At 42.6% G+C, this 1,052,657-nt stretch overlaps 39 protein-coding genes and 7 long non-coding RNA genes across 123 annotated transcripts; 24 read left to right on the top strand and 22 right to left on the bottom strand.

Annotated features, from left to right (window-relative positions):
• Nucleotides 1-4,653: 4,653 nt before the first annotated feature.
• Nucleotides 4,654-73,462, top strand: mtmr4 (myotubularin related protein 4). Of its 13 annotated transcripts, none has more exons than XM_088616469.1 (20): nt 4,654-4,721; nt 22,275-22,350; nt 43,815-43,904; nt 52,492-52,608; nt 55,478-55,510; nt 57,528-57,610; nt 58,584-58,750; nt 59,959-60,055; nt 61,671-61,784; nt 62,577-62,773; nt 64,639-64,767; nt 65,553-65,664; nt 65,897-66,092; nt 66,638-66,823; nt 67,542-67,712; nt 68,192-68,346; nt 68,788-70,045; nt 70,681-70,818; nt 70,944-71,032; nt 71,552-73,462. In XM_088616469.1, the coding sequence occupies exons 2-20, from the start codon at nt 22,348-22,350 to the stop codon at nt 71,727-71,729; spliced, it is 3,513 nt and encodes a 1,170-aa protein (XP_088472595.1). In that variant the 5' UTR covers nt 4,654-4,721; nt 22,275-22,347; the 3' UTR covers nt 71,730-73,462. The 13 variants fall into 13 exon arrangements, with proteins under 13 accessions (XP_088472595.1, XP_088472599.1, XP_088472600.1 ...); XM_088616473.1 differs by having other exon boundaries at nt 4,656-4,721; nt 22,278-22,350; XM_088616474.1 differs by lacking the exon at nt 4,654-4,721 and adding an exon at nt 13,610-13,724.
• Nucleotides 73,463-75,263: 1,801 nt separating this feature from the next.
• Nucleotides 75,264-76,699, bottom strand: LOC148643594 (nuclear protein 2-like). Its single transcript, XM_088616478.1, has 2 exons — nt 76,361-76,699; nt 75,264-75,647 (listed from the first exon to the last, which is right to left on the bottom strand). Exon 1 carries the CDS (start codon nt 76,603-76,605, stop codon nt 76,375-76,377), a length of 231 nt encoding a protein of 76 aa, XP_088472604.1. The 5' UTR covers nt 76,606-76,699; the 3' UTR covers nt 75,264-75,647; nt 76,361-76,374.
• A 3,445-nt stretch (nt 76,700-80,144) lies between these two features.
• On the top strand, nt 80,145-90,781 carry vkorc1l1 (vitamin K epoxide reductase complex, subunit 1L1). Its single transcript, XM_088615930.1, has 3 exons — nt 80,145-80,379; nt 85,007-85,116; nt 86,925-90,781. Exons 1-3 carry the CDS (start codon nt 80,189-80,191, stop codon nt 87,149-87,151), a joined length of 528 nt encoding a protein of 175 aa, XP_088472056.1. The 5' UTR covers nt 80,145-80,188; the 3' UTR covers nt 87,152-90,781.
• A 2,393-nt stretch (nt 90,782-93,174) lies between these two features.
• On the bottom strand, nt 93,175-105,021 carry gusb (glucuronidase, beta). The gene is made up of 12 exons (XM_088615926.1): nt 104,630-105,021; nt 103,286-103,471; nt 102,264-102,445; nt 101,472-101,614; nt 100,849-101,036; nt 100,464-100,616; nt 99,935-100,113; nt 98,810-98,956; nt 97,624-97,708; nt 96,837-97,013; nt 96,045-96,180; nt 93,175-94,453 (listed from the first exon to the last, which is right to left on the bottom strand). Exons 1-12 carry the CDS (start codon nt 104,831-104,833, stop codon nt 94,305-94,307), a joined length of 1,929 nt encoding a protein of 642 aa, XP_088472052.1. The 5' UTR covers nt 104,834-105,021; the 3' UTR covers nt 93,175-94,304.
• Nucleotides 104,357-135,235, top strand: LOC148643591 (uncharacterized). 3 transcript variants are annotated; one of them, XR_015929024.1, is made up of 3 exons: nt 104,357-104,457; nt 105,329-105,468; nt 134,297-135,235. It is a non-coding gene; the product is annotated as an uncharacterized LOC148643591 (long non-coding RNA). The 3 variants fall into 3 exon arrangements; XR_015929025.1 differs by lacking the exon at nt 134,297-135,235 and adding an exon at nt 120,021-123,860; XR_015929026.1 differs by lacking the exon at nt 134,297-135,235 and adding an exon at nt 113,328-113,708.
• On the bottom strand, nt 128,091-139,401 carry ca4a (carbonic anhydrase 4a). The gene is made up of 8 exons (XM_088615928.1): nt 139,074-139,401; nt 133,839-133,886; nt 132,748-132,918; nt 132,058-132,203; nt 131,540-131,632; nt 130,865-130,931; nt 130,402-130,565; nt 128,091-129,858 (listed from the first exon to the last, which is right to left on the bottom strand). Exons 1-8 carry the CDS (start codon nt 139,132-139,134, stop codon nt 129,679-129,681), a joined length of 930 nt encoding a protein of 309 aa, XP_088472054.1. The 5' UTR covers nt 139,135-139,401; the 3' UTR covers nt 128,091-129,678.
• Nucleotides 139,402-143,600: 4,199 nt separating this feature from the next.
• Nucleotides 143,601-144,434, top strand: LOC148643589 (lysophosphatidic acid receptor 1-A-like). Its single transcript, XM_088616607.1, has one exon. It carries the CDS (start codon nt 143,601-143,603, stop codon nt 144,432-144,434), a length of 834 nt encoding a protein of 277 aa, XP_088472733.1.
• Nucleotides 144,435-146,552: 2,118 nt separating this feature from the next.
• znhit3 (zinc finger, HIT-type containing 3) lies at nt 146,553-149,950 on the top strand. Its single transcript, XM_088615929.1, has 5 exons — nt 146,553-147,010; nt 147,475-147,506; nt 147,999-148,082; nt 148,192-148,272; nt 148,738-149,950. Exons 1-5 carry the CDS (start codon nt 146,943-146,945, stop codon nt 148,929-148,931), a joined length of 459 nt encoding a protein of 152 aa, XP_088472055.1. The 5' UTR covers nt 146,553-146,942; the 3' UTR covers nt 148,932-149,950.
• myo19 (myosin XIX) lies at nt 149,401-167,774 on the bottom strand. The gene is made up of 24 exons (XM_088615915.1): nt 167,446-167,774; nt 164,339-164,468; nt 163,352-163,500; nt 162,808-162,921; nt 162,289-162,421; nt 161,718-161,787; nt 161,095-161,197; nt 160,869-160,965; nt 160,666-160,742; nt 160,180-160,270; nt 159,801-159,972; nt 159,182-159,255; nt 158,606-158,727; nt 158,338-158,451; nt 157,662-157,838; nt 156,999-157,139; nt 156,556-156,663; nt 155,901-155,971; nt 155,170-155,246; nt 153,563-153,723; nt 152,797-152,926; nt 152,139-152,224; nt 151,412-151,732; nt 149,401-150,956 (listed from the first exon to the last, which is right to left on the bottom strand). Exons 1-24 carry the CDS (start codon nt 167,578-167,580, stop codon nt 150,843-150,845), a joined length of 2,967 nt encoding a protein of 988 aa, XP_088472041.1. The 5' UTR covers nt 167,581-167,774; the 3' UTR covers nt 149,401-150,842.
• On the top strand, nt 153,660-154,703 carry LOC148643587 (uncharacterized). Its single transcript, XR_015929027.1, has 2 exons — nt 153,660-153,800; nt 154,542-154,703. It is a non-coding gene; the product is annotated as an uncharacterized LOC148643587 (long non-coding RNA).
• A 76-nt stretch (nt 167,775-167,850) lies between the features above and the next one.
• pigw (phosphatidylinositol glycan anchor biosynthesis, class W) lies at nt 167,851-170,988 on the top strand. Its single transcript, XM_088615927.1, has 2 exons — nt 167,851-167,904; nt 168,492-170,988. Exon 2 carries the CDS (start codon nt 168,517-168,519, stop codon nt 170,026-170,028), a length of 1,512 nt encoding a protein of 503 aa, XP_088472053.1. The 5' UTR covers nt 167,851-167,904; nt 168,492-168,516; the 3' UTR covers nt 170,029-170,988.
• Nucleotides 168,113-182,297, top strand: ggnbp2 (gametogenetin binding protein 2). Of its 9 annotated transcripts, none has more exons than XM_088615923.1 (15): nt 168,113-168,210; nt 172,796-172,918; nt 174,016-174,096; nt 174,721-174,974; nt 175,266-175,364; nt 175,625-175,735; nt 176,722-176,835; nt 176,975-177,184; nt 178,356-178,530; nt 178,792-178,980; nt 179,476-179,623; nt 179,973-180,098; nt 180,178-180,332; nt 180,427-180,678; nt 181,604-182,297. In XM_088615923.1, the coding sequence occupies exons 2-15, from the start codon at nt 172,826-172,828 to the stop codon at nt 181,808-181,810; spliced, it is 2,214 nt and encodes a 737-aa protein (XP_088472049.1). In that variant the 5' UTR covers nt 168,113-168,210; nt 172,796-172,825; the 3' UTR covers nt 181,811-182,297. The 9 variants fall into 9 exon arrangements, with proteins under 9 accessions (XP_088472049.1, XP_088472046.1, XP_088472047.1 ...); XM_088615920.1 differs by lacking the exon at nt 168,113-168,210 and adding an exon at nt 171,684-171,832; XM_088615921.1 differs by lacking the exon at nt 168,113-168,210 and adding an exon at nt 171,855-172,161.
• A 1,711-nt stretch (nt 182,298-184,008) lies between these two features.
• dhrs11a (dehydrogenase/reductase 11a) lies at nt 184,009-213,529 on the top strand. Of its 3 annotated transcripts, XM_088616190.1 has the most exons (8): nt 184,009-184,144; nt 184,237-184,370; nt 199,266-199,475; nt 207,185-207,279; nt 209,712-209,841; nt 210,556-210,648; nt 211,993-212,058; nt 212,627-213,529. In XM_088616190.1, exons 2-8 carry the CDS (start codon nt 184,239-184,241, stop codon nt 212,666-212,668), a joined length of 768 nt encoding a protein of 255 aa, XP_088472316.1. In that variant the 5' UTR covers nt 184,009-184,144; nt 184,237-184,238; the 3' UTR covers nt 212,669-213,529. The 3 variants fall into 3 exon arrangements, with proteins under 3 accessions (XP_088472316.1, XP_088472315.1, XP_088472317.1); XM_088616189.1 differs by having other exon boundaries at nt 184,025-184,370; XM_088616191.1 differs by lacking the exons at nt 184,009-184,144; nt 184,237-184,370 and adding an exon at nt 198,638-198,659.
• Nucleotides 213,530-216,906: 3,377 nt separating this feature from the next.
• Nucleotides 216,907-227,591, bottom strand: LOC148643582 (sodium- and chloride-dependent GABA transporter ine). The gene is made up of 13 exons (XM_088616171.1): nt 227,145-227,591; nt 225,747-225,881; nt 224,707-224,914; nt 223,905-224,037; nt 223,527-223,661; nt 222,660-222,763; nt 222,375-222,499; nt 220,814-220,926; nt 220,168-220,308; nt 219,522-219,621; nt 218,859-218,959; nt 217,934-218,101; nt 216,907-217,103 (listed from the first exon to the last, which is right to left on the bottom strand). The coding sequence occupies exons 1-13, from the start codon at nt 227,305-227,307 to the stop codon at nt 217,002-217,004; spliced, it is 1,728 nt and encodes a 575-aa protein (XP_088472297.1). The 5' UTR covers nt 227,308-227,591; the 3' UTR covers nt 216,907-217,001.
• An 842-nt stretch (nt 227,592-228,433) lies between these two features.
• LOC148643581 (flotillin-2a) lies at nt 228,434-255,622 on the top strand. Of its 3 annotated transcripts, none has more exons than XM_088616183.1 (11): nt 228,434-228,638; nt 235,081-235,162; nt 238,475-238,565; nt 246,367-246,490; nt 246,854-246,972; nt 247,484-247,597; nt 247,944-248,063; nt 248,418-248,632; nt 249,530-249,713; nt 250,138-250,287; nt 250,635-255,622. In XM_088616183.1, the coding sequence occupies exons 1-11, from the start codon at nt 228,590-228,592 to the stop codon at nt 250,671-250,673; spliced, it is 1,287 nt and encodes a 428-aa protein (XP_088472309.1). In that variant the 5' UTR covers nt 228,434-228,589; the 3' UTR covers nt 250,674-255,622. The 3 variants fall into 3 exon arrangements, with proteins under 3 accessions (XP_088472309.1, XP_088472308.1, XP_088472310.1); XM_088616182.1 differs by lacking the exon at nt 238,475-238,565 and adding an exon at nt 239,008-239,098 and having other exon boundaries at nt 228,436-228,638; XM_088616184.1 differs by lacking the exons at nt 228,434-228,638; nt 238,475-238,565.
• A 1,427-nt stretch (nt 255,623-257,049) lies between these two features.
• tbx16l (T-box transcription factor 16, like) lies at nt 257,050-267,980 on the bottom strand. Its single transcript, XM_088616176.1, has 11 exons — nt 266,046-267,980; nt 265,149-265,312; nt 264,153-264,323; nt 263,748-263,898; nt 262,077-262,179; nt 261,825-261,989; nt 259,888-260,034; nt 259,265-259,335; nt 258,934-259,010; nt 258,407-258,629; nt 257,050-258,111 (listed from the first exon to the last, which is right to left on the bottom strand). Exons 3-11 carry the CDS (start codon nt 264,235-264,237, stop codon nt 257,604-257,606), a joined length of 1,530 nt encoding a protein of 509 aa, XP_088472302.1. The 5' UTR covers nt 264,238-264,323; nt 265,149-265,312; nt 266,046-267,980; the 3' UTR covers nt 257,050-257,603.
• Nucleotides 267,981-268,208: 228 nt separating this feature from the next.
• On the top strand, nt 268,209-269,638 carry LOC148643579 (uncharacterized). The gene is made up of 2 exons (XR_015929074.1): nt 268,209-268,359; nt 269,258-269,638. It is a non-coding gene; the product is annotated as an uncharacterized LOC148643579 (long non-coding RNA).
• A 2,794-nt stretch (nt 269,639-272,432) lies between these two features.
• eral1 (Era-like 12S mitochondrial rRNA chaperone 1) lies at nt 272,433-278,649 on the bottom strand. The gene is made up of 11 exons (XM_088616181.1): nt 278,380-278,649; nt 277,776-277,916; nt 276,827-276,954; nt 276,403-276,480; nt 276,153-276,199; nt 275,500-275,561; nt 275,276-275,388; nt 274,686-275,075; nt 274,436-274,585; nt 273,649-273,729; nt 272,433-272,697 (listed from the first exon to the last, which is right to left on the bottom strand). Exons 1-11 carry the CDS (start codon nt 278,468-278,470, stop codon nt 272,575-272,577), a joined length of 1,404 nt encoding a protein of 467 aa, XP_088472307.1. The 5' UTR covers nt 278,471-278,649; the 3' UTR covers nt 272,433-272,574.
• On the top strand, nt 277,816-316,710 carry fam222ba (family with sequence similarity 222 member Ba). 4 transcript variants are annotated; one of them, XM_088616175.1, is made up of 4 exons: nt 285,747-285,897; nt 304,695-304,815; nt 306,177-306,302; nt 312,150-316,710. In XM_088616175.1, the coding sequence occupies exons 3-4, from the start codon at nt 306,221-306,223 to the stop codon at nt 313,715-313,717; spliced, it is 1,650 nt and encodes a 549-aa protein (XP_088472301.1). In that variant the 5' UTR covers nt 285,747-285,897; nt 304,695-304,815; nt 306,177-306,220; the 3' UTR covers nt 313,718-316,710. The 4 variants fall into 4 exon arrangements, with proteins under 4 accessions (XP_088472298.1, XP_088472300.1, XP_088472301.1 ...); XM_088616172.1 differs by lacking the exons at nt 285,747-285,897; nt 304,695-304,815 and adding an exon at nt 277,816-277,956; XM_088616174.1 differs by lacking the exon at nt 304,695-304,815 and having other exon boundaries at nt 285,739-285,897.
• A 1,286-nt stretch (nt 316,711-317,996) lies between these two features.
• On the bottom strand, nt 317,997-338,581 carry trpv1 (transient receptor potential cation channel, subfamily V, member 1). 3 transcript variants are annotated; one of them, XM_088616165.1, is made up of 16 exons: nt 338,223-338,581; nt 330,468-330,732; nt 329,870-330,039; nt 328,961-329,113; nt 328,505-328,642; nt 327,739-328,037; nt 327,007-327,183; nt 326,417-326,572; nt 326,130-326,225; nt 325,679-325,749; nt 325,060-325,225; nt 324,541-324,607; nt 323,246-323,607; nt 322,485-322,606; nt 321,181-321,299; nt 317,997-320,827 (listed from the first exon to the last, which is right to left on the bottom strand). In XM_088616165.1, exons 2-16 carry the CDS (start codon nt 330,713-330,715, stop codon nt 320,721-320,723), a joined length of 2,451 nt encoding a protein of 816 aa, XP_088472291.1. In that variant the 5' UTR covers nt 330,716-330,732; nt 338,223-338,581; the 3' UTR covers nt 317,997-320,720. The 3 variants fall into 3 exon arrangements, with proteins under 3 accessions (XP_088472291.1, XP_088472290.1, XP_088472292.1); XM_088616164.1 differs by having other exon boundaries at nt 330,468-330,739; nt 338,225-338,581; XM_088616166.1 differs by lacking the exon at nt 338,223-338,581 and adding an exon at nt 335,990-336,291.
• A 1,216-nt stretch (nt 338,582-339,797) lies between these two features.
• Nucleotides 339,798-345,650, bottom strand: shpk (sedoheptulokinase). Of its 3 annotated transcripts, none has more exons than XM_088616178.1 (7): nt 345,365-345,650; nt 344,777-344,918; nt 343,550-343,733; nt 342,797-342,949; nt 342,208-342,383; nt 341,869-342,069; nt 339,798-340,980 (listed from the first exon to the last, which is right to left on the bottom strand). In XM_088616178.1, the coding sequence occupies exons 1-7, from the start codon at nt 345,518-345,520 to the stop codon at nt 340,544-340,546; spliced, it is 1,449 nt and encodes a 482-aa protein (XP_088472304.1). In that variant the 5' UTR covers nt 345,521-345,650; the 3' UTR covers nt 339,798-340,543. The 3 variants fall into 3 exon arrangements, with proteins under 3 accessions (XP_088472304.1, XP_088472305.1, XP_088472306.1); XM_088616179.1 differs by lacking the exon at nt 345,365-345,650 and adding an exon at nt 345,223-345,354; XM_088616180.1 differs by lacking the exon at nt 341,869-342,069.
• Nucleotides 345,651-345,757: 107 nt separating this feature from the next.
• emc6 (ER membrane protein complex subunit 6) lies at nt 345,758-347,242 on the top strand. Its single transcript, XM_088616200.1, has 2 exons — nt 345,758-345,967; nt 346,578-347,242. The coding sequence occupies exon 2, from the start codon at nt 346,586-346,588 to the stop codon at nt 346,916-346,918; it is 333 nt and encodes a 110-aa protein (XP_088472326.1). The 5' UTR covers nt 345,758-345,967; nt 346,578-346,585; the 3' UTR covers nt 346,919-347,242.
• A 526-nt stretch (nt 347,243-347,768) lies between these two features.
• p2rx5 (purinergic receptor P2X, ligand-gated ion channel, 5) lies at nt 347,769-361,889 on the bottom strand. The gene is made up of 12 exons (XM_088616185.1): nt 360,532-361,889; nt 357,855-358,005; nt 356,350-356,421; nt 354,004-354,079; nt 353,702-353,798; nt 353,130-353,210; nt 352,240-352,381; nt 351,648-351,784; nt 351,167-351,260; nt 351,002-351,067; nt 350,570-350,652; nt 347,769-350,186 (listed from the first exon to the last, which is right to left on the bottom strand). The coding sequence occupies exons 1-12, from the start codon at nt 360,666-360,668 to the stop codon at nt 350,087-350,089; spliced, it is 1,236 nt and encodes a 411-aa protein (XP_088472311.1). The 5' UTR covers nt 360,669-361,889; the 3' UTR covers nt 347,769-350,086.
• Nucleotides 361,890-362,590: 701 nt separating this feature from the next.
• LOC148643572 (integrin alpha-E-like) lies at nt 362,591-385,493 on the bottom strand. Of its 2 annotated transcripts, XM_088616162.1 has the most exons (32): nt 385,314-385,492; nt 383,880-383,985; nt 383,513-383,613; nt 383,347-383,414; nt 382,514-382,625; nt 381,903-381,974; nt 381,357-381,416; nt 380,552-380,673; nt 379,737-379,888; nt 378,067-378,220; nt 377,775-377,925; nt 377,271-377,341; nt 376,491-376,614; nt 376,119-376,255; nt 374,172-374,309; nt 373,645-373,851; nt 372,530-372,660; nt 371,650-371,786; nt 370,693-370,853; nt 370,167-370,289; nt 369,613-369,686; nt 368,900-369,041; nt 368,200-368,289; nt 367,947-368,029; nt 367,488-367,568; nt 367,339-367,414; nt 367,011-367,109; nt 366,870-366,914; nt 366,462-366,542; nt 366,002-366,088; nt 365,217-365,327; nt 362,591-364,002 (listed from the first exon to the last, which is right to left on the bottom strand). In XM_088616162.1, the coding sequence occupies exons 1-32, from the start codon at nt 385,342-385,344 to the stop codon at nt 363,937-363,939; spliced, it is 3,393 nt and encodes a 1,130-aa protein (XP_088472288.1). In that variant the 5' UTR covers nt 385,345-385,492; the 3' UTR covers nt 362,591-363,936. The 2 variants fall into 2 exon arrangements, with proteins under 2 accessions (XP_088472288.1, XP_088472289.1); XM_088616163.1 differs by lacking the exon at nt 381,903-381,974 and having other exon boundaries at nt 385,314-385,493.
• A 698-nt stretch (nt 385,494-386,191) lies between these two features.
• On the top strand, nt 386,192-398,584 carry LOC148643571 (uncharacterized). Of its 2 annotated transcripts, XM_088616169.1 has the most exons (19): nt 386,192-386,351; nt 388,881-389,019; nt 389,305-389,447; nt 389,971-390,088; nt 390,198-390,326; nt 390,534-390,760; nt 391,392-391,500; nt 391,959-392,033; nt 392,822-392,961; nt 393,668-393,821; nt 393,938-394,016; nt 394,344-394,433; nt 394,980-395,070; nt 395,320-395,412; nt 395,628-395,656; nt 395,902-395,990; nt 396,956-397,057; nt 397,312-397,403; nt 397,556-398,584. In XM_088616169.1, the coding sequence occupies exons 1-19, from the start codon at nt 386,286-386,288 to the stop codon at nt 397,736-397,738; spliced, it is 2,148 nt and encodes a 715-aa protein (XP_088472295.1). In that variant the 5' UTR covers nt 386,192-386,285; the 3' UTR covers nt 397,739-398,584. The 2 variants fall into 2 exon arrangements, with proteins under 2 accessions (XP_088472295.1, XP_088472296.1); XM_088616170.1 differs by lacking the exons at nt 386,192-386,351; nt 388,881-389,019 and having other exon boundaries at nt 389,358-389,497.
• Nucleotides 398,042-401,451, bottom strand: ubb (ubiquitin B). Its single transcript, XM_088616167.1, has 2 exons — nt 401,301-401,451; nt 398,042-400,431 (listed from the first exon to the last, which is right to left on the bottom strand). Exon 2 carries the CDS (start codon nt 400,421-400,423, stop codon nt 398,138-398,140), a length of 2,286 nt encoding a protein of 761 aa, XP_088472293.1. The 5' UTR covers nt 400,424-400,431; nt 401,301-401,451; the 3' UTR covers nt 398,042-398,137.
• A 3,532-nt stretch (nt 401,452-404,983) lies between these two features.
• Nucleotides 404,984-411,715, top strand: cenpv (centromere protein V). 7 transcript variants are annotated; one of them, XM_088616193.1, is made up of 7 exons: nt 406,173-406,219; nt 406,821-406,962; nt 407,205-407,460; nt 408,781-408,879; nt 409,602-409,671; nt 410,465-410,579; nt 411,416-411,715. In XM_088616193.1, the coding sequence occupies exons 3-7, from the start codon at nt 407,378-407,380 to the stop codon at nt 411,544-411,546; spliced, it is 498 nt and encodes a 165-aa protein (XP_088472319.1). In that variant the 5' UTR covers nt 406,173-406,219; nt 406,821-406,962; nt 407,205-407,377; the 3' UTR covers nt 411,547-411,715. The 7 variants fall into 7 exon arrangements, with proteins under 7 accessions (XP_088472318.1, XP_088472319.1, XP_088472323.1 ...); XM_088616197.1 differs by having other exon boundaries at nt 406,174-406,219; nt 406,856-406,962; XM_088616195.1 differs by lacking the exon at nt 406,173-406,219 and adding an exon at nt 406,224-406,335 and having other exon boundaries at nt 406,856-406,962.
• Nucleotides 411,716-412,214: 499 nt separating this feature from the next.
• pigl (phosphatidylinositol glycan anchor biosynthesis, class L) lies at nt 412,215-440,738 on the bottom strand. Of its 2 annotated transcripts, XM_088616188.1 has the most exons (8): nt 440,357-440,495; nt 438,818-438,917; nt 424,190-424,352; nt 421,084-421,174; nt 417,410-417,477; nt 415,167-415,198; nt 413,218-413,351; nt 412,215-412,661 (listed from the first exon to the last, which is right to left on the bottom strand). In XM_088616188.1, the coding sequence occupies exons 2-8, from the start codon at nt 438,837-438,839 to the stop codon at nt 412,530-412,532; spliced, it is 642 nt and encodes a 213-aa protein (XP_088472314.1). In that variant the 5' UTR covers nt 438,840-438,917; nt 440,357-440,495; the 3' UTR covers nt 412,215-412,529. The 2 variants fall into 2 exon arrangements, with proteins under 2 accessions (XP_088472314.1, XP_088472313.1); XM_088616187.1 differs by lacking the exon at nt 424,190-424,352 and having other exon boundaries at nt 440,357-440,738.
• LOC148643568 (uncharacterized) lies at nt 417,054-433,964 on the top strand. Its single transcript, XR_015929075.1, has 4 exons — nt 417,054-417,508; nt 419,797-419,869; nt 423,798-423,929; nt 428,517-433,964. It is a non-coding gene; the product is annotated as an uncharacterized LOC148643568 (long non-coding RNA).
• A 525-nt stretch (nt 440,739-441,263) lies between the features above and the next one.
• Nucleotides 441,264-513,043, top strand: ncor1 (nuclear receptor corepressor 1). Of its 10 annotated transcripts, none has more exons than XM_088616249.1 (48): nt 441,265-441,543; nt 447,948-448,121; nt 450,032-450,156; nt 450,678-450,879; nt 451,290-451,475; nt 454,132-454,245; nt 456,373-456,429; nt 456,928-456,980; nt 460,459-460,525; nt 462,358-462,530; nt 464,091-464,181; nt 464,469-464,716; nt 465,529-465,583; nt 466,057-466,161; nt 478,455-478,579; nt 479,835-480,034; nt 480,357-480,461; nt 483,516-483,578; nt 485,860-485,996; nt 486,364-486,490; nt 488,004-488,523; nt 490,811-491,048; nt 491,731-491,929; nt 492,667-492,903; nt 494,322-494,488; nt 494,937-495,057; nt 495,329-495,424; nt 497,622-497,722; nt 498,235-498,406; nt 498,793-498,936; nt 499,057-499,140; nt 499,451-499,707; nt 500,147-500,471; nt 500,999-501,226; nt 502,041-502,241; nt 502,628-502,777; nt 503,730-503,927; nt 504,122-504,278; nt 504,557-505,005; nt 505,175-505,309; nt 506,128-506,276; nt 506,759-506,997; nt 507,611-507,754; nt 508,171-508,274; nt 509,463-509,516; nt 509,834-510,055; nt 510,431-510,613; nt 511,006-513,043. In XM_088616249.1, exons 2-48 carry the CDS (start codon nt 448,017-448,019, stop codon nt 511,194-511,196), a joined length of 7,803 nt encoding a protein of 2,600 aa, XP_088472375.1. In that variant the 5' UTR covers nt 441,265-441,543; nt 447,948-448,016; the 3' UTR covers nt 511,197-513,043. The 10 variants fall into 10 exon arrangements, with proteins under 10 accessions (XP_088472379.1, XP_088472375.1, XP_088472380.1 ...); XM_088616254.1 differs by having other exon boundaries at nt 441,266-441,543; nt 490,811-490,937; nt 492,667-492,831; nt 508,171-508,313; XM_088616252.1 differs by having other exon boundaries at nt 441,266-441,543; nt 490,811-490,937; nt 508,171-508,313.
• Nucleotides 513,044-515,486: 2,443 nt separating this feature from the next.
• Nucleotides 515,487-522,056, top strand: LOC148643565 (uncharacterized). 3 transcript variants are annotated; one of them, XM_088616258.1, is made up of 12 exons: nt 515,487-515,740; nt 516,535-516,906; nt 517,283-517,396; nt 517,890-517,917; nt 518,256-518,287; nt 518,570-518,614; nt 519,239-519,265; nt 519,559-519,621; nt 519,952-519,996; nt 520,457-520,513; nt 520,669-520,701; nt 521,533-522,056. In XM_088616258.1, the coding sequence occupies exons 1-12, from the start codon at nt 515,671-515,673 to the stop codon at nt 521,589-521,591; spliced, it is 945 nt and encodes a 314-aa protein (XP_088472384.1). In that variant the 5' UTR covers nt 515,487-515,670; the 3' UTR covers nt 521,592-522,056. The 3 variants fall into 3 exon arrangements, with proteins under 3 accessions (XP_088472384.1, XP_088472387.1, XP_088472386.1); XM_088616260.1 differs by having other exon boundaries at nt 515,489-515,740; nt 517,292-517,396; XM_088616261.1 differs by lacking the exon at nt 518,570-518,614 and having other exon boundaries at nt 515,488-515,740.
• Nucleotides 522,057-522,978: 922 nt separating this feature from the next.
• Nucleotides 522,979-576,300, top strand: zswim7 (zinc finger, SWIM-type containing 7). 3 transcript variants are annotated; one of them, XM_088616046.1, is made up of 6 exons: nt 522,979-523,074; nt 524,043-524,129; nt 527,002-527,023; nt 532,762-532,864; nt 543,086-543,190; nt 544,599-546,304. In XM_088616046.1, exons 2-6 carry the CDS (start codon nt 524,054-524,056, stop codon nt 544,713-544,715), a joined length of 423 nt encoding a protein of 140 aa, XP_088472172.1. In that variant the 5' UTR covers nt 522,979-523,074; nt 524,043-524,053; the 3' UTR covers nt 544,716-546,304. The 3 variants fall into 3 exon arrangements, with proteins under 3 accessions (XP_088472172.1, XP_088472171.1, XP_088472170.1); XM_088616045.1 differs by lacking the exons at nt 522,979-523,074; nt 544,599-546,304 and adding exons at nt 523,223-523,585; nt 575,306-576,300; XM_088616044.1 differs by lacking the exon at nt 522,979-523,074 and adding an exon at nt 523,238-523,585.
• adora2b (adenosine A2b receptor) lies at nt 550,698-564,365 on the bottom strand. The gene is made up of 3 exons (XM_088616042.1): nt 564,156-564,365; nt 563,362-563,879; nt 550,698-553,461 (listed from the first exon to the last, which is right to left on the bottom strand). The coding sequence occupies exons 2-3, from the start codon at nt 563,694-563,696 to the stop codon at nt 552,747-552,749; spliced, it is 1,050 nt and encodes a 349-aa protein (XP_088472168.1). The 5' UTR covers nt 563,697-563,879; nt 564,156-564,365; the 3' UTR covers nt 550,698-552,746.
• On the bottom strand, nt 566,476-653,211 carry specc1 (sperm antigen with calponin homology and coiled-coil domains 1). Of its 10 annotated transcripts, none has more exons than XM_088616035.1 (18): nt 653,143-653,208; nt 651,814-651,883; nt 647,606-647,833; nt 646,596-646,685; nt 633,516-633,692; nt 632,839-632,974; nt 606,762-608,302; nt 600,248-600,455; nt 599,606-599,679; nt 598,745-598,920; nt 591,484-591,629; nt 590,637-590,737; nt 590,061-590,133; nt 586,606-586,750; nt 584,253-584,355; nt 571,831-571,947; nt 570,717-570,776; nt 566,476-566,966 (listed from the first exon to the last, which is right to left on the bottom strand). In XM_088616035.1, the coding sequence occupies exons 5-18, from the start codon at nt 633,657-633,659 to the stop codon at nt 566,877-566,879; spliced, it is 3,114 nt and encodes a 1,037-aa protein (XP_088472161.1). In that variant the 5' UTR covers nt 633,660-633,692; nt 646,596-646,685; nt 647,606-647,833; nt 651,814-651,883; nt 653,143-653,208; the 3' UTR covers nt 566,476-566,876. The 10 variants fall into 10 exon arrangements, with proteins under 10 accessions (XP_088472161.1, XP_088472163.1, XP_088472162.1 ...); XM_088616037.1 differs by having other exon boundaries at nt 647,694-647,833; XM_088616036.1 differs by lacking the exon at nt 647,606-647,833.
• Nucleotides 653,212-654,302: 1,091 nt separating this feature from the next.
• timm22 (translocase of inner mitochondrial membrane 22 homolog (yeast)) lies at nt 654,303-657,778 on the top strand. Its single transcript, XM_088616414.1, has 4 exons — nt 654,303-654,591; nt 655,764-655,960; nt 656,355-656,427; nt 657,374-657,778. Exons 1-4 carry the CDS (start codon nt 654,333-654,335, stop codon nt 657,448-657,450), a joined length of 606 nt encoding a protein of 201 aa, XP_088472540.1. The 5' UTR covers nt 654,303-654,332; the 3' UTR covers nt 657,451-657,778.
• Nucleotides 657,779-658,112: 334 nt separating this feature from the next.
• Nucleotides 658,113-814,528, bottom strand: abr (ABR activator of RhoGEF and GTPase). 4 transcript variants are annotated; one of them, XM_088616395.1, is made up of 23 exons: nt 813,266-814,512; nt 760,210-760,388; nt 748,315-748,419; nt 743,281-743,466; nt 737,533-737,640; nt 736,558-736,618; nt 729,013-729,065; nt 727,737-727,877; nt 726,097-726,218; nt 719,814-719,982; nt 716,831-716,953; nt 715,793-715,868; nt 715,587-715,691; nt 710,596-710,670; nt 704,454-704,551; nt 703,225-703,356; nt 668,144-668,203; nt 667,552-667,661; nt 666,895-667,034; nt 666,085-666,219; nt 665,457-665,562; nt 661,345-661,492; nt 658,113-660,076 (listed from the first exon to the last, which is right to left on the bottom strand). In XM_088616395.1, exons 1-23 carry the CDS (start codon nt 814,107-814,109, stop codon nt 659,987-659,989), a joined length of 3,366 nt encoding a protein of 1,121 aa, XP_088472521.1. In that variant the 5' UTR covers nt 814,110-814,512; the 3' UTR covers nt 658,113-659,986. The 4 variants fall into 4 exon arrangements, with proteins under 4 accessions (XP_088472521.1, XP_088472523.1, XP_088472524.1 ...); XM_088616397.1 differs by lacking the exon at nt 813,266-814,512 and adding an exon at nt 787,807-788,136; XM_088616398.1 differs by lacking the exon at nt 813,266-814,512 and adding an exon at nt 766,850-766,991.
• A 974-nt stretch (nt 814,529-815,502) lies between these two features.
• LOC148643559 (uncharacterized) lies at nt 815,503-816,673 on the top strand. Its single transcript, XR_015929096.1, has 2 exons — nt 815,503-815,904; nt 816,075-816,673. It is a non-coding gene; the product is annotated as an uncharacterized LOC148643559 (long non-coding RNA).
• Nucleotides 816,674-817,320: 647 nt separating this feature from the next.
• aspa (aspartoacylase) lies at nt 817,321-830,052 on the bottom strand. 2 transcript variants are annotated; one of them, XM_088616411.1, is made up of 7 exons: nt 829,808-830,052; nt 826,746-826,941; nt 825,809-825,902; nt 824,991-825,098; nt 823,643-823,752; nt 822,643-822,817; nt 817,321-817,833 (listed from the first exon to the last, which is right to left on the bottom strand). In XM_088616411.1, exons 1-7 carry the CDS (start codon nt 830,050-830,052, stop codon nt 817,790-817,792), a joined length of 972 nt encoding a protein of 323 aa, XP_088472537.1. In that variant the 3' UTR covers nt 817,321-817,789. The 2 variants fall into 2 exon arrangements, with proteins under 2 accessions (XP_088472537.1, XP_088472538.1); XM_088616412.1 differs by lacking the exon at nt 817,321-817,833 and adding an exon at nt 817,854-819,264.
• Nucleotides 819,369-836,824, top strand: spata22 (spermatogenesis associated 22). 7 transcript variants are annotated; one of them, XM_088616405.1, is made up of 8 exons: nt 819,369-819,943; nt 831,908-831,974; nt 833,079-833,216; nt 833,698-833,800; nt 834,089-834,443; nt 834,764-834,890; nt 835,717-835,814; nt 836,195-836,824. In XM_088616405.1, the coding sequence occupies exons 1-8, from the start codon at nt 819,749-819,751 to the stop codon at nt 836,384-836,386; spliced, it is 1,275 nt and encodes a 424-aa protein (XP_088472531.1). In that variant the 5' UTR covers nt 819,369-819,748; the 3' UTR covers nt 836,387-836,824. The 7 variants fall into 7 exon arrangements, with proteins under 7 accessions (XP_088472531.1, XP_088472530.1, XP_088472536.1 ...); XM_088616404.1 differs by having other exon boundaries at nt 819,372-819,943; nt 833,647-833,800; XM_088616410.1 differs by lacking the exon at nt 819,369-819,943 and adding an exon at nt 826,937-829,513 and having other exon boundaries at nt 833,647-833,800.
• Nucleotides 836,825-836,966: 142 nt separating this feature from the next.
• lhfpl7 (LHFPL tetraspan subfamily member 7) lies at nt 836,967-936,372 on the bottom strand. The gene is made up of 3 exons (XM_088616413.1): nt 935,280-936,372; nt 903,651-903,789; nt 836,967-839,681 (listed from the first exon to the last, which is right to left on the bottom strand). The coding sequence occupies exons 1-3, from the start codon at nt 935,592-935,594 to the stop codon at nt 839,455-839,457; spliced, it is 681 nt and encodes a 226-aa protein (XP_088472539.1). The 5' UTR covers nt 935,595-936,372; the 3' UTR covers nt 836,967-839,454.
• A 929-nt stretch (nt 936,373-937,301) lies between these two features.
• Nucleotides 937,302-942,724, bottom strand: LOC148643555 (zona pellucida sperm-binding protein 4-like). The gene is made up of 10 exons (XM_088616402.1): nt 942,159-942,724; nt 941,875-941,996; nt 941,633-941,774; nt 940,847-941,043; nt 940,637-940,734; nt 940,325-940,458; nt 939,238-939,427; nt 938,541-938,688; nt 938,115-938,181; nt 937,302-938,013 (listed from the first exon to the last, which is right to left on the bottom strand). The coding sequence occupies exons 1-10, from the start codon at nt 942,388-942,390 to the stop codon at nt 937,928-937,930; spliced, it is 1,416 nt and encodes a 471-aa protein (XP_088472528.1). The 5' UTR covers nt 942,391-942,724; the 3' UTR covers nt 937,302-937,927.
• Nucleotides 942,725-943,999: 1,275 nt separating this feature from the next.
• Nucleotides 944,000-961,348, bottom strand: akap10 (A-kinase anchoring protein 10). 3 transcript variants are annotated; one of them, XM_088616401.1, is made up of 16 exons: nt 961,125-961,348; nt 959,594-959,763; nt 957,310-957,357; nt 954,807-954,992; nt 953,151-953,660; nt 952,667-952,765; nt 952,032-952,116; nt 950,596-950,719; nt 949,009-949,145; nt 948,568-948,712; nt 948,143-948,313; nt 947,947-948,056; nt 946,930-947,012; nt 946,371-946,423; nt 945,765-945,860; nt 944,000-945,169 (listed from the first exon to the last, which is right to left on the bottom strand). In XM_088616401.1, exons 4-16 carry the CDS (start codon nt 954,886-954,888, stop codon nt 945,164-945,166), a joined length of 1,701 nt encoding a protein of 566 aa, XP_088472527.1. In that variant the 5' UTR covers nt 954,889-954,992; nt 957,310-957,357; nt 959,594-959,763; nt 961,125-961,348; the 3' UTR covers nt 944,000-945,163. The 3 variants fall into 3 exon arrangements, with proteins under 3 accessions (XP_088472527.1, XP_088472525.1, XP_088472526.1); XM_088616399.1 differs by lacking the exon at nt 959,594-959,763; XM_088616400.1 differs by lacking the exons at nt 946,371-946,423; nt 959,594-959,763.
• A 738-nt stretch (nt 961,349-962,086) lies between these two features.
• Nucleotides 962,087-981,395, bottom strand: ints2 (integrator complex subunit 2). 2 transcript variants are annotated; one of them, XM_088616393.1, is made up of 25 exons: nt 981,240-981,395; nt 979,862-980,166; nt 979,489-979,627; nt 979,087-979,189; nt 978,603-978,716; nt 977,944-978,074; nt 977,257-977,430; nt 976,363-976,586; nt 975,617-975,742; nt 974,974-975,045; nt 974,271-974,385; nt 973,692-973,760; nt 973,342-973,476; nt 972,654-972,830; nt 972,018-972,126; nt 971,252-971,356; nt 970,593-970,757; nt 969,479-969,680; nt 968,681-968,806; nt 967,381-967,582; nt 966,626-966,880; nt 966,178-966,285; nt 965,965-966,070; nt 964,766-964,942; nt 962,087-964,025 (listed from the first exon to the last, which is right to left on the bottom strand). In XM_088616393.1, the coding sequence occupies exons 1-25, from the start codon at nt 981,315-981,317 to the stop codon at nt 963,856-963,858; spliced, it is 3,687 nt and encodes a 1,228-aa protein (XP_088472519.1). In that variant the 5' UTR covers nt 981,318-981,395; the 3' UTR covers nt 962,087-963,855. The 2 variants fall into 2 exon arrangements, with proteins under 2 accessions (XP_088472519.1, XP_088472520.1); XM_088616394.1 differs by having other exon boundaries at nt 981,047-981,394.
• A 4,027-nt stretch (nt 981,396-985,422) lies between these two features.
• med13a (mediator complex subunit 13a) lies at nt 985,423-1,052,009 on the bottom strand. The gene is made up of 30 exons (XM_088616392.1): nt 1,051,257-1,052,009; nt 1,039,761-1,039,995; nt 1,029,659-1,029,827; nt 1,014,311-1,014,456; nt 1,009,885-1,010,082; nt 1,009,241-1,009,435; nt 1,008,791-1,008,953; nt 1,008,082-1,008,192; nt 1,004,943-1,005,647; nt 1,001,838-1,002,054; nt 1,000,300-1,000,381; nt 999,839-999,960; nt 999,360-999,450; nt 997,968-998,179; nt 997,362-997,561; nt 994,803-995,725; nt 994,297-994,464; nt 993,721-993,944; nt 992,832-993,021; nt 992,087-992,498; nt 991,426-991,645; nt 991,028-991,219; nt 990,608-990,831; nt 990,204-990,346; nt 989,575-989,733; nt 988,854-989,039; nt 988,097-988,248; nt 987,706-987,870; nt 986,964-987,064; nt 985,423-986,479 (listed from the first exon to the last, which is right to left on the bottom strand). Exons 1-30 carry the CDS (start codon nt 1,051,320-1,051,322, stop codon nt 986,347-986,349), a joined length of 6,504 nt encoding a protein of 2,167 aa, XP_088472518.1. The 5' UTR covers nt 1,051,323-1,052,009; the 3' UTR covers nt 985,423-986,346.
• Nucleotides 1,018,268-1,027,309, top strand: LOC148643552 (uncharacterized). Its single transcript, XR_015929094.1, has 2 exons — nt 1,018,268-1,018,610; nt 1,026,975-1,027,309. It is a non-coding gene; the product is annotated as an uncharacterized LOC148643552 (long non-coding RNA).
• On the top strand, nt 1,048,952-1,050,019 carry LOC148643551 (uncharacterized). Its single transcript, XR_015929093.1, has 2 exons — nt 1,048,952-1,049,495; nt 1,049,688-1,050,019. It is a non-coding gene; the product is annotated as an uncharacterized LOC148643551 (long non-coding RNA).
• Nucleotides 1,052,010-1,052,657: the final 648 nt, after the last annotated feature.

Here is a 1,052,657-nt window from a genome sequence, read left to right as displayed (position 1 = left end):
AAGTCCTCCCCAGAGCCCCTCATCCCTACAGTAAACATACTGAGTGACCTGGGACATTGAGCAATCGACGTCTAGGAAAGGAAAACGCCTCTGAACTCCTGTAGTAATGATAGGATCTGCTTTTGGATGTGGCTACAGTCCTGGAGAGCCATAGTGCCTGCTTCTGAGGAGGGAACTCAATTTGATAACACTTTAGTGAGCAAGCCACAGAGGACACTTACAGAGACCTACTGTAGGCTGCTTTTTGATATACCATTACAACACATACATTTCATTTTGCAATCTTTTATCAGTGCCATAATGCACGTTCACATCGTCCTGGAGGGTAGTTACGTAATCCTTTTGACTTGCACCATGTAAATGAGTCCTTATGTTATTGCATTATGTAACATGAATTTCTAGGATATACAGTGAGCATATTTTGAACTTTTGTAAAATGCCTGTGATAAATATTTAATCTTGCATGTGATCCTCACTTTCCTTTCCGGTGATAATACCATCTCAATTTTAATTGTGATGGTTCAACTAGCTATGATTTCAAATTGCACTGATGTGCAATTAACAGTTCTCTATTACCTGTCCTAAAGGTGAATTCTTTGAAGTTAGCAACTTGTTCTGATTCTTTGTCACTGATGACTAATCACTTATTGCAACCTCTTTGTCTTTCTGCAGATGAGTACTGTAGCTCAATCATTCCTGTGTGGGCTTACTCATAGTGGAGAAAAGGGCTGGGAATGCAAATCCTATAATTAAAAATCCTTTTTAACCTTTCATGCTGCCTGCTCCTGGAGATGCTCTATATAACAGCCTAATTCCGATTCTTTTGAACGATATACTGTATTATGGGAAATGGGAGCTCAGCACTGTGCAGTTAATAGCCACATGCTCTGGAATAAGGCACAAGGTTTTGTTAAATGTTACATGGCAGTTGTTAGCACAACTTTAACAGTCTTACCTGCTGTATCCTGCATCATTGTTCAGTGTGCGATTTTTAAAAAGTTTATGTTTCCCCACACAGAAGGATCAAGGTACAAAACAGGAAAAAAAGAAAACAAAGAATTCAGAATTGGAGTCAGTAGGTCGCAAGATTCTCAAGAACAATAATTAACCATGTAACATACATCTATCTTAAGTGAATTAAAAAAACTGTTATAAGAAGTGAACTTTGCTACAGGTGAATAGTCACTTATAAAAGGACTTTGATTTTTTTGTGTTGTATGTAGCTCTAAGCACAAGAAGGTTAAACAGCCTACCAAGAGAATCATTCCACAGCCCAGACTGGGAGTAAAACTTTTCTCCTAAACCGCTGGACACACCAGCCTCATCTGTGTTTCTCCTTCAGCACTAGAAGCCAATGCCTCAGGAGTTCTGAGCCGTGTCCATCCATGAAAAAACTAGATTCCGGAAATATCAAGAGTGATGCAATCCAGTTTGTAGGGTCAGAAAGAGTCACTGACTTTACATAGGTAGTATCCTGGCAATCAACACTCATGACATGTCACCTTTTGCACAACGAACAGACACCTGTTTAATGTTAAGTGATCTGCAGCTGGAAAAGCAACTTTCCTAACACTGTATACTGGACAGTGTTTCCTCTAGATGGAGCTACTGTTTAGCTGTTTTCCCTTTTATTGCTTGAACAGAAAAAAATGATTCAATAATAAAAAATTGAACAGGAGGATCACAGGAAAAAACATCTGGTTATAGGGGTAAATATGTATATGTATAAATATGTATATACATAAAAGGGAAGAAAAACATCCTTCTGTTCTGGAGCAGCTTTCATTTTCAAAATGAGGAGAAAGAAACTTTAGATTTAATGAGACATAATAGAGTACTTAAACATAAGTGGGCATGGTGCCCATTGTGCACACTGCAATAAGAGATATCACTTGCTGTAATTATCAAAACACAACACTTCCTCATAAGACCATTTATCATGTGATATTTTAGAAATGTTAAGAGGCATGTGACCATTTTCAAAGAATGTCTCCTGTAGCTTAGTGTATCTGAATTGCTTAGATAACAATCATATGAAAAGTCACTGAAATGTATTCTGTCCATCCGGTTAGTACAAATGTTGGTTTCCATTGGTTCATTCATTTTTTTACAAATTATTTGTAGTTTTGTGACTTATCTCCTGATATGTCCTTCGGATGAGACGTAAAACCGAGGTCCTGACTCTCTGTGGTCATTAAAAATCCCAGGGCGTTTCTCGAAAAGAGTAGGGGTGTAACCCCGGCGTCCTGGCCAAATTTCCCATTGGCCCTTACCAATCATGGCCTCCTAATAATCCCCATCTATGAATTGGCTACATTACTCTGCTCTCCTCCCCACTGATAGCTGGTGTGTGGTGAGCAGTCTGGCGCACTATGGCTGCCGTCGCATCATCCAGGTGGGGCTGCACACTGGTGGTGGTGGAGGGGATCCCCATTACCTGTAAAGTGCTTTGAGTGGAGTGTCCAGAAAAGTGCTATATAAGTGTAAGCAATTATTATTATTATTATTATTATTATTATTATTATTATTATTATTATATTATTATGATGATGATGATGATGATGATGATGTTGGTCTCAATGAACAGAATTCCAACCAGGAAGTCTTTATTAAATTAAATACTAGAAGAAAACAGGTAATTTGAACATCTGTGTTTACTTCATCGTTTTCATTCCAACTACTTTCAGAACAAACATTGGAACAGGTAAGATCTGTATGAGCTAATTCACATGTCTGCACTTTGAAATACCTTGTCTTTGAGAAGGAACGAGTGAAGAGAGATGGAAAAAAGATAGAGGCACAGCACAGTCTGTTTAAATCTCCAATTGGGCTGAAGGACATAACTGCTAGACTTGTTTTTTTAAAGTATTGCTCTCAACTGTGCTTTCAAGTGCTTGTGTGAAGGGCTAAGTGACATGGCCTCATTTGCTCTAAGCTAATACCCAAATGTGTGACCATATGCTACTGTAGCCTATACCAGCAATTCAGAACAGCTGAGATCAGTGCAGGTGAAGAAGCAAAAAGACTGGTGCAAAAGCTTAAGACAAAAATAACCCCAGCCCTTAGCTACAGGACACAGGCCAGTAAACACAGACCTAGCCAGGCTATATACACATTGCAGTACTTACAATACGGAGGCAAAACACAGAAGATCACACTGGTGAGATAGATAGATTTAATAAATTATATAAATGATGTTAATAAATGATGTTATTATAACAGCAATGCTTCAGATGGGGAATACTGGTTACAAACCTTACAAGAATTTGATCCCAATGTTTTGTTGTATGATTAAGAAGATACCTTCTTCTTCTTCATACCTTCTGTAGGTACTTGTTTGCTATTAGTTCGTGCTTGCAGTTTCTTTTTCCTTGAATTTTACAAGACAACCAGGTAACATACCTTAACTGTGGTGTATCACAAGACAATCACAAGGTTAAAGGGTTCCCTGAAATAGAATAACAGGTTAGACAGAACAGTGAGTATGTGACATCATCACATATAATATGTGTTTGGCTCTTTCAATGACACAAGGTACCCATAATGACAAAGCAAACATGACTCTACTTATCCCAAAATAAGGTACAGAATTCCAAAACATATTCTGGAATCACTGTTTGTTAATTTCTGTATTTTTTAAAAAAAATGAAAGTCATTTGGCTCAATTGAAATATATAGGTTATAAGCTACAAAAACCTCATTTTTGGAGGATGGGGTTAGAGAGAGGCTTTTATATATGTTGTTTTGCTTCAGGCATGGAACTGTACATCTCTGCCATGATAATGAAACACTATAGGGTTCCTGTAGTTTAGAAACCATTTAGTTAGTTTCTATACATTACTATTGTTTATTCAATGATACAGTTCTTTATGATAAATTATAGTCTCCTATTGGCTCCACTTCCTGTTGTTATATTGAACAAGTCGATATATTGTTCGGAGAGTCAAGTATTTCTCTTACAGGACACACTATGCAACGGTATCTCTAAAACGTAGTCGTACTTTTAGATAAGCTTGATATGAGGATATATGTCACGTCTTGCGATTAAAAGGACGACATCATCTTTTGTTATCCCTGGGGCTGTTCAGTCTTCACGCCAGGGGTTAACAGCCCATAGCTCATTCTTTCATTTGGCCAGTGGGGAATTGTCTTGGCTCTGACTGATCAGGCGGAAAAAAGAATGCTTCATAAAACCGAAGATGCAATCATGTGCTGGGGGAAGGACGTAAACTTCCATTTTTTATTCCCATCTTAAAATTCCAAGCTTCCCATACCTTTGATTTTATAACACTCTCGCAACGCGTTACAACCATCAGCAACGACAATCACACTTCCAACCTCCAGTCTGCTGACAGCATAATACGCGCCTGTCCGTTTCACGACTAGCTGCCGCGCTGTGATTTTCTATTGGCTAGAAACATGACCACATGTCTTCCTCCTCTGTTTACATAATCTGTGATTGGCTACCGACGGCTTCCCTGCTGCTCTGTGATTGGTCGCGGCGTGGGCGTGTGCACCATTCAGGCTTTCAAGCATCTTGGTGTGAATTATCATTGGCCGCTTCGTCTGGACACGTGACCTAGCTGGAGCGGGGATTGAGCGTCTATTGGTCAATTCAATCATCCCTCAAAAAGAGATTGGCTAGTGCATAGGTCACCGCGATTGAATGCGGAAGTGGTGTAGTTTACTGAGTCACTGTTCTGTCAGCTGATTGTTTCTGAGTGAGTAACTCGATTGTATTTTCTTTTTAATTGTTTGAAGCTTTTTCTAAATGCTTTTAAAATGATTGTAGACGCAATTCGGAGTTTCTGCAAAATACAAATGTAATTTGCAGGTGCTCTCGATTTTATAACCACCCTTTGCAGGATGCATGTGTTCAACTCAAAATGCGTATGTGTGTTAACTGTACTTTTTTCAATATGTAGGTATGGCAATCACGATTAAGAAGCCTGACACTAGTTTAATAGGATTTCACTTTTTAAGTCACGTAATCTAGCCAGTCCTTCTGGAGTGCATTCACTTTTAAAAGTCAACATTTGATGTTTGCTCTTTGCAGAGTAGTAGTTTGGTCATGGTGATGTATTAAATTTGTTTCGGGCAAACGCGTGATGAAACGCAACAGAATAGCGCTTCGTGTCAGTCACTGAGTCTTTTAGAATCGAGCTGTCGGAGACTGAATATATCATCTCTACGAGCACCAGCAGGACTGTTGGAAAAATAGATCTCGGTATCAGATCGGCCACTGGAAAGCGTATAAAATATCACATTCTGCTGACGCCGTTACATAACTTGGGGACCACTGACAAAATATTGCTGGGCTGCAGGTGGGCGGAGATGGGGGTACATGGCTCTATAAAGAGCACATTATTGTACTGCCTCGGGCAAACACACCAGGTACCAGAGACGATCGTAGGAGGGAATGTCGATATTGGGCACGGCACCAACGACTATAGTGTCGGCTGTTAATGTAATATTTTAATAGAGAGAATTGTTAGTAATTCGGGGATTCCTTTGAAGGGTTTCCGGGTCTGCAGGAAAAGTCTGGTTTTACTGGCGTCCCTTCGCTCCTAACTGATCTTTATAAACCGAAGGATTTTGGGTTGGACCTGTTACAGACACAGGGTCACAGTACATTACAGGAACGCAGCTTTGGCGATATCCATGAATGAGTGGTTGAAGACGGAGAGCAATGGAGCATCACATCTGTATGCTTTAATAGCCAACGTAAAAAAAAATACTATTCGTTACTGCTTTAACATTTTCCTTGAACTGCCTCTTCTTTGCTGTTTTAAAACTCTCCACTCAGCCTAAATAATACACTTCCAGCAGTCATATCACATTCTTCCACGAAAGCACAAACATTCTGCTGATGAATTGTTTTAATATTTATAAACTTATAAAATTAATATGGCTTTAGGACTTTGCTCGTTTCCCCCATCAATCCCTTCTGTTGTGATGCTCGTTTGTACTGGATGATTCACCTATTGACAGCATCACAATCATCTCAGCTAAATCAGCTGCAGCCTGCTCTTTGAGGTATGAACATATAGTAGCCTAATACAACAAGCCTGGGCAAATTCAACGATACATTAGCTGATGCACACCTTGGAAGGAGATGCTCCCTAACATGAAAATAAAGCCAGTTGAGTGAAATAGGTCTGTCCTAGTGTTGGTATTACTTTGTCCACCTCTACATATGCTGATAAGCTAATGCCAGTTTATGCACTGGAATAGCTGCAAGGCTTGTTGCTAGGATTTCTACACAGATTCATAGCCGCGTATCAGCTTGCCCGTCTCCTGGGCCAGCAATAAAAATATGTGATTGATGGTCCTGATCAGGTTTCCAATCATGCCAGTCTAATAATATCTGCTTGCAGGGAGTCGTCTTCATTTAAAAGCACGTGTCCACTGTTCATCTGAGTTGTGTGCGCGCCCGTGAGAGTGGGGCGTGCCCTGGGTGAGGCAGGTCTGGAAGGACCTCTCAGGTCTGGAGAAGGGCCATCCCCGTGTGGTTGGTCACGTCAACATCCTCTGCAGCTTTCCCGGAACTATGGGGCTTGCCCAAGGTGATGAGCAAGAGCGTGGTGCCTTGAAACGTACACTGGTTTCTTTTGCCAGAGCGAGAGCACAGCTTTCACTTGAATTCGACACAGAAGTAAAAGCTGTGCGGCAAGGTGTGCTGATGTTTCTGGCCTTGAGCTCACACCCACAGCTTTTTCAAAATGCATCCGCCTCACAGAGGTGACAGGAGGCACTAGAGGAAGCTTGTGTGTCTTATCCCTCCCTGCCATCATTTTGTTGCCAGTGCCTGTCTTCCTTGGCGACACGAGGCCTTTATCATGCTGTCAGATGCGCTGCGAGAGCTGTCATAGGAACACGCGTTTGAGGTGCGTGCAAAATGGCCGGTTTCAGACAGCTGAAGGCGTGTTGCTTTCTGGGCTCCAGCTTCTCATTTTTGAAGAAGCTGCTGTTTCTTGCACTTCTTTTTTTTAATTTGATCACAAGACAGTCAGAAGGATTAGGTCATTCTTTTAGTCTTACAGCTTTTCATGATCTTTTTGCCTTCTTTGGTCTGTTTTTTCATGTCACCTTGTGCTTTTGAAATAGTCAGCATTTTATGAAGTTACACTTTCAGGATGCATTTTAAAGGGTGGTAATGAACCACCTTCTGCAATGGAGTAATAGTAGTGATAAAACAGAGATGTAGGCAAAGCATCTCACTAATGATGGTCACTTTTCAGTTTATTTCAGTTGTCAAGCACTGGAGCAGATTTGTGGAAGTCTGTGTTCTTAAAATTTGCGTGCTGGTTTAAAAACATGTTACTTTGCACTGGGGTACCAAATGCCTGGGCCAGTGTTTGTACCAGGGGATTGATTTAGTGAGTAAAATTCTCTTATGAGTGTGGGAAATGCACCTATATTACTGAAGCCTCATGAATGTAGCTCTTGAGTCTCTTGAATGATGACAACTTTCATAAACATTTCAGGTTCCATAAGGTGAAAGTGGTTAGTGTTGTCTTGCCACAATTTAAATTAAATTGGAAATAGTGCATTGGAGATACATTTGTAAACAGAAAAATGAGAGTTGCTCTCTTTGCAATCTCTTTGCAATGTTGGTGTTATGGAAGGTGACAAAATGACCTAGTATGAAATAATTCTAATGAGGAAATTCCATTTCTTGGTTGATTGGTGGTTGACAATTTGACCATTCATAGCACACTTTGAACATGAGTTGCGTTGTTTTAATTCTCCTTAAGCACAAGATTTAAAAAAAACATAGACGTCAAATGCTATGTCATTGACATTGTTTCTGTAAAGGCAGCTGAAGCGCTGATGTAACTGGTTTCATTATAATACTGTGGCTAGGAGCTCAAAAGTTATGCAGTTCCAAAATGTAAATAGTACAGATGAAGTATATCACTGCACACTTATGAATATTTGCATAGAAATAAGATTAGACAGTCTACATGGATATTGAGGCATTTTATAAAGCACAGTGGAATGCTGTTTGCATGCAGTATCATAGACTGAAATGGGAAATAACCTTTTGGGGATGAAATAATAGCATCCAAGTTAAAACTGTATGAATGGGTTTTTATCAGGCATTGTTTGCTTAACAAAATGAGTGTGCTGTGCAGCCACGCTGAAAGGTAGCCTGCATGCCATCTTCCCTCTGAAACAGACATGGTTGTGCTGTCATGTGAAAACTGAAGGTGGCAGAAAACCCTGCCAGTCAGCTGCTCTGCTTTTGCAGTTAGCGACAAAGATTAGACACCACAACTTCCGCCCTCCCTGTTCAGACAAACAGATCTTCAAAGGTTTGCAAATGAGTCAAAGTTCAGAATTGTGTTTTGCCTGGAGGACTAGCCTTCTCACAATTGCTTATTGCATCCATAAAACGCGATCCTGAGAGAAGTTGTTACTTCTGCCCTTTAACACATTTGTTTTGGCTGCAGTAGGGTTTTCCATATCTGACTAAAGATAAAAGCCATTTTTTGACCAGAGTTTGAACAGAGAACTTTGAGCTTCTGGTGTCTAGATTTCTCAATGACAAAAGCAAATTACGTCAATCAAATATCTGTGCTCAATAATGTACAGCTGGTGACTTCATATATTATTTTATTGGGTTGAGCGGTGGCACTGTGGCTAAGGATCTGTGCCTGTGGCTGGAAGGTTGCCAGTTCGAATCCCGTGGCCGGCAGAGGAATCCTACTCCGTTGGGCAGTATAAATGGCTGACCCTGCGCTCTGACCCCATGCTTCTCTCTCCCCATCTGTGTGCCTGTGTGTCTCATGGAGAGCAAGCTGGGGTATGCGGAAAGACAAATTCCTATTATGAGGAATTGTAAATAGCCAATAAAGTGATCTTATCTGATCTAATCGAGCAATGCTGGGATCACAATGTAGGACTAATTCTCTTGGAGTCTTAGCTTGCATGTATGTGAACTAGCAAATAAAGAGGAGGCTGTGGAGAAGATTAAGAAACAGCAACTCCAGCCCCAGTAGTTACAAGGCTTCACCCAGTGCAAACCCAAACACCAAAGCTGCAGAACCCTTGTGCATGTTTGCACAATTTGTGCCAAAAACATTTGCGCTGAGTCAAAGATATGGGCCTCCCAAGAAACAAAGAGTACAAAATGAGGCAAAATTGATTCTGGATTTCTATGTATATACTATACCTCTGACGATGTGAGTTCAGGTCATTAGGTAGAGACGTCAGAACCACTCTTCTTATGAGCAGGTTCTGAACAGGGTTGTCCAGCCATCTTTGTAACCAGGATCAGACAGGGAAGGAGAAATGAATCCTTCCATATTCCCATGTTTCTTTTCATAACCCGTTTGGTGTTCTCTAGATGTTGTGCTCCGGTTCTGCAAGGTTTGTAAAGGCGCAAGCGTACGTGCCCGGAGAGCTGCACTCCAGGACGGCAAAGCTCAGAAACTTTGTGCCACTTCTCCTCTACACTGTCCCTGTCGATCTTCCAAAATTGCATGAAATGTAAAGAAAATCGATCTTGACAATGTTTTGCAAATGCCTCTTTATATATAGAAGTAGAATTGCTGTTGACCTTTGAGTTTTGAGAGGAGTCCTCACTTTCGTGGGCCTAATTATATAACAAAGCTGTTATCAAATTTTGTAAGGGCATCTGGAATCCCTCTGGAGACCACTCCTTCAAAATACAAAGTGTTTTATACAAAGTGGGCTTCTTACTTCCACGGGTTCTTATCTCTAATGTGAAGTGTAATGACACAGCCACTGTTGATAGAGTAATTACAGAGAAAAGGGGAAAAGCCTATAGTGGATTCTTTCAGAAGGAGGTACAATACTCATACAAATGAGCGATACTTTGTCTTTTTCATTCATTTGGAACGATATTTTACAGTAAACATCACATGCAGCACTCTTCAGTGCTTTTAAAACAAGGAACAAGATCTTGTTTCACTGATTCTCAGTGGAGAAACATTGACTATGCCTACTTTCTCAGCACAGACACACGACAAGGGCAATATTAATTTGTCACACATGACCTAATTTGTGAACATATGAGCACTGTGAATTATTCATTAGAAGCTCAGTTTATGCATTTATACATCAGCAGTACAGTTGTTTTTCTCAGTGTAAAATGTGAGTTTCTTGACAACCTCTAGGAATGAACTGTTCTGCTTCCAATTTCAGCTGCTGTGCAAAATTACCACTGACATGTGGGATTTGAGGTTCAATGCAGCACAAACATGTCTTTTAACTTAGAACTGTGTAAGAACAAATAGATTTGGCCTTCTAATCTATGAATATCCTATTTGACAGTGAACATATTCATTTCTGTATTGGTTTAATGAAGGGTGTTGTGGATTGTGGGTGCAATCATTGGTGAATGACGCTGTGAGGAAGTGAAACTCCCACTTGCAGAGAACTGCTGAGAGAAGTGAAAGTCTCAAGCCGATGGCTCTGTTCCCCAGCTGGCAGTGGAAAAAGGGGGTGCCCTCCTCCTTAACGAGCTGGTGATTTTACAGAGGAAGTGCAGGCGAAGCACCTGTATGTAAATCTGGATTTCGGGCTCCAAGCGAAACCAGGCTGCCAAGGTAAAACTGTTTTCTAAAATAACGCATTATTTGAGCCCTTTAAAAATCTGTCCTTACAGCAGCTGAGAATCCCATCAGAAGACCTAGCTATACTGCTCCCAAACCTGTTTAGATGCGAAGCGGCAGAGTGACACAGTGCCAAGAAAAAACCTGCTGCTGATACGGCTTTGTCTGCCAGAACACTTGTTTATTCTTGTCAGCTTTGGCAATCAGAGATGCCGATGTATTATTCTCCCTATCACAGGCATACTTTCCTTTTTGTGGTTGTTTATTTTCTACTAGGGGTGACTCCCAGGTCTGGAGAGACCTTACAGAGCGACTCCAAGTATGAATACCCCCTAATTAGCACTATTGTGATATGAAAGCACACTTACAAGTGTTTATACTTTACACATTCTTATTATTCTTTTAAAAGAGTAGGTGCATATCCTTAAGGATTCTGAGGTGATACCCAAAGAAGTAGTTTCCTACGGAATTTGTAGTGAGATCTCAAGTTCCAGTCTTCTTTACCTGTAAGTGACCTTTAGCTCCTTATGAAGCAGGACTGTATCCGCAGGGTTTGTGTTGGATACATGCTCTGATGATCTGTCCAAGACTGATTGCCAGCAGTTTGAAATTGAATGTGATACAAGATCAACATCTTTACTGCTGCTTGTGGGCAACAATTTGGTTCATTTTAAGTTGCCAATTAGTGGGAAAGGACATACAGTATACACGCTCCTGCTCCCTCAGATGCCAGGGGTTTCTGGTGTATCTGCTTTAGCTTGGCTGGACTGAAAACCCCGAGATACTCCAACCCGAGGAACTGGACTGGACACCCCAGCTCTAAACTGATATTATTGTAATTAGCCTTTGAAGCTCAGTGATTGTGCTTCCTCGCTGAAATCTTGACTAGTTTATGGCCAGATTTTGGACAGAGGACATTAACGTGGGCCATTTCTGCCCAAGCCACAAGCAATCTCGTGATCCTACCACCGAGGAAAATTATCTCTTTTCAATGATTCCTCGTTACATACCCTCTTCCGTAAAAACAGGCTTTTGTGTGATTTTCATAGTTACGGAGGAGAATGTGGAACTGAAACAAAGGCGATCATTGCTACGTGACCTACAATGTTATAGAATTCCCCTTCTCTAACTTTGTATCAAAATCATTGTGGTTTTGTGGGGGAAAGGGGGATTTCAATGGAAAAAACAACAGATTGTCCTCTGACACTGGTGGCATTCAGGCCAAACAGGCTGTTAACACAGGAAAAGATTCTGAAGGACATAGTCGTACAGTAGCTTCTATTTCATTTGAGGTGAGATATTCCCTTTAAATGCCCCAAAATGCCTCCAAAATGATGTAGACTCCAGTTTATTTTGATCTTGCATTCTCTGCTTTCGTACCAGAAATACTTTTGTATTATGAGAACAAACTGACCCTTTATAGTTGGATCGGCTGTACGTGTTCCGGAGACACATTAGAAGGGAGGATCTTGAAGATCACTTTCTGGAATTTATTGCTTGCTGTCTACTTTCCCTTTTGTATAGAAAAGGTTTTATTTTTCTTATCAAAAGCTAGATGTGAGTGCTACCTTTTTTAATCCAATGTGTTTTCTAAATCTCATATTGATATACAGAGTTTCGTGCTGTTGCAACACAGGGTGGGTATCAAGCAACAGATACAGTACAGATGTGATTGTTTTCATTCAGTCTGCTTATGTCTGGTAGTTTTTGAAGTGGGTACAGTTGGGACTGAGAGAAACTGCTGATTGTCAAAGAAGCATTGCTGCCCAGTTTTGCTGAAGATCCATCTGTCCATTTTTTAAACTCTTTATTCAGTTCAGGGTAGTGGAGTACCTAGAGCCTATCCCAGCAAGAAATGAGTGCAAGGCAGAGTACACTCTAGACAGGACACCAGTCCATCGCAGGGTACACACAGATACAAACACAGACACGTAAAAACTCACACTAGGGTCAGTTTTTTCAGGAAGCCAGATAAGCTACCCGTATGCCTTTGTACACTGCAAGGAAATCAGATCACCTAGAGGAAACGTACACAATCATAGGGACAACACACAAACTCCACACAGCAGCTCAGGCCTGGAACCCAAGGCTCCAGCACTGCATGAAGGCAGTTTTAACCACTGGATCACTGCGCTGCCACCTTGTAATAAGTATCTCCCAGTTTTTGATTGGAGCCCACTGAGCATGTTTTCAAAGCTCAGGTTGACTATTTCATTCAGAGCCTGCTTAAGGTTTTCAGAGCTTGAAAACAGAATCTTTTCTCTATAGAATGTCTGTTACGCATCTTAGCTGGGTATCCAGGTGCTGAAGTGAAGTGCAGGGTATAGCAGAGAAAAGATTTATTAAAATACATACTTGTGAAGATAATTGCAGAATACACTACAGCGCCCCATGACAGGCTGTAGACCTACAAAATATTTGTGGCTGTACAAAAGTCTAACATGCAGCTACCTGCTTAAGTCTTCCAAGGCGTGGCTGCAAAATTCAAGCATGGAATGAAACAACAATCATTTGTCTGAGTGTATGAGTTAAAATGTGTTAGAAATATTTGCACTCCTGCACTGGTTGAAGCATTGCAGACAAATCAAAAGCCCAAAGGACTGTTGTACACACTCCCTGTATCCCACCTATTTGCCCTTTGTATGAAAGGAAGTCTCTTTTTTTCTCAGTGTGAAATGTACGGTTCTTGACAGCCTTCTAGGGATAAGATGTTTGTTGCTTCTTATTTCAGCTGATGTGCAAAATTGCCACTGCCAAGTGGGATTCGGTAGATAGATTTACCCATCTGCGGGCAGCATTGTTGTTAAATCCGCTTTACTTTAATCTTGAACTTGGTTTTCAAAGTTGACTTCCTCTGTAGAAAGTTACTGGCAACACCTTTTTGCGTGTTGATTTTATTTATAAACTGTGATAGGATTAAATATAACCCGTAGTTGTGCCCCAACAAATGTTGTACAGCCAAAAGACCCTGGCACGGTTTCAACGCTCACGTCATGGACTGACAGATTTTTAAACGAGACCTGGCCAGGAGTTTGAGGAAGCTCGTGCTGTGAGGGAGAAATAATACTACATTGAATCATATATCCAAAACAGCGCATAGCCTTTAGCAGCTGATATTGCTGTTTGAGGTTTCCTGAGTCGGTAAGTTATTCCTGTAGTTCGATTACACCGTCAACAGCCAATACGTTTTTAAATGTTGTTTGTTTTTATTCTTAAGTTTGCTGCAGATCAGAGGATGAGCGCTGAATAGGGAAGTAGAGGTGATGAGTCAAATGGAACTCATTTGCGCTCGAAATTATCCCTGGCTGAGTTTTGTTTTGTGCAAGCTGTAGGAGAGCAGGACAGCCGGCTCAGGTCTCAGAGCTCTGTGCTTTGTACCTCCCTGTTTTCTGCGCAGGAAAACCTTGAAATAGCAACATTCGGCCAAGCCATCTCGAAAGGACTGGGCAACGACGGAGGCAGCAAACGAAACTGCTCACAGAACGAGACGATCCGTTTGGAATGCAAAATATTTATAAAAAACAAGCTCAGGCTAAGAACTCCAAAACAGAAGGGAATGCAGATGTTGTTATTCGTTGCCAAACTCTTAATTACGGTGCAATTGCAATTTTTCTCAGCTTGGTGAAATGTTGCCTCTCCTGTCTGCTATATGACAAAGGGCAGAAAATGGGTTTTTTCTTTTTTTGGGGATGTGCAAGGAACAGACCATTCTTTTTAATAGGTATCTTGTTTTTTACCACTGGGGCAAAGCATTAACGTATGACAGCTTTAGAAGAAACTACAAAAAGTCCTGTCTGGGGATATAGGAGTGGTGTCCAGTGTGATTGTCAGTCTTCGGGTAAAGATTTTAGTCACCTAAGTACCTACAATTTTTATATTATAGGCATTTCACTTGGTCATGTTAAGTGCAGAAATCTGCTTTCAGATCCAGTTCTTTCCAAAGCTTTTCATGTGTTTATTTTTTCCAATCAAAATAATGTTTTTCTGAAGAAGAGGCACTGAACTAGCTTCAGAAGTGGTGGCAGCTGATGGATGTCAAGCCAAAAAGTGCATGCATTGGACTGTGCTAGTTTCTGTGATGTTTGTCCTGCAGCTGTGCCAGGGTTGTTATGGAGATCAAAGACAGAAGTGCATATTAATGATCAACTTTCAAATTTTAATGATAGGAGCAATTATTATAGGTCTAAACACACATTTAAAAAAGTATTACTAATAATGCAATTGGATTTGTGATACAAAGTGATACTGCTAGTCTGGAATCAGTCCAGAGAAGAGCAACCGGATATATCCCTGGTCTTAAAAACCCCACACTGACAGCCTAAAAGAACTGAACTGAACCTTAAAGTCCACTCTAAATTTCACCAGGGCAGTTTACAGAGGGCAGGTGTTATGTGCTGATGCAGAGTATTTTTTGTTAGTACACAAGTTACAGAATTCTGTCAGATTGCCTTGTGGCTTGGTTATGGTAATGGAACTGTTTCTATTATGGTGTCAGTTTTCTTTGTGATTAAGGTCCTGATAAAATCAAAGCTTTAGCATACTTGCCAATTGTATATTACAATTCCAGTCCTTAATGATGGGTTTGTGTTGCAAAGATGCAAGAAGTCTGTGGCCAAAAATAAAACACCAAGAGGTACAATTAGTTTACCTTGCACTTTGTAGCCCATGGGTCAAGGTTTGGCTTAATTTGCTTTTAACCCTGAAGATAAACCTTAATCAGGTCCTGTGCATAACAGCAGACTAATCTTTTGCAGTGTTGTAAAGTAATTATTCATAATGTTATTGCAGGAATGCTGATCAGCCTTGTGGTGGGTGGAGTAATGTTATTCATGAGTGCTTTTCACTCTATAGTTAAAGCTAGTTTATTTGGACTATTCACCAGTAAAAAAGAAATCCACAGGTCTGCAATGCAAAATGAGGTGTGTTGTAGCACTCAGGTTTAATATCAGGTTTGGAGTCAACTTTAAAGAATCCTCATGCTCACCTGTAAGGCTCTCCAGAGCTTGGCACCTCAGTGCTTATTTGATTAACTAACTACCCGTTTACTCTCCATCTTGCAAGCTTGATTCAGCTGACTCTGTCTGGTCTTTTATATGTCCCCCAAGCTCGTTTGCGCTCTGTGGGTGACAGGGACTTCTCCTGCTGCGCCCCAAAGCTCTGGAATGCTAGCAGAGTCACCTACCCCGAGTGCATATAAATCTAGACTCAAAACTTTTACATAATCAGTGTCTGTGTCCGTACCGTTCAACTTCTGCTGAACGTCTAACGCTTGTCTTCCTTATATTTCTACACACCTTGTCGTTTGTTATCCTTATAACTATTTTTACACCTTCTGTAAAACGCTTTTAATGCGTTTGGGATGCTACTTTTAAAGGCGCTATATAAAATTTGTATTTATTATTACTAGTAGTGAACCTATCCTCCTAGCCCGCGTGTTTGTGGGAGATGGAGGAGAAGCCACTGCAACCGAAGACCTAGCAGAAGACGGACACACACACACACAGACAGATGCTAAATCATGAAATGGACCTGCGAGCTGGTCGGAGCCGCGTCACCGACGGAAGAGTAAAAGAACTGAACGTCTTTAGGCACGCGGGTACCTAAAAAAGGTGCTTTCAAGTGCCGCAGCTCTCAGTAAATTCCTTTTTCATGACTGTACATACAGTACGAATAATAAATGTTAGATCTAAAGGGCTTTTAATAAGAAAAAAACGACTCGGTTATGGTCATTTTTCGTTTTTTTTTTAATGAACAGGAAACATCGCAGATGCCAGGAATTTTTAGGAAATTTTAGTCATTTCCCTTGCTCAGGACGGTCTATTGTTTAAGAAATTCTTCAGGGGGACGATTTCCTAGTAATCTGGTTTGGCACTTCAAACGGAACGAGCCACTTTAGTTTTCTTTCGGCCAACATTTTCTCTGAGGAAAATGAAATAATTTGGACGATTCGAATTTTAAGCTTATGCTGAATGTTATGCGTGTCGTGTGTAGAAACGCAGCTGCGGAGTGCCGGTAAAACTTGAAAATGGTTATTTTCAAACCTTAAGTTTATTACCCGTTTTTCCCTTTTAAATACTTTTTCATTCTTTAAGCGAGAACGCGCAGGATACCTTTTGTGTAATATTTAGAGAAAAATGTCAGTACATAACAAGAGCCATCTCTTTGGATGTCGTTATATAAAGATAATTATGAAACCCATTGTATCAATATTTATTAGCTTTATTGTCAGCAGCTATTTCCGTCCTTTTTTCAGACAGGATGCTAAAATGTTAAAATCGTGCTCACAGTTACAATCGATCATCTATTTTTCTCGTCATGACGAGAAAATATTTACGATTAAATAGTTTTCATTGAATTGCTGCCAAAAAAAAGGGCACGAAACGTGGTTTTCTGTCAATGTCCGCACCACGTGTCACACAGAACTGCTGTGTGGAATTGACACGCCCCTCCCCACGTGTCACTCTCTAATCTTGGACATCACGCCCTGTCCCAGAGGTGATAATATTGTATCGAGATCGCATGCCCGATACTAACCTGCACTGGAGAACCGTGATTTCCAGTAATTGTGAATTCAATTAGCACAACTTTCTAACTTCTATAACACGCCTCTTATTTATTTTTTTTTTACTATAGAAAAGTGATTTAATGAACGTATGAATGAATTCTCTCCACTAAGGATCCGGGCATATTCAGAATTAACACGTTCCCCCCCCCTCCCCATAAAGGAGTCCGTTTTGAAAAAAGAGACCTAGCCTTGCCTCGTTAAAGAAATCGCTTTCGCTGGTCAGTTGCTCCCGTTTGATTTTTTTTTGGGGGGTCAACGAGCGGGAACCGTGCGGTTTAAATGGACGGGGCAGCAGAGGGTGAATTCGGAGAGGAGGAAGAGCGGGCCGTTGCTCGCTGAGTGTGATTACGTTTGACAGGGTGATTGAGAAAGGGGAGAGCGAGTCACGTAGAGCACGCCTTTTGAAAAGTTTAGCTACACGCCGTACTGCTCTCCTGGCCGGCGGGGGAGCGTCCGTGTGCGTTCAGAGAGCAGGTCCTGCAGGACACGTCCCAGGCTGGAGAGACCCGGAGGCTGCAGGCGACGTTCTCGGTCGTAAAAAGGGTACGTGTCCTCCTGGGACGCACTGGACTTGTGTCATCGGGACCTTCGCCGAGTTTGGGCTCGAAGGGAGCAGCTTATGACCGAGAAAGGAAAAACTGAGGGCGCTGCACAAGTTCACTCGTTACAGGTAGAGTTGGGACTGTCCGCGGGTCAGGACACGCGTGGCGTGGCGTGGGGGGCTTGGAAAATGAGAGGCTGAGCAGAGGGATGTCGCCGCTGTTTATAGTTTAATGTAATGGACGTATATGCTAGGAATTTCACTTGAGTTATGTGAAGATTAGTTTGAAAGGTGTGGTTATCTAAATACACGTTCCTCTGTTTTTCTTGCGTTGTGTGACGGTTCTACCGTCAGAACGACAATTTGTGCTGTACAAGGTGTGGGACAGCAGAGCTGTGTAGAAACCTGCACCAGACATCATTTTAGTTCGTTTGCCGAGAGAGTGTGCGTGTGATTCAGTCCCTGTCTGTCCAGCGGGCGACTGGAGCGTCATTTCTAACTGGGAAACCGCTGAGAGAAGAGGTGGCGGTCTCACTTTTGCGTTTAAAAATGGAAACCAGAGTTTAGGAAACCCACCCTTATCGGTATCATAAAATAACTTCTTAAAGAATACCCAGTGGGGGGTGGGTGCACGGGTTTTAAGATCAGCTGCGACGCGTTCCTAAGATCTCTTCCGTGCAGGCTGAAGGAAAAAAAAACTGTGTGATGCACCTACAGTACGCTGAAATGTTTAGTAACCTGTTAATCTTTTGGACCAAAAAAAAAACAAGCAACTAAGATCGCTTCTGGGAGATGATTAAATGATACAGTACACAAGTCTATTTTAAAGCGTCGAAAACGACGCTGGCTATGCGGAAATGAAATGCTTTTAATCGACACATCAAGTCCCGTGCTAAATAGCTCAGCCGTTTTCAGTTTCCCTTTTCTGTAAATCTGCTTCCATCCTATTAGACCGCTTGCTGTACATCTGTGCATCTCCTGCACACGTGGTTATCGTGTAATGGAGACTGGAGGGCCAGCGTGTCTGCGGGTTTCAATTCCAGCTCCGCTGTTTAGGAGCCAAAGCAGCTGGTTACTGGCTTAACTGGACCAGTTTCACAGCTTCTCTCCACTCTTTCAAGACACAGCGGCCTTCCGGGTCCAGGATTGGACGGTCGCAGTTTGTCAAGCTCCTGACTCGTGGTGCCTTTACACAGGCAGTCGATACCCGGTGTTTCCCACTGCTAATGGGGAGTAAATACGCGAGCAGACCTCCGTATCCTGTATTTCTTTGTTTTGTGTTGCAGTATTTTTATGTGTAAAGCCATAACAAACGAAAACTGCCGAAACGTGCCTGGAATTTCCTTCTCCCCACCCCACTCTGCACTTGTTGCCTCCAGAACTGCTTCCCGGTAGAGAGTTGGAATGTTTTACTATGAAGAAACAGTCCAAGAACAGTCTGCACTTGGGATAGGGCCCCACTGAAGTTTTGATATTTTTCCAAGCCTGCCAATTTGTCTAGGTCATTGAATATGTACAAATGAATCAAGTGCGGACACCTGTAGAGAAAAGCACCTTGCTGTCTGCTGAGAATTACCCAGTTCATTTCAGGAGTTTATAAGGAGCCAGCTGTGTGTGTTGGAGCAGGTGTGATGGGGAGCAGGAGTTTGAGATATGGTCTGAACAGCTTTAACAGCCTCTTTCTTGAGGTCACTTAGAGATGTCTGGATGATGCGTTGCTTAACATGAAGGATGTTAAACAATTTCATTGATCGAGCAAAGATCGTTTTTGTTTTTTAGTTAATGGGATACGTTGTAGGTCTTTGAGGGTGCAGCGCTGGCAGTGGGGGGGCCCTGGGTTCAGTTCCTGGAGTGCTACCTGCAGGAGCGCCTGTGTGTTCTGCCCCTGTGTGGGGCAGAGGTTCCTCCAGGTGCTCTAGGTTCCTCCCACAGTCCTAACGCGTGCTGGTAGGTTCCTTGGCGTCTGGGATCATTGGCCCGGGTGTTCGTGTCTGCCCTTTGAGGGATTGGCGTCCCGTCCAGGGCGTCTCCTGCCTTGTGCCCCGTGCTTGTTGGCGCATCAAACCTGTCCTGGGCAGAGCAGTTAGAAAATGAATAGATACGGTAACTGGATCTGTAACAAAACAAAATCTGCAACAGACCCTTTTAAATTGCTGCACTGCATTGGTTGTGCTCAGATGATCTTGTCCCAATTAATCGTGCCTTGATTAACTACGAAAACGGGTACGTGGTTTGTCACCTCACTGAAACAAATAGGTGGAGTATCAAGATAAGCTTTCACATTTCCAGATCTATGGACTCTCCCTCCCTTAAAAAAAGGTAGAGTATATTCCCTCCTGTACTGGTCTGACTAATGAGTAGATGTGCTGTAGCATTCTGAAAGCCCTTTTCTTTTTGCCAATGGGGTAGCATCTCTTTTTTTTTCAAAGCAACGCTTGAAGTTTTGGTGAGCCCAATCTCTGCCACGTCTGCTAAGGAAATCTCCTGCTTTGTGAAGCCTGCACCCCACCCTGCAGAAATGCCCAGTGCAGCTCTGGTGGGTGTCACATGATCAGTGATTCATGTGAATGTGAATTGCTTCTTTAGCCATAAGATGGCACATGGTTCCTACTGTCTCTTGATAATTTAAAGTAATGGAGAGCTTTTACAGGACTTGGTGATTTTGCATATCCCCCTTGTGGTCTGTTGAGTGGCAATATAATATATATTATACTGTGCATTGCCCTGTTATTGAAGCAAGGCAGAATGTGACAAGCTATTTTTTTCTTCTGAGAAGCAGCACCCAGACATTTGTGCGGTCTCGGCCAGACGTTAGTGTTACTAGAATAGTTTATCGTAATTCTTAATGTAGCTTAGCTCTTGCAGAGAGTTTGCTTGTCAACAAAAGATCGATCTTCGTTCTGTACGTTTTGTGGCCAGTATAGTCTCGCACTGTCACATGGGTGTTGAACAATACTCTTTTCCTCGGAAGTCGGAAGTCATTATTATAAACTGGAGTTACCCTTCTAAGCAGTCGAGTACCACAAATGTGAGCTGTTTTGGTGTCTGGGCATTTCTTTTGAAGTTATGTATAAAACTCCTTTTCCTTTGACTCCATTCCATTGTGCTGACTTACAGTTTGAATAAAACCTCTATTGAAAGTTTACGAGGGATTTTCAGGAGTCTCTAGGGCCTCATAATGAAATCCCAGGTGTCTGAACACTTTCCTGAGAAACATTTAAGTCTGCAGAGATTCCCCTTGTAGTCAACTAGCAGTGAAATAGGATCTGTACTGGAGTCACATGGAGGGATTTTTGTGATTGCTGGAAATAATTAAGCACGCGTTTCTTGTGAACCCAGAGCTCTCGGGATTCCCTCAGTGATGGTAAAAGGAACCTTGTCAGCTGCCAAACATTTCCACATCCGTCTCTGGAAAATAAGGAACAAAGCTTTTGTCAGATGGTTTTTTAATGTGGCTGATGGCTTCACTGTAAAGCTTTAAGTGGATCGTACATATGCACTCTTCAGTCTGTCATTTTAAAATAAGTGAATTCAATTCATTTTAAAATATGGCAGGAGTGTGATTTGGGGAAAGGTGGATCACTATTTTTTTCAATTCTTAAAGCTTTTGGTTAACGCTTGGTAGATGGTATTTATTGGTAGAAAAGTGCAGAGTACAGATTGCAGGTAGTAGAAACCCATAAACTGTAGAATTGGAAACTTGAAGAACTTTGAAATTTGGAAAACTGAACTTGAAGAAACTAAAACAAGATTTAGGTGTCTATATTGTCATTTTGACATTGTGAGGAAGCAACAGAACACCAACATTTTAGTTAAGTGTAGAATTTGAGTGTTAAAACTGTACAGCGCACTAGTAAAACTTCATTTTAAATGTTGTGTACAATTGTGTTCACCATGTCCCAAAAAAGATACATCTGCTGTATGATAACTCCAGAGGAGAGTGAGCCAGTACCTACCTGGGATTCCAGGAATGTCCTAAACTGACGTGCACAGAAACCTAATCTTTAAAGTTTTGGCCTGAGAAGGCTGCCAGAGGATCTGATTGAAAGTATTCCAAATCCTCAAATCCTCAAAAGCACTGCCCAAGTCAACCCACAGGCCTTCTTCAGAATCGACAGTGCAACGAGAAACTGTCAGGAAGTGCATTAAAAGCTGAGAGCGGTTTTACAGAGGAAGCATAGCTCAAAAGTGTTTTAGAAAAATGGAACATGATGTCCACCCATGCTGTTATCCTGTTTATTTTTAAGAAACAGCTGGTTGAGATCCTTGCAACCAAATGCGCTTACATACTGTAGTAACATCAAGATGCACTCTAAAGGAAAATACATTTATTAGCTCTAAAAGGCGTATTTCACTGAGCGCTGCTTTGCAAGCTATACTTTGTTTCTGCATGCACCAACAGGTACTGGGGCCAGTGTACTCCAGTGCTGTTCTTTCAGCTGAAGACCTGAATTAATTAACAGCTAATCAAACAAGTAATCGTTCCGCTGTGCCAAAATCCTGCAGTGAAAATATTTAGAAATGTGTTGTGCTTGCCTGCTGCCAGTTGAGAGGGGAGGTGTTCATGGGGTTTGTTTCTCACCAGCAGGAGACAGAGGCGTGAGGCTGCAGGGTGAAGCTGCACCTGGGAGCTCGAGTGCAGAGCAACATCTGGAATCATGGTGAGTCCAGCCACACTCCGCGGTGGCCGTCCTGTAAGGAGATCCCGGGTTAATTTTGGTCGTCTTTGAACAGAAATAAATTTGTCCTCTCGTGTCTCTATAATTAAAGTGAGTTGATTGGAATGGATAGAATGGAGAATTTCTGGCTTCTTACTGTAGATCAATTTTAACTGGTTTCAGTTAATGCAAGCAGATGTTGGATGATGGAAGGGTTCTGCCAGTGATGTAGCTCAGTAACAACTGGTGAGCTAATTCAATTGCTGTTATAGGCTTAAGTCCTATATCCAGGGCTCTCTCAGTTCAGGCTGAATTCAGGACCAGTGCAGCTTGTAAGCAAATTGAACGTTGCTTAGCAGGACTTGACTCAGGATGTTCTGGACCTCTGAGGCTTGGAGGTTTTTTCAGCTCAGTCTGTACCTGTGGGTGATGGTGTGTGAGCGTGTCCGTTTGCAGTGCTGTTCTCTTGTCGTTTCGTTTTGCTAGGAAACAAAGACATTGAGACTCTTCAACTTTGGAATTCATTGTCATGCTCTCTTTGATGCCACACCAATGAATACAAGCTGCAGTCTATAAAAATGAAGTCATTCATCTTTGTCCAGGGGTTTTGTTTGTCAAGCATTCTGGAAGGCTTTGGAATCTTTGTTTACTGAAATGTTGTACTGTAGCCAATGTTAATAATGCATGTTTTAGATCTGAAGGTTAATATTTGATTTCTGCTGAAATTCAGGTTGGCTATTATTAAAAGGTCTTGTGAAATCAATTATTTGTGAATCTTGCGTTTGGGATTAAACTCGTGCCTATGTGATCTTTTACATTACTGCATGCAAATGGTGCTTTAGGAAATACAGTAATAGGTTTTGAATGACAGTCCTATAAGCATGCATGTGAGTTCTCTTCATTTGCTTTCATCAGTATATAGAAAGAAGCGTTTCTTCCTGTGTACTTAAAAGTATACTTTGACGGCTACTTTAAAAAAAGAGATTCATTCTCTTATAAACTTGGAAAGCTCTCTGTACATGATTTCCCTCATTTGTGTCTATTCTGTTTTAAGGGCTGAATCTCCTTTTTCTCAAAGCAAAATGTGATCAAAGCCAAATTCACAGCCAAAAACAACATGTAACAGTTTCCTTAAGGATGTACTTGTAGCCTAATAGTTTTATGAATTTAGGAAAGGACTCTGGTCTGGAATTAAATGGTATTTGACTTCCAAGATGCTATCTTTATGGACTTGTTTGTCTATCTCTGGGTTTACAGTTGAGGACTCCTTTCACCCTGTGTACCTCTTGGTGATTGGTGGATTTCCAAAAGCTCTCCAAAGCTCTGTGTGGGATCTCTCCTTTTCTCTGCTTGCCAGGATTAAGACTTTTCCCAAATGGCTCAGTGAATAAAGGTGCTCGCCAAGCAAGTGTTGATCTGTGTGGTCGTGGGTTCGAGCCTGGGTCAGTTCACTGATTGGCTGAGTGCTGCCGAGGGTGGGGTGGGGTAGCTTTGAAAGGTCCTGGCATTACAGTGACCCCCGCGGCCTGCCTGAAGCCTGCAGGTTTATAATGCTGTCAGGGAGAGAAGAACAAATGTAGTCATTGGAAGGATATTTATTCCTTTTTACCTGTGTCTCCAATGAGGGTTTCAGCTACAGTGAAACTGGCAATTAAGTCTTCTGAACTTAATGTGCAAAAAGTGAGTGAGATCTTTTGAACCCTGTCACGCTGAGCTCATCAGATAAACTGGAGTTTACTGCGTAACATTGCATTAGTGTTTTGGAGTTGGGATGTTTATTATAACAGCCTCATTGTTGTGAAGTTTCACCGTTGGATCATTAACAAGTGAGTCTGATTGTGTGTAATGAGTGTCTTCCTGCAAGCTTTCATATCGGTACTCAGCATTTTATTTTCACTGCTTATGAAATCTATAACAAAAATCTGGAAAGCTCGTTAGGAAGCAGCAATAGTTATGCATTGCTGGGCTTCCCCGTTACTAATTGAGGAGCATTTTACAGAGCAGTCACTTTTTGTTATATAGGTTTAGGTGTTAATTCAGTCAGCCTTTGCATATCGAGTGTTAGTGCTGGCAGGAGTTCTGTGGTCTGTGCTTCTGAATGTAATTGTTAAAGAAATGAATTGCAATAGAGAGTGAGGTGCTTTGCCCTGCTAGAGGGTTTGAAGCAGAGATTAGATACTGTGCAGCTTCTTAAGACTGGAGAGCAGGAGTTGTTCAGTGGCAGATAGCTCATCCAACAATCATGGTAGTAACACGGATGCGATGATGCGTGCTCTGGGAATTCAGCACTCATAATGATTTACATTCATCTATTTTCCCATCGCTTCTTCCAGTTCAGTGTCATGGGGGAACCTGAGTCTATCCCGGCAAGCACAGAGCAGGTTAATGTGTATTTTTTGTAACATGAAGTATTGCCTAACGCAGTATATTACTGATGGTGTGACGGGTGAGACTGTAGAGGAGAAGGCTATTGCTCCTGGGAAGAAATCTTACATGACAAGTTTCTAGAAATCAGTTTTAGCTGATGAAGGCTACTCCTATCGACAGATGGCAGCCCAGCTCCATCTGCTTTTCTCTGAGGAAGGAGATCCAGACTCGCCAATCCTGATACTCCATTCCCCGCAGTAAGGGTCTGTTTGATGGCTGATCTTGTGAATGACTTTGCCATAGAGGAGTTTTCTTCCCGAAAAGTACAATTCATACGAGCACAGAATAGTCTCAAAGGAAGGGTGTTTGCTTTAGGAAGGCAGCATGCCCTGGTAAAAGATCACAGACACATCCAAGTCGGATCTGTTTGGCAGTGATCAGTGGCAGTTCGTTTGAAGGCACAGTGGAGAGCAGTGTAACAGTGTTGAACGGAGGTGTGTCTCGTCCTGGGGTATCGGGGATAACCTGTCCTCAGACAGGTCTCGCAGGTCCAGCATTTGCCTTCCAACATGACCGTGACCTCAAGTGTGCAGCCAGTTTGTGGAGGAACTTTGGCTTCTATACACTGGCTGGCCTTGGTGTGCACAAAGTCCTGACATGGACGCCAGGGGTCGCGCAGGATTGCATGTATACTGCAAAGCTGGCTAAGCAAGTTGGCCAGATTGTGGGACGAGTTCCAGGCTGTTTGGAGCATCCTTCCACAGAGCCAAGATGTAAAGCTCTGTGTTGAACAAAGGGCCTCCATTACAAATACTGAATTAGAAATCGGTTAGCATATTTTTATTATTAAACATGCTGTATGGATTATCCATGTATTTAAATTTCCATTACATATCAGTTTTCCTTTGTTTCCATAATTATTTGCCATATTGAATCCAGGGATTCTGGGATATGGTTGTGTACAGTGTCTTCATTTACTCTTTTGTTTCAGTGAGAAAACCATTAAGATTTGGAGTAGTAGTCAGATGTTGATTTCTGTCCAAGTGAAGTCTGATGTTTGTTTTTTAAACTGTTTATACAACATTCATGCATACAGCATGAACAGTGCTATATGCCTTCATGTTAGTAGCATCATGGTTTTCAGTGTGAGGTGAATAAAAACCGAAGCAGAACGGAAAGAAATGGACACATACGCGTGACCTGCCATTATTGTGATTGAATTAAAAACAAATTAAAAGCACTTCTTCCCGCTTGTCGTTTGCTGTAGCAGATGGCTTCCCAGTTAACACGGTTGTTGATTAGCATTTCAAAATAATCCTTGAAATATTATTTCATCTTAATGGTGTTAATGGAGGCTTTTCAAAAAAAGAGGAAGTCTTCCATTTTAGATGTATGACCCAAGGGGATCCAGATTCACCCCATATCTTGTTAATTTGCAGAGTCCTTGAACACCTTTAGCTTAAACAGGAGTTACAGATTCAAACAGCATCAGCATCTTTCCAAAACGAAACGGTGCAGTCAATCATGGTACCTGTCGTTCCTCTGCTTCCTGAGCCCATTCCTTTCCTGTTAAATCCTGTGTCTCGTGAGAGGTACAGTTGCCCTGGTTTGGAGCTTCAGATTTAGTCGTTTATCAAAGGCATATTCCATAATGGATCAATGGCTGATGGCACTTGTCCTGTGGGGTATGCTAATAAGTTCCAACGAGGGTGTGCCTGACTTGATTAAGCAAGAAAGCTCCCAGAGGGAATGCTGTGGTGTTCTACTAGGAGTTGAGAAAGCAGGCTAGTTTCCTGATCTCTCTTTAAATGCATATCTAGTGAGACTGGGACCTCTACACATAATTATTCAGTGTATTGGTACAGTAACCAAACATTAGTTTTGCCTGCATTCATAGGAATAAAATTCACCCTCGTTGCGCACTCAGCTTGCAAGTCAGAGGCTTATGGCTGCTGAGCTGCACGGGGAGGCTGCTGTTTGGAAAACCAGGATGAACGCTGTTACTAGGACTTCAAATTAAAACATCTCCCCTCTAGTAGCATTATTTTTGCATTCTGTAAATTCTGTGGGGCACTAGAAGAAATATATTCTAATCAAGCTGTCGTTTAAGGGACAGGCACCCAAGGTTAAAAAGAAAAAACCCTCTGTATACATCTATTAGGAACAGCATACTGTAGTACTGGAGTTTGACATCTGTTTAGGATGTTGACGTGAGTATGCAGTCAAATATAACTGTTGTGGAACTGTTTTACTCAGAATTAAATGAGCAAATAAGAGAAGCCACAGCTAACTGTATCCATTGTCTTTATTTTCCCTAATTTAACAGGTCAGTTGTTATTTAAACCCTTCAAAGTCTGATAAATTAAATGCAGAGTTTACCTTGTTGAGAGTTACTATGGTATTGTGATGATTTAAAACTTTAGTTTCCTGTTCTTAAATGTGCGGTTAGACTAACACTGCTTATTTTATCATTAAAGTCCACTAGGGTGAATCAAGGCAATATGGCGGGTTTTTTTAAATAAAAAGTAAATTGTGGAGATTTTCACTTTTAAAAATTGGATACTTGTGATCTGTGTTCATAATCCACTGTTTAAGTCCTTATTCTAGTGTGCAATTTGAGAAGGTGTGTGGCCTCTCTGTTGTGCAGATTTAGTGAACTGTGCAATACCTTGCAAGTCTTTACTTGCAAGTCTTAACAGCAGAGAATTTGGAAACCCTTCTAAAGGTGCAATGATTTATTTTTAAAAAAGAGGTGGGTGGGGTTCTGTTATCAAGTCATTTTTATCATTTTCCACCTGAAAGCGGAACAAAATTGAGTTTACATGGACTGAACCTGTTTGCAAAAGCATGAAACAAGTGTTGAGCTTGTCCTTTTGTAATTCGTTAGAACTTTGCCATGTTCTAATGGGAACTGAAAGGAACAATAGGGCAATTTTGCTTTTCATTGTTTTCTCTGTACTGAATTGCTTTGGAACAGCTGTGAAGCCTGACTGGGTCTGACATCAGTTTCCAGTCAGATGTGCAGGTAAATATTGTCCCCTTTGTTTGGCAACAGGAATTGATGTCACCTGCTTGGTTATGAAATTCATGATAATGTCACCTGCATGTTTTGTGCTGTTGTTGCTTTTGGAAACAATGAACCTGTGCTAAACATACAGCCCTAAAAAAAAAAGTGTGGAGCAGTACTGTACTTATAAGTACTTTGGTCCTGTAACCCAGAATTGTGACCCTGAGACAAAGGGGCTTGAAAGCAATGGGCATCATTCACTATGATAAGTGAAAAATCCATCCTGCTGCCTTCTGGTGCTTCAGACATGTTGACATGCAGGCTCACGTGGTGAAAAGCACATGACCTGACCACATGTGTCAGAGGCTGCGAGTGCACTCGCTTAATCTCTCTTGCGCTTGGTACGCTGGCTGTCTGCGCAAGATGAGGAGATTAAAAATGTGAAACTCCAAATTGCGTGTTGGGGGCAGGGGTGGGGGGTGGATCGAAAGGAAAAACAAATGTCATCTCCTGCAAGGGTGGGGTTTGGTGCTGCTCCCACTGGAAAGAGCTGATGGGGCTAAAAAAAAAAACGTTTTGCATTTTCAACAGGACTTCTTAAAACATGTCATCAGCTGGCATTCTTGTATCAAGCTGGGGCAGGCTGCCTTTTCTACCACTGCCAGATGTGTCGGAGAAGAAGGGGCAGCTTTCAGGGCCTTTCTGCCCCCCTACTGGGCATCGCCTGGCACAGCCGGAGCAGAGATGAGTCATGCTTCCCAGCTTTGTGTGGTTGGAACTTCAGCATCCTCTTGCTGTAGCGTTGAATAAGCAGCACAGAAACAAAATTCAGCTTTGTGAGTTGAATATTGTGTGGTCTTTCCCCGGCCAAAGATTTAAAATGCTTTGATGTGGTTTGCAGTAACGTGAATGCAGTTTTTAATGACTTAGTGGCTCAGCTGCTCTACAAAGAGAGCTATACCATAGTAGCTGGCAGGTTTTGCCAATCAGTATCGCTCTTAACTTGCTTGTTGGCTGTCCTAAGAGATTTAGTTTGTGCAAGTGAATGCATTAAATGACTTAAGCCCCAAAAATCTCTTAAGGCCTCAATTTCCAAAAGTCTCTGCATTAAACAGGCATAGGCTGAAAATCTTGGAAATGCTGGTTTTAAGACGAAAATAACTAAAGATTAATTGTATGTCTGGCTCTATTCTTTCTCTTCAGTGTTTTTGATTAGCTGCAGGGTTATGGTTAATATAATCATAGAAGATCTATTCTCCCCACTTTGCAAGCTGACTGTGCATTAATTTGTCTCTCTCTTAAAACTGGTATCTCTTTTTTTTTTTTATATGAAAATGTTTCACCTGACAGTTCCAATGCATTAGTGATATGAACAGTTCAATGTCAAGCCAAGTCACGTGCAGCTCTTAAGATGTCCAGCACCGGCTCAATAAATATGCTTCTGCGAAAGACATACCGTATACCAGTTGGGCAGTAAATGTTTCCTAAAGGCAGCTGTGAGTTATGACCCTTGGACAGCGTTGCAGTACCGCATGTAGTGTTCTGTAGCTGCTGCAGTGTGCAGGAGCTCTGCAGCAGTGTGTGATATTGATGCAGTTTACTGTGGCAGTGACTCATCGCAGCATGGGCCAGGACAGTAGAGGAGGAAGCAGGCAGAGAGAGAGAGAGTACTGTGCAGCAGAATGCTGTGTCATTGATGCTCAGTGGTGATTCCTGCCGTCTTCTGGCCTCGCATACGGTGCTAAATGTTGACGTGCGCTGCTGCAAAAGGTGCTACAGCAACAGGAAGATGCTGCTTAGCACAGCAGGAAAGGAAAACGAAACGTAGAGCCATTCAGTCACTTGCGTGCACACTCCTCCTCTCCCACCCTACCTCGTCTCGGAAATAAACACGATTGCATCATCGGGTCCTCTGTGTGAGCAGTTCCTTGCTAGCCTCCTTCAGGGAAGCAGATTGTGTCTTAGCTTGTGTCGCCAGCCTGTGTCAGTCAGGATTACAGTACTGTAGGTTTTGGTCGAGGGTGTGGGATAAAATACTGGGTCTTTACAAGAGAATCTAGCTGCTGTTTCTGCCAGGCAGACAGATTTTGATTTCTGTCTCCTTCAGCCTTCCGCTGCTCTCCAGGCAGCACGTCGGGCGTGACAACCCTCTCCCTGCTGGCCGCGGTTTCTACAACGCTATGGAGGTCGTGTGGCGAGGAGGCAGGCTGGATCAGGAGGGGGCTGGGGAGGGGATGAAGTGAGAGAGCGAGGAAGGGGGGAGAAGAGGGGGTGCTAGTTGGAGGTGGAGTCTCGTCGGGAGCCCCTCCCTCCCCTTTCCTCTCTCTCTCTGTCTCCACATCACTCCTTGCTGTTTGCCTGTGCACCTGCTGGCGCGCTTGTTTTTTATCCCAGCCGACCGGAGAGGGGAATCTGCCTGGTTTTGTCATGGACGCTCCTGTTGTTTGCTGCCGCTGAGACACAGAAGGAGCCTGCGGGGGCCTGGGGCAGCACTGGCAGGGGCAGAGGGGGGTTGCCGTGAGGACCAGGGCAGTGCTGGGGAAGAATGGTTTTGCCGGCACTGTATAATCTGGCCATACTGCTTCCCTGGCTGTGGGTCTCTCCGGCACAGCCCACCTTTCTCTGAACATGAGCCTGGCTGCGCGCGTTTCCTGCTCTATGCTGAACTGCTTTGTAAGTCTGCTCTTCCATTCCATTCCTTTTCCTCTGGGTTGTGTTTTGCACCCTCACTTCTGCAGGAGTCGCCTGGTTAAGGCACAGCTGCACGAACGCCTGGAGTGTCGCGACTGCTGTTTTCCCAGAGATGGGACGGCTTTCTGACTGGAAATAGGGAAGTTATTTGAAAGAAGGTGATGGTTAGGAAACGGGCTGTTAAGCTGTGTGCATGGGAAAGGGAGTCGAATATGTGTTTTTTTTATTTTGAGGGGGAGGAAATATAATCTTTGGAAACAGTTGTGTAAATGAAAACACTGTTTTGTCCTTCAAGCAAACCCGCACACCTTTATGCACGTGAAGGAGTGTCTAGGATTTTCTTTGTGAATAGACATTCCTTTTTGTTTTCAAATGTTAGAAAGGTTAGAACACAGTCTGTGTTCGTGGACTGCAATGTGCAGACTGCTTTCTTGTATTGTGTAGATGGTGGTTGTGGTGGAGGCATGGTGAAGTGAAAAGGTCACGCAGGATGAACTCTGACCTTTACTTTAGAGCGTCCTAGACTGAAGACAGCCAGGACCGCGTCTGTCCATCATGTCGCTGGAATGTGAAGGGTGAGGATGCCTTCATAGCAGCGCTGGAGACGGGATTTGTTATTCTAAACCAAAGGGATGGTGAGAAATTGGAGCTGGGATGCTTGTGATTGCACATTACAGCGTCTGGGTTTCATTTGCTGTGATGCAGCTGGGGCAAGAGCAGGCTGTGGCATTGTCCCCGTCTCTCCGTTAGGCACACATCGGCAAACCCTTCAGACTTGAAACAGGAGCACCACCCATAACCACATGGCTGAAGTTTGTGGTAATAAGATGCATTCTTCCGTGAAGGACCATGTCAGTATACTTCTGCTGTGGTATATGAAGTGTTTTTTGCTGGGGAGTTAATTTTAATGCTTTACATGGCAGTTCTGTTGACTGTGCCCTGAAAGTATTCAAAGTTTAAGAAATATTTCCTACATACCTTCCTACAAATCCTTCCTCTGTGCCTGGAGGCACACTCAGTATGATGGAGTACTTGATTTCGGTGATGGAAGACTGTCTATATTTAGTTTGCTACTGTTTTTCTCTGTTAAATTCTGAAGCTTTCAGTAGGACTTTTTTTTACTTCTTTTTGTATTTCAGGATGCAGTTCCAAATATCCTGGAAGGTTAATAACATGAAGTTCACAAACAATAGAAAGTCCATCTTGTTCATTTGGTAATTACTTTGTTAATTGATTGAAAAAATTTAAGGCTGGTTTTGGTCTGGAGTCTTAAAACATCTGAACACTCAATGTAAGGGAGAAATATTCGTCCAACCCCTGTAGCATGAGCATGTTGTCCTCATCCAGCTGTCCCGTTGGTATTGCCTTCTATGAAATGTTTACTGTACCTCTGTGAAATGCTGTACAGTACTGGAGTTCAGTATGCCATTATTGTATTCAGAACCTACAGAAAAAGTCAACACAGTTACATTAGAATTTTTCTATTAAATAGGAAATTTAAAGAGAATTCACTTTCGTTGGTGTGTACTAAACTGGAGCAATAGATTGTTGTATAAACTGCAGACGACCTGTCTGAAAAGGTTTTGCTCTGTGCTTTGTTTTTCAAAGGGCACCGTGCTCTAATGCATCTGCCTAAATAAAACCCAGGTGTAATTGGAGCTCCAGATAAATTTTGCATTGCTGTGCTGGAGTGCTAGCGCAGCCCGTTTGAACACAAATATATTGGACGCCACGGTTCCAGGCAGCCCTCGCTGTGAGACAGCAGATGGGCTTGGCTGTCATTCCTGTTTCTCCACTGCTGTCTTCAGAGGCCCTCTTGCGCTGTCCTTCTTAATTCTCAAGGATAGCCCTTGGACTGCTCTTCAAACAGCCCGCGCGCTCTCTAGACCTGCAGTACAAGAAGAAAATGTTTCTGGGGGGGGGAAAAAAATGGAAGAGTGAACTTTTGTGCCTTTGTGCCTTAGAAGGGCTGAGGGGTGGTTTTTGAAGTGCTGGTGCCTAAGTCGTTCACAGCCGACCTCCAGCAGTGCTCTGCCAGGTTCTGCCAGACTCTGTTAGTGACCGGGGTCTTCAGCCAGACAGGGCCCATCTGCTTAGATAGAGTAGAGAAGTGTCCCAGACATACGCATTCTGCCACTGCTGTAGTGTTCCAGCTTGGTCTCTGTCATTCCTGTTGTTTCAGAGGGCTTTTTATCTGGGCTGACTGTGAAAGCATCATAAGAGGGAAGATCCTCAGTGACCCTCAATGGGTTTTACTTTTCCATCTAGAAAGCGATTTATCCATCTAGCAGGGCTTTCCTCCGTGGCTCACCTTTTACAAACTGCTCCCAGACTTCTGAGATATGAGCAACGCAGACTGAAACCCTTTAGAAAGTTGAAGCCAAGCCTACTGAGGGATAACTTAAGCACCCTAAAATGTCCCAAATGGAGATGTCTGAATCTCTTTGCAGTTCAACAGGCATGTGTTAAATGTGTTAAACACTAATTTGTTCATTAGAAGAATGTGGTGTAATTTTTTAAATTGATCAATGATGCTTCATGCAGGGGAAAAAAAAAATCTTAACTGTCACAACAAAGGCATTGATTTTATTTGCAGTCCAGGGCAGCAGTATGGCAGCACAGTTCAGGATGTGACGAAGGGCTTCGCATTGTTCTCGGCTTCTGCACACATGGTTTGGAATCAGGTTTAGACTTGCACAAGCCTTGTGGTTTGAAATATTTAGCTCTCTCTGAAATATTTAGTTTGGTAATGGGGGGGAAGGAGTGAATGTTCTTGGGCACAGTCTTCCTGTGAACCACACTAGCTCAGGCGCAGACCAGCACAGATGTGTGTGCTTCACGTCGGTCTCTAGGGGAAGCCTTGGTACAGTTTTGGGACAAATAGCATCCCGGCTGATTGCATACACATTGAATGTTAGCTCAGCTTTTCCAGATTTTGCACTGCCTCCATGTTTTTCTCCCTTCTGTATTTCCGGGCAATCTTAAAGTGACTCGATGCCGTTAAGTAACATTGGAAACAAAGGTTAAAGGAACCTCAGTTTTTTTAAGTGCTGACATATCATGACAATAATTATTTTTACCTTAACGGAACTTTTTTTTAATAATTCCCTTTTTATAAACCCCATTTTCTTCTGCTTATCCTGTTGTTGGCTGTTTTGATTGGTATTTGCCATACAGCCTTGATTTGTAAACCTTTAAGTTGGCCTGTGTGTCTGCCGGTTGGAGAGGGGTAGGTTCTCGGAGGTGTTTTTTTGGCGTTTCTGCTGCTGCCCGTGAAGATTTGCCTATCGGGCCCGTTTCAGTTGCTAAACCTTAACTCGCAAACGGAAGAGAAAAGACCATACTCAGCGTTGTGGAAGTGGCCATAGGTTTGAGGATTTTATATATTTTTCTTTTTCTGTTTTTGTGATTTAAAAAAGAAAGAATCACATGTGGTTGTTTTCTACCCACCTGATTTGGACTCAATATCAAAGTTCGGCTTCACAGCCAATTTGTGGATCAGGTTTTTTTTACCTTGCATAGCGTGCTGGGGCTATGCGCCTATCTTAAAGCTCTCTCTCCCCCTCTGCAGTACCATTAGCTGATTTAATTCTCCTGTTAAACGGGAGAAACTGGCGTTGAAGTCAGGACCTACAGCACAGGGTTTACTGGGCGATTGAGAGAATGCTAATAGGTAGCAAAGCCGTGCACAGAGTGAGCGAATATGGTTTCGCTGTGAATGAAGGGGTTTCTTGCTTCTCTAACAAAGCATTTCCATGGCAACTAGACTCCTAGCCTTGGTGGGGCTGTCTGTCTGGCCTTGAATGCTGGGTTTAATACTAACCTCGAGTTGAGCCCATGAGCCACAGTAATTTTGTATTGCCAAAGATCTAAATGCCACTGCAATTCAAGAATGGCATTGCTTTTTTTGTGTGTGCATTTTTTGCATTCTGACAGCTCCCACAAAGCAATCCCCACACGTATAAATCAGGGTGTTTCCTTGCCCCCCCGACATTAAAAAGGATTTAGCAGAAAGTCTGTTAATGAATTAAAAGGCATAATGACATTTTCCCTTTGTTGTGGCAAAGAAAACAATCTCAAATAGGCAGTGCGTTTCCTTTGACAAAAAAATATTCCTCTTTAAAGGTTTGTTCATCGACAGATGCCGTGTCCACAGAAAGCTCCTTTCCGCTAGTAAAGAGGGAAATTCTCCAGGAGTTGCTAACTGGATTGTTGGAATGTGTAGGTTTGAGAATAGTCCTGATGAGTATTTGAAGCCCGGAACTTCCCAGCAGAAATTGTGGCTCAGGTTGTTTTTTTTGCAGTGCAATCTGGCTTGCCTACTGGGTACTGGAGCAGAAACGAGTGGTTTTTTAATAGTGCAGTGGCTCCACAGACTTTGGAATGCGTGTGTTGTTTGTGATCAGCTTCACAGCGCTCACCGGGGCTGGGGACGGACAGCAGTCGGCGGGGCTGGGGGAGGGGATGTTAGTGTAGCAGAGTGACTAAGCAGAACGGAGAAATCGCGGGGGACCAGACCTGCGCCGTCTTGGGCTCGAGGGGCAGGGGGGAGCTCATCTCCTGCAGCCGGGGCACAGAATGCAATGGCACAGCTTAAATGTGTAGGAAAAAAAACAGATCCGATGTGGTCATTTCAAGCATCCGCTCTGAAACCTGCCTGCTGAGACCCACTCAGCACTGTTATTGAACGCATGTTTATCTCCTGGTTATTCACTCCTCAAAATACGCCACCTCACTGTGCGATTGCAATTTGCTCCTGGTAAAGAGCGTCTTCATCTGTTTCACCACTGAATTGGCACAGTGTGGGTTTCGAGAACCCACACCTATATAGTAAGCCTTGGAAACACATCTACGGTACCTGGGGCCAAGTGTGACTGTATTCTATTAGCAAAGCCACAGCCCTTTTTCTTACAGATCAGAAGTTACTGTTCGTGTTGTGCTTGTTTTTTCATATTACTGGCATCGTTATTGAAGCCATCTGGCCCTTTCTTGGGCAGGTAAAAGTTGCGCAGTTTTCATGTCACGGGGAGAAAACTGAGGTCTGTAAACATCTGTGTGGAGTGATCGGCAATGTTTCATGTTGTCATGATGCTTTACTGTTCCCAGAAATAAACTGCTGGGATTTCCCATCCCTTCTTCCTGGCTTCCAGAGGCAGGTGGAAAATCAGCTCTCGAAAGTGTACTGGATGGATTTTAATGCCACGTTGAGCTCGCTGGCAGAAAAGCTGTCTTGAGAATGGCCCTTGCTCCATTTTCATTTTAACTCTGTATGATTGTCAACAGATGACAAACTTCATCCCAAAAGGCTGTGGAAATTGTCCAATTCCAATATGTAAACTTTATACCATAACGGTAGCCTTTTTGTTTATTCTTCTTTCTTGCTGCCCTGTTTGCCTAATAATATTGTATAAATGGCAAACGTTAGGGTTCAGTATTCACCTGCCTCTTGGCCTGGGTGCTGGGTGCTGGAGCTGCTGGGGTTTCTCTCAGATGCTAATGAGAATTAACAGGAAGCCTGTACCGGCTCTGGGCAGAAAACTGGGATGGGCCCTCGCATTCCCTAAGAGCGAATAGTCTTGAGAGCTGAACAGCACACTACGTTTTGTTCCAAGAACAGTGCTACATTTTTTATTCTAAGAGTGTGATTTTGTAAGTGCTGTTTCTGTATTTGGAATTGGGGGTGGGGGGCTGCTTCTTTTTGTTAAATCTTTGGAAATGTAAACAAATCAGAAAGTTGCAGACTTTTTTTTTTTTTAATCTGGAAAGGGAGGCTGCCTGGTGTTTGAAACCCTGCCTTGAGCAAACCTTGCCTTTTTCTGTGTGCCTAGCTGTAGCAACACTCCCATCAGAATTTCTCTGACCTTAGGACAATCCCGAGCCCCTGGGCTGTCCGTTTTCCTCCCTTTCCCATAAACCTTTGATGAAATAAGAGGTCTCTGACCTTTGTCCAGCTTCCAGCTTTTCTCTCTCACCTGTTGTGACTCATTCCTCAGACACTTCAATGCTGTAAGGCACATAAATGTCAGTTATCCGTAAGAATTAAGTTCTCTCAGCTCTAAGCTACTGGTGCTTGACCTGTTACCTTTTACCTATAATGGTGCTTTGTAAGATTCTGGGCAGTTGTCTACCATTAGATAAAGAGGTTATCAGAAAGCCAGGGATCTCAAGTATCTTTAACTACTATGGTTTCTGAATAACCCGTCTGTTTCCCAGTCAGAGTCCAAGATGGTCAACTGATGTTATTGCCATGAATTGGGGTTCATGACTGCCCGTTCTATTTTTGGCCCTGTGGCTATTCCTGATAGTTTTCCCTGCCCTTTAGCTATTCCAGAGGTGTCACGTACAACAGCAGGGGTCTGTTTAAAATGCCCTCAGGCCAGGTCAGGAGCAGTGACCTCAGGCCAGAGTCAGGTTTCTACACAGGTTTGCCCATCCACTCCACAAGAAGGACACAATGTCCCCCCCAGCAGGTATGTTAGAGTGAGGACTAAGTCAGAGCCCTCTCACTAATGCAGAAGTGGTTGCAGTATCCAAGCTTTCTGTAACCGGAGTAGATGTAGCCATCGATGGGTGCTTTCCTTGAATTCCTCCTGGTTGTCCTGCATCAGTGGGTTGTTAATGTTTGCTTCAAATACTTAATCAACTCGATTTTTGCTTAGATGCTTGAATAAACTCATGCTGAGGGATGAAGTGAAAATTCACTGTAAAGAACAGTCAAAGCTACTGCTACTGTTTACTACTTTGTCAAGTTCTCAGGTAGCCTGATATCTCTAATCTAAGTCATACGGATGCTGGAATTACGAAGTGTAAGTGGGAACAGGGAGGATGTGCCCGGTCATCCATTCCTCCATGGTCTCCTAGACATTCGGAAAAACCCATCTGAAAAGGCAGTCGGGTAGGAAACTGGCACCTGTGTTGCTGGTTACTGACCCTTAAAACTGCTCCTGTGCCTCTATGGTTTGCCTGGTGGAAAGAGGACGCAGTGGGGGTCACTTGTCACCGGGCATTGCCTGTGAATACTTGTAATAATTCTTGAATGGGAAATCCAGGTGTTTTTTTATGATGGTGGCCCTACTGATTTCTCCCAGTTATTTGCCATTGCCAGTGGACCAGTTTGCAGTGCAGACCTTTATTTTGTTCTGCAAAGAAAAATAAGCAACTTAATGTGATTATGTGAAGTTCGATTGCAACTCTCATCTCCGCCATGAATGTGTCCACCTTAATGAGTCCTGTTCTTTACTTTGAGCATCATCATCATCTCATTGACTGCTTTCACATCCACAAGCATTTCTGTTAGTCAAGGTGGCTGAGGACTGGGGAAAAACTAAACTTTGAAACACTGACCAGCCTACCTCAGCTTATACAGAACTTCCTTAAAAACTGACAGTAAATCACTATTGTCAAATCACTCCGTCTTTCATGAAACCCTCAAAAACATAATTCTGGGATGACTTTGCTTCAGAAGGTGCTTATGGGCATTAATGAGGACACATGGCATTAATGCAGACCACTGTTTTTACACAGCTGGGCTCTAATTACAATTTATTGCATCAAATTAGCAGGTAGACTGGCTCTAATGTAGCATCAAATTATATTAACCTCAGTCAGTGTCTTCTCTTGAAAGACACATTCTGTGAGAATTTCAGAGCACACTCCCTCTCTGCACTTTCTTTCCTGTTGTCAGAATACGGGGAATTTCAGGACTGAACAGAATGAATGATTCACTGGGGGTCTCGGAGGCAGCTCCAGCTGTGCCTTTCCAATTTCGTGACCCATTTGTGGACTAAGAAGGGGCTTCTTGCCTTCTTGGCAACTGTCTACACGCAGTTTTCTCTGCAGTTCTTAGCACGCAAAAGGAATGTTTTGCTACTGCTTCACTCTGCTGTGCTCTTTCTGCGGTTGTCAAAAAAAACACAGCTCCTGTTCTTTGGTTCTGTGCAAACAAAGGTGTAAATGAGATTGATGAACTTGGAAATCATGAACAAAGCTGTGGATTGCTCGAGTTTTGGTCGTTACTTCAATTAAAATAGCTTTAGCACAGGCCTTGGAGAGCCCCAGTCCAGCAGGTTCTATAGGTAGGTGTAAAAGTATCAATTTCTAAAGGCCTGGAACGATTTACCTATTATCAATTCACTAAGTGACAAGTTCAGTGAAGTAATTTAGAGATCATGTGGAACACAAACCAATATCATCACTGTAATGGACTAGTCTTCTAGCTAAAAACAGACTTTATACTGGTTGGTCTCTGTTTTTAAATTTGCAATGCTCCTTATTGACAGTTGCTGTATGGTCTATGATAAAATGCAGTGCCACAGGTCTTCAGAACATAGTGCCCCTGACGTTCATGCATATGTTAAGAAATGTTCCCTGGTACAGTCAGCACTTTGTGACCTTTGTTCATCTTTGTGGCGCCCCCTAGAGTTGTTTTCCCATTAAGGTGATTGAAATCACCACTGCTGGAGATACGGCTCTGTGGCAGTGGAGGGTTTGTAGTCGTTTTTCACCTGAAACCCCCCTTTTTGTTTTTTTGTACATAGATCATCTCTCCTTCTAGGGCTTCTGTGAGGAGCAGCTATGCGGCTCCCTGTCTCTGACAGTGACAGATGAGACAAAACACCTGCTGCATAGAGATCTGAGCTTCTGAAGGGGGGAGAGAGAGGCTTGTCACGAACTGGGCAGCGTTACTTAGCTCACTTGTGACAACCCAAAATGCCTTTCGCCTGTTGGGGACAGGCTGTGAAAAAGAGGTCGATTATTAGGATCTGGCTTAAACACAGCAAGTTTTTGAATTTCCCTTTTTTTTAATTGTAAATTAAATTCAAACTAAACCTTTCTAAATTTACTGTGGTATATGTGTTAAACGCACAATAAATTACGGTAGAGCACAAATGTGCGAATTAATGGAAAAAGTCAGTACATGCATGACTTCAACATGGAAAGAAGAAGTAATTACTAAGCAGGTTTGCATGCTTCTGCAGAGCTAATAGTATTTACAAGGGTTCTTGTGACCAACCTCATCTGAAGCCCATCCTTCAAAAAATATTTTTAAGTGTGATGCAATATTTAAACACTTAATTTGCATTGGTCACTAATATACTTCCGTATTCAATATTGTTTTTGCCTAAAATGATTAATTTGTTACTGCAGGTACAGCAATTCTATTGGTTGAAATGAAGTGCATGCTTTTTTTGAAGGAAAGCACAAGGAAATCTAATTGTTTAACTCTTTCTTTAATTACGAAACATTTGAAATGTGCATAGTCAAATCCTGTTGGCGTGAGAAAGGGATTCTCATTGCAGCACTACCCACAAGGTCATTTTTCCAATGCCTAGAAGTTTGAACCATCTGGAAGCTTTTAATTTTGTTTTGTCTTGATCCCAAATACTTTAACTAGCTGTTGTAGCAACGAAAAAACATACTGTAGTTACACAGCATTGTTCTCATTTTCACTTATTTTTGCAATTCTCTGTTTATCCCACTTTGGGTATCTGCAGTCATTTATATGGATTAATAAGAATTGAAGAGGGAATACAGAATATCTGGTTGTTGGAGGTGCTATAATTCAGAATGCAACTAGGGCCCAGTGTGGCTCTCATTTAGACTGCAGTCTTTTCCTCTCCAACCTGTTGGCCTGGGTGAGATAGCAGGTGTCTGATCTTATTTAAATTCCTGCACACAAGCAAGAAGGATTAAGTAAATAATGACATTTTTGAAACTCTTTGACTACCTGAATGTAGCAGAAGAGCTATAAATAGCCTAACATCTTCCAAACACCTGTGTCAGTCCTGACTGCACAAAAAGAGCATGAACAAAAGTGGATCTAGACTCTTTTATGTCAGTTTTGGCAGCATCACGTTTGTCTAAACTGCAAATGAATACTGCCATTATTGTTTTCGTTTTATGAACTTTTTTATCTCTTTTAATGCTTAAACACTATGACAAAAATAAAACTCTCTAAATAAAAATAAAACCGCAAGGCCTTAACTATGCCAGCAGCAGCATTCCAAGCCTCCACTATCCCACTGCTGACACCATGGGCCCGAGCCCTGTAATAACAAGACAGACTGGGATCCAGTGGTGAGGAAAGGCAGACTTCTTATCTGCAGTAAGACCAGCCAACCAGGTCCACTTCTTCTGCAGAGAGAGGCCCTGATTGGAGTTGTGGAACATGAGATAATCCCATTTAAGGATTCACAAGAAAGTGTCCACAGTGCCACCTGGATAGAGTTGTCCAGGGCACATAGGTCTAACCTCATATGAAACCTTCTAAGAGGAATCAAATACACAGTCTCTCAAACTTAAATGGATCATTTGATGCTGATAGAAGCAGAATTAATATTATTCAAAAATATTGTCAAATGAAAATAGCCTCATCTGTGACACTTAAGCTTTTATTTCGGATAGAAACTGCTCATTAGGGTTTTATTAATAGGAAGCCATTAATAAAAGTAAGAAGTTTGTTTTTGGTAAGAGCCTTTTTCATGAAATATTGGATATAGTGAATAAAATTTCATATCATATCCTTGACTGTGTGGGGAGAAATGTAAATTTTGCTCCTTAACATTGATTTTATATAATGTATTGACTGTGTATTTTGTGGTCTCCACCTCCAACTGCATATTCTGATATCCTGCGATTTGCCAGAGGTTCAATCTTAGTAAGTAACGCATGCAAGTCCCCTTAGGCTTCTTCTTGAAGTGCTGTGGGGGGGGGGGGGATTTTAAGCGAGGTGCTGAGTCGATTCTCCAGGTCTGGAGCATCATGCCAGGCAGCCTCTCTAATTCTGCCGGACTGCTCTGGTCTTCAGGCTGGCTGATGCCACGTCTACAGCACCGCAGCCAGCGCGCACATGCTGGACAGCCTGAGCTGGACCCCTCCGTATAGATCGGCGCGCTGTAGCTTTGCTCTCTGGTGCCGGTCGAAAGATTTACTGTCCGTATCTCATGGACCTGAAACTCCTGGCTGCCGATCATCTCTCCCATGAGACACAGCATATCCATTACAGTGCACCTGCTTTTCAGATTCAAGGCGCACTGCATGTGCCAGCACTCCTGCATCCCTCTGAGCACTAGATCACAGTAGGATTACAGGGAGCGGTCCTGCTGATACCCATGTCATTGGGGTACTTCACTGTAAATGTGAAGAAAGTAGATCGTACATTTAAAGCTGTACTGCCCTCTCCTAAGCTAGGAGAGCTACAGTCGCAAGGATATTTCCGTGTTGGCCAGAAGTTCAACGAGTAGCAGAAAGGTCACTGATGGACAGCTGTTGGAGTTTTGAATGCGTGGAGGGTAGGGAGATTTTTATACCATTTAGCTCTTCTGGATTGGTTTCCATCCAAACCCTCTTGAAAGTAACAGATGATGATTTGAGCCATAGGAAACTCATTGCTTTGGTTGTTAATTTAATCCCCTCCCTATGCAATGTTTGGGATGATTTGACATGTGAAATTTCCATGTAAATTTGCCCTTTCAATACAGCTGCATTATAATGCTTTGCTGTTCAGCCTTTTCCTACAGTCTATTGACTTCCCTGGCTTTGAGCCCATAATATGTGCTGAGAACAGAGCTTAGAGTCCCCCCTGTTGGTTTATAACTCTTCCAGATTGCTGGCTAGACTATCTCAGCGGTGGAGCTATTGACTGGGAAGCCAGTGGGGTAGGTCATCTACCCTGGGTCTGATCCTGGAATCGGAGCTGGTCACGGCAACTGCACTTAATTCAGCCTCTCTGTAAGACACTTATTTCTGGTTGACTTCTTCCTCTGTACCAGCGTATCACTAACCAAAGATTTCTTCATGAAGGCTTCCCAAACTGGTCTGCATTTGCATCCAAACCTTCTTTCTTTCTAAAGTAAGTAAAGTGTCCAAGCTTTGGGCAAATTGAGATCATTTGGAGTAGCTATGCACTGATCTAAACTGATATTGTCCTGTGACGGGTCTTAATTGCTCTGTCTTATGTCTTTTTCAAGAAGGCTATTCAGAGTGAGAACAGGCAAAAGCTCTTAAGGTTCTCAGATTTACACGAAAAGGTATTTAATCAAGTGCATTTCATGGGCCTTTTATTGGACTGTATTAATGATTCATTGTTCTTGGTCGTGTTCCTTAAAGTAAGGTAGAAATGGGCTAGTAATCCTTTAGTAATTTACTAAAAGTAAAAAGCTGATTGATCTGACCAGTAGTATTTGACACTTTTAAGCAGGGGCTCTTAGAATTGTACTCATTTATACCTTTCTTAAGGCTACTGCAGCAGTCCACACCCAAGATCTGGGCCCTCAACCATTTTCTACCCAGGAACCCTAAGTGTCCTGCCAAACATTTGTACCTGAAAGAGAGTATTTGCTGATTCATATCAAGATACTCATTCCTTTCTCATCTCTGCTGGCCTCTGAAGCAGTGGCTACTGCCACAGCTCCGATGTGGGTCCAGGGGAGATGGTTACCAGCTGGCAACGGCAGGCTAGTTATTCTCCTAACACCTGGAAATGATCGGTTCAATGATGCAGTGTTCATATACTGAATCATCGCAGTCGGTTTTCTGTATTTTAATAGTGTTGCTTTGTGGTGCACCCATAGGAAGCCAGGATCCACTCAGATTTAAAATTGTAACAAGACGAGTGAATGGTATTTGCTGCTTGGATATTTTCAACAGTCTTCAAGTTTTCCTAGGTAGCTGTCCTTTTCTTCTTTCTTTTAAATCTTTCAAGCGTTCAAATGAAGTGCCCCTTCACCTGCTGCCTTGGATAGCGTTTGCATTGCATAACACACGGGGTCAATATGTAATCTGTTGTGCGTGATGTCTGTCGCATTTCTCGACTGCCAAATGGGACATCGACTTGCTCATCCCATGTGTGCTGGGAAAACAAACTTTAAAAAAAAGGATCCGGGAGAATTTGGGAAGTTGTTTAAATAAGTGAGCTCTGACTAGTGTTCTTTCCTATTTGACTTTCTTTAAAATGTCATTAAGATTATAATATTTGCATACACATAATTGCTGACTTCATGGTCAGTCGTGTAGAGTATTTTTGCACTTCAGATGTTAAAGCCCAGGAACATATAATGTATGATGTAATGTTTAGACTTCCTCCTTTGTAGCATTTTAATTTTTAGAAGCCTAGAAATCCATCCATCTATCCATTTTCCAACCGCTTTAGCCAATTCAGGATCGCAGGGGAGCCGGAGCCTATCCTGGCAAGCAATGGGCATAAAGCCGGTGTTTCATCTGAGTAATGAATGTGGAATTAAAATCATTTAATCATTTAAAGGGAGCAACCCAGGATATAGAGTAAATGCATGGTTTCTTTCAGTCTTCTGTGTGTGCGTTCAAGACTCATAGCTGCGTGTGCTGTTCACTGTGCATGTCTTCACTGTCCAGAGAGCTGACTGTCCTGTTCCTTGCGTGACAGGGTGAAGAGGGACCCCCTAGCCTGGAGTATATTCAGGCCAAGGACCTGTTCCCCCACAAGGAGCTGGTGAAGGAGGAGGAGGGCCTGCAGGTGAGTGAGGCACTTCATCTGCACCGACCTGCCAATACGTCCCTGGAAAAGCTTGTTCCTTGGGACCTGACATTGCCTGATTAGTACTCCTTAGTGCATCGTCTGTTAGGCGTCTCTCATCTACCCAGTCCACTGGATGGTCTTATTGTTTGTCAGCTAGATCATGGGTTATCCTTACAACAAGCAGAAAATGTGCACCAAGTCTTGTTTCTGATTCACATTACATTTTATGCAAAACAAGTTTTAGTGTGTGCATCTGCCTGCAGGGGACCATAAAACACCAGAGAACTAATCTTAAATTGTGCAAGTGTGACTAATCTTACCGGTCTTAGTCTCGTCAGTACTTCCTTGTCATAGAAGCATGCACCTAGCAGAGGTATCTTAAATTCCCAGCCTTGCATTGTGCTGGGGGTTTAAGAATCTGGTTTTGTAAAGCTTTTTAAATCGTGTGTGTGTGTACAGTTACACTGGCTAGCGCACTGGGACAGCCCTGCATTTATTTTTTCCATCAGAATATTTCAGCGCTGCAGTAATGCTGAGCTGTAGCAGTAGAGAGATAAGAAAGGAGCCGGAGATCCTGGGGGCGTGTCTGGCGTCGGGGCCAGGGAAAGTTAAAGCTACCCAGGCACACTCTCCCAGCTTGCCAGAGCTCAGTGCCAGGTGCTGGTGAAAGCCCAGATGACTTCAGTGGCTCAGATTTAGGGCAGTTTATGAGTTTTAAGTCTGACCGTATTTTAGGGTTATTTTATGAAGTATGTTCACGCAATTCCTCTTGCTGGGAGAAAAAGATTGACCTTTACCACTATCGTCTTACAAATTACAGCCTGTACATCCATTCGTGCTGAGTCATGTCGACAGTAATTTCCAAAAAGACTGTTTCTTTGGAAGAGATTTAATGCCTTGACACATCAGATTGTCTCTTCTTAATGAAATCTTTGTTCTAGGGGAAGATTCTTATATTTAGTCGTGACATGTCAGCAGTCAGATGTATTGGTCCAATGCCTAGAGGATAATACAAAATGCAGGCTCACTTTGTAAGACAGGTTAATAAAAGCTCTCTGAATTGTGCACTTACATCTGAAAATCAAGCGTGTCAAGTGAAGACATGATGAGCAACAGAAGCATTTGCATCAGTGTGGTAGCACACGGTTAAATTCTTGGTTTGTTTCCAAAGAGGAAGAATGCAGAGGAGTGCAAAAGCCTCCATTTGTTGAGGGGGATTGTTGCAGCTGGGCTTGGCAGGGTAGAAGATCGTGCCACCTACGGAGTAGTGATACACGGGGAAAAATCCTGACCCCCGACGATCGCAGCTCGTCTTGTCACTTGTGTATCTGGAGCCGAATAGCTGAGGTTCAAGCAACGATTGGGTTTTACTACTGAAAGCCCTTCAGGCCAGAGCAGCCTGAAACTGATGATTGTCATGCCTTCAGAACATTCCTGATTGAAAGACTGTCAGTGTTTCCTTTAGCTTTAGCAAAATGGCTGTTCTAGATCACCCCTACCTTTAGAAGTGTTTTGCCTTGCTGAGATTGACAACTGGTGGCACACAGGTGAAAACTACATACAGCAGCAAAAAGGCTCGTGCCTGAAGTTAAGGTTTTAACAAGCCCTGAGATATGGGAATTTAATCATTGAATACTGTGCTCAGCCTCCGTTCAGTTCAGTTCATTGTCATATGCACAAGTGCAATGAAATGCGTATTTGCATGCATGCTCCAATACAAAGACAAAGACATTAAGGAAACACCAAAAACATAAAACACAGAACAGCAGCAGTAACAATAAGTTAAATAACATAACATCTTAGGAAAAATCACATCAGTGTGAGCCAGTGGTAGGGGTGGAGTTCAGTAGTCTGACACCTTGTGGGAAGAACCCGTCTCTGAACCTGGACGTACTGTATGTACCTTTAAAATTGTTTTAGAAGTCTAACAGTGTGACTCTGGGTTGTATCACAGTCAAAAGAAAAGGTATTGAATTTCAGGCGAAATCCTTTAGGGATGATATTATGTCGACGACATCTGTAAAGGAATAGAAGGTGGTTAGAAAACCTGGTCTTGGAACAGATAGCTGTGAAGAGACCAATGCTGGTTTAGTGAGAGAAGTCCTTTGCAACCTACACATGCTGACGCAGCTACCCACCTGTATGTACCTTTATGCGCTTATAACGCTTACCAGAGGGAAGAGGGGAGAAAAATGAGAAACCAGGATGACTGGTATCCTTCGCGATACTTCCAGCCTTCCTGAGACGGCGAGCTGTAAAAATGTCTGAAATACAGGGGAGCTGTATTCCAATGATGGACTGGACTGACCTGGTCACCCCCTGTAACGCCTTCTGGTCAGACAGCTAAACTGATCTGCACCTGGATTCGCCTGTTATCTGTGTGTTTGGACCACACAGTGGCAGCACCAGAAATCCCAGGGGCCCTAAGTAAGTCAGGACCTATAGCCTTGAACTTTTCAGCTCTTTATGACAGCACCTTGTGACGCCCCTCAGAGAGCCACCAAGGATTTAGGATTTCTCCAGCTACAACTAAGTCAACTATAGTACTGGCTCTCTGGGCCTGTAGAGTCAGAGTAAATTTAACAAGCCTGCCCAGTACAGCGTCACTCACTTATTAAGAAAGCTCTGTTAATGTGCACATTAGTGAGAGCTAGCATTTAACGTTGTTGGTTTTTTTTCTTGTTTAGAACAGCTGTGGTGGTGTTTTTAATATTAATGTGCTCATTAAAGTAATTGCTTTGCTGAACACACACAGAATATTGCAGTGTAGTTTGAATTAATTTGACATCAATAAACCAAAATCTCGTTTGACTGAATTTATTTTCCAGAGCATAAAACACCTAATAGAAATAGGTTTTTGCAGCCCATCTGAGTGTATTTAGATGCTGTGTTCACTGGGAATTATCATCCAGGGGTTTCCTGTTAAAATGAGGTTTGTAATGAGTGCATGTCATTCTTTATGCTGTGTTTTATGTATAAGGAGTTACCTTCAGCTCCCCTTGTGATTGCCATCAGTCCACAGAGCTTTCTTGCCAAAGCAGAAGAGTTAAAATCCCTTCAGGACCCCTCCTTCCTCAGTCCAGTCATTCTTCCATTAACAAGATGGGCTGCCAGTTCTGTTCTTATATTGACAGTACATGGCCACCTAAGAAACCAATTCTGCAGTGCTGGACATTGTTACAAACACTAAACGCTGAGCTGAGCTCTCAGTACATTCTAGGTGCTGTCATTGTGCAATGCAATAGGTTGTTCATATGCTCATAATATCACATGAAATATTTTCGTTCCCTGATGGCAGGCATCTGCTTCCAGATGCTAAGAAACTACCAATAATGCAACAGACGACTCATCTCCTGGAATCGGAGATCACTACTGAACCAATGCATAGTCTCTAAAATCTGGTCTAAGGTGATTGCACAAAGTATGCCAAAACTGGAGAATCGCCACAAACAAGAATGTTTCCAGTTGTCTAAGAGAAGCTTCATGATTCTTATTTTGAATGTTTAGCATTTAATGCGCCATGGAACTGAATTGCTTTCTGATAGACATTCCCTTAGGACGGAGCTGAAGCCTGTCTGACGTACTAAGGGAGTTTGTAAGTTTAAAGTGCTGCATAGGTTCGATGTTGTTGCAGTTACATGAGATTGCTGTTGTCCTATATTTTTGGTTTTACTTTCTATATGAGACCCGTAATGGTGTATAAGTTGGTGATTGGTCTGTGTTATTTCATTGCTCTGTGTATTTGGAGGCAGGTTAGGTTAACATCTCATCTGCTTAAAAAGAAAGTTTCACTTTGTGTAATGTGATTAAGCAGAGCCCTGATGAGGATCTTTTTCCTTCCTTTCTCCATTTCTTTGGAATTTCTCTGGCAGTCCTGTCTCATCCGGGTTCATTTGTAAGAAGCCATCCAAATTGTGTTTTAATTGGCACAGGTGGTTGCACATGCTTGTTCCTGGACAACCTGGAGATTTCATGGAAATTCAGGTTAATGTCCGCCCACACACACACAAACAACAAGGCGAGTTGTAGGGGTACGTTCAGCCATGCTGTGCCACACATGAAACAGAAAGGAACCAGCAGTTACAAGAAAAGAAGTGAAGGCTGTTTAGCGAGTAGTAAACCTTTTATTTATGTTTTAAAACCAATGGAAAGGTAGTGATTTTTTTTGGGATAATCCCACCAAAGCTCAGAGTGGCCATAACACTTGGGCTGAATCCATTAAAATGTAAGATATTGGCTCACTCAGTAAAAACCAGTCCAGTCTCTGACACAGAGAGCTTGGTTGTAATGGCTTCACACTGCAGCTGGAAATGAAGTGAATTATAGCATCTGCTTGCATGAGCTTCTGCACGGTTATGAGACCTGAGATCGGGTGTACTTGTGACCTAAAAATAAGTTTGTTTGATATAGCTGCTGCTCATTGCTAGAACAAGTGTATTGTAAGATTTGTTTTCGAGCTGTGGTTTATGTCGTCGGCTGTTCACAGTGGCTGCTCTCTTATTTATCTTTTGCCCGGTGATTGACAGCTTGGTGAACAGGGCTCCCACTTGTAGTCCAGTTCATTATTTAGGCAGGAGCCTCATCCAAAAACATTAGTCACCTCTGTTTCCCTGCTGCTTCAAGCTGCAGACAGGAAAACGTGATAAAATGTTTTCTGCCCCTGCAGAGGCTAGAACTCTGGCTGTAAGTAAAGCCGCTTCACCCTCTGAATTCAAATGTGCAGCTATAGAACCACAGGAACCAGGGCAGTCATCGTATTTCTAATGCGACTCATGTTGTCTGATGGACTCCATCTTCATAGTCCTAGAGCACAGAGAGGGATGTGTGGTGTAGGATCACCTTGCTGACGTCCTGTCCACGCATGTATTCCTTCAGCTGGGCAACATCTTAACAACCTCAGTCTCTGCAGATAGCAGATTCTAAATGTCTTATTCTGGCAGAATGTGAACAATGTTTTAATCTGTCATCTCCTCAGTAAGTTCTGTCCTTGTTTAAGGTCTCTGAAGACTCGATGTTGCTGGTGAAGCCAATTAAACCTCAGCCTCTTAAAAATCTAAAATGCTAATGTTTTCTAAATCATTTTGCATACAAAGTTTGGTTGTATTAATGTGAAGCTGAGAAAGGGGGGTCTTTTTTAAGATGATTTTGGTGTACAGTAATATATTTACTATTTTTACAGTACACTAGATATATTGTAGATTGTTTAACTTGTGATTGTTTTGATCTCTTTGACCTTGCTTACATTACAGCAGCTTTTGGTTTCTGTTCATTTCAGCACAAAGTTGGTCATCCTTGTCTGACACCTACTTTTTCTTAAGCGCTTTTGGTATTCTTCAATCCCCCGGTTCTTTAAAAATTAAGTGGTTGAAGGCGTGAAATTGCATATACTGCAAAACTACAATGGCTGGTAGTAAAATTTGATTGCTTTCCCTTACTGCTTTCCCAGGTAAGATGTACTACCCAATTATAAAAATGAGTCCTACAAGGGCAGGGAGACCATGATTCACTCATCTGTAAGAAATTTTAGTAAATGTAAGTCATTATCATTGTGTGTAGTTTTCTTGCTCAGAACTGGTCTTCTGGTCTGGCTGTAAAAGATGAAAGTGGAGGGGTGTCACTGGAGTTACTGGCAGCCCATGTTACATTTGTATGATCCACGGAGCCTTGCTAGATCACCACGGCACTTTTGAAGGATGAGTGGCACTCGAATAAGTTGAGAGGAGATTTTGGCATCCTGCTGGCAGCCTGAAACAGAGAATTGAGGCAATAAGTGTTAAGTTTAATGCTTGCATTTTGGGAAGAGCAGCTTGGCCAACAGACGTTCCTGACATGATGCATCACCTGCATTCAGCAATTTTATTGATGAAACGTTTGCTTTAGATTTCACGAGGAACGATGCCCAGTGAAAATGAACAAGAACACAAAGCTCTTGGCACTTTTTAAGCTGAGACAGATTTCTGGAAGAAGAACACATCGTGAAACAGTAGCGATAACGGTGGTAATTTAATAAAGAAAATTTCATACGAAACATCACTGCTGAATAATAAAAACTCTGGGGGGGGGGACCATAAATTAATATTGTATAAACAAAAAGGTCAGGCAAAATGGGTCACTATACAATTACAGAACTTGTAGTTCATCACCGTAGGGTGATCAGGGGCACCTTCTGTGGGACCTGCTGTCCTTCGGGTGTGACATTAAACTGTGGAGATGGCACCGTTCACAGGATTGGGGGTGCAGGGGTGTCCGGTCCTGGAGGGGAGCCTGGTTTTCACTCCCAACTCTGCTCTGAAGGAGCTCAACCTGCTGGTGACCCCTCCTCCCAGCTCTGGGCTCATTAGATCAGGATCCTGTGGTAGTTGTACAAGGCTGAGAATCAGGTCAGTACAGCACAGCTGGAGTCCGAATGAAGATCTGAGCCCGTTAGACCCAGCCCCTGATGTTAGCTGGTGTAAGGGCCCTGCCAGGCCCCAAAGGGGTCATAGTGGTAGGCCATGAGATGCTTATGGGATCTCGTGAGTTAACAAACTCACTTTCTTTATTCATAAAGAATGTCTGGGAGACCATTGCTTTAAGATAAGACTTTGCTTTTTGCATCTTCTTTGTATCCATGTTTCAGGTCCACCCACTCATTCCAAGTGTACAGGGAGGAATTTCATCACTGCTGTATGAGGCAGCACTGACAACCAACAGGAAACTAGTATTTTAAGGGAATGCTTTCTTTTTTATTGGAGACTCTAAGCATTAATGGTGGAAAGAGTAATAGAGAAGAGTTCCATAGCAAGATTAGCCCCTATATCAACATACAGGCCCAGGACAAAAACAAATCTGCCTTTCTAGGGGGTTTCCTCAATGTTTTCTCCTCATTCCTCTGCTATCACATGCTTATCAAATATTTATCTTTCAAACATGCTTGGAATTCAAAAGCAGCTGAGCATGGGTTTACTGGGAGACAGACGGATGATGAGTGTCTAAAGATATTGGTCTAGCTACTGCTATTTTTTTAAAAAAAACACTGGGGGATCTTTCACAAGGATTTCAGAATATGTTTACTGTGGGCAGAGTAGTTTAGGCTCCGAGAGCATCTGTCGAAGTTACGCGATGCGTAAAAGAACTTGATATGTATTGGGTTCTTGTCAACCGCGTTAAACTGAATGTATTAGCAAAGTTAATTTAACCTGTCTTTGCCACCACTAGGAGCTAAGTCAAATGTTGAAAACCCAGCAGCTGATTTTATTTTAGTAACGAAACAAGTCAGTTGTTAGTTTTTGGCAAGCCAGTGATGTGCATTGTAGTTATGAAAGCTGCAGATATTGGTGCATGTATGGTAATAATTGCCCTAATGTGGTAATTACTTTTCATTGTCATTGGGGTGATGTACGGTAATTAGTGGAGTACCACAAGGATCTCTATTAGGACCAAACCCTTTCCTAAATTATAGCATTTAACTCATTTGATTCTGGGATAGTTAGTAAACTGTTCAAGTACACAAATGATACCGGCAAGAAGGATTTAGAAACATTGTATAACCTGAAAGGGAAATCCAACAAAATTTTGACCTAATTCAGAACAGGGCCACCACAATAACACCTGGTAGGTGGCATTCATTATAGAAATGTGTGAGGTGCTGCATGCAGCTCAGAAAAGCTTAAATTACAGATGGTAATTGGGAAGCAAACTTGAAGAGGGTACTTCTGAGAAAGACTGGGGTGTTTGTTGACATATCATTTTCATCTTCCAGCTAATATTCAGGAAGCCATAAAAAAAACTGAAGCCCTAAAAAACTGTTGGGAAATTAAATTATGGAATGTTATGTGAAAAGAAGGGAATATTCACTTTTGTGTTTTGCATTCCTACGAGAGGTTTTGCTTAAGAACTGTTTCGGATTTCTGAGAACTGCCCTCCTGATCAAATGCGGCACTGTGCATTTTCAATCAAAAAAAGTCCTGCCTGAGCTGATTAGGATTTAAATGTTTTCAACAACCTGGGATTGGGCCTTAGTATAAAGCCCATCACGGAGGACTGCTGTTTTGCAAGCTGACGTCTTGAAAGACTTCCCTTGCCCTGGGGCCTTGTGTGCCAGACCTTTCCACACAAACGTTTGCCCAGCAGAAATGCGTCACTTTTGGATTCTGTTATTGAGAATTTACAGGGAGACCTCGCAGTTCGGGAATAAGGATCGCCCAGTCAGCCCAAGTCAGGTCACTTGAGCAAAGGAGTTGTTGCGGTCTTTCGTGTTCTCGCTATATGTATATATATATATTGCAATAGGGGCACAAAGTGTTTTTCTGCTCCTTTACCGTGTGTTTCTTTCTGTTCAACAGAAATCCAAGTTAGATATGCAGGCCTGCAACCAGAAAAACTGCCTCAAATCAAAATCGCTCTGTTTCTGTGTCAATAAATGAAGAAGTATAATAGGGTTTCTGAATTGGCTGGCAAATGGATGGGGTCTCTTGTTGAAATGTGCTGTTGTCATGTTACCCAAGTGAAGCTTTGCACTAAGGGGGTTGTTGACGGGATAATTTATCCATGTAAGTAAACCTGACGGGAGTGTCTTGTTTTTTTTCCCCCCGATATTTTCCAGGTGCCATTCCCAGTTCTTCAGGGGGAAGCAGCTGAGTACCTGGGGCGTGCAGATGACGCCATCATTGCCATGTCGAATTACAGACTTCACATTAAATTCAAGGACTCCGTCATTAACGTACGTACCCTGGCGCTGGTTTACCCCACTCAGCCTTTTTGCAAGCCACTTGCTTCAAATCTGTTGTTTCTTTGATCGGCCTAATTTGGGTGTTTATTTTCCGTTATTTGGGAGAAAAACTTGATTTAAAATGCTCTTGTAAACCTCCTTCTGTAAACCTACCTTGAGCCCATCATTGCATGATCAAGTGGAATTCCAGGTGGTCAAATTGAAATAGCCATGCGCAACGGTTTAGTCATAACAGTTGTGTGCCTTGGTCCTGACTTGTCTGAGCTATTCTGCAAGCTGGCACTGCTTAGCAATTTGAACTGTAGAGCCCTTGATTCAGTGGTCAGCTCCAGTCCATTTGAGACGAATTTGCGATGCATCATTAATCATTAGTATGTTTTCTGGAAGCTGGCATCTTGCTAGATCTGAAGTGACAATCTGCTTTTTTTTTTTGCGGGAGCTTTGAAATGCATCTGGTACTCTAATTAGGAAGCCCTCTGCACTCTGTATCAATTTCTCTTGCATTGTTACTTACATCACAGCCCAATCTAGGGTGCTTTTGAAGTACAGCCCAGCCCAGACATTAATTCCAATGTATCCTATTTTACATACAGTTAATATAAGACATAAGTTAATGTTATTTTATCTTTCATTGTCACAACGCAAGTCTCAGGGTTATTCATGCCATCACTGTTTGTTTACAAAGAATAAATTTGAGGTCCAGAATAAGTTTTAAATTATGAAATTTAAACACCTTCAGGTATGAACGATATACATGTGTGCTTTTATATTTTTCTGCTGGTCTAGGTTGATGAATCCTAAAACATCACAGTACATAATGCCTCATGCTGTATTTATTGCAAAAAACAATCGCTGTGCATTAATTCACACCCCTATCCTCACCCTCCATTTGTTAGAATCACCAGGGAAATAAAACACTAATGTTGTCCTAGCAGGTTTAGCTTGTACCAAATGTATCTGGGTGTGATGTTAGCATAGATTCTCCATTTTATAAAGGTTCTGTCATGTTACAGTACATGCAGTGCCTTTGTTCTTAGCAACTGATCTCAAGCTATGTATTTACTTCAACACTATACACAGTGCAGAAAATAACTGCTTCATGCAGGCATGGAGCTGATAAGTATATATTGTTTGTAGAGGAAAGCAGTGAGTCAGTGGTGTGAAGTAGGCAGAGATGCAGAGCAGCCAGGGAGATGAGTGTACCAGAGCTCCAGGCAGCATTTGTCCGCTAAGTAGACTAAGACAGTCAGAGATGGGGCTTTGTTTCCATCTGTTTCTCAGAATGAGCTTAATAATTCAATTTCAAAGTGGTGAGTGGTTGTAATCTATTGGCAGGACCACATCCCTCTGCTATGACAAAGGTCACAAACTGTCTGATCATTATGATTTACTTCAAAAGATGCTGTATATACCCCTGAAATGCAGCCTCTAGCAGCTGAAACAATTTCAGTAACTGCAGCTTCCGTTCTAGGAGGATATGATTGCTGTGGACCTGTTCTCCAGTAACAGTCATAGATTGGTTTGGTTCTCTGCAGTTCATAGTTCAAAACTCTGCCTCCAGGGCAAACGTTCTTTCACATCTCTTCCAGCTGACCTTTAACCTCTGTCCCAGTAGCAAGTGATGGCTAACGAAATGGCAGAAATTCTCGTGGTTTGCGTGAAATATCGCTGTACAAATTCCATCTTTCAGTAATGGAGACATGCTCAGCTGTGCAGTGTAGTACTAACAGTTGGCGCAGTGGCCATGCCAGTAGACACAAGACTACACTTGTCCACTTGGTGACAGTGCAGCTGAATGATGGGACAATACAGTCATGTCCTGAGACCATATCTTCATTGTTCAATAAAGGCAGTTCCACTTCACTCTCTCTGTGCTTATACAGGTAATAATTGGGATTTTCTTCCCAGCACAAAAAGCTTTTGGATAATTAGTAAGAAGATGCAGAAATGCCACACCAGTAGGTGTTCCACTTCTCTGTTCTCTGTAAGCCCCCTTGTGCTTGTGAGGCTCACGGCTGGAGCTTTTCCTGGAGCGAAGGTCTTGGGCTGGAACAGAAGGGTCGAGGCTGGTCTCCCTCTGGGATGCCAGCCCGCTGCAGGGTCATGGACAAAGGCACACTCTCAAACAGCCAGTCAGCCGTAGTTAGCATGTCTTTGAAAGGTGAGAGGAAGTGAGAGCATCTGGCAAAAACACAGAGCATGCAAACTCCAGACAGTCAGACACCCAGGGAAGGGATCAGACTGGGCCCCCTAGAACTATAGCACTGACCGCCTCTCCCTGCCCACCCGTGTGCTGCCCTGTAGATCATAGAAAAGACTAAAGAATGTTTTACAAGTCATATCACTAGATGAGTTTTCCATATACCCTTCCTGGGTTTGGCTTGATTTATTAAGCTCTTACTTGTTTGACCCTAACAACCCAGCAGTTGTTTATTGTTTAATTGTTTTAACTCTTTAGAACTCATTAGAGAAGGCTGAAGCCTTTGACAAACAGAACTAACTTTCTTCTTGGTCAAAGTGCTGGGAGTTCAGGAGGTGTACTAGCATTGTTGAGTTCGAGAGTTGAAGGTATCGATGGGGGATGGACTCAATAATTGTTTAGTTCTTTCAGCTCCCTTTTTCATTTTATTTTGTGTTCAGAATTGCACAGCTGCAAATCCTCCACATTTTATTTCAGTTTAGATTCATCTCAGCTGAGTTTTATCAGCATCATGATTGCATGTCTCTCTGCTTATTCAGCTTGACCTGCCTTTCACCAGCTTTCACTTCCTGCTCTTCTTTATTTTGACCTTTTTGTTTAGCATTTTCTCCCTTTTTCACTGTGCTTTTCTCTCCGTTTTCCCTGATGTGGTGTTTGTAGATCTTTCAGCAGGGGGTGGACAATGAAATATCAGTGAGTACTCTGCACATCCCTTTACTCTGAATCCTGCCACGCTTCTCTTGCAAGCATTCCTGGGTTAATACTTACGGCGAATACTCAAGCTTCTCGTTTGGTCTGGCATGAAGCAATTGCGTGCACTGAGCTAGTTTGGAGTGGTGGAGTGGCTGATCTTTGTGAATCTGCCAGTTATGTTAAAGATCAGCTCTTGGAACGTGCCGTGCATGAGATCTATAAGCGAGCAGGGAAATTTGTCTGAGGTGTTCACTTTCAAAAGTGTGACGCCGTGATTGTCAAGCGGCCCATCGAGGACTAGTGCTGGCACGGTGTACGGATTGATCTGTGTGGCCCAAACATTGAGGGTTCGAGCCAGGGTCACTGAAGCCAGGATTCCCCGAATAGTGGCTCCTAATTGCTCAAGTACTAGTGGTACAAGGCGGGAGACAGTCTTTGGGACTTTCAGTAAAACAGTATCTCCAGGTGAGTCCCTGGGCGGCTACAGGCTTTCAGTGACATCGCTTTAAGAAGTGCTGCTCCTCCAGATGGCTCTTACTCACCTGTAATGTGCTGTGGAGCTTGTAGCATTTCAAAAGATGAGGGGCTCTGAGAAGTGAGTGTCGCAGGAGGATGCCTGCATGTCTCATTCTCACCCTAGCAGGTACAGTAGACGGTGCTGGAGAGACGAGTCTAAAACAGTTGGCCATTCCAGATTGGGCGAGTTTAAGAGATCATAACATACAAAATGTCTAGTTATACACAAATATTGTAGCAGTGCTGAGAGCACGGCTTCTTTAGAAAACACAGCTGCTACAGGCTCAGGCCAGAATGAGAACAAAACATTGGCTCACCCAGGAAATCGCAAACCCTGAGCTTGCTTGCAGCTTTCTACATTCCTGCTGCTGCTGCCCAGTGGAAGTCCACCATCACATACAGGTTTTAGAATTTGGTGCTGGTAGGTGGTTTGTATTCTTTTTACGGAGAAGTACAAAATTCCGTTTTTTTTTTAATTCTGTTGCTGAATGAACCTTTCCTGTGATTTTAGGTTTTAGGAATTCATATTTGAAACCTAATATATTTCACAACACAGTTAATTCAACTAAATCAGCTTCTTATTCTGTTAGGCCTTTGTGCCCCACACTGACTATGCTGTCCCCTTCTTGGAGTCGTGGTGAGAACTTCAAGGAGTGTCCTTCAGATGCTTCGGATTAGCGTTCAGAAAGCTTTCACTGAGCCTGCCTGGGAGGCTTGGCCCCATTGATCTTCTCAACTGGTTACATAGTGGATATAATATAGTCTTCCTCCCGCTCTGAGCTGAGAGTCGCAGCCTTGAAGGAATGCCTGTGCCAGTCAGGAATGTGAGCAAGTCAGTGCTGTAGTGACTCTGGCAGATGAATCTTCTGCCGAGTTCCTGCTCCTAGCTGTATGCCCTTTCTTTTAGTTTTCATGCGTCCTCCCTTCCTCCCACATCTCCCTTGTTGCCTTCACCACATCACACAAAAGTGACCTCTGATGTCTTACTTGACGAGTCACAGGTGTCTTCTACTGTCCCTGCATATTATGGAATGAATTAGGTGATAAATTGGTCAGTGGTGAGACTCTAAAATCTGGCTGTCATTAGTAGAATGGGTCTAACGAGGCTGACTGTGGTGTTCTGGCTGAGTTTTCAACTGGCGTCTGAAGGTGGGGGACAGGTGGGATGTTAACAGATGTTTGAGAAAAGTTGCAGCCTCTTGCAAAAACCCCAAGAACAGGAGATGTAGGAAAAACAAAAAAAAAACATTGGTCAGGGAATCATCACAAAGTGGGATTATGAGAATCGTAGACAACTAAAATAATAGCCAAGCAGTTTGAGATTGCAGTTTCTTTTTTTAAGCACTGTGAAGAAATTCAGCTAGGTTTTGATTCCAGTACAGTCTGCCCTCCCTGCCTGCCGCCAGCCCTCCAAATCTTGTCACTGCGGTAGACTACCCAGAGCTCAGTCCCTCCTGATGCAGCAGGCCCACACCTGATCGAATGACTCCTCTGCCATCAGGTGCCTCTGAGGTTAATCGAGAGCGTGGAGAGCCGGGACATGTTCCAGCTGCACATCATCTGCAAGGACTCCAAAGTGGTCAGGTACAGTCTGGGTGGCCTGCAAGCTTGCAGAGCATGGGGAGGAGAAGGAAGTTGTGGGGTGGTGCATAGCAACCACTCTTGCAATGAGTGTGGTGCTGATGTACTGTACTCCTTTATACACAGTGCTGGAGAAAGATGCACAAGGCATTGTGGTCCAGTGGCTAAAGGCAAGTGAGGTTCCTGGTTCAAGTCCCTGCTGTAGTGAAAAATATGACACCCTGCCTTCCACAGGGAGACAAGATCCTTACTCTCAGTCCTAAGGATGAATCTGGGATCCTACTGTAATTATCTGTGCAGCAGGCAGGTTTATAGGTGGTACTTGTTTAATCTGGATACACACTCAAAAATTGTTTCTGATAAGAAACATTTTGAACACTCAGTTGTTAGAGTTATAAACCACGCATTGTAACCCAATGGAAAAAACAGCTGGCAGACTGCTGCTCCTAAGTTCTCTGATTCGACACATCAGTTACCTGCTTCCTACAGTACTTGCAAATCTCAGATCCTCAGCTTTGATTTCTGCAGATAAGAGAACCAGGCCGCCGACTAGGGAAGTGCTGTGACACTGCTTTCTTCAGTGTACAATAGACCCCATGTCTGCTTTGTGGTTTTTTTTAGTGTCTTCCAAATCCTCAATGGCAGATCTTGACATATTATTTTATGTAATTCAGAATACTTTCTGAATTGCTGGTGTTCTTGTCGACTGTTCTAACAGTTCTGAACTTTGTAAGCATGTAAAATATGGACAATTCAGGTTTTATCAGTGAGAAGGATCAGTGCTTCCTTGCCTAAAAACAACAATATTTTTGCAAGTGGGAAGTGTTCTTTTGGTGGGTATTGTACAGTTCAAGTTTCTTTTCAGAAGCTTGAGGTATCCATATTACTGTACAGGAGCTTCATGAGATTAATGTGCTCTACTCGTCTGATCACACATACACAGACAGAATAACCCACCTTGCTATATTTTTGCCAGGTGTCACTTCTCCACCTTTAAGCAGTGCCAGGAGTGGCTGAAGAGGCTGAACCGGGCGATCGCCCATCCCTCCAGGCTAGAAGACCTGTTTGCCCTGGCCTACCACGCGTGGTGCCTTGGGGGTAGTGCTGATGACGAGGATCAGCATGTGCACTTGTGTCGCCCAGGTGAGGACCACCGCAGCCCCCTCCGCCCCCCTCACACTCCTCTTCAACATGCAGGCAGTGTCACACATTCCTTCTCACAGCTACATGCATGATTCAGTTCTAAAGCAAACAAAAGGTTCCAGAAAATCTGAGGGTATTGTTTGCACATTGACTTAAATCAGGTTGGGATATTTTCTTACAAGTTTATTTTAGGGCCCTACCAAATTCCCGATTGTGAAAAATGTGACACAGGCCATGTGAAAATCTCACCTACACCTCCCCCATTTGTGTTTTGTCTTATTGTTGTGGTGTATTCACCAAAGAAGCTGCGATTTGTCATATTTTATGCTTTTGGAGGTTTCATTTAAAATAAGTTAAAACTAATGATCCCTCCCCTTGATGAACTGTTCACAAACCTGGGAGAAACTAATCTGAATGTCCACAATAGATCTTAATGAATCTAATGTAAATCAATAAGTACACTGCATCATGTGAATGAATTGGTAAGTCATATTTAGCATAGTGAAGGTGACATAAATCATGTGTTGTGGAAAATATTATTTTTTCGGCCTGTAAAATCATTGCTGTAAAAGTTGCTACAGTTTTGTAAGTTGGTGGAGTGCAGGATGACCACCTTGCAAGGCTAGTTGTGAGCCGTCTTACAATTCTATATAACTAAGTTGTGCTTAAGTACAGACCGGTCTGCTAATGGGCAGAGAGGATGACAAAAGACTATTGCAGGGTGCTACTTGATCACCCCATGCTGACATAAGAAGGCCAAGCCATGTGTGAATACTGTTCCATCTAAATGAGAATTGACACAAGAAAATAGTGGTCTGTTGCTTGAAGTTAAAAGGCTTACAAGTTTATTTTTTGCTATTTTCAATTTTATGTTCATGTTTTGTGTCAAATCTGTGAAGTTTAAATATCATATACTATAAATTCTTAACATTTTGAAATTTTATAACCATGAAATGTATTCTTATTTGCACAGTCAAAGGGTCTGCTACTTCATTGTTGAGGATTGTTCCTGTAGGAGCAGCCTGGTGCTAGCTACCATGAATGCAAATGCTTTCTTCCAGGTTATTGTTGGTTAGAAGAGTTGAAAATAATGCTAATCATCTGTAGGTTTGTGTAGTGTTGATTGTGAGGAGCTGCATACACACAGACCCTCTAGAGAAAGGTGGAAGCTTTGTCAAACCCATCGATTGTGTTTCTTGTGTCTGAAGGTGACCACGTCCGACACCGGTTTGAGATGGAGGTGCTCAGAATGGGCTTTGACATGCAGAATGCCTGGAGAGTGTCTGAAATCAACAGCAACTACAAGTAAGTGATGGGCACAGTTCTGATTTCCAATTCAAGGAGGCGAGGGGATGAAACGAAACAAACTTCAGGCCCTCAGAACAGTCCTACAGATATGTAAAGCCCTGTTTTAAAAGCCTGTAAAATGCTTTGGAGTGATCTTTTCCCCTCATTTTGAAAGGTTTGAAAAAGGACACTGGTTAGTGACTGGGGCTCGGTCATTGGGATACAAACTTTTAAAGCAGGGATCAAGCAGGTCAAAAACAGATTGTTATTTTGTATTTGTCTTATTTTTTTGTTGATGGCAATTAGAGGTTCCTCAGTCCTAAAGAATTGCAGCCAATTTTAACATAATGGTAGAAAGCAAATCTATTCTGGGCAGTGCTTTGTTTTAAACAGTTTGTAAAGTAAATATGCGCAGAGCAGCAGGGGATCTCAGACACATTGTTTAGTCTCCCCAGAGGGTACAAGCTCATCTGCTGGGGTATAATTAGACCAGATCATGGTGTTCTGTACCTGCAGGAGTTACTGGAGTAGTATACCTGCTAGAGACAAATAAGTGCACAGCAGAGAACAACATGCAATGGTTGAGCTGTTCCATTAAAAGGAATTTACCAAACAAAGCTGTAAAGTTGTCCTGCCTTCATCAGCTTGTGTTTTCAGCGCATCCCGGGTTTCAGCCCTCTGCTTGATTTATTTTTTTCATGAAGGAGAGCCTCCGTGGGTTTTCTTCTTTTCGTTTGCAGTTTGAATTAGAGTGCAATTGAATATTTCTCCCCTCGATTGACCCAGGGTGCGATCACACGTAAGGAGTTGAGCTCTTAATGAGCGTGTCCATGAGCAATGACTTCTGTTGGCAGGAGGATGAGGAATGGAGCCCCAGAGAGACCGATCCTTTGTCTTTCTCTTATACACACTGAGTTTTATTTAAGAGATAAAAGCCTTAATTACTTAGTCACCGAAACTGCTTAGGCAGAAAGCAATGGTCCAGATACTAATAATCTATGTTTTAGATGTTTTAGTGCCCGTTATGAAATGGGCATCTGACATTTCTCTTTCGGTCTCTTGCTTGGTATGAATAAATGAAAATCTATTACTAGTACAAGATCAAACATTCTAATGGGTCTGTTTACGCACAAAGCCAGGCGATGAATCCAGATGAATATGATTGCTGAAGATGCAGTTTACTTAAATTAAATTTAAAATTATTAAAGATTATATTTCAGTACGAAGCTTTTAAGGCTCTTATCCAAGACATTGATACTGGTATGGCAGTCTTCCAAAAAAATGAAGAATTGCATTGTCTGATGCTATTGCATCGTCTGTGAGTCATTTGAAGTTTACATTGATTTTATTCTTTATTTTGTTTTCTTTTCGCATTTTAATTTAATTTCAAACAGCTAGAAACTTTTCTTTAAGCTCAGAAGCCTAATTCTTGTTTTGCTCAATATTTAGTGACCACTAACGGGTCCAAATATTAGACGCCATATATGATTTTGTGTATTTTCTCCACTGCGCTTTTCCTTTGGAATTCGAGGAGTGGTAATTCTTCAGGAACTACCCAAGTGTGTAAAATAAAAATAAGGATTCCTTTAGTCATTTGTCCGTTTGTCCATTCTGCTGCTCTTTTGTTCGGCAGGCTGTGCTCCAGCTATCCCCAGAAGCTGCTGGTCCCTGTGTGGATCACGGACAAGGAGCTGGAAAGCGTGGGGTCATTCCGGTCCTGGAAGAGGATCCCAGTAGTGGTGTACAGGTCAGCAGGGCTGCACAAGCTTCTTATCAACACTGTTAGCGCTGCTGTTGCCGATAGCTAAATCCGAGGCAACTTAGAATTGATGTACTGCTAAATATTGACAGTGGGATTGAAAAGATCCGTAATTGTATCAGAAAAATATAATACCACGTAATTCAATGACTAAATGTCTAAAAATTAAAATGCTACTGCTTGGCTTTAAAACGAGTCTGTAGCAACTGCAGTGCATTATATTGTACTGTACGAGGAGTTGTGCAAGACAATGTCGAAATAAAATGTGGTTTCCAGAGAACGGATTTACAATAGATTCTGGCCCCTTTTACTGCTGCCACAAAAAACAGGTCATTACTGAGATAAATGTGTTTTTCTGACCCAATTTATGACATTTTCCAAATGGCAACTGTGTGAGAACAAGTGAATGCACACCTGCAGTGCATTTGAACAGAAGACATGGGCCTTACTGCCTTGGTTCTGTGCTACATTTGGGTGCAGTAGAACTGCCCGTTCAGCAAGTTAGGCCCTTTTCTCGTTAAAAAAACAACAGCCACCCATTTTCCAGTCGTATAACAATACACTGAGTTTGGTAAACAACGTTCACAAAATATTATAACGAGAATGAAACAACACAAGCACCGAACAAGAACAAATACATGAAGTAATATAGAAAGTGCATCTAGAACGCACTGTGCATGTGCCGTGATTTGTGGAAAAATAAGTCGCCGGTCTAAAGTAAGCCTGAGGGTCCGCGCGGTTGTGAAGCGGTACCTCACGAGTTGGCGTTGTTGCTCTCAGACATCAGCGGAACGGCGCCGTGATCGCGCGCTGCAGTCAGCCGGAGATCAGCTGGTGGGGCTGGAGGAACACCGAGGATGAGTACCTGGTCACCTCCATCGCCAAGGCCTGCCTGCTGGACCCTGGGATGAGGGCACAGGCCGCCTCTGCCAGCCGGGGCCAGGGCGACGGCACGGACAACTCGGACGGCGACTTCGGTAAGTACACCCCGGGGACCCGGGTCCTCCGGACTGGCTCAGCTGGTGAAGGCGCTGGGTGTTGAGGGTGCGAGGCTGGGTCAAGTCATCAGCCCACTGGGACCAGGTCTCCCCAGGTGGTGGCACGTGACTGCCTGAGCACCGCCAAGAGGAGGGCGGGATCGGCTGGCCAGGGCTCTCTCAGCTCGCGACAAACCCAGTGACCCCCCACAGGCCCGTCAGCGAGGGACGCGTCGCCGATACAAGGCTGTGCTAAACGTGTTAAAAGACGAGTAGCTTGTAGAGGTCTTCCTACACTGCCTCGTTCTCCTCTGTGTGCGGTCGCCGGATTCACAGCACGTACGAAAGCACCACATGGGATTCCCTTTTCACAAAATAAGTCAATGGCAATTTAAAACAAAACTGAGTAACAGAATAATGCAAGGTTTGTAACTGAGAAGACTTTATGGTGTTGGCTTGGACTTGATGGTAAAGGGCCTCATAGTAGAGACTCCTGTAGAATCACATGCAGTTTCTCTGACAGTACAAAGTATTGTGGGACATTTGGACATTTTTTTTTTTTACATTCTGAAATGGCTTGATTCAGTAAGCTCAGAGGTAAGATAATTTATAGGCCAGCCAATGTGTCAGCTGTTCACTGTACTCCCTGTATACCATTACTGATCCATCCATTTTCTCATCGCTTCATTCCATTCTGGGTCGCGGGGGAGCCAGGGCCTATTCTGGCAAACAAGAGGAGCAAGACGGGGTACACCCTGGATGGGGCGCCAGAGCATCCCAGGGCACGGACAGACACATACATGCTCAGACCAGGGACAGATTTACAAGAGGCCAACTGTGAGAGAAAACCAGGGCACTTGGTGGAAACCCATCTGAACATGTGGAGAACATACAAACTCTACACAGAAAACTCAGAATTCCACGCAGGAACCAAACTGATCGTGTATTCGGATGTGTTGAAGTTGCTCAGCTTTCTTTCCCAGGTTGACGGCGAAAATTCCATTCCTTAAAGCTGACCTGGCGTAGCAGATTGCTGGCAACTTGTTCACTCTTGGAAATGTCAGTTTATCCCTAAATAAGCATGAGTGCTAGAGAAAAATAACAATGTAGTAGTGTACAACTATGAGAGTATTCCAGCTAAACTCCAGGAACTCTGGGAGTTAATTGGACTGTGAATGCTGTTCCCATTTTCTAAATGTAAAAGCTCCTTGGGAAAATGCCATTTTCAATTACGGAAACCCAAACTGCATTGTTTTGCTAAAGGCGGTCGGATGAATGAAAACAGAGTCGCATTGTGAGGGGAGAGCAACACGGGGGGGCCCTGTTTGTTTGTCGACACGGTAACAACCAGGAATGTTGGGCCCGCGTGATTTGTGGGAGAACCTCTCTCTCTCTGTGTGTGTGCGAGTGGGGGTAAAGAGGCCACAGGGATCGGACACCTGGTGTGTTTGCCCAGATCTTTCTGTAATAGCCTTTTTGGAGGATAAGGTCAAGTGTATTTGAATTCGGCAGGACCCAAGTGGCTGAAATGATCCCCATTATTGGAAGAGCAGTGATGTGATGGCTGGTAGGGGAGGGTTGGGGGGCCGGTATCTGTGTCATTTTCGCTGTTTTTATTCCAGAAGGAAAAAGCATCTTTTGGAGTCCCACACACACTTATATTTTTCCTGTTTAGATGTGCTGTGCTCTTGTAATTGGCTAATGATGCTGGTAGAAGAGCCTGGCACGGCTCGGCCCTCAGCTCCGTGCTCTGGGTCTCTCCGATCCGCTGCCCTGCCGCTCGGGGGAGGCTGCAGGAGGTGCTATTGACCCGCGCAGGCCCTTTCCTATTGATTGCGCTGCTGACCGCGCGGCCTGTGTTCCAGACTCCTCGCTGACAGCCAGCCCGGGCCCCGACGCCAGTGGGGTGCCGCAGAAGCTGCTCATCCTGGACGCCCGGTCCTACACCGCCGCTGTTGCCAACCGCGCCAAGGGGGGGGGCTGTGAGTGTGAAGGTCAGTCTCGCTGCCTGCCGGCCCGTATTTAACACCCTGTCCTTCCCCGATCGCTGCCTCCGTGTGTTTTAGGGCTCAATCCAAAGCTCGTACAGACCTCTGGAAACTCCTAGTGGAGTAAATCCAAGACTAAGAGTTTCTCGTTTCGCGGAGACGAGAACACCCCCCTCAGTTTCTGTGCTATCGCTGTCCCAGTTGTCCACAGAGCTATAGCGTAGAATCACAATTACGTTCCGTCTGCAATTCCATTGTGCATACTCTTGAGAAGCAGTTATCGGTATATTGTTTCATTTCCTCCACTCTTTTAAGGCGAGCATGTAATCTTACAATCCAAGCAATTGTTCCGTAATTCAGGATTCATTGTGATGACTGATTTAAAGCTTTCACTGAACAAAGTTCAAACTCGTCCACTGCCGGAGACACTGGGACCACTTGCTTCCCCAGGTCCTTGTCTTTTCCACTGCTGTCTCAGATTCAAGGGAGAAAGAATGGATAGTAATCAGTTGTAAACGTCAGAATCATGTTCTCCAACTGTTTTTGCGCATTTTGTTTAGATCTTCCCTGTTGTTTCCCTGTTCAGATTTTGACCAGTCTCTGAGACCTAATTTAAGGAGTTCTTGAAATCGGCATTGCCTACAACAGGCCTGAATTGACTACTAGTCTCGATCTAATTATTGTAATTAATCTAATAGGAAAGTATCAGCCTCACCCAGAGCACAAAAAACAGAGAGTTCACGAATTGGGAGTCATGTGAGTGTTCACCTCGTGTTCTTGTGCCCATTTAGAGTACTACCCCAACTGTGAAGTGATGTTCATGGGCATGGCCAACATCCACTCCATCAGAAACAGCTTCCAGTCCCTGCGTGCCGTCTGCAGCCAGATCCCAGACCCTGGCAAGTAAGTGGAGATGCTTGTCCGCTGTGCCACACTGCCCACTGCTAGTTTCAGTTCCAGTTCTGTTACACTAAAAACAGAAGACCACAGTCACGTGCATGTCTGAGGTGATCTGCCTGATCTGTTTCTGTCTGCTGTTTTCGAAACTGTGACTGCTGGTGTTGCCTGACTTAGGAGGGGAATCGCAGCTCAGTGAGTCTGTGCTGCTGGTGTTAATCTGTCCTGTTCCCTGCAGCTGGCTGTCTGCCCTGGAGAGCACCCGTTGGCTACAGCACCTGTCCGTCATGCTAAAGGCGGCCACTCTCGTGTGCTCCGCGGTGGAGAGGGAGGGCCGACCGGTGCTGGTGCACTGCTCAGATGGCTGGGACCGCACCCCCCAGATCGTAGCCCTGGCCAAGATCCTGCTTGACCCCTACTACAGGACCATAGAGGTAACCCCACTTTTTGCTGCTGGCTTGAGGTCTGAGGAGGAGCAGTTTAACAACACTGTTACTGCAGTTAAGTTAGCCGATACCTTCATCAGAGGCAACTTACAATCAATGTACTGCAAAATCTTAACAGTGGATATAAAATGGGATTAAAGAGATCCTTAATAGTACCAGTATAGTAGTAATAGTCAGAATAATATATTACCATGTAAAACAATGACTAATGCCTAAAAATTGAAATGCTAGCTAGGCTTTAAAACTAGTCTGTAACAACTGAAACGAAAGCAGTGCAATACGTCACAATGTACAATCAGTCATGCAGTCAATGTAAAAGAAATGGAGTTTCCAAAGAACTGATTCACTTTTTAGGCTCCGGCCCTTTTTATGCAGTATTTTACCCCCAAGTCAAGGGTTTTATGATGTGGTCTTGTGTTAGTTTGCTTGATCAATGTCTTTGTTAAACCACCACTCCATGTTGAGTATTGGATGTTGTGCTTTATTTTACCTGCACTCTGGTGGTTAATGCAGTGCGATTGCCGTGCACTCAGGGCTTTCAGGTGCTGGTGGAGACGGAGTGGCTGGACTTCGGGCACAAGTTCGGCGATCGCTGCGGACACCAGGAGAACTCGGACGACGTCAGCGAGCAGTGCCCCGTGTTCCTGCAGTGGCTGGACTGCGTGCATCAGCTCCTCAAGCAGTTCCCCTGTCTCTTCGAGTTCAACGAGGCTTTCCTGGTCAGTGGCCTCCCCTGCGGCTGGCTTCCTTAACTCCGGGCTGACTAGCCTGGCCTCTCCGGGCTGGCTGTGCTGAGGCACAGTGCAGCTGACTCCTGCAGGGACATTGACGTGTAATTGCCAGTAGGCTCTGTCTTTAGTAGTATTTGTTAAGCTACGTTCCATGCAAAAAAAACCTAAGGCTTGTTCATCTGCAGTTACAGCATGAACAATAATTTGCCATAAAAATGCTCAAGTATTCAGTTTTTCCTGGGAAAATGTGTTTTCCTTCTTTGGGGAAAGATCAGTATTGCTCCCTTGTCCTAATAAAAATTCACATTACAACTCGGAAGACAATCCAGTCTTCCGTCTTAGTCAGTTTGTGGAGTATGAGCTGTAAGTATGGTATTATAAAGAAGACAATAAGCAGGTCAGGCTATCCAGAAGCTTGAATTGTTCAAAGGGTAACTATTTTTGATTTTTCTGCAATTACTAAAGACTGTATTCTGTTTGTCATAATTCTTTCCAGTGTCGTTTTTTTAATTAATTTTTAACAGTTTAAAGTAAGCTGGCATAATCTTCCTGACCATGCACTTCTGGGTAAGAAATACATCAAATTAAAGGTCACTTCATTGTAAATCTGTGCATTCAGTCCAGCCAGGCAGAGTCTTATTCTCAATGCTAGACTAAATGCAGTGGCGCCCAGCTGAGGTTTGTGTTCTGTTTGTGGACGGCGTAGGTCAAACTGGTTCAGCACACCTACTCCTGCCTGTATGGCACCTTCCTGTGTAACAATGCCAAAGAGAGAGAGGCCCGCAACATCTACAAGCGCTCCTGCTCTGTGTGGTCACTGCTGCGCACAGGAAACAAGAACTTTCAGAACTTCCTCTACATCCCCAGTCATGACATGGTAGGATCATTGACTTCCCTCTCCTTTTTTTTGGGTGTATGCATGCATATATACCGAGCGTCAAAAGAAACTTCAACAAATTCCTAAAGTTATTATCGGGGAAAATAGACATCTTCTTTTGCAGTAGGTGCAATGATATTTTATTGAACAGACCTGACGCTATTCCTTATAACAGAGCTGTTTAACAGTGGCTTTAAATTTTAAAATTTGGCTTTAAAACATTGACTTTTAAATGGAAATTGTTTTTTATAGTGCAAAGTGACCATGCTGTTTAGGGTTATAGTGTTTTGTGCTTATTTTTAGGCTTGTTAAATCATGTTTTGAGTTGCCATTCATTATGCAACGGTACAGTTTTTAAATGTACTGCTGTTAAATACATTATGCAGACCTGTAGTACAAGTGCACAGTTGTGGAATGGATGTTCAATCAGGATTAGCCTTTATTGGGTGCTGACCTGTCTGGGCTGTTCTCCTCTCAAGGTGCTCCAGCCTGTGTGCCACACAAGGGCTCTCCTGCTGTGGACAGCTGTGTACCTCCCCACCTCGTCCCCCTGCACTGCGGCAGAGGACTCCATGGACGCGTTCCTGTCCCCTGCCACCCCGGGCGAGGAGTTCACCTCCCGGTCGCTCGACAGGTCTCGTTTTATAGCCATGGAATAGCATTACCAGCACTCCCTGGCACACCGTGTCCCTAAGTGGGCAATGTACAGGTGCCTGTGCAAAAGTTAGTCCAGGTTTTTGAAGCAGAAAATACCTGCTCTTTAATGCTCAATGACACCAGCAACAATCAGGATAATAATGCTGGTCTCACTTCATCATTGAGATCTTCGACAGTTTAAAAAGAGGGTTCTAAATCGCCCTTTCCATTAAAGCTTTCAGGTTTAGACAGGTGGTTCTGTGAAAGACAGCATACCCTGGTGGTAGTTAAAGGAAAATCTGGTGGTGCACACTGTATCTTGAAGAGCAGTTCCATAAAGGACAGTTGGTAGCATGTATATTTTATTTATTCAGCTGTGCACCATGCAGGTCTATAAAACAGTGCTAAAAAAGTGTAATATCTCCCTTTTCCTTCATAGGCTGTCAAAGACACGGTCTATGGACAACCTTCTTTCTGCCTGTGATAACGGGACGCCTCTGAACCGCACTTCCAGTGACCCCAACCTCAACAAGCACTGCCAGGAGGGGCGCCCTGCACTGGAACCCAAGCCTGGAGCAGCAGAGGACCCAGTGGACAGTCCTGGCGAGGGCACGGGGCACAGCAAGGAGGAGGAGATGGAGGAGGAGCCCGAGAGCAGCAGCCATCTCTCCACAAGGCACCAGAGAGAGGAGCAGCTGAACGACGAGAACTGCAACTCTCTCAAGGAGTACTGCCTGACCCTGCAGCCCTTGGCCTCCCCAGACAGTGTCTTAGAAGAGGGGGCTACCCATTGCCCCGAGGACAGCCCAGTCCTCAGCCAGGCCCAGGCCCTGGACAATACCCCGCCCGTCCAGCCCCCACCCCAGGAAGCAGAGAGTGAGTGTCGGACTGCTGACCACACATCGTCCCCTGAGACTGAGGGACACTTACTGGCTCCTTGCAATGGGCTGGCACTGGAAAGAACAGAGCACGAAGCGCCCCCACCCGTGGTGGAGCTCCTCAAGTTGGACGAGACGGCCGCCACGCTTAACGGCTCTACCGAGACCCTCACGGAGCAGAAGGCGGCCTCGGCCTGTGCCAAGAAATCATCCCAGGACAAGGGCTGCCTGCCGGAAGGGGAGAATGAGCGGGCAGAGCTGGCGAGGATAGGCCGGACGCACCCAGACTGTGCCAGGACTGCCAGGAGATTCATTTCCCAGAGCCAGCTGAGCGAGTTCACGCTGCTCGGCTCCCACTGGGAGAGCATGCAGGGGCTGGTCAAGTCGGCCTGCGGTGGGGAAGCGGGGTTCTGCCGGGCCCTCCAGCCGAGCTACCAGAGCCGGCGGCTGGCGGGCAAGCTCCTGCGGGCGCAGGGCATGGCCCCCAGCGGCGGGCAGTGCTGCCACCGGCCGGCCAGCCTCGTCCACTCCAGCTGGCTGTCGGCCGCGAAGGCCTCCGACTGGGCCGCGCTCTGCTCCTCCAGGCCGCCGCTGGTCCCTTCGCCACCGCCGCCCCCGGCCACCCCCGCCTACCTCGACGACGACGGGCTGTCCGTGCCCACCGACGCGGTGCAGCAGAGGCTGCGGCAGATCGAGGCCGGGTACAAGCAGGAGGTGGAGGTGCTCCGCCGGCAGGTGCGCCAGCTGCAGATGCGACTGGAGAGCAAGCAGTACTGCGCCCCTCCATCTGAGCCCGACGTGGACTACGAGGATGACATTGTGAGTACAGCAGCAGGAGGGCCTGAGCCTAGCGCCCCCTTGCTTTCCCCGTTTGTCATTGCTGAATTCTTTGAGACGAGTCTCTTGCATCACAAATTCAGCACTCGTTCGTGCCGAGGGGGATTCTCCTGCTTCAAAGCACGCAGATGCTGAAATGCGGATGTGAAATATCAAAGTACGCTCTTTCTAGGAGGTGTTCATTTTGATTTCATAAAGTTAAAAATTCTTTACGTGGATGAAGCGCTTTTCTGGCCACACCAATGAAAGTGCTTCACAGGTAAGGGGGATCCCCTCCACCACCACCAATGTGTCGCCCCCACCTGGATGATGCGACGGCAGCCATAGTGCGCCAGAACGCTCACCACACACCAGCTCTCAGTGGGGAGGAGAGCAGAGTGATGAAGCCAGTTCATAGAGGGGGATTATTAGGAAGCCATGATTGGTAAGGGCCAATGCGTAATTTAGCCAGGACAACGGGGGCAAACACGCCCTGGGATTTTTTATGACCACGGAGAGTCAGGATCTCGGTTTTACATTTCGTCAGAAAGACGGTGCCTTTTTTCCCTTGGACCTGTAGATGTCCGTGCGCTCGTTGTGCACCCTGTTAAAGTGACCCCTCCCCCTCTCTTCCCCAGACATGTCTGCGGGAGTCCGACGACAGCGACGAAGAGGACTCCCTGTCCGACCGCAGTGAGGATTGCTTTTCGGAGGGCAGCTGGGACAGGGTGGAGAGGAAGGACACAGAGGTCAGCGTCCCTGATTGCCTAATCCAGGTTTCTCTTCCTTACCTTCTTCTCCACCGGACATGGCGGCCGTCACCCATTCACACCACCTCCGCCTATTCAAGATAATGCTCATCTCTACCTGAGGTGATCTCATCTGTGTCTTCAATTGGCAGGTCACGCGCTGGGTGCCCGATCACATGGCGTCTCATTGCTTTAGCTGCGACTGCGAGTTCTGGATTGCCAAACGACGCCACCACTGCAGGTGAGCTGTCTCTCTCGGGCCCTCATGAAAAAACCCGTCCAGTCTTGGGTGAAACCAGTCTTCTGTTTTTTTGTGCAGCAAGTGATGTTCTCTTGATAAACACATTCGAAGTGTGGCAGAGCTGATTCAAGAAAAATGATTTAGAATGACAACTGAAGCTTGAGCTTTAGAGTGCATCTGTTGTCTCCCTAGTTTTCCAGTGCTTTTGTCTGCCACTAAAATTCTGCTTGATCATAACAACGTCAGCAGAGTTTCAAATGAGTGGCAGACATTTGGCCCAGCTATCTCATTTGATTGCTAAGTAGCTTATTGATCCAAGGATCTCATCTCAGCTGTTTCTTGAAGGATTGTCTCTGTAGTCCAATTTCATTCCAGACGCATTGCAGCTAAGCAATATCCGGGAAGCAGAGTCGATCTGTCACTCTGCTTTCTCGCATAAATTAGTGTATTTCATAGCATGATCTCAGCTGATAGCTGCAGCCTAGATTTGATTGTGTCTGTCTGCCCCCCCCCCCCCAGAAACTGTGGCAACGTGTTCTGCAAGGACTGCTGCCACCTGAAGCTGCCCATCCCCGACCAGCAGCTGTACGATCCGGTCTTGGTGTGCAACTCCTGCCACGACCTGTTGCTGGAGTCCAGAACACGGGAGATCAGGAGCCAGCAGCTGAAGAAGCCCATCGCTACCGCCTCCAGCTGAGAGCCCAGCCCAGCTCCCCAGGGAGCCTCCTGACGACGCACCGGCTTATCGGACGATCCAGGCTTGGTGTCATTCCTGACTCGTTGCTCTGGAGCCAAAGCTCTTAGAAAGGCTATGCAACTGTTTGGAGGGGAGTAGGGGCACGGGGGAGGCAGGGAGATTCTGTCCCAACCTGATGAATTATTCCCCAGTTGACTGTCTTTTAGCCTGAAGGCGCAGCGTTCCAGCTGGTCGGAGGCAGCGTTCAAACTGCGCTGGAAAGAATTCCCTCTCTCCAGCAGTTCTTCTGACCTATGCACCTGGGACTGCGTATCTTGTAATGCCACACACAAAGGACAATCTCCCATCTACTGGAGAAGCATTGGGACTCCCAGGGCTCAATCAGCATAGTGAAGGCTTACTATTTAAAAAATGCTGCTACAGTATGTGAATTCTTTTTATTTCGTGCACTACAAGCTGTTATATATCGGTGGGATTTTGAGACCAAACGTCAGTTAAAGGGAGAAACCTAGAGTTCACGCAGTTGTATCCTCTTGTGGGCCTCATAGAGCCTGATTGTAATGTTGAAAACGAACAAGACAGAGTCAGAAACGCTGATACGGTTTATGTCTGTGTGTGTAGATCGGTTGTGTATGTGTCCGTTTTTACAGTGTATCTGCAAATCACCAGTTATGCAGTTCCATGTCTTTCCAAAGCTAAACCAGAGTATAGTATTGTTGTGACGTTTCTCTTTTCTTTTTTCTGTTCACAAATGCAGCAGGGAGAAGTGGCAAGTGTTTTCACAGGACAAAGCTGACACGTTAGCGTGTTCATGCATTTTACAGAACGTCAGAAAACATATTTATGGACTGCTGTGTGTAACGTTCATGTGTTTTACTGGGGAGGTTAAGGCCTAGTGAAGTGACATGGGAATGTTGTACTAAACACATTGCACTCAATCTATAATAATTTTCAAAAATACTATAAATTTCAAAGCTGACCATACTTGGGTTGAGGAATAAAGATGTCATCAAAAATTGATATGATTGAACTCTCAAAAGACACTGTTTAAGATTGGTTGGAAATATCAAGCAGAATTCTGTTCTCGGCACTTCAGAGCAATCGTAATCTTTTAGTTTTAAAATGTTACATACTGAAGCATTACATGAAGGCATTTTAGACCCAGAAGATAATACAATTCATTTTGTGTCTTTTTGTTTATAATACCAGAAATCGTAAACTGACTGGTGTATAATGTCGGATGGAGTTTCTCAAAACAATAGTGCCATCTTTTTTTGAAATAAAAAAGTTTTTTGTTTGTGAATTAGAAGTCCACCTTAATAATTGGGAATGGATTAAAACCATAAAAAGTCCAATTCAATTATAATGGAATTATTATTAAGTAATTGGAACTGCTTGTTACTTCAACGGTACAACTAGCTAGCTGCTTAATGAGGAGAGGATCTTAACTGTTCCTCAACAGGGAAATTTAAATTAGATTAAAACAAAGATCTAAATTAAAAAAAAAACTGTGAAAAAATGTTTGAGTGGGACATAGAGGTTCCCACTCACCTAATGCTTAGGTCCTGCTTTCAGTGGTGTCAGCGAGGGCAAAGAAAAAGAAATGTAATATATATCTAGATATCAAATCTGTACTAGTGGCTAAAATCGTCACCTAGTCATTAATTGTTGTAAAGAAATGCACTGTACAAGTTAAATCCCATGGGTTAATTAAAAAGAGATATCTATCAGGACATGACTTGCATTGTGGCATTTTTCCTCACATAAGATGTTTCCTCTTTTCGCCCATCCCTCTGCAGAATTCCCCCTCTACAACAGTGTCGAGACTGAACATAAAAGAGCATGGAGCTGGTCAAGGAGCATGGAGCTCAGCTTAGACTGCCTCTGCCTCATCTAGGTGCCCGCTCACTGGAGGGGAGGCAGTGGTGTAAGGGATGGAGATGTAGAGAAAGCCCAACCCGTTTCCCGTCACAGGGGTCACGATGTACACATGGTCAAATCATGATCAGAGCTCCTCTTATATTTGCTCTCCTGTGTAATACATTATTGAAGGTGAGATTTGTAAAGGGGTTATTTTATGTTGGCTTGTGATCTTCTGGACCAAACATGTGGGCATACCTGAGAAGATGTCTTCCCAGGGCACCTTGTACTCCAGATCATGGAGAGACCTGGCCAGTGAATGTTGCATGTACCCCAACAAAACAATCGCCACTTGGGTTTCCCGAGGGATCTGCTCAATAGGTTTGACAGTGCAGATGGGCCCATGTTAAACTGGAACAAAAAATTGCCTTTTTTCCACCCCATCATGAAATATGAAGCCAAAATAGTTCTCGAACTGTGTCCAAGAGGCTTCGTGTGCACCTCCCTTTGAAAAGACTGTGGAGGAGGTCTTTAGACAAACATCTCCTACAGACAGGGTGATGCACAGTCACAGTTACTCTCGGCAAAAGGTATTTATGATCCTCATTTCTTCCTGGACTTCCACTTTTTCTCCCTTTTTATCCTACTGTTCTACTACCATGATTTCGAAGTTTGTAAGTATCAATATAAAATCATGGAAGTATTTATCTGGGACATGCATTGTTTTTATGAAAAGGCCCAGTTCAGAACGGCGGCCAGGGATTTGTGGGGTGTGGAACTCTGATCCGCTTTCATCCTTTTTCACTGGCCTTCAGCCCTTAAAAAAACTTGAAGGCCGGTTTATTTTCCAGCCGCGCCTGCTTCATTTTCCCAAGCGAGATGGGAAAAGCACAAGCTGAGGCTCCAATAGCAACAGGACAGCTTCTATGCGCCTTGGATCTTTTTATGACATCGTTCAACACCACCGGCCCATAAAATCTTCAAAAGATGCACTGTACCCAGTAACTTGTGTATTGGCCTCTTGATAGATGTCGGTTTACACAAAGCGAACTCGCGTTGGAAACACCTGTACAACATAGTGAGTAGGCCCTGCAGCAGGAAAAGAGTAAAAACACATCTGAATCCACAGTGTATTCCAGTACTGTGCAAGTTTCAGTTCTGGCAACTATAAAAAAAATACCCCGAGTGGTTGCTGCCTTGCAGTGCTGGGTCCCCTGTTTCAATGCTTGACCTGGGTTGCAATCGGAATGGAGTTTGCATGTTCTGTCCAGGTTTGCATAGGTTTCTTCTGGGTCCTCTGGTTTCCTTCCACAGTCCTAAGACATCCTGGTAGGTTAACTGGCATCTGGGAAAATTGGCCCTTGTGTGAGTGGGTGTGCCTGTGGTATCGGTCTGCCCTGCGATAGGCTGGTATCCCATCCAGGGCGTACCCTGCCTTGCACCTGTGGTTTACTAGGATAGGATTCGACTCCCCCGCAAGCCTCAACTGGATGAAGTGGTTAGAAAATGGATGGATTATGCAATGCCTCCTATTTACTCAGAAAAGTACTGCTTGACATGGTAAATGCAAACCATAATTTCTTTAAGTTATGGAAATTCAGGACCTGATGAAACGGAACTTTTTACAGCCCTCCTACATTCAACACCTGAAGAAAAACAACCAGGCAAAACTGATAAGATCAATAGTTTCTGACTTTATTGTGCACATACAACAAAGATCAGCCATGAAGTGTGGAATACACAACAAGCAGAGGTCAAATCCTGGGATATTCTCACACCAGAGGTCAAAGTTTTATTATAAACCTTTTCAGAAAAGTGCTGCATACAAATAGCATTGCACCCACAGTAACATGACGGTTAAAAACCTCATTGAGGGTCTACAGTTAAGAGAAACCCTAAGGCGGCCCTGACAGGCATCAAAGCACATATCGCAATACTCGGTCTCCATTCTCAGGGACGAAGAGAACTCCAGACACGCTGAGCCACATTCAAGGGAACACTGGTCAGCCGTGTCTTAAGTTTTGGGTCCGTAAATCCAGATCTGTGTAAAGGGAAAACCTGAAAAGAGGAGTAAACCCAAACAAGGAATTAATACTGATAAAATCTTGATATCGCTCTCTGCAGAGGAAAGTGCTGAAATGTGTATTTTTTGGCACAGAAAGAGCACACCTGTGTTCTGCCGTAAGTGGTGTTTTTTCTGAGACCGGAAAAACATAACTGCCTAGCGGAATAACGATTTTATTCTATTTTAGGAATACAAACAGAATAACCCTGGCTTTAGACTAGATTGTTTCAATCACCTCCTAAAATATTTGTTTCTTGTCTTCTTAAGTGCTATTTCTTACGATCTGTATTCTACATATTCAAAGTATGTCAGCAAAGAAGCTCAAAAGCTAACACATAAAGGAGTCACACTTTGTTTCCTTAGTTTATCCAGACTAAAACGGGACAGCAAAATGGTTTTCATCCTGTCATCATTGTAAACAGCTGTTTTGAATCTTAGGTCGTTTGCTTATTAAAGACAACTATGGTATAACGAATTAACGTGGTCATTAAAGATCCTAATCGAGGTGGTTTTGACTGCTAAAGTAACATCGAAACAGCGCTCAGAGCTGGCTTGTGTTGTTGCATTGAAGATGGAAGACGGATAGGGAGGAGGAGGCGGCGAGAGGCAGACATGTTTTGACGTGTCTGTGCAGAGCCCAACGCCAAACAGACAGCACTACAGCAAGCGTAAAGCTGAAAATCAAACGTCTTTGTCCCTTGCATACCTTCGATCCGCCTGTTAAGAAGACGTGCTTTTGGATCTCCTTCGCTTTAACTCGCTGTTGTGAAACTTCTCCGCGATCTTCCGTTCGTGACCAGCGGGGCAATGGCGGTTGGTATGCAGCCCGATCTCTCTCTTCGTTCTCCCTTTGCCGCCTGCGTGGCAGGAGAATTCAATCAGGTTATAATACTCGTACTGGTCATAGTGTTCCTCTTCGAAAGAGGCGAGGGTCTCGATATCTGTTGCCATTGTTTGCGCGTTAAAAGACACGAGCCGAGCTCTGATCAGAAGCACTGCGACGACAAACCAGCTCCTTGTTCTCTGTATGTAAACATATGACGTCAGCCAGACAGCGTGCCCTATCTGTCACGTGTTTGAAATGACGCCATGTGATTGGGTTCACTTCGTCGCGTGGTTAAGAGAATGCGGCGCGTGTGGCTTGTTGACATGACTTGTGTTTTGGTGTTGAGTGTAATTATTATGTGTTTTTTGTTTTTTAAAAATTACAGTATTGGCGTTATTGTTATGAAAAGTAAGGGAGTCGAAGTGGGGAGCGGGAACTCTTGTAGTTTAAATGTGTAAATATTAAATTGTATTCCTGCGAAAAACAGAATTGTGGTTCATTGGCACATTGTTGGAATTATTACATTCTGGAAACTCTTGACATCAAATCTTATGTTTTGGTTTATTGGTGTGTTTTTCAAAGAAGCAACAAATATACAGTCATTAAAAAACTGATTTTACCTTCACTAGGTTGAATAGGCTAAATTAGTTCTAGCAGAGATTCACTATTCTTGAGTGATGAGTGATAATGGTGAATTATTTGGACCTATCTCATGAGTTCGTGCTCAAGGACATTAAATATATCGATTGAAGTATATATACTGGTCAGGAGGTTAGCAGCTATATCACCCTGCAACTCACAACTTGTAAATCCCCCTGAAGCTCAGCATGTACCTGGATGGGAGACCTCCTGGGAAAGCTAAGGCTGCTGCTGGAAGAGGTGTTAGTGTGGCCAGTAGGGGGCGCTTGCCTTGCAGTCTGTGTGGGTCCTAATGCCCCAGTATAGTGATGGGGACACTGCACTGTAAAAAGGCCCCATCCTTAGGATGAGATGTAAAACAGGTTTTGACTCTCTATGGTCATTAAAAATCCCAGGGGGTTTCTCACAAAGAGTAGGGCTGTCCTTGGTGTCCAGGCTAAACTCTCCCTTGGCCTTTACCAATCATGGCCTCCTAATAATCCCCATCTATGAATTGGCTTCATCACCCTGTTCTCCTCCCCACTGAGAGCTGGTGTGTGGAGAGCGGACTGGTGCACGGTGGCTGCCGTCGCATCATCCAGGTGGGGCTGCACACTGGTGGTGGTGACCCCATTACTAAAGCGCTTTCAGTGGAGTGGCCAGAAAAGCGCTATGTAAGTATAGGGGTTATTATTTATTATTAAGTCATGTTTAATTTCTCAAAATATGCAGCTTCCTCACGCATTGTTTTCTCCAAATCGCCACACGAGGGAGCCTTTCTCCACCGCGCCATGTATAGAGCAGGCTCTGACCGGCCGGCGGCTGCGGCCGCTATGTAGCAGGAAGCAGTGAAGCGGATGGGCTTTATCATCGCTCTGCGACCAGGTTTATGAACTGAGGCGGAAACAGCTGTCAGATCCGGTTGTCGTTCTTAAACGTTGTGATCCTAATGGGGACAGTCTTCATTTTTCTACTTAAAATAAGTTTGTTATGCGATAGGTGTTTGTTTTATAAAGAATTAAATCACCTAGTGCGACTCACGATTCTTTGATCTCATATACCGTTCGTTGTGGTGTAACCCCTCAATTCTCACAGAGTTGTCGTCTTAGTTAACGCCTGCTACATTAACAAAAACACAAAACACTTCTTTTCAAGCTTTTAAAACCACCAACAAATACCTTCACAGATTTCCAAAACAATTAAAAACCATCAACAAATTTTCTTAAGTGGAATGCATACTTGACCTGTGATGATGATGATAATTAATACAAGTTTTCATCATGTATTGGAGTGGTTGGATGCTCTTCATCATCCTGGCTTAAGCTCAGTGGTTAGCATTGCTGCATCAGAGTGCTGGGGCCCTGGGTTCCATTCCTGGGGAGCTATCGGTGTGGAGTTTGTATGTTCTCCCTGTGTTTATGTCAGTTTCTAAAGACCTGCTGGTCAGTTGATTGGCGGCTGGGAAAACTGGCCCTGGTGTGAGTGTCTGTCCTGCTATTGACCAGTGTCCTGTCCAGAGTGCACCCTGCCCTGCTGGGATAGGCTCTGGCGCCCCCATGACTGAATTGGATAGATGATCCAGAGGGAACAGTGACACCTACTGGTCTGCCAAACCATTTTACAGCAAAAAGAGTCCTACAGATCCTGCACAGCCAGGTCCAGCCTTGCTCTGCTCCTGAAATCTGACGTGATCATAGTGCTGCTAGCTGTGCTGTAGCCAGCGTCTAGATTTGGTTGAAGCCATTATCGCCATCGCAGATATTTGTTCGCAGGTAGTTTGGAAAGACAAGTCCAGGGAGGGAGACTATTGGAGGGAGATGACAAGTCACCTTTTCTCCTCCCTAACCCCTAACCCAGCCCAGCCATTAGGAGAAAGCCACAGCAGGGTCAGAAGTCAGTGTTTTGTCTACTGCTGGTGCACCACTCACTGCACTTTCAAGGATCTGTGCTGCCTTAGAGGGAAATTCTCCAATTCTCCTATAACCGACCAGGTGCCGGCTTTACCTGCTTCAATAACAGCCACCATCACCGTGATCTTTCCACTACATTCCACTGTTTGCTGTGAACAAAAAAAGTAGCAGGGGTGCTTTAAAGGACTAACATACATTCTGGCTTCACGCCATTCTGGATATTAATTCCAATCTTAATGTCGACTTCGAAACCTGCGATCAAGCACCCGTTCAGAACTTGAGCTTTTCGGTTACATGACTGATCCTGGCTGCCAAAATCTTTCTAAAATGAGATTCAAGTTGATGAAGACAAATGCCCGTACCGGAAGTGACTCCCCGGACCACGTGACTCCGCCTTTAACCTCAAATCTCGTATTAAAGGAAATGAAAGCATGTCCAATAACAGACTGAAAATCTTTTATGTACAGTGCGTCAACACATACAATTCCATATACATACAATACAAAAAAACTATTGATTTCAATTGCTGAATGGTTTTATAATTTATTGTTAGAATATAACCATTCTAATTGGGATGTTTCCGATGCCTTTATCAATATTTCCACATTAAAGACATTTACATACTTAAAAACTATATGTCGGAAGTATTTGGAAAAAAACATTTAATTTAAATACTGTGGTATATTTAATATTAACTAAACAGCACAGTTTGCATGCAGTAATAAAAACAGAATTTAAGAAATCTATTTGAAATCTAGGACTATTTTCTCCCATCATTTGCACTTTACTCCTCTTGTAAATAAGCGCGCTTTTATGCGCCCAGCCCCATGTAAAAACGTACCTAGTCTTCGAAGCGCCCGTCGAATTAGTAAGAAACTATCATAAGCGAGCGAGACCAATTATTTTTCTTTGGGTCCAGACTTTGGAGCAGCATCTCACGCCTCGCCTTCTCCAGCCCGTCGCAGGAGTGAAAGGAATGCACGGAATTCACGCAAGGGAAAATTGTGCAGCGCATCCCGGAGACAACACGCTCACCTGCCTCAACAACCTCCCCCGCCCAGCCCAGCAGAAGGGCTCCACCCCCCCGACGCACGCTGTGCGACGTGGTCACGCACCATTACGTCGGCGCTCCCACAGCCCAATAGTAGGCGGCTGCGTGTGCGAGCAAGGCCGGAGAAAGATGGCGGCGCCCGTCCTGAGAGTGTCCACCCCTCGATGGGAGAGAATAGCCCGGCTGCTGGTCTGCGTCTTGGGCATCCTGCTGTCCTTCTACGCTTTCCATGTGGAGACGGAAAAGGCCAGAGACCCGAACTACCTGGCCATGTGCGACGTGGGCGACTCTGTGAGCTGCTCCAAAGTGTTCACCTCCAGGTATCGCGACTCCTCCAGTGCAACAGAGCCCAGCTAGTGGCCGGCAGCCGGTTTTTGCTTGTAGTCCGGACCGGCAGAGTGAATGGGTTTGGGGAGATGCACGGTGGCATCGCTTGGGAGGGCAGGGTCTCTTGGTCCTGATGTGTTTGAGGCGCCCTGACCGGTCGCTCGTTGATGTCTCTGATTCGAGGTCTCTAACTGGGCAGTCGGTGCAGTCCTCTGTGGGTCCACAGCACTGTCCAGATGCCACAACGACAGGGAGGTCCGTGCTGTGATTTGTGTAGGTTTGTGTCTTACACATAAATTAAAGCGTTTCTGTCTTTTCTTAGAAACGCTAAGGCCAAAAGCCAGAGGAATAAGCTGGCAGCATACGATTTACTAAGAGTGCTACGATAAAGCAAGTGGAAACAAAACGTGTTACTGTGTTTTTTTTGAGTGACTGTTATTTTCAATGCCCAGTTTATTTTGATTAGTAATGTATGTTTCACATCATATATATAATAGTGACGGTGGTTGATCATTTTTTCCAGGTAATAAAGGGGTTAATTGCAGAGCTGGCAGCTACCATACAATGGGAAGGGTGGAGAGGGATTTTGGGATTGTGGTTTTCAGGAGGAACGTTTCTTAAATAGGTATATATACTGTATCTAGCTACACAGCCGAGAATTGTTCAGATATATGGTTTGGTTATTATTCCAATCCCAGTGATTTATTTAAATCATTGAGGACTGAGGCTAACTGATTGCTTCTCAGATGCAGCATAAATTGTACAGAATTCATCTATAAGACTGGCCAATAGCTTCATTTATTCAGTTATTGCAATAATGTCATACCTTTAAAACCGAGTCTCTGAGCTGTATGGTGCTTTCTTTAGAATGTCACACAGTGTTTGTGGATATCCATGATGTGTGTTCGGGGAGTGAAGGTCCAGTGTCTCTCACTGGGAGACCCGAGTGAAGACCAGTATAGGAATGTGATGATGTTGGTCAGAGGTCAACAAGATGTGTTCAGTTTTACAGGGAGGAAATTGTTAAAATGTCAGCATACTTTGTATGACTCAGTAATAGTTACAATGTAAGTCAGCTTTTAATAGGCTGTACAGTATGCCCAGCTTTGGTGTTCAGCTGGGTGTGTTGGAGTTCATAGCAGTTTGATTGAACACCTGATTACTCTGGTGGGGGGTGAAGTCTGCATTTCTGCTGTGAAAACTGGAGATTGGTGCGTTATCACACAGCTCCTAATCATTTATTATTGCAGAGTGCTCTTTTGCAATCAGTGGATGATATCATCATACAGTTTTTGCACGTGGCAGCTGCAAAAGGTGAAAGGCCTAGTTTTTTCTTCGTACAAGAAAGGATCGTTTTCAATGTCATAATTTTCTTAATGTAGTGTTATAGCAGATGTCCATATGACATTTGATTATTGGATTACTCACACAATCTAAAACTGGTGGCACATTGTAATAAACTTTTTTTTAGAGTTGGCGGTATGATGAAATCTGTTTTACTTGGCTATGTTAATATCTTAGTGTGAAATATTGTGGATGAATTGAAACATACACTGAAACGAATTGTGATCGTTTTTCTTTTCTGTCACAAATCTGTCTGCTTAAAACACTTCTCCCCATGCTTTGTACATTCCAGCTCTTTCTGCCACTGGGAACACATTGTACAGTTACTAATACTTCCAAATGATTTATTTTGATTAATTTTATGTCTGCAATAAGTTGCAAAATTGAAATAATTTTATGATTATTGAGACTTACTGTTGTTCTGTCTTATACTTGTACTGTGATCCAGCTGTCAAAAACAGCTGTTATACATCAGACTGAAATCTAGAATGCTGAATTTGATCAAAGCATTTCCAGTCCTTCATTACAAATGACATAAAAACTTGCTCACTTTGAAAATAGTGATATATGCATCTTAAAATTGTATTGTCCCCCCAGCTCTTAGTTGTTACTTGGTGTAATAAAAAGTGTCCTCTTTAAGTGGTAAAGTTGTCATGTGACATTTGAATGAGGAATTAGACAAATGGTCTTCTTTACTGGATACAGTGACATTTCATCGCTCGGTGTTCGAAGTTGAGAAGTCCAAGGGCTTGAGGGTTACGAGGGGCTAAAGAAGCAATTTCTTGCCCCACGTTTTAAGCCCGTCCTGTTTCTCGCATCACTCTGTGACGCCCGTCTTGTCGTTCAGCATTCCAGAGCAATTGTATCCAAGGGTGAGAATGATTTGTAGGTTGCTAAGGCTCATCTAAGGCACAGACATTTTATTTAATCAGTTTTGAATCCTTGGATGTGTCTGAGGGGTCTCACCTTTCAGGTCCTTTTGTGAATCAAAGCAGGTGTAAAGATTCCAAGAGTGGGTGGTGTGGCTGTTGACAAGGAGCAGGAGAAGAGAGTTCTGTGTGCCTGGTTGCTTCTGTCTCCGGGGCAGTTTTAGCTAAAGGAATGGCAAACTGTAAAGAAATCCCTCTGACTTGTGTGATGTCAAAGACCATGGTTTTCCCCAAGTAGAAAATGTTTGTGTGTGTGTGTGTAAATGCACAGAAAAGAAGAGTCAGACAGCTATTATTAAGAAAGCAAATGGTTTACGTTTAGACCAAGCTGCTGCAGCCAGCACCAAAGTGAGTGCAGAGGCCTGTGCAGACGTGTGTGGTTACTTTTTAAATATTTAGGCTTTACCTTTGAAACAAGGCGAAGACAAGGCATGAGCTAAATAATTTAGGAAAACACCTGTATGTGACCAATTGTTTTGAAATCTTATCTTGTTGAGCAAGCAGTGCCTGCTACCTGGGTCTGGCTGTATCTTCCCAAGAGTGAGTCAGGCAGCTCTCCAAGTCAATCCAGATGCTTAACATCTGAGTGTGAGTCAGGAGGACTCGCAACTGGAAACCAGAAGTGTCCCCGCTGTGGCTGACTTTTAGTCAGCGCTTTGAAGAAGGGAGTTATTGGACAGTGGACACATTGTACTCAATCTGGAAGGGCTCTGTCATGTTGAAAGTAACAGATATAGCCCATTCAGACCACGTGCCGTATGTCTTTGTCTTCGAGTGAAGAATGATGTAGTTGCCCTGGTCTCAGAGTGTGCGGAGGTAAACCTCGCAGAGAGCTTCTTGTTTTAGTGCAGCTCTTGCCTGCACGTCCTGTAGCCTTTGTGGCACAAGTCCAGTCAGTTCCTGCTTTTGGTGAGCTTGTTCTCCATAATGTGCATATCCCAGTCTGAGGCCAGCTGACCCACACCTTTGTTGGAGTTAGAACTGTAGCCTTTAGATTTTATTCTTATCAGCACTGGGTCTTTTGTTGCGCTTACATACTGGTAATCCAGCAAAGTCTAGATCTGGATCTCCGGAGCCTCAAAGCAAAATTGAATTTGTCTGGGTTAACCAAACTTCATCTTAAGCCAGTGCCGAGACTGGGACAGAATGGCTGTGGTCCACAATGGATTGTCGGTAGCTTCTGCTTCTTCACTTCTGGTGGATACAAGGGTTAAAAGTAAAGTGTGTTTTTTGTTCTTGTCCTTCAAACGTGAGGGCACAATGCCAGTGGACAGTGTCTGCGGTGTTTGTTCACCAAGCAGCAAAACAAAGCACTTCAATAGGACCTACAATAGTCTTTATTTGTATCTAAACCACCCTGGTGGTCTTTCAGGGATCCCTGTAGACATGCCTCCTGAGCTTCTTGTGGCTTCTCTGTGCTGGGGTCCAGTGCAGTAGAGCTGTGGAAGAGAAATCTTGGCTCCGCCTGCACAAGCAAGCACACGTCTCTGTCAACTGGCCTGTGGCCACACCCTTGTATGTGTGGTTGACATGGCTTTAAAAAGACGTCTCATTACCTTTGCTGGGAAAGGAACATTGTAACTCAGTTCAAAGAGTCTACACCCTGTGTGAATGAGGATGAGGTTGTCGTGGTAGAAGAACACAAAACTAATTTGTTCCGTGCAAGAAAATGACATTTCTCATTGCCTTGTTTCTGCACCCTTATTTTTCCATCATCTATCATGGTTACTTAATCCCAGTCTAAAGTCTAAGTGGGCCATGTTAGTATGCAGTGAGCAGCAGTCCTGCACAAAGATGTGTGTGACTGATAATCATTGGCAGTAAGATCTGCTTCTCTTCTTGTACCTGTAGTAGGACAGTGGGAGTCAAATTTCCCTCATGAAAATGAGCTTTGAGAATAGCCCTTATCTTTTGTTCTTGTATTCCATAAGTATGTCGGGCACTGCACTAGAGCCCTAAAAGTGCTGTTGTTTCTGTAGCGAATTGGCAATGTCCTTTTATATGCCTGCTGGGATTATAGATTAGCAGTCGGAATTCCAGAACCCCTCTGTGCTTTGAGTTCCAACGCAGTTCGTGTCATTATGTAGCTGGTGTTCTCGGTATTATCTTTGAACAGCAAAAGTGGAAGATAAGCATGTAACAGATATGAGGTCTCAAATTGTTTTTAAAAAATGCTAGCTTGCTAAAGAATTTCAGAAGCTTTCCCTTTTTAAAGAATGCATTGCATTTAACGAGAATGCATTTAACGCTTGTTCAGCACGATAACCATAGGCATGACTTCTTTTGTTTTGGTTCTTTAAGGAAGGCTGTGGGTTTGCTAATCTGCTTGTTGTGTCTTTTTTTCCAGATGGGGTAGAGGATTTGGGCTGCTGGGCTCCATTTTTGGTAAAAACAGTGCAATGAACCAGCCAAACAGTGTCTACGGACTCATGTTTTATGTTTTCCAGCTGTTACTAGGTGAGTACTTGGAAAACACGTAATGAATTAATTCAAGTATAAATAGAACATTTAACCCATTTAATTTTTGCTTGCTGTTAAGCTCTTTGAGCAGAAGCACCTCCATCAATGTGTTGGAATCTATAAGGCTTGTAGCCGTGCATTGAAAACCACAGTGGTTCCTCCAGTTATATATGAACCGGCTCCAGTATATACTTCTACAGCTGCTGTAAGATTCTCTTAAAGGCCAGGGTTTGCATTCATGTTGAGAGACTGAAGACGTATTGTAGCACACTGTTTGTTCTCCATTTTTTGTCAGTATGCCCTCAGAACCTTTTCCTTTAGCACTGTTCACAAAAACCCGAAGAACACAGAAATAATGAAATAGCATGATTCGGTTTTAATGGCCTCTCTTTTGTCCCGCAGTTCTGGCAAGATTTTTAACTTTCTTTGTTTCCATTTTGATGTAAAAGAGTTCTTTGCTTTGCCCTCTGTGAATGGAGTGCGGGTTAACCACTTTTAAAGAATGTGCTTTCTGTTTCAGAAGGTTACGTCCATGCTGTGCTCTTGGCTCTGTGTTGCACTGTAGTGTGCTGAAAATCAGAGTTCAAAGGTCATTGTCACCCATCCCATAGACCCAAAGGCTTTGATCAGTGCTTTGAAACTGATAAACAGCAGAGAGGGTATCCTAGTGTTAACTAAACATTGAGAAATGTAAAAGTACACCATTTAGGGATGAAGATCAGCAGTTCCAGACTTTTTTCCTTGGAAGTAGTATTGTCATGTCTTCCCATTCATTCAATTTCTTGATGTATAACTTTGCCAACTAAATGTATAAGAACAGGTTTGACATAAGCTGAGTTCTGTGTTTCTTTGGAGGAGCTGTACATTAAGCCCCGGATATTTTTAACATCTCTGATATTTTTTACTGGAAAAAAATATAAATTTATACCCTCATAGAGGAACAAAGGAAAAGGGTTTCAAGACTTAAAAGATGTGGCTATTTAGCTTAAAGCTACCTTTTGCATTTATGTGTGAGAGTGAAGCAAGCGTGGTCATGCTCTTCCATTTAATTTAGCGATCATGGTTCTACTGTTTAAATATTTAAAGGCTTTGTAGTTATTTATTTCTTTGAACTGTAATGTGTAATAATTTTAAACCATTGCGGGTTCTGGACCTTACAGGTTTTCAGCAGTGACGCCTAACTCCACTCTTCAGGAGCTGCCACCTGGCTGTTAAGTTAATCCTGAATATTTATTTTAGTTGGGAGTTGGAGGAGTAGTTGGAATAAAAAGTCTAGGATCGTCGGAGAGGTACTGGGCGCCTCTGTGTTAGTCTGGGAACAGGACCAGTGACTTTAAATCAAGCTTATCTTGAAAGTGTGTGAATTGCAAAGGATTTAGAGCAGTGGTTCCCAACCCTGGTCCTGGTGACCCACACACCCATTGGGTTCTGTTCCACAAGAGCCCCCAGTGACCCAATCAAACCCTTTATTGACTTGACAGTAAGATTAATTTGTGCTGTTTGTTCCCAGTGCTTCATAGATCAATTAAGGCTTCAGTTACCTAACGAAGGTGGGATGGAATGAAAACCAGCAGGTGTGTGGGTCACCAGAAGCAGGACTGGGAAGAACTCATTTAGAGGAAGCCGCAGAAATGAATTTACTTGGTTTTCTGGAGACTGCCTAATTTGGGTTACAGGTACAGCTGTAACGGCGAAGCTCTTCAGATAATTCCCAAATTGTCTGGGGAGCAAAATGCTGGCGGTGATGTTTCAGATCCCCTCACTCCTCTTTCCTTCCCCCCACCCCCCCCCCCCCCGTCTCGCAGGGATGACGGTAAGTGCGGTGGCGGCCCTGATCCTCATGACGACGTCCATTGTGTCGGTAGTGGGATCGCTGTACCTGAGCTACATCCTGTACTTCGTGCTGAAGGACTTTTGCATCATCTGCATCACCACGTACGCGCTGAACTTCATTCTCTTTGTCCTCAACTACAAGCGGCTCGTTTACTTGAATGACGCTTGGAAGCAGCAACTCCAAGCCAAGCAGGACTAATCGTCAACCCTCCCCACCTCTGAACTCTCTGACTTGCCACCAGGAGACCTCTGCTTCCACGATGTTCATTCTGCAGTTTAAAAACAAATCATCCGTTGGGTGACGGAGATCGCAAGTACCATGAGTAAGAGAGAAGGATTTAAAAAAAGAGAGAGAAAAATCAGCCTTTTTTAATCTTTTTTTTTGTTTGTTTTCTTCATTTTTCCATTATCTGCTTCCTGTGTTGACATTCCTTTCCAGGAGGTGGACAGGGGAAACAAGAAGACAAGCGAGCACTGACGAACCTTAAATGTCTTTTACATTGAACTTGGAGGACACCCCAGTCTAGGGGAGGAAAATGAACTTTTAAAGTTGTATACTTGAAATGGATAGGAAGATCAGTTCCTGTATGCCTGAGCTGTACATCAATCTAAAGGAACTTAATTAAGAGGAAAATAATTGCATGATCATAAGGTTACTGTACAGTTCATGTAATGATTCCAAGAACAGAAGTGAAAAGAAAAATGTTTTTGTTTACAATATGTTTTGAAAAGGACCACTAATATTGCATTACGGAGGAGAACTTGCAGCTTTTTAATGTAGAGCTCTCAGATTTTCTGACCAAGTTAGCCTCCTTTTTACTTTGTGTAAATATCTGCTCTGTTAATATTCCAGGATAGGTAGAGCTCTATGTTTTAGTGTTGTCGGAGAAAAAAAAAACTGGACTGAAATCAGTGCTGATCTGGAACAATATTCCCAAAACGTGTTTGCAACTGCCATGACCACAGTAGTTTCCACAAGTCGGGCTGAGGCCAAGTGCTGTTCTGGGCTCTGCTGATGCATATTAACTAAGAAGTTGTAAGTCACCTGCCTGGGTCACTGAGGGTTACAATGTGCTTGCTTTCACCCTCCTGTTAAAACAGTAGAACTGGATTTTACCAGGATCAAAACTAAGACCGTACCCTTTGTTTTCCTGCTGGGAGCACGTAAGTAGCAAGTTCCCAAAACCGCAGTTTCCGTACAAGAATCGCATAGAAAGCACCTGAGAACCAGTTTTCGATCGGATTTCTTTGAGGGATTCAGCAGGTCTCATGGGTAATGTAATGTAGCATGTAATCATGGCACGAGGCATAGGACTTGCTGCTTAAAGTTATGTAGACGTGCATAGCTGTAGTTTGTGGTCATTTCTAATGGGCTCTTTATTCAGCCATTCATACAGCTTAATGAACTGTGCACCATTTTATTAAAAATCATGGTCAGAAGGGTTATTTACAATTGTTGTATCATTTCCAAATTCTGCTAAGCTGCAATCGTATCTAGAAAGAAGGTAAATTCCTTATGTCGGGCTTCTCAACTGGTTTGCCTGAAATCCCAAGTTAGTCATTTCTAGAGTAGTCCTTGAACTGGTCATTAGGATGTTGCAAGAGGACAGGTAAAGCCTTATCAGTGGCCAGTGGGCTTTGAAAACCTTATTAATTTTGCTAAAGAGAGATTAGTGTGTTTTACCAGTGAATATGCTATCTGATACAGAGTAGAATTCAAATTGTGCTGTAGCATCTTGTATTATAGGCTTACAAGCACAGTGGGCAGTGGGGCACTGATTTCTTGTAGGTCTAAGAAATGTCATGTTTTCCATTAAATGGCCCATTTTTACAGAATTGTGCTATTATACAATATGTTGGTATGCTTAACCTAAAAGGTTAAGGTTGGTTCTTCAAAGCAGGTTTTCATATATTAGGTCCATGGTTAAATAACTGTCTAAACACTCTTGTGTGATTTACTTCTGTTTTCTAAAGTATTCCAAGCTTAAATGTAACAATTGTACTTTAAGCCACGCATCTACATTAATGACTAATGTGTATTTGGGGATTTTTATGCCTTCTGTCAAGTTTTTGCTCACTGCTCTTTGTAGTGCTGAATGCCTGGAAATGTCACTGTTAAAAGAAATCTGTCTGCTGTGGGTATGGTGCTGGCTAGTTTGTAGGTATCAGGTTTTTTGTGCACATCCTACTAATTGGCAGGGATTGATGTTGGTGGTTGTTGTGCAGTCAGAATAGTTCTTCCTTGCATTGTTCCACTCCCCACAAATACTTCCCAGAAGGCTGTGCTTTTCCTTGGTTATATGCCCAAAATGGGTAACCTAGCACCTGATACCTCACAATAGCTAAAAAATGCTTTGTAAAACCTGCCAAGGAACGAGAAGCAAGTTTGGTTCTGTAAGTCAGACACACCCACACTAAGGAGCTTACATGCTTTTCTGCTATCAGAACTCAAGCCATTTGTGTCATTGTGCAGGATTGCATAACAGCATAGGGTCACAATAATAACATTGAAGCTGGTGGCAGCTAGTCTTTTCTGAACAGAGCAGAGTTGAATCTGTGCTTGTTGATAACGATGTAAACCACTGTAGTGCAAAATGAAAAGAAAAACATTTGCAGTTGTCTGCTGTAGAAATCAAAGTATGCATTACTGTCCTGTGATAATCAGCAGCAAGGTTTTTTTTTTTGGTTTGTACTCGGAACGTGTGTTATGTGGTCTTTGTCAGCAGTCCCGTTTAATCCTTGCAGTGCTGGAACCTGGTTTTGGTTGTGGCATTGAAATAAAGCATGTAGAATTTCCAGTTAGCCTGGTATGTCTGCAAAATTATGCTCTTAGTTGAAAAGAAAAAAATTGCTTCGCAACTCTGAACAGTTTGATTGGGAGCTACTATTTTTGTTTGTTAGTTTTCCACAGAATTGGATCACTAATATTCATTTAACCGACACCCCCAGAAATGTTTTGAGTTTAACTGGTTCTGTGAATAGACTGTCAAGATTAAATAATAGCAGTTCAACATTGACTTAATCCCTGGATCTTAAAATATAAGAGTTTCACGTGACCACAAGAAAAGGAGAAAAAGTGCCTTCTGTTTAACACTAGACCTTGAGTTGGCCACATTCTTGTCTTGTTAAACAATAAATGGCAGTTGGCTCTTTTGCTTGCCTTTGAGGTTTATTACATTCATTTGAAGTCCCTTGTTAAGCTCTGTTAGTCTGATTTATAGATGTTGTAGGAGAGCACAGCCTACAAAATCCCCATTGTCAGACCTCTTGTGCTGTTTTTTTAGTTTTGTGCAAGTATTTTGTAATGCAATTATTTTTCCCCCGGTGACAGTGATGGTTCTCGGTACCAAGTGGCTTCTTTTGTACATCTTTCATTATTTTTGTTCTGTTTACACACTTTGAGGACGGTTTTACACTGATTTTTTTTGTTGTTAGTGAAGTTATTTTCCTTCCAGGGGGACTTGTAAGGTGAAGTATTATGCCCTTTCACGGTGTAGAAAGAGTTCACACTATTTAGGTGGTTTGGGTAGAAAATGCTTGAAATGGGTCAGAGGTCAGGGATTTGTCAGTGTCGAGTTTTTGTTTGGGAAAACGGTTTTTAAGGGTTGCTTCTGTATTATTTTGCCAAACATAAGTTGATGAAAACGCTGTATTTTCTTACATGAAAAGTGTTACATGAAGGTAGGTAAAAATAAATAAATCTCACAATCTAAAGTTCCCATCATTAGATACTGTATGAGAGGTGTTGCGTGTGATGACACTACATTGAACACTTGAACCGTGTCACTGTCGTGTGGAAATGGTCAACCATTAAAACATTCCCTCTTAATTGACATTTCTGTTCTTCTTGAGTCCCTGGTGTCTGTGATCTCCCAGCGTGCACTGCAGCATCTTGATGAGCACATGCATGACATGGAATTGTGTAGGGAATCCAGCAGCACCGCAGATCGCCAAAATAAGTACCTGAGGCTCTTGGGATCATCCAACTTATTTGCCTGCAAGTCGCTAAGCGAACTGAGTATCTCATCCAGCTGCTCCTTGAAAGAAGCCAGGGTTATGGGCTTCTACACGATGGGGTATCTTGTTCAATATTCCCACACACTTTGGCAAATATTCTTCTTGCTCTCAAAGTTAAATGTAGCTCCCTACATTTCCACTCGTGTCCTTGGGGTCTGTGGCTCCCTGTAGATTATGGAGAAGGTCTTCTGTGTTGAAAACTGTAAAGATTGAGTGCCTTGAGCCCAGGGGTGGGACATCCTGGGCAGAGAAAGGAGCATTATACATTTTAGGTTTCCATATAAGTTTCTGTTGTGGTACATCTGCAGGTTTTGACTGCAACTCCCTTCTTGACAAGTGAAATCGGCTGCTTGCTGGTTTAACTGGGCCAGTTGGACAGCTGCTCCCAGACCTTGGGGGGCTGCGGCCTTAGCAGACCTAGAAAACCTGCAGAGCCACTGGCCCTACAGGAGCTCTGGTCCAGCTTGTCCATGTAGGAGGTTTCCTTTCAAGCCTGGAAACGTGTCTGTCGGAGGAAGTGCCTCTCCAGCTGACAGGTAGGGATGGCCAACTGGAAGAAACGTGAAGCTCTCATCTCTCATGACCAAACATTTTGATAAAGAAAGGTGGCGCAGTGGTTGGCGTATGCCGTGCTGGGGCCCTAGGTTCATTTCCAGAAGTGGGGTCCTATCTGTGTGGAGTTTGCATGCTATTCCCGTGTCTGTGTGGATTTCCTCTGGCTACTCTGGTTTCCTCCCCGCAGGCTAAAGACGGACTGGTAGGTTAATGGCGTCTGGGAAAACTGTCCCTAGTATGGGGGTGTGTGTGTGTGCCCTCCAATGTATTGCTGTCCCGTCCAGGGTGTACCCCACTTCTGCCTCGTGCCCCTTGCTTGCTGGGACAGGCTCCAGCTTGCCCACGATCCTCAGCTGGGGGCGGTAAGAGAATGGATGGGTTTTGATAACGAGTTAGATTATATCTTGTAGCTGCATTTGTAACCATGCTTGTTAAAGGGAAGGGGGTTCATCTCGTGTAAGACTGTTGCGCAGTACTACACCAAACCATCCACCTGTTGTCTTCGTCTTTCATTCACGTTTGCTTTTTGTTCTCCAGCTACAAAGGGGACAACATCTGTTCTGGTCTTGGAAGTGTTAATCTCTGTGCGGAGAGTTCTTCCTCTTGCAGCTTTGTTGGAGCTACACTGAAGTGATAACGAGCCTATCTCCCTGCTTTCAGAGATGAAGAGGCACTTCTTCTTTTGTTTCTGGTTAAGAAGTAGGCTGAGCCGACGTTTTGCTAGTTAGTACAGCAAATATTATAGGAGTTTTGTAATCTGAAAGTATGGCATATATATATATAAATATTTGGCATGAAGCAACTGTCTTGATAAGGCTGATGTGCACATATATGAAACATGTAAAAAGACTTTTACTACTTACACTTGCTGAAGGGCCAAAGGTTTTTGATTTAAAAATTGTACTAATCTCCTTTTTACAACTTTGAGGTTATTTTTTCCCCATCTTATGAAATTTTGTATCTTTTCAGCTTAACTATTTGAATACTTGGACTACTGCCTGCCCGAAAAAGCATACATGCCTTCTCAGTCAGCCTGGTATATGAAAATTATCATTTTGAAAGGGAAATATATCCAGCACTGAAGGCGGACTGACTGCCCACTGCTTATTGTTCAATTGTGGTCATTATAAGCCCCCTTTGCTTAGCTGTGTCTCACTGCCACATCAATGGGTCCAGATATAGTGTAGTATTCAGTCCTGCTCTTTATTCACCAGCCCTGAATTAACCAGTTTTATGCTCAGGTGATGTATTTGACCAGGGGTGAACAATGTTAAACACCAGTGTGTTGTAGGGTCCAGGCAGCTGTTGTCAAAATATTGATTGGCAGATTATTTATTATGGTTGATATAAATACCTGTGCTGAAGAAGACATATGTTTGTACAGTAGTCGGGGGGTGTCAGAATTGTGTCCAATGTGTTCTGACTGGTTATACAGTAGTACCCTTGAATGAAGGCAGCTGATAACACTAACAGTCACTGTGACAGAGCAACTGACTACTTGAGTAGCAATCTGGTCAGGCCCTTGTTTAATGATTTTGATTACTCTATATTGGCAGTAATATACATGCCTAGAAAGGGGCAGTATTATAATCCTTATAAAACACTTAACTCTTCAGCTACAGTATATTCAACTATTACAAATTGCTGACAGACTTTTTCTAAACTTTTATTGATCAGCATAAGATTTTGAACAAGTACAAACTTCCCCCTTGGGGAAAAGTCTGCAAAGGTCCTGAAAAGTTTTTTTTAATTGTAGTTTTAAAAATAGACATACTCTGAGTTCCAAAAGCATAACCATTAGCACTCTTTTTCACCTGAACACATTTCATTTTTAAAAATATATATACACAAGAGGCAGGTTACAATGCTCTCAGTGTTCTTGATAAAAATCTTGTGAAACACCTGTTCCATTTAAATATTTTTCTTCCTTGTTTGGAAGAAAAATATCAGTTGCCTTAATCAGTGAAACCGTAGTTGGCACAAAATGTATCTAAACCAGTTCACTGGTTAAATACGCAATGCTAACTGATCGAACTGAAAATCAGAGGCTAGAGGACTATAGTACAAGATCACTGATCATAAGTCCAATTTTGTTCACTGCTTATTTTAAACACTGATGTTTTTTTTAAAGCCCCAACTCACTGTTCTGTGACCTCATTAAATTTAAGAGAGAGGAAAAAATATCCCAGAAGCTAGTTTGTTCTACACAAAGCAAATGGGATGAGCTCTGCAGTGCTTGCTGAAAGAAGTAAAATGAATTGGGGAATAAAAATTGTTTGAGTCTGGTTTGCAGCTACTGCATTAGGCAGGTTGATGGAGGTTGCTGTTGAAAGTTAAGCAGAGCTGGGCTTAGACCAATTCAGAAAGGGGCAGATGTAGCAGCACTACAGCAAGTTGGAGGCTCAGTTATTAGATTTCTCATCTTGGGCAGATTCTGCACACTGTGGTCAAAAACAGAAGGGGTCTATCTCCTGTGTAATAACAATACCAATAGAAAAGGGGGAACTCGTGTTCCTCTTAACCAATATTGCAAAACGTCTTAGTGATTGAATTAAATAGAAACAGTTTTCAGCTATGGAAGGAAAAAAAAGTCTCCAGACTTGAGGCCTGACAGCGAAGGCCACCGTCTTCAGCCCGCAGTGCAGGCTACAGTGATTTCTGGAAGCGTTGTTGGAACCAGGGTAGGAATAAGGCACTATTCGTGAGTAAGGCTGAAAGGTCGGTCCACCGGTCCCCTGCTGTGGAACGAGCCAGGCCGAGGGTTGATGCCCTCACTCCTGTCACGCGCAGGGATATCTGCCCCAGGGGGGCAGGCGGCCCGTCTCGTTGGCCAGTCTCCAGTACCGCTCCCTCAGCAGGAAGGCCCCGGCTTTGGGCTGACGCTGACGGCTGAAGATCCCCTTCTTATTCCCAACCACGCGGGTGATGGCTGCAAGGTTGAGGGAACATCTATTACTGTAGCCGACGAACGGCGTCCAGAACAGTAAGGCACTGCTGGGCGCCTCCCTCCCTCTTAAAGGGGAACTGCACCAGTGTTTTTCTACTGCGGGGTCAGAAAGAATCAGCAGTGGTGAGTGCAGTTCAGTTTCAGGAATGCTCAGCTCCGTAGTGTCGTCATTGTGATTTAGGATGAGGCAACCAGACTTCCACTGATGGGAAGCAGCCCTTTTACACTATAAATAAGCAGGCTTGTGAATACGTCTCTTTTAATCCACTAGAACTACTGTTCTCGACCTCAGAGCAGTTTTGCCCAGGAATACTACTTGTTAGTTCTGAGTGCAGATCATGTTGGAATATTCCTGCGGTGAAATGGCTGCTGTACGATCTGTACTTATCCGCTCATACGGTACATCCCATTACACTAGCCCTTGGAGACGACTCGCGAGCAGGAAGGGCCACATCACATCGCAGTTCTCGCAAGCTCTTGCTCTTGGCCTTGGTTTGCAACAACACCGACAACCATACAGTACTTTTCGCGAAGTTCACGATTTGTGCCCAATTCAAAATTTGTCATTTTTTTTGTATGCCAGCAATAAATCTGTTACTGAGATTTAATAACCGTTCTGAGAATTTTGGACTGCAGTTCCCCTTTAAAAGAACGTGCAAGAGAGCCCATGACAAAGCCAAACTATTGCACAATTGGGCATAATAGGAAGTGATAATTCCTCCCCTTACTTACTCACTATACTGAAACAACGGATGACTTGAGATAGTTTTCATACAAAAATCAAGTGTTTGTTGTCGCTATGGCAGCCTCACTGGGCAGGAGTGTGTGTCTCACAGTGTCAGCAGGGATCCCTCCCAAGCACAGAGGGTAATTATTAACTTTCCGTCATGCCATATGTGTTTGGCCAAAAAACAAATGTCTGACATATAGACTTAAAACAAAAGATTCCTTGCTTTGCCCGAACACAAACTCCTTTCAAATCCCACGCTAGTTGGAATAAAATATTACAAAATATGGCGGAAGCAGCAGCAAGTTCTGAACACCTGTGCTGAACAGCTCGGCCTTCCGAGCTTTAGAAATACTTCTGAAAATAAAACTAACATTTTTGTATTTCTGAAACAGTTCAGAAAATGAAAACTGACCTCTTTCACAGGCCATCTTAGAAGAGCACTGGTCTAGCTGTAGTCTCTAGTGGATTTCCATATTCTACACTTACTAAATGTAAACATAAGCTAAGTTTGAGTTACAGTATCAGTGGAGCAGTTACTTGCATATCTCTTCTTAGCTGTTAACTAAGGGTATTTGTTTGGTCAGCTGGCAACCTAACAAAAAACTGAATAAGGGCTGATTTGATAGATCCTCAGGTACATGGGAGTTTTAATTCTGGTAAGTGTAGTTCAGGTTGTACTAAGTTAAATAACTTACATTCAGCACATATGAATGAATAGTAATAACAAGAGTGACCACAGAATTCTATTCTTGGGGAGACGGATAATAACTGAAAAGACTTCCATTCCTAATTCAGACTTTTCAGGTTCCAGGTTACGGAATAGATGGTTAAAATGACTCTTACTCTGTGCTGTCATGAAGTCGGCGAAGTTCCAGATGAGTTCACCAATGACATACTCCTTCCTCTTCTGGTCAAACACTGCGTGATAGTTCTGGAGTACAGTCTTCTGGTACTCCTCGGTGAACATCATCGGAGGATCCTACAAACACACGTGGAATGCCTTTGGAATTGGCTGGGTCAGCAGGATGCCGTCACTGCTACAGACGGACTGGTGATTACATTTTTTCATTGCACATTTCACATGCAGAATAGTGACATTAAAAGGTGGCATCTCAGCAATTGAATATTCTAAACCAAGTTTATAACCTACGAGAACCAGACTCGCTCAGATCATAGGCCGGGCTTTGTAACCCAGATATTGCTAGCTTGAGATTTGCTCATGTCACTACAAGACTGACTGTGATTCTCCAAGAGACTGGCCGTTAGTCAAGTGTTCAGCTCATTCTGTGCAACAGACGTTCTTGAGACTTGCTGACAGCCAGCAAGATCTGCGAGAGATGCACCCCCTCTCATGTCTCACAGCAGATGACATGATATGTAGCTCTGCGGGCAGGTTTATCGGAGGAGAACAAAGTATAATGTGGTTTACTTAAACTTAATAGATTAAGGTGGCTCAGACCCTTGGAGTCACAACTCTAAATGCCCATTGAATTTACTGTTTGTATGGTATACATATCCAGAAAGATCTTTCCCATTTGGCTCCTATGCTTTTCCTATAGCACTGTGTTGAGTGAACCCCTTACCAAAAGTGCTCTGCTGCATGAGTGTTTTAATGAAGGATGTCTCTGTACTCACAGTGTGTAATCCAGGAACAACGTCTGCCCCGTATTCACTCTGAATGATGGGCTTCTCATACATGCGGTACCAGTTCTCAAACTGGGTGTTCAACTGGATCTGAATGACCTCCGGGTGCCCAGGGTCGTGGTACCACGAGAAATAGCTGTTCACGCAAATCACATCCACATATGGGGCCTTTCGAGGGAAACGCAGATTAGTTTGCCTACAGCACTCCGGTCATGATGCAGAGAGGAATCACACAGCGTCCATTCTTGATCTCCAAGCTTTTACTCTCATCTTCAGCAGGAGAATCAAGAGTTTTCTATAGCTTCTGAATACAGAACGAAATGCCTCTTTCATCTGATAACTATACAGGCTTTTTGAACAGCATTTTTAAGGAAAAAGCAACAAGGGACAAGGCCTTGGCAAATGTGTAGTGAATTAAAGAATACATGTGTATTAAACACTAAAAAGAAACGATATAAACCACTCACTTTTGTGAAAATCAATTTACAGTGACCTTCCATTAAAGTCTTCTATTAACTGCAAACCTCCAAAAGAAACATTAATCTCGATTACAGTTGTTAACCAGATTTTGATTTATGTCAAATGTCTTTGTGTTAAGTACAAATAAGATAATGAGGAACAGTGATGGATTCTCAAACAGTTTAAACTGTGGTTGAACAGGTTTCAAATAGTGTTTAGAAGGCAGTACAGTACCAGATGCCTTTGAACCCGAGTCACCACATATGTGATTTTGCTTCAGATTTTGAAACGTGCTACAATCAAGCACAATGATACTGACCCCCTTATCTCTGGCAAAATTGCTGTCCGAAACAAAGGTGACAGGCCGAGACCGATCCAGGGATCTGGTGTGTTCTATCACTGACCTGCAGAGACATTTCATGACAAAAGAAAATTACTTTTGTGCTGGAGTTGTCAAATATGAGTTCGGTTTCAGAGGTATTCAGACATCTGAAGGTCAGAAAGGCATTCTATATTTGTTCCTAGGGTTTGTCTCTTTCTGTGGTTCTTTTGTTTGATATCTTTAAACTCCCCTTCAGCACATTTTTCCCTTACAATGACGCTTTCCTAGGACTCCTCAAACGGCATTCCAGCAACCGAAGCTGGTGACTGGCTCTGCGTACAACACAAACGCCCACACCCAGCTACTACACCCTGCGTGGAACTATGTCCTCACAAAGCAAATGCCCAAAATGACATTCCATCATAAAACTCGCCCTCTTAAGTCTACAAACACTTTGAGATTTGTAGGGAAGCCCTAGACTGGAATCCTCAAGGATCCCACAGGAGAGGCAGACCCAGAGGGACCTGGCGCCACAGCCTGAACAGCGACATGATGGCTGCCGATAAACAGCTTACTTGGCAACAAGTCAAGGCCATGGCTGGGAACCGGCCGAGGTGGAAATCTCTATTATTGGCACTATGCGTCTATGAGACAGTGCTATAGCACCCTGACTGACTGACTTGACTAGTCAATTTTTTAACAAGAAGAGGTTAAGTCTGCACTGAAATATATAAAGAACAACGATATCGGTCCACATGTATACAGCTACTCCTCTTGCTTGCTGTAATTTCTGACTACACAGCTCCTCCTGGTTGATGATGAACAGCCGCAGGTGGCAATGACACGGCCTCATACAACTCCCACAATGAACATTTTTCCCTCTGCAGAGGTCCATCCAAGTTCTTCAATTTAACACCTGAATGAGGGCAGTTCTGAAACTCGGATTTAGTACCGTGCTCATACCTGCTACAAATCCCACCTGATCATTTAAGATCAGAAAGCGAATTAACAAATGTGCTCTGAACAGAAAACAGAAATCAACTGGCCTGTGATTGAGAACGCTGCTGTCTCTTCTGCTCCAGCCGAGAGAGTGCTCCTCCACTCTCCACTGCTGCAGGCTATGGGTCTGCTCCTGAGCTCTTTAAAGGTTTAAAACATTCTCATGTACCGCTATCAGCCTTACTTGAAATAGAAACCTGCAGGGGGCATCTCGGAGGCGGGCTCGTTGGCGACAGACCACATCACCACGGAGGGGTGGTTCTTGTCCCTCCTCACCAGCTCCTCCATCACAACCAGGTGGTGCGCCAGGGACTCGTTCCCAAAACTGCGGCTAAGAGAAAGCAGACGTCAGCCGGGACAGCTGTTGGCAGCCTGACGCCTGTTCTGAGCAGATTTAAATCATGTGCAAATGCACACATACCAGTAAGGGGTTTCGTTAATTCCCAGAAACCAGAGAGCTACATTCGGAGAAGCTCACTGATTCACGGACAGTTGGGCACTGAGCTACGACAGTCAAGCATGTGCATGTCAACAACAGCTTCATGTCATGGTAGAAGTGGTGGCTCGGTCTTAAATTTCTATCATCCAGGTGGATGCTGCACATTGGTGGTGGTTGAGGGAGTCCCCATTACCTGTGAAGCGCTTTGAGTGGAGTGTCCAGAAAAGGGCTATATAAGTGTAAGCTATTATTATTATTATTATTATAATACAGGGGCTTTTCCTGTGAACTTAACATTGACCTGTTATGTAGCTATAATATCATGTTATATATACAGTGCTTTTCATCCCAAAGGATCCCAAAGTTTTACGTGGGGACCCACCTAATAACACAACCAAAATGTAACACCCTCCTGGGTGACACATCATAGCCAGTTTTTGCCAGCAGCCTCTCTTCACAGAAGGTCAGATGAAGAAATGAGAAACTGCTTCCCAAGCTGAATTTATGGAACTCTTCAGGAAGGCAATACACAAGCAGTCTGGAGTTTAGCCAGGATATTCACCTCTAGCTTTTGGAATGGTGACATGGGATTGTTCATGTCCAAGCAGCAAGAACCTCAGTTTCACACGATGTTTTGTTGCTGAAGAAAGAGGGAAGCCTACTGGTTCAGCAACTTAAAGCAGTAGCCTGCTTTTCCTTAGGAGATCTCCCATCCCAGCACCAAACAGGCCCAGCCTTGCCTAACTTCCCAGGTCTGACAAAATCAGACAAGAATGACAGGATCTAAAGTCTCCAGAGTTAAGCCCCTGCAAACAGCAGCTATGGCACACAATCCAGAGCGAATACAAATGCCCCTTGGCAGAGCCTTACATGTCCTTGATGCCCACGCCGGGGCATTCGTCGATGACCACGATGCCGTGGCGGTCACACAGCTCCAGGATCTCCTCGGCGTACGGGTAATGGCTGGTGCGGAACGAGTTGGCGCCGAGCCACTTCAGAAGATTAAAGTCCTTGATGATCAGGGGCCAGTCCAGCCCCTTCCCTCTGATCTGTTCCAGGGGAAAAAAACACAGCATGCACCGACCTTTCTCTCATTTTTAAAGAACATTTTTGCCCTGAATGGTATACGTACTAAAACTAATATTACTTACAACATGTATATAGGGATGCAATAATTCCTTTAGACTTGAAATTCTGAATTATTAGCACATTTAATCCGTCTTAAGTGATTTTTTTAACAGGGAAAATGTTATACCCTACTTAATGGGCAATCAGAAGAGAAAAAGTGACTGCTGGAGTTTTGATCAACAAATGAGAAGACTAAGTATGAAGTACTGTATTAATTTCTTACTCAGTTCAGAGCAGCTCTTCACTGCCACCTACTGGTGCTGAAACTTACATCCGAATCCTCATGCTTGTTCACCCCATGGAAGTAGAAAGGCTTATTGTTGATGAGGAACTGTGTCTTTGTGACCTGCACAGTGCGGATCCCAACGGGCAGTGTGTAATAATCCTCATACTGTGAGCCGCCAGATTTGGCACTCATGTGCACCTGCAAAACAGCAAAGCATCAACTGCAGGCTTGTTCAGTCACGAAGACTACAGACAACACCCAGATCATGCAGTAACAACGAACAGTTTTTGTAGCAGGCAGAAGCTGTCAGTGCATGCACCTGCAACCAAAAGATAGCCATAAAATGAGGAGTGAGGTAAATAGACATTTTACATTTTTGCAAGTTAGCTCAGTGAATGCAGTTCAAGACAAAACTCAATCGGACACGTACCTCCAGAGAATATAGATACCCGGGGTTTTCATGCATCAGATAGGGCCACCAAAGGTTCACATCTGCCACTTTGAGTGTCCCAGAGGTGCCACTGGCTGTGGCGACACTCCGACGGTCCTTATCAGACAAGTTTACCGTCACCGTCACATCCTGGCTGCCCTGGATGGACACCTGGTAGCTTACTAGCCCTGAAACCGAGACCCAACAACAGCAGTTTTCACACCTGCCATTAGACAGCACTTTGTTAGCAAGCGGTTGTTTTAAGGACCTGCTGAGATCACTTGGATGCACCTGTTAATTTTATCACACATGGTCATTTTCTATCGGTCTTCTCTACATTGTCTGTTGCCGTTTCTTTCCGGCATTCATTGGGCATTCCAGCCCTGAAAAGCAACATTCCCAAACTGTGAAATGACACTAGGGGCACATGCAACATCCTTTCAAGAATTTTCTTCAAAGTCAATGGTTTGTTTGCTTCAAACCACAATACCATATCAGCACTGCCAATCACAAGACATTGAATTGGGTAATCAAACCTAACTATAGCTCTGAAAGGCAACCACTTTCAATGTCTTCACTTAAACAGACCCAACAGACTGGTGGATGTGTGCGTCACCACATACCTGTGTTATCCTGAAAGCTGGTCTGCACTGTGATGTCATCGATGTGTGCCAGAGGTGTTGTGTATAGAAGGACAGGGCGGTGAATTCCAGCATAGTTAAAGAAGTCAAAGTTCGTGTTCTGCACAAAGTAGCCAGCTGGGTACCTGTTCAATCACACCAAACAAGACAGTAGGTCCCTAAAGGTGCCTCAGATGCCAGTTTCCACAAGTACAGTATACCAGAAAATTCTCATCCTGAAAAAAAAGGCTAATAAGTATTGGGAGGGCCAGTTCTTCCACACTGTTAATAACAAAATATGTGAAGGTGGCACAGTGCACCTTATCCATCCATCTTCTCACTGCTTTATCCAATTCAGGGTCGTGCGGGAGAGGGAGCCTATTCCAGCAAGCAACAGGCACAAGGCAGGATACACCCGGGGCGAGAAACCAGTCCATCGCAGGGCAGACGGATACTAACACAGTCATGCACACAGTCACACCATTAACCTACCAGTATGTCTTTAGACTGTGGGAGGTAACCAGAGCATGCAAACACAGAGAGAACATACAAACTCCATGCAGACAGCATGCCAGGTATTAAACTCAGGGCTCCAGCACTGTGAGGCAGTGATGCTAGGCACTGCACCACCATACCTCCCTGAATGAGACTTCAGTGGAATTTCGTGGTAGAGATAGTGGATTACCTGTACAGAACATGCTAATGCTAAGATGCGGTGAAAGACTGTGGCGGAGGTTCTCAAGTGAATGCTGACCTAGGTGCTCCTACAAATCATACAGGCTTGTAAGCGCTCACCTTGTGGGATCGTTCATGTACTGGATGGTCCCGGGCGGCAGCGTGCGCAGGGTCAGGGTGTTGTTGACTGCGATGGTGATCCGGCAGAGCTGCGCGGGATCCTTTCGGATCAGATCGCTGATGTCGGCTTCGAAGGGGAGGTGGCCTCCCTCATGTTGGGTCACCTCGACTCCGTTAACCCACTGAAAAGGAACCGACAGTAACGCCAACTTCGAGGAGCCATTAATGACACTTTTCACCTGCCCAAGTGTCTTCCTCCTTGTCGATCATTCTGCCACTGAGGATTACCAAACCACGCTGGTCCTGTTTATGGGACGTGGCTTTGCAAGGCGAGATTATACACGCCAAGACCTTCAAACACAACCAAAATACAACCCCAATTTCACTGTCTCCAGAAAAGTGAAGCAGGAAAGGCTCCAGATCCACCAAGCCTGCAACATGATGCCACCACATGCCTACCTATAGCGCAGAACAGAAACAAGCCAATGGGCACACAAGCATGTCACCTCCTGCCGCTCGTTACTTTGTGAGCTAGGAGGATTCACACACCTCTCCTGCCTGCACACGAATAGGGTTCATGTTAACAAATAGTTTCAGCTATTTATGCATGTTTTGTATTTTAGTGTTCGATTTCTTTTCAACAGCAGCTTGTTTTCACATCTGGCAGATATGAGAAGCTGGTCCACTCTTTACACTGCCTGGACAAACATCAGAAATGAATGGCATGCAGCTCTTGTGCTACACATCGGAGTGCTCGTTTCCTGAAACGGGAAGAGAACAACAGCACTCCTTCCTGCTGTGCGAACAGTGTCCACTGCAGGACTTGCTCAACAAGTAAACTGTGTTTTTTTTCTTTTTTTTTTGCAATGCCAACGTCCTGCTGATCTTGCGATATCTGTAAGCTCTTGCAAGGCTGAGATAAGGGGTATTGCAAAGCCGGTCCGGTGCGCTTGTTCCTCTCCGCACGCCGCCCCTCGAAGTGTTGTAGGGCTGGAGGGCTGGAAGGGAGGAGGGCTACTCACCACGACAGAGAAGTAATGAGCGCTGCCCACGCGCAACACCACCCGCTGCCCCCTGTCCGCCAGCCATCGTCCCGGGATCCACGCCTCCCTCTCATACCACACCCAGCCGATGAAGTCCCTCAGCCGCGGGTCCTGAGACATGTCGTTGAAGCTCGCTGGGACGGGCATGTCGCTCACGGGGCCTGTCTACACCACACAGATAGAGATACAGTGCCAGCAGGTAGATGAATGAAGATTGACGGGGGGGGGGCGTTTATTTCCACAGAAAATAATAGAACGGCTGAGCAAACCCTGCTATGCTCCCAAAACTTTGGCCCAATAAGTCAAAAGCACAAAGAAGACAAGCTAGGCTGAGGCTGGAGGGTCTCCTCTCTGTTTCCTTGTCGTGGGCTTTTTCAAGACAGCTTTGTGTAATTAGTGAAACCATCTTGCACTATAAATACGCATTTATAATTTATCATTTATAATACTGCTAGTTGTATTATGTTTCCTCCCCTATGGCATTTATAGCTGTTCTGACAGACGTAGGAATTATGGGATCTGATTTATTTTGAGGCTGAATGTCTAATCTATGAGTATTTCTTACACTGTGGGAGGAAATGTGTCACTGTCTCTGCTGCCAATCGAGAGTACCGTATTTAACAGAGCTTCTCTTTCCTCCTTACCTGCAGCAGTGCATGGTGTGAGATAGACATGCCAGTACAGCGTCTAAGAGTTTAATTTCCAGTACATGACTGACTACTGCTACAGCATGCAGAAAGGTTGTTAATAGCACAGAAACTGGAATATACTGGGTTTAGGTTGGGAATAGATCTCATTTTTAAACAGAAACATTTTTCTTCAGTGCACAGTGCGTGTTCATAATGGATACGATACTATACTATTTTTGCATTGTATCATTTAATCTTACTCGCAATCCCTTCCTATAATATTCCATACTCTTGGCAACAAGCCACTGTAATAACACTTATGATGGGAGCCAGATTTTCATGGGAAAATCCCGCATTGGAGTTAATCCTCATGTAATTAGTACAAAGCATGTGACTAGCCGTCGCTTTGTACAATACGTCACGATTTACTGACGTACAAAAGTGAAGAAACAACTCGATTCACCGCTTGATTAAAAGCGTCCTAACCAAGTCAACATTTATGGCAGAATAAAAACCAATCAAGTAAGTATACCCTTGCAATAGGCATGCACAGGCATAATGTGGCTGCACTTTCTCGCCAACATGCTTTCATGAATTGCGATGACACGAGACCTTTGTCGAATCAAAATAAAGTTCGTAGTCAGCAGCAAAGGCCACAACTTTTCCGCAGGCTCTCTCGCTTCCTAAAATGTACCTCTTCAAGGCGCCGTTTGAACCACTGCTCCTCAAAACCCGCGTTCCTGCTGTCGGAGAAATCGGCTCTGAATTTCCACACTCCGTTCACTTCCTTGACCTCCCGGGACGGCGATTCCTTGGGGAAGAGCATCCCCCCTGCGACAGCAGAACAGAGCCTCCATGCCGAGAACATTAAGAGCGCAGGGACGAGTACAACCTTCATCTTCTCCTCCTCCTCCTGCACGACAGCATCTCCCAGACCAGACTCGCTACCAGCGGCTCGGGGTGTCACCTGACCGCCCGATCACGTGAGGGGCAGGCGTGAGGAAATGCCGTCTTCCTCCGACAGCGGACCGAGCGACTTCTTTGCGAGTTAGGGAGTCCTGGGCGGATGTTCAGACTCATCCTGTTTCCGACCTTCACTTGTTTGCGCTTGTTTGTCCAGCTGTGCAGCCCCGTGCTGCGCAAGTAACAAAGTTCATGTTCGTGTTATCATGTTGCGACAGAAGTATCAGTCCTGTGCCTTAGCCGTGCACTAGGTGGCGACAGAGATCACTGCATAGAAAAGAGTGCGCGCTGGTCATTCACATACTATATGATATTATTTTGGCACTCCACAGATTGAATTTTCATGCTTTTTTTTCCCCAGCATGCTCCACTTAATAAAAAGAAGGTTTGGTTATATTCTAATAATTGTATTTTGTTATGTTTAACGCAGACGCTAGTCGAAAACAAGAATGTATTGCAATTTCAATGTGAAAGCAGAATCCGTCATCTCATCCTCTGTGGCCTCACGCGGTCGCAGCTGTGAGGAAACCAGCTGTTTTCCAGACTCCAGGTTTGCACCGAATATATCAGGTCAGTTCACCTTTTTTTCCCACGCACACCCCCACTTAAAAAAAAGGGAGACAAAAATTATTATACATGCCTTATAATACTGCAATCACTTTGTGTGGCAAAGGTAGCATGGATATTAGTTATCACCTGTCCTGTGTCCTGGCCAAATTTCCAATTGGCCCTTACTAATCATGGCCTCCTAATAATCCCCCTCTATGAATTGGCTACATTACTCTGCTCTCCTCCCCACTGAGAGCTGATGTGTGGTGAGCGTTCTGGCGCACTATGGCTGCCGTCGCATCATCCAGGTGGGGCTGCACACTGGTGGTGGTGGAGGGGATCCCCATTATCTGTAAAGCGCTTTGAGTGGAGTGTCCAGAAAAGCGCTATATAAGTGTAAGCAATTATTATTATTAATTATTAATTAGAGCTTCATTGTTCTGTCCACTGCCAAGTGTTAAAGGAGATTGTTCTTTGGTGCCGGTTTGACTGGGAAACGTGGAAAGGAAACCGTGTAACAAGAAGTTCTAGTTGTAGTCCGGAAGGTGGAGCTCTTTCCTGTTAAATACAATTTCCAAGCGAACGCCTTGATGAAGCCGAGTCACCACAACTTAAAATTAATGTTTTGCAAACATTTGGGTATTGAACCCTGTATCAAGGCTATCCCAAGCATAACTTAGAAATTTTACCAAACGGATCTCTGTTAAAGGTATAAGAATCTTGAACGAAAAAGTATCAACATTCTGAGTACGCATTTATGAAGTATTTTACATTCTTTCACATGTCTTATAAAGTTTATTTTCTTCCGGTTGTTTCTGATAATACTTCGAAGTGCTTCGTGAAAATGAGTGCATTCATTGCCCTTTCTTACAGATGCTTTAATGAACAGAATATTGGGGTTTCCAGTTATTTTAATTAACCTTTCCATTTTCAAAGCTTTTACTGGTGAAGTCAGGGCCTTCAAAACAGACATGCAAGTCTGGATTTTCAGTTTATTCACCCCCAGTAAAGTTACTCATTTAGGCTAGTAAAGAGTTAACAAAACACTTTGTTTTACAGCCCGTACTGTCCTTCTGTCCTGGTCTATTGAGTTTTTAACATTTGACAAATTAGGCGTTCTGTTCTCTTTGATTAATCAATTTGTAAAAGCGTGAACACGTGTTCTTTAAAATGCTGATTTCTGTGTTATTTTACTCCTTCTTTATTTATGACCTTTTCGAATACTGTTCTTTTTCTTTCTAATGGTTTATACTTAGTACCTTATCTATGAATTGACTTTACTTCATAAAGTGTTTAAATTAAAGTCTGTTGCCCGTTAATTATTAAGATTGCAATGCTATTTTAAACCGAATGTGGAGATAAGAACTCCGTTGAGCTTTATAGCGTGCAGAGATTTGCCTTGATCTTTGGTGCTCTGGAGTGCAGACTGTTTGAACTCATTTAAAACCTGTTGAAACGCAGGCTCGGGTTTCAATATTTTGTAATAGGAGGTAATAGCGATAGTATTCCAGAGACAATTGAATGCATAAGACTTGGCAATACATCCAATAAGTTCAAGGTTAACTTGGCTATTCTAAATTCAAGGTATTTATCTAAAATGATTAACACCCATGGCATTTATATGAAGGGTAATGTTAGGGAAATTCAGGGAAATTTACTGACTTTATTTTTCTGTTAAGTGGTTGTTAATTCAGGGCAACATGGTGGCACAGTGGCACAGTTGTTAGCATTGCTGAGACCCCGGGTTCAATTCTCGGGGTGCTGTCTGTGTGGAGTTTATATGTTCTCCACATGTTCGTGTGGGTTTCCTCTGCATACTCTGGGTTCCCCCCACAGTCCCAAGGCATACTGGTAGGACTGGTAGGTTAATTGGCTTCTGGATAAATTTCCCCTGGTGTGAGTGTGCGTGTGTTTGTGTCTGCTTGAGTATCCTGCCCAGGGTGCACCCTGCCTTGCGCCTGTTGCTTGCTGGGATAGGCTCCAGCTCCCCCGCAACCCTGTATTGGATGAAACAGAAAATGGATTGATGGAACAGTGGGGGCTATCATTACAATCACTCCAAACATTTCAGCTGCTATGTAATAAAATCAGACTCTTTGGAAATCTGTCAATTAAAAAGTGAACCTGCTAGAGAGAAGCTCTGTAAACCAGGGGCCGAGATGTGACAAAAAACGTTCAACACAACAGGTGACACAGGTGAAGGTAAGGCAGTCTTACTTGGCAGGATCTTGCGATAATACTTTACTGGAAAAGTGCTTTCACATTCATGCTGTTCACCTTGGCTCTGTCCATTGATAATTCTATATATCCCCTTGGTGAGATTTTGTTTCTTTACGTACAGTTATTAACTTTTATCAAAATCGTATGTCTATTTGACTCGATTATGGAACTCAAAACGTAGCATGAAGAGGAGGAAGAGAAAGCTACTGATCATGGTTCTGACACAGTAACGGTTATATTGAAAATGCAGCTATACCATTCCTGAGTGCCTTCCTTACAGCACAGGATTTAGATTAGGATCAGTACAGATTGTAGGGCAATCAGGTGTTGCATTATCAGTGCTCATTGCCCTTGACTGGGCTAAAGCAGGAAGCAGTTTCATATTTGACACAAATATGAACGACACTCATAAACAGGAACCCTTTTAAAATTTAAATACAAAGCCAGAAACCTGGAATAATATTGCACTCTTAAAAAAATCTAACTGTTAGATACTTGCTTGACTATATATTAATTCATTTCAGGATTTCCGTATTAGAAAGTCATCCAAAGTTTGTTGGTAAAATAACTAGTACTTGCAGAGTTTTGGGTGTGTCCAGTACTGTTCAGAGCCACCCATTACTGCCTTTAAGTAAACAGATGGACATTTCCATACATAAACCATATTATGGATCCAGTTCCCAGGGTGCTATCTGTGTGGAGTTTGTATGTTCTCCCTGTGTTTACAAGGGTTTCCTCCATGTGCTCCAGTTTCCCCCCAGAGTCCAAAGACATGCTGGCAGTTTAATTGGCTTCTTGGAATTGGCCCTGGTGTGAGTGTGTGTGTCTGTGTGTGTGATCTGGCATGGACTGGCATCACAACTAGGGTGTGCCTTGTGCCCACTGCCTTGTTAGGCCCTCACTCCCTCTACAACCCAGAGGATCATTAGAGAATAGATGGAAGGAAAAATGGGAGCTCTCATCAGAATCAAATTGAACTGTTCATCGGTTGGCTATAATATTATCATTACTGTACTGTACAGTCTTTTCTGATTCTTCACTTTCTCCTCAAGGTTAAACATCCTGTAGAAGGTCACTTATAAATAGGTATTCAAATTTGTCATCTTCACTCAAACTGAAGAGACACTGATAAACCTGGCAGCGTGGTGGGACAATTGTCAACCCTCTGTGCTCTGATAAAGGTAAACGCCTCTAGCAACCATGTCATTGATCTGCTGACGCAAGCAGCTGCTGGTAATTCAGTATTCAGAGCTAAAGAAAAAGAGGTTTTTCTCATATCTTCCTTGTTCCCCTGAGATAATGTGACTGCTTAAATTATTAATGTCACTCACACTGAATAATGTATAGCAAGTGATCAAAGAACTACAGTCTGATCAATGCCTTGTAGGGTCCCAACCCCCACCGTCCAGTCTTTCATCTGCAATCTTGCACCAAATCATTTGGGATGCGTTACAGAAATAGGCATAAGCACTGTTTTTTTTTTCTTTTTTTGTGTCCTCATTGAAAGAATTCTGATGCATCACAATGATCGTGATCCACTCACTTCAGTACGATCTTCTTGAATTGGGTAATGGGGTGCAAAGGAGCTCTCAAGCATTCTCTTTACGAAGAATACGTTTCCATCAATCTGTATTTGCGGCCAACACTCCAAGAACAAAAGGTTCACTTGTTCAGCCTGGGAGCCTAATGTCAGCCACACCACATAGCTGTCAGGAGTAGGTTCCCTGAGAAACAGGGCCTTTTATCAGGTTGAGCCTGCTTCAATAGAATAGAATGCTTGAAAGTCACAAGAGGTGTGTATGTGCTGCATTACTGCAAGCTGTGAACACATCTCACGCGCTCTCGGAAACCTCCCCTACTTCAAAAAGCACTAGCAGATACAGATCTGCATCTTTGACGGAATGGAGTTGTATCCTTTCTGCTGAGCAACTATTATATGAACAATGAATGGAGTTTTGAAAGGAGCTGTTGAAAAATGCCGTGCTCCTTCAGTGGTGTGTGTGTGTGTGATGCTAGAGCTTAATCAGAGACGGGGTTCACATGTCCTGAAGGAAATTTGCTTTTTTTCTTTTTTTCCACCACACTTCACGGCCAGGTAGTTTCAGCGATCCAGAGGAAAACCCAAATCCATAAAAACTCCACTGATGAGCACATGAGAGACTGCTTGCAGAGCACACCTTGCTGTTAATCTCTACCATCAGTAAATCACAAAGAAGGCATGACTATTAAATGCAACACAGTACAGTGCAGTGTGTGGTAAACAGACCAGGGCAGGACAGTAAATGATTATGAGAAAAGAAGATTAGTTTTATAACTGGTATCACGATGTTGTAAATCATAAGCTTCTTCTCTGTTGGTTATCACTCTGGGAGTGGTGTGGGATGCCATAAAAATGATGACCAGGCAAGACAATCATATCTGACAGCAGTCCCTCTTTACTCCCTACAAGCTCAGGATCTGTCTGTCTGTGTAAATTCAAATTACTGTACCAGAGGGGACGCTTTGCAGATGGACATTTCTCATCCATCCCAGGTGCTTACTGTGTACTTCCTGGTATAAAAAAGTAACTCTGGGGTACGCAGCAAGTACGCTTCGAAATGCCCATTATCTGCAGAGCAGGGTTGAGCCACACCTCAAAACCACCCCAGTATCTTTGACTAAAAAAGAGGCAGAGAGGTCAATAGGCTTCAGAAAGTGAAGGATCCTCTCAGATCCTACGATGATGCATCTTAATAGTGAAGCAGATGACTGTTGGGCTGGTGATGGGTGGTTGATTCTGTATGATGTCCTGTGTAGGCATTAGATTTTTTTTAGCACCACTGTTCAAACATCCACCAACCTCCAAAGCAAGCTTCTGAGCAGGAGAAGAGCTTCAAGGCAAATTTCCACAGGATGACCCCTGAAAAAGAATTAGAAACATGCTATCTTCAAGTACAGGAATAATAAACATTCTGTGTTCAAGTCTAGAAATTATAAGACCGCTATCATCGAGTACAGGAATTATAAGCACACTATCTTCAAGTGCAGGAAAACCAAGTGCTGTATATTCGTAGTAGATTCCTAAAACAAATCTAGAATTTGGCAGTGTCCCTTTCAGTTATCATAAATTTCAGCATTTGTTCCAAGGTTAATCTGTTTTTCAGGAGTGCCTGAACAATAGAAACATGCCTGAAACATTTTGACCTAGTTAAACTGTTTTCTTTTCCATTGGTAACTGGTCATGTTGACTGACTCACACTAATTTTTCCATCCTTCATAAACAAACTCCTCCTTTCCCCTCCACACTTGAAGCAGTCTGGTAATCTGCAATTAGAAACATTTTGTTTTAAAAAATGACAAAAAAAACAGGACTTAATTTTGATTTACACCCTAAATAACTTTGACCCTGCAGACTTTGAGACTGTACTAGATGCATTTTAACCACATAGTTTTAAAACTGTTGACAAAATAGAAAATCTAAATTGCTTATCTGAGGTGTGGTGTCATCTGAGAGAGAGAATTTTTCCATCTAAATTCTACTTCAGTAAGTTTTCAGTTAAATAGTTAAGTAGGAAATAACAGCGAAATCCATTTGACGCCTGTAGAAGTAGTGCCCGTTGATAGTTTTCTGTGACAGAAGACCTTTGGCTACACTGGAAGCACAGGATGTGTGCTCTCACGAATACATCTATGCTTTTCAACATCTTAGAGGGAGAGCTGGATTCATAATGTTCCAGCAGATTGTAATTTCCTTCACTCTGTTTAGTGCAGTACAGTGTATCTTGGCAGCCACCACATAAAAAGTAACCACATTAACCCAGCAGCATAAAGACACAATTTTGCATTTCTAATGATGTGGCCCTTTCCAGCACTCCATTGCTAGCAGCAGGGTCTTTTTGTGTCTTGAGTACTGAAAATCCCCTGAGACAGCAGGACAAAGGATCAGCCAGTATATCAGCATACAACCAGGCCTTCACAGACAGCTGGAGAGGGCAGAGGAGGGGGGGGGGGACACAAACCAGCAACAATATGGGGAAACAAAGATGGATTCCCCAGTCTTCCCATTCTCGATAGAAGCTACATCGATGCTCCACGGGTGGACGTTGAATAAATAAACAAGATTTTTAATGTTTTCCTAGTTCTAACTACAAAGTCTACTTGAAGGACGCCTTGTAATTTTCTTCCCAGCTGATCTTTTGAATGCAGCACTGTGGTCAACAACAGCACAGACAAGCATCCTCCAAGATTCTATCAGGGCAGGAATATTCCAACACTGCAGGATGCAGTCCTTGAATCCTCCTTGGATTTTCTGTTGTTATCTTGAGCACCCAGCTGGAATTCCTCTGTGCTTTATGAGGAATGGCCTCCAAAACAACAGACAAAACAAGGAAAGCCTGCTCTTTTTATGTGCTAACACATATTGCGCCTTGTCTCTTTTCAAGCAGTGCCTTCAAAGCATATTTTGTCTTGCTCTTCAGCTACACTGCCTCGACACAACACTCAATACACTTCCATAAACAAAATCCTAGCCTGCTTGCATAAGAAGTGCTTCTTCCAAATAATCAAGTTTTTGAAAAGACTTGATAAGCACAAATCAATGCAATGTCTTCACATCACAACTTTGGTATTGGGTGTTTAATCCTAGGCATTTATAAACAAAGTAAACAAGAACAGAGCTCTTGAATTGACAGCTCTTTGATAAATGGGTCTTGCGAAAGTCAGCTTCTCAAGGTATGCATGACAAGTGATCGTTCCCAACATGCGAAACTGGAATAAGTTCAAGGCAATACAAAATGTTGTTTATTCGTTTGGTTTATAAAGCATTCTTCTTCAATGCCAGACACACCCCTGAAGTCTTAAGTACAGTACTGCATGAAACGAACTTTCTCCGAGTTTTTAACTCTATTTCAAGGGAATGTTGTTGATCCTCTAGCTGTTGTAATTTACATTTGATTTTGGGTTTAGCACGAGAGGGGCAACAGAGGAAGTGAATTTTTAGTGAGGCAAATGTTTTGAATGCCCTCGTAGAGGAAAACAATTTTTAAAACAAATCTCTGTATCTCTGCTTCTGCATTTGACAAATGAATGACAAATGAAAACTCATTTGTCGGCCTCTTTTCTCCCCACAGGGCTGTGAGAAGCAGGGTGAACAATAAAATGCAAGTTACGTAATCCTCCTTTTAGCTGGGAAATTTTCATTTGATACACGCGGAGCTATAAAAGGCGGGTAAAATATGTAACTTATACCGTATATAGGAAGAAAAAGATTTATTTAGAACAGAAAAGGTAGAACGAAAGAGTAAAACAAGAATTTTGGCTGCAAAACCTTCAGGTGTGTAGAAGAGGGAAGGAGGTGAAAGTAATTAAAAGTGGGATAATTAGGCAGAAATGTGAGAGTTCGTGGAATTAGGTGTGGAAGGTAGCAATCTGAAATGAATGGGGATATTAAAAAGAGGTTATTTCATGGTTGAACACTGTGGGAATGTGAGAACCCAGTCTAATCATTAGTCTTTCGATTTCTTTCTAGCACAGGTGTCTCTGAATCCCTGTGAAAAGAAACAGAAATACTAGAGGGTGGTGTAGTCTGAACTGAGAGGGGGGAAATGGCAGCCACTGCTGTACTGACTTGTACTGATCTGTGATCTTTACAGCTCTGAAATGTTCTTTGGTTAATGTTGCAGTGTCCAGCTGGGTGGTACAGTACATCTATGTGCTGTTGGAACTGCAGATGATACAGTGGCTTGAGGTGCACTCCCTGCAGGGATTGGAAGACTGGATGGACAATTAAGAGAAAGGTGGACAGGCAAGCAGTGTAGGTTTGGTGACAGGCTGCATGAGATGATAAGTGGATCTGAGAAAAATGTTCCCGTTGAAGAGTCATTCTGTAAAATATAGCTATTAAGAGGTGACACTTTAATAGCCAAATACAGCATTTGTAATTCAGGGAAGTCAATATAAATGCAAGATCTCTGCTTTCACGTGACTGTTTCTTACCATTCCTATTCTCATTACCTGCAAGTGCTTTATTAGACTGTCAATTAAATCTCAATGTAAGGCCTAAATTGCTCCCCCTGTATCTTTCCTTCTATATTATTACCAGGCAGTGAGATCCAATAGATTCATTAAAATGCACTTTTTGTTACAACTCTCCAAAGGCTGTCAAGCTCCCCAGGTTGCTTCACGCTACCTTTCCTCTAGAATAGATAACTACAGCAGGTGCAGGAAAGAGCATGCTCATTCGTTTTGCACCATCTGTGCTCAAAATGATTCCTCTGGGTTTGACACAACAGTAAAGGAATGGTGCCCAGATCATACACGAGGGAAGTCTGGGCTTTTGAACTCTTATCTGCTTCCAAATTTCACTGAAAAGACTCTTGGTGGTGGACTGCTTGAATCTGAACTCCCTCTGTCCATTAGTCAGAATATTCATTGGATCCCAGAAAGTGTCAAGAGCATCTAGAATATTGCACAGAAATCACACAGTGCAGTCACTTATTTTCAGAAGTAGATAAATTAACAAAAAATAAGCATTATTTCAAGCAAATTGCTATGCTTAGAATAAATATTTAGTTTTAAACTCCCCAAGGCATTTTTTTCAAGACATTTGACCTTGTGGAATTCTTATCTGCTGCGTGCATACGGGTATATGAGACCTACAAGTGGTATTGCAGTCATTGTAAAGTTTGCTAAACATACTGTAAGTTAGAAAATAAGCTTCATTTATCTAAAGTATATTTAAGGAGTCATCCAGTGCCCCAGTTCATATTTATTAATGCAGTGTACAAATACTTTTTCGTACCATCTTGTAAACACGTATGTGATTTTCCATTTTATTCGAATATTACCCTTGGTCTGGCAACACGCAGAGCCAATCAAATCCCTCCACTGGACATTCTAAGTACCCTTGTTTCCTAGGAAACAGGTTCAATTGCAATAAGGTGGCCTCCAAGCCACTGCAGTCATGGTAACAGGATTATGTTTGCAAAGCCACTGTTATGCACTGGCTGGGTGAAAAACAGATGTAAGTTAAAACACTTAGCATTTTAAGAAGCACAATTTGCACATAAAATTCTTCTGTGGTACCAATAATGTTTCAGTTGTTTGGTTAAATCCTAATGAATGCAATAGAAACGAGATATGCAGAGTGCATTCTAGTGTGATTTGCCTGGCTAAGGGAATGTCAGTCTAGCTGTGAGAACGAGGCAGCCCAAACCTCCCTCAGTGTTGTGAGGAATGAGCTAGGGAGCTGCTACAAGGGTGCAGATAAGGTGGCGGGGAGGATGCAAGAGAGATGCTGTACACAAAAAGTCCTGGGTGCAAGATTTAAATGCAGGAAAGTGAAAGTGTCAGCAATTAGAAACTAAGCTATCTTTCAAACTTCTGTTATAAACTCCATTTACGCCAACATTTTACATCTCCTCCAATGTGTGGTATTATACTTTTTTGAGAATTCGAATCATCTCTTTCTTATTCTTTAACCACTTTATTATGGTAACATCAGGGGTTTCTCAACTCTGAAAATGTCTTTTGGTCCCTCTGTGTATTTTGTGGAACAGCAAACAACAGGGCTGTCACATCACCTCTGTGAAAGCGGAAATTTCCCTAATCCCTTAAGACAAAAAAACTAAAATTCCCTTTTAAAACTTTTAAAATAAAGTTAGATTTAGTCATGGTCAGTATATTAATGATGCATAAGGATACTATATATAAAAATATCCATTTGATGTACAGTAAGTTCTGTTCAAGGTGAGATTGTAAGTAGAAAGGAAGCTGTGCCTCTAATGCACAGCTAAAGTGAAAGAGCAAATGAAAGCTCTAAAAAACACTTTTTCTTTCCACCATCTGAGAGTGGTTTCTTTTTTAAACCTCCATAACCTAAATAAATCATGTTGCAGAATACAAATGGGGCACAATGAAAAACAGGGATGTTGTACCAATGGGTAGAGCAGGGCCAGCTGACAGAGCAATTCTCTTATTTTGTCCTGAAACAGAAAAGAATAGAATTCCAGAACACATCTTACTATGACTTTACAAAAGGTAATGTCTTATTATGCTACTGACACAGACACACTCCCACAACACCTCAAACACATCTTCATGCTTTCTAAACATCTGACTGACCATAAGGTCAAAATAGACCGAAATGACCTTCACTCTTTTTACTTAGGGGAAACGCTAACTTGCTGTGATTTCTTAACACAATTTAAATAAACAGCCTGTGACGAGAACAGTGGATTAAACACATGCCAAAGCCTTTGCGTTGTGAGGAGCACGTTCCTTTCTGATGAAGGGAAGAGCCAGGAAAAGTCTCAGAAGTAAAAGTAAAGTCCGATCACCTTGGGCACAGATGTAATTGTTGATGTTCCTCACTGCTGCTGATTTCATGAATACGAGCTCTGGAAAAAAACGACTGCTGCTGATCTTTCTGCAAAGAGAAATCTTACCTTGAGGTTATGCATGTGTCAGTTTGTGATGTCCTTGTGGAATTCCTCATTGCAGAGTAGACACAACCGAGCAAAGAGGATCCCTTTACAGCACACAAGCAGAACTGAGAGAATGCTAAGCACACATGTAAGCAACTGCAGGTGTACCCTGGTCATCAAAGCACCATGGAGATGTTAAGTACCATGTTTTTCTTTCTACTGGTATTCCACCGTATGTCATAAGCCATCGTGTAAGTCTGCAGATATTTATAGTACTACAATAAACAGAAATGCTTGCAATGCGAATCAATAGAAAATGAAAAGGTTGTTTTTTTAAATTTGTATCAAAGGCTAAAACCTTTTGATCTGATACAAAATGTCAGCACTAACTTCTAAACTCGGACTCTAGATATGTGTGTACAAAGTCACTTGCTCTCTCCAGCTGTGTGCAGAGGGGAGAACAGCAGCAGGAGGAGGGAATCAGGTGTTTTCTTTGCTTTTCTCTCTGTCAAAAAAATGAACAAACCAAATTTAGACATCTTAGACATTTATACCAAGGTAGACAATGCTTATTCTTTGTATTTCTTCTGTTATCCATGATTGTAAACCCAAATTTTGAAATTACCTACGTTCTGAGCTGACAAAGCATGGATTTGGCAGCATCAGAGACACTGGCGTGTCAGAGCTCCCTTGAGACCAGAGGGATAACAATATACGGAAGGCTTGTCGTCCTCCTTGTAAGGTCAAGATACTGAAAAAAGCTCTTAGATTGCTCTCCTTCTAAATCTGCAAAGCGGCGTTTGTTTAAAGGAAACATGAACTTTTTACCATTGTGAACTTTTAATGCTCAGCAGGATTTAACTTGAAAGGCAGAGATTTCACTTGAGGACTTCAGAGGCCTGGCGCAAAGGGCAGACCTGGAAGTTCACATTCTAGAAAGGATAAAGGGAGTGTGAGGGACAGTCACTCGGTTCATCGACGGTGTGAAGAATAAGATTCCAACTCTTCATACATTCGAGTTCTTTGAAGAAGCTTTCTTGAACAATTAAACTACTTGCAATAGCTACTTCAGGTTCTGTATTTACAGATATGCCCATATTCGAACCCCCAGCTTCACTCATTAGAGTCTATACTATGTCTTGAGGAAATGGTGGGTAGGATTCCCCAAGTGGAGCCACACAACTTGTCTGGGCTAGTTTGGGTGGTCTGGTGTGGTGTGGGGTGCCCTCGGCACACATCGGGAATCTTTCTGGCCTGTCTGGTGTCTGTGCGTTTCCAGCATTGTCAATGCCAGCACACCACTCCTCCAGTCGCTGCTGTGATCGCCATGGGACTTGGAACGGTGAAAACAGAGTCAGAGCCAGAGTGGGTGCCTCTGACAGAAGCCTATTTAAAACGGAGCAAGCTTTGCTCATTTTCCCTTTTCCACTGTGAGTGCCATAGAAGTAAAGATGAATTGAAGTTAATTAGCAATTTAATTTTTAATTCAGAGGCATAAAAATACCTATAGATCCAGGTGATTTTTTTTTCAGAATTTAAAAGGCTTGAAAAAGCTTTTCCATCTTCACTCTCGGTGTGTGATCTCCCTAGTTTCAAACTTAAATCCATGCACCCGTTTTCTGAGCGCTTTATCCAAAACAGTCGTGGGGGAGCTGGAGCATATCCCAGCAACCAACAGGACAAGACAGGACTCCAGTCCATCACAGGGCAGAAATGTTCACCTTCTAATTCTCAAATCATTTTAATCATTTTAAATCAGAACGTTTTTAATACACCTATAAAATAAGGGAACAAAAATATTTGGTTTTACAGCTCTAGAAAGGCATTTGCTGACATGACTATAACACGATGGATCTGTTTACTGAGCCGATGGAAACAAGTCTCGCGTTCCCACAGGCGCTCAATGTGCTCAACAATAGCAATCCATAAAGACAGAAGAAGATGTCTGATAGGCAGTGCAGCAGTCTTCCCACATGGGGAACATATGACCCCATGAGAGTTATTGCCTCCCCAAGGACATCTCTGTGTCTTTCTCTTTGTGCTCTGGGTAGATAGAGGCTGAGGCACGCCCGCTCGACAAAACGAGGCCGTGTGCTCGATACCGAGCCTCTCAGCTGGCAGCTTACTCAAGGAGGAAAAAGAGCACCGTGGCCTTATGACGTTGTATCATAAGTCGCTGTAGTGCTTGATATTTCAAAGCACGTCTACTTACCAATACAAATTTATTAGGGAAATTAAGATAATTACATTTCCATCAATGAGTCAATCACATTAATATCATGGGGCTTAAAAGCAGTATTTTCTAGAGTGTTAACTGAAAAGAAGTCTGTCCTTCCAGCGGTCAGTCTTAGAATTACAACATCAGATATTGGGCTTCGTCCGGCCACCCGTGTTCGAATTGCTTTATCCAGTATAGGAAGCCTGTCCCAGCAGGCAACGGGAACAAGACAGGAGACACCCTGGACAAGATCCATCTCAGGGTAGGCAGACAGACACAGACACACACACACCAAGGCCAGTTTACTTACCAGCAGGTCTTTGGACTGTGGGAGGAAACCAGAGCGTCTGGAGGAAACCCACACAAACCTGGGGAGAACATACGAACTCCACACAGACAGCACCCCTGGTCCAGAATTAAACCCAGGGTCCCGGTGCCATAAGGTAGCAAAGCCAACCACTGTGCCACCATACCACACACATCATATTGGGCTTCTTTTGTAGAAATTGGTATTTTCTATTTACAACGTGAAACAAGGCTTCATTCTACTGGGGTAAAGCCAGATTTGTGAGTAGGAGTAATGAGGGACTGTGTTCTGAAATCAGTGATAAGCTCTTTTGCTTTTGTGGGCTCTAGGGCTTGTTTAGCCTCTCGATACTTCAAACAAACCTGGTATTTTCCAGAAGCCGAACGCTGATTTCTGAAGTAAGGGCTTAATGTTGCTGTCCAGTGGCTTCTGGCAAAGTGAGAGGAAGAAAAGCAATATTTATTTTTCTTTCCCACGTCTGTGATGATGAATATCAGGAGCCAGGACTACAGCACATCCTGCATACTTGTTTCCTACAGCATTTCCTTCAGACCTTTCATTCCATCATTTTACATTTCCATCCTATAACGCACCTTTAGATAAATTAATTCAGCTTCAAGGAAGGAGAAAAATTGATGAAAAACAAGCATTCTTTGCCCTCCGGTCTGCCCAGTGAAATACAGTACACAGTGCTCCATTTGCAGATGCTAAGCCTTTGTAAATGCTTTGCAAAGAAACAGTTTCTTATTATTTAAAACCATTGGTTATTCTGCTTTAGTTAATGGATTTCTTTTTACACATTGCTGTATTTTTATTCTGTAACTGTTCCACTGAGAGATGTTTTGTCCATTGACCTTTTTTTTCGAGGTACTGACAAAGAGGCACTAAAATTCAGTACTAATATTGTCTTGTTTCTCAGGCATCCAACTTTGTTTAGTCACTTCTTTAATTTACCTATTCTAATATTTTATGTCGTACATTTTCCTTGTCAGTATATCACAAATTATGCTATTAGCATGTTTATATTTTTATGCAATGTATATGATATTTGTAAATAGAAATATAGAAAGGGTGAAATAGTGCATATGGTTTTGTTTGGCTATTCTGCTGATAATAGGCAGATCTTTTGCTAATATTTTTCATCCATAATGACTTTATTTAACAGTTTAACTGTTATTTATATCCAGTTTTTTAAAAAAATGCTGCTTCATGAATTTGAGTATGTTTATAAAGGGCTGCATAAGCTTCCTTACATTCATGTATCGTGTTTCCATCTCAAATAGACATAAACCCATCAGGTGACACAGGAAAAAATAGATCATTCTAAGAGATTAGAGATTTCTGTTCACATTTAAGATTAAAGTGCATAAGGCATTGCCGTCTCATTCACTCTACAGTGTTTTATAATATCTGAATACTTTTTTAGGTTTTAGACAATCAACACAACTGGAAAGCATGAGGACTCCCCATTTCACAAAGGTCTTAAAACAGAACAATTACAGCACGCCTTTGCGTCATCTTCAAGTGAAGCCCTCTGGGGATTTGTGCGAACTACACAACCAGCCTCAAATTCCTCGGGTGAACTCTTCATCCTCTGGCCCCGTGCTTCACAATGAGGATTATTACAGAAGGCAACATACAGTAACTGAGGTCACTACTAACATTCACAAATGAATAATCCGTGAATAGCTGTGCCAGAACCCACACCAGATCAAGTGGACTGAGGGCGATGAACTGAGAAAATGATCCAGTGACAGTGTTGCCACTTTGTAGCCATCAGATTTCAGGCATTAAGTAAGGCTGATCTGCGCTGGTCTGGAGGGACCTCTTTGGAAAAGATATCCCTATTCCTTCCGTAGCCCAGTTTCTGAAAGAAACCAGAGCCTAGTTTGGTGACCAGAGAGACACTGAGCTGGAGGAGATGTGTTCCCTCAGATTTGACAGAGTATGGCTCATTACTTCATTGCCTGGCTGAACTCCACTCTGTTTTTCTGTGTGCCTGAACCGGTGAAGGCAATCATGGTTGACAGGTAGGTTCAAACCTGGGCCATGTCCCTTGCAGGCCAGAACTGGGGTTCCCCAAGAGGTGGCGCACGATTATCTGAGCCCTGCTGAGGGTTGGGTGGCATGGGTGACACAGCGCCCCCTGTGGCCTCCTGGGTGCTTGCAGGTGTGTGGTGCTGTCAGTGAGGAACACAGCTCTCCTCCAATCAGCACCAAACCTCCTGCATGGGGCTGGGCCACCTGTGCCACCTGCACAAAACTTTGAACCTCCGTATTAACTTTAGTATCAGTTTGGCATCTACTGTTATCAGATTTCAGTCATTGCTGTCATAAATTATGGAACTGTTTTGTAATCCATTCTAATCTAGAGGCCATACTGAATAAATTTATGAATCAATAAAAAGATGTCATAGGAGAATAAGAACAGTTACAAGAAACAGGAGGCCCATCTAGCCTGTTTAGCAGTTAGATACATTTTTTATAGGCAAATTAAGGATTTGAATTGGAAAAACAGCTGATCCCCATTTAGTGGCAGTGGGAACTAATTTTCCTCAGATGAGCCTGGTAAAGCACCATACTGACAAATTCCCAAAGGTTCAAGGATGCTGCTTCTGCACGGTCATTGTAAATCGCAGAACAGATTGCTTGTCCAAAAGTTTATTTTCCAGGGAGATATCCGTGCAGGACAGCTACTGCCCAGTATGTGCATTAAGGAAACACTCCTGAAACTACAGGACATATAGAAAGAGCTGAAGGCAGAAACACACCCAGTGCAGACCTGCAAAACACGCTGACAATCCACCTGCTGCAGGACTGAGGCACCACATAATCCCACAATGATAAAGGGACAATGTAACCGAAAGTCCTTGTACTTGTAAGTATACAGATTTGAGAGTTCATGACTTGACTGTGCCAGTGTGTCGTTCTGCCAAGCAGTGATATGAAGAAACTCCGTCTTTCACCAGGTTTGACAAGACATGCTAATACTTGGAGCACGACCTGACGAACTCTTGCTTTATTCCTTTAGTTGTTGTTTTTTGTTTGTGGCTTCCTATCAGGAAAGGCACAGGAATTGGGGGTATTGTTTTAATTTCCATTATTATAGAAATAATTAGCGGTTTGTTTTCACTGTTGTTGGATACGGCATTATCAGTGACAAAGTGGAAAGTGTTGTTTTTCCTCGCGACAGGAGACTCACCAAATTTGGGACTGGTTCCCACTGTCCAACACAGTGAAAGTATCGTCACGGATATCTGCATTTAACTACATTTCATTAACCACAACAATAATAGGGATCCCATTAGAGTCCCTTAAGACTAGGCGTGCAATAATAACATTGACATTTTCTTTTTTGAAAGTTTAAACAGCTGTGCGTTGTCAATAAACCAGGCAAAAATTCTTTGAGACTCTGCTGCTAGCTCAATGTTAAATCATAATAAACCTTTCATCATACACGGAATCCCATCTCATAACACTGTACAATAAAACAATCAAACATAAGAGACGAGTACACACAAAATCAAACAGTAAAGATTTAAAGATGCGGTATAAAAGAGAGTTTCAACACAGGGCTTGAAAGTGCAGAATAACTGAGAGATCATACAATAGACTTAGAGAAACACAGCAGAAAGCACAGTGTCCTCTTGTTCGGAGCCTCGTTTAGACAACTGACAGTCCGAACAGCACGAACAATGTGCTGTAGATGTGGAATGGGTTAGCAGGTCACAGATGCAGTCAGCAGCCAAGCTGTTCAAAGCACTAAAGGTGTTCAGCAAATATTTGGACTACTATTCTGGAATCCGCCTGGAGCCAGAGAAGGAAGCTAAAAAGGGATTTATATTCGTGCATTTTAATTTAGGTTAAAAACCTGAGCAGTCTTATGACGAACGGTGTAAAGGATGATATACTGTACAGCTCTTTCAACCCAGAATGACCCGTGATGTTGCGAAGCTCGGAACACCCAATGCAGAATGAATAATTCATATTAAGGGAGAACGAGTTCACCCTTTCTGTCACTTCTGTCCGGAATGTGATATCCCCAAAATGTTTTGTTGATTTTAAAACGTATCAAATGTGGAGGACACAGATTATTTTCTTTTGCACGTAAAGATGAAAGAGAATGAGGAAGAACATGCAGCGAGACCAATGTAAAATTACCGTACGTAATGTTTTAAAACAGCAAAGACTCCGATTTCCACAATTTAAAATCACTAATAACAAAAAACAATATCATTCATTTTTGGCCAAATTAATTGCGATAAATGGACTCTCGCTGTCATAAAAAAAGAACAAATCAAAATAATAATGCCAACGGAGGCACATGGCTAAACCAGTGGAAACTGCAACTTTAAATGTAATTTGTAACGCAACAAAGTAGTGCTGAAGACGGTATTGGATATCTTATACCTCTGCGTCAGCACCCTTATGAAAAAGAGATGAACACGGTGTTCTTCTCTGCCGCCGGAGTAAAGCGTCATGTGACTGCAGGTTCTTTTCAACAGGAGTCCTAGCACTTCGAGCATATTATAGACTACATTCTTACTGTACCGCTATCAGGTTTCAAGAGAACGTAACTGAGGCTCCCCAAAAAAACTCTTGTGAACCTTATACTAAAGACACAGTTCGGCTAGACGTTGATACAAATGCCGAGGCAGTAGTACAGGAGGAGACCTACAACTGAGGAACTGGAAGAACTTACTCCTGCAGAGGCCACTGGCATCAACTATTCAATTATCCTCACTTCGATCTTGCAATGGCAAACCAGTTGAGTGACCAAAATAGTGTTGTTGAAGCCTGAGACCATTTTGATAGCGAAGTCATGAAAAAGCAAGGACCTGATCACAGAAATGGGGCTGGGAGGCGGTTCTCTTTAACATGGAGAGGTGTGTAGCTGTAAAACACCAGCATGTAAAAACAGAACTTATTGCAGAGATCTATAGCTCTAAGGGTGTAACCATCAACTTCACAATTAAAGTCATATCCATAATATCCAAAATCTCATTTTGTGACATCAGGAGAACAACTACAGGGGACTCTCTGGTTTGATGACTAGAAAAATTATAAAGCACTGGATTTATTGCAACGTCTGTTAACACACAGTTCTCTTATATTAGGACATTCATCATGTCATAAAACAAATGCAATTTGCCATTACTCAATAATAAAATGTTTGCTGTCAGATACTGTTGTCTGACATAATGCTTTTTTATTAGCCTTTACAGTAGTGTGCACATTTTAACTAAAAATCCTGGAAACCTGTCAATAACAGGCCAATTACCTGACTGTGTGATTTACTGATAAGCAGAACTAATCTCATCCACCAAGCAGGACATTTCTTTACGTTCTTTATGAATATGTTTTCCCCCTCTCTATATACACATATGGACAGCAAGGTGGTTAGCAATGCTGTCTTGCAGTGTTAAGGCCCTGTCTTCACTTTCTGGGGTGCTATCTGTGTGGAGCTTATATGTTCTCAATATGTTCATATGGGTTTCCTCCCCCATCCAAAAACATACTGGTAGGTTGATTGGCTACTGGGAAAACTGGCCATGGTGTGAGTGAGTGTGTGCCCTGTGATGGAGTATCATGCCTTGGACCCATTGCTTACTGAGATAGGCTCCAGCCCACTCATGATCCTGTACTGGTAAAGTCATTAGAAAATGGATGGATCTACATACATCTGTACAAGTAAATTCTATGAGTTACAGTCATACACCTATATATGTACATATATATGTTCTGTTTGATGAAAAGGTAACTACACTCCTAATTTTATGGTTTAACATCTTTAGACATATTTGACCTCTGTCTATATATGTGTTCTAAATGACATGTGTTTCATTAAGAAGGTGAGTGCATTTTCACTTAGTTTTTACAGCTAATCTATGGCCAGTGAAAATAGTGACAAGATAAGTCCCTTAAGACTTTAAACCCCTATGATAAGTTCACATCCTACAAGTTGAAAGATCCAGGGCTTTAGCCATGTGCAATCAATATCCTAGTGTGACCTGTAATTCTGTGCAAGATAATCAATGACCAAAGTAATCTTAAGGTGAAGAAAACAGAATAAGTTATACTAACGCACGATTTCCTGGCACTTTCAAACAACAGATCCATAAAATAATTGTTATATTAAATGCATTTAGCTGTAATGATTTTTAGAACAGTATTGTATTGCATTTAGCAAAGACAGAAGGCTTCACAGAAGGTGTCCAGAATTGTGAAAATATCAAGGAAAGATAGTTCTTAACGGGAACAGCAGAAATAAAAGCCTAATTGTTTTCTAATAATATCAAACTTCTTTATATTAATAATAATAATAATAATTGCTTACACTTATACTGCGCTTTTCTGGACACTCCACAGGTAAAGCGTAGCTTTGGATATTCCCAAAACTACCTCGTTCGTTTTTTTTTACTTTCAGTCCTATACTGTAGGAATTTAGAATTTTTCATCACCTATCTTGAAGAGTAGAGGCCCCTTGCTATTTTCACTTTCAGCCAGGAGAGGACTTACAGACTTAGAACTGGTGAGATTTGGCATTTAACTTGCGTTCAGTCAACTAGCGAGCATCGCGGCTGCGGTCTGTATTCTCCTTCCCACGGCTTCGCTGCAGCGCACGACAACGAGCGCAGCGTCTGGGAAGTGAGATGGCTTTATCAGTTCGAGTTGTAAACAGTCGCCGCTTAGCCTGACTAATCCTTTCTGTAATGGGACAGTACCTTTTGTCCCTGGCCTTCCTTAATGGGATGGGTAAACAGCAGTATCCAGGAAACGGGCAGTGATTGGGGTTTTTTTAAAGACCTCTGTCCAGAAAATTCTCAGTGGAGCACAGGGCTTCTTCTTCTAATTCTGCTAATAATACTATAACAACCAATTAATTTATGACTTCAAGTTGGACTTCTGGCTAAGTGACTTGGATAAAGACCAAGGTAGTATTCCAGTATAAGGATACAATATTTTCAACATAATAAGGAAATTAGGGCCTTTACTCTCAGTCAGCAAGATCAATTATCTTAATTGCCCCTCCGTTGGCATTTTAGTTTTTAGTAGATGTTTCACATTCCCACGTGTAGATTTTTTTATGGAGTGTTGACTATGCTTGATTAACTATATACAAGAAAAACAATAAATCAGGGACTGTAGTGTACCAGTCCCTGAGCCTGCACTTCCCTGCAACATGCACGGATTTGTACATACAGAGAACTTTGTCCTTGTCTGTGTTATGGGAATCACCTCACTATAGAGCAAAACCTGTAATAGTTCCTGCTATTTAACTGGCATATAAACTATCAATAAACCAGGGGAGGAGACGATGAATGAATGTAGTACTTGAGTTTTGATTTTTACAATAGTTCCTCTGCTTTAAGGAGTTTAGAAATGAAAGACAAATCTCGAAAGTAAAAACAAAATCTTAAGAGTTGACAGGCATGTTACCAAAGTGCTATTCCTGCTATTCCAGTCCATCCATCCATTTTCCAACCACTTGATCCAAAACAGAGTCACAGGGGAGCTGGAGGCTATCCTGACAAGCAACAGGCACAAGGCAGGGTACACCCTGGATGGGACACCAGTCCATCGCAGGACACACAGACACACACATGCTCACACTGTGGCCACTTTTCCCAGAAGCCAATTAACCCACCAGCACGTCTTTAGATTATGAGAGGAAACCTGAAGCACCTGGAGAGAACCCTACAAAATCCACACGGACAGCACCCCAAGAATTAAACCCAAGACCCCAGTACTGAGAGGCAGCAATGCCCCAAGTGTAATTCCTTGTTACTTTTAAGCAATTGCAAACAGAGGGACAGGTGTGTGCATGATGTATTTTTAACAGATTCACTGTACGGATACCAAGCATTTGTTTTGCTAAATTTTCCTCTATAGCTTTGATTCCCAACACAGTTTGCTGTTACAATATGATACAACAATACTTTAATGTCTCATTTCTCAGAACTTTGTTTTGTATCCTAGCAGCTGTGGTTTTCACACACACACACAAACAAAAATAAAATATACAAACAGTACAAATAAAACATTACATTAAATATAAATATAACATTACATAAAAACATCACCCCACACGTAGTCATTACACACCACTCCACACAAGCAGAACCTGGGAGTTATCTTCCCTTACAGTCACCATAAAATCCTATAACTGCGCAATACCCTCTGTTTTTGCACATAACCACTAATTTCATTTCGACATCGCCAGCAGCCATATCACCTTGCAACTCACAACTGACAACCCCCTGAAGCTCAGCAGTGTGAGCCTGGCCAGTACCTGGATGGGAGACCTCCTGGGAAAGCTAAGATTGCTGCTGGAAGAGGTGTTAGTGGGGCCAGTAGGGAGCGCTCACCCTGTGGTCTATGTGGGTCCTAATGCTCCAGTAGTGTGATGGGGACACTATACTGTAAAAAGGTGCTGTCCTTCTATTGAGACTTCCAGCAGCGAAGGAGATCATCCGAATTTGGGTTGAGCTGCGTGATCCAGCTATCGTCAGCTCTACCATATCATCACCTGACTGATATAGTTCCCCAAGGGCTGAGGAACGATTGGATGAGGGCTACTAAGGGTAGGTGCGGACAGGGCTTTTGAAAAATTGAAACCACTGTTATTTCTTTCGGCGTTCTTTCATCTTTGCTTCAGATGCGTTGCCCTGCTGCTTCCTTTCAATAACATCTTCAGCGTCACAGTGCGTGACAGGCAGGCGGCGTATCGACTTAAGAAGCAGCCAGCTGTTGGTCATTTCACTCTCGGATAATTGGCAGCTTAGCTCCTGTGTATTTAAATGCCTGCCGGCTCATTAGCAGCTGTGTCAGAAGAGCGGGGTGGGGGGAGAGGAGAAAGTGGTGATACCGCATTCTGATGGAGCCAGCTTTCGTGCAACTGAACTAATTACTAGAAGGCAACGTGCCACAGAAAGCCTGTTAATAAATTCTTTTTATCGAGCGAAAAAAAACAAAAGAGCGGTAACGCTCTATCATTTTAACGGAGAAAAATCGATGCACCGTAACACTGGTCACACTGTTAAAATTCGCCCACACACTCGCTCGTCTCTTCTGCGATTTGTAGCTCAAAGAGGCTTTCGTTTATAGGACGGCTCGAGAGGTCCCCGGGGGATCTGGGCTTCAGATGTATGTTCTACACGAGAAAGCATATCTAATTCTAAACACAACTCTTTCAGAAAATCCCTCCTCTTCAAAGGAAGTCAATTAGAAATGGATTAAGGTTCGATTTCTGTAGCAATTGTCCTTCCGAACTTTGTGACAGACTCTTTTATGTAATCCCTCCTTCCAAACCAAGTGGTAAGGTGAGCAACCAGAAAGTACTTTTTACCTTTTTAAAGACTGGTATCATTGGGTAAGTCTCTTTAATACAAGGTGTATCTGCATTTGCAAAATTATATTGGCATAACATAAACGAAATTTACTTTTCTCAAAATCTGAAACAAGACAAACTCCCAAAAAGACACTAACAAGGCAGTGACCGTGCAAAATAAAAAAAAGTACTATGATTTTTTATTCTTGAATTTTAAAAGGCAAAACATTCTCCTTATCAATTTTATTACAGTAGCAAGACCATCAGTAACAGTGTATATGATATTCTAATTCCAGCATTGTAGACATATTGTATAATGAATTATATTATAATTTCACTACAAAAACATTCATCATAAACATTCTTGATAATTGATATGGTTGGTTTTATTCACCTTTGAAAATGATATGATTATTCTTAATAAAATAGTTTAGCTTCAATTTAAGACCTGAACCAGGCTCCTGCTATGTTCTGCTGCAGAGATATAACAAATGTTTAAGGGGGAGGAAATTCCAGGCGGACATTGTCTAAATATGTCAATGTTGTTAATTATACAACATACTGTATGTTATGTGCCCACATCCATATACATATAGATTTTCGAATATTGCAATACAGGATAAAATATAAATAATTTAACTTAAGACAGTGCAAACATGCGAGAAACATCTTAATTCGAGTATTTGTTTTTGAGGATCATAGCTTGCTCTTCTTTATCAATGCACGATTAATCATGATTGAAGACTAATGGAAATTGAATGAAACACTGTACACTTCATCGGTTCAGAATGCATTTGTAATACATCATACACCTTGACTGATTCAACTAACATTGCCCATCTACTTGGTAGATATAGACACAAAGCTAAACAGTACTGAAAGATTCTTCATTCTTATTTCACTGCTCATCAGTAGGGTGACACCTTTAAGAAAAGTTCACAAGGGACAACAAGATCCAAGAATCAAAGACAATATTTTGTGAATGTCTGAGTATTTTAGGTTGGATGGTTTTGGCTTAACTCCCTTGGTTAAGGGCAAGGAGACCCAAGCCCCATTCAGAGAGAGGGGGTTCAACCTGGGGGGGTGTAGTCAGCTGGAGATGGAGTGGAGGAGCAATGCATGAGACAAACGCAAAAGGAGGTGTTTGTGTTGGGTGTGTACTGTATATCTAATTTCAGTAGTGATTATGATTAGGAACAGCAGGCTAGAGATTGCCTTGTTACTGTCTTCCCTCCTGAACTTGAGTTACCTTCCATGTAATAAATAAGTTTTGCTTTGCTGTCAAATGTAACAAAACTTTTCTGTCATAAAATAACAGGCACGCCTTTCAGAATTGGCCCAGATGCTGCACAGGGTCCATTACTTGCCATTGTCCCTCAGAAAACAAAAAAATGTGTGGGTTTCACTCCAAATGCAGGAAGGAAAGAAACGTATCCAAGTTCCTAAAGTTGGCATCGATCCATTTCTACTCTTAATTCAATCTGCTGTAGTCTCGTTTGCAAAAGCATGGGGTACCTGCAGCACGACATTGATCCTCTATAGAAAAGGGCTCGGCCAAGCCAGTATTGAGGTCACATGACATGGTGAAGTTGTGCAGAAGGATGTTAATATGGATGGCTCTTTCATTGTCCACATGTCTGTGAATCACTCTGGACATGGCTGAGGTACTTTAGGACAGGGTGAACAGTAAACGTGTAAACTTGAACAAGTTTTGGATGAGTCCATTTCTGTAAATGGCGACACAGCAGTAATTTCAGTGGAGCCAGGATGTCCCAACTGAGGTGAGTACCGAGGTGAACAGAAGCACAGCGCTGCCAAAAATAATGCTGCTTCCAGATACATAGACCACCCGACCATTCCTGGGCTGAACGGGCCTGAAGTTTTCAGTCATAGGCCTCCCGTCGCTGAATGAAATATTGTGAAAAGCTGACAACTGAAAAAAGAGAAATCAAGAAAACAAAATTAGTTCCTTGGGCAAAATGTACTGTGAGATGTATGGACCATGTAGAACTTTACTAAATAAAATATTTACAGGAAAAAACATTTACAAAGCAGCTGCGTGGGTCTTACTCCTTTCAGTAAATAAGAAAGTGAGTGAGGACCAGCTGAAAAGGTGGACATTGTGAATTTGTTTATTTAACAGATATCAGGGAAAACACGTGACTGTTTAATTTCATTTTACACTGAAACTTGAGCTATATGTCCAATAACCCTTTACTTATATTCAAGTAATACTGAAGACGTTGGGTTAAAATGTGGAGTGAATCATTTCCATCAAATAGCTTGTAATCAGGAAGGCAGAACTTCGAATGCCCTTTGAAGACATGAAGCTGAACCAAGCTGCAATGACTTTAATGGTAGTGATTCATGGAGAATACAGTTGTTTTAGTGGGCAATTCTGCTCAGAAATCGATACAAAGCGCAATGAAACCACAATAGAGACCTGGTCGATATGCATCCTAAAATAAATTCCTACCTGCCGTTTGCTGAGTGGAATTCGATTTTCAAACACAGTCCACACAACAGCTTCAGCGCAAGAAGGAGTAGTGAGCGAGCCCTCATAGCGGTAGTATTTTGTCCTGTTCTCTTTTGCTGGGATGAGTTTGTCCAGTGTCAACCCATGCAATGCGACGCTCTCTCCTAGAATCACAATGAGCAGGATGATGGCATTGATGACTGGCATATACTGGCAAATAGATTATTTTCTTTCATATTACTATGACTGACACTCGGATTCATCCCATGCAAAATCAACAACCTATTGTGATTTGAGTAGAAACATAATGAGTCAATAGTGACACTTTTAAGCACTTTAAGATAGTAACTCTAAGTATCAGCAAGAGAAAAATGAAGGGCAAAAAGACATTTGTCACCATGATTCCTAAAATGAATTGTTTCTGTAAAAACAAAACAAGCCACTGTATAATTTCATTTCATACCAGATTTGTTGATTTTAGACAAGGCTTCAGTGATCAGGTTGTAGTTTGGATTCTCAGTGCTGGATTCCTAAAATTGTAAGAAAGACGCAACTCAAATAAGTGGTTTTCGACCTTAGTTTCCTTGCTGTTTGTCTAGTTTTTACTTCCAAGTAATACTGTAGGAGGACAGGAGCTTTGGATGTTTTGATCATGGGTCTGATAAAAATATGGACTGGGGTTCAGTCGACAACAATATCCTGTTATATTCCTTACCCACCAAATTCACGAGATTGATGGTGGTGGTTTAGACTTTGGAAACTCTTCCAATTGCATTTATATATTCCACTAAAAGTTCACTACTAATTCTGAGTTGTTGTTTGTATCTGCCCTGCTCATATCTTTTCTGTGGATGATATAATCTCTAAATTAGCATTGCAATAATAATATTACGATTTCCACAAAACTGATCCTTTGAATGGAAGCATTTTTTTTAAAAAAAAGAACAAATATACTTTATCAGGTCATTATGAGACTGAGCCATATGCAGTGAACCATTTTCAATCCAACAGCATCATTAAGAAATACAGAACACAACAGAGCAAAATTTATTGTGTATAAATGCTAACAATTCACAGTACTGAAAACATTCCAATGAGAAACTACTTTTGCAAGAGTTTAAACAGTTACGATTTTTACCTCATAAAAGAATCCCAGAACTGCAATGCCAGACTTATCTTTCATTGCTTCATGTACATTCTTGTAAGTTTCTTTAATGTGAACAATGTGCAGCTTTAAAAAAAAAAGAGATACGAGTCAACATACCAAAACATATATTGCCTACAGTAGACATTGTTTGGCACTGAAACAAATGTTAGTAGAAGCCTTAATTGTGTGCATCTAACTGCTGGGAGATTGGAACCTTATTACTGACCCCTATACTGCATGTTGCATTTACACTCACTGTGAAGAATTGAGAAGCCCAATTTTGAATCGGCTGCATGTGCCAAGATTAACTGTCTAAACCATCACAGAGCTGCAACATACACCTATTTCATGCAATGTGTGCAACTGTAATAAAAATGAAAGGGTCTCCTCTCTCATGCCATTTAGTGTAAAGATTTCTCTTCTGCGGAAATTGAACACCTATGTCTCTGCGCTGTGCTCCTCTGTGAGCTGAACAGAGACCAGAGCAGGCCACCTGGGTCTGGATTTACCTCCATGGGATACTGCTCGCCGTCGATCGTGTGCTCTGATCCAGGGGAGGTGTCAGAGCCCCAGTGCAGGTGGAACTCTACTGCTCTGTAGCGGCCTGTCAGATTGCCACTGCTGATCGTTATGGTGGAGGATAGATTCACCTTAACTAGAAAGAAAAATCTTTAAGTTATCGTGGTATTTACAGAAAAAACTAAAAAGTCTCTGAGTGACCTTAAGCCTTTATATCTTCATATAGTAGTGGCACCCTCTGGATTTTAACCAGGTAATCGCAAGTGTTTAGCCTGCACTGCAGATATGGTATTTATCATACTAGCTACTCAGAAAATTGATGTGGTTTTCCTTCAGCCCTTTGTATGCTTCACTAGAATAACACAGATAGTCCCTGGATGGGAGGCCAGTCCAATGCAGGGCAAACAAACATGCAGACACTCACACCAGGGCCGATTTTCCCAGAAGCCAGTTAACTTGCAAGTATGTCTTTGGCCTGTGGGAGGAAACCAGAGCACCTGGGGAAAACCCATGTGAACACAGGGAGAACACGCAAACTCCACTCAGGTACCGCAGGTCCTCAGGTCTAGAGCTGAACCCAGGGTCCCAGTATTGTGAGACTGTACCACCGTGCAGTGAAAGTATGCAATGGTTTATTTTAATTTTGCAGCTCAATTGAAAAAACAAAAACAAAATCTTACCTGAATGGCCATTATTTTTAATAAGTGTGTTAAAAGTTTCATCATAATCCTCAAAATCAAAGGTTTTGAGGTTTGAGCTGGGTTTGGCTTGGTTAGTGACGATGTTTATAGGAGACTGTCTTTTCATTGCACATTCACTATGTTCTTCAATCTGATGCCATATTTTTGGTCCTACACAAAGAAGAAAGAAACACATCTGATGGTATAGTAGTACCGAATCTGTAAGATTTTATTTTTGCCACGCTACGATTATCACGTGTTACAATTTTCATATAGGACCTATAGCCGCTTTTGTGTAAAATAAATGAAGGGAACAGAATAGTAATCCTGAATGCATTTATTCCTGAATTTTCCTTTGAAACTTTAATGAGTGTGTGATGATTGTTAGTCATCCTCTTGTGTAAAGTATTAAGTACTGCAGTATATACAGTAATAACTTGGCTGCTGGCCACTTTACAGTGATAGAAATACCCATCAGTCTCGTAGATAAATTCTCAGAGCTGTGAAAATGGAGATAAAAGGCTGTTTTATGAACTCTTTTCATTTTGCAAAAGCACCTAAAGTCTGATTTTGAGACTAACCTGCCTTTGTAATTGTACCATGTCACTGCTATAAAATACATGGTGCTTATCCATGCCAGGGGTATCTTCCTTCTATGCGTGTAAAATTACTTAACTGCCAGTCAGATCCTGAAATACCGAGTATTTGCTCTTTCTATTTCAACAATGCAGAGTTGCAGATTCTTCTAGCAGCACTACTGATTGAGCCATTTTGACTTCTTTACTCAAAAAGCTAAAGACAGCTGTTCCACCCTTACAAGCATAACATAGCTAGCTGTGCTAATTAATATGGGCATATATATATACTTCTGTTTGATGTATAGATATCAATTAATGCAAAAAGTCAAATTAGACGATTTTGCACCCCTCAGCACTGGCAACAACTAATGAATATTTATTACCATGATATGTACTGAATTACATATTCATATTAGCCACTATTATGAATACATATTAGCATCTGTAATGTAGATAAATTCTTAAACTACAGGTGCAATTCTGCAAATAAAAAAAGTTACAAATATAGCTTACCTGTGCAATTGTTTCTACATGGATCCTGGGACTCATAGCACCATTTACCTGAAACACAAAGGATATTTCTTCAGACTTCTCTGCACAACAGACATGCTTTTGACCTGTGAAACATGGAATGTGTTATTTCAACAGTACCAAAGGCAGAGACTAAATGGGCACTGCTGATGATTTAGCCACAGGTAATGCATCAATATTCAAGCATTGTTATAGACTGTACAACAAGTAAATACTTTTTGTAGAAAACAAAACTATTTTACAAAAAAAGCTACAACACCACTGAGGCTCTGATCACACAGCCATGTTAGCTGTTGTTAGGCATTAGTCAACATTACTGAAATACACCTTATTAGTGAAACAAAACACCAATCATTTGGATTCTACTAAATACTTGTATTCACAACGGACTCTTATCATATTAACATCCACCCATTTTCTATCCACTTTTTCCAACTCAGGGGCCTGGGAGAGCCTGGGTCAATCCCAGCATGCAACTGGTGCAAGGAAGGTACAGCTCGGACAGGATACCAGTCCTTCACAGGGGAGGAACACACAAACACTCACACAGGGACCAATTAACATCCCAGTAGGTCATTTGACTGTGGGAGGGAACCAGAGGGCCCAGAGAAAACCCGCACAAACACAGGAAGAACATACAGACTCCACACCGATGGCACCCAGGGTCTGAAATTGAACCCGGGACCCCACCACTGTGAGACAGCAGTGCCGGCCACTGCACCACCAGGTTAACACTTCCAAGTCTCAATAAGATTCAGGGAGTGAACTGTTACTTCTTGGGGTGACGTAGAATGTGCCAGCGTTTCATAATTCATGATTGCCTGTTGATGAAATTGCTGAACTTCTGAAATTGCTGGCTCCGGACGTGGGTAAGTATTTCATAAATATTTTAAAAACCTGCAGAGTAACCAGTTTATTAAAGACATCGGTCTTGTTTTTAACGGCAACAGCAAGTAAACACAGCATTGGATTCTAAATGGATAGACTGCTAAAGGGAACATAGCTAAGCAAAAAAGTGTCTTTTCTGTTTTTGCCCTTCAGAATAGCTGCCTGTAACGTACTGTATATCTTTAATTACAGACAATATCGCTAGGAGCAACCACAAGACAGTTCTTGTCTGTAACAAAATATAATAAACACGTATAATTACCGTACTTAAATGCGATAACTTTTTAAATTAACAAACGAGGGATAACCCTTGGTCCCATCTCAAGTGTAAGAGGTTTTCAGCTACCAGTCGCTCGCACATAGAACCTGATTGTAAAACAGGAAGCAGCCACTGTCAGTTTGAAACTGTAAATCCTTGCGATGCGGGATTGCTGTTCTGGTATGCCACCGTTAAAGTGCAGGGGCTCAGCAAATAAATAACGAATGACAGATTTAAATGTTCATTTCTATTGGTGTTGTAAATCATAAAAAACTGCATATCCCAGATTTATTTGCAGCTTTATGGCATTACCCCAGTATAGCACGACTGGGAAAAAAATAGTTTGACGCTTTTACAACCAAAGCGATTGAAAGGAGTGCAGAGAGAGCATTCCGGCGGTGATGCCTGATGCTGCTCACCGTCCTCGAAACCAGCTGTGCCCTGCTGACAACACGGCGTGACAGCACCAAAAGCTCGGTTCTCAACCTGTCTGCTACTTCGAATTCTGTGACGCATGGAAACCCACAGAAATCGAACCTTTTCTTGATTATTGACCAAACTAAACTTTCTTTATTTAGTGTCCGCCTGAGGGGATTCCCGTCTTGGAAAACACGGGAACACGGGCAAAAACGGTGTTCCTTAAATATTGTCATTTCGATCTTAGCTGCAATTCCTGAGCTGTTCCGCGCCGTTTACTCCCACCGTTTGGCCGATGCAAGCGTGGCTAAGCGTGTGCGCGGCGTTTATCACCACCGAGTTGCTTCATTTTCTGATTTTATTTTACGGCAACGATTAATAAACGGTCTCAGACGCCAAGCCGCACATAAGCTATAGTCGATAGCATATTACTTTCCAGGTTTATTTATGTATTTTGCAGGATTACCTTGCAGCCGGTAGTTTTTATGCGCAATTCTAAGCCAACATACTTGGCTCCTAGTAGCTAGGAGTCATAGTAGTTAATTTTATTTTGAATGCTCCGGTGTTGCTATTTAATAGACTTAGTAACAGTTATTAAACAGCTTTCATTTTAAACTCCCAGTACGTTAACACTTTCTACTACGGCCATCAGGGCTACAGACGCCAGGATCATTTATTTATTTTTTAAATCGGGGAGGACTTTATTTTCATCCCCCAGACAAGTGCAACTGTAAATAACAAGTGTGTTTATTCGCACAACTGCCCGCCTCCAGGCCTTGGGGGGTTTCAGGAATGCTTCTCTTGAGGCTGCTGTTTGATCATCAGTGACCCGTTTCCTTTGTCGAGTTAATCTTGGCTGCGAACAATGAAGCTCATCACAGCGGCAAACATCTGAAAGACCACTGGCCGGAGGACAATGGTTCGGCGACGCGGTAATTCATCGGTCGGGCCAATAAAACCGTTTGATGATGACGACAACGATGCTAAAGAGACGATTAGGTGCCTCCGCGAATTTACCAAGGTAGACGCAAAATTACCACTTAAAAATGGTCAGATATTTTCTTAAATCGGCTGAGGAAAGGAGAAAGACCGCTGGATACCGTCACTACGTTTGTCCTCCAGACCGCTAGCAAGCCCAGCATGCACAGAAAACCGGGAGGCGACCAGCAAAAAGGTTAAAAACCTGTTGGAATCTCGATTTGCTGCGGACGATCAATAGCGTTCCACCAAAAAGACAGGATCTGAGTTTCTCCGAGCGTCAATTCACAGCTACCGTTCATCCTCACGCGTAATAAGAACATATTTACCTTTAAAAAAAAGTCCAGTCAAATTTTGAAAAGCGCTAATGCGTTTTCTGTACAAATCGGAAGCCTACTCCTTCCCTATCCCCGTTTTATTTGGTTTGGAAATGGTGGGGTGGATTTATTAGCGTGACTTCCAGATCAATATCTTTTGTTTCAATGAAAAAGAAATCTGAACATTGGAATCGTGGAGCTAAGTTTGCCAACTCTTTTAAAGTGTTTATGTGGCTATACATACGCAGACATACAACATTCCTGTTTCCCTTTGAGTTAAAAAACAGAATTAGGGAGACGTAGGATCAAATGTACAATTTAAAAAGCACAGTTGCATTGTAGTAATGAGCCACTCAAGACTACACAACCCAGGCGCAAATTCAGTATAAGGAAAATATTGAGAAAGAGAGATTGACGAATACAACCGTGAAGATAGGGGCTGTAAGGTACAAATGTTAGAAAGTCAGCCTGTTGAATATGCAACCTGACATTGATATGGTAAAACAAGAGCAAGATTTCTGTTTGGTGACACTCCACTTTGAATTCTTCGATGTGCCTGAATTCAATTTTGGGCAATGAGTTTACCGAGAAGAATTCACGCAGAGGTTGTTGAATGACAGCCTAGAAGCAGTGTTTGTCTAGGGATAAGAGGTTCTGATCACCAAGTCATATCAAAGCTGTGATGGAACTTTTCACTCAAGCGTGGATCGAGCAATGTGAACCGGGGTATAGACATATCTGAAGGATCATTAGTCTTGAACAGGGAAGACTACGAGGGGACCCGATTCATCTATGCGAACTCCTCAAGGGCACCATCAATGTTAAAACATTAAAGCTCTCCAGAACAAATAGCGATACATCAACAGAATTGGAAACGACAGGGAAGTGCATTTAGCCCTCAGGAGACAGGAGACAATTCTTTACAGAGTTGTGGAAAGTCTGGGTTTACCAGAATCGAGAATCCCGGATTGGTTCGCTTTTAGCAACCGAAGGGGGTGTAATGGTCAAATGGCGTCTAGTTCGTAAATTCCCACAATCCTACAAGTATATCAGTGCTGTATTTCTTTGTAAAATAAAGCTCGACCCGAAAACAGCGACTCATTGATTATCTCAAACTATCTAATCGTCCTGTTAGTGCGTTTGTGGGACACGCAGGAACCTTTTGTCTTTCGGGCTTTTTCTTTAGAAAGAAAAAAAATACTCCTTATTAATCCACGCTGTCCAGTGTCCAGTGTTTCGACAGCGGTCATGTGCCCACGAGGTCCCCCGGCTCTCTTACACCACACCCACGGGACAGTGCAGGCTGCAGCAGGCGGCCGTCCGTGCCGTGAACCCGTGCCCCAGAATAAAGCCGAGGAATTTGTATTGAACGACAAGAATCAATCCATTTTAAATAGCCCGGCTAACATTCTTATGCAATTCGGGGGCGGTGAACTCACAGCAAATTCTATTTTGTTTTATTTTTCACAAGTATATTAACACCCTCCAAAACTACAGCCTAATGCCACCTTTTGAAGTTGGGTTAGGGCTGGGGTTAAATCGCCTCGAAATTTTTCACGTGGCAAAACTCACATACACGCGCGCTCAGTTTTTTTTTTTTGCGGGTGCTTTTTAAAAAACGTTTTGAAACCTTCAGTTGTGCACTACGCGAACAACGTATAATACCTTCGTTTAAATTAGCTGCGGAGATAATAATAACAACTATTATTCATAAAGCTTCTTCTCTCCTAACCCAGTAATAATATATATATATAGCCAGTAATAACTTTTTACTGTTACAAGCTATATTACATTAGCCAAGACGATACACAATGTCGATAAAAAGATCAAAGTAAAAATGCAAGTAAAGCTAAGGTCACCTTCTTAGCTAACACCATTTTAATGATTAATAACAGTGCTGTATAATAATATAGCAATAAAATTGTCTTAAATACTAAAAATAAGTGCATTTAAAATGTTCAGTAACAGAACAAATGAACACTTGCAACAAATGACCAAATGCAGATATAATCCACTTACTGAGGTGCCCAGTTTAAACCAATTCAACAAGGTATTCTAGAATTTCTTTAAAAAGCAAAACAGTAACAACTTATAATATTGGAAAAGAAAAACACCAACATCAAGGGGTTTTTCCAGTTTCACAAATAATATCTAATTGCATTTTGATTCAACGCATCAAAATCTTCCACCCGTATACAGTACCTCCCGCAAATAAATTCCCTTTACTTTGTTGATTGAAACATCACTGCAAACATCTTCCTCTGACGGGCTCAGGGAATAAAGTGTCTTTTTAGCCTTAAAAAGGGGAGACTACGAGGGGACCCCGCACATAAACACAGCTATTCCGGGTTGCCTTACCTGAGCTGGGGCTGATGAGTAACAAGGAGAGCAGGAAAGCTGAGAACAGAAGCGGACGCATGTCGTGTCCTCGGCGGTACCACGAGTGCTCGACTTGTTTCTGAGTGTGACTACATTCTCACCCCGAGAGGTTTATATCACCGAAAGACCTGCTAATAAAGAGCTCATCGCCCCTCCCCCTTAATGCTCACATCGATAAGAACATGAACGAAAAGTTTCTCTATTTTATTTGGTCTTTCTTTTATGGACCGGTAATATTTTAAGGCAGTGATAAGATCTATATATAGATACAGTTATATTTAAAAGCTAGACAAGGTAATATAACACGATATAATAAGATGCAGTTATCGAACACAGATAAGATAGCAACAAAGATACCCATCTGTATGTCAGTCATCTTTGACTGTTCCCTTTGTACTTAAATTCAGTTACTTAAGTTATAAATAGTTTGGTGTGGGAATGTAGTTATATATATTGTTACATATCAGTCATAGTAATTTATTTTCTTACCATTTGCTTTCACAAAGGCCTCCTGCAGTTCTGGCCACAGTTTGTAAAGAAGGGGGGTCCTCAATGCCAGCTGAAGAACATCTCTGCTTTGATTTGGGCCCTGAATTGAAACAGCAGCTTCACAGTTTTGTCCGTGTGAGTTCAGTTTCGGTCCAACAGGAACATGTCTGGCTGTCCTCCTTGTGTCGCCCAAAGAACAATGCTGGAATCCCCTGAGAACAGCTTTACATTGAGGAGGGTGGCACTGTGTCTTTTCTCCTTTTTTCTATCTTTTCTTTGGCCTCTATTCCAGAGGGTAGCACCTATTGTGCTAAACTCCGAAACTCCTGAGTGCCAAAATGTGATTAATGCTCATTGTGGCAACATAATGGGCAGCCTCATTTACTTTAAGCTGCACTGAAACCTAAATTCTCTGGAAACGAAAGACAGGAATAGCATGACCCTCCACCATTACCTGCCCCAGAAGCTTTAATTAATTCATTAATGGTGTCTGAGAGCACGATATCAGACTGACTCTTAAAAGCACTCACAGGCCACTGGCTGCCTGAAAAACCTTGCAGCAATGCTACTTAAAGAGGAAAACAAACTACCTGCTAACTTCAGGAGTTTGCCTCACACAAAAACTGGTGCACAGTTCTTGATTTACAGATCGCTTACAGACTTCTTTTTAACTGGTGAGAATTCATCTCATTGCACATTGTTGTTCTGTGTGAATGCACACCCAGGAGTAATATTATCAAAGACTGGCACCCAGATCATGTAGCTCCTTGTTTTGGTTTTCACATACATTGTGAAATAAGAATTAGCCTTATTTATTTTTTTTACAGCAACTAGAATGTATGTTTAAAAAGTCTGCAAAATGCAGGGGCTCTTGGCTGTGCTACCATATCAAATTTTAAAAAAGTGTAGAGAAGAGAAGACAAGGTTGAGGGCAAAAACTAAAGAGAGGGAGAGCCAGCCATTCCAGTAAAAAAACTAAGCTAATTTAAAATGGAATGAGTGAGACAATTTACAGGGAACAGAATGGCTTTTCACCTTTTCTAATTCAGGGTCACCAAGCCCAGCAGCAAAGATCCAAGGAGCTGTGACTAGAATTACATGGACCAATTAAGCATGTCCCAAGAGGGTTAGAAGAATCACTGTCAGAAATGAGTAACTTCTATTTTCTTCATCATGCAGTAATTGACAGCAGCATTATCACCTTGTAGCCTAATCAGAGAAGCTAGGCAAGGCTGATCCTAGTCAGGACTGTGATGGGTAACCTCTCAAGGAAAGCCAGCTTAGTTCTGGATGTGGTGTTGGTGGCCCAGCAGGTATAAATATTCCCTCTGGACCAGAACTTCCAAAATCGTTGTAGCAGCATGGTGAAAGGGACCACTGTGCTCTAGGAGATGAGTTCTTAAAGTGAGCTCTTCCCTGTAATGATCATTAAAGATCCCGTAGCATTTTTCGTAATGGTAGGAAAGTTTGAGTGTTCTGCTTAGAATCCACACTGGCCTTTCACAACCAGTCTTTGCAATATTTACCCCTCAACTAAACTGGTGTTTAGTTCTACCAAACATCTGACTTGTTGGTGCATAAGGACTACAGTGTTTCAGCCAAGGCAGTGCTGCACTTCTGTCATGGATGAAGCAGATTTCTTCCTATGTGTATCCTTAGGAAAGGTACTATTCAAAAGCAAGCAATTATTAATTTTTTAATATGCATCCCTTAGAAAGTGTAAATATATCATGTAAAACATTTAATCTGAATACATTCTTAACAGTGTATAGTTAGAGCATATTTATAAATGGCGCACTAACAATGGGTCAAGTTGTGATATGCATGAGAAATATGCTAACTTTTGTGCTATTATGTGTTGTTTGATGGAGCACAGTAGATGTTAACGGGTGATCAGTGCTGTTACTAACGAACTAAGGTATGTCTGCAGACTGTTTTTTAAAAAAAAGAAAAATGCAAAGATAAAATTGGCTCTAGCCACATGGAGCCGCCCAAGGTTAAAAACGCAATGCTGTAACTGGTACTAAGGAACGAGAGAGGCAGCCCATGGAGTGGAATAAAGAGGACAAAATGAATCCAGATACAGAATGCACCAGGGGAGACTACAGCATAAGGTTACAACTTGTCTCCAAATGAGTAGCAAATGTTTGTCAGCTGCTAAGAAGTTCTTCTGTCGCTGCACTGGAAAATGTGCTTCACGGAGGCAGAATGGGTAATATCTGTATTTCATTCCTTACAGAGGCTTTCCTACACTTTGAAGTGCTCCACTACTAGAGTACGTTATAACAACATGGAGCTGTGAAAGTGGATTCAGGGGGAACTGCTGTTTTACCACTTCAGATCAGATGAGGAAGCAGGGAGAGTAGGTGCTGTTTTGGAATGAGGAAAAGTGAATTTCACACAAGAGTAAAAAGCTTTGAACATCAAACTGCCAGCTGTTTATCTCCAATGACTGTTATTGGTCTTTACAATTTTCACACATCCCACCCTTCTTGTTTTATAAATATTCACATGCCATATTGATTATCACACCAAATTCATGACGACTTTGGAATTTTATAGTTTGACATTTGTGTAAGAACAGTTTGTACAAACTGAAATGGAAATCAGAGACAAACAAGTGCTATAAAATACATTGCTTCAGAAGCAACACTTAGTCTTCTAGTTGGGTGCTACTCAGTATGAAGATCTAATATAAATGTTACACATAGTTTTAATTAAATAAATATGAAAATTGAAGACTCAGGCTGTGAGCTGCGATATCCTGCTTCTAAAACTTCTATATCCTGATACATAGACATAGGCCTTTGATACAAAAGTCAAAAGAGGACATTTATTATATAGAGTGTCTTAGAATACATAAATATTTTATAAATAAACAAAGTTTATATGATATAGCTACAAAAAACTGGAGGTTGTGGGAAAAAGATATTAGGCTTGGCTTAATGGTAACAGAACCCCAGGGTCTCCTCTTGTATCTCTGAACCTGTTCTTTATCTGTCCAAATCCAAACGAAATTCCTGCTCTCTGACACACACTAACACACAGCATGAGGCAACTCACTCTGAGCAGCTGTCAGAGAACAATACTGAATTTCTGCATCTCCACATAACTGTGCCCATTATTGTCCAGGTTACTTTTTTTTAAAATAGTGACATCTTGTGGATTTCTGAAAAGGCGCCAGCATTTATTATAGTGCTGTTAACCCACAGTGTTGTTATATGTTAACACTGACATCTACTGGTCTGTAAAACTTATCTCTTCTGTTAACATGTGGATTTGTGTTCTTTAAGCCAGAGGAACTCGTCTGAACTTATTGGCACATGACCGCAATTTACAGTATACTGTAGTACATTAAATAAGACATGAGAAAAATGCAGAGTAAATGATTTTGCCCTTAGGAAGCAAAACCTAAAGCCATTTGTGACGTTTATTTGAATATCAAGTGTGTTTAATATAAAGTGCATGTCCCTCCTTTCTTTAACGGAGTTATTAAACATGTTAAACTTATATAATGGAGCACAACTGGATGGAAGGATATACAGACAGACAGCGAGAGAGACAGATGTCTTCTAATCCCCAAACAACAACTAAATCTGGGCATGGAAGTTCCCATAATTCTTCATATCTCCCTATGGAAAATACAATATTGCTTCAGTGACACAGCAAACGATTTTGGCATGGTTTGGGGATCATTCCTCTTGCTCTGAGGAGAAATGATTAATGTTTAAACGCCACAACCCGTTGCTGCTAAAACGATTTTTATTGACCTTCGCTGCTACATGGCATGTTCGCAAACACTGTTCAGAGGACTATAAAGCCTCAGAGAGGACGTTCCTCTCACAAGCGTTAATATACCTAACTCTAATGGAGATGGGGGCTCTTGAACAGTGCTCAGCCTCTGAATTAAATGCGACAGGAATATGGAATTCCAAGACTGTGCTCGTCCTGGGAACAGTTCAGGTCTTCGCTAACTTGGTATCGCTGTTATTCAACTCCGCCGCGATAATAACGATAATGTACAAAAGGCAGTACCACAGACCCATTTTCATACTCTTCTGCAGCTTAGGCTTCTCGGACCTGCTAACGACTTTTTCGTCGTTTTACGTGACGCTCCTGTTCATGGCGAAACCGGACAGCACCGTCTACGGGACTGAAGAGCTCCTCAAGGTGTACTCGGCCTTCTCCGTGGCCGTGCTGTCGACCCTGTACAACCTGATGAGCATCGGCATCGAGAGGTGCCTCTCTGTGGCTGCCTGCCTGCGGGCCAGGCACACTGTCTCCGAGTGGCAGAGCCTGGCTGCGGTCTCCGTCAACTGGGGACTTGCCATGCTCCTGGGCTGCCTGCCGGTCGCGGGCTGGAACTGCCTGCACACCGGCGAGACCTCCAACCTGTACAGCCCCTTGTGCATGGACTACCTGATCTTCGTCACTATCCCAAACTGCCTGGTAACCTTCACGATTCTTTTCGGCACCTACGTGACCATCATCGTGAAGCTCAGAAAACACAAAACGGCAGTCGCCGCTTTCGGGGCTTCAGTCGTGAACACCTACAGGCAAGCAGAAGCGCGGGTGACAAGGACGAGCGTATTTATCTGGTTTTTGGCGATGACATCCTATTTGCCCTTTTTTGCCGGAGTACTGTGGGACGCCTCCAAACCTCTCTGCCCGCAACAGCTCACTACGGGGATTTTTGTCTTCCGGAACATGACCAGCATCATGTTTGCGGTCAATTCGATTGGAAATCCACTCCTCTACACGCTGAAATTTAAAAGCGTGGGAAAAACTTTAAACGCACTGAAATGCCCAACCAGGCAGAAAGTTAACGTCAGTGCGGTGGCTCCCGTTTAAATCTCTGGTCGTCAGCGCCAGAAATGCTCTGAAAGTGAATGATTGTTAGTGTTTCGCAGACTCCCGCTGATAAGTGTTAGTGGCTTTAATATGTGCAGGAAAATTAGTAATACTCCCCTTCTTGTATTCATTGGATATTATATTAATTATGATAAGTGAGTCACTAGGCAAAGATGAGACGCGGTTTATAGACAGCGCTTCGTCTTCGCCTCAGCACCTAGGCGTTAATGGACAGCGGCGAGTTTCAGCACCCTGGACAGCGTCCATTTGACGGGCGTGTTAAAACTGAAAACAGTTTTATTACTACATATTTGAGACTGATATTTCACTTTTTTCCCCAATTTAAACTTTAGAGTTTTTTTTTACTGTACACATTTTGTACAACGTAATATTTTTAAACGGTCTCCTTTTAACGTGCGCGAAGAGATGATCCAGGAACTACAGGATAGAGACGCTATCTTGTGAATTTGCATTGTGTATACTGTATATGTAAGGACATACATGTATAAATGTCGTATGACTCAATATCCCCTTTTCTGTCCTGTAGTACTTGTTGTAAATGTGACATTATCTGAATTACTTAATGAAATAACAGCAGCGCATGAACCACAGCGTGGAGAAGCGGGAAAGTAAATTAAAGGAGGGAAAACTAGATTGTCCACAGTGTTCTTAAGATAATTAAAGCAAGTTAAAGATCGTGGTTAGACTATGAATCGTGATTAAAAATATCTAGGGGAAAGACTCGAAACGCACATTGCTATACGGTACTGAAACAAATGAGAATTTAGCTGTGTTATTTTACTGAAAATGTGTAAACTATTTTATAGAGCATGTTTTAGTCTTGTCATACTAGGTTTTCATTTTGCCAACAGCTGGAGGGTTCTGTAAAACAATCTGAAAAACTGAAATTGCACATTACACATGATAGTTCAGGTGGGTAGCTGCGTCAGCATGCGTAGGCTGCAAAGGAACAAGTAATGTAAACGTTGTGTTTTCTTTCTTCTTTTTTCAGCATGGAATAAACCTATTACTTGTTCCATTATACATTATATACGCTATATTGGGTATGTTTTTCTGTCCTAAGCCTCATAGCCCGTCACAGATTTAATGGTGTATGTGTCATGTCACATCCGCGAAAACGTTACAGCAATCCACTTTTCAAGCTTCTAATGCTATTAGAAATGTTCATCTTGCCAAACTAAACAGCAACCAATAAACGCAGCGCTACAATATCTCGGGCCCAGAAGTAAACATCACTATCAGCTCTAGAAAAACAAGTTAGTAAGGTGAAGCATATGGTTTAATTTCCTTATAGTAAAACAAACTATACGGCCAACGGATTTATTTTACGAGTATAATCACAATATGCATTTGTTTATAAGTGTTCGTTTATAATGTTTGATTTAATTGAGACCACATTAAATTGGAGCAATTAATCATCTCTTATGCTGTTTGGTAGACAGCAATTATAGTTAGTTACCGTATTGAGTATAATAAGTAAAGGCCATACCTGATCGTTGTGCTTACATAAGTAAAACCCCTATCAGGAAATTTAATTTTTAGGATTTTGGTTTAATTATGATAATAAAAGACTATTTTTGCTTATTCGATAATTGCATTAGAGCCATATCGACATTTCAAACGTTTCATTAAATCAAGATAAAAAATAAATCAGGAAACCTTCTTCAGAACTTCTTCTGCAGAGCTGAGAGTATCAGATAGTGTATCTTTCATATACTGCCTGAGTCCATATCTTTCATTGTGTGTAATTTCATTGTTTCATTTTCTTTGTAACCCACTTATGTATGTATTGATTCTTGAAAAAGTGCTGAACTTTGTAATTACACCTGTAATTATAGACTTACATACAATTATACACTGTGCCCTGTAATTGACATGAACTGCCTTGATACTAACATGTTACACCTGAAATTAATAAAACGGAAACAAGAAAAAACAAACTACACTGAAAAATCTTATTGAGGTTTTTGTGATTTACACATGGAGTTTTAGAAAATATTTCCAGACAGAACAGTTACATTTTCATTTCAAGACATTTTGACCCTCAAAATGACACAAAACATTATCTGTAAGACACCGAAAGCATCATCCGACAAGCAAATGTTCAGTGCACATAAATGATTACCACCTCAGATAGCTTCTCTTTTCTACAACTGCAACAACAAACATATACAGTAGAAACTGCGCTTCAAAAGGACGTGTAGTAAAAGGGTGCAACGCATTCACGACACAATCCTAAACTCAAAACGCACCCCTCGAACAAATTTTAAAATTTACAAAGGGAGGAGCTGCAAAAGGTTGAACTCACGTACTGCATCGCTCTTGAGAGAAGTGTGTTGAGTTCAATAACAGTAAACCATTAAGTACCTCCTTCTCTTGCGTGCTGAGTGGGCCGGATCTCTTAACAGCGTTTTCTTAGTGGGAACGTGTTTGCCTCTGTCCATGTGTGTTACTGCTGGTATTCATCTTTAGGGAAAAAAAATATCCATGGAGGTCTGTAGAGTCTGCAGTGAAGTGCCTCCTAAATACCGGTGCCCGGCTTGCAAAATCCGATAGTGAGTATTGAGACAATATCTGCATGTAATTGTGTCTTTGGCGTGTTAATTGAACAACCAGCCACGGCAGGCCTCCGAAGGCCTCGGCCTGGAGTGATTCCATTAGCCCGACTGAGGGAGCCTGTTCTCCCCATTGACTTTAGGAAAACCAACGGGTTTAGCCGCTAGTTCAGACACGGTGACGAAATTCCAACGCGTGGTACATTTTCTATCACCATTTTCTTAGTGCAACGTTTAATTAACGTATAAAATTGGAAGTTATAGTTTCTGATTTGTTATTTTTATGTTACTTGACTTAAAATACATCGTTAATTTTTCGCTGCCGAAACGTTGATAATGGTAAAAGCTATATATATACTGTTACATTTTACACTGATTGCAGGTAAATTCTAACTTGTAAAACTAAAATGTTTACATTTTACATCCTAGCTTTAAGTCTATGTTAATAAATGTCTATTTTTCAGCTGCTCACTCGGCTGCTACAAAAAACATAAAGGTAATGATTTCTTCGTTTGCAATACGATCAGTTTTAGCTTGTATTGTTTATTGTGCTATTGAAATATGAAGTGTTAAAAAGTCTAGGATTACTGTCTGATGCTATATGCAGTACTGATTATTTCAAACTAGTCCATCTTTAGTTGTTTAAGCAGGAACTGCATGAACTGATGGGTTATATGAACTATGATTTCTTTGTATTTAATCAGAAACAATGTCCGTGTTATATGTAATAGACATACATTTTGCTCTTTCATGGAAAAAGTTTAACCTTACCTTGATACAGATTTCGTGTAAGTACATTTGGTTCTGTTGCTGGAGTTAGCAGTTTTTAAACAACTGGACAACCCAAGACAGTATTGTAGCAGGGTGTATTTAGACGTCCTGAATAATTATATTATTTTGGAACTGGGGGTAACCTGGATTAGTAGATGCCTGTGCTGTAACGGTCTTTGTTGTTGCAGAACTGAGGAATGAAATCTTTTTCACACAGATGGTTGTGTACCTGTGAAAGTGACGGGGACAGATCCAGGTGTATCGCTTTCACACTGTGGCCTTAATGGAACACCGGATGGGGGTAGGTACATATTTTCCAATGCGATTGTGTCTTGAAATACTTTACAGACCCCCCCCAGATTTCAGTATCATGTTGGAAGTGTTTGATAACTATCTGTGCTGGTTTGCAGAGGGATGCTGGTCTGTTGAAGACCTTTTGGATGAGGATGACGAGTCAGACAGAGTTTCCTTCCAGAAACTGAAACTGTTGGGTAAGGAGAGAATGCAGTATCGATGTCCGTAAAGGTGATTCAAGCCTCGATGGCAGCTTGTAATGGCAAAGTTATGGGGATAATGAAGGAACTTGAAATGCTTGATGTGTCAGATCAGATTGTGTCAAACTTTCTATTTTATATTAATTGGTTTAGCTGATGCTCTTATCCATGGTGACCTATAGTTGCATACAATAATGGAATAAACAAAATTGATTGTAAATAGAACAAATTAAACATTTATATTTATATGAGGCTGAATGGAATAAATGTACTCCTGTGTTCTTGTACCTGTAATAGTGAAGAAGTGCAGAATATAATACAACTGACTCTGTAAACCCCTCATATAAAACCCCCCACTTTCCTTTGCAATTTGTTCCCCCTCCACATTGAGGATGTTCTAATATACTTGTTTTGTCCCCTTCTAACAAGTGACTCTTTTTTTTGTACTTTTGCTCACAAAAGGTGAATCTCAAGATCTCAGATCCCTGCTGCGTAACCCTCACCTCCAGCAGCTGCTGTTAACTGTAGACCAAGCTGAGAGCAAAGAAGGCACAATGAAAAGGGTAATGCAGGAGCCTCTGTTTGTGGAATTTGCAGATCGGTGCCTGAAAATTGTAGAGCCGACGGAAAAGGAGAACATCAGCCCTGTGGAATAGCTCACAAAAAAGGAAGCTTGTTCTGGAGTATGTGCAGCTGATAAAAAAACCTGCAAGGACTGAGTCCCTGTTCATTCTTACCTCTCAGGACATGATGAAGACTGTTGTGTTTTACACAGATCAATGTACTGTAAAGCATTTGTGGCAAGTGCCTGGGTTTTGTATATGAAAAGATTTGATTTTTGCTGGAAATCAGTGACCTTAATTAGAAATGGGAGGTATGTTTTACATGATGTTCATAGGTTTGAAGTATGTAATTATTTAGTATTATTATTTTAGGGCCTTTTTATTCCAGTTGTGCTGTTTATTTAGTAATCCTAGCCACCATTAAGTCTGTTGAAAAAAGGATTGGTTCCTAACATGAAAATAAAGTTCAGACTTCTTAACAATGAACAAGTAGCATATGGAAGTCTTTAAGATAGCCAAATATAACTCTCTATGTAAATAACATTACATATTGAAAACAAAGTTTTGGAAAAAAAACATTTATTGCCATTTCCAATGTCCCTTGAAAATCAAGACATTTATCAAAGTAATTACAGACTTGTAGTTTATATAAGCTTTGTATATTAAAGTATCAACAGCAAAGATTAAACGTTTACATTGACAAAACTGAATTTCGTGCTTGGTGCAGGAATGCTGTAATTTGTATAACCACTTACAGTACAATTGCCATGTTACTCTTCTAATGTTTCATTTGCACATAAGAACATGATTAACGATGGAGAATAATACTACTAATTCAAAATTCTATTTGACAATAACATGTAGCATGCCCATAGTGTTGTCAATTAGTGTAGAATGACAAAAGACAGTGTGGTAACAAAATTATTAAGTCTATAAATCCCTTTCCCTGAGGCTGAAGAAACACTGGTCTGTATTTTCGAAGCTTCAGCACACTGCTAAACCCAAAGGGCTTGGAAAGTATGGAGTGAATCAATCATGCCAAATATGTGTCTAGTGTTATCTTCCCATTTTGTATTGAAATAAACTTTTAAATACTAAAATAATGCTAAAAATGGCACACTGGTGTTTAAATTGTGATAAAGTGTTTTTATGCAAACTGAGCTGACTCCAGATTTTGAAGCACCTAATGGTTAAGTACACATGGCATACCAGGACTCCCAGCCTACAGTATTGACCTGAGTTACTTTTGCATGTGCACTATTCAACACTGTACTCTTAGATGACTTAATCACCCATTAACATGATGGAAATATGGAACTAAATGTGTAAAAAAACAGAGCCAGAGTGAGTTCAATAATCCTACATTGGAATATTCGCATTTTATTCCAAGGTTTGATTAGCTGTTGGAGCTTTTGCTAAAAGGCAGTTCAGTATCTCGAATAAGGATAATAGGGTTCAGGTAATTGAATCAAATGGAAATGATGTAGTGTAGATAACTGAAGACAAAACAAGTGTACTGCTCTGAAATTCAAACAGTGTATGTGTTATGTTAACTACTGTCCCATCCATAAGTCATAATCGTGGACAACAGCACCTGAAAGTATTATCTGTAATTAGATAATTTTGTTTGAAAAGCATTATACACATACAGTATTGCCATATAAACTGTGATGTAGAACTTCCCCTCTCCCATATTATTCAATTTCATGAATATTAAATTGAACAAACTAAAGAGGCAACTTAAATGGCATAAAATATCAATACAAATCTTCCAGTACAATTATAAAGGCCCCCCCCAACAGGTGAAGGCACTTAGTGTCTCAACGGTTTAACTTGGCCTGAGATCAGAAGAATAAATACTGATTTTTAAATAGTGTTATACATTTCAAAGGCAGCAAAGGTAAAGGCTCTCCCTTCTAGATAAAGATGCCTCAAAACTCAAAGTGCAGTAATTGAAGATCGGTTAAAGGCCACTTGTGGTTTTTGGCTAAAAGAAGAAATGAGTTAAGTTTTCTCCAGTAAAATCTGGTTAAATCCACTGATTCCATCAGCCTTCTGTTCTGGACAAATGTCGGCGTACAGCAGAGGAGATCGCTGGAGGTGAAATTTGACTGATTGCTGTAGGTAAAAAGGAAAAGGGTTACGTGCTGTAAAACACATACAAGATACTGCCATCGGGCGTTTATACCGTAGATATTGCCACTGCGATTTACAAAGGTCCATTAGCTTCAGTAGACATAACCTCAAAATTATTAGGCCTGTTGCTCATTTTGGAAACTTTGAAAGAGAAACCTCACTGCAAGGGCAGTGTTGTAGGTACAGTATTAACTGCACAGTCCTTTAATACTGTAAAAGAGTAGTATTAGTATTAGTAGTATGGAACTCTGTAGGCAAAATTGTACATTTTACCTCCGATGATAAAAAAAATGATTTCCATCGCATGCACTCAAAAACTTTTTTTTGATTGAAAAATAATGTACTGACTCAGAAAAAAAACCTCCTTTGTTACTCAGGGAAGAGGTCATTCACAGACCTACCGACTAATTCTTCATCTCCAGGAAACAGTGGCTTACCCGTGGATGGGCTCTGATGGATGCTACCCCCTGGTCGAACTGGTTGGTCTCCACTTTGTAGTCTATCCTCCTGAAGGACAGCTGTAGACAGGCCATCAGAGACACCAGCTTCTGGAACCCGCTGGAGGTCACAGCTACGCTGGTGGCAGCGAACGAGGCCAGGGCCAGTCCAATGGGCCAGTTCTGGACCACCACCGGCTGTCCCTGGGGAAACTGGGCAGGTCTGGTGACCGGGATGGGGGAGCCTGGCAAGGATATGGTCACCTCCTCAATGTCCACTGCGTCGTCCAACTCTGCGTCCGCCAGTGCCTCCATCACAGCCTGCAGGACAACAAGCTTCACATGACTCCAAGGACGGGCACGGAGACTCGAGAGCTAGCAAAACTCATGGCGGGTAACGCCTTCTAACTCATTACGTGTGCATTTAGCAAACAGTACCATTATATATGATGCATCGATTTCAAATTAAAAAGCAGACATCAGCAGCTTAGCATGATGTACTGATGTGTAATTCTAACAAGTTTCAACTTATTTCTCATGAGCAACACCCTAGTAAGTCTTATGTTAACTAACAACATTGTCAAAACAAAGAATACAATATTTAGTATTTTAACTCACTTTATCCCAGGCAAGAAACAGTTATCCATAAATGTTAAAGATCGGCCATTTGTGCTGTGATATATTTAATCAACCACAGAAGCTGATTAAACACCAAGTGTTTTCTTACTCTCCAAGTTCTCCAAGCTCTTTGGATCACTGTTGCTGCAGTCTGCCATTTCAAGATCTCTCTCCTTGTTAACCAGGATCGGACACCTGACGAAAGAAATATCTTGTTACTGCTCTTCCCTGCACAACAATAACAGAAGCAAATGAGAAAGTACGATTTTAAACTGGTGATCACAAGGTTAAAGAATTAAATTAGAGTATGGCCTTTAATCATAAACTCTCCTCTCAACTTGCTGCGGATTGCAGTGTTACACTGAGGTTGGAATTGGGTTTTTAGAAATGTATGCGTCCTAGGTCTGCATTTAAAGAAATATTTTATTTTTTATTTAACTTGCCGGGATATTCTCCAGCTCCCCTGTGATACTGTATTGCATAAAGCTGTTAGAAAACAGATGGAGAAGTGCCATCCTGCCTGGAGAAGCATTTGAACTATGAACCCTGAACCTTGTTACCTCTCTATTATTAGTCTTGTGCTTTTTCTTAACAGTAAAAGCAACCAGCTCCCTAATTGTCTTATATAGTTTTGTAGATGTTTCTGACCAACGACACTCATGACACTTTGTTAAGGGTCAGAACAGGCCGATTACAGTGGTACAAACCCATGCAAGGCCCAGTTTAACATGGCTTCCTGCGAGTAGGTGATGGGAGTCAGGGGTTACCTGCTTGGATCAGTGTTGCCGCCCGCCTCTGTCTTTCCTGTTTTCTGTGGCAGTACCGCCGCCAGCAGCGCTGGATGGAGTAAGCTCTGCAGGCAAGAGCTCGGCCTCGCTCGATCTCCAGGCGCTCCAGCTGAGGTTCGAGAAGAGGCAAAGGAAAATCCGGCGCTCAGACCAACCTCAGACCAGTCAGTGCAAGACAGCTGGTGGAAATGACCTTTTACATTACCCTCCATCTCCCAAAAAAGTGTCACATGCCCAGATATATCAATTAGTGTGTGTATCAGGAAGGCCAGATATATTACATAGTGTGTGAGCTGACTCTATTCTTGTTTCACAAACATTAGTATAGGAATTCATTTAGCAAACTGGTACTATCCAAACTTTTTTATAATGGCATTTAGTCAAGATGCAAAAAGTGCATACAACAGTTGCATAAAAGAACAGTAAAACCAAAGAAAACAGTAAGCACAGCTTTATGTAAGTGCAGGGATTTTGCACAGTGCTAAGCATTTTCAGTGCTGCTACACAAACAGGAAGTAGTAACATAAGAGCGTAGTAGTAAGGGTCATTCACAGGACTCTGTGGTTAGATACAGAATAGGTATATACAAGTCTCATCAACAAACATTACTGACAACAAAACTGTCTGACATCTGTGTTATTCTGCCAAGATGACTTTGGTACTCCCTTATCTGGAGAGCCTAACCTTGTAGTTCTGAGGACTGATCAGAAACGAACTTCTCATCACCTGAATGAAATGCACTTACCATGGCATGAGTGAGGAATACTTTGGTCTTCCCACAGTGCACCTGTGTAGAGCGCAGCCTGCCCTCTGAGGGGTCGAAGGGATCAAGAGGCTGCCCAGGCGTGACGAACCGGAGGACGTGACGGACTGCAGAGCCCAGCGTGTCCCTCTCATCTTCTGACCCTGGGCAGCAGAAACGGATTATCGACCTCCCTTTCTTGATCACTCCAGACAGCCATTAACTACTACAAAACCAGCAGGTATTTCAAGATGCCTTGTGGTAATATGTAAAGATGCAATTCATTGTGGTCACACTGACCACTATCTTGTTTCTGCAAAATATTACAGAAGGTTCTTCAAACTTCCCATTATGATGATGTTTGTATTTGGCTGATGTTTTCACCCCATTCAAGTTGCAAAAGTTATGACTACCAGTTTCTGACACTCAGTACTCTAGCATCTGGGTAAAGTACCTAATCAAGATTACAGAGGCACTGTCTCCAACTGGGATCCGAGCCCAGGAGCCCTGAGCACTGAGCACTACTCCACAGTGCTGTGGCTGTCTCCACACACTGTACCTTTGATGTCTGTTCTGGATTCTGTGGCCCATGGTGCTGAACGCATGACTGAGTATACAAGGAGCAGTCATATCAACGCAAACCTCAGTCTCTTTCAGGATGGGACTAAGCTACCTGGATTAGATTGGACTGCAAAAGCTTAGCAAAAAACTAATTCAAGCAAGTTCCCTTAATTACACTGATTAACTGGTTCACATTCAGAACAGTTTAAATGGTTAAAGAAGGGACCATAATAGAAAAATGAAATGACAACTATTCATGCAGTGTTTTTTTCACTCAAGATCATAATGACTAGGAAAGCAATGAATTCATAACCATGCTATTACCTTCCAATATCTGATTAAATTAGCTTCCTTAAAGCTGTGTAGTGCATGTGTATTTTATTTCTCATCTCCCACTTAGCAAAGCACTTTTCCACTACAGCTGCAGACAGGGCGGGAGGAAGAGCAGATTAGGAGAAGGATGAAACTGCAGTGAGGGGACGAGAGGAAGGAGAGAGGGAAAACAGCAGAAGAGTCAGTAAGGAGGTAAGGAGAGGTCTTTATAGGGCGAGACTTTACCAACTGAGCTTTTCTAAATGCAAAATCAAGGATAACATCAATGAATATAGGATGAATACTCCAGCACTAATGATTTATGGCTTAAGTTGAAATAGTTACATATATATTTCTCTTCAACACTCCAGTTTAGCCATTAAATCCATTTCATTTTTTAAAAATGTTTCATTGGATGTTCCATGCATGGGTGTCTGTGAGTCCATAAAGAATTTTGGAATTGTATACTGGAACATTTCTTACAGAGGCTTTGTAGTAGATTACTCCTGGGCAACAGTTTAATAATTTAATCCATCCATTATGAGACAAACAAGCAATAGATATACCCAAATTCCACTGATCCATACCAGATCCTGTGTTTGACACACGATCTGAAAGTATTCAGTATTGTTTGAAATAATAATATGAGCTGCGCTTGAAAATCTCCATATCATTTCACGTTTAAACTCCATAAACCCAAGACCGAAACTAAAGATATTCCTGAAAAGGAGACATACCACTTCCATTTGAAACAGAACTGATTTTAGAGCGGGTGATCAGTCCATAACGCTTTACGAAGCTTGGGTAAGGAATCCTGCAAATGGAAAGACAACACTTCAGTACTCCAGTTGGGATCAGTATCAGTACTTCATAACAGAGGGCTTGTCAGTGCTGGTTGAGTTTGTTTTTCAAAAAAACAAACACAATCTCTGGCACAAGATCCAATAGAACAACAAAACGTAGAGATTTAGATGAAAGTGCTGTAAAGTCAGAGCTGTCTGATCTTGGCTCTGGAGGGCCGGTGTCTACAGACTAATTCGTAACACAGCTCTAAATCAGCTAGTAACTGGCTTAATTGGACATTCAGGTACTGGAGTTTTTAATAGACCCAGAAAACCTGCAGAGACAAACTCTGCAGGACCAGGACTGAACATCACTGTGTTGTAACAGCACCACCTATTGGATTTCAAATCAACAACATTTGCAGCAGGATGGAAAAGGAATGTCTTCTTTCTCTTTCACTGGGGCTCCTGTATCAGTATAAAAGAGGCAGGTGTATGACAAACAAAATCAATAAAGCATTGTAAACACAAAGATTTAAGTCTGGAGTTCTAAGACATTTTAGTAGCTCTTGATGAGGCTTTGTTGTGATGCAATCATCTCCATGCCTACCCAAGAGTACTTCGAATAAAGGAATAGGGTTCATCAGTTATTCAAGTCAAAGTAAAACAGAATTCCGACTACATGCCTGACTGGAAACCCTGCAGCACTGATATTGATGGTCTCCACAATACCGCAGGCCTCCAGCTGGGTAATGACCTGGAATAAGACAATACAGTCTTTAATGTGCTGCTGGGGACTCACAGCATATTTGCTCTGATGTCATCTCTACCATTAATACACAATACCCTCTGCAACGCAGCATTAAATGCCTTCAAGTAAATTTCACTGACTGAGTAAAGTCACTGACAGCACCCATAGTTGTGATCTGTACTCTGTCAGATAGACCTCTATGACCCTGATGTTGTCTGTTGGGGCACGTGACATACAGTTTAGTTTATTGAACTGAGAGCATGAATATATGCACTTTGTAAGACAAGTGTCAAGTGTTTAAAATGCAATATTGTATTCTTGCACTTTACAGTACATGTATTGTATTTTTGCAATATACACAAATTACCCAGGACAGCGCTTACATCTATGAAAAACAGACCCCTGATTTTCCCTCTGGACAGACTATGCACAAATTAACCATCTCATTCATTTACTGCAGAGTGGAGAGTCTGGTCAGTTTCCAAAATAGAATAGAAACACTGAAATCCTCTCTCGTGAATGAAAACTCTCGCCAGGGGAACTGTGTCTTGCACACTGCTGCTCAGGTATGTCTAAACGCCCAGACGTACCTCCTCCTTCTTGAAGGTGAGTGGCCTGCAGTCGGTGTTGGGCTTGATACAGCGGGTGTAGTGAGGAGTGGTGCTGTGTAAGACACGCATCAGGCTCTCCAGCGAGCCCTGCAGACACACAGCACATTCATCCATGTCTGTACAGAAAATTAATTTACCCAAATATTTATTCAAGTTTCCCCCTCCTTAAAACATGAGACTAACTGATGCAGAGCTCTGCGAAACGTGCTTTCGACTAACTCAAACATAGACAGAGAAAACCCCCAAAACAAACCCAAATGTATCCGTAAAACAAGGAATAATGTTAGTTCTATATAATATGACTTGTAGACTGTTTTTCTTAAGAGTCATGGAATTTTCTTCTGTTGTAAAATGCTGATATAAAACATCTTCACAAGAAGCAACAGTGGTGAACATCCTGAAACGGCGAAGCACTCGTGCACCTTGAACTTGGAGACGACAGTGATGACTTTGCTGTGCCCCTTGCTGTCACTCTGCTCCTGATTATGCTCAGAGAACAGACTGTGGAGGAGCGCGTCCTGGGACCTCCGGAGCACAAGGACAAGCTCAGGGGGCACGAGGTCCTGCAACAGACACGCCAAGACTCAGTGATGCGCGTGCAAGCCAACACTACACTGATCTGCTCGGCCCCCATCTTCATTACAGCTGACTCCACTCTTCTTCTGAACCAATCAGAGCAAACCCGGCTCGATTCGGAAAGCATTGCAGAGAGGTGCCAGAGTGACTCTGGAGAGGCCAGGGTAAAGACCCAGGGCGGCCAGCTCTCTTCCTCACAGGGCCCAGGGATCCATCACTGACAGGGGGTGTTTACAGTGGCCAGCTGAGCTTTTCACGCCCGTCTTCGGGGGAATTATGGTTGAGCGATGCAACAAAGACATGACCAAACCAATTGTAAATGGTCAAGACAAGAAAATTGGCAAACTGGGTTGTTTAAAAGCTAAAAAAATAACACTGCAAACCACACTGAAACTATGCTAGTCTGTCACACAAGTTTGTTTTACCCAGTAACTGAACTGCATCACTGGAAATGTCTGGTGTTAAAAAAAGAATACAGAGTCCTGTCCTTCTGAGCATGCAGTACTTGCCTTGTTTTTCTCCACCATGCCCTCGATCTGGTAGCTGACCTGCCCTGCGTAGTGGGACACGGTGAAGTGGGGCGTGTCGCTGAGCTTGTCCCAGCTCACACAGGCCTTGCCGGACAGAGCCTTCTCCAGCCGGGTCTCGAACTGCTTGGCATCAGAGGGCCGGTTGAGGCGACACTCCTGCGATTCATCCAGAAAGACAAGTCCACTAAACCACTGCCTACAGCAGGCTAAAAGTCAATGACCTGCGAGAATATAAAATGCACTGACTGACATTTAGGGATCACACTGCATTTCATTCGGGTCGTTTCACATCAACTCTTAAGGACCTAATTAATCACTGTCAAAATAATTGCTTTGGATACCCAAAATTTTGAATTCCGAGTAAAATTCAAAGGTTCTTTTGGATCAAAATCGGGAGTGGCCTACCGATCTACTGCTCATTTTTCATCATCTAATTGTAAACCAAAATCAAAAACAGCCAGCTCCTACAAATCTTTTTTTCATTTTTGTTTTATTATTTGAGTTGCCTGAAGGCTGTGGTCTTCCGCATTGTTTTATTAAAGGATTTGGCATAGTTTACTCCTGATGTCGCTCGGTTTGCTCGGACAGGTCCCTGCTCGTCACCCTTCGAGCCGACCCCAGACTAACGGGAGACGGGAATCGGCCGGCGTCTTGCCTCGTTCAGCAGGGAGAAGACACTGGGGGGGGGGCCCTCGATGAGGTCCAGGCCGCTCTGGTTGTCCTGATAGCTGATGAAGGACCACTCCAGCCCCTCGGCCGCGTACTCCTCCTGCATCGCACACACGGAGGGGAGGAAAAGGAGACGGCACTGAAACGCTCATTAATGCTTCAACACAGGTGTGCATGCATTCAAATCTAGGATTAAACTTAATAAATGAATCAGAAACCAATGGATTCTTTCCCATAGGAGAGCACTGGAGTACCTGCTGGGCTTTCAGATAATGGGCCACAAAGTGCTGCTGCAGCTTCTCGTTGGCATAGTTGATGCACAGCTGCTCCAGGTTATTTTGGTGGAAACACTCAAAGCCATAGACGTCCAGCAGACCTGCCACCACCACAGAGAGGACAGTCACAGTCACGGATAAGTGATCCATGTACTTTTGCACATACCGTTCAAAGAAGCACTGAAGGCAATTACAGAGCACTCTACCACACAAGACAAAGCCATCAGTAACAGCCTGATCCATGCATGAATGCAGGCTCTGATTAGCTTTGCCTGTTGTTATTGCTACATCTTGCAAGGGTCTTAATCACACTGATGCTTTTCGATAGCACGGCCATTTGTTTAGCTTTTGTTATCTCCACACGTTGAGGTTCATTTTACATTCTGTCACTGCTTGTTAGAGGTTCCGTCTCACGTGTATTATTATATGATACTGCCCCCAAATCTAATCATTAAAATGAGTCACCTTTTTGGAAAATAATTATTTCTAAAGCTGCTGTAAATGTCCATAAAATCACTGTTTAAGAATCATTTTGATAAAAACCCAAGTCTGTACCTATGAAATTACACCAGCTGGATGAATCTGCACAAATGCTTTGGTTTATGAATGCGACTATCCAGTCAAAAATGCTGTAGAGACAAAAAGAGAGAAAAAAAACTTTTAAATTACGGTTTATCATCCCGATGAAGCCAAGTGTCCTGCAATCTGACCAAACATATAATTTGTTCACGTTACTCCTTCCAGCTAGTAATAAACATATTGTTGATGTTCTCTTGACCTATCATCAGGGCACTATTATGATTGTTCCTGAACGTCTTTTTCCATGACTTAACTCCAGTCCAAGCTTCAATTCTGTAACAGTGCTTTCCTATAAATAACTATGCGTATGATACAGTTTAAGATCAGAAGACAGAGGAACTGTTTCAACAGCGTTTGTTTCTGACCTCAATGAAAACTGCTCCTCTGTTATTCACACACAATGCAATCAAGAGGAACAGCAGAGCGTTTTAATACGAGCAGGATGAGATGTTGTGAAGCTGCTTAGTGGAACAAAGTGTATAAAAGCATGCAGGTTTTGGGATTTTGCTCTTCACTTCCCCTTGGAGAGATCAGTCTCCCACCCTGTTCTCCAGTAGAGTGGGGCTTGATAGCGGGGGCTCCTGGTGACACTCACTGGGCATAGATGACTTTGGCCAAGCAATCTCTTCTCATGCTGCACTCCGTCTGCGAGCAGGGCTTCATCACGGTGTGCTGCTGTCTCCCAGCTCGGATGGTTCTTACTCTCAGACAGCTCAGCAGCTCCTCTGCTGGCACCCTCAGCAGGCAGGCAGCGTTCTGAAGGAAATCTAGAGAGAGAAGGAGATGGAAAAGAAGAGGTAAAGGTGAGAACTGCAGCTGGGGAGCAAACTGAAAAACAATGCTCACTAAGAAATCCATGGCTAGCCAGACTGTGCAGGACATTAGAAAGGACACACCTTGACAAACACTGTGAATCTTGACTTCATCTGTGCAATGTGGGCTACACTAACACAAGGGGTAGCAAAAAAGCAAACCTTTGGATTGTTCTTGAAGTTCGCATGGCTGAGACTCATCGGGCGGACAACTGAACTGCACATTCCCCAGCTGCAGCAGGGCAGCTAAAACCTGGTGCAAAGGAATTAAAATCAAAGTTTATGAAACCGATCATTTTGGGGTTGAGACTGAAACAAGGCACGATCTATAAAAGAAGATTTCACCCAGGCCAAATGACTTTCTCCCTTCTTATAAAAATAATTGAATATTTCAAGATGAGCAGTACTTTCCACATGGAAATGGCTGCCTTAATCTATCAGCGGGGCATTTACATGATTTTTCCTCAGCTTGTAATACTCAGCAAATACTCTGATCAGAATGATGCAATGGGGAAAAAACCCTCAGAACTTGTTCTCCATAATATACACAAAGAAAGGTGATTAAAAGCATGCTTAAACTTCAAACTGGATATTTAACATTAATATTAATTTTCTCTGCATTACAGGCCCATAATGCCCGTTAATTACCTGGAATATCTGTCCCTGAACCTCTTTGTGAACGCCCAAGTGCAACATGGCAGCTCTGGTTTCCTCAAAGCAGTCTTCTGCAATGAAAGAACAAGGTGATTGTAGCCATTAAGACAAGCAGGGTGGCCTAAGCCTTCCCAAAGATGGGGTGAAGTTTGCTTGTTGCCTTAAGGGGAAAGCCTAAGCACAAGTGAACCGATTACCTTCGAGGGTTCTGTCGGCGTTTGGCAGCCAGAGGAACTGCCCAGCAGCAGGCATCTTCCATTCCTGCCTCTCCTCCTGTGTGGCCCCCTTCATCATCTACAGACAGCGAGGACGGGGCGAAATCAATAACACTAAAACAGCCTGATCCTCGTGCAAGAGCCTCAAGGCCGGACTCCTCACTACACTTCCAAGCACACATGACAGGGAACAAGCATGTACAGTCACCTGGTAAAATATGTGGAAATTGCGCTCGCCCGGAGCTTGGCAGGCCACTCTGGTCTTTTCCAGCAGGTATGTCTGTACAGATGCCCCCACTAACTGCTGCGTCCTGGAGGTCAAATATCGGGAGAAAACATGGACCACCGCAATGGGGGCTTCAGTACATTAAAAAATGAAATTCTTCTGCAATTCTTTCTCCTGTGAAAGGAGACCACTATTCAGCATATATTAATCGCTCAGTACTCCAGTTATAAATAAAGCTGAAGACAGTATGATTAAATACTCACTGTCTGTTTAAAATTGAATAGCAAATCACTGCTTCCCATTATATCTTTAAGTTACCCACATTTGCCCTGGGTTTATCCTGTCCTTTATGTTGCAAAACTCAAGTTTGCAGTGAGGCATGTGCAGTGATTGTTATTCATAGTTTGTGTGTGATCTGATGAGCATACAGTATATGAACATCTATGCAGTCACAGCTATGGATTGGTGTATATTTCCATTCTCTTACAAGGCACGCATGCCTTTGATGTGAGGTTTGGCCACTTTACAAGATATAACAGCCACGTGAAGAACACAGAAAATCTGCACGAGGTCGAGGAGCTGACATTGCAGACAGTCCGACCAACCTGTTGAGCTGGAGCTGAATGTATTTCCCAAACCGACTGCTGTTGTGGTTCCTCAAGGTGCACGCGTTCCCTGCAGAGAAGGAAGGCCTCACATCAGCCTACTGCGAGCTACACTGCCTGACACAACAGTGGTCACCACAGAGAAATATTACACACACAACCCTGAAGAAAGTGTTAAAAATGCTTGAAAGGTACAAGAATCTGATGTTTCTGGGGCATTATTATTCCCAAATACATTCAAGTTTTTTATACACGCATCCATTTCTTTTTGTATTATACTAGTAGGAAAATTAACATTAAAATTTTTGTTCACAGAACATTTGTTCACATTGTGTTCCATGTAACAGCTTGGGAAACTCCACTCTGTGGCAGAAACCAGCTCCTTAATTGATTTAATTAATAGTTATCAGGATCAAAACACAATTAAGGCACTGGTCGCTTTCAATTGCTTTTAATTTGTTTTTTAATTGAAGTGCCACAATTGAAGGCCGACTGAAGGGGCAGCAAGCTGGCCAGGATGACAAACCCCCCAAACGCGCAGTGGGAGTAATCCCGCAAAACACAGACTCACCAAAGGCCTCCATTATGGGGTTGGAGTCCAGCACTCTCCTCTCTATTCTTTCCACCGTGTCCTGAGCTTTCTGGGAAGACCGGGAAGCAGCGACAGTGGCGTAGTACTTCATGAGGCAGCGAGAGGTCCAGGTCTGCAAATAAAACGCAAGGTCTTGAAGTGCACCGCAGCTCTTGAACTGGCCCCCTGCAGGAATGATATCGCTCCTGAGCTGTCCCTGACAGCATGAAGATAAGATCACTTTTGGCCCTATACAATTTCTTGCATTAGGAATGTGTCTTTTCGCATACCCCAGCTTGCTCTCCATGAGACACACAGACGGGGAGAGAAGCTGGGGGTCAGAGCGCAGGGTCAGCCATTTATACGCCACCCCTGGAGCAGCTGGGGTGAAGGGCCTTGCTCAGCGGCCCAATGGAGTAGGATTCCTCTGCCAGCAACAGGATTTGAACCGGCACCCTCCCAGCCACAGGTGCAGATCCTGAGCCACAGAGCCACCGCTCTGCCCATCACAAGCCTTACCTTCCCCGCGCCGCTCTCTCCACTGACTACGAGGGACTGGTTCACAGGCTCCACCTGCCCTTGCACGTTCCTGTACGCCTGCTCAGCAACGATGAAGATGTGAGGTTTGAACTCCTGGGACAGTGAAGAGCCCACACCAGAAACTGTCAACCTTTTCTTGGTGGAAATACATGTTTGAAGCTATCCATAAATGCACAAGCAAAGCATTGTGTGCTATTAGTTATTTTTTTTAATCTTTCCATCTAAATTATAAATTAAAGCTACTTCAAGAACAGTGGTTCTGGTGTACTTATGTGTCTGCAGGTTCCTGTTCCAACTGGGCTCTTAATCTCCAGTGTTAATTGGGCCGGTAACTGATGTCTTGCTAGTTTAGACTTTTTTTCTGCACTCTGCCCTAGGCTTTAGCACATGAAAAGCAGTCTCTACTTGCTAATGAAGAATTTGCTCCCTTATTTCAGACTAAACAGCTCTTAGTAGGTGATCAATTACTATTATTTCTATGCCCTTTAATACAGGTTAGGAACACAAACTGTGAGCTTCGCACCTGTGGCCGAGCTGCTGAGTGATATTCCTTCATCACATCCGGGGAGTAGAGCTGAGGGATGGGCTGGAAGGGGTTCAGTGCCACCAGGGTACAGCCTGCATGTGTGTAGAACACCCTAGCGCAATACCTGGCCTGCAGGCATTTCAAAACTACAGGAAAAAAGACCAGGAATTAGACCTGCTGTCAGGTAATTATAATAATAATCCTTACACTCATATAGTGCTCCATTCAAAGCCCTTTACCCTTAATGGTAGAGGTAACGGGGATCCCCTCCTCCACCACCAGTGTGTCCCCCACCTGGATGATGTGACGGCAGCCATAGTGCGCCAGTATTCTCCCCACACACCAGCTCTCAGTGGGGAGGAGAGCAGAGTGATGAAGCCAGTTCAGAGATGGGGGTTATAAGGAGGCCATTATGTGGTAAAGGCCAGAGGGAACTTTGGCCAGGACTCCAGGGTTACACCCCTGCCTTTTTTAGAAATACCCTGGGATTTTTAATGAGCAGAGAGTCAGAACCTCAGTTTTACATCTCATCTGAAGGATGGCGCCTTACAGTATAGCATCCCCATCACTATACTGGGGCACTGGGACCCACACAGCGCCCCTACTGGCCCCACTAACCCCTCTTCCAGCAGCAATCTTAGCTTTCCCAGGAGGTCTCCCATCCAGGTACTGGCCAGGCTCACACTGCTGAGCTTCAGGGGGTTGTCAGTTGTGAGTTGCAGGGTGATTTAGCTGCGACACTACATTATGGAATAACATATCATCCTGGTGATGCAAAGAGTTTTAACACATTAAAATAAAAGGTTGCTAAATTCACTGTGTTTTGCATGTATAAATCCAGATAACAATAACAGGAGTGTAATTGAATTAAGCATCACTACAAAGTCAAAACCAATCTGGATAGTCTCACTGCCCCTAATTTTCAGATTCTTCATCAATTCAATGATACCATCAATGTGTTCACGTGCCCACAAAGGAGGATACCTGTAGTGGTGGTCACAGGATTGACTTTGGTTAGGTCATCGTAGGTGTGCAGCTGACTTTCGTCGATCAGGAAGTTTCGGAGATCACCCTCCAGCGAGTCATCGAGAGAGGGATGAGGGGATGGAATCGTCTTTATGGAGCAGAAATACAGGGATCAAAAGGAAAAAAACAAACAGTTACCAGCCTTGGTTCTAGAGGGTCAGTGACTGTCCTAAACTATAAGTATTCAAGGAATCTGTGTTTCTGCACAATGCTACTCTGTCAAGGTTAAAAAGAGCTTTGTAATACAGTAAAAAAAACCACACGTTGCACCTAAACATTTTAAGCCAATGACTTGGAAAACAAACCAATACAATGACAATCCGATGCAAAACCTTCCGAATTCCTAGCCTGAACTATTGTTTATCGCGCTGGTATCATGAGTATCATGAGGTGGGGCAGAGTACGTTACTCCACTGGTCCCATCCACACATCTGAACGAAGGAGTGTCAGCCTTTGCAGCAGGGAGTCTCCAAGCAATAGACTGGGTGCGTATTACACACTCAAGGCTAGACTTGTTTTCCTTCATCACAACAACTCTTACACACTTCCTCAAAGGTATATACTAGTAGAAATGTTATGTTCATGAGACTTGAACAATGGGGATATACTGATACTACTGATATACTGATGTACACATGCTGTCCACATATTCCATCTGATCGAGAGGAAGGCTGCAGCTGGCTTTTATTACAACCAAATAAAGGCTTTGCTCCGAAATGCTGAATTCAAGAATCGATTCAGCTCACAAAACTCTGGAGAAAAGGCAATGATGTGGACAAGCACTTGGGAGTGCAAATCCCCTTCCAAAACACCCCGCAGAATAAAAAGCAGAGCAAGTGCAGAAAAAGGAATGAGTTCAGTTTTAAATCAAGCAATTGGGCATGTATACAGACACTGGAAAATCCCTGGTGTGTATCATTAGATCTAAATGGAGAAAATAACTATGTACAGCATCTCAGTGTTGCTCGGTGACTGTAAAGTGGAAAAAACAGGCTGGATCTCCCTGTGTCCCAACTGCATTCCCCTCCAGGGTGCGGCACTGCGGAGAAGCAGGGAGAATTAAAACAACAGCGAGTTCGTTCTTGTCTTCCACAGCGACATGTGCGCCGCTGTTCTCAATCGGCTCCACACCAGGCAGCTTCCCTCACCGGCCCCCAGGCTGAACTCCCTCTGCACCTCTGCGGCCACAATAGAGCTACGCCAAGATATCTCTCCAATAAAAAAAAAGGAAAAAGAAAAACTCCCCCTCCCCCCACCACCACTTTGGTTAGCTGGGACAGACACAAGCTCTCATTCAATCCCCACAAGTACACACCAGATTTCCATCTCTCGGAAATCTGATTTTGTCAAGACTTGGCACGATAACATAACAATACATGTGCTGCATTCGGACTCAATGAAAGAATATGCTTGTCTCTGTGACAAACTGGGAGTCGATTAAAGAAAGAAACTGATTAGAAAGGCAAAGGCTCAAGGTGCCTGTAAACCTGCGGATTAGCTCCTAGCCTAAAAAACACACACGCACTTAGCAGGTACACTGACTCCACATAGGTAGCCTAACTGTATTAATCGACTTCAAGAAGATTTGAATTGCCACTCTTTCCAAATCCAAATAAAAACATTTGTCATTAAAAAAATTACTTTGAATTTTTTTTTCCCTCACCTCTAGCTCAGCCTACATCCTAGAATTTCATCCCCTAGTCCTGCAAGCCACTGTGTCCTGGAAACCCAGTTACCTGTGGGCTATTAGGTAATTGGATTACAGAGTTCACAGCATGTGAAAAGGACACAAATAAACTATGCCGGCACTTTTCAACACTGCCTCCCCTGCCGGTCAGCCATTCACCTGCAGTACGTCAGAAAAAAGTCAAGACAAAACAGGCGGTATCATACAGAGCCTGTGGTTCAATTGTGCCTTTATTTCAAAAATCAAGTTGTTAAAATTTACATTGGAAAAAAAGCTAATCTGAAAGTACAGACACTGCATTATCGAAATCACAACCGAAATCCGCGTCATTTATTTAACAGGATAAATAGCAAAAGTAGGTGAACACTAATGAATGGGAAGACTATCAGTTTTGACCCTCTGTTTCTAAACACAGGATATGGGAGTATTTTAGAACTTTGATTTGTCTAAGAATTGGGTGTTTGTTTTTTTTTTAGTTTTTAGTAGATGTTTAGACCAGATACTTCATTAAGATACTATTCGGATGACTAATATATGGTTCCTCACATCATCAGCCACAACGCTTTGAGACTCTTGGAAAAACGCTGAGAAATCTAGTCATTAAAAGCTTGTGCAAAAAGAACTTCAGCCACGCAGTAGAAACGAAATGTGTTCGTGTGCCGCAGATTAATTTAGTCGCGACTTCTTGGGAAAAAAATAACTGTTAAAGCACTTTCAAACACAACCCGAATATTTAGTGATGTTATGAGAATAGCACTTCTGCACCGAGCGACAATGGTCTGGATGTGATCGGGATGATCTGCATGCGATCACGATTTCGCAACCGAAAAGAGGAATATTAGATTCTGCATCAATTATTCTGAAGTCATTTCTCCGCGCACCTTAAACACCAGATAAATAACGACAGCGGTGCTTCGGGCACAAATTACCGTTTTTTTTTTTGCTACACGACCAGCGGCAGGACCGATCTCTGTCCACCCCCAGTTTAACGCAGCATAACTTTAAGTGGAAAAAAAAAATAGATCTCCCGGAATTTTCCATATTATATGCAGTGTTCAGCCAGGAGTTGTTCCAAACTTTTTTTTTAAATGTCACATCAGCTCAACGTCCCCCCAGTTCAATCTTAAATACGTATTCCCCTCATCCCCGAGAAGATATACTTGAAAAACGTTTTTCCCCCTTTATTATTAAAGCATTTAATAACGTTTCTCTCAAAATGACCACGCGTTATGTTCAGCGATGGTCCGAACCATCGGTATAAGAAACCCTCTAGGGAAAACTACATAAAGAAAAGCTTGAATCCCTCTTTCTTTTGGAGAATCCTAAATGACTCGTGTCCCCAGAACTAAAACCGGGTTGATCAGAATGCGATCTGTACCTTTTTCTGGGATCCTGGGCGCCGGGCTGGTCGGTATTCCCACCCTCGGCTCCCGGCTCCAGCCCCGACCTCCTCCGGTCCGTCGGGAAAAGCTCTCCTGCTGCTTCCCCGCTGCTTTGGCTTGGCGCTCGCCATCGCTTTAATCGCCACACGCTCGTTTTCTCACGACCCCCTTCTTCTTTCGCCCAAACTACTACCTCTCTCTCCCGTCCAAGGCATCACCTTACTCCTTCCATGTCGCGGAACCGCTGTGAAGGGCAAAACCGCCCCCGCCGCTCCGACCGCACTCAAACTCAGCCCGGTGGACAATCCAGGTGTAAAACGTCACTGGAGCGCCGCCCTCGCCGTGACGCAGCTCACCAGCTACACACATCTCTGTGACGTTTCCACACAGAAACACTGGGTAACGCAATACGGAAGAAAAGTTAAATTCTGTGCTACGCGGTGGCACGCATGCAGGTTGGTCATAATGAATGCACGTTTGATTTGTTTGTTTCGTAAATTGCTCGTACACGGCATACTTTACTTATTTTTGTTTTAAGGTTTTGTCAAAGGTAAAGTGCCGTATCTAGGTTTCTTTTCTTTCTAAATGAACGTCGCAACATACGCAGAAAAGGATAAAGCCTGTGGAGATTTGCCTATTGGTAGTTTGTTTTTAAATTGTCACGACGTTCTTACAGCTCTAAACAGTATATATGTTTATATATATTTTAATTTCTACATAAGATATTTTACAATTTCTCTCGAAACAAAGGCGTTCAATAAGTAAGTAGAACCTCTTATCTGAATCCAGTTTTCATTGTCTGCTGCTTCATATAATGTTTTAATTGACAGTAAATGCACTTGTTCCGCTTACAAAAAAATAACCGTGGCTATGGATCTCAGCTTGCTTAAAACAGTGACACAAAAAATGAAGTGGCCATGTTAATACGTGGTTTTTAAAAAAATACGTGCGGGTTTTGTGAGTTGGTACTGCGGGGAGTGCGCGTGAGTAAATTATTCAACGTCTTTCTTGTTATATGTTTGCATTCTTTGTTTCGTTTCAGTATTTTTTTTTGTCTGGGAAAAGAAATGTCTCAGAAAGAAATTAAGGAGGCTTTTGTCAGCAATCTGAATGGGACAACCCTGGGAGAGATCTCGCTGGGTTCAGCCCTGGCGCCGCTGTGTTTGCTCAGCAGGGGGCTGGGGCTCATCTTGTATTTTCTTGGCAAAGGCGTTTTTCCCTTTCCCTGGAAGGTCCATCTTCTTCTGGACTTCACCGTGGTGGTGCTGCCTCTCATCCTGTCCTGCACGGTGCTGAGTGACGCATTGCATGTGGTGATCGTGAGTCTGGCTGCCTTCGATGCCAGCATGCTGTTCCGGGTGTACCACAGGAGGAAGCACAGTCCTGCTGTGCCCTTCAGGAGGATATTCAAGGACTTTCTGGGGAGCTCCTTGGAGACGGACCGCGTCCCCTTCGTTACAGTGTTCCGAGTGCTCGTCAACGTGAAGACCGCCATCAGCATCCTCGCGGTGGACTTTGCGATATTTCCCAGGCGCTACGCGAAAAGCGAAACCTACGGAACGGGAGTCATGGATTTTGGTGTGGGAGCCTTCATCCTGGCTAATTCTCTCGTCTGTCCCGAGGCAAGGAGGAAGCAGCCCCCACCGTCCATGTTTGCCCATTTGACTAAGCAGCTGCTGTCGGTTTGGCCCCTGGTCGCCCTGGGGCTGGCGCGGCTGTTGAGCGTCAAAGCCACGGGCTACCATGAGCACGTTTCAGAGTACGGGGTCCACTGGAATTTCTTTTTCACTCTGGCCATCGTGAGGGCGGTGGCCTCCTTGCTTCTGTCCGTCTTCCCGGTCAACAGGTCGTGGCTTCTGGCTGTAATCATTGGTGGGTCCTACCAGGCGGCTCTTGAGTTGACGGACCTCAAATCCTTCATCTTGAATGGCAGCGACAGAACAGGTGGATTTGTGAGTGCAAACAGAGAGGGCGTGTTCTCTGTCATCGGATATGTAGCCATCTACATGGCTGGGGTTCAGGTGGGACTTCATGTGATGGAGAGCAGGATGGTGGTGAAGGACTGGATCAAGGCAATAGCCCGTCTCCTCCTGGGAAGTTTTGCGTTGTGGGCTGTCCTGTTCGTTTGCCAGATGTTTGTGGAACCAGTGTCCCGCAGGATGGCAAACCTTTCATTCGGCATCTGGACAGTGGCCCAGTCCCTCTATTTTCTCTGCTGTTTATCTGCTGCGGATCTTGTTTTGGCTTTTGCCAAATTTCTGTCCAACTGCCGTTCTGTGTCATCCTCTTGGAGTCCTTCTCAAGCCCCTCAGACACAAAACAGTGACTCCAAATCCAGCTCGGTAGACAGAAAAATCAGGGAGGACATAGAGGGGCTTTGTCTCATTCAAGCGGTCAACAGAAACCAGTTGTTATTCTTCATGTTGTCAAACATCATGACAGGTTTGACAAATGTGATGGTTGATACTATTCATAGCAGCAGTGTGTTTTCAGTATTTGTCCTGGTTTTCTATATGTTTGCAAACTCTTTTATTGTCTATGTTTTACATCTCCAGAGAATTACAGTGAAGTTCTGGTAGCCATTTCCATTAATGAGATAACCTAATTGGTTTTAGGTGCTTGGAAATATTACTCCTATCTAAAGAACAGGGGTTTGTGTAGCCCTGTTTCTACAATATTGATATTAAGTGCTGCTTAAAGGGATTTCTGCTAAGTCTTGAGTTTTATGATATTGACTCTTTGAATCGCAGACGTTTTAGCATGAGTCGTTATTTGAAATTAGCATGATCTCAAAAACCCTGATTGCCTGGTGCAGGTATTAATTTTTTTTTTAACTGTAGAGAGTGCAATATTTGTTTTAAACAATGTGGATCAAAATGTTAAGGCCAAATGCATGGATATGAAATATGGGAATCTGTGTAATTTAGAACAAACTCATACTTAGTTCCTCAGATGTTTTTATTCCACTCAGGCTGTGTTACATAGTTGATGTAATTAATTATAACAATGATAAATTACAACCATGTTATTATATTATTGAATTCAGAATTTAAATAAAGAATTTATTTAGATATAGTTATATACAGTATAATATAATTGTCTGCTTCACTTGTTTAAAGACGTCCCATGTCAACCCAAAGAAACATTAACTTTGTAACTGAAAGCTGTACAGGTTTATACTTTGTCCTGCATATGCAATGTAATGGGTTCATTTTTACAGAAAACTTTAGATGTTTTGCTGAATGTATTATTGATTTATTCTGTGTATATGCCTAATTTAGGTTGTGTAATTATTTTCATTGCAGGGAGATTGTAGATTAAAGATTTAAAATCCTTTTAAGTTGGCAGTTTTTAAAATGTTCAGTTAATTTTCATTTGAACAGTCTGATGTCTAAGCAACAAGAATATATGAATTTGTAAACAGCTTTTGTGATTCCTTAGCATGACACTTTAGATTTGAATTATTTCTTAGAATGTTTCTTGTATCTTTTAATAAGTTAGAGTCCTAAGAATAAAACCCAAACAGTAAATGACTGAAACTATGAGTGACATCTTCCTTGAATTACAACTCCAAGGCATATTTTTAAGTACAAACAAGTGACAAAAGTTCAAAGCTGAAGTAATTCACGAAAGAACGTCTCAGAATGGGCTAGTTGAAAGGGATATTACATTTCCTTCAAGGCTTCTAAAAGTTTTTTTAAAATATAATGGCTTTAATCACGGTGACAATTGCATTGATGATTTTTTTTAGCACAAAAAATGTACATAAGTGCAAAGATTCACGAGTGTAATTGGTCTTCTTGAGCATAAAATGCCTAAAACGCAAAGGTAAGTCCGTCACCAAAGCAAAGCCCATCATATATAACAATTAAATGTGAGACGTATTCTATTTTAGAGAAACTAAACCACAGCCTCTCTGGTGCTCACAGTGGTGTAAAGTGGAAAGCAATATTTAAAAATTTAACTTCCCCGCTCATATCCCGCGCCCCGCCCCTCCTGTCACGTGTGATGACGCCACACTCGCCTGTCTGGAACTACTTTCTGCAACGTCTCTCGGGGGTCAAAGGTTGTTTTGAGATCCTGTCGCCACGTACGCTTAACTGTATTTCTCGGCGCAAAAAAAAAATAGAACAATATATTGTTTAGCGTTAAGCCGCTGTGAGTGAAGCAAATATAATATGGATTATTTATTTTTTACAAAAAGTATTTATAGAATATTATTTTTCAGGGAAGTGTGAAATTTCACGACGTGATTTCTGATGAGACCTGAGCTCTGTGGCGGAGTGACACGAAGGGCGCGCTCAGGCTCCTTTCTGACGCTTCGGTTTTTTTTCGAATCGGCAGAGAGGCTGGGGTGTCGCACGGCGAACTTGAATATTTCTCGTACGTTTTGCGGGGTGATATTTCCGAACCCTACGGGATGACAGTTTTAGTTTGTGCGGGTTTTTTTTTTTTCTTCCCATCCCCTCGACCCCCCCGGAGTTGTTAAAGAGTGCCGCTCGGTCCGCCGGCGAACCAGTTTGAGTCAGTTTGCGGGGTCTGTCTCGCGATAGGGAGGTGGAGCGCAGCTGCGGGGCTGTTTCGTGAAAATAACAGCAGCAAATTTCACGAGTCTCCCTGAAAGTTTGGGAAAAGTTAGACCCCCAGAAGGCTGTGGTGCTCGGGCGTCGGAAAGCCGAACCTCTTGATCAATTCGGGGGGGAGATCCGTCGGTCTGTGAAGGATTTTTGTTTTATAACTTACGGCAGTGTCGTACGGTGTGGTTCGGCTGCATCAACATTTCGGGGTTGGAAGTATTAAGCTACAGCTGTCGCTGTTGTTGTGTACGCGTTTTTTTTATCGCCCTTGCACTTAACTGTCTAAATAATTCGGGAGTTTGTTTTCTGCATCGAAGGGAGGCTACGAAGGGTCGATTATTTAGCCGGCGCCTGTACCATATTGAGCCTGAAGCGGTGGGTTCTGCGTCGCAAACGCGGTTTTGCCTGTAATGGGTCAAAATGTAAAACACTTGTTACTGCTGTTGCACTCCCTTTAGGGGGTATTTATTAATAATCCAGCTGGGTGGGGGACACAATAGATGCAACATGCGATGCGTGGGGCTGTGCACGTCTGGCTGGCCGAAGTTGACATCTTGTTTTCCGAGATTAGCCCAAGCTTCGTGTTAAGTTTTTGCGAGGTGCGGCAGCGTTGGGTTATATAAAACGGGATCTCTCTCCCCCCACCCCTCCTCCCCTCTCTCCTGCACCTTTCTCCCAACCCCGGTGGTGACGGCGAGCTGTGTGTGCGTGTGTGTGGCCGTGGGAGAGGACGAGTGGAGTAACCCGGGCTGTCCCCCTCTGTGCGCAGGCAGCGGTGCTGGCCGGAGCAGACGAAGACATGGCGCGCCTGGTCGGAGTGTGCAGAGACGGGGAGGACGATTTCCACTTCCTCGCCCGGCAGATCCCCCTGTACATCGATGACACGCTCACGGTGGGTTTCCGCCACCCCGGCCCGGCCCGGCCCGGTGCCGTCACGTATTTCGCCCCCTTTCCCCCGCGGAGACGGGCCGCTCACTTTGGCAAACTGCGGGACAAATAAACACGCCGAGGCTGGAAGCGGCGGCGCTAGGCCTCTGTGCTAGGCAACAGGCCATCTTACGAAGTGCGTTAAAACTCAGTCGTACCGGGGCGGGGAATGAAATGAAACACCATATGCATTCGATGGGAGATCTAGCAGCCTGTTCATAAAGTTTAATGTTTCTACAACGTGTATTTCTGGAGTTGGATTGTGACAAGTGAACCCCTCTGTTTCGGGCCCTCTTCGGCCCTGGAGCCGCCGATCATTATCTGCTCGATCAGCTCCTTCCTCCGGCCTCCTTGTTCATTCCTGATTGCGGTGCCAAAGGTGTTTAAAAGAGGGCAGAGCAGCAGTAGTTGCTATAACCATTTTGTCACTTGTGGTGTTTCTTGCTGGGCTTTCGTTTAAGCGTACTGGGAAAGGTGTGAGGTCATTGATTTCTCATTGTATGGTTCTTGGTTTTAGATGTCTTCATAAGATGTCAGGAGGATTTTTAAAAAAATATAATTGGTAATGGTTTTGGAGGAAAGCGATGCAATTTTATTATTAGCTTTTTATGTGGGGTGTACTTCAGTTTCTTGCAATACTTAAATACCATATTTTAGAACCTGGCTTTCATAACATGCATTTACAAGTGTGTTTTGGTTAAGAAACAACAGTTGCTATTTTTATTTTTTATTAGAAGTAGTTGTTTGCGTTGGTTATAAGTTTGCTCTCCGGACCCTTTAGCTTTTGTCCCAATCATTAATTTGTGATGGTGCTGTTATTTGTTTTTAGTTCTTGATTTGGTATCATAAAGATGTTATTTTATTAACGCGTTGTCTGTAATGTGCTTACCTTTGTTTGTAGTATGGATTGGAGGATAAAATATCATCCAAAAATAAAGTACCAAATGAAGATGTACCCTCTCAGAAAGATATGTGGTTAGACACAATAAATATATTCAAACGTCTTAACCTCTTAACGTTATGTAGTTCTGTTGTGAATAACATCATGTCCATTTTTTCCAGATGGTGATGGAGTTTTCTGATAATGTGTTGAATCTTGAAAGTTACCAGATTAACAGTTCACAGATGAAACAATTCATACAGGTAAGAAAGTTGTAGGTATAGCTTGAAATTAGTATTGAGCAAGTACTTCCGTGCTTTAAGGATCTCAGTTGTTAGTAGAAACGAATGAAAGTATAAACTGTCACTTGTTGTGCTGCTATTTGTGATTTTGTTGCAAATCAGATGCTGTGTCATGATATTTGTTAGTAGTAGAGTATTTGAACTCTTTACACATGGTAGTGTAAAGTGCTGTATCATTGAATATAGGAGGCATAGGTTTTTACCAGTTGGTATATGTGCATTTTGCTTATACACAACAGTATTTATGAGTTAAGTGATTTTTGCCTTTTAAAATTCAAAACCCTTTTCTGTAATGTTCCAAGGTGATAATTCTATTGCTATGGATACATTTTTTGTTGGAGATAAGGGAGCAGCAGTTGACTGCCTCTCTATTTTGTGCATGGGACAATCTTTGAATCTAGACTTAAAATCTCTAAATGTGGAGTGTAGGCAAAATCGACACTTCAAAAGGCTTAATAAAGAAATGACTTTGGGGAAATGCACTATGTTCTTAGGTTTGCTTTTAACGGGAGTGAGCCACTAATTGCAGCTTTATCTAACCTGTTGCCGTGCTCTGTTCCTGATGTTTCATTCCATGTGTTGCAGTATCACAGCATGCTGAAGCACCAAGACCTGAACATCGCCATGATGGTCACGTCCCGGGAGGTTTTCAATGCCCTTTCTCAGCTGGTTCCATGTGTGGGCTGCAGGCGCAGCGTGGAGCGCCTCTTCTCCCAGCTCGTGGAGTCGGGGAATCCGGCCCTGGAGCCACTGACAGTGGGGTCCACTGGTGTCCTCTCTGTCACCCGGAATTGCATGGCAGATGCAAAAAAACTGTACACTTTGTTTTATGTTCACGGGTGAGCTCCCCCACCCCATATGCTTACATGTCTGTGTGATTGCTTTTCGAAGAAAGCTTTGATTGTCACATAAGACTGCAGGTTTTAAAATGACGTGTGTCTAAGAAGAGGAACTGTGATCTATTTCTGTTGGCCTGAACAATAGAGGGCCGCCACCTATGCTAGTACATGGTATAATAGGTCCATTTTCTTTTCAAAACAAACAGGACATGAGCTGTTTGTTCTTTAGCAAATGGAGATTAACCTGTGTGTGTTCAAATATGAAAAGGCATGTTTTGTTTTATTTTATAGGTCAAAGTTAAATGACATGATTGATGCCATTCCTAAAAGTAAGAAGAACAAGCGCTGCCAACTGCACTCTTTAGATACGCACAAACCCAAGCCCTTAGGGTGAGTCATGTTTCGTGCTCTTCTGTTTTACTCACAGCTTAAAAGGTCATTGTAATGCACATACCTTACAGAGGTTACGTAATGTGATGAAGGTTTGTTCGTTTTATCTAAAAAAAAAGTCTGTATTTGTCTGAAAGAAATTATGCTTTTAGAACTGAATTCTCAGCCAATGCCTTTATTAACATTGGAATTTGAGGGTTGAGTATTTTGCATTTTTAAAATCAAGACTTTCAGATTTTTAATTTCTTTGTGAACTACAGAGAGGGAATTGCAGAGAAAGTTGTAGTAATAGATAAAGACCATGGAGGAGGCAAGAAAGAAATCAGATGTAGCATCCTTTTTCACTTTGGACCATTTCAAGCACCCAGCAGGTAATCAGTGTAGTATGTTAAGAAATAGCGTAAGACGTAAAGGCAGGTTTCGATTTTTATTATTGTTCTCCTGCACTAACATCATAACCATGGCATCAAGTATTTATTGTATGTGCTCCGATTTTCACGTTTTTGATTTAACATGCATCAGATGTACATACCATTAATGCATCCTAAATAAGTTCTTTCTTGAATATACTTGGCCACAGTCAACAACCGGCAACTCGACTGAGAGTTCGAGACCATATACATTGTGCATATCTAGCTGCGTGCCAGTATGAATAGTGTCGCTTAGGTGACACACAGGCAGCTGGGCAGTCTTTGTCTTGGTGTTCTTCCACCCACTGTTGTCTCTCGCTTACTATGGAAATTTAGCAAATGTCTTTAATCTCATCATTTGTACCTTATGTTCATACGTCTTAAGTAAAATCATTGAAACCCCAAAACAAAGCCAGCTACTCCTTGAAACAAAACTGAAATTCAATGCAAAGAATTAACATTTGTGAAATGCGAAACCTCAATATCTCCATGAAGCAAAATGTCTTCAATTGCATGCAAAATGTCTGTTCTGCAAACAAAAATGAAAAGCATTTTGGTGTCCCATCTTCATGGAGGTTTTCACCAGATATAGGAGAAATAACTTACTGGAAGGGGTGCAACACAGAAAGTTAGTCACACTAACTTACTGTTAGCGAGGCCTTCATTGATAGTAAGCAATGGTAGTAGTAGATAGTGGCTTTTTTGTGTTGTAAGGTCCAAGAAGAGCTACAACCTGCATTTTAAACCTAGAATACTCAACAATTTTGAAAAGTGGGTGCGTGTGCATAGTTTATTAAAACAATTAAACCATTAATTATTGTAGCTACCTAACTAAATTATTCTAGATGTTTTTGCAGGTGTACTGTATCATTCTTCCTCTACCTAATTTTTGATTTCTTCAAGTCGTGAAACAAAATGCAGAGTTTAACAAATAATGTCTTTTGCAGGGGCAGCTGGATGGATGTGTGGGAGCTAATGTCCCAGGAATGCAGGGATGAAGTAGTTCTAATAGACTCTGCCTGCCTTTTAGAAACCTTAGAAACGTATTTACGCAAGCATCGGTAAGACTCTTCTGATGAGGTTTTGAAATGTTAAACTCCCCAAAACTTGAAACAGAGTCCACTTATGCCTTCATGAAGGTGCTTGGACAGAAGAGCTTTCATTTTGTTTGATCCCGTGTTTGTTTCCTTTGTTTTGCAGGTTTTGTACTGATTGCAAAAACAAGGTACTGAGAGCCTATAACATTCTCATTGGCGAACTGGACTACAGTAAAGAGAAGGGCTACTGCGCCTCTCTATATGAGGGCTTGCGGTGCTGTCCACATGAGCGACACATCCATGTGTGCTGCGAGACGGACTTCATTGCACATCTTCTAGGACGCGCTGAGCCCGAGTTCGCTGGAGGGTATGAGTATGTAATTTGCTAGAGTGGGCTATCTAGCGCTTTTTGTTGGCTTTTCAGATTTTTGTTGTCCGATACCAAAATATGATTGATATTTTAACCAAATGCTGTGTAGAAAATGAGAAATGCCCAGATCCAAGAACATTTTTAGTTTCTCTGCAACTAATGTCATTTCAGTCACGGGATCATTGCTCCAAATCAGTGTTGATTTTAAACATTTTGATATTTATTAGCTGTATTCAGTACATTTGTGTATTGCTCTGCTGGTTTTGTGTTATTCTTTCTTCAATCAATTATCTAAAGTTTGTTGTAAGGTTGTAAATTTATTGATTGCACTAGCATGATGAGACTAGCAAATCTGCTCTGTGATGATCCTTGGATTTGTGTTACAGAGCAGTGATTCAAAAGAAGTATTACGGTAAAGTTCATGTACGTTCCACATCATCTGGTTCCAGGATTATTTTGATAACTGATTAAATATTTCTTAGTGTGTTGTCATCTTTAATTGGCCGTGTGGTAAGATCAAAATGTCCAAGCATGTGTGCTGACTTGCCTGACACACTAAAGGCTCTGTTGCATGAAAACCGAATAAACTGAAAATCAGTGTTCCCAGTGTATAACATAAGCCAGAGTTGTTTCACTGTTGATGAAAATTGGCATTCAAAACAAAGACTTAAAAAATAGAATAGTAGAACTGCTTAAGGCATAGGTGAAGTATTAGTAAGGTTTGCTGCTTGGCAGATCTTAATTCTAACATTTTGTTCTTTATATAGGTAGTTTTTCTTGTGACTGAACTGACATTAACAGCTGTTAGAAAAGTTTGTAATTCCCATTGCCTTATTCTGTTATAGAAACATGTTTGGTATGTGATTGATTCAGTGAAGGTTAGCAATTAAGATGAATGCATATGCAAATTAAAGTGGTACATCTATGTTTTTTGCATGCTTTGAGCTGCACATTAATGTTTTAAGGATGAAATACCCCAGATTTATTGGCACTTTTGTATAGAATGCATTTACTAATACTGCTTCTGTGGGCTTTCTTGCAAATAGTTCCTGTTTTTTACATCCAAGAAATAGCATTTTAGTCTCTTGATTATCCTTTGAAATATTTAAAATGTTTGAATCAATGTGCTGTACGTCACTGTAGGTTTTGTTCAGTATCTGTAACTTTCTTACAGGCGCAGGGAAAGACATGCTAAGACCATTGATATTGCTCAAGAAGAAGTTTTAACCTGTCTCGGCATCCACTTGTATGAGCGTCTCCACAGAATCTGGCAAAAATTAAGAGCTGAGGAACAGACATGGCAAATGCTGTTTTATCTTGGTGTTGATGCATTGCGCAAAAGTTTTGAGGTTGGTATATAGCATACCTGCAATGCCAAAAGTCTTGATATTGTAAGCAATGATATTAGGAAGTCTGATTCTCGGGCTTTTTGGGAGCATAATCTTTGATTTTGTAGTGTTAAGTAGGAACATGGCCACTTTTATCAATATTAATCCTCTGCCAGTATTTCCTATTAAATGCATGGGCAGCCTGTAATTTTAACATTTGTATTGCAATGTCAATAACGCTTATTATTTTGTATCGCTGTTGGTATTATTTCCTCTCTGCAGATGGCAGTTGAGAAAGTGCAGGGAATCAGTCGACTGGAGCAGCTCTGTGAGGAGCTGTCCGAGGAGGAGCGAGTACGAGAGCTGAAGCAGGAGAAAAAACGACAGAAGCGCAAGAACAGGCGCAAAAACAAGTGTGGTTTCGACATGTCTGGGCAAGAAGCGGAGGACAAGGAGAAGAGCCCGGATGAGGTAGGTTCATGCCATTCTGAATCAGAGCGGAAAACATTCACACTGACGTTTCCATAATTAAGCTGCAACGCCGTCGTCATTGCTGTGCTCAACGTTAAAAAGTAAAGGTTTGCATTGTCATTCTATGCATTTTTAACCAAAATGGAAGTGTGTAAACTTGATACGCAGTGTGCAATGTGGAAAACTAGAGTGGATGCTTTTTAGTTAGTTTTTCATTATGTATAATTTTATGCTGTTTCATGGTATTAAAATGGGAACTGACAGGAAATTGTAAATTGACTACTGCTGAGCAAAAACCCAAGAGTTTTTAGGCCTGCTTGTTAGGTGACAGTTGACGTTCTCCGTGTGTCCAGTGAAGGTGGTGCTTGTTTTCCCCACAGTGTACGTGCTCTTTAGTCAGAGCACAGCTTAGATTTTATCAAATGATTTTGATTTAGAAAGGAGTTGCTTTCCTTCCACTGTCATTTGCTATATGTGTGTTTTTGCCTCTTTAAGGGTTCCTCTGAGCCTGTGGAGAGTGGCTGTAAGGCTTGCGGTAGTACAGAGGAGTCAAATGGTTGTGTTGAAGTCATTGTTACAAATGAAAGCACCTCTTGCAGCTGCCCTGGTAATGCAATACTGGACTCGCCTAAAACAAAGAAAGGTCTTGATTTTCTTCTGTATTACATAATTTAAATAAGAGTAGTGCAAATGACTCATCAGTTGCACAAATAACGTGAGAACTTGATTTACATTAAGATGAAGATAGTAGTCAGATGTATAGGAACGGTCTTAAATTTTGTAATGTTGTCAGTTGGATTAAGAAGACTTTTTTTTTACTTGATCTATTCTGTATTTATAAAGATTAGACTTCTTGAGTGATATTTTCTAAACCAGGGTTAACCTATGCATGGTGTAATGCCACTTGATACTGTTTTGGTGAATTTTTATTCCTGACTCAAGAGAAATTTAATGAATTTAACCTTAACTCGTTTTCTTAACTGTGTCCATAGGCTTATCACCCCATTGCAATGGAAGTGATTGTGGTTACTCTTCCAGCATGGAAGGAAGTGAGACTGGGTCTCGAGAAGGCTCTGATGTGGCCTGTACTGAAGGCATTTGCAACCATGATGAGTCAGGTTGGTTTTGGTTTTATTACAATCCTGAGAGAAAGATTGACTTGCTTTCCGTATCTAAACTGCTTCTTGTCTCCTAAAGGGGATTACTCATGTGGTCATCGTTGTGTTGAGGACAAGGAGGAGGACGGAGTTGACAGTTGTGTGGAGTGTTGGGCAAATTCGGAAGAGAACACGAAAGGCAAAAATAAAAAGAAGAAAAAGAAGAATAAAATGTCATCCTGTGGAAACGAACACGTAGGTGATGTTGGATGACTATAGTAAAAGGTTTTGCAGCTACACATGCTTATTTTTCATTAGCAGCATACCAAGATATTTTCTTGTCTTTTAGTGTCATAAACCAGGGAGCTGTCTTGTGGATGCAAACAGAAGGGAGAACGCAGGGAATGCACACCCTGACCTACACTCCTGCAGAACCAAAGAGATGTGTGCTAAAGCTTGCTGCGAGTCCTTTGCGAGCGTTGCTCTCCAGTTGCCTTGGGCAGAACATAGAAAAACAATGAACCACTTTCCAGCGCCGCCCTTAGAAGCATCCTACTGTGCTCGTTGGGACAGCAGCACTAAAAGTTTAATCGAGCTCCTTGTAAGTACAGGCAGTCAGTCATTTTTTTTCAAGCTGAAAATGAATGTCGTTGTTTTAGAGCACCTTATACTGTTTTAATTCCTTAAATGGAAGTGGTAGTCCTCAGCTGTAGTATAGTACTCTGCTAGCATAGAGCTGTTGTTTTTGCAATGAAACGCCCTCAGCACAGGTGCTATGAAATGTTTTTTCTAAAAAAGCACCACAAAAGGGTTATTTGGTGATCACTTCTTTTCCTGTGTTATAAAGGTATCTGTTCTTCTCTAGGCATGTACACATCAAGTGTATTGACCCCCACTCCCAATAGCTTCATGCGGGCTTTCCTTGTTTAAAGCATTAGATTAGAACAATATTACTCATTTAACATACAAAGGCATGTTCTTGTGATTACAATTTTTTGTGTAAAAGAAAGATACTGCTGCGTGTACTGATTTACCAAAATGTTTGCTGTGGTTTAAACTGAGTTTTTTAGACTTTAGACGGAGTTTAAAATGCATGCAGACCTTGAATATGGACAGTGCCCTTCATATTTAGAAGCATTGCACTGTTACATATTTCAACAGGGACGTGAAAGAAATGGAAAACACTCATGCTAATTGTCATGTAGTAATTTGTAAATACATTTTGCATGGATTTTTTTTTGTGTATTAAAAAATGTAGGACTGGTGCAAAAATGTTAATACAAAAAAAACTTAATTTCTTGTCAGTTGTAACTCAGGGGTGATGGTGCAAGATGTTAGCAGAAGCACTAGAAAATTGATTTGTTTCTTAAAAATACCTATGAAATTCCAGTTACAAAGCAGTACTGGGCTGTAATCCTACTTATGCAATAATTATGTATAAACAATTGTCTTGAAAACCCTGGTCAGGGATTAAAGGTTGGTGATTGCTCTCAAGACATAAAATTTGTTTGTTTTTTTTTATATAGGATGAATCGGAAGGCACTTCTGATGAAGAAAACTGTCTAACACAAGATGAGATCCAGTCTTTTGTGGAAAACAATCAGTCTTTCTACAACAACAGAGATCAGTACCGACAGCACCTGAAAGATAAATTTACCAAGTACTGCCGCTCAAATGAGCAGAAGCAGCCGGTGTGTCGCGGTGGATGGTTGACCACAATGGGAGTAAATTAGTAATAGAAACCGCAAAGCAGCTCCGTCTCTTTACTGAAACACTCATAACGACCACTGCGCCTTTTTTCAAATTTCTAAAGTACATTTGGTGTCTTGTTCAATTAATCTTTTTTTCATTTTAAATGTGATTTCTTTTTTTTCCCCCCCTTCTTGTCCTCTTCCCTTCCTGCCCCACTGTGCTGTTTCTTTCAGACATCAATTTTAGGCTGGTGGTGGAGAGCACATTCAATATGATCCTCAAGCTTTCAAGCTATGACATTTGGGTAGATGTGGTAGCCTGTCTTCTCTTTTAAGTCATTTTCCGTTTGTTTCTTTGACTGTGACACTTCATTTTTAGTGGCAAAACGTTCATGGAATAAATGTGTACAGAGAATTATCTGAATATGAGATTTTACAGAGAATACATCCGTTTATAAAATGGTTTGGATGTGATGTGAAAAGCGCAATGTGCAAAATTTAAAAAATAAAGAATATTTATTAATATGCATTTTTTATGTATGTGCTTTTCTTTGACTCTGGTAAATGTGAAAGATCCAAGATATCCTTAATTGTTTTGGGGAAGAGGGAGAATCAAGATGTTTACAGTACTGAAAATGACAGCAATTCACAAAAAGCGCTTTTAAGGTGTTCAAAAATGGCTCGTAAGATTTTCTTTTGTACCTGACAAGCAATGCTTTTAGGATTTACAGTGCTAATTCTAGGCTTGTTGGACATTACCTATTTCTCATACTGGGGACTGCAGGTTTTTTTTAAAGAAATCTCCAGTGGATCTGTTTCATTGAGAACACTGTCCTGAGTGGGACAAACAGTCTGTGGGTAAACTATCCCTAAGGAGCTTAACTGTGCATTATGCGTGTGTGGTTGATAAGATCATTTCAGGTGTAGTATTCAGTTTTCCCAGTTAACCCTGTTAACTTTTTCAAAGTTAAAAGTGTGTAGTTGGATAGTCTCTAGCCCAATCCAGGATTAGTAGTTTTTGCACATATGTGGGTTGAAAAAAATAGGATCTGCTTGAGTTTTTCCAATTTCGAATGAAACTTAAACTTTCGTAGGTTCTGTGAAGAGAAAGTTTTTTAACATACTATATCTTTTTTTTTTCATAGGTAATCTGTATCTTCCAAAAAACATTCTCGTACGTACTTATGTAATATTGAAGCCAAATATAATTTCAACGGATTTGCCACTAGATGGCAGTAAGCAGTACTCCTGGGTTCGTTGGCGTTTCGGCTGGGGAATCTGAGGGGAATTTTCTGGAGAAAACTTATTTGTATGCTTTACCCTCATTTTGTAATGTTTTCTCCCATTAGGGTTTTTTAACGATTTGTGTGCATTTATGCATCGTGCACGTCTTACATTATAGACAATAGCATTTTTAATTGATGTTTGCTTCGGGTCCAGTCTGCGATATTGTTTCAGTACTCGGAGGTTCTCTTGAGAAATATACATTAGCACTTCCGTCAATGTAACTTCGGTTTTAATATCAATTGATAAATGTTTATATGCTGTGTACAATGAAATTAGAAAATCTGGTTTGAACAAACGTCTGGCTATCAAAATAAAATGCATTTTATTAAATTGATCTAGAATAAATAAACCGTTAATGTCTGAAATTTGCTTGAGCTTTTCAAGCGGCAGTGCAGACATTTGAACGGCTCCTATGTATTAGATCGGAATTAAAAAGCAATTATTATCCTGTTTAATTCGCTTCTCATAAAACAGGACCGTTCCAATTAAGCAGTTCATCGGGACGTTTTAATTAAACGTAGCGTGTCAGACGCACTCGAGAGTATTCGGGGTTTTTTTAAAATGACTGGTAGCCGGGTTCAGTAAAGTAATTATATCTCAAAATATCCCATGATTTATGGTTATACGAGGTGTTTTGAGGTGGTCACGAATTCAGCTCCAGGCGATTTCTCAGGATGACGGGCGGCGACATACCTTCCCGTAACAATGTTTGACGCCACTCTATCATTACCATTTAGATAAGATGATAACAAGCAGGGATAAAATAGCTTTCCGTTTGCTTGCTACGGTAGTTCTCACGAGTGTCCTGTGTTTCTTCCCTGGGCGTCAGGGGGCGCCCTTCACACGGAAAAGGCGAAAGAGCATGCGAGTGGGAGGCAATGTGAACCACAGTATTTGCGTTTCGTGCTCCCCCCACTCCACCCCCCTCCTTGCCTTTTAATATTTAATCCGGAGCTCTGGGATTGGGTTTTCTTGGCGGTGCCTTTTCCTGCAGCCGGAGAGGACGAGATTAGGCAGGGTTGAACGGCAGTGTTGCCCGCCCCTCTCTCTTTCTCTCTCTCTCTATATATATAAAACACAGACACGCTGGTAAGGTTTTTGGATTGTGGAGAAGAAAAAAAAATCGCCCGCTTGTGCTCGATTTCTTGCAAAAGTTCCGACTGGCTCATCTGTCCTGGGAGGCATGGACCGCTGGAGAGGGAGGGTGGCCCTGGTGACCGGCGCCTCGGTCGGCATCGGGGCGTCTGTCGCCCGGGCTCTGGTCCAGCACGGCATGAAGGTGGTCGGGTGCGCCAGGAACGTGGACAAAATAGAGGTGGGAGATGCGGACAGCTCTAGGGTGACCAAGGCGATCCCCCCCGCTACCCTCCCCATGCCCCGTTTTTTTCCGCCTGTCTCTCTTGTGAGCCAGCAGCGGCTGCCCTGCGGGACGGGCGCAGGGGGCGAGTCGGGGCAGTGGCGTGAAGCGCGCAGTCCTTTACCTGAGCCTGCTTTCCTCTCTAACGCAGGTTTTGGATTCAGGCTGTTTGTTGTCATCGCGCAGATTCTGACGGGCAGTACCGACGGCGGGGTCGAGACTCGTTTATTAAATCCCGCAACACGCTATGGGGGCTGAAATCCGTTTTTTTTGGGGGGGTGCGTTTGATTCGTATGTGAGTCTTCAGGTTGTCTTTTGAGGAGGGACGGGTCCTGAAAGATGGGACGCAGAGAAAAGAGATGAGCCTCGTGTGCAGGGTTCGAGGGGAATACTTTACCCTGATTATAGAGTCTGTTAAAGACTGTAAAGAAGAAAGCGTTTTCAATGGAGAGCGATGCAACCCTTCGCAGCTGCTGTGATCTGTTTGTGTCAGATTTTTTACTTGTAGCAGGAGAGTGAGCCCGTCATCTCTGAAGGTTACCACTTTCTTCTGCTTTACAGTGTGTGCGTACTCTTACCTGTGTGAGAGGTTGTTTTCCGTTCAAAAATTATAAAGCTACTGTATGCTTTTATCTCGTCTTTGGCGCTCTTGAGCATGCAGGTCCATAGGTCATGAGTCAGGTTGAGGTAGTAAGGCAGTTCTTTTCAAAAGCTAAGCTTTACAAGTCTCCGCTGCTGTGGAGTTTGGGACCTGCCCTGCAGCTGACAAGCCTAATTTTACCACAGATCTCCTGTAGAAGGATGTCGAAAACAGACAGTTTCCATAGAGCCTTGGTTCAGAAACACTGCTCTAGGTGTTAGACAGCCACGCACCTCTGAGCAATGTAGAACAGCATTCAGCAGCATAGATTGTGTAAGGTCATGAAAACAGCCATTTAAGAGGTCAGCTGTGCAGGGTTCACGTCAAACATTAACTTTGCTGCTTGAAAACTGCACTTAATAATAGTAATTGCTTACACTTATATAGCGCTTTTTCCTGGACACTCCACTCAAAGTGCTTTACAGGTAATGGGGACTCTCCACCACCACCACCAGTGTGCAGCCCCACCTGGATGATGCAACAGCAGCCATAGTGCACTCACCAAACACCAGCTCTCAGTAGGGAGGAGAGTGATGAAGCCAGTTCATAGATGGGGATTATTAGGAGGCCATGATTGGTAAGGGCCAATGGGAAATTTAGCCAGGAAACCAGGGTTACACCCCTACTCTTTTATGGAAACACCCTGGGATTTTTAATGACCACAGAGAGTTAGGATGAGAGGTGAGCACTCCCTGCTGGCCCCACTAACACCTCTTCCAGCAGCAGCCTTAGTTTTTCCCAGGAGGTCTCCCATCCAGGTACTGGCCAGGCTCACACCTGCTGAGCTGCAGGGGGCTGCCAGCTGTGAGTTGCAGGGTGATATGGCTGCTGGCATTTCGCCTCCTTGGGCTCTCCTAAGACTCTTCACTGTTGTCCTTTGATGGGGAGCAGCAGTCCTAATGTCTTAGACTGGTTATTAAATCTCGGTTAAGCAAATAAATTCATTGACGTTCTAGAAAAAAATGGACAAAATTCGAATCAAGGGATGAATATCCAGAACATCCTTCTGATCGGAAGCGATGGCACTGTTTCGGGGGGGGGAGGGGCGGCTCGGACCGTGGCAGCATGTGCGCTGCTGTGAATGGCCACAGTAAACTCATGATCGGCCTTTATCAATCATGGCCTCCTAACAATCCCCCTCTATACATTGGTTTCATTACTCTGCTCTCCTCCCCACTGAGAGCTGGTGTGTGGTGAGTGTTCTGGTGCACTATGGCTGCCGTCGCATCATCCAGGTGGGGCTGCACATTGGTGGTGGTGGAGGGGAGTCCCCATTACCTGTAAAGCGCTTTGAGTGGAGTGTCCAGAAAAGCGCTATATAAGTGTAAGCAATTATTAATTATTATTATTATTATTATTATTATTATTATTATTATTATTATCATGTGGCTTGAGCTGAAGACTGCACAGGGTGCCTGTACTATGGCTTTCTCTGACTCGGAGTCCTGAAGGAGCGTGTTGATAATGTTATCACACCGCCTGCAGTGCTGGGAGTGGTGGTCTGAGCCCTGCCCTCTGATCATACGGGGTCATACCCGCGCTGCTGGGACGGAGCGAGGCAATAGACAGACCAGTATCTGTACGGAACGTTGAAAACCCTCTGGGATCTAGCATCCCTCACAGCCGAGCTTTGTGTGGGACAAACAGGACCACCAGGCCAGGGAGCTTGGCCCTCCCCGATTGTGAAGCAGCTAAACAGAGCCGAGTCAAGAAGATTTCTTTTAACTTTTTCCTCCAGCTGTAAAACAATAGATAAGAGATAAGATACAATCCCTTTATTGGCCATATACATGTCTTGCAATAGGTATTTGTCTTTTCACAGACCCCAGCTTGCTCTCCATGAGACACACAGACAGGGTCAGCTGTTGAATTATTAGGATACAGTCTGGAGTTGAAATACATTTTCAGCTCAAGTGTGATTTCTGGGCTGATCCCATTCTTTTTCTAAACAACTTGCTAAATTTAAGACGGAAAGTTCAGCCAGTGTCTTTTGTCCAGTGACTGCAGTCTAGGTGGCTCTGTAACTAGTGCTGTTTTGCCGTTGGATTCCCAATCTGACATGTTTATAGCTGCCCATGTTCAGCCAGATAGACCCCACAAAGCTGGCATTGTGCAGATCCTCAGAGGCACATCAAGATCACAGGCCCTCTGTAATTACGGTTAAACAAATGCTCTGAAAGAGCCTTCTCAGTGTTTCTTTGTAGCCTCTCAATGCTTTACAGCTGTGCAAGAACAGCATTCCATTGTGCAAGGCAACAGTGTGATCAGAACCTGCTGAATATTACAAGAGTATTTTTGAATGGTTATCAAGAACCATTCAGCCTTAATGCCCTTTGGGAAACGTGCTTAGGCACCATAGGTAAGCAAAAATGAAAGTGGAAAAGGTATTGACGTCTGTGGAGAACTAAGTGATGCTATATTGTATGCTCTGGCCGTGACAAGTCTCACTCCTAATTTGTAGTTTCGGGTAGCCTTTAGATCCCAGGAGTGAACTTGTTTACTGTATTTCCAAAGTTCCCACCAGCTTGGTTAAAGACCATGCCTTCAGAGGAGCAGAGTCACAGACGAGACTCAGGACATTCAACCGTTGACCACTGACTGCTGACAGCTGTTGAAAAGCTTTATTGCTGCAGAGAATGTCTGCCCCTTGTTCTTATTCTTACACTAAACTGTAAACAGGCGCCGTCCTTCAGATGAGATGTAAAACCGAGGTCCTGACTCTCTGTGGTCATTAAAAATCCCAGGGCGTTTCTCGAAAAGAGTAGGGGTGTAACCCTGGCGTCCTGGCCAAATTTCCCATTGGCCCTTACCAATTATGGCCTCCTAATAATTCCTATCTATGAATTGGCTTCATTACTCTGCTCTCCTCCCTACTGAGAGCTGATGTGTGGTGAGAGTTCTGGCGCACTATGGCTGCCGTCGCATCATCCAGGTGGGGGCTGCACACTGGTGATGGTGGAGGGGAGACCCCATTACCTGTAAAGCGCTTTGAGTGGAGTGTCCAGAAAAGCGCTATATAAGTGTAAGCAATTATTATTATTATTATTATTATTATTATTATTATTATTCAAAATTCAGCAGCCAGAATCCTGACCAGATCTAGTGCAAGTGTTCACATTACTCCTATCCTGGAGTCCTTGCACTGGCTTCCGGTCAAATTCCGCGTAGACTTTAAAATCCTCATGCTCACCTACAAGGCTTTACATGGCTTGGCACCTCAATACCTGTCTGAACTTTTATCGCCCTACTCCCCACCTCGCAACCTCCGCTCTTCAAATTCTGCCCTCCTTACTGTCCCCCAAGCCCGTCTACATTGTATGGGCGACAGGGCCTTCTCCTGCTATGCCCCCAAGCTCTGGAACTCCTTGCCCAAGGATATTAGAGAGTCACCTTCTCTAAACTCCTTCAAATCCAGACTCAAAACCCTCCTTTTCAGAAAAGCCTTTACTTAACTGGTTCCATTCTTCACCCCTCTGCTCTTCTTAATACCATCTTCCACGGTCTCCTCTATTGTTATTGTTGTATTGCTGTAATTATAATTGTGTCCTGTCTTGTGAAATTTTTCTTATTTATTGTTGTAGTCTTCTTATTTATTGTTAATGTCATCCTGTAAAGCGCTTTGAGAAGCCACCTTTAAAGGCGCTATATAAAATAAAGTTTATTATTATTATTATTATTATTCATGAGATTGAGCACTGAGAAGAGGAGGGTGAACATTTGTAAATATTTTAGTGAACTGAAGCAAAACCACTGAGCGTGCACACACTGAGGGTGCATATTTAACCACGGCAGGAGGTTAATATTTGATTTTTTTATGCCAGCATCAGTGCTTCCTTAGAGGTGTCCAGCATGAATGGTTCTGCTCTCTGGCTGTTCCACCTGGCGTTTGGTCTTGTGGAACTGTAGCTGCCAAAGGTCAGGCCCAAGGTAGTTGTGAAGCAGATTTTGTCGCAGACGTGGCACAGTGAATTAATTACCCGCAGGAGTTCGGCTCAGTGAAGACTGAATGGCTCAGGCAGTGATGTTGCTCATTTGAAGGCTAAGCTCTATAGTCCAGATGTCACCAGCTGGGTTGCAGGCTGTGCCAGTCAGGGTTTGGGGGGGGTCACCCTCACTGAGGGTCATGTTGAGTTTGCTGGAGTTTTCCGGAGTGCCCCTTTGTGACTTTACCAGGTACCTATGAGCCCTGATGCAGTGTCACCTGTTAGACTGACATCGCTCCTTCGGTTGCTGTTAAACCTGTAATTCCAAATCCCAGCGTGGGACTGAGGATGAAAAGTAATGGAGTACTGAAAAAACAGAGCTGTATGAGATGTATTACAAAAAAAGTCATGGTCATGATCATACTCTTTTAAGTGTGTGTGGGGAGTGGACTGGAGCACCTGGGGTGAAGTACCTCACTGAGGGTGCCGAGGGCATCTTGGAGCAAATTCAGCCTAAATGAAGTCGATTTTTTCTCTCCCATTGTTTAGTTCGGTTTTCTGGGGGGTCACGTGTTTCTCTGATCACCCTGTTGGTGTGTGTGTCGGGGGGGGCAGTATTGTTGCCGCAGTTCTGTCTTGGACGTTAGATTGAGAACGTGTGGGTGGGATCAGAAGCCCCTCTGCCACTGTGAGCGCAGGAAATCAAACCCCTGAGCTGTGACAGCGACACTGTGCCGAGAGCAGGCCAAGCTGAGCAGAGAGCTCCTATTCGCTTGAGCCCCCTTTTAAAAAAATAAACGTCTAGAAATCTGTCAGCTTGCATTTCAGCTCCACTCGAAATGTCTGCTGCTTCACGAATCTCCCAGAAATGATGGTTTGGGCAGATTCAGTGGTATGAAAGGACATTGGGCCATTTTGTTTCCCCGTTTCTTGCGTAACTTGTCATTCTTCTGCCTGGTTACATTCTTTACTGAGGTAGTTAACGAGCCCAGCAGAATTAATGGCTGAAGAGAATCCTCTGGCTTCCAGCGAGGAGGTGGATGAGAGCCGTTAATTGTCCTTGCGCTATGCAGCACGGCAGTGCAAGTCTCAATTTGTTTCCCTGTGTCAGATTCTCTCGTTCACCTGTCAGCCGCCCCTGTGAGACCTGGGATAGGCTGCTGAGAGAGGCCCTGGCCCAGCATCAGGAGAGGGGACAGACAGGCATGCTTCATGAACAAGGCCAGGGGGGAGTCTCCTCTCCATCTGCCGGTCCCTGTGAGCTGCAGAATTGTTTCTTCCAGCCCAGCTTTGCCGTACTTAACCACACCAGTTATTTGCTTCCTTTGTCAGCGCAGCGTGACCCTTAGCTAATGATTGAAGACGCCTGTGAAATCCTGAAGGGATTCCAAGACCAGGGCTGGAGATCGCTGATGTAGATTAACCCTTTAAGGAGCCAAAAAGGGTTTTTGTTTGATATATAAAATAGGCCATTCTGACTCATCCTTGACCACAGTGGGCTACGATGGGTCTGGTGTCCTCTCCCAGGATTTAAAAAGTGACCTTTAAAAACCGGACACTCTGCTGTACCCATGAGCCCCTGCTGTTGTGTCCAATTTCCTCTGTGACTGGAGATAATGCTTTTGGACAGCAAGGACGCACACTGGCATGGCCTACTGTGCGGCCTGGCAGAACAGCATGCCGTGTTGTGATTTTGGAAGCCTGGGTGAGGGACAGGTGTGTGTCAGATTGCATTTGCTGTCCTTTTGCTTGAAGTCCTGTTTGCACTGCTATTGTGATGAAGGCAGCAGATACACAAAGGTGTCTTATAAATTAGTAGAACATTTCCTGGGGGGGGAGAAGTGAGGGTCAAATGAAACACAGTAAACTGTGCCCTCTTTTTCCATTGCGTGGTGGAGCTGGAAGTCTGTCAGTTTGCTCCCTGTCCCACTGTGCAGTGCATCATACCAGTCATGCACACCCTGTTGCCTGCTGAGCTTCAAATCCCCCAGAGCAGATTTGCTGAGCTCTGACTTCGCTGCACAATCGCCGGCCATGCATGAGTGGAATTCGCAGATACGCTGTTGTTCTCCGGATTGAGAAGCAAGCCCTCTCTATTAATCTCAGGAGGAATCTCCTTGAATATGTAGTACAGTATTTCCTGTAACATTTCTGGCCCAAGTCACTGACTGCATGGAATATTAACTCTGCCTCATTCTTATCACGAACAGGTCAGGCTCAGTTACTCTCTGGTGCCTGGACTCTATTTTCCCCATATCTTAAAATTCAGAGTTTAAAGTCTCATTAGTTTTCATGGCCATGCTGGCGGAGGCTGTGTTACCTTCTTAGAAAAGGCCCATAAAAGAAACGCCATAAATCACTGGAGAGCGTTTGTGAAACTGAAAGTTTGTTTGTATAAAGCGCCAGCAGGGGTATACTGGCTGAAAGCTTTTCCAACGACAGAGCCTTCCAGTGTTCTAAAGATACAAAAATGCGGAATTTCCTTTATGTACCTTAAGAATGTTACCAGTGGTACATTTTCCACACTCTTTGCAGTTTTCCCAGGATTTTACTGTGATCTTTACTGTGCATTTTCAATACCATGGTGCAAATTATGATCTGAAGTAGTGATGTGTAGAGTGTTTTCCTAGAGGGGAGCAGTGTCAAGAAAAGAGACTTGTCCTTCCCTCTTGACTGTTTCGCACACTGACTCACTAGTTTAAAGGTTAAGGCACTAAACAGCAAGGTGGAGGTTATCAATGCCATAAATGTATTTGCCTGCCATGTCATGGGAATGTTGGTCTCTCAATGAACCACACTATTATCAAGAAAACCCACAAGGTCTTGGAATATGGCCAGCTCTGATTTGATTCTCCCAGCTTTTACCTGTTTTGGCCTTGAGACGGTTGTACAGTGAACAGACTGGCTTTAAGGCTGGATTTATTGAGTTTGAGTTTTCCATTTAACAGTTTGAATTCTTCATATCAAATCTATCTGTACAGTGCCCTGCTTAACTTGTGTTAAGTGTGTATGTTCTTATGCATGTATGTCCAAGGAGTATTTATGTCCTTAGGCTCTAGGTTTAATTTATATTATTCACTTTTGACACGACCACACATGGTATCCTCCTGATCCTCCACTGTTAATACTGTTTGGAACACGTCCATCAATGCTGTACCTTCAAATACAATCGCATGACATGTGACAAGTGGAGCTGTGGGGCTCCTGTGCACTGCTGTTTCGTTAAGACACAGTTGTAGGAGAGCATTTAAATTGGGCTTTCCCATGTTTCTACCCTGGGTGGCACTGTGATTAGCCTGGCAGTGCTGGGACCCTGGGTACAGTTCCAGGCTTGGGGTACTATGTGCATGGAGTTTGTGTGGGTTTCCTCTGGGTGCTTTTTTAAAAGCATGCTGGTAGGTGGATTGGCGTCTGGGAAGAGAGTGTATGTGTCAATGTTGGTGTGCCCTGTGATAGACTGGCGTCCTGTCCAGGGTGTATCCTGCCTTGTACCCATTGCTTGCTGGGATAGGCTCTGGCTGCCCTGTGACCTTGAATTGGAAGAATTAGAAAAAAGGCTAGAAAAAATGGATGGATACCTCTCACATACTGTATTTTGGTGGTGGTGAGAAAGGACTCTAGGGTATAGGATATGAGAATAGAATATTGGTTGTATATTGATGGCTTGAGAAACCCTCTGCTTTGTATTGTTAGCATATCTTTAAAAATAGATCATGAGCAACCTTTCAGAAGTGTGTCGCTTAAAAATGTTTTTTTCACCATGCAGGTTTCTGCCTGTTGATAAGGCATCATGCTCAACACTGATAACACTGTTTCTCTTTTATCATTTTGTTTTGTTGGAGATGATTAGGGCATTATCTGGAGAGCTACACATAAACAGAAATTGCTTTTTTGACCTCACATATGTACACGATCATTCTTGGAGAAAGATCAGAGGCGTTTCTGGGCTGTACATAGCTCTTATTACAAAGTTCTATAGTGGTCAAATATTTTAAGGCAGCAGCATGGGTAGAGCTCTGAACTTCAAATTTTAAGAAGAAGAAAACTGCAGAAATGTGTACTTATTGCTGACTTGTCACATGTCAGGGCTCAAGAATCAGAGGTGTCAGGCCAACAGTGAGTCAGCGCAGTGCTGTGGTTCTGACCTAAGGGTGAAGGCCTGCCAGCTCTCGTTACAGGGCAGAGATATCCCCCCGGCCAACTCTCCAGGAGAGCTGAGTGACGGCTGGCTGTCGCTCTGTTCTGCCTTCTTTTTTGCAGTGTTTGCACTTGTTCCAGTGGGAGGCTTTACAGTTAACTGTTTGTGTACAAAACACTGCAGAGTCGAGGACACTGGACAGGGTTAAAGTGCCGTCACTGGGAACTCTCAGCTGGTGGTGTTTGGACAGGTTCTCTTGTGTTTTAATTTCAGCTGGGCCGTGCAAAATGGCAGGTCACGCCTGAAGATGAAAGCAGAGAAGCAGGTCAGGGTACTTTAGTTGTGATTGTTTCTATAAGCAGTGTGGCAGGAGAGCTGAGCACACAACCCATCGCACCTAGGAATGAGCCATGATGATGATGTTGGTTGTAGGTTGTTAACAGTTTTCAATCTACAGTCCAAAAGCTTAAAAGGAAACCAGCAGCACACACTCGTATACACTTTGGAGCTGTCTCCTGTCCACATTTCTCTCGGCTCCTGGAAGCAGTGTGCAGGCTGTGAGTGGACTCTGCCGGCTCAGGTGTTCAGATTGTCATGCGTGGCTCTGAAGGAGACTCTTCAGCCAATCCAAGGAGATTAGTCCTAAAGGTAACAAGCGCAGCTAGAGAACATTTAGAGTCCCTGTTCCACATGTCCCCAAGGTGCTCTGTTTCTTTTTAATTAGAAATGCATGTGACACACTACAGTTCGTCTTCATTCACACTTTTATAATACTCTGGAGTGGCTCTGACAAAAGAAACCCCTGCCTTCCATGTCTTGTGCACGGTGGAAGGCTGGATTCCCTGCTGTTGAATTTCACTCAGGCACAGCAAGAGGGACATTCTTGATTAGAAAAAGCACAAGGTAGTTTTGCAACCAAAGTAAGGTTTACCTCTCACCTAATAATAAACTGGTGCACTACACCGCAGTGCACAAGAGCAGTAAATGCACGGGCTTGTGTTAAAGGTCATGAAAGAGGCAGAATGGGAGTGGGCCTGAAGGGTTTGTAAACATCAGTGCATTCTGTGGCAAACTGTAGCAAACTTACAGTAAATGTCATTCTTTAAGTTATTTCAAACTAGAGGAGAGCATTGGCCCATCTGGGTAGTTAGGAGCTACCTAATCCAGGGGTCTCATCCAGCTGTTTCTTGAAAAAACAGCATGGCTGGGCAACTTGTTCCACCCTCCTACCTCCCTTTGAGTAAAGTGCCTCCGGTCTCATCCAGGTGTTTCTTGAAAGAAGCCACAAAGACACTCAGAGCCTGACCTCTGTCTCAGTGTGTCACTCTGATGTGGCAACATAAACAACTGCATATCTTTTCTGAGTAGCCATTTCAAGCTCTGTGTTTTTTCCATTTTGTATTTATAGTTTTGTGTTTTTTCCACCTGCGTGGAATACTGCGACCGTCATCTGCCAGGCGTTTGTCTGGTCTTGCATTTTATCTCAATGTTAATATAATTGAGCCCAGATGCAGAAAAGAAAATGTTGCTGAAAGGGAAATTTAAGGTCAGACAACTAGAATGTCTGGTACAGATTATTTTAAACCTGGGGAATCTCCTTTCAAGTAAAATGTTCTGAACCTCCACCAGCTGACACCTGATGACAGTTCAAAGTGTCTTATTAATTTATAGCCTATTACCGGCATCAAACATGATCATGTACTAATCAGAACTGAAGATCTACTGCAAGGTTTGTATACCTGGAATTATAATAAAGCAAAGCTAAGAGCTGTGTAGGAGTGTTGGTTACGCATGTTTTACCTTGAGTAGCAAGCAAAGCCTTCAGCACAGCTAAAGAATGAAGAATGTCCATCCAGATAATTTCTGAGCATTCGTGCCTTCTTTATTAAAGTTTAATCTCTATAAATATGTTTGCCCAAAAGTATTCTGTTCTTCAAACTTTCAGAGCAAATGGTTTTGCCATTTTTTTTTAGGTGGAAATTGTGTTTAGACTTCAAATAGTATCACATCTCACAGCAGTGTGGGCAACTTGAGCAGTTTCTAGCCTTATAATGGGAGGTGTTAATGAGATTTGAATAGATCTCTGTGAGGCTCGCTGTAAACTACAATATCTTCATTTAGTGTGAGAATGGGGCGTGTGTTCATTTTAGCATGACGCCTGATGAAGAGAAAGTACTTCTTCCTCCAGAAGAAAAGCTCTTTGACATTATTTAGTACAAGTCAAAAGTTAATCTAAAATTATTTCCGAAAACTTTACTTCCCAGACACGTGAGGCAGGCGGTTGTATAAGACCTGAACAATGCTGTTTAGCACTCAGAACACAGGAGGGTTTCAACACTAGGAAGGACTTGAACTTTTTTGTGCAAAACTTAAACGTCGTAGTACAAATGTTCTTAATTTTAGAAAAGATTCTGTTTTAATTCCATTTATTTGTGTTTTAACACATAGGGTTTACAAAAACCCTTTCCACTAGGAAGGAAAGGCATAATACAGTAGCAGACCAGGCTCATATGTGGACAGTTTTGCTCTAAACTCACACACTTCCCAGCTGCAGGAAACGGCTAGGAGAGAACTTGTGTTTTGCTAAACATCCTTCAATCAGTCTCTCATGAGCTCGATGCTGTGTAACAGATACATTAATACGGTGAAATTACGTTCATTATTCTGGGATCCATGGATTCTGAAATTGCACATTACTTTCTGCAGATCAGGGGTGTGCTTTGATATTGTGTGCTTGTTCCCTCCTGTGCAGCTTGCCCAGTAACTGCAGCGTAGTGCAGGCAATGCTATTGAAACGTCCCCTGTGAGAACACAGAAAGACAGCCCCTGATCTTAACTAGCACAGTTGGTGACAAAGGATTTGTCTCTTCAAAGCAACCGAGTGTTTCCGCAAATTCCCAGCTCCCAGCTGTACTCCTCTTTGGAGTAGATGGATAAATAAGCTCCTGTTCATTTCCTAGCCCACAAAAGGGAAGCATTGCATTAGCATTTGCCAGTCTGCAGGGGCACTCTGGCTGACACTGATGTCACCCCAGTTCTCTCACACACACACCCACTCTGCCAATCCTGGTTAAGTCCTCAGTCGTGACAGCCGTGGAGAGGCAGTTGAGCAGGAATCTGATTTAGCTTGCCTTCCCTGTTCTGCATTCCGAACATGTCAGGTGGCGGGAGTAATTGCACACAAGCTGTTAATGCAGCCTTAAAGACCTCGTTCGATTTTTGGCTCTGTACTTACTGGCTATGTACATTCTGGCATTTTGTGGACAGGACTGTTGACCCATCTCTAAAAACTCTTTAGGCTCGTTCTGATCTCCCTGCCTGTTCAAGCCCTACTCAACATGCCCTCATTGAAAAATCAGATTTCCTCTCATTACTAAGGATAAATTCCTGTCGAATCCCTGGCTTTGATTCCTGAGGTGTTATCTGCATGGAGTTTTCACGTTAGGTGTGAGTGTGTGCGTGTGTGTGTGTGCCCTGTGAGGGACTGGTGTCCAGTTCAGAGTGTACCCTGCCTTGCCCACTGCTTGCCGGGATAGGCTCAGGCTCTCCTGCAATGCTGTATTGGATGAAGCAGTTAGAAAATGGATGGATTAATTAAGAGGATATTTTGAGCCTTCTCTGTTAAATTTTCATAGCTGAATAGTTTAAAATTTCCACACTGTCACAATCTTTCAATACATCCTTTAATTAAGGACAGTTGTATATTTATTCACTTTAAGCTGTGACTGACTACTTTTAAATCCTCGATCTTTAATTCTGGTAATGTCTTCCAGGACATAATCTCTTTCCACTGCTCAGGGTTCGAACCAGCCCTCACTCCCAGGAGACAGTTACTGGTCTTTGCATTCTGCACGGTACAGCATTGTCTGTCTTTGACATCCAGAACAATCTGTTTTTTCTTATTCATCTTGGGGTACGTTTCTTTTAGCCTGCCAAGAGGCAGTGCTTTCTGTTTTTATGCTAATGTGAAAGCAGCAGGAGACAGCAAGAGTCCTTAATGACTTTCTTCGTGCTGCTGACAGCTGTGCTATTTTAAGCTGCTGCTGTGAGACTGTACATCCGAAAACTGCAGAAGGTACCCTCCTCATTCATTCCGGGCCACCGCGGGGTCAGACAGGGCTGTCGTCATGCCATCCCAAGTGTCTCAGTGCAGCTCAAGGGCCAGGAGGTTTTTTGCAGAGCCAGGCGGGAGCTGGCATGCCATCGTGCCCAGTGTCTGGCTGCCATACAAGCCAGACATCACATGACTGTGATCGCGCTGTGCCTGGAGCTGCTGTGTGTGGGAGCACCGCGCAGCACAGATGGGTCACTGGCTTTCTCGGGAATGCACAAGCTGCCTTAAAGACAGGCACACCGGCCTCTCGGACTCCTCTGTCCTCTCGCCTGCTCTGCTTTTACTGCCTCCTGTTGTGTGCGAAGTTAGGGATTTCCTGATAGAGCAAGAAAGACACAGGAGACAGACACACCCCTGCCAGGATGGTAGCTCTCCACATCTGTCAGCATCAGGCCTGACGGAATTGGGCCTCTTGCCCCCTGAGTAGATTGGGAAGTCTGTTTTATGTGAAAAAGCTGATCTTCACTGGTCTCTCTCCCTTCGTTTTCTCTGCTTGCCATGGGGAACTGGGTGTTCTTGGATTTTAAAGCCAGAACGTGCAATTAAAGTGAAAAGTTGTGCTTTTTGTAGAAGGGGGTGGGTGAGGTGAGAGCATGCTACAGAACAGTCATTCAGATGATGAGCAGACAGAAGTGGGAGTGACACTGCATCAGATGGAAGAAAGCCTTCAGGTTATCCCTGTATCAACATTCCAGGTCATGTAAAGGTATTCCCTTTCAACACGGTTCTGTGAGTATTGGTTTTGTCCCCCCCAAGAATCAAACGGCACTCCTGAATGTTTCTTTGATGGAATTTGGAGATGATGATTAAAGGAGACACACAAATTGTCAGCAGAATGTAATTTGAGTGACCTCATGACCTCTGTCTCCTGGATTAGAGCCACACTTAATTTAGCAAGTCTCCCGTTTTGCGTTCCTACCTCCTGCATGCTGATGTGTTCCTGAGTTTTGACATGACTTTTAAATAGTTTGCATCCACTATGTCCTTCATTGCAAATTATCTTTTGTAACACTGCAGTGCTTTGATCTTCCTAGTGTTTAAATTACATGGCCAGTGAGTCAGAGTAGGCAATCAGTATACAGCATTTTAATATTGTTTCTGAAAGGGGAGGCAGTTCAAAAAACAGCACTTAATAGCCAGCATGATCTGCAAGCTTCTGGAAGTGGATTCAGAATTGTGGACAGTAACAAAGCACAGCTTTCTCAGCTGTTTCACTAAGCTTTTCACATTTTTTCATAAAAGCTGATACATTTCTGAATAAAGTACTGTGGTGTGACTCTATTTGATTACTTGAGCTAGATGCGTAAAGTTTGGCATTTTCCTCCTTAAGAAATGAATCATATGGTTGATGTTGTGTTCTGCTCTCCCTTTAGGGTGAGTGGGGAGGGCACGATTTCAACCCCATTATACCTGTGGTGCTTCAGCCAGCCAGGTGAAAAAAAGATTAATAATGAAAAATAAACAACCATTTTGTCTGCCCTCAGAAATATATATATATAGCAGAATATTGTGCACAAGACAGCACTGAAGACATTAGATTTCTCGACAGCAAAACTGCCACTCAGTGAATTCCCCAATAATGCTCTTCTTAAAGTCCTTTATTTGTCTGTTTTAATTTTAAAAAGTGGATTCTCCAGTTATTAGTTCCTTATTACTGCTCAAACTGAGAATGGCTGATTGTTAAAACTTCCATCCTCGTACCTCATACCTTGATTCACATCTATTGGCCATTTTGGCCCATAAGAGTCCCTTAGTGCCTTTCAATAGAGCTTTGTGGTAGTTCCACAGTTGCCATATTCCAATGGTGCCTTGTGGCAGAGCCTTGCCATATTCCCACAGTGCCTTGCAGTAGTCCCATGGTGCACAGGACAAGCTCTCTGTGCCATCCGGGCCTGGAGTTTTGAAAGATTTGACTTTGTGCTGGAGATCCCCGCCTCCTGAACCCTGCCTTTCCTGCCGTTGGGATCCGTGGGTCAGGCTGGGGTGTTGGGGGCGTCCAGGGCCGCAGTAAAGCCTGGCCTGTTTTTTGTTTTTGCAGAAGCTTGCAGCAGAGTGCCAGAGCGCGGGCTACACCGGGACCCTCATCCCATACAAGTGCGACCTGTCCAACCAGGAGGAGATCCTGTCCATGTTCTCTGCCATCAGGACCCTGCACCAGGGCGTGGACGTCTGCATCAACAACGCCGGCCTCGCCCATGCCGAGCCCCTGCTCAGCGGCAAGACCGAAGGCTGGAGGAACATGCTGGACGTGGGTATTCCTTTCCGGGGCTCCTGGCGTTGAGTCCAACGAGGCGCAGGTCATGAGAAATGGACTGGAAACCACTCCAGTCCCTGACGAAGCAGAGCTGTTGTTTCAGATGCACTGGTTCCATCCTTCTGTCCATTTTCTAACCTCTTCTTCCGATTCAGGGTAGCGGCAGGGCAGGAGTCTATTCCAGCAAGCAGTGGGCACAAGGCAGGGCACGCCCTGGACAGGACTCCCGCCCATCGCAGGCCACACACAGACACACACACTCACGCCAGGGCCAGTTTTCCTGGAAGCCAGTTAACCTACAAGTATGTCTCTGGACTGTGGGAGGAAACCAGAGCATCTGGAGGACACCCATGTGAACACAAGGAGAACATGCAAACTCCACACAGACAGCACCCTAAGTCCGGAATTAAACCCAGAGCCCCAGAGCTGTGAGGCAGGAATTCTGACCACTGCATCTTAACTGGAAGTCTCTTCTTAAATAGTTGAGTGTTTGGTCAGTCAGTACCATGGCCCTAGCCTAGAGTCATCCGGATGGGGCTCCCACTGGTGGTGGTGGAGGGGAGTCCCCATTACCCGTAATGCACTTTGAGTGGAGTGTCCAGAAAAGTGCTGTTAAAGTGTAAGGATCTTAATATTATAGCCAACTCTCCTGAATGCAGTATTTTGTGCACATGCGTATGTTTATTTCTTGCTGCACAGTATAAGATAAGTCTGTCAAATCATCACCAGAAGTACACAAGGCTACTGTTAGAAAAAAATAGATAAGCCAACTACCCTTTGGCACACCAAATGTCCAGACCCATAGTTAAACAGTCCTTGCTGTCCTGGACGTTGGCCACTCTTGCTCTCTACAAGTGTTTCCTCCATGACTGCTGGCTGATAAAATCCAATAAGTCATGTGCTAGGAGGGGGTGGTACGTGTTAGTGCTCTTTTATGGCTGCAAACAGACATCGCTCCTAAGCGCTTCGGCGGCTGTATCAAACCCTACAGTGGGTTTTTGTTTGGAAGAAGCTGATCTGGGGGTCTTTCCACCTTGTTGCGTATTCATACATTAAGTTTTCGGTCCTTCCCAAGCCAGGTCTCATTTCACTCGCTCCCCTGCTGTGCTGTGCTCTCCGAACTGCCAGACTGGAGGAGCCGTCGTTGAACAGGAGCCCAGCTCCTGGCAATAGCTACTTCCAGACAGCAGGAGAGACACTTAAATGCTGCTCTTCGCTTTGCATATCTGCAGCGAGATAAAATGGGTACCGGAGAGTAAAGACGAACAGTTCTGCTGCACTCTGCAGACTCGTCTGCATCAACAGGTCCCCCCCTCCTAGGAGTTCCTTCATCAAGGAGTAAATCTCCCCTTCCTGCATAGCAGAATGAAGCAGTTTAGGTTTGGGGAGCTCACAGCTTCTGTGTGTGCAGGATTTTCGAACAAAACAAATATCAGCACAGAATGGGAACGAGCATGCCCCATGTAAAAGCTGAAACGGAGCAAACTGCTACTCAATGGGAGTCTGATTTCAGCAGCTGAAATCTATCGGGATTCAGAAATCAGTGGGAAAGGCTACAGTTCTACGTGGAGGTTGTCCGTATACGTGCAGTGCTGTTAAGAATTTTTTGAGAATACAATTGAATAGACGGTTGAAGAGTTAGGTTAGTGTGTTGGATTCTATCCCACCTGGCTGCTGTCTGAAGCATAGAGAGGGTGCTGTAGCGAAGTACAGAGACAAGAAGGTTATCTGGGATATTTCCGTGGCTTTTTTGCACTGATACTTGTTTTAGAGTGGTACCCAACTGTTGCCCAGGGAGTGCTTTTATTTTCCAGTTGGGAAATTAGGGTAGATCTTAGGATAAGAAAGAATGAGAACTTATCCCATCTTGCCATCATTATGGTGGCTCTAAGGAGATCAAGCTGAGAAGAGCTCATGGTTTAATTGATTATTTCAGGAGGAAGATTAGAAATCAAGGTTTTTCTAATAGTTAAGCTACCCTTTGCTCCATTATCCTAGAATCAGTGCTTTGTAGTCCTTTGTTAACAAATGCTTAGCAGCTGTAATCGCCAAAATATAAATTTGGAACTCTGCATGAAGCTTAATTACTGTCGTTTTGAGCTGCTGGACCCTGAATCTCGCGAATCCTCCCTGTGTGCTTAATTAGTGAGAAATATTCTACTGGCACTTCAGAATGTGCTAACTTCCGTCTCTGTTCACTCAGAGTACATTATTAGAGCACACTACTAGATGGAAAAGATCCAGAGATCCCTTACTTTAAAAAGGGAATGTTGTGTCTATAAAATTACATTTGTGGGTAATGTTATTTTGCTAAATGTGCTGAGCGGTGTGTCTAAAAAAATGCGATGGGGATCGGCCCATTTGTGTGAAAAACAAGGGGTGGGAAGAAAACGGAGTTGGGAAACCCCTGCATTCAAATTTCACCCCCAACACCCCCCCCCCCCCCCCCCCGTTTGCCCCTCTAGAGTAGGAGAGGCCATGTGGAACAAACAAACAGCCTCTCTGCTGGGGACAAACAGGCCCGGTTCAGCATAGAAGCCCACTTGTGGGGTTTAATATCTCAAGAAGAAGTTGTCGTCACACACGGGCCTGGGCCATTGAAGCTGCTGCAAGCACATCACTTCAGCTGTACATTTCTTCTGTCCTCCATCTGTTGCCATGGTTTCTGCAATGAATATGTACTGCAGTATTTTTAGCACGTCTAATCTGCACACTGACCTTGTTTTCCTCTTATACAGCAGTTTAGTTTTAACCTGTAGTCTGGAGCACATGAAGGCTTCACACCACCAGCAGCGTTCAGGGCCTTTGTTCTGTCAAATTTATTTTTGTTCTTATCTGTTTTATAGGAGCTAATGGCACCACAGAGTAAACAATACAAGCACTGCAAGATAGTTGTAGGAACCTGTCAAGTGTTTACTAATGCACATACTTTAGTTTCAGCCATTACTATTTATAGAAAAACCATTCTTTAAAAAGAAATTGCCCATTATTTTGTAGACGTCAGGAAAGGACATGGCAGCATTTCACAGGGTCAAAATTATCTTTGCATAAATAGAGCCCTTTCGTGTCCTGTAGTGCGACTGAAATGACTTGTGTAAGCTAGTCTCTCAGACCACTGCTCTAGCTTAATGCTTTAGCGCTGACCAGCTGATGTCAAGACCCTGATGATGTAATAGTAACATTCAGTTAACGTTAAGCTTGTTGGATACATTCTGTGCTCCCTGCCTTGTTTAATTATAGTAACACCATGTGACTTCCATTCAACAGTGTAGCTGGATGTTTCGAAATCATTGACAGATACAGTCTAAACTGCAGAATTGAGTAATGAGAGATAGGAAACGATGCCTCCCCTCCAGGAGGTAAAAACTGTTCCATTATCTTTAAAGCCATAGTCACCCCTGACCCTGACCCACCCCTCTTGTAAAAGGCACATTTTGCCCCTTTTGATTGGTCATGTTGTGCGAATACTGTTTGCCTGGAATCTCTCAGGATTTGGCCTAATGAGATTCTTTTTTTGAATGAATAAGCTCTTTCTTTTTAAAAGGGTTCATAACACAAACAGGGTAAAACCGAGCATGGCCACTCAGAATGCAGGTGCTTGGTATAGAGGAAAACAATCTTTGAATGTGGTTGTGTCCTCCTGAGACATCAATCAATGGTAGCTTGAGACTTTCAGTGTAGCTTAGTTGTGTTCGTGTCTGACTGCTGTAGTAACCACCAAGCTGTCAGTGTCAATTATCAGCCAGTGCCCAGAGTGGATTTGGACTGCAGTGGGTCTTTGAAACAGCAGCAGAAAAAAGTATTTTAAAGAACCGAGAAAAAACGGGCCAGGAAGCCCAGAGATCCTTATCATGTGCTGTTGGCAGACAAAAGACCCTGTTTAGTCTGCTCCTAGTGAAAAACCCTCTTTAGCTCTCGGTTCGGCAGCAGATGAAAAAGATCTCTCTTTTTTGTTCATTTCCACTTGCAATTACGGTTACTGTTTTGTTTTTCTATCAGCAAGCCCCACTGAAATAGTTCTGGTAAATTGCGGTGATTGTGAACCCCCAGCGGCTGGGATATTTATTTGTGACAGGGAGTGGAAAGTTACTATTCCTGCCTCAGCAGGAGTAACCCAGTGACAAATATGTATCCCTGAAGAGGATATAAGCTGAGGTGTTGTTTTTTACCTTATGGTGTTTCGCAGTTTATATAATTAAGATCTTGTCATTATGTATGACTGGATTCAGTTTCCAGCTGAGCTACAGGCTGCATTTAAAAGTTAAGTGGCTCCCATACAAGACTGTGCAGAAAACAGGCCAATGAGTTGATGAATCATGCTGTTTGCCTTTTAATGGATTGCTTTTCATGGATACTCATGTATTTGAACTTGGGTCAGATATACACCTGCCGCAATGAGGACAAGGCTGTGCGTCCAGTTTGAGCTTGTTCACGAAAAGGCACAGAACAGCTTTGGCCTTTGGTGTTCGTGGGGAGCACAAAGCACAGGATATAATCCCTGCAGGACCTGGAGTTGCTCTGGCTGCGTGAGAGGATCTTTACGAAGACAGGGGACAGTGTTGTTACTGTCCTCAGCTTTCTGATCGAGGCAGTTGTCCAAGTCCTTGTTTTTTTTTAAACATTAGAAAAGCAATTGACACTCAAGGGAATGTGGAGGGCCTGGCCCCAAACTCCAATGGGTCCTTGTCAAAGCCAGTGCAATCCCAAGTGTCCGGAGGTCAGAAACTCACACTTCCGAACCGGGGCTTGTGTACCCAGCTCCTGCAGGGCCAGGCGCGTCTCCGGCTTCTGTCGTGCCAGTTTGTTCATTGGCCTGTTTGTTTGGCAGACTGGTAAAAATGGGCTTTTCAGTTAGTTCATGGCTGAGAAAGTCATTGCAAGACCTCTATCCTGCTGAGGCAATGATAAGAACAGCTCGTGTGCAGTCACTGACATTGACATGAGTGGCACAGTGGCAGAGTAGTGAGCATTGCTGCCTCGCAGTGCTGGGACCCCGGGTTCAGTTGCTGGGGGGGGGCTGTCTGTGTGGAGTTTGTATGTTCTCCTTCTGTGTGCATAGGTTTTCTCTGAGTGCTCTGGTTTCCTCCCACAGTCCAAAGACATGCTTGTAAGTTATTTGCCTTCTGGGAAAATCTGTCCTGGCGTGAGTGTGTGCGTGTTTCTGCCCGTGTGTGCCCTATGAAGGACTGGCATCCCATCCAGGGTGTATCCTGCCTTGTGCCAGTTGCTTACTGGGATAGGCTCTGGCTCCCCCCTGACTCTGAATTGGATAAAGGGGTTAGAAAATGGGTGGATGAATAAGATATATTAAACCAGACCTGCAAAATGTGTGTGTGACTGTTTTAGACAGTCAAACCTAACACTGGTTTCTGTTCCTAAATCAGTTTTAGGTGACCTTTTCCCCTTCACCAGTATCTCAGTGTTGCCAGCGTCAACACAAACAATGTTGCCCAGAATCTAGCCTTTTGTTGACTTCTGTGCTGTTCTTGAGGGGAAGCTAATTGATATTGTGCAACCTTCTAGAGATTAACTCCATGATAGCGGGTATCTGTGAGTTTTCGACACAGTGGTAGCCAGCTACCAGCGGCTCTGTGCGTGTTGGCCAGGGAGAAAGGCTGGAGGGATGAGTTGGTGAAGAAACCCCATTTCGTAACTGATCAAAGATCTGTGAAACTCCACGAAGGCACATGATGCCCATGACGTTTCCTGCCTGGTATCTGCCAACAGCTTCACTCAATAGGGCCAAACTGCTGCTATCAGGACAAGAAAAGAAAGATAACCACAAAGCCTTGTCTTCATGATTTGCTTGCTGGGCTCCACCCCATTCTGTGTCTGTTATCTTTACAGCTGTTATATCTTATCTCTGGAACAACTGAGTTTTTAGTCAGTGTGTACAAGTACAACACAGCATCTGTACTCAGTGTCTGAATGTGGAACTCAAAAGGACCTTTATTTAGTGGTTGTATGTCTTTTTAATAGATAAGGACTGGCTTCCCTTGGGAGTTATCTAACCTTGCCGAAGAAAACTGTGAATTAATTACACAAAGAAGCTAAAAGACAGAACTATACTTGTTGACTTTATGGAATAATAATGGAGAGATCTGAAGAGTTTTGGGCACGAAATATAATATTGTAAAGGCTTAAAAAAGTGTCTCTGGAGTTCAATCCCAGCTCACACGCTCATATACAGTACCTGTAGTAGTTCAGTTACTCTGTAACAAACAACAGTCCTAGGAAGAATTTTTCTGTAATCCAGATTTTCCTCAGACATTAAATCTGGGCACGTATTGAACTTTTTTAGCAAAATCATTTTGGCTTTTACTAGTTTTTTTCGATAGGTCTATCATGGACCTGGTCTATTATGCTCCAGGATGGAAGCTTACAGATGTCCAGGTTCCTGTACTCTGTTTTGAATAGCATCTATTAAACAGTACGTGGACATACACCGTCACTATCATACTGTATGTACTGTTCTGCACTATAATATGTGTGGAAGCCACTATAAAAAACATATTTGCTGCTCACATTTTTTTCTTGGTGATGTTTTATATATACATTTCAAAACAGTGATGGGAGACTGTTTGGGCCTATTTTATCCAAAACATCAATAACAGGACAGGAAAGAGGAAGTTCAGATAGGGGCATTGACAGACAGTGCCGTCATTAACAGCCATAAAGAGAATCCATTGGTATGGTGTTACCCTAATCAACTCCTATTTTCTATCATTCCTGTTTGCTTTTTAGGAGGCATCCCGTGCTTGTTGAGGAGTTTTAATATACAGTATGAGCCACAGACTCCTTTTGTTGTCTGGGTTTTAGAAGTCAAGTGCCGACAGTGGGAAAAGGCAGCTATACCAACGCATGTGTGATGCAACGTGAATTTGAAAAGGGCATTTCCAGTCTCAAATGGCTCAGCAGGGGAACAAATTTAATGGGGCTACGAATTGTTAAAAACCAGCCCTAATCGCTGATAAGACACTGCCAAGCGCAAACCGCCCCACGCCAGAGGCAACAGTCTTCCTTTCAAGGGCTTAATACGACGATCCGCCTCATTCCCGCTGCCTACATGATACAAATTAGGAGAACAGTCAGTGAAAACTTTTTTTTGCATTGACAGTACTATAGCACTGCTTTCATCTAATGCTCTGATGGGGAACATTGGGATATCCTCAGCCTTTCTGTGGAGTAAAGGAAAGATGACTGTGAAAGACTATACACCTCAACTTCCCAATATGCCTGTGTGATGCGTCTGATCCTCTATGTGTGCAGCTATTTAAACATTTGATCCGCCCATTATTGTACTTATTTTTAACCCCCCCCGTCCCAGTGCCTTGTTTAAAGTTCTCCTCCCTGCCCTGAACTCCACACGGGAAGGGGGTGTCTGGTGGAGGACATGTGCCTTTGTCCAGTGTTGCCTTCAGGGCCTGCCTCATCAGCCTGTGCCTGGAGCGAGGAGGCTGAGTTCGGCTGATGTGTGAGCACACATACAGTACCTGTCTCCCGAGAAGCAGGGGGGCTCTGTTTTCCCTTTCGATGTGGTGCTTTTGACCAGGCTGGAAAATCCTGGACTCGAGCCAGCGTTTTCTCTCTCCTGTATTCTGCACGTGATTGTGTCAATTAATCTGGGGGGGCGGAGGAATGGTGCAGACTGTTTTTTTGTTTATTTTTTCTAGAGTGATTATATTTTTAAATATATCTTTTAGGTTAACGTCCTTGCCTTGTCCATCTGTGCCAGGGAAGCCTACCAATCCATGAAGGAAAGGAATGTGGACGATGGGCATATTATCAACATTAACAGGTAGGGACGCCCAGGCTGTAGGCTCATTTGCATGGCTTCCTGAGTGCCTCCAGTGCATGTGACATGTTTCTGTCCATCAAGGGGCTTGACAGCTCGTGCCAGATGTTTCTGCTGTGTCAAAGTGTGAGATGGGGGAGGGGGACATCTGCAATTTGAATTTAGAGATGGCAGCAAAAGAGTTTCATATTAACAAGACTCTGTCAGACACCCACGCCTGGCAGAACACAACCCACCAACCACCCTTCACTCTTTTTCCGCGGCCTCCCACATTCCAAATAGGTGCCTTTCAGTATCCCGCTGTCCATCTTTTATTGTCGATGTCTTGGAAATTCACATTTATTCTTCCTCCCTGTGCTGCAGTCACTGGCCTGAATAATCTGTCTGTGGTTGTGAGTGGCGCACTAATGAAATAAAAGCCGGTCAGAGTTCAGAACGCAATATCGTTCCATATACAAAGCTGAAGCCATGATTCATGAAAGTAATTTGGTCTTGATTTCCAGCACATTGAGTTTCCTTTCACCTGTCTGTTGAGGGGAGAGTGCAGATTTGTATTTGTGTGCGTTTGATGCGTTTGCAAGGTGGCAATGCTGATATCCCAGAATCCAGCAGTATCCTCTTAATCCAGATCCATGTACCACACAATGCTTTTGAAATAATGAATTGTAAGAATTGTGACGCGATAGAATGCTGATCAACCACACTAATTAGAGCTGTCATAAAACTCGATCCGTCCAGAGTACAAGGTCGTAAATGAGCTGCAGTGAAATGAAGCACATCTTGGTAAGGTTTAATGCGGGGGGTAAACATTCTGATTCATGAGCACTGTGTAGACATAGCATGATGTAGGAGTAATTGTACTGGTATTATTGGGCTCATTTTTTCTCTACTGACGCTTTTTAGTGTCCTATTGAGAACACTAACGTTTTGCAACAAAAATGTGACCAAAACAAACATTTGAATCTGGGGCTAATTAGAGTGGGAATCAGTTTTCTGCTGTACTTGCAGTGTCATAAAAGCAAATTCCAGCTCCCCAAATTGTAGTTACTCAGAATGCTCTTTTAATCTTTCTTACAGGGATCTATTGTCTTTCAGGCATTCATCCCTGTACTATAAACGCAGTTTTTAATCAAAGCACATTCTTGGAATGGAGCGATATAATTATGTGGGTCCATTAGACTTAATTTAGCTTTCCCTTCCAGAGTTTCTCTCCACGGTTTCCAGTATGAAAGGTTATAGCAAACCCTTGTTTCTGTCACAATTTCTCCAAGAGCGCAGTTTCTTCAGAATGTCACGGGATGAAATGGCAACCCTAGGCTCTCGTATTGGCTCTGCGGCTGAGGGTACTGGTTAAGTTAGGTGAGCTCTCCCACAGGCAAGATTACCCAGCAAAGTATTTACCTTCAGTCCATACTGGTGTCTTGTGGGTTTTGCAGACAGTTTCCCTTTATGTTCTTACACAATAATAGACAGTGGAATGGGTTGTTCTGTTCTGCGTATCATGAGATCTTTCTAAGTAAGTGATGCCCACAGTAATCAGATACGGCGTGCGGCTATTTCACCCTGTGCTGGAGCAAATCTGGCTTTATCAGATCTGAGTGACTATGTGTGTATGTGTATTTATCTCTCAATTAACTAATTTCAGGGTTATGTTATCTTTTACGAGCATGCAGTCACGAATTAAAATTCATTCTGAATATGTGTGTGTATATTTTTGCGGATATGTGCAAATTATGTGTGGATATGTATTACTTATGTACTATAATGCTTCTATAATCATCCATTTGTTTCTGTGAACCTAGCTCTGTGACCATACTTATTATGAAGCAAATGCTAATTGCACATATGATCGTCCGTGTTTTCACTGTACGTGCATCTGTAAAGCATGTCAAATGAAGCATCAGAGTTCATTTCACTAACATGTCTGTACTTTCTAGCCAGGCTGCATGTTTGGCATCATCTTGTTTCTAGGACCTTGACCTCTTGTCATTTCTTAAGCTAACCCTGAGTGCAGTGATGTGCATGGAAAATCTCGGCACTAATGATCAATAAGGACAAACAAAATGCCAGGCAACCCAGGGGACAGAGAGAGAGGAGGCGTGTTAAAAATTAAATCCGACAAAATGGAAACCGTTCCCGTCGTGGAGAGGACGATACGACAACCCCCCCACCCTGTCCCCACCCGCTCCCTGATTTTTTTCCCCACTTTAAAATTTCTGTTTTGTGATTGATTTTTGCCTTTCGTCAATCTACTTATCATCCCATAAGTCACGGATAATTTCCATTGACACATTGATTACCCGTCCTGTAGTGTTGGTATGTATATATACTTTTTATTTCATCTTTTTCTTTTGTCTTAGCTTTGTGACAGTGGTGTCGTGGTAGTTTCTAACTCTTGCCCCGCTGCCCTCTGCCTGTGCTTGCCTTGCCTTCAGCATGAGTGGACACCGGGTGCTGCCGGCCTCTGGGGTGCATTTCTACTCCGCAACTAAGTACGCAGTGACCGCGCTGACCGAAGGCCTGCGACAGGAACTGCGAGAAGCCAAAACCCACATAAAGGTCACGGTAAGACACACATCACACCCTAACCTGTGGTGTGTATTAAACAACACAACCAGTTGCACTTGTTGAGCTGCTAGTTCGGAATCAGAACACCAGAAAGGCCTGTAAATATAAGACAGATTACAAAGAAGAGAAGAGGCCATGCGGCCCATCTAGTTTCTTTGGTCTAGTTATCATGATGAATTGGCAGCTTCAACAACATGGCTGGGCAGCATGTTACACACTCCCGCCGCTCTTTGTGTAAAGACGTTTTCCCTGTTCTCAGTTTTAAACGGAATCTGTGACTCTGCATGTGACAGGACGAAAAGCCACAGGGAAGAAAAAAGTCATTTTGTTTTAGGTCAGTGTTGAGCCATGGGTTGTTTTTCCAACACAAAGCCTGTTTCATCAGTCCATGCCCATACGGATTTGTGTTTTTTCTCCTGTTTAACATGTTGCCTCAAAAGCTGCCTACAGTACATCACAAAGATGTGTAAGATGCTGGTAAGTGTTTCACAAAGGTACTGCAGGGACTGCTCTGCATGCTGTATTTTATGTAAATAATTTTGTACCTATAGGACAACTGTCTTGCAGAGATTGTCAGTACTTTAGCTTTAACCATTCTGTCAGCTGAGCCCTGGAGGTAATGCATTCAGAAGCGCGTGTTCTATTGACTTTTCTTCCTCGTGTGTTCCAGTTTCCTGTGGAATGCCCTATCTATTCTCACTTTTCTTACAGTGTATATCTCCCGGCCTAGTGGAAACGGAATTCGCCTTCCGGCTTCACAACAGCGACCCAGAAAAGGCTGCAGCAACATATGAAAGCATAAAGGTGAGACTGCCTTTCCTTGCAAAGCTGTATTTCCCTTGTGTCTGGATCTTGGACAGAAAAGCCGAAATAACCATTCATTTGCCACAGTGCAAAGCTGTAGGGAAAAGGCAGCTTTGCAATAGGCTTCGTTAAGAGGTGCATCCTCTAGCATAAGTTTAAGAACACAAGAAGGCTTACAAATGAGAAGAGGCCATACAGCCAGTCTATTTAGTTTGATAGCTAAGTCATCCAGATTCCTGAAAGAGGCCAACATGCTTCAGCAACATGCCAGAGTAGCTTATTTAAAACTGCTACAATTTGGCTATGACCCTGTTTTTGGGTGGTGGAGTATTTCTTGATTTTTACTAGAATTTGTGCTCAATGCAATGAATCAGTGACTAAAACAGCTGTGTCTTAGTGAACCGCAATGTCCGCAAACTGCAAGGCCTGAGAGAAATTAAATACAGATGGACTGGCCTAACAACATTGCTACACAGGCTAAAAGAAACAGTCTGATTTAAGAAAACTTCAATGCAGATTCACAGAATGACAGTATTATTTATTGCATTCATGTGCTTAGTTGTTGATCCTGTCCTTATTTTTTCAAGCTGTTTTAATACTGCTCTTTAAATTAGAAGAAAGAGTGATTGTTCTCTTGCATTTCTTAAGAGTCCTGTTTATTTTGCATATTGGTGTGAGTTCAGAACAATAATTCAATCCAGCGCATGATTACCAGAAGCATGCATTTAGACCTGGCTTTGAGGTAAGCTGCTTTCAGAAAGTCACCACAGGATAGAAACTTGGCATACAATTGAATGAATCTTTGGTGTGGGTGGCGGGGTCACAAATGTGAATCAGAACATTTATTCTGTAAAAAATGGCTTCAGTTGAACACACATTTTCCTACATTTAGATTTACAATGTATTTGGAGCTTTTGCAAAATGAGGTGTTCATGTCAGCACCTGTCTGGCAATAACTCTTGCGCACATAGCAGCTGACGTTTGCATCACCAGGCTTAGTGTTCTTTACTCCCGAGGCATATTTTGAATTCTTTCAAGTACTCGTCTCCTTTACTAGCCCATCCCTGCTCCTGCTCCTGAAGATGACTGATGGAGTGCAGAACTGATCCGCTTCATGGTCACTGTTGACACATTGCATCCCCTTCTAATAAGCATTGTGTGCTGATTTCCAAGTCTTCTTTGCCAACGATGTTAACCGGGGGTCACAGGTCATGGTGAAGCCCACTCCAGAGATTCCGTTACCTCTGTTCCCACAGAGACCGGGAGGTTTTTCAAAGGGAAAGCATTGGAGCTTGTGATCTGCTGGGGATTCTGGATTCTCCATATTTTGTTTTTCCTCCTCAGTGTCTAAAAGCAGAAGATATAGCCAGTGCCATTACCTTTGTCCTAAGCACCCCTCCTCACGTACAGGTATGTACAGTTTCTCACTCTTTTCTGACACTCTTCCCTCTTCCCAGATTTCTGTAGTTTTTAAAAGCCCAAAACGGACTATGTATTTCTGCTTTGACACCACCAAGAGTGCAGTTCCTTAATGAAGTTTACTGTGGTACACCATAGTGAATTGAGACTGAAGTACAGTACGGTGAAACAGCGGTATCATTGTAAACATATAGTAGAGAGGTGTAAAGAAATCTATTTTATTTCTAAGTGTCCTTCAGAAGCCTTATTTATTTGGAAGGATGGTACACAGATTTACAGTGGTCAGCTTTTAAAGGTTACTTCCTTACGACAACATCTTACTGCAGGTAACAGTTTCTATACTGCAGGTGTCTCCAAACCCTCCATATCTCACTCGTTTTTGGTTTGGGGCTCAGAGTATCCACATATTATATCCGAAAATGTAGTACTCTACTTCTGCGTTGCAGATTGCAGTGATACATTTTTTAAATATTTTTTTATTGTTCTTAATCTTTCTCGGGTGAAACATTAAAATCCCGTCCATCTTTTTTGTCTTTCTCTTCCCTCGCCCCGAGTCTAGATCGGAGACATTCAGATGAGGCCTGTAGAGCAGGTGTCATAGCAACCGAAGAGGGAGCAGCTGGCACAGCAGACAGGCCCGGCAGCCTAGGTTACTCCCGAGCGACCTCTGCTGGACAAAACCCGTTTAACAGGATGGAAGGATCAAGCTGGGAGACGCAGAAACTGGTTGTCTTTGCCTACTGGGGAACAGGCCCTCGCTGGTTTGAAAAGGATGTACCAGTACAGTATGATTCAGAATGCTGCAGGAATAAAATATGTCAGTGTTGGTGTATTTTTCGTCCTTTAAAAAAAAAAACAAATTGGTGTTACTCCTACCACAAGAGGTTATGCACGGTCATCATTACAGTGAAAATCATACCGTCAAGTACAGATGCTAGTTTTTCTCTTCCCTTTTTCCATGTTTTAGGTCCTACTGCACATTTTGTTTTTTTAAGAAAAATAAAAACAGATTCTGATTCGTATTCACAATTATTTTGTTTTTTGCTGAACATCAGAGCATCGATTGTAGCTAGATCTAATTCTTACATTAGTGATAGGGGTTTAATCCACTAGTATTTGTTTTAACAGACCATAATCGCTACAATAGGGCCTTTCCAGTCACCAGTAAAACAGATATGACAGATTCCTATGACGGTCATATTCCCCTTAGCTGTCAATAAAAGATGGGGGGGAAACGCGTCTTAACCAAATATTTTATATCAAGACAACCTCGGCAGATCGTCCTTGTGATAAGACAAACCGGTTTGCACTTTGGCTCCGTTTCGTCTAAAACAAAACACTAAGGTCTGGTTTCAGACGCCGTTTCTAACCCAGTCGTGGGCACGTGTATGATTAAAAGTACTACTCTTCGTTGGCGTGTGGATTGTAATGATAGTTATTCTCAATAAATTGTTTTTTATTGCCTCGTTGTTAACGCCTGTCCTTTCTTTCTGTCGTCGCGATCCGTCTTTTCGAGATTTCTATTCCGAGAGTAGCCCACGATCATTTTAACCCCCTCTAGAAGCCGGTTTTCACGGGTCCATTTAGTTCAGATGATCTCTGGAAGAACTGGAACCGAGACCTCCAGCCCAAAGACAGGAGCTGGGCTCCGCACTAGTCTGGATTGACCCATTTGACCTTCAGTGCCTGGAGTTTCTAACTGGAATGAATGTTTACCAGAGGGAATTAGCTCCAGAGCCAGGTGGGTGAGTAGTTTACGAGATCCAAGCGTGAACAGAAGGAACTTCAGCGGAGGTGACTTTCGGTAGCCTCATCGAAAGACGTGCAATAACATGGGATCGGAAACTTGCACAGCAACCTGGAGCGCTTTCTCAGGGACAGATAAGTACACGGTGAAATACGTTGTGTGCGAAATCAGTGACTGTGATGTGTGCGTGTTCACTGTTGTGCGATTACCCGGTCAGTAAGTGAAATTATCTTGTACTTCAAGCGTGATCTCGCCAGAAGTTCATGAATCCGCAGTGACAATCAGATTTGACCTGTGAGTCTCTTTTTCTTTTAACGTTTCAGTCTCTGAAAACAAAATTATTCTCTAAAGTGAACGCGAGTTAAAGACGGCACCTGCTGCTTTTGCTCCACCAGATGGGGGGAAAAAGACAATTCTGTTTCTTGTTCGCCTCCCTTTAGGAAAAAGGATCGGATTTCGAAATGTTATATTCTTGATCATGGCGATGACGTGCACTAGGCTGCCAGTGACAGACGTCACATATTCTCCAGCAAGGACTGTGACTGGTGAAGAGGTCCGATTTATTTTCAGCGTTATGTGTTAAGAATTGTGATACTCAAGAGCCTACTTTGCTAAGAAACGTGTCCGTTGCTCCAGCAGAGGAATATTCATTTTATATAAAAGTTGTTCTTGATATAATACTGCTCTTGTAGATGCTATTTGGACTGGAACAAATATTTTCGTCATCCTTAAATAACTGCCTAACATATCGGGTTCATGTGATGGGTCTTATTAATATAGCATCACAATAAATGTGGGTTATAGTTTGGTCTTCTATTTAGTACGCAGTACCGGTAACTGGAGTTAAGTTTATATAATTGTAAAGGAACAAGGAAAGGTTTATTCCATGCTGAAAAGAGTACAAAAGAAACACAACGTTTCGGCTGTGGAGCCTACCCACTTGATATAAATGTGTGTGCTCTGTCCTTCTGCATGATTCTCACTGTGCTTGGGTCCATTGGATTAGCCTCTGCTAATTATCTGATAATTTATTAATATAATCAGAATTGAAAAAAAAAAACGTGTCCAGAACGGTGTTTGAGTGTTCATTGACATTTAAAAAACAACGAGAGGGAAAGGATTAACCCTCGTGTCTTGCGTCCGGCAGAGTATAAATCACGGTGGGTATGACGAAACACAGTTTTTCCGGTGTCTGCAGTTTTTCCTTCTTTCCAAGTCCTCGCTGTTACGGGAGAACCCTGGCCTGCTCTGTCCAGCTGCCTCAATACTAGCGTCAGGCCACAGCTATTTCATTAAACATCTCTTGAAGAAGTCTTTCATCTCCCTCTATTGGACGCTATTAATGACATTTATTTGTGAGCACTACCCAGTAAACTTAAAGAGCTATATTTGCTTTTATTGTTCGATACCGGTGGTATTTATATTAAATGTATTAAATGTAGAGCAGCAAATTCCACATTGGGCCTTTTCGAAGCATCTGATATATTTAGAAATGACACATTCCCTGAGACATCGTTAGGTCCAATGTAGACTTCTATTCCACATACGTGTATAAATTTGCAATAGGTTTATTCCATGCTGAAAAAAAAAGAAAGAGAACACAACGTTTCGGCCGTGGAGCCTTCTTCAGGTGTATAAATTTGTAATAATTTACAAGGCCGTGACCGGGTTTCCCCAGCAGGCGGCGCACTATTAGCTGAGCGCTGCCGAGGGTGGGGTGGGATTCGAACACGGGGGCTGTCCGTCCGCAGGTAGACAAGTAGGAAACGCCTCTCGTCCAATCAGCACCGACCCTCATGAGTGCGTGAGCTGTGACGTTGTTAAAGCTGATTGGCCTACAGGTGGGCGGGTCTGGGGAGTTGGCCTGCGTGACTCCAGGTCACGCAATTAGCGATATCTAATTAGATGGGTATTTTCCGTACGGCTTTTTAATTAATTGTGTTTTGCCCCAGGGAATATCGCTGTGTAATGTGGTACACATTCTTTAAAATATGTCGTATTCCCAAGTGCCTGTATAATAAAGTCATCATAGAGCGGCAGGGAGCTTTAGCAGCATTAAGGTAGGAGTGAAATCTCTCTCTGCTTTTCCTGATATTCAGAGACTCAAAGAAACCACTGTCTTGTGGGAACAGTTTACTTTTTTTCCCAACAATATAAATATTTACTACAGCGTCACAAAAGTTTTTATTCAAGTTGCGCTTAGAGCATAATACCCCTGTTGGTGAGTTTCCAGTTACGTTTTACTTTTAAAAACTATAAATGTATTTCAGATATGCCTTCATAGGAAACGTGCTGTTAAACAACATGGCTGTAGGTGCGTCTTTAACTGGACTTGACAGGTTCTCAAAGAATTTGTTTTCCCCCCTGCATTTAATTAATGTCTTTTAGTGTGTGTGAGCTGATGGCCGAATTCTCTCTTGGCAGACACATATTGAAGGATGAAATGTTATAGATTGTTATTGTCTTGAAAAAAAGCTATGCCATTACTATGTGGAATAGGCTATTATTCAGAAAAAAAGTATGACCCTGATTCCTACAATATCATAAGGAACTTTCTTATTCACATGAAAAACCTGTGAAACTTACTGTAACAAGCATGACTTGTGCTGCTGGCCTCAATAAAGTTTCTTTGTTAACTGCTGTGAAAGGAGTGATTGTAATGGTGATTTGCTGACGAGTACAGAAGACAGAACACTTCTGCCATATCTGAGGCAAAATGAGTCTTTCTTCTTAATTGTTTTCACACCAAATCCTTCTGATGGGAGTTTTTTTTCAGAAAGCTCGGTGGTGATGCATTGTCATGCGCCGGTACAGACACCACCCAGCACAGATTTTTATCCTCAGAGCCAGCTGCTCTCAGCCCTGAGAGAGAGCCCGGCGCTCTCCTGGAATACAGAAGTGGAATTATTCAGACCCAGACCCATGCTGTGACAAGATGGGCAGTGTCACTTCACTAACATCTTGCTTTATTTTTTGGTGAACCTGTTGATCCCAAGCCCAGACGCTTTTTTGTCATTGCAGATACGTTTTTCCCCCAAATCATATATACTGACAGAGACATCCATCCTCAGAATATTTGAGAAAACCACATGTTTGAGGCAAGGCATTTTTTACTAGTTGCAGCTCGTCCATACTCTCCAGAGTTCAAGGCTCCGACTCTGGTCTGCATGGAAGACCTCCCTGCCGCTCAGAAGGAAGCAGAGACGATCGCAATGTCTGGGCTGTCTCCATAACGGGGTCTCTTTGAAAGGTTATCGAGGCCATAGGGGGTAAGGGATTGTCGTAATCTCTGCAAGACAAAACAGAGAAGGGGACGCATTCAGACCAGAGATAACCAGTCACTGGGAAATACCATCAATATTTCCAATCTTATTATAACACTCTTTACATTTTTTGGTACTATTTTCTGCAACATTCTTTTGATAAATACAATTCTCTTAACTTCCCCACACTCCTGCATGACAGGATCAGGGATACACGCGACAGAGGAAGAGACCTGCAAAGGTTTAACACTCCTATCAGTAGTACGTGCTGTGAAGGGCTTTTCTTGCCATTGCTAAGGAAGAAAGGTAAAAGATAAAAGGTGAGCAATGAAAACTAGCAAACACGATTTCACAAAGGTGTAAAATGAAAAAACTAAATCGGCAAAGATTCACATTGGAAGTACAGTACGTTGATAGCTGTTTCGTGGTCAACAGTTCAGGATGTGAACAAATATAATTGAACAGCGCCACCCTGTGGACATAACTGGATATACATCCCTAAGACTCTTAGAGGACGCGGTTCGGTGCAGGTTTCTTGCATTTCTGAATAAAAGGGGACTCTGAAGTGTGCTGCTGGCAATTCATATAGCGTGTGTGTAATATTGCATGCTTTCAATTAGTTAAAAGCATAATCAATTTAAAGGCATTTGGTCCTGTTGAATGCTGAACATGTTCCTTGCCATCTGCTTCGATAAGTATTTTAAAATGAAGGACGCTCAAGAGATGCAGCATGTTCCTCTTGAGATCGGAGGATGCTTTCCGGCAATGAGTCCTCCAGGGCTGAGCTGTAACAATCCTCTGGCGTTAGAAGAGGCTCTATGTGGAATGCGTGCGTGTCACAGAGGGGCTGTGGTACCTGTGTGAAGGAGCCCGGGAGAATCCAGAGAGTGTGGAGCGCTCCCAGGGGGATCCAGATTATGGAAGCCATGGCGATAACCCAGCCAAGCCCCTGAGCCCAGGCAGGGTAGACGTAGTCCGTGTAGCGGGCGGGTTTGAACTGAATGACCGCAAACACCAGGATGACCTGGGATGACGAACAGGGGAAAGTCACTCATGTTGTCATCCATCCATCCACCTGTTTTCTTACCACTTCATCCAGTTCAGGGTGGCCGGGGAGCCAGAGTCTATCCCAGCAAGGTGGGGTACAGCCTGGATGGGATGCCAGTCCATCGCAGGGCACACACAGACGCAAACACACCAGGGCCAGCTTTCCCAGAAGCTGATGAGCCAACCAGTATGTTTCTGGACTACTGGGGGGGTATCTAGGGAGAACATACAAACTCCCCACAGATAGCACCCCAGGGCTGTGACAAAGCCACCCTGCCGCCCTGTAGTTTTCTGCAATTAACCTAAATGTTCTGCACTAATAAAATACAAGAGTTGGATATTGAAACGTGCCCGGCATATTTTTTTTCTCAGTTTCCGGTTTTATAAAAGGTGAAAAAGTGGTTATTAGTATTATATCAAACTGTAACATCTGATCTAGGAATCTCACATCTCCCTGTGCTGCCGATGAATGCTAGGACAGGGTTTGACCTTCTACAACTTAAACAAATCAGTTTAAAAAAAAAGACATCCCTGCAAATGAGATCAGAAATCGGCAATCCACTAACAAGGTCTGATGTAGGGTCTCTCAGCCAGCGCGCTCTTTAAGGGGTCTTGCAAGGTTTTGAATTAAACAGCTCCGCGTGGTCACACGGGGGACGCAGGTTACACACAGGATTGCTGGGGAAATAGGGTACGTGGCTGAAATTTTATCATTCTCCATTTTCTTGACATACCGTGACCAGCAAAGGGGATACAACCGTCCAACAGCCAGTGAAAAACCAGTTTGGTTTGTGTCCAGTCATCTCCTCTACATTGCTGGAAAGACGTCTCACTCCTTTTTGATAGTAAAAAAAAGAAAAAAAAACAATGCAATGAATAAAAAAGATCTGCAACGCTGTTCTATCAGTTAAAATTCTGAATACAGTTAAGCACTGTATTGTATAGACCCTGTCCATTGATGCAAATATCACAAATAGAATTTGAGGACACCTTAAAGAGAGAAAAGATCATTAAAATTCCTAGAATACATAATGTAAAATCAAACGGGAGTATCTCTAACCTTGATTCTGGAGAGCTTCAGATCAAGAGTTTTTATTAAAAATGTGGAATCATCTATTTATAGATTAAGGTTTTGGAACAATGAAAGGCAAACATTTGTTAAGTTAAATTAAGCTATCATTCTGCCATCAAAAACCTAACCAGTCAAGAGTAGATAAAGATAAGATCACTTTATTAGCCATTTCTTGCATTAGGAATTTGTCAATGTTTTTTTTTAGATAAGAAAAATAGTCACAGTTTACAAGAGTTAGAAATTGTTGATGTAGGGCGATCCTTAAACTAAAAGCCAAGACTACCGTGGTCATTCGTGCAAACACTTTGTGGGCGTGCGTACTTACCATATATCCAGCAAATTGCAACCACTTCAAAAAAGGCAAGAAACATGATAGACACTATGGCAGTGTAGTGGTCCATTAACTGGAAAATATAAATGCCCCCCTGTCAAAAAAAAAAAGTGTTATTGTAATATTTCATGCCTGGGAATGTGCTGTGTTCTGCATGCAGGTATTTATAATAATAATAATAATAATAATAATAATAATAATCATAATAATCATAATAATTTCTCACATTTTAATAGCTCTTTTCTGGACAGTCTACTCAAAGCGCTCTACAGGTAATCGGGACTCCCCTGTACCACCAGCCATAGTGCACCAGTACGCTCACCACACTCCAGCTCTCAGTGGGGAGGAGGCCAGGACTGGTAAAGGCCGGGGGAAATTTGGCCAAGACTCCTGGGTTAACATCCCGACGCTTTGTGAGAAACACCCTGGGATTTTAATGACCACAGAGAGTCAGGACTTCGGTTTTGTATCTCATCCAAAGGACGGTGCCCTTTTACAGTATTGTGCCCTCATCAATATACTGGGGCATTAGGACCCACACAGACCACAGGGTGAGCGCCCCCTGCTGGCCCCTCTGACACCTCTTCCAGGTGCGAAAGCTCGCGATCGGCGCGAGTGGGCGTGGCCGGCGAGCCCGCACCTGCATGACGTGGGGAATTCCCAGGAGGAAAGCCGTGGAGCAGACGGCAAGGACGAGGAGCTCTTTCCTTCTGAAGTACTTTAACAAGGGACTCCCCAGGCCATCCATCAGGCTGGTCACCATCACTTCCACCATTGCAAACTACAAAACAAGAGACGACAGAGCGCTGGCCGTCTTTTCAAAATAACTCCTTTGCATTCCCAAACCACCCTTTATGGATTACTTCTAAGTGGTCAGCTTTAGATCTACAGCACTGGAAGTAAGCTGCTCAACGACTGTCACTGACGCTTCTGTCGGTTAGTAGGTTTTTTTCATGCTCTTGGCCTTCTCTTCATATTTTGCTGCCAAAACCTGTGACCCTGTTTATAAAACAAACACAGTGCTGTATTTGGGAAAGCTAAACCTGCTGGGATAGGGTTTATTTGCATGTTGCTGAATAATGTTCAACCACATCAGAGTAATAATCATCAACATGACATCATTGTGTTGCCCCTAAAACAAAGATTGCTAGCCAAACTCAAGACCACACAGTTAGGCCATCCTGGGAAAAGTTAATTGCTGTGCTTTAGATAGTACAAAGGTGAATGCACAGTCTCAGGCCATTCTGAGTATGAGACACAGGCACAGTGCACTGTAAAAGAGATACCTGACTGTCCAGCCCCAAGCACAGCAGCATGAAGAAAAACAGAACTGCCCAAAGAGGAGCTACAGGCATTGTTAAGAAGGCTTGTGGGTAAACCACGTAAACGAGGCCTGGACCTGAAAAACATACATAAAGAGAAAAACATGGTTTCATTTAAAAACTGATAGATGATAGGCAGTTCTTTCCATATGTCAAGACATGCAACAACTATGTCACCAGGTTTACAAATGTGCACAAACACGGAATGTTCATTGTGCATAGTCTGATAGTAACATAGGCCTGTGACAAATAGGAAACAAGGAAATACATTTGATCAACTCTGAACACGTAAACAACAACACTCAGTGTTGGAACACTAGTATTTCAGGTGGGAGAAAGCTGTTTCTTGGATCTGTGTTGGGCAGTATCAGACACATAGATACTGTACTTGCTTTTAATCATCCGCTCTAGTTAGAATACATGATCTAATAACTGAGTTATTTGTGTAGATTTTTCAGTCAAATACCCTACCATTTTGATTTGTTGATTAGCTTTAGGCTAAAAAACTTGTGAACGTAGTGACATCCTATTTTTCCTTTGCAAACAGCAAGTACCTAGGTACCTAAGACTAAAATACCTAATTCTTCCCTAAACATAGTCAATCACAGAGATGACTAATAAAACAACAAATATTTGCATAAAGCATTTGATCATTTTGTCTAAATGAACATTATAATAGACTTTTCAAACATGCTTACAGTTTAGTTCTAAAACTACATCACATAGCATAAAACATTACAACATTACAGCCCAGAAACCTGAATATATCACTTATATTTATCTGTTCTGTAATGTATAGACTATACATACCCTTAGTAATAAAGGTAAATGACGAAAGCAGGACACCTTAATGTGGGTATTCTTCTAATTTACATACATGAAACCAATGTCAAATGCTATTATGAAATTCCTTTTTAAGGGTTACTTGTAGAACACAATAGGTAGTAAAATTGGTAATATCTTGTAATGCTGAATGAGCTGAGCCTCTATTTCAAGTACACAGGAAGGGGGAGGCCACACAATGGCACTTACAGAGCTCGATCACGCCGGGTTGTGACAATATGAACATATATTAAGGTGCTGCAGCAGCGGCGGCACTGCCACCTGGTGTTTGGTGGGCAGACACCCAGGGGCTGGGTTGGCTGACCCTGGAAGGGGAAGCTTTTACTTCCGGGGTCAGCCAGTGGCAGAATGAGATATCTCCCCAGTAGCTTCAGAGCACTGCACCCCCAGAGGTGCCCAGGAGGACCTTACATAGTGGATAAGGAGCATTCGTGCCAGAATACCCCTGGACCCAAAATATTCTGACTTATTTCTGGTCGTCGTTTGGGCTTAGACCTCCTTGTACATCGTTAAGCACATTAAAGCTCTGTTCTCCATACACTATTGTTCAATAGCAATAAACCTCCGGTCCCGTCAGCGTTGGTTACAGTTTCTCTGCTTTTCTTCTCAAAGAGCCTGTTTGAAAAAGAAAATGCCAACATGATTTCAGCTCTGCGGCCTGTCTTCTGCCATACAGACTCACCATCCACAGCTATTTTGCTGACTGGTGTGTGTGTTAGGTGAGACATGTAGCCGAACGCAGAGAAAATGACAAAGCCGGCCAGGATACTGGTGGCCGAGTTGGTAATGGAGATGGCCAGCGTGTCTCTAAGGAAGAGAAGAAATAACATGTCTGAAATCCCTCATCGGAGCTGAAGAGCACTCTTACCTGGAAGCTCACCACAGACAAAGGGTGCACCTAGTACAATTACGAAACAAAATTAAGACAAAACAAGACAGAGAGAGTCGGTCCGAGTGATTTTCTCACTTCAAGACACTGTTGTTGAAGTTGTTGTAGCTAGACATGGCCATGAGTGAGCCGAAGGCGATTCCAATGGAATTGAAGATCTGGGCGGCCGCATTGATCCAAACCTGCCAGGAGACATGCAGCGACACTGAGGCACTGCAATTCACCTAAACTACTGAGGATTACAACATGTTATGAAATATCTGTGATACCATCTTCTACTGACTGAAGACCAATGAAGAGACCTCTTATTAATGACAGACTGTATTCAAGATTATTATTTATGAGCTCTGAATAATTCAGCATTTGGAGAAATGGATGAAGGTTTTGCAAAAGGTCTTATACAGCTCCAATTGTGTCTGAGAACAGAACTCTCCTTTCCACCCACCCATCAATTTTCTAACCATTTTCACAAACACAGGGTCACAGGGGAGTCAGAGTCTATTACCAACAAGCAATGGGCACAAGACAGTACATCCTGGACTGGACACCAGTTCTCTGCAGGGCAGACACACATACCAGGGCCAATCTTCCCAGAAGCCAATTAAGCTACCAGTATTTCTTTGGAGTGTAGGAGGAACCCCACGTGAACATGTGTAGGACACACAAACACCACACAGATAGCAGCCCAGGTCCAGAATTGAACCCAGGCCTTCAGCCCTGCAAAGCAACAATACTAACCACTGCACCATCCAACTGTATTTTCATTTCCTTCATATTACAAATAGCAAAAAAGGTAGAGTTGTCTAATAACTTTGCCCTGCACATGGAAACAGATTTTATAAAGACTGTATGTGGGCTTTAGTGTATCTATAATGAAAACAAGCATTCAGATGGAAAACAGAAGACTTGATTTGTTAAACACAGTCCAACATTCACTCCTCATACCTCCACTGATGCCAGTTTTTCCCACTCGGGTATAATGAAGAATTTAATCCCCTCCATGGCTCCGGGCAGCTGCACGTTATTGATCAGCAAGGCCAGAAGGATCAAGTATGGGAAAAGAGCTGTAAAATAAACCACCTGCACAGAGTAAAACATGTCTACCTTGCCTTGAAACAGAGGGCTGCATTCTTTGTATAAGCAGCAGCACACAGTATCAGATATATATTTTCATCGCCTTCAAGCTAGAAAGCACCACAAATGGGACGTAAAAACCTTGCGAACAGTCCACATGCATTCTGGTCTAAAGACATTTTTTTTGTCTTTTGGGAAATTACTATCTAATATTAATGAACGTTCAATTTTTTTTCAGGCATCACTTACCTTCCCAGTGGATTTGACACCTTTGAAGATACAGAGGTAGATGAGCACCCAGGCCAAAATGAGCAGGCAGAACAACTCCCAGCGTAGCTGGCCGGCCTCCTCAATCCCAGCTGTCTTCTCCAGCACTTTGTAACTGCGAAGACACGCAGGAGCTGAGGTCTGTGTAAACTCAATGCACCTCTTCAAATGTTTGAATGCCCTGGACAGCAGCCATAGAATTCAGGAGCCCGCCATCAGATTGTTAGGAAAACCACGACGCGCTGTTGACCTTACTGGTCCCTTGTTGCTGCTGAGCACCGTTGATGAAAAATCATTGAATCACGTCAGGTCTTTAAACCTAAGATATACCATAACTATAGAATGAAAGAGGTAGAAATAGATATATACACATTTAATTTTGCTGTCAAATCAAGGATACGTGAAAAATGCACACTTTAACATTTACCATAAAATACAAAGTAGTTGTACTTAACATGACCGTGCTTAATTTGTGTGTTTGATGATTTACCTTCTAAAGGTATGTCTCACCCCCCCAGGGGACGAACCACTACTCAAAGGGTTCATATTGATGAGGAAATTGTGATCCAGCACGGTCAGGCAACTCTCATAAGCTTCCTAGTCATGCAGTAGCACCTGGACAGCACTACTGGGCTGCTGCAAGCAAAGCTGCTGCACACGTCCCCTGGGGCTCAGCTACAGCCTAAGTCACGCTGCTGTCGTGCTCCTGCGCCTCAGGCCAGTCAGCTGACTCCACAGCTGCTCTGTGTCTGCGTCGTCGTCACGGCGACCCAGGGCCTCTTACTCAAAGAACTGCTGGCTGGCCGTAGTGGAAGAGGAGTTGCTGGTCACGTGGTCTGAGCAGTTGTCGGGGATGTTCCAGGTGTTGTTGCAGTTTGCCCAAGGAAGGAGGCTCTGGAAGGAGCTAAAAAAGTAGTACAGGGCCCAGGTGATAATGACGTTGTAGTAGGTGCACATTATGAAGGATATAGCCACTGTTGCCATGCCAGCCCCTGAAAAGGAGTTACAGCACAGGTTCATGTAACACAAAATGATCATCCTGAAATGAGGCTTCAGGAGGAAGCTCTGTATAGTGATTGTCTTCCAACAGCCTAGCTAACACAACACATCGCAGCGTTCATCAACAGTGCTGGATATCTGCAATCTGGCCATAGAAGGGAACATGTTTTCACAACATTTGTACATTGTAACTGGAAGAGTGCAGTTTGGCTATGGGAGTCGTTCAGATACGACCTCACAGTGTTACAAATTCTCAAGACAATCGCGTTGTCTATGTGGTTTTAGAATGCGTTACTTTACACATTATCAAAGTGTTGAAATGATACATGATCCTCAGTTGACAAATGAACACTGCGGCAGCATTAAGTTCAGGGTTTTATTTTCCGAGCTACTGTAGCTGTCACAATTTTCTGACCGCGATAGGACTCCCATTACAGTATATATTTCAACAACAATCCTGGTATCTGCAAATCTTTATTGCAGGGTGATATAGCTTCTGGCTAAAGTTTGAAGAGTTTGTTTTGAGGCCAGTAAGCAGCTGAGTTGCACAGCAATATTGCTAGTGAGGGACTTTGGAGGTTTCAAGTTTAGGCCATTTTATCTTGATTGGTTTTTGATTTCCTGCACTTAAAATAGAAGTGCATTCGGTTTGGACCTTATGGATGATTGTTTTCCTGGACCTGCCTATTATAAAGATACTGTCATGCCCAAAAGGGGTGTTGCACTGCAAACCTATATTAACAGAAATGGTTATAATTCTATAACAGTAATATTCTGTAACCATGCAAAACAATAATAATACTTAATACTTCTCAATACCCGTACCTTTGAGCAAAGGGCAGACTTTGGCCATGGCGTGCACAGGCCCCAGTCTGTGATACTGGCCCACGGCCAGCTCCATGTATAGCAGAGGGATCCCCAGGACTACTAGCATAATGATGTAAGGCACCAGGAAAGCACCTGCATAGGACAACAGGACACAGAACAGAAAGTGGAGTTTGTTCGCTTCATGGTCCTGTAGTACTTGGCTGGGTAGCAATGGTAGTCTGGCAGTTAACAGTTGTCGCACAGCTCCTGTACCCTGGGTTTGGCCTGGAGTACCTTCTGTGGGGAGTCTGCACGTTCGTCCTGTTTCCAAGGGGTTTTCCCAGGTGCTCCAGTTTTCTGCCACCTCCCACAGGCCGGCATGCTAGCACTGATGGGCTGCTCTAGACTGTCGCTCCACAATTGGATCCTTGGTCCCTCTTATCCAACCACACATGGTAAGAAATGCCATCAACCCAGTCATAAGAACAGTCACAAATGAGAAGAGGCCATCTGGCCTGTTTGGTGGTTAAATAAGTGAATAAGTGTCTCATTTGAAAGAAACCAGACTATTGGCTTCAACAATAGGAGTGGAACAAGCTACCCAGCCTCCCACAAGCCTTTGGGTAAAGTGCACAATGGTCATGTGCTGTATGACATCCAATAGAAAAATCCCAATAGCTTTCTCTTTACAACTTAATCGATACATTGGGTTGTCTTAACTGAATTAATGGCTAACGTGGCCTCAGCGCTTTTCGTTCATCAGTTTCCCGTTTCTGGCCCTGTGTTAATGGCTGACGTATAACACTGTCCCTAGAGATCAGCCTTCTTGCTTCTTGTGGCCTCCCCCGTGCATGAACTATGAACTCAGGCAGGCTAAGAGGCTGACCCCAGAGGGTCACAACAGGGGTCCTCTCTGCAAGACCAGGTTTTGTGCTAGCAGAATTCTCAATCATCTGTTGGGACACTTATCACATACATCATATATAAAAAAGACACTTTTTTACACTTGAATTTACATTTTTCTCAAACCATTCTGTCAGTATTTGCCATTAGAGCAGTTACAACCAGAAGAAGGCCACTTGCCCCCCGTATGCAGCCCATTTTTATCATGAGAAGTTAATTACTCCAAGGACCTCATCCAGCCATTCGCTGAAAGGAACGAGGCTGTCAGCTTCAACCGCGTGGCTGGGTTGTTTGTTCCATGCTCCCACCACCCTTTGTGAAAAGACCTGTCTTCTGTTCTTGGTGGTAAATGCACGTCCATCACTTTCTGGGTCTTAAAAACGTGTCAACAAAGTCATTTTTACCATAAAATACAACAAAACATGTTTTTTTTCTTAATAAGAGAAAAGAAAAACTAGAAACGGGACACGACTGATGCCTGATGGGTCTATGAACCGATAGCCAGCTGCTTACCTCCTCCACTCCTGTAGCACAAATAGGGGAATCTCCAGACATTACCGAGTCCCACCGCACAGCCTATACCAGCAAGGGTGAACTCTATCTGCCGGCTCCAAGTTGGCCTTTTAATCTGCTCTTCTTTCACTCGGTCCAGACTGTCCTCCATCGTTGCCTGCATTTTCCAACCTCTACATGTGGCCGCCTGGCAGTTAACGCTGAACGCTAGCTCACCCGGAAAGCTACACTAGTATTTAAGAGGTGTGCTGTTGGGTAACGCTATTACCACAGCTGGTTGAGTCAACAATTGAGTCTCCAGGATGAAAGGAAGGTGATTCTTTATACATTGGTATAAAGAATGGCAAAAAATAGCACCTAACACCTAGATGAGCTAGGCTGAATATCCCCTTCTCGTTTGCGCGCTTTCTTCCCTTGCTTATTACGGATCAGCGAGGTGAGGTTACGTTCAAAGTTCAAAGTATTTATTTTTTTCCAGGAGATAAAGACAAACTAGGCTAGTTGAAGTAGTAAATCTTTTATGGGGGTGGAAAACTACCTACTCAGTGCTCAATCTTTGAAACCCTGGTCACGAATCATCTGTGGGGGTTTACCTAAAGATGTAGAAACAACATTTTAAAAAGCAACATTCGCTGTGGGGCGCTATAAAACTGCAGCCACTGTAGGGCAGCGTTAGGTTCCGTTAGTCTTTTACTTGCATGTATACAGTTCGATCAGTTATCGCTCTAATGTTTTACTCCTCTTGAAATCAGACTGTTGCAATAATGGGTCTGTTGTGTCCTCTCTGGTTTCAGATTACACACATTAAACATCACAACGTTTTCAAGTAACATCTGGTTAGTATCAGACCTGTTTTCAGCGCAAGATGTCAGTATACACAAAGGAATCAAAATGCAAAATTCTGTGTGTCGGAAAACCTGATGGACGTGAAGGGTATTTGTACGGGGGGAATGTTCTTTACCTTTTTTTCTGCAGTTTAGATTTTTTTTCAGATGGGTTTTAGCAATCGATTTCCTAAAATCGATTAGCGATCGATCAGACCTTTACCCTCTATGAACTGGCCTCATATACAGGTGCTGTCTTGCAGTTCCAACATGCATACATTTTTTTCCTGGTGCCGTCTGTTCGAAGACAAATAAAAAAAGACGAACAAAAAACAAGAACAGAAGAGTCTGTGGGCTGTGGTGCGCTTTTCTTGGGAATTATTCGGCAGGGCCCGGCTCGCCCCGCCCCTCTGTTACGGGAACCACACTCCCATGATGCACTCGGGCGCGCTGCGGGGCTGCCGAGCGTGACGTCACCGGGGCGGAGGCGGAGAGGCTCGAGCTCGCCGTGTTTATTGGCGGCGGTCGTAGTAGAAACTGAGCTCGGCTCGCAGGACCGAGAGAGAAGAGAGAAATCCGTCATTTAAAACAAAAAATAAATAAATCCAGCAGTTGTATACAATGGGAAATTGCCATACGGTCGGTCCCAATGAAGCTTTGGTCGTTTCAGGTGAGTAACGGGTGTTTTTTTTTTAGTTACAGCTGTTTTTTTCCTCCTCCCCAAATGCTTTAAAAAGTGCATCTTGCGAGAATCACAATAACCTGGTTTGGGGGGCAAGGGGTGGGTTGTACACCACTAATCTGGATTTATTCTGAATCTGGTGTGCATGTTTAAAAGTAGACTCGCTTATTTCCTGCGAACGCTTTGATTGAGCAATAGGCTTTAAACAATAAGACGTGCAAACATGCTAAATGTTTTTTCCGAGCGTACGAACGCCAATGCCGAGTTCAGTGAGTGAACACCGAGTGCGCATCTGCAATGAACAGAAGTTTAAAAAAACGTATTTTTTGAAGGTAGATAAAACGGAGCTGGATTTGTCCCTATGGTAACGGTATAATTATTTCTGATTATTAGATTCGTGGAAGACATCGAAACCACGCAAAGCCCCTTGATCCTTGCGTATGGTGTGTTTTTGCTGTCACAGAAATAAACTTCAGCACTTTAAATGTGAACGCGGATGTGTTTATGTACTCAATGTGGATGTATTTAGTGTGTAATACAGAGGGAATCGGTCGTGAATGGGCAGCACGTGACTCGAGCAGGGACGAACGCGTCGCTACGGTGTTGCAGCTCCTCTTACTCGGTAAACATGGTTTTATTCGGTACGGATTAAAGTCCCTGAATTCTGTTTCGTAGCTCTTGTCCCGTTACTGGTCGTCCAGATCTGTCCTGAGTGTTGATTGCGAGGTGAGGGTATCGCCCACCGTCGGAGGACGGAGGGCGTGTGTTGTTTTTTTGTACAGCTAAACAGGCGACTCCAGGGGGCGGGCTCGATGGCCTGCAGTAGGTGAGGTCTTCTGTCTTCTGCTCATTGAAACAACTGCTTGCGGTTCTTTGACATTTTCTATTCCTGCTTTTTACGAAGTCTTAAGAGTTAACATTGGCTGTATTCTGTTGGGACGTGTCCCATTGCAACATGTTTAATGAACTAAAGCAAAATACGCTTTAGTTTGAGCAGTACAGCGATCTTAATATAAAGCTTAAGTACACCCATAGCCACAGTTCTGCAGTTTCTGTGATTCGTGCAGTTGCACAGTCAAAGGGTTTCAGAAACCCGTTTTCCTCTGCTGTGAGTCTGCCGTGAACTTAGACATCAGGATGGCATTTAGTGGCAAGTCAGCTCTGGAGTTTACAAAATTCTTTCCCTATGTGCAAGGATTACCTGCAAGTTGGCCTTTTTTCCCTGTTTCACCTTTTCAGCGTGAATGCTGCTCAGCAGGATTGGAGTTGTCTGGCGCAGGAGGCCTGTCAAGGAAAATATTTCTGCAGGAAGTGGGTTTGGAGGTGGCCTGTTGTTCTGGCCTGAAAAAAAAATATAGGACACAGTGGCCTAGACAGAGTGAAGAATTTGAATGAAATAGCTGAAATACAGTTGGCTCAAGATTGTGGGGAGTTACCACTTGGTGGTGAGTTTTCCTGTAAGAGAAGGGTGGATAATACTGGTGTAAAGGCCAAACACGCCACAGTTTCTAAAATTCCACGAGCCGTTATTGTGAAAGTTCCTTATGCTGGCTCAATCCACATCACTTCTGGCTCAGTCCTGGTGCAGCAGGGTTCACGTGAGCATTGTGGGCTCAATCCGTCTACAGGTTCCACAGCCTGTTTATTTTGGATAATCAGAGCACACACATCTTCGCTGGTACTTGTCATCTGAGTTTATTTCCACAACAATCTGTGCCTTTTCCTTCCCTTACCTGCGTGTACATATAAGAATGGATTTGGGACGTGGAGCATTTTTCATTTAGGAGCGTCAGTATGTACTGAAATGGTCATGGGGGTTTTCCTATTCTTGAAGCTTATCAGAGATTTCAACATGCCTGCTGTAGAAGTTTAGTAAAAGACCCTTTAAAATAATGAAAACAATTAGGTCACACTATCTTGTGTTTGGCTTGTACTTAACAGGTCTTCAAAAAGTGCCAATCTCAGTTTTTAAAGCCTGGTTTCCGCTTTGTGAAAGATTCGCATGGTTTGGAATGAACTAGTTTCCTGGCACATGGCACTTCTGCATACTGCGGTTTGCATAACAGGCATGAAATACTTGGACACATCTTTGCTTCTCTTCTAGAATACGTGAAAGAAGGGAAAAGGCAAAACCATACTGACATTTCCTTTGCACCTTTTTAAAAATGACAGGCAGTGCAATAGGCAATGTGTCTCCATGTTTCTGAAAGCATCCAATTGCTTGACAGTAAAGAGCAAAAGTGGCCTGAACTGTATTCAGGAGGTCCTTGAACCTCTGACGCAATGATTTTGCTACCAGACTTGTTTCTCCAGAGTGACTCAAGACACACGAACCTCTTTAGTTAACAAACGAATGACTTTAATCAGCAGGTTTGAAGGGGAAAGGACGCTGTTTTGCTGTCACTGTAATGTTTTGTCTTCACCCGCCCCGCTCCAGTTCACCTTCCAGTATGTCTTTGGACTGTGGGAGGGAACTGAAGCACGTGGGGAAAACCCACGTGAACATGGTGTACAAACCCCATACAGATAGTACCCCAGGTCGGGTATCGAACCCTGTGCCCCAGCAGTGCGAGGCTGAACTTCTGACCACAGTGGCACCCCATGGTGTAAGAAGTGTATTGACACCCGAAGCATTGCGATTCAGTTTACGCATGAGTGCAGTAAGTTTTCTCTTTATTGATGCATGATGGAACAATCAGAAAAGATTCTGACAGCTTGCAGATCTTTCTGTGTATCTGTGTTTGATATGGATAAAAGTGGTTTATTTCCTGTAGAAAAAGAAAAACAGCCTACGTCAGAATTTTGTAAGTCAAAGGCTTTTTTTTCTTACTATGATGTAGTGTGGCCCTTCAGCCATTTTTCAAGGAGCGAATGCAGTTGTCGGGCTTCAGCTGAGTGAAATCGAAAGGTTCGGGTTGTTAGTTTTTTGCAGTGGGGGCTTCATGTGTTTAAGCTGACACAGGGCAGCTCCACATTAAAGGGATGAAAATCTCTCTTCTTGTTGAGTGTTTGGGTATTGGGTGTAGGTCTGGCTTTCTTCCATATTCTTTGTTACAAGTTCCTCCAGCCTGAACAGCGTTGATGGCACTGTGCAGGAAGCAGCTTTTTTTAGCTTCCCACTTCAGTCTGTAGATGCCTGGAATTCCGTTTGGATTGGGGTCATGACAGCCTCACTGAGGCCTGTGTTTAATGAATGAAATATTTGACATGGGGCTGGAAAGTCAGTGTAGGACATGTGACAGTTAAGGACGCTGATCTCCACGGCCAGGCTCTAACATGAGAAAGGATGACAGACCTGAGGAGTGTTAATCAAGGTAATTTATTCAGAATAGTGTAGCTGTTAATCTTCCCATGTTTGACAGAGTTCAAAACAATTAACGCTAACGTGCATGTTTTTTAAAAAGTAAAAAATGTACACCCTTCTATCGGGTAAATAACTACATTTGTGCTGCATATACCAAATGAGTCACTTGTTCATGTCCAGAGAACTATCATGCATCTCATTGAAATCCTGAGATGACCCCATGAAACCATTTTATACCCCCCCACACACACACACACAGCCTTATGGGAAATGTAGTTTGTCACATTTGCTTCTCCTTAAAGACTACAAAAGTGTTGCAGATCTGGCCTGTTATAAAGGTCCCTTATGACCTTGCCCAGTATTTGATCAACAGACCTAGGCAACAAAATTTGCTCTGCTACTGTACCTCTTTAATATAACTATGCAGTGTTGGCCATTGCACTCTGCCTGTTGTTCCTGCTAGACTATCTCCCAGCGATCGTGGTCCTGGCACTTCCTGTGCCTGCAGCAGATTAGCATCCGTGGCTGTTCTTCGCAGTCTGCCTCACTCAGTGATTCCCTCCATCAGAGGAATTAATCCTAATGCGGGGCTGGCCTGGGATGGGAGATCTCGCTTTCCTGCCAGCAGTGAAGGCTTTCATTTGTCATGTTCAAGTACCTTGCTTGAGGTGGACCCCGAGGGCACTGCTGCGTAAACAGCTAAAAATACAGAGACAGCCTGAAGTGGGGTGCACATCCGATGAACAGACACGACACCTGAGGAGGGTTTGCAAAGATGACAGCAGGCGAGTGTGAAGCAGAATGGGTTTAGCTTCACGGGGAGCATTTAGAGCTGGTCTCCAATGCTCTGTGCACAGATACCTTTCCAGGAGAGGGGTTTTATGGTTATACGGGGGATCGTTGTTGTCTCTGTCATGCCTGACAACAGGAGAGTGTCTGGGTATCCAGAAGGAAATAAACCCTGAATGCGAACGATGGGGGAGGAAGACCGCAGTGTTAGTCGAACCTCGTCACTGTTTTGCAGTCTGTGGAGTCCAGTGCGTCAGAGCTCCCATTTTACAGCAGCACTTTTGGGGAACTGGAGAAGACTGCCATTGATCCTGGAGATCTTCTTTACTGAAAGACCACAAATGATGTTGTAGTCTAGCTGAAATTTGGTTATTAAGGCAAAGGCTTGAGTAATGAAGACTCACCTTTTTTTGAGGACCCTCCTGTTTTTGTTTGCAGGTTGTGTGCTCTGGGATCATAGGGTGTAGCCTGGGTTATGTTACTAGCCTACTGTGACTGTTACTTCCTCACCAGGACTGGTGGGATAATCCGCCTGGGCCCTCTGGGCTCAACACAGTGCCCCCAGTGGCCGCCTGGGGGCTTGCAGGCGTGTGTAGCTGTGAGTGTGGGGCAGTGTCTCTGGGCTCAACACGGCCCCCCCAGTGGCCGCCCAGTGGTGAGAGCGGGGGGGGGGGGGTCGTGTGCCGCCTGTGCGGTGCTGAAGAGACGAGAGGCTCAGAGGTGGGCGGGTCAGAGGAGTCCTTCTTTTTTGAGACTAGCCTGTTTGCTGTGTGGCGATGCACCTGTCAGCTGGTGACACTAGCAGTTGTAAAACTCCTGCTTTGCCAACTGTGTGAAATGCAGCGATCTCCTCTTGCAGGGCTTAATGCCTCTCCCGTCGTAAACCTACAGGCATTCTGGATCGTGATGAAACGTGAAACCTGTGGTTGTATTCAGATTTGTGCCCTATTTATATGTTTTCCGTGACCTAGTTTTTGTGCTGCATTTTCTCGTAGACCAATTTTATTCTGGCTCGAGCAAACGTGGTTGTGCAGAAGGTGGTTTTTGTTTCTTTCCGGTACCTGATGTGCTCTAGTGAGCGATACAGAGTTGGGATGGTGAAATGACAGCTGATTTGCTGGGCTGAACTGTGCCATGTACAGCCAACCATAAAGACCACTTCCTGTAATTTAATCTATATACAGTTTTGCCAGATCATTTCAGTCTGCACAATAGTGCAGACATTCATGGTGCCCGGCCCAATATCTGTAAATCATAGCAGCACGGTGGGAGACATAAATCAAGACTCTTCAACTAGAGTTAACTGCTGTTCTGGGAATGCCCAGAGCCTTCAAAGTATACCTGCTTGGTCTGTAGCCCTAAGCCATTTTCAAAGGTTTTGCACATTCGCATTGACCTCTGTTAAATCAGGGTGCGTGTCTTCATGTCAGGGCATGATCCGTAACTTCTGGAGTTTTGGACACTGACCTTTTCTTGTTGACGCAGGTGTGGGAGGTAGTTGTCTTTCATGTTGTCACGGCTTGAGAAAAATAATATTACACATACAAACAGTGGCCACGTTACAAGTGTAATGTTAGTCATGTACTGAGCCCCTTCGTGTTTGAGGTGTGCAGAATTGTCACAGCCCCGCCTTTATTCTTAAGTACCAGCCTTATTGCAGTCATCTTGGTAAATGCCATGTGTTTTAATGTGTTTCTTTCATGTTTAGAAAGATATTTTGACCATATTTTAGCAGATTATTTTAAATGGTGAATTCGCACACTTGTATGAGAAGACAAAAGCACCCTGTCACTATCCATCCACCTATGCATTTTATCACCACTTTATCCTGTACAGCGTCCCTGCAAGCAACAAGGCAGGATACCGCTCCAACGCCGTGCACACAGACACACACCCACACCAGGGTGCATGCCCTCACCATCGTATTAATAAAAGGACACGTCTCATTCACAGATGATTAGCACATAGTTTTCGTGTTGGCATTCTCAGTGCAGTGTGTGAATGGCCCAGCTGGTGCACCGCGTGTTGCTCTGCTGTTTGATCTGAACTTGGACGCGGTCTGATTGCAGCTCTTGTAGCCGATCGACCCCGGTAACTCCGACGTCGGCTCCGAGCTGCAGCTGTGACAGTCACAGGCAGGAGAGAAGGGGAGGGCGCTGACTGGACTGGACTGGAGTGGAGACAGACAGTCCTGGTGTCCTGGGTTGCGTCTGAACTTAAAACCCAGCGCAGGGATTGAGTGCTCGTGAATAGGACAGAGGTGAAACTGGATTTGAAAGCCTCTCCGACTTTATCTGGTCTCTTTTTATATCTCTCTCCATTCTGTTTCCTCTCCAGGTGGCTGCTGTGGTTCTGATGAGAAAACGTATATGGTGGGGGGCTGGGCTTGGGCCTGGTGGTTTATTTCAGACACACAAAGGTAAGATCCCGCCTCCCAGGACTGAAGATACGCCTTCAAAGAATTAGGCCTTTTTATATCAGTTAGCACACCTTGAATATCAGCTTTAGAACAGTCCTGTTCTCTTAATTTACAATCTTCATTAGTAAAGGTAATTTCTTAAGCCTGCCTTTGTATCTTTTTTTTAACGTAAAATTAAGAAGAAAATCCGTAAAGGAGACACGCAAGTGTAGAACCGTTTAGTTTGCAAAAAAGCAGAAATCTGCTGTCTTGTGAAGGTTTGCGCATTTCCTTCTGTTTGTATGAGAGAGAGGTTAAAGCTAAAATGAGCTTTGAATGACCAAGAATTCTAGAGCCTCCAAACATCAATTCCTTTGGAAATTGACACACTCGTAGGCTGTTTCGGATTAACAGCATTTCATGATAAATGTAGCAGTGAAGTACAACAGTAGGCTGTTCCAAATGAAAAAACAAAACAAATTCTTTAGAGAATTTCTAAAACCGCTCATGACACTAAAGGAAAACGGCATCAGTGCATGTCAGGCACTGCTTATAAATTAAATGAAGGCACTATCACCTGCTCATAGCAACTGTGCACTTTTTGATTTGATTTTATTGGTAATTGATATTTGAACCCCCTTGTCACTATCATTTAGCGTTTAGTGGTGCCAATATTTAATTATCCCACAAAGGGAAAAGGTACTTGAGGAATATTTCTGCCTGTACATGAATATTTACTTTTTTGAAGTTATGTGAAGTCCAATATATAAAATAACCTTCATTTTCATGTAGCACATTTATTGTTTTGAGGTCTACTATATGTGCACTGGAATCAGTTATTCCTGTAGAAACTAAACACTTTTTTCCTTTTCAACTCTTTGCAATACTAATGCGCTCTGCTTGCCGGGTGTCATGCTAACATATTACTGTCGCCTGGCGCGGTCTGCGATCACAGCGCCTCTCCTGGGGGCAGAGGGAACTGTCACGCTCTCGTCTTCTTAACTTAGCTCACTTGGCAAGTAGACCCAGAGTCAGCTGTAGACGGATGGCTTAAAAGGTTCGTGCCACTGGGGTCTCTCATCGGAAATCCCAATTTAAAGAGGGAACGAAAATTCTTTTGTGTCAATGCACTTCAGCATAAAAAGTTGAATTTTGTAAAAACAAAATGGAAGCATTGCACCAAGGGACTGGGAGATCCTGTTAAGTTGGCAAGGATGTGCAGTCAGTCCGGGTTCTTGTTCCTGAAGTGAAGTGGGAAGAGATGATTTGTTAGGGAGAGCCTTGACGGTTTGCACTACATGCGACATGTCTGAGGATAAAAGAATAATTATGCTGATTTGTAAGCCCCATGTTCACTTAGCATTTTTAAATATTCTTGAAATACATTTCTCCTCTTAGGGGACAAAAAAAAACGTATCGAGAGAACAGGCACAACCATGCAAATCCTGTAGTGACATGGCAATGGGTAATAGTTTATCTGTGTAAGTGAGCCTGCGATGATATGGTAATGGATAATGGTTTAAAGTGTTAGCGTTGTTTTTCAATTCCGACCTCATGCGCCATTCATGAATAGTGTTCTACTGAGGGATTTGTGATCAAATGAAAATCAACCTTGGAATTCGTCATCAAAGATTGAGAATCCGTGGCATTAATGATTTGAGCCATCCCTTTGTTTGCTTGGAACTAACCACTGTGTTAGTAACTGCTTGGCCACCAAAGACTGCTCCAAGAGATTTGCCAGTTTGACAACTCTGGTTACGAAGAGTATTTTTCTCTTCCGATATTAGGCCATATAATCGCATTACAGTCCGACTGGCTGTCGTACATTAATGTCACAGTTCACTAATGCAATAAGCCCACAACAGCAAGGATGACTATAGCTTCTTAGGCTGTCGCCTAAATTATCCTGGCATTAGAATACCTCCAAGGAAAGGCAATTAATCTAAGAGTCATTATATGTTTTAAAAAACAGCCATTGTGCATGGAGATTCCTTTTTTGTTCATCGTGCGTCTTCCACCTGAATCAGAGAGGCCATCGTCTGAAGAGTGAGGTCAAGCTGTCTCTCGGTGCAAAGAGAATTATACTAGTGCAGAGACTGCCTTCAGAAACCAATTTAAATGATTGGAATATCCTTGCACTGTTTCCAAGTCTCCCTGATTTAAATCACTGTGAGACAAAGAAGAAATCAATAAATCTTTATAAACCCAATCACAAGGCTGACCTGTGAGTTTGTTTTTGCATATTTTAATTCAATCAACCAATTATCTACTGAAGAAAAATGTTCAATAACAGTTCCATTAAAATAATTCCAGTCTTTCACATCAGGAATATTTAATAAAAATCACACAGGTTAGATAGAATATTAAATATTTAATCAGTGCCCACTAAGAGTTAACAGTTACGATGCTTTTGAAAATGAAAATGTTTAATTTAAAACTTGTACATTCAGAGTTGAACACAAATATAAAAAAAATGCAAACTAAAATTCTTTGGCGGCTAATTACGTTGCTTTGAGGTCAGTTTACAGTAAAAGGACAAACCATGTGGCCCAGAGAGGAAATTAGTTTTTCATCTGATTTGCTGTTTACAGTAACAACAGGATTGTTATTTTTAGGATTTTAAGATAATCCCAAATGTTTGAAACATAGACAGCAGCCAGTTTGGGATTAAGAACAAGGAAATGGCATACAGTGTATACAGCATTTCCTTAGTTCAAAAAAGGAAAGGCAGCTTGCTTTCAAACTGTTTGACTGGAGAGAAACTCTGGTCAAGCTCTGAATAGAAAAGAGACTGTCAGGTTTGATTTGTGAGATCACTGCTGTGCGACAGCGGTGTGATTTGAGTCTCCTGAACTGCTCGTTTCTGCATGACTCCTAGCGGTCCAGAACACCAGAACTCAAAGGAAAATCTTTAGTGAGGCTTAAAGGATAGATTGAGATTGCTTGAACCTTTCACGATATCTGCTAATCTTGCTGTAGACCAAGTATAAAATTCTTTTCTCCCCATTGTTGGGTTTTGGCAAAAGACCTTTTAGTTTAACTTATTTAGATCATATTTCCTTGCAACTTTCACGTTTCAGGAACCTCACGGGCGAATATGTTGCCCGCACAGCCGCAGATTAAGTCTTAACTAGGACTGGACTCTGCGTGTCTGTTGGTGCAGGAGGAGACAGCCAGTTCGAAAGACCTTGAGTGCAGTATAGCTCGAACCCGAGGTGCATCTCTCCCGGCCATTTTTGGTTCCTTTTACTGGAAACTGACCCATTCAATGTCTCTGATAACGGCTCTGTGTATTTGCTGTCCTGCTTCCTCATTCTACTTCCTGCTGCATAGAGTGACTCTGGAGGTTATGACCATCCTCTGTCGCTGCGAGAATATCGAAACATCGGAGGGTGTCCCCTTGGATGTGACAGGGGTCGCTCAGGTAATGAACCAAAGAAAGAGAAAGATGCTAACTGTTTCTGCTTTTTTTCATCCATACTCTCCCCTTTGCAGCTGGGAAGGTGCCACTAATGTTTTTTCAGCTTTTGAGCTTTGCAACTCCTGCCTTGAACACTCCCCATGTGCTTTGGCAATGCAGGTGGTAATGTATGCTTAAAAATAGACCAAAAGGGATTGCGCCTTGATTGGAAATTTATTTTATAGCAAGGCATCTAAGGGAATCGTTTATAGATGCATCAGCGTTGGTGATGTTTAAGCTTCTGGGCTACAAACCTGCGGATTGAAGCGAGTTGAATATGGAGTCTGTGTGGCAAGACATCCTCCTCATTGACAGTGCACTGGGCTCCAAGGCTTTGGAGTGAAAGTTTTTTTTCCTTTCCTTCTGGCTTTATTTGGAAGATGCAAATGTTTTACGTTTTCCACAGGATTACCCTTGAGATAATGACCCTGCAGCCCAAGTGTGAGGATGTAGAGACTGCCGAGGGTGTAGCTATTACTGTCACTGGTGTGGCACAGGTAAATGCACACATTCTGGGAATGCCTTTTTCAGCTACCTCAGGCCCAGCCTCTTGCCAGCTTCCATAGAAGCTGAAGTAGTCAGTGGACGTTGTGTGGCAGAAGGTCAATAATTCTCCCAAAAGTTTAATGAAAATCCCCAAATGGTCTTAACATGGTATCTGCTTTGCAGTTATCTTATCTACTTCTTTACCCTTGCTTTAGAAGCCTCCATCTTCAAAGTCTAGATGGCAGTACCTGTTTTTTTTTTTCTGAATGGCAGTAGAGCTTTTCATTAGAATCTAAACCATGTGCCCCTTTTGTCATTGCTGATTTTTTTTTTAAATGCTAGTTTTTGAGTGCGAGAACGATTTGGGAAAGGCCTGCAGTGAGTTAGACAGTAGGGCTTTTTATTGAATAGAACGAACACAATTTTTGCTGAGAATCATTGACCTTTAATAATATCATGGTCCTTCTGTGCAGAATATTGTTGTGTGTTGCGGGAGCTGTACTCCAGACTGGAAAAAGAAATGTTTTTGTTGAAGAAGCCTTGAAACGTTTTACTGCATCCTGATGTGCTTCTCCGTGCTGCTGTTGTGTGTTGCCAGTTCTCTGGTTGTGCCTGTCCCAAAAAGTTTACAGTGTGCCAATTAGAGAAGCAAAGTTCTTGGAAGTTGGGAAAGAATCCACCCACTTAGGTTCTGCTTCACTCTGGATCCGGAGCTGAATTCAGCAACCTAGCAATTGTCTTCATTTCTCAGCAGGATTGTTGCACAGATAGCTCCTCGGTTACATTATGCCGAGCATTAACAAAATAAGCCTTTAGCATCAACAGAGTAGAAAACGTGTGCATTTTGAAGTTAAGTGTGAAGCTCCCTGTAACAATAACCATAAAATATGTTGGGGGATTGTAATCTTAAATGGAAGCTACAATCGGTTGCTTACCTGTAATGACCCAGCCTTGGAATGTGACAGAAAAAAATTGAAGCAGAAGGTAGGTGCCTTTTTTGGCTCTTTTAATGTTTATGACTTTTTTTTTTAGCAAGGCAGGTATGTTCTGTGTTTTTGCAGTATGACTGTCCCAAATAATTTTGCCTCAAGTGATGAGCACCTACAAGCCATGCACTGCAAATGATACCAGACAATCTGCTTATTGATGCAGAGCCTAAATGGAACCCATTGCAATCCCCCCCACTTATTTAGAATTTAAACAGCAACATCATAACTTGTATCATCCACTTTCATTGCATTCGTATAACAGGAGCTTAAATAGAAATATACTGGCATTTTATTATACCCTTATAAATCATGCTAAAGATTCATACCTCAGATACTTAGAATATTTCTTAATATATAGTGTAATCTAAAAATTAAGGAATCTATTTATGGTGATTCCTGAAATGCAGAACCCATATGCTGTCTGTATCATTTCTCCTCATAATCTGGTTAGTAGAAGGCATTATTATACAGTAACATTAGAGAATCAGAGTTTCTGTGCCTGCCCTAAAAACAAGTATTACACACTAGTGAGATGACTTGTAACCTGAAATCTGTCCTCTTGCACTCACCAGCTCTAATTCGCCACCACTGATTTTCTATCCAGTTTGCTCAAAGGAGCCCCTGTGCAGGGTTGTCCTCAGCTGTTTGGCAGAGAATGCACTCCTTGACGGACTTGCATGCCCCATGTGTCTGTAGCATGTTCCCTCGTGTGCACATTGTCATGCAACCATGTGCAGCTGTTTCTTGATTTTTTTGTTGTCATGTATTTGAGGATGTAAAGACAGCCAAGTGAGGAGCCGGTTTAATGTTTCAGTTTTGACGATGTGGAAGACCTCCTGAGACATGGGGGATGGTCTGTGAGAGACTGCCGAGTTGAAAGAACATTATAATGGTGATCAGTAAGCAGGGGAGCTCACATCTGTGGCCCATATGGTTAGTCCAACCCAAGCAGATTGAATGCAGCACTGATATTGTGTGGAGCTGTAATGTGCTGTCTTCACTGGACACTTTCATATGTCCCCAGAGGATGTGTTGCTGGGCAGTGTTTCATGCTGATCTGAGATTTGCGGAGCCGATTTTCCGGTGTTGATACATGCCTGCCAGTGTAACAATGCCAGTTATGGCTGGAGTGATCGTTTGCCAACTGCAGCATCACAGAATTCCAGAAATTCCTACACTGGAATCATTGCTTTGCTTGGTATCCTCTGGAATAAATGTGGGCATCATTTGTTGTCGTCTGCCGCAATAGAACTGCATGGAATCGCAGGATCTTGTCCCTGATTAGGACTGGATGCCACAATCACTTGACACATTTGTATGATCAGTAACTTATCGCTGAGTGGTCAACACTATATTGCCACAGAAAGCCATCACACTGTTTCCTTGAAACCAAGCTCCTGTTTTTCAGACACACCCTGCTGCTGACAGCTTCAACATTAGTAAAAGTCATCATTTTCAATATGGAATTGGTCAGGTGTCGTTATTGCTAATTTAAGACCGCTTCATCACTGTGATGTGTGGTGCTTAATTAAAGCTGGTTGCTTTATTAAAATGCTGCTGCTCAGAAGTACCTTGAACATGCATAAACAAGACAACAGTTGTATTTATGTCTAAAGTAATGTTAGAAAAGCAACAGCAAAAAAGCACAGGGATTTTTCATCCATTGAAAAACCTGAAACCTGTAAATTCTGTTATGGGTTTTGAGCTAAATAGCTTTTTCTTGGCATCGGTTAAGGGATTCTTTTCCTGTAACAGATCATTTAGCTCCCGTTTTCTGAAAGCCAAGTAATAATGCTTGATTCATTTGAGTCATCCGAGGCATGACTTTTACTGTCCACAGATATCAACTGCAGACCAGCAACACCCTAGGCTCAGACACAGCGGTCTCTCACAAGGATGAGACTTATCAGATTAGTTTTCGTTACACAGAAGCCTGCTGTAAGCAGATCATTGTGAAAGGTTAGTGGAAAAGAGCATTCTTCTGTTCCCATGTGAAATCCGTTCTCTTTACTCATCACAAGTGGAGAGGATAATGCCTCGGTAATCTTAAAGGAAAATGACTAATCTTGGAAGGAATGTTATGCTATTGACCATTTTCCTGTCAAGAATTGGGTCTTAAAACAGGGTGGAATGGAGGTATAGCACTTAGTGTTACTAATTATTAGTGGCATGGGGAAATAGCAATTAGAAATTGCATGCCGGGTTTGATCCCAGCCTACACTGCCTTCCAAAGGTCATGCTGGTTAGGTTGATTAGTGTCTATGAACATGTGAGAGTTTGCATACAGATGCATTGTGATGGACTCATGTCCCATCCAGGGTGTTATCTCAACAAGCACCCTGTGCTTCTCCGATAGGCTTCACTTTGCTGCTGCCGTTATTCTGGTAATGTTCGTGCTGTGTCTGTGACACATTTCCTTGCTAAATATGCAAATCGTGCTGTGTGAGATGTGGCTTAGACCTAACTGGTATATTGATTCTTGCACTTTGTCTCATTTGCTTACTGTAAAGCTTCTCCGCGAGTGAACTGCTGTTTGTACAGGTTGTTCTCTAAAAGCAACCAGTTGTCCATCGCTCTTGACGTCCTCCAGACCAGCACTCAGCCTTCTCATGCTGTACCTTTACGGTGGATTGCATAGCTGCCACACTTTTTGTTTTTGCTTGCACTACCCGAAACAAAAGAACTTAAGCACGGTTGCACTGGGGCTGGAACACAGTGCCTGCCGCTAAGTAGGAGTATGTCGCCCACTTGATTGTGGAAACTGTTCCCGATCGGAGAACAACGGATAATTCCCGCTGCAGGCTTTGGCCAACCTGCTCAAGAATCTAAAAGAAGTTCCTAACAAGAGTAGGCTGTTTGGTTTTATTCTAGCCGCCTGTTGATCCTATGATCTCATCCAGATTCTTGAAAGAAGCCAGGGCATGGGCTTCAGCAACATGGCTGGATAGCTTGATCCATGCTCCCAGAAGCTCCAGTTTTAATGTACTTTCCACTTGTGTTCTGTGGTTCATGTTTCACTGATTCTGAACTCCAGTGGGTTGACATGTTGAATGGCTTTGAATCCCTTCATAGTCTTCTCTGTTCAAATCTAAAGAGATTCAGTTCTTCCAGCCTGTCAGTGTAGGGCATTTCTTTAAACCACTACCTGACGGGTTTGATCTGGACCTATTCAAGAGCGGCAAGATTATTTTGTAATGTACTGTATTCTCAAAAATGAAAAACCCCATTAACATGACGTAGTTATATTTAAATTCCACGCCCAGTCCTGCCTTTTATCTAAATCTTTCTGCAGAAGTGGAAAACAAAATTGAGAGAAACCCACTGACTCTACCATCAGACTGTCATCAGTATAAATTAAGACAACCACTGGTTTTTAATGCAGATCTCCGTGGTACTGCACTAATGACATGACCCTAATTGAGCATCCGTTCATTATCTCTGCTGTGCTCTTGTTTTCTATCCATTAAGAAGATCTCAAAAGATTGTAGGCATTGCCTCGGATGCTTTCAGCCTTCAGTTTAACAATTAGATTATGTGAAACTTTAATAAGGGCCTTCTGAAAATAGAAATTTACCATGTCATTTACTCTGTTTATCTATTGCTGCTGTTGCTTACTCAAAGAACTCAGTTCAGTAAGATCTCCTTTTTCTAAACCCATGTTGACTATCCTGTAGGAATACTGTTACCATACATATAATACATATAATAGCTTGGTTCAAATCTTTGGTTCGTTATAACTCTGTTGGTATCTTATTGGGCAGCATAGTGGCAGAGTGGTTAGCATTGCAGCCTCCAAGAGCAGGAGTTCTGGGTTCAGTTTCTGGTGTGCTGTCTGTGTGGGTTTCCTTTGGGTGCTCCAGTTTCCTCCTGCAGTCTCAGTACATACTGGTAGGTTTATTGGCTTCTGTGAAAATTTGTGCTGGCGTGATTGTGTGTGGACGTGTCAGTCTGTGTGGTGCAATGGACTGTTGTCCCATCCAAGGCGTCCCCTGCCTTGCGCCCATTGCTTGTTGGGATTGGCTCTGGCTCACCTGTGACCCTATATTAGATAATACGGGTAAAGAATGGATAGATGCTTGGGTGGTATATAATCAAAATTATAACTACAATTGCTTGGTTTGGTTCGGTTCCCCTTGATGTAGATGGGTGCCAAATTAGTCATTTTCCATTCAATGGGTATTGCTTTTCTTTGCCATTTATGGTCCGTCAGGACAGGAAAGCCCCGTCAGTAGAAAAAGTCTTTGAGCTCTGGATCTGGGCTTCTTGCCACTTGCAAGTAGGAGAAAGGGGTGGTTTTGAGTGAGCAGTGATATTAGACTACAAAAACGAGGACCACACTGGTGTCGCTAGCCCCGGCATTAACAGTTTGCCAAAGAGCCCGGTATGCATTGTGTGCCACTAAAAAAACTAAACCTCACCCACATTCAGGATACACACTCTGCAAAGTTTTCCTGTGCAGGAAGTTTGAACTTCACCACAATTATTTTTTCATTGAATTTTAAGTCATTGCTTGTATCTGAATTTTATTTACATGAATGCTTCTTTTTCATAATTGACATGCATAAAATGAATAATTGCATCTAATGAAACCATACTGTATATGCACACCTTGCATTTTACAACCTAATGACATCAGAATCCTCCACATGGCTGTGATCATTATAAGTGCAAAGAGGCCTGTTGGGATTTCTAAGTCCTGATACCTGTATATGTTGTTGTACAATGATGAAAACATTCCTGCAATTTCTGAGCACTTTTTACTTTTATTTCACAACAAAAACAAATTCAGGATATAGAGGGTTAAAGTGACTATTGACTTGTGCTGATGATAATTCAAACATGAGCAATGTATCTAGATAGACAATGCTCTATTGACCCTAAAGGAACAGTCTGTTTTAAAGAAGAATCATTTTTCAAAGCTTGTCAGATCTCTGGAGGCCCACATGCTGTGTCTGTGCAGGTGGGGGGTGGTTTGGATGAGTTGCTACAGCCGGGGAGATCCCAGGTTCAGATCCAGACTCTTCAATAGAACTGGCTGGACGCAGCCCTCAGCACAGGGGGCACAGTCAACAGGAGATCACACAGGTCACTGTGCAAAATTCCTGCAGTGAATGAGTGGGTATTGTACAGGCCTCTGTAAGGCACGCCCCACACTTGGGTGTCAGGTTGTACTGATGGAGGCTTGCTCAGGCTGCATGGTTCGGGATCACTGGAGACATGGAAAGGTGCCGAATGAAAGTTAAACTCAGGCTTTCAAATATACATACTTGTGCATGAGGCTTCTTTTTTTATAGCCAGTAATGAAATGAAAATCTGTGATTCCATAAAAGAAAAAGGCCCTGTAAATTCACAACAAAACATTAGTTTGTTTCCCCAAAACACGGTTATGCTGGCTTGAATGTAGAATAATTTGCCAGAGATGTTTCAGGTGCTAGCAGAGAAGATCCCTTGCCGAATACCATGTGAAGCTGATGCAGTTTAAGGTCATCCAGAGCTGTATTGCATCAAGGATCTTGAGTGTGCACTTGGTTATGAAACAATTTTTTCAGCTCCCACCCCCTTCTGTTTTAATTTATTTTGGATTTATTCAGAATGTTCTTTCAAGGCCATTACATCGTGCCGCAGTCTGTCTGTACCATAGCCTATGTTCTTTACCTGAATCCTGTTTTTTTGGTTATGGCTGTTCTGAAGCCTGTGATGGCAAGAAACGTCTGATGTTTTTGCCTCAACGGAACAAATTGCTTTTTTTTTTTTGCGTTGGCTGCAGACCGTAGACATGATTTACATGTCTGGCTCAGCGGGAGAACTGGTACCAAGTCCAAACAGCCCTCCACACTTTGTTTGAGAATGGCTTGTGTCTACATTGCAGAAAAGCACAGATGTCTTTGTTAGTACTTGTTATTGTATTGTTTTTTACATATCAGTACTACATAAGATGTCTTAGTTTTTAAAAAAATAGAAGGGATCAAAAAGCAACATTTTGTTAAACCAAAAGCTGATAGCACATTATGTGTAAAGATGTTTTTGGTTCAGGTGCACTTCTAGCATTTTGTCATGATAGCCTCTGTAATAAATCACAGGGTATAGAGATTTCTATCCCTTGCTTGGGTACTTTACAGTTTATGAAGTTACGATTTTAATAATGTTCCTTAAAAATCCTCTTTAAACTGTAATGACTTGAACATTTGTGCTTTTGCCTTTAGAAGGCTGTCAAAGTGTATTCCCAGAATTAGGCATGTGTGCTGGGTCTTGCGTTCGTCCCCTGATCTGTCATTTATCTCATTTTGCAGGTAAAAATAATGACAGAAAACGAACTGCTGGCAGTAGCCTGTGAGCAGTTTCTGGGAAAATCTGTCCAGGAAATTAAAAACGTTGTTTTGCAGACCTTGGAGGGCCACTTGCGTTCCATCTTGGGTAAGTGGTTTCCTGCTCAGTGGAGTGTGCAGATGTTCAGCACGTCATGTTGTGACACCATGCGTGTTACATTTGTGTAAGAATGTTTCGCCTTCAGAACGGTGATGCCTTAAACCCGTCATTAACAAACCGTTACCTCGTGGTAGAGAGGATGATACAGGCGTTCTTTTCTCTGTTTTTCACCTCGCTTCTTTTGAAGAATTTTGGCAATCTAGCCTCATCGGGTAGAAAGAGATATTTAATTTGAAACCAGTGGAAAGTGAACTGGATCTTCTGTTCAGGGCCGCAGAGTGGGTTTTGCACTTATTCCGAGAACGCGCTGAGGAGGTAACGCTTAGCGTGTCTGTGCCCTGCGCTGCCCAGGTACTCTGACGGTGGAGCAGATTTACCAGGACCGGGATCAGTTTGCCAAGCTGGTGCGGGAGGTGGCAGCCCCCGACGTGGGGCGAATGGGCATCGAGATCCTCAGCTTCACCATCAAGGTGGGGGTCCGGCGACGGATGGGAAGAGCGAAGGGGCCGCGCCTCCTGAACCTCGCACGTTGTGGGCTGTTGAAATCCTGAAAAAAGCGACAGCTCTTTGATGAACTTGCTCGGGTTGTTGCCGATGCAGAATCCAGCACGGCTGTTTTGGACCCATTGCAGTCTGGTGTCCATCGGCAGCCTCTGGAAGGGTGGAGTAATAAGTGGGTTCTGATGGCAGAATCCTGAATAAAAAAGACAAATATATAGTTTCCAGAATCCAAAAATATGATTTGATTTTTTTTGTTCACCTATGCAAACAAAAAATGCACATGTATGCACTGTTCTTTAAGCTACAGGGTCTCTTTTTTTACCTAGTACTTATAAAGGCCCTAAAATGAAGATACTGCTTCTTCTGGATTACAGTAACATTTGTCTTGTGGTGGTGCTACTCTGAGCCCTGTGGTGGTGGTGGTGGTGGTGGTGGTGGTGAAGACCAGCTGTGAAACGTTGTGATGTGCGTCTCCTGCAGGATGTGTACGACAAGGTGGAGTACCTGAGCTCCCTGGGGAAGACTCAGACGGCTGCCGTCCAGAGAGACGCGGACATCGGAGTGGCGGAAGCTGAGAGGGATGCCGGAATAAGGGTGAGAGACCAGGATTTTAGTCTTGGCTATGGATAACTGTATCCCTTGTACGGCATGGGTTCTTCTAATGAGTCTTTTGGATAATACGTGGTCCTGCTGTCATAACAAGTCTTATTAAGACCATAGTAATTGCAGGATGGTGCTATGTATGATCTTTATTACAATATCAGCAAAGTAACAAGACTGTAGAGCTTTGAAGGCACCCTGGGCTGGAGATGATTCCAAGATGCAGATCTTGGGATTTTTTCATTTTCCTGTTTTGCATGTGTTCCCTGATTCCTCTAGCTCATTCTACTGGCATGTGCTCTTGTCCCAGTACGGCTGTTCTGTTGTCCCCCCCCCATAGGAAGCCGATTGCAAGAAGGAGATGATGGACATCAAGTTCCAGGCTGACACTAAAATGGCCGATTCGAAGCGAGAACTGGAAATGCAGAAAGCTGCTTTCAACCAGGAAGTCAACACAAAGGTATGTGAAACCCGTGCTGGGGTTGTGGTTTGTGGGTTTCGATTAGCTTTGAGATTCATCAGCAAACATGTGTAGTGTGAAGTTTTTTTTTTTTTGCTGCTCAGTACTCTGGAAACCCTAATTTTCTGTTTAGTTAATCTTCTCCTCCATAAACCATATAATGTGCACGGGATCACTTGGTGACACAGTTTCTTAGTGTGGGTCACATCTCCGTGTGATTTTAGTCTAAGCACTTGAGATTGATTGGTTGGACTCAGCACAGGGGGGCTGATACTTCTGTGTTTTGAGCTGTCATTTGCCTGGCTGCTGCACCCCACACCGGATAACAGCGCCTGTCTTGTCCGTGTGGGTTAGAAAGCAGAGGCCCAGCTGGCCTACGAGCTGCAGGCCGCCAAGGAGCAGCAGCAGATCCGGCAGGAGGAGATCGAGATCGAGGTGGTGCAGCGCAAGAAGCAGATCACCATCGAGGAGAAGGAGGTAGCCAGGATGGACAAGGAGCTCATCGGCACCGTCAAGAGGCCGGCCGAGGCCGAGGCTTACAAGATGCAGCAGCTGGCTGAAGGACAGAAGTGAGTAGGGCTCTTTCTCAGTGTTCCTCACTGCTAGTGCTCAGTGGGTTCAAAACTGAACGTTGCCCTCTTGGGTTATTATAGTTATCATAAGCCATTTAAGAGTTTGTGGTGAGTACTCTTTAAAGCACAAGTGTTTAGCTTATCCGTTGCTGCTGTTGCTTGCTCAAAGATGAGACGCACTTTTTCTAAATCCACGTTGACTATCCTGTAAGAATGGTATTACCACACTGATGATTATCTTGCATATTTCAAATCTTTGTTTTATTATAAACCTATTGGTATATCAATGAGCCGCACGGTGGTGCAGTGGTTAGCATTTCTGCCCCGCAGCGCAGGGCCCCTGGGGTTGCAACCTGCACAGAGTCTGTATGGGCTCCCTGTGTTTGTGTGGGTCTCCTCTGGGGGCCCCAGCTTGCTCCCACAGTCCAAAGACCTACTGGTAGGAAAATTGGCCCTGGTGTGAGTGTGTGTGTGGTCGTGTCAGTGTGTGTCCAGTAATGGACTGTTGTCCTATCCAGGGTGTACCCTGCCTTGCAGCCATTGCTTGTTGGGATTGGCTCTGGCTCTCCTGGGACCCTGTTTTGGATGAAACGGTTAAAGAATGGATAGATGCATGGAAGGTATATCTTTGAAGTCCAGTCCCGGGTATCTTCCGCCTTTTGCTTGCTGGGATAGGCCTTGGCTTCCCCGCAACCCTGAATTGGATAAAACGGTTAGAAGATGTGTGATGTGTGAAGTTGGGTAGATGAACGAATGCTGCTAGCGGGACTCCTGGAATCCGCAGAGCCGCGACGGGAAGTATCCGGACCGATGAATGTCTGTGTAGAGACGCGCCCTCTCCGGTCGGAGCTGCACGAGCAGTGCACAGACGTCGACTGTCCTTTGCTTTGCCAGAATCAAAAGGGTGCTCACGGCTCAGGCCGAGGCAGAAAAGATCCGGAAGATAGGAGAGGCGGAAGCCGGCTCCATTGAGGCCATAGGTAAAGCCGAGGCTGAGAAGATGAGGCTGAAGGCTGAAGCCTATCAGCAGTATGGAGAGGCTGCCAAGACCGCCCTCGTCCTGGAGGCACTTCCTAAGGTAAGGTCGCAGCCAGCGCTGGAGGCAGTGTTAGTACACACTTTGCAAAAAAGATGCATGCTGCTTTATACCTTTAAATAAAGCATTAATATTTGACTTACCCTCTGTTACAGCCCTAATATTTTTTTCTTTATTCCTTGGTATATTAAAAGTAAGCAATGCCAGAATGGAGCAGACACAAACATAGTAGCAGCTGGTTCCATAATTATGAAGGTAGCCAACGCAGAAGGCTGATACAAGCACAGGCACTACTAGGTTAACTGGCCTGTTGCACTCTATCGGGGTGCAGGCTCATGGAAATACGCCATCAGGTTCTACATTGGTATCGTCGTGTCTGTATCGCTGGTGTTGGGCGGCTCCCGCTAATGCTCCCAAGACCCGGCATGGGTCTCGTTCATGGAATCCCGGCTCTCTTCCCGTCCAGATCGCTGGAAAAGTGGCTGCCCCCCTGGCCAAGACGAACGAGATAGTCATCCTCAGTGGAGACGGCAGCCGGGTGACGGGCGAGGTGACCCGCCTGCTGGCGGAGCTCCCCGTCTCGGTCAACGCGCTGACCGGCGTGGACTTGACCAAGGTAAGAAAACATCAGGGGGCTGACCGCAACCCCCCCCCACGTGTACGCAGACTGTTTGCATTGCCACTAATCGAATTTGTGGTGGTCTTGATGGAGGGATGGATTCAGCTGTCTACTGTTTGTTTCTGTCTATGCTGAAATTTTAGTACTTATTCATTAATAAATAGGAATATTAACAGGATTAATAGGAAGCAAGCCCCGTGTACAGAAATGGGGCTCTTCTGATTCTGTATTGCTTCAGCAGTAATGGATCTGTTGATGATAAGGTTCTGGTCTAATTCTGAATGATTGCTGAAACAACATGTTCACCATCTCTTTAATACCATGTATTTCTTCTTGTTCGACAGATTCCCTTACTCCAGAAAATAACCAATCCACAAGCATGAAAACCGAGCCCTCGTATCTCCTCAAACATGTCTGTTTTATGCACTCTCTCACGTCGACTGCCTTCAAAACACTTGAAAATTGAGTCTTTTCTACAGACAAGTGAATTTTTTTTTCAAACCTCTGGTGCCTTATTTTATAGGACCAGAACGTATGCATGAAACACTTCTCCTTTTAACTTTACTTTTCTTAAATTTAGATTGTTTAATGGGGTTTTAAGACCAATTTTAAAAAGCTATATGAAGCGGGTATCAGAAAATATCCTCACTCGTCAGTCTTCTGTTTCCTTACAGTAACAGGCCTCGAGCTGGAAAGGCGTCTGTGCTGAGCGTGTCTCTGCCGCTGTTAAGGTTAAGGAGGCCCTGTGTTCTGTAATGAGTACAGGGGCTGTATCGAATACTTTCTTTCTCCCCCTCCAGTCATGCCTCTGATTTGTCAAATGTAACAATTTAAAGTATGCCACCAACTTTCTTACCTAGATTTCTAAAAAAGTGATCCAAAGTCATTTTTTCTAAGACGTATAATTTTTATTTCCCAGACGAAAAGCCATTGGATCCCAGCACTCTGCCTGTCCATTTTAAGATAATTGGTATTTGTGAAGAATACTTGCAACAGAAATTATATGGTCATTTCATCTTTGCACCACAGTAGATGTTGCGCAGTTGATGGGCTGAGTCGCTGCTACAGTGAGCTGTGGTGAATTTGGTCTAATCAAAGTTGTTTTTGTATCCTTGATCTCAGGCTGTAGCCCACACAAGCTCCTACTGGTTGTGTTCCCAAACGGAAGACATGACCATAACGCTGTGCTATGCCAAGTAGTTTTGATGTTCACAATGAGAGGTTTGCACTAGTTAGACTGTGGAAGGTGAGGTGCTGAAACTCTTCATCATCCAGTATGTGGATGCAAAGAAGAACAGATCCATGCTTTTAAATTCTCCCAAGTTGTACTTTGCCCAACAGCAGAGAATGTAGATGAAGACAATGTCTCAGTGAACACGGATTCATATCATGGTTGTCGGAATAATCTGTGGAAGCATTTGGGAATTTCCAGGGGAGCACATGTGTTGCCTATTGTATATGTTGTAGGTCTGGGCTATTGATTGATTGATTCCCTGTGTTGTTTTACCCAGTGTATCATTGTTGAGTAATCCAGCTCGATGAAAGAGGCTGTATAACTTTTCCAAGCTGGGTCCCCAGAAAATCAGTGCTCATTTTCATTTTAGCCTGCCCTTGAGGTAATCAAATTTAGCTTCATTTAGCAATTCGGTACAGTAATTATGATTAAGTATCTCCAGTTTGTCTTGTGCTGGTGATGGAACGGGCAGCTGAATTCTTGCCCCTCATTATTATTATAAGAAAAACTTGAAGGACCCTACACGGGGAGATTAAGCATTGCCTTGATACCTGTGTGCCGCCTGGTGGATAAATACTGCATTGCAACTCAGGATGTGGAGCAAAGGTCAGGCATCAGAACCAGGCTGAGGAGTTCCATGGCACAGTGTACACAGTCAGCCTCCATTCCAGAGAGTAGGTAGCCGGCATTTTCTTCATTTCTGACAGCCTGCACTCATTAGTAACGAACAGTCATTCTAATCACTGTACTCAGGCAGCTTATTGGTGCCATATTCCTGTGGAAGTACTGATAGTAGCAGTTATTGTTCTCGAGCCACATCTCTCACTGATGAACAACATCAAAGATTATTGGATGCCAGCAGACTCAGAGTGGGCGTAGAACAATCCGGAGATTCTTCGATGGATTTGGATTTTGATCTTAGTGAAGGGATATAAGCGGAAGCAGGGATTTATGCCTACTGAGAGGTAGTCCAAAATGTGGAGGGGTGGCGAAGAATTTTATCGGGCTGATGGCCCAAAGATGATCTGCATTTTCTGTCGCACGTTACTTTTAGAATGTTTTTATTTGTTAAGTACATTTATGTTTTGAAAGTATGGAATTATTTAATCCATTTCTGCCACCACTGTTCTTAATTCTCTTTAACAGACCCAATGTTCACAAAAGCAGTCACACGCATGCCAGACTAACATATTCAGTCTTGTTAAAATGAAAGACCTTTCATTTTTCACTGTTGCAGTGCATTCATACAATTGTAGCCTTCTTGGTTAGTAAGCATGCAGTAAACCATGATTGTAATATTTTTTGCTTTAATGAAGCATTGTTAAGTTTATAATTGGTTATTTATTGCCAGTATAGTCTCTTCCACAAACAGGAATCTTACTATAAGAATGTTTTCTTTAAAGGCTCTTAGGACCCATTACTAAATCGGGAACTAACAATTCATTGCTATGGCAGAGAACAGGAATCGGTTGGATTCGATTATTTAATAGGCCTGAAGTACGTGGTGGCTTTGCATATTAAGTGTTTAAGTAAAGACTTTCAAAACGGGGAACCATCAGGCACCAGAGGAAGGCAGGTCTGAATTCTAAACCTCAGCCACACCACCATAAATTTAATCAAAACTTCTTGGCATGCAGGTATTCAAAAAGCAGCTCCGTGTGTATTTTTGTGTGCTTGTCTACATCTGTACATAAATTAACATGTAAAGCCATATAAGGAAAAATCAAAAGGCCTTAAACGGAGCTCGAGACAGAATCCTGTCAGGCTCTCCACATTCTTTATACTAATACAGAACAGCTAATCAGATTGAAGTACTAGAACTTACTGTATACAACATCTAAGCTTTAACAATTTAAAGGAGTGTATCTTTCTACTTAACTGTTTAAATATTATTAATAAGATGTAGTTTACAGCTTTTTTCCACTTACATAAATGGTATAATAGACGCTTCTTTGAAGTATTTGAAAAAAGAGTTCATTTCGTTACGTTTCTTGTTTTACGGTTTTTCTCATGTTGCGCCTGAGCCTGTGAATAATGCTAGTCAGATTAAAGTACTGATAGTTTGTTAGTCCAGCTTTCGTACTGTGATTTATCAGCCACAAAGGTATCAGCAGATTGTTTCATATAATCAATCAAACCAATCTTATCATATATCTTGTGGGATTGCCATATAGTATATACATCTGTAAATGTCTGTTGTCGTATTTCTCTTTGTTTTTATGGATTCACCTGTCATATTGTGACATTGTAGGCTACAGGATGTCTTGTTATATTGCTGTCAGACGTTTTATATTTTTAAAAAGTTTTATTTTTTTATGTTTCTACTTCAACCACTGGAAAGCCCAAACCACTAAGCGCCTAGAGTTAGTTTCACTTTTGAGATGGTCACGGAGTCTCTATCCGAGCTGCCCAGCAGATGCTAGAGACTGGCCGGGTCGAGTGCGGTCTGAGCCTTGCCTGACCATGTGGCAGGACTCTTCCTGGCTGAGGTTTCACATCGGCTTGAAATAAAATCCCATCCCAGGAGAAGCAGCTGAAATCAGCCCTGATGGGTTTTTTTTCTTTCGATGACGTACACTGCTTTCAGACCATTTCTTTACCATTGGAGTCATTTCCACTTGACTGTAATATATACTGTATAGTAGTGTTAGTCACTTTCTGCTCCATCCATGACCATGTGTGGTGTGTATTCTTTTACTTTTTTTTTTGTTTAGTCTCCTGTCTTAAGTGCTGTGAACGTACTGTTTTCACAATGTCAGAATCTAGTGACTGAGTTTTCGAGATACCTCTTCCTGTTCAACTGCGCTGCTCCAACATGTGGACTCTCCTGTACCTTCTTGGTGAACGTGGACCTCAGGTGAGGATAGCCTGTGAAAAGCTTTGACCTGGCTGTAAGTTTCTGAGAGGAAAGAAACGGACAAACTCATGTTTAGATGTGGGGGACTGCTGAGGGGGCAGCGAGTCACAAACGTTACTTCACCTTTCTGTAACCTGTCAGCCAAACTGAAGCAGCCTGAGTGTACACAGTGTCCTCAGGGGCCCTTTCCCCATTTAAAATAATTTTCCGAACAGACGGCTGATTCCTTAGCTTTATATGTGAGACAACCGAGGGCTATGAGCAGACGAGGTGCTGTGTTTCTCCCTCAAGATGACTTGGTTTAAAGGAAATAGTGTGCCTTTATCTATCGAATGCTTGAGCTTGAGGGTTTTGTTTTTTTAGTTGATGTATTTTGTTCTCTAAATTGTTACATCTTGGAAAACTGAAGTTTTGTGCAGCCAATCAAGAAATCTTTTTTTTTTTGCTATGGCTTGATTTCGTTTTGCAAGAAACTGAAGCTGTTGAAAACTTTTTTTTTGTTCTCCTCAATGTGAAATGTTTTTAAAATAACATAATACCAGACTGCCGTCAGAATTTGCGTGATTTGCTGCTGGTGTTCCCTTGGTTCAGTTAACTCGGGGGTGCCACTAATGTCTGCAGGTTTTCATTCCCGAATGAACACATTTTTGGCTTAACTGAAGCATCTGCATGCCAACACCTGTTGCTGGGCTGCTTTTTGCTCTGCAGTACTAGAGTTGGGCACCACTGGGTTAACTTTGCTTTTGAATTCTGACTTTGATGCTGTATTTTGTTATTGATTGGCTCCGTAACTCGTTAATGCCAAAACACATCCAAGGCAGTGGTGAAATGCATCAGGTGCCATGCTGCCATTAGTGTTGGATTCATAAAGAGATTGGGAGATGCTCTGCTCATAAATGAACATGTGAATTTGTAATTACATGTTTTGTAAATGTAAGCCTCTATGTTTGGGTGGCATATTATGGGTTAAAGAGCTGAAACTGAAAATGTGGGTAAAGGCTATTGGTTATTTTTTATTTCTAATATGTATAATATCTGTCAAGCATCTAAATGAGATCTGTCTGCTTAAGTACTGAAGTTAATGTCAATCAAGTGAACATATTGAAGACGACTGTTACGTGCTCCAACCATCATGATCTGCATGTTGATTTTTTTATTTTTTTGCACGTGCCTGTTGTAACTCATTTGTAGTCCGGCATATTGGAATGTTACGTAAATGTAATAAAACTTATGTCACTTCATTCTGAATCTCCACCTGGTTCTTGCAGAAGAATGCTCCCCACATATTAGTATTTGTTTTTTTTAAAAAAAAACGTCATTCGTAGTGGTTTGTGGAGCAGGACTGCTCCGGTTCTCACCGAGCATTTGCTCAGTCGGACTGAGTAGAACTCCGACAGTGTGAGCAGGGATGAGGTCTGTCTACAATCCCCTCGTTCTCTCATTGTCTCTCCGCTGTTGAAATTCAGAATCCGGTGGGTATATTACAGAACATTGGGAAGAGGCTTTGAAAACTGTGTTTTAAGATGTCGTCTTTCAATCTGATATAGGATAGGTTGTTTTATTTTCTGATTTGGATTCTTCACCTTCTTAAGTCCTAATTAAAAGAAACGAGGTGGCTGTTGCAAAAGAATATACTTTCTTGCTTTTACTTTTGTTGGCAACGCGTGGCAGGTGGCACTGTGGTTACCATCACTGCCCCCACGGCGCTGGATTCAGTTCCTGGGGTGCTGTCTGCGTGGAGTTTGTATGTTCTCTCTGGGTTTCCTCCCACAGTCCAAAGACATACGGGTAGGATAATTGGATTGTGGGATAACTGGCCCTGATGTGAGTGGGTGCATGTTTCTGTCTGTGTGCCCTGTGAGGGCCTGGCGTTCTGTCCAGAATCTGCCTTTTTCTTTCTTTGAGCATTGTGTTCAAGAGAGTCCCTTCCACCACGGGGTTTTTATGTGTTTGTTAAGACATTCATCTTCAAAGAATTCAGGGACATTCTTCCTTAAAAAGGAAATTTAAGGAAATTCCACACCGCCCAGGTGTCTGACTCTGTTCCTACACGGCCATGTGTCTTCTGCTTTTGTAAATTAAGTAGTAAATTAAAACAATTAGCCTGATTGTTTTTTCTAAGCTATACAGGTATCGGTATGTTTTGTGTTTTTTTTTTACGTGTTTTTTTGCTCAAAACATTCACTTTAAAGGAACAGCAACTTACTGTATAAAAATGCTCAGAATCTCATTCTGAGCTTTATAATTGTGCAGCTATTTAAATAATTAGACCAACTAAGTTTGGGTGGAACAAAACCCAGAAGACATAAAGCCTTCGGGAAACTGGGTTCAAGACTCCTACAATGCATGCAGTCCAGGCACATCTACCTCTTGTTTTGGCCCTTAGCTTGATGTGTGTTATTCTTTGGCTTATTTTATACTGCACACTGGTGAAAGCCTGGTACATTTTTTATGTGATTTGGTCTACCTAAAATTAAGGCTAATCCCAGGGGGGTTTTATCTGTTTTAGACTTAAATCTGGGTTTGTACTTGGAATGCCTTGTTAATTCATCTACACACCTGCTCTTTTCCCTCATACAGGGCATCATGAACTGGGGTTTCAGTTTACAATAGAGCAGACTTTCCATGTTAAATGTACAGTTGTGCAAACACAGTAAAACTGTTGGACTTCAGACAATACTTGTTTTAATTTAGAACCTGGACACACAAGAAAAAAAGCTTGAAAATGACATAAATTCACAGCTGGCAGTAGTAAAACGATTGGACTGGACAGCCTGGCCACTTCACAAATATAGCAGGTAGGCAAGAGCGTTTGATTGCCTTTAGAGCTGAGATGAGTCGATGGCATCCAGTTCTGTTTCTTTATGGTTTTTAATTTCAACATGCATTAGTGTTTATTTCACGACAATCTCAATACAGGATGTTGGGGTTTTCATTGTTCAAATAGCTCCCCTCTGACATGACTGTTTTTAGCAGCTGTGGCTTCATATACTTCATCTCTCCAAAGCTTTTCACAGGACTTGTATCATCCAAACTGGATGATGCTCTTAAGCAGCTGTCGATCCAAACCGTGTCCTGTGATATGACCCACTGGTCATCAGCCGCACGTCACAGACAATTACAAAAGGAAGGAAGTCTATGCATGGTCTCTCTGCCTAGACGAAACTAGCGCTGTGGCTGGAGCTTTGGAGTCTTTCTCGAGTAAGATGTGCCCCTACTACCTTATTTGACTCCATACAGATTGGAATAGAAGTCCATCACGGGTGCTCTGTAGGGGCACTCGAGGGAGGGGGCATTTCCTGGGTTAGCTCTGACGTCCAGGAGGCTGTTGCCGACGGAAGCCCCAGTTGTCAAGCTGCTCAGGTATCCAGCACTACTGCCCCCGGGGTGGAAAGAGTAGCCCCTGCCCCGTCCGGGGCCATGCCACACGCCCGGGCTCCCCTGCGCGGCCTCGGGTTTGTCTCGGATCCTGTTCAGGATGTCCGCCAGGGGCCGAGGCCCGCTGGGGTCGGAGGTCAGGGGCCCGGCGGTCTCCAGGCTCTCGGGGAGGCGGACTCTGCTGACCCTGGGGGGCAGGGGGAGGGGGAGGCCCCCGGGCGCGCCGCCACTGGTCGAGGGCTGGGCCCCCGGGGCCCGGCTGTCCCCCCAGCCTTGTGGGAAGCGCTGGTCGGAGGACGGCGGGACGGGGCCGGGGGGCTGGAGAGAGGCGCTGGCTGGGTAGTGGCAGGAGCTGGAAGAAGGAGGGCGAGACGGAAGGTAGGCTCTCCTGCTCTGAGGTACTCTGAATGTGTGATCTCTTACAACCGCTGTGAATCCCATCTACTGTATAAATTGAGTGGAGTGTCCAGAAAAGCACTATATAAGTGTAAGCTATTATTATTATCTTACAGCATTGAAATAAGTCAAGTCTTTTGCAAACACTGAGACTCCCAGCAGCTCCGCTGTGAAAAGGCACGATCTAGGCCTCTTGCTGTCGCTGTCTGGCTCTGAACGTTAAGAATCTCGGATGAGCTGCTCACTTGTACCTGAGACCACATGTGGTATCCAGGGCGTCTTGGCTGTTGAGCAGGGGCCCCCTGTGGCCCTCGGTCCACTCCTCCACGCCGCACGCACCACGTTCGTGTCTCCTCATGAAAGCGGAAATGAAGGGGTTTGAGTCCGGGCTGCCTGCCCTACGCTCCGCGGTGTGGGGCTCTTCTGTGCTGGAGACTGCGAAGTCTGCGTCATCCGTGTCTCCGGTCTTGGATTCTAAAAAAACAGCCATTTAGCGTGGCCCAAATAAAGCGAGGAATGATCTACAAAGAAACCACATTGCTGAAACAGGCTACTATTTCGGTCTAAGGCTCGGGGGCCCCAGTGTTTGCAGAGTACGCCAGCATACGAAGTCTAATTTCTCCTACGTGGCCAGCTCCTGTGGAAACTGAGTCATTTGTCCATGACCGTTTTAAAGGCAGGGTCGTACCTGCCTTGGCATTCACAGATCAGGCACTGGATGGAAGACAGACGTCAGGGCAGCGATATGCGACGGTCGTAGTAGTGGGTTGTTAGTTACCATTAACGCTCCCGGATTGTTCTCCTGGATTTTCTGGCGGCCGTTTGCAGGAACTCTGGACTCTCTGGTCACGTTGCCTGCAATGACATCGATGCACTGTCGGTCCAGGATTCGGCCTGTGTGGGTACATGGTCCCACTGGAGCACAGTCTGGGTGTCCAGGGTTAAGAGGCAGATCAGGCTTGTTATATGTTAAATGTTATATGTTGGGTTAGGTCAAAGGGCATCCACCGCACCTCAGTTCTGCCTGTACCAGCACCGTGCAGTGGTTTCAGCAGCTCTGTCCAGTTAAAATAAAAAACGGGAAGGGAGTCCCATTCTTTTGCTCCTACCTTTTGCTGTTCAAGCCATAATCACGAAAGCCTTTGGCAAAAGGGTTGTTGTCTATCTTGAGCTTTGTTATCTGCAAAAGAATCGGAAGGCACGGTGATTAGGCTTGTCAAAAAAGATCTGCGTCTGCACACATCACCGATTCCATATCCAGCTAAAAGCAAACCGCTAGGGGGAAGCATTTACTAGCAAATCACTCGCTAAAAATCGTTTTTGGTTCGTTCGGGGTATCTTGTTATCCTATGGTATTAAAAAAATATTTTATATTTTTACTACACTCTAATGTCGTGCTTCCCATTCAGATTCATGCACATGAGCAGTGCCATAGGTTAAAATGAAAAAGCACACGACTTTCTTTTTCTGCCTTCGCAGAGGAACGTTGAGGCAGTGGAGATGCACACTTGAAAAATGTCACTGCTAGTGTAATATGACTCTAAAGAGTAATTCCGTCCTTATCCATTGAAATCAATTACTTTCGAGGTGGCATGCGACATTTTGTGTTTAGATGTAACTTCTCATGAAACAATCTTTAAAAAACACAGAAACGTTTAAAGCCCTTAAAGAAAGTCAGGTTTCCGGAAGCACCTTCTTCCGAAGGGCCAGAGCGACCGTGCATGAACCGTACCTCTGCGTTCTGGTAGGCGGTCACCGCGATAAAAGCAGCGTCAGGGAACGCGAAGTGTAAATAAGTCCCCCAGCGCTGGCTGCAGACGTCAGCCGCCTGGACGACGTGTAGGCGCGGCAGGTATTTGTGCATGGAGTGCAGCACCACCTGGAACACAGACACCAGCACAGCCTCTCGTTAGAACACCTTTCACAGAGGGCATTCGAGCTAATGCTTTCATATTCCATCTCATACTTTTTAATAACTCGGCGCCGTGGAAAAACCGCCTCATCTGTGCAGTGTGCGCCTTGCTTTAGCCGTGTAAACGGCATCACGCCTGACTCACTGCTGGGGGGGTGTCGAGCTCGCTTGAGCGTTTTCCTGGCAGACGCGGTGTAAGCAGTTCGCGTGAGGGGGGGACACAGGCGTGCCTCACAGCCGACCTGCGTGGTGACCCAGTCTTCATCCTTCCTGGCCCGCCAGGGGCTGACTCACGGCCCGCTGCGCTGTGTGATCGACGGGAATATCTTGCGAAAGCTCAACGGGGAAATCGGCTGTGAGACGGCTCGAGGGACTGGTCTAAGTTTTGCTTGATGCCGTGCGCAGAGTCATTGAGACGTCTGCCTTTTGCAGCGACTTCATCAGGAGGAGTTGGAATGGCTCACACACAAGCTACCAGACCCTGCCGGTTCAGTGTGCTGTTTGTCTAGCCATCCATCCATTTTCGAAGTGTTTTATCCAGTAAAGGGTCAAGGGCGAGCTGGAGCCTATCCCAGACAACAAGACAGGATACTCCCTGGACAGGACTCCGGTCCACAGCGAGGCACACACAGACACACACACTCACAACGGGTGCAGTTTTCGCAGAGGCTAATGAGTCTACCAGCATGTCTTTGGACTGTGGGAGAAAACCGTAGCACCTGGAGGAAACCCACACAAACCAGAGAAGAACATGCAAACTCCACACAGCAATTCCAGGTCTGGAATTGAACCTGGAGCCCCACAGCCCCACAGCTGCAAAGCAGCAGTGCTAACCACAGTACCGCCCCCAGTCTGTCTGCCTACACCTACTTGTGCAGTTACTTTCTAAATGATGCAAAACACATTCATTTGCCCCTCAATATGTGAGCCGCTCTTTAATTCAAAAGCGTTACTGCTATTTCTCGGGCCAGTGTAGATATAGTGCAATATACCCTTCCCAGTGAGACTCTGTGATAAGCTTCTTGAATCACTGCTCGAGCTCGGAGACATTAGACAGGTAGTCTTCTATACAGAAAGTCAGCACACGGTGTGTTTTTTGTCACCTGCTGGTCACTCGGTGGCCTGAAGGCCTCACTTAAACACCAGTAGAGTTCACTGTTTGGTTGCTTATTAAATGGGAGCTCAGGACCACACTGTGTGCTTTGTTCATGGTGTCAAAGCTCAGCTCCTGGTTTCATCTACTTCCGGCCCGATTGCGAAGACGAGGTTCCCCTCCGGCCAGAGAAGGCAGCACCCTCCTGCACCCCCCAGCCCCCACCCCCCCGCACCCGGAGCCACACCGCAGGCCGAGCCGCAGGGTCTTACCTTTTTTTTTTTTTTTTATAATGTTTCTTTATTAGCCCTATACAATTTCTTGCATTAGGAATTCGTCTTTTCGCATACCCCAGCTTTTCTCCAAGGAGACACAGACGCACAGACAGGGAGAGAAGCCTGGGGTCAGAGCGCAGGGTCTGCCATTGTACGGCGCCCCTGGAGCAGTTGGGGTTAAGGGCCTTGCTCAGGGGCCCAATGGAGTAGGATTCCTCTGCCGGCCGCAGGATTTGAACCGGCAACCTTCCAGTCACAGGCGCAGATCCTTAGCCACAGAGCCATTAGCTCACCAAACTGAAAGGTCCAGCACCAGCTGGATTCGAACACACAACCTGCCAGTTGCTAGTCACGCACCTAGACCAGTAGGCTACAAGACAGGGTCTTACCAGGCCGCTGGAGTTCAGGGTGTTGTTGGTGAGCTTGAGCTTGTGGAAGGAGATGGGGTACTGCATCCATTTCTCCCCCAGCGCAGGCGATTCGGGGTGGATGAAGAAGCGGTTGGGCAGGTGGGGGTCTGCCAGCCCGCTGGGCTCCCATCTGTCCCTGTTCCACTGCGGGGGGGGGACAGAGACGTCACAGGGGAGAAGAGGAAACGGGGGTGGGGGGGCGCTCCAGGACTGGGCTCGGGGTTACAGTACCTTGTACTTGTTGTTGTCGAAGGGCACCATGTCCATCATCAGCAGATACTTGGCTTTGGGGTTCAGGCCTGTAACGCTGACTTTACAAGGGGGGAACATCCGCCTGAAAAGACAGACCGCACGGCGCTTTACAGATTTCACAGATCACGCCACGGGCGAGGTATCCGGCCTTCGAGCAACAGCCCCTCCACCTCTGTGTAAATAGGGAAATGGAGATATATCCCAGCATCTGTTCACCCCCTTTCTAACTGCTTCTTCCCGCTCAGGGGTGAGGGGGGGCTGGAGCCTGTCCCAGCGAGCAGTGCACACGAGGCAGGGTACACCAGTCCACCACAGGGCGCGCAACATAACACAGTGCCTGCTGGTGACTATATTCTCAGATTTCACGCCCAGAGTTGCACCTTTTCTGGGTCACCTTGAGGTGTGATGCTCATGAGCTCCTGAGAGGCAGTCCTAAGTAAGGGGATGTGTTCAGAGCCGATTCAGGAGCTTGTCTGTAGATCATGAGTTGGTCTGTAGATGTAGAAATATCTACAGACAAGCTTCACCAGTCTGAGTAGCTCAGTTAAATTTTTTTAATTTCTTATATATATATACGATCGCAGTTCCGCATAACTTGAAGTTTAGTGTATCCATTTGAACAGTATCTCAAACTAATTATGCTAGCAGCTTTTAACTTAATTTTTAAAGTACAGTAATGCCGTTATGAAGGTAAACATACTGTAACAGTCTCTTTTAAACATAATCAATGCCTTCAATATTTGGAAGGACATACAATTTCTGTTGTACAATTAATAAGGAAAAAACTGCTGCTGGCAGAAATTTCTAGAAAATGTTGAGGAAAATATATTCACTTCCACTGCACTGTCTTGTTAAATACGTTTATACGAACAATTTGATCTAATTGTATGTATTATAAGTTTAATGATAAGCCCGAAGTGACACGGAAAGTATTTGTTTTGCATGTTTTTGTAATAAAATAACTTTATTTAAATATTACAGGATGGAGCGAATGTTTACTGTACCTTGTAAGGCTGACATAAATTAACAGAACCACAGACTAATGCACTTGTTTAGTGTGAATAATGGATGTTTATATCTTCCCTTATTATTTCAGCGATTGTTGATGTTGTTTTGCTCCTGAGCAAAACAATATTAAAAAGCGCTTTAAAAGTGTGTCTATAGTATGCATATAAAGTCTCTTTAAAACGGATTTTTAAATCACCGGACTTAAAATCTAAAAAGGTAGATTAAAATGTAGATTTGAGGTCGCAATGTACCTCTATACAAAGAATGTCTGAGATTCTCTCTGATTCTCACATTGCCACGCTGGTTCCGTAATTGACCGCTTTGCAACTTTATGGGACACAATTTAATGCAAGAAAACTTGGGTCGGGCAGCGCAGTTCTCTCCACACCGAAAAGCTGCTGCAGTCTGTCTTTTCATGATCCTCTGCATGCGCTTATTTGAAGATCATAAATACGGTTAACCTGGAAGTCCCGTTGTGCGATGCAGATTTGAGCTTTGAGCTGATAGACTCACATATTGGTCGTTTAACAACACGGCGACAAATATTTAACACCCAACGTGAGACAAACAAAGAAAGCGGCCGCTTGCTGTTACCGACTACGTTTGCGGATTTGCCGGAGGTTTTATCTTTTCAAGGCCCACCTCCCAGATTTGGTTATGATCATCTCTGTCCCCCGGCTGCTGAATTTCGCCCAGAGCTCCTGGTCCTGCAGCGAGACCTCGATCTGCGGGGCGCGCGGCTCAGCCTGCGTCTCATCTCGACCCGGGCGTCTCAGAGCGGCTCCGGCCCAGCCTGCGTCCCGGCGGGGGGTAAATATGAGGGAATTAAAAACGAACGAGTAATACCGTCCCTTTTCCTTTATGACAACTAGAAACATGCCATAACCATGCTTGCCTACCCTGGTAGCATCAACCACTCCATTTCCTTTAGCATATCTGCTCAATGTTAAGGTCAAACAGGTAGGAAGGCCGGATAGACCCTCTGAGTCATAAAATATGACTTCTGCTTTCCTGTTGACAACAGAAACGGTAAGTAAATAAGCATACCTGAGGGACTGGAGGCACAGCTCTTCGTCTGAGGGGTGAGGAGAAGGGGGAAATCAGAAAAGTGTCTCTCCTCGTGCAGGAACATGGCCTTGAGATTCCTTCCAGAGAGTCTCTGCGCTTTGAGACTTTCTGCTCTAGGTGCTGGCTGGAGGGATATGAGAATCCTACTACCTTTTCCAAAAAAGGGGTTGAAAAAAAAAACACTTAGGGCTGCCTTTGATCTCTCTTCCAGTCCCTGACAGTTTGGGATCAGGGCTTTGACTTCGGAAGCACATCAGAGACGCAGCTCTCTTCTCACTTCAAAACACAGCTCGCAGGCGTTAATCACCTGAGCAGTTGTCCTGCCATTACTACAGGAAGCCAACAGGCCCCGTCTCTTTATGGACTGAGTTCACATGTTGGCTAGACAGTAGGTAACAGCGTGCAAATGGAGTGCATAGGCAGTGAATTAACTGTCTGCAGTCTGAGGGTGTAATGGAGACAGGGGTCTCCACAGCATCCTAGCGCTGGTAAGGCAATCGATGCCAGCAGGCCACTGGGAGGTCTGTTCCAGTGAAGTGCACAATCCCAGGAATTGTTTTCAGTTTTTTAACAAGGTATGGCCATCCAGAATAGATGTGATTCACTAAACCATGCCGGGGTACTGGCCTCTCGGAGGGAGGAAACCGCAAGGCAGACCTTGTGCTTATTTTCACTCATTTCTTTTGTCGTGTTAGCAAATATCTTGGCAGGGTTTTATTCGAAAAACCAGAGGGCTTTTTAAATGTGAGCTATCAGTGTCGTCGGGCCACAGGGTTCCTGCCTGATGAGTGTAGAGACACCAAGCGCTTTACACCATCTACAAAACAGCCAGAGATGATACCAAGACTCTGCGGATGACCGCGGGTGTTAAAAGCCTTGAAAGCAACAAACGTCTGATTCTATGCTGTTGGAAAATAAAAGACCAACAGCTTCCAGCCCCTGATGGTGCCCATCACACGTTGAGTGGATACTGACCTGCTCCCTGCCAGATGCAGATTTCCAGAGGCCCGTTAGTGGGGGCAGCACCATTTCACTCACGTGTGAAGAGGCCGAATAACTAAAGAGCAGGACATTTTGCTCTGGAAACAGAGGGCAGGGAGTTACAGGAAGCCGGTCAGAGTGGAGAGGAGCCTCTTGCTCTGAAAAGACATGTTTAAAGAGGAACCTTCTAGAATCCGGGTGCAGGAAAGGGGATTTCTGTAGAATGCTGTGGTTTTCCCTCCACCCTGACAAGTCTCTAAATTGACTTTAAAAAGGAGCATAACTCTAATTTCTATTAACCCACGGCCTACAGATCTTGTTGTAGTTACCATTTGCTCAGGTAATGCGGCCTGCCAAGGAAATACATGTCTGTGCCAGTTGGTAATATTGTTCTTTATGAATTCACACTTAAAAAAAGACAACACTGCTCAAATATATTTATATATATCTTTCCAGAAAGCTTAATTCAAAATAAGACTCAAGTCAAACATTTAAAGAAAGCAAAAGATTGACACATCAAGGACTTGAAACGTCTTCATTCAGTTGTGCAATTCACTTTAAATTCACAAAATGTAATACAGTATATGTTCAGACCTGCAAACAGTAATCTATGCATGATTGATCTGTATTTTGAAAAACCTTTCACTTGAGCTTTGTCACGTTTTTTAAAAATAAACAAACATATTTGTGTGCGTTTACAGCAACACATTATGATAAGTTCGTAGTGTCAACACGGGTTTTCAAGGAAATTACATATTTTTATTTATCTTTTCTCGCCTGCAGAAAACTCTGGAATTAAGTTTATCAGAGATGGCTTGTATTTTTTTTCCGCAGAACTCGACGTTTATTTTTGAAGCTGATAATAAACCAAGCCGAGCGGAGACAACACACCGGGTTTTCACTGATACGCCGGACGGCTTCGCCTTATCAGGCGGCCCGACCCGAGCACACGGCATCGGTTCGGGACCCACCCTGGCAGCAGAGGCGGTTTCCAAGGTAACCAAGAATCGGTGTCCAGTTTGTCACGCACCGCCCGGTTTTTTTCTCCTATTAACTAACTATGTGACCTCAGGTAACATAAAGCAGCACACGCATTTATTTATTCGCTTATCTGGTATTACAATATTCTGGGATTCTGAGAACTTCAATATGACGCAATAGATCCAATTTCTATGACATTTATATATTGCAAAACGAAAAAAGAAGCATGACATAGATTAGTACAAGCACACATTTTATTCAATTTACAGTGCATGCTTTATAGTTTATTGAATTGTAAGTAGGTTTTCTATGTGATGTTATTGTAATGGATCTACTTAACATTTCCAGTCCATTTATTCAATACTTAACCTGTTCCTTTTGTCATCTCAATTATTCTGATGAAACAGTTCATGTTAATAAATACCGGTTCAGGCCATAAGAAACTAGTTGTTAATTTCTACTGCAACTCACAGAAATTTCCACTATGATTTGCAAAACTTTTTTTTTAAATAGTATCTAGGTTAGTGCTGGCTGTAATTGAAACTTGAACATCAATGTCTTTATTAGAAGCATACGTCCCTTTAATGTGGTACAATACAGAAAAAAAACTGGACTACATATTCTGCACAGTTTGCATTCATAAATTCTGACAGCTTTTAATGTGTTGGTTTGGCTTTTTAATCTGGAGATACTGGAGAGCACCTTGAAAAGGAATGTTTAGACCTGGATATATGCCAACATTTCTTAAGTCTATTCTTTCTCCTGGAAAATGTATTGAGAATAGGAAGGCCTAATGGAACTTTCATTTCATCTTATTTTGTTTATTGAGGGGATTTAGCAGGAAGAAGGCATTTGTATATTTTCAGGTGGGGAGCTGCGTCAGCATGCATAGGCTGCAAAGGAACAATAGGTTTATATCCTGCTGAAAGGAGAAGAAAGAAAACACAACGTTTCGGCTGTGGAGCATTGTGTTTGATATGTTTTCTACAACAATCCGAGGGATGTTCTGAATTGTGTAAAAACCTTGAGTGAGACATACAGAGAGGCCTATAAGGTTGTTTTCTGGTGAACTTAAAAAAGCACCAGTATGACTAACTTTCCCTGCACTGATCATACCAGAGGAACTTCCCTATTTTCTTACATCTCTGGATTTTAAATAAGAAAACATATTTTACAGTGGTGCAACACTGTCTTGAAGCCTGAAATGTGTGAAGTCTGATGATTTTGCAAACCATATCCTATGCTATGTAGTTCTAGAGATGCATTGGTACCACAAACAGTACATTTTGCTTTTTTTCAGGACTGTTTTCCAAAAGCTCTCACAGCATTATTATAAGAGCATCTTTAAAAGCTGTTAGAACAGTGTCATTTTCATTCCAATGACTTTGCATTTAAAAAACATTCAGAAAGTTGAACATCACGCTCATTGCAGTTTGCTCTGACAGTCAGGCTGAATTAAACTTCCCTTTGGCAGTGCGTATGGGTACATATTGCTATTTTGAGAAGAACTTCCCACATAGACAGGAATGATGTGGGGACGTCTCTACAATACAAATTTCTTTTTATACATACTAAGTGGCGTCTTCTTTTAAAGCTAAATCTGCCCAAACTATTTTTTTCATGTTTGCTTTCAACCCCTGTGGACTTTCATTTGGCTAGAATATAGAATAGTTAAGGGAAAAAGAATGAGAGTCTATGAGAGTACTGGACTTTAAATGCGTATGAGGGGGGCTGGTGTACTGCATTCATTCTGGGACAGCGTTATGGCCCCTGTGGTGCACTATATACCAATGATACTTCATGTATCAACACTGTTTTGGATCACAATTAACATTTCCTAAATACTGGATTTATTGCCCTTGCAGGCTTGTTAGTTGGCATTGCGCCCTCAGTGCAAAAGTGGAGTTAAAGAAAGATGGGTAAAACGAGGGACAGGGAGACAAGAGGCAAAAGGCATGAAACGTGATGTTCCATAACTTGTTTGGCCCCGATATTGGAAGGGGATCTCATTGGTCAAGACCAGGCAGCAGGCAGATAAGGAAACCCGAAGGAGTGACATCATCAGAATATGCAAATGAGACAGCAATGTTATAAGAGCCTGGGAGGTGGCTGAAATCTGACAAGGGACTGCAAACAGCATGAAGACACAACACATAATAAAAGGGGCAATCAAGCCATTAATTAGCACTTTCCTTGCAGAATAAAGGAGACTACAGAAGCAAAGGTGAGCACTTAAATTAGTCAATATAACTTCCACAGCTGATAAGGGCTTTATTTGTTATTCCTCAATATATAATGTTTTTAAGTTTTTTTAAAAAAATGAAATCTACACAGAATATGGATAAACGGGCTTTAATAAAAATAATGGAGGAAAACTTTGATAGTTTAACTAAACTAGCTTTACAGTATCTGCACAGAATTAAAATAATTAATTTAATTAATCACCCTACGTACCGTAAGACAAACTAGTAAGTTGTGGTTTTACTGCACTGCATAATGTAAACTCTCAAAAAAACACTTTAATAAGTTCTATATGAATTTCAGTACGAGTGTATCTTTTATTAGCTTATTAAGCTGTTTTTAAATGAAAAGGGCATTTGCTTCGCTTACAATAGTTTCACTTCCTCATTCTTGGAAAAAAACCTCAGCTTTTACTATAAGCAACGGCAAAGAAGTCTTTTATTTGGAATAATGCAAAAGAGACCATTTTGCATCGTGCACTCAAACCGCAGGGGGTACAATCATAAACGTGATGGGAGACATGTTCAAGTTTTAAATTAATCCCAAATTAGACTTATTTTAATTTCCATGGGTATTTTTGGACACTTCAGCACCAATGATTTTTACATGTACAGCATAATGTAACTTCCCACCAAACTGAGAGGCAGAAAAACAAATATAAACAGCGTATCACTTCTTTATTGAAGCTTGCTTGTATATTTCAATACACTACTAAGTGTAAGAGATGTCACACCTAGAAATGAAAATCTTAGACTGAAAAACAGCCTACGTATGTCACAAAACCAATTTTAGAAATGACATTTTTTAAGTGGTAAAGAGTATTGAGAGAAAAACCTATGCAAGTAATTGAATTCAATACCATTTTTTTTTTTCATGTTCAGGCTGAGAATGGACCGTGACGTCTGGGTGATTTTCTGAACAGGCTTGTACTCTGGACAGGATATCATCATATACTGTAAGTTCGTTATAGAGACACTACAGTATAGATGATGTACTATCCAGGGTTTCATCCTCCTTCTGGACAAATGCACTGGATGAGGGGGAACGGAACAGGCCCTGCGCTCTCCCGGGGGAGGTGACGAAACCGTTACCATTACTGAGCTTTAGTAATGGTAAGGGTTATGTCGCCTCTTCTCAAACGCTTCAGAAGAGGGCACGCCCATGCCAGCAGCTCAGTGAGAACAGATGGGCAAAGTGTGAGCCATGACAGTGCAATTTAAATGACTGTACAACAGAACTATTTAATAAACATCTGATAACAATTTCCTCGTCACTGTTTATTTACAGGCGCTGTACGACAAGTGATATAAACATATACATATAAAGGTAGCAGGAGTAAATACATTAACCATCTTTTTTTCCCCAAGGGAAATAAAAAAATCTTCTTGGACAAATTCTAGGCATTCATAGCGACATCAAACGCTGGCACTAATGTTGTGTGAATTTGGCCCTTTGGCGTGTGAAACTCAAGTATAGTTGGTCCATTCAATCATTTCAAAAGGATGAGTTCAAACCATGTATACACATAATACTAGCCCAGTTTTTTACAAATGTAAGATGTAACTTTAATTTTTCAAAAGTGTGTGTGGAGGGGGGGGGGTTATTGTAATGTATTAAACATGTAATTTGCAGAGCACAGGTGGTCAAAAATTACTTCAAAACACAAACTGCATTCAGAATGTGGAAATATTTTAATGTTCTGTAATGCACGAAAGCTGTTAATCTTAGGGTAATTTTATAAGGACGTAAAAATGCCATATTGTAATAACAAGAATATTTTTGTTTGGGTTATTGGGTAATAAGTTTGGGTTATTATAAATCATTTATAATTAAAAAAATACCGGGGGAATAAGGGTTTATGATATACAGGACTTAAGATGCAATGTGCGTTAGCGATATCATATATGCACATGGGCGATATCCCCTAGAGAATATTTACAACCTGTATAATTACTGTGTCATCTGAAAAGCCAAGGCTGATGCGCATTATTTATGTATGCACAAACCTTTTAGAAATTCAAGACCAGCAAAGCAACCATTTCATTTGTGGTTTCATAAATCACTGTCAAAAACGCACTCTTTTCAGTAGTATTTTTTTGTGACTGGAAAATTATAACCACCACATTAAACAACGTAAATACTTTGTTCATGGAACCGTGTTCACCATCACCGTGTAGAACAGAATGTTTTTTTTATCTCCAACTGTTTTGTTCTTTATGTAGTTGACTAAAAAACATTGCCCTTGATAGGTCTAAACAGTCTGTAGCAACAACAGGGTAACACAACATTTGAGACATCTTCTACATCTGCCTTCAGTAACAAAGGGGCATCTTATCAGTGCAGCGCAGAAAATGATTTTTAATTAATTAATTCATCCAACGATTCATTTTCTCGTCACTTCTTCCAATTCAGGGGCACAGGGGAGCTAAGGCAATACAAATGAGTGAAAAAGTCCAAACATTTAAAAATCAAGCAAGCTGATCCAAACCTACTGCCAATGGAGATCTGCTCTGAAACGCCTGGGCTTGCTGGATTCTCTAATGAGGCAGTGATCACTAATTGTGAAAGTTTGCACTAAAGCGTAACCTAACACCTTTTTCAACATCAGTGATATCACAAAAGGTAAAAAAGAGCTTCTGATGAATTATTGGCACCTATCACTAGCGTGCAACATTCTTCCCATTTCCTCAGAGCCTGCCATTTCGTCCAGTTTGTCAGAAAAGGCCGTAATATCAATAACCAGGCATTAAAACAAATAACACAAAAGGGAATCTTCTACACATAATACATTATACGGTATATCAGCATTATTGGGCTGTTTACCTGCAAAGACGACAACATCATCATTCTTGCAGAATTATGTTTGGATACAGCTGATCAAAACCTGCAAGCTGAAAGCCTTTCAGTCGCTTTCTGAGGTTTAAACTGCGCACTAAAACTGAACCCTAGCATTTAACGTCTTAAAATAATCCACATATTACAAACCAGTAAATATTAACAAGACGGGAATGAAAAGGGCCTTTGTGAGTTTTATAGATGCACGTTTGCATATTTTTCAGAGAAGAATTTAATGAATGAATATTTGAAAGTTCATACCTGCTCTGGTATGGATCACCAAAATCTGTAAGTTAAAGGCTTAGAAGTTAATCATTCTAAATTCTACAATTAATCAATTGAAACTGCCCTTTGACCGATCTCAGAAGCTAGGAATTTTGTTCTTAAGTGATCAACCTGGAATGGAACAGCTTTAGGCGCTTAACTCTGTTATTTGTCACGAGGATGTCCTTGGAACAGCAGCTAAAAACTTAAGAGAAAAAAAAACGTTTCCAAATTGCATCAGATCTTCTGTATATCTGATCTATTTTCCAGGGCAGGTTCTGTCTCATTAGGGAGGCGATGGAGTTCTCTGCCCCGAGCAGTTTTATCAGCCACTGCAAGCACGCGGAGAGTCAGGGGAGGCAGCCGGGCGCGCATCCAGCGCGTGGCTGAGGGCGTCCCAGTTTATTTATCTGCAGACTCCCAGGTTAGTGGGACGCTGCCGCCCGAGGGCTGATTTCAAGGGCTGTGGGAGGACAGATAGCCACCTTCCAGAGCCTTCCCCTCCACCCCTCACACCCTCATTCACAGCACTGACACCCCATAACCCCCCTCCCCCCCAGACTCTTAAAGCTGGGACTTCCATAGCAGCAGTGCATTGCATCACCCATTAGTTCCTGCTATTTCTTGCACGTTGCCTGTCCAAATTACATGTCTTCTCTGTTCTTTCTACAACTGCTGCCCGGTATCTCCCCGATCCCAGGATCATTACTGGACAGTTTTTGAGGAGTCTGCATCTGCACGCCCATGGTTGTGTGGGGTTTTCTCCAGGTAGTCCATTTCCTCCCATCACCCACCCAAAAACTGCTCTGGTTAGCCAACGAAAACGTAAGTAATGATAATTACGGTGGACCACCCGAACAAAACAAAGGGCAGAAAAATGCTATGCCACCTTAAACAGTTACATTCTAGTTTTTAGCAGCCAGGATGAAACAAATCATCAGTGTTGGAGCACAGCTCCACTGTTTGAGTGCCTTTAATAATTACAATCAGCAAGTCTTAGTGATGGCACCGTGGTGCTACATAGGCTGAGAAGGAGGAAACCGTTCTAAGAGTCTTCTTTAAATAATAAAGAGTCATTTACACTGGTCTCCTGGGCCTCCTATTTCTTCACTTTGATGGATATCCTCATCTTGACTTCACACAGAAAGATGTGCTTCAGGTCTTCTGCTGCCTCCCGAGCAATCCTGTTGATCACCTGACCTCTGTGCCCAATCAGCATTTTCTATAGTCCAAAGAAAAGGTAGACACTCACAACTTCTATCCATGTGGTAGACAGGCTCTTAACTCCGTTGTGCTTTTCTACTATTGCTCTGCCCTTGATTAATTATGGCTCACTTAGCTCCTCGTAACATCTGTCCGAAACACAGGGGTGATTCAAATGCTTTTCTAATGGGATTCACTAAAATGTTTTTTACAGAAACAGGTCTCTCTACAATGTATAATGTTTCTTCTTCCGGTACAATGTAGAAATTCAAGGCTGTAACAAAATTCTGTATATTTATACTTTATTATATTTGTGATTGTGCTTGAAGATCTTCCCCCAGAATGATCTATATGTATGTGTACATACAGATAAATCCAGCTTATCGTGTTTTCTAGAAACCAGGCGAGAAACAAAGGACCCTTAGCGACTCATGAGGAAACAAATGCAAGGACGTTAGCTGAGAAATATCAAGCCTCAGATGGATTTACGGTAAGTAACACTCTATTTTTCATGGTAAGCAGAGTGCAAGAGAGAATATGATCACACTGGATTTACAGTTTGTGGCCAGGGCTGAGCTGTGGGGACTGTATTTTCCCATATACAGACTCCCTGAGCCTTTTTTCTAAAAAACAAGAAGCACGCTCTTTCATGCTACATTCTGCGATGACAAAAGCCCTCATAACATCATGCCATTGGATTATGCAAAACATTTTTTTAACAAACAGGTCTCATTATATAATTTGAATCAACAGGTGACAAATACCTCCTTGCTTCCTTCCCTCTCCCTCACCGCAATCTACTTTTTTGTGACCCTCTCCTGATGGGAAATTTAATAACAGACATGAGAAATGCTTCTGATTCATCCTTCAGTAGGTTATCTATACTCCACAGTGGGACGCACAGTGAATTATAATGAAGCCACGCTTCTAAAGTTGTTGAAGGAGGCCCCATGTACAGCTGCTCACTCACCATGTGGCTTTCTTTCTTCACATACATCTTTAGATATATTTTTAGCTCCCCACTCTCTCCTTCCTCCCACATCTCAATAGTCTATAATTAAAACAAACAAAAAAAAAAAATCACCAGCAATAAACAAGACACAAATCCAAAATGGTATTGATCGATAAAAAACGGACAGATTGCAGCTGGGCCCAGGAGGGCCCTGGCGGTGATACACAACTGGCAGGGTGCCCGCTGAAGCAGGGTGGAACTGGTCCACCAAGGGGCTCCTCGCTTTCCTGCAAAGAGTGACACCTGACAGTTCCTGCACGCTTCTAGTGGTGTCAGCGAGAAGTCGTACTCATCCCTCAATCACCCCCTGCCTCTCCTGTCAGGAGCTCTGGGGCTAAGTACACTGTAAATGGCAATTCCAAACTTTTTAAAAAGGCATGCAATATAAAGCGTTGAGTTCTGATATTTTCAGAATTTTCACATAGCCTTAACAGTGGAAAACTTAAGGTTCAAAGTAATACCTTAGGCATGCGTTTTTGTCTACCGCCGTACTGCAAACTATCGTTTCGAAAAAGACAAGCCAGAGTGGCAGTCTGCAGTAGTGAGTCCTCACATCTGACCTTTACAATCTCTGCAGGGACTGTGCAGCAGAAAACTTCCAGAGAGAGCATTTCTGGAGCATTACTGCTGCTCCCCATGTTAAAGCTGTGATCGGACAGCTCAGGGGGCAGCACTACAGCCTGGGTTGAGGAATGAAGGGGGTGGCAGTTTGTGCACCGAGAATGACCACTGTGGCACCTATTACCTGAGAGATGTTGTATGGTACTTCCTGCGGCAGGTACTCCAGTAACTTCTCCCGCACAGCGTTGCCGCAGATCTCCTCTGGGCTCTGGTCGGTCAGCACGTCACTGTGGTACTGCCAGGGTCCAGGCTTGGCCCCCAAGACCAGGTACCTCTGCAGTGCACACAACAGCCCAAATAAAGAACGCGCACCCTATTGTAGGAGTCTCTGCAACACACACTACTGTTTACATCCACCGGCCGCTACAATGTACCTTAAGTGTTTCCACTTCTCCTTTTTCGATGGCGGACAACATGAAGACATCCCGAAAGTGCGGCCAGCCATGCCCAGACCTGAGAGAGCTCAGGTCGTCGTTGCTCAGCTCTCCCTTTGGAGCATCACCCAGCCTCACGATCTCAGCAGCGGCCTGCCCAGGGCCAGCTGGGCCCTCTGACGCAGACGTCTCCACCTCTCTGTCTTCAGGCTCCTGCGCCCCGATTTCTGCATTGGCTGTCTGGCCTCGAGGCTCCACCTTCACAGAGTCTCTCTTCCCGGTTTCCGGTTTTAACACTGAGCGAATTCTCAGTTTTCTTCCATTCACTGTTCCTCCGGTCAGCTCAGTGGCTATGTCCAGGAGCACGCTCTTGTTCTTTAACAAATCTACCTAAAATGCACAATATTGCACAGTGGAAGAAGAATGCGTTATTTTATAACCTCTGCAATGCAGGCAGCTCAGTGCACCTCCCTATCCTTTATTCCTTTTATTTTGTTTCTCATGAGCATAAAACAAAATCCTTTTTTTGTTTCTTTTAAACCTTCACAACCACCCTACATAATCAGTTGGCTCAGCCACAGTTTTGGTACCTTATTGAGGACAAGAATAGATGGGATGTGTGGATTGCTGGCCAAACACTTCAGCACCTCAAAAGACAGTTTGCTGCGAGTCCAGTGATCCGACACGTCTACCAGAACCAGAACTGTAACAGCAAAGATAAAAAAAAAATGAACTATCCTATTTTGATTTAAGTTCTCTTATGTACTGATGTCGTCTCTCCAAAAGGCTGTTTATAAGCCAGGTGTTGTCTTACCTAAATTGGCCTCCTGGACTGAATCCCAAGGATCCACAAGGAGAGACTGCTCCAGCTGGTGCCTGCGAGACAAATGCATCAATGTCCTCAGCTCCCTTCACTAATAATCTCTTTTATCTCCCAGCAGACGGCAGGAACAAGACACAAATGAAACCCAGGCAGACGTGCATCTATGAGGGAAAAGAGGAACCACTACTATACTCAGAGAGATGTGGGGCTACTTTTGGAGAAACAGCTACCTTCATGCAGGTATATTAGGTGGATGAAGCAGGAAGCAGTTAAGAGATCTTGGATCAATCACCTCCTACCAAACAGACCAGCTATATGGGCCAAATGGCCTTTGCTTATTTAAAATCTATTCTGTACGAAGCACAAAAAAAATGGAAGATCTCAACTGTCAAAGCTGTAAAATAGTCAAATAGTCATTAAGTTTTTATTTACACCTCAACCATACAGCATAGATTTCACCTACTAAATGGAAGGCCAATTCAATATCAACAGGCACAACATCATGTTAGTTCTGCATTGTGCCCTGCCTGCAACAGATATAGATTTACCCATTTTCGGATACAAAAAGAAAAACATTGATCATTTACTGCAGATTGTAAGTTGTGCAGTTCAAACTGAATGCTGTGCAGTTACTGGTGGCTTACTTCTTTACTTTGGAAGGTGTAGTGAGACCAGGAGTGTCCAACAAAATCTAAAGAGAAGAACAACAAACCAAAGAGAGGTAAAAAATAGGGGAAAATAGCATAAGAGTACTCTACAATAATTTCACAAAACAAAATCTTTTAAGTAATGGTTATTTTAAAAGTCTCTGTATAATAGCAGCTAAAGGAAACTTAGGAAACTATTAATACGATGAAATATTTCTACTGCTGCATATCAGCAGCAAATACTCACAAGCTGGGTGTTATTATCAGTGATGATGCCCTGTGCACTGGATCGCGTGGTGTGAACCTTCTGTGACACAGGAAACACCTGAGTGAAATCACATGAAGAACACAAGGTTTCCTTTCAACCCCGAAAATACATACAAAACCAATGCAGTCACGTATGGCACATAGAACACAGCAATGCAAACCTTTTAGAGTCTGGCGTGTCATCTACTCTGTGTAAATCATGAGCACTGTTAAACAAGGATATAAACTAGAACAAGCTGAACAGGCAGTATCCTGAACAAAACTGTAATATTTTAAACCGCTGATGTACTCTCTAGCCCCACTTTAACATCAAATCCAAGGGGAATATACAGAGGTGACCTTTACTCTCTAAAAGAGGGCTTTGCACTTGGTTTATGGGTGTCACCCCTGCACATGCTCTGTACCTTTCTCCCAAGGAGCTGGTTGGACAAAGTCGATTTCCCGGCATTTGGGGCTCCAATGACAGCCACCCTCAGCACCTTCGGATTCACTGGCTGGTTCGGGCGGTTGATCAGCAGGGACCTATGCTCAGCTGGGAGAGAAAGAGGTTTTCCGTCCTTCAGCTTTCCTGAACCAGCGGAGATGACGGAAACGTCCCCTGTCTAAAAGGGGTGCTGCTATCCCGAAGTGGTGTGGCACCACTGCCTCTAAGCTCTGTCAGGCTGGGTTTGAGCCCAGCTTGAGGACTCTGCGCAGTTCTCTGGAGACCTCATACAGCCACAAGAACATACAGGTTGTGTTTGATTGCCCTCTCTGAGGGGGTGGGAGGTGGTGGTCTGTAGTGGCCAAGTACTGGTTGTTCCCAGTACAACAAGTACCTGTCTATGAGACTACAGGAACAAAAACCTAACCAAATAAGCTCAAAGAGGCACAAACGAGAGAAGGACAGCAATGCTTCTGATGTTCCAATGCTTCTGCTTACACATAAAACCCATGCGATCTCTCCCCTATCAGCCTTCAGACTCTTCCCACAAATGTCAGGGATCATGCTGCTGCAGTTCATGTTCCAGATCATGAACCCAGCAGGTTAATCTTATTCGTGCGGTCACTAAAACAACAACCAAGGCAACATGTGTACAATTTCAGCAACCACTTCTAACCTGTTTCAGCTTTTAAGCAGCCTTAAGGTCACTGTTCCAAGACTGGGTCATTTAAATTTCAAAAAACATTGGAGAAAAAAAACGACTCTCACTTCTTCCAACACCCTGTTAACGAAGCAATTAACACAATTCGAGCACAATTTTGCCTACTTTTTTTGTAGGAAAAAAGGAAAAAAGCAGGAAACGAGTCGTCCTATTTTTTAGACTAAGAGGAAGGTAACCTCGGCTGTGTTTCGAACGAGATAACAGTTACCGTTACTTGGCGAGACTGAAGGCACACGGTGACAGAGCCCGTCGTCACTTTCTCCTGCCTTGACACCGACAAGACTGTCCAGGGCGGTCTCCGTTCCGAAACAGCAGACTGGCAGGCGAACAACAGTCTGCCGAGCGCTTTCTGGAAGACAGCGAAAACTACCACCTTAAAACCTAAAAAGGTACTTCTTGAGAGTCGTTGATTTGTTTCTGAATGAACGTTTAGCAACAGCTGGTACCTTTACTTGAATATATTCTATAAACCATGCCAATTCATATATGAAGTTGTATATTTGATCACAAGCTGTGAAGTGGTATTTTATTTTAGTCCGTTGAATCATACGGGAATTTCTAGTTTACATCATGCGATTACAAGCGCACTAATTGCTCATATACATTTAAGCCGAAGAACAATCAAATTACGTTGGAATTAAATGATGGACTAAGAATCAATAAACGTTATTACATTTTTGGGTGTATATATATATTTTCTGTTTTTCAGAGAAAGAGTTTTAGCGCATGTTTAAACAACATTGCTACTTCTAATAAAACAGTAATAATAACAATCGATTCAATACATTTTCTAATCTAATTAGCACACTGACCTGATTTAAGAAACAATGGCGCATTAATGACCGATGAAGAAGCGAAACGCAAGGTCTTCCGAAATAACGAGATACAGAAAGTGGAACTCATTGTTGGGTATTAATTTCTAACCCTCTGTGATTAGTACAATCTAGATAGTTCAGATCCAAAACAGACTATAATTGGAAGGTTATTACATCGTTCCTATTTGTTTACCACACGTTCACATTTTCTGAAGGGCGCAGACATATTGGTTGACAAAGGATTGTGGGATTGGTTTAAGTAAGAGCGATTTCAAACGGCATTTGGACTTCAGCGGCAAATCTGCAGCGCCCCCTAGCAGCTATAGCGAGGAACTACGCCAGCGCCAACAGTTCAGTGCGAAACGTCTTCTGTTGGTTTCGTCCAACAGGGATCACAAGCTCTGACTAGTTGAAAGACTAAGCTCAACAATAAGGAAACCCATCTTCTGAAGTACGGATTTACGGGCTTTCCGGCGTAATTTCCGGTGGAAATTAATATTTTTGGCACGGCAAATAATTTGATTCTGGGCCAAAGGTATAATAAAAATGCCTTTATTGAGGTTGCTTTTTTCTGCAACATAGAAATGAGGTCACCGTGTGGTCACTCTGTTTGACTGCTGAATATAATTAGCATTCCGGATTAGGAAATAGCTGGGTAAGCGTAAAAACAGCCTGTTTTGTCTTTACCTATGATGATTTGGTAATGTTGGCCGAATGATAGTTGACCGTCACAAACACGGCACATTTGCAACACTAAAGCCAAGTATGATATGACAGCACGGGATCGGCGCTGTTGTGCACTGGCAGAGGTTTTGTGAGAATCCATCTATCCGTTTTATAACCGCTTCTTCAAATTCGGGGTCACTGGGGAGTCAGAGTCTATTCCAGCAAGCAATGGGCACAAGGCAGGGTACAGCCCGGGTGGGACACCAGTCCATCGCAGGGCACACACAGACACACACTCACTCACACCTGGGCCAGTTTTCCCTGAAGCCAATTAACCTACTAGCATGTCTTTAGACTGTGGGAGGAAAATGGAGCACCCAGAGGAAACCCACACGAACACGGTAGAACATGCAAACTCCCCACAGACAGCACCCTAGGTCTGGAATTGAACCCAGGGCCTCAGCACTACGTGGTAGCAATGCTGACCACTGCTCCACTGTGCTGCCCTTGTCTGAGAACCTCAGCCTCAAAATTCCAAAGGATAAATAGTTCTGCGCCTTTCTGTGCAGCAGACTGTCCAGACTCCTCACTACACCCACTATGACTACTATAACCTGACCACAATTACTGTGACCATGACTATATATGAGTGTTACTCAGTCATTGTAAAAATGCTCAGCTGGGAGGTCAATGGGACTGCTCATTGAAAAACAGTATTGTGTGGAAAGACAAAAGAATTGTTCATTTAAAGAAAAAGATACTGTAGACAGACTAGTTTGGTAACATATTTTGATCTGAAGTAAGAGAACTGTTTTATTGCGCCTTGGTATTGGGACCACCTTGTATCTCATACATTAAATACATCGCGATTTATACAGAACACTTTTGAGTTTTATAGATCGGATAATTACTATGTGGAAATAGCTATTTTTTGTTCTATGCTTCACATGGAAATGATTTTGTGCTTCTGTGCTCCTAAAAAAGAACACTGTCTTTGTTCCAAAACATGACTATAAATCTAAGCCTTCCCATATGAGTGTTCCCTTTTTCCCAAATAACAGTCTGGTTCTCTTTTTACATGCTGCTTATAAAAGGGCTAAATTACAATGCACTATGGTTTAGCATAAGACACCTCATGCTTCAGATGTGTTTTTGAGTCACAAGGTCAAAATCTGAGTCCCTTTGTAAGCAACTTGAAGCAGCCTGTCTAATAATAGATCAAACCATGGAATGTTATTGTCGTTACAGAAAAAAGGTTTTATTAGCGTTTGCATGGCTGATTCATAGATGAAAAGCAGTCCATTAAAGCTATCCACAGCAATTATACATCCCAGAGATCAAATGAGTCAATTAGTCAGTGGAGTTGGGTTTTCTGATCTCTCCGTTATGAAATGCTTAATTACATCAGTTTGCAGTCACTGTTTTTCATTTTTGTAAAATGTGGTGACATTTATTTCAAGAAAGATTCCTAAATGATTTTAGGTACTGAAAAGTAAATATTTTCACTCGCCATTGTGACCGGGCGATCTGTCTAATATCTGGATATTAAATAGCCCAGACCTGAAGCATGAGGCTAAACGTGTGGCCTGAGCCAGCATGGGGACCATGTGATGCCTCTGGCATTTCAGCTGAGGTGGTGGTGCAGTAAAAAAATGAGATCTGTCTCCCTCGTAGGACTGTTTTTTACTCAATGGCACATTGGATTCAGGGTCACACTGGAAAATACCATGTCAATCTCTTTAGAAATCGTAAGAATGGCTATAACAGAGCATACAAACACGTTCGCAGAAAGACACTACGTACACTCTGTCATGGCGAAGACTTGGCAAAGGAGTATTTCTTGGTCAGAGAAACTTTGAGACGTTGGCATATTGAAGGCGATTTATGGAATATTCAAATAAAAAACAACAAACATGGGCTTTTCCAGTCAGTTCAATTACAGGGCTTTGTCCCTACAAAGTCCTTACATGCCTCTTTATCATCTCCAGTTAAATAATTGACAAAACCCCAGATTCATAATAATTATGTGAAAGGAAACAATCAGCTTCTGGAATGGAATAGCTTGTAGGTGCAGTCCTGCTTTGCATCTGAAATGCATTTCATCAGGAGTGCCCAACCGCAGGCTGTCACTCAATTAATCCGTTTTTATTTTAGGAGTACTTTATAAAAAGATATATTGTAGTATGGTATTATGCAGCACAAAGAAAGAGCAGTTCAGAAAATACAATTGGATAGTGACCAGCTTTAAATTTTTTTTTTTGTGAAGGACATAATCACAAAAAAACATTTAAAGCTTTAAATTTAAAGATTTCTTCAAAACCTTTACATTTACAAGACATGTTTAAACAAGACTACTCTCTGGCTTCCACATACTGTATATTAGGGTACAGGTCTTTAGACCGGATCTGTACCCGGCTGTACTGAATGTAGATCTCTTTGGTGGAAAGGGAAAGTAACTAGAGGTAATTGGTGGGAATGGATTTTTCTTCCAGCTTTCTGGCTGGACCTCTGCTGTTCTCTTTCAAGCAGAACATGTAAAACAAAACAGAAAGACGGTGGAGCATATAATAATTGAGATTTAAGCCAAAAATCTGCACGCTAATCAATGGCTAGCAATTTTCGGAACCAGTTGTAAGAGAAACCTTAAAGAAAAAGTTCACGTTAACAAGATGGCTATCAGAGTTCTTAACAGTTCAGCTTCAGGGCAGCCTTGTTTTGCTGGGGGGGAATTCACACAACAAGAACTGACATCCCAGAATACACCAAGAGAGTGCTTTCTGCTCTGTCACAAGGCCGTTTCATGTGTCACCTTACTGGAGAGCACTTATATGGTAATTTGACTGCATTAGCTTTACCCTTCAAATAAGCTAAAAAGGCACTACTGAAGCTGAAGGACTCACCATGCACTGTGCATTTATAAGCACACAAAAGCCATTCCAGGAATCTGCATCGTAGGGGCATGATAAAAATTTTGCAGGATTTAGAAAATGAGCAGGAAGGCTGTTCCCCTTTGCCCAATTCCAGTGTTCAGAATTATTTTCTGCGCTTTCAGAAACTCAAAGGTTTTATATTTTAAAGGGGATCTAATAGCAAAAGGGGGGTGGGGGGGGATTTCTTTACTTACTGCAAGCAAATCAACTGTATTGAATTCTTATCTCGTTGTTTGAATCTGTCCCTAATAGGCTCTCAAAGATAATAACCTCTGACATGTCTCATTTTTCAGACAGTCTCATACTTGGCTGTTTAAAAGCTTCAAATAGATATGTAGTTAAACAGCTGCTGCCATTTTAACCTTGCTCCCGGCAAAAAAAAAAAAAACACAACAAAGCTAATGAAATGACAAGAGCTGTATCAGACATAAGCATGACAGAAACAAGTAGTGGGAGGCTTACTGTACTGTACAGTGCATTTGCTAATCCATTACAGATGACTGCTCCCGTAACACACTCTGCACAAGCTGCTGGGCTTTTTATCATGCCTCCTTTAAAAGGGTTTATTAAAATATATATGTATATTCAGGGCTCACTTTGTCATTCTGATTCTCAACACCCCCTCATCAAAAAAAAGTTATAGTCTATCCAGACATGCAATCAATATGACTTGTCTGTGAAGTGGATCAATAATGCTTTCCTTTGAAATCATCAATCATGCCAGCATTGAATATAAAAAGCATAATTAGGAATGCTGTTCTTAAACATCCGGTATTGACTTCTTTCAGGGATGAAGAAAGACACCATTCTGCATCATTAACTTTGTATTATTGCCTGATGGAGCCACTGCAGTGCACGGCCCCTGGCTTTCAGTGATGCTGTGTGATTGGGATTTGAAGCAGATCATTCACTAGATGAGCTTTCAAGAAGGAGGCAAACTTGTGCTTGCAGATACCAATTGGGTAAAGGCCTCATAATCAGCTAGGCTAGGCAAGGAGATGTGCAATTGCTGTGAGGTATCTTACTTTGGTGGTGATCAAGCCAAGCAAATGTGTCTGTTAGTGTAGTGTGGCATGTGTGTGTACAGGACATTGCAGTAAACTTTTTTTCAAAAGAACATTTAGTTTGAACAGATGAGTCAGGAGTTACTTTAATCTACCATTTAGTTGTGTCACTGAATGAAAGGTGGTCTCTGCCATCCAGTTGCAGCCACTGAATATACTGGGGCATCCACTCCCCCTTAGTGAACAAAAGAAAGGTTATGTTATCCAATATGGTTGAATCAATCAATCAATCAAACAATCAATGAATCGATCAGTCAGTCGTTCATTATTTGGTTGCTAGTAGCTTGATGATCTGAGAATCCCATCAAGATCTTTCTTAAAAGATCCTGCGGAATCTGTAAGGAATCAGCCACAATCCTCTGTCTAAAAACTGTTGTAGATATAGGCCGTTTAAGGACTAATCAACCTCACGTGAGATGTGGTTGAATACTTGTGTCAGCAGATCGATATATGAATTGTGTTCATGTAATTTTCAAATACATTTTCATTTCCTCTTCAAAATCAGCAAGAATTGCTAAAGCTTTGCTTTGTGGTCCTTACAACTTATAACATTGTGGTCCTATAACAGTCAATGGTTTGCAACATTTACATGTGTACAGTATATTTTTAGTTTATTCATACTGTTGGATACAAAACCTCTGGAAGGTATACAGAGCCAGGTATGGAACCAGGTTAAGGTTGCTAAGTAACCTCAGTAAAAAGTAAGACTTGCGTGGCTTTTTAAAAATAGTTTATGTTCCAGACTTGAAAAACATCCAGCGAGGGTTACTCAGGCCCAGAATGGAAAACCAGTGAGCTAAATCCAAGTGTCCTATTCTTCTTTGATCATGATATATGCCTTAACAGCTACGAATTGTATCCCACAAGCACCCAGTGCTTTGACTGCTAGCAGATTTCTGTGATCCTGTATTTTTCGTTATTGTTTTATGCTGTATTTTCACTTTCTTTTCAGAAAGTGTTTCTAGAGGAATGTGTACCCCTGTGGGTTTGTGCGCGGACTACTGACTGAGTTAAAAGCTTGGAAAGATTTGAAGGACAGGACACTCGCTGGAGAGCTGGTCCAATTATCAAGTCAACAGTGCCTACAGTGGTCAGCATGTACAAATGGATAAAACCTCATTCAAAAAGCACTTTTAAAATGTCAGAATTTGTAATGAGTGCACTGCTTCATAGGGGTACACAGAGTAAAAGCTTCTTAACCTCCAGTATTTTTCAATGCTATAAATTGTGAACATTTTGTTTCACGTAAATGGGGAAGTATATGTTAAGAAATCATAGCATGCTGGCATTGTAATGTTAGTCCTTACACTACAAATGACAGCTGCCCTTTAAAACATCAGGACTCAGTGAGTCAGCATTATGATAATAACAAGTAATAGGTTTATTCCATGCTGAAAAGAGAAGAAAGAAAACACAACGTTTCCGCCATGGAGCCTTCTTCAGGTCTTTGAAGTATAATGTTAGACAAGTCTGTATTTCTCTCATATAAAAAAAATATATAAATTGTGTGTTTGCATATGTAGAGATGTGTATTATGCACGTTTAGTTTCTTTAATGAAAAAAGAAATTTCAAAAAGAAAAAATGTATTCTCTGGCCATAACCTTATCAGAATGCAGTCTATTTCATTGTGCAGTTCTGGTTACAAACTCGATCAATACCAAGATATAACCCTGTGGGTCAGTGCAGTGGTGTAATTTATTTCAGTTGCCACAGAACAATAAGGCCTTGACCAGACATCTCAGCAGATATGAATGCACAATCACCAGAAATATAATGGTACTGACACTGGTTTACAGACTGCAGTATGAAAATAATAGCATATGTTACACATGAACGAAAAAGTGAATAATATATGAACTGGTGGGGCCCTACCGATTCCAGCCAAAGCTTATAATTCATAATTAAATTAGAAGAGAACGTCTGTTGTACAGCAGATTAAAAAGGAGGAAGAATGCAATAGCATCATGCAAATCCATTTTACAATCAACCTGCTGTCAAATTGAAACAATGAAAATAAGAAACGGCTTAAGAATCTTTATAACATAAGGTCACTGTGGAGTGCAGACTACAAGGGCAGGCAAGCATATTTAGTACTAATATTGCTATTTTGTTAATGTTTATATTAAGATATTACTGTAGTTCAACATCCAATAAACATGGGGCACATCCTACATGGTTGTGTAGGAGAATGTAGGATTTTCCTACATCCAAATAAAAATTAAATGACTGCCTGGACTCCTTGAGTTGTTTACTCAAGCTTTTATCTCAAAAGGTACATTTGACCAAATCATAAATGTAACTGTACTGTACAACAGTATATTACCGCCCTGTAACGCATGAAGACACGAGTGTATATGACAGCTCGGCTTATAAACAGTGGGAAATAAAAGGAATTAAATTCCCGGTTTGGAAAAAAAAATGTTTAAAAAAGACTTACATTTTTGGTAATTTTCAGATATATTTTCTTAAATATAGGGTACGGTATTGGAAAGCGAGGCAGTGCATAATTAATCAGGTAATTGCAGTATTTAAGATCTGGATTTGGGGAAAAAAAGCCTTAAAAAGGAACAGACTGAAAAACATGAACAAAAGGTTAATTGAATTCTGCAACTCCGGGTTTTTTTCGGTCAGGCGATACGCGGACACACTTAAATTATGCAGGAAGGAGGTCCAACCCGTACCTGATCGCTTCTCGCCGCTTGGCGGACAGTGCGCATGCGCCGGAAGTTGCTGTCGCAGACAGCAGCAGTGATTCGGCAACGTACAGCAACAACAGAAAAATAAAGATCTATATCAGTGTGAAATAAAACGAAACGATGTTTTGAGCCATGCCTTTCGCTCAGGTTCACGAAGAGTAAGTGAAATCGTATCCCTTTTTTTATTATTCGCATATGACGGTTGTTATTCTGTATAAAAAAACGTACCAGCAACAAAGAAGTCATCGTAATAGTACAGAACAGAAGCAGATTTAAAGTTTTGATTTTTCAGGTATCTCTGCTTTATTGTGATCCACTTTGAATGCGCTTTTTAGACTGTTTCGGTTAATTGCGTGGACACCTCCGAGATAACTCATTTCCTGAAACCTAAAAGTGAGAGCTTTTAGAAATGTATGCGAGTACATTTTGTGAAAACTGTTCTATTTTGTACAGCTTTCAAAGGAAAAGGGTATCGTATGCCTCCACAGAAGTACAGAGCATTGCTATAGAAGCTGGAGGTTTCCACAGCTAAAAGCATTTGCATATCGTAATCTATTGGTATGAAAGGATGTTGTTAACAGCTTAATTCTTGAATAGCCAGGCACAGATGGTCGGCTGTTAGCAGTAGCCCCATTCGAGGCTTGTAAATGACACGTATTTAAGCTTTGTTTGTTCAGCGCCGTGACCTTTGCTTAATAGTTGATGATGCGGCGTTTCAAAATGTCGTTCTGCCTCAAGACGGGGGGAAAAAATGGAGAGTGAAAGAATTTGCGAACGAGCCAGTAATTGGCGAGTCGTCGTATTGGATAGACTGATCTATTCAAAAAGTTGTACCCCCTCCCCTCCTCCTCCTTCCCGAAGACCAGCCACTCTCCGTTTTGGACAGGCCTGCAAAGCTGTTCCCAGGGTTTAATTCGGCCGGGCAGTAAATGAGACGGAGCACATACTCATAATCGCCAGACGAAACAGCAACTGGCTTTTGGTTGTCGGAACTAAAACGTATGAGCGTACTATCCTTCCACTTCCAGCCCAGAGCTTGTGAGATTTACATATACATTAGTGTAAGTTCATGCTTTGGAGAATATTTTAAATGGGAGACCCAGTTTAAATGGTGTACACTAGCTCGTTTGCTACCGATTACATTTTTGCATGGGGTTCCCACGTTAAAAAAAAAATAAATGCACGCATTGCGTTCCACCGGGTCGTGCAATCTACGGATACGGAGAGCCGCCTCCTCCGTCAGGTGGTAATTGCGGTGATCTAAACTCCGTGATCCTGTACGAGCTGCTTCACATCCATCCGATTTCTGCGGGATCCTCTTGCACAAAACTCCATTGAGAGGGGTCGGCAAGGTAACAAAGGGGGTGACGTCATCCGTTATATCCGGCCGCCTGACCTCGAGTCCGGATTCTCTACCTCTTCAACTCATTTCCGATTGGTCGTGGTGCGCTTGCGGGTCCCTCCTCCCGCGTCGTGATAGGCTGAGAGGGTACAGTTTCCGGTTTTGATGTAGAGTCGGTGGGTTGAGTTTGGTTGGGGAGGCTTCAGTGTCTAAACCGAGATAGATCTGGTTTAGGTGGCTGTAGTTCTGGGGGAGCGGATTTTATCGCTTATGACCACTCGCCTATTTTGAAACAATGCATCTCGCTACCGGATTTAGTTGATGCCGAATCGAAATACTAAGAATATCACCCCAGCCCCCGAAAAGGAGACGGAAGGGGTAAGGATTATTATTTTTTTTGGTAATTTGCTGCTACTCTTGGGCTGTATTCCGTTCGTAGGCTGTGAAAGTTAAGCAGTGATACCTTCTCGTTGTCCTACACTAGGTCTCCTGCATGGATAGCAATTAAAAGTATGTCTTTGGCTGAATGTGTTATTGTGTGTACAGATCTGGTACATTCAAGGCTATGAAACATGGGGATTGTAGCTTGCGGAACAGGGTATTTTAACCGATTAGTCTGAAAACTCACGGTGACTTGAAATCGTAGTTGCTAGAATAATTAAAAATTGTACTTAAAGTGGGCCATTAAACTTAACTGCACTGTATTATATTTCTAGCCCGTTCTAGAGCAGTGTAACAGTGTATTGATTTGTAGGTCGTCTTTGCAAGCTGTCTGCCTGTCAGTATGTTAGGTAGTATGATTTAGAGCTGCACTGCCTTATTCTTGAGCAACAGAATAGTAACTTTTCAACACGTTTTCAGTTATGCCTGAAGATCACTAGCTATGGTGTACAGCTGCAATTTCGAGCGGGATATGAGCTTGGGAGCAAACTCTTTTTTTCCCCCTCAGGTCGAGCGATCTGTGTGCCTTTTGAGGTGCGAAGCTGTTTCACCACGTTTTAAAAGCCTAAGGACCAAGACGTTATTCTGCGACGCAGGCCTCGCTACGTAAAGTAGCGGAGACATGTCGTTTTCCGACAGGGGATCTGTTCTCTCTGCTGTCCCGGCTTGTCTGCTGCCGAAATGGTCAATAACCGGCGGTTTTCATTTTGTGCTGACTTCATGATTTGCACACTGCGCAGTCACTGTTCTTTGGCGTGCACTGCGTTTTGCGAAAGGGCGGATAATTAAATTTCAACACTTGTTCCCCGAGAAACTCCGGTTTCTATTCTCAATACAATTATCGAGCTTTGTGAGGGTTCATTCCGCCGTAGGGGTATAATGTTTCCTTTCACATGCACAAACCCATGAAGTGGTTCTCGTTCTGAAGGGTACAGGAAAAAGAGAAACGCTATTGTGTGCTAACCTTTAGGGGGGGATTATTCAAGAATTTATTACTTTTGTTGCTGTGAATTGAATCCTTACCCGCGACGAGCTTGCCAAATGGAATATTAAGTTGCATCAATGAACGCCAGTTTAGTCTAAATTGTCACATAATTACATTTTCCTAAGTTGGTATCTGTCTTTTAATAGATAAATTGAATTGTGGTGATGCTTCGCCCAAACGTTTTGATGAGCCCTATCAAACCTTTCCCCCCTCGTTTTGAAAATGCTTATAAGTAAAATTGGGTTAAAGGGAAGAGCTTTGTGTTGCAGGGGAGAGAAGGGATTTAATGCTTAGAAAAGGTGTTACCCAGTGTTTTGTGCTTAATTTTTGTCCTCGAGCACAAATCACCATCAGACTCCGTGACCTGGTAATGTATGGGCTAATTAGATTGCTGTGCTATCTATAGGGCTATTGTAACTGAGTTTTTGAAAGCAGTTTATCTTTAATTGATTATCCAGACCTTGGCATGTCTAATCACTTTGGACAAAAAAAGCATAATAAGGATTGTTTGTCATTATTTTTTTGCAAACCACTCTAGGCTTGCACAGTACTTCAGTAAATATTAATTAAAGGGATTGTCTGGTTATGTGTGCTAATGGTGTATCAGAAGGTCATTGTGACTAACTGGCAATCGTGTGGCAGAATCAATACCCTTGTGCTAGGATGGTATCATAATATTAACTTGTTTTTCAAGCTAGGGCCTCAGACATTTCAAACATTTTGCAAGGAAGCTAATACCAGTATCCTTACAGAAATAACAAACTATTCTGCAATATTTAGTTGGTTTTCTAAATTTTGTCTAGCACACCAAGTCTGAGATAATTATGTGCTGGATTAACGGGTTGCTTCTTTAGCCTCAGAGTCTGGGCCGTCACTGTAGTTTGGTATTTCAGGGTTTTGAGTGGTAGGTCAAATGACAGCACGGTGTGTCCAGGATCTCCTATAAATTGCAAAACAAACACTGGATTAAGTAACAGGATCTCGGTTTTGTTTTCAGGGGGCCTCAGAGTTAATAGAAAATAACTTTGGACCCATTTCACACTAACCTGAGAAAAAGAACAGATTTTCGAATTATCCCAGGCTGTTTTCAATAGTTGACTCATTGAAATGGAAATGATTTCCTGCCAAACAAGGCCATGGGAATGGTTCAGAATGGGCTCTTGAAAGCCAAAAGGCTTTCCTCAGTTTGTCTTCTAATACCCTGTAAGTGATACATTCCAGACCGCATTAATGTGGCAGCTGACATGTGGATCTGGAAGAAAACTTTATTCGTACTTCAGGAGAACAGTGGCATGGAATGTTCCCATGTACTAATTGGAAAAAGCACATTTCATAATTGCACAACCCTCTTTTTCTCGTCAGCCAGGAGAACACAGTAATTTGTTAGTTGTAAAAATAGATGTAATTAAAACGGGCTGTGCTTTGCTAGGTTATAAACAGGCACTTGACAGTCATTGTTTTATTATTTTAACCTCTGCTTAGAAATTGCAAAGCTCTTTGTCGGCAAATAAGTATAGTGCTTTCACCATAAAGTGTTTTGGAAGCTTTGCGTAATTTCAGTGCCCCATTGATCTTGGTCCATTGTTCAGTGTTCCTGAGACAGTGTTTGCATTGCAAAATCAGCAGGTAAACTTCAATAGACTGGAGGCAGTATAGATGTAGGGATGAACTGCTATCATGAGAGTTCTTGAGGAGGAGCGAGCAATCTAGACATGACTGTCAAGCCCCGAATAGTGCAAGCTCACATAATCAGGTCAATTCTCAGGTGTGCATGTATTATTTGCATTTAGTCCCTCAGTTCAGTGTGAATAGATGCCGTGCAGAAGTGCCCAGAGTGGGTGTTTTGTCTGCACTTGGATTGTGGGATCCGTGGACGAATGGCTGAAACTCCCCTCCCATCTGTACAAATGTCCCTGTGCTGACTCGTCCTGTCAAGAGTGTGCTCTCCCTGTCCCATCACTGAGTGGGAAGGGGGTGAAAACAACGAAAACAACCAAAATTAAAATAAAAAACCTTAGACAGCAGGCGCCTGAGCGGCACCAAGCTTCATGTGCAGTTTTATTTCCCCTCTGCAATCCAATAAAGGAAAACCAAGCACAAGGTATTTTACTTGATTCAGAGATAATGGAACAATAAATGCCGACCCACACTGTGGGGGACCAAAGGCTTTTGATTCTGTGCCTCTCCAGGCCAGGGCTCAACATGGCTGAAATGTTTTGGGATTCCTGTGGTATTTCCCTTTCTAGGAAGTGAAACTAGATTGGCTCAGACAGACATGAATGTGCCCCTATCTCCTGCACGGTCCAGTAAACGTGATGTTCTTCTGTGTTTGTTTGCAGTCTAAGTGGGGGGGGTGGTGTCCTCTGAACTTTTTGAGGAAGCTGTTTATATTTTTGAGCCTGAGAGGAAGGTGGCACAGGACATGGCAGAGACTGTTATCTGTTTGTGGCACGAGATAAGGAGACAGAAGCATTGCTGGCCTGTTTCTGAACCCTGCCTAATGAGTGGTTGCTAGGCGAATTGCATCTCAATCAGTTTAATCCTTCGGATGTCACTTGCAGGTCTGCGCTCTGTGACGGCCGGCGGTGCATGCAGCGGCTCACACCGCGCCGCTGGGTGCAGGGGGGCTGCTGGCGAAGCAACACTGGGAATAGCTTTTGCAGAGCTGGTGGGACTGTCTGGCCCAATCAGTTCCCCGGAGCCAAAGGGCAGCCACTTCACACAGTAATGCTAACTCAAGAGATCAAGTGATACATGAAAGACAGATCCCTGCCATGAACTTAGGACTGCTTTTCCCTCACTTTAGATAGCTAAAGCCATTAGAAGCACAGGAGGTTATTGTTTTTATAGTCGCCAGGCTGAGATTCCCCCCCCCTAATGTTTAAGCATTTGTTCTTGAATGTTATTGTCTATTGAAAATAGCAGGAAGGTTTTTTTCCCCCTCTTAGATTGTTTTACGTTTGTTTTTCAGTCCTTTTTTTATGCAAAAAAGCTGGAATTGCTGTAGGCATTCAGATTGATGTTCCCTAGCAGACAGCCGAGCGAGCACCTGACCTATTTAGAAAGGTGAAAATCAATCATTTCACGTTGTGCATTTCAGACAAGCCCTGGGAAGGAGTATAACGGCAAAGAGGTTTTGCAAGCGTCTCATCCTGGAGGATCAAGGCCTCACAGGCCCATTACAGATCCAGAAATTATGATAGGTTGTGTTTCTGTGGGGCGGGTATGTCACTGTTGGTGCGGTGGGGGACAAGATACTTTGGAAAGTGTAATGAGGTTCTCAAGACACAAAGTGCAAATAACCTTTTCTCATAAACCACATGGAAAATTCTTTTCAAGCGTGCCTCACATTTCAGATCTTTGTTTTTTCACCCTGTGTGGGATTACGAGTGGTGTTTGGCATAGTAAATAGAATGAGTTGATGGGTCATCCCACAAATATAACACAGATGTAGGTATGATCGCTGGAGAAGTGAGGCAGTCATATCAAGCTGTGAGTGAGTAGCATTTGCCTTCAAAGCAGAACTCTTTATGACACCACATCATTTTATTGAATTGGCAGCATCTGTGGAAAAGTGGAAAAATTCTAAACTGGAAGAATGGATGGCGCGTTCAGGGAATAGAAGGAATACATCGGTGTCATTGAATTTTTAATCTTGACTTTGCCGCTCTGTCATTGAGGCAAGGGGATGTTGAAAATTTCCCTCAAGGCAAGAGATGATAAGGGTGACTTTATACAGTACAGATGTCATCCATAAACCAGATTAGAGGTTCTGCAGATCTTGAATCCGTTTTTACTGCATGCAATAACGGGGTTCAAATGGGGTGATGTGCATTGGGAATTCTCTGCCAAAAGGATTGGATGGATCTTTTCATGCTGAACTGGTGCATGGATGTACCCAGAGAGACTGGGATGAGCCCTGCCACCTGAGAATCACTGGTTCCAGTGCAGACAGTACTGCCAGCCACCTGTGGCCCTCCTGTGGGGTGGGAGTAGGGTCTGTTGTCTGGGTTTGAGTGGGGGCAGAGCCGGGTGGGGGATCTTTGATTTTTCCTTTGCAACATCTTGCTCAGTTTTTACTGGGCGTTCGCCAGGCCTGCCCGCCCAGCTAGTGCCAGTTGTCTGTGCTCCAGCTGACACTTGAGCCCTTGTGTGAGCCATGGCGAGCTGGGGGGGGTATGGGTCCGGTCCGGGTTTAACTGCACTTGACTCCGGCATTCGGGCATCTCTGGTTGCTCTGCCAAGACTGGATGACACCTCAGCTCCAGCCCTTCCCAGTTCATGTTGGAAAGAATGAACAGGTTTATTCTACATTTCATTTGTTCTCTCGTGTTCCCTTGTCCTATGAGCAAATACACTCACTGTGCAATTGGGGAAATTTGAAATCCTTTCTCCAGTTGCAGCTCAGATTTTTCTCCCGTTGATGTAATGCTTAGAATTTTAACAGTGAGAAGGAGGTCTGGAGATCTTTTTTTTTTTGGTGCCCTGTTTAACACGTCTCATCGTTGATAACCTAGAACCTGTGAACTTTGCATGTCTGAATTTTCTTTAATCTTCCAGTCCCCTTCACCTTCTGTGTCAGGGTGCCGTTTACTCCCAATTTGACTGTTGGCCGAGCTGGCGGTTTCCACTTGTTGAAGATCTATCAAGATTGGTGGTGAATTGTGGGCTCATAGGTGTTCTATACGCAGAAGAAAGTGCCTCTGTATCTTCAAAAATAAATCCCCGCTTTGTTGACTCATACATGTCAAGAAAATGATGGGAAAAATATCTCCTATCAGCATCAGAAGGGATACTAACCAGTTAACCTGCCAGGAAACATGCAGTGATATGGAGGAGTAATCGGGTCTGTTTTGCTGAGCTGCTTTTGTTTGAACTATCTATTGATCCGTTTACAGGCAGGCGGTCCAAAAGCTCAAGTTTAGTGCTTGTATTTTATTGGCCTTTTACAGGATTACTGGTGCTGATGGACAGGGGCAAGCACAGATGCCCCTCCCCACACACCCTTGAGATGCCTGCATACACATCTGCCCCCCCCGCGTCTCAACTTCTTTCATTGACTTATTGATATTTGAACAGCATCATTCTGAATTTATGGCTCTGGTTCATTCTTCTGATTTGACTGCCCAAAAGAAAATAAGTGCTAAAAGAAAGCAATAGGCTTTTTTTCTTAGCTTGTCCATGGTATGATTAAGCTGCTATTCAGAATCCCTAAGCCATGTGGTTTTTGTGTTTGTACTGTTTGGGACAGCCTGTCTAGTTTTCTTTAGGTATTGGGAAGACCCTTGGGGATGTGAAGGATGAGAACACGAGTTGACTTTTCCCCTTACGGAGCGAGAGGCCTTTTATGTTGCCTCATTCGGGGCTATTGTTAATAGCTGCAAATGCAGTCTTTAAAAGAAGAAAGAACCAGATGACGTTCTTGTGCTCTTGAAAGGTGGCACGATTTTCTTTCCCCGTCCTCCTCTGTATTTTGAGTCTCGAGGGGTCATTTTTGTGCAGTGGCTTGGTGCATACCATAGGGAGGCAAGCCCAGTTTTGTTCAGCCTCTTTTGTCTGACATCTTTCAGCAATCAATGATTACTGTATCTTGTGCCATTTCCCTCCTTTGTACGTAGCTCAGGAACCCTGCAGTGAATAATAAAATTGTCCATTACATTTGCTGCCTGTGTATAAAAGGGTTGTTTATAAGGGACCATTAAAAGGGAAATGTCAAGTTTTATCTCTGCGCTGACATTCTTGTATTACTTGGATAAAAATGTGCTCCCATGTGCTTTTTTCCCTCCTTCATAGTCCGATCCGTGCTTTGCCGGGAGAACTGCACGTCCAAGGTTTTAAAAATGGTAAAATAAATAAGAGTGCCTGTGTTTGTCTGCAGCGTACAATTCATCATTCTCTGTTTTGACATTCCAGGGCAGCATTGCATTTCCAACACCCTGACGTGTCAGCTTTCTGTAATTAATAGTAAATAGCCTGAGCCCAAATGGAGACCAGGTGTTGCAGAAATCCACCAAGTGTTCTTGAATGCTAAACCACAGGTGTCTCATAGCCTTTTCAGAGGGATCGTCTGGGTTCTTGTTTTCCATTTGCGTGCTGCAAGCAGGAACGGGTTGGCTTTCAAAGAGAACACCATTTTAGTCTGATCAGGAGGGAAGAAGTGTCTCATTAAATTCCCCAATGCAGTCTTGACCTTCTTTTTTGAGGATAAAAAGCATCATTTTAAAATCTGCCATCCTCGGAGCTAGAGGAGTTCTACTTTTTTTTTGGGGGGGGGGAGAGGACTGCAGCTAAAATCGTGAAAACAGCTGATCCTTTTTTTAATTTCCCAGCTTTTGCTTGGGAAATCCAAATATTTGATCACGTCTGTACTACCCGCGCCAGTCTTTGGCTGTTAACAAATTAGTACCTCTAATCTGTATCTCTCGGCTGTTATGGATTTGTGACCAGGAAAAGCCGAGGCTCTGCCTGTTCAGAGAGATAAAAGCTCCGTTATCGCCCAATGCGGTGCAGCTGCAAAAACTGCAGAGTGAAAAGAAACAAGATTCCATCTCACGACCAGATTAAATCAAAATTTGCAGTAGGTGTGTCGACGTATTCATTTAAACAAGGGCAATTTACAAAATGTGCCACTTCAGCTTTTAGAACTCCAGATGTCGCGGGTTCGAATCTGGGCCATGCCACACACAGACTGATTACCCAGCTGGAGCGTGAAGTTAGCAGACCACCAATGGGGCGGCTCGGGAATTAGTCAGATACTGCGGCTTCCTGGGAGCCTGCAAGCTGCAGCGGTGGTCTTTGGGGATGTGCCACTCTCCTGGTGCACCAACTGCCCTGACGTGTGTGGTGAAGGTCCCAGCGTATCAAAAGGAGAAAGATGGGTCGACAGGCCAGCAGGATGGAGGACCACGTCCGTGCACCCTCATTTCCACCAACTGGAGTTGGTGACCCGGCGTGAACTTTTCAAACTTTTTTTATGCCAGCAGCCATATCACCCTGCAACTCACAACTGGCAACCCACTGAAGCTAAGCAGGTGTGAGCCTGGTCAGTACCTGGATGGGAGACCTCCTGGGAAAAACTAAGGCTGCTGCTGGAAGAGGTGTTAGTGGGGGTGCTCACCCTGCGGTCCATGTGGGTCCTAATGCCCCAGTATAGTGACGGGGACACTATATTGTAAGCAGGCACCGTCCTTCGGATGAGACGTAAAACCGAGGTCCTGACTCTCTGTGGTCATTAAAAATCCCAGGGCGCTTCTCGAAAAGAGTAGGGGTGTAACCCTGGTGTCCTGGCCAAATTTCCAATTGGCCCTTACTAATCATGGCCTCCTAATAATCTCCCTCTATGAATTGGCTTCATTACTCTGCTCTCCTCCCCACTGATAGCTGATGTGTGGTGAGCGTTCTGGCGCACTATGGCTGCCGTTGCATCATCCAGGTGGGGCTGCACATTGGTGGTGGTGGAGGGGAGTCCCCATTACCTGTAAAGCGCTTTGAGTGGAGTGTCCAGAAAAGCGCTATATAAGTGTAAGCAATTATTATTATTATTATTAAAGTGGGGGGGTAGAAAGTGAAAAGATGTGCCAGAAATCTTTAGGTCTCTTTCTTGGTGGAATCCATCTGAACTTATTGAAATCTTTCTGCTAAAACAATGGAAATTGAATCTGTGGCACATCTAGTTTGCTGTTCTACAGTTTTTCAGCTCTGGGACCTGGGGGGGTCGGGCAGGGTGTGAGTAGCTGAGCTAAATGGCTTGACTATTGAGTGTGAGCGAGGTGGCTATGCCGTTTGGTTGTAGAAGAAACAGGTCTGGCAGTGATGTGTATCCTGAGACCTGATCTACTATAGTTCGTTAAGAGCTGTGCTATTCATGAGCTCATTATTCATCTGCCTGTATCACTGGAAATTTGATTTAACCATCATGCAAACCTCTATGAGAGAGATGAATCATTCAAGAAACCTTTGTAATTTTATGGCCAATGAGTCTGAATTGTTAAACTCCCTGACGGTCATGCTAAGACAGGCCACCACGAGCCATGGATCTTTCCAATAGATTTTAGATTGGAATCTATTTTAATAGGTTTTGAGTCTCTGCTAGTCTGTGGAAATGTGGTGGTGTTCTCAGAAATGTGCCTGTGGCAGGTTCATGGAACTCCTGCACAAGGGTTTTTGATTTCACAGTTTGTACAGATTTCTTTTTGGCATTTGAGCGGCGACTTTGTTTAAATTTGTTTGAACCTTTTTACAGCAAAAACAGCTTAATACATTAGAAAAAATAGCTTACAGAATTAATGTATTATTTTACAATTTGAGTTTTCAGTTAATCTAGCGAATACTTCAAAATTGTACAAATGGATTTAGACAGATTTAGCATTCTGCTGTTTAGAAGGCTTAGTTTTGCCTGGATTTTAGGGGACTAAACCTATTCAACTCAACTTGCATATGTTGTGATATGCAGGAAAATGTTCCTGTCTAATCATTTGCTGTTCTTTGTCCTGAAAGAAAACCATTCAGAGAAACCGGAAACTATTTGATTTCATAAACTGTGAGGCCTTGTGCACACAGAGCTTTTATATGGTAGTGTTAACATGAAAGCATTACTTTGGTGACAGGGAAACCTTTTTTTGATCATTGCTTTTTCTTATTGGATTGTAATGACTCAATATTTCTCTATCTGCTTTGATGAGACCTAGAAAACCTGCACATCTGCCCTCTGGGACGAGGATTGGACAATCCTGTAAATCCTTGATTTACAGGATTAATTCATTTTACTTGCACTCTGCTTTGACAGCAGCATTTCCACCTTGTAGCCTTAACTTATCAGATCTCAAAGCTTTGCAGGACTGCACTGTCCTGGGACAAGAGACTTTCAAGGAATTCCAAACGGCTACAGTCATTGGCATTGGTTTACCACTGGGGGAAGTTCTTCCCTAAGAACCTCCACCCCAGCATGGTGACCAGGGGCTATGTGCTATAGGACCATCTTTCAGATGAGATGTTGAGCTGAGTTGCTGACCGCTTGGTCATTAAAAGATAAGTGATGCTGTTCTTAAGAGTTGGAGTGCTTGTCCAGTCTGGCTTCCTTGAAATTCCTGCTTAATTCAATCGAAGCAATTTTCTCCCAATCTGTTGCAGAAATGAAGTAGATCTCTTGCAGACCTAATCAAAGTCTTAACATGACCTGTAGTCCCAAGGCAAGAATGAAAGTCCATGGCCCTTTCCTTCAAGATACCAATCCCTTTTTTGGTGGTTTATGGAGAGGTTGGATTATGAAGCTCTTGAGCCTCAGTTTCAAAACATTCACATATTACTGCGAGCAGCCCAGAGCTGTCACTGAGTGTACTTGTGGATGCACAGTCCAACACTTGGTGGAATTTCTGGTGGAAGTCACCCCAGTTGTTAAGGCCTGGGACATTTAGAGATGTGATTGTGTGCAATAGTGTCTAGTGTGCCTGGCATTCAGTCATCTGCTGTTTCAAAGCGTATATTTCACAATTTTTGCTGCAGCCGAAAATCACTTTACTGCAATACCTTAAAATTCTGCATTACTGTATACTTTTAGCCATTTATCTTGAGCTAGCTTTGCTTAAACCATTAAGATATTGTACAGTGGCCGCTATTCAAGTTTGGTTTAATGGAAACAGAAAAGGGTACGATCCTTGTGTTTTGGAGATCCTGAGCTGGTGTTTCTCGAGGAATTCCTTTGTTCATTCCATGGCTGGAGATTACCGGATCGTCACCACCTATGTTTAGCTCTGCTGAGGAGTTTCAAGGTACAGGGCCTTGTGCTGTGTAGCATCTGTGTCCTCTTAGTTCATTTGCCAACTCAGAGCTTGAATATCAAGGGACTGAGGCCGATTTCACCACAGCTGTGGGATTTGGCTGGTGGCTGATGCGCGTGAACATCAGTAGGCCAGGTGTTCCTCTCCACTAACGGTCCTGAAATGTTTGCTGCCAGGGTGCTTGGTGTTTACCTGCGATCAGAAGAGGCCAAACTGGCCTGAAACAGTCGATCCCACATCCGAGCTGAGTGCAAACGTTTGTGCAGAGCTAACGGGAAAAATAAGCCTGAAACTTAAACCCTTCCGTTTGGATTTGCTTTTCTGTCTGGCTCCCTACAGACAAGGACAATGTTAACCCCCTCCCAACATGAGCTGATTTTTGAAGTTCCCTGTTGCAAGGTGGTCTGCATGTGTATAGCAGGCATCAAGTTGATATGTTCTGTATCAACAGAGCTGCTGCACTATAAATGTGGGATTCCATCTTTGATGTAAGGAAGGGCTGAAAAGCTTTAGTGTTAGTGGAAGCCTTGTTAGAATGCCCTATTCATCCCTTGTACTGAAACACGGGTGAATGTTAGAGGCGAACAGCTGCACGAGCTTCTATCAGGAAGAAAATCAAAGCAAAAATCTTTGCCTGGAAGATGCAAGAGTGATTCTTCCCACATTTGTACGTTTTTTTTTTCCCAGGGCCTAATGAAATGCAAAACTGTTTTTAATTGCAATGCTAATTTGTCACTCGGCAGCATAATTGCAATAAGCTGACAATGAATACACTGGGAAATAATACAAATTACCACACCTGTTCAGATCCTTTTAAAAAAAAAAGCTATTCCTCCCCACAAGTTTAAATGCGATCCTTGTCGTGTATCTGCACAGGGTTCTGTTGCCTTCTGTCATCGGATGAGCTCTCTGTGATGCAGGAGAGGCTAATGTATATGCCCAGCCTCCTGGGTAGAATACACTTGCAGAGCTATTGCTGGTGTCAAGTCTTTTTTTTTTTTTTTTTTTTACAGGGCACATGAGCCCTGTGCAGCATTTTTGGACATCTGAAGGTTTTGAAAGGAATTCATTTTCCGCGTAGTCGTAATTCTTGGCAAAGTGGCTGTAGAAAGTAATCTCTCCCCATCCCCTTGGCAGGACAGCAGTACAGCTATGTGAAATATTAGGGCTTGGGAAAAGCAAGTATGGCCACATTTCATGGGAGTGTTACTTCCTGGTGATTTATGATGCCTCAGATTTACTCTGGCTCTGTCACAAGAGCCAGCTACTTCACTCTGCCAGCGATTTGATCTCCGTGCCTCTTTCAAACTCTTACCTCTGTTTAGCAAGTTTATGGTACGTTTTAAGAAGCATCACATTCCAGCGGTCAGTCGCTGTGGGAATGACCTTAGCTCTTGCCCTTTCATAACACTGAGGGTGGTAGGAAAAAGGCAGGGTGGTGAGTTTGTGAATGGAACACCAAGGTTTGCCACTACAGACCCTGTGAAATGCCAGGAGTGAATTAATATTCATTCCCATAATTCATAAATACTGCATGCTCTTAACACATCCACTTACAAATGTATTTCTCTGGTCAGAGTCAGCTGTCTTGATGAACACTAATGATGGTGAAACGGTTGTCTGTGGTTGCTAAGGTTGACTTTGTATCCGCAATAGGCAGAATGAGTAGTCTTTTGAATGTCTGACCCCTCCCTCAGCATTGCAGCTAATGAGCTATCTCCTCCTGTTTTTTTTAATCAAGCTCATGTAATATGAGTGTCTTATATTTACACACCTGAGCATGGATGGGAATTGCATGTTAAAGGAATTCTGTCTTGAGGGGAAACTATTTTTTAAGATGATTTGAGCAGCACTCTGATTTTGTCAGGGGACGTTTTATGGAAAAATCGGGACTAAAAAAGTACGTTCTGATGGACAGACGCCTGAATTTCTTTTTTGCGCTTTTGTGAGAGACTTTCCTATTGAGCTACCTTCCAACAAATGGCTGGGTGTGTTCTGATTGGGTTGGGTTCTGCTTGAACTGTCTTCCTGTATCCGTCTCACAGGTTCCCAGAATTCCTCTCTCGCTGGGAAGTTCAGTTTGGTGCCGTCTGCCATAAATTCTCTCCCAGTCTGTGTTTGCCCAGTTGGGTGCCAAGTCACAGCACATCTCCAAAACTTAGGAACAAGCTTGTCTTAAGGGTGTGTGCAGTTAATAATAATAATAATTGCTTACACTTATATAGCACTTTTCTGGACACTCCACTCAAAGCGCTTTACAGGTAATGGGGACTCCCCTCCACCACCACCAGTGTGCAGCTCCACCTGGATGATGGGGAAGCACAGTTACAGTGGCAGTGTAACTGTTTGTTAAATATTTGCACATTCTGAGCAGCTGCTTCTAAATATCTTTTTAGAAGTATGCATGCTGTGACTGTTTAATAAAGCTGCTGTTAGAGATAAAACATATGGGTTTAAACATATTCTTATGACTGCTTGGGTTCACTGTAGCACTGCCTGCTCCTTTCTTCATCTAGCCTGTGAAGAAAAAAGAACTTACTTTGGCACCTTTCAGTCTTCGTTTTCTCAAAAGCATTATGTCTGGGAGGTATTTTTATTAGGTGTTAACACGTCTGCCAAGTGACATCTGAAAGGTCTGAAATTGTTATTCCAGTCAAGATTCAGTTTCATTTCCATGTGCTTTTCCTGTCCCCCCCCCCCCCCCCCTCCTCTCGGAGCTCTGCTATATTCTGTAAATTACAGAGCGCCGTTTGGGCTGGTCATTAGGATAATTGCATGAGAGTTGGGTAAGGTCATAGTACACCAGTGATACTGTCTCTTGACTCCTGTATTAATGTTTGTAATGATGTAGCTGCAGGCGAAGCCAGACCAGGACAAGTAATACAGCACTTTGCTGGTTTTTAAACCTAACCTCCCGGCACTGCAGAGGGAAATGAGCACAAATGTTTCCATGTTCCCAGCTAGAACCAGCGAAACAAAATTAGAAGAAATGTCTAACCAATAAAATTCCAAGAAGACTGTGGCAAAGATTGTATGGTATGTTTATCTGTAAAATGCTGACTATGGTCTAAAAACTATTCAGCTGTGCTCATTAGTCAGATGAAGACTTTCCTTTTGTCTATTTCTCTAATTCTCAGATGTTAGTTCATCTTAGCAGAACTGTAGTTTTCTTCGTGCATTCAGGTCTTTCTATAAAAAGAGTATTGAAACCATGTCATCCAACACTATTTTAGGTAGGCTGTTTTCCCCCACCTTTAATTAAAGAAGTGTCAGAGGCTCATTAGTTATTCTTCCACTGTATATTATCTGATGCCTGATTCTCCTGTGAAGTTAAAACAGTGCAGTGTAATTCTCTCCTCTCCTGCTCTACAACAAAGCAATTTCCGTGTCTGACAGCTTGATTTCTGACACCTTTTGTTGCGTGTATTTGAAAATACCCCCCTCCCCATTCATTTAAAAATAACATTCCTGATAGATGAGAGTTTCTATGGTAAAGTGTCATGGCTAAAGCTTTCATTTCAGACCTGCTGAAGTCATCAGGATCTTTGTTCGTGAATGGAACAATAACGGCGACATGCCTGTGAGGCCTCTGTTAGTAACCAAATATAACAAATGCCTGCTAATATATTTGTTCGGATTTATGGCATGATATGGGTGGAATTGACTTGATAATTTAGAGCTCACATTTGCAGGAGCTTGCAGAGCAGGGGATTTAGAAAATGGCCTGATCTCAATGCAGGACGGTGCTGTTTGTTTTTTCTTTCCTGTTAAAATCAAACAGTCTAAGAACGGGGAAGGCATTTTGCTCCTGCACACAAACTGTTCCGTCTTCCATTGAGAACGTACACCCCATGTTGAAATTCACAAAAGGGATTTTCTTCAGTTTCGCAAGCCCACAACCTCCAGGAAAACGCGTAATTAAATGCGGTAGTCTGTCTTTTTAACGTGGTATTACATTGAAGATTTGGAGTTAATACTGAGCAGCTCGGTAATCTTAAATATTTTTGTCTCAATTCCAGGAAACCATTTAAGACTTTAGAGTCAGTGATCTGAATCTTTAACCAAATGCCTCCCCCCCTCACCCTCCAGTCTTTTTTTTTTCCAGAGAAAGCACTCCAAATGTTGAAACACTTTTGCTGGTAAGTTATTCGTGACTTAAGACCCGAGAGAGTGTAAAATATAGGTCAGCTTTTATGTGAGTAATTTAACAGAAGGCGGTGCCTACTGTATCATAATCTTGCCTTAAGTACTGTACATTGAAATTAGATTGAGTTTTTTTGAAAAGAGGAAAATACTGAAACACTGGCAGCTTCTTGACTTGGTTTGATCCCTCTGGAGCCGAGATGACACGGAAGCCGAATGAGAGTATCTGAGGTTGAGTCATTTGAATCTAAATACCATCAACAGCTCAAAATGTCCTGACTTGACAACATCAAATGCATGTCTAATGCCATACACCCTCAGCATTGCTTTGCCCAGTGGCAACAGACTTCATAGCGTGGAAACCTGTTTTTTGTGTTGCAAATGGAAGAAACGCAAGTAGTTTTTTTTTAACTTGCTCCAGTTATTTGTAAGAGCAGGTGGTCTCTATGGCTTTTCTTCCTCAACGTAAAAAAGTGATTGCTCAGCTAAAGTCGACACCAGCTAGCTGTTCTGTGGTCGACACATTGGTGTGTTTCTTATATTGCTTCATGGGTTGTATTCCTTCTGAGACGCCCGGTGTTAACATCCTTTTCAAGGGGCTTTTAATGTGTCAAAACTAAGTCGCCAAAAAAAATGAAATGCAGCTATTTCAATACAATCATATAATGGGCAGGAAATTGTGTATCAACGTAATTTTAAACCCAGATTTAATCATCTGATCACTTGCGTTTTGAAAAATAGAGCTCAATCTATGGGATTTCATGGTGTACGTTAAGGTTAATATTATCGCTGTAGAAATCAGTAATTTCCCCAGTTCTACGCACACTGGCTATGGATGCCTGTAGGAATATTAGTCCTGACAAGTCTTCTCATAAAACACTCTGGTGACACAGCTATCGCAGACTCATCAAACTGGCTGAGTCTGATGTGTGTTCATTTGAGCTCATCTCAAAGGGGCTGCTGACAACTTTCTTTTTGGACTTGGATATGCAGAAGCCTGCGGATTTGGCAGTTGAGCAAAACATACAGTTAATGCGCTAATTATTATATGGTCAGTGGAGTGAGAGAGAAGAGGAAGAGAGTGGAGACGTAGCTTTGGTAGAAACAAATGTTTTTGAGAAATGTCAGCAGTGTATGTTATTCTTATGTAAATCAAGATGGCTGAATTCCAGTCAGTCCATGCTTCAGCCTTTTAGACATGGTCCATTGAAAGCACACTTACCTTTAGTATTCTAGCCTGGTTTGGTGGTCTCAGTGTTGTGAATAAAAGCAGCAGGATTGTGGGCGTTAAGCAGGACAGCCTAAAGGAAATCCTTTATAAATGGGTATATGTGGTGGGAAGGCAGATCACTTTTGATCCAGCTAGTTACTTTAGAGATCAGTGCAGTTTGTTTCCTTCAGTATGTGGATTTTAAGTTGCTTCCATAACACTTCTGAATGCTTAGGCCTAATGCTGGTGTATGTTCCAGATATGTCATTGAATGCCACGTGCTTCGTCTGGCACCATGACCATGAGGTTCCCTGAAGTGAGAGTAGTTACTTGAAACGGTGCATTGAGTTGTTTAAATTTAAAGTCGGGAGAAGAAGAGTAGCCATGCACTTGAGATCGTATGAAACTGACACTCTGCCAAATGCAAACTGGAGCAGATACCAGCATATCCACATTCGCTTGATCTCATGCAGTGCGCGCGAGACCTGGCACAGACAGTCAAGCTGAGATTTATGCCCATACCACAGGTGTGGAGAGAATATGGCCAGAATGCACAGCTTTGGGGGGGGGGATTTATTTTTAATACGCTTTATGAACTTGAGAGGAACCCCAATAAGAGCACTTTCCTTAGCAAGCCACTTCAGCGATTTTCTCATTGCTTTCTTTTTGAGGAGAGCTGTACCATGCAGGATGTTCTGGGGGAGTGGTGGTAAAGGGGGACCACTGAGTTTTCTCTCCTCCTCTGTTCTTTAGAACCTTCAGAGTGCTGCTCTCCACACAGGGTACTGGACAGCATACTGCTTATTAGCAGATGTCCTCACACAGTTCTCCTGCTGTTTAGATGTCCATAAGTTCATTAACCTTTATGCTCACTAAAGCAGCGAGGTGTCATCCGCATTAACATACGTTGACCTTTCGTGATTTCTCTTTAGAGTTTCTGACATTCATGCGCGAGGAGTGCTGAGCTCAGTCTGGGGAAGATTCCCAGTGTTAGGAGCAGCTCCGTTCCCTCAGCGAAGAATAAATCAAAACCACCTGCTTTTTTTAACTCCTTGCAGACTGAGTCTGGTTAATACGTAGTCTGTTGTCCCACGTGGAACAGAATCGCCAAGATGGTGGAACCTCTTTGACAGCAGCCCAACAGAAAAGGATTGTGCCCTAGAAATAACTGACCGCAAGGTGGGTTGTTTCTAATTTAATTTCAGGGAACAAAAGGCTCCTTTTCTTCTTGATCTCCTTTTATTTTTCCGATTTAGTTTGTTTGGGACCTGTGATTTACCTGTCAAGCGCATGTTTAGGATATCTAGAGCCTTATTTAAAAAAGGGTCGGGTGCTGGCTGAGCTTTTAAAATCAAGCTGTCAAGAGTGCATGCCAACTAAGAAGGCATGAAAAGATGCGTACCAGGCCAATTAAAGTTAATGCTTCATGACATATCAAATCAGGGACAGAAATAGCTGCCATATGGCTGTCGCACTCGCTGAAAAAGGTGCAGAGGGAATGACTCGAGAGAGAGGGCATTGATCGGCACAGGTGCTATCTGGATGTGCTGCAGGCGATTCAAGCACAACCTTCAAATGTGGTTCCTAGACGTCCCTCTGCCCCTGGTGCATACCACTCAGGTATTTATATAACCCACGCCTTCGTTAACGGTTGTTTTCTGCGTTGTGAGGATTAAATGAGCTGTCAACCTGACCTTTTTGAGGTTTTTAAGTGACTTCATTCCTCGTTTGCACAGGCCACTGCAGAATAATATGGCTTTTACATGGATGCTTGGGGTACAGTCCATTGCCAAGGTTATTATATAGTAATTGCCTCTTAAACCAGCCTTCACTCTGCATTGGGTGGTGTAGCTGGGTGTCATGCGGGGGGGAAGCTAAATTGACACACTGTACTGACTCTTTATCGGTCTGACGCGCTGCAGAAAATGAGCTGCTTTAGGTGAATCTCCTCTTGCAGTTAAAGTGCCCAACATGATTAGTGATCATGATTAGTTAATGATTAGCACCGTGTATGGATTTTGAATATTGGTGAAAGAAATTCAGATTTCTGGGGCGGAGCAGTTTCTTTGTTTTTACGATTTCGGGTGAATTTCCTACTACATCTGGTTTCTTTACAGACCTCCAGTCCCGACTCCTTTCGGAAAGGTGTTCAGCAGGTACTTACCAGTGCAAAGTAGTAGTGACCTTTGACGGCAGATGCAGGGCTTGCCTGAGAATGTCTCTCAGTTGCGAGGGTTTCTACGTTGAAAGAGACTGAACGATTTCTAGCTGCTGCTTTATAGATGTGTTCGTTTTTTTTAGGAGAGTGAGCGCGATGAGAGAACCCCAACTGCAGTCAAAGACTATAATAGATGTTTGTGTGGGCAGCTGCGTCTTTGTGCACTGGCTGCAAGTGAATGGTCCACACTGGAAAAGCTAACACCTGAAGAAGCTTTAACAGATCTCCCCCCCCCCCACTCTGAAATGCAGATTCTTTACTTGTTCCACTAATAGTGCGTTGTTTGTTTTAACAAGATCCTTTTCTTGTCTTCCCTATACAGTGTGACGAGGCGTGCGTATCCCATGTTGCATTAATACCCATGAAATGCTGGCCTGTCTGCCAGGACCAGGTGACCTTCCCTTCCAGCTTCTTTCTCACACGCAGATGAACACTGGACTCCAGAAATGTAAGTACTCTGCCAGTAGGCCAATAACCGCTTCCCCTTCCAGCCTCCAAAGTGGCCTGAGAAAGCAGCCGGACTCTCAAAACTAGGCAAATCGCACAGCTTGCATATCAGGTGTGCTGAAATTGTAGCACCTACCTAGGACATGCTGATTGCCATTGGTGATTGAGCAATGAAGAGATCTCCTTAAGGGTCCAACCTCCTAATGAACCAGCAAAAAAAAGAACCTGATTTTCTCTCATCTGATATTTTAGTATATGTATGCCAAGCGTTCAAAATGCCTTTATTAGCATCAAGTCCAGATGACACCTTGGCTGTAATTCCTTCATTGTTTGTGACTGATTGAATTTCTGCTGCTTTAGCGTGATTGAAATTTGTCTCCTTCAGCCTTGGCCTTTCTCTTGATGTTTCTAGTTTGTGCTGAAGATACAGGAGTTAGGTTATGCTGATCAGTTCTGGTGAAAAACTTTTTTTATTCAGTGATAAATACATTAATTTCTTTCTTGGGTACGAGGAAAAGAAGAAAAAGCTCTGGATTTCTGGGTTTTGAAACGCACATTCTGATTTTTGTATTCAGCTACTTCAAGGGCTGTTGGCATGACTGGGTTTTTGGGACTTTGTTTTATTAAAGAGTCTGGGCTTGACTTGACAGGCAGTGACCTGTCCAGCTCAGCTTGATGGTTTTTTTTCCTAAGGGGGACATCTATGCTCCAATTAAGAGAGTTCTCTGAAAGACCCCAATGTGTTGGAAATATCGAATCTGGCCTTATTTGGTTGTGTGATGACAACCAGTGTTGTCATCAAAAGTATTGTAATATTCCACAAACTGTAAAAGATTCACAGCCCTCTAGGACTTCAAATGTTTTTTTTTTCTTTTTATGTTCATCATGTCGGTTCTTTTGCTAATCTTCAGTCATGAACCTCTGACCAGTAGTTGAGACATTTGTAGTCATTTTCACTAATGGGTCTAACACTTTTCTTTAATACTTAGTGCAATATTAAAGTACAGTATCAGTCTTTTTATTAATTTTGTTATCAGGTACGTTTTTTTTTTTGCTTGTGAAAGGCTAAAAAATGCTTTGTTACAAGGTGAAATGTTTCAACTGGTCTTTTTAAGTGTCTTATTCTCTTTTCACAATTGATATCAACCATTTGACATTTTTGTAATTATTTGACATTAAGATATCTGATACATAGTGCTTTTTGGTGTGCAGTTTTCATATTTACCTTCTCTTGTCATATTGCTGAAGAAATTTTGAATTCAACTTCTGTTTGAGATTACAAATACATGCTTAATGACAGTGCAAGGCGATAAGAGTTTATTTCCAAGGCAAAATGATTTCCACAAACTAATAATCCACAAACTTTCTTCAATGCTGCTGTGCTGAAATGCAAAATGAAAACATACACATTACTTTGAGACTTTCACACAGAAACTGTATAGTTTTGTGGTTTTGGGGTACATGTGTTGCTTAAAAACCTGCTTCTGTCAATGACATCAAATCACTGTTTGAGGGATGTGCAAATGTGATTTATCGGATGAATTAATTTGTATGTTTGCACCCCTGAATCCCTCTTTGTACAGTGGTTACCTTTGGGTGGATAAAAGACTGTCTTCTCACTGGCATTTCAGCATAGCTGAGGAATCAGCATCACAATTTCACCTTTATAATTGCTCTTCTTATGAAGGTATTCCAGTGACCTGGAGGCCATCTGTCTCCAGGTTGTCAATATGCACTGCAGAATGAATTGCTCGTCTTGGCCGCTATTTGTCATGATGACTGAAAACTAATTTGACAGCCAGGCTTTTGAGATCTATTCTCCAGCTCAGCGGTGGCCTTTATGGCTGTTTCAGGCTCCAGAAGCTTGCCCAGTTTTAATGAGTGCCATATATACTTGCCTAAACCCGTGTCATCTGTTGGCCATGGAAGCTGATGACCCCTCTGTTTGATGCGACATTGGGGAAGCCAGTCTCTGCGGCCGCTGAACTGTGCTGTCATGAAATGGGGGTTGGTGCACCTGTTAAAAGAAAATGTTAGATGCATAAGTCAATTACAAAATAGAAGATACCCTTTTCAAATACTTGCCATACTGGGGTCTTAATTAAGCCTCCTCTGGAGCTAACAAATTTAGTCTGAATAACATTCAATAATTTAGTTTGTCACAAACTGCTGCAAAGCAAGACTATAGAAAACTCAGCTTTGAGGAGCGAAAGGCAGTAACTCATTCTGATCTTACAAATGTATTTTCTGATGACTTGTTTAAGTATATGCAAGGGGTTTCAAATCCTGAGTGACTGCTTAGCGACTGCAGCTCCTTTTTTCTTATCCTGTGATCTTTGCTGCCGAACATGGGGGATTTCCCCAAAATCACATATTCTGGCATACTTGGGTTTCTGGTTTCGAGGTTCACCATTAATCGGCATTAATAGAAAAAATAAACAGCACACTGAAGTCTCTGTTTTAGCTTTGTTTTTAGAAAACATTGGTATTAATGCTCTCATCTCTGAAGATACACTAGAAATGAGAATTCATCCCATTTTAAACCTTATTTCTGAAAGGGGTATGAGGAAATGTACTTTGCACCTATGGTTTTAAAAAAATAAAAGTCTACAGTATAAACTTAATCCTCTCTGATTGCATTGAAATTTATTCCCCTCTGTGCCTTATCAGATTTTACTGTAGGCTTTCTTTTAATCCCCTTTATCTTAAAGAGAATTTTGTACAGCTTTAAAACCCAAAGCTAAAGCACTCCAAGAAGAATGTACAGAATTCTGTACAACTGTTGGTCATAGCTGACTTCGGGATCAGGTTTTATTGTGGGCTCCTAACTTAATTTACCATTTCAGAATGCAGTTTGTCATCGGGTCTCTGAAGAATTCTTTTTTTTCTTCACGCAAAAAGCTAATTTATTGCCTAAAGTTGTTCCAATTATAACATGCTGACTAGCCAGTAATTCACCAGCACATCCTGAAAGCATTCCTCGCAGGTTAATTAATGACACCGGGGCCTCGCCTCCGATGTTGTCTGTTTACCTGTTTGCATATCTGTCATCGGGGGACTGTGCAGAGAGGTGCCTGTTCCCCAGAGATAACCCTTTAATCTCTCCTAGCCACTCTTTAGTGCTGAAGAGCTTTTTATAGGGGCTGGGGGGGCGGGGGTGACAAGGCTTCAATTAACTATTATTGCTCAGGCAGCAACCCTGCCTTCATTAAGGGGACATTTGCTCTTGATATATTCATATATACTCACGATGAGTGTTGGTCTTAACTGCTGCACATTCTGCCCTGTTTTGCTCCACAATGTCAGTGTCCCTTCTGTGAATAGTACTGATCTGAGTGCTGTGACCTTGGTTTAGCAGGCTCCCTGCGGGGGTTTCTAAAGATTGTGTTGATAAGAGGGTACAGCTCATTTTAAAGTTGTTACGGCTTTCAAATTTTTAAAACCCTTTAGAAAGAAGGTTATGACTTTTATCCAGGTGAGAGTGACTTTTAATGGGGTCAAATGTCGTGCGTGTCAAACGTCTATAGTTCTGCCTTTTCAGGTTTTACGCATTGAGATCTGTAGTTACAGGTCAATTTTATTGAAAATGAAAGGCAGAACCGTTAAAAACCCTTGTCTATGGTGAAGTAACAGTTGTACAATCCATTTTTAAGTGTTGCCTGTTTAAATGGGCTCTGGGGATCCAGATTAATCCTTTTACCCTTTTGTAGTCTAAATTGGATGGGAATAGCTCTGATACCATCTCAACAGGAAGAGTGCATACAGCACCTCGAGATTGGCCAAGCCATTGAAACACTTATGTAAATAAATGCAAATACCCTTTGATTCTCTCAAGGTTCACCTAATGGCATTAAATTGCAATTTTGAGCATGAAAGCCGACAGGAATCGTTCCGACACTTAAATGGCAATGTTTTATTTAAATGGTTCCCTGCCAGACAGCCAGCAGTCTGAGTGTAAGGTCATATATAATTGCAAAGAATACCTTTTCCCCAAGTTGGTCCATTCGTTCCTTTGTGGTCTATTTATATTTTGATGAGCTGTTCTCCAGATTTCTAACCTTTGGGCACTTAATCCCTTTCTCAAGCGTCTCCTGGGCTAAAGTTTCGACAATCCTGTCCCATTTGGAAGCAACAAGTCTGAGCTGCTGCAAAGAGTCTGCTCAAGTTCTTCAATGGGGGTGTATTTCGTTGCTAGCTGGAAGTCATTGAGAGAAATTGTGCAAAAGTATTTAAAAGCATTCAGATAAATGCTGTACTCAGACCTTTTCATCCAAAATGCCACTGCACTAAAGGCTCCAGTCAGCGGTTGAAAACATTTTTTTGCCTGTCTTGTTCTTTGCTGCCCGTAAAGAAGGGATTAATCAGCACATTTGCCCAGGTCCTGCCAGTCTTGTATCTTGGTCTTTCATTTTGACTGGTTTCAGATTCTACTGGGAGTACTGATTGGATAATGAAAGCATCTGTATAAATGCAAGTTGTTGCACAAGGCTGTGACACTTCTGTGGCTTGAGACGGCACAAATGCTACTCTTTAATGGATCAGATATCTCATTCCCATTTGGATCCTTTCTTTTTTTTTGCATGCCATTATTTTCTTGCTTCTTAAACCCTAAGGCTTCTTTAGTTTTTTTTAATTGTTTAGAGCACTGGACCTCAATTCTTTGGTAGTGGCTAGATTGAATACTGAAAATGTGTGTGTGGGGTTGGATAAGGTCTTAATGCCACCTCTGTTTTAGCTTTCTGGGGTTGGTGTAGCTCTTTATTATCCATGAGCTCCCAAATCATAAGTGGCTGGGGTGTGGGATGAAAGGATAAGCATCAGAGCCATTCTGACACTTCCTGGAATTAGCAGATCCTTTAACATGTCTTTAAGAGCTTTAAGAAATATTGCTCAGTGCGCTAAACATCTCTGCTGCATACATTGAGCCTGTGCGAATTGCCAAATTGAAGTGAGTCGGAAGGCCAAAAACTGCAGAGGTTGTTCAACAAGACTGTAGTTGCTTGCCCTGGGCTCACTTTAAAGGGCTTCAGCCTTGCATCAGCAGCAGCACCTGTTTAAAAGCTTTCTTGAAAGCATGTCCAGTGGGAGAGGTGGAGACAGACAGGGTACTGACTGGGAACTAGAGGTCGGAGCTTGTGCTTGTTAGTTTATACAGGTGATGCCTGAGGCTGTTTCCTACTCAAGCTGATTGTGGTTTTTTTTTCCTTGTGATGGAAAAACAAACCTGCTCCTGATCTGCTCTCTCCAGAGCCCCCATGAGCTGAAGCTCGCGCACAGACACCTGAGCATTGTGAACCGCAGACTCTTTGCGCCAATTACACTCTGCCCACACCACTCGGAGTGCTTGTTAGCACTCATGGTGATTATAGGTGCCACATGACATGGTGCTTTAATACAGCAAGAGGCTTAATTCTGTGGAGGTGCTCTGTTAAGAGATTTAACCATTTTGGGCACAGACTGCATATATTATCCTTACCACCTACAAGGCAGGATTTAAATAATGGTTCTGGTTTTTATTTGGCTTAAGTGAGAAATCCTTCAGTTATTTACCAACAATGGGGAAAAGCCTACAAAATTAAGCACACCAAAGAATGTAAGCTAAACATAAGCTAGTTCAATGCATTGTGAATGAGCAGAAAGTTGGAGAGCTTTAGCAATATCCTAAAATACTAAGCAAAGAACTTATCTGCTGCTTTTAAAAACTAAAGTTTGGAATGGTTCCCTTGCATTATTAAATCACTGGGTGAAGCTGGAGGTTTCTAACAGAGGTGCAAAGGTGCCACTAGTCTTTCGGCTTGTCTTTAAACTGGTGTTTACAGGCCCTTTTCTCTCTGTCTTTGTGCCCCAGGGGACACTACACAGAAGATGAGATCCGCACAGTATCCAACCCCAGCGGAATTGGATGCTTATGCTAAGAAAGTCGCCAACAATCCACTGACTATAAAAATCTTCCCAAACAGCGTGAAGGTTCCTCAAAGGAAACACGTCCGCCGCACGGTGAACGGACTGGACACCTCGGGACAGCGCTACAGCCCCTACCCTTCTCAGGCCAGCACGAAAGCGGGGCTCCTGGCGATCGTCAAGGTCCCCGCCAAAGGGATCCTCAAAGACTTCGACGGAAGCAGGGCGCGCCTGCTGCCGGAGGTCATCATGAACCCCCCCAGCGGGCCCTACGTCACGCCGAGCACTTTAAACCTCCCCCAGACTGTCCCTCACCCGCAGGGTCTGCCCCGGCCCCAGGGCCTGTCCCACCAACAGACTATACAGCAGCAGGCCCAGGGCTTGCGGCACCCGCCCGGCATGGCGCAGCCCCCCAGCCTTCAGCACCCCCCGGGCCTCCCCCCCACGCAGACTCTCTCCCACCCCCCCAGCCTGGGCCACCCGCCGCCCGGCATCCTGCTGCAGCAGCAGCCCCTGCCGCCGCTGGGCCTGCATGGGAGCAGGAAGATGGCGGACGCCGACGCCCCGCCCAACGTGACCGTGTCTACCTCAACCATTCCGCTCTCCATGGCCGCCAGCCTGCACCAAAACCGGCCGGCCGACCTGAGCAGCATCGTGCACCAGATCAACCAGTTCTGCCAGGCGAGGGCCGGCATCAGCACTACCTCTGTGTGCGAGGGGCAGATCGCCAACCCCAGCCCCATCAGCCGCAACCTGCTCATCAACGCCAGCTCCCGGGTGTCTGGGCACGCCGTCCCGGGCCCCCTGCCTTCTTGCGTCCTCAGCTCGGCGGACCAGGCCGCCACGGCGCAGGCGGGAGCCGTCCCCGCCTCGGTGATGGCCACTGTGAACAGAGTGCCCGCCGGCTACCACGGCGACGTCAAGCAGCAGCAGCAGCAGCAGCGCTCCTGGAGCCAGCACCAGCTCGCCCACCTGCAGCACATCTCCGAGGGCGGGGCCGGGCATCACCCCTGCAAGCACTCGGCGCGGGACCTCCCAGGGGGCCCCGGCTTCCCCTGCAAGGCCTTGAACTACCCACAGGAGCTGTGCGTGGGCCAGCCCTTCAGCTTGAAGCCCCCGGTGGACAAGCCCACCCCCTCCCCACCCGTCAACGGGATGCCGGGCGCCATGACCTACACCAACGGTCACTACTTCCAGCCCGTGTGGAATAACATCCTGCCAACGCCAAATAGTGACAGCTCCGGGTCGCAGGACCTGGCCATGCCATTCCACGGAGGCCCCCCCGCAACCTCGATAGACTGTGCCGCCGGGGCGCACTACAGGGCTGGAGCTGGTTCCTCCAGCCAGACTAGCGTGATGCAAACCATGGATTACTTGGCCGGGGACTTCCAGCAGCCCTGCTTTAGAGATCAGAATCTGAGCATGTTGGGCAAAATGCACAGGCCCTCTATGAGCAGAGCCCCCGAGCCAGGCGATAGTAGGAATACTCATATTCAGCATCCAGGGTACAGATAAGCTACAGCCTTGTCTACACATTTATTGATCTCTCTTTAGTCTTAAAAATTTAAAATGAATAAATTAAACCGCTAATATTAAAGAATATAAATCGGAGCAGTGTTTTTGTTGGCAATCTTGCAAGTGATCCCCTTTTTGCTCTTTTCTTAGTGACTAGTACTCTTGAACTTAAACATTGGCTGACCGAGCAAGACTATTTCTGTCATATCTGTTCCCTTCACTCTAATTTGTGTCAGTCTGCGTGGGTTGCCTAGGAATTTGAGACATTTTACCTTGATCTTTTAAAGCTTCCTTTACACATAGGGATTTTAAGTTCTGTGAAGTTAAGATATCAAATGATGGGATGAGGCCGGAGTCTGGGTTTTAGATTTGAATCGATCCCGATGGAGGGAGGGGAGGCACTTTGGCAAATTGTACAAATGGCTGCCTTGTCAGTTTCCATCTGACCATTTCAGTCTTCTGCTCACTTTTTAAAATGCAACCAGATTGCAGTCTCAAGGGACGTAGGTTTAGGAAGGGGTTCATGTGACTTTTCACCTTTATCTCAATCCCTTATCACTTTTGTTTGACACTATATATATATGGACACAGACTGTGACGCTAATGTGTTTCTGCTTGTCGGAAGAGTTTTGTAATACCTCTCATTTTTTTCCCTCCTCTCTTTATTCAGGTCAGGTTTTCCAAGATGAAGTGTCACCTGATAATTTGTACAGATGTTCATTCACTTTATAAGTGGGCTGCATGCTAGCCAGTACTGCTGACACTCGTTCCACTCCCAGGGCAGTGCTGGGAGAATCCAGGCCCAGGTGCCCAGGAGTCGAGCTCATTGGTCTTGACGTGGTAGCTAGGGCCTACCCACAGAGCAAACACATGACTGTTGGCTTCCTGACTGTGGGGTTGGGGGTTTTGAAAGCACTGAATAGGAAGTAAACTACAAGAACTAATGGTGCTGCTTCAGAAGTAGCAAGACTTTTCTTTTTGTTAAACAGATGACACTACTACTTGAACTCTGGGAAGTGGGAGATGCAGAGAAATGTTTTTGCTTTCCCATTTTTTTTGTGCGAACCAAAAAAAAAACAAGCTTCCCTTTCATGGTTACTTTGTTGCGTTTTGTTTTTAAACCCACTTCATTCTAAAAGCCACGATATTTATCCTGATGATGATGGGATCTTGAAAACGTAGGTAGGAGGGGAAGAACCGATCACTTGCAAGATTGGAGGAAAAAAAACAGCAAATGCATTGTTTATTTTAATGTACACTGGCTTACCTACTATACTACTGTAACTTAAAGTGTAATAATTCTGTATGAATGTTTTGCCTGTTGGTGTGGGTTTGAGTAATGTTGTGTGTGGGTGAATCCACTGACACCTGCAATCTGTTTTGCCTCCCGGACAGCCCTTTAAAAAGCCTTAAGTATTTGGTCCTTGGACTTTCCTTAAACAAGCATGGTATAAAAAGGAAAACTAAGAAGAATAATAAAAAATAACAGCTTAAGTTTTTTTGAAGTGAAGCTATAGTTAAAATAGGAAACAATTCTTAGAATTTCTTAAAACAATAAATTAGAGTAATATTTTATTGTAATTACGTTTTATAGGTGTGTGTAGTACTGGGCTGTAACAAATGTCTTTTCAGGTTTCAAAGCTTCAGTTTTGCATTTTGTGACTATTTATATGACTTGATTTGCTTGTTATTTAAATTGACTTTTTTTTTTGCAAGTGCTACAAAAAGGGGGGTGGGGGGTGAGGGTGGGGGGGGGAGACCCTTTGGCCCGGGCAGATTTAACAGCGCCCTCAAGTGGCTGTGACAATAGAGACAAGAGCGCGGGAGTTGTGCTACCTTTTTTGTAATATTGTAATAAAATAAAGTTCTAATTTATGCTTTGAAAGGCCGTGCCATACGGATGTCCTATTTTACACACGCGATCGCATGTATCCTCTTGACATCTGTCGCGCCTTGTTGAAAGGCATGTTCCTTGAAAGGCGCTATATAAATTAGTTCGATATATGCAAGCCTGCGTCCAAGGGAAAAAAGTGGGACACCATGCAGTCACTTGTATGGGCAGGACGGTTTTAAGCAAAAAGAATGGAAATGTTTAATTTTCTAGATGGCTTAATACTGTTACCTGTAAACTTGTTTTTTTTTTCCCCAATTGAAAGCTTTGAACCGTATTTTTGTTCGTTCATTACTTGAAGGTTTGTTACAGCCCGAAAAACTGATAGACCTGTCACTTACCAATTGTTTTTCTGCTTATGATCTGAAAGAAGTGCCTCCTCTGGACTGAAAAGTGAAAGTGTATGTGTGTGTATGTTTCTATACATCCACTCACATCCTGTCCTATTTCTGTATCTCTAGTGCAAAGTCCACTATGGAGAGGAAGTTACTTGACTGTTGCTGCTGTTCATTTTACAGAATTACAGTTACTAGTTTGTATAGCTGCTTCTTGTGTGCTACGGGTAAAACCTTTTTTTTTTTATTTTCACTGCAGGAGATAGAACTGCTGCTGCAGACTGACACAGTGGCAGTAATTTTTTTTTGTAACGGAGAAGAGAATAAAAACGTCATATTGGGTGGAGAAGCTAACTGAAAAGTTAATAGCCTCGTTCCGCCGGGACACAGGTTACACTGTGGAGGCCTGAAGTGCCCTAGAAACTTGGGCCTGTGTGCAGAACGTTGGGAATTCTCAGTGGAGTCTGTATCTAAGCACATTGTTTTTTTTTCTCTGTCCTTGAGGGCATGTTGGGCTGAGGTGGGGGGACTTGAGTGAGTCTTTGTGCGGGCTCTGAGGAGTTGTGGTACTTCAGGGGTGTTGAGAGAGCCCGGGTGGGCTGCGACACCAGCTAGTGCCCACTCTTCTGCCCAATGGAAGCTACTAAGCGGAAAAAGTTTTTTTTTTTCCTTCATGCGTTCTCCTCATTCTTATCCGAGGAAAAAGTTCTGTGTTGCACAAACATTCCCTTCTAACCAAAATAAAAGCCCTGACTTGGTTTTGTAAATGTTTTCTTTCAGCCTCTTCCACTTCTGTCTTGTATTCATTCTTTTTCAGGGTGTTTGACTTTCGTGCTGGGCGCCAGAACAAAAGGGTGGAAACTGATCAGAACCCGACACCGACGCGCTGGTGGGATCCATAAATATAAAAGTTTATTTATCAAATGCACATCAATACAGTTTACAGCGGTAATGACCCGCAAGCTCACCAGAGGAAATAGAATAAGTATCCGAGTAAAAGGGGAAGAAAACGGGTCTCTGCTATATAGTGGCTGCCAGAAACAGTGGCTATCCTCATGAGGGAAGTCTGTTTTTATATTGATGAGGGCTTCAAGTTCAGTCTGTAGTTAATGTAGCTGAGTGGGGTTCAAAATATGGCTTTCGGTTTTTCTTAGTGTTAGGTGTCTTGGTCTATGTCAAAAACTTCTTTTTTTGCCTTGGATGAAATTGGCAGGTGCTTCATTTTTTTTTTTAGCTTGGAGTTGGCTGTCCAGGTTGAGCATGCAGGTTGGTGAGAGCTAGCCTGGGGGCAGGGGAGGGATCAGCACACAAACAGCCTGACCCAGCGCCGCAGGAAGGGCTAATGTACCAGTACTTCCCTGCCTGCTTATCACAGTTGCCTGCCCACAGGGGGATTGTTTTTTTTTTTGTTTGAGTTTTAACTTCCAAGGCACTTTGTCAGCTGAACTACATTGTTTCAGATCTGTTCCCAACTCCGGACCCCAGCTCTTTATGGTGTTCTTCGGGGCTGTTGTGCAGTGCGAAGTGGCATTGCTTCAGTCTTCCAGTTGAAGCCAAGGTGTAAATTCCACAGCCCAGTTTTTTTCCCCAAAAACTTTGTATAACCATGGGTCTTGGAGTTGTATTTAAACCTGCGTACGGACAGAGGGTAAGTGTACAGTTATTAGAGGAAAACCCTTTAACTAGAGCAAATGCTGTCGGCTTGGGGTAAAAAAAAAGTCGAAGCTGCGTGATGGAGTGTTTTTGACAGTGGTGGTATGTTTGCTTTTAATGTGATCGCTGTACACTGAACTCTTAAGCAGAAACATGAAAATAGAAGCCTAATCAGCCAACCACCACCAATCCCTCAAAGCCTTTGAGATATGAGGAGGAGAGGGGGAGTAAGGTTTTTCAGAAAATACATAGGCGGTGGCCAGATGTTCACCCAGTGCAGGAGCTCAACTATCATATTAGCTTGACAACCAGCTCTGTGCAAATACAGTGCGAAACAATGTTTGACAGCATGTGATGGATGTAAATTTCCACAAACTACTGAATTCTGCCAGAGATGCTGTGAGTTTTAGCTGTTTTTTTTTTATTTACAGGGCTCACGGCATTCACATGTTGAAGCAGAATCTATAATGGGGTGAAATTACTGATCCAGCAAATCATTAAAGTTGAAATGCCATAAATAATAGAAATGCTTAGTTGACATTCTTACAAAGTGTTCTAGCACAAAGCCCTCAGACAGATTATCTAAATGTTCTCTGGTTACTGCCAGTCTTTGAACAAGTTGAATTAGGTGTTCCATTCATCTGTACCCTGGTATTAGTGTACCTTCTCCCACCATTTACATTAAATTTTGCATTATTGCATATCAAAGCACAATACACTGAGGAGACATTTCGCAGAAGAATGGAAGAGTTCAATTATAAAATAACGTCGCATCCCCCAGCCCTGTTGTTGCTAATTGACTTTTAAAGGCAGGCAAAGTCTTTTTAAGAGCTGCTTTTTTTTGTCTCATTTTAACTAGATTGTTTCATTTGGCAGAATCGGAGAAGAAAATTGACCTTGAGAAAATGGCATCTATTCAGTCTCCACGCTTAGACAAAATTATCTCATTGGATCATTTTTAATAAGATTCCTTTCAAGCCCATTCATCTGACTGCAGAAGATTTGGGCAGGGATATTGGCTTTTATCTGAGCCGATGTCCCAGAAGCTGTTGACTAAGCACTTGTTAAATATAGATACCAATTACACTGCTTTCTTAAGTTTTATTTAGGCTTTAATGTGCTGAGGAAGTGAGGCATCTGAACTACGATGCAGGGCAAAAGCAAGGGAGAAGCTAGCAGGATCAGGTCTTGTATCTTTTTTTCGGTGGGAGGGGGACAGTATTTTTCTGACACGTCTAATTGATACCTTGCCCGGCTGGGTGGTCTGTGCCCTTCTTTCTTTCTGAAAGGAATACAGACGCCCACCCTCCCTCCTTTCAGCCAGTGCCGGACAGGACTGCTTCCCTAAGAACATGGTCCCCATGACTATCGGGAGACCTCGGCGAAAGAGGGCTGATTGTTGGGGTATTTGGTTGGAGCTTCAGTGACCTAAGTAGCCTTATGTGCTGATGTGTTTCAGAATGTAGTTCCCCACGGTTTGTGGGAGATACGGGTCTCTCCGTCCTGAAGATGTAGTGCCGGAATGGTCTGTGCATTAGTGTTGTAATAGACCCGTTCAGGCACCAGGTGGCAGTCAGAAAAGAGTTCCTCTTGCTAACGGTTATTTTGTAGATCTTTACTCTTTTTAAAGCCAAAATATAGCACGAAAATATTAATAGGGAGCGAGGTTTCTCTATGACATATCTATTAAATAGACTTAAGACCCTCGAGTATCCAGCGGTGTAACGGCTTAAAACAGATTTACCCAGCTTGTCCCTCTCGGAGAGGATAGGCGTTTCGTTTCCACCCGTTTGAAGACTGATGCAGTTCCTGGTGTGCGCCGCCAGGTGGAGCCATATGCATTGTTTCGACTCATATCCAGAGCAGTGAAGTGGTAGAGTTGACTCAGAACCGTTGAATCGCGCAGGAGTGATGCGTCTCCACTATGACAGAGAATAGTCCGAACCTACAGTGCATTCATATAATCAAACAATTCTCGTTTTCATGTTGTGCTTTCAGGTGCTAACGAATGATTTCAAAATCCATCGTGTCGCATTTGGTTGTAAGGTTCGTCAGCGCTATGCAACCTGTCTGGGATCATCCTACGATTACTCCGTTTGTACAGTATCCGTGATATTAAACCTCCGTAGCCTCTGTCAAATATATATTTGTATTAAAACATCTAAAATCCAAAGTAACTATCTTACAATATATTGTCATTACGAAAAGCCAAGAAAACAGAAATACAACATAATATTGATAAATAGGAGGGTATTGCACGTTACAAATCACACTTTCAATTACATGCAGAGCATCAAAATTACAGTAAACACTTGCCCGCGTTTTTGCCTTAATAATTGAGCTCCTTTTTCTTTTTCCTTCTCCCACATCCCGACTTTTTTTTCCCCAAGCGCGTTAAACAATATGGGCTTGAAATTATAATGCGATGCAGTATAAACACTTATTTGTAAATTCTCTGCTTTTACGCGAGTTTCCGACACGCGAGTTGAATTATACGCGCAGGGTTAAAAAGGGGAAGATGTCTGGCCAAAAGATCAAAAGAGTCGCAGGACAAGGTACCACGGATATCCACTTCTGATATTACTGCTTTCCGTCCCAAGTCTGTCTGCTTCTCCACTTGAAACGTTGGCTGATGATGACCCTGTGCCCTAGTCTTCATCCTTCAAACTATCTTCACTTTTTTTCAGGGTAAAGTCCTAGATTTACTGTAGTATTTCTTTATCGATTATCAATTTAACATGTATTTAAACTGTGCTAACATTTGTATTAGGATAATGAGTAAATTGGGTAAAGATTTGGTTAGGTTTTGAGTAGTCTGCCCCAACCCTATTTATCTGTTCAATAGAGAAGGCCTTTACACCCAACCCTTCTGGTAAGAGGGTAAGGTAGTGTAGATATTGGCAATTCAAAAAGTACTAATCCACTCTTTAACATAGCAATTAGATATAGCCCCTGAGGTATAAAGGAGCCATTAATTAACACTGTGATAGTAAACTGAAGTCACTCAGGTGTGCATGTCTCAAGCTGGGTACTGATCTTTGAGCGCACGCAGAATTCGTTTGCAGGCGTGGAGTGGGAGACGAGTGGCACCGCTGTCTGTGGGTATCGCCCCGGTGGCCTGTCCTCAGTGAGGGCTGCTGGATATCGGCCTCATCTCTTCCTCCTGGGGGGGCTGCGTCCTTGCCTGATTGAAGTCCCGCAGGATGGGAACAATGTTCCTCCAGCTGCGTGCTGGAATGACAAGGGGCTTCACATCAGACAGCAGGTCATGGCGAAAGAACAGCTGCTGGCAGACAGCTGGTCATTTTCACTGTTTTTAGACAAGTGCATTAACAAAAGAGACTCAGAGTGCATCTCTCTTGTTGTCTTAGAGATACTACCCATAATGTGAGCTGGCTATTTGCTGCACTTCAATCTAGCCTATAGATATGTACAGTATATGTAATGATTTTCATGTAGCTATCATTTTCACTTTTTTGCTTTTCATGTTTTATTATTTGCATTGCTTTTTTTTCTCCTGCTCTGGCAGTGTGATGTAAGGCACTATAGAAACACATGCTGTTGCTCGGGAAAGTGCATTGTACCTCTACGAGGCCCGGCTTCTGCAGGAGTAATAGTGCTGATCTCCTGAGGCTCGTTCCCTGGATCCTCATTAATGATGCCCAGGTTTAAATTCCACGTATTCCAGTTGACTTCTTCCACCCTGGCATTTGAATAGACGACAGGTTCCCATTGGGCATTAATAAATTCTGACACTTTCTAGCCCAGAGATCAGCCCAAAATATTTTACATAGAATCAAACACACATTTCAAAAAGGCTGGCAGCTTTTCCCCTTTCTAAAACCATTAAGGCAGCAGACAGAAACATGAAACAAACCACTTCTCAAATCCACACATGTTGACTTGAGAATGGCAGTCAACAAATGCAGTAAGTGGACTATAGATCTAAAGCACTTCTAGGAGAGAGTTTGCCAAACATTCGCATTATCTTTTAAAAGATGCAGCACGTTTTTCATGTAAGGCTTCAAAAAACATCATAGCTTCATTAGTCATGAGAGAACTCCCTTAGTCCTTGATTATCCCAGTTCTTGAGAAACTGCAACTCACGTTCACTGAAGGTGCACCTCCCATTCGCTCTCATGTTCCTCTAGATTCTCTGTCCATTACTGCACACTTACGGCATTCATGACTGGAATGGCATTTTCCTTGCTTGCATACCCCTGGAGCAGCTGGGGTTAAGGGCCTTGCTCAGGGGCCCAACAGAGTAGGATTCCTCTTGCCAGGTGCAGGATTTGAACTGGCAACACTCCAGCCACAGGCACAGATCCTAAGCCACAGAGCCACTTCTCCACCCCAAGACCTGTCCATCTGTCCCTATTGGTGGTGGTGTTAATAACATAAAAAGATTTCAAACAAGAGGGGCCCATGAGGCCTACCTAGGCCATTTGGAAGCTCGTAGCTAATTGAACAACATAGCTGGGCAGCTTGTTCCATTCTCCCAGCACCCTTTGTGTAAAGAAGGGCCTCCTGTTTTCAGTTTTAAACACAGTTCCCCTTAAGTCTCTCCTGGTGTCTACTGGTTTATGTTTCACTCGAGGTTTTGAAAACTGTCCCCTGGGTTGACTTTGTCAAAGCTTTTCGGAATTTTAAATACTTCAGAATTTGGAAAAGTACTTCCCTTGGTAGTCTTTTCTGTTCAAAAGGTGCATTTTCTTCTGACTTCCAGTGTGGGACATTTCCCTAAACCTCATGAATCAGTGTATCTGGTTGCTGTTCTCTTGACGGATTATCCCCCCTCCCCGTGTGTTTTTTGGAACGGGCCGCGCTCTCCTGGAGGGGACGGCTCCCGAGTGCCAGTTGCTGGTTTCGGAGACGCGGAGGCGTTTACCTGAAACATCTGCGGCAGTCGTCCCCGGGGCTGCGGCCCAGCTCCCTCGGCACCCCAGAGCGCAGCTTGGCCCTCAGGCAGGAGGGCAGGCTCTTCTCCAGGTCCAGGATGGTGATGGCCCGCTGAGGACAACAGCACCGCGCTGCATCACCTGGGGCCCGAGCGCTTCGCCACCACACAGCCGCCAGGTTCACCATCATAGCACTCTAACTGTCTTGGTACAGCAGGGCCATTACAGGGCCAATATCTGTGCACACTGTGCATGAGAAAGCTTACAAACGAGAGGAGGCCCTTTGGTGCACCTATCCCTCTGGGGAGCTAGCAGCTAAGAGATCCAAGGATCTTCTCAAGCTTCCTGACAAAGTTTCTTAAAGAAAACAGGGTACTGGCTTCTAGAGTAGGGGTGGGTAGCTTGTTCCAGACTCCCACTAATCTTTGCAGAGGGAAGTGCTGCCTGGTGATTTGATCTTGCTGGAATGAGGACTCTCAAGCAAAGAGCCTTACTTAAACTGTGGAAAGTGCACGATTAATCGTCTTGCTGCAAGTTCATATTTTTTTTACCTGTTTTCTTAAAACATTGCCTTATCTCCTCATCTTGAGGGCAGACGTGTGTGCTTTGAGTGGAAAAGCTCTATATAAGTGTAAGGAATTATTGTTGTCGTTGTTATTATTATTAAGCGGCTCGTTTTCAAGCGACATTTGCATGCAGCTAAAGCACACGTCAGCCTGCTTCTCAAAGAGAGATGTGGCCGGCTCGTTACCTGCAGCTTCCAGATGCTCTTGCTGTCTCGGGAGATCCGCTCCACCGTCTCGCTCATCAGCGCGATGAGCATGTTGAGCAGCAGGATGTAGGTCAGGATGATGTAGGAGATGAGCAGGAAGTAGAAGACCTTCTTGAACCTGTACTGCTCGGTGAACTCCAGGTCGCCCATGCCGATGGTGAACTTGAAGAGCTCCAGCGTGGTGTAGTAGAAGTTGTTGTAGGACTGCTTCTTGCAGTCGTCCGCGGGGTTCCCGGGTGTGGGGTTGGGTTCCGTGCCGGTGCCGGTGCCGGTACCGTTCGGCGCTGTCCCGTTGCCGCTGAGCGGAGGCGCAGGCTGCTCCTCTAACAGCGTCACTATGGCTGCCGGTAAAATGCCGCAAGTCAGGACCGTCGTGGGTCTATCTAAACACCGCCATGGAAACCAGCCTGCCTCATTTCTCAATCACAAACTCTTCTATCGAAAATTACAACCGGCATCTTTTAACGGTTTCTAACCGTTTCTTTTCTGGTTTTGCACTGATTACGTGCGGATTACGGGGGGAAAGTTGAAATAACCGCAACTATCTTTTTTTTTTTGCTTAAATACATGTGTTCCTGCATTTAAAAAAAAAAAAGTTTCATGATCTTTGCTTCAGATACACATGTCTGTTAGGATAAAGATTTCAGTGACGAAATTTAAAAGCATTGGCTATAAGGTCACGTAACGCATATAGCAACAAGTAAGAATTAATTGCAAGCTGAAAAGTAGAAAGAAGACAACTGAATAAAACTCCGACTGTTTTTTTTAATTTTTCAGCTTTGGATTAACCTCTGCTTATACCCTTGCTGCAAACACACATTGACATAGCTCCCTGTTCAAACCTCTTGTATAACTTACATAAACTGTGTACCCTTTACCCATTACTGAACACTTAAATGGCTTTGGAATCAGGTCCTTAGAATAAAGCCCTAAGAGTGAGGGCTCTGACTATATCAAAGTTAGGGTCGTCTGGTGGGTGAACAGCCAACAACTTACTGGCCTGTGGAAAAACAGAAGGAAATCTGAGCAGATTGTATACTGTAGTAACAAGCAGCACCTTGACGGGATAAGCCACTATCTCCCAGACAAGCATCATAAAAGCCCATGTAGCCTTTCCCAATAATCCTATGAGCCCATAAGGAGTGGCACTAATGCTATTAAGGCAAGACCTGTATTAACTGGGGGCGACTGGAAGTGGGGCATCTATCGGGAATTGATTATAAATGCCTGGCCCCTGAAGGTCGGGCAGGCTATGCCAAGAGGAAGACCAGTACCTGCAGAAAACCCGAAGAGGAAGACGATGTAGACGAAGAGGAAGCGTAAAATGTCTCCCAGTATCATCTATATAGGAAAGAAAAAAAGCCGCTGAAGTACATTTTAATATATATCCAGTACATGGATGTTCAATTTCTTGTTATTGATTGTTGTATCTCAAGTACAGGCTGCCGAGGGGCACGAAGACAGCAGTCTCACGTCTACACAGTCTCAGGAGTCCTTTGAAAGCGTGTTGCTCCCTCCTCTCGTTTGTCCTTGCTATGCTGGGACAGGGGTCACCACTTTGCTCAAACGAGACCGATCTCAAAGTCTCTGAGGTCGAGCCCCACCTGCTGGTCGAGGTTTTTGATGACCTCCTCTCTGGTTTAAAAAAAGGCACTTTGGAAACAGTTGCTAAGGCTTTCATCTAACACCTAGAATTCCTAGCGACCTCTCGAGTCTCTCTGCCCAGATACTGTGTGTCTTTTGTGTCATAAAAAGATGTGATTAATGTATATAGTTGTTTCTTTTCACCGGACCTTCTGTATCATGACGCTGTAGATGCCCAGGTGTTGGAATCCTCTGGAGAAGTAGAGCAGATTGACCCAACCGAGGGCCAGAGAGATCACCAGGAAGGCCACATACTCCTGCCTGCCACAGGTGTACAACACCGAGGACGTCAGGAAGAAGACAGCCTGGAGAAAGCTGAGGACACAGGAGACGCATTAGTGCCATTCTGTAGGAACTAAGGACAAACGTCTTGTCTCATGTACCCCACATCTCTTAATACCTCATCTGGGGCTGGGTTCGTTGACTCGGTTACTTTAAAATAAAGAAAAGAATGTGCTTACATTGACAAATTATATATCTTTATTTTTCAGATCGCCAGCTGTTCTTACCGAAAAGGTCCAGCCTTGCTCCTGGAGAGCTCCCAGTCACCAATCTCCAGCACCAATTTCTAAAGCTATGGACCGATTTCAATGTGATCAATGAAAGTGATTTGAAATCTAAGTACTCAAGAAGTCAGTACTCTGGGCTGACTGGACTGGGGCTCCCCAGGACCAGGGCTGGAGACCCCTGGACTGACTGGACCCCTAGAGACCCCCGACTTAGTGCTAATCAGAAAAAAAACACAAAGGCACGTCAGGGGGAACTTACAAAAGGATTTCGCAGTATCCATCTATCAGCAGAGACTCTAGTTTTGGTCGCTTTCGTTTAAAGTCCACAATCTGAAAATGGGAGACAGGTTCATTAGGATGTATCTAAAGTGAAGGATAGAATAAGTCTTCTCATCTTTCATTACATCCATAATAACTTGCTTTTCTTTTTAGGAACACAAATGTATTCAACAGCATTGCTTCTGCTCTTGGGCATAAGTCTTGGTCCTAGCAAAGGGACAGAATCGGACAGGTTTTTTTTTGCCCCTTATCAAAGTCTCTTAAAATTAACATTGCACATCAGCAAAAATGTCAGTATTACTTAGTTTAAGTTGTTTTAAGTAAGATTTTCCAAAACGTTCAGGGATTTGAGTGGAATCATATTTTGATGACAAGAGATTTAAGGGAATTAGAAATCAGGCATGGTCAGGGAAGCAGACCGGGATACATACCCCGTTATAGAAGAAGTAAATTGCTCCTGAAACACTGATGAGCTGCCCAGTCAGGCGGAGGTATCCTTTAGTTGAATGTTCCAGTGGGAAGGGTGGCTGCATTTCCAAGAAAATACGGATTAATTCAGGAAAAACCTTCAGACACAAAAAAGCTTTTTATAATCAGTGTCGATGACTGTTTAAAGGTATTAAGCAGTTCAATTAAGAAATCTTGCAACTCCATGCACTCCATGCATTCAAATTTTTGCTCTTTCGATTTGCACTTTTCTAAGAAAAAGAGATCGCACCTTTCCTTCAAGTCTGAAGTAGGCGACGGTGGTAAAAATGGACAAGTAGATCACGTAGACGAAGAAATTGAAGAAAAATATCTTGCTTGCAAATCTGTCCCACTTCTCCTGGAGCAGCTTATTGAGAGGCTCAACTTGTAGCAGCTCATGGCGGTTCTGCAAGAAAGAAAAAGCCAACAGGGACGTTGATTATACAAGCACGTCAGTTAAATTGCAAGAGACTAGTGTAGAACTGTATCACATATTTCGCCATTGTCGTAATTCTTTCTGGGCTGCACCTGTAAAAGGTTCTCTGTCTCACTATTGTACCCTTGGCATTACCCAGTCTGCATGTTGATTCCCAATTAGCTTTTGTGCGATCAAAATGGGCAACCGTGTCCATCCTTTAACTCATCCATGATCTCCACTCCACCCCGAGAGAGCGTCCTCATCAGTACACAGGTATTAGAATTTCCCTACACAGGGATGGACTTTGACATGATGCACATTTCAAGACTGGCCACATTCAGAAAAATAGGCCTGTAAGGCCCGCGTCCAGGATTCGGAAATGTATTATTTTGATCTTGAGGGGTCTCGTTGTGCCGACTTACTGGGATCTCGCTGCCGTAGACGATGATCTCCAGCACCGAGTTCGGCTCGTAGGAGTCCAGGGACGCCAGGTCGTAGAGGGAAGAATGCACCGGCCCGTACGCCCACTCTGTGAACTTCCGAGAGAGATGCCTGCACTCGCTGTCCTTGATCTCCCGCCGCACTATGTGTTTGAACAGCTGGAAGAGCAGAAGTGGAGGCGACACTGAGTTAGGGCTCTGCTGGGCTACACCTGCAGTGTCACACCGAGTCACAGTCTCTGCAGACACTTACAACATAACATAACATCGCTTTATTAGCCCTATAGAATTTCTTGCATTAGGAATTCGTCTTTTTGCATACCCCAGCTTGCTCTCCATGAGACACACAGACAGGGAGAGAAGCTTGGGGTCAGAGCGCAGGGTCAGCCATTGTACAGCGCCCCTGGAGCAGTTGGGGTTAAGGGCCTTGCTCAGGGCCCCAACGGAGTAGGATTCCTCTACCGGCTGCGGGATTTGAACCGGCAACCTCCCAGCCACAGGCACAGATCCTTAGCCACAGAGCCACCACTCCACCCAAGTGGCCCAGGACAGTACATTTACCAGGAAAGCATTACAGATCACAGACACGTGATATGTCAGAGGTGTGTGCAGTAAATGCACTGAAAGAGGTAATGCGATATAATGCAGGTTGGCAGCAGCATAGTGCAACAGCAGCAGCTACTGTGCATGAACTTTGCATCGCAGAGAACCTACTCCGAGTTTGCCAGTCCTGGCTGCCAGCTTCAGCGGGGTCAGTCCCTGGTTATTGGTGACGTCCTCCAGTTTGACCTTGGGGTGCAGCTTGGCCGCCCTCATCAGGATCTCGTCGTACATCTTGGTGACGAACCTGGTGCTCTCGGGCGTGTCGTCGGCCACCACCACCAGGGCGTGCAGGACCATGTTGCCCATGGAGTCGCTCTCCGTGACTTTCACACTCTGGTAGGGGTTCTCCATGAGGAACGCCACTACCTCCAGCTGGTTGGTGCAGGCTGCCAGGGACAGGGGCAGCTCCCCTGGGCCACATTCACAGAGGGGTTAATGGGGGTTCACTTCTTAACTGTGACACCTGAACCGAAACCCTCTGTACTGACTGAATCACAGCACCATACAGGCGCTCACTAAAACAGGTCCCAATCCCTCATACATTATATAACAAATACTGTACATTTACATGCAGAAGGAAAAATAAGCAATAGAATACATACTAATAAATATACAGGGGTCAGACAATTAAATACAGGGAGAAATTTAGCACAGGAATTAAGGTAAAGACAAAATCTTCCCTCTTTTGGTTGAAAATGCATTGGTGGTCCCCAGACAGCCAAGCTTTTTGAGCATTTCTTTACAGTAGGAAGTATAAAAGTAACGGTAGCGACAGATCAGGCTCTCCGTTCTACTAATGACTACAGCTGAGGGCTGGAATAAAAGGCGAAGGGGCTCGGTTTTGACAGCCTCCGCCTGCTGTGTTAATACCGCTTACCAAAATAGAAGCCAGACCCTCTGTTGAGCTGGAAGAATTTCCCACAGGCCCTGGCGTGCACGTTTGCTCCCTTTTGTATGAGACATTTGACAAAGTGCATGCTTCTCCTCTCGATGGCGATGTGAAGGGCGGACTGACCTGTGAGTGCACAGACACACACACACACGTATGACTCAATACACTGTCAGCACGATATTCCCCACTAAATTGAGAATTCTCTTACCAATCCCCACAGTTAAAGCAATCAACAAATTCTATTTATTCCCACAGAAAGAGTACAACTTTGAACACTGCCGTTTCAAGCTAAAACCTTCACTTGATAAAGATGGGTGCACGTCATTTTTAATTCTACAAAATGGGAGGCCGCTGAATGGGGGGGGGGGTTGATTACTTTTGTAAGTCACTGTACATCTCTTGTACATCTCCTGCGAGAAAAAAAAGAAGAGTTTATCTTACCTTTGTAATAACTATCTGTATATGCTGCGTTAATGAAATCCTCTAAGTTGCCTGTTTTTTCCGCAATGTTAAGAAGCACCATAATGGTGTCGTTATGTCCGTCTTTCAGGTTCAGGAGACCTTTCAGTAAGGCGGTTTTACCATTGGATGGGTCTGAAAGGCATTGAGCAGAAGAAAAAAAAAACTGCAATGAAGCACCCGCGACAGGTGAGTCATTTCAGATCAGTTGCTCTTGACTCGAATCTCCAGATGGAATCTAAGTGCATGGAAAATTTTAGTAAATGAAGGTTACAGAAGCTTACCTTTATAACCTTTGTATAAGGTTAAACAACTATGAAGTGCGGTACAAAAGGCTAGATCTCGGATAATAGGTTGTTTGCGTTCATGTTAGTAGGTCTATTTTATTTCTCTCTGCTTCCAAGCATCTTTAATGAAATATATGTTAACATACCAACCAATACATTAGCCTGGTGTCAAACATCGGTGAAAAGTGAGATCCATTAGGGATGTTCACTCCATTCATTTAGTGTCAGTTTGTTTCTCTGAGCCTGACAGATTTGCCTAACGGGTCTCTTTGCAATTATTGCTGAAACTTGGGCAGATTCTCATATAATAAAAAAGGCACCTTTCCAAAAAAGCCACAAGGAATATTGATTGGTTGGTATATAACGCATCAGGAAATTATGGCTTCCAAGGGTACTTTAAGATTACTCCAGCAGGATCTCTGTGGTGTAATCTAGCTACCTCAATCTGTCCCAGCATGACTCATGAGCACTGAATTCAGCTATAATCAAGACCCATCAGAGGCTTCCTTGACTTTATTCCAGCTCAATATATCAGGGCTTGACCCTCTCAAGAAAGGACTTAGAAGTGTGTAGTGTGGCGTGAATCTCACATCCCCACTCTTACCTTTAAACTCTGAATTTGTGAGACGTTTCATGGTCTGGCGCAGGTACTCTTCTAAACCATCCAACTGCTTGACTTCTCCGCTGGCCACGGCCTCAAACAGCTTTTTCATGTCAAATTTCCCGGCCGGGGTCTGCCTCTTGCCCTCTCCCTCGGCCTCTCCGCGTACCTTCCTTCAGGTCCAAGACAAGAAAGCCACAGGCCGCTCACTGCTTCAGCAGAGCGTACTGGAGCTGCTTCCGCCCAACAACCAAGGGACAGTGGATCCCCGCTCCCAGGAACACAAGTAAACCGTCAGAAAGGGGCTGGTAGGCCTACAGCCCAGCACTCTTGTACATAAGTCCTGTGATTCAATCAGGAATGTCTGTCATTGTGAAAAGGGAGAAATCAGTTCTACTAAAAACATGCAAGGCATCTACAATTGAACAATTTATTTGACAAGGTAACGCTGTATCACTACCAGCACGTTGCCTGTTTGACTGTGTCCATTTCTCTCAGAACTCTGTCTTCACTATGGCAGCTGGTGGAAAATTGAATCAAACAGTCTGTGATTACTAATACAGCAACAGCTGAACACCCAAGAATGTATGAAACAACTTACTTGTCAAAATTTAAGTTGAATTTGACTTTGGGCTTTGGCTCTGTGATGTCTTCTTGGTAGCCTGTGTCCATGGGCACTCTGTTCTCCGCTGACCCAATGATGCCGAAAGCAGAGGACAGCAGACCCTTCTTGCCTTTGGAAGTCTGTGAGCGTCCATCTTCGCTCTGGGTGTCGTCGGTTTCCAGACTAAGTATGGTCTCCTCTGTGGATTCTGACTTGTCCTCCTCCGGGGTGCAGAACCTGCTCATGGTTGCCCTTCAGAACTCTAGGCAGGGGGTTTGAAGGATGATATCCGTTACCCACAAGTCTGTGCACAGCACTGCTGTCTTGATTGTGCTAAAATCAGGTTTCTGTGCTGATCCACACCAAAGCAATAAACAGAAAAGATTAGGCAAAGTAAAATAAACATTTTCTACTTTTCCACTTGGTTTTCTCTATGCTATGCTTTGCTTTAACTGAGCTGTGTGAGGGTGGACTGGTGTCTTTTAAATTTAACAAGACAAGTGCTCTTTTGTTTGCGATATACAGTATAAGCAAATATTAATTAACTGAATGCTGCGTGTGTACACAGCATTAATGCATAGCTGTTAGTACCACTGCTTCAAAATAACAAAGTTCCTGGGACTTAGATTCAATTCTGGATTATGGTACCTTCTAGGTGAAGTTTGCACATGATGGACTGGAATCCCATCCAGGGTGTGTCCTGCCTTGTGCCTGTTGTCTGCTGTTTTAGTCCCTGGCTGTATTGAACGAAGCAGTAACTGAAATTGGATGGATGAATGCTGTATGTCTCTAAGCTTTAGAATTACATTCTTAATTAATATAGAACATGACTAAGTGTGTTTATTGCATGACAACAACCCAAAATAAACAAAAAATGGAACCTGGTACCAGCCATCAGAACAAACCACAGCTGTAGAGGAGCTCTGCCCAGATAACCATTTGTATATAGTGGTAGATAATGACATGACACATTGTTCTGCTAAAATGCTCCCTTAACAGATTATGCTCCGAGACATTTAACCTCCACGTCTGGTTAAATGAAACACTGAAACATTTAGTCTTGTGATACTTTATGCAACATTCCAACAAAGCTGCTATTTACGACGTTTCTGATAACTCCTGCATCCTACAGTCATCTCCATATTTTCAAATCACTATAACCTCCACAACTGTATTCATTGTTTCTAAAATCCATAAAACCTTACAATAATCTCATCAGCATGTGAATGGAATTACCAGGGATATCTGTAATACATCAGTCATTATCTGTCAGTGCTCTGAATCATTGTAAACCTATTTATTGTGTTTGCAGTTTCTGAATTATCCCATCAATGATCTTTGTGCAACAGTGACATCATGCCATCTTTGTAAGTAAACATCTCAATAACAGAACCACAGGTTGAGAATGGAACAGGCTGGGAAACTTGTCTTTGTCCAAGATTTACTTAGAGGGCAAGATATATGTGGCTTTATCAGTGTGTAATAAATACTTTGTTTATGTTAGAATTCCATATCTATATATATTCCATTTAAAGTCCCTGGGAACTAAATAGCTTCTCTAGGAACAAATATTTTAAAGGAACAGGTAAAGGTTTATTCTACGCTGAAAGGTAAAGAAAGAAACACAACATTTCGGCTGTGGAACCTTCTTCAGGTGTGTGAAGAAGGCTCCACGGCCAAAATATTGTATTTCTTTTCCTTTCCTTTTGGCGTGGAATAAACCTTTTCCTTTTCTTTTGCAGCCTACGCATGCTGACGCAGCTCCCTACTGTACTTGAACGTCTTCAAATATGTAGAAATGTTTCATCCCAAGAGACAGACCGAACATTTAGAGGCAGTGGGGATTTGTGGGATGTGAAGTGGCTTTGTTAAAGGACAGGACAACCCCTGCCGTGAATCACTGTGGATTTTCCAGCTGACACCAGGGGCTGGGGTTCTGTGATAATGGTACAGTACTGCGTGCGTGCTGCCAGTGTTTGATTAGTTCACAGTTGTGAAGGAACGCAAAACAACAAGGGGCTGCACATGACTCAGAAGGAAACCTGAAAGTGTGCCATTCTGCCAGCTGAGATCATCACATGGTGTTGGGGCAAGAGGGAAGTCGCTGAAGGGCATCCTATGACTTGACCGGCTATACTTCTGGTTTTCATGGCAGTGTTCTTACATCATCAAGCCAAATGAGAATAAAGTTAATTCTCTTATTTTAACCTGATAAGGATACCAAGAGAGCTGAGGGGGATGTTGTGTAGTGGCATTTAAAGATAAGACACCAAAAAACTAAGATTTTAATTTGACTGAGGGCTGTGGGAATCCTATCCTATCTGTGTGATCGACTGTTGCTTATTTTAGAGCGTGAAAGATTTATCCAATTGCCTCCAGGAAAGATAACAAAAATCTTCTGGCATTTCAGCTGCAAGGAGACAATAGAATGAGTGAAATTGGTGGTATATAGACTGTAAACTATTGTTTGAAATTATTCTAAATTATTAATGCTAAGATTTTGCTGGAATGTTATCTCTTGTGGTGTAATGAGATTTAGCAATGGCAACACCTTCTGGAAGAGATATTTCAACCTGTGATAAGAGATGAAACAACCAACAATTCAGTGCACTTTCATTAGACCAGACTTGTACTATGCAGTCGACAAGGTGAATTTTACATATGTCAGCAATTACTATTAATAAAAGACACTTCTCCTTAAATGGGGCCAAACACAAACGAAACCTCCTACAGTTCCACATTGGCCATATTTGTACATGCAAGGCATTTGGGTTCCTAATTTGTTCACTTTCTATATAATTTGTTTCATATCATTTCCCATAGTGTGTGAATTCCCTTTGATACTAGGGGGCTGTGTGATACACAAGAGTCACATTGCAAGCCTTCTGTGAGACTACCATTAGTGTTGCTTTGTATCTATAACCACATTAAAGCCTCTGCTGGTTTTCTCTTCAAAGGAGGCAAAAAAAAAAACCCCATGAGCAGTATTGCTAACCACGCCTGCACCCATAATAATGTTAACTATGAAGTCTGTAGGGACATACATGTAATTGTTTAACCCACCACATTTTAACCTAGTTTACTGCTGTGGATTCTGTTTGTGTGCTGTATGAAGACGTAGAGTAGAAGTAGAGAAGAAGTAGTATTTTTTAACGCAGCACTGCTTTAACTCCCTGGGAGCTAAATATGGGGAACGAAAGTAAACTAAATCAGAACTAGAAATGAATGAAAAAAGTTAATTGAGAATAGAAAAAGTAATTCACTATAAATGTGAAAAGGCTTTGAGAGTTTTTCAAAGCACTTCTAAAATGCAATTTTAATTATTACAAAATTAAGATCAATGTGACAATGCCATTACCAAGTCATTGGCATAAAAATCTAAAATAAGTATTTGTAGCAAAAGCTTCATTTTGTTTATTTGTAAATACCTGAACAATTCAGCAAAGATGTGTCATGTTTTAATGGCTTTGTATGCAACTTGTAACATAAAATATTAATGCTAAGACTATCATTAATGTTGTATAGCATCAGCTATATTGAAAAATAAATGAATTAGTTGTATTGAAATTTCAGTTTTATCTCCTGCACCTTAGATCTAACAGTAAATGTTGCCTGCAGTGTTGTACTCCTAGAAAAGTTATCTGATTTATTTGAATTGGCCCATTTCAACATTCTCCATTAAAGACAAGATTGATACCAGAGAGGTACACTTAAATCCAGCATGCACTAGTCAGGATGATAAACTACAGACTTTGACAGAATGTTTCATGAAAGGTACAAGAGCCTTTTCAGCACCAGACAAATGGCCATTTCAAAGCAGCACTGTCTCGTTAGCTAAAAGCATCTGGTTGCAGAAGTAGGAGGCTCTGTATTACTTTTGGCATGCGTTTAATATCACAAGTAATCATTACTTACATCTCCTGATGCAGTGTCCAGAAATATGTGGTGGTCCCAAACCTTTTTTTTAAAGCCCATCCATCCTTGAAATGTTAGTACAGTTAGAACAATTCTCTAAATAAAGGTTGTGACCACAGCTTAGTCAGGAAATATAATACTCCCCTCCCATTATGACGATTATGGAGAAGATGCTGTGCATTTTGCTGCACTGTACCATATTACCAGGATGCGGGAGATAGTCAGCCTGGAAAGCAAAGACTGATGTACTGTAATTGAATGGGGGAGAGAGGAGGAGGTAACTTAGTTGTCCCTGGAGGATGTTGGAGCACTTTGCTGGAGTCCTGGGCATGACTACTATAATTTCAGGATCTGAGCAATGTGCTTTCCCCCTTCCGATTAAAAGTACTTCTTCAAGAGTTTTATCTTCGCAAGCTGAAAAATTGAGTGGGAAGCTCAGACTGGAAACTCATAGTTGTCTTCTTGAAACATTTTCACAAGTCAGAAGGAGATCGTTTTGGCCTTTGAGCCTATGAATGGCATGCTTTGTTGAGTATAGATGTGAAAAGATACCTGCAGGACACGTATTCAGTACATAGCCATTTTAAGGATCAGAGGTCTCTCCATAGATCCCTGCTTCAACTCGACTGACCACGATTGCACTGACCCTTCTGTCTCTGTCCCTTCTCAGGATGACTCTTACTCTAGACAGGAGTCCGAAATTAGACTTGGTCAATACCTTCCCCCAGTTTTCAGTTCTTGACTTTCCACGTCTTTCTATTCAGTTACAGATTTCTGCATTCTCCACATCCCCCCCCAGAATCACCTCCCAGATTTCCGTCATCCATCCTTGACATGTTAGTACAGTTAGAACAATTCTCTAGATAAAGGTTGTGTCACCACAGCATAATCGGGAAATATACTGCTCTCCTTCCATGATGACGATTATAGAGAAGATGCTGTGCATTATGCTGGATGTCTGGATCCCTCCTACGCATTTTGAGCCTGTTGGATTGGTTTCTCTGTGTATCAGATTCCTGCTCTTTCCTGCATTTCTTCACACGCCTGGAATGGCCCCTGCGTCTGTCTCCTTTCTTTCTAACGTTTTCCAAGATCTCCGTTTTTTCTAACCTGGTCCTTATTGAATGTCTTTCGGTCAAAATGAATCACTGTATCAAAAATTGTATGTATATTCTTGCCTCCAATTATAAGCACATAGCTCTTGGAGTCCAGATGTAATTTACAGTAGCTATTGACCGAAACAGTGTGTTGTTTCAGGACACACAGTCCTTACAGTAGATTTTAGACTTCTTTTGTGAGACGTCACTCTAAAATATTTTCCTGCCACTAGAACATTTTAGAAAAAGACACAAGACAATGTAGATATTCATATATTAATTAAAAAAAGCAAATCTACTTGTTTTTGAGAACTTTCAGTGTCAATCAAAGACTCAAGGTCCTCACGTTACCTTAACAGAGACAAATATTTTGTAGAATGATCATATGAGTTGCCTAAGATGAATTACCAGAATCCTAAGAGCTTTAGATACAAATTCTCAAGGCTATAAAAACAGCAGAGGTGCTCGCAATATGCTAATCAGATTCATGCAAAAGTGTAAGCTTACCTAAACCTGGATCGTCTTTGATAGCCTGTCACAATTAAATCTTTCTCTCCTGGTAAACAGAAACCATTCTGCCGTCTATCATATCGTTCTGTTTGCCCTCCAATGATGTCTCCAGAAATCTTCCCAAAACCTTTTTCTGCTTTGCCTTTTTGTGGCAGTGTTATGTCACGCATGTGACTGGGTTTAAAGAAGTGGTAGAAATTTGCTGTGGTTTATGAACTAGCGTCGCAAACACGTTGTGACAAAGTTATTTTGACAACAAGCAATAATACTTCTTTTGTGTGGATCTAGTCTGAGGTTGTTCTGCTCCTCTTTCCCACATACCAGTAATCACAAGTCCCTCTCCGTCTTTCTGTTGGTTCTGTTAAAGCCACTGAGTAAAAAAGCCATTTTCTTACTAATGACACTCAATTTTTTGTACTAACTCATACCAGAGGGACAGATTTAAAAAAATATCTAATCATTCATTTTTTAAATAATATTGTACTTGTTCCTACATATAAACTATAGGAGAGTCCTCTTTGAAATTAAAATGTAGGAGATTATGTTGACTCATCATTTTTATTTTGTTGTGGCAATGTGTGGAAGCAGAACAAAAGCAAAGTTTGGTTATATGGCCAAGTGTAGAAATGAAATCAATGGATGTTATGTAAAAATAGTATGAGTAAGACCTCATTTAGGACATTGTGTTCAATTGTGATTATCTCTTTACAAAAAATGATATTGCTTCTCTGGAATCAGACCAGAGAAGAGCACTCTTTTACATTTTGGGGCTTAAGTGAATATCCTGCACTGATCGATTAAAGGAATTGAGCCTTATGAATCTTGAACAGACAAGATTACGAATTGACCAGATATAGGCATTCAAAATCCTCAAAGGCCCTGACAAAGTCAAAGCATCAGATTTGTTCAAAATTAACAGTAAAACACAAATGAGATAATGCAACAGAACACTATGGGGAGAAAAGAATTTAAGAGTGAAAACAAGAGACTTTTCAGTTATACAGAGGGTAGTGAGAGTCTGGAACCAGCTAGACATGCATATTGTTGAAGCCGATACCCTCTGGTTTCTTTTTACAAGTAGCTCCCTTTAAAAACAAAGTTTCCATTTGAATTTAATTTAATCAATATATTCACTCTCCTCTAATTTAGAATCTTCTGTGTATAAATTGTTTTTAAGGGGTGTAGATGTGGTGTGATTTGACTTCTGTGGTGCAGTTCTTCTATGTTTTTCCTTGAGTCTTTACAGGAAATCCTTTCCACCCAGTGACTGGGATGGAGTCCCTTGGGGTCATGAGTCTTTTTAGTGCTTTCAATACCAGACCATTATTACGCTATAGCAGATAGTGGTTTCCTTTCAGAGCTTTCATGTCTTTGATGTAGGCAGATAAACGTGTGCATACAGAATGTGCAAAGCTGCCATGCAATGATCCTTAAAATACACATTTATGATGGTCATCGAGCCCAAGGCTATGTCTTACAGCTCTGTCAGTATGGATTTATGAAAAATGCTCCTTTAGAGCAAAGAAACTATAGCTAGTGCTATAAATGTGACTTAACTTGAGCCAAACCAAAAAGTAGTTTAGTCGGGTGAGCAATCTGAGAGACACATGAGTGCGAAGAACAGTTTGGCCATCAGGATAAGGCATTTCCCCCCCACAAATTCAAGTAGGTGGAATGTGCCAGGATGCTGCTGCCGGGGGGTGTGAAAGAGAAAGGATTTGGAAAACGCTGGGAAAGGACTGCAGGTTACCTGCCTTAATACTTAATACTTAATACTGCCTTAATACTAGTTGGGTGTGGTGAAGGGATTTGTCCTGGTTCTCCATCCTATGTTCAGTGAAATTCCAAAAGATGCCATAAGCTAACATGAATTCAGACGGTTTCCAGCACTTCAACTTCAAAGCATGATTATTCTAACAGTATCATAGAAATGCCTTTGTTCTAACACTTCAGGTCATGTGGTTCCAACAACAGGAAAACTGCCAGAATATTTCATAGCACTTAATATTCTCAATATTCTCTAGCACCTGTGCTGAATGGTTCTTTTCAGAAGCTTACTCTCTTAAACTGGAAAGTCAAGTCAACACAAATTAATTCCACTTTTCCCTTAAACTACTGTGCCATTCAAGGCTAATTCATTGACATACCTCTCCTTACTGTCTCACAACACCTGCTGCTCTTCTGAAAATCACAACGGGTCAAGGCATATCTTTCTTTCATTAATACTCACCAAAGCTGCATCAATACTGCACCAAAGCTTACACTTCGTGAATCTTGTACTTGCACACACAGAGATTCAAACTCTTTATCCTCCAGATCACTGAGCTGTTCAGGGCTATAGTTTTTTTTTTTAATTGAGGTTGGTATTGTCATGTACAGGTTTCAAAAATAAAACCCCGCTGCACCAGCTGCCTGAAACAGGATGTGGCATCGGAAAACTCAAGATGATAGCTGCCATGCACAGATGTTCACGTCACCGGAGAGCAAAAATGGCATTTTCTAAAGTTGGGTTGTCTGTGGTTCATTAACTTTCTGCTCTGACTCAGTGATCTCCAGAAGCAGGCAGATTTACATTTGCAGAAGTTGGTGATTGTCAAAGGCAAGAAAGAGAACGATTTGTACCTTTTAGGGTGAAGTGAGTTATTAAAAAAATAACATTTTTTAAGAACATCTCCAGTCTCATTTGTTTCCATGATAACGCCACAATCTCTGCTTTTCAAGATTAAATGAAGAATTGCAAGGGAGCAAATGAGGAAGCAGAGCAGAGCAATTATCTTGTTTTATAAGCCATCTCTTATCATTTTACATAGGACACAAATAGTTTAGCATCTCTTTTTTTTCCCCACGTAGAAATGGGTAAAGGTTCTTTTTAAAGTCCCTACGCATCACAACAAATGTCCCTCAAGGATCAGTTCTCGACTCCCTCGTCTCTTACCAACTGTCAATGACTTTTGTCGAATGAGGAAGAGTGTAAAAATGAAGGGTGATGCCGTTATTCGCTCATCCTGCTCCTGATTGGGTGGGAGCTCCTTTTTCACGTGTTGTTTAAAGGAAAAAACAACTAAAACAGTTTTGGAATCCATCAGTACAGACATATTATGTTTTCAGCTTTTTTTTCTTCAAAAAACAGCTCGCTCTGGTTTCCTCCTACAGTCTTAAGATGTACAGGTAGATTAATCGGCTTCTGGGAAAATTGATCCTGATGTGGGTTTGTGTTTGTGTCTGTCTGCCCCGTCTAGGGTATTTCCTACCTTGCACCTGTTGCTTGCTGGGATAGATCTCATGCTCTCCCATGACCCTGTATTTGGATAAAGCAATTAGAAATTAGACAGATGTAACAGCCTGTTTTGTGGGACACTTAAAAACACAGATCCACTGAATTTTCAACATTTAAGGTCTTACATTTTGGACATGGACTAATACTACTTAAATATGCTCAGCTCATTACAGGCCATGACAAAGCAGAAGCTATTGACTTGATGAGTCATCTGCAGATCTTACCTTCAAGAGGGTGGAACTGCATTGAATTACAGGAGCTCAGATTTAATTCAGGAGAAGAAAAGTTGATCTTCTTTCATTAGCCTAATTGGGAAGGAATCCTATAACTGCATTATGCATTTGTGCCTTGCTTCTGTGGTAACTAAATGAAATGCTGTCTGTCTCTTCGTGCTAGAAAAACAAACAGCATGTAAATTGCTCCTCTAGCTTCGGTGACACAAAATAGAGAGTCTGATTTCTGTTAGAGTGCATTGAAAGTTCACCAAATAAGCATCTGTAGCACAAAGCGTACTGCAGGAAATACACACAGAATATTTTAAAATTTTATTTCATTCTTTTCATTAAATAACACAGAAGTGAAAATAATGTAATGTAATTAAAACAACTAAGCAGAGGAATGTTAATGACATAAGCTTTTCAACACTTTATTCTCTGAAAGTGTGTAGCGAAGAGATCTTTCTGATATGCAGGTACCAGTTTTTCTTTCTGTGCAATACTCTGCCAGTGTGTTAATGTAGCCACACTTTAATCCAAGTACATTTGTCAGTCTTTGAGTATTCAAAAGTCTTCCCGACAGTCTGTCCTATAGCGCTTTGGTGGTTGTTGTACTGGAGATGAATTCATTTTGGCCCTATTATTTCTTCATTTATTCTATCAGTTCACACTGATATTTGTCTTACAAAGCCAGGGTTTCCTGTAAACTTCATAACTTTACTGTAAAATTCAGTTGTTCCTTTAAATCACTTTCTTTTTGATCCTTTCACATTCTCTTAAATCCAACATTTTCATTATCTGTATGCTTTGCATTTAAGTTCACTCAGTTATTCTGAGATTTATTCACGGCATTTCTGCAGTTTAACCTCAATTATTTGTAAATATGTGAAAAAAATGGTTGAAAATTAGCTCAACAGTCTCTTCAAACACTGGAACCAAGGTGGGAGATGGATTGTGTTAAACCCCATATCGGTGTTAAGGGCTGCAGAAGTACTACTTTCTTCCATGAATTTCACGACGATAAAGAGAAATTATTTCAGTACATAGGAGGTTGTTGCGTTAACTTGGGTTTTCGTTTTGGTTGCTGCCTCTTTTCTCCAAGTCAATTCTGTCATTCATCACCATAGCAACACCAGCAGCCGAATCTACATCCTTCCCATATATCACAGGAAGTGGAAACGCCCTCTCAACTTCCTGCCTCAGAACCTCGTTTCTGGAGAGCGCACTCCCACTCCCCATGACTCTCCTCACGCCAGACTCCAGCAGCGTCTTCGGGGGCAGCATAGAGCACAGGTTGTTGACAATGCCACGGCACACTGCCCGGGTCACCTGGCCCAGCGAAACGTTGGAGGCCGAGATATTCGACACCAGACCCAGGTGGCTGGTGTCATGACGTTCTCCCAGGATGGTTGGACAGACCTTCAGGTCCGTGCTGCTCTCACCTAGGGCAGCCTGGATCAGCCGTGAATAGATAATGGCATCACTGAGGTCCACCCCTGAAAAACAAAGATCTTTCATGTCAGACGTGTTATCAGTGTTACCTCCTCACTTGGGAGTTGCAGATTTTTAGATTTAGAGTATGTTGTGGTATTTTCCCACAACATACGGAATATGGAACATGCCCAATATGGAATCGCTAAATGTGTGTTTTTCAAGTCTGTGGTCACAGCCATCTCGTAGCCGCACAGTGGTGAGAATGAGGAAGGGTAGGCAGACTCCTATAACCCACCCCAGCTTTGAGCCAGTCCTCTTTTAACACGACACAAACAGCACAGCCCTGTAGTGGAGGTTCGGCACTGATTGGAGGAGGGTTGCATCACTCGCTGACAGCACCACTAGCCCGGAAGTGCCTCAGGGGACACAGTGGGTCCCAGAGTCTCCGAGAGTCTGGGAGAGCCGAGACAAACCTGGGCAACTAACCCTGCGCTACCCTCAAAGGTGCTCAGCCAATTGTGTGCCACCACAGTCTAGCGTCCTGACCCAGGCTCACACCAGTGGTCACAGTGCTCACCCTGCACGTGGGGTAGAACTTGTGCCAGTTGTTTACCAGTTATTTTGAGTTACAGAGCCCCTAAGGCTACCAGGCATACTGATTTTTCCACTTCTTAATTCATACAGGGATTGAGAACCCACCAACCTACCAACTACGAAAATAAACCTGTTTTCATGTTGTTCAGGAGGAAACCAAGAATGGCAGAGTTGTGGTGTGAGCAGGAACCAAGAGGCCTGCTGTTACAGGGATCTGAAACTCCACCATACATCGTCCTTAAGAACCGTCAGTGACAGGGAGTAATGAGGTTTTCTCCACAACCAGGCAGGGGTAAAACAGTGTCACAGACTCAAAATCCACATGTGAGTGTCATCCCTTTTTATTCTGACCCTACCTAATTCTCCTGTCCACTGCGCCAGCATTCCTACGAAGGTAGCCATCACATTGCCCCCATTGAGCGAAGCAGCCACAGCCAAGTAGGTGCCATCGAAATAGGGGAAATAGGACACAGGTGAGAGGGGATCGGGGGTCCCGGGGGGCTCAAAGTCAGCAGGCAGAGCAAAGGTGAGCTGGGCCGAGGTGCTGATATTCAGAACTGTGGAGGAGAGCAGGGCGACAGTTTTAACGACGGGGAGACCTGTGACGAAGGGCGATTTTTCTTTACACGGGTTACTCGGACGAGTCACATGTGGCACATCAGGGCAAGGCCCTACCAGGCAAGGTGCTGCTCTACCTGCGTCTGTCCTGCCGGCCATGCAGGAGTACACGGAGCACTGGAAGTCTCCCAGAGCCACTCCCACAGGGGTGTGCGCGGGAATCCCGTGCCACTCGGAGGAGGTGGATCCTGCAGTGGTGCCGGACTCCGCCGGCTCCGGGAGCAGCTCCACAGGGAAGCCCACCTGCCTGAGCCTGGAGCACAGACAAAGCTCACTGAGTGAGTGAGCCAACCTCGACCCTGCGGTTAGGGATGGGGGGGGGGGGCACAGATGGGTCAACATGGCTCTGTGAAGTAATAGTATATTGAATATTTGTATTTCCAGCAACCTTCCTCATACCTTTACTACTGATATTGTATATATATAGAAATTCATGCTTTGTGCACTAAAAAATAGCAAAATGGCAGTAGTGTACTTGTATGTGCAGTGTGTATCCGAACTGTAAGATTATGCAAACATGTTCCTGTAAAGACCACCCCCTAGTGGCCAAACACTGCAAATCGCACATCTGTTACAGGTGTTTTGGAATGTTGTAGAAACTGGTGGATATCCATAATTGGATGGGAAATTAACACTTCAATACTACGGCACGTGCTGGAAACTTACAAGGCCACGTTCCACTGGCCAGTGCAAGTGTTGAAGTAGCCCCAGCTGGCAGCGTTCTGGACGGACATCACTGGCCTCTCCAAGCCACACAGCGTGGCCACCACATAGTCCTGGATGGTCCCAGCTGCAGTGAAGTCTGCCAGGAAATCAGGCCTGCATTGCCAGAGAAGCAGAGAATATTGTTCTTAAGTTTCACCAGATCAAGTTAGATTTGATTGAACTGATCTACCAGTTTCCAGGAGGAGGAGAAAGTTCCTAGTATTAGGGAGAAGCAACAAAAGACAAGGAATGGTTAAGACCCTTGTCAACTGGCAACTATTGGACTTAAGTATCCACTGATCTTTTGAGTTCTACTATCTACTCCCAACCAGGTTTGGGGTTGGTTCCAGTGTTTCACGTCCAATTATCTCTTTCAAGATCATAACATAATCCAGCTGATTTCTCACATGGACAGTTCAGCAGGGAAAAGGAACTGAAAAACTGGAACTGATTCCAGATCTGCTTGGAAAGGGACACCACAGGCTGTCCATGACCAGCGCCTGTGTTTGTACTGATGATTCAGGATTGTCCGCAATGAAGTAGATTTTTAGGGAAGCAAGGAAAAAAAGACTTCATGTAGTACCTTGTAATTATGAAATTATGGCACGAGGTGCTGATGTTCAGAACTGTGAGCAGGACGACAGTTTTAACACTGCTCACCTCATAGTTGCTGATGTGTTTGTCTGCAGGACAGGCGGTGTGCTGCTACTCTACCTGTGGCTGCGGTACCAGCAGATGGTGGCGCAGCCGAAGCCAGTGGCCACGCTGAGGTGTGCGTCGGGCTGCGGCAGGGCTGACAGGAAGTCCCCGCGGCAACGGCCATCCTGCCAGGTGACCAGTTGACTCACGTCCTTCGGCCGGATCAGGTGAGCACCTCCATGTTTCACCCACTCGCACCCTGGCATTAGTCAATGTCAAAACAGGGCTGTTGGTGGTCACGCTGTTACCAGGGGCCATGGTGCAAATCACCTTCACATTCTTCATTGGATCCTCCAATATTGGTGCAATGGGCTCGTTAAGGGCTCGTTAAGTGGGCTCGTTAAGTGGGCTCGTTAAGTGTACTCAAGTCCACAGTGCAATTGAAAATTATTGTCAGGTCAGTAAAATTTGTGTTGAACGTTCCAGTGAAATAGGTCTTCAAATCAAATCAATGAAGTACATTATATACATTTTCTGCAAAAGTTGGTGTTTTTAGTTATAGAATCCAGGTGATTCTTATGCAGAACGATTAGTGGATTAATTTGTGAAAGGTGTTCATCATACAAAACATTGAACAAGTAAAGGTTTTTTCCAGGCTGAAAAGAGAAGAAAAGAAACACAACGTTTTGTTCAGTTTTTCCTGTCTTTTCAGCCTGGGATAAACCTTTACTTGTTCCTTTGCAGCCTACGCATGCTGATGTAGCTCCCTACTTGAACTTCTTCACCATTCAAAACATTCTGTATGTCAACGATATTCACTTCGGGTCCAGGAGAGTAACAGTCCACTAGGCTTTGCAGGTAACTTCTAATCATTGATTAGCAAAGGCCTGGAAACAGAGATAATCCAGACCAATCAGGTTAACAATAGATTACAATTGCATTATTAGGAATTTACAGGGTGGGATGAAAGCCAGGAAACATGGTCACCCTAAAGCTAAACATCAGCTAAACACCGAACTAGTTACAATCTTGCATTCACACTTGAAAAAACACTGGATGCACACAGGGAAAAAAGAGTCTTTGAGGAGAATGGCTCCATTCAGAAGCCCTTCTTTTAATGAACCACAAAGATCAGTTATATTAATAATAATAATAATTGCTTACACTTATATAGTGCTTTTCTGGACACTCCACTCAAAGCGTTTTACAGGTAATGGGGACTCCCCTCCACCATCAATGTGCAGCATACCCAAAGATCTTGGTTTCTGCTACAATATCAGAATGCTTTCAAAAAGCTTCTACCTGTTTCTGCTTTCCAAAACACGACTCCGTGCATTTGTCCAGAAACCCCTATCCCGATGACTTTTTGGAGTCTGTCTCTGGGCAAGGCAGCAATACACGCATCAAGAGTGCTTAATATTCTTCCCACGTCTTGCTCTTTCCCCTATATTATTAAAAAGTAAAGTAATGTAAATTTATTAAAAAGGAAAGACAACGGAAATTTTATGATTTATGAGCAGCCTTTCTGTTTTCTACAGCAGTTTCTTTTACTTAGTTAATTTTTGTATCAATATCTTCACCTATTATGTAATTCCATAAAGGAACTCTAACGTGTTTTTAAAAGTAAAGCAAGTTTTTTTTAAGAATCAGAATTTTTGTCATCTGATGAACTGGTTATGACCACAGAATTCCACAATGACTCCAAATTCCCAAATGTATAGAAAGATGTCTTTTTGATAGCTGTATACCTGTATTCTCTGAAATTGTTTTGTGTGCATTAATTTCCATGCAAATTAAACACATCCTTGATGTCCAGACACAAGACCCTTATTAGTTTTGCTTTGACAGAACCCCGGGGAAGGCTTTTGCAAAACATATTGTGTTACATACATGTGGCCCTATGTCGCTGGGGACGTCCGCCTTTGTCGGCAGAGCACAGCTGTCCAACACCCTCCTCGACTGGGATTCAAGCAACACCACCTTAACGGAGGTTGTCCCCAAATCCACACCAAGCACATAGCGAGCGGACAGCGCCTCGGACTCCATTTCTACAGCAACAAACCAAACCTTTTCCCGTCCTAAAGGAAAGATTGTCCTTCCACGCCACCGTAGTATTGGTCAAAGGTTAGTACACGTTTCGACTTTATTTCCAACAGAGAAAATGAAACGTGCAAATAACATATGTATGTATAAAAATGCTTTAGAAATGTATTTTTATTTGCCCCCAAATCAATTATATATATATTAAAATTGCTTAGGTTGGGTGCGAATGTCCCAGAACACACTGCGGGGTAAAGATGGCGGACTCTATGTAAGGCGGTGTTAAGAAGCGGTGTTTTTTCACAACCTTCTTGAGGCAATATCGTTTTCCCCTTTAATAACTGTGGATGCTTAATTACCACTGAAGATTCTTCGTTATTTATTATGTTGGGCTCGATTGTTTATTAAGAAAACGGAGCGCTGGTGTTGAATCGTTTCCAGACTTCTCTTCCGGTAAGCAACCTAGTACTCGGTAGCGTTCATAACGGGCATTTTAATATGTTTCAGTGGATATCGTTTCTACACTGGCTCAAGAAGAGTGCTGTAGCGCTTAGATAATATGTGAATATTTATGAATGATGGATCTCTAGGCTATAAACCAACTATGCCTTTTCAGTTCAGGTTGAAATTGTGAAGTTGCTAACGGCGAATTTGACAAATATCCCGGAATCACGAATATGCTATAGAAAACAAAGACGGTACATATTTATGAGAACAACGTGGCCCAGGTGCTGTTGTCAATTGAATGCATATGTAAGTAGTAGGTATTGGTTGTTTTATTTTCATGCAAATTATTGCTGATCTTGGTTTGGGGTGGCGGGGGGGTTCTGTGAGATTTGTAAAAGGCGGTGTTGTGCCGCTACAGGAATTAAAAGTTTTAAAACAAACAGGTTTATTTGTTTTCTACAACTGGGAGATCAGGACCGTACCCCTTAACGCGGAGGGTTCGAGGGACAAGCTGCAACAGGGATGCCGAAACCCTGCCTTCGCTCAAGAAGCGAACCGCCGGCCGGCCTCCGCTCGTTTGTAACCTGCGTGTCCTTGCGTCCCCCCGTCTCTGCAGTGGGCGCGATGGCGGCTCTGGCAGCTAAACGAGAAGGACCTCAGTTCATCAGCGAGGTGGCGGTGCGGGGCAATGCCGCGGTGCTGGAGTACTGCAGGACCTCCGTGTCGGCGCTCTCGGGGGCCACCGCGGGCATCCTGGGCCTGACGGGCTTGTACGGCTTCATCTTTTACTTCCTCGCCTCCTTCCTCCTCTCCCTCCTCCTCATTCTCAAGGCTGGTCGCAGGTGGAACAAGTATTTCAAGTCGAGGAGGTTGCTCTTAACTGGAGGGCTGGTGGGAGGTCTCTTCACTTACGTTCTGTTTTGGACATTTCTTTACGGCATGGTGCATGTGTACTAATGTTCGTGATTCACTTCCACATACAGGCTTTGATGAGAAATCAAGGACACTTTTTAAGTTCGGGATTTTAATCAGTTTTTACAGCCTATATATAGTGTAGGTTGGACTTAATTTATGTTAGATATTCTGTGTGATTTCCACTAATCAAAATCAAACTTGAGCTACCCTTTTTTTTGCCCTTCTGTACTGAACTGAAATGTGAAATTACTGTAAGGAATTCAACCCCAGTTTAAATGGTTTAACACGGTTGTGTGGTGTGTGGTCTTTTAGTTTTGGAAACATTAGTTCAGATAATTTAGAAAAATAAATAACTTATCCACGTTATGAGATGGTCTGTGTGTGGTAACTACCCTTTCTAGCTTTCCCCAATAAATCTTATATTTGAAAGTTGGATTGCTTTTAAAAACATCCAGAATGCTTTTCCTAGTGGATAAATTGATGGCTTCTGAAATGTCAACATCTGAGTCAGTTTGCTTAATACACATTATTAGATTTATGCGAATAATATCAAACGGGCATCTGTGCTGTCTGCAGGTTAAAAGTATATTTCAAATCATGTATGTTTCTCTATTGATAAGTGTGTGTGTGTGGTCAGCCAGTCCTAAAAAAAACCCTGCACTTTCAAGTAGCTAAGAATGAACATCTGTTGCACTTAGAATTCTGTGAACACGAAGAAGGCGCCACAGCTGAAATGTTACATTTCTTTTCTTCTGTTTTCAAAATGGACTAAACCTTTACTTGTTCCTATACATCATATTGTACATGTACAACATAATATTCTACCATAAAGTACACAAGATTTCTTCAAAACTGTTCTGGATACTTCACACAATGACTGTGCACATATGGGTAAATTTTAGGCCTACAAGAGTTGTAGGTCTTTTTATTTATTTTATACAGATACCAAGAAATCAAATGAACATAATGTGTATGATACAAAAAACTGTATTAAAAGAAAAGTTAAAAAGAGAAAATGAAATAAGAGTAGGAAAGGCTTATTTTAGTTTTACAAATCTAAAGTTCCATGGCTATCTATGGAGCCTTTAGTATGGGGTATGACTTTTTAAGGTGTGTTAAACACTTTCATATCCAAGCCTAATGCAGTACAGTAGTTCTGATGGCTATTAAATGGACTTTTAATCTTTACTACCAGATTTTCAGAACAGAGGCAGCTTTACAAAACAAAAGTCAGACAGCTGACTCCACTGCCAAAATGTTATGTTTCTTTTCTTTTCTGGTGAAAATATTTGTATTAGAATAAATGTGACAAAACCAAAGCAAATAATTGTAAAGCATTAGAAACCACATGTTGAACACTGGCTTGGTTTCATACAGAGCACCATTAATTTTAAATACTTTTATGGTAGCTGTTAACACAACTGGAATCTGTTGTTTTGCATTCCTCGTTCATCTTATAAAGTTATGTTACAAACTTTCATAACATGCTCTCATTAAGGCTTAAAAATATCACAGTAATTCAAAGGTCACCTGGAGAAGCTGCAGGACCACAATTCTACTTTTATGCAGTTCTGGTGGATTTGCAGTTTGTTAATACAACTTTTCTTTTTGAATAAGTAACTTTAAGTAGGTTATATCAGCTTTTACATGAGACCACTCTTCTCTAAGGAAAGTGATCATGTCTAAAATTTCATAACTGAATTGTTCTCCCTGTAAACATTAACCCCTAAATATTCACTCAGGCACTGAGTGCCCATGAAAGTCATGTTTTTATTAGAAGCATTTAAAAAGATCAACATGCTTGGGTGGGGGTGTGACCAGGGAAACCGTTTTTCTGCTTGAATCGGTCATTTCAAGTGTAAAAAAAAATCTTTGGTTTTTATGTACTGAGGATATAAAATACTCCTCTTCAACGATGGTAAAAAGTTTGGTAAAATTGATAAACTACAATACATGAAATATTTTATAACTTGGTTCCCCATAAACCATGAAGGCCAGGGTGTGGGAGTAAATTAATTTTATGGTATAAATTTGAGATCTTAAGTCCTTTATCTGAATTGGAACAGTACAAAAAAAAATCTGACTTCAAATAAGCCATTATGCATCATTACATGCAGTTTCCTTGATCTGTATCTTAATGTTTACTGTGCAAAATACTTGAAGTCTTTTTGTAAGCACTAGAATGAGTAGTTACAGAAGTGACAACATCGTCCATCGTCTAACTGCTTCTTCCAATTCAGGGTTGCAAAGTGCAAAGAGTCTATCCAGGCAAGCAACAGGCACAAGGCAGGGTACAGTCCATCACAGGGCACGCGCACACTTACACCACAGCCACTTTTCCCAGAAGCCAAGTTGGGAAGGTTTGGGAGGAAACCCGGGGAGAACATACAAGCTCCACCCACATAGCAGCCCAGGTCCATAATCGAACCCAGAGCCCCAGCCGTCCAAGGCAGCAATGTTAACCACTGAGCCACTGTCGCCCACAACGCCCTATTAACACATGAGAATGTATCTTCCTACATTACCAAAGGGTAGACTTTGTTTTCCATTTTTGTCACACATATGGTTTTATTACCGTCCATCCTCTTCTGAACGACCTGTTGAAAATGCACTTCGTTCCGCTGCCTGCAAGTGTGCAAAGAGGACCGATGACGCGTAAGAGTCCCTCCATCTCTTCATCTCGCCACCTTGCGCTCTAGCGATTGGCCCTAAAGGTCAGGTGGGCATGGACCGCAGCCTGTGGCCTTTAGGAAGTTAAGGCTGTAGCAGCCTTCCTGAGACACAAACCCCTTTAGCATTGCTAGAACACGTCCCGTTTGCTCTTGAACGGCCGGCCGGCTTTCGTTAGAACAGTGGGCTGTTGGTGCTGGTGTTACTCTAAGTCATGCATCACCCTGCTTCACATTCACAACGCTTATAATACAAATGGAAGAACCGGCAGCAGGAGAGCTGGGGGGAGGGAGCCCAGTGTTTTCCTCCCAGCCTGGAGCGTTCTCCTCCGCTGGAGTGGGAGTGGATGGGAAGCCTTTAAAGAGACTCCTGCCCAGCGCTGCCAGCGTGTCCCACCAGCCCAGAGCTGGCAGAAAGGAACCAAGGCTGCCCGGCCCGGCCCGGTCACCAAGTGCCCCGAGGCGTGGACGCGGGCATCGGCACTGGCTCGGACCGCGGGAGCCCCGCTGCTGGCGCCCTGCGCCCCTCGGCTGTCGCTGGCTAAGACTCTGGCGACAGGTCGGTCAGCTGCACGCGCTCGGGGAGGCACTTGTTGCTCTTCTCTTCCTTTCGAACCCCTTCGCCGTTTGTCTTGCAGTTCCTGCAGGAGAGAGGTGCAGGTGGGGCGCAGCGTCGGAGGGGGCATTGCGCCACGTGCAGCTCTTTCGCATTTCATGAACGTAGGAGCATTTGGCAAAAGATTTTTGTATTTAAAAAGATTTCGGAGCCTGATATACTGAGGAGAATGTAGTTCAACATCAGTGAAAATAAGCCTGCTTGTTATTATGTGCTGCTTTAAATGTTTAAAGATGTATGCCTGCATGTTTCAGGTAAATACTGTCAAAATAGCCCGAACTCTGTGTGATTCAGTTTAGCTCTAGGTAGGGACACACAAAAAGTCACCACTTAATTACAACTGAAACTTACACATTTACTGGTGACTTACATATTCAAAGTTAAACGTGTATATTTTAAGGGACTTACTTGGCGCTTTCAAATTTCCGCGCTCTGTAAAATGTGCTCTTCTTCATCATGTACAACAACACCAGGTCACAAAAGAAGGCCCCCTGAGACAAATCATTAGGGTTACTATCGAGTTAAGTGTCTAGTCCTCATTATTAGAATTGATGTATTTAAATTTAAGTATATTAAGAACACTATTTAAATTACACAACATTTAAAATCTATAAATTCCCCTGGAACAGATATGCCACAAACATTCAATAATCTGTATTTTACTCAGATCTGTGATTTGTGGTGGTAGTACTGTAGCTAGGACTGAAAACTATGCTGAACTGGCCTATATGTGGCGTCCCCGTGTGGTCAGATTGATAGACACGCCATCTATTAATAGGCGAAAAACCCTTGATTCATGTTAGAATTAGTTCATGTATTGTATTGTTCATGCATACTCACAGCGCCCATTAATGCCAGCCCAGAGCCAACATTGATGATAGTTGGAATTATATTGAACTTTCCAGCCTGAAACAGTCAGGGGAAAAAGAGACAGCAATGTGACTCATTTTCAAATCGGAACACCGAACTCAGGATCACAAAACAGCATTACAGGTCGTCTCGTACCTTCCCATTCACCATGATGTCAAACCGTATCCCATACGCCTTTGTGAGATTTCGAAATTCCGCTCCTGTGGCGTCTCTGAAATATTTGACGTATCTAGAAAAACAAACTAACGCCTGTCAGGCAAGACCTAAAATAGGTCGAGCTACATTTTTTTTTCCAGGACCCAGAGAACTGTAATAACCCTGAACAGAGTTTACTTTTTCCCCCCCATCTCTAAATACAGGATTTAGAACTACGTATTAACTGAAAGAACATGAGTTTAAAAAGGTCCTAAACCTGACAAATCATTTTATGAAAACATCATTGCTCTGTGTCTATTGTACAGTCAGTGTTACATATGACAATCTGGGAACACAAAAAAAAAACGTAGTATATTATTGATATTTTACAAAAATGTATATATTTAAAGACGAATGTTTCACTCCAGGGTTTTACAGTGTTGGTGAATGCAGGTATTCCAGTGATGGCGATCTGCAGTACCTGAAGTTGTATCCAGACGTGACCGTTTTGTTCACCGACGCTGCATCCAGTCGAATGAAGGAGTAGTGGGGATCACACCCCGAGAAGCCCTTGTCTAGGTCGCAGTTCCATTCAATCAGCACGCCGATGGACCCCCCCTGCGCGACACACATTCAAAACATGCACCCCAATACACTGAGGTACAGCCTGTGGCTTCATTAGACCAGGTGTCTTCTGGTGTGTTAGAATATGCTGACACGCAGCACAGTACCTTTCCTCAGCATTTCAATTTTTGTCAGGTTTTCACGAGGAAAGGAGAGAGGAATTCCAGTGCTCGTGTGGATTAGGACACATTTTTAACCCAGACTTCTGACGTGTCTCCATTTCCTTCTTGAAACAAGAGATCCGGGAAGCAAAAAGCAAAGAACCAGCACAGGACATTAACACCAATCAGGTGATGGCACAGTTACTGCTGCTGTTCCAAGATCTTGTGCTTATTAGTCCATTAAGGGGAAAAAAGTAAATAAGACTCCCCCCCCCCCCAATTTTGCCACTGAGTGTTTTGGAACTTAATTATCCGTTTTAAGTGCTTTAGAGAAGTCAGGACACTCACCAGTAGAGCCATTTCGTGGAAGTCATGCCCAGCCCAGTGAACCAGATCTCCCAAGCGAAAGATGGGGCAGTAGGGATGAGAGATTTTATTATATGAACAGTTTTTCAAATATGAATCATCCTCTGTATCCAGCACGTTAGACCTGTTCACACAGAAACAAAATCAATCAGACACCTGGGTCTCACAACTACGGTATACAGTATGTGAACGGTCTTGATTCAGACAAAGTGCATGAAGTCATTCAATATTATTAATGGGAAACCAGTTAAAAGCCATTTGCCATTCAGAACTTTGCACACAATTTCCTGACAGCATAAAAGAGTTTAAAGTTTGGACTAAGTTAGTAATTGTGGCTTTTTCGCTTTGACGCCAGCCAAAAAAAACTGCCTGTGTCCGAGGCATGCCAGTGACAATGGGAATTCAGATGTTTTTTTACAAAAAGAAAACAGATTTGACAGTTTTAGCGTGCACTTTCAATACCTTTCTGGTTGTGTATAAATAATTCTGCTTGACTTTAAAAATCTGAAAGGTTTAACCACGTCTCCTCTTAGACATCTACTGAGGTTTTTTCCAGTACTTTAGTGGCGCCATGCAGTTTCACTTGATATTTGTAAAGAATGATTGTCTAATGAACAGAATGATTCAGCAGAATACGGTACATCCACAACACCGGTTCGTGTCAGCAGAGCGGAACGCAGTAACACTGGAACCCAGAACGGGTTTGGAAAAAGGCCAAGGACAGAGGCAGCTGTCTGAACACAAGGACAGACCAACAACATCAGTAACGTCTTCCTTGACAAATAATCCATTCATTTCTTCTATTATCGATCATTTAATTCAGTCCTGGCTGGGCTGTTTATTCAGTGTATGTATTTATAAATGCGGCTTACTTTGAGAATTCAAATTTAGGGAATCTGATGGTGTTTTTAATGTAGACTGTGAAATTTGCAGCTTTTCCTAACAAGGGTTTCCTGAAAGACACAAAAAACAGCTTTAAGATGTTTTGTATTTTCTCAATAGTAATCTTATTTTTTTGCTGTATACACAGTTACGTATATACATATTTGTTGTATATAAAAGGGTACCTTTTACTGTACAAAAACCATTGTGTGCTATAGGCACTACACACAGGATAGGGTATATAGTCAAGATTTAATACAAATGAGGGGATTAAACAATATTTTGACAAGATTGTACTGAATTCCCCATCTTTTAGGTAGCTGTGCTCAAATATGCACACATCTAGGTAGCTTTTTATAAATTAATGTCACATACTTTGTTAAAAAAACACCCTTGGACCCAAATACATTTCACCTCAATGAAAAACAGTGAACCTTTAGGTTGTGGCTACAATAAATACATATTCAAATTACAGTTCTCTATCCTTGTCTCCAGTTTGCAGATTTTATCTGTGAGCCTATGAGTAGTCTTTCTGAGTAAGGAACAGCAGCAGTGGTCTTACTCAGCTTTTCTGGATCTTTCAATGGGACACCAGCCGAATATCTCACAGGTACCTGTTGTATTTGGACCTGTTTTCAAACAGCGGCCAGTTTTTATTCCTGCAGCGAGAAGAAATATAGTTAACCACCATGTTCTTCATTCTGCCTTCTATATTTCAGTTTTCCTTGCTCACTGTCACATTTACGTGTATGTTCGCATCCTTGTTTTTCTCTCTATGGTGACATGCGCCAGGAAACTGAGATATGCCAACATTTTACCCAGCCACCGAGTATAAATGACAGCTGCCTGTTATTTATTCCATACCGTGACCAGCAATGACTTCGGTGTCGGGAATACAATCTTCATTCGTTCTGCACCAGCCATCACGAACCCTAGGGCTCTGAAAAGATGCAAAAAAATAACTGCACGCACCCATCTTTATACGTGTTGTGCTATCATGCAGCTCACGATTTGTGGTGGTTATTAACCGATGTTCTGGAGGGCTAACAACAAGTCAATCTCACACCATCAACACTAAACTAGCTACATAAACCGAACTCGGATGCCTCCTTTCATATTAGTCTCAATCTTCCCTCCTCTGTCCCATCCCCACCTTACAGCTGCCCCTTGGGTCACTCTGTCTGAATGGGGTTCGGGCCTCCTTGTCCTGTGGCCAGGAGGCTGCCCATTAACCAGCCAAACTTTTCTCACCAAACAGTCACAAGTATTCAATCCTTGTATGTTGTTGTCTCTAGTGAACTATGTAATGTAAAAGGAATCTTTTGGATCTCCATGGTGATGGTCCTATGTGGCATTTTGGGTTATATCTGCCACTTTGTTGATTAAGGCTTGCCATTTTATAGAAGGATATATATAAACCAGACTTGATCACAGACATTGTATTCTGGGAAAACAGTTACCTGGTTCCTAATTGTGAAACACTGGGGTTTGCAACTGGAGTTTTCTTACTCACTTCTGAGCAATTGCACCGTAATGTCTTTGTACATGGCTGTTAATGGGATTAGTAGCCTAATTCTCTTTCAGCAGAGATCAGCCTTTCTTGTGAAATACAGCTAAAACACAATTTCACATGTCATCTGGGCAAGGCTGTAGTAATTAATGCTTCATTCTGCAGCAAATGTATACCTTTTAGAGGAAGTTGGATTGAGTTACTATGATTATTTTGTATTATGTACTCTGGAACCTGTTTTCCTGTTTTTTTTTTAAACCTCCCTGGTTACATGGAATTGAAGTGTCTTTAAATTAACAATGAGATAACTTTGTTTTGTACAATGATATGGGGAATAATGTTTAGTATTGTTTTGTATTAGAGAATAACAAAATTCAGAGAGTTTGGTGAAGATAAATCTACCCATCCATTTCCGAACCCCTTTATCCAAGGGGGGCAGCGGGCGCAGTGCAGAAAGGGGCATCACATCACAACACATCTATCCATTCGTCACAGGTCACACACACTCACACCAGAGCCAATTCTTCCAGAAGCCAGTGACCTACCGTATGTATTTGGACTCTGGGAGGAAACCCATGCAAATATGGGGAGAACATACAAACTCCACACAGATAGCACCACATGTTAATGTAATTGAACCCAGGGCCCCAGAGCTGTGAGGCACTGATGCCCAAGATGGATCTAATGCACTACAAGTTTCTTGACACCCGAAGAAGGCTCCACAGCCGAAGCGTCGCGTTTCCCTTCTTCTCTTTTCAGCATTCAATAAGCCTTTACTTGCTCCTTTACAAATTTAAAACTGCCAGCAACATGCAGAAATCATATAAACTTGTAAACAGTGTCCTCTCATATCACAGTAATGCCACACAAACATGCCAGGAAGAATAACGTGTTGAACCATTCAGCCATTCAAGCCACGCTGAACGTGAACACTCCATGTAAGGAGCTGAGGGACTGGCACCAATTGTACGCTTGTTGCCATGGAATGAAACACTATACAGCAACTCCCCATGTCAGGGCTCATTATCACATGTGTGACCAGGCAGGCAAGCTGTATAAGCTTTATTCTGTGCAATGGCTGACATTCAAAGAGAAACTCATCTAATTCAAGTGTCAGAGTCATGCAGTGGCGATTTCAGCGGACTGGGGTCGATAAAGGAAGAGACCAAGCTCAGCTTCACAGTCCAGTACAGTCTGACTTGAATGTTCAGAGAACTGGGCTCCCTCGATCCCGTTGCAGAATTCAGAGCTCTGGGGTCCTGCTGTGCCCGTGGCTTGACAGCATCTTGCAAAAATTGTGCTCTTTGCACATCAGTGAATTGTGTATTGACTGCACAGTAACTGTCACGTAAGGGAATGCAGGTGTCAGCATCATCCCAGACCTGAATAACATAGGTAATAAAATGACTAGGGAGTTTTATGAAAATTTATTGCCTCCCATCTAAGGGAGAGAACTCTCTGGGGAAAGATACTGTATACTGAACAATAGCCTATTTTTCTAATGTTTATGGCAAGGTACAGCACACACACAGACAACCTGACTGCTGTTAATCGTTAAACCAGCTGAGTTACTCCAGTAATGCTCAGTACTCAAATCATGCCTCTTTTCCACCTTAATTAGAGTTTGTTCTAACTACTGAATTATCTAGTGGGAGATTTAATCAGTGGCTAAAAAACAAAATGAATTTTACATTGCTTACCTCTGCACAGTATGTTAGTTTCTGGTTTGGAGTTTCTATGAAGTTTGTAACAACGGCGAAAACTCTTTCCCCCTGAAAGATGAAGTAATAACAAAGATGAGAAAATATTATTGCTTCTTTAAATTTTATGTAATGAAATAACTGCTAAATTAGCAAACACATTCATCTGAAAGTGTTAGACAGCAATAAAATAATGCAGTCTGTTCCTGTTAGAAACTTACAATAATTCCAGTTTTATTTTCACATTAGGATCTCAAATTGAAATATGAAATTTGAAATTGAAGAAACCCCTTCTCCTTGTTAAAAACTGCTAAATGCGAATCATCAGTCCAATAAATGAAGCCTGCTTTTAAAACTAAATAATTATACAATGACTCCTATTTACTTGAAGTCACTTGATCAATATTTGGGTGTACTGTCATAAGAGCAGAGTCAACACGTGATTCTAGGAAAGTCCATAGTGGTGCCCCTTACAGTACACTTAGATTAGAGCATTCATTATACGGATGAGTAATGGAAATAGTTTCTGAAATTAATTTATTTCTTGTCAGTTTTCGCTCTTCACCAGGGAATAAACCTTTACTTGTCCCTTTGCAGTCTACGCATGCTGACGCAGCTACCCACCTGAACTACAAAGATTTTATTTCTTTAGCCTGTCAACGTAGGACATTCCCTTCAGCTCGGATATGTTCATGGTCACTTTTCCTGGGCAGATTCCAGAGCAGCACATGTCCTAGGATTCTGTTTGCTTGTTTATGACTTTCTCTGCCTTTTCAATGTTGACTTGAGTAGGATGCGTCAACAAATTTAAATCATTTTCAAGGTTACCTCTTTTAAGGTCATTATTTCCCACGTTTTACTTGTGCAAAACCTCACAGTCACTTCAATCCATTCTGCCAAATACTGACCTGTCATCTTGCAGCACAATTTATAATGCGCTTTGTAATTTATTTTCTGTTCAACAGAGTTATTCCATGTTTTTCTTTCATGTTGAGAGAATTTTCTTTTATATGGAAAGCTATTCTGAACTTTGAACTGTATCCTCACTGTATCATACACCTACAGTAATACCATCAGCACTAAACTGAACTCAAACACCTCCTTTTGCATTCTTCTCAATCTTCCCTCCTCTGTCCCATCTCCACCTTACAGCTGCCCCTTGGGTCACTCTGTCTGAATGGGGTTCGAGCATCCTTGTCCAGTGGCCAGGAGGCTGCCCATTAACCAGGCTGGTTCAGGCAAACTTTTCTCACAAAGTAATCCAGGCATTTACAAAGCTTTCAATCCTCGGATATTCCCGTGCCTGGTGAAATATTATTTAATACACCCTGTGGATTTTTATTGGACTTTTGTTCCATTACTGTGAACTCAAAGGTTTCCGGAGTGTTTCAGCTTCGTGGCCCCAGCCAAGGAAGATCATTGAACTCCAAACCCGAAGCAACATAGCCCTGAAGCCCCACCTGTACCCAGCAGGGCAGTCTTCAGTGTGACGGGGATAAACTCACCCGTGAGGGAATGACGTAGTCCTCTGGTCCCCACAGGTGGAGGCTGCTGTCCGAAGTGTTAGTGAGAACCACTCCCTTCAGCTTCGTGACCACCGAGCTCTGGATCGATTCCTCCGTCTCCTGGTAACCCTTTTTTGTTATGAAGACCCATCTGTGCAGGAATGGACAATACAAAACATCCGTAAGACCACTAGAAAGAGGATGGCCCATCTAGCCTCTGAGGGAGTAGGTAACTAATTCCATCCAGCAGGTTCCTGAAAGAAGTCAGGATATCAGCTTCAACAACGTGGCTGGGTAGACTCCCAGCAACCTTCAGGTTAGGAAGTGTCTCCTGCCCTTAGTTTTAAGTGCACTTTCACACAGCTTCCACCTGTGTGCTCCGATTCCTGTTCGATCCTGTAATTGATTTTGAAGATTTGCGAAGCCTTTGAAGATTTTCAATTCTTGTGTCAGGTCCCCCCGTAATCTTCCCCATGAAAACCAAAAGCTTCCCCTTAAATATTCATTTCATACAAGTGCTTAACCGTGTCAGGACATGACCATGGTTTGGGCATTGGACATTCAGTACAGTTGATTTATTGTAATATTCCAGCAAGGCAATTTGAGAGAGTCGGTAGTCAGTAACTATATACTGCACAGTCTTAGGGACAACGTTTTCAGTCACTTGGTACAAATACATCCAGTATGGAATACTGCACTAAACAAAGATCCATATGGGATCTTCCTACATCTGCAAAGACCCTGTGATGTTACCCGATACATAATGGTTACAATACCACCATCAACATGAATTCACCTGCTGCTCGTTTTACCCGTTTGCAACCACATGTTCAGATCTCTTCAAACCTTAAAGGAAAAATAAAGGATCTGAATAGATATTTAAGGTGCCTGTATCTTCTCCATTTCATTCAGCATTTGCTGAATAGAATAACCGATTATCTTTTGACTAAAGTAACCTTGTATGTTTGTAGGATATTTAACTTCACTCCTGAGTAGTTTTGTTCCTATTTCATGGTACAGCTGTCTCAGAGCAGCCAAAAGCCTGATAAAAGAGTCTCAAAACGGTGCTAGCAAAAGACATGCACATGTTTTCGATTCTCCAGCGGTAAGGCCGTTTTCCCACAGTGCACTGACAGTCTGCACAAGCCAGGGTTTCATGGCCGGGCTGTTAATTTAGAGCTCACAGAGTGACCTCAGTAACATGCCTCTAGTCTCACACCATTCCTGATCACCCTTGCTCATGTTTCCTGAAACAATATGCAAAATACTGTTTCCAGTTGATGATGTTGACGCCCACAGCAATACGCCAGTTGTTGCCAGGGGCTTCTGCTGTAGCATTTGCATGCAAGTAAATTTCATAGCACCGGGATAGGTGTTTCCTAGCATGAAAGAAGATGCGTAACATCACAAATCCATGGAGTGATGTATTATCCAATCCAAGAAACATATAATATAATCCTATCACAGGTGGGCAGAAACTTTCATCACCCTCATTAAGGAAATAAAAACACCAACCCCTGTGTGAAGATAATTAAGAAAAATGCCCAGAAGGCTTCTCATCAAGATAAATTTGTTATATGTATATAGCATTCAGGATGTCATGGTAGCACAGTACTTAGCATTGCTGCCTTGGGTTAAATTCCTGGGGTGCTGTATGTGTGGAGCTTGTATGTTCTCCCCATGTTTATCTGGGTTTCCTCTCACAGTCCAAAGACATGCTGGTAGGTTAACGGTCTTCTGCATGTGTGAGTGTTTGTACACTCTGTGAGTGTGTGTGAGTGTTTGCAGTCCCTGCAATGGACTGGCATCCTGTCCAGGATATACCCATTGCTTGCTGGGACAGGCTCTGGCCCCCCTGTGACTCTGAATTGAGCAAAGTGGTTAGAAAATGGGTGGACGGATATATGCCGTAGCACTTTTCAAAATTCAGAGTGGCGTAGTTATTAGCATTGCTTCCTCATAACTCTTGGGTGCAGGATGCAGTTCTGGACTGGGACTTATGTGCATGTCTTACGTGGGGAGTTTGCGTGCTCTCCCTGTCTCTCTTTGGCCTTTCTCGATGTTGTCTAGTTTCCTCGTGCACCACAAAAACATACATACTGGTCGGGTTAACTGCGGTTTCTAAATTGTTGCTGTAAGTATATATATTTTTAGCAATCTTTGTGTTGCTTCTACATCAAACTGTAGGAGATCGAGGAGTGGACGAGGAGTGTCATCTCTAAAAATAGAGCCTTAAGATTAACAGAGAATGATGACACGGTAGAAACCGGTCTCTTGTCGACAGAGCACTATTCTCAAAGTTCAATTTCCTTAAATTCCTATAGTGAAAATGCGTTATGTCTATTCAGAGACTCGGTTTGGGGGATTAAAACGCTTAATACAAGCTTGATTTCCGTCCAATTTAGGCTTCAAAAGAGCAGGACCTACTTCAGTAATAGTAACACATTATCAGAGTCCCTAACCAAGGTGAACTGCACCTCAGGTTGAATTCATTGCTTGACTACCGCAGTGTCATCTTTCAGCACGTCTCCAAACTTAAAGCTGCTTTGACATAAGTGGCGTTTACTTATGTCAGTCACAGGCACTGGAACTCGAAGCGTGGAAATGGCATTAACCGGAGCTTCTGAAGGTTATGCAAACGATATGGAAAATAATTTTAAAATAATCGGTATCTTACCCGACGATGTATCCCAGAATGGCTAGCTGGACGACTCTGTATAATATTCCGACTTTCTTGTTTTGCGCAATGACATATTTTTCCGTCTTGTAATCAAACACGGAGAGGAAAAAAGACTTCCAGCTGTCCTCTGCCATTCCGTCCCCTATTCCGCAGCTCGGCAACCTGAGACAGCACTGAAGACAGAGGTCCTGGTGCAGTAAGCTCAGTATCTTCTCTCGCCGTGCCGCGTTAAAGGCACAGTATCTCTTCAGCGTCAGGTGGCGTGGGGTGATCTCTTTGGGTGGACGTACAGTATGATATTGTCCTCTCTGTGTGGATTTTAAAGTGTTGGCGAAGTGTTACGGTGAAAGGTCTTTAGGACCAAATTGCATGGATATGCGATTCCTATTGTTAAAACGTAGGTGTCGTAAAAATTGCATTGTTTGTTGAACGACATTCTCTTATCAGCTACCAAGGTGTATTCATTCAAACCCCCTTTTTTTATTATTCAGGGTTTAGAAAGAGACGGTACTCAAACACGCTTGTTAAAGTAGCTCTCGGTTTGCTGATGCCCTTCGATCGTCAGTCACTTAATATTATGTTCCGTGGATTTAAGTGTGAAGTTTGAGTGTCTATTACAGTATCCTCCTGGATCACACGAGCAATTGTCACTGCCGTTTTCTCTCATTGGTTTGACTCTTATCTGGATACCCAGAGTTGACTCTTTTAAATCAGATTTCGCTCACTGCTTCTGGGCGTCCCTCAAGGCACTGTGATGGGATTGTAGTATTTACATGCTGCATCTCGGTCAGATCATTCGCCATCGTGGATTTGGGTTTGACCGCTCTTACTGAGGATGCTCAGATTTGATTACAGAGCAAATCAGGTGCGACTACGGTGTTTGAGTGGTGAACCAGTGGTATGGAGGCAACGGAGCTTTCTTAAACTGAACTATGACTGAGGGGTTGTCTTCTTAAGCCTTCAACCACTTGAATTGCTCCAAATATTAAACAACCCGGTTTATTCTCAGATTATGACATGGCAAAGTGAGATTTGTTACGCAATAGCAGAGAGGACCCGATGCAGAAAACCAGAACGATTTCCAGAGGCGTAGTCGATATAACAACCCGAGGTCCGAAAGCCGCAGGTAAACAAACCGGTGCAAAAGTACAAAACCAGAAGCGGAGCCGTAAGGAGAGTTGAAACCAGAACGATAAGCAATGTACAAAAAACAGGAGACGTAGTCCGAGAACAAACCAGGGTCAGGAAGCCAAAAACCAAGTAGTAAATCGTAGCGAAAATGGGAAGTGGCTCTAGCCAGGAAAAACCCTAATACTGAGCCCAGGAGAAAGTGTGAAACAGCATTAAATAGGCTGGGGTAAATGGGCTAATTGGAATGCGATGTGGAATGATGAGTCCTCCGGGGGCGTGGCGTAACAAGATTTTATCATTTTACTTACCTGATTCAGCAGATGGCTACATGTACCCCCTTCTTTAAGCAGAGAGGCATAATCTTTATCACCAGAGTACATTTTTCCCAGTGAAGCGTGTTTGATATGACTCTGTTTCCAGTGTCTATAGAAATGTCCTTTAAAGGCTCACTCATGCTGCAATAAAATTGGTTTGTCATTATCACAGATTGAGAATGCATTTGTCAATCTGAAAGGTGGTAATTCCGCAAGGTGGATAGTGCCATTTCCATGGTCCACCTGTTTTCTACCAGTAGTGAGGCAGGGTGTGACGGGAGTGAGCTATGAGATCTGTTTTGTGTACATGAGCTGTGCGGTATAAATAAACTCTGGAAATAACCTGAAGCTGCCTGCAGGGATACGTCACTCCAGACAGGAATTTGCTTTCCAGAGGACAGCTGCGTGTGTCAGCAAAAAGCATAGCCGATGCACCCAGGATTGTCACTCAAAACAGCACTGTGGTGAAGAATGCAGTCTGAAGTAGAGCTCTGTCTTTATGTGCTAAGCATGCATCACACAGACTATATATAAAGTCTGGTAAAACCATTCGGAATCGCCTGTTCTTCTTACAACATCTTGTTGAGTACAAACCTGGGCTGAGACAGAGACAGGCTACAAAGTGGCTTTATTTCCATCAGCCTTTCCAAAACAGAACAAAACAGTAGTTATTTTTTCCCCAGTTGTTATAATTACCGAACATTGCAAGAATTGTAATGAGCAGCTCATTTTTTTGCCTCTCAGACTGTGGCCACAAGTGACATGCAGAGAGGAGGGAGGAGAAAGACCAACTGAAAAGAAAACCACTCATTCAAGGGATCCCCGTTACCACACTGCACCACCTGGAAAAATAATCTCATTCCAAAAATAAATGTTGCTTTGCCTAGCAGAAAGTGTCAATTAAGTTATTAAAAATAGTAAATGAGGTAAATCTATGAAATCACTTTGTTCATATCTTCCCTCTAAAAGGAAACCACGCCTGGCAGATTTGAGTCTTGGGGGATCACATTTAAGGGCTTCAGCAGAAACAGGAACTTTGGGGCTGTGATGCAGTGATGTATTGCATGTGTCCAATTAAAAAACAAACTTTTCTAGCAAGAACCATTGCTGTAATTCAACATATATGGTACAGACCCCAGGGGCACATACAGATATTAAAAAGATAAGGAGAAATAAGTGGAAGGGCATTATTTTGCTTATGGTTTATCAACTAAAAATGTAAAATTCTTAAAATATTGAAATAATAATTGAATTCAATTCAGTTTTATTTAATAAAACAAAAAATAAGACTTGAACTTTAATCAAGGTCCTGGATGCGACAGTAAAGTACAGTGGCGTCTCAGCATTCACAAGGGTTCAGTGCAGACAAATGTGAATTTGGCTATTTGCAACATGTACTCAAGCCCACCCCTACACTGTTGCATAATGTACTACAGTATATAGTACATATGGTTAAACACATAAGTAACCTTCCCTTATATGATAATTAAAGTACTAATGCATTGGCTTTAATTTAATGAAGAACCATTGATCAACTAAAACTTGGTACTTGCGTAGGGGGAAGGGAGAGACTCACTAACACGCTCAGTTCAGCTCACAATCTTAGTCTGTGGCACACTTCATTTGAAAGTTGCACTTAACCACCTCCAGCTCAGGTTTTTTTTGCATCCAAGACCTTGTCAGCCAGACTGAATCATGAATAAGGGAGTTCGCGAATGTTAAATTTGCAGATATGGAGACCCTACTGTAATTTAAAAATGCAATCCCTGAGAGAAAGCTAAGCTTTTTTATTTTTTCCCCAGTACAAAACTGTGTCAAATGTGTGTTGTAATACACTTCAGCTGTCAATCTACAGTTTAAAAAAACCACACAGGCCCTACAGCATAGTGTTCCCATTTGCTTAGCTCTTAACAACTAAAAGACATATTTAAAGACAAATTTGACACATTTCACTGAGTTACATATCTTGGTCACTCTTCTGCTCCACTCGTGCTTTTTGATAGCGTCTTCGGAAAAAGCCACACTGAAAAAAAAGAATAACAATATACAGTACATAATCCTGTATGAGGAGATCTGATTATTTGTGTTGGTAGTGTAATGTGGGCGGAGCAAGATGTGTGCATGTGTCTTGTTGCATGTCTAGGACTATTTTTTGTTTTTGTTTTTTGTAGTTTTAGATGGTGATGCCAAAGACACATTTCCACCCTTTTTGAATGGCCAATAAAGAGGCTATATCTGTATTCTTGTCCTCATAGCAATTTGAATCTCTACTAGTCTAACTCCCCTAGCAGGAGGACCTCAGAATGTAAGACAGTAATGAGGCTGTATCTCACAGGGCACTGTGTCTTCAAAGAATCCAGGTTTGGCTGTCAATGACCAGGAGTGCTCATATTAGACACCCTCATATTGGATTTACTGGTCATCAAGTACAATTATTACAGCAGTATTTCAGGTGCGGAAGCTTTGATACTTTGTTCAGTAAATTACCTCCTGAGGGTTGAAGGCTGTAGTAGGTAGATTTTTCTTTATTCTTTCTGAGCGCTTTAAATGATGGTTGCATTATCAAAACCCAGTTTTTGTGTTGCCTGAATAAATCTTTTTACATATTTAGTACCTTTTTCATGATCTCCCCATTTTAACATTGGCATTCCTAACTGTATTCATTATTGTTATTATTTTCAGATCATATTGGTAACACTAGATCTGATTTTGTTATTGTGATGATATCTGCTGAACAAAAATGCATCAATATGCAATTTATTTTAACATAACCAAAACTTCAAGTGAATGCATGATGTTTCCATGGTTAAAAACTGACTGTTGTCAGTGTCCCACGCTTTGACTCTGTAAATCTGATCACTAAGAGGTGACAGAAGCCAACAGGTGACGAGACAAAATTAGAAATCTCTTTTTATATCCCCTGGGATGTTCTCCTTTTCGAAGGCTGAGAACAAAGGGTAGATTGTTCACAATTGGTATGACAAAGTCTAACCCGGATGTGGCACTTCCAAGTGTATAACAAGGCTACTTGATAAATGAAAAAAAGAGATGCCTAAGAAACAGAATAGATTTCATTACAATTATCTTTTGTCAGATCTCATTGAGGATTTTCACAAAAACCGTGGGCAACTGGATTGCTGTATCTCGATTGGAAGCTTATGGCTTTTGCAAGCCCTCATAACTTTCAGATGGCCAGAAAAAACCCTGCTCTGTGGAGCTACAGAAGCTACAGCTTACCTTTATTAGGATGAGGATTAAAAAGGCCAGGAAGACAAAGCCCCCGATAGAGCTCCCGACAATCACAGCCATCGACTTCACCACAGTCAGCTTCTCAATGGTCACCAGCACCTGTAGGGGAGAGGCGGCGTGAGCAGAGGAATCGGGTAGAACTGTTTCCATCCTTGTACACAGAACCTCAGTGTCAGCGTGTCAGTGGCCATCGCAGCTTGAACTAGTGGTCAGGGTTATGGACTCAAGTGTAAGGTGGGGGGATTGAATCCTGGTTGGGCGCCATTGTGGGAATCCATGTTGCTGAAGCTGATAACATTGGCTTTTTCTCCAAAAACGCCTGGGTAAGATCTTGGGATCAATTAGCTGCCAACTACCTAGTCGGGCCGTTTGGCCTCCTGATGTTTGTCAGCTTTCTCATGTCCTTACTGCTGTCTGCTATGATCAGCGTTTTAGGTGCATAATAAGAAGCCTCCTCACTCTCTTCCACCACCTGCCGAAGTATTGAGAACAGGAGGTGGACAAACCTTGCAGGAGGCAAAGAAGTGTCTGGGGAGTCAGGCACTCTTTAACGTGCTCTGCTGCTTTTTAAATATGTGGCTTAACACTGAGCTTGGTACTTGAAATCTGAAGGAACCAGGTCAGGCTGCTGGCAGTCATTCCTCTACATGCTCTAAGAAACAGCTTAATGTAAAGCTTGGATCAATAAACGGGCTGTGTTGACGTTCTCATATGTCCATGCTCTCACAGATCTGAAGCAACTGACATGGATGAAAAGAAGTGTTTTAATGTACCTCTTCATATCGTCCTCCTTCGTCTGCCTCGTACTGAGCGGAGTCAAAACTAAGAAAAGCTCTAGCTGTTAGATTTTCCCGCTGATCCTGCAATAAAAGAGAAATGCAGATTGTTCCCTTAATTCAACTGGGGGGGCGAAGCTGCAGAAAGGTTTCGCTCCACGGCGATCATGCAGAGTGAACATGAGGCTTCACGGTTGGGGCATTACTTGAATGTACAGAACTTCACCCAGGTTTCTCCAGTCCTTCAGGAATGAGCAGGAAGCTGGTAGCACGCTGCACTATGAATCGGCAGTTTGGACTGTATAATACATTGAATGAAACAGTTTTCATCATCCCCAATAAATGGGGGGGTTTGCGTTCTTGGTTTCAGCGATGAGTCGGGGACACTACTTGGGGAACGTATAACAGTTAATCATCAATCGCTGTTTTCGCTTATTTAAGACATACATTGTCGTACCTTTATGCTGATAACAGCCACCGATGCTTCCACAGTCAAGAGCTCGTCCAGTTCTTGCACGGTGCAGGTAAGTCTGTAAGTCTATGAAAATTACAGAGATAAATATAAATGGGTTGTAAGAATTATTTTCATTGTGTGTGTGTTAAACTTAAGCTGCTGCACCTAGTTAAGGAGGAGTATGGAACTTGGAAATTGATAAAGGGTTGCTACTGGTTACGAACTCATTCAACTGCTTTTTAAGAGCTGAAAGCATATTTTTAAGCATGCTTCAAGTAGAAATTTTAGTCTGAATAAGTAAGAATTTGGTGGGGTCAAAAACAAGATGATGCAGGAGTTTACCCAGGAGCAGAGCTGGGAACAAATGCAGTTCAAAGGCAGCATCATGCATCACGTGATGGTGTAGCTTACCTTTCCATTATCTTGAGGTTGAGCGCTGCAGTTTGTTGTGTGCCTCTGAAAGACATTATGTTAAGACTGAGCCAGTTAGAGAGAGAACCTATACTGCATACTCGAATACCGGAAGTGAAACACATTAAAAATGATATTTACCGCTTTGTAGCTCACAATGGTCACCTGTGTGTCTCTCTCTTTCAGTGGAATGTCGATGTTCACAACAATGTTAGCATTGTACCTGTTTTCTCCATGTATCTGCATAGAAAATTAAAAACTTGCAGTTCATTAAAAAATGAGTGTCACACAGAAATATTTTTCCAAGATGTAATATGCTGCAGGGAAGACAACACTGGAAGATGCATCATTGGAGATGACAGGACTCTAGAGATGTACAAAACATAACAAAGGCAAAACGAAAAAAATAATAATGGTATGCTTTTTTAAAAAAAAAAGACTTCTCTTCCTGTCTGAACAGTTTACTTGCCTGGAACAGGTATTCCAGCTCCTGCTTTTTGCCCATTGACTCTTCAGTCACATGTATGTAAGCTGGTTTAGCCTTCCTGTAGGCAGGAAAAGGAAACATTAGTCTTGTGCAATGTTCTCCAAAAATGTCTTCTCAATTCAAGAACTTACCCAGTAAGGCTGACTTTAAGGGCGTTTTTAACTGCAAATCGGTAGGTTTCTTCAGTCAGCACTTGGAGACCATTATTTTCACTATATGAAACAAAATAAAAAAAAAGTAATAAGTGAAGTTTCTTTCCCTAAGAACAAACTGTAAATGTATTGACAACTAGGTATAATTGACACCATTCTTCCTATCAATTATATTGCAAACAAGTGTTGTAGAGTACACAACTATATATAGTATCCTTTTAAAATATTAAGTTCAGTTTCAGTCTCTCACTTCGACATTAAATAATTGGTTTGGCACAATCAATTATTTAGATTGGGCTTCGGTGGAAGAACTGAAGTCGGGCCCAAGCTTTAACACAGAATGAAACCATAATGGACATCCAAAGTAAAAACGCATCACTTAGAGGTTCAGGCATTTTTTACTCTCTCTCTTCCTTTTCAGAGATAAAGCTCACTTACCATGTAATGTTAGCAGTGATTTGGGTGCTGTTTTCCTGTATTTTATGAGACTCTTCTATCTGCCAGGAGATGGTGAAGTTGACCTTAAAAGTACAAAGAGTCTTGACAACATTGTGATGGTGTAAGAAAAAAGACCAAACCTTACCACTACGCCTTACAAAAGGTTATTGACACACTGAGTATCCTTATGAAAGCACAAAATCAAATACTGGATGATAAACAGGAATTTTCATCACAGCTTAAGTTAACTTACTTCACTTTGCGCCTTCATAACTGGATATCGTATTTGACAAGTCAGTTTTGTGTTATCAACTGGATTTGCACAGGAAATGCCCTTATTCTCCTGTAAAGAGGGAAGAGGATACTGCTTGAGTTAAAGGAATTGATGGTGATGACATCAATCACTTTCTGGTCAATGACAACATGACTGAAAATGTAATTCTAGGGCTGGCTTATTAAAGCCTGCGAGAGGAGTGGTTTGAAGTTTTTTTTGTAGTCTGGTTCTATTCCAACCGGTTTGTGAAATGAAATAGGTCATTTTAAATTAAAATAGTTTCTTCCGAGTTTTTTGTTTGGCAACATGTATTTGAGCTGTCAAATAATTTATCTCCTCTGAATATCATTTTATTTTAGAAGATATGAAATTATATTATCCCCATATTACTATAAAATAGCTAATGATTATTACTGTTTAATATTTATTTAAATGTACTTGGTTTTGTTAACAACTAAAACATGAACTATGGTGTGGTATATATATATATTGTAGTGTACTGAAAAGAAAGCAGTTCCTGAGCATTCTTCTGATGGGGAAAAAATGAAAATAAACAAATTGTATTTTTGGGTTGAACAGCTACAATTGAAGAGTTAATGCCTCTAATCCACCCAAAATGAAATCGTTGATAATGACTAACTGAAGTGTAAGAGTTAAACAAGGGTGAGAGAAGTATTACCATTAACAAGGACAGCTTGTTGTACTGAAGGAAATGGGGATAAGTTAAAACCAGTATGGTCATGTGGGAGTCTTCTCCGATGTTCTTCATGTTAAAGCCTAAGCTGAGATCCTTAGTAGATCCAATAACCAGTGTTTTATCCCTGGGAAAAAAGATGTTTAATGAAATAAATATTAAATAAATGTTTTCAGAAGGTATTATACTGCCTGTTGAGGACACGCAGCAGCATGGCAGGAGATAATTCTGAGCCTTAATGCCTCCGGTAACTGCTTTCATCCTGAGAGTCACACTGAGCCTAACTTGGAAGCCAGGGTGGAAGAGATGACAGGCCCTGCAGGGTGCACACCTTTACAATAATTAAGGGGGCAATTTTGAAACGCCAGTTTACTTGATTGGCTCTGGGAAGAAACGGGAGCAGCTGGAGGAAAGCCTTAAGAACTGGAAAAGCATGCAACCTCTATCCTAGCTGCTGAACCTCCTCACCATGCTAGCGAGATGCAGCACAGCTGTACAGGTGTAGGGATAATGGTGTTAAGATCGATAGGTGTTCTACAATGTTAAAAGCTGTGCTCTTGACTTTTTTTTATCTGGTAAGAGGGTAATATGAAATTCTGCTATTCAGGTTCAGTAGAAACTGGGCTAAAGAGTTAACCGAATAAAATGACGTTCAGATATGTCCCTCCACCCAGTGATGATCTAAGAAAAGAGCTTACTGGGGCAAGCTTGTTGACAAGGTGATGTTTGCAGTGCATATCTTGTCCGTTCCACAGTTTGTTTCAAAGGGAAGCTGAGGGAAAAAAATAATAATAGCATTGAGCAGGGTTTACAGGCCAATCTGAATTTAGTGTAGACCAAAAAACATCTTGATGTTTTAGGACAAGCAGCTAACAGACATATAAGAAGGAGCAGAGAGCCCTCTCTTATATTAAAAAAAAAATACATGGTCTTTTGTCCTTATCCAAATCCATGCTTAGCCAAACATGGTATTCTGAAAAGGTGTAACAAATGCTGTGCTGAAGAGTATAAATTTGTCACACAAGTAGATTTGATTGAATCCACTGGCAGAGAAACCTCTCATCCCTGTTCTGAACAGCAAATATTGTTGCCATTCTCCCACTGGGTTGTGCTTCATGAAACTGAAAGAATTTAACATAGTGTCCTGTTTCCGAATGACCTTTACTCAGATGAGGATCTAAGAGAAAAGTCTCATGTCTGAACTAGGCCACACAGGCCTGGAGAGAATATCAATTCTGATGCACACTTTTACCTGCTGGGAGATCTCATTGGGACTGAGCATATCGAGAACTCTGAGTGGACGGCTCTCAGAAGAGAGGTTTAGAGTGTAATTGAGTTTAATCTCTACAGGTGAGAAACAATCATCGGCGCATTCCTGGAGTAGACAAAAAAAAGCATGGAATTCTTTACCAAAGCAGCAGTATCATTTATCCACAACTGTACAAATTCAACTCAAATGTAGCACATATCTTCTATAAGTTATAGTGATGTCCAGCCCTGAGCTCCTTGTTACATCCTAATACCAGGTAATTATGAAGTTTGTTCCATTTCCGCTGTTCATATTTTACACTTGGTTTGTTACTGTTTCAGCGTGATGATGGACAAGAATGAAAAAGCTCCTAAGGAAGAGCCACTTCATGTTCGAGTGGTGACCACAGGGGAAAGGCGCCACTGCCGGGCTAGATGACTTCAATCTGTTACAGCTCAGCATGCTGTAAGAGGGCCACAGCCACACACTTTCAGCTATGCACTTGTCTCTGAGTGTCTCCAGCACGTACCAGGAACTGTAGAAGGATGTCGGGCAAGCATTCCATTGTGTTAATGAGTTTGAAAATACCAGAAATGGATTTGGGATCACCGTTCGCAAAAGACAGTCGTTTTTTCTCTTTGTTTGGGTCGAGGACCAGGTGGTAGTGAATGGGTAGTTCCTCTGTTTTTTCTACAGGAAAGAAATGTACAAAATGAAGGAAAATGGAAATGATACAGAACAACAGAGCAAGAGTATCATATACACCTGGTGACAAATGAGCACAAAGTCTTGGGTTCACCTTTTTTTGGTTTTTGTCACGTTGGGTGAAATCTTGGATGTGCGCCCTCATGTAATGAGCAGTAAGTCATAGATTAGGAATATTTTCTAGTTAGGGTTAGAAACATCATTAAACCTTGGTTTCAGCCAGGTCTATTTTTGCATTTCCCATGACTTAATAAAGATGGGCTGTGGTGAGAGGTTTGACATGAGAGTTTTGTGAGTACTAGGTGGATACTGACTGTAGTTAAGACATTTCTTAGGAAGAGCCAGTCAAACTTTTTCATTCAGCTCCTCTGCTGCATAATGTTACGCCTTTGGCTTCAGGGGGCAGGACTTCCTTTAAAGGACTTGTAACTGATTGGTTCAAAAATAGCTCTGGGCTCCCTTCATGTTTTAAATGCAGCGATCTGATTAGTCCAAATGTTTTGACAACACATGCATGCTCTTTCTGCATGGACTGGTACAATGTCACACTGACACTGAATCTGACTTGGGAGACGTTCAATTAACTGACTCACTATAATTCACTAGCATTTCTAGTATCATAAAAAAAACAGTGATGTGCAATGCTATGCTTCATAGATTGGACGGTCTCTAACATTAACGTAACATTTAATTGTTTGGTGCTTCCTGGCTTTGACAACAATAAATGACTCTCCCACCATATGATACTGAAACATGGATAAAATAATAATTACACACTTACTCTTAATCTCTCTTTTAACTGAGTTAAAGCAGATTTTTGCAGAAATCTTTTTAGAATCCTGACCACTTTGCTTATTCAGGGAAATGTATGGAGGGTCTAACGTTACTTGAGGTTTGAAGACGATGACAGGCAGTGAGCTAAAAGTTAAAAAAAAGTGTATACATTATGTATACATCAAGCAACATTACATTACTAATACAGTATAAATGGAGTAAGCATTATCTGATGAATTGTGTTCAGTAGTAGAGAAACCTAGGCTTTAAATTGGGATTTTCCAGTTTCTTAGTTCAGTAATATGACAAGTGGCCTTTATAGTTACCTATTCCTAATGTACCTTATTGTTCCATTTAGCAAATAATTTAATGAAGGCACCACTTGTCTTTGGGGGATGACAGGTATTCATATTCTTGTTCAACTTGATTTCAAAGAGGTTTAATTTAAGCCACCCTCTATTTAATTGCTCACAACTAAATCATTCCATGTCTTCCAAGATCAGCAGCTTAATGGTGGTTTCTGAATTCCACTCACCTGGAACATTTTAGAAATGCCAAGCTAAAAAAAAAATATGAGTACACTAACACAACCATTGATAAAACATTTAAACTGTACATGAGAAAAATATAATTTTGTTTAATGTTATTATGTAATGCTCATCTATTATATGTTATAAAGCATTTATAAATGAAATTTGCAGCTTTTAAAGTGTTATTCATTATTTTTACACTTTTAATGTACCACTAGGGTGTCCTGAGTCAACCTGCTGAGCCAGTAGCATGTCAGAAAGGGTTTATTTTTAATTAGAAAAACACTTTCTGAAATGATCCAGCAATTCAGCCTCCGTGTCCGGACTAAATGATCGGCCCTGTGCGGTGCAGCGTACCTCAATACAGTGACCTTCCCCAGGCTTCCCACACTGATATCTATTTGTCCATCTTTATCCAGGTCGGACATCCCACTCACTGACTGACCGAAGAATCGTAGCTTCACATCGAAATCAGCCGCTGCTATTCTCTGAAATAGACCAGGATTATTCACAGCCTCTGTTCTGATCTCCAGAGCAGTAACTGTTACAGCTGCACTAGGTTTTTTTATTACTTGTGCATCTAAAAGATTGGATATCCAGTATTCCCTGGAATGGACATGCGGCTCCGTCTAATTCATTTACTCCGTCGACTCCTGTATCGGCTGTGGTTTCCCAACAAGACGGAAAAATAACGAGTGGTTAAAAAAATGACTTTAAGATTGAATAACAGAAAAATCAAGGATACAGCCCGGAATAAATAAAAAAATACCTTCAAACCCTTTTTTCACTATCAGTTGGAAACACAAACTGCTCTGACAAACAAAAACCCATCAAGTATTGGGATGTAATTTTCATGGGTGAATGGGTCAAGCTTTGAAAATCATTACTGGTGTATTTTTATAATCACTTTGGCTTTTACTTGCTTTAAAAAAGCGACATTAAAAACCATCATTACTTTTAAAAGCAGAAAAGTAGAGGATATATAATAAGTATTTTAGTGCAGAAGTGTGAGTCAGATTCAGCAGAAGAAAGAAAAACATTTTTGCCACACACGCTTATCAATCAGTTGGGAACAGAATACAGTAAAATTTAGTACCAAGAAGTGATCTTTCTCAGTTCCTGGTTTCATATGGAGAGCAAAAACGTCCCCATTGGCCACTAGATGGAGTAACAGAGTAATGTCAAAGGATAACAAATTGATGAGAAGGGTGTACTATACTGTACTGTATTGTGATTGTGCACAGTGCCCTCAGCATTGTGAACAGTAAAGTATAAACTACAAATTATGCTTGATTGTAAAGCACGCTGTATTTTTTATATGAAATGAATGACTCATGTGCAGGAAAGGAAATGCTTTACTCAATGTTTACTAGTTTGGAATAATTTACAGCTGGGCCTAGTCTAAACCAAACGTTCCAGGCATTTGTCTGAGGATTGTAAATCTTTTTTTTTTAGATGGACAATTCTCTTGCCTGCGAGTGATGGTCCTTGATCCCATTTTCATAGCCGTTGTAAATGTAGATGCTCCCTGATTTTCCGTCTCCTTCCATTGGAGCTCCAACTGCAATGTCGTTGTAGCCGTTGTCGTCGATGTCCCCGATGTTGGCAATCGCTGATCCGAACCTGGCAAAGGTGTATCTGTTCATTCCCCGCCATTCCGATTCCTTGATGAAGAGCCCCTGTGGAAGTCCAACATTTTCGCAAAATCAGACAGAGAGAACAAGGCACTCTTGAAAAGGAAACTTATTTGTTTCTTCTGTAAATAGTAGAAAATAAAAAATGCTCTAAAGAACAGAATGTCTTTGGGCATATTTTTCAGTTTAGTAGCTAAAGAAATGTAAGATTTTATCCAAATCCAGGTGTCTCTTTCACACATTCTTCCAGACTGGTCTTCGGTTTAAGAGTTTTAAAGATGATTGCTCTGAGAAGCCGAGTGTGTTGAATTGGTTTTATTTCCTGTAGATGTTTATCTTCATGTCTTTGGCTTCTTCCGACTCACCTGGCTCAGTCTGTAGACATAAACTTTGCCTTCTTCTCCTTTTTGGTGAAACAGTGGAGCTCCAATTAAGAGGTGGTCTGTGATGCCATTTTTATCGGTATCAAGAACACAAAGCTCAGCACCAAAATAAGAGCCCACCTATTTGTAAAAGAGAGGACATACATTTAGGTTACGTTTCAGAGACAACAGGAAATTGATTGGTAGTGTGTCACTTAACACTCTAAAACCATAATGAAAACATTTGTGTTTAAGTCAACATTCTGTGCTGAGCTTTTGGTATCGTGGTCTAAAATGCAAGTAATTCAGTAATTAATCAGATTTATTAAAAAAAATTCAAATGCAAAAGTATTCAACCCATTCGGTCTCATTTTGTTGAATTACAGATCACATATACAGTTTTTAAATTGAATATTTTATGATGAAAGCATGAATGCTCAAAAGAGTCAATAAGCATTAACTTATAGGTGAAATAAATGACATGTCAGCAACAACTGGAAAGAAAAAGCAGGAAGTAAAATGTTGATTGTATACGTATTCACCTTTTCAATTCAATTCAATTCAACTTTATTGTCATTAAACTTACACAGGTGCATAGTATAATGAAAAGTGTTTCTCATTAGTCACTCAGGTGCAGTATATAAATAGGACAGAAGATGAGACAATAGACAGTTACACAATAAGACAGTTACACAATAGCAATAATAGTAACATGTAATAACATAACATAAATAACATGTAATCAAGTAATCATTTTTTTGCAACAATTACAGCTACAGGTCTTTTTGGGATAGGACTCTGTTTTTCATACTAGGAATTAGTATGAAAATTTTCTCCTTTACAGAGCTTGTGCAAGTTTGCAAAGAAGTAATGTTGGTGGGGCATTATTTGGGCAGCAGTTTTTAAGGTCTTGCCACTGATTTTCTATTGGAATCAAATCAAGATTTTGACTGCATCACTCAAAGATAATCAATTCCTTATGTTAAGCCACTGCAGTGTAGCTGTGGCGTTGTACTTTAGTCACCATTAAGTCACCTACAAAAAGGTGAAATTATATCCCAGGTTTTGGTCTTTAGCAGACTAAATAAGGTGTTACTAGAGCATTTCTCTGTATTTTGCTCCATCTCTTTTTCCCTTAATCTTGACAAACTGAGGATAAGCACCCCCATTGTATGATGCTGCCATGTTCGACAGTGGGGATAGAGCTGCCTGGCTGATGTGCTGTGCTGGGTTTTGTTAGACATAATGGCTTGTATTTAGACCTAAAAGTTCAAATTTTATCTCATCGGCCCACAAAACCTTTTGACACGTCATGTGTGCAGTATCGCTTGAATGCTTTGTTGCAATACTCATGCAAGAGCGTTCTTGCTTGAGGAAGTTCCTACAGGGGAGTTTTGTGGAGTGATGGGGATTTTCTCCCATCTCAGCCATTGAGAGCCCTTGCAACGTTACCATTGGCCTCAAGGTGGCATCCTTCTTCCTGGGATATTTGAGGAGTAGCCGGATGTAGCCAGTATCAGGGTGACTTCCACTTATCATGGACTTCACCGTCTATTACTTCTATTATCCCCGAGTAGCTGTAAAAGCTCATTGGTTGAATTTAGTGTAAGTTGGGTGGAGTGGTGGCTCTGTGGCTAAGGATCTGCGCCTGTGACTGGAAGGTTGCCGGTTCAAATCCTGCGGCCGGCAGAGGAATCCTACTCCGTTGGGCCCTGAGCAAGGCCCTTAACCCCAACTGCTCCAGGGGCGCCGTACAATGGCAGACCCTGCGCTCTGACCCCAAGCTTCTCTCCCTGTCTGTGTGCCTGTGTCTCCATGGAGAAAAAAAAAAAGCTGGGGTATGTGAAAAGATGAATTCCTAATGCAAGAAATTGTATAGGGCTAATAAAGAAACATTATCAACATTATTAAGTACCAGCTTAGACACTACTTGAAGAGAAACCCACATACCTGCTCTCCGGACAGTGTCTGCTGTGCTGCATGAGAAGTCCCATTGAAGACCAGCACACTGCCTGAGAAACTGTGACGAGGGGCTCCCGACACATACAGACTGCCACTGACTCCCTTCACAGCTGCTACACTGTAGCCTGAAGTGGAAGAAAAGCTCTTTAGGACCAGAGTTTTGAATTTTGACACAGAATTAATGCTGTAGCGAAGCCATAGTCTACACACTGAGATAAAACGGATGGTTGGGTGATTAGACTGCAACACAAATTGGGCTGCAGTTTTAATAATAATAGAGCAAATATACAGTAATTGATGCTATCTGATTCTTATGCAGGTACACTATTAGATCATAAAGTAAATTGAATAATGTGTCACCTAAGTAGGATAATTTTTCTTTTGTCGATGATTCGTTTAGAAACCTTATTGTGTCATCTGGGTTTTTTATAATTAAGCCACCATTCCAGTCGTATGCCCCCACTGCGCCGAAAAGAACAGTGCCCTGAAAGAGAATGGCAAAATGTAAACATTAATTTGGGAATATTTTGAACAACGACAGCCGAATGACTATTCTTGACTAAACATATTATGTATTAATTTACTGCTACAAAATTACTAAAACTGTGGATAAGGGTGTCTGCTAAGCAAATAAATAATGATAATAATAGCACACTCAGTCTGCATTCCTGCCCTGCTGATTAAGTGCAAATAAAGTCTGAAAAAAGAAAATGGCACAAGGGTTGTGAAACTGCATATTTACTGAACTTTCTTTCCATATTTATTGACCTTCTGTCAACCCGTTAGTCAATGAAAAAAGCCTTGAAAACATCCTAAATATTTCCAACTGCTCATTACTATGATTTTCATTTGCATTTCCTACAGGATTGTAACCACACGTACAGGGTCCCCAGTCCTGGTCTGGAGGGCTAGTGTGGCCACCAGTTTAGCAGTCCAGCTGGTCCCTTAACGATCCGAATCGGCTCATTATCGGATTCATTACCAACTTCTGCCACCTTTCTGGGTGCTGATACCACCTGTGACACACTGACTCCCCCACGACCAGAGCTGGGACCCCTGCCCTTTGGAGTATAACAGTTATTCCCCGACAAACGTGGCCAAAAACGAGCAACTTAAAAAGAATGCAAACGCTCAACTCACATCGATCGCAAAATCAATGCTGAACCCAGCTTCGGAAAGCTCGAAGAGGAAGGCTGCTCCCTGCTGTGTCCCTGTGAGGGCAGAGAATACACAGTCAAGGAGACCAGCAGAATTACCAGCCTCTAGTTTTCCGATGGTCAGTAGCTTCAAATATTCAACAGGTGATGAGGCAGACTTTAGACCAACAGCGTTTATCACTAATTTACCACTTATTCAGTTTTGGCACTGCCAAACATTTTCAGGATCCCCCATAACTTAACGCCCTTGCGTGGGGATTACAGGATTCTTTGTGACAAGTCACCAGCAATAAAAGGGTGGCAGAGGGATGCCAAAGATTGAATTATGGGAAGGAGCGACCTGGATGTTGGCAAGGGAAGGGGAGTTACACCAATGGTGTAATGTTCTCCATGGTGTTGTCATGGCTACCCTACGGTTTGTATATCCCCCGATAACTAAAAAAATCTTTCACCCGTGCCTTCTTAGAAGTTTTAGAAGTTGCTTTACCTTCTATTCCAGTGATGCTTTTTTCAAGCAAGGAGAGTATGCCATCCAAAGCTGCATAGTTATCAACCTTAAATAAATGCTCATCATCTGGGTCTGAAGCAATGTCTTGTAGTTCAGTTACTGCCTTTGTCTGATTAAAATCAGCACCAACCTGAAATTCAGCACAGTTTGACATATTAACAGCTTTAATGTGTTCTGTGTTTTTTTTAATTCTGATAATGAGAAAAACATCAAATCTCTGTTAGGTAATATTTTAGTGGTTATGTTGAGAGCACTGGTGTGGAAAACCTACCCCAATAGCAAATCGGGTTACAGCTTTCATTTTTGGCATCATCAAAACATCTGAGAGATTCATTGGGTCTAGAAATATCCTTCCATCTGTCAGAACAATCATGATCTTCTTAGCATTCTCTTTAGATCCATTTTCAGCAACAAAGACATGTTCACTGTCAAACAATCACAGTACAGACATAAGCACGGTTACAAATACAACCTCCTGTTCTTGGTTTTAAATGCATTTCCACATAGTTTCCACATAGTCTGCGCGCTCTGGTTTGTGGTTGTGTTCCACAGGGTGGGCTTTAATGTCCTTGTGGGATTTTGAATACTTGTATCGCACGTAATCCTAATTCACCTTCGCGTTCAGCAGGGGCGGCCCTTGGTTTAGATGAACTAGGCGACTGCCCAGGACCCCAAGGCCACAGGGTGCCCCTCAGTGTGCCACATGACATTGTTTTAATCAGCACTTTTACATGTGAGTCAACATTCCCCACCAGTGGCTCTGTCTGTTGCTGCTGCTCTTGACTAGGCTGTTAAACCTTGTTAGTTTTAAGTCATGATATTATTGGCTGTGAATGTAAGTGTAGTGGCTTATGAACCGTCGATGTGGCAAATGGCACATCTTCACCATAAGACGATGATATTCGTGTGGTTTCAGCCGCTGCTACACCGAATGCTATTGGTTTTAATTTGGGCAAGTAGGAGATGCTGTGCTGATCAATTGTATAAGTCTTTCATTAAATCTAACGTGCAGAAAATCCGGATAAGCGATCTCAAAACGGAGGCAGTCCAATTTAAGACACTGTAATAATACATGTGCTGTATATTTCATTTGGTTTTTAGTCTGTCAGATCCATGTAACTAGCAAACATTAGACATGCTACATTTTCTTACTAATGGAAGTGTTTTATGAGATGTTGACAGATTCACGGTTCATGTTATTACTTTCAGTGTTAAACTACATGTTATCTTTGTGAAATGTGCACCCATATTAAATTATTGACGTGCTTTATGGATTCAGGATCCAGACCCTTAATGAAGAGTTGTTTTATTGGCTTCATAATCTGTGTGTTTCATCCAGATAGGTGCTGTGAGAAAACAACAGAAATATCTGAGCAGCAGTAGTTAGCTCAGTCTGTTCATCTCACTACTCTGTTAGGACAACGGCAACATTTCCAGTAAAAGCAAGAACATTAATCTGTTATACACTTGAGAATTGTTATAGATTTGTTTCTTGTAAATTTGAAATTGATTCTTTCTATTATTTATAGAGTAAGAATTTGTTTTACCATTTTCTCACCATAATGTATATTGAAAAAGCACAAATAAAACAGACATATTAATATTTTATTTTCTGAATAATTTAGTATTATTGATGTCCTATTCATGCTAGTTCACATCAGCTTTTCTGCTACGAAATCAAGGCTCATAATGCATTTGTACTGTATATACAGTATAATGTGCGTATCAGGCTGAAATTGATGATTGCATATATAGTCATTAGAATTGATAATATACCACAAACACTGGATAAGAGGTACTTTTTTCAATTTCCAGGGTGTAAAAACATCATAATACTGAGAAAATATTTTAAATCTTGTCTTCCCCTAGGAACAATTGAATGCTTGGTCATCCTACCCACAGGCCATTCTGTAAACCATCAGGGACTTAGTCTGTACTTACAGGACGTGATACATAGCAGAAGCAGTTTTTGTGTAGTTGTAGATCTGCTGAATATCACTAACTTTTCTTAATGCGTATTCAGGTTTCTCATTTTCTTTGAGTGAGAGTTCAGTTCGTATATCCTTTCCATATTGAACGAGTGCAAATCTACACTGGAACAAGAAAATAATATTTTAGACAACAGTTGTAACTTTATTCTCTTCAAGTATTTAAACAATTTTAAACATTAAAATCAGTACTTATATTCAAATAAAGAGGAGGCTACTTGGCTTATCTAGCCTGTAAAATAGTTAATAGTCAATTGATCAAGTCATTTCTGGAAAGCAAGAAGGGTTTCAACTTCAACAGCATGATTCAGTTACTTGTTCCATTCTGCCACAACGCTTTGCTTAAACAAATGCCTCTTGTTTTTAATGCACTTCCATGTAGTACATATTATATAAATAATTATATATAAAGGTTACTGTCTGTGTTTTTGAAGGTTTTCTTTAATGGATTCATAACTCACTCAACTTATTGGCACCAAATTTGGCACACTGATGCCACACTGTGATGCTGAGATTTTAGAAAAATAATTCCTGAGCCTTGCATTTGTACTGTAGTGTCTTGTGCAAAATGCCCACATTTACAGCTATAACTTTGTTATAACTCACACAATCCACACCACATTTTGCACAAAGGTGTGGTTCACTTTAATTTACCATCCTGGGCAACACTGGGAACCACAGCTAGTGCCCTTTTGCTGTATAAAACCTGTATTGACCAGGAAACATTGCAGATAAGTTTGGTATTTTTTAAAAGAGCCCAGTACTTACATCAAAGCAGGTTTCCCAAACTTTTTTCATCACATTAGTTACGAATTCTTTTGCCCTTTCAAAATCTTCTCCAGAAATGCTTCCAGAACCATCCAAGACAAAGGCAATCTCTGTCCCAGCATCTTAAAATCAAATTCTGTAGTTAGTCACATGAGGTGTAAGTGGTCTTAATGTGGCTGATTTTCTGTGAGGGCACTATCTACAGTGCACAATGACTCAACACAGCAGTCTTGCTCATATACCTCTACTCTAATGTAGCACTGTGGCCATAAATTAATAAAGTGATGCCCTCTGAATTTTGTACCATTTTGTAGATACTGTACTGTACTGCATCTGATATAGATTCTCTGAAGCTATTTATGGTGCCACTTTTGGGGGCTGGAAAAGACACTTTATCATATAAATGCATTTCAAATCTATTGATGAGTAGTAACTTGTATATGAGAATAGTCTGTCTGATGTTAATAAACATGTATGAGTAATATGTTGTAAAGGTAAGTTCCTACTAGGTTATTAACATTCCTTAACATCTTGTCAGCAAATTTCACATTATAAAGAATTTAGAATTCCAGATATGGAATTGAACCCAGAGCCACAGCTCTATGAGGCAGCAATACTAGCCACTGTGCTGCTAACATACAGGAGTCATTGGGAAATATTTAGTAACTAAAACAGAAATATTGTTCAGGATGTCCCCTGATACCGGGACTAAGATATTCTGACCCTGTATGTTTGGGATGAATTACTTTATTCACCTCTCACCTGCCCATTATGTTTAGAATGAATTACTCCATAAGGTCCATACCTTCTTCCTCCTCTTCCTCTTGGTTACTGCTCTCCCTCTTCCTCCGATGAAGGGCGGATCCTGAAATCATATTTGTACTCTAAATCATGAAGGGTTCTGACAGTGGACTTCTTCAGTGCAGCAGGGGGCAGGAGTGGAAATTAAGAGGAGGACTGACTAACAGGAGGCACTTCTCTACCCAGAGAGTGGTGGGAGTGTGGAACAAACTACGTGTTCTTGCACCTGATAACTCAGAATCCTTTACATAATCCCAATCCATTAAGTCTAGCAGCTAATCAACCTAGTATCAGGTATATGTTACAACCATATGGCCTCCTCTTTTTTCTAACCTTTCTCATGTTTCAGCAAAACACATCACAATGGTGTAAACCTGCTTCATTTCTGTGAATCATCCTGCTTTCCACTTTCAGTTAAATCTTACTCTTGATCTTTCACCCAAACCTCCCTGGTTTAACACATTGTTCCCATGAACTAGAAATTTACACCTGAACATAAATATGTATCAGAAGCCATAACTAACATGCAGTATATGACATGAGGGATTACCGGAGTTCACTGAAAGGGATTCATCCTCTTGTTTGTTGGCATTGGTGTTGTTTCTTTTCATCTGCTTCACTACTAAAATCAAGACAAATCCATACAGATTTTTCTCGATCTTTGAGAAAACCTAAACAAGATGACCTGAAGAACCCCACCCAGACATTTCATTGAGTGTTCATCTTGATGACGACAGTCTATTCCTCATGCATGTGTACAGCTCAGATTAGGTACAGTGCAAATACGAATCCTGTTCTTGTAGATTTAGCATTATAATATAGAGGCTAAGTTGGTACTGTATTAAATTAATAAAGCTGGTATGCACAATTATTAGCATTATTATTAGCATGAAGCATTATTAGTATTATTAGTGTCTGTAAGTAATGCAAAATATGAAAAGACAATAAAACTGTCAAAATTATTAAGCGCAAGTTGTGACATAAACTTTTATCTTCATTCTTCAGACTTTTTCAGATTTTTTGATGCTATTTGCAGACACTTTTCCTTTATAGGCTTTTAATACATGCGCACAGTAGAAACACTTAAGCTCTGTTTCCTGTAAGCAGTGATATTCTTATTCTGTTACAGTTTCTTCGGTCACATGTAGCACCAAGCAGTACCGAGTGATGCAGGAGCAATGTCAGAAATCTCCTGGAAGCCTGCCTTGAGGAGGGAGCAAACTCCATTCAGATCTTCGTTTGTGGCCTTGCGTGTCCGGTGTTGTTGACAGACCTGAGAGGCGAAAACGAAATTCCTAGAAAATCTGATTGTCAGCTTATTGCAAATCTCCAAAATCCATAAATTTGATGGTATGACTAAGAAACAAATCTTGTACAAATCCCATACGGCAACCAGCCTGAATCAGTACTAAAATGAAGGGAAAGGCATGAGCTACACGATTTTGAAATACACAATTACAAGCAGGGCAGGAGTAAGAGAAGAGAGCATTGACTTCAGGCTGTGAAGTACAGCTTGCTCAGAAGAAAGGAAGCTGTGGTGTGGCAGATGGGTTTAAGAAAGTAGTGGTAGACTGTGTCTGTGTAGCACAGCTGTATTCGCTGTCTGGTCTCATGCAAAGCATGCAGAAATACTGCTGCACTGCTACTCTGCAAGCCTCCTAAATTTTTTGTGTTGGCATTTCTCACTTACGTCCTTGAACCATCTTTGAAATTGGAGCCGTTTTGGGAAATATTGCTCCTTCGCATGTGGAATCATCTGTCCCTTGGTTCGACAGTCTATGAATCCTCACCACCGCACAAAAAATGCTGGTTTGTTTTCTTAGTTGACCGTGAGATAATGATATGCCATTGCATTCTCTCGTGGCATTTCTGTGAGAACACTAAGATCTCCAAATACAATCAGAGCATTGCATTTTAATCTTAAATACTCTTCTTAGTTACAGAAAACAAAAACTCTCTCGTAGCATTAGCAAGAGACAGAAAAGAAACCTTACCAGGTATGTTGATCCATCTGAGCTTTTGGCTGCTGATATGATAGGTTTCCGATAGCTTTTCTCTTTCGCTACAAGGTCAAAGATAAATACCCAGATCACCCCCATTTCTTGCACAAGGGAACACAATATTGTCTGCATATCAAAAATCAGGGAACTGGACTTGTACCTGTGAGGCTGACTTCAGTACAGTGTGCTGAGACCTTGCAGTCATAAAGTCTACCATACTGCTGGTCGCTCATATTGTCCAAGGGAGAAGTAACTAAGATCCTGTGATAAAAGAAACAGGTCCTTAAAGATTGGGAGAAGATCACCGTTGCGTTTTATTTACAAATATTAAAGATTGCTAGTTAGCTACACTCCTATAAGGCTATTATAATATCAAGTTAATATATCAACAAGCATAAAGACAAACATTGTTATTAAGATTACCACATGTACCACAATATACTATTTTAAATTGAAGAATATAAGCAACAAGAAAGTGCCAGAAACTTCATGAAGCAGAGGATAATGTAACTCTTTACACTACTCACCCATCCTCATACTGAAGGACAGATTGCCCTAGGGAAGGGCTGTTCAATTCTTCAAAAGTTTTAATCGGCTTGGAGTAAATATTAAAACCCTCCACTGCATATACAGCTGCAAATTCAACAATAATATGAGGTTAGGTACGTTAGATTTATCTTTATAGGGATGGAACTGCACAGCCCTCCAGTACCAGAGTAATATGAGAGAGGAAGAGGGAAAAAAATAAATGAATTAAGGAAGGAGATTTTCACTATCAGTCCAAAGGGGTGACCAGATCATCCAAACGTGCTCAGTACTCGAGTGGAGACCATGTGTCAGTTCTTCCAGAGGTAGAAATGCAGATGCGCGAGAGTCGCATTTCAACATGGTGCATGTACCACGGAGACAGAACACAGCAGCAAAATACATGTCTCAGCAACATGAACAATTTCAGATTTTATCCAGTGCATGGTCGTGTCGGACTGGGAGTGCAAGCTGGCAAGAAACAGGCACAAGGCAGGGTACACCCTGGACAGGACGCCCGTCCATTGCAGGGCGTGTTCGCGCACACACACACACACCAGGGCCATTTTCCCCCAAATTCAATTAACCTACAAACTATATCTTTGGACTGTGGGAGGAAACATGCGAGCACTCCACGCAGACAGCACCCCAGAAACTGAACCCAGGGTGCCGGCTGTAGCGCTGGGCCACTCCCCTGACCGCTAATGTATCATTATTTCTCAGCTTCTTGAAAACAAAAAAGCCTTCACCGTCGCCAGTTTCCAAATTCGTTTGCGTTATATCCTAAAAGTTTGCTCCCTTTGTTGTATGAAAATAATGTATCTATTTTGTTGAACTATTGAAACACGTTGCAGTGCTTATCACGATTTAGTACTTTATGTATTAATACATCTCGAAACTGGTGCACATTTTGAGCTGCCAGTAATATATATATATATTCTGGCAAGAGGTGATGACGTTGTTGGGTGGTGAGTGCTAGATTTTAGCTTCGTTGGAGAAAGAATATGAAAAATAGGACAAGGGTGTTCTCAAATGAATGCATTATGTTGAGAATGTTTTATTACAGAAGAGCTACCACACCCGTACCGCAGCCGAACTTGAGATTTTAAACATCATACTCTTCAGCACGAAATGTAATACATATAAAAAAGACATTTAGAGGGAGAAAAAGAAGTCAGACACTGACGAAAATGGAGGGGTCTTATTTTATATTTCACGTTCTGCACTTCTCAATGAGCTTGAGGTTCCGTATAATATAGTAAGAACTCTCAGTGCAGAAAGTGTAAAAGAGTATTTTCATCACGTCCGAGACATTTTCGCACCTTTTAATTAAACCCCCCAAACATTTATTTTATATAAAGTTTAACACGCGTAACACAAGAGCAAGTAATGACTTCTGCAGCTACGGAATTGATTACAAGGAAAGTTGTACTCACTGATTAGCCACAATAGACAATTATGTGCCATTTCGGTGTGGTTTCCGTAATAAATCTTTTAAAAGTTGGTAATACCAGCGACATGTGCCTCGCATAGCAGACAGACAGACTTGTTCCGAAGAGGATGTGGGATGTCTGTCGCATAGTCACATGCAAGTCTGTCTACTTCATAACTTTTCTTCCTAAAATACAGTTCGGGTTTAGAAACTCGTTTAAGGTGTAAGTTATCCAATCAAGTTTTATTTTTTTCCGTCTAATATGCGTTTGCACTTAAAGTACTAAATTGCGCATTTTTTTCCTGATAGTTCCTACACACCGCCTCTACTGTATTGTACTGTTTTTTTTGCACAGGTATATCAATACGTATAACAAGAACAGGGAGAAACGTTAAGAAATTAAAGGTCAAAAAAAAAAAAGAAATTAAAGGTCAGAGGGGATTGTCAAATCAGCAACGCAAAAATCTATTTTAACAAAATTGTTAACAAAGCATGATTAGTTTGTCCCGGTCCGAGCAGCGGATTAAAACGAGTATTTCTTATTAAACAGGACTCAGCGTCTTTGAAGCCAATTTTAAAATGCAAAATACTTCACTCCCACCTTGATATTTTATTTGCTTTTTCAAATCGCCATTTTCTTCAACTAAGAAGAAAAAGCGGCCATTTTTTAAAAATTAGAATGGCAGATTGAATAAAGTTTTTAAGGGCATGTTTGTATTACACGATTTTACAAAATGATGCCTTTTTTTGCCTTATAAAAGTTTTTATAATTCCTCAGATGTAAATCCGACTAAACCTACTAGTAGTGGTTTAGTAGAAGAACAATGCGTTTTTACGATTAGGCAACGTTATTATCATCAAAGCGAATGACCGGGGTGGCCTCCTCTGGTCAGCTTTGAGCGTCTGTTTTAAACCTCCTTGTTTTAGCAACCCGCTTACTTAGCAACGGTATTGGGCTCAGTAGAGCTTTTAAGTAATGGAGAACAGCTTTGCAGCCCCGCAGTGGCTACTAAAAGCAAGGACAACCATTGAAAATTCGCAGGTAATCTTAATAATAATAATAATAATAATAATAATAATAATAATAATAATAATAATAATAATAATAAATAAGCTTTGCGATAAGGTGTGTTGAAAGATGAAAAAGCGATGTGTTTTCCAAAACGGTTCATCTATACCCGTACAGATTCTAAGATGGTTTATACGCTTTCCTTTCTGTGACCTAAATAAATAAAAAAAAACGTCCTGCGCCCTGTGTGACTTCTGCAAGCACAGAGGGCCGAGTACCACAGCAAGCACGCACTCATATGTGGTTACTTTTAGAAGAGAATAGAAAGATTTTTATTAAAAGCGAGTACTTTAGCAAGAGACCGGTCAGGTAAGATTAGTAAAGACATACCGCTCTACGTTTTTAAGTCACCAGCGGGTCTCAGAAAACAGTTTGTATGGTATCTACGTAAACGTTACATAAAAGATCTAAATACACAGGCAAGGTTGTGCCGGACACATGAGGCTGCATTCATTTCCCAGGCTTGTTCTTCAGTTTATATTCGGTTATCTGCTGATGATTTAGCCCTGAGAATGAGAAAGGAAGAGTAAAAAAAAACAAGGGAAAGCTGTGAGGTGACAGAACAGTAACATGCCTGTGTAAGCAGGCATCTCACCCAGGGCGTGCCCTGCCTTGAGCCCGTTGCTTGCTGGGATAGGCTCCAGCTCCCCCACTACCCTCAACTGGAAGAGCTGGTTACCGTAGACTTCGCTGTCTCGGAATGAGGAGATACTTTCCTCATAATTACGAGATAAGGGGGTGATTGTTTTTCCCTTGGTGGCAGCGTTGCGCTTCTGCAAGTATTCAATATGTTCATGTACTACGTCAAAAAGCTGTTTCTCAAAGGCAGCCTACAGTCTGCTCGAGTTTCTAGACGGGTCCGTGGGAGACAGAATTGTCTCCCACGTCTTCGTCTTTCTCTCTGCTGTCGGTTCCCATCACCCGTTTCCTCTCCTCACGCACCCCGCTGGTGCTGGTTCCGCTAACGGCCACTTTGAAGTGCTCAGCTTCTGCCTGTGGTTACACCCGTGTGTGTGCTGCTGGCAGACATAGATCTGAAGATTGTTCTACATTCTGGGAAACCTGCATTTGCAAATATTCTCTGTAGGGTTACATGCCAGCAGGCAGCAGAGCTTAAGGAATGGCAGTGACTCCTCTGATATTAATTGACTCTCTGGATGGAACGTTGCCGAGTCTGATTTTGTCACCTTGAGAAGAAGTACTTCTTCTGTGGAGGTTTATTTTAGAGAACAGGGAAGGAGAAGTGAGACTGAATACAGTTATTTACAGTATCATAAACCAGAGGTGGATCAGGGGGAGGCTGTGGTCTGTGGCTGATTCATCTGCGTAGGGAGCTCCTCTTTACCCAGAGCTCTCCAGTGCAGCTCTGTGAGACTGGGGCCCTGTGTGACTGTGAGACCCCTGTTTCCTTGGCCGCCCCACGCATGCGATCATTTCACTTCTCTCTTCAGAAGGTTTTCCTGGGGAACAAGACGTATGCTGGTGCAGTGCTTGGCACAGCTGCCTCACAGGCTCCAGGATGTGTTTGAGCCCCACTTGTGTCACCTGTCTGTGCAGAGTTTGCATGTTCTTCCCGCATTCACAGGGTGCCCCAACTTTCTTCCCATCTCCCAGTGACATTAAAGTTCGGTTTGACTGGTAACTCTGAACCGTCGCTTTCCTGGGGTGAGGGTTTCAAAAGGAATTTCACCCTTGGAGGTGCTACGTTCAGACAGTGTGTCTATAGCAGTGGTTCCCAGTCTTGGTTCTTGGGGAGCACTGGTGTCTCCTGGGTTTCCAGTCCAAATTATTGCCTTGATTGGGTCGGTTTCGTGGCACCACCTGCAGACACAGTATCCCTCTAGAGCCAGGATTGGAGTGCTTTCCTGTCCACGACCTGGGGTGTTATCTGTGTGGAGTCTGCAAGTTCTCTCCATGTTTGCGTGGGTTTGCTCTGGGTGGCTCCGTTTCTTCCCACACTCCCATCCAGGGGGTATCTCACTTTCTTGCCCATTTCTTGCTGAGTTAGACTCCGGCTCCCCCGCAGTCCTGTATTGGATAAAGCAGATTAATAACTCTGTAGTCAGAAATTAGGGTAAGCAAGTTGGGGAGAATTCCATATCGGAAGCTGCAGCAAATAAGTGAACTAAAAAAGTAAGTCACAGTAAGCAAGTAGATCAACTAGGCGTCAACTAGCACTGGTGATTTATAGCTCAGCTGGACTGAAATACAGCAGACACCGTGATGGTCTCAGGTAGTTCCAGGACCAGGGATGCCTGTGGTGTTATAAACAGAATCAAATAAGCCCAACGGGCAGAAAGGTCATTTCTTATCTGTGACATCTGTGTCTTTCTGATGTTCTGCTCTGAACAGTTAACCCAAGTCATGCTGCAGACATCTTTGCACAATTCTAAATGTTTTTAAGTAGGTGTTCAGAATTGCTTTAACCTTACTGGCTGTCCACCTTGACTTTTTCAAAACCCTGTGTATAGAGTCTTTTTCGCTTCTCTGTTGCTGTTTCAGGAGTGGAAGGCTTTCACTGCAGACCTGTTCGAGGCTGTGCAGCAGCAGCAGACAGAGAATCATGTCAGCTTCTTCGCTGACCTCTCTGAGGCAGAAAAAGCCCTGTTTCTTGAGAGAGCAGCTAAGGCAATCTGTAGAGGTGAGACTCCACAAGGCTCAAAACCTTATGCTAAGCAGGAAAGTAAAAGGCATTTCTGTACCCCAGCTGACAGTGGAACTAAGGGTGCTTGATGTGTGGTGAAGAGTGTGAAAGTGTAAAGCCCAGGATTGTGTCTACACAGGAAATTGAGTGCTTGTCTGCATCTTCCGTTTAAATACGATTTGCATAAAGGTCATGTGGATAGTCCCAGAGTAGACATACATACTTACCTACAAGTTTTTCTTTTATGCAAAGCAAAGAGCGTGTACCCCTTATTTTGTCCAGGGAATGCCCACAAAGATGTAATCGCTCACATCGGCTCCAGCCTTGAGAATATACTGAGCGGAGTTGTTGCTGCACAGATGAGTGACAGTGGGGCTGTGTCTACAAAATCAGATCTCTTCCAGAGCCACGTCAGGGATGGGATGGTAAGCTTCTCAGTTTGGGAAGAGGAACACTGTGGGTGAATCCCACACAGGTGTGAGAAAGCCGCCATGATCCCTTTAAAATCTTCAGATCACTGTTGTTCAAAAGTATAGGCTTGCGAACCACAGTACATTAAATTTTTTTTTTTTTTTAAACATTCTACTATTTATTAATATAAATATTTTTAATCTATAAATCTGTTACAGTTACATGTTTTCTGTTTTGCGGGTAGGCTAATCTTGAAATATGTCCCTTTGGACAAATTTCAAAGATATTATATCACAAGTCTGTGGAAATGCTTCTGCTCAATGTGGAGTTTTGGTGCTAGAAGCATTGGGTCCAGGGGTTGATGCTGTGTGAATAAAGGTTTTTGTCATTTTGAATGCCACACAGACCAGCATCACACTCTTCAATCAGTGCATGACTTTATCTGCAAGAATGAAATCTCAAAATGAAATCCATTGCTAGTATTCGTGGGCTCATTTTATAGTTTAATACACAGGCTTTTACATTTTTTATACACAGGTTAATCTCTTACACAAATGGCCAGATATGAAAAGCAAACTGCACATTCTCTTCAATCATTCTTTACCATCGGAAATCCGAAAGGTGGCCTGGAGACTCTATCTCTCCAACACAAAGGGTGAGAAGATACATATTTGTGTTATATAATTTTTAATATATGACACCAAATGTTTTTAGGTCTTCAGTCAAATGTGACGCCTAGTTTTGTGTTGTCCTTGACTTTCCAGCCCGGATGGATTACTTGACCCTCATGTCCATGAACAAAGTGAGGTCTAAAGCTGATCTGGACATCTCTCAGCAATGCGAGGCTCTGCTTTCCAGAGAGCCGACGTTCAGGTCTGTCAAAGAAAACACCAGTGAGTATATTTAACTGAACGTAAGAAAGCTTACAACTCTCCTTGATTTTAAATGCACTTACATGTACTGTACGTCCCACTTGTGTCCTCTGCTTTTCACTGTTCTCTTATCAGCCTTGTCAAGGGCAATGTTAGATGATAGCTTCCATATGAATCCTAAGAAGTACTGAAGACACACTGGTGTACTGTTAATTCTGTTTTTTGTAGTTGGGAGTAAAGCAATGAGAAATGTCCTATCGTATTACCACCGAATGCAGCGTTTTAAGACCAGGCTTCCAGACTCGGAGTGTGTCCTGCTGATCCCACTGGTGGAGGCCAGCGTTGCAGACGCTACCCCCAGTACCTCTGTGGACGCTGTGACCACTCTGCTGGTGGAGGAGTACATCACTTTCATGGAGTGCAGGCCGGCCTTCATGAGATCTCAGAGTCCTGGGGTAGGTCGCTCACAGCACAGGGGCTGCTGAGCTTCCGGTGGAAACTCACATGCTCCCTCACAACAAAGGCCACAACATGCTGCACTGCGACACCGCAGTTGTTCAAAGGGCGGCAGTTTATCTGCGACTCTGATCAGTTAATCATGTGCTCGGCAAAAACGCAAACAGAATTCCCGAGGAAACATATGTTTTGCAAAACACATGATGTCTAGCCAAGAGGATGGCTGATTTTAATCTGTAGACACCGGGGAAATAAACCAAGCTGCTCTGTAGGTGTTTTGGTTTTCATGAGTATTGAATGCACAAACACTTGACAGAAAGAAATATCTGTAATTTCTTATTTGTGATTTGATCTATACTTTATAAAAGGCTGTTGTCACGACAAGCTGATAAACAGGCCATTGGTCTTTGGCTAAAACAGTACTTTGTAAGCAATGGGGCAAAATAACCTCTGAGGATCTATTTTTGAACAGTGCTTAGAAAAGAGTCCTGTGACTTGAGAAATGCAAACCTATTCTAGTGACCGGTGTGGAACTCTAAGTGGGACGTCAGTGTGTGGGCTGATGGTGAGACGTGCAGAAAGAGGTTGTGGATTCGCTGGCCAGCGTGTGACACGTCTGTCGCCCTGCAGGCCCGGGACGATGCTGGAAGTGAGGAAGTCTTTGCAGAAGTCGCTCAGATGCTCGACCAAAAAGAACAAGAGCTTTCAAACGCGGTGCGGGAAATACACGCCAGACAAGGTTGGAATATCTAGGGCCTTTGCATAGTAGCACAAAAAAATGTGCCGGTTTGACTGTGGGCATGCAGTTCACTTGTTCACATATAAGCTATTATTATTTTTTTATATATTTGCTGAAGAGGCATCCTTATCTGGAGTGCCTTAAAATATAGGGAAATTGCATGAAGTGAAAGGGCAGGGAATAATTGCGTAGATACAAGTGAAATGAACTTAATAAAATCTACTGAGGTTTGCACAAATTGGCTGAGCAACCTGAGTGAGGCACAGACAAGTGAGATAGTGAGAACTTCAACACTATACAGGCAGACAAATACAGTTAGTGAGACAACCAAGTTTGAGAATTAGAAACAGTGCAATACCGCAGAAGAGGTATTGAAGGATGTAGATTTGCACTGAGAGGTCAGAGGCAGCATGTAAGCGTCTGAGCCTTAGTCTGAGATCAGTTTATTTTCTTCCCAGGTGACAGTCCCCACCAGTCCTTACTGAGAGGAGTGAAGGCAATTTTGCAGCCCATTCTTACAGTCTTTTTTGTGGGTAAGGCTTTGAAATGTAATGCTACCCCTCCAGGGGCAGTTCCACCGCGTAAGATTTGGGAGGTGTTGCAGTGAGCCCAGATTCGTATCACTCCATAGATACCCCTGTAGGTGTGCACTGATGCAGAGTGCACATAGAAATGCCTTGGAATATACTTAGAGCCCTTCAGAGCGTTTGATAAGAGGTATATGAGTATTCAAACTGATTGATAAATTGTTCAATATTGTTGAACCATGGGTTTTCTTGACTTCGGGCAATTACAATATCGCTCCTGAAATACCACTATTGACTGTTTAATGATGCTCTGATCTTGTTTGATTTTGCACGCTGCATTTTCCAACTCGGGTTTAAATCCTGTCCCCCACCTCCAGGTGAAAGTAGACAGCAGAAAACTTTCTTTATCTTTGCAGGGACTGTTTATGTGCTCTAGTGAGCAGTGAGAAGGCAGATTGTGAAATCACAAATAATGTTTGATTTTCTGTTGATGTAAATTACATTATTTCTGTACAGTCATCTCCTGGAGTGGGCTGTGCTTTTTTTCTTTTGCTTAGGATTATGTCCTCCAAGTTGGACTTGGAGTTACTGATAAGGAGTGTAAGGTGTAGTACTGTAGAAGGAAGGAACAATGCTCTTTGCCTAAAATGTTTGCGCTCTATGGCAAATTGTTGCAAAGTGTGGTGCAGCATATAAAAGACTGACTGATAAGGAATGTTACTGAAATTTATAAATGAAAGTATATAAACCACTGATTCATCATCATTTTTTTTCTCTGTAAATTTGCTTGTCAGGCTACTTGAACATGACTACACTACTTTATATCTGGGACCAATACATCATAGGAATTGATAAACCTTCATACAGCTGTGTTCCAGCATTTTCATTTGCTTTCATCCAGCTTCTGAAAGATCACTTGCAAGCCTGTCGCACGGTGAGTTAATATTTGTCACCCTGAGCACATACACACAACATCCATTATTAAGGACTGAGCTGGGTCCCCTGAGCAGTATATGACGTTTACAGCAGAAAGGCTTGAACCTTATCTTGTACATTTCTCCTTGCCAACGTATGTAAGGTCTTCTTTTCATGAATCTCTCTTGACCCCACCCCCACGCTGCCTCCCCATCTACACCCTTGCAGCAGCTCCCTACCTCATTCCTCACAATATTGAGGGGGGTTAGGGCTGCCGTTCCCTCAACTAGGCAAGACACAAATACTCCTTACACATCTCATCCATCGGTCACCTTCATTAGGATCTAAACTAACTACTGAAAGGCGTTTTTTTGTTAAGCATTGTGAGTATTATATACTTGGATTCCCCAATGAGACTTCAACTGGATATTGCTTAAAACAAAGATTTTCTAGGCTTTCTTTATCTAGAACAATCGCCCTGTCCTTTCAACCAGAAATATAAATGGGAACTCCGGTTTTGGCTGAATGCTAACCCAAAAAATATTTCTGTGACCCAAAGGACAGATTTAATGCCAGGAGGAAGGGATTTTGGGAATATTTTTAACAGGCTTTTTTTATTCATGTCAATAACAGTTCCGTTGTCTTTGTCCCTGCTGTAATTTAGACCTGAGGGAATGGGGGATTTTGTGTGTCTCGATGATTAATGGAAACTGTCTCGTGATCAGGAAGGGGAGCTGGCTGAGGTGCTAAAGTCCCGCGGCCCAGCTCTGGTCGTCCAGCAGTTCCGGGGGGTCATCAGCAAACACTTTCACGGAGATCTGTACAGCGCACTGACGAGGGATGAGGCTGAAAGCTTCCCCATTCTGGATCCAGTTCAAGGTCGTTATTCTCTGTTAATTCTCCACCTTGTGCGCCTCTTGGCATGGCTTGGTTTACACAACAGAAGGGATCTGTTGGTAGGAGCTGAAACCTCTTTCATTTTCTCTTTTCCTCAGCCTTTTTCCCCCCATGGACTCATTTGTCAAGCAAAGAGTTGCCTCTCCGAACCCGGCCTAAAGACAGGCGACTGGCAAGGTAAAATAGATTGTAGCGTCCTGCGGCTGTCCAACTGCCAGCAAAGCAGGTGTGGGAATGTCTCTTTTGACATTGACTTGTGACTGCAGTTTTATTGTTAGTGCACTATTTTGTACATACATTTATGCAAGAACACATTAGACATCTCCTATGAAATTGGGAAGCGTGCTGTCCTGCCCCCTGCTGGTGACTTCACTGCATTGATGTGTATTTAACGCTCAGCACTACTGAGGAGCTGCTTTTTTGTGTCCATGTCATAAAGCTGTTAACCTGTATGAAGTTCGTGTGAGAACCTGCTGAGACCTGTGCTGTCGTTCCTCCTTCCAGGGAGGAGCGGGCAGCTCGTAGGGCTGACCAACAACAACGAGCAGAGCGAGAGGAACAGCTACAAAGACTCAGGGCAGAGGAAGAAATCAGGTGCTGCTCATATAACTGGAGTTCTGGTTTAGATTCTCCATAGGGCAATACAAACGGATTTGCCTCTTTCTCTGAAACAATTTTCCAGACTATTTCATATAAAAGTTAAATACTTCACAAAAATAATTCATTTCTAGACTTTAGCCGTCTTACTACAGGTTATTCATATCAATTAGTGACTTATGCAACAATCAACTGCTTGTACTGGAACAGACAGTGGGGGCGCAGTGGTGCCTCACAGTGTTGGGGTGCTGTCGGCATGCAGTTTGTATGTTCTCCCCAGGTTTCTGGGTCAATGAGCCATGCTGAGAGTGCGTGTGTTCGTCTGTGTTTGTGTGTGCCCTGGGACGCAATGGATTGGCGTCCCAGTCAGGTGTTGTATCCCATTGTTTGCTGGGACAGGCTCTGTCTCCCCTGCGACCCTGTGCTGGATAAACTGGTTAGAAAATGGGTGGATGGATGGAAAAGACTAGTGCAAAATCTGAACTGAGTGTTTCTGTGTCCCCAGCATTGTTTTTATTATTATTGTTGTTGCTAATTTCGAAGGAGCCAGGAGGAGAGGCTGCAGAGACAGCTGGAAGAGACCAAGCGTGTCGGTAGTGAACAGAAGCTTTTTTTGGAAGAGCAGCTGGCTCAGGTACAGAATCTGGCCCACTGATGCCTCCGCGAATTCAAGACATTTGTTTTTTTGCATCATTGCTAGAGAAACAAGCTTATATCTTAAGTATCACTTTAAAACTCGTAATCCTCGTCTTCACATTTTTTACATTGCGGCAAAAAAATATTTGAAATGAGTTGCCGATACTTGTAGAAACGTGCCGAGTGTGTAAGTTCTGTTTAGAAGAGACGTCTTCTAGTTTTTTTTCTGTCTGTGGTTCTTTTTCAGGAAAGACAGCATCGCTATGAAATGCAGAAAAGGGCAGAAGAGCAGATTAGCCAGCTACAGGCTGAGATAAAGAAGATCAGAGAGGAAAAACTGGTAGCTATCCCTGGGAAAACGATGTAGCCAGACCTATCCTATCCAGTGCACACTTATCACAGTAATTATTTCAGCAAAACAGAGGGGAGTGCCGAGAGGTGACATATCAGTCACGAAGAATAGAAACAGTGATTTTAAAACATTCTGAAATACATATGATCACAACGTCGCCATGAATATCGATGGAAAAACAGCTTAAATTTCTTCTTTCTTAGGTCTCCACTGATATCTACACAGTCAGAAGGTAAGTCTATTGGATTGGTCTTTTGTTGGAGAACGTAACTCCCAAGAGTAACCTACACAGGTGCTGTAGATTATTGTTCATGTGAAAGCCCTTTGTAAAGTTACCACAGCCCTTTCAGATCGTTCCCTAAACGTCTTAAAGATTCTCTTAACGATGTTGAAGGTTAGCTTTGCGTTCTAACCCTTTTTAAGTGGGTAATGGGTCGCCACACACATGCCTCCTGAGGGCTCTTGTTTGTGTTGAAGTTTTGGAACCCCACCTCCATCTCCCGAGTCGAAGACCTCTCGCCTGGACCGTCCTCCCAGCCCAGCGCCACAGCACGCACCGCCCCCAGGTTGGCAGAAACATTTGCACTGAACACCCCTGCGTTACAAAAGCACACGCTTCATGTTGGCAAAATGTCTTGCGCCCCTGTTTGAAAATGAGGTCCAGTATTAGTTCGTTACGTCCTGCCAGTTACAGAAGACACATTTTTAGCGACGTCATTAGATCAAATTTAGGTGTCTTGCCAGTTTAACAAGTGTCCTTCTGCTGATCTTGGGGTCGTGCAACATTAATTTTTAAAACTCCAAACTGGTCCCTTGAAGTATTTTGATTCAGCTCTTCAAGCGCAGACAAATCCAGTCGAGTAGGACAAGTCATTCTGGACTCATTTCATCAGGGGGGTCTCGGATTCCTGGTCGTGGAGACCTCCAATCCAATTAGTCTTCCAGTTCACCAGTTTTTAAAGGTTGGCAACAGCATTAAGACACTGATGAATCCAGCAAGTAATCTCTTCAGTTAATTCAACTCTGGTCCTAGAGGGCTGTAGAGTACTTACGTTCTACACCGGCGTCCTGGCCAAGTTTCCCATTGGCTTTTACCAAGCATGGCCTCCTAATAATCCCCCTCTGAACTGGCTTCATCACTCTGCTCTCCTCCCCCACTGATAGCTGATGTGTGGGGAGCGTTCTGGCGCACTATGGCTGCCGTCACATCATCCAGGTGGAGCTGCACACTGGTGGTGGTGGAGATCCCCCTTACCTGTAAAGTGCTTTGAGTGGAGTGTCCAGAAAAGTGTTATAGAAGTATAAGCTATTATTATTACTCCTAAATGATCAGCACATTATTTGAATGATTTAATTGATCATATTGGAATGTCAACATTTGTGATTTAATGGTGATCTGCTGTACAGAACCTGCTGTACTGGGGCTCTCGAGGACCAGTGTTTGACTTCCTTGTATTAGATGGTGTTCCACACTTTTGCATGAATAGAGCAACATGATTGCATTAACTCTCATGTATTTCACCCACCTCAGCTGTACCCATTGCAGTGTCTGCTGTCAGGCAAGTGAATGGAAGGACTCCCGGGAGTGTGGCTGTTGATCTCCTCCAGGCCGTAATGCAGACCGCCAACACCAGTGAGTTTACTTTCTTAAAGTGTCATTTGAAATGGAGCATTTTGCCTGTTCTGCACCTTGTTACTCCAAAGATGTAAGAAATTTCAATATTTAGCATTCCCACCTTTGACTATAAGCTGCAACAATTTCTATCCCCATTACGGATATACATTAAACCCATCAACTTTTGAGTAAATAGCAACAGATGATACAGAAAAGTTTCAGATGGATTGCAGTTGCCGAATCCCAAGGTAACCCCTTATTTCCTATCCCAGTTGTTAATGGGCACAACATGGAAAGAGAAGAACTCGATTCCTCGACACAAGATCAGCTTCACAGTTACAGAGAAGCAGTCAGAAATGCAGAGGTATGGGGAAATTCAAAACACTAAAAATATTCTTCAAAACCTCATTACATGCACTTGCTATGCTCTAGTGAGTTTAAATAACTCAGTCTGTTTATATATAGACTATATATTTTTTTAAATCCATAATTTGATTGCGTTTAATATTTTAACAGTTGGAAGTGTGTGGCCGATACCTGGATGCTGACGAAGTGGAACACATGACTGAGCCGGTGAAGTCCGAGCTAAAGAAAAGACTAGCTGCTGCCGTTAAAAGAGGAGTTGAGGCCCGTTACAGGGCCCGGGTCATGCAAGCAAAGAGACCACTTCCAGAATCCTTCAACCACATAACATGCTGAAGGACAGGTTTCATGAGGATTTTACATTTGGATGTATAAACATCTTGCAAAAACATGTTTTACCTTTAAACTTTAAGGGAGATCATTTCTTGTTTCAAGTCCAACTCTTGCTTTACTATCCTCTTGAAAATTTACAAACTCCTCTGTAAAAAAAAAAAAGTTTCCAAATAAAATTGTCACCAATTGCAATTACACTGGTCAAATCGCATCCGTTTTGGTAAATCGGATCAAAATCTTGTGGTGGTCACCTTACCACCCCACACCACCAATATTTAGCTTTCAAAAGCACACCCCAAACATCAATTCTGTTCAATACCGATACTTTATTAACGTATTTAAAATGAAAAAATTAAAGAGGAAAAAAAAATGTTGTGTAGTATTGATAGTCATTTCACAAAGTCACTGTCCCCCCCTGAGGCGCAGCACCAGGTGGAGCGTGGATTCTTTCTGGATGTTGTAGTCGGACAGGGTGCGCCCGTCTTCCAGCTGCTTGCCGGCGAAGATCAGCCTCTGCTGGTCAGGAGGGATGCCCTCTTTGTCCTGGATCTTGGCCTTGACGTTCTCGATGGTGTCACTGGGCTCCACCTCCAGGGTGATGGTCTTGCCCGTCAGCGTCTTGACAAAGATCTGCATGCCGCCCCTGAGGCGCAGCACCAGGTGGAGCGTGGATTCTTTCTGGATGTTGTAGTCGGACAGGGTGCGCCCGTCTTCCAGCTGCTTGCCGGCGAAGATCAGCCTCTGCTGGTCAGGAGGGATGCCCTCTTTGTCCTGGATCTTGGCCTTGACGTTCTCGATGGTGTCACTGGGCTCCACCTCCAGGGTGATGGTCTTGCCCGTCAGCGTCTTGACAAAGATCTGCATGCCGCCCCTGAGGCGCAGCACCAGGTGGAGCGTGGATTCTTTCTGGATGTTGTAGTCGGACAGGGTGCGCCCGTCTTCCAGCTGCTTGCCGGCGAAGATCAGCCTCTGCTGGTCAGGAGGGATGCCCTCTTTGTCCTGGATCTTGGCCTTGACGTTCTCGATGGTGTCACTGGGCTCCACCTCCAGGGTGATGGTCTTGCCCGTCAGCGTCTTGACAAAGATCTGCATGCCGCCCCTGAGGCGCAGCACCAGGTGGAGCGTGGATTCTTTCTGGATGTTGTAGTCGGACAGGGTGCGCCCGTCTTCCAGCTGCTTGCCGGCGAAGATCAGCCTCTGCTGGTCAGGAGGGATGCCCTCTTTGTCCTGGATCTTGGCCTTGACGTTCTCGATGGTGTCACTGGGCTCCACCTCCAGGGTGATGGTCTTGCCCGTCAGCGTCTTGACAAAGATCTGCATGCCGCCCCTGAGGCGCAGCACCAGGTGGAGCGTGGATTCTTTCTGGATGTTGTAGTCGGACAGGGTGCGCCCGTCTTCCAGCTGCTTGCCGGCGAAGATCAGCCTCTGCTGGTCAGGAGGGATGCCCTCTTTGTCCTGGATCTTGGCCTTGACGTTCTCGATGGTGTCACTGGGCTCCACCTCCAGGGTGATGGTCTTGCCCGTCAGCGTCTTGACAAAGATCTGCATGCCGCCCCTGAGGCGCAGCACCAGGTGGAGCGTGGATTCTTTCTGGATGTTGTAGTCGGACAGGGTGCGCCCGTCTTCCAGCTGCTTGCCGGCGAAGATCAGCCTCTGCTGGTCAGGAGGGATGCCCTCTTTGTCCTGGATCTTGGCCTTGACGTTCTCGATGGTGTCACTGGGCTCCACCTCCAGGGTGATGGTCTTGCCCGTCAGCGTCTTGACAAAGATCTGCATGCCGCCCCTGAGGCGCAGCACCAGGTGGAGCGTGGATTCTTTCTGGATGTTGTAGTCGGACAGGGTGCGCCCGTCTTCCAGCTGCTTGCCGGCGAAGATCAGCCTCTGCTGGTCAGGAGGGATGCCCTCTTTGTCCTGGATCTTGGCCTTGACGTTCTCGATGGTGTCACTGGGCTCCACCTCCAGGGTGATGGTCTTGCCCGTCAGCGTCTTGACAAAGATCTGCATGCCGCCCCTGAGGCGGAGCACCAGGTGGAGCGTGGATTCTTTCTGGATGTTGTAGTCGGACAGGGTGCGCCCGTCTTCCAGCTGCTTGCCGGCGAAGATCAGCCTCTGCTGGTCAGGAGGGATGCCCTCTTTGTCCTGGATCTTGGCCTTGACGTTCTCGATGGTGTCACTGGGCTCCACCTCCAGGGTGATGGTCTTGCCCGTCAGCGTCTTGACAAAGATCTGCATGCCGCCCCTGAGGCGCAGCACCAGGTGGAGCGTGGATTCTTTCTGGATGTTGTAGTCGGACAGGGTGCGCCCGTCTTCCAGCTGCTTGCCGGCGAAGATCAGCCTCTGCTGGTCAGGAGGGATGCCCTCTTTGTCCTGGATCTTGGCCTTGACGTTCTCGATGGTGTCACTGGGCTCCACCTCCAGGGTGATGGTCTTGCCCGTCAGCGTCTTGACAAAGATCTGCATGCCGCCCCTGAGGCGCAGCACCAGGTGGAGCGTGGATTCTTTCTGGATGTTGTAGTCGGACAGGGTGCGCCCGTCTTCCAGCTGCTTGCCGGCGAAGATCAGCCTCTGCTGGTCAGGAGGGATGCCCTCTTTGTCCTGGATCTTGGCCTTGACGTTCTCGATGGTGTCACTGGGCTCCACCTCCAGGGTGATGGTCTTGCCCGTCAGAGTCTTGACAAAGATCTGCATCTTTCAATCTGCAATTTTAAATTAAAACAAAACACCACATGAGGAACAGATCCATTTCATAATGTTGCATAAAGCATTTACAGATCTATTTAATTTAAATAAGCAGTCACCATGGTCTTCTCCCCCAGACACGTCTACTTTGTCCCGCAAGCACAAAAACGCACCTCTGTATTGATCGGTCTAGATCTACGCAGCATCTCTGAACTTGTAAGGGAAATTCAATGACAATGAAACAGCTGCTCACAACCAAAAGCAAAACGGTCATTTTAACGGAGAATGAGTTCCGAGCCCAGATCAGCTCCTTTAAATGTAGTTCAAATATTAAACCGAAAGAACTGTCTTCTCTGGCATGTAGACGAGTCTAAATGGGTTATTCACAAAATGGCCGGTCAGCTGCCCGCGCACATTTTGAATACGCAACATTACACATTAATACAGATTAGAGAGCACCGTTACTACACAAACACGATTATAATGCACGTCCATCTACGCAAATAATATCGTTAAAAACGTTAAAAAGTACGTCTTGCCAGTGGAACTACGCGACCTTTGATTCACTGTCGGAATGAGTCAGCACTTGAATTACAGTAAATCGAAACCATTACAGCGGGACGTTTTGTTAAAAAAAAACACAATCACGCCTATTGGAATATTATAGGAGTTATGGTCTTACATTATATCGAAGGCGTGATAATTCATATTCTGTACATAATCATATTAACCATCCTTTTTAAAAACAATACCATCTATACCCCGTGGAGTAGACTGAAATCTCTACTTTCGATGCGCAATATTAGAATAAAACTAAAATAACTTCAGCTAAAATAAAACACGAAAAATTAAGAATGATAGAAAGTATAGGAAAAACGATACTTACGTGTAACTTGTGCGACTATATCGTCGAAAAGCTATTAATATCGCTGATAACTTCTCTGTCCAACCGATGAAGCGCCTGTTCTTATTTATAGAGAAACTCCACTGAGTCATTTTACTATCATATGACCAGTATTAATCCGCCCCGAAATGTAGTTCCATCCTATAACCCGAAAGAACATATTACTGGACGTTCATGAACGGGGTTAAAGACGTCTAAAACAAAACGCTGATGTATTGCGATTTTATTTCGTGATTTTTAATTGTCCGCAAAAAAAAAAAACAACCCACCGCGGAATAATACATTTTAAGTACAGTACGGACAAAGGAAATGTCTGGAAAATGCGCGATGGATCCGAGCAGCGGACCCCTCTGATTGGACAGCGGCGTTGTTTGCCTGAAATGTGATTGGTGGGCTGTGACGTACACTGTTGCGCTGTTGTTTGTTGGCAGATGTTTCCAGGTGCGCCAAGAAATCAAGAAGAAACCCGGAAATTCGGAAGGATTCCAGGAGGTGCAAGTGAATGAGTCATGTGCTTTAGCAAAGTATGTCATTTCCCAACATGAGCTGACGGCGTCTGTTCTGTGTTGTGAATCACATGGAGTGCATGAGGCTTGTTTTGAGATAACGTATGAAACGTAATAAGGAGCTGTATGAGTTTCCATTAAAAAAAATTAACACAATGAATATTGATTGTAAACACAGTTAGGTTTTGTATTTTAAAAACGCAGGCATGATTTGAAAAACAAACTCAGCCCAGCTTCTTACGAAACCCCTTTCGAATTAGTGTATAAACATGTCTATAATGTCGCAGATATGGAATAATTTTATTATCTTTTTATATAAATGTCAATTAAAGCATTAGAACGTAACTATATATTCACTACTGTACAGGACTTTTTTAAATAATGAATTTGTTGCGGCCATTCATTTGTTTGACTTCAGACTTAGTTTTGTGTGTGTTTTGAGATTCTCTGGCCTGTTTTCAGACGGGGTGGTGTTGTCATGACACTGCAGTTTTAAATTTACTGTGCTGTTATTGCATAAGGTAAAATGAACAGGGTGGAGGAATCTCTGCAGTGTTCAGGACTCAGCACAGAGATTTTGGTCAAGTAGCTAGCACCTTCTAGATCTTAGTTATATAACTGGTCTTCACCCTTTTTGACACAACAACCCTGAAAATATTTGTGCTGAAGCAATAGTACTCATAGCAGAACAGTTCCTTACCCTTCAGCCTTAGACCTTAACTCTAATCCAGTGCCTTTTATAGAAAGCAATGTCTTGCCTGCGCTCAGACAGATGGCAAGCTGTTTCATAGATGCATGCAGACAGCTGGTTTAGTCTGAAACTGAAGTAGGTCAGGCATGGCCTTCTGAACCTACAGTATTTTTTGCTGTCAGGTGCCAAGTGTCATGTGACTCCTGGATGGAAAATGAGGAAACAACCAAGAACATTACCACCACCACAGGGGGGCACTGGGAGTAATGGACAGAGGGTCCAGGCTGCAACTCGAGTGGTCAGGAGTTCATCTGTCCATCCAGCCATCTCAATCTGTGGTATGTAATGGTTAAAACAAGCTGCAGATGTACTGAAAACAAGCTTCATAAATTTTACATCATCCATCCATTTATTCATTTTCTAACCATTTTCTTATACCATATATAACGACAATAAACTTGAACTTCTATAGCTGTTTGAAGTTTGTGTTTGGAAGGATTATTGGTGGAATCGGATGTCAGGTGATAAGGTTGGAAAAAAAATTAGTCATGTTCCTTGAATGCAAGTGTAGGAAAACATGGTTTTTGGGTCCCTTGGACTCTCTTTTCCTTCTCAGTCATATTGGTTAACTACCTGGAGGGGGACAGGCAGAGTAGGAGTCTGGTTTAGTCTATTTTAGGGTGTAGTTGATTCCTCAGATGATCACCGTAAATTGATATCAATAAATTGAGACTTGTTTGACCTAAATGCTCCATTTTTGACATTTATTTTATCTCTACAGACAATAATGATCTTAAATGATCTTAAAGGCTCTCAACTAGTTGTAGAAGACATCTAACTGAAAGGCAGAAATGGGTAATTTGGGGGGTTTTTGAAGGGGAGATTGAAAGTCATTTTCGACCCGCTTCTTCTTTTCCAGGAAGTCCTCTAAAAAACTCATTCATTGTCTGTTATGTTTCCATGAAACTACAGCTGTGACCAAAACCTGCTTACCTAACAAACCTCTTCACTCTTGATATGCTGGGTAAACCAGTATTACTGGTGTGTTGAAACAATGGTAACAACTGTATCCTCCTAGTCATCACCTAGGCAACAAGCAGATAGTAAGACAAACCAGCACAAACAGAATACAAACACATGTGTTGAGTTTCATTGTTTGTGCTGTTTGTAGGCGCTCATGATGATCAGGTGATGTGCAGACTATGAGTATTTTCAGAACAAATGGAATGATAGCCCAAAAGCCCCAAAAGATCTAATTGTACAACAAGTGGCAGTAAAAGCCCATCTTGTATAAAAATGTTCTTTAGCTTTGATGTTTTACACTAACTAAATGGGAAGTAATTCTGATGGGGGGTTAAACTGGGACTGTGCTGATCAACAATATACTGTACGTCAACATTATCAGCAGATGATGTGATATAAGTGCCATGATAATCAGCATAGAGTAACCAGTTATTTTCTATATAAATGCAGGGGCTCATTAAGACAGGACCTTAGGAAGTCTTGTGCTGATAAAAAAATGCAATGACTGCTGAACCACACCTTCAGTTCATAAGACATTTTTAATCCCTTAATAATTCTGTCAAATTACTTTTGATATACATGTGCCTATATGGAAAATATATCACTAACTAAAAACAAATAGTTTGAGAATATCTGCATATTGTTGTAATGCTTGCCTTCCTTTTGGCTCTACGTGATTAGTTAATAATTGGAGCCAGTAGAAGGGACATTTTTAGCGATACTTGATAAAGCTGTGACTATAAATGAGGAGGGGGGTGGGGGGGGAGACAGGATTGGTGTCATCATCTTACATCAACATCAGATTGACAACATCATCAATTTAAGAATTACACCTTGAACCTTGAAATAATATAACACAACAAAACAAACATGTCTGAACTGATTTTGCCTCTTTAATTGTGATTGCAGCTTTGTCCCGCATTTCTTTCCTTGGGTGGGGTACTTATCACTGTTTCACATTATTCTGTTTTCAACAATTTGCGGCCTTCACACACTTTTTCAATTAAGATGCAGAGGAGTGTTAAATGTGAAGCGACACAGCCTTTCTGGGCTTGCTCAGAGAGCAGGCTGCGTTCATCGAGGACTGATGCAAGCTGATGCAATCGGCAGCACTGGTTACCCAAGATCCGTTTCAGTATCTGTGCAGCCTGTCCTGTGCCCCTGCACTTTGTGCCTGAGCTGTCTGCCAGGCCACGTCATGCACACTGTGGGGCTGAGCTGTCAGGGTTCAGTTTTGTACAAACCTATTTATACTTTGCACTTCTATAATTGAATGGCTTGTCTAAGACATGAACTGTAAGCCAACTATACTGTAGCACCTGTGCGGATAATCCAGTTACAATAAAAATGTTTTTTTTTCTCTATATATATTATTTGCATGAGGATTTAGACCTTTCTTACTCATCCAATTCAGGTTCCTGGGGGAGCCAGAGTCTGTCCTGGCAAGCCATGAGCGCAAGGCAGGGTACACCCTGGATGGGATGCCAGTCCATCACAGTGCAGACACACACAAACACGCACACACTTTCCCCCGGAGGCCAATTAACCTACCAGCATGTCTTTGTACCGTGGGTGGAACCTGGAGCACACAAGAAGAACATACACGCTCCACACAGATGGCACCCCAGTGTGGGCCGCAATGCTAACCAGTGTGGCACTTTTTCTTATTTCCAGTACGTCTCCGCCTGTAGTGAATTTCAGCAAGTAGCAGCTGACAGTCCCATGACTGTAGGAGAGTTTTGGGTCATCGGGTGCAGTCTAGAGTTAACAGGTTTAAAATGTGATTTGTTTTATATGTGTTACACTTAATGAAAATCCCTTTGTGCTTGACTGCTGGACCTGGTTTAATCAGGATAAGTGCTAGTGTACACAAGGACTAGAGAATGATCTGATTAAAGCTGAACTTTGCCTTTCCTTCGCCTGAAAAACAAGGGCTTAGAGGAGTGGCTTTTTGCTGTGATAACTCAGCTGAGAGAGAGAGGAAGACTATAGTGGATAAAGTACACATTTTCAGTAGTATTTAGTTTCATATCTTTACAGCTTTGTCAGACTTTCTCTGCCGTTGTGCCTGTTTTGAACTTTTCCCAACAGTTTCCAATCAATTCTCTTGATGTTTACACAGAAGACAGATCTTCATGATGAAGTGTAGTTGTTTAACATCTGACAAAAGATCACCTTGTGCTGGAGTATTTGCTGGGATGATTATGAACAGTTTATTTATATAATTAATAAGTTCTTGCTACCTCTAGCTAGTTGCAATATCGTAAGTCACTTCCGTGAAGAATGAAAAAAGGTGTTAATGGGTAGAGACATTTCAAAAACAGATCATATTTCATCATTAACTTACTTAAAAACAATAAACATAAATGTCACCTTTGTCCTCATATATTTTCTAGGTCACTGGTTTGTAAGGCTTGTGTAATGGGTCCTGTGTGGGCGGCTCTGTCGATCACGGATGTTGTTACATTTTGAGGAGCCCAGGCAGATCGCACAGGGAGTACAGCAACAGCTGTTTGTCAACAGAGCACGCTGTGGTCATCCCTTTGCAATGTTGCACGTGCTTGCTGATCCCACAGAAAGTCAGCTCTTGAATGGGGTGTGCTGGGGCTTTCTGAGTCAAAATGAAGTCATTAGCAGATGCAGGACCCAAATCCAACTCAATGCAACAGCGTTATATAAATGTAAGCAATTATTATTAGTAAGGGTGATTTTCAATATAGAGAGTTTTAAGAAATAGGACAAATAGGTTAAACCTGCAGTTAATAAATTCACCAGAAGGGGGCAAACCATTCATACGGTTAGTATTTGAACTTGAGAAACTGCAGTTACAGTAGAATAAGTCTGCTGTGTTTTCTTCCTTGGTGTGTTGAAATAGCTACGCGCTGAGGAAGAGGGAACAGATCATTTTTCCAAAACCACTTGTAATTAGTTTGGGGACTAATGAAAAAAAAAAACACCTTCAGCAGTTGAAGACGGGTATCGAGCTGGGGTACAATGATATTCTAAAATAACTGCAAAGAATAACTGAAGGTCTTGATTAATATGCAATATTGAACACGTGTTATTGTATTTAGTGATAACACTCATGTTATTTGTTCCTCTTCCATTGAAAATCCGGAAGGAATTTAAGGAATTATTTTTTAGTATATCTGAAGTTTTGTACACATTGACATACTACGGTTTTAAATTAATATACGAGCCTAGCGGTGGCTTCAGTTTTACTCGACTAAATTCGTGCAGGTACTGTTTGTATACGTTTTGCTCGTTCTCTTTGGCTTGTAGTAGGGAACTATGTATATCGCCCCCCTCCACAATAGACTATAACGTGAAGTATCGCGGGACTGTCGAGATTTAGATCCGGAAGTTTACTCTTCTGCTGTAAGCATTACAAGCGTGTACTAGACCACGGAGAGAAGGAAATGAGGTAATGTTATTAACATACATGAGATATTTAATTTGCGATATGCAACAAATATTTCTAATTTGCTCGTAGAAAGCATGCCCCGTATTTGTTTTAATAGGAACAGTTTTTTTTCTGTTTGTTGGGAGATTTTTTGCAAATCGGTAGGTCATTTGTACTTTTAACTGAGTTATTTTTCATTAACTGTTATCTATTAATGTAAAATAAAATATACAAGTAAGGTTTGGTGTGTTTTTTTCGTCCAGCTGCATTGACGAAATGGAGTTTATAATAGAAGTTCGGGTGGGATGACTAACAACCAAGCTCAATTGGACTCAGCTGTCAGTAATTAGCAATTGCTCCCGACAATCCATTCCTCTCATGGCGGTCCTGGTCTCCTTGTCCCTCAGCCAAGCGGGTTAAGCCACAGTTTTGCTCCATGACGCTGTGTTCTTGGGTCATTCCTCGTGAAATGTGCTTAACCGTCCTTTTATGGCAGAACCCGAAAAAAAAAATGACAAGGTAATGTGAACTACAAAGAAAGCAAATGAATCGGATAACTGTTTTAATATTCAAGTACTGGCCTGCAAAACTGCAGTCCTGCAGGGCCAGAAGGCTTCTGGTGTTCTCTGCTACTGGGCCCTTCATTCCTTAATTTAACTCATTAGTTGCCCTGATGAACTTATGGGGTTGAAGCCTTTCCTAGTTCATGAGAAGCTGGAGATGTAGACGGACCTATACTTGCTGCATGACTGAGGCGCCTGAGAACTGGAGTTTGGCTCCCCACCTCTATTTGGATATTCAGCTTAGAACAGTAACATGTGTTGATAGATGACAGAAGCTTTGTACTCGAAGAACTTCTCTCTCCTACACAAACCCTGGCAGAGAGTGACCTATGTAACACTTTTCCTAGGACAATCCTGCTGTCTAGGCCAAGGAGAAATTGATTATCAACTTGTTTGGCTAATGATTCTATACAGAAATGTACATTCTTACCTATTTATACAGCAGGGGTTTTTGCTAGATCATCTTAGTATCATGCTCAACTGTACAACAGCACCTGGGTGTTGAACCCACAACTTTCCAGTTTCAAGTCTTGAGTGATAACCAGTAGTCTCATCTGTGTCCACACAGTCTAGTGTTCCAGATGTAACTGGAAATAATCTTTTTCACAAACACAGTGCATATGTACTTGATTATTTGCCAAGCTATATGGATAATATAGCCATGAAGAATGATCCCTCTGTTAAACTTTTTTTTTTTCCTACAATTGACCTTACAGGTAATGTATAAAACAAACTGTAACTACAGTATGTTATAGGCTACAATATATCCAGAATGAGTGATGCCTACTGAGACTATTTGATCTGATTACAGCAACTGTTACCTCTAGTTTGTAATTTAGTGATCTTGAATTCACATTGATCAGAATCTTTAAAACATAGCCTGTACCGTTCTTCTATATTTGTAAAGAACAACTGATAGAGCTTTTAAATGAGCTGTTAATGCTTCTTCTTTTTATACTGTACCTGTGTAGCCAACATAAAGTGCTGTAATCCATTACATTAACCAGTAAACCAATTCTAATTGACTAACTTTCAGGCGTTCCTCATCATCCTCATCAATTTATTTCCCCCATCCATACATTTAAAAGGCTACTTGTTGGAGTACAAAATAGAGATCTATGGTGATTGACTGTTTCACTCAAATGAAATGTTTCAAGTTTCAGTAGAAGACCATTATAGAATTCTATGAAAAGAGTGAGGCAATGCCGAAAGTCTGCAAATTTTGTACAGTAGTGCGTTTTATATTGTTGTTGTGTTTGTCTGGTTTTGTCCACAGTGAGAACTCTGGGCTTGTGAAGCACACGGGTGGCTGTCACTGCGGCGCCGTGCGATTTGAGGTGTGGAGCTCCCCTGATCTGAATGTCTTCAACTGCAAGTAAGTTCTATTTTAACACGGCAAAACATTCCTTCTTACTGAGACCTGATAGTCCTTTCCATTGCTGTGAGACCTGTAGCTCAGAGCTTAGTGTTTCAAGCCTGTTGACTGTAGGTCTAGGTCATTTGTGTTTTAAGCAATGTACCAGTGGTCTTTAATTTTGAGTGTCCAACTATAATAATAATAATAATAATAATAATAATAATAATAATAATAATAACTGCTTACACTTATATAGCGCTTTTCTGGACACTCCACTCAAAGCGCTTTACAGGTAATGGGGACTCTCCTCCACCACCACCAATGTGCAGCATCCACCTGGATGATCTATAGAAACCAGTAGTAGCCTTAGTAAAAGTGTGCTGCATAGAAGTTTTTGTGACAAAACATTTCTTTTAATTTAAGTACCGTTGTGCTGATAGAGCACCCCAGATTAAAAGCATATGTATGGTAGTTCCTAAAAAAAAATACATCCGAAACCACTGGACCACCTGGTCTCCTTGCATCCTTTGCAGATGGTGCACATTCATAAAACCCTTAAGGACTGAATTCAGCTAAACCATGGTATGTAGCAGTACAAGGTGCTTGATAACTGTTAGAAACTAGCACAGTCCTGTTGGTTTCAGACATGTTGTGGAAGAATGGATGTACTAATTTTTTGATCTCGCGACACAAGGCTTCCTTCTCTTGTATATATAAATTTTATATGCTCCTTTCCCTAGCTGCAGTATTTGCACCAAGAAACAGAATCGACACTTCATCGTACCATCGTCACAATTCAGTCTCTTAAAGGTAGGCTTCTTTTCAGAAGGTGCAATTCAAATAATACTCAGAGAAGCATTTTCAATGTAGGTGTCATTAGTAATGTTTGGCCATTTAGGACCAGGACTGGACAACGTTGATCTAAAGAAAATGCAACATCTTCCTCAGATACCCACTTCCCATTCTGAAGGAGAGATTTGTTCAGTGTGTAACACGTTTTTCTAGACGTATCAAGAAAAAGCCAGAGAGCTTTTAAATGAGCTGTTAATGTTTCCTCTATTTTAGAGAATAGTGATTGGGATCTAAACACGTACCCATAATGACATTTATTATTATATACCAACCTAATGTTGATTTGCCACTTGTTTTTAAGACTCATCTTTCCAACAATGACACAGGGTTGGAAGGGAATGAGATCCATAGACTTGCTCCTCCAACACACACACCTGCCAGAGCCATTCACATATTGATATACTTCAAGCTCCCCAGTGCCTGCTGGGGGAAATGTGCATCTCAAGAAGTTGTCACTGCAAGGCCTGCAGATACCCGGCGAGTCGCAGAACACACTGCTGCTCTGAGACTACCCTGGCTCACTCCCACCCCCCATCATGTTGTCTACTGCTGCTTCAGCAATTCCAGTCACAACTGACTCATATCAGAACTAGTGACATCTGGCCAGAGTCCAACCTGCGCTTTGTACATTTTCTTTACTGGCTGGGTAGGCCAGTGTGATAATCAGTGTTAGATTCTGGAAATTGTAGTCAAATGATTTGTCAAGGAGCAATTTCCTTACGGTTAGGATTATTTTATGTTTGTGCTGCAGGGGTGGGATAATTTAACCACGTACACTTTCAACACTCACACTGCCAAGCATACATTCTGCAAGACCTGCGGGGTTCAGAGCTTCTACACCCCACGATCCAACCCTGATGGATATGGTAAGGAATAAATATCGGCTTTGGCCGGTGCCTATAAAGAACTCCATTTCTCCAAGAGGTGGTTACCATTTAAAAAAAGGCTCATTTTCCTGAAAGTGGAATTATTATTGGAAGCTTGAGAAACACTGGTTTTCTAACGACACTGGTAGAAAATGGGGAAACTAGAAAGCTTTTTCGAAAGCTAGATTTTGGCTTCAGATGTGCTCTGAGTGGGACTGTGCTCCAGATGCCGCGGGTTCGAGCCTGGAATATACCATCAGCCAGCTGTGCCCGGGATTCTGCCAAACAGTGGCACAGATTTGGGAGTCTCAAGGACAGGGTGGGATTAGTCAGCAGGGCTCTCTCTGGTGAGATGGCGACCCCTGTGAACTCGTGGGCACATGCAGGCCCCCACCTCTGGGAGGGATACTCTTCAGCTCCAGCTGGCTCCGAATCTTGTGTGCAGGGTTGTGTAATCTGTGATGTATTAAAATGTGTGGGGTACGATAACTTTTTTTTTAAAGTTAACGGCTAAGCCAAGTCTCTAGGCTCTGAAGACTTCCTGTTTAAATTTTAAATAGATTTCCACCTGCAGTTCAGGTTTGGTTGAGGTGCATGAACAGGTTTGTATATATGTATAGGGGCTGTGTCACTTGCTAACTGCAGCTAGGATTTCCCAGGGGTCAGCAGTAACAGGGCCAGCTCATCCAAGGGAAGCTTGGATGCCTCAGCCTGTGATTTGCAGGACAAAGTATTGTTTCCAAGAACTGCTGTTTAATACTCACTGGAGAACTCTTGCAAAATAGTTTAGGTTTGTCCAATTTATTTTTTTAATAAAGATAATACTTTGTTCCCAGGAGTGGCACCCCACTGTCTGGACCCAGGGACAGTGCGTAGTGTGACAGTGGAGGACTTCTGTGGAGAGAAGTGGGAGGAGAGCATGGAACTGCACCAGACGATAAGGAGCATGTCCATTCCCAGGCAGTGACAGTGGAGCTGTCTGCTTTCTGGTGGACGTCACTGGAACACAAGCATCTGCAGACAGTTCAGAACAACACACTAAAAGGTGGACATTTAAATCTAGGGAAACTTGCATTTTGAAAAGACAGGGTTACCTATAGCTAAGAACTCTGTAATTAAACTACAACCCTTAATTACTTGTATTGTTTTTTTTCCAGGATTATAATACAATTTCTAACATTTACTCTAAGCTGTTTGCTTAAGGCCATGTGATTGTTTTTCAAAGAAAATGAGGAAGAGAATTTCAGTAATGAAAAGAATTGTATGCTTTTCACTCTGGTAGCAACATAACCCAAATCCTTTCCTGTCAATCCTATACATAGATCCTGGTTTAGCAGCAGTCTGCTGTGCAAATTCTCTGCTATCTGAATTCCGCTTCTTGACTCACACTGCCAAGCACATGCTGAGAGCCTGCTTCTTTTTCACACCACAGCTTGACAAGGCGAAGTCCCGAGGAGAGGAGTATGTTTTTCCAAAGATAATGTTCAAATGTCAGAGTGGCTCTCGGCCTCAGTTAATCCCTTCATTAACAAAACTAAGACTAACAGGCCTCATAGATGATAAAACACAACTTGAGATGTATGATGATTTTCATAGCTGAAAATTGCTCGGCTTAAAAAATGCAAGGATGCTTCCTGAATCCACAAACGTGCTCTTGTGGGGCAGAGTATTACAAATCTTTACTTGCAGATGCATACAAAATATGCAAGTATGCAATATATACAGCGCTTAGTTTCATACATTCAGAATATACTTGTTAAAAAGTTTGCAGCAGTTTTACATATCCTGAAAGTGATGCCAGTGTTTTAACTCACATGCTAAAGAACTGTAAACATGATGGAAAAGACTGCCACAGCTCGGAGTGTTAAGTGCATAACCCTGAGAACAGAGGTCAAGCCTTTCCAGTCTGTTAGTGGGTAACAGCAGTCCTGTTGGAAGCCATCTTATCACCTAATAAACTTTCAGCCTCTTTTCTTCCTCCTTGGCGATGCGCTGGAATGTGTTTGTGGACATGTAGCGTGACAACAGCAGGTAGATGTGCCGAAACCAAAGCAGCTGGCTCTGGTGACAGAACATGGCCCTCTGAAAACAGATAAAGAAACAGCCCAGTGACTCCTGGATCTCAGAATGCAGGCATGTACACATTACACACAGGCCACAGACGGAAGGTTGTGTATATTTAACAAGTGCCTATTGATTTGTCCTGTCTGAATAAGCTGATACTGTTGTGATTTTGTAGAAAATCGCTGCCATTGTAAATCTTATGTATCCAAAAGAAGACAAAATGGACAATGAATGCTAACAACTGTGAAGTAACTGGGATTTCTTTTCCTAAACTGTCCCTAAATTTTCTAGGAAAAAACCATCAGTGCAAATCCTCTTTTTGGAAAGTGTGAGGTCAATACATATATATATATATTATCCACTTCATGCGAAAGAAATCTGGATGACAGAAAACAAGACTTAATCTTATTAGCACAAAAAAACTGCTTTTTAAATACGAGCGCTTTTGAACTCGCAGTGCGATACTGAACAAAAGTCCTAATTGTTTTTTGCTTCGGGAGTAAACAGTTGTTTTGCTCCCCTTTGCTTGTTAAAACCGAATGGCTTGTCACAAGCGGCTGTAAGGTTTGCCCACCTTTGCTTGTGTGTACTCCTCACTTCCTATGACGCAGATGAAGTCCGAGCTCCCGAGCCAGCTGACGGGCAGCTCTAAGACAGACAGGTACTTTCTGAAGATGCTGACCGTCTCCAGGGCGAGTCCGGCACAGCCTGTAGGGCATTGACAACGGAGCATAACTTTGCAAGCCACCCAGCCACTCCTTCAGTGCTGGGTGGGCCTTACATTAGCAGATCATCTATGTTGTTCAAGGCTGCACTGTGGAGCAGTGGTTGGGCTCCTGTGCTTGTAATTGGAAGGTTGTGGGTTCAGATCTTGGGGAAGATGCTCCTTTTGTACCCTTGAGCCAGGTGCTTCACTTGACCTGTTCCAGTAGAATTCCCAGCTGTGTAAATGGGTGCCAATGTAAGTCACTCTGGAGAAGAGCGTCAGCTGAGTAAATTGATAGTTTATTTTTTAAGCTTTCTTTCACTGCCTGATTTAAAAACGGCGGTCTGTCTCTTTTCATGTCCGCCTGGAAACATTTAAAGATTAATTTGACATTGTAATGTTAAAATCAGTCATAAAAACAAGGCTGAGTGGTAGTAAATCCTAGCAATAATAGTTGGTTGTTTCTGGGGTATGGGGTGGCAGTGGTTGTAATTATCAGGAATTTGTGCTATTTTCCATGGAAAGACATTAAATCCAAACATGTTTTTGATCTGGGTCTGATAATGCAGCCATTTGTTAAGATTCAGCCCTGGTGTGGCTCTCTGCTTTGAGATTAGGGAAGAACAGACTTCAGTAAAGCCTGAACCACGATTGTGGGATTAACCTGGAATGAACCTGCCTGTCTCCAGTCAGCTCTCCCCTTCTGGCTGCCATATGGTCTTTATGGGTTTGTCATTGATAGTGTAGTGTAAAGGCTGGCTAAACAATTTCACATGCTACTTGTTCTCACAGGCCAAAACATTAGGAACTCAAATCTAATGACTAAATTATCTTGGTGGTGGGCTATGCATGGTGCCTTGAGAAGCTGTGTTCATTTCCCCTGGTGAGAACAATGATCACACAACCAGAATAAAATGCATTAGAAATGATGCAAATATGTAGGTTAGCTTGAAATCAGTGCTTCAATACCATGTAACCGTATAATGTGCTTGTGCATTAAGTGCACTCATGCATTGAACACGAAATGTTGTGTTGTTGGTTTACTTATAGATGTCTGGCCTTTAGGCCTCATGTCAGACCAGACAAAACAAACACAGACGCACAGATCTTTAAACGCAGCAGCCCCAGGTTGTCTATCCCACCATACTATATGGGATTCATAATCCACAGTACTGTGATGAAAGAATTCAGCACTTGGAGAATGACGTATGAAAGGCAAACAGCAGGTGGCACTCTTCACTGATGTTTATCGTAATAATAGATATAATTGCACATCCGCTAACAGGTGCTTTATAGCCTTCTACTTGGCAGTAATCATCTCTGATGTACTTATTCACAATTAAAATAGAAACATTTTTTTTTTACCCTGAGAGTCTGAATGATTAAAGAAAGTCTGTCGCTTCAAAGGAGGATGGTAAAAGGAGGCCGGCGAAACCCTGAGAAACTACTTCTTTCATCTTCCACTTGGGACAGTTCACCGCGTTCATTTCCCCCCGTGGTCAAGTCAAGGTGATGGAATATTTTTGGCTGCTGTTGTTGCTGAACTTGCTGTGTCTCCCGAGTCTCGCAGCGTCATGTCAAATTCTCCTGGGAACATCAAATGCCAGGGGTGATCCCCATCTGCACCCCCATAATAAAGGTGGCAGCAAATAAACACGCCAGCTGCAGGTTGACTTTACCAGCTGTGAAAGGAATTGCCTCTTTTGCGACTTTTTAAGTTTTATCTTGACGTTATCTTCTAGGTATAGTGGCTACTTTGCCCTTCAAATAAGGTCGTTCTAATGGATGATGTTTTAAATACACCATGAATAACCTACCTTCAGGCATTTTTCCAGTGGAAACAAGATATCTGTTGGCAGAAGTAAGGAGAAGTGTTACCAAGATAAAGACAAGTCTGGATTACAGGCAGGATATTTTCACATTTCTAGTTCAATGTTTTTACAAAATATATAAGATATGATTCGGTATAATCAATCAATATAAATATACGTCTTCACTTACTTATTTTTCAAAAGCACTTTTCTGCCTCTCTTTTGAGGAAGTTGTAAAATAATTTATGGCTTTATGGATCATTTCTCGTAAAAAAAAAATGTAAGGTTTGTTTTCCCTTGCATGTACGCCACAAGTGTGTAAGGATCATGCAACTTTTTCTTCATGGATTAGATTAAATCCTAATTGTTTTAGGCTTCTTGGAGAAATAAAAAAAGTGACCTTGTGCCCTGTTGCATGGTTTGGCTCGCCATGCTGGCTGGGGTTAAGAAAATAGCTCCTATTTGTGGAAACTGTGTTAGAAAGGAATAAATTACAGTATGTTTGCATATGGTTTTGCCGACTGAAATCAGTTTCTGAAATCTTAAGTGTCTGTTTTCCTGGATCACATCCAAGTGGGAGAGAGGTTAACATTTTTAAGCTTCTATCAGGGAAATGGTAGTTGCGTGGATGGGATTGGTCAAAGCTTGTAAGAAAACAATTGTGGGATGAAGTAAAAAAATAAAATCTTGACAGCATATTTTAAAATGAAGAAAGCACACTTTAATTTTAGAGTATGATACAATTGCCTTTACCCATCTCTTCTCTTGCTCAATGTGGGCTCTGAGTTTCTCTCATAATATTGTGAAAAGTGGTTAGCTTTTATTTTTTTAGTTGCAGAGGTTTAATGGTTAATCGCTCACAGTTGAGAAAACACAGATGAGCTTTTTCTTTTAAAAAATGTTCTTCTCAAACAGTGACTGCACCGACACGTCAAACTGACCAGAACAAGGAAATCTAGGTTTTTTAAGTGGATCATTTCTAGGTTTACTGTTCTACCTGCTTGATAAATATCTTTCTTCTTTTTCCCTTTTACACAGAAAAGTTAAACATCTTAGTTTATAATCCAGTTATATGGTTCAATCTGTTTACTGCTTTTTACCTCAATTTCACATCCTAAACAGACCATTTTCTGCTCATATTTTCAGAAGGTGATATGAGCCCAGGTAACTGATAATTCATCTGAATCTTAGTTTAATTTCTTCTGGTGTGACAGCACAGGGGCACCACCTGGCTCTTTTGGGTAATATACTTGAGAAGTCTTGGTCATTTAAAGTATAAATTCCAGACAGTTGAAAGCCTGAATACTTTTTATTTTATTTGCCAAATTTTCCGGTAAATAACATACTTAATTTTAGGCGCTTCAGGTGCAAACTGTGTCAGTTTGTAGCAGTATTTGGAGCTGAAGTTTGTGGAATATCGTAAAATCAGACCTACTCTGCCTTGTAATTGTGTTAATTAGAGAATTGTAACTCCCCACAACCCAATTTATTTTTCTAGTTGTAGGCATAAACAAGTGCAGATATGATATACGTTTTTTTAAGAAAGTACTGTCTGTACTGGTATATACCATATATTTACTTCTGCAGGATATTGGGGTCCTTCTGCAAAGCTCAACTGACGTTTAGTCTAATTTACTATTGGCTATTGCAAACAGTGAGAGGAAAAGTCTATCGTCCACATGGCTGTTTTACTCCTCAAATGAAATGCGCAGTGGTTTTGAACCAGTGCTTTTTTTTTTTTTTGCCTGTGGTTTGGACTGCTTCACAGTACGAAGCGCAATTTATACAGAACGGAACACTGGTTTAGGATGTTTGGAAGTGGTGCAGTTGTGAACTATAATTAGAGGATCCAGAGAGTGTTCATCTTTGGAAAAGGGCTTTCATTGACTTTTCTTCCTATGCAAACATGCTGTATGTGAGCGGTCCTGGGAGTCACACTGCAGTCTTTCCTTACATAGGTTGAATGTGCATGCGAGTCTCAAATGGACTGCGGTGTCTAAACAGAGGGCCCTCTTCGCTTCAGAACTGTCGTCCTATATCTCTTCTTGTTGTCATTCGTATCGATTCTTTTTTTACTGTTCCTGAATGATTTCTTTCCTGTCCTTACTGAATTTTATAAGCCACCCTGAATAAGAGTAGCACATGAGCTAATTGACTGGTTTCTCCTCAGAATCAGAGAAGAAAGGAAGACATGGGAGGCTTATGCATGAGGTTCCAATGCGTTTTAAACAAGAGAGAGCTTGGTGTACCTGAGGGATCTGTAGAGGGCAATGTGGTTGGCATGGCCACTCACTCCACTGCCATCAAATGTCAGCACCTGCAAAGTAAGACAAGTGAAGGAATCTTGGGTAGGTAAGGGTGAACAGCTGAAGTCTGGGCACAACAGTGTCACAAGATGGCGGTGCTTTGTTCTGTGGGATCAAATCATATTGTTCTGCATGACACTCCTCTGACTGTGTTTTTAAAGAAAATATCTTTGCTGAACATTTGGGCTGATGTTAGAGAATGTATTGGTGCTGGGGGGATACAAAAAATAATTAAGTAAAACAATTCCAACTTTTTAATTGATAGTGCTAAGGCATACACGTATATTATGGATAATGCATTAGTGGCAGTGATGGGAGGACACTAGTTTTCAAGGGATACTGCTCTCTGGTAGAAACAATAGATTTCCACCTTAGTGTGGTGGAATAGTATGAGTGATATTACTGGTAAAGTGCAAATTGAAAGAATGCACTGTGAATGTGAATTTTTTGTCATGGCTGAGATAGAAAAAAGACCACAGCTACAACGTGGTTAGAAAAAACCACCTCAAATGCTGGTGTTCTGGATGAACTTGACCAGAGCCATACCGAGGTAACACAGTCGGGTCGGTGCTCTGGAGTGTCAACAAAATCCAAATTCCGAGAGGGCAGACGGATCAGGGGAGAATGCGGGATGAAACCGAGTCTGTTCCCACACACGTTAACGATAACTGAGGATCCGGATCGGCGCTACAGGAGGCTCATTTCAGGCCCCCTCGGCCACCGTCAATTAACATGATGGGCAGTTCATCTGCAGGAATGATATGTTATTATACTTTTTTTTCCCCATCATTCCATGGGTCCTGCCAGCTGGGGAATAGAAAGGCTCTAGAGTTGGCCTATTTATGTAACGCTTGACTTTTCAAAGATGGAATTGTTCCATGGTAAACTGAAAATTAAATCACAAGCAGTTGCAGGAGAAGGTTTTTCTAGCCAGGACCGAGTGTTCTGAAGATCCTCTCTGGATTCATGGTTTAGAAAGCACTCCTCATACTGTGCGTGTGCTGGGAGCAGAGCCTGTTTTCGAGCAAAAAGAACATTGCTTGGCAGGAGTAAACTGATAGTTAAAAGCTTTATATGGGGATACCACATTCTTCTCGTACAAGTCTTTCTCTCATTAAAAACGAGGGAGGAAAAATCTGCTTGTTAACTCAGGAATTAGAAAGCGAACTGTATGTACCCAAAAGGCACAGCGTGGAACAGAATGATAGCTATCATTTGGTCTTGGTCAACCTCAAGAGTAAGAGAACCCGTTTATAGCTCTGATGTCTGAGGTTGTCGAAGATGCAGGACGACAAGCAACTGGGAGCTGGTTCTTTGTGTTAAAGGAACCGTTTAATCCCAGTGAATCTTTAGTTCTCCTGCTTTAGGCCAGGGGCTTCCAAAGGAAAAAAAAAAACACAACCACATAGATCAGAAGCCTAACTTGCAGCCAAGACCATGCAAAATTGCTTACTGAGTAGCAGTTCTCTGCTCAATTACTGGTTCAAGGGAAATTGCCCACACTGGGAGTAAGGCTGAACAAGAATACAAATGTTCTGTAATGACCCACAGCGGCTCGTCTCAAACTCTCACAGACACAGACTCTGCACAGCACAATTGGCGCTGAAAGGCCCTTTAAGACCTAGTCTGCATCTGCTAAAGCCAGCAGAAGCTCTTTCCCGGGGGGTTTCAGGATTCTCTTTTCCTCTGGAGGAAGTGGCTCATCCAAGAAACACAATGTGACAAAACAAAATGGAATTTTATGAATCGGCTTCCGTTCTAGTATGAGAAAACCATTACAGATCCCCATGTTGGCCCAAGGAGCCGAAGTCAGGCTGAGGAAGTAGCCTGCAGCTGCCCCAGTCTTTGTATACACTGACTGGGGGGAGTCATAATGTTTTAGGGAAACTCCCGTTATGGGAAATTGATTGGACACCTGTAAGCCTAAAGTTGATTCTGTTTCAAATCTGCTTTCTGCTTTGGACGCCATCTGGTAGGATGCTTGAGGTTGCTGTGCTCCAGTAATGTGCATTTTATTCCAGTCACACCCCGTGCATTTTTGTCATAAATCCTGGCTGTGTGTAACTCATATAGGCTGTGTGTTTACTCATAGTAGGCTGTGTTTTGCTGCTGCGTTTGAATTGATTTAATCACATTTTACTGTTTACACATTTTACTGTAACACCTCAAATTCCCTTCGGGATCAATAAAGTCTTATCTGTCTATCTATATATCTTTATCAAAATTCAAAATTTTAAAATTATTTATAATGTAAAAATTCAAAAAATCAATTCTGTAAAAAAAAAAAAAAACACTAACCTTGACCAGCAGGTGCTGTGTTTTTTTTTCAGACAAAAAATTGAGAAGACTCATCCCATCCACAGACAGTAAAGAATATAAACCAGGAAATTCTCTGTGCAACAGGTGAGAATTTAATGAAATAAACCTAATCCCCTTTGACAGCCATAATGGTAACTTTTGTGGATTTATATGCCCTTATAGTAAGTTAATTAGCATCCAAAGTTGTGGTTTAGGACCAGTGTGACCTATCATGGCACAGAGAGAATATGAATGCCCTAATTAGGTTACCATGAGAACGTCAAACTAGACTACTTGTCATGTCTCAGTGACACAAACGGACCAGTCTGCGTCTCGAAACAGATACGCTGCAGACATAATAGAGGGGACCTGAGGAGGACCCGCTTGGTCTGAAACTCGAGAGGAACACTATAAAAACAAAACAAGCCCTGCTTCAAAGGAAATTGAATCAAGGCACATCTAGAAGTTACAGCAGCCATTTATTATTGTTAATTTGATACCTGTACAGAAAGGGTAGTTTTGAACTCCTCGCAGCGGCTGGTGTCGAAGACGAAGAGCACAAGGCTTGCCAATCAAAGCGTGACCAAGCGATTATTATTATATATCACTCTGGTTCAGCTGTACAACTAGACTGGTAAACTCTTAATTATACACCCCTCTATGTGACAACCTTACAAAATCGAGTTACCGAAGCACAGAGCAACACTTGGTTTGGAGTCTCCTGTTATAACATGTTTACAAAGTGTTTCTTAGAAATGCTCTCAACATTTTAAGATTAAACTAGAGTCGCCAATTTTCTCTCCTTTTTACATCCCAGCTAGTCCCTGTCAATGGCTATTCAGTCTCGGCTTGTCCCGACAGCCTCAGGCCGGCCCGGTAGAGATGCAGACGAGAACACTTGCGCTCTCTTTGGCCGAGTGCTGCCAGGGCTGTCATCTTCGTGTCTTTCTGCGGTTCTGGTTGGGGAGATGGTGAAACCTGAGTGTGATCTGCAGGTTGGACACGGTTTCCACGTCCACTGCCACCTTGCAGACATAACCAGTCGGCCCTGCTTGAAACGCTCAGCCATCACTGCCCAGAGGCAGAAGGTGGATTTTAAAGCAGCACTTCTATTGCCACAGGGGCTCGGCCTGTCCTCTGCACCCCAGTGCCCACACAGTAAGCCACTGAGCGGCCAGGTGAGAAAAGGCTGTAAGTGTTCAGTAGAGAGTCGCGTGCTGCTTGCCTTTTGTGTCCCTCAGGCGGGTTTATATTGAGTAACAGCCGATATGCTTTTGCATTTTAGGCTTTAACTAGAAAAAGAAAGAGTGCAGCCTTACCAGATTAATAGCAGCGGCCTTAACGTGCTTGAGGATCAGGGAGGAGACGAGGTGTATGTCCCACTGCACGTTGGGATCATCCGGAAGCTCTCTGAAAGACAGCGTCAGAGGAGGGTGTGTTCGATTTACTTGTACACAGCAGCGGGGGGGTCTGCACCCCCCCCCCCAGACAGCTAACATCTCTCGCTCTTTCGTTCAACCCCCCAGATATTTTTTAATATGAATCTGGATAAACCTAGAAGGAAGAATTTAATTTCCAAAAGAAGTTTCGGATTGAGTTTTCCCCGTGGAAAGGAAACATCAAAACTGTGAAAATCTCGGTTACATGTTACACTGTGAACGACTGCGCTGAGAGAGGGAGAGAGTGGCTTGCGTGTTCTGGAGTCTCGTGACATTAATACACCTGGCATAGTCCGCGGGATCAAAGATGCTAGGCCTCTGCTACGCTCCTTTTGCATAGAAAAGAAGATAATCCCAGCATCACATAACACAGTGTGCGTCTTTTCAGTCCTGCTGCATGACATCAATATTACATGAACAGCTACTGCTTCTGAGGATGGTGGTAATACTAACCTGATGCCACTTAAGCGATAAGCTGATTATTCATTTGAGAAGAGCCTATTAAAAGTCACCAGTGCCTTGGACATCTACTGGGCAATACTGTCCAGCTGATACGCCAGTTTTGCTTTCAGTTTTATTCTTATAAAACGGGCTATTTAATCATTTCTCCCTCCCCTTCTTTCTACCCACACTACAGATGCTGTCAAGATCAATAATGGAGGAGCATGTTTCATCCAATGGTATTAAAAGAGTGCAGCTGCCAGTGCTTGTTAGTGATTAAGGATGTTCAAGACAGCAGAGTTTCATTTAAAACCTTTTCAGGTGTGAGGATATCCCCCTTTTTTGTTGGGCACAAAGTATTTCTGCATTTTCTACTGTAAACGAGATTATGCTTTTATTAATTTTTTTCTATTTTATTTTATTATTTGATTTGATTTAGTAATCCCCGATTAGGCACATTGCTTTAACTGATCAAATGCTGCAAAAACATACATTAACTTACAGCTATCTGGAAAACTGCCGACGACACGTGCTTCTCAAAAGTAAATTAAATGGTAATTGTGTCAGAAGTTACAGTCTAATGGTCAGAAATTAGCAGCACGTCTAACAGTTACGCACACCCCTGCAACAACCAGGTGGCCTGAGAGGCTTAGACGCCGCAGGTCACTGGAATGTGCTTTCAGTACAACAGACTACGTGCAACAGAACGATGTGACAACAGGAAAAAGTTTTTTAGCTGAGTTTTCCTTAAATCATGCTTTAAAAAACAAAACATATCGGGTGGGTGAACTGTATTTGTGTTTTATGTGATTCAAAGGTGGATTTTCCATTTGATTTACAGAGTACGTGCAAAGATTCAAACTCCAGTGGCCCTTGTACTTTTCTTTCGTAAAAAACAAAGAGGCTCAGAAGTCTATGAACCCTGGCTTGGCAGGAGCTAAAGGTCACTGAGTCTTTGCATAATATTCTGCTTAAAAACTTCAGCCCCGGGAAGATGATTACACATCACACACAAGGGACTGAACTGCTCCATTCTGTTCCACACTGACAGCCTCTTAAAATATGGGTGTCTGCTTTGAGCTCTTGCCATTTGTAAATGGAGACAGGTTGGCGTCCATCAGTCCAGTGCTCAGTACCGCTCCCTCCTTGGCCCCCACAACTTGCAATGCCTTTTGATCTCTTCTGTGATCCTTTTTTATTATTTGTCTGAGGGGGGAAATCCAATGTTTACACCAGTCTTGGCATCAACACTTGCGCACTATACTTCATTTCAATAAAATCGGCCGTTCCTTCTTAATGTTTTGTATTTTTAATGTTTAGCTAAATTCTTTGATAGCTTAACAGTTTAAATTGTGTTCCTTTACTATTCAAATACGCAGTTATTTTTCTGCACCGTCACTTTTTCGAGTAAGACGGCATTCGAGGGCAGAGAGGTGGCACTGTGGCTAAGGATCTGCGCCTGTGGCTGAAGGTTGCCGGTTCAAATCCCACAGCCGGCAGAGGAATCCTACTCCGGTGGGACCCTGAGCAAGGCCCTAAACCCCAACTGCTCCAGGGGCGCCATACAATGGCTGACCCTGCGCTCTGACCCCAAGCTTCTCTCCCGGGCCGTGTGCCTGTGTGTCTCATGGAGAGCAAGCTGGGGTATGCGAAAAGACGAATTTCTAATGCAAGAAATTGTATATGGCCAATAAAGTGATCTTATCTTATCTGATTGTGTACATAAACGAAGCCAATCTGCATTTCCAGAGCAGGGGAGAAGCTGTCATCAATGTTCCTGAGTAAGGAAGGGCAAAACACCCTCAGCAGCTGTGCTGTTCTGAGGATGGCACTATCTCCAGCCACAGGGAGCGTCAGTGTAAGGGAGGCAGGAAAGCACGTTCAGGCTGGTTCACAGACAGACAAAGGTCAAGGCAGTTCATATGAAAACAAGAGCCCAGGGATTCAGCTTCATTAGGTTCAAAAAGAACGCCTGCTTTGCAAGAGAGATTAACCCCCTTACTGCTGAATAACGGATTCCACAGACCGGAGTCCTGATCATCAGCCCCACGGTACTGTAGGCTTAAAAAAAAAAAAAAGAATTTAAACCGTGCTGTTGTAAACGATTTACTATTAGCCTCCAAAATCTTTCAAATATTTTTTTGCTTGTTTAGTTCAAATCAGGCTTAGGAGCCCCCAAGGACTGTCCAGCCTGTCACGGCCCATGTGAACTGACAGCTCGGACCGAGGACATACGTCAACACATAACTTTAACATCAGTAGCTTATGTGATCTTACATGATATGGTAAGTATTATATATTATAAATATCATTTGTAAATGTCACATTATGTATTAGCTGTGCCAGTCCTTGGTGTTTCTTCCTGTAGTATTGAATGCTAGAAGAGCCGGTGAAAGATAGCGCCGTGATTTGGTCTCAAGTTTCCCACCATTACCAAAACCTTCAGCTCCTGTGGAAGAGATGCCCAGGCTCTGAATGGGGGGCTGTCTGCGTGTCAGCTGGGGGGGACGTGTTCTGTTTCAGTAACTCCAGCAGCTCCCATCACCCGAGAGAAGAGTCCTTATGTTCTCCTGCACGTCCTGCTGACAAGGCATTGCGATGGGCAGCGCGGACAGAGCTCTCTCCGCGTCGAATTACAGCGGATTCTCTTCCTCTGCCAGCAGCAGGCAAGAGGATGGCCAGGTGAAGCGGCTTTGCTTCATATGTTTCTAAAACAAAGAAGAGCTTATTATGCACTTGAAACCTCTGGCACGATTCCAGTAACACCTCCGGGAAGCCTAACCTCTACAAGGCGTGATGCTGGGACTACACCCAGCATAGGATCCCAGGCCTTTGCAGGGCACACACAAGCATGCAGGGCGCGATTTAGAAATGCCAAATTGCCGAAGTCACCTTTGGACTGTGGGTGCAAACCAGAGCTCCCCAAGAAAACGCACATGAACACAGGAGAACGTACAAACTGCATACAGACGGTGTCCCAGGCCTGAGAACTGTGAGGCACCAGAGACAAGAGCCATGCTACCAGGCTACTCCAATACGGGCCTGGCTATCTCCCATACCATCCTGAGATTGACACTGCAGACAAAAGCAGCTATCACGTCTCCCAGACCTCCTCAAATTACAGCCCTAGAACTGAACAGATCTCAGATCTTTCCTCATGCAATGTAGCCTGCCTTCTTTACAATTTCTCAACTCCTCAGTGCTGTCAGCACCATTAAACCGAAACAGAAAGCAGTGCGGAAGGTGTATCCGAAACTGAATTCCTCAACAGAAGTGCAAAAATGGTGGGAAAGTAGAGTATTCCAGGTCGGATTACAGGCTAAGTACTCTCAAATTTCCCGAAAAGCTGATCAGTTCACCTGTCATTTCAGTAACCGCAAAACTACTAGTCTCAGGAGCCCAGCTGCATATAGGGCAGTGGGCCTATCCTGTTAGAAACCCCAGCTGGAAAGGATGTTTCCACAGCTACAGTGTTACACACAGCTGAAGTGACACACGTTTATGGACCAGTTGTTCCCCGTCTCCCTTCCTTGCAGGAAGCACTTTTACATTTTAGTTCTGCTAGAATAGCCAAGTGATCTTGCCAACTGTCCTGAATTTGGAATCATCACAAACCCTAAGCAGACCCTGTAATGGTTTAATCCACTGCATTGCCCTGTGACAGGCTTTGTCAAAATAGCTGCCCATATCCTACTGTTTTAATTCCGGTTTTAAAAATACCCAAGGCAATCCAGTAATCCTGCATGTATTTTTTTATGTTTGCTAATGCTGGACACTACAACAGTGTTTAGGGAATGGATTGACACAGTTTGCTGTGTGATTGCTTTGTCTTGACTGTGCAATGAGACTGGGCTCTTGGCACTGAACGTGTTAAAACGTTTCTTTCCAAAGTAAGGGGACACAGCAGAGGAGCTCAAGGTCACAAGGGCAGATAAAAGAGAGCAATGGTCTGAAATTGAGCATATTTACTCCAAATGAATAAAGCCCTGGAACCTCCTCACCCCCAGCCCCCCCGGACCCCTGCCTGGAGATGGGACTGTTGTGCCTGTCAGGGAGGGTGATAGATCAGGACACAAATCAACTGCTGCCGGGGTCACTGGGGGTCTGGGGGGGGTCGCATGGTAGGTGTTGTGCTGAAAGGGGGGAAGGGAACTAAAGTGGTTGAAACAAAAACAAGTTTGCTGCTATCTGTGCTCCAGTACCCAGGTTGGAATTAATGCAGATCAGCCTTGGGGCCTAACACTGCTGGGCTCTCCCAGCTTAACGCATGGTAGGCTGAAGCAATAGGATGGGACAGAAGTAACAAAGCAATCCATTTCTGCCTCCTGCCAAAATATATTTTAAAACTCCACCTCCCAGAAACCAAAGTGAACAGGCTTCATTTACAAAGTGCTAATGCACAATCAGGGACAGCACCTCTTATTCAATTTTATGGCTCAGGTTCAAAAGTTGGTTCAAGTAGACTTGTCTATGAATTACTATTCAATGCACATCCTTAAAAATGGAATAACTTTTCTAGGCTGAAGGAAGGCAAATGCTCAAGAGCTCAGAACAATTAAATATTACAAGTTAACTTTAAAGAAGAAGTATTAAAGGTTTTGCAAAACAACTGAAAATGCCATTTACAGTGATGTTGCTGTAATGGTGAAACGAATGACCTTTTACTGTTCTAACTGCCAGATACCATATTTTGCATAGGGCATGTAGAGGGTTACTTAAGAGCTTGCACTGTGAAGAGTGAAAAAAGGAGACCTCCTTCTCTGGTCGTTAAAGCTAAAGGCTGTGTGGTATATGTTTTCTTTTTCCTCAAAGGACGTAATCGCATGCTCCTACGCCGCTGGCTCTTACACAGAGAGACGCCTGCACAAAACCGATTGAAACATTGCTTTTGTTTTTTTACAGTTCAGCACAGTTATTAGTGAAACTCAGGTGACAACACAGCTGCAGCTACAGTCTAAAACAAATTTTAACAATAAGTGGAGCTGATCTATCTGACCTTTCTCAAGCAAGGAGCTGGCAGAATATCAGCTTAATCAGCGTGTTATGCGGCGGCTTTGCTATAGTAACAGTGCACATGGCCCAGAGTAACCCCTCCACCTCCTGCTGCTTTGCATGTAGCAATCTAATTGCCTGCAGGCATCTGAATGCAGTTGTTGAACTTTGGCCTACTACAAAATCCGCCTTGCTTTGATTGACAGCAGTTGTTCTGTCTGTTCACATGGGCAATGACCTAGAATTATAACCGGGCTTCTGAAAGAACTGCTCAAAACAAGCCAGCAAGTAGCTCCTTTCGATTCATGGTTGTAGAAACTGATTTTTTCTGCATGTCCGCACGGGGTATTGAATACAGAAAACACAAAGGTGGTTACGTTTTACACTTCTGAGGCGGCAAAGCCATTTCTGAACTTTTTGAGAGCAGTCTACAATTGTGAAGTATTTTTTTGAAGTAACTGCTTGGCTTCAGGTGAAAAATCTGTGTGCCCAGAACATTCAGCTGTAAAAAGATTACCCTATATTGGTACATTCTGAGACTTTACCTTGGCAAACCTTCCCCCTGTTCTGTTGAGGCTTTTAATAGTACTGACGTCTGTTTAACACATTAAATATGTGCCGTGAAATACCTTTCACCTCAGCGCTCTCCTTAACACGGCTGTGCAGGAGAGCAAAGAACTTGTCAGGAAGATTGCGGCTGTTTCCTGGAGTACTAGCTATGTATCTTATCTCATTCGTGTTTTTGCATGCATCGTCGCTCTGAATTTAACACAGGGTCAGTGACGGCCTTTCTAGGATGCCAGTCAATAATTCTGCACAATGCTGTACCTCTGAAGGCAGCTGCTGCTTCATAATGACATACAGCACTGCATTCAGCTGGGAGATAATGACACTGGTTTGCAGATGTAGTGCAATTACACCTGAGTTGCCAGTCTGTGTGAAGCTTGTGAACAGCCAATAAACTTCCAGCCAAATGTATCGCTGAAAACATTGGCTGTGATTGTCCATGAACATAAAGATGGAATATTTCTTACCCTGTTGTGATTGAATGAGATACAAAGCTGCCAATAAGGACGCTCATGGAACAGTTTGGATGTCCAAGTGTTTAATTATTAAATTTAATTTGCAGAACACTATAGAGCACCACAATAATCTGACACACTGGGTGAGTGTGTGAATGCAGGCAGGTCAGCTGATTTGGCGTCTATGTATACAAAAATGTGAACGATAGGTTTTGTTATTTTCTAAGACGTACTGCTCAAGGTCATCAGATCTACACTTTGTTTCAAACTGTTTCAGCAAGAGCTCTCTGTCTTAGCTGGATTGAAGAAGAGGCAACGTGAGGAGCATGGCAGAGCACCCCACTGTATTGAGGGGTGCCCTGGTGTCTGTACAAAAGAGGCACGTCTGAAGAAGTGGGCATCTAAAGGGCAGTACGGCAGTAAAAGAAAACCATAAGGTTGGCAGCCTTGGCTTTGACAGTATTCTGCATTCAGCCTGTTTTGCAATCCTCCTTGACCAAACTCCTGCCTCCCCCGAATCAGCAGGGCTCACCTTATCTACTGCTCACCAACCCAAGCGTAGGAGATACCTAAATATCTTTTCAAACAACCTGTTTGACTAATGGAAAATTGCTGATGCCCTGAATACAGAAAATGGTCCGTGCAATCAGGCTGGATGTCATATGTCTAGCTGTAAAGGGTAAATGGCTTCTAAAGGTCCTTTATCTGATCCAGTGCTCTAAATGGTCTTCTGAAGTTTGAGCCTTAAGCTGTTCCACTGATGAAGTTAACAGGCCCATGTGCTGTCCTCAGCACAGAAGCAGAGGTCACAGTAAGGTCTGGCAGAGCTCACAGCTATGTTTTGTCCTTTTCCCCCAGAACACATATCATGCAGTGCAGCATGAGAAGAAACAGACTGCTTTATAATTAAACGCTCTGGAGGCTGCAGACGAGAGAAATCAAATCATCTGAGGCAGAAGCACTGGCTGGATGATGGCACTTCTTTGCGGACAGTAAAACAGGTACAATCCCACTGTACACTTCTGACAACAGAGGTTCATATGCATCTTAAAAGTCTTTGAAACCATCAAAGACAGTTTGAAGAATATCACTTATGTGTTAATATGACGTACAAAATGAGTTGTGTTGGCCCTTCTCATTTAAACTTTGTAGTATTAGACAACACTGCTGTGGCATCTGGGCAATGGCTTCTGTTGCTTGAGGCTGAAAGGACTTTGTTCTGATCCAGTGACATCCAATCCTGGTCCTGGAGGGACAATGTTTCCTCAGCGGTTGAGATGTTGTTAAAACTGGTCCCGTTACACCAGTAATGAATTACTTGAGGTCACTACAAATGGAATTGGAATGAAAACTTACAGACACTCTTGAGCCACCACAACCAGGGGGACCAGTCCTTTTTTATACCCACGGTATTGCAGCTTCTTTCTCTTTCAAACCGAGAAGCACCAATTATTTGTCCATGCCCTTCCAGTTTGGAATAATCAGTTCCACCAAGCATTGTAATGGCCCCTGCTGTCATAAACACTGTGAGCCCATGGTGTCTCGCAGAAGCATGAGCATTCATGTAAAGATCAAATGCAGCTTTATCTGTTACATCTTTTGTTCATTACAGGCAATGTTTTTAGATGTAAAAAAAGCTAACACTGCAACAAAGCTGTGCACTCGTTTTTCATGAGATATTCTTTAGAAAATCATACCGTGCTGATTTGCACACAGCTACAAGTTTCTTATTGACAAGAACGGATGCTGGGACGTCTTCTTGAGAAGAGAATAATGTCTCGCAGGGCACAGCCAGCTTTGCAGATGAACTTTGCACAAAAGCAAATTTAAAAAAATGGGATGTTGCTCGTATGAAGGAAAAGCTGACTTTCATTCGGCGCTCAGCCGTGAGCTCAGAGCAGCTCCTGGTTGGCTGCCAGTTCTCTGAGGTCTTTCACTTCCTTTATTGTGCAAAGCACGCTGGGGTCAAGTCAGCACACCGCAGGAGCAGTGGACCATGAGCAGATGTGCACTCATTACAGGCAGCCCACGAAGTTCTGGGACAGGGAGACTGTCAACACAGCTGTCCTATTCAGCAGGCGCTAAGCTCTGAAGTGCCCTGGCAATGCCAGTCCTGCAGTGAACCCAGAGCCTGGCAAAGCAGGAGCAGGCACTTTCCCTAAAACACAACGGATCTGAGCCTGCAAAAAACACGGAAAGGGCTTGGAGGTGGCTCTTGAGAAATGTCGGTCCTTTGCAACAAAGATGCGTCAGATCAGTGTCACAGATCTTTAATCGATCATTAACGACACAGTATTTGTTGTGTAATACACAGCCCTTGTACGTCATCAGTGCTATTCAATGATTTAGGCTCAAGTTGGTCCTAAACCTGAATGGAAGGATTAAAGTCGGTTAAGGACTTCAGGTCAAACTCAACTCTGATCAGTTTATATACTGTATAAGAATAATGCCTCCTGTGGTCTATGACCATAGTATATTGCAGCCCACTTTTGCAATTGCGGTCACACAGCACAGGAAACGGCAGCATCAGGAACCCTACAATGTGGTATGCAGTACTGAGTTTCATCAATTAATAAAAGCCAGAGAGTTTATGCAATGTGCTATATCCAACTTATAGATGCATGCTCCGCAGTAAATACTATCCGAGAACGGCTGGTCAGTCCCTCTCCGGCGAACCCTGGAGTCCCAGCGACAGGGCGTTCTTGCCCAGGGCACGCCTGTTACTGATCCCAGGCCGTCCCGGGGCTCTGCCGCAGGGCCGGGCCCAGCTGGAGGAGGTGGGTTTTAGCCCCGATCTGCGTTACCCCTGGGTTGGTCCTGCCTTAAAAACAATATGTTGATCTGTTTCGCCATGGGTGCGATCGATTGTCGGCACAATCAATTCTTAAGAGCTTTCCCAGCAGCTGAGGTCAGTGACAGAACAGGCGTAAGCTGCACCTCTTTAACCAACAGTTATCACTGCGCCTTTGGGTCATATTCTGTATTCTCCAGACTGTGGGGGACGCTGTGCTTCCCTTTGCACCAGTGAGTTAAACAAAAACTACAGTACCCGCCAGATAACAATTGCAAATTTAAGGTTGAAGCGTAATGTTCAAGGCAGCCAAGAGTATCTGACTTAATTTCCTGGTTCACTGACTCTGGCATCACAGTCTCTGCTAGCCTGTACAATCCAGAAACTAAGCCACTGGAAAAAAAAAAACAAGATTGAAATATAAACAACAGGTCACGGTGACCTCGACAGAGACGCCTCAGTAAAAGTGCCGCATGGAGCCAGATGCACACCTAGCCACGCCACGACAAGAGAGCCTGAGACGCCTGTGGTCAATCTGGTAGACGGAGCCCAATGTGCAACAGCTATACCACTATATACAGCTATATGTAGCCTTCAGAGCTCAGAAGCTAGGCAAGGTCGAACCTGGTCAGTACTGGGGTGGATAAACACTAAATGAAAAGGGCTGCTGCCGCCAGTGGTGTTGGTGGACCAGGAGAAGGTGCTCAGTGACTGGACACAGTATTGCTGAAGGAGGCACCCCATGGCATTGTCTGTCAGAGCTGTGAACCCCAGTGTCCTGGTTACATTCCATCTGGGCTTGGACTACCTGCCCTCCCAAAGGTTCCCCCTTAATTCCATTAGCGAAGCAGTTTCTCACTTCCCCACCTGATCTGCTGTGCACTCCAGCAGTGTGTGAAGTGGGACTCCTCCTGTATGGGAAATGCATTGGGGTTCCCTTTACAAACAGCACTTTACTCCTACGACTACTACCAATGATAATAATTCCTTACTTATATAGAGCTTTCCTGGACACTCCACTCAAAGCGCTCTACAAGTAAATAGCCCTACCTGGATGATGCGCCGGCAGCCAGAGTGCGCCAGTCCGCTCAGCACAAAACAGCTATCAGTGGGGAGGAGAACAGAGTGATGGAGCCAATTCATGGATGGGGATTATTAGGAGGCCATGATTGGTAAAGGCCAATGGGAAAATGGGGTAGGACACCGGGGTAACACCCCTACTCTATTCGAGAAGCACCCCGGGATTTTTAATGACCACAGAGAGTCAGGACCTTGGTTTTATATCTCATCCGTCACTATACTGGGGCATTAGGACCCACACAGACTGCAGAGCGCCACCTACTGTTCCTCTAACACCTCTTCCAGCAGCAGCCTTTGTTTTCCCCAGGAGGTCTCCCATCCAGGTACTGGCCAGGCCCACAGCTGCTGAGCTCCAGAGGGGTTGCCAGGTGTGAACTGCAGGGCGATGTAGCTGCTGGCATACTGTACAAGAAATGTTTACAGAGCGAGGAATGCTACAGCAACAGAATGAAGGTACATAAAAGAAGATTAAAGATGGTCGCGGTACATGTGGTGCGCAAAACAGTTCTCAATGTGTGAAGTGACATTGAAGGTACGACAATCGGATACTTGCGTCAACGTGGTTGGGGTTAAAAAAAAGGGAAAGCAAAGAGTCGGGCCTAAATGGAGTTTTTAGGGACCATTGCAGACTCACAGTACCATCTTAGATCAGTACTGAACACCCTATCTGTACCGCAAATGGGAAAACAGGCAGGGGGAGAAAATAAAACACAATAACAAAGAAGTACGCGACAGGCATTCTGGGAAGACTGCCAGCTCGTTCCAAACCTCTCCGCAGGTCAACGGTTAAGTTCACACTCCAGCCTCTGGCAGGCCACCATGTGTAATCTCACAAGCAGACATCGCAGACCTTCTCAGAACCACAATCGCATTTCTGAGTACAGCCGGTGGGGCTGACCGACGCAAAGGTCTTCTCATCTACGTGCACAGTAACACAGCAGGCCAGCGCAAGCAGCGAAAACGTTAACCCCAATCTCCCTGCCTTTCTGTCTTAAGCACACTTCAGTTGTTCTTTTTATTTCAGGACTATTCTTGATGACATTCTTTTTATGGGATTCTTTCTTTGTGCATGGAGGGATTTTTTGGCCCGTAAAAATATTAGGTAAACAGTTTGTAAAAAATGTCCACAATGTTCGTACACGGCAGTGATTTTATCCAGTTTTCTTTTGTATAAACGTAGACGGACCTTAGGGAAATGAGATTAATTGTATGTGATTAAGCTCCCCACCGTCCAACAAGTGTACATGTGACTGAAGGTTATGAACAAGGCAATCTGATAACAGCTTTCCAATCTCAGCAGTTTTTATTTCTGAAACTCCTCTTCCAACTTCAGCTGCTTCTGCAGAGTTCTGGAAAGACTTGGACAACATAACGAAGTAAACTCTAAACCAGTGACCAGAATTTAAAATGTCTGACAAACTGATCGTTACGGGGACATAAGAGATGAGCATGCACCCCCAGATGTAACAAGCCAATAGACATAAAAATGTGGATTATACAGCAGAGAGAAGCAGACACACAGCAGTTATTAATGGGTCGTGTGAACAGAATAAACAGCCTGGACAGCTACAGTCCTGCTTGCTCTAGGGAGCTCTGTCTCCTCAGTGACTAAAGCACTCCAAATGTTTGCATGTCAGACCGATTAAATCAATAACCGATTGTGTTATGTCATCAAGGGCTGATATGGACTGCAAACCAGAAGACACAGTGACACTCCAGGGGTAGCTGCGAGCATTGCTGGCATAAAATGGCAGATTCCCAGAAAAAAGGCCATGATAATATAGTAAAAAGAAAAACCAACAGTGGCGTTGTAGAGGTAAAACAGGGCAGTTTTGTTTTGCTTATCTGGGATTTGTTTGTTCACACAACAACAGGGAACAGTTACTGAACATCCCAAGAGCAGACGCTCGGCACAATCCAAACCCTGGGCATAGGCACATAGGTAAAAGGTAGCACAATTCCAAAAGCATGTTTTTTCCAGGCTTAGTGGACATGGGGAACCAATTTTTAAAGGAATGCATTGCTTTGAAACTTTGCTTCTTTGCATTTCAGATGTTTTTATTTCTCAGTGACCCTGAATTTATTTGCCAGAGCATGTTTAAAAAGAAATGATCCATTTGAGCCAGTGGACTGTATTAGTGGGAAAAAGACCTACAGGTGGATAAAGAAGTACTTTGTATTATTGCAACAATGGTAGTCACATTTAAAACCAGCATAACTTCTTTGTTTTATAGTACTTAGATTACCAAAGTCTGCTATTTTTTACTATTGTAAAGGAAACACAAAGAAACATCTTTAGAAATGTCATGGAATCACATGTGTTTTCTACTAAAATAAATTACTTTGGACATCCTTCTGTCCAGTCTCTGCTCTGTGATTTCTGCCAGAACTGCAGATCCCACTGACAAAATACCACCCACTGATCTGGAAATCAATTAGAGCAAACGACAAGGCATAAAAACAAAAGCCTAGGGAGGTGAAAGAAGGTTCTAATTCTTCTCGGATGTTTATGAGATTAACATCAAAGAGGAACCCAAAAAAACAATAATTCTCCTGAGTGCCAAAAAAGGCCACTGAATCATTTTTGAGAACCTTCGTGGGATAATTATTGCTTCATAAGCTGGACTAATGTACACACCCAACTGCTGAGTTACTTGAGGACTGAGAGCGCTCTGTGTCAATGCTAGATCCAAACAAGATCCATATGTCTAGCCTGATAACATGAGAATATTGTTCTACTTTACAAAAATGGGACAGCCCACATCCCTCTCCACCCCAACACATGGTTACTCAAGATTTATCCATGCTCAGCTAGTGCTCTGTCCAGAGATACACAGCCAACGGGTCCACAAGTTCAACTTGTCCAGCTTACAATTTTTAAAGGTAAATTAGTACACACTCCCTGGCTTTAAATAAGTCTGTTTAAATCAGTGTAGATAAATCTCAGGTCAGGAAAACGCATCGTGCAAGACAGCATAAGCAATAAAAAACAATTGTCTGCAGTCTGACGCATTAGGATCTGTACAGCCTAACGGTGCAAGGATAAATCAGGGCTCAGTTCGGATGTTCAATTTCAATTTCAATCTTATGGAAAGTACCACTGCGGCCTTCTGTGTGTGAAATACCTTTAACCTGCCCCCCTCCTGGGTATTAATAAGAGCTAACATTACATGCAACACAAAACCACTTCAGATGCACTAGACTCTACCAGCCCTGCGCTCTCGTACACGCCACTGTCCCGTCTTTTATTTCCAAGGGTCTTGACGCCTCCCACACTGGGCTTTCCTTTCTCTCCAAGGGAAAAGGATGCTGCCAGACCCTTCACCATCAATCAGAGGCTCATTCCCCCTGCACTCCAGCTCTTGGACTGATGTAAGCTGAACACTTTTAAAATGTTCCCCTGTATTTGCCGAACTACTCTGACAAGCCCAGCACAATACAGTGTCACAGGGTTTCCTTACGGGTTTGGAGAGCGGTAATCTCCACAGAATTGACAGCTGTAGAGCCGCATAACAACACATACTGGGGAAAGCAATGGTGAGCACAGAACGGCCCCTTTACAGAAGCGTACAAATTGGTGTTTAGTTGACGTCATGACCATCGCTCACCGAGTGGCAGAATCAACTAGACACCGCTGAAACAGAGCCAGGCAGCGACACTGACTCTGGGATGACTAGCACGGAAACCTTTGCACTCATTTTTTCTTACTATGCTTGCATTTGTGGTCGTTTCACGCAGGGTGCGCTCAGCCGGAGGGACACATTTGCCTTTGTTAATGTCTCGAGGGGACGTCCGGCTGTGTTAAAGGAGCAGCTGATAAATGACCCTGAAAGGTGGCCTGGACAGGAACCAGCAAGGCTCTTTGGGCTGTTTATTAAAACACAGGAGCGGGGGGGCTGGAAAGGGACTGTCCGGACAATATCTGGTAAAGAGTTTTACACTGAGTCATGTTACAGAAGTGTAATAATATAACTCTATTCATATTTCTACTGATAATAATTTCTCTGGCTACATACTGTACATTGGATGTTCGAAACTTGTCCTTAGGACTCAGCAGAGTTCTTGAAGTTGTTGGGTTTCGGCACTTGAAAAGCATGCTTTTCTCCTCTACGGGGATCGCACTCCAATTCTTAATGGCTTGCAGTGACATAGAGCCCCAATATATCAGGCTGCCCTGACTCCTGTGCCTATAGTGGTGAGAACAGGGGTTTGATTTGTGACGGGCTTACTGTTTGCACTCAAGTCCAGTGTGCAGAGGGGGAGGGGCATGGACCAGCTGGATGGCTGTTAATGGGAGTCCACCCGGGGTGCAGGGCTGGAGGCTGTTTGCATCTATTCCAGTCTGTCCTTGGCGCCCTAGCTGCCCGTCTGGGGTTTCACACCTACGTTTATTGTCTTTACCCCTTTGATTAATCAGCAAAAACTGGTTTGCATGCTGTGCATCACATGTGCTATAATTAAAACCAGTGTCCACTTTACTTTTCCCTTACTCACTGCCCTTTCCCGGTACATTTTATGTACTGGCATTAAGTCTATTAAGTCATAATTAATTTCCAGTTCCCAATGATTACATATGGGATCAAGAAGTGTAGGGGAAAAAAAACATTTCATAAGAGCATAAGGAAGGTTAAATACAAGAGGAGGTCATTCAGTTCCTTATCTAGTTCATTTGGTAGCTGGGACTGATTGATCCAGCTGCTCTGGAAGAGGTCTCAGCTATAGATCTCAACCAGCTGTTTCCTGAAGGAAGCCAGGGCTGGGTGGCATGTTCCACACTCCCACCGCCCTTTGTAGTAAAGAAGTGCCCCCTGTTCATGGTTTTAAATGCACTTTTCCACTTGTGTCCTTGGGGGTCGCCTTTCACTGTCCATTCTTAGGAAGTCTGCTGGGTTGACGCTGAGGATACCTTTTGAATACCTATTAAATATCAGGTCCCCACGTTCAGGATTAAAAACGTTTTGTTGCTTCAGCCTGTTAATGTAGAGCTGGCCAATATGATGTTTTTTCTTCTTTCTGCTGTTCAGTGTGGAATTAAGCTCTACCTGTTCCTTTGCATTTCCACACTTGAACCTCTATAAATACATAGTTATGCATATACTGTACATGAGGATAGTGGACACGGAGCACAGAGGTATGTCTGTGACACAACACCAAGCACAAAACATCACGCAAGCAGATAATTCTACGGTGTCAGGAAGACGTACACTATTGAACTACGACGGTGGGGAGGTAGAAAGTGCTCTTTCAGAAGAGAGAGCTCTGGAAACCGATACAAGGTCAACAATAATCTGCATGCAGAAACAGCTGTTTTGCTAATCACTCATAACAACGTGCAAAGAAAGAAATGCGGTCTCTACGGCCAAGTAAGGAGACCTTAAAAGTTTCACAGTGTAGGCGTCCATTGGCTTTCTTGCTAATGCTGGAAATAATGATCCCCTCACATCTCCCAGTGTTTCTGGAAAGAACAAGTAACAGTTCACTGCTGGTAAAGATCATTACAGTTCAGCGTTTTTATTACACATCAGATTTGGCTCATGAGCACTCCAGACAGTCAGGCAAATTTACAATGAGGGATCATTAATCTGGATTAAGAGTAACAAAGGATGAAAAGTGCTCACCTAAATCTGATTATACAGATGCACGATAAAATTAACATGCTTCTTTTGGTTTCTGTAAATCAAGGCAGCGATTTTCACTTTAACAATCTAGTTATTGTACATCTAAACTAATTACAGTGCAACAAAAAAAAAGAAGCATAATTATTTTGGGGCATTTTTAGTTTAGTTTTGGCATTTTAGGCTGTCGTACTCTATGCAGAACCAAATCTTCAGTACCAATCTGTCAGTTTTATTAATTTTCCTCTACAGCCCACACAAAGCATTACCAGTGATGACATTCAAATATAAGCAACTACTGTGGCCAAGGGTCTGAACTGCTGGTCTTATAGGTGTACTGCACTAAGAAACCGATAAACTGATTACGCCTAGGTGAGATGATTTTTGTCCAAGTGAATAATGACATGAAGTAATTAATTTAGGATTTACATTTCCCCTTCTTCTTATATGCCAACAGCGCCATTCCTCTGCAAGTCTCCTGAAAAATAAGCAACCTTTCTTTGTGTTAGAATGAGAAAAATAAACTGTTCTATGAATGCCGTATAGTCAAGAACATGTATCTACAGAGATCTGGAACGCAAATTTCAGAAACCATTTCACCAAAGCCCCAACTGACATTAATCCTGCTTAAATCAGTAGATTCCACTGAGCTTCAAAGTTTTCTTTGCATATGAAACGCTCACTTTTTTGCTCTTTTGCTCTCCGGTACAATGCGAAGTGGACTCTGTGATTAGGCCCGGGCCTATCTTCTGCACTAGTGGAGTGAGCGGTTTGGGGTGAGGAGAGGGGGTGGTGCTGGCTCTCGGTCAGAGCTGAAAAAGCCTGTGTGACACACAGTCCCTTGCAAGGTGATGAATGTCGCACTGCCACAGCTCCTCAGCCTGAGCTCTTCCGCAGACAAAGCTGGTGTATTTTAGGAGCTCCAGTCTAGCTTAACAAGCTAGGAGAGGGTGCTGGGAGCTTCTGATGTTCACCTCACTATTGAATAGCAAGGGCAGCAGTAAGAGTCTATATCCCTGTGCATTTATGTGATGTCAGGGTAGTTAAGTAATAAGCTGTATATGTTTCAATTGCCCCTGTCTCTCAAACTTGCCCATGTAAATGTACAGCCCGTGAGGGTACAGTTACTAAGACAGTGAGGAATTACATTGAAGTTGCTGACCTGAGTGGTCTCCTAGGATTTCAAGCAACAGAAGGTCAACATCAAAGTTACCATTTATCTCTGCTTAATTCCCCTGCACAAACTCATAAGATGATTTCACAGGATTCTACTTCCAGTAACCATTTGCTTTCTAATGCTAATTCATTTCCCCAGATGATAGTTAATCACTCATCTCCAATAAACTGTTAATTTACTTCACTGATGCTTTTAATCCAAAGCAATTTACATTTACTTTTGGGTATTTTACTGGAGTAACGTGAGTGGGGTACTTTGACCAAGGGTACGACAGCAGTGTGTCACCCGGGATTTGAACCCACAACCTACTAGTCCAGAACTCTAACCACCTCCTCACACTGCAAAGGAAAAAGATATGTAATATCCCTGTTCATCTTGTCAGTGGTGTGTGAAATGACCCAAAAGCAGATTCAAATACTTATTCGTGCATCTCCCAGACTATTGCAGCACATCCGGTATAACTGCTGGCTGAAAAGATGACCACTGTGTCTCTTACCTGTTCTCAATGACTGTGACATGGGCGGGTGGGATTCCTAACACTTCACAGCTCTTAAGAAGCTCCTTCTTTCGTACTTCCCCTTGGCTATAGTAATTTCCTAAATACAGAAATGTTTTGAATATTCAGAAATATATTTTTGAAAACACCTGTGAGACATTGTAGGAGAACAATTCAGTACTATACAAGAGTTAACTTACAATGTAAACAATTGCATTGTGTTTCTCTTTATATGGTTCACAATCTCACAGAAAGCATGTAGAATATTTTGATATTCCCTGATAAAATAGTTTCTTTCTGCTGGAGACTTTGGAATATATAGTACACAGTTGCTGGAACAGTCATCAGAGAGGTGCTTCAAACCACAGCTTTGCATGTCTGTTAATTGCAAGGAATAATGACTAAGTTGTCCATCACAAGCACAACTGAAAAAAGGAACACTCACAATGAGTTTTAGCCTTTTTTGGGATCTAATTTATGTTTTAAAATGTCAGTTTGAATATATAAAAACAGCAACAGCACATGTGTATGTGCACTGAAGATGGCCTCTTTACTCTTTTCTTCTAGCAAGTCAGTGTTAAGGTTAAAGTACTGCCTGACCTTTTCTCTAACAACAACAATTCTGAGCTATGACTGAAACAGTATTGAGTGAACAGTCATTATTATGTTTCTCTAAATACAGCATTTATATTATATGATTATAAATCATATCAGATTTAATTAGAAAAGTAAAAACACCACTACAAAATAAAATGATGATGACAGGGATTCTTTGAGAATATGCTGTAATTCTCTCTTCCATCTGTAGACAATGTTTTTCAGACACTACTGCCATACTAAGACACTATTTTGGAAAACACCCAGTAGAAATAAAAAAAAAACTTTACTTGTTAAAAAAGTAGCTTGTATTAGAGACCATATTGGGAAACAAGTTTTAAATGTTGTTCTAAATAGTTCTACCTTTGCCCTAGTGAATGCAAAATGTAAGAAGTAGATCAGAATCACAGTTTGAATCCTGTTTTTATTCATTGCACTCTGATAAAAATATCAAATGTTAACAGGTTATGTTTTAATGTTTATTTTATATCAGTATAAATATCAGGAGAAAGGTTCAGACGAGTTTGCAAACATTTTGTTTATGTCTAGCACACACTATGAATCAGAATGTATTACATTCCTTAATTAATAAGGTGCATCATTGAATTACCAAGTAATTTTATAGGTTTTGTCTGATAGAGGCTGTAGGTAATTACGTAGATAATATTTATTTGTAATTAATAATATTTGTACAGCCTGCAATTCTGTGTTGATATATTTTTGTTGACGCTCATTTAATATTTACGTTAATATTAGTATTATATTATTTACACATATATAATGAATCGAAATATTTTAGAATTTGTTTTTTTTTATCTATTCTAATGACCACTAAAATGTAAGATTTGTAAAAGGCGATGGAGATATTCTGATCACCACCTGATCTGAACTCAGTTGAAAATGAGGTTAAAAACCCTCGAGATCACGGAGGGCATACCCTACCTGATGACAAACATAGCAAATGGACTGAAGCGTTTATCTCCAAAAGCCTTATTACAGCCGGTGAAAAGAACATGCACTCATCATCCGGATGTGCAGTTACAAAGAGGGCTCTGAGCCCGTTGAATGTTTGCGATTCATCTGAGAACTGCCACTCCGTCCCGTCATTAGTATACTTGTTTCGAGAAACGCTGAATCCCCTGTCTGATCGCGAAACACTCTTAATCAATGACACTAAATGTGCGCTTCCGCTTTTTGCTACAGTCTGTCGGTGTTGGTGGTATATTCGTGTTATCCAAACGTAAAGGACAATAAAAAGCAAAACTACAGAGAGCAATAACGACACCATGCTTAACCGCAACAGTAAACACTCCGTGGGGCTACCTTGTCCCTTTATCTGCGTTCCTCTAGAGTTTTCATTCCCACAAAATACATTGTTTTAAAATAAATTACATTCAATTAAAACTGAACCTGATCTATTTTATCTTAAAGCTATTGTATCTACAGAATTGCCCCCCATCAAAATTAGTTGAGCACGAACAAGTTATAGTTATACGATTTAGTACACGATAGAATAGTTATAAATATCACCTCTGACTTCCACCCTTGTAAATGTACATATTATTTAACCCATTAGTATTTATATTTAACTACCACTCCAGTGCTACGTTTAAGTTTATGTATTGAGTTTTTTTTTGGAAGGGACGTATTTCTAATTTGACTGACCACCGTTAACATAGCAGGGGTGGGGGCTGGGGATTTAGGTTCCCTCGAAAAACTGAGGGGAAAAAAAGGGGGCTCTTTTGAAGCGGGGAAGTCTTTGTGGTTGCACCATTTTGTCCTTCCAGTGGTGTAAAACAAAATAGAGCATATTATTACTCACCGTTCGATACATATGTGTTGGGGGGTGCGTCTGTTTAACAGCTATTTAGATTAAACGCGACGGTGGAGTGAGAGTGAGAGGATACCATGACTGACCTATACGTGTTGCAAGTGATAATTGCTGCTCTCACTGCCCTGCCAGGACCTCGGCAGCGCTAGGAGCTCGGTAGTGCGCCGCAACTCCGGAGGACTGTGCGCAGGTTACGGATAGAGCCAGATACATACGGATATACACGCCTTTCATCCCGCACACACAAGGAAGGGATACCTGTTTCATTCGGGAGAAAGGTCTTTTGTCCGAAAATGAGGTGAGATTTTTGTCCCCCCCCCTCTCCTGCAGACAAAAAGCGCGTTGTGATAAACACGGACAAGTGCTAACGTCGCTGCCTCTCGCCGCTGGTGGGGTTGAGCTCTCTCACCAGTCGTCTATCCTAATGCAAGATGGCGGCTGGGTTGTGCATCCAATAGGTTAAATATTGCTTGGACTTTGGCTGATAATGGGTTGTATTGTTTGGAACTTGGGGGGCAGTTATTTCTCATGGTTGGAAGCCGCATTTACATATATATTTTTTTGCCTCCGACGTTGTTTTCCGCGCCGAGTGGGGGCCGTTTTTAACCGGCGGGCCGCGCACTAACGGGCGCTGCAGGACATCACGTTATAGGGCTGACTTTAAAACTAGAAACAAGGTTTTTTTTTTGGGGGGGGTGAAGTCACGTCTTGTACGGTGATTTCTTCGTGTGTCGTACCAGTTAAAAACTGATCTGACTGCACAGTGATGAGCAGGGCATGCTTCTGTTCAGCGTTATAAGTATTAGGAGGCAACCGTGTGCAATCTCTGGCTCCAAATGTAGTCTATTTTTTTCGTCAGTAGTGAAAAACACGAACCTGTTTTCTTCTGTTGCTTTCCACGTGTTAGCCTTTGACATTGCTGGTAATATAAAACTTTGCCAAATCCGTGATTTGTTTTAATGGGACGATCTGAATAACTTAGTGGAGATGCTGACCACAATTCCTGCTTTTCAAAGATGGTGTGCTTGAAGTTTCTGGTACTTTTTTCTGGCTAACGGACCCTCGCTGTTAGAAATGATTTCCCACATGCTGTACATCTAAAATTCTTCATTTCCGTGGAAAACCATTCCATTGGATATGTACGCATGAAAGACCATCACTCTGGAAACCGGTGATGTTTAGTCGCTGGGAGTCGGAAAGTTGTTTCAGTAGAAACTGTAAGAAATACTTTACCGTGACTCTTGAAAATGACATGGTGCGTTCCTCTTGGAAAGAAATGGGAGTTTTCTTTTATTTAAGAGTGGGTGCTGTGTCGCTGGTCAGCTGCTTGTAGATGAGATTATGGTTTTAAAGGCTCTAGATGATAAATTTAATATATGTCTAAAGCAAAGATTATAATAATTATAGATACTGCGTATGTGTAGACCTTGTTTTGTTAACTTGCTGTGCTACTAGACCTGTCTTGTTGAGATTTAGTTCTAACCCAAATCATATTTTTAATTATAACTGATTTAGAATGTTTATGTTCGAGACCTGCAGGCGTTTTCAATGGGTAAATTTATCAGATACCGTAGCACGATTTTTATATATAGGACAATCTTATATAAAGTGAGAAGAGTTACAGTAGTCTGTTGAGGAGTTTGTTTAGTAAGACCCACATAAGACTATTGACTGGTCTCGTTGGCATTTCAATATCATTGTCAAATTGTTTTCCATTCCATTTTGTCCTGGTTGTCTCTGCATGGTCCAATATTGAATTGTTACAGGGCTGCAAATAAAATAAGGCTTTATATCCCTCTGGTTTGGAGGAAGTGTCTGGGAGTACTGTTACAGAGTTAGGTGTTTTTTTCAATCTTTGATTAAGAAACTTTTCTCACATAGCACGTTATTTTAGAACTTGCTCAGGAAGAAACAATTTAAGATGTGGACTTTGGAGGCTGGTTTATTCGACAGAAAGCTTTCGTGTATTTAAATTCAGGCTGCTGCCCTCTTCAGATTGCCCTTCATTCGTTCTTGCCTTTGTACAGGTTCGTAGGTTATAGGCCATGAGGTGCCTGAAAACCCATCATTTCATATTATTATAATGAATTATACAGCTATTCTCCTTTTATCGGAAGAAAATAAATAAATTTAGACCCGTCTGGTGAAATGACTTTTCTAAGCAGGTCTTCTGGCCTCCTGTGGGGATTTGTGATGAAGCTGATAACTTATTTGCGGGAGTTAACTGCAGCCTGATATTTTCCACACAATAATTTCCTTCTTTTTCTAATTCCCCCCTCTTACTATACGTTTTGACTCCTGTTTCTCATTGCATGGCGGATGGTAGCCAAAGCTCTCACTGTCCTGGGTGAAAGTGTGACACAGACTCGCTTAAAGGCCTCCATTCTGAAACACGATGCCCGTCACACAGTTACAGAGAACGGAGACAGGAGCCTCTTGTAAACCTGTTACCTGACCCGTGCCTTTCTGCACTGCACCTTGTCTTCTCATGCTGTCAAGCACATGTAGGAAGAGGTGTCGGGCTGCAGAACCCCCTCCTGTTCCACAGTGCATGATGCTGCTGTGAGAGTGTGTGAAGTAAGAAGCAGACAGGTTTGGTGGATCTGACCGTTCAGAAATCACCGTGCAGCTGTACTTTTTTTAAAAGCCTAAGAGGACAGTAGGATAATTCAGCTGACTACATCTGGCAGTTGGCATACCAAAATTGGTCAGTTGGTTAAGGGAACAGAGGTAACGCAGCGAGCCCCTTGATGAGTGTTCTGAAACTGTGAAAGCAGGCGTGCATCGTGGGTTTGGGTGGAAACCACAGGAGAACGAGGTGGGCTGAACCTGGTGGCTTCATTTGGTGAGTGACAGGTGGGAATGAGTAGAGCAGAACTAGGTTCTGGGGAACGGTCACATTTCATAATTTACCAGACTCTCTGTAGGCTAATAACTTGTGTGTAATCTCTCTGAAGAGATCTATACACGGAAAGTACTTTTTTTATCCCCAAATTGAAACTGAAAGCACATTTATAACGTGTTGCCTTTAATAAGATGGAGAAGAAATGGCCTTTTAGCTCCGATAGATGTTCTTTTTAGCACCTAGAGGGGCTCGATTGTTGATGAAAATGATGTTTTGTGTTTCCCAGTCTCACTGCCTATTGCCCAGTGCTCTCTTACTATTTGTATGTGTGCAATATTGTCCCTATTCTTAATTAATAAAAGGCATGTTTTATTCTTGCTATACCTGCTATTATTTCTTCCTTCTGTGTGAGTTCCACTTAACTCGTCTGTGTGTTTGTGCTCAGATCTTGGCAGGGGTGATCACTGCACACTGTTCAACTTCCCTGTTCAACTTTACATTGTGGTCCCTTGTTTAGATGAGTAATAGAATGTTTCTATTGCTGTGATCTGTAATGTGTTTGTAACTTTGAGGTTGGGTTCATAGCATGACCAGAAGTGTTTGCATGTGGGTGTCGAGAAGAACAAATAATGGTTTTACCATCCTAAGATGGCCCTCTGTGTAGATTTTGGTTTGGGGTTGTTTACCTGCTCAATATGATGGCTTCCCTTTTCAAACATCCAGCTGTTTCTGTTGCCTGTTTCACAATCGATGTGCCAGACATCTGCTCTCAAAGTAAACCACAGCCACTGCCTGCAGACCGTGGGCCTGCATTTTGAACTCCATTTGTGCTCACTGTAATGCACTAGACTTGGATCAGTGTCAAATGGGTCAGATGTCAGATCTTTTTATATACCTACACCGGATTATTGGAGATTACCAAGACTTCCAGCTTTGCATAGAAACCATACGAGGCCGCATGCGTTTCTCTTGAGCGTGGTGGTGTGCGCAGTGTAAGCTGAGGAAAGGAACTGTTGTGAATGCTCAGGGAGAAGGAAGTGCTTGTTGGCAGCTTTCCCAAGAGGGGTATGCCATTTACGGGGTAAAAATGACACCCAAGACGATCCGAGCAACAGTGAAATTACGGATGAATTTTCGTTTGGGTTTTTAGGTCAGATCTGGCAAAGCGAGCCAGCAAACTTAAATCAGCATTTAAAAAATTGGAGTGTTAAGGAACTGTGATGTAGGTTGTTGAGCACTGTTTCCTTAAAGGGAAAGGGTTGTACCTCATAGGACTTGCAATGAGGTAGTGCATTTGTTTACCCCATCTGTGACATTATAGCAGTTTTTGCTGTCAGATTCTATTTATTTTTAAATTCAAGGCTTGTTTTAAGTCCTAATAAGATAATTCATAACATTAGTCTACTTAAGCTTGACATGAATGTAAGGCTAACACTCAAAAATACCAAGTGGTGTCAGTATGCAAGAAATTTTTGGATTTAGCATTTGCATCTTGAGAATTATTCCAACTTTTGTCTATTGGTGCAACAGATGCATACCGCAATATTACAATTCAAGGCTGAAAGCTGATTTAGGAAAGCCCAGGCAGCAGCAGATATAGATACTGTAGGTCTACAGTAAGCAGTTATAGGAACCAGTTCAAAGAAGCAGAGAAAATAAGAATATATTTTAGCTTGACTTTTTTTTAATGTGGAGTCACCACTTGTAACTATCACTAATAAATATATATATTCTTTTGTATTCTCCCCATTTTAAATTGCTGGTTTTTGATCAAGCTGTTTTGCCTGTGTGGCTCCTGCACCAGCATAGAGGACAAGGTTATGGTTTCTCTCGCCACACTTCGGAGCTGGTGCTCATCGGTACAAGGAGAGCATCTGTCACTGGCGGTACTGCACACTTGCAGATGTCCCGACTATCTCCAGACCACCCAGGGGCCACTTGTGGGTAGGGTAGTCCTGGTCACAGTTAGTGAATGAAATACCCTATGCATGGCCCAGTTCTGTTTGCGCTGTAGGAAGTCTCCATCACTGCATGGCCAATTGTTTCAAAGTTTTATTAGTGTAACTTTCATCGTTAATCAGAATGATATTGAAAATGTATGTTTGCTCCTAATCGTAGTCTGTTTACAGTCAGGGCCACCAGGAAAGGTGTTAAAGCAATAACCAAGACATCTGCATGATCCCTAAATAGTCTTGTGTAATTATAGCCAGTGCGCTCTTTCTGGACTTAAAGTGTCCCTCGGTGATTCCTCGTGATTTCCTGTGTGAAATCAAGAGTTAGGTGGAGTCAGGAGGCGGGAGCATGTCCTGCTCTTATTGATGAGTTTCGTTCTTTCTGGGATTCCCACGTCTGTTCGCGGCGCCCTGCATGATGTTCTTGCATCAGACTTTCCTGTCAAGTCCTTGGTTTGAAGTGCCTTGGCCACGCCGCGCTTTCGAAGCCTTGAAGGTCTTCTTGAGAGCTGAGGAGTGGGCTCGGGCACTTGCTGACGTTTCTGTTGCCTGGCAGTGCTGTGCGTGCTGCTTCATATTTAAATTGTGAAAAGCAGTCGCTGCTCATATTTTATGGACGGCACGTTGCCGATCCTGTGCTGGCGTAAGAGTTGTAATCTGTTGCCTAAACCATCATTCCTTAGCTGTTCCATGTTTTTATTCTAATGAAGGAAGATGGCTTGCTTAAAAGAGAATTTCATATTCAAGTGAATCTTCTGAATGCTGTTCTATCTTGTTGTGTGCTCTGCATTATTCAAAGTGCCCTGTTTAGTCAAACTTTCATTAAAACTTTAATTCTCTGAATCCAAAATGAATCGATATAATGGGTTATTTTGTTTGTGGAACCTTGATTTACAAATGGGATGCTAAATAAGGTTCCTTTTTATTTTCTATCATTTATTCACTTCCTGACCGTATGCATTTATAGTTTTTAGCTAAGAATGAGAAGAACTCTTGTTCAGAACATTTTAAGCATCAACCACAAACTCTTCAAATTGCTGGTCATGCAGAAGCAGAAAATGACTTCTTGGTATTTCATGTAGTATGTGATTTGAAGCCGTTACGGAAAATGATTTTAATTGTCACTGTGAGGCTCATATCTGCAGAATGTTTTGGCCACACGCAAGGAGGGAAAAAGCCAGTAAGATGCTACTGAGCGATGGGGAGATTGATGCGGTTTCTTGTTCCTTGGCCTTTTGTGTGCTGGTACTGTATTTACCTGCAATCTGATCCGCTGTGTAATTGAATCACATGGACAGCGTGTTCCCGAACCAGGCAGCTCTCTGGATGAAGCATGGCGGCTGGGCGGAGGGCAGCCCCAGTGCGGGCACGGCGAATGGCCTTTGTTGTGAGGTAGATGTGAATGAAGGCCCGGCTCTCCTTTGTGCTGAGGCAGCAGCAGCAGCAGCTCTGGCAGGACAGTTCTCCGTGTAGCAGCTGATCCACGGTGGGGAGCTGTGTGCCCGCCCCAGGACTGCACGCAGAGGATGCACACAGCACCCCAGAGCCCGTGGGCAACTCCCAGCTCTTTAACAAAATGCTGCTTGCAAGGCAAGCAAACCTATGACAACTCATGAATTGTGATTACCCATTAAAAATCATCTTTTTTTTTTCCCCCAGCTCGCTTACGTTCAGACAACTGTATAGTGTGAGTTGTTTGGGAGGAGTTATGTGTCATCTGCTGGAATTCGCTTCCTCTTTGCCATCAGTTGGGTTGGAGTTTTGCATTTCCTCTCTTAATAGTGCTAGGAGTTCGCTCCACGAAAACCCCAGACCGTCAGTGAGGTTGCTGTGTGGGTTTCATGAGGGTGCGCGTTTGTTTGCGTTGGGGAATAAGCTTGTTTGCTTGTCTCTTGTTTTTCCCAGGTGGTTCCCCGGATGCTCTCTCCCCCGGTGGCCCTGATAGGTTTGCAGTGACCGACGAGGCCCGCAGTCATGTCCAGCTCGGGATACCCTGCTGGCCAGGGGGCCTTCAGCACCGAGCAGAGCCGTTACCCCCCTCACTCAGTCCAGTACACTTTCACCACAGCGCGCCATCAGGTAACCCAGATACCGCACGAGCACAGTGTCCAGAGAGCATGAATCAGGAGCACACCTCCTGACTCATAGTTTTCTTCTAAGTACTTATCAGTTGGGTGAACACCTGCAGTCATTGAAAGATTTATCTCACAGGAACTTTCAAGTGCAATCTGCATTTTTCTTCATGAGCCTTGTACGTGTGAGGTTAGCAGTAGAACAGTGCAGAGATGTGCATGGGAACTTTATTCTATATGATCAAGTCTGACAAACAGGGAGAGTGTACAGAAATAAAGGTGCTTGGCATTTTTGTGTTTAAATTTAGACCTGGCAGTTGTTTTGTGCCCATCTGGTGATTACTCCAGTGAGCCATCTATGGCCATGCTGATTTATATGTATGCAGAAGTGGCGAGTCTCTTGAATGGAATCTTGGAGATGAGATGAAATTTCCTGGCACAGTTCTTGTTTTAATAGGATTACAGAAAAGCCACTGTCAGGATGATCTTAGAATCAAACCATTTTAAGCAGGCGCACAAGATCCATATGATTGTCATAATTAGGTTAGCTCTGAGCCCACAGAACCTCCAAAATTGCCTATAACCATGTTAAAATCAATTTTTTTAATTGATCTTCATTGTTACAGATTAATTTAGCATTTTCCCTTAATGGATTAAGGTTGGTTAAATCTAGTATCTTAATCGGTTATGCACAATTTTAAAATACCTTTTTTCTTTCATGTTAAGGATGGTCAAAGAAATTTTTGTGTCACAGAATTTTAAAGTGAACAATGTTTTTTAAATCAGAAGCAAATATAATATAATGTGACCTCTCTAAAACATTTGACATTGGATGACATTCCAGTGTTTCTTTTGAAAATACGCAGACTAAAGTCAACTGGCTCACTGCAGGTAGAGTGGTAGATTGTATTACAGATGGAACAATGTGCTATTATTCTCCCATCTCAGTTCTAAGAATTAGATGCTAAATACATTAGATTGTTCTTGGATCTCCTACTGCCTAGCTTTTTTTCTCTTGATTGGTGTGAATTCTTTCACACGTCTTTATAGTATTTTACATTTAGTCACATTCCTACAGAAACAGAAAGCGAATATCTTGCAATTCTAGCAGTTTATTCTGCTGTTTAGGCGAAGGTGCTTAACCCTTGATTTGTTTAGTGTTTTTTGAGGCTGATGCAGGCAGCATTTCAGATAATGTGATACAAGTTCTAAAAGCTGTTGAATTCCACATGCCTCGAGACCCAAAGGGACCTCTTGATGCATAAGCAGACTATTAAGTGTAGGATATGTGCGACCCATGGGCAAGCAAAAAAACTCAAAACCTTATCAGTTGTTTTAGGACTGTACTGATGCAATTAATTGATAACCTTAACCAACATTCATTTTACCAAAATGTCTGGACTTTGGTCTGGGCTGAATATCTATGGGGAAGTCATGAAGATGGCCTTTGTTGTCAGGTCTTACACACTTTCTTTGTTACAACTGCTTGTCTCTACTAAAAGGGATACTACTACAGGACACATTGCGTTTTGGATGAAATGTTAAATTGTGGCCCTGACTACTTGGTTATTGTTTGTAAGCGTAGGGGAGTTCATTCCAGTTTAATTCATACAATGTCCTTCGAGTACTCCCCCTTGATTTAAGAGGTGTAGTCATTTCTCTCTTCTTTTGCCTGATACTGTATGTAACGAAGCTGCATTTCAGTGGTGGATAAATTGGGGCCCATCTACATGGGTCGTAGAGTCGTACTTAGCAAATGCAAGCAATAAGTCACAAGCATCGGAGTGGCTGGTGAAGACACTTCTGAGAGAAGGGTTGGGGTTGAGGTCTGGCGCTAGCAGCCTCAGCTTCTGTCCTTGGTTTTCTTCCTTCACGCCGTGTTTGACCCCTTGCCTCCTGACTTTGCCGCATTTGCAGGAGTTTGCAGTTCCTGACTACCGGCCACACCTGCAGGAGGTCAGCTCAGCCTCCCAGCTCCTCCAGCAGCAGCAGCTCCGGAGGCGCCCCTCCCTGCTCTCGGAGTTCCACCCTGGGACAGAACGGTAACCACCCCATACTGCCCCAGTCAAGGCGCCACCGCCCTGGCCTGCCAGGATGCTGTGCTTGCTACAGCAACAAACCAGCCTGTCTACATCCCAGCCCAGCATTAAACCCATATCCCAGAGATGTCAGAAATCTGGTCAACACTGGCGGCTCAGATTTAGTTTTGTTAAAAAAATGCTGTCGATGTCCTGAGCATACACCTATCTTCTCTCTCTCTCCCTCCTGCCTCTTGTAGCTCATGTAATCTTGTTGTTATAGCCCCACTATGCAGATGTGGATATCATTTAGTAATTAGTTTTAACTTTAAGCTGGGAATACTTGCCATTTGAGACGATTTTCTCAAACGGATCTGAGATGCCTTGTGTGTTGTGTAGGACATGAAGCGTGCAGGGGATGTCCTCTCTGTGCCGCTCGGCAGTCCGGTTGACACTTGGGGAGTCATCTCTCCTGCGTGGGTCACTGCCGTCCGGCTTCCAGCAGGGGGCAGAGTGGGGCGGGTGCTAACCTGTGTCTCCCTCAGGCCGCCTGACAGGAGGCATGGCACTTACGAGCAGCAGTTCCACACCGTGTCCTCCCAGTCTGACCACGAGGCCTTGGAGTCAAAGAGGCCGAGGATCGAGGCGGTTTCCGAGGCCCATTTCCAGCGTGCTGCGGCGGCTGGGGTCCTGCCCCTGACACACACGCTGCCGGATGGCCTGAGGGCTTCGGCGGACGTGAAGAAGGTAAGAGGACCCACAGGCTTTTACTGGTCATCTTTAAGAATGCCATCCTGAGAATGCCGTTTTCTCCTTTCTGTAGTGAGTCACTGTTTAATTTAATGATGCTGCTGATACATCTTGCATTAATGGGTTCCTTCTTATCTGGACATCATAACACAAAATTACAGTTTGATGTCTTGTTTCAGGCCCAGATTCTCCATTTTTATATAAGCATCGGGAAATGAAAAAATGGAAATTACTATTAAAATGCACCTAATTCACCAGCTCTGTGCCATAGTGTCATGAGCTTTATATCATGCAAACACTTTTGTTTCAAAAAGAACTTACTGAATCACCTCCCAGAACCTAGAGCCTAGAAAGTCAGGGTGATGTCCAGGATCATGCATCTCTCTCGTTGTCCGCCTGTGTACCAGGAGACCACATCGTTCAACGTGAAGACCGAGGCCTCTTCCCCGGGACCTGGCACCCAGCACCTGGTGGACGAGCAGGACGCCTCCCCGTCCAAACTGTCCAAGGAAGAGCTGATCCAGAGCATGGACCGCGTGGACAGGGAAATTGCCAAGGTGGAGCAGCAGATCTTCAAACTCAAGAAGAAGCAGGTAAGGGCTCACATTGGGACTCTTATGAGCTGTTGTTCAGGATGTGGCAGTTTGTGGGTCAGCTGTTTTAGCCAGCTTTCTGCTGTTGGAGCGCATTCACATCGCTGACTTAAAGGCTCAATCTAGAGGCAGTTGTTCACCATATGTGGTTTCATAGTTGCATTACTTCTGTTGTAATTGCCATGTAAGAAAAATAGAATTACAACACAGTAGTTCGGTTCTTGATAGACGCTGGTTATAGCTAGCTGAGCTGATGTGTACCACCCCTGCAGCCGGACATGGGCGCGCGGTAGGAATTGTAGTTCGACCGTCGCGCTGCTGGCCGTTGAACTCGTCCCCGAGCAGCACTGCCCGGTGCAGGAGGTCCGTCCCTCTGGCAGCAGTACAAGCCTGCCAGCCCCTGGGGGCCGCAGGGGCCGGTGTGTCACCCAGAGGGCCCTGGCCAGCGAGTCCACCCTCCTGTCGGCTGCCTTTCATGCACCACCTCCAGAATCCCGCTCGCAGTCGGCTGGGAATACAAAGGTCACTTTTATTCATTCCCCCGTCGTCAGTATTTTGTAAATCCTCCTCCGGCATCGATTTTACTAACAAGGCACCTCCTGTTATGTGCTATGAGGTTCACGCACTCCTCAGGGGGGATTTTCGGCTACATTAGTAATACCAGTGTCCGATTTAATCGCTGAAAAATGGTTTTCTGTAAAAAAAAATCATGCTTGATATCTCAAGTACCTGAAGTGCTGAATGAACTGTGATACATGGAATAAAAAGTGTCTGTCTTCATTCAACTCCTTTCTGTAGGACGTGTACAGTGCCCTTGTGTTCGTGCAGTGGCTTGTGTAAAGTCTAAAGAAAATATTTTTTTTGCATCTTCAGAGTAGAAAAATAGTATTTCTGATGCACTCTGGGTTAACATTTTCCAATGGCTGTTATTACTAGTTGTTCTCCTTGATGGATTACATTTCCAGCATTGTTACACCTGCGATGTTCCCCACTGATGAGTTTTGATTTCAGAGATAACTAAAATGGAAGTGTTCTGTTAATGTTATTCGGTGAACTTCTTTTGGGTTCAAAACCAGGCATTTCAATTAATGTCTTTAAATGTCTTCAATTAATTCAATAAAAAAAGGTAAGAAACTACAGTAAAAACGTCTCATTTCCAAATCATCTTCCTCTTCAGCTCCCTCTTCAGTTAGATGATGATAACGTTTTGCCATTTTAGTGGAATATTGACTTGCTTTCTGAAAATGGAATCATCAAACTGTTCTTGGCTGTAGAATAAGATTTATTTTCATTTTTTTGGTTCTGTACAGCAGATTGTCTTTCTGCTGTGATCAGCTTGGTTCCGTAAGCTTTGCATGTGAAGTTGTCACCATCTTGGACCTCTAACTGGAGGAGTTGGCTTCTGATTCATTATTCCACTTAATCAAACCGTAATCTGTTAAAGTCTTTCAGGGTTGTATTTTTTCCATTCTTTAATGGAAATATAGGCTTTGATTTGCTTGGTGGAAGTATACCACAGCACATTAAATTGAAAGATCAGGCTGACTCAACATGAGAACAACTGAAGTGGTTACCTCTAAATATGACCAAGGGGGGTTCTTTTCACTGTGTTGCATCAAAGTGTGGGTTTTTCTGCAGCATCTCACGTTTCTTTTAGATATATTTTCCTTTGTATGTCCAGTTAATAAAGTGGGTCTATTACGGGTCACGATTCTCTGCACCTCTTGGGTCTTACGGCCTTGTGTCTTTTGTGTGAGCGCTTGTAGTCTTCCTACTTCACTTTGAAGTAAGGCATGATATGTGAATGTTAAATTAGCCATCTTTTATCTTTTGCTACGCTCTGTTGTACTGTGCCTTTATAAAGCTCTTTGAGTGGGAGGTGCTTGTCTTTAACAAGAAGGATCATAAACTAGTAGGTTAATATTAGGCTACATAACCTAAAAAAAAAAGTGAATTTGCCAGTGTTAGGCACCTTCAGGCTTTCTTTAATATTCCTAAATTTCTAACCAGTAAGTGCGGTTCTCCAGGGGATCTCGGTGTTGCACAGCGGAGCCCCGGGATGCTGCCACGGATTGCTCAGACGAGGTGTGGGGGTGTGTCTGCAGGGCTGTTAACTGGGACCGTGCTGTGCTGGGTTTCACCTCTGTGTGCCCAGTGCCATTCCCCTCTTCGGCTATCAGCGCCGTATTGTGCAGAAGGGAATGTGTGCCAATACAAAGTCCAAACCACTGCACTAAACACTGTACTCTACTCCTTATTTGTGAGTTTGCTATATGCCATTGCACCTGGAACCTAGATTTTAGTAGCAGTAAGTCACCTTGGATAAAGGCATCAGTCGTGTAAATAGTAAAAGTTACAGGTGTTTATATATATATAACTTCTAAATTTACACCCCTAGAAGTCACCTTTGAGTATCATTTAGCATAAGTCTGGTTTACAATTGTATACCAGAGTTAAGTTTTTAAATTTTTTTCTGACTTTGGTGGCTTTCCTTGTTATTCTTGGGTTGGCACATTCCCGTTGAAGCTGCCCCTTTCCTTTAGTTGGGAGAAGGAGACAATTCCTGGCCTTCCTCCGTGCCGAAGGTCGTTGGATCATATAGATAGCTAGGCCCGTGGCCCTTCTGACTGGAGGCGCCTGTGTGTCTGTCTCCTAGCAACAACTGGAGGAGGAAGCAGCAAAGCCAGTAGAGCCAGAGAAGCCGGTCTCTCCACCACCTGTGGAGCAGAAGCACCGCAGCATCGTGCAGATCATCTACGACGAGAACAGGGTAAGAATCTGACACCTTCAGCTCGCCCAGAGAATGATGACAGCACAGAACCTGTCCTGCATTGCAATGACTCTATCTCTGTGGCATTTACAATCTATTTACGCTCTTAAAATACATGTTGCACATGCATAAACCTTTTCCTCCCTGAATTTCTCAGTGTGTTTTCCTTTTTGTTTTGATTTATGACCTCCCTGGATGGTGTTGATTCTATTTTTAAAAATCAAGTCGAGGGCTAAACAAATGGATAATGAGAGAAAGCACTGCTCCTCCCGGTTGCCTGGTGTTCTGTACTTGTTATTGTGCTTTTCAGATGAAATCTTGTGCTTTCATGAAAGGTTGCAGGGTTATGTAACGCGCTTGCAGACATTTTAAAACCGCTGCCCCCGTGGAGCTGGGCGTGCGCGTCTCGGTCTGGGCGCCAGGTGAAGTTTCTGCAGCTGTCCTTTTCTTCTGCGAGGACGTGTAGGAGGTTGTGAGGCGAATGTCATGTTCATTAATTGTGGACACAGATGGCTGGCTGTGCTGACAGAGCTGCGGGGTTACTGGAGTTCAGCCTCGCTGTGTCTGCTAGCTGGCAGGAAGTCCTGGCTTGGCCTGTCGCTGAGGCACGGCTTCCTGTTCAGGCAACTCTTAACCCTTGCAGCAGGAAAAGCCTCAGCCGGTTGATTAGGACTGCTTGTTCGCAAGCACCGTCTCTTCATCACTGGGACTCTTCTGTGGCTTTGAGGCCGACTGTGTACATTTTAAATGATTTAATTGATAACAGGAAAATGCAGCCAGGTTGTATACACACAGCACAGTTGCCTTTATTTCAAGTCAACCTCATGTCTGTGTATTTTTGTGTCTGGGCAATCCCCTGTGTTTGTTCTCTAATATTGAACCCTGCTGTTTGTTGGTTTTGGCTACCATCATGTAGACACTAAGCAGCGATTACCAACTAGTGGTACTGAAACTTCAAAGGGGTCATCTAGGATTAATTTTAACGCTTATATTAAACCAGAATGCGGAATTTTTTTAGTAGCACAGTTAGATCTAATTTACATGATGACTCTGAATGATATAAATTCTGTGCATGTACGTGGTTGTATCTCTCAATTTTAAAATCCCCTTGTGTCAAACCAGCAGAGATGTACGTTATTTCAGGATGTCTGGATCTTACTTTTTATTTTCTAGTACAGAGAAGAAACCAGCCGGAAATTGCATTTGTAATCAAAAGGTAGTTAATTTTTGACAGTGGCCATCGCTGGTTTCCTATGCTTTGTTAGCCAGGCACAGACATGAGTTTGAGGAATATGTAAATGGAAGGACTTGGTTGATGTATGCTGATAAGTTGTCCTTTGAGCCTCTGTTAATAAGCTTCTGTCCAGCTCCAGGACAGAGTATTTCATGAACAATTCACATTCGTGCACTGAGAAAATAGCTGCCTCTCACTTAGTCAGCAGAACCCTTTCTGAGTGCCTGGGAAAGACCGTCTTCATTTTCAGAGTTCAGCTGCCCTGGGAGTCAGTTTGACCTAAAAAAGGGCTGGAAAATTTGTTCCAGAGATCATATTTGAGACAAAACAAACCCAAGTGTTTGCTGAGAAAATATCAGAAGCCATGTAATGCTTAAAGAGCCATTTTCTTTAAGCAGAACGACAAATGCAGCCCTCAGTGTCTGTGTCTGGCAGAATGATAGGAAAACTGAAAGGAGGTGCAAATTAAGACATGGCAAGTAGCACCCTGAGTGGCTGTTTCAAATTGATTTTTAAAGGAAAAGTAAGATCTGGAGTAAAATAAGATGCACCATGTTCATATATTTTGTTTGAATTGTTTCAAAGAATTATGGATTGTTTGCTTTTATTTTTCTGTTCTCTGATGTCACCCCTTAGCAATGAAACTATATGGAATATGTTTGGTAGATGGCACATTATCATAGTCATATTTCTGCTTTAAATCAAATTCACACGTGCCTCCTGTTTGTCGCGCTACAGTTCAGTGAAAATGTTCTAGTCCCATTACAGATGCAGCAGTTTTTATAAGCCGTGAATCAATTTTGAAGTCATAATAGGATAAAACATTTTTACACCTGATTTTCATTGATCCATCCCCAGTATTCCAACCATTTTGCCCTGTCTTCAAATTGCAGAAAAAAGCTGAAGAAGCCCATAAGATATTTGAAGGGCTTGGGCCGAAAGTTGAACTGGTAAGTGTTTTGTTATGCCTGTGTCACAACACTCCCTGTTAAAGAAATACTAACTCTAGGTGTGCTTGTCTCCCAACCATGAAACCCGCCCATGGAAGTTAATATGCTGAGTAATGTAAAGTAACTACATCTGATTAACTCATAATCAAGAATATCGTGTTCTACCAGATAAAATACCGTGTCAGCAGGATGTAAACCAGAATTGCTGATTATTTTCTGTCAACCCAAGAATTATTGGCACGCATGATGATAATTTTGAGGAAAAAATAGTATCACTCTTTTAAAACCATTTGTTTTGAAATAATTGTATTATAATAAAAGCTTGTAGTTTTCCCATTATTTGGGCATAAAGTACAGCTCATTATCTGTTCTGTTTATTTTCTATGACTTTTTTGGTTAGCTTTATCACAGGTGTCAATAATTGTTAAGCCCATTGTACATAATAAGGAGAAAATAAAAGATATATGGAGTATTATATCTTATTTTCTTCTCTTTCAGCCCCTCTATAATCAGCCATCAGATACAAAGGTTTATCATGACAACATTAAAACGTAAGTACTTTAGCTTTACATAAAAGTGTAACAGAATCAGGTCCAAATTATGTCACCCCTAGGGTTCAAGCGTTAATCAGTTGTTAAGCAGTTTTATATAAAAGTGAAGGATGTTTGTCTAATGTAAGGATGTGCTTTTATTGCATCAAAGAAGACAAGCTTTCAAGCGTTTATCAGTTTCTATAGACTTCTAAACTGTGCTGTTAGTGAGTGAAGCAGAAGGGTTTGTCACAGAATTGTTTTTCAGTTTCCCCTTCTTGCTGCAGGAAAGTAAATTTCAGATGAACAACAGGAAATAAGCGTGCAAAGCAAATGTCTTTTAAGTGGTATTAAGACTTGATGAAACAGAGTTCAAGTTCTTTTCCAGGCCCACTGTGCCCTTTAGCACCATCTTTCAGCAGTGCCTTTAAATCTTGTCATCTTCAGTCAGGAATGAGACATATGTTTCTATGGAAGGAGATTGTGATTCTTGTGTATATTGTGAATCTCTAGAAGCTAAGGGGTTCAGTAGGCATTGCTGGTCCGTTACAGATGGAGCTCAGGTTATTTAATTGTTCTTGATGCAGAGAGTCGGGTCTCGAAATTTGCAAGGTTCGGTGCAGAGACCATTCCAAATAGCCAAATTCACATATACCCCCCCCTATGATAAGTAAAGTACTAATGCATTGGTTTGAATTTAATTAAAGTGACATTAATTAACTCGAATACACATCGGTGAAATAAACCAAACCAACACTAATCACAACCGTATAGTAATCAGTGAAAATAAACAACTTGAATCCCTCCTCTATATCCGCCTGATGCCTGCACTTTCTCTTTTTGCCTTCCTGGCTATTCACCTGCTCTGTGACTAGTACACCCCCACTGTAGTGAAAAGGGCAGTAAGTTTGACACTTGGTAAGAGGTCCATGAGCACCCAGGATTGCAAAATCAGAATTGGAAGCTTTAATAAGAGAGAGGAAAGTGAAGGGCACACTGTTTGAGCCAGGCTAATCATTGCATGCCATGAGAATTGCACATGTCAAACTAGTTTCTTATCAGAGCACTTCACTGTGAGAATTCACAGAACTGGCAGGAAGAGAAAGGATATACGAGTTCACCTTTTTCTCGGCACTAGACAGTAAAGTCTTTGAAGTGCCAGCCCTTTTAAGTTTGCTACAGTCATCTCATACCCTAGACAACCAGACCTTATTTTTCCATATTTAAGGAGCTCTGCTTGATTGTCGGAAACCAAGAAAATATTCAAAGTATTTGTGTGGTTGCAGTCACGTGGATTGCAAGAGCTAAGACGTTCCAGTGTGTGAGCCCTGGGATGTGTTTGTAAACATGTCTAATGGGCTTCTTCATGTGGGGTGTATTTATAGCTCTCATTCCTCTTGCAGGGAGAACTACAGCACAACTGTTCATGGTTTCTGGCAGTAAAGAGTGAGACAGCAAAGTGAAGCAATTTGTGACCATTTCCATATCTTACAACACAGAGACATAGCAAATGTGTGGGTTTCCTGACTAGGTCTGAAAATGCTTGAGCAGATTTTAGAGAGATTGAGCGTGTGAGTTAAAGGGAGCTCCGGACCTGATGAAACCCTAGTGCAAATGTTGAGAATTCCAGCTGCTTTGGTCTTAGGTTTTATACAGGTGGACGAAGTTATAAAAAAGGGCTGTTTTGTCCCTTTTTTTATTCGAACCACTTGTTGGGTCTAGGTGTTTCCACTGTGAAGAGTGGAAACGACAGCCCAGGTGATTGCAGAGTGATGCTGCCGGGCGGGCAGAGTTCACTTTTGTAGTTGAGCGGTTTGAGCTGTGAAGTTCCGGTGATTTCCCACAGTAACTTCCTGGAGTCAGCGAGGTCACTTCCACTGCTGTGAACTGCAGGATGACCTTTGCTTTGCTGTTACTGTAGCCTGGAGAGTGTCGCAGTGACGACATTCTGTCTGCCACTTGTAAGCAGAAAAAAAATAAAAACAAATTAAACATATTGCCCATATTGAGTAGGCCTACTAATTGGATTACATTTTGACTAAACTGAGTTCAGGTTTTGAGTGCAATAGGAATAATAATATTATCTTGCATTTATGTAGTATGTTTCATCATATTGTAGCCACAGCAGGATAAATTTATTGGTGAAATTTCCTGTGGATATACGGTCTAGTATAAAATTACAGCATTGTTTTCATTTGTCCCTTGTTGTTGGGGAAATAAAAAGACAGAAATTTACAAAGTTTTGAATAACACGTTCTGCAAGATCCAAGTATTAGTTAAATGCTTTGTAATTCTGCAAAAGAACATCTTGCAATTTTTGTGTGAACTGAATTTGATCAGAATTGTCCCCTCCCCTCCAGCAAAAAATGAACTGTTAATTTTGAGATTTCTTCTAAATTTAGAAATGTCAATCCTCATCAACCTAAGGTGCTTAGATTTTGAGCTCAGTGAACTCTAAATGATACAGCATAGTGATACAGCACAATTTAAATACTTCCCCCTGCAAGGATACTCTGCCATTTTGAAACAAGAATGCACTTATTGTATTTAATGAAATTTTATAGCTGCAGAACTTAGACTGAACTGACCTTCTGATGCTCTTCACTTTTTTTTAACCATTGTTTGGAACAGGACATTGCCAAGACTGAAGAGCGCTTGAAGTTTTATTCGCTTCGGTTTCAGAATGACTATTTGAGGTTTCGATTTTGATACGTCTGTTTGCTTTCTCAGTCAACCCTAGGTGTGACAATTTAGTATGTGTAACTGTAGAATCCCTTTAACCTTACAAGTACTTGCGCACAAATGTGGAGTTTTTTAATGATAAGCAAAGTTGTTTAATAATTGATGGTTTGGGAGATGTTAAAGCCATGATTTGTTTCCCTAGAGGACAGGACAGTTATAGCATGAAGGCTGCCAGTTCATTCATGTTTACCACTTAAAGGAAGATTTTCTTTCTTGTCTTTTGTGATGGCAGCTTTTGATGTAGATCTGTAGGTCTGTAGATATGGCAGGTTATCTGCAGGACTCCTTATCAAAGGATTAGCCTGCTCTTTCGTCTGCCCCAGATTTATCCAATTTAACAGGCAGGATGGGAGGTGTGGTTTTATTTCCTGGTGACCTTTACTTTTGTCTCCATCTTACGATCTGAATGTAGTTTTGGAACACAGGCTCTTCGTATTCTCTTAAAGTTGCATAACCTTCATAGCATAGTGTTACACATTAACCACTAAGGAAGCTGACCTTCTGATCAAACTGTTTGTTACTGCAAATACTGTCAATTCTTTAGATCACTCCTTTCTATGTGACTATTTCACAATTCTTTACAAAAAATGAAATATATCTACAGGCATGCATTATTAATAGGGGAAGAAGGCAACGTTGGTCTCCTCGTGACAAACACCAGGAAAGAGAAAGCAGAGACTGTATTGATTTCTATCATATTTGTAGCACCCGAAACTATTTGACATCTTTTAATATTCCTTTTTATGTTTTGTCTCAGCAACCAAGTGATGAGAAAGAAGCTTATTCTGTTTTTTAAGAGGAGGAATCATGCACGCAAGCAGAGGGTAAGTACACAACACATAATGCCTTTGTATTGGAATAAGAACAGAGGATTAGCCAATTACTGTGTGGATGTGTACGTATGTTGTGCGCATTCAATGTCCTTACAATATATAAAGGCACATCTGGGTTTTGGGTTGACAAAGTCAGTGGAGAGAAAATATCTTGTCTTCCTTCTGCAAACACTTTAAAGCATCATCCCAATCTAACAAAAGGTATCCTGGCTGAATTAGACATATGCTACACAAGAGTTCCTGTTTAGGTTTTTGCAAGTGCAGTATGACTTGCACATTAAATAGTTCAAATTGTTCTTAATATTCATATTAATATGGATGAAGTGTGTCGTGGGGTTATGCTTTTATTGCTCAGTTTACTCCCCCTGCCAAAGCCTGCTTGCTAAACATCTGGGTGTGTTGTAAAAGCTTTGACTTTCAGCCCCACAAGAAATATGTAAGCACTGAGTCATACCATACTTGTGCTCCCACCTTAGACAAGAGAGCTGTTCTATAAGTAGGGCACAAGTGCTCTTTTTGTTCTCCCGGGGCACTGTAGTACAGTCTTAAGTCACCTTGGAGGTTCCAGCTTCAGTTTCAGGTTTGTCACAGAGTTACAGATGAGCAATTCTGTCTTTTTTTATTTACCTGGCGGCTGCTCTCCAAGGTGAACTCTGTGCTCCAGTTCAGGAACAAATCTGAAAAAAGCTTAGAAAAATAACATGCAAGCGTTCAGGAGGTTCTGCTTGTACCCAGACCGTCCATCTTCTGTTGTCTCCAGAAGAGTGGTATGCTTCTGGTAGTTCAAACACTTTTACGTCCTGGCTTCCAGAGAAGCATGCAATTCGCTGGTGTTTCGGTGGTCCAGCAGGTAAACAGTTTTAAAAAAAAAAAGGAAATGGAGAGTGAGTTTGTGTGAGGCTACACTCATGACTCACCTTTCTACTCTCACTGCATTTCTGTTTTATGGGAATGCACAGCATCCTTTTCGTTTCCATTCTCTCTGCTCCAGCTGAGTCATTCATTTGGTACTGAATGGAACAGTGATATCTCTGCCCAGGCTAAGGTAAAAACAGTGGAGGACACATTTTTTTAAATACTGGGAATACGCTCTTTGTTGCAAACGTGCTACAGCTGACCGACCTTCACTCCTTCAGAGATTTCAGAGATATTGTGACCATTGCCATGCCAGAGCTCAACTGCTCAGCTTGCATGTAATGTAAAATTATTATCTTAATTATATTCTGAACTATAAATTTACAGCACAAAAAGCATTTCTCTCAGGATCTTTAATCTTTTATTTAATCTTTTTCGGCATGCCCTGACAAAGATGATTTTCACAGGTCAATTAAGGTCACACTTAATTTAGTTTCTACACTCCTGATGCAACATGTTTGTTCCTGATTTACAAATGCAAATCCTCACCGTTCTAACCTATCCACAGGGGACATAAGGTAGGGACTCCTCCTGCAGTGGTGGAATAGAATCTAAATTAGGGAATCAAAAATTTTTCAGATGGGAGAGAGATTCAGGTTGGATACTGGGATAGAAAGCATATAGATCATTCCCAGTGCAGCCAGTCTCTGCCGTCACCCAGTCTTCAACTTGGCCTTTGATACCCTGTGTCTCCAGGCAATAGCCAATAATTTTGGTGCGCTTGGTTGGCATCACCTTTGGCTTTCAGTCCGCGCAGTTGTTTTGAGTGGGGCGAGCTTGGTTCAGTGGCTCACAGGAGGATCTGGAGCCAGCGTGGCTGCCTTTGTGGTTATATTTAGAAGCCGAGGGGGGAATGGGCAGTGATGTGCTTCTTGCCGCCACACACAATCTTCTCGGCCTGTAATTAGGAGCAGAAAATCTGCCAGCGCTACGACCAGCTGATGGAGGCATGGGAGAAGAAGGTGGAGCGGATCGAGAACAACCCGCGGAGGAAAGCCAAGGAGAGTCGGACCAGGGAGTACTACGAGAGACAGTTCCCCGAAATCCGCAAGCAGCGGGAGCAGCAGGAGCGGTTTCAGAGGTGAGCCTGCGAGTCGGGCACGTGGGCGCAGGGCGCAGGGCTGGAGGAAGCGGAGGAGGAGGATCTGTTTTTGTGGGGCTGGGTTATCTAGCAATTCATTTCCAGAGCTATTGCTTCATCAGGAACCTCCTCCCCTATGCAGGTGCTGAATATAAAGTGGGAGAGTACAAAAACCGCACATGTATGGCCTGTTTAGGTGCAAATTTGAGTATGAGCAGGCTGTACAATGTGTGAAGAATTCCTTCCAGTTGTTCAAATATCAAAATTATGATCTTTGTTATCATAATGAGAGCTAAGAAGAGGTAAGCAGATATCTGGTCTTGGAAAACTGTTAAGTGAAAAGGCAGCCCAGTTTGTGTCACTTTAGCTCCCAGATAATTCAGGTATCAGTGTCCCACATCCGAATTGGATACGGAAATGTTCCTAGTACTGCAAGCAAGGTTTCTTTGAATTCACAAAGCAATAGGTAACTGGAGCTGGGTTTAGAAAGCAGCACACAACTGATTCAAGATATAACCTCTGGCCATTGAATATTGGCATATAGTCTCTTGGGTTGCAGATATTCTACTGCATCAGAGAATCTATTTTTGTTCACACTCTTTTAAAATCAAGCCCAATGGTATTTGTGACTTTGTGTTGCTGACGCACGTCTTGCAGTAGTCCCTTTTCTCTCACTCTGCTTCGCAAAAAGCAGCCAAATAACAAATGGCAGCTAAAACGTATCTACTGGATTGAAAACTCTGCAGGTTTTCTCAAGCATGGCAGTCTTGTTCGACAAGTGTACTACTAGAATTCAGTAGAAGAAAGGGTTTCGTGCCTTTTAAACTTTTGTTCGAAGCACAGACCTTAGAAGAACTAGAATAAAGTGGAACCTTGAGATCATCCTGTTTTTGAAAGTAGGTGAAAGAGAAAACACTCCAAATTTGGACAGAGAGAGGAAGACTGTAATTGGCTGACCTTATGTTTCCCTTGCTTTGTATAAAATTGCTCAGGAAACTGTGGTTATTAAAACAAGGCATGGGGTTTTCACAGCACAGAGGTGACAGCAGGGCCACAACTGAACAAGGGAGGGTCACGCAATCAGACAGTGCAAATGCAAATTGCAGTTTCAGTGCCAGCGTAGTAGCACCCTGTGAGGCAACAGTGAACTTGTAGTTTTTCTCAGTGCGAAGCGACAACTGTCTGTATTGGTGTTGTGTTAGTAAGTTAACTAGTAGTTGGTGTGCAGTTTCAATTTTTACACTTTTTGTTGAAATTATTTCCTGCCTAGCATGGCATAAAAATGGAGAAACTGGGATGGAGCGCCGACTTGTTGTTGTAATGATCAAGTTAACCAGAAAGGACAGAGGCGGTCATATCTTGAATACTGGCAAAAAAAAATTGCCTCTCTTCCCATCACTATCCCCTGATAACCCCTGGAAGACGAGCTGAGGCTGCCTAATTTAGCATTGTCTTTTTAGACGGAGCATCCATTTGCAGAGTGTGCTTTCTGGGCTGTTGCACTACAAATTACTGAGATTAATGTCGTCATTAAGTTTTCCACCGCTTTTGCTTTTGTAGAGTGGGCCAGCGAGGGACGGGCCTTTCAGCCACCATAGCCAGAAGTGAGCATGAGATTTCAGAAATCATCGACGGACTATCCGAACAGGAGGTACGTGCCTGGTGTTTTTGGTCAGCTAGTTGCTTTTCTTTGATTCAGAAGTTTCAAAACACTTACTGTACGTGAACTTGTATATGACCGGTGTGGTGCGCTGCCATTCCTTTTTTGCTAAACTAATAGTGTCTCATGCCAACTTGATTATTCCGTGATACGAAGTAGCCAAGGCAATGAGATAATCTTATCAGCACTGTTAGGAAGAGGCTCATGGTGGAAGGGAGGTGCTGTGTGTGGAGTAAAGGTGAGAGAACTGTTTTTTTTTTCCCTCTTTGTTGTTGTAGAACAACGAGAAACAGATGCGTCAGCTCTCTGTCATCCCACCCATGATGTATGATTCCGAGCAGAGGAGGGTGAAGTTCATCAACATGAACGGGCTGATGGACGACCCGATGAAGGTGTACAAGGCTCGCCAGTTCATGAACGTCTGGACTGACCACGAGAAGGAGATCTTTAAGGAGAAGTACGTCTTCATTTCTCAAAAAGAACAATGGCTGGTAACATTAGAAGATGTATTTGGAAATACACACTGGTAAGGATGAGGCTCTCCTGCAGAGCTGTAACGGGTGCCTGCGTATTCTCTCAAGACAAGAACATACGTCTTCTTGATCTTTAAAAGGTGTCACAAACATATGACAGGCAGCATGTTTTAGGGAACCAAGTCTCTTTGACATACCCCTGCTGCCACAGGCAACTGATTGGTTCATAAGAACTGATTGGTGCTTTAAAGGAGAAAGGAAATGGAAGATTTTGCTTTATACTGGGTGCCGATTAATAAGAAATGAGAGAAAGAAAAAATATTTATTTTTTATAAACCATACATTCTGCTCTCTCTTGGGGGGTAAAAAAGGGTATTGGTTTATTAATTTCACACTGTTCAGTGCATCCCCATTCAGAATATATACATGTGCACAACTCACAGCAACAAAGGGATTGCATAAAGTTTTTTGAAACGACATCTGCGTCCTCTGTAATATCCTCTCTGACTGCTTTGTTGTTTTTTGGAACCGATGGTCCAAACAGTTACTAACTTAAGGCATAAACATATTCTTTCTGGTGCAAATAAACGTTTTTTCACTGAGAAATGTAGTTCAGAATGCGCGGGGGGGGGCGGGGGGAGATCTGGTGAACCAGATTCCAGCGCTGTATGAGAAAGCTTTTATTAGCTGGGCCGCAACATTGTTTACAAGCCTGTGGAGGAGCCTGTCAGGAAGTGGAAAGCTGGAATGGCTGTTGATGCTGCATGATCCAACACCTCTCACCCACCTCGCTCAGTCTGCAGTCCTGTCTGCAGCGCGTCGTGCCCGTCTGACTGAATGCGACTTTTCTGTTTTCCTTTTGCAGGTTCGTGCAGCATCCCAAAAACTTTGGGCTCATTGCTTCGTACCTAGAAAGAAAGGTGAGTGAGTTCTGTGAAATGAACTCGGAACAGCTTTCCAGCAGCTTCCATTTTCTTTGCAATAATTCCGAGGAGGTCGGGAGAAATACATCTTCTGTTAAAATGGAGTAAAAAGTTCAAACATGAGAGGCAGGATATTAATTTGGGTGTGATGTTTAGCTTAGCTTTTCTCCAGTGAATGTTCATTACAAACAGAAAAGACCTCTGAGCCATTAAACAAAACCAGGATGACAAGACTAAAAATGGGTTTATATTCCAAGCATAACAGTTCCTGAATTTGCATTGATGATGATTGCATTTTTTTTCAAATGGTTCTTCGCTGTGTGGAAACTTTTCTTAAACTTAAAAGTTGATTTAGAGCATCCAAAAGCTTAAAGATGAATGTTTCATTCTAATCAAGCCATATGGTTCTAATATGTTGGGTTTTTGTGTTCGTTTGCCTGCCTGTCTGATTCCTCCCCTCGGTGTTGCAGTGCGTTGCGGACTGCGTTTTGTATTACTACTTGACGAAGAAGAACGAGAACTACAAGACCCTGGTGAGGCGCAACTACGGGCGGCGCAGAGGGCGCAGTAACCATGTGAGTTTCTGCACGTTTCAGCTACAGCTCGCTGCTGTCGAAGAGAGCGTCCGTGGGGAGTAATCCGAGGCTATTGCAAGCTTTCCCTCTTTCCGATGCTCCGAGATACCGAGCGGTTATTCTCTTCTGGACCTCTGCGGTACTGGTTTGGGGGGAATGTTATTGATACAGGTAGTTCTCTCCCACTGCTGCTTCTCACCAGGGAGATGTACGCTGTGAGGACGCGAAAAAACTTCAGAATATCAAACCAGTGAATCTCTCTATCCCAATCTTAGAAAGCAAGTGAAACTTAACTGTGCAAAATGTGACTTTTACATACAGCGTTCAGGTAATCTTTGCTACTTATTTTGAAGTGCGCGGGTTCTTGGAGAGTTATAGAATGAAAGTCAGATATGGCACGGGACTTTTTACCTTTAGTGTTGCTGTAAAATATATGCTGAAAATGCAGTATTCTGCATAGTGTATATACATCTGTTCTTGGGGGCCCCCTAGTGTACAAATGGAGCCTTTCTGTGTTATTGAACTCCCAAGCATTGATGTGCATCTTATAACCACACAGGCTAATGAGCAGTGTTGGAATAATGTTTATAATTTAAAAATGTTATTAGAGAGCCATATAGGTTTATGAGGTTTGTTACCTGCTGCTCAGGCTCTTTAATAGTAACCTCATCTACCCCTTATAGTCTGTTTTTTCTGTTTATGTCTCAATGTTTTAAACAGCTGTCTTGCAGTTTAGTATAAATTGAACACATTTTTGCATCTGCTTAAGTGGGTATAAGGGAAATTGTTAGCACGATTCCCTGATATGGTTAAAGGTTTGACTCTGTGCCTGATGTATTTGCCAGAAATGTTTGCAAGTTCTGATGTTTGAAAAATTAAATCCAAAGATGTCTTCCAATAAATCAGCCTCCGGCAAGTCGTAAAGGAAAGGTTTGTCTGTTGCTGCGCTGTGGTGAGTCGTTGGTATGATGGCGGCGGGCCATTCGAGAGCCACAGGCCTCTGAGAGCTAGGTGTCAGCCAAGGCAGGATCCAGACGCTGTGGGAGAGTTTCCAAGAGAATGCAAATGATTGCAGACGTGGATGGGCATGGGTGCCCACAGTCAGCCTCAGCAGTACGTGAGCAGAGTGCCGTCTTCACAGCGATGGAAAAACCACTAAGAAAGAGTGGTGCTGGTGACGAGCGTTTTGTGCAAGTGTTCAGGAAATGACTTTGCAAACAGACAAAGGAGGTGGATGAATGGTGGTTTATGTTCTTTGATTGCTATTTATTTGGTAGAGATGTCCATATACCTTGTGCATGGTGTGGTGGAGCATTGCTTTCCTCACTGTGTGCCAAGTTAATGCAATTTGTGATACAACGCTTTGCAGTTGCTGTGCAGTGTTGTGTGTTTTGCAGAAAAGGGAAGGGAAATCATTAAACTGGATGAAGGACCTTGGCTTCTGTATTAGTCATGTGAAGATTACAGAAGTACCTTTGCAGAAGTAAACTGAGAATGAGTGTGTACTTCTGGGCACTGTGTCAAAAGCTTGTTGTGCCCTGTGCTGTGCTCTATAAAGACACTCTTTAGGTCAGTTCCCAGGGTATTCAGGATCATCAGAGGACAGGAGACCATATCACAGCTGCCAGGGTCACAGTGTGCATACTCAGTGTTCAGAGGGAGATAAGTGCTTGTTTGTCTGCTGGGAAGCATGGAGTTGAGCATCTCCATATATCCTTGCTTAATAAAGCGTTTATCCTGGTGCTTTACTTAACAGAAGACAAAAGTTGAATTGCAGGGTGTAATGAAGTCTAGGCTTTACTGAATTTCTAAGTTTATGTTGTCAAATGGATTCAGAACTTAAAACTCTGAACAGTGGAGTTGATTTTCTTCAAGTCTGCTGTTGCTCTGTAAGGCACAGAGTACTTGAGGATATTGGGCTGCCTGATCAGACACAGAGATGTCTTATTTCTTCACCACAGTTCAGGTATGAATGTCTTTTCACATCCCACAGTGCAGCTGCGAGTTAATAAAGGAGTTTTTGTCCTTGAATGAGTTCTAGCCATAATTCTGTCATCTACCTCTTATTCTTGTGGGACTGGCTGATTTGGGAAAAAATACATATGTAACCCTACACCCGGAGAGTTGGCAGCTTCAATGGTGTTTCAGCTCTATGGGGGAAGCCTCAGAATGAAGGAGCAGAGCTGTGTGAAGGGCAGTAATGGACCAGAGCTAGGCTTACTTGCATGGTGACCTGCAGCAGTGTGATGGTCCATTGTTGGCAAGGTGCTGGCTTTTCCTTCTGATTAAAATCTGTTGTCTGCTGGGTTGCTGTCTTGCTTTCTAAAGCTGGATAGAGGCACGGTGAATAATTTGGTGTGAGTATTGAATAAGTGTACCCAGAAGAACATGAAAAAGGACTGATAACATTTGGATGTTGTGTGAAGGAAGACTCCCCAGAGGAGCATTATTGGCTGTCACTTGCTTATGTGTTTTACACTGTATTATTTTAATTAATGTATCGTTGATTAACTATAAATACCCTTCATCTTCGAGCTCCTAAAGGCTCAGTGTGTGTCTCTTTGGGACTTCATCTAAACACAACTTCCTTCCCTTGATTGGATGGAGTGTACAGGTACGCAGCCCTTCTCTCTCCTCCGGTCACATCATAAGGGCTGAAACATGAGCAGAGCATGTTGCACCTGAAAAGGACGGCAGCGAAAAGCTAAAACTGCTCTGATAGCTGGACAGGCACCAAGCGTTTCATTAAGGTATTTTTCGCTTGTAGTGACAGCCCTCAGATACCCTCCCTTCACTGTAAGATTTACTTAGTCCCCTCTAGACAGCTTCATTTATGTGATGGATTTTTGCACCTCTGGCAAAGGGGTGAGAAGAGGGATCTGACATGAACTATAACAAAACTAATTCTCTCTATTATGAACAGTCTTCTGTAGATTTGCAGTGCCTTTTATGGTCCTTTCTTCTTCAAAATTCCCCTTAAATGAAAGTAAGTTAAGTGGTTATTGCCAGATTTGACATCAATTAAAAGACTTTTGAAAGTCATCTATATTGTGCTTCTGAGTGTCTTCTCTACAGAAAGTGGCATGTGCCCTGTAGTCTAGATATTGTCCCTTTGAATCCAGCGTGGGATAGTGCGGTAAAGAACTGGCAGTGTGTGCCATGCAATCAGCAGACTACTGCAGGGGTAAGGTAGAGTTTGCCTTGTGCTATTACAGACTTGCCTGTCCTCTGATTGGCACCAAATACTTTATTTTTGCCTGCTGGGGTCACCAACCGAACCACATGACTTGGAAATGCAAATTTCAGAAGACGTGCATCTCGAAGGCCGTACTTATTTCTGAAGTAAGAAATCTGTGGGACTCGAGCCCCACAACGTGCCGGGTTAAGCTGAGGGCTGAAGAAGGCTGTGGGTGTGGTCACTGTTCTTCTTGCCTGCTGCTTCGAGAGCAGGCCAAGCATAGCACAGCATGCAACGAGCTGGTGTAGCAAGAAGGTTTCGCATTCTCGACACTAGAAAACTGAAGAAGAATTCAGAGGAAGATGCATTTATGAATCCAGAGCAAAATTGCTTTTGTCGTATGGTGTTATAATATCCTACCATTGTAATTTTATATTATGAGATAAAAGAGAATGGTTGTGTGTGTGTTAAGAAGGAAAGTATGCTGTTATTTAAAACATGGAATCATATTGTAGTTGTGCACTGTTCTTTTTATCTATATTATTACAAGTTTGGACAAATTTGAGAAGGCCATTGCTGGTGTAAGCATGTGGAAGATAATCGGAATAAAATTTGATGGGGTTTCTTCTCAATTAATGAAATAAATATTTTAACAAATTCCAAGAAGATTTCATTTAGAGAAATCCAGTAAGGTGAATATTGTTACTGATGCACAACAGAAGGTTAAAGTAGATTTTCCTTTAGATTGTTTTTGTTCTACAGTTTAATAAAAAAAACGCATTCTAGACCAGGCCTGGAGCTGCAAGACTAGAATATTTTATTCATCCTCTTAAACTTTATTTGAAAATTACTTTCCATGTGGATGTTGTGATTGTGACTGTTTGCCTTTATGAAAGGAAGGTTCTTTGTGTAGCAATAATGTAACTTCACATACGCCAGGCTGAAAGACTGCTGCTGGTGAGAACCGCATGAGTCAAGTGAGAAGCACTGAAAAACAGGAGAACATAAGAAAGGCTACAAGCAACAGGAGGGCGTTTGGCCCGTCTGTCTGATTGATCCAAAGATCTCACCAGGCTGCTTTTCTGGAAAGGAGCCTGGTTATTGCCTTCAGCAGCATTGCTGGGCCAGAATTGTACACAATATTCTACTAGAGGGCTTTCTAGTGCAATATTCGGTTTTACTGAGTAGTTAATTAAAATTTTAATTATATATACTAACATTTTAAATGTTTCCTTACATTGTGTAGAAGATGTAAACGGTGTGTCAACATAATCGTCTAAGACTTTTCTGCTTGTATCTTCTTCTAGCTTCGTTTCCTTTTGTTGTATCTGTAGTTTGTTTCAGCAAAATCCTGCCCTTGTCTAAAAGAACCTGTAAACGGTAATCCTAGAGGCTACAAGACTAGACCTACAACAGGCAAGCAGATCCGAAGCCATGAAGTCAAATTCATACTTGTGCGTGATTTATTTCCGTGTTGATCGCGCCACGTGATGCTGATTTCCTCGTTCCCTTCTCTGGTGTAACTGCAACTTAGTGAACCAGCCTGCCTGTGGCAGGAGAGTGCTGGTATCGAAGGAGTTATTTCTCTCCTGGGCTGGTACAGGACTCCTCTTAGTCTGAAGCGTAGAGAAGGGGAAAAATAAATGACAATGCTGAATTAATTTGGGGGAAAAAAAACCAACATCCATCTGTCCTGGATTATCTAGCTGTACAAGGGCCAGTGTAGCACTTTTCAGAAAATGACTTGCGATTTAACATTGCAAGGAAGCTTTCTGAATAGTAGGTGTGCACAGTATGGACAAAAGGGCCAATCAGCACCTTTCTGGTTTATGAGAAAATTGGGGAAGGAAAAGCTCTAGGAATGCGACTGATAACGTCATGTTGCTAGTTTTCTGAGACTGGTTTAGAATTAAGTCACCTAACAATGTGACAGTCCTGGCCTGTTCACCCAAAAGGACTAGTGGAAGTTTTATTGCTACTACATAAAATTCCTTCTGTGTGGTACTCCGTTCTAAATCGTAAGTAAGGATGTCATCACAACCAGTTAATTACATCACAAGTTGTGTGAAAAGCCCGCTGTTTGATGCAGACGGTGAAACATCAGAAGTGTAAAAAGCAGAGAACTTGTGTGGGTAAACAAGAAGTGTTCAAACCTTCAGGCTTCGGAAGGAGGGTGGGGGTCAAAAACCCAAAAGGAAAATAAACCCTTTTTAGGGTTTCCCTGCTTTGCACAAGCCCTGCGTGCTCCGTATACTGACTTGGCACATAGTGGTTTCTCAAAGAGGCAGTCGGCAGGGCCTTTGTACTTGTACTTGCTGAAATCCCCTGGAGACTGACACAGTGAGTAGGCAGTGCTTCTAAAAGAGAGAGAGAGAGCAAGCAGAATGTGGAGTAGCGGAAAGGAAGAAAAAAAATCGCCACAGTCTGCTCTGACAGCTTGGATTAGCTGTGCTCTTTCTCCAGCAACGCGGCCACCCCTCCCCGCGCTGGCGCGGGTGGTACGGCCCAGGGATCTGACGAGACCAGAAAACTTGCTGCGCTGCTGTGAATGCCAATCAAAGGCTGCGCTCGGCGGGGATTACCTTGAGTGACCCCTGATAGATTAGAGTGTGCATGTGAGATGGGCGATTCTTCAGGCAGCTTAAACGGCAGGATGACACAATTTCCTGGAATATGCACGGCGCTGGGTCAGGCAGCCCTTCTAAGGAGCTCAGCGATGGAGCTCTCCTGTCCTTTCCAGCTCTTCCTCTGGTCCAAGCCTGACACCCACTGCGGATAGTTTGTGGTGGTCAGGGGCAAAGGGCTTTGATACCAACAGATGAGTTTGCAGGTATGTTTATTGGCTGAGACTGACTACCGTTTGATTATCTTTCTTTCTGTCTCTGGCTTCCTGAATATCTCTGCTGAAGCAAGATTGCAGTATTTCAGCACCTCTCTCCCAGTGCAAGTCTCTAGCTTGTGCTTCGTGGTTTAAATTTACCACCAGGGTGAGATGATGACTGCTTGTCGCCGTGTAACTGGCGTGCCTCAGCTAAACTCAGTAGGCTAAAGTTCAGGGCCCTTTCCTTCGCAGAAGTTTCCTTGTGCTTTAACCCATTCCTGCTCTTAGTCTTGGCCTGCGAGGTGTGAGCTGTACAGGAGTTTGGTCTGTGGATCTCCGAGTAAACACATGCACACGAGTTGAGAAATAGACTCAGTAGATCTCTGTGTGGAAGAGTTAGAATTAAAGTTTCTGGAAATAACTTTTTAAGTTGGTCTTTAGTGAGGAATCAAAATGGCCTTTTTGAAATCATTTTGTGCAGATTGCATCAATGTTTTTTAAGGCATTCTTTTTCAGCTGAATTAGGTGTATCTAGTTTATTTAAAACATGCAGCTTCAATTTTTTAAACTTTCTATTAGAGACCAGGAGGTATGTTTGTTGTTGAGATGTGAAATACTAATGGAATATGGGTGAAGCAGATTTTTTGCATAGGGGCACTTTTCTTAGAATGAAAGGACCGTGAAGGTTGCATGTCATCTAATCATCTAATCATCACAGGGCGCTGTAACCTTTTACCTTTGAGAGTGTAGGTTTCTCTACCAGTTGTGTTGTCACTTGCAATTATTCTTAACCAGCAAAGCAGATCTGATTAACCTATCTGCTCCTTGGCTGGGACGACAGGCCTGTGTCAGGACAGCAAAATGGATCGTTAGAGTAATAAATTTGATCATCTTCCCGTTGCTCAGTTCTGATGCGATTCTAGGAATGTGACAATGTGACCTACAACCCGGCAAAAATGTACCATATAAATGTCTGCTTTGTTCAGATGCTTTGATGTGGATAAAAAGACTGAAGACGTTTGAAATAGCAACCTTTTTAATCTGTCTCATGTCCCTATCTATTAATAGACAGCTTTTTTTCTCTAGACAGGACTTCATAGGTTTCAAGTTGTATAAATTGGTCGTTCTTTTTTTGCAAGACAAATTTACTTAATAGGTATACATTCTGCAACTACAAAGTACTTTACATTAAGTGCCTACTGGACAAAAGCATTTGGCATTATCTACATTTTTCCACTGACCTGGACAGGTTCCACCAATCCATTTTCTAACTGCTTTATCCAGTTCCGGGTCGCAGGGGAGTTGGAACCTATCCTGGCAAGGAAGGGTGGGGTACACCCTGGATGGGACGCCCATCGTGGGGCACAAACAGACATGCGCACACTTATACCAGGCCACATTTTCCCAGAAGCCAATTTTCCCATCACTGTCTTTTTTTTTTCTTTTTTCAAAATAAACTTTATTTCAAAGAAAGAACAACTCACAATACGTACACGTGCCAACAAAATATCAAGCTATCATCAAATAAAGAAAAAAACGTTCCAAATGAGGTGATTCTCCACTATCAATCATTGCAAGTGGGTGGTAGGGCCCATCACTGTCTTTTTACTGTGGAAGAAAGCCCGAGCACCTGGAGAAGACATACAGACTCCACACAGCCGGCACCCCAGGTTGGACACTGACCCCGGGACCCAGACCTGTGGTGGGTTGGCAGCAGTGCTGACCGCTGAGCCACTGGCTATTGGTCTTAATTCATTCATCTGCCCACCGTCTTGTTTCAGCTTTGTTCTCTGTCTGTCGTGTTTCCTAGGAGAGGCTGTTAACCTCCTTGCAGTAAATGCACATTAGCAAGGACTGGCTGGCTCATAGTGTGGTCTTGCCCATTCTTCCCTACAACCTTGCGATGAACTCACTGCAAGGCTAGTTAATTTCAGGATGGGAGACCCCTCTATGGTACTGAATTCATTCCCCGGCACCTTCACTGGGAGTCGGCAAGGGATTTATGCAGCAGTTTGCAGAAAGTTGTTTTCCAGCATTGGCTTACTGCAGTATTTTCCAATATCTTTTTTTTCTGAGTCGACACCCTTAGGAAAACTGTGCATTGAAATTTTGCATAATTTGTTTACCATTTATCTTGCTTGCATTGTACCCCCCTGAGGTACTTATGATTTACTTTACTGCACTGGCTTAAAATAGTACCATGATTTACTGTAGTATTTGATAGCCCTTACAAAATGCACAATATTGTCATTGAGTGAGGTAAATGCTGGTTCTTCTTGAGGAACCTTGCATTTCCATTTTCTTACGTCAGTCTTGCAGAAGTCATTTATTTCACACTTGGTAGCAGACAAGTGGATTCTGATGATGTCACTGGTTCAGTGCTGAATTCAGTGGGATTACACTCTGTACAATAATGCATTGCCATCAAGCTGGTGTTTCCACACTGTATGGTGAATTGAATCTTTACAACTGCATGGCTAAAAAAATCACTATTCTGTATTCAAAAGAAACTTCATTTAAACTTAAATTTCACCCCAACAGCCGTGCCTTGCTGTCTTGAAAGATAATCGACTGGGAGAAGACCTATGGTTAAAAAGTAAGAATGCTGCACCCCCATGCTCATTGATAAGGTGTCCCCTACCAGTGCAGATATAGACATTGAATTTGTTATACCCAGGATATAGTATAGCTTTCCAGTTGTGTTACACTCTAGTCTTTGTTAAAAGCATTCATAAACCATAGCATTTTCTACAGCATACTTTAGTCATTAAACCACTTTCTGGACAACTCCGATATTTTGTTTTGTAACTTAAAATTGAAACAGTGCCCTGAAGCCGATAATGCAGTGTTTGCTGCACAGGGAGGGGAAATAAGGAATCGCAGGAAAAACACTTATTGTACTGGTTTATAGTGCAGAACTGTAGGTCTTGCTACCCTCAAAACGGCAACGTGGGTTCGTCGACCTTTTATTTATGAGACATCGAAGTGTTTGTCTGGAAGGTGTGAGAGCTGCCATTGTGTTTTTGTCCATGCTGACGGTTAAGGTGCCCGTGGCAGACAGCCGCAGGTCTCGGCGCTTGGTTTTTCCGAAGGCGCGTGGGCCTGTGCCCAGCTCCACGCGATTGTTCCTGTGGAACCATAAAATCGGCGGCGGGTGGGTGAGGCCGGGCTGTTTGGCCAGACCTCCGCTCCCTCCGTCTCTCCGACTCTTTCCCTCACAGTTTGGCTTCGCTTTTCTCCCTCCATCTGGTAACAGCATGGGCTGTTTGCCTTGGCACAAGTGAGCCTGGGGTTTTTTGCAGAGCGCCGTAAAGAGTTCTTCAGACGTAAGCGCTGCTGCTGCTGCTGCTGATGATGATGATGATGATTTTTTTTCTTAAAGCACAAGCAGCTTTTTTTTCAGCCCCCCCACCTTCCCCTCCTCTCGAACGGCAGCTGGTCTGTCTTCCGTTTTGAATTTCGCAGGCAGGCGGCTGCCAGCATTCCCCTCCTCGATGCCGGGGGGGGGCGTGCTGCAGAAATCCTGCTAACCCCACCTGCGCTGTCGATGATTCACTGCCACTGGTGAATCTTGTTCAACATCTGATGCTCCATGCCACATGACCAAGAGCTCCCGATTGAATTCAGAACTGACATTTAATTCAACTTAATTGTGGTCGAGTGGGTTTTTGATTTTTTTTTTTGCGTTTCCTCCCCTTTTGCACCTTCGATGAGCATGTTTGTTACGGCTTAGTTAGGTCTGGCTGGTGATCAAGCTGGCAGAGTGGTCAGATGCCTCTTGTTTAATTACCCCCCTTCTCCCCCATTTTTGCTGTGAGCTCTATTTTGTCTATGTAGAGAGCGCTAGGATTTACTTCATATTCCATTTACTGTTTATTCGTTTTGACCTCCCAGTGGAAAGGTGAAGTGTTAAAGGTGGTTTATTTGCAGGACTAAGAACATCTGCATTGCATAGCAGACTAAACGAGGAGCAATGTGTATAGAGCTTTGAAGGCAGCAAGCAAGCACAATGAAACAGCTAGTCTGCATACAGCTGTTATATTCAGTTTCACCATAAAGTTAATCAAAATATTATGTTGTTGGAGATACCACGAGCAAAGGCCAGTTCTGTGATGGGTAGAATTAAATTTGTAGAACAAGGCAGCTCTGTGTTGTGTTGTTCCCCTCAGGAGTATTAACCTTATAGCCTGCGACCTGGAGGTTAATTATTCTTGATGGTTGGGGAGTTTCTGCCTGCTCAATCCTTAGACACAGAGGTTGTATACTGCTGAAGTGTGTGTGTGTTTTTAAGTTTTGGAGTCTCTGGGTGAGCTGTTAGAGCAAAGATTTAGTTATTGTGGGTGTCACGTATTTAACCATGCTCATGACATGGTTAAAACGTCACAGGGCTTTATGTAATCTGTTGGGCATAAGTAATCTTTTCTTGACATTTCCTACAGAAGCTCATAAACATGTTTTTTGTTGGATATTGTAGCAAAATCTGTGAACTTTGTTTAAGCACATGTGGAATTGAATCCTATGCAGGGAGAACAGCCTGTCTTGAACACTTTCCTGTATAACTCAATTTACCATATATCTGAGTGCATTGCTAAGGCTGAGTCAGCTGCTAGCTTTTTCCCTGCTGTTGCTCTCTGATGAAGACCAAAAACGAAAGTTTGGAACCATCTGTACAGCAGCTTTTGTGTAGGTTTATTGGCTGATATATGAGAAACAAAAACCTCACTAGCCAGACATGACTAATGGCATCTGCCTCTATTACTACGTCTGCATTTACCACTAGCACACAAAACGGCCTTCTCCTAATTGAATGAACAGCAGCAATCTATTGCTATCCCTGTGTTTTAGCAGGGAAAAAAAAATATTTGAAAGTACAAGATGTCCTTAAAATGAAATCCGAACAAGTGGAATGTGAGCTGACAGACTGCCAAACTACCAAGTTATTGAATATAAATACTTAGATTGCATAGTGACAAGGGAGAAATTCCTCAGCGATATTGATCATTGTTCTGTATTTGTTTTATGGTAATATTGTATGTGCTGTACCTATATAAATGTACACCTTCTCCCATTTTATAAAACAGCTTAGATCTGTCTGTGCTTCCCCCATTAGAGAGGCACATTTGTGTGATGTGGTTAAATTTTGAATACCTTCTAGTTTACAATCAGGAAGTGGCATCAGATCTTTCCCGTCCTGAAGCTGTAGTCAATTGCAATACTCAATAGCAGGTAGGTCAGTTTCAGATTTTGACTTGACATCTGGAGGCAAAGGACTGTTGGGGTTTTAGCATGTGAATTTGTGTACCTAGTATGGAAGTCAATCCAAGAGTTTAGACTTTCCGATTCTCTTTGTGCGTTAATGGGGTTTAAATGCAACCATTCCATTAGGTTAGAAGCCATTTTGAATATTGTATGTGTGTTATTGTTTTTAACCCGTAGAAAATGTTTATTGTACATCATCTGAACAGATATGAAATCTGAGTATAGAGGTATGTGATTATGGACTGAAATCTGAATTAAGATGCCATATTGTTGACTGTCAGTATGGCCAATTAGGCATGTCAAAAGGTGAAGTTTGTAACAGTAAATTGCGTATGGTTATGTGTGATATGTGCCAAATCAGTGTTAAGTAAAACCTGTGAAATAACACATTAAATAAACACTGTAGTTGTTCATATCCTAGGTTGTGAAGCCATCTGGAAAGTTCTTGAAATTAAAACACGTTGACCATCTTTTTTTGTTCTCAAAGGAAAAGCAAATCGTTAACCTTTATGCTTCCTAAAAAGGTTATTTGGAGATCTTCACGCTGGGAAGTCAATGAAGAGGAATTTAAGCGCCACTAAGTAATCTGTGCGATGTGATACTATGCGATACCGAGCAGCCAGAAATAACAACATAAAACAGGCCACGTTGTCTCTTTTCCTTCTGAATCTGGGTCAAAAGAGGGTCGTGTCCCACAGTAAAGACAAATAAACCGCCATGGCGCAGGCTGTGTCATTGATGAGAACCTAGTCTGTTGAGCCTTCTTCCTCTGAGCTCTTTAGATGCACGTTTTTGTCAAATCTAAAAACAGATTGATAATTGCACAAAACGCTTATTATTTGTAAACGTATTTCTAATTTGTGAAGTGATCTTGAATCAAGTCGGGGAAAACCTTTTTCCCTTTTTGAGTCTGTGAAGGCACGTCTTGCAACCCCACTTCCCTTGGGCAGAAGAATCTCAGCAGCGTTTTGTGTGCGCGTGTTTCAGCCTCTGCTCGCACTCCCGTTGTAAAAGAGGCTGTGTGCTTCTCCTCAGCAACAGATAACACGTCCTTCTCAAGAAGAAAAAGCAGAAGAAAAGACCGAGGAGGACAAGGCGGAGAAAAAAGAGGACGAGGAGAAGAAGGAAGAGGAGGAGAAAGATGAGAAAGAGGAATCGAAGTGAGTGTTTCTCCACGCGTCCCTGCGTTCGAGTGGGTAACTGCTGGCAGTGCTGGGGAGGGCTGGCCATGTGTCAGACTACAAGCTGAATCCCTCTTCTGTGTCAGCTGCAGGTTGGACAGACTGCTCAGTGCAGTTTAGTGGCAGAAATGAAGCTGTGAGTTATGGCAAGTTCAGTAGTAGTGACAGAAATTCCAGAGCCTTCATATTAAGGATTGATTTGCTTTTTAAAAGAGCAGCAAATTGTACTATTAAAAAAAAATCACAGGCCGTGTCTGGCCATGACACAGATGATACTCAAACTTGGGTTTCGATTGTTTCGTAAATGGTGCTCACATTTCATTTGCCATATGATTCCATCTTCAGTCAGCTTAACTAAAGAAGCACTGAAGTAGGAAAAAATCAGCAGATGTACTGATTTTTTGTCTTTTATAGTGTGGTACCCAGTACACACTCACAGCACTGTTACGTCCTTCCGCTCTGGGTCTACTGTTTCTCTCCATCGCTAAGAAGGAGATGGATTTGTTTTTAACATCTCTACTATAGATGACCTGAGCCATTCTGTGAATCTTGCTGCTTGACTGGTTTGTGCTGGATGAAGTGTTAATCCCCCAGCTCTCGCCCCTCTCAGCAGTTGTTCAGTCCTTAAAATAGCTGGCTGTGCAGATGTTTGTTTGCAGCGCTTCCCTTCCTCTGGGAGAGCCGAGCACTTGACTGCTGGCTGCAGCGTGGTTATCAAACTGCACGGAGTATCGCAGCCGGTGTGCCGATCGCACGTCCGACACCGAGCCAACCTGTTGCACAGCAGGAAGAAATCTTTCTTTGCCTTCCCCTTAGCAAAAAAGAAAGTTTTCCACTGGACTTCTTTTTAGAAAAAAATCTAAACATGATACAGAGTTGAGGGACAGCGCAGTGGCACAGCTCTGGGGCCGTGGGTTCAGTTCCCGGAGTGCTATCGGTGTGGAGTCTGTGTGTTGCTTGGGTGACCTCTGGGTGCTCCGGTTTCTTCCCACAGTCCCAAGACAGCTATTTGGCTTCTGGGAAAACTGGCCCTGGTGCGAGTGTGTCCGTGTGTGCCATGTGATGGACAGGCGTCCAGTCCAGGGTGTATCCTGCTTAGTGCCCGTTGCTTTCTGGGACAGACTCCGCCCGGGATCAAGCGGTGCGGAAGTGGATGGCGAAGAGGGACAGCCTGAGACGGCAGACCCCCCCCGTCGTGCACGGTGCTCACTGTCCCCGCCTGTCTCCGTTTCAGGGACATCGGCAAAGACAGAGACAAGTGCGAAGGCGGCGGAGAGGACGAGGAAGGCAAAGAGCAAGCCACGCCGCGCGGCAGGAAGACCGCCAACAGCCAGGGCCGGCGCAAGGGCAGGATCACGCGCTCCATGGCCAGCGAGGCAGCAGCCGTGGCAGCCGAGGAAGGCCCCGCGCCCCCGCCTGCCCCCGCGGAGCCCGGTGAGCCCCCCGAGCACCCCGCCGCTCGCTCGCTCGGCCCCCCCGGGCCCCAGGGTGTGGGCTCGGAGTTTCCCCCCCCCATGAGCGCAGGAGGCCGAGGCCGGGGAGAGCGGGGTACGCGTGCTGCCGTCGGCAAGAGCGGCGGGTTGAGCCGCGCACGTCTCCTGGAAACCCGACGCGTCCGCCTTCATCTCCGCCGCGGCACAGGGGCAGAGGGGAGTCGGCTGCATGATGCTGCCGTGCCTTGGAATAAGAGTGGGTGTAGAATGCTGGATTGGCCGTAACCTCCTGGTGATTTTCTTTCTCCCCCCCTCCTCATCAGCACCACAGGAGCCTGCTCAGCCCCCGAAAGCAGAGGCAGCACCGAAGAGCAGCCGGGACCAGGCCAAAGGCAGCCTGGTAACCATGGAAACGCAAGCACACAGAGGTGAGCGCACTTTAGACCAACGTTTGGGGTCTTTTTATCACGTTACACATAGCTGAAACATGTGATGGGTGGGGAGATTGCTTCCTTGTTCTGTGTTCTTTCTGGGGTCGGCGATAATGGTTTAATGGTGTTGCTCGTTCCAGCAGTTGTGGTTCGGTCTCTAGCAAGTGTGGCGGCGTCATGTCAGAGAGAGGGGGGGTCATGGGATGTTTTACTGCACAGAGGCGTTGACCATTCTCAAGGAAACAAGGAAGCAGGGATGAATATCGGGTTGCACATCGATAAGAACTGTGATAAAACTATTGACTAAAACTGCACCAAACCAGAAAAAGATGCCCTGTATACCTGTTGTGTAATATTATTGCATCTGTCCAATAACCTGGACAAGTATTAGTGCTTGTCAGTACGCCGAAAGCACTCCTATCCTGACCAGCTCCCAGCTCACAGGAGCCTCTTGCTGATGTCATTGCGGAAGAAGCTGTCGAAATACTTTAGCACTGCAAGAGTGAAACGTCTTCGGTCCGGATTGTATCGGGTGGCCGTGCTTTTGCAGACGACTTTGCGATCCGCGTTTCCCGTGGGTAGGGGATAACGGTGCGAAAAGACAGCGCACTCGGGATCACTCAGTCTGGATTCAACATACGGTGCCTCTTACTGGAATTGGGGAAATACGAACAGAGAAAATGTGAAATATGAATTGGCTGTAATGCGAACACTAAAAATTGCTAATAACATTCAGGGTTAAGTCTGAGTTTTTATTTCTTATATGGCAGCAGACATGGTAAGTACAGAAGTTACATCATGTTTTCTCACGGATTTATCCAGGATAACAGGTGAAAGCTTGAACTTGATGAACGGCCAACTCCCACTGTGTCAAATGTCCTATTTTCCTCTCTATTCTTCCCATAGAATTCTCTTTGCAATGTTTTTACATGAACGTGCTACTGACTGGCTCCCCCTGGTGGCCTGAGACTTTGTGGTTTTCTTATCACTTTCTGAATCTCGGCCCCAACAGTGTAACAGATAAGGGACCGCATGTGGTTTACATGTTCACAACTTCCAGTTTCCCACGTTTGTGCTTCTCAGCTGCCGTGCTGTTTTATGATAGTTCATAATTGGCTTTCACGTTTATGGACTTTCATGCATCAGATTGTGCTCTGCGCTTCTAATAGCTTTTTTCTGTGCCGAAAATAATTTTAAAGGTGATTTTTACAGGTACATAAGAACATAAAATTTGCAAACGAGGGGAAAAACATGCAGCTCCTCTTGCTTGTTTGTTTGTTTTTTTTACTTTAAGAAGCGAATTAATCTGAGAATCTTTTCTGGATGACTCTTAAAAGATTATAAACTATCGGCTTCCACTACATGGCTGGGCAGATTCTTTCAGGCTCACAACCCCCTTAGCACTTTACATTTTAGAGCACTGAAAAAAAAAAGATTTAACAAAAATAGTTTAAGGGTTCACATGGATAAGAAATTGCCTTTATTTTACATTGTGAACTCACTGAGATGCACATTCTGCTGCTCAAATCTGCATTCGTACTTCACGATTCACACATGGTTGAATTGTTTTAGTGTATTCATTGGCGTTTAGGAATCGGACTTTACCCCCGTCATCACATTCCCTTGTTTGCAAAACAATATTGCAGACGTTTGCACAGATGGGCTCCTTTCTCCCTCTGTATACACTTGCCACCTTTTGGTTTTTCTATTGAGAAGATCAGGCAGGAGTGACCTTGCAACGGGTTCCTCCCTCGTCCCATTTTGTCTAGGCATGCTGAGCCTCGATTGCTTAAGATCAGTCTCTTGAATAAAGCTGAGTTTTATGAATGCACGCCGTGTTCCTGCGGAGTGACCCAAGAGCACCCTAATTTAAACTCCTCAAGCTCGAGGGCTTTGGGATTTATGGAGTTCTGTGTATGATTCCTGAATCATCACTTGAGCAGGCGGATTCATTTGGTTGAATAGTGGAGCGTGTTTGCAAGGCCTACTTCCAACAGAGCAGCTTTCTTTAAAGTTTAATTTTCGTTTCATAGTAAATACGAGTTTCTGTTATGAATCCAGTGTATTAAACAGTATAGCTCATTCTACATTATGTAATGCCACTTGCAATGAGATATTTAATTTACTTAACACTGGAGATCAGTAACATAAGGTGGTCACCTCTAAACTTAATCTTGAATATCTACATTTTGTGTTTTTATACTTTTTGTATCAAAAGGTGTGGTAAGTTTATTTAGTGTACTGATTTCAAAATTGACTTGCTCACTTGCGAATCTGCTTTTTCCAAATGTATGATTCGATCAGCTGTCCTTGTGGTTAATACTGATATGTGGGGTTTCTGACGGGGTGCATTTGTATGTTATAAGGTTGAATGCTTGACTATTGAGTATTTAACTTATTTTCTCATAGGTTTAACATATTTATTCTCAACCATTGAGGAAGAAGGAGTATATTGATTTGCTGCAAGAAAGCGTTCAGTCGTGCCTCTTAAGTTTCAAGGGCTGGAGTTTTCAAAGTACCTGTCTCCCTTTTTTTTAATGGATTTTCAATGAAAGTTATTGAATGCCCCAAATAGGCCTTCCAGGACTTTGTGTTTAAAAGCAGAAATGTCAAGGGTGATTTCAAGCTATATTTGTGCTCTGTTTACAAGATTTCAAGAAGAGCCCAAAGCCTGAATAGGTTCTACGTGCACTTAAACTTCTGAACCTTTGTGCTTTCTAAATCGCTTTCTGAGGACTGCGGCTCATCGGGAGCCAAATGGTTTTGTGACGTGCAATAGAGGAAGTCCTGAAAAAACGTACAACTGTAGCTATATGTTGTTGAAGAGGGAAAAGAAGCCTTAAGAGCCTCTCGCTGTTCCTGTCCTCACTGGACAAGAAAATACTCGTCTTCTTGTGGATTCAGAGAGCCAGCAGAAGATGGGCCCCCCTGCCTCTGGGGGGCATGGCCTGAGCAGCCCTGAATGTAAACAGATTATTAGATTGTAAAACGCGCGAGAGAGACCGAGCAAGACCTCCGCTCTGTCTGATGGGCTGGCTGTTGTGATTGCAGGCACTGCGGAGTCTGGGGAGACATCGCGCTGGACCGAGGAAGAAATGGAAGTAGCCAAAAAGGGTAGGATGTCATTGCTTTTTACCCCTTTGATCCTGTGCGGAATCGGAGGAGGACTTCTCGCCTTTCGGTTCTGTGTCTTGTTTTTTTTTCAGTGCCTCGGCTCTCGCCCTCTCTGTGCACACTGTCTTTCTGTGGTGCACCGGACCTCTCAGGCCTGTTTCGAGATAATGGAATTTGATAGTTTTGGCTCCCCTAAAAGATTTTCATCTATTATTCAGGGAAACACTTTGTTACTTCCCCATTGTGCAAAGCTGAAAAATAATGACCAGAGTGTTGTTGGGCTGACGTGTGCACTGCATTTGGAAGACTTTGTATGCATTCAGGCTAGAATTACTCTTTCAATTAGTTTTAAAATAGTTTTAGGATTTTTGACTTCAGTATGCTAAACATAACTGTTCTTTTTATGATAATAGCTTTTGACTTTTGTTAATCTGAAGCATGAAGTACTATCTGAATACATTTGTCTTTGTCAAATGAAGATAAAATGCACCAGATTAAGACTTTTGTTTTTTGAAAATTGTGTTGAAGTATCACATGTATGATGTATCATCATGCAAAATATATTTTGTTGTGGTTAAATACATCTGAACTGCATGCATACTTGTTGTAGAAGTTACTTTTTTGTTCCCCATTTTGTAAAAACCTCGATTTTTTGTAGCTACTGTATCATTGAGAATTGCATGAAGATTTCGGGCTGGTTTCTTCCTCATTGGTTTTGGTGAATTTAAGCCTTTTCACATAAGTAGACATGAAAGACCTTAAACTGCCACTTGAACACGAAAGTTACACCTACTTTTCCTTAAGTGCAGTCTTGAATAATATGTAAGGTCTTGAATATGGTCATGGTAGTATGGAAAAGTCTAAACTATGAATTGGGGAGCTCTTGACTGCTTTCTGTGAAAGCTGCCCACGTCAACTATTAGAATAAATTGTTCTGATAGTCTTATCAGACAGATACAAAATCTGGATTTTTGTGATTTCATTGTTAAAGACAGTATAGAGGGATTTTTCGTCTTGACATTTTGAGCCACCCTTTTCACTGCACAGAAGCCTACCTGTGGAAAGATAAATGTGCAGACGTGGCCAAAGTGATCTGGTCTGTGTTACAGAGACTTTGTTAATGTTAGTTTTACAGCGGGAGTGGGGTCAAAGAAGGGTTAGTGTTTTCCCTGCCTTGTAATTAATGTCGCTGAGCCAGTTACACGTAGGTGGAGGCTATGAGGATGTTAAGTTCCCACTGTTTATGGTATAGATGCTTCACTAGCTGAATGAGATTATACTGAGGTCATTGTGGATGATCATCTAAAAAAATGCTTCTGAAACTGAGGCGTACTGTATACATTACCTTTTCAAATTGGCTGACACCCTACTGTAAACTCTAGGGTGGCTGTGACAAAAACTGTAAATATAAATGACTTATGAAGTTGGAGGATATGAAAGAGTGAGTGGAGCTCAGAACTGTACTAACATGCCTAAATATCATCACTCCTAAATATTTAGGAGTTGTTAGGATGACATTGCAATTAAGGAAAACAAGAGAATTTCTTAAGCCAAGTTCCATAGTACCTGGCAGCTAATTTATTATTTGTGCAGTATTACTGACATGATGCTTTACTTTTTTTCCTTTTTTGCAGTTGACAGCTTTTTATTTTTGCATTTGTTTTTCAAGTCCATTGATTGTCTTAGAATAAGAGTTCCTAAAAATACCATTGTCTGAATTAAATCTGGATTTCATCTAGGCCTGCGTGGATTTAGCACGGGGGTCTTAGGAAGAGGGTAGTGTAAGCGAGCTAAGTATCCCCTTTGACTCTTGAATGGGTTCAGCACAGCTTTGGTTTAAGTTTATTGAAACCATCCTCGCTGATTTACATATTAACATTGGCAGACTCCCGATATTTCTTAAAAGGTCTGGGCTCAGTGCAGACGATGAGAGGTGGCATGTACCCAGTCCCGCCAGAGGCACTGTGAGGTGCTGAGCCCTAGCTTTCAGAGTGACTGAGAAAAGGTTTGAGCACATCTTACTGGTGAAGGATAACATATTCTCAATTTAACCATATAAAGAGAGCAAAACAAACGGGCTCAGCTTCAGAATGTATTTCATTTTTTATTGAATGGCAGTATTGCCTTTTCCTTCTAAATCAAGGCAGCTCTTCTGGGGGTTGTTGCTTCTGAACATACCCTAGGTTATAGGGTGGTAAGATGTTTCTCTTCAGTCCCTTCTTGAGTCACGCCTTCCCTGCTCTGTTCTCCCCTCATTGAGAGCTGCCTGCTGTGGTCACAGGGTTAGTGGAGCATGGACGCAACTGGTCAGCCATTGCCAAGATGGTGGGCACCAAGAGCGAAGCCCAGTGCAAGAACTTCTACTTCAACTACAAGAGACGACACAACCTGGATAATCTCCTCCAGCAGCACAAGCAGGTATGGGCGGATGCGGCTGCACTGCTCGCTGTGGCCGTGTGAAACACGGGAGGGTTACGTTACTTCGAACTTGATGGCTTCTGTTCTCAGGCCTTTGAAGTGCTGTGTTTGCGAAAAAAAAAAACGGGGTTAAATTTTTAATTTATCTTCACTGATGTGGCTTTTTTACCTTTCGGCTGAAGTGCCAGAATGAATTAAGAAAGTTATCAAATGAAGAAGCCTGGTGTTAATTAAAGCTAATTGGTTAGAGGTCAGTCTATGCTGCTGTGGAGTTTCCTCGCTCAGAAGGAGTGGCGAGGTTGTTGGAGGATGCAGGCAGGCGTGTGCTCAGGAGTACCAATCCAGCGGCGTGTCTGGTCCCATGCAGGGTGCGCGGCGTTCCAGGGGAGATCGAGACGTGTCGCAGAGTGAGAGTGTGGCCTCGACCATCTCGGCTCCAGAGGACGAGGAGAATGAGGGCTCCAACGAGGAGGAGAATCCCGAGGACAGCGAAGGTCAGTTCTGTGCTCGGAAGGCCCCACCGTGTCCGAGCTCCCGGCAGGACAGATGTTAACACAGCAGTACAGCTGCGAGTGGCATCCATATGGATTTTCCTTTTGTCCCTGTGCATCAGCTACTGTCTCCCAAAAAACAGCACATGGTATGCTGGAGAATGATATAAAGAAAAGGTTAATGGCAAAGACAAAATAGCTCCAGAAAAGCTCAATTGTTTGGATGGCAGTCCGGTGGCAGGTGCTGTGTTCCTCCTTGAATATATTTAACACGTCGTTTCTGAGGTGGCTGTGGGTGGGTTTTGCTGAGCCGTCTGGGATCAGTGATAGTCTCTGGAGGAGTGATCTGAATTTATTGTGCCTTGCGGGAATAAACTAAATTGCATACATATTAGTGGTGCAGATTGTTTTTTTGTTCTTAGTTATAATGGAGTGAATATTGTCTTTTTTTGACATAGTCAGCAAGTCGAACACCCTTTAATACTGCAGTTCTTGACTGTGATGTTTTATTGCCAATGAACTGTTTCATACACCAATAACTTACAGCTTTTCTGTACTTAAAACATCCCCTCTGACCTCTGTTGGCCCATCTCTCCAGGCTGAATTGGAATATATTCAAACGATCCCTTCGTGTGGCTGGTGTATTGCCCACGTACTTGCAGCAGATTTGTTAGTGTTTTATTACTGATTTCGTTACGCCTTCTTTTAAACAACATACATCGACTGAGCAAATTTCCTACTGCTGACCAGGCGGTTTTGTTTGATAATTCTCCGGGCCTTCAGAGTGGGGTTGTCTTCCTCTTGTAGTGGATGACCTGGAGTGGAGGTGAGGCTTTCATAGACTCTTGTGGTGACAGGTCTCTGGCCTTGTCAGGGTGCAGGACATCTGTTGTTGTTTTGTTATGGGATGACAAACAGGGTGTTATGCTACCAGCTTTGCTTTTTGTTGTGTCTAGAAAAGGAGGTCGCACCTCTTTCTGCTCTTCAAGGAAACCCAAACTTCTCTCTGAGCGTGCAGTGTGCAGTCTTGTGTCTGTGGGCCTTCACATAACCTGGCTGCTTTGGGAAAGTTTTAAAAGAATAGAAAGCATGATGATGATTAAATCTAGTTGGGCCTTAGTGGCTGTAAACTGTACCTAGAGGAACTCTGCAGCTGCCTGAAGTTGTTGGGATCCCTAGGCATGTGGGTTTAGAGGAAAGGGATATACATTTAGGTTATATTATCATATATTTCCTGCTGCTTAATTATATTTTTATTTTAAATGTAATGCATCTCTTAGCTGCGGCCCTTGCTTCGTGCGTTTTGTTACCTAAGAGTTGCGGTTGTTTGCGTGATGTTTCCTCCAAGGCATGCTGACAGTTGTGGAGCATTGTTCTTGAAAGCAGTTTCCCTAAGAAACTTGTATACATGCACTACATAGTCACCTGCTGCCGTGTGATCACCCGAAGAGGTATGTTCATTCTCTGTTTTGACCTGTTCACTTCAGCCTGTCGCTCTGTTCTCCCTTTGTCTCAGGTGCAGAGAACAGCTCGGACACTGAGAGCGCTCCCTCCCCTTCTCAAGCCGAGTCCAGCAAAGCGCCCGAGCAGCCGGCCGAGAGCACCAGCGTGCCCGGCTTTGCCGGCGCCGAGCCGCCCGCCGAGCAGGCCGGGGCCCTGGGGGCGCCCCACCCCGGTGGCACTCCGCAGCCCCAGGAGGCGGGGTACGGCGAGCTCCGCGTGAAGGAGGAGAAGAGCCCCGAGGCGGCCGAGCCGGGCGCCCAGGACGAGCGGCCCGGTGGCGCCTACGAGGCCCAGGTGCAGACCAAGAGCGAGCCGATGGAAGTGGAGGTTAAATCCGTGGCCGACGTGCAGGTGAAGTTGGAGGCCGACGCCAAGGGGAAGGACTTCCATGAGAAGCCTCGGGACAAAGGAGAGCCTCCGGACACGGGGCTGAGCCTCTCCCAGAGAGGGCCGCAGCCGGACACTCAATCCGACGACTCCAGCGCTACCTGCAGCGCGGACGAGGACGTGGATGCTGAGCCTGACAGGCAGAGGTGAGCCGAGCCGAGCCTCCTGCTGCATTCTAGCCAAGCTTATTGCCCTGTGTGCCCGAGTACAATGAAAAGCGTACTGGCGTGTTTCCCTCTCATGACAAATGACACAAGGGATGTTTTCTACGTCAGTGTTATGTCATCTCAGTTCTTGGAGACAGGATCAGGGTGGCAGCTATGATTTTAACCAGCATTTAGATAGCAGCTGTGTGCAAAATGCAAGTGGTGGCAGTGTTTTCAGTTCATGGCAAAACAGAGGGGTGTAATGGAGGGGGTGTGCCATGAGGAGACACCAGAGGATGTCGCCACACTGCACACGTGTTCCCTGTGCCTGTCCTTACTCCTGCAGCACACGCTCCGCGGATCAGTGACTGCTGCACGGATTTTGTAGAAAAGCTGGTGGCGAGGGTCTGATATGACTTGAAATGAGAATCCGTTTCCTCGCCAAGACCATTAGTCCCACAGTGATGCAAGAACAGTCTTTCATAGCTCTAATTTAATATCCCCCGGTAGAATAATGTTCTAAGGAAAGTGCACTTTTTGTAGAAATGTTGCCTTGAAAACCAAACTGATGTTTACATAAGCCCAAATTACACAATATGTGTCTATTATAGCCTTTTTTACATGATTGGTACTCATTCCTATGTTTTGATCACTGACTTTTAGGCTTACAGCCAAATGTACACAGCTGGCTGTTGGATAGCTTTCTAGTTACTGTCTGTCCTGTCTTTTCCATGAAGTTTTCAACTTCACCACACAGCACTTAAAAATGTCATTTAAATCTGCTCCGAAGCATTGCATCAGAACACCAGAGAGCTCAGCTAAAATTATCCGCAAATAATATTTTTATTGAAGCGGTGGAGGAAAAAAAAACGCAGGAAATTTAAAGCTCTGCTGAAGTCTAGTTCAATTCACTGCTCCCCCTGTACATAGAGGTATTTTAATTTTTGCGAATTCATACCCCCTGCTTTGTACATTTTCACAGAAAGCCATGCATTTTATTGTTAAACCCGTATCAGCGGAACCAGCTGTGAAAGCTGGAGAATGCATTAGGACTAACGGCAGGCTGGCAGGTTTTGGAAGAAGCAGTGTCTGGTACCTGTAAAATGGATTGTGCAGAGCACTGTTTGTCTTATGCCAGTGCATTTTTAACACTTAAGAAGAGTGCCATATGGGCTGTTAAAATACTTGGCATGTTATTTAGAAGATAAGATGTTTAAAAATGTTTCAGCTTCAAAAACAAAAAACAAGGCTGGCTCACATCTGTAACATCTTTACTTCACAATCCACCCGAACAAGGGCATAGTCTTTTCTTCTGGGTAATATAATGTTTATTCTTTGATTTTGGTGGAGAAAGTACACAATAAGGAAGTAAAGAGTGACAAACATTTTATAGTATCAGCACAAAGGTGTACGAACTGAGGGAAATGATCATTCCAGACTGAAAGTAGTATAAAATTATGATAATTATGGCTGTTCAGTTTAGTTTTTCCTTTTTCAAGTTTCCTTTTGCTTGGGGGGTGTTTAATTTTAATCACAAAAAAGGGCAGGGATTTGGTTAAAAGTTTCAAACACTAATTCATCACACTAGCCTTGTCCGAATGTCATGTTTTAGTTTTAATTTCAGGATAGATCTTGGTGCAGCTGGTCTTAACTTTCTACTCTCCCTCTACTGTGAGAATTGGGCTTCCTTTTTATGATTAGAAAGGGCAGCTTATTTGTGTCTGAGGAGCAACAGTCTTATTGGAAACGATTTTTGTAAGCGTTTCACTTCTGTTTGCACAATCTAAATGGCCCTAATACTGTAGTGCAGATCTGAAATCCAGAGTTCTTAGAAAAAACAGTTAGGCCTCCTCTCCAAGTAAATTAAGCGAGAATCTTTAAAAAAAACCTCAAGCTAAAGGTTACAGAAGCTGCCAAGCTTATAGACAGATTTAGGGCCTATTGCCATGGCCTGTGACAGAAGCAGTGCTTCATTTGAAATGTGCTGCCTGAGTCTGTGCCAAGTGTGTTGATGTTGGAAAAATGAGTAGAAAATTATAATAAGTACCGTGCAGCTAAGCAGCAAAGCTCTCAATGTGAAGTACTTCTGGTCCTGGACCGAGGTTTTCGATCTCCCCCTGACAAGGAGAAAAAGTTTCAGAGGAGAGTGCTTTGTTCATTCCCAGTGGCCAGCTTAGCCTAGTTTACTCTCATTCTCTCTCTGTTTTGGTCCTGGACTCTATAAACATGGAAAACGGGATCGTTTGCTCGGTCTGACCGTACTCTAAAATGTCTTGCTCTCCTGCAGGATGTTCGCTCTAGACAGGCCGTCTCTGCTCAGCCCCGCTGGCTCAGTCCTGGTGTCTTCGGCCATCAAACAAGGGCACCTCAACGTGCAGCAGCTACAGCAGCGAGCCGCCATGATCCCTCCCATGGTCAGTCACTATACTGCTCCCCCATTTACTATCAGATATGCACATGCGGAGAAAAATGGAAGCAGTCAGAAGGGTGAAAATATGTCTTATTTAGACCAACCAACTTATCATGTGAGTTACAATGCATGCTTAAATATATAACATGGGCTTGTGTGGTGATTGCATTTAAGAAAGCTTTGACAATGGTGCCCGTCTCCCTCTCGAAATTTGTCTTTGTTCTGCTTTACTGAGGGTTATTCTGCACTTGGCCTTGTTCCTTCTGCTTTGTTTCTTCTCTCTCTTAAGTGTTTTTTTTGTATCACCTGCTTTGCTGAAATCATTTAAGAGGGTGGTGTTTTCTTTGCTGTCCACAGTGCTAGCCCAGGGGGAAAACAAACGCTGCTCGTCTCGGGCAGTTCGATAGAAGGAAAAGTGATGATAGAGGGATTTCTCCTTTATGGAGAGATGGGATGAATTTTTCTACAGTTTTGACAGTTAATAATGCAGACTGTACCAGAATAGTGTGCTGCAGAAAAATGAAACTCAAGTGCGAGCTTCAACTTCTATATTATAGATGTCATATGAGTATGAGCAGGCTGTGCAGAGAAGATAACAAAGATGGAGAAGAAAAGCGCACATCTGTGTTAATTCCTTATTCTTGTGCACCCTGAAGGGCATTTTCAGAGCCTAGTGAGAAAGGCTGAGATTTACAGGGGCATACGAGTGCTGTGGGGGGAGATGGCATGTGGATTGTGCTGTGAATTGTGCGGCTCTCTGGCAGCCCCTGCCTTTAACGGCGTGCCGTGCCACGCAGGTGTCCCCTGCCTTCGGCGCCGCCGTGAACCCCCCGCTGAGCGGCCTGGCCATGTACCAGCAGCAGATCACGGCGGCGGTGCACGAGGCCTCGCACCAGGAGGAGAAGCAGCGCCAGGACCAGGCGGACCCGGAGAGGCGCAGCTCCAGCTGCCCCCGAACCGGCACCAAGAGCCCCTCTGTTCTGGACCGGGACGCTGGTGAGCTCTTCTCTTCCAGCCCTGGGTCTTGCCGTTTTCCCCAAATGCATGGAGACAGGATAAGAGATCAGGGTTTTTTTACGCACAAGCATAAGGCTTCAGCGCGATTCCCTCTGGATAGAGTGACTCCTTAGATATTGACTTGAAAGGAAATATCTCAGGGTGCTGAAGTGGAAACATTCTGTAGGAGGCCTTATATTATTCGTCTGCAAGGCTTAGAGAACTGTGTTGAATTTACAAAGATATGAATTCATAATTCATATCCCCTTCCAAAGCACAGAGCAAAACCGTTGTCGTCTTTCCTACAAGACCTTAATTCCTTCAGGTGTTTTCTTTTATGCTTAGTAACCTCGTATTCCTGGTACTTGAGAGATGACGTCTCCGAGAGATTTAATTCTTTCATATTTAGAAAAGGTCATCAGGTTTTTTTGTACACCATCAATGTAGCCCTGCGGTTTGCAAAGTGCTGCGTCCAAAGGCCTGTCGCCTGGCTCTGTCCTCTTCTAGATCGGTTTCCTTTTTGATGGTTTTTTGAGATGGAAATGGGAAGGGTTACCATCCTCTGTGCTCTAAAAAGAATAATGTTGCTGGGTTCGAAAAACCTCTTTCTACCCTATCCCGAGCAGCATCTCCCGCTCGGAAATGCATCCCCGCGTCAGGTGTGCTCAGTCAGGATTCCGTGTGCTTGTCCGGAAGAGATCAAGGCTGATAATGGGACCTGGTTTGTGTTGCTGCAGGGAAGCCATTCGCCTACATGCCTTACGAGGTGAAGCTGTCAATGGAACAGGATGCTCAGTCTCACGGTAACTCTGCCAGGTCTGCATCTCCATACAGGCTTTCCCCCAGGGAATTCAACAAGGCCTCCCCACAGCCCGAAGCCTCTCGTTACAGCGTGCCACCAGGTAACTACCTTCGGCACAGATACCCCTTCCCCTATGATGACCGAGCCATTGACTCCTTCCCTCAACACACAGGTGCTTTTACAAAACATCTATTTTTACAGAATCTCATTTTTGTCTTTTTAATGATCTGTCTTTTATTTTAGTGGTAATTATTACTGATCCATGGTGTGTGTGTTGGTTGTTGTTGTTGTTTTTTTTTGGTGGGGGAAGTTGTGTGAGTGTCTGTTAGTTGAAAGTCCCGTGCTTGCTTTGTGTTCTGCACTGTAATCACGTTGGAATTGAGAGGCCGCATGTCTGTATTTTGAAAAAAGGGGAATAAGCAGCGATTGTCTCCAAGATCGATTCAGTGAAATCTTTGCTAGATTGGTTACACAAACCTGTTCAGGCGACACTGCTGATTGCACGTTGCATAAAACGGCGATCAGATCTGTATCTCGTGTGGTGTCCACATTGTTTGTGTGAGAGGGAGTCGGATAAATTACATAGCTGAACATCCTGCAGGAACTCATTTGGATTGAAACTATGGGTTATTGACGCTCAAATGCAGGGATTGGCAAAAACGTAGCCCCTGTAGGAGAAGTAAACATGTTTCCTGTTTCAGGTTTTCTTCTATGGGATTCTTAAATTCATGCATTGGTCAGATTATCCCAATAATAGGATAATCATGTTCAGTGAACTTCTCAGAGACCAAAGTTAATCTGTAGGTTACCTAACTTAGAACAAAACCACATAATGCACATGATATGGTATCCAGTTAACCAAATCAATATTTCACACTGTGGGAGTAGTCTGGACTGGAGGTAGCTCTACAGCTTGATGAGAGAAATGACATGGTACTAGATTCCTCTCAAGCATAGCTTGAACAGCATTCATAATTTACAGTTCTAGGAAGTGACAATGAAAGTTCTGTCTGCTTGTCACAAATCAACAGAGACCTCCTGCAGCCTCTCGTTGTAGCCCAATGCCACACGTCTCACCAATAACTGCATGTTGGTTTGCTGCTGTATAGCGCCTTCAAGATTCCCCTTTGTTCAAATGCACAGTGGCAGTTTGATATTGTAGTCCTACATGCTCAATATTTGCTTTGTGGTTTCTAATCATGCAAAAGATTATAAAAAGACTGAATTTTCCTTGTTTCAATTTTTTTTATCATATAATGATCTTAAGGTTTTGTGTTAGTAAATTTTATTAATGAAATGTTTGTGCCAGGCATTGTACTCTTGATTTTTTTTGTGTGTGAAACCCCACCCAATTTTTAGAAATTATTAGAAATATTTCTAATAAGTAATCTTAATTGCCTTTAAACAGTTTACTTTTGATACAGCAGCAATGGGATATGAGTTAACTGTAGTCCGAGATAAAAAGATGCCAGGAAACAAGGGTATTAGGGTGAATAATCGTACCAGGCAGGCTTGCAGAAGTGTGATCTAGTACTGTTCTGTTCTGCGGTTTCACTGTGTCTGCCCCTTCTCCTTGTCTTTCCCGTGCAGTCCTCCAGCCTGCTCCGAACCAGATCTTGCCGAGCCTCCCTGATGGAGTCCGGGTGACATTTTCCAGACCCACAAGACCTGCCAACATTCCGTCTCCTCCCCCCCTCATTCCATCTTCCAAACCATCCGACAAGCCATCCTTTATCATGGGGGGGTCCATATCCCAGGTGAGCCTGTGGGCAGGGAGGGGGCTCGTCAGGATTTTTCCTCATAGTGAGGCTCGGTTTTCCGAGCTGGTCTCTGTACAGCTCCTCCCTCGTGTAGACACACACCGACCGAAGTATTAGGAACCCCCAAAGTCGGACGAGGGGGTTTTGTGGCACTGTCGTGCAGTCTGGCCCCTCTCACCCTTTCCCTCATTGCAGTCCCGAGGTTGATATTGTTATAAGAAAGGGACTTTACAAAAAAACATTTTTATTCATTTTCTTTAGCTTAAGTTGTTTCTAAGATGGCAAAGATCTACCTTAAATGCTGGTTTTTAAAACGGGGAAAAAAAACAACAAATTATTTTAATCCAAAAACTGAAACATACCTGAAGTGTCAGAACAGACTTGTAGTTCTAGATAACATTTAATTCCCAGCTGCAGTATATTTATTTTTGCCTTGCCTTTCCAGGGAACTCCAGGAACGTACTTGCCTTCTCACAGCCAAACAGTGTACAGTCAAGAGGCAGCTAAGAGCTCTGTAGGCTCCATTTCCTTGGGCCTTCCGAGACAGCAGGACCCCTCCAAGCCAGGTGAGTGAGGGGACTCCGGCTGGAGCAGGAGCAGGAGTGGGATAATTCTCTGGGGGAATGTTGCAGAAGTGTCCCTAGCAAAACCTTTTTGCCTAAGAAATTAACAGACTTATCGGAGATGGTTATTCTGTTGCACTCTTTAGTTTCATCATTGCGGCAGAAAAAAGAGGAATGTTTTTTCTGTCGCCAGTGAATCCTCCTTAGAATTTACGGTGACAGTGATCGCACGCTTCGGTGCTTCTGTATTAACTCTTGTTCTTTCGTGTTGCAGTGTCGTACATCAAGCAGGAGGAGTGCTCTCCTAGAGGCCAGGCTGCCCAGGCTGAAGGGCTTTTGTCACGGGCGCAGTATGAAGGTGTAGTGAGAGGTAGGCCTTTCCGGCCTCATTCATCTTCACTCCGAGGGAGTTAAAGGGGAACTGCAACGCTGCTTTGCATATTTTGGGGTCGGAAGAAATGAGCATTGATAAGTGCATTTCAAACCGCACTAAACGTAAAACATGTAAGACCTCCGATTTGCATCACAAAATGGAAGAAATTTCCAGAGTAATGTGCAGCACCATATTCTGTGATTCAGAACGTGGCAACAAAACGTCTGGTGAAGAGAAGCGGCCCTGTGACATTGTGAACAAGCAGGCTGGCGAATACATCTCTTTTAGTCCAATAGAAGTATTGCTCTCGGTCTCGAGATGGTTTTGCCGACAAATACGACTTACTTGTTAGTTCTGGATGCACATCACATGGGAGCATTTCTGCAGTAAAATGTCTGCTGCACAACCTGTACTTATTCGCTCGTGCATCACATTACATTAGTCATTACAGGGACTAGTGAGCGGGAAGGGCCACTTCACGTTTCACGCCGCTTCGTGCGAATTCTCACTCACGCCCGTAGTGAGACCAGGGGTTCTCGACTGCATGGAGATGTACAGTACTTCACGATTTTGTGCTTAATTCGGAATTTTTACAATTGTAATTGTGTCAGTTTCTCATAATATGTGTGAACATGGGCTGTAAATGAAGCTGAGAAATCTTGGGGAAACTTGTCCAATATTATTGGCTAATGAGCAGGCCCTGTAGTTCTTTAGGGTAATGCAGTAAAAAGGTTCAAGCTTACCTTTCAGGATTGTTTTGCCTTGGAATAACCCTTCCAAGAGAAGGCTGACAGGAGCCTTTATTTCCTTTTCATGTTTTGTTATAACAGTCCACGGCCTTTCAGAAACTGTGACGTTAAACAGAGGCTGCAGTCTTGACTTCCAGACAGTACAATCCATAGCAACATATCTAGAAGGGTCTTTTTTGGGAAGGATTTGTTTCTGCTCATAAAAAAACATGTTATCACCTGGGGTAAGATGTTTAGCATGAGCTGGTGAAAGAGCTTGAAGTCAAGTGCTTTGGAATCATAATTTCAAGGTCAAGCTCTTGTTAGTTGCTGTTCTCCCAATATTGTTAAAAACAGAGTGACCTCTGTGAAACTTGGAAGTTTTCCAAATGGACTCTGGTCCAAAGTCCCCAAAACACTCTCTAAATAAGAAACACTGGCCTTTCCTGCATTTCGTCTGCATCTCGCTGGTTTTACAGATATGGGGAAATTTTGCAAAATGAGATGAAAAAATTAAATTCCGTTTTTATTTCTCTTTCCAAAAATGGAGGTTTATTCAATTTTTTTACGCTGCCACCTAGTGCACACGGAAGGGATTGTAGCAGACCCCTTAATGCATGGACAGGTTTTGAGCTGTGGAGGTTTGCATTAAGATAAGATAAGAGAAGATCACTTTATTAGCCATATACAATTTCTTGCATTAGGAATTCGTCTTTTTGCACATACACACACAGACGGGGAGAGAAGCTTGGGGTCAGAGCGCAGCGCAGAGCTGGAGCAGCTGGGGTGAAGGGCCTCGCTCAGGGGCCCAACAGAGCAGGATTCCTCTGCCGGCTGCAGGATTTGAACCGTAGCCACAGTGCCACTGCTCCGCCCCATTACAAGATGACATAGACAGTGGAAGAGGATATATGTGTGAATCATTCAAATCAGGACTATAACAAGGAGCAAATTTGCCCTTTTACGTTACTTATGGTTTTGTAATGGGGGGGAATGACAGATATTCATTGGCAGCACAACAGTATAATGGTTACTGCTACTGTCTCACAGCCTTTGAGTACAGTATGCTTGTTTTCCTGCTGTCCTCCAAAGAGGTGCTGGCAGGGCTATGGTGTTTTCGAAGTGGTCCTTCTGTGTGCCCCACAATGGACTAATGTCCCGTCCAGAGTGTCCTCCTGCCTTACTCCAGCTCGCTTCCTGCACTTCTGGGCTGTAGCTGTTTTGTTTTGTTTTTCCCCCAGGAATAAGCAGCTTTCTGGCAATGGGTTGTGTTCCCCTCTGGGAGCATCAGTCACAATTTAAAAAAAAAAAAAGTAACAGCCAAACTTTTTTTAATAGTAGATTATAAACCTTTTGTTTTCCTGAGCTTGCAGCTGGTCATTGAGCCCTGGTTTAGTAAGCAGCGGATGAATGGGAAGAAACAAAGGCCGGTCTTGTGCTCACAGGTGTCGCGCCCTGTCCTGCAGGTAACCCGATGTCCGCTATCCAGGAGGGCAGCATCACGAGAGGCACTCCAGCCAAGGTCTCTGCCGAGGGCCTTGCTTTCCGAGGTGGCTCCATCACTCAGGTACAGGACCCCTCTCCTCCACAGGCCCTGGGCGGGGAGGTGGGATCGGCGAAAAAAGACCGCTCTTTGAATCTTAATTTGGTGCTTCTTCATTTCAGATGTGCGTTTTGAATTCGTTTACTTTGCAGGGTCAGTTCCATTCTTAGCTAAACACCTCAGTTTCCCTTCGGGATCAATAAAGTCTTTTATCTAGATCTATCTAAGTATAATTTTTTATTTAAATTAAAATTTAAAATGGATTTTTGCGCCTATATCAACGTTGCAGGCTGGTCTCTCTGTGTCGTCTTTTCCCTGCGTCAGAGCTCAACAGCTCTCACTTGTTAGTTCTTATGATGCACATATTTGATCCGCACTTCCAAACATACGGTTTGACGAGAGGAGCGGATCCGCCGGCCTTGCTGAGTTAGTGAATCTGTGAATTGGCCCTCGCTGTCCGTTGCGTCGCAGAGGGCTGAGAAAGATGGGTGTCCGGGTTACTGATTTGGTTTCTCATGTGGGATTTCCTGGCCCAGGGAACCCCAGCTCTTCCCCAGTCCGGCATCCCTGCCGACCTGCTGCTGAAAGGCACCATCACCAAGCTGGCCACGGAGGATGTGGGCAGCCCTGAGAAAGCCAGGGAGGAGGGTCTCTCCAAAGGGCATGTCATCTACGAAGGGAAGAGCGGGCACATCGTCTCTTACGACAGTGAGTGTTGGCACCAGTGCAGGAGCGGAGTTCACTTCACTTCTTATTCTTGGGAGTGGATAAGGACTTTGGTTTAGAATAAGTGTCGCTAGTTAGAGAGCCACCTGCAAAGTGAGTCATGTAATTAACACTTATTTAAATATCCTGCACAAATCAAGCCAATGTTCTCACTCACTACACTCTTTATAGTTTACTTCAACGTTTTCATTTGTTACACATGTAACATTTTCTGTAATAAATATATGTACATTTTACGTTCTTGATGTCATTCAAAATGTAGCGTGCCCTGTAAACTACTTCTCCCTTTTCTGATTTCTGATACCAGGGAACCCCTTTTTAACATTTTGCGCTAACTTGAGTTTTCTTTCCCGTTTGCTTTACCAAAGCTGTTAAGAATGTAAGAGAAGGCACAAGAAGCCCGAGGACAGGCCACGAGCTCATTGGGGTGAAACGCAGCTATGAAATGATGGAGGGATCAATAACCAGAGGCCACCCTGTAAGGGAATCCCAAGTTTCAGCACCTTATGAAGGTATGAGGCTCGGGTACTTCAGGAGCTGTGGCACCAAGAAATCAGTTCAGAAGCCTGTTATGTTCAGAGTTGAAATTACATATATAGCATTTAACGCCCTCCTTTGTACCTTCTGCACAGGTTTGATAAGTCGTGCACTGCCAAGGGAAGGCCCTCATGCAGATCCCAAAGAAAGGACTGTACTATCTGGATCCATCATGCAAGGTAGATGCGCATGTCCAGTCCACCCAAATGTGCACAAGCGAATATCCAGCAAGTCAGTTACTGGAATGATTTAGCTACATATAAGACCCAGAATGGGTGTCTTTAGAACTGTATTCATTCTCTAGTGGTTCTCCTCTTTGCATTGTGATTGATGTTGCCTGGGGGTGGTGTCTCTCAATTTTTTTGCGTGAGCACTTCATGTAAAAAAACTTCACCGTAACATTTCAGAAAAAAATGCCGTGAGGTACCTGAATTCTTCCCCATCTAGGGGAAGATACAGGACTGAGCTGTGTCTTTACTGGCCCTGTAGGGACGCCACGGGCAACGGCAGAAGCTTTTGATGAGGGGCATAAGTACGGCAAGCAGATTAAGCGCGAGAGCCCCCCGATCCGCACCTTCGATGGAGCCATCACCAAGGGCAAGCCCTACGAGCCGGTGACCACTATTAAGGAGATGGGCCGCTCCATCCACGAGATCCCCCGGCAGGAGCTATCGGGCCAGGAGAGCCGCAAGACTCCAGACATGGCGCAGAACACTCGCCCCATCATAGAAGGGTCTATATCCCAGGTACGAGCTGGCAACATAATAATAATAATAATAATAATTGCTTACACTTATATAGCGCTTTTTCTGGACACTCCACTCAAAGCGCTTTACAGGTAATGGGGACTCTCCTCCACCACCACCAATGTGCAGCACCCACCTGGATGATGCGACGGCAGCCATAGTGCGCCAGAACGCTCAAGAAGGTGTACTCACTTAACCTTCAGCCTCTTGGCTCTAAGATAATTTGACAGAATCTGTTTGCAAAGGAACTTCTAGGGTTCATTTAGTCTGATGATCCCTATTCGATAACCTGATCTAGTCTTGTTCCCTGTCACTCTAAGATCTCTGTATGATCTACTAATTATCTTGGAATATTTTTAGCAGCAGGTAGTGGGGAAAATCCACCCGCACAGTTTCTCCGGTCATTTTCTCAGACAGCAAATATTCTTTCTGGTCCCAGGGTACGCCAATCAAGTACGAAAGCAGTGGCGCGAGTCAGTCAGCCATCAAGCACAACGTGAAGTCCCTGATCACCGGGCCCAGCAAGCTGGCCCTCAGCAGGGGGGAGTACGAGGAGGGGAAGGGCTCCGACTCCCTGCGCGTGCGGCACACTTCTGTGGTCAGCTCGGGCCCCTCCGTCTTGCGCTCCACTGCCCTGCACGAGGGCTCCCAGAAGTCCCAGCTCAGCCCTGGCATGTACGAGGATACCAGCGCCCGGAGGACCCCCGTCAACTACAGCGGCACCATCTCCAGGGGCTCCCCAATGCTGAGCAGAGCTCAGGAAGGTATCCCCGTTTCCTCGACTTGCCTGATGTCATGTCTGCAGTCGGTTTTGGCTGAGTGAAGTGTGGATGAATGGGTTATGAAATGTGGAATTAATTTTGTTATATATTTATTTAAACACATTTGGTTTTACTACTTCATTCATATTGGGTTTGAAACAATATAGCCTGTAGAGCCAATCTGCTTTCCTGCTGTCAGCTCTTTGGGCTTTGCCAGATCTTATTTGTGTACTTCCTCCATTTTAAAATAACTGCCTGCTCGCAGTTAGATGGCGTGACATCTGTAACACATACTGAATGAGATATTTTTGTATTCTCAGTTTTTTTTGTCTGTGACGCGTGGGCGATGGCTGTGTTTTTACAGTGCCCTTTTCCAGTTATAGTGATCTTTCATCCTGAAGCTTTCAGCCTAACTGCGCAGAAGGAGGCTCTCTGAAGGGGACGGGCTGTTTAGTCACCTGGCTTTGGATTGTAGTAACAGTTGTTTTGAGTGGCTTTTTATTCCTTACACATATGGTGTTGTTTTTAAGGTGGGTTAAACTCTGGGAAAGCAGTGAGTCACGAGAGGAAAAACACCCTCACCCCAACTCAGAGAGACAGCGTTTCTGCCAAATCGCCGGTGTCTGGGGGTGACCCACTGGCCCCCCACAGCCCCTTCGACCCCCACCACCGCGGCGTCGTCCCAGGGGAGGTCTACCGTGCGCACCTGCCCCCCCACCTCGACCACACTATCGCCTTCCACCGTGCGCTTGACCCAGGTACGCGGTCTGGGGAAAGACCCAGTGCTCACTGCTTCCTATGTTACCTTGACAACACGGCCCACTTTATCAGACGCCAAGGGCGAACTGATGTTGCTAGCACAGCTCATAAACAAACAGCAAGAACCACACAAGCACTATACAGACAGTTCATCAGCTGTGTTCATCGACACAGCTGATCAAACTATGCAGTGTACTATTCTTAAGAACTGTAAAAACAGGAAAAAAAAATTTTAAATGCATGGATGGTCGCTGGTGAGAAGGATCTCCTAAACCTCTCAGTCGTGCATCAGGGTGCTAAAAAGTGACACTGAAGAGGCTTTATTTGATCAAAAATCACTGTGTGGTGAAGCCCACATTTCCCACCATAGGTGTGGCCTTTCTCTGGGTCCACTTCTGTACTGAGTCCTCCACAGACTCCAGTTGTGTCCCAACAGAGGCACCTGCACTTTTAAATAGCCTGCTAAGTCGGGCCGAGTCTTCCTTCTGTATGTTACCTGTGCTAATTTGTGGAGCAGTTCTGTAGCCTGATGCTGGTTGGCTCCAGAGAAGAAGCTTAATAGGAGACTTTGCTCCATGAAACAAACAGAAATTGCAGCTTCCATAATTGCAGAGGGGACTGGTGTTGGGGAGGTAATGCACATACCATAAAGCAACTTCCAATATACTTATTAATTAATTTGATGTTTTCATTGATTTCATCGGTGAAAAAAAATATGCCACTACAGTAAACAGAAAGCCAAATCAGAAAATAAAAGTTGGAAGCATGAGAAAAGACGCTTGGTTTTAATTTCTTTTTTTTTCCCTGCAACAGCTTATTTATTTCCAAGACAGCCTTCGCCAACTGGTTACCACAACACGTATCAGCTGTACGCCATGGAGAACACACGCCAGACCATTCTCAATGATTACATCACCTCCCAGCAGATGCAGGTCATTCCCCGGCCTGACGTTGCTAGGGGACTGTCGCCACGGGAGCAGCAGATCACCATCCCCTATCCGCCTGGAGCAAGAGGTATTTACTTCTTCCACCCCTGTGACCTGGGCCAAAGAATTTATGCCTATGTGGAGAATGAGTTGCCTTTTCCAGACTGCTAGAAGCAAATGACCCTGTCAAATTACCTGTGATAGAATCAGGTGGCGATTATTTCTTTGGTTTCGGATCGATTCAATCATCACGTCCTCCAATTTTCAATTCTTAACTATTTCTTTCATCATCCCCTGCACAATTTTTGTTAAAAAAAAAAACAAATCCCTAATATTTGCATTGGATTAATGGCAAGTTAAAATGATTGATTCAGATGGGGCGGGTGGGAACATTTAAAAAAATGTAAGAGGTGCTTTTCTTTAAATTTAAATGGCTTTGGTATTCACTCTGGCCCTTTGCTTCTGTCTGAAAAGGGATTATTGATCTAGCCCAGATGCCTCCCGCTATCCTGTTGCCTCACCCAGGGGGAACAAGTACTCCCCCAATGGACCGCATCACCTACATCCCTGGAACTCAGGCCCCTTTCCCTCCTAGGGCTTTCAACCCAGCTTCCATATCTCCAGGTGAGAACCCAGCCCTCCACCCCACCGCTTTACCACAGGCTGCTGGCAGGAGGAGGAGACGTCGCGGACAGTTCACAGGGCAGCACGGGCAACACAGGCGCCGTTGGCGTCGCGTGAGAGTTGGCTTGCGTTTTGTTGGACGGGATGACTAGTTTGACGGAGGTTTCTCTGTGTGTCTCCCCCCCCCAACGGAGACGTAAGGTTCCGTTGAAGTACTACGGCCCATTCCAGTTTAAATCCTGTTAATAATTATTATTATTATTCTTTATACTTATATAGCACTCTTCTGGACACTCCACTCTGTAAGCGCTTTACAGGTAACGGGTAATCCCACTGTCTCCACCAATGTGAAGCCACACCTAGACGATGCGACGGCAGCCATGGTGCACCAGTCCGCTCTCCACACACACCAGCTCTCAGTGGAGAGGAGAGTGATGTAGCCAGTTCATAGATGGGGGATTAATAGGTGGCCATTATTGGTAAAGGCCTGGGGGAAATTAAGACGGGACCACCAGGGTAACACCCCTACTCTTTTCGAGAAACGCCCTGGGATTTTTAATGACCAGAGAGAGTCAGGACCTCGGTTTTACATCCCATCCGAAGGACGGCGCCTTTCTACAGTATAGTGTCCCCATCGCTGTGGGGCATTAGGACCCACACACATCGCGGGAAGAGCATCCCCTACTGGCTCCACTAACACCTCTTCCAGCAGCAACCATAGTTTTTCCCAGGAGGTCTCCCTTCCAGGTACTGGCCAGGCCCACACCTGCTGAGCTCCCGTGTGGGGCTGGATGTGAGCTGCAGGGTGATAAAGCTGCTGGCATTGTTGCTGGCGCAGTTACATTGTCCATCTGGCATAAGATTCCTGTTGCCCCCCTGGAGAGCCCTGCGCCAGTCTGTGTCCCGCGGGCCCGTGCGTCTCCAGTCAGCCCGCGCCTGCTGTGTGTTCCAGGTCACCCCGCCCACCACGCGGTGTCGTCGGCCAGCGCGGAGCGCGAGCGGGAGCGGGAGAGGGAGAGGGAGCAGAGAGAGCGCGAGAAGGAGAGGGAGAAGGAGCGAGAGAGGGAGCAGAGGGAGAGGGAGAGGGAGCAGAGGGAGAGGCTGGTGGCGGCGGCGGCGGTGGCCGCCAACGAGATCACCTACATCCGAGGTGAGTCTTGAGCCCGTGTCGTGTCTGCGATTCCCACAGAATCCAGAGGTGGGGAAAGGTTGATCTCACGTTTCCGCGATGGGTGTTCAAGTCGAACCGAGCCTGATGTGCGCAGCGGGACTTGACCCGTCCGCGGTGCTAGCGCACGCCGGGCCATTTCAAATGGACGCCCTGTTCTCGTCGTCTCCGAGCAGGCCCCGAACAGCCAGGCAGGCCAAGCAGCCACGGTTACCTGCGGTCGCCCTCTCCCTCGGTGAGGTCGCAGGAGAGCGTGGTGCAGCAGCGGCCCAGCATCTTCCAGGGCACCAACGGAAAGAGCGTCATCACCACACTCGACCCCTCGCGCCTCTTGTGAGTTTCGCCCCCCGCTGGTGTGGGCAGCAGCTCCTGCTCGTCTTGGCGTCGATCCGTCTTTCGTTGTTTCCATTTCCTCTAGCTCCTGAAATCTGATGAGTAGGATGTGAAGCTGTTTCAAAACTGTTTTGAATGCACCCTAGTTATTTCACCATATGGCAACATGGTGCAGTGTTCAAACACAAGCCATTTAGGAAAAAGGGATGAATCCACACCCCGACACACTGGTAAAACGAGCTCGGATTGACCCTGACGTCTGCTTCTTGCCCTGACAGGCAGAGCACAGGCGCCCGGTACAACACCGCAGCAGACGCGCTGGCTGCCCTGGTGGACGCCGCAGCCTCCGCCCCCCAGATGGACGTGGCCAAGTCCAAGGAGAGCAAACACGAGACGGGGCGCATCGACGAGCTGGCCTCCCGCAGGGCCGCCGCCCTGAGCGAGCAGCAGCAGCAGCAGCAGCAGCAGCAGGCCGCGGCCGAGGCGGAGCGCCGCTCCATGCAGTCCCCCTACACGCCGGGCGGCAAGCCCCCGCCGTCGGCCCACGCCTACGGGGAGGGCAAAGATAAGGGCCCCCCCACCAAGTCCCGCATCGAGGAGGAGCTGCGGACCAGGGGCAAGACCACCCTCACCGCCGGCAACCTGATCGACGTCCTCATCACCCAGCAGATCTCCGGCAGTAACAGCCGGGAGAGGTGCTCCCAGAGCTCCGACTCCGCCAGCAGCTGTGAGTCTCCGTCCGTCTCGGCTTGAGCCGCTCGCTTTGTAGATCTCGGCGTGATGGGGGGGCGCACGGCCGTCGGTACCCCGTGACTCTGCTTGACCATTCTCAAGCAATGAGCAAAAGGCCAAGGACAGTAGCCTGTAGCATTTCTGTTTTCTGTTCTGTTATCTAGTGTCTTCCAGTCGGTATGATGCACCCAGTGGGGACGCCGTTGAGCTCGTCAGCCCTGCCACCTCTCCGGCACAGTCGCAGGAGAAGCAGGACACCTCCTTCTCGCAGGAGATGACCAAACCGGCTCAGGCTGAGGGTAGGTGCCCTTGAACGGTACATAAGATGGGGATGATTAAAGCTGACTAATGAGAGGAGTTTGGTTCCCGTGTTCCCCTGCTGGGGCTTGGGCTGTGACGTGCTCTTTAAGAGTGGCGGAGGTAGAAAGGGCCCCACAGGGCCCCATCAAGCATGACCTGCACAGAGCTGTAAAAAAGCCATATAGATTCCATGTATTGTTAATAAGGATATATTAATAACCTGTGCATCACTGTAGGACAGGCGTCCACTACCTTGCAGAAGGGGGTGTGCCTTGAGTTAGCTTATACGCTTGTTATTACGGATTTGAATGCCTTTGATACTTTTCTTCATTTCAATAATAGCCCCACTTACATTGTGATTCATAACAGGTTGATTTAAAATATAGCAATATTTAAAATGAATAACTTAAGGTACACGTCTTATCCATTTACTGTGATCTTTGCCCTTGCTGAGTTCTCCAGTCTTGGGCTTGTTGCTTGACACTTTAAAGCAGAACACAAGTCTGCAAGTGAGGTATTAACCGGCTGCAGGATTGACAAAGATCTGTTTTCACGTGTGAAAATACCTGTTCTCAGAGATATGTTGAACCAAATGCTGAAAAATAGCCTAGATCACAAATAAACAACGGTGGTTTGAAATCTTTGTGCATTTTCCTCATGGGGTTCTTACTTCTTGGCCTATTAGACTTTCATTGCATGTGCCCCCTAAAAATCTTTAGGTTGCCCTCCCCTGCTGTTAGTTAATGGTACTACCTTGTGTGGAAGCCTGAACAGGGAAAGGCTGTTTTAATACAAGATTTCCTGGGTTGTTTTGCAGCTGAGCAGCGCTCGTTCGAGTCCCAAATGGGTCGGTACCGGCAGCAGTCGGAGTCGCCCTCCCCACAGCAGCCCCCTTCCTCCCAGGCCGACATGTACCCCCAAGTCCCCAAGACTCACCGCGTCATGACGCTGGCAGACCACATCTCGGTAAGAGAGGGGCGGGGGGACAGGCGATGTGTTGTCTACGGAAATGATTCTGTCACCCAGTAGAAGTAAGGCGATTGATTTACAGAAGTGTAAATTTAAAGTTCTGTGGTGTCAAAATGAGTGAATACTTTTTATCCGGTGTCACTGCTCTTGCCAGGAAGGTGTGAGAGGTGGACCTGCAGTGAACTTGGTTCCCTAAAAAACAGTTCAGAGAAAGAAAAGGGCTTTTATCTTCTTATGAGCCAGAGAAAAGACGTTTGCGCCTTAGCTATGATGCTGAGCGAGGATCTGATATACGAACTCCGAACACCCTTGTAAGCATCTGATATAGTTGTGTCTATTAAGGGGAGAAGCTGCCGGCAGCGATATGATTATTATTATTGCATGCGACTGCCTTAGGACACCCTCAAGTGGGGATCAGTGGGTTTGCGGCTGGGAAAGTTGTCCGCTGTGCCGCCCTGATGAGTGTGTCCCCTCCGCAGCACATCATTACCCAGGACTTTGCCCGGAACCACGTGACCAGCCAGGCATCCCCCGCCTCCTCCTCCTCCTCCTCCACTGCCACATTCCAGAGCTCCGCCACAGCTGTGCACACTGTGGCCTCCGCCAGGAGCAAGGTGTCCAGCCGCTACAGCCCCGAGGGCCAGGGCCAGCCCGGCCATCACCAGAGGGCCGCCAGCCGCGTGTCCCCAGAGAGCGCCGCCGACAAGCCCAGGGCCAGGTACCCACGGGGTCGTCCTCCGAGAATCGGGCTCTGGTGCCGCTGAACCGGTGGTGTTGTCGCAGCTGCAGTCATCAGCTTTTTGTAGTCTTACAGTGGAATCAGCTTGTTAGAGAAGATCGTGGAAACTATGTATTGTGCTCTGAAGTTATCCTAGATCGAGGAGTTTGTTTGCCATATGTACGTGCACAATGGGCTTCTTACTTGCGCTGACACAATGGGAGGAGCAGTGGCACTGTGGCTAAGGAGCTGCACCTGTGGCTGGAAGGTTGCCGGTTCAAATCCCGTGGCTGGCAGAGGAATCCTACTCCGTTGGGCCCCTGAGCAAGGCCCTTAACCCCAGCTGCTCCAGGGGCGCTGTATAAATGGCTGACCCTGCGCTCTGACCCCAGGCTTCTCTCTCCCCGCCTGTGTGTCTCATAGGTTATGCGAAAAAACAAATTGCTAATGCAAGAAATTGTATATGGCCAATAAAGTGATCTTCTTCTTCACCTTCATTGCAGACAGCACATTGCAAAATGGAAAATAATTAAAAAACGAATTATGAGACGGTTGGACGTCTCAGCTGGAGAGTGTGAGGACATATTTAATGCTTCTTCTTTTTTGGCTTCAGGTCCGGCAAGTCTCCGGAGCTTGGCAGCGTGGCTATGGATACGTACGAGCCCATTTCCCCCCCGCAGAGCTACCCCAGCATGGACAAGCAGGAGGCCATGCTGCAGCAGGCCCAGAGACGGGAGGCCGACAATCCAGAGCAGAGGTGCGGCGCCTGTAGGGCAGGCAGGGAGAGGACAGGGTAGAAACAAGCAAGAGGAAAGCGCTTCTCAGAACAGCACTGTTGTTTGTGTGCTCATTCTGCTTGTTGTGACTCTCCAAAAAAGTATCAAGACTTTATCGTATACATAATAAGAAACAGGTCTTGTCAGTAGTTTCACATAACCGGTAAAGGCCACCCTTGGTTTCTTTACAGTAAGAGAAATCTGTGTGAAATGTTAGTACTTCGTCTTTGGAATATTTCTCCCAGTAAAACCATTATTTCTAGCTGACACACAGTGGTGCTTCTTCTTTTTTATTTCGAGGTGACATGTTTTTGCATTCGTGCGGGCTGCAGTGCAAGCTGCTCATGCTTTAAGAAGAGACTCAGAGCCTTGAACCTTGCCCTTTCCTTCATTATAGGAGTGACTCTCGCTCTCCTGGCAGTGTAAGCTACCTGCCCTCTTTCTTTACTAAGCTGGAGAACACCTCCCCAATGGTGAAATCCAAGAAGCAGGAGATATTTCGTAAGTTGAACTCCTCTGGTGGCGGGGATTCTGACATGGGTAAGTGGGGCTTCTCTAATCCCTTCCGACTTTCACTAACATTTCCATAAGGAAACAGAAATTCTAATCAGTATTAAATGTTCTCAAGAATGTCCGCCTGTGACCTTGGGTGTTTAACAAGATAAATTGTCTATGCAGCTCTCCTCTAATGTACAGGCTGTGCATCAATATGTGTGTAATGTGTGATTGTCAGTATACAGTAACACAGGCATTTTTAAAAGGATCCCATTTCTCTTCAATATGATCTGATGTTTATTCTCCAGTTGTAGTGTCTAGTGTGCTTATTCCCTTTATCCTATGTCACCTTTGCTATGGTTTTCCCAGTGAAAGAACTGCAGATTCTGATAGTGATCATTTAATAGTGTGTACTCTGCCTTCCTTAAGAAGTGCTTAAATCGCTGATGTTCTAGCACTGAGGGACGTTCCTCTTTCCAGTATTGAATTAGTCTGTAGGGAACATGGCAGTGCAAAAAAAACACAAATATTCAGGGGGTTTCTTTTAGCTATTCCTAGTTGGGATGAAAATTCAAGACTTCATATGTACTGTGTCTTATGAAAAGGTTTGCAAGACTATATAAGGCTCAAATTGTTTTGCCTCAGTTTAAATTGTTATCCAGACTATCTTTGGCCTCTGTAAATGAGCTTGTGGTCACACTAACAATGGTTGGTAAGGCTAAGTGGTTACATTGAAGGATGGCTTTCCACATTCATTTTAAAGCCATAGATGAAGCCTGTTTAATAAGAAACATCAGGAAACCAGTGATGTACTTAGCTACTCTATAATGCAGTTTAAAGCTGTCACATGTGCTGTACATGTGTTCAAAAAGGTAGACTCTTGTTTATGTAAAATTCCATTATTCTAGATTTGTATGGGATATGTCCCTGAAATGGAATATTATGTGCCATGACAGCCCTGTTGATGTTGGTTATATTGTTTGAATCTGCCATAAAACACACTTCCCTTAGGGAATAATGATAATGTTTGATTGAAATTGCCATACACCTGGCAGCCTGCTAATTGCTCCTGTCAAGCAGAAGTAAAACACATTCCTTTCATTTCAAGAGCTTTTTGTTCCAGCTTATAGCTTAAGTAGTATTTTCAGCATGTTTATTTTTGCCCCCTGATGAGTTTTTCTGTTTATTTTCCAGCAAGCGCACAGCCGGGGACAGAGATCTTTAACCTGCCTGCAGTCACCACTTCTGGTGAGAGAAGGAGCTGGAGTTGCAGTATTTAACCTGACACATTTCAACATCAATAGTCTGTTTTTGCCACTTTGTTTCATCCTTAAACATATAACCCATCACTGTACAGGCTGCATGTGTCTTCATTCCCAGAGTTTTAATTCCCATTTTATGAAATATTCTAACTGGCGAGGTTTATTCGGCGGTCTCCAGAAAGACTCCACTGCTGTCTTTCTCTTTCTGCCCTCTACGCCCTTCATTGCTCTTCTTGTTTTCCTGTTGTACCGAGCCTGCGATTGCTCCCCGTCACCCCCTGCTCTGCTCTCTCTCTCCCCTAGGTGGCGTCAGCTCCAGGAGTCACTCCTTTGCAGACCCGGCGAGCAATCTGGGTCTGGAGGACATCATCCGCAAAGCCCTGATGGGCAGCTTTGAAGACAAGCAGGAGGAGCACCAGGGAGCCAACTCCCAGGCCATTAGCATGGCCATGGGCAACATGACCACCACCATGACCACCATGAGCGATGCCCGGAGAGAGGAGGCCAACCCTTCCCCTGGCACAGGTCGGTACCCCACACTCTCTAACAGACATGAGTCCTCTCCTGTAGAGCAGTGGTCCTAAACCACTCCAACACAGTCACAGTGTGGACTATAAGGACAAAGCAGGTGTCTGCTTTTTTAGAGCCAATTATCCAGTCATCAGCATGGGATATGGCTTTTGTTTGAACACTGATCTTTTCAGATCTTAAATCTGGATTCTGTGCAATCTGGATTTCTTAAATCAAGACAAAAGCAGTCTGCAGTCTGAGTCCAATGTGTTTTTTTCCCCCCTTGGTAAACCTCTTTCTGGGTGTGAGGGGCAGAGTTATCATCTGACAGCGACCTGCTTGGGTTAACGGTGACGTGGGGCGTCACGGCGGACTGTTCTTCTCTCCCAGGCCATGCAGCGGGCAAGCAGAAGCTGGCTGGGAAGGCAAACAGCAGGAAGTCCAAGTCTCCCATTCCAGGGCAGGGCTACGCCGGCGCCGAGCGGCCCTCCTCGGTGTCTTCAGTCCACTCGGAGGGGGACTACCACAGACAGACTCCGGCCTGGGCCTGGGAGGACCGGCCCTCTTCCACAGGTCAGGGCCTCCCGAAACCCGGCTCACTGCTGCCCAGAGTCTGCGGAGATTGACACCGCAGCCCTACGAGACATAGCGCAGTTCAGACTTTGGCGCTCCTGCTTTATAGTTGTAAAACCCTATTTCTGCATGCCTTTCTGTATGTTTGTGACATGGGTGTTGAAATTGCGGAAGACCATGTCTCCAAAAGGGTGTTCAGGCTTGTCTCGGCAACAGTAAAACATTTAATTTATAATGCCCTTGGCCACGGCTTAGCAAGACCTGCCTGTAAGCAGTGTTATTTAGGTTGCAGTATCCCAGATTCACTCGGCACTGAGCACAGTGCAGGACCGCTGCGTAGAATTGTAGCTCCCGGCCCTGCGCTGATGAGACCTTGTGCTTTCCTGTTCCAGGATCCACGCAGTTCCCCTACAACCCCCTGACCATGCGCATGCTGAGCACCACCCCCCCGACCACCATCGCCTGCGGCCCCCCAGCCCTGCAGGCCCAGCCCGGCCTGCTCCCCCAGAGCCGCATGTGGGAGCGGGAGACCACGCCCATTCTGATGGAGCAGTACGAGACCTTGTCAGACAGCGACGACTGAACGCGGAGCGCCGGATGACTGACAGCAGGGCGCGCCGCCCCTGGAGGGTTTTTGGATCCGGGGAGGTTTTCCGGGGAACCCAGATGGTTTCGGAGCGGAGCAGAGCTGCAGCCCCTGGAAGCCGGCTGAGAGACAGAGGGGAGGCTGGTCGAGGGGCGTCTCTGGAAGGGCAGGGCGCAGACTGTTGTGGAATTTGAAAAAAAACTTTAATGTAAAGGAAAAGGACTATTTCTTGTTCAGTTTCAGTTTGTAAAGAAAAAAACTAATGTCTTTAAATCACGTATGTAAATAGAGAGTACTTTTTTGCAGTGTTTTTCCTCTTTTTTTGACTTTTGTTTTTATGTTGCTTTGGAAATTGATCCATTTTGTAAAGGGACCTGTATTTCACCAACATTTTCATGTCTGGGCAAAGGATAACCCCCTCCCCCACCCAGACTTGTTAAAACACTCTCATCAAGACGAACGCGGCTTTGCTTTTGTGTGGAAGCTGATGATGAAATACAGACCTCAGTGAGTTCCCGTCTCTTTGCCTCATGTGGATATAGCCAGGTTCTCCAGCATCCCCAAACTGGTAGAGTAATTCACATTTCAGCTGCAATGTAAATTTGAATGCAAGTTATTTTGCTACATTGTGGAAATAATGCATGGGTATTTTACTGTTTTTGTTTTCTAAAGAAATGCTTTTTTTGTTCTTTGAGGACTTACCTCATTGTTCTGCACACTGGTAATGAACTGTTTTCATCATGGACAAACATAAGCTGAAAATCCATTTTAATTTATTTTTTTAAACCCAAAATTATTGTATCTTCTAATTGAACCAATGTTTTTAAGAGCAATGCTCACAGTGGTTAAATGCACATTTAGAACTGAAGCTCTGGGAACGTTTCTTAATGGGTGATGGTTATCACTAGTGATTTGGTTTATCACTATTACATCTTCACACAAAATGTTCGTTTTTCCCACTTTTGATATTGTACAGACTAAGATCTCTTAAACCTTATTGCGTATTTGACAAAAAACATTGTTGCACTTTTGTATTGTAAGTTTCTGATCAACATGTTACTTTTTTCAGTTGGGCGCACACCCAGAATGTTAGCTTTTGTGGCATTTTTCTTAAAAATTAATATTAAATTTCGTATGTGGAGGCATGGGTGATACGGCTCTAGTCAGTTTTGGTTCCTGCAGATTTTTTTTTGTATTATACATGTTCGGCTGCAGTTCAGTTTTGTAAATGGTACAGTCATGTGCAGTAAGGTTGCTGCTTTGTCATAGTAACATTGTTGTACTGCACTTTCATGACATCCTGTTGATTTTTATAGTCGATTAAACAGAAGAGCAGCTAAGCTATCGTAGCAAGTGAAGTAGAATCATTTCTAATAATAAATCACTTAAGACTTTTGAATTAACCCAAAAAATATTTTCCCCAATTTTACTTTAAAAACCACTTAGGCTTCCTTGCCAAGGCTAAGTACTCCACATTTTGCAAAGAAAACTTTGTTTTTGATTTTAAACTCCCAGAGCTGATGTTCTGATTTTTAGTTTTTTTTTATTTTCAGTATCAGTGTGTTATCCTGTTTGTCAGTTGTTTACTTCGTTATTGACAAAACAACAACAAAAAGTTTACACAATGTGAATCAGTGGATCTTAGAAGAGTCAGCACAGTGATGCATTTCTCCATCTTTGTAACATTTTAAAGTGGTTACGTTTTCTGTTTAATTTGAGACTTGAAAAGCCCAAGCATCGCATTTTGCTGAAATGCAGTTTGTATGGCACAAATGTCTTTTTAGTAGTCAATGACAAAAGTTCAGACCAATCAATAAAGTGGATCAGTTCTCCACCTCTCTGAATTTTTTCAGCATTCATTTTTGTTCTCTAACACGTGGTTTTCCTGTGTTGCAGATTAGAAGGTGTTTAAAATGCGAGGCCTGCTAACTGTTAACTTATGAGTACAAGAAGCACAGCCTTTCTGTCCATTAAACCTTAAATAGTACCAAACCAGCTATCCTTTGCTGTACCTGCTATTCTGGAAATACTAGAATAATGTATGATGCATCTTTGAAAATGGCTAATGGAACAAATGTCACTGTCATTGTTTTTTCATTTTGTTGGGAGAGTTTTACAGTGGATAGAGAGAAAGTTGATCAAATGATTTGTCAGCAGGGATCAACAGACTAAAAGAGTCCAGACTGTGACAAGGATTCCGTAAGTAACAAACTTTGAGATTCCTCCTGACTGGGTGGACTTAAGTCCGTTAGGGTTTTCTTAGCCTGCAGCAGTGCATTGAAGCTTAAGAAGAGCAGGCCACCCGTGAGCTTGCGATGATCGCAGTCTTCCATACTTGCTGTCCTGCAAGGTCTGATGGAGCTCACTGCAGGCTGGGACCCAGCGGCTCTAGCAGCTGTCAGAGAGATGTGGGGGCCTGTATCCGGAGATCTCTAACTGGGAGTGTTTAACATTGCAAGTAATTAAAAGTGTCTCGATTTGTTTTAATAACGGTTGTTTCCACTGTTTTATGACATTTTGATTTGGATAGGAGCCAGGGATACATGAAGACGCCACCGTCTTGAATTCCCAAGAGGTCAGGGAGGCAGGTATACGTGGAAGACTAGTCCAAGCAACTCCGTAGCAGGAACAAGAAACCTCTGTTAAGAGAGCACAGAGCCCTCCTTTCAAGTTGTACAGGTGCGTAGGCCAAGAACTGATGATAAAAGGACAACTTACTAACCTCACGATTAAGTATGATATTAACTCTGCTGGATTTCATGTTACATCACTTCAGTTCAATTAATAATGAATAGTTACAATTAAGTTTAAAAGATGGAATTCTCAACTGGAAAACAAATATGTGATTTTTAAAAAAAGCCAGGACAGAGTACTGGAAACACAATATGTGAAATGAAGTGTTTGTTAGCGTGCAACGTGATTGAAGTCACGCAAATCATTCAACAACATTGATTTTGAATTGACATTGAAAGCCCGTTCGTCCAGCCAAGGTCTCAGAGGAGCTGGAGCCTATCTCACCAAGCAAATGGGTTCGAGGAATGATGCACCACACAGGGCCAATTTCCCCAGAAGCCAATTAACTCCTCCATTGTCAAAAGTAAATCTCTAATAGCAGCATGTGTTTTCTAAAGTTAATATAATGTGGGCTGAGGTAGAATTAGATCTGAACATAAGCTAAATTTGTAAAATGTTCCGGAAACATCTTTTTGACTCACTTGTTTTTTTTTTTTGTACTGCATGTTACTGTTCCTTTTTTTTAACTGCACAGTCACAACGGTAATGATTGGCTGCCAAAAAGTGTATTACTCATGACCGCTTTAAGGTACGAGCATATAGCATATAAAATAGAAGATATGCGATGTCATCATCAAAGGCTGATGAAGCAGATCCAACACAGTAATATTAGAATATCTGTAAATAGACTTCTGCCTGATTTGAGGAAAGTGGATTTGTTCCCATGTTAAAAGTTGCTCTTAGGTCTGTCTCCTTAGTTTGAACTGCTTTTGTCATTTGGTATGACCTGTTTAGAAATGTCACAGGAAATTTTTCGCCACAATCAGATACAGTATCGATACTGTTTTCTAATCTACCTGCTCTGAGTGGAGCTGTGCAGCCGTGTCCAGCGTGGTGACCCATTAGCACTCATTTCCTGCTCGGCTCTGCGCAGTCGCTCGGTCTGAAATAAAGCCAGTGGTGTGCTGAACATGGGCCTTGAAACTGTTACATGAGGCAGCATAAGAATGAAAGCTCACAAGTGAGAGGAAAGCATTAGGCCTGTCTGTTTGCTATAAACATGTCCTGAGTATCTGAAAATCAGATCATCTTATTACTGGAACACTTTAAAAAGACTGGAAACTGAACCTTTGACTTGTTTTGTTTGTTTAAAGGGTGCCCCAGCGAAAAGATTTTGACACGGTTTCATAACATTCGCGAGAGGTTTCACTCTCCTCCGTTCTTTTCTTCCCAGCGCTAGGAGCACACTTCTCGATACCGAGTCCTGGGCTCGTCTTCGAATCTCATTAAACTATTGATTAAAACTGACTCTTATTATCCTCCTCCTTCGATCCCTGTGTTGTATGTGTCTCTCTGAGGGAAAACACAGACATCTGAAATTCATCGCTGCTGGCTTGCTGCTTGAATAAGGAGCAGAAGTCATGACGTGAGAGCCTGCAGGAATGAGCACTAAAAATATTATGCATATATTTCATATTTTCTGAAATCAGAAAATGTACAAAGGGAATTAAAACTTCAAATGCATCACTAATCTTGAAAAAAGTAATGGCGGAAGCTAATACTTGCAACGTGGAGAGTGGAAAGGCAAGTTGTGATCAGGAAATGACCAAAATATTGTCTTTCCTTCGCCTTCTGTAGTGTGATAAAGTGTGGTTTCTGCTCTGTCTGCTGTGACCTGAGCTTTGCTCTACATTTGTTTTAGCTTGGTGCACAAGCTTTCATTGGATTTTGTTGAGAGATGTTGCTGGATAACACTAAACCTTGCACTTTCTGGGTATTTGTGAACTGGGCTTTAGTACTTGCCACAGGTAAGCAGTTGGTCTTTTGAACTTTCAAAGCTTTTGTTTAAACTGCCGAGTACACGAGGGGAAGGAAGATGTACAGTGTATACATGCAAGAATCAGATGTGGAGACCATGATTGTCAAATGTTGTGTGGACAAAATGGGTTATATATAGGTTGATGGTTTCTGTTGTTAAAACCGTGGCCGTTTTGGCCGGCATTACAGTTGTAATAAACGAAGAGTGAGTTTAGCTTCTGTGTCAACAAAGGGCTTGAAGCAGTTGCTTTGAACAGGCGTTGGAAATGGCGCAGAACAGAGTGAACTGTGGTTTTTCTGTACGTCTTGCGAAAAGGGGTGTTTCTGCACAAAACATTTCATTGTTTTTTAAAATGTAATTCTAAGAATAACGGCAAAATGCAAGTTCGGACACCATGATGATCTCTGTTCTATTAATAATAACAGGATTATGGGTAACCGGTCATCTGTTTGTTTTCAGTTTATATTTAGCATGTTTTTGTTTTACCGGTATACAGGATACAGATTTTTGGTTATTTGATAAGGTCACTGCTGTGAATCAGATTTTTTTTGTGCATTTTCACCTACAAATATGTGTTCTTGGATATTTTATTTAAAACCGCTGCGTATGGTTTATAGCTCACAGGCCTCGGAAACAAACACCCTTGGGTTTTTTTTCTTTTCTAAGCACAAACGTGAATTTGGGGAGATCGCTAACAGCCTGGTGGTTATGGCATTATCCTGATCTGCACAGGAATGGCAAAACCACGCTCCTTTCTCCTGTCTCCCTATCTCCTCCTTCCAGCACAAGACGGCTGTGAAGAAGTGAAACCCCAGAAGGTCACCAAACTCGAAGCCGCCTTGGATTCGGGAATTCTGTTTCCGTGCAACTTCAGCACCAGCTTGCTAAACCAGTCCAAGACCAAGGATTGGGAAGTAGTGTGGACCTTCAATAACTCCAAATCCGAGACCAGTCTGGTTCAAATCTTGTCGTCGGGACGCGAGCGCTTCTTGGAGAACAAGAAGGGCAGACTCAGGGTCTTCCTGGGCCTGTCAGAGAAGGGCAACTTCTCCATCCGCATCGAACAGCTCCAGCCGCATGATATGGGCACATATCACTGCAAGTTCTTAGCTGGTCGCAGTTGCTTGGAAATTCAGGGGATTGAGTTCAGCCCAGGTAAATACAACAGATCCATCAGAACTCCTTAGTGAGCTGAAAGACAAGCTAAGGGGAATTTTTGTGACCCAACTTCTCATCACCTTTTTAGTCCTGTTAGTTGAGGCAAAACACATGAGTCAAGAGTAGTCAATAAACAGGTGCTTTGCCATACAGATAATGCAGTTTTAAATAAATTTCATAGCCTATAAAATCCTTAATTCAGTTTCTTTTCAGTTGAAGTGTAGTCTTACCAAACATCAGGCGCAAGAGTTATCTTGGTGTGAACAAAACAGTGTAACTAGGTGCAAGAAGTGTTGTGCTTTTCCTCCAGTGGTTCTTACCCTGCGTTTGAAGTCAGTCCGGTGTCAGTGGATGAAATGTCAGTCCAGTATAGTTTTTCTAGGTTCTGGGAGCTCGGTTTGGGAGAGCTGGTACGTCATCGGCTCAGCAGGAGGACTGGGGGTCATCATACTCCTTCCCTTTTTCGTTTTGTGTCTGCGGCGAAGAGGTGAGCATTTCTTCCTCCTGATGTCTGTTCACTTTGAAATGACTTCTCTCTGAAAGGCTTAGAAGCAGAGTCCCAGTGGACTAAGACCACTGGAGCTGAAGCCTGCCTCATACTGGGGCCTCCCAGGCCTCCCTTTTCTGAAAGACAAACTAAGACAATACCTGAGATAGTGAAGGGGGACAGGATACATCAGTATCACAATCTCTTCTAGTCCTTTGTTTCCACCACATTTTGAAACATTTCTTTGGTTTCTGATGTGACCAGGGCTTTTAAGGGACATAGAGCCATTGGTACAGTAGACCTGAAGGCTAAATCACACCATACAGCCAATTTACCCCATGAGCTTGGGACGTCATGTACGTATGATTTACTATAGCTATACCTCCTTCATGTAGGTGTGACTTTAGAATCCTGCCTGGAGTTTTCATGCTTTGAGCATGGCTCTGTGTTCAGCTGCCTAACTGGATTATTGTACTTTCATTCTCTGTTAAAGGTTGCAGACGCCTGGCTGACCCGTCAAAGTATGTACCAGTAATTTGTTGTACCTGCGCAGTTTATTTTCAGATCGCTTTCTTGTTGTTATATCAGTATTCTCCTGTAAGACCTACCCATGAAAAAGCAGTCTCTGCAGAAAACGGCCAAGCCGTTGTTGTGGTGTGTACCTTCAGAAGAATGGTTGGATTAGCAGGTCATCCTGTTCTTGTATTGTTGTTGCTGGTGGTGGTAGTTCTCTTGTTGTTAAGGTAAACCCAGGGCTTTAAAGGGCTTGAAGCTGTTGTTAACACTACAGTGTTGTACCTTTCTTTTACTTCAACTACAGATGTAAACTTCATATGTTTTATTTTGATTCATATCCTAGGAATCTTGGTCACGGTAAGAACAGCAGAGCAGGTAATGGCTGTCTGTCTCAAACTCTGGAGAAATGTATCCTCGTATTGTGAAATTCACGAGTTATTAAATAAATAAAAAATTAATTATTAAATCATTAAGTGCTACTATGAGATGTCATGCAAGTTAAAATACTTAAAGCCCACGGTCTTTCCTCTGAGAGATTCAGGAGATTCAGGGCTCTGTATATTACATTGTGTAACGAAGCCTTTATGAAGGTGTTGGTAGCACAGCATCCAAAGGCAAAAATGAAAAAAGGAGTTACCGTTGGTTTTAAACTTTTAGGTCAGTCATTGGAGACTATTTATGGAAACATGAGCTTTCATAAAGGTAGGATCTACAGATTATTTTTGTTCTAAAGTAAATGTTTTATTTACAGTGCATTTAGAAGTACTGAGGGGACCTGTAACATGACAGTGGATATAATGTTTCTCAGCTCACAAGTGCTCTCATCACTGCATTTTTAAACCAGAGGGTGCAAAGTCCTTAGAAGAAATCTATAAAGTCCTTCTTTCGCTCAAGCCGCATGTTCCCAGCTCACAGTCCCAAAGTAGCTTGTGCAATAACCACAGAAAACAACACTTTCTTACCGTTGTTAAGATTTCTGTCTCCGCCTTGTGGTAGTCTCTTCCGAACGGCCTCAAATCAGTTTGGAAGCCCTTGAACCTCACAAGAATCAGTAGCATTACTCCTCTTTTATTTCAGTGACATTTAAAATGAGCAAAAAAGGAGAGTGTGGGCAAAGGTTTTCTATTTCTCTTTTCTGGGTTCTGTCTGAAAAGAGCCACATGCAAGGCGGTGTTTGTCCTTATGCAGTCTCTAAACTACATAGTTGCCTGCTTTTACTGCTCTCCGTTTTATATGTCTGAGTTCCAGTAGCTTCATTTACAAAACAGTGATTCTTAATCTCCTTTAATGTCTCTTTCATGGCTGCTCTTTTGCCTCTTGTTCCAGAAAACACCATCGATGTGACTATCTATGGTAAGTCTAAATGTACAGTATTTGTGTGTTTCTGTGATTGAGAAGTGTTCACTGGCATGCAAATATCTAGGTTGTCAGGGAGTGGCTGAGTGCAATATAGTTTATTATGGGACTAAAATAGAACCTGAATTCCTTGTGTTTACTGTATATTATGTGAAAAAACATTTTCACCAGTTTAATGCATTGCAGGAAATGCACAAGGCAAATAACTAAAAACACAGCAACGGAAGCTTTTACTGTTTTTGTTTTTAACTGCTTTACCAGTGAATTCCATTCTTTTCCCCATTATTAAGAAAACAGCCTTCATGACCCAGAACACAGGGAGCATGTGAGAAGAGATCCAGTCATTACTCAGAGTAAGGCACCAGTACTTCAGTTTTATATTTTAATTTCATAATCAATGGTGGAATTAGGTTTCCTTTTTACTGCATTATTATTACCACAATTCCGTGGTATACTGACAAGACTTGCAAGCATGGGACTATTTGAATATACAGTATATCATTTTAATGCATGTTAATAATATCCATAATAACATGCATGATTCTGTTTTTTGTTTTGTTGAGTGTACGAGAGGTCTCGAGAAGGATCAGAGATCAAAGAAGGTGTTTTCCATGGCCATCACCTGTGGCCTTTCCCGGCGGTCATTAATCAATTCCTTTCAACTGTCTTTAATTTTCCTACAGGCTTTGGCGGAGTAAAGAAAACAAAATCAACAAAACCCGATTATGGTATGATCAGTTCTTCTTCTCTGCATGTGAGCAGTTTTAGATCATTGAAATTCAGAGTGTGTGTTAACATCAATTAGAGCTTCGGTTGAGCTGTTGGGCTGGATTGAAAAGCAGCAGCTCTGCGAGTCTCCAGGCCCAGACCTGTGAACCCCCTATCTGTTGTAGGGAGTGGTGGGGTATACCCTGAGCCTGCAAATGAATATGATTGAATCCCTGGAGAGTTAGTCACTGGGTCGGCCCTAAAACATTGTTTCCTCCAAATCATATAGGAAGTGGAACACATACCTTAATGGAGAATGAGTGGGGGAGGGTGAAAATTCAGTGTGAATTAACCCCCTAAGAAAGGGGGCACATGCAGAGATGATATAAAGCCACTCATTATAGGTAGCTTAATTTAGAATGTCTTCATTCCTTAAAAAACGCTTCCTCACCTTGCTTTTCGTCTTTGTTTTTATTACAGTCAACCAACGAGAGCTCTCCGAAAGCATGGACACCCAGAGAGCAAGGAAGAAGAAAAGTAGGTGCTGAGATCTGTTTGTGCGCTGTCGTACTGATGACTTGATTGTGTTGTCATCTGGAAGCTGCTGAAAGAAATTCAGAAATGTATTCCGTTTCCTCAGTAACAGCAGCCGGAGCAAAAGAAAGCCTCATGCTTGTGTTTTTGTGTTACAGAAAGCGAGGGGGTCAAGAAGAGAAGAGAACAAAGTAGGTCCTGTTTGGGGGGGGGGAATTTGTGTGTCTTGTTTTTTTTTTCATGCAAAGGATCACGTTTTCCCAGTTGCCCCGCTCGTGCTTCTGGGATAGACTCCAGGTTGCCGTGACCCCTGGCGGGAAGTCGGATGGAGAATCCCTGTTTCAGCTGCCAGTGTCCAAACACTCTGTGGCGCCGAGAGAAGACCGTGATCTAGATGCACGGATGTTCTGGCACCGGACTGTGACATTTGCACCACTGAGCTGACTTTGCCCCCCCCCCACCACACATCCTGCAGACGATGTCTCACTGAGAGTGGGCACCGTAGGATGTGGTGACTGGCCCACTCATAGCTGATGCAAATAAGTAACAACACGTAGAAACCTGGTACATAAAATGCCATAGCAGTAGTAAATGTGTGACAGTGCAGCACCAGCCTGAACATGAAGGAAGCATCAGCAAAAGCACCTTGTGACTGCTTGGCCCTGTGCGTTCTGCAGGCTGTTGTTGGACACACTAGTGTTCTAGTGCTGCAGAGATCACCGCCTCATAAACACCTTGCAATTGTCTGTACCACATTTGATCTGTTTATCTATCATTTGGCCTTGGGTTCTTTATTTTATGAGAACTATACTATGGCTTGTGGAGTAGTTAGCTCTTAGATTTTAAAGACTAACAACAACAGAATAAACATATACCTGTTTTATTTCTGTTTTATTTGATAACCTAGTTCAAGAGTTACTTTGCTACCTCCTTGTCATTAAATTCAGGTATGGTTACATGGTGTGCAACTGATGTAACAGCTTACAGTTCCAGGTTAACAGTTTCTATTTTATCCCTTACAGGTGTAAAATATGAAAACCCAATTTATGCCAACAGCCGTGAACATCTGAACCAGCTATAGGAATGAAGGAATAAAAAAGGAGATATTTAATGGTTTATATTCAGGCTGAAGTCACAGTCAACGTGTTTGATGCAAGTGTTTGTGCTCGGTAGCAGTTTATGGGCTGCAGACAATTTGTGAATGTAAAAGAAGCTGTTGAAACATCAAGTATTACTATAGCCTATACAATCTGCCTTTAGTGAATGCACTATCAGCAGGGTTTAGATAGTTTCGTCTTATTGATACTCTTAATGTTTTTATTAATGAAGTACATTTTACACATAATACAGATTATAGACAATTCATAAATTATGTTTTGTAACCTTTAATACCTTAATATGGGTAGAAACATGTTCTTAAAGGGAAGGCTTGTGGAAGGGACTGGGACTTAACAGTTTTGTTTTTTTCAACACAATCTATTTGTAAAAGTTGGCCTCTAAAATGTTATCGGAAACATTTTTTGAAAAAATAAATAATTTGAAGTTACTTCTTTCCTTGCATAGTTTGTTTGTGTCTGCCTTTGCTTTTTAGGTGAATAAAGACATCAATACCTATAGTTGCAGATGAAATGCTGTTGTGTCAGTTTCAGTCTGAGACGTTTGTCTGTCTGTAAATCCACGGAGCGTTTAACAGAACCCGGACTATGCCAATTAATTTGATCTGATGTGATCTTTATAAAAGGGCTTCTAGCTAGTTTCCAAACATTTCAATTGTATCTGTTCGGTGACAGGGACATGCATGGGGCTGTACTGTTCGAGTCTGATGTTGAGCTTCTGTCAGGACCCATACAGCAGGTCCGGAATGGATCAGCATGTACTCAGCGTCAAGCAGGTTTCTTCCCTAGTGCACTAATAAGATGAGTACAGGAAACGGCTTCACTAGCAGCCTGTCATTGGTATTTCACTCCAACTCAGTCTTTCTGTAGGACTCTTCACCGTTTCAGAACATTCCTGCAAGATGCACTATGATCCTCACAAGAGCACAAAGGTTCTTAGTCAGAATAAACACAAAACGTGTTTGAATGGATGTATTCTGGACTCCTGTCAGTGACCAGAACATTTGTATGCCTTTGCACCTCTTATTAAATGAATGGTTATGCAGATATCTGAGTGTGAAGTGTAATGGCCGTATAAACAAGCAGCAGATATTACAGATTTACAGTCTAAGGTTAATCAAGTTTTTATTAGTTCTAAATTAATGTAGATACTTAGTGAAGACAGCATGTGAATATATTCAGTAATACAACAGCAAGCACATTACGTTGTTTGACGTCTTGTGTCAATGCGTAAGATAGCCAGCTAGACATTATCAAACGCATCACATGTTGAACTTCCGACCACTTGTAACGACTGGAAAACGATGTTTTCCGGGGAACGAGATTGTCGACGGGGGATGTAGTTTTCTCAGAGGGAGTCTCGCAAGGAACGTTACAATCTGAACTACAATGACCAGGATTCCTTGCGCTTGTACGTCGTTAGGCGCTGAAAACGAGCTCGTTTCCCCGGTAAGTTCATGTTTTTGAGTTCTTTTTAATTTTGAGAGAAATTAATACTAATGAAAATACATGAATGAAAAGCGACTGAAAAAAACGTGTACTTTTAGTAGACGTAACTAGTTATGAGCTTTTCATTTTTAGTAGTTTGAAAGAAAACATAATACGCAAGCAACGCGAGAGCGTTCTTGCTTAACTTAATTTTTTTGTTTTCATGTTAAAAATATCGTTTATGTACTTGGTTATCGAATTGAGCACGGTTGTTCACGAATTGGTTAGCGAAAACGTCTATTGCTGTTATTAAAGGGCACCATTGTTAAAGCGTGTGACTACATTAAATTTGTTAAAACCTTTAGTTTTTATCATCAACAAGAAATTGTGTAAGCTTCTCAATGTTTTTTTTTCTTCTTAACGGTAGTTTGCACCAAAATATGTAACTTGTTAGCCCGGAAACTGTAAATTTTACTGCAAATTATCTGAATGTCCTGCTGCAGGATTGTCTTCTGTTGTGAATCTGCATCACGTAAGTAGTAGCATGAAGGAGACAGTTACTGGGTAGTGGATGCAGGTGTCACAATCAGTGCAAACATGCGACTTTCCACAGTATATCGATTACATCGTTTTAAGTTTGTTGATTGATTGGTGGTAATGATGATTTTGAGCAAGGTTTGCTAACGAAACAAACTGTAACTCAAACAGTGTTATTTATTATTAAATGAATGGTTATGCAGGTATCTGAGTGTGAAGTGTAATGACAGTAAAAACAAAGTTTCCAAAATATATAAATACTGTATCGTATCGTAAGTGCAATTTACCCTAATTTTAAATAACTTTTTAATACACATTTAGGCTCTAAACCTGTAGAATTATGCATGTCAAAGTTTGTAATTAAGCAAAATAATTTCTACAGAAGCACTTCCAATATTTGGTTTAATACCTTGCTTTCTGTGAGATATTTATTATTCTTTGTATTTCTGCAGGATCTGGAAACATGTCCACAGTTTTGCCTGATGTGGCTGAAGAAGTTCTGAAAGACATCAGGAAAGCTTACCAGGAGACATCTCAAAGTAAGTACAGTGTCACACTGTCATGTGTTTAAATAAATAATAAATAATCCATACACTTATATGCCAGCAGCCATATCATTCTGCAACTCACAACTGGCAACCCACTGAAGATAAGCAGGTGTGAGCCTGGTCAGTACCTGGATGGGAGACCTCCTGGGAAAAACTAAGGCTGCTGCTGGAAGAGGTGATAGTGGGGCCAGCAGGGGGCGCTCATCCTGCAGTCCATGTGGGTTCTAATGCCCCAGTATAGTGATGATGAGGATACTATACTATGCTGTCCTTCGGTTGAGACGTAAAACTTAGGTCCTGACTCTCTGTGGTCATTAAAAATCCCAGGGCGTTTCTTGAAAAGAGTAGGGGTGTAACCCCGGCGTCCTGGCCAAACCTCCCATTGACCCTTACCAGTCATGGCCTCCTAATAATCCCCATCTCTGAATTGGCTTCATTACTCTGTTCTCCTCTCCACTGAGAGCTGGTGTGTGGGGAGAGTACTGGTGCACTATGGCTGCCGTCACATCATCCAGGTGGGGCTGCACATTGGTGATGATGGAGGGGATCCCCATTACCTGTAAAGTGCTTTGAGTGGAGTGTCCAGAAAAGCGCTATATAAGTGTAAGGTGTTATAATAATAATAATAATAATAATGATTATTATTATTATTATTATTATTATTATTATTATTTATCTAGTGCTTTTCTATAAAACCAGTTCATAGATGGGGATTATTGAAAGGCCATGATTTGTAAAGTCCAGGAGGGAATCTGGTCAGTGGACATTGAGACGTTTTTGTTTTTTTATGTTGGTGATACAAACTAAACACAGAAGGTTTTAGCAATTTTCAGGTCCTCTCATACTTTTTAACACGCACAAAGAAGTCAAACGGAGCCCAGTCGGACTGTTATTAAAAAATCGACTGGATTTACAGTGCACTGAATTGATATGCCTATGCTTTCCAGCAGAGGTCGCTGTTGTTCAATTCGTTGGTTGAGCGTTTGATAGACTGTAGACGAGAGAGAAAACTATTCCTGTCTGTGGACCACAACCTTTTCAAAACCGTATACTTGTCAGAAATTGTTGTGTGTTCTTACGTAAAAAGCAACGTATCAGACTTTAAATAAGAAAATATTTGAGATGATGGGTGACAGGGTGTAGTTGTTCTAAAAAGTATTGTTTTCTTTCTGTGTTCTTTTATTCCATTTTTTTTGGGGGGGGGGCATTATGACATTAAAAGCAGCATGATTTATGCTAAAACTGTTTTTTACGTGATCTGCATTTTAGTCTTGTCTTCCCCTTTTGAATGTTCATCTAGACAGTGGTTCACAGTGATGGGACAACTTCTGGTTTTCGAGTCTTAGTTTTTTTTAACGTTCTCCCACTGAGGAATTTTGCGTGCCTGGAATTCAGATTTTACAGTTTGTGAGGTGCTGTGCCAGAGCGGTCTTCACAGAGTGCGTTTGCAGTTCTGGGACCTCCATGTGAATTTCATTTAGAGCCTAAAAAAACATTTGATGAGGTTTCCTCTTGTGGGAAAGGCCCACAGCCATTGAAAAAGAAAAGGACCAGGCAGATGTGTGTAATTTTGTGCACAGACTCCCGTGGATTGATGAAACTGCAGGGCCTGTGAGATTTCCAGTTCTGGGAATTACCCTTTGTAGAACGTATTCACAAAGCTCTGCATTTCTTGTTCCGGTGCAGTTATTTTAGCGGTTCAGCAACATTTAAATGATTGATAGGTTTCTTTTTTTAAAGGCTTCTAAAGCTGCAGACAAAACACATGTAAAAGGACACAAACGGAGCGATGTCTAGAGACAGTTTCCTTTTTCTGCCTTTTCCTTCTCAGTCACGATGGGGGATTTCGGTGACAAGAAAGCCGTTAAGTCTGCAGCAAGCGTTCACAGCAGCCTTCAGTGTATTCAGGCTGAAGAAACACTTTTCCTTTTGCAACCCGAGTGCTGGTACTGCCAAACCCCGTCTTCTAACGAAAAAACCACAATTGTGGCAGTGATAAACAGGAAACCTTGCTATTTTTTCAGCTTTGCATTCTTAACACTGACAGATTTTTACGCTGATTGATGTGACTTCCCCTGCTGGTATCTGCTTAGTTGATGTCAGTACTTTTGAACTGGTGCACAATTTAGTTGGACATATTATAGATTGCCTTCATTCTCCATAATTAGTCAGGTTTTTAAAACATTTTTTTGTGCGGAATAAGAATACGCTTTTTGAGTGCCTGTTCTCCTAGATTAAATTATATCAACAGCGGCAAAAGAAAAATTTATGAGACCGTTTATCTCCCTCATCCTGGAGACCGAGCCTTAACAAGCAGCATACAGATATCTTAATCCCAGCATTTTATCACTTACATATTCTGTTATTCCTAGAAGTGCCTGATGTGTCAAAGCTGGAATGAATTGAAATTGAGCCACAGACTGTTTGTTGATGAGCCACTGATTTTGTTTCCTAAGAAGTGACCTATGTGGTCTTGTTAAACGCAAGGCTGGAGAAGCAATATTCTTATGACCAACTTTCTCATGAAAAAATAGTATAAGTGTTTTCTTATCTTGAACACTAGAGAGTTTTTTATGTGCCTGCTTCTTTCTTTTCCAAACAATATAGCAGGAATGTGTTGCAATTAAAACTACATTCAAATTCTAAACCTTATGTTTCTTCACAAAATAGTCAATAGAGATGGTAAATATATACATATCCAGTAATAATCAGCAGAAATTCCAAAGGTTAATCTGCTTGGGTTGATCGTATAGACTTAATTTATTTTTGCAGTGTAATGTCTCATCATTTTGCAGTGTAAAATAGTAAACAGTGTTTTATACATATTAAAGTCTAACTCTGCTTTTGTGCTTTATTTTTCCAGTTCCAGATGAACTCCTTTTGGTGTGAGTATGGCTTTTCTTAAACCATTTAATAAATTTTGTGTTTACAACAACTTGTTTCTAACATGTTATAATTAGAGATGTATAGTGCATATTGCATATGTACATTTTGACTGTAGTATTATGCATCACATACCTATTTCTAACAGGTGCCTTAACAGGAGACCTGTTTTGCTATTTAAAATAATAAGCAATATAATTTTTACTAAGGACTTCATAAAGTTTCAGCTGTAACACAGCTGTTCAACTCTCTCTGTGTCCAATTTACAGTGTTCTTGTGTTTCATCTGTGTGCACAATTACTGGCACCCTGCTATAGGGATAGCTTTATTCATCTGTCCATTACTGGAAAGCTGCTTATTCCTGAAAAGTGTGGCAGTAATCTGAAGATTATCCCAGAAGCGCAGGGCACAAGCTGGGACTCTGACCCTGATGAGATGCCAGCCTGTTGCGGGACCCAAACACAAGCACAAACACAGAGGAACACTTTGCAGACCCCAGTACACCTAGCTGGCATGTCTTTAAAATGTGGGTGGAAGCTGGAATAACTTAAGAAAAGCCTTTTTATTCATTCTTTTCAATGTATTTATTCATCATTTTTTTCCTAAATTCTTAGTCCAATACAGGGTTATGATTGTATGCAGTTCTATTATATTTTTTTTCTGTATGTAAGCACACAAAAATCCTTCAATGCATGTTCACAGCTGAACAAAGCAAAAACAAATGCAAGATTAAAATGAAGTAAGCAGTCCCTCTTCCATATTCCACTAAATCTCAGCCATCTGCTGAAACTGGCTTTGTGGAGATATAGAGAGGGCACTATGGAGAAGGTCAGCAGTACATCATTTTAGACCTGTCCAAGTGGCACATTAGAAAAAGAGACTGCTGTGCTATCTGCCAATAAGATACCCGTGGTCCACTTCCTGCTCCGTGCACTAAGAATTAGAGTTTAGTCCTGTTAATTAATGGTACACAAACTATATGAAAGGATCCTTTGGTGATGTGGAGCTGAAGTGGATCCTGCTATATGTTTTTCTTCGAGCCTTTTAGTTTTCCCCCCCATTTTTGAGCTACAGTTAAAAATGCTTTAAAAAGTCGTGTCATCTGTATTTGATTACACTCCCTACCCTGCGGGTGTTTTAATGGGACTTTTCAATCAGAAAGTTTGATTTGTCACAAAATATGCTTTTGCAAGTCTAAAATAACAAGCTGAAAGACTCCCAGTATATAATGGATTTTACTGTCCTGCTTTCTTGTTACTCTAGTCAGACGCCAACTTCTTGTTCCCAGATAAATCCCAGTCTGGACACTTCATTGCTTCTTGTCCCAGAAGTAGGCTCCAGCCTCACTTAATTAGTCATCCTTATGTGTTTGCCAAAATCTGCAGATCTAGCTGTTTATGTTTCTTGATTACTCACTGAAGGACCCCATAACTATGATAGTCATGGTATGAAAATTATACTTTACTCAGTATTTATTTGTTTCTACTGTCAATCTTATATTTAAGGTGATAAACATTTAAATGCACATGTGATTAATGCAGTAAGCTGCAAAAGCAAACTTTGAACTCATGACTTAAAAAAATTCAGGGGCTTTGAGGGGGATTTTTGGTATCTTTTCATTACAATGGAGGTAAATTGAGCATTTCCAAGTCTTTGCCTAGAGATTAATTTCAATTCAGATATTTCTGCTCACTAGTTTTGAACCCCACCAATCTTTATAAAGCTCTGTCTCTCAAATGTTGCCTGGTCTACATTATAAGAATATCAGCGTCTCTCTTGCATCTCTGCAATTTATGACTGCTAAGATTCTATATTCAAAGAAACAAAATTTAAGACAGTTGTGTTTAAATTAACCAGTTAGACTGTTTTTAGTTTAAAATATATAAATACATAGATTAAATCTTCCATTGGAATGCAGAATTTGCCATAATTATGATAAAATTAGACTCAACACCAGCCGCATGTGCAAATCAGATAGGGTTTATCCAGATTTCCACACTTCTTAACATATTTCAAGAGTTTACTTAATGGTAGATGACAACAACTGTTCTTGTGAAATGTTTGAAAACAAATTGGGGTTTCCCTTATTACAGAACATCAAACAATAACTATATGCCTTTGGAAACACTTGATCTATTTCTTACTGTGTATGGCCAATACGTGGCAGTAGGAGGGCTGTTGCTTTATCTGTGATGAATAATAACACAAAAGCCTTAAGTTACAGATAATGTTTCAGTGCAGCCCACAGTAGTCTAAATGATGTTTTGCGTGCGTGCTTCTAAGGGACACTAAAAGCAGTGTACTTCTGAGCCGAGAAGTAAATAAAAAGTAAAAGTGTTTTAGAAAAATAAAATGAAATGGGGGCAAATAAACGGATGAAGACTCTTCATACGAACAGTCCTTTTTTTTTTACTCGCCAGCGTCTATTTAACATCTGGTCGTTCCTTTAGAGTTTCAGAACTGTTTGGCTTAGAAGACAGACCTCTGTTGCTCATTCTTTTGTATCCCGCCAAATTGTTATTGCAGTGACCCTTCCTTACCAGATTTGTCAGTTTCACTGTATTTGCTCCACGCAAACACTCTATTTTGAGCTAACACTGGAGCACACACCTACTGTATGGAGACAGAGGGGGAGTGAGTGTGCTCGATGATTGGGTTGCACACCTCGTGTAGTGGACGTCATCACTGGAGCAAGACTTGGCTTGGGTCCCTTAAGTTACAGATAATGTTTCAGTGCAGCCCACAGTAGTCTAAATGATGTTTTGGAATCACTATGTTTGAGTGATTAAGATCAACAGTTTGAGTGCCAGTGTGGAATGAGAGTGGCAAGGCTTTGGGAAAGCTGGAGTTGGTCCCTTATTTAAACCATGAGAAGGGTCACAAATGAGAGGAGGCAGTTCAGCCCAGTTTGCTCATTTTATCGCTGACCGATAATGGATCCTAGGTCCTTGCTCGGCCTCTGTCTGCCTGGCTGGGCAGTTTCTGTGGAAAGAAGCGTCTCTGACTCTTTGTGCTCAACTGTGCTTCTTGCAGCAGAGCCTTGTCTTTTGTAGATCCAGCACTATTATAGAGAAGTGATGGGTTCTGGCACCAGAGCAGCTACATGTACTGTATGTGTGCAAATTTCAGCCCGGCGGAGCTATAGCAGTTTTTTGAAGGGTTGATGGGATGTAGACCTGTCTTTTCTTTTTTAAGTATTTGCCCACACCAGAACTGATTGTAAATCCAGAAGCCGGGGTATGGATTTCAAAGCGCATTCACAGCTGGCGATGTCCGGAGCGGTGCACTGTCAGAACAACACCGCAGTGGTCGTCAGCCTCATCGGACTTGGCACGTTGTGTTTGGAGGACGCCCAAGAAAAAGGCTTGATGCACTCATGGGACACTGATGCCATATCCACTGCAGCTGGACAGAAGGTGGAAAGTGGTAGCTGAAGTGTAGAGTGTCTTCTGAGAGCTGCAATTAGTCATTATGCTCCTCCTCAGAGGGTAGTTGTAAATTCCCATGATGAATTTAGAATGATGTGTTATTTTGGTGAGTCCACATTTACTTTATCGAAATATGTAAAAAGCCCTTCGGTTTGTTTCCAGGTTTTTAGTGCCGGTTGTTTGTTATCAATTTTTAATTTTTTTTCCATTTGCTTCTGTCAGCTGGGATTACTCATGCCACTCATTTTTGAATTTCCTTGATTTTAATGGGCCTAGTGGTCAGAATTCAACCCGCAAGACCAGATGTCCAGTTAATTGAAGCTATGCAGTTCTTTTGTTTTCATATTTGATCGTTTTCCTTGGCTCCTGCCGTGGAAAAGGGAGGGACAACTCTCTTTTGTCGGTGGAGTGCTTTAGGAATAGCTTTCCAGTGAACCTTTATTTGTATGGGTTTTCATGACATTGGTCTTTGATTTGTTAGTGTTTGTTCCATTCATAAAAAAAAACTAGAGTAAAACATTTTAAGTGCGTCTTGACAAGAACTAATCGCAGCCATACACTGCGTGGTGGGCTGGTATTTATGCAGCTGGGGTTGAGTGCACAAACAGTGGTTTTCCAGGAAAACTTAGTGGTTTGAATGCAAGGTGATTGTATTTTTGTTTTTTTTTCTGTGGGAACGAAGAAGTATAAAAGCAAGATGATAGAGAAGCTTGGTCAAACATTTCCTTCTGCTAATATTAGTCAAGCCAGCTGCAGGACAGTTTGGGGCATGTGACGTGTCTGGATTACAGGTCTATGGGCTTTAGACTTACATTGTAACCTGCTCTTCACTGTATTTGAAATTACACAAAAGCTTGGAATCTCCCAGAAAAGCCTTTCTATATTTGTATGAATGTTTTTAATTTAGTTGTTGGAAATGCGTTTTCCATGGAATTGCATCTGAGTTATTGAGTATTTAGCTCATCAAGTGTAGTGGTAGTGCAAAAAGTTCTCTTTCAGGGTAAAGTCCCCTTGTCTTATACTCCCATCAAATGTGATCATCTCCACTGATAGTAAGACTCGGCTCTTCTGCAGTGACCCCTGCTCCGCTTGGAAGACAGACAAGGGACATGGTCCTCTGACTCACGCACCTCCAGAGCTATTGATCTGACACATTGAAAGGTGTACAGTCCCTTGTAGGAGAAATGGCTCCAGCTGGAGAAGTGACCGTAAGCTGGCGGGAAGGCATAGGAGTTTGTAGGGAAACAGAGAAAACTGTCCAAGCAATTCCAGCCCTACTATGGCAGTACAGTATGCTGCTGAATTGCTTGCTGCTGCTTGGACTGTCCCAGTCACAGTTGGCTTATGACATGACTCAGACTTGCGCTAATAATGTCTCCATTGAGCGCGAGAGCAACGGTTTATATTTTTTTTCCTTCTTCCAGGAGTGATTTGAATCAAAGGGGAGTCAGATTGAATTGGTGATGCAATGGAGTCAGACCTCGTGTGGGGGTGGCTGTTCATAGTTTCAGTCTCAAGGTTTTATTATTCACCACGTGTGCACAGATAGTTACTGTACCCAGAGCAAGTCTTGAATTCATCTGTGTTGAAACTTAGTTTGAAATGCAAATCTGTAATATCTTGATAGTTTTAAGAAACTTGAGTTTTGTCAAGAGACTACATTGAGTTCTCCATTTCACAGTAAAAATGAAGGTGCGCTCTAAAAGTTATTTTGTATAGAGATTATTAGATCATTGTGATGTTGTGCAAGACGGAGTAAAATGATACTCATGATACTAATAATGAGTGATTGGTTATTGTATTACAATGGTTATTGCTGGTCAGTTGGGATAATGTAGGAATATATACAATGGCTGTGTAATCTGCAAAGTGTGTGGATAGGATGTGCTCTTGCATGAAGTGTCACTCTGAAATTTTCAATAGCAGCTGGACACTGTTTTGATCAAAGACATACTTTAAAGGTCACATTTTGTGGTTTCCAATGACACAGGATACATTATCAATGTTATCTAGCACAGATGAAACTGAAGAGAATGGGAGATTATCCTGACCTCCATCTAGTTCGTATAAAGATTTCCGTGAGGTGGGTTTGTGGTTAGGACTTGCAACTCGAAGGTTGTGGGCTCAAATCCCAGTCGAGGCACTGTTGTACCCCTGAGCCAGGTGCTTCATTACTTCAACCGATTTGCTCTGGTAAAATACCCTGCTGTGTAGATGAACACAAAATGTTAGTCGCTTTAGATAAGAGTCAACCAATTGATAACAGTGATTAATCAGAAGGGGTAGATTAAAAAAATCTCTGTGTTTTACAGGCTGAAATTCGTGTTCGGATCCTCTGCCTTGTACGCCCTAGACCTCGTTGATCACCGAGCTGTGACGTGTGTGACGTCGCCCAGTGGAAGAAAAGTGTTTCAGGTAAAGAAAGTTCAAAATTCTGTTTTTATTTTTCGTTGCTGAACAGAGGTTGGCCTCAAGACACTTGCAAACCCCCTTTCTTTGAATTTGTTTAAATTGTACTCAGGGGTGGATTTTAAATGTTTCAAAATGTAGAAGTACAAGATCATAAAACAAAATCATGAAATCATAAACAGAATATGAGCTGCCATCAGTATTACGTATACTATTAAATTGTAAAGACATAACAACAGACATAAAATGTGTTGTTCCTGGAGTGCGTTTCTGAAGTTTAAACATACACTTGTCTCCTGCATTAATTAAGCAGTGCTCTTGTTGAAGAACAATTTTTTACCCAAAAAATGGCGGATTTTAGCTCAGTGTTTTGTTACCCTGAGGTAGAATATTCCTCAAACCGGGAGAATTTTCTGTATGTGCGTGCTTCTAAGGGACACTAAAAGCAGTGTACTTCTGAGCCGAGAAGTAAATAAAAAGTAAAAGTGTTTTAGAAAAATAAAATAAAATGAAATGGGGGCAAATAAACGGATGAAGACTCTTCATACGAACAGTCCTTTTTTTTTTACTCGCCAGCGTCTATTTAACATCTGGTCGTTCCTTTAGAGTTTCAGAACTGTTTGGCTTAGAAGACAGACCTCTGTTGCTCATTCTTTTGTATCCCGCCAAATTGTTATTGCAGTGACCCTTCCTTACCAGATTTGTCAGTTTCACTGTATTTGCTCCACGCAAACACTCTATTTTGAGCTAACACTGGAGCACACACCTACTGTATGGAGACAGAGGGGGAGTGAGTGTGCTCGATGATTGGGTTGCACACCTCGTGTAGTGGACGTCATCACTGGAGCAAGACTTGGCTTGGGTCCCAGTACTTGCGCAAGAACTTTCATTAAAGGCGTTTCAGTTATAAAGAAGCTGGGCCTCCAGGGATCGTTATTCTGGGCCTTAGTGCCATTCTGTCTTGCGTAGGATTCCTGTAAGGCCTCTTTGGTTTGGCCTTACATTGTGAAGTATTTTCATAATGAATGATGGTGATAAAAGGCAAGCGTCCTTTTTAAAGGAAGCAGCAGTGTTCCCACTGCCGGACATCTGAAATGCTTAAAATAATGCTGTTCCGAAGGGTTGCTGCCATGCAGCCATTGAACAAAAAATGACCTCTTCTCAATCGAATTGGGGTTGTCTTACGTGGGTTCACGATGCGTGCTGGGTTTATTTTCCCACTGGAAAAAAAAAGCCATACTAATTCAGAAAAAACGCAATAAAAGGCGATCCAGTGGAAACCCATTTGAAAAAAAAACAGTGATTTAATGAAACCGCAGAATCCCAAGTAAATGTTGCATGCAGTTCAAACTGAGAAGTGGTAGTTGGACAGCATACTGACATAGGAAAGAATGGTGCTTTAACATAATTTGTATGCAGCAAGTGTTTCTACTTGGGAAATGAAAAAAATAATCAGGGAAGTCAATTTTATCTGCAAGTATTTTTTTTTAGGTGTAGTTGAATAGGTTTGATTTAGTGTTTTTTGCTTGCTTAGGAGAAGCCCTGTCTTAACACCTCATTTGGTTACAGTACACGTCTTCAGTGCATCCGTCATTTATAAAGCTAATCTGAAAAGAAGGTAACAGCAGGTTTTAATGCTTCACAATGTTTCGCGTTTGCCAGCTAATTAATTTGCTCTTGATCTTAATTGTGGAAAATGTTCACGAGAAGCTGCATGAGAAGGGCCCTTTCTTGTTAGAAGCTCCACTAATGCTGTCTGAGAAGCCCTTCCTGCCAGCCAGGTGTTGAGAGAGGTACTGTGCCCTTTTCAGGATTTACGACTCTCCTAGAGCAGGGAAGAGGGGGGGCGGCTGATGTAATTGTGGAGCTCAGTTTAGTTGGGGTCCTAAAGTGTTTCCGCTCTCAAGCTTCATTAAAAGCACGTTCACTTTCTGGTCCTCACATACGCAGAGGACAGAAATGGCCAGTTTTGTATATCCTGTATCCCGTGGGGTCCAAGGAGAACAGTAGGAAAGGAATTTTTAGAATTAAACAAGAAGGACAGGAGCCTGCACTGCTTTAATCTGTGATTAATTGGAAACCACCCCCGGTCTTCTTAAATGGGTTCCAGGAATCGGTGGCTGAAACTTGGCAGTGTTCTTAAAGTCAGACCAGCTGGTTCTGTTAGATTTGATCTGCACTTATTCTAATATCAAGTCTTAATTTAATTCCATCGTGCCATGAAAACATTGATTCCGAGTTCATTTCCAATGACTTCAGATAGGAGAACATTGAATTTGTAGCAGTTAATAACTGTACAAGCTCAAAAAGGGAAGTGAAAAATAAAAAGCATGATCAGAGAACTGTCTTACTTCGTAGAAATGTTTTGGCCTAAAACTGGAGTTTGTCTGTTTCCATGTGTCTGACTTCTTCCTCCTTTACAAAATCAGCTGTTTTGTTGTAAATTTGGGAAGTTGCTATATTTACAGTAACTGAAAATCCTGTATTGTTAAACCAGTCAGACATAATAACAGGAGTAGCCTGCAAGTGTCTTTTTAAATACTCAAGTGTCTAGTTAGGCCCTGTGCTTGTGGGTGTTTGATTTATCCTCACCTGACAAAGAAAAATCTGAGAGTTGCTTTATTGGGACAAGATATTTATTTTGCGATGTCTAAGTTAATTTTTTCTTTTTTTGTGACTTAACTGTACATTTTGGTTCTCTTGACATAATTGTGGCCAGCTGTGTTCTGATTTTCTGCTGCATAGAATCTTAATCTATGGAAATGTATTATTTTACATTGGGACTGTCTGTACTGTTTGGGCAGTGTTTGAAAGCGGACTGTAGTCTAGTCGTTGAGCTACAGTATATACTGTTGTGCACCTCTGCTCTGTTTGATGTTTTGAAAATGCTGTTTGTGTTGTGCCTTTTATTCCTGAAAGTCTCGATATTAAGTAGAATGATTCATCTGTATTGTTGGTGTTTTTCTTCCCTCGTGTCAAGATTAGAAGTTTTAACTTGTGTTCGTGATGCTGACTCATATCCATTTTAGGTTTCATTCTTAAAACAAGCCATGAGTAAGACGTGCAGTGAGTTAGAATTCATTTCTACGTGAATGTCTTTTTGTCCTTAACTGGACGTTTATCCATCTTTTTGTGAGAGCGTATACTGTAGGTTCATGGTTGGAGCCAATAAAAATCCTGAGGAATTTTATTAGGTGACTTGTTTCCCCGTCCTCTGTCCAACTTGAGTGTACTCGTCTCTCAAGCAGTAAAGTCCAGTGCCAAGTCTGTGTGAAAAGTTTCTTTACGTAGACGCTGAGGCCGTGTGAAATTCTTTACAGTTTCATTGATTTGGTGGCTCTGGTTTTCTCATTCTGATTTGCACCAGGCTCAATTTGAGCGTTGTTTAAGGCAAACAACAGCTAAGCTTATGGGGTCACAAATTGTAGAGGGGTCCCAATGTCGGTGTTTGAAGTGTTTGTTTCACAAAGGCCGTTAATACTCCTGATGTGTAGTTGTAAAGACACCCTTGTCAACCAAGGAAAGGTGCAGCCTGAAGTGTTTTTACTCTGCACAGTCAGACAGCCGTAGGGGGTTTTAATGAATGCTAATCAACTAATGTAAAGAGGTGTCCTTATAATGGAGATAAATATCCCTCCGTGCTCACACAGCCATCGACATTGCGGCACCTGTCGTCTGTAAGATGACTGTAGGGAATTAAAAGTGCAGCAGATCTGCACTGTAGACAGCTTGGCGCTTTCTCTGTCTTAAATATTTGATGTGACATAATAACACAGTGCACAGACCTTTCGGAAACTACAGCTCGTTCATTGTTCTGGGCTAAACTGCTGCCTTGTAATGGCATTAATTAAAAAGTGATATACTGTAATGTTACTATTAACAAAAGCAGCTTACATTTGTACCCATTAATACAGCTGGGCAGTTTTGTGGGATCTGCTTATCTGCTTTGCAGACCCTTCTATCCTGCTAACAACAAGTTTGGTTTAATCCCCCCCCCCCCCCCCCCCAAAAAAAAAATTCCCTTTCGAATGACAGGAAATCATACATCAGAGTTGAATCACATGGACACGTGCAGTTCAGGTTTGACTGTCCCAGTCCCTTTCTAGGAACCTGGAAATCTGGAGCAGTCCTTGTTAGAAGCTTTTTTTTTTTTTTGCCTGAATGCGCAGTCTGCTTGGGAAATAGTTTGTGCTTTAGGCTCTAAAAGGAAGTAAAAGCAAACCAATCTCCTGTCCGCCCACGATCTGGGCCTCGGTCCCTCACCCAGCTCCTTATTCAGGCACAGGTTTCAGTCATCTCCAGCAGTGTTGGCTGGAGGATTTTATAGATGCGTAGGAGTGCCGTCCTGTTTTCTCTAATTGTTTGACGGAGGTGTGGTTTATACAAAGAAGATTTGCTTGTTTATGCAGCAGTTACTGTTAATAAACGGAGATCACATGAAGTTTTATGCTACGACAGCGAGGTGGTACAGTACTTGGAGTGGTTCTTTTGATTTAGATGTGCCCTCCGGGTTTGGTTGTGGAGATGTGGAATTCTGCTGTTTTTAATTTTAACATGTAGTTGAAATACTCCAGGAAAAGTGCTTACTTTTGCCAGTTACAGATGTTATTCACTAATGAAAATGCGTGATTGCGTGAAACGAGAAGAAACACATCACATGAATCTTGATTTATCCCAGAAAGGCAGCTACCAAGCACATTTCCTTGTGTGTAGCAGTTATTTTCCTTTGAAAGTTCCTTGTACCTATGCTTTACTTAGCAAGGTGAGTTTTGTCTGCTCAACAGAAGGCCTGGACCTGCTAGTAAGACAGAACTCAGAATTAATGAGAACAGTATTAGGAAACTGTGTTTCAGAATTACATGCTTACAGAGGTGTTCAGTGAAGTAGTAGTTGTAGTAGTAATTCCTTACATTTATATAGCGCTTTCCGGCATACTCTACTCAAAGCGCTGTACCCTTCCACCACCACCATTGTGCAGCCCCACCTGGATGATGCAATGACAGCCGTCGTGCACCAGTGCACTCAACACACCTCTCAGTGGGGAGGAGAACAGAATGATGAAGTTGGGGTTTATTTGGAGGCCGAGGTTGAAAAAAGGCAGATAGGAAATCTTGAATTCAGTGAATAATTCAGAGAATAGACAACCTCTTGTCGTAGGGAACTTCTCGTTTTGCCTTCTTGTATAGCTTCTCAAAGGCATTGCCAAAGTCAGCCCCATGGACATTTTCAGATTCAACAGTGTAACATGAAACAGAAGGCACACATGGAAACTGCCTGGAAGTACATTTAAATGTCCTTCCAAGAACAGAAGCACACTTTGTTACACAGAGAGGTGTGGGAGTTTGGAACAAGGTACCCTAGCATATTATAGAAGTCAACACCCTGACTTCTTTCAAGAAACAGCTGGATGAGATCCTTAGATCAATTAGCTACTAACTACCAAACAAACTTCTTATGTTCTTATACTTCCAAGAGATGAAATGAAAAAGCTGGCCTTTTCCCCCACTCTTAAATAATTTAATAACTAGTATATTAATGAACTTTCATCTGAATAGAAGGCCTCAGAATACAAAGGTTTTATTTCTGTATTTCTTTAACGTTCCTGAGGCTTTGAAGGAACAGTTTTTGTGTGTCACATTTCACCTTTACTACATTTACTGTACATGCACAGCTTTTGAACTTCCCTTATTGTTCAGACTGTCCCTATCCATTAAATATCACACCTTGTAAAGCCAAACCTTGGACCGTTCAAAAAATATGCATTTGCTTGATCAGATTTGAAACCATTTTTTAAATTTTAAAAGAGTTGATGCTGCTAGTGTAGGGCGTTTTTTAAGATTTAGCTACAAAAAATGAAAAGCAACAGACTCTTCATCGTCCTTGTTAGTTCAGGCCAGTTTTGTGCCTGCAATGGAACTGCCAGTTTTTAATTCCTATCGTGTTCATGTTATCTCCTTTGGGCTTGGTTAATTTCCAAGGTGCTGTGTAACAGGAGATGGCCATGCAGCCAAAACAAATTATTACATTGACTCCTTTGCAGTGTGTCACTAGTCTTGCATGAGTAGTCACAGAGCAGAGCGGGAGGCAGTCCGAAATGCAATTTAACTGCAGGGAAAAATAACATTTGATCTGTAAGGCCTTAACTGGACTGTGTGCGGTCGGTTTGAGATACTTCAAAGAGCTCTCCACAGAGGAGTTAGAACGGATGTCCGGCTTGTGTCGTGGCATGCCAGACTGCAGACTCTTTCCACAGAGGTCAAAAGACGTTTGAGATTTTTTTTAATTGCTTTATCAGCTTGTGAAAAGCATATTGCTTTCTGCAGAATAGCAAATAAGCCTGGTTTTTAAGACAACCCTGCAGTGCTTTTCCTTTTTAAAGCAGAAAGGGGACGTTGGTATCTAGAGAATTGTTTCCCAAGATCCCGTAGCACAAGGGAACCTTTGTACGTTTATGTCTTCCTGCAAGGAATAAGAACAGCAGGGTTTATTTCAGTGTTAATATATACGGCGTACACAGCACACATCAGGGACTTGGGCTCCTTGTTGTTTGTGCTACATTCCCCAAGCTGCTGGTGGGATCTTGTTGAAATGAAACCACAATGAAATCACAATGAAACCTGTTTTTACAGTAGACCAGTGACATCGCCTCTGTTATTTTTTTCAAGGCCCTGCATCCTTATTTTCTGTAATTGCTTACGTGAGAAAGTAGTATAAGTGTGGTTGTGCTTAATGAGATAAACAGATACATTCCAGGCTGTGTGTTGTTTTTTTTCTTCATTGCCTTCGAGCCTCTTCTTAGCAGGGTTTCTGAGACACACGTGACGTTTTTCTCTGGGTTTATCTGACCTCTGTGGCTTAATGGAAAGAAATGGAAAAACTGCTCTCTCTCTCTCCTCTCCGCTGTCAATGATGCGCAAAACTGCTTCCTAGCTTCTAGAAAGCCTTTTATGAGGCATTACCTGGAATGCTGTTACTGTCCACCACAGGCTTGCTTTCATGGGAGCTGTTCCTGGTATGCTTGGCAGAGTAATCTCATTCCTTTGTGTGTTGTAGTTTAGGCGGTTTATTATATGAAAAAGAAAGTGTGATTGATAAGTAAAAGATGGCACTTTGTGTTTTTTATCTCCTTTTATTATGTGAACTTGGATCGATGCGTTCATACCTTTGGTTATTGAATTGTTTGATTATCCTTTGGAATCTTTTTTTTCCCCCATTGTATATCCCTCCCAATTCTTGACTCTGAGGATCGTCAGACATGCTCCTCCTTCACGTGTTCCTGTCACAGCTGTTCATTGTTTCGTAAAACTCCCAGCGCCGCGCTGCCTTCCACTTGGAAGGTTGCACTTGGATCCTGCTGGAAGACCAGGTTATTTCGTGCTGATATATCTTCAAGCTTGCAGGTGCCCAGAAAGTCACTATTTCCCCAAGAACCAAGGCTGTGAAACAACCCAGATTCGAACCCGTGACCCCAGAGATCAGCCTGCGTTCAGGCAAACTCCTTTACTGGTTAAACCATCCAAGATCCCCTTCTTGCTTTTTTAAACTGCCAGAGGGCTGAATTTATGGGCGATATTCATTACTACATATATAAAACAAACCTCACTAGCAGAATTCTTGTTTGCAGTTCTTTTGCCCTTGGACCTCTGAAATAAAAACAATGTGAAAGAGTAATTTCGGTTAAATGGGCATACCCAGTGTTAACCATTTCTAGATGCGTCCAATTCATTTTTGAGTAACATTTCAGAATCTCTTTGTGCAATTTAAAGAAGTCCACATGTATTGCAAGATAGGTTATTTGAAGTGCGAAATGTGTACATCTGGGCTCCAACAACAGCATCATGCTCATGCACAAGGGAGGAGATGAGAAACCTCTATCTCTTGTTCTCCTTCTCACACATGCTAGAGTTCAGAATTCCCTGATGGACAATAGCAGCTGTTTGTGTAATGTGATGGAGAACTTATCGCTCCGCCACATTCTTGACCTTCCCAACTGTATTTTAAATAGTTCCCTTGGCTTCCAAAGTCTTTAAATACATTGTACCGTGTGGTGTTGCAGAGCTCAAGGCTTGTTCTAGGAACTGAGATGATCTTACTGGATTTAGTAATCCCTTTTATAAACATTTATTCTTTTTTTTTTAATGTGGTCATTTTGATGCATGCTAATTAAAAAACTTTCTGGTTTGTAGTAGATTACATCGTTTCACTAGTAGATATTTTACTGTTGTTTAATATGCAAAGAATAACCTTTTTAATCTGGTGGCATTTGTATGTCTTAATGTATTAGAAGGTACCTAAAATCAAACTTGATTATCTGTGACTCAGTTTTGAGAAGTATTTCTGCTTAAATGCAGTGCATGACGTGGTCTAAAAGCATCATTTATTTTGATTAAACTGATGCATCTGTGAACACAATGATTCTACTTACATACTGCTATATCTGTTTTTTTGAGCCATTCCATTTTTTTAACACATATTTCCTTCAGGGTACTTTTAGTCTTATTTAATTCTAAAGCTCTTATCAGATCTTTTTGTTTGATAAATGCCTTGACTAAAGAAGCCAGAAAAAGCACCTTTGCTGTAATTGTTATGATAGAAAATGAGAGGAAGTTGTATTCTTCAGTGGTTATTCTGTACCTTATCTACCATCGAGCCAGTTTGATTGGGACATCTTTCTAGCAGCAATCTTGAGTCTCTGTATGTCTGTTTTTCAGAAAACAAACCTTTAGTGCGTTTGGTGAATTTGATGATCAAAGCATTTTAATGTATTGTTTGTTGAAAAGTAAATGACCAGACATGTCTAAAATGGAAGGATTCTTAAGGATGGTGTCTTATAAGAAAGTTTTTCTCCTGCGAATATATTTTAAATTATTTTTCCAAACAGCAGAAGGTAGCTGGTGTGGACCTAGTATGCTGGCAACGTCATATGAATTAAGATGAGAAGGAAGTTAAACAGCCTTTGGATTTTCAGGTTGTCATCTTGTGTGAATTCAGAGTCCCTTTTCATTAGGTTAATTGCCCCCCCAAAAAAAGATCAATTTCCAAAAGCAATTAAAATATTTTCCAATTTAAATGAATTCCGGTTCTTGGGCATGGAACACTTGAAGGGACCTGATCCAAGATCCAAACTCTCAAAGGCGTTGGCAAAATCAGTCAAGGGGAGTTCCACACAATCAACAGTAAAGCATGTGAAAGGAGAAGTTCGTTTTAAAAACGGGATGCACTTCTTTACCCAAAGGGTAGTGGGAGTGTGGAACAAGCTACCCAGCTATGCCGTTCAAGCCGATACCCTGACGTCTTTTGAGAAATAGCTGGATGGGATACTTGGATCAATTAACCATACAACGGGCTAGAGGTGTCGAGGAGCCTCCCTTCCTCTCGTTTGTAACCATTCTTATTTTTTGCTTTCATTTCACTGCGAGTAAACATTCTGATTACAGATACTTTGGCAGCAAATTTTATACAGTACAACTGGTCACAAACTGGAAAAATACGTTTTACCCACATTATACTTATCTGAAGTAGTTTGGGGAAAAAAATATTTTTAACCAGAAGTTCACATTTGGATTCCTTCTAATTGTTTCTTGATTCACCTTGAGTATGGGATTTCATGCACTCTATCTTGTGAGGACTGTTTTAAGTCAAATTAGACGTTTTCTTTGCAGTGTAGAGAATAAAGCACAGAAAAGACTAACTTGACGAACTTATTACCCCGCCAGGCTTGTTGCTCTATTTTACTAAATTAATCACATTTACTTGCTTTATAATGATAAGCTCATACTTAATCCTATTTTTTTTTACTCCGTCAATTCTGTCTCCTACTTTGTGGATTTTAGCAAGTAACACCATAATAGACAGTGCTGGAAACCTGCAGAAAAAGACATACGAAGAGTGAGAGGAGGGTGAGCCTAAATAAAGGGTATTTATGTATTTTTTGGTATTAATTATGAGAAAGTAGTAGGATCTGAAGAAGGCTCCACAGCCGAAGCGTTGTTTATTTTCTTCTCTTTTCAGCACGGATTAAACCTTTCCTGTTTCTTTTGTCATTGAAAATACCACGGTCATTTGTCTTGCGTATCTGTTAAGTAAACAGGCAGTTTATCGAGGTCAGGTGATCTTTCTTTCATTTTAGAAAAACAACTGAAGTTTGGATTCCAGATGGGATACACAGTATTCTTTTGTAGGTTGGTGTAGATGACTGAAGTGGCTTCTGGTTCATCTTTGTTTCAGGTGGTGGGAAGCTCTGGGCGTCTGTACACCTGCTACTCTTCCTGCCACTACTGTCCCTGTCCGTCGTTCACTTTCTCTGTGCTGAGGAGAAACAACAGCTTGCTGGTAAATCCCCTTCTTTTAATAAGACTACTCCAGACAAGTCGCTTTCCAAGGAACAGGTACAGAGATGGGTGCTGGTCTGACCAGGTGTCTGACGCTATTGGAATGATCCTTTTCATTCTAAAACCAGGGAGTAAGAAAAACATATAGATACACCCAAAGTTAGGTAAAGGAAAATTCCTTCAGTTGCTCATTGGTAAGTCTGGTCGACACTCTGGTTTTGAGATACTCATAACAATATTAGTCTTGTTGGATTAATTTGGCAGGAAAATAGTGAGGGTGTGAGAGGTGAATGAAAACCAACCCTAGTTTTGGCCCCTCTGAAACTCAGATATTCTTGAGATTCTGTTCCACCTTCCTAGCAGTATGGAGACAGAACAGACTAATATTTTTCCACGCAATGAATAAGCGGACTCTTCTGCCTTAAGTGTTGAAATTGGTTTATCACTACAGCAACATTCAGGGTGTGTAACCCATGTTGCTCATGTAAAGACCGGTGGTGTGGTCCCGTTGGCTCACTTTGGTAAAGAAGGTGGTTGGGTTTTATGCTGACAGAGCTCATGGGCTGGAGTCCCCTCCTTGCTTGGTAATCGAATGAGATCACATATGCATCAGGTTTTCCGTGGGGGTGTGGAGGGAGCGTAGGTGGGTGTTTTCTGATTTCCTCGCAGAGTGGAACACAGAACACAGTGCACTGGTTTGCAAATCTTTTATTTTCACAAAATAAGCAACAGCCAGCCATGAGACACTTTGTAAGAATGTTTTTTTTCCACTTTAACTTAATGTAACCTGAAACTTTGAAACTTGAAAAAAACTTAAATTGATTGATGTTTTTGTTTGAGCCAATCATTGAATTGGATTTGAAGCAGTGGGTTCATGACTTTAAGGTCAAAATTCTGCTGTGTATAGAAGTGTGCCTGACACTGTGGCTTCAAGGTGGTTGGTAGTTCACAAGCTCAAGAGGTCATGACAGAACTATTAGGACTCACAAAAAGCAGAACCCCTTTCTGGTCAGTTATGATTAATTTAAAAACAAAGCAGGCAAAAGTGAAGGATTGCAACTTTAAAACCTCAGAAAAACAGAATATCGAGAAGTGAAAAAAAAATGTACTTAGTCATAGAAACTATGACATTGTTCCGCACGCAAAGAATGACTAAGGTATGCAGCAGGCTAGGAAGTGCCAACACTGTAGGCGAAAGGAAGAAATACCTTATTTCTGTTGAATGATTGTTACAACCAGACAAACTAGAAGGTTTGAGGATGAGTGTCCTATGCCATTGGACAACAACTGTTGCACCTGTGTAGTTTGTGCTTGGAGAGGGTCTCTGCCCTTTGGTATTGGCAGTAATGGAGAGCTGCTTGCGGCACATGGAAATGAACATGTGTGCGTGTTTCACCCCCCTCCTGCAGTGCAAACACATCCTTGCAGTCTACCTCTGCCGGGCTATGGGGCTCTGCAGGGATGTGACGGTGACAGACCAGCAGATGTCTGCGATTCTCTGTGGCAGAGCAGAGGAAGAGATGTAGACAGACCTGGATGGAAATCGACAGCCATGAGCAAACGTTTCTGTTCATATCGTACTGCTTATTATTTTAAAATGAATGTGAATATCCAGATTAGATGACCTGTAAAACTATTTCTTGTCCTTAATCTCCACACCTTTACTTACTTTTCATCTTTTCTTGACTCTTTGTTGTGCATTGTTCGGCTGTTATCATCTCACACTGAACAAATATTTACAGTTCACTTGTGAAGAGATGACAAGCACAGTACTTCTCAGTCTCGATGCTCCTCTCCATAGCCGTTCAAAGTGTTGGTGAGGAGTCACTGATGAGTTGTGCTAAAGAGATCTGCTCATCTGGCATGTCACCTGGAACAGCCAAGCTTATTGGTCAGGATTTCTATCCCTTTTAACGAGTGTGTTTCTCAAAGCCAAGATAAGACATGTTCTGGTGTAAAATAGTCTGCAGCAGAGGCCTCTGACATTGTGAATGTTACATATGACACTGTGTTTCTGTCGCACAAAATGGCACTATTCCTTTTTATGAAAGGATTTGGAAAAGAATATTGCCTCTTAGCTGCCAAAAGTGATATAAACTTCCTTTAATCCTGTTTTTTCTGGGTAAAGTAAAATATGTACCATATGCATACAGTATTTTACTACTAGAACTGTTCTGTATACATACAGTAGATACTGTTGAAAGGAAACATGAAATAAAAAAAATGTTGTATATAAATTCTCACAGGGTTTCTTATTTACTTGATGGTTAATTAGGTCTCAGTACCTTTATTTAGTTTTTCTTCGTGATGGCTTTCATACAGTTGTGATACAATTATAACTACCCTAGCATAACCCCAAATTTAAGATGGCCTTATCTAAACTAGTGTCCTGCAATACTTTTTCTGCTCTCTGGGATTAAGGAAGCTGCCCGTTTGTTGCAGTATCCCATTCTGGTAAATGTGGACTGTAGGCAGTTTTATCAAGAACTGAAATACATTTTGGAAAGAAGCCATTTCTCATTTTCTTTTCTTTTTTGCTCCTCTTCTCTGGTGATTGTATCGGGTGAAATATACAGTAGACATTGTTTCAGCGACTTTTTTTGATTTGTCCTTCTGCCTTTAAAAGATTGCTTTCGTTCTGTCTGTGGTACTTTGCATATACTGTAATCTCAGCTCTGCAAATCACAATGAACTAATTTATAGGGAAGCCAGCATTCTCAGAGACCTTTGGTTGGGAAACTAGTTACAGTGTTTTGTTTTTACATGTGTTTTTTATTATTATAGCCGTAAAGACAAGATTGTAAAGTTTTTTTTCTTGTTTTTTCCAAATGTGTTCATTTCAAGATATTGTTTGAAGCTAAAGCTTTTAATGAATGGGCAGTTCTGATTTCAGTAGATTCATCTTTTTGGGTCACACAGATGACTTTGAGAATCTTTTTGTCATAAATAGAAAATGCTCGATTGCTGCCAGACAAGAAGTATCTTTGAAAATCTTGCTTCACAAGATTGTTTGTGACTGGAATTTATTACAGATTTAAGTATTTGTATCCTGTATTTATGAAATGTCATAAAAGCTACCTTTGCAATACTGTACTAATAAAATAAAAGGCACCCATTGTGTGGTCAGAGCTAGTAATGTTTTTGCAATCTTCATAATTTAATGAGTAATCTGTTTAAATTTTATATTTCTTTTCCCTTGGGGTTGTCACGACATCGATTATATTGACCCTGCTACTCTTAACTTGGATATTTTTTTCTTTATTTTCCCTGGATTATAATGATTTATGCAGTGTTAATTTTCTGTAGATAATCTGCATTGCTTGGTATGTATTGGATAAGAGCTCAAGGCAGAATGCATTGTATAGTAGCTTTTTTTGCATAGAAGGGAAATTACATAGCAATAGGAAAAAAAACTTTTTAAAAATCAGTACCGTCTTCTTTTCTGAGGTGTGAAATTCTACAGCTGGTGGCAATTTTCCGTGCTAAAGTTGTTAGAATCAGTGACACTTTCTTACTGGTCTTTTCTCTGTTTCTGTGACTTACTATTCTGTTTGCCAAATGGGACTGTTTTTCCAGTGGCACCCACACTACATGGGTGTGATATTTCCATTTCTTCTAACCCAAGGACTTCAAGGTAAGCTTTCGAAACATCAGTTAAATGTATCTTGCTTGCATCCTTGCACTTACAGTAGTGTACTTGTTGGACCTGTGGAGTTGATTAAGTTTTTGTTGAATTTTATTGTACAGGATAATGATTTTTGTTTATTTACCTATTTACCTAAACGTTCTTAACTTTTTGAAGTGCAACAGCTGTAATTCACGATGGGGCCATACACCGCAAATGACAAATGGTCGTTCTTAAGAAGTTGGAATTGTTTTCTTACAGTGTGAACAAGTGTCAGCAGTGAATTTGTTATGCGCTTTCTGCAAGTAGATCACTTTCCGTCTGAATCCCTAATATCCTATGTGAAGGGTTACTGCCTGGTCTCTGTCCATGTGACTTTTACCAATCGGTGTACTACAGAAAGTATTGGTTCCGTGTTATCCCTTACACTACTGAATGTATACTTGGTAATGTAGCCAGTTTAATCATTAAATTTCAGGAAGAAAGGAACACAACTTTGTTCTCTTTTCAGCACGGAATAAACCTTTACTTCTTCCTTTGCGGCCTACGCATGCTGACTGACGCAGCTACCCACTTGTAATACTGATGCAACTTAGTCCAGGTTATAAAACAGTATGCCCTTGTGTAATGGTTAGAATAAAAGATTGACTTTACCCTTACACAGCTCATGTTTGTCATCTCCAGAGCATCTTCATAGCAATGGTGTGTCCTGGGCTTTCCAATACGTTTCGCTCACTCTGTGGATTTTTTTACAGTGTATACTTATGTTTACTTTCCCAAACCATTTTATATTTATTTCTGTGTGATGTACAGTAATTCTTTCCTTCCATTAGAACTGGGAAAAAAATGTGCCATTTTATAAAACAGATTTTAATAACAAAATATCACAGTTACGTATTGAAAAGTTAAATACCACATCACTGCCTTACAAGATACACGATCATAATAGGTCAAACTGTATCTCCCTCAGATACAGAACACTATAAAAATAATTTTGAAGTTATTTTTTCATTTTGAAGTATTCTGTAATGTTTAGTTTAAAGGTATAATATGTTAGTTTTCTCCTTTTTTTAAAAAGAGGCAAAACAGAAACAGTTAACCTTTTATGATGTTACAGTTTCCCCTTCAGAGCAAAATATGAGGAAAGGACATTGAGAAGACCAGCTTTTTTAACTTAAGGCCATGCTTCCTGTGTAGACATTTTTATTTTTTCAAAATTTCAAAACCCTTGTCAAGCCATGATTAATCAGTGACGGATGTTGACTGTGGAAAGCGTGTTTTGTTCATCGATACAGATGGACTTACGTAACTTTCAGTGAGGTAAGAACATACGTAACATGTAACACAGCCCTTTTTCTGTTTTCCTGTGTATGTTGACCTACTGTATTGGTAAATTAAACAAGCTGCAGAACAAGAAGTTTGTTTTTTTCAGCATATTTATGTTCCCCAAAGGTTTCTGTGAAAGTGGTGACTTTATATTTGTGGTGAGCACAAAAACAGTGGCTGTGACATTGAAAGAAACTATTAGACTATGACATATATGACTTTTGACATTTGTTAGCAGAAATAGTTTCATGATATTGTGCAAATGCACTAACGCAGTAATTTCTTCATTACTGAGGGGAATATAGCTGTTAATTGTGGAAGGTGCTGACTGAATGAACAGAATGGGTGAAGGCTTTTTGAGTTCTGATTTTCACCAGATTTCAAGTGATTTTAATCGGTAATGTAATTCATCCAGAAAAATATTTTACACTCATTTTTAGATCTAAGATTTCATTCTATCTGTTCAAATTCAGATCAATGGCTTTTAAATGAACCTTCAAAGAAACGGCTTAAATATAATGTTGGTAAGGCAGTCAGGAGGACTTCAGGGTAGTTTCACATTTTATAAAGCTTTCACTAGCTTCTTAAGATATTTCACAGTCACTGTACATAGTTAAAGCAGATTAATAGTCTACGCACTACGTACATTCACCCTCAACTTCATATCCAAGAAAACAAATCTACAGTGTTTTCACGTGATAATCATTTTCATTGATTTAATTCCTTATTACATAACTTTTAAAGTTCACTTGCACCGAACTACTTAACAAGAATTTCGGCTACCGCCAGTTTAAACTTTTCCGATGGCGTCTTTAAAAATGTAATGCACACGTTAGTTGAAGTATAATTTTAGATTTACTTTTCAGTCTGCAGCAGTATATCCTACTTATGAAACTGACATCTTAAATGCAGAACCTTATCTTTAAGAAAGTATGCACAGCTTCAGATAACGCTTTGCAGCTGGTGTGAAACAACAGCTGTTAATTAGACAACATTCATAATACAGCCATTGTAAAGGAAGCAGTGGGGCAGACCACAACACGTTGCTGCAGTGGAAATTATATAGAAGAACTGGATGAAAACCAGAGAGTCATTAAACAGTTTGTCATTCTCTCACTGCAAGAGCGACCCATTTGCAGAAGCTCTATGGAAATCCTCATTGTTTCGCCTCACGATTTTACAGCTGATGTTTGATTCTCCATATCCTTTGGTGTGCAGCGATCTGTCTTAATCAATAAATTTGGTGTGCAGTCTTAATCAATAAATCCTTTAAACCCCAGGGATGTCATTCTGTGACGGTGGTGAACACTTGAATGCTGCTATTGCCACAGGTGGAGAATGTCCCTTTGTGTTTCATGGTTTAATCAAATTTCTTGTATCTCATTAATTCACACTGCTGTTTAAAGACATATATGAGTCATATTTCTCAGTGGCACTGTGTGTGGTGTTGCGTGTCATTTTGTTTGAACAGGCGTTTGGGTGAGTTAATAATACATGCCACAGGTGTGACAAAAGGCATATGCGTGTTTTAATAACTAAGAGGATGTTTGTGGTGCTTGTTTGCTCTTACATTAATAGTCATTAAGTTGATAGCCAGGAAGATATGGGGATTTTATACCTTTCAATGTTTTGCCTTTTACTCTTTTCCACCTATTGCAGTAGAAGACTGCAATTAATTCTCAGACATAGTACTATTTGATGGTTTAAGCAGCATTTTTTAGCACATTGACCATATCTCTTGTCTTCCTTGTCCTGCTATTGTCAGTGCTTTTACTGTAACCAAATTGTCTGCTGTGGGTGAGGGAGCTTCAGGAACAGACCTCAGTGATTATCCGAATAGAATCTGTGATCCAGACAAATTGATTTACTAAATTTGTTGGGTGAATTACTTCCAGATCTTTTTCAGAGGGAACGGACCAGTTAGAAAACCACAGGGTTCAAGACGTAAGTCACTTTTTACCCTTTTCCTGCTATTGTATTAAATTGCCTGCAAGAGGTGAATAAATGCAGTAATGTCCTCTCTTGCTCAACGGAAGAGTGACGCAGTCCGATGGGTTGTAAGTAACTTTCACCCACACAGAAAGGCAAAAAGGAAGTCTGCCATGCTGTAATAATAATGACATTCAGACCTACTCTGACCTCTCCTCCTGCATAGGCAATTAGAGGCTCCCAGGGAAGGTTGATCAAGACAACAGTGTTGGCTTAAACCAAAAGGTTACAGCGCTCCTTTAATTTGAGACCCTTTATAACTAAGCAGAAAGTGGGCAAGGTGCCTCCCAAAGGAGATCTGAGCACAGTGAGCACTTGCTTAGGGATTTCTCATTCCTGGATCTTTGACCCCCACGGGACACTGTTATGGGCTGTGTGGCCTTCTTACAGTCATTGCAGCAGCTCGGGCTGTAAAATCCTGGTGTGTAATTCCTTCCCACCCCCATTTCTATTTACCACCTGAAGGCTGATGTCTTGACGGTTGTCTTGCTGTAACAGGAGGGTGCGATTAACTTTTTAAAACAAAAACACTTTTTATGGAACTTGTAAAAACTACAATCTATTCATGTGGATTTAAATTGCATTCATCATTTATTTAAAAAAGACAATAAATTAACATGAAAAACTTATATATATAATATATATATATGCATATATACTTGGACAGCTCTGCAGAATTAATTTCCTTGTCCGCAGTGCTGCTGCCTCTTTCAGAAGTGATGGCTCAGAAACTGTGAAGAACTCCGCAGTTTCAGTGCTAAACTGTGCTGCTAGTTACAAGTCCCTGATCAGAGCCACATGCCCTTGTGATTAAAGCAGCAGCATCAGAGGACGATGTTGTTGTCAGGGGGTGGTATTTAAAAGCTTGTTCCTTAAGTAGGCTGGTGAACAAATGCGACAGCCGGGTGATAGGAAGTCCAATGGACTGTTACCCTTGCGTTTCAGCATAGCTTATATGCTGAATATAGTTGTCATCTTTGTGGGTCAGAATACCTCAGTTCACTCTAGTGGTAAATAAGAGCAGCAGCAGCACAACTAGAAGAATGTGCTTTTCCTTTCTCATGCTTTTCATTTAATCTTAGTCATGCCTTTTGTATAAAGAAATGCTTGTTAGGAGCAGTTACTTCTAGTCATGTATAGAGAACAGATGGATTCCATCTATCTGCAAAACAATGTGGCTAATCATGGCAAATCTTACAATTTTCTACTTTAAAATGATGTGGGAAAGAATGCTATGTTTATTCAATATTTTTTAAAAATGCATGGATAAACACTAGGAGTAAAACAATCTCGCTAGCAGTCAAGAAAGTTGAACTCAAGATTTTGTGTGTGAAATCATGGAATTACATTTCGCTTCTTTTTTCAGACTTCAAGATTTTATATGTAGACATTTGTTTTTTAAACATATGTATAAATTCCAACATTTTAATTGTTACACCTGCCAGTTACCTGAAACAACCTGTCAGTTCTGTAAAAGTGCTTAATATTTTACGTTTTTTAGAATTATTATAAGTGTAGTTAAGCCTTATGAATGTTCTCAGTGTAAATTCTTGCAAATTAGGAAACATTAACTACAAAAACATTGTTTTTGTGTAGGAAACAGTGACTAGATGGAAGAGAAAATAGAACAGAGGGAAAGGCTTTCAGATGTTTCCACTAACATATAAAAAAACAGTTCCCCCGTTTTGTCAGAAGATTTTAAAAGCGGTTTCTTGCAGAGGCATTTGCTGGTTCTGAATTTGGCAGGACAGTGGGGTTTAAAAATGACTGGATTATCGATTGTCTTTATTTTACCATGAGGAAATACCAGCAGTATCTCTTGGTAGACTTAGGCCACACCTTTAAGCATTTCAAAAGTCTTGAAACAGGGAGTTCATTGCTCCTCAATGGGGAAAAACCTGTGTAATCAATTTGTCATTGTTTAAAATATGTGACAGTGATGCAAACTGTGAACCCTGGATAAAAGAACTGCTGTTTAATGTAGTACGGTATCCTGTACAAGAAGACCAAGACTTTTATTTTCTTCCAGAAAGAGATCATGTCCTCCACATTTGCACAGCAGGTCTTGGATTTTTAACTGGATGATTGAAAGGACATATTCTTCCTTTGTTGTAGGGGTAAAAACAACAAGACGTCAATGCAATAAATATTAAGGCAGGCATAGATGAATCTGAATGTAATTAGTTGTCAGACGGTACAGAGAAGAGTAATTGCCAGCCTGATTCCCTGTGAAAGATGATAACGTTAAGGCTTGGAACTTGGTCCATGAGGGAACACATGGTAGGAGGAACATGTTAAGAGTAAGAACTTGGCAAAACTGTAGTGAATATGTTTTCATTTCACAGTACTGTTCATCCAGTTAAGAGTTCACAAAGTACTGTACCTCCATCTTCAGATCTACACCTAGTACACCATGGTACAAAACAAAGCTACATGCAGCTGTGGTCTCAGATGTTCCTACACTCACTTCATGATGTTACAACACACATCCGAGAATGGCATGTCTAAGATTTTTAACTTACTCAGGAGCTCCTTCTATCTGTAAACGTTTCCTAACTCACTTGGAATGGCGTTTGAAAAAAGTAAGACTGGCCACCCCCCCCACCTCCCCATACCATTATAGCAAGGGGTCGTCAATCGTTAAGTTTGCACTGAGCTGGTGCTGGTGCCTGTTGCGCATGCTGCTGCTGGATCTCAGATAAAGGTCGTCCTTGTGACAGAGGATGTGCTTGGAGATTATCTTGCGGAAGGTGTTCCTGAAATCCCGTATCCGGTAGGCGTAAATGATGGGGTTGACCACCGAGTTGGCGTGAGACAGGATGATGGCCAAGTACATGATGATGGTGGGCTTTTGCAGTTCCTTGTAGAACAGCGTGAGGCAGTTCAAGATGTGCACGGGCAGCCAGAAGAGAGCAAATAGGCCCATAATGATGGACAGCGACTTGGCGGCGTTGATCTCCTTCTGCAGGAGCCGCCGGGAGCTCTCGCCGTGGACGCTCTTGAGCTCGATCTGGCGCAGCTGCATGCGGGCCACCATGAAGATCTTGATGTAGATGCCCAGCATGATGAGCAGCGGCAGGAGGACGCAGCCGAAGAAGTTGAAGTAGACCATGTAGCTCATGTCCACCACGCTTTCAAAGAAGCAGTCCAGCTGACAGCTCAGACCACTGCTGCTGCTCTCGTTCCTCCGCAGGGAGGCGTTCCCAGAATTCCCACAGACCGAGTCTTTTTTGTTCCACCCCAGGAACGGAGTGAGGCCAATGATGAAGGACAGGATCCATAAAATCGCGATGATCTCTCTGGCTCTCTTGCCGGTTACCAGCTCCTTGTATCTGCAGAGAAACGGCATGGAGTAAAATGTGTCTCAGTCAGCTCGACCTTTCTACAGGTGGAACGCTTTTTTTATGTCCTCAAAGGAAACAGTTAAATGTTGTCTCGTAAATAGTTTCTATTCTCATCCCTTTCACTACTTGCATAAACTGTGAGGTTTGCTTGTGTTAACATGCAGAAACGCAACATATCAGACGAGATGAATCACTCTATCTTTGACCGCCTTTACTTCTCTGTAGTAAAAGTAATTTTTTTAACATTTGCAAAATCAAATCCCCAAATGTAACAGTAACAGTTTCTTAAACTGTTTTTTCAAAAATGTTTTTTCAGGTATTTTAGTTTTTTAGTGTTCCATCTCATCTCTGTAGAAGCATTTATCAGAAATTTAGTCGTCTTGATTTGGTACTTATAAAAGCATGACAGTTTTATGTATATAGGAGTTCAGCTTTACTTTCCATGTAGTGATTGATTAAATACTAGAAAAAATATCTGAGCAGAGATGCTTCTACTGAAAACAGGAAGACTAATTTTTGTTTCAGAGAAATGATGTACTGTAGAACAAAGTAGACTGGATGAAGGAACAAAATGTCATAATCTGTGCTATTGTATTTTTACAGATTGTCTTTGGTTAATGCTAATTCACAGTTAAAAAGGTCTCTGACTGTATGTCATTGGTGTCTGCTTCCTCTAAAATACACTGTTATCATCAGTCTTGAAATGTGTGGAATACAGTGCTGAAACAAACTTAGACAAGAACTGCACTGGGACGACCACAGTGAATGTAAAGCACCTGGCAATATAAGCTACCTGACGTTTTAAAACCCCTTTTTATATATAATACTGTCTGAACTCATACAGATTAATAAATTTAACAGGAATTGAATGCTGTTTAATATTTCACTATGATTGTTGAACTTGAAATATAAACCTTCCGTCTTGTATCCAGCTTAATTTTATTTTCCACCCTTGGGCAATATTCGTGACGTGATAAACCAGTTCAATAATTTAAATAACTATCGATTTTCAATGTAACAGTTAGAGGAACCAACAGAGGAGGCTGTTCAACTTCATTGATTGGAAAGGCAGCATACGTAATAGAGCTCACTGTTGGGTAATTAAAATATAGCTCTCTGTCAACTAAAAGTTCTCAAATCCAACTGCTGTGTCTGAGTGGCCTTTTCTGAAATTATATCTGTTAATAGCAGCAAATCTAAAATCTTTACCCTTATTTGCTTAAGATCTTACAGTATTCAGTTTAATACTTTCTGCTTCTTATCTTTATTTATTAAATGTGAGTCTATTAAAGGGGTAAAAGACATGGCAGTGTTGCCGAGTGTGTCACTGCAGACTGTATTATAACATGCACTGCCATGCCCCAAACCCATAAACCACCAACAGACTTGATGTACTGTAGCCATTTCTGATAGACTGAGAAATGTGACCCTGTGTCCATGTTCAGGTCTCTTGCATGACTACTCTACCATAAGGAAGCAGGTCTGATCATCTGTGCAAATAAAATAACTCTACCGTATAGCCCTAAAATCATGGCTGTGCGACCTCTGAGCTGCCCAGGGTGCACTGCAGCGAAAGTCAGGCCCTGTAAATGGTGTTTCCTGAAATAACACTGGAAAGAACCAGACCAGGCCGAGGGCTGGTCCCTAATCGGGTCTAATCCCTGTTCAGCTCATTGGACTGGTCAGCCTCAGCATTTCCCATTTTAAAACAAAGCGTGATTGAAGGAGGAAGTCTGTGCTACGCACATCAACCTCTTCTTTTGGTACTGCACTCTTTTTAAGAAGAAACAAATGTAAAAACTGTAAGGAGAGTAAAACGAAAACAGGTGGCAGTATCCAGGAGACAAATTCATCATGGTTACAAATTCTGGGTAATGACAGTGAGTGTAGGGAGTGTAAAGCCACTGAGCTAATTATGTTCTCTTTGACATTTAGTTTTCACCTTATTTTCACTCATTTTGGCACCTTCTGCCCACTGTGTCTGAAATAAGAACTGCTGGCGTTGTGGCACAAATGTCATGCAGAGGCCAGTGAGCGCCAGGTTGATATGGGTTATAGTTATTATTTTTCTGTTTTCTTGTGTAAAGTATTGGTATTTGAGATATCACTGATAGCCTAACAACTCCGTCACATCATAGGTAAAAATACTGTAATTGGAAATGTGTCTATATTGGTAATATGTTACAATGGCCTCTTTTGAGTTTTGCTTTGTTTTTTGGTTGTTGCTTTGCTTCTCTGAAACACAACCTCAGCACTACAAGAGATATATCTGGTGCTACTCCTATGTGACCTTTATGTTCTAACCTCAGAGGGTTGTATTATTAATTATTAGTGGTCACATTCAATATTCTTTGTGTGTACCAGAATATTTTGGCTGTATTTACAGAACCACTGCAAGTTTGTGGTCTTATATGATAAACGGCACAGGCCTTGCCAACCAACAGAGCACACCATAATATACCATCTCACCGTTATATACAGTATATCATTACACAATATATTACACCATAATCTTCCATCACATCAAAATTTGATTATACCATAGTATCACACCATCATCTACCATTACTTCAGATCACAGCACATGTATGATCTCACCATGTGGCCCTAGCCAGGCAGGTGTGGGTCAGGCACTTCTCTCACTGTGCAGGGCCTTTCTCTTTACAGGCCCGGAAGAGAGCTTTAAGAAAGGAAGAAAGTCAACTTTCAGGGTTTTAGTGTCAGAGAATAGCTTAGCCCCGATACTGACTGAAACGATATTGCCGATCAGCTGATTTGACCACACCAGACTGACTGGCACTGCTGCTCCCTGCCAGATACACAGAGTGACAGTACCATTACCAAACGCGCTCAGACACATGAATACAGCACCATACAAAACAACACTGCGGTCTTCTGCTCTTGTGTTGTAAAAATGACAGTTCTTATACCCAGTGGGAAAAGAAACGTTTTCTGTAATATCTTCGTTGTTGTTATTTATCATGTGTGGTTATTTGAGAAGGTCTTTCGGAAGTAGAAAAGAACTGATTATAGTGTGATTCATAACTAGCAAAACTGTTATCTTGTGAACTTTGCAAAGAGGATGTGTTTCTTATGTTGGAAGGACATTTTTTATTTGTTTTATTTCACCACGGAAGTGTGGTTTGCCAAACCCTGAAGGATCTCTTCAGGAAGCTGAACTCTGAGGGGACTAGAGAGGTTCTGTCGGTTGAAAGCTGGGAGACGCTGGCGACGCATGATTTATTTGAACCTTGAGACACAAGTGTTGTGATTAGGTTGCAGACACCTTGTGATTTACGGGTTGGGTTTTTGCTTGGACCTGCAGTACCTAAAGTTTCTGCAGTTTTGTTCACACAGCACTTTGCTTTCCCTCGGCTCTCACCATAAATAACACCCTGTTTCGCGAGATCATAGCTGATGCATTAATGGGCTGTCTGGAGCCCCTGTTTAGGATGCTCCAAGACGTGAGGAGGCTGTCCTGCCTACTGCAGGGGTTTCTATGGTGATGTCTCACTTGAGCTGTGGTCTGGCAGTTAATCAATGCTGTGGACGGCTCTTTAATGAAGCTGCCGGAATTCTCTCGGTGGCCGATGAAAGGATTGAATGGATTAATCCTGGCATGACGACAGCTGATTGGCATGCCATCTCCAGCTCCTTCGTAATCCCATTTATAACCCAAGTGGTCTGTTTCCGCCTGAACCCCAAACCTTGGCAGCAGACTGGCAAACGAAACCGAAGCCTCTAAAGGTACAGGTCAGCGATGTGCCACCGTTTTCCTCTGCTGGTAAGGTGCAATACCTTGCTGGGATATAGGCAGAAAAAAAATTGGCATGAAAGCACCCAAACAGGCCGACTGGCTGGGCCAAGGGCCGGGTGTTTGTGGGATCGGCTGGAGAGGGGAAGGGCCTGGGAAAAAGGAGGAACGTCCAGAGAGCACAAAGACTGAACTATTATCCCCGGATTCGAATAAACACTCACACTTGGCTGACAGCACCGCAGGAATCAAATGCGCTGAAAACAGTCATGTCTAAAGCAAAGGATTCTGAAAATATGCAAACATAATCAATCCTGATGTTCCATTTTCACAGTTTTTTTCCAGTGGATTAATTTTGCACTGGTACAGCGGTCCAGTAATGTTTGAGGAATTTAAACAGAAGCAGAACACAGAATTTAAAAGCCTAGTTGGCTTAGAACAAGGCAGATGAGCAGGTCAGTTAAGACTGCCTTGTCGAAGTTGTCTGCTTTGAGCAAGTCCAAAATCTTTACCCTGTATTGTAGTGTCACGTATTTCTGCTATGTAAGCAAGTACTATATGTACGGAGATCTTGAAATTATTTAGCACACTTTCTATTGAAATCTCAGGTATATATGTTTTGGTTTTCAGTTGCTGAGTATGAGATGGACATTTGAATATCCTGAGTGGTTCTGTGAGCTGGCATTGTCATGAATGTGGTATCTAGTATGTTCTGCGTATTGACACTTTACTGTAGGTGCTTATTGGAACATCTGGTGTATGTATTTCCTCAGATTCAGCTTACTGTGTCAATAAGATCTTCTTTGGATCCAGCCAACTCTAAACGATTGTGCCCAGTTAAAGAAAAGCAGGCAGGTCTTTTGTGTTCCTGTACAGTAGTAACTCCTCGGTTCTCTTAGTGAACAGAACCCTGACCCACCTGGTCATGACCTACAGACTATTTAGATTGTGCTTTTGGAATAGGCTGAAACTTATCAGGGCATGTAATAAAACCTTCAGATTCAGTTTGCCCAACCTGTCGTATTCATACTGGAGAACACAGGCCATCCATGTTGATTTCATACGCCCCATATTGAAGTCTGTATTTCATTACTTAAGTGTGTAATAAAAGTAAAGCTTGGTCCGGATATTAAATGCACAATCACAGGGTGATTTATGGTGAAAAGCTAATTAAAATGATGAGTTTTAAAACTATTCTGAGCAGTAGGGATATTAAGTTTTGTGCTTTACTCAAATATCTCATTGGACCTTTTTATTTCACCTGTGGCTCTTTGGCCAATGGGAAGACAATTCTCTTAGCTGTTCGATTCCCCAGAGCACAATCAGACTTGGACAAAGACGACATTCAGCGCACAAAACTGTGCATCACTGTTTCAGGTTGTTGTTCTGTTTAAGTACTTAAAGAAATATCAGCTGGTTTTGTTTTCCAAGTTTTAATCAGGCACTAATTGAACAGAATCTCTAAAACCTGCAGGATGCCAGCACTGGAGGGCTAGAAATGCCCTACCTGGCCTACAGTACAGACTATAAATAAATACGATTAAGACAAAGTTGTCCTCGGGCTGGACTGAATGACACAACAGCTGTTGTTAGTCATAGGGGGTTCTAGCCGGTAACAAAATACATAAATCTGCCCGGTTCTGACTTTGTTTCTGTCCTCCTTATCCATCTTTAAGTCTGTGATTGCATTTCTAGAACCACCACATTTTGAAAATTAAATCACTCTTCACGTGTGATAAGAAAACTTTAACGGTTTCATTCTCACGGTCTGAAAGCCGCCATCCCGATAAAAGCTTGTGTCATGAAATTGTCTCACATCATTACACTGAGCAAACCACAGGTAGAGAAATATGAAAGAAGAATGCTGTTTAAAGCTGCAGCAGGCTGTTACACAGCAGCAAATCTCTTTCATGCAGCACAGTGATTGTTCAGCGCTTTACTTGTGTGTGGGGAGAAAGGCTTCATTGAATTGAGTTTAGCCGTTGATCAATTTCTCTGTGTTACCTCAAGAGGCGTTTAAAGGGTAAGTTGTTGTGTAAAAGCTGAGTTTTGGCAGCCCTAAAAACAAAGTGACTGCCCAGTGGCTTTTAACACAGGGACGGGATGTGAGGTTTCATGCTCTATGAAAAGTTCATTCTAAACACAAATGAACATTTCTGCTCCACTCCTAACATGGCGTAATAGATTAAAATTTCTCAGCTACATAACACAATTGCAAACCTGGGAATACACAAATAAAGTACAAAATGATTAAGCATTCACATTGTATTCACATATACGTATTCTTGTATAATTCCCCAAGGTGTTCACATCAGGTATACAGAGACGTAAGTATATGGATCTAGTGAATACCAAGCTTTGTGTCAAGTGAAGTGTACATTTGGCACAGGTGTTCTTAGTCTGTGGCTTGTTGTTTGTGTGGTGAGCACTAGATACCGCCTCATTCAAAGCAAGAAGTGAAACTGAGGTTTTGTTATCTGCTTCCGTGTCACACATAAATGCAAATACTTATTTTTAACAGATCTGATTTGTTTATAGAATAGTCAAGCAGGATCTTGGGGGGGGGGGGGGGGGCAGAAACTGTTGCTACCTCCAGAGAGAATTTACCATGTCGTTTTTCTTAAATAACTCAGATGTTTCCCTAGTGACTGTGCGTTTCGTTGCAAGTACTCATGTCACTGTCTTAAAATATCCATTCTTCCATGCAGCCATCCATTATCCGAGAAATGCTTATTCCTGGTATGGGTCACTGTAACATAGAGCCTATCCTGTAAATACAGGAGGCAAGGCAGGACTGTAGCCTTGACATGGCAGTTTTCACATTCAGGGACTATTTAGTGATGCCTGCTGTCCTGGCGAGCATGTCTTTGAAGGGTGGGAGGAATTCAGGACCCAGGAGGAGCATGCAGTCTCCACACAGAAGGATTTTGTAAGCCAGATTTGCAGGGCCCTACAGCTGTGAGGCAGGAGAGCTGATTGCAGTGCCACTGTGCAGCACATCTTAACATACATGCTGTACATTCTGTAGGGTGTATTGTGAGAAAACATTTTAAATGGATAAAACAGGCAAAAAGCCACTATTTTTTTAAAGATGCAGAATGTAATGCTCTGATGGTGAGAGAGAAAACTTGTGCACAAGTAACAATAAGGAATGTTAAATGGAAAAGGAAACATTTTACAGTACAACCGCTGAACGTGTCCTTTAGAACCACAGTCCCGCTAGTTTCATAGGTACAGCCACAGGCTTAAGTGGCTAAAGGCCTTGAAACTGTTGAATCAAATAATTTGATCAACTCCTAAGTGATTAGAAGGAAGGACAGAAAGCAAACCATCTTCAAAGGGGTTAATCTGGCTGACTTTGTTGAAAGAAACTCTCCTAAATTGACCTACAACTGCTGAAGAGCAGTACAAAGCTAAATACTGTAATCCCATTTTCACAACTTGTGAACAATGTTGCCTGACTGCAGGAGATTGTGAGTGATTGCTGGGTTTCTGCACAGCGCTCGCTGCTCAAGGACCAGCAGTGTCACTCCGTAAAAAGTGCAGAATGCTGATGGCATGAGGTGTCTGTGGATTTAGAGGTCACTTTTTGACCCCCCACAGCCAAGGCTGGGCAGTATAAGGATGTCTAAACTTGGTATCATGCGGTCAAGTCTTACAAGTGACCTTGAGGGGTAAGGGAGAGAAGTGTTGTAAGAAGTTTTAGTTTTCCCATTAGCAGATGAACAAGTTTGTACTGGAGGTTTTAAAAGCCAGAACATCGTGGCATTCCTGTAATGCAAGGAAGCTCTTTTCATAGAAATACTGATCAATTAATGCTCTTGAGTGTACAGTATATACACCGTACGCTTTGAAAATACACAGGCCAGAACAAGGATTGAAGTTCTAATTCTTTTTTGGTGGAAGTATAAAGATCATGTACTTCATGCACTTGTCAGAATAAAAAAGACCTTTTAACTCTCCATTGAACAGATTTTCGTATTCAGCCAAATTAAGCATATTTGCATAACCATCATGCAAATGTTTTAAGTTTGTTTACTGAACTAAGGCTTGACCAAAGACAGAAGACCTTGGTGAAAAACCATTAACTATCACGCTTCATACCTGAACTGTTGCCAGTATGTTTTCACAAATAAGAATACATTACACATTTAGTAAACCAAGATAAAATATTAACCCATAGTGCTAAAAACCAATAGGTGGTGTTATTGAGAGATAAACACCAAGCGCTTTGTCTTGTTAATAGTAACGGTTACACATTCTGCGGTGCAGTCAGAAAAAGAGGGTCGTTTTAAAACTAAAATGGTAATTTTAAAAGTTACACAGTGGTTTTCCGGAGGGGATTGGGGTGCTTGTGAGTTGATCGAATACGCATTTGTTCAGATAATCATCTTGGAATTTGGAAATCGGAGTGCAAGCGTACGATTGAAAGTCCTGAACAGTTGTATGGCGTGTCCTGTATGTCTCATATGCGGGTTTGGCCATAGTTCTTGGTCGAATGTAGTTGTGATTGAGGAAACCAAGGCAATCTGTATTGGCTTTTTCCCTAAACGATTCCCCATGCCTCGATAAGGATTGATAGGATACTCGAGTTACAGTTAAAAGATTGCGTGGACACACGCTGTCATCTACACGTATGAAATGGCAGTTTTCCAGAAAGCCTTGTAACCCATTAACGCTATAACCTCGTCCCTAGCAAATGCATTTCTTTAACTGCACTGTTCTGCAGTGTTCGTGCCTTGTTATAATCCGCATTGCCAGCTGTGAATTCGGATTTATATTTTTATCTAAAGGGGGAAACAGCTGTGGGATGTAGATTTGAGAGGTGCTGGTGCCCGGAGAGGAGCTGTTCTTCCAGAGACCTGTTGCGGCCAATGCGTTTGTATGTCTAAAATCACCGGTATTAACGTTTTTAAATGTATCGACTTGTCTACAGGTATTAATACAGGAGAACTGGGCAAGTGCAGTTCTCTCAGCTTTGATTTTTTTAAAGCTATTACAGCATTATTGCTCGATGCTTTTCTAATAAGGCAAAGCTTGTGATCCGTTCCTGCTTAATTTCCTTGTCTGTTGTAACACGTTGTCCCTCGAAGTGGAATAGATGTATATGACTTCAGCTAAACTAAAAGGAAATTAATATCACAGCTTCCTGACTTGTATCTACGTGACATGTCGCACACTAGTCTGAAATCAAATCAATAGCTAATAACGAGTACACTAGGTATCAGTATTTCAAGGGTATTGGAGGTCTGAAAAAAAGACACTCAGATACGGGTTTTTTATTTTGTGTTTCATTCCTGAGAGGAAGTTAAGACATTTATCTGGTTATATCTAGACTGTAATCCCCAAATTACTTAATCTTTTGAGCTAGCCCTCAGCGCCTTTTCAGTACATTGCTTAACAATTGTACTAGCAACAGCAGATGTCTCGGTGATAGAGCGGCTTTTGAGCATCAGTCATACTAGCAGAGGATACTTTCCAAACGGGTTGTTTAAGAAAGGGAGCTGAACAGGTATCAACAGTTTGTTACCATCGAAAAAAACACAGTTTGAGCCTACATTTAATAATCCTTCAGCACACCATCGAACCCTAACTTAATCACGAGAATATTAGTGTTTTCCTCAATCAACAACTTTCATTTCTTCTTTTTGCTAATTTGTTTGGTTATTTCACAAGGAAATGGTTAGATCACAGTCTCGGGCGGATCCTTATTAGCAAACACTGTTAAAACATTGTAGCCGTAAATTACGATGGATAGTCGTTGTAACAGCTGAAATGACACAGACGTCGGCAGCAGACAACCCGATAGAGCGCCGCCGAGATCTAACTGTCCTGTTGCAGGAGGCTTTGAAGTGGCCAAAATTGTCGCGGGATGTTTCGCATGAAATCAGAATGATGTGTAGCTTGTCGACAGCTTACTAATTCATTCTAGCAGTTTGAAAGTGGAGTCAATGCGCCGAGACCACAGCACGGCAAGCGCGACCCACCACCTGTTTGAATTCGCGTCACCTCAAGCTGCAGGCAGATAGAAAGGACTCTTTTGTAGTTGAATAGCTTTGCGTTAACCTGAACACCCATTCCCCTTAGGAAATAAGGAAGACCTCCAGAAAAGGGGAGAAAATAAATAAACTCACCTGAGCGGTATCTTGACGGCCAGATATCTGTCAATAGCCACAGCCAGGAGGCTAAAAATCGAGCTTTGAGTCAAGATGAGGACAAAACACGCTAGAAACAGGCACCCGTAGAAGTCCGACTTCAGGCCTATGCTGATGGTGACCGCAAACGGGATGGCCAGGCAGCCGACCAGAATATCTGCCACCGCCAGAGACACTAAGAAATAGTTCGTAGCGTTTTTCAGAGTGGAGTTGATGCTGACTGCCCAGCACACCAGAACATTGCCCGAGATGGACAGAAGAGCAATAATCAACTCAGTAACTATGTAGATCACGTCAATACAATGTAAGGTCATGCCAGAGAAGAATCGTTTTGTTCCTTTTAAAAGAAAAACAAAATCACATGGCTTGATGCAAAATTGCCATGTCTCGTGTGGAAATGAAGCAGCTCTGTTCCGTGCGTCCGGAAACCATTGAAAGTGTCATAATCCAGGCAGGGCACATCTTTCGAAAGTTTCATCCATCTGGGTGACAGTCATCTGTTTAGAAAAGAAAAAAAAGTTTTCTATTGGATCATACACGGTCCTTTGTACGTATTGATATAAACGGATATAAAAAGGCACTTATTAATTGAATTGTTATATACAGTATACATTTTTAGTGCTTGAATAATGTTAAAACCCATCGCTTTATACAATAATTTCCTTGTTAACACATTATAATTCGCGTGACTGAGGATGAGAATAAGTTTTAATTCTGCCCATCAGACAGCACGTTCAGTGTGCATTTTAATCGCCGTGCGCAGAGCGTCTCACCTTCGCCGGGAAATTGACCCGTTGTTCTGTCGGTGAAATGGACGAGTGTCCCGCACCCTAAGCGAACATGTTGCTTCGGCTCGGCACTGTTGCGCGGTCGAGCTGAACACATGGCTTTTCAAGCGGCGAGTCAAACCCCGACCCCACCACGCCCCGCCTCCCCACTGCTGCAGCTGCAGCCCGAGCGCCGAGCATGCGGCTCCAGCACCCGAGAACACGCGTGGCGAGCTTCATCTTTTCACGGCAAAATACGTCCAGTACACACGGTGGGAAGAGCTGCGTACGTCCTGATATACAGATAATTTCAGTAAAAAAATGAATTATTGATAGGATGGCTTTTCCTGTGGGGTCGATCTTCAGTCATAACAAAATTAGACGTTTCAAAAGCTGTATCTGATTTAAATGTGGTATTATTTGGGAATTACCGGAGTGTGTGTTCTCTTACTAATTTGTTGGATGTCTTTAATTCATCGCTTTCCTTATGTAATTACTTGATCGATTGAGTAATATTTGTTTCAAATCTTTTATGAAGCTCTTTATCTGTGGTTTGATATGAGAAGGTTATTCTGAAATGTGGTAACTTTACTGTAATTGTTACAAACGTTTCATTCGCCTATTAATCTGTTGGCTGTTTTGTAACTCATGGGGAGGTGCTTTGTGTAAGATTAATGAAGAATAATTGATTGCCAAGTGTGTGGAAGTGCTATCACTTAATCTTTTTATTAACCTTAATGGAAAATGGATGTCTAAACTATAAAGTATGAAGTTAGTGAGAGATTAAATTATTACCACGTGAACATTTAAAATGATTGCAGATAACACATACTGTATGGAGAATTCAGTGTCTGAAAAATATCTTGTAGATTCTTTTATTTTGTGCAGTTCTCATATAATTCAAGGCTTATTTAGTGCTAAATGCTAATGCTAACAAAATTGTGCTAATGCACTTTTTAACTAAGATACCTATACATACATTGATTTTTCATTAGATCACCAGACCATGGATTATTTTAAACCAAATGTTTTTTAGTACTCCAGTAGGCAGGACCTGACATTGTGGGTGGTCTTTAAGGGCTTCAAAGCTCTGTTTTGGTGATGACACATAAGTACTGTACAGGGATATTTTTCCTTTGTGAGGGGATTCATGTTGAGGGGAGTCAGTTGGCAGTTTAACCTCTTTGAATTGGATCAATAAAAGTAAAGTCTGTATTTGTCTTACCCAGAAGAAGGAAATGCATTTTCAGATTGTGATACTTTTAGGGAAAGAGGGCAAGGCTGCTGTGAATCCAGCTCAGTTTTCAGCACATTGTGAAGAAACTTATTGAACTGCTGCCATTGTCAAGCAGCTGTGCGAGAACAATATACGATCTCAAGAAACCGAGGAAGTAGGAAATATTATGGTTAAAAATATTACACATCCAAATTCTTTCAATTGATGGTGCAACACCCTACTACCTCACTTTCTGTTCTGTCCAGCTGCTTGAAGAAAAAACAGTACAAACCAGTGCTAAACTCACACAGTACATTATAGATAGATGCTTTAAACAAAACTCAGGAAATAAAGATGTAAAGAGAAATATGTGAAAATGAAGCAGAAGCTAATATTAAAGATGTACAGTATGTTCCTCCAAAGGAATTACCTGGGACTCCAGATTTGCACAGGAAGGCTAAGCAGAGCTGAGGAAACTGAAAAATATTCTTTAAATAAGTTATATTCCTCTGTGTTGTTCTTGTTCCATCATCTCAACTAAATGTTCAATTCATTTACACTCGGAATCTGAGACACTTCTTTAGACTCACAGCTGTAACAACACATTGCAAATTGCAGGATAAAAAAAGTTTTATAAACAGTTCTTATCATTGATCCCACTATTGAACTCTTTGTGAGCTTCCAATTATAACTACATGTTTACATCATTCATTTTATATTGAAACTGTTCTTTTTCCTGTGGCTGTTCAGAAAAAAAATTATGCTAAGTTACTAGTCTTGATAGTCTGTTTCTCAGTTAACTAACTTTAACAGAAATAAGGACGGGTGCTGTGAATTCCGAGAGACCAGACGAAGGGTTTAGTATTTTTAATTGTTATAAATACTGATCCAGTGGTTTGGGCCTTGGATAACCTTATCCTGCTGAAAATGAGCCACAGGGAACTCTGTCTCATGTGATTATGTCTGGAGTCCGTAAACAGGCCTCTGGCATGGAGGAAAACATGCAGTCTGGTCCCAAAAGAACCATCTATATTAATACTGTAACTAGAGAGATTGGCTTAAAATTCTCTTCCTAAAGTAATGGTAGAAAGAACTGAAGCAGACAAAGAGGGATGTTATTTGTTTTAATATTTAGAATTCTATAACAGTACCACTTGTTATAAATAAATAGGTTTCCTATGGCACACAGCTGCAAGTTAGTGTTCAAACACTGGAAACACCAGGATTACATTTCCATAAAGTCATGTGAGTTATAATTACAATTGTAAAGATGAAAACAGTTGAAACCTACTCTTAGTCCTGCACAACAAGTCGCCATTATTGTTAGATCTTGGGTGCACAAAATATTACCCTGAACTCCAAGCAAATTCAGTTCTTCAAGAAAAGATTTCACAAGACGAAGAGTTAATGGTGTACTTGAGTTTGCTCTAAAAGGCAGTGACAAAAGCTTTGACTTGTAGGAAAGTGCTGCTGTGTCTGTGCACTTCACTTCCTGATGCAGGCTGGTCTTCTCAGGTCTCGAAATACTTATATATCTGCGCCACGTACTGCATGACACTCTGCCAGTCCGGTCGATCTGTGTGCATCATCTCGTTAATGTCCTGCACAGATTGAAAGACAAAGTGGTGAGAGCATTGTATTCATAGAACCAGAGCACAACATTTAATCGGTTTCATGTCTCAGAGAAAACTGAAAGCAAAGTCACAGTGATTACATTTGTTGAAAGGACAATAAAACCACTGTGCTCTTAGAGGTATGTAAGAATTCTGGTCCTAAACAGTAGTGTTAACTCAGAACCATTCTCACTGGCACACCTCATTCCAACTCCTTAAATTCAAAAGTCACAAATTAAATTGTGAGTGGAAGATCATTAGTAAACATGATGCAGAATAAGGCAGAGAGAAGTGAATGATATTGCGAAGAACAGTGTATCTGCTCTGCAGAGGCTTAGCAGTAGCTGAGTTGGTGTTTATTATATATAACACTTATATTTTATAAAATTATAAAACTCATTTTTAATAAGACATAACATTTTGAGTTTTTCTAAAAGTGCTTCTAAATAAAATGATTGATAATTATGCCAAGTCAGTGCCAAGTGCGGAAGATGTACTAGACATATAGATGAATAAAGAATAACTAATCTTTACAAGGGATAAAGGTTTTAAACCATAAATCTGGAACAACCTTATAATCCTCTTACTAAGGACCTTAAGCTTAGAGAGCTACTGGTGCTGCATGCGTGAGAAATCACCCAGTACTACAGTCTATGGATTACAACAGGCAGAGTTGGTACGTGTCACTCCTGGGCTGCCCTGGATCCATTTGTACCTAGAGGGGGTTTGTGTTTAGACAGAGCTGTGTGTGCATTTCAATTCTTATTCTGACTGGAATGCCTGATACATTGTGAATGCATTATCTCGGTAGCCTGATTCTGTAAAGGATTAAGGTAAGGGAAGAACATATACCATTATGTTGAACCATAGTGTAGTTTGGAAAAAAACAAATGAATATTTCTTCCAAGTCCAGATCAAGACCTGTTGAAATTTGCATTGTGCATCAGTATCTTCTTAAAAGTTAGTGAATGATTAACACTGCAAAGGCTTTTCCTCAAGATTATGCTGATTACAGAGCAGAACCTCTTTCTTTGTAATGTGTTGATAGACTTAGAAATGTTATCGTGTCCCCCCCATCAGCTAGTACTGGGGTTTCTTGATTTGTCAGTCCCGTTTTAAAGGTTGGAAGAGGAGAAAGATCTCCTAAGGGTCAGTGATATGGCTGGGCAGTGAAACCTGAGAGCCTAACACCAGCAATATCAGGTTCACACCCCCGATCCCCAGCTCCTGCAACTCGCTGATCAATTTCTTTTTAAACCATGTAATTGGCATTTCTAAAGAACAAAAACAAGGGAGAATGTGTTAATGATTTTCATAGTGGTAACAGCCCTTGAATGACCAAATGGATTTTGTTAGCTATTGACTATGTAATGTACAGATCAATAACTGTGCCAAGGAGATTAAGCTCCCACCATTTTTTTATACTGAATAACAAATATTGTCTGATGGAGATGCTTTACAGTATGGAGCACACTGATGTCTGGGCTCTTGTTTCAAATGAGCCATATATTAACATTATTTAATTTAAGAGCAAAAATTAAGTCACAGCTGTGTCGGTAATGTGTTTACTGGGAGTTACTGATAAAGAGCCTAATCCAGTAGCAGAGGTGATGTTTTCTGTATCACACTCAGTATTGCAAATGAACAGTAGGACTCTGGGTAATGACTTGCTCTCACAGTCTGAAATGCTTTTACTGTTATGACAAAAGAAAAAGAGGTCTGACTATTATATTGTAAGGTGAATTGCAAGAAAAAGAAAAGCTCTAAAGCAGCTGAAAAAATGTAAAGTGAACACCACAACGATCAAAACAGGTGTTGTACATGATGAATGTGCCCAGTGTCTTTTCTGAATTCTTTGCACAGGATGATGTGCAGTAAATCACCAGGAGGAGTGTAGCCTTTATTTAAGATGTCGTACTCAAAACGCACCATGCATCAGGATCAAGTCCACAGCAGCATCAATAACACCATCACAATCAAATCGGACACCTAACTGACATGAGACATGAACTATAATGGCAGGCTGGAGACTGATGATGTTCTGTGCTAAAAATGTTATTATTGCTAGCACCGCCTCCTAGAGGTCATGTGACACTTTGCTGCACTGCACACGAAAGGTCACGTGACCTCCACAGCATCCCAGAATGTCCTTGTTCTCCTTAAATGCATTTTCTAAGGATGCTGACAGCCTTTTGGTAAAAAAAAAAAACAATGTTAAAAAAACCTATTTATGCTGTATACTTATACTGATGTGCAAAATAAAGTGTATTCCTGGGGCCTTCCCAGTGGATCAACCAGTAAAGGTGGACATGTGTTCTCACAGGTTGTTTACGTCTGGATCACATCACTAGTCGGCTGTGGCTCGGCTTTCCCAAGCAGCAGCACAAAACGGATGTGCTGCTCAGCCCTGAATCTCCTGTATGGGGCAGGTGCCTGTGTCACATTAAAATACAAGTGGTTCAAAGGTAGTGTGTTGAGGTGTCTGCCTAAACCTCTTCATTCGCCTCTGTGTGTGGGCAAAGGTTCATAGCTGCCAGCAGAGACTTCAAAACAGAACACAAATAATTGGCAATTCTATTTTAGAATAGAAAGAAAATAGTATTCCTGATAATTAATTGGTAAAGCCTTTAAAACAATCAAACACCACTCAGTTAAAAAAGAGTCTTTTAGACATTTAATAGGCCATTTTATTTAAGAAGGTTTTGGATTTTCCTTGCCAAAGCTCTTGAGTGTGATGCATTCTAGTATCAAGTGGAAAGGAAGTATCATGGCTCTAAAATCCCCACCTAGCTTCTTTTGTGAATAATAGGTCCATCATTAAACTTTATTTTCCTAAAGGTACTTGGACTTTGAGACAAAAACCTATAGCAAGCAATCTTTTAAGAATAGATCTTTGACACCCACATTTCAATTTAGCTTTTTTGTTATTTAATAATAGGACAGATACTACATACTACAGTCATGATTTATATAATCTAAACACAGTAATGTGAATATCTTGCATTTTGAAGATGTCTATTTTCTGCAGCAGCATAACTTCTTAACTGCTGTTTCATGATCATAACTGCACATCTGCAAGTAATAAATCAGCTTTGCATGTTTAAATTCACTGCAAAACAGTGTAAGAATATGCACATCTGCTGTATTTCTTACTCCATGTCATGCTAATTTATCCCCAGAGAGGTTAAGAAGACAGAGACAGTGTTAGTACTTCCAGGAACCATGTGAAACCTTGAGCAGCAGGGGCCTGAGTGCAAACTACTATGGCCTCAAGTCAGTTCCCATGAACTCTTCAATGTGAGTGGATCAGAGACAGTTGTGTTACACAAAGGGTTGTGGGAGTTGGGAACAAGACACTCAACCACGTTGTTGCAGCCGATAACCTGGGTTCTTGCAAGAAACAGGTGGACGAGAGCCTCAGGTCAATGTCCTCATGTTTGTAACATATATAGTGGAAAATAACTGATCTGCCAAAGTAACACCACTTTCTGGTTTACCATTGAATAGTAGTAGAAAGGACTAATTTATTTGATAAATAGAAAAGGTTGGAGCAAGCAGACATTTTTATTCATTTTTGCTAAAATTATCAAATTAATGCTATTGGAATGGCCTGTCCAACACTACTGCCACTTGACAATGATCAAACCTACTATAGAGTTTCAGGTTTCTAATTGGTATAGTCTTTATCTGATCTTAACACAAACTGCAGCAGAGTGCCTTGAGTCTTGCGGAACTTACCAGGGACGGTTTGATGCCAACACTTTCTGCTGCTTGGAAAGCCAGGGTTAAATTTCTGCTCTGTGAAAAAAGAAGAATTATGTGCACCACTGACACATTACATACAGACATTTGGTCATTCACACTGACCGAGGTGCACCTTAAAGATGTGGCTGATGTTTATAGGTCTGAATATAAACATTCTGGTATTTATGATGAACTACATGGTGAAAAATCTTTCAATTAAATATAATAGTAAACCAACAATGTGGGCTACTGATTAATGTTTTATTTTCCAAAAAACTATTGGGAATATTTTAAAAGTTATGTGCTGTTGTCTACCAATACAATTTTGTTTGTGGAATGTAATGACTAATCATTTTAAAATAATCAAATGAAAACCTCTTAAATATTTGAAAAGGGACCATTATTTCATGCTACAATGATGTACAGGTAGCTCTTTGTTTTGTAGAATAATGTGATGAATAAAACATTTATTTGCAAGACATTTACATTGTGCATTCTCTTTTATGGCTTTCTTTTCACAACACATGCATCTGTCTAAATATTTACCAACACAAATGCATGTCAGCTGCTCATGGTACTGTGAGCAGGAGGAAAAATAAGGGAACACTGCACCTAGACTGGTCTTTCATATAACATTCAAAGTGCTCTCACAGCAATCTCCACATGAAATTCAATTAACTGCATACTAAGCCGTTGGTTACTTCGAAAAGGGCTTCGGTGTCCAGAGTTACTTGTTGAGTCAAATTGTAGTGATTGTCTTAAAAACATGGTGGCATAGTGATGCAGTAGACTGAAGTTGAGACGAGTGTTGCATAAATAATATTAAAAAAACTTTACAGTATGTGCATGTGAATGACGGTGTGGTATGTCTGTTGCCTTAAAAAAATCAACACAATCTTTCATTTTTATTTACACCCAGCACAGTGCACGTTAAAACATTTACCACTGTTTAACTGAGTAGGAGTAAACTGGTAAACACGAAGGTGACTCATCATTGTTCCCTGAAGTCGTCCTTGGCAATAAATTAAGAAAAGCTAATGATGTGGTGTGAAAGAGGGCAAGGGCAAGGGCCGAAGCAGCTGCAGCAGTGAGGTGCAGGGGTGCCCACCTTGTCCTGGCTGAGGAGCTCCTGGTAGGGGATGTGTGCTGGGAGGTAGGTGTGCAGGAGGGCGCAGAACGCCAGGCCGTCGCTCCAGCTGCTGCTGAAGTTCGTCACATCGATGTTCTGCCAGGAAGACAGGGAGATGCAACAGAGGTCTGAACACATGCACCCCCCATTTTCCAGCTTTAGAGTGGCTGTAAAACACATTTCCTGACTGCTGGGAAAAAAGTGCCGTGGCACAATGAATGCAATAAAACATGAAGCGATTGTTTTCGTAGCTGCTCTGCTCAGATGTTTTTTGGGTGGACTGGAGCTTCTCTATTTTAGTTCCATGTTTCTGGTTTGAAAACCGCTCTTTTTTCATTATGGTGTCTTAAATCAATGTTGTTCAAAGTCCGTACACAACCGAGTGCAACACAAGCACCGTGAAACTACGGTGGTTAAATCGGATCATACAAGTGTACACTTGACTCAAAATAAATTACAGTTTGTTCCAGCACCTTCTGGGACACAGATTACTGCATTTACCTTGAAAAGTTCATTTCAAACTCCATATTATGAAAACATACATCATCGCTGAATACCCTTGTAAAGCACTAATGCTTTTTTTCATAGCAGCCAATAAGACTAGAATTCAGCATCTTTGCAAACCAAACATATACAGAAGATACCTAAATATAAGAGTTTTTTCTCCTTTGGTCTGAGATCACTTTCAATGTGATGCTGATTTCAGGTAAATGAAAAATTGCATCATGAAACAGGGCTCAGGCTAACAATGTCATGCTCTTGATTGTTCACGGTCTCATTAACTATAATCCATACCTAATTGTTGTGCTGTCATAGATACCACTATCACAAACAGTACCATAACAAACTCCTCTTCAAGGCAAAAGTGGATTAATGCAAAGCAAATTCTAAGCATATACAACATATAAATTAAAATTAAAGCATAGTCATTTTAGAAACAGTTTCTATCCCTTATCTATATAGTATTTTATTTTGTTAGGGCTTAAGTAATCTCTATATAACTGTTTATAAATTTGTGAAACAAAATGATTTTCATCATAACATTCTTTGGCAAATAAAATGATCTCTGCACTCTTTATCACCAGAACACGGCACATGTTTAAAAACACGATCTGTGTATGTTATCCCTCTAATTTAAAATCCGAGATGGGAGAGATACAGACAGTGCTCCAGAATCATTCAGACAAAGTGACAGAAAATCTGTACCTAGGTATTCACCTTGAATAGACTCTCTTCTGAGGTTTGTTCTAAACACCAACAATCAAAGACACTTTGTGTGTGGAAAAAAAATTAAAATCCTCTTTATCTGTCAAAAACTATAAAATGGCATTTCAGGTTCAAGTCAACTACCAAGACATTGCAAATGGGTGAAGTCCAGGTAATTTGGGGAATCAGGCACATATTTTAGTAGCAATCCCAAGATTACCTGAGATAATGACTTGAAATCCAGGAGACTCTTCTACAGTAAACTCCACAGCAGGAGTATCTGAGAAAGGCTGAGGCCGATTAAACTGTGCCCTTAGATTTCACTATACAGTGAGAGATAACAAGAGTATCAGTAAAACACAAATTTTAAAATAAACTGAAAGCAGGAAGCCTGAAATAATTGAATTATTGCCCATTTTGCAAACTGCAGCTGCATCAGTCTGTACTGTACTGGATCTCTTGGGTTTGTTCAGTTACTCTGTAAAGGAAGGAACTGAGGCTTCAAACAACTTCAGTTCTGATAGTCTCGATTTCAGTTGTGGTCATGAAGATTTCCTATACGTGAAAACTTTTCTCTGAAATTACATTTGAGCTTATCTGACTAATTCGATCTGTGGAAGATCAGCGGGAAAAGTTTACCGGCCTACCAGCTACACTTTCTGGTTGCAGTTTTTAAATGCAAATCAGAATGCTGCAGACGGTCTCTAGTCTTTTTAACCTCAGTATGACCCTGCTAAAAATACGAATAAAACATACCAGAAGGTTATGCTTTGGCGTTGTACAAACAAATGCCAGGTGTGTTTTGGGAGTGGGGAGAGTCTGATGCCCTGGCGTCTCTGAAGCAGTCCCTGCCGGCAGTGGGCTATTTCCTGACTCTCCTGTTCTCTTGTATCCACTGCCAGTGTAAATGTTGGGAACTGGGATGGGGGCCAGGGCTGTCACTCCGGGGTATTGCTCAGATGACTCTACACTCATTTGTTTCTTTTCATTTCTTATGTCTGGTTTCAAGGCCAACCTCATCACTTTCTTTTCTCCCCAAGAGGCTGAGGGGAATGATGCTATACTCAGGCCTCCTTCCTCCTGAGTGATGAGGTCGGTTGATTAGTCACAATTTAGAAACGGGCCCAGTTTCACTCCCTGTCCCAGCAGAAACAACATTAACAGCACACTAACCAGGATGTTGGTAGAACACAGTGCAGCTTACAGTACGTTTAGCATCTAACACCAGAGCCACATTCTCTTAACAGGAAAACACGCTAGTTTGACCTATTGTATAATGTTATTTATAGTACAGTCTTTTGCAAGCTTCAGAAGTATAAATGACACCGAGTGAGAGCCTGAAAAATTCCGATTCCCATTGCTGCTTTTGAACTATTTTTTAACTGTTAACAATTTCAAACACAAGAATACACAGGATCTCTTGGATGTTGTCACGGTTGACTTTTGGGTCATATCTCCTGAATATGGGTCGTTAGTCCTTTGCTAGGATCTATGTCAAGATCCAGACTGAAGATGAACAGGCCCAAACTTGGGATAAATAAAATGGGATTATTCAATCCTAATTTTCTAACTCGGATTCTGACAGAAATCCCAAATTCGGTACTTGCCATCACTGGGATCTGTGTCTCCGGATGTCCTGTCCGGCACCCCCTCAGGCAGTTAATTTACACGAGTGCATTAATGCTTCTTGCTCATGGCTGTCGCTAGACTTCCAAAGTATTCCAGAGCAGTTCTATTCGTCCATTACTAGACCGCTGATTCAGAGAAGAACACTGGGTTTTCAATGGGTTGAGAAGAGATAATGGATTGCCTTCAGCTATTTAAGGAAACTATAACAGCCTTTTACTGACAGCGCCTGAAAGAAATGCCACAGTAGGAATGGACACTGGGGCTGTATGGCCTTTTGAAAGGTGATGGAAAACGACAGTGACTAACCTATAGAAGAAGCACTACTGATCAATGTCAGAACAATGAAGAGGCACCAGAATTAATTTCCCACAAGTCAGTGGCAGACCGCAGAAAACAACTGCAATAATACTGGGAGTTATTAATTGTATTGATACCTTAAAAGGAATTGGTTTGACAATAATTTAGCTAGTCATGTAATGAAACTGAGAGAGAACCTCAATCTTGCACAGAGAAAAAGCACGTGAGAAAGGCATATGACACAATATATTTATGAGTGGCCAGATGAATGCTACCTATTAAGACTTAACTGCAGGAATGTACTGTTTTGGTTGATGTGAAGGTGCTGCAGAGCAGTGAGGCTGGGCTCTGGAGCACGGAGGAGCTTCCTGGACACTCTGGCTCAGGGGACTGCCGCGAATGTTAAAACAACAGAGGACATGGCTACTGTGCTGGGACAGGTCTCCCAAAGCAAACACAACATCAAGCACCAGGAAACGGCTCCTTCTCCACTTCAGAGGAAACGCCAGATGCCGAGAGCGGGGCGGGGGGCGTTAGAGATTTTTGTTTTGTTTTGGATATTTTATATAATTTCATGAGACTCCACCAGGTCACAATGCATAGCACACATCCATTGGCCTAACCTGGATTTATCTCCAATGACACAGAATGGAAACTCTTAGTAATTAAATACATTTTCTATCTGTCCCTTACAAAGTAGGCACCTGCTTGACAATTATTGATAACTAGTTTCAAGCGCTCCAGATCACGGCAGGTCATACCACATTGCCTGCTGTTTGATAGGCTCTTGGAGTATTTTCTACACTGTGGGTTTAACTGCTTATAATAGATGTGGTACATGCAGTTTTCCTGGTGCTTGGAAGCTTAACAAGCTCTTTTTTTAGTCAGCTCAGCAATCTGCTAGGCACCCACTGCAGCTCAGGGTCATTTCAGTTCAGGGCATGGCCACAGGGCAACAGCAGAGACCCCACGAGCAACCAAGCTGGTGCCACTGAAGACAGTCTAGCCCCCCACCCATTCCATCAAGTCCTGGAAGTGGCCCTGACTCCAGTTATAGTCCACATCTGAACCCTGAGAATCTAAAATATGCACTTATACACTTTAGTCCCTCTCTGAGTCAACTCAGGGTCATGTGCTTCAGAACATAGTCAAAACACCTTTTTGGCACCATGCTTCGACAGTTTCCAGCACCTCTCTGAATGTGTACAATGTGTGATGTGAAAAAAAATAATGGACAAATGTCTGCATATTCTACATGCCCTTTCCACCGACTCTGGTTTATTACACCAAAGTAAATGCATATGCTACGTAACAAAATATGTATTTCTTGACCCTTCTTGTGTCAAGGTTTGCAAAACTAAACATAAATCTGGAGAAAAACAGGTCTTGACAGGAGTAATCACTCAGAAATACTGCCCTCGCAATGAAATCCCTTTAAAACTTGGGATTGAAGCAAGTGGATTTTCACAAATGGGGACACATCGGATGAGCTGAAACTGGTCTGCAGTAAGCTCAAGCACTGTTCCATCACGCTAAGATGGATCTCTGCCTGTTAGTATCTTTGCCAGGTAGGACAACTTTTTTTCATTTCTTCATAATTTATTTTGCTTTTGTTAACCACCATTGCCCATTATCTGGGGGCACCAGAAGATTCCCTGTAAATGTGTCTTTGGAAGTTTCCCTTTTTTACTTTTTCACTTATAACCAAACGGAAACTGAAAGTAAATGAAGCAATAAACAGGTGGAAAACCACCTCTGTGGGCAGCCACAGTCTGAATTATTTCCTGTTCACTCTCACCCAGCTGTGCATGTGTACTGCATGTATATGAGGGCCTGAAAATGTTTAGAATGTGCTTCTAACACCTTAACATGAGCATGCACATCTTAAAATAAGGCTAATAACAGTGTACAACTCTCAGGAAGGTATCTGTGTGCAACACCCGACATGAGCAACCTAAACCTGGACCAAGTGAATTAGGTTGTCAATTCTGGAGATCACTAAAGTGTTCTAGACACCCATGTGTTAACAGCATTTAAAATGACATTTCTAACTAAAAATAAAGGAAAAATAAAACCATATTCAAAAGGAAGCACTGAAAAATTCTTTAGTTTAGCTTCCATCCAAACAAATGCATCAGTGAATTTATGAGATGTGCAACAGAGCCTGTACTATTAATTGGGCGTTTATGGCAAATATCAAATTTATCATTTAGTTTCCCTTTTTACACAGAAGCAAAACAAGCTCTTTAGCAACATTTTCAATTTCATTCTGAATAATTGGCAGAGAGGCATGTGGAGGTACAGAGTCCTTTGTGCTAATAAAATAATAAAAAATTGAACATAACATTAGGACATTAATAATACATCTGACAGACTGTTGCTTTCTGATGTGCGACTTAATTAAATTAATCGCATCAGATTAAACAAGCATAATAAGATCCTTTGCCATTTCTCAAAACAATTGTGGCTTCTTGTAAAGCAAACGGATGACAGCTCATCTGGTGTGTGTTTGTTCATGAAGGAGGAGTCCAATTAAAGAACCATTTACCACATGTGGAGAAATATTGCACCTACAGAGTCCTGACTGGGTTCATCCAATTTCACACACGCAATAAGCAGGGCACACAATGTCCTAGTGTCTCATCTGACAGCATAAAAAACATAGCTCTTCCAAACTCAATAAGGTATTTTTTTTAAAGAAACAAAGATAACCCAGAGCTTATCCAGGATACTAGAGCACAAGATGGGCCTACTCCCTGGGCTTGGGAGCCAGTTCATTGCAGAGCACTCACAGGTACAATTTAGAAATGCCAAATCAACCTTGCCTGCATTTCTTTGGAAGATGTAAGGAAACTAGAACATCTGGAGAAAACACACATGTACACAGGGGGAGCATGCAGACTCCACCAAGCAGGCATCCCCTGCTTGCATCAAACCCAGGATCTAGGATCTGTGATCTATCAGGGTAACAGCCTAGTTAATCGAATCCTACTTATTTATATATGAAAAAGTGAGCTTGGAACTTGGAATGAGAAAGACCAGGAAATGTCAAGCGTCTGCTTTCATGATGTGAGCCAGTTTTTTTGTAAAACTATTCAGGGATCACTGAACATCTGTTTGGAGAATGTTAAATTCTCATGTTTCATGCATCACTAACCACTGTTCTCCCATAATCTCTGGCTTGTCTCATGCAGCAGTTACAAATAATGACTTGTTCCTCTCCTTTAGTATATGAAGTGGTAGCAGCTGCTTCGTTTTTAAGAACACAGCACTTAGTGTAGCAGTTATTATATAGTCATCTTTCGTCCTATACAGTCATTGCAAGAGCCAGTTCTTGTTATTTCTGTACCCAAGCTCTTGGGATGTTCTGCAAGCCAAAAACAGAGCATGATTTAGCTGGTCTGGAAAAAACTAAACTAAAAAGAAAATACAACAAATTAAATAAAAAGATCCACCTAAATCAGGCGAAGCTGAAGAAAGTATTTCAACACAATTACATACTCTTATGTTGGGTGGTTTGTATACCTGCTAATATTCATTCTAGTTGCACTTAATTACTTAATGCTTTAATTGAACTAATAATTGAATTAATATGTTGAATTTTATGCCGCCTATGAAATACAGCAGTTAAAAGGAAATTTCCAACATGCGCAAAGGTTAAAAACAGTCAATCAGTTTGAACTAATCCTATTTTACATTAAGAGTTCAACTGTGTAACTGAGAATTTGGAAGAAATGCCAGCAGGTATGTGGGCATCTAGGACCAGGACTAGAAACCTCTGTCCTTAATAATAGGGAATTTATCAGACATCTGACAAATAGTCATAACCATTTCTCTACAGAATACAGAAGCATTAAGGCTTGTACAGCTAAACTAAATTATATTTATTCTGTAATTTAGAGCACTACAGTATGTAGGATTTTTTTTGGAATATGTTGGAAAGTTAAAGGCAGAATTGTTTTGAAAATGTGAATGAACGTTTGCAAAGGCAATTGGTGTTTGCACCTGTTTTTTTGACAACTGACTTATCAGTTATCTGTTACATTAACTGTTTTGTTAGACTGTTGGCATAACTGTGTTATGGCATTCATATCCCTAACACAACATTTTTAATTTGTAGAAGAAATATACTGTGTTTTATTGGGTATATGTTATACTGCGTTTATGAAGAAACACATTAGCATAAGAATTAACCATTTCCTGAATTAATGTCTTGTTAAATTTTCTTTCTTTTGAACTTTTTTATTCCTCTGAACAAAAACAAAGTGCCCCAAGGCTGCGACAACCCTAGCTCACCTACTCTTGACTTAAGCCTGGAATCAAAATTGAGAGGCAAGTAGCTGGTATTCCTTAACTGCCTGAGTGCATGTGATCATCATGGCTAGCTTTCATATTACACAGGTAAAGAAAATCCTGCTGTGTCTACTGGACCACAGCCCTGAAGGTGCCAGATTGTGTTGATCAGTTCAGCAGTCGGGGCAGAATGCAATGCACATGCATTCATATAATGTTACCCATATGTCAACAATTAATCACTCTTTTTGACTTAAATAACAAGTCCGTCTGATTTCTTCCGACTTCACCAGAACACTGGATATAGCGCCAAGCCAGGCCCTCCATTAGAGCATTTTTTTGACACCGCACTGGAGCATGGAAGTATGTTAAAAGTAAATAAATCAAGAAATCAAACAATGCAGATGGGAATTTCATTTCCGTTTTGGTTGAAATCAGAGTGAAACAGATTCCCAGCCATCAAAAGGTTGTCCTGGAGGTCTGCCAGCGTGAAATGATGATTGGCTTGCAAATAACAGTACAGTTTCAGATTTTGCCAGCTGAAATCTGCCCCGATTCCACTAAGCGGCTTTCTTGACCTTCCATGTTGTTTTGTGACGATGCGGTAATAATACTTTCCTATTTTTCCCAGGGCAGACGCCCCACTGTTTGAACTCGGGGATAAGGGCTGTGTGCAGGAACTCCAAGAGAGTCTGGTGGTTAGACCAGACATCCTCCTCTCCAGCAGCAGTGTGACACAGGTTTCAAGCTCTCTCTGCTTTCTCAAGCTGCTGGGGGTCCCAGACTCTTTCACAGCCCTCTGACTGTTTGTGTTTGTTTTGTTCACATTTCACAAGACATAAAAGTCTCGCGGATGTATTTTTCCAGACTGATAGAGCCAATTCAATGAACTTCTCTTTTGTACTATTTTCATTTTGACCTCACAAAAATCTCTTGTTTTGATAAGAATGAAAAATGTACAGGAATACATTATCAGACAGCTTTATCATTCAATTTATTATTTTTCAATGTAAGTGAATCCCGGAACATCTGTGGGAGGGACAGCCCAGGAGTGTCAACATTGTAGAGTAAAACAAACAGGTGAAGTTCTGCAATAAAAATATTGCTTGTATAAAAAAGATCTCTTCCCTTGTTCCTTTTTAAATACTTCTATTTATCACATTCAAGTTATGAGGCGTATGAAATTAATGTAATGTAAAATGCATCCTACCTGACAACAGTGCAATACAGAGCAATACAATACAAAGAATATATAAGGCAGGGCTGAAGCATATTTGATTACAGAATTATGGATTAAGTTGACTCTCATGTACTTACAGTAACTCTTGTAAACAGTGGAATCTAGCACTGCCACCTTTCCACTTTTGCATCCTGGCTTCAATTCCAAACTGGGGAAACATCTATGTGGATTCTGTATGTTATCCGTGTGTTGGCATGGGATTTTTTTCCGGTGTGGCAACTTCCACACCTTTCATCACATGCTGCATGGTACCCTACTGATGCTTCTGAACTGTCCTGTGAGCCTGAGTGTGTGAGCACTCTGCCTTAGACTGGCCATCTGTCCAGGGTTTGGTACTGTTTTGCACCCTGTGCTTCTGGGGTAGATTCCAGGCTGATACAACTTTTACCAGGAACAAGTAACTTTGTGATAAGGAACATAGGGAATGCTTATTAATGAACGCAATAATAGTTAAAGTAAGTTATAAAAAAGCTTTTGCAATGTATTAATAAAAAAACTAATAATGCCATAATAATGAGTAAAAACTACCATCAATAAAAGTAAATTAACATGATCCATATATTATTAAACCAGAACAGTCAGGGTTCCTATAGAGAGACTCTGCTGGCCCTAAGTAACAACTCATACAGTCTGAGTATTAAGCTAATTATTTTGTGCTGTCTATGTAATGTTTCAATTTTAAAATATTTGTTTTCAGATTCATATTTTAACAGATATGTTTAGAGTTAATTGCCTTATAGTACTGTTCACAATTGTTATTGTAATTAATCTGAGTTCTCAATTGACATTACATTATGTTATACAAAAAGACTGTCAAGCCTGCTGCAGGCAAGCATGAGGACAGAGGAGCTGAACATGAGTAAAACTTGTATACTCAGATGCTATTAAATCCTGGGCCTGCTGTCGTCAAGGAGGAAAACCCTTCAGGTGAGGCAATAAAGAGATCATTACACAGGGGTAGAAAATGTGTTGGGAATCTCCCATCTTGATGACGCCCCTGCACCCCATTACCCATTTCAGCAGGCTAAGTGAATTACGTGCAGAGACGTCAACATACCAAATGGGTTATCCCCATAAAGGCTGTTCTCCGTTTGATGAGGTGATTATTGACCACCAATACCACATTTCCTTCAGTTGTAATCTGAGAGGGAATGACTCAGAAGCTGCCGAGCTGAAGTCAGACCCAGATCAGCTCCTCTCTTCCTTAAACAGACGTGCTGCACCTTTCATTCAGGGTAGGTATTTTTCAGATTGATTTGAACTTTTTTAAATAGTAATGTTATTCTGTCAATGCTGAATATTCCAAGAAAAGGACGTATATTCCACAAGGACAAAAAGTCCTGTCAGCACACGCCTGCAGCATGGCTGTATGGACAAGTATTGATCCTGGGACTTGCTCTCAAAGTAACTAGTAGAGACTCACAATTCTTCGAGCAAATTAGTCTTACAATGACATTTTAATTGGAATAGGGGTGGAGTGGTGAGGGGCAACCCACTGCCACACCTAGAAGTCACAGACTAGGTCACCGCGTCAAGAACATCTTCCTTGTTTTCAGCATCGCAATCAAGATGCTTACTGGTAATAATAGCTCCAGGTGAAAGACCTATTCCTCTAGTCTTCTCTCATGCAGGGGAGGGCCATTAATCTGTCTCTGGAAGAGGATCGTGGAGCTGTGCATGTACACAGTGACCTCAATGCTCCACGTGGCCACTGCAGTGACGATGAAAGGGCCGATACCAACACTCCTGTCTTGGAATAAGTCAACACTTGCTGGAGCAGATTTTCTCCATAGTATCAAGAATATAAAGGTAGACTGAAATGTACAGGCACAGGGCTATCCCAGCACACAAACCATACTGTTTAAATACATGTGCCACTGGAGTGCTGGAGGTGTTAATTAACGGCACAGGATTAACAGTAAGGTATTTACTTTGCATTTATAAACGCAATGGTTTTGAAGGGACATTTAATTATTGCCATATTAACCTTAGATAAAATTGATCCATTAAAGAGATATGTTTTCTTACTCATAATCAGAAAAACGGAGGTATCCACGTCACGAATGTTCAAACACTCTTAAACCGAAGCTGTCGTATCAAGGGACTGCTTGAAAATACTGTAAGACTGCACCATGACCACAAGCAGCCTGTTTGATGCAAAGGTGCTGAGAGGGAGTTATAAGTTCTGATGTCAGGAATGTGGGTTAGAATTTGCAGAAACGGTGAGCAGTCCAAGCCAAAACTGCTGCAGCTGTTCCACGATTCAACCATAATTAGTGCTTTTCTGAGACCTTCAGGATGTCACATTCAGTCTGAACAAATATGTCTCCTTCTGCTCTGACCTTTCCCTGTTGATATTAAGCTCAATTTTGTGTGCATGTATTCAGAGCGTAACCTTTCTCTAACAATGAGCCATCTTGGAATAATGTTTTATCCATGCTAGAGTCCCCTGTGAATCCTGCTTATTACAGTAATAAACTGTGATTAGAAGTTTAATTTCCATTGTAGCTGTCTGCACTGTCTTCTGATGCCTGAGAGCACATATCGCAATCACAGCAACTGCAATCCCACATGCAGCCATGAGAACTAAAAGTATCCCAAGGAATAGTAAAGCAATGTCAGCTATTGAAGAGACGGGCTTTAAACCTTATGTTAACTTCCTCTTTGTTGTCAATTTGAAAGCCTGGCCCAAAAAAATTAGAGAGCTGCTGAGGAATGTCATACACTTTACATCCTAAGCATAACCAACAAATCAATTGATGATAAATCAGGAACAATGTCATTGACATATTTTGATATATAGACATCACTCTAACAAGGCTCCACATTTCCAATAGGGCTCCTTCTTTGGCACTTTGTCAAAATTAGGTTATATCTATCTCTTATTGTATATTTTTAAGTGAGAACCAAGGATTTTGCAGGATTCAATTTAATCTAAATATAAGATGAGTAATGCTTATAAAAGGACAGATATAGCCATAAGGGCAAAGTTCGGACAGAAAATGAGTCATAATGTAAACTGTATTGCACAGAAATACTTAAGCAGTATAAAAAAAGGCATTGGCACCAATAGTTGATTGTCTTTTGGCAAAGAATTATCATATTGCTCTCCAGTGTGACATTACGAGTAGCCATTTATCTTAGCTTAAATCTTTGCAAAAAACCCACTCTAAAAACACTGTTCTGTAACACACACATTGTACACTTTTGTTTCCTGTAATTAACATCACTTTGAGAGCTTTAGCACTGATAATCTTCAAATTGTCACAAGCAGTGGAGACAGAGAACGCACAATTTTAAAAAGAGCTCTATAAACAGACCAGTACTGGGTCACACAACCAGAAGTGAAACATCCTGGTGTCCGTGGCCTACTTACTGTCATCTTGACAACACCATTAATTAGTTAATCCCCAATATGTCCTGTACGTGTGCAGTTTAAACCACCACAGACTGTCTGAGCCATTGTGTGCTAAGTTCAGTTTATTGATGGGATCTTTTATCATCTGATTAAGGAATCTCCTGTCTAGTACCAAGGTGAATGTTTCTTCCTATTATTCCTAACCCCACTGCGGACAGCATGTTAACTGAATTTCGTGATCCAATGCACGATCTGTGTAAAATCTTTGTGGCCTTTTTCAGACCACAACAGTTCACTGCAGCCCTGGTTCAGAACGACATAATTCCAGACAATCGCTGCTGGAAAGGGTTGGTTTGAGTCTGACCCCCTGTCTCTTACCGGATAGCCTTCTGTTTTCTTCTGGCACCACTTCAGAAGAGCATTCCTCTTAGATCCTCCATATTCTCTAGCAAGTGCAGCCAAAGGGTCCTTTCTTTCCACACTGAAATGGGGAACAAACATTGATTTGACACGGCTGGAAAGGCATTCAGTTTTAGCTTGCAACAAATTCCCAGGTTTGTTTATTTATAGTTTCTAGTTGTGTTGCTGCTTTCTGTTCAACTGAACCAAATCTCAGGAATGCACTGCAGCGGAAACCGACAGTTTCTCAATTAACAGTGCAGCAGAATATTAGTTAACAGTTACCTAAAGATAGCAGATGGCTTCTTATGGGGGTGAACATTCTTCACAGCACAGTCTGAATTACGTTATATGAACAGACAAAACGGAAACTCGCATTTGATTTGTGAGGATGGTGCTGATCAGGATTTTTCTTTCATGAAAAAATTACATTATAACCGGCGAATAAACTAAGTGGTGGTGTGTAGCCACTGACATTTTGACCCAAAAATTCTGACTATAAAAAAACAATTGATGGTGAGTTTATGCAGTCCAGCTGTTTTGGCTGCTAATGTTTGGTTAGACTCCTCCCAATTAAAAGCTGAGACAAGAAGGACAATCTACAGCATCTTAAAGCATGTAATTATAGAATCAGGTATGCTGTGCTAGGCTTCACGGTGGTATTGATTAAAGTGTTTAGCATTCAAAACCAATACGCAAACAAGAGTCACAGGTTGGGAAGGTGACAAATTAAATAGGAGTCAGAACAGTGTGTACAAAGTAAAGGAGCATTCAGTCTGATCAATTAGTAAGAGAAGACAGGGGCTGCTCTATATTAGAGAGAACACTGCCTTCGCAGATGGGGGAACACTCTGAAATGTCACGACCAGCAAACGGATTGAGCTGTGAATCACTGTGATGGAAATGTGGGTAATTCCAGAGGGCAGGTATGTGAGAAGGAAGAGAGTCTGAAATTAATTCAATACAAGTTAACGTCATACGACGGTGAACCAGTCCCTGCAGTGTTTAAATGCATCATTCTATCAAATAAAGCAGAGAGGCCAGGGCACAATTTGCATTGCAACAGGTCTACAAACAGATCAGCCTGTCTCTTTTCATTTTTATCATAAAGAAGGCAGACAACAGATATGGCAACATGACTTTTCAGAAAAAACAGTACAAATCCAATATGAATTAAGTAAATAGCTGGTGTTCAGTGTGTAGGAGTTCATTAGTATAGGCAAAAAAAATCAGTTATATTGTGTGCACAATGGTTTTCCGTGAAAAGTTCGATGTAGTGGTCCTCTTCAGGGTCATTATTTACAATAAAAGAACAAAGTATCAAACAGTTTTGCCTGTCCCTGAAAGTGAAAGATCTTTTTCCCTCTCTCTATATTTTATGTCCTAGTAACATGGTGCATTACTGCAACAGGCACTACGCTACAGTATATTGGTCTTGCTTATTGGCAGTTAAAGAACTGAGGAGCAGCTTGCCGTACAACTTCACAATAAAGAGGACAGGGGGAAACACAGCCTGGCCTAGACTAGAACCACACTGATAGAAGGGGAGCTCAGCAACATTGTGCTTTAGTGGGTCTCCAACCTAGGTATTGGAGTTAACCTGATTATTCACCCTAAACTGCTTGCTAGTTAAAGATTAGATACAGTTGCTTAAGCAACTTGAGTGATGTAGAACATCCTTCTTTTTCTTCCAGAATATCTATAGTTCATTTATTTCAACAGACAACCTGGTCATTTTTCTCCATTCACCCATTTTCTAACTAGTTGATCCAAATCAGGGTCGTGGGGGAGCCAGAGCCTGTCCTGGCAAATAACAGGTGCAAGGCAGGCTACGCCCTGGCCAGGACGCTAGTCCATTGCAGGGCACACAGGCACAGACACAAGCACTCACACCCAGGACAGTTTTCCCAGAAGCCAATTAGCCTACCAGGATGTCTTTGGAGAGTTGGAAACAAGAGCCCCCAAAGGAAACCTACACGAACCCAGGGAGAACATACAAACTCTACACAGATTGAACCACTGGAATTGAACCCAGGACCCCAGCGTTGTGAGCCAGCAATGATAACCACTGCGTCACCATGACCACCCATCTGGTCAACCGATCATAGTTACATTGTTGCTGGCCTTTAGCACCTGATAATTTAAAGGCTGCCTATAAAACCTGCAGAACCAGGACTGAAGACCTCTACTTTTTGCTTTTGATACCACCTTGAATAAGGAGCTGTCAGAAAACTGCAATAGACCTCTCTTTATCACTGCTGTATTCCACGGCTGAAATCCTCTGTGCTTTATTTATCACGACAGGCATGTTATTGATCCTGAGCTCACTCACCTCAGCTTGCTGTTGGCTTTGGGGTAACTGAGGGAAGAGGTCCTCCCGCTCAGTGCCGCTGGGGTTTTAATGACAGATTCCAGAGAGGGGCTTTTTCTCATCAGGCTGGTGGGTTTCATCTCGTCATTTGACCCTGTCAGCTTGTCTGGAATAAGAAGTTCAAGACGATAACACAGATATTTAATATGTCTCATAGGAGCTTAGAACCTCTTATTTAATGCCAATTATGTTTTTTCTGGAAACCTGAAACCACTATTTAAAAAGAGCAAACAATGTTCCTAAGAATTATCACATATATTAGAAGGAGTAAAAGTTACCACTAAACCAGATAAAAACCCATACTATCTTAATAGGAGGAAATGGGAAAAAAAAACAACTTAAGAGCTGTTTCACTACCAGCCCCTGGAAAATATGATTAAGAGCCCCAGAATCATTCCATATATGATACAAATCTGGTAAAAACAGAAATGTGCATTAACAAGAGGCACAGAGTTGCAGGGGAACAGAACAAGCTGCCCAGACATGTTGTTGAAGCCGACACCCAGGCTTCTTTCAGGAAATGGCGGGATGAGATCCGTGGATCAGTAAGCCGCCAAATGGGCTCGATGGGCTGAACAGCGCCTGTGGATTTGTATTTGTGCCACCTGGCAACAAACATTTTTCTGCCTGCTACAGGTTTTCACAGGTTGAGGGTAGATGATTTAAAAAAATATATTTTTCTTAATCGTTAAAATAAGTAACCGGTGCTAAAATACTTGCCTCATTATGCCATCACAATGCCTCTTTAGGTAATTTACTGTATGTCATGCATGAAGCTCTCTTCAATTAATTAGTCATTTATTCAGTCATTAGTCAACCCTGGCGTTCCTGGCCAAATTTTCCATTGGCCTTTACCAATCATGGCCTCCTAATAATCCCCATCTATAAACTGGCTTCATTACTCTGCTCTCCTCCCCACTGAGAGCTGGTGTGTGGGGAGCGTTCTGGCGCACTATGGCTGCTGTCGCATCATCCAGGTGGGGCTGCACACTGGTGGTGGTGGAGGGGAGTCCCCATTACCTTACGCTATATAAGTGTAAGCAATTATTATTAGTAGTAGTAGTACTAGTCTTTTTGGCTGTGCCGTACGGCTAATTAAGGAAGAGTCACTACCATACACCTGTGGTAGACACACAATGTCCATAATGCTCCTGACCTGGGCGTTGGCCCTGCTTCAGAGAACGGGCTGGTACACTGCACTTGCCACTAGCGCCCTGGCCTTGATAACCCTGCTCCTCTGAGAGCCAAGGCCACACAGCTCACCAGTGCAAGCGGAGCACTGGGAGTCACTGTTTATACAGGCTCACACACACATTGCAGAGGAAGCTGCTGGGTTTTACCACTGGACTGGAAGACGGATCATATAAATAAGGCTCTCGACTCTTAGTTTTTCTATCTGGTCTCCCTTATTGCTTTTTAAAAAACATTTAAGAAAGTACAGTGGCAAACATATTGCTACACACTGCCCTAAAATAATCTGTATTTAATTAAGAGCAGCTCTTGTATTCAGACATGAGAAGTACATAATTGCTGAATTATGTTTTCTCAGTTTTATTTACTTTGAAGAACCCATGTGGCCAACAAAAAGCTCGGTTGTGATTTAAGGATAAAGATCTGTGAAGTGAAACCTTTTACTAAAGGTTACTGTGAATCACTATCATTGTGGCTTACTTTGTAATATTAAAAGATGCTTATCATTTTTCTTCAGTGTTCTAGCTAACTTCTGAGTAATGCATCTATAGATGGACACTGCATAGGAATTTCAAACAAAAACCCTTTGAAGCACAACCAAACAAAAACTTCAGGAAGACTTTTTTTGTTGTGATTGTACAATGCTTTACATTTATAGCACAGCACGTCTCATCACCCCGTCCTTCTCCTTGAGTGTCTTGAACTTTCTGGACGAGCTGAGTGATTCAATTACTTTGCATTTCAATGAATCTAATTTCGGAAATATTCTAACTGGGCAGACAGCCAAATCTGATGGGAATAGGCTAATAAACACAACAGTGGCTCCCGATCAGCAACTGAGCCAATTAATAGGTCTTAATGGAGTGAGCTAATCCGGGTATTGCATGGATACAGTCAGATTTCATTACATTATCTGTTTCTTGAGTTAATACTTAAAGGGGAGCTGCAACGCTTTTGTTTGCATTTCGCGGTTATAAAGTTGTTGAGTTCATTTCAAAGTACACGGTAACGTGTAACACCTCCACTTCGGATCACAAAACAGATGCAGGTTTCCAGGTATACCGTCATTGTCTGCGATTTAGAACAAGACAACAGAACGGCAGGCGAGGTGAAGCGGCCTTATTACATTGTAAACAAGCGGGCTTGTGAATACTTGTCTTTTAATCCGATAGAAATATTTCTCAATGCACATCTTAACTCAGGTCTTAGAATTATGATAAAAGGATAATTTAAATAAGGACATTTATTTTTCTATCATGCCCCCTCACTACCTCCCCTGTTTTCATTCGCTGCTTTTAACGGGCAACAATGATAGGAACAGCACCTGGTTTGAGTAGACGTTTTGGTTCAGTATTTGAAATTAATATATTTATCTTTTTACGAACTATCGGGCCTCATATTGACTCCACAGCAGAAAAATTCAGTACCTAATGTTCTTTCTGTTGCAACAAAGCATGTACTTTAAACCAAGCTATTTTTTCTACTGTATTAATTTATACATAATGTTATGAAACCGAAACATACAAGGCGACTTTTTTAAATACTTTAGGGTTGCCGGTTTGAATGAGCGCAATTGAATTGAATTTAACATGTCGACTTCGAGACAGTCTTTCTGCCGAATACTGCTTACCTGTTAAGTGCATGCAGAGCACGTTAAAACATTTCTGGGGGCAATGTCTGCAGCACACCGCATGACTCGAGCCATTAGTGACTGGTGAAGAGGAAGGGCCGGTTCACGTCCCAGGTCTCGCGGAATCTCGCTCAAGCGGTTTGAGACAACGTGGCGACGATGCAGCACTTCCACGAACATCACGATTTTGTAAAGTTTTGCGAAGCCCTCAATTCAGTTATTTTGTTACCTAGATTTAATAACCGGTCTGAGAAACTGAGACTGCAGTTCCCCTTTAAGGTTGTGTTTTTACCTTCTCTCTGCAACTGAACAGTTTTGACAAGTTATGTCAAGAGTACAGTTTATTATGGAAATATTTTCAATAGGATATTTCGTTAGTACTAACATAAAAATAGAATGTAGGTCAATCATTCATTTACCACGTATGAAACTAGAAATCCAAAAGAAATTATACCATCGATTCTTTCAATAAATGGTTAGATAAGACCCTCAATCCATTAACTTACTAGCAGTCTGCCAAATCCTCTCGCTTGTTGCCTTTCTTATGTTCTTACAGTATGTCCAATGAGAGTAGAATGAAGTGGACAGCACCTACCTGGATGGCAGAAATCCCCGAGATTAATTCTTTTTTCCACAGCTTTAGAAAGCGGCTTGATAGATGAATGCCTCTAAAGGAAAAACATGTTACTCGCTCATTGATTTCACCTACTGTACCTCCAAGCAACACAAGTCACTCAGCGCAGCTCTTAGCAATGAGGTAACTCTAGGAATAAACCCTCTCATTCACTGTGATAAAATTTGTGGTCTTACAGGCTTCATCATTAATTTTGCTTAATGAAAGCGTAAATCTTTGAATGTGTTTAAAATGCATTATGAAAAGCACAGGACAAGTGATTTATAAACCATCCAGGACCACTTGGGTCAAACAATAGTCTAGATCCAATGTTATACTTCCACTGTATAATATAAAATAAAATTCTATATATAATTTATAAGCTTTTGCTTGATTATGTTTTACAATCTATGTAAAAGAATAGCTGGACACTAACCCTTAAAGGGGACAAAGTAAAATAAAGACAAAAATCTGAAAAGGATTTTTAAAACGTTTGCTCTTGTCTCTTCCCTTGTGCTGATGGGATGCGTTTCCACAGCTGCAGGATAAGACCCTCACCTGCATTGGAGAGACGGCTGCCGCGGGAGCTGTCCGGACAGGGATCCCACTCAGGAGGCTCCGGGGTGAGGAGTGCATCTGGACCGTGTGTCCAGGCCCTCCTGCAAAGTCCCAGCACAAGACAGAGCTGTTGTTTCAGGACGGCAGGACAGGCTTTGTTAGGCAAACGCTAAAATGCTCCAGAATAGTTTCTGAAGCCTTCAGCAAAGGCCAAACAGTGTGTGCCACCTCTTCACCTCGTGGCTCGTGACAAGGGGTCATGCCACAGCAACCTCTGGATGGCACTAAGTAACCGTGTAGCTTGTTTTCCAGCATTTCAGGTGTGGTTTGCAATTACACAATGCAGGGCCCTTCACGTTTATCATGTGAGTCATCCTAAGAGCTGCATAGAAACTTCATTGCAATTAATTTGCAATGTACGTGCTTTTGAAAGATTGATATTTTCCTTTGGATGAAGTATAAGGGACAAAACCTGCTGCTATCGATCATAAACAATGATCCTTTCATGCCTCATCTCCCATGATCTTTTCAGCTTTACAAACGCACTACTTCATTCATTATACTAGTATATTTATATAACTTCCCATAACTTTGTGTACCCTGCTATTAGTGAAATCTTACTTTCAACTGTCATTATTTAAATCTCATTACAAATTTGCTTATTTGCTTAAACCCAGATCCCAGTTACCATGAGCTGTTTAGGTTCAGTTCAGACCCATCAGTTCCTGAATCTACTGATGAGCCGATAAGGCACGCACAAAATTGTTCAGTGTTCACCCACTCCTACGTTGAAGAAAAGAATCAGATATATATTTTTAACTGGCAGGCAAAATGAATGGCATCTTACCCTGTAGTGCGGAGTCAAAAGACTTAATGAGAGACTTCACAGTGGTGCCAGACTCGGAGGAAGCAGTGGGTATCTGAGACACAGAGATCCCACACCAGTGAGGGCTTGTGTCAGTGTCCAACGAATAAGCCTCCTCATTTTTCAACCTACAAAACACAAATTTGTCAAACGGTCTATTAGACCTATGTTAAAAATGTGTCCTTTATAACATGCTGCTGTTGTACATCTATCCACAAATGCTACAAGAAAAGTTTGTGGTCACAGGAATCAGGATTTGTCAAAATATCACAATCTCTTATTAACTGAAAAGAACATTTTAGGATGAAAAGGTCCTGTATATGTGTCTAGAGCAGGGGACCCCACTCTGGTCCTCCATGGTATCTATCCATAAGGTTTTACAGATTGTTCTACAATTACAACTTCTCAAGAACAAGGAAAGGCCTCTATGTGGTCAATGAAGCATATGAGTAATTAAGTAATTAGTTGCTCAGGAGGAAAAAAACACAAGGAACAGTCAGGCCCTTGAGCGACATGAGGTGCTCCAGGAGCTCTTTTTTAAGAAAAATACTAATTTCTTTGCAATAAACATGGTGAGATAAAAAGCACCTTGATCTGGATTGCACTGGCTAACACACAGGTCTGCCCTAACACATTTGCCTTTTTCAGGGACATTGAGTCAGAAGTGAGCAGAGGTGCAGAGATACAGCCTCAGCTACTTTTCTTACTCTCTTTTCGATTACATATTTCAAAACCCTCACCTAAAACAGAATTATGCAAATTTTCATTTTCCTAGCAATAACAGTGGTAAGGTTTAAACTAAAAAAGTCAAAGGGGTTTATCTGACATCTTTCAACAGAGAGGAATCTAATTTTGCTCTTTAATGTTATTTAATCTAAATTATGTAGAAATATACCCACGGTATCAATTTTCTCCCTTTCTCTAGTTGGGAGTTTCTCATTTGGTTGGCAAATGCTGACATATTAAAAGAAAAGAAAAATCCTTAAATATTTTTTTTTATTTCTGCAACAATAATGGATTTTGTTTTGTTTGTGAATGACAAATATGTACGTTAGATCATAATGGAACTAACAATAGCAGTGTAATTAACAGGAATTCAGATACAATAGCAAAACAATATAAAACTGATCACTGCAGCTATTTAGTAAGAAACGTCATTTAGGTGTGAAAAGGATAAAAACAAGTCACATGTTTAAAAAGACTTTATTGACATTAAAATCACATTTCCTAAAAATGAAAAAAAAAACATTTACAATTATTTTTCACAAACATGAACTAACCATTATTAAAGAATGAAAATGTCTAACATGGAATATAAACACTAAACTGAAATACATAACTTCAATGTTTTACACACTGTGGAATGCATTCAAAAACTTTAGAAGCTGGCACAATATCCTCCATAAATTTAGAGACAATATTACAAAGGCATTTTTCACAGGGTACATCTTCATTGGTAGTGGCTCCTATAGCAAACTACTACCCTGTTGTTACCAGAAAAGCTGTTTCCAGGCAGACATACTTCGGTATTAACAAAACTGTACACTCTGTACAAATGTTCATTTCTGCTCATTCTCATCTAAAACCTGAGTTGGTTTATTTCTTTTAAAACCCTTTTTTCTATTAAAAAATGAGTATAATAACACTTAGAAGTACAGCCAATAGTGTTAATGTGCAGATGTGCTGAAGGATTTCAATAAGAAGAAGAAATACACTCCTCTTAGTGGCACAGACAACCCTCTGAGACTATGTTTGTATCATTGCCTTTGAGAATCCATGAATTCTCTTTCTTAAATATTGATTTGTAAAATATTCCTTAACGTCCTAAATTCTAAAAAGTAAACTAGCATGGACAGTGCTTAGGTCTATTCAAGCTGAACATGAAGGGGTTTAGCTAATGACAAAATGGTTCTAACATACCACAGTAGGCAACATGTCCCTGTAATTCCTGAAATACTAAGATATTTACCAACAGCTCGCTTTACTGGGATCCTGTTACATTGGGCATCTGGCACAGAGTGGAGCTACTGTGCCCTACGTCATGTTTAATGTAGACTGATGAGGCTCTTAATAATGTTTTCTGTTTTCTTAATGTCTAATACACATAGTAAGTTCAAAGTTTCCAACTTAGATGCTTGTCCAAAATGGGATACGGTTTTGAAAAATTAATCATTACCGTAGTCAGCGTGGTTAATGTGATATTCAGGCATATATCAGATTTTAAGTGTGTGTACTTAAGCCTTACTACTATGCTGTAGGACAAAACCATCTCTAATACATTTACCCCTTTTAAACATGTGCAGTATCTATGGCCTCTGTTCAACACAGAGAACACCTCAATGGGAAGAGTCTTGTCTCTGATGTCAAACTGAGACCTGGTATCTAATTAGCCAGGGGGTATCTGGCCCCAGTGATCCCAACAGGGCTGCCCCATCTCCTGGATTTGTCACAGCAAATGCTGCGCAGCGTCCTTTCTGCATCAGTGTCAATGTGATCGAGATGAACTCAAGCCTACAAGAACGTTCACCAGGGCAACTGCACACGAGTCCTGTTTACAGCCGCTGTGGGAGGCAAAGAGGTCGTACTCAATACACAATTTCCCACCTCTCCTACACAGTTGTGCTAACAGACATCCTTCCTGTTTTGTTTGTATCACTTCAATTTCACTGCTGCATTGCAAAAAGTATGAAACGTTCATACTGTATATCAACATGAATCCACTACTTCATAATTATGGCAACATATCAGTTTTTAATGTTTGGTCATAACTCTACCTGAGATTGTACTTAAGAGAGGTCTTTGATTAATATCTAAAGCTACTAAATTAAAAAATTCTAAAACCGGCCCAAATACTTAAGAATTAAAATTAAGCTGCAGACTTATTTGAAACTGAATTATGTTAATATTTTAACATAACACATAAGATCAGAAAAGTTTCCTAAGCATTAATGTAAATACAGTACTAATGTTGCTGCATTACTGATGCTGAGAAGATCTGCTTGGTAATGTTAATTAGTTTGTTTCTGTAGGACAATAAATAGCAGATCATCTATTACAACAGCACAACATTTAAAATGATTTCAAGAACCACATAAATAAAAAATAAAAATAAAAGCAAACCCCTAATAAAGCATTGATCCACTTATAACTGTGGCACCAGCTGGTTCTGTCACCTTGCATTGTTCTCTCCAGACATTTTTAACCTTTGTCTTTACCTATCTGTCTTGGCTGTGCTAACTGATGTCTGTATCACATTTAATGTAATCCTAGGAGATTCATGACTTTTATTGCCTGCTAAATGTAATTACTTTGTGCCAACTGATGCCTCTTGAATCACAGAATGAGCAGATATTGTCGAAAAGCAAACGTGAAACACAAGACCTTATCAGCAATACTGCACACATTGCACGTCCTGGATCAGATCGAGTTTCAAAAAAAAATTTCCAATTGAGTTACAAGACCTTCTAGCTCATGGTGTAGTTTGAGTTTCATTATTTTTGTCAGCTCCTGCTGCTGTTCAGCAGTTCTTCAGCTATTTTCATGTTGCACCACCTAGTGGTAAAATGACTTACTACGCAAAGGCAAAGGCAAAGGCAGAACAGTTCGAGAAAATTAGGAAGCAACCTCTAAGAATAAATTAGCCAGGAAATGTAGATTTCCTTATTACATAAAATAAAGGTCAGAAGAAGCATTTTCAAATAATGCAAAAAGACATTCCACTGAGATCATATAAAAGTATTGAATTTATCTGCTATAAAAAAACACTGTTAGGACATATTTTGTAATGCCATCAAACAGCATTGGAATATGCTTTGCAGGATTAATGGACATATCTTTTACATAAACCTGTAAATAGTTCAGGAATCTAAGGCAAATTGGCAAATCAGGCAAGTCACTAGAGCAGATGATACCGAGGCGCCAGTTTACCAAAAACATTTCCAGTATTAATTGCAACAGAGCTACTGTATACAGAGACAACTATACTACTAATATTAATACAATTAATAACTATTATGGACTGAACTTGTAAAAAGGGTTTGTGATTCAAAAGGTTTTATTACAGCATGTACTTCAACAAAAATATATATTTTTAAACATTTTACCGGATTCCACATTGCCCATAAAACACCTTTATAATCTGATATTATATTCTTCAGACGCTGCACCTCCTCTGCCCCATAAGGATTTTTTTGAACAGATGTGCTCTTACCAGTTTACAGAACACCACTGGTAGATCATTTGTAACTATAAGAACAATTAAACAGCCTCAGAAGTAAGTAAAAACAGCTCCTCATAAAAAACAAACATAAAAAAAATTCAAATAACAGCTTTCATAGATCCAAAATGTATACTAGCTTTGGCAAAAACAGAACAGTAAAATGTTTTAATTAAATTTTGAATCCAATGAAAATCCACAATATTATGGACAAAAGAGATTTTGTCCCGATTGTACAGGCAACAGAGCTGGTGGCACAAAAGCAGGGATTTCTTTTAAAGCAGAAGAGGTATTTTTATATTGCACATATAAAAATAAAAGCATATGGCTAACACTGTTTCCAAAAACACGATATGGCAAAATTCTTTTTAGAAGATGACCCAACAGGGAAGATTGTCTTCGCCCCAGAACTAACTTGATTCTACGCTGGATCTGAAAGAGACAAAAGACAATGAAAGACTGTCACAGAGGAATCAACTCTACAGACAATTATAAAAAAACATTTTATAAGATATTGAAGTTACTGTACATATTCAGTGCTTACTTGGTTGAATTGTCACAGACATTGAAAGGGTATGACAACCACATTAAAGATGACAGTAGCACAATCAAAAATATTGCCTGATTAATTAAGGCTGCATAAAACAATTAATTATTTGTCCATTTCTAACTAGGGTTTTTTATTTGGAAGAATGTAGAGTATTCTTGGGTTATTTTTATTCTTTTTGGGTTATAACACACAAAGTTAATAAATCAGTTAAACAAAAAAATAGTACACATACATGGTCAATTATACTTGTTTTATACATGTGAGAGATAGTGCACATCCAAACAGTCAACTAATCTTCATGTATGCCACAATACCAAGTAAAGTGAAATGCACAAACATGCTAAAAATCAAAGGTAAATACTTTGGTAGTGTCAGTCAGTGATGGACTGTGAAGCAAAGATTGTGAAGTATCACTCAGTGGCCCATCAGGTGTCAGTGAAGAGGACTATAAAATACAGCACAATTTGTTTTGCAATCTATCAAATTAAGCAAATGAAACCTCCAATTTCCAAAATTAAAAGCAATGGTAGGGAAGGAAATCACAAAAAGCCCAAGCAATGCAATGAAAAGCTTGAAGTAAAGGCCAATGTATTGCTCAGAAATAACTATAAAAGCAAGTATTTGGTTTTGCTTATGTTTCAACCGGGCAGTGTTTAGTGCAGCTGGCAAAAAAACTTACCTGTGTTTTTTTTAAAGAAGTATCATGACAGCAGAAATCCTTAAAGAGTGGTCTCAGGGACTTCTGTAGCTGAAGAAGCAGCACACCGGCTAGGCCGTTGTGGAGAAAAGTAAGCACTGATTTTTTTAGATCTAGTTATTAATTTTCCACTATTGGCAGCACTGGTATCGCTTATAGGCTCACGCACATCTCCAGAAAATCCAAATGATCAATCGCTGCAATAGGCAGACTGTTTGAGACCACTTTTTCTGACGCAAGAATACATACAAAAGCTTCCTCTCATTGCCTATAGGCAGCAGTAATTTCATGCACAGGACATCTCCTAATGTATCTGAGCTGGATGGTGGCACAGAGAAAAGCTGGCACACATGAACAATCAGACGAACAACACAGTCTCATCAGGGCACATCTTAGACAATCAATGTTCCACACAACAGTATTAATAGATTTTCTCACATCTCTCCTGAGCAGATTGGAGAACACCTGGGAGAGGGTATTTGGTCCCAGGAAAGAACCATTTGTCATATGAAATAAATACTGTTGAGTCATGTGTAACAATGGTAAACAGGAAGTTGAAAAGTCACCAACTATACCTGATTGTTTCTGTTTTCCAGGGGAGAAAGGAAGAACCAAATGCCAAGTGTCATTATGTACATTTAAAAAATGTACTTACACATACAGTATGTATAGTAACTTGGACCCACTAGTCCTGTACAATAACACGTTTTGATTACTAATCAAGAGAGATTCTGAGATTTGTATTTTCAAGGTATTAAAAAAGCATGAATAATCATTTTTTGTAAATTATATTATTGTATCTTTAAAGTTAGTTTTCTACTGATATCACAAACTTAGCAGTTATGGCCTGGCAGTATTTTGATGAACAACCACTGAAGGGAATCCTTGCAGATAAGCTATATGTAAACTGGCTCCACTTTAAATAAATCAGCAGTTAGTGTATTAATCTAGTTTGTCACCAGAGGGCACTGCATTAAACTGGACTTGAAAAGATCAGCCAGGTTTCCTTCTATGACAAAGAACCTTCCGAATGAAGCTCAAAACCTTGACAATGAAGGCAATTAAGATTTTATTACTTAAGATTGATGTTAAATATTTGAAAATATTGTCTATCAAACAGCTCTACAGTAAGAGTCAGGTTGTAAGTAACAATAAGAGATTATGAAAGGGCAGTAATAAGGTTGCAGCTCAACAGAGCAGAATACAGAAGGTTACCGCAGGCTCCAAGGAGTCAAGTTAGTAGGGTTTGCAGGACACTGTATTGTATCCAGAATATTTCATCCCAAAATCCAAGGTTTGGGAGCAGAATAATAATTTGTGGAGTGTCAAAAATCTAAACAAATGTTTATTTACGACAGATTTAGCAGTAGTGTCGACATGTTTAACTACTTTGTCACAGATTGATTGTGACAAATTTAAAACATGATACATTCGTACCAAAGCTTTGGTGAGTTTTATGATTTTAAGAAATTAAACTCTTATACCGTTCTTATAAGTTTTATTTATTTTCGAAGTTTGAGCTTTATTTAATAATATGTGTATATTTTATTTTTGTCCACTATCTGTGGCTCTTCCTCACCTTAACGGTGCAAATCTTGTTCCTGATATTATCAATGACTCAGAAACCAAACTAATGGCAACACTGCAGACGTCTGTGTGACCTGGCAAGCCCTACTAACCGGAGCAGGTGTGGAGGAGCCGGGTGTTGGTTAGGAGACGAGCGTTAGCAGAGTGGTCAGTGTGTGGTGCTGTCTGTGCGGGCACTGTCCTGCTGACTGACCTGCTCCCCTGCAGCTGCTCTACCTCTCCGGCCAGCTTGGCACTGCGCTCCTGCTCTTCCTGCAGCCGCCTGCGCAGCCCGCGCAGCTCCTGCTGAGCCTCCACCTTGATGTCGTTGGCTACCACCACTGCCGTCTGAAGGTCTGCCTGGAAACGCCGCCACTCCTCGGCATCATCCTGCAGAGACAATTACACTCCTGGTCAGAGGCAGAGCCGCGGAGCTCTGTGCGTTGGACACAGGCAAGTCGCACAACACAAAGAAAACACAATTTACAAGAATTCATTACACTCCAAACACAACCGGACCCTGTATAATTCATGCAAATGTCTTCTTATCTTCTGCAAATGTTTTGCTACAAAATAAACACACCAGAGGTTATCTTCAGAAAAGAGTTTGCCTTGACTAGTTTTAAGGGAATGCGAATACTGAGTATTAATCAGACACAGTGAAGGGAGAGCTACTGTATTAAACATGTCATATGCTCATTTGTGCATCACAGCACTGACTGGAACTCGCTCATGATGTACAGGAAAACCTAATTTCATATCTGCAATCAGTAGCTTGGGGGGTTAAGACATGATGGTGTAAGCCTTTTATAATTTTTAGATATACAGTATAATTCTGACAAAAACAAACAATATACTGTATACAGGTACCCTCTAGGTCTTTGCAGATTACTTAAAGTGCTACCTTATGGATGAATAAAGTATTTTAAATTTAATTCAATTAGTATAATTGTATTTGTAGATGACCAACTGTCGTAAATAAACTATCTTTATTTATCAGGAGATACCTCTATGAACTGAGATGAAGAAATTAAGATTTACTTGACTATTCAGTAAAGAAAAAATAAAAAAGTACCTTCATCTGTTTGTTTAGTGCTTTTATCTGCTTCTCCAGATCAGATTTCTGTTCTTCCAGCTTCTTGACTTGATCTATAAAGACCAAACCAGATATGACATAAAAGGTTGGGTACTGTGGCAGTAAATTGTGGCGCTGAAGAGCCCATGATGTGTTAAAAGACACAAAGGTAGCAGCTTGCAGGACTCTGACAGATATTTTTTCTTAGTATTAAATAGTAATCTCTCTTGCTTGAATTTCTTGTTTTAAGGAACAGAAATTAAACTGATCTCCAGTTATTGAACTCATCTGAAAACATCTCTGCAGTAAAGGTTATAAGTACGAAAGAAGAATCCTGCTATAAAGGGAAAGGTTGTGTATTGTCAAGGTCTGCAACAGAAAAAGCTATTGAGTAATTTTATAAAAAAAAGATTATTCAAACCAAGAGCACAGCCACAGGTTGAGGGAGTATGGAACCTTCCACTTAGCCACATTTGATATCCTGGTCTCCTGGATTCTTGGATCAACTTAACTACTATTCAAACCTCTTGTCTGTAACTGTTCTTGAAGTGAATAAGCAGGTTAATCGACTTTGAGTGGCCCCTCACTGTTTTAGATGAACAGCAAAAACCCAGAGTGAGACTGCACTTGAAGGAGACCTACTCTCTAGGTCCAGGATGGTCTGGTTGTTGTGCAGTTTGACAGCCCTGTGCTGTTCCACCTGGTCCTCCAGCTCGAAGATGGTCTCTTTCAAGTCCTTGATCTGGGTGTCCTTCTCAGCAGCCCTCTCCTCCAGGCGCTGGGCACTGCTGCTCACCTCCTTCTCCTGGGACGCACACAGCTCCTGCAGTCGCTGGCATTCTGCCTCTGCCTGCACAACACACAGCACACGCCCACGCTTTTGGGTTTAGTCCCTCACAGCACTGCTGGACACTATGGCCACCTCAACAAAACTCTCTCTCCATTTTCTAACTGCTTCATCCAATTCAGTGTCATGGGGGAGCCAGTGCCTATCTCAGCAAGCAAGAGGTGGAAGAGAGGATACACCCTGGTCCATCGCAGGGCAGATACAGACACACTCGCACCAGGGCCAAGGAGCCAATTAACCTACCAGCATGTCTCTGGACTGTGAGAGGAAACCAGAGCACCAGGTGAAATCCACACAAACACGGGCAGAACATACAAACTCCTGGGTCCAGGACTGAACCCAGGGCCCCAGCACTGCTAACTACTGCACCACCTTGCTACCCCACAGAACACCCAAGCAATATAAAACGAGGAGAGAATTTGAATGTACACTGAGACAAATGAGATAACATCAATATTAGTTTAAACAAAGAACAATTTGATTTGTATACATGGACATTACCTGATGTGGAAAAAAGAGAAAATCATATCTACAGTAATCATTTGTTCTTATCATTTAAGAACAAATTATCATTTAAAAAGACAATCTGGAGACCCATTAATACTGCAGAACTGCAACTTGAGCAAGCTGAGTGAAGTACCTTGCTCAACAGCGACATCCCACCTGGGATTTGAACCCACAGCCAGAGGCCAGAGCTCTAATCACTACAGTATGTACCCAGGTTAATGTGCTTCATATGCTAATAAATATTGACAAAATGTCCTTAGGACATAAAAGAACAGATGAGATTGTCAAGAGTAATAGTTTTCAAGTATGGTGTGCCTTCCTCACCAGAGCCTTACTATCCTGGGATGAGCTTCAAAATCAGTTAATTATCATGGTTCATAAACAGCAAAGTGTCCCTTGTAGTACTACTCAGTCTTTGAGCACAGCTCTTCTGCTGACCAGAGTTGTCAGCAATGAAGTTCACTTTGAGAAGCTAATCCACTCCAAGCGACACACCTCTCTTAAGAACAGGTCTGCTGTGGACTGTAGACATGGTGATCTGTTGTGCATACAAGTGGTCCAAAAACCAAAATGCCATAGATTCTTGATCCTGTCCTTTCTGAAGCACAAGTTGTCTTTCTGCTTCTCCCAGAAAATCCTTTCAAATAATCTTGTATTATAAAACAACTGGTTATTTAGTTTTAATAGCTATTATCATTCACTTCATATACTGTAAACAAAGCAATATAATGACCAAATATTTTTTCCTGCCATATATAATAGCACAGAAATTAAGAGAAATTTAAATTGCAATATAGATTTAAAGTTTCAGGTTATAAGCTTCACTAGTGGATAATTAATTGTGAACACTTTGTATACAAAAATCTAAAAAAAAAAGTAAAAGTAAACATACTTCCAAGGTGAAATTATGAATCTCCATAAATAAAAGGGCATCTGCAAGCAATACTGTAAACATAACACAAACTTTGAACTTGAGCTCTTTCCATTACAATATGTCTATGGTTGTAATGTACTGTACATTAGAACAGGAAGTCTTGATTTCCATCTACACCAGAAGGTGGCTCTCTAGATGCATGTGGTCTTAACACTGGAAACTGAAAATACTACAGCTCAATTTCCTACTGTTTCTAACAAGGGAAGAAAGCATTAGGTGTGATGTGGGCAGAAATCATTAACGAGAAATGTACTAAAAGAAGGCCTGATTTTGTTTTTTTTGTAAAAAACAAAAATATGTATAGTTTCATTAATTAAAACTACATATCTTCTGTATTAAATACATACCTCAAAGCAGAAATTTTAAAAAAGCTGCAAAACATTGGGGAAAATACTAGTTATATGATGTATATTTGAACAAAAGGACTTCAAAAAGATAATAACAGAGCAGGCTCTTGCTGCTAGTTTGGTTGCTAGGAGCTTATCAACTTTAGAATCTCATGAAGCCATTTCCTTATGCAACCTACAATCAGCTTCAACCACATGGCCTATGATTATATATATATATTGCTTTATTATACCAAATGCAGAAATAACAACTAGAGCAGTGTCAAAATTACGATAAGGGTCACTGTTGTCTGCTCATGTCTGAAAGAGGAGGTAATAGCAGAAGCAATGCACATATAAAACAACGCATGTTTAAACATGCCACTGTCAGACCAATTATGATTCTATGTCTCAAGTTAACTTGAGACATTATTTACTGGTTATTATTAAGGCAGTGCTGGATAGCGTGAAAAACATTTAGCCACTTGTTTTTGAAAAAGAGAGAGGTTGTGCTCATATGATGCAATACGTAACATGACATCTCTTATCTCTGTGCAAGCCACAGATTTCCCTCACAACCCGCAGGGAACAGGCAAGTAGGATTAAGCCACGGTGCTGACTTCTTGAAGCTGGAGACAGGCTTAATCCCAGACCGTCAGGTCTGTCTCTGGGCTGATAACTGTGCATCTCCCCCTGGAGCCCCAGACCTGCGCTCACAGGGAGGGAGGCAGAATCATGTGCTGCTGTCCCTTCAGCAGGCATCTCTGCATGGCCACACTCTCGACATTCTTACAAGCATGACGCCACCCTTCTCCTATCTCAGCCCCACCCATCCACATTCTAACGAGCTCTCTGTAACTTGTAATTGTGTAAAACCCGCTAACTCCGAAACAGGAGTTTCAATTTATGATGCAGTGGGGAACCAACCTATTACACGTTCTGTAGAAACCAAAGGAGAGGTCATTTCATTTTAAAACCACAAGAGTGTCTTACAATATTAACGACGACACTGTGGATGTACAGCTCTCATAAGTGCAAAGAAAAAAAAATCAGAATCAGAAATATAAATCTCTGGATATATAAAAGGATAACTTATTAAGACACCATTAGCTATGAAAAAGGCGTTTACGGTAAGTTGACACCATTAACGCTTTCCAGACAACGTTGAGAAGAAATTACTGCGGCAAACAAAATATTAGGATTTTTAGTTAAAAGCACAGAGTTTAAATTAAGGGATGTCATGTTAAACATTTAGGGGTTTAAGAATGTCCTGAGCTGACAGGCTGAAGGAAAAGAACCTCTGAAGTCTGAAATAGACAAGACTGTGAGGGAACCTGTTACAAGTATTCAAAACCCTTGAAAGCTCTGAAAGTCAGCCCAGGGGTCATGAAACCTTGTGGCACAAGTGGAAACAATGTGGGAATGAATTTAAAACCTAGAACAGGGGGGACTTTTTTACTCCAATGAAACTGGTTCCCATCTGGAACAAGATATCCAGGCATGATGTTCAAGCCAATACCCTGGCTTCTTTCAAGAGACCGTCGGATGAAATCTTGGATCAATTATTTGCAAATGACCAAACGGGTAATGGCCTCCTCTCATTCAGAGCAGTTGTTCTGTTCTTATTAAATTGCGGGTCACCAGCAAGATTCAGTTTCCAATTCTCATCTGAATCAAAGACAAGAAGTGCACTTGGTTTACGAAATATTTTAGAAATAGTTTTATTATGCAAAAATCAACTGCTTTTTAAGATGTCCAGTTGTACTTCCACCAAAGATCCTTGACAGTAGGCTATAGGTTATCATTTATCATGTATTATACTGTAAAAAATAAATGTTATGATTTATGGAGTTCAGTGCAAAGTGCATTACTAATGTAACCAGTTTAGTAACTAATTCATTTTCAATAAGACCTAAGGGAAAATGATATTGATCAAAGCTAGACTATGCCAGAAGCATTAAAGATTTATAAACAGACTAGCCAAAAACAGAACAACTCCTAGCCTTATGTCCTGGCGGTTTTGCTCTTAATGCAACTAATTAAATGTACAACACCACAAAACATTTAATCTTTTTAAAGATTAGATAAGTGTACTAATGCAGTTATAGGCAGTGGTACATACCAAAGTTACCAAAACCAGCCCCTTCCAAACCTCCTGTTCCTAATGTTGCTGGACTTAACCCAATCATTTTTACAGTCAAAACAAATGAGAGCTCAAAGAATTAATAGCAGACTGTTTTTGAACATGGAACAGTGAGGGTTGAATATCTGTTACATGGCAAGCTCCATGTTCCCTTTAGTCTGAGCAGGCAGGGAAGAGCTCCAGATTCCATGTCATGCCTCACGCCTTTAGATCTCAACATCAGCTGCTTCAACATGGCATCACGAAGAAAACGGCTGCAGCCTGTCCAAATGTGGAAACTGACTCACGAAGTAAGATTTGTACTTCTATGGTGCTTATAACTGGATATCACTGACCCAAGTTGGACAGGACGACCAGCTAAATAGCCAACTCATGCTGACATTTTTAAAAAAAGAGTGAGGCTTTTTAAGAGCCGCCAAACTTTAAACAAATCCATGTGTTGAGATATTAGCCAAATGTGTGGTAACGTATCTGTGCCCTGTTTGAAAATCTCTTTAAGGCTCTCTGACCGATTCTTCTGAGTCATGGTTTAAACCTCAATGAAATGGGAACGCCTGCACATACTGTATTGTTAAAACACTGCCCCCCATCCAGATGCACTATTTCAAAACATCCACCATCTAAATGCAAAACTGACTCAAACAATATACATCATCACTATATGTAACAAATTGAGTTAGCACTGTGGAAAGTACTAATGGGATATTGCAAAACACCAATTTCTCAAAGAACTCCAGTGCCTGGGTGATTCACAGAGAGCAATGTGCATATTCACAGACTGGTTATTTTATGAAATGCTTCAGGGCATGTTATATAAGAAAGGCATTCCCATGCAATGCTTTCTGAAGATCAATGAGCCATCTAACTGTTCAAACATATTTGGTGGTAACGCAAAATATTTCGTAAATGCTGGAGGAATGCGAGGGTGGAGTTTTCTGGGGGGGGGATGCATTCGTGTGAACTGGTACATATAATAAATTGTTAATGAAAGAGGCGCAGAATAAGAACAGATTAATTATGTTCCCTTTATACTGAATGGATCAAGTTAGGACATAGCAATCATAAATAATATAATACCCTGACCTTATGAAGAGGATACAAAACAAACTACAAACATAGCCTGCATTGCATTCATCATCTATGAATACACAACTGCATTCTGCATTCCTTATATACAATTGCAGATATACAAAAAAATTAAACCCATATACAAACAGCCAGATAAAACAAAATCTATAAACAAAACAGGTTCTACAGACAGAAAATGAATGTTGAGTAGTGCCTGCAGTAAAACTGGGATTATTTTTTTTATCGGTACTGTTTTTTTCACAGGAGTTGAGAAATTTAAATGTAGGACTGAGTCAGACATATATGGTATAGAAAAATCTAACTGTAAGCAGACCATAATTATGACATAGCTTAGCATATGATTCAGTGACTCACAAACAAAATGACAAAGCAGCCATATTCAGCCTGCCAGGTCAAATGGTTTCATTAGCTATAATCCCCCAGCACTGACAGATCCAAATGACTCTCTCGGAAAACAATGGTGAGTGGGGAATAGCTGAGGCTGACATGGTACATAGGAACCTGTCTGGATTTTTCCAGACCCTGCTTTGTAGGCTAATATTACATCTAATATTAGCTTCTGAAGCACACAAGCCCAGTTTGCAAATAGTGCAATGCCCTGGCTATTTGAGTCATTCCACCTCTGCTAAATTAAAACAAAAGCACTTCCTCTCGTGCTCCAATGTGGTTTCTGGGTGTTGACTAGATGCTAAACTGAAGAAATGGTACATCTGTTCCTACCGCAGTCATCATGGGATAAACACTGATCCTGGAAGATCCTGATGGCAGGAAAACACCATCCCCCTAGCAGTCCAAGAATCCTATTGTACTTCTAGAGGGCCTCTGTTACTCTATGTAATTCCATGCTTCAGCCTCAAAGAGCCTGACTCTCCTCCATGTGATTTCAAATATGTTGCAATATAACTGACTTTGTTCTTTTACCATTCTGCATGAGTCAGTTAGCCTAGTCCTGGCGGCCCTGTATATCTCAAACAAATTGATTATTTTCTTAAATAGCAAGGCCTACTAATTAACAAGATTTCCACTCACTGGCTATATACAGTAGATCCAGCTATAAAATCTGTAGGACTATGATTGCCAAGGACAAAAGTTACATATAATTGCCATCCAGGACAATTATCTTAAAGAAAACGACAAGAACTTAAAGATGATGAGATATGTAATGAATTATTAATGAGTTAAGAAGCAGAACTCAATTTAAAAATTAAGCTCATGCTAAATTTTGCTCATGCAAAAATCAGTAAAAATAATCCAATGGTCCTTGCTTTTGACATAAATGAGAAGAAAAGGATTTCTTCTAAGCTGCCTACCTTAGACAACATTCCTTTCACACGATCTATCTCACTGTTGGCCTTCAAAAGCTCCTGTTTCAGTTCAGTGCAAGACAATTCTAACCGTTCCTTCTCCGAATGTGCTGCCTTCAGAAGGTGCTGTAACTCGGTGTTATCGCTGGCACTCTGCATTGCCTTCAGCTCAGCCACTTTCTGCCTCTCAATATCCATCTGTACCTTCAGCCGTCCATTTTCCACCTTCAGTGCCTCCATACTGGAATTACATTCCTCTAGCGTCCTAGTGATTTTACTGCCGACCTCCTGTTCCTTCTCTATGCGGTTCTGAAGGAGATCTTTCTCCTCCTTCAGGGTCCTGATGAGTCCCTGTGCCTCCTGGTGCTCCTTCTCCAGAGATCTCAGGCTGCTTGTCAGCTGCTGCTGAATGTCCACCAGCTTTTCTCGTTCAAATCTGGAGCTCTCTACCAGCTCTGCATACCTCTGCTCCAGTTCACTGATCCTGGCGGCTCTGGCCTCGCTTTCTTCACTTTTGGATTGCTCCTGCAGTCGCGCCAACAGGCTCTCGTTCTTCTGGACCAGGTTCTCCACACGCTCCCTCTGCTGCTGTAGTGAGGTCTGCAGCAGGCCCTTCTCCTCTGCCAGCCTCTCATTTTCAGCTGTCAGCTCCTGCACAACCTGGTGCTGGTCGGCGAGCTCCTGCAGAGTGGCCTGCAGCTCCTCCGCAGTGCTGTGGTGACTCTCTTCCATCTTCTGGATCTGCTCTGTCAAGCATTCCACAGACAGGTCCCTGGCCTGTGGTGAATTGGGACCCGTTGAGCCTTTGGACTTCCCGGTGCTGTTGCCTATAGAGTCTGACCTAGAGGGGATTTTCTCAAACTCCGATGAATCTGGTGATGGAGAACCCTTGGTTATATCACTGCTGGAAGAGGATGAATTCTTTAAAGTGCTGCCATTGATGGGAGTCCTGGAGGTGTCCAACACAATCCCATTCACTGGGTTTTTAGCAGGGCTGGCTAAAGATGTAGGAGGACTGGCATTTGAGTTGTTGCTACTGGAGAGAGAAGAGTGCTCCATTATGAAGCACTTTTCCTTTAGAGTCTGATTCTCTTCCCTAAGTGCTGCAAGCTCGCGCTGAAATGTCCTGTTTTTCTCACGCATGGTTTTGACCAGGGACTGTATCTCGGCAGGCTGGGCCACGAGACTCTCTAGGTCGAGGTCTGTGCCCTCAGGTGTCACCACATCCAGCATCCCTCTGTCTCTGCAGCGCTTCAGCTCAGTGCGCAGTTTACTGATTTCAAATTCCTTCGCCTTGGCTTCGGCAAGCAGCTCTTTGACCTGACACTCCAGGATTGCTTTGTCATTTGTTTCGCCGTCTGATTTTGCCTTAACAGGAGGGCGGGAGTGCTTGGCAAGTGCTGAAAGGCTGGAAGTGCTAGCACTAGGCACCACTTTCTTAGTGCTCGCGGTCCGGAGCTGGTCTCTCAGTGAAAGTCTGTCTCTTGATATCGTGGTGGGAATCTCCCTGGGGGCAGGAATCCCAGACTTTTTGGCTGAAGGAACTCCTGAAAAATGCAGCACAAACATTCATGTCAGTTTCTGTACTTCCCCATCTTATTCCTACTAATGGAAGAACAATGGAAGAAAAGCATTTAACAATTTTTTCCAGCGTTTTCCAGGATGTTGCTGCATCATGCACAACCTTCTCATAGTCATTCCTGGCATACAGTCTCTACTTTGCAAGAGCTGAGCTATAGCTCTCGGAAAAATAGGGTGTGTTACTGTTTCGTGCAATCTGTACATACTGAAAAGCAGATGAGAAAGAATCTTTAGCAAGTGTTTGCAAAATGGAAACCCAAACCTTAATAGGACAGCATTATTGCTAGTATACTCAAGAGATGGTAAAAGGTAAAGCCGACTAAAGCAGAATAGTTTGATGCCCTGGGAGATAGGGCAGACAGAATGTTTACATCATTAATTGGTCCTTTACTTTTGACACTGCCTTAAGCAATTCATAGCACACCTGGAGAAATGTCAGCACAATCATTTAATGGTACAAAACAGTTACAAATGTTTGAAACTATGCTGTTTCTTCAATTTTGCTTCAATTTCATGTTTCATATACTGTAATAAAGTAGATCAAAAACAATTAGAAGACTTAATCTGGCTAATAAAGTTCAGGAAATATATAAGAGAATATGAGGTAAAAAAACTGAAGGTTCATATTCCACTTGGAAGACATTTATAACTGAAAACTCTGCATCATTAGGAAAATTGATGGTCAAATACAAGAGATTCCATTTTAATATGATCATTTTCATCTTTTATATAGCACAGGAACAACAGTTTTTTTTTCTGCAGGCAAAATACAGACATGAGAACTGGCATTTGAATGGCATTAGTGTGGGCACAACAATATTTGCTTTCCAGGACATTCTAAATTCAATCCATTTGCATAGTCCCACATAAACAGTGGCTTGTCAAAGGTTTTTTTTCTTTATTGCACTACAATAACCAGTATATTGACACAAACACAAGGTCTTATTACCAAGATAACAATAGCTAGGCACACAAAATGGTTGAGTACAAAGAGCCATCAGTCATAGACAAAGGCACCACTGTGTTTTTGTACACAATCAAAATGCAGTACAAAGCCAGCACTCCCTGGCCAGAGAGATAGTGGGGATCCCGGCCCACTCTCCATGATCAGTGCTAGTCACATACAGTCTGATTTAAAATGGAAATCTCTCCCATAGGCACTTTAAACAACTCCCATTGACAGACACTCTGTGGTGACTATCTCTTCATTGTACCGGACACAGGCTGATACATATGGCAAACCTGCACACATTCTCTAAGGGCAGAAGTTTCAGAACTTTGTGAGATGTGAAACTTATACTATCAGGGGTTTCAGATTACAAATACCTAAATCAGAAGTGTTAAAGTTATGCAGATTTTAAAAATTGACATCTTCATGGTCTTGTGGGAATAATTTATCTTTTTTAAAACTTGTTTTTCATCCTGTTGGAAAGGAGTTCTCTAGCACTGAGAAGAAAACATCATTAGAGCTGAATGACTCAACCAGGATAGGTACTTTTTAAATACACTACACAAACAGCACTTTCTAAGAGAGACCAGACAAAAAAACCCACAAGTCTAATTCTACATGTCACAGCCTTTGGAGCAGGCAATTTCCTGATCTTTTAATTAATAAGGAAGCTGCCTAGCCTTAAAATGAACCAGGGCAGACCTGTAATTTAAATTCCAATTAATCAACTTTAAATTGCTTGCTTATCATCCAAGTATTTCAACTTGGCAGAAAGTCTCTGCAAAAGTAATGGACTGCCTTCTGCTGTGCCAAGAACCCGGATCTAGACATTCCCAGTCCCACTCAACTGTTGATCTTCTATTGATCCGTCACTGACAAGTGCCGAGGTCATATATCTACTGAGATCACACCACAGACACTGGGTTTTAATCACACGCATGCTTCCAATGTACAGCTTACACAAAAGCAATCCAAAACTTTAATGAAAAGAATATGAACACTTACTGCATGTGTTTTATCTATGTTATAGATGTGTGGTGTTTAAATGTAGAAAACTGCATATTTTACAATTCTTGGAAGTGTTCAGATCTAAAATTATATCTTATTTCTTATAATCTTATTTTGAAAATCAAGAACTGTGAATGTAACTCCCGAGTTGGGAGTTAACGTTGACAACATTTATACAGTATCCGCTCATCTGGCAGAAAGCTTTTCATCTTGCCTAGGATAACCTTTCACTTCCTATAGTGCGCAAAATCCAATTAATGATGTTAAATTTACTGGCATGAGCCAAGCAGAGTTGATGCTAAATATGGTACGTTATGACAAACTTACAGCATGAGATCAAACAAAGGGCACCTTTTCCTTTATTATGCATTAACACTGTCAAAAAACGGAGAAGGATATTCTGGGGAAGAGGCAGCTACTGTGGATGCTAAAAGCCAAGTTTCCTCTTTCCCAGTTTAGCGGTTTCTTAAAATATGTAGCAAAATCTAAAGTGAAAAGCATATCAAAATCAAACTAAAATCAATGCAACCAATAAAAAAACAAATAAATCCAGTCCAATACTGATGCCACGTGCTTTTAGAGGCTAGTTCATTTTTCCCAATTTTCAGGCAATGTATAAAACTGGAAGAAATAGGCACTTAGTGACTTCCCAGGAAAAAGCGACATTTTATTCTCTCCATGCAGTTGAGCAGGATATTTTGTTACAATTACTTCTTGCCATTAGAGTGACTAATTCCTGGAACACGGCCTTGATGTTACCCCTGATGCATTTATTTGCAGTTAACAAAATAAAACTCACATGTTTAACACCCCAGCTTTGAAACAATCATTTTTTGCCATTACATCACTCTTTAACATTATCGCATTAATACACAAACAATGAGTCACTGTGTCTGTCTCTGACAGCAAATGAGTGGTCTGACATTCAAGACAGTTCAGCTGGACAGCACCTTAATGTGCAGTTACTCAGTAGCCATGGAATGTGGAGACAGGAATGGAGAGATAAAGGGTGTCTTCTAGTTGTACACTAAACAGACAAGGGTTTGACACATAGGAGACTGCTATTGCAAGCTAATTTAAGAAGATATGTGAGTTCTTAGCCTTAGTAGATGATACAGAAGAAGCCTCTCCATGTATGAGCTTTTTAGTCTTGCAAGACCTTTAAGATCTAGGTTCATGCTTTAATGATTGAATTAACTCACAGTATGTACTGTAATCATCTACTGTAGGTACTGTACATCTTAAAAATGGCCTTCAGATCTGCTGTCTAAAGGCATGAGTGCAGTTTGGATCTTCAATAACTGAAAGTCTTCCCTTTATTCTGACAGCAATAGATTTAATCTGATTTAAATTCTGTACAGGTCTGAGCAAATATTTAAACCACAGGCTTCACTAAATTTGTGGAAATGTAAGGTCTGAAGCAGTAAATGATTTGCACTGTAGCAAACCTGCTGTTTATGAATGCTTACTGTCAAAACCTAGCTATGAGTATGGGAAAGCGGACATTTTCTAAGACCATATCAAGCATTATAATTTACAGCAAGTCTAAAGCATTGGCAATACAACTCATGCAATGGTACAAAAATGGGGGTTATATGCAACATAATGTGCTCATAGCAAAGCTGAATATTATAGAAGATACACTATTTTCTTAATGAGGTGTAAAGGAAAAAGACAGAAATCCCATTCATTGTATTATATCTAACCCACCAGCTTGTAGCTTAAGGCTAATAAATCTAATAACATATTCCCAACTTAATGGTGGGTAAAAGATAAACGATTTATCAGCAAATACATAAGATCTATTTAATCTTTGGACAGAAATTCCCTACTTCCCTGACATATAGGATTTCTATTTTAAGTCGCTTCTTACAACTTAACTAAGTGATTGTACTGTTGCCTGTCTTAATTTAATGACATCCTGTCTTTTTTTTAAACTCACACTGGAGTTTCTGTTCCAGTCCAAACCTCCCCATTCATTACTTTCTGTGAAGAGGCAACATTGGAAAACTATCAATTAGATTCCTTAAAGCCTGAGGGTTGACTGCTTTCCAACGGTATTTGTATAAATAAAATCAATGCCGTGCCTATAAAAACTACATCCTGCAATACAAAATACAGCCTTCATTTTTAAGAGTTCAAAAGCTAGTTTAAAGAAAGGCATGGGTGTTTGTTTTTGCCCCAGATAAAACCACAGTAAAAAGGTGTAGAAAAATGTAAACATACAGTAAAACGAGCCGCAGCAAACTTAATTCTTTCTTTAGAATTAACAAAGACTTTTCACATGAAAATGGCAAAGAAGGCTGGATTTATCAAGTAGGGGGGTTAAGACATTTTGTTTGAGATTTGTTTAATTCAGCAGCTGCAAATGCCTATTTGTTAAAGCCAACTATTTGACGCTAACAAAACACTTTGATATGTAACTATCTGCAAATATCGGTTTCATAAATAATGCCATCCAAGCAGCGAGAAATAATTTGAAAGGAATGTGTGCCAGAATCCACTACATCCAGTATGGTAAAAGGCTATAAAGACATTCTGTTTTAACAATCTGATCTCTCTATGGTGCAGTAAACAGTTTTATTATGTTGTACACATCACAACTTCAGAATACTAAGCCAAGACAAACAATATGGTACAAATGACAAGGACAAACATATTCAAGTAACTGAGCCATGTTTTCGTTTAGAATGTGGGGGGAGAAATAGAAAGCACTGCAGCTTGGTGTCAGAGAACAGCAGCTGAAACAGCAGGTTCCTGACCATTCCTGGCTTCACTCTGTACTGTGACACGACATCACTTATGATCAGGGATAACCTTTGCACTGCCAAGACATTTCCTTTGCCACAGCTAAACTGGAGTGTGTATTGGGACAGGATGCCAGGAAATGTAATGTTTTCCAGTCAGGTGGACAGTATACGAACAGACAATACCAGGCTTTCTATTTAACTACCACTCTGCCTTGCAGTTTCCTGTGTCCACCCACTGACTGGGATGTAACACAAGAGCTTATCTGTGGACAGACGGAACAACTGCAGTTCGACATGCCTGCAGAGTTACTGTGGAATTTCCATTAGTGTCACAGTGGTGGAACACAGCTAAAGGATCCGCCTCAGCATCCTAAATTAGGAAAGTTTAAACAGCACTGAAAGTGACAGTCTCAAACATTTCAATGTCCAATGAAGTACACTGAAAAACAGTGCTCTGCAAAGATGTAACATCCATTTTGGTGCTGATAACCACCCAGAGCCAAAAAGAAAAATGCACTTAGCTATGAAGATTCCCTAATGCGGATCAGAAAAAACATTTCAGTTCATGATAAGTGCATAGCTCTCTGGTCACCAGACCTTTTGGTGTCTTTTAACCACAATGCATTTCCAATTACAGTTCAAAATCTATTATAACCATTTCTTTCTTGTTACCCTCCTTTTATTCCTAATCAATACTCCTACTTCAACAGATTCCAATGTTCTCCTTGGCTAAATTCTCTCAGTCTCTGTGAAATCCCTAAGCACTGGACAAATTGAGGACATGAGATCATACTGCAATGTGTAAGATTAATAAATAGGTCTGCAAATCCTATTGAGAGAACTTTGATTTTAAGCCAGTGTTACTAGTCATTTTATAGCTGCAGGGAGGGAAACAGAAACAATAAAACAGTTTTGTGGAGTTTTTACAATTTCTATTCTCTCATGTGGAGAAGGATCATTTAAGAAACATACCCTGCAGTGGGCATTTGTACAAGCTTAAAGACAGTGCAAATAACTCTTATTTAGGTATTCCAGGTTTAGTAGATTTCATTTAAATATATGAACAAATGACATATGACAGAACAAATGTTGTGGCTAAATCTCTCTTGAAAAAGAAAATCCAGACCGATCTGCAGGCCTTTAAAATGAACTGATGGTGGCGCTACGACAGCATTTGGAGTTGTCTGTGCAGAGTGTGCATGTTCTCTGCAGGTTTTCACTACATGTGGTTTTCTTCCACCTCCAAAGGCGCATAGGTTAGGTTTCACTGGTTCTTCTCAATTGTCCCACTGGAGGTTATTCTTATGAAGGTGACAACAGGGCTTCCCACTTCATTCTTTGCCCCTGAGCTGAGAGCTTCTGGAACCTCTATTCCAGTTCCAGCTCTGGTTATGAAACTATGAAACAAATTGACAAAACCAAAAAAGTGCATTTGAGCTGAACTTCTGCCACTCCTACAAGATGCCACTCAGTGTCTTGAGAAGTAAAAACGTAAGTCAGCAACATTGCAAAGATAAGCACTGAATCTAGAAGCTTGAATGTGCTTCATCTACTGTACATTCAGTGAGGCCCATTCTGTTTTATTCCAGACCACTAAATGCAGAAAAAAATGAATGTCTCTTGAATCCACAACAATAGAACATCAACGGGTAACAAATAGTGGGGGAAAACATACACAGTCAGCATTCTGCTGGCCAAGAAACGTATTTGCTGCCAGGCAAATACCAGTCAAGTAAAAAGTATACATTTACAAAATGTTTAAAAGAAATCCATGTGCACTTCACTGAAAGCTGCAGACCAAACTCCAAATACGTTCTTGCTGTAATAAAAGAAGATGGCCATAATAAAATAAGCACTCATCATGGAGAAATTTGAAATATGACTGAAATATTGCAGTAAGAAGATGCAAACACAGCAATGTCTTGTAGCTTGGTTCCATACACCCTGAAGATCCTAAACTTGCTTTAAGAAGGGTGACTTTTAATATATGATGGAAAACATTATACAGATCAAACAGCCAATTCAGCTAAATAAAATAAAAAGTGTCCACTAGGCAGGATCCATATTTTCCAAAATGATCACATCCAAACACTTAAGGTATTAATTCATGTAAAATTTCTTTCTTCCCATTATTTCAATTCTGTTCTTTTTTTTAAGCACTGCAGTTGAGGTAATGGTGCCAGATAGTTCAGCTCCATAGAGCCAAATGTGTTCCAAAGAGAAACACTTGCCAGTGCAATCATTAAGAACCATCGTCTTGGATCAATGGGGATATGGGGAGAAAGGAATGCTTGGATCGGCATGTTTTCAAGACGGTCAGTGTCCATTATTTTTCCAAAGATGCTTTCCATCTTGAGAGGAAGTGATTGTATTAGTCCATCTTTCATGTTAGCAGCACAAGAAAAAAGAGATAATTCTCTTTATACATATATATTGTTTATGTAAAGGTGCAGAGACGTACAGATACAGAGTCCAAGGTACAATCCCTGGGTGAATGAGTGAAGAAGAAGAAGCCTATGGATCTTCAATTAGATTAACTTTTCCATAGGAAGTATTGGTTTACAGCTTTCATTGTCTGAAGTCCACTGTTACTGTATGCTTTTGGGAAAGTATATGGGGAAAGACTCACGAAAGTATATAGGGAAAAAAGTCATGAAAAGCAATTTTAGTTCTTGGGACAGAAAATCTCAGAAAAGCAATTATTCCTTCTTCCAACAGCTAACCAAAGGACAAATATAGAAAAAACATATAAGCAGGCAAACATTAGGCTTCCTGTTATTAAAGTACATATACCAATGTTTTAAGATAGTGATGATTATGTTTTTTGGATGTAAAGTGACCAAAAAAATTCAGACAACTTAGTCCAAAACATACACTCGCAGTTTGCTGTGAAAGCAGTCCTGTGGTCAAGTGACCTGACAAGCAACTCTTCAGCAGTTAGCCATGGACAACAGATCTACCCAATGCAGTGGCTAGCACAACCTCAGTCACCTCCAGGCTCAGCCAGTGGTACTGACCTTATCAGGACAAGCCAGTTTCATGCTGCGGTAGACTAATCCAAAGAGGATGAAGACTTCTCTTGCCACTACCACAATATACAGCAAACATCCTGCTTTATATTTCTAAAGAACGTCTTTCAGTCTGGAATGCTCACAGTATTTAACCTGACTAAAAAAGTGAGTGCGTGAGTGCGTTTCTAGCATTCACTGCTCAATTTCTTTATGACTCAGATCAAACCTTTATCTGTGCATTCTGCAGATGTAGGAACAATGAAGTGATCTCAGGTTTTTATTCTTACAGAAGTCCTGAGCCTTATGTCAGACAAAAAACTGCAGTGCTGTCAGCACTGCCCTGAGCAAGCAAAGGCCAGGTACAATCATTTGTTTAAACAACCTCTGAGAAACCACAAGCCTCGAGGCTTCCTTGTTTACAGGAAATAGATTTTTCCCCAACAACGTTGTGGATAAATGTGTAGGGTGACAACCGTAAGGAAAGCATGCAAATGCAGAATACGAGATAGACCACACAGCAGATTGGTGCTATTGTCTCTACTTCACAGTATACATATTTCACCATGGCATGACCTTCACAGAGAATCTCAGTCTGTAATCAAGCCATTACTCTTCTCCATTGTCAAAACTGAAAAGAAAAAGACAGTCTTTTAAAAGCTACATCAAGCACACAGGCAAACAGGGATAAAGATTATTCTAACTGTGTACCTTGTTTATTTAGTGTATGATATGCGTCACACGGTAAATAGTAACAGATTAGTCATGTACTGGCAATTTGTCACATTGACACAATACATGATATACTGACCTTAAAAGCTACAGGAACTCAAACCTTAAGGTGTAAAATGTCACATCGATTTAATGTTTTATATTTTTATGGTTCCCTTTCACCTTATGAATTAAACTTGGACACAGATAAAAGTGTATGGAATTGTAGTTCTAATTCTGGATTCCATCACATTACTACTCAAATAAAATGATTCAATTTCATCACTGTTTGCCTCATTAGCAATGGACCACAATATCTGGCACAATTAGACAATACTGCAGGTGTTACAAACAAGAGGAAACCATTTGGCTCATCTAACCCATGCAGTAGCTAGTATTTTGGTAGTCAGACATTCTGATAGACAAACGTCTACAGTCAATTGGTGCTAAGTGCATTATAGTATGTCATTTGTCCTTGTCTATGTATGTCTACGTAGGTTTTAAACATCTGTAGGATAGCTTGTGTTAGTGACCCCTCAGGGATTTAACCGAGTTTCAGGTCTAAATCTGAGTCAGTACAGCATGTCTTGGGACAATGCAGTGGACACTTAAAATAATAGAGGATTAAAATAGTCAGTAGCATCAATACAACATCTTGTACAAATGATTTCTATTAGTGTAGTGTATGTCAAAATTATTTAAAGTTTGTTTAAATCAATTTTGATTCATGAGGTTTTACGAGACTGGGCAGACATTCACAAAGCCTGAGTTTGACGATTAAAAAACAGAGCACCTTTACAAACCCAGACCTTTTGCTGTCTCATCACAATTTACTGGTTCTTAAAGGTTTTGGCAGCTTTCTACAGCATTACTGATCCTGAAAGCATTTCAGATATGCTGAGTGACCGCCTGCGCATTTTGCTGTCCTCATTTGTGCAAGAAAGATCCACACAAAGATCCCTCACCTCACTGGACAAACATCTTGCAACAGACTGGAAACCTTTTTCCCCAAGATTAGGCCTACACAGAAAATGACTTTGCGGAAAACAGCCTAGATATAAAGTCAGCTTGTATGGAAAACATTTTCTGTGGCATTTACTACAATACTGCCCACAAATAAGTGGCTAATGCATACAGCTATTGTATCCACAAAGCCATAAACTGATCTTTATTCTAGTGTTTCATAGTGGACATTAAACTTTTCCCTAACTAACCCTATGTGGTTAAACAACAGTTCTGAAATGTGTATACTTGTCCAAAGCCATGTCTGCTTTATGTATTGTACTTTGGAATGAAATTCTTCCTTTTTAGACACTAATTATAAAAAAAACACAAAAATAAAAAGGCAAAATGGCTGAGATTGCATATACTGTACTGGGACTGAGCTAAGGATCCTCAATATGGTGAAGGGCGACAGTTAAACTACATAAAACACACAGGAGATGGTTAAAAAAACTAGCAGTGTCAACAAAATAGACTGAAATATCTGGAATTCAAACTCCTTATTGTATACCATGTACAACGTTTGTTTATTCTCCTCCATGTGACCTCTTGCTCTGCTGGTTTATTGTGTATTCCTACTGCTGGTCTACATTTGCAAAGTGACAGGGTTGTGTCACTTCCAAATCTTTGAAAGACCACCCCAAAAAAAAGGATCAGGGAGCCAGATACTGTATATTGGGTGCTCTTAAATATACCCTGAATTACAAAAGTGATCATTTTAATCTGCTTTGTTTTCAGCTTTGTATTTTTCTAGTTTTAATTTACTTTAAAAAGTTTTTTTAAGTAAACTTTTATATATATAACTTTTTATATACTGAAAGGGGCTTAGAGATGTATTTTAAGAGCACTATATCAAATAAAGTTTGTATTTTTTTTTACTGTGTCAAAGTCTACAACACTGTAGAGTAAATTCTAAATTATTTCATCTTACCCTTCTTATGGTTTTACATCTGACTTTAACCAACAAGAATTACAAGGGCCAAACATAGCACATATTGACACGGAGCATCTGGCAATGAGATGGTTCAAAACTTCCAAGAGTACATCAAGCAAAAGTGAAAAGATAATCTCGGCTCCTTATGATATTTTGAAATGAAAGCCTTATTAATTTGTTGCTTGTGTTCGTCTGAATTAAGACATTTCAAAAGTATGGTATAAGCGAAAAGACAGTGGGAATGTTAGAGGATAATCTTACATTTTAAGAATACTGTATATACTATAGGTTCTTTTTAAATATAATGGATTGTACAATGCAGGCCTAGATTTCAGACCAATTTAGGCAGCAATAAAATAACTGGGCAGTCCTTCTGTTAATAACTATCAAATTGACAGCAAATACAGTATATCCATTACATATGGGATGAAGAATGCAGTGCAGCTGAACAGTTTCACTGACTACACACCCTCCTCCCTGTTAAAAGCTGCTCAGTAATTAAGGCTTATGTCAGTATACTGTAAATGATAGCTGGCAATCACATCATTACAGTGGTTCAACCTTGAATCTGACAGGTTCCCACCATTAAAAATCAACAGGCCTGAAACAGTGATGAAAACGAGAGACAGTCACAGTAGAGCTTCATAATTGTAATGACGTGGGTTAGTGCACACATTAGTCTGAGTAATCATATACACTCTCAATTGCAAATTCTCTACATTCTCTGTTGTGGAAGCAGCCAAATCACAATGCCTATTGTGAAGGGACCCAGAACACCCGGAAAAGAAAGCATACTTTAACTGATAATCTTGCATGAGTAATAATTCTCTATCATTTCTATCTACTGTCTTTAAAAAAGTAACAACATTTCTAATAAAAAGGAAATTTTAAAGAAAATATACCGCTAAAAAACACTAATGCAATATACACTACAATAAACTACAGAAAATAAAACATACTTGAGAGTTTTCTTTAAATGTGCCTGAACAAATGCCAAGATCAAGTCTGTCTAAAAAACAAAAATCATAATATCATAAATCTAAAATTAGAAAATAAACATCTGTTCCTTATCAATGAGAATGGTGACTGCTTATTCCCAACACCCCAGTCTGAAAGACACTGCTCCCGTCTTTCAGGAAAATAGGTCATTTTAATTGAACTCATACTTTAAAGTTGTACCTTTTTATAAATGTAATCATATAAATGCAAGGCAGCTGCTACTGGAAAAGTGACAAACAGCCCGCAGTATTATTTTCCTGATCAAAGCAGACTAGTCCCTTTACGTCAGTTAATTACTGTATAGCACTCTTTCAACACTACTTTCATACCACAGAAGTTTTTTACAATTATTTGGAACCTATGGGAATATGGGCACATCATAACCTTCTCATTAGCTCATTTAAACTCATGCAAAAGTCAGAAATAATACTATAATAGTGAAGTAAGAGCACTATTGTGAAAACATTTGTACCTTTTAATACAAAATTCTCAATATTGTTTTTGTTTTCATTTGATTTTTATTTATTTTTTGTGTGGCACTATGATCTAGTGTTGGACTTCAAGTTTTATCGACCTTGCATTTTTATCACTTTTTGTTTTTATATTTTTGTGTTCTCATGTTCACTGGTTCCCTTGAACTTACAGTACATTTAAAGTAAACTTTGTTTAGCCGTCTGCTAAGCAAATTAAATAATATTAACAGCAGTAACAAAATCCTCTACTGTTCTGCTGAACTGACTTGATGATTAGTCAGTGTCTTTAGTCAATAACCTTGATTAGAACTCAGAGCACTAGCAAAGGAAAGAGATATCAATGTCAACATAAATCTATAAAAGTCAAATCCAGAAAATAGTTGTGCCAACAAAAACAAGAAATTTCTATTAAATAATATAGCTTTAGAATTCTGTGTTAATATTTAGCACTGTTTACATGGCTTTGCCATGCAAAGATACTCTAATCTGAAATAGTAGCTTTCATAGAGCTAAAATAATTTAAGTAAGACTGAATAAATCCTTAAATGAATAAATGTAAATCCAGCTTGGCATTTAATGGCTGAAACAACACCTTATGTTACCACATGTTGACATACAGCATTGACATTAAGAGATTCAGAACAGCCTTCCAACAGCTTTAACAGTTAACTTAAGGACAAAAAAGTAGGAAGTAACTATCATTGGAAAAAAATATATACAGGAATCTCATTCTCAACTCCTATTATTGAGATAACCTGCAGACCCAGTACCACAAGAAAGACATCAGTGTCTGACAGGTTCCAATGTGGTGACAGAACTGATACTACATCTCACATGTCAAATCATGCAGCTGTTAGGAAGATTTTGAATTTGTCATACTGGAATCTATAATTATATCACCAAGCACACAGCTAGTTAAAATAATATGATTTAGCTTTACTGGACTCATTACAGAGTCGCCAGTCCCCGGATTTTAATTAACTACCTGTTTATCTCAGGTGGACAGCACACTACTGCAGATACTCGTTTGCTTATAGTTCTTATTTCAAAAGGAATATTATTACTGCATAGCCAGAGTCTCTGCTCCCATAAATAAGCAGCAAAGCAGGGAGGCAGGCACTGATAACGGCTGGACCTGTATCTGAAAGTTAGTTAAAAGCTGCTTAATCTAGCATGTTACACAGTGCTTTCAGAGAAGCTGAGGTACACAGAAGACAGTTTTGACTTTCATGTGAAGTTAGAAGTTAAAAAGGATATTGAAATGGGAATGTTTCAGAAGCACAGCTCTGTGCAGCAAAGCATTTGAAGCAGTAATAGACCAAGGCACTGATACAATCTTACTCCAACAAGCTCTAAGGGAAGCTGCAGAAGACTATATTAAACTCAGAAGACTAGACATTGCTTAGCACAAACTTGTCAATGAATTTGCCTTGAAGCTCTATCAGAAATAGCTTAATTCAGATATCTTGATAAAACAACCTCATAAAAAACAAGTCACCAGCTTAAAATATTTTCTTTATACACCTTAGCCATAGGGCACTTAACTAATACTTGGGAGTTTAACTCACTGCATACCACAGAGTGAAAAAAAAAATCTCAAACTTTGAATTTTGAAAATGAATTTAGCTAGAAAACATTTCTCTAAGTGTTTATATTTACACAATGCTTGACACATACAGCAAAAAGTCAACACACTTTAAAGCGCAGTTCAGTCTGAGTTTTGAACGCACACACACAGTACTTTATCTTGACACAATAGAATGAACTGCAACATTCTAGAAATAGCGAGCAGTTGTCTGCTAAATACCAGAATAGGCAACACATTGTTACTCGGCTCAGAAATGTCAAGTAGTGAGGAAACGAATAGCAGACCTTGTTCCAGCTCCTCCACTCTTCCAGCTTGGTTTCCCATGCCTCCTGTCTGCTGCTGTACCTTTCTCACAAATAAACAGATTAATCCATTGGCTGTAGCAGCCAGGCAGCCAGCAGTCAGGTAAGTAAACAAGCAAACACAACAGGTCCACAGGAAGTTAGGCAAAATAGTGTATATTCTTCCACTTTAGGAGCAGAGAGAGGTACTGTACTGTAGCTTGTTAGAAAACGGGAAGCATTTCTGTGATCAGGCACTGCTGCCAGAGCTGGTTCACTTCTGCTGTGGACACTCCTCCAGGCTGATGACAATATCATACACTGCAAACAGCGCTGTGCAGTTAATTAGCTAAAATACTGCTGTAATGATAAGGGGTGTGGCTTGCTGGCCACACAGAGACTGCTGCTGCTGTCAGCCCGGCCGGTTGGCAGGCACCTCCACAAAACTTTTGCATGTAGGAGGGGAGAAAGAGGAGCTGATAGAGAGAGGGGGCTCTGTGTTTGTCTTCTTGGCAAGCCTGCCGGCAAATCCGTCCTTTTTCTTCCTTTTTTATGTGAACTCCCGTGACCTTATCTACCCCGCAAAGGCAGTCTTAAAGATGAGATGAAACTCTAAGGCAGACACTCCGGGCTGCTTCTAGATTCAGCCTGCTAATATTTTTTCTACGAGTGGCGGCGTCAAAAGAGAAAATAAAAAGCAGCTAAAAACCAGTCAGGCTCTCACCAGGGCTAGCTTCTGCTCCCCCCAACTCCATCATCATGTATGCATGGGTTTAAAATATTAATGCGAGTAAAAGCCATAATTCCAGTTTGAAACAAATTGATGTGGCATCTTCAGTTAGGTGAATACCGTATGCAGCCCTTCACCATGTAGCTTTCAGCAAAATTTCTCTCCCAACATAGTTCTTAAAGCTACAGCAGCTTTTGACTTTTGGCATCAAATACAGTCTTTAATCCTATTAGCAAGCACTAAGCTCTGAAATCAAAGTGCTTTGAAACAGCCTCCTTTGCTTTTTCACGCATTATACCCCAGCATTTTTTTCCCCTTTGTCCTTGTGGATACTCATTGCTGAAGCACCTACTGTACCCTTTTTTTATATTAAAAAGGGTTGCCTTTTTCACACACAATTTTAAAATGACAATTTTATAGGTTAGTCTATTTCTAAGGTATACATTTATTTGGAGGGCGGCATGGTGGCGTAGTAGTTAGCATTGCTGCCCCGCCGTGCAGGGGCTCTGGGTTCAAATCCCGGCGTGCTGTCTGCATAGAGTTTGTACGTTCTATGCGTGTTGCATGCGTGTTCATGTGGGTTTCCTCCGGGTGCTCCGGTTTCCCCTGACAGTGAAAAAGACATGCAGGTAGGTTAACTGGTTTCTGCAAAACTGGTCCTAATGTGAGTGTCTGCGTGTCTGTCTGTGTGTTCCCTGCAATGGACTAGGGTCATGTCCAGGGTGTATCCCACCTAGCACCCACTGTTTGGCCAAGGCTGTCTCTGTGACCCTATGATAGATAAAGCTGTCTAGAAAATGGATAGATGTCTGTTTCCTTACCTGTGTTTCACAAATAACCAGACTTCGATCAGACACTCATGGTTTGTTCATTCATTTGAATTAAACTTTGCATCAACTTCCTTGAAGGTAATGAGGCATGATGAGTAACTACAAGGGTGTAATCCTTCTGTATCCTTGTATGAACATGTATACCCAGTGTATAAGCTGTGTAACTGCTTGTTGACAAGTGCAAGGGGGTTGCTCCAATGAGGAGTTTGAAGAGCACATTAAAAGTTTTTTTTTCTCTGTACATCGCCAAGGTTAGATAATTCACAAAATTGTAACGCTGTTGACCTTGGCAACAAGACTCAGCACACAGCCAGTTTCCTTTAAGTGACAACACGCAGGGCTTGCTGCGACATTTTGCAATCGTTTAGGTTAGGAATTTCATTTATTTTTCATTTGTTTTGATAAACACTGACCCATTTAGTTAGCTACTCTGCAAATGTAATCAATCACTTTCTCAACAGGAAGAGGTTTATTCTAACCATGAGCACAGCTCCAAATCACATCTCTTTGAATTGGTGTGTGCCTGATAGGAATGATCAGGTGCATCACTGTTTCTTTCTTACACATTGCACAGAACACAGGCCAGACAAAGGGCTAAACCAGAGGTTCCCAGTCATGGTCCTGGTGACACACACACCTGTTAGATTTGTTCCAGCTAAGTCCTCAGTTACATAATCAAGCCCTTCATTAACTTAATAGTTAAGATTAATCTGAACTGTTTGTTTCCAGCTGTTAAACATGTTGGAGCTTTAACTGTTATATTCTGTAAATGAAATAAAATCCCCAAATTGTGATTAGAAACTAAATAAAATATTCCAATGAAGCAACTTCTTAGATCAATTAAGGATTCAACAATCTAATGAAGGTGGGATGGAATGAAAAGCAACATTTGTGTGGGTTACCAGCACTGTCTAAACCCTGGCGAAAGATGTTTCTTAAGGGTTAAAGTTAATGTTGGACATGCAAAATGTGTTATAAAAAGCAATTTCTTCCTTATTAATTCAGCTTATCATTTCGGTACAAAATTGTGCTTTTTAATGGATATTTCAGATTGGTTTGGCTTCCGCTAAATTGTAAAATGCTTTCCAGGCAATTTAACTAAAAAAAAAACGCAAAAATCTCAGAGTCCATTTATTGAAACTCTAAAAGCCATGTGTCAGACTCACTATCCTTCAAGCACCAGAAAGGGTCACCTTGGAGGTTCTTAGATTATATAGGTGCACTGGTTAAGTCAGCCTTCAGAATGTCATAATGTCAGAAAGGAACTAAGGATGCAGCAGACTCTGGTACTAGCAGTTCTGGATTTACATAGTAGATGGGTTCCTGAAAGGTACAACATAACTCAGGTTTGTCAATTAAAAACCTATTTCCCATAAGAAGGAATGTACTGTACTCTAAACAGGGGAGAAGCAGAGCTCCCATCAGGGGTTGAACCCTAAAATAAAAACAATTACACATTTCCTCATTCATGTAAGATGAACTGTATGTAGTTTTACTAATAGTTCTCAATTCCATGTAAAATGTGAAGGACAGGGCTGTTGTTAGCTGTGAATAGTGAACAGTATGAAACCGCAGGAGTCGTGTTCCCAGAGGTATATGAACTGCAGTTATTTTCAGTCTCTCAGTGAGCCTTTTCAAAGCCATGTATTTTTAAGTCAAAATACAAGTTATTCTTTCCCTATTTAGAAAGGAAATCTGTAACTGGTTATTAATAATCAAACGTTTTATAATTTTATTTATTGAATGTTAAGGATGTTAATTTAAAGTAAGTTTAAAAATAAATGCAGTATTTACAATTTCTTTGCATTGAATTTTGTCTTTAATATTTTTTAAACACTAGTGGAGTTTTTAGTATGTATAATAAGTAGTATATATTCTTGAGGCATGTTAAACCAAAAATGTACAAGTGTGCAGAAATATAGAACTACCTGTATTTAAAACATTTCTATCCTTCAACCAGCTCACACAAGAACCCAGAATAAGCCTTTCTGAAAAACCCTTCTAATAGAAATAGCTCTATATTGAATGGTTTATGACCTTTCAAATAATGAAAACCTTGTGATATGCTCTAGGTTCTGCAACGCATCAATTAACATATACCATGCATGTGAAAGCCTCAGGTGGGCGAAATGGAAGCACAAAACGTTTACAAGGTCTGACAGCTGAAACAAGGACATGGAATAAAGTTTGACTTTTCTTGACATATTTTAAAGTAACTCACCCAAAACTGAAACCTAATCATTTCACTACATCTGGAGAGTGTCGCATTTCTTTGGATTTTTAATACTTTTATGCAAAGATGCCAAAACAATTTATTGTCAGTTATGGACAAGCCTTCCACCTCAATGTTGAAATCAGACTAATCTCTAAACATTGGATTATGGATTATTTCAACAAGTTTTAGTCAATAGGTGCTGAGATTGTCCTGCTTAAAAAGAGTTGGAGATGAAAGCATACATCTTCATCTTTACAAAGAAATCATGGAATGGGTCCCATGCGACTCAAGTCTTTTTTTTTATAATTGTACATAAATTATAAGTGACAGAGAGAGCAAAATATTTACTAGTTCAAATAGTATAATATTACAAACACAGCCATTTTAATATACAGTTAGATCTTAATTGCTGAAAATCTCCCAGTAGGTAACAAACTGTGGTATTTTTAGAGAAGGATCTGTTTGTTCTGAAGCAGGCGGCACTGTCTTTTCTTGGCTCACTGAGAATATTCTTCAGCAAAAGCTTTATTTAAATATTGATGAAGATTTGAATAAATCATCTTTGAGTGGCTGTACTTTAACCCCTTGGCTCGCAGTGTGATTCGTGCGGTCTTTAACTGGCATGTTGAATAGCTTCTGATGACCCAAATAAAATGAATGTAGAACATTAATAATCTTGCCTCAATATAGTTCCATCATATTTAACAGACATTAAGGATCATTCATCATAAGAAGTCTTTTCTACATAATTGGTTAGTTTCTTTGGTGATCAAAGCTAGCAAGATCTATTTTTCTATTTCCATGTATATGATATCTTCCCCCACATCATGAGTGGGTAGCTTATATGATAATTATTTTTAAAAAAGCATCATATAATGGCATGTAAGAATGCACTAAGCCATACAAACAAGTTCATTTAAATCGTGATCAAAATCACAAAACTAATGTTCTTATGTTGTATTCAGCTTACAGTAGTACCTACAGAGTAATTAAACAACACGTCAATCCAATAAAGACCTTCTTCAAAACTTAGAAGCCTCATAAACCCTCGGTCAGCCATAAATGGCATCAAGTATTTCTAAAACAAAATCATTAAGTTGTGATTCCCACTCCCTGGCCATGTAAAAAGAGAAAAGCTGCTGAGGTGAATTTTAAACAGTCAAATTACTGCTACTTTTTGATAGTTCCAAATACGAGGTCTCTAGTGATATCAGAGATTCTGTTTGAAATAACTTATGAAGGATTTTACAAGATGCTAAATTCCATGCTCAGCTCTGTGTGGAGAGAATTTTTTATGCACACCACACTTAACGAGAGGCTAAAACATTCACTGACCTCTGCACATGCTCTATAACCTGACAGAAATTTGATGCACTTCAGATGAATTAAGTGGTATTACTAGCTGCTTCAGTAATGACATAGTTGGAAAAACTATTAAACAAATGCCTTTCACTTTACTGACTTCTTAGAAGCTCTGTGGTGGAGCTTTACTTAATGCCTTCAACAATTGCAATGCACTTCAAGTAGTACCGACAACACACAAGCTTACAATTCTAGTTGGAGTACTGCAGGCTCCACCCTTCAAGAAAGACACAAGTGTTAAGAGTGGTGACTGAACTGAATCAGCTGCCCTGTGGAATGAAAAGCTCTGACACATACCGGGGTGAGGAGCTGTAACATGCTATTAACATAACAATGATTTAATGCCACGTAGACAAGAGGCATTTTTATTGCACTATCGCAACATGTTTTTGAAGGCCCATGAGACAAACTTGTCTACTTTTTTAAAATTGACATTGCTCAGAAAATGGATGGAAAATTGACTCCCTCCCTCCACCTCCCATTTCTGATGTGCCTTAAAAATAATAAAAAGCACTTGGTTTAAAGGTTCTAGGGGTGATGCTCTCGCTATTCCAGTGATACATGTTTTGTTGTTATGTTTGAATCTGTTTGCAAACTCTAATACGCTAAAACTAAGACTTTTTTCTTTGGTAGACCTTTCTAAAGGCTTTTCTCATCCCATTCATTTTGAATGATCAGTTTTACTACAAGCTGTTTTTCAAGAACACGTGTTTCTAATAGGAATTTACTTTCATTCAGCATGTGTTAAAAATTATACAGTAATTTTTCAAAATGTTTTCTGTGCTATACCAATCTTGTGTGATCATCACTTGTTCATAATGCACTTATATTTAAGCTTCTGATATACTGTTGTTTTGATATTTTCATTTGATTTCACATTTTGTACTTTTTGTTCACGTTGCATGGCGACATCCAGGCACATTAATGTCTAATAAACGTGTGTGTAGACTACAGCAAACCATGTGGGAAAATAAACAACTATCCTGCCTTTGCTTCCTTAATATTTACTATTTAATCATAGTACACACAGATGTGGTGTCAGCTAATTATTTCCATCTCCTGGATTTTAAACTCAGAGGTGTAGGAAAGTAATGGATAATAATAAGAAGGATTTAAACTCTCATACTATGAAGCAAAGTTCACTGACTTGACAATGCAATGTCTGTCTGTAGCACAAGTGAATCCATACTGCTCTTACCGGCAGAGGAATCCTACTCCGTTGGGCCCCTGAACAAGGCCCTTAACCCTAATGGCTCCAAGGGCGCCGTACAAATGGCTGACCCTGCGCTCTGACCCCCAGCTTCTCTCTCCCCGCCTGTGTTTCTCATGGAGAGAAAGCTGGGTGTGCAAGAAGACAAATTCCTAATGCAAGAAATTGTACAGTATATGGCTAATAAAGTGATCTTATCTTATCTAAATGTATGCCAACTCTTAATAAGATTTTTTCTTATACCACCCTATGTTAAGACATTGCAAGCAGACTAGGTCCTTTTGAATGATAAATCACAGATTCACATTACACAGTCTAGACCCTGTGATTCCAATAGCATGGAAGCATTTAAGAGCTGTCAGTTAATATGTCCAACTATACATTGACTAAATGAAATACCCGATCTAATTCCATCTCATCTCTCTAGACACCAACAACTGCCCATACCATATCTCAAACCAAATATTTAACAGTTAACTTCACCTAACTGCAAAATAAAAACACTGTAAAATCATAAGCCTAATTAAAGACTTAATTACATTAATTAAACAATTAAACAACTTGGCTACAACAAAACCCAGCAGCAGCTATGGCTCCCCAGGAATGGAGCCTTTTTGGTTCAATAATTTTTCTGCAGTGCTGTCAAGCCTTTTTGACCGCTGGACTCTGAAGTCTCCACACAGACTGTTTTGATTAACAACTTGTTAAAAAAAGCTTTCACTGATGGACGAAAAAGCAGTACTGTTTTACAGCCATGCTGTACATATACTGGGAGAGACATCTTCAATGATAATCAAGAAAAGGGCTGAGTACTTCAGGAATCATGGAGCATGAAATTCTAGAGTTTGGGTTTGCACCTTTTCATGGTTTTGTAAGAGTAAACAAATGCCTGTCTTTTGTATTTCAACTTATTGTTGTTCTCATGTGAGATGCAATGTTTATTTATCATAAACACACGAAAGCTTTACCATTTCTTTCCAGAGTATAATCTAACTATAATCAGACATTCATTCAAAAAAGATCAAGGTCTAACATGTCTGTTTTTCATAAGCAGGCCCTTTTTACAACCGACTGCAGTCATTTTTTGACTCTACACCAAAGTAAAGGTTGAGATAACATCGCCAAACTGCACTCTTGATTTTGTGGATGAATTCCCATTCCCTTGTGGTTTCAAACTGACAAAACTTCATTGACGGGAATTTTAGTACTCTACTAAAATTAGATTTGTATGGTGTTGTTGAAATTCAATAATTTATTGAAATGTTTATGATATGGTGGGTGTATTTCTGATGGGAGGAATTTGAGCTAAATCTAATTCTGTAAAATCATACGGAGTGTTGAGTGATGAACCCTCTCATATGAATTATGAACACTTCCAAACAAGGCCTCCTGAATCCGATTGCTAATTGGATAAGAGCTTTTCAACTGCCCCAGAAAGTACCCAGTGTTGTGCGTTAAGTTAAAGGAAGTTGAAGTGTTCTTCCCAAGTGTCTACTTAGTATATAAAATCAATTTGTTTCGCCTTTCTCAAATAGCCTTTTTAGAAAACTTGGTGCGCTACCAAGATTCAATGAAACACTGAAGTCTCCACACTGTAAAAGCAAATAGTCTGATTAGCGACAGAACAAAAGATTCAGCGACTGTGATTTGTTTTGAAGCTCAGCAGTCATACTGTATAACACTTTTATTGATTAGACTTTCTTGAAATCTGACAATGTACACATCTAAAGAGAAAGATGATTTTCTTTGCAGAACAAAATCCTTTTCACTGACTGATCAAAGGACACTTGAATCAGCAACTGCAAAGGATACTTGAAAAAACAAAACCTTTAATAAATAAATGCAATGTAAAGATAGTGAAAAAATACATTCTAATTCCTTTTAATCTGTAATTATGATAGGTTAACAAACACAACCTTTGTGAAATAATCAGATCTTTGTGCCCTGTTTACAATTGAGAAAATCACAATTATAGAAACAGGCAAAATTAGTCTCTCTCCCTACAATCTGAAAGTTTCTTAAAATGAAGCATAACAATTCCATTATCATCTCCACCCGTCTACTGGAATTTGAAGCCAATCCCTTTTTAAGGTATTTATCTCTTTCCTGAATATCATGACATTTAATGTTACTAATACAGGAATCCACAGGAATATAGCCAACAGGTTCCTAATGACAAATCAGCCACTGATTTTAAAGAGCACAAGAAAGCCAAGTGTGTAGGCAATGACTTATATTAAGCACTAGGGCTCGAATTCCCAAGGCCTTAGGAACAACTGTGATGGCTGGCAGTACTTTAAGGAGTGTCTAAAAGATATATTGTATTCTAAGAGCTGAGTCCTTATGAACGTGCTTGATTTAGGGCCTCATGGTAAATATAACAGCACATATGTATTAGGTTAGGTTAAGGTTTACCTTAGTAAATGAAATACTTTTCTTAAATGCAGTAAAGGCAATGTATTTAAAAGTTAGTTAAATTAACCTACAGTAGGAAGCATCATGGTTTTGTAAGAAGATGTTGATCTGAAAAAGTCTTGTTGGATCGGCCAATATCTAAGCATACTTGTGGTAAATCTTTCAAGTCTGTTCAAATTAAGCTCTGGAAGAACATATTCATAGGTTTTCCATTGTTTCATTTTGACTCAGGGGTCAAAAGCCATGGACTTGGTACACTGATTGAGAGCAGACTGAACACTGTCTTTTTAGAAACAGTGCTGAACTAGTTCACCACTGTATTAGTGGCTTTCAGAACAATTTTTTCCATAACCTCACTGAAAGTGGCCTGTTGTTGAACCATGAAGGTCAGTCACATTCGGGGTCATTATATTTGATAATTGCTAGTGTGTGCACTGGAAGGACACTAAATTAGAGAGCGCTGCTTAAACACAGACAGCTAACAGACATCTGCTCAGAAAAACCTAAAGAATTAAAACACATTAAATTGTTTATCTTATCAAATGTATTCTTATTGTTTCAACAAGCTAATATTTGAGAGAACTACAATCTACAATAAAATGTCAAGTGCTACTGCTGTGTTTAAAACACACCATAATGGCAGAGCACTGTCATCTATTTCTAATCAAAAATGCTTTTGGGAATAGTGAAGCCAGTGATTTAGTCTTACATGAGAAGCAAGATCAACTATATTTTGATATCTGGTGTACAGTTTCAATAACAATTTTTAGATACCCACATGCAAATCAGAAACAGCAGGTTGATAAAAATGTTACTTCATGTAAAATTAAAAAAATTTCGCACTCATTTTTAAATTAAAGCTACAGTTTCTGAGCATAGAAACAAGACCAATAATGCAAGCAAACGTTCAAAATTGAGCTTTTTTTTTAGAAATCTCTGTTAATGCAGCAAGTCTGTATTTCCTTTTAATGTTCAGGTCTTTAAGGTAAACACACACACCTCATGGAAGAACAACTGTTTTAAGAGAAGCTATAAACCACTTATGTGGAACAAAGCACAATTATTAAAGTGTGATTCCTTGCCAAGGTAAATGGTACAAACAATCCATTTTAAAATTCAAATAAGCCCATTCACTTTATTTACCTCACTTGAGCAAAGAAACACATTTTGCAGATGTGCTGAAGCAGAAGAGATTTGCTTAAAGCCCTGAATGTAAATAAACCAGCGTCTCAGCTGTACAATATTCTCTTATTAGTATTCACAGCAGAGAGGAGCTCTTGAATAGCAGGAGGAGGTGTGGTGTTGGGTACACAATTCCTCCTTCTTTGGGACAGACAGATGGAGACAGGAGGGTGTGTAACTACTGTACTTCAGTAGATTGCAGTAGATTGCATAACAGAGTAACACGTACTTGTCGACTAAACCTAAAATGGGATTCATCAGCAGGTGCAGATGAAATTCCTACTTCACCTGTAACTAGGAAAGCTTACAAACAAAAGGAGACCAATCGGCCCAACTAGCCCACACAGATCATGTCATAGCTGAATTACAGAGAACGGATCCACCAATAGTGCTCTTTCATATCATTTATGAAGGAGTTGGAGTGATGAACTGTGGCCCCCTAGTGGCTCTTTGTAAAACTGTCACACTTAACAGCACTTTCAGTCCTTCATAGTAGATAATCAGGAAAAACATCTGTATCTGTGTTTTGGACTTACTATTACTACTAGAATTTGATATTCATTATTCTTATAAACACTAGAAAATATCTTGTTCCATGACATCACATACAAACATAGAATAACTATTCCAAAAAAACGGCCTATCTACTGTTAAGCAGGTAGAATTCAGAAATTCCTTCAGATCTGGTGTAGGAATCGTTATTTGTTTTACCGTTTTAATGCATTAAATTCCTATATTCAAATGCCCTAGCAGTGAAAGGTCATAGCCCTCCAGCTGAATGTTTAAAAGGTGACGTGAGAACGCGTCAAAAATGAGGACCTTTGCCTCGTGAAAAGCATCAGCTCCCTGGCCTACCCGTCAAGCTGCGCGGCCTGGCATCGGCCAGCTCCGAGATCGCCCCCGTGGTGACCGTCTTCTTCAGCCGCGACGCCCCGGGCCCGGCGCTGGGGCCCGGCTTCGCGAGGGCGTCGTCGCTGCTCGCCCTCTTCAGCTGTCACACACACGTCAGGACAATTCAGGACCCCAGGCAATTTGATACAGCCAAGAAGAATCAGGCCTTTACTTTTACTTCATTTGACAGCAATGTTCAGTGCATTTTAATTAGCTACATAACTACTTAAAGACAACTAGCTACAGATGGCTATGATTTTAAATTGCTGAGGGATTAAGAGAAAACAGTGAAAAGACAAGGGGAAAAAGCTATTACTTCTTTGCTAGTAAACATCAAAAATACAATTTGTTGCACAGATATATCATGAGACTGAGGTAATATGACATCAGTAAAACTAAGGCAAAATGTTTTCAACCTTGTTCTGTGCATTTCATGTTGTACATAAATAGAACTTTTAAAAATACTGATTTTAAAAGCCATGCGGACAACAGCTTCTTTAATTAGCGGCGATCAAACCCCAGCTCTTCCACATCCCCTCTTCATCGCTTGTAGGCCATCCTCCTAGCTTTTTCTCCTGAGCAAGACAGTTGCAGTCTGTTAATTACTCATCTGGCCTCTTGCCGTAAGGGACAGTGCTTACCCTGCTGAGGCGGGGGTCTGCAGACAGCGAGGTGGACGATTTGGAAGGCTTTATGCTGACAGCGGAGGAGGTGGCCATCTTGCCTCTCTCTGGCCCAGGGACACCAGGTCTGGGACTCGCCGACTTCACTGCCCCTTTCATCATGCCTCTGATGTCTTGTTGCTCAGTCTGCTCAATCTGAAAGGTGAAAGAGCAGCCCATCATGAAGGCAAACATTTAGCACAGGCAATAACTGTACAGATCTCTTCTTAATTTTGAGATGACAAAAACACATTTACTTTGCAGGTGCACTTTTTCAGATTCTGATGTTTGTGACATACGTGGTTTTTGTACATTATCACACACCACAATGAACCTAATCTTACAGCAAAACAGTTCACATTATTCATACTGCTGTTGCCCCATCAGAAAAAAAAAACTTCAAATAATAAAAAGTTGATCACAAAAAAAGAAGAACTGAAGCTGCTGTTGGCATGGCTTCCCAAACATAAAAATGTGTCCAAGTCTCAAAGCAATAAGGTAAAACCATCAGCTTGGCTGACACACATCCTGTAACAAAATGTTAAACAAACAACTGTGGAATTACACTGGTAGCGGTGCTCTCAGCGGGCCTGGGGCATTGTCGAAATAGCACTCTCAGCTAACACACTCAAGACTATGCTGTTTAAGGAGATGATCTTCTAAAAGGTGTCAGAAATGTAAAATTAATCTGTAAAAGAAATCATCGTACGATAAATCTGGGATCTCTATACACATGTTGATATAATCATAGAAAAAAACTTCAGTTACACTGCTAAGGGCCTGAGAACAATACTGCATGGGATAGACACACATTTTACACCCAAATTAAATATCTGTCTGGAGCCTCCTTTCTGTATCATTTACAGAAAGTCATTTAACTGATGTTCTTCACTAAAAATTAATTTGCTGTAGTAGAAAAAAACTGGTTTTATATTTTGGTAGACAACTTTTAAACTATATGAAAAGATACTGTACATTTCTGAACAGCACTGAGTTAACAATAAGTGTCAGTGTCACCTTTGTATTGTGTACCTGCCATTTCACATACTGTAGTTGAAGAGGTCCATTTGGTGCCTGAAGATCTCTGCAATGTATTAAACTAGCAGCAATAAGGGAAAAATAATTCAGTTTAACTTCTGTAAATATGTTGTTTTATTTCAAAAGCAGAAAGACTAATTTTCATATTTTAAAAAAAATATTTTACCATGGAAAATTAGGTCCTCAGGTGATCACATGAGTAACATAAAGGCTCCATTGATGAATTATTGAAGAATTGTTCTCTGGGGTACTACAAAGCCCCCTAGATGGCATTTTGCATGCCCTGGGGACTGGTTAATTGATTTAAACAGTGTTGCATGAAAAAAAACAACAAGCATTTCATTATTTAATAGGACCCTTTTAAGATGATTAGCTGCCTGTGTGTGACCAGCGTGATCTCGGATGTATTTTGCCTTTTAAAGGTCTTGGTCGGGAAATGGAACATAATGTACACTAGAACACAAATGGAAAAACCTCTCTATTGCTGAAACCTGTCCATGACATTGACTGGTGTTGATGGATTTGGAATCACCTATCCCTAGCTGTGAACTCAAAGTAATGCAAGAAGTAAGACTCCAACAGACAAGTTACTTTTTAAAATCACTGCCATTTGGCATCATTTCATGATGATTCAATATTCTCCTTGCAGTGTTAAGCAAAAATGATAATCACAAGGAGTCTTTTACACTTAGATATATCATTTACAGGAATTACAGCCCACAAGCAAAGCCACATCCAACTTTCTATTTTGCAAAGTCAGAAAGCTCCAAACGGGATGTGATTCTCACTGATGGCGTAAACTGTACAGCAGAAGTGGAGGCAAACCAATGCCAACTCACTCAGGTCTGAACTCCCACTGTTATTCTGGAGGTGCCTTACTGGAATTCTCAACAAAGCTAGTTAAATGTGACTGTGATTAGGACATTTCTTCAAACCATCAGATGAGCAGAAAGAATGCATTAAGTGCAGGCATGTGATTAGCAGGATAACAGTTTGACTAACTAATCAATTCAAAGACCAGATTTAAAAAAAACAGCTTATTATAGTTCTGATTCCTTACTCAAAGTATGTTAATCAGTATTTTAAACATTATTTGTCCTTAATTAGGTCTGCATTTCTTCAAAAAATAAAATTCCTACTTAAAGAAGATTACTATCCAGACTGGGAACCCTAAGAAATCTTTGTATTAACTTCTCAGCTTCCATAGAAAAAATATTTTCTTGAGTTTCCAAATACAAAAGGAAGCCTACTGTAGCTTCCATATGTAATGCTAGCTTCAAGCTTTTATGCGTTTTCACAACACTTCAACAGAGATGAGGAACCGAAATTGTCACTCAATAGCAGTATTCAATACATCAGTTCATAATAGGAGTAAAACACTACAAAACTATATGCAGCTATCTGGAATTCAGTATAAACTGCACACAAATCTGACAATGCAGATTGTCACCGAGATTCTAATTTCAAATTGTCACTCATTCAAACAAATGGCTGGCAAAACCAGTATGCTTAGAATTTTGGATTGGATTTTATACAGACATCCGTTTATTATGGTATGCTTCTTAATTAATTAAACCTGGAAAATAAGGAAAAAAACTTACTTTTACTGCCCTGTGACTCTGTACGATCTGATTCCATTATATACACGCTGACCCAGATATCTGAAATAGCCCTGCCAGAGAAATTCACTCTTGTCATCATGAGGGATTGCTTTCAGTGAAATCTGGCTGCTGCTTCTCACACTGCGAACATTGACGGACAGGCACATGTGCACAACACATTGGACCTGCTTCCTGCTCCTGCTTCAAAAGCACAAGTACCAGGGGTAGGCAGGACATAGCCGGTAACATGTGTCCTATACTGTTTATTGTCAAACACCCACGTCACCCACCTGTGCAAAAACAGGCCAGTGTTGATTCAAGGAAGCCATCACGTAAGCCATGGAAAGAGCACTCAGCTTCAATAACATAAAATCATGAGTTCTGGCATCTCAGAATAAAAAAAAAAGACTACAGACAGCAGAAAGAGTTGTGGGAGAATTAAACAAGCTACTAAGTCTTGATTAAACATGCTGTTGATGCTGATTACTCTGCCTTGGCTGGATGAGATCCTAGGATCAAATACCTATTAACTACCTATCAGACTAGATGGCTGGATCAGTGGAATGTCAAAATAAATTGGAGAAACAGCAATATTGTTACTTAAAATACAAAACTGCTTGAGAATTCCAGTTACCACACCCATAAGAACTGTTTTTTTTTCCTTCTTAATTACATCGCATATGCTACATCTGAACTTGAAGCACAAAGCAAAGCAAAGATTCAAAAGTCGGTCTGTCTGGAGAGCAATTCTTCAGCAGATCTTGAAAAGAAAGATCCATGTGCAGAACAGGCCTACAGCCACAAACAAGAGATTTCATCTTCGTTTGCACAGGGTTCGGGTGTGAATAACTTCTGAGAAATAAAGCCATTTTATACATTTTTTCAATTCTGAGATTAAAAAAAAACATCTTTAATTTAATTACACAGAATAATACATCACAAACCACTGCCAGAAAAGCATGAAGTAAAAAGGACAGATTTCTAGTGGCGATATACTATACAGAATTGCGAACAAGAAGAAAGCAAGTGTTATTAAAGGAAAAGAGAATTGGGGTTTTAGTAGCTTTTAATAAAATCCATAACAATCTTTAGCAATCCACCTTCCATTATCTAAAATAAGCTCTACAGCCTATCTGAATGGAGGAAAAGTGCAAGATAATCAGGTGTCAGACGTACAATATCTATATGCCTTTTCTACAAAAAGATAAATACAGTAGGGTCTCAATCGTTGTGAGGGTTCGGCGCAGAGAATGTTGCAAATAGCCAAATTCAAATAGAACCACGTCCACCCCGATACTGCTGCACGATGAACTTCAGCATATAGAATGTATGGTTAAAAGACAAATGTAACCCTCCCTTATATGATAAATAAAGTGCTAATGCGTTGGCTTTGAGTTAAGCTAAATAACATTTATCAACTAAAACCAACTACGATGATCACAACAACCTTGTAGTAATCAGCTAAAATAAACACACATCCCTCCACTGTATGAGCCTGCACTTTCTCTCGGCCTCTGTGATCATCACACCCCACTGTAGTGAAATGGACTGTTCTCCCCCATGAATAACAGGGTCTGAAGTAGGGCACAAGTGAAACTCTGCATATGCCAATCAAGCATATAAAGCCCCATGCAGGCCTAGGAGTACTAGAAAACAAATGATACAGTTAATGACACAATTGCTGCATTGGCTTTAAAATTACAAACATATGAACAATTTTAAAATTCGGAACAATACACCTCCCATGAGCATGAATGTTAGTAAATGTTAGGAAAAATGCATATGGAGGTCAAATACTAGATGGTATAATAATGTGAATGTTTTCAGCATGCCAGTGAAGCATAGTAATAATATTCCAGTGTTGGTCTGATGCGCATAATAAAAGCCTAGCAGAGGTGCTCTGATGGAGCTGCAAGAGTGATTATTCCAGTTCTATTTACTGAAGACGTGATTCACTATTTGCTTCATTAGAAGACTTGTAATGAGGAACACTTGTTTTAAAAAGTGCAGACCTACAGGTACATATTACAAGTACAAGTACAAATTACTGAATGCAGAAGAACAGGTGCACATCAGTATTTCACTCAGCAACCATTATGGATAGTCATTTAACAGAACCAAATGAACTCACTGACATACCAAAAGAAATATGAGTTTAATTGTCTTTGGCAAACATTAATAAAAGGATCCATGATTTGCTTAATCAAAAGGCTAGAACTACTGTACAGCTATGACCCACATACACAAATTAGGCTTTTGTCTTGCTATTAAGCATACTGAAATGCTGTGTTAAACCTATCAAAGCAGCAAAAAGTTCACAAAACTAGTTAAATTTAAAGATAATTGCAAATTGTAAAAACGGGCTTAAAATAAAAAAGATACTAGGACTATCATCTGAAAGATTTTTGTTCATGCTAAACTTTTTATTTGAATCCTACATACAATACTTCTGAATAAAACACAAAATAATTAAGCCTTTGATTCTAGATACCTTGAATTATCCACTGGGGAAAGCCAGTACAGACTTCCTATCTCAGGTAAAGATTGTAACCTTGGTTATTACAAGTCCTCAATACAAGTTCATAAATGTATTTCAAATCATCAGCTTTAGCCAGTTGTTTTTTTAAAAAGTCACAAATGTTCATAGTTCAATCTGCACTTTTATAATATCTCCCACACATTAAATATGAACCCTAAACAAAATGTCCACGTGGCTATTTTAAAGCAACGTGGAGCGGATGCACCATGCAAAATAAGAAATTAAAGTAGAGGATACTCACAGTAAATAACGGGCTCCAGGAGCTCAGAGGTTTGTATGAAGTGCCACTGCCTGTGACTAACTCTGTCTGCATCTGTAGCACAGACCAGTAAGCGTTTTCCAAAGAGGAAAACCACAGAGCACTGAGGCACACAGAGCTGCTGTTTCTGCAATGATTAAGATACGGAAGCAGGCTGCAACTCTCATGTCAAAAGCTCAAAATAAATGGAGAACTACTTTCGATTTGCTGTAGACCCAACAGCAAAAAGAGGAGAACCCAACTGAAGAAAAATAAAAAGGCAGGGTGAATTGTTTGAGCTGCATTCTCTCACCATTATTTGACTTCAACAGAGCTATTACAGTACATGTGGTTTTCAAAGTGCTTTCAAACTGTAACCCTTGCTTGTCTAAACCTAGTTTCACATTGCGTAGCTAAAGTCACATGGATTAACATCTGTAGTGAAGAGACTAATCTCAGACAAAGATTCCTCTGGCTTGGTTTTCTTCATCAACAGACACGTTAGTGGCTTTTGAGCATGTCTTAAAAAAACATCTTTAAAAATAAAAACAGCTGATTTTACTGTGTACTCACACACACCATTTCAAGTCCTCATTGGCAAACAACACAGTTGTGTTCTTTAGAAAAACTCTTCATTTTAGCTAAATTAAGTGTTAGCATATACTGTATTATCTCTTTTAGGACTGCCATTAAAGAGATAAGAAGACTTCTAAGGGTAAGATAAGTTTAAGTCAGCAAACAAATACGTAAAAATAAATGTTAACTGGATTACTATTCAGACCCATGAACTCCATCTGATCTGATGGAAGCACCTTTGGCAGCCATTACAGCCAGAAGTCTTTTTATCAAGTCTACCAACTTTGGACATTGGCAAGGTACAGTTTTCTGCCAGTTCAGGGCAGACTGTTTCAGTGTGAAGATCACTTCTGGACACCAGTTTTCAAGATCTTGGACAGACTTGACAGGATGATGCTCTGTGTTGTTTACTGGATACAGCAATTTGCATTTAGACCAAAACATTCCAATTTTGTCTTGTCTGACCACACACAAATTTTGCCACATATTGCAGTATCGTTTAAAAGTTTCACGCCAACTCCACATGGGATTCTAGATGTTTGTTTTCAGTACCGCTTGCTTTGTGCCACTCTGCCACACAGGCCAGCTGTGACTCATGGACATTCGCTCCTGTCTCAGCCACTGCGCCCTGTAGCTGGCCTCACAGCGGCTTCTCCTTGATCTGCTGCTCAGTTGGGAGGCACTGCCTGAAATACAACACGCTTGTTTATTCTGCATAATGTCACACAATGGCCCAGGAGGATTATTACGATAACGGGTAATAAATATACATTTATTCTCTAGCATTATGCAGACGTTTGCATACTGTATTCTAAGACTTTTTAATCCCTCCCAGCCAGGTCACAATATCTTATAAAGCCAAGCTAAGCATAACCCTGTTCGATACTGTACATCTCCTGCCTGGTGAAGTTATAAACAGCTGGAAAGGGTTAACATCCCCAGGCCACCTGTTATAAGACATGTGAAACTCCACTGCAGTCTCCTGAAGCTCTGCACAACATCTTACTTCTCCAAATAAAATGTGGGCGGAAGCCAATGTTTCCTGTTCCTCACGCCAGCATTTCCACTCGGCCCTTCTTAGGAGCACAATAAAAAACAGGCCACATGGTTCTGGCTCGATCCATTATGAAAGATTAGACTAACACAGCCTTAAAAAGAGAAGATTAAAATAGTAGAATTACTATGTGAATTACTATGTGACTTTGTTAAGTCACATTTTGACCTTTAAGCAAAAAGCACGGCATAGTTAGACAATGATGTCACAGGTTGAAAGAGACAGTGTACTGGCTAGACTATGGGAAATGTATTTTAATGTTCGGCAATACACATATTTTCCTTTTCTCACTGAATTCTTCCACGTGACACGGATTTGATTTGTATCTTTTTGGTAATTCAACAGGAAACTACTGTATTTATTCAAAAAGGACTGAAAGCTATGAAATACTGTAGAGTGAGAGGAGGTTCGGGTCCTGTTTTTAAAGTGCGGGCATATTACAGTATTTAATGCTTTCAAAAGCCCAGTCTCTACGGGCAAACACTTAATGAAGAAAAATACCTCCACACTTTAGACAAGATACCCAAGATACCACAGATAGGATCAGAGCTACTGAAGTGAGTACGTGGAGGGATGAAACATCGTGATAAGGTTCTCTTGCCTCGTCAGTGCAATGACTCATTTGTGTTCAATTTCTGCTTTTGAAAATTTTAACTATTTAGTGGTTCTTGAAGTTACACATTTTGTATTTGTCACATTATCTAAGTTTATAGAAGCTTTGCCTTATCAACCTATACTTTGTAAAGTATTGCTTCAGGAAGTTACTGCTTGGTAAAAAAAAGGCCACAACAATAAAGCTGGCTATATTGCATTTCCTGAAGCAAAAAACTGAGGAAAATTCCAGTTTTCTCAATGACTCTCAAGAGCTATGACACAGTTCGCACAGAATAACAAAGTATACTCAAAGTGGGTGACAAAGTGACTGATACAGTGAGAAAGCCAACTGGTGTCCAAGCAACAAACAGCTTATAGAAAAAAGGGCAAAAACATACAGATGAAACTCTGAGGTTTAGAGCAGTACCCAGGAAGGCCCATCTGTATAAAAGGGATCAAGTCTGCTACTGTGTTTCAGGAGTTTCACAGCATGCTGCTCAGTGAAAGTTACATTGAGTGCTATAACTCAGTTTAAAATAAATGTAAACAACCCTTTGCAGTCAGTGCTATGCAAGAATAATAATTGTATTTTACAAAGAGTATTTTGAAAACCTACTGTTTATACAGTGCATGTGCTTATACTCTATATACTTATTGGCTTCTAAACTCTGCAGAAACCACCCCTGGAGTGGCTATGGTACTGTAGAAGTACTTCTTGCTCTTTTTTATGTTCTTTGTGCTTTGAAAAGCCCAGAATCGTATATGTTGTCCAAGTTAGAGGAAAAAGCCATGATTTGTGTTTAACACCTAATATAATATTCCTGTTTTTATTCTGCACTTTTATATGATATGAGCCATCAGTTTCCTTATACCAATAAATAAGTTCTTCAGGGTCCCCAACGTGGATGTTTCCAAAACTCTCACTTCTTGCTTTAGCTTTGCTGTGGTTTATATTTTTCTTACATGACAGCATTTCTTAAAAAAGTAAAAATGCTTCAGTAAAAAAAGAAAAATCTACAAGAGGAAAGCTGTGTATATGTGACAAGGTTCAGGTTCAGATTCATCAGCTATAAGCAACTGTACAGCATTGTTTTAAAAAATAAACCTTTTCCTTCTCCATCTTTCACTGCACAATACAGATCAAAAGCCCACTAATAATACTAAAGTATATCTCACACCCAGGCGGTTATTCCTGAAGTATTTTGGGAAAGGATGGCTTTTTGATATGATGTTTTTAAGCAATGAAGGAACCAAAATAAATTTTGTCCATACTAAATACCTGCCAGAGTTTCCAGACTGGCTCTGGTTCTGTCTTGAACAGAACTATGTTTGTATTATAAGGGACAGGAAAAAACGAACCTGTTAGTCAAAAGTGTTCAATAAATGGAAACACACAGGTGAAGGCATATTAGAATAGCAGTGCTTAATCACAATGTTATGGTAATCAAAGATACTGGTGTTGCTCTGATTATTATTGCTGCCTGTTTGCTACTGATTTAGTAGTGACTTGAAACACCAGTCTGGAGCAGTGAAGCAGGGATGAGAAAAGCAAGCAGAATACAGTACAAACAGGTACAGTATAACACTGCCAAAGCATGATGAGAAAATACTGTGACATTGCACTCAAGCACGCCTCCTATGTTACCTAGGTTATTAACCCAACTGCTATGAATTCTTCTTAAATAAACAGTGTTCTTAAATTCAATTTAAGATCTAAAGACAGGCTGATTTAACACTTTTTCCAATAAAGTCTATGTAAAAACCATTTATCTTGAATGACTGCAGTCTCTCCATGAAAAAATGAGTAATTTGAAAGATGAAAATTGGATGTTTTTAACAGCAACTTTCTTACTTCAGGCAAAAACAGCAACTGCCATTTTCTAATATCTAAGCAGCACTAATTAACAAAGGAAAAGAAGAGTTTTTTTTATTATACGAGTTTTTTCCACACTGTAACTCATTTAAGTTACCATCTGTGCTCTAAATTTACAACCAGAGGGAGACAAACATCTAAAAAAAATATAATACTTTGTTTCTAAAATACATGAGTCTAGCCAAGAAATGATGAAAATAATTAACATGAAGATACAAAATATTGCATTTGGCATGCTTTTTCAGAGACTCAGCAGATTTTAACCAAACTTAAAGCACAACAGCGATTAGGCAAATCTGGTTCATATGTGAAATAAAGCTCTACTGGACACCTTGCATTTTTCCTTATTTCATGTCCTCCCATTAACACAGAACAACATTTTCTAGCTCCACTGCTGCCTGCAACACACTGAAGTTCTTCCAACTTAAAATTTAGAAGACTCTTCTTGCATAACAAGAGAAAAGAGGAGGATAAATGTAGGGCTGCGATGATTAAATTAATTAGATCTGACCAAAGCTCACAACAGTGATGGCATAAAAACTGTCTGTACGTTCAGAAAAAAACTATTTGTAATAGATACAAAAGAAGGTTTGCAAACAGAAAGCCATTGGGCTATCTAGCTCAGTTGGTTTAGGCAGTTAAGTAACCCAAGATGCTATAGGACAACATGGCTGGATAACTTGTTCCACACACTTGTGTGGTTAAAGATGTGCCTCCTCTTGCGCCCCCCGAGACACAGACTAGGGATCAACGGGCCAACTAAGCAGCACTCACATAAATTGCCTGGGGTCCCATCATTTTTATTTTCTGCACAAAAGACGTACTGTAAATAAAATGAGAAAAAAGGATGCACTGTAGTGCTCAGTTGAATGATTGAAGCGGTTCAGTGTGTTTTTCAAATGGCCAAACAGTTCCATAGTTCCATAGCAACACACGGTTAAAAAACATTTAAATGCCACTTACAGTGACCAATATAAAGGTCCATCTTTTACATTTAACCAGTTATAGTGCAGACAAGCTATATAACAGCTTTCATATAGTTAAAACAGAGCAGGATAAAAACTTATCAGAACCCCCACCACCACCACCAATAAAAACACAAATATCTCCTGAAGACAATGCTTCACACTAGAGTGGAAAATTAAAAAATAAAAGCCAAAGTTAAAGTAAAGGATATTGCATTTATACAGTAGGTCAGCAAAAAAGCAAGTTATTTCCCTTTTCTGAAAATCAACAACGAGACAAAATGTTATTTCTTTCAAAAATCCAGTAAATTAATTTTGAAAAGCATAACCCCAGCAGAGGTCGGAGTAAAAGAAGAGCCCAAACACACTGGATATCAGACAGTAAGCTCCTTGCTAGTATTGCCCCATAAACAGGAGCTTGTCACACTCTAAGCTTTTGCTTACTGTATATCACCCCAACTGTAAAATTTGAGTTTTAGAAGAAGATACTGATGGACTTACTCTCCTCTGTCAGCACAGCTGTTCCACTGCACCAGCACTGTGTCTGTGCATCAGCTCTACATAGCTCACAGTTGCTAAGTCATGAAAGCACGATGATAAACTGAATCAGGAAGTGTGAAATTAAGCTCTCATTTAACTGCCTCCGTTTGGAAACCGAGCTGCAGCTCAAGAAACAAACTGGTTAGAGAATTCCTTCAGTATAGAGCCTGGATCTGAAAAGTCACAATGACCTTTCTACACTACAAACTGACAAGCTTCTGACTTTCTACAGTCAAGACTAAGACAAAAAAAGCAGTGGTATTGGGAGGTCTTCATAGCATTACAGAAAGAGACAAGCTTGTTCTGAGGAATCTGCCATGCACAGAATGAGAAAATGAGATGAAATGGTCAAAAACACCAGTTAAAACACCTTCTCTTTTCATGTCTTACCATACTGGTAGTCTAAATTCTTTAGGAATAACAAAACAGAGAGCAGTTCCTTCATTGGTAATTTAAATCCTTAAACTGAATTTTGGGTCTCAAATCTAGAAAACAGATATGGATATTGACAGAGTGCCTGTTAAAATCATACAATCCAATCCAGTTCGCAACCGTGATCCTGTCAGTGAAGCTAACCAGTTCTTATTGCCTCACAAATTCCAGCCTCTCTGGTTGTTTATTACAGCACAGAGTGACTCCAGGGTGCAAAAATATTTCCGTAGCTCTCACAAGAGAGATGAAACTTCATGATAGACAGAAAGCATTCCAGATAAGCAAGTATGAAAACAACAGCAGCAATACTAAATGTCTAAAACCCATGATATTGATTTTTCTACTGTCATCTGCATGGTTTTACTCGAAATATGTGCTCTCTTTTCTACTGTGTCCAGCTGGATGGAGTGGTCATGAGATCAGCAAGGCTGAGGTTTCCAAGGTGAGGGAAACAGAATGGCATGCCAATCCATTGCCAAGGAACTAGAGGAACAACATCGGAGCAGATTACTTTTATCTGTAGGTGACCAAATTCTGAGAAGGTTTTGAATTTGTACAGTATGTGTGGTTGAGACTGTTCCCTCTGAGCAACAGAAGATACTTGTACAGTACATGCACTTGCACTTAACCACCGCATGGCTTTAATACTGAGGTATGAGAAAAATAGGTCCAGTTCGGTCTCTGACAAACATCATCTCAGCCACGGACCCTGCTCAGGTTTTCACAAATGTTCTAATGTGCAGGTCTTTCTTTGCCTCTGCCTTCAGCAGTGGCTGAAATGCATTTATTTAATCAAAGCACATCTACTGGTACTACAACAGCAGGGAAAGTTTTATTCACGCCACTCTCTTTGACACACTGCACTCTCTTTGAATAGTGATGAGCAAATGGTAAAGGACAAACAGTAATTATTAAGGATGTTAAAGAAACAAACTGAAGCAACAGCTCAAAGCTGTGTGATGCTTCCTTCATTTTGGAGCAGCTGAGTATAATAAAAATGTGCTTAATCTTCAGGATATGACACCGCTTGCAGGGTGATGAATCCTTTTCATTTTTATCTTTTATCAGTAATTTCAAACACCCAAGAGAAAAACCTAAGTAGGAGCAAGTTTCAAGACAGAACAAAGTACTGCTAACAATCAGAAATCAATTTCTCAGATGAGACACAAGCAAACAGTGCAATTTATTGTTCAATCCCAAAGTACAAACCTGATGCTGAATGTTTGAAATAAAGACAATGGTTTAAATCTAATAAACTACTAAGAAAGCAAGTCATTTAATATAATTTTTAAAACCCGTTTTTCTGAAATATCACTTGGAGTGACCAGCTGCTTGTATAAATGGCAGCAGTATCCTTTTTTTAAGTAAACATGAAATTATTATCACAGGTCAGAATCTGAAAGGCCTTACCTGCCCCCTGGAAGTGTGCTACACAGAGGAATGACAGAAAGCCTCCATACATGCTTACACTGAAACCATTACCAAGCCAAACATTCTGATAAGATGCATGCCTGACATAAAAACAATGCTTTAATTGGTCATTTAGGGTAACATGCTCATTTGTTACCCTAAAAAAATATGCTTTTCTCCAGGCCCAAGATAAACTCACCCCAACTTCAAAACCCCCTTTTCTCCTAATTCATGTTCTTGTTGTGGTTTGTAGACTTTTCCAAAAGCAGAACACTGTGATGGGCGTCCACTGCAAAAAACAAAAATGGCATGATAACCTCCAGTGGATGTGCAGGTGGCTTTTTACTTGTCAACCACACAATGAGTGCTGCATCTGCCACACCCAAGCCAGACGTCTCACCGGAGAAAACAACCTGTCTGACCTGTACATTGAACGAACATGAAAGGGATGCAAAATGCCAAATATCAATTGAACATTTGAATTAAAAAGTCAAACAGTTCAGAACCCCTGAACATTACCTTTAGTTAACAGAAAAATAACACCCGCTCTGACTGCAATTAAGGAAAATTAAGTACTGTAATTGTAGCATGTAATGACCTAATGCTTTATTATCTAAATAAACAACTGTAACTACTAACAAAAGATTTAGTAAAACATAGTTATTCAGTTTATAATTTTTGGCTTAAGCAAACAACAGTACTGTAAGTTTTAGGTGGAACCAATTTTTTGTATTCAGTACTGTCTTCTTCACAGGGAAAAACTAATTTTTAAAGAGTGACTAATGAATCAGCTCATTTAAAAAGAAAAACAACTAGGTAAGCAAAAGATGCTGTGAAAGCTTTGATGTGATCTATGAGAGATTGAGAGATTACATTGTTTTATATATGTTATCAACACTTACTGTATTTTCAATACCTCACATACTGTACAGATTACACTGTACAGTATGTAACTGCAATGGTGTAAGATCTGAAATCTCTGCAAGCTTAGGACTGCTGCCAAACTGCGGGGGATCGACACTGAAACAGCCCCTGTCAACCATCAGGAGTGTAGGCAGACTGCAAGTGAAGTACACTCATTTAGACCTTGGTACCCACAAAGGCAGAACCCGCAATTCATGTCTGCCTTTCTAACACTCACTCCCATTGCACCCCATTGTCCTTAGGAAGTACAGAGACAATAAAAACTTCAAATGCCCAGCAACTTACCTCCTCTCTCGACATATATCTAAAGCCCCTCCTAGAGCGACAGGGTAGTCAAAAATTGAACAGGTAGACTGCCTACAAAGGAAGTTACCATGGAGACAGTGTCATGCCTCTCAGGTCCACAATGAATCCTCTTATCCAGCTGCCGAAGCTGCTGCCACCCCAGCCAAAACACCACAGAGCAGCAAGTCCCAGGAGTCGCCGCCCTTATCTCTCCAATTAGCGTTTCATCTGTGGCGAGGGAAATGTTGCTGAAGAAGTCTGCACACTGCTTTTGCAATTTCTCTAGGGTTTAGATGATCCGGAGTTTATTCTTTCCAAATCGTGAGGAAAGGAACATTAGCAATTTTAAGTCTATTATTAGCTAAAGCAGAAGGATCTGCAATGCTCACTCTGTAAAGTAAAGCACTACTGCAGTAGGTTACACTGCTACTAAAAATCAGTTTGGATGTGTCTATTTTCGTTTTTTTTTCAAAATGCTAAAATGACTAATTTCAAGATATGTTAGGAGAACTATCTATAGAGGGCTTTCATCCCTATATTACAGCCTCACGTGAGTCTCTTCTGATAATATTAGGGAGCACATACAGTACTCACATCAACCAGATTAAGACTGTTTCATGATTTGAATATGTTTCACTATAGCAAAATTGATCATGTCTTAAATGATTTGCTTTGAAAGACTTGCTCTCCCTATAGTAGCCAAAATGACTAATGATTAAGCTATCAGTGAGAGTTCTAACTGTACAAACTGTGCTGTGATGAGTGCACTGGACTGCATGTTTTCTGTATCTATTATACAGTTGGTCAATGAAAACATAACATCTATACTTACAGTAGCAAAATAAATTCATTCCACAGGTACTGATTCTATCTTGCGGCCCTTATACAGTACCTGTTTTACAGAACAGTAATGAATGCACTGTTACTCTCTCTCCAGTGCCCTTCCAAGCCCAGAGCTCATAGCGTCAGTGTGAAGTTGACTCCAAAGACCTCCTTCCTCAGCCCTGTTATTTCACTGTGTCTCAGCATCCAAGCTTCCCCACTGAGGCTGCCAAACTGACAACACGCAAGCAGGTGCTGGTGGATGTTCAGCAAACTCCTCAGGATCAGAAACAAACATGTCTACTACCCACTTGCATACTGTACATACTCCTATACCTCCCAACAAACAGGCAGACATCATTACAGTAATACATAATGCAAAGTACTTAGTTATTTTTCAGCAAAAAGCATATCCTGCCATTTCCTACATAGGATAAGGAAGAAGAAAAGTATTTAAGCTGAAATACCATTAAGCATGCGCGTACTGTCATATTACATACACTTCTGGGATTTGAAGAAGAATCCCAGGCATCCATGCCGATTGGCCTATGTGATCTACAATCATGAGTCTATGTTGAAATGTAAAGGACAGGTAGATATTTCCGATATCTGTTGATATTTGTTGTCTTTAACGCTCCCACCTCTCGATGTCTTCAAAAGCTGGACTTGTGCCTCCCTTTGAGGGAAATCTATTTATAGACATATATTCTTGCTGTATTTGGTTTTAAAATTAGCTGCGCAGCGGAAGGCGATGTGACTTGAAAGCAGATTGTGTAATCCGGCTCTCGGAAGATCGACTCTCCAGCCCTCCGAATCCCAACACAGTACATACAGTACATAAGTGCAGCTCCATGCTAAATCATTCTATTATCAATCAAGAAGCATTTTATTTCAATAATGCTAATGATAAGAAAATGTATCGATAATGATACAATCCAGCTTTTATGGATTACTAGACATTTAAATTCTGATAACTGCAAGTGAAATGCTCACTCAGCAATTTTGCCCCATCCCAGCAGAGAATGTGCTGCCTTAGTGTGCTATAAATCACAGTTTAGTTTTAATCCTTAACACGCGACAATGGGTATCCAATCTAAGGATGACTGTACTGAAGAATTTAGAATGTTGTTTTTTCAAAGCAAACTAATATTCCTCCACCTAAACTGCTTATGTAAGCAAAGGTGGGTTTCAATTACTTTTGTTTAACTGTGTGATTAATTACTCCCTAATTAATCAATTCATGCAGTAGATCCAAATACAGCCCACACATTCCAGCCCTAATATGCATGAATGATTCACAACGTAATTACTGGCACAGTATGTAATTTCGCTCAGAACGCATTAGGCAAAAACAAGGCCTAAATAAAAGTGCAAAGGTAGAATGGGTGAGGCTCAGCTCTCCTAGTTCCCGCCACGTGGCACACAGGTAATCTACACCTGTAGCACCACTGACTGAGCCTTGCCAGGTACAGTATATGACTCACAGACCCCACGGCTCGTCCTTTGACCAAAACCCCGAGATCTAAGAAACAAAGCTGACTTAATCAATGCTCTTGGTCTACAGCTTTTCACTGGGGAGACAAAAGGGAAAGTAGGAAGAGAAAGTGAAGTAAAACCCAGATTTTAGCCTGATTACCATTTCCATAATGGTACAATAGTTAAGTCAGAATAAGATTATTAGACTGGTATTTTTCACAATAAATCACATCAATATTATGATCTGGTAACTGATACTATTTGGCATTTTAGCTTAAGTAAATCTTTCAAATCCTATGCTTTACTGGCTGAATACATTTTAGGTAGCAAGCCAGTCCTCTAATCTGAGCCCATATAGCTTTAGTGTAGTTGGATTGCCTGCAGTGTTGACATAATAGTTTTCAAACCCCATTATGGCACAGAGTCCTGTATCTAGGACAGTTTGTTCCATACAGGGAATACAGGGAGCAATGCCAAGGTAAATGCTTGTAATTTCAATTTTTTGGGATGGAAAAGCCTGGGAAAACAGAGATTTGATTACCTACAAATTCTTTTCTCTTAACTAGGCAACAGAGGAATATCTGCAGTTTAAACCTTCAACAGAAATGCAAAGCAGGTCAAGAAATCAAATGGTCATTTTGCTGTACACGAGGATGAGAGTTACAGGGTTTTTAAAGTTACGACAGAAGTTGTTAACCTCTTTGTTTGACCAGACACACTGCATCAGTTAGATTTTGATACATCAGTGGAAAATTAAGGGCAGTATTTTTAGCCAAGCTAAATTTCTGGAAGATCAAGTGTTTTCTGTTTTTTATTCCAGCCTGAGAATTTGATGGAACGGTTACTCTAAATCTTTTCTTGGAGAAATTGGATTTTCCTATTTTTTTCAGATGGTTATGCAAAACATTTACTTCATTACAGATACCTTTAATAATAAAACACTAGACTGGTTATAATTGTTACAATAATAGAATAAATGAAATAATTAGACCAACTAAATAACAGAACAACTTTCTGCTTTGAAGTAGATTCTCATTATGAGTCTGATTTATACCACTTTCTAAACCCCTCTGTGCTACAATGAAACACTTAGGCATCTATTAAAGAAATGAGCAGCATTTATCAGGCTGCATGACCAAATACAAAACTGTAATGGGCCTAATGTAGAACAAATGCCAAGAATATCATGAAAAATAGCACCCGAAACCATTCAACACTGGTTTAAAACTCTAAGCATGAACATTAACTTACAACACAGACAATTTACCACCGAATGCCACTAAACTCTCGAGAGGAAGGAGTTATTTAAAGGACAATCTAAACATATAATCAAATTTTAAATATAACCACGCTAAGAAACACTTCCACATAAGTTAAAAACCAGGAATCTAAGGATAGTGAAACAATTGTGCTGTTTTTCTAATTGAAAATAACCCTTTTCTTAATGGAGTGTGCAGTCTCATTTTAAGCAGCCTGATCTACCTTTTCTTCTTCTGATATCCATCACAGGTCGCAGAGAGCCACATAGATGTGTGGTCTTCATTCTGCCTGAGCACTGCATAACACAGACTGAATCATAATTGACTTCATTGATCTGCTGAGTCTTCTGTCACTCAGGTGTTTGTATTTTCCATGAAATCTGCTGGGCTGTTTTTTTTACAGAACCAGGCGTGAGGATCACTGCTCTCTACAGTTCAAGGATGATGCCCAAGGTCTCAGTATAAATAATAAAAAAATCCATTAATCACATACTGTATATGTGCACTTCAGGTCCATGTTTCCTTCATGCAACACAAGAAAGTATAAAAACAGCCATCCACATGGCTGCAATCAGTACTTTTATGTCTCAGCTTTAACAGCTAACAATAGTTGTCAAATCTGAGGCCCAGAAAAAAAGAAACTTAACATACCTATGTTCAAGCATGCACTCCATGCTGTTACCTCATGATCCTTGAGTTTTCTTTATTTTCTCCGACTAACCTGTGAAATATTTAATGAAAAACATATCGTCAGTATTAAGCACCAAACTGGAAGCTGAACAGTATTTGTTCAGTCAAATAGGGACTAGTGCCTCACATCACCAGCTGACAAAAAAAGAAAATGACTGGAGACAAAAAGCAGTGTTTTCAGTGTTTAGTGACCTCAAAATCGAAATTAATCTTATACCCTTCACTGGAAGCGGCAGTTGTCTAAATTCTAATAGTGTAAGATTTCGGTGAAGGTTTTTAAGACGGGAAGCGGAGTTGTATGAATCTTCTCCCCGGTCCATCGGATGCGCACATTTACCGTCCAGCGTGTCCCCGTTTCCTCCAGTGGAGTCGGACCTTAACCCAGATGATATTCAGCTGGCAGTTAAAAACCGTCCCCGAGGGAGAGAGCACTATAAAGCTGCAGCCAAAAGCCGTTTCGGTAATGCAAATGAACTCGATTGACTGGGTCCGTTACACCTCACTTCATGAAACCGCGAGTAAGACTCGGGGCCGTGGTGCTGGTTACTGTGAAATTCCCCTGAGATGCACATGCAGTGGTTAACCTTCAGTGCCGAGCCTGGGGGTCTATCTCAGCTCCTGAAATAATCACCTACGCGCTGTTAAAACTCACAGGAGCGCTCAACAAGTCTGTCCCATCCCCCCCCCAAACTCCACCACGACAGCAGCTCACGACCAAAAAAAAAAAAACCCCAACAGGATTTCGCATTTGCAAGGAAGGGATACATCCTATTGAAACTGCCCCCCGCGCAATTTGCATGACCGAGCCCAACTCCCTTCGCTAATGAAACCCGGCGATGATCGGAGCGCTTCCACCCTGCTGTCCAAACAGACGAGCGACAAGGCTCCTCATCTCGCCGAGACAAGCGGGCGAATACTGCGGTATTTTACGACGTGAGACAAGGACTGTCACCCCAGGCATGAGCCGGACAGGGGTCCCCTCACCTGTCTCTGAATTGGCCAGCGGGGGGGTGGTGACAGTTACTGTGCCGTTGCGGTTTTAAGCGGCGCTCACATCTAACGATATCGGGACTCGGCAGCCGCGGACCGGAGGACAACTTCGATTCGAATCCAAACCGAAAAAGAAGCTTAAAAAAAAAAAACTAACACGAATCTCCCCTCCCACGTAGCAGTCCGTTTATAGTCAGGAAAAAAAAAAAGGATGTTTGTATTTTCATCCATGGGTTGTCGACCGCCGCACGGCAACGTTTTATATTTAAACGCGAAAGATAAAACACCTTGTCTTCTCACCTGTGTCTCTCCACGCAGCCGCCGCCGATACGATGCCGTTCTAACCGAACCGACGGTTTCGAATTTGTCCACCAGGGGGTGCGCGCGAAACTACTGCAGCGACCGCGGGGGGGGTTCCTGGGAAGTGTAGTTTTTCACTCCCTCCGCAGCTCGCGGCGGACTGCGCCGTTGGGAACTACTGTTCCCGAACTTCCGTGGGAGGGAGGTAGTGGCGCAAAATTTCGCAGTGCGATTGGTAGGCTCTTCTTGTTCTCTGGTAATTTTTCTGTTTGGAAAAGCTATTAAATGGAAGGGGGGGGGGGGGAAACCGAAATTGGATTGCTATTTTTATGTAAGGTGAAGATGAGATAATGATCAGGGAGGTTGATTGGTCATTAGACTACGAGCACAACACGGTGTATGTATTTTACAAAGGCTTTACGTTCAATAAAGGATTTAAAAAAAAAACTAAATTGTTTTTGCAATCTGTGCTATGATCCGGTTCGGAAAGTGCGTTCATTGACTTGAAAGGCTGCGGAACGTCAAAGTTATTTCTCTTGAAAACGCAATCAAGGAGTGAGCTGTGATCTCCCAATAAAACACCAAACGTGACGGTGGTGTATTAATGTGCGTGCCCGCATAACTGTGAAGACAATGGTATAAAACACGGCACCAACTGCATTCAGTTGTTCTTTTAAACTATCTTAATAAACGTGTCGTTGCTGATGTTTCGGGGGTGTCTGTTCAAGTAGATTTTGCTTTCCCAGTATCCGTATGATGGTAACATCTGTTTCTCTTGCAGCTGTATATCACGGTAGATTTTTCTTTTTTTAAATGGCAATACTGCACTTGACCGACAGTCATGGGGCAAACGACAGCGAACGTGTCCGGGGTGATAATAGCGAAGCTGTCACATCACAGCCACACCGAGCTCTGCAGCACAAGGTTACCGCACACCTCCTCCCCCTGCGGTACCTCCGTGTCGAATCTGCGCAAGTAGTTCTCTCTATGCCAATGAACACCTTTAAATGTATCCAGTTTTTACTGCCTTGTTTTAGATCTTCATATACGAGCTGTATTATCAAGGTTTATTTTTATATGTGTGTTTACGGGGGGTATATCCACATACTACACATCGCCATTGATGTTGGCGAACATTCGAATTTAGTATTTCAAAACTAAACGTTAGATTTACTTACACTGAATCCGTCATGGCGGCGCCCAGCGAGAGCAGCGGCTCCGTTTCGGGGAGTCCAGGGTCTGCCCCAATGGCGGGGGCCGGGCCGGAGGGCGCCCCGCTTCAGTACAGCTTGATCCTGGAGCACTTGGTGGGGGAGAAGAGGCGAGCCAGGGAGCTGAATTCGTCGATTATGGGGGGGCTTCCGAGCCCGCAAAAAAGCGAGGAGCAGAAGCTGATCGAGCGGGGAATGGAGAGCTGTGCGTTCAAGGCAGCGCTGGCGTGCGTCGGAGGTATAGTTCATTGATAAATCAAAGCTGTTCTTCACGTCTTGTGTTGAATAGAGTTTGTGTCCCTTATAACAGGTTTAGAGCCCCATCCGCCTTTCCTTTCTCCCCAGTAATACCCTTGATCCCGCTTTGCGGTTGTATTAAATTGTTAACAGTTTAGGACAGTGACGCCTGTGATTTAATGTTAAGGAATGATGGCAATGAAAGCATTAAAGTACAACATAGGCCAACTACATTGAGAATCCCTATGAGTTTTACGAGGATTATCATCCCAACCAAAGTGAAATATTTGTAGTGAACAGCAGATGGATTTAACTATTGTTGTAGGTGAACGTGTGTAATGTAGGGTATTTCGGGGAAGACGACAGTTCAATGCAAAATATCTTTCCATGTTGTTGCCCACATGACCAGTCGGGAAACTATTGTGCAAATCATACTGATTTTCTTGGTAATTTTTCTAAAGAAAATGTGGGAAGTACTTATATTTACTGCTGTACATGTTTTGCATGTACACAAGTATTTCATGAGCAGCCTGGAGTGAAATGATGATAAGATTCGTCATGTAATAAAGAACAGGTTCATTCCTGGACTGTAAGAAAGGTGCATATAAAGGTTCTGAATCTCTGAACAAACTCGCCAGGGGAGACGAACTCAAAATAAGTCAGACACATTCTTCAGTATGACTAATGATAGAGGAGAGATGACAGTAGGCTACTCTATGGCCAATGGGATTCAGGTGTCTGGTAGGAGCAGTCTCACCGTTCTGTTGATGCAGAATTCCCTGGGACCCTTCAAGAAGCTACCAGATAATTCAGTTTCGCAACCCAGATGGGCTGTACTGCCTTCTCTCTCATTTGTAACCTCTCTCATTTTTTCCTGCTTCATTACTTCCTTCATTATACCAGAAGGGAAATTGGCATTGCGGACACGGACCCATTAACGGATAAGAAACCTACGTGCCCAAGATTAGAAAAAGAACTACGCAGCTTTTCGGAATCCTCACAGTTTTGAAACACCAATAGAATAATTGGCTCTTTGGTGTGTGTGATAGATGCATAAGATTCAAGCATTATGGAAAAAATTGTTAATATAACAATCGGGCGTCGATACGAAGCAGGTTCATAGCCCTGGGAGGAATAAGTGTTCTATGCAGGCTGGTCTTTTTGTCTGGCTAGGATTTGTTCTGGGAGGAGCCTTTGGAGTTTTCACGGCAGGAATCGACACCAATGTTGGGTTTGACCCCAAGGATCCCTTGAGGACGCCGACAGCAAGGGAGGTGCTGAGGGACATGGGGCAGAGAGGCATGTCCTACGCCAAGAACTTTGCCATCGTGGGGGCGATGTTCTCCTGCACCGAGTGCTTAATAGAATCGGTAGGTATCGCTTCCCAGCTTCAGTTTGACAATCCATCCTCTGTGCAGCCCCAGATTTAAACTACACGGTTTCTTCCGTATTCTTACCATTTTAAAAACTTTTCTGCATAGCAATTTCCATGTGTACAACATTGAGCAAATGTGCCGATGTGACCTCAGTAAATACAGCTCCCAGTACGAGGAGGATGTGGAGAAGGGAGTGATTGGGAGTAGAGGGGTTTAAGGATGGGAAAGCCTGCGTTTGATAACTGTTAATCCTGTATCACTGGCTTGAGCAGTTTAACTGAGAACAGTGTCGTAGCTCCCTCTTGTGGTTAATCAACTGAATTGTTTTGTTACATGAGCTGTATGGTGTTTTCCAGCCTGAGGTTCTTGTATTGGTTTTCCTTTTCAGCACAGAGGGAAGTCAGACTGGAAGAATGCTGTTCTCAGCGGCTGTGTGACTGGAGGGGCGATTGGCTTCAGAGGTTAGCTCACTTTCAAAATGACCAGATGGGGCTCAGCATGTAAAGGCGCTAGTTGGAAGCACAGGTTAAGCTGATCCCGACTTTGTGTCAGAGCCAGACAGGAGTTTAGACGTTAGTCTTGTCAGCAGCCTACTGTGAGAGATTCCTAAGGTAGTGTTGCACGTTACAATGGCTGCTGTCAGGAGTAGGGTTGGATCAATTGGTCAGGGCTTGCTTGGCTCCTAGTGCAGTAGGGGCTCCTGTAACTTCCTAGCTATCTGCAGGCTTACAGTGACATTAGTGAGGGATGCACCTCATTTACAATTAGTGCTGAATGTCCTGTTCTCCACGTCTGCTAATGTGTCAGTGACTCAATGGGAGATCAGGATGGAGGTGCCTGTCTTTATCTCTTTATTACCCCCATGTGAGTATAGGGGCGGTAGCTGTGTCACACAGACTCCACACTCCCAAGACACAACTGGCAATTCCAAATTGCTAATGGTCGGTCATAAAAAAATAATTTGCAATTTCCCATTACATATATTATAGTATGTTGAGAACAGAAAGCCAAGCGAAAGCAAAAATTAATAATGGTGGATTTCCTGACCACAAAATAGCTTTGGTATAGCTTTGACAGCTGAAGAACAAATGTAGTTGACAAGGGAGTGAAAATTCAAAGAGAAAGGTGTGATAACAGGAAATCTGAGATCACACATGAAAAGCTGACAGTGTGCCACCTCTGACAAACGGCTTGTCAAAATAGTGCAGATTTTTAGACTATCGCGCGCATTTCTTTTCTCTCCCGCTGAAGGATTGAGGCACGTGTTCCGAGCACGGTACATTTTTTGTTAACTACTGCAGTGGCAAAAATGAAAATTGCTTTAGAGATTATTAAGAGCAAAGATTTGTTTTTTTAAAGCTCGGTGACAGGTACTGAACTTCTTTCTTCGTTTCCTCCCGCAAACAGCTGGGCTCAAGGCCGGACTGCTGGGATGTGGTGGTTTTGCTGCCTTTTCAGCAGCAATCGAGTATTACCTGCGCTGAGGTCCAGGGCTTCGGACAGAAGGACTTTTTGTTACCAGTTGCTTTCCAGTAGAGCTGGCCAGGCTATCCTTGGAGCACAAGAGAAGCATCAGAGGGAGTGGCCTGTATTCCTGCTGAGGACCAGCAGTTCTCTGTGTTCGCTATGAGTTCTGGACTGTTAATACTCCACATCTTTTCAATACGGAGCAATTCCTATAAGTTATAAAAAAAACATGAGAGGAACGTTTGGTTGAGCCTAGTTAATTTTGTTGTAGGAAAATAAATATATGTGCAATTTGTAAGTAATCAATAAATAGACTTTAGAGATAAGTCTTTACACCTGTAAGAACTGGTCATGTCATTTTCTGAATTATAATATGTTCTGCACTGTCCTGTCAAAGTAGCGTTTGAAAAGATGCCCGTCTATAACACATTACTTACACCTTTTTCATAGACTCGCAAAAAACAGGAATGTAAAACACACAATCTGAAGCACGATGTGGTCTATTATTACACACCGGATGTACAAAAAGTTAAAACAATGTTAAGTAACAACAGAAGAAGCTTCTATCATGGTTCCTCCCTGGAGTTGTACCTTGTAATGATTATGTGGTACAGTGAAAAGATACAAAAAACAATATACTTCAGCTTCCCCAGTCCAAGAATGTCACAGAATTACACTGTTTGGTACAGTTTTATTTATTTTTCTAAAAAAAAAGTTCACATCGACATTTACCCTTACTGTAAATATGTACTCATTTTTTTTCCCCATGGATGTAAAATACACGGTTTTGATTTCTTTTTATCTTATATTAAAAATATCAAATAGTACTCATCTAACAGTGCTTACCTTAAGATATGTTGTAGGCTTGATAACAGTACAGTTGAACTTGCAGGGTTTCATTGATGACAATGCAGGAAGCCTGCAGCCTGACTGATAAGCTGAACATGCAGTGAGGGCAAGTTATACCAGGGTGTCCCAGCCCTGGGGCTGGGGACTACACACCTGCTGGTTTCTGTCCCACCTGAGCATCTGAGCCCTTAAGTGACATGACGCCTTTAAACTCAACTCATTTTTCAGTTTCTAAACTTGTAAGTGGTTGCCTTCTAACAAATGTGTTTCTTCAATCTCCAGTCATTAAGTAGAAAAAAAAAACTTGCCCAGATTCTAACTAAACCAATAGTTGATTCCATTAAGGTTTAAAAGGATGAATTTAAGAGCTCAGATGCAGTGAAAACCAGCAAGTTTGTGGGTCACCAGGACTAGGATTGGGGATCCCAGTAATACACTAACCCTCCTATAGTAACACTAGAATGCTGTGGTACACTGGTGTACAATGGAAATGACCTAAAAGAAGGAATTATTTTCATTCTTTGTACAATATTTTTATTTTTATGACATCTCCATTTCTTATGTCAATTTCGTAAAGAAGGAATCAATTGTCAAAAGGATTTTCACACAATTATTCATATTACAGTACATTTCAGCCAACAACTGATGTAAATGAGAAATTTAACATAAAAAAACATCAATATCCTTAAGATGAACCTCAAAACAACGAACAGACTCATACTAAAAGGAAAAAAAAAAGTTTTTGTAAATTATTTCTATATATGTACTGGGTTGTACAGGCACACTTAATATTTTTAATAAATAGGGCAAATTCAGCTTTTACTCACACTATGGAGGGCTGTGGCACATGAATGAGACACTTCTGAGGTGCCCTGAAACAGAAACTGTGACGGTGTAAAATCACGTCACCCTCGTCCTCTTGCGGACACAGTCAAAAGCTCGCAGCCCTCCTCAATCACATGCACAAAGCAAAAAATAAACCATTGAACAAATATTTATAAAATATGTAAATGCCATTTCTGGAATGCCTCTGAAGTGAACTCGGCAACAGAACGTTCTTGAAGCACTATCGATATCTCCGTGTTCCTAACAATCACAAAGTACCATGATCGCTCCTCACCAGAGCTGTGACCAACGCCTGGTGCAGATTCTTTCTCAGTTTTACGTGTGATGGCATTGCCACAGAAGAAAACAAGTCCTCGTCGTCGTTTCCATGTGCCTCGATGCTCCAGCGGTTCGGTGGCCTGACCACAGCTCAGTGCTGGGGACTCAAACCCCTCCCCGCTTTAAAACTGACCGTGGACGTGGGACGGAGAGCGGACAGCAAGCCGTCAGCAGCCAAGGCCGAAAAGAGCAACTGAAATCTCGGCGCAAGTTCCCTGACCTGCTCTTCGAGGGGGGTGGGGGGGGGGGGGGAGGTGGAGGGGACACCCCCAAACGAGGAGGAACAGACGCAAAAGTGATCATCTGCCAGGCGGGGAAGTGGACCGTCCCCTGCTATCGGGTCAGGAAATGGGACAGGGAACAGTCCTTTTGAAATACAAAACACACAAGACGAATGAAATGCAGAGGGAGCGCAGTGCTGGTTCCTCTGGACGTCGTCTTCCCTCTTCTCTCACTGGACCGGGACACAAGAGGATGGGTGGGTGGCGTGGACGCGCCTCTGCGAGCCGGAGGCCAGGGGGCGCTCTGGCTCTTCCCAGTCTACACGTCGGTGGAGAAGTACAGCGTATTGCGCTTCAGCTCGGAGATGGAAATGGGAGGGTGCTGAAGGTAGTACAGGAGGACTTGGACCTGCGTCGGGGAGAGGAAACCAAGATCAGAGAAGCTACAAACTCGAGGAAGCTGTTCGGCCAACCAGGCTTGTTGGGTTGTCGGGAAGCGAGTGATCCGAGGGTGGGCAGGCTTGTTACATACACCCACAACCTTTTGTGTAAAGAAATGTCCTCTGTTCTCAGGTCTAAATGCAATATCCACTGAGACAACATCGACAATGTGAAGACCACAGATCCTGAGGCACATAATACAGCATTCAGAACAACACGTGCCTGGTTAGGAATTCTCATTGTCCGGCAACCAAGTTTCAAAACGTTATGAGCTAAAGATGAATATTTAATTGAAAACGTTTTGGATTCAACACCCCTTGACAGTGACCTGACGGTTCCCGATTCCTTAATGTCTTTTTTTCCCCCACTGAACTTCCAATTGGCAATGTAAAGTTGGCAAAGACAATTTATTTTTGACGACAAGCACTGCGGAAATCTCATAAAATCAGTGCACACCATCTGGAGGTCTCACTTAAAATAATTCAGGAACAACACTGGTGTGTATATTGAAAAGATACTTGTAGAGAACTGATCCCCCTGCTCAGTCCTCAATGTCACACATCGGCCCCTCGCCCACCACTGACACAATCTGAGGTACAGAATCCATGTGTTTAGATCTTCTGCTGAGTTCTACAGTGACAGTGTGTGGAGGCCTAGGAAGGACATGGTGTTGTGTAGTGCCAGGCCGCTAGACAAGGCTAGCTGGGTCCTTTTCCCACGACTCACGAGAGCTTCTGACATAAGCAGAGGGCAAGCGGTGACACAAGCCAACGGTGGAAAAAATTCATTCATGTGAAAGTGGTTGCCGACTTAACTGAACAGTGCGCAACCATAACACGAGACAGGAAATCCAATGTTTTTTTTTTTTATCATGAGGCACTTGCGGTTGGATTTGAAGGCCATGCAAATTTAAGAACAGACAGTATGTCTATAGAAGCGTTATTTACGAAATGGTTGATACAGTGGCGTGTCCCGACTCGGCTGCCAGCTGTGGTGCTGGAGCTCATCGCTCTGTCAGGTTTGCAAGGCTGAAGTACTGTGCTGCCAGGACACAGCTGTAAGCCAACGAGACTGATGTACTTCAACTTGGTGTCGGATCAGAACATGAACAAGAGCCTCCATTGACAGGGTCTGAATGGAGAGTAAAAAATAAGCAGACACCATCGCCAGTACCTAGAATAAACGTGTCCCCCTTAACGTCCCCCTTTCCACTTTCACAGTCAGACCCAGTCCTACCTGCGCCATAACATCATGGGACCAGATATCCGAGGCCAGGTTGATGTGTCCCTTGGTCTCTACTTCTGAGGGCCTCAGCAGTGTGGGGCCAAAGACAGTGGCGAGGTTATGAAGGGACATTTTATTGATGGGTTCCTTTTCGGCGACTCTGTGGAGATAAAGAGCCGGTGTTACGCATCTCTCCGACACTAGTCTTGTGCTGAAAACACAGCAGGTGCACTTTCTCATCTCTCCAGACTCACTTCAGACTAAATGATGTCTTTGCTCTTGATTAGTTTTCTCTTAGCTCCAAAGCAACGAGTTCATAACGAGTTCTCAAAGGCATAAATCTTACAACCTTCCTATGTAAAGCAGTACTGGAGTATTTGCCAAGGGCTTGTAACCTGCAATAACACCTGTGACTCTTAATTAGACAACCATAATATTATCAGAGGATGTATACTGCCTTCAGAAACTGTTCTTGCTCTTTTCTTTCGTCAGATTCACCAGGCTTGGAGAGACAAGCTGGCTCACAGGTGGCGCAGCCACTCTGGGCTCTCTGTGCACGTGTGTGTCAACACAGCAAAGGCATCTTTGTCAAACGTGATCTTTGTCACACAGGCTCACGAGGTGCCATTTGTTCAGTACAAAGACAAACAGCGAGCAGGCTTTGCAGGGACAGAGTCAAGGGAACCTACATAAAAACAGAGGCACATCTGCTATACCCTCATTAAAAAAAAAAACCCTGTTGATGGACTGTTGCTTAGTCCACGCAAGGACTGAATGAAAAAAATGTTTGCACCATGATTGACTTTTGATCACGTGAGTAAATTCTGGAATGTAAAAGCTCATCACTCCTTGGCAAACCAGGTAGTTCACTTCCGTATTCAGTACCCAGGCCTAACACCGGCTGCATTAGGAATTTTAAGTGAACTGAGACTGCAAACTGAACAGGGCCTAGACAACCGTCTGTGCGTAGTCCAATGAAAACTTCTCATTCTCATTCCAAACTGCTAAACAATAAAAAGTACATTATCAAACAATTAATACAACTAAGTACACAAAACCTTTAACCAGAATACTCATCACACAGCCTACAACACCATGTGCATCCAATAACTGCTCATAAAAGGGCCTGCTCTGGTTTGAAAAAAACAGATAAACCACACGCTATGTGTAAATCACCACAATTAATGATTGTTAAAATTGCCCCACATTGTCATTCCCCACATACAAAGCAGTTTGCAAAGATCTGTACCTCTGCCCTTTCATGTTTTGCACTGTATTGTGAAGAGGAGTGCAGTTTTGTGCAAGGAATTGTGGAGTTACCATAGTTGCCAGCCATTTTAGCATGTGCACAACTGCTGATAAGAGTTGAGGAGATTATTTCTGATGTATATGGAGTTTGATCCTGCCACAAAAGAAATCACTGTTCTGAAGACACATCTGTTAACTGTGACATAAGACATAAGAAACAAAACAATTGATGATGAGCTATCATCAATTGTCTTCCCTTATATGTTGGAAATATATTTTGAATTCGTGCAACCAGCTATTGCAGGAAACCTCTGAACGCCCCTGATCCCATGTGGCGTGTTGATCTGTGTCACAGGTGCATTTTTTAGTACTTGATTGGTCAGCTGCGTTCGTGGCCACAAGCTTTCACATTTTTCAACAGCAAAGCACCGTGCAGTTCTGCTTCACGGATTCCACTGTTTGTGCTGCTCTCTGCTGATGTAGATTCCCCCTGGTAGACCCCAGCCTCTTCGAAAATGATTTGCTCGCTTGGCCTGAGGAAACTGCCTTCGCTGCAGACTGACCCATCGAAAGACTCGCGCGTTGATGTCAGGGCAGCTGCTCCTGCATTCGCACCATGTGTCATAACCTGCTGGCACAAAGGCTTGATTCCACCACTCTCCCCCCTCTGAGGAAAAGCTAAGTATCAACAGATGTGAAAAAGAGCAGAGGAAAGCAGGGTCCAACAGGCCTGACACATGTTTGAGAGCGCCTTTTTATTTTTATAAAGGCATCTCCACCCATGACACCTCTCTGATCTCCCTCTCCGCAGCTTCTTGAAATCAGCGGCCAAGGGCTCTCCCGTCAGCCAGGCCCACTCCTGCAGACATGACTTCATGCCCTGTGGAAGCTGCACATGTTCAGCCCAGTTAATAAAACTTGTCATCTCCAGCGGGGCGCCAACCACTCACCACGCACACGAGCAAAGTCACAAGTCACCCCGGCTCATGTGAGGTGAGGAAGGAAAATGCTAGCTGCACGTCATCGCCGCTGTTCAAGTGACTTCAGGCTTCTTTTTTCTGTTCTGAAAAAACCGGCCGTTTTCAATGAAAGTATCCCTTGTCCTCCTCTGCAGTATTTTCTCTTCTGTCGTTCTTGGGTTCACCAGGAGGTGGTGCCATCCTGCTCACAGTTCACACTGGTCAAATACAGAGCCTGGGTATCAAGGCTCTTCTCAGATCTGGTTGAACCTAACATGATCAGGACCAGGATGTTTCTATCCCTGCTTGTTGCGCCTTTAAGAGGTGTTGAAAACAGGTGTTAATATTTCCACTGTTTAGAAAAAACGTTTGAACACTGGCCAGTCCTCTGAGGAAGCTTTTTAGTATTTTTTTCCCTTCTTTCAGTTTTTTTTTTTACAGTTTATAAGGATTTACACGGCTGGCAACCATATGCTTCAAACAAACCACAGGCCCGATGGGTACAGTCTAAATTCACGACACGCTAATTTTTTTTTTCCCCCACTCAAAACAAACCACTGGAAAATACTATGATGGAAATATGAAAGGGAATCAAAATGTCGTGGACAAATAAAGAACCACCATCCTGTCTGATACCATCACCTCTCAGCTTTACTTTATCCATACAAGCTGTTGTCAGGGCTGTACTGTACACAGGATCAGGACAGGAATGTGTAGACTGTGATGAAACTGTGGGGTTCTTTCTAACGTTAATAATTTAGCCTTTCTTTTATTTAATGTTTTGAAATGCAATTGGCATTCTGGCATTCACAAGCATTACAACTGTTAATTTTGTACTCCATCAGCAATGGCATGAGCCCTGTGCCTTTTATTTCATCCCAACATGCCTACACTTAGGCTGTAATAAAGTGGTAAAATATGTTGCTTAGTGAAAGGTAATCATTTCAGACAGAAGAAGATAAATCCACAATTTGTTGCTAATCTTTGCCACAACAGTACAGCAAAGTGTGCTCGGGATCAATTAACATGTGAAAGTTACCCCCCCTCCCCCAGTAACACTAACTTGTATTTTAGGATACTTGTTCTGCACTGTAGCCCCCTGGTGCTGCTCCAGAGAAGCAGACGTGGGAGCACACTAGCAGATCAGCAGGCTGTGTAAGCTAATGGCTTTTCCATCTACAGTCACTCAGTTTTTCCAGTGCAATGCCTTTTGCAAACACTCCAAGGGCCAAAACAGAAGGACGTGCCTTTAAAATTACAGGCAGAAATATCTTAATAGCCCGAAGAAGGCTCCACAGCCGAAACTTTGTGCTTCTCTTCTTCTCTCTTCAGCACGGAATAAACCTTTTACTTGTTCCTTTGCAGCCTACGCATCCTGACGCAGCTCCCTACTTAAATATTTTAAAAGCCTCTATTACAGATTTCTTCTTCATCTAAATTGCAACAAGAAATCTTTGGTTCGGCTACGGCAAACTTTATGGCAATATTGTCTGATCTCTGTAACCTCATGAAGTAGTCAGCCCTCTATAGCTCTTATGAGTCTGCTCTTATGAATTTTAGGCAAATTACTCAGTACAGCATGTCTGACACTGAGACAGGGAACCTTGTGATAGCAGGGGCTTTTGTGTGTGTGTCTGAGTCAGTGAAAGAGGTCCACTGGTGCAGAAATGTAGCTTGAAGTCCTTTAGACTTGAGCACAGATTAAACTGATTTAACGGTTGCAACTGGGCAGTAATCTTCACAATCTCCACGAAACACAAACAACGGCGTAAATTCCACAGGAAGTTGAGGTCTGAGAGTCACATAAAGCACAGCAGATCTCACAGCAGACGCTGATGTCACTGTAATGTGCTCCTCTAAAGAAACCCAACTAAAGAGATAGATCTCTGGTTTCCAGGGTGCCCAGCTGCTCCTTACCTCTTGAGGTGCTCCAGCAGGGTCAGGAAGGTGATGAGGTTGGGGTCGGGGAGGGATCGCAGGAGGTGCATCATGCAGTTCTCCTTGGCGGCCGGGTCGGACAGAGCTGTGCGGACGGACACAGGCAGGGGTTATTCACGAGCCCCGGCGCTTGGCTCACACTCTTCCGTGATCTCTGGCTTTCATACTCGCGCCCCCCTCGCCCACGTTCCGTTCTGGCAACCTCCCGGCATCTGGAATGCCCCCACTTCTTCCCAGAGCCGAAACGGCCAACCCTGCGTGCTCTGGGGAATCAATGCCAGTTCACACAGGACATTTCTCATGCTGCGCGATGCCTTAGGGTGTTACCCCAGCGTCCTGGCCAGATTTCCCCCTGGCCTTTACCAATCATGGCCTCCTTATAATCCCCCTCTCTGAACTGGCTTCATCACTCTGCTCTCCTCCCCACTGAGAGCTGGTGTGTGGGGAGCGTTCTAGCACACTTTAGCTGCTGTGACATCATCCAGGTGGGGGCTGCACACTGGTGGTGGTGGAGGGGATCCCCATTACCTGTAAAGCGCTTTCACTAGAGTGGCCAGAAATACACTATGCCCAGTAAGTGCGGTGCAGTCAGCTGTGCATACTGTACCTATTCCTTCCATGAAAGCCAGGTAGAGTCTGTCTGTGAGCAGTGGCTCTGGCAGCTCCCGGAAGTACAGTTTCAAAGTTCCAGCTATGGCGTTGATGTCCATATCACTCAGCATCACCAGGATGTCTTTGGTATCTAAGGGAAGAGTTACATGCATTAATGCACAGTTCTGCACAGGGAAACGTGGATTAATAACATGGAGCTCCTTTCAATCGATGCGTCACTGCCAGACTGACTCCCTTAATTGCTTTTACCAGTCTTGTTGGTGACATTGCAAGACCTTATAAAAGCCTTTTATAACCCTGCTCACTGGCAAGAAAGGCTACACGGTGAGTCACTTTTGCTCAGTTTTTTTAATGCATTTCTAAAAGCAAATTCTACCTCCGCGTACAGCATAGGAGTAAAAGATGGATACCGAAGGAAAAAAGCCAATGCATCACACCAGCTTAGAAAATCTATTTGTCTCAATCTCCCGGGCGTGTGGAGTCCGTGACTGCTTGCCCTTTTCCGCCCCCCAAAAAAACAGATTTGACTCTGTGAGAATGGCATCACCCTCTGCAGCTGACAGATGCCATCATCGGTAACCATCATCATTTCCCACAAACCCGTCTTTGCAGAAGGAGGAAGGGTCTTCTGTTAGAGGCCTACCTGACTCTTCCACAAGAAGTACTGGTATAAACTGTAGTATCTGGAAACTGAAGGTAAATAATAGCTTTAACCTTTAAAAGGGAATCATGTGTGGAATGAATCCCCACCGTAATAACCTGGACTGCGACCGGATTCCTAGTTAGATGCGTGATGTTCACTTACTTGTGTCAAATACTGCTTTCAAAGCCTGGATATCTGTTGCCACCCCAGAAATCCTATAGATGCCAACCTCCTCGATTCCCCTCTTCTCCACCTCCTCGATGCACTGGCGCACGATGAAAGGCACCTTCGAGCGCTCCCGTCTGCGGAGAGAGGAAAAACACACAAGATCTTAAATACCTCTTTTTTAAAAAACAGAACCTGAACAATCTGAGAAATGTGCATAGTAAAAAAAGATTGGTCTTGACAGCAAAACCCTTTCTTTAGAACCATTTATACAGTAGGTATAATGCCTTGGACGAATATTCTCTCCCTGAAGATAATTTGGCTTTTTGATTAATTAAAAGGAACATATCTAATTTTTTTTTCAAAAGAACCTTCATATTCAAAACATGCCACTGTTTAATCATAGGCTTCACTGTACTCAAAGGGATACGTAACCTTCTCCTGACCTGTAGTCTTTAGCACCTCATCCCCGTTTATTACTTGTTCATTTAATTTTCCAGGATAATGAGTTCGTTATGCTGCGGTGCAGATCTTCACATATGTAATGCGGCCCTGTGCAAATAACTTACTGAAATGAACACTAAAGTAATATAGGAATTACATAGATAAATAATAAATGAATTCTGTTCTATTTAGAGTATCGGAATGGCTTACTTTGTAACCACGCTGATTTTAACTCCAAACACCCCACTCTGTTTCTTCGATGGCGTTCTCTTCAAACTCAGATCTCGACTTGTAAACTTCATTGAAAACTCCACTTTGATCTGAAGGACAGAGACCGTAGTCACAGGAATACAGGGTTTCATCTTAATATGCAAATGTACATGATAATGTTTCCATGAATTTGTACTTAAAACAGGATTTAATTTATGTAACTTAGCTTCAACTTTATTATGTCGTCTAAATAATCACATTCTAACAGTTATGAAAATAACACCTCTCATTTGAACCTGTTTTGAATTCTGCAAACAAATTACGTTTTTTTAGCTTTTAAGAACACAAACCAGGTAACACCCCAGTACAGGGATTCAAAGTAATGCTATAAATCCTTTATAACCTGTATTTAAGGAGGATTTAGGTATTTAGGCAGTACACATGCCTAAATTTAGGAATTTGGGCAGTATAAAGAAAAATAAATATCTTTAGTTTGCAATGAACTTTAAAATAAAAGGTAGGATTCACTTTCAGACAGTGAAGATCATGACAGCATACTGTAGAGCACTAGGGAACAGGAAACTGTTCCTACCCCATTCATCTCTATCACATCCATGTGCCAGTTCTTGGACTGTACTGTCTGAGGGTCCAGCTGTAAGACAGAAAGAAGAAACTATCAGTTTCCAGTGTTTAATTTCTTTTTCCTTCTAGTATTTTATGTGCATGGAGATGTTAACCGCGCGTGTCATGTTTCTCTGGAAAAGGTCTACCAAAGGACTCATTATTGCAATATTCATAAAATGATTTTTCAGTATTATAAAGATTTTTTAGACAAGACAGACGCATCTCAGTCTCATTCCTTTCACAGACAAACTCACATCTTCAATTACAGGGCTCCTGATGAGAACTGGGCACGTTTAGCAGATCCTTGCATCGCTAGTGTTTAAAACACAAGGGGTTGTGTGATTGTGCAGTGTGGTCCTGTTAAACTGAGCACAGCAAACTAAATTGAGGCTGACTTAAATCAAAAGGTTTCTTTTTTCCCCCTGAAATGGAGTTCGAAGATGAATTTAATGAATACAAAAAGTACTTCAAAATAATATAAACACTTATGCTTGCTATGGATATAACTGGGTGGTAAGTTTTCACACTGAAGAGAAATCAAATCGGTAGACCAACTACCCTCTTGTTCTTCATACCTTCCTAATGTGTCTGTTATTAGAGTAGTTTCTTTAATCACTCAGCTCCAAGGAAAGTAGGTTTTGTTTACCAGGACAAGAATGTTGTTTGTGATCTGTGCCAAAGGTCTCTAAACTAGATGAGTTTTTTTTTTTTATACCAGCACCTGTCCAGATGTCCCATGTCCAAACATCTTAAGTCCTAATTAATGTAGCCTCTGAGCTCCAGCCAAGAAAACCGGGACACTTCAAGATCTTCACTCAAAAAGTAATCTGGGTTATTTTTGCACTTCAGTGTAAAGACGACCCTGATTTCCATCAGAAATGGAATTCCCAGACAAGTCAGGCTATATATAAAATCCCTGGGAACTGGAGATATAACGTTTTTTCTCATTATTAGATTTCCGGGATTCTGACATCTGATAATTTTAACTGCACACTGCCCAGACCTGGTTAAAGTGTCTGTGCCCCCACATTAACGGCCTCCCATTTTAGCAGGGACCTGTGGAATGTTCTGTTTTTCTCAGTAATCTCCACAAGCAGGACTGCTGCACGCTTCAGCTCATTTCCTCCTGGCAGCAAAGATTCTCCATGACAATCGTACGGCCAGCGAATTTGTCGGGAGGGAAACGGAACATGCAGTTCTCCGTGCGTAACCTGGGAGGCCAGATGTTGACGTGAGGGGGAAGACCACACATCTGCATTTCACCCCACATCTGCCCTAGTGAACAGATTTCTGAATTCTGCTGGGAGAGTGCTAACCCACCCTTGAAAATGAAAGACTTACATGAGCAGCAAAACATACTTTCCTCTCCCCACAGTCAAATACAGATTTGCCTGAACCTCAAGTGTTTCTATGGCAACACTGGATCCCCGTTGTAACACAGCACATGCAGTATGTTCATATCATTTCCCTTAAATGATGTAATATACTTCCATCCATTTTCGAACCCCTTTATCCCATATAGGGCCTCTGGGGAGTCAGACCCCATTTTGGCAAGTAAAGGGTTCAACACCCTGGGCAGGACACCAGTCTATCGCAGGGCACACACAGACACACACTCACACCAGGACCAGTCTTCCCTGAAGCCAATTAAGAGTACGTCAAAACCCCAGACAAAACCCACAAGAAAACGGGGAGAATTTTCAAACTCCACGTAGACAGCAGCCCAGGTCCCAGACTGAAGCCAGGGCTCCAGAGTGGTGAGGTGGCACCCCAGTGCCACCGGCTTACCGTCCCTCATAAGGGTACATGAAAGCACAGTTTGGGGGGGGAAGGGGGGAGAAACCCCAAGTCTGTGACCTTAGAAACATCACAACAATGTTTCTGGAGCTCGTAACAGCAGCAAAGGCAGCCAACTGGAGACGCAGATGTATTTTAAGGCCGAGCACTGTTCTAGACAGCTGGGCTAGAGAAGGGTACTAGCATTAAGCCGAAAGCAATGTCTAACTCAGTCCCAAGATAAATGTTAATCCCCTGGCTAAAACAAGAACTCAGGCTAAAGACATCCCCTCCCTTATTAGCTGGGTGATCAGAATATGACATACAGATGAATTATGACCTGTATTAACTGCAATCACCCTTGCAAATGCAATCTTTTAAGACACGGGCTATCGTATTGTTGTTCTACTTCCGTTCGTTCGTTCATTGTAGTATTTCTTCTTTTACTTTGAGGTGCTGCTCGTTTCACCTGTGGTATTGTAAGACTATGGCAGCTGAACTGTGCAGAGAGCTACTAATTCTGTAACAACAGGTCCTATGCAAATGATTGCCCTTGATCCAGTAGAGATCATCTCCAAATCACAACTTCAACAGTTCTGCTGAGGACAAAGGCCCAGCAATCCTTACTCCATGGCTCCGACAATGTTCTAACTACATTACTCCAAATTCACATTCAGAAAAATGATTGAAAATTTAGGTCAAAACGAACAAACCCCACAAATGCAACTTCCATAACTTCTTAGCCCCCTTCAGAGAATTAAATATCCATCCACCTAATAAAACCTGAATTAATATTTTTTTTCTTGCTGGGGTAGTGAATTTAAGTCATGACCACAAACTCCCTATTAAATAGGCATTTCACAATAGTGCTATAATATTTGTTTTAACCACAGTTACTCAGGGTAATACAACAAACAGACAAACAAGAAAAAATGCTTTGATGTTCAAATAGATTATTCCAAAAAGATGTCCAATGTCAATTTCTTCTGATCACAGATGGCAAGTTAAACTAAAAGTGGACATAATGACTGTTCTCGTTATCGGAGTAATTGTGCAAAAGACCAATAAGGATGCTAAGGCATGCAAGTACAGGTATCATTTAGAGCAAACTAGTCACCTGAACGACAGACAAAGGTATCTTTCAGTCAGGATCAAATGAAAAGCACTGAAGCTATGATCTTCTGTCCCTGAAGCCTATCAATCTGTGCTAGTTAAAGAGAAACAGGAGAAACTCAGAATACTCAGAATTTGGACATGCCACTTTAAAATCAACATTTAAATTTGGAAAACAATCCCATGAAGGGCTTGCACTTTCTCTGATGCTCTCCACTGCTCTTCATTTTGCCTAAATTACATCAAAGTTTTGGCTGCACAACAGTCTTATCAGGATGTACAGCCAAAAGGCTGATGTAACAGAATAATATGAATGACTCTCCAGAGGCTATCTGGGAGTGTGCAGGGTTTTCACTGTACTTACTGACCATGCTTTGCTTTTTGCACCACATGGGGATCCTATGAAGCTTCTCCTACTGCCAAACGAACAAACACCTTTGGATCTAACTTAATTATTAACTCCACAGTGGCTCCAGAGAAGACTGGTAACAGGTAGAAGCGGGTTCAATGATTACTTTCCAAATATGTAACATTTTTAACTGTTGCTGCTGGCGAAATTTATTTTAGCATGTCTGCCAGGGACCGAGGGAGGAGAACAAAAACCAGATGAATGCCCCCCCGCTGCCTACTGCAGATCGGAAGCCCATACAGAGCTCACCGAGGTTTCCCAGCCAAGAAAAGCAGCTTGGCCCAAACAGGTCCTATATAGCTCTCTCCCTCACAAAGTGCCTTAACCACCCTGCAGAAATTCCAAGTCCCAGCTGTTGGAGACGGACAGCCTGCTTACTCCTAAGCACTACAAAGTACCTGCAAGAAGATCTGCACATACTGTACCATAGGCAGCTTGGTAAACTGATAAAACTTGGCACAGCATGAATATAGACTTCGCCTATAAGGGCAACAATAGTCTTTACAACACAGCTGTGGGTCATTCAGTGCACTTTGATGGGCTTATGTTACACTAAATTAAAACAGTATATTCAAAGCGCATGTGGCAGCCATTTGCTTTAAAGAGTGGCTCCATTGTCTACATGAAATTAACATAAAAACTAGAATGGAAAATGTCCAAGGAGAACAACAAGCTCCCAGTGACAATTCTACATTGTGTTACAAATCGTTATCTACAGTACCAGCAGCACAAAACAGAGTTCTTTCCTAAATTATTTTTGCTTTATAGTAAGAAAGACACAGACGGGTCAATGAAAGAGCAGGCAGTAACCATGAAGCCTGTGCTGAGGACCTTCCAGCAGTATTAAGGTCTGCCTCAGTGAAACAGGAGAAGGTCCAGAGTTTAAAATGTAAAACAGTATCTTGAGAATGTGCATATGGAATGCATTTGCCATTACGGATCTTACTGATTAAAGAACCCGAGTACAATAAAAGATTCTGAAAGATTAGGGATTAATCAGACTCTGCTGTAGCTTAATCTACATTTCTGAATGAAAATTTAGCTTATTTCTGTTGCAAGGAAGAGTTCAGGGGTTGACAGATTTCTGTCATTAAAATGCACCACATGTACAGATTAGTTTTGAGGCACTTTTTTGGAAACAGTGAGTTTGTCAAAGCTCAAAAGTCTGAAGTGGGATTCTGTTGCAAATGAACTGTAAAACAGGATATGATGGGCAACATAAAAATAATGTGCTGCGACAGGATATTAACCTTAAACAAAAGGCTCCCTTTTTTTTAGATCTATTTCCGGGAAAATGAAATGCATACACAAGGTACCCATTATGTCTATATAAATATGGCACATGTCACAGAAATACAAAAATGAAAAATGCGCTCACATACACCCACACCTGTCAGAAATATTGTTGCAGTAGCGATCACAGTTTTGAAGGCCTTCAGTAGTTCTCTCCCAGTACTCTGAGAAACGGATCTTTTCTGTTTGCTGGAACAACTCAGATATCCAAAAACAGATGTAAGTGATATTTGTGTGATGATCGTGATGTTGCTTCTTGGACATTTTGTCATCCCTTAAAGATAAGACAAACAACACCCCCATCGCAAATTAAGGCCAGGATGTAATGAGCAAATTCGGCAAAACGTTCTCCTTTGACCTTTCACCACACCGCTCTCCTCAGATCTGTTCTCTATTTCGCTCGGGCTTGTGAGTCTGTTCCCCCTGAAGGATGCAGCGCTGACCGCAGGACTCACAGACACTTAGCATGAAGGGTAATATCAGCTGTGTGTGGCCCTTTTGCACACTGAAACAATCAAGCTATTATTCTGGACAGACGTTCCCATTTCTGAATCCGCCAGCAGAGGTGGCTCACTAATTATATTACCATGGAGTCCGCGTGTGGCATCCACCGAACGAAAGAGGTATGATTCTCATTTTCCAGGAAACATCACCTCCGCTACCCCCTTCCCACACTGTTATCTTGCAGTTCTCTTGCAATCCTTGAGTGACCTCCTGGCCGGTGATGTACAGGAATATTTATCTACGCTGGATGCATCACTGCAATTACCAGGCCATTAACGCATTTAGCGGGGAATGCAAGTTTTCTCAAGATGCACTTCTAAGGCATATCTGACTGACATCTTTTTTTTTTTTCCGCCACACAGACTGACATGCTCAGAAAAGGAAGCCGGTTGGGATTTCTAAAGTAAACCAGCTGCCACTGACTGAAAGTCGGCACAACTGAACAGATCCACAGTTCAGCTGTACAGCCTAGTGATGCAGTAAGTCTAGGAGCTACACCAAACAGCCACAGAAACAATCCAAAACCGGGTGACATGTGTCGAGCTAGAAGATAGCATTTCCAAATCTTTCTGATCTCTTCTGAAGACGACGTGCAAGAAAATACAGGTCTGCTGCTGAAATACTGTTTGGATAGTTTGTAAAATGAATGCTGACATTCTGTACATGACGTTTGATGTAACAGTAATAGCAACTGCTTTCCTGCATAAGAATAAGGACACTCGGTTACCAGTTAAGTTATTTTAGTTTCTTTGTTTCCAATATATGCAAACTGTCTAAATTCACATTCTTAAAATGCAATCCTGAAGTCAGCTTTTGTTGTAATCACCTTGAAAGGAAACAGTAGGACTGATTTCCAGTCACTTGCAGTAACAGTGAAAGAGTAGCGAATGCAGGTCAGTGAAGGATGTTATTGCAAATACTTAAAATAAGTATTATGGCTGAAATCCATAATCTTGATTTCTGGCATCTGCCAACGTTTGTTTACGTATATAGAGCATGAGTTTTGCGTGGAAGTGTTTAGCATAATAAGATTTGGTTCAAATCTGATATCTTGCTTAATTGTTAAATGGCTGGCATGTGGGGTTTTAAAAGGCTTCACTCTGGTAACTCAAAGCCAGAGTGATCAAGAGCAGAAAGAATACTACATTTTTTGTTTATGTGCTGCAATATGCTGAGAGATGGAACACAGTGATAACAGTGCTTTAACCTACCTGTGTTGTAAATAACTTCACTAGTCTGGTTTACATCAGGGTACAGTACTGTGGCCTATCCCATTGGAGAACTATAGACTGACAGTCTACGGCGTATCAAAACAAGCCTTTACTTATTGTCTAGGTTAATGAGTAAACAAGATACCTGCCTTTAAAAGGATAACAACATATTAAAAACCCAGATAAAAAAATATAATGAGATTCATAATGAAGTCTATTTTGTATGTAAATAAATACTATGCAATTAAAAAGTATATATATATAATTTCTTGGTGCAGAAAACCGGAACCTTGCAATCATTCACCACCTCCAGACTTGTCCAGAACAGACAGCGCAACCCCCATTTGAAACAGATGAGCAACACAAACAACGCAAGCATGCGAGCGTTCGTGTGCCCCTTCATGTGGAGCGTGAAAGTGGGGGGGTTGGGGGTAAATGCTTGGCCCCCCCCACCACATGCAACTGTGCCGCCAGCACTTACAGCATCATCACCTCTGTGGGTAGAGGTAGACAAGAAACTAAAGAACAGGAAAAATGAGATCACTGCTCAACTCCAAGTACTAAAGCAAGGTCAATCAAACTCCTGACTGGGCTGATTAGCTATGCACATCTCCATGACTGTCTCGTCTTTATGAAGACGTTAACGGGGGATTAAAGTTTGGAATAGCTGGTTTTACTGTATTGATCGCATTGCAATGCGCAGCTCATATCCCAGAGGCGTGCTCCGGGCTCAAGGGCACCGTCCTCAGTCTTACGGACATCAAGCCTACCTTTTGTCAGTTTTGAACGAAAGCTATCTGAATAAATCCACAACCAACCAACAGTAATTCAGTTTGTTTCTGCTTAGTATTTCCTACAGATCTGTTTAAAAGGAAAATTTGCACTTTTTTTACCCCACTATGTTATATATACATTTTTGTGCAAATTCTGAATACAGTATATTCACACACCCTGTATATCCTGTATATACAGGACACCTAGAATTAAGAAAGGAATTAGCAAGCACTATTCACCAAAAACAGCAATCACTAAATTACCGTATATTTCGCAACACCGTGCACAAAATTGTTCAGGGTTTCTTGATCTAAAACACAGGCTACTTAAAACATTTTTCCCTTGCTTTTGATAAACGACCCTTTCCAAACTTTCAGATATGCTGAACCACAATTAACTCATTCTTCTGGCAAAGTATATGCTTTCTGCACCTACTACACCTTAGAGCACAGAAAAGTTTGAAATGTGGCAATCAGTTTCTCAGTTTCAGCCCTGCCGAAGGTCAACCAGGCAATGAGTGCCAGTAATTGCAGTCATTAGCAAGGAATGTTTCATTTAATTATCCCTATAATAACAAACACTACAGCAAAGTAAAGAAAGATGCAGATTATGACAATAAGCATATCGGCAATTATATAAATTTAGAATAAACAGAACAAAAAAATAAAAGCCAGCATCCTGCCTTTTCTTTATTTCTGTCAAGTTGAATGGAATTCCTGAGTAACGTGTTAGTTTTACTGTCAGTTCCCTTGACACCATTACTGATACACTGACTCTCGGCGCCGGCATTGTGCTGCTTTGTTTCGGTGAGAAATAATTTAATAAAAACAAGCTGCAGTTTAAGATATCTACCCACCAAAGGCATCTCACCGACGCCTTGTATCAGCTTCTAAATTAAAGGCAAGCCCAAAAACTCCCTCTGTAAATTAACCTCCGGTCAATAGGTAGTTTTATAAATGCAGCAAATGCCTTGTGCTTCCACCTTGTCAGTGGCACAAAACAGTACACAGCAACTCTCACTTGCAGACAAACACGGAGGGAAACCTTTCAAATAGGTGCTTTTCTGGGGGTAAAATAATAGACCTTTTGTCTGAGGAGTTTGCTCCGCACGCGTCCCCATAGCTTGGCTCCAGTGTTGGACTGTCTCTTGGACTGCGGCTCTCCGATACTGTTCTCCAAACAGCAGCTCTCCAGCCTCTCGCACACAGAGTTCAGATTGCAGTCGGCCACCACAACCTCTGTCATCCTTAGTCAAGAGAAGGAACTGAGTCCAGAAATAAATAAAAAAAAAAAACCTCAAAGGGGACAAATCCCCCAAGAATCTTTTCCAAACACCCCCCACCAAAAAACTCCAGACCGGTGCCCAATGCCTTCAACTTCCACGGAAGAAGTGGAAAAAAAATTAAATGAAAACAAATTTAAATGAAACACTGGCAAACTTCTGTAACACCACTGATGGAGCTGGTAATTACATTCCACTCCTGGAGAACATACTGAGAAAATTGTTTACAATATTTTCCTGTCCTCAAATTTGAGACTCCACGCTGGTCCTTCTCAACATTTTTCGCCGATTCCACACTAGGCTGCCAGCATCTCTTTCTCCCACTCTGACTTCCAGAATGCCAACAGCCAACAGAGACAGAGAGGGGAAGCGAGCAGGAGTGAGCGAGCGAGTCAGTGAGTCAGTGGGAGAGAGAGAGAGAGCTGCTGTCGTCACCCACAAGCCAGAGCCCAGACGCGCTCCCAGATCTGAGCACTCCTCCAGCCCCGCCGCTCTGGTGACTAACACCCCGCGACGCGCTTGTGCGACGCACTAGCGTGAACAGCCCAGCGGCTCAAGGCAGCGCTGCACTGCCTTCACACCTTGAGGGACTGAGGGAGCGAGCGAGCACGAAAAGGAGCAGGAGAGAAAAAAAAACAGAAAAAAGCAGGCATTCCAGAGGCTGACAACCTTTAACCCTTCCATCTCCTGAGTTCTTAAAACCCTTCGTGTACTGCAAGAGGTCTGCTCATATTACATGTATTAAAGAGGGAAAAGGCAGTCTCAGTGGCTGCTGAAGTCAGTCTTTTCCAATCGAAGCTGGGAGCTGTTTTACCTTCAGATTGTACTACAGAGAGGGTTTCCCAGCTTTTAATATTTTTCTGCCGCTGCATGTCAGTTTGATCTGATCTAATTTTCCCTTCACCAGCTTTCCCACAGATGCCCAAGCTTCCGTTTTCCCTCTCTCTATCCTTTCCAACAATTAAAACACAGTTCACCTATTTTCTTCTCATTATGTAAGATTGAGTGGGTTTCTCGCGTGTTGCAGCTCTTTCTACAATGCCTGGAGGTCCCCTGAGACACATGCTAATTGGGTTACAGTACTTCTGCACCGGAGTTAACCCTTCCCCTGCCTTTCCAGCATTGTTTAGCTGGGGAGCTGTATACTGTATAATCGTGCTCTCTGAGGAGGGATTTACTGTATACATACACATATGTTAAAGACAGTTTTGACACTTTATTTGCACAGTCCTTTCAAATTTAAAAGCAGATGATGTAAGGATCGCTCTTCCCAAAGGAGCCTTAACAAATCAGCTGTTCTCGGTAAAATAATCACAAAGGATGCTGCTAACCAACTCTCTGACTGGCTACCGAGACTGCTGAGGGTTTGTATTGATTTCCGCCCAGTAACGGACAATCTGGTACATTGTCCATTTTCGTTCGGTTAGACTGCCCTATCGTATTTGATACATGAGATAACATCTTGTTGAAATCTGCCGAGGAAGGTTGTAGACTTCTTTGCTTCCCATCTACCTCAACAATTTTGGTGCATTTCAGAAGACAAAGCCAATTGTGCACTAACAGGTGTTCTGTTTGGTGTGCCCCAGGTCTCTGTCTTTGGACCCCTTGCTATTTAGTATGTACTGTACATGGTACCTTGTTGTTTGTAAGATGTACAAACTCAGCTTTTAATTCTATGCTGTTACAACAGATCTGGGTGTCATTTCCATCTCAAACTGAACATAGTAGTCCCCGACTGGACAGAACATTCTTGACTGAAACCTAAGCATGAAGAACACTATATATAATAACACATTAGAGCGTGTGATTCTTTACAGGGATTCTAGTGTTTCTTCCTTATAAAGCAATACTTGTTAAAGCATTGCTAACTTTAATCTTGTATTTCCATTTATTTAACACAACTTGTCTCTCAAATTTGTCCATCTTTACCCCATTAATGCTTAACACATACAGTAATACATTAAAGCCACAAAGGGATGTGCAGTATGGTAGATGTTCTTCCAAACTCAAAAAAGTTGGCATCTGTTTCCAATAATTCTGAAAAGGGGACTATAGTATATAACATAAGTGTGATGATTTGGGCTTATGGATTTAATATCTATCAATTATCTCATTTCCAATGGGCTAGAAGGATCAATTCATATCAAAGGAAAGTCATGAACGGCATTATCTGTTCTGAGATTTTTCTGTTCTTTGCGATGATCCAGGTCAGATTTTATTGCAGGGGAGCTAAATCCAGTTTTTCCTATTGCACTACTTGAACTACCTATGAGACTGTGAGATATTCCTGGGCTGGGAGAAAATTCATCTGAACACCTGGGAGGCCACAGATAAGAGAAGGCAATAAATACAAAGTATGAAAGGATCATGCAGTCAGCACTGTATATGTTTGCCTTTGTTGCCAATAAAAGAAAGCTGAACCAGGATACCCATACTCGTTAGCCATTTCTCAGTGCTGTCTTCTTCAGTGAAAGAGTGGGGGCATGGTGGCGAACATTACCGCCTTGCAGCTATAGGGTCCTGGGTTCGATTCTGAACTGTTGACACGTTAAGTTTGATTGGTTACACTGAACTGACCTCTTGTGGGGGGGGGGGGTGTATTCAGCAGGTTTCAATACATTAGGGGATTATTCCTAGTACAATCAGTACAGTTTCAATACATTAGGGGATTATTCCTAGTACAATCAGTACCAGCTATGGAACTCTAACGAGAGAAACTGCTGCAAACAGCTTTGTGATATTCTGCAATTTGACTGGTTAGGATTGTAGACCACTTCTTCAAAGGTCTGTGTCATGGATCATACCCTACAAAAACAGGCATCTAGGATGGTTTATTGTCATTCCTTTTTCTTATTTTCAAAGAGACTTTGACCTTGGGGAAAGAGAGAATGACATTCATTTATTCCAAGTCATGATTAAAGCTCACAGAGAAAGCCACAGAGCACTCTTAACCCAGGATGTACTCGTCTGTAGCATTTCAAGGATTCGGAAAAACACATTCGACGTCAGGGAACTCTTCAAGGACCATCTGCGTTGTTTTTCTTGACAGTTTTCCATTCCCCCCCAAGACATACATATGCACCTCCATGTCCCGGGCGTGCAGGGGGGAGAACAGCACTTCATTAGTGTTGTCAGAAAATGTTTGCCCTTGACGGGCAGTTTAGAAGAGAAACGTCTGGTGGAATTTGCATGTAACGCATGCATACTGTAGATTCACACTATAGTCTGATCCTCAAGCCTCACAAGTATGAAAGCATTTTCATGGAGTATTAACAGCATCTACTGAGCCCGTCCAAATTTAAAATGGCACAGAAGTGACACCTGTTGGTTTTTTACCAGTCACAAAATGTTAAGAAAGACATGTCTGACATGAGATATTGCTGTACCCATGTTTCATTTCACAAAGTATGTATAATATTACCTCTCTGAAATGTACACCACAATAATTTATAATGCAAAATGTTTGTTTTTCCTGGCAGTAAAATGACATAAAAACTCCTTGTTTGGCTCAGTTCCTCTCAAGAACTTGAGCCACATTTCTTGGCTTCGAAGGAATATACTGTATGATCTGGGCAGCATGCTGCAAAAGAGTTATCATTTTTAAACATTAACCATTTTTGGCTGGTGCAAGATTTGTTTAAAATGTAGTTTATATCAACTCTCTCTTTTCATTCATGTAGGTTTAAGCAGGGGTGCGGATGGGTAAAGTGGGCATCAGAGTTATGCTCCATACAGGAACAAAAGAATCAAGCCAGACTGAACACCATCCTTTTTTCCACAGACTGAACACCCCTGCTAAAAACCTGCAGAGACTGGCCAGTTCAATAAGGACTCACGGGAGGAAGAAACTTGATAGCTGCTAATAATTCACATGTACATGATGTTGGGATACTGCAGGACTCTGCTGAAAAGGGTTCACTGTTCTCTTTATGTACAGCACAGGTCTTTGAAGTGCTCCACACTCTGCTGCAGTGCTCTGGATTCTCCTCATTCTCTGAGCATTACAAGCCACCACCCTGACTTACAAAAGCACATGTGTTATTTATTGCAATCCTTTCAAACGCTGTCTCAGGAGAAAGACCCTGCTTCTTTTAAAGTGAGGCATGGGACAAATGAAACCAACTGCAGAAGAAGCTGGGAAAAAATGGTTTTGATTAAAAAAAATGTAAAAGGACTGTATTATAAATGAGGCATTGTTTGTCCGATTTATTGAAAAGGCTGCAACCGTGACAGAGCATGTGACAGCTGCCTGATACACATTGCCAAAGGCCATACGCAGATGGTATAATTCAATTACATTTAATACAGGATCCTTAACTTACGTATATTTTCTTACTTTATCGCTTCTCTACGAGAACGCCAATTTCTTCTGTGCCTCCAGACATCAATACAAAAATACTGAATATCTGTTAACAGCAACCAGGTCTGAAATGAAGACGGGCCTTTCATCTCTGAATAGAGGGTCTAATCTTCAAATGCTGCAGGGTTTCTTCCCATTTTTATTGCTGCTGTGTTTTGTCTAGGGGCAAATCCCTATTTGGAACACTTTACGATTAAGGTTTAGAACAAAAGAAGAAAATGGCTTCATATATCAGCAGCCCTGCATCTTGCCTTTCAAGTTAAATCAAGAACGACCTCATACATCGGTGTGGCAGTTTCAGGCACATCTCTTCTGTGAGGTAAAAAAAACCTCGCAGAGGTGATGTGCGCTTCGGGCTGAGATTATATTACTGTATGTTGCCATGGAAATGATATTTGCTCGCTGATCATGCTCTCAGATTTCAATATAGAGTAAGTTCTCTCTCAGTATTCAGTTATAAAATTAGTATCTAAAAATGCTCATGTTAAATTTGCAATTATTACTTTGAGTTTTGCAAGTTCAAAAGAAGAAATGTATGCCTTTTTTACTGTATCCATACAATTAAATGATGTATGATGACGAGACGCTCAAGAAAATGTAAAAAGTGTAAGAGTAATGACAAGCTGGAACAGAGCTGCCCTGCCAATTGACAGCTCCAGGATCCTGGGTTTGAATCTTGCTCTGTCTGTGGGTTTGCATGGGTTTTCTCTGGGTAACCCAGTTCTCTCCCGCTGCCCAGAGACACTCTCTCCAGGTTAAATGGCACCACCGAGCTGCCCCCATATCTGTGTGAGTGAATGCGAGTGTGACTGGTTATCCTCTTCGGGGTTTAGTTAGTTAATTAAATAAATCTTCCCATTAACAGTTTCTACGAATGCAAAGTGAAGCAAGACTTCAATTTTTGGCATAGAACGTATTTAAAACATCTGCATTCCTGTAGTGAAAAAAACAGGTTAATGCCCTTCTGCCCTAACCACAAACATCAAATAGTCCACAAACCCCCCTGGGTCTCCGGGAGGTGACCTCTGAACCAAGTGGGGAGCACTGTGGGTCTGAATCTTTCATTACTGCCCATCCCACACAAGGTTTCGGGGGTCTTGTGTGCAACCTGCACCGACCGACCTGAAAGACACCTTCATCAAGGAGATTTAGTGATGCACCCATTTAAAATCTGCCAGCCGCGTCTTCCAGTACACAGCGCTACAGTATTTCGAAGCTTATTGTTTTCAAATGCCAAATAGGTCTCATGAAGCTGACAGGGAACAGGGCGTTTGAAACCTCCAGGAGTAAGAGTTGTTTTCCTTAAGGGATGAGACGCGTGCATGCCCACAAGCACAGTCACCACTCAGACGGCATCATTTTCAAAACAAAGGAGCCCAGCACTAGATTTAACCGCTATGCACCTATAATACCCAGAAACGTGGCTGTTTCTTTTTTTTTTTCAAATTTACATGTAGCATGAACTGTAAACTGTACACAGCAAACTGTGTAAATGTGTCAAACGCAACGCATGTTCCATTATCAATGGAATGACTTTGGCTTTTCAATTGTGTAGAGCCCCAAGGAGTTTGTTAATGCTGCGCCTAGCGAGTTTCTCCGGTGCACACTGGTGAGCGACTGAAAAGACATTCGGTTCATTCACTTCAGCAGAATTTGAGAGGACCCCCCTCAGCACACACACACCAGAGCGATCCCTTTGATGCCCTTTGATATGGTGCCGCTGTGCATTGCTGTGACTACGTCTCCCAAATCAGAGAGATCCGATACAAGCTTTGCGAAAGCCTGTCATTTTAGTAAAAAAAAAATGCATGTGTATCATCTTGCAAGAGAAGGCCCTGGAGAAGATGCGTTCTTTCTAGAGACCTTTGTGGACTGAACATGAGCACAGCACACCATCTTCATACAGGTAGGTGCGAATCCGCACTAGTCAACCTCCAGTGACTGTAAAGGCTTCTAAATTTGGTCTGTGTAAGGAGGTGCTTTGTGACAGCTGGAGTGCCGAATAAACCGGTTCAAGTCAGATTTATACTAATATATGCTTTTTGTGTCTCTCAGTTTCCACTTTGTTTCACACTCACTTCAAGTCTGTAACTGGCACTCCGTACTGTGACCTACTTCTAGGCACGAAAAAAAGAAAGGCAGTGGCCTCACTGGGCCTTTGCCAGCGTAAATAATTTAATGAATTAAATAAATAAATTACGGCTTCGTGTGGCTCTACCACACGGCCCACATAATCTAAACCCCAGGGTTTGATTCTGCTGCTGGGACTGTTTGTGCCCCACGGCTCCCTGGGAGATGAGAACGGGCACCAATGGCTGCCTTTCGGCCTTGTCCAGAAAGAGAGAGAGTTTGCAGAGCAACTGAGCGAAGGAAGGTGCTTCATATTAGCCGGCCGCATCACCACGTCCATGGAGAGGAAGTGTTAAAAGTCACTGCCATTCTTGTGGGGAGGATATGATGTACAGGTCCATATACAGTACCTACAAGCCGGAAACAAAGTCGAAAAACAAGCATTTAGCTTTTATCTGAGCGTCTGGCAAGGCAAACCCCAACTCTCCGCAGCAGAGTTTTTAAATAACGTTCTAAGTAAAGCGTGCTCAAAACAGACGGCCACTGAAGCAACAGCCCTCTTCATTGCTTCATCTCTGCAACTCCAATGCTGTTTAATAGCAGATCGGGTTAAAGGCCCTATAGGCTAAAGCAGGAGAAAATGACGACACATCGGCCCAGGAAACGAAGCAATGTCACATGTGAGCTGAAGAAATCAATGGAGGCATCTCTAAACCACTTCATTTGTTACCTCATGCGTTTTCTTAATGTGGCGTCTCTGGACTCCAAAGACTGTTTTCATGCCATTAAAGGCACACGGTCATAAAGGGCTTATTGGAAAGATAGATTGCACAGATTTCTAGACCAATCTGGACAGCCTGTTTTCCTGCACTCCCCCTCCACACACACACACACCCTTCTTCATAGATCACAAGCTGTAATGAAAACAAGTTGAGCTGTTCAGCTTTGCAGATCAATATTCAGCACAGTTAATAAGCAGGATTAGAGCACACTCCATAACGAGTTCCATATGATGCAAAGTGATCGTGGTTTTCATTACTAGAGCGAGGAAAGTCTTCCAGTATAAATACAGCACTCCCTTAGGTTCTCCAGGAGTAAACTCTGGCAACTAAAACAACCATCATACCACTGATTCATCGGCTTGCATCACCAGAGCTGTAGGATTTTTATTTAATCTGCCAGTTCATAAAAACAACTGCCAAGGAAGCAGAACTTTCATAAACTTATTTACTGTATATATGAAATTTGTGTCAGTGCACAGCCACACATGGCAGGATTCCAACAGCAGTGCAAGGCTGAAGCTTGTGTTTTTAAAAATGTGATGTGATGTTTTTTTTAACAGCTCTGAAAATTACCGCTCTGGAGTCCACCCAGCGGGAAAATGTCCTCCACAAGGGTAACGAAGAGCAAAGAAATCCTCAACCACATGACATCATCTGCGGTGGGAGAATATGGGCAGGCTTTAAACCCCCAAAATTATAAATAGGCAGGCCAGATGTGAGGACGAATAAATCACTGTGAGTCGCTGTAAATAACAGATCTGCGACCAACCATCTTTAAAACGAAGCTAACCAACAAACGGGCACTTTGCAAAACCCCCTGAAGGATTCCTCACGCCTTAAAAACTTCATGGATCTGTTCAGTGCAGCAGAAACCGCGTGGCACATCTCGGCCCCGTACCTGTTGACAGGGCTGAGGGGTCAGGCTCGCCCGGTCGGTTTCCCCGACACCCACACTCCGTCAGCCGGACACGCTGGCTTCCAAGACCCGCGAGCCGCGCGGCGTACCCATGCCTGTACGCTGCCGCGCGGGCTTGGTGCCAGTCCCAACCAGGGCCACGGCCATCTCCTGTCTGTCCAGCTCGCCCCCCCACCTCCCCCAACACACACACAAAAAAGAAACATCTGCGTTCAATTCGGGGTTTCCGTGTGGAGGAATTTACCTCTCTCAAGGTCAGTTCACTGCCTGGGGGAGGGGCGGGTCTGGGAGGCTCAAACACGGGCATCTTGCTCTCATACATAACCAACGGGCTCTCACGGCAGATTATTCAGTGCCGCCGCCGCCGCCTTTTGTCCATTAACAGGCCATTAGGATTAACATCTCGTTTAAAGGCGATCTTAAAGTCATGATGCGGAAGAATAACAATCATCTCGTGTAGAACTAGAATTAACTGCACATCCTCAGAGGTGTGTTCAAACCTTACCAGTAACTGCTCAATAATGACAACAAACAGTGATAGTTCAGTTTAAAACTGGATCTCTAGGCAGTATGACTCCACCTGATTGCAAAGTTGTTAGAATCTCTTTGATTAGATAGTGTATAAAGCCTAACAACAACAAGAAGCCATGACTAATTGGTTTGACATTAGACAAGAATATACAGAACTATAGAGATTAGGCAGATTTTCACCTGAGCAAGAAATTTACACAGCATCCTTCTTCTTGGTGAAGACACCAACAACGACACAAAATCACTTAATCTAGAAACCCAAGGGCGATTTTTAATGTGGCCTTTTTGTATTGACAAATGCAAAAGCCTGCAAAATCTACAAGTCCAACTGCAAAAGAAAAAAAAACCTACAATGTATCCAGTAATGCTATTTTAAGGAAATTCGGGGATAAAGCACGATCTGCAATTTCAGCGAGCTGCAGCAGTGCCGCCATGAACAGAAGAGTCACCGAGAACTAAACCGCTGTCTCCTGGAGAAGAGACAGGACGCAGACCGCCACAGGAGGCCATCAACGCTCTGGTCTTTGAGACAGGGCTTCTGTCAAATCCACCTGAGAGCTATGGAGCCCCGTGGCTTAGCCGTAGTTTAAACAAACTGTGTTAATTGGGAGGAGTGTTCCCTCAGGAATGCTCTGAAACACCTCGGCGGAAGAGCTCCCCTCTCGTCGGGCTTCACCGCTGTCTGTGCCTGGAGCTCGCTAATGAAGAAGGAGAGAAGAGACGCTGCCAGATCCCAGACCTGTCTACCTCACTCGGGATCAGAGTCTGGTGTCACCACCACTTCCTTTAATTTGCATGAATTATCATACTAAAATCAGCCGGGCGTCTGGCAGTGTCGGGTCCGCTCCGCGAACACGCTAGGTTTGAGGGTTTCTTTTCTATGACCTTTAAACAGGGCCATTTGTTTAATGTCCAAGGAGCTGTATAAATCTGGATTGGTTAGTGGAGAAAAGGTTACCGAGTTTCAGTTCTTCATTTCTAGGCGCCAACCCCCCCCCAGTTCCCCATCAGGGGTGTCCAATTTGAATGTCGTTTTCGCTGCTGCTGCGCTAACACGCACCCCCCCCCGCAAAGCCCGAGATGCAGCGCTCTGACGGCCGTCCAGGCCGAGCAGTGCGCCAGCCTGGCACAGATGGAGAACTGGAGCTCTGGGTTTACTCCCAGAGGCACTGGGAAATCGTTTGTAGTGCCCAAACTCCGGATCGGAGGGCCCCCCGCTCAGGGATTTGTCTGATTGCATCCGGCGGCACTTTGCGACTCCCCAGGCACCGCGGAGCAGGCATGAACCCACCTCCCAGGATCCCGAACCCCAGACTGCCCGACTCCAGCTCTGTTCTCCCGACTTCTATTGATGCAATCCTGCAACGCATTTGGCCATTTCTCCGACACTACCTCCTGATCAATCCTGCTCACTGGTTAGAGAGAGACCCGTTTCAGATCGGAGGATGGGTTTATCACGCCACCTTGTAAGTTATTTTTTTACTAAAGCCGTTTATAAACCACAGCCAGCGCATTTAAAACAAATCAAGCTTTGCTTCTCCACTGAAGGCGTTTTTTTCCCCACATTTTACATAACCTTCTGTAATGAATATATGCAAGAACTGTACCCACTCCTTCCCACATTTCCAAAGCTCAAGTAATCAACAAAGCAGAGCCTCGTCCCTGCCAGCAGAAGGGATAACATCCTCTGCTGGCGGCTGCTTAGTGTTTTGACTTGCTTGCACCCAGCAAACCAAATGTGATTTTAAATTTGTTATGTAAGGGATATGCTTTGAACAGAAGTGGTGGGTCAAGAATGAAAAAAACAAGACTTTACTCCTCTTTTGCTAGAAGACGGATACCGTTTGGAACGGTGCTGAACTCTGGGGTGTGTGGTTCACCACCCATCAGTCCAGTTTCTCACCGCTTTATCCAGCTCAGGGTCGGGGAGGTGCCGGAGCCTATCCCAGCAAGCCATGGGCAAAAGGCGGGGAACATCCTGGATGGGACACCAGTCCACTGCAGGTCACACAGACACACACACATCCACAACAGGTACAATTTTCATAATGAACCTACCAGCATGTCTGCGGGCCGTGGGAGAAAAGCAGAGCACCAGGAGAAAACCCCTGAGGACATGGGAAGAACATGCAAACTCCACACAGACAGCGCCATGGGTCCAGACTCGAACCCAGGGCCCCAGCACTACGAGGCAGCAATGCTATCCATTGCACCACTGTGACTCCCATGTGTGGTACTGTATACGATATTTGAAGAACTTAAAATCAAAACAGGAATGCCTGGGTGCTTAAAGACATTTATTTGTGTTTTTGGTTGTGAGACACAAAAACTATTCTAGTTCCTTGAGCATACACACTGACTACATGTCACACATTGTAAAACTGGTATATGATCATGGCCACAACGCGACACTGCTCTTACCAATTCCTCACTAACAAGAGCCAGGAGACTCATATTGTCTTTAGTTGAAGTCAATTCAAACCACAGAAGATGTCTACTCATCAGGATACAAAACGACTGCCGTGAAATGGCCTCCTACCCGATTTCATGACAACACTTGCTAACTCTTTGCAGGGCTGTGTGCAGTGAGCGTGCTGTGCTACCTGGGTCAAATCCACAGCAGCAGCCCAGAGAGATGAAGGAAGAGGACAGAAATTCTCTTGCACTTCAGGTCACGGGGCCAGGTAGGCTCTGGTCGCTCAGCCGAAAGCAATTATTTCATTAAATCAATTGCTAGCAGGTCATGAACCAGTTCTTCGGGCTGCACGTGTCCCTGACGGCTTTGTGAGAGCGTCTCGACACGGTACTGCATCAGACGCAGGGAAGCTAGAACAAATTTCCACATATGGAGCTGAAAATAAATATCCGCTTTTTCATATACGATGAAAACCACAACACAACAGGCGTGTTTAAAAACATGCCTTTGTTTCACCACGTCTTTACAATCCGAAACGTGACATTCTGTGAAGAAATGAAAGAGACGCCAAGCACAGAAAATTCCTGTCCATGTGAAATCAGGGGCGTTCGATTCTTCACTGGGAGGCATACTGGCGCAGTGGTTTGCATGGCTGGTTCACCACACTGTGGAGAGTTTGTATGTTCTCCCTGTGTTTGCATGGGTTTCCTCTGGGCGTGTTTGTGTGTGCCCTGTGATGACCTGGTGTCCCATCCAGAGTGTACCCTGCTTCTCGCAACCCAGCATAAATAAATTGGTTGGAAAATGTATGAATGATTTTACCCTCCTCCTTTACAGTGGTTGGTCAGAATGACGTCTTCAGTTTGAGGCTGTGAAAACTTTCCTCCATTCCACAAAACAGTACAGACTTAAAAAAAAATTCCCCTACAGGCCCTTAACTCTTGGGTCTTTCATGTCTGAACAGGGCTAAGACGTAACATTTCTGGTAACTATAAAACCTATCCCGGAAACGATCATTCAGAGAAACTGAGAAAAAGAGCTGTTCCCTGATTAATAACAACTGCAGTCACTGCATGAGTCACTACAAAGAAGAGCGAAAGATGGGAATACTGAGCATCAGGCATGCAAAATATTCTGAATCAGACTCTCCTTATCGACCAGATAAACTCCAAGAGAGGACAGTCCAGCACAAAGAAAAACAAAATCTGACTATTGTAGATTGGAATCAGGGATGAATCATTGTCTGCTCTGGACCGGATGGAGGTTCTCAGATAGGAAAAAAAAAAGGATCCATTGGTTCACGCACCTCTCCCGAATCACTACTAGAGCACAGCAGTGCAATGGTGTGGGGTGTGAAGGGTCAGAGGTGAAATACACAGACATCAGACCCCCTGGCTGTGTATATGTCTGCTTCACAGACAGAGCAGCTACCACCCACAGACCGGTCATAATGAATGAGATGGGGTAGAGAACATCACAAGGAGTGCCTTTGTTTACAGAAGTAAAAGCGGTGGAAGTTTACAGACAGCAGATAGGTGAAATGTAGCTTCCTAAATTACCCTTCATGACAGGACTCTGAGCCGCTGAAATTTGTCATTATAAAGCGTGAAACAGTGTTGTATTGGGTCACTTCTGCAGTTAACAGACTCGCGTTGTTGCAGTGTGTTCTAGTTTTTATTACATATGATTTTGGGACTGTATATTCATACTCAGTGACTAAATGTTTACAACTAGGCTCAAAAGTCATATTTGAGCAAAAGGCAAAAGGAGACCTGAGGTGTATCAATGCAAGGCCCATCAGCTCAAATGCATTTTTCCATCACCAATAAGACAGCAGCTTTGAAAACCCACAGCTCTCTGCCAGGCATTCATCTCCTACACAAAGCTTCCTTCTGAGCAAACAAAGCCCAAAGGCTGCATCTAAACTTTCACTTTGAAATGTTTATCTTATCCGAGTGGGACCTGTGTTCCACACAAGCACAAATCATGGTTGCACACAGATGCTGGGGAACAAGGTCAGGGCTGACAAAGTGCTGAGTTTCTCCGTCCACTGAAGAGGTTGGAATGAGCTGTTGTCCTGTCCGTTTCTGACTCACTGTATGAAGAACACTATCAGCACTGTGACTCAAGACTCTTGAGATACGTGTTGACATGGGATAAGAAGTGAACATTTGATAACCGGAATATGCAATTTAAGCATTCTAACTTGCCCAAACTAAGAAAAAAGGCAATAATCTCTTTTCAAGGCCTCGTATAATCACTGCAGTACTGGGAGACAGCATGTCCCCCACGTTTATCATGGATAGCCAGGCTCCAGGAGCGAGCGATGTTTGTTATTGGTCTGAACAGCGGCCTTGCTAAATAAACTACTGCGCCTCAGTATTTGAACTGCGATAATCAATGTCACAGCGCTGCCCTGTGTGAAAGAAAGGCACACACAGTACGGCACCCAGGAGGTTTGGTGCCACAGTTGTTTAAAAATGTATGTTATCCTTACTAATCCTCCAGACGCAGGGAGACAATTCAAACAAAAACTATCTTCGAGGATTCTTTAGAACAATGGCTTTCTGTACCACGGCGTCTCATGACATTAGCACGAGAGGGATATTACCTGACCTCACGGGTAAATCAAAACAACTTTTCTAATCAAATTATAACCGTATAATTAAATTAGAATCATTGCATTAAGTGAATCAAATTGCTGATATCGGGGACGCATCAGGGAGCTGTAGCCAAAACAAATACCCCAGACTCAGAGGAGTCTTGCACTGTATGTGAAACCGCAGAACTGCCCTTGCTTCTCTTAGGTTTCATAACAGGTATTACTGAAGGAAATGATTGAAATATCAGTCCCACATACTGTACTGTAAGTGGCATCACGATGCCTTAATCATCAGTCTAGAACCATGTGGAACAGGTAGCCTTTTCTGCTCCGGAATGTCTACGTCAACAGGACAACAGGACAGTCTTTCTGAAATCGCTGGAGGAGAATGTCCTTGCAGCATCGCCTTGTTTTCCCACACAATGTCAAGGCAATTATTTCTCAACAAAAATACGGGAAGCAATGTGAGTGCAAAAAAAATCTCAACTGAATTCCCCCCCCACCCCTCCTGTAGGAAAGACCGTACCCTTTCTGTACTGTCTTAAACCAGGTTAGATCGCCACAGACGATGACCCGAATGGGGTGGATCTGGACTGCGACAGGTGAATCTGGCAGACGCAGGGGTAGTTTTTGGCACAGCGCTCTGGAGATGACGACAAGTCTTCAGTGGGGGTAGTGCAAAGTGCTGTAAGTGGGCCAAGTGAGAACGTGACAAGACATCTGAATCTTCTGACGGGTCCGGTGTGGTTAATGCAGGGAGATGGACAGAATTAAGTTTAGGTACTGCATGCAAGAACAGAAAAGAGGGGCCTGTACAGGTCAGTGTTGGCCCAGGAGCTCTTTACATGTCATTGGGAGAAAACTCTTCTACCGTCTGGGCGACCTTCACTGTGGTTCAGAGTTAACCAAGTTCAATGGGATTTATATTCTTCCTTTGCAGTGTCATGATTGTGTCAAGAAAAAGGTCACGCTGTTATTTTAACGGTGCTCTTTCGCGGCTTTATCTTTCTAATCCGTCGTGGCACGTTTCAGAGCAGTAGGATGTGCGCAATCTGTGCCAGCGTGTATTGATGCGTCAGCTGTATCTCTACTCTAGCGAGCCAGTGTTTGAGTAATTACCTACAAAATTACTTCCTTTCCGAAGCATGTCGGCATTTTCCCATGAAAAAGCAACGTGCTTACTCACACGAATGCCAGCCTATCGTAAACTAACAAGTAATAGGTTTATTCCATGCTGAAAAAAAAGAAGAAAGAAAACAACGTTTTGGCCGTGGAGCCTTCTTCAGGTGTGAGGAAGCTGACACCTGAACAAGGCTCCACGGCCGAAATGTTGTGTTTTTTCTTCTTTTTTTCAGCATGCAATAAACCTATTACTTGTTCCTTTGCAGCCTATGCATGCTGACGCAGCTCCCCACCTGAACTACTATCGTAAACTAGTCTTCCATCGCCTGTTCCAACAAACAAGCTACAACCTACAGCTAACATTAGAAATATTGAATCTGTTATTCAATACCAATACTTTTAAAGTTATTTCCTCTCTCAAACTTAATATTTCTTCATTCTGAAGAATATTACAACACGGACACCTGCACTAATCCAGATACCTTGTGCTTTGTCACAACCTTACATAAAGTGATGAGCTAGCGCAACGTGAGGTTGGTTAATCCCCAGGTTCCAAAAGAAATCGAAAGCAGACCGGTGCTGCATATTCAAAACGAGAGCTCACTGAGAGCACAGCCTCTCCGATGCTAAATTAATCCTTCAGTCCTGAAGCTGGGTTCCAGCCAGATTAAGTCGAACAAAGGATTATCCAAAAACTCTCGGTCTGTTCCGGAGGCTGGTGTGAGATGGTGTGATGAGTAAAGACGGCATTGTAAACGAAGACTACGACAAGTCTGGACAGAACCTCAGAGACAGGTGTCTCCTTGACAGACAGAACAACGACATCACAGACCCGACTTACCAGTTCTTGGGTCTGAGGCGTCTGCAGACCCTATTCGTCACAGGTCGGCATCTGAGCACGCCCTGCTACTGAGGTGTCTCTCTCTATGACTGTGAATGGCCTGGGAGCAGCAGCAGCAGCACGGAAAAGGAGCATAGGAGCATAGGAATAAAGGAACCCTATGACATCAGCTTCCTGTCTGAGAAGCCAAAGGAGTGACTACACAAACCATGACTAAGAAGGAGAGAAACAAGTGTGTGAACCCGACAGCAGAGGCCAAACACAGCCCCTATAGTACACTGCTCTGTGTACACCATCTATCAGCATGGTACCATCAAGCTGAATCCTCTTAAATGGTAGACCTAGGTGCCTGGACTAACAGTACTAAGCGATGGAAGGCCAATATCTTTAATGGCTTGTAATGAGACAATCTCCTGTCCCAGTTCTTTAAGAGCAGAGACTTCCTGGAGTGGAATAAATTAACCGCACCGGAAATTCCTACTGAAATAAAGTCCTTTTTATTAGCAAAACTGAAAATCATACTTCACGTTTTTACATGCAACCTTCCTTCTCAGAAATTATATAAGCATCAAAACATGTCTTAAATGTACAATCAAACATTTTTGCGCTACAAATCTAATGGCATGGTTAAATTTAATCCCCAAAACAACATGCAAACAACACCTGAAGAAGGCTCCACGGCCGAAACGTTGTGTTCTCTTTCTTCTTTTTTTCAGCATGGAATAAACCTATTACTTGTTCCTTTGCAACATGCAAAGATGTTGCCTTAAGAGAAATAGTTTCTCCTGGAGAACAGCATTCGACTGGCTTGTGTTCAAAGGGTAAACTGGCCTTATTTCTGATGCATATTTATCAGACAGTGCTGGTGCTGGTGTATATACTGTCCAAACTATCCAACCCCCCCAGAACATCCTGCCCTCCCCTGCTGCCAAAGGCATCAAAGCAATTGCTTGAGCTAGGACAGCATGTATTGTTGTTAAATTACAAAAATATGGATGGTGTTCCTGCCAACAACAGCACAGAAAGAATGTGTTCTGCTCTCGGGCCTTTGGGGACAAAAGAAAATGCAGAAACTCTCTCCAGTATAAAATCTGATTTGCAAGCAAGCAAATTCAGGTCTGCCTGCAGGCTGCACGCTGACACTTGAGCTGGCTGTGTCATAGCCCACGAACAGCTATATGCCACTTTGGGCCATAATGATTGTTTCTACCACGAAATTCATCTTCCCAAAGTTAGACTGGACCGATGGAGAATCTAGATTTCCCATGGCTGGATGTCCAGACTGCGATACTCTGCCTTCTTTACCAGAGTAAGGGCAACGGCACAGCTGATGACAATATTCTCTATTAACCCTGGCTCTGCTAACTTACCCATCACAAAGGCTAATTTGTCTTTCATTACATGCTAAAGGAGAAACCGGTGGCATCATTTTTAGCTGATTGCTTTATGGATTTTTTTATGGTATAGTTCTATAAGCAACTAGGCGATGCTAAATAAATTGGGTTTGCATTTGGGGAATCACTTAATGGGAATTTCTACAGCACTGATCATAATAACAGTACTCTATTATACACAAAGGGATTTAGGGTATTGATTTTGCATGACAATCATAACTCAGACCCGTTTTCAAAATTCTCATCAAAGCAAGATGGGAATGAAATTGATTTGACCTTTAGAGGCTTTGAAAACTAACTTTTTGCTGGTTAATGATTATTTTTAGGGATGCCCATGTGTTCTTGCATTGTTCTACAAGAAGTGGTTTCACTTACACAGGCTGGTCGTCCTTCACATCTAAGCGAAGTTGTAATGCGAAAAAAAAAATGATTAGGGAGCAACTGCGCAAAACGTCCGAGGACTCGCAGAAGTGCCCTGCTCTCATTCCAGTATTCGAAAACTCGAAAAGCATCTCAATTTTAAAGCGCTTTTCCAAAAATAGATGGAGCTCCTCATCTCAACTCTCCATCCAGCACCCCAGGCAAAACTGAACACTGCGGCCCAAACCCACCGAAACACACACAGAGAAGGGTTAACGTTTCAAACCAACATGGAACTGCAGCGGGCCCGTTTATATACAGCCTGTCAGTGTCCCCCCCAGCCCCTTCCTCCACACCGGCTCCCCTCCAGCCCCCGGGAGACGTCTGGATTCCATTAGTGACCGAGCAGGGCAGGACCCCGGAGCGGCTGCAGACTCCGGCCGCCCTGCCGGGCAAGCGAGCCCTCGGTGTCTACGCCTCTCGCTCCACAGGGGCTCACGGATTGATCCCGGGCCCTCTGACACCGCGGTCTTCATACACAAGCTTTTTTTTTCCGTCCTTTTGTTCGGATTGTGGTTTTCTGAGGACAAGCGCGCTTGTTTGTTTCTCCACCCCCCCCCCCCCTTTCGTCCTTGGAAGGACCATGACAGTAAAAAAGGCCTTTCGAGGCCCATATGCAAATCCGACCTACGGTACAGTACTGCGCCGATGGAGCAGAAAAGAACGGCGCCCAAAACCACCTGATATTCATCCGTTCACTGCATGAGAATTTCTTTGTTCTTCCAGGAATATCAAAACAGATTTAATTCAGTACTTTGAATTAGACACAGACAGACGCCAATAACAGAAACTGCCTGCTAGCAATTCTTCATGTGCTTGGAAATTTACACTGTTGCCTTGACAATATCACATACATTTGCCTACAATTGCTTGATGTTCTCTGCATGATCTTTATGTTTATCACAATTTTGGCAAATACATCCCAGGAGAGACCAAAAAGGCATAATGGCTGACACAAATCTCTTGAATATTACCTTACTTGACTCATATTCCAGTCTGTTTCAGGGGCTAAATATTCCTGCAGTTTTCTTCCCCTGTCTGTAAATTATTATACTAATAAATCATAAAGAAGGTTTATTTTTTATTACATTACAAAATTTGAGAAATCAATTTTGTTTTACTGCAGTTTTATTTAATGACTACTCCTGGGGCTGAATTAATTCCTCATGCAGTAAATCTGCTTGGATTTTTTTGAGAGTAGAGTCATTGCTCATAATTGGCTGCCATATGCTTAGAACTATTTAATTCTGGGCTCTATGCAGATGGAGATTTTACCTTCTCTGTTAAGTGCTAACATTTCCTTTTCTGATTATGTAACATTAAATTTCATCTATTTATTCTCAATTAGAATTTTCCATTAATAACCAAAATAAGCATTTTCACGTCTCCTGCTACTGTGCATCTTAATTTCTTGGCTCCATTTGTGGCACAGAAATTCATACAGAAGATGAAGACATTTAGATTTTATTGTCACTTTCTCAAAAACACAATAGTTTGCTAGATGAAAATCATTTTCCTTGTTTATTCAGTCACAATAAGAGAGAGTGCAGAGTACACAATGGTGTAAAATGACTAATTCTTTGATGCAAAGACGGTATTAACAAACGCTCAATTCTGCTCTGCAAGATTCCAGACCATTTGTGGTACAGAATCTGTCAGGGAGTCTCAGGAAGTGGTGAAAGTTATCAGTTACCAGAAATCTGCCAACAATAACGCAGTAACCCATCAGGATTCAAATGTGCCTACAGTAGGTTGGCTTTTGATACATCTTATACTGATACACATGGACACACTGAGAGGACTAAAAATGAAAGACTACCATAATTTAACCCCCTATATGAAATACAGCAGAAAAAGCATGCTCTGTGACATTCTTATAATATCTCTTCTGGAAAAAAAATGGATAATGCTTTTCTAGGACTGAGATTAAAGGTTTTATTCCCTTGATCAGTCACAGATTTGGCTTACAGGGAACGGTTTAAAACTGTTCAGTTTCATACTGCAAGTGCATTCCAGCGGCTTCTTTGTTGCTGAATCGTGAACTACACAGAACACCCCCTGCCAGGGCTTGCATACTGCCCAATCTATCACATGTAGATCAGGGTCAAAACTGGAATGAGCAGATTCGGAGAGTCAGGACATTCAAACAATCCCTTTAATGTGTTCATAGTTTATATCTGGAGTCTTTTTCATTGTGTAGGAAGAGAGAAATATGACGCGCATTATAAAAAGGGCAGCCAAAACATATATGTTTGGGTTTGGCAAAAAGATATTTCTGTCTTGTTTTGTATTTTTTTCATTTAACTTGTTCATTCATGTTCAGAGCTACAATTTAATTAACATAAAAAATGTGATTTTCCCGTAACATAATTAGTACTTAGGGCATGATTTCATAACATCGTTACATTTTTAATGTGAAAATCTTATTAGAAAGGGCTTCTGTTTTCTAAGAGCAGGGATCCTGCATTACAGTCAGTTAATCCATCAATTGAGTGAGATTTGTTCAACTACAGTACGTGCAACATAACCTTATAGTGCTCACCAGTTTTTAGCAGCTTTGCACGATTCTTTCATTATGATCTAGCTATGATATCATCTTGCTTTCTCAAACTTTGCAAGTAAATATTCACACCCCTCTTTCTCCTGTGCTCTGGGCTAGACATAAAATACTGCAGGCATCACATACTTCATTTATCTCTGAATAATGGCAGAATACAGTCAGTATGTTTATGAGCAGCAAATACATCTTTTAAAGTCTCGGAAAGGTGGAGTTAATGAGGAGAATACAAAACAAAGTAGCAATTTATGAGTGTGCAGAATTAAACCTGAATGCCTTTGCATTGTGATTTAGGACAGGGAATTAACCTTTACAGCTTGCATAATTACAAGTCAGAACATGAGGTGTTACTGTTGTGCATCCTTTTTGTCTATTGCAAGTGAATGCAAAAATGACATGGCTACATAAAAAAAAGAGCTCCCACCTTGAACAGCTTTCAATGAGAGGCATCTCACAGTGAAGCAAAAACATGGATTTTAATGCAGTGCAAAGGGTAAACGCTGAAATAATTAGAAGCCATCAGATGGCATAAATTGCAGACGTCCGTTTTGAAGTCCCTGTGTGGGAGAGGCCTGGTTAACCCTAATTCTTCCAGAGCTTCCCCTCTCCCTCTCCGTCACTTCTGACAAACGCCACTTTGTTTCTGGTCTAAGAGCATCATTAAAAAGTCGCCCCCGGGGAGCATTAGAAAGCGACATGACAAATTACAACATGGTCTGATTGAACCAGCACATGATAGATGAGTCCCCTGTTTTAACCCTATTTTCTCCTGGCTTCAAGGTCTCAGTATGCACACACACACTGGGTGTAACGGCTTTAAACACGTCTCACAAAAACACACTCCATCCCCCCCCCAAACAAAGGAAAACCTCCGCAGTTAAAGCAACGTGCCAAGAGCACAAGTGGAACCACTTCCAGCCCATTTGGATGTTCATTTAACGTTTTTATATGCCGATTTTCGCTTTCAATTTCTTTTTTACCGTCATGTCTGGGAGGTGTTTGGGCTCCCTGTGGTTATATGGTCAGTAAAGCCCAACGCGTTCTCTTGTTTTACAGCTTCATTTTTCCCCCTCCTGCATTGTAATGTGTTCTGACTGGGCCAAGAGCAGAATGCTCGCCTGTGTGGTTTTTCTTTAATGTGTGTATTCCTGATGCCATTTGTCTGCCTGGCCTTTGCTCTTGTGTCGTCTGTGGACTGTGTTACTACAGCCTCAGCTAAATATTACAGAACTCCAGAAGAGTATAAATGAAAAAGACAAACCCATTCTTCCGATGTAGTCCTATGCTTTTGTGAAATTGTCAGTTCTAGGAGACTGATGGGGCTTATCTGTGCATCTGTACTAGTGTACAGCACATGGAAAAGACCCATGACCTTCTCTCACTCCATCAGTGCCCTGGAATGACCACCCACAGGCTCAGAGGGAGGACGTCACTGTCCACGGCCTCTCTGTACTAGACTGCCTATGAGCACCCAGTGTCAAAGACAGTAATACTGTGGACCTTTTCTGGAAGGAAAAAAAAAAGCCCCACGTGCTTTTTTTGAAGTCTTTCTAAATGTGTTGCCTTGGAAAATAACATCTTGATTCATCATCTTAAAATCCTGCATCTCGGATGATTCTACATGACAAAAGTCACGGACAAAACATGTGTGAGTAAATGTGGAGGGCAGTGAAGGAGCTGGGCACATGCCATCATGATAAGATTGTTTGGCATAGGTACTGTTATGAGTTGGTTTTTAATTGTTTCAACTGTTTGATTCCGGCAAAAGCTCATCTGTGTCAAAGCCCCAAGTCTGGCAGGGGCTGTGAAGCTCTGTATCAGCGGTTCTTCTAACACAGCCATGCTGAACACCCCGTGTTAGGGCCATGGACGTAAACAGATCCTTTTCGGTCAAGAGGCACAGACCCCACACAATCAAACAGTCACCCACACCGGGGAAAACGGACTGTACAAACTTTCCCATGGTCAGGACTGAAATATTCCCCTCTCCTGGGCATACAGAGAGGCTGTGTCAAAATATAGACTGCTTCTCTGGGTGTACAGCATGGAATTTGTGCCAAATGTGGCCTGAGCTCCTGAAATTGAACCAGCAGGACAAATACATACAATGATGGGGTTTCAATTTATTTGCTGGTTTAGGCCCCTACAATTGAAGAGAGTCTTTGTGGAAACTGCCATTATCAGTTTTAGAAAAGGTTCAGTGTTATCAACAAAAAAAAAAATCCTTCAGTTCCCATTTCCTATAAAACTGCACAGGTTAAACAGCATTCAAGTGAACTAGGAAAACAGGATAAAATGTATACACTCAGGACAAAAAATGTAAAGTGAAATATCAGAATACTGTATCAAAAAATGGCCAGAACTGGAATCCCTGTGGAGTAGACATCTGGTGCTTTCTTTCTGGGCTCAATTAAATATTTCCTCAAGAGTGAAGAGGTTGCTTTGAAGACCACTATCAGAAGTCTAATGTAACCAGTTCTGCTTAAATTTATTTAAGTGGCTGATAGCATCAAGGGACCTTTGATTTATCCACATCCCTCTGACTAACTCAAAAACCTAGCAGAGTGTTAGTTTTAATGGAGGATTACATGGCTGACCTCAGAGGTCATAGGGTGAGTCTCAAAGTCAAACCCATGTGTAAGTCCAAAATGAACAGCCTTAAGGCGGTACAGAAATAAACCTCTTTATATAACCTAGCAGAAAACGCAGAATTCAATAAATCTGATGATTTGCTATACTGAAAACCAACTTCAATGCAACCTTCTGTTCACATCGAGCATGGTAGAATACAGACATCATAAATTGAGGTTCCTTCATCCACCTCTCACACATGTAAGAGCAGTTTTTAATGTCTCCTTATTTGCAGGGAACTCCCAAGTGAGCACCTCAATACAGAGTGCTTTTCAGGAAAACACATCAGGGTTGAACAAACTAATTCCCTCACTCTGGGACAAGCAGCACCAAGTGCACTGAAATCATGTTCAAACTAAATAAAGAAAAGAGGAAAAAAAACAGAATATGAACTGTAAATCCATGACAAATCTGAAAAGGGAAGCAAAACTGCATGTTTTTCTATGACAGATCCCTCCCAGATCTGAAATATTCTAATTAGTAAGAAAGGTTAATTAACGCATGAAAAGAGGCCACTTGACTCATCAAGATTCAAACATCTCCGGACTCCAGTATAAGAACTGTATATCTGAAAAATCAAATCTAAGAACATTAAGAACTAATAAATGATGAAGGGTTATTATATTATTGAGGTGTTGCAGATGGATATTTATGAACTCCATCTAAAAGGTAAATTGCTTGAAGCAGACTCGCACTTAAATTTGCAGTGGATTATGGTGCTGGGTTAATTCCTTTCTAATTCTCAATTTTTCACAAGAAACTAGATTGTCTCACGGTGGAGCTGCTTGGCTGAAACTGACTCACTCCTGCAAAGCTCTCGCTCTGCGCTGCCTCACTGGAAGTCCCCAGCTCTTAGCTTCAGCCGAGCCCGTCTGTACCAACTACTCTAGCATCGGTCACAAGGATTTGCTGATGCTGCAAAACAAGGTTTTCTCATCCTTACTTTAGAAGAAAGGAAGAAATCGACTTCAGGAAGAAGCTAAAAAAAAACAGTTCCAGCGCACTATTGCCATTTAAGGACTTTGTTATATTCTGAAAGTTAAGTCTACTAAAATAAATCAAACAAGCTCCCAGGGGAGTAAAGCAAAACATTCAGCCGGATCTGAGGATCTTGAAGACTAAAGAAAACATGATTAGTCCAAGAAAAAGTCTGAGCTCGGAGGCAGGCACCCTGCAGCTGCGCTTTCCTTGAAATGGCTGCTCCTCCTTCCACCGCAGGTCCGACCTGCATCCCACCCCGCGCCGGGACCACGGCCTCCGCGGCGCGCTCCTCTCCGGCGCACGCAAAGCCTGGCCCCGCCGCGGGAGAGGGGCGGGTCGCCCGCCCGGCTCTGCAGCGCCATGGCCCGCTGTGCTGCTCGGACTTCAAGCTCGGAGCGACCCGACTTCTTCTTCTTAGCGTTTTTTAAAATGGGCCAGCGAGCTTCACCTGATGGCCATGTGTGCTATTATGAAACTGATATTTGCATGGATAACATTTTCCAACAAGGCGCTTGAGAGCTTGTAATGTTCATTAATGCCTTCTAGGCAAGTTTACCCATAGCTGGAAAGCTAAATGGAAGACTAGATGGAAATACAATGCAGACAGCCCACACAATGCCTGCATTACAGCAGAGTCCTGTTACATAATCTGTTCCTCACACTGAGCTCCTGCTATCCACAACACTGGAAGTAAACAGAACGCAATCCTCATCTAATTCTAGACACAGAAATGACTTTGCTAATTCCTAAACAAAACTGTTTTTAATGAGCATTATGAAAACAAACAAAAAAAAACCTAGCACATTGCAGGCTCCAAACTCATTTTACACCCAATTAAAAAGATCTCTGACGTTGGCACTCCGAAAGTTCCCACAGGTGTTACTGATCTGGCTGTCACCAAGCCTTGCTCTGAAGCTATACAGATCCCTTTGAAATGAACGGACTGGTGTTCTTCTGGAAAGCAGTGCATAAGATCACTGAACCACACAGTTGAACAAATCTCTACAGAGCTTAACGAATCCCGCTACATAAGGGCACTATCAAGCACCATTTCACAAGCCCCAAGGCAGCATCCACTAGTACTGTATCTACAGTGATGGTGCCGGTTTTAGAGGAAACTTGACAGACACCCTTCCTGCTGCCACTGAGCCTGTTAAAGACGACCACTCCTTCATGGCACTGCCAGAAGGAAGAGGCCAGTTTTTGTTTGCTATACTCTGCCCAGCCTCAACTTTCATCTTTAATCTGCAATCATGTCTTACCAAGACAACTTTGTTTCACAGGATGGAAAGCAGTTTCTCATTTTTTTTAAGTGAACATGAAAAGTTGTTTAAGATGAAATACAGGTATGTAAAAGGGAAATATTCAAATGAGCATTTTCACATTTCTTAAAAAACTCACTCCCATGTGACCAGGGATCACTGACGTGCCAGCACAGATAATGTGCAGTGCCAATTTTGTTACTATCCTTTACCATATGTCTTCTACAAATACTATATGTACAGTAAAGCATATAGTCTTATCTCTAAAAAAGTACAAATGAATGTAAAATTGGCTCTGGAGACACCGGAGCCTGCAGTTTTGATTTTAAGCACAAGTACTTCAGGGAACAGAGGATGTACATACACTAGAAAAAGTGTCTTCCGATATAAATGCCTGAATTTCTATGCGTTTTTTATCTGAAAACAGGGGCGGCTCAGTTCAAGTGCCACATGGAGGAGAGATATGGATCTCACTAACAGCCCTTAACCCAGCAAGAGCCACAGGGTTAGTACACATCTGCGGGCCGCCCAGAACAGACGGGGGTGCTCTTGGTGTCGCGAAACGTCACCCTGTTCTTACACAGCTCCGTCTGTCATAGAACACCTGCGTCAGCCAAGAAGCATCACAGCCTCGAATCAGGTCATCAGTCTGGAGACTGCAGGACCTACAGTAACCATGCAGATGCTAATCTTTTTTTGCCACAAGCGTTCAAGAATTCAAGCATTCAAAATCCACCTGCGCTCACTCACTGTCCCAGTTTGCAGTTCAGCTGGATGAATAAACAGCTGAACATCTCCCCGGCCTGTCAAGATATATCAATTATTAGCTGCGTTTTATTACTCGATTCAAAAAACAAAACAAATGAAATGATGAATAAACAGCACACTAAATAAAGTGAGCCAACCCCAGACTCATTGTGGGCCAGCTCTATGCCTTGCTCTCCGCTGGGCAGAATACCATGTTTCAAGTGCGCTGTTTATCCATTGTGTCTCTGAGCGTGGGTGTACCGATGATTCAATTTGTGCAATCAAAACTGCAGATAATTGAATGAGCCGCAAATATATGGCACCCGAGGCAACTGTCTTTGAAGCATTAATGATTCCTAAACCCTGGTTTAAAATATAGAAGATACATTTTAAATATTATAAAACAATGCTCAAATGGAAACCATTGGCAAATGACAGAGACCACAACTGCACTTGGTGCTGAGCTGGCTAAGTGCAGCTCATTATTAAAAAGGCAATAAGGCAGATGAGCCAGATTTGAGTTTACTGAAGGATAATCCTGTTTTCCCCAAACTGCAGGTCTTTGCGTTAATCGTGGACAAAAGAAATATACAGTACCACTACTGCAGGAAAGTGGTAGATAAAAGACTGCTATAGTGCTGTACCAGAAATGACAGACGGTATTTTTATTAACACAATTGTGGGTTCGAAATACAAGCTGTATTGCGCCATACGCAAATAAATGTAAATATGAAAAATGAATGATGAAATTAAATGTACCACTCGCCACTAAATTTCAGAAATGTTCAATTTTAGAGCAATAACGCACATGAACACACTTAAAACACAACCAAACACATGCACAGTGTAAGAGCTGCGAATGGAACTATGGGCTTTAACGAGGGAAGAACAGATCTGCCTGTCCATATGATGAAAACATTTAAATGAAGGTGTACATCTTCTCATGAATACAGTAGGTGTGAACAGCCTGCAGAAATCATGAGCCAGCAGATACAAGGGCAAGAGATGCATGAGTCAAAAAGCAATTAAAAATCAAGGCCCTCCCGTCTGCTTACCTGCACCTGCCCTTTGCCCATGATCTTGTCCACAATCTCATTGTCGTCCTTGTTCAGCTTGGACTTGTCATAACACTTCTCATAGCACAGTATCCGCAGGCACTGGGAGCCCTCCAGCTCGATCTCGAACTCCTGGCAGACAGGACAGGACAGGGGAGGTCACAGGCTGGAGGACACAGGTTCGATCCTACTGCACTACAACCGCCATCACTCTGTTTGTTTGATCTTGAACTCATACTTTCTTGCCTGACTTTGAATACCTACATCTGATCACATCATCGCAGCAAAGAAAAGAGACCTAAAACTCACAAAACTTTTCAATGTTTTCTTTGCAAGTTGCTGTTCTTCAAGAATCACCCAGCAGGCTGACCTGCAGGTACTGTATATTAAAGCTCAGGGGGGGTTCAGGACACGAGATCAACGAGACCGATATCACGGAAGGAAGACGGAACGACGCATTTTGGTTTCACCCCCACTTGATTTGGGGGAGCTCAATCAGGCCATGTTAACACGGCGGAGGGAACCCCCACGCGGGTGCTGGGGTTTGCGGGGGAGGAGAATTCCCTCCTTATACCCTCGAACAGGGGCAGGTACAGTAACTTCAATCTGAAAGCCAGAACCCTTTGCCGTTTAAAGCACCTTTCAATTTTTAAGAAATGGAAAGAACAGGTAAATTAACCTTTTATCCTCTTAATTAGTCCAATTAAGTTACAGTCTGAGATGGAAGGAATGCCAGTAGCAAACGCAGCACTCAAGGACTGGAGCTGCCTCCCGCTGGGACCCGGAGACCAGGCTGACGGGGAGCTGGGATTCGTCCCTCTCCCAGACGTCAGTAACGCAGAGTGAAATTGTAGTAGCAGCGCTGTGGTGTACATGGAGGCGTGTTGGTACACTGTACAAGCCGTGGGAAACCAGAGCCAATAATCACATGGAACAATGCGAGGCAAAACCAGGAGAAAGGAACAAACGTTGCGTTTTCTTTCTTCTTTTTTTCAGCATGGAATAAACCTATTACTTGTTCCTTTGCAGCATACGCATGCTGACGCAGTCTCCCACCAAAACCAGGAGAAAAACATCCTATTTACTGTTGAGCTTCTGTAATGCTTTCGTGACTAAATCTGTGAGGGCAGCGTCATGTGGCGTCTCCGTTTCTGGCAACAGGGGGCAAAGGGTAAAGGGCACGGGGCGCCTTTAGAGCACGGAGCGTCTCCTCCAGTACAGTACAGTACCTCGTTCCACTGGGGCTCCGTCGTGTCGCGGAAAACCCGCGTCTTGGCTTTGCTGACGAAGTACCCAAAGGAGTCAACCTCCAGAGTGCAGTATAGGTCTGGAAAAAGACAAACAGACAAAGAATTGGTGATATCAATCATCCCCCCTACAATTGTAAGGCCATCTTTCAATACTCAGTGCTGTGGTGGGAATTTATTTTCCAGCAGGTTCGTGCTTTTGTTTATATTTACTGTAGCTTGGCGGTTGTAAAATTCAATTCATTTTTCTGGCCTCCGGGCACTGAACCAGTGTCATTGTTCTTAAATATTTATTTTCCACATACATGAAAGCATCACTTGGGAACTGTGAACAGCAAACGGTTTCTTGGCAGGCCACATGCTGAAATGATGGAGAGCTACAAGATATGGCCTTTTGACATCTGTTAGACATCTCATTACTGTACAAGTTATGGGAGGAGCAAAGCCCGAACAATGGGCACAGAATAATGTTTTCAAGGGATACAGACGCAGTTTATTCGTTTACAAGGAAAGTTACCATTTGAAATGTTTCCCATCTCCTAACAGTTCAATTCCCACAGCTATCTACAGTACAGTATATATGTAATCATGATTATTACTGTGCAAACCGCAGGCATTTTTTAAATTATGAAGCATGCTGAAGCCTGAACTTGGTTGACAGAAGGGAAGTACCAACATAAAGAGTGTGATACGCACAAATGTAGCAATCTATAAAACCACTGGTATTTATCTGGTGAGTTAATGGCTCTCAGGAACATGTTAAATTCCAAACAAGGCGAGCTGTATATTAGACATACTGTAGTGAGTTTTTTAGTCATAACTCATTTCTGTAAAAAATCTGCTACCCATTTTTTTAAGTTTCTCTAATGGTAAATAAGTAATAAAGACAAACTAGAATACACAAACAGGCAAAACAAATCTGCTTGGATACAATGGCATTTATGCAACATAAAAGGCAAAAACGTTTGACTAAGCATCATTTTTAAGAAAAGAATACACACAATTTTTGGGATTATCTTTTATTTTAAAGATGATCTTGTTGTGACAACATTGACAGTACACATTCATTATAATAAAGCCACTGGTCTTGGGTTAAGCCTGCTACAGACCACAGTCTGCCTGGATGCACAGACGCAAGGCATCCCCAGGAGTATATCCCGGACAGGACACCAGTCCATCACCAAAACCCCCCAAGAACATAGAGAGAACATGCGCGCTCCACACAGAAGGGTCTACGTGGATATTCTCAACCCAACAGCTATGAGGCAGCTGTTTTAATTCAACATAAAATAAGATTCAAATTTATATACTGCCGTATCGTATAGCACCATAAGCATGAAGTTTTGTGCATATCACTAAATAATTCTATTGATTTAAACGATGGCCTTGCTGTGAGCACTTCTTGGCACCTCACAAAGTCAGTAGATTCTGAGCATACTAGTTTAATATATAATACAATAAACAGAAGCACTGTTTGAATAGGTGCCATAAGAGTTAAATTGGCTCCTATGAAGCATTCCCAGTGCTAGTTCATATTTCAATACATTCAATCTGTCTTCAGAGTTTATATAGGCTAATCCGATGGCAAAGTATCAATTTTCATGACAAGCAGTTTAGCAATAATACAGTGTCAGCTCTTCTGAAAACTTACCACCTAGGAAGTTTAACTTCCTTTCTAACTTGCACTTTTTTAACCAATAAGATTTATTATGCTTTTCTAAGCATTTAGACACTTTACATGTTATTATTATTGCTATGAACCTAGAACCACAATGGAAACTACTTATACTCAGGGAACTCTACACTTGATTTATTTTCAAGTCCTGCTTTAAGAGCTTTTTTGTGCCTGGGAATCAAATCTCTAGAGGTCAATGGAATATTTTTCCATTTCAGTGTGGGTGTCAGCCAGCCCCAGCAAAGTTCAACCTACATTAAATCAAGATTCCCAAATAATTACTAAACGTCTACCTGATTGCTTACACTTTATTTGAACAATTCTTTTGCATCAGCCTGACACCGTTAATTCATAGTTTCATAAGTTTCACACCAAAAGGATCATCCCACGTCTGTCTTGTCTGTACAGGCATTTTTCTTGCTTATGTTAAAGAAAGCTCTTTAGCCCTGATCGCATGTTTAAAAGTAGTACAGTAAACAGGCACAGCAAGAACTGAGCTAACTAGGGCACTGAAGGAGAAGTGTGTGACTGTCCTAGTTCACATACTGACTGCTCTGATATTTCAAGTATAGAGAAGAAGAGATCTGGCCATCTTGCCCATCAGTGAAGCAGACAGCTGCTTGAGTTTGAGGAAAGCTGATATAGGCAGGCTGCTCATCACTGCACAGCTTGACTGACAGGATACTGGAACAGGCAGGAAACAATATGGTAGTTGAGTGCAATCTCTGAGAACAGAACAAACTGAATACCTGGGTTTGGACACGACATGTGTGGTGGCACTGTAAAAGTATTTGATGAGATTTAACAGAATAAACGGTATGAAAAAAAATGAGAAACTCAGCCAACACAAGCTTCCCTCATGAAACATATGGACAAAACAAATCTGAATGATAGTTCAGTCAGAATTTGTTTTATTGGTATACCTTTAAATTGCAGTCACTTTGATTCCCCTCACACTGAATAAACCACTTAGCTCCACTACAGTCTGACATTACCACAGTAAACTCATGTGTCCCAGCCATCAAGAGGAATGTGCTGGATTGGAACCAGGAACCACCAGGTAGTGGGATTTTATTCTGCTTTCTGGACAGGCGGCAGAGCCTTCCTTTGAAGGAGCCACTTAGCAGGGAACGGCTTTAACCCGTGGAGGAAATAAGACTAAATAGACCATTTCGACTGGGAGGAAACAGCAGCATATCTCATCTGAAGGCGAATCCCATATACCTGCGATTCATTAACGATTACCGGCTTCCAGGCAAACGAAGGAAGTGAAATTCTAATGTGCGCCTGGCAAGGGAACAAACAAATATCTTCAGAAACGACCAGATCGAAAACCAGAATGGCGAGGTCAGCGCTCGTAGCCCAGGGGGAGCGGGCTGGCCGGCGAAACCCTGTGAGATCACCGCAGGTGAAGGATGAAGGACTGCAGGGCTCAAAGGGGCTGTATCCCCATTGCCCTTAAAAAGAAATGGTGTCTCGATAGAGATTTTAAGGAGGGGAAAAAAAAACTCGAAATAACAGGCACCCTTCTCGTAATATGGGGAAAGTGTAAAACTGAATGGCCTCTTCTCATTTGTAACCATTCTTATGTTGTTGGACTGCTTTTAATAAGGGGAACTGCATCTCCTTCCTCTTCCCCTCAATTGGAGCACTGAGACAGATTGTGATAATAAAACGGCTCCAGAGCCTTATCTCGCGCAGCGTCGTGTCTGTGGACCTCCCTGACCCAATCCGACAGAGACTCTGTGGCTGTGGACGTTTTTCAAAACTCTCAGGAGGATCGTTTCACTTTCATCTTTCACCGGCTTGAAACCGTGCTTCTCTCTTTCTCTTTCTACGTCCGTGATGCGTATGACGAGCTGTTGTAGAGCTCTCAGTTTTCGGGAAGACTTCGCAGTACGCATAAAATACGATTTTCAAAAGAAACTCGGAAAGCACAAGTGGCACAGAACATTCGGGGGGCCCAGGGGTCTTCAGTGAGGGCAAGCCTGGGTCATGTCAGCAGCTGAACGTGACAATGATTTCCCAAGTGATAGCAGCCTATTGACTTGGAGCCTGTGGCGTGCAAGTTTGGGATTAGTTGCAACGGCTCTTTTGGCTGTTGGCGAAACTACTGTATGACCCCTGCAATTTGCAGGGTCTCTGCAGACTGTCAGAGACATTAGCAATGGACAGCCCCCTACTCCAATCAGCACCGAACCGCCTCCACGGTGCTGCTCTGTTTCAGTGTGCCGAAAGCGGATTGGCTCAGCGGGTGGGCGGGGCTGGAGGAGCCTGTCTGCACTTCCTCCTTCACCTCACTCGCACACAGTGAAGTAAGTTATCAATCAGGAGGACACGTTATAGATAAATAATTGCAGATTCTGAACTGACAAAAAGAGTTACACACCAACCAGGTCATGTCATGACACCTCTACATCCTCCCATCCAAGTCAGCACAGAAGGATGACAAAAGATTTGGTGCAGAAACGCTTGATGAGACAGAGAGATATAAAAAAACAGTAATGGAAATATCAGCACACCCTAATGCATACAGTAGACTGTAAAGCAGTGATGTCGCAGTAAAAATAACTGGAGCTGAACTTGAGGGAGGTACTGTAGGACTTCACCACTGTTAGCTGAAGTGCTGGAAGGAGGAAATCACATTGAGTCAACTGCTTAGAGACCGCTTTCCGTTTTATATTTCAAAATTGTGAGATTGCTATTTCGGCTCCGACATCCCTACCCTCCATTACAACTCTCCTCGTCCGACACTCATCTCAGCTCAGATCTCAGATTTCTGCTCAACAAGGCAGCAACACCCTCCCACCTTGAAGAGCAAAGGTGCCAGTGATGCCACTTACTTTCACTTTCTAGATTTAAGAAAAAAAACATCTCTCATGTGGGCTGCACCATTTATTTTAAACTCAAGACAACGGAACGGAGACCGCAATGCCTCCTATGTTTCCCTCAGCCGAAACCAAAGACCTCCTGCTCAGGTTTATCTTTAATGCAGACCATACGGGATTTACACTTTTCTCTGCACTTTGCTCTTTCCAGGATGGGATGCTGCCTGGTACTGAAGAGAAGAGAGATAACGGGGAGAGCTGTTCCGAGCTTCTGAGCTGCTGGACTGGAGAATCTGTCAAAGTCACAGCCCCTCCACGAGAGGCAAATTGGTGACAGATGAGCTGTGCGCACTGCCATGCCTCAAAGCCCACGTCTAATTAATATTGAATGCAAACCATATGCAAAAGAGTGATTAAAAAATGAAAAGACTGACACAAAAATACAATCCAAATAGGATCCACTGAACTCAAAAAACATTCTGAACCATTTTAACTTGCATAGAGTTTTCTTAAGTAAACGAAAACTTCTTAACGAAGCACTGCAACATGTTTGTTTATCCACAAGTCTGAGTCTTTAAAAGGTGATGGTGCGGAGCATGTGTTTGTGACAGAGCTGGGGTTCTGAGCCTGTGCTGCACCCCCCGATCCTGACAGAGGCTGACGCAACACACGAGGACTTGAAAAGCAGGCGACCACTGGCCGCGGACCCCAGAAAAGAGGCTGTGATGAATATGTGCGCCCCGAGAGAGAGGAATCTGGGGGCCTTTTGAGGAAATGGAAACATACAACTGAGGCCAGCCGTACAAACCTGACTCAGAACAACTCTGTCGCGCCAGAGCCCATAGTTAAAAGTAAGCAGATTGGTTTCCAAGTGACCAGAGCAAATGCATCTTGGCTGAGACAACAAACAGTACTGTCTGTACTGTATACACAATCCCTTGCGATTAGAGATCCTCAGTGTTTATTACAATACTGTATGTATTTCACTTCACAAAACACTACTTTCTAACAGCAGAAACTGGCACTAAAAGTCCAGGTGAATTGTTCATTCTTGTTCCAACTGGCCTCTCAAAGGACCTCAGCTGTCTTGGAGGAAAGTGTGCACGTTCTCAGCTCGCATCTTCTTTTTTTCCCCATTTATATTTATAGTTTCTGCCAAGCAGAGGTTCTGCCCACTGTTGTTAATCGTTTTATGAACTCTCTGCCACTGCTGGTAATTTCCACTTTAAAGGGCCCACAGGAATCCCATCATCGTTAAGCGAAGCTCACGATGGGATTATTCCAGGATGAATACTCTCCCCTTTATCACTGCTTGCTTATCGCAAACAGGCTGTTAGTGGCTGTTCAATACCTCAGACACAATCATCCCTGTTTTGGGAGCTTGTTAATGGCTTTACTGTGGGAAGTTAATCTTACTCACAGAGAGAAACCTGACCATGCTGCTCGCCCACTCTGCTGGTGCAACTCCACCAGCAAATTACATTCTGCTGGAACCACTCGGAGCCGAAACCCGAGAAGGTTAAAAAAAAAATCAATAGCAACTGAAAAGCTCTCTGCTAGGTGGCTCCCCTGCGCCGCAGACAGAAATCCTTTCAACTCAGGAATGCGACGCTTCACTTACTGGCAGATTCTTTAAACCCCGTGGCGGAGTGGACGATGACATGGAGGAACCCGTACAGGCCCGGAGACTCGTCATCTGCAAAATCAGACACAGAGCAGGACACAAAACGTTAAAAAACGGTTTGGGGGGAAAAAAAAGACAATGGCATTTTGCAACTTTAAACAGCTATATGCACATGAGTACAGACCCCCCCCCCCCCCCCCCGCCAAAATGCTCCCCTCTTTTGCTCTGCAATTTCAATTCCATCAAATATGAACCACATGGGGCTGCAAGAGCTCTTTCTTCAGTGCGGTACAGGGAGAGAAAGGAAGGGGCCGACATGAAGGAGACGGGATTCTTGGGGATCCCCTCGGCAGCACATTCAGCTCGACCCTCGTTAAGATCCCGAGCTCCAGGGACACGTCTGTATTGGCAGGACTGTCCTGCTTATAGAACCGGGAATCTCAGAGGCCGTTGGGGGGAGGTGAGGTAGAAGATGGAAGTAGTGCTGTTTCATTCTTTCGACCCCCCCGGGGGGTGACACACAAGTCTCATAAAGGCCACGATGATTCTTCAAGTGTGAACTAAAGTCTACCAGGCATAAGCATCCATTCAGAAACTAATGAGATGGCAGGTATATGTGAAAATCTGTTTTCGAAGATGGCGTTTTCAGATTTGAGCCTTTTCATTTTATTATCCAATGCCACATGAGGTGCAGTATTCCATTTCTAAGCTTCTCTCCCTGTCTGTGTGTCTATGTGTCTCATGGAGAGCAGGCTGGGGTATGCAAAAAGACGAATTCCTAATGCAAGAAATTGTATGGGGCTAATAAAGTGATGTTATAAGCACCAGGAAGGGCTTCCCTGCTGTACTGTATGTAAGCACCAGGAGGTGGCGCCCTTTCCCCCTGGACTGGGATTCCTCAACCAGCACACCAGTGTGGTGACCATATCAACTACCTGCCAGGCACTGCCTGGACACCGCTGGCCGTGCGTGAGTGTGCGGTGAATTTCCTCTGGAGTTTTGTGTGGCCACAGGAGAGCGAGAAGGATCTGGACCTGGGGGCAGAGCTGCAGGAGTACAGGTGAGGGGCACCTTCCAGGTAAGAACAGGTTAGCTTCGCATTTCCGGTTCCTCGTTGTGCGGACAGAGATGCACCACACCTGCAAAGATGTGTTAAAGAGGGGCGTCTTTCTCTGAAACTTGGATCAGGCCAAGTTCCTATAACTGGGGGCCTAATGGCAGAAATGCCTCGGTTTAAAATGTGTCTGTGGAATGAATCTTCGATTTTGTTTCCTTTGTTGTTCCTCGGTATCATTTTTAAACTTCGCCCCCCCCACCCCCACCCCATCCATTCCTAAACAGGGCCTGCTGCTGGTTTGAGCCGTGAGGTCAGCGCGCACAGGGGCTCTCAAAGTGTCCAAAACAAGCCACCGTGAATCCATCACACTGACAAACAACCGAAAATGGGGCAGATGATACCTGCTCCACTGAGGGCCCCCCCCCTAACGAAGCTCCTGCAATTTATACTTATTTACTCATCAGGAGACTAATTAGGCATGAGGCCCATTTTCCTGTTGTCAGTCTTCATTGACCCCTCACCCCCCAGGAACCAGGGAGCAGCTGTGTAATCAGTCTAGAAAACCACTTCCAAACTACATTTTTAATCCAGGGCATTTTTGTCCCTGGATTTAGCTATGAAGCCTTTGCCAAGAGTTTCTCCAGAGCTGGCTATACAAATTGTAAACAACTATTTTAGGTTACTCAGTTATACAGTTCAAAGCCCTGTGTTTGGAAAGGGTGGGGAGTCGCCTCAAATATGCCTTTGCAAGTCTTCAATCTCCAGAGCAGCTACTCTTTTTAAAGAGCTGCTTTTCCACGCGCTGCCAATCCAGCTTCAAGAACCCAATTATTGATCAATAGCGGTTTCCACCTGAATTTCAGACCACTGTGAAAAGTGTCCAACTTGTTTTCATTTACCTCGGCTCCCAAAAGCCTACGCCCTGGAATCGAAACCTGAAACTTTGATCCAGAGAATTATCAAGGACAATAACAGGATCAAAACAGACTTTACAGCACAGACGAGGCGTTTGGCCACTGTGATATTTTTTTATATACAAAGTTACATTACAGGGCTGAGTCAGGATTAATTTTGCTTGATTTGAGTGTTTCTACCACAACGACATAGTTCTGATATCTATTCCGTGTCTTGTTGGGAAAAAAAAACAAGTGAAACATTTTCATGACCTACATTCAGTTTGTTGAACTTTAGCTGAAATAACCGAAGAGTCAGCCCAACTATCCCCCTTAGATCTCTCATAAACAGTCGTCCTCAGGGATGAATGACACTATACAGAGGACACGGAGCAGTACTTATTGTTGAAAACATTAGCAAAGCGATGCTATAATAGTGCAGTAATGTCTGCCAGGTGTCTGATTTCGAAACATCTAAAATCAACAGTACGAGTTCAGTGACCTTTGATGCAAACATCCGCTTCTAAAATAAAACATCTCACAGAGTATGACGACTGAGGATGGGATATGGACAGAGATGAACGTGAAATAGCAGCTGTACGAGAGATAGCACCAGGGATAAGGTGGATGTAAGTTGTTGTTTTTTTTCCCCACTGTGCTTGCAACCTGTTACAGCATATTCTCTTAATAACTGTACTCCAATGACACCACCTCAGACTGGAGATGTGCTCTATGTTTTTATATGTGCACTTAGCCTTAAACTGGTATCCACAGAGCCATGCCGAAACACCTCAACATTTTACGCGACCTCAGGGAATTAAAGACATTCCCAAGAGTAAGGAACAATATCTATTTTGCCCTCCCAGAGGATTTATGAGAAAACGTCTCAACATAGATTTCATAGGGATTTACTGTATTAAATCCAAACACTATATTTCAATACAATGCCCAAAGCGCAACCCCCTTTAAACATTACATACAGTATGGAGCATGAACTACTCTATTATCTATTTTGAAAACAGCGGACATTTCTTTGTGGTCTGATTCATGTTTTTCAGTCTCAGGATAGTTTTTTCCTAGCAAATGTGACCCCACCTCATTGCTTTTAATCCCAGCGACTCTACCACAATGTTTATTATCTGCCTGTCCAAATGGAGCCTCAGAAGAAACTGTCCTGTCAAGAGGATTTAAATCCGAATGAAATATATGGGAACTGTACCTACCAATGGAGGGTGGCATTCCTTCAACAGCTGGTTTGTATTTCTTTCCTGATCTTATATTCTGGGGGAAGGGGGTGTTCGAAATATGCGTTTGAGGCACCATGGCGAAAAATATGCTGAAGACTTTAATGACAGTAGTTCTGTTCTCAAAACCACATGTTCAACAAGTCTTGCAAGAGTAGAAAAATGCAAAGCCGTTAACGGAGCACCCCCATGTCTGAATATGGCCATATCAGGTAAGTGAAAGCAGCTTTGTTTAACTGTGAACACAAACGGCCTCAGTTGTGATGACTGAAAAAAACATCAAAAGCTGAAATGATTCCATGCTTGAAACTACCACTAGGAGACACCCTATACACTCTAGGTCCAAGGAAGAGAATACACTCACGCTATTGAAAGCAAATGCATGAAAAGGAATGTGCTCTGATTTTAGTACGGGACCTTAACCTGTGACTTGTTAAATAATTTATTTCTTTAAAATTGTGCAGTAAAAACAGCCTAAGAGTTTGGCATGTTACTCCCTGTGGTTTAAAGATTTGTACATACAGTATTTCTGTCAGTTAAGACAAATGTTGAAAGTGGTACGTTCCATGAAACAGAAATGCAAAATGAGATTTTCATTGCAGCCAGTATGTGACTGTGCAATTGGGGCACTTTGCAGAGACAGATGTAGTTTTGATGCTTGCAAAGATTAAACTTCTTTGAAGTGAGAAATTAAATTGCAATGCTAAAATGATTAAAGTTCAAATTTTTAGCTGAACAATGGGTTGTTGGCCATAATTTCTCTCTAGCACAGTTGTTTCTTTTAAAGGAAGATTTTGAGCTGCCTTATTGGCTTCAAAACGTTTCAAGGCATAAAAATCAAATTACTGATGCTAAATATGAGAACAAAAACGGGAAACAAAAGTGCAATAAAACTCCCTTTAATACTCAAGAAATATTAGACAAAAACTTGTACAAAACATAAACTGAGTACTAATATTTTTACTTACTAGAAATAGAAGTCTTTTCAGACTTCAACCATTCATTTACCAGGGTTATATAAATCGGCTTACCCGATAGCTAGATCAATAGTACTTTACTAAAACGATCCGCCCGCCTGTCCTAATCACCCCAGATCACAGGGGAGAAAAAGAGGGTCACAAGGAGCTCTGACCCCGCTGTGCTCTGACCTCTCATAATCAGAACAGAAGAAGGAACAGGAGCTGTGAAAAGTAAGGTGTCAGCGTCTTCAATTTCACATCACGTAACTCTGCAATGATGTTATGTGTGGAGGGGAGGCATCCACTGAGCCTAGAACATCCCAGAGGTTTATGTTTTTGGCTTTCTCTATTTTGTGCCTACTTTACCTTTATATCTATATAAATATCTTTAAGACAACAGCGATTTTACGATTCAGAATGGTGCTTTTATTTCCATTAGGTAACCAAAACCCCGACTGCATCAGTTCATTTCACTATCATGAAATACTTTACTAGGCTGACACTTCTTTTCAGTGCATCTTACACTTGTGCCCATTCATACAGCTGGGCACTCTCCTGCAGCAATCCGATGCACCTTACTTAACGGGACAACGGCAGTCCTCATCGCTCCACCACACTGGCGGCCTACAGCAGCAGCTGCGAAGTAAAGAGAACTTCTCTCACTTTTTAAACGACATTGCAAACTCCCACTGCATCACACATGTCTGTTCGGGGGCCCGAACAGCAACTCTTTGACTCTAGCTCCCCCTTGTGGCAGCTTGTGGCATTTGGCAGGCTGTTATTTCATAAGGAGGATGTATAAACAGTTACCAGTAATCCAGAGCAAAGAACTCACCATCTTTATTGCTGGTCACTGGGATGTTGTGAACTGTTCTAAGTTTGAAACAGGATCCTGTGAGGACTTGTAGCTCCACAGAGCTCAGCAAACAAGCCTGAAGATCTGTTAACAGGAATAAACCCACATTAATTTATCTCATAACTTAATTTTTCTTCTGAAAACAGCAAATACATATTAGCACTTGATCATGTATTTTTAATTACCTTTCTTTTGGAGCTTTTGAATGGCTTCCCTCCATTCTGACCTCTCATAATCGGAGGAAAGCAGGAATAAGTAGCTCTGAAAAAGGAGAAGTCTCTTTTATAATCCACATAACTAAAAACTCTTAAGCAGATAACTAATTAATGATCTATTGTGTTAATTTGTGCAACAAACGTATTGTTCTAGGTAGGGCCAGCTGAACCTGTCAGAAGTGTTATGGGATCCTGGAGAGGGTGACAGCAGAATGATGAAACGTCAGGTCTGATGAAACGCAGTGTGCGTACGATCACTCCAACCTACTGTACATGACAAAACCAGCTATCTAAATCCCAGATAAACCCTAAATTATCCATCGTCAGTACCCCCTTTTTGGGCCCAAGTAGCAGATGGCACACAGGACAAATAAAATAACTTCAAACTTAACCCTAAATTTAAAAATTCATCTTCAAATATTAATAGGAATTTTACAGAGGTGAATTTGTTAATGTGCTGTCAAATTTGAATGTTATTCCCATTTTTCCATAGGTTTTCTCGCACAGTCCAAAGCCATACTGGTGGGTTAATTGGTTTCTGGCAAAAGTGGCCCTGGTGTGAGTGTGTGTGAGTGTGTGTGAGTGTGTGTGAGTGTGTGTGAGTGTGTGTGAGTGTGTGTGAGTGTGTGTGAGTGTGTGTGAGTGTGTGTGAGTGTGTGTGAGTGTGTGTGTGTCCTGTGATGGACTGGCCCTGGTGTGTGTCCTGTGTGTGTCCTGTGTGTGTCCTGTGTGTGTCCTGTGATGGACTGGTGTCCCGTCCACACTGTCCCCTGCCTTGTGCCCTTTGCTTGCTGGGACAGGCCCTGCCTCCCTCAGACCCTGAACTGGAAGAAGGGGGTCAGAAAACGGATGGAGGGACAATAAAAAATGGTCAGTGTCAGGTTATCTTCCTACACTCATGCACTGCTGGATAGTGTGACAAGGAATGCTACCGCACCCCAGAAACTCTGTTGTGGGGCCATGACCACAAAGAGGGTATGGATGGGTAAACCTTCTGTGCCCCGGTACCTTTCCGTGCTTGTTGTGGATCCGGAAGGGGATGGTGGGCGAGTGCAACAGCAGCCAGGACTCCTGCTCGTTCATCTTCTTCCTCAAGCGGTCCAGCGCTCTGGTCTGGCCCTTCAGGGCTTTCTGGAAAGGCAAGACCACGCAGCGCTGCAATTAACCCCGAGGGCTGATCAAGACAAGCTCTCCCAGCCACAAACACAAGGCACTGCGCTCAAGCTAAAAACAGAACTCCGGTCTAAACAGCCCTTAATTGACCACTCCGCAAGGGCAAGGAAAAATGACTCTCATTTAAAATGTGCATGATCTTCAATTTCCTTGATAGCATTATATCCGACCTCTTCAATTCCTACACAGCTGTTTGGGCCCAGACCAGTGCTGTCAAATGGACCGCTGCCCCCCTGAGCTCTGATGAGTGGGTGTTCCCACTTCACTTAGTTTTAAGAGAGATAAGACTCCAGGTTTTGTCAGCACACAGCAGGAGTGTTCTGTTCAGCGCTAGAGTCCTGACATAGCACTGACCCCTTGTTAAAAAGATGGGCAACCTGATTTAACACAGAAATATGGTATCTACAACATTTAGAAATGCCATGTAAACACTGAAACCTTGACAGCAGACAGAATCTATATTTTTCTCAGGTTATTCTTTAAATAAGGGGATAATAATAACTTAATCAAATGCAATACATTTTCCACTCTATATACTCAATATAATTAAATGCAGATCAGCTGAAAGGTGCTGTTTACACTCACTCCCATTAATTTGGGATTAATCTGGGTTTGGACATGAACTCACTCTGAATGGATCAAATGGTTATTCTAAAATGCTAATTATGTCATGATTGCTACATATCCATCAGTAAATCTGACCAAAGCAGTGACAGATGTTTGATTTTAGTAAGAATTAGTAAAAGATGATGCATCACGTTCACATTAAGTCTCGATGAGAGAGTACATTTATTTTATTTTTTTTTTAATTAAAGTATATGTATCACACATTCTGGTATGATTTCACATCATAAAAAAAAACAGATGACGACAACATCCTACAAAAAACATGCTGAAATGAATATCTCAAACTTTCGAACATGGGATCCTGAAATCTCAGCGTGTGAACTTGTGGGCGACATTCAGGACAGCATAGATTCAGGAGAAACATAAAAAGCACAAAGGAAAAAACCCTGAAGCTCTAGGATATCATAACCATCTGTTAGCTTTAATGGCTTTTAATAGTTGACACAATGAGACAACACATTTACATGATAAAGCTAACATATGGCATCCAATCCACACTCCAGCTTTTCTCAGATCCTCAGAAACATACTCGAATGAATCATCTCCTCATCACCTCCAACCAGCTCCACATCCAGCTGTTCACAGTGCTGGGGCTCACAGTGTTTCACATGATTGCCCTGAACCAGCATGGAGTCCCACATGAGCACTCTGAATCTGTTCTACACGCACAGGAGATGAAAACCCCAACAGGAAAACGTTTCCTGCCATTTCAATGAAGCAGAATGTGCTCTTTTCTCCCAAAAATCCATTAGTGCCAAAATTGAAATAAAGAACTACTGTATAAATGCCACTTTAATTACCACTTTGTGAAACTAAAATGGAGAGGTTATTTCTGATGTTTTCACAGGCTATGTGCAATGGAGAAAAAAATGTTATTAAAATGCAAAGACTTGTACAAGATTGTTTACACTTTAGACTTTAATATCACATTTTATGTCATTTTCTAGTTAGTTCAATCTGTCATGTTAGTGCAGATCCTCAGCAAAATTCTTTCACCCTTCCTCCACTTCTCTTTTGAACCTCACTTGGGAACTGCAAACTAGAGACATCATTTCAGGCTGCAGATTTTCTATGAAGCTCTGAATGTGGAGTTCTACAGCTTAAGCTCACTGTAAGGGCTTTCGTCTAGAATTAATCTTTCCTCCATACAGCACAAAACAAATTCCTCTGATACACCAGCTAGAAGCTGTGGATTTATTTGGGAAATTGCCGAGTCAGAAATTAACTTCAGGATGAGTTTCAAAGGTATTTTGCTCTCAATCAGTACAGCTACTTCCAAAGGCTTGTAGAAATCTCACTGAATCAGAAATAACGTGGTTGGACAGCCAGGCCTGCCTAGTCTAGTGAACCCTTTCAAGATAGCAAATTTGTATTAAATTGGTACAAAATCAATTGAACCACAGGTAGGAAATCTAAAACAGTTCTTTTTGCACAATGCCCCATAGCAAAAGAGAAAAATAATTGGTTTCTGTCCAGTTAAAAAGACAGTCAGAGAAAACCTAAACGTGTGAAATATTCAGTTCTTCTACAGAATTCAGGACTCAATGTTCTTCCTGCTTTAAGAAATGGACGTTGCTGGCTGTGCTGTTGTTTCTAACTGCATCTCCGTAAAAAGATCATTATCAGAAACTGTGTTTTTATTTAGACTGCGCTGGCATTAATCAATGCAGACACTTCCCGTTTTCCATGCGTGTGTCACCCCGAAGTGGAAAAGACAAACGTTCCAATTCCAACACAATCACCATAACAGGAAAAGTCCCAAAACTGGAGCCCAGAAATAACAATGGCTACAATAACAACAAGGACATGCGGAATATGGGCTGAGAGAAATGATAAATCAGAACAAGCCAGGTTTACGAAGCGGGGCAGTTATCTGAAGTGCTTTAGGTAAGTCGTGTGTACGGGACGTTTCTGGGACAGGTCCTGGTACGCCAGCTTTCACACAAGCTCAAAAGGTCAGCGGCTTCCTGAAGCAAAGGGCAGGACAACCTGAGCCAAGCCGGTCTGACCAGGGTCCCGCCACACCAGGGCCGATCTGGAGAGTGGCGGGTTCAAGTGCCGGCCACCCCAAACACTAGAGGGCCGAGGTGGGTAATGCAACAGGCAGGCGGATGAAATTCCATGTTCTGGGAGGACCATGCTGTACGTGGAACCTACAGTAGGTGGACCTGGGCCCTTTTCTGCACCATACCTTCTCTTTCTGTATGTCGCTCTTGATGACCGAGATCTTCATCTTCATCTCCTCGATCTCCTCCTCCGACATAGTGTGGACATGCGGGCAGACGTCGGTGTCGTCCAGCGTCTGGAAGGCGAGGTCGGCCAAAGGAATGTACCACTTGCAGTCATACTGCTGGTGTTTTCTGGAAGTGAAAGAAATGGCGCAGTGAGCCGCCTGGAAACAGTGCGTGGGCTGGCCCCTATAGAACAGAGAGTGGATTTCTTTCGTAACGTCTCGACTGACAGTGCCCACTTCCCTTTTAACACTGCCAAATCATTAAATAACGTAAGATTTACTGTGAGACCTAGAGTTTTTTTTCCCCGTAGCTTCTTCCCAAATGGCCTGATCGCTACCAACTCCAGCAGCTAGTTCTGCAGCCAAGCGTTGAATTCACCCAAGCAGAGACTCCCAGCTCTCTCCCAGGACTCTTTCACTGCATGGGACATAAACCCTACCCATTACAAGACATGTCACATTAACCTTGAGCAGATCAGTACAAGGGTCTCTTACAGTACAAAACTGCTGCTTCACTCCAATAATGTTTTCTACTTTGTTTTCCCTATTAAAATGTATTAGGCTTAGAAGAAAATGTATTATAGCTAAATGAGACATGCAATTCTAACTACTTCAATTCTGGTTTGGGAACATTTTAATAAGATATCTGGATTTCCATGGAGAATGAAGCAGATGTGCATATACTGTAGGGGAACATGTTGGCATACTGAGCCACACCACAGAGGTTTATGCAACAGGAAATAGCTTTGCAGATTATTCATAGGGACTGTCACTACCTCATGTACAGTACCAAAAATACCTTTCCAAGGCACAGAAAATATTCATCACCCATCCTACTCAATTTTCTAAAACCGTCAGCAAAATGCAAGCCTGACAGCCAGAGGCTTTGACACTGAAAACGTACGTGTCTTGCTTTCACACACACAGATAAGATGCCAGTACAGCTGATAAAGTAGATGCCAAGAAAACTGAAAACACGTGCCTCTTGTGGAGGATCTCAGTATACTGCATGGTAAGGAGTAACAGGGAAAAAGAACAGGCCAAATTGGCAAGTGCACTCATTGGGCTTTGCATTTGGAAAACAAAAATTTGTTGAAAATGCTGAACACTGAAGCCAGGTGTTTCTTGGTTCTTAAATTGCACCCATGGGGCTCTCTAAACAGGTGCTTTCCCTGTTGTAGAAAAACGAGCCGCCAGTGATTAAGTGACTTAATGCCCCATGTCAACACAGAAGAGTACTGAAGCCCCTGATATTTTACAACTGTGCTTCCTGCCATTCTCTTAGAAGGGCATGAACTTTTAAGAACATAAAAAGGGTTAGAAACAAGAAGAGAACATTTAGCTCATTCAGTTGCTAGTAGCTAATTGGTGGGGAAGATCTCATCCAGCGGTTTGCTGAAAGAAGCCAAGGTATCAGCTTTAACAACACAGCTGGGTTGATTGTTCCACACTCCCACAACCTTTTGTGTCAAAACAATGCCTTCCTGTTCAGGTAAGTCCTGTTTTTAAAAGCATCTCTCCTTAGTTTCCCCTTGTGCCCTTTTCTTTGTGTTTCAGGGTAGGCCCTGAAGAGCTCGTCTGGGTTGACCTAAAGGGAAAAATCTGCTACAATACAAAAGTCAAACAAAAACAGAAGCTACTCCAAACTGCGGTTCTGAATGTATCAGGCCAATCTATAACTGTAGGCATTAAACACGCTATGCCACACGGCTAATGTCAAAAATCAGTTCTCTCATTATAGCTTCCTGATTCAGGAGAGATGACTTCTTCTCAAACTACACATGTGCTGATCTCTTCCCTAACACTGCAGTGTCACACTAAAAGACCTGTGTCATAAAATAAAAGCACTTATTGGATGCAAGTCACTATTCTGCACTATTCACGAGTCCTCCATCCTCAATTTTGTGCAGCATAGCTACTTTTGATCAAGGGTGTAGATGCAGAGAAAAACTGTGTTTAATAGGTAAGACAAAAATACAAATTTTATATATAATAAATATATGTACTGTATGTAAAATGTTGTAGCTACTTCAGATTACACTTTGTTCAATACGATCATTACTATGAAATAACCAAGTGAATGCAGTAGCTATATCCTGAGGGCGGCACTGTGGGGCAGTGGTCTGCAGTGGCAGTGGGCTGCTATCTGTGTGGAGTTTGAATGTTTTCCCCAGGTTTGGTTCAGTTTCCTCTAGGAGCTCCAGGTTCCTGCCATTGTCCAAAGACGTACTGGTAGGTGAAATGGCTTCTGGGGAAACTGGCCCTGGCGTGAGTGCGTACAGGACGTGTCTGTGTCTGCCCAGCTATGGACTCCCACAGGTGTCCAATCTAGGCTGTGTCCTACCTCGCCAGGACAGGCTCCGGCTTTATTGGATGATTGGATAGATGGATAGCTAGGGATCTAGGGAGAAGGGATAGCTACTGTATATCCCTTCACAACTCTGCATTACAGGAAAATGACCTCACATTTGCAAGTACGTCTCTGAGTCATAATATGAGGAGCATGAGCTCGTTCCCACTGTGTCTTTCAGTGTCCCTAACGAGGCTGTCCCGTTCTTTGCACAATCAAAAGCCTCACAAACAACACAATTGTAATGAGAGCTTCACAGTGGTTCCCCCCCCCCACTCTTTCTCATTGGCTTTGATAAAGATTTCCCCGACCATTTTAATTCCCTGTCATAATTAGGGCCGAGGTGGAAAATATATCTAGCACTTTCTCATTTTGAAAAATAAAATTAAGATTCAAATTTGTAGATATTATAGATCCTGTCCTGTTAGCCTTGCAACTCAGAGGGGATTAGTGAGCATCCCCCATTACAGTATGTATCGGCTTTCTGACACAGCCAAGCCAGTCGGAGGAAGACCCATTATGAATAAAAACGGGAATATTTTATGGCCTTTTACAAGACAGTAGGCATATATTGTTTGTGAAAGCCTCTCATTTTATTGGCATTGAAAAGCTAAAAGACGCAACAGCCTCTCTTTATCACCATCTTCTGTCCCCACAAAAACCCTAAGATTGCTCTTGGCTGCAGTGAAATAAAAACATTCTGTCCTGTTGCTAAAAGACAGGGCTCCATTAATAATCCCTCCATTAATAATCCCGATATTGATTTTACGGCAGTGAATTCATGCTGTAGAAATCATTTACTCTTAGAAGGGTTTAGAATCCCCTTATTTCTTCCAAAATATTTCACACGTGGCTGCCTTAAAGAAATAATTCTTCCGCCTCCCATCTGGGAGAAAGTGTAATACTCTTGTATTAGAACAGGGTATTTAGAATACAGGAGGCAAACAGAATATCTGCACTGGCTAAACACAGATAACGTGTGTGTTTTATGCTTGCGTCTTATTTGGTGAAGTGCAATAATCCTCAATCTCAAAGCACAATACTTATAAAGGAACTCTCTAAGGGGAGCAAATGCATTCCAGACCTTGGTATCTTTTAATCACGTAGTTCACTGTGACAAAAACAGGCTGGAGTCGAGCAAAACTGACGGCAAAGATGTATCACGGTACCGTGGAGTGCTGGAATTCCTCAAGAATCCCAGCTGTCCATTAGAAACAAATTAGCGCGCAGCTATAAACAGGCCGTCAGGCAGCATTGGGTTACTTTTTAATCACTCTGATTCCACTCTTTCGGGAAAGAGGGAGAGCTTGGCTGAGCTGATTCTTTAATATGTTCCCCGCTGACAGACTTTCTTTTAACTCGCGCTGCCTAGAGGCATCGTCTTCCTTTCGCACCACAGTAATGAGCTGCCTCCCCTTCTCGTTTTTTTAAAAGCCTTCACAGTCAGATCACCCCCAGATTGCTGCCGGCACATAGTCAGATGCCGTCGCTGTGAATATCACTTCTCTTTCACCTGCGATTCTTCTAATTAGCTGGTACAATTGCAGCTTACCACAAAGCCTGTTTACTGGAACAGCTGTTCTATTAATAACACAGGCCTAGCAAAATAATTTCATGGCACGTGTTAACTCCTCGGCACAGTATTCTGATCACAAACTCTGAAGACCCTCAGACATTTCAGTCCCGTGATAATCCTTCCCCACATTTGTATCTTTGAGGGGGAATTCTGACTAAGACACATTCAGTCAAAATCCTGGAGACGGGAGCGTTGCACAGAACACAATCGGAATTGTTGTTCCAAAGCACAGAATTCCTAGAAAGAAGCAAATCAGGATAACATACTGTACAATTACACTATACAGTACAACATACAATTTCTTCACTGCTACTTTTTTTACATGATCTTTTTTGTATTTTCTTGTTACACTTGATGCTAAAACAAAACCAAGGGGGATACTTCACTGAGGGTCGACAGATTTCAGATCTGCGGGCATTTATATAGTCCAGTGCATCATATGAAATACACAGCTTTTCTGATTCAACAGTACAATTTAAATGAGACACTCTGGCATGCTGTTCTTGGGATCCATAAAGCCCCAATGCAAAGGGAGTCTTATTAGTTTCCCTGCAACTCTCGTTGATCATTTCACACTTCATTTACTTTATTTCACCTCAGTGACACCAAATCGTTACCACCTCTTTATGATCTTGTTAATCACAGCTCAGGGTGTTTAAAGTTTTTTGGTCAGAGAGCTCGACTGAGCCAGATACTGAAGCATCACATAACAGGGAATCTTTACTTTACGCAAAAGTCTGGAGGTTTTTTTTATATACACCTGTGCCCTGTGTGCAGTGATGTCCACAGTACAAGAATGAACTGGAGAGCAAGGTAGTAAATAAAGTAGCGTTTTGCTGGACTGGTGTCTACTGTCAGCTGTGGTGTGTAGGTTTCTAATGTTTACAGTACATAGAGGAATGGGGACCACTGTCTCAGAGTAAGACCGAATGATAAGAAGGAAGAAACAAACCGATCATCAAGACATAACAAAAAAATCTTGCAAGTCCCAGAGAACGTCAGTATTATCAGAAAGAGAGGACAAGAGTGGAAACTGCACTATTTTATACAAAGGATTTTGAATACCTGCCTAGCTACTTCAAAAGCTGCTGAAACCATGTTCTCATAATGTAATTGCTTCTCCAGGGAATGCAAAGATTTGCAAAGTAATGTTTCTGTTTTCCTTACACCAAATATACCTTTACATAATCTACTCTTGATGCAGTTCTGTCACCAGATTTTGCCTTCTGGATAAAAGGGAATTTTGTATTTAATAATAATTTCTTACACTTATACAGCACTTTTCTGGACACTCCACTCAAAGCACTTTACAGGTAATGGGGATCCCCTCCACCACCACCAGTGTGCAGCATCCACCTGGATGATGCGACGGCAGCCATAGTGCACCAGAACACTCACCACACACCAGCTATTAGTGGGGAGGAGAGCAGAGTGATGAAGCCAATTCATAGATGGGGATTGTTAGGAGGCCATGATTGGTAAGGACCAATAGGAAATTAGGCCAGAACGGTGAGGTTACACCCCTACTCTTTTCGAGAAATGCCCTGGGATTTTTAATGACCACAGAGAGTCAGGACCTAAGTTTTACGTCTCAACCCAAGGACAGCGCCTTTTTGTTTTTCACAGTATAGTATCCTCATCATCACTATACTGGGGCATTAGGACCCACATGGACTGCAGGGTGAGTGCCCCCTGCTGGCCCCACTAACACCTCTTCCAGCAGCAACCTTAGTTTTTCCCAGGACTCCCATCCAGGTACTGGCCAGGCTCACACCTGCTGAGCTTCAGTGATTTGCCAGTTGTGAGTTGCAGGGCGATATGGCCGCTGGTATTTAAAGTATGTACCCAGACTGTAGAACTACCAGCACAGAGATCGTTGAACTTTATTCTTGTCTAAAAGCGTTTAGCTCCCCCTTTTTATCAGAGTCATTTTAAAATATGTAAAGGTTTATAAAACAGCTACTTTCCTTACCCTACTTTTCTTTGTTTACTTGTAAAGTGCTGATGAGCCGCTCAGTTATAACTGTAACAGTGTTGTTAAAATCTGCACGACCATTAAAATACTGCAAGCCTACATAATCAATAGATGGTTCACATGATCTCTGACATACTCTTGTTTCCTCAGCCTTCCCTTTATTTCCCTTTTCCAACTTTACAGTTACTTGGGAGTGGAAGTGAAGTGTCTCTCATCTAGACAAAGGGCAGCAGGCTCACAAACATGTCCCATCAAAAGATCGGGGGGGAAAGTTAAAAGCCCTAATGTTGTTCAACAGTCCCAAAACAGAAAACGCGTGCCCTGAGCCGGAGGAACGTACCCCACCGCCATCTTCTTCGTCTTGGCGCAGAGGAGGAGGTCTGTGAAGAGGAAGACGTGACGGAGCTTCCTGGTCCCCTCGGACACCTCCACCAGGAAGCCATCTTTCACCAGCTGGCGCGCCTGCAAGGGAAGGCCACAGTCACCAGGCCGCCCCCGACAGCCCTGCGGGGAGCTGGCCGTCTGCTCCTCTCGCCACGCGCCGCGCCGCGCGGCCCCCCCGTCCCCCAGCTGCGGAGACCCACCGCCGGCGTCGAGAGCCCTTGCTCCGCTCCCAGAGCCGAGCACGGAGCACGGAGCGGAGAGAGTGAACCACTGTTTCCGAGCTTCCGAATGACCTGCAGAGCTTCGAGAACAAAAGACACCTACTGTAGCACATCTACGCTCTGTGCTGGGCTCAGTTTCATTCTGTGAATACAGTAAATACTAATAAAGACTGTAAACAGGGACATGCAGTCAGTTCTTAATTACATACTCAAAACCACCCTTCCAGGATGGAGAGGCAGGTCACTGCAGATTGAAGATGATCCCAGAATCTTTAAAGGATAGCTTCTGAAGTCCACAGAAAAAATTCGACATGGTTTTTTTAACCTACAGTATAAACACTCTACGTATACAGTAGAGGTTAAATTCTTGCCTTTTGCTCTCCAACAGGCTTTATGAGTGATGTCTTCCGACTTGAAATTACAACACAGGGAGAAAGCTGCCACCCATGTTGTCACTGCATCATTAAGAGACTGCTCCAGATCAGATTAGGGTACTGAGCCCAACTGGTAAGGAAAAGCAAATTAATGCAAAATAGCATATTGTGATACTAAAATTAATTTTCACGGGCAAGGAGCTGATGATTTAAAAAACCTTAAAGGGCAACACAGAAACCAAAAACAGCACCAGACTGAGTCTATTTCACACCCCAGGACAGGAGAAGTGACAAAAAAAAGAAACACTTAAAATAGTTTATTCTGTTTTGCCATCTGAAAGAAATTAAGTTTTTATCAGGGTTACAGGGAAGTCAAACCCCACACCTGAAGAATGCTCCACAGCAAAAATATTGCGTTTCTTTTATTCTCGTTTCAGCATGGAATAAACCTTAACAAACCCCTAATCTAGCCCACTTTCCCTCTCCTGTGCATAAGAGTCACATCTCTAGAGCTCCAAGAGCTACATAAGAGTATACCTTAAGAAAAATCTAACGTATACCATAAGAACTAGTTGAAAGGTTTTATATTCAAAATTTCAACTCTAGTCACACTACACTGTCACCACAGCACAATTGGTAACGCAAACCAAGAAGAAATAAAAATAATTTCTGTATTTTAATACATAAGGATTAGCTAAGCTTTGCACTTAATCCTTAAGTCTTAAAATCTTTTAAACTTAATTTCACCATGAATTAAGCCCTTAGGAATGGGAATGTAAACACAGCAAATAAACAACTGTAAGTGGTAAGAATGCAAAACCACTTAGATGCTCAGTGAAACATTAAAAGCCACAGAGCTCTGTAGTCACCAAGACTGAACTCTATTAAAATTCTCTGTCGGAACATTTAATTAGATTCAATCGTAAGGACAGAGGTGTCTGTTTGCTTCTGTATTGAAGACAGTGTTCCTTCAAAAGCAGGCAGCTACAGTATGAACTTGCCTCTCCCTTGGGCGTTGTGACCGCTGTCCTCCGGGGGTCGATCTCCTCGTTGATGCTGGAGAGAAAATTCTGGGATATCCGCAGGGCATCCTGCAGCAGGGGGAAGTCGGGGTGATCTTTGGGGGTGTGCTTCAGGAGGTCCTGGAGTTGTTTGGAAGAGATATGAAATGAGAGAATGCTACAAACTTTGTAGTTTAATGAGAAGAAGCAACAGATTACTGAATTCTAAACAGATCCCCCTTTGTTCCTCCTGCAGCTTGACCTGTGTGTGCCCCATCCCACAGTGGAACGCTGGGAGATCAGTTCCCTGATCTGATCCTTTTTGCCTCAGTGGCCCTGATCTTCGCACATTCATCAGCTCCCAGACCCTGCAGAGCAGAGGGGCTTCTGCTGCTGTGCTCCTCTGCTCTGACCAGCTCAGCAAAGTATTAATGTATTAAGGCGCTATTCAAGTAATCTTAAATCACTTAAGAAGAAAAGAACACAACACCCTGTAGATAACAACATAATATAAATTTTAGTTTTACGCCACCTGCCCCCAAAGCTCATAGCTCTCATCTGACTGGCGCACTGTCTAGCAGGCAGACCCTGGCCCCAGTGACAATGAACTTTTACTGGGTAACTCAACCCTTGCCTGTCTCACGGTACGCTGCCTGTGTCGCCCCAGCAAGAGCCACTCTGAGCTGGAGTATATTTATTTTTACAGTATCTGCTTTTGCTTTGCATGTCAGTGACCGTTCCAGGGACAGAACTGTCTTTTGTTGTGCCTCACTCCTGCTGTTTTATGCAAACTCGTAAGAGACTGTTCGGCTTACAGCAGGCAGTTGCGATTTGTAGATTTAGGTATTACTGGGGTACAGGGCTCTAAAGTAGAAGAGAAAGCTCGTGCAAGGGAACAGCGAGGACAGTAAACCACCCTCAGGGTCTCGGTATGACCCTGAAGGCTGGAAATTACGTACCGGGGCCGAAATAAGGGGGTTCTCCTGGCGTTTGCAAAGAGCATTTGTGTGGCCTGACTGATTTGCTTATTTGCAAAGTTCACAAAAGAGACACTGCAGTGTGTTTACCTACAGTATACGGGGCTCTTGGCAATTCTGAAACTGGGAAAACGCAATGAAGCCCGTTTGCCCAGACGTGGAAAACAAGGGCGGCGGCGGCGGCTCTGGCGTGCGGGGGGCTGCGGGGGGATGAATCTGTAAAAGCAGTCACGTCCGAGCCAAGCAGGCCCGCTGCCCCCAGCGGCCTGAGCCAATCAATAAGAGCCGCTTCTACTTACATGCAGGACCAGCGTGCTCCGTGTGACGCGGTCGATGGGCTTGTACAACAGAGCTGCAAAGGACAAGGAAAATATCGATATCAGTGGCGGCCACACTGCCTCCGCAGGTCCAGCTGACAAGCACCGCGCAGACACAGCCTCCGTCTCCTGGGCCCGCGTGGCGCCCTGGGTAACACGGCGCGGGTATTTCCACTCGCACTGCGCTCATGCAAACACAGATCATTACAGAGCACTCGCTCCTCCTGCAGCCAAGAGCACAGAAACAAACTAGAATATTGAAAGAATATACATTATTTAGACAGAGATATATTTTGATACATGAATACATTAAAGACTAGTAAAGATGTCAAAGCATTCGCTTAATATTTAGTAATTAGTCACTGATAAAAGGATACAAATTGTTAAGTAATGAAGTACACAGCTGCTTTCTGACAAGACTATTTACCCAGCGGCTTTGACCATCCTCTGTGTATTCCATTTAAACAGCAATTTTTCAATCCTACTTTCTTCCAGCTGGTAGTGTATCCCCAAATGACGCTTATTTAAAAGAAAATGCAGGTAAGAGCTACACTGACCCAACCCCCTGAATAACTGAAGCTGCACAGCCTCCTCTGTCCCACTTCCCCCCCACACTGAAAAAATTCCCTCCAACATTTAATCCTGCCCTGTGACTGAGCACCTTTTCAAAACACCCCGGGCTCTGAAAGTCCATTACCAAAAACCTCACGAGCACATTTATAATGCAGGTGTATGCCAGTGTTATTAATAAGCCAGCCAGCAGCAAGGTCAATCCATTCCCGAACGCGCGCGGTCCTGACAGCTAAATGACTTTTTTTTTTACTCTTTTGGAATCGGGAATGTGATTGTGTCACGGCTGCGGCCACCATCACAGAAACCGAACCGGGGCGTTTGCTGTGAAATCCACCAGCGAGCAGCGGAGGTGTTAGAAAATGCTGCACGGAGGCCTTTTGGAGGGGTAGCCAAGCAAAGCAAACACACCGGGGAAAGGTAATAATTGTGTCCCTTCCCTGTTCCGAATGAAGAAAAAAAGCAGAGAGGCACTGTTAGCGCAACAGCCCTATCTCTCTGTTGTCTTATCTGTGGATGTCATAGAGAATATCCTGAAAAATGTTAGTTTGCTCTTCATTACCTTTACCTAAGCTATGAAATGTGCTTCTTTCAGCCAGGACAGAGCTACAATCTCTACATATTTTTACTGTGGCAAAATCACATTCATAATAAGAAAAGGGCTACCCAGGAAAATGAAGTCTTAACAGTCATATGCCATTGCACCTCAGGACCAGTTCAGATTTTAAAGACGGCTTTAGCTCTTTTGTGGCAAGGACTGAGATCACAGCTTCAAAGAGTTTGTCTCTACTTCTTTTATTGATTTTAGTCAAATCAATAGTCTCTCTCTAGATAGCCTATCTGCCTCTGACCTGGCAGGCTGGTTACTGAGGTTGCTTTGCCTTCTGTTAAATTATTCTGCTTTGTATTTACTGCAAATTCCAATCAATGCATGTCATATTAAAATTACACAATGCACAAGTGAGGCCTCCTTCAGAAAACTGTACATTTTTAGCCACAAGATGTATATTTTTGTATTTCCAGTCAATGCAGCAGAAGAATAGGAGGCACATCTTCATCTTCATAGTGATTTGACTATATATATACTCTTGGACCCATGCCAAACCCTTGATATAGTATTCATGTGCATAGGGTTGTGGAGCATGGAACAAGCTGAGCACCCATGTGGTTACAGACGACATTGGGTTTCTTCAAGAGAGCCTGGGATCATGCCTACTAACAAACAGGCCAGGTGGGCTGCATGGCCTCAGATAACGTTATCTTATGATCTTGGATAAACTGAACACAGACAGAGCTTCTTCTTCCCAGATTATATTGCCATCCATACTCCCCTAGAAAACGTTCCTATAAACGTCTGAATCCCATGTTTATTAATTCAAGTTGGCTGCCTTATTTCTTTCTGATCAGCTCTTGCTAGGTAATTAATTGGTGATGTTCCAACACAGATGGAAATAACGCCTCCCACATGTATTTCTTCTGCAGTGGTCCAAAAGTTTGCCTTTCGGCTAGGGCACCTGACAAGGGGAGGTTCTGAAACTCTCGTTTTGCTTGATGTTTACAACCTGCAATTTCACACTTACACAGTGCCATTTACTATGACTGGATTCTGCACCAAAAGGTCAGATCAACCTGTTTTACTCTTGCAAAGGTTTTCGTAGACAGAATCAAGGCTTTAGAATACTCGGTATTGAATACATTCGTAGCGTGTTTTCTTCCTCATTTGAGCACCTCAAATCTTGCTATGCTGCCATTATTTTTCTACCGTGCAGCAGGTAGAAAGCTTTTGAATGATTTATACATTTAATTTGGAAAAACCCTTACTTTTCCAGCGGACCTAAATTACAGTGAATCTTTGCAATCTAACCAGACATTCAACAACACAACGCCTATTTTAAGCCGCCTTGGTTCTGAGCCACAAATCTTGGCTCACAAAAGTAAATCAGGAAAACATTCACAATATATTTCAGCCATAGTAGAAGTCACGTTTACTATGCATCAACCAGATATGCAAACATACCAAATGTTTGCTGAGGACGTGTCAAAATAACTCACTCAGAATGTTCTCATGAGCCATGAATTACATGTCCTGTTTAATTGCTCAGCTTGCAACCTACTATTACAGCCTTCTGGTAGAAGGCTACCGACTTCAAAGAGCTGCTTGGCAAGCTGTCAGAATCTTGATTGCATTCCAGGAACAAGAGACCCACGAGTTTGCTCTGCTGGGCTTTGCCACATGCAGGTGAGTAAGGACTATAAATGTTAAGGCACACCTTGCTCTCCGTGGCGCAATACCCAATTTCAATCTCTCTGCTGAACAGTTCACCGCCCACCTGGGCGTTTAGAATCATCTGCAGCGATGCGCGCCCAGGCCGTGTGTAAGTCAAGATGCACGTCACAATGGGGTGACTGTAGGGTTTGGAAACTGTGCGCTGCTGGCCTGTGTAGTACAGGAAAGCGAGCCCAGTGCTAACGTGGCAATGCTGGAGTGGCACTCCCTCCAGCTTGTGTGTGGCGCAGTCGTTTATTCACGTCTGCAGCCCTGGAAACATGTGGCACGGTGACAGGCTTTGTCTTCTCACAGCCCTTCTGAAAGCCAGCTGACAGCCATGCCATCCGAGCAGGCATTCCTCCGCTTCCCTGCGAGCCGCCTGGATCAGCAGCTGCTGTGGTCGGCCGTGCGCGAGCCCCCTTCCGAGTTCCTCCCTCGTACCCTTGTCAACAAAGTGCTTGGCCGCGTAGCTAACCGCGACTCTCCCCCTCCCCCCCGATGAAAGAAAGGCAACATAAATGCCCCCGTGAAGCCTGCGGAGCATTTATTTTTGCAGGAGAAAGTGCCACAAGCATGGCAGCACTGCGCAGAGCAGGGAGCACGGTTCTCGAAAACCCACGGGGACCCCCGGTTTCTCGAGGTCGCCCTACAGCTACACGAAAAGAAGCACCTCATTAGCAATCCCTGTGCGGACCTCCCTCACAATAGCCCGGTCCTCAGGTCGATGACTCCCCATCTGCCTGTGACCTCGGAGGCGCTTATTCAACGGAATTCTTCACGCATCAATCTCAGCAGAGGCCGCCTGAGGATCCGGCTCCAATTTGGCTCCCCGGACTTCAAATCAAAACAACATACAAGAACTCCTGCAAGGAGAGCCCGCGGGGGACCAGACCTGCGTCCAAACAAAATACACAGCCGCGCTCCCACCCGTGCACAGCGCCCTTTCAGAGGAGAACTGGCTCACTTGCATCACATCACTAAAAGCAGTTAAACAAAAACAGCCGTCTGTCTCTCTGAATTGCAGTGTGAAAATGAGCTGCTTCTTCTGTGGTATTCTGTCACAGTTATCCAATTCTTTACTTCTCCTTATTAGCCATTACTGATAGGAGATATGCTATAAATCCAAGCCTTTTGTGTGATGTGCTGTATGTGATCCGGAATATTTGAGCTTGTTCATTTGATACCAATACTCAATTTTCCTAAATGTGTATTCCCAATTTGCTATTGGATTTATCCACCCAGTCGCATAGGCCTATTTGAGGAACACAGGATTTGATGCAAGAACTCCTTTCAAGGGGAGGAGTGGTTTTGAGGTTTTACTTTTGAAAAAATATGAATGAAATAAACGAGTAACGGAAAATAAATTAGCCAAAAAGCGGAAAAGACGTTGCGTAACATGAACTGACTTTTTTGAAAACTTAAAATAGGCGTAAACTGGTTTGACAACAGCTTGTTTAATAAAACAAACAGTCTAGACAGCGCTTAGCAAGTGTATGGTTGGTCACAATTTAAAAAGAATGGGTGCCCCGTGCTGCAGTCCATTAACTGAAGGCAATTAAAGGCGGCAGGTACAGCACACAATAGGTGGAGAAGAGAGCACACCATGCTCATTGTTTTATGCACGTTGATGGACTGCTAGATGCAATTCCAAAACTGCAAGCAATCTGCTGTGATCTGTTCAGTCCATTGTCCATATAGCATGAATCCACACCTAAGACAACTGGATTTCAATGTGTCTAGAGTTCTGAACAGTTTACTCAGATCTCATCTTTGCACACCAGAGGCAGTGACGATACTGTGTCAACCACAAGTGCAGAGCCACATCCTTACTGGTCTTTGCTGAATGGTTACACGTAGAGTCTCCTAGGGTTCGGACCTGAAAATGACCTTTCCTTATTTTTATATTATGTACAGTACTGTAGAAATATTAGTATAAGAAGCAATATAATTTATTTAAACATGCATTTCCCCGTTTATTTAGTCCATGGGCTACTACTGTACATACAGCACTGTTGAAAATACTGTTGAACAGGCTTTTCCATAAATCTGATTTTCTGAGCACAAATACCAAAGCTCTCAACACCTCTAACAGAAGATGAAACAGCACCAACCGACTGCAAAAAGTAATTTTCTGGAATGTGTTCCACGCCTCTAAGGCATGGGTTCGGATCAAACTCTCTCAAACCAACACACGTAACGGGCGTGGCGAGGCCTTTTCTTACTTTACACAGGACGTTGCTACAACTACAGCACAACACATCGGGACTGATGGTGACAAAGATAGGTACTGAAAATGACACCGCAGAAAAGCAGCTCATTTCTCACACACTGCATCACACAGCATTGATGATGTACAGCCCTTTCAGTGACACCTACTGTACATACAAAAGGGCAATCCCCAAAACCATGCATGTTCAAGTGAATTCTGTGTAAACGCTGCGAATGAAAAAAATACATTAATCAATAATGCTTGAAATTTCACATTACAGCTATACAAAACTGCTCCCAGCCACCTCATTAATTAAAACTATTTAAGTATAATTAGCTGTAAACATTTTACCTATATAGTAGCTACTGCATAATGAATACGTTTCTTCCCGGCACTGATTCTCCAAGGTGAAACGATACGAGGACTGTAAAATCAGAAAAGCAAAACGAGCTCTCTTTTATTGGCTAGACGGGCAGAATTACTGTTTCATTCCAGCACAATTGCCAGGCTGTGTGTGAGAACAGCACTTGGGAGCAATGAAACAAGGGCACTGATTTTAACTTCTCAGTTAATGCCTGTAAAATGACTGCTGTCAGCCCACACATGGTTTTTTACTTCAAATCCCAAGCTCACACAATTACAGACTTATTATTGAGACAGAAAAAGATAACCATAGCCATTGCCCTGCAACAGTGAATAACTCATAATTTCCTTTAATTTAAAACTGTTTTCAGTAGACTTGTGTATTTGAACAGAACAAAGCAAGGTTTAAAACAAGACTTTCCTGGGAATTACAGACACTTATCCAGTTTTTAAAGTCTTTTTCCATCCCTGATAAAAAAAAGCATTGTTAAAACACCAGGTTAGTGCGGAAATCGCACTTGATCCAAATAAAATAATTGCGTTCCGCCGAGTGGACCACACAGGAAACCTGTTTCTAAACAAGACACAAAGAAGTTCATTCCACAGAGCAGTTTCAGAGAGCATGAAACCGCGCTCTATGGGGTGACATCAGGGACTGGAGCTGGGTGTTTTGCCGTTAGCTTGGCTGTGCCTGAATCCCAGCTCCATTGTACCGAACTGATCAATACTGCACGATTAATTACAACCTCAGAATTCACACCCTATCTGTTTAAACTCCAGACACCCACAACACATGCACGTCTTAAAAAAAGGGGACAAACCATTAAAAGATTCTATCAGAATGCTGGTTATAACAGCTATAAACACAACCCTTTTTTTAAAATAGGTGTGGGGAGATTCCTAAATAAGAAGGGAAATCTAACTCTTGCAAGGCACTATCCACCCTGATAAAAGCAAGACACCAGCATTATACAGTAACTGTTACTAAATGTATTAACCCGAAAGACAGCTGTTGTTATGCATGACTTGTTCCGCATTTCAATATGTGAATATTAAGTCTACAGGCATGTTGTTCCAGTGAAAAGAACAGATTCCAGACAGGCAGCACAGATATCCACAGACCACAAGTCTGTAATATTGTACATTTTCAGAATATTGATTTTGCCATGAAAGGATTGCATCTCCACTAAGATAAGCACTTGTATATAAATACTGCAAATATGCATTTTGACACTGAATGAGGAGGCAAAGTCACATTCCTTCCTCGGAGGTTTTAAAACGAGCAACCCTTATCCGAAAAGTCTGTGCGCCCACCAGCATTTTAGCACTAAATGCTGTCAAGACATGCTTAAGGACAGCCGCCAGTAACAGATAAGCAAAATGAATTAAATTAAAAATAAACTTATGCCGGCATCTGTCTTGAACTTCAAAAGACAGACACATTCAGCCGCCTTAGCACACAAAGAACATTAAAGAAAGGACACGCGCATCTGTTTTGATTTTTTCCAGCAAAATGCAGGACAACAAAAAAAAAAAGCAGCTTAATGAACAAAATGTACCAACTGCCTGTGAAGATGCAAATGAACAAAGAACGAATTGAACAAATCCGACAAAGGAGCCAGCAGCAAGAACGGGGAGGGAAAAAAAACCTTTAAAATGCAAAAAGAAAAAAAAAACATTTAAATTCTGCTAGTCAATTTTCCTTGACAGAACAAAAAAAAGCAATCAGTGCTTTCTGCAGAGAAAAAGACAAGCATGCTCAGTTACCGTAGGTGCAGTTACAACACAGCCTGAGAATCAGTAGAATTTCCATGTCAATCTTCCCTCCACCTCTACAGCCATTTCTCCCTGCCTACTACTCTCCATAGCCAGTCAGCCAGCGTCTTCACAGGGCTGGAGCAGAGCCACCTCAGCCAGCCGGTTGCATACCCAAGCAGAGGGGTTGGGCAGACCCAGCATCTTAAAGGGGAACCCCCCCCCAATTCAGCAGCGCGCTGTGAGGCGGCTGGTCCGAAGCAGCCTGCCCCGCCACTGCTCCTGCGCCTGCCCCTGCAGGCTGGAAGGGTTCGCGCCCTCAGCGGGGCCCCGGGCCAGCGCAGCGCCGGGGCGAACTCACCTTCCATCGTGACCGTGGTGGTGCAGTCCTTCGAGTCCTTGGGCCCCTTCACTTTGAGGTTCTGCAAGGAGCAAGGGGAATATTCAGCAAAGGCGCAGGAACAGGCACGAAGGAAACGCTGACCTGTTGGCTCAATTCAAAACGATCCACCGCAAGGCATGACAAGCTGTAGCAGACAGGGAGCTTCAGCACCAGGTTTCAGAGGCATTTGTTTTTTTAACAACAGATCACTGCACTTGTGCTGCTTCTTTAAAGGTTTTGCCTTTTCGACAAGGAAACTGCACATGCAACAGAAGCCACAGTGCATGGAGAGGAAAACTACTAAATGCTAAAAAAAAATCACTTAAGAGACAAAACACTGACCAGAGTTTATGGCTGTTCTTTGAAATGACACTTCAGAAAAAAAATATTCTTTTGATTATCTACATTAGGACAATCGCCAATATGTGTACTGATCTTATTGATCTGTATGTTGCCTACTGATCACAGTATCGGTAAGTGCTGTTAGTGCAGTCATTGGAAACAATGGAACAGAAGGATTCATTTCTTAATACAGAACAGTGCCATTACGCTTCAAAAAGCAGTCCTATTAACCCTGTCCTTCCCAAAAAAGTAACCTACTTCCGTGGAATGTTACAGGAAATTGTTTTTTTCGGCACTTTCACACATTGGGGAAAAAAAAGAGAAAAGCTGCAAACAATCACATGTACTGATAATAGAAACAGAAACACAACATCATACAGTATGTAAAGGAAAGAAACCGGCCCCCATTGTAGAGTAGGAAAGGCTTTAAACTAATTTGATGCTAAAGATAAATCAAACTGAATATTAACCAACATATAAAAGGGGAATGGTTAAAAATAAAATGTCATTTTACTTCATGCAGACACTGTGCTGAATTGAACATCAAAACGCACAGTATGCTCAACAATGCCATCATAATCTTGACCCTTGATTTGAATTCTTTCTCCTTACCTCCGAGATCTTCTGAAACTGGATGTTCGCCTGGCTACATTGCCTGGCAGTCTCTACGGCAACTTTGTAGTTATCCACAAATGCTTTGTAAACACCAAGTTGGCTAGCCTGATAAAAAAAAGACAACAATTTTAATAAAACAAGAGGCTGTGAGCACTTCGCTTGAAACAGTTGGAACAGGCATGAAAGGTGGAAGACCACAGTTATTTTAAAGGCTCTTGATCCTAAAGACCTTGGGAGCTACATTAATACAGATGTGTAGAAGTCTGTTTGGGGGGATTTCACCTGAGAATATGAAATTACACAAAGGCAGAAAACACCAGGATGTGTTCTGTGGCTTGCAGCCTGATCCATCTCAGGCTGTGGTGCAGCCTGCCTCTGTAACTCAGAAACAAAACTTGGGCTTGAGTCTCACTGTATGTAAAATACCACAAACGACTGAAAGCCCACTCAATCCTCTGTGCCTATGAACCAAACTTTTGAAGAAGCAACTTCACTGTCTTATCATTCTGTCATTTTCTAAAGGCATTAATCACGGTAAGTGGGAGATTGTCAAAAGGTCAAGAAACTGCTTTGAGGTCCCAGCAGAAATTCAGTAAGTCTTTGTAAAGGTCTGCTTTTGTCCCTGCAATACAATTCTTCCTTCCCATGCATTTGCTAAACAACACAATCGTTTACACTAGGTGTCTTTGTAATTCGGTGCATGCAATTAAAGATGATCTCTGGCCCCCTGACAGACAGATATGCATGTTTAAACACCTTTAGCATGTGTTGCATGCCGACAGTATTAAAAAAAAGGGCTGTGGGAAATGGAGCTAGCCACACACTTGACCTCCAACCCTATATAGTGCTTTGCATGTCAAAAGGTGTTGTCTGGGGCAGCCTGGGGCACCTGCAGGCTCAAAGTGCTGTCATTGAGGGAAGCACCTCTCCCCTGATCAGCTGCACCGCCTGGGAACGATGTGGCAAAAGACCACTAGCAGAAAGGAAGACGCGTCAGAGGAACCTGCCTCCACTTCCTCATTCGCCCCTGTTTGCACTCATGGGGTTTCTAATTTCAGCCAAGATGAGAAAAAAATAAAAAGGCATAACTGGCTATTCCAAATAGGGTGGGTGTCACAAAAGTTACTGGCGGTTCAATATAAAGAAAAAAAGGAAAGCTGCTGTCCTTGAAGATCAGTCCTGTTGCAGGTGTTTGAAGGCATGAACAAGCTGCAAGGGAAGAGCTCAAAGTTCTAGCAGTGCCAGCAATTTTAATGACCCTTCAAACGTACACAGCAGCTCAAATGAAGCTGACCTACTTTAAAAGCCACGTCTCGCTGAAAGGAGAAAACTCTCCTTTGTGTTTTCTAGAAAAATACTTCAGAGGCAAGACAAATTTGGCAACACGGAGTTTCTAGTGTCTTACTGTATTTCAACATCCTGGGTGCATTTTTAACCAAAACGACAGGCCACCCTGACTCATCCCACTCTCCACAGGCAGCTTTGAGCTCGACTGTGTTTGAAGCCAGCCACTCTGACACAGACTGGCATGTGTAGAATAATAATACAGGAAACCTCTGTGAGCACAGTCAACGCTGAGACTGTGTCTTAGACATAAGAGCTAATGAACATGCTGAGAGTGAATCAGGAGATCAGCCCTCAAAACACAGCACCCCAAGGACAAACGGTGTCCAACAACATCTGAATTACCAAGAATTACCAATAACAAATTACAATAATTAACTGGAAACAAAATGACATTATCCAAGGTTAATATTGATTTTCAAGGCTTCTTCTCCTTTCAGCTTTACATCATTAACTCAATCCCTCTCCACCACAGTAAAAGCAAAAGAAGATGACAGACAGAGTTGTTAAAATTTTAACCCTTCCTAAGCCACGGAGAATGGCGTCTCTTTTTGATGCCCTTACTTTGCAAACTTGTTCCCTGGTGTTAAAGAACTAAATCAGGGGTGTCCAGCTCTTGGCCATGGAAAGCCAGTCTTTCTATAATGTCAGCATGGGAAAAGCAGATAAAGTGCTCCGATTAAGCAGGTAAATAGCCGAGCTGGAATAAGAACTTGCAGGCAGCAGTGCTGTCCCAGGGCTGGACATCCTTAGAGCAGCTGTGCCCTTTAGCAATGAGATATGCAGACGCTTCAGGTCTTACAGGAGATCTCGAAGAAGCCAGTGGTACAACGGACAAGTGGCAAAGCCTGACAAGTGGAATGAACTATCACTGAAATAAAGAGCAGCTCAATTCCATCAGCTCCTGACCGCCTTTCTGCAGCAACACACACAGCACCCGAGATCTCTCTGCCCTCATCTACTGTACATCCTTCAATAACTCTTCTTCTGCAGTGTCCTGATGTTCGGAACTCTCAGACTGGTATTGTTACTGCACTTGTTCACTGTAGGCCGGGAATACATACCTACAGGGTGTCTACATTACTTCTCTGTATCCACACTCCTGCTATTTCATTTTGCACTTGCACTTGTTCTTATTTAAATGAATGTACTGTACCTGCACCCTGCACCCTGCACAACCATTTCTTGGACTCATACCTAATGTAATACTTCAATATTTGTGAAGTACTTTTTATTTAAATTAAAATTTATTTTTTCTAAATCTGCATAACGCACAGTTAAAAAGGACAGAATACAAATATGGAGCCTGGCATCCCTCTTCTTCTGGGGTTTCTGACTAATCTCCCTCTCGCTTACACCTCCATGACATCTAGAATGTGCTTTATTTTGAAATTAAAGGAACACTCCTCAGATATAGGGACTAAAAAAGAAAGAACACACTGAAACATTACAGATCCCAGTGCTTCAGTTACAACTCATCCTGAAAACAAACAATTACAAAATTACGGTTTAGTCCTACACCTCAATCTTTAATTTCGGGGGGGAAAGTGAAACATGACAACAGCACAAAATCCTTCAAATCCACAACACCACCTCGACTGCGATGCGTCTCCTGAGAAGCAAGTGTGAAGCTGGCAGCCTTGATTAGAATCAGTGACGTACGCTGTATCCTAGCAACATCTCCGCTCTGATCAAAACTGCATGCTGCCTGAGGAATAAAGGCAAGACCTGTTTTTCTTTTTCACACCAGCAGAAGTGTTTGGGATAACACAAGTGACTTAAGTATTGTACTTTAAACTGTTTCTAGTACACCACGCATGCGTCTCTTAATTACATCATACTGCAGCACAGTCTGCACCTGAAGGACACGCGTCATATCAAATGCACGTAGTCTTTTTTTGCATGATTTCATACCACAAATCCTGCCAATCATGTTTCCTCAACAATTTGCGTCCAAGATGCCTAAACCCATGCTACATGCACACAGGTCACACAGATGCATACTGTCAGGATTTAATAAGCAAAGATTTCTCCCTAAATTCAAACCCTCAATTGAAAATCTTTAGAGAGACATATCTACACATTCATACTGCATAATACTGTATTATACCCTCCTAATTCTTGTTCATTTTTCAGTGCTGTTATACTAAATGTCATCAGCCTTCTGAGCATGGCAACTGGGCATTTTAATTAATTTGTTTAGTTTAGAATGACTCAGTGGCTATAGCTTAAGAAAAGACAAACTAATCTCCCCAGTGTTTTATCCATTTTTATGCCGTGTATTTTAAATGAAACCCCTCTACCCCCCCTCTGCCTCCAACCCCTCTAACCCCCCCCGCTGCACCGCTGCAGATTAGCAGTAAGAACAGGTACAGTTACTGCCAGGCATCTGTATTTCTCATACACCCAGCATCGCGCTGTACAGATGGAGTGGGAACCAACGCCTCTTCTCCAGCCTTTCAAAGAGGCAGCTGAGCCATGGGATGAGGGGAAGCGGAACGGCGCACTGGTGGGGAATTCTGTTTGCTTTCAGGTTGCTCCGGGGCAGGTGGGATGTAATGAAAAATCTAAAATGCTCAAAGATACTTTCGGCAAAAGGCAAAAGAACCTCGATTGCCACCCAAGGTTTGATTCCTTCAGCGTAGCGTGTGTAGCAGAGCAATCCATCAAACTGCACTGCACTTAGACAGCTGTACAAACTACTGGAAAAAGGAATGAGATAAGAGACTGAAAGACTAGAACTGCAGTTTGCCAAAGACACAGCAATACGATATCACGCTTTAGGAGCAGAGAAACAGGACTTTCAAAGAAGCCCTGGATTCACGCAGGATTTAAAACACAAAAACTTCCGTTTGAAGACACATGCTAATCAGATTTCACTGAAAGCAACAAATGACTAATTCAGTATTTTAATTACTGCTGACTGAACCAAAGAAAGCTAAAGAAATAGAAGCACATTTAGGTTCCTATAGAGCCAGAATTAATTTTCGGAGCTGTGTGTAAATCTAGGACATTGTAATAAACTTCCATACACCCACACACAAAATTAAAAAACATTTGCTTTACAGCATCCAACTCTCTAAAAAAAAGGAAATGAGCATAGCTCAGTCTTAACCACCCTGAAAAACCATTGCTATACTTCAAGATGATCCATGCTCTGAAATATTTCATAGCATGTAAACCTCATTTTGTATTGCTTGGAATTTCACTTTTAATTATAAGACAAGCAGGCAAACATAGCTTTGACCACCACCTTTTAATTTTTTAATCTCCGTTGAATTGTGGCACGGCTTGAAATTTTAAGCGCCCACTGTAACGCTACAGGATATATCGCTTCCACGTCTTATGCTCCTACTGTTTGACATTTTTACTAATGAATTTTTAATTAGTAAAATGATTTTTTCCAATAGTGAAACTGTACTAATAAACCGAGGGGATGTCCTTCATTTCTCCTCTCAAAACCCTGCTTCCCTTATGATGAATGCTAAGTGAATTGTGCCCTTTTTTCCTAAAAAAGAACACCGAAAAGAAACCGGTAACATATACATGTCATCTGTGAGCATCTTGAAACCTTGTAATCTGGGAAACGCAGAAGAGCTCGACTGCAGGGAAGATCTTGAGAAATGAAATGCTATGAGGGTGCTCTCATTACCAGCTCTGGAAGGGCTGATCCTCTCCTGCAGGATGCAAGACGCACGGATGTAATTAACTGCGGAAATGAATTTTAGGGGAGATGTGACTCACTTGCACATGAGGGATTTACAGTAGACTGCTCTCTCATTTGGGGAGCAGCGAAAAAGGGGGTTTGGGCAAAACAAGAAAGGGAATTCTCATGGTCCTGAGGAGATCATCCGACAGAGGTTTAACTCCTAAGGATTGACATCTGATACTCGACATCTTCTCCAGAAGCATGCATTACATAAACAATTTACACAAGTTTTAAAAACAACTTAATAAAGCTGAGCTGGTTTAAAAGAAATAAGGTTCTTCAAATGCTCATTAAACAGAGTTATTAAGGACAACTACAGTAAATGTACTGTGAATGACTGAATTTTGTCTTGAACTCAGTTTTCATTCACTGATTGTTACACGTTCCGCTTTGGTCTAAAAGCACAGCACATCTTTGATTTTAAATTATGCTATGAAATAAATAATTTAAATGCACTTAATCATCTTATTTTCACCTGATTCAGACTGCACCAACAAAGGACATATCCACAGAGTCACTGCTTATCTATGTAAGACAACACCAGTGCCAATTTAATGCCAGATCTTGTTGTAAGATGCTCACAAAAACTGATGGTTAAAGAAATTCAAATGCTCCTCCCCACTGCGAAGGGTCGGTGTCTGCTGTCTGCTGTCTGCTGTCGGTGGTGAGGGAGTTCTGTTGGATGGGCTTACCAATTTCTGAAAGAGGTGTCCCACTGTGACCTTGTTGTCCCACTGCTGAATGTTGGGGTACAGTTCGTCATAAAACTCCTTGTGGACCACAAAAATGTCCTGGATTTTGTAAAAAATGGTCTCTATTTGCTGTATTGTCAAGACAGGCTGGGATGTGGTCGCTGTCGCTTTCAGGGGCTTCATGGGCTGTAGGGAAACAAACGGCTGCGTTAGAACAGAACAAGAGCATCGCGATCTATACAAGACATCGGATGTCCAGGACTAATATTTCTGCAAATAAGATAAAAAACAAAGCAATGCCACAAAGGGGAATGCCACACCATTTCCTTGCTAGCGATTGCATATGTGTCTCAGTATTTTCAGTATGACTTTCAGTTCAGCCGTTTTATCATCGCTTGATTCATGCTTGACTGCTCAGGGGTTTTAATTCCAATTTAATAACAATGCTGCCCAAATTAAGATGGATTTATAACTGTCGAAATCTGGTATTTTTTGAATTCGTGCCTGCTTTGGGGTTCTACTCCAGGAGCTGGGCGCTTGAGCCCAGCACAGGTCAGTGGCTTACGATGCGAATGATTCAAAGCACGTACGCAGGGAGACAGCTCTGCTTGCTGTGCAGGGCTCACTGAAAAGGGAACCCAAAGCTATACCCCTTCATTCTGACATCTCAAATGCTGTCTCCCAGGTCAGCAGGGACACACAGCTGCAGTTCTGATCCAGACCCCTCAGAAACCTGCATTGCTCAAGGCGACCCCAGGCCTCAGTGTGAGCTGCACACAACCCCTTCACTTTTCATTTAGGATGTTTATTCCCAAAATGTTATATTCGGACAAATGCTAACAGATGCAAGTCGAAACATAAAACTCTCATGCCTGACAAAAAACAAAATATTCTTAGATTCCGGCCTTTATTTCGGGGTGCAAACTGTGGCTGATCTGGTGCACTGCAGCTTTGGACTGTGAGCAATGCAGCCACACAACAATAAGGAGCAAAAGTATTACAGACAAAAAATAAGCTGAATGTGAATTAAATTGTACGTATTATGCAAATTAAAACAAGAAAAGTGACATAAGCTGCTAAATCACATAGATGCAAGGTTATGCACTGGAAGTTCTGGAGGCACAGATGCTTTCTACTGGTACATGAGCCCTGTTTTCCACCAGTCACAGTAGATCTTTGTACTGAAGCAACATGTGGTTTGCAGAAATTCTGTCATCTTACAGCCACATTCAGTCTTTCACCAGTATGCATCTCAAGTCAAGTGTATTATGTGTACAATGACTCTGCAAGCATAATTTCTTAAGCAATGAGTATACTTTTTTTCTGTCCTCTGTACTCATTAATTAAACCTTTTTCAGAGTCACCTGGTTTTAGTGTCTGTGAAGCAGCACAACATTTTAAAATCAGTACTTTCTTTCCCCATGGGTTAAAAGACTAAACGTTTTCATCCTAAACGTGCTGCGCTGCATATCATCCCCAGGAACTGGCTGTTAACTAATTGTTTTCCCCTTTTGAAGCAGGATATGCTTGTATTCTTGTTGTTGAACACACGGGAATATTTTTAATACAGCGTGCATGCTACTTAAACACGCCACACACACAAAAAAAGAGCTCAGCTGCTGAATTGCTTGAAAAGTACAAAAGACATCAGTCCTGCCGGAAGACACTTCCTCTTCTTAAAACCAGAGATCAGGAGGCAAAACAGAACCATCCACTTCCAAGCTCCGTTAGTCATCAAAAGGGCTGAAAAAGCAGTTAATGATCATCTTAATAATCACTGACTCGAGCGCACCCAACTCCCACAGTATTCAGTAACTCTTACTCCATTTCATTTTTTTTGGGGTGTGCAACTTGGAATGATTCTTGGGGTGTTTCAGTCAGATCAGGGTTCGTCTGGGCAAAGAACGAGACCTTATCCAAGCAAAAGGATAAACGCTACGCCACAAAAACCACCGCGCCGTGGCCTCAGTCATCAGCTCCATCGCGGTCTTGTCGGTGTTTTCAACCAGACCTGAAGCTGAGACCACATACGGTCTAGGCACCCTGGCACAGCCCCACCGTGACAAGACGGAGGTGATAAGCTGGTGAATCTGATGACAAGAGGTTTCATGTGGAAGGTGCATGCATCTCAGTGGCATTCCTTTCGTCCTGCAGATTGACGAGTGGGGTCTCTCTTGGAAATATGCCCCCTATCAGCTTCCTTTCCATAATTTATAGTGGGGGAAAAAAGAATAAGCGGGGCAATTGTTCAGTACAGCTGCTGGATCACTCACCTGAAGAACTAGTGGATGCAAGTGGTTCTGGAGCAGAAGCACGAGTCAGACCATGGCTTTTTACAAGCTTTCATTTCTTCTGATGCGCAGCTCTTAGATTTTTCCTTTTCAAGTTTCTGCTTTTAATTAGTTAATTGGCACCAGTAAAAATGTTTTTAAAAACTAAAAAAAAGAATTACATTTGAGCAAGAACTTACTCAGCTGGAGTATATTTATGAATTGTACGTTATACTAGCTGTGGTGATGTCTAAAGAGACTTTACTTGTACATTCATTATCCTTTAAATAACCGAGAAAGAAATTAACTCTGTACGAGCTGTCAGAGTATAAAACTGACAGTGTAAGTCAATAACAGCACCAGTATGATGGAACTGAACACCACCTATAAAATCAGACGGTTTTCTAAACTGTCTGGTTTCCTCTGCCTGTGTTCTGCCCATGATCTGGTGGGTTTCCTCCTACAGGGCACAGACCGAAAGCTGGCCCTGGTGTGAGTATGTGTGTGGCGTCTCGTCCAGACCGCACCCTGCCCTGCAACCACTGCTTGCCAGGACAGACTCTGGCCCTCCTGCAGCCCTGAACTGGATGAAGCTGGAAGAAAACAGATGGGCAAGGTGGAGTCCTTAAGATAAAATATCATTATTTATCTAAATAAATCACTTTGACAGTCTCGAAGAAGTACCTTTTTAGGGTATTTCACTGCTGATTATCCATATTTTACAATGCAATCCAGCTCCAGAATGATTTAACGAAATAATCATCAGCTGTGTGGTTTGTACGTGAACTTAACAGATAAAGACCCCACTCATCACCAACAAGATTTTTATATATACAAACTATTAATCTGGAGTAGCACACTTTGGCAACAGGAAGCATGGATATAGGTCTTTTGCGAGAATTCACATTTTTCACTGCATTCCCAACATTTTTTTTTTATATTCCTTAAAACATCCTTAGCTGTATTTCACCAAACAACTGCCGTTCATCAGTTTCCATTCTGTCCATTATTGATTACTGATTTTATTAAAATTATAACTAGGCCTAGCAAAGTCAAGGAGGCAGTCCTCAGCACTAAAATTAGGTAGGGGGGTATTTGTGTGTATTCTGATTAATAGTGGACAATTCAATCACCTTGACAGCTCTGCAAAGAGGATGGTAGCAGTTATACAATGAACAGACTTAAGAGCAAGCATCCATCACGAATCCATGAAACTTAATTCCTAACCGAGTAAAATATATTTGAGTTATTTCAAATGCGCTGGAGACATCATAATAACCCGCTGTTGCAGTGCCGAGCAGGCTCGCTTCTCTGACAGCTACTGCCCGCGATTAGACCAATCATGACAATCTGAGTGACGGTATCGCTCGTAGGATCTACTGTGTAAGATATGCAAATGCCTTCAGCCTTTGACCCCTGCCTGAATTTCCAGGTTTGACTTACAGCTATAGTACAGTCACTGTGGGGGAAAAAAAACAGAGGAACAGTAACTGTAACAAGGCGTAAAAGAAAAAGCAAACATGACAACTTACAGTAACTGGGCCAAGGTGAACTGACAGCTCTCTGCAGAGCTTTCTGTATTTTTTAAACCTAACCAAGAAACACTTTTCAAATACATCAAATACTGGTTATGATGCAGTATTATGTGATGCCCTTGCATTAAATCTGAGTTTTGTATTTAGAAAACCCCTAATATGGTTGATCTAAAGTTCCAGTTCTTAAGAAGCACACTACTGAATGAATCAGCTTTTGAAAAATGATAAAAATGAATAAATTTTCTACAATGGCTTTTACAGCTTTGATTTTTACAACAGGGATGGATTTAAAAAAATACAATGTTATAGGTCCAAAACACCTAAGAAATAATGTGTGCTGAAGTAAACACAAGCACAAAATGAAGCTTTGAGCTGCACAAGGTGGTTTCAGGAAAAACACAACAGAAAAAGCTTAAAATTGTTGTTCGTAATTAAATATCTTACCTCTTGCAAATTCAATCTCCATTCTATTCATTTTTTAATTTGTATGATATGTTCAATAAGTATGTTTACACCCTGACTGATTTAATTTGATTTCACAGTCAGCATCATGGAAGCCCCACACTTTCTAAGCAGTTCTGGGCCTTTATCTCCCAGAATCCTGGTTACACTCAGCAACCAGGGCTCTGGGCTTGTAAGTAGACGCTTGTGAGGCTGCACCCCAGGTGGAAGGTGCTGTTGTGCCCCTGAGCAAAGTTCTTCATTTAGACTGTTTTGGGAGAATACCCAGCTGCTGGAATGGATACAAATGGCATCGGTTGCTTTAGATGAAACTGTCAACCAAATAAACTACAGTACATGTCTGGATGTCTTCACAGACACATGGATCCAGTATCTTGAAAGAAAGCCTTTTTGGATTCACTGTGGCACTCAGGTGTAGGTGAAGGTGGAACTGCAGCCTTGTATAGAGTTAACCGTCTCTCGCAACCTCCACTTGAAATGAAATCGTTAAGGGAGGGTATAGGACATGGACAAAAGCCTGTTACAATGCTTCTGTAAGAACAAAACAAGAACCAACTAACAAAAAAAGAACCAGCAGGAAATGACATAGTACATTGGCAGGAAGGAACTACATTTCTCAATGGTTTCTTAATAGGGGCTTTTTTTAGAGTTGCTTTGTTTCTCTTTCTTTGTCCTAAATACCCACTCACAGCACTTACAAGATTACAGATCTGTAGACAACAGTGCTTGTAAAAAAAACAGCGAGATCAGGTTTGTGCAAAACTTACCAAAAGCAAAGCTTCCAGCTGGTTGATGTAAATTTCTTCGCTGGCAAGGAACCCAGAGAGGACCAGTTTCCTCATTTCCAGTCCCTTCTCAGTATCCATGTCGCCCTGAGACAAGAGGAAAAATCAGGAGTCCAGTCAGGATTTAACAGCGTCTCCGAAAACACCTGAGGACCTTCAGCTGCAAACATTCTGAACTGAGGACTAAGATACTTGACAACCTTGGGAATAAAGGTGTGTAGTGCACAGGTGACAACTTCACAATGCATTAGACTGCGCACATGCAGCACGTTTCAGGGTGTGAAGTGACGTAAAACGGGAGAGAGATGACATCTTAGCCAGATGGATGCAGAAGAAAATGTATCCTACATATCTGCAGATGACATCTTGCGCAGGATTTAGGAAATGGACATTTAAACAGAGCACCTCTTAGCAACAGCCAGCCACACCTCGTGTTAGAAAATACAACACCGCAATTCATTGATGCAAGAAGGAGTATCAACGGTGTTACTGTGCACCGCACACACCATCAGTTCAACAGGGGCCTATGCACTACTTCTTCGACTCCGAAAGGAGATGTAGTTTCCTGCTGAGTTTTGTCCATAATGCTAAGAAGAGGACAGAACACATGGCTCCTCATACGACTGTATCCGATTTTACCAGTAACAGATATTTCAAAGAACAGAGCTGCAACTGAGCAAAACCACACATGGAATGACACACCCATCAGAATTTTCACGAGCCACAGTTCAAAGTGCGACTACAATGAGGTCTCGCCTAACTCATCGTCTGCCTTTTGCGTTCGCACTGGTCCCAGCGATAGCTGTGTGACCTCCTCTGAATCGGGATAGCCTTTGGACAGGTGTATTTGCACAGGATGATCAAGGCTTTCACTAGAGCCGTGTCCCATGATATTTTATGAATAATCATGGCACTGGACTTAAACCTGCAGATAACAAAAGAAAACGTACAGCAGACGTATTTTTCCACCCACTTAGCTACACTGTATCACAGCTCTTTGTGGACTGCCCCACCAATTATACCAATGACATATGAATAGTTGAAGTAGTGCAACTGCATCAATGCTGTATTCCTGATAAATGCTTCAATTCTTAGTGCTGGGAGTCTGGAATGTGTAGCATCGGCTTAGGGTCTTCAAGAGAGATCTGCAGAGCAGCAGGCAGGCCTGTCACCCAAACTAGGGTTGCAATACAGACCTGTCTGCACTGACTTCTGTCACACATTGCCCGAAAGAAACAAAATCCACAGAAAACGTCTAGCAGGAGAGCACCATCTATGGGCCATCTTACTGCATATTCATCCTTTGGAGACAGTAGAGAGACGTACAAGAGCCTCTACTGCCTGTGGCTCAGCTTCGCGCAAGAAGTCAAACATTAAAACAGCCTTTAAAAACAGAAGCTCGATTTCCGCCACTGAAATTCCAATCGGACTTTCCCAAGTCTATGTTAAAAGACTTCCCTTAGAAGTGTCAGGACTGGTTACCAGCAGGACTGCAGTGTCAAAGGTGAGCTGGTTATTATTTGTCCATTTTGTCACAAATAGCAAACATGAACCAGAGCCCAGAAATCGCAACTGGGCCCTCCAGCCTGGAAAAGCGTTTTTTAAGCAGAAACACAACTTTATCACTATCAAAGCTTTTTCCCATTTCACAATTCTAGACAGAAGACAACATTTTCTTAATATGAATCCTATTTTTGTAGAATTACATCAGCAGGCCACTAGGCATTTCACAGTAAGCATCAGTCTATAACGAGCAGTTTGGCCATCTTTGTTAATGGCGAGGGCCCTGCGCTGTGGCATTTGAATTTGGCTCTTGTGAAGTGGTGTTTTAAGCACACACACGGAAACAGTGACCACAAAAACCTTCTGGGTACAGTGAGGCACCAAGGGAGTAAGTCAATAGTCAAATGTGGTTTTTAAATTTAAGCTTCTTCTTACTGGTGTATTTCAAGAGGAGGAAGGGAACCAGCCTACAGAGGATTCACACAAACACCTGTCTCTTTCTTCAGGTCTGCCCTACAGAGACAGCATTGTTCACATCACACACGAGCCATGAAAACCGGGGCTTTATTTGGTGACAGACTAAAACACATTCAAATTATATGTTGTAACTGAGCCATTTGGATTGATTTAATAGTAATACTAATGACTTTCTGCAAAGAGGTAGTAAAATTCAGCAATACCAAACACTTTATCTCCGATCCCCACGAGCTGCTCATGATTAACATCAGAACTGATCTCTTTCACACTGCTGGCTTGAGTGTGGCCGTCATGTGGTACCACGTCAAACTTTAATGCCAAATGTAGTTGATGCAATGGAAACCGTGGTAGAGTTGGACTTTCACAACTCCAAAGAAGGAAAATAAAAACAGAAGAGAAACAAAGGAAGAAAGACGCTACCGCCAATCACATCGGAATGTCAAAGACCGGTAAAGATACAAGATACATTTTCATGTGATAAAAGGGACAAAATATTTTTTTCTAAATATGGCGAATATTAAGACATACAAGGGAGTGTAATCAAGATCATATCCTGGTTGTATTTAGCTAGACAATAACCAGAGGAGGGGCTGACTGGTCAAAATGTAACAGACCTGCTTGCCAGTTGCTCTTTGTTTTCTTCACGACAGAAATCTCTATGGCTAAAGAAAAACATTACAGAAATGTGAAAAAGGAAACCCAGTTGAAGGCAAAACTGACAACACAGTCTATTTCCCAAATAATTTCTTTCAATTATATCAAAGAGAGCCTGAGATCGTGGATAAAAAGAGCTGAGCTGTAACTTTATCTGCAGAGACTCGCTCGCTTGAAACCTCTCTTCAAAATCTAATTGAACTTTCACCAGGGGCACAGCGAACCTATAGTGCTGTCAGCATCTGTTTGCTTTTGCAAAATGAAAATGTTGTGGTTCAGAGACACCAATAAGGACACACCTGCTTGAGCAGGCAAGAGAGTTCACCGGTCTTTTTGGGGGGAATAATAGATGCTTAAGCAAATTTATTGTGGAATGGTGGCACAATAGTCACTTCAGTCTTCCCCGTCTTGAACAATAAATGCAAACTTGTAGGACTTAGTTTTAAGTCTTATCAAACGACTGAGTTTGTATGTGGTCAGCATGCAGACATGCTGATCCGGATGCAGTCTAAACACTGGCACCACGCTTCTAAGCAAGGATGACCTAATAAGCCACCTGTTGGTGCTCAATAAATAAGGTGTCCCTTACAAATACAAATATTAACAAACTGCAGTTTTACATTTCATCAACTACTTAAACAGTTTTAAACAGCGGAAATTCATTGTTTAGAGAAGGCAGATCACCCCTCAAATGGTGTCATATTTTGTAAGAGCTAAGACGAGGCTATCGTGTATCACTGATATCTGGGATGCGGCATTTTCTGAAAGAAAACTGAATAACTCTTTAATTTTGAACATTGTCGATCGCAATCAGGTATCAAAATTAAAACCTTTACCTCACCTAAGAAAATGTTCTCGATGCTGACCCTGCTTGACAGATGTGGCCTCTTTCATTTCTTTTCCAAGTAAAACAGGGTTCATCCCTAAATAACCTACTTTTATATCCCCATCTTATCAAAGCAATGTTTCTAGGGGTCTCTCTTCTAGACACAGTCCTTTCTTATCGTGTTTACTCCAAACCACTGAAACTCTCACCCTTCGGCAGCAGGCTGTGTGCAAACATCTGACATTCCTTCACCAGGCCCTTATTATTAAACCCAAGGGCACCTTACTGGGTAATCATACCTCAGGAAAGAGCAAATCTAACCTAAGAAGTGCCCGACCAGTCGAGTACGTCTCAGAAAAACAGCAATAAACACGAGAGAAGAGTGATCCAGAGTAATGCCGACACTGGCATTTATATATTTTTTATTCTCAAACAGCTCAAACCTGAGCTCGGAGTGCGAAAGCAGCCGAGCTTCAGTAACCTCTGATCCCAGGTAAGCACCCATTCAGTTTGCATTTGACGAAATGTCCTGATAAATGAGTCTTGGACAAATCTTTCTGCTAATCCCGCAACACATAAAATCACGCTAGTTTGGTTTCACTTCCTGCGAGCGTGGAAGTCGTGTTATGACTAACCAGCAAGGATACGAAGGCTGGAAGTGTCCACAGCCGTGCGAGGCCTTAAGCTATTTTATATAAACACTGGCTGCATTCCTGGTCTCAGAAGTAGCTTTTTTTCAAGTGTTATATGCACATTGAGAAACCCTTAAGCATAACTGTCACATTTAAGTTTCTAATGCAATGTACTTAAATTCCCCAGCAGTCTAGAGCACTTTGTCCAGAAACAGCAGGACAGTTTACGAAGAGTGTTAATGAATTTAACAAAGCCACATTTCCTTCACTGAATGTACAGAAAAAGCACCCTTCCTCTCAAGTTTACTGAATGGTTTTCAAAACCACAGAGACACACATGGCCCTGGAGTTCAGACACATGCTGAAGTTCCCACATCGAGCCTTTAGTTTGTTGTCAGGTGTCCATGTGAGTCTCGAGTCCCAGCTGGCAGTTCAAAGTTTCCCTCTGTATTTTGTTTAACCTTTTTCATAAAAACAGTACGGTAACCCATGTTTTTGCTTGAATTCATCAATATTTACACATTTTATTTTGTTAACTTAATTAGAATGGAAGATCTATTAAGTGGCTTCATTACTCTGCTCTCCTCCCCACTGAGAGCTGGTGTGTGGGGAGAGTACTGGTGCACTATGGCTGCCGTCGCATCATCCAGGTGGGGCTCCACACTGGTGGTGGTGGAGGGGATCCCCATTAGCTGTAAAACGCTTTGAGTGGAGTGTCCAGAAAAGTGCTATATAAGCGTAAGCAACTATTATTATCATTAGAATTAATTATCATCATCATTTACTGAATATCCGAGCACTAGGACAATACTCGGATATACAGTAGCCGTTGGAATTCATTAGCTTCTCAAGTAAATTATTCCCCACTATAAAAATCCTTTGCACACAAAACACCATCAGCACAACCCCACCGTCGCAGGAGGTGCACCAGTGAGTGGAACATTTCCGCTCGTCACTTTGGGTGTCTTAAATACAGGAAAAGGCCATGACACACACAGGTTAACCTCTCACCACTTTCTAGCACTACAGGAAATGGTCTAGGTATATTTAATACTCTGCACTCGGACCATGAGAACACAGTATTTGCAAGCTCTTACATGCAACAGACTCGGAAACGCACACAAAGGTTTGCGAACAAGCAGAGGACATTTGGCCCAGCTGGCTTTGTTAGCTGAGGTAGAGCTGATCATTTCTTGAAAAAAGCCAGGGGATCACCTTTAAACAGTATGGCTGGGGGATTTGTTCCATACTCCCACAACTCTTTTTGTAAAGACATGCCTCCCCGTTATCGTTTTAAACGTGTTTCGCCATCATTTCCATTGGTGGCCTCTGGTTCGCGTCACATGGCAGGGTGCTGATACTCATCCCCAAAAAAGTATTTCATCTTGAACAAGAGCTCTGCTCAGGGGGGGGAGCAGAAATAGTACTAGAATCAGCTTAGGTCCGTTCCAGCAAACAAGAGGGGGGGGGGGGATGCCGAAATTCTGCACTGAGCCCCTGACTTGAGAAACTGCATGGTCCCATGTGCACTAATCATCAGGAAATGCTGACAGGTAGGCAGGGACACGAGCAGGTTTTTGTCAAAAACAGCTGATAAGCTTGACATCCAGACAGAGGTATAAAGGGGCTGATTTTCCATGACCATTCCTCTAGGACACCGGAAAACACTATCCCTTCGGCCTCGGGTTTGCAATCCTGACGCAAAAGTTATGGAACTGAACTCGACTGAGAAACACTTTTTTCTCTTTTCAAAGCAAGGTTAAGAACAGCTTATCTTATCAGCAGAGTAGCTTTCAAGATACAGCCCTGCACTTCTGAAAAACTGCTTTCTGCATCAGAAATGACTCGCATCACATACTTGCTTAATACAGAGGCAAGCTAAAAACAAGAGGAACAGCTATGCAAGAATACCGCAATTCCTGAAGCATGTGGGACGCTTTACTAACACATTAGAAACTCTCAATATGTCAAATTCGTTATGCCTGGGTCTAAGAAATGATCCTGTTGAAGGTTGCAGGTAATTTGCAAAATACAAGCTCTTGATGTGAAAAACGCATGCTTTTCCTTTTTTAGCAGGTAACATACAGAGCAAAAACGGCACCACATTGCATTCAAAACTTGCATTTCAGCCTAAATAAGCAGCAACTCATGTGTAGCATAGAGCACAAAATAATGCCAGATTGTGCTGCCCAAGTTTCTAGCTCTGCTATTTTTAGCTCAAATGTCTGGAGCTAGTCATCCAACTATTTCTCCTTCCTTTTTTTTTTTGGCCTTGACTGTATTTAACATGCATTTAGCAAATGCCATTAGCAGCCTGACTGAGTCTCACCTTGAAGGGTCCATCAGGGCTCAGGGGACTTTCCAAGTCCAGGTCCCCTGAGTAAAAGACATCTTCATCCTCCAGGACCTTATCCAAAAGACCTATCACCTCCTCTTCCTCCATGACCCCGCGCTGCAGAGGCACAGTGTGGGCTCTTCGGATCTTCGCTCTCACACTCCCACAGGCCTGTGCTGACACATTAGCCCTCCCTCCTTCAGCGCTGGAAGCCGGCCACGCACCCGATGAAAGGAACTATTATGAGTTTGCCTCTCTGATGTTCCGTGTCGCTCCGTGGAACTTAGCAAATGTTTAGACTCCTCCTGTTGGACCGGGCAGCTCAGGCGCACACACGCACACAAGAGAGAGCTTCGGCTTCTTCACCGGCCCTCTCGCAACTCCTTTCTTCCTGATTCGTCATGGTCGCAGAGCGGCACCAAAACCCGTCAACTCTCATGCAAAAAGCCCTTCCACTTCCTCAAAGTGTTTATCCTCATTTGTGGAAGTTCTTCTCTGAGGTTGGCGGTGGCGTTTCTCCCCCCCCCCCCCCCCCTCTGGGTTACAGGAAGCAGAGGACAAATTAGAGCCCAGGAGGCAGCATACCCAACTGCTGTAGGTCTGCCTCTTTCAGTTAATCAAAAGACTCGCGCAGCAACTGAGTCTGGTATCTGACATGCATCTGTTTAGAAACTTTCCGCTCTCTAATCTTTGTGGGCGAGGCTCTTAGCCACGGTGGCTGCCGCGGAAAAGACTGAAGACTCTCAGCCTCTGTGTTACACTCAGCGGCGAACCGGTATCAGAAAAATTCCCTTGCTATCTTTTAGGAAGTGAATGTGCCGATTCATGGACAGACTATGTAATTGAAACAAACAACCTGTATATATACTGTAATAATAATAATAATAATAATAATAATAATAATAATAATAACTTACACTTATTTAGCGATTTTCTGGACACTCCACTCAAAGCGCTTTACAGGTAATGGGGTCTCCCCTCCACCACCACCAGTGTGTACCCCCACCTGGATGATGCGACAGCAACCATAGTGCGCCAGAACGCTCCCCACACATCAGCTCTCAGTGGGGAGGAGAGCAGAGTGATGAAGCCAATTCATAGATGGGGATTATTAGGAGGCCACAATTGGTAAGGACCAATGGGAAATTTGGCCAGGACGCCAGGGTTACACCCCTACTCTTTTCGAGAAACGCCCTGGGATTTTTAATGACCACAGAGAGTCAGGACCTCGGTTTTACGTCTCATCCGAAGGACGGCGCCTGTTTACAGTATAGTATCCCCGTCACTATACTGGGGCATTAGGACCCAAGCAGACCACAGGGTGAGCGCCCCCTGCTGGCCCCACTAACACCTCTTCCAGCAGCAACCTTAGTTTTTCCCAGGAGGTTATACCACGGGGAAAAAAACAACAACAATATTTTGGCAGTGGAGGCTTGGTCGGGGGTGTCAGAACGCTCCACAGCTGAAGAACTGCTTCGTTTCCTCTTTTTTTGACTCTGAGGCTCCCCATTCCTGCCTCCTTGTTAATAAAGTCTACACACACAGACTGGACACTGGCGGTCCAGTCATCGTTTTGTTACATCACCCTGTGAGAGTGAATACTGACGACATCGTCACTGAAAGTTAAAAGTGAAGCTGGAGCACAGCAGTGATCTTTCCCCCCACCCGTTAGGTCACAATCACAGGATAAAGATTATCTACATGTTTGGCCCCCCTCAACAACACACACCCATGCCAATTTCCAAGGCCTTTTGTAAATCTCTCTTGCGACCTTGTTAGCAACTCAGGAGGAAGGTACTGTGTATACAATTAAAGAATTCACTACAACAGAATAGCTCTGTTGTGCTACTATGCAGGATATTGTAAATTGCACATACATTATATAGGTATAGTAACAGTCTTTAATTTAAAGTATTACTATTTATTTTCTTGGTAGATATTTTATTTCACAGGTATTAAATTTAAAAGTCCCTTGTCTGTACGTTCTTTATTACCCCTGCATATTATGCTGTATCATTATGGTGTTCTGTGGAGTGCTGTGATTTGGGAAAGTGTTCAGCCTAACAAGGCTGCTGAACATCTTTATTATTGTATTTCTGTTATTAGTAAGGATAAAAACCTTCCCTGATTTCACACCAGTGGATGGTCTCTCTACAATAACGCAAAGCCATACTGACAAAGGTTGGTATCATGTGCATTCTTTAACACACTGCACAAGCTGGAACTTTATTTTTGTCTCTAGACGTGGGAAACTCAAATTCTGTCGATCCCGGTTCTTATGCCAAAAACCGGCTCCTAAACGATCAATGCTTTTGCATGAATTTAGATATAGAGAATCATGTTTACTCAAATCACAGCAGGTTGTAAAACTCATATTTGGGGGGATTTGGATGCGGGACAGTATACAATGTACTAAAGACTACAGAATATATTTTCATTTGTATTTTTACTTGAACAAGCTAAAGGCTACTCAACAAATGAGTGGATTTAGCAACAATCTTTTTATCTACAAATAAAAAATATTTAAAAGTCACCGTGACTGAAAGGCCCACTAATGTGTAACACTCCACTGTTGTTTCCAGCTTGAGAAATGATTAACCTTTATTGAAGATAAAGAAAATTTTACTGCTAGAGCTTTTAGGTTCTCCACCCTTAGCACACTTCAAGATACTACATGTGTATACCACAGGACAGGAATAAAAACAATCTCTACGCTAGCCAAGCACGCATGTCCCTGCCTATCCATGAGCTCCACTCCTAGTGCATGTTGTTTAAGTTTGGAATCCTGACAGGAACGTACTTTAGTGCTAAAAAAAAAAGACATGGAATAGCAGTTCACTGTGTAAGTCTTTTCAAATTCGTAAGATGCATTCGTTTTTTTTGAGCGTGGATTTGTAGTCTCAGGAGGACCGCAAACAGAATTCAGCCCAGGAGGGCTGGCAAAGTAGGCATTGCACACGTCTGTCTGGACACTGACCAGAGTCATGGCAAACCAGGAGAAATCTCGTCAGTGGAGCCCAGTCCAAGCCTGGTGTGAGCACATTATGCAGCTCCACCATTACAAGAGGGTATTTTCAGATAATCCAAATCATACTTCGTAAGTAATTCAAGATAATCCGCTTTGAGTTAGTCGTGTGGAAGGGGGGTTTCATTTTGTTTTAGCTGTCCCCTTAAGAGAAAGTACTGCGAGCCATAGAAAGACGGTGGTGTCTCAGCTGACTCTGCTGCGTCGTTGTTTGGTTTTGATCACTAGAGGGAGCCAGCACCATCCATACCGTACTAGAGAAACCAAACAAGGCTGGGGAAAGCTGAAAGCCTACTAAAACACATCTCAGAAGCAAAGTGGAAACGCAAAGTTTTGAGAATGTTCAAAGTTTTCAGGACGGAACGTCTAAAACGTCATATTGCACCAAGACATCAGAACAACTAGGAATGAAGAGGGACGTCTGGTTCACTTGGGTTTGGGTTCGAGCTGCATAACCCGAACTGGCCATACCAGAAACCAGCCCCCTCTCCTCAGGCAGGAGCCAGGGTGCTATGTCGTGGAGGTAGGATTACGCCAGAACGTCCAGGGAGAAACCCAGACGGCACAGGAAGAGCATGCAGATGGCACGCAGAGACACCCAGATCTGGAATCTGCAGCGGTGTCCCGGGCCACTCTGCCAGCCTGAGAACAGCCTGATAAGGGCATTTTGACCCGTCACATTTTTACATATTTCTTAAGGCATCAAAAAAAGGTTTCCGATCCTAACCAAATGAACTGTTTAGTACATGCACCAAACAAAAGGAAGTAAGAATAAAGCTAATTTCTGTGGTGACGACTGGTCCGGCCAATCTTTAAGCGCCCTGCGAGTATACTGCCCACCACCAGAAAGGGATCAGCTGGACAGCTGCCCCCCCGTCACTCTCGTCTCACAGAGACAGTTGTGCCCCAAGTGTCTGAAGGGGAGGACGATGCTGACGGCTTTTTAATTACCGACTGTCATGACATTCTCAGCGCTGTCTAGACAGGAATGTGAAATGTGAGGGGGCAGTGACATTAAACCTAAAAAATGTCACAGCGAGAAAGTTCAGACCTATGACTTCAAAACTTTAGACACAATTGCTCCATTTTTCCAACAAGTCCAAGTTCCTCACGAACGAAACCACCTCGCGGTCATGCTTTCACACAGGGTATGAAACAGCAACTGCAACAGTCATCTGACCGCCTTTCTCTGTGTGGTCTCAGTGCATCAGGGAGCCAGATTAAAACGTCATGCCATTAACAACAGACAGACGGACAGCTGCAAATGAAACACTGCCTGCCTGTCATGGCCAGTGATGCTTGAGGCTATTTATGACAGGAGGACATTAATGGGTACTGTACTGTGATCAGGGTGGAAAAGGGTGCTCGTTCAGGTCGCGTAAGAGTGCCATTTTACAAGCTGTTTTAAAATGTTTAGGATTTTTACACAGCATCAGCTACTTAGCTCTTATTCGTAGTCCTTCAAGATATCTACAATACAAGCACAAAGTGCCATAGACCTGCGGGTACACATTTCTGAACAGATGGTATCTTTTACATCTTGAGATGCACTTGAATTGCTTACAGTAAGCTGTAGTTGTTCTTTAGTTCTGTGTGTGTTTTTACATCTTTCCAAACAAAGGAGAAAAAAAGCTGAACGCTGAGGGATTGCACTCGGGTTTAAAGGAGTGAGGCAAAACATTAAAGATCTCTAACTCACAGCCATCTGTTCCATTTTATACTGTAAAAGCCTTCATTTAGCCTTGTACTGTGCGGAAGAGTTCAGTGGGAGGCAGAGGAAGTGTTTGAGCTGTAAAAACCCAGATGAACATCAATGTAAATAAAAACAGGTGCTGTGTACTGACTCTGTGTCTACATACTGTGCTGATTATAGCGCATCGGTATTATTCTTTACGGCTCTTCGGGTTTGACGACAGCTTCCCACGTTCATCCCATTCTCGGCGCTCGTTACCAGTGGGCTGGATCTCAGCTGCCAGCGCAGAATTAAACTGTCGCTGCTCCTGGTGCCCCTGCCTGCCTCCTGCAGCACAGGCTTGCACAGGGAGCTTCTTTTCTGCACACAGCCATTTGCGAGCACCCCAAGGCGCTGCAGAAGGATGGTAACGCAAAGCTCTGGCCAGAACACGCAGAGAGTTTATATCCTCCAGAGCCCGTTTTAAAAACGGGGAGCTGTCTGCTGTGGACGTCTTGCTACACTGTCCTGCAACATGTTCTCCCCTGAATCATAAAGCCCAACATATCCCAAGGCATGAGGATTTCTGCAGATATATTTAGAGGCAGAGCTAGGCTGGAGAAAACAGACAAGACCAGTTACAGCCTTTCGACATCCACGCGCAGGAACTGAAACGCCCACCCCAGGCCGGCACTACGGACTGGGCCAGTGGCGGGGGCTGCTGGGACAGAGCCAAGGGCAGGGGGGACTCACCCCGGGAATGAGGAGGGCCTGCGGCGTCGGGGACACGGCCTCGCCGTCCTGGCCGCGGGCGCTCAGCTGGGGCGACATGGTGGGCGACTCGTCGATGTACGGCATGGTCTCCGAGCCGTCCTGGGACTTGTGCTCATCCGTGCCGTCCCCATCGTAGCCGTCCGTGTTGTAGTTGAAGTCTGCGGAGAGGAGCAGGAAAGAGGCCTGAGTGTCCCTGACCAGGCTGACTGCAGGGGGGAGAAACACGGGCTGCGCTCTCCCGCCATGGGCTCTGGAGCAGGACTAACACACTGCCTGCGGGGCGGATTCGCATCTTGGGAGGAGGTTGCGAAACACAGAGGGACTCCTGACTAGTGTGAGACACGATCAGCTGGGGGCCTGACTTCATTAGGTCACATTCATTGCATCAACGTATTTGGCATTTGGAGAGTGTGGACTTACAGGGAGTCAGGGCTCCCAGGGGGCTAGCTAAGCAGATCTCTAGAGCAGAGGAACCTTTCGGCTTGGAACAGCTCCCGAATGGTCCCGCAGCGCGTTGAGGGCTCCCTGAGAGGGCAGAGCACCTGTGGCAGCTGTGTTGTAGGGAGTGAGGATGGTGGAGCATCACTGGAACACAGCTGGCAGGAGAGAGCCGGGCCTACTGGAGTGCCACCTGCACGCAGTGCAGTGGGTAAGGGGAAGGCCCAGCTGTCACCCCGAACAAACCAGTCTATGTGCTTTCGCTGATCATAAACACTGCACTGTGTGTCATACAAGGATGGGTTTCAGCAGGGCTGTGCAAGCCTAGTCAAATCCACAGAAAACAAAGACCTTAAACTTACCATATGTGATTTTAACAATACTGTTAAAACAAAAGCTATGGGTCTTTTTTTCCATTACAATCTGTTAAAAATGCAAATGACCCCAGGTGCCACGCGGAGGCAGAACCCTCTCTTATACTGTAATTGATTTAATCTCTGCGCTGCTTGTTCCTGGAGGAGATTCAATGACATGGTGGATGTACAGTATAGGTTTTCAAAGATGCAAATGAAAAGAAGAATTACAGGTACTTACAGACTTCTAGCAAACATGTGGGAACTACTGCACAGGTAAGGGCAGTTTTCAGAAATCACGAGAGTTATAGTTTGGCAACACCCTCTAAAACTGCGGTTCAGGCTACCTGCAATGTATTGTATATTGTATCCTGTTTATAACAGGAGCAGAAAAAAAAGTCTTCCTGAGAACTCCAACACTTTCTTTGCAGATCTGTTCAGTAAGTAAATGTATTGCGAAGACAGAGGGGAAACAACATGTTACTGCAAAGCAACGTGCACTTTGAACCACAGATGTCAAGGTCTCTCTTGTCAAAGCAACATAAAGCACTGCCGTCTTCCAGCTTTCAAGTATTCGCCCTACAAAACAAGCCTTGAATCTGTTGATCTAGAATGACCTTCAAATATACCGTCTCTCTCTTTGAACAGAATTCGAATACCAGTAATTTAATATCCATGATAAAAATCAAGAGAAGAGGTACAGTACAGCTACAGTGCACTGAATGTTATTGCCTGCCACTCTGCTGTCACAGGGAAGATCAGGGAGCTTATTAAGGGATACTACAGAGGGAGAATTTTACTGTTCTTCACCACAGGCTGCCGTCACTTAGCAGATAAAGTGTCGTTACCTATGCTGCTGTGCACAGAGTATGCAGGTCAGGCAGGTAGCAAAGCTGTCAGTCTTCCCAGATGACAACCAGTAATGAGAACGGATATATTGTATGCTCAGTGCACGGATTTTCACTCCTGCTGCGACTTGTCTTTTATATGAGACTCGCCGTGATCTCTGTCGGTGCTGGAGAAAGAAGGTTCTGCCCTGCACTCTGCCTTTTTTACACCCTCCGACAAACCAGTGCTTCAATATTTAATCCATCACATTTAAGCTCTGCCCATTATTTCTGGACTTAACTGGGCTACGCCTTTAGAAAACTAATTATCTTCAGTTTCAGAGAAGCAGAAGAGAAGCATAGGCATCATTAGAACTACATGTTTTTCTAATTAAAGTATTAACTTTATAGTATTAATATTAATAGTTGTATTAATAAATGTGCCAATGGACAGTATCAGGCAGCAGATGCAAAGTTCTAAAAGCTATCTACAGCTCTAAGCTTTTATTTTGAGATCAAGTGTATGACTTTGATGAAGAAAAACTACAAAGCAACACAGGAACATTTCTGATATACAGCCTGGATGAAGGGATGAAGGGATTAGAGTAAAAAGCCAGGAAAGTTAACGTGTTGTGAAACAGTTAAACAACAGAAAACTAAAGCCATCCAGGGCCTCAAGATGAACAAGCAGACCAGATTCTCTGCTGCGGGTCTGTCTCTCTCTCGAACTGGAAGGCCCAGGTACTCTTAAGGGTGACGAGGCTGTATTCGGAGTTTCACACTGCCTAGATAACACATCTCACTCTGAAATAATCACATGAGCTAAACTGAATCAGAAAATAACAAAGGCAACAATGAAAGGGTTTCGGTAGTTAAAATAAAACCAAAACAGTGAGTATGCATGTACTCACTTAAAAATTTAAAAAGTATTTTCCTTGTTTTGAAAAATCTATTTTGTGTAGATGTTGTTGTTTTTTAACGCTACACTTATGGAACAAGCGGAGGTTAACTCTTCTTATAAAGTAAAATGTTTTTCAAGTGTGTTTTTCTTTAGTCTTTATTTCTCGGTTTGGAATGAACCACGTCTTTGCAGTGTTGCTGCTGCTGCAGCTCCTTCAGTTCAATCAATCCAGCGCCACTCATTCTCTGCTGGGACACTCAGGCAGAGAACCTACTGATTTCAATACTTTTATGTGCAACGCCGGTGAGGCACACAGGCAGTTTGAAGGCTTTGCTGCAGCTGGTTTCATTGATCCATTTCCCACCTTTAATGCCGCAAAGGCACACTCTCCATTTATACCTCCATTTGTATAGGAGTTCTAAAAAATGGAAACTTTTAAATAACAATGGTAATGGACTTTGAAAAAACACCCTGCATGGCTACGATGAAATAATAAAACTACCCTAGAGGTTAGGGAATACCGAGTGTGGTCATGAGAAATAAACAATTCAACAATATTCACTGAGACTACGTCAAGGACACGACACACAAAATGCTACTCTTATACACTAAAAAACTAATAAACCCTACTGCCACTTGGGAAATGACTAAAACCACCTGGGAAATGTACAACTATTCTCATAACACAGCCAGTCCTCCAAAGGGAAGCTTGCTGAAAGAAGACAAGGATTGGTCCCCACACAAGACAGAGTTTAAATACAAGCAAGAGTGATGGAGAATGTACCTTTTCTACAAACAGACAGAATGCTGCTGCTCCACCCCTTATCTGAGCAGATCACCCTGCAATAGCAAGAACAGCCACAGATACTACCCCCCTCTGTCTCGTACTGCCAATCGCACTGGTGCTGGCAGGTTGCAACTATACAGTCTTGAGAACATATGCAGCTCGAAACAATACCATTAATCGCAGGGCTGCATGCATAGCTAACAAATGCTTAATGTAACCTCGCAGACCTGCACGCTCAAGAACAACTCGCCGTGCATCAGAGACGTAATACACCGCACCCACAAACCAGGGGCATGCGAGCACACTGTCGGCCTATGTCTGGCCTCCCACGTCACCAACAAACATAAAACCAGCCAGAAGAATAAACGTGAATTTGAACGGTTCAGCAAGATGGTGGCGGCGATCTTTGAAAGGCACACCAGACTGCATTCTAAATACATAAAGTGACCCGAAAAAAATAAAGTCTCAGCTTAATGGGACAGCTCTGTCGCTCCACACACCTATGCAATTACTCCATCCTCTTTCAATACAGTTAGGCACACATTAGAATCAAGTAGGCCGGTTGAGGCATGTTCTTGGCTGTTCACCCCTTGACTGTTTTTTAGCCAGGCCCCTGCAGACTGAGCAGCGTGTCCATGGGCTCCAGTCCCATGAACATCCACTGCCTGCTCCACCACCACCACCACGTCTACACAGGGAGCGAGAGGACCCCTGTGTTTCGCCCCCATTCACAACCTTCCTGTCCCGAGGCCACAGGCTGGCTGCCTTTCGCGTTCTCGGAGGCAGCAGTGGTGTTTTCGGAAATCCGCCTATCGAATTCACAGCACTTCTTTACAAGAAATGAGGTCGCTGAAAATGAAGCCCTCCCCAGTACAGTGATCCTGAGACGTACCGGTTTGTACAACACAAAATACGCAAATACACACAACAGGACTGCTGGTAACTTCCTTCCTTTTGTGAACCGCACAATAAAGGGCACAACTTTAAAACTGCTATTCCGACACATGTGGTAATATTAAATAACGTATAACTGCTGCCTAAACGTAAACATTGTAACACACAAATAATACAAAAACTGAACTGAGGAATTGCTTATATTAATTCCGAACAAAAGAACCTCAAAATATAATGAGAATGAGTCCAGGAAAGCCTCCTGAAATAAGAAATGAAGAGAGACAATGTGAAACCACAGAACAATACACTTAAGGGAAGAGATTATAACAGGCCATCAACAGATTTCGAATGTACCTACAGTATGTAACCAGACAGACATAAATTCACACTCTCTCAAGCAAAGTAAATTCAAGTCATTGTGGTTTCTTTCACTATGTGCCTGAAGCACACTGAAAGTGACCATTAATAGCACCCACATGTAGGAGAAGCCCATGCACACCAAGCTCAACACCTTTCTCCCACGGTCATCCTAATCAAAAGACCTCACTGCAGCTTCAGAGAGCGAACTCTGCACCTACACCTACACCAAATTCACTACACCTACACCATGCCTAAACTGGCACCAGCAAGCCTGAAGATGAATCAACCCAATATGAGAAGTCTGAATAAGGAGCTGCATCTGTGTGCAAGGAATTCAGGAAAGGTCAAGTACGCACACTGAAAAATAGGAAAAAAACAACAACATTTTGTATGGAGAACATACAAATCAAACATGCAAATCCCAAATCAGAAACATGCCGCTCTAGTCTGAATTCATATTAGTACTACGTATATTCCATTTGCTTTCTTACTTGTCTGTGAAGAATAACACAGACCTTTCTTTCTAGTGTGCGGCAAGCAAAAGTGTCACAGTGAAATCTTCACAAATAACATACCAGAACTATATATAATGTATATAGCACATCAATACAAAATCTGTGCAAAACATGGTTTTTAGATCTAAAGGTTACTGGTTCAAATTCAGTCACTGAGACTGAGACACTGAGAACCTGTGTAACTTCCCTAAAACCAGCTCCAGAAAGTGTCCTACTGAACACATGAGTCTCCAGGTCACAGTACTTAAGTAATTCAATTTGTTCTCAATTACCAGGAAACTTGGAAGAAAATGAAACGGAACTTGTTCCTGTAACATATAACATCTACTAAGTATCCATATGCAACGTTTTATGCAAAACATTACAGCTCAGCAATAACAGCAGCAGCCTCGGGCACAGTGTCTATGGAGAAAAGGATTTCAGAAACTGAAGCCTACAAAGTTGGTCTAAAAGTCAACTTACTGATGGGCTGAAGTAACTTACATGTAAGTACAAGCCTTATATGCCAAAAATAATAAGACAGATATCACTATAACTGCCGTCCAACCACAAAGGGATGATGTACTACTTCAGCAGTAGTCTGGTCTAATTCTATATGTCCTGCCATGCACAACACAGTACCTTAAACTCAGCATTAAGGAAGAGCACCCTAAATAAAAGCATTTGGCCAGGCAAGCTAATGCATTCTCCTGAAAACTGCAAAATACTGTACAGGCACAGTATAGAAAGGAAAATGTACTATTCATCATCATTACCAAACTGAAGTAATGTGAAGAAAATAAACGTGCCAAGCTAAATGAGCAAAGTCAAACCCGGTGCTTCTAACAAGAGGTGCCTGGGAAAAAAAACAGCGACGGAAACAAACCAGAAAAATATAAGGAGTACCACCTAATTTTCCTAATGCTTAGTCAGTCAAAAGAAAGTTTTAAAAAAGTCCTTGCACCCTGGATTCTTGGATTTTTTTTCCGTGCAAGTATTTCACAAAAACTAAACCATGCGTATCCACTACATCAGAAGGAAACTTTAAATACAAAGGCCAGCATTTGCTCTAACAATGAAATAAAATCATGTTTCATCTAATTTTCACATTTCTGCTTCTGCACCATACATAAAATTAGGCTCTGAAAATCTGGAGTATTTCATAAGCATCAAGAGCAAATACAAATTCAAGTCTAAGCCAGCACACACAGTCGTGGTGATTCCCAAATCCGCCATTTCTCCGGGTGAACCCCGGACTGGAATGTTGTAGTTCAGGTTATCCCAGTCCAGGGGACCCGTATACCTGAGGAAAGTGCTTCCCAACTGCTGTGTACGTTACAGTAGGTCCAAATTTGTACATTGCTGCCACACGAAGCTAATTATTTGTACAATGTGTTCATTGTTTTGATCCTAGAGAGTATTAAAACACTGGCTGTGGAGAAATCAAAATCATCAAAATGGTGGCAGTAACCAAGAGTGACTGGAAGAAAAGAAAGACTTAGAAAGAGGCCAGAAACAACCTTAAAAAAAAACAACAGGGAAAAAAAAATACTTTTCAGTCTTACCATTAGATGACAACAGAGAACGGATGATGCAGGCAGCTTCAAAAAAGAAAGCCATGTGCTCAAGAACTAGTAAATTAAGGAGCAAGCTAAAGTTTAAATCATTTTCCCTGTGCTGTACAGTAAAAACATCCCCAACAAGCGCGCAGGCAGAGCCTCTAACCTCACTACAGGAATGGTCTGAATCACGAACCAGGAAAAGATCGTTTTAGTCAAATTCAGTGACACCCAGGGGCAATGTTTACCAATAGAAAGTAATTTTCCTTGTGCGGGGACACCACCTGGGTTAGTTCAGCTGGCCTGCTGTTGCAATGAATGACAGCTGAAATTCAAGCTTCTAGCGGCCCAGTTTTGTTGAAACTCCCCATTGATAGGCTTGGGCACACAAATCTAAACTGATCTCTCATTCAAAAAAATCTGATCTCACAAACTGTATGTTGTGATCAACCTGGTTAGAAAAAACACCTCCGAAGCAGGTACAAGTTGAAATTATACAAATATTTTCTAAAATAAACTCTATTGTAAAGACTGTCTGGCTTCTAGAATAATTAACGTTGCAGTAATACATTTTGGTGCATTGCACCTTAATCAATATTAGGCCCTAATTTATCTAGTGTAATAGTTTGTTAAACTGTTCTTCACTCTTATAGATCGCTCTCCTAAGCTGACCTCATAGTGTTTAATATGCATTTAATAATGGTATGCATTGATTAAATTCAAGATTCTGGACAAAAATACTTGCACTGCAATTCTGCTACTGAACACTCACAGTACCAATAAAAACCAAGGCAAGCTTTAAGGCACACTGGATTCCTGCTGTGAATTACGCAGGTTGGGGTGTGCTTACCTTGTCAATGCAAACTCTGCACATCTAAAGAACTACCAGCCAGCTCTCCTGTGCTTTCGTACCTCACCTCCCTCTAAAGCAATGCTTAGCTTACCTGCCACACGGATTACTTTACTGTAACAGTACATTTCTTTAGGTAAAGGGAATGTATGCATTATTACCCATTGCTTTTTAAACACGATAAAGAGGCAAAACCTCCACAGGGGGAGCTGGCGATGCCTCTCCCGGTGACCCTGCCGAGCTCCCCCACACCCTGCGGGACTCACTCTTGAGCGACAACCCCAGGATGCCCCTGGCCTGACCGTCTGCAGCGCTCACCCCACAGTACAGTGCTGCCCGGGGAACCCTGAGGACTGGAGACAGTCCGACTGCCGGATTCAAAACACGTTCCAAGCAAAAACACCTTTTCTGCCAATCCACCAATTACGTTTTTGGACTGTGGGAGGAAATCAAAGCACCGGGACGAAACCTACACGAACATGAGGAGAACATGCAAACTACACACAGACAGAACCCCCAGGTCTGGAATCGAACCCTGGGACCCCAGCACTGCGAGTCAGCAATGCTAACCACTGCGCCAGATGACAAGACCCTTTTGGGAAATATCCCAAAAAGATTCGGCCCGTTCATACAGCTCGGTCCCCTTGGTCCACATGCCCCCACGTGCTGGACGTGAGCAGGACATTGACAGGTCTCTCCTGTGCCGACCAGCTTGGTTGCAGAAGCTCAAATGAAGCTGTTGCCCTCTCACGTTTACAGAGGAAGCAGTCGCACAAAGCAAATGTGATTCCACGTCAAATCCATGTTTCACATAATCATTCAATTCCAGCTGAATTCATCCCCACATAAATTAGCAATTAAGTACTCAGCTTGAAAAAATGAATACATTAATCACCCAAACCCTTGCTGGTAAGATCTATTCTTACTCCTTTCATTGCATACTGTGTAAACAGATACACATGTTGAAAATGTTTATGCTTTAACATACCATATTAAATCAGTCTTTTTGTGTTCTATTAAGACAATTAATCTGGTGTTACATTAACTGAATGGCAAGGTAGCCTAGAAGACCTTGTGCTTCCTTAGGTCCTCTGACAGACTCTAATCTGAAGCCTGGTCCTTTTTTAACAGTTTAATCTTTCACTTGTCAGTCTGGAGCAGGAAGTCACTCCTGTATGCATCAGAGATTCACCGAGATTCACTCAGTCCCGAGACAGCGCCTGTTTGAAAACTGCTTTTCCTCTGTGGTTCTGTTCTCAAACATCAAATGAAAATGGATCCTGGGAATGCAGATGAGGAGAAAATTGTATAAAACAGAACATAGATCAGGAGGTTCTGCTTTTTCGAATGTTACTGTAAATAACCTGTTTCCTCTGGGACCAGTGTGGAGAGAATTACAGAGTGATCAATCAGTGGTTACAGACACCAATTCAGATTGTAATCATTACTTCTTCACAGACAGGCTAGGGAATCTCTGTGAAAGAGTTATGGATCCTTTATACAGGGCAATGAGCATGTTCCTTTATAAGCTATTAAAATCGTTAAGTACAATTGCATTCTGATGGCAATCAAATTAAACAACTTTACAAAGATAAATATCGCATTGCTGTATATCCATCCATTCCTGGCACCCCCTCATCTATTCTCTGATCACTGCTTTCCAATTCAGGATCTTGGCAAGCAATACTGAACTGCACTCCAGTACAAATACACATGTATTACCTCCGGCACATCAGAATCAGGATCATCACAAGCAGTAAACAGAAGAACACTGTTAGTCCTTTCTGAAGTTATTGAAAAAAAATTATAAATCACAAATTAGAAATCGGTAATAAAAGTGTTTGCCAAACGTCAAGTACCCCGTAAACACACTGAATAGTGAGTTCATGTTATCTGACTATACATTTTCTTCCAATCTAGGCTTACGAATCTTTTTTTAGAGTGACACTTGCCTCGTCAAATCGTCCCCAGAACAACCTCATGAATTTCAATTTGGCTTCAAGGCTGTTCGACTTTCCCTGCCCCTGGGAGAAGTTTACAGCACCATTAGATCGAGAAACATTTTGCTAATGTAATTTGGGTTAATTAATCAGCTCTTATGAAAGCAGTACGGGGAATCAGCAGAAGCCCTCACACCCCCCCCGAGTCCCGAAAGCAAACTTTCCAAAGCCAAGAAGATGGGGCATCGGAGCCCATTCTGTGAACGCATGCGTACAAAATACTTAAAGAAATGAACGTGCTTCTGCTGGGAAGTCTTCTGACAGAGATCAGTGGCCACTTAGAGCTGGACTGTGGAGGACTGCTGTTCACAGCCTGCCTATTACTGCTCTTATTTTCAATTGCAGGACACCTACGATTAACATTTTAAGTGAGTAATATATTAATCATACATTAACATATACATAGTTAAATGGGTAATACAAGTGTCTGATGCTTTTATAGAATAATCTTGGTTGCTTCAATGATTTCATTGTCTGGGTTATAATTGTCTGATTATCACAGTCAGAGGTTATGTATCATTTTCTGTCATATAAATCACGTCTGACTATGGTCTACTTTTATTTTTTTAAATTCAGATCGTAACACTAAAATGCCACCAGAATGAAAGTCAAAATCCTTAGTCATAGTTGTAGGATTTCTGTGTGAAACTGGCCTGTGGGAAAGACTTTAGGCTGAATTTTTAAAGATCATTCCTTTTAGCATTAATATCCAGCTGGCTAACTAGGGAGTACAGTACCTGCCTTGAGCCTTGAGCCTTGAGATCTGAGCGCATTAATTCTATGTGGGCCAGACCGGGTGAAATGGATTTAATTTGAAATGCTGTGCTGATTTTACGATCATGATCTCTCCTCCCTTTGAAGGAAAGGATTTTGTAGTGGTAAAGAAGACCATGAGCAAACGAGTTAAGAGTTCAAAAGGAGAGTAACTGGTACAGAAGAGGTGTGAGCAGGGAGCTGCATCAGCATGCAGGCTGCAAAAGAGCTAGTACAAGCTAATTTCACGCAGGTGTGGCAAAGAATGAAGAACACTTCTTCTGTCGACACCTGAAGCAGGCCCAAGAGCCGAAACAGTGAGTTCTATTTCCGCGTGGAATTAAACGACTTGTTTCACAGTAGCACATGTGTGACTGGAAGGCGAACAGCAGAGAAAATCTTAAAACTTCCAAAGCACTTGACCTTCCAGGTCTGGTATGTGCACAGCTTTTCATACTTTAATACAGTACCAACAAAATAATGTTTCTCTTTAACCAAAGAGCTGACAAAACTATGGCAAACTTTTAATAATAAATACTTGCGTTTATATAGGGCCCACTCCATCTACACCTGAAGTTCGGCCTCTACCAGCATACAGGTAGAAAAATGAGAAACTGCTTCACCAGCTGTATAAAGGGGGAATTTGAGAAAGGCCAGAGTGGAATTTAGACAGGATGCTACACTTTACAAGTGTCCCTCTCTTGTTGTTTCTTTAAAAGTTGTAGACGCTGCCAAGCATACGTCAAGCTCAGAGTCACTGGTTTTTTAGTTCCTTTTTAAAACCTACAGTTTTCTTCCTCCAGAAAGCACCTTATAGCATACAGAGGGTGATGAAAGTTACACAAAGAAGCTTAAAATCCCTCAATTAGCCAGGGCTGCAAATGCGGGCCGTTATTTCTCCACTTAACATTATTCTTGAAACCAGCTCGGCATTAAAGACAGAAAGGGCACGCTGGAAAACAAAGCTAAATCACCAGGAGAAGTCAATGCTGTCTGTATATTAATGTATCAGTCTCCTGTAATAGCATTGCAAGGAAATGGTCTAGAAAGTTTCTGAATTCACTTACCAAGGGCAAGACAGCTTTTAATGGCCTGGTGCACTTTCCCAGATTGATGCATTATGCACACAGTGAGGAGGGGAAATGTGACGCACAAAACAGTGTTTTATTTACAACCTCTTCTATCGAGGACCTCCTTAAAGTGCTGCACTAGATCATGGTTTTCATTCGTGCACTACAGATAAATATAAAGTTCTATTTCATATTTAAGGAGAGACTGTGGAATACTGTACACTGCACATTGAAATTAACACAGCACCTTATGGAAATGTAAGGCACCTGTTCTGTGTTAAATGTAATCATTGAGTGACTGTGAAAGTAGGTAGGTACTTCATTAATCCCAAGAGGGAAAATTCAAGTGCTCCAGCAGTCAGGCACAATCAACACAGTACAGTATAAATGTAGTATTACAGTAAAACAATATATTTTTTAAATGGAACAAAGAATTACAAACAAAGTATGAATGTACAGAACACAAGGAAGATATAATACACAGTATAGATATTGCACACTCCCTAGGTAACTACTGCAACTATCGCACAGTTGTGAATAATAAATAAACTGCCCATTCCACTTCCACGTATTGCACTTCTATAAATACTTCTATAAAGACGAAGACAGATCACCAGTCAAACTGAGCAGCAGGTTTCAGGTGTACAGGTATGGTGTCACAGCGGGTCAGTGCTGCCCCTGCCCAGACACACCGAGGTGGGGTTGTAAAGTCTTAAGGCAGGAGGCAAGAACGATCTTCTGCAACACTCCCTGTCCCACTGGGGTAGGATCAGCCTGTCGCTGAACGTGCTCTTCAAAAGCTCATTACTGGTCTGTTCTCTCCTTTTTCATTTGCAGCAGAGAAAGGGCCAACATGCTCCAGCCACCCTGAATCGCTATTCAATGATTTTCCCTTTCTTATCCCCCCCCAAGGGACAGAATGCAAGATCGCAGGCTGCAGCTCCAACCAGCACACAGATATGTCTTCTTATTCCCAAGGCGTTCCAACCCCTGCTATTAATAACCTGCTCACAATTAACTTCAAGCCTTTTTTTTTTACCAGGCACTATCAATCTGGCATTTTGGAAGCTTGAGATGACATTACAAGAAGCAGCTCAGAAAAACCGCTCAGCCAACACACAGAAGTGAAACCCCTACTGTAGCTGAATTTTAAGAGCGTTTGTACAATAGACCATGACTTTTTATGTGCGTGGGAGTAAGACAATAAACCTTTTTTTTGTGAGTCCGAACACAAGATTTATTAGTCCTTTCAGAAGCGCCTCACTGCAGTGATCTCACGCTTTTCACATATTATTAGTTCCTTATTTGACGCACAACAGGGACCCTTGATGCCACTGACAGTGAATTAGGAGCCACAGGCCGCAAGCCCATACAGTCAAGACGGCAGCGGTTCGTAAATCTCTAGGCTCATTATCCTGTGCTTCATGCTGTACATCACAATTCGGCATACAAACCCAGACCAGAGCACAGCTTCATTAGCAGCACACAACACGAACACCTGGACTAACCTTAAGGAGCAGCCAGGACACTGTATGTCGTAGAGTGAGCTGGGGCAAAGGCCATATTACATGACGTATTTAAGCAAGCCTGAGCACACACTGCCTGGCAGGTATTTGCCATTCACTCATTCAGCGTTAGCGGGCGAATGAATATATTTTTGGAAAAAAAAGCTTGGAGGGTGGGGACTGCACTAACCAAGGTCACTGATGGGGAGGGAATATCATCACCCTGTCGGTGTAAATGTACGAAAAGACTCCAACTTTCAAAAGTGAAATTCCAGAGAAAAGTCGTCGTCTTATGCCACAGCAAAGACATCCAACAAGTATCCTCCTATGAAAGCACATAGACATGTACATACAACAACATCCTCGAGTATTATTCAAACCGAGTCCCAGTTTAGAGTGAAAATCAACAATCGTAACTCAGTGTCATCCGGAGCGGCTACCTAGAACTAAGCTTTTAAAAACACATGGTTTTAGTGTAGCCATTATACTTAATTTGATTTGCAAGATTAATTAGTCATGAAAAAAGAACTAAAGGGTCATAAAAATCATCTGAATGATCATTGCATTGACACAACCGATACACTTGTTCACAAGGACTGCTGTACACTATCTGGTGCCCCTGGGTCTGTGGATGGCCTGTCTGATGGATTGTGCTGGGATCTATCAGAATTCCTATGGGATAAGGAGCAGTCCCCACTTAACTGATCTCTACTGATGCTGAGCTTAAACAACAGGAGCTAATTCTTTTCCTCCTCCTTGCGCTGCTATGCAATCTGCCTACAGTTTATCAGCTGTCTCAGGAGTCTCTGAATGACATTTCATTTTTTTTTCCCCCACAAAACACACCGTAATCCCCTTCTGCAAACAACAACAGCAGCAGCAGCAGTTCCTTGCATTTCTATACCATTACATCACCACAAAGGACAAGAAAATGCTTCACATACAGATGTTGATGTTCATCCTACGAAGGGCCGGTGCCACCAGCTTCCACTAACTGGATGATGCACCGGAGCTCTAACAGACAGCTTGGGAGAAGTAACAAATGACTTCACAATCTTAGACAGGCCCGATACAGTACAATGAAATTATTAACCTCATTTGGCGAGACAATGACAGTTTGAAAAATCTATCTGTAGTTCTTGATATAAATTTCTGTAGAATTAATCTCCTCTGTGCCACTGTCCATGTCTTCTTGTGCATACTAAACAATGCTGACTGAGGAAAAACATTTTTCAGAGGAAGCAAATATATAACACAACAAGAAGGGCTATATACTGTAGGCACTTAAAATGAAAAATAGCTAGAACAATTCTTGGGAGCTAATCAACTAGGAAATGAAATACACGAATCTTCACTCTAAAAACATACATCACTGTATGTCCAGTTTATTTTTTGGCACTTTTTTTTAAGCTCTGGTCTCAAGAGTGTGGGCTGCCTGCAGGAATTCTGTGTTTCTTACGAAAAGGGCAAAATTCCCAGCTGTGTGGTGGTGAGGCAGTCTCTTGTGTGTCGCTCAAGCCACCACGACTGCACTGGGTTCAGGTCAGGGGATGAGTCAGGACACGAGGTCACGAAGGAAACCGTGTTTCTCCCCTCTGTGCCCCCGTGTTGATACTTCTCTTCCTCAGAGGAGGTAAGAGATTCCGGTTGCTAGGAGACAAGTCTGCAGAAGGAACTGAGTCATGTGACTTTTGTTGACAAGACGCAGACAATATCGCCTGAAATCCCTTCAAAGCCAAATAATTGAGAGGAAACTGGTGGTGGCAGCTTGTAAACAGACGAGAACAGACTCGTTTCAACAAACACGTGCTCGTGACGGAGTCATCCATTATTTTCGCGCGCCCATATGAAAATCTAGACCGAAAGGCGCGTTCGGTTTGCACCACGTAGTTGACGTTTCTCGTCTTGGAAGGAAATTTTAACAAATGTTATTACCCGCCTGAGGAAAATGGCAGTTGCCAGGAGTTAGGGGTTAGGTGATAAGAGTTCAGCTGGTGGAACAAGAGCTGTCCCGGAGGAGTAAGCTGGACTGAGACGTACCCCAGGGGCAGCCCCTGATACTCACACTCACAGGGGCAAAGTATCATCGGAGAAAATACATTCAGTTGAATCATTTTAAGCCAGGAGTCTGCAAAGAGTGTTCAGTTGGCATCTGGAAACAAAGGGAAACTTTCCACGTCAAGCCTAGTGCACGAGAGGGTGAAAATCAACACTCTCATAATGTATCTCAAGATTTTTTTTTATCAAACCTAGAATCCATACTAAACTCCTTCAAACTCTCTCGCCTTCTCCTTTCCATGAATCAGCAACACTGCAGAGTTGTCCTGCTGGGGGTACTGCCATTTTCCTGCCTTTGCAAAACAAAATCTCGAGGCTGACAGACGAGATCTAATATTTGAGCCCAATGGCTGTTCGGGCCTTCAGCTGTCGCTGAAAGACGAGCGGCTTCACAGACATCGTAAAACCCTGGTTCAGCAGTCAGTGCTCAATCAGTGTGTAAACAACACTGTCAGAAGCACACTGCAGGCCTGCCACCAAATCATCTCTGTTCTTTTCCGTGTTGTTTTTGGGGACACAGAGTGTGGGGTGGTGCAAATGGGGATGCATTTCCAAGAATTCTGCGGGGATATAATTAGCAATGAGAGGAAGCGCAGGAAGCAGGGAAATCAAGGCAGTCCTGTTGCTAAGTGAAAGATGACAGGAGAACTCACTGCACCATCTGTCTGGCGTTAAAGGCGCGCTTCAACCCCGCAGGTCTTGGGAACAGAACACACATTTCTACGTACGATCACAGGCTCGACAAGTTGTTCCGCAGAACGGAACAAAGGGAAAATAAAAATTAAGCGGCAAAATCTGCATACGAGTGTGGGATCAATCCTTTCTCTATGATACAGTTTCAAAGAGAATGAGGTGCTGTCAGCACCCAGAGCGAGCCTTGTATTAAAGACCATAGCCGCACTTGCCCAAACCTCCCTAATGAATTCTTGGAATGAGGGACTTTCAGGATACTGAGCTTCAGAATAAACGAAAGCAAGGCAGAAATTGGAAACGATCAATACCCCATCAGTATGAATGCTGCAAATTAGCTGGAAAATAGCCTTCTAATATTTGCTCGGCATAATTGCATTCAATCTATCTGTATAACAACTCCAATCCACATCCTACTACAAACTTAAAACCTTAAAATACTCATCAGCCGGCAGTTCGTTAGAGGTGTGTTTTTCTTGTCAGAGCAGTTCGCTCTTCAGCAACGTGAGACTGTGAACACGCTTAACTGTCCCAGTTAGCTCTACAGACCAAAAGACTGCAAGTAATTCAAAGAAAGAATAAAGAAATCCATTCTTATCTGAAGTAAGATCAATATTCACCCGAGGCCTCATAAAAAAGAAATACACCTCTGCAAACTTATGGAAATAGTGGACAAGAAAGTGAAGGAGAAATTCCAATTTACTTTCCAGCCTGAGCATTAAATTCGATTTTTTTATTCAATAGCTTTTCACAAGTCACCAATACCTATTAAATTTACCTCTAACATCTGACAAGGGCTATCTGACAAAGATTTCACATTGTATCTCTCTAGCAATTCTAAACTGCTGTGTTGCTGCTCTCAGAGACACTGCTGTGTCTCTGTATGAACAAAAACACTTTTGATCTCTCAGTTACCCAGGTCTTTAAACAGAATATTTAAATCTGACTACCGTAATGGATTGGATTTTTAAACTATTTGCAAACTACAGAAATTTGGGGATTGACCTTCTGTAGGCACGCAGAAAAAGTGAAACGATATTTATTTACTTCACCTCAACACGTCCCAACTTGATTGAGAACGATATGCCATCAATTGTAAAATGATCACGTTTCATGCGCTAGACTAGATTTCAGGTGAGACAGCCGAGGTACAAAAATAAACAGATTCCTACTTCAAAGCTTCATTCTGGGTACCGCATGGCAACCCCCAAGGAATTCACTCCTCAAATGGCACAAAACCCATGGAGAAGCCAATGTTTTTCTACCCATGTGAGTCCCTCACCCAAATGCACAGGCTCCAAGCATTAGAAATATTTCTTCCATTGTCAACGATAACATCTACCTGCAGATCATACTTCACCATAACTGACAACCCACTGAAGCTCAGCAGCCGTGAGCCTGGTCAGTACCTGGATTGGAGACCTCCTGGGAAAAAATAAGGTTGCTGCCGGAAAAGATGCTAGTGGAACCAACAGGGGGTGCTCACCCTGTAGTCTATGTGGGTCCTAATGCCCCAGTATAGTGACGGGGACACTATACTGTAAAAAGGTGCCGTACTTCGGATGGGACATAAAACCGAGGTCCTGACTCTCTGTGGTCATTAAAAATCCAAGGGCATTTCTCAAAAGAGTAGGGGGTGTTACCCCGGTGTCCTGGCCAAATTTCCCCCTGTCCTTTACCAATCATGGCCTCCTCATAATCCCCCTCTCTGAACTGGCTTAATCACTCTGTTCTCCTCCCCACTGAGAGGTGTGGTGAGTGCACTGGTGCACTATGGCTGTCGTTGCATCATCCAGGTGGGGCTACACATCAGTGTTGGTGGAGGGGATCCCCATTACCTGTAAAGTGCTTTGAGTGGAGTGTCCAGGAAAGTGTAAGGAATTATTATAATTAACTGTACTGTATCACTCTCACCTACAGCTGTCTGTATAAACCATCTGCACCTTTTTGACAAGGGATTATATGGGGCATAATTCCAGAACTTAAACCTGTCAAGACATGATTTTTTTCCACTGCTTCACTGGCTCCTGAATAGTTTGGACAGCTCCTTAGTTAACCTCCCAGCACCGTCAAGATTTTCAATGCATAAAACAACACTTTTCAATTCGTGACAGGGAGGAAATGAAGATTTCCGTTCTCTCTGATTTCTTAGAGCTCAGGGTTTCTGTTTTACATTGTATACATTCTGAAACATTGGCTTCTATTCCTATAAATAAGCAAGGAAGTTCTGGGACTGCTATGCACAGCTCAAAGTCCATTTTTTTTTCCTGCTGGGAATTTAATATGGTCTGTTTGCTAGTTTTCCCCTTTATAACATCATCTTCATGTGAGGATCTTTTGCGAACTTCATAAAATAGCCCCTTACATGAACCAACCCTTGATCCTTAAGTCTTTTTTGTTGTGCAGATAAAGAATCTGTCCACTTCAGAGCAGGTAAGAGTATATAATGATAACCGCAAAAAGCATTAAAGTAAACCGTTCTGATTGATCTGTATTTAGATTTCAAAGGGACCTGGTGCAGTTAAATGCCCCCAGTCTTCACCTGGGCAGTTTGACAGTGCCTGGGTCTGTACATCATCAGGTCTGTTCAACATGCGGCCCATTTGTTCAACTCCACTACTCCACTCCAATACAAGCAGATCCTTCATTGTTACACCAGTCCCTCTACTGTTAAATTTAAACAGTGAAGGAGTTAACTGTGTGTGGCACTGGTGTGCAGTGAAAGAGCTGCATCAGGAGAAGCCCGGGTGCCTACAGACCCAGCACTTGAACAGAACGGATCCGGACGCAAACGTATCCACACACATGGGAGGCTACACTGAGAAAGGATACTCTGTCCAGGTTTGTAAAAATACAACGACCTAGAAACATTTCAGTTTGCTTCCAAACTAGCACAAAATTAAATGCAACATGCAACACCGGTTGGTATTTGATGATTTCAGAGTATTCGCCCCACCCTTCTCCTCACGCATGAATTCTCCCTCTCCTGTAGCTCGGTGAGGTCTGTGATCAAGGCTAGCAAATATCAATACAGGCAGCCATCGTGCAAGACCACACTCACCCAGCCCTTGTCCACTCTGAGACACGAAGCTTGTGTATAACACCCAATGATAATTATTAATAGCTAATATCAAAATAATAACAGCTAACAATAATAATAGCTTTCTAATCACAACCGACAATAACGAACTGAATCACTGAACAACTCCAATGCAAAATGTTTGTTTGTTTTTTTTTAAAAAGCAATTAAAAGCAGCACAATTAAAAAAAAAAGACACGCGGGGAAGGCAAATGACAAGACAGGCGCGTGACAGAAAGGGAGCGAACGAAACAAAGGACGTTACACGGTGACTTGCTTTGAAGCAGATCCCCATGCCTGCGAGAGGAGATAAAAGCTGCCTTCAGAATTGCCACATATCACCTACATGACACACCATCTTGTTTCCATGGCAGCTGTTCTATACATTCTAATGAGCGTGCAAACCCTGCAAATACAGCTCTGTCGAGCCCACCGATATTAAGGTCAAAATCATTACCTTCTCCCAGGAGCCTTTGGCATTCCCTCCTCTCTTATCTGATCTTCAGTTCAGTACCCTTAAGCACACCGCCTAAACGAGACGATGCTAACAATCCCCGTGCCACTTCGCACCTTCTTCTGGGAAGAAGAGCAATGGTTTTGAGTCATGCCATTGCTGATGTACAGTACAAACACCCACTCGCACACGCATCGTGCCCTGCACACATCAGAGGAGCACTCCACTCCAGAACTTAATAAAGGAAAGAAAAATAAAGGAGGAAATTGGGGCTCGCAAAGTAGGACAACCGGTCTCCCTGGTCTTCCCTGCCTTCCTCAGGTATAAATGTAAAAAAATGTTAATCTCAGTGACACATTTTTAATTCGGCAAACTGGGGTTTTAGGTGGTACAATATACCAAATAACCCCCCCACAAGTGAAAGCACTGCAACGGGATTTTGATGTATGATTCCATGTCACACGCATGTCAGAGCCATGAGAAAAAAAAAAACGAATCACCGTTCCCCCCATGAACACTGTCGTGCCTGGCATCCCATGGCGACAGCAGACAAACTGTGGCATTAAGAAGAGAAGCCACAGAGAAGCTTCAGAAGACAATAACGCTCAAGCCTGCGGCCCCTTCTGCTCCACAGACAGTGAAATCACAGGACAGCCACCCACCCATCATCTGTTCTGCCCTGTGAGCGGCAGCGGCGAAGCGCTGTGGAAATCCAGCACCGCACACCTGGGCCGGGCCGGGCCGGGCCGGACCGGGCCGCGCGCTCACACTCGGCGGGCCAGCTGCTCAAGCTCTATGTGACGTGACGTTACGCACGGGTGAATGCCGTTCCGTTTTTTGTCGTTGTTGTCGCTTGTTCCTGCTACTGCGAGTAAGGAACCTAGCCTTCCTTCGGCACACCAGCTGGGCGTCTTTGGCAAAAAACAATGCCGAAATTGCACTAACAGCAAGGCTCTGCGTTAGACCATTGAATTCACACTCCTCCGCAGTCCCTGTGAGGGCTTTCTGCTGTTTGGAAGCGCCTGTTAAGTCCTCCGTTTCTTGCGAGTGGGAGATTAATATGCTGGCAGAAAACTGCTCGAGCCGCATGACCAGTGCAGGAGTGCTGAGGACCTGCTGTGCAGCCCCTGTCATTTGCAGGTACCTGATGGATCATCCTCTGAGATTTCACAGATGCAGTTCTCTCTCGACACACAACGGGGAAGTAAACTGAACTTGATTGACCCTCTCTTCTCCTAATGAGCTCTTAAGAAACACTACAGCACTACAGTCGCTTTCTTATTTCAGTCCTGGGTCTAAATCTTAGAGATCAATTCAACCTTCCAAAAACAACCAATGATTGTAACTGAAAATTTGTAACCAACATTTGAAAGAAATGTTGTCGTGTTGTTGTTTGGTTTCTTACTTTCATTTTGTTTCCTAGGTGTACTGTATGTTCGCTGTGGTCAACCACAGTATTTGTTTGCAACTGAATGTACAGTATTGTCCTTCTTGAAAATTCTATTTTTATTTCTGATGTCTCTTCATAAAATTGAGTACAGAATTTAAAACTTAAGGATAATAAATTGTGTGCTTTTTCATATTTCTTAAGAAAGCACATTTTCCTCACAACAACCTCTGATAATTCATGTATCTGACCCAGGTACACAACTGTAACCCAAACAGATGAAATCCCATGCAACCCATCTGAATCCCCGCCGAATATTCCCGATACGGGCCACATTCCTTAGCAGGATTTCCGCACGTGATTTCATCCTCGCACGCAAAAATATATGAATAGTGCGGATCATAAATCTGGATTTCTTTCTTCCCTTTTCCAGGGGAGGTTCAGCTTGATTCCCGGTAGCCTGTCTCCCCTCTGCAGCAGGTTCAGCAGGTCTCCCGCAGCACACTCAGGGCCGAGGAGGCAGTGGAATGTTAATGAAACCGGCTTGGCAGGGGTGCCAGAAGCAGGAGTGCATAAATCACCCAGAAGACTATGATTCAGCACAGATATAATGGGTGCCTTTTCTCTTGGCTGCCAAAGAGTTCGAACTTCACGGCGCCCCACTGATGAGATCACAAGCTTCCGTCTTTTTTTCCCCCTGGAAATAATCGGAAAAGGCAGTGCAGGCTTGCATAACTGACTGCTTTTTCAAATGGCTTAGATACATAAATACAACATGATATAAATATAATAACTTGAAAACTGATGTCCCAGCTCATGCATTACAGTCAGTGTTTGTCACTTGCAATTTCCATAAACTGCTGCATCACCCATTTCCAAGAGTAAGAGCGAATTCTCTGGAACGGTCCCAACGTCGTGGAATGATGGATGCAAGACAGGTCTTCCGGTAGAGTGAAGAGGTCTTTTGTCTCCTCCGTTTCAATATCCGGGCGAAAAGCACGCAGAAGATCTGTTCTAAAGCGTCTGAAGTCGTATTAAGGCACATTTCACAAAGTCTCTTGGGAGCTAGACGTGAACATTCTCGATGTATTGCTACACCAGCTTCTCAGTATGAGTAACTCCTAACTCCAACCAGCTGCGTTCAAGCTCATCTTCTACAAAACCAGCCCAGTTGCCTTTTCAGAGTCACCAATGAAGTGCTTCCCTATTCACCTTGTCATTTTAAGTGCCTAATCAAATCAAGCACTGCAGTTCAATACTCTCGCATGTTACAGCTCTTATTGCTTGTGCTCTCCTGGTTTAAGTTCACTGAAAACAATACAGTCATGTAATGAAATTGAAAAAATATCACTCAATATGCACAGAGTTATTGCTACCACAGCTACTGCAATCCGGATCCTATGCGGTCATACACAGAGGAAAGAAGATAACTCTATCCCATGTTTAGAAATAATACCTAATTATTATATCAAAGTGTAAAATACCCAAGGGATCATCTCACGAATTTCTAGTTTTAAAAAAGTGATTTAATAGTAACCCTCTTCATTCTGATAATGTGTCCGAAAGGTGTTGCATTGAAAGCCAGCCTGTAACACAGCTTCTGAGCTTCCCAGACTTCTGTGCTTAAATTTAAAGCCTGACCTCCGACCTGAGGTCTTTGCATGTACTAATGTGAAAACACCGCTTGCCCATTTCAGTATGCCCCGTCCCACTGCGGTTCATCCTGCTGCTGATGCCCTTTCAGGGTTATATCAAACAGACTCCACTGATGGGCACCAGAGAATCCACTTTCTTGAACAGCCCTCAATGAATTGCTCTCTGGCTGGTGCAGCTCCGCGCAGGAGGGAATTTGTGGCTGGACACAATTGATGTGTTTGGTAACAGAAGCAGGTTGTAATCTGTAACAGACTCATTGATCGGCACTTTCTGGAAGACGACACGCTACAACACATTCGGCACCTCCCGATCGCAGCAGCTAGGCCTCGCCTGACGATGCCACTCCACAGCTCCTCTTGCAGGCGTTGGTAAGCGGTTGAAAAGCCACACATGGCACCAGAAGTACACAAAGAGGTGCGGTAGTGTGAATCGACTACTGTGTAAACCCACCGCTTGCGATTGTGATCTCCGCTTTGGGCCTACACTTGCCTTTTGAATTAACCATTTCATACATGAACTTGACTGTTTTGCGCACTGCTCTGAACCCCACTCATGAAACATTTACTGTACATCCCTGACAGACTCTCCCAACCCAACTCCTCAGTATAGTCTTAAAACAAGCGTTCTGCTTTGCTGGAATATGTTGTCGGAAGGGCATGTACTGTAACTAGTCTACAAGCCTGAGGATAGCCCCACACAAACAAAGACATGCTGCTGATCAAGCAAGAAGTTACAGAGAATAACCAGCAGATGCTAATTAAAGCACCCCCCATAAAACTGTCACTGGGATTACCGAAATGCTTAATGCTAGCTAACTAGTTACGTTTTGCACTGACAATTCTACCTGATAGCAGGTAAAACAAACATCGGGCTGCTGATCGAGCTGGTCATTAGCGAGAGTGCTGACCTGCAACCTTCCCCTTCAGCTTTTTCAACCGGACGAGGCGCTCTGCGGTTTCCCAGGAAGTTCCTTTTGGAGATTCAGCAGTCGTGCTCCCTGTTCTCAGTAGTTAAAGTTGCATCGCTCTGAGGCTGAACCAAGAGCAGCAGGAGAGACAGTTCAGCCTCCCAGGTCCCGGCCTCATTCTGTGCTTTTGTTCCAAGGGATTTCTTTTCACACTTCGTCTGTAGTTTATTTTGGAGGTCTTCCATAAACCACTTCTAGACCATGGCTGACATCATTCTATTACACTGGGAAGAATTATTGGCAAGACGTACTGTAGATTAGTAATAAAAACATCCTGACACCCAGATTTGTGGTGGGGCACACTGAGTTAAAGAGCGAATCAATTGGCAGGATGTAAACATGCTAGCTCGTGTTAGTGATTAACCCCTTGGGGCTCTATGTCAAGGGCCATAAAGCACCCTATTCCTCCCTCTGGCCACACAGTTTCCCTGCCTCCACCACAAGCAGATGCTCATGAGATCCGAGACTAACGCCCCTTTGCCGAAAGATACACACGATCCCTCGTAGGTGTGAGACAGCTGGGGCTCCTTTCCCCTGCTCACAGCTGTAAAGCACGAGGGATATTTTAATTCCCTCCAGTTCTTCCATCCATCCTTTCATTTTTTAACCACCTTATCCAACACAGGGCTGCGGGGGAGCCCGAGCCTGCCCTGGCAAGCAACAGGAGCACGGCAGGGGACGCCCTGGATGGGATAACAGTCCATTGCAGGGCCGACAGATGCAAACAGAGACACTCAGACCAGGGCCAATTTTCCCAGCAGCCCATTAACCTACCAGCATGCCTCTGGACCGGGGGAGGAAACCAGAGCGCTTGGAGGAAACCCACATGAACCGAGGGAGAACATGCAGACTCCACACAGACAGCACCCCTGGAATTGAACTCGGAGCTGCAGCGCTGCGAGACAGCAAAGCTAACCGCTGTACTACCGCGCTGCCCCTTTTCAGTTCTTCTGTAGATTTATTTATGGCATCCATGTTAAAGACCTTAGTCAGAAGATGCTTTTCATTTTAAATTAAAATCTGGTAACAAAATGTTTTGCAGATCCATTTCAACTTATTCTCAGGCCTTCAGAATCCAAAGTGCATTTAAAATGAGCACAGTGCAACCTTTTTGTTTGTACTCCATGACTTGGAGTTTGAAGTTGAAATAAAGTACTGTATAAGACCAGATGAGCAAGTTTGGTGTTCATTTTTGCAGTAGCAGCACGAGCTCCTCTAGTCCCCAGATTTGCCAAACATAATCATGGCCTTCAAGATGTAAAGCTATTTTTGCCATTATTTCTTATTATTATGCCAAATATGAAAGTTGTGATTATTATAAACTACATCGCCAATAATTCTGGTACGTCTCGTTTAACAATGGGCGATAATAAATGTGAAATAACATACGCATAATCAGCAGAACTGAAACGACAGCTGCATGGGCTCTGGGATTAGTGACCACCTGTAAACTCTGCTTTGGGGACTGATAGGGTAGAAGAATATTCACCGACTATGAAGTTCAGCTACAAGCATGTGTTCTAACTGGGAAACAGATACACTGGCCAAAATTGATTTCAGATTACCACAATACTCGGAACAGCTTTGTAATTTCTGCTTAAGTGATAAAATAACTCTGAACAAAGTCCAGACGCTGTACATTCAGATACCCTGACTGGGAGCAGGGCTGACCTGGTGGCAGAGCACTTTGCTGAGCCTGGCTCAGACAGGGCTCTGTCAGCTCTCGGCAACACAGTGCCCCCTGTGGCCTCCTCCAGCACTGGGCTCAGGCGCCCGTGACGTGCTCAATGTCGAGTGGCTTGAAGGTGGGCGGGCTGGAGGAGTGTACCCGCCCACTCTCAGGCTCCCCCGCGTGCGGTCACAGGGTTTGTACAGCAGCTGCCGACCAAGAAGCGGAAAAAACAAAACACTGGCTTTTCCCCACAAAAATAACTGGCGATCGTAAACGTAAAAAAAAAAATGTGTATAACACAGGTTGCCCAGTGATAACTGTAAGCGGAATTGACTGGATACAGAAGTTAAGACCACACACTTGTGAGATTATTAATACGCTTGTTTGTTTTCCTGTGTAATCACTTAATGAAAATATCATCAGCTAAGATGCGGGAGACACTGCCAAGACACACAAAGAAATAAAAACGACGAAGGCTCCCGCTTCTACTCCAGAAAGCGTGCAATCCAAAGAGAGGCCGGTATGGTAATGCTGGGGGCTATCTGTGCTAACTTAGATAATGGAGAACGTAATCAGCAAAAAGAATGCAAGACACAGACAGTGGCAATTAGGGAAGCCAAGACTGCACATCATCCCCCATAATATAATAAATCACCCAATTACAACAGCCACTTATGCAATCATATCCCCCTCTCTGTGTCCTTGGAGTATTTCAGGCTTTCAAAATCAAGGAGATACAAGCTGTCAGGCAGCATCTCCTTCATTGCTGCCGATTTTGACAGCGCGGGCAGAAAACTCTTTGAAGTTTAAATGCCGTGGGTGAGACTGGGGGGCTGTGTGAAACCTTGGGGGGGGCGTCCTGCACGCTGAGCCCCACGCTACCCATGAGCGCTTGAATCACGCCAACATACGGATTCCAGCTCAAATAGCCCTAACAGCACGTTCTCTGGAAATAACGGTACTAAGGAAAACATACAAAATAACTAGAAAATGCTTAGAAGAAGTTATAAATCAGAGGAAACTGTAAATGTAGAAAGGACTTTAACAGCTTTCATCACTCAATTTCATATTAAGGAGGTGTTCAGGAAATTCATCCCAATACTGCCCTCGGCATCACTGCTTGACTTGACATGCTGAACTGTCCATGGTCTGAAGCTCATAGAGGAAGAAGACAAAGACATGACAGAAAGATTCTCTGTCCTGACTTTTCCCCATTTACAACACACAAGCTTTTGCACAGAAAGGAGAACAATAAGGGCAACAACTGACTACTCTGCATCAAAACAGCCAGCATATTCACCAAAACATTGGATCTGCTTCGCTTTATGCTGCAGAAGACCTAAACACAACATGATGGCCAGGTAAGGCGATTTGTACAGTACTGGTAACATTTATTGACAGGCTTGCAACATACTGAGCCAAAACCTGCAAAGCTCCTGTACAGATGTCCTCTGCAATTGTGAACAATTCCCCAGGGCTCTTTACAAATGTGCTCGTAATGAGGGGCTCTACAGAAAAAATCACGTCACCTGCACTGCACTAGAACAAAATGTTCTCAAAAATCTCTTACTTGGAAACGAACTGGGCAGCAGCCTATTAAACTGCAGTGTGTTTCAGATTACATCTCAGAGGTTGTACAGTTTTGAGAATGCATATTCACTGGATGTACACCCTTGTCCCATACATTGAAGCTAGCAGATAACCCGGTGCTGGAACGGCTTCTACAATGTGCCTCCTTCAATCCCCTGATCGCATTGTGCCACCCCCAAGATTATAACTACTCGGACACATGTAATACAAACAGCCTGTTACGTAAACCTAATCCTGCGTCCTCGGATGAGAGCAGCAAAGAACATACACTCCAGCACGGCCACGGCATTTTCCCATTTCTACTTTTCCGTAGGGCGTCACAGTTCACATTCGCTCAGAACTGAGACTGTGGGCAGAACTGATTAACCTCACCTGGATCACAGCGACAATTTCACTGGTGTCCTGCGCTTGCACTGGCCCCACAAAGACAAGTGTTCTAAAACTGCTGCCAATCGAAAGAGACTGTTCCCATCCTACTGTACTGTACTGCACCAGTAGTCTGTTGTGGAATTTTTCTACAGCCCTCGAAAACGCTTTTACATAAGCAACCTACAAAAAGCGCTCTGAATACGCAATCAAAAAGTGCCGATTATAGTTAACTATTGCATAATGATGACAAGTACTGTATATCTAAAATAGTGTAACTGTCTGATTTACTTAAAATGTTCAAGGAATTAACGAGCTTTCAATTCCACAAAGTATACATCTTAGATTGACTAGGCATTTTCTGGTGAAATTAAAGAGAAACAGCCACTGAGGAACAGCTAAATATTTATACCAATCAGACACTAATATTTACCTCACTGACGGGAATTGCTGTCAAAGGTTAAGCACCTTCCAGATGTGGTAACGAATTTCACTGCCACGCTAGAAGATAAACTGTGTGTGCTCTCCTTTACAACAAAATGGGTTCTTGCCAGCTTCCGAAACACACACCAAATACGTAAACACACAAGCACAAATCACTGCATCACAACAGCTGTCAAGACATGCTCCAGACCTGGATACAGATTGTATACACGTACAGTACGTAATAAAATACCTGCTTTTATAAATCAATCGAAAATCGAGATTGGATTTCCTAATCAAATCGGAGACCTTCGATTTCCGAGTTGGTTACAAGTACATAGTGGGTTTTGCGCCCCCGTTTATGAGGCATCGTTAACACGATAAAGTGCCCGAGTCGGTGGCAGCAGGGCACCAGGAACGAAGGGATGAGAAAAGATACGTACTGCTGTAGAGAGTGTCTATCCAGGAGAGCCTCGGAAGGCCTTGGTGGCTGAGATGCTCCATGCTTAGAATCCCTGCGTGTCCGTTTCCCTTTCACCACGGAACGGCAGCACTCATCGCACTCACACAAAGACCCAGGAGGAAGGCAAATCCGCCAGCAAGCCGGTCTGCCAAGCAGGGAGCGCAGAACGTGCCCGTTAACTGGCAGAACTCCGGAGCCCCTGCTCTGTTACAGCGCCTAACACACACACACAGACCTACTGTAAGAGGCAGAGAAAAAAAAACCAAGGGGGCTGGAGCGAAAACACAGCCAACCGTTGCTAAGGAAGGAGCGGCTGTCCCTCTGCTCCCTCTCCCAGCCTTCAGTCTCTCTAGAAAAAACGCCTGAAGGCGCTGCTGCCCCCCCAAGTCTCGCTCCAAAGACACATCAAAAACAACACGATGGAAATAAAGGGCGCATGCCTTTAAGAGATGGCTGTTGAGGTCTGTTTTGCTCACTTTTCACTCTCTCCCTCCGGTCTTTCTGTCTCTCAGCTGAAGCTGCATTAGCCTCTCTCTCCAGAGGGGTATTCTCTCTCCTTTAATGGGCCATCTCCACCAGTTAATGTGGCCTTATGCGCCCATGAATAACAGACAGCTCCGTTCTGCCGAAGAAGTTACCCCCCCCCCCACCAACTGCCCTCTCTTTAACAACAAGAAATAAGAAGTAGTCAGGAACTGAACATCCAGCTCCTTCCAACACGGACACCTGACAACAGCTTTGAGAACAATCGGGAGGCAGAAAGGGGAAAACGTGACCGGCCCGGGCCAGAGGAGATACGGGGTGTTGATCGCAAACAAAGGGAATTAGCTGGCGTTTCGCGGGGAGTGCTACCAGAGGCTGGGCACGTCAGTAGTTCCCGACACAAATAGACAGATGGGATGAGAGCTTTCCCTCGGATTCACATGGTAATTAGCCGGGCGCGCTCCGCCGGCGCTCTGCTGTCGGCAGCTCCTCTGGAAACACCTGCCGGGAGCCGGTCCAGACCCCCCTGTGGGAGTTTTGATGAGCTTGAGATGGGAGGTACAAAAAAAAACAAAAACAAAACAAAAACAACCAACTACAGGGGCAAGGCAAAACAAAAAGAACAGAATAAGGACCCGTGCTCATCCCTCCCAGTTCCCCGAGCATCCCTGCTCTCCAGTGGGAACTGTCCTCGCGCCACCTCCAACGCTGGAGTGAAAATGTACCGAGCAATACTGTGCGGCCATTCTTACCAGCCCCTTTTTAAATCACCAGTTTAAGAGAGAAAAAGGAAAGGTGTTCAACACGAACGCCACATCTGCCGAACACATTATTTCGGTGCAGAAATAAAGGATTGAGGCTTTTCTTTTTCTCGGGCCCGGTTTCAACCCGTCTCTCTGGCTCCGTGTTCCTGGGGAAGGGGTATCGGACCCGTTCGCCCGGGAAAACCACTGGTGGCAGTAGGTAAGGAACAGGCTGAACACTTGCGCAAGAGGGCCTGGTTTATTCCCACTACCCGGCAAGGACACCCGCACGATCCAGGAGAAAGGCTTCTGCTACAAGGTTCACCACGTTGCTCAAATTCCAGGAGAAAACACCGCTCAGAAGGAATCCTAGGGGCACGTTTTGATTTATTCGAAGGAGCCTCACGCATCACGGCCCAACACCCCTGGGACTGCCCAGTGTAAATCTCAAGCCCCAAAACCCACAACTATAAAGAAAACGCCAAGAGCCGCCACTGTCCAAGTGAATATCTACAGCACATGAAAAATAAGACAGGAAAACTGTAGGGGAACTGAAGAGCTGGCGAAACAATAAAAATCACTCTAGATACGCAAGACTGCAAAGATATCACACAATGGAAAACACAAAACAATTTAAAAATTAAAAAGCACAGAGCTTCCATTAAGTATTTTGGAAACAATGGAACCAAATACATGTATTATTACAGTTCAACTACTGTTACTAAGTTATAAGTCAAAGTGATGCATTCTGAACGGTTATTATGGTTCCTATTCATCTCTGGGTGTTGTCCTTCCTGCTCTTTAGGGTCTGTTCACACAGGCGCGGTGCTCCTCCAGCTGGTGTGCACATTCGGAGGAGTCATGGCAGGTATACAAAGCCATGAATATATTCAATTTGCCAACTAATGTTGATTTGCCCAGCTCCCCTCCTCTCCATCTCAATGTTAAAGATTGGGAATTCAAAAATCAGGTGGCCATGCATGAATAAAAAATGAAAGGAGCACACGACAAGTGAAAAATGTATTTTTTTCCCCGTATTTTCTTTGTGTTTAAGACAATAAAAGGCAGGCGTTAACTGAAGCAGAACGTCTACATTAAGACACAAAACCTCACAGGACGACCCCCCTTCAAAACCAGCCCCGATGGTATACAAATCCCCCACATTGTCTGCTAACAAAGACTCAATTTAAAACGCCAGCTGGAATAGGCAGTCATTCACTCCCTGCAAAGAGACATAAAAAGTGTCGATATGTTCACAAAGCTCTGTTAAAAAGACTGATTTTGAAACCTTTGTTGCCTAATTTGGAATTGTTACTTTATAAATAATGAATGTTTTTTTACAGTATGTGGTCCTCATGGGTTTGTGATCACGAATTAGTACGGAGCTTAATGAGTGGCTTGAAATGGGAACAGCTGAGCTGAAATGTCACTACCAGACAGGGCTGAGCTGACCGGCAGGTGGACACAGCAAAATGATAGATGGCGTCTTGAAGGCAGGCAGAGAAAAATCTTTCATCAAACCTGCTCACCTGAGAAGATGCCTACTCAATCAGAAGCAGAGAAGAAGCTTCCTCATTGAAAGGCAGGGGTTCTCTTTGTTTCAAGCAAGACTCTTTTTTTTTCACCATTACAGTAAATAAGAGTTCACTGACAACCCAGTAACAGGCAACACAGATCATGACACCACCGCCCTTTGCTGTCCAATACAATCAAAGGAATGAACACCAGTCAAAAAGTGTCCAGCCGTGGGCTCACAAGCGCAGTGTGCAGATGCGCGTCAATACCACTTTTAAAAAAACACTTACCTTCGTAAAGGGTTTGGGAAGCTAACGCATACTCTGTACATTTCTAACGACCGATCAGCAATAAAAGTATAGTGTAATCTATCATCATGCTGTAATAAAAATCTATTACATTATCATAGCTCTCTTAAAGACGGGGATCATTAAGAACGGTTACGCACGACAGCGCTGTGGCCAAATGAGTGCAATTATTCAGTCTGCACGCCTCTATAACATTCTAACAGTCCTGTTACTGTACTGTATACAGAATGTCGACATCAACTGCATAAGCACACAATGTGTGCACGTGGTTTGAACACTTACAGAAAATAATCTGACGGCAAACCTATTGCTGCACAGTGACAAAACACATTAACAAAGTGAACAAGAGTTTTCACACCTCGATTGGTGTCCCCTGAGGCAGCTATTAAAAATAACCACTGAGGGGTCCGTCTGAATTCAACAGAGCAGAGTGGGCTTTCAAGGGCTTGTCTCACCGTGTTTGATCAAGTACCATCTCCACCTCCTCTGCTGGCTGAGAAAAATAAAAAAAGTATCTATTTCATAGATAAGCACCACATTCTAGGTAGCCAAATTTATTGCAAATGAGCATGTGTGGCTTTGTATTAGGAAGAGGGAGGCTGGTAGGTTAAACCAAGAGCTTGCCATGTTTATAATCTAGACAGGTTCAAAATAAACAGGAAGTGGCCGTCTAATGTTTGCCTGGCAGTGCTTTTTTTAATTCACTGTCACACCAGTTTTCCCCAGTTATGTCATATGCTTGAAATGAACAATGCAACACAGAGCAGTTTGTTACTTTACCAGATGCCTGCTCAACGTTGCCCGGCTTTTATCACATTTCACTGAATCAATGCGTACTGCTCCCCAATGAAAGAGAAGTGGTTTCTAGGGTCACCCGGGGTGCACAGGGGAGATCACATGTCAAGGCTCCAGTCTGTGCTCGTCTGTAGCGTGACACGAACAGAAGGGGGAACCCTTTTAAAGCGGCCCTTTCGAACCTGTGCCATCACATCCACTTCCAGCATCTGTCACGCCGCCAGTGCACACTGCTACAAATATCTTTAATTAGCCGATTACTTCAGCACAACGCTAGGACTTCTTCATGGCACTCACTCTAATTGGGAATGACAGCTTGTGGCCTCATCTCCAGTGCTTCCTGACAATTTGCTTTTTAAAGCGGGCAGAAGCAGCTGATCTTTCAAGGCAGGAGGCGCAGTTCCACAAGCCCTGGTATTCTGGAACGACAGGGCAACAGCTTGTTTTCCAGGAGGTCTACTGTACCTAGTTTCGTCCCCTTCAGACTGAGGGTGCGTGCCAGTATATTCTGTGAGTATAAGTGCACCACTCCGCAACAGCACGACCCCAGAGTGCAAGAGCAAGGGATCTGACAGAGGCAGCCATGGCGAGTGAGCAGGTCAGCTGCCAGCTGCAGCATCGTGCCCAAAGCTGCAAGGACACACAACGCTCTTAACATCCTTGAGAGCTGCAGTCCCTTGCCCAGCACTGTACTAACACCCTATGGCTATGAACGGCAGCCGTTCTCAGTGTGCCAGGAATGGTTTGGTCAGTCCAATGGCTGTATTACGATTGCATCTGTGGGCTCTCGAGGCAGATTCCTCACCGATTTCCACACGAAAGGAGCCGTGTTTAAAACAACACACAAGACGTAGCCCTCCATTAAACCCGAGCTAACAGAACAACTCAAGTGAGCACCTTGAGAAAAACACACTTAAACATTTGTTACGGTCATTTGTACACACTCTGCACTTTGACAGATAAGTACAGAGCTACAGTACTGTTTTCCAAACAAGAGCAAGAAAACCCTGAAAGCATTAAACCATAAGGCTGGCGTTTAGGTAACGCCACTTAAAAGCCCGTAATCGTACATAATTAAGTACAGGAAATGTACAGCCAGAGCTCTCTAGTCTTTGTAATGAATGTAAACAGGAGGGTGAATAAACCTGCCCTTCAAAGAGGATGACCCACATATGTGTGAATTAGCACACTAACAAGGAGCCTTCTCCCCGGCCTCTCCCCCCGCCCCCGATCGCGCAGCGGGGCGTCTGTGCCTCCGGCTCACTCGCTCAGCGTCTCCCCCTGTCCCCCGGGGCCTGCCCGTCTCGCCGCCAGCGATGCCGCGCCCCCCCCCCCTCCTCGAACCCGCAACGCCAGCCTCCTGGGGCCCTCCCCGCGCCTCCCACCTCCCGCCAGACGGCAGCGGGCCAGGGCAGCGCCTGTCTCGGCACTGAGGGTGAAACTGTCAGGGGCTGAGTGAGGACAGGTCCACAGACACGGTTTCTTCAGTCCTCCGATTTCAACTAGAAAAACTTGCCTATGTTTTGTTTTTCGCCGCTCTGTACTGTATGTCTTACTTTTAAGTCTGCACAACTTTGGAGCAGCAATACTGCATTTGTAATGGGAAAACAAAGCAATGTCCAGCCTTCCGAAATTAAAACCGGACGACCCTCCACTGGTATAGACTGCAATTCACAAGGCGAAGATTTGGGTGTTTCTGTATAAGTCCTACAGCTATGAAACCTGGTCTTTCCAGTACTGTGTATCACAATATACAATTTAATCTAGCTGTCTTTCTAAAGATATGGGTTTGGGAGCAATTATTGGGTGTTATTAAGTAGGTGGTGGAGCAATCCAAAGAAAATGAAGCAATACAGAGAGCACTGTTCGTCATCGCCCATCAATATCGAAATTACATAAAGAGAACAAAACTGAAAAATAGTTTTTCTCTGGCGTGTAAATGGATGTACTGTACTTGCATTAATGCGGGAAACAGACCTGGTCTTATATGTATCGGACACACAAAACCATGCCGTGCTTTTATTTCAAAGACCGTCGCTGTACAACGGCTCTTTAATAACAATCCAATGTGAAGAGATCGATCTGGGACCGTAAGCGAATCGTTTTTCTTTCCATTCCACACACTGTGTCAATGGCAGTTCCAGCTGAGACCTGTCAGTCCTCCTATGGGCATGAAATACATCATCCCTCCTTCCAGTGCACAGGTGGGCTTTGTGCCATGCTGCCACATCATAAAGTTTAAAAAATAATAGCGGAATGAAGCTGCAGGAGAACTGCAGTATCTCATCTTTCCAGCCAAGACCAGATCAATTCAGCTAATGGTCATATCTACAGTATACAGGATTACGCAGTATCGCGGACATCAAGTGAATTCAATAACTAATAACTAGGACTGCTGGATAATTCTGTTTTTTTTTTACGACGGCAAAAGCCAAGGTTTGCTTTTAGCTTCCTGATGCAAAAAAAACACCCAAGTGGGAGCCGAGCAGCGGTGCTGAGAAATGATCTGCGACTGAAGTACAAAGCAGGACTGGTACAAACCCGCAGGAACGACAAGCGCGGCTTTCCTTCATATATGGGAAATGATCGATATCGAAAAGACCGGCTTAATAAATCAGTCAGGACCACTTATAGAGACCTGTGGCAGTACAGCCGCAGCCTTGGCGGAAATTAGCTTTCAAAATGTAGCCGTCCTTCTGCATAATTCAGTACAGCCTTGCTCTCTGTTAGCTTATGCTTTTGGTAAGAGTGTATTAATTGCTACTGAAGATTAAGCTCTAATTCGAGAGGTCTCAACGATTCCATGTTCCTTATTTGTTCCTGTACAGCCGGGGGTTCACAACACATCATCAAGGTGGTCGCCATGGGCGATAATCTGGAAGGAACATTGCACTGCTAAGTAATTCATTAACACCCACAGCGTTACAGTGGTGCAACAAAAACAGGATTGTAATTCTGGTTCTCGTTTTTTTAGAGTATTTCACTGCTCTAGATCTGGCTTTGAAGCAGTGGTTTCCAATCCCGGTTTTGGTGACCCACACACCTGTTGATGTTCGTTCCATCCCACCTTAATTAGATAATCGAAGCCTTAATTGATCTCTAAGAAGTTGCCTCAAATGTATATTTGGATTTTGTTACTAGTCACAAGTTCAGGATTTTATTTCACTTTCAAAATTCAACTGTTAAATCTCCAACATGTTTAAGAGCTAAAAACAAACAGTTTTAAATGAATCTTCTAACTAATAAGTCAATGAAGGGTTTTGATCGTGGTGTGTGTCACTAGGACCAGGCTTGGGAACCACCTCTTTAAGGATCTGGTTATTTCGTTATCATTGTGTAACGGATACAGGCAGTCTTCATTCTGACCTGCCCAGTCAGACCATAAGCGCCTTTCACATCACCTTTCTCTCCTGTGTGAATTTAATAAATAATTATCACAGTGAAACGCTCCTTTCAGACCGCGGCCCTGATGCTTTGAGGCAGGAGATCTGAACAGCGGCGCAGTAACTGGCCGAGTCCAGTACAGGAGCCCTCAGCTCCGAGGTACAGTCTCCACCGACTTCGGCGGGGTCCGGCCAGCCAGGACCAGATCAATCCGAGCTGCGTGCGCCCAACGGGCTGTGCTTCAGCTTTGCGATCTGGAATTCAGGAACTTGCTTTGCTTATGAACATAACTGAAAGCCTGTCTACCAGTGTAAATTTCCAACACACTCTGGCTATTTGCTAGCCTGAAATTAGAGACAGAGGAAAAACACAGTTTGACGCTATTACAAATCAAGAAGGCTTTAAAGATTGCCTGTTTTGATACCAGCTGGATGCAGTATTAATAACTTGCAATCACAGCCACGAAAACTACTATTTTAAAGTCCCAGAGATAAAAATCTCTTTCGCCTTGTCTTTGGGGAGTGTTGGAGAGTGAAGGCACGCTGACAGAATTAATTAAATCAGACCGCTCATCCCCTCCGAGGGCACACTTACAGATCTAAGACTTAGCACTGGAAACAAATTGGGCTCATTTTCCTCAAAGGAAACTTGTTTGTTTCCCTGCCTGTTTTAAAATCTCTGCTCTTCATTAACCACTTTGCCAGCGGTCAGGCAAGCATTTCAAAGGGTCTGCAGCAACCAGAAGATTATAAAAAGAAAATCTTGGCAGACCTCCTCAATGTTAAGTCTCGTATCAGGGCAAAGTCTCGATTGTTACCACACTGATAATTGCTTGATCTCCCTCATATTTCTGCCACTGAGCGGCACCTTAAGCTTGCTACATCAGAAAATCATCTGCTTATTTTATCAACCCTACTGGAGCATTATCAACCCACAGTGGAGCAGGGACTTACTGGGACAGCTCATTCATCCTCTCAGCCAAAAGGCTTTTACCAAGCTGGTGGGTCCCCCTTTCTCTGGCTGGGTTTCTGGGGGCTCTGAATCTACATGAAAGCAGTTGTTTAATTGTTTTAGAAGGCGTGGGTAACGGGTATGGAATCACTTGGACCGTTCCATCAGAAGGTAGACGTAGAGTATGCAAAAAACACAATTTAGCACTGTGCCCGAGCTCGTCCTACATCCCACGACACTGGCGTTTGAGTGACTTTATTTGTGTGGACCAAATTAACTCTTGACGTCTTTTTGTAGAAGGGACGAAACTATTCGTCTTTAGTTTACCTCCTCCCCCCCGTCGAGTTTCATTTCAGTGCAGAGTGTGCGCAGAGCCGTAAACAAAAAGAGGGTCAGTGGGAGGGAAGGCCCTCTCAGGTCTTGAAATACAGACGTTTGTACGGGTGAGTGTGTGAACAAGTGAACATGCGCAAGAATACTGCATGTGTCCAAGTCGCTATCTTACACACAACTTAAAATCACTTTGATCTATTGAGGTCAGACACTGCATGTATGAGCTACACAGGGGCTTCTCAGACACTGGATAAAGGACCTCATTATACTCACCAAGAGCTGGAATATATAATCACAGCCAAAACACACACACATACCCTGGCTCGACCCCAAGGGATGACAGATTTACCATGCTTATTTTCTTCCACTGGGTAATGTTTGCTTCTTGACGACTACTTGCTTTCACGAAAACTCGGGAGAGGTCACGACAAATACATTTACTGAACGTGCGCGCGCACACAGAAAATGAGTCAAACAAAAATAAACGCATGTATCCGAGATTTGATTGTCCTTCTATAAAGAAAAAAGACTGTATGACATCTTGACACGGGAAACGCTGTGAACTGGTGTTGCTGCCGTGCAGAAAAACAAATTGCTCAGCAAGTTCAGTGCTCACTAGAGAACTGTCACCTCCTGCAAAACTGCTCTGTTCTGCAGCTAGAACAAAGAGTAAAAGGTCTATGCAGCAATACTTTTCTGGCATTGTCACAGCTCTTCGAAACTGAAAGTCTCATGCTCTGCTTCAGAGTCAAAAAGCACTTTCCTTTATTGAAGTACATTCCAGTGTGATCCAGGGCATCACACTGCCCCTTAGTGCCTATCTGATGGTACTGCAAATGTCTGGGGAAAAAAATCAAGTCATTTCTTTCAGCTGACATTGACCAGGCTAAGCTGAAGTACTAATTTTACAACTTATAAAGAACAGCATTCTTTCAAGTCAAGTGCTGACTGTGGCATTTAAACACAATTTAGTGTTTTTCTTGTTTTTAGTGGAAAGAATGTTTTACTGGTTTTAAGCTCTTCTCTTCCAAGACTGAGACCTGTAACTTAAAATCAAACACCATTCACTTTCAATCAACAGGCCTACTCACTTTCTTTTTAATAATCTGCTATTGTAATTAATCTAGGTCATCTGCTACTGCTTATTATTACACTTAACATCTCACCTCAACTGCACTTACCTTCTTCCTGTATAGATGATACATTCTAAGAGTAAACTGGTAGATGAATTAAGGCTGGAAACTGGTTTTCTTGAGGCATCTGAGGACTAACCACAACGTGAAGAGGCAGCTTCTCAACTTCCTTGTGACATTCATTGCAATAGTAACTGCTGGAAATAAAACAGCAGGATGAAGCTGTAACTCTGCCTGCTATTTATTAGTTCTTCTAGCAGATCAGAACTATACGCTGTGCTTTCTAGTTTTATTACTTTAATGCGAGAAGCTGCACTTTGTGAAAGAGGTCATATTGTTACACTGCAGGCCCAGCTGTCCTTGCTAAGGTTTTTTCTTTTATTTCTTGAAATACTAGGGAGAAAAAACCCGATGTGTTCAGACAGCGCTGTGTATTTTTAATTAAACATGCTACTGAGTGGCTCACAAGGAAGCCCAAATCAGGTGCTCTGCCTCTAGCTTAAAAAAAAAAACTGATGGGGTGGGTATTCAGACTGTTGGCATTCCAATAGAATCGGTCCTAGGAAACTGAGATCGCAGGGGTCCTGTGCTGAAGACTGTGACCGGGGAAGCTTGCTTGGTCACTGGATGTGAGAGAAGACAAGACACATCACTAAACCAGCCCATTACTCTGATCCCCCCACAGCTAACAGCCCAGAAGTAATGGAGCTTTGTCTTCTGAGCACTGAAAGGGCTGGGCCTGCAGCTCAGTTTGGCTCTGACTAACCCCGCAGCCCCGTGGCGTGAAAGTGAACGGTCTCCTCACAGCGGCCCACACGCAGGCCTCGTTCCAGGAAGCAGAGGGTTTCCCCTCACAGCGGCACCAAACGGTCCCTCAGTTCTTTTCTCGCAACAGGAGCGTAAGAATCGAGTCAGCAGCCCGGCTAGCGCCACGCTCGTGCGCAGAAACGCAACTTGAACTACACCCCGGGGACTCAGCGCTTGGTTTCAGTGGTTGAGTTCTGTGGCTTTTTTTAAGTATTCAGATCTAATTTCTTCAGCCAATGCAACCCATGTTTAACACGATGATCTGGGAGGCTCAGCGAGACGGGAAAGCGCGGTCAAGTTCGATTCCAAACACGCAGACTTTTAAAGTGACCATTTTAGCATCTGCTCCACTAGGAGCTTTTGGAACAGCATCCTCCTACCAGGAGCAGAAGCTGGCTACTCGACACTCACAGCAGGGTGTCGATGTGCCAACTCACAAAGACGTCTATCCGTGATTCGGTCTGGCCAACAGGGTCTCGGACGAAGGAAAGGCAGAGCGGGACGAAACTGAGCCAGAGGCTGTTAAGTGAAAATTTCCAATTAGGTGGGTAACAGAATAGGACCTTCAGGCAGTGAGTGAACACTCAGTGCCACCTGCCCAAGTTTCCCACTGCTTTAGATGTATTATCCATTTCACTACAGTGGGGCGAGATGATCACAGAGGTGGAGAGAAAGTGCAGGCTGGACACTGAGGAGGGATTTGTGTTTATTTTAGGTGGATTACCACACGATTGTGATCACCGTTGTTTGTTTCAGTTGATAAATGTTATTTTAATAAGCTTACGGCCAACACATTAGGACTTGAATAATCATATAAGGGACGGTTACTTATGTCTTTTCACCATACATACTACTGTATATAAGTTCATTATGGAACAATATAGGGGCAGACTTGGTTATATGAGTATTTGGTTTAATTCATCACAGTTCTCTGCAACTAACCCTCACTCATGTCAAGACCCTATTTGAAGACATAACATAAATAAACACATTTATCAGTCATCCTTAACAATCTTCTTCTGACTCCCTGAGTGAAGGTAATGTGCTTAAATTTAAATGTACAGTACAATCACATAACTACTGACTGCTACTGATTCCGACCACAAGGGGGAGCTGCAAACACATTCTCCCATTTATTTTAAGCTGGCAGAGACTTTATAAATTCATAAACAGCATTTAACCTTTAAATTTGTTTTTACCATAACACCAAAACTGCTCAAACAAAATAAATAAGTCCAATTAATTGAACAGATACTCTATATAACTACATAAAATATTGCAAAGAAAAATATGGAGTTCGTATAGCAGCCAATCACTCAAATAAATGGATATCCGAGTTCCTCATTTTGAAATAAAGCTATTTTTACACCAGTGAAAAAAATTCAGTCCATGAAAGACATCATAATGCAACAGGAGAAACCTGAGTAACAATGTTATACCACTGCAGAAACGTGAAATAAAGTTTTTAAAAAATCTATAATTATAATTGCTTGACGGCTCTTTCCAACCGAGTCCGTGTAGCAGGCCCAGCAGTGCCCAGCATGAGGAAGTGGTTTAAGATGTCCTGGGTTAACTGGTATATGAGCTTGTGATCAGAAACCAGCTCCTAGACCTGAAAGCTTTAAAGTAACCCCACTAGCTCCACTCGAACTATAGAGCAGCTACACAAATAGAGGCACTTGCTCAGAGCACAGGCGAAATCCAGCATCACACGGCTTCCAACAGCCTGTTAACGGCCCAGGCTGTGTTGTTATCCGTCTGTACGAATATCCAAGCACTGATTGGAGGGTTGCTGGAACCTGGGATCTGGCAGTTATATCAGTGAGAGACAGACTCCGCTCCTCCACTAGGTGCTCAACTATAAAGCATTTCGTCCAACAGCCACCGGCTCAACACTGGGCATAAGCAGAGCAGGTCGCCCACAATTACCCCTCCTTCCATGCAGGGTTTGTAGTGGTCACTCGAAGGGAGTGACCATGAGGATTTCAGACCGGAAAGGTATAAAACAAAGACTACAAAAGTGTAAGAACGGCCTCCACTGATTACTGTACAATTAGGGCCAAAGCACCAGACCTGAAGAAAACCAGCACAACGTGGAAACTCCCTGCTCATCCTGAGGGTCTCGACCAACAGCATCAAGACTAATGTACTCAGTCATTCCACTACGTGGGTGGTCCCAGCACAGCAGAGATGAACAGTGCCGATACTCTGCCATTTAAAAATGGGGGAAAAAGCGCGCTTCTGAGGGGCGAAGAGCCCTTTCAAGCCATGACGCACAGAACAATACCACACATTTATTTTTAGAAATGTCTGGCACCATGTCAGGGGCTCAGCTGGTACCTCCCAAACCACAATCGCAACAGTTGAGGAGGGACCTGTGCTGCTGCAGAGAGCAGGGAGTCCAAACAGCCACAGAAAAGAACAGAATTTGTCTCATGCCTTCTTACGAAATAACTAAGGTTGCAGGCGAATTAATTATACTGTAGCAACTTAATACATTCAGAAAAAGGACAATATAGGAAACTGAATATTAAAAATGGCAAATGACACCTGTGCTCATATTCACATCTCCATTTTTGGGTTTCTCAATTCTTTTTTTAAAGATTTCTCAATTTCCTTTAGTCTCAACCCCAAGGCGTCCCTTTGACTCCGCGTGATTTTATGCCGAAACTTAGGCTCCTTCTCTCACTTACGTCTTCGAATGAGAGCGGGGTAATCTTGACAAACAATCTCTAAAGCCACTCACCACTGACTGCTCAACAGTGCATTTAAAAACCTGCGAACTGTCTTATCCATCGTCAATGAGCAAAAGCAAACATGCTCCTTCCTTTGAGGAGGTCATGCAGAAAGCTCCGCTCACTGCCACCCCTACATCTCTATACTACAGCTCCTGCTTCTCTTCTCTGCTGTGGGCTACTGGCTGTGGTAAGGGATGTAGAGAGGAGTGAAGGAAATGAGTCTGCAAAGGTGGCTAACCAGCCTAGCTGAAAGGGAGCTCTTGGTCAATGTGCTTCACCACACAGTCAGCGCCATGGCAGCCAAAGAGGAGGATTTTAAACCCAGGACAACATTGCTGATGTCAGTCATGCTGGACCCTCAGGCACTCAGGGCCTGGAAGTCCCAAACTGTGGTAGAAATTTGGGATAGTCCAAGACCAGCGGTGATCAAGACGTGACTTTACAAATCCAGAGAGTCGCTAACCAAAACACAGGCTTCAAGGTTTCTACAGGCTTTCAGAAACCTAACAGCAGCTTAAAATTGCTCCATCAGTAAATTCAACAAGTAGGTTGTAGTAAGCAATGAAAGTGAAAAAAACATGTTTTGCCTAAGCAGGCTGTCTCCTTTAATAGCATCACTTTCATGTCAAATCTACCTTTTCCTGTTTAGCAGCGGCGACAAACACACAGGCTGAAGTGCATCTAAAACCACTGAGAACAGATGGCAACTCATCTTTACACAAAGGGTTGTGGGAGGGTGAAACAAGTTACCCAGTCATGCTGCCAACGCCAATAGCCTGCCTTCTTTCAAGAAAGTGCTCGAAGGGATGCGGAGGGCTACTTAGCTTCCAGCAACTAACTGAGCTAGACTGGCCTCCTCTCATTCACAACTACTTGAGCAGACCAGCCTTGCACCTTTACCAAGCAACGGTCTTCACAGACATGCAAACGCCCACCATAACAATGAAATAACCAAGGCACTGCAGATGCACAGATGTTGGTGATATTGCAACTGAGTTGGAAGAAAACTGTCCCCAGCGACTGCTGTTGCTCTAGGCCTATAGCAAGGTGTGACTATTTAACTCCTGAAAGCAGCAATTTGATTCAAGCAACCTTTTGCTCTTGTCGTATTCATACATCTGCATTACCTGCATCAGACTGCATGCAAATGTTCCTGTGCTAAAACCAAAAGTATGTTAGATGATAATCTCTTCCAATTTTGAAAACAATTGTCTTTTTGGGTGGTTTTAAATAGTGGCACTGTGACGATCCTAAATCATTTATCTCTGTTCTATCAGCCTAGAGTGTCGGGTTCCTAATAACCCCCTGTAGCTCTGAAACAGGGACGGAGAGAGAAATACAGAAATAACTTCCTTCTACACAAGCAAGGTTGTGTGTCCATCTGCAAAGCTTCCTATACGAAACCGGCCTGTCTGTTCGCCTCTTGCTAGGATGTATCTATTTAATCATACAAGTTATTAAGGTACATGTTGTATACACTGAGGTATGCAATTGTACATATTTTTTTGTTTGAAGCCATAACTTAAAATAAGCTTTTTTTCCCCCCACTTTTGTTTAGCGTAAATGTCTTTGGATTTTCCAGCAGGGTTTTCAGGTCTTTTGTGCTGTTGCCTGACACTAAACACTACTGCTGTGAGAAAACATGGGCCCAAAGGCTGTGGGATTGCTGCAGTCTGGGGGTTAAAATGACAAGGCCGTGATGCACTTGGCACAAAACATGCCGCCACTTGCATGAGAAAATACACTCAACCATCTTTCCTGCACGGCCAGTTTGTTAATGCATATTTTATAACTTTCAGTAGCCTGTCTTTCGCAAAACAACAAAACATTTCTTCTTTTCCAATGACACTTTGACATTTTATTGAACAGAAAATAAGACGCAAACGAAAAAAAAATAATCACAAAATACAGCTCAGGTATGTCTCACAGCTGGAGGCTCATGGGTCCTGGGTTCGATTCTGGACTGGATGTTTAGGTGAACAAAGTGCCATGCTGTCTCCCTGTTTTCTTCCACCTTATAAAGACATCCTGTCAAGGTTCACTAGTGCCCATGTGGGCAAACACCTGTGACGGAGCGACACTGTCCAGGAAAAAGAAGCCGAGGACAACTGAACACCATCCCAAGTTGAAATTGTTACTGACTGCCCACTGACAGATGGGCAGTAACAGCTAAAAGGTGAAAAGAAAGAGGTTGTGAGCAAAATAATAATAATAAACTGATGTAAAACTGGATTGTTTTACACACTTAGCCTCAATCACACAGCACCTCCCCGAACCAGAGAAGTGGCCAGCACATCCTGTTCCGTTCTGTGGTTTCCATGGCAGCCATAATACCTGAACCGGTCGCAGTTTACTTAAGGTTCTCCGATTTCAAATCCGTGTGAGAGCAGGGGAGAGGGACTCTCCATCTCTGCCATTTCCTTAGAACTCCCAAGGCTGTCCAGAAAAAGGTTGGACCGAGCAGATCTTGAAGCAGCTGCTTCGAGGTTCGCAAACAGTACAGAGTCTCAAAAACAGTTGTAAAACAAAGCAAGAGACCTGGGACCCCCTATTTAAAATCTAAATAGATCAAGCATTGTATTATCTTTCTTCTTCTGAGAGGATTCGTTAAGCAATATTTACTTCAGCAGTATTAAATGAAGATGGAAGACTCTCTGCTTATGATATTAAGTTTCGCCAACACATCTTACAGTTTTTTAGGAACAAGTAACAGGTTTATTCCATGCTGAAAAAAAAGAAGAAAGAGAACACTTTCTTGCCTGTTCTCTTTCTTCTTCTTCTTTTTTCAGCATGGAATAAACCTATTACTTGTTCCTTTGCAGCCTACGCATGCTGACGCAGCTCCCCACCTGAACTACTGACAGTTTTTTAGTCTGTCAAAATTCAGTCCTGTGAGTCTGAAAATCACTAGTTTCTGAGCAGCCCCTCCCGAACACCTGGTGATTTCAACTAAATAAAGCTGCCTTGCTTGTTTTACCCTTCCCACAATGTTTGTTTTTTTTTGTATTTTTTTTTTCAATTAAATAACTGCCTGTGGTCTGGTTGCAGGGCCTCTTAGTGTTGCAAACCATGCAGGCGTCTCAGAACAGAAGAGGCGATCGACTGACAGGATGTCTGTCTTGCCTTGCTGGCCTGTGGGGACTGACTGAAGCACAGGCACGCAGACCTGCATGACTTCCGGGGACTGACTTGGAACCAGCACCGTGACTGCAGGTGCACCAGATGGGCAAGCAAAGAGACGAAAGTTTTGATCCCTTTCCCCCCCGTTTCGGATTTAGTAACAGCAAGGCTGCTTTTAATGGATTTTTCAAAGTCTGAAATCACCCATTAATACACACGGGCATATCAAGTGCAATACATGCCTGAATTTAAAGATGGAAGCCCACACTGATTTCTAAAGCAAAGACGCTCATTTGCATTCAAAACATCACAGGGTACAGAGCTGATTGGCTTTAAAGGAGAACAACTCCAGCATCCCCAAGACAGATGGGGTTCATTGTAAACTAAAGATGATCGTAAAAATAATTATTTAGTGTTTTTTTTTTTATTTCCTGCTGTCTTCCCACAAAAAATGAGAAAAGAGCACTTCCTCCACCTCACACAAACCACCTTGCTGGTCTCCCAGCCCCTCAGTTCCCTGCTCCAGGTTTCCACCTGAAGGCTACTGAAAACAGCCGGGTGTCAGCAGAAGCAGCAGTCCAGGGCTCCAACGCCTCTTCAGTGAAAAGTTCTACACCGGTAAGTTCAGGAAAGCCCAGGATCCAGTGGTGACAATAGAGGAAATGCAGTTGATCCCAGCACAACTGGTCCAGCAACATTTCTGTCACCGCAGGAGGCTCGGATTAGCCTCATCGACTGGCGAAAGTAACAGGCAGAGTAGAGGAGACCCGTTTCTAGAACTGACCCACCCCTGGCTACTCAAGCACGGTAGGAAGTGTCTACAGAGAGGGATTTTTAATTACAGAAGACAGGGGAATGGCCATGCCACGCCTCCTGTGAGTTGAGTCGTTCTACGGAACACTACAGTTTAATTGATGGTCTAATTATGGGACTGGGGTGCGATCCGTGTGGAATGTGTATGTTCTCACTGTCTTCGCATGGGCTCTCTCCTCCATTCCAAAGACATGCAAAATACTGGCTTCTGGGAAAGCTGGCGCTGGTGTGACTTGTGTGTGTCTGCATCTGTCTGCCCTGCGACAGATTGGCATCCCGTCCAGGGTGTATCGTGCCTTGCCCTGTTGCTTGCTGGGATAGGCATTGTGACACCGAATTGGAAGCAATGGTTAGAAAATTGATGAATGGGTGGAGAACCTAATTCTAAAGTCAAAATCCAGGTGGGGGCTGCACATTGGTGGTGGCGGAGGGGAGTCCCCATTATATCCTACAATATCGAAAAGGTTCCATGGAACTGAAGATAACTATATAACTATATAACTCTATCAAACTAATTAATTGCATTTATATAGCAATTATTCTTATCCTAAAGAACTTCATCCACCACTGAAGGGCAGCACCCACATGGTCCTTGAAAGTGGAGCTGTTGGTCAGGTACCCATGAGGGAAGGGCACTTCCATCCAAAAGGACTGGTCTGAAATAAAACAGGTCTAAGCTACAGCTGCTGCCAAGGACAAGCGGACAGAAAACAGATTCATTATCAAAAGTACAAGCATGAATCTCTATTGACCCGTTTTCTCTCCTACTGAAAAGAAGCGAGACATTTAGCCTATATTTCTCCACACGCAATGTGCTGATCTCCTTCCCAGAACTCCCTGGAACGCTGAAGCGATTTCAAAACTGCTGAACAGCGCCGAGGGAAAAAAAAAAAAGGCACTAACGGCAGAGCAGTGGGCAGACCGCAAACGTCGGAGGTGTGCTGCTAGCGGTACAGATTTTCGCAAACAGCACAAACCAGCTGGACCTGATCTCTGCTCGTCTTGAGATTTTATTCTGGCACAAGGCCTCTGAATGACAAGGCATGCCCGATCTTTATCACAAATACACAGAAGCAAGTAAAATCATAAGCCAGACATCAGCCAATCATCAAAGACAACCAGAGGCTGCAGTCTGGGTATGTAATTCTTTACCTGGCCCAATCTGACCCTCCTCTCAGCTGCCACAGCACAGGAACTGCAGGTCCACTGAGCCCTGAAGGCTCGTCATCAGTCACGGAACAGAAGATCAGTGTCGAGCTAGCCTCAGCCTCATGCAATATTAATCCAGACAAGATCTCCAAAACTGAATTCCAGAGCGCCTGTATTTTGCAAGTTCCCAGCTAAGATTGGATACTGATTATCTTAGCTGTTCTAAGTGGATTCTACTGATTACGATGTCATAAGTCATTAGCAGCTCTGAACACTACCCCACAAGAAACCCCAAACCAGCGCACAGAGACACTTGTTACATGCTCATCGGCAAGAAAGCCTGATAAAAGTGGGGGCAGGTTGCTAAAACTAAATTAACTCATCCAGCAGTACTGCCAGAGCATTATGATTCAGAAAGAAACCAACAATCCACTCAGAAATTCTGTCCCAGGAGCTCTGCTAACACGCTCAGTTTCAGAGTTCAGCAGAAGGTGAGGCCTCATTTTCAATCAAGCACAATCAAGTGCTGAAAACTCCTCGCATTTTTTAACAAAGTATGTCGGGTTTAGTCTATAAGAGACTTCTATGCAATGTCAAGCACATTAAATGAGGAGTCGGCTAACTGCAAGGTTAACCAAAAGAGCGCAAATAAGATGAGACTCTTCTGCCCTTTTGCAGTTCTCACCCTGACAGGAGTACAGCACTCCAGCAGCATGGTGATCATCTGTAGCCATTTCTTACTGTCAACTGCAGACTTTGCACACCTCAGAGATGGACTTCCTGCTTGTGTAAGCAGTTACTTCCTTTGAAGTTTCTGTATGCCTTGAAGCGTGAAGAATCAAGGTGCTGTGACATAGGTATTTCATTATTTGCAGAGCAATAATTAGTAAAGCTTTTCTGTAATGCAGCCAATGAATGGCCTCTTATCAGGCAAATTTCTGTAATATTTAGGCTACAGAAGCACGAGCTATCAAAAATTTGTCCAAAACAAATCAGAGCAAATGTGTTCATGATACATATTCAAAAAGGAATAGAACAAGATTCAGACACATGCTTTCACATTCACAAATAGTCTTGTGATGTATTTTCTTTCAGCTCACTCTATTGTTAAGTACATAGGAAGACCAGGATCACTGCAGTTCTGAACTATGGATTAAAACTAGTTGTATAGTTGTACAGATTTAGCAAGGACAAGCAAAATAACAACTGTGCAACAAACAAATATACGATTGATCTATTTGGGAATCTCATCTTAATTTAATGGCAATGAACAGATCTAGATAAATGAGCTACACTTGCGTGATCTGAGCTTTGGGCTTCAGAGACGATGCTGGTGAAATGATTTCAAAGCCAGATAATGACAGCTTTGTAAAAACTGTAAAGCTGTGAAAAAAAAAGACCCATAGTCTGGAGTTAATCATTATGAAGGCACTGTTAAAATACCATTTTTTAAGTCACAGTTGGCCGACTAACATTCAGCAACACGTATATAAATAGAGCAATATGCCACATACCAAGTAAACTAGGTATATATGCAAACTAGCAACCTACTTCTGTGAAACTACTCCAGCTTGCTCTTCTGTCCCTCCTGCAGAAAGATCTAAACGGGAAACCTCAACTCTGGCCCTGGAGATTCCTAGTCCAGTCAATCTTATTCTTCACACTGGAAAAAAACCTGGAGATTACTGATTCATCTGTGGTGAAAGGTGGAAGTTCACTTTATGGAACAAACTACAAGCATGATTGATTAAAACAACACTGTCCAAGATCTTTAGAAACTGGTGCTTATAACAGCGACCTATTAAAATCTGCCGGTCTGGGACTCTCCAGGACTACTGTTGGAGGTTCCTGCATCTAACATTAGGAGACAAGGTGCTTTGGGGAGCTTCCCTCCTGATCTTCACCCACAAGTTGAACATTTCTGAATTTGGGTTCTAAGACAATGAGGCCATTCTCTGCGTCTTCAGAAGACCGGGGGCAGGGAAGCTTGTCCACACAGAAGAGCTCATCTCAGGCCGTGGTCTGTCAGCCCTCTTGACTGGGTCACCCAAGGAATCGAGAATCTCCGCACCAGGGCTAATTTCTACTTGGTCGGGCACATTAATGCAAACAAGAGCTTTCAGTATATCTGGTCAGATACTTGAACTGAATCTGGAAAATGCCAAAGCAGAATACATTCATATAAAAATAGAGAGATTTTTAAAATCCATTAACAGGCAACTAAATAAGACCATAACGCAATTATGCATAGTTTAAGGACTGAACATGCAGGCAACTGTGCTTAGGTAAACACTGTTCACGGTTACTAATGGGGCTGGTATTGTAAAGCCTACGGTATAATTACATAACCTAATTACAGAACAGTTGCTTTATTTTATTTTTTTAACATGACGTGCCTTTCTATTAAACAAAATACATGTACTCATTCCAGCTTCGCACACGTTGCACCGTGCCTACTACCAGTACACATGAAAACCCATCCACCCCTGGGGTGAGATCATCAGGCCCGTCCCATCTCCCTTCAACACCCTCTGTCGCCTCACCAGAAATGACTGATCCAGACTTTAACTGTAGATGTGGTGTTGCTGTACAGTAATCTCCGTACTTCCGCAACCTGCATTGTATCGGTTAGTGCCAACCGTATGCTCAGTGCCGGTGAATCACCTCCAGACTGCAAGAATCCTGGGCTTCATTGATTCAGTGACTGAACTGGGCACTGAACTGTGTGAACTGCACATTATTGTAGGGGCTTGTTCTGGTTTCTACACCTCGACACGATTTTTGGATTTAAACTGAAAGGAGTTTTTCGCGCCGTAGGTCACTTGAATAAAGGGCGGCTATGGGAGAAGAAAATTGATATTAAAAATCCGGTTCTTCTTTCGAGGCACCTCTGGCGCAGGGGCACAACGGAGCCAGTTACAGTTACGCCTGGGAGCCTGATGTGACTGTGTGACTTTGTGAACGTGGGCAGAGAAGCCGGGGATTAGGAGAGGTGGCGCCTGGGGTGACTGTCCTTAAGCACCATATGCTGAGCAGCCGCCCCAGAATGAAAAGTCACGACCCGCCATTCAATCCAAAACCCATCTAAGAGAACGTCAGAGCAGATGTCCAAGAGATCCTGTTACAAGCACTGGAGCGCAATATCTGCCCTGATCCAGCGCTCTGAAATAAGAATGCGTGGGAAACAAAAAGAATCTTGTAGATTTCACCACAAACCCTCTCAAGGACAAAAACCTCCTGAAACTCTATTGTCAGCAGTTTGAAGTCTGTTTACACCACTCTCGAAACAACATATCCAGACCTCTCAGTGTGCAGCAACACATTCAAGGCTATCTCTATGAAATTCGTTAGATGAAAAAGAACTGCAGTCACAAGGCCAAAAAAATGTTGTCCTGACTCCTTACTTTTGTCACATCGATGGAAGCAGGCCAGGAAAGTGTTTTATGTTGTTTAATCACCACTGATGCACTTTCAGGCTCATCAGCAAATTAGATGGCGGCTATAAACTAAAACGACTTTAAACCCAGTTTCATACTGGCCCATTAGGAGATTAATGCAGCAGCTTTTTTTCTTGCTTGATAGGCTTTATAGCACAGTCTAATTCATACACATGTACTCATTCAAGTAAAGAAGAAATGACATGACATTTGCCTGTGCAGGCCTGGTGTGAGCTACCTCAGATTGTGGCCAAGAACGGGCTTTTACATTAAACACCAAGAGACGGTCAAGCCCTAGTCTCATCTGCTTCCGTCACTATGGATAAGCAGCACATGACAGGGCTATTTCATCCTCTGCAGGTAACAAGCAGCTAATCCTCATTTTATTATCCCTCTCTCCAGCTCTTGCAGCTGCTCTCTGGCTCCTCTCTGTTTAAAAAGGGGGAGGGGGGGGGGGGGGGGGGGGCGTCCCGACAACCGCAGCAAAGCGCTCTAATTGCAATCCCATCTTTCCTCTTAATTACGGTTCGGCCAACCTGCCGAATTCAGTCAAACTCACGAATGCTGCAACCGCAAGCGCAAGGACAGTGCCAACACGGAGCTGAAGGAGGTCTTTCTTTTCTGCGGGATTCAGCGCAGAAACAAAGAAGGAAAACTGATCTTTCGGACTCGATGAACAGCTGGCAGGCGACTGGAGGTCATGGCAAACGGCACACCCCTCTGGCGCCCCACGTCAGGCGAAACGCTTGGCACTACCTCTGCCTTTTAACCCTGGCCCCTGCATGACACAGCTGCTGAGGTTCTACAGTACAGCCTCGGAGATCTAAACGGCAGAGGACAGCGAATTATGCAAGATTCACGACACCAGTGGTGGATGAGACCTGCTTATAAGGAAATTGGCACCACAGCCTAATCACTGCGAAAACTAACAATAATGACACAGCAAGAAACTTCCCCATGAGAAGGCTGCTCCCTTTAGCATTTTTAATTCTGAGACACTGTTCATTTCAGACTTTCCCCTTTTCTGCGACTGCTTATGAATTGAGCTTGGGGTCTAACGTCTTTTGCAGTTTTTTTCCCCATCAATATGAAATCTAAGGCAGGCTTTTCTTGAACTTCAAAAAAATCTGATTTAGAAAGGAAATTACTCTTCCCCTGTTAAAATGACTAATTAACCATAACGAAGCTGCCGCCTCAAGGGGAAAACTGCTAATGAATTGGTCATGCCAGAAATAATATAATTAAAACTAGTTAAAATATAAAAAACACCATTAGTCTACCAATGTGACCCAATTATCAGTATGGCTGAGCCACTGTACAAGACTGTGGTTGCAGCACACAAGTGAAATCATTTTTAAATGGATTGCACCTGAGAGGCAGAATTTAATTTAAGGAGGACTCTATTCTCTTGTCTAATAGTTCCCCTGTGGAACACGTCCCCTCAAAACTGTCCAAATTCCAGCTGTTTCAACAAGGAGCATAACCTTTACAGCTCCGTTTGTCAATTGAAATTCCTCACATTTTAATTACGGGTAGGTTTCTTCCCAATGTGTTTCACGCTACTGTTGCTTACTACCTGCAAAGGATGAAACAGCCTGAATGAGTAAGACACAATAAAGACACTGAATTCACCGACAGGCACTGCACAAAGACTTGAGCTGCCTGTGAGCTGCACCCCTTTCAAGGGGTGTGGATTTCAGGAAGGTCCATTCAGCAATACCTCTACACAGCAGAGAGCTTTCAGGTATCAACACACGAGTCACAGAAACTCCTTTTCGCGATTATCTACGGCTCACACAAAGAACTCTTAATCTCTCTCCCACAATTGCAGAAGCATTAAAAAGGGCTGCCTCCAGGTATGAATTCTGACGAACAGGGTTCTGAATCCACAGAAGTTCCCCATATCGAGAGCCTCTGGCAGGTTTCATTTCTTCAATCTTGCTGGTAACTGGAGGCACGGCCACATCTTGATACAAAAGCCTGACTTTCCTCCTGCCACTTCAATCGGCTCTTTAAGGCTCAGATTAGTTCAATAGTGCAGTAAATCACCTGGACTCAGTCCTGCCTCCTTCTTACTACGGTTTTATTTCTGCCACTGGCCTTGCACAAAACTGGTTGCGTTTTCCTAACTAAGAAGTATGAGCTTTAGTGAAAGTGCATATTGAACGTGTTTGGAATGGATATTCTTAGGATATATGAATGACATAGGGAACTTGTTACACCAGTTTGCTTATTTTACGATTCAGAGCTAAGAATGAAAGTTCTCTGTATTGTCTGACATCTCAGCTCATTGTACAAAATCTTTCCGGGATTCAAGCACGGGGAATGGGATTTGTGTCTAACGTTCTTTGAAGGTGCAGAATCTGGAAATTATGTTATTGGGATAACGACGAAGAAACTGTATTCCACCAGATTACTGCCGTCATTGGAGAAAAAACAAGCTGTTACCTTGCATACCTATAAAAATAATTATTATTTACTTCCTTAAAGAAGCCCAGACCATCAGAAATCACACACTGCAGCTAGGACTGTGACAGGTGTGCACTGGAATCTGCTGATTGGGGAATTTTATTTTCTGTGTTTTGCTACCACACAATTTGTGAAGGAATCCCAGACTTTCTTTCAAAGGTTACTGAGTGTCATACACATCGTAAACAGCAATATTTTATGAGGATTTGAGCACAACTAAGGCTGAAGACTGTACATCCTTTGCTGAATTTGCAATTTCTCTGGCAGAGTTATTTCAATTGAAATCCAGCAGACACTTTCAGCAACAGGGTGAAAGCTGTGGTTTCCTTCACAGGCAGTTTTACATCCTATTAGGATGCTGTACTGGGTCTGCATGTTCAAACGAACTCCTATTCATGTGCTGGCTTCTTTTGTAGCACAAATGCTCGGCCACAATGTGATGCTCTTGTGTTAGACATAGTGTGTGTAGTACTCAACCACAAACCAGACTCTAAACCTGCACAATGTAGCCCAAGTAAACAGTTACTCTCTGAACACCTTACCTTGAACACTTCTGAACCACCGTAAGAAAACTCTCGCTGTTGTACTTCCTGTGGAACTGAACTCCCAAACAGGGAAGACAGTGCTGTGAACAAGCCTGGCATGAGGGTTTCATGGGAGATAAGGTTATAAACTGCACCGCTGCCCTTAACTCAGCCTGCAGCCCTTCCGAGTGAAGCCCATTGCAGAAAATCACCAACTTAACTGCAGAGATGGTTGGAGCAGTATTCTGCACAGGACCACACTGGAGGGCCCACAGGCGAACTCGCCCTGCGGTTATTTAAAACCTGCAACACCCGCTGTCCAGGTGGGATCCAATCGAGCACAGGCTAACCCCTCATTGAGTTTAATTTCGGAAAGACTTCACCGCCACGCCGACAGGGTTGTGCAATCTCTTATTAAACACGAAACTCATCCCTGCACAGTATCGGTTTGCTGTGCGTTCACTCCGAGAGCACACATGATTCATTAAGCACGACGAGGCATCTCACAGAGAGCCTCAACTCTTCCAGCAGGCCTACGTCACTACTATCCACAATAAGACAACACCAACATGAGCTTTTTCCGCTGCCTCTCTAAAAAGTGCGCAGCTCGACTCCAGCAACTTTTTTTATAAGTCATACGAGAAACGCTACACATACTGCACTGTGGGGACAAACCCAAAGTTATAACTCGACACCGCACTCGCCTCCACAGGTATCTACAGGGGCGCAGTTCTCACCTACGGAGGAGTCGTCGTGGTCGGAACTGGGGTACCCATCGCTCCTCCTGTCGGGGGTGCTGTACCCCGAGCCCCGGGGAGACCTGAACGGGACCTGCAGCCCCCCGGGCGACAGCCTGCCGTCGTCGCTGGAGTCCAAATCCCTGCTGTGGCGCAACGCCTTCAGGGCATCCCCCAGCGGGCCGGCCGGGTGGGCAGCGGGGGCCAGCAGGTGGCCCCTGACGAAGGTGTCGTTCAGCTCCACGTCCTCGTAGTCGTGGTCGCTCAGGTCGGCGGCGGCTGCGGCGTCCGGGCCGGCGTGGGGCGCCGCCGCGCAGCCCCCGTCCGCCTCGGAGTGGCTGGACACCGAGGAGGAGCCGCTCTCGAAGGAGTCCTTCTTGCGGGGCAAGACCGGGGGGGGGAAGCCGAGCCTGTCCGCCCTGGCCGGCCTGTTGCTCCCGGGCAAGTGGCGCTCCCTGGCTCTGGGCGCGTCTTGCCCGCGGTGGTGGCCGGGCTTGCCCGCTATGTCTTTCTTCCTGCGGGCTACGCTCTCGCTGTGCCCCGGCGGCTCCTTCGGCTCCCCGCTCCCGGCCGCCGCCGCCTCCGCGTCCAACTTCTCTCCCCCGCTGCTGCCGGACTCCCACCTCTCCTGGTCGTAGCTCTTCCTCTGGCGGGCGATGGTCGCCTGGAGGTAAATCACTTTGAATTTCTCCTCCGACAGCTGCTGCTGGAGGGCTCGGAGGTGGGCTTTGCACGTCTCCAGCTCCCTCTCGATGTCTTCGACGGAGCCGAGCTCCATCTTCGGAACCTGCCCCTCGGGGAATTCATTCTTCCAGTGCCTCTCAAATTCCTCGGGGTCCCACATGGCCGCAAAACTAGGTAAAAACAAGGTACGCCCGCCCCAGTCGGTACCTGTTGAAGAACACGGCGCTCAAGTGCGAGAGGCACGGACCAAGCAAGCCTTTATTTTTTTTTAAAGAGGGAAAAAAAAAACCCAAATTGCTCCTTAATAGACCATTTTGTTTCCCTGCACTCTGCATGCAAATCTCCCCCCCAGATCACACAGCGCTCAGTTTTACCACACATGCGAGAGAGTGGGGGAAAAAAAAACTTTCGGCTTCCGGTTTTCTGAGGGCTGGTGACGCGGGGTCGAAGAAATCCAATTAGACAGTTAGTAGCTCTTCGTGTCAAAGTGTTTCGGGGCGTAAACAGCGGCTGCACAGAGCTGGCTGTGTACCTGACTCCAGCGAGCGCTGGCCCGGTTGGAGGAAACGGCTCTCCCCGCTCACTGGTTGCAGGGCGCCCCCTGCCGGCGCACATGTGCTCAGACGTTTCCCTTAAACTCTCGGGAGTTGGCGGGCGGGCAGGAGCACCGCGCCATAAAAAAGATATTATGTTAAGTTTCAGCCCCAGTGAAAACAATATAAACATTTCTTTTGTAATAAATTTAATTATTATATTGGCACGTTATCACATACATAAAATGAAGTGGTCTGGGGGGTACCCTGTGTTTGAGCATTTTAAAATGGAAGTAAAGGGGTATTTGCAGACAATTTCGAGATGCAAAAAAATATGAAAGCGGTGCGGACATTATTTTTATTTAATTTGTTTAATCTTTTTTTCCATCACTTGAATTGAGGTAGTAGTATGTACCCCTGACGATATTTTTGTTTGGAATTGTTATATGTACTCTTGTTTGTATTGTAATGTTTGTTCTTTTGTTAAGCATAAATATTTATTTTTTTTTTAAAAAAAAAGGAGCACCGCGCCATCTTTAACGAATGAGTGTAACTTCAGGGCAGTCCTGTGGCTGGGGCCCCGGTTTCGGGTCCTGGGCTGCTGTCTGTGTGGAGTTTGTATGTTCTCCCCGGTGTTCCTCCAGGTTTCCTCCCACAGTCCAAACACGTATCTGTGGGTTTAATTGGCTTCTGGGTAAAGTGGACCTAGGGGTGTGCGTGTGCGTGTCTGTATCTGTATCTGTGTTGGAGTCTGTGTGTGCCCAGTCCAGGGTGTCTCCTGTCTTCCTCCCATTGCTTGCTGGGATAAACTCCAGCTCCCCTGCAACCCTGTACTGGATGAAGCAGTTAGGAAACGGTTGGATTGATGGAACTTGAATTGAAAATATTTCATTACAAATTAAGTGACTTTAATTTTAAAAAAAAAACACTCTGTACAATAACATACTGTGTACAGTTCCAGAAGGCACCTGCTCATAGCTGGTTTTCCATTTGTCTGTACGACGTACAGAAATACAGTATTTGACAAGTAATAATAATTATCTTTTATACAGTGTATTTCCTGGCATATCCTCACAAAAGCGCTTTAGCGTAAAACAAGACAAATGCCAAAATAACATGGCAGGCTTATAGTAACTTAAGCAGAATTTTAAAAGCTCATGTATAAAAGCAAGTTCAAAGACAGATGACAATGACAGAGTGCAGCAGGAATTTGCCTCTTCATTGCACACACTCACATGTAAATTTAATATTGTACTGCACATTTGAAGAATTTTAAATGCCGTGACAAATGTCACATTGCAGGAGGATAAAACCGGTTTCTGAACCCACTGTTTTTCATAGCAGTGTTGAGAGACGGTACAGTGTGGTGGAGGCCAGAACTCAGCTGGAGAGATCAGATGGCGATGAGACAATTTTCTCCAGGTGATATTTCAAGCAAACCCTCAATATTAGCTTGTAATAATCTCATAATATATTGATGAAATCATTTAGTTCCACTGCCTAAGAAGGAACCTAAGTTATTGTCCTTGTAGGAATGAGCCTTCTCTCACACTGAGTCGTGCTGCTATAGAGGTCTTCTTCCTTCTGTCTAGGAGACGGTAACCAAGCCAAGGGCAGAAACATTTTGAGAAATGAACAGAAAAACAGTGGAGAAAAGCATGCCGTCTTGAGAGACACCAGAACTGTTACCAAACGAGTCAGAGGGGAGTCAGAATGGCCTCTTCTCCTTCTGAGCCTTTCTTGTGTTCTCATTTTGAAATTTCCACACTGGGAGAGGTCCCATAAGGAAATCCGGAATTCCAAGACGTGAAGAGGAATCGGCACCAAGAGACTCAAGTCTTGGCGAAGAGTTTCTCGGGAATCACGGTGTTTGAAGTAGGAGTGTACTTCTGGTGTAGGTGTTGGGACTCTGTCGGTTTTGTTAAATGAATTGGAGGGATGGAGACACAGTTTTCTCAGTATGAAATCAGCTGGAGAGGCGAGTTGGTGACAGAAGTGAAATACCCCAGCCCTAGAACTTCACCAGCGTCAGTGATAATCGAGAGAGAGGCCACAGGTCTGTCAGTATTAACTCCCAGTAGACATTTTATGGATTGGGAAAATGGCAGAATGTTTAAAACACTACAAAAGTGGAGTGATTAACTTATGATACCACAGGTGGAATGAATAAAAATGTGAACGTGCTTTCAAATGACTATATCATTTTAAAATTTACTTCTAAAATAACAGAGATGCATTGTCAGCCACGCTTTGTTATTTCAACAAAGACATTTAAAAATGGTTGATAGAATTAGCAGACGTGTAATTTGGTAAAGATGTTTTTCCATGCTTCTTGTTAAATAAGAGTAATTCTGTTGTGGAAACTATTTGAACATTTTTTTTTTTCCCATTTCCCCTTAATACCTCCCATTACGTGTCATAGGACAAAAAAATATGAATATCCCCAAATCTGGAAAACACAGTAAATTTGACCAGCTTCCTGATCTACAAACAGCAAAAATTGAATTGCTGGAGCCTAAAAAATAAACATTGCTATGAATTAGAAATTCAGTCAATCAGAATTCCTTGTTAACCAAAGTATCGATACCAAAGAAAGCCCTTCAGAAAATAAATCTGATTAAAGCAGCATAATGTTCAGACGGAATTCTAATGAGATGTCCTGGTAATTGGGAAAACTAAGATAGATGATACTTTGAGTGAAAATTTCACTTACAAGGAGCGAAGCACGGAGAGGCTGAATGAGACATGAGACAAGAAGCATAAAGGTTACTACTGTTCTTGGGAAGAACAGCACAGAAAGTCACTATTTTGAAGAAAGAAAATGAGACGAGACTCCTCTTATGGTGCTGACTTCCTCATTAGAGTGCCTTTTTAATGGAAACAGAACTGGGAGACTGATGAGAAAGAGAGACACAGAGAAGCTCAGAAATTAGAATGATACCCTTTCTTTCCATCCTCCTTCCTCAGGTAGAGTAAAACTGCACAGTGGCACAAAAAGAGCCACAATTCCAGACCCGAGCATCATTTTTCTTTTTGCACACTGACTCAAACAATGTGAACAATAACAGTGGTAGTATGCAATACCATCTGGATAAGACGAAAATGAAATCTACCTATGTATGAAAAATACATGTATAGAGGTGCAATGCACTTGCAAATGCTAAAAACAAATAAATCTACCAGACAATATAAAACTGTCTAAAATATGAATGCCAGTGTAGACACCACATACTTTCTTAAGATTCTGTTCCAACAGATTAAAAAACACTATCCTTTTAGATAAGATGAACAGGAAATCTAAACTACATTAAGTCATCTTGAATTCGATACATCCTCTATCCAGCCAGGGATCTGAAAAGAAGAATAGAAAAAACTCATACTGATTCCACTAAAGGTCCCCAGCCATTTTTATTAGCTGTAATAGTCTTCAGCAGGGCCGGAAAGGGTTCGCTCATTCATGTGTCTGATAGATGAGTAACTCTGAGAGCATTGCTGGATCTTCTCCCAGTGCTGAAGGAGCACATTTTCGAAAAAGCTTTTAGTGCAGACGAGCATTTAATTGTGCAGCCAGAAATGCCTTTTGCTATGGCTAATCGTGTTTTCAGACGCGTCGTATACAGTATGTCCATCCATTCATTTTCTCATTGCTTCATCCAGCACAGGCTGGTGGGCGAGCCCGAGCCTATCCCAGCAAGCCATTGGCACTGGGCAGGATACACCCTGGATGGGATGCCAGTCCCTTGCAGGTCAGGCAGACACACTCGATTTTCCCAGAAGTCAATTAACCTGCAAGGATGTCTTTGGGCTGTGGGAGGACACAAGAGAACATGCAGACTCCACACAGACAGCACCCCAGGCAACAATGGATGACCACTGTGCCTTCCATGTAATGAAAAAGAAATGAAAAACGAGTAAAGGAACATGGCCATCGATGTTGCTTGAATGGTCTATTAAATGTGAACATGTTAAATAAAACAACAGGTGAAAATCATCCCGATATTTAGTGAGGATATGGCTCAGGAATTGTTGCAGGAAGGTTACAGACTCAGATCTTAGGAGGAGGTGCTGTTGTTGTGCCTTTGAGCACAGTGTGGTATGTCAATCAAGCAAGGTGCACAGATAGATGCAATCGTAAGTGGCTTTGAGTGCCAGCATCAGACAAGTATATTAAGAACTTTAAAGTGATATCCTACAGTATGTGCAGTCATGTAGACATTTTTACAGAACGAAACTCAGATTGTTGTTGTAGTAGTCTTACACATCCACCAGACGGCGCATGTGAGAGAGGGACCCACGAAACGTCAGTAAAAATGTATTTTAAAGTGATATTATTTTTTAAAAACTATAATTGTTTGCGGTAGAATTCTGCTTACCATTACATGTACGGGTAAATATATAGCCATCCTGTTCTGTTTTTTTTAATTCACACAATTAAAGTTACTCTGATGAGATACTATAGCTCTCTACAGAACAGAGAAAACAGACAAACCGAGATAAATGAACAGCTTGATAAACAAGGCTTCAAGTACAACATGTTGCAGCGACCATCTGTCCGCTTTGAACAATTCCCCAAGAAATGTAACAACCCGGGTGAGGTCATTCTGACCCAGTTATCGGGAACGTAAATAAAGCCACTTATAATTAAGATTTTAGGATTGCAGGATGCGAGTTTCTGAATGTAAAGAGAAACATCATCGTCTTGAGCTTGCAGGGGTCGGCCAAATTCGGGCTGCTGAACTTTTCTGAGTAGCTCTCTGCTGTTTGAATCTCGAGGGTTACTTTCTGCATCAGATATTGAAAATAACTTCCGCCAGTGACCTATACTTGTTAAACTCTGCGGCCCTCTCTCAGCACTAACGGGCAATCGCAGAACAGCACCTCTTGCACGATGCATTTTACTTTTAGCCTATTAGACGTCGGCTTTAGCCCAGGTTACAGACGCCAGTGCTACAGCTGATTCCTACCGCAAATTAATTTGGGTTTCTTGATTCAGACAGTAATTGGCTCGGTCGTGCAAATTATGTCTAGTGTCTGCTATCTTGTTTGCAAGCAGGTCATGATTTCAGACGGTTCTAAAAGTGATAAGTTACCATAGATGGGCAGAACAGGACTTGTGTGTAATGCGTCTCATCTGCCAGAAAAAAGGCTATCTAAAAGGGCACGACGAGACAAAACATCAGGCTAGGTTTTCGGAATACACAGGAGAAATACGGAGGGGGGAATTGAGAACAGTTCAAAAAGTCGCTTCAGAGACAATTCGGAGACAATGTTGCGGCTACCCGAGCTAGTTATCGGGGTATCACGGCTTGTAGCAGCAGCTGAACAACCCTTCGCGGGCGGTGAGCTTATTCAGCAGCGTGTGCAGGAGGTCGCGGGGGAGATGTGCCCGGAGAAACGACACCTCTTCCAGCCCGCGAGTTTATCGGCTAGATCGAGGATTTCACTCGGATGGCCCAGCAAGGTCAGTAAAAAAAAACCAATTGGCCCTTGCTCTAAAAAGTTTGCCGTCCCCTGGTCTAGACGCACTTTACAGATAAAGAGAAAGGCACACTTCACAAGTTGCACGGTTAGGCACAAATCTACTCGGAAACAGAAGCATTTACGACTCTTCGGGTGTTATCTGCTGTGACAAAAATCGCAAAAAGATCCAACACCTACAAAACAACACTTTTACTGTAACAGTCAAATATAAATAATCGTTTATTATTTCCTTTGCAAACATTATTCAAGTGTTTGCAAAACATTGGTATCGTAAATAAAAGAATGGATGTGTAATCTGTAGGGTTTTTTTTTCAGTTGACTGAATACATTTGTTGACAGTAAAATTTGAACACAAATATTATAAAAAGCACAGGCACCAATGATATTCACAAACTATCTTACTGCTCTGTCAAACCTACACTAGTTACAGTGCAGAACATACAAATAATTAGGCACTTTAGACATTTTTTGTTCCAGTTAAAATTGTTTAAATCTATTCTTAAATACATGAGAAATGTTTTTATTTTCAAAAATGCATGTGACACTTCAAGACAAAAATAAAGCCACTTAAAAGTATCAAATATTGATAATGTATTCTTAATGGATTGTTGATGTAGGAATATACATATATTACTCTTCTGTTATAAATTAAAATTTGAAGTTTAATATGTTGTTATATATATGAACATTTTATTATAAGAATTAGAAAACAACTCTGCAATCAAAAGATTTAATAGAATATCTGAAAATTTCTAAACTATTACTGAGATATGTGTAAAACAATGTGTTATTAAAATATAATATTACAGAGAATTTACTGTAATTTTGCACTAAAGAGGCAAATCTGAATTTAAACTTGTCATTAACACTTAATCACCTGAGATGTTTTAACAGTTGTGCTTTTAAACAGTGATCAATTTTTCCAGTATAAATTTAGTGTTTCTTACTAAAACGATAAAAATAACATTTAGAAAAAACAACTGTACCAAAATACCATCCCTTAAAAAATCTTAACAATATTAAGTTACAGTTTCATTCTGTTAAAATTGCCTCTTAATTTAAAAATAATTTTAGAGCAGATGGATAAGTTAACACAAATTACTTTTTGTGCTCCACTTCCTTGTAGAACAAATATTCTAATATCTGTTTGTGGGGGAAAAAAGGGATGTCAATATCTGCTGAGAGCTTACAGAAATCACAGGGAAGTATGATGCAACACTGTCAGTTTCTGTAATGTCAGAGCTCAGTAAACCTGTATAATTGCAGCACAGTATAAAGATACAGTAGGCACTTGTGTGTGTATATATGCCTGAGTAATGTGAGTAATTTTGTTTTGAGTAGCAATTATTTCTGTGTAGCAGAGGAGCCTTTTAAGCTGCACAAAAAACTTTTTGTTATAAGTGTCCGGTAATAACCTCTATGACAGTGTCCTGTGATTGTCCCCAGAGAGCTTTACATTCTATGGCTGACTGAAAAGGAGGGGGCACATTGTCGAAGCGCAAATTAGGAGAAATGTCTAAGACTATCAGGCTAAATTAAGACTTAAAAACTTGCTGGCAGAATTGAAAAGCAAAGCGCTGATGCAGTTTTTGACAGCTTCTTGGCTCTAGTGCAATTCCAGCCCTTTGTGCACAGAAAGGAGTGGATGTTGGTTTAACTGATGCCAGGAATCTGAAACAGATTAGCCACAGTATCTCTGTTTTGCACCTTCATGATGTTTACTTTTTTTTTTTACTGGAGAAAATGTGAAATGTTCATGTGTAAAAACACTCTTCTTAACTTTTTGATGCTGGGAGTTCCCCCACTGCATGAGAAATGTGGTTATTAAATGTGACCTTAAAAGTCAGTTGCTAGGAATTTTGTGCCGCAGCTGTAATTTATCCCTTACCAATATATATACATACAAATGACGGTTATAAAAATAGTTAGATACATGTAATATAAAAAGGAGTCGAAACCTCAGTAAAAGGCAGCACGTGTGTTATTTCTAAGCTGTGCAGTGGTGAGCCATTGAGTGCTGCTCCCTCATGGCTCGGGGTCCTGGACTTGATGGTGAACTGTGACGCCTGTGTGTGTGGGGCTTTTCCATGTGCTCCAACTGGCACGGTTTCAACTACCCCAGACATGGTGGCTGGGGTAACTGGCGTCTCTAACTTGTCCCGGGATGTGTGCTCTTTGATGGACTGGTGTGTCAAGTAGTCCTTGTGTGTGTGTGTGCCCTGTACTGGACTGGTCTCTGAATTGTCCCTGTGTGTGTGTGTGCCCTGTACTGGACTGGTCTCTGAACTGTCCCAGTGTGAGTGTGTGTGTGCCCTGTACTGGACTGGTCTCTGAACTGTCCCTGTATGAGTGTGTGTGCCCTGTACTGGACTGGTCTCTGAACTGTCCCTGTGTGAGTGTGTGTGCCCTGTACTGGACTGGTCTCTGAACTGTCCCTGTGTGAGTGTGTGTGCCCTGTGATGGATCCATCCAGGTCTATCCAGGCTTGCCATTGGCCTTACAAGGTCCTGTAAAAGCAGCCTTCTATTAATAGATGTTTGATGTAATAATTCTTTTGAACTCTACATGTAATATTTGCAAAGCTGAAGTATTTCAAGTATTGTATCAAGCAGTATTGAAGACCTTCTCTTCTGCACAGCATGCCTGCTCTATAAATCTATGTCTTGGTGACACGGATACCTGTTGCTTCCAGCTGGTCTTTTCTAGTTGTAACAAACGCTTGTCTCTTCTCGTAATATGCCGCCTCGTTTATAAATGTAGGGTAGACTGTGCTGTCACCCTCGTACAGCATTGTCCTCCCATCAAACATCTGGAAGATGGGCTCTCCGGGGTTCAGGGGCTCCCAGTCACGGTCCTGAAGGAATGCAAAACCTTTGTGTAAGACACTGGATTAGCTCCATACCTTCAGAACTCCGATGCAGAGGTACTATACAGCAGTAACCACACTCACATTGATCCCTTGCGGTTTGGACTTCAGGAATTTCTCATCGCTGCATAACGAGGGTTATTAAAGCCGTTTTAATTAGTAAATAAAATTCCACACCAAAACATGCATACTGTACTTATAATGGTTTAAGTCAGTGGTCACGAACAGCTGCCAGAACAAGTTCGTGGACAGTAAAAGATTCTTCAGAACAGAAGACAAATCCCAGTAATGCGATTGTAGACAGAGTGTTGAGTCGAGATTTTTGGCTTTAACCTGCTTTCTTTGATGGATGACAACCAAGCCAATCGGTCAACCCCTTGATGAACAGAGGGGTTCCTGCACTAGCAGTAGAGTTGAGAATAGTGGAGGGATGTTACCTCACTGAATGCTGGGAAATAATGGTCTAGCAGGCATGCATTTGCACTCCAGAGAGCTGCTGATGCAAGAGTTAGGGTTGTTCCTTCTGCAAATTTTCCATTATGGACTCCACTCACTCAAGCAGAGTAACTGGGCCCACCAGATCGTCATGTAAAGGAGCATTTTTCTAATATATGTCCCATGTTAATCATAAAGACTGCCATATATTTACCTGATCAAAATCATAACAGAAGGCCAGTTTGGGCCTAGAGATGGGGAAACTTAATCAAAATTAAAATAATCAAGAGGCACCTTCATTCTAAAACTACAGGTTGACGGAAAATCGAACCATAACACCTTGGAAATAAAGTCTAGCTCTCTCCAGTCTGAACTTACCTGTAAATCAGGATGCACCAAGCCAGAAATATTTCCACATTCGTCTCTGGGGTAATCCACTCTCTCTGAGACCCGGTAAACATCCACTGTGCAGGGAGGGAACTCCATACCTGTGGCACACAAAAAACAGCCTCTCTTTCTAATCAAGGTCAGCTTGACATCATCATCTCGGTTATTATTTCAGTTTCTCATTTGCAATTCAACAAGCAGTCTAATCATTGCCAGGGCTGAACCATTGTTGAGCTGATTGTCGTGGCATGAAAAAATGCCAGGGCATTCCACCTTTTCTTTCATTGTATTTGTGAAAGTGCAGCACGCAATCAATTTCATCTGTAATACAGAGACAAATAAACAGAAGAGCTGTCCTGTTTCTGTTTAGTTCTATTCGCCCCACAGCTTCATTCATTTAATTCATTTTAAAAGGCACTGATTGCAATATGTTTCTGATAAATACTGTAATAGTATATGATGTGAGATGTAAAATGTGAACAGCACGACATGCTCTGAAAGGTACTGTATTCCATGGATAGTCCGTTAGTGACCTACAGAAGTGCAAACCTGACATCTAGTGGAGTCTTTAACACGGATGTTCACTATGCCTCAGAACTCATTTTAACTGCAGAACACAGTCTTTCTTGAAAGCATTTCTTTTTCTTTCAGACAAAGAAAATGCTGTTTACTGTCATAAAACGGAGAAGTAAAAAAAATATACAGAACATACAAATTCTCATAAGTTTATCTTCTCTCATTTCTAAATGGCTTCACAGAAAGCCTGGAGGAGATCAAATGCTTACAGTTCAATTCTGCGTCCAGCTCTTCATGGGAGTTGAACAAAAGTCATGCTCAGATAATGTGAAACTGAAAAGTACTAAGCTGCACATATGTAGGCAGCTAAAATTCAATTAATCTAATTTTCTGACACGAGAAAAAGTTTGTCTTTGACATTTTTCTATGCATCCCTGTGCATAAAATTCAGAAAACACCATATGTAACAAACATTATTTTAAACACTAAAGAGCACTCAGTAATGCTTTAATGTAACAATAGCACCATATTGCTTTAAATGATTTAAGCCTGCATGATGCTCCCGGCTTTTTGCAAGCATGCTAACAAAATGTCTGATAAGCGTAAAAGAGTAGAAATACAGTAGCATAGTAAATTCCAAAGGTATTAAAACAATCCCGTTTATTATTAAAAAGGACATGTCAGCACCTCTAAAACACCGATCACTCAAGCAGAACTAATACTAGTGTGTAAATATGCACCTTGTCTGTTTCACTGGAGCAGGCTGCTGAGGTCTGAACGAAAACAAATGCACAGTGTTAACCTAAAGTTCAAAATGACTGACCTCCGTTGAAAAGCTCGATGAAGTCCAAAGCATGCTTCAGTATTTTCCTCATGATCTCCAAAATATCGCCTCTTACAACGCCCTGCGGCTGTGGGCCAACTTCCAGACCTGAAAGAAACAATGGACGCGTTTTAATGTTTTACATGAACTTTAGAGGCACATTTTTCCTTTCGTAGGCATAACAGAAATGTCACTCCCCACAGACACATTTCTCCACAGCTGCGCATGTTGTGTACATAGTTGTTGATCCAAGATGCATTTTCAAAACCGTTTCCCAAGTAAGGAAACTGATTCATCTGTGCTTCACCGGACAGGCACATACTCCTGGTGAGGGTCACAGTAGGCCAGGGTCTATCCCAGAAGGTGGCACTACACCCTAGATGGGACGCCGGTCATTTGCAGGGGCAAACACACACTCGCAACACTCAAGCACACTGATAATTCAGGGAGCCCAGAAGGTGATTGGAAAACAAAGCACCTGTTGAACCCCCCCCGCCCCATGACCGCAGGGAAAACATGTACCAGGACACAGGAGCTCCGCGGCAACTGTGCTAATCAAAGAGCCTCTGTGGCACCCAAGTAAGGAAATTACACCCAAAAGATGCTAATAACATAAGCTGCTTAACCTGAATGGAGCTGGCTCAGCTCTGGCAACTGTCTGCAGGAGCTGTGACACGTGGAAGGAAATGAGGCCCCCTGCTTTCATCAAAGGTCGTATGTGCGGATCATTTACAGTGCCGGTCCCGGAGGCAAGACTGTACATTTCTTTTGGATTTCTGCTCGCCGTGTCGCTTTGCGGAGGTGGACCTGATACTCACCCAGACCGTGCTTGGCGACAGATCGTGTGGTGGCATACTTAAGCACGGGGTGATCGTTCACCAGCACGGAGCAGGAGGCTGGGGCGATGGCGCTCTGAGTGACAAAGCAGAAACTCTTTACTCGTGACCCATCCACTGCATCCTCGGAATCCCATGAACTTCCATGCCAGTGGTCAATAATAATAATAATAATAATTCCTTACACTTCTATAGTGCTTTTCTTGACACTCCACTCAAAGTGCTTTACAGGTCATGGGGATCCCCTCCACCCCCACCAGTGTGCAGCCCCACCTGGATGATGCACCAGTACTCTCCCCACACACCAGCTCTCAGTGGGGAGGAGAGCAGAGTGATGAAGCCAGTTCAGAGAGGGGGATTTTAGGAGGCCTTGACTGGTAAAGCCCAGGGGGAAATTTATCCTGGACACCAGGGTAACACCCCTACTTTTTATTGCGAAATCTTGGGATTTTTAATGACCACAGAGGGTCAGGAAACATAAACAAAGTTTTATGTTTCATATATTACCATATAGTGTCCCCATCACTACAATGATGGGGCATTATAATGAATGGGGCATTAGGACCCACACAGACCACAGGGTGAGCGCCCCCTTCTGGCCCCACTAACACCTCTTCCAGCAGCAGCCTTAGCTTTCCCAGGAGGTCTCCCATCCAGGTACTGGCCAGACTCACACCTGCTGGGCTACCAGTTGTGAGTTGCAAGGTGATAGAGCTACTGGTGAGATTCAAAGACTGAGAGTGACTTAGTCACCGCTTCACATCAGAAGGGGGGAGTGAAACCTAATGTTTTGCTTTACTACGCAAGTTGAGATTAAAGCTTTTAATTCAAAGTAGGCTAACTGATGTAATGGCATTTAGTCTTTTTTATGAAGCATAATTGACTTTGACATCCTTGCCTTGGAATTAAAAGTTGTTACCTGAATGTAATGAACCATTTGAAGATTAAAGTCATCCTGCGTGCTCTCTAGAATCACCGTACCTCCCATGTTAGAGGTAGTATTATGAAGATCAAAGATGACATCATAGGCATCCTGACTACCCTTTGGTCCAAATATCTGATTGATTTCCTGAGCTCTTCTCACTTCATAAGGCAGATCTTCGCAATGGGGTGCCCTGTGGAGACATCGCATATCTATCAAACATTCCCGTAATCAGCCGTTCCTGTAAAGCCCCTGGTGATGAATGTGCTAGTTCAACAGCATATTAAATGAAGGGCCGTGTCCCGCTCTGTAATTAGAAAAGATAAGGATCTAACAAGCAAAAGGGGAAGGCTCTGGAGGCCAGAGCTAATCAGTTTACCTGCAAGATGCAGCAACCACGTCATACATGTAGTAATCTACTTAAAAAACCTTAAATCACATTTGAGGGAGAGCAGAGAGGCTGTGCTGCAGGACACGGCAAATGAGTTTCAAATGCACTTGTAGGATTTTGTTGACACCGCAGAGCATTCACCCTTTTAAAGCAAACTCCCAGTGAGGTTTAAAAGCGCGCTACTGGTTTGACTAAGGTTTTATATAAACCCACAAATGTTCTCCCCCTGCTCTTCAGCACAGAAAGCTGGCAGTGTGCAGTGGAGCAGGGCCTTTTGCAGCACAGGAGGAGTTATTCAAATTGCACATTTGTATTCAGACGCATATTCATATTGCCGTTCAAAGGCAGAGTAAAACGTGCACAGCAACATCACAGCACGAATTTCACATTCCGAAATGCATCAAAGCCTTTTTTATGAGTCTTCGATTGCCACATGTTTTGTGCTCTGCCACGGTGTCAGGCTCTCCCTGTGACACTGAAGAGCCACTCTTCCATTCGCCTGGTGCTGCTCTTACTGTCCGCGGTGCTGTTTTAAAATGTTGTGGGCTTTCACAACACAATTGTAAGCTTTTCCCTTCATTGCAATTGTAAAACAGCTAAAGGCTCTATAGCCTTTCAGCCAGCATGTTCCGTGAACCACTCACTTGTGTAATAGAGCCAATGTTGCACCTGTGGTGTATTGGTCTTCACCTCTCAATTTCAGTTCATACCCGAAGATGATGTTCTGCTCATTTGCTTTACATTACACAACTCTTCTGGCTGCTCTCATTAGTGTGGTCATTTGGGACAGTGTTTTTCAAACATCCAGGTTTGTTTTCGCTTTTAGTCCTTCATGTATCTCACAGGTAACTGCAACATTGCTTGTTTTTTTTTTTAAAGAAAACACCCTGTTTTGGATTGGACTGTATTTTTTTTTTTTTTACAATTAAAACATATCTGTGTGGAAATAAAATACACTGAAGATCTCAAAGCTCCTATGTATGTTTTAACAATTGCAACCTATGCACCTCAGAATAAAACAAGGCGTCTAGCTCATTAAAAAAAAGTGTAGGCCCCAGGGATCCTATTCCTGATCCTGGGACACACACAGTGTTTTAAGGGTTCTGCTCCAGCCAGGATCTTAACCACTGGATATACATTCTAGAAATGTGAATAATTAATGAGATTTGTAATCCGTTTGAACCCTGAACCAATTTCTAACTTCCAAAACTTATTTGAACCCACTGGACCTCGGCACAAGGAAAGTGGTGGTAATGTGTGATATACTGTCATTCCCCTCTGCGTCAGTTCATCATAAATTGATCACCTATTAAGAGCCGTCACGTCAGAAATGAGGGTTCGAAAGCTGAATAAGGAGGACTTGAAGTTGTGTACCCAGAGGTTCCTGGAAACAGTACACTGGAAGATTTTCTTTTAATCTCGGGGGGGCGAATTTGGAAACAAGCTCCCCGAAAGTCTAAACCGGCACGCAGATCAATTAAAGCTGTCACTTAGCATTAGTGATGCAGAGCTCGGCTGGAGCAAAAAAAAAAAAAAGCTGTGGACAAGCAGTTCCTCCAGGACTGGGGATGGAAACCCCCACTTATAAAACGCTTCCCCACAGACCTTCTGCCTGGGGCTAAAAACCTCAGATTGCTCAACTCCCTGTTGCTTGTTCCATGAGCTCAGCCCTGTCGGCCCCACCTTCACTTCCCCATAGTCTCAGCCTTACAGTTGCAGAAGTGGGCTGAAGCCATTCAGAGGCGCCCTCGGCACGATGTTCCTCCGCAAGCCCAGCACAGATGGACTAAATGTACTCTGTTCTCCGAAGCTGTGCCTGAAGCTGAGCCGCGTATTTAAATTCCCAGCATCCCCGGACTGCTCTCCCCCTGTCTCCTGTATACAGAATAAATAACGTCCCACAAAGAGCAGTATGGAGGTTTAGCAAGTGGCTGTTCCACTGTGGTGGAGGGATGTGGAGTCTCTTAAGTTTCCAGGTTGGCACTGCCAAGTAGGCCAACTTCCAGTTCTTTACAAACTGGGCACAGAACAGGCCCATTGGTCTGCGCTAAAGGCCTACTGGGGGAAGAAAACGCAAGAGCAACTTCTTTTGTCGGGTTTTCCTGCACTTTTATATGCTTGTTTTTCTCATGTTCTCAAAGGAGCCCTTTAGCTCGCTGAAGTGAGCTTTATTTATTCAGCTCACCCGCTTATTAAAGTCCATCGAGCACCACAAGAAAGCACTTCAGGGGGATTCAAGAGCTTTCGAAGGCATGGCGGACGGGTGACGGTAAAGGAACGGAAACGCTTCGTAACCCAACAATTTTAATATTTTCGCCAGTGTAAAGGAGAAGAGGAACTAACCCCGGACACTTCAGCGTGAAGTTCCTGTGAGGTATCCGGAGCGGTCTTCTTAAAAAAAAAAGTGCGTGACCAAATCAAAAGGGAAGATTATTCGATAGAAAGGATTTATAAAAATGGTCATTATCAGCTTATAAATGATATAATAATACGAGGTAACATGTTACAAAACGCCGGTGACATGTCTTGGAAAGTCTTCCCCGTTTCCAAATGTGGGTTATTCTCCTTGTTGCAGTGAAAGGTGTGATAGTAACGACGACTCTGTGGAAACGACGTCTCGTAAAACCTCTGTCAAGACACGAAACTGCACGGCTGCCAGGAGACCCACCTCAGGTTTTCGGTCGTGAAAGCCCTGTTCAGGTCCGAGTCGATGTACCTCGTACACTTCTCCACCGCCCTGGGGTTGGCGATGAAGGGGGTCACCTCGACTCCGCGCCTCCGGATCTCGACCCCGTTTTCCAGCCAGAGCTTGACCAGCGTCACCCCTGACATTTCGTTCCCGTGCGACCCCCCGAAAATAGCAACCCTTTCAGCCCGGCTGAGCCCTTTCGCACCGCGGTGGCAGGAAGTCATCGCCCCGAAAACTGGAGAAGCCCCGCAGCCGGTCTCGGGAGCGAGTGAACAGGGGAAAGGAAAAAAAAAGTTGCAAGTTAAAAGTGGCCTTTCCGCTGGGAGGGCTTCAGTCTCGGCTGCCCGGCATGCTTCAAACTTGCATAATGGTAACGATTAAATGGCTGAAGTACTGTACATTGCTCCCGTGTTGTACATTACTTCAGTGGGCCGGGTTTGCCTCGCAAGATCCTCCTCCTGCTCGTCTGCAGGGTACAGTTCCTTATACGCGCTCGCTAGCAGCTGGCTCTGATCCACAAGTGCGGCACAGTACGTTCCGTGCAACAGGTTAGACAGGTGCCCGAGCGCGGAAATTGCAGCTGTACAGTACCTTTCCTCCGATAACACAAGAACACCCCCCCCCACACCACCACCACCCCCTTAGGGAGGGGCTGTCACAGGACAGGACAGTGTTGTTACAGCACAGTGCGATCGGGAGAGGCGAGATCAGTTCAGTCCGTCTCCACCTGCAAAACAGAACGAAAAAACAAAAGGGGCATTTTCACAGCACGCACTGTACCAGCAGTACGGTGAAGCGCTCGACAGGTCTGACCGCACTTCATTTTCTCCCGCAGAGTGCTCTGACCGGTACTGCGAGAACGTCCACTGCTGTGCCTGAGCGTTTCTCCTTGTTTTTCCTCCCTGTTCCCCGTCTTTCCCGTCAGCTGCCTGTCCAGCTCAGCTGTAACACCACTCGCGATCATGGCCCGAGTCCAGGCACTTGCGGTTGCTTTGAAGTTTTCACGGGACATTGCCTCGCTGTAGTTGTACTTTTTGTTTCCCTACGAAAGTACGTTTCTGAAGGAGATGGACTATTCCGGGAGTCACTGCCTTTACAGCTCTTTATGTAATGGTACTGTACACACTGTACACTGTATACAGTGGTGTTTTTCCGCTTCTACGCAAGTTAGATGATTTGCACTTCCATTTTTTAATCATTTCGCCGTGCGCAGCCCATACCGAGTCTCGCCTTACAAAAAAAAAATGTTTTATAAGAAAATGCTATGTCGTGAATTGCGGCAATTCTAGACACGCGGACTGCAATGTTAGGCCAATTTCTGAAGGTCTCGCGGCAGCTCCCGCGAGCCCGCGTGCCGGCGGGCTCGAGACGCGGAACGGGCAGTTGGAGACGAGCCGATCGGATCGGTTTTTAATAGGTAATTATTAATACATTCGTCACAACTAAAAGTTAACAACTTCCCTCAGGGCTCAGTCGTTTTGCCTCCCTTAAACCATAATCGGACGAAGTTTTATGTCACTTAACATAAGACCTACAGCGAACAAGTGTCGGGAAACGATTTTCCGCCGGTCTTTTTAGTTGAATAATTAATAATTACCTTGAAAGTAAGCCATAATTTAAATATGTCGCCATTAAGTCGGATAAATTAAAGAGACACAATAAGACGTTTAGTAGCTCTTGGCCTTTAACTAAAATAACTATGAGAAAGCATTTAATACCTACGAACTTAACCCGTCGTTTACATGAGTCCACTCAAAGCTTCGTTGTACATTGTTTAGAAATGTGTAGTTTAGGTGAATTTCCTGTAGAGGTCAGCAGAGCCCCATGGAAAAAATATGAGTCGATCTAGTGGTGACAGCTTAATGCAAAAATGCAAAGAGTTGCCTTTTCCCCCCTGTAGTAATATGCGACGACGAAAAACAAGCTTCTATAACATAATCTTATGTAAAAACGTAATAATGTTAAATATATATTTGTCATATTAAAATATAATTTTTTGACCAATGCTGTTCGTAACGTCTTGCTGAAATTCTCACTCTCCAGCTGTGTTGGATTTGTGTCTATTGTATTTTCATGCAGCACGACAGGTTTTCCGTTAGCGACATGAAGAGAACTCACAGTGAAAACCCTCCAAGACCGACGGCAGGTAAGACACCTGAGTGACAGTGACCGGGACCCACAGGTACAGCACAACTGAACGAACATTTAAACCCACCTCTCCGTATTTCTCTCGATACGTGCTTAGTCAGGTAACCTATGACAGGCTTCATGATAATTACATTTTCCTCTCTTACTGTTCCTCCGATACTCGTGTCTCTCCTCTCATAACCATGTTATCCCTTTCATGTTCAGAGATGCAGCTTCATTGTTCTTCTGGTTTGTGTTAACCTCATCATTTACTTTTTAGATTTCCTTTCATTGTATTGGTCTTACCCAGTTTGAATGTACTTTTTATGGACGAGAGTATCAGCTAAGCTAGTAATAATAATAATAATAATAATAATAATAATAATAATAGTTGAATTTGAACAACACAATTTACAACTTCTTAATGAATATGCTTGGAATTAGAAACAGATAAACAAAGATATGAAGATAATGGGTTAAATTATACCATATTTAGAGACTGATTTTATATTTCTATACAAATTAATGGTTCAAGACTTTTATTTGCTCATCAAATAATTTTCTTGCTTTAAAAAACAAACCATTATTTGAAAACATAATGATAAAATCGAAGTAATTGTTTCAAACAGTGTGGTAGAAGTGTCCACAATCATATCCAATTAATTCTACCTGATTTAGTCTTTTCCATACTACCAATCCAGATTTCAGGTTGATTATATCCTATTCATTAAATATTAGCCAAATCTCACATCTTATCAAACAAGCTGGTTTCGTTTGGAATGAATGGAATGGCTTAACTGATGTACAATTCAATTTACAGAAAAAAATAATATACTTCAGAAATGTACTATAACATGAACTCAGTGAAAGATGGATTGAGTGTAATGTATATTGTCTAGTAGATGAATAGGCCTATTAAGCAGTTAGGTGTAATACTGTACGTTCTACAGGAACTACAGAATAATATCGCTAACACATGTAAATGTAAGAGATGAGATGTTATTATATACATAATGTGTTACACTCAAGTTCATATTGGGGTTAAATTCTGTATACAGTATGTATCATATGCATAATACATGTAGCCCATCCCTGGCTCAGTGTTTTTCTTTGTTGTGTAAAGGTTGCTTGTCTGTACCATTGTTTAATCAAAAGAAACGAAACAGACTACCTTTGACATCAAATCCTTCAGAGGATGAATTCTACTCCAGAAATGAATATTCATCTTCACCGGGCTTTCCATCTCCCTCTTTGTCATCAGGTAGTTTTGATTTCCTGTTCTTTTTAGATTGCCTTTTTAAAATATGCAGTATCCATTTAACAAAAAAAACAACAACAGATTAAACAAAAAAACGTTTATGGTAAAATGGCTACGTTCTCTGCTGTAGTTGTGTGATCACCACGTTAGCTGTAAGGTGAATGTTTATGAAATAAGAGTGGACAACGCTAACTGAACAAAGCCGTAACTGAATCTTCCTCTGTTCCACTCAAGAGGATGAACCGTGTACAGTTCTCCCCCCACTTAAAAAGTGTTCTTCTGATTTTTCATTCATGGCACAAATCTAATACGATACAAGAATTTAGGAAGGATCCTATTCGACCTGCTGGTAAAACCCATGAGTAAGTGTTGCTGTTGTTTACACCCTTTCACAAAGACACTGGAGAGATGCATTCAGTAACTGCCTTTTTAGGTAATGCAGGGTTCTCCCAGGTACAAGCACAGAGCAACTTAATGTCCACAGCCCAGAACACCCAGTGGACCAAGCAAGGATGTCAGAACACAGGTCCAAATGTAAGCTCCAGAGGAAGAGGCTATGCACCATTGCCACATCCTGGCAAGACTGGGTATGGTTACTGAAGTCTACTTTTTAAATCACAGTACAGTTGTTTACATCTTTTATTTACACATACAGTACGTTTTTGCTTATGTGTAGCTTTTACACGGCATGGAATAACTATGCAAGGTAATCTTGCTTACCTACAGTACATACTATTTTTTAAAAATACATTTATAACTGTGTCCTTTATCTTTACATCTGGGGATGGAATCAAATGCAGAAAGTACATTTGGCATTGCAAGACTTAAGTCATCTACGAGTCTTTCAAATAACTAATTGTAGTTTGGTATTTCAGATCAAAAATGGGACAGCAGGACTTTAGTTCAGTACCCTGGCGAGATCCTGGCATGCCTGTGAATATGAAGCAAAATAGCTTTCCCAGCAGCAGTGGAAACATTCAGAGCCAAATGGCTACTGTTGACTCCCACCAAAAATCCGGTTTCCAGTCATTTAACAGACAGTCCAATCTTTCTGAGTCCTTCCATCAAAAAGAGTTGCAAAGACAAAAATCTAGCCAATCGCAAGCATCTCAGCGTGGAGCTCTAGGATTACAGAACCCCACCTGGCAATTTAAATCAGCTACCCACTCCACCAAGTTAAAAAGAGACAGTCTGGATATAGGCCCTCCCAATACCTTTGATGAATTTCAGGTATTAATTTTATCGGTTTACTCATGCTAGCACAAAATAATTACAGATTCAGTAACTTTAGTAGAGTTATAGTTAAAATCTCTCACATAACATAATGATAACAGTTCATAGCCAAGTATAATCCGTTTTAAATTATAGTTTTATTTTTAGGTGTAACAAAGTGTTACAGTACTATAGTAAGGCCAGATCATTATACTGTATAATTATAAAAACAATTTGATTAATTTTAGATATACAATCTCTTTTAAACCTTTATAGTTATAACTTTAAAAAAAGTACTTTTGATGCCTTAAAATATCAATTTTTCTGTAATTCTGAAGAACACGCCAGCGCTCCAGACTAGACCTATAGAAGAAAAATCTCTGCGAATTCTGACCACAGTTGCTGAAGGCATGAAGCACTGGAGTCAGTACAGCGACAAAGCTGCTCTTTTATTTGAGGTTTTCGGTATGTTCTCTCTGTCCATTATCTCTTTTTTGGTTTAGTATGAATCTCCTTTCTACCTTAATATTAATTGGGTTAGCAAGTGCTTTGGGTTGATGCAAGTTAGGGCAGGTACAATTTGTACCCGACCTCAGACTCACTTAAACCATAAAGAGACTCTTAATGGAAGAATCTTAGATCTATATTTCCCAATCTGGTCCTCAGGAATGCCTGTGTCTGCTGGTTTTCATTACATCCCGGTTGTTCATGCCTTATTGTGATTAGTACTGGTCTGCTAATTTATGCATTTAATTATAATTATACGGCTTGCTTGTGATATTTGTGTAATTTTCTTACCCTTTTCTACATTCAGTCCTTAGTTTCCGAAATGCACAACTTTAAGGGTACTGTTTCTAGCGGCTTCGTCATACAGGGCAATACAGCATACTGCTTCTGCTGGACTTAAGAGTTGATTCCCTTTTTTGTGTCTAAACTTCAATTGATCACTTATGTTAAAGAAGCACTGATGGGGATGGATGACATTCTCACAATCGGTGAGTTTTTGCAGACTTCCAGTTGATTATATTTCAGGTTAAATTGACTTAGGTTCTGAAACTGAAAAATCGATACCAATTGGTAACATTGGGAACAATCATAAATTTCATTCAACTTTTAAAGCAAATATGCCTCAGGTTGAAAGCTGAACTCAATTAGTCTGCAATTAAGAGCTCGTCTGGAACACAAACCAGAAGGCAGGGGGGATTTAGGACCAGCGAGGGGAATCACTGGCTTAGATCAAATAATACAATATGTTTGCTGTGGTCAGCTTACTTTTGAAAATCTTTTACAGCTACTCTTGACTCTCCTGTCACAACTGGACCTTATGGTTCAAAGAACTTTCTTTTAAGAGACGGGAAGGATATCGTGCAGTGTGTTTTTTATGAAACTGTAAGTCGTTTCTTCTTGAAATTAGTTTTCTGTGCTTAGCTGTGCATAAAAAACATTTGGCTGAGCTGTAAAATGAGAACCATTGTTTCTCTGACACTCGGACAAAAGCTAGTTAATTCTGCAGATATCTTTTACTTTTCATTTCCTTTGTCATTTGAAATCTTTATTTTGTTTGTACAGGTACTGTAGTTATAGTTTTTACATAATTCGTTTTTAAAAAACAACATTGTATAGAGCTGTTACTACAGTTATTGGAACTAGAAATTGAATCACTGTCTCATAGTCAAGTCTGAAATGACAAAGGGCACGTTAATAAAAAGATTATGAAAACTGTTACTGTAACTGTTACAATAACATGCTTACCTTTGTATTTTAAACAGGACCGTGAACTTCCAAGATTAATCAGAGGTCAAGTTCAACGATGTGTTGGAAACTATGATAAAAGCAGAAACCTTTTAAAATGTGTTTCGGTAAGACCAGCCACACAAGCAGAACAGAAAAACTGTCTTGAGTCTGTTAAAGCTTCAGATGCTGAAATGAGACAATTTGTAAAAATGCTTAGAGAAATTTAACAACTTCACCATACAGTTATTTGATTTGATTAGATTCATCCATAGTCATTTGATTTCTTCGAAACAAGAACAAAAAATGTAAATGTTTATAGAACAGTAAATGCATTCCAAAAGTACTTATTCATTAAACAGTTCCCTGTTTGATTATACAGTTAAATGTAATATCTCACATCAATAGTTTGTTTTCTCTAAGTAACAATTCTTGTTAAGTAGGAATTTCTCCACAGGTGATAATTAAAATGATGTTGAATGTCAGTATTTGTACTTACTGTATATATTTAAAAACAGTTATGTATTAAGCTTTATGTTTTGTAAGCTTATGTCTTTGTAGTTAAACTTCTTCAGAGTACCAATGAATGCAGTTTTCAAAACAACCATAGTGTTAAATATGCAAGTTATTTTAGGACAAATTTAAATAAATCAAAGTAATTACTGATACTGTGATTGCTTTTTGTTGAAATGTTTAAAATTGTTATTTAAGATTTTAAAATGGACATATATTTTTGATATATTACGTAGATTAAGTAACACATTTTAAAGCATGTCAAAAAATAATGCAGCTTGAAAGTGAAAAAAAAAATAGCCTGGACAATTAGTTTATTTACAACAAAAATTACATTGGAACTTCCTTACAACTACAGTCTACAAAACAGTATTTCACCAGTGTTAAGACTTTACATACAACATACAAGTTTTAAAAAAATCCTGTACAATGATCCCAATAACAATCTTAGATCAATGGAAAACAAGATAGAATTTATAAAATGAATGAGTTAAAGATTTGATGTAGGTTACTATTTATCAGAATAATTCAGATTGTTTTTTTATTTTTATTGGCATACTTGGGCATTAGTTTGCTAAATTAAGTTGTGTTCTCTAATGTTTCCCTTATTTGTGGAAGGTTCAAAAACATGTAACCAAGAAAAAAAAACAACCCCACTGCTGAAACTATACAAATAGAGCAACTATTTGGGTGTGTATTGTGATGATAAAACTATTTTGAAATTTGACTCGCTATCGTTTTTAAGAGAGAATACAAATCATGTAAATATTATGAATAGAAAGTTAAAACATGGGTTTAGTCCTGTAGATGATTTCTAACTTGTTTAGAACTGTATGTCACTAACAATACCTGAAAAGGGAGACCCAAATTCAGTTTGGGTTGATGAAACATTGTGCCACGCACATCTTTGAGTCACTTTGTAAGGACGTCAAAGCAATGAATACAGAACCAAATGCAACTCCTATTTTTAAATAGCACTAAAATGACATATTACTGGTATTTACTTGACAGAGGTTGTTGGGGCCTAATTAAATTGGTCATTTGCACTGGAATATAATAAAAACTGACAGGATTTTTACAGATTTTTTTCCCACTGATGAATGACAATGTCTTTCCACAAAATACAATAGGAAACAATTACAAAATGCATTACACACATCATAGGAAAATAAAACAAGTGTTTTAGTTTGCCGAACATTGTACACTGAGTTTCAGCGGCTATTGATGAAAACCTGATAACAGCACTGAAGTGAACTTACAAAGGCACAAGTTGGTCCGGTCTGAATGAGTTTTCAAACAAGCAATATTTTCATGGTGACTAATCCCAACTTTTTATGCATTTTCATTTCTTATATGCATTTCCTCTTGCCTTTATCCTAAAGTTTTACAGACTTCCATCATTTTGTTAGACACCAATGAAGTACAGAAAAAGGTAAATTTGCTTCGATTTACAGAAAAAATTACATTCTCACATTTTCATCTCGAATAAGTGAGAGAATAATAACGCAAGCTTTCTGTACAAGGTTCTAGTGTAGAATAAAGTCTGTACACATTTATTCCAACTTATCCTACACAAGCATTAGATTATTAAAATTGTCATAATTCTCAATACCTTCCTATGGTGTGCAATTCTGAATTTCTTTATAACTTTAAGAAATTAAAGAGGAAATCTTAGAAGGAAGACATACAGACTAGTGACGTGTACTGTTGAAGCAAACAGAACTTTGCCAACAGGCTGATGTTTCTCATTTTTTCATTTGATCTAAAAAGGAGTTCATAATATAAAGGTGAGGTCATTAGTTCAGCCTCATAAGCAACCTACTCCAGTTCAAATTAAACAAACATATTTTGAAAGGAAACCGTGCTGATTTCACTTGTATGTTTTGCAAGAAATCTGGAAGCTGCTGACTGGATGTGGTAACCATTAGTCTCCACATGCAATTTTAAGTCAAGTCTCAATATACTGTTCAAAACATGCTCATTGCCTATTTCTTATTCTTCCAGCACTATAACCTTTTTTCAGGTCTTTTACCATAACTCAACTATCTTCAGAAGCCAGTGATGTCCAAACTTGGTCTATTTCCTCTTCATTATGGACGTACACTATGATATATATACTATACAGTATATATTCATTTTAATTTGAAGGCACCCCCTTTAAAGAACCATTTTTAGAGGAGCACTCCGATTTACATATTTGTTATTGAAAGTCCCTGAAGAACATTTATTCTGTAAGACAATGTCCACTTTCCTTGTCATATTGTGTGTAATTACTCCCTGATAATGGAATCAGTAAAATCTGGAATGTTTTTTTCTCCCATACCACACATTGATTTTAATAGGCATGTTGGCTGCTTGCTCTGGCTGTAAGAAGATACTAAACAGTTAGATATCTGCATAAGTGCTGTAACCATAAAAAATAACTATAAATATGATCCTTTTGTATGTGGAATTTTTTTTATGGTCACAAATGCATCTCTGACCCTAAGTCTTCAATGTTTTCTTATAAAGTAAATGGGTAGTTTTTAAGACTCAATGTCTGATCATGAGCTCATTAAGCAAAATAAAGGACCGTAACCTATTTGTAAACCATACTAACAATGCCAATACCCATATAAAGCATGTGAAAAAATAAAAGGTTTAACTAAATACTGGTAAAGTAGCTTATCATGTGAAGGAAGACAAGAATACTTTGGGTCTGTTAAAGGCTTGCATTCTGTTTTACCCCATCACCTAAAGAAGTGCTTTTTATAATGGTTTTACCATGAGACCATGTTAAGTTGCACTATAAAATAGTGGGTAGTGGAGTTGGAGACGCATGCTCCTTAGGTGCATATTTTGCAAAGAACGGCAGGAAGATTGTAAGCATCACTCCGACAATAGCCAGCATGTAGCCCCAGCCTATCTGGCACTCCCCTGCATAGTAGATGCCTGAATTTCCACAATAGGATTTCACCAAGGTAGAGTTAAGTCCAAAAGGGTACACCAGGAGTCCCGAAGCCATGATGAAAACTGAAAAATAAAAAACACAAAAGATAATACTTTAAATTATTTGATGAGAAATTAATTTAAATACAGAAGAACGACATACATTTCAGAGTGGTATTAACATCAATTTGTACCTGTATATTCATACTGTTGTAGACAGTTCTGCCATGTAATTAATAGCCACAAGGTGGCAGTCTAAGCTCTATGCTGCAAAACAAAACATCTATAAAATATCTTTTAATAAGCTTAAGCAGAATCTCAGAATCAGTTTAAGTAGCACTTTTTCACAGCTCCCCTTTATCTGGAACACAAAAGGAAATATTCTGGCAATAGGCATGGTTTATGAAAAAGCTTTTGCAATAACATTTAATAGACAAGGGTTATATTAGACTGGATTATAAAAAAGGGGGAATCTGTATGTGGGGCTGAAGCCACTTACTGTTTACTAAGTGAAACAGGCATAAAAAAACTGGCGTCTCCCCTCCAAAACTGCATAACATAATAACTAGAGAGTTCTCTGACGAAAAAAATGAGATCAGCACAAAACATAAGACAGTGGTCAGCATGCTCACTTCAAAGTACATGTTTCACTTCTAAATTAAGCAATTAAGTTTCCTAATTATTAAGCTGCTATACTCAAGCACCCCCTTCACTCTGCAAAAAATGCTGGACCACTCCAAGTTGACCCTGTATCAAGGAAATGATTTATATAAGGACAACAGAGCAATATAAAATAATTACATCTACCAACAATAAAAACACTCAAAAAGTCAGATTTCATTATTATCTACTCAGCGTCAGAAGAATTACCATTGCAAAAAAATGATCTGATTTAATATTTCATACCTAATGGTGGTGAATCACATGATCTAACTCCACTAATTCCTTACTTCTGATACATTGTCAGAATTACATTTTCTGGTTTATATTTTTTTAACACATCCACTTTCAGTGAACATATACAATATCTAAAGCAATCAATAAATAAACATAACCTCTCATGGGCTCACAAAGAGAGGACAGATAATATGCACCAAAAAAACAAAACTTTTTAAAAAGACTGAGTGTTTGATAGCTCTTAGTATCAATCCAGAAGCATTTTTCTCCCTAGCTGATTTCTTGCACTACGTTGAAGAACATAAAAAAGGTCAGGCAACTTGGCGGTGGGATGCAGGCTGATGTTTCCCATTGTAACATCATTATATTCAGTTCTGTGAACTCACACCTTCACCTTGCACTGACAGCTTCTCTACAAAACAGTCTGAATTTATACACTCGATCCAAGCCTCTCAAGAAAGGTCTTAATGAGTGTTTAATGACATTCTCTGTCATACTTGCCTAGTGGAAGTTATATAGCCAGGCGGCAACTGCCCATCACACCCTAGTGAAGCGTGTTTAACTTACAATTTAGCTAAATCATATATCCAACAGTATTAATAACTAGTAGTATAGACTTTAAAAAATCAATCTTGAAAGAAAGGACTGAATGTACATTAAATACATGAGATTCAGCTTTAAAAAATCCAAATGTTTCTTAACCACAAAGGGTAGACAGATATTACAGTGCTAGAATAGTGTCAGTATTTGTGATATGACCCTGGGATGATTTATACACCTACAGAGCTTCTATTAACTAATTCTTACACTTAGAGGTTTCAAGGCTTAAACACAGAGGGTGATGATGCATAGCTGGCATGGAATCTGGGTGCTTTATGAGAGGCGAAGCTGAAATGGTAGAATCCATCCTTTGTGAGATTAGCAAGCAGCTGACTGGATCTTTTAAACAAAAGAATAAAGCAATACATTTCACCACTCTCCTCAATCTAGGAAGCACATTACAAATATATTCTAAACCTACTTATACTTGTTCAAATCTGTAATGGTGAAGAATGTGTCATATTCCTCCTATGTACAGTATATATACACAAATTTGTATTGTATATACACAGTACATATGCAGTATATACACACATACTGTCTATATAGAAAACAAATGAAAGGTTTTTTCAATCACAAGGTTTGCAGATGAAATCTTGCGGAAAATTGCTTTGTGGTTTTTACCAAAGCAGGTCATTCCTTGTGTTTTCAGCTGATCCGTTGACATTTCGGTCCTTGGTGACCGACTCTTGATCTGGCAGAAAAACCATTTAAAAAGATATCAAAGTGACAGATACCTTCACAGGAGGCTGAATGAGGGGGGTTATTCTTTTAGGTTAATTTGTATCAGTCGATGCAAACTCACTTCATTGTGATTTGCTCTGTGTAGGGAGCTGGAGTATAGGGCACATATCTGAATTACTTTTGATATTCATGCCAGGAAGGGAGTGTTCACAACCTCTATTGTTCCACTGCCAAGGCTGGGTAACCAGAGATGTATAAATCACTCTTTTGATGTAATATAAATGAATGCACAGTAATGAATACTGTATCCTACCATAAAACCACCACTGTTGAAGACCCAGTTTTACAAAACTATCACACTTACAGCAAGTTCATTACATTGTATATGAAGATGCCTCACCATCCTCTGCAAGAGATCCCACTATATGATGCTCCCAATTGAAAAAAACATGAAAAAAAACACATGCCCATAATTTCTATACCCACCTAATTGTGACTCGCTATTTTTGCTACCTTAAGTACTTCTAATGGTTTTGCACAACATAGTTTAGTTACAAAGGAACAAGTAATACGGTAAGTTTATTCCATGCTGTAAAGAGAAGAAAACACGTTTCGGCTGTGGAACCTTCTTCGGGTGTGAGAAAGACAGGGCAGACACTCTGTTCTAGGCTGTGCATCAGCCATCAAAGCGTTTATAAAATTCCAAACTTTGAAGTGTGTTAAAGCACTTTGTTGAATTCCAGCAACAAAGTGAAAGTCACAGATAGCACCAGATGTTAGCACAGAACAAGAAACAGACTCCCCGCTACGAATCTGCTTCAACCCCATTTTGTTGTGACCTGTTCACACCAACTGCCTCACAAGCGACTGGTAAGTAAGCGAGAGTACAGAGAGCAGGCAAGTTCACTCTGTTCTCTATTCTCACTTCGGAGAAGGAAGGACAGCACAGGGAAGGCAATTTGTGCACAAGAAATTAGCGCCAGTCCAATGGGCAGCAGACTGTAAATACATCTGCCTGGTGCTGCGGAGCACATGAGGCTTGCCCTGGGGTAGTGTGATGAAAAGTGGGGGCAGCTGTTAGCAGGTAACAGAAAGCCCTGAAGACTCTCCTCACCCTGTGGCTCCAGCAGCAGGTGTCTGGCGGAGCCCAGCTGGTCTGTAAATCCTGCACCGCTGGTGAATAGCTCCCAGCAACACAGCAGCGCCTGGCCAGCTCTCCCTTAAGACCCCCAGCACACCCTGCACCAGTGCACAGCAGCTAATAATGAGCTCACAACGCATCTTCATTTACTTCCATGCCTCCCAAACCACCTGCCTCGGTGTCTACCTGCAGGAAGGAGCTCTTGGAAGAAATTTGGGGGTGTCACAAACTGCCTGGTCCTTCCCCAACTCCTTTAAAATTAAATGAATTAATCTGCTGCATTACATTCAATTAATTTAGTACTCACTCACTTTGGACTCCTTCGAAAACCATAAGTCCATAAGAAATGTTGCTTTATTAATCCACATAGAGGAAACCTACATCTTATGTAAAGCAAACCGTGAACAAGCAGAAGCAATGCCAGTAGCATACCTAACGCACATTGGTAACATTCACAGCACTCAAGGGCTTGTTTGATGTCTAAAACCTTTCTGTCTTTTTTATTGATGTTACTTTCTGTGCTTCGTTTTCAGCACAACAATGGTATACGTCTCTTGGACAGGTTGTCATTGCTAATAAGAATTTGTTCTGGGATGAATAATGTGGTTAAATGAAGGATTAAAAGCAGTAGTAGTACTAATGATTGTCCCACCTGCTCGTCATGCCAAGGGAGAATTCAGAAACATTTCCATCCCAGATTTTGTCGCAAACCAGAGAATGCCCTTTACTGTGGCATTTTGCTTAATTACACGGCAAGTGTTATTAAGAATGTAATTGCATCTTCTAACAGGTATGACCTGACTGCCTCTATCAGGGTTAACCTCTATAAATAAAACATGAAATGAAATATCAGTGACAAAGGTTTCTAAATATAAAGTATATATTGGGTGTTCTCACCATTTACTATTGGCAGAATAATTATAAGTACACATACACAAACTATGCATACTTCACATGTACAGTATGCAGGCTGGAGCTCTATCAAAACATTTACCTACACAATATTCACGGTGCTATTCACCTGAGAAAAATATAACAAGAAGTCTTTTACTACACTTTAAAGGGAGGTTAAGGTACAAAAACTGCAGGTGGAGAAGCAGAATTGCACTTAAAATGCAATTACAGGTAGTTGGAATCACAGTTCCAGGATAGTTGTGGGGCAGTGGAATCTGCATCATAGCAAAACTCAACACACCGTGAACAGTAAAGTAAAAAAAAAACACATCACTTACAGTACTTCTCATGTATTGTACAAACCCAGCTTAAAATCAGTGACACTGGTTTAGAAACAGACCTCATTTTTAATGCTTTAATTCCAGATAAACCCCTTGATTTTTTCAGTTCTTTCCCAGTTCGCATGCATTGCCCCCTTAGTAACCTCTTTGATTCCAAGCCCAGGGGTTCTGGCCTGGCACGCTGCTTTGTCTTGGGTGATTTATACAACTGTCCTGCAGTCTAGCGGACCTGACAAGCGCGGGGCTGTTATTGCGTGTGATCTCCACGCGCTGTGACAGAAACGCCTGCCCTCGCGTGTCTGCAGGCTCTCTCCTCTCCGTTATGAGTGACAGCGCAGTGGCTGGGCACACTTCTTCCAATAGCCCAGTGCTCCTGAAATGAATGCCCCCCCAGCCCCCAGTGGAAGCTGTGCCAAGTTCTGAGACGTCCACTGAGTGCATGAGCAGACAGCACGCTCGCCCAGGGCAGTGTGACCCCAGCTTTGGTCAGACTGATTCCTAGAGGAAGAACAACGCTAGAGCTTGGCGGGCCTGGTGTAGCTGTGGAGTGAGTGTGTCACCGGATTGACACGACTTTCTGTGAAACACACATGGCACCGAGCCACTGAGCTTGACACCCTGCCCAGCTAACATCCGCGCAAGACAACCGGAGCCGCTGCTTCTTCTGAAATTTGACCTCTGACCTTGGTGTTGCCAAGCAGAAGAAAAGACCCTTCCTCACTCCCTTTCCTAGCTGGGAGAAGAAATTGACAGCGGCCACAGGCGTTTGGCGCAATATTGTAAATTCGCTCCCTGCAGATCACAGCAAAGCCTTGGAGCTGATGAGACACAATGTAGCAGCCTTAACCCTTGCTTGCTATTCAAGGACCGGCTGTGCTTTGTTCCCTCTCTCTGCATTACTGCCAACCACACAGTGCTCTTTCTTTTCATAGAAAAGAAAGCTACTCAAGAACCAATATTCAATATTCTGCCTTCATGTGTAAGTTCCTCTAGTAGTGCCTAGAATCCTTGCAAGAACAAAAAAATGAGGTAAAGGTAATTGTCTGAAGTCCTTGACTTTGGAAAAATCACATTTTCTTCAGAATCAGTTTGGTTTGGAATTACCACCAAGTAGACCTCTTTCTGTACACTACATTGAATCTTGTGATGCCAAACTGAGCACACCCAGTTTGCTGTTTGTATAATCCTCTCAAAAATAAACAGAACACAGCAATACTGAAAACAAATCAATATAAACGACTTCCTACTATCCCAGGCTGCCATACAGTGTTATTTGTCACAGTTATGCTTTAAAATTCAAATGTCCCATGACAAAAAGTGCCTTTCATCTTCAGAGACAGGAAAAAAATGTTTAAAAAGACTGATTAAATTCCCCTCTTTTTTGTTTCAAATTTTGATAGATTTGTGACCAAACATATCTTTACGCTGGCAAGACGACAGCAGAATACCTCCTAGCTCAGTTGCTGGGGCAGGTGGCGTGTTTCAGGGCAAACAGTGGGATTGAGCCTGGGGGAGTGAGGGCGGTGCTCATGGAATGCCATTTCCAAGAATGTCACTCTCCTGGTTTGCCACACACCCCCACCTTCCCCACCCGATTATAAAAAATCTCTCAGTCCCAACAGCCTCATTTCATGCAGTTGACTCTCGTAGCCCATAAATCTAGACGTCTGCGACGTGTCAGGAAATAATTGTCAGCTCTGAAGGATTATCAGAGCCCTAACACCAGCCCCCACTACAAACAGGCCAAGGAGCACAGCACCTGCAGACGTTTCTCGACTTGATCTCCCCGACAGAATTGAGTTTTCTGCTGTGCAGCCTGTATTACTCCATCTGGGAGTCAAAGGTGGCTTGTTTGAGCTTTAACCTCTACCTGTGGGTTCATTCAGGAGGTGAAATATCTTCACATCTTTATCCACAAACACAGAAAGATAATAAACAGCCCAGCACGGAAGAGTAACGTCTGCAAAGAACTTCCCGTCTGAGAAACAGAAACCCTACACAAAAAAAACGCCTCCTTCACAGTTTTTGGGAAACAACGCCTGTAAAAAAAAAAATTACTGGTTTGAGAAAAAGAAAAACACCATACCGATCTGTTTATTTTCAGTGCAAGATGAAAGAAAATCTGCATTAGTGTCCAGCATTTCCAGTTCTGAGGTTCAGCATTGTCTGCCAGAGAACTGTGGCCGCCAGGCATTCCATAATTTAATTACATGCTGGAAATCCACCGCTTCATAGGCTGTTAAGGAGTTAAGTGACCCAAATCTTAGTGCAGGCATATCGTAGCTTTTAAAGCCTCAAGACATCAGGGCAGATTCTGTGATGCGGCAGCAGAACAAACAAGATGAATACACTCGAAATGGCAAGACTGACAGAAACGTCCCTTACACGAAACTCTTGAGCCACAGCAATATAAAAGGCAGCAAAGGCTTGTGATGTGTTTGGATGGGAGTGTGTTACACGAAAGACTAATGAGCTCCTTTTTTATTTTACAAAAATACTGTAGCATCATGAGCTAATGCAGTCATGGTCTTCAAAGGGTAGCAAGGTATAGGATGTGTAGCTTCTGGGTTTTAAATACAGGGGTGCTTACGAAACGTTTTTGAATGTGACTTGTGAGAGTGGAAGGCTGGAAAATCGTCCAGCTACTGTACATTGCCAAGTCCAATATCACTGCAGAGCTCCAGAACAGCTCCAGAGCTGAGGTGGTACCAAATGCCGAGCAGACAGTAAGCTCTCACTGACAAGGTCTTCGCTGGAAACAATGGATTTGTTTCAATCCTTCACAAGAGGCACAGATGAGGCTTACTATGCTCTTAGTTTTTTTTTCCCCCAATTACACAGTCTACATTCTATGTAGTCGCCACATTTCACACTATGGAGAGAACACGATCAATTAAAAAGTATGACTTATATAGCACCATGATTGCTTTTTAGCCATGCATTCTTTACACGACAGTAGATCACACTGTAGAACAGCAGTTGAGAAAGCAGTGCAATGCAGTCTGGCTCTCAGAGACACAGCAGTCCATTACTGAAGCGTTAAGAGCCTGCAGAATTTGTTCACCTGGACCTTGGCCCTCTCAGAGTCTGTGCATCTCACACAATGCCAATGTGACAATATTTACTGTCAGCAGACTGTCAGCCATGCATTTAGTGTAGCTCTAAAGCAAGGAATGTGCCATTTATTATTATGTGATATTGCTCAGTGCCAACATACACATCCATTGTGGACCACAAGGTCTTTTCACGTTGCTTTACCTAGGTGAGCCACTAAACTACAGTTTGTTAAAGCAAAATCATCTGAATTTGATTCTTATAGAACAATATCTAGTAATTTTTCTTACTTATTTTGAAGTCACTGCTAAAGGCTTAATGGATGAGTGGGGAAAGGCAATTCCAACATCATAAATTAAGTTTGGCAAAGAACACTTGTCCCACTGGCATAATTGTAAGCCTGTCAAAGGATCTGGGCTAAAATATTTGCCTGATGATTATTCTGCCACTGCTATCAAAAGCTGTCACCATGACATATTTCATTTTTCTACAGACACATAGTGAGCTTTTTGCTTTAACTAACGAGTTATTTTCATTAGTGCATATATTAAGGGCGCTATATAAACTGAGAGGACAAACCATCTGATGGGAGGGGAGTGGGTACACTCGTTTTGTAAATGGCTAAGCACACAAAAAAATATTATTTTTATAGGTAATATTATACTAGACAGGTTGAATCCCTATGTAGTTTGGAACAATGTCCCTTGTCCAACACCCATTTACAACAGAACTGAGAGCAATCTAAGATCCTTATGTTGGACAGGTATGTGTTTGTCTTAATCCTGATCGATATATTAATTCCCTGGGTTTCAGTCTGTGTTGAATTGTGTGGCTAAATAAAAGAAGAAAGACTAAGTTTGAACGTAGACCCCGAAATCAAACCCATTACAGGAGGCAGACACCAGAGCTGTCACGTTTAGTTCTGGAATCAAAACAAAGACGCTGGTTCCATTCTTGAGCCGGGGGGCTGCAAAGGTGTTAAATTCACAGTTGTCTTGTCCAGTGCGGCATCAGTCGGAAGTACCAGGGGGTACTTTCTGACAGCAGAAACCAGCACCCACATTGACCTGCCTGCACAGGATTGTGTAGGTTGCTTTGAAATTCTGTTTACTTCAAAGTTAGCATTGGTCTAAAAAAAGGTTTTCATGGTAGAACAAAAACGTTTGCCTTTCAGATTATCTGCCCTAAAGTACATTTTTTAACAGCTTATGTTGCTGAACAGTAACTTGGCAGAGTAGAAGAGTCACCCCCCTCGGTCCCTGTGATTCACCAAACACCCTTTAAAACTATATAACTACAGTTACAGTTATAGGACCAGTCAGTCTTCGGAAATAATTTTTCGAAAAAAATGAGATTAGCTGTAACACACAGGAGCTGACACAGGAGTGATCAACATGACCTTGGCATTTCTATTTGCTCCTGGAGACTGATGCCATATGTAGCAGGACAAAAAACCCATTTATAGCAACATGATGTGCAAGGTTTTGAGTTGATACACTCAGTTACTTCAGTCATTTTTCCTCTGATGCCATGAACAAAATACAGTATATATTTCAGTAACTGAATGGCAAAAGATACCTTCTTGTTAATTTCCTATTCTATTATATCCTTATCATGCCCACTCGCACTGCAGTATTGGTAACTACACTGCACATGCTACAACCAATGACAGACCTGTCCATCAGACTGTTGCCGTGACAAATTCAGGTAGAAAATCAATTCCATCTGTCAGTACTAAACACCAGACTATTTAGTACGGTGCTCTGTCCTAGTGCTCAGCCCTTCACCTGGGCTTGGTGTATATTCTGCGAGTTGCTTCGTTTTGACAGCGATTGTCTTTCGGTTTTTGCATTACCCTCTTGTTTGTTTGCTTGTGCTTTCACTGTGTTTTGGATTTTTTTGGATTCCCTTTGGTCCCTTGACTTGAGTCCTCACGGCTTTGTCCCTGGGCTGTTTTTTTTTTTATTTTGGCCTTGGACAAGCCTTTTTTGTACAGCTTTTTCACTCATCTCCTCAGCCTGCAAATGACCTGCAGCACGGTCCTGTCTCCAGTGTTGATTCGGAGCACTTCAAGTAAGTGCAGTCTATTAAAGTCCTTTTCTCTCCCTAATCCTATTGTCTGAATGCAGGTTTTGGAATTCCGGAAGAAAATCTTGATTTGACAGTGAAGTACACATTTCTTTGCCTTGACTGCTCTGAAAGCCGAACAATTGAAAACTTACAAGCCCTTTACAGGGCTACCTGGAAATTATCAGGCTTGGCCATTATTCAGAAACCTGATCACACACAACTCTTATCTACGTTTCTGCCCCACCTAAAAACAAAGGAAGGTACTGTTCCTAGATTTGGATCTTTATTACAATATCAGTACCAGTTTTGACAGGATAATAGTTATGCTATAATATTTATCCAGAAGCCTAAATTAAAGGAATAATACTGTGTAACAGACAAGAAACTATACGGAAAACTCATTTTCAGTGAGAACTGCCAATAGGAATGTGAGTGAACTTAAAGTTTAGTGCTATAAATCAGAGCCAGAACACATTTTTTGTTCTGAACAGTCTTCTGTTGTTTTTCAATAAGAACAACACAAATATTTTTGCAAAACATATTTACCTTGAGTGCTTAACACTGCCCTCCCGATACCTCCCTGTTAGCTGCAAAGGTAGCTGCTGGGTTCCCTCTTCAAGTGTTTAACCGGCTGACACAGAACTGCAGGTGGTCCATTATCTTCCTATAGAAGGCAACACTACAGCTTATGATTACAAATTCAACAGATGCCAACACCACCAGCTTTCATGTTTCAGATGAATAATGAGAGCACACAGGGAGCCGCAGAAAACCGCAACAAATAACACCTCCTAAGCCGTGAGTCGCGCAAATATTTCAGCGGTGGCCAATTAAGACGATCCCTATAAAGAGCGGTCTTGCGCTCACTGGGAAAAAGAGCGCAGCAGTCGCCCTTAGAACAGAAAGATCAGCGGGGCTGACAGAGTCAGACTCCCAGAAAGCACCTGAATGTGCACTTCCCACGAGCTACTTCAGTTTGCTCCCAGTCACAGTTGTACGGAATGAAAGGTGGAGGCACGGTGTCACAGGGGTCAGCGCTGCCTCGCAGCACTGGGGTCCTGGGTTCAATTCCCAGGGTGCTGCCTGCGCGGAGCTTGCATGCTCTCCCCGGTGCTGTGTGGCTTTCCTCCAGGTGCTCCTTTCCTCCAAAGACAACCTGGCAGGTTAATTGGTGTCTGGTGTGATTCTGTGTGTGCCCTGTGACGGACTGCGCTGGGACCGGATGGGCTCGTTGCTTGCCGGGACAGATTCTGCCTCTCCCCTGCGTCGGATGAATTTACAGTATAGGGCTGTAGCTCTAGGTGCACCTTTGTGAAATCCGAATCAGTGAATTATTGGATATTAAACAGTAATGAACATGAATGGCAGGAGATCTGGAGTGAGCTGTTTGTCACCAGTTCCTGACAATTTGTACAAAGTGAGGTGCTGCTTTCACACGTTTTGGAATCTAGCAATAAACTTCACGCTTTCTTCCACTTCTCCTGAGGACGGTGCTCAGTCTTAAAGCCTTTCCAAAATGACAAAATGTACACAGTCCACATAAACGAGTCACACATCTTATAAAGTGCCTAGTTCTGATTCCCTTGAACAGGCAGGGATTGGAGATGCTACGTGGCAAAACTAATTTCATTATTTTTTCGCACATTTGTACAAGTCTTTGAAGAGTGATGACACTCATTTATTCCAGTACTGCCACTTTAATGGATAATTCATGGGAAGAGGCCTGAGAGAGGCAGGCCCAGGGATGAGATGAGCAGCCTCAGTGGAGCTTTGAAGTACTGCTATTCACCCACATATACCGAGAGAGACAGAGGGATGCTTCAATAAAAGATTCAAGCATTAATCGGCAACTCAAAAGCAGACAACGTGCCCTTGTAGCCAGTGAGAAAGCATTTTATATGGGCGACACTGCCATGTGTCTCCTCTTTATAGTTTGTATGGAACCAAAGCCCTCTGGGGCAGCGAATGAAAGCACCCAGTCACTTTCACAATCAGCACAATTCACAGCAGGCGACTGTGTTCAAGGCAATGGTTCTCTGGCTTTATTTTTCTGGGTGACAGAGGGCGAGGCAGCCTCTGGTGCGATTTAGGTTTTCTGAAAAAAAAAAAACATATGTACCATAAAACAACAGACAGCTCTGCAAACGAAAGGATCAGCCTGTTTCAGAGAAGGAGCTACCCGTCATTCTAACTGACCCGATGGGAGAGAGAGCTGGCTATCTGCTCTACGTGAACTGTTACAACAGGAGGCCGACTCTAGCTGCAACTGTTCAGCAAGTACGTGGAAGTGAAGTCGAAGAACTTTTGTGGTTGCCAACACAAAAGGATCAACATAATAAGCAGCATGGAGAAGGATAATAGGTAATTTACACTGTTCAGAGAAAAGGCTACGTACAGTAGCAGCATCAGCCAAGACGAGCTGGTTATTTCTGAAAAGCAAAAAAGGCACAGAACAAAAATATCTGTTACCCAGTTTTCTGCACAGTAGCTGCATTGGCACAGGACTGTTTAGACAGTCACAAGGTGCACCAACCACACTGTACCTGGCGCTATGTTTCCAGGAGGCACTGAAAAACCTTTTTGTTGAGCTGTTTGGACACCAGTGTGTTAGAAGAGATCAAAAGCTATGGACAAAAATAAAACACTGCTTTAGGAAACAATGCTTTCTGTCAGCAGCGTACTGTAAAGGCGCTCAGACGCTCTCTGGTGCGGAATACAACCTGTTCTGCCCCCCTTCCATCACTCACTCCAAAGTGAAAAGCCTGCTGACCTTGACAGAGGAGGGGGAAGATGTATTGAAAGCCGCCGAGAGCTGACAACGAGCGCGCGGTCAGTCTATGGAATGAAAAATCCGGCAACAGCAGCATAATTCATCTTTCGGTTTTCCAAAGACGTGCTGTCGTGCCGCCACCACTCAGAAGAGGCTTCAGCGTGGACCACGTGCACACACAACATCACGCAGACTCCGGCTCTGCCAGAATGACACTGCCATGACAGCAGGGGGTCAGAAGAGTTAAATGCAAGACCCTTATGTTTTAAAAGGCTTCTCAGATTCCTCCAAAATAACATTTTCTCCTTTATTAAAATGCATGAGATATTTTTCCATCTTTTCTCAAAACCCTTCAAAAGTAGATCCTATCTTTCCCCAGCTTTCAAAAACCCTGTAGTGAAGTGTACTGGGGCAGGGGGGAGATTTCTCACTTGCCAGAAGGTTAATTACTAAATTGGGTCTGATATTATCTTTAAGCCAAGTGGGGCAATGTTGAAGCAGCGCGCAATTCACAGACTGAAACACGGGCTAATTCATCTCACGCAAAAACACACACAGACCGCAGAGGTGTGAATGCCTTCTGGTGCATTCTCCTCTCAATGAAAACGACAAAGATGATGTGGATTATTAGGAGCTTATGCGCTTCCTCTTGTACATTAGAGCTCCAGATGAATATTTATACTGCATTTCAGTTCAGCTTTGGGTGCTCATCGTTCAGCCATTCCTCTTTTTATTATGGAGGCTGTTCCAAGCACAAAGACACATTTTATTGTCTCCAGGGTGCTGTGAACTAGCATGTGTTCCTGCCTCTGATTAAGTCGCTGTTATTAGTTGCTCCACCAGTGGAGATTTTTCACTTTTCTGTTAACCATCACATGGCCACTGAACAAATAAGGACAATGCTACACACAAGACGATTTCATAATGGTATCTTGCCCACACTAGAGGAAAACATATCTACCTTTTAATGGGAGCCTTAAAAGGGGATTTGTTTACTGCTCGCAGTTTTATTAAAGTGAAAACAGACTGTAGAAAGTGCTTAATAAATTCATGCTGCTAAAGGACTTGTAAACGAGACTCGATGTGGCTCCTAGTGACAGGCTTACGAGAGTTTGGCTTTGGGTGGGAGTCTTTCAGAATACACTTATCTCCCAGTGCTACTTATCATTTTAATTGCTTTTTCCATTTAACATCCCACTTATTTTAAACTCCAGTAGCAACGAGCATACATGCTGCGAAAATTGGCTGCTCTTTTTTCCCTGACATATGCCGAGCGCGAGCTCCATTCTACTGCACTATAGAGAACTCAATCTTACATCCTGCTCTCTGAAAAATAGGGTTTTATTTCTGCTTTCTGGTTTCCAATGCAAGGCAGTGCAACCACTCTTGGACGCTATTTAAACCGACAGCTACTGCACAGCATCACAAATGAGCAATGAGACCACAGCTAACTTCTTGCGTATGTGTCTGTTAGAAAGCACAAGAAAGGAAACCAAAAGAAAGATATGAAAGAAAATGATTAATACTGTTCTTTAATAATGTACCAAAGAGTGGTAGGCAAATTAATTTCTTAAGTTAAAATCCTCATTGTTGAACAGCAGTCTTTTTGCAATTAATCACTTGTTTCAAAATAATTTCACTGAAATCCCTGCTGTGCAAAAACTGGTCGGGGACACTTACCTCATGATCTTTTGGCTTTTAAATTTGAAAAAAGTATGTGATTAAAATGTAATTTTAAATGCTTGTTATTTTAACTAAATTGGCAGAAAACTATGACTAGATAAGCCAGTTAAAAATGCAGGGACTGAAAGAATAGCAAACTAGAAAGGAGAACATTTGGTCTGAGAAAAGTACGAACAGTCACATAGCCAGAAGGATGAGATAGCTTCCAAATCACTTTCAGCAAGTTCTCCGAAGACACGAAAAGACTGGGAAAATGCTTATACTGAAGTACTTTACTCTGCAGGGGAGATGCAAACTGAACAGGCTGGTGCAGATGATGCAAGATCTGTTTTATTCTTGACATTCCACAAATACATTTCATCGTTAAAAATATATTAGTCTTCCTTTCATTGAAAGGTCACGTGTGAATGGGTGACCACTGAATGCCTTAAGACACCTTTCTTTTTTAAGACAATGAAATGATATGTGTTAAAAAACAATGACCGCAGGCTGGCAAGTCGGCGCAGAATGTTAACTATGATGCCTCATTAATCAAAGGAACGTTTTTCCTTCGTGTTGCTATGACAGAGCTGTGAATTCTTTCTGTAAGCTTGAGAACCCCATGGCGATCTGAGAATGAAGCCAAGACCCTCCAGCATTTCCTTCCTCTTGACTCCTGACCTGGAGGCTCTAGCCTTAAATGAGAACCATCACCTCCTGCTTCCAGAAGCTCCAAGGACTCAGCAGGAGCAAACAGCCTCCATGTGAAATAACCACCCTCCAGAGCTCGGCAACGTCCAAAAAACCTCGATCATAAAACAGCACCTCTTCAACAAACAGCACCTTCTGTCTTCAGCGCGAGAACAAAAGCTCCAAGTGTCGCTATACCGCAGGAGCCTCAGGAAGAGACCGGCAGGGCAATATCAGAGAGGTAAAGTGAAATTAATCACAGTCTGAATGGCTTCTGTGATGTATCTTGCAGATGCGCCTGTCTGGAGTAAAATCAGCATTGTGTAATGCATCACAATGGTTACGTTTTGACAATTCGTTACCTTCTTACTGCTAATTATCTGAAAATCAGCTTCACAGCAGATGTGGCTCCCTTTCTGTATTGTGGGGCCCAATGATATTTCAGCATTTCCCAGTCCCATGGGATCAACGCTGCCACTTCCCCCTGAAAAATGAAACAGGTTGCCTCATCTGGGACAGACTGGCTGAGATTCCTTCAGTTCATGCAACGTGCTTGCTTTGGATCAACTTTGTTTGAATACATCCCCATGAGAGTTAAAAATCAAGCAGCTCTTTCCCTCCTCCATCAGTTTTGGACAGGAAAATATTAAATGAAAGAACATAGGAATGTCTGGGTATTTCTTATGGTGACTGAGAAGTTTAGGTTTTCAGAAAATATTTACTTAAAACGTACATGCACAAGACAGAAATCCTTTCTTCGGAGGAAATTCTAAACTCTGTGGATGGATGAAGTATCATGAGCCAGTAATTACAGATGATGGCTCCTTTGATTTGTAACTTTAAAACATCTGCATCTAAAGTATTGACAATACGTAAAACCTCCACCATATATATATATACAGTATTCAGGAACGTGGTGAACGGGGACGCCTGACATTGCAATCACTACATTGCCACACAGAAAGAAAAATGCCACACTACAATGAGGTCATATTAAAAATAGATATTTTTTCATTTACAATTTTATAGAGTGAGTCAAGTGAAATTCTCAAGCAAAGCAGTAGGCAACGTGGTAGAAGGTTTTAGCACAAGGTAAGAATGCAGAGGGAATAAAATAAATTAAAGTAAGGTCAAACTGTTTAAGGATTAAAATAGCTGAATATTTATGCTCCGCTATCAGGTATTTCAGAGGAATTATGGGATGTGCACCCATTCATTGTTACTTGAGCAAGCTGTCCCCATGGTGCTATAGCTTTTCTTTATTACGATGTGAGAGAGTAAGAGACCAGCTGACATGCCTAATGACAGATCTCAATGGCCGTAGCTAACAAAGTCTCTAGGGCCCCATCTTGATGCTGTTTAAAGCCTAGAAAAGCCGATTAACGTACCTGCAATGTTGTCAAACATAAGCTTCTTGGATGCTTAATGTTACTGCATTAAAACATTCTGGCCCAATCAATCTGACTTTTGCTACAGAGACAAAAAACATTGAATCTGACTTGGAATGCACAAGAGAGCCTTTGATATTCTTCCAAGTAGCTTATAGATCATTAATGGATTCTTCACCAAAGAATCAAAACTCTTTATTTAAAAGAAGTCCAAGAGAAACGTGCCTTTCATTTTAAATAAATGGACTGTTTTCTTGTTAAATTAAAGTCTCTTCCACCAAAGAGATCCTTTGATTTCTTTCACATTAAGAACGAAGTCCCCCCCTGCCCAATAAATACAAGATGGTGTTTGTTATCTGTTAATATTATTGAAACACATTCTCTTCTCACCCTCAACAAACCCTCAACAAATTAGCCCACTGAAGAAAAACGATATGATTTTCCTTGTCTGGTCAAGAGCCAGCATGATTTCTTCATGTTCGCTCTTCCTCCGACATCAGAGTGTGCCATCCACACAGCTCAAGAGAGAAAGTGGAAGACTGGAATAGTGCTGAGAGACATGAGAAGCAATGCAATCAACACTAAGACAACTGTTGCTTGGTACACAGATGGCCATGCCCACCGTGCCTCAGAAGACTGCGCACTACGAGATGTCAAGTCATCTCTCTTCGTACCTGGTTTAGCTAAACATAGTATGCAACTTAGCCCTTTATCAGTAGATCAAAATACACTGTGATCTTGAGAGAATCCAAAGTTTCAATGATAATAGGCTGAAAACGATTGGTCATTTTCTAAAATTCACAGCTCTTCCAGTAGCCACAGCTCATCTCTTCTCGCTAATAACTCAAGGCTAATAACTTAAGGCTCAGTCTCATTTCTGCAATGTTAAATGAGTTGGTGCCTCCCCAGTGTAATTCCAGTCCTAATCAAAACGTCATCAATATGTACCGTACCCCTTTCCAGACTCGCCACTTCACAACGACCACAAAACAAACACATTTCCTTCCATCTGTCTGAATTTGTACCATGATTTTAGATCATGCAATATGTGGATCTTCTGGTTCTGCAGTTCTGCAGTATTTGGCTTCACCTAAAACGAACATGAAAAGGGGGACAGAAAGACTTCCAGAGCTCCAGTTCCAGGGCAAGGTCATGGGAGAAATCTCGGATGCTGTGTTGGGTCAATTAGTCTGACCTGGCCTTTATCAGCGGGCAGTCCCCTCCTCACGTTCCTGGCGGGACATTTTAATTTTACACACCTAGTCTGCCTTCGACAACATCAAACTGATATTCTGCGTGTCATGGTTTATCAGACACCTTTGTAAAGGCCGTGTGTGAGAAGAAAAGCTACTTTGCAGAGAGCGGAGAAAGAGCACAAAGGTGCAGGGAAAGGCAAAGTGGGGGAAACTCCAAGTTCTGTCACACAATATCTGGAGAAAAGCAAACTACAGCCAGGAATTGGCTCCTATTGCCAATACAGGCAGCCAATGTTTTCAAAAGCACATTGAAAGCTTCAGGCAGGGCAAATTTCTACAGTCTGCTTATGCTTGACTAACATTTCTGCATTAGTTGCCCCATGAAAAATACAGAAATATTGTACAAAAGAAAATGAAAATTCCAAAATATTCCATAAAGGCTAGAAATCTGTTTCTAGGAACTGTGATGTAAGACCAGACGTTTGCAACTAAAACACAATTTAATATATTTAAATTTAATTAGGGGTTCCAGCGTGTGTCTGCTGCAGTTGTTAGATCCTACTGAATGAGTTCATCCAGGACATTCTCTTTCCTGGGAATAATCCAGGCTCTGATCATAGACTAAACATCTTTGCTGTGGGCTTTATAAATTCTGGTAAAATGGTAAATAAGAGCAATATGCTAAAGTGGTTATGTTTTTTAACTTCTTTGTAAATTCATCTCAGTAGGCGAGTGTTATGAATTAGCAGACCTTTCCCAAATAACTCTGTTACAGAGGCTGTCAGCCGCAGAACTAGAACGCTGTGTGGTTATGGCTCCGGCTCTGCAGCAACAGGCACTGGGTTTTGAGCCAAAGCAGGAAATCAGCAACCATTAAACCTTCACAGAAGAATCAGAAGCATGAAAAGGATTTTGCTGTTTGTCCGAAGTGGGATAAACCTCCTGACTAGAGAATACGGAATTTGATTAGAAAAGAAGCTGGTGTTAGACCAAATATAGTAATTCGTTAAATTAATGAATGATTTAGCTTTGCTAGGAATCCCTGAGTATTATACAGCCTCTGCTCCCATTCCACTGTCAGTTCAGTGATGTTCCTTCACAGGCTGTCAGAAGACAAGAATGGCGAAAAGGTTTTTTGCTTCAAATTACCATGATAATTGCCCTTTTATCTGAACAACACAAAGACTGGTTAACATCTTCAGGGACCAATTTATCAATGGATTAGTGCCACACAACAGGGGCAGTTGTTGATGGGATTTATCACTCCCTCTACAGCACATCTCTAAAGTGACATCATTTGGGACATGACTGATGCTTGGTTTTTGCAAGAAATCTCTTCATTTTGGACACAAGTCATTTCAGAAGGCAATGTGCGTTATTCCAAACAACAAACTTTGCAATCACGTCAGCATTGGCTGTGTAACTGGACTAGGCTGCTATTCCCCTTCCTTCAACATCAAGGATCATAATAAAAATGTTATTGTTTTTTGTCCACGATCCTTATTTTCAAAATAAAATACTGTTCGGTGTGTGACAGCACGTTATGAAAATCCAGAAGGGACAAGAATCCAATTACGGTGGTACCAGAATAATCCCAGCAGGCTGCAATATGATTTAAGACACCTCGTTATCTTTACAACAGATTCCTTCCGAAACATCTTGCTCCCCAACAAAACACCTTCCCTTGCGGCTTCAAAGAGCTGTGAAAGACGACGATCTCCTCCTCGTCACGGGCTCGGGGTTTTACATACAAAGTGCAGGTTTTTAAAATGACCTTGATTAATATTACTTTGAGCTTCCTAGTTCTACACGAACAGCTCATTGCATTTTCAATCTAATTTGGTTCTAATTAGAATTTAACAGCCGTTTTGATGGAAACACAACCATCTGTAACCTAGCAGTGGAAAGGTGCGCCGGGTTTTGTTTTATGGGAACCGAGGAGCACGTGCAGCAAGTGCTATCTTTCCGTTTCATCTCGGTAGAGCTCTTCCGCACAGACGAGCACAGTGGAAAACCCAGCCTTGTTCCATCTTCTGAATGGATAACCCAGAAAAGATGAGTAACAGCTGGGATAGGGACCCAATATTTGTTTCTTCTATCCTAGAGGTCAAAGGCTAGCATAGAGTTAGTTTTGATATGGTGTCTTAAGCGGTCAAGAAAATCTGAGGGCAATCCAATTAATCTGCTTCTAAAATAAAACAATTTTTATCATTCATTTTTTTAAAGGCTGAAATTGAAATTTGAAGATTTCTCGGGATGAAATTTGAATCTAATTGCGAGTTACCCAACTCTAGCCATTGAAGGCCATCACCCAGCTGCTTTTATAAGCCTCTTTAAACCAGCAGTCTTAAGCAGTGGAAAAAAGGCTCATCCAATTAAGCAAATAATGAGTTTAATTGGGTAATTAACAGCTCAGGCAGAGAAAATAGAAACCTTCTGCACCTACAGAACTGCTGAGCTGCCTTGCTTGAAAGATTAAAGACTGCTCTGACCTTCATTAAGCATGGATAAGACCTCACTTCAACACCTCAGCTGACCACCTCCTTTGTAAATCTTTTCATCTTGGTGGGCTAAGTAGAGCCAGTTCTAGGACATTATCATAAAACTCTGTCCCATCTGTACATGCTGTCCAATAATAATGACTTGTTGGGCTTCGATAATAATGACTAACTAGGCTTCAGTTATTCCATCATTTTAAAGGCCAAGTAAAACGAATGACCATAATTCGGGACATTAATCCTTTGTTAATAAAGATCCCAATTAACAGATGCTTAACCAAATGGAATTCTTAACATTGGTTCAGCTGTAGCTAAATAACATGTTTAAATTTCTACATTCACCAAAGTTTTACAATTTTTCTTTAATTCAAATACTAAACACTAGTTTTCATTTCAGAAAATATTTTTCTCTTTTAAAAGGAGAACTGATATGTTCTCAACATTTGTTATCAAGCCTTTTAAGGCTGAGATGGTGATTTCTGAGAACTAGCCCGATAGAAGCTCTTGCTCTGCAAGCTTTGTAAAGACATGTGAGCTCTGTGGTTCACGTCGCAGGTCATTAGCCAACCGTGAACAGGATTCCCTAAGCAAAGGCACGCAATTGGCTGAGGGCTGTCAGGGAGGGGGCTGTGATTGGTCAGCCCAGGTTCTCTTGGCTCATGGCAAGTCCACACCCCTTGCTGTGACTTCCCACAAGCCCTTGGGTTTGCAGTGACATCATCGAGGGAATCTTCCAAACAGTGCTGAACTCACTTTAAAACTAAATGGCTTGAAGGCTTGAAGGACTGGAGAAGGTTGTCTGTGCTTTCCCATTCTCTCTGTGTGGGCACAGGGGTTATTATCATGAGCTGAGACAATCGATTGCTGATTCCAAATTGGGTGTTAATATATATAAATAAGATGATATACATACATAAAATAATTGGCGACTGTAAAGGGAAAAAACATTAAGACTGAAACTGCTACAAATGGGAGATTAGTGCCAACATGAAAAGGGAATTAAGCACATAAATTAATAGTGTTGTCAAGAAGAAAGAGATAAGAGTAATTTAAAACAGTCATTTTCTATTGGACTCTATGAAAGTGGGACTCATCCCGGCAGAACTCTCCCATTAGCCTCATAATGAGTGTTTGAAGGTACAGCTTCTCTTTAACACATTTGTGCTCAATTGCATCATTAAGACACAACGCTGAAACCGTGATTTGGCTTGGGTGGAAAACGATGTCAAAGAATTTGTAGTGACAATCTCGATTGATCTCAACAAGGACCCAAATCAAAAGGTTGAAAAGGTCAATACAGTTTAAAGGTCTGGATCAGGGCAGCAACAAGAAACATTTTCTTCCTTTTGGGTGGCAGTCTCAATGCTACCCCAGATCTGTGTACTGTCCGGAGTTAAAAACCTGTGCACCCTTCAATGCATTTCTGCTGCTCATACAGTACCTGCAATCTCGGGCTCCTTGTTAAGACATTAGTGTAAGGAAAAGGCACCCATCAAACTTGTCATCACAGGAATATGAGGGCACCAGGACTAAAGCAGTGCAGCCCAATTGTTAAACAAAACACGTCTGTTTAGCTAATTGGCAACAAAGCCAGTGAACCATAAGCAGTGTCTTTAATTGAGGGGACTAATGGCTAATATCTCCATTTTATCTGCATTACCAGTGTGCTGGTGAGCTCCCTATCCAGCCGGGCTATTTCCATGCGCCTTGATGCTCAGTGCCCCCGCCTCGCTCAAGTTGCCGGAGGTGGCACCCCCATGCTGAGAGATGTGATGATAAAAGTGTGCCAGGCTCCTGCCAAAGTGCCATGCGGTGCCACTTGGAGAACCTATCTAGACCAGCTGTGATGGGCAGGGCGGAGGGCTTTAATCTACTTCTCTGCACAATAGCTAGTACGGGCTTTGTGACTGTAACCCTTGCCATTAGGTAAATTCCTCTTGTCCACACACTCACTGGTTACACTCTTACACAAACAGGAGTTGAGGACACATTCAGGCATGCATTAATAGTTAACTTAAAGTCTGAACCACTTTGTGCGATCGGAATAACTTTGATTAGTACAGCTTAGTTTGGGTAAGCAGAAATGCTAGCCCATCATTTAATGAGCTTTAATTCACATTGGTCAGACAACTTGATCACAGCAACTCAAGGTAAACTATGCATGGGCAGCCAGTGACGTGCTGTCATAGCCAGTCAATTACAATCACCAATCACATATAATTGACTCATTGACAGGTGTTCCTTGTCATGAGCATCATTTGTTCCTCTCTGCCCAACCATAACCATAAAGCTAAAAGACTAATTTTGCAGTACAATACAAAATACAGATCTATCAGAATCAGATCTAATTTTAATAGGACATCCCCACAGAATTATTTCTGCATGAAGAATGAAAAGCATTGAGTGAAAGGAGAAAAGAAATGCGAATGATCTAACATTTATCCTTCTGCATAGCGCTGTACGAGAATTCAAGAAGTCTAAATATATATTTTTTTTTCAGAATTTTGAGACTGCTGCATTTTTCAGCTGCTTATTATGGTATAAGGCTTATAATAACATAATTATACATGCCTGTGGAAGAGCCAGAGCAGCTTTATTTCTGCATTAAGACAAATGTGCAAGAAATGCAAATCCTCATTCTATTTTTAATCTCTTCCAAACTGTATTATGTAACGTGTCTCCCAGGCTCTGGGCTTTGGCTGTCAAAGTGCAATTTAGCCATTTTATAAGGTGAACTAACCGTTTGTGATGACAGAGGGAAGTTTTTAAAAATGCATTTTTCTTACCCAGGGCTATCAATAATTGAAGGTAATCCTTATTTAATTAATGAAAAATGTCCAATCTGGTCACAAGCAGCTAGTGCCTCTACCACTCCCCGTGCCTCACACTCTGTGCCATCAGATTAGTATGCTAAGACTTAAGGCCCTTGTTTGAAGAATAAAAGCATATTTCATTTGTTTTAAAAATACAGAACACAAAAATACAGAACTCCTAATGTTTGCTTGTTTGTCCAAATAAACATTTAATTTTTTTTAATTTGCATGCATTTAATTGGTGCTTACCTCAACTTTGGCAACAATGTGGTGTGTCATTTTACAGCTTAGCTCATGCTGTCACCAGTCAAGGCAAATACCATCCCCTCCCCCAAGTCAGTGGAACCCCTAAATGTTTCTGAGCCATTCCCTGGAAGCCTGCACGGAGGCAATTCCCCTGCCTGCTCCATCTTACCTCCCTTCTCCCTCTATAGATCTTATTCTTGGCTGGAGGTTGAGACAAATTGATTTTAAACAAAACCAGTCACATAGAAAGGCTGAGACTTGACAAGGTTCCAAGTGTACCACACTCACAAACCTGTTCCCTCTCTGTCTTTGTAAGTAGGTGAGCGTCTGCCCCTTTGCCCTGTTTTTTAAACTTGCCCGTTTATATTTCCACTTCAGGAGAACATCCCTTCCTACAATTTTTGCTTCTTTACTTTACTGGGCAAATCTTTGGTTTGGGAATAAACAAAGGGACTAAAAATGTAAATGACCTTCTCTAATCTCAGTGCAAACAGTGGGAGATGAAATTGAAGTCTTTTGAGATGTGCTGAGACAGAGGAATTAAGGCACAGGAAACCCCACAGCTGGAAATGTCTTTGCTGTATGAAAAATCAGCTCTTTGTTTGTCTCTCTGAATTGCGCGAGTCATTAATAGGAGAGCGGTCCTCTTGAATAATTTAAGCGCAAAAGGTTTAGTAAACACTAAGGCTGTGCCAAGGGCAAGGTCTACTACAGCCAAAATATATTGTTACCAAGACATATAATAAATCTCCAATTGTTTTATGTAAACAAAGTAAAAGACCACTATTACACATTAGGAATTTAACATTTTTTTTACATTTAAAAAATTGTCTCAATTCACAGACTCAATTTCAATAAATACTTTTATTTTAAAAGTAGAATCACAGTACTTTCCGCTGAACTGGGCTGCAGTTACTTTAAACCCACAAGTGAACAGAAAATCTTCCCTGTAGACTTTTGAAGACTTTACTATGGGAAGCAATGCAGCTAAGTCATTACATGAGATCAAGCACCAAGATTATCAGCTCGGTAAAAACACACTCGCAATGATTTTCTGCCACAGTGATGTCGCCCAGCTAAAACAGAAAAAGCTAGCTCGGTAGTAGCAGAGCTAGCATGGTAGTTATGGGAAACTGGGATAATCTTCAATGTGAAAGGAAAACCCTGCCATCGCGTGGACTCTGGATCTGGGTTTCCTCATCGTGGTGCAGGGGCACCTCAGTCTCCTCAGGTCTTCATCCTACTGAGCTCTTTCTTAATCAAGCTTACTGGGCCTTCAATTGAACATGTGCTTACAATCATTACAGTTATTAAATAGTAGGAGTAGGATTTCATGTTTTATGATAGGATTATGATTGAAGTGACCTGGTGCTACTCGATGAATGGGTTTGCACATCAATTAGGATTCATGTCAGGAAGAGTTTGACACTGTGTCAGTCCCACCCGTTTCTGAACCTCATTAATTAATACCCAATTAGCTGTTAGGTAGAAGAATATGGGAGAGCAAGTACTGTAACCTATGTTTCTTGGAAATAATACAGAGCTTATTTCAGAAAAGACTACAGGAGTTGCCAAAATAGCGTCTGGACAGACTTGGAAGGATCACATGCCACAATATGAAGTGACTCTTGCAGTCCTTTCTGCTGCTCGTGCTGTCGGATGGTGTTTTTATAATGGGGCAGTGAATTATTAAGGTATTAAAGTTTTTAACGCCCCGCTGATTAATGGTAGTACAGAACACAAGAAAAGCTTCAAATGAGAGGAGGTCATTTGGTCCATCTCGCTGAAAGCGAATCTAAATTTTCATCTGTAACTTTTGTTGAATCTAAACATCGAGCTCTCAGAATAGTACCTTTACCACCTCAGTGGAATCCCTGTTCCAGACACCCACAACTCCATGTGTACAGAGCTCCCTCCTTTTGTTTTTCTTGGTCTGTTCTCAAGTACATCACAATAAACATCTCAGAGTATTTTAAAAAGCACTGGTCTCTGTGGGACCTTAAACACAAGAAAGAGAAAAGTGTTCCTGCTAAAGAGAATTCCTATTTCATGCCATTAATGTTGGAGAGTAATTACATGCAGCAGTGTAATAAGAAAATAACCTGCACTGGTTAGATGATGCTTGAAATTCAACTCCACTACTGCCACCAAATGACTGTATTTATTTAAAAAGTCAAGCATGGCCTTTCAAGTGATAAATGACATGCATTCTAGTTTTCAGTGGTTTCAGGGTATAATAAGGTGACCAATATTAAACTTCTCCCTCCAAACGCTATAGTTCATATGTGCTTCCTTGTGTAGCTCTGATAAAAACCCAGGAAAGAGATTTCCATTAAGGTTGCAGCCCCCGGCTATGAAGTTTTATTGGGATAGCTGTATTTCGCTGAATAAAACGTTAAAAGATTTTGATGAATTCAGAAGCAGAGGAAGATATCCTAAGTAACCTGCTACCATCCAATATTCCTTCAAGGGGTCTTTAAATGTCTGGATCAAGGCATTTTTGTGTGAAAAGGTCAAACCTGTTCTATAAGTTAAGGAAAGAGAAGCTTTATTAAAAGCCTGCAGCAATTCCAGTTTATTTTTACACATAGTATTGTATTTGGACATTCTTCTGCAGTCTAACTAGAGCCTGCAAATATCATGAGTGTGACTGCCATCTTAAATATTGAATGTCTTTCTTTTGTTACAATAACTTACATTTTTGTACTAAGAAAGTGCAATATAACCATAGACACTACTAGCTAAAACATATTTGCTTTTTTTCTGAGGTAACTTAAAGCAGACAGTGAACAAAATCAAACTTTATAATGAAGAAGAGGCTTGAAACAACCACTGACAAGGAAAGAAAGTGTATATTCTCAACTGTTGTGATACGTGATATTAAATGCACTGGGGTCTTGCTGAGGTTTTTCACAAATGTCTTTAAATGAAGTCTCAAAAGAAAATAAAACAATTTCCCACACAGTCCTGCTTAAAATAATATCATATGCAAAGGCCTAAGCAAATTCAGATGTTCCTAATTAAAGCAGGAATGTGGCACCTCCTCCCATTCTCTTTGTGTTGTTTTATAGCTTTAAAATGACTCTGGGAAGATGAGATCCCCACATCGCTTAACATCTGGGTGCTTTACTGCCGTGTCCTCATAAATAAAAGATAAATTCTGCCAACCGCACACAGTAGTCTTCATATAAATCATGTAAATGGATTCTGAGTGCGTTTCTGCGCCTTCTCCCACAAGAAGGGAGAGGGCAGGTAATTGGATTGGTGATAGGAACCGTCCTATTTTCACTTACGGTCTACATCAGACTGGAAACAGTAATATATCAAACCTTTCTGCTGGATTCCCGGGACGTAGCCTAGCGCTCCATCCCTGGTCACAGTGCTTTTCTCCAGGACAGTCTGCTCAATGCACAGTGTGACACAGCTAATTTGTGTTTACTGCCACCCGTTTTCCATCCCGAAGGATGGCGCGGAGCACAGAAGATGATCGCAAACACATTTCCCAGACTAGTGCCACACTACTGTTCTCAAAGCATGAATAACCGGGGGAAAATGGGACCTAGTTTTCATATTTGTTTCTTTTGACATCAGCAAAATCAGACAGATTCTATGACAAAAAAACCTTACACTGCACTGCTTTAATTAAATACTATTGCATTAACAAAACACAGTGCTCTGACACACTTATTAGCCTTAGTTTCTGAAGAGATCAGTCTACAAGAAGGGGCTTTAATTGTTGAGGTACTGTACCAAAAGGCTGTTATCACTCTCATAGAAATAATATTAGTTTTGTGCATGGTTTCTCTTTTTAATGTATATATGGATACTTATGTACTGTACATACATAAGAAAGTAAAACATGCACAGAGATTACTTATTTAATAAATATTTGCCTGTGCATGCAAATCCAATATATTTTCATGCCCCTTTGTCATGTGCATGGCCTATACTATCCTCAGAGTGAAAGACCTTGATTCGACACCTGGAGTGATCTGACAGATAGCAGTCTATGTCAGTGCAAGGCGAGGACTGGTTATCAATAACCACAGCATAAGACAAAGCCTGGCTATAAGCCAATTCCAGGATGCTCACAAATTAAATGAACACATTTTCTGTTAAATTTAAAAAGATTTCAAGATATGTTTAATCCCAGTGGATGGGGTGCCCAAATCAGCTTCAAACAAAAACTAATTATGTCACTCTTCCTTGCCTAATGATAAAGGATAATTACTTTTTTATTTGGCGCTATCCTATAATAAATTTTCCCCGACATGAAAATGTAACCTTTTACAAACAGGACTTGATTTATGAGGTTCTCATTTCTCCCATTTGAAGAGATTAGCGATAAAACCTCTTTTTTGTCTCCTTCCTAAAGAAAAAAACCTGGGATGTCTTGATACACATACATTTAATTTTAGAATTCTCATTTTTCACAACATAAACTACCTTCATCTGAAGTGGAGATTCAATGCGTTTAAATAGATATCTTTATCATGGTTTGGGAGGAAATGCAAGTCTCACATTGGTGTAAAGAAAAAAGACAATATACAGACAAAAGTGGCAATTCCAGTTATCTCTATTTAATGTAATTGCTATGAGAACCTGGTGGAACATAAACCTGGTGGATTTTATGTACTGCACCAAAAGCAGATTCCATTAATACTCTTACACAGACTGTTTTCAGTATTTCAATAAAAATTTCAATAACATTTTTTCCCCACCAACTACCATGCCAGCCTGCCTTTTTGGAGATGCTAGCAGCAGGCTTCAATTCTGCTTTCACATTATACTATCACACAATAGTGTGAAACCTCCTTTGAATCAAATCTGTTCCAATATTTCAAATTCAGTTTTAACACTTTAAGCGAGACAAGGAAAATTGTGAGCTTTAATATATACTGTGAGTCTTGGTCCACAGCTAATTAACAATGTTGTACCATTCCAAACCTAGTGCATTCAAGTCAATGGCTGTTTGAAAACAACAAAATCCAGTAATTGTTTTGCTCTAATATATTCAAGATCTGATAAAGATGGAGGATGCTCGTAGATTTTGAACAAGCCAGAAAACAGAAAAACAGACAGGATACCAGAACAGTTAAACATATTTTATGAAAATGTCACATAATTCATAATTACCAGCCTGAATCAAAAACTTGGCCCGGTGTCACTGGGATCAAGGCAGTGGTACAGACCACAGAGGAACAAGTACACCTGGGCTAGGCTTGTCCTAGCACAGACTGTTGCAAACCAAGACACTGAGGAGCGTGTGTTATTCTCCACAGAGAAAGACCAATGAAAATGTTTATTATATAGTTATTACACCCCTGTAGCTTTTTAAAAGACAGAATGATCACGTGGAACTGCAGGCACATGAAACAGTGGTGCAGGTGTTTCAGGTGTCTTGTGTTTCTGCTTGTCAGTGTGGGCAAACAGCTCACATAACCAGCCAGAGAAAATATTTCTGCTTTCGGGGCTGGAAAAGGCACAATGTAAAAGCAATAAAACACAACAGTTCTTTCAAACGGTGGTTAATCCCTGTCACCCACTCCGAGACAGCCCAAACCGCGTGAGAATCCCATTCTTTCACACTGGCCAGTCAATTCAGAAACTATTCTGTTGCGGCTGAATGGCTTTAAAATAGTGTCTTCAAGCTTAAATAGCTGAGAACTGCATAGCATCTGCATTTTCTTCAAAAATACAATTAGCCATGGTGCTAAGAGACCAGGCTCCACATATTCACTAAATGTTTGATGGAGAGCCAGTCCATGACTTCATCCAACTTGCAGCTAGTTTGGGCTATTGCTATGCAAAGCAGAATCCCCTTTTCTGGTCTCCATCCTTCCTTTTGCACTGGGGCTGCTTTGTTCAGAAGGAATAATGTGCATAATGCATCCAAGCCAGCAAGCGCCGAGTCTTTCAGCTTTCTTCAAGCAGCTCCCGGATGGAGCAGATTCACTGAAGTATCAGGAAAATACTAGGGGTACTGTAAAAATGGGAATGTCAAACAATTTGCAGCTCCGGTGGCAAGGTGGCAAATGGGTTAACATTGCTGCTCTGTTGCGCTGGGGCCCTGGGTTCAATTCCTGGGCTGCTATGTGCTTCAAGGTCGTATATTCTCCCCGTGTTTGTCTGGGTTTCCTCTTGGTGCTCCAGTTTCCTCCCACAGTCCAAAGACATGCTGGTAGGTTAACTAGAAAGAATGGCCCTGGTGTGAGTGTGTGAGTGCTTGTGTCCATGTCTGTGTGCCCAGTGATGGACTGGCGTCCTGTCCAGGGTGTGTCCTGCTAGGCTCCGGCTCCCCCGGGACCTTGTACTGGATAAAGAGGTGAGAAAATGGACGGATGGCTTTGACAACCCTCAATGAAATGCTGAAAATCCATGAGGTACAATAGGCTTGCATGGGAAACAGAAAACAGACCTCTCCTCATTAGATCTTGACACTGCAAGAATTCGCTTCAGCAGTACATTTGCTAAGGTTTAATTCAAGTGGCTATTTTCTTCTAAAATTCTCTGGTATTTTTTAAACATCTTTGATGCTTCAAAACCATAAAAATGATGTGCACTCCACAGGCACAATTAAATCAATTATATTCCAGAGCTTCACCATATGGTATTATGAACATTTGAATTCAAGATCGTATCAGCAGTGATGAAGTGCAGAACTGATACACATTAGTGTTTCACCTCACATGGATACAAGAGGCAAACCAAGGACTTTGCGGTGAAGTGAAACTTCTGTGTTTGTGAAAGGTCTCTAAAATGTGAAGTCAGCAAGCTATCAAATGAGGTACCGTTTTAAACTATCTGATTTCGCCAACACTGCCCTTGGCATGTTTCATTTGTGTAGGTTGAAATAAATGGATTCAAATTACCCTTTGGTGGGGCCAAGAGTGTGTCCCTGTGACAGCATGTGTCAGAACAGAATGTCCCCTAACAAACGAGAGGCCCATGTCCTGCACAGGCCCTGATGCGAAACGGCCCATTAAACTTCCACAAAGCCTTGCTCCCTTACCCTCTCCTACATTCACAGGACAACTGTGGGAGTGAGGGCAAACTGTGGGAGACAAAGGGGAAAAGAAGCCCTTTCACACTCCGGGCTCTGAGAGGGACTGAGGAGGAGAGGGAAGGACAGCCAGCACATTTCAGTGAATCTTTGTGAATGAAATGCAGAAAGACTAAAATCACTTCCCAGCACTGAAAAGGGAAAACCAGCATTCAGATCTCTTTTCTTAGCAGCAACTGAGGAACAGTGCTTAGGCGCTACCAGTCAGCAATAACTTCTCATTTTCAAAAGGATCTACATTAGCATATTTCACACTATTACTTGCATATCCAGGAAGGAGCACCAGGCGAACGTGTACTGAGTACTGAGACACCACTAATTCCTGTACAGGTGATGAGACTCCAGGGGAACTGAGGGAGAAAACCTGTCACCTGTATCAGGTGGAAAAAAGTACATTTTGAGTAACCTACTATATAAAGTCAAAAAGTAAAGGACAAAATACCGATATTAAATACACATAAAATCTTAAATGGAGACTCTCTTATCCTTTCTAATTTTATTTTGCACTTTAAAGCTCTCCATTTTGAACAAATCACACAGCCCTATTAGGGACAGAACCCAACGTGACAATACATAAAGTCTAAATATATTAAAGAAACTGTGTTTTCTTTAGTTCTCTTTAAATTCTGCATTGGGACAGGTTTTGACATCAGAAAGGAAATCAACCCTCCACAGTCCCAGGACAAAAAAAACAACCTGACTCACTAGGATAAATTGACTAAAATAGCATGTTTCTGAATTAGATTAAACTAACAGAGAAACGTTACCTTCACCTCTAAAGCATTTGTGTTACTGTCACTATTACATTCCTCCTGGAACATCTGTTGTTCAGCTTGTTCTCTTCACTCTTAATTCCCCATAAGAAATCTCACCCTTTTCTCATCTCAAGATCGATTCATACAGAAAAGGTGATTTATGAAGGCTGTTAATTTTCTTTACAGCAGGACGGTTTTATATGATTGAAATTGACTAGTGTTTCTACTGGCATCCACACAGCCTTATAACACAGACTGAAAGCTCTCTCGGGACGCCAGACGAAGAGATCCCACATCCCCACTGCCTTCCAGTCTCCTCCTGACATTCATCTGGTTAACACAAACATCCTCCTGGTGGAAACAAAACTCTCTCACTCTCTCGCCGTGTAAATATTTACCAGAGAACAGCGGGGGAACAGAGACAAGCACTCTCAGTGAGGATACAACAAATAACAGTACAGAATGTGGACAGTGGAAACAGCTCTAATAGCCCACACGAACAACAAGCTAACAACTACAGTACAGCAGACAGGATCAAAAAGATCTTTGAGCAGATTGGGGTCTGTCAAAGTATTTATGAGCAGTCCAACAGTAGCAATTTCACCCTGCATCTCACAACTGACAACCCACTGAAGCTCAGCAGGTATGATACTGGTCAGTTACTTGGATGGGAGACCTCCTGGGAAAAACCAAGGTTGCTGCTGGAAGAGGTGTTAGTGGGGCCAGTAGGGGGCACTCACCCTGCGAACTGTGTGAATCCTAATGCTCCAGTATAGTGACAGGGACTCCATAAAAGGCACCATCCTTCAAATGAGACATAAAACTGAGATCCTGATTCTCTTTGGTCATTACAAATCCCATATAATTTCTCAAAAAAGAGTTGGTGTTTCCCTAGCGTCCTGGACAGAATTTCCAATTGGCGATTAACAATCATGGCCTCCTAATAATCCCCATCTATGAACTGGCTTCATCACTCTGTTTTCCTCCCCACTGGTGGTGGTGGAGGGGAGTCCCCATTGCACTATATACAGTAAGTATACTGTAAGCATTTATTATCACTAATAGGTATTACTATTTGTAATAATAAAATTTGACAGTGGGATTTTGGCTGCCATTATATAAATGGCATAATTTTGTCCTTTGGAAAAACGACTGCTGTCCAAATGAACGTCTGATAAAAGACAACAGTGGATTCTTTTCAGTTTTTACACATGATGTAAAACAAAGAGAAGTACCTAACTTCTGGCAATACTGTTTTATCTTATTGAAAACAACCTCGAACAAAGGTTCTGTCGATTCACATTTGAATGCAGCTCTCCATCATTACGACTTGGTGCCACCAACCAGCGTGCTTTCCATTAATCCATTATTTAGGCTTCTCCCATTCATAAGATATGGGAACACATCTCTTCAAACAACCCGCTGTGATGCATTATTCACCAGGCTCTTAGGACTCCAATCATGGCGGACAGATTAAGGGACTGACAGAGGAAAATAAACACACTTCATCCTGCATGTTTAACATGGATCAATTACAAATTGCCAGAAGTCGAAGGCCGCGATAAGGTGACCTGAACGTGCCAGGAATCCCAATTCGTTCCAGCTTTGATGGCGTTGTCAGCAAGATGAAAAGTATGTTTGCTTCATTCCCAACAGAAATACAGCAGATATCTCTTTCTGCTTGCTCTCTTCTGAAACTGGCATTATTAAGCCAATGACCAAGTAACCACCCTGGCACACAGCTCTCAACTCCAGCACTCATCTGTGCTGGTGAACCAGATTCCCAGGAGATCTTCAGCCACAGTATAGAGATCAGTGCTGTTAATTAAGTGTGGAAATCTGACCCTGCCTGGGATCATCATTCTTGGCACAGCCTGAGCGCATTTTAAAAAGACACCTGCTGTATTTCAGAAATAACTGAAAGGCAGGGACAACGATATCAGAAACAGTTCTAATGCATATGCAAGGGTTACTACAAAAACATGCCTTCGTGAAAATAACACAAGGCGACCAGAGCTGAAACCGGACTATAAATCTCTCTTCGACCCTGCTGAATTCAGAGCAGCATGAGAGATACACCTGGTGTGTATCTTCTTTAGTGTTCTCTGGAAATGGCCTTTTGTTCAGCACAAAATCAAACTCATTTCAAACCTCTGCTGAACTGCACTGTGACGTCCTGCACCTCTACATAAGGAAGCCAACACAACAAGCAGCAGAAATATCAAAATCTGGACGCGCCTTAGGCCGCATTTGACTGTCTAGGAGGTACAGGGTGGGAAAACGCAGAAATATGTGACGTGTGAATGAATTAGGGCTTCAGGGCCACTGGGAAATCTCAGTAAGTGGATTGCTTTTAAGATAAATGTCACGAGTGTTAAAGTCATTGACTGTGACAAGCCAAAAGCCAGACCCCCCCCAAATAAAAGCCTATGGGTCAGGCAGCAGTTTGGTAACAGAGAGACATTAACCTTTGAAAGAGTTCCAAGCAGACAAAGGATTAAAAGAGACAGAAAAGTTTATTTCACTACCCACCTATCTGTCCATCCAATTATATCTCACTTATCAGTACAATCACTACTAATTAGTAATAAATTAAGTAAGGCTTTTCACATCCTTAAAAATGATTGGCTGCAATCACCAGTAATTGTAAATCCTTAAACATTATACCCCATTTTGCAAAACTGCCCTCTTCGTTTTGAACTCCGGTACCTATTGGAACAACCCACCCAGCTACCGTATCACCAAAGACACCCCACCACGTCCTCATCACTATATCCAGTTCGGGGTCATGGCAGGGCAAGCAGCTGGCACAAGGTGTAGTACATCCTGGATGTACGCCAGTCCATAGCAGGGCATAGAGAATTTAATTCCTGTCATATTTCAGCCAGGTTTTTCCATTGTCTGTTTTTGTTGTTGTTGTTGTTGTTGTTTTTTTGAGTTTGAAATACACTCTCATTTAACCCCAAAGGGCAACTCACATGCTGCTTTGACAAGCACTGTGAGAAATAGCTTGTACCAGCCATCAGTTCTAATATTCCGAGCTGTAGCTAACACTCCATTTTCACTTGAGGCCCTTTGCTCTTTTTCGATTTGTTTTAACACCGATCAGTCAAGGAAAGGCCCTAACTATGAGTAACAAGAGGGCAAGATACATTTTTTATTAACTTAAAGTTTGATCTAACAAAGACAAACGAGATAATGAATACATTATTGATACAGACTATTAAAAGGCAGAGTTCATTGATTGGACTGAGAGCCCAGTGGAATGTCACCACACTGAATTCCCCTAAGTAGAGCAAGTAATTGCATGAAAAATATACCAGCTTTAATTTTATTATTGGCCTTGTGAGTCTATTTAGTTCCTGACAGAACATCATTAAAGAACAAGTTCATTAATGAACGCAATATTGAATACAACACATGAACTCTGGATAATTTGATCAGAGCTAAATTTAGATTTGGTTTCTTTAGGAGGTTTTCACTGTCCCAAACCATCTCCAAACATGCTTTCTCATTAATGAATTACACATCACAATTTATTTACATTATACTTCACCAATATAATAATATTCAATCATATATTCTCTGCTAATCTTTTTTTCTGTTATTGTCACACCAAACCATGTATCAGGTTTACATTCTGATTTTGAACATTGCATTTAAAAACATACGATCCCTTAAGGTGACAGGCAATAAATTATATTTCCTTTCCCCATGGGTTACAGCTTTGTTTATGCATGCAATCCAATCTTAGTCTGTGTCACAGCTACACAAGATTCTTGGCTTTAGCTACAGGTCCTATTCTTTTGCTGAACACGCTCAGGAAAAAAAACCTTGTGTTCCAAAGGGCCAATGTCTCAGAACAATGAAATCAATAAAGAGCTCATCAGAAGATATTTTAGTTGGGATCCGATGTGTAAAAGGAGCCTTTAGTTGCAAGGCAGGATTCCTAGCTTCAAACATTGACAACAAGATCCTCTGTGCAAAAAGTTCAGTGCTCTTGAGAAGGAAAAAAAGCCTAACTCACCATGCAGCACACTTAAGAGCATGACGAAATTGACAAGATATGGCCCGTAGCCCCAGATCAGAGCATCACAGGGAAGCGTTGGCTTGAAGTGACTTTTGAAGTGCTCCTATTCTCTGCTCCTGTACAGTATGTGGGGCATCCTGTTGTAACAAACAAAGGGGGCTGCTTACCTATAGCAGCTTTGCGGAGTACTGACAAGAAAGTGCATATCAGCTGTAGCGGACAGAGGCTGCCGAAACTGCAAAAGTGACGGGGCTTTACGGTTTTGTGGCAACCACCATACTCCTCCAAAAAGCGTTGCAAGCTATGACAGTGAACCTCATGGGAGGAGGAGGAGGGGTGCTGTACACCCCTGATTGCAGATTGTAACTCAGACGGCAGCAGAATCACTGTGGCACATCTGGGGCAGGCAGGACACAGAGCTCTGATCCAGAGTAGATGACTGCAAGGGACCACATGCCTCCTCTTCTTGGCAGCATGATCACCCGCACCCCCTCTTCACTTACCGAGTGCGCCCACAATTAAAAACCCACCTGCTTCCACAGCATCCCCGCGACACAGAACTGCTGGCTCTGAGCCAGATGTTTCCATTCTGAGCACTACAATTTAGACGTCCTTCAAAAGGTGAATCCATCCATTCATCCATCTATTTTCTAACTGCTTCATACAATTCGGCACGGGGGAGCCGGAGCCTATCCCAGCAAGCAACAGGTGCAAGGCAGGGTACACCCTGGACGGCACACCACTCATCGCTGGGCACACAGACTGTGAGGGCCAGAGTACCAGGAGGAAAGTCAAGTGAACCTGTGGAGAACATACAGTACAAACTCCATGCAGATAGCACCCCAGGTCCTGAATTGAACCCAGGGCCCCAGCAATGCAAGGCAGCAATTCTGTGCCACTGTGCCACCCTTGGTGAACCATGTGGTTTAAAATAAATATGCCCCAGAGCTCAGGTCCTCAAAAGTCAGATTTATATACAGTAGCATTATATTCTACTGGTGAAGAAGATTACGGTTGTTATCTACGTTTTAGAAAATGAAGCTACCAAGATAAGAACTATGCCATTATACTTCACCAATACTATGCTTATACTGATAAAAAAAGTATTAGAATGCAACCCTCTGCCAGTTAAGGGGCTGACTTTCTCCTATCTGTAATGGAAGGTAAGAAATTCTGTCAAGTGAATGTGATCAATCTGCCTTCAGTTGTCAGAGGCATTAAGGCATGAGGTCAACCAGGAACACGTCCACAGAGAACAGTTCATTGTTTGAGACGTGCTCGCGTAGTGGAAGAGTAGGAAATAGTAAGGAACAAAGTCAGTAACGGGCCACACTGACGCCGAAGGGAGGAGGCATGGAGGGACTGGGGGGTTTAATGAGAAGCTCAGGGTGTGTTGTTTGCTTGCAAGCCTTAGCGAAGGCACTGAGAGGCAGATTCAACCGCGCAGCTCGGGGACCGCCTTCAGACAGGGGCAGGAACCGACGCCGAGCCTCAGCCAAGTGCCCTGAGCAAGGGATCTGCCAAGAGAAGGACAGGCCTGAAGCACTGGGCTTTCCCTGCACCGCAGAAATACATGCCCACGGTGCAATCACGCCTGCAACCATCACCCCTGATGGGAAGAGCTCTCAGCCAAAGGGTTCATGAGCAATACATTCTGAAAAACACATCGAAGACTTTCCTTTCCTTGACAAGTTCAAGCAATAATCATAATCATAATAATAACAACAACAACAACAACAATGTACCCATTGCTTGCCAGGATAGGCTATGGATCTCCCTCAATGCTGAACTGGATAAAGTAGTTAGAAAATAGATGGATGGATGAATAAATAATAATAAGAAAAATAAGAATAAATTATTTATTTATTTAACATTATTAAATAATGTGTATAGTACTTTACATTACAGATCATCTTAATTCAAGGTGAAGTAAAAATTATATTCTATTTTTACTGGCTTCCTAAAAAGACCTAAAAAGACCCTGTATACTGCAAATCCTTAATTTCATCCATCTGTCACTTCCACTACACCTCCACAAAACTGTACATATCTAATGTTAATAGCACCAGGAGTCTCAACAAAAGGGTCTCATTGCAGAACAGAGACTTGCTTTTCCCTCTGCCAGGACCCATTATCATTCTCAAAGCTGTGAAAACAACAAGTACAAAACTTTATAACACAACCAGGCCGCCTACCTGCCTGCCTCAGGGACAAACTGTATTATCTTCGACGTAGCTGTACATGCTACACCAGAAGAGCTCTCTCTCTCAACACGTATTAGCAAAAGAGTATCTTTAATAAACAGGGTTTAGTACAAAGGGACTGGTGAACTCATTAGCAGTATACCGCATCTACCAAATGCACGGGTTAGTAGGAAAATGCAGTGTATTATTATTGTCAGTAATGGTCCTGTACATGCAATAAAATAGATAATTCTACAGCCACTACCAACACCAAATAATGATCACATTTCTGAGGTCACTGTCATATCTCAGCGTTTATCTCATACAAGTATCTAACTCATGTGACAGTGATCTGTATGCAAGGTGTCCTGGCTGCCCCCCCACAGAAAAACTACTGCTTCAGCTCCTCCAGTTGCAATCTGTCTCCCTGGCAGAGGCTGCCTGTGGATCAGATAGGGCCGTGTAATTTCAGCCAGCAGTCTCAATTTCTATCCCAGGGTCTCTGGGCCAGCGTTCTTTATGGCAGGCCTCTGCAGGGTAGATAAGGAAAGACAAATGCATTCTGCTGTGTGGAACTAGTATTGATCCCTTGTTCCACTGGGCAGGCCAATCACTCACATTACAGAACACACAGCCCTTGTGGAAAGGCAATGGGTCAGTGGTGTTAGGGAGCAGCCAGGTACTCCACTTCATCTGGGCCACTGTGCCCGCGTATTCTGTAGTCAAGTGGTATCTGGGAGTCTACAGATTAGTGCCCACTTCCTGTCCACCCAGACTCACCGCCAAGAGTGGACACAGTATTTATTTCTCTGCTGCTGTCACAATCGCTCTCAACCGCACAACAACCGCAGCGTTCTCAGACGAGACCTTAATACCCAGCCAGAGTAATCAACTGAGAAACTACTTCTTCTGGCAGATCAACCTGAAGGGGAGTAATGTCTTCCTGGAGCTGCCAGATATGTCTTCATCACGCACCTCGTGAAATAACATCAGGAGCAAAGGATATTTATTTTCACCATTCTGAACCTCAGGCACCGTCTTTACCAATTTGTGCTCCCTTAGTATCTGAATTCAAAGGCAGTCAGGGTCATCGAGAGCTCTGATTAGGGCACTGCAGTGCCATGAGCACATGGCATTTATTGTGGGCATCTCACAAACCACAAGCAAGTTTACTGCCGTTTCAAAGTTCAATGACTACATTAGTATATCTTTTGTGGCACACCAATAAAAAAAAACAATTCAATAAAGAGCACATTCTTTTGCACTACAAGCCCCTGCCACAGGGATTTGTCACACAAGAAAGAGGGGTTTTGAGATTTGATGATAAACACATTAATCGTTATGACTGTCAAAGTTAGAAGCTAATTAGCCAACAGAAAATGAATTGTCCCTTAGAGCCCTGGGAGAAGATTATTACTACTTTGAGCAACATGTCCCCCACTTCACATCCCAAACAAAGGCTTAGGAATGTGCAGCTTTTAATACACTTTATTGGATACATACAGTTGACATAATTAGAAAACAAATAAATGGATGGAGAATGTCTTTTCTCCACTAGAGCGTATAATCAAATCAGACGCCTCACATCATGTGACTTACCAGAAAATACAACTTAGCTTTTATTTTGGGAGGTAGTCTTAGCCTCTTCGAAATTAAAAACTGCACTTCATTTTGCGGACGGTTTCTCTGTGGTAGCAGCCTTTTTAACCATGCTGACAGCACACCATTCTGCCACAATTAAATTAATGGCACAGTGTCATGATCTGCCATTTCGCCACATGTCATCAAGACTATGGAAAGCATCTCTTAACTCGATTGTTAACGTGTTCCTCATTTCCCTAGCAACAGGACTTTTTTTCTTTTCTCAAAGCCAGCCTGTTTGCCGTGCAGGGTGTGCACATCCGACACAGACCATCAGCTCTGATACCACTCTCCCACTGTTAACCAATACCCCTCACCTTTTTCTGAAGGTGACTTAACTTTGGAAGCAACAAAATTATAGTGACAGAAAGTCTGTCATAATGATTTATCCACAGGACAGCACCTAATGAAATTTATCCTGCAGCAGAAAAGAAAAAAAACATTTTAATATTAAACACCAACACCTTGGAGACATTTAATTGTTTTCAAGGTTTTGTAGATTAATTGAACACTTGCTTTTTCTTCTCCCCATTTTTCTCAGTTATTGCTTTAGGATCAAGGGAGCTTCCTGAGCCCATGAAGATTAAAAGCCTCACCCATCAGAAGAAGACAACCACATACAAATGTATCTGTGAGTCCATCCCATGTGCAGACAGAGTTTAATAGTACAGCATGTGGTTTAATGTGCAGCACTAAATGCACAGTAAAGGCCCCTTCTCACAATGACACTGCAGGTAACATGAATTTGAATGCCTGAATTAAAAAAGCAGACAGAAAATGATGTATTATAATACTTCTACTTGGAATCTTTCAGCTGGCCCTTACCGGAAAATTAAAATTGCTGATAGCCAGTGTCAAAGCAAACAAATTGCTCTAATGATTCCAACAGAGCAGCCTAGCTATATCATTATGGAGATGGGCCAAACAATTTAAGTGCTATTAGCAAGCCAACTGCAGCACTCTCAGCGGGCATAAGAAATAGTTAGCCGTAATCCATTTGTTTCAGAAATCTTGCAAATACCTTGTTTCATTCTACTGTAGTGGGCACTGATGCCAGCTTCATCCACCCTGCATTTCATGACAAAAGCTATACTGTATGATCTTATTGATTACATAACCTCCTTTGTTTGGTTCTCGCTATCTCATGGCCTGTGTTGCCCTTTTCCACATAAAAACAAAACAATCACCTGCAATTTCTATAAAGCCTGGTGGGGTCAAAATGTTTGTTATCACAATAATTGACTGCTGACTGCTCACCTTCATTCTAATATGTGGCCTCACAGTTCATTATCACAGAGACCAAACCTCCCTGCTAATTGGCAGGTACCTGCCTTCCCCATTGACCTTCATTATCTAGAAAGGCTGTGCTTACATTTGCATGACATATTAAGCAGTCAATAGCTGTTGAATAGCTGTTGCACACGTCTTCACAGAAATCAATATTTAACACTGGCCACTGCTACAACTTGCCAATATATTGCTGAGGTAGCAATGCAAGTGAAGGATATGTTGGTGCTGTTCTGCATTTTCCTTTGTGGATCTTGATGTTGTTATTCCCCACATTAGCACAATGGTTACCAATGGGAGGAGGCCCTTTGGCCCACCGAGCCCATCGGGTGGTTAACAGCTGATTGACTCGCCCAGTCCTTTCTGAAAGAGGCCAGGGTATCGGCTTCAACAGCATGGCTGGGCAGCTAGTCCCAAACTTCCTCAGTCTTCTTCTGCCCTGTCGACGGTTTCAAATGCCTTTCCTCGTCGTTTCCACCTCTGGCCTCTGGTTTGTGTTTCACTGTATCATTCTGAAGACGGCACTTTAACGCCATACATCACACAGGCTTTTACCTGCAAGCGTGTAGCGTGTATTGATCAGAGGGTCAGTACTTTAAATGAGTAATCACGTACACTGCTTCTTAATATCGTCAGGAGCTCAGAAGCCTCCCTCTACACTTAATTAAATTCCATTGAGGTTCTGAGGATGATTTCCTTGCAGAAATGCTTGTGTATCTCACTAGATTAAAAACAGAAACAATCTGGCAAAGGGTTCAAAAGTTGACTAGGGCAGGAACTGGACGTCATCATTTTAAAGATTTTTCAGAGCAGTGCCATAAATTATTATGGCATTATTTATTATGCCACATATACACAATTATTAAAATGGAAGATAATTAAGTAATGGAATACACAGCATAAAAATTCAGTATTAAGGGCTTTTTACCTTACGAACAAAAACTCTTAAAATGACTACTTTTGCATTTGAAAAAAGCTGACTTGACACACTGATAACCCAGTCACAACCCATTACTTTATAGGGACAGAGCATGTTTAATGTTGAAAAGAAAGTCTTCTCCTGGGATCCTCAACTTAGTATTGACTGCGTTCACTGCGCTAACACGCAGCATTGATTTATTTTCACCCCCTTTTAATGCCGCACTTTACCATATGAGGAAAATACGTGGTGAGATTCTTAATGGCGCTTTAAAATCGCTCCCTCGCATTAATTTAGTTTCTAAAGCACGCATGCATGTCTATCACGGGAATCCAGATGTTGCAGAGTTCCTTGCTCTGGCTGTTTCTTCTTAATGGCTACTCAGAAAAATAATTGAAAGGGCATTTTTTGCGCCCTGCTTAAAGCTTTAACATTGCCAATTCACCTGGGGTGTAGCGGTCAGTTCTCAAAAGAACACGCGGTTGCACTGCACAGAGAAGAGAACCAATCATGCCTACTACTATACAGTATGTACAGTATGCTGCAAAAGAGACATTTCTCTTAATAGGGGTTTTGGGGGCAAAGGAATCCAATTACTGATCTGACGTACACAAAACAAAAGCTGTGAGGCTTTTTACAAGACAGAATTTATGAGTCTTATTCCCTTCAAACCACTGCTGTGCTTGACAAATTAATTCAGCCTGCTTAAACCAACTTCAGCCACAACCAATTTAAACTAGTTGCACTGAATGGTGCTATTGAGAAGCAACACAGAAACATATGACCAAACACACTAAACATTTCTACTTTTCCTTCATGATTTCAAATAGAAAGAACATAATGTCTCAATCAAACAATTTACAAGTCAGAATATTGAACTCTGGGTACATTTAGTTGTAAGATCTTTCTGGTACTTTCATATTGTTTTTTACCACAATGGATATTAAAAGTTTTACTGTCTACATTCAAATGCAAGCTTTGCAATGAAGCAGAAAATTTGAAGGGAAAAATAGATGGTGCATTTGTGGTGCTTAGAGAAAAATATTAAAAAGTCACTCGTGTAGAAATGCTCTACAATTAGGTCTGGATTCCAGATTTGACAGTGTTTAGCTTGGAGCGTAACTGTCTGTTGCACACAGAATGCATCTATGCACAGCTATTAACTGCTATGCAAAATCAACAGATTTTTTTAAAGGTTCGTGGCCATCATTATACCTCCTGACCATCACAATTAGAAAATTTTACAATAAGAAAAATAAAATTAGATGTTACTGATCAATTCTTACATTCATTTTTTTAAAATTTATTGCCACACCTCTAAAAGAAATCAATAAAAAAATCATTTAATCCTTTAATCTATAAAGCACATGACATGACTAACACAAAGCCAGAAAACTGTTTAAAAATATATCTTGACCCAGGAAGGAACTTTGCTCATTGTAGATCTTTGATTCAGGAGAGGATCGATAAGACATAACCTCTTTGAAGCCCAAGAAATAAACTAACGTAGAAGAAAAATGGCTATGAGGCATACCAGGCTCCACACACAGATGGTAAAAATGTTTATGCTGTAACTAAGACAGGATTTTATTACAAAAACATAAATGTATTTTAAGGCCTGCTGCATCTGCTTAATTGACTTATTACCAACAATCAATCCTGAAAGTCTACTAGATAATAGCACATAAAAAAACATTTTGTTACACATCATGTTGTGAAAGAAAAGCTTTCATCCACTTTTGCTTTCTCATCTCATTCATTTTCTAAACAACTGTGCAAATGAGCACCAGGCAGATGAATTCCAGTCCTAATTGATGTGTAGAACCATATAATTTTAAAGCAATACAGAAAATGTACCAATTCCAGCAAAGCAGTCAACCTGAGATGGTTGTACTACTGTAAATGCACTGTAACCCAAAGACAGGTGTCTTTATACAGATTGCACATACTTTCCAAAGCTATTCCTGTTATATTGCCAACAAAAGATGATTCAGTTTTTTACCATTTATATGCTGTAATACAATACTGATTTAATGCATTAGAACATAAAATTGGAAATAAAAAAAATCTAAGGAGGCTAAGGCATTTACTTGTTACATCTGCGACTTAGTGATCTGAATTTGAGAGATACAGAATTTCCATCATATGTCTTGACAGGATCCTATTTGCAGGAAAAAAAAAACAAATTTGTTTGCTTGCTTCAAAATGTATCTTCTATGCAGCAAAACTAACAAATTGGAGTTAAACTGCAGCAGAGAGTTTAGCTGCAAAACTAGCTCGGAATTGAGAATTGCTCCTGATGTCAATCAGGGAAGAAAGAAGAAATACCCAGAGAGACTATTTCTATAGGAAGACTCTATGAAACGAGTTCATAGAATAACAACACTGTTCTCACATACTCTTTTATATACAGAATGCAGTGATATTACACTTCGGACTCTTTCTTAACTTAATGGCAAAGCAACTCTATGAATGGCTTAAGAAGCATGACAGGATGTTTGGGAACTACATAAACATAAACATGTGTCTTTTAAAAAAAACGTGAGTTTATTAAAAGACATCTTCAACACAGGAAGGAAGAGAACCAGATATACCCTGAACCTTTTTAAAATTGGTGAAGACATGAGTTGCTCATTGGCGCACACAGGTCATTAAAAATTAGAGGGAACATTGCTCCTGACGCCTGTTTCAATCACAATAATCTAGAAGCAGAAGTAAGAGAATAAACTATAGAATGCTCCCAATGTCACAGCTATGCAGCCTTATTTCCTTGTGAAACACGAAGGACACGTCCAAAAAAACAAGCCAGGGGACCTGCTAGGATCTTCGGTAGGTTTGAGTATCACAGTGACAATACTTGGGGTTAACGAAATGGATAGGTGAGTCTGAAAGCTTTAAAAAGGTCAGGTAGAGCATGTTCCATTTAACACGTTAATCCACAGGCACACAGCCAAGGCACTGTTAAATTGCATTCTGTTCACAGAGAGATGATCTGGCAAATTTAACAAGAGCCTGGAGGAGCAGGAGTGAATGACTCTTTCTGCTCTGTAGTGTGCACCTGAACAAAAGCTGTGAGGAAAAACAAAAAAGATCATTTGTGGTGCCACGCTGAAAACAAAAAGCTCTGCTGGGAAAAACAAAACCACAAAAAAATAAGATGTTGGTGAAAGGGGGGTAATCAAAGGTGTTATCATGGTGGTACTTCTCTGCAGTACTGTCAGAGCAGAGCTTGTTTCGACCCTGAGGATCTCATGGAAGAAATGGTGGCTCTTTTTCCAGCATGAATCCTACATGCAGTGCCTTGCATAAATATTCAGGGACTCCCAATAATATCCAAATTTAATGAATTACAAACTATATATACACACACATTTTAAAATTAATATATATGCATATTATTTAAATCTATTAATTTAGGTTTGTATATAATATATAATTAAATATAACAATATTTAAAATTAATTTAGGTTTGCCTTAGCAGAGGGGGTAAATACTTATGCAGTTAACATATATGAGTAATTTTCTTTTTCTTTACATTTTTTTTGTTGACATTTCATTTCTTTTGCATATAAAGGTACACAGTATAAGCATCCAAGTTTTCGTAAAGAAATATTAATTTTAGAAAACTGTGTATCAGTTGTCATTCAATAAAATGTCAATGCAAGGGGTGTATATCATTGGGACAAATGGAAGCAAGACTCAATTCAAGAACTGCTAGTTTTAACGCAATAGATTGAAAGCCACTTTATAAAGGCTTATGTGAGGTAAAATAAACAATCTCTCTCAGAACACCAGTCAGATTCTGTTAATTTATCTTATTTAAATAAAGTTTCACTGCTGTCTTTCTCATTACAAAAGTCTATCGTGACAAACCACGGTAACAGCGGATTAAAGTGTAGTAAAGCATGGAAAAAGCCTGATAGCACAAAACACAGTGTGGTATAAGGAACAGCAAGGCTAATTCCATGGTGAAAAGTAGAAACGCAACATTTAATTGACTATACACAACAAAATGTATGGTATAGTCATGGTAAAGTTATATGATAATTAAAATATTCTGCAAATCAATCACAGGAAGGGTATTTGACAAGAAAACTGGGCATATAAACAGGGTTCATGCATCCTTGGAATTATTAACCCCTATTTTCAGTGCGTGTGAAAGTAATTTACCCTGGTCATTCTTCCTCTGTGTCCCCGCCAACAGCGAGATGCCAGATTCCTTCCACACCTGTCTGACGAGGGAGAAGCCTAACTTTAACATGAGCTGACTCGAGCAGACTTCCCACTGAAGAGAATTAAGTGCCTGGCCAGCTACTGCTCCTGAAAACAACGGAGAACTGGCAGGCTCACACCTGATGCACAAGCGCACATCTGCTCTGCCTGCAGGCACGTGCACTCTGAATTGTGAGCAAAGCCCTTCAGAAAACGGAAGGGATCGTTAGCACAAATCTTTCAGATCTGCTGTGGTCAAGGATGTACTGTACATTAAGACAATAAAGGTGTTAAGAGTACACCAATGGATGGCACAGTGACGCACTGGTTAGCATTGCTGCCTCACAGAGCTGGGGCCCTGGGTTCGATTCCAGACCTGGGGTGTTGTCTGTGTGGAATTTGCGTGCGTTTTTGCCAGGTATTCCGGTTTCCTCCCACTGTCCAAAGACAAGCTAGTAGGTAAATCGTCTTCTGGCAAAATCGGCCCTGGTGTGGGTGCGAGTGTGAGTTTGTGAGTGTTTGTGTCTGTGTGCTCTGCAATGGACTGGTGTCCTGTCCAGGGTGTACCCTGCCTTGCGCCCATTGCTTGCTGGGATAGGCCCCAGCTTTCTTGCATCCTTGATTTGGACAAAGCAGTTGGAGAGTGGATGGAGATACACTAATTTGATGCCTAATTAGCTATAACAACATGTCCAGCTAAGTGTTTCATTCAGCCACTCTTCTGTGGGAGAATTCTACACCACTACAGTACATTGTGAACTATGCTGAGAGCAACAGCAGCTCCAATTACTAAATCCCCCACAGACATGGTTTTTCCAAACATCAATAGGACACATCTCATGTCATCTCGACAAAGTAAAACACAAACCGCCACAACCCTCAGGTCTCTTCTAAGAGCTACTCTTTACCGAGCTTTTACATTGTAAAAGACATGAAAGTGAATTCTCAGCAGGAATCATAAGTCAGATGCCGAGGCTGTTGGACAAAACAGGTTGGTAGTTTTATTTTCCAGCGAGAACAAGGTGATGAGGCAAAATCAGAAATAACACGAGAACAACAGATGACAACACAGATGAGCACAGCAGCAAAATTAATACAGAAATTTAAGTTTGTGCAGATAAAACTGAAAAAGAAATAGACAAAAACAAGTCCTTTACCCGGTCTACTTTATCCACACAATGATTAATCATTAAGGTGAGTATCTGAATAAGACTTACTGCACCAGCTCGTTAAATCACTCCTTTTATACTCTAACCATGTCCAGCCCCACTCAGTAAGAGTGTACCAAAACAGTAAACACGTCCATACTCTTCCAGTCTTCATGCCCATTTACCCCCAGAGACATGACAAATGGAGTCAAGCAGGTTTTCTGTGACTTAAATTGTAAACTGTGCTTCACCCGGGAGAAGTATTAAATGGATCAAATTAAAGTATAAGTGGACCAATCTAGCCATCTCCACATACTTCACTTATAGACAATGTAAAGACACACAGAAAACCTGCTGGATTCCCCTTCTGGGAGCCCCTGCCTTAACATGGCACTGGGGTATTGGTTTGGAAATTCTAGTCCACCGACACCACTCACAGCAGGAACACGATTTTCCCTGGAGGTCTCCTATCCCAGTACTGACCAGGCCCAGTCTTGCGGATAAGATCATGCGACACCGTGATTATGCTACTGCCGTACTAGCCTGCTGACAGAAACAGAGTGATAACAACAAATGTATCTCAACTGTCACGCCAACACATGGCCCACTCTACAGTATAACCTTCATGGCCAATCACTACCCAACACACAGGCTGGGTAGAGGATGTTTGGTCAAGAGGATGACAAAATACACAAATGATACCTATTTTCCTGGAAACGAGAAACAGCTTGATCAGTGAAGGCTTGTGGAAGTTAAAATGTAAACTAAAACTTCCTTGTTTTATTGTTCTGGCTCTACTGAGGCAACAAAGGCGATAGCTATGAATCGATTCTCCTACCACATACTGCACACCCCGCTGCACAAACAGTACTGTGTGTTTTTCATTCCTTATCCTCATAACCCATAACCTCCTGAAGACGTTTCCCCCTCTATCACCACTGCACCCTCAGGGCTCTGAAGACTGTAAAGCCCAGGGCTGTGTAACAGAACACCTCTTTTCATGCATCAAAAACACAGTATAAATGTGCCTGTGGTGAAGGCCATGGCATGCCCTGCAAAGGCAGTAAAAAAAGATACACCGATGGATGAAACATAAAATATGATTTAAAAGGATCTGAAAGAAAGATCTAAAAATATTATACCAGTTTTGGGTACTGAATTAGAAAAATGTCCATTCTGTACAGGGAAACAGAGTTCAGTATGTTATGTTATATAAAATAAATATCCCAGTATGAATGATTGTAGCATAATTTACAACTTTTAAAAGGATGTTTGATTGTGTCTTAGTGATAGCCATGGGTCACACAAACCACATACAAGCACTGACAACATCGTTATACTCTCTGATATGCAGTAGTAACTGGATCAAGCATTAGTATATCGATATCCTTGTTAATCACAGCTGTAATTTTTTATTGCAACAATAAAAATAGAAATGGCACATATTACGGTGTACAGCCATCAAAAGCTCAAATGAACTAAACACTCTCCAATTAATAAATATCCTTTTGGAAACTTACAGTAGGTCTCACCTGGACAATACCTTGGCTGGAAAGCTAAGTTTAAAGTTCTGGAAACTTAAACGTTCTTGAGATTAGCACAGCAGGTTTTGGTGGAAGTAAAAAAAAGAAGGGACGACTGCTGAATAAAGAAACAGCTGTGACAGTCACTGTCACTTTGTGTCATTTTGATGTGTCCAATAAGAACAATGACAGAATTCCTGGTTTTGTTAGATGACTTGGTCCTCCACTATAGATGTTCTTACTTATGGGGAGTAACTCACAAAGCAGAAAAGGTCAAGTCCAAATTTCCCTCTGGCCTTTATGGATTATAGCCTCCTAATAATCCCCATCACTGAACTGGCTCCATCACTCTGTTCCCCTCCCCGCTAATAGCTGATGTGTGGTGCTGCACACTGGTGGTGATGGAGGGGAATCCCCTTTACCTGAAAAGCGCTATAGAAGTGTAAGCAATTATTATTATTTTTATTGTTGTTGTCATTATAATCACTGCTGTTATACCACACCGTTGCCATCAAAAGGAAACTGCTGTGCAGAAACAAAGTAAAAGGCGCTGAATTCCAGAGGGAATCAAGGACTTGTGAATTGGAACAGCTCACGTTACCTTTCGTCAAATAATTATTCTTTCCCCAGTGACAGCACCATAAATTAAAATAATTCCTCTAGTGCCACCTTTCACTGGGACGCCACTGGAGCAAAACATCTGGCAGATTGGTTTTAGTTCCAGTGATCTCTTTGAGTATTCAGTGGCAGATGTATATTTTGAACTTTTGGTCTAGCAAATTGAGATTCAAGAGTAATTCAGAGAATTCTTTGCCTCTCTCAAGAATCTTCTTTGTAGGTCAATTTTATAAATAGAAAAAAATATATATACTAAATTCTGAAAATATAAAACCTGATTTGACGTTGACATAAACTACGATTCTGAGTTTTTATTGAGACATTAGTTTGTAGATATTTCTGGCCACATTTGGTAGGATAAATCCAATTGTATTTACAATTTTCAAAACCATCTAAATACATTTGGTTTATTCATGGCACTCTTCTGAAGACCCATATTAAGGGAGCCAAAAAAGTAAAAAGGGATTTTATATAAAGGGATTTTGTGGTAATTGTTTGAATGTAGTTTCAAATAAATTCAGCATGTCACAATGAAAAATGTTTGATTTTAAATTAAAAAACTTGCTTCAGTCATTATTTTTCATGTGCTGTACAAGGACAGTAGTTGTACACAGATGCCGCATAAGATTTGAAGAAAAGGTTAATTAATTTTCTCTTTTTAAAGTTATTATTGCACTGTGTAAAGGGAGTTGGCAGCAGGAATTGTAACATAAGCATTATTAATCTTTGACAATTGTTGCTTTTTTAAATCAATAAATGAGAGCGATAAATACTCATGAAATCATTTAGCCACATCAGTTTCACTTCCAAACAACTGAGGTACAAGTAATACAGTTCATTTTTTATAGAAAATTTCACACCTCTTCACAATCTGTCCCTTAGAAAGTAAACCCTAACAGAATTTAACTATCAGTGTGTGAGCAAAAAAATAAATAAAGTGGAATTGTGCCCAGTCATTAATGTTACTGGGAGTCAAGTTAAATCAAGTTTTTATGGTACTGTATAAATGTGCGCTGTTTATTTTGGACTTGTCTATTATTTTGACACTAACGTTAAAAGTAATATTTTCAGGGCAACTTCCTGTTACATTGAAATGGATTTCCTTTGGAGAATTTTCACAAATATCTTCCTAGTCTGGATGGCTTTAGTGGGAAATCAATATGCACTACTAATTTCTGAAAAGGACTGTTTTACATTCCCCCACAATTTAACGGGCGAGGCATAAGTTCAATTCTGGAACAAGTGTGCTGTCTGCGTGGAGTTCGCATGTTCTCCCCATGATCAGGTGGATTTCCACCAGGTATTCCAGTTTCCTTCCACAGTCCAAAAACATACTGGTAGGGTAACTGGCCTCTGGGAAAACTGGCCCTGGTATGAATGTGTGCTGTTCTGTGTTTGTGTCTGTCTGCCCTGCGGTGGACTGGAGTCCTGTCCAGGCTGTACTCTGCATTTCAACTGTTTCTTGCCAGGACAGACTCAGAACTAGAAGAGGTGGGTGGAAAATGGGTGAATAGATGGTTTATTTAATCTGGAAGGCAAACAACGTGAGAACGGCTCCAAGATCTTATTTGAATAAATAAACGAGGCTGGGCGGAAATAAATTCACGCTGCCACGGTAACAGTGTTGTGACACATGGTGGTGTGTACAAACACGATCTCTAATGAGCTCTTTGCAACATGAGGATCTCAGAGGACCTCAAGCAGAAACTCGGTGCCTGCCGTGCAGTGCTCATAGATGAAAGATTAAAAGAAGTTTTCTGATCCCGTGAGTATCTACACAATAGTGAAGAGAGAAACCACCAGAAAAGAAAAATCAGGAAATCAGGAAAAAAAACAAAATTAAATATGACCCTCGGGCAAGTAGATCTAAAAACAACAGCAAATGTTGAGCAGAACATTCTGGTTCTTCCGGAAAGCACATAAGGGTGGGGCTGTTTATCACAGAATATGCCTTTTGCCAGAATGGATGTGAAACCAATTTTATCAGGGAGTCCAGAAAAAAAAACATTGGCATATACTATATTTCAACTCTCACACACGCTGATGAGGATTCCAAAGGTTTCATAAAAGATCCAGAGTTACAAGAGAGGTCCACACATCCTTCTACTGGAAAGTAATTTCAAGTTGTACTGTGCCAAGGAGCAAACCCACATGCAAACTCAGCCTGCAAAGCAGAAAGCTCCCTGATGCATCTTGCAGAAAAAGCATTAAAATCCAAATATTTCATTAGGAAAGCTGCCCTTCCTAATCTCTACGCCAACATGAGATTATTGTGTATCTATATTGTAAATGATGTATGAAAAACACTGGAGAAAGGAGCAAAGTGTCATTTTCATTTTAAAGTGTTCAGATGTGTAGAATCATAAGCAGCCCCCCATGTCTTCTGGTGGTGACAGATTTAAGCTGCTTTCACAGAGCAGAGCTGGCTTTTCGGGTTATGTGGGAGTTGTACTTTATCATCAAAGAGCACGGAAACAGTTTTTGCCAGAAGCAATCCAATGTAGCAAGGATTAGAAGTATCAAATTAAAAGTTTCTTTTTTGGACAGCTTTATTTTCCCCTACTACAAAACAACAGCACCATTCAAAATATACATTTTTACAATTAGGTAGCTTATTTCTTATTTTTTTAATACTCGAAACTTAATAGGGCATGGCACAATTACTATTTACTAATTCCCTAGCTAAACTAATTATTTACTGGTTAGTCTGACATACAGTAAAAACAGTACCTATGGTATGCGTTTGCTATAACTGCATATTAAAAGGAACACTGGTCATGCCTTAAAGTTTTTTAAATGATTTTTTATCTATTGCTTTTAAAGACGAATGTGTGCTTTTGGAGTAAACTCACATAGTGATAGAAAACAAAGGTACAGTATTTGAAACACCTATGATTATAACAAAGTAAAACTTCTAGAAGAGAAGAAACATAAAAAATCGTATATAAACTTGCAATCTGCAATAGGTTCTCACTTGCCAACTGTATGTTAAGGGGAAGTGAGGAAGTGCAGATAAGCTCCAGTAACCCGCTTGCCCACGGCGCCACTCATCGTTTGATAGGCTGCAAGACCAGCAATGCCTTACAGAGGGTCAGCACTGATTGGAAGGGAAGCATATCCCTCACTGACATCACTGAAGTCACTGCAGAAATCTCTATATCTCAAGCGGAGGCCAAGAAACACATGCAAAAGAAAACAAAGCCAAAGCTACAAAGCTAAACCTGGCTAGGAAACGCTAAGCAATAACATTTGAATGTCTCACAGACAGGAGCCAGGGACAACATCCTTAAGGTTTGTTTTCTCCCACATTATTATGCCACTTGATTCTGTCAAAACAACCTTCATTTCCAGAAGACAACCGGCAGAGTGACTCAGTTCTCCTAGTTGCTGATCATGACTGTCTGGCATCATCGGTCAAACTATTGATCTTATTTTGAAATCAGTCAAGAGGATGAGGAGGGAGTGGGGGTGGTGATTTCAGAAACCTGAAAAAATGTTTTCCTCTGGTCTCCGGTGTACACTGAAATACAACACAGTGCTTCTTTACATTACATCTTTAACTGCGGCCAAGCTTCCCGTTTCCTTAATAAATGCATCCCAAAATGGGAATCCAGTCCCTGTTAAATCAATCGCACCCGTTCCTTCTGCATCTTCCAGTGGGCAGCTTTCACTCAGAGCAGCTATGATATCCTGGACTCCACATCCTTCAGACCTCAGGCCTCAGACAGAAGCAGTCAACCCACGCAGGCCTCAGACATAAGCAGCCAAGCCAAGAGACCTTGAGTGGGGAGGGAGGTCAGACAGTTTTCACCTGCAGTAAATAATATTCGGGGAAGGTGATGTCGGGGCTGCAGGGAGGCGGCAACTCCTGTCACCCAGACAGCAGTAATCGTATTGAGAAGAAAGGAAGAATTATGGCGGCAATCTTCAATTATCCCTCCACCTTCTGTGATTCCTGACATGCAATTCATCCCTGTAAACGTGACCACCCACAAAACCCTGGGATTAGTATTCCATGAGTTAACAGTCCCTTCTTGGCCATAGATCACCAGCTGTGCTCTCGAGATTGAAAAAAACACTGTCATTGAGCCTGATGGGGAGCACAAATATACATGGATCACAAGAGGACAGGAGCAGGCAGGCTCTTCTGTGTGCTGAGCAGAGAGACCCCTTCCTCTTAATAAGACAAAGCTAATGGGATACTGACCTTTCAAAGTGCTGGAACTTGAGCACGCATTGAACACTTCCCAGCCATGACATACTGAATTCTTCTTCCAAAGAAAGGCCATACATGCTATTTATAAATAATACAAGACCACTGGAAGAATGCTAGTGATATTATACTTTAATTAATTATATAGGTGTATTTGAGAGTGCTTATGTGAAATTAAATTGATTCTGGCATTAAATTTGGTGCAGTCTTGATGAGTTCAATGAGTAGGACTAAAGGGAAAAGTAAAAACTCTTATATAAGGAAATATAGAGACATCTTCGATACTGCCTGAACTAAAGCAGTCTCAGATTGAAAAAGCAGACAATGGCACTCAACCAACACAAATGCACGTGCGATAAACAAGAAAGACAGCAGGATTCCATTACTCATCTAATCTTCACCTTCACTTTATAATTAAAGTGCAACTCAAGCTAACCTACAGCCAAAAACAACTGTGCTACACTGTGAAACAGACTAATCAGTTCCCAAGACTTGCCAAGAGTGTGATCACTGTGCAGGATTTAGAGTGTCATCAAGGCCCAAGACCACTAAGATGGTATTGTTCCTATTAATGGGCTTGCATTATAAAATATATCCCCAGCCAGGCAGTTATTCCGGGGGCACGCACAGATCTGACTGGAAACCGAGTTGGGTTGTATTGCTCCCGAAGGTGTTAAAAAACATCACAGTGCAGATCAGCGAAGGTTTGAAATGAGTTTTGTTACAATAAAGGCCGTTTTCCAGAGAACACACAACACACACAAAATGCATCTTCCAGTAATGCTCTACAATCAATCATTCTCAAAGGGTTTTTATAATCTCAGTAAAGCCTGGGTTCATCTCTGGTGTTACCCTGAATGGGTGTTTAGTGAAGCCTTAGGAATAGCATTTACAGATTTCCATGTGCAAGACAACGGAATGCAAACAGTTTAAATGTCACACGTGGTTTCTGTACAAAATATAACAGGTGTTTGTCTCCCTGCTTATGCACATCAAATTCTGCACCCTCCCTGCGTGGAAGTCTGCATGTCTGTTTGTCCCTTATAGGGAGCATCTCTTCTGCATAGGCTTTTTGACCTTTCTGTGTGCCCTGACTGTGCTTCGGCATAGCCGCATACTGTGCTGTACAGTGAAGCATTTCAGTTTTATTCACAATGTTGAATCTCCTTGGAATCTACAGAGTTCCAGTGCACAACATGAGCTAAGGTTCCTCTTACACCAATAGCCAAATAAGACAAATAGGCACATCAAGGTTATGATGAATTCTTTTCTTTTTTAAGTGCCTTGAAAAGGCACCTGCGCTGTATTAAGAACAGGGGGAAAACAGGCCAGACAAGTCAAGTCTTGATGTTCTTAGTGCAGCCTTTTTATTGTGGATTATGAAAAATCAAGCAAAGCAGGAGAAAGATTTCCAAGGAATATTTTGTTTCGAAACACTGAAGCAAAATCCCAATGGTTTATTTCTCTTGAATTACCTGTGTGTTAACACAGCTCACAGCTGCCAGTACCTGCTGGTGTATGTCCTGGAAAGGAGTGTATCAAGGCATGGCATAGACATCACACTCCCACAGAGAATACTCTCATTCAAAACCATGGGAACCGTAGCTGAAGTGTTAATGTCGTACAGTATGTATGTATGACGGCTGTCTTGTATTACAGAGAGAGGCCTTTTTAAATGAACACTCCCCAGAAAGAGCAAGTTTATTTTTCCCACAGTGTGTCCACACCCATGACAAAAAAACTGGCAAGAACTGGCTCCATTTCATCACAGCTGTATTTTGTATACATCAAATACACCCATTTTAATAAAGGACTTAATATTATTCATTATTAAAAACAAATTTTTCATTGTGGTGGAGTAAAATTCCCTTTATAGTATAAAACCAAATATAGAAATGTAACTGCAATATAAATGCACACAGCACTATAATGCATATCTCAGTAATCCCTGCTTCAGAAATGAGTAACCCTTTCATTTTGGTCATTTTATATTAACATGCAACACGAGAGCCGTCTATTATTCTGGTGAGCCCTCATGGAAAGCAACAGAAGAGTTGTGTGACCTCAGTGTGACCTTTCCCTGATGTGGGTACAAAGTCAAACCTGGCTAAGAAACTAAGCAATAACATTTAAATGTCTCACAGACAGTAGCCAGGGACAAAATCCTTAAGGTTTGTTTTCCCCCACATTGCCATGCTTCTCCATTCTGCCGAAACAATGCTGTGTGCATTTATGGCAAGCTAAGTTTAAGAAAGTGTTCATTTCCAGAAGACAACCGGCAGAGTGACTCAGTTCTCCTTGTTGCTGATCATGACCGTCTGGCATCATCGGTCAAACTATTGATCTAATTTTGAAAACAGTCAAGAGGATGAGGAGGGAGAGGGGGTGGTGATTTATGAAGTTAGTGTGATGATCTAAGTGGACTGGACCGGTTCTTAAGGTAAGGAGAAAAAGCATGTTTCGGCAGACAAAATGTTGTTTGTTTGTTTCTCTTTCCAGCCTGGAATAAACCTTTACTTGTTCCTTTGCAGCTCCCTATTTGAACGACTTAGGGCTTTCCGATGTCAGCCAATGCACCCGCTTGGCTAGGTAGTGAAATAAAGTGACTCACAAACAAAGCCTGCTCTGTCAACTGTCCTCCTTTTTTTCACCCTATTTCTACAGAATCCTGAGCTCTGATTGTGTTGGAAGTCCTCCACACAGGTGAGAGGGAACACTAAAAAAAATAGTTCAAGTAGGGATCTGCGTCAGCATGTGTAGGCTGCAAAGGAACAAGTAAAGGTTTATTCCAGGCTGGAAAGAGAAGAAAGGCTCCACAGCCGAAATATCTTTGTATTACATACAGATTTGTGTCCACACACATACACATTTGTGTATGTTCCAATGCAAAAAGATATAGAATTAATGAAACAGAACACCAAGGCTAGAACTACCACTTCCTTCGAGGCCTCCACTTGAGTGGCCCACATGCATGCATTGTTTCTGAAGGCGGACAGAGACTCGAACAGACAGAAATGGAAAAGGGGCACGTCTTCGGCACACCTGTACCGACCTCTATCTTGTCAAAGCAAGGCCTCCTCGCGCTGCGTGCAGAGAGAAATGGCTCGGCTCCCCGTCATCATCATTTAAAATTATAGCCCACATTAATGTAGCAGCCTTATCGTTTCAGCAGCTCATATTACCTGTCAGTCATCTTTCACGACTTCAATCTCATCAAGGCAGACGCCAAATAACGCATACCACTGCCAGCATGCCTACGACAGACTCCAACAATGAGTGTCTTTCACTCACGCCCTCACCAGCGAGACTGCAAGCTAGACTGTACTGCTCCAAAATACGTGAGGCCAGTATCTCACTGTCCTTTCTGCAGAGCCATCACTAACAGCAATCTGGAAATAAGGAACGGCTGTACCACACTCAACACACAAAGGCCATGGGATTTCATTATCAGAAAAAAAGTTCAGCAAGGGACCTTCACAAAGAAGTTAAGGTAGCTGAAAATAAACAGCACTGTCCACAAACGATATATTTAACCTCAATGGCAAACCTTTCCTGGACTCAAATCTCCACCAAAACCATAGCATAGGTTCTTTAATGTAGGAAACAGGAATGCTTTTTGTTCATTTGTCTGTGACAAAGAGTTTCTATCTATTTTACTGTATAATTACAGAACATTTGAATTCAAATATTCTGAAACTAAAGAGACAGCAGCTGGCAAGCACTGTAATTTGTAAAGTCATTTTTTTCCCCACTATAAAGCGAAATCCCTGCAAATGTATTTTAGTATTAACTCTTTGTGACCAAAAAATCACCTCGCTGCAGATTGTTCATTAATTATAATTAGCTCACATTCCACTACCACTTAGGAATGAGAATTAAATTAGTCAAAGATTTGCCAGTCATTAAAATAAACAGCGTTTAAGTGTGGAGATACAAATTCAAAATGCTGAACTTATTTAGGTTGCTAATGCAAACAAAATACACATAACTTCAAACCAATGAAATTACATTTTATTATATGATATACAGTACATTTTATGATAAGATATAATAATATAAATCACAAGAAAACATTTGGGGCTGTCATTTCAAGATAACAATGATCTTGGAGTTCATCAAAAATAAAAAAAAAGTTTAATTTAACCTTTGTGAGAGTCTACAACTCATAGGCTTTCTAGTTTCCCTTAAAGTAGCACGAACAGGAAATAACGGCTTGCTCTAGCAAGTAATTAGACCAAACTTCAAAAAAGGTATTGTAGCCATCAATCAGGTTACCTTTCCATGAAATGATTAATATTACAGCAATCACATGAGCTGTTTTTTTTCTCCCAAAATAATATCCACCATCAGTGTATATCACAATATCAGGCTTAACTAAAGGCTCCGTGACAGCAACCCTAAAGTCATCATTGTGAAGGGTCTGAGACCAGGCTGGATAATAGATATGGTGCTTTCCAATACAAAAACTCCCTGAAGCAGGAGGTAATTGAGCCAAGTGAGTCATTACTCACACAAAGCATGTCTGCAACTTGGCAAAGCTCTGAGCCTTCAGAGGAGCAGCACTCATGCAATATGAATGTCTATAGTACAAAGTGTGTGATGGGCTTTTGGTGAGGGAGGGGGGAGATGGGAACCCATCTTTACTTCAGATCTTTTCAGATGCCAAGTTTTTCCAGATAAAAAAGTGCAATTACTGTATACTGGACAGAAGGTCATCCCAGCTTTTTCAAATTGTTATAAAAAAGACCATCCCTTTAAAACGCAGGAAGCTGGGCTACTACAGGAAATGTGACAGCGCCGGTGCCTAAGATTATGTATGGCTGCAATAACTCCAAAGTACCGAATGGTTATTTCTATCAAGGATGATAGGCTGATGATGTATTTGCAGATTCAGCTTTTTTTGTCTGTGCTTTACTGCATGTTCTACAGTGTATAAAAATAGATGCACTCGCAGATTTACATACTATGGGCCTCTCATGATTAACAGTGTCCAAGCCACAAATCGGGAGTGTGCATTGAAACACCACATTCACAAACTGCAATCAGAACCATCAGAAAGCCTAAATTCAGAAGGCATCCAAATGTACAAGCATTAATTATGCTACATGCCTGCAAGCATAGGCAAATAATGTGGAGAGTTAAAAGTGATGGGATTTTTTTCCGAGAAAAGAAATATGACAGTGGTATTAACATTGCTCCAAAGTAAAATTTTCTGAATGGCAGAATTTGTCAGATATGTATATTAGAAGAGGACCTAATTGGGGCCACACCTTGGATGCTCCCAGGTGGCTCAACTACTGAGCTCCATGGCCCAAAACCCCCAGATTCCAGCCTGGGTCACGGGCGGGATTATCCAAGAGGCCGAGCGCCACTGGGATGATGGTTGGGATTGGTGTTCTAAAGCAAGCGTTCCCAGTCCTGCTCCATGAGGCACACACACACGACAGACCATCGTAATGACCTAACCAAAAGCCTCATTGAACTAACAAGCTAACAGATCAAAAGAGCATGTCTGTGAAGGCCAATGACTGAGGCGGTGTCACAGACGTCTGCTCTTTATTTATTCAAACTGGGCGGATATCAAGTAAAAACACAGCTAATAAAGAAACCCTTTACAATTCCCACCACTTTTAACATGTTATATCCACTATTAAATACTTTACACATGTTTATTGGCTTTATCTCTGCGCAAAACTCAGCCTTCAAAATCATCCCCCTGAAAGATGATTTAATCAATATCTGAGTCAGTCTTGCAACAAGAGCTAGGTAGTCCTAAATTTTCATAGGATTAAAACAGTCAGGGATAAAAAGAACACATCCTGGAAAGCGTGCCCAGTAAATTACTGCCACTTTAAATGCTTGGATGGCCAATTAACAGAATATATGTGATAGTGTATCTGGAGTACTGTACAGGCACCGATTATAAGCATGACATCAAAAGAAACGGAGATCAAACAGTGGAGTTGACAATCTATTTCGAGTCTGATACATGCATCGTGACCAATGTGTTTGCAGGGAAGCAGGCAAGTCTATCTCGTTCAAATCTTCGACAATGCATTATTTGGAGCTGAAAATCAGTCCGCTCCTGGCAAAATAAGTGGATGTGCAGAAATGAATTACTGTCGTTCGCCATGCTTATGAAAAATATAATAGATTGCATAGAAATAAATGAACCTTCACACCCATACCAAAATACTGAGGAAAACCTACAAATTCTGAAGGGATTAATACTGTGACATACAGGTAAGTGCTCTTTGGGTTGTGTTTTAGGTACATTTATAATTTGAATTAGGTTTCGGGCACCTAAACTAGTAACTACAGCAATCAAGTCCAAAAGCAACTGCACCGCTCAGCTCCAGTGTGACTACTTTCGCTGATCAGGCCACTATAATTTTTTTTAAATTAGTTCTAAGACAAGGAAAAAAAACAAGACTCAGCTTCCAGATTACAAAAGGAATATTTTCAGTGCACGTACAAGAAACGTTGTTGTATTTTTATATTTTACAGGATAACCAAATTCTGAAGCTCTATCATTACATATCCTCCACCAGCAAAGATAATCTCAAAGGTAGGCTGTTCTATATCTCTCATGATCACTCTTGTATCACAACATTCTGGAATTGTGTTATTTTGTTTTATAATAATAATTGCTTACACTTATATAGCGCTTTGCTGGACACCCCTCCATCATCACCAATGTGCAGCCCCACCTGGATGATGTGACGGCAGCCATAGTGCACCAGTACTCTCCCCAGACACCAGCTCTCAGTGGGGGAGGAGAGCAGAGTAATGAAGCCAATTCATAGATGGGGATTATTAGGAGGCCACAATTGGTAAGGACCAATGGGAAATTTGGCCAGGACGCCAGGGTTACACCCCTACTCTTTTCGAGAAATGCCCTGGGATTTTTAATGACCACAGATAGTCAGGACCTCGGTTTTATGTCTCATCCGAAGGACGGTGCCTGCTTACAATATAGTGTCCCCGTCACTATACTGGGGCATTAGGACCCACATGGATCGCAGGGTGAGCACCCCCTGCTGGTCCCACTAACACCTCTTCCAGCAGCAACCTTAATTTTGCCCAGGAGGTCTCCCATCTAGGTACTGACCAGGTACTGAACAGGCTCACACCTGCTTAGCTTCAGTGGGTTGCCATTTGTGAGTTGCAGAGTGATATGGCTGCTGGCTTATCCTTATTCATTATCCCTCTTGATTGGTTCTATTCAATCAAACAATCAATCAAAGTTTATGTATCAAATGCACAACAATACTGCATGCAGCAGTAGTTGCTGGAAATGAAATATCTTTTCTATGAGCTCACCAGGGGGATAAAAATCACAAAATTAAAGTTACAAAATAAGGTTACATAATAATAGAGCAAAAGAAATTTAATAAGATAAACTCAGACAAAACTCAATATGAATAGAGCTGCTATGTGTCCAGGGTGTATGCAATATATTATGTCCAAGTAGTGCAGTAAGTGCAGACTTAGTGACAGTGAATTGAATAATATGAAATGATTTCCTACAACAAAGGATTCTAGTCTTCAACTTCAAAACGTAGCAGAAAGAAGACCTGTTCTTTTTGGGGGGGATTCATTATTGAAAACATTGTTTTCAAAATATTTGGCAAATAGGAAATCATAGAAAACAGCACCTGAAGATTAAAGAAGGTTCAACTAAGCCATCAGAATTATGAATCTCCTATATTACTTATTGTTTATATTACTTTTTTTTCACAGTCATGATAGCTAGCATGTCAAAGAATGACACTGAAAATGAAACACAGATCCAGTTTATCTGTATAAGATTATCCACCATCTTTTCCTGAGGCCACCACAAACTGAGTTTTGAAAGGGTTAACATCCAAATATGAAATATGTATAGATGTTTATCATCCAGCTTTTATAGGAGGGCTATTTTAGTTGCACAGAGATGGCAGTTTTACAGAGGGCTCATCTGCTTCAATGAACTTAACATCAAATTGTTCCACTAGACACACAGTATGAATGCACTGCTTCCACTGGCCTGTAACTACAAAGCAAGCACGCATGAAAAAAAATGAAATTAAAAAAACAGATTTATCGGCTTTAGCAATAGGATCTTTCTGTTTCCTCTTACACTTCAAAGATCAGTTATTTGTGAATGAAATGTCGAACCAAAATGCAGAAGCACCACCATCCTGACAGCAGCTACTACTTTCATCTACAAGATACCCTCTGGGAATCAATTAGCAAACAGACATGACTTTGCTCAGAATTACCAGCAGGTTTATTGAGGAGGCAAAATATCATTACTCTGTAAATGTCTGAGTGATAAGGAAATCCTGGGGAAAAATCTGCCCTTTTGTGTTTTGTGCCAGAGCCTCTCTTGCAGACTGGGTGTGCTGAAGCCCCTCAGCTTAATTAGCAACGACGCCCGTGACACAGGCAGCACTGTACAGAGACAGCATCCAGTACAGACAGCCTTAGCTCTTGGGTCCTGGGTTCAGGACATGCAGAGGGGAGTTTGCAATGTTAGGCAGTTAACAACGACTGCTTTGAAGCTGTTTGGAGAACATGACCTGGAAAATACTTACTTATGGTCGCAGACTTTTATCAACCAACTTGAAACACCTTAGTCCAAATCAACATGCAACAGGACTGAAATTATATTTAAGGAACCACTTCATGTACTTAACTTCAATTTTAAACAGACCAAGAGGCAAGTCAAGTGTCTTCATAAATTTTAATTTGTCAATATGGGTTTAAGATGCATTTTCCCTTATTTACTTACTGCAATACCTCTGGGCCCTCTGTGGTTAACTTTTGCTTGCTACTGTAGGTTTAGAACAAGAAATCCAATTTAGCTCACTGCTCAGGTTTTTCATAAGTGGTAAAATCAAACCCGGTTTAGTTCAAGTATTGCAAACAGGTTGGAAACACCGACTGAAACAGTGTTTTCTTTCAGTAGGCAAAAACCTTTTCAACATACAGTGCAACAGACACTGGCAGAAGTCTAAATGAGATATCTTTGATAATGATAATGAGGAGCAACAATATCCTATTATCTTAATAAGATATCTTATCTTAGATAATGAAGAGTAACAACATACTGTATGCATGTAATGATCATCAAGTTTACCCAAAGCTTCCATTAGTATTTTCTATTGTAACAGGTTTTGACAGTTATTAACACAAGAAAAAATGTTTGTCATTTAGCAATCGAAAATTCACATTGAGCAGAATCTTCAAAAACTTGATTACTACAACTAAAGACAAACTACATGTGAGCAGCCAAAATGAAGCGCTATAGTCAACCATCCATCACATTTACCAGTCCACTCTAATTGTCTTGTTGTCAAGTGTTCCTCATCATGAACCTCATTTATTCCTCTCTACACAGCAATACGGTTAAAAGCCTATTGTCTGTACTATAATACAAAATTTCTGGAAAAGACAGCCATAGATTTTTATTTCTATGAATGATAAAGAAATTGCTGGGTGAAAAGAGCAGAACAGTGCAAATTGTCTAAGACATTTTCACAGCCATGTATATTAATGCACATACTGCAGGTATCTGAACCTGGCATTGTACCTGGTGTACTCATACTACTTGCTGTAGTCTAGAAAGAGTTATTAAAGACATTGTTTTTATGTTTGCACTGTAAAGCAATGACTACACTGTTTGTTTTCTGAAATGAGAGCTATTTTAGAACCGAGCCTTTTGTCTTAATAAAGGAAGGGGAGTGGACATGAGAATGCCAGTCCAGCTTTCATTTATTTTAATAAAGTCCTCACTTCAGTGAACTGGTAATTCTCCATGTACAGTACATACCCTTAGGGAATTTCAACATTTGTGTTTTGAAGACGCCAAGGCACATAAACAACTTCCTTTTACTTACCCCATGACCTTATTTTGTTTTAATTAAAGGAAGGGGATATTTCAGACCTGCATACAATTCTATTTAAATGATGTCCATAATTAGGATTTTAAATACACTGCACTAAATCAATTTGTCTATTACTTGATGGTGCAAGGAACATTAAATTTGAAAATTGCTGCTGTGTAATGTTTACAGTGACACTTTGCTATTAACTGAATGCAGGGTCTTATTAAAGAAAGCCGCAGACTCTCTGAACCACTGACCTGCATTAAAGACATATAATTTTCTTTTTACAACACACACTAAATCGTTCTTCTGGTATAGCCTAATTCCAACTGCCACGTGATCCTAGCAACCTCTGTTGCCAAGCAGGTTATTTGCTTCTGGGATTTAAAAGAAATATATTCTGTTTTTTTATTCTAATACTGCAAGGTAGTCATAGTAATAGTACTGAATAGTGATACTTTAATACTGCAAGGCAGAAACAATAATAGCAATACAGTTTAATAGTAACACTTTAGAACTACGAGATAACGGTGTTTTCTATCAAAATCACAAAAATGTATTTTTTGGGGTTATGAGCAGACCAGTATGATTTCCTTTTTTATTATTTTTGTAGATGTAATGATTATATACAGCTCTTAGGAAAAGAAAACAAACCCTTATTAATTTTTGTCACGTCTCAGCAGAACACTACTCAGCCTTTCTCGTGAATTACCTTGAAATTGCATTAGCTCAAAAGTTTTTTAAGCTGAGATAAGTGGTTTTTATCTTTTCATATTAGCATCCTTTTCAACATACACTAATTTGCTTCACAGGTGTATATTCTTGTTTGTGTGAGGTCAGTTATTAATAATATTCTTTATAAACCATTCAATGTAATCATGGGTTTCTATAAATCTTCACTTAATATACTGTAAGTTCAGAATTTCTGCATTTCTGAATGATTTCTTATCATATTTACCTTTTCACAATTGTTCTTGAATAATAAATTCATGCAAAAGATTGGCAACAGAACACAGCAAAGTCAGTGCAAACTAGCAAAACATCCACCTTTTAACCAAATATGGTAACAAGCTCTCAGTATACCACCAGTTAAAAAACTAAAAGATACAATTTGTCAGCTTCTGCCAAAAATATCCTGAAGGGAAAAAAAAGATGCCTGATAAAACCAGAAACAGAATCTCATTTCAGAAGTATGAGATTCTGCAGCAAAGTGCATTTTGTGAAATGAATTAATGAACCACCAGTGTCTGAAATCCAGATATTAATTCCTGGTATCAAAACACAGTGCGCTCTGTACTGGAGTGGTTTCTCGGTTGCTCACATGGTATTAAGATGTCAGATGTAAGGTATTTTTTTTCTAGAAAGAGTGTAGACAGAGGGAACATTGGGTACCAGACAGTGGAGATTCATCTTCAGGGAAAGAGCAAGTAGATGCTTTGAGGAAAAAAATACTTAAAATGTACAAACTGGTTTCCTCTGGTCAGGGCTCTTTATTAAGAACTTACAGTAAGAGGCACTCATGCATATTGCATTAGTAACTTAGAAGATGCGAGAAATACAGGGGGTTAGAGAGCATGCAGGAGAGAAATGTTATACAGGCTGGTGAATCTGCCCAGGTAAGCCCAGGTAAGGCCTGTACACTAACCTGCTGTTGTCTGCATATATCCTGCCAGCGTGCAGGCCCTCCTCTCACACACTCCGCTGGGGAGGAACACCGTGATGATCGCCACCAGTGAGCTCACTGCCAGGAGCGCACAGCCACCAGAGCACAGCACGGCACTGGTCTGAAACAACAAGAAGATCAGGCGTCACTCTACAGACCGTGCAGGCCCGACATCACAACGGTCAATCCCAGACCCAGCTCTCGCACGACAATTTTCCCCTTACGTGACCGAGTTTGGAAGCACAACGATAAAGGTGCTAACACAAAACTGTTGTTTTTTTTTTAGAGAGAGGACGATGCAGCAAAAGAGGGCGCTTTTTTCACAGTGTGAAAGGAAAGCTCCTACTTCACATCTGATTTGCACAGGACCTGTTCGTGATTAGACCACGGATTGGGGGAGGGTGATACCTGCTACGCAATGAAAGACAATGATTGGGCTGGGTGGTACCAACTGGCTGGCACCTCCTGAGCCATTCGAGCGCCTGGGAGGTGCACCAGGTCCTACCGGGCCCAGTCCAATCGGCTGGGCTCACACTGGAGAGGGCCCACTCAATGGTCTGATTGCAAGCAAATTGGCTGTAAATTCGCAACAGAGTATCGTCACTGTATTGTAGTTTGATTGAAGGCAGGAACAGACATTTAAACAGTTAAACAACCACTCATATTTCTGCAATATACCAAGAATTAATGATTTCAAGGACCTTGTTTCAGCTGGCTGACATCCAGCAAGATGGCACGGTTTTTCTGGGCCTCGCTGAAACTATCACTGATTAACAGAATCCCATCCCACAGCAGAGCTTCTGGGAGAAGAGCTATTTATTCCCAGCTATGAAGCCTGTCTTCCCAACTCCCAGCGAAGAGTTTTGATCTTGGTTTTGATCTCCGGCTCTTCATTAGGCTGTCCCCGACCTTTGATGAAGCAGGTTGCTCCTCGCTTGTACGGCGAATCGAACAATATATTTCAGCCGGTGGACCGGGGTCCCTGGAGTGATTAGAATTCTGACTACGGAGATAATGGCAAATGTATTACATGCATGAGGGAATTATGCAACTAATACAAGCGTCATTAAGCGTCTTCCTTGTGTTCCGGCGGGCCGAGTGACAGATTAAAAAAAAAATCAGGAGGGACCAAAAATTTACGCCTGACCGGGGGATTTAATTAAAATGTACATAGGGAGGCATGCAGAATCAGGAAGTTTTTCTTCAGTTTTTAAATAAGCGGAGAAAAGAAAAGAATGGAGTTCTTTCAGTGCTGTATGAATGCCCTCGTGTCTTCACTTGGCTTCTCCCCACCACTGTCTAATTTCTAGCACAATTATACCACGGAACTGCCCCCACCCCACCCCACCCCCCACCAACCCCAGTCCCCGCCCCATTAGAAGAAAGAAGGTTACACTCTCATAAACATAATTGCATTGGGGAACGCAGAAAGGAGCTGAGGGTGGAAAATGCAAAATGACTAGTAATGTGCCATTTCACAGCAGAGAGCCAGCTAATGATGATGAGAGATCGTTCAAAAAAGATCAGAAATTGAAAACTGAGACAAGGTTTGCAAGATGAAAAGAGGCCGTGGAAACACAATAATGAGGGATTTCGTCTCAGCATTCATATATTCATGTGTACGTCTCTTTCTAGTTCAGTAATCTGGGCATACTTCATACTAGAAAGCATTCTTGTCTGCTATCAACCTGCCGTAAATATTGAGCTCGGAGACTGACACTCTTTTCAAAAAATAATATCAATATTACACCATAGGGTACAAAAGCTTGTTTACTGGAGTTTCCATCATTTCTATGTCAGGCACAAACAATTCCTTCAAGATTTAATTAGCATTTAATATCTCCTGGAACCTTCACAAGTACTCACACAGAACAGCCCTTACCTTACCATGGGTAAACTTATGCATAGCTCACTATATTCAGTAAGACATGTTAAGCTACTCTAATAGAATACAGCTTATTATACTAATTTTGTTCAAAAAGACTCCACTGAGTGCACAGATCACTGTTGAAAAATATTGGTCAAGACAAATTTCTATCCATTAAGGAGAAATACTACAGGGCAAAAGAGAAAAAAAAAATAAGAAATCAGACATGAAAGAATTGTGCCATCTTGGGTTTGGAATTGGTAAAAAGAAGTAGGATCAAACAACCTGGAGCTTTAAAAAATAGTCTGACTTTAATTAGCTCCTTACAATGTCTGACTGTTCAGCATGCAATACACACTAAAACAAAAAGCCAATGGTCAAATACTGATTTCACACAGATTACGAAAGTAATAACTGTTTAATTAAGAAGCTACTTAAGTATATTGCACACAGAAGGCAACATCTCACATTAAAGCCACGCGCACACACAGACATTTACTATATTCCAAGATGTAATCTCATCCTTTATTCTGCTGTTATGTGTCACAACAAAGGAAATAGATTTTTAGAGTAAGGGCTTTTTTTTTTCTTGTTTGCACTGCAGTGAAATCAGAAAAGGTCCTGCTGTACTTTTGTTTTAATGCTCCTGAAATACAGCACAGCAAAATAAACAAGCCATTCCCTGTCATTTTGACATCGGGTTGTAAACTACTTCTGAGCCATTTTAGAGCTGTCAAAATATACCGGCAGGAGAAATTCTTAATCTATTCAATGATGACATCAGATTCAAAACAATCTGTACTACTGCACAAGCTGCACAGCAATGACACAATACATGAATGGGAAAAGAAGCAATATAATTAGTCTTTTGTTACCAACATGGGTCCATTGAAAATTAGCAGGACCTGATTAAAATGGACTGAAAAAAAGTGTAAAAATGTACATGGTACTAAACACCTTAAATATTTTGAGCTTTTACTGCTTAATAACAATGTAATGAGTTAGAGAGTATGAATAATTGAATTAAGGCAGGTAAAAATCTTATCCATATAAGTTCCTGACAAGAGCTTGCTTTGCAAGCAAATTTATAAATATTAACAATTATACACCCCCTGTCGTCAGGGAATATGTGGAAGGTCTTTTCTTTTGTTCTGCGGTACAGTGTGGTTACAAAGTAATTACCAGGAGGCAAGCTTAAAAGTTACAGGTCTTTATTACAATACATCACAAATACACATCAAACAAATCATTTACAATTATTTACAGTCCTGCAGTTACAGGTCCTGCCTTTCACAGACACAGAAAAAACAGAACTCTTCCTGTCACTCAAGAACAAAAGCCGCATAAAAAAAGAGAGAAGGAATAAAAGAACCCACTCAGAACTAAATCATAAATAAATTTTAAAAAACTGGGAACCTAATTAATGCATCACTAAATAAGGACATGTTAGCCTGTGGATAGGAAATCAGTATTGCCAACAGATATGAAACATTTCCTCTCTGAAGGTCTAAGGTGCCGTCTTTTTTTAGGATTCAGAAGATCAGGAAAGATTCTCGTCTCTTGGTTTGTTGAAAGATGTGCTCTCTCACAGTCTCTTCTGTTCTTTTTATCCGGTCTTCCCTCAGAGGGTGGCATAAGAGGTCAGACTTAAATGATTTAACTGAGAACAGATCTGCCCACTGTCAAATATAGCTGAATTGGCTACAGGCCGACTCTGCACAGAACTCTCCAGGATGGAAATAAAATACATTATAATATATGCCGACCATCAAATGAGATGTAAAACTGCAACAGTGCTAGAAAGGTACAGTATCAGGAAAATCACATGCTTGTTTTGTAGCAGGTGCGCTGACATATGCCGATTATCACTTGCAATCAACAGGGTGTCTACAGTGGACGTCAAATGCTAATAGTGTACACGGTCACAGCTGGGAGCAAGATTTACATCTGTGAAGCACACTTCACGCAAGGCTGCGGATGCTGTCTTGTGGGACTCAGTCCCATTCCTCATTTACAGCCAGAACGTGTGCCTGGTCACTGGTCTCTGAGCCCTAAAGGCCACACGTCATCCTACAAATACTCATCTGGGCTCACGTATGGCAACTGAGGACAAGCAGGGCAGAACTGCGACATTCTCTTGGAAGAAAGCTGTTGTTTCACAGGCAGCATGAGGATCTGCAGCGTCCCGTGGGAATGCTGTCATGTTGTCATGTCAGGGTGAAATCGTGGGAAGGGCAGCGCTTGAGGTCGCAGAACCTGATCGACGCGGTGCTCTGCAGTCAGGCTGCTGTCATTCATGGCACGTGGAGTCCTAGCAGTGAGACACTCCTGTCCAGACCACTGCTCCTGGGCACGGCCATCGATCTTGGTGAGGTCACTGACGGGCTGCATTTGACAGCAACATTTTGCCAAATTAGACATTTCCAGCTGTCAACAGCCCAGAAAGAGGGAGACAGTTTTTTGGGATTAAGTACTGTGGCTCCCAACCCAATGAAGGCAAAAAGGTGCTGATCTTTTGATGAATAACACTTACTGGTTGCTTCCTGTGTTTTTCATTCTTGATTTACACCAAGCCTGGCATTAAATACATTGAATCACCAACTCTCACAAATTAGTCAATTTAGAGCTTAAATAACAGGCGCTAGGGTGCATCATAGTCAATCATTAATGATCAATTAATCAAATTGATGCCAAAATTTTATGATGCCATTTTACTTTTTAAAAACATACAAACAAAAATTGATTATTCTTCTTGTGTAATAAGTTGCAAATTAATACTGGAATAACTGTAATAATTACAGCAGATGACTCCAGTAATGATATCAGCATATTATGTTCAGCGTACACTTTGGTCATCAATAGTGTATGTTATGTAAAGAAGATTTTATGCCTTCATGCTCTAAAATGTTTATTTGGGATTTATATAGAGAATCAAGGATCGCCTTCTTCCCTGCTGGAAAAAAAACTCTTCTGAAAATGTAAAAAGTTTTATAAGCTGTCCCCATAAAATGATTCAGTGGCTGCCACTCAAACAGCAACAGAAGAGAAACTCCCAACACCTGCATATCAAATACTTTACAATAGTCCCTGCTAATGAAAAACAGCTTTCCAGTCCTATAAATATTGAACTGGGATGAGGCAGGAGAGAGTTTGTGTTATGAAGTAATATTTTATAGGTTTTTCGGGTGGAATCCATTTAATATAACAGAGCAAACTGAGAACAATAAATGAGCTGATGCATGGAAGTAAAACTTGGCATTCAAGCAATAATTTTCACACCACAAAAGGCTGAACCTATTGGAACCCCAGTAATCTTCAAATCATTGTTAATGTTTCTGGGGAAAGACAGGAATAGAAAGCAGAAGGTCAAAACCCTGTAAAATATTGTAGCTGTCTGCATTTTACTAACTGTAGCAACAGGGCTTTTGCAAAGGATTAAGGAGTCCCCATTTTATGGAACTGAATTAATGGCCAACCACCACCATCTGCAAGAATAATGTTTTTTTCACCAAAATGAAGACCATACCTTAATGTTCATAGCTTAAAATTCAATCATTCATAGCAGCAGACTATTATATTACTTGAACTGAATTCTATAGGCAGGGAAGGAAACAGAACTTTCTTCTACCAGTTAAATAAGCCATGACGGGTCCTTGATTCTTAATACAGCAAAGGACTACATTTCTACATTACAGATGAATCAATTAAGCAAGCTTCTTGTAAAATTATCACCAGATTTCTCTCTGAAACAAATCAGTCAGAAATCAGTTCCATCACAACAACACATCGCAGTAATCAAGTGGAGTTGCATAACAGCCCCCCCACCAGCCCCAAAGCAAAACCCTCACAAACAGTAATATGCACAACCAAAGGGTACTGCACTGCCAAAACACAAACTTGACATGAAAATTAATTAAGTTTTTTTTTAAATATATATATATAAAACAATAGAGGAAACAGACAACTTATCCTGACTCAAATTGGCATTTTTGTACGTTTTCTTTTTTCTGTGCAAGTTTTGGAAGACGGGCTGAGTGCTGTGAGTTCTAACGAACTTTTCGATTTCTCCTCTCCCATGCACAAGCAACATAATAGTCTGCTGCTGTGATTGATCTTTTTTTTAAACAAACGTCCTGGATCTTCAGACAGGACCAGTGTCAGGACACGATGGCCCACAAGCCCAGCTTTAACAAAACGGAGCGAGGAGTGGTGGCGGGGTGGCAGGGGTGAGCCCCAGACCCGCACCCCCCCAGAAAAGTGACAGGTACGTCAGGGGACATCCTGCTGGGAAGTCAAAAAACAAACAAGAGAATAACTGGCAGCACCGTATAAATAAAGCCTACAAACAGCTGAGTGAGGATGTATCATATACTGCAGTACAAACCCCTTGGAAACAGAATAACTAAAAATAAAGGCAAGCTTAATCAGCAGAATCTAGCACTGCTTTTAGTACCCCCATCCTAACTACTTGACCCTCACATATTCTGTAGACAGTGAGGTAATACAACACCAATAACAATTAAGGGTTTCACTTTGTCATGTTTTTTTCCTGCCCAGTTCTTCAGCACTCTGGGGGCAGCGACACCACTGCATCCCATGCAAGTAATTAATAATAATTGCTTGCATTTGGAGAGCTTACTTCATCCCCAATGATCCCAGCATGTATAAGAGGGGACCCTCTTCATCCTCTGCTGAAGTGCAGCCCCAGCTGTGCAATAAGTAGCACCCCTCACCAGTACCCCCCAGACTGCGTGGATGAGTGCGAAACTGCGCGCTGCCACATCCTCCCTGCGTGCAAACCCCAAGAGCTGCACCACTCCGAGAAACGCCATCTAGAGAAGTGCCAATTTTATTTTCAGTCTCGCCGGGCTCTCCGAGAACGACAAGGGCCAACAGCAGCAGCCCAGTCCCACTGCAGGCGAGAGGCTTTTCCCTTTCCACAGCTACGATAAAGCCAGCCAGTGCTCCTTGTGTACATTCGCACCAGATTTCTCCTTCCTGCTAAAGAGCACCCTCTTTTGTTGAGAAAAAAAAACTTTCACCCCGGTAAACAAGCACTGCTTTGCAGAAAGGGGTAAACATGAACAAATACCACACTGTTCGGAGGATTACATATACAGTGCCTACTGAAAATCTGCACTCCCTTTCCAAAGTAACACATTTCATGGCCTAACGGCGTGAAATCAAGGTGGAATTAAATCAGAACAGATTTTACCTTTATCTACATACTGTAACACACAACCTCCAAGTGAAAAAAAACATTCTGGAAAGGAATCACAAATGAAAGCCTAGAAAAATGGGCTGAATAAATGTACACACACCTGAGTTAGGATCTGGTGAAAGTATTTATTTGTTTGAATTATGGCCTTAATTCTTTTGGGATACATTTGCACCAATGCAGGTCTATAGGAGACCTCCAAAACGAACCCAGCTGCTGCTGTAAGTGGTGTTGGCGAAGCGGTGCGCATGGAGGCAATGGACAGGGGGTGCCATCCTGGAGATGACACGTTAAACCAAGGTCCAGAGTCCTCGGTCATTGAAAGATCCCAGAGCCCAGTTCAGGAGAGCAGGGGTGGGAGTTAACACAGGTCAAGTGATTTCTTACTCCTCCGCCCGATCTGGTGTGCAGTGGGACTGCTGGGTGATGAAACTCAGTGGAGGATGAAGTGGACAACCTCCCCTCTGTAAAGCACTTCTGAGATGAAAAGCGATGTACATCTGAGATTCATTAATATAATTATTATTACACAACCAGCAGTCCATGACCTTTTACAATTCCACGCTCTGTGAGGAATTGCCGGTTATAAATTCCCATTACTTCCACATAAATCCTGACAAGTTAGGTGCCGTCAGCTTTGAACCCCAGCTTTTGCCCGAAGAAAACAAGCTGAAATGAGCTGTTCGGGCCTTCTCCTCAGTGGAATTTCACAGAAAAGCCTTCTCTTCCCTGCAGGTGCAGGGATGTGCTTTCTGAAGAAACGCAGCCGGGGGGGGCAGGAAGGCACTTGAAAAGACATGGTGCTGTGCTTCCAGCGCTCGAGAGCCTGCTTTTGCCACATTCTGCCAACACTCTGGGGGCGGGCCGTCGGTTTTCTTAATCTGCTCCGACTTGAAGCGTGGAGCAGCTGACGCAGTGGGGGCCCAGCTGGATAGACGGAGCGCTCAGGCAGCGTGACTTCTCCATGAACCTCCTCCCTCCCCTCCTGGCTGCTGCAGAGATCCCCACAGAGCTACACAGGACATGGCAGTGCAGAGCGAGTCTCGATGCCCTGCCCTCGACTCCACGTCTGCTGGACTCTGTCCACGGGAATACAAGCAGTGCAGCCGTTTCCCCATTAGAATCGCTTACCAGTGCCACCCTCACCGCTGGGGACAAACAGCTGCTGCTGTGCACCTTTTTCCATGGCTGGAACGACATTCTCTTGCTTTTTAAAAGACATCAGAATCGCACAAAGACCTGGAGAGCCAAGTGGCTGGCAAAATCTCGTATTGCCATGGTAAACGGAGTCACTGTCCACAACCACCACTCCCTCCCAGCAGAAACTATCATCTGCAAGTGAGTTTTGTAACAGCTTAAAAGCTGCAAGTACAGCCAGAGAAAAAATTTCCACTGGAAAACTTGCATGTTTAATCTGGAAGGAGTATAGCATCCACCCATCTATGATTCAGAGTCAGTTAATAGTATGGAATATCCCAGCAGACAGTGGGAGAAAGTCCAGATTAGATTCTGAACAAGAATTCAGTTCACTGCAGGAAAGCACATGCAGGGACAACTTGATGATACCAATCAACCTAGCAGGCAAATGATTCATAATAACACCTTACACTTATATAGTGCTTTTCTGGACACTCCACTCAAAGCACTTTACAGGTAATGAGGACTCCCCTCCTCCACCACCGATGTGTTTTTTTGCCAGGACGTCGGGGTAACACCCCTGCTCTTTTTGAGAAACACTCTGACACAGAGAGTCAGGACCTCGTTTTTATGTCTCAAAGGGGGTGACTTTTTTTTTTTAACAGTATAGTGTCTCTGTTGCTGTACTGGTGCATTAGAACCAACACAGACTGCAGTGAGAGCAACACCTACGTGTCCCAATACCACCTTTTCCAGTAGCAACCTTAGTTTTTCCCAGGAGGTCTTACCTCCACATACTGACCAGGCTCACACCTGGTGGGCTTCACTGCACTGCCAGTTGTGAGCTGCAGGGTGAAATAGCTACTGTATAATCATTGGAGGTCTGAAGGAAACCATGTGAATACAGGGAGAAATGTAAACTTCACACAGAAGGACTCAAGATATGTGAAGCAGCAGCACAAAATCACTTCGCCAACATGCTGTTCATAGTGCAGCAATAGATTACATTTTGCACCGAAACAAAAAGACAGAAAATAAATCTGGTTGTAACCAGAAATTGGAAGAACTAATCAATTTAATTAGCTCTGCATTCCCAGCTATGATCTATTGTGAATGCTTTAAGACATTCAATATTAAATCGATATACTCCTTGGGAAAGATGTATAAATTCATTTTTTTTATTTTCAGGCAGAGAAAGCAGCATGTATTATTTAAGAGGACCGACATGCCCGTAAGTACAAAGGTTTTCATGACCTGGAAAAACACTCAGTAATTTTAGAACCAACCCATACTTCAGATTTCAGCAGCAGCAGCTTATGAAATAGTAGAGGAAATCTTTCCATCATCGAATTTGTGGATATAAGACAAAAATAGAGCAGAAACAGCCTTTTTGCATTTATTCTTCTTCTAGAAAGAGGAGGATTCAGCACAGTTATATGCATGTAGCCCACAGTGCATAAGAACCGTGACAAATACAGTTAAGCTGACACCAAGATGAGTTCCATCACAAGTGCTGAACACAGAAATATTAAAAGTGGCCCATCACTGATCTACAAAAAACATATTTCATTACAGATGTCCCTTTAACGGAGGCAGAAATCAATGTTCCTCAGCATCCGATTTCACCTAATAGTGCTTCAGACCGCGGAGCAGGTATGGCCGAGATCAATGCCTCTACTTATCTCTCGCACGACAAGAGGCTGGGACGGGTTTCTCAAGGCCATGGTCATGAAGGAGAGCAACTCTTACTTTCGCGTGCAGTGGTTTTTCAATGTAAATGTTCTTCGGGGACTAACAGCGGATCAAACGGGTTCCATTTATTTTGCCTGATTTTATTTTTCCATTGTATGAAGATGACACTGATTGGCACAGAGGATCATTATTAAGCTTAAACTTTCTTGGTGTCGAAACAAGAACAGGCAGCCCAGCTCTCCTTCATCAAGGCCCTGTGCCTTTTTCGCAGGAGCAGAACAAACTGTCAGGCCATATTCTGGTTGAGCTTTCACTTGAACCCTTACAGAAGAGGCCCAAAGGGGCTCAATTATCAATAAAGGATTAATGGCCATGGTAGCAGAATGAACCTCACACTGGAGTCCCTTTTAAAGTTTATTTTCTAAAAAACAAGAAAAACCCATGGGAGTTTCTAGAGATATGTACAAGCAGGCTGGTAGCGAGGGTCGGACTACCCTGCATGGGGTGCTATTCCTGACACCAGTGCCCCACACCTCATCACCCGGTTATATCTACTTGAATGGGAAGACAAGTAGAGTATTGTTTTCCATCTCCATTTGGTCGAGCAACTTTGTGTCGCCATTTACAGTTTCACAAGTCTTTGGCCAAGAACGTTGCGTTTGTCTTCACGGACACTCACAGGAGCATCATCGACCCCTCACCACAGGTTACAGCCCCCGCCCTGCGCTGTGCGGCTGATACGGTACCTCTGCAGAACACGATGAGCCCTACATTTGAGCCCAGACCTTGGACCACCTTCAGAACCATCATTACGTTATTATCACAATCAGCCAAGCCACTTAAGAAGCAAGTCCTAACTGCCATGCTCGGCAGTCACTCTTGCTATTAAATAGATGTTAATGTCCCAGGGGAGGGTTTTCATTGTGCAAGGAAGCAGGAACAGGAGCTAGCATCACCCTCCCCACGCTCTCCAGTAAATAATACATCACAATGGCAGCTCAGAGATGAAATCATCATTTGAACTGTTTGGATGGTTGTGTGGTGCCTATTAATAATAGCCCCCTGTCATGGGCTGGGGCTGCAAGATTGATCACCTGCGATGGATGCTTCTATTTTGTGAAAATTAGAAATCATTTTTGTTGGGGGGGGGGATAGTTAGTATATTTAATTACAGCACTCAGCTCACTGTTTCTTTTCCCAAAATTACCTTTTGGGTTTTTTTTACAGTTGTTCATCAGTTGGAGCTCTGTCATACCCTAAATATTCAAGCCAAAATCTTTTTAGAAAGAAAATGATGGTACACTAAAGACTTCACATAACATGAGGAAACCATGGGTTTTAATAAACAACTACATACATTTGAATACCATGAAACAAGCTTCTTATTTATTCTGATTTCTACAAGCTTCGACAAAGAGAGAAAGCACTGTGGCTGTATTCAGATAACACATCCTCCTATCACTCAGTCTAGGATCTCTAACACACCAATTCCCTCGTCACCAATTCAGTATTTACCAGCATTCAGCCATTTATTTACCAGCATTCAGTATTTGTGACTTCTGCTCGGACCTAAATGAATACAATGAAAAGGGGTTTGAAATTCTAAAGCAGGCCTTTCCATTAAGACATTACAGTATATTGAGGAGAGAGCCAACAATTTGCACTTGCTGTTTCTAAAACTTCCCATTACTATCCTGTTTTGTCATGAAACAGATCTATACTATAACCCCCAAAAAACTTTAAAAATTAACATGGCATAGTCAATACCGATATTAAACATTGACAGCGCTTCTCATACTCACTAACACGGTAGAATTTCTTTAGTGTAGGCAGTGTATAGATAAATGTTTAATAAGAGATCTCCTGTCCCACTAAACTTGAGTTTCCCAGCCCCCGGCGCACAGCTGTCATGACAGATTACGGGAGACGGGCTGAAAGGTCAGGAGTACAAGGAATCGTGTCTTTTCTAAACTCCTGGAGACAGGCCGTGGCTGAGACTGACAGAGGGGGGTATATATATATATTTTTTTCTCAGAAAACCGCAAAACTTCCGCCATCGCAGGAGCGCACGACCCGCGACAGTTACTGGGAACGACTTAGACCGGCGACCCTTCAAATGTGAGCGAGTCCCGCCCGTCCCGTATGGGAGAAAATAATAATCATCATCATCATCATCGTCATAAAAATGAATAAATCAAACGTCGTTGCTATACAGGTTAGAGTAACCAAGGCAGCGTGTTGGTTAGGTTTTGGCGTGCGCACGCGCGAGCCGCCGGGCCACGTGTCTTGCCAGACTGCACGCTGGGGAATCGCGCGTGGCGCCGGATTCCGTTTTTCAAATTTAACGGACGTGGTGGGAAAAAAAAAAACGCGAACGTCTGAGCAACACATCAGTCTAATCAAACAGCAGAATTAGCGGAACCTTATATATACATACTCTCTCTCTCACTCACACACACACGTTAATTAGCTAGGCTGCCGGACACACACAAAAACTTGTGAGGTTCTGGCCTTCTAGACCAGACGCAGGCGTCGGGGCTTGGAATTGAATATGGCGATCATCTCGTCCCTGTCTACAGAGTCGGCAAATTCCCGTTCAAATGACAGCCAGTTTGCAAATCTCTTTCATACGAGGACTTTGTCTTTAGCTAAAAGAAAGGCTGCGAGAGCTCATTTTCACTTCTTGCTTGTAACAGCTCTAAGTATTTCGTATGCCTGCTTTTAGTAGGCTGGGCAAACGATTTTTAAATTTTTTTAAAAAGAAATAAAAAATGAGATATAATGATGTGTTCCTGCTTAACTTAGACATTGCACGACTTTAAAACCTATAAAAATGGGTTACGAGAGTTAAAAACCACTTTTTATGCGCGAAAAATGGGTGATTTTTCTTCCTCGTGATCAGCTCAGAATCTCTGTGTACGCTGTAAGGTTTTTACTTCTTAATTAAACGTTTAAAATACACGAATTTCATAAAGACAACACACGTTTCGAAGAGAAAAAATCCCATTCTTTTCTCTTCCTGGTGTGTGAAACTCATCAGCAGGTCTTTTTTTCCCAATCAGAGGCTCTGAAAATAGCGTACCGCCCACTGCGCTCCGTCAGAGAGGGGCGCGGCACCGAGAGATGGAGGAGGCGCGGAGCGCAGCAGCACAGAACGAACGTTCTACTGCCTGGAGCGCTTATGGCAGCGATCGCGTCTGCATTTATAACTTAGTTTTTAAAATTAATCAAGCAATATGAAGCATCTCTTTTTACTTTTAAGTCACTTAATTATCATTAAGCACAGCTTTCTCACCACCTAGACTACTTTTTGATACCATCCTTAGACAAAGCAGAAACTTCTTGTTCTGTCTAATGACATTACAAGTGGAAAGATTACAGAATTTAATCGTCTTTAAATTTGTTACGTTATACATTTTAGAAACGTTTCATCCATACAAACACCACAAAACTATTCTCGATTGTATTTCTGAATGGTATGTTACACTTAGTTCACTGTTTTAATTACACCTAATTAAGAAAGTTAGGTGTTAGCATAAACTATTAGCAATCAATATTAAATTTAGCACTGTAATAAGTTGTTGCACTTTCCCCCGCATCTTGTAAAAATATATTTTCATTGTTCAAATATACATTAAATCTGACTAATTAAATATAATTCAAAATATTTTGCTAACAATGTTAACTGTTTATAAATAATAAAATGTATTAACTAAAGAGTAGGATGGCACAGTTGTTAGTATGCTTTTTGTTTTGTTTCTTTTTCATAAATACAACAGTAGTACCTGATGTCTCAGCGCCTTTCAAAATTAAATTATGCATGCAAACCTGTGAACTAGAAAGATAACTAAGATATCCATCCATTTATAATGGTGGCAAAGTGGTTAGCATTGCTATCTTGGAGCACTGGGGTCCTAGATTCAATTCCTGCCATCCTGTGTGTGTGGGGTTTGCATGTTCTCTCTGGGTTACATGGTTTTTCTCCATATGTGTGATATGACTCCCTCTCGCACTCCAAAACATACTGGTAAGTTAATTGGTTTATGGGAAAACTGGCCCTGGTGTGTGTGTGTTTGTGTCTGTCTGTCCTGTGATGGACTGGCGCTATGTCCAGGGTGTATTCTGCCTTGTGTCCGTTGCTTACTGGGATAGGCTCCTAATCCTCTGTACTGGATAAAGAGATTAGAAATGGATGGAAGTAAAGGCACTGTGTGGATTGAACTATACTCAGTGTTAGAAACCCACTATGAAATGGCAGCATCTCACTGAGAATAAAATATTTTATATTGCTGGCTTAAGTAAACAGCCTTTCCACCTCTCTTGCACATCAGTATCCATACCTAGTTATTTAAACAAATTGCCTCTAATTATAAACATCTTAATATGCTGGCTCTGTGGATCCGCATCAGCGATGTTTGCCCATTCCTTCAATTCATGTGCATCCAACACACAGTTCAATGCTAGCAACTACACAAAATCTAAAATACAATCCTCATTTCAGTATCTATGTAAACATACAGTCTGTTAACTTCATCATCTTCATCAAAAGTATGCCTAACCCCATTAGGAAGTGTTCTTGTTATCAGTGTATTCCTCAGCTATCCCAAAATTATCTTCTTACCAACATCTCTAGTTTTTTATCCTGCAATAACTCAGCCAACACTTAAATCTCGAAAAGCTGCTTGTGTTCATTTCTTTAAATCACAATATCATGTGTAAATACTGTCCATATAATACTCTGCATTGTGGCATAATAGTTTATTTTAAAGGGAACTAGTGAAACTAAGAACTAGAGAAATCAAGAAAGGCTTTTTTTTCTAGAATTAATAAATGCACATCCTGTTCACTGGGGAAATTAAATCCACACTGAGCAATCTTCAATATGTTCAGAATATGACAGCGAGAATCCTATCAGGGATGCATTACACCTGTTTTCAAGTCCTTGCATTGGTTACCTATCAGGTTTCGAGTCAACTTCAAAATCCTCATCCTCATTCAGTACCTACAGTATATGGCTTATTATCTGTCTACTCCCCACCTTTGTCCGTCTGACTCTGGTCTTCTAGCTGTCCTCAAGAACATCTACATTCTGTGGGTGACAGGGTCTTCTCTAGCTGCACCCCAGAGCTCTCAATTTGTATTCCCAGTGATATCAGTCACGTACCCTGAGTGCATTTAAATCTAACCTCAGAACCTTTCTTTTCAGAAGACTTAGTGTCTGTATCTGCTTCATTTTCTAATTTTGGTAGCACCTCTAACTGCTTGTCTTTCTTATATGTATTTACTTTGTAATCTGTGGTCCTTTTATCTGTTTTTACATCTACTGTATTGCTTTGAGATGCCACCTTTAATGTTGATATATCAAATAAAGTTTTTTATTATTGTTATAGAGAAACATGATCAGTTTTCCCTGGTCCAGATAAAAAGATCTAAAGCATACTAGTTTGTCACTCTTCTCATTCCCTTTGCTAAATAACTTTTCATACTAATCTGATCAATCTAACTGCCTGTTTTCTGTGCTTTCTCTATCCTGCTAGATTTGCAATTATTCTGAACATTTTCTTCTTGAAATAACTCATTTCTAAATACCTTTTTTCACTGTTAACATCTTGCAGCAAAGCTGCGACAAAATATACACTTAGCACAGTTCATCCTGCTACCAACATTGAATAACAAAATCTTAAGATTTCTATATTTATGTCTTTATTTAGTGGTTTCATTAGTGACAAAGGCTAAACTTTCTTGGAAAAATGTCTTTTATGTGTTGCAGAAAAAACTGACTTGCTTTAACAAAGTATGTTTACAAATCCTTTCACCTGGCAATCTACCTGAATGCCCAACTATCTGAGAAGCCCTCCATGAAACCATGGTTGCTATTAATTCATTTAGGGCTTATTGACAGAATTGCTGTTTTTTATGCATGCTAATTTTCTGATTCCTCACTCTGTTTCATGTTTATAGATAAGACTTTATTGATCGTGAAGGGAAATTGATGTACATGATGAACATGTTTGCATGTTCTTTTGTAACATACACCTTTTTGTGATTTTTTTTGTATATCTAAGCAAGTGTTCCTGCATCCCTCTTCTGCACTTTAGTCATGGCTTTTTTTCTGTTTGCTTATTTCAAAGCAACACCTGCTCCATTTCTAAAACTTTTTACTCATGTGCATTTTTGTATTTTTTACACCTCTAGCACTTTAACATCCTGAATTTTCATTTGCCTTAATTTGTAGAATGAACTTGAGTTTTAGCCTAAAGAAGTTTTCATTATCTTTTGTTTCTTGTCCTACAACTGTTATTATTGATCACCGAATTATTGTTCTTAACATGACTTCATTCAGCCTTTCCTGAACGTCTATGACAGGCAGAGAGAGTGCTGTTTCTGGTGCGATCTTTTGCTGCTGACATTTCACTGTTTTAAACGAACAAGAAATTAGATTGCTCATAGATCACTTATCCTATATAAACACAGCGTAATTGCCCTCCGAAAATCCTCTTTTTCTTGTTCGTTTTAGAGACCTTGATCGAAACTGATTTTAGATGTCAGAAAGGATTTCTTTTCTCTGTATTTCCTACATTGCTTTGTCGAGATTTTAACTTTATATCTAGGCTCAGATTTCAACTATAAATCGTACAGTAATTAATAGCAGTAAATACTGATGTTTTGCGCCCTCTTACCACAAAAATATATATGTTTTGTAGCTGGGATGAACTTTATTTCATACGCGTAGCTACTGCGATTCGGACACGGACGGTTAAACATGGCGGCAAATCAGGCACCCAGAAGGGGGGGGGGGGGGGGCGTTTTCTCGCCTCCATAACTAAAATGCCAAATAGGAGTGGCTTAAGCGACATACACAGTCGTGTAACTGACAGTTTGAGGTAGCCTATCGTGTAAATTTCGCTTTGTTGCTGATAGGTTAAGCTTTCGAAACTCTGCCCCAAAGTCATGTGACTGATTTTTCGCCCTGTTTCGTTGGTTAAACGCAATGATCACAAGCACCACCATGGTAACTGGGATGTGTAGTTTTTAATTCCGTTTGAATTATAACTGTACGTACTGTCTTCGTATTTGGCCAGGGCTTTAAAGAGAGGGCGCGCCAAAAATTTTCGGTGCCGTCGTCTCCGCTTTAAAGGTACCCCCGTCGCGGAAGAATTCGATCTCGGGACGTTTGCCCAGCGTACTTTTAGGTTGTTCAGTAGTTTTACGGGTTACTCCGCGCTTTGCAATAAAATATTAACTTCAGTGAACACAACGCAAAACGCAAGACTCAAACTCCGTCCGAAACATTGTATTTAAAATACCACGCAGGGTTGTCCTTGAGCTCCGTGACGTTGGGCCCCCCCGACAGACACCACAAACGATGAAACCCACCTCATTCGTTAGTGCTGCGTTTTGTGGCGTTGAAAGCGACTTCCCAGCTGCTTTCGTTCCTTAGATAGGTCTTCTTTTTCAGGGGGTGACCTTGCCCAGCCCCCCCTAAGACGTCGTAGGGGAACCGGACCGGTCTCAATCGTTTGTGCTGCTTTCGGACCCGAGATCTAGCACCTTGTTTTCCCGGTGATCACGTGACCGTGCGCGTTGACTTTGACCTCCAGTGACCCCGTCTGGCGAGTTCAAGCGTCTGTTACCTTATCAGCTCTGCAATTGTGTTCCTCTGTTTGCCCGGGTGGGGGCGGCGGCGGTGGGTTTTGCATTTAATACCAGTGTCTTCTGTGCGTTTCTGTGAGCAGGAAAATTACATTTGTCACGAATATCGCATACCCTAATCAGAAGAGTTGCGGGTGTAGTCTCAAAAAGCGAACACTAGCAAACAATTGCATGTTCTTACTAAGAGGCTTTAGCGAGCACGTCCTAATAATTCGTAGCAGTGTGTTTTTTTTAAACAATCTGAAGAAGTGATCAGTTTCTCACTGTCACCTTCTTAAATAAACACGCGCGCCAAGGGACGTGTAAAAAAAAAGTGTTCAAAAAGGCTTGAATCTGCAACTTCACGACCCCCCGATCTTTCAGTTGTGATCTTTTGATCAGTTGACCCCAGACTTTGCAGCCTTCACGCGAATAAACAGTCTTACATTTAGGGAGACGTTATTATGTTAGTTCATTGGGTTAGGTGTTTTATTTAAATTTTTAACCATGTTCTCGAAAATGTATTGCTTGTGTACTCCTTTCATTGGTGAAGAGACACCAGTTTCCAAATAACCGCTGGTGCAACACGAGAGCCCATATTCGCTTTTTTAGGTATTAGTTTCAAGATCGATATAATTTAATAATACAAAAATTGAAAGCACGAGCATAATAATATAATGATCATAGACTTTACATTTCTATTCATTTAGTACAAAACTACCTTAAATATACGATTAATATTGTTCAAATGCTATGTATTCATTACAGAAAGCAGCGGAGACAGTTATGTTGCAAATAAAAACGTATTTATTTCGAAGAGTGCGGGACATTGTGGATAAATAAAGACGTTAAAAAAATGAGCCGATGTAGTTATTTTGCAAATAAGTAAAGCATTTTAAAAATAGATTCTCATTGACAGTAAACAAGCCGATCCACCTGCCGCTGCTGGCTTGAACAGATCCCAGAGCCGTGATTGGCTAAACCCTCGAACAGGTCGGGCCGCGATTGGGTGAAGAGTGAGAATCGACACTCTGATTGGGCAAAGCGCCACAGCGGAAGTTCCGAGAACATGTAGATACACAGGTGATGGATGTTCTTCTTGGTCCAAACACTGTAGCCCCGGTTAACCGTGTGTGCTCTATGAGCACGCTGGATATACAGTAACACATCCATTGGTTTCCAATTACTGATCAATCCAAGAGAAGTCGCACTGAGGTCAGAACTGAATAGCAGACAAAGAATGTCACGCCATCCACAGCGCGTTCACGACTCCGATAGCATGTCACGATAGGAGTGCCCGCATCACATCGCGATACCCATTGCAACTGGCACATTAAGTCCATATATCTCAATGACAAAAACGCCCCGCCCAAGTGTTGCGATATGGAGCCCGCATATCGCGATATAACGTACCCCCCCCCCCCCCCGACCAAACGCAAACTGAGATGGAGTACATATATCGCGATATGACATACCCTGGCAAAAACACCACCCCCCCCATATCGCAACATGGAGTCCATATATCGCGATATGACAAAAACCTGTCACGCCCATGTCGCGACATGAAGCCCGCATATCGCGATATGACATGCCCAGACAAAACGCCCGCCCCCCCATATCGCGACATGGAGTCCATATATCGCGATATGACAAAATCCTGTCTCACCCATGTCGCGACATGAAGCCCATATATCGCGATATGACATACCCCAACAAAATGCCCCGCCCCCATGTCGCGACATGGAGTCCATATGTTGCGACATGACATATTATTATTGCGATAAGACAATATATTGCGACATGTCCTATCTGTGTATATCATATCCTGATACGAGACTTTTGTTGCAACAGCGGTGCCAGGGTGGCATGGAAGCAAGGTGCCAGTCCTGATATATACTGCCGCGATATACATGGGTTCCCTATCATGACATGCAGCGGTCTTGTCGCGATGGTATCCCACAATTACGCATTTGGCAATTGTTAGGGTAGGGAAAGTAAAGGAAAACGTGCCTTAGAAAATAAAAACCATAGATCTTACAATCACGGTGATTTTACATACATTACAACCACAGGTTTATGTCATAGATGGTTAACTTGTTGGCATGCGTCATTATTCACATTTAAGGCGGCTCATATGTTTATGGATATTGATTGTGACGAGCTAAACTGTAACAGACGCAGACGGGGTTAAAGTCGCCGTGCACGGTCACGTGATCACCGGGGGGGGGGGGGGGGGGCGTTATATCTCGGGAACGAAATCAGCACAAACGATACTTTTAAAGCACAAACTTAGCACTACCGAATGTGTTGGGTTTCATCGTTTGTGCTGTCTGTAGGGGGGGGCAACTTCACGGAGCTTTTACCTTGCCTTTAAATAGGCTGGGTTTCAGAGGGTGGAGTAAATGCATCGCCAAAAGGGTAATATCGAGTGAGGTGCCATGAGAATAAAAACTGCGAAGGTATTACAATAAGTTCTAAAGATCTTGTTTGATGGTTCATGATGCTTTTAAACTTGTATGAAACCCACGAAATTAGCATTCTATTTTCGATGCAAAACCTAATTTGGAAACTCGCGACTTCCCACAAGACTTAACTGAATTGTTACAGTCGCATTACAGTGCTAACCAATTCATCGTTCCTTTAATTGCAAGAATGGTCTGCTAATAAAAGAGTCAAATACATACTTTGGATGTATTTTAGCTCTGTAAACGTCATTTCTGCGGGAAATTCAGGAGAAACTTTCCTTTTCGGATACAATTACAATATTCTCCACACAAGAGATACCACTTCGCTTTGGGGTAACGCAGTATGCGCAGTATTTGGGGACCTTCCCCAGAATTAAGCAGAATAGTCTCTGGAAAGTGACCCCCCCCATCATTCAGTACATACTGCATCACTGGCACCTTGTTTTGAGAAGGTTGAGCTTTTAATTTCACTCCAGTCAATAAATCATTCATGTCAGCTTTGTACAGAGACACATTTGGCCCAAAGCCAACAGCAATTTTTAGCATCAGATGTCTCTCTGTAACAAAATGTTTATGGCTAGGGTCTTAGGATCCCGTTTATTTTAATTAACGGCACATTTACAATGGGAGAATGCTTCTACTGTCAATCACTTCTACTGTGTTAACACCCTCCGACACAGAAAGAAAGCACCGGTGTTGTGCCTTCACTGAAGCATCCAACACTCCCACTGCTGTGCAGACGACCTTTTTAACAGACTAGATCATTTTCTGTTTTTCTTCTATTCCATCCATCCATTTTCAAACTGCTTCATCTAATTCAGAGATGCAGGGGAGCCAGAGCCTCTCCTATCCCGGCAAGCAACAGGCGCAAGGCAGGATACAACCTTGATAGGACACTAGTCCATCACAGGGCACACAGACACAGACACATACTCACTCACACCAGGGCCAATTTTTCCAGGAGCTAATGAACCTACCAGTGTGTCTTTGAACTGTGGGAGTAAACTTGGAGGAAAACCACATGAACATGGGGTGAGAACATACAAACTCCACACAGACAGCACTCCAGGAACTGAACTGAGATCCCCAGTGCGACAAGGCAGTAATGCTAACAACTGTACCACCAAGCCTCCCAGTTTGCGATAGTGAATCACAAATAATTTAGCATATAAAGAGTTAAGAAAAAGCTGCAGTACGAAGAGAAAGTTGTCCTCGACTGTGCTAAGCTCACTACCAAAACATACTTTCCTATCTGCTGCATTTCTGCATGATCTGCCTTATGAAAATCCCTTTGTGTGGATTTCATAATTCATGTACAGCCACTGGAAAATGCTGCAATATTACCTTTCCTCGATACTGCTGAGTTCAGCATGTCCCACAGGGAAAGAATAGTCACTAATCTCTTAGAAATTCTCCCTTCAAGCCTTGTGTGTGCACTACAGTTGAGATGGTTTTTCTTTTACCTGAAGGTAGAGATGCATGAAAGTTTTCAATTAAAAAAAAAAAAACACAAAAGTTCACGAGAGAACAGCTACATATCTACACATCACGTTTTTCTCTATCTTTCATCCCAGTAAAAGGGTAACATCAGCAGTGAACATTTTTACAAAAAAACAGCCTTAAAACACTCTCCTTCCTCTCCTCCAGAGCAGTTCAATTTTCAGAGAGGGCATGCCGTCTGTCTGTGCAGCCAGTGTGTTATTTACACAGCAGCGTCTGCTGGGGATGAGCTCAGCTTCTAACTGATCGTACAGTATCTGGCAGAAGTCAGAAAACTGAAACTGATGATCGCTAAATAATTGACTGGGTTTTGTGCAATTACTTAAACAGTTCCAGGGTCCTCCAGAAACACATCCCCAATTTCAAAGTAGTATTTATTTTTAGAAACACAGCCCCTAATGTGTGGTGAGACTTCAGTCACATACATGAACCGAAAATGACACTGGAAAACAAAGCAAGCCAAACCATTCTTGGCTTAAATCTGTTCTCCACAAACTGTTTGTCACAGAGAAAACAACATTAATTAATCAGTGAGGACTGGTTTGTACTAAAGCCATGAAGCATAAAAAAAAAACCAGATGAATAAATTACCGTCACACTTTCTGCAAAGTCGACAATAAGCGTACCTGATTGGCAAGACAGGAATCTACTTATTATGCTAAACAAGTGTGCAAAACTGTGTAGAGCACATAGGATTCAATTAATGCACGTCTGCCTTTTATTGACAGTTTCATAACAGGGAATTTGGGTTTCAGGTTACTAGGGGGAGTGCTTTCAAGAACAGCGATTACCTGCTTAATTAGGAGAAACAAATCAAGTGCCTTGAAATGCATTAAAAAATGTTTACCTCTCGTTTTAATGTACTTCTTGCAAAACAAAATGCAGGGTAAACAAGACGGATCACCCTTCAGGGAGACGTTTCCCGTCCGTGGGAATAGTAGCCAAGATTCATGGCCGAGCATAGTGCACATGCCAACGAATCCTTGTATTTGTGAGCACAACCACCAGTTTCAAACTGCATGTCTGCGTATGAAACTGTAGAGCTCCATAACAAACGGCTGTATTCCACCGTTCTGTACAGCCGATGTCTCCTAATTAGGAGTCAATGGGAGTTAGCGCCACAGGCAATTTAGATAACAGATGGACATTTAACCAGAACGATCTTTCCGAGACGGGGTCAGAAATTCCTGCAGCACCGTCCCATCGGTCCCAGAGAGGAGCCTTTTGGAAGAAGGCTTCATGAATGCTGTGACAGCAGGGTTCATACACACCAGCCTCTTGCCTTTGTGCGTTTCCTGCTCCCAGAAGCAAAACCGTATTCCGGAGAGGTGAGTGTCCTCACGTGGAGGCACAGTGGCAGGGCAGTGACAGCCCAGGGAGAGCACCTGCCCCACAGGCCCCCCACAGGGCCCTGGGTTTCGGTTTTCCGCACCTCCCAAAGACATGCTGTCTAGGTCTCAGAGGCCTGTCCAGGGAAGGAGTCCCCTGTGTTGTGGGGTTAGGCCCCAGCTTGCCATGACCACCACCAGGGAACAAGTAAAGGTTTATTCCATGCTGAAAAGAAACTACGCATGCTGACGCGGCTCCCTACTTGAACTACTTAAGCGAAGGTTGCTGCTGGAAGAGTTGTTAGTTTGGCCAATAGGGGTGCTGTCACTGCAGTCTGTGTGGGTCCTTATGCCCCAGAATAGTGATGGGGACACCATACTGTAAAAAGGTGCCGTCCTTCCCGACTCTGTGTGGTCATTAAAAATCCCAGGGTGTTTTTCACAAAGAGTAGGGGTGTTAACTCATTTCCCCCTGGCCTTTACCCATCATGGCCTCCTCATAATCCCCATCTCTGAACTGGCTTCATCACTCTGTTCTCCTCCCTACTGAGAGCTGGTGTGTGGGGAGAGTACTGGCGCACTATAGCTGCCGTCACATCATCCAGGTGGGGCTGCACACTGGTGGTGGAAGGGATCCCCGTTACCTGTACAGCACTTTGAGTGGAGTGTCCAGAAAAGCGCTATAGAAGTGTAGGGAATTGTTATTGAATATTATCTCATCCCTCCGTTTCTTGAAAGAAGCCAGGGTATGAGCTTCAACATAGCTGGGGTAGCTTGTCCCCTACTCCCACAACTCTTTGGGTAAAGAAGAGCCTCCTGTTCTCGGTTATAAATGCCATTTCACATAGTTTCCACTATCACAAGGTGACCAAAATTGTAAAAAAAAAAAAACTAGAATATACTATAAAATAAACTCAAATTAAGTCAGCTAGAACCACACGATGCACAGTGAGTCTCCAGCACATTTTTTCCCCAACAGGTGATAGGCTGATTTCTGCCATCTGATTCAACTCATAAGGTTACTGTTCATGTTAATCAGCTCCTAAGCTTTTATGAGCAGCTCCACTCCAATTTCTTCTCTTGTAAAAAAAACAAAAAAAACATCCTAATTATAAAATAGAATAATAAAAATAAGTGGGCCTTACACCGTAACTTCAAAAACAATTGCATACTATATACACACCTCCTACCATCCACATTCAATATTCAAATGTAGAAGAAAGCAGTACTGGATTTTTCTCTGCTGGACACAGGGATGAGGAGAACAGTAGAGTCCCCTGCTGCTGGGCTGCGGGCTGGGAGGAGGCTATCGGCATGTGTCAGGGAGCAAGCTCTGGCCTGCAGAGGTAATCGTTCTGTATTCGGGTCTGTGAAAATAAGCTGTCCACCGAGTTGGCGACTGGCAATTCTAGGTTTAGGGAAACTATAGTTTGGCCTTAGAAATCTATACCATGTGCATATTCATTTTTAATCACAAAACATCAAAGTAAAATAAAATTGCATAAATGCAACCAGGTGAGAAGAAGCAGGAAATTCAAGACGCCTCCAGAACATTTAACACGACTAAGATGAGACCCTGTAGTTTGGTGGGATGTTTTAATGTTGACACTAGAGTTATCTTATTTTGGACTGACCCTTGGATTCGTATAGAAAAATTCCATTTGTGACCTTTTTTTTTTTACATGCTTCACTTCTCCTCTCTTTGAACCCATCAGTTTGCACAAACCCAGGTAAAAACACACATACTGGTCAATGCTAGGTGATGGAGGCAACCTGTTACAGAAAGGGCTCCACAGCTGGGTATGCGCAGCTTTCATCATCATGGCTGGAAAAGGAAATGCTTTGCTCTCCAAACTGCTGAATCTTCGGGTTCACCAAGGCCATAAACTCTATTCACCTACAGTAGTTATTTATGACTACTACAGTGCTATCCTCTCTCTCCACTGCCCTTCAAGCCCATTGGAAGATTTTGTTCCACGGATGTGCTGTCAAAATCCAGCCCTTAACTCCACTGATGATGAATGGGCGGCCATTCTTTTCCCAGACGCAATCCGTGTCTGTAGGTGTCAGTAAAGGACCTGCACAGGCCAAGCACATGGCAGTCTGGACCAGTCCAAGGTCACTCTGGGCCAGTTCATACCCAGGTCAGGACAGCCATGAGGGATATTACAGCTTCTCTCATTCTCACACGATGAATGGTCATCTTCTTCGATTTGAGTACCAACCTCATCTCAGATAGGCACAGCTGTCTGTCCCCAGGGATTTAAACCACTGACACAGCTGCTGTGGTCCAGCTCTTCACTTATGTCCCAGAGGTAGAAAATCATTAATAATACAATTTGCCTGAGAAACTCTGCACAACAAGGACCGATGGTTTGGCAAGTTATCTCTTCTCATTCTTCCCTTCAATTCTCTCTCTCATTTTATGTCTTTGTTTAGATTTTCTGACATCTACCATTTAAAATAATTTTCTATCAGCCAATTATCGTTTCTCTTTATAAAGTCACCCATGATAAAAATGGAAGCCTGCTGCAGCCGAGAGCAGGGGAAACCCTGTGTGCTGGGATTCTCTGGTACAGTTTTCACAATTCAAACACTAATCAGGATTAAAGACTCATCAAAACCTGTGGCACACAAGTCCAGAGGGAGCAGTGGTGTTCCCTAAATCCCCTTCAACTCGCATATTAAACGAATCAACCCTTGCAGCAGGCAGGGGACAACTTTGAGCTACACTGCTAATGGGACAGAAATGCCATCTTTCACATCATCGATTCCTAAAGACCTGAAACAATTTCAACGTGATCAGTGAAGCCGGGGGTTTCTTCAATTAAGTAGTTTAAAGACCATCTGAGACAAAACTCAGAATATCCCTCCAGGATCAGTGTTCCCTTCATTGCTTAATCTATCAATTACATTAGCAAGCGACCCCATGGGTGCCCATCGTAGGGCGCACAGACACGCACACACTCAAACCAGGGCCAAACCTCCCAGAAGCCCATGAACCTACCAGCATGCCTTTGGACTGTGGGAGGAAACCGGAGCACCCGGAGGAGACCCACAAGAACACCGGGAGAACATGCAAACTCCACACAGACAGCACCCCAGATCCACAATTGAACTCAGGGCCCCGGTGCTGCAAACGCCAATCACTGCGCCGCCTGGCCAGCCCACTTCTCGTTACAGATTTACAGCCTCACAGAAGTCAGCCAGCAAACACAGCTTGACCGAAATAAAAGTGGGGCACTGCTGTCTGGGCGACCATCGTAGATGCAACAGCATGTAGAATTCACTCCCCCCCAGGCCAATATCATCTAAGAAACACAGCACGAGTGCCAAAGACACTTCTCTATTCATCTTCATCTCCTGCCAAATGAATCCATCCAGCGACCGTGCTGTCAGGAAGATCCATTCCCCCGGCCTGCCCCGATTAGCCCTGGGGTCTCCGCCAGGCTCCCCGATCACGCGCTCAGAGCGCCCAGCCTCTAATCACTTTATTAGCGGCGACGAAGACGGCCACTATCACTCACATCACCGCGTCACTCTCTATCGAGTCATAACTCTGCCCCAGGAGCAACACGGCGAGTTCAAACGAGAAAAAAACAGGTCAGCACACACACTGGGAGCCCTGCGACAACACCTCTCAAGACACCGTGGCCTGCGCTGCACAGCTCTTGCATTCACCCGGGCTGCAGAGCGGCACTTTCCAATGGCTTGTACCACTTCGACTTCATCAGTGTAGCTGGAGAGGAGGTAGTTTGACGCTAAAAAAAAAAAAAAAACACTATTGTGCTGAAATCACTCCCCATATTACCCACGCTGGAAAGCTGTCTGCTCCATTGTAAACGAATCAGATGGTCCACTGGCCATAGAGATAAAAGGATTTGAAATGAGTACAGAGGAGGAACGCATCACATGTACCTCTTTCACAGAAGAGCTGTCGCAGCAGTCTCTCCTAACCCCTTCAGCGTCTCCTGGGGATGCAGTCCATAACACATCTCATCTACACTCTCTTATTTCCTTATTTCTAGTCAAATCGAAGATAAAACCAGTCCATCCATCATTTCATTAGCTGGCAGCTGTGATCACACACACACACACACACACACACACACGTTAGGCTTCAGGTTTTGTTTCGACGGCAGCAGGACGTTAAGTACGTTGAGACGGAGTGGACAGCCAGCGAGGGACGCAGTGGGGACTGCGAGAGGAGGAGGAGCGCGCCTCAGATGATGCCGAGCTCTTTTTCCTTCGATTGCTTATTAATACAAAGGTCAGACCCCGCATGGAAGAAAGACCAGGAGAAATTCAAACCCATCTGAAATGCAATATACCCCTCCTGTCCCCCCCCACGCCATTCCACGACAGCATGTGAACTTGACAAAGGCATCTGTGCCCAGGCGAGCTGCAGCTGACGTTATCAGATAAACCCAGGAGCAAGCCAATACGGAAATAAGGAAATCCGGCACGTTGCGCTTTGTTGGGCAAAGATTGAGTGCAATCGACTTTTCATTAATCGGATTACAGTGAAAGCCATCCCGAACCTGCTGTAAAGGCGGCAGTCTTTTACACTGGTCCTAAGAAATAAATACAAACCCCAGATCTCCACGCTGGCTCCCCAGTAGAATTGACTCAAAGCCTCTAATAACCTCTTCAACAATTCTGGATGTTAGCTCAATACAGCTTAGTCTGGGCAGGAAGATGTCCTCCAGCCTGCCATTTAGTTATTTTTAGTTCACATTTGATCACAATTTTCCAGAACGCACTGACCAGAATTACGATGAACCTGTATGCCTGGCGTGAGATGGGGAGGGGCAGAGTCCCGCACAGTTCAGTTTCCTTTCCTGAAGGTTCGGCCCCAGAGGGGGAGAGAGAGAGGGGCTACTTCTCCGAGCTGGAGTGAACCGCCTGTAGGATAGCGGGGCGACGGGGCAAACCCCACAAAGAAACCACATCAGGCTCCCCAATATCTGCTTGGCTGGGCACCAAGGAACATTCACTGGAACCCCCAACCCAAGAGCAGAAGCCAAAGACCCACGGAGAGCCTGCCAGACAAAGAGCAGACTAGGCCAAGCGCAGACCACTTTCATCCAAGTCCCCAGGACGGAAAACAGCTGGAAGGCTTTAGCTTTTCCAGCAATCCTTTTTCTTGGCCTTTCTTTTGAGATCTCATAGGTTTCTGAACAGAAACGTAAATCCAAAGGCAACAGAAGAGTCTGTGTGGCTTCTGTTCTCTTCCCCTTGCTGTGTGTGTGTGTGTGTGTGTGTGTGTGATGGACAGTGTCCAGACCAGTAGGTGGAGACAGACGTTAAATAACCAGCACATAATAGAGGATACCGTGGTTATCACTGCAAGGCCTTAATGGGGCCTACACCTTTACCGATGGGCAGCTGTTGGATCTCTGTGAGCACATACTGTTCTAAGAGTTCAGATATTCCCAGTATGGTAAGAGGGGTCCCCCTGCTACAGTCAGAGATGTTCTGCACCAGTAGTGAAGGCAGTCCTGGACCACATGCAGTCTGTGGACAGGAAGCAAAGCGAAAGATACTGTAGGTACTTGTCAATAACCAGAAAGATTATCAAGTCGGTCTTGCATTTAGTCACGCAATTAGTCACGGTCACGACTCTCACCAAGAGAACAAGCGAAATTAGTGAGCTGAGCATGAATAAAACTGCTGAATCAATAACTGTTTGGTTATGATTGTATGGACTGCGCACACACTAGCACAGTAACTTCACCGCCTCTGAGATTAAAGCATTCTAACCCTGCACTAATTAAAGGAAATAGAAAATAAGGGCAATGTTTATCACCCTCTTGGTGAGAAGGACTGTTATTAATATCGCTTTTTAAATGCAAATTTCCAGTATAAATAAATCATCAGTGAGGAGATTGTTTTTTCTTCTAGGAGCCAAAATGGTCTTAGGGGAGGAGGAATATCGGTTTGATTTTTAACGAGAACTCTGAATACCTGCTGAAATATTGGCTACATCTTTTTTAAAGGTAATTGAGTTTTTTTATGAGGACAGGAGCTTTTGCACAGTAGGGGATTCGAAATAATTCACAGCCAGCTGGACGCATGTCTCCATAGCACACACCAAGGATTCATAATCCAGGTCCTGGAGACCCAGTAATGCTTCCTGGGACTCAGTTACATGAATGGACCCTTTAACAGGCCTCATAATGAGTGCAACTTCGTTTTCAGTTTCTAAACATGTAGGAGTTTGGCCTTTCAAACGAATGTGATTTATAAATAACATACCCAACCTTTGAGTGGAGACTAAAAACACTTGTGAAGGTAAGAAGCAACTTGTTGGTTCCAGTAATGACATGTTTAAGTAAAGAGCTCAGCTGCAATGAAAAATAGCAGGTTTGGGGGGTACCCACGAATAGGATTGGGGACCCCAAAGCAAAACAAATAGTTGCATCAGAGATGTGTTTATTTCTTCTTCATCACAGCTGTACTCTTTATCCCTCTGCTCTCAGCACATAAATTAAACTTAAACCAGTAACTAACCAGTGTAAGCTCATAGCTAATAGCACTCTACAGCTGGAATACAAACTCCAGGACCAGAGTGTACAGCAATACTTGTGCCCAGGTACATGAATGGTCCTGGTAATTTTACAAAAAAAACCACATTACCTACTACTAGCAATGACCATGAAGGGGTGACACAAGGAAGGAAGCATCTTGATGTTCACTCTTGACCAAGGCCTGCAGAACTGCCAGAGGTGAAGTAGACGACAATCACTTAAAAGCTATAAAATTGAAAATGTTGTGTCTGGCACGAAAGATAACCGTGTTTCTGACAAGAGCCTGGCTGCAACACCCAGTCAAGGTCACCAGTCTACTTCATACTTGTTCTTTGTGTCCTTTGAGCAGTGTGTGCTTAATGGCAAGCACTCCAGAGTCCGATGTGTTTACACTGCTGTTCCACTGACAGAAAGGCTATCTTCACCACACCTCACAGAGACTGTCCTCCAGCTATCAGTGACTCAGGGCTCAGAAAGGCTTCCACTGGTTGAAAAGGGCCTAGTGGAGAATGAACATTGCTCAACATTTGTTCTTCTTGCAAGATGCTGTAGGTGGTGTTCTCACCTGGTTAAATGGAAGGAAACCCTGGCTTAGTTATCCGAGTGCACAGAAAAGTCAGGGCTGTTTCTGATTGGTTACCTCTGGTCTTACCCCAGTCACCGTTTCCTTAACAAGCTGGTACACAAGTTTCTGCTTCAAAGAAAAATAATCCATCTCATGCACTAGTAACTGCTTCATGCTCCATTCCTTAGCTCAGCCAATACAATTTCTATCATATCATCAATTTGTAACAAACACACTCTTTTCAGAAACTCAACATGTACTATGAGCACCTTTTCCTTTTGTAAAACATTGCCAACCATAATTGGCAAAGCATTGACCTCAGGACTCAAAACTGAATATCCTTAAAGCTTCTACAAAACACCAGGCACAAAACTGAGCTGAACAAATCAGCAAGCTAGTTTCTTACACGTGTGCATCAAGAAAAACATGATCAGATTTGTACCACATTAGCAGTATGTAGAATATTGCATATTAATAAAACAGATTTATTTAAAGAGGATACCTATTGAATTGTGAACAGCTCACGGAGAAAACATTGGGGCTCAGGTGGAAACGCTGCACTCTGCTGGTGCTTAAATATACACCAGTGTGTTCCAGGTTGTTGACTTTTGTTCGCGTACAGAAATTCTGACATGATTTCGGCACAGATTCAAAAAAAACGATGGATATCGCCACTTCGGTCATGGCAACATGAACTTTATGGTAAACGAGTACTATAGAAATGTCACTTCCCCGCAATAACCCGTCTCCAGGGCACATTGGAGAAACACCTGTTCTAGTATTCCGTGCTCTAAGCAATTTGTACTTGAAGAACCATTCTCCAGTCGTTTGGGGGGTGAATCTGTTCAGGATGTAACGGGCTAACCAAACAAATCACCAAGAAAAAAAAAAGGAAAACATTGCAAATTAACATGAATATTGTTCGACGCCAGCCTGCACTTGTTTATTAAAATTACTTGCCGAAATAATGTCAGGATTTTTCTCAAACCAGATATTCTGTATAGAACAGTGTACTTCTTCGGTGAATTCAGACCTCTACCTTCTACAAATTTGTGTTCCCGAGCCTGCTTCGGTGGCAAATTTACGTCAAGTGTCCTTAAAATTGATGAAAAGCAGAATGTCTGCTTCCGATTTAATGCGCGCACAAAACGTTTCACACTTTTAATCAATTATACACGAAGCCTGTAACCTCAACCTAGAGCATGCGAAGTCTCCCTCGTATAGTAAACCGTCCACTTTCTCTCCAGGCTGAACGCAAGGCGCCCTCGCTTCTATCCAGGCGCAGGTACAGTAGGGTCTGACATTTAAACTGCAGGGCACTTAAAACATCTTTCACTCGGTGGAAAAGAGCTGTAAAACCTTTAAAGAATTAATTACGCACAGCGCCAGAAGCCGAAGCTCATACTAAGAGCTAAAAAAAAAAAAAGGTGCTTGCAACTTTTAAAGGGTTTCAAGACCCTTCTGACTTCTCGGCAACAACAAGGCAAAAATGAGTTCACACGCTGCCCCGAATTTAGTACACAAACGCGGGACCCTTTCGGATTTCGGCAAAGGCAACACAGAGGCCAACTTCCCCGTCCTCTCCCAACGAGTTTATCCCGCAGGAATCTGACAGACCCCCTTCAGGGAGTTTCACTGGGGATTCAAAACCCGCGACACCGGAAAGATTTCACTCACCTGCCAGGAGCTGGAAGGAATTTCGGCAAACCGCCCCAGCCCACCAAACGTGTAACAGCTGTACATGTGGTCCAGGGATTCAGAGCAATGCCAAAGCAGCCCGAAGCTCACCGAGTCTTTATTTTTCAGGTGCTCCTTGACAATCCATGCGGGGGATATGAAACTAAAACTGCAAATCGCAACCAAAGCCGAAGACAAGAGGACCCAGAAACATCCCACGCAACTGAACATCCTCGGACCGTGGGGCGCGGAGCCCGGAGACAGGTCGATCGCTACCCCAGCTTTCTTCTTCTTCCGATCCAGCAGCGAATGCATTGGGGAGTTCAGTCACCGCGCAAAAGATGGGGGTGGGGGGGACGACGATGAAAAATATCACCTCCCCAAATATTACATCAGAATCCACAACCCAGGGACAAACCCACACATCACGCTACGACCGTGAGAGAGAGAGGAAACTGAAACAAGACGTCAGACGACATTTAACTTCGGCCAAACGAGAACAAAACCGCTCGCCCCGGCTCGGCTCGGCTCGTCTTCCACTGTCCCCCTCTTGACGCGTGAGTTCGGGTTCAGGGAAGCGGGGGGGAGAAACAAATCAAATAAAAAGTTTACAAAAAGACCGGGGAGAAACAGGTGACAGCTGTCGCACCCGCACAACGAAACTGGTAACAAGACACCGCGGACCCCCGAGCATCCGACATCCCGCTGGAGCGCCGTCTAAAACAAGTCTCCCATTCCTCCGGGTCCAGCCTTCCTCGCAGGGGCGGGGGGAGAAGAGAGGGAGAGCCTGAGCGCTACAGTTTCGTCCTCATCCCCTATTCCGCTTTCGAGTGAAATAACTCCCTGTCTGGGGGGGGTGCGGGTAGCAGGCAGCCCTGCGCTCGTCTAGGTAACGCCGGGGTGGCAGACAGGTGCGGAGCCGCAGGAGGAGGAGGAGGAGGAGGGCGTCTCCTCTCCCGATTCGCCCGCCGCCTCTCCTCTCCAAGGTGCGCAGCCCCACTCGCCGTGATCAAGGACGCCGGAGCGCTCGCTGCTCCAGCCCCAGAGTCCGTCCTCAAACGCTGCTCTGGACGCTTTGCTGCTCATTTGTACGCGAGCAGAGAAGGGCGGGGGAGGTGGAGAGGGAAAACATTTCCCAACAGCAAGTGGCCAAGCCACAGTTAGGGCGTTTCTCCTCGCCAGGCGAGCTCGGCTTGACTTGAGAGTGTGTGTGGCAGCGCAGACGTCAGGCCGCTGGGACAACACACTCGGCTAGAGCCTTGACAGAAACAGGTCGGCATTGGGGACTGTGGGTTTTATCCCAAAAGTAAATGTCCAGGGATGCCGTACAGTTTTTAGCCTGATGCAGATAACCTGCTTACGCTTTAAATATTACGTTCGGGGGTTACATGTTTGATGCGTTTGCTTGCAAAAACCGTAGCCCGAGTTAGCCCCCGGCTGTTCAGTGGTGGTAAGGCGCCAGGGCTGCATCCATTAAGCATTAAAAAAAAAAAGTCAGACACGGAATAAAAACTGCTTTGGAGAACGGTTGGTGTAATAGTCGCAGCTAATTGTCAGTTTTACTGAACCCCTAAACTCTCCGGTATATTTAGCCGACAGTGACCCCTGGTGGTACCGTGCAGGTATAACCACAGGCAGAACCGTTTCATTCCCGCAGTTTAGAAGGGCTGCAGCCTCTTCGAGAGGGAAAGACCTCGTTACACGGTCACACAATACATACTTCAGGTTAAAAACCTATCTTAAAGGCTGTTTACAGTTTTTTTTTTTGTTTAACTTCTTAATTTCAATGCACCACCTCTGGTTTCACGTTCCGACATGGGATCGGTTAATACATCGAGAATCTCTTCGCATCACCCTACAGCCCCTCTCCCTGCTCCACACCTTAGCATACAAAACAGTCCTCTGAACGATGGGTCCACCTTCACATGTCTTTACAAAGCAGACAGTAAAGAACTCCCCTCACACCCCCGCATTAGATGCTGCAAAGAAGACAGCAAGAAAATAATCATTTCCACCACTTGATACTTTGTAGTAGGCTGTAGATTTTAATGGTTTGCACAGAGGTAACCATTTCCAATCTGCACAAAGGCCTTGTGGAGTACCTCTCAAGAAAAAAAACAAAACATGAATTTCCTCTATTAATAAGGCAGAAAGCGCCCTCTATATTTTTTACTTCCAGAGAGACTGAACTTCCTCGTAAAGCCATTTATTGTTCAGGTGAACAAGGCTAATGGCCAGAGCAGAAATTGGACTTTTACTTCTCTACTGGGAGTGCATTTTAATTTATTCACAGGGGATCCAACAGCATTAAGTTTCCCTTGAAAGTGTACAAATCCATTGCTTAAGATTTAGAAAAAAAAAGTTCACACAGATTTTAAAGCAGTGCTTGTATACTGCAGTCGCAGAGGGACCTACTGTACAAAGAACCTTTTTTTTTGGCTTCGCAGATTCCAGTTAAACCTTTACAATTGCAGGAATTTGCAGGATTCTGACACAGCAAAGTTCCTTCGATATCCATCATCTTGGGAAACAAAGTTCCAGTTATTTTTCCCCATGGGGGTTGTATTTAAGTAAAAATACAGACATGGGGTATCTCCTGATCTCCCGTTATACAGTAAAGCTGTACCTGCAGCTTGGGGTTTTATTTTTTAAAGGATGAAAAAGGGACCTCCTGAAACGACACTGTGACGAGAGGAGATTCGCCCATTCCACCGATCCCTGGCTCTCCTCTTTCCTAAACACGAACAGCTGGATGTTAGCCCAAAGCCTTCAATTATGTCTGCGAGCAAAAAAACAAACAAAAAAAAAAGAGCATAGAAATAGCCTGATACTCACTACTAGTACAGGATAGGGTGCAGCCTGTTCCACCTTTACACACCTCCGCCTCACAGTGAAAGTAGACCTGATCGAAAGCAGAAAAAGATGGTTTTTGCCCTCCGATACGGTAGGCGGCAACGAGGCATTTCAAGCCAACTTTCACGGGCTGAAGAAGAGAACCACTCGGTAGTACTCAATCAAAACAGGGAGCAACCCTCATGCAATGCAAACCATTTCCTAGTTTGCCGTTGCAGAAGAGGGGTCGCAATGAATAAAATCATTTCCATTTAATTAAGGATCAAGGACTCTGCCATTCATACTGTGGCCTACAATAACGCCATGTCATGTCATGTCAGGAGCTGGTACAGATGGCCTATCTTTAGTTCAATGGGGATGGAAAGGCAAGGTGAGTTTCCATTAATAACCGGTAGGCTGATAGCTTACCGAACCATGGAAATTTCGCGTTGACTGCGAGTCCACAAAACTGAACATGGTGACTCGAAACCTCTTCCGGTGGTTTGGAAACTTGGAACTTGGACCTGCTAAGACAGGCTGAAGTTCCGTCTTATAGTTATCACCAGTATAAGGACACCTGCATTTAAAAAAAAAAAAAAACAGGTCATTAAACCCACCATTTTACATGCAATGCAAGTGTCAAATATTCTTACCCAGCACTGAACAACACTCGCATTCTCCCAAAATATCTTCTTAAAATGCAGCTCTTCAGTAATCATAGATGGAAGAAGGCCACAGTTACAGAAAAAGGCAGTTCACTTTGGTCCAGTCTGCATTATTAATCGAATATTTGATTTGAAACCCAGAAGAACTGATTGATTGCAGACTACCATAGTGTTGAACTATTCTCTTGTACAATTGTGCAATGGGGTACAGTGCACTAGCACAGCATGATCTCTTGTATATGGCAGGAAATCGGAAAGAAGGTATCAAACAAGGCTGTCCACGTCTCTCCCTGGAGGGCTGAAGGTGTTTCTGTCCAACTCGGCTCTTAACAAGCTAAACCAGTTTAGCTTGTTAAGGCTACTGCCTTAACAGAACGGATTAATCGCCTTCTCCCAGCTCTTTAAAAAGAGACTTGGGATATCTGCAAACCTCCCATACAGTACAGCTAGGCTTCTCTAACCCTTTCTGCAGCAGGGTCCATCGGCGGGGATCACCCGGATCTCTGCTGGGAGTGGCCCAGCAGTCGCCCAGCTGGAGCACGAGATCTGGATCCTCCCGGTTGAGGACTCGCACCTCGGCGAACACAGGCTGGCGTAGCACGCGCACCACAGGGTGGTCCCGGGGGGAGTAATAGGCGCCGTAGGAGGAATCTGGAGGTGCAGAAACAGCCATGTGGTCACAGTTCTCCCAGCATTAAGAGAAAGCGTCCCCGCTATACGATACAGCAATCCCACCATGCATGACAAAGACGCACTACTAAGGGGTTTTGGCAAACGCACAGAGAATTATAGGATGCGTTTTACCACCAGATCTCCGAGATTCACGCCATCCGCTGTCGCATTGAAACACAATTCATCACTCAGGATCCCAACGGTCCCGGCTACAAACTGTTCCCCCCCCCTGCACTCCAGCAGGCAGTACTGCACCATTAAAGCACAGGCCCCTAGGCTTAAGAACAGCTTCCACTCTACTGCAGGCACATCCTCAACAGCTGCTGTAACCGCAAGGACTCAGAACTCAGTGCACCTCTGCACTAGGCACTTTTGACTTGGACTACCATGTTCCCCCCACCAACCACATTTATCATTCTTATGGATAATTACTAATGTTTTTAATCTACTGTTTACATTGCACCGTGCATAATATCGCGGTTTAGCAGCCCTGGAGCCCTGGGATGTTCTCCCCATGTTCACACGGGTTCCCTCTGGGTGCTCTGTCCCCCTCCCCTGCGTCCAAAAGCATACTGGAAGGTTAAGTGGCTTCTGGGAAAGCCAGCCCTGGTGCGAGTGTGTGCATGTGTGAATCTGTGTGTGCCCTGCGATGGACTGGCATCGCCCACAACCCCAGAACTGGATGAAGCAGTGAGAAAATCAGAAGTTAAGGCCACTGTCCCTGATTAAAGCCAATAAGCTTCAGGCCAACATGCTACAGCAACTGTTTAACGCCGTGATCCCTCACAAATCCTTTCTAAAACTTGCCCAGTATAGCATACTATCTCACTTAAAAATATTACATCATGTACCAGTACTGTGTCAGACAGCATCTACCTTTAGCCAGTCTTAGTTCCAGCTGGAGTGCTCCCTCACTTTTCATCACAGCAGTCTCTGCCTGCGTCTTCTTCTGCACATCTGTGTTTAATTGGGCTGAACCAATTAACAAGAACATGCAGCTGACGGTAAGCCTGTGGGAGGCCAGAGAAGATTACAATGCTCCAATATCACTTGAGTGGCTTGAAAAAAAAAAAGTTTCAAGTAAGACTTCTACCCACATCACAGGTAGCAGAGCGAAAAAGAAGTTTCTAGGAACTAGGACAAACAAACAATTAAAAATGATGTGCAAGGTGGTTGGATTGACCTTACTTGAAAGAACTATCCCGAAGTATAGATCCCCTTCTTCCACTCAGAATCTTTTTTTCGGCCTTGATGTCCACCGAATAGATCATTTTGCCGTTGGAGAACTGCAAGGTTATCAAAATCGACTTACCGTTTCACAGGTCAACGAAAGCATCCATCCGTAGGGTTACGCAGGTGTCTGTCGGACGCTCGTCTACGGTCGGGGAACGGCCTTACCCTTATCCGCGATCCGCACGAAGTGAGGGGGAACCGGAATGCCACAGACTCGGGGGACATCCGTGTGGGGGTACAGCCAGCACCCCTGCCTTCTGCCACCTGCACAGTCTCCAGGAGCAGGTCTGGGACCGTCGCATTGCGGTGAACAACGATGTTGAAGAACCCGTCCTTATCGCAATGCTGATGGGGGACCCCCTCTGCAAGCCAAGTCACAACCTCTTGATGACCCCTCATGGACACTGGTGCCAAAGAACCCTACCCACACCCCAACACTCAGAATGGGAAGATACACCCCCCCCCAGGAATCTATAATCTGATTCAAAATCCTGTTCTTTACATTTCCTCAGAATTCAAAGCATTGGGTGTCTGAAGTCCATACCCTAGGATTTTGCTGTGGGGAAAGAATATACCCCAAGTCAATGAAGCCAGAGGGGGGGGTGGGGGGAAGACATTTAAGAAAGCAGATTCTTAAGAACAGGGTACTCATTACACGAAAGTCTCTTCTACCATTAAACCAAGGCGTATAACTTCATTCAACATCATCATAAAAAAAGTAATACTACACCTTTCCTTTCGCGTTTAAAGGAGCACAGAAGAGGATACTACGGAGCAAACGAGAACAGTTTTGCGCCTTACCTCTCGCCAGACTTTGGTTTTTAATTCTTCCTCACACCTGAAGAAGTCTCCACCGCCGAAACGTTGCGTTTTCTCTCTTCTCCCCCCCAGCATAGAATAATCCTATTACTTGTTCCTCGGCAGCCTACGCATGCTGACGCAGCTACCCACCTGAACTGCTTTGGTTTTTCACGCCGACGTTGCCCGGCTGAAGAGGCGGTATTCTGCAGGACACGGGGATCCTCTCGGTCACCTCGATGCGTCCACCATCAACCGTCCCCCTCACCACCGTCACCAGACTCGCCACATCTCCCTGACGGGAATCAGGCCCACCGGAGCCAATTAACACGTTAAATTCGGTGCAGAGGAACACGTTAGGGGCACTCGTGTGAATATACAGTATAAAGCCCTACCCGCCTCTGAACATAACAGCCGTTATAGGGGGTCGTCAAGAGTACGTAACGGTCCGTTTCTTCGACGACGTAGCTGCATCTGGGCGCAACTCCCATGGCATCGTAGAGCTTCCCATCAGCACCTGAAACGTTTTTTTTTTTTTTGCGTGTGTGTGTGGGGTATTTTTAGGAGTTTCGTGATTTGGCAGGCTTTATCACAGAATGGCTAAGGCGCAACGATCCTAGTTAATTGACAGTAAGGTCTAAGCAGGAAAACGTGAACGTCAGCCGTGGCCTCCACTCACCCACAACAAACAAGCTGAACGGCAGGTCAATGAATTGCTCTTTAAGGATTTTCACCGTCATGTTATTGGCGTGACACGACACGCCGTCGACCAGATCCCTGTAAGCAGCCGATCGCACGATGTCCGACAGGGAGACGTAGCCCCTGTGTTGGTTTGGCTGCCTGGAGTGATCCAAGGAGATCACAAGAGAGATCAGCAGCGCAAGTCTGAACACAAGCAAAAGATTCTTCATTTTCAACCTTCGCCTCGCCACAGCAGAGCTTCAAACGGACAGACCCGTCCCCCCGGAAAGAGCTTTTAAATCGGACGGCCGGGGGATCAGAGACAGCTGACCCCTGTTTTACTTCTAATTGGACTGTCGTCCAGAACAAGCGCAGGTGACACTTTGTGGAGTGTGTCGTCTTTCAAGACGAACCAAAGGCAAGACAACGCGATTACCATCATTTTTATGACTGTATGCGAGTTCTCAGCCGGTCCTTCCTGGTCCTGAAGAGCCACAGTCCAGCAGGCCTTATCGATCACCCTTCAATCATCAGTTTGTAAAGGTGTGGGACAGATGTAAATATTGATCAATTAAGTAAATCTGTTTAATTAAGTCCGGAATGACTGCTGGCTATTGGTCACCTGCTTAAGTGGCCAGAATGTGTTGCAAGAATTGAGAGATTGACTAGATCAGACCAGGGCAGGCCATCCAGGATATATTTTATGAGTTTATGTAACCTAGGGGGGGCAAACCCCTGCTAGAAATCGCAGTAAAACAGAAGGGACACGGAACTTAGGACAAGAGAGCACAGAGCTCCGCTTGCATGGCCAGTGTTTGCACAAGTAAGGCATACAAACTCCCCACAGACAGAAACCCAGGTGTGGATTTGAACCCATGGCCCCCAGCGCTGCGAGGCAGCAGTGCTGACCACTGCACTACCACATTACACACACTGTGTTGTTCTGTTGTCAATTTAGATATTTAAGTCTTTTTTTCTCCCCCACTCCAGTATTGCTAGCGGAGCACGAATCTAATTCAGGGGGTTCCAAGGGACCCCCACACCTGCGGGATTCTATCCCACCAAAGCACTCTAATTGAATCCTCAACAGACCTCCTAGTACGCTTACTCTGAACTCTCGTTTTCAGTTCCTACACATGCACAGTAGGTGGTTGCCTTTTAAATATTTTATGTGTTGGATAATTGAAGATTTTCAGCCTTTGAAGGAGAAGGAAAAAACCCTGCAAAGTTGTTGGTTCCAGTAACAATGTTTGAGCAATGAGCTCAGCTGCGAAGGGTGTGTGTGTGTTGGGGCAGCCAGGACCAGGACTGGGAACTGGGATCCCGGACCAGGGTTTCCAAATTTAACCAAGGCCAACATTTCAGAAGACTTTCATGATACTTCACTCATCTTTCCTCACACCGTGTACAGTTTGTCCTGATCCGATCAGCAGCTCTTTTCATATATCGTCTGTTTATTTACACAGAAAAGTTTATCCAGGTGAAGTACCTAAGACCCTGAAAATCCAAGGGGTCACAAACCACTTTGCTGCACTTAGAACATATTCAGCTTACCTGTGTACAAGGTTACGGGTCTTACCAGCTACCCCAGTTCAAGGAGCCTACTAGTAACGCTGATCCTGTTTTATTCTGTCTCTGCTTTCCATTCTGTATCAGCTGTGTCCTCGCAGCCCTATCGGATAGTCTGATGAACCCTGCTGACTTCAAGTCTGTTCTCCACCATTCAGGTGAGAACATAATCAATGAACTTCACATTGGAAGGTTAAAATCATCTGAACACATTATCGTTATTATACAGACATCTCTTTTTTTTTTAAGAAGGACATAAGGCGCTTAACATACATTTCAATAATATATTTTGAAATCAAACACAATTTAAATATATTATAGATTAAGTAGACATATATTTAGGCTTCAGAAAACATAGTAGTGGTACACAGTACCAAAAAACCATACCCACAGTCTTTTTTTCTGCTTATTATTAACAGTTACACAATGTGTCTCAATAGAATAAGATATTCACTACGTACACCTTCCCTTGAAACAGTCATTGTGATTATTTGCAACATGTTATACAAAAAATCATTTTTTAATGTATAGAACTGTGACCACCAGAAAAGAAACGAACATTTACAATTGGGTAGAAAGTATTTCACAAGGGTAAACCATAAACCTACAGCTGTATAACAGGGAGTCTAGAGAACTTGTTCTTTTAGCACTGGGGTCCAAGGGAGTTTTCTACAACTTGTCAAAAAACAACTGTGCACTATAAATGACACGAATAGGGTGATAAGGATGAATCGATTTGCACTGCTAGGACAGCTAATGGTTACTCTTTCAGTTATAACACATTCCCATCTGGTCCACAGGATATGGGAAAAGGAGACACTGGCTTCCCCCCCCCCAAGAGTGTTCACAAAAGACAGTGGGGCGAGAATACCCCCCCCCCAAAAAAATGCCTTCATAGATAAAACCATACTGTGGCAAACTTGATCAGAGATCACCTGTTCCTTTAAAATAAGTGTAAACGAATTCCTAATAAAAAAAATTGAAAAGAAAGACCAGGCCTTTGCCAACTTTGCGAAGACCTTAGATTCATGTGGTCTCACTCAGCAGCCGCTGTAAAAATGGAGCAGGAGGGAACCCGAGCACCTTTACTGAACTTCCCACGCCACCTGCGGCCTCTTCAAGCAGCCACTGCGTTCCTTGAGTAGGAGGTTCCTGCTTGGGCCTGTGTGCAGCTGCTCCGTTTTTCTTCTTCATTCGTGTAAAAGCCTTCATAGTGTTAGAATGGAGGGGGGGGGGTGTAGAGTTCAAAGCTCACATGTGACGTGGTGCCTGAGGTCGTGGAGCGGCTTGTCAGTCTTCATATGAATGAAGGAGTAACGTTCTATTAATACAGTGTGCAGTTACTCGCCACTGGCCCCTCTGCCAGCATCCCCCATCGGATTCTGAACAACTCTTCGGCTGGGAGAATGAGATTTCCTTCAGTTCTTCAGGGGGTCATAGCTGTGGACAGGAGGAAACAACTGTTGAGAAGGTGACTAGGGACTTGATAGGACTGACCCTCTGTGCATTCTACACAGCTGGCAGTACAGAGCCCAGCAATGTTTTCACAACCAGGCACAAACCTGAAAGGGGTATTCGTCATTCCATAACCATCACACGAAGTTCCAGGGAATGGGAAAAAAAAAACAACCCCCGTCTTACAAAACTAAAAATAAAACTGGGCGCACCTGCTGAGATTTATTCTCGCAATACGGTTTTGAGAGAGCCTGGGTGATGACATTCTACTTCCATCATTTGTTTCCATCTTAGGAAAAACTGAACAAGATAGCAAACAGTTCCTGAATATGACTCAAAATCAACAACATGTCTAAGTTCTATGACAAAGCAGAGGCTGTGGCATGCTAGGACATGAAACATTAACACTCATGTCCACTCCGATTTCAATAATGCTGCTGTACAGCATTATATTTAAGAAAGGAAAAAACAACAATGTTGCACTGATTGAGCTCAAAACTACCTCCAACAGTGATATAGAATTGACAAGAGAGATATTAAAGCAAAAGCAACATGCCAGAATCACAGTGCAGTCGGCTACCTTAGTGGACTTCTCACAAGGGGACTCGTGCTGTGCCTGATGCATGACATCATTCACGATCATCTTTGCAATTTTCCAGGCCATCTCCTCCTGGGCCTGTATCACACAAGAGAAAAGGCTGTGAGGTTTCTTTCCAAGGGACAGGTGAACTACAGAAGTACAAAGTACAGAACAGGGGTACTCAGCTCCCAGGACTCCTAAACTAATCCTAAAAATAAACTAATCCAGTGGGACCTTAATGGCATAAATTTAACACTTCTTGCAGGTGAAGAGCTGCTGGTAACTTAAGATGACACAGAACACCTGCAGGACTCTGAACTCTAAAAAACATGTTGTAACAGCTTGTACAGAAGCAGACAGTGGTTAGCACCTTTATCCATGTGAATAAATGAACAGATACAGTAACTAATTCAGGGCAGGTGAATTACTGTCTTTTGTTTTAATGTTTGTCAATGTCAATGAAATAGTCTTAACTACAAGAAAAGAAACCAACCATGTACTGTATATGAGGATGCACTGATTTACACATAATTAACTGTCAAACAGTGTAATTATAAGGATACTAGGAGCAACAGAACGACCCCAAGTCACCTTGTGCTAACATACCTCATCTGAATTCCCTTGTACCCATTTTTTCATGGCTTGGGAAAACATGGAGCCTGAGATAGTAGGAAAAGAGAAACACGTTTGATTTACTTCACACTGGGCTCTACCAGGAACTCCACAAGCACCAGGGAGTCAAAGAAAAATGTCTTCAGTTTATAATTTCTCCCTCCTGCCATTACAAGGTCAGGTCAGGACTTTTGAACTAAACTTAAATCTCAAAGCACAGTTCAAGGTGGTGGGGCAGCCAGAGTCTATCCTGGCAAGCAACAGGCACAAGGCAGGGTACAGCCTGGACATGATGCCAGTCCATCGCAGAGCAGACACAGACACCACTCACACTAGGACCAGGTTTTCCAGAAGCGAATGAAACTACCAGCATTTAAGTCAAATTTATCAGCAATATGCTGTATTAAAACTCCCACAACCGGCCCCTTTGAAGTGTACGAGTTTTTAAAATGTTTTACATTTAACAAAAAGCGATGGAAAGATACCCCCCCCCAGAAAATATGGCAGTATGGTACAAAAAGCTGTAAAATGTCTTAGAATTGTAGCAGGGCACCTTTCGACTTCTTGACATCTGGCTCTGGCTCGGCCTCTCTGATAAACTGTCCGAGTTCATTCACTTTCCCGAATGTCATTCTTCTGAAGGAAAAAAATAAATTCCATCATCACATGAGGCGCCGCTGGAGTTCAAACTGCCTGTGGCTGCAGGACATGAGCAATTTCCCCAGCCTGAACAGAGCTGCTCTGTTCCTGTGTATCTGGCCATGTGAAAACGAATCTGTGACTCTCACTGCTTATGACTCATGCTTGTGAATAGCTCTTACCAGTGCCCTTCTTGTATATGAGGAATCAAGTTTTCTTTTGTTCACAGCTTCAAAAGTTTCAACAGCTGTCTTTATTGTTTTCTCCAAAACTTGTTTTACCAGATCTCAAAGGCGAAGCAGCATAGTTTTAATATGTATGAATAGATTTATTACTTTTCTGAGGAAGGTCGAAGTACTTTCATGTGTATGTCTCCATTAAAAGCAAGTCTAGTCTTCCTGTCATCTTACCATGAATAGATTACAGAATTCCAGCTGAACACATTTTCACTGCAGTTTGTAACTGTTTTGTTATTGTTTTCACAGCTGATTGTTTCCTGTATGGAGCTATTGAATTATGTGGAATGGTAGTGTAATAGGTACAGAGCAAGATGTGTGTACAGTATATGTATTGCTGCATGTCTAGGACTAGTGAGTGTTGTGTTTTGTAGTTTTTTTATGGTGATGCCAAAGACATATTTCCACCCTTTTGGAAGGACAATAGAGATGTATCTTTTAGGTAAACTCAGGTTCAAAACCTTCAGATATTAAAGAGAAAGACAAAAAGATTTTCTACAAAACAACTTCCTCCACACATATAACTGCTACGTTTCTACAAGAGGAAAAGAATCACCCTTTGTACCAAAGAATGGAATAAACCATAACTGTATTTCAGAGCTGCTGCTCTTAAATATAAAGACTGAAAGCTTTCAGCCTCAGATGAGTAGTTCTTTTAATACATGAAGACAGAAAAAAATGGGACAACTTATTACCCTGCATATGGGCGCTGATAGAGAGACTCTGGTTCCAAACTGGCAATGTCCACAGTTATTGCTTCATCGAAGTTTTTTAGGATTTTGATTGCTGCTTTTTTGGCGCCTTGCTGTAAACCAGAAGGAACGTAGACATCAGACGAGAAACTCAACAGATGGCCATCCGTTCACACACCTGGAAGAAAGAGACTCGTACCTGGGTGTGTGTCCCCTCCGAGCTGCTCGAGCCTGTCTCGCTGTCCTGTGGAAGACCATGGCCTGGCACCAACATGTTCCCTGTGATACAATCGTCCCCTCGAACGGAGTTGATCAGGTCACTCAGATACTTGTAGTACAGGTTACTGGATAAAAACCCAGGCAGGTACACCTGTACAGAGAAGAAAGAGGGATATTGATTAAAAAATAAGAACACGCCACAAAACGCATTTCAGAGCCTGACAAAGGCTAGATGAAAATTGAGTTAATTATAGAGATCAAGTTATACAACCAGGAATTAGGAAATTAGTACCTAAGTATTCTCAGCGGGGTACGTTGTGAGGGGGAAGAAAATTAGCAACGCACAATGCTCTGAAGCCTAAGGGTGGAGCTTCATGTACTGAAAAGGGCAAAGTGATGGCGCACCTTCTCCATAGTGGTCCATGCCTGGCGTAACGGAGTAGTGAAACAATCGGGGAGCGGCCCGCCCTCCCTGCAGATATTGGACTCGATTTCTAACCGCACGGAGTCGTCGAAGCCCAGGGGTTTCGTAGCCTGCAGAGAGAAGTACCTGCAAGACAGTCCAATAAGGGGACAGGCGGCAGAGACATGAACGAATTGCTGTGATGCCCCTTTCCTCAAAATCACTTTTACAGGGTCCGCAGTGGTGTCAGTGAGGAGCCCAGTCATTTCAGCCACTTGTCTACGCTGTCCACCAAATTTACACATAACTTAAAATGAAAAGTATTTGTCAAGACAAGGGTAACTTAGTCCTGGTGGATGTCTGGACCAGGGAGCAGGAAGAGCGGAGTGGCTGAGTGTCCCTGTGGTGATGAGGAAGAGTGTGAGGGAAGACATCTTGCTCACTTGTCATAGAGGATCATGGCGTCGTTCTGCGCCTCCTGCCCGTCGTACTGGCCTTTCTTCGCAGCCAGCTGATCCTGGAAGTTGTCTGCGGCCAACCAGAACTGCAAGATATTCACAGCTTCTTCCTTCTCCATGTACTGCGGCCGGAACGAGACAAGAGGAAACAGAACTGCTGATGACGCCTTTATCACCCAGCTGACTGACAGCTACATGCTAGTGTTGATTTTTAGAACGTCCCTTTAAGACCTAAAACAACACAGCTGTTGCTGTCAACATGCTGATCTTTTCCTAGTAAAGCTAAGCTGCAGTTAAGTAATTCTTTAACGGATATTCTATTAATGCCCAACTTACTTTCAGCCGAGGTTCCCCAGAATGTTAATAATCTATGACGACCTATCTACAGCAGTGTTCATGCTAACCCTAACCTAACCTCATCACTACTGAACACCTGGAGGTGCGTTATCAACTGGACCTCAACTGATAGTAAATTTATGACTAATGGAATAACTGTTAAATATCTGTTGCTTCATCTGCTAGATCAATTCTAAGAAGCAACAGTCATGTCTCCTTGTTTACGATGAATTTTATTTTATTTTAGTGTTATGGTTAACAGATGCGCTTCACACATATCAGGGTTTAAAGAAATACCCCTACACTAAGAGGCTGCAGGAACTATTTAGTTTTAAAAACAGAAAACTATGGGGAATTCTGATTACAGTATGCAGAATCCTCAAAACCACAGGCAAGGTCAGCCCAGAGGAATTCTTCAGAATCAATGTAAACTAAAGAGCACGAGTGGAAGTGTTTTTAATACTGAGAACAGCAGGTACTTCTTTATGCAAAGGGTGGTGGGAGTATGAAACAAGCTACCCAGACCTGCTGTTGAAGCCAACACACTAGCTTCCTTCAAGAAGGGGCTGGATGAGCTACTTAGATCAATTTGTTACTAATTACCTAACAGGCTAGATGGGCAGAATGGACTTCTCTCATTTGTTACCATTCTTGTGCTTGCATGTTCTTAAAAAACAGCAGGCACATTTTAAAACATAAGCTCAAAGAATAACCTCTTTTGAGCCACAGCACATACAGTCAGCATAGATCTTGCTTATCATAAACCTTAAAAACCTCAATTTTGGTTGACATAACAATAACACAGCTGGCATTCTAACACCTTAAAGAAGGGGTATAAATAATCCAAGACCTCTTAATGCGTGAGAGAGACTTTGCCAGCCTTGTTCCCCCATTCAGCTCCAGAGCTTCAGAACAAAGTCCCTCTGCTGATGTTCAAACCTTCTTTTTTTTTCCCCCCTCTAACAACAAGACTCCCTGCAGCTGAAAACCCCCCATTGCCCCTTACAGGAATGTAGGCCGGTATGATTCTGGCTGAATTTGTTACAGATACAGAAGACGCGCAGGAAAAAAAAAATAATTAAAAATTGCTCTCTTTCACGTATGGCCAAGCCATCGACTCGTGCAGACCTCTGGACCAAGGCTGGGCAGCCGAGGCAGAATTAAGGTGTCACCCCGGGCGGTGGAAGTGGCGATGACATGTACTGTAGAATGGGCGTGCAAGAGCACTTCCCTCACCTCGGAGAAGTAGAAGAGAGCCGACTCGCAGAAGAGGATGTCTGCCAAGTACACCGTTCCGCTGGTCAACACTTCAATCTGGTACTTACAGAAATAATGACTCCTTAAAAATTCACTAAAGTGCCTGCGCAGGGAGGAAAAAACACAGTTATTACACAAATGGCCCAAACAGAGCGGTAGGTACTTCACAGCACAGCCTTTCCACACCAAAACCCGGGCCAGTAACTTCCACCGTCTCCTTCATAAATTAATCATGGGAACACGATGCTCAGAGAGCAACATTCATCCCTTACAGGAAAAAAAACCTAATAAAATGGACAGGAATACGACTTCATGCAAATTAGAGAAACTGACAATAGAAAAAGATTGACGAGCTCAAACACCAGATTACGTACCATAATATGGAACAGATGACTTTGTTATTTGATTATTTTCTTGTTATGCATGGTGCTTCTGCTTTGACCGTATTCTGCCGCGCAAAATATATATTCTGGCAAAAAGGTCTTCTTAAGACTCAGGGCAGGAAAGGTGTCAATGGAGAAGAAAAAGTTGGGCCTAGGATATTACCATGTCATTTGTTAGCTGTGGTCTCAGGTGCTACAGTGTGAGAAGGTCTGACTGGATCAGGTGACATCTAGGCTCAAGTAGGGGCTTCTGTTTAACTCTCTGCATTAGCAGAATCGTATTGTCAAATAGCACATTTTTAGAAGCAGGAATGAAACATTAGGTTGTATAAAAGAGTATGCCCCCATCCACACACATGATTCGGCTATGTGAGTACATCCTTTGACATAGTCTGCTGCAAGAATGAATGTACTTCTAAACTTTATTTTCAAACTCTAAGGCCTTAGATTGTGAACACAAGTTATTTTGACCGTTGTTTGAGAACAGTGGAGATTTGTAGCAGCTGACTGTCTGTGTTTACTGCCCCGCCCCAAAGCAAACAGTGAGCAAGGAGGATTAGAACGATCCAATGAAAATTAGTAGCATCTAAAACATGAAATCTGTCAAAGTAATTCACAGGGTTTCAGACTAGATAAAGAAGGTTTGACCACAAGGTGGAAGCATGATTTCAGTCTGTGTCGTGAGTTTTCAGTTGAGAAATTGGAAAGGCCTTATGAAATTGTACTGCCCATTTACAGTGCTTTTCAGTCCAGAAAACCTTGCCCGAGGCTAAAAGGAACTGACAACTTGCCACTGGTAAAGACTACACCACTTCTGACATCGGAATGTCAATTCACTTTGTATGCTGATAATTATTCAGGACACTTATTGCCAAAGTTGTTACCCGACGTCAGGTGTTGGGGTCACCAATTGCAACAATACACGCTAGTTAACAACGTGTGCAAGTTTCCACAACAATCTCCTTGTGGCACCGTTACTGAGACAAGAATCTCAAACATGACAGAATCAAAGTGACCTGAGCAATCACTTACTGCTGTTCCATGATGTTGAAGACTGCAGACTGTGCGTTAACAAAGCAGTTCGGATTCACCTGCCCATCCTCACCACAGATTTTAGCTGCGAAAAAGCAACAAACACAAAAAAAAGCACAGTCAGTTTGCGGATGTGCATGAGAAGAGTTCTCAAACCTCTTTCGAGCTGAAGCATGCGTGAGCAACATAGATCTTGCTTATCACAGGAAGCTAATGGCGTCTGTATGTGTAGAGTCATTCATTAACCTTCATTCTGCTTTATATAACAATAATACAGCTGCTATCGTAATACATCAGCAAAAGGAGTATGAACAATCCAAGACCTCTTGATGTGGGAAAGAAACCGTGTGAGCTTTGTCTTCATTGCCAGCAGTCACCGGTATGATTCCATCAATAAATATACTTTTGAAGACAATTAAATTTAAATGGTTTGAATGATGAAGAAACCTCTGAAACAAAATGCAATTTGTTAAATACAATGAATTCAAAGATAAAACCCAGTGTTGCCAAACCCAGTGTTGCCTAGACTTGCCCTAGACTGCACGGTGTAAAATGATTCCATGCCAGTTTACCTAAACCTAACAGCTATGGAGTTACTCCCAAGGGTAGGGAGTGAACGTCCTTTGATCTCTTACCCACAATGTCAGTCCTCATCGCCTCTGTGATGGGAATAGACCTAGCAGCATCCGGAGAGATATATTTGGTAAAAATGTCCACTGCATCTCGTTCTATACCTAGGAGAGAGCAATGAGAAAATAAAACAATGAACAGCGAACGTCTTGTTATGCCTCAAAGCCAGCTGATATTAGACAACTAACTCAAGTAAAAACTACACCTGAATTTTCTGATGGATCGAGATCACTGTGCAGCATCGGAGGAGAGTTACATGCTTAATGACTCAGTACACAGTCTTGCTCACAGATGATTTGTTTTCCTTTAGCCTAATTACTTTTACATAACATTTGTGCACACGCTGCAGCTATCCGGCCACACTGAAGACTCAGATATCAGCACACAAAAGAGCACACTGCAGCACAGTAACTAACGTGGCGGGAAATTCTAGTTCTACGGAAAACGATTCAGACATCTTCAGACGAGGATGGCAAAATTCTGACTTACTTTTCATGAGTTTTTCAGACAGATCTTTAAGTGCGTGGCTGGGCTGGAGTTTGAAAGGCGTCCCGGCCTTGGAAGAAGCTTGCCGTGTGGGAGTGTCTGCCTTCGGGCCCCCCTGGAGTGCATCCGATTCCTTCTCGTCCGAGCTGAAGGAGTTATTCGGGGAGGTCCGGGCGTGGCTGTACGGGTTCCCCTTCGTGGGGCTGGGGGTGCGGGAGTCCTGGGGGTCCCCCTCCGCAGGGTCCCCGCTCCGGGGCGGCCTGGCCGAGGGGGAGGCGGGCTCGGCTAGCGAGCTGTGCTTGACGGAATTCAGGCTGTGAGCTCGGATCCGGGACCAGCTCACGGAGCGGAAGCTCTCGGCCTCCAGCCAGAACTTCACCAGGTGGTCCGCCCCCTGGAGCTCCATGTGCTGCACGAAGTAGGGCATGGCCACGCCGTCCCGCAGAATCTGCTCCACCGTCTTCGACAGCCTCGACCTGGTCTCCTGGGCCTGGTAGTTCACACAGGACCGGCCTGCAACACAGCACCGCGAGGCTCCGCACTGTCAGTCCGCTCGCTCTCAGTTCCCCCCGGCAGGCTCTTTTTAGGCAAAACGCCACCACGACATATTCAACCGAAGCGCACGTCAGCTCACTGCTTTCTCGCTCTGACCAAACGCTGGGGAGTTTCTCCATTTATAGTGCTCCAAGTAAAAACCTAATTAATTAGCTGTTGGTTTTTCTGTATTAATCCTGCATTTAAAGTGGCCTAAAATGGGCTGTTTTGGGCTTAGAAAAAGGGGGAAACGATCATAAGATTCTATCCTCAATCAAATTTGCACATTTGAATGCACCATAGCTGTGATTGGAGAGTTTTTCCATTAAAACAATGACTAAGAAAACTATGTTAACATAAACCTCTTATGATAATTGCCATTTTATTACTAGATACGCGTGTGCAGAACAATTATAAACCTTATATTATTCAATTTCTATTGAAAATTCAATTCATATTGTTCCTTAAGTATTATTTTATTGTAGAAAACTAAAAGTGCGAAACTCATTCCTGTAAGTACTATTGAAAGAATCCAACTATTATCTGGGTCATAAAAACCAGCTTCAGAGTCACGCGATCAGGGAACAAGAGCACAGCGGCTCTGGAATAAAGAGGGTCATGGCAGCAAGATGGCTCAGACAAAAATGTTAATTGTGATACACACCCCATTAAACTGCCAGTTTTCAACGCAGGACGCCAGGGTCTTGCTCTATAAGCCAGATATTGGTATATAAATTCGACATCCCCTCCCTTCCACCCTTTACAAGATTCACTCTTGCTCAGCCCTTCCTCTCTGAGCTTTTAGAGCTGGGAAGACAACGGCTGCACTGTTTGAGTCACGCAAGGCTAAAAATGAACAAGAATGAGAACAGAAAACATTCACGCCAAGGACAACAGTTGGTTCAAAAATGAACTTAGACTCAGGAGAACACTATTCCTGTTCTTGTTTTTACTCATCACAACCTCCTTGCTCCCCACAGAAAGAGCTCATCTTCATGAGAACCTACTGCATGGAGAAAGGGCAAGATCCGCAGCTGGAGCAGAAAAGCCCGAGCTGTGAGCTGGTTTTTCAGGAAAGTGAGCGCTCTCTGGGGTCGATGAGGGCTAGGAGCCAGGGGACCGTACCTAAGTCCCCGAAGTGAGTGGCCTCCATGTGACTGGGCTGTTTCTTGAGGATGGCCGTCCGCCCCCGGGCGAAGGAGTCCATGTTGGCAGAGATGGCGTTGATGGCCACATGGCTGGGCCCTGCTGCCTCCAGGATGCCATGGTGATTTCGGACAGCCAGAGAGGGCGACGGAGCTGGCGCCGGAGCTGAAAAAAACAAAACAAGGTGTCCCTTAAAAACAGACCTCAAAGGCCCACCCTCTCGACAGCAGCAGAGGGAGTGCCAAGTGTCAGAGCACAGGAGCACAACAGCGTGCTAAAGAGCCACAAAGCACTTCATTTCTAACTGACCCAAGTGTCCAGGGATGACAAACCTCAGCCTTAAAACTCTCCCCATGAGAAAGCTCTTCAGTACTGTGACTCAGTCCCCCCGTTAACTGCTCGCGTTTGAAAACTCTGTCCACTGTGGGCACTGCTATCTATAATACTGTTTAATGTTTATTTTCATACTTAACAGTACTTCATAACTTTAATAACAACAGCAGCGCTTTGCATTTGCAAAAAAAACAATTAGGACAATCCTTAATATTTTAAAATAAAAAATACTGATGACATCGACAAAGAGCTCAAACAAATATAAAGGGTTTGCAAACTCCTTTTAACAAATAAAACATTGATACCGCAGACAGACCCAGACAAGCAATTGTCACACTCCTAGTTCTAAACAGGGAAAAACAGATCCCTCAGCCACCACTAATTACAAAAGTGAACCGACCAGAATCCAAGTTATCTAAAGGCATTTTGCATGGTAACAACCATCAAAACATGCATCAGACCCAGGCTGATTCTCCTCTACAATATAGGCATATTGGTATGTTGTTTTAATGAGATGTTAGATCGCCACTGTGTAATTATAATTTGCAAAATTAATGTCTGTGTGTGTCTGTAGAGGTGTTATGTGGCTTCTAGTTCTAATACAACGAATTTCTGCTTTAATGCAGGCGAGCAAAGTCAGCACTGAAAGGTTTTGAGGTACTTATAGAATGGAGTTCAAGTAGGTTACTGTGTCAGCATGCATAAGCTGCAAAGGAACAAGTAAAGGTTTATTCCAAGCTGAAAAGAGAAGAAAAGAAACACAACGTTTCGACTGTGGAGCCTTCAGTTGTGACACCCAAAGAAGGCTCCAAAGTCGAAACGCTGTGCTTCTTTTCTTCTCTTCTCAGCTTGGAATAAACCTTTACTTGTTCCTTTGCAGAAGGGAGTTGAGTTTGTTTAGTCAGCTGCACCGTGAACTAGCTGTGCTCCCATGGATGGGGGAGCAGTAGGATGACAAGGCCAGATCTTTCCCCTTTGATACAAACCCTCAGAGCAGTGCGCAGCAGAGCCGTGCCGGGGCTGGGCTGGGAACTGCTGACTGCCTCGCTCCCAGACCACACCTGCGGAGACGTGATGATGTGTCTCAGTGTGCACCCCCCCCCCCGGCCAGATACAGCACAGCAGCCCACCCACGTCTTTGACTCCACCCTGCCCTGCCATCCCGCAGCTCGGCTGGGTCGCGCCTCATCATCCCTGGGGGGGGGGGAGCGTGGGAGGAAGAGTACCAAATGCTTCCATCCCAGGAAGGACGAAAAAGGTGAAGGACCTGCAGCACCTGCCTGGGCTAAATCAATCGCTGCCACACAGGCCTCCCCTCAGCTCTTGATGATCCTTGCAGCACGCGTCTCGAAGGGGAATAGCACCTGTGTTTTTAAAGGTGTCGGACGTTTGTTTTCTATTTAAAAGTCCGCTCCTCCCTGCTGCTGTGTCATTCCTAGATTCCTGTCTGACAAATGGGTTGTGTACGACTGGAGGAATGAGGAATGTCATTTCCTGGTGTCAGGACCGCCTGCCCATAACGCAAAAACAAAACATTTTACAGCTTTACTGACCCCACACTTAAACATTCAGAGGAGTGCTTCCCTTTAAATCTGGTGTTTTGTTTGGACTGAATCAAACGTTCTTCATTTTACTTGATGCATTTTGATCCCAGCATATGCATTAACTAACTCATCCAACATCTCGTTTGCACATACGAATCTACTTGTGTTTCACAGCTATCTCCAGAAATCTGCTGCTGTTTCTTGTAACACAGGATGCACGGGGAAATGCAGTATCGCTTATTTTTGAAATGCTAAATTTTTACATATCCTCGGTCCCACTGAGGAAAAAAAAAATTAGAACAGCAAAGGGTTTTCCATACAGAAGAAGGGATTCTCTTTTGGTTGTCTTTAACCTCCCTTTTGCTGCGTAACGTGTTTGAAGTGTTAACTTTGGTGTCTAGCAGAGGAAATAAGCATCCCCTTGTGAAGATATGATAATCGGATTAGCGTACTGTTTCAGGAGTAGCTGTTTTCTCAATCACCAGTGCACAACCACAACACAAAAATGCCAGCGCACACACAGACACATCAAATATTGATGTGCTTTGCATTTACTTACTAAAACAAAAATGAAACGACAGACTAAGAGAGCATGGGTTTCATACCTTTGCTGGTTTTCACATCTGCTGGTCTCTCGTGTTCCTTGCCTTTCACTGCAAGGTGAGAAATAAAGACCGGATTATTAGGAGAAAGTCATTTGCTCCAGCAGTTCAGCCCAACGGTAACGTCTGCTACACCGGAACTGCAGACTCAAGACGCACAGGCATCACCGCAAGACCAAAAATGTAAACCAACAATGAAAAATGGTCTCTACTCTTACATCAGACATTTAGTATCAAGAGAGAAAGATGATAAGATCAGCCACAACACAACTGCACAGCTTTAATCTGCTGGGCCTCTCTGCTCTCAAAGCTTTCAGGCTGCTGCCTGGCTTCCGCTCTACATCATTAACTTGGTACAAACTGCAGAACTGTTACTTATAAAGAGTCATTTTACAAGAAATCCAAATAGTAGTCCAGCAAAAAGAGACAAAAAAGAATAGTGTGCACAAACAGGCCTTAACTGCAAGACGGGCTGCTTTGCCTGCTTTTGTTTGTAACCCTTCTAACGTTTGCAATGGTGTGAAACAGCGTCCTGTTCAGCAGTCGCTTGCAAGGTGCACAAGCCAAAAATTACTGCAGGGACAGGTTTTCATTATTTGGTGAAACGGAGATAAGAAAAGGCTCTAGCACTGTTTATGACCCATTTATTACACAGACCTGGGAAGATAGCCTGACTGGGCAAGAGGAGGTATCCAATGAATAATAATAATAATAATTGCTTACACTTATATAGCGCTTTTCTGGACACTCCACTCAAAGCGCTTTACAGGTAATGGGGACTCCCTTCCACCACCACCAATGTGCAGCATCCACCTGGATGATGCGACGGCAGCCATAGTGCGCCAGAACGCTCACCACACATCAGCTATCAGTGGGGAGGAGAGCAGAGTAATGTAGCCAATTCATAGAGGGGGATTATTAGGAGGCCATGATGGGGTAAAGGCCAGGGGGGAAATTTGGCCAGGACACCGGGGTTACACCCCTACTCTTTTCGAGAAGCGCCCTGGGATTTTTAATGACCACAGAGAGTCAGGACCTCGGTTTTACGTCTCATCCGAAGGACGGCGCCTGTTTACAGTATAGTGTCCCCATCACTATACTGGGGCATTAGGACCCACATGGACCGCAGGGTGAGCGCCCCCTGCTGGCCCCACTAACACCTCTTCCAGCAGCAACCTTAGTTTTTCCCAGGAGGTCTCCCATCCAGGTACTGACCAGGCTCACACCTGCTTAGCTTCAGTGGGTTGCCAGTTGTGAGTTGCAGGGTGATATGGCTGCTGGAAAACACGCAGACGCAGGGAACGCTGCCTCTCTGTCGTGCCACTCCGATGAGCTGCGCAAAAGACACGAGAGGCTGCCAAAGCAATCTTATCTTATCTGCCCACCACTTTTTCTTCTCACCTGAACCCCCTGCTCTGAAGATCAAAATAGTCTTCTCTGCAAAGAAGGGCTCTGCATATAGGCATAGCGAAAGAAACTTAATCCCACCCCAGCACAGTGCAGAAAGTAGGTCATCAGATCCTAGCATGGTGCGACGGAACCTTTTATCCATTAGGTTCCTGTTAAAACAAAGGCAATGGGTTTCGAGACACTTAAACGCAGAGACTGCTTTAATAAAAGGCCAACCTCAACTCTGTGGGTTACACTATGAGATTGGAAAGAGCATCAGTCAGATAGCGATCTACTACTGTATTCTTATCTGGTATCTGATTTGACAGCAGAGTGTCTGGATTGACTGGACTCTTCACAATGAATACTGCTTGCACTGCGAGTGCTGACACATTCATCCCTTGCCTCTCTTTCTGGCCGCTGAATGTACTGTACTTGTACTCTGCATTATCAAACCACGACAGATTCACTTTTCAGCAAGAGTGAGGTTGCTGATCTCAGAGGACATTTTTTTCCAATTAAACGGAACATAATTTGAAGCTTCCAACGTAACAGGATATCCGCCAGACAGGGTTGTTTTTTAGCTTCGAACGTACAGCCGTACAACAAACATCCATTGAAGTCAACTGTACATTCGAATGCTTTTTGGGCAGCACAGCTTGTTTAATTGCACATCTTCAGTGCTCAAAAACATGTGTATGTGTATTTGTGAATCGAATATGAAAGCAGGCAATACTCTAAAGCAGAAAATGAGCACTTTTTCAGCTTATTTAGAAGGTTTGTCATACAAAAGAAATAAGTTCATGGGGAAACCAAGCTCTGGGATTGGCTGACTTACAAATCCTGTAACTACACAGACAGACCAGGTTATTGACTGAAAATTATAAAGCAAGAGCACCTTGCCTGGGCAGAGAGAAAACTGAATGCGTCTTTCTTCTTACAGATACAATTCAGTGGTTGATGATGTGCAATTCTGCAATGGTTTCTTGTTAAGGCACAGCAATTGGATCCAGTTTTGTGACACCTATGCTACGCCTCTTATCCTCAACGAAAACAGAAGCACCAGGTCTAAGGGGACAAAAAGAACAGGAAAAAAAACCAAAAAAGGGCGTGGGTATGCTCTGAGATGGACTGGCATCCTGCCCAGGGTGCACCCTGCCTCACACCCACTGCTTGCTGGGATAGGCCCCAGCTCCCCCTCAGTTCTGTTTTGGGTGAAGTGGTTAGAAAATGGGTGAATAGGTAGAGGACATGGGTACTGGTTACCTGTTAATTTAGATGGTCTTATAATTTTTCATATTTGTCTACTTGGTAGCCATTTGACCTGTCACCTTTCTCTTCAGTTAAAACTAAATTATTGATTACTAATGAAGGTTTGCTGTCTCTCAAAACTAACATACTTAGTGATCAATGATCTCATCTGGCTTGCAAATTGCAGTAAAACAGCATTAGATTCCCATTAAGTTTCAATCATGTTAAAATTAAACTGCTTTCCGTGTGACCCAAATTGAGTGCGACAGGACAGCAAGAGCTGATTTTTTATTTGCAAGATTGTACCTAGGAATCATCCTTGGGGTCATCTTATTATCATGTACAGGATAGGGCCTAAAACCTAACTGAGGCTAACACCTTCCAGAGCCTGCAGTCAAGATTCACGTTAATTCCACAAAACCTCTCCTCCTAGCATGAAACCCACTACAGAAGTCTGCCGATTTCAAGCTAAAATCCCCCAAACGAAATGCTAAACACATTCTCACTGAGGCCAGTAACACAAATTCTTCTTCCACAGTTTGTAGTTTTGAATATACACGTCAAAATAGCAGTTCATTTTAAATAAAACAAAAGCTATAAAAAAAAACAGTCACCGATTAGACAATGGGTAACTTCTTACTGAGAGTCCAGAAAAAGGACAGTCCAATGTATTTTTAAAAATAAACTACATTCTGTGTAAACAGCCACTTCACAGCTTCCTAACAGCTATGTACCTGAATACAGGAGCCTTCTGAAAATGAACAGAAACAACCCGCTCCTATCGAGTCCGGATCTCAACACCAATGTACTGGTGACCCTCGCAATCACGGATGCGCATCTGATACTTTCTCCAGAAAAATTAAAGAGGACGACTCAACGGGGGAAATGACTAACATCTAAAAATTAACACTCCCATGAACGGTTATTTTGCAAATGCACAGACATTAATGTTTTTCCATCGATTTGATCAATGTGGATACTTGGAATAATGCCGTTTGTGATACTAAAAGTCGAGACAATTGCCTTTTCGGTTATGAAGAGCCATGGGAATAACGAGCCTGTGAACACATTTTTGAGAAATCCAAAGGCCTGCGATTTTAGACAGAGCTGTCACCCCTTTTCCCATTGGCTCACATGCATTTTTTCTGGCTCTCCCGCTATCCTTTCGACTTCCTTACCTTTCCTCCTAAAAAACGACATGGTTGTTCTCGAGTTCGCAACGTTTTCTCAACTCAGTGAGCGCATCCTGCGTCCTTCCGCGTCCCCTCATTCATAGATCCCGATTTTCGCCCAAACTAGAGGGTGTTATTTCGCGGCGATACGGGCTGTCAAAGGGAAGACTTCCTCCTTCCCCCCACTGCAGACCCGGCAGCCATATTGTCAATAAACAGCTCACTTCCGGATTGCTGCAGTTGCACCATGGGTAATGCCTGGTTTGTTCATTGAAAAAAATCCGGCCAGTTGCAGTGATCGATTGGAGAAAGTCTGCGAGAGATTTAGACTAATCCTAAACAAGCAAACGTTACTGCACATAAGCAATAGATTTGATAGTGCAAGGTGAACAAAGGGAGGACCGAATTGTTGTGGGGTTGAATGACAAACTGTGAAATGGTACGTGTTCCTATGATTTGCTCCCAAATGCACATACGAAACTTGTTACGTAAAAGGTCAAATGTTTGGGTAATGGATTCGCTGACATGTCGGTGTCTTGCAACCCTTAACTAAAGTGTTTTAAAACAGAATCAACTGATCGACTTGCTTTTACTTTTAGAGCACATTGAAAAACGAATCCGCTAATCAAGATCTTTTATAATATTTAAAAGCATAACCCTGTCATCTGCCACCCGCCTAAAAGAATGCAAAAGTTAAAGCAACTAGATTAAAATGTCTGCTGCGATTTCCTCATCATAAATGTGCAACAATAAGCGGGCATTTGTTTTGCTTTTTATCACCTTGCAAAGAATCGCAATGATTCGACCCTCGTCCCTGTACTTAAACACCACAGACAAGAAAATGTACGGTGATGTCAAATGTTTTTTTTAACTTCTAAAAAATAACCAAGTAAACAATACAAATGAAACATACTTTTTAAGGTAAAAAAATATGGTGTCTTGAAAAGATAATTTGCGTGAATGACAACAAGATTTAATATCCTTTTATTAGAAAAGTTGAAAAAACAAACATCCCTTCATTGGGTACTGAAGTATTGACAGGCTGAGAAATGAGGCTGAGGAAATGCTGTATATCATTAAGTGTTACTAAGTCCAGTGTTAAAGACAAGTCCCTTTACAAGCAGATACAGATAAATCCAGCATGAAGAACAACTTCTGATTCCCCTTTATATACAATAAGCAGATCTCTGGGTATAAAAAGCACAAAAAAGTTTTAAAAGTTCTTAATTCTAAATTCTCACCTTGTTCACCTTGAACATCTGACAGAAAGTAGTGGCAAAAAATAATGAACCTACTAGGAGGCAGCAAAAAAACTGAAAAAATATAAGTGTTTATCAGTAGCTCATGATGGCAAATGTCTGTAAAATGCACCTAAACGTTAAGTACAAATTTGCCCAGAAATTAGCAGTTAAAAAGTATCCGGTGAAGTGTCATGGGGGGTTTGTTTTATAGCAAAAAAAATGACTGACAGATTACTCTATAAAAATGTATTTTATAACTGTAAAAACTGAAGTTCATTGATCAAAACCTTGTTGATCTCTTTTCAAAATAAAAATGAACTTGAATCCCATGTACAGACTCACAGCAGAACAATCTCACTGCATTTGTGTAAAATTTCAACATGCAACGGAGGCACATATAGTGCCGATATCTTCTACCTTGGGCTAGATTACCTACTCTGTTACAGATCACACACAGAACCACACACTAACCTTTGCACTTACATAACTAGCTATACACTGGGCACGTAATGCAACAGCCCACATGGCTAGCACAAGACTCTAAGAGATGATTCAAAAGCAATTAGAAGAGCAGAAGAAAAATAGAAAGGAAGCACAATTATTTCTAATATATTCACTTCCTCTTCTAATATGGAAAATAACCTACATGAATTGCATTAGCTGTTTCGATTTTTTTTAAATGATTTCTTTTAAAGGCAAAGATGAGTTTGTGGTCAGGACCTTATGTTTTTTTTAAAAAAACCACAAAACGCATTTTTAATGAGTAATAAATATGTGTAGTGAGAGATATTAAAACTTGTACCCATTTATTCTGTTTTTAATGTCTCTCAGTATAAAATGTTAAAACTGCAAAATCATGTGAGTAAAACTCGACATTATAATCTGTAAATAATGTTATTTCGTGTGAAACTGAACAGGTTAACACTGTCGGCTCCAATTACACAACTAAACAAGGGTCCACATCTGAAATGTTCTCTTCATCTTGCTTTACGTTTTTTGCATGTGGTATTAACTTCTGCTTGTTCATTTACAGGCTCTGCAAGTCCATTTTTAAATAAAAAATATATTGCCATACCTGAAGCCAAACTCCAGTATCACTCTGGGCTTTGAAGAAAGGTGTGCATAAAAATGCAAGGGAAGATCTGCAAATATTTGCTCTGCTCATCTGTATTACAAGTCACAACAGTAAAATGTGATGAAAAGTGAGTGAGAAAATGAAATTTCCTTTCCTGTGTCCAACATCAGGAGTGTTTGCATATCTTCCCCTAGTAGGAAATAAAAGTGGATCATATTTTGCTCCTTAAAAAAACAATAATTGTGCAACGTGTACTTAAGTAAAGTATGCTTTCATTAATACATGGCATGCTCCTCCAATGCTCCTGTGAAGAACCAGCTCGTCTTGCCTGCTATTATAAATATTAAAAGTTCATTACAAGCGCTCTGCTGGGCGTTTGTCTCCAAGACAAAAGCAGTTTGTCTCATTTAAGTTGGATTTACTACACCCCCTTGAGCGTCGTGTTAATTATGTCCATGAAGGTGGCTTCAATGAGGTAGCACAGCCTCACATCTGGGTCAGTGGAGACCAGCTCTCCAGCTAGTCTTTGATGAAGAATCGCCTTTGAAATCAGAGCCACGTCAGCCGGTTTGTCCTTCAAGTGCTGCAGCCCTGCGATAGATAACGAGACTGTAAGACGTGCAGGATGAAACTGGAAATGCCTTCCGATCAAGTGTGGCGCACCAAAGCATCTCGTCTGTAGGCAGACCGTAAAAGCCTCTTACAGATTACTGCGGCATCCCTTTGGGTCATTTAGGATGAAAAAAAGGTGCAATTTCTTCCTTCTTAAAGATAAAAAAATAAAAAAAAACCTTCAGCTTTGAAATTAAATTAGATGCCTTTTAACTCAATATTTCTATATTACTAACAGATGAGAGAATGTTAACGAGAGAATGTTACAATACTATACAATATTTATAGTGAAACATTTCACTTACAACCGTGACAAATTCGCAATCAAGTTTTTCTTAGCAGCTGCACAGACATTTAATTTAACAGACTTGGAATAAGTAAGTCCATTATGCTGATAAACCTTGATCAACAGCAGGTGTACAGGGACAGTCTCAGGTTAGTGGCACAAGGTGTTCTGTACTTCTGTACTCCCGAGTTGCAGACTCATGTCATGAGATGTCCCATTCCTCTCACACAGCCTGGACAAGCAGCACGTGCTTGTTCCCTGCTCTCTAAGCCCTAGATGCCACGTGTCTTCCCTGACTCATTCCAAAATTTCTCAATGAGGCTCAAGACTGGAGAGCAGGGCACACGTGGTGTGAGACCATCTTTAATAAACAAAGTTGAAAAACAAAGCTGTTTAGGAAAGAAAAATAAAACTGAGCAGTGAAATTACTCACTTGCAATGAGGGGGTCCACATCTCTGGCCTTGGTGGCCACGTCTGAGGCACAAACCTGCCCCACCTGGACCAGCAGCAGGGCCACGTCGTCGTACAGCGGGGGGAAGGCACGGCAGAACGACACCAGGCAGGGCAAAGTGGGCATGAAGAACGCATACCTCTTCGCCTTGGTAAGAACTGGAAAAGAAACTCCATCTTAACAACATACACCCTTCTTCCAGTGCGCTCCTTCCTCTACAAGTAGAGAAGCATTTTTAACACCTTTGCCGAGGATGGTCTGGGAATTGGAACTCCTACATCACTGCTCCTGGGTCCCGGGTTCAATTATGTTATCCTGGTGTTTAGTTCTGCACTCCGGATTCTTTCCATCCTCTCATGACCTGCTGTCCAGGGTACCTGGCTTCTCTGAACTGCCCTCCACCTGCACGTGTGTGCCTGCCCTGTGCTGGACTGGATTCCCATCTAAACCACAGTCCCACCTCACCCCATGAACATGTCAGGCTAGGTTCCAACTCGCTGTAATACTCTAAGGATAATGTGGTTATTGAAAATGATAGCATGGACATTCACAGACTACACGCTATCTTAAATACAGTCCTTTTAAAGCAGAGTTTTTTGTCTGGAACTGTATGCATTATTTTTTTGCAAACATCTTGGAGAACATTGGTGCTGTATAATAATTTGGACTTTTCACAAAGGTGAAAATTAATCCTGAAATTAGCTCACACTGTACTGAGTCAAACAGTCCACAGGGAGGCAGTATTAATATGCTGAATACAGAAGGGAAAAAAAAAGATGTATCTTATTATGTTCACTGACACTCACAATTTCTAATCTAGGACTATTTAATCCAAGGCAATAAGATCTTCTTAATCAGCTTTCTAACAGCCACAGCAAATCCTTCAATTGTAGTACAATTATGACCCACTGGCATCTATTAATATACAAGACAAGACTGCGACAGACATCATGCATCAAACAGAGAAGTGTCTTTTCGTTGCAAGTTTTCTCTTGCATTGTCTATGGTATATTTAGCTGCACAGATGGTTGATTCCATGGACTGTAAACTACTGTTGCCGGTTATGTCTCATCGGCATGACAGAACAACCTTGTATTGCAAACACGGACATCCTTTTGGATTAAAATACTGGTTTGCTGAACATCTTATCTAAAGCACAAAGAGCAAGTCAAAGCATTACCTGTAAGCAGGGTGGCCATGACACTGACAGCTAACCGAGCCACACTGAGGGATTTAGGAAGGGCGTACTGTGTGCACAAGTGTGACAGGAGCTGGAGGGCAAATATCTGTAGAATCACAAAGGAAAAATGGTTTCATATGGAACACAGAAAAAACAAAATCAACAAAATAAAACATGTTAATGTCTCAAAATACAGTAAGGTTTTTGCATGACCTGTTTCTCAAGCTGCGGCTGTGCCAGAAGTTCAGGAATGAAATCTAGACAGATGTGCATAGATGGGATGCCAGCCACAGTCAAGGAAAGTAGTTCTTGTGGGTATCCCTGAGAACACAAAGACATTTTCTTGAACAGGGTACATTACAGCACTGCTTGTATTATCTACAGAGCTAACACTTTTCACAGCTGAACTACATTTATCTAAAGTGCAACTTGCAAAACATTTGGCAGACTTAAGTATGAGTCTAAATATGGCACATGAAGCTGATGAAAAAAAAAATGAAGGCCTTCAGTAACCCTTTTGTGACTGATGTCTTTATCCGAATTCCCATGCTTTTTTTACAAGCAATCTGCTTTATGTGCCAATTAATACTGAATAACACTTGGAAGCCTGGGCTATATTTCCAGACGGGCTGTTGCATCTTTAAGCAGGCAAAACATGCACCTGGAAGTGAACCAGTTTAGCTATGTTGGGGTCAGCGATGAACATCTGGTGGAGCAGACAGCAGATGAGACACTGGACCTCTCGCAAGTTGCTCAGCAGGCCCCCGCCCTGCCCCTCTGCGCCCCCCTCAGGCTGGCACGTGCCAGGCTCTTCCTGTTTCAGGCTCTTGGGAGAGTTCTCCACACTGCCCCCCTCTCCCCTCTCCTCGCTGGTGGGCAAGCAGATCTCCAGCAGGATCTGAACCGCGGTGCTGTCCTGGAACACAGACAAGATGTATGGAGGCTGTCAATGTGGTGGCTGAGAGCCAGGCCTCTGATAGATAGCTGGGTGGAACAGATGTGGCTGTTGTACTTGCTATTTATCTTAATCGTGACTGGCAAAAACACAGCCAAACAGCTTTGAAGCTCTCATTTCATTGTCTCGCCTAACAAGGCAGGTAGGATGACCTGACTCAATATGAACGTCACCTTATTTGGAAAGATTCTTGCTGCAACCCCAGCTTGCTCTCCATGAGACACACAGGCACACAGACAGGGAGAGAGAAGCTTGGGGTCAGAGTGCAGGGTCAGCCATTTATACAGATCCTTAGCCACAGTGCCACTGCTCCGCCCATTAATGTATGGACAATAAAAAAATCGATGTATTTTAATAACACCATAGTACTCACAAACATAAACACAATTCTTTTGGTTTTGACTCAATAGTAATTCGAATGAATAAACTACATGTTGATAAGGAATCCTAGAAAAGATTACCTGGGCAGCTAACAAAGCGTTTTTGAGCTCCTCTCTTGTCACCTCTGGGGTGTCTGGCTGCCCTACCAAGCCCAGACTGGAGACTGTCTGGGTCTGCCTGTCAATATCGGCCGTCTCCTTCAGGTGGGCATTTAAATAGGCCTTCGATGCCAGCAGGTAGCCATTCAGCATGTGCAGGGTGATGTCCATTAGCGGGGGACATCTACGATTAGAAGAATGTAATAAGTCAATTTGGTTTAAAATAAAATGTTAGCAGCTTAGTTCCTTTTTTTTCTTGCACACAAACAACTGGTGGTCTTATGCTTTAGGATCTTTGCTCTTTTCACCTTTGAGCAAATATTACATCACGCACCAGGCCAGAGTTCTTTAGGTGCTGCAGACCTTCAGCTCAACCTTGTTCAGTAGTTAATGGGCTGACTAGAACAGGGATTCTCAATCCTGGTCCGTGGGGTTCAAATACCGGTGTGGTTTCATTCCATCTGAGCTTAAAGACTTAATTGAGCAAACAAGATTTGAACATTTGCACATTTTATTTCTACTCAGTAGGCATTTCATGTGTTAGTTATGAAATGCAATAGTTAAAAGGGTACTCCTACATGTTTAAAAGCTTCATACAGCCTAACACTACGAATCAGTCATCAATCAATCAAAGATCAATGAGTTAAACTGTGTAACCAAGTTCAGCTGGAATGCAAAGAAGCAGATCTGTGAGCTTTCAGGGCCAGAACTGAGAACTCCTGAATCAGAGAATATTTTTAATGTTTTTGTAAGAAAGTCTGATCGAAAAACACACCTTGCCCTATATTCTCTGACTATTCTCCAAGTCAAAATGGTGCAAAGTAGTGCATGTGTGTAATTGTCCACTTTTGAATTGTGCAGAACACTTACACAATGAGGTTTCAAAGCTGATAACATGTAGATAACCATTTTCCTTATGTACTGTAATGTCTACATGTTCCATACTGTGAGAACATACTGTGACTCTGTTATGACTCCCACATCTTTTGTATATTGTCCAATGTAACTATGTCAGTAATGTTGATGCTCCTTTTGCACCTGTGTGGGTTTTGGATTTAGCAGGTTCCAAATTCCTGTACCTGACACGTACTGGCGAATAAAAGTGATTCTGATTCTTTAATTTCTCTTGTTTCTTTGCAATACCATCAATGTGGTATTCTGTTTACAGTACTGGATTCGTACTGCTCTGAGGCGGATCAGTATGGATTTCCACCCCTGGAGGAGTAAACAGCTTCTTAATGATACCACAGAAGAATGTCGGAGGAGAAGGAGATGGGGGCACCTGTAAACTCTCTGGTCACACCGTAGCACAATCAGAGGGTCAATCATTAGGTCATTCTGGGTGTATTTCTGCTGCTGCGTTAATTTCACCGAGGGCTGAAGTGCATTCACTGTCATCACCCACAACCTTAAGAAACAAAAAGTAAACTGATACAACTACGGTTCATGCAGAATAAGTGAAATTCCAAGCAATAGCAGTTATGTGTAATTTGGCTCCAGTAATGATAATGCATTCATCTAAATTTTAAAGGCAGGGCTACTAATGATGAGACTTTGTTTCAATCTATATCCAAAACTTTTGCATTCATGAGCTAACCAAATGGTTCACACTGGTCCACCAAATTTTTAATGCATTTATAAATATACCCAGCGTGTTCCACAATTTAATTTTTCACTGAAGAAAGAGGGTTTTATTTTTACTGGATTTCTGACATAAATCAATGGGAACTTCAAAGGGTGACATTCTAGCAACGCTTTGAAATTCATTTCATGTCACCCCTCCCACACCCCAGAGGCAGCCACAGTGCTCAGGGTAAAAACGCAAATCTAACTTTCACTTGTACTTTATGGTCTTGTTAAAAAGTACAGTTTCCAGTCTACAAATGTTTTATTCCTGGATATAAATTTCCCCCTGGGAGAACGTTCCTCATTGTGTATTTTTGGATGGCTAAACTGGTCATTAACAAGTCAAAACTGATGGGTTCTGGTCATTTGCAATGCAACTACGGTCAACCCACCCACTCCTGCTGCCAGGAATAACACCCGAATACAAACGACATTCCACACGCACGCTACTAACCTCCTGGGCATGACGGTGTTCAGAACCATCCAGAGCTTATTGACAGTCTGGAGAATCCTCCGGGAGACTCCTTCCGTGAGCAGCAGGCTCATGTCGGACACCAGCACCTCTGCGTAGGGGATGAGATCACTGGCAGGCAGCAGGGCCAAGTGCTCCAGGATCTGCATCAAATGAATGTTGCTGGATGGCACCATCTGGAATGCTGAGCGCAAGGGAAGCTCATTAGGATTCCGGTTAATACTCAGGGCTCCGGAATGGAATTTTAAATGAGCCACTTATCACAAAGGCTTAGGCCAGAGATATATTTTCACCGAGCACTGCAAAGGTCAGCTGCCACAATAACAATAATAAAGTCACACAATCCTTCAGTCTCCATCATGCAGAAGACACACTTATACAATCGTCTTGGAAAAGGGATTGTGGAATGATAGCCCTTTGAAACGATTCGTCTCCGTTTGCATTTTCACGTGGTCTTTGAGCAGGAAAGACGCTAGAGCCCCCTGTCCTCAAAGGAAACGGCAAGAAATGGGGAAAAAAAAAAAGTTTTTTTCTGATTTGTCATCATCAGTCAAGCTTATTTTATTAAACCGATTTCCGGTGCTGGGGGATGTCATATCAAGTGATCATTTTCAACTGCGAACACCAACATTTTAAACTGACATGTAAGGTATTTCCATTACTGAAAGCAGCACTACTGTCTTACAGCACAGGGATTGGGAAACACTGGTCTACAGTGTACTGCAGCTGTTAGTAATGATAGTGCTTCTTAGAATGTATCGACAATAAGAAGTAAGAATCAATGTAGGCGTTACTTTGGGAGAAAAGACACAAACCAGTAGCATTAAATTACACTTAAAAGCACAAACATGTCCCGTTCCTCTATATGAGATACGGCATCAGAATTGTTTGGTTTTTCTCTTTCACTGATTGTTTTTCCCCCCACGATGTCTGGAATCACAGAAACAGCCAAAGCTATGTCCTCTTAATTTGACTTTGACAACTGCAATTATGTAGTCAAAATAGTAGCAATAGATCTCGTTTTATTGCTTTTTAAAAGGTCTGGCTTAAACAGGAGAACTGCAAGATGTGGACACTGGAGCGAGAAATCCGTTACCATCTTTAAGCTGCTTCTGTGTGTATTTCCTGGCGGTGCTGGTCAGCAGCATCCTCCGGAGCAGCGGGCGCGTGCCGGTGATCTCCTCCTCGCAGATCCAGTCCTCCACCATGCACAGGTGTGGGTAGTTGGTTGCCAGAAGGCGCAGAAGAGCAGAGTGCAGCCCTTCACAAAGCACACAGTGAGTAAGAACTGACTGCACCTATAAGGGTCTCAAAGTATAAGGAGTGAATAAAGGGGTCATATAAATTCTATTCAGAATTGCCTTTTTTTTCCATCCAGTACAGGGCGGAAAGCTTAAGAATCTATTGCAAAAACAGGGATCTCTACAAGACGATTTCAACAATTTTTAATGAGAAATAATTTGGAAATATGTGTAGCTCTGCCCTGTGCCTGGAAAATGACACCTGACCATTAATTGCAACTGAGGGGTTAGAAGCTATGAATTCCATTACAGCAAAAAAACATGAAGGGACGTCTCTTATTTCTGACAGGATGGAGTACATCTGTTCATCTTCATGCAAATGAAGAAAGAAAAAAAAAAGAAAACGTGTTTCATAAGCCGACCTCAAACTTACTATGTTCGATTACCACTTAAATTAACTTCGAAAGACTAAAAAGTGTCATGATTGGGTGGGTTTGTTCTCACAGACACTTACCACCCAGCTCCTGTTGGAGTCCCTGCGCTTGACGGATCAAATACTTAATAGGAATTTGGTCCATCAGTGCAGCAGAATATGACTTTGGCTTCTTCTGCATGAGAGCTGTAACAATAACAGATTACTCCCTTTCACAAATTCTTCACAAAATAAAGCAGGGCGCACTATTACCAATTTCAAATCACCTTACCACAGCCACTATTAAAGAAATTAGTCTCGGAGGAACAGGAGAAATAAATCCTGCTTTTATCGGTGTACAGCAATTTTTCAACTGGTGTGCTGTGTACTGTTTTATTACCAGGATTGATTTGATTCTTTCTTTGAGATATTAGCAGCATAAATACCCACTACTACAATTTATAAAATGCAATATAACCAGAACTGTATCAAGATGGATAGGATCATTCAAAAACCTCTGGAGCTTTTCAAATAAAACCACAGACGTGGCTATAGAAATACAGTGAGAAATATGGCAACTGTGTTACTAATTCATAACGACATAGGAGAGAAAAACTAACAACCATGATTTATTTCTAACAGCCTGGCAACAAAACAGGTCACTGGGCCAGAGATTGATGAAGTTAAATGAAAGATAAAATTGAAGGGCAGAGCCCATCTTTTTCTCTCCTGCCTGTTAAAATGTATGCATCTGGCTGAGCGACGAGGAGTTTTACAAAGTTAATTCGTCGTTTTTTCACCATTCCCAACTGTAAATGACCAGAGCCCCTGCAAACCACTGCTAAGATGAACGCTGCCGTGTACATACCCAATGACTTCGTGTTTGCCAGAAGAGCTTCCTCATACGACAAGATGTAATACAGCACCAGCAACTGAGTCGTGATATTGTAACGTGAACGAATGCGACTGCTCTCCCTCTGAAACCAAAAGTAAATCCGACAACACAACTGAAATTACACTGTGTTACATGAAAGCACATTCTCCCAATATTACCTTTTATTGTCAACTGGTACAGCTATGGTCTCCATCGCAAGTCAACACTGCTCTAAGGTCACAATACAAAAAACAGAACAAAACAGTGCTCTTAATAGCACAGTTGTCAATGGCCTTCAGGAAGAAAAGATGATTCTTATATTTTTAGTCTAAATTCAAGAAGTGCATTATTTTCCATTTAAAAGAAGCGCTAAAGGTCAATTCATTCAAACCATCAAATCTAGCTTCCTGCTTATTCAAAGAGGGTGAGTTATATCGTCAGAATACTTCGATCTCAACTTGGGCCGCGTGACATGAGAACGGGGAGATGAGAAACACGAAAGAAGATGACCGCCTGGGCCGAGTGTTACACGAGGGGGAGGGCTTCAACAGCACAAAGAAACGGCGGGTCTGGACCAGAACATTGCTCTCGGGACAAGCCAAGCGTACTGCTGGTATCGGACACGCGTACCCCAGTCAGGCCCTGGAAGACGTTGAGGATCTCCTGCTCCGTGATGGGCTGGTTGGTGGCCTCAGGGCTGGCCTTGGAGGCGGGCGTCAGGATGGAGTTGATATAGACGTCAATCAGGGGCAACAGCTGAGTGTGCAGCGGGGTGGTGGTCTCGCACATCTGCTGGAAAATCCAGTCCTGGGACACAAAAAGAAAGTTTCATTAAGCAATCGAGATCCAGCTAAAAGTTTAAAACAAGTTCCTCAGTCTGGCACCGGTGTAACATTTAATGACTCATAGTAAAAAAACAACAAAGAGGTCAGAAATTAAAATTTACACAGTAAATGGAAACATTCGTGGAAAATTTGAGTGTACAATACTATTGATTGCTGTTAAATGCAGTGCTTTCTGGACATACCGTACACTTACACTGACCTGTATCACAGCCAATAGTATAAATCCTGGCAAAAGGAAAAGTTGGAAACGTGCGGAGAAGGGAAAATTACTTGTCCATAAATGTCCCACATTTTTTCCCTTGGTCAAAATGTATTTGTAGGAACATTTTTTAAGAGACGTGGGATATTATTTTCAGGGCTGAATCATATAACATGCCTTACTGATTTAAACTGCGATGCTTAAAAGAAAATAAAATCTCATTTTTAGAAAGTAAATGGCTGTTGCTTTAAATCAAAATTCATACAAAGAATACCTTGATAGAAACTTTGTGCTTTGTGAACGCTCGGCTTCTTAGAAGTTGATAAATGCAGTGGATGGGCAGAAAACCTGTAATGTTGGCACTCAGGTTGCTGGTAACAGGAACTCTTACTGCATGGGCTGTTACAACCTAGAATAACACAATCCCACGACAGGAGTCAAGTCACATTCACAAGACGCCTTAACAGATTATATCTTTTAAACTACAGAACTTAGCTTAAAAGTTTACCTTCAGTTTGAAATGTCAAGCTATACTTTAACACATACTGACAACACATGTAACATTTAAATTCTAATATGGAACTGTAAAGGAAAATTATAAAGTAAAAGAATATTATACACTACCTGTTCAGTGAAAATTTCTTGTGTAAAAATGGTCTTCATCTTACTCAGGGAGCTGGGTTTGATAGCAATCTAAAAGAAAAAACATTCGATTTTTCAGTAAGACTTTGGTAAGTGCATGAACTAAAGCGAGTAAAAAAAAGCTCACAAAAAGATAACATTCATAGCAAAAAATAAGTGTATATAACCTGTGAAAAACTGACCACAAAGTGATCTGAAGCATATTTTAGACAACTTTTTTCACTCCAAAAAGTATCCTGAATAAAACAAACTTTAAAAAAAATAAATAACTCATTTAATGTTTTCAGAGCAAGGTCCTCAAATTGAACAAATAAAGAACAAAAGGTACATTTAGAAGAAACTCTAATTGAGGTTTGGGTAAATGAACACAAATAGTGTCCCGCAGCCCTGCAATTCAATAAACAACACAAAAAAGAAGCTAAAAATAACACACATGCGCAGGGAGAATGGGACAAAGTCCCTGCCTGTCTAGGGCCATCGAAACAGACAGCACTTGGGCGTTATGCATACTGCATTTCTCATGAGGAATGTTTTTAGCCAGGAAATTGATTTCCACATTACCTTCATCCCTAAAGTAGAGCAGACCAACTCAATGATGGCACTGAGCTGGTTGCTATGGAAATACATGGCAACCAGCAACAGCATCTCTCCGAATGAAGCAGAGACCCCTGCGGCGCTGAAATGCAAGACAGAAGACCAGGATTTATAAGCCACAAAAAATACATCTTTGGACCTTGGGGGAAGACAGCATGCCTTCATAAACTGATTATGCCACTACATTTACCCCCTCCCAAATCTTTACAAGGTCCAAATGACTTCACATCGAAAGGATTAATTAAAGGCTTTTCAACACTACGTAATACATATAAAGCTGTACACGCTGTAAAGGCAACAGCCCTTTTATTAACTAGCAAACAAACTACACGTTTGAGTACCCTCATGATTTTAAAATCACGCCCCAAGACCTACGTCTTTACTGATGTGGTTATGGCAACAAATTATTAACTAGCAGGTTTGTAAAACCGCTGCAGAGTTTTTGAAAAGGACAGATGTTTGCAGGGACGATTTTTTTTTAAATATTTTAGAACCATTTCTCCAGAGCTGTACCTCTACTTCACAGCAAACCTTTACGTTTGCCACCTTGATTCCTAGCTCATAGCCTGATCATCTCTCAACCTTCACATAATACGTCGGTGAGACATTAGATCTCTGACTCGCACTCCAGAAAAGCTCCACATAAGATAACAAAAATAACTTTCTTCACCTCTCAAAATACTCCTCCTCTTTAATCATCCAGCTGAGCCACATCACCATTAGCTGTTCCTGCTCAGGAGTGCTGTAGAGTGGAGAGGGGTGTGTGAGACTCGCATACAGAATCATGTGCACGACTACAACAATGATCTCACATCTGCAAAGTACTAATATGTTCACTGGCGCCATTCACATTTCCTTGAAGGACTGACAGTTCTCAGGAAACAGACTGATCAAATATAATTAGAGTGCATCGTGAGTCACATTTTAAAACAGCTGCAAAGACACATGCAAGACTTTTTATTTTTTTAAATAACTCCATTTTAATTTCAATATCTTACAAAATATTATCCTTGTCAAATCCCATATTGCTCTTGGGAAACAAGTAAGTTTTTATGCATTGGAATTTGTAGCAATACTTATGATGCACTAAAACACATCTTGGGTCTTGCCTGTATGTGTCTGTGAGAATACCCACATAAGTCAGTAACGATCAAACCTGGAGAAAGCTCAGCAGCTGAAACATTGCTTTTATTCTGTCTTCTCTTTAGCATGGGATTATCATTTGCTTGTCCCATTGCAGCCATTCAGACGCATCTCCCCACTCACTCCCACACAGTGCTGAATGCAATGACAACGGGGCTGCCGGTGGTTACCTGACAAGGGTGGGGAAGGCCAGCAGTTTGCAGAAGGACAGGGAGACGAAGCGCACGCCGGCAGGGGTGGCGGGGGGGCGGCTGGTCATCAGCTGCAGGAGCTGCTCGGCCTCCTCGTCGGTGGGCCTGCCGACAACAGCCGGGGTACAGGAGAACGGCTCAGTTCGCCGCCGGGGCACAGGTCAGCCCAGGCAGGGGACAAACCCGCAGCCATCAACACCCACCCCCAGAAAACACGCCCCTGCTGGACCGGGAATAAAAGAACCCAAAAGAACTCCCCCTAAAAAAAAACAGATCCCTGCTTCAAAACATTCCTTTTCGGCTTGGAGTCTCACTGGACCTTTAATGAGAAACTACACTGCTGATGTTAAAGAAAATGGAGACTCTTTAAATATACTGAGTTTATTTTAGAGGCCATGTGTAAGATTTCTGACATTCCTTAGCTGTCCTTACATAAATGCTAAACCTTCTACTGATGCAAATCACAGTGATCAGAGGCATGTCCCAGGTGTATCACTGCAAAAACAACCAAAAGCTCTTCAAGATTGAGGTTTACCTTCCCACATGGGAGGAACGAAAATACAAACGTTCCATAAGCAAGCACGTTTAATTAATTTACACATATAGTTTCAAAGCCATGACTTCTATATGGGAGAAACATTCTTCGTTGGTCTTCCAGCCATGTTAAGCTGACAGGACGTCGCAGGTGAGCAAAACGCTAGTGCTCGAACCCAGGCAGGCCCTACCTGAGGCCGGCTATCCCCATGAGCGCGCAGTACAGCCTGAGCAGCGCGCTGGCTTTCACCACATGCTCCTCCCTCAGGCCGGAGTAGGCCGACATGCTCTGCTCCAGGTCCCCCTCGCTGTCGTTGGGCACGTGAGTGCTCCTCGACCTGGGCAGGATGGCCACCAGCTCCAGAAGAAGCTGCCGCCTCATTTGCCACAGAACGGAGCTGCTTTCTTTCTTCCTCTAACAGACAGGGACAGTTACATACAGGAACAGCTTTAATGCGTGTGGTTCTGGAGGGATCATGGTCTTTATACATCTAGTCCAGCATTGTCCAGTCTGGGTCTGGGTCTGTCCCTCTGAATTCTCATTCCATCTGAGCTATGGACAATGTAAATAAGCTCATTATTGGCTTAAAGGGACCCGTTTAACAGCTTCTCTCAGCTCTTCAGGTGCTGCAGCTTTAAAGAGACCTACAATACCAGAAGACACACCAGCACTCCAGGACCAGGATGGGTCACATGTGATGTAGACTATATAAGTCAGGAGGGGCCTAAGCGGTTCAGGGCGAGGGAGCGCCTGTCAAAGGCTGATAAAAAAATACAGGAACTGTTTACACTTATCAGGGGTGGCCAACCCTGGTCCTGGAGGGCCACAGTCCAGCATGTGTTATGAATCTCTGAGGATAAAATGAACAATCCCAGTAAGCACTTAAAGCAATCGAAACATCATCATACTGCAGTGAAAGGCCGAGACAAAAAGACCACCATCATTCAGGAACAAGCTGATGCACACCTCTTTCGCGCGTAATTTCAACAAAATGATCAAGACGAAGTTGTTTTAGGGAACACTTAAACTCCACTCTCCCGCTCTCCAGGGATGTCGAATTTGGGACAGAGTATGGTCCACCCACCTGCTGGCCGTTGCGGATGAACATCCCAAACCACGTCCGCACCTTGGCGTTGGTGCCCAGCAACAGGCCACTGACGAAGGAGACCAGGGGGCTGACGGCGTCGTCTGCGGTGTCGCTCTTGGTGTGGTCCAGCGTCAGAGCCACCCCAAGCCCCGGCAGGTGGCACTCCTCCACCTGCACACACAGCACAACCAGAGCCAGGGGAACCACAGCTCGCTGAACTGAGTCTGTCTGGTACCGCACTCATCCGAGCTGCTTGTGAATCTCTGCAGTTTTACAGATCTACAGTAAAACTATGAAGACACACCTGTAGCGTACGCAGGGCCCCCTAAAGGGATTCCTGCGAATATCTTAAAGGCCAGAGTGAGAGAAATCAAGACGAGGGAAACAAGCTGGGAGTGAAAGGGGGTAAAAGGGTGTTGTAAATCAGACACACTAGCATCATTGGGTGGGGTACAAGATGACAAAGAAAAACAGTGCTCACACTCTTACTGTGATCATTTAGAAGGGCGTTTTTCAAAACTCGAAATGGCAAAAACTCAGATGCCAAAGATTTTATAGGGGCCGCTGAGCTACAGCCGCCCTCTCTAGATTCCTGGCTATTGTCCTGCACCAGGTGACCTTGTGAACCTCACTTCCTAACTGGCCAGGAGTCCCGGGCTTGCTGAAGGAAGAGAAATGCCCTACCACCATGGCGCGGATGTTGAGGGCCTGGGAAGGGTTCATCTGGCAGAGCTGTCGGAGGGCCTCTGTCCGGCGGCGTCCGCCCGCGCTCTCCTCGTCCTGCCGCTCCCCGTTCTTTATCAGCCCCCTGCACACTGACCAGACACGCACGTTGGCACCCGCGACCGCTGCACACACGGCCCAGCGCACACACCAACGTGTGCTCGGCACACGCGCGGCACAGATCCAAGTCGTTTTACATGACGCAACAGGAAACGACGGGGGGAAAACGTTCAGACTTGTCCACTCCTACAGATATAAATGCAATCTCCAAGATGGCAACTGCAACCGAAATGCTATTAGATCTTTGTTTCTCCCCATCGGTAAGGTATTATATTGAAGTTGGCAGTTTTGTGCTTGGAAAAACAACATGTACAAGTGAGATGGTGTTCTACAGACAGCAGCTAGCAAGGGTGTGATTAACAGATCTCACCCTGATGAATAGGAGTCAACACAAAATCACAATGATTTAAACACTGTTGGCACTTGCATTTTAAACCATGTATGGTCAATACATTAACTGTCCCTGACAAATCAGTTAACTCCTAGAAGTGATTCTGAATATCTGAATAAACGTCTCATGCAGCTCTACAAACAAAGTACCACCATCAACAGGCCTTTACCTTCATTGAAGCTGTCGGGGACGTTGGCCACTAGTACGCAGAGGAACCACTCTCCATTGCGAACGTGCAACAGCGCTTCTGCCACGTCTATGATGGGCAACAGCGATGGCAGCTCTGCACGAACATGGGAGGAAAACCACGCTGTCAGAAACAACACCCTAACATGGCGTGTTATTCAATTTTCATCTGTGTTTAGTGAAAATCAGCCCTGTGCTGTTACCTGTGCTCGTGTAAAATTCCTATTCACTATTAAATTTCTTTCTAAAAAAAAGTTATGAGAATAGAGCTGTAAGACAACAGTAATTCACACGTTTTTCCTCATTACAGTTCCTTTCTCAGTGTTCCACTCAGGACACAACAGAGTTGAATAAAATGCACAGGACAGCACTTATTAATCTTTCAGCGTATCAAACATAACATGATTATTAGTGTTCTGGAATGAAGATGTTCTCGAATGAAGATCAGAAATTGAATCAAGTACTACCTGCTTGCAAAATACACAGAACATCCGCCACTTCTTCTAGATACACGGGGCTTTCGAAAAGCTCAGAAGACTTTAAGAAAAACTCTCCGTTTGAGTCTGAAACCTACAAGACAAAATCAAATCCCGAGCTGCAAAATGACAAAGGTACATCTGGGGACGTCTGCAGGCTTTCACAACTGCATGTGAACGGGCAAATATTACACTGCAGGAAAATGTAATCCTGTGTGTCTATCTGGAGGTAATATTCACCCTATTTGAGCTGCAACTTATGTTTAATTAGATATTTAAAAGGGTATTTTGTTGGAGATCCAGTTACGAAGAAAAGAAGAGGGTACGTTTATAGATCCTGCAGGGTTTGCTCCTGTGTACCAGCCAGGCCCGCGAGAGAGTCCAACGTCCTACCTTGTTCATTATAGCCAACAATTCGCTGAGTGCCAGCCTGAGTCTTCTAAGAGGATCGCTGTGCTCAAACTCCAGTGTCAGGCCGTGCTGAAGCTGGGATACCAAGATGCTGTCCCCGTTGGCACCACCAGGTTTGTGTCTGTCAGGGAATACACAAACACCAGGTGTCACCGCGCAGTCGGCGTGGGAAATGGGAGAAAAGCATCAGATCAAGACAATCTGGGTAGTCGTACACCGGCCTCTGAAAGGAGACTGCTCGTTCTCTAGCTTACTGTGTTTGCTGTGTGCAATATCAGGATGAATGGTGGCCACCAATGCCATTGGGGGGGGGGGCAGGGGGTTGGGGGCAGGTGTAGGGCACCACCCCCATTACCTGAGCTGCTGCTCTTTCCTGGCGTCCTGCTCCAGAGCGTGGAAGTCGACCGACAGCAGCGCGACGATGGAGTTCACCGCTTCCACCCCGGACAGCAGGCGGAGTATGAGCTTCTTGTCCTGGGCCCAGGTGTGGCTCTGGTCGGCGGGGGCACACAGGGCCATCCGGACCAGGCAGGGCAGCAGCAGCCTCAGCTCGGGGTCGCTCAGGGCGGCTAGCCGCGCCACGTCCACCTTCTGCATGGCCTCGAAGGCGTAGGGGCTCACGAACTGCAGACCTGCGCAGTCCGACATCCTGGAGGGCTCCTTCGACCGTGAAAGGGAAAGAGGAGAGGAAAGAGGAAAAAGTGTTGGGTTGGGGAGAGAGAGAAACTCTTTTTTATATAAAAAAGACTTGCTTTTCATCACAGGGTCAGGTCAGTGCTGATCGATAACGCTAAATGTTATTTATTTTCTGCATGATTAAGGTCTGTTTTCCTGGGGTTTTACAAAGGATTTCTAGTGTTGCAAAATTGCTGCAGTTGTGATGAGAACCTCTTGGTCAGTCTATAGACGCTAAATGAGACATTTAAACCAGGTCTGGTTAAGGACAACCTGATGTTGATGCTAACCCGCTTTTACAGTACAGTACGGTATTTCTTAAATAAAAGATATTCATCGATGACCGATAAAATTTGTCAACGCTGTCCTGAGGTACAGTTTGGTTTAAAAAAACACGATAAAACACAATTTTGTTAGAATACTGACAGGAAAAAAAATCGTTTGCTGTAAAACTAGGACGTTTGAAGATCATCGTAAAGTTTCGGTGGTTGTAGTTACTCCGGACATTAATATAACGACGCAGAATTTAGAACCGGCAGTTTTAGGAGCTAAGCACACACTTTTCCATTTCTAACTATCCTTTCAATAGGATATGGATAGAAATTTAATAAATTTCACTCTCTACATATTTTTGGAATAACTGTGTTTTCAGGAGTGTATCCTGCATATAGTTTTGCAACACTCGCTTCGACTCCTGCTGTACCCGAGTCACCATCGCACAGGTCCGAAAGAGCTAGTAGCTTTATTCCGATCATTTATCAAGCTCTCCGTGTTAATTAAAATTACAGAATTCCACATGTAAACGGTAAGAACACCCACTCTTATTTGCTTCTTGTTTATTACGCTGCTCCTACGTGCATCTTACCTTACTTAAAATTAGTTTTTTTGTTGTTTCCACGAAGCGGTTGAGGCCTGCAACCCAACGAGATCCTCGGACTGGCGTGAATCCCCCGTGCCGAGGTTCCGAGGTTTCATAGCCGCCTCATCTCGAAAAACGTTACTGCTTCCACTGTCTAGAAGAGGTACTTTATATCCATATATTTGATTTTTTTTTTTACCTGTCCGTTTTTGCTGTATTCCTTCTCTTCAGTAAGAGTTGTCTTTTTACCGGGTACACAAGAAAACACGCTTTTCATTCATTGGAAATTAACAGCTACTCCAGCACAGTGCTCAAGAGAAAGCGACGAGGGGAGGCATCGCTGCGTTATTTGCGTTTGCCAGGGGGCGGAAAATACGAAGAAGTCGTAAAACGAGAAGTACAGCGAGCAACACTCTGAGAAGCCAGTACCAGACGTGTGACCCTTTAAATTGGATACTGGGGCTCGGAACAGTAGTGAGTGACAATTAAATGTCGCTATCAATTATGCTGTAAAAACGCAGAATAAAATATGTCTGTATCGGTAAAACTCAGTAAAAACACTAGGGCTCAGTCACATAAGGCAATCTATTCTTTGAACCACGCAGCCTATTCATCACTATTTATAAACATCCAAACCTTTAGGAACCACCTGACCTAGCCGATGTGGAAAATAAACGATGTGTAAGCTATTGTACACGCCAAAAAGGATGCTACAAATAAAATTGGTAGTAAAAAGTAAAATTGGAGCACAGTGAATAAAAGAAGGAAAGAGACAACAACATCTTAATGTCCGTCTACTGGGTTGAGGTGGGAGGGAGAAGGAATGGTCACGGTGTTGGGACGCCACTGTCTACCCCAGTGAAACTAGCCCTGAGCCGTCTTGGGCTAAATGAAGTTAACGGCGATGGGACGAGATCTTCCCACCCAATTCAGGCCGTCCTGCTCTGGTGCCACAGCTGCTATACCTATATACCCAGGTGTATCAGCGGAGCTGACACCACTCGCAAGGACGCTTGGCGTTTCAGCACGGAGAGGACAAAATGTGCTCTTCCTGTCTGAAATCGTTTTAGAAAATATGTATTTTTATGCAAGGGTGAGCAGACTCACAAGTGGTCTTGCTTCCCGAGTTCCAAGTTATTGATGGACCCCAGGTGCATTTTGCAATGACAATTAATAGCCCCTCTAATTTACTTTCAGTCCCTCCAGTGCAGCAGCTGTTAGGAATGAAATTTGAAACCTATTACCAATTTTTTTATTTAATATATCGCATCTCGTTTAAAGGGGGATGCAAGGGGGGTAATTTTAACCCTTGCAGTGATGCAAGACCAATGTCAATTACGATTTACAGTATCTAAAACAGTTTTCAAGTTTCATACAACTCTACAGCCATATTCACTGTGGATTTTGGCCAAGTTCACTTTCCACTCTCCAATGGTTTAAATGAATGTGTGATCACATTCACGCATTAATCAGTGCATATTCAGTGGACTTTGAAGGGTGAAAATCATATTCCACAGAACACAATGTCCAAGAAGTTAGAATGAGACACTGAATAACTGATCCCAGAGAACAGGAAGTTTTCACATTAACAGAAGTCTTGCTTGGAAATGATGACAAGACAAAACAATGGAAACTTTATGAATAAATTATTTTATTTTTCATCCGAAATTGTTTAAAAAGTATGAACTTTTTTCTTGTCTTTTAAATTTCTAACCACAATTTGTACAATTCTCAGCTTCCAGGTCTCTCTGTAGCTTTAGTGTTTCTCCATAAACCCCCCTCAGACTACAATTTGATTGTGGTCATAAAAGCATAAAATTGTCTTTTAACAACATCTGGAAAAAATATATATATCCAAACTAGAATTTTAAGAAAGCACTCCTGATTAAAGCAAATTTAAGACATTTCACAACATTATGCAGATGGTAAACAAAATGACATCAGAAAGTAAAACAACAATAAAAGACTATGATAGGTCCAAGCAATTCAAACTGGACACTGCATTGCCTTACTCACCACAAAAGGTAAGATTTCATGTTCACATTTTGACACCTTATACTGTTCTGAATTCAATTTTCAGCCCTCAGTGGACAACAGATGCAAAAAGATGTCTAGTAGTTATGATAATTTTGCATCTTCAGTGATTCTGTAATGCAACACTTGATACATTTGCCATGATAGAATTTTAAAATAAAATGATAAAATGAGGCAATCGTGAAAACACTTGTCTGAATAAGTCCAAAGATGAGAAATGTACACTTTGACTGATGCATTAGCAATTTCTTGGACCTCCATAGAACCATCGTTCTACAAAGTACATTTGAACATTTGGACCCGGGAAGGAAAGCAAAGCTTCAGGTAGAGAAAAAGGGGTCCAGATTATAACAAAAATGTTTACAGATATGTGATTAACAGTTTTGTTTGCTTCTTTAATTAGGTAGCTGTTGGCGAGAAAAAACTCACATGAATGCCCAAGCAAGACTTAGCAGATGCTTCACCTTCAACACAAGCACCACTTGCAATTTGTAGATAAACATATGAAATGCATACAGAGCAATCAAGATAAGAGGGATCCAACTGTAGTACAATATTAGTCACTGATCTCCATGACAAAGAGTGTAGCTCTGCTAATTTTTTGCAATCTTGCCCTCCATCAATGTCTTTTCAATAAGCTTTTTCAGAATGGAGAAAAGGCTCACTGCTTTTTTTTATATATATACACACACGAGTTGTATGGAAATCAGTTTAATACCAAGAGCTGTTCTTTGAAGACTAAAGTTTAAAACTTGGGTCATTCATTGGTACAAACAAAAAGTCAAGCCCACCCAGCATTCAAAATGTTTCCAGTTTGACCTCTTATTGACCCCCTTTTTACCATGAAAAACACAAAAATCAAACATGGCAATTTATGGACTGCAAGTTCCTATTCATGCTCCCTCAAAAAAAAAAAGTCAGTAATGTACACTACAGAACTACTTTACCACCTCAATGTTGCTTTTTTGTTTTTAGGAAATCATACATCCTGCACACCATGATTGAAAATAAAATACATTAAAATCCAATCACACAACATATAGCAGGAAAGTGTATTTCCCATTTATAATGAAGAATGTTGAATTTGGACAAGGCTATGCTGGTGGGTTCATAAAAGCAATAGTCAGGCTTTTATGGATTTCACACTGGAAAAAAAAACATAAGGATTCAGAAATAACAGTAAAGCAAAAAAATAAAAAATTGATGGGGTCCTATTTTATGAAGTTTGCAAGCTCATACTATGCCTTTTTGAAGACTGAACTATAGATTTAATAAAAAACATGAAAACATAGGCTTTTAAACCAGACCAGACCTGTTAAAATGGTAATCACTTAAAATTTCCACAATGAGAACCTCTGAATAATAACTGCCCAACCAATAGCACCGGGAATCCTAAAGTGAAATCCATGCTTTATGCCAAATCATGATTCTGATGGTCGGTATGCAGATATTAACGCAGATCCGGACACCGTGATGATCCTAACGCGCATTTTGGAGAAACATTAACTGCTACAAAAAAATTAGTTGCCACTTTGCACAACTTTTATACAGTAGAAACAAATAAAATCTGCTGACATCATATTTATTTTATATATATATTTACACACAAATTAAAGTGGCCAACTCTTGACCTTATATCAATGCAAAATACCCTAGCTAATTAAGCCTGTATTGACAAGAGGACTCTACAACATGAATGGAAATTAACAGGGCACTACTCTCCAGGAATTGTTTCTTCTGTAGTAGTTTCCAACCACTAACTTTTTAATGCATGAGAGAATCAATGGGTTCATTAGAACCAGTATACAGGTTTATTTCAGAACAGGGGAAGACTAATAGAAGCTGAACAAAAAGCAGCTAATCTTCCTCTGTGCACACAAACACTGCATATGCCACAGGCTTTTAAAATAATAATTAAAAAGAAATCATTTACACCACACATTTACTTTCACAATGTAATAGAAGTTGGTATGCTATTAATGTGGTCATGGCAAATCAGAAAGGGGGTTATCTTCCGGGATCTGGGGGCTGGACAACCAGATTGTTTAGCTCAGTCCCAAGTGGAAGCCAAGTCCCAGAGCTGTGGGGGAGTGGGATTTTGGACGGTCTGTACCCAGACAGACACCTGCTCCACTCCCGCTGCCCCGCAATCCCATTGCCTGCCACTGGACTGCTTTCTTAAAAGTATCACCCGGGACACCGTACTGCAGTCTTTGAGCGCGGGAGTCAACTACAAGATGTATCCGAGCGTGTACTTTCAGCTGTCGCGGCAAAAACTCCATCCGATTTCCTTGCTAAATTTCACAAAGGCATCCCTCCCCCCCCCAATAAACACAACCACAGGAGAATTGAGTTGACGCACTTTATTCCTAAAACAGAAGCTGCACCGCCCATAGAGGCACAGCGTTTATATATAATTATTTATATATATTGCCGTTCGGTTTTTGTGTCTAAATGTGTGGTATAAAATACTATATACGACAATGTACCTCTTTTATTTGAATAAACACAGTGAACTTCATTGCTGTACAAGTACTCTGCAGCTACAGCTTAGCTGTAAGTCCCCCCCACACAAAGGCATGGACATTAACCCCCAACCTACTTCATCTGTACATCATGACAATACAAATTTCTGTCCCCCTTACAAAAAATAATACTCTAAAAGCAACCTACTGCAACTTTATTTTTTATGTGTTTTTGTTGTTTTTTAATTAAGACGATTACATATATTTTAGACCAATTGCTTTAAAGCAAGAAGGCAATATAAACCTTCTAGGATTTTTTTAATATATAAAAGAGGTTAAGAAATAAGACAAATTATACATTTAAAAACTTACAATAAATAAGATAGATGCAGGCATTTTCATTTGGATACAATACCATCCAAAGACAGGAATTTCAGGTCTTTACTAAGAAATCAATTAGTTTGTTTCATTTAAGAACATCCCTTTTCTTCCAGTACTTTAGACAGATAAGTGTAACGTGAACAGGCTATCTCCGATGTTACCATAACAAATACCATTTCTGCAGGGAGAGTTGTTCCAGTAATTACTTTGTAATAGATATCCCCATGATCTGCAAGTCATTTTATACAATAACAGAAAAGCTTACCATGCAGGCTCAATGGTACTTGTAAGAAACACCTCATACCCTATTCACTTGCATTGGGAGACAGTTCTAAACTCTATATATAAAGTCCAGCACTGTAGTAATCTGTCACGTCAAAATCCCTTCAAACATGCGTCCTCCCCTGGAAGGTTCTGCTCTGTCAATTATAGCATGTTCATGATGAAGTTGTACATCTGATTCAGCACCACAAAGTGAATAGGCAGACAGGAGCGCCTGTCCTGTGTCGCTGGGTCACAGGTTAGCCAGGAAAGGGCATTGTACTGTTCCAATACAAATCTACAGGAGAGAGGAAGCAGCATTAATTCAGGAGCAATGCACGGAATTGGAAACAGACTTTCACTGCACAATGTTTTCAGGAACTGTGCTCCCTGCCAAACATCACCGTCTTCCTTGCAAACTTGAAAGCTATTTTCACCTAAAAATGGTAAAAGGAAATTGACTTTTGTTTGAAACGTATGCTCAATCTTATAAGGATAGGCCAAGCACAAACAGCAGGATGTTTAGATAAAGCCTGCCTTCTTCAAAATGTTGATTATACCTGCCGTAGAACACTGTAATCAGTTTACGTGCATAAAGCAGTTCTTGGCTGAATTCTACTCATGCAAAAATACTAAATTTTTTGGTTTACAGTAAACTAAACATCTAAATCTTAAAACTTAACAATAAAACCAGTAAGACTTTTGTGGCGTTGAAGCCTAGGAAGCAGCTGAATTGCTGATTTGTGCTGAAGCATGTTGAAGTGTCAGGGGCTGATCAATACCTGAGTACATCTGAGGTCTGGTTTGAATCCAGGGGATGGGAGTGTTTACTGTGAAGCAGCTCATCCGATTGCACTGAAGACACATGGAGGTGCAAAGAGGCCTGCGGAGAAGAGGAGCAAGGGTTTACTACAGATGCTTAAAAACCACTGTAATGAAAATAAACACAAATCACAAATCTCTATTTAAGCTATTAATTCATAAATCATAAGCACAAATAATGCACAGCAGTTGCTCATTTGATGTTTCATTATGTAGGGCTCACAAACAGTTCATGATTAAATATGCTCCAAATATTACTGCATCTGTTAGAATAAACAAGTAGGTAGCAAATAGGCCAAGAATTGATTTCTGTTACATACTCTTTGAAACGTAATGTCTTTAAGCCATCTAAATTTTGAAAAATAATTCTCACCTAATCATTCAGACAATCCATTGTCCTTTTGTTGGAATTTCAATGAAAGAGTAGCACAAATATGAAAAATAAAGCCTGGTTTCTTTCCCACATGTGGCCTTTTCTGATTCCCTGCAAGCTATTCCTACTTCGAAGTCCTTAATTATTCAAATGAAGTCATTCAAGAGCAATTCAATTATTAAAGAGCTGCTTAGAACGAAGTCCAGTGACTAAAGACGACACAGGCTGAAAGACTGTCACGAAGCATCAAGTCTGCCATCAGGCAGACGAGGGCGAGCTGGAGAGGGAGTCGAGAAGAAAACGCAGGGCACTTATAAAACTGAGGTTACCTTAAGGAAAAGGGGACACTGGTTCTGTGCTTGGGGGCAGGCTGCCCAAAACCAGTCTGGCAGAGGGCCAGCCTTAGCTGTTGATACAAAGTAGCCGAGAGCCAGAGGCTGCTGGAGGATATTAGGAGCTTCTTCGTGAGACTCCAGCCGGTCCGTACTCTGTCCCTGGGAGAGTGGGGAGAGAAAGATGAAAACAGGCTGCTTATTATGTGTATAGCTACAATGACCTTTTGAAATGATGACATTAAAACGGACGGCTGCATGCAGATAATATTGAGCAAAAAAAAAACCGACTCGGCCTGCAGCCGCAGAAATACTGGCTGTAAATTAACTTGAACGAGCTCTTTGGAGGTTTTGTCTAGCGCGAGACCGAAAGGAATTTAAGGCACACCTTGCTCCCATCTCCGCCATGGGGGTAGTGAGAGCCCGGCGAGTGCACAGGAGACGTAGTTGGGGACGCAGGCAAGATGTTGATGATGTCAGGGTCCACCAGGTCCTCTCCCGTGTCCAGCAGATCAAAGATGCCCATTCCGTCTGATCCATCTGGAAGGAGAAACCGGACTTAGCAGGGGGGTTTGGTTCAAAGTTGAGTTCTCCTAAAGGATCCCGTGTTGTTCAAGTTCCTACGGGACTTGGAAACGGATGGAATAAGAAAGCATTTATTCTTAATAGTTAAGGTGGGTATCTGCGTCAGCATGCGTAGGCTACAAAGGAACAACTAATAGGTTTATTCCATGCTGAAAAGAAAGAAAGAAAACACAACGTTTCGGCCATGGAGCCTTCTTCAGGTGTGAAGTGTGACCTATTATTTATTCTTAATGCTGAGCTTCATTTCACATGTTTTACACAGTTCTATTGTAGCTAGTCAAGTGCAAAACAGATTAAATTAAGACATGAGCAGTTTCACTGAGCTAAGTTAACAGAATTTATCTGAAGCATTCACCTGTAACAAACTGGCTAAGATAAATGGCAAAAAACTGCATGAGTCACATTTCAATGCTGTTAAATTACAAGCCCCATTTCAAGAAACAGGCACATTGAAACTGAAGTCAGTTCAGATGTGTAACGTAGGCTCAACTGCCACACCAAACTGAGATGTGCGCCTTTTCCATGACTACACTGGAGCGCCCCTGGCGTGCGGACCTCACCGTTGATGGGGTTGAACGCAATGTCAATGTTCTCAGTAGTGTAGTTCGAGTTGGCCACCTGCACGAAGGCCGAGGTGGGAAACACGAGGATGTGAGTGCAGGAGGTGTCCTGCGGCGTGTTCAGCTGCGAAGTCTGCATGTTCAGTGTTGTACTGCGCCCGAACACGGAGCCCGTGGACACCGAGTCTGCAGAGAGAAGAGAAACACAGTTACAGGCTGTTGGCAGGAGCAAGCAGAGCGACAGAGGGGCTCGTCCTGTCTGGAGCCGCAATCTGGCCAAGTATAAAGACCTTCAGATTTAGTGGCATAAAAAACAAACCTTTGTATATCAGTAAAGACATTAAGGTAATGCACTGAAAAGATTAAAGTATTTCATAGAGGCTTTAACAATCACACCAGCATCGCTGTTTTACACTTATTGCCGAATACGGGACTTCAGAAAATCATGTTACTTTGGCTGTGCGCTGCATTTGATTTTACTAATGATTTACCAGTATTATGGTTTTTTCTAATTGCTTCATCAAATCACATTCCAAATAGGTATCTCATTTAAAGTGCCCAATTCCCCAACTGTAAACCTGTGCCTTGTACTGAAACTCACATCTAGATATATTTCAATTACATTTTGTTCTGGTTTTGCGAGCACCTACATGCCTGTGGAGTTTATCTGGCACCCCGGGTGGCAGGGAAATCATTCTCACTCCAGGCTGTGAAATATTACCTGGCATGATGACGAAGGAGCCTTGGGGCTCCATGGCGACTAGGCAAGCGCTGAGGATGCTGGGAGTGTCTGCTGCAGAGATGCCACACATCCTGCACATCTCCTTCAGCCGCCTGCTGAGAGACTGCAGATTGCGCCGGCTGAGCAGAATGCTCCAGTCTGCAAAACAAACACAGGGACTGTGAGCCTAAATGCAGGAGTAGCTTTATCCAACTCTTAACTTCCTCAGAGTGCAACTGAACGCGAGATTCTCTGGCTTTGTATTATAACCAAGCGATCTACTGTTTTAACTTAAACAGGAGTCTACTGGCAAGCTGTCCATCTCAGGTGGCTTTCAGTAAGGGAAATCTGAGAATAAAAAGTGAACGGGTTTGGGAATATCCACAGAATGCTTCCTGTAGAACACAAACATTTGGTACACGGGACTGACCCCTCAGCATGCAAAATGCAAAAAAACATGCCACATCTGTTCATAATGCACACACAAGCAAACTGTTAGAACATTAAGCACACAGAGATACCAGGTGCAAGATACAAGGCAAGCTTGACAGACTTGCTCAATGCTGGAAGATGTAAACCGGTCCCTGTCTATGCTCGGCACGGTGCTGGAAAACCGCGAGCTTCTTTACCTCTCAGCTCCCCGTGGCCTATTCTGCCCAGCCGTCCTATGACGACCCTCCACGGCAGCGAGGTCATCTGCACCAGCCCCAGGCACCACTCCCACAGCTTCTGGAGGCCCAGTCTTCGGGCTGAGCCCTTTTTCCGCCGAGCCCTTCATTGACAACACCAACGGGAAGGGTCACCAAAACAGAGGTCACGTACCATACTGAAATAAGAGCTTGTTCAAAGGGGCACTACTTTTTAAAACTCCCTTTAACTTTTGATCAACAGTTCTACTATTACTGCAGCTCCTGAAGAGATGGTTATTTAATATATTAGGTTGTGTCCTTAGTAGTTCAAAGCAGGAAAATCCAGTATTGCTTCAGTATTGCAGTAAATGACCAGTGCTGTGCACAGACCGCAGGCCACTCACCTGTTGGGTACGTCAATGTTAATAATGCAGGTTTCCAGCAGTTCGCCGTAGAGGTCAGTGCAGGTGGCTAGGAGCCACTTCTGGTCATGAGAGAGACAGTAGCCCACAAAGAGCACGTTATACTTCTGAGAGGCTTCTCCGAAAGTTTCTCCCAGCTCCGTCTGTTTGTCCTTCACCGGGGCCAGGATAAAAGGCGGAGTATAGAGTCGCAAACACTCGGGCCTCTGAAAAAGAACCGCAAGACAAATATCAAAATGTGTCTACAGTGTTATTCAGCCTTATTTAAGAAACATACAGGATACAGAACACATAAGAACAACAAACTGTCAGTGAGGATGAAAATCAACCTAAATTCTGTATTGAAGAATTAGTAATGTTCAGATTCCTGGAGCACTTGAATGTGGTGAAGTGGGTGTTTACCTCTGGGCTCTTGAGGGCTGTGTCCAGTGCTAGGCCCGGGCCGAAGCCGGTCAGTGTCTTGACGTTAGTGGAGATGGGCAGAGGCCGGCGGCACTGAGAGAACACCGAGAAGGCTAGAGACTTCAGGTGCTGGGCATAGATGTGCCGTTCATCGTTCTTGACCGGTTGTAACAGGTACTGGCAGGGAATAATCTAGGAAAACAAGGAGAAAATGTAAGAGAAGTCTGATTCCCAATTCCATGCGAAGAGGCTGACAAATTTAGAAAGTGTTCTACAGCGAGAAAGATACTTTAGCAGGATTTTCTTGTTTGGGGGCAGCTTTTCCCAGACTGTATACAAATGTGAAAGGTAAGGCCTTTCTGACCTGCGTAACACGCAGAACCCCTGCGGTTCCATACCTGCACAGATACAGCATTCCTGATATGTGGTGGCAAGGACTGCAGCATCTCTAAATAGCAGCGTAGAAGGCCCAGCGTCCACACACTGGAAGATTGCGCACCGCCCTCCATCTCCTCGTACGTGAAAGGGTCCACAATGTACACCACGATGGCTGGTGGGTAGGTGATAGCGTGGGAATCGCCATCAGTCGGGACCCCCACCTTCTCCCGTTCCATAGTGCTGAGAGGAGAGAAAACGCAGGTCAGTCTAGCTGTTCTTACGCCATATGAGTGCTGATGTCAGAGAAATGGATTCGACCTCAGGACCAGAAAGCTTTCTATGAGCGTGAAAATCACAAAATCAAAATCAACATTTTAAACAATCTAAATGCCTCCCAGGTATGGTCAATTTCTCTCCACCAAGGTAGCAGTTTCTTCTGTGGAAAAAGACATGCAATGGATAGTGTGCAATAAAAGGGTGATTCACTTGGAAAATCAGTTTTAGAATTTTTCCCTTGCAAATACCAGGAACAATTTTCTATTAAAGGACTGAAGGACTTAAGACATTTGAAAGGGTACGGGTTATTAAAACAATATTTCATTTCTTTCTGTGGAATGCTCCATGTTAACATCATCCCTGCAGCAGTCTTTTTTTTAAACAGCGAACCCTACAAGAGCTTACCTCTCTGGAGGTTCAGCTGGCCCCTGTGTTTGGGCGGCGCCAGGCACGTTCTCCCCCGTGATCCCGGGGGCCTGTGTGCCCGCCTGCTGCCCCAGCTGCCCACTCTGGGAGGAGCCACTCTGGGCGCCCATGTTCCCGAAGGGGGGGAACGAGCTGGGCTTGGAGGACTGCAGGCTGCTGCCCATGCCCACCGGCCCTGAGGAAGGCAGCGTGGAAGAGGGGTTGCCGCTGGCGCTGGGGGGGATGGCAGTGCCGGCGGTGGCCGTCATGGTGCTGCTGGACGTCAGGGTGCCTTGAGAGCCGGGGGCGCTCACGACGGGGGCCGGCGTGGACGAGGACTGGCTGGAAGCTGGAGGGGGGCTGGGCTGCACGAGCAGAGAGCTGTCGAGCGACTGTGCGGCTAGGTAGGGAGCTGGAGAGAGAGACAGAACCAGCGTCACAGACCGGGCGATGTCATCAAAGCCATCTTCTACCGGAGATGCTGAAAAGCCCCTTCTTTTGCTAATGCATCTGACAAACTAAATAAGAAATTATAGCTTGTCAATTAAAAACGCATCTTCCAAAGACGGTTTAAAAGGAATGTTTTCAGTTCTCTCTTTTTATCAGTTTAACAAAGGCTAGCTTGTCATGCACGTCATTTCATGCCCCTGTCTCTGCTGCAGTAGAGCAGACTAGCAAGCCTCACACCCTCCTAATCTTGGTCATAAATACCCACAAGCCCCACCGAAAGGATCTTATCGCGTACCCAGATCATGGCGACACACTTGCGCATACAGCTTGAGTTTGGCGAATGAATCGCTGTTGCTGCTGGCGGCCTTCAAGAACCAGTCGCTGACCGGTTGGTCTGCCAGCTTCTTGGCGGCGGTGGTGCCCACCCGGACAATGCCATCGGGGTGCGTTTTGGAGATGGGCCGGTGCTGGCCCAGCCGGCAGGACTGGGAACACAGCCGAAAATCACAAGACGTTAACTTCACAGAGCTTTAACAGTGTTTTAAATAAGAAGAACTGTCATACCACAAATATTCAATACGAAGAAAACAAGATAGTAAACAATGGCCACTAGGTGGCAATGTGGGTCCCTTTCCATTAAATAGCACAGTGCAGGCATGTTGACTAGACATTCCTCCTTCTGCATCAGCCTGCCATCATACCCATTTCACTGCAATTGTGAAATTCACAAGAGATTGATGAGGTTGTAGGTTTTTATAAAAAATACTATTAAAAATGATGAAAGCTATGCAGCGAAGCAATTCTGATATTCATATTCAAAGACAACTTTTCACTGCACTGGTACGCTTTTGTTTTTAAAACCCTTTATAAAAGTTAGCACTTAATGCATGAAGACACTGATTTACAACCAGACAGATTCACAGAGAACCTGATATCTTCAGCCTATATTTATTACCATGCATCAGACACCCAAAGAGGGACAGACCTTTGTTTTCCAACTACTGAAAAGTGAATATGACCCCTCACATTTAAAATATATATTTAAAAATATTTTGGCTCACGAATGAAAAACGGAACACAAAAACAAGAGGGACACAGAAGTGCCAGCACGCTGCCTCTTGCAGGGCCAGTGAAGTGCTCTGATACCCCCTGGCGGAGAAGACTTGGGCGGGTCACTGTCTCACCTCGTACACTGCAGTCAGGTCCCTGAAGAAGCCCTTGGCCCCGCTGAGCAGAGCCTCGTTCTCGGGACACAACACCAGGTACCCAACGTCCCGCTGGGAGCCGAAGGGATCCAGCAGCAGCTTCTCCCAGTAGGGCAGGCCGAAGGGCGAGAGCACCACAAAGTCATACTCGTACCCCACCAAGAAGGTGGGGATGGGCAGGGGCTCTGGGGACTCGTCTGTGCCTGGAGAGAGAGAGGGAGATGCTCAATTCATGTGCAAAAACAGGACTTCAGTCTGCAATTTAATATCAAAAGAAAAGAAGGTGTAATACTCTATGTGTTGGACTTTACCATTGACACTATCAAGGCTCCTATATTGCTCCTCAGTAGTGCACAGATATATGTTGCAGTAGTATAGTACGCACATTGCAATAACCAATTATTAACAAATACATTTTAGTTATCAGGTATTTTTTTTCTGGCTTTTTTGAGCAAACAACAGTTGTTGGCTATTAGAGTTTTCTTGTTGCTTTCCTACAAGGGGCTCCTGGGAGAGAGCCGGAGGGACCAGGGCTGGGACTTTGGGGGCGCTCACCGTAGGATCCCCGTCCAGCCATCTTGTGGAACTGCTGCCAGGTGAGGGGCCCCTGCACACCCCAGGAGCGCACCGTCCTCTTCTTCTGGATGGCGTCCTGCAGCACAGGCTGGAGGGACAGCAGCACCCGCAGCACGTCCTGAGAGCACAGCATGCTCACGTCCACCGCTGAGGAGAGACGGCGCTGGTGAGAACGGGACCCGCGAGCACACGGCCTTTCAAGGCCTCATCTACCCTCGGGCCTCGACCTCCGAACCCACTTTTTTAAAGGACGCTTTGAAATCACCCTGTTATGCATTCAGACAGACATGGTGCAAGCTAGGCCTCTGAGGGAGATTCAGCACTGGAGAGGGGTGTGTGGACAGCACACCACAAGGACAACAGCTGTCCTAACAGATAAGGGTATCCAAAAGCCAGACACTGAATTTTAAACTGAAATCGAACTGTAAAAAGGAGGCGAACTGAAGGAAAGCGGAGGCAGAGTAACAGAGGGAAAGCAGCTTTACCGTTGCGCTTGGCCCAGTGATGCAGGCAGGTGCTCTTGACCAGGGCCTCGTCCACCTTGCCCCCGGACATGTTGTCCATGAACTGGCGCCCATGCTCCAGGGCCAAGTAGCAGTCGCTGTAGCAGTCCCTCTCCTCCACGCGCACGCAGGGCGGGGGGGCGCCGGGCCCCCTGGCGGGCGCGCTGTCCGGCTCGGGGGCGGTGATGGGTGAGAAGGGGTTGGTGCACTGGTCCTGCAGCAGGAGGATGAGGTCGTCGGGCACCTGGTCCCTCAGGCTGCCGGCCCGCTCAGCCGAGGCGCCGCTGCCATGCACGGCCTCGAAGCGCTTCTCCACCTCCCGGCTGGCGTCCGAGCCGCGCCCGATGATGTCCAGCTCGTCCTCCAGGAAGAGCCCCGAGCCGTTGCCGTACCTGCGGTTCATGACGGCGCTGAAGCCGCAGGTGCAGGAGTACTGCACCTCGCAGTTGGGGTCGGGGATGTAGACGCCCACGTCGGCGCCCTTGATGTTCATGTTGCAGACGCACACGCAGCAGCTGTCGAAGTTGCAGTCCTTGAAGAGGTTCATGACTGACTCGGACAGGATGAGGTTGACGTACAGGCTGTGGGCCTCTGGGATGGAGGGCACGGTGGCCGGCTCCACCGAGTTGAGGGGCCGGCAGGTGGAAGGGGTGGACGCGGGCGAGTACAGGTCCGAGTTCTCGTACTTCAGTGAGCCCTGGACGCTGGCGGGACCCCTAGGAGTGCGCGGGGTGCGAGGTGTCCTGGGCGTGGGCGCAGAGAAGCGGGGGGTGGCAGGGGAAGGCAGGATGCCCGTCCCGCCATTGCTGGGGGGAGCGCTGTTGGACATGAAGGGTGTGTGAGTCTGTGGCGTATACGTCTGGATGTAGTCCTGGTCCATCGCACTGCCTACACTGGGGATGTTACTGCAACACAGGAGCACAACAGCAAGAAAAGATTACAGCTCTGGTCTCTGGACTCGCAGATCAGGTAGACTCGCGAGATGCACTTAACACAAGCATTATAGCACACCCTGCAATGAACCTCGCTGTTAAGGCTGCATTGTGTTCTGTAGCTCCAGAAAGGACAAGCCATGGTTGTTCACAAACAATGCTTTCTTCTGAACAATGCAGCTGGAAAGGTCAATAAATGTTCACACTAATAAATTCTGTTTGGATTCTCAACAGACTGCATACTTCAAGCCCTGTAATTATTTTAACAGTCTACAGCGTACACTGAGAATTTGTAAACTCACAAAGATCTGTGCTCAAAAAAAGCACTACCTTTAAGGCAGGGGTGTCTGATCCTGGTCCTGAGGGCAGGTGTGTCTGCAAGTTTTCAAGAGCTCTTTCAAGCAGTAACACCTGAAGAGCTGGGAGAGGCTGCTAAATTGGTCCAGGTAAGTCAGAAGCCAGCTGGCTGAGAGCCGGGTTGTAATGAAAACCCACAGACAGACTGGCCTTCCAGGACCAGGATCGGACACCCCAATAACCGTTTCTGCAGTTTAGACCACGAAAGTGTGCATCAGCAGCCAGACAGCAACTAGCCCTTTAATGTGAATGACTGGATGGAACTTGGACACTTTGCTGTGCTGTTCTAAAAGTTAAAAGAAGCTTTCAGTGCAAAATAATATGGCTTTTAAAGTCTTTATTCAAATACAGTTAAGCACCTTAGGCTGTAAAAGTAGTTTGACCATCTTATAAACAGGATTCCAGCGACAGGTTTATTGCCTGTGAATTTACCAGCAAGTTAAGCACACTGCAAACAGCTCGCCAAAACAGACTTCTTCATACAGTTCTATTTAAGGAAATGTAGCACCCCTCCAAAACCCAGCCCCTTTTAAATGCTCTTATAAAAAATTTAAGAGGCTAAATCCACTAGGTTTGAAAGAAGCAATCAAAACTGGCATCTTCACAGGGAGACAAATGTGAAAAATAATGATTGAGAATGCCACCTGCTGAAACCAACGCTATATGAAGAGCTGAAACTCATGCACGAATCACAGGAGAGGCCTCGAAAGGGAAACTCCCCCTTCAGAATACAGCTCATTTACATTTACCACCAACTGTGAGAAACCGATTTTAAACTGAAATCAGGAAGCAGAATTACATCAACACTAGAGCTATAACACCTGAAGTATCTCCTGCTTTGCCTGTTTAAATTAAATCAAAGGCTCCAATCTCTGTGAGAAAAAAACCTAGGTGAATCAGATCACACTGCCATCTCTAAAACAGATATTTTATGCCTTCATTAGATCTGGTTTCATTTATATTACATACCTTTCTTTCAGCATCCCAGCTCAAACCAAGGCTCAGAGTTTTTTTTAGAGAATAAATATCTTAATTGCATTGCGGCTACCAGGAAGGTTTCATCATAAAATATATATTTTTTTAATTTCTATCTTCTTGCGGAGAAAATCTTTTGGAAATGAATTTGAAATCCCCATTGGCTATGGAGGCTTTAAGAACAGTGCTACAACAATGCAGTAGCAAGAACCCGCTCTCAATTTCTGGTGCACCTCCAGACGAAAGAGAGGCAGAGGATGCCGGAGAGGAGAATTACCCGTCTTTATTGAGGAAGGTGAGGGCCGGCACCGGGTTGAGCAGCTCCAGCTTTCCCACAGTCCAGCTGGGCCGGTACAGGCACTCCTCAGGCAGCTTTATGGGTGGCAGACACTGGCTGGGCAGGGTCTTCAGGGGAGCAAACATTGAACAGCCAACAAATGCCTGGCACCCTTCTGGCTTGTACACGAAGGAGAAATCCTGAAGCCAGACAAGGGGGGGAAAGACAGGGGTTACGAACAGCAGCCAACTTGTCATTTGCAGTAATGTTGTCTTTCTTTACAAAATGATCTTCTTTACATTCATCTTAAATAGGCAAAGGTGTGCAGAAATTCAACACAAACTGCTCCCGGTACCAGAGTTTGAGCCGCTCAAAGAGCTCGAAAAAGAGCCGGGACACTTTAGACGTACAAACACCTGGGATGCGGTCAAGCATAAGCTGTGAACATCACTAGTGAACCTTAAGCTTGACAGGAAAACCTAGCAAGGGTTTGATCGCATCGACTGCTTTTTTTACGCTGGTTTGAGAAGATATATTTTTGGAGAAAAGCGTTAAAAAACAAATCAGCTCCATCCTAAATCCCAGCGAAGACTTGGACTGGATTACCTTGATTTCTGATGGCTTGGGACTGCAGAAGCCTTCTTCCACCTCGATTTTGAACTGGCCTCCCAGCACGGAACTGCCATCCAGCACCGTCATGCCAGAGGCGTTGTCCAAGCTGCCGTACTCCTTGCTGTTCATGTTCATCGGGGAGTAGCCCATGATGTGCTGCTCCAGCGAGGGAGGTGTTGGAAACATCTGGTGCAGATCGGCAGAGCCTGCATTGCAAAGAAGGAGGGCGGGGGGTGCGAATGAACAAAACCTGCCAAGGAGAGACCTGCTGCTCAAACAGGCCTCCAGGAAGGGAGAAGGACTGCAAAGATGGTACCCAATCCGCAGGATCGGAAACAAATGGTTTCTGGGGCGCTCAGTGCTGATGTGCTTTTGTCTCCAGCGCAGGACTGAGACAGCTCTGACAGCAGCATTACCGTCTCGTCTGATCTGGGGCTGTCAAGATGAGAGAGACGGAGGAGTCTGCCTGCACCTCCATACTCATCCCAGCCTGGGGTGGAGGGGCGTCGCAGCTGCATCCCAGGATTTGAAAAAACTAGCCGACTCCAAATCAGGAGGGTATGACGAGAATCATGGGCTTTTCCAATGCGTTAAGCATTAGAAAAGAAACTGCAAGTAAGAAATGCTCCAGATAAAAAGGATAAGCTATAAAGTTTAGACAGAGCTGGTTCCAAGAACCTAGAACTGCTCGAGCTGGGAATAAGCAGCTCAAAGAGGCGAACACTCCTCTAGTCACCTCAGCTATACGGACAGAGCCAGGGCACTGAACATCTGCAGCAGCACGCCCAAGCGAACATGCTTTTCACTTTAAGGAAGACATAAAAATGAAAAAAGGAACACAGGTGTAATGTTCTTCAACCACAATGCGAACTGTTCTTGGTAAGGGTTAGAATCTGGATGCAAGTGAAAAGGCTACTCTTCATGAGTTCTTTGGAAACAAATGGCTGGATTCAGGACATTTGAACAGCGATCTTCTGAGCTTGAAGGACCCCATTTTTGTATCTGCACCCCACACTAGCTAATGTTAGAAAATATGGCAAATGTGGAGGCTAAGGTCACTTTTACAAGAGATCTAGAATCAGAGAAAATGTAGCCTTCCATTCAGTCCACTAGGTGGCGACCTGAGAAGCTATTTCACAGGCTTTGTATTAACTTCCAGTGATATTTATGGTAAGTAACCCTGTCAGTCACATTACTACTGACCTCTCGATTCTTTTCACTACTTATAACTTATTCAGACATTTTCCATTCCTACACCTGTCTACACCTACACACCTGTGACAGAAATACCCGATTTTAAAAACACTATTCTGAGGTACCTAAGAATATGGCAACAATGTGAAAGGAGTTGATTCATGGCTATGAAAAATGAGAAACTGCACTTACTTATGCAAGAGAGTTGGTCAAGCGATGCTGGCTTTGCCTCCTTATTGCCAAATTTCTCATCTGTCCCATTAACAGCACGTCTGGCACCAGGCTGTGAAAAAACATCAATCTTTTTAACATGTCAACCCCAAACATTAACTTTGTTATAGTAACAACATCACAGTGCATGAAGAATCTTCAGCCAGGAACAGATGTCAAAAACAAGCAGCGAAAACCACCTCATCAGTCGTCGGTATGGAAACTCAAGACACATTAAAAAAAATTACTTAGAAACTTGTCTAAGCAACAGCTGGCAAAACCTTTTTTTGATTTTTATACAGCTAAAGCAGTATTAAACTGTTGTTTCAGGGCACCAGTTAAGGGTCACAGAAAAGCTTAGACGCTGACATTCATAAAGCCTGGCAGCAAGCCCCTGTTTCTATTCCAGCTAATGGCATATTTATTATGGTTAACGGTTCTCCTCCTGGCAGCTCGCTTACCGCAAGCTCGTCTTCGTCGGAGTTGAAGAGATTGTCCAGGTCATTGATGGAGACAGCCAGGTCGTTCTCGTGCATCAGGCTGGTGGATGCAGTGCGATTATGGGCGGCCGAACGCTGGGCGTCTTTTAAAAAAAGAAATCACGGGGGTTTGAATCTCAAGTATTCGCAAAACACGCAGCATTCACCCGTCTTGATATTACACAACCTTCTCTGGGGGGGGGACCAATATTGAAAGATAAACATGAGAAGCACCACAACAGCGCAGGGAAATCTTGATATTATTAAATCGCGTCCACGCTTGTAGGCTTGGTGCGTTACACTTTAACAAAGGTTTGGGGGAAAATAAACACATCTGCATGTATTCACGGCTCTTTGTCGATCAGAAACTCCTCCGGTGTTTCAAGGGCTTCACCCGCTCAGAGATGGCACCCTGCCCAGCGCCTCCTGCCTCCTCCCCTCACCTGTCTTGGCAGAGGGGCTAAACAGCGACATGGCGTCCTCTCCCTCCGCGGGGACCGGGCCGCCGTTGGAGCCGTCGTCCGCCTGCAACACAAGCGGGGACAGGCAGATCAGCACGCCGTCCGCACACGCCGCAGGCCCTCGCCGCCCGCTGGGACACACTCGCCACGCACCGCCTCACTCCGCCCGCAGAAACGCAGGCTGGGAGAACGGCTCTCAACCGCTGGGAGTTTAAAAGCTGATGCGGGAGCAGTCAGGTTTAAGGGATCACTTTTACTTTTCACTTTTTTTATTTTGCCCAGAATATACTTCTGTGTAGAGAGTTATGTAATAGAAGATATATTAAAAATACTGGCAGATAAAGTAGAGGGTTCATTTCCACACTGATAACTAAACCTATTTGTGAAACCTCATTCTTTCGTGGTAAAATAAAGTTGCTACTGGCAACTAACAGTTATACACAATATGCTTTCAATTGAATTATCAGGATTTATGACTTTAGGACAGTGTTATGGAACAGTACTTTAGTTGCAACAAAATCACTGTTTTGCAGAGGTTAATTTGTGCAAAGGATTCTCTCTTGCGCATAAGTGTCTAATTTTGAGCTCAGCAAACAACACTATGTCCAAATGTTTAATTAGCAACTGTAATTCCGCTGGGGCTCGTGTATTTTTCCAGGCAGTCTTAAGCAGCCCTCCCCACCCTCAGAACACGCACGCTAAATGAAAGCATTGTTTCCAGGCATGGGTCACTTGTGAAGTGTGCATGTTCCGAGCCCGTTTCCACAAATCCTCTCGATAAATATCTCAAAGGAAATGAGGCCAATTTGCAGGAAAGCTCAACAATTGCCCTGACCAAAGGACTGTCACACTGCAGCGCAGAGTGTAACTGGAGCTGGCAGAGAAGCTATGAATAGACTGTGCTGGTTCTCCTGTAAACACAAAAACTCAAAACTCAGCATTCTGCTCTGGGGATGCACTGCGTGAGAGCACAACCGACTCCCGCACAGTCCTGGGCATCTGCTCAGAAGAAACTGAGCTGCACAGCCAAGAGGAGCCGCGTGGTAAAACCAGAAGCTATAAAGAGGAGACTGAAGTGAGTGCAATTCAAAGGGAACACTTCAAGGCATGAGGTATCATTTTATTTCAGGGCTAATTCAGCAATTCTAGCACTGCTGAGGACTGGCACTACTGTTATTTACAAGCAAGCCAGTTCTGCCCGCCAAGCTCTGAAAATGGAAATTTACAATTAGTTTTGATCCCGTTTTGCACTGCTTTCAGAAAAGGGGCAGTTCCCCCTACTGTTTCAAACCGGCAGCCTCCAGGTCTTAGGAAGATTTCACATTTTTACCCAGGGAAGGGAAGGGGGAAAAAAAAGGTTCACACTTCAAAGCAAAAGGAGGAACAGGGTTAAAAATAAATCCTGCGTTTCAAACGGCGAAATGGAAAGAAAGATAAAAACGGGTTGCAGGAAACTGACAATGGCCTTGTCCGAGCGGGCTTCCCCCGGGCGCGCCAGGCGCTGGCAGACGCTCACGCACCTTGTGTTTCTTGCCGGCCTCCCTCTCCCCGCCCTGCTTGTCCTTCTTGTCCCGGAAGGAGAACTCCACGTCCCCGTCCACGAAGGCGTAGGGGTCCAGCTCGGGCTCGTGGTCGGAGTCGGAGATGGCGGCCGACAGGTACTGGGTCCTCCTCTGGATGTACATCTGCACCAGCCCTTCCGACACTTTCAGGGGGTTCTTGGAGGTGGCCATCAACCTGCAAACCCACACGGCAAGGCGGCGTCATCGCCAGGGACACAGGAGGCCGGGAAGACCCGGAGCACGGACGCCTCACGTCCTACTTTTTAACACGACGGACACACACCGCCTTTCACTAGGTCTCCGATTAGGGAAAAGCAATCCAAAACCCTATGCCTCTTTGTATTAAAAAGGTACAATATCGTTAAGAGGCAAACCTCACAGCAACAAATACATTTGACCGTGGACAAAAAGTGGCTTTTCATATCTCAGAGGCAAATTATACACGAGGGCTTCAGTTTAAATTCAGCCCCCCATTCTGCAAGCAATCTGCCACATTTATCACTTTGGTGAGTATTTTGCTTATTATTCCAGAAGGCTTGATTGCAAACTTGTTTCAAATCTGGAATGGCTGGAAAATGTGCCCTTTGGGTGAAATACAGGGAACGGAGGCACTGCAAAATTATGAATACAGGATGCCGGCAATCTCTTTTCCTTCTTTAAAATCCACAGGACACAATCTGTCTAGAAAAATACTGCTGGGATGCACCCTATTTCAAAAGCATTCAGATCAACAGAACAAACTCCCAAATGTATTTTTTAAAAACATACACAGGGTTACAGATTTCTCAGCTTATGAAACATAAGAAAATGTTTTTTTCCACAAATAATCTAACAGCACATTCCTGAGAGGAACCAAAAGAGATCCTTGAATTCTTAAGTGACTGAAATAGTCAAACTTTATGCTTCAGTAAAGAGTAAATGTAAAATAATAAAATATATTAATCGCAAAAGGAAATTTAAGAGGCCGTGTGGGGACAACATTTCACAATCCATGGATTTCTTAAAGTGCCAACTGTAAAATGAGCAGCAGACTGCCCAGGTAATGAGTTAAAATTTAGGAAACAATCTCTTTTTAATGTCTTACATGTGTATTTTTCATATATTTTTTAAAAAATCACACTTGCGGTCCATTTCCCTTGATGGCGACAGTATTGATTTCAATCTGCTCTTTTTTAAACACGATTTTGCCCCTAGGCACAAAGGCATTCACATTTCTAACATTCTTCTGCACATCCAGTTACAATTGTGTGCTGCAGCCTGCAGAAGGCAGATGATTATACTTGTGAGCTAAATACTAGAACAGGCTGTGCTCTGCAAAATGCAAGCATTTATCGGGAAATTCCTGTGTGGAAACATTTCCATTAGTCTGCTCTTTCAGGAAATTCAGAAAAAAAAAGGGGCTCCTACATAACTCGACAGTTGACTGGTAAAGGTATTTTTATTTTTAGTGTGGGTCTGTAGCTGCAGTTCAGGTTGTGGTTTGAGTCTGGGCTTTATCATTACAGAGTATGATCAGGGACTCCCAGTCTCGGGAGGCTTGATTCAGCCAGGGCATCCTACACTTGGCAAGCGTGCCGTCCTGTTCGAGCAACACAAATCCTGCCACTGATGCCAGCACAGCTGTAGGCACTGTGGGCCTCTGTATGACAAATGGCAGACAGCTCCGACAAGTACAAACTTTGGAGCAGCCTCATAATCAATGCGATCACATCTTATCTTGTGGCACATCACAACCAAATTCAGTGTCTTGCGTCTGCTTTAAGACCCACGTTGAAATTTGAGCATTTCTTTATGTCAGAAAGACGCCTACCAGCTGTCCATTTCTGTAAACAGGTTTAAGAATGTGGATGGTATTTTTAAAAAAGGAATTCAGCTTTGTGTTTCATAGTGAAACTGAGGGTGAAAAAAAAATAAACATCCATTTAATCGCATAACCCAATTCAGGGTCGCGAGGGAGCCGGTCCCGGCTAGCTAAGGGCTCAAGGTAGCATACATCCTGGATGGGATACCGGCCCATCTCAGAAATAATGAATGGTGCTTTCCAAAAAATGTAAATGTTCTTCACACGACAGCCTGAGATGCCCCACTGTTTTGGCCAAACACCCTCAAAGAGTCTCGGGGATCAATGCGGACACGGGTTTTTCCTGTTTCTGTGAGGTGTACCCCAACGAGGAGGCTGTATGGACACCAGGAAGAAATTCCCTGCAAGCTGCACTCTGGGATTCACGTTCAAAGGAAATGCAGGGCAGCCCTTCCGAGGATTAAAGGGCTTTCAAAATGCCAGCCAAAGGATTAGCGCATATTAGAACAGCCCAGTTAGGTCCTGGAAAAACTACATAACCCTTCAGTAATTCCAATCGGAAGAATCGAAGATTTTTCCGAAGCACCTGGGCTGCCACCATTTTCCAAAACAACCAAATTACCTGGATTTCATCGCCAGCTTGTTGAAACGCCGCTACAACATGCTGGGATACACTTTAGAACAAGGTGCCATGCATGCTAAGCACTCCCCAGAATACAGCGAACAACAAACTGTACCCCATAGCCTTCTCTCTGGGGTGCTCTCTCTTGAAATCAGGGGCTGGACTCCAGGGGCTGAAACCTTGTCTTAAGTTACTCAGTGCCACTCATGGGCTATACTCATGTTTAATCTGCACTGATGAGTCCGATTAACAATATGGAAACAGTAGTAACAGGGTGAAACCTCTACATCCATTCCTGAAGCCGCAGGAATAAAACAACTGACCTTGTTAAATCACATCAGTGAAATTTGAACAACCATGGTCACTCATGTTTTGCCTGTCCGCACGCCACTACCCATGGTGACTGCAGAATTAGGGGCGGCATGACATTTTAATATTTAACAAGACTACAAAACAATCCATCCCGGATCCAACAGAAACAAATCTGACAAATGAATAACTGCACCGCCTCTTTGCAGGCATCTGAGAACCATACTGCCCTGCTGCCCCTTGTGCTCCAGGTGCTGCTGAAGCTGCCGGCCGGGAGGGGAATGGGGGGTTGTGGGGGGCTGGTCGAGCTGTGGAAGGGCAGTGTACTCACTCTGTGACCGACACGACGCTCTCCTGACTTCCCGTTCCTGGCAGGTCGTCCCGCAGCTTGTCTCCGGGTAGCTGGGGTGGCGCGAAATCCGAGTCCTTCTTCCTCGGCAGGATGAAGAACTTCCAGGGAGCGTGGGCATTATCCTCGTCGGGGCTGACAGCCGCCCCGACGTACACAGTGGGCTCCATCGCCTCGGAGTAGGCCGGGGGGAAGGGCTGGGCCAGGGGGTCCAGGCGGGGGTCCTCGGCAGGTTTCTGGGGGACCAGGCAGGGCTCGGGGGCGGGCTGGTAGAAGTGTTGGCTGTGCGGGGTGGCGGGGTTCTTCAGGGGCTCGCCCCCTTCCTCGCCCCGCTCGCAGGGGTGAGGGCTCAGCGGCGGGGGAGGGGGCGAGCCGGCGATCTCGGGGGGGCCGTGGAGCTGGGGGGTCTTGGCGGCGGCGACCACGTCGGCGGGCCGCAGGCCGGAGAAGCGGCCCGGCCCGTCCTGCGCCCTCATGCCCAGCCGCTGGCCGGTGGCGTCGGGCTCCATGGACACGTCCTCGCAGATAGAGGTGCGGTGGTGGAAGGGGGTGAGAGGCCTCTTCTGCTGCTTCTCGCCCTTCTCGGGTTTCTCCACCGCCTTGTGCTTGGGGGGAGGCTGGGGGGGCTGGCCAGCTGCCTGCGGCTGTCCTGGGGTACTGCCAGCTCTCTGCTTCAAGTTTTTATGCCTGAGGGAAACAAAGACATGAATTTTTCTTACACTCCCCATCTCAAAAGCATTATTCTTCTCTAGAAACGTTCCCCATGTCAGGCGCCGTATGGCAACACTAACAGTCCAAGAACTGGTCATACTGTGGCCATTGGAAACTGCTGCTCCTGTGGGCAGGTCTCAGTCAGTGTGTGGTGCTGTGTTGGGAAATTTCACTGAGCCAGCAGCCTGTTTTCCTTTGTCAACTGCACCAACTTTTTTCTCCCAAGTTCTGTGGGAGAGTGCTTCAAATATTTTTGGGATACAGTGCAAAAAAACTCTGGTCATGTGTATGGCCTTTTGGCAATCTTCAGGAATGCAGATGTTAATCCTTTAATCATTGAGCCACACACCTAGACAACCTCAAACAGCCGAATCCTCATGATCTGCATTAGATGGACGATGTACCAATTGTGAAAAACGTTTACTGCTTATTTTAATATATTTATCACCCCTGGGTCTCCTGCTCATACAGTCCACAAATCTCTCCTTAAGCCCTGCAAAACAGTCCTTGCCACTCTGTTTCTGGTCCTCTGTACAGTAATGTTCCAATGCCAAACTGATCCCAGAGTCCCATTATGGCTTTCAACCTGTACAGGAAGCCCACCCTACCAATGATATAAACCACACAGTAAGGTCTTTTCAAATTCCTTTATAAATCTCTAGAAAATAAAGGGCTGTTTCTTTGTTCACATTCATCTTCACTGTTGTGAAATTTCAATGCATTCCCTGCTGATTTAATAGAATCAAAGAATTAAATCGGCCCCTCACAGTTGCTCATAAGGCACCAGTGTAAAGCAGCAGAGACGGTGGGGTTCATGGAGTGAAAAAATGGCTTCATAATGACAAACCAATCTGCTAGCTAAGGCACGGATTTTATGGAAACTGTCTTTGCTGAAAAAAATCGGTATCAAGGGGCAAAATTCCAAATAATTCTTTATCCCTCTCCATTCATGATTCTGTTAAGATGTTGAAATAACCATGTAACACACATAGAAAGCAGCCGTTATGTCAAGAATCCATACATCTCGCTTATTATATTAGTCTCGAGGCAATTTTTTTAGTTGAGCAAATGTGTGTAAATCCTGATGCTCAGCCACAGTGTGTGAAAGGGTTACAAGCTAAGCTCCCCCTGCTTAGACGCAGAAGACTTTTGTCCTGCTAACTACTTCAGTGGATTAGGAAGCAATCAGCTGCCTATCTGTGGCAGAATGGGAGTGAGCAAATAGCTCTTTTACCAGGGTCCTACAAGGGGGAACAGCAGGTACAGTCACATGTGAGAGGCAGGCTTCAGCCTCTATTTTAATTGGAGGCTTTTGTAAAGGGATCCCTTTTCAATTTAACTATATAATTTGAGATCCCTGTTGACAATGAACAAAAGAGTTTGCCCCAGGGAAAAAGAGCACAGTTTTTACAAAACGTGGACATAAAACTCTCGCACCTTTTTTTGAAGCAGAAGAGAAAATCAGTTTTTTTCCCAAATCTAACTTGAGGATGCACATGCATAGAGTAAAGGTACTTTGTATGCATTAACTTATTTAATGTGGTATATCAAAGCCTGACTTTTGTTTTACTTCCCGATGTATGATTCTCAGTCTACACTCCAGTGACTAATACAATGTACATGACCGTCTGCTTTAAGAAACTGCTTTAATGCAAGTGAAACAGTGTAAGATGGGAGAAAGTGAGGGCCTTTCCCAGGGCTAACCCTACAATGTCCCAATGAATCAAAAGACAGGGAGAATTATTTGAGCCATCCCCATTAAACAGCCAGTGTACTGCCCTATCTTCAGCTCATAGCTGTACCCAATATACATTCCCCTACCAAAGCTGTTGAGTATATGCCTGGAGAGGTTTAATGGCACAGCCCAGCTGGCAGATTGCCTGTGCACTGAATGTGGAACGCTTCCACATTCTCATGTCTCTCAAGTTGTCAGTCAGCAGCAACGCATGTCGCACACTCCAGAGCAACTGCACTCGATTCTGCATCGCGGCAGCGCAAATCTGCTGAGCCTGCCACAAAACATTCCAGTCTACACCACTGTTTGTCACCGCCGCCGTTTTTCTTTCAGAAAGTTCCTCATTCCACAGTGCCTCACTCTCCCCAAGCTTCACCCACACCAGCCTGGCACAAATGGCACTTCTGAGAAACGAGAGGTACAACACACGAAATCGAGAAGACGTCGGCTCTAACCTGCTACTTTTGAGACGAGCGCCAAGCTGCATGCCACCATCGACACCACGTCGAAACAGCAATGATTCTCAAGAAAAGCTTCAAGTCGGCCAACTTCTCAACATGACTTTAAACACTAACTTATTTCTTTACCAAGGTTTACGGGACAACACACATGCACCACCTGTGCTTAATTCGATCATTTTCACATTTCACAAGGCTCCTCTGCTCTGAGTCATACCTTGAACAGTTGCAGTTTGACCTCTGTGTTGGGTCAACAAAATCCCAGGATCCAGCTTTGTCAGTCGATTCTTCTTCACAGGTACCATTTGTAGTGGCAGAGAATTTCCGCCTGAAACATAATGAAAATGATCAGTCCGGACGAATTACCATCTTTATCAATTACCAATTATTATCTTTACGATAGCCACCTGAAGCCATTAAGAGCAGACCACTGGGCTCCTTCAGGAACTGTGCTCAGTCAAAGCGCAGGGGATTCCCTCTGACGCAGATGTTATTGGTTTGAAACCGATCCACGTCAAGAGCCAGCTATGAATGGGATTTCCCAAATGGACACACAATTGGCACTGTGATGGGAATTAGTCAGCCACAGGTGTCTCAGTTCTGGGCAAAATGCAATTCCAGTAACTAGCAATGTTCCTGTACGTTTCAAGTCAATGAGAGGAGAACTGCTTCTCCAGCTGGTGCCAATTCTCCTGGTAAGGCATGGAGAGTTTGCACCATGTCAAAAGATGAATGTTTCTGTTGGGTGGACCCTCATTCCTGCCCATGCAGTAAAGGTGGTCTAGCCATGAGCACAGTTTCAAATAATGGGAGGAGATTTCAAACTTCTAAAAAAAAACTTTGAGGGAGGAATGTTTCCCCTAGGAATTACATAATGGTGTCATGGAAACCACAGAGAATAAGAGGGCAGCGAGTCTGTAACGTACTTGTTCTGAGCTCGGTTGATATTGCACTCCTGCCACACCCTGTCCACCACCTGGCTGGCCAGCTTGCGTGGGATTTTGCCACCATGGTGACTGGTGCTGTCCGTGCTGAAGCCATCGGAAACGGAGGAAAACTTCACCCACTTCTGGGCTGACTGGGAATCCACTGCAAGATTAAAAAAAAACGTGTAAAAAATGGGAAATTGATACAGCAACAGCACCATCCATAGGGGTGCCCCTATCTCAGGCAACGTGTAGTATTTGAAGTAAACCTCCTGTGCAGAGAGAAGAGAAATCTGAGCTTCAATAAGAATTTTCAGGAAAAAACCTGTCTGACCAGTCTGCCCAGTCTGCCTACTGGAGCATCACTATTCTGTTACACTGTCGATAATGGTCAGCTACCTGGAAAGTAAACTCTATGACAGCTGGAACAGTTAGTGAAGAAAGGCCTACTTGTCTGGGCTTCCTCGGGAGAGGTGGGTGGAGTGAGGGTCACAGACGAGATTGCGGGGTCTCGTGTGGAAGCAGGCACTTGGTGGACACCCGAATAGACAGCTGTGCAGTGGGAGGACCCCACAGGGGTCACGGCAGGGATGTCTGACTGAGGAACCAACACTAGACAGGCAGGGTAGACCATTCTAACTCCAGCTGCAACAGAAGAAAATGTGGGTTTCAGCATCTTCAGCTCAAGCACAACTGCAGTCAAATAAATCAAATATTCTTTGCCCACTCACAGTCAACCATGTATGAACAAGTTACAGAGATAAATCATTAAAATGGTCTTGGATACCTTTGCCTTCTTATTGCATTAGTGGTACTAAAACATACCGACCTCCCCTTAATGGCCCTCTATTAACATCTCTTAGATTAAAAACTGGTCCATCTCCTTGACCAACAGTAATCATCTGTGTAAAACATTTGTCAGGATTTAAAATGAACAGTTACAGAGAATGACTCAGGTAGGTTTTTAACAGTTGATCTATGCAAAAACATGCAGGGAAATGACAAAAATGTGCTGCAAATCATACGTTCTGGGGATCATTACAAGCACAGGGAGACCTGCTGGCCACGTCGCCCACACCTAGCCCGTCTCTTACCCACGAGGACTTCCACCGCCGCCAGGGAGTCGTCCTCCCAGTCCATGTCATCCGGTTTGTCCTCGGAGCTCTCCTTGGAACTGGGGCTGATGGGGTAGAACTGCTTCCATTCCTCGATCAGCTTCTGAGTGGGGGGGTCCGACAGCTTGAACGACTGGCCAGTCAGGGTCCCATTCAAACCAAACGGACTCAGAATTACTGGAAACCAGAGCAACACACATAAAAAAAAAACAAACGTCAGCAGACACGAAGATAAGGCAACAGCCACTGCCACAGTTCAACCCCCCCCAGCGGTGTCGCCCTCAGCTCTGGCCTCAATCAGCATACATTTCTTTGGTGGGCTTTGCAGGAGTGAAGTACAGTATGCAGATCTTACAAGACATCACAAAAAAAAAAAGATGGGATGGCAGGAATTACCAAGACTTAAAATAGGACTGTCCAGATGAGAGCATACCAAAAGCTTTCTGAGATTTACGTTTTAGGAATGTGCTTCTAACTACCATTGACCTTTAAATTAAACAGCCTTCTGAAACACTTATAGAAAACAGTCTGATCACAGGAAATAACACTGCAGACCTCCGCAGAACACAGATCACTGCAGGGCATTCAAAAGGGATGTGATTAAAAAAAAATTAATCATAGGGATTGTTTTCCTCCGGCTCTGTAAGAGGCCTCCACACCTATCTGTCGCTGCTATTACAATGCTAAAGCCCAATTCCTAGCCTATGTTATTGATCTATAACCCCTCTGTGGGCTGACCAAAAACGAACCTAGAAAATCAGCATTAGTCTTCATGGCTCTGTTTAACATGCTGTGTCTGAGCTTCCAGGCTAAGATTCATAAAAATAAGGAGAGAATCAAAGCACCATATTCTTCTTTCATTTTCCTCATTCCTAGGGGGTACGCCAGCTAAGAAAAGCGGAAAGCTCTGTCTGCCTGTAAATGATCCCTGTATTGTACGGTATTCCCTGTTAAAAGAATCCCCCAGGGATAAAGGAGTTACCGTGCACAAATCACCATCATCCTGACAAGACCCCAGACCTTAAGCCAGAAGAAAGTTAATTTTCTTATTGCTCATCTATTACCAGCTCAAGCACAATACACTGAGCATCCACCAGGATTATGTTGTCAGTTTTAAAATAGGGAGAAATAATTCACTTGGAATCTATGAAGTGTTTTTTTTTTTAAATTGGATATCTGGTGTGGTAAAAATGAAGGGAATGCATTTGGGAGAGAAGCTACTGATCCTCTTGCTTTGATTCACAACACTACAGCTACAGCTGGGGGCTGGGATCTCTAGAAACAGAAATAATAATATAGACACACAACTAAAGATGAGTCTGTATCTGAGTGATCATATATATATATAGTGCATATAAAAGTACAGCCATGCTCATGTGCTATACTAAGTTTTAACTGGCCCAGTCATACAATGTGGTCGGTTGTTACAATTCTCACTGCAACCTCTCACTACAGAAACAGAAGATGAAAAAATGTCGAGCACAAAAACAAAGTGGAGAAGATACCTGAAGAAAGTTGTTTTTGTGCCTATCAGGGGCCCTTCAACTATCACAAAAAGGGACGACTTAAAACACAGCAACCCACTCATGCAACTGTTTAGGTGTGGTATTGCCAGCTCTTCACCGCCTTCCTTTTTATTCTCAAGGCTTGTAAACTCCACTGTGTGGTCACAGGAAAGCAAAAGTGGAAAGGCTGCTCTGTGTTATTCACATGCTCAGAAAATGCTAAAGGTTTCTTCCTGCTAGGACAAATAATTCTTCGGGAAGATTTACCCAAGGTTTTTGAAAGGGGGATTAACTAAGCCCCAGCTACCTCAGGCTCAACAGACACAGCAGGACCGGACAGCAAACCTGAGCCGTTCTCTACAGAGCAAGGGATGAGGGGAACAATGTGCCCAGCCATGCTGCTGCTGTTTACTTGTCAGAACCATTCAAGACCCCAGCGTGATGAGATCACTGCGGCTATAGACCACTAATAAAACAGGCTGGAGAACAGGCCCGTTTTCTTTTTCCTGCCTTCAGTTCTCAGCAAACGCCATTATAATCCTGTATGTTTCTACTTCTTTGTCACTAAAGCAAAGCACTCTCCTACATGCTAGGTCAAGGTCAGTTCTCTTAGGCAAACAAAGACAAGAAGTCAAAGGAGAAATTGTTAAATACACCATGCTGGCAACCTTCTCAAAGTACATTACCTTAACACATTCTAGATCTGTATTAAACCAATCATTTAAAAATGCTGAACATAACAAAACTGATGAACAGGAGAGTACCCCAGTATTCACCACCTGTGGGGTCTGTCATTTGCATTGCTAAGCACAGCTATGCCATAAGCAGACCACATTCCAATAAATGGTTGGCGCAATCACATTAACATTAATTAAAGGCAGGAATCATTTTATCTTGTGCAATTGCTTTTCAAAACACCAAGCCAGGCAACAATCAAATTCATGCAATGCAAATATGGAAATTCAGCTCTACACAGCATATCAAATACAAACGACAGGCTAAATGAGCTATGAGTTCATTACATCTGCACTGCGTTTTATGGGGTCATTTCCAGAAAAAAAGAGCTATATGCCTCATAACTTACACCACACAAGGCATACCAAAAATGGTCTTTACAATCATGAGACCAATTTTTTTTTCTTGCTTGCTTTTAAGCCAGTCATCCCTAGGGCACAGAAACAGACCTTCCTGGTATTTACTGTATTTATCTGATAGGGTTGCTGTGTGAACATTTTAACATAATGGTTATAGTTGGTGCTCTAATGTGCTATTTTTAGGCTGATTTTTGAAAAGCGCTATAAAAAAAAGATTTAGGAAAAGCATAACCCACACACGACTGTCTTATCTACACTAGCATTCACATCTTTAAACAGGAATATTTTTCACTTTTTTCATACAGAGAAGGATGTGATGACATTCAAGCAATGTGATCTAATTTACTGCTCTGTGATTTTCCTTGCTGATCTTTTTTAGATACATCTGGAAGCACAGCCAAGAAACAACTGCCAAAAAGCACACCTGCACGCACAATATCATTGCGACCACTTTATATACTGTGACCGTGCACTGTATGTCACCATGAACATGTGCCATAGATACTTCTTTAATCCGTTGTGGGAGGTCTGCCTTTCAGCCAATAGATTTTACTGATCTGCAAAACAGACAGTCCTACTCTGGTCTTAAAGGTTTATAACATTAACCTAAATAGCCATTAAAAATCAAGTCATTACTAGCCATTTAACTCGGGTCTCAGCCTCCAGTTCCAGCAACACATCGATACACTGCTTCATACTAAAAAACAGCTTAGACAAACTATTTACATGCATAGCATTGCCCTGCACAGTTTCATGAGACCTATTCGCGCAGTATTTATCGAGGGCTGGCAACGCGCACGATCTGAGCAGGAAAACATTTGAAGTGGAATACAATCACCGATAAGCAACAATAAAGGGGAAGGATAATGGCATCATTCGCCCTACAGGAAAAATACATTTCGCAGAGAAATGAGATTCGTTACTGGGCTATTTATCTACAGCTGGAAACCAAAAAAAAACAATTGCATCTATAAAGTGCCAACCCCCTAAACTAGAACACAAACAGTGAAAAGTAATAAGCCAGAATATTGCTGGAAAAGGTCCTAAGAGCTTCCACCCCAAATACTCATATAGGAATTCGGATGCAGGAAAGTTTGGTGCGAGTCACACAAATGCATCCCTGCAGAGATGTGACTTGGCTATGCGGCTTTCTTAAGAAAGGGGCACAGTGCGAACCATACTAGAGTAGATCACAATCACAGCAGCCTAGTTGAGAATGAAACAGAGTGGGAAGAAAAAAAACGCAGCTTGAGACGTTTCTATAACCACTTGTTTTCCTAAAGCAAAATTACAAAGTCATTACATTGCATTTCAGACATTCATCTAAAATTATGGGTATCTACATGCATTTAATTTGTTGCATAATTTATTCTCTCTGTCTGGTTGTTTTAACTACTTCTGACTGCTGTAGCTAAACGAAAAAGGCAGATTTATAAAACGCTTTGTTAGAGTACTATGCACTGAAAACCCTGTAACATCCAAAGCCCTTAGCTCTCACTTTTCTTGTACTCATCTGCAAAGGATTTTTTTCAGTACCACAATGCAGACACATTCCTGTGCCCATCCGAGTTTCAGGGGTCGAGTATTTTGTTTTTGTAGAAGAAAGAAAACACTTGTGTTTTCAGCATGGAATAAACCCATTACTTGTTACATTATACATTATATATACACACATTAAAAAGCATGAAGTAGGACAAATGGGGAACGGACAGCTTTTTCCATACTGCTGCCTTCTGGCACGGTTATTAACTCCAAGACGAACTGCCACATGAGTTATCCGGCTTGTCTTGGCGCCAGCTGACTGACCTTGGAAGGGGCTGTTGGACTGCTGCGCCAGGGTGAGGTGGCCCTCGCTGAGGTGGTAGATGGGCTGGTGCTGATTGATCTCCACACTGGTGCACACGTTGCTGTCTCCGTGCAGAAAGAAAGTGAAGGCGCAGGACAGGTGTTCGCTGTGGAGGAAACACACAAACAGGCAGGGTCAACCTCTACATTCAGGATGCAGCAATTCCTTTTGTCCCAGCCTCAAAAACTAAAACAAAACGCACACCAAGACAAAACAGACACAGAAAAACACAGCGGCAAGCAATCAGTCATCAGGGCATGCAAATCCCCCAGGGTTACAGTGTTGTTATAACTTCCTCTCTCAAGCAAAGGGGCTCAGCAGTGAGGATCTCAAAAAATTCCACAAAAAAAACTAGGAGAAGCACGGAAATAAAAAACCACATATAAAACAAACTGAGGTGCAGGAGGGGATTTGAATAAATCTTTGTAAACCATGATCAGAATACAAGACTACAAGTCCACTTTATAAACAAGTCCTCAACTCCAGCCTCGTTAATGCTCTGTCGAGAGCGCTAATTGGAAAGAGAATACTGATTCATCTGAAGCGTTCAGTGTCCACAGCAGACACAGCCATGACCAGCAGGAGAAGCACAGAAAACAGCACTCCTGCTCTGCAACAGCTTTGAGGTGAATATTTATCCATAGTTGCAGTACAGAGTATTAAGCCAGAGAATAAAATTCAGGCAAGTGTCGGCGTTCCTCTGTGTTACTGTTTACGTTTTAGCATGGCAAGCTGAGTCCATCGTAACAAAGTTCTCACCTTTCCCTAAAATCAACCATACGTTAAACAAATATACAGAAAGAAAATACCATAAAGATGTAGAATTTAATTACAGAACAGATTCAGCTAAGCATGTAGCTCGTCTATGAATAGCAAAGGTTAGTGTTTAGCAGACGTCCACAAGCGCCTCGCTCGTACCCAGACTCCTGCGTGAGATACACTGTTAGAAAACTGCGCCTCTATCCAAAGATGTTGCACACAGAGCTGCAGAAACACCCCTGCCTACACCGTAGAGTCACTCCATCACTTCAAATGACAGAACTCTCACTGCTCTCAACGGCAGGCGTATATAGAGGCGTACAGAGCAGGAACTCTACCTAGACTAAAAAAAAAAGGCAGAATCATTCCTTGGAGCATTCCCTTGGTGTGCCGTCTGGCTCAAAGTTAGTAGGAATGAGGTAAGCTTTGAAAAACCGACCAGGATACTCGAAGGAAAGGGGGCTGCAGTCTGGAGGAAATCTGATCTTTTTCGGAAGTTTTCCAAAACCACATGTCCGTTATAAATTAAATGTGCTCACAGGCCATTTGAAAGCTTTACCTATATTTGGCTTACAATATCTGAGCCCTACGGTAGCTAATGCACATTCTGTGGTTTTATATAGCCAAACTCTTTAAAAAAAAATTTACTCCAACTTTATACTAAGAAGAAGACGCACAAACACAAGAAAAGCAAGAGCAAAATAATGGTAGCAAACCAGTCTCTGCAGCAGGACAGGTACATGTCACTGTGGAATAGTCTCTTTAAATGATCTGACACTGAAACTGAAGATAAGGGCAAACAAAACAACTGCATTGGTTGGAAAGCAAACGTGAAGTGTTTAGACAGCAGTGCCCATACTCTGCTTTCATTCCTACAAGGCAAAACTAGCTGTAAGGCAGCTCATTGAGAACAACTGCCTTCTTGGAAAACCTCCTTCCAGGGAATGCAGAGCTTGTTAAAGCCACTGTAAGCTGGGGGCTGTTTGTCAAAGCCGACTGCCTTGAGTACGTTTTCTTCCACAGCTCGGAAGCCAATCAGCCCTGCATTGAGAGTGCGCAGACATCGCTCCTGGTTTTGAGTTTAACATTAAGGTCAGACAGAACAAGTTACAAACAAAAGCAGGTAACTTGTGGGGAAACTCCAGAACGTAAACACAACATATCAAACACATCAAAAGACGGAATATTAACAGTAATCTTTTCTGTTATGGATTCTCTGGCCACCTCTTTAGTGTGTGTGTGTGGGGGGGGGGTCTTTGTTTTCCTTTTAAGAGAATGTCAACAAGTTTTGTTGGCACATGACCAGCTTAAAACTGTAAACCCCCCTCCTTACACACACAAGTCCCCCAAGGACAAAAGATCTGCACAGCTCAAACAGCAGATGTAAACTCAATTCTGTAAACAAGTGTTTTTGGCAGCTGACAGACTCATAGAAAATTCTTCAAAACCAAGTCCAGGATCAGAGTTCAACGGAGCCAAAATTTTTGAGGTTTCTCTGCTAAAATGACCACTTCATGAGACTCTTGGGAAAAAAGGGAATGCTTTATGATTACGATAATGAATGGCTAAGGTAAAAAGAGAGAGAGGAGTTTTTGCCATATGTACATGTACACTGGGATTCTTATTTGTGCCGTTTTTTCAGGACATGCAAAGTACAATAGACATCTGCAGAGTTTGTGTAAAAACTACACCTTTCAATTACAATCACAAAATACTAGCATGAAAGTTGTATTTTACCGATTAAAAATGATACCCCCTCTGTAAGCGAGGGGAAACACTACACAACAGAACCTCACACAGTAGGCAAGAACACACTGTAGCAACAGGCCCCGATATCAATAACTCAAACATGACTTTGCAGAGGAATGTGGCCTCTTGCTCCACAGAAGAAGGATCAGGAAGATTTCAACAGCCAGCCGAAGCATGTGGGACAGTTCTTTCAGACACTTGCTTCTGTCGGAGCCTAAGGTTAGTTAGTTTGACGCTGTATATGCCCTCAGGATGAGGCAAATGAGTCCCATTTGGAACCACACCAAAGGCACCTCCACCACACAGATGATCCAACCTGCTAATGGACTGAGAACACCCCAGACATCAACTTGAGGTCACTCTATAGACCAAACGGAGTCTTCAAAATCTGCAAAGAATTTGCAAAACAAAATGCCAATTTCTATCCCAGTCTTAAGATTTTATACTCCACAATAAATTGATGCCAAGGTTAAAGCAAAGCTTTAAAAGAGAAGCAATTCTCTTATGCTAATACAGAAACAGCCAAAAACCCTAGAGTACAATCAGTCCTACGCATTTAGATGTGTTACACAGCAGTGCAGACAGTTCATTACAAGTGACATCAGGTGATGGCTCAGTCACCAACTGCCCTTCTTGACATGGCCTCTGAACAGCTGGGAAGCACATTTTCAAAGCGTAATCGAGCTGTCGTATGCACCGAGGGCTTGCTTCCACTGTAAAGAGCACCGGCAAGTAGAACAGGATATTCTATGAACTTATACCCCAGTTACGAATTCCTTTTGTTCACTTGTAAGAAAAGCCAAACAAAAAAAGAAAGGTTTTCAATGATCTCTGCAGGCAGCAGCATATTAAAAAAATGCCAGTTGAAGGAGATTAGTGGAGGAGGAATCCCCAAGCGAGTCTGTGCAGAATTCGGTTTTTCTCCTCATTGCCTGTGAAATGCAAATAAGCAAAACGCGACTCTGCTGGAAAGCTCAACGTCAGGCAATCTGGAATGCAACCTGTGACACCAGCATGTCCTCATGGCCTCCGACTATGCATTGTTCTTTAAGCACCTGCAGACTTCCCAGAAGCAAAGAGGAAAAGAAGGCCCTTAAACCCGACGAGACGAGCTTTCGTTCCGGAGCTGTCCTGCAAGCTGGCACTGGGGTGCTGCCCTCTGTCTCTCACAGAGGGGAAAGGACGTCACCCTTGAGGGGCGCAGACAACCAGAGCCCGTGCTGTTCAAGCTCTGTGCCGGACTGCGAACAGGGACCCCTCGTGACTGAAAACAGCGAAAGGCCACCAGGAGGACAAGCCTTCAAATCTCGGAGACGCAGCTCACGTGGCAAAAGGATCAAAGCAGACGCAGAACAGCACGTTTCACTGCAGCGGGGGCATTCGTCCTTTAACACCCTGGCGCTCGGCTGCACTCCTCAGTGTGTGTGTGCGCCGCCGCAGTCTCCCTCTTCCTGCCTCCCCCGCTGAACCGTGCGGTCTGCTCCAATGAATCGGCCCGAGCTCTCCACTTCCGCCCCGGCAGGGCCGGACCGCTGCGCGTGTGGCCAGAGAGAGCTGCTGGGAGAGGAGGCCGCTTGACAGGCCAGAACGAGCCACATGCACGAGGACTAGATAAAAGGGGAAGTCTTTCTCTGTAAACATTCACAAGCCTTCTGAACTGTTCCTGTGAACCGCCGGAGCACACGCGCTGAGCTTGCACAACCTGCTCCCTCGAGAGTTGAGAGAGTGGATCACCGCCACTTCCAGAGCACCGTAAGACACCTCTTCCGGGCCGACACACAACAACATACACCTGAACTGAGCTCTGCCCACAGCAGGAACGCCAATTTGACTGACAGGGTTGACACCCTAAATCCTTTTTTTTTTTAAATCTAGTTTTAGTCTCAAGGTTAAAATTCAGCATGTCTGGCTCTGCACCAAAGAAACTCTAGTGCTGTGATATTTCATACATTGTGTAAAGAATTCCTTATTTTTATAGGTTTTTAATCATCTGCAACTGCTTGATGAAATGCCAACAGCACTTTTTTTTTCCAGAAATAAAGCTATAAACTTTCAGATTATAAAAGTGGTACGAACATTTTATTATTGCTACAAATTATTCATGTATATTGTATTGGGCCTTTCAAAACCCTGAACTTTAAAATCTTTATTTCCAAGCGCTGCCTGAAGCATTTATTGCTCTCAGGGTTACAGTTCTGTTGGCAGACTTAAAACAGCCTTAGTTTTCCTGAACAGCAGCCCTAATAACAGACAGAGAAACAATGGGACAAAAACCAAAAGCATTTGCAAAGCATTGCATCTGCCAATACATTTTGGTGATCCGATCAAAGATTTACAATAACCAATACATAAACCCACCAATACAATTTTTCTTGCACAGAAACCCCTATCGATTGCTGTGTAACTTGCCAGCTTTTGTTACCAGAACCTCATTTGCAGCCATACTGCAGAGACAAACCTCAAATGCAAAACGCTTCTGCTATCAACAAAAAAATGAAGCTTAATCTAAACCACTGAAAGGCAGCTCCTAGTCGCTAAAAACTGCAGCACAATGAGCTTCACCTCTTTTCCAGACTGCGGAGGGCCTTTAGTGTTGAAAACTGCACATGGTTTCAAGCTCAAACAAACTAGCAGGCTTTCTGTTCTTTGGAACAAGCCGGATGATTAAGTGCGGTGTCTGAACAGAGTGTTCTCTGGTCACAGGAACGGTACTGTGACGGGCTGATTCCACACCCCTGCCATCAGATGCCTCATCCAGTCTATGAACAATAACCAGACAGGGGTGGTCACGTTCAGAAAAGGCTTCAGTTCTGAAAAGACACTGCCCATGCCCCTTTTATTCCCAGTTATCTTAACTCTTTTAATAGGTTGTTACAAAAGCAGCTAATTTGAAACTACAAGAGTTCTTATGGAAAAAAAAAAGATACCAAGAGGAATTTTCCCAGAAAGAGCTTCCAACTGATTCCAGTGGCACAGACATGACTGACTACTAGGAACAGAGAGCAGTGCTGAAGTACGTGCTCTAGCAGAACCCTGAGCTCCAACAGATCCCAGAGACGCAAGTATTCTCAGAAGATGGGACATTTCTTCAAGAGAGATCATAACAGCCCAGTGCAGAAGCGCACAACAACCACATCAGACTGCTCATAATACCCTCAGGGCTGCGTCAAAACTGACCACGCAGTCAGACACTTCACTGTTAATTCTGTCCATATACCACGAGTGTAAAAAAACTAAAGCCATTTATTCCATTTCTTTTATTTTGACAGAGAAACAGCCCATAATAAACAGTTTGAATCTGCATAAGCCAGCACAAATATTTCCCTAGCCACGCACAGAGTTGTGAATACAATTGAAGCACGCCAAGTCCTGTCCCATACTGTAGCGTCAGGTGCCTCCAAAGAAAGGAAGATCAGCCGAGCCCCACCTGCTTCTCCTCACTGGTACTGGACAGTGCCCCTCACATCCCACAGGAGCAGGCAAATCTCATACAATCACTTGGCATGGGTTGTCAAGTGTATGTTAACAGCGCCCACACAAGGTGCAGTTAAAAAAAAACTACTTTGCAGATTATTGTAAAAGAGGGAAACATGCAGGGTGGGGAAAAAAGGAATGTATTCCTCAGATTCTTAACGCGCTCAACCAGCTGAAACCATGAAGAATGTGCCCAGTTCACCGCTACACACCCAAATAAAACGAGTTTCTCGGAAAGGAGCTCAAGACACCCATTAACACACCACTCACATGAATCATAACTTGGAATGATGTGCTATAATGGCAAGAGGTTAATTCTCAATCCAGACAAATTCACATAACTGATTACAAAAATTAATAATGCGTTGTAGCAAGGACTGCGGGCAATTTGACTCAATTTTGCCACCTCCCCCCCCATAGATACTTAACTTGGATCACAAACTGGACAGGAATGCCCAAGACCAGGGGCTGAGAAGCAGGACTTATACAGCAGGCAAGAACAGTGAGCCAACACTAAACCAAACTGCATCATAACGGATTCTCACGGGAGAAACAAGCAAATAAGCTTCCAAATCCTTAAATAAACCTTGATTTCTTAGAATCGTTGGGGGGAAAAAAACTACCAAACCATGTAAAACTACCCAAATGCATGCATTTTAGTCTGAAACATGCTGTGCAGAGAACAGATTTGTCAAGTCAGACAAATACATCCGCCTCGCGTACTGAAAACTCAAAAACACCTCTTGGTAGTTAGTGTTGCTCTCCCAGTGCCAAGAGCAATTTGCCTGAAAAAAACCACGCTGCACCAGACTGCACAGGACAAGACAAGGGATTTCAGCTTACGAGTGTAATTTTTAAAGCATCTTTACATTCGGATACCTGCTTGAGGTGCCCGACCTCCCATCCCTCTGCCATATACCTACACGGTCACGTCACTAGAAATGAAATCTCCCGAGTGAGCTGTGTGAATCCGAGCTGGCCGGAACGAGCAGCTCCAGTGACGAATGCTACTTTAATTAGCTCAGCAAACTGCAAGAGGCCCAGGATTTCCCAGCTCCACTTGCCAGGGGTCTCTCCCTTAAGCAAAGGCATGCCGATGCAGTGATGTCACTTCCATGCCCTGTCCCAGCCTGCAGTGTAAATAGCACGAGGCCCACACCAGCGGCAGGGCTGCCGGCCCCCACCCCAGTCAGAACACCAGCTCTGGAACATACTGCCACAAAGGGCCAGGGCACAAGCAGGACAGACACAACCTGCGCTGAAGCCTTCAAGCGGCATGTACTGCGGAGAGAAAGACCATCACCCTGTGAATATGCTAAACCACAAAAGATACAAAGCATGATGTTATGTGGGGACACTATCTGATTAACTACAAACAACGTACTAGAATAGTACACTGCCATTTTGAAAACACCCAGAAACAAAAGCCTTCAGAATAACACCCAGGACCCTAAACTATTTCAATCCACGGATTCAGAGTCCCAGAAAAACTCCTGGAGACCGTAGATGCACAGCATCGCAAAGAATCCGACAAACCTCAGTGCTTCACTTAGGCGAAGAATTAGGGGTTTGACGCTTCTCAGAAAACTGCAGTTCTCCTTTCCACATTTTTCACACTACGCTGTTGAGACATATGGGATGCAAAGACTTATTTCCTCAAGTTCAAAACAAAAGCCAACTGGACAGAAATGAGGTAGTATTCTAAATACCCCCCCCAGAACAAAAAAAGATCATCCAACACTCTTAAATCCTCCAATTCTACAGAACTGGGTCCTGCAGTTCTTAACCCGATCTGAACTCTCGCAAGGCAATGTGCCGTAGCAGTAAGCACAATAACGGAGATGTTCCCTACAGAAGTCCAAGATTCTGTACCAAGAATGACTGTTTTCCATGTACTGTGACTGTCAGTGAATGTTTCTCTACTGTCCACAAGCATTCACGAGATCCGGTGTGAATCAAACCCTGAGGAAATGACTGCTCTTGCAATTGTGGGTTTAGTTCCTTTTCCCCATGAAATTTAGACACCAACCCTCTTCCCCGAAGAGCTATATGCTATTAAAGTGTCTTTTTTTCATTTTCTGATTACACAGGGAAATGCTCTTAGACCCCAGTTTGCAATAACGATCTCTGCATGAAGGGAAATTGCCATTCCAGATGCTTCTCACTGGCGTTTTCGTGTTTCAATTAAATATAATCCACAAAAAACAGAATGGAAGAAGGGAGCAATAGAGGAATGTCAAGTAAATGTTCCAAATGGCACTTCCTGGGGACACCCCTAATGCAACATCTGTACCTCCCACTCAGAACCAGAGAAGAAAACCGGCAATTGTATAACAAAGATACACCATTGATTGGTAACTACAGGCAGAATCGGCTGTTACCTGCAGAGACCAACACCTATAACAGGGAGGAATAAGCACAGCAAGGGCTGCCATCAGATTGGCTTCAGGAGAAAAGGCAGTTCCCCCTCTGGACCGGTCTGCTCGGAGCAGTGATCACCTGTGCTGGGCTGCACCGGGGTGAGGACAGGCGGGAGCTTCCCCAGACTGCTGCTGCAGACCGAGCCGGCAACGAGGCCCTCTCCACTCCGGCGCGCTCCGGCCACCATTCACCAGATCAGGTTTCCCCTGAACAAAACTGAACTCGCACTTCCACAGCAGGCACAGTTTTCACAAACGGCGTATGAGTCCCCACTTGCCCCTTCCCTAAAAATGTGCCAGATCTCAATCCCGCTCAGACCCGAAAAACTGACCCCTTTTTTTACAGCCTCAGCTGAAGGCGACCGAGCTCCGACACCGAGATGGCAATGCGTTAAAGGGATTTCAAAATTACGGAACATGTTGTGGAATACTTTCCACGGCCTGTTCGCTCTAATTTAGTCAAACTACAAACATTCCTGTCTGGCGCTCACACCACAGTTATGTAAGCTTGCACAAAAAAAACACAAGGTCCCAGGGAAAACAGGGGTGGTGTTCGGCTGGGGTCAAGCTCTCCTCAGTCCCAAGCTCTTCCCACACGGAGGCTCGGGCCCCGCACTCTGACCGCTCGGTTACAGGTGCCGTGAACAGGAGCAGCCCGGCACCCGGCAGTGATGAATTAGCAACGACAATCCCTGCGGGCCCTGCAGTCTGAGCTGTGGCCTGGAGCTTAAATGAAACTTACCAGCCCGGCATGAAAAGAATGCCTTGACGTTATTCCGAGAGGGGAGGGGAGCCGAAGAAAACGCTCCAGTGTCTGGGCTCCGGGAGCGCTTCCTTTATGCAGCTGGGGTGGTGCGGAGGCCTTAATTGCTCACAGACTGGGAAAGGGAGAGGGAGGGAGGGGGAGCAGAGACCCTGACTTTCTAATCTGAAGTGCTAAATTTATCCCCCGCTGGTCTCTCTAGCAACACGACATTCCAAAGAGACGGTCACGTGAGCCGAGACGCGCGGCCCCTGCTGTTTATCCCGTCCTGTCCTACTTACAGCCCGAGCTCGGATTTCTCCCCGGCCGCGCGGGGACAGGGAGCTCGGAGGCAGCCGGGTGCGGGACGGCCCCCCGGGGTTCCCCCAGAAGATCGAAACAGGCCGGGCTTTACCCGAGCGCTCACCCTGCGGGCTGGGACGCCTGGCAGCTTTCCTCAACGTTTTGGGATCTTGGCATACAGAAACGACAGAGGTGTTAATGTGAAGACGCAGGACTGTTCCCAAAAATGCACCCATCTCTCAGGCCTTCAGATATATCCGGGCATCCGAGCAGAGAGGAAGAATCCCCATTTCTCCTTCAGTGACAAGGTGTATGCAAGTCTTTTTTGTTCCAGCCCCATTGTCTTAACAGCAACGTTCTCCTGAAGACAAGATCGGAGCAGCCTGTAATCCTGTACATGCTTTATAAAAGCTCTGAAATGAAAACCTATACCGTTCCAGCTTTATTATAACATACAATCTAAATACCATCCCCAAGTTGAAAGAACAACTACAAGCTGCAAAGCTGAAGGGCAGAACCAAAATGCCAGCAGGAAAAGGGAGCGTGGTTGAAGTGGCCGTTTACACAGTTACATGCTTTAGCACAACCCTCACAGTCAAGCCATTAACCCAAGCCACTCTACAGAATGTGCATTGTGGAAGAATCAAAGAAAAAACCACATGCCACTCATTAAATGGCATTACTCGTGTTTACCTAGTCTTTCATGCAGAACAAGAGTTTTGCATTGACTTCTGAGACTTCAATAGTGTGACTTTGGCCATTATTCAACGAGTTTCAAGGAATGAGACGGTGGAATTTTGGACTGAACTGTAAGAAACACCAGTAAAAATGCAAGCTGGAATCTAAGTCCTAGTGCATTAAAAAAAACGTGTGATTTCTGTATCAAAATACCAGGTCAGATAGCGCCAGATTTGCTTTTGGCACACTAACAACATGTAAATCAGGAGGAAACAAATGGCATACTGGCCTGTTTTTGTTGAAGCAGCATATTTTGCATACTTATACATGGCTAATATCCATATTGATTTCCCAGCGGTTCATCACAAGCAAAGACTCCACAAAGCAAAATGAGACGTGCAGATAGATGGCAGGAAGCACTCTACACTAAAAACAAAGGTCACAGACGAGAATCAAGATATCTAAGAAGGGAAATGAAGAAATGGTGCAAGAAAGTCTAAGAAAATATCTAGGCTGCATCAGAAATTACTGATGCAATTCTCTCATTTCAACCCCGTCAATGGAATGGTCTGCCAATCGACAGGCCAGCCCGTAACCACAGACCGGCTCGAGCCAAGAGCAGTGTGGAAGCAAGCCAGAACCTGACAGAAGCAGGAACCACAGTATCAATCATTTTAGAGGCTCATCTCTTCATGGTAAGCAGCACCTCAAAGTGGTTACAAAATCACGTTAATGCAGGGCGAAGCAAAGAAAGCAGAAGCATTCAAGTTTCTAAGTTTAAAAATTATGCAAAGCTCACAGGACTCGGTTCACAGCGCTGAACGTTTTGAACTGCTTATAAAAACTGAAAAGGGGGTAAGAATATCAAAGAGCAATAAAGACCCAACACTCCAACAGCATGCAGAAAAAGTAACTCTTAGCCTTTATAGAAGCATAGAATGGTAAATGTGCATTTGAAATTCTCATGCTTTTACATAATCTCACCATGCATTTAGGTTTTGCTTTGCTATGGTTTAGCAGTTTTTTTTTAACCCCGCTAGTGCTGCCTTGCTATGCTTCACCAGTGCTCCTACTGGTGAAATGTCACTGCACTTGACTGCACTTGCACAATGGTACACTACATCACTTTGTATTTGGGTGGTCCCCAGTGACATCCCAAGTTAAGGACCACAGGTATCCTTCAGGGCATATCAGCAGTATCATTATCCACTAGCACAGCTGCAACCAGGAGAATGGAAGAGGCCTTGTGTGCCTATTAGCACAGGTTGCCCGTGAAGCAGCAAAGCTGGCATCTCTAGCAGAGCAAGTCTCTAAAGTCTCCACTGTTATAAATACACTTTCCTCGAACGCTGCTCGTGAACTGCTTTAAGTGTCTTTCCAACAAGTCTCTTTACACTACACCCTTTGTTGACAAATCAGCAGCTTTGCAGCGGTTCTGCAGCACAGGTTTTGTGCTTCTTGTTTTAGGAAGTCCTGGCACGTGTTAAAAAAACACAACAGCAAAAAAACTGGGACGTGAACTTCTATAATCAAACAAGAACCAGCTGCTTTTGAAATCCCCGGCTGTCACCTCGGCATGTATGAGCCGTGTAAGACGTGCAAAATTCGAGTCAGAACTATTAACATTCTTCAGTTTATAGGGTTTGAAATGTGACAAGTAAACACAACCTTTTCCCCTGTAAATACGTCTCTATATCACCGTTTCCAAGTTTCTTTTAAATTTACCATTGGCAGATGCACATTTTTTCCCAATGACAGAAGAGCCTACATACATCACAGAACATTTTGAATAAACTTGGCTGGAAAATGGGGTCAAAGTGATTTCTCTTATCGCATATGACAGTTGCCATAATGCTGATGAAATCTGATCAGCAACCGCCCCTGTTGGAATGCTCTCTACTGGAATCTGTATCAGCTGAGCTTTAACAGATTGTTGCTTAAAAAGCCAGCTTATAATAAAGCTTAGAAAACCCTTTTAAGCCTGGGAATGAGGTTAGCAGACTTCTGCGATATGTAGTACCTGCTAACGGTCTCTCACCTCTCAGGCATGGCACCAAGATAAAAAAAAAGCACCGACGCAATTTAATTCAGTGGGAAAAACGGGGTTGGTTGTAGTTGTTGATTCTGAACCCCGAACTAAAACAAAAACTAAAAACGCATGCGACCATCTGGTAATTAACAGACTTGTGTCCATTTTAAGGGATACCTGTTGGGAGTCACATTTTAAAGGAAGAATGTGTAATTGAGTGTTTAAAAAGAGGAAATGGCTAGTAAAACTCCATTAGCTTTGTGTCCTAGTTCTAGAAACACGTTTTCATGATCTAACCTGCCCGTGCAAGTCTAAGTTTGTGTCCCGTAATCAGCACTTTTTCAGTTCTGTGTGCTGTAATGCCATTCGGCTGCGTACAGAAGAGTGCCATGCATTCACACCATGATGTAACATGCGTGATGTATGATGAATGATGCGTGCTGTAACCCTGTTTGCTCACTCTCCCCCAGGACACACCTTTAAATACAGTGGCAGATCTCTGGAGACGATTCCACCGAGAAAACCCCACTGACTCAGCAGTGAAAACGCGCTGCACGGAGTAGCCAACCGCAGCACTGGGCCGATTCAAGGCCTGCACAGCAGGTGGACCAGGGGAAACCCTTCTTCCCAACCTTTGCGTTTGGCAGCTTTAAAAAACAGATGTATAATCCTGCAGCCAAAAAGTTTGTTGTATATAAAACTGGAAATACATCTTAAGCATAGTGGTAACAAAATGAAGTTATGGTCAATCTGTCCTTAATAAAGATGTAAAGCATGCGCAGATGTATTCTGCACAATTTTAAAAGATGGCTAAATGATTCAAAAGCCTTTTCCTTTTCAAACAAACACCGGAAATTCAATGTTTTGGGTCCCATTAACACCTCATTAAACTTTATTGCACGTTTTCGGTGATTAGGACATGAAAATGAAGCTTAACTTCAACTTGTATGACCCTGGGAGGTCAGAGGCAGCATCAGCATACAGTATTCTCTCATCATGAAGTGCCATCAGACCGGCAATTCTGATCCTGCTTCTTGGTCTAGCGGGAGCCAGGCCTGAGGCTGCTCTGGACTGACCACTCAGACAGCGGGTGGGATGGGCCACACAGCTCCCACTAGCTTGTAACCTTCAGGTTTTCAAGACTACAAGCCTCAAAATGTACTGGTCTCTAGAACAGGGCAGGGCGCAAAGTATCACTGGTGGCAAAGGCCCTTGCTCAACTGACAGCACTACATAGGCTCATACAGTCCCTGCTACTGTGCCAGCGTTATAGAAAGTCTCCCACAGACCTTGTTACAGTCAATTTTTAAGGCATTTTTCGTCTGTCACTAAATGATTTTTGCCTGTGAAGCAGCACAACAGTGAAAACACAGTCTCTCAGCGTTAGCCTTCACACCCATTCAATTTCTTGTCCTGTGAGAAAATGACTCATCATAAGAAATTGTTACTGTTCTTTTCACAGTGAACATCTATGCAATGTCAAAAAAAAAACACAAAAGGAGTGACTGAAACGTAATACTGTGCTAAGGTGTTAGCAATTTCTTCCCTGTCAGAACCATGCCAAATCAAGAGCATTCCAAGGTCTAAAGTCTAAAACAGTGACGTGTTCAGGGAATGAAAGCTCACTTCAAATATTAGGCAGACAAAATTCATCCCGGACAACGCTAACAAGAACAGGATTTCCAGTGATGTACAGCTTAGGCCTGACAGCAAGGCCTGCAACAGCCTTTAAATGACAATCACTGCTTACACACTGGAAGAATAAATCACATTTAGGAAGTAAAAAATAGTTCAGAAACAGTACAGTGCCTTCTTATGAACGACTTGAAGTCACGTTTGATTAGGTGATCCTGAGTCCATTTTGAATTAATGCAAAGTGAAGGTGGATTTCACCCTGTCTCTCCGCCTCAAAGAACAGAACTAGTGGTTATCAGGCCATGCTTCCACTGCTTGGCCAGGTTCTAGACCACCGATGGTTAAAATCCTAAACTTATTAAAAACAGCAATGTGTATTGCTGGCCTCGTGTAGAACAAGCTGAAAAACGATCTCCCAGATTTCACCTCTTTCCATTTCTCCCTTACAGAGCTCCACACAATATCCCTCACCCTGGCTTCTGCTTACAGAGCTATAAACAGCACCAGCCTGGGTCACAACCCTTTAAAAAAACAATATGTGAGTTTTCCAACAATACATTACAAATGCACAATTCTGGCTAGGTCATTCAACAACAGGGCTTAAGACAGCAGCCCTTAGTTCTCCTTTACCTCAGTCTCAGCTCCCTGTCACGTGCAGACAGTAAATCCTGCCTACAAGATAGGTGACCTCTTAGTAATAAATTTGCAAAATAAAATGGCAAGGGTTGAGGGGCACTGAAAATTCAGTAATTTATAAATTAGAAAACAGGATTGGTCCCCAAGCCAGAAAAATAATTTCTCCCAATAAGTCTACTTTTGAAGGACATACCTACACAGTGATAACTTGCTACAGAGCAACCATCGATGAAAACGAGGACTTCTGCAGCCTGCATGGTGGATTACAAAGTAGCGTATCAGTAGCCAACTTTCTGTTTTGTGCAAAAATAGTATTCACAAAATGATCAGCTACAGCTGATTACACCCTTGTAATTTCAGAATTTGTTAAACACGACCACCTACAGTTCTGTACCACCTACAGTTGCTGCATGACAACTACAAATATTCCAGTTTACAGAACACTGCTGTCCATGTCTGCCGCGAGCTAAAATGTCAACGTGCGTAGCATGGCTAGAGCTGGAATTTAAAACAAGAAGGCCGATGTAATTTTAATGACCCCTGCGCCGCGTGGATCAAGCGGATATTAAACTGTGAACTCCTCACAGCCAGGCCTTAGTCTGGAAAAGATATCTCCTAAATCCCGTCTCCTCCACATCAAAGCAAGACTGACACCGAAAACAAACGTGCAGTCTTAGTTCAGACGGCATTAACAACAACAACAAAAACTCAGAAGGACAAAGCGAAAAGGCAGCTAACCTTAATCCCCCAGATGAAATCACAACTTTAAAGACCAGTGATGAACTCAGTGGCTTGTTTGTTGGCAGGAGAGATCAGAGTGGGTGAGGGCCCCGATCTGATCGCCGTGTCTCCCGCGGGTGAAGTGCCCGTCCGGCAGCCTTACCTCTTGTTGATGGGCTTCTCGTCCTTCTCGTAGGGCTTGACGAACCACTTGCCGATGCGCACGAAGCTGCGGTTCATCAGGCAGCGCTCCAGCAGGTTGTGGATGGCCTTGAAGAGCAGCGTGCGGCACTCGTAGGACAGCCCGCTCTCCCACGCCCCTTCCTCCTCCCCTGCAAGAGACACAGGCTGTATATCACCGTGGCAGGACAGGCAGGCTGGGCGCATCTCAACTGGGCTCCCCGGGAGGCGCTTGGCTTGGCACAGGGAGCACGTATTTCCCAATAACACCGGCAGGTACTGGGAATGTTTCTCTCACTCTGCAGGAGAGGCAAGTCCGTTAATTTCTTCCCAGGAATTCCTCAGCACCAATCCTTAAGCATTACACTTCATTCACTACAGCCATAAAATAACACTCCAGTAATTTAGCAGCCAATTATCTATGACAACCCACTGAAAAGGTGTGGAAACAGTGCCGATACAATTTCTATGTGGAAGTCTGGGCCAAGTGCCTTTGAAATTAATGTATGCATGTTGCTCACGTGTGAAAATACAGCAAAGTGTGTCCAAAGGACTACAATACAAAAACATTTCTATTAAAGGTCAGAACCTTGCACTGAAGTGAACAGTATCAGGGCAGGAACCCACCGATATTTTTCATTGTTCACGAAATTCCTACAAGAGCAAACAGCATCTTAACCCCTTCGATCTGCACATTAAACAAAAGCAACACTGCCATCAGTTTCAACCACTCACACAGACCAAGTCTGTCCTACACAAATGTTAATGAGCTCTCTTTGCTCAAACCATAAAATCTGCATATCAAACGAGCTTGGGTCCTCTAAGTCAATGTGTTTCTACAGCCTCCGAAACTTTTCTTTCTCCGGACAGAAACTGCGGAGGGGCTGCAGCGCTGGCCAGCTGTTTCGACTCGGGCTCCCAGCGCTATTAACAGCCACGTTCGAGAAGCTCGGGGCTGTGAAACCTTGTAAACAGGCACAAATGAGAGAGCACGCCCTGTGGGAGGTCAGCCCTGTAATCTGGGAAGCTCAACGGCTGCCACAAAGACAGCAGCGCAGCTCAAGAAATATTAACCAGGGAACGGAGCACTTGGACTTTCCAGCATCAAATTAAAAGGCAACCCATTCCAACCACAATCCGCCCTTTTGTTTTGGTACAAAGCCAAAAACAGATTTATTTGCTTGATTTGAACTGATCATTAATATTTAGAGTAATAAGATAGAGCTGCATGTAGTACAGGAAGCTTTTTATAGCCTGTTATACTATCCTCTGTTGTGATAATAGAATCAGTCCCTATTTTGATCATTTGGGTAGACTGCTAAATCTGCTCATGTGCTTCAACAGTCCTTTTTCCCCATCAGTGTAATAACACTTCTTAAATGTGGTGTGAAAAACATTTCTGACCAGATGTGGTATGCTTTAGCGAGGCCAAAGAATAACAGTTTACCAGAGCAGGAATGGAAAAACGTACTGTACATTACAGAATAGAGAGAAAAAAACTAAAACTTTAAGCACATGTGCTTTTCCTCTTAGCAAATTCTTCTATATTTAAAAGGCAATAATCGGGTCACTGTGCAAAGCCGTAATCACAGATCGCAACACTGATGCCATGTCACTGCAACACATAGCACAACAACTCCTGCATGTTTCAGAGACTATGAAATCATTGTTTTCAAGCTACCTGTATTTCTCATCTCTCGTGGGTAGGAATAAACTACCATTACAGAACCAAAAGGTTCAGAATTTATACCCTGGAGGGAGAGGCAGACAATTCCTAAACCTTGTTCGGCAATCTACATCTGTGCACCTAGCACAACGCCTGGCAAATCCACTAATCCCTGGACAATGACAGCCTAATTAGAAACCCGTCGATCATCATGCTTTTAGAAAAGAAGGAAAATATTTTTTCTAGCTTTCAGTTATTTCACTACTAAATATTGAAGTCAGATTTTAGTTCTGGACGATACACATCCTGTAATCTTCCTAATTGGATAGGTACTTAGACAAAGCCATCATCATGCCACAAGTACACCTGAAGAAACACTGGTATAAGGGGTGGTGGTGTTTCTGCTGCAGCCTTACTGCTGCCTGTTATAACACAATAGCAGTCTCTGAACTGAAAGAACAGAAATAATGACATCTTCTAAGCTGATCGACAGCCAGGTGACTTCACCTACTAAGTTGTTTTGAGGCAAAAGAAGGATCCACTGAAAAGGAAATGTTGAGATCTAGGGTCAGGAGGAGAGAAAGCAAAACATGGACCCCTTGTCACTCAAAAACATTAGCTGCCCTGGCAGGAAACTCCATGGTGGGCTCGATTTCAACAAGAATTCATCATTAAGATTCCCCAGTGAAGTAATAAAATAGTTAAGAAAACAGGCTTGTAGTTACACAACAATTTTGTTTTTTTTCAGGCTGAAGCACAGGATCAAAAGGAACATAGGGTGGAGGACAGCAGTGAAGGATTATTTAACATTGTTTTGGTGAGACCAGAGTTTTAAGAGGGTTTAAAAAAAATGACAGGAAAGTTTAAGATTCTGCATAAACAGCCATCAAGATGACCACGTCTGTTTTGTAGCCCACTTGCTCTTTTTTTTTAAATTCACGTCTGTTTTGCATCAAAAGCTCCTAACGACCTTGTGCCAGAGATGCTGTAGCTTCAAACGTGGAAACAGTTCTTTAGCCAGCTGCTCCACACCTAGGGCTTCACGCCCCATAACTCTGAAGCCATGTTAACACAAGGCAGCAGTTGGGTTTTTGTAAGCAACGAAAATGACTTGAGCAATGCTCTGCGGGTTTGCCCAGAATTTCTTGTCCCTTGCCTAGAGCCGAAAAGGAAGACTGTCTGATTAATGGTGGGGATTCTCGTTTCGTCTGCGCTGGAGACGGGAGGATGCAGTCTCGGGCCCTGATCGCTGAAGACAGATGTGTTAATCAGTTGTAGACGTCTGTTAAAGCAGACCTGGGCAGCTACTGCTGATACCACACTGCATTTTAATCTGGAGCTCAACGGTGATGCTAAGTAAACAAGATGGATTTTTTTTTCCTCTCTCTCTAGTACTTGAAGGTGGCTTTTGCTTAATTCACATTAAAAAAAAACAACATAACAGATGATGCACGAGAGAGCATCAAATACTATAGGACAACATGTTGCAGTGATAAAAAGGGAAAAATGACTTTTTGCATGTGATTTTCAAAAATCCATATCTGTAACCAGCAATTGGTTTTGGCATATGACCCAAAAATAAACACCTTCAGACTAGGAAGACTGTCAATAAAAGGCAACAATCAAATGTCATTATTGCTTTTGGACTACAAGACTGCCTGGAGTGAAAACAAGACATTGAAATGCTAAATGTAATTCTTTCAGCTCATCACTGTGTGCAAATTTCATTTCACTACAGAGAACCGGGTTCACTACTGTGCTGTGTGTACTACTACTGTGCTGTTGCCTCCCCAAGTAGACAGAATGCTTACAGATCAAATGGGGAACTGTATGAAACTGCCACCTAGATCTTAAACCAGAAGGGATTCAGAAGTCCAGCTGACCGCTGCGATACATTTCCACACTCCCTCCGATTGGAAAGACCAACGCACTGACCTTCAGAGGGCTCTTGTGAAGAACAGGGGAACGAGATTTCCCATTACGAGAGGAACGGCGGATGGTTATAAACACCGAGGTGCCTCAGGCTCCGATTGCCTGGAATGGCTCGGAAATGGGAGTGTAATGCCACAGCTATGCTCCATGTCGGGACGGCTGCTCCCCACCGCCACAATGCTCCTTAGCACCGCTGGAGTGGATGGCGCAAGCTCATCCGAATCACAGGTGAGGAAAGGAGAGTGGGAGAAACCAGCCAGCCAGCCAAAGGTTTCTATCCAACATGTAATTACTGCTGTAGCCGGTCATTACACTGCGGGATTAATGCGTTGTGATCAGTGCAGTGTCTGGGGGACTCCAGGGGATACTTCCAGCCAAGGTAATAAAGCCAGGCCCAACACAGCTTTCTCTTCTCCACAAGCCGCGGCGATGGCGTTTCACAAGGCTCCATTCTTAATTAGCGAATCTTTCCTGACCGAAGCACGTCGTGGGGCGAGCGTTCACGCCTGGGCGCGCCACGGAGAGAACAGGCAGCCGAGATTAATCCGAGGAGCTTCAGCACAGCGCCAGCGAGAAATAAATTAGGTTAATGCTTCAAATGGATCCCGTTCTCATTTCATAAACAACAGGAAACCAATCCCCAATTGACCAGCCCCATTTAAAAAAAAAAAAAATTAAAGCATTTTAAAGCCAATTTCGACACAAATTAAAACAATGCCAGAAGGGCATTTCGCTTTAACCGGGAGAGGTTGCAAGACCAAACATTTCAATAAGGAAAAGATGTCTGTTGGTATAAACCACTCGGATTAAGGTGGTTTAGCCTTTGCAGAACCCAAAATTTGAAAATTCCTCAGAAAAAGTGAAAATGGAGAAATGCTGGTCTGGGTTTCAGTGCAGATATGCTCTCCGAGCAGAGGTATGACATTTAAATCACTTTAAATTAAAACTCACACGAGCTGTAATCCCTAGCACGTAACCTTTTGTTTAACTTCAGAAGATTTGATGAAAATTCTGCACAGCTCTAATTTAAATCACACAGTTCCAAATGAATTTCTTTGAAATAACTTCAGAAATAGAAACATGATTAAAAGGTGTTCAGATCTGACATTTCCACGCAGTTTTTTTTCCCCAGGAGCGACACACAGGAAAAATGTATAATTTCCAAAGTGAGATAAAAGAAAAATCAAGAGATTGTCTTAATCCTTCTTAAACGGGGCGATAATCAGTGCCCTTCAGTGGAAAAGTTGTCCCAAGCAATACAAAGTTGGGAGGAGCTAGGGACCAGGGTTCTCTCTAGAATGTGAACACAGCTTCCAAGTCCACAGATTTTTACAACATGGACAAACAGACTGAGGAAAAACTCCAGAGCTCCCCTCATCCCTGCGAAAAACTACTCTTGACAAGGATAGCTCAAGACAGGCACAACAGGTGCCCCTCGAACAAGCAAGCTACTGTGAGCTCCTCAAAAGGAAATTCGAAACAAATGGGTGTAAGAGGCCACTTCCTGTTTGCTAAATATTTTTAACTGCATGCTGGAGATCAGAACAGTCACCAAGATCCAACAGCTAGGAAGCCAGGAAGGCAGGAATCTGGGAATTCTGAGCATTCCATACACATGTAATCTCCGAAAGAAATGAAATCATGCCGAATGGTATTTGCAGTGAAAGAATAGACCTCGTCTGTAATCAACCATGAGCAGGACTTATCTGCGTCAATGAAGACGGAGGTGTCTGGCCTTTGGATTTTCTTTACAAAAAGAAAGTTCTGAAGCAACACTCTTCGCACAAGATGGGACTGTGAGCCTGCGGCCATTTGTGTGATCGCTTGCCTAGAAGGAATTCCGATCTCCCAAACACAAGGCTCTTATTTTCCAGGGGCCGATTGCAATTGTGGGTTTAACTCGTGAAAATGAAGGACTGCATAAGCAATACAAAGAGCAGTGTGACGATTCCTGCCGGGGCTCTCTGCTATGACCACAACCACAAAACTGCCTAGGAAAGCAGGATCTTTCAGATATTCTGTGCTCCTAGCTTGATTTCTATAAATAGCTGAAATTAACAAGAAACAACCAAACCAGATTAAAACAGGACAAATCAAACCCCCCCAGTAAATACGCGAACTGATGGCCAATTACATTTTGCTCCTCGCAGGTAATTTAAAATGTGTTACAAAAATGAACGTGTAACCTAAGCAAAAGGAGTTAAATCTACTGCTTTATGCAGCACGCACATTCTGAATGTATTTTAGAGGCTCACCAAAAACTTTAATTTGATCAGATTACTCAGAGCCCCTTGGAAGAAATAACAGAAGCTTACAAAATTTCTGGGTAGTGCTAAATGGGAGTTAAACAGCAACTAACTGCCCGAACAGTTTAAAAAACAACAACAAAGATTTTGTAGACATATCTACCCTTGTCATAAATTCTCACTTATGATCTAAACAGATGAGACCCCCACAACACGTGTAGCCTCACTTAACAAAACCTAGCTTCCCTTTGCCTTCTATCTGAACACAGTGCCTAACCTGACTTCCGAGCAAAGCAGGGCTGTTCTGAACGTGGCTCGTGACTTCACACGATGCACACTTCACAAGACTTCACCTTAATAGCATGCATCAAAACGCATGAAGTCACATCGCTCCTGCCAGGCTTTGCGGCTGTTCTGCAAACAAACAGGTTGCCTCATTAAAGCCCACAGGAGACCAGACTTACCGCGATCTCGCCAAGTTCAGCTCCAAGATCTCAACAACGCATAGGGAGGCGGAAAAGAACCGCAGAGCAATTACCCTCAAAGACAGACTTCCATCCCTAATTTCTATGCAAAGATCAGTAGTGCTTTGAGCAAAACACACTCATTTATCAGCACTCTGGATGCCGCTGGATAGGGAACACACCACAGCTTTGGGTCATTTGCATGAGAATGAAACCCACAATCTACCAAGGGGTACCGTTTAATTTAGCAATCGCATTTGCCTGCTCTGAATAACACTGATTGGCTAGGGGAAGATTAAAATTGGTTTTTAGAGTGTTCAGTTAAGAACAGAGAAAGTCCCCAACACTGGATAACAAAAATATCCCCCCCCCCCCCCCCGCCCCACTCTGAAAACAGGCCCCGAGTGGTGAATAAGAATGAGGTGTTTAAGATCCCTGAAGTCTCTCACTTCTTCCTTCCCCTCCAGAGTAAAGGGATTAGTCCGAGCTTGGTCTGCAGAAATGGCACTCGCTGAAAATTAAAGAGTTTTGCCAGGCCCCTATTCTGACATGTTTACTGCTATGCACAAACAATGCAATGCCCCATTTCTAATTTGCCACAAACATTGGGACAAAACAAGGTGTTTCACATTCTCATTTTCTCTACTTAGCTGTTGACAACGTGAATGTATCCACTCAATATTTATCAATTCCAAGGTGTAACTAATTACAAGCTTCAGTGCTTGTACAGTATTAAAAAGTCTAGCTCTATGCATGGGACCAGCAACTGAAGGTTTGAAAAGACTGCGGTCAACTTGCCCTTAAAATACATAAATATTACTCCTTCTTAACAGGACTCAAAACATTTGACAAGAAAAAAAGTTTATTTCTTGTGATATACACATCAACAAAGCAAGGAAGCCGTCTGATGAGACTGAATTACTGTCTGGCGGACAGACGTAAACCATCTCACAAACTTCTAAAGTTCATCAACAATCTGAAAAAGGTACAGAGGACCATGCGATTTGCTCAGATTTACAGAAGCACCTCTGCTCTCTAATCACGTTTGCCAAAGGATCAGTCATATTTCAGCACAGCAGCAAAATATCAAACAGGCCCAGCTTGGCAACGCAACTTGAGCCCCACTTTCAGGGATAAACCGGAATGTTTTGCGGCACCTCGGATGCCAACACCAGTGACCAGACATGTGCTTATCAAAATCCCTTTAGAGGAAATGGGGTCATAAGACAGCAACTGCAAACTGAAGTACCCTACAGTACACTACAGCTTGTAGTGTTTCCAGTGGTGGCCACACACACTACTTAATCTCCTATTGATGATAAATGTGGATAAACAATGAACATTACCTACTTAACCTCTGTGCAATAAGCAATCAGCACGCTATTATCAGCAAACTAGGCAAGAAACAAAGCAGTTTCACTTAGAAAAACTCAAATCAACATCATATATGGATTTTAATTCATAAATAATGCGTGGTCTGTATTTTTAAGGAATGGATCTAATGCGTACAAGGTCTCCTTAAAAGAGTAGCAAACCCGAATAGTTTACAACCGAATAGTGCTAGTATCCAAAGTCGAGACCAGACAGCTCATGAAGAGCTGGTGATTTTTTTCCTGGAAGCACCTCCCACTCAAACACACCCTTGCACTGAGACCTGGGCCTCTGCCAAGAAAGAAAGCCCAACTGTGCCAAATCAGGAAATTCACGCTTGTATCTCTACATCTACTGGTGTCGTCAGGTGAAACTTGTAACACGAACCAGATTCACAAACCCATCCCATCTCTGGGGCATGAAAAATGACATTGGTGGCCCTTTAGGTTAAAATGAATAGGGAATGACAGCTTCAATTTTCAGTTTATACTAGGAATAAAAAAAGACCCAGTACTCCCTGGAGCTTATGCTGCAAAAATAAAACAATACTCATCGAAACGCTCATCTGAAGATACTGCACTGACAGAAAACAGAGCACCGTATACACTGCAGGAGGAACTCGGTGTAAAGAAAGCATTTCCATGGACACCTCTTCATGCCCAAACAAGAGCCCGGCGACCGCAGAACGCATCAGGCAATGTGAACTAAAGACTATTCAGCACCTCCAATGGTAGGAGGCAGAGCTGCACCATTTTATACTTTAACAGACTCATCTGAGACGCCGGTGTCCTTGCAAAACTCATCTTTTTGCAAATTTCATTGGCAAAATAAACTACCCGTTTTGGATATTTCACGCTTGAGACAATCATCCTTTGGGTCATTACTCCACAGCCGCACAGATAAATCATGACAGATCTTGTGCTCTGAACTTTCATTTTCTGGCCACTTCCTGTAAAATGCACAATAATAGAGGAGTGCTGTCTATGGAGCAGTGCATGAGAGTGCATGCATAAAGACGGGAAATGGAAATGGGAAGACTCCTATTTCATACTTCCAGATATTCTGGTTTCATTTTTTTCTTATTCCAATATAAATTAAATAAGCGCCGAAGACTTTGCTAGCTTGATTCATAAGTGGATACACACGGCACTATAACCTCTGGGTGGGCTCCTTCCAAGTAAGTGGGTGGGAGTCACACTGACATCCTGATTAGAATAATTGGAAATACACTGAGAAATCATACCTGTTAAGGCCAGCAGGAGCCCAGGAGTATTTAGAACTGAAGAGGGGATTGGTGAAGCAAGGGATTAAACTACCATACGGCCTGCAGATTAGTAAAAACATTCATGTTTCACTTTTAACATCGGCCTGCATGGGGGGTTTTCAGGAGCTGAATTTCAGATAGATCTACCAACACTGAAACCAGCAGTGATTATGAAAATGTTTACAGTGAGATTAGTAAAACAGCTGCCTGAATTGTTTATGAAACTCTCATGCTCGTGGAGAGCATTCTATTAGAAGTTTCTTTTAGAATTAATGTTTTAATGTATTCGCAAGCAGTCCTGATAATTAAAAAGACAATGGATGTTTGCATTGCACATAACTGCCCATTTGAAGGTACAGTACATAATCTCCGATACCGTGCAGTATTTGAAAATGCAGTATAAGTTCAAATGCAGACTAAACCTGTAGGCTGCTTTACTTTTCTGGTTTCATTAACCTTTATGCAAAAACAGGTGGTAGAGTATTTGGAAAACCCCAGAAAATCCTTTACTAGCTGCAAATTAATTTTTAGTTGTATATTAAGGTTTCCAGGTGTAAACAAGAAATGTGTAGATTCGCAGCAGTGCAGTTATTTTTAAGGACTATGTTTGAGATGTAAGCTAATCTGGTCATTCTCACTGTGAGCAGAGATCTCGTCAGTGAAACAGAAGCTGAAAAATACTTTTAAATCATAGCTCAGGTCCAGACATCTGAAATTATAGGTATGAATGTATGTGTACAACAACATCCACTCCTTTGAGCGACATCTTTTTAAGGACCTGACCCACCATCATCCCTCGAAGCCCCAGAAAACTTGCTTCCTCCAGGGACAAGTCTGCTGCCACACCCCCTGCATGACCGAAGCCCCCAGTGGAGCACATCAGGAGCCTTAACGTCTCGCGATGTTTTTAAACCTTGCCTTAAAAACGCCTGTTCCCAATGTCTACTTTACGTCAATTAACAGTTGAAAGAGAAACAGATTAACATTCTCCGTTTTATCAAATCTGATTGTATATTCTGTCTACTGTACTGTTTTCTTACTGGAGAATTTAAGTGCCTTCAGAACGCTGTGCTGTAAGGTGCTACAGAAGGATAAAACTCAAGCGGAAGCCGACCCGTCCCGGAGAAGTCGCCCGCGCTCACCTGTCAGCTCGTGGTGGATGAGCTCGGCGAAGTTGGGGTCCTCCCCCCACCAGAAGAGCCAGAGCTCCCGGCGCCCCGCGGTCTGGTGCCGCCGCCACACGCTCAGCACGTCGGCCTTCAGGCAGCGGCTAAAGCTGCAGAGGATGGGGTCCTCCTCCGTCACGGGGAAGAGGATGGGCGCCGAGGTGGGGCCCTGCCACACGTACTTCTTCCATTTGATTCCAGTCAGGTCAGCCTGCGAGACAAGGGGAGGGACAGTGGTCAGGTCTGCAGCTCGTGGGTTTTTTTGGCCATTGATCTCGGCTCTTTCAGCGCTGAAGCAGTGAAGATGAACGTTTAAGGCCTGTACGGACAAACCAGCACAACCTCCCTAACTTTTTACTTCCGCTCTGCGAACTCTCTCTTACTAATGCGCTCTTACGCCAAAACACAAAACCGAAACACGACCAGCACTGCGTTAACAGCTGCTTTTCCAAGCGGCTCACTTGGAAAGCTTGGAAGAGGAAAACCCAAAGAAACGCACAGCAACGTAAAAAAAAAATGAAAAAATTAACACAGCTGGGGGGAAAAAGAAGGCCTGCGTGCAACACTCATCCTCACATGGGGCAGATTCTTGACAATGCTGAAGTACGACTACGTATCCTTGCAAAGACAAGCTCAGTTAAAACAAGCATCCACTGAGGACAATAACTGGACAGGTAGTGTCAAATTACTTGCTCGTGGCGATAAGTCCTCGTCCACCAGCAGCCCTTGTGATGACACGAACAAACTGCTGGGATGAAAATACTAACATCGGCACGGATCCCCTGGAAAGCATAATGTTAACTAAAAGCCACAACAGCAACAGGGCGCTGTCTCTGCAATATCGCCCCTCTCAGAAAGTCTGTGCCCATGCAGCTCAGCCAGGTACCCCGCAACCCAGGGGGGGGCTAGGGGCAGGAGACACCAGAGGCCACACCAAGGAACACTGCAAGCTCCTGCGTCAGTCAGAGTGATCAACCAGGGGAAAATTAAAAATTAAGACCCGTCTGCGCCTGAAACAGGAGCACTGTTCTGTGAAGTACAATGAAACGTCTCTAGGCACTAGAAAGGAAAAATGACTTACAAAAACAAGGTGCACCTTAAGGTACTTGCTGTGAAGCTACAGATCAATCACATGTACTTCCAATGGGGGAAAAAAACACAGCACGGGCCCTGGTCTTTTGTTTACTACAGTTCTGGAATGAGATCTGTTCCAGATCTGCTACCAAGGACAAACCCCTCCTAAGCAGTTATGCAAACATTAAACAGTCCAGGGAAAACAAGAACATATTTAAAGAACCATGGGTACTTGGAGGGGGGGGGGAACAAACACTTTCTGGCCAAGTACAAAAAAAAAATCTGAAGAACCTCACCACCACCCGTGTCTCAAAATATCAGCACATATTCAAAAAAACAAATTCAAGCACAGCTTCCCAGCTCCACCAAAGAAAAGCATATTCTTTCATGAATGAATGAGTCAGGCATCATAAGGAAGATACTTTTTTTTTGTCCTATGGGGACTTTCTCTTGCAAGACCACGGACTTTCCACAGTCACGAAAGCGATTATAAGGATTTTCAGATCGGAGTTTCTCTCTAAATTCAGTACAGTCCTGCTCCCTGCTTGCCTCTACCCTTCTACAGCACAACCAACTGCGTTACAACGTAGACTGACGCATAGAAGAAGCACCACTCAGGTCTAACGCATTTCAACAAAATCCCCAAAAAGTGAGGAACAAAACACAGGTCAAAGAGTCATGTAAAGTTAACAGTACCAAACAAGGCACTGCCAAAATGAAGAGATCACAGTGCTCATAATCAGATTGCATTAACACAAGCCTGGTAGTGTTGACACACATCTGATCAGCCTGTGGGGGAGACCGCTGTAGGATGCCCTACTGCAGCCCTCCTGCTGATGACACTGCCAAGTGCCCCAACACCTTCACACTGCTTCCTAGCCTGCTACTGATTTTATTACCCAGTGGTCTTACATTATCCTCCTGGAAAACTAACACAGCTGGATTGAGCTGTGGTAATGCAAAACCTGCTGGCTCAAGGTGAGCCTTTTGCTGGACAATTAAAGCTTTTTCAAATATTCATCCAAACAATGAGCTTCCGCCACCCTGTTGGCTGTGTCAAATTACTCAACAGCCAGGATATTGCTCCCAAAGCGCTGTCCTCAATCAGGTCTGTGAGGGGCAAGACAGCACTCACCTGAATTAGACACAACCACGCTCTCTGCTGCCATCGTTTCCCTGCTGTGCACAGGTCACCCCAGAACAGCCCCCGAGACCGCAGACTGCGCTCGCCTGCGGACAGCGAGTGACTCACGCCATCCTTCACATCTCTATCTCGCCCATGGATTATTCGCAAAGGATCAGACGGACTGGACTGCCCCTGGTTCTGCACGGTGAACCTCTGCCTTCTGGGGCGTGGTCCGCACCTCCTAGAGCTGGGCTCCAACCACACGATTTCATTCACCAATTCGCTACACGCCACTTTCATGCCAACAGCATCAGGCAATACTGCAGCTCAGAAATACCACATCTGGTCTTCTTGACGATTCAAAATCTACCCATCTTGCACATCTATTTTATCTAGAATACCAACATTTTTTTAAATCATTAGAACTCAGCGCTTTATCACCTGAAGGACCAACAATTCACTCAATCAACAAAGCTGTTCCGTATTTAAAAAGCCAACCACAGTTTATGCCAGTGAGCTACTGATACAAAACGTCATTGGAAAAGAAAGGACCTGAGTTTTCATTATGCATCAGCATGTTGTGCCTTACATTTTTGCTTTACAGGTAATTTTCTTAACTATCCAGTATTGTCCGAGTTGAGCGCATCGATCACTATACATAAAACTTTAGTAGTTCACAAAACGCAGAACAGCTTTACATAACAGCAATCAATATAATAAATGAACTGCAACAAAACATATGCTCAAGAAAACAGGAGTAGCAGCGGTCCACAAGTCAATAGACACAAAACATGCTAATTACAAACTACTGAAATGTGCTGTGTTGAATCTTGGGAATAGGTGGAGAACAGAGGAGAAAACAGGATACTAATGTTTGCTGGTGGTTCCGATTTTGGAAAACCAGAAATTCTGATTTAGGCGTTTGCCAATAGACCATTTGAATAATAAAACCCTTCCTGGCATTTTATCCCATTGAAACAATCCACTGTTTAAGAGAAATAAGAGAAAAGAATTGTGAAAAGTCCATTTGGAAGGTACTGAAATGACTAAGTGTGCAATACACAAACAGGAGCACTTCTTTATGCATGATTTGACAGTTTACGCAACTATCTTCCTTCAAATTAAGAAATAAACTGAACAAGAACACTTGTGGTGTGATTAAAAATAATGCTAATCCAGGCAAAATGGCACAATGGTACATCACACCTACAGTGAAACATCTTTGGTGGTGAGAAATGTGTTTCTGCACCATGTCTGGAGAAAGAAAGCACCAACTGGAGAGCTGGTGGCCACAATATTGCAGGAGAAATCTGGGCACCACATGCGGACTTGCTGAAGATCTCACTGTACGGCATCTTCACTGACAACCCCACAGAAACACACATCCCATGTAGTCCAGAGCAAAATGAATACAGCCATCAAAACACTTTACTGTTCTTTGGAATAAAATACACAAGGTGAAGTACCCTGATCATCATTTGTATTTAATTTTACTTAGTACAATTTCACAAAAAGGTCCCTGATTCCCCCCCCCTCCACTTTCCTGTTTGCATTGTGTTGCTTTCATAGAACTATAATTAGCGCAGTTAAGTCTGTCAGTCTTTCGGAAATTAGACAATGATGAAAAACAACCTCAGATGTTTTCTAGCACTTCTTAAGAGTATCAGTTTCCTTCATTGTAAAGAGGATGTGGGTCTACACAAAGACTACACACCATTTTGCAAACATGGCCTAAAGACACTTTCTAGTCAAATCCTGAAAATAAGGGTGGAAAAAAAATAATCAGCTCACTGCTCTAAGTGTGAAATTCCTGAAATGAAAAACGCAAAGTACGCTGTTAATTGCTTTTGTAGGTTTTTTCCTTGTCAGCATTATTTACATATACTTTTGTAAGGAATAAGACACTGGCAGCCCTAATGAAACTAAAATACAAGTGCACAACAACCTAAGTTTAAAAACTTTCAGACTTTTTTTAAAGCAAATGCTTTTCAAGTTAAAAATTGTTTTGGAATCACTTTAAACCCCTGTAGCACGGCATTGAAGTCCATTCTGTTCTCAAACAAAGTGCGTTTACCACATCACCAATTAATGGAATTTCAAACAATTCCCTATGTCACTTACTGAGCATGACAAGAATTTTAATGCTATTTTTGTCTGTTTCAGAGAAATACATTAGAAAGACTGTGGGTAAAGTAAATGTTTGTAGGGTCATTCTGATGAACTGGGCATGCATGACTGGCTGTGATACACTCCAGTGACAGTCATAAACATCATGTCACTCATGAGAGTTAAACAGGGACAGATGAGGGGATTTAACCTGTTGAATGTCTCACTTGATGAAAATCAACACAGAAACAAACAGTAAGGAACCAAAATGCCTCAAGAATCAAAAGAACAACGCCTCTGTGCCCCTGGTATACTGGATTAACACCTCAGACCGACCCAGCATAGGAACCTGTCATTTTCTTTGCAACAAGGCAAAATGTACATACCTCCCACGTGCAGGTAAGTAAGTGTGGCACAAACATGCTATCTTGTGCACAAAAGGTCTATAACTGGTGAGGTCCATGTGTCATGATTTGGGCATCCACTCACTACAGAACTTTACTTGCAGTAACCCGGCTACCCCACACCACGCTGATTTAGGCTGTCGGTCTCAATCGCTGCCCTTCTGGCGAGTTCATCCTCATGTAACGACACGCTGCCAGCAGGACAACACATGTAGGTATGAGGGCAGGGCGAGGACAGCGTTCTCAAGAGAGATGGGAAGGTGACAGTCATGTGGTGGATCCTCTCCCTGCCAGACCCGAGCACCACTGAACACGAGCGAGATGAGCAGGGGCGACACGTGACACCCGGGGCTCAGACAGCCGCAAGCAGGCACATGCTCATCCAAGCTGTGGAATGGGATCAAATCCCACAAGAGCACATCTGCAACCTGGTGCAAAGCATGTGTCAGACTGCTTCCAACTGTGGGCACAGCCTGGGACTTTCACATTCCACAAACCATGACGACGTTAGGTTTCAGGGTTTTTTTTCTAATTCTATACTTATTCAATAAAAAGTCAGCGCGCCCGTTACTAACTAATTTCTCATTTAGTTAGTAAATGAGACATTTACCTTTACTTAATTTTGTGAATTTGTCACACTTATGAAAGTTAGGTCTCTTTTGGTGTTCAGTATACATCTAAAAAAATCTTTTCTGAGCACTGTGAAACTATAATGTAGATTCACATATGCACTGATATTCACTCAGAATAACTAAATTATGATATTGCTGGGCAACACTGCATTAACGACTGGAAAGATATCTATGTGGTTCTTATAGGCATTGAAAACTCTACCTAGTGATGTCACTAAGAAGAAAATAATCTCTTTAGTCTTGAACAGAATAGATTACAAGGGGCTTCAAGTATTCAAAATCTGCAAAGGCACTGAGAAAGTCAACCGAGTCCACTCCTTCAGAATCAACAATGAGCCACAAACCAGAAAAAACAAGTGGAAACTACTTTTGTAACCCCTCTTATTTTCTAGAATGTGATAAACAGATTTTCTGGGCTGAAAACAAGGGTTATCAAAAACAGCTCAGGAAAAGGCGGTCTATGAGATTTATGGGTGACTAAGAGGAAAATTCAATCCCACTACCTAAATGAACCTGTACAAACCAGACTCACCATCAGCTGTCTTACCATTTTTATTTAGGTGTCATTTTATCAGGAATTCCCTCCGTCAGAGAACTCGCAACATACTGCAATAGAAAATGTGCTCAAGCTTTGATGACACAAATCACCTCCAGAAGACGAAACTGATCTCTACCTTCACACAATGCACTTAGACTCTGCAATCTCATCTGTTCTGAAGGAAACTAAGCAGCCTGCTGCTCCACTGCTGCACAAGAAGCTGTCAGGCTTCTCTGTACAACGTCAAAGGACAACTGTGAGAATCACTGTAGGCGACAACTCTCAGGAGATTCTGAATGAGGCCTTTTGTGAGCTCAAAAAATAACAGGAGACAGTGCACCGTGTGCATGAGACGAGAAGGCCAAAATCCGGCAAAAACAAACCAAAAAGCCCTGCACTTCCCTAGGGTCAGGGCATGCCTTTCCCTGGACCTCAAGCAACAACCTGTTATGTCCAATGAACTGGCATATTACACTGCTGAACAGCCTTATCGCCGCCAGTGTGACACTTCACCACAAACAGTTGAACTATAATAACGCTGCCAGAAACGTCAACATCAACGTCAGAAGGTTCAGTCTTTTAGAAAACCCAGAGCGCTCGTGTATTATGGAACACACCAGGTTGTCGGTTTAAAGTTTAGACACCGAGATCCTTCACTCAGTGCAAGTCAACTCGGAAGTCTTGGTGAGAAATCAGCGAAGCGCTTAACCATTCTGCATTTTAAGAGAAGTGTGGAGGTTTCAGGATGATCACAATGTGCGATACTGAACATTGCTTCTCAACTATCAAGTATTGCAAATATTACCAATACAACATTGTCAAGAACTTTTCCAGGTACGACAGTCAAGCTTATAACTGAGTAAAGTGACCTTCTGAGTCAAGTTGTCAGGCTAACTACAGTGTATCCCTCCAGTACTGTCACACTGGCCTTTGTAGCAAAGTGTTTCATTTTTTGTTGCTAATTTCATTAGCAGTAAAAGGTCAGCATTAAAAATCCTATGCACTTGTGGAATACAGGAAGCAACAAATGATTACTCACACAGCACTGGCGGACTATTACGAAACTCCTTAAAAACTGCAGATTTCTGCATATATTGTAAAGCAACAACTTTTTAAAATAAAGTACATTGGAAACTGGCCTGTATATTGTTACCAGAACAGCATAAAACCTGCTTCCATCACAGCAGTGCAGGGGAATTATCTTCTAATTCATTTTTTCTACTTTCTCCAGTCATGTTTATAAGCTTTGAAAAAAGAAAAAATGCATCACACTTTTAAAGTATGGCAAAAAAGTACTGACTTCAAAAATAAGGACTGAGTTAACTTAATTCTGCCTCACTATAAACTAACTTCTCTCTAAATGCTTCTATTAACTCTTAGATCAAGTTTAAAAAGGCAAAACCATATTCAGTTGTTTAAAAAAAAAACAGGAGTATGCTATTCCCGATAAAGGCAAATTTAGGAAATCTGTCTCTTGAACCTGGGGTTGCATCTAAAAGGAGGACATTATTTCCATTCCTGAAGGTGCACATTTATTTAACTCCACAGGAAAACGAAAGGAGCAAAAAAAGACTGACTGAAATCACAGCCCGTCTGAAATGCCACACTCAGCTCCTGCAAACAACCCGGGCTTAAACAATAATGTCGTTTTTGTGGTTGGGTTTGCTGTGTCACCTGACATTTGCAAGCAACATCTGCGCTACAGTTGTTAAAAGAAAAGAGGGGGAAAAAAACGGAAGTCAGCCTGTTTGAAGTATGACAAGACAACACAATTACTAAGTTTAAGAATAACAGTTTTATAATAAAGGACGAAGGCTGATCTGCAATACCTTTTGAAAGCTTCTTGGTACCACTGCGTGACAGAGCAGAAAAAACCTACAAAGTGGTTAATTTTACATAAACTGATGACACATCCTAAACAATCCCAGAGTTGCCTTTGTTTAGCAGCCAGGTTGCAATGCAGACACAGAGGACAAATGTGCCCCGTGCCCCGTGCCCCTCCGCCACTGGTCAAGTCAGAACGCTTTTAGCCAGGATCCATTTCTCTTCTGCATGTGAAATCGCTATCTACGAAAGGCAGATCACTTTCTCTCCCAAGTTTATGAATTTCAGGCTCATTTCGGAAGCTGACAGGTCCAGATAAATCCTGGCGTGTCTTTATGGGAAGGTTAAAAACCCTCTCACGGTCTTCCTGCCGCACAATGGCTCCCATTAAAAAAAAAAACACACACATATATCGGAACAATAAGTCAAGTTGCAGATCCCAGCGCAAGGAGTCAGGATGCCAGACGCCAGCTAAAACATTTCCGGGGGTCGGAGGGCGAAGCTAACCGCCTCTGTGAACTGGCAGGAGTAAACCTTGTGCCAGTTCGGATTTCTGGCTCGTCCTCACCTGCAGTTTCACATCCCTCGCCTGGGTCCCAGGAGGAGACCCAGGAGGAGCAGCCAACTGTTGACTCTCCCTGCGAGGGCCGGGTTGCGCTCTGCACAGAACAGGTGGGGTTTTCAGATGTTATTGGGCTGGATTATTCCCCGCAGAAGGCAGCAGGCGTGAAACCAACACCGGTTTCAGTGCTCAGCCCCTCCGGCTGGGGGGGGAGGGGGGGTTGGATTCTGTACATCTCACCTAAAGTCCCCCATTCTTGCCGTAGAAATGACACTCCAGAGCAGAGCCTCTCCACCTGTCCTCCCTTCTCCCCTAACAGTCAAAAAGGTGCGACCTCTCTGTAAACTAGCAGTAACTCCGGATAAGCACTGCACTCTGGCATGGGAATAGGCCCTCCGAGCCATAAAAAAAAAACACGAATGATGTTATTAAGTGTTCGTTCGTGATTTATGGTCGAGACAAACATGAGGGTTAGGACAGACAAAAGCAGAAAAACACGCACGCATCCAGCAAACAACTGCGGTAATTCAATCGCCCGTCACATGACCCCCGCAGCGGTTTGTAACGTTTGAGCAGACCGGCCCCTCTAGGGTTACACTGGACGGGCTGTGCCGGGGGAATACAAAGTTTAGGCAAATAGGAGAAGAAAAAACACTGAAGTGGTCATTATTCATGACCACCAAGGTCCCTCCTGCGCACATCAATTTGTCTTCACAACACACCGCCGCCTCATCGACATGATGTATATATGCGCTTCACCTGCCTCAATGCTGCAATATTTTGTTGTCATGGAAACCGAAGGGCCCTATGATGCCAACCCAACCCGTCTGGCCTGACGTGTCACCACTGTCAGAAAAAAAGTTTGACCCACTTCGCGTGTGTCCCCCCCCACCCCCCCACCCCACACACGCTTCATCACCTTTGAGCAATTATGCGCCGTAAGGAGAAAAGGACTTGAAAATTCACAAGAAGAAGAAAAAAAACATCGTACGGCTTCTCCGGTGAAAGCGCTGGTCCAAACCGCTACCGCCAGCGCCGGGGTGACTCACGGCTCCTGACAGGCTCCTGTCACGGCCGTCCTCCCGCTCCCATTAAAATGTCTTCCCCGGCTCCTGCAATTTTCCGAGCCGTCCCGCTTGCGTGTGCGACGACGGACGCCCTTCAGAGTAGATGGGCTCAATGGGACAGGCCATTACCCACCGGTGGGCCAATTGCCGACGACTCGACCGCGGCTCTTCCTCCAGCCTCATCGCGACGGCAGACGCCACACACCTCTCGCCCAGTGATTCATATCGAGTAAACCTGCCCCGGCGTCTATTTTATTGTGACATTTTTTTTTTCCTCCCTTCAGCTGCGGTTCAATATCTTGGCACGTCACCTCCTCCTCCCCCGAACTGAAACTTTTTTTTTCCCTCCTCCCCCTGTGCTGAATCAGGACACCACCGGTATGTGTGTGTGTGTGTGGGGGGGTAATCAATATCCAACACCCCCTCCACGCATTTACAACACATACACCCCCACTGGCACCCCCAAACCACTCCATCACTCATATTTCACACGCACATTTGGTACCGGCTCAATCCCTACCACTCCTGATTGAAAATGCCTCCTAATTAGATCTGATTTTTTCTTTTTAGAAAAAAAAAAAGCTCCTTCGCTTTTGGCCCCCGCTGTCACGCGTGATCTTCGCACACGAGAACTGCACGGGCCACAATCACACACAGGGCATGTGAGGAGGAAAAAGCCACCCCTCGGCGGGGGGCCACCACGAAGCAACGTCCAAGGGGACAGCCGAGAATCTCAACCATGCAGTTCAATGAGCTATCAAGCGGGATCGAGGAAAAACAGCAGTTCCCAGAGGCACTTCAACAACAAAAAAAAAACTTTCCTGCCTTGCACTTTCTGACACTTAGATCGCCCCCATCTCGTCGGCTTTGGGCATCTTGGAATACGGAAAACGCCACACACACACACACAAAAACAAAACAAAACCCTCTTACATAATAAACTAGAAACCGAAACTCAAAAGCCTCCAAACGTCTCTAAAAGCCCGTATCCGTACCCGAGGCGTGACCCCCAAGCCCCCAGAATGAAGCGGTGTAAATGTCTTATCTGGGACAGGACCATGCATTGCCACAGCAGCAAGACGAGTTGCGTAACCCGTCCCACACTGCTCGACTCGGACCACAAACCCAGGTATGCGCACGGAAGAGAGCAAAAAAAAAAAGTTAAAAGACCTGTACGCAGCTACTTCCATAATTGTTTTTTAAAACAACTTCAACCCCCCGTTGTTGTTGTTGTTGTCGTGCCCTAACGAGCCCAAGTTCACAGCCTCCAGGCCAATATAGGGCATCAGGGGCCGAGGGCACCCTCAACCCGGAGATGCCAGTTATACACCCCCGGGAAGGCTGTAAACAACGAAAAATGACAAGTCTGCTCGGCAACGAACAAGCCTCCCTGCCAATAGAAATGAAACCAAAACTAACGGCTAAAAATCAGAAATAATCTCCCGACGCAGCACCCCGCAAAACAACCCCACCGGGCCGGCGAGCTTCCTCTCCAGTTGATGGGGGGGATAAGCCCCCCGACGAGACCCAGCGCATTTAATTTCCACAAAACGGCCCGGCCGCGACCAAAACACTTCGCCCAGAAGAGTTTGGACCTTCGTAACTCCTAAATACAGGACCGGCGCACCAGAAAGGTCTCGGATCAAACGCACGGAAACACATTTCTTTTTGGGAGGGGAAAAGAAAATAAAAACCAAGCCAGGGGAGGAAAATAACTGGAGTGTGTATGAGTGTGTGTGTTGGAGGGGAGGGGGGATTTAAACGCCACAGAGACAGAAGAGATAGGGGAGAGGAAACTTTGCACGACCTGAGTAAACCTGCCTGTTTACTAGACAGCCGTGATCAAATGTTTTGGCCGGCAGCGCTCAAACCTCATCTGCACCGGCGGCCAGCCGAGACCACATCCACGGCCCGGAGGGAGAGCCGACACCGCGCCACGCCGCGCAGCCCCCGGCAAAATGCCGTTTTAATCCGGCCTTAAACTTCGGCAGTATGCAAATGCAACAGAGGGATTGATCAGCGGTGTTTGGATTGCAGTGCTCGACAGGGCCCCCAAGCCTGCGCTCCCCGCTACTGTGCTCTTTTTTTCTCTCCCCTCAGCTAGTTAAAAATGGCTGCTTTTAGTTTTAAATCTCTTACCAGACAGAATAGGTTGGAATGGCAGTCTTCCAGGCTCGCTCCGTTTGGTACAAAGCAAGAACTCATCCTTTCACATCGAGATCGACCACTCCATCGTTTCAAGTTCCCAAGAAAGAAAGAACAATTTTTCTTCTTTTTTTTTTTGTTGGGGTTTTTTTTTTGTACGCGCGTGGATTTTTTTTTTTATTTAAAAAAAAAAAAACCCGTTAAAAAACACCTCACGCCGAGGATGGTTTTAAACAATCGGCCGGGGGAATGTAATTCAACAGCTCATTTAGATTCTCTCCTCCGTCAGCACTCTCTCTCTCTCTCTCTCCCCCCTTCCCAAAAATAATCCGCCGTAAATTAAAAACAGCACCGCCACCTCCGCATCGTCCGCCTGATATAAAAAAAAAAGAGACGCTCCTTGAGTGAGGCTCGGTCGTTTTCTTTTTTAAAAAAAAAAACGGGGAAAGAAAAAGCACGAAAACGCTCTTAAAACAAAAAAAAAACCCAACTCTCCCCCTCCCCCTTTGGTTAAAACGGTCTGGGTTAAAAAAAAATTCGCCCCTCTATTCCTCCATCGTCGCCGGATTCGGTTTAAAAATGAAAAACATCTTGTAAAATACGATCGAAGGCTGGTGGAGGACTATATTTTTTCGGTCGTTTTAACCATTATTTCGGTCTCTGTTCCTGCTGGTTTCCATTTGAATTCACGGATTCCTTTCTTTAATGGCGGCCACAGGGACAACTCTGCCTCCCGGCGCCGATTGGCTGGCTCGTGGTCATGCGGGCTGGAAGGAGACTGGAAGTGACGGGCCCGGCCGCTAGGCGCTGCTGAGCCACCGGTCTGGACCCCCTCAGCTCGCCGTCCCGGGCGCTGCGCCCCCTAGCGCGCCGACGGCGCACTGCCGCAGTTATTTATATACCTGGGTACCCTGTGCGTGCGTGTGTGTGTTATTGTTGTTTTTGGTAGTAAAATAAAAATCGGTTCATTCGCAGCTGCTGGGGGGGGGGGGGCTCTGACAGGCGTCAGGGGTGAGACGCCAATAATAATAATTATAAGAAGAAGAATGCTGAAAAGAGAAAAAAGAAACACAACGTTTCGGCTGTGCAGTCTTCTTCGGGAGCCTTCTTTTCTTCTCTTTTCAGCATGGAGTAAACCTTTACTCGTTCCTTTGCAACCTATGCATGCTGACGCAACCATCTACTTGAACTAATAATAATAATAATCATAATAATTATTATTATTATTTTGATTATTGTTGTTGTTGTTGTTGTTGTTGTAATGCATTTGGTTGCTTTTGTTTATTTCAGTTGTGGTGATGAAATACTAGGCTCTTCCTAACATCAAATGGACTGCAATAAACTACTTTTTTTACACCCCCGCTTCCCGGGGAAAAACCGAAGCATGGCTCTACC

The sequence above is a fragment of the Lepisosteus platostomus genome, chromosome 22, assembly GCF_059453375.1.
Source record: "Lepisosteus platostomus isolate fLepPlt1 chromosome 22, fLepPlt1.hap1, whole genome shotgun sequence".
Taxonomy (NCBI): Eukaryota; Metazoa; Chordata; class Actinopteri; order Semionotiformes; family Lepisosteidae; genus Lepisosteus; species Lepisosteus platostomus.
This window is presented reverse-complemented; position numbering and strand designations above follow the sequence as displayed.

Coding starts and splice junctions, on each gene's coding strand:
- adora2b (XM_088616042.1), bottom strand. CDS start 563,696: ATGACCTTACATTGTATTGACGTGATCTACATAGTTACTGAGTTGATT. Junction 553,462..563,361: donor GCCGTCAAGATACCGCTCAG/GTGAGTTTATTT, acceptor GTTTCTCTGCAG/ATACAAGGAGCTGGTAACCG.
- LOC148643594 (XM_088616478.1), bottom strand. CDS start 76,605: ATGGCAACAGATATCGAGACCCTCGCCTCTTTCGAAGAGGAACACTAT.
- p2rx5 (XM_088616185.1), bottom strand. CDS start 360,668: ATGGCAGAGGACAGCTGGAAGTCTTTTTTCCTCTCCGTGTTTGATTAC. Junction 353,799..354,003: donor CGAAGTCATTGCTGGTCACG/GTATGGAATAAA, acceptor TTCTCGCTGCAG/GAATAAAAACTGGCCGCTGT. Junction 353,211..353,701: donor GAAAGATCCAGAAAAGCTGA/GTAAGACCACTG, acceptor TGTGTCTTTCAG/GAAACCCTTGTTAGGAAAAG.
- ggnbp2 (XM_088615923.1), top strand. CDS start 172,826: ATGGCGCGCCTGGTCGGAGTGTGCAGAGACGGGGAGGACGATTTCCAC. Junction 179,624..179,972: donor CTCGCCTAAAACAAAGAAAG/GTCTTGATTTTC, acceptor CTGTGTCCATAG/GCTTATCACCCCATTGCAAT. Junction 180,099..180,177: donor TTGCAACCATGATGAGTCAG/GTTGGTTTTGGT, acceptor TGTCTCCTAAAG/GGGATTACTCATGTGGTCAT.
- akap10 (XM_088616399.1), bottom strand. CDS start 961,146: ATGTCGTTTTTTAGGAGGAAAG. Junction 948,314..948,567: donor CATGGACCACTATGGAGAAG/GTGCGCCATCAC, acceptor TTCTCTGTACAG/GTGTACCTGCCTGGGTTTTT. Junction 947,013..947,946: donor TATCAGCGCCCATATGCAGG/GTAATAAGTTGT, acceptor TTTTTCCTTCAG/AAGAATGACATTCGGGAAAG.
- tbx16l (XM_088616176.1), bottom strand. CDS start 264,237: ATGTTCCTGCACGAGGAGAGACACTTTTCTGATTTCCCCCTTCTCCTC. Junction 260,035..261,824: donor CCCTGAACTCCAGCGGCCTG/GTAAGACCCTGT, acceptor TCTGTGTTCCAG/GTGGTGCTGCACTCCATGCA. Junction 259,336..259,887: donor CCGCCTACCAGAACGCAGAG/GTACGGTTCATG, acceptor ATTCTTTTGCAG/ATAACAAAGCTCAAGATAGA.
- trpv1 (XM_088616165.1), bottom strand. CDS start 330,715: ATGAGCAGGTTCTGCACCCCGGAGGAGGACAAGTCAGAATCCACAGAG. Junction 328,643..328,960: donor TACAGATAGTTATTACAAAG/GTAAGATAAACT, acceptor GTGCACTCACAG/GTCAGTCCGCCCTTCACATC. Junction 328,038..328,504: donor AGGGTCTGGCTTCTATTTTG/GTAAGCGGTATT, acceptor AATGTGGCCCAG/GGGAGCTGCCCCTGTCCCTG.
- ca4a (XM_088615928.1), bottom strand. CDS start 139,134: ATGCGTCCGCTTCTGTTCTCAGCTTTCCTGCTCTCCTTGTTACTCATC. Junction 132,919..133,838: donor ATGTAGAAACAATTGCACAG/GTAAGCTATATT, acceptor TTCTTTGTGTAG/GACCAAAAATATGGCATCAG. Junction 130,566..130,864: donor GTCTAAAATCAACAAATCTG/GTATGAAATGAA, acceptor TTGTGATTCTAG/GAGAGAGCGTCGCATTGCAT.
- fam222ba (XM_088616172.1), top strand. CDS start 306,221: ATGCTGGCCTGTCTGCCAGGACCAGGTGACCTTCCCTTCCAGCTTCTT. Junction 306,303..312,149: donor GAACACTGGACTCCAGAAAT/GTAAGTACTCTG, acceptor TTTGTGCCCCAG/GGGACACTACACAGAAGATG.
- pigw (XM_088615927.1), top strand. CDS start 168,517: ATGTCTCAGAAAGAAATTAAGGAGGCTTTTGTCAGCAATCTGAATGGG.
- LOC148643582 (XM_088616171.1), bottom strand. CDS start 227,307: ATGCAGGCAACGATGGAGGACAGTCTGGACCGAGTGAAAGAAGAGCAG. Junction 224,038..224,706: donor GCCAGCCAGCAGTTCTTTGA/GTAAGAGGCCCT, acceptor GTGTCTTCGCAG/TTACAAAGTGCTGGAGAAGA. Junction 220,927..222,374: donor CAGCAAAATAGCTGTGGATG/GTGAGTCTGTAT, acceptor TATGTTTTTCAG/GTCCAGGCCTCGTTTACGTG.
- eral1 (XM_088616181.1), bottom strand. CDS start 278,470: ATGAGTTCCACTTTCTGTATCTCGTTATTTCGGAAGACCTTGCGTTTC. Junction 276,481..276,826: donor ACCAGCTCCTTGGGAGAAAG/GTACAGAGCATG, acceptor GATTTCACTCAG/GTGTTTCCTGTGTCACAGAA. Junction 272,698..273,648: donor TGAAGAAAGAAAGCCACATG/GTGAGTGAGCAG, acceptor TTTGGACTATAG/AAAATGCTGATTGGGCACAG.
- LOC148643589 (XM_088616607.1), top strand. CDS start 143,601: ATGTACAAAAGGCAGTACCACAGACCCATTTTCATACTCTTCTGCAGC.
- shpk (XM_088616178.1), bottom strand. CDS start 345,520: ATGGAGTCCGAGGCGCTGTCCGCTCGCTATGTGCTTGGTGTGGATTTG. Junction 343,734..344,776: donor GTTTTGGAAAGCAGAAACAG/GTAGAAGCTTTT, acceptor GACTAATGCCAG/GGTGCGAGTGGGTGAAACAT. Junction 342,384..342,796: donor GGCCAGTGGAACGTGGCCTT/GTAAGTTTCCAG, acceptor TCTGTGCTCCAG/GCTCAGGCAGGTGGGCTTCC.
- abr (XM_088616395.1), bottom strand. CDS start 814,109: ATGTGGGACCCCGAGGAATTTGAGAGGCACTGGAAGAATGAATTCCCC. Junction 703,357..704,453: donor CGGAGCCCCAGTGGAACGAG/GTACTGTACTGT, acceptor CCTGTCTGCCAG/GAGTTCGAGATCGAGCTGGA. Junction 667,662..668,143: donor ATGTGATAGAGATGAATGGG/GTAGGAACAGTT, acceptor TCTGTCCTTCAG/ATCAAAGTGGAGTTTTCAAT.
- LOC148643581 (XM_088616183.1), top strand. CDS start 228,590: ATGGGAAATTGCCATACGGTCGGTCCCAATGAAGCTTTGGTCGTTTCA. Junction 247,598..247,943: donor AGAGGGATGCCGGAATAAGG/GTGAGAGACCAG, acceptor CCCCCCCCATAG/GAAGCCGATTGCAAGAAGGA. Junction 250,288..250,634: donor CCGGCGTGGACTTGACCAAG/GTAAGAAAACAT, acceptor CTTGTTCGACAG/ATTCCCTTACTCCAGAAAAT.
- specc1 (XM_088616032.1), bottom strand. CDS start 639,027: ATGCAGACAGAGTTAGTCACAGGCAGTGGCACTTCATACAAACCTCTG. Junction 608,303..632,838: donor CAGGCCGCGCAGCTTGACGG/GTAGGCCAGGGA, acceptor TGCATTTTTCAG/GAGTTCCTTCAGCCAAAAAG. Junction 571,948..584,252: donor AGAAAACAGAAGGCTATCCG/GTAAGAGACAGG, acceptor TCTTCCTGGCAG/AACATCGATGTGACGAACTT.
- zswim7 (XM_088616044.1), top strand. CDS start 523,543: ATGTCCTGCTGCAGGATTGTCTTCTGTTGTGAATCTGCATCAC. Junction 527,024..532,761: donor CCAGATGAACTCCTTTTGGT/GTGAGTATGGCT, acceptor TGTGTTTTACAG/GCTGAAATTCGTGTTCGGAT. Junction 543,191..544,598: donor GGAGAAACAACAGCTTGCTG/GTAAATCCCCTT, acceptor CCCCTCCTGCAG/TGCAAACACATCCTTGCAGT.
- cenpv (XM_088616192.1), top strand. CDS start 404,988: ATGAGCGCAAGGCAGGGTACACCCTGGATGGGATGCCAGTCCATCACA. Junction 409,672..410,464: donor CACAATTCAGTCTCTTAAAG/GTAGGCTTCTTT, acceptor TTTGTGCTGCAG/GGGTGGGATAATTTAACCAC. Junction 410,580..411,415: donor ATCCAACCCTGATGGATATG/GTAAGGAATAAA, acceptor CTTTGTTCCCAG/GAGTGGCACCCCACTGTCTG.
- ubb (XM_088616167.1), bottom strand. CDS start 400,423: ATGCAGATCTTTGTCAAGACTCTGACGGGCAAGACCATCACCCTGGAG.
- aspa (XM_088616412.1), bottom strand. CDS start 830,052: ATGACTTCCTGCCACCGCGGTGCGAAAGGGCTCAGCCGGGCTGAAAGG. Junction 825,099..825,808: donor TGTCGCCAAGCACGGTCTGG/GTGAGTATCAGG, acceptor TGTTTCTTTCAG/GTCTGGAAGTTGGCCCACAG. Junction 822,818..823,642: donor TGGTGCATCCTGATTTACAG/GTAAGTTCAGAC, acceptor GCATTCCTTCAG/GACCGTGACTGGGAGCCCCT.
- dhrs11a (XM_088616190.1), top strand. CDS start 184,239: ATGGACCGCTGGAGAGGGAGGGTGGCCCTGGTGACCGGCGCCTCGGTC. Junction 210,649..211,992: donor CAACATATGAAAGCATAAAG/GTGAGACTGCCT, acceptor TTTCCTCCTCAG/TGTCTAAAAGCAGAAGATAT. Junction 212,059..212,626: donor GCACCCCTCCTCACGTACAG/GTATGTACAGTT, acceptor CCCCGAGTCTAG/ATCGGAGACATTCAGATGAG.
- znhit3 (XM_088615929.1), top strand. CDS start 146,943: ATGGAGGTCTGTAGAGTCTGCAGTGAAGTGCCTCCTAAATACCGGTGC. Junction 147,507..147,998: donor CTGCTACAAAAAACATAAAG/GTAATGATTTCT, acceptor TTTTTCACACAG/ATGGTTGTGTACCTGTGAAA. Junction 148,083..148,191: donor TAATGGAACACCGGATGGGG/GTAGGTACATAT, acceptor GCTGGTTTGCAG/AGGGATGCTGGTCTGTTGAA.
- LOC148643571 (XM_088616169.1), top strand. CDS start 386,286: ATGGAGAACAGCTTTGCAGCCCCGCAGTGGCTACTAAAAGCAAGGACA. Junction 393,822..393,937: donor CATTCTGGATCCAGTTCAAG/GTCGTTATTCTC, acceptor TCTTTTCCTCAG/CCTTTTTCCCCCCATGGACT. Junction 395,071..395,319: donor TGGAAGAGCAGCTGGCTCAG/GTACAGAATCTG, acceptor GTTCTTTTTCAG/GAAAGACAGCATCGCTATGA.
- lhfpl7 (XM_088616413.1), bottom strand. CDS start 935,594: ATGCATTCGCTGCTGGATCGGAAGAAGAAGAAAGCTGGGGTAGCGATC. Junction 903,790..935,279: donor TTCCTTCCAGCTCCTGGCAG/GTGAGTGAAATC, acceptor TTGTTGTTTCAG/ACCAGTGCCGTGCTGTGCTC. Junction 839,682..903,650: donor ATATATGCAGACAACAGCAG/GTTAGTGTACAG, acceptor TTTATTTTTCAG/TTTTCATCATGGCTTCGGGA.
- myo19 (XM_088615915.1), bottom strand. CDS start 167,580: ATGGCGAGCGCCAAGCCAAAGCAGCGGGGAAGCAGCAGGAGAGCTTTT. Junction 159,973..160,179: donor ACTTCAAGAACAATCCAAAG/GTTTGCTTTTTT, acceptor TTCTCTCTCTAG/ATTTCCTTCAGAACGCTGCC. Junction 153,724..155,169: donor TTCTGTTTCAAATGGAAGTG/GTATGTCTCCTT, acceptor TCTGCTGCCCAG/GGTCAGAAGATGAGAGGGAC.
- vkorc1l1 (XM_088615930.1), top strand. CDS start 80,189: ATGGCGGCGCCCGTCCTGAGAGTGTCCACCCCTCGATGGGAGAGAATA. Junction 80,380..85,006: donor TCCAAAGTGTTCACCTCCAG/GTATCGCGACTC, acceptor CTTTTTTTCCAG/ATGGGGTAGAGGATTTGGGC. Junction 85,117..86,924: donor TGTTTTCCAGCTGTTACTAG/GTGAGTACTTGG, acceptor CCCGTCTCGCAG/GGATGACGGTAAGTGCGGTG.
- mtmr4 (XM_088616464.1), top strand. CDS start 30,350: ATGAGCCTGGCTGCGCGCGTTTCCTGCTCTATGCTGAACTGCTTT. Junction 61,785..62,576: donor ATCCCAGTAGTGGTGTACAG/GTCAGCAGGGCT, acceptor TGTTGCTCTCAG/ACATCAGCGGAACGGCGCCG. Junction 70,046..70,680: donor TGGACTACGAGGATGACATT/GTGAGTACAGCA, acceptor TCTCTTCCCCAG/ACATGTCTGCGGGAGTCCGA.
- ints2 (XM_088616393.1), bottom strand. CDS start 981,317: ATGAAAAGCGTGTTTTCTTGTGTACCCGGTAAAAAGACAACTCTTACT. Junction 971,357..972,017: donor GGCAAACACGAAGTCATTGG/GTATGTACACGG, acceptor TTATTGTTACAG/CTCTCATGCAGAAGAAGCCA. Junction 966,286..966,625: donor CTAAACTGGTTCACTTCCAG/GTGCATGTTTTG, acceptor TTGTGTTCTCAG/GGATACCCACAAGAACTACT.
- spata22 (XM_088616404.1), top strand. CDS start 819,749: ATGTTGCGGCTACCCGAGCTAGTTATCGGGGTATCACGGCTTGTAGCA. Junction 831,975..833,078: donor CCCTCCAAGACCGACGGCAG/GTAAGACACCTG, acceptor TGTTGTGTAAAG/GTTGCTTGTCTGTACCATTG. Junction 834,891..835,716: donor TCTTTTATTTGAGGTTTTCG/GTATGTTCTCTC, acceptor AATCTTTTACAG/CTACTCTTGACTCTCCTGTC.
- LOC148643565 (XM_088616258.1), top strand. CDS start 515,671: ATGTTGCTGGATAACACTAAACCTTGCACTTTCTGGGTATTTGTGAAC. Junction 517,918..518,255: donor CGCCTGGCTGACCCGTCAAA/GTATGTACCAGT, acceptor TTCATATCCTAG/GAATCTTGGTCACGGTAAGA. Junction 519,622..519,951: donor AGATCCAGTCATTACTCAGA/GTAAGGCACCAG, acceptor ATTTTCCTACAG/GCTTTGGCGGAGTAAAGAAA.
- gusb (XM_088615926.1), bottom strand. CDS start 104,833: ATGAAGGTTGTACTCGTCCCTGCGCTCTTAATGTTCTCGGCATGGAGG. Junction 97,709..98,809: donor CCTGCAGGTTTCTATTTCAA/GTAAGGCTGATA, acceptor ATGTCTCTGCAG/GTCAGTGATAGAACACACCA. Junction 96,181..96,836: donor TTGTTCCTGGATTACACACT/GTGAGTACAGAG, acceptor GTGTGTTTGTAG/GATCCTCCGATGATGTTCAC.
- ncor1 (XM_088616247.1), top strand. CDS start 448,017: ATGTCCAGCTCGGGATACCCTGCTGGCCAGGGGGCCTTCAGCACCGAG. Junction 464,182..464,468: donor ACGGACTATCCGAACAGGAG/GTACGTGCCTGG, acceptor TTGTTGTTGTAG/AACAACGAGAAACAGATGCG. Junction 506,998..507,610: donor GCCGACAAGCCCAGGGCCAG/GTACCCACGGGG, acceptor TTTTGGCTTCAG/GTCCGGCAAGTCTCCGGAGC.
- med13a (XM_088616392.1), bottom strand. CDS start 1,051,322: ATGAGTTCTTGCTTTGTACCAAACGGAGCGAGCCTGGAAGACTGCCAT. Junction 995,726..997,361: donor ACCTTCCTCAATAAAGACGG/GTAATTCTCCTC, acceptor CCTGTGTTGCAG/TAACATCCCCAGTGTAGGCA. Junction 987,871..988,096: donor ATGGCGGAGATGGGAGCAAG/GTGTGCCTTAAA, acceptor CCACTCTCCCAG/GGACAGAGTACGGACCGGCT.
- LOC148643555 (XM_088616402.1), bottom strand. CDS start 942,390: ATGAAGAATCTTTTGCTTGTGTTCAGACTTGCGCTGCTGATCTCTCTT. Junction 941,775..941,874: donor GCTGTTATGTTCAGAGGCGG/GTAGGGCTTTAT, acceptor GATTCCCGTCAG/GGAGATGTGGCGAGTCTGGT. Junction 940,735..940,846: donor CGTGCGGATCGCGGATAAGG/GTAAGGCCGTTC, acceptor ATAACCTTGCAG/TTCTCCAACGGCAAAATGAT.
- pigl (XM_088616187.1), bottom strand. CDS start 440,702: ATGGTGTCGTTATTGCTCTCTGTAGTTTTGCTTTTTATTGTCCTTTAC. Junction 438,918..440,356: donor TTTGCTATGTTTGTCATCAG/GTAGGGTATGCC, acceptor TTCTGTATTTAG/GAAATTACTATAGCCAAGGG. Junction 421,175..438,817: donor GTCACAGTCATTGAGAACAG/GTAAGAGACACA, acceptor GCTGTCTTTCAG/AGAGCTTCCGGATGATCCCA.
- timm22 (XM_088616414.1), top strand. CDS start 654,333: ATGGCGGCGCCCAGCGAGAGCAGCGGCTCCGTTTCGGGGAGTCCAGGG. Junction 654,592..655,763: donor AGCGCTGGCGTGCGTCGGAG/GTATAGTTCATT, acceptor TTGTCTGGCTAG/GATTTGTTCTGGGAGGAGCC. Junction 656,428..657,373: donor AGGGGCGATTGGCTTCAGAG/GTTAGCTCACTT, acceptor TCCCGCAAACAG/CTGGGCTCAAGGCCGGACTG.
- emc6 (XM_088616200.1), top strand. CDS start 346,586: ATGGCGGCTCTGGCAGCTAAACGAGAAGGACCTCAGTTCATCAGCGAG.
- LOC148643572 (XM_088616162.1), bottom strand. CDS start 385,344: ATGGCACATAATTGTCTATTGTGGCTAATCA. Junction 376,615..377,270: donor GCATTGATTTTGCGATCGAT/GTGAGTTGAGCG, acceptor ATTCTCTTTCAG/GGCACTGTTCTTTTCGGCGC. Junction 366,089..366,461: donor TGGCTGTTATCAGCATAAAG/GTACGACAATGT, acceptor CTTTTATTGCAG/GATCAGCGGGAAAATCTAAC.